The 1,153,433-nt window shown below is 35.1% G+C and overlaps 2 protein-coding genes across 6 annotated transcripts in view; one reads left to right on the forward strand and one right to left on the reverse strand.

Annotated features, from left to right (window-relative positions):
* The first annotated feature begins 44,258 nt into the window (after positions 1 to 44,258).
* Positions 44,259 to 770,742, forward strand: LOC145688374 (uncharacterized). Of its 5 annotated transcripts, XM_081762537.1 has the most exons (18): positions 44,267 to 44,665; positions 232,102 to 232,194; positions 246,432 to 246,620; positions 392,705 to 394,496; positions 464,919 to 465,023; positions 589,759 to 589,905; positions 686,632 to 686,744; positions 697,521 to 697,859; positions 723,528 to 723,713; positions 724,208 to 724,300; positions 728,565 to 728,603; positions 731,804 to 732,008; positions 736,599 to 736,747; positions 739,543 to 739,816; positions 752,142 to 752,400; positions 752,815 to 752,926; positions 759,181 to 759,315; positions 767,190 to 770,742. In XM_081762537.1, exons 1-18 carry the CDS (start codon positions 44,645 to 44,647, stop codon positions 767,325 to 767,327), a joined length of 4,389 nt encoding a protein of 1,462 aa, XP_081618663.1. In that variant the 5' UTR covers positions 44,267 to 44,644; the 3' UTR covers positions 767,328 to 770,742. The 5 variants fall into 5 exon arrangements, with proteins under 5 accessions (XP_081618667.1, XP_081618664.1, XP_081618663.1 ...); XM_081762538.1 differs by lacking the exon at positions 728,565 to 728,603 and having other exon boundaries at positions 44,266 to 44,665; XM_081762540.1 differs by lacking the exons at positions 44,267 to 44,665; positions 232,102 to 232,194; positions 246,432 to 246,620 and adding an exon at positions 286,684 to 286,843.
* An 18,068-nt stretch (positions 770,743 to 788,810) lies between these two features.
* Positions 788,811 to 1,153,433, reverse strand: part of LOC145688375 (ligand of Numb protein X 2-like) — a 698,396-nt gene continuing 333,773 nt past the window's right edge. The window contains exons 2-10 of the mRNA XM_081762542.1: positions 933,150 to 933,256; positions 901,097 to 901,219; positions 850,768 to 850,870; positions 836,714 to 836,928; positions 805,794 to 806,291; positions 800,122 to 800,244; positions 797,058 to 797,245; positions 791,199 to 791,357; positions 788,811 to 790,775 (exon numbers count right to left, since the gene is read on the reverse strand). Coding sequence (XP_081618668.1) covers positions 790,640 to 790,775; positions 791,199 to 791,357; positions 797,058 to 797,245; positions 800,122 to 800,244; positions 805,794 to 806,291; positions 836,714 to 836,928; positions 850,768 to 850,870; positions 901,097 to 901,219; positions 933,150 to 933,256 — 1,652 coding nt within the window. The 3' untranslated portion in view covers positions 788,811 to 790,639. The remainder of the gene's footprint in view (positions 790,776 to 791,198; positions 791,358 to 797,057; positions 797,246 to 800,121; positions 800,245 to 805,793; positions 806,292 to 836,713; positions 836,929 to 850,767; positions 850,871 to 901,096; positions 901,220 to 933,149; positions 933,257 to 1,153,433) is intronic.

Raw genomic sequence — 1,153,433 nt, forward strand, 5'->3', positions numbered from 1 at the left:
TTTCTAAGATGCTATTTTAATAATACAATCTCGAATCCTTCAATAGATTTTGTTAATATATATATATATATATATATATATATATATATATATATATATATATGTATATATATATTATGACTTTCTAAAATCTGTACTCTCTCCGCCACTCTGTACCTGTGAGAGAAAAATGGAGACTAGCTATGAATTTTCGCGAGCTGCATACATTATAAGCTGAGCAGGAACTCATTTATATTTTCTAAAACTTACAATATGTACTTTCTTTTTGGATCAAAAGATCCAATATATTTCAGACATAAATTTTCTTGTAGGCCTTATATCTGGAGAACTACATATAGTGTAGCCAAACCAAAACTACCACTTAACACAGTATGATGTGCCTATTCCGCAAAAAAATACGAAAACTCGATTTAGGGGCCATTAAAAATTTTTGTGGTCCCTGATCCAAAAAAAATAAAATGTTTTTCATTCAATCAAATATTTTCTTGTAGGCCTTATATCTGGAGAACTATATATAGTGCAGCCAAACCAAAACTACCACTTAACTCAGTATGATGTCCTTATTCCGCAAAAAATACAAAATCTCGATTTAGGGGCCATTGAAAATTTTTGTGGGCCCTGATCCCCAAAAAAATCCAATATATTTCATTCAATCAAACGTTTTCTTGTACGTCCTATATCTCGAGAACTACATATAATGTATCCAAACCAAAACTACCATTTAACTCAGTTTGATGTGCTTATTCCTTAAAATATACTGAAACTCGATTTATCTAGAGGCCGGTCAAAAATTTTGTGACTCCTGACCCAACATCTAATTATTGGCCAAGATCGCAATCTTTTGATCCATTTTTGGATCATTCCTAAAATTCTTGTTAACGCTTTTTATTTGAACCCACAGATGAGATATTTTGATGCATATTCTACAGAAGAGCTGAGAAAGAGTAAGAATATAGCATATAAGTAGTTTGTTGAAATCTTATGAACTATTGAATATAGAGATTCCGAGATTTTTTTTTTCAGGTGGAAAATTATATATATACAAAGTTTGGTTGAAATTGCTCGAGCTCACCGTTAGAGGTGATTTTCATAAACTTGCAATCTTTTCATTTATTATTATTATTATTATTATTATTATTATTATTATTATTATTATTATTATTATTATTATTATTATTATTATTATTATTTTCAACTTTCAGAAAGCTATCAGTATTTTTAGGGTAAGAAAGAGATTCGACCCTTTCCACTGGAGAATTTTCTGAAAAACTTAAGTTTATTTCCTCCAAATACGTTGAATGGCATTGCGTTATATATTCAAATTTATGATTGCTAAATTTTTGTAAATTTGTAATATTTGCTGTAAAAGTATTAGTTAGTATCTAAAGCAAACTAGCCAAACTCACTTCCCAGAAAGACGGAGATCTGAAAATAACAAACAAGAATGAAAGTATTGAAATACAAAATAAGAGAAAGACACACAGGTGAAAACATAAACTGATGTGTACTGTTTTCAAAATAATCAATGGCCATTCTGGTAATTTGCGTCTCTTTGGACACACTGGTAACTTTGGTCTCACTGAATCAATTTGTCTTGCCATCTATTTAATCCAAAAGAGGTCGAAAGAACCTACCTGGAAGTGAGAATAATGGTTATCAGATGTCAAGGATCAGCATTTTTTATCCTGTAAGTATAAACCTTTTTATATTGTTATGTTAAAATGTAAAATAAGAAGTTCAGAAAATGCATAGGTCTACCGCTGACAGTTACATATCGTTAATTAATTTCAATTTTCGTAAGCTCTATGCTGTATCACGTGCCATTTATGTAAAAAAAAATAATATCTATCCAAAATGTGTAACTCTTAGTTATCTCTTTGTAAGAATACTAGCTAGATCAAGGATGCATCAATAATCACTGAAATTCTCTAATATTACCGATAACACTGGATTGTAAATCTTTTAATTAAAGATCAATCAAAACGTAAGTTTCTTTCATCATTTATTATTTTATACCAAGAACACAAACTACTTATATTTTAAAGTATGAAACGGCATGATCCCCACGCAAGTCGAACTCAGTGGGGAAAATCGGTCAAACTGACGAACGAGTGGAGGAAGACATCAAGGAATTACTTTCCTGCAATGTAGAGGTCATAAGACGTGGACATGTGTTGAAATCTCGAATTGGATTATTTTCATAGTCACCATGCTTTCTTCTTCCTTATCGTCTCTCAAAAGTAGCAAGGACCCACACAGCTTGCGAATGTACTGTTAAATTATAGTCATTGAGAAATTGAACTATTCAATCTTGTATAGGACAATATCAAACAAGTATAAGTTTTATAAGAAATCTAGCTGAAATGTCAATTCTTCGCAAGGGGAGAATATGTTTATAGAAAATATTCGAACCCTTGGAATACGCACTTGAATAAATGTATAATGATTAAAACCTGTAAGACACTTTTTTTTGGCATAAACTTTGAACTCCTACCTCTTTAGGATAGGCCTACCACGTCTATACAATTCAACTTATAAGCTTCTTTCCCGTGATGCAATCACAAACAACAGTGAACATCGCTCTCAATATGACGCAAAAAAGTATAGAACATGCCCTTCCTCCGCCCTTAAAACAGGAATTTTCAAGAATGTAGGAACACGTATCCGCTTATTTTTAATGAGTAATTTATATAATGAATTTCATCGCTCTAACTTAAGGAGTTCGTGAAGTACTTTTATTTTGACATAAATTTTGAAACACCCTATATCCCCTTGAGGATACATATTTTAACCAAAGGAACATGATAAAAACAGTTCGAAGTAGGTAATAATTACGAGTCTAAAGTACAGTTCAAGCATTTCAGATTCCGGCAGGCGGTTCCCGCATTAAGCTGTAAATAAACGTCTCACATAGTCTCGATGTGGAAGGGGACGCTAAGCCCTACTCCAACCAACAATTAAGCATTTCAGCCCGATTTGCGTGAAGTGATCCTACACATGATCACTTCCATTGTATTCACGGTATTTGATGGAAAATATCGAAAGATGGAATATTATCGAAATATTGATGAGAAAAATTGATATTTATATCTCGTTATTTGAAAATAACGATCGATTGATTTATTAAAATGTTGCTCAGACGTATTTTGGACAAGATCTTTTACGTAACGGAAGATGCGAAGTCTCCTAGCTTAGCAACCTTTGCCTGAAAGTTTTGCACATAGTAGCAGAGCCAGTCATGAGACTTCGAGGATTCTCTGCTGGGTAGTCTCGGACTTCTCTCGTACATCCTTGCGGGAGAAATTGGAGTGGAAGTCATATTTGTTTTTTTCTTTTGGGGATAATTGTGAAGAGGTTTATTTTCCTACTTTTCTTTCAGAACCTTTGTATAGATAAGTATTGTTTCTGTGTTGAAGAAATTGGAAAATTGATTTCTGAAATATAAGCAAAATCCTAGAGCTGTTTTTGAGAAAATCGCATTTTTTAAAATTTTTAACCTTAAGTAAACTACCCTTATTTTTAGAGGTATGAAGAAAATTCGAACCTCCCTTGAAGGGTCACATAAAAACATTCAGCTTAAAATTTGATTGAGGTACGTTAAATGATATGGTATTTAGATGAGTGTACATCTGGACGAATGGACGAAGAGACAGGCAGATGTTGGAAAATCGCTTTTTTGGTATCTATGGGCCATGAAACATACAAATCCGTTGAAATCTCGATTTCGACTTTTTCATGACCACATACTTTCTTCTCTCTTTTCGTCGCTTGAAAGTAAAAAATGATTTCCAGGTTATCTGTCTCATCATCACGGGAGAGCAGATGAAACTTTCGAAATGAATTTTTCAGCATAGCACTTTTACCGATATGGATTTTTATCAATACATGTTGATTGAAATACTTATATTATAAGGGAGAAAAGAGTTTACTCTTTTTTTTTTTTTTTTTTTTTGCAAAGAACAATATCATAAACGTATTCTTCTCATGAAAAGAAGAGTATTTCAGCTAGCTTAAATTTGAAAGGTTACATAGTAAGAAATGGGTATGTTAATTCACTACATTGACTCTATGTCACCCGAGTTGTGTTAGATTTTGATACATGCCTGATGCTACTTCAACTTAATCGCACTTTGGACTAAAAAGCGTTAAAATGGTAGTCGTTTAGTCAGCACTTGACATTATGAGGAGTCATTTTGGTAGCACGCCATTGATGTTGTTTTATATACAGTTGTCAAACAATTACTTTTAAAATATCTTATTAAATGAACACGACTCTTATGAAGGATAATACAGTGTGGCATAAATTATTTATAAGTTGTTACCGATAATGAAATGTAGTCGGAAACGAAGAGAAACATAGTAACATAGGAACAACAGATGGCAACATTTCTACTCATGTAAATGTTTTCAGATAATTCATATGCTCAGAAAGCTATTTTCGTGAACTGTTACAGGAAACATAATGGATTCTTCTTTACTTGGTATAATTGTCAAATACACCACTAAATAATGCTCACAGAGAAAATGTAAAAAAACAGTACAAATTCTCAGTGTCAGTTACTAATATATTTATGACATTCTTAGAAGGTAATGTGCAAGCATAAAATAGCAGTATAAGTGTATCTATCTGGTACATGGAATCTTGGTGGGAGAGAAGGTGGCTGTGATAACTTTGCTAAGTAACTTTTCTTAGCAAATGCAGGTTTCGCTAAATACTAATGAAAAATACAATTATTAATATAAGCATCTCGTTGGCTTGTGTTCATGATGCTAACTAGTTGTATAACAGATCAACACCACCTCTGAGCCAAATCAGTAACACTAGGGCTGTGATAATGGCAACACCGGATCCCTGGTGTTGAAATAAGACGCTAAAGTAATGGTCATGTTTGATTACTGGCCTAGGTTAAAAATGAGTTGCTTCTACTCCATTCTGTTTTGTTGTGTATCTATTAAGTTTAGGCAATCTATACCCTTTTAAAGGAATACAATGTTGGTATTGGTTCCAAGACTAATTGCCCTTTCTGAGAGAATAATTCTTTTGGAATAATTTTAAAAATTCAACTATTTTTTTATTTTTTAAGACATTACAGACGGGACATTTCACGAATTGTATCACCTCGTGTCTCGTCTTAAGATTTGGAATAAGGTAAGCATTTGTTTTGCCTCTCGAATTCCGCAAGGTGAGTCTCGTCTTGTGCATATCACTACTTGTCACCTAAGTTATCCACATGTCATCATGTTTAATGGTGGGACGTCGTCAGTCTGGAGCACTGCGCTCTTTAAGTGTTGGCCTACATAAATCTTGCCTGTTATTCCAGCAATGAGAAAGACGGCTCATCACAACTGTCTAAAAACACGGGCGTCTTTTGCGGGGGGACGAAGTACAAAATATTCAATATTCTATTCTAATTTAATTTATTTACTAACGACAGAATAACATATAAATAATAATAATAATTATTATATTTATTTATAATATAATATTCAGACTGTGAAACGATTATTCTTGATATGTCTTAGGGGGTCCGTGAAGGTGAGCAGAAAGGTAATAAATGGAATCAAAGATAATAAACAGGTTAGGCTAAGTACTACCATTTAAATCACTTTCTTTGATGTACCCCCCTCACATTGTACATGCCAGAGAAGCCAGTGTCTAAAAATAATAGGATGTTATTGAGGGTCTTAAAGCAAGCAGAGTCGAAGACACTTACATAAAAGTTACATACCAGGTGTATCAAAAGTCGGAGCTATAAGCCAACTTCGCTATAAGTAAAGATGAGTCATTCTATTTCAAATCAACCAATGATGAAAAGTTCATGGTCACAGATTTTGATACCTTTTCGTACATTGAAAGACATGTTTGCGAATAGTTATTTCCCAAAATGAAACTTTTCCAGCCCTCATAGTTAATTAGTAATTAATTACGCAATTAGCTTCAAGGTCACGACTCAAAAACGACTGATTTTGCATTTTATTGTTTATTTCCATAACCATAAGAGTTATGAAGCTAAAAATTTGCATCCGAGTGTAATTTTGCCAGTAGACTTTAAATCTGCAATCAAAACTGTAAATATTCTATAGGTGTAGAGTTGTAGCAGCATTTACGGTCCCATGTTCGGGCCCTGGAATGAGCATGTGGTGAAAGTTGTACATGTGTGAAATTTTAACACAAAGTTAAGAACTGCCTATATTTCGTGTGAACTAAATTTGTTTTGTGTAATTGAACCTAAGGCTCCCGAAAAATTTGAATATGTCTTTTGCCTCATAACGAGCTTTTTGAAGTAATGATATAAGCTATTTGATACTGTGTAACTTGTATTAGAACTATTCCACACAGTAGCCTACAATTATAGCAAAAAATAACAGTTGACTTATCTACTAACCATCAGCATTGTATATACAATGTATCAATGTTTACTGAAAGTCTCGAATCACTGGTTAATTTTGTTAACAGTCTCATGTGATACACTATGTGATCTTCCACTAGCTGTGATAAAAAGGTGATCTGTTGCGTCAATAAGAATGTGATCGGCTGGAACTCATACGATATCGTCGGTTCATTCCAGTGAAAAGTGGAAGCGAGCCCTGTAGGGTATAACTTTGTATTGTAGCCCTGATATTCTTCACAAGGGAACATCTTATATTGATAGTAGCATTACCCAATCAAACAATGCGCAATCGATAGAGGAGTGAGAAAAAATGAGAAATCCAAAGTTTTACAAGCCGACTCCCAGAAACACAGAAGATACAGAAGAAATAAGGATCTAGAGTCATGTGAAGATAGTAATACAAATGATAAACTGAACAGAAAGAACTTCAAAATGATTAAAGTAATCAAAATGACATTTACACAACTGTATAGTAAGCAAACATTATACCCATAGACATGCTCAATAAAATCATATGTAATACAGTGTTGCCAACTGAGCGCAAAATGAAGTTTTGTTAAATGGCACGGAACACATGTTATAACATCTAGTAAATCTAATTATCAGTAGTCATACCTGCGAAATCTTGATGTGCAGTGTTGTCAACGTTTGGTGATAGACCTATATGGATTCCTATATGAATCTTGGATGTAGAAGAGTACATACAGTACACGATTCGAACTAGTTCAAACCAAAATATGAGACCAGAAACAAGAATATGATTACTGAAATACGAAACTAATGAGCGTAGCACAATGTGGAAGCAGTTTTGTCCAAGTGGATAATCAGAATAGTATCAAACACAATACACAAAACTGAAATGATGCATGCACTTGGATTGACAATTGATTAACATGCTCACTTTTCTGATGCACGTAATATTGTGTCACCTCCCGAATTGAACCCCCTAGATCCAGCCCTGATTCAAGTACTACTATGTTGCAGAACGCTCAAATCGGAAAGCGAATCTGCGGACTACTTGGTCATCCAAGGGAATGGATCATTTCAACTTACGTGCTGGGATTTGGTACTATTCTGACATTTTCGTTTGGCAAAAATGCTTCGACACTGTGCTTCGTCTGTTATTTTTGTATTTCAGTGATTATATTCTTGTTTGTGGTTTGGTTTCAATTAATTCCGTGTACTGTATGTACTCTTCTACATCCAAGATTGATATAGGCGTATCTTCAAACGTTGGCAACATTGTGCATCAAGACTTCACAGGTATGGTTCTACTCATAATTAGATTTTCTAAATGTTATAAATTTGTATTCCGTGCCATTTAACAAAACTTCCTTTTGTGCTCAGTTGGCAACACTGAATTGCATATGATGTTATTGAGCATGTCTGTGGGTACAATATTTGCTTACTATGCTGTTGTGTAAATATTATTTTGATTCCTTTAATCATTTTGAAGTTCTTTCTATGTCAGTTTATCTTTTGCATTGCTATCTTCACATGATTCTATATCCTTCTTTCCTCTATATCTTCTGTGTTTCTGAATATCGGCTCGTAAAACTTTGGATTTCTCACTTTTCTTCACTCCTCTATGTAGACAGCAAATGAAGGTAAAAATAAGCTAGATGTCGGAAGTAATTCCCGGAGAGTTGAATTTTTTCCTGTTGCTAGATTATGATGAGACATGTAATTTACCAAAAGTCCCCGGTTCTCCCCCTTGTGCTTTCCCCCCAGCCCCCCTTAAAGGTGAATTTGCCGTCTCTCAGAAAATTAGCCATAACTCCGAAACCAGTGGGGCAAATGCTTCGCATTTTTTTTTTAATTTTCTTTGTCTAATGTTAATCTACAAAAAAGGCATCTTTCATTTTTTCTCGAGAAATGTAAGTTTCGTGGCAATTGTGTCTTAAAGAGAAAACAACAGTTTTTGGCGGGAAAAATTCCCTTTATTTTTTTTTCTACGAGGTAAAGTAAAAAAAAAATGTTTCAAATGAAAGTTTTATATCGAAGTCTAAGCTTTAAAACGAGGTATATTATGATAAAATAACAAATAAAATTAAAAAAATAACAAAAATGTGCTCCACCGGGTCAGCGAGCCTCAGTGCTGGTGTAATCCGACGAAATAGTACAGTGAGCTCAGAAATCTTAGTAAGAGCACAGAAGAGTTATATACAATTTTTTACCCGATAAACTTAATTTGGATGGGAGGTATAAAGAAGGAACCTGGCTGGAATGGGCTTATGAACATTATTTGCAGCACCAAGTATTCTTCTGAATCTACATATGTTATGGCAGTACCATTTATAAACCAAATAACAAATAACATTCTGCTTTATCTTTTGCTGCAGATCAATGTAGAAAAAGAAATCAATCTTGCATTGCTACTTTTGACCAACCATTGTATCTGAAAGCAACATAAATCGTAGAAAGGTCAGATCCTAATAGTGACTTATCAAAGGTTATTCTTAGGTTAGGTGGATTTCACCTTTTAATGTCTTATATGGGATCAGTGGGCCGCATAATGGAAGGAAGTGGCTTACAAAATCTATGGGAAACTGTTTATGGTTCGGCAACTGTTAATCATATGTTAAGTGGGCATGCATATTCTAGAGGAATAAGAGCTTATTGTTTAACTGCAGCGTCTCTCATTACGGTAATGAGAGAAGAATATCCAAAGATTGAAGAGGATTGCAAGAAATTAGAAGACATATGTCAGCAACTTATTGACAAGGAACTGGGTTTCGAGCAAATTAACCTGGATGATGAAGTTACAGAAACTGTTTTAAACATTGAAACAAATTTTGACGAGATAAAAAAATTAGCAAGACAGCAAAGCTTTGGCTAAATCTAATTAAGTGCATAGATCTTATGTTGAAATTTATGTTTGCAGAAAGAACTGGCAACTGGAACATGCACTTGAGTACAATAGTAGACAAGGCTTCCATACTTCCATGCTGCAGGCCACTTGCCCTATGCTAAATCCATGCATTTATATGCTCAGCAAATGTTGAAACTCGAATCTAAACTATCAAAAGAAGAATACGAATTATTTACTAAAGAAGGTTATTTTACCGCTCGCAGGAATGGGAAATATTGGTCAGGAACTTGGACAGACATGATAATAGAACAATGCCTAATGCGTCCAATGAAAGCGGTGGGAGGTCGGACGCATGGAAGAGGAATAACAGATAGTACTTTGTCAAAATGGATTCATGGAACACCCTACTGTTTAAAGATACAAGAAGCCTTAGATAAATTTGCAGGAACAGCCTCAAATTTTACTGAACAGCGTGTTGAACTGCGGGAATCAAGGAAAGAAAGAGATAACAAGGATATTGAGAAATTTACATTTTGGCTGAGACAGCACAACCCTTTTACCAAGCTTTCAGGGGATCTCGTGTCATTACATTCCGGCTTTGTGTCAAATGATAGTGTTAACAGTGATAAAGCTTATGAAGTGGGTTTGGCAGCTATGGAAAAAATGAAAGGTAAGAGTTTTGGAGAACTAAAATTGAAAAGAAAAGACATGGTAATTACTCAAGCCAGTCATAAATCTGTATCGGTTCGATCATTAAAAGTGAACATAAACCCACAACAGCTTTTTAATAGAATTTTATGTGTATGTGACAGCCCCAATAAACTGAAAACGTATTTGGAATATGAATTGTCTTCTGTACCTCCATCGATTTTTGATGATACTTATCTTCGGAAAGGAACTAAATCGTCTATAGTTAAAGCATTTTCAGAAGGAATCGTTGAGCAACCACAACAGCTTAGAAGATGCTGGGATAGTTATCGATGGAGGTTTCCTTCTTCATTATGTTTCATGGCCTAAGGATGCTGCATATGGAGATACTGTTAGGAACTATTGCTCATTTGTACTGTCCAAGTATGGAAATAATTGTACGGTGGTGTTCGATGGTTATCCAGAAGAGACGACTACGAAAGATGAAGAACACCAAAGGAGGACACTGAAATATTCCTCACGCGAAATACAGTTCGATGAAAATACTAAATGTGTCGTATAAAAAGAACCCTTTCTTTCTAACAGAAAGAACAAAAAGAAATTGATTGAATGCACATGTAAAGAGTTGGAAAAGGTTGGATTAGCAGCAGTTATAGCTGAAGAAGATGCTGATACTGAAATTGTAAGAACTGGAATTGACAAACTTGATACCTTTTCCAGAGTGATTGTTGTTGGAAATGACACGGACATTTTAATATTGCTAGTTGCATTATCACCAGAAAAGAAACTCATTTTCTTTCGAAAAGATGTTGGAGGAAAGAGCCCGTCAAGCACTTGTTTTGATATCAATAAATTGAAAAGATCCAACAAAAATATAGACAAACTTCTCCTTTTTGCCCATGCTATTTCTGGCTGGGATACAACTTCGTCATTTTTTGGAATTGGGAAAACAAAAGCAGTTGAATTAATTAAAAAAAAACACACAGAGGCAAAATGTGAGACAAAATGTTTCCTGCAACAAGATGCATCAAAAGATACTCTTGTCGAGAATGGGGAAAAGTTTGTTCTTTCAATATACGGGCTAAGTAAATATTCAACTTTAAACGAAGCTCGTTATTTCAGATTTACAAGATTAACTACAAAGGCTTCTTTGAAGTCAATCTTAGCTAAATTATCACCGACCTCAGAAGCGTGTCGTCAGCACCTCTTCAGAGCGTACTTACTAGTGCTGTCGAAATCGGTTTTTGAAAAAACCGAAAATCGTTTTTTGAAAAAAGTGAAATTTCATAAAACCGAAATGTCGGTTTTGAAAACCACTTTTGCGGTTTCGGTTTTGAAAACCGCATTTGCGGTTTCGGTTTTGAAAACCGTTTTTGCGGTTTCGGTTTTGAAAACCGCATTTGCGGTTTCGGTTTTGAAAACCGTTTTTGCGGTTTCGGTTTTGAAAACCGCAAATGTCACAAAAATTCAACAGCACTAGTACTTACAGGTGCAATTGTGGTTAGGGAACAAACTTAATCCTACTGATTTGGGTTGGAATCATGAATCCCAAAAGTGGAAACTTTTGCTCCTGATGACCTTCTAGCAATAAATTCATGCTCTTGCAAGGCAGCGTGTGGAGATTATTGTCGCTGCAGAATATCTGGCTTTACTTGTTTAGCTATGTGTAAGCACTGTAATGGATTATCATGCAACAATGTACCTCAATACAATGAAGATTTTGAAGATCAATTACACGAATAATCTGGCTTCATTTTAAAATGAATATTAGAAAACTATGCACACAGTATTCTTAGGTTATAGTGGTGGGTGGACAGTCAGTGATGCTGTTCTTGTTATGAATTTATTTAAAAGTATAGAAATTAAAATAAATTCATAATATAAGAAAGCTGCCGGTTGTTGCCAGTCCGGGACATGGCGGGTCCATAGGTGGTGGATAATGATAAGCCCAATATGAGGGTAGGGAATAGTCCCCCCGAACCAAAACTGGCATTTTCTGATCTTATTCCTACGAGGCTTGAAGCATATTCTTATGACGTTCAAAACTGCATTACTCAGCTCTGGCTTTACGTACCGTGACAATTTATACCTCGTTTTAAAGCTTATACTTCGATATAAAACTTTCATTTGAAACATTTTTTTTTACTTTACTTCGTAGAAAGAAATTAAAGGGAATTTTTCCCGCCAAAAAACTGTTGTTTTCTCTTTAAGACACAATTGCCACGAAACTATACATTTTTCGAGAAAAATGAAAGACACCTTTTTTGTAGATTGACATTAGACAAATAAAATAAAAAAGAATCGAAGCATTTGCTCCACTGGTTTCGGAGTTATGGCTAATTTTCTGAGAGACGGCAAATTCACCTTTAAGGGGGGCTTGGGGGAAAGCACAAGGGGGAGAATCGGGGACTTTTGGTAAATTACATGTCTCATCATAGTCTATCAACAGGAAAAAATTCAGCTCTCCGGAATTTGTTCCGACACAAAACTTATTTTGACTGGGCTAATGGGCTATGCATTTTTTGATTGGGCAATGCTATTATCAATATAAGATGTTCCCTTTTCAGAATATTCCAGCATCATCCCAATCCACCATTTGCAGTCATAGTCACACGCTACAAATTTTCCTGGATCCAAGACTTTTACTTCTGATGTCTTCTGTTTGTATTGTTTATCTACCCAAACTCTATGCAGGGGCGGATCCAGGACGGACTTCTGGGGGGGACGATGGGTTGGAATCCTGCTACTAAGAGCTACATTTAATTGGTCCAAATTCTGGGATGGGTTTTATTTATATATATAAAATAAGTAAGTTTCCTCTTCTGGGTGGGCGATTGCCCCTCCCCTGGATCCGCGACTGACTCTATGTAGGTGTTCCGTTGGTGTAGAGGAAATCACTCCAATTTTTTCACTGTCAGGAATGAAAGCATGATTGTTTCTTGTTCCAGGTATTGTTCACACAGGAATAAACCTATTTTATTCAGTCGTGCGATGCTGCTGAACACCTTCAGTTGAAGGAGCCGCGGTGGCTCAGTAGTAGAGCGTTCACCTCTGGTGCTTGGGGTCCCGGGTTCAATCCCAGCTCCCGCCAAGTGAACATTGTGGTGGACAAACACCGTGTGCGTGGGTTTCCTCGAGGTTCTCCCGTTTCCTCCCACTTTCTTCATTCCACCATTTCATTCATTATTTCATCATCACCGTCTCCTTTAGCCTAACCGGCATAAACGTGGGACGTAAAACTCAAAGTTTTCATTTCATTTTTTTACCTTCAGTTGACACAAAAAAATAATCCAATGGATGTGATATTGTCCACAGCTCATTTATAAAACTGCTGTGCATTTAATACTTGCTTCGCAGTTGTGTTTTGTAAACTCGTACATATTAGAAGTTTTATATTGGCCTTTAGTTTCAAATACCCAAAACCAAGTTTGGTTCACATGAAATATGGGTATTTCTCAATCTTGTGCCAAAATTTCACACATGTACAACTTTCATAACTATTTTCAAACATGGCTATTCTCAAAGATGGCTTTCAATGTACAAATATATATATATATATCAAAATTTGAGACCATGACTTTTCATCCTTGGTTGACTTGAAATAGAATGACTCAGGTACGAAAAATTGAGAGGAAAGTTGTTGGAAATAAGTGGTTTTTAATCTAAAATGGTGGATTTTTTCCAATCACAGCAGCCGTTTGGGATGAACACTGAAAGGTGTCCTATATTAAATAAAAAGACGCCGTTTCAGCACGCTTTTCTCTTGGGCTATTACTATACAAAAAAAAAAAAAAAAAAAAAACTTTGAAAGGGACTTTATGTGTTCTACGATCCCTCACACAACAATACCCACGTTCGCTATGTCATTATTTGCGTGCCCCTATGTTCCGTTCGAACCGCGTGCAAAACAGGAAACTTTTTCATTTAACACAGGGCGTCTTACCAGTGTGGAGCTCAAGCAGCTGGTGTGATTTAAAAAAAATCCACCACTTGTAGATTGATAATTATCAATTTCCAACAATTTCCTGTACGAGTTCAAACTGGGGCCGTTGCAGCGTAGCGGAAGATATGCCAGGCCTTTGGTGAGGGTGTCATGACTACGTGTACAGTGCAGGGATGTTTTAACAAGTTTAAGGACGGTGACGAAACACTTGAAGACGAATCACGTGCAGGAAGACCAACACATTTAGAAAATGAAGATCTTCAGACAGCAATTGAGGCGAACAATAGCCAGACATGTGAGGAACTGGGACTACAATTCAGTGTGAGTGGATATTCCATTCGGCATGGCCTCCATCATCTTGGGATGCACTACAAGTTGGGTCGATGGGTCCCACATGATTTGACTCCGGGCCAGAAGGCAACGTGAGTAGACACCTGTGTTTCTTTACTGTCTTGTCTGAGGAAGGAGCCATTTCTGGACAAGGACAGGGTGTTGACGTGTGATAAGAAGTGGGTCCTGTACGAAGCTCCACGGTGCCGCCATGATTGGTTAGCATCCCATGAACCGGTTCCAAACAACCGAAACCAGCACTGCACCAAAAGAAGTTTGGTGTTTGGTGAACTGCTCGTGGTTTTGTGCATCGGGAACTGCTACCAGATGACCAGAGCATCAATGCAACTGCGTACTGTCAGCAGCTGAGCTGTGTTCAAGAAAAACTCAAAACTCTGTACAGCATTTTTGAATCGCAAAGGGGTTCTCCTGTTACAGGACAACGCTAAGCCCCACGTAGATAGGATGACCCAGGCCATCATTCTACGCCTTGGATGGGAAACACTATTGCATCCACCATACTCCCAGGACATTGCACCGTCCGATTATCACCTGTTCCATTCCTTGGACAATCACCTTAGATGATGACAATTCAAATACCTAGTAGAGGTGCAAAATGCACTTGGTACTTTCTTCGCTTCACGGTCCACCACGTTCTACCGCGATGGAATCCATGGCCTTCCAGAACGTTGGCAGAAGGTCGTCGATGCTGATGGGGACTATTCTCGATCTTCCAGATACGTCTTAGGCGATATATCGATGTTCGAAGGTTTTGTGTGAAAAAGCGACAGAACTTTCTGGGTTACCTTTATATTTGACTACAGAGACATTGAGAATAGAGAAAGTGTATGATAGAGTAATACTATTTTTACCACGCTTTTAACAATGTAGGGAGAGTAGCACACAGTGAGACATTCAATTTTTTTCGTTGCATTTCGTGTGTGACACTAGATGTCTCGTTTAATAGGTGCTCCATTAGTAGGCGTTCATTTGCTGAGTTCGATGACAAAATCGTTTTAACGACGAGAAAATACAGGTTGTTTTGTGTTTTATCTGTTGGTACATACACCATCAGAATTTTTCAGGCGGAACTAGACACGGTCTTTTTCCACTTTGTTCATTGTAAAGTACAAAGTGAGAACTGCTATTTTATTCATTGTAAATTTGGACCTGTTGCTTCAAAGCCAAATTGGATACATGGAAATGGGTGAGACTACAGCGATGTAGATATTTCACTCCAATTTCATCACTTCTCTTCTAATTACTGTCTTTTAATGCTAAATCACAGTAATCAAATGTACGTAATGCTTCGTAAATTGTTGAGGAGTATTTTCATCAATATAAGAATTAACAAAATGATTAATCTGTTCAAATCATTTTTATTGTTTCTGTATATTAAAAAATATACAGAAATTCATGAGAGTAACTTACATTCTTGACTGAAGTGTATTAAGTTAGTGTAGCTTGTCTACCAATTGTAGGTCATGCAATGAATAGGCATGGAATACCTATACGCTTCATGGATCTTCACTGTTTTAATACAGATTACTAATTAGCTTCAGCCTGAAAAGTGTGGCCTTCTTTCGTTTACGCTGTCGGATTCCATTGAAGAATGTGTTAATTTTTTATTCTCAATGTCTCGCTATTATTGAATTTACACTCAATTTCTCTTTAAACCAGCGATCAAATGGAAGATGAATTCATAACACTTGTTGAAAAACAAATAAGGTGCTTAGATCCTTAGATGAGATGCGAAATATAACAGCCTTATCAATGATAAACAAGATGTTTTTTATAAAGCACCACTGTTACGTCGTTTTTTGGTGAAATTTCTTTGAAGCAAAAGAGAAAGTGTTTTCTATCAAGAAATACGGTGACAATCCTTGCATCATCAAGTATTCAATCAGAGTACAAGTGAGTTTTGAGGCAGAGAAACATAATATTCTCACACTATGAAACTTCTTTTTTTCTAAAATTAGAAAGAATCACGGCCAAATATTCTGTCAAAACATCATTGTAAAAATAGGATCAATCCTTTATAACCAATAGGGTCGATACTTTAAAAAATTAACAATTATTATTATTATTTAAAATTTTAATTGTTATTTTAGGAATAATCTTATTTCTGGTGTTACATGATACCCTAATGTAACGATGCAATTACAGAACATCTGGCAGAGACAAGAGGAATATCTATATATTCGAAAAATGAAAATGAAATGAAATCTTAAAGTGTTACGTCCCACGTTTATGTCAGCTAGTCAAAAGAAGATGGTGATGATCAGAAATGAATGTGGTGATTGAGTGAAGTAAGTGGGAGGAAACGGGAGAACCCTCGAGAAAACCCACGCACAAGACGTAGGTCCACCACATAGCTCATTTGGCGTGAGTTGTGATCGAACCAAGAACTCCATCCACCAGAGGTGAACGCTCTACCACTGAGCAACCGCGGCCCCTTTTATATTCGAGGCGAAATGAAAATGAAGTAAATCAGTTTAACGTTCCACGATTATGTTCTGTAGGCTAAGAGAGACGATGATTAAGGCAAGTGAATGATGATGGAAGACTTGGAGGGATAAGAAAGTGGGAGGAAACGGAAGTAACCTGAGTAAACTCACGAACAATATATTGTCTACCACAAACTTACTTTGCCGGGGATCGGACAAGGGACCCCACGCATCAGAGGTAAGAATTCTACCACTAAGCCCCTGTATTCGAGACGAGATGAGAAAAATCACGCTTTTTCTCTTGTTTGCGTGCCTTGAATCGAGATTACACGAGAAATTTCACGAGTCTTGTGGGCAACACGCCGTATACCAATAACAGATTAGAAGTTCAGTCAATATTTTAGCATCACATATCCTCCGAAAATTTCCCTTTTTAAAATCATTTACTTTTTAGTTCTGTGCTGTGAGTGGCTTTTATGTTCGTTTAGGTATGAAGATTGATTTAAGGAATCTGAATCTGGGTAGTACGTTTCTTTTTTTAAGCAATGCTAATTATTAAATAGTTATCCCTATATAGTCTTTGAATTCCCTATTACTAACGAGGAAAGAGTGTGATGTCACTCAGAGCTAGTTGCACGAAATTTGGTGTAGGAGTAGGTAATGGGAATAGAAAAGAACGTGTGGAAGCTTTCGTTTCACAGCTGTCCGGAATCAGAAATAATGGGCCCTCCAGTTCTGGAGAAGTATGGCCTATTAATCAGATATTGATGGGAAGGAGCCTTTGCTCGCTGTTGCGGCCAGTGCAGAAGAAGTTAAATAAAGTAGAATGAAAACAGAAAAGATGAGCTGAACAGAAAATGTGCCAATGTCCGGCGTCAGTCCCTACATGCGAATAGCGGGATACTAAATCATCAATTGCCCCCTCCATTACCTACCTTATTTCTATAAAGAGAAATTGAATTATTTTTTTTTAATAAAAAGGAAAAATGAAAATGAAATGAAATTTTGAGTTTTACGTCCCACGGTTATGCCGGGTAGGCTAAAGGAGACGGTTAATAAAAAGGAGTCTCATCTGTTTCAGACTGAATGTATATTGGCTTTTTTAAGCATATTTATTTTTTGAATGCAATTACAGGTACTATGTATACCTGTTACATTTTTTAATGCTTCTGTTAGCAACTGTTTAATTATGCCAATAAAAGAAACAATATGTACCATGTAACTCAGTGTACCGTATATTAAGCTTAACTATTTTCTAATCTTGTTGATACCAACTTGGAAGCTAACTTTACGAACATGGCATGACGTTCTGTCTCGAGGGTACTAGGCAACAGAAGTGAAATGCTCATGTTCATTTTGTGTTCACACTAATAAAGTGCAGTATTTGTGAAACATGTGTTAGTTACATTTGGAGTCTTGAACGCAGTTGTTATGAGGTTGTTTATATCCAATACATTTTGCTGCTTTTGGTGAGTATACGAAATTCAAATATTTCCTTTATCCTTTGCATTAACATAGTTATGTTAATGAAAAGTCTTGTATGTATTCAAACGTTATTTTTTGTCATGGCCGTCCACACTCATACCCATTTTAAACATCACTAATCCCGAAATTTATATTTAATTCGCCTCATAAATTCAAAATTCTTTAATTTTGGTGGGCGCCACGTCGTAGATATCAAATACCCGTACAAATAAATCAGTTAATATTGGTGGGTTCAAATATTTAATATTTGTATTTCCGTACTAACAGCATCTTATAGTGTGAATAAATATAGCAACTTCATATCGACTCCTTCCCTGGAAAACTTCTGCCGACGTCCGTGATTAATTTCAGTATATATTTTTAAATATGATTTCATTAAGGTAACTAGTGATGCATACCCAATTAGTATTCGGCAAGGGCAGGGCAGTTGATAAATTTAGTATCTCGGCATTCGCCTAATGGGACTAAGGTGGGGGTTATTGGCGTATTTTCTGTTCAGCTCATCTTTTCTGTTTTCATTCTACTTTATTTAACTTCTTCTGCACTGGCCGCAACAGCGAGCAAAGGCTCCTTCCCATCAATATCTGATTAATAGGCCATTCTTCTCCTAAATTGTAGGGTCCATTATTTCTGATTCCGAACGCCTGCGAAACGAATGCTTCCACACGTTCTTTTCTATTCCCATCCCCTACTCCTACACCAAATTTGGTGCAATTATCTCTGAGTGACATCGAGCCCTTCCCTCGTAAGAGCAAAACTCTCTAAAGACTACTTCCACAAATTAAGTAAATAAGTTCATAAAACAAGATGATTAAATTTTTGATACGAGACGAGAAAAGCGTTTCGATAATCTCTACAAAATGAGAAAGAATCCTTCAAGATACGAGGCGAGACGAGACCTACAAAATTAACGAGACGAGATGATAAACCTTATTTCTCTTCTCTTCTCGTGGGGAACACTAATACTAAAAATACTGTGCATATTTTGCCAGTTGTTCGTTTCCGGTGTATTTTATTATCCTGTTATTTATTGGGATCAGGCAGTGAGACATATAGAATTGTCTTGTTAATGCATCCGTCCGCCTGTCCGTTACTCCGCACGACAACCCTTGAAGAAATGCGAATGTTTTGATTCTGATTTTACAATAGATAGCTAGAGGGATTATCTCGTCTTAGTTCGTTCATGGAGTCAATCTGCTAATAAGCTAATGGATAACGGTATCTTTAACGGTGGCTATCCATATCCCACACTTGGGAATATTTCTGCTGCCATTACCAGAGTTTATAATAACTCACTACCTAACTCTATGGCCCATTGAACCTCCGCTTTCACAAAAGCTCTCCGCTGACTTCTATCCCTAGCCAATTGAATCCAGCTTCTACTTTGTATTCCTATTTCTGCGAGATCCATCTTAATATTGTCTTCCCATCTACGCCTAGGTCTTTCCAATGGTCGCTTTCCCGATTGGATTTCCAGTTGAAACTCTGAAAGCGTTCCTACTTTCTTCCATTCTAGCTACATGAACTCCCCACCTAAGCCTCCTAGATTTGATGACCCTAACAATGTTTGGTAAATGGTATAAATTATGTAGTTAGTTACTCCTTAATAATACAGTATTGAAATATTAGTACCGGTACGTCCGTAGCCCGTCCGTTACACCTCACGATAATCTCTTGAAAGGACACTAATTTTTGTATTGTTTTTCCAATTGATGTCTACAGCCCATAGCCCTTGCTTGTATATGAGTTTTAAATTCTGTTTTCTGCAGTAGATAGGTAGAGCGGTTATCTCGGTATATTTTGTTAATGAATACAATCCGTTAAAATATTATTTTATAATGGCGATTTAACGGTATCTATCTATATTCCATACCCGATATATGTAACCAATTCTATCAACTCTGTTTTCTGTAGTAGACAACGAGAGCAATTATCTCTGTCGAATTCTTTAATGCAGTCAATCCCTTACCACCTTAACGGGTAACTCTGACTCACGTTTGTCCTTAGCGCAAGCGGTAACTCTTGAATGAAAGCGAATGTTTGAACTCTCATTGTTTGCAATAGCTAGAGCAACAATCTCGGCTGAGTTTGTTAACGGAGTCGTTCCTTTAATGGGGTAACGGTGACTTAAGTTCGTCCGTTACTTCACACTATAACTATTGAACGAAAACAAACTTTTTTATTATTATTATTATTATTATTATTATTATTATTATTATTATTATTATTATTATTATTATTATTGTTGTTGTTGTAAAAGTAGTGCCAGTAGATGTTACAAATCTCGCCGTTAGATAGCAGCAGACATGCTCCAGTGGTTTACATCTACTGGATGGAATTGAAACTTCTAGTATGTGATTCTTTTTACTGTTTATCATAGTTTAGGTCTATTTGAACTTCATTCAGATGTATGTATCATCTCGTTTACACTATACGGGACAAAACATGATGTGTCGTATTATATCACGCATCCTCCACGACAAACTATGTGGTGGCATACTTACCCAGTTTAGGCAGCGGATTGTCAACTAAACTCGAAAACCGATTTACTTATCATTAAAAAAAAAGGGGGAAGATGACAATAATCATTCTCTAATATTAAAATTTATGGACAACATTGGTTAATGCTACTACAAAGATATATTTTATTTACATACTAGCTGAATATGCCCATTCTTCGCATGGGGGCTGTATTTGGAAGTCAACGCCTGTGGGAGTATCACCATTCATTTCAGCGACCACGAAAACTATGAATCTGACACTAGTATTGGATTATTTTACATGTTTCGGTATCCCCCCGGTGACCCCAGGCCCACAGCCGTATGGGATGAATTTGGAAGTTAATGCGATCGGAGTTTCACCATTGATCTCAGCGACCGCGAAAACTATGAATTTGACACTAATATCGATCCTTTTCTACTAAACGTTCCCTCTGAGACCCCCTGGTTTGAAATTTGAAAAAGGAAAACGCTTCGTCTTGATTTGCGGCTTGGACCAAGGTACCCATGACCGAAATTTGATAACTCTCGGTCCACTCGTCTGATCCCCAGGCCGCACACAGACAGACAAATACACCAACAAACTCTTTGTTTTATTTATGTTAGATTAGAAGATAGATAAATAAATTCCTGAAGGAGATATTTTATTTCTTACGGACATTTTCTGATGCAATAGAAAATAGGGACATGAATAGTAGTAAGGTTCAGAATATTCAACTAAATTTGCTATAAAAATATACATTAGTGTGCCTTCTACATTTTGTCTATTAATTAGCGTCTTCGTCTTTGTTGACTGAGACCCAGGTTCATGTGGTTGAAATCTCACATTTAACTGTAAGCTCATGTTTCATATAGTTTTGACGCTGGAAGGGGCCATTAAACACGCGTTTTACATACAGAGTTTTCATGAGAACTTCACTCATATTTTTATCTACTCATTTAAATATTCCATGGACCATAGTTGTTTCCTTGTTATTATATGTATAGTAGCTAATGTGAACCTCCCAATTGCCGAAAAAAGTTGTTCTTCATTGATCTTTGGAGCCGCAGTGGTTCAGTGGTAGAGCGTTCACTTCTGGTGCATGGGGTCCTTGGTTCGATCCCAACTTGCGCCAAGTGAGTTTGTGGTGGACTAACACCTTGCGCGTGGGTTTTCTCGAGTTTTCCAGTTTTCTCCTACTTTCTTCATTCCACAATTTCATTCTTTTCTCATCATCACCATCTCCTTTGACTTAGCCAGCAAACCCGTTGGACGTAAAACTTAAAGATTTCATTTCATTCTTTCCATTGATATTTAAGAAAATCTTCACTAAAATTGTTTGGAAACCTCAAACTTAATTGACCATACTGGTAACTCGTGAAACAAACGCATGCACACCATAATATTTTACAAACTTGTACAGCAGATTAAGGTCTACCACATACCAAGTTTGATCTACATCGGCCAAGTTCGGTTGAGTTTGAACAATATAATATTATACATATTATGTTCTTGGTTTTTTCCTTGCCAAAACTTATTCCAGAAGAGATTGATCGGAAATTACTTAATAATATTTACGGAAAATGAAGTATTTCTGAACATATAATAATAGTGTGCATCCTTCGTGGCAGTAGACTAACGCGCGTGGTCCCAGGTTTGTTCCCGGTAGGGTACTTTTCTATCAAACAAACCCGAGTAGTTGTTCGGATCATACTTTAAGTAGTTACGACCTATCTCATATAGCTTGAATGTTGAAAAGGAATATTAAAGTCCACTCAATCAATGTATCAATGGGATGATGTCTTGGACTTTGTAATGTGTATGGGGATAATGTGAGGAAAGACTCCAGACGGACCCACAAGAATGAAACTGATTTGAGGTACACTTGAAACTTGGAATGTTATACAGCACACCAGGCCGAAACTATGTATCCCATCTGATAATATCTCGTGACGTAAATAAACTGTTCATTTAACGGACATTTTTTTTTTGTGTGTGTGTGTGTAAATAAGTAGATAATATTTTAGTTGCAGGAAATTGTTTCGAAATTGGAATACCTTCATTTAAATTAAGTGTGTTTCTTGTAGAATATTTACTTTGTCAGTTATTCTCTTCCAAAAATACTTTTTCGCCACATATCAAGAAAACAAACTTACTGAATACATATTAAAATGGGGGAGATGGATGCCAGTTAATCGTCGCAGAAATGTTTTAATTTAATGTGTCAGTACCGCTAGTCTTTATTTCCCTCTATTCATAGCAACTTATGAATTTTTACGTGTTTATGCGTAAAATGATGATAAATGCATATCAATTTACTATAAATATACGTACGAGAGTAATGAGTTACTAAACCGAGCTATAATTTTTAATAGCAGAGGTTAATATTCCATCAATTGTCGTCTTTATGGTAAAACCAAATAATTTTAGTTGCCTGTGAATAATAGTCAAGAAACAGTATGTTCTTTCTCTAACTGCGACATACCATATGTATCTTCCCGAAAACAATTTCTATCACATTGTCAGACACCATATTTATTTGCCTAATCTTCGGCTCCCAACAAGTCCGAATGCCTGTAAGAAGAATTTGGGTCAATCCATACCAAGTGGTCCAGAGGTTTTTGCTAGACCATCTCCAAAAATTATAAAACTTTGAGTGTAACGAACCTTGTGTATGATAAGGTCAATAATAATATTCACGTTGTCGTATGTACAAGTGTTCCTGAATGGCGGCCATCTTTGTTATCGGTGGAGTGCCATTTATTGCATTTGCGAGCGTTTACGAAAACTACACTTGCTCATGACGTACGTATCAGACCAACCCCAAACCAAAACGAATGTTTAGAGGAGAGACTGAAGTAAACGGATAATATATACTCTTGCTTCTAAATAAGTATACAGGGTTGCAAACCAATACATGAAATCACTAGAAAAAGTACGGAAAATTACACTTTTAAAGAAGCTGTAATTTGGAATGGCATAAAGTGGAGGGTTCATAAGTTTTGTGCTGAATACTATTGCATGTAAAGAGTCTGAATAAATATGTACAGCTATGATACCACTAGCATCATAGATTTATGGGGATCCGAAAGTTGAAGTTTGTGATTTTGTTGCCACGTTTGGGGCGTAATATCTCCGGAGCGCAAGGTGCTAAAAGTTGCAGTTTAGGCCACCAAGTAATTCTGTATGTGAATAAACTATTGCAAAGAATCATGACTGATATTACATGTAGAAAAAAATGAGGACATGGTAAAAACGGGAAGAAAGCACGCGAGTGACGATGGTCGTAACCCGGAAAAAAATAATGTTTTGATATGTTTCATCCCAAATCTCAAAAAACTACGCACGGTTCAGCAATTAGGCCCGCTTTTGTTTGTGTTCAGTTGTGCAAAAGTTTGCGAGTGGTGTTTATTCCATTATCATTGCCACGTCTACAGAGTGGACAATTTGTCTTGTCCATCCGATATAACGGACAAACCAAAAGATAGACAAAAGCGAAACTTTGCACGAAGCAACTATAAAAAGTTGGACATCTTTGTGTGTATTAAACAGAAACACTCAACAAACAATGTTGCCAACCCAATATAAAGTTATATTTTTTTTTAAAATGGCACTACGTCAGATTATTACATATTTCAAACCTACGTGTCAAACGTAACCTTAAAATACCACGTTTATTATTCAGTGTTGCAAACTGAGGATATTATAGTATCACAAACATCCAAAGTTGGGAAGCCTTTAACGCAAATACAGCATAACGGAGATGCACAGGATAATGCACATCGAAAGCAATTTGGTCTTGAATACCATGTTCATGATATGACTGGTTTCGAATGAATAGGAACGAAGTTATTAGGGCTTGAAAATTTTAATTTTTTGAAAGCATTTACTTCAAAAAAATGCTGACATAATTATCATATCTAGTTACTTGTATGGTTTGTAATGGATGTGTAAAGTATGTTTGCCGTTTACGGCACTTCGATATATCAAACCGCTTCGGAGATATGATAAACATTGCTGAAGTTTGCAACACTGCTTAAATCTTGTAATTGTGAGAACTTGTTGTAATTACAGCTGCTAAAAATTATTGCTGTAATGCTATACAAGAGAGGGGAAACAACAATTATTTTAAATATTTTCCACAAATACGCCATTTTCAGGAGGATAGGATAAATATGTGTAATGCAATTTTTTAAAGCCTCATGTGGTTCGGATTCCACGTTAATCAGTAGGTCCACGTCTCATATAGCCTCGCTGCTGAACGGGACGTAAAACTCAAAGTCAACTCAATTTTTTAAAGCGAATTAACTTCCGTAACTGGAGTTGGATTTCAATGATACTTTGCTGATACATTAAGTGCTTTAATACCGAGGTCCAGTTCAACGATGAGTGTCGTGGGTGCAAGGGGGAGCTAAACCCCTTACCATATAGGCGTGGCAATTTTCATGAGAAAGAAAGAAAGAACAAACACCACTCACAAGATTTTGCACAACTGAACACAAACAAAACCGGACCTAATTGCTGAACCATGCTTAGTTTTTGAGATCTAACATGAAACATATCAATATATTTAATATTTTTTCCAGGCTACGACCATCGTCACGCGCGTGCTTTCTTCCCGTTGTTACCATGTCCTCATTTTTTCTCCATGTGATATCAGTCATGATTTTTTTGCAATAGTTTATTCACATACAGAATTACCTTCTGGCCTAAGCACCAATATTTTAGCACTTTGCCCTCCGGAGATATTACGCCCCAAACATGGCATCAAAATCACAAACTTCAACTTTCGGACCCCCATAAATCTATGGCATCATATGTGTGGATATTTCTACAGACTCTTTACAAGCAGTAGTATTCAGCACAATATTCAAGAGCCCCCACTTTATGCCATTCCAAATTATAGCTCCTTTAAAAGTATAATTTTCTGTACTTTTTCTAGTGATTTCATGTATTGATTTGCAACCCTGCATATTTATGTAGAAGCATGAATATATATTATCCGTGTACCTCAGTCTCTCCTCTAAACATTCGTTTTTGTTTGGAGTTCCTCTGGTTCGTATGTCCTAAGCAACTGTAGTGTTTGTAAACGCTTGCAATTGAAAAAAAAAAAAATGACACTCCACCGACAACAAAGATGGCCGCCATTCAGGAACACTTGTACATACGACAACGTGAATAGTGTTATTGACCTTCTCATTCACAAGGTTCGTTATACTCAAAGTTTTATAATTTTTGGAGATGGTCGAGTAACCATTTTCCCCATCTTTGCGGCACTTTATATGGATTGACCCATTTACATTTTATTCAGAAGCAGTGTTTTGAATTACAATTAATTCTGATTATCAAAAATAAAGTTACACTAAAACATAATAGGTTCTTCTGGATTGTCAAATTTCGCGTTGTATGTCCACAGCCGTGCGCTCAGTGTAGCAAAGGAAGATAAATCCCTCATATAAAATTTAAACAATACAAACTATTAAAGAAACACAGCACCGTTTCTAGCGTTCACCTTTATCTATCTTATCAACTTTCAGAATGAAAAATAATACGAAGAAAGTCAATTAACTTTGGAAGAATCTACATGTAAAAAGAAAACAAAAAAAACTGTTTTATTCTTTTACGCTACTCCGTTAAAAATCTCCATATTATAATCAACTGCCACTGAAGATAAAAGAAATGCAAGCAGAGAGGGGCCCTTAAATTGAGAGCTTGACTTTTGAAACGTCCATAGTTTTCTCTTTACTTTGAAAATGTCTTTGCATCAAGTAATTTATTTCGGTTTTATTTAAAGGCGAACAAACAATTGTATGTGGTTGTCGGCTTATGCTATAATATGCTCGAAATTCTGTAATTGTAATATTATTTAGCGATTGTCTTTTGAAGGACAGCAGTTTATGCGAGCTTATCCCAGGAATCGGATAACGATGAGCGTGGGCGGTAGATAAACTTGTCTTACAATGCTCGGGTACCATGTCTACAGAGCATAGGAGGACTTGACCAGTAGGTTAACTAGTAGGCATACTCAGGACTTTGGTCTAGCCGCACAGTGGGCGTATCTCACTCCTTTAAGGAATAGGGGTTACATGGCAATTTGCGAAACAAGGTAAAAGGACACACCTTGTCGATGTACTATGACTGAGGAACTACGGGTGGGATGCGTTTAGCGGTGCCGGCCCATAACTTAGACCGAACGGAAGCAGCACGTCTTGCCAGCGTGAGAAGTGTAGAAGTAGACAACTTGACCTAATGTCTTCTGAAGGCTTATTCTGGTGTAGTGTATACATCATACTGAACTACATACGATGCTATATCGAATATTCTTCCAATCATCCTTTTATTTTATTTGTTACACAGGAAACTTTTCACATTTACATTTTGGTTTCATGAGCATGAGGATTCTGTGTGAGGATAAACTTGGTAAAATACAACAGTATTTTCCTAAGAACAACAATAACAAGGACACGAACTTCTGAATGTGAAATGCAGTTCAATCAAATGAGTATCCCAGTGGACGTTGGAAATTACTTTCTTACTCAAATGATTAACCAGGACACTTCAGCACGTGATGTGGGAACTAAGCTAGATTGAACCAAATGATCTTGCATGTTTCCATTGTCATTTCTAAGCATTCCTCACTACCGAAGTAGAAAGTGTTTTTTTTTTTTAAAAAAGAATAATAAATTAAATGAACATCTCATACTAATAAATAAAGAAAAAAATCCATACTTACAATTATGTTTACATATATACAAGTTGCAGTATACTGACGCGAGGTGTATGTTTGCCACACGCACTAATTGTAAATTACTTATCGCGTAATACATTTCTCATTCAATCCTTTCTCCTGTCGATAGTTAGTGTCACTGAAAATAAGGCAGTCCCAAATCAGATGATGATTATCTAATAAAAATTTGTTGCACTATAACTAGATGCAGAACTTTCCCTCTCAGTCCCAGTCACCAAGAATTCATCGTTGCTACTATCTATGATAACACTAATAATAATAATAATAATAATAATAATAATAATAATAATAATAATAATAATAATAATAATAATAATAATATATCGTTCAAACGTTTGGTTATTCAGGCATTAAATTGGAGATTTGAAAATTTTGGTGCTTTTGGAAACAACAACAACAACAACAGCAGCAGCAGCAGCAGTGTTGAGTATTTTTGGAATCTCTTTATTAATTATTATTATTATTATTATTATTATTATTATTATTATTATTATTATTATTATTATTATTATTATTATTATTATTATTTTGACAACAAAAGTCCTATTCCTTATTTTTGAGATGGGGACGACTTTTTTGCCCCAACACAAATTATAATTATGGCCACATGATGTTTTCTTTCTCGTTTTGTCGTAAAAAGAAATAAACTTCAGTATATTTAAACGTTTTCGTTAAGCATGCACTGCATAGTTAATATAAATAATTGTATGAAATATTGCACCATAGGCATTAACAATACTTAATTAGAATTATAATATGTATAAGTTTTTTTATGTCTGCAACGTGTGTTCCAAAAAAAAAAAAAAAAAGAACTATGAATAACATAAAGTAGGTTGAACTTACTACTCTTAATAGAGCAATGTAAAACAGGGCTTTTAATATGCATAAAACGCTATGTTATATACAACAAAAAATGTGATAACATTTATCCGGCATAGATTTAGATATTATTTTCGATATGAAGGTTCCATTATCAGAAACAAATTGAAGATAAATAAGGACATGAATGCTATTTCGTGAAAATTGCATTGTTTAATCTATTTGAGAAACATACATATGTGCTGAAACTGTAAAGAAAAATCAAAATATAGATGAAGTTCTTTAACGTCACGATGAATTTTCACACAAAACTTAATGCATGCAATTTTACAGCTTTACATTTATTTACCTGAAAGTTCGATAAATGACAGTTAGATTCGTTACACAGGATGCTCAAAAACGACCTGACAAATTGAAGTGCAGCAAAGATGAGTGATATAGTTACTAGATTGTGAAGAATTATGGTGAGCATAAAATTTCATGTAGTCTATTTTATAAAGCAATTAAACTCGGAAAATTAAAACGACAGTATAGCATTTGTCCATTTGAAATAAACTTGTCGACTTATTGTAGTAGTAACTTACTAATATTTGTACCCTGTGGGAATCGAAATTGTCTATTTTCCTAAGTAAGCATTTTATTGAAACATATAACTTCTTCGTTACAATCTGTGGACTAAAGGCAGCAGTTGTAGCAAAATAAAACACCAAAAATGGTAAAATAAATTTCAAATATGACATTGAAAATATAAGTTTATATTCCAAAAATTAATACATTCATTATATTTTTATGTTATTAATTTACCAAAACTGAAATTAAATGCATTCATCTGCACTAGAGGATTGCACATAACACTAATTGAATCGCTTAATTGAAAAGAGAAGAATCTTCATCACTTCTGTATTTGAGAAAATTAAAAACATAATCTCACCTAGAAATGATGACTCAGACGTCTTCTCATCTATTACAAGTTTGTTAAATTGTTTCTCAATAAAATGTGTAAATGTCAATAACAAGTAAAGAAGATACACATTGTTTCATTTAGTGCATTTTAGAGTCGATGGAATGTCTTTCTCCTTCAACTCAATAGATAAAATTGTATGTGGAAGTACCAATATCGAAGGGAAATGTTTTAAAATGAACATTCGCACTCCAAGCGTAACAGATTTAAAAAAAAATGTAATAAACTTAGTTTTAAACAATACACAAATACTCTAATAAGTTTAATCACTAGATGGTGTGTGTGTGTGTGTGTGCTCTTGCAATAATGAGGTATTTCATTCACTTTCCGAATTGTTGTTACTTGCTTGTGGTCAGTTAGCCATGTTCTGGTAAAACCCTTGATGTTCTGATGGTTTATAAGATGGGACTTTAACAACATCCTTCGCTTTGAATGTACTGACAGGAATGCGCTCTCTGTAAGCTTTCTGAATAGGAGACATGGGGAACGCATGCCCCTTTACAAGCCTGAATGTGTAAGAAATCAAACAATTAATGTACTGAAACTACACAACATACAGCATACTGTAATTCAGAAATCGATATGTAGATAAGAGTTTCTCCTTCGTGTTGTTCATTACTGCAAACGCATTTTTCTTAAAGCAAAGTGCTAACGAGGTTTCAAAATCGATTATATCTTACGAGTTAATAATACTCTCATCAATTTTCCACATAAAAAGAAGTGACCTTGAGTCACCAACTTTGGTACACGGATATATCTTCACCAGATTTAAGCCTATATTAAATTCCCTTTTCGAATTTCGGCTCGAAAGGGGGAGGAGAGAATCGGATTTTGGGGGAATATGAAATGTATGCATGTTTATAGTTGTTTCTAATAACGTCTTACGTATATGCAACACCCATTACATCATTGTTGTGTGGGCTCATATAACAGAGAGGATAAATACCAGGCAATAGACTAGGGACATTTTCCTCTCTTTTTATCCAAGTTCTGAATTAAGATTTGATAATTACGTGAGCTTACAGCTAGTTTTTTTTTTATATGTCGTCATGTTTTCGTACGTTTTTTTTTAATAATGCCAAAATCACGGTCGCATAGGAGAAACGAAAGACTACGCACTAGAAACTACTAATAAAAATATTGTTAGATCTTTTAGTCATTCCTAGATAGAGTAGCAATCTCACATCACAGATGATATACAGCTCTTTGACAACGGGAGGAAGGTCCTTGATATCATCCGAAAAGAAACTGCATACTTCATCTACGCCACGTTTTGCTTCTCTTTCATGGTAACAGTAAAAGGTTGCTGTTTTATCCTTAATATTATGAACACCAGAAACAGCTATAGTTTTCTTAAATAAAATGTCCCCCTATATGGCGTGCAGGACAAGGGTATATTTTACATGAAGTCGAAGACAATACCCGCAACATCATACATTCCTTTCTTCACAAAGTTTTTTTTTTTTTTTTCACATCATCAAGTTTCATATAAAACTTGGCTGTACGCATCTTATGGACAATAGGTTCTGCAGTTGCTACCCGCTTCACAGTATCGCTTGAACTAAAATCCAAAATCAAAGTCACTGCACATAAATTACAGACAAAAATCGCTTGACAACACCGCACAGACACAATGCCTACAATTGTACAGGGTATTAATGAATTATACCAACAAATTGCAAGATATTATTCCCCGCATCAAGATGGAAAAAAGAAGTTCATATGGACCTATGGAAATAAGTATATAATTTCAGAGGTATAGTGCCGTTCAAAAGCATGAAAAAACTACATTTGAATACGTCTGTTCCGTAAGCACGTCCTTCTTAAGATAATAAGCGTGATCTTCTGTATATAACACAGCATTCAAGAAAGAACGTAATGGATAATAAATGAAAAATCGTAAAAATTTACTTTGCGATTCGAAAATGAAATGCAACGAATTCTTTGAGTTTTTCGTCCCACGATTATCCCGGGTAGGGGATACGTACAAAATCTCGCGTGGCCAAACCCTCGCCGCCCAAAACCTCACGGGACAAAATCTCGCCTGGTCAAAAAGTTGCAGAATGAAACCTTTCCTTAAAATTTACCCAATGAGTTTCTTAATATGCAATTCCATATTAGCAATAATAATAATAATAATAATAATAATAATAATAATAATAATAATAATAATAATAATAATAATAATAATAATAATAATAATAATAATAATAAAGAGAAGAAAAAGATACAAAATATCGTCAGAGTGGGCTTTCTCGGGGCATTCCCGTTTCCTCCCACTTTCTTCATTCCATCATTTCTTTCATCCTGATCATCTACGTCTCATTTAACTTACAAGACATAATCGAGGGACGTAAAAACTCAAATATTATTTCATACTTTCATAAATATTATTAGATTTTGTTAGAATTTCCTAAGGTCACCGTCAAAGTGAAATAAAAAACATCCCAGGCTCAAACACCATACATGTTGAAAACTTGATCGATACCAGTCGAGTGGTTCATAAGGTATTAAGTCACAAACGCAGCCAATTTCATTTTTATGTATTTCTATATGTCTCCCCCTTCCAGTCAAAGTAAAGTGATAAAAACCATCCCAGGCTCTAACCTGATCTGCGTGGCAAATTAGATCGAGATTGGTCTCGTGCTTTTTTTTTAAATATCTCCCCCTATCCTTCGTTGTACCGTCAAAACGAAATTATAGAATACATCCCAGGCCCGAACCGCATCTATGTTGACAATTTTATTGAGATCGGTCGGGTGACCCAAGAAGTATGATGTCACAACCATTTTCATTTTTATATAGGATAAATTTTTAAAGCACGCGTTAGAATTTTTCTTCTCGTTATTTTAATGCAATTATGTGTTATTACAAAATATGTACATATAGCAATATATAGAGCAATCTACACCAAATAAATCGTAGTGACGACGTTTTATATTGACGGTATTTCTTCCCAGGCGAGATTACGTCCCGCGTACTTTTAGACCAGGCAAGGTTCTGTGTCCCGAGATCAGGACCGCGAGGTTTTGGCCAGGCGAGATTTTGGGTGTGACGAGATTTTCGGACGCGAGTTTTTGACAAGGCGAGATTTTGGCCCGGGAAATTTTGGCCCGGCGAAATTTTGGCCACGCGAGGTTTTGGTCCGCAAAGTTGTCACAGCGAGATTCTGGCCGCGAGGTTTTGTACCCAAACCCCCGGGTAGGCTAAAGGAGGCAGTGATGATGAGAAATGAATGAAACGGTGGAATGAAGAAAGTAGGAGGAAACGGGAGAACCCGAGAAACCTACGCACGCGGTGTTTGTCCCCCACAAAGTTCACTTCGCGCGAGGTGAGATCGAACCTGGGACCCCATGCACCAGAAGTAAACACTCTACCATTGAGCCACCGCGGCCTCCTATGCGATTCCTCTAAATTCAGTCTTGTTGCTATGTACCGCATTATCTGGCATGTGCTATTTAATATAACCTACGACTAAGAAAAGAAACTATTAGGCGAGTTGATAAGGGATGATTTAGGGTCGAATAAGGGAAAAAATGGTGGAAAGATGGAACAAATTTTCTTTTCTTTACAAAAGTATCCGTAACATCATACTATTTTGCACCACACTACCACCGCGAATTTGGCCACCATCTTGGAAAAATGGCGCCAAAAATTAATTTTTTTTAATATCTCACACGCAAAGCATTTTAGAGCAAAACATGTTATTACAAAAAAATAATCTGCATTAAATTTTCTACAAGAAATGTTCTCTTTATTTTCTCTATAGGATGCACCGTTTAGATGTTATAGGCATTGCAAATTACGCATTTTTTTCAGCGTCGCTTACTATTTTGTTTTAGTGATTATTTTATATAAAATATAAATTAATATATTTTTCATTGATTACAGATGTGCCTAAGGATATGTAATCAGGTCTATTAAATCATCTATGTTCAAGATGTCAGCTGAAAAATGTTTTATCTGTGAGAGACTTCTTGCTGATGGTGTTACATTTATAGTAAAAGAAAAGGGGCTGAAAACATTAGTAGAATGCAGTATTAAAGTGAAAGATGGAAACGAATGTCAACTTAAGGGACTGAGAAGTATTACACTTAATGAAAAGTGTAGAAAAGTTTACACAAAAACAAGAAGTTGCAAAGCGTTGCTATCACAACATACTTCATCACCTACGTCGATAACCCTTAGGACAAAAGTACTAAGATTTAATTTTCAAGAAGCCTGTCTGTTTTGTAGACAATGCACATCAGTTTAATTTTTAAAGAGACAGAGTAAAAAACTTGTAAGTGAGCGTGAGAATGTACATCGTGTCGAAACAATTCAAGTTAAAGATTCTATTATGGAAGCTAACAAGAAAGAGTGGCAATTTTCATTCAGTGAAATTTTTCAAGATCATAATGATGCACTGCTTACTGAAAACAATAAAAAAAAAACAGTAAGAACTAAATTGAAAGAAAATTACTCACAAGGGAGGGTCACGCAGTATCTTCACTGAGATCCGAACGAGACAATTGTGTTTGCATTTGATATGTTATGACGAATCCCAAAGTTATACGTGCCACCGGGCAGAATATAGTAAGTTACAACATATTTTGTAATGTAAAAGCTACAAAAGCTGGCGGAATAATTTGAACAGAGTCATTTATTCGGAAACGGTTAGGTAAATGGAAAAATCGGCCAACATGTATCCCATCATCTTCAAGGACAAACTTTTTCGGATAATAAACTTTGCCCCAGGGTCTCCGCAGGGTCCCAGACGGGGTCCAACTCGAAAATTTTCAAATGACAAGGGGGGTTAAGTGACACATAGTTTGAAAGCTATTGTAAAATGAAAGAAAATAGAACAAGTATCGACTCCCTACGACAACCCTGTGCAAAATGGCGGTGGGTCAAAATGTAAACAAAAACTTAATTGAAAAGTCCATGGTCACCCCTATAAATCGGAAACGGTGAGATAAATGTGAAAACAAGAAATGAATTGTGGCATTATTTTCAAAGCACAACTACTTAAGTTAAAACGTCTTGTCCCAGGGCACCCACAGGGTCCCAGGTTGGGTCTAAATAAAAAGTTTCAAATGGCAAGAGGGGTTAAGTAGCACATCGTTTGAAGGCTCTTGTTAAATGGAAGAAGATAAAGCAAGTCTCGACTTTCTACGATGACCCTGTGCAAAATTGTGTAAACAAAAGCTTAATTGAAAATCTATGGCCACCTTGAATCCAAGATGGCCGCTTAATACCTATATCGAAGGGATAGGTATACCAAACTGCTGAAGCTAGAAAAAACAAATTTGGCATTAATGTTGATTAGTAGTTGACCTAAATATGCGAAATGTGATAAAAACGCGATATCTTGAGTTCAAAATACCGCACTATATACTGAACGCATGTCCATCTCAAACCATTGTTGTTGGAGAAGCAAAATGTAGTATTTATGTTCACAAAATATCAAAGAGTATCATCTGTAATCCAATATGGTTGCCAGCGTGAAAAATGAGTTTGTAGTATATAAATATGCTATTTCTCGCAATATTGTGACTAAACCAACAAAGTTTGACGCATCTCGATGTAGTGAAATGACATACACGTGGTTTTGTACTGCTTGTAAATAATTATATATATATGGTATTGCTTGAAATATTGCGATCAAACCAACGAATGGCATACAAATAACCATCACGAATACGTTACAATAGAGTCCCGAACCTGATTGGTGCAGCAAGTTCTTTATGTATGAACTACGTATATCAAAATTAGAAAAATACCCGAAGGTTTTCAATTTTTGTTTATGAATAGAAGGTCAGAGTTGTGTGTTCGTCACATATTCGTTATATTCACGTAAATGATATCGAGAGAACCGTGACGAGCGTGGATTAGGAACAAAACATATATGTGTTGTTACCGAATGAAATAATAATTGAAGTGAATAGAAATTCAATTGTCCTTTATTCTTCCTATTGTTTCTAAATACATAATAGAGAAAAAATAGAGATTTAGATTTGTACTGTTATGAATGACATAGGTTTGAAGCGGCCATCTTGGATTCAAGGCGGCCATAGATTTTCAATTAAGCTTTTGTTTACATTTTGATCCGCCACAATTTTGCACAGGGTTATCGTAGAGAGTCGAGACTTCCTCCATCTACTTACATTTAACAAGAACTTTCAAACGATGTGCTACTTAATCCCTCTTGCCATTTGAAATTTTTTACTTGCATCCCACCTGGGACTCTGTGGGGATCCTGGAACAAGACGTTTTAACATAAATTGTTGTACTTTGAAAATAATGCCACACGTCCTTTCTTATTTTCACATTTGTCCCACCGTTTCCGATTTATAGGGGTGACCATGGACCTTTCAATTAAGTTTTTGTTTAGATTTTGACCCGTCGCCATTTTGAACAGGGTTGTCGTAGAGAGTCGAGACCTGCTTCATTTTTTTTTATTTCACAACAGCTTTCAAACGATATGCCACTTGACTCCCCTTGTCACTTCAAAATTTTGAGTTGGGCCCCGTCTGGGACCCTGCGGGGACCCTGGGGCAAAGTTTATTATCCGAAAAAGTTTGTCCTTGAAGATGATGGGATACATGTTGGCCGATTTTTCCATTTCCATTTCCCAACCGTTTCCGAGTAAATGACTCGGTTCAAATTATTCCGCCAGCTTTTGTAGCTTTTACATTACAAAATATGTTGTAATATATTCTGCCCGGTGGCACGTATAACTTTGGGATTCGTCTAGTTATAATATATCAAATGCAATCACAATTCTCTCGTTCGGATCTCATCGGAGCCACTGCGTGACCCTACCTTGTCACAAGACATTATTATACCAACAAACAAAATCATAAAGCCCATAGTTTGCTTCCGTGATACAGGGCATGAAATTCTCACGGATGCATGGCATAATCGTGAAAAGCGTATGTATGTGGACGAAGAGAAGTTGAGAATCATAATGACAGCCGGACAAATAATTGCTGAATATATCAGTTTCCAGGTTTACGAAACTGATTAATAGCTATCAGCAGATAATTTTTGAATGACATTAATTCACCTATTCCTGGGACCTTAAAATGCCTTCTCGACACTACTATCTTGAAAAACAAGACAGGGAATACCACAAAATGGGAAAGAAAAAGTATAACAATTTCTCACATTGCAGCAGCTACACCAAAATATCTTTTACCCTCATTGCAAGTAGGACTTATGGTGTATCTTAATCAAAAGTATGGTACTAAGCATCTTAATGTTCTTTCTTCGTTAGGACTGTGTGCATCATATGCTGAGGCAGATCTCTTTCAAGTTTCGATTCTTCTGCACCCTGCATTCTTTGTTTGTTGATATAATAATATCTTCTGAATAATTTTCTTTCAGTTTAGTTCTTATTGCTTTTTCAGTTGGCAGTGCGTCATTATAATCTTGAAACATTTCACTGAATGAAAATTGGCACTCCTCCTTCTTAGCTTCAAGGTAGTTAAAAGCATAAGCCATGACATCTTAAACAACAGTATCTTTCGGACGACCACGTTTCATTCCAGAAGAAATCTTGTAGAACTTTTTCATGCATAAGGAATGGTATCTGGCTTCAGCAGCAACTAAATCATGTACATTGCCAATCCTAATACTAACTTCTTTGCCCCAGTCGTAATTTATCTGTCGGCTGCTTCCATAATAGAATCTTTAACTTGAATTGTTTCCACGCGATGTACATTCTCACGCTCACTTACAAGTTTTTTACTCTGTCCCTTTAAAAATTAAACTGATGTGCATTGTCTACAAAACAGGCAGGCTTCTTGAAAATTAAATCTTAGTACTTTTGTCCTAAGGGTTATCGGCGTAGGTGATGAGGTATGTTGTGATAGCAACGCTTTGCAACTTCTTGTTTTTGTGTAAACTTTTCTACACTTTTCATTAAGTGTAATACTTCTCAGTCCCTTAAGTTGACATTCGTTTTCATCTTTCACTTTAATACTGCATTCTACTAATGTTTTCAGTCCCTTTTCTTTTACTATAAATGTAACACCATCAGCAAGAAGTCTCTCACAGATAAAATATTTTTCAGCTGACATCTTGAACATAGATGATCTAATAGACCTGATTACTTATCCTTAGTCACATCTGTAATAAATGAAAAATATATTAATTTATATTTTATATAAAAAAATCACTAAAACAAAATAGTATCAGAAAATTTTCGTTAAGGTTCTGCTACAAAGCGATGCTGAAAGAAAAAGTGTAAATTACAACGCCTATAACATCTAAACGGTGCATCCTATAGAAAAAAATATAGAGAATATTTCTTGTAGAGAATTTAATGTAGATTATTATTATTATTTTTTTTTGTAATAACGTGTTTTGCTCTAAAATGTTTTCTATGTGAGATATTTACTAAAAACTAATTTTTGGCGCCATTTTTCCAAGATGGCTGCCAAATCCGCGGCGATAGACTGGTGCAAAATTAGTATGGTGTAACGGACCTTTTATAAAGAAAATATTTTTTTCCATCTTTCCACCATTTTTTTTCCTTATTCGACCCTTCATTGAGTGGCCTATATAGTATTGAAATTTATTGATCAAAGTTAATACAACTTTTCGGTATCGAGGCTATATGAGACATGATTTTTGCTTAAAGTTGGATTTGAATCACTATTTGTTCCCTATTCCTCAAGTTTTGAAACATCCACTGGGGACTAAATTCGCTAACGCATACATACACAGAAAGGACGCGCTTTACCAACTTATCTAGGAATAAGTACGTTGCCTACAACAATTCTACAGCCAAGATTACGTCCAAAACTGAAAGAGGAAACAAGCTGTAAGATAACACTATTTATAATTTTTTAATTTTACACAATTTATTTCGAAACTACCGAAACTAGACTGAGACAAAATCGAAACCTTGCCCTCTTAGACCGAGATCGAGACACAAGCGCCTATTGATCGGTACGAGAACGAGATAACAATTTTCGGACTGAAACGATACCGAGACTGAAACAGTTATTTGTCGACTGAGATGAGACCGATACTGCACTGCATACAGGGACGTTGAATCTCTATCAAATACGCTTTCTTCTTAACTACTACTGCTTCTGTTCTACCTAGATTAAATTTTGAAACCGGAAACCACATAATTCTAGAACTTTCGGTTTCAATAAAGGGATTATGGCAGAGATTTAACTTATTCTGGAAACATTAAATTTATACATTTAAAAATCTTCTCTCGCGATATATGACCATTTTTGCTGTATAGGGATAACTGTTGAAACCAGAAGTGGTACTCAATTTCTATTACTTGCTTACAATAGACGGATATTATTATTATTATTATTATTATTATTATTATTATTATTATTATTATTATTATTATTATTATTATTATTATTATTATTATTATTATTATTATTATTATTATTATTATTATTTAATTATACTTTTCCATTGGTGTTTGTTAATTCAATGTAATAGTTCATTAGAATAAAGTTTAGAGTCTCATTTTCAGTCACATGAACCTATTAATCTAATAGTGGCGTTTTGTGTTGAACATATGGACAACCATTCATGAACGTATTTTAAATATGCGATTTATCTTCAATTGGCCCATTCAGTGCACAAAGGATTCAACTTCACTTTTAATCATTTTCCGGTCATGTTTCATCTTTAAGATTTCTATATGAATCCCATTTTAGAGCTCGAAAGGCCTATGTCCAGATTTTGTAAATAATTCATATAATGTAAAAAAATGGGTACTTTTCCAGGCATTTAAACAGCGAGTTCAAACTTTATGATTTCTTTCCCCACATTTCTGGTACTTGTACTTGAATTCCATGTGCTGTGAATGGCTCAAATCTTAAAACTAGTTTTGACGTAATTGTCATATACAACTTAGATCAGAATTAATGAATATTGTATTGCCGTCGGAAATACAAGCAGTACTCAAGTCAATTGGGGACTTTTTGTAAACAAATAAATTAATTTAAAAGAAAATAGAACACATTTCAAGGAGTGGAAACTTTATTTACTTTTCTACATTACTTCCTGCTATAGTTATGCATTTAACTAATACCTGAAAGCTTCGGTATTGAAAAAAAAAAAATGTCAGTACGTGTGAACCATGCAAAGATAGCCTGTCTCACTTCATTGCTTTCAAAATGATACGTCGCATATGATGGTGTGATCCAGGAAATAGTGGTCTTCTTTGTCATCAGTCCTTCAATTCAGTGCAACTCTTCTGTATCAGTCAAAAGCAAAAAGTTATTTTAGAACTGGGAGTGTGCTCCCTTTTCGGAAGAGTAAACGTGGATTATGGTGTCTACTTTTTGTAACGAAAAGTTACACATCTTTGCTATTTGACGGCGGGTTGTCAAATAATAAATTGCTGAACAAATTGAATGTCCTCAGGAACAACTGCTGTGAACTGGGATCCACCACAAGCTTGAATGTCAGTGACAGACGTGTGGCCATCTTTGAAGAGCTTCCATCATTAAAATATATTTCTGCGGTTGAGCGTCTCGTCACCATATTATGACTCAAGTTTTCTGTAAATTTGACCTGTTTTATGTTCTCTTTCACTAGAAACTTCATCATAATACAGTGTTCTGTGTGCATGTTCACACTGCTATCTGCCATCTTGAGTCTCCGGGCTGGCGCGAAATTAACACCAGTTACAATACACAGTTAGGGGTTCTACTTAATGGGTTACCTTTACCTTGCCCTGTAAAAAAGTGACTGATTAACTTGAATGCTCCTCGTAAGTATATATACCTAGGTATGAAAGATCAATTCAGTAGAAGTGGGTGAGAAATTGATGGCAAATTCTGACCCAGAGAGAGAGCAGGTAACGAATAAATTCGTATAAAAATAGTACAAATGATACCATAACGTTAGAAATACTATAGCATTGCCTGTATAACATTGTAGTATATTTGTTTTTATTAAGTGTTGTGCCTGTTTTGAGGTCCTGCAACTAATAGTAAAGATCATTGTTTGCTTCTTAGGTTTGGGCCTGGGATAGTACTAGTATATTTATAACAGAATAAATCGCGTTTTATACAATTTATTATGCAGGAGTTTAGTTTACCGAAACCCTTTGATATATTTACCTTGCCCATGTGTGCGTTTGTCCCTTCATCCGGGAGACAAAAAAATCTCAACTACTATGTGGTGAACCACCACAAGTTTAATCAGGATACAGCTTGTCAAAAATTAGGAATGTTTTGTTGATCAAGGCGATGTTCAAACCAGTAGAGATAGAAATCAAGGATTTTCAGTTTTTACGTTAATCACTATAGAACAAAACTGATAATAGATAGAGACGTGGTTTCCTGCAATCAATTAAGCTTCTTAAGAATATATTTCACCTTCATCTACAATTCTCTACTAAAACCAAAAAAGATAAAAATCCATTATAACTTTCTGTTTCAATGTTGATATACCTAGAGCAAAAACAATAAGAGATAGCGAGAAGAACTTTCTTGGAATCGTTTTAGCACACTAAGATTATCTATTATTACCTTTTCTAACGACTATTTAAATAGAAAGTGGAATAAATCAACCACTCTCTGTCTTAATGTTGATCGCCATAGAACAAAAACCGTAATAGACAGCGAGAAATGTTTTTCTTTGTAATCAATTAAGTGTACCAAGAATGTATTCCATCCCCATTCTAATCTCTCTAATACAACCGGAAATAGCAGAAACAAACCACCTCTGCATTTAATGTTCATCGTTATGGAGTATAAATTAGAACATACAGCGATAAGCAGTTTTCTGTGATCAATTAAGTGTCCCAAGAACATTTTCCATCTTCAGTCTAGTCTTCCTACTAAAACCGGAAGTGGCAGAAATCAACTACTTTCGATTTCAAGATAATCGTTATACAATAAAAACTTGAACAGATACCGAGAAGTGGCTATCTGGGATCAATTAAGCGCACCAAGAATATATTTCATCACCACTCTAGTTTGTCTACTAAAACGGGAAGTGGGGTAAAACTACCACCACTTCCAGTTTCAATATTAATTGAGCAAATAGCGCGCCATTCAAACCAAATTTCTTTACGTGATGTACTTGTAACATTGTTACTTGTTATTACAGTGTTTTTATAAGGTTGCTTTGTTTTTGTTAGATCACATCTTGTTACTTAAATTTCACACAGTTCAAATACTATTTAGATCACTGAAATATGATACACGTATGTAAACTCTATGACAATAAATATTATTACACAATTTTCGCGGCATCTTATGCTTTTACTGTAAAATTAAGCTACATTTGTTTTCTACTACCTATGTATCCTATTCCCTTCTGCAACCAAAAATACTCCGAAGTTGATGTGTGCAGTATAACCTGCAGGAGATTTTGAAACAAGAAACTGAAATAATTAGTTCAAGAGCTGACTGCATTTCTTATAAAAATTAAAGGTAGGGCCACCACACTAAACTTTTTCGCTCCAACCCCTTAAATTAAATCATGTTGTGAAATGAAATGAAATGTTTTGAGTTTTACGTCCCACGCTTATGCCGACTAGGCTAAGGAGACGGTGATGATGAGAGATAGGTGAAGTGGTGGAATGAAGAAAGTCGGAGGAAACGGAACCCCGAGGAAACCCCCCACACGGTGTTTGTCCACCACAAAGTTCACTTATCACTTGGCTTGAGCGGTGATCAAACCAGGGACCCCAAGTAGCAGAGGTGAACGTAAGCCACTGCGGCCCCTAAATCCTGTAGTGCTGCAGTTATTAATGAAACATTTTCTTATGAAATACGAACAAAATTTCAAGGAGTTTTCGAAAACTTCACAGAAAGAAAACTCGTCCTCAAAGGTAAAGTATCCGTTGTAGATTTTTCTATAAGAAGAAATAATTTAATCCATATGTTAAGGTTATCAATGAAATATTTATTCATAAAATAATAACCTAGTAGTATAACTGGTATTTTACAAAATTGTAAAAAAATAAATAAAAAAAAATAAAATAAAATAAAATAAAATAAAAGATTAAGAATGAACTACCCCTTGTAGGTATTCTTATGTGAGTGATTGATATAACATTATAAGAATAATAATGTTTATAAAATACGACAAAAATCGCCTGTCTTTTTTCTTTAAAAATACTCTATAAAGAAACTCATCCCCTAGAGTAAATTGCCCATTGTGATTTTTTTCTTCAGGAATAATTTGCGCAGGAATAATATTATAGAGTTAATAATGTAATACTTACTTATGAAAGATGAAAGAAAATGAAATTACTCGTTTTCGAGAAAATCGTCCGGAAAAACTCACCCCAAGAGCAAACTAACCCTCGTAGAGTTTTTCAGCACAAATGAATTGTACTATAGTATCAAGTTCTAGTGAAATATTTATTTATAATATAAGAAGAAAATCTCATCAGTTGTTTTTGAACAAATCGTTCGATAAAAACTCACCCCCAAGAATAAACTACCCGTTCTCGATTTTTTCTAGATAAATGACACCATATAATGGGATTGTTTTTTTTTAAAAAAATAATTTATTAAATACAAACAAAACCATTACCGTCGTTTTTTTTTAACAAAATTGATTTTTTTTTTACTTTTACCCTTAAGTAAACTACCCTTATTTTAAATTCAAAAATTTCCGCGGGAGGATCACATAAATATCTTAAGTTTAAAATTTGGTTGAGATACGATGGAACGATATGGATTCTAGGTGAATGTATATGAGAACGAACGGACAAACAGACGAAGGGAAGAACGGACGAACACACCGACAGATGTCGAAAAGTCACTTTTTTTGGCATCTATGGGCCATGAAACATGCTAATCCGTTGAAATCTTGAATTCAGCTTCTTAACAACCATCAAACTTTCTTATCTCCTTTAGTCGTTCGTGGCCACGGTGGCTCAGTGGTATAGCGTTCGCCTCTTGTGCTTGGGGTTATTGGTTCGATCGCAACTCGCGCCAAGTGAACTTTGTGGTGGACAAACACCGTGTGCCTGGGTTTTCTCGGGGTTCTCCCGTTTCCTCCCATTTTCTTCATTCCACCATTTCATCCATTTCTCATCATCCCCGTCTCCTTTAGCGTTGTCTGCTTGAAAGTAAAAAATACATAAATATATTTTTTTTTAAATAAATGAATGTTTCTACAAAATACACATCCAAATGTGGAAATATTCTTTTGGTGTGATAAAACGAAGAAACAGAACTAAAAATACCTTCGAAAATAATACGAAGAAAAACTTATTATTGCATTCATGACTCAGTAATGAATAAAGTGATTAGGCATACTTACAAGTGTTTTAAACATTGCTGATGATCTGGCTTCTTGACTGTAGAAAATCAGAATGTATTTTTTTTTCGAATAACATTAATTACCGTGTGCAAGTACTTTTCAAGGTAATTTAGGCATTATTTTGAATTCTTATATATACATGGTATCCTTAATCCTAATTCTCGATCTATTCCCTCAGTTTCCTAATTTTCATCTTTCTGAAACACTTATAAACCACAAGAAAAAATTCACCAACTAATTTCTTTCTATTAACTTTACAATCCACACAGTTCTGCTAAACATATGGGCTAGAATCTCTTGGGATAAAATATTCCCGCATGATCATACATCCGTAAACTAATAATAATAACATTTTTTAATGCAGGATATCCTGTAATTGATCAGAGCTTCCAATAGGTTAAAACTGGACGAAACAAATTTTATATAGTTTGTTTTAGTTATTATTTGAACAAATTGTGCATGTTTCACTGATAGTACGGGGTTAAAGAGAAAGAATGAAGAGAATCCTGTTGCAGCTCCAGAACGATGCTAATTCATAAGATAATTATCTAATGTGTTAGTCCTAGTTTTATTGAACCAACATTGATACTTCTCTGATCTAAAAACAAGTTCTTTCGGCATATTGGTATTTGCAATGCATTAAACACATTAAAAAAAGAATAAAAAAGAAAGAAAAACAAAAAAAAACTTTAGTAGTTCCTTCAGGCGGAAAGCAGACAGGTAGAATCCGGAGGTGCTTAGAAGAAAACGAAAAAGGAAAATAATTTTCATCCATTCCTTCCTATAGATGCATATGGGCAGACGAATTTTACTATTTGGCAACAATGTTTGCTTCGTGATTAAGAGCGGAGAAGAACACACGGTTCAGTGAAGCACCCTCAAGCTAGGCCTACCTATCATCTTGAGGCGACCAGTTGCTCGTTATCGCCAACAGGCGGCAGTTGTGGCGCACTGAGTAGATTGTAGCCCGCGTCTTCTGCTACTTCGGTTACCACAGTGATAGCCGTCAAGTCGAAGCGCGTTGGTTGTGGTTTGTGCTTGTAGTTCAAGTGGCTCTGGTGGTGGAACGCAAGTGGAGGTGCGAATGTTTGTAAATAGGTTTCTTCGGCGGCCGCATGGCAAAAGCATAATGTCAAAATCGTGATACAGTGAGTTACGTTGGTGCATTTACGTTAGCACAGCAGTGGAAAAGTGTTAAAATACTGAAATATCAAACGGCGAAAATTTTCTTGTGTTAAAATACTCAAAAATATATACATATTATTTTATAAAAATGAACAAGTGAGTTTGACGTTTTTTTGTAGAGATAGATCTGAGGAGCAATGTTGGCTACAAACAACGTGGTAAGTTTATTTTTATTCTAAGAAAGACAGACGGAGAAGGATATTTTCAGTCAGAACCCAAACTCAATATATGCTACTAGTTTACTTATTACTCACAATTGTCGACCACATTAAAGTTCAGCGTGTACGTAAAACTACTGTGTATAAATAACATAATTTTATTGGTATTGATAAATTATCCTTAACCTTTAAAAATATGCAGGTTGAGAAGAGATTTGCATAGATTTGGACATATTGCAGAGGTTTTGTTTAGTTTAACATCCCATGATTATGCACCGACGTTAAGGGATACAGTAATGATGAGATGGATAAAATTATGCAATGACGAAAATGGGAGGAAACGGAAGAGCGCTAAGAAAGCCCACACATATATAGTGTTCGTCTACCACTAAGGCTACTTCACGAGAGCTGAGATCGAACCAAGGACCCCATGCGCCAGAGATAAGTGCTGTACCACTGAGCCACCACAGCTCTAAGAGTATGTATGAGTACATGAAAAAACTATAATGTGTAAGAATTTATGCTTACAGCATACATTAAATTAAAGGAATAACGCAACAATAATCGGATATATTTTACGTCTTCGAGTAGCCCCCGTTTAAGGGTACTACAGGTGCACTGAACCTGTCTGCTACCTCCTGCATTTAGCGGTTCCATCTCCCACCTTGTCAGTGAGTTAGATTCTTATTTATTTTATCAGCATGTTTCAGATTCAAAACTAAATAAATAAATGTAAATAAGCTATCAGAATAAGAGTTCTTAAAGCATTAGGATTTTTCCAGAGAATAATCATAAATAAACGAATGAATAAATAACACTTCCTGACCAGAGCTTAAAACACTTATTTATTAAAACGAAAACAAAGTGTTACAGTTTTAAGAATTCATCGTAATCTTTATCAGACAGTCAACCAGACCAGACTGAGTCTCTGATGAAGACAACGTTAGGTTGTTAAAACTGTAACATTTTATTTTGGTTTTAATAAATAAATATATTAAGCTCTGATCAGAAAGTGTGAGTTATTTATGTAATAAGTTCCAAAGTGACAGTGAATAGAGTTACAAATGAATGATATACTTATTTTTAGTCACTATTTATATACAATCCTATTTTGTACGTGCAGTGAAAATTGTTTCATTACTTACAGAAGTTATTTTCGTTCACATCTAATATCCGCTGAATCAATTTTCTTTCAGTTTTTGGATTTCCTATCATGCGGGAAACTGAAAAATTATTGGAATTATTGGCATTACTTGTTTTTTGTGATGCATGCTCATCTGCATTTTCTTAGATTAAACACTTCTTCATTCAATATTAGATTTCAGTGCTACACTTATTTTTGAACTGAAAATCTAGCGTGTTACGATCTCACTACTATATAGGAAGGAAAAAGCACAAGTTATATATGTTGACAGTGAACAAATTTTTCCTGGACTATACGAAGGAAAAAATTTAATTTAATAGAACACCTTTAATCAATTCATCAGCGGGGGAGGGTCACGGTGACTCAGTGGTAGACTGCTTATCTCTTGTGTGTGGGGTTCCTGGTACGATCTCCGGCCAAGTAAATTTGTGGTGGACAACATCATGTCCGTGAGTTTTCTCGGGCCATTCTCACATTCTCATTCCACCAACACTTCCATCATCATTCACTTACCTTAATCATCCATCTTCCTTAGTCTAACAGGCATAATCGTGGGACGTTAAACTAAAATATTTCATTTCGTTTCATTTCAATTCATCAATGAGACAGTACTCCATGAGATCTTGCAACTACCAGAGTGGTAGTGTAGTGGTTCGATCTTTGTTTTATTATCCGATATTGTAATGAACACGTATTATTTGTGGCGTAACATTACTACAGTACGAAAAGGAAAAGTGAGGATCATTTTCTGGACATATCCATTTCTCATTTCAGTGAGTGTTTCTGAGAGATATCACATTGGTAAAAGTACTATTGCTACAAGCTGAAACTATCACTACAAACCATCCTACAATAATTTTTACGTGCATAATTTCATCTTCTTACCTTAGTTTGTAGCGATAAAATGTTCATTTTTGCCGATGTGACCTCCCTCAAGAACCGCCTCTGATTGTGATTATTATTATTATTATTATTATTATTATTATTATTATTATTATTATTATTATTATTATTATTATTATTATTATTATTATTATTATTATATCATGATAGATTACATTTCTTATTTAAAAGTAACTAATAATGAACATTTTAAAACTATGACGGAATTCCTTACTTCCACCCACAGTTGCTGTACTGGCTAGTGAGCGCGAATTTTGTATATGCAGTCCCAGGTTCGATTCCCGGTGTGAAAACATTAAATGCATTTGCAATGGTTTGGATTCATGCCTCATATAGCCACAGTGCTTAAAACGGACGTCAAATTTTAGCAAACTTATTTATTTCAACACTTCAACAAACTTAGCACTAAGCTTTCAAACAACTTTTTTGACATTTCGGACGAATAGTCTTACTTTAATATATTTTTCTGTGTTTTTCATTTATTTACAGCCATCCACAAATTTAGAATTTTATTTTTAATTCACAGTGAGTTGCTAAATAATTAGAGAGCATGGAGGAAGAAACACACGTGTTTATTTTCAAAAGGCGATAGTCAGAGATGAGTTGGAGCTGGTTTATAAAAGCTCTTGGTAAAATGGGATAATTGTCCTGAGCCTTTTGACCAAAAGAAGGAAATAAATAATAGCTCATCTGCGTGATTTGTTTGTTGGTAGTTTAACGTTCCTTTTGAACGCCTAAATTATGTAAGTCCTCCAGTTTAACACGTGGTTCAAACCAAACATACCGATTCTGGTAGAAGCCGCTGTGGATTAGGGGTAGTGTGTTCGCCTCTGGTGCGTGAGGTTCCTGGTTCAATCCCAGCTCGCGCTAAGTGGACTTTGTGGTGGAAAAACACTGTGTGTGGGGGTTTTCGCGGGCTTCTTCCGTTTCCTCCCACATTATTCGTTCTACCATTGCATTCATTTCTCATCATCACCGTCGCCAGCCTAAACGTGGGACAAGCTTTCATTTTATTTCATGTTTTACCGAATCTGGGCCTAAAACGAGAATGTTGTCATTTATCCAGAAGGGATCTTTTGCTGTAACTACAAACAAAAAATGGATACATATCCGTATATGTCCCATGTCACAAAGAATTAGTATAATGAGAATGTGAGAGGAAACGGTAGATCTTTGAAAAAACACAGGCATGATGCCTAGCACAAACTTACATTGTTTGCGCTTGAACTAGGAACCTCTTCAGTTAGAAATGAACTCTCTACCATTGAGCTATCGTGCCTCCTCGATTTGTTCGGGATCTGTAATATTTCTCACGTTGATTGATAATGACATAGAGTTTTACAATAAGCAGTATTAGAAACCTCTGTTTCGTTTGTTGCATAATAATTTGTATAAAGTATAGTATCGTTGAAAAATGGGTATGAGGCTATAATATTCCTTTCCTTTAAGAAAAAAAAATAAAAAAAAAAATAAAAATGGAATGATGGGTTGACTTGGGCAGAATTTAAGCTGCAGAAACCATTTCTTCTTTAAAGATGATCTAAAATATTTGCGTTAGAAGGCTTGTATCCATTCTTCTTGGCCGCTATATTAAGTCAAGATTGTGATAGTGTCCTTCATTTCTCAGTTATTTTGGCTAATATGAAAATAGTGGGCAGGGTAACAATCATTTTTCTCAACGTCACAATGTATGGGTTGGTACTAGCTACACGCTACTTGACAATTTTTGAGTGCAAACCAGTTTTCGACCATCATATCTATTATAGTAATATGTCTCGCTTCAAATGCGGGTGGCTGATAAAGAGCTTTCACTCTTTCAGAGACCTTGACGCTTAGTGTATTAATTTTTGTATTTTCGTCATAAGAAACTCACGTGAGACAGCAATTCTTGTTAAGTGAGATAATGCTAATCTTTTTAACTATGGGCCTCATTGTACGCGTTTTTAAAGTTTTTTTTTATTTAGAGAACCTAGATTTTTCTTTTGCCGTCTCTTAATTTAAGAATACTATGGTAAAGTATTTAATTTTTAAAATACAAGTAGTTTGCAATAGTTTTTATTAGGATTTGAAAGGTCTTTATATAGGTACCCTTCAATTTCATAATTGAATATTTCATTCGCTGCTTGGTTAATTAGAATTTAACGTCCTTCTTGAGCACCGAGGCTATCAGTGTATGGTGGAATCCAAAGTACCGTAATTCGTTGCTAATTTCAAAGCTTTTCCATCAGGGATCGAACCGAAGGCCCTGTGCACTAAAGGCGCACACCATAGCCACTATACCTAAGGAAAAGGTCACTGATTCTTTCATTAAGTCTAAGAACAATATCTTCTTCTTCTTCTTCTTCTTCTTCTTATTATTATTATTATTATTATTATTATTATTATTATTATTATTATTATTATTATTATTATTATTATTATTATTATTATTATTATTTCTTTCTTCTTAGTAGTTAAGTGACACTATCAATTTAATGTGCTTCCTCTTTTCGAAATGGTCTTCATTGTTTCACAATTCCTCGTTAAGTTTTATTTCATGGTATAATTATTTTTGTGATCCAAAATGTTTCTCGCGTTAAACGTTTAATATGCTAAACGTTTTGATAAGCATTCTAACGCCTTTTGTGAATAATGTTCCGTAAATCGTTTTCTGTAAATAGTTAAACATTTTGACGACTAAATGATTAATAACGTTCACTAATGTATACACTTTCAATCTCATGACTTTGTGGTAGTTTGTAAACATTAGTGGAGGGTTTAAACTTAACATTCATTTTTAATATAACAATGAAGTCATTCCCACACCATGTTACATAAAAAAACACGGGTGACCTCAATTAACAATGCCTAATTTAATTCATTTTCCTCAGAGACCTTAATCTCAATGATAATCTTTTAATTTTTCTCTGTAATGTGAACTTTTCTCAATTACTTTAAACTATTAGTTCGTTGTGCTGGTCCGACATCGTATCTCACATTATAGGCATTGAAAGAGTAAAATTTTGGTGAAAACAAACTACGAAAAAGAAAACAAATTTACTGGAAAACGCGGAAGGGTGTTAAAAACTATTATTATTTTTAATACGATCACTACTACAATAGTGAGAATAATGGTTCCACAAACACATATCTAAACCAGGCCCGTAGCTAGATGTGTGGCCAAAGGGGACACAGCCTCTCTGAAACCTACTGTTATTTCGTAAAAAATAAAGAGCCAAAAAATGTGAGGTGAACTCACATTAGCCTCATCTTCCCGGAAAAGAAATCTCGGTCCCCTCTCTTAGTGTTCTTGCTATGGCCATGACCTAGACTGCCATTAAACAAAAGCATATGCGAATGGCGAATTTACATTTTGTGGGCTAATTGAGATTGTAATCAGAAATTCAACTCGAGATCATTTTGGAAATACAAGTATTTCCTCTTAGTTGATAGAATTCTGTATATTTTTAAAGCAGAATATTGAGTGTGTTTCAAAACAACACCGACAACGTTTAGGAGGTGATTCCTGATACCGAGATAAGACGAAAAGTGTACACTATCCTGGGTGCACAAATGCTTCCTTTCGAAGTTATAGGCTGCTGAAAACATGAAAAAAATGAAGTTTAATGGTACATAGCTCCAAAACTATGGGATCTACTGTAGTCGGGTCAAGACTTTATGTAGGAACTAGTATGTGCCCTATCTAAATATCAATGTTTTTAGAATCCTGCGGTACTTCCACAACAATTTCTATAGAGGTAGTTAGTATTTCAAATTATTTGCCCGTAGCCAAACTCCCTCGATAAAAATTGTTGCGTTAGTACCTTAGGATTCTGAAATATGTATTTTTGGATAGCGCACATATTAGTTCCTAAGTGATGTCTTGACCCGACTACAGTAGGTCCCACAGTTTTGGAGCTATGCACCATTAAACTTCATTTTTCCATATTTCCGGCAGCCTATAACTCCGAACGGAAGCATTTGTGCACCCAAGTTGGTCTATACATTTTGTCCTATCTCGGTGTCAGGAATCACCTCCCAAACGTTGTCGGTGTTGTTTAGAAACACCCTGTATTAAATATTCCGCATGTTTTGTATGTTGCTTGTGGAATATGAAATAATGATTGGAGTATCAAAGCCTTTTATTTGCTACCATCTTCACATGGCAGCAGGGGTATGATTTAAAAAGAAAAAAAGAAAGCAAGAAAGATAAAAACAGTCAGAAACATGAGCCATAAGTATAGATAAAGATAACTGAATTTGAGTTCTCTCGCATTCCAGACGAGGATACGACTATTTTCACTACTCTGTAGTTTTTTTTTTCTCGTCTCATGTGTTGAATTTCTTGCTTAGTATGTGATGAATTGCAACGTCATTGGAAGTTGAGGTAGCCACGTAAAAGACTACTCTCACATCAACTCCAGTACAATGTGTGCTAGTCATTCAGTGTGACCTCTCTAGGAGACATGGCCTTTCAATCTCCGTTAGCTTTTGGCATGCGTGTTGCCTACCTTGTTTACCCTTTCTCTTTCTCAGAAAGAATAATTACTCATGAGGGTATTACGGCGTCAGGAAAAAAAGAAGTAGCTATATGTTAAGTAAATTTTTGCACAAGATGCTTTACAAAATATTTTTTTAAAAATGTTATCTATATTCTGTTTTTTTTTCGTTTATGTTTCCTCTATGTTTAGGGTGCTATGATTGTTCAATGGTAGAGCGTAAAATTCCGCACTGCAAGATCGTGAGTTTGAGCCTAAGTTGCGACATGTAATATTTATGGTAGACAAACAATATATTGCCCGTTTGATCACTTCCTAGTTACTTCGTCATTCACTTGTTATTTGTTGTTGTCAACTTAACTAACGGAGTGACATCAGGACAATAAACTTCGGAATTACTTTGATTTCACCATTATGTGTGGATTTTCTTACGTTGTGACCCTTACCAGCATTTAAGTTGCCAACATTGTGGGTTACACAGCCATGCCGTGTAGCTTAAGTTAAAATATGACCATTGGAACTATTAATTTTACTTTTCGGACCAATAATACTCGCCTCGTTTCCTGTTTCACAGTAACCTTAAGAAAGGAGCAAAGTTTTATTTTTGTTTTACTTTAAAAAAAAGAAACAACAAATAGAACTACCAACCAAAAGCAGCGTTAAATGCTGGGACTTGAAAGAAATTAAGACTACATTGATGGTTTTGCAATTTTTAATTCTTTTCTTGTAAGAACTAACTAACTAACTAACTCTGTGGCCTAAGGAACCCGGAGGTTCAATGCTGCGTTCACAAAAGCTCACCATTGACTTCTATCCTCGGCCAAGTGGACCCAGTTTCTACTTTGTAGCCTATTTCCGCGAGATCAATCTTAAAATTGTCCTCCCACCTGCGCCTAGGTCTTCGTGAGATCCTTTCCCGATTGGATTTCCAGTTAAAACTTCGAATTCCATTCTCGCTATATGATCTGTTCACCTAAGCCTCCTAGATTTAATGACCCTAACAATGTTTGGTAAACGATATAAATTATGTAGTTCCTCGTTATGAATTTTTCTTGAAGGGAATGAAATATACATTGATAGATTTGCAATTTTTAAATCATTTTTTCGTTCTCTGTGCTAAAAATTTATATTTGTTTAAATCACGTCAGCTATAATAAAATCATTCAGCGATCTCTAGACTGCAGAGCTTGTGTTCTAAACTTAAATAGGCATTCAGTGGTAATAATAGTTCGTTTTCCCAGTTTCTGTTCCATTCGATTTCGAAATAGTGTATATTTATTTCCTCTGAATGTTTTATAATGTATAGTCATTAATTATTACCGAATGATTTTTCTGAATACTGTTCATAGGAATTTATATTACTATTCAAATTCAATTAAGTACTCTTACGGATTGTTAGAATGGCCTGAGAAAGTATTCATACTAGACGTTGCTGTAACATGGACAGAACTGATGTACTTGTTAAAGGAAAATACAATAGATCTCATAAACTAAATTATCTATAATACTGTCTAAGTGGGACTTTTTTGGAGGGAGAAATATTGTTTTTATAACTTTTGTGTCCATATAACCAGATTATTGCGCTTTGGTTTTGACACTTATTTCGTTTTCATGGTTGGTTGGTTGATTTGGAACTCAGCGTCCCTTTTAACATCGAAGTTATATGAGACAAAGACCTACAACTTAACGTGGAATCCTAATCACATGATCACCCACTGTGAATTGAATCCGAGACAGCCGCTCCAAAGGCAATCACATTAACCATATAGCCACGAGAGAGCTCGATTAATTTGTTTCTTGGTGTTAATAAAATGATAAACTTTGTATGAGATGTTGATTAATTACATGTGATGAATTTTCACTCACACTGATTAATAGTTCTGGAGACTGGCCTTTACTTTTATTCGAGTACTTTTTCTTTTCCACATACAGACGAAACACATTTTTTAACTTTAAACCTTTCGGTACACAGTAACAATTGTAATGGTATTTTGCCAACTGCTTCAGAGCTTGGGGAAGGTAGAACTAACATGCATTTTTGCCTTACTTTACCAGTGTCAATTTTACAGTTAGAATAAAAGAAAAAAACGAACAAGAATCCCCAAGATTCTTACATTCTTTAAACAATCATAACTCATTAAACTCACTGTCACTGCCGAGATATGTGAGCAGATAGAACATTCTCACCACATAATTGGAAGGTATCGGATTCAGGTTTTTCAGTTAGTCCTTATCATTATGTTTTTTTCTGGTAGTCTTATTCAGCTCCACCAGGCAAATTCAGAAATGATACTTAAGTTGTGGCTTTCTGAAAATTGTTTCTTAGTCCGCATACTTAGCTTATTTCATGCCGTTCATGAAATGAAATGAAATTTTTCATTTTTACGTCCCATGTGTATATCCAGTAGGCTAAATGAAATCGTGATGGAGAATAATTGAAATGGTGGAATGAAGAAAGTGGAAAGAGACGAGAGAACCTTGAGAAAACCCACTCATACGGTGTTTGTCTATCATAAGAGCCAATTAGCGCGAACTGGAATCAAAGCAGGGGCCCCAGGCATCAGAGGTGAACGCTCTACTACTGAGCCACCGTGGCTCTCATGTCATCCCTGTTATACATATTTTTGTTCAAAAGTTTAACTTTCATTTTTTTTCGTAGAACTTTCTATGTACATTAAATAAATAAATAAATATAAACACAATTATCTCTTCTAAATATTATTCTGCATGTTAAAATGTTATATTTATAGATGTGAGTTTTTAAGTTTCAAGTATTTTTAAACGATTTAAAAAAAAAAACAAAAACGAGAGAGAGAGGGTCTCAGTTTGTCCTGTATGTATGCATGTAGGGATGTACGCGATTATATTGAGAACCATTGGTCATATTTCGATGCGGTTTTCACAAATTGAATAAGATATTCTCAAGGAACGTTTACACGTATGAAATATTAAAAAAAAACTAATTAATTCAACTAAAGAATCAAACAATTCCTGCAATGTCCAATGAAAGGAAACATATCCTAAATATTCTGCAACCAAGTATCCAACAAAGTAGAGCGGGCTGCTTACATCCAAGGAGTAAGAACCATTTTTTAGTCAGCTTACTCCAAATGATTTTAACATTGATTATGGTTGCTGAGTTTACTACTGATGGCATGACAGTTCACATGTCAGTTTTGCTCAACTTTTGCCACAATATTATCCAAGCTTTCTGTGGTTGGTCGCCCATTGCGAGGAGCGTCTTGGACATGAACATTTCCAGAACGAAAGCGAATGTTTTACTAATCTTTGTGTCTATGTTTTTTGTTTGAAGTGCCTACAATAAATACCCGCAATCTACTAATAACGAACCTATAGGGAGTCGCGATGGCTCATTTGTAGAGCACTTACATCTGGTTTCAAGAGATTTGATCCCAAGCCATGTTTCGTGACAGACGACATTAAAAGAGAGAGGAGAGAGAGATTCAAATATGAGGACAGAGAGGAATACATTCACATATGCAAGGTTAGAATTGGATAACCAAATGATCGAACAACACCAATAAGGACTGAGGTGTGAATTTTACTGAGACGTCTCTCACAGTATTTTGTAAACACGATACACAGAACCACGATTTGTTGTGAACTGAATAAATATAGGAAGACTACACAACTGTGTGAGAGTCGAGAAGTAACTCAATGATAAACGCTAAACTTTTATGTCATTTTGTTTAAACTGAAATTTGCAAGAGGTGAAACTTCAAACGCTCTTCTTCCGGGTTTCTTTTCTGGAGATTTTAAGAATGAAATCAATTCACATTGCCCCTCTATAGGCCTGGTATATTTAAATGCTAATGAAATTCAAGGTGTCTGCATTTAGACTAAAGAAGTGGTTTCCAACCTTTTTTTGACTGACGTTAAACTTTAATGAATGCCTATAGCATCGCGAGTTACTTGGTGACTTTTTATATTAATAATAATATAGATTATAATAATTCAAGACTATCTATATATGTATAAAAATGAAAGTAACTATGTTTGTGACTTAATAACTCTTGAACCACCCGACCGATCGTGATCAAGTTTTCTACATAGATGAGGTTCAGGGCTGGGATGTTTTTTATCATATCTTTTTGACTGTGCAACTTAGGGATGGGATATAAAGACATAACCGATATTAGTGTCGAATGCATAGTTTTAGGGGTCACTGAGACGAACAGTGAGACTTTCGATGCAATTTAAATCCAAATTCAGCCTTCAATAGTACTCCTAAGCGAGGATGGTGACATGTAAATAATAATAATAATAAAATAACCTAGTGTCGAATTCATAGTTTTTGAGGTCCCTAAGTTGATTGGTGATAGTTTTGGTGCTTTTTATGTCCAAAATGGAAAGTATTCTTTCCGTGCGAAGAACAGGCATTCTGATAGTAAGTTTCTATAGAGTAGGTCTACTGGCTCTATGTAGTATTGAGCATTGTCGCTTGTAGCTGGAGCGTTAAATAGAACAGTTTATCTCATTATTGATTTTAACTAATTTTTAATAGCCTCATGGTTTAAATTCTAAAATTTTATGACACTCTTTATGAGACACCGGTTGAGAATCATTGGACTAAAGCATGAAGGGAGAACAGATCACCAAGTATTATTTAAGAAAAATCAAATTAGTTCAATTTTGAATGGCGGATTACCAGATGTTGCCCATGTTAACTACAATTTTACCACCAATGGCATGTCAAAGAATATTCCAGAAACTTCGTAACTATGAAGCTGAACAGAAGTGACAAGCTTTCATTCTATATTGCGTATGAAGTCTGGAAGTGTAAGAGCTGAAGATGGAATTTGGGTAACTCATACTCTTCAAAATAGACTTTTTATGCATGTGAGGATAAAGCAACAAATATTGAGCTTCGTTGTAAGTGGAATGCTTTGAGAAGGTCATAGGCATACATTGTTATTATTTTCAAGTTGTAGGCTCTACCTATATAGTCTTGCGGAACATGAACAAGGAGGAGTGGCTGTTTTGGAATAATTGTCAATATAGCAAAAAGTATCTGACTACATGGTTGAGCAAAACATGCTGCCAGTAGATATGCTTTTCTAACATCATTCCCATGGTAGGTGTTGACTGAGAGATTAGAAGAACGGAAGAGAAATAGATAAGGTACTGTTGCTCGAATGTGTTAACGTATTACATGTTGTACTAGATACTTGACTTCACGGATCGTTGATGCTATACTTGCTTTGAGAGGTAAATGTGATGCATTGTTGCCACATGTTCTTTTACATATATTAGGGGTGCAGAATTCGTGTGTTCTTAAATTATACCATACGTTTGAAGCACTAATACGGTCAATTTAGAAAGTTAAAATGTTTGAGGTGTCCACTGGTCTCCTTCATATTAATTTCGCGTTTATGAAAGTATTTTAGTATATATATATTAGTAAAGTACCCGTTGTTCGCATGGAAAGAGTAAGGTTTAATAAATATAAGATCGTAAATTTAAATATTGTAGAAATTGTTTCCTTTCACTGTCTGGATGGGAATTTTTTTGGAAATGATGTAAACTTCTATTTACTCACCTTTAATGGAGAATTATGTACCGAATTTCACACCACTGACTGAACCAAATCCTCATATTGGGCTTTTTCTGAATAAAAGAAAATAATCACTCTTTTCTCTCTTTGAGAGTGAAGTTTTTGATAACGATGAAAAACGTATTTCCTTATTTTAATTGTTAACAGTTTATATACTGACTCTTACATCTTCAACGTAAGTGAATCCGCACATTAGACATGTTTAAAATAAAGAAATGAGTATTTGAACTTCATAGAAGTTGAAGTTAACTCTGAAGGGAAGGAAGAAGCAAGTTAGTTGCTCAAATGATAAAATGAAAAGGGGAGTAAAATTGAAGTAACTAAAATTAAATACTCAAAATTCTGCATATACAATTTTCATTAAGAGCAAAAAAAAAAAAAAAAAAAAAATCGAGTTTGAGCGTTTCTCAAAATTTAACTCCCAAAGGGAGAATGAGACAAAATAATCCAAAATTGGAACATATTATTTGTTACTTTTCAAGTGTACCATATAAAGAAAGTAAAATTGGTATGTTATCAAATTGCCTCTTTGATACACAAAATACTAATATCTTAATAACTTTCACGTTTATTTTAGAAGTTCTGTCGAAGAAAAGAAATGAAATTTAACTGCTGTTAAATGTATCTTCTGAATCATTGGACATAAAGGCATGAAATACAGTGTAGGATACTATTTTATACACAAAATACAAACAACTTATTCGCTTATACAAATTTGGTATGTTGACTGATTCTTTCTTTATTTATGATATTTTGTCTACATTGTACCAGTTCGTTCCATCGTGTTGCTTGAAACAGGTCTGTTACTAAATGTACAATCAAGTCAGATTGTTAACAACTTATTGGCTCGTTGATTGATTCTTTGTTTCATTACCGGCGCTTTTATGTTATCGTGCAATACAAAACAGTTTTAACGCGAAGTTCCGCTGTTGAGAGATGTGAATATAGAAACACTGGTCACAAGACCTAAGATTGTTGATGTGAACACCGGATGTTCTCAAGAGAGATCCTGCTTTAATGTACTTCGCACTTTTATATTTTCCATTACCTTGGGTTTCATTAAAGTCAGTAGAAAAGAATTTTGAGTTCTTCCCTAATAAATAAAACATATAAAGTGTTAAAATACTCGTCATGACATTCCCTTAGCTGACAGAAGATTATGCAAAACATTTTTTCTTTATTTCTTTAATTCAGATCCTTACAAATTATAGTCTTGAGATTTCTTACTCGCATTGGAGCGTTTTAAATGCCTCATTTAACTAAAATATGGTAGACACGTTATTCTACTAGATGAATCTGTGAATAGTTCATTGAAATGTCATAACTATAATTTCACATTCAAATTGATTTTGTTGCGAAAACAACACAAGAAAATCCTTAAGTCTAAATTTAGGGACCAATGTTGAATTTCTTCGTTGTATCAACAATTTTGTTATAATAAGTACATTTAAATATATTTGTACGTAATTGACACAAAGTACGTTCACCCTAAATTAACTTTGTTAGCAACATGGAATAAATATAGCAACACGGAAAAGGGGTGCGCGGTGACTTACTAATAGAGACCCCGTGTGGCTATATGGTCAGTGTACCCGATTTGAGTGAGAAAGCCCGATTTCGATTCCAGTTGAGTGTTCATTAAAAAAATGTCGTGTAGTCGATCGGTCTGAGGCGTCAGACTGACGACTGTGAGGCGAAATCCATCAAGGATTTGATACCCTCTAAATTGTCCTCGATGTTTCTACGTTCGTGTCCTTGAGAGTTTAGTAGTCATGAAAAGTGTCAGCTAGAGAAAATAAGAACCAGAAAGAGTTGTTTTTAATAACAGAACGCTCACCTCTAATACAGAGGATCTCTGGTTCAATTCTAGACCATGTGAGGATATGTTGGACAACTTCGTGACTGTGAGTTTTCTCAGGTTCTCCTGTTTCCTGCCACATGCATATTCTATTAATCTTTCCATAATAATTTACTTTAAATTAATCATCCATCTCATTTAGCCTAAAGAACATAATTACGGTATGTTAAATATTTACTTCCGTTACTGGAATAAATTGTACAAAGTGTTGTCCAATTTTGCTGTCAGTTGTAGGGTAAAAAACAAACAAACAAAAACAAAAAAAAAAGAATAACCCTATTTTATACACAAACTGCATATATGAGTTTTCTATATTTTTTACTGTATTTTTTTGAAATGAAAATAAAATGAGATCTTTTAATTCTACGTCCTACGATTAACCCGTATAGGGTAATCGCGAGAATGAATGAAATGGTGGAGTGAAACAAGTGGGAGGAAATGGGAAAGCCCCGAGGAAACCCACGCCACTTGACGCGAGTCAGTGTCTCACGAACCAGAGATCCCACGTTCAAGAGATCAACCCTCTTCCACTGAACCAAAGTGACCCCTCTCTATTTTCTTTTGTCGTTTAATATAAACTGTGAGTTTTGGGACCCCAATAATGAAACTAAATATTTGTATTTATTTAAATGCGTATTAGCGTCAACAGAAATCAGTTGAATTCAGTTCTATGTGGTCGTGATTAAACACTATAATGGATTACTTGTGTTCAACGCATTAGATTGTAATATTTTTGCAATTATTTCTATTCCTGAAATTAAATTTGGGTCCTTTGGATCCCATATGTCACTAGGAATGTCTCGACTACATCACTAATAGCCTGAAGGTCATGACTAGACTGTTAAATTATAGCTATCTTAAAAGACGTTTACCATCCCGAGCTGCTATAATTTCCTCATTTTTCATGCGTTCAGAATTTTATTTACTGGTGTTCCGAATAACTGTGTTGACAATTTTTACAAATACAAGGTGGGTGCAAAGTCGATTTTTCCAAAACAAATATTCGTCTCAGAGACAAATTTGTGCCCACCCCACCCTGTATATTATGAATTATTAAAGAAAAACTTAAGATAATTTGATATGGATTTCGCAGAGAAGCAACGTATAGGCCTATAAGATGACAGTTTGAAATAAATATGTGTTATACTTATTAGGCAATGGGAGGAAGCAAGTTACATATTAATTCCTTAACTTTCTTACAGGAAATTACTAACTTCCTTTGTAAATTGTGACATAATTTTAATGCTGGGTCTTCTTGTGAAATGGTTCCCAAAATATATCATCATTCTACGCCACTGTACATATAATATAATTTACTTAATAAAGAAAGGAGCTGTTTGTTCTTGCTTTTATATTCAATACTAATATGCATAAACACACGAAATAGTGTCCGGATACAAGTCCAACCAACGCATACAAATTAAAAGAAACATTTACTGCTATTCGGAAAATTTGAAAATGCGACGATGCAACCAGAGGCATTATTTTAAATCTTCTCAAGTGACACGGGTATTTTTGTACATTGTCGTGTATCCTTTGAAACGTATTGCCTATAATTTGTTAATTGTTCACAATTAACCTAGAACAGTTATCTTTTTAGTCTAAAAATTGTACTATGTATCCGCGAGAATGTATATTTTTTTTGGGGGGGCTATTTCCAATTGCTTTACGGCTACTCTGCTCATTTCCAGTGATGTGGTCACAGGTTAAATCTTTGCTGGGGGTGCAGTGCCTGTGGAAAACCCACAGTCTTCGGAGCTTTGAAGTCGACAGATCTGGTCATTTAGGACAAAGAACGTCACGCAGATGACGAGAAATGTCTTTTGTGTTTATACGTCCTTCCTGTACGTACTCATGTTACTCATTGCTACGGAAAGGGGACCACGGCGGCTCAGTGGTAGAGCGTTCATTTCTGGTAAGTGGGGCCTTGGCTCGATCGCAGCTCGCGCCAAGTGAGCTTTGTAGTTGACAAACCCCCTGTGTGGGGGTTTCTTGGGGTTCTCCGGTTTCCTTCCACTTTCTTTATTCCATCATTTCATTCATTTCTCACCATCACCGTCTCCTTCAACCTAGCCGGCATAACCGTGGGATGTAAAACTTAAAGCTTTCATTTCAATTAATTTCATTGCTACGGAAATCGAAGAACACATTCAACATTGGTTTGATTTTGTTACACGAACGCGCTTGACGATCTTCTCTGGGTCTTACTAAGCTTTGTCCGGACTTGGCTAGGTCGGATGTATCCTCGGAATCGATTGTGACTTCGTTCTCGCATCCTATTCGTACGCCCATGTTTTTACCATTTTAACCGCGCCGAGAGCACAGAAGAGCATATAATCATTTCTCTACAACATAAGTTGGAAATAAAAGCTACACAATTTGTAGGCTAAAGATATCATGAACCCCTCTTCCATGACGAAAAATTTGGCCAAGCTACGCTATGTAATTTTCCCAAAAGCAAAGAAGGTCGGGTGTTTTTTTTCAACAGGCCTCGTATATCAACGAAGGATCAACAAGCATTACAATTACTCACCAAATGTAAGTTTATCCAAAAGGATTGAGCGAAGATTTAGCGGTCAATACTTTTTCGTGAAAATTAAATGTGTAATATCTTCTTCCAGCGCCAAAGAAAAAAAAAAGATGTTTTTTCAACATGCTTATCGAATTTATAGAGTAATTATAGACTTTATAAGTTACAACTTTCTTGTGAAGCAGATGTTGTTTATTTTAATTAAAAGTTGCAATGAACTCTACGAAGAAGACTTTCAACTTCTATTGTTCCCTCTTTGTTTTTCTTTCACACGTTTCGTAAAAAATAAAATAAAAAGAATGAGTAGATGAATTGAGGACAACGTACTGGCAAGAAAGAAGTTTTTGATCATAAATATCGTATCGGTCTCATCATTGAGTAATGAATATTCAGAATTCCTTCCTTTAGCCTTGAGCCACTTGCTTAGAGAAATTACAGTTTAACGTTAATCACATTCGGAAGTCCAAACTTCCTACTGCCAGCAAACTAAGATTAATGAGTAGTAGCATGGGATATTGCTAATGGATTTCAAATTATTAACTGATCTTATAAAAATTGCATAGATTTTTATATATAATTTTAAGAATACGTTCTAAATTACAGTATATATATATATATATATATATATATATATATATATATATATATATATATATATATATATATATATATATATATTCATTTGATTTAATTTCCTAAGTAGCTCTTCAAATTTTACTTTCTCCTTTCTCTTATAGTCGGTAGCATATTTGATTAATTTTATTGACGTTGATAGGGAAGGTATAGACTAGCCTTATTACATAATGGAAAATCAAAGTAAAACGTTACGAGCATATGTTGGATGAACTTTAGAGGTGGGCGGAACGGAAATAACGTGGTGAGCGGTTCAAGGTAATAGTTCATTTTTATTAAATCATTAGGATATTAGGTATTAACCTAAATTTGTCAATCCTAATAATTAACTTTCTTGTTTAATGTAAAGTAGAAATTTACCCTATTTAATATCCTTTTAAATTTTTCTTTAAAAATAATCTAGTGAAGTGTTCGATTTTAGTCGTAATAGCACTCTACTGTATAAACTGGAATGTCAGCAAATAGAATTGTTTTTGCATGCCGTCATTATTGCTTAACTGAAGTTCTATGGAAATCGGAGAAGTTTCTTAGTTTTTCTTTTTACTTTTTCTCTCGTGCAGATAAAATCATGCTCACAATATTTTTGTTATGCAGACATTTATTTTATTTATTTATTTTTTAAATCTTGAGCTGGTAATGGGTGCTAGCGACTTTAAGTGGGAGAATTCCTACGATTTAATTTTCACACAATTAATTATAATGTCAGTGATATATATATAGTGTTTATTAGGCAAAACACTCCAAACAATAAATATTCATCTTAGACTGGAGAAATGGTTATCCTTTGTTTTTCATTATCATTTGGCCATGAAACAAACGCCTGAGAGATATGCAACCCCTATATATGAATATGTGGTGTTGGAATGTATTAATCGTAAGATATGATGCTTTACTTTTTTTAAAAAAAAATCCACACTTCCAGTGTACCCCTAAAATATAATAAAGAAATAACGGCCATCTTTCCTTTTTAATATTCAATTAGAACTGGACAATCTACCCAAAATTTGGAATCGACCAGTGAAAACTGCATGTCTCTAGCACTTGTGGTTTTCGAGATGTCATTGTCGAAAGGATTGGCCACAAACATACAAACGCCCACAAACGTATAGTTTAAAAGAACTCCAAAGATGGAAGCACAATTCATTTGCATTGATTTTGGAAAAGGTTTATTAAATCACAAAGGCTTTGAACAATAATTTTAAAAAATAAACTTTATGAAAAATGTCTATTTAAATAATTTATTTAAAGTGCACATAATATAAAACATTTAAACGTGAAATCACAAATAACCGTAAATCAAAGGTTTAAAACCCAAAGTTATAGGTTGGAACTCAGGCGCTTTTGTTGGTATTGTAACATTTTAATAGATAGATTGTGAAGTATTTTCAAAATACATTTGTATTCAATATCTTAATGTGTTCCGTATATTTGTTTATATCAAAAATAATGAAGGCATGTCTGTAAAAGTTTCTGGCGCTTCCACAATTCAATTTTTAGTTTCACAGCAAAAATAATAGTGTTAGTAAAATTCAGTTTTAACAAGGGAAGTGATCCCATCATGATTACCACTTTATTTTATTATTTGAATACCAATTTTTAGTGTTACGGTTAATAGAAGTTCGATTATTTCACACAGAGCCGGTGCTGAGTAGTGTCAAGATAGTACTGCGATGGTATTGTAGAACTAAGTGAATGAACGCGGAAGTAGGAACAGTGCCACTGTGATCTTTCGATATGTACTATACACCATATGCTATACTCCAGCTAGCATGGCGAACACAGGCTATTGAAATACTAATACTTGACAGAAGTCAGCAAAACATTTCATTTGCTAAGAACAAAGCTCTATTGTACAAAGTTATTACAGGCACCTCGAAATCATGTGTTCCGGATAGGTAAGCTTACAATGTAATTTGTAGCGATGTCAACTTTAATTTCTTAAGGGGAAGAGCGAGTTAAGGAGCAAAGACAGTTTAGGGTGGCAGTTATTTTTGCATATACCGAAAGAAATATTTTTATTTTACTTGGCCTACCTTGAACTACAGGATGTCTGAGGGCAGATGATGCTACCGTGAAGCATTCACCCCCCTTGCCCCTATAACATCGTTACTGCTTGAAGGACATTGTAAGTATTTAAGTAACTGACATTGGGATTTTGTTTTTATATTGAGTTATGAGGAAAATTTTACATGGCATTTAGAACATTTATATGAAGTAACGAACATCGAATTTATATTTCTTGTAGTTTTTCATTAAAATAGTTTTGTGTATGGATTTTCTGACATTTGTTTTTCCTCTTCGTCGCCAACTATATTTTGTTATTTCTCATAAGAGTCAAGTTTGTTTGTTAAGAAAGAAAAATCTTTTAGTAAAAATAGTTGTTTGGCTCCTGCACATAACATCAATGTGTAATTAAAATGGCTCTTCTCCATGTCAGATAACTTATTTAATTACTACCATTTTATCATTTTACTTTAAAATGTGATGGAGTTGAAGTACACAAGGCACTGTTGAAATTTAACACAACTAGAGTAACACAGAGTCTTTTTTATTGTATTAACACAACCATTTTTTACTGTGCAGAGTTCTAACAGAAAATACAAGGTTATCATGAACTGTCTTGATCAAATTAATTTCGATAATCACTGTAAGAGTGCAGCACAAACAGAACAGAACAGATATATTGCCAATCGGATCCAATCACTACTTTGATTTATATTATCCTACTTCATTGTTCTTAATTTTTTTCCATATGTCTTTTCCCCACATACTTTGCAATTAAATTACTATGCACTCCTCTTATATTTTCTATGTTACCCAGGTGTCCTTTCCTTTCCAGACGCTTCAATCCTCTATGTTATTTACACTATGTTCAGCTATATTGATCACTGTCAGAGATAACCTAACTTATTATTATTATATCAAGTGAGTTTCGTCTCACAATGTGCAACTACAGTAGTCTTCCAAATTATGGAAATTCAATAGGTTGAAGTAGTACATCTGTAACTGCTAGTTATAATAGATTAATAAGACCAAAGACATAACCGTTCCTCGGACGCTGAATCCATACCCAAAAGCCAATAACCGGTGTGCCTTACTATTTTTTGTTCTATGATGATAAATGTTTTAAAAAATGCTAATTTAAACTCTGGTTTGAATAGGGTATTAATGAAAGAGATGTAACCCATTCTCGGGAAGCTAAATCAATTGCAAAGAACTGCATCTCGATATACTATACCGTTACTGTTCTACGACAATCAGTATTGAAACTGGAAGTAGTAGTAAATTTCAACCAATTCCGATTTTAAAAGAGTGCTGTGGCTTGTGATAATTTGTTCTATTTTGACCTTAAATCACTTGCAGAAAACCGCTTGCCACCATCTATTATCACCTTTGTTCTATGACCGTAAGTGTTGAAACCGGAAATGGTTAATTTGAGCCTCTTCCGATTTCAATAGAGGGTTAATAAAGAAAATGGAACTTATTCTTGGAACAATAAATCGATTGCAGAAAATCACACTCCGATATGTGTTACCATTTTTGCTCCGTGGAAATCAGTACTGAAACTGGAAGTTATATTACATTTGAACCACTTCCGGTTTTGGTAGTGTGTTCTGAATATTCATGGTACGTTGCCTTGAGACGATGAATAGTTTGCCGAGAGAGTTAACGGAGGAGATGGAACCTATTCTTGAGATGCTCAATCTATTTCAATAAACTGCATTACTCTGATACTTGTCGACAAACATACAAGGCCGTTCTATAAGACTTCCGACACTTATGACACTTATGCATAGAATGGTTTGTAAGTCTAAAAAGTCAAAGTGCTTTATATTGCGCTAAAATTACTTGTATGTGAGTAAATATCTGTGCAATGAAGTTGGACTGTTCTTGTATGTTTGGTATCCTAGTTTGCAATCTATGTATTTTCCCTAGTTCACATGTTTCCAGTGTTTTACAAACTCTTTACAATTCAGGGAGGTAGAATTGGCGCCCTATACCTGCTCTAAGACATCTGAGTGTCCCTCTCTTGAATTCTTACAGTGATTGTTGGAATTTCTACTGTGTCAAGGCAGCACATGTTATCACGACATTGAGACTTTCTGCTACTATTCTGTAAACACTCTAGTGAAAAAAATTGAATTGTTAAAGTGTCAGAAATGTTTATAGGCGTACCTTCATTTCTTAAAACTAATGAGTGTACTTTATTTTAAATATGCAGTTGTAGCCTAACTTCAAGCACTTGTGTTATGCTTTATAACAGTAGCATAATTGTTCGCATTTTTTGTTGAAATTTGCCTGCATTATACATGAAAATAAAATAATAATTAGAGAAGGAGCTATAAACACTTTACCTTACAGGTATTCCATAATTCCTTCCCACAGGTTCTGTAGAGATAAAAAATTCCACTGAGAAACAAGACATCATGTCACAATATTCTCAATTACCTAATAACAAATTGAAATATTTTTCGGTTATATACAGAGTGTTTAAAAACAACAACGGCAGCGTTTGGGAAATTATGCCTGACACCAAGATAAGACAAAAAGTATAGACCATTTTGAGTGCTCAAATGCTTCCTTCCGGAGCTACTGGCTGCCGAAAACATGAACTTTAAAGGCCTATAGCTCCAAAACTATGGGACCTGCCGTAGTCGGGTCAAGACTTTACTAAGGACCTAATATATGTCCTATCCAAATATCCAAGTTTCAGAATCCTGGAATACTCACACAACAATTTTTATAGAGGAAGTTTAGCTATGGGCATATAATTTGAAGTACCAACTACCTCTATAAAAATTGTTGTAGAAGTACGGCAAGATTGTGAAACTTGGATGCTTGGATAGCGCACATATTAGTTCTTAAGTGAAGTCTTGACGCGACTAAGGTAGGCCCTATAGTTTTGGAGCTATGAACCTTCAAAGTTCATTTTTTTCATGTTTTCGGCAGCCTATAACTCCGAAAGGAAGCATTTGCGCACCGAAGTTGGTCTATACCTTTTGTCTTATGTTGGTGTCAGGAATCACCTCCCAAACGTTGTCGGTGTTGTTCTGAAACACCCTGTATATATTTTTAAGATATTCGGGGTGAAATGTGGGTGCAGCGTTTTAATGGGATGTGAGCCCATGAAAAGTCTTCTGGTTTCGAGAAAAAAAAAACATTTATGTTTGAGATGTTTGCTAATAATTGTAACAAATACGTTTTATAAATTTCATTTCACTCATACGTGTCTTTCTTGGTGTTAGAATTTTCGTAAGCAGCAGAACTTAATGGTAGAATCCGCAAATTGTAGAACTCAAGAGTGGCATTTGATACCACTAATTCCTGGTAAGCATGTACAAAAAGGTAGTAATTTCTCATGAAATCTTATCAAGTTGTTTGTAAGAATCAAAATAGTAAAATAGGCTCTTCATTTCCTGTGTTTCTCACTGGTGGCTTGAGAAATTATTAACACAAAGTCATCCATGCACAAGGTATCTCTATCTGAGGACGTATGTTTTCGAAATTTGTGTATGTTGAGAGGGAGAGTGGACAGGTGAAACGACATATTAAAAGAAACTCAGTATGTGGGTGATCTTAAGAGTACTTTTACGTATCCATATACTAATGAACTTTGAATATAAGTTTTTTAGAAAACAATAGAGAGTTTTTTTTTATTTTTCTCCAATAATAAAGTGATTTTACTATGCAAATTACGGATGTAACTATGACAATGACCTATTTAAATAGTGTTATGTTGGAAAAGAGAACAGATATAACGACTTAATTCTCTTGGTGTTAAAAGAAAAAGAATATTCTTGTAATTCGCCTTGTTTTGTGCTCGTATTTAAGTAAATATTTAAGACGTCGTGCTTTCCAAATCTGAACACTGACCCTTATATGTATATTCAAACCTAAGTTTTCAGTATTGCTAAGAGGTACAAGTGGAACGAGTATATGATCATGATTCTTTTTTTTTTAATCTTCGTTTCGGTTTTCGAAGTTGTTCATGATATGCAAGAACTGGTTTTGCAACATATACTAACACTGGAGACAGCAGCGCTAAGATATATATATATATATATATATATATATATATATATATATATATATATATATATAATGCTTCCACGACTGCAAAGATCTTTTATGCATGGAAATTCCTTTATCCAGAGTCGAACCACATATTTCGCGGTAATAGAAACTTATTGAAAAAGATTATTTCTACAATTGCATACCTGTATTTATAATTAGTAAATAATAAAAAAAAATTAACATTTTATATTGTCTTTTTTTATTAATTTTCTTAAATTCATGGTTTTCTCTGAAAGCTAATTACTTATACTTTTATACTTTTATTAGTTCTAAAATTTACCGAAAAAATATGTTTCGTGATATTGGGCACTAATCGATCTGATTGGATGAAGGTGGGTTTCAAGCAGCGCTGATAAACAACAGATGGCAGAACGCGGTCACTCTCTTTCCAATATATGTTGTACATTTTGAATTATATTCAAAATAATTGAATAAAATTCAAGAGAACAACATTCAAAATTCGTCCAAACACAAATTGAATCATTAATTAGACAATAATTTGTGCAGTTTCTTGATATTTTGATTATTTTCTTTGTAGAGACTGTTTCATTGTTGGGAACGTCTTTTTGAAGAGTAAAATTAAGTGTTCTCAACAACAAACAGAACAAAATTATTAAAGAACGCACGAATTATCCTCTGACTAATGATACATTTTACTTCGGGATAAAGTTTGCATATATGTATCTCTTGAATTTGAATTAATACCTTGACATTTTAAAACAACTTCTGAAGTGTGTAATCTGTGTTGCTGAAACTTAATTTTCTTTGTATGAAGTTATTTTTTTCGTTTCTTAAACTATTAGAATTCAATATAGCCTCGCGTTAAAAAAATCTGAAGAGTAGTGAAATTCATTACATTTTAATAACTTTTTTAATATTGTAAAATAATTAAAATGTACGTCAGCGAACAAAGTAATTGGTAGAAATATTAAATACATTTATTTTTAAGTATAATTGTAAATTTAGTGTATTTACTATTTTGCTACTTACATCAAATATTTATTCTTGACCTTGGTAGTACATTTTTGAGGGACTAGAAAATCGGAAGGAAGAAATTCCTTTGTCTGATCGTTGAAGGCAGTTGCTTTCAATTTCAGAAATTGAGGAAAATATATTTACGTAACATATATGTTCAAACATCAATAAAATACGACGGTATGTTACAATTATTTTCTAGTACACTCAATTATAAAAGAAAAATGATTAAAATTAATTGCATAGAGGTGCAATTACTAAAATTTATTGAAGTAGACTGTTAGGTTCTGCCTCACCTTCAAATTTCAAATTATCTCTCAATAACCTTATTTTTCTTTTCTCGTGTAACTAGTGTATTAGTTTCTTTGTGCTTTTGTTATAACCTAGGTATATATTGCTGCTCCTTTCTTTCCTGTTGATATAAAGAGTTGATATGAATTCATGAATGAATGGAGGTATTTGTGAACTTTAACACAAATTGTCCTCCACGTGCCTTCCACAATTCTTGATACACTTTCTCAAACATTCCTCCATCGTTCTTTGAATTTTCTTCCACTTGAGAATCCAGAGCAGTCCTTGAATTGGTTATTTTATCTCAAAGATATATTATTGTTATTCTCAAAAGACGGTTCTCGTGTTCGAAATCTGTTTGTAGCATTAGGCTCTGTTGTGGGCAAATAACATGCACGCACCTCGGTCATGTCCTTTGTCCTGCACTTTGTAATAATGACACTGTTATAATTTGTTCCGTTAACGTAACGAGTAGTTTCGGGAATTAAGAGTAAATTATATTGTTTGGTACTTAAAGTCTTCAATTGCCTTGAAGTATAAATGTATAGGGATGCTCACGAGACAAGATTTGTGGCTGTCTCGTCTCGAAAATGCGCTGTAAATGTGATGTCTTGACTCGAAAAATGTATATTTTTTATTGGAAGAGCCGTGTCTCGACTCGAATTGTGTCAGGAAAATCCTCTCTCGTCTCGTCTCGTGCGCATCCCTATAAATTATAAACTATTTTTTTTCCTGAATGTAAAAATGTTTTACCATTATTAGTATAATTGCTTTCATTTAGTTCTTATTCCCAGTTATTACGTTTCTCAAATTCATTCACCATAGATTACTCGCCATAAATTCCATTCTCACTGTACTTGATGCAAGGTTGGAGATGTTTCAGTTGGTAAGATATATTACAAGTAATTGGCTATTACCTTGGTGAGAAGGACGTTAATTCTTTTGTCGCATAAAGTTCATCCTCCATAAAAGTTAAAGAAACGAGATTACTTTTGTAATATTTAAATGTGGGGTGGTATTAAAAATTCTTTGGCACCGTAACCCCCTTAGTTATCGGTATAGTTAATGGTACGTTGCAAATCAAAGCTAGTACGTACTAAATGAACAGAATAGATTTTTTTCTTTTTTCAGACATTTTTAAACATAAATAATTTTAGAGGAAAGATCAAAGACAAATCTTCGCCGGAATTGTATTTTTTTTCAACGAATTGCTTCCAATTCAGGTGTCTTCGTACGTTCATTTGTTTTACATCAGTAGTTTTGTAGAAGTCAGACAATTCGGGCCACATTAACCATTTCAATGACCCCCGCGGGCAAATAATCCAGCTATTTCTAAATTAATTCTGTGACGTTACCTTTGTCGTTCCCATTCACAACAAACAACACGGAGAAGAAAAGGAGTAGACAGGTAAATTGGCTTCCTTAAAAGTCAGTGGTGACAGGCAAACAACGGAATCAATGATATAATTAATAGTTTTTCAGAGACGCTCCTCATGTAAATACATCTATTTTCACATTGTTATTAAATGTTTCTTTTCCATTTCCCTTACATCATTATTTTCCCTTACTTGCTTGTACTGCCATATCTGTTCCTTTTCCGATCTTAAAAACCTGCTCCTATGTCGTACAATGGCCAGTTGAAGATGACTGCACGAAGCTAGTCGGCTACTACACTTTAAATGCTGCCATCTAGTTTTATTTAATCGGGGGTTGATGTGAAATACTTGTATTTAATTTTTCAAAAAGACGAGAACCAAGGAAAGTGCTCTGTGGATTACCCCTAGCCATGAGGCAGACGTTGAAGACCCTTGCTTTAGGTTAGCAGCATATTGATCAGAAGACAGGACATCCAAGTCGAGGAGCAGTACAGGCAGCAAACTGTGAACAACGGAACAAAGCCTCATACCGCACACTTACCAATGCATGTTCTATAGAGAGGCCTCTCCAGCGTGGTTACTGAGAAACATATTCAATGCACTCATTTCTCTCCCTGTGCCTCGGCTTTGCTGCCTGCCCTCTGGTCAATATGCGGCTAGCATTACCTAATAATACTTTTGATATGCGTTTGAGCAGGATTGCACGCAAGGAAGTGTTTCAAATCTGTTTTGTTTTCTATGCGTTAAAGAAATCCATAACGCATTATCAATTAGTATATATGCTCAGGAATGAGAATTCGATTATTTTTAATACTACAAGGTAAGATTGAACATTCTATTATTCAAGACTTTGGATAAGTATTACTTTTTTAATAATACGTAGAAGTTTAACAATCAAATTTGAACTCGCGATCGCCAGCCTAATGTCGAAGATTGCTTGACCAGCTATATAAAATAAGTTAAAATTTTCCTTACTTTTTTACCCTAATAATAATAATAACAATAATCTTCTATTATGAAATGTGGCAACTATATGAGTTGCTGTTAGCAAGTATTTATCTAAGGCACATGCTGATTTTTTTTTTCAATTAAGTCATTTTATAAAGATCATACAAATCCTTGCCTTATTTCAATTCTACTAGACGTTTTAGTGGGATAAGTGATATTCAAGAAAATGATCCTCACCGTAATGGCGCCAACACTCTATCTAAGGTTTTCTTTTCATGTATATTTTTCATTTTTTTTACTATTATCGTCTAAGCACATCTTAACAAGTACATGTTAAGAACTTGAAAAATAGCTTATTTTTTTCAGGAAGTTTTTCACATGTGAAAAATTGTGTCACATTTGTGTTTAGCATTATCAATCTGAAATTTGATAATCAATCAACAACACCCTAGTCTAAGTAATAGTTTGTATAAGCTTATATATATATATATATATATATATATATATATATATATATATATATATATACTATGCGATCAAAAGTATTCGGACACCTGGCTTAAAATGACTTACAAGTTCGTGGCGCCCTCGATAGGTACTGCTGGAATTTAATATGATGTTGGCCCACCCTTAGCGTTGATGACAGCTTCCACTCTCGCAGATATACTCTCAATCAGGTACTGGAAGTTTTCTTGGGGAATGACAGCCCATTCTTCACGGAGTGCTGAACTGAGGAGAGGTATTGATGTAGATCGGTGAGGCCTGGCACAAAGTCGGCGTTCCAAAACATCCCAAAGGTGTTCTATAGGATTCAAGTCAGGAATCTGTGCGGGCCAGTCCATTACAGGAATGTTATGGTCGTGTAACCACTCCACCACAGGCCGTGCAGTATGAATAGGTGCTTGATCGTGTTGAAAGATGCAATCGTCATCCCCGAATTGCTCTTCAACAGTGGGAAGCAAGAAGGTGCTTAAAACATCAATGTAGGCCTGCGTTGTGAGAGTGCCACGCAAAACAACAAGGGGTGCAAGCCCCCTCCAAGAAAAACACGACCACACCATAACACCACCACCCCCGAATTTTACTGTTGGCACTACACACGCTGACAGATGACGTTCACCGGGCATTCGCCATACCCACACCCTGCCATCGGATCGCCACATTGTGTTCCGTGATTCGTCACTCCACACAACATTTTCCCACTGTTCAATCGTCCAACGTTTACGCTCCTTACATTAAGCGGGTCGTCGTTTGGCATTTACCTGCGTTATGTGTGGCTTATTAGCAGCCACTCGACCATGAAATCCAAGTTTTCTCACCTCACACCTAACTGTCATAGTGCTTGAAGTGGATCCTGATGTAGTTTGGAATTCCTGTGTGATGTTCTGGATAGATGTCTGCCTATTACACTTTACGACCCTCTTCAACTGTCGGCGATCTCTGCAGTCAACAGACGAGGTTGGCCTGTACACTTTTGTGTTGTACGTGTCCCTTCACGTTTCCACTTCACTATCACATCAGACACAGTGGACATAGGGATGTTTAGGAGCGTGGAAATCTCGCGTACAGACTTCTGACACAAGTGACACCCAATCACCTGACCACGTTCGAAGTCCATAAGTTCCGCGGAGAGCTCCATTCTGCTTTCTCACGATGTCTAAAGACTACTGAGGTCGCTGATAACGAGTACCTGGCAGTAGGGGCAGCACAATGCACCTAATATGAAAAACGTATGTTTTTGGGGTGTCCGGATACTTTTGATCACATAGTATATTATTTAATGTATATCATCATTATGTATATCATTTAATGTATTATTTTTCCTGTATCTTAGTGATGTTTAGGTTTGCAAAATTTATACTCCAATAACGGACTCCAGAGTAAGACTAGCATTCCACTGACCTTGACAGTTAAGCTTTACCCGTAGGGTTTGTACAATATTTTACATAATTTCTTTTTTTGAAAAAAAAGGGAGTTATATTCTTTGAATAAGTGACATTAAATATATAAATATATGATATGATAAAAATATACAAACATATGATAAAAAGACGCGAAATTCATATTTTGGATAAACATTTTTCCACAACAAACTGAAAATGGATCGGGTACAATTTCATTACATTAAGATCACACTCTACGAGATTCAGAGGAGTTCTACTTTGAAATATGTGTACTTTGGGTGCGAGGTTTTTACTGTATATTTTCAGTGTTTTTCGTCTTTGAGAACCTCATAATAACTAATTACTTAGAATAATTCGCTCTAAACAAAAATAAGTGAATTTAATACGATATTAGCAAAATTTTTCCTTTTTCTCAGCCTAGTTTATATATTAGGTATAAAACATCCTAATTTTGTGGACATATGTTCAAGCCTTTGCTATGGATAATATTTTTTTTAGCATGGCTTTGTAGCTAAACATTTGAAACATAACAATTTCGTAATAATTTTATGAAAGAACATATATTATTCCATTTAATTAGTTACTGGAAGTTCTCGTAAGACGTAAAGGTGTATGTTATTTTTTTCCCAAGGAATACCCTGAAGATTAAATTCTGGCGCATCTAATTGCAAGATATTCACCATAAAATATTCAATCGACTTTTTTTTAAGTGTATGTCATTAACATCAAACAACCAACATTAAATATGCTATGTCAATAACATGTCTCAAGATTAATTCTTGCCTAATCTAGATAAATGCTCTTTTAGGGCTATTCAGAAAATATTGGCAATATTCTCTGTAATTATTCTGAAAACGAAACCAAATTCCGGTTGTAATTACATAATGATGATGTTAGTTCATACCAGGATTCAATATGAGCTTGTACTGTGCGTAGATTAGCGAAACGAAATGACTACAACACCAAATCGCACGTAGCATATTTAATGACAGTATTATGAACTTCAAAAACGTATCAGAAGTTAATTTTTAAATGGAAAGCAATAAATTTGGATTCAAACTCGGAATATCCAAGAAAAATAAGAAACTTTTTTTCAAGCATTTTTAAATGTTCATTTTGCCCTGAAAGGGACGCTCAAAATGTAATAAAAAATATACTTCATATATAGGACACTAACCCTACTTCCCTCTTTAAAGCTGAGGTAAGCCGATTTTGTCATAAAGGTACTGTGATATAAAATCCTAAATGATCTAATAAAAATCAGAATTTCCAACTTCCACAAGAGACAGGAAACCATCTATTTAACCCGAAATCCAATTTAAAAAAATAGAAAAATATAAAATAAAATTCTTTCCAAATATATATTCCACAGTTTGTTCATTACCTGCATTAGATGGAAACAAAGAAAGAAACGGCAAAGAAAGATTTCAAAAGTAGTCCTTTACGTAAACCCGTTCTCGTCATAGTTTGGAAGACATTTTAAGTAAAAAAAGGACCACTTTCGGAACAAGTTTCTGAAACAAAATATTATTCCTTGAATAAGTACAAATAAGGATTTTAAAAAAATACAAACCAGAATCTAAGTTTATTTAATAAAATCGACTTCTAGACTAATTAGAACACTTTCGATTTGTTAGTAGCTGTACTTAAGTCAGATTGGTAAAATTTAAGTTTGATAGTTACAAGATACGGGAAGAAAGCGTCATCAGCTTCAGAAGTATGTATACGAGAATTAGTCCGAATTAGTTCATTTCGTATGCCTTCTCTATTTAGCTTTCAGCTTTTTTTACAAATGTAACTTCTCTCAAGGGTTGCAACTGGATCTTTTATGGAAGTAAAACCTGCCATTAAATTCGTATGAAAGGTCTTATACAAATTAAAAGCTCCATCATATATATATATATATATATATATATATATATATATAGGGTGGACCATTTATCTTGATACGCTCTTGTAACTTTTAAACTAATGAATAAAGAACTCTGAAGTTGTGTACCGTGTAAACATAAGCAGGGAAACATACTCTGTGATCCTACGAGGTTCACAAAGTTGCCAACTCAACATAAAGTTATATATTTTTTAAATAGCACTACGTCAGGTTAGTACGTATGTCAAATGAAAGAAAAACATACAATGCCACATTTGTTATGTAGTGTTGCAAGCTAAGGGCGTTGCAGTGTCATGAGCATTCAAATTTTGGTGGCCTCTATAGCATTAACAACCCAAGTGAGACGGACGGGGCAATGTACATCCAATGTATTTTAGTGTATAATACTATGATAATGATATGACTGATTTCGAATGAATACGAACAAAGTTACAATGGATTGAAAATTTGACTTCCTTCAAAAGCGTTTAGTTCGAGAAAGTGCTTAGATAAATGACTTATCCAATTGCATAGATGATTTTCAATAGGTGTGAAGGTCATACAGCCCCTTCACAGCAATTTCGTATCTCAAACCGTTCTGGAAATATAAAAAAACTACTAAATTTCATAACACTGCTTAAAATTACGTAATTCAGAGAACTTAATTACATCTACCAAGATGTATTGTTGTAATGTTATATAAGCAAAGTAAATCAAAATTTGTTTTGGAAAGCTCCCACAAATACGACATTCTAAGCAGTATATCAAATTTTATCATTTTTTTCATATCACCCGAATTGTTTGAGATATCAAATTGCTATAAGTGGCATTATGATCTTTATGTTTATTGATAACCATGTACATAATTCGATTTGATACTTACCTGAAATAAAGTCATTTGGAAGAAGTCAATGAACTCTCTCGTGGCTAAGTGGTTAGCGTACGCGCGTTTGGCATGGGAGATTCGGGTTTGATTCCCGGTGGAAGCTCATGTGGTTCGAATCCTACGTTAAGCAGTAGGTCCCGTCTCATATAACCTTGCTGCTGAAAGGACACTAAAGTCAAAATTAAATTAAATCAAATCAAATCAAAAAGTTAAATTTTCAGTTTCTACATGTTTGAAATGCATCTCATGACGACCGTAGTGTTTGTCATTAAAGTATTTGAATATGTACCTCGTCCGTCTCACTTTTGTTATTACAGTTGTAGGACCCTTCAAAATTTGGTTGTTTTTCGAAGTTTGTGATACTGTAGCGTACTTAGCCTGCAACACTGTATGACAAGAATGATATTGTATGTTTTCCCCTTATGTGCAAATTTGAAAAAGTGTCAGTTGTGTACGTATAGCTGTAAAATACTTGATTTTGTTAGACAAAATGCACAGTCTGTAAAAAATAACAAATTGCCCAGCCACAGCTTGAGAAGTTTAAGAAACACAATGCAAACAACGTATTCAGAAACGAATTTTTACTTATTGAAATAAGAATTTCAAATGTTAAAATTATAAATGTTTAGAATGTATGATTTTCGGGAATTTCTTGAATTTCAGTTTATCGACTTTTCTTTCTTTTATTCTTATAGAGCTTCTAGGGTTTAGCAGAGCTCTTTCTTGTCTAAGTGGTTAGCGTTTGCTCCTTTGGCGTGGGAGACCCGGGTTCGATTTCCGGCGGGAGTTATGTAGTTCGTATTCCATGTTAATCAGTATGTCTCGTCTCATATAGCCTCGCTCTTGAAATGGACGTTAAACTCAAGATCAGTTCAACTCTAGGGTTTAGCAGCTAGTTAAATAATTAAGATTACTTTTTTGTTATAAGTAAATTTCTCGTATGTTTGATAATAATAATAATAATAATAATAATAATAATAATAATAATAATAATAATAATAATAATAATAATAATAATAATAATAATAATAATAATAATAATAATAATAATAATAATAATTTCATTATCTTCTAGAGTTGAACGCAATGTTTAAGAATATTTCTGAACTCATTAAAATATTATTAAAGCTATGTATGATGTTTGGATTATTTACACTAAAATTAGACATATTAAAATATTTCAGGCACTTTTATAACAAAATACTTACATGTAAGAACTGAAATGATAATAAAACTTTCCATTTCAAAACAGGTTATTACATGATTTTTCCCTCACGTGTCTAAATTTTGCATTAATAAATTAACTCACGTGGTATGACGCAATCAGCCTCATCGTGGACAATACATTAATATATATATTTTTATAACTAAATACCATGTCTTAAAAAAATTAAGGTATTTGTAATAGTTTTGCTCTGCTTGCAAAGCATTTGTCAACATAAAGAGTGTTGTAGGATAATACTTCTATCATACTAACTTATATTTTTTTGTGGTGAACAGTTTCATATTCATACGTTTTCTGGTAGGTTGTCCGTTGTTTTACCAATTCTTTCACCACCGTTACAGTTTGCAAGAGACAGTCCGGAATGTTAAACATTTTATGCCAACACCTATTCACCGTAAGTGTTGTTTCGGTGCAAGTTATTGTCTTCTTGAGGAAGAAAAACAAATGTCAGTCCAGTTCATTACTTCATTTATATTCATAAACATACGTATCAAACAAAATGTACTTCTCAACTCACTTTCCCACAGCTTTAAATATTACTTACTGTTTCACGCTCAAGCACAAAAAGTATTTTTTATTTGTAAGATAACGAGGTGCAATGATTTTGGATTGTTCTTGTAGATGCAGGTTTCCCTTGCAAAGATTTAAAATATACCCTACCTGTGGTTGATCTGCTTTGGTTTAGAATTCGTCGGATTATATAATGACACATAAAACGTCCTATGCTCCTGTACGAACAACTGAGGTTAACTGTCATGTGTAATTTAAGGTCATAATTATGTCCTGAACAACTGTAGAGGCTGATTTCTGAAGTTCAAGGAAGTAGGTAATATACTGAAAATCTGATCGTATTGCTGGTAACGTAGTAATTTTTGTTATTCAGCTGACAAGTGCAAGATCGGAAGTTTGTGTATTAGGCATCCTAAAATGGAATTTAACGAAATGACTCATTTTTCTTAGTGGATAATTGAGTTCACGATTGAGTCCGTTAAATGTTCATCTCACATCCGCATAGATCGTTTTTTTTTTTTCGAAAACAGTAAACGTTTCACTAGTGTTCGGAGTCCAGGGTTTGATTCCCAGTTGGAAAGCATTGAAATTTGAACACATTACATTGGTTCGGAAAATGAAATGAAATGAAATCTTTAAATTTTACGTCCCACTATTATGCCGGTTAGGCTAAAGGAGACGGTGATAATGAGAAATGAATGAAATGGTGGAATAAAGAAAGTTGGAGAAAACGGGAGAACCCCAAGAAAACCACGAGCTCGGTGTCTGTCCAATATAAAGTCCACTTGGCGCGAGCTGGGATTGAACCAGGGACCCCGAGCACTGGAGGTGAACGCTCTACCACTGAGCCACTGAATCATCTTCCATCGTCGTTATTTCTGCTTGGAGGTCCCTACCTCGTAATTTAAGTATTTTTTACCAACTTATTCAAGAATTTCTGGATGAATCCTGGAGTTTCTGTACCCACTGGACGTCTGAGAAATACGCTAAAGGTATACGCACTGTTCATTCGGCTATACGGGAACAGATCAGCCCTGCAATACTGTTCTAGTGGCTAGTGCGAGCGCCTTGCGGTACGGAGTTCCGGGTCCGATTCCTTATGGGGAAATGTTCATATTTGAGCGCATTACTGTAGTTCGAATTCCACCTTAAACTGTAGGTCTACGTTCCATATAGCCTAAGTGCTTGAAGGGCACTAAACTCTAGCCAAAGAACTAACCAATCAACCGGAGAAAACTTATAATAAAATTTCTAGGTTCTAAAACTGAATGCCTGTTCTACCGGGGTTGTCACAATGTTTAAACATGTCTGAGATAATTGTAAGCAATATTGAATTTATCTTTAATATTTGAATGTTTTACTCTAAAAAAATAGGTACATTCAGTGTAGGCTACAGTTCGTTGCTTTTGAATAACTTTCTTTGGAGCAGAAGTAAATCAGAAATTGACTGTGCAAATTCTTTTAAAGGGAAGACGTGAAAATAACTACAAGGTGTCATAACTTTCGTCAACAGCAATTCAATAAGCATTTATTATAGTTTAAAATTTCTAGTCCATGCGGAAATTACTGAATTCTGACTTACTTTCGTAATATGTGATCGTGACAGTTAGCAAGAAAAAAAAATGAATTTACTCAGTTTCATTTTCGTACACGTTTTAGCAATTTTAGTATTAAGAAAAAAAAAAGAAATAGAAAATAATTCATTACCTACATTGGTATGTTCGCAATTAACACACACACACACACACACACTAACACACACACACACTTCGTCGTTTAATTTTCCTAAGATCATTCATGAAGTTAACACGGTATTTGCCTTATTGTTCTGTTGTAATACTTAAGCCCTCATGCAGTTAAGTAATAACGCTGAGACTACTGACATCCTGAACGCATTTTTTCGTGCTGCAAGGCTGGCAGTTGAAAACGTAACAGTTGACATCGAATCACGAAACTCGTCCTTGTGCAAGACATCATCCGTGAAACCTTAGACGAGGGCAAGCATAGCTGAAATGACCATGAAATCTCACATCAATCGTTATACTTTAGGTATATGAGTAGCAGATAGAATGCAACTAAGCCCTAATTTCAATCTTGGATTCAACAGAATTAACAATGTAATTTTTTTCTAAAGTTTTACCTGGAAACGGATACAATATTGATAATTGAAGTCTTAGAATTTGAAGAGGAGTGGAGATCTGCAGTGGTATCTAATTAAATGATATGAGATCTACTTTTAAGAAGACGTAATTTGTTTTTATAGTATTAAGAGGTAGAAAAGAAATATACAAAGAAAGCCTTAAAAAAATCTTGAGATGATAAAAAATAGCAGTGTCACGGGTACATCATATGAAAGAGTTCGTTTGTATAACGTGATAGTTTATCAATTAAGATTTCTAATATTTCCGGTTTTAGTACAGAAATTTAAGTGGAGATGGAATATATTCTTCGGGCGCATAATTGACTGAACAAAAAACATTTCTCCCTATTACAGCATTTACTCTATAGCGATCAGAGTGCCCTCGTGGCTAAGCAGTTACCGTATGCACCTTTGGCGTGGAAGACTCGGGTTCGATTCCTGGCGGGAGGTCATGTGGTTCAGATCTCACGTTAGGCTGTAGGTCCATGTCTCATACAGCCTCGCTGCTGAAAGGGACGCTAAACTGTAAACCAAATCAAATGGAATCTACAGCGATCAGCGCTAAATCCCAAAATGGTTGATTTCTGCCGCTTCCGGTTTGAATAGAGGGTTGACAGGGAAGATGATACCTATCTTAGAACGCTAAATCGATTCTAAAGTAATATTTAAAAAAGTTTTTGCTATATCTTATCGTTTTTGCTCTATATACATCAATATTGAGACCGGAAGTTTTATTGTTTCTTGTAAAGCGTTAAGGATGATGATAAAATGTATTTTTGGGAAGCTTAATCGACTGTAGGAAACCACATCTCGCTACCTATTTCCTTTCTCCTCTATAACAATCAACGTTAAAACCGCAATTGTTGAAATGAAATGAAATCTTTAAGCCTTACGTTCCACGATTGTGCCGCCTAGGCTAAAGTAGACGGTGATGATGAGAAATTAAGACAATGGTAGAATAAATAAAGTGGGAGGAAACGGGAGAACCCCGAGAACCCCCCCCACACACACACACGATCTTTGTCCACCACCAAGTCCACTTGACGTGAGCTGGACGGAGTGGTTGACTTTTACCACTTCCGATTTGAATACTATTTCCATTAACTTTTGGCCCCTTACTTTCTGTCCAAAACTGATGGTGATCTATTAAGTAGTTCTTCAGATTTTTCTTTGTTTCCCCGGACGAACGAACACATTTTTTGTCTCCCGTATGAATACTTGGACATACAGGGTAAATATATAATTGAGGTTCGGAAAACCAAACACCTTAGAAATGACCTCAAAACACAACTAACCACAAATATAATGCGATATATTTAATTGCCTGTGGATTGACGGCTAGAAAAAAAAAAAATATAAAGAGTGCTTGGGATTATTGATTTTCGCCTCATAATATTCAAGTTTGTTTCATTTCGTCTTACATACATGTAGTGCCTTCTTGTTGGATGCATTTGAAAATCAAGTTTTGTTTGTCTTCAAGAAAATTTTACTTTGGCCTATTGACACTGTAAGATTAAATAAAGTGGCAGATATTTTACAAAGGAAAATGTGTATTAGAAATATTTTTGAGCTCCCTCGTGGTTAAGCGGTTAGCTTACACGCCTTTGGCTTCTGAGACCCAGGCTCGATTCTCGGCGGGAGCCCATGCTGTTCAGATTCCATGTTAAGCTGTAGGTACACGTCTCATGTAGCTTCGCTGCTGAACGGGATGCTAAACTAAAATCAAATCGAATCAAAGAAATATTGTGATTACCTCTATTTATTTTCAAGGACTGGGTTTTTACTGTTTAGAAGGTAAAGAAGCCGTTCAAACTTTCCGTATTGAAAATTTGAGGTAAAATTAAGTCTACGGATAAAATTTGCATATTGGAATTTCAAACCAGGAGCTCCTAAATATGAGATAACCGGAAGTACGGGATCTAGTCGCGTAGTACGTTGTGGTAGGGATATTCTCTCTAATTTATTGATATGATATTGTTGAGCTGAACTGATTTCAAGTCCTGCTTATATTCACCATTCTTGTGATATCCTGAGTATCTGTTAGTGCCGAAATTTTTACTTTCAGACGACAAAAGGAGAGAGGAAAGTATGGTGATCGTGAGAAATGTAGAATTCGAAATTTCAACGGATTTAAACGTTTCGTAACACATATATACCGAAAAAGTGATTTTTCAACATCTGTCTATCTGTTCGCCCGCATGTGCATTCACATAGAGGCTATACTGTTCAAAGTACCAAGACCAAATTTTAAACTTAAGGTTTATGTGTGATTCTTCAGAGGAGTTTTTCGAATTTTCTTCCTACCCCTAAAATAAGAGTAGTTTACTGAAGGATAAAAATCAAAATTTGAGATTTTCTCAAAAACAGCTCTAAACATTTTGTTTATACATCATAAATCAATTTTTCAATAGCAACCTCATACAGTACTATGAGTCATTTCTATGGGAAAAATTGAGAAGGAATAGTTTACTCTAGAGGATGAGGTTGAGTTTTTTCGGACTATTTTCTCAAAAATGATTTGGGCGATTTCGCTCATATTTCATAAATAAATATTTTTATTAATAACCTGACAATATGGCAGAACTTATTTGTCCTGAGAAAATGTACGAGGTGTAGTTTCCTCTTGGGGTGAGTTTTTCCGACAATTTTCTCAAAAATAGCTCAGTCGATTTTATTCATATTTCATAAACCAATATTTCATTAGTAACGTGAAAATGCATCATATTTCATTTGTCCTGAAAATATATACGAAGGATGGTTTATTCTTACGGATGAGTTTTTTCGGACTATTTTTTTCGAAACAACTCAGTCGACATTGTTCATAGTTCATAAATAAATATTTAATTAATAACCTAACAATATAGCATAATTCATTAGTCCTGAAAAATTACACGAGGGGTAGTTTATTCATTGGGTGAGTGTTTTTTTTTTTTACGATTTTCTCAAAAAAAAAAAAAAAAGACGATTTAGTTAATATACCTCTATAATGTTGCAAATAAATTCAGACAGGGTAGTTTACTGTTGGCGTAAGTTTCTCTCCAGATTACTTTCTCAAAGACGACGGGCGATTTTGTTCATATTTCATAAATAAAAGCATCATTAATATTCGTATAATGTATAAGTAACTCTCCTGAGAATATATGCAAGGAGTAATTTACTTTTGATGTGATTTTTTTGGACAATTTTGTAAAATAGGACGTCTGCAAATTTGTTATTTTATATACAAATATTTCAATAATAACCCTAACATATGGCTTAAGTAATTTTCTTATGGAAAATCTATAAATGACTGTGTACTTTTGTCTAGAATTTTTCCTTGGGCAAAATTTTCCGTAAACACCATCTAATTTTGTTCCTAACTCACAAGAAAATGTTTCATTAATATATGCAGCCCAGCATGATTTAATTTAAGAAATTGGAGAGAAAAAGTTCAGTGTGGTGGCCCGTTCCTTTTGTTTTCAATAGAAACTCAGCTATTTTCAGAAAGTTTTTGCATGATGTTTTAACGTTTCTGGGACGTTATCTCTCAGACTGATCTTAGGGCTTAAGAGTAAATTACGATATGAGCAAATTCCTGTGTATAACAATAATGTGTGTGTTCTGTCTGTGCTGTCTGATAATGTGTGCTGAAATAAAATCTTGACTTCAGCTAAACTTATATCTGTTATTGGGAGATATCACCTGCAAATATCGATGTTGCCTATCATGCCCAAGTTAGTCATCAAATAAAGATGAAATAGTAGACTTGCTACAGTAAGTGTTGAACTTGAAACATAGTAAGGAGTTGCTACAATGAACCTAGCTACATAAGTAATTTAATAGTAATAATAACCTATATTGTGTATGACTTCGCATAATGTTTTGCTACCTAAAACAATTTTCTGAGCTGAAAATATGTGTTTTAGTCCGACACGCGATGTCAGGTTGGGTGACTCGTAGTGCATTATGTGATGCGACTTCTAATTTACGAGCACTTGGAGTATATCACGGAAATATAATAAATGCTCTAGAATTTCTTAAAACTATCATCATAAAATTGATTACTTGGCATTTAGTAACAAAACCTCAGAAGCAAAAATGGTGGTTTAAATGCCCTTTCGTAATTGTCCATGATAATCGGGTTATTTTAATATTAGTGAGGATTGATTATCAATATTTATGATCCAATAACATTGGATGGTTACTTGATTAGCTGGTTCGGTTTAACATGCGCAGCTTAGCATTTTGTACTAAGTACTAAATGCCAAGCATTTTCATATTTGAGAAACTTATTTTCAAAGGGAAATACTTTTATTTTATTTTATTTTATTTTATTTTATTTTATTTATTTATTTATTTATTGCTTGCATCACATGTTCCACAATAGCTAAGTTTAACACTTCTAACCAGTATATATACACTTGTTTATTAAAACTAAAACACAGTGTAACGCTTTCGACAACTTAACGTTATCTTCATCAGACACTAACTGAAAGAGGTATCTTCAAAGCATAGAAATATATACTCCCCCTGAAATAGAAATATATAAAATATATATTACTGTACTCTGAAGATCTCTCTTTCAGCTAGTGTCTGATGAAAATAGCATTAAGTTTCCGAAACCGTTACATCGTATTTTAATTTTAATAAATAAGTGTACATACTCCGGTCAGAAGTGTTAATTATTCCTTTAGTGAATTTCAGAGTCGTGGTGGGTAGAGTAGCTAATTTTATAATAAAAGTGAATGAACAAGGTAAATATACTTCTTTTTTCATAGATACGAATAACTTTAAATTGTGATTTCCACAAAAAAAAAAAAAAAAAAATCCTTCCCGATAGCATATACCCTAACGCGTAACCCGACAGAGTTCATCCCATAGATTTGGGAGCTGTTAAAGGCAAATTAAAGAGAGAGAGAGAGAGCAATGCTCCCATTTGAAAAGAAACTCCTCATTAAATCTAAGAACTAAATGTAATGAAATCTTTCAGTTTTACATCCCACAATTATGCCGGCTAGGCTAAAAGAGACGGTGATGATGAGAAATGAATGCAATGATGGAATGAATAAAGTGGAAACGGGAGAACCCCGAGGAAACCACGAACATGTTGTTTGTCCAGCACAAACCCACTTGGCGCGAGCTGGGAGAGGAACAGAGACCCTACGCACCAGAAGTGAACACTCTACCACTGAACCGCCGTGCCCCCAATCTAAAGACTAAGGGGTATCTAAAAGATAACGATGCTTATTGTAACTCATAAAAGTTAAATATATACAGCTTTCAGTTAAATTCGAAATTATCTATTAGTTTCAATCGAACGGGAATCTAAACTAGTGCGTTACTGTATAAATAACGTGTAAGTTTCTCAACATGTAAAACGCAATTTAATTGATAAGAACACGAAAATTAGCGATAGTCTGGGAACAACTTTTGGAGACAATTTGTTTAACAGATTTTACTTCTATGTTGATATTAATATATCATCAGTTCAGTAACAACTTTCAGAGGTAAGTCTATAATATGACCTTTAATAACACAGAACAGACTCTGAGGTATACTTTGAGCTGTTGAATTAAGGTTTGAACCCATCACTAGTAGACTCAATATAAAACAGAACTTACTGAGATAATTGGCTTAAAAAGTTGTTTCCGGACCATTATTAATGTTTCTTTTTCTACCGATTCAAATACTTATATTTTTTTCGTAATTCATGTCAAGTATTTATTAGAATATGTTTCTGACGCTAAACGGCTGGTAAAAAAAAAAAAAAAAATTACGACATTCCAATCGATTTCAAAATTGCTACTGTAATTACGTGAAACACATAAATGAAAGTCAACATGCAATTACTGATCACAGCAATCACATAATTCTCTCTCATTTGTTAATCTTGCGTATCTTTTATCAAGGCATGAAGATATTAATGCATGTAAAGTATGCACAATTTCTCTTAACATGTAACAAGTTGCAAGCCACCTTCATATCTAGATTTGCGTTTTCAGTTACAGAAAAATGTCTCCTTTACTTGTAGTGTGCTTCCAGAACATGAACGAGAATGGGAGTTAAACTCTCTGTTATGGTCAACGCACATGCTGGTATCTACCAAATGTGTTGATTGGCGTGTGGTGTAAAATACGTTTAGCTCTATTTAACGTTAATTGCTGAGAAAAGCGTTCAACAATAACAAAATAAAAGAAAACGTGCTCCGATTGTAACCAAGTGTTAATTTTAGAGATTATAATTTGACGAACATGACAGTGGGTGTATTATTAGTTAAATATTCTAATAAATATACACCTCCGTGTGGGGTAGGTAAACGAAAGAAAAGAAGCATATTTTGTGAAAGTTTCGATATATTGAATTTTTTGGTGACAATTTTTATCCAGATATTTTAATTAAAGTAACAGTTTTAACGCAATATACATATTGTTTTTAAGATATTTGATACGCTCCAAAGACTTCGTTTGTGTTTTACATTAATTTCTGCTTTAATAAATTTCATTTGTTTAGTTTATGCCCTATACACTAATTAAAACCATAAGAAGTGAATGATAGTAAAATAATGGCATGGTTGAATAGTTAGTTTTCTCGCTTGAGTTGTCTTAGATCTTGAGCTCGAGTCCTCCGGTTAGCCATTCTGATTGAAGTTTTTCAGAACTTTCCTCAATCACACCATATATATACTAGGATGGTACTTTCAAATGTAAATACTTGCCGACTTCCTTCCAAATTCTCTTTCTGAAACTCATTTGCTACTGGTTTCCGAGGGAGAATAGCTTCAAAATTGTATCTGAAACTATGCAAATAAGTAGATTGACAGTGTTGTATCGCAAAGTAAGAACCAACTGAAGTAAGTAGGTGTGTACTATGTTGGTCCACCACTGTGGCCACATAACTGGTTTGGGGATCGAATCCCAACTTGTATCTCAAGGTTTTTTAAGTTATCCTTTGGAACCAACACAGAGAAAAATCCGTTCTCCGGACAGTGGTATATTGTACAAATATATGGTATCCCCTTGCTTACTACAGAAATCAGTACGGAGCATACGTTATCCGTATGCTACATAGGCACTGCCCTTAGATATTACATCATGCCGTTGCAGGATGTCTGACATCTAACAGTTTTCCGTATATCACATGCATATACTTATGTTATATACGTCCATTTGTATGTGAGATCCTGATCGCCTACATTGTTTCATACGGAAAGTACGTATAGACGGAGAACTTATACAGAAAGTATTATAAAACATGCGTTTTTAGTTATACGTCTGCTGTACGTTAAGTCCAAAAACTACAGGAATTACGCATGTATCCTATCTTTTTAAGTACTCCACCTACATTTTTTTCTCAGTGAACGTTACTGAAATTTGTTAAAGATATCGAGTGTTACACACCCGCTCAGCATGTAACTAATAATCATTCTTTTAGTGATCATTGCATTTCCACAATACTTTAAAATACGAAAAGAAAAATTAAATAATTCAAATAAGTGAAAAGAAGGAACGGTTTACTTGTTTCACAAGGTTATGAATCTCGGAAGCTCAATGATGTACTAGTTAATTCAGCTACCGATATAATCGTTTCTTAATTATTTCGAGTTTTCATTAGATACAATTTTACACAAACTGCTCCTACGTGAGTCTATCAGAATTTGAGGTACGGTGTTCTAGGATACTATATATTTGGAAAGGAAATATCAAAACACCTATTTAAATTGCCATTTTCGTGCTGGTCTAAAAATGAAGAAAATTAAGGAAAGCTTATCTGCTGATTAACCTCAGTATATTTAAACCAAATATATAGATAATCGATTATATTATTCCCTGGATCCTCATCTACCAGCGACAGGAATATTATAAGGTTTGTATTTCCTGTTTTGCAACTGAATGGTAAGTACGTAAACTTGAATTTTGATGGACTTTGCTGCGGGTTCGGTTCCCGTTGGGAGTGCATATTTTTACTATGTTCTCTGATTTATAAAACTTCCATGTAATCCAGTGTTAGAATTGTTTCCAAGTTAATATTATATAATATCTTTTATGGTTCATTGCAATTCCCAGTTTGGATCGAGTTATACAAATCGAACTTTGTTGTGCTTGTTAGTTTCTTAAATTGCGAGCGGAAATGATTTCAACTTTTATAAGATCGACTCGACGAAGAAAAGAGAAAGATATAAAAGAGAGCAGAAAGCAGTATCTGGGCATCTAAACATACCAAGTCTTCAAGCAATGAATTTACAAGAATCGTGCAACAAATAGAATTCGTCATTATCGGGTCTTAACACTCGTAAAAGCCTATTAACCGAAGAACGAAGCAAAAGTAATATAAGATAAAACGATCATTAATAACGTTATATATATAAAAATAAATCTGTGGATGATTATCTCCTATTGATACGTCTCATTTGTTTTCTACTTAAGAAAGAGGATCATGAACTTTATGACCCGTGATTCGCAAGCAGTCAAACCCGTGACCCAACAGATCCGGTATGATCCGGAAATCACAAAACTTCTAAAGCAAAACATTGAGTCATATAAAACAAAACATTGAATCTCTTAACGTAATTGTAGTCAGAATCATTTCTCACTCTCTTTTTCTTTCTTCTTACTAAATGTATTTTTTTCTTGTTTGTATATGTGTTTAAAAGCACTGTACTGAAAGTATATGCTTCAATATGTATCACCTAATTGAACGTACGCCTTCATCTAGAGGTTTTTATAGATGAAACAAGATCCTAACTGATATTTCTTTATAGTTCAATACATCCTTTTATAAAATAATGATCTTGCCACCAAATTCAAATTCTTGTTCATTCACATTTGTAATATATTTATTATTTATTTTAAAAAGAAAGAATAAATCCTTCCTTCTAAATCCTCCTTGAACTTCTACCGGAATCTAGTACGTAAATCACAGGTTTGTATTTCGATCATTTGATCGAAGGTGATCAGTGAAGTGGAGGAATGATTGCTTGTTGAACAGCTTGCAGTGTGTTATATACGCTTGTATATACGAGTTGGACCTTTTAGCTTCGTACGCCCTTGTAACTTTTAAACTAACGAACAGAAACCACTCAAATTTTGTACCAAACAAATATCGGTAGGAGGACATTGTATGGAAAATTCTCTGATACCACAAGGTTAACAGTGTTGCCAACTCAACACGAAGTTCTATTTTTTCAAGTAGCACTACATCAAACAAATTACAAATTTCAAACCTACATGTAAAATGAAAATATAAAGTACCACACTTATGCAGTGTTGCAATATGAGGACGCTACATTATCACAAACTTTTAAAAAATGGAGAGTTCTACAACAGGAATAACGCAAGAGAGATGAATAGGGCAATGCACATCCAAAGTACAAGTACTTCAATGTCGAATAATATGATCATCATATGACGTATTTCGAACAAATAGAAACAAAGTTATAAGAAACTGAAAATTTGACTTTTTACAAAGAATTTTACTTCGAAAAAAGAAAGAAAGAAAGAAATCTTTAAGTTTTACGTCCCACAGTTATGCCGGTTAGGCTAAAGGAGACGGTGATGATGAGAGAAATGGTGGATTGAATAAGTGGGAGGAAACGGTAGAGCCCGAGAAAACCCACGAGCACGGTGTTTGTCCACCACAAAGTCCACACGGCGCGAGCTGGGATCGAACCAGGGACCCCAAGCACCGGAGGTGAACGCTCTACCATTGAGTCACCGCGCCCCCTACTTCGAAAAAGTGCTTATATAAGTATCACAACGAATTATGTGCACGGTTTGCAGTAGACATAAAGATCATAATACCATCTACAGCAATTTAGTATCTCAAATCATTTGAGAAAATATGAACAATTGCTACAATTTGATATATTGATTAAAATGTGTTTATGAGAACCTTTTAAAAGCATTTTTTTAAAACTTATTTTGCTTCTATAACGTAACAACAATGCTTTCTGGTAGGAGTAACTACAATAAGTTCGGAGAATTACATAATTTTTTAGCAGTGTTGCAAACTTTAACGATTTCCACCATATTTTTAGAACGTCTTGAGATATGAAATTGCTGTAAATGACATTGTGATGTTTGCATCTATTGAAAACCATTTCTGCAATTGGATGAAGTACCTATCTAAACATTTTTTAAACTAAAGACTTTTGAAAAACTAAACTTTTCAATTTTTCTGTAACTTTGCTGGTATTCATTCAAAATCCGTCGTATCATGAACATAATATTATACACCAAAGTACTTCGGATGTGCATTACCCCGTCTGTCTAGTTTGCGATATTACTGCTGCAGATGACACATAAATCTGAATGTTTGTCACACTGTAGCGTTAATACTTTGCAACACAGCATTACACGTGTGCTGTTGTATGTTTTCATTTTATATGCAAATTTGAAATTTGTAATAACCTGACAAAGTGTTATATGAAAATATAAAACTTTATGTTAGATTTTCAATACTGTTAACCTTGTGGAAGTAGGGAGTATGCCAAACAATGTTACCCTGCTGATATTTGCATGGTACAACATTTCAGCGTTTCTTATCCATTAGTTTAAAAGTTACAAGGGCGCATCAAGATTAATATATACCCTATAATATCGTGAAATCTCATGATTAAACAGTTTTATAATGTATTTTCGTAGCAATATTTGATTGAAGATTATTTTGTCTCGCACTTTTTATCTTAGTTTTCTCATGTAAAAGGAAACGAAGCACGAATCATACTCATAATATTTCGAAGAGAAAGAAAATAATATATATTCTCTGTGATTGATGTGAGAATAGGATTTTTGTTGAGGAAGTTGTGACTTCATCTGCCCATCAGAACCACACTTGTACAGCTCGTAAGTTCACTTTCATTATCCGAGAAGGTTCTCTTGTTAGTATATTGATTTTATCTAAAATCCGTTAACAGCGAGATTGGAACGATGATATAATGTTTATATTGCAAAGGTGTAATCTTCGTAAAACATCAGCGGAAGTTCTGCAACACAGAAATAAACTTGGTTTAATGGCTGCTATAACTCTTATACAGAAATATACCACACCCATGTGATATTTGAAGGTGAAGCAAGAATAAAACGGACAAATCCTAATAAATCATAAACGTTTACAGGGAAGCTCAAACATATTGAAACTAATCTATCCATATTAAGGCAAGATCTGACATATCAGCAGTGTTGCAGGTGATACATGATATTATCGTCAGCAGCGTAGCGTCCAAAAACCGTAGAAGCGACGCTTTCCTTAAGTATATAGAGTAATGCATTAGTATAATTAATACAATAACGATTTATGAATAATACAGAATAGTAAGAATATTGCGTAAAAGGTTCAGAATAGTTGATTAAAAATAACAATTTTTCTTAAGCTAGATTGTTGTGCTGCAAGAATCTTGTAGCTGTCATTAGAAAATCTTGCAACTGCATCTTTCTATTGACTGTTTACACATCACAACTTTCTGAAAGCAAGGAAGATATCTCCACCCATGCAGTACCCCACTCTAGTGCACAAATAGTGAACCTCCTCATTAAAAGCGTTTATTTTGGCGCGTTTCCCTCCCCGTTCAAAAGAATCCGTCCTTTTGGATGCGGCAAAACTTTTTTTTATGTCAGTGGGAGGGCGGTAGCAGGTAGCAAGTAAGACGACCCAGGGAGTTGAACATGGGTTGACTCCTTGGAAGATGAAAAAATTGTTGCGTGTCCATTTCAAGATTATGTTTGCATGGAGAAATATTGTAGGGTTGCAATATTTTTTAATGACAGCTACAAGATTCTTGTAGCATGGGAACCTAGCTTTAAGTGGAAAACCATGCTATGCTACTCATTCCAATAGCTGTATGTGCAGTCATGTTAAAACAATACTACTTCACCCCAATAGTACTCAAATATTGTTTTTGTATTACGTAAACCACAAACTGTAAATTGATCAATTGATTGTACGAACACAATGAAGATCAATGTTTAAAGATGCTCGAGTCATTACACAATATATTGCAACAGTAAATATGGCTTAAATATTGTTATATCACACACTTTGCGGATCATCCGTGACGCAGAAGGATTTTGATAACTTCAGGATTACATTTAAAAAAAGAAGAAATCAGTGCACAAATTTTCCACATAAATTTACAAAATGAGACGATAAAATTTTCCACACGAGAAAGTTTTTTTTTTTTTTTTTTTTTTTTTTAGAATTGAGTCAAAACGAGAAATAATTATTCTAGATTTGAGACTAGACAAGAATTCTGCAAAAAACTTACGCAACGAGACGAGATAACCTTATTTCTCGTCTCATGAGAAACAATAGTCATCTTGTTTGTTTGGAAAGTTATGTCATTTTGTTCATATCAAGAATTCAAAGATTGCCAATGTCACCTAGTATGTCCATCCGCCCTTTTAATTTTTAAACTAATAGATAAGAAAACGCAGAAATTTCATAGCGTGTAAATACTAAAAGAACAATGTTTGGCATATTCTACATTACTACCAAATTAACAGTGTTGCGAACAAGACATGAAGTTATAGTCTTTTAAAAATAACACTGAATTTATAGTTTTTTTTTCAAATAATACGACGTCAGCGTGCTAAATATTTCAAATCTACATGCTAAACGAAAACTTGCAATACCACATTTGTTTTAAGTGTTATGCAGTATCACAACCATAAAAAATGAAAACAAATAAAATACCTCTACACCTGTAATATGCCGAGGAGATGGACGGAACTGTGTGGATTAAAAGTACTTTAGTGCAGAATACTATGATTATGATATGCCCTATTTTGAATAAATAGAAACAAAGTTTCAAGGGATTAAAAAGTTTAATTTTTTTAAAGTCTTTCTCAATAGCTGCTTAGATAAGTATGACTTAAAATTACGCAGGTTGTTTTCAATAGATGTAAACAAGATTATAATGTCGTTTACAGCAATTCAAAATCTCAAACTGTTCTGGAGATATGGTAAATACTAGTAAAGTTTGCAACGCTGTTAAAATTACGTAATTTCTAGAACTTCTTGTAATTACAATTACCAAAGACAGTTGTTGTAACGCTATAGAAGCAAAGAAAAGCAAAAATTGTATTACAAAACCTCCCACATCACACAATTATGAGCAGTATAATCTTTAATTATATATATATATATATTACCTTGAAAATGGTTAGACAAACGAAATTGTTGTAAATAGTATTATGACCTTTATGTGTCTTGGAAACCATCTTCATAATTGGTTAAACTACTTATCTAAGCACTTTATCGAAATAAAGTCTTTTTAAAGATACTCAAATTCTCAATTACTTGCAGTTTCGTTTTTGTTTGTTTGAAGTACGATACAATATTTAAAAAACAATAGTTGTATATATTTGTGCATATGTTCCATAATAACTCTCGAATGCCTGGAGCAATTTTAACCAAACTTGGTACACGTATTACTTACAGTATGGAAAACAGAACAGTTGGTGTGAGGCACCGCTAATATATTTATTGGGAATGGAAGAGGTGACATACAAAAATTATCGAAAACGGGCAATATTAGTGATACTGAGATGAAGAGTGGCACTTCCGAAGCCATTTAAGTCCGATTGAAGCCCTCATTAGCTCCCGGAAGGTGAAATGGTGACGTGTAAAATCATCTTAAAGGACCGATATTGCCGAATCATTAGTTTTCAGCGTTGCTAAGTTAATTAGTAACAGTCTTGATGCTGTTCAAGTCCAAGCTTAGCCAAAGTAGGGACAAGATCCTAACACTCCAAGGGCTGGGGAAGCGGGAGGGGAAGACATAAAAAAGTCTAATATTAGCCTTGAATCCATATTTTTCGGGGTTGCTTAAATAGAGAGTATCACTCCAGATGTAATTTAAGTTCAAGTTCAGCCCCATTACCACCTTGGAGGCTGAATGAAATTGTGACATGTAAAAGTAATTGAAAATGAACCATATTAGTATCGAATTCATTGTTTTCGGAGTCTTAAAATTGATTGATGGCAGTTCCGATGACCTTTAAGTTCAAGTGCCATCTCCAGTAGGGGTAATACTCCCTAGCACATCTAGTTAGAGTGGAAGGGGGTAACATAAAATTATAGGAAAAAAACTGATATTAGTGTAGAGTTCATAGTTTTTGGGATCGCTGAGGTGAATATTGACACTCCAAATGTCTTTAAATCAAGTTCAGCGACACTCCCTAAGTCTAAGTTTAACCCCTATTTGCACCCCTGTGGTGGTGGGAAGGGATTAACATGTAAACGAAAACGACGGATATTAGTGTCGGATCCATAGTTCTCGATGTCGCTGAGATTAATAATAATTAGACTCTCGATAGCGTTAAAGTCCAATTTCAGGCCCCGTTGGCATGGTGGGTGAGAAGGAGAGAAAAATAAAATGTTTCAAATGACTCAAATTACTGTCCAATCCATAGTTTGGATTTGTCAAGCTATTAGATTACAATCGTGATGACATTTAATTCCCAGTTTAGGCATGAACAGGCATATCAGCTAGGGGGATTGGGAATTTACAGTGGCAACGCCCAAGGCGTTGGTCGCAATATATATAATATGGATGGATACATGTGTATGAATATATATTTTAACGTAACTCTGAACATCTGGCTGGAGCAATTTTAACCAAACTTGGTAAAAATATGACTTCTAATCTGAAAAAAAATGGGTAAGACACTCCAAGCGGTGGTAATTGGAAGGAATGACATGCAGGGATTTAGGATTTTAGGATTTAGATTTCTGGGCTTTCGGCATCTAAAGGCCATTTAGCCCGTCACGATTTAAGGGATGACGTCCCTCGGCGAGCACACAATCCGGGGAAAGGGAAGGAAGAAAGGATTGGGGAAGGAAGGAAGCGGCCTGGGACCTGTAAGTTAGGTACCACCCCGGCATTTGCTTGGTGTGAATGAGGAAAACCCAGGAAAACCTCATTCAGGGTGGGTGGCCTGAAAAAGCGTTTTACACGTTTTCGAACGAGTGCCCCCACAGGAATGACATGCAAAAGTAATACTAAACGACTTTTATTAGTGTGAAATGTATAGTGTCCAGAGTCGCTGAAATGAACAGTGACCCACCTGATGCCGTTTAAGTCCAAATTCATTCCCGTTGAACTGAGAGAGGATCGGGGAAAAGTGAAAAATGACTGAGAGTTGTGTCGAATTCATAGTTGTCATTGTGAAGAAAATGGCTTACCCGTTTGAAATGACTTTTGAAAGATAGATTGTACTCACTTCAAGCGTTTTTTTAAAATCATCAATTTGATTAAAGGCGTAATCTGTATTGGTAGGGTGTTTCAATATTTATTCTAAAAGTAGAGTATCTTCTGTATTTTTAACATTACACTTCCATTAAAATAAATATTCTGAGGGAAGCGTTAATGTCCAAGTTCAGGCCCCATCGGCATAAACCTATTCTCCCCGTGCGAACAACGGACATTTCAGCTTGTATGATAACAACATTCGACTTGACAGTAAGGTTCTTTGGGTGCGCAATGTCCGGTCCATCTCATTCACTTTATTACTTTTGTAGATGCCTCCAAAGATTTGTTGCATTTGTTTTTTGTGATACTGCTGCGTCTTTAACTTGTAAAACTAATAAAAAAATGTGGTATTGCAAAATTGTGTTTAATACCCAGATTTGAAATATGTTAATGACCTGTCCTAGTGTTATTTCTTACGGAAAAAAAAATAAAACTTCATGTTGTGTTGGCAACACTGTTATTCTGGTGGTATTGAAGAGAATGTCAAAGAATGTCACCCTGTCGATATTTGTGTTTTACGAAATTTAAGCGTTTTTTATATACTAGTTTAAAGTTCACAAGGATGTATCAAGGTACGAGGCGCGTTCAGAAAGTAAGTTTCCCAAGCTGGTAAGCACAAAGAAGACGCAGTGACTTTGAAAAATTTGTTGCAACAGATATGGCACAGGTGACACTACTATTCAACATGTCTACCATCGGAAATCAATCACTTGTCATACCGTGGGATTAACTTTTGTATTCCGATGTCATAAACGTCAGCCGCCTGGGAGGGGGAGCAGTATTACTTACTTCATCACCCACTTGACACTCTATTCCTTGAATCCCAGGTGTGTTGTGATAATTTCGTGTAACAGGAATCTGAAAATCTGTTGGAACTGCCTGCTGAATTCAGTTATACTGACGAATCTCCAGAATGTGCTGCCGTACTGGGTTCACAAGTTCCTCTGTCACGAGAAATTGCAGATTTTAATTTCCAATTCTGTACCAATGAAATGGTAAAAAAGAGAGAAAAAAACTAACCGTTTAAAATGAATTTCCCTCCCACTAACCTATGATTGAGGTGAACAAGAAGTTAGCACTTAGATTGGCCTGGAGTTTATCGTTACTATGCTTGAAATACGTATACTAGGAAAATTATATTTTCACACAGAATTGCGGTTGTCGTTTGATTTCTTTTCTTTCTTCTTTTTCTTTTTTCTTTTTCATTTCCTTTTTCTTTTTTTGAACATAGTTATCATTTGAATTCAGGTAGGATGTTGCCATTTCATTTCGTTTTAAATACACATTCTAAGCGTAGGAGGGAATTCAAATACACCTTTCAATTATTTTCTAACCTATTCTTCTCGTGCAAAGAACAGACAAGGAACGGACATGAACGTGTCATCTGGACATACGAATGAAACCTAGTCGATTTGATAAACATAAAAAAAGGTATGTTCATGCACAAAAAAATAGGTGCCTTGGGGAACGGAGTAAGTCTCTGGGACCCATTAACCATGTTAGTATAAAGAAAATCGTAGACTCGCAATGAAATAGCTATTGCGTCAACACTGTTCATTGGAAAGTCATGTTTATAGTTCATTCTCTTTAGCATAAAACAAGCTTTCCACAGGTACTATGTATTGGGGCCCATAATGTACTTGAATAGGAAAAATTGGGAGAATGTCGGGAAAACTTCCTCCAGAAATCCCTCTCATGAAATTTGGCCTCCTCTGGGATGTCCCTGGGTAAAAGCACACAATCCATATATATCTGGAAAAAATACTATGGAGCATAAGAAATGAATGTACCAAATTTTGTTTTGATAGACGGAATAGGTATGAGGGGAAAGGTTGTATGCCAATACGCTCTGCTCTATACATACAAAACCGAACCTATGACCTGAGCTATAAAGAGACCATTATATATATATATATATATATATATATATATATATATATATATATATATATATATATATATATATATATATAAAGATTTGTACCACATTCTCTATAGAATCAAGCAAGCACTTTAAACAGCAACTGTGCTACAGTTGTATTAGGATAAACCCACGTTATCTACCAACACCCCTACCCATGCCCTTTTCTACTCTATTCCGTTCTTACTGTATCACACTATATCTTCTCCCTTGTTTTAAGGATATACCTCCTATCTGTATACCTTATAGTATTTTTCAAGGTATGTTTTAATTGTGTACTCCTACCAGTGTGCGACTTACAACGGAGGATGAGGGGGAAATCCTCCTCTGAAAAACCCTCCTACTCTGTCTTCCCCAGGTTTGAACTTCCCCAAGTTACGAGTAAATTTCTCGGATGTGCACTTTATCCCCCTTAAAATGTTCTTTAATTCGCACACTGACTCGTACCGACTCTGGTGCCACTTCAGAGGACGAATAACTTCACAATAAAGCTATTTTAGAAGACATTTTTGCAACTTATTCCCATTTTCCTTCTTCATATGTCACATAACAATATGCGCGATAACTATTGAAACGTTTTTTTTTATTTTACAGAGAATATGGTACAATTCTTGATATCAGGATAAATAGTACAGCGTTTATATATATATATATATATATTGTATTGTGTTCTCTTTATAGGCCAGGTCATAGGTTTGGTTTTGTATGTACAGAGCGTATAGGTATACAACCTTTCCTTTCATACCTGTTCCATCTGCCAAAACAAAACTTGGTACACACATTTCTGACCCTCTATAGTATTTTTCGAGATACATTTAGATTGCGTGCTGTTACCCCGAGCCGTTTCAGAGGACGCCAAAGTTGATGGGCGGGATTTTTGGAGGGAATTTTCCCGATATTCTTCCAATTTTCCCTGTTCAAGTACGTCATGGGCGCCAATACATAGCACCTATGAAAAGCATGTTTCATGCTGAAGAGAATGAACTATGAACGGCGACTTTCTAATGAACAGTCTTGATGCAATAGCTATTTCACTGCGAGTCTTCGGTCTTCTTTATACTAACAGGGTTAATGGGCCCCAGAGACTTACTCCGTTGTCCATGGCACCTAATTTTTTGTGCATGAACATATTTTTGTTATGTTTATTGAATGGACTGGGTTTGATTCGGATGTCCGAATGACACGTTCATTGTGAGATTTAATTTAGTGTATTACACGGTAAAGTATTAAATCATTACATCTACGGTGTTCATCATAATACTTTCAAGGAAAATAAATAGCTAAATTAAAAAAAAATCAATTGCACACCACAGTCTAAATATCATAAATTACTATGTTTTTTTAAGTAGTTTAGGCTACATCTGCTTACTACCACCGATGACAATGATATTTTATTTGTGTGTTTTGATATTTCTATCACCTATAAAAGTTTATATCTCTCCAACGTTATTATAGTAAGAGCTACATTGACGGTTAACCAACCCAGTGTTGTTAACTTTCGAGGAAGGAATGTATCAATTAAGAAACACTATAATGATGCCCCTATAAGAAAATTAAAAAAAAAAAATCCTTCCAGTTTTGTGTAGGTGTTTTACAGCTAAGAAAAGGTTTCTCTTGGATTATGAACAGTGTAACATTTCTAGTCACTGTTTCCTCCAAAGAGAAGTACGGACCGTGCACTTTGTATGATAAATGAGGCAAAACATTTTTTTTTAATAAAATAAATCTCGCATTGTTTCAACAATTTTGTGAGGCTGCTGAGTTCTCGAGATACGAACATTTTATTTGTTCATCTTTTCCATCACATAAAACGTAGCCACACGCCCTGAAACACAGTCTGTTCAAAATTAATCGTCAGCACAATTCTTAAGATGATTCACAAAATTCTTTGTGGTATGTATGATTAATAGGTGTTAAAATGTTTTAACAACTACACTCAATAGAGATACATGTGTTAACGCTTAGGCACTCAAGCTACACAGTTGTTCGAGACATTTAAAGATTTCGACTAGCTCTCGCAGTACAGTTTTGAGGGCTGTGTTGAAAACAAGCTCAAACTCTTTTGACATCTGTCTCAGACGTGGAAGGCTTATCTGACCATTTTCCCTTGCAAATACATTTGATGTCTTGAATTGTTGATACCACTTGTGAATGGAGTTCTTTGGTAGTGGCTCTTCACGAAATTTTATACTGAACTCTCGTTCAACATTCGAGGGATCGAATAACATAAAATTGTAGGACGCAAACCCTTTGTTTAGCACCACAGGAAGCCCGCCATCTTGCAACTTTACCACCTGGTGGAACAATTTCGAACTGCTACGACCGTACTAAACAAAACTTAAAAGCATTTCAATACAATTTTAATCTTCAGTATAGTTTTGATGTTAATGAAACTGATTTATTTTCGTTCAAATCATTTTGAAATAAGCTGTATATACGTGACAGAAAATGGGAAAGTGCCAAAATTTTCCTTGGTCACTACACATTCATCACAATGTCATAAGGGACATGAATAATTCTGCATATATATATATATATATATATATATATATATATATATATATATATATATATATATATATATATATATATATATATACTTTATATCATAAGCCCGATTACAGGAAGATGAAAAAATAATTTCAGGAAGGAAGCCACGACAAGGGCATTAAACTACCTTGTGTAATCATCTTTGAACACGAGCGTTCTCTTTTGTTATGAGAAAAAGGTGTATTATTTTCCCATTCAGTCAGCGTTCCTTGAATTAAAACTATCACGTTCAATTTTCATGCGTTTATTACTCCGAGTAATTTACATAAACACTCTTGCTAATAAAAATCTTCAGTTGTGGAATGCTTTATTTTCTGGATGTTAATGTTGTGTTGTATACAGAACGCTAAGTAGATCTTTTCACAGTAAAGACTTGAAAGAAATTGCAAATTAAAGAAATTACAAGGAAGCACATTTGTTTACAAAAATAGCTTTTAATCTCAAGTGCTAGTTAATCTAAAATACCCTTAAATGTTAAAATACTTAACATTTGAATTAATGTTTTGAAAGACATGCGATGATTGTTTCTTTACGTTAACATGTTGAGTGTTTTTTGTTAATAGGAATATACAGTTGCCACCAAAATAACACAATACTTATATTGTCACTTTGGAAAAATGTAAATTTGAATTAAGTTTTTCATAGGCATAAACAAAACATAATTCTCTGTAAGTTGAAAACGTTACTCAAATACCTGTTTGTTTTGAATTAATTGAGAAAGTAATGACTGAGTCAAGTTTTACTGGTGACCATACATAACTGATAGGGTTCTATTAAATGTTGTACACTTGCAAGAAAACTTGGTACATTTTTCTCTTGAACAAGTCTAAAATACATTTTCAAATTTGTGTGCAGTTATATCGGGCAAAGACGTGTTTTCATTTTAGAGTGAAATAGCTATGGAATCATTTCAATTTTTCAATGCTATTAATAAAAATAAATTTTATTTTGTGTTTATTGATATTTGTTGTCGATCATACAGTAATAAAGAGACTAATGAAACATTTTAATATGCCTGTTTAAAATTAACGCTAAAAATTATTTTCGATTTAAATAACGTATCATGAATAAATAAGCATTTGAGATTTTTAAAGAAATACATTTTACAAGGCATGATAACATAAATTTGAATTACACATATTTAAAATATATTAATTTTTAGTTACCTATGTAATAATGCATATGTTCAATTCCCTTTTTATTATCATTCAGTTAGGGAGTACAAATAAAGTTGTAGTTCTAATTGCTCTCGGACGCAAGAAAATTAAAAATAAAATAAAAGATGTATTGAAGATCATCTGCATTGGATACAAAACCAAATTATTCCGAATATGAAACAAAGACATTACCAATAAAATTTCGTTTTCATAAAATTTTAATTGTTAAATAATAATGATATGCATCTAGGAGGAAACCATGAAACTTTTATGTTTACATTACTCAACTAACTGATGACCAGTATTTATGTCATCATGTTCGATTTTCGATGAAAGCAAACATGAATATCATATTACACTAAATCTGTAATGCTAATATCATAACTGGATCTTGATATGTTTTGTTGTATTTTGGTTTTTACCTACTATAGGGTAAAATGAAAAATGAAATGTAATATCTCAGTTTAACGTCCCACGATTATAACCTTTAGGCTAAGGCCGATGGATGATTAAGTCATTGAATGGTGATGTAAGAATTGGTGGAATGAGAATATAGGAGAGAAGCGGGAGTACCCCGTGAAAACCCTCAGGACGTGATATTGTCCACCACAAACTTACTTGACCGGGATTGAACCCGAGACTCTGCGCACCAGAAGTAAGCGCTCTGCTACTAAGCCAGCGTGCCATATTCTTTTATGGTAAAGGAGACGGTGAGAAGTGAATTATGATAATGAGATGAATGGTGAAAGGGTGTAACACTTATGCCCTAAGTGGAATTGAAACCCGCGGCAGACAGTTTTTGAGATTGCCAGCTTAATGCTTTAGACGTGTTTACCATAATAGCGGGCTGGATATTTTAAGAAAGTTACATTGAGCACTCATCCATGATTATTTTTCAATAATACCTGATTATTTTTAAAATAAGATCTACGCAAAATTGTGTTGGAATTTTGTCAATATATTTTCAAAATTTGATGAGTTGAGTTGATTTTTAGTTTAGCGTCCCGTTCAGCAGCGAGGCTATATGAGACGTGGACCTACTGATTAAGGTGGAATCCGAACCACTTGAGCTCCCGCCGGGAATCGAACCCGGGTCTCCCACGCCATAGGCGCGTACGCTAACCGCTTAGCCACGAGAGAGCTCTTTTCAAAATTTGAATTATACAGTGTATTATAACCGATTAGTCACTTCCTCATATGGTAGGTATATGAAATATTTCTATTAGGACATTTTGTAAGAAAATGTTTTATTAATGCTTATACAGTAAAAGTCAGGGGCCACCGCACTAAACTTTCTTGTTTCCATTTTTTTAAATGAAATAGTGTTGTGCTTCAAGTATTAGTAAAATATGTGTATATAAAATATGCAACAGAATCACTTTAGTCACTTTTGAGAAAATTTTCGGATATAAAGTCATCCCTAAGAGTACAGCACTCTGCGGACCTTTTCAGGAGAAATGAATTATGTGATATCGTAGGTTGTTAGTGAAACATATACTTTATGATATGATCAAAATCGTCTGAGTCGTTTTTGAGAGAATTGTCTAACAATAACATAGCCCATAAAGTAAACTAGCCATTCTGAATTTTCCTACAGTGACATATCATATTATAAGTTTCTTAATGAAATATTGGTTTATGAAACATAAACAAGGTCGTTAACGTCGTTTTTATAAAAATCCCTATATTTTTTTTATTCTTCAGTCAATTCCTTCTAATTTTGGAGGGTAGAAGACAATTCGAAAACCCCTTATGAATTTTATAAAGAAATAAGTTTAAAATTTGGTTCTGGTACGTGTGATTTGTAGGTCAGTCTGCAGAGCACATACCATATTGGGACAGATGAACAAATGGACAGATGTTGAAAAAATATATATTTTAACATGTACGGTCTATGAAACGTGCAAATCCGTTGAAATCTCGAATTCGATTTTTTTTTTCACGATCACTATACATTCTTTTCTATCGTCATCCGAAAGTAGAAAGAGTTCCGATCAATGTTTAGAATTGTCCATTTCACTGCGATTCTTCACAAAGTATTTCCAGCTTTTTAAATGTTTTCTGAATAAACTTCCCTTCAAGGTTTTAACTGATACAAAAATGCAGCTAATATAAAACTTTTGAGAACTGTGCGGTCTTGTTAAACTTAGAAATAAGAATCCTTTCTCTAAATGTTGTTCTATTTAGTAGAACGAAAGAAATTATGAAAAATGTCCTCTAGACAGCCACCTTCAACTCTTGTGCTCTCAGGAATATATGACTGGAAGAACGTGGAGGGCATGTGGCTCAGTGGTAATGCTCAACCTTGGTGCGATAATTTCCTGGTTCTATACTAGGCTATGTGAGTTTCTGGTGGACAACATCGTGTCCATGGGTTTTCTCGTTTTCTTACACATTCCCATTCCACCAATTATCTTATATTCATTCACTTTCATTAGTCATCCATATCCTCTAGCCTAAAGGGCATGTACGTGAGTCGTTAAAATAGACATTTCACACACTGGTAGAACGTACTGCAAAATATCCCTATGGAAAGATATTTTAAGGTGTTTCAAATTCACTAATATGTTAATAATAATAATAATAATAATAATAATAATAATAATAATAATAATAATAATAATAATAATAATAATAAACTCTCCACCTGTAGAATTTGGATTTAATTTTATTCTTATTAGAAAAGTTAGTTGACTCATCGCGGCAAAATGGCTAATGCACGTATATTTTTATTATTGGTGGAGGGCACGGTGGCTCAATGGTAAAGCGCTTATCTCTAGTGCGGGAGTCCTGGTTAGATCCCCGACCAGTAAGTTTGTGTTGAATAACATCGTGTTCTTGGTTTTCCTTGGTGTTTTTCCGTTTCCTCCCACATTCTCACTCCACAAATTCTTCCATCATTATTCATTTGTCTCAATCATCCGTCTCTTTTAGCCTAAAGGGCATAATCGTGGGACGTTAAACTGAAGTTTTCATTTTTCTTAGTTGGAGTAATAGCCACGAATGTATATATATATTTTTAAATAGCGTACTGGTTCAGATATCAATTTGAGCAACATGTAACGTCTCAAATAACCTCGACGACGAGATGAAGAAAGTTTCATTCTCAATCAGTGATTGAATTTAAATCTTTAAAAAGTATCATCTCGTCTATTAAAATTTTGACTAATTCCTGTTTCGTATCGTCTCGCTTTGTAAATGTATATATATATATATATATATATATATATATATATATATATATATATATATATATATACATGATTAATTTATATACATAATGATATAATAGTTTATGCTCTGATTTCCTTCCTAAGTTCATCTAGAAATTATCAAGATCATTCTGCGTCATGAAAGGTCCAAGAAGGGTGTGATATAACAATGTTTAAACCATACTTGCTATTAGTTTTGTTAGGTATAATGATTTTCGTATCTTTTAATGTTGATAAATGCTGTTCATTGGATTCGTATAATCAATCTATCAATTTATAGTCCCTTACTATGATTCATATGACACTAAAACAATGTTTGAGATCATAGACTTGGGTGAACTATTGTTGTTCACGAAGCTCTAGAAATTTCACACCTCATTCTTCAAGTGATGCAAATATTAACTGTAAGTAATGCTTATCGTCTCACGATATAACTGCACTGCAGGCACTAGAAATTCAAAATTAATGTTCTAAATGTGTATTTTTGTTACTAGTATTTCTGTAGTATGCTTGAAACTTATTTCATACATTTAACCTTGAAGTGTGAATCTATTATCATTATTTAAGAAGAGCGTTCTTATTGCTTAACAAATATGACAACTAACACTACGAAAAAAGAAACAAACAAACAAAAAAAAAACAAGCCCATAGGACTTTAATAATGGAAAATAATAGAATGAAGTATCATGCGAATAATCCTACTAATCTCCTTTAGTACTGGGATTATGTGATGTGTTGTTGTGTTACAATTCCGTGTATCAATGTACCACCTATTATTTTCTATTAATCTTCAGCTTCACTTATGTGTTTCTTTCATTGTCACGAACAGCTTTAAAGCAAAAATAAGTTTATGATCTAATGCCCCAAATACCTATCTACCTTAAAATTAACTCAATTAGTGTAGGATACGCACGCGAGCTTGTTGTCTGCTCTTGTCTTTCAACTATATATATACAATGTTTACTGCATGGCAAACACGTCATGAAATGACTTACGTAGTGTGTGTGTGTGAGAGAGAGAGAGAGAGAGAGAGAGAGAAAGAGAAAAAAAGAATATAACGATAACTATTTTGTTAGTTTACATAATATAATTTCATGGGGGCTCACGTAGAAGGTAAGGTAGGACTCAAGGCACCCCACAATTTAGGTACAGTGGCTTAATAATAGAGGACCCACTTCTGGTACCAAACATCTCTGTTTCGATTCCAGACCATGCGAGCTTTCAATTCCATTAATTTCTTTCATAATTGTCCGGTTTCATGACACGGTGTCTCAATGGCAGAGCACTTACCTCTGGTGCGTGGGATCCCTCGCCCTATCCCGGCTTTCTCGGTGTACTTCCGTTTCCTCCCACATTTTCACTCCACCAATTCTTGCATTGCCTTAATCATCTGTCTCCCTCTACCTAACAGGTATAATCGTGTGGGACGTTAAATTGAAAGATTTCGTTTCATTTGTGGTTTGTTTCATTGTCATCTGTCTGTTGTAGCCCCCACGCTTTAACAGTTGAATGTAAAACTGAGAGATTCTGAAAATTTCGAGACACCCTACGTATCTAACTCTCGACTGTTCGTACTGTACTGAGCATAAAGAGTAACTTCCTTATTGTTAATTGCAGTTAAGCAATTGTTGGTTACTCAGTAAATTATTAGCTTTTAACATACAGGAACCCAAGCATAACACCTCAATCATGCATTAAAGACGGCGAATTTGCTGAAGATGTATTTATTGGACTTATAATATTGTATTCTTAGTACGTCTAGAACTCAGTCAATTGATCCGCGCGATAACTCTTGAACTGATGCGATTTGTTAAAAATTTTGTTTTTAGCTATAACAGTAATAGGTAGCTATAATGATAACATTGGTCGTGTTCTTTAGTGGAGTCGATCCGTTAACATATTAACGGATAACGACGACATTAACAGTGACTATCTATAGTCCATATCTCATACATGGATAATTTTTGTATTGCTTTCTACCTTCGAGCGACGAAAGGAGAGAAGAAAGTTTGGTGATCGTGAAATAACCTAATAATTTCGTTTATACTTCATAAATCAATTTCCTAAAAAGCAATCCTAACATAAGTCATTTCTCTGGGAAAATCGAGAATGGGTAATTTATCCTTGGGGTGAGTTTTCTTTCGAATTCTCAAAAATGAATGATACAGACGATTTTGTTCATATTTAATAAATAAATATTTCATTAATAACCTGATAATATGGCATAACTCATTTATCCTGAAACAATGTACGAAGAGTAGTTTATTTTCGGGATTGAGTTTTCTCCGACGATTTTCTAAAGAAAATCATGGAATATTGTTCATATTTCATAAACATTAATTTTATTAGTAACCTGAGATTATAGTATAAATAGTCGTTTGTGGTGGAAAAAAAAATTACAAGAGGTAGTTCATTTTTGGTGACGTTTTCAACATGATTTTCTCAAAAATGACGCAGGAGATTTCATTTTTTAATATTTCATAAATAAATGTTTCATTAATAACCTGACAATACTGCAAAACTTATTTGTGCTGAAAAATCTACGACCGGTAGTTTATTCTTGGCGGTGAGTTTTTTCCCAGGTGATTTTCTCAATAACGAGTCATGCCATTTTGTTCATATTTCAAAAATAAATATACCATTATTATTCTTATAATGTTGTATAAAGAACATACATTATATATATATATATATATATATATATATATATATATATATATATATATATATATATATATAATTTTATAAAATTCCACTCAAGCGATTTTCCCATTATTTTATAAACAAACATTTCATTAACAATACTGCAAAACTAACATACGGCATAACTTATTTCTTATGGCAAAATCTACAAGGGTTAGCTTACTTTGGGGATGAGTTTTCTTTCGGTGAAGTTTTTCGAAAACATCTTATAATTTTGTTCGTATTTCAGAAGAAAATATTTCATTAATAACTGGAGCACTACATGATTTAGTTTAAGGAATTGAAGCGAGCAGTTTTGTACGATGGCGCGTACCTTTTCTTTATTTATTGGAATAGGTATCTAAAGCGATTACCTCGGCCAAGTTCGTTAATGGAGTCAATCTGTTAACATCCTAACATGTATTGGTGACTTTAACGGTAGCTATCTACGTCCCATACATATTTTTCGCGTGATACGCTCTACTGATTTTGAGCTCCTTCGTGGGTAAGCGGTTAGTGTATGCGCTTTTGGCGCGGGAGACCCGGGTTCGATTCCCGGGGGGAGCTTAAGTGGTTCGTTAATCAATAGGTCCACGTCTCACATACCCTCGCTGCTGAACGGGACGTTGAACTCAAAAGCAACTAAAGTTCTACTGATTTTACCAGGATGTGTTGTCCGATTTCCTAGGGAACTTATAAATCCTAGTGCTTATATATGATTGAAATATATTTTTAGTACGCGCTAATATTTAATAATTCCATATTTTAAGGTAGAACAATAATTCATCTGAATGTTAATGTCATATTATAAATTGAGAGGGTTATTTTGTATTGTTTCATTATCATTATATGATTTCGATAATACTGTCAATATTTTGTTTCGAACTATTTCTTATTCATACTTTATGGCTTCTCACGCTCTTCTTGTGAGCGAAAGAATTATTCTCCTTAATTTCTGTTGTCTTTTGTGATTTTCTTGTACTCCTTATTTTCAACTTCAATACACTTTCTGCAAAGTCCCTCCCAAGTTTTCTAACTTGTAGTGTTCTTTTCTAATTTTAACAATCGACACAGTCTGTATTATTTTTCTCTTTTATATTTTCTCAGTAACTTACCAGTCTAGCCACCTTAATTTCTCCATTCTTCTCCATACACACGGAAGACTTATTGTAGCGTGAATCTATTTGTAACCGTCGACTTCCAATAGTTTATCATTGTTCATGCTCCAACAATATTATACATTATTGAGACTTTCAATATTGCTATTTTGGTCGCATTTATTCCTACACTGGGGAAAATTCTTTATCCGGATAGCGGTATATTGCACAATATACATAATCCATATGTCTACTACGAGAATCTGTACTTGGCATATGTTATTCATATGATATATACATGTTGCCCTTTTCCAGCTTAGATTTTATATCATGCCACTGCAGGATGTCTGACATCTAACAACCTTCCGTATATTACATACGTATGCGTATGATACGTACGTCAGCTATATGTTATATACGTCCATTTATATGTGAGATCCTTACCGGCGTATGCATTTCTATCTTTCTTACGGAAAGTATGAATAGATGGAGCACTTAAACGGAAAATATAAAACATACATTTGCAATTACACGTTTGCTGCAATATGTTCCCTATAGTCGTATCTTAATTCCAAAAACTACAGGATTTACACATGTAACCTACGTTTTTACGTATGCCACATAGTTTTTTTCTCTATGTATGAATCATAGTGAGTGCATAATATCAAAGTTAGAGATCTAGAATATAGACTGCGGAGCACAATACTGTTGGAAGTAATGACACCGATTATAATTGGGGAGGGGGAGCGTTCAGGTATTTGTGTTTCATTGTCAGACATCCAAGCAACGATCTAAACAAAGATGCCATGACCATGGGAGATGCAATCAAACTTTGGGGGAAACCCAAACCCCTTGCCCCTAGGATCGATATCCATGGTTAAAATTAACCTTAATACGGAACATTTGGGTGTATTTAATAGGTTTATACGTTAACTGGTTTATGAGTAAACTTTTGAATAAAATTGCAGTAGGAATTTTCAAATTCCGAAAGTGTATCACACTGTAATCCACATATAATTCAAACCTAGAAAGAAAACCTAGAAACCTAATCCATATATAATTCAAACTGTTTCAATTGCAAATGTTAATATTTAAAAAAAAAAGTAATAAGTTTACGTAGTCGGCCAATGAAAATCACAATAATAGCTTTTAAATCTTTTAGGAATTACTTTAAAATACTTTTAGGAATTATTTGATTTATTACCATAATTTTAAATATGAATTCTAATTACTTGAATGAAATATAGGAAACGTTCAGTATAAAAAACTAAATCAAAAACATGTATCAATTAACGAAAATGTAATAATGTGCTATTTCTGAACCAACTCATAGTTAATATTTTTTTAAAGTGGTTTCATAGATTCAATAGAAAACAAAGAAAAATTACGTTGTTTACTTCAAGTCTAGCTGAATCCACTTTTTATTTGCAAGAAGTAATTGTATACCTTTGTAAGAAAATTGCTGTACAAAGATCAGAGTCTCCCTTATTTCAGGAAACAGTGAAATAGTTCCTCCAGATTTAGTAAAAGAAGTGTGAGATTAAAAAAAAAATACTTCTTCAAATTTGTAAAATGATGCGTTGAGCTTTTTTTATTATTTATTCTAAATATCTCGTATGTAAGTACAATATTTTTAGGGGAGCTATAGCTAATATTGGTTAACCATGCTTGGCGAAACTATGTAAGAATCTTTATTTGAGAACTTGATGCCGCGTGGTAAATTATTATAATGTTTTGGTAAAATTACGAATTTGCTATTAGACTTTTAAAACATCAGAGAGATTAAGATAAAACATAACTACAATTCAATTTATAAAAAAAAGTGTTTTATCATTAAGTAAAGGTTGAGAATTATGAAATGTTTTTACTTACATAAGTATTAAAGCACTAAACTTTGAGCTTGGAATTGATTGATAAACTTAATTCTGGTCAATAAAATATGTACAGTCTTCTTTATTATATAACTCTCAATGGACTTAGTAATATATGGATGGATGTAAGTACAATCTGAATATTTGTCCTTGATTGTTATAGAGATGTGAAATTGAAATATAGGGCAATAAGAATAAACGTATGTACATTTTTTTCTTTCGAAAAGTGTAAAATTACAAGCTCTCTTTTACCGTTGAATTGCAAAGAACAAGTAACATGTAAATATAGGAAACTAACACCAAGGATATGTTCTATTGATAAGACGTAGAGACCGGTATAAATAAAATCTTGAAGGCCAAAACTTTTAAACCACTAAACCATGCAGTAACTGTTAACATAAACACTGAACGTATAACAATGGCCTTGATGTTTCTTTCTAAGAGTCATTGATACCCTTTTTTATGTTGTCTTATGTGTACTAACAGTATATAAGTCTTCTAGAAATTGTTTCACGCCAGCATACATGTTAAAACCTAATTTCACACTAAAACACCATCATTTTCCTTGTTAAGAATGTGAATAATATTAATTTGCATGTGGAATGTTTATGTAATTAACATTATACATCAGAGCACGAATCACACTGATGCATTACTCTTATTTTACATTAAGTATTCCAGCTTGAATTTTTAATCAGTTGACTTATATGTCATGGTATTCTAATTTTCTATTAAAATAGTAGAAAATTTTAAAATTTTGTCTAAACTGATATTTTGTATTGTTATTTTAACGCTCTTTGCTTTGAAATTATTTTTCCCCATTCAAACTTAATGATACTAAATCAATTATAAAATCTGTACGAGCATTTATTTTTTTCAAGCTTGTAGTCTCAAAATAAAATAGAAGTTCGAAAGTCAATAGCAGAATTGCTTTTGGGTAAAAGGAATTCCAGTTATGAATGGGAGTGAAATATTTTCAAAGGTAAATAATCTTGTTTTTCAGAATACTGTGCAGCCTTATTGTGTTAGTGAGCTATTTCCTGATAGTTTGGTTAGCGTGCACACCTTTGGCGCGAAAAATTTGGGTTTGAATCTCGGTGGCAGCTTATGTGGTTCGGATCCTATGTTAAGCTGTAGATCCATGTGTTGTAGCATCATTGCTGAAAGAGCGGCTAAACTCATAACTTAATCAATTAAATGTACTATACATGTTATCAGACAAAATAATATCTTGTTCTTTTTCTACTATTACGTAATGACTAGATATGCAATAATTGCAAATTTGGAGCGAAGCTATCGACCTTTTTGAATATTCATAGAACTTTTTAGTGCATCAATTATTTTCGTGAACGAACACGGCATGCAAATAGTTGAATTTGGCATATCAACGAAAAGCATAATGACTTTGAAAAATTGTGTTCACAGAACAAAACGAAAAGGGCTTCGCCCTATTTCTAATGCTAGACATTTTATTTTCCATTGTTTACGATGAGAATTTGAGCCCCAAATGCTTTTTCCAAGTTTAAATATGTGGGTATCCTGTTTTTCGGTGATTATTACTCAACGGTATGTCCGATCCGGACGTGCGACCCCTTATGAAACTCAACACGCGCTCTCGAATCACCATGTGAAATTTAGTTAAGAACGATTTAAGTGTCTCGGAGGAGTATCTGGATAAACGAACGCCTAAGTCGAGTAAAGAGGACCTTTACTCCAATATTGCTAGTAATGGCATTTCAAATTATAATTTAGTTGTACAAGACTGAAGTTGTAGACAGGACCTCCTATTACGATAAGATCTAAAAATTATTCATATGCAGGCTGCACGTTGGGTCGCATCATTAGTGCAAGTGGTTTTTCGATTCGGTTTTAGGTCATGTGAGTTTGTGTTGGGTATCGTCGTGTTCGTGAGTTTCCTTATGGTTCTACGGTTTCCTCCTACATTAACATTTCACCAATCCTTGCATAATCATCTACTTTTATCAATCATCTTCTTTATCCTACATGATATTGCCATAGGACGTAAAATTTTAAATGTCAATTTCTTTCTAGAAATTACTGTTGTGTATATCCGGTGCATTGTACTTTTAGTAAGGTTGAATCTGCGAACATGTGCATCAAAAGGGAGCACTTTAACTATGAGTTTATGTGGAACAATAAAGTGAGATACGAAGTAATTTTGTCTTGACTAGGAGCGGTCGTGTAAGTTCCATCACTTCAAATGTTCTGAAAATGTGAAACCTACAGCTCAAAGGAGATTTCTAATTTGTCGAAGCGATTCAAGTATAACTATTGTTGACACTGATATATATATATATATATATATATATATATATATATAGATAGATAGATATAGATATATATATATATATATATATATATATATATATATATATATATATATATATATATATATATATATATATATATATATATAGATAGATAGATAGATAGATAGATAGATAGATAGATATACCAAGAAAACTTCAATTTTAAAACCAATAATAGACGATCGAATTGGAATTATCCAATATGATGCGAATTACGTTTAGTTACGCACAGTTAATATAATCTAATAGCATTGAAGATAACTGCATACTGTTGTCTAATGTTTTAAAAAATTGTGTGTAAAGTTTTACACAATTAAATTACCGAATCTATTTTGATTGGGAAGACGATTCTCTTTTATTATAAGAAGTAACTTATTGAGGGAAAGTCTCACGATAGCCAACATTATTTAAATGAAAAACGAGTGAAACCTTTATGTATAATTACTGTTGAAATTTTCTCCAGAACATGAAAATTGAGAGAAAAACATTGTTTTATCAAGATTTGATTAACGTCTACTTTAAAGTGTGTTATAAATTCAGCATAACTACAGTTTAAAATTGTACTGCTACTAATTTAAAGTTGTTTAAAGTGGCACTAAAGAGTTTATGAATTAATGTTTTGCAATTGTAAACAAAAAAAATCACGTATTGTAAGTAAAAAGAAAACAATAAGAACCTCTTGTATTGATAGGTAATAACTAACTAACTAATTCTATGGCATATGGAACCCGGGCGTTCAATGACGCGTTCACAAAAGCTTTCCAGTTACTTCTGTGCTCTGTCCAACTGGATCCAGTTTCTACTTTTTATTCATATTTTACGAGATTCGTCTTAATATTGTCCTCCCATCCGCGCCTAGGTCCTCCTAATTGGTCGTTTTCCGATTGCATTTTTAGTTAAAGCTTTGAAAGAATTCATACTTTCTTCTATTCTGAGTACATGACCTCCCCATCTGAGCCTCCTAGACTTGATGACCCTAACAATGTTTGGTAAACGATGTGAATTATACATTTTTTTGTTATGAAGTTTCCACTCTTCTCCATTTTCGTTCCTCTTGGGTCCTAATATTCGTCTAAGGATCTCGTTCTCAAATACTTTCAGTCTACTTTCCTTCCTCAGAGTAAGCGACCAAGTTTCGCAACCATACAGCACAACAGGCATGATTATCGTTTTAGATATTTTAAGCTTTAAATTCCTCGACAGATTTCGTGACACAAAAGGTTTTGAACTGAATAATAATACAAATTTCCTGCTTTCGGTCGACATTTAATTTCTTCGTGGATATGATTTTGGTCTGTTAATATTGATCCTAGATATTTGAAGATATCCAGTTTGTCGAAAATATTATTTGATATTTTAACCTATCCATAATTTGCAGTATCACGATCCCGGCGATGTTCCATGTATTTAGTTTTCTCTGGATTTACTCCAAAACCCATATCTCTGCAAGCTAAAAAGTAATAAAGAAACAGGATCTTTTAGACTCGAAGTAACTTTACCATAACAAAACTTCATAACATAGCCTTAAAACACAACATATTGTTTATTTTAGGTGTTAAGCTACATTGTAGTTAAGACATCAATTTTTACAGCACTATAATTTTTAATAGAAAATATGAAAGCATATTTTTATTGCTTAATTTAAATCCCAATAGTGTTTTTTTTCTAAGAGACTGACTGAGAATTTCTTTTAGTTCTATGATACGTGAATACAGGGATAATAGCCCCTACCAATTCATTAATTTCATTACTTTTTGTAGAGTTTCTGGCCAGTACTAACGCATTTCGTTCTTAAAAGTTTAGTGTGGCAAGTACCATAAATTATCATATAAAGGATAAATTTTATATACTTAATTTAGGATATACCCAAGGGAGATAAACTTAAAAAAATAAAATAAAATACAAACTTAATAATTGTGTTTGAAAGTATGGCGAATTAATTTCATATTGCAGTTTAGAGACCAATAAATGAACACTTAAAAAACATCTAAATTTACGTTACCTTAAAAGATGTCGTAGATTATTTACATTTCATATATGAAGAGTGTTACTTGGTTCTGTGCATCCTTCGCATAGAATAAGCAAGTGGTCTTATTAAATTGAATTTTTAGACTACCAATCTTCTTTACCGTTAGCTGCTCATAACTGTGAAAGAGTGCTTTGAATTCTGTTCTGTGGTTGTACCGTGTGAGACTTTACCATTTTAAGCGTCAAGCCTCAAAATCAAATGATTTATTTTGAAGCCAGCAGCGTGCACTGGTATACTGAACAATAGCAACGTGTGTATAACATAATACACATCGCTCCCAGTAATGGACGAAGTTCGCATAAAATTTAATCCATTGGATGTAATGTATTAAAGAGAAGTAAAGAATCACTGATTTTTCTTACAACAATTTTTTTCTTTTTCACTTTTTTCGTGAAAGTTTCTATATGTTTTCATACTAGAACATCTCAATTTATTAAAATCTATAATTAGTGACTCACAAATGAAATATCACTAGAATTATCATTATTAGGTGTCTAGACTTAATATCCTAGCGTTGAGGTATTAAGTGCTTGTTTATTTTTAACTTCGTCTTCACGGTTTTATTTTCTAGTAATATTATGTTTTCAAAGAAGTCAATAATTGTAATTTACTCGTTTCGAGTTACAATTATCGAATTACATTTGTTTCAGATTTTAATGCAAAAATACTATTTCAAAAGAGTATATCACATGCTCAATTTGTGATAAGCAAAGGCATACTACTTTGATCTAACTTCACTCAGTCTCAAAGTCACATCACCAAACTGGCATCACACTCACACAGGGCTCTTCACACGCTAGGGTGGCACAATTTAACATTTGACGTACAGAGAAGGGTTAACTCATATAATTATCATTATTAATTGGACATTGGAATGAAGCTACGGTCATAAAAGTTACAAATCAACAGATCGTACTAATGGGTTAATGTTTTATTTTAATCTGATTCTCATTCCAACGTACAGAGAATACAAGTTCATTAGACGAAGATTTGAAGCATCAATTTCTGTTCTATAATACAATTTGCAGTGTGAATCGAATGTCGGTTATGACTCCAGTGACATGATTAATTTTTATTAGAAAGAAAAACAATAAAAAAACACACTGAAATATATGTAGTTGAACTTCAAAAGTTAATAAATTCATAAATTGAAGCACTGCTGTCGCATAAAATGAGTTGAGTTGATTTTGAGTTTAACGTCCCGTTCAGCAGCGAGGCTATATGAGACGTGGACCTACTGATTAACGTGGAATCCGAACCACATGAGCGCATAAAATGAATTATACTAACAAAAATATAAATAATGTCATTTGACTTATTCCCGATTGAAGATTTTATATTTTAGTTAAGTCTTTTATTTTTTCTGATATTTTTAGTACATGATTTCTTGTGTGTGTGTGTTTTTCGGGGTAACGTGTCATTTGAACAGTAAAATGTTTTGTTCTTGCATTGACTATATTTATCGTTTTCTTTTTTATTCGTATTAAAGAGATTGAATATCTGGGTGAACGTATTATCATAGCATTTGTCTGAGCGTACGGTAGCTCACTGGTGGAAATGTAGCTTCTGGTGCAAATAATCCCTTGTTCAATTCCAGGGCATGTGATAACATCATGCTTGGTAATCTTCCATTTCTTCCCACTTCCTCATATCACCAATTTAACTGTGTTAATCATTTTTTTTACAATCCATAAGCAACCGTGCGATAAAGTAAAGAAAAGGTCTAATAGCTATTGTCGCTTTCGTGACAATATCCAGGACAATTATATATAGTATGTTAAAAGACACCATGTTGTGTTTAAACTTTTGCATGCATTTTAAAGTAAAAATGTTTCATTTGATGTATTAATTTATGCTTGTTTATATATGACACGTAGACCTACACTGAGAAAAGTCCGTTATCCAGACAGCGGTATATTGTACAGATATACGGAACACATATATTTCCTACGGAAATCTGTATGGCGCATACGTTACCCATATGCTACATATGTAGACCTACTGCCTTTTTTTTCCGCTTAGATGTTACATCACGCCGCTGGAGGATGTCTGACATCCAACTATCTTAGATATATTAAATACGTATATGTATGTTACATACGTGAGCTATATGTTATATATATGTTCATCTGTATGTGAGATTCTGAGCCTATATACAGTTTTCTTTTCATACGGAAAGCACGTATATGTGGAACACTTATATGGAAGGTGTTATAGAACATACGTTTTCAGTTATCCGTTTGCTGAAAGATGATACATATAGTTGTGCATTAGGTTCAAAAAAACTACATAATTTACGCATGTAACCTACATTTTTACGTACGCCACGTACGTTTTTCCCCTGTGTGTACAACTTAACATAAGGTTCAAATAACATGAACTCCCATCGGGTATCGAACTCGTGTATTCCGCGCCAAAGATGTGTACACTAACTGTATAGCCACGAGGGTGTTCAGATATATATACCTAGGTATAATATGAGAGAGCTACCTGTAATGAAATGGTTATCACTAGTGTCCAAATTTATAAGCACGATCAATAATAAAGTAAGTATGAAAGTATGCACAATATGTTGAAAAGAATAAGCGTCATAATAAACAGAAACAAATAGATGAAGCTCGGGTGAAACAGTATTTGTTTTGGTGAATTCCTACCTTATTTTGAGTGTGTTACAGTATATAAGGAAGGTTATCCAGAGATTTTCTAGTGTGAAACCCTTGCGTCTGTTACTGAAAAATGGTTTGTACAGAAAACATGTTCTTTCTCCGTTACATGACGTCACAGGGGTATATGAAAAGTAGCAAAATTCTTCTTCGGTGAACTCCTCTTTAATATATATATTCACCACAAAGCTTTCTAGAAATTTTACATAGTCTTTTGTAACCAGGATTTTTAGTAATACCTGACTAAGCTTGTCAAATGCAATTTTAGGCAACATCGTGAGTCTTTAAAGGCAAGGCTATTGGAATTTCTTCTTTCAGAAATAGTGAGAATTGTAAGGAAATACTATAATATATTACGGCTTCCAACTACTTTATAAATGAAAAATGAAATAAAATCTTTCAGTCTAATGTCCAACGATTATGTCCTTTAGGTTAAGGGAAACGGATGAATAAGGCAAGTGAATAATGATGGAAGAATCGATGGAATGAGAATGTGAGAGAAAACGGAAATACTTTGAGAAAACCAATTGATTCGATTTTGTCCACCACAAATTTACTTAGGCGCGGATCGAATCAGGGACCTACACTACATAAATAAACACTTTACCACTGAGCCATCATGGCCCGAGTATTTTATAAAATCGGGTAGTTTTGAGAAGTCGTTACTACGGAAAATATGTAATCAGTGATAATAATGGCAGTGCATAGAAGTTCAATATTACTTTTAATGTGATACTTTTGAGTAAAACATGCAATTTTAACTCAATATCGTAAAATAAGCAATCTTTTTTTTTTTTTTTTTAACCAGAAATTTCAGAGCAAGCATTTTAAGCATTATCAACCATGGTTAAAATGGCAGGGTTAGATCCTCGTGGCTCGGCCACTGTGCACGCTTTTGGTGTTGGAGACCCAGGTTCAATTTCTAGCGGGAGCTCAGGTGGTCAAGTTCCCATGTTAAGCTGTAAGTCCACGTCCCATATAGCCTCACTGCTGAAAGGGACGCTAAATGCAAATCAAATCAAATCAAATTGATCATGAGAGTACGGTCTATGAAGTACATTTCTACATACCTTTAGAAGCGTGGGAAGCAATAAGCATTTTGCTTAGAAATCTGGGCTCTATTTATCACGATTGTCTTTTATGTTTAAGGTTCTGGGTTTGCTTCTTCCTGCAAAAGAAAAGCTTTGGTGCTGATTCAGCATCGTGAGGCAACTGAATCCGATATTGAACTCGGGTTTACAAAGTCAAGAAATAACTGAGCAAAGCCAATGTGCTCACCACACATAATTTAATTAAAAGTCTTTTCGCCAGTTAAATTATTCGTGGAATGTATCATTAGGGAGCTTAAGTTATTTAAATGAAGCTCCTGTGTTTGTAGGTTACCGTGCCACGAGGAACAGGGACTAAACTTACTTTACTCAACAAAGTATAGTAATTGATATAGGCTATATATATAAGTAAAGGGTAACATAAGTTATCTTCATTTGACGTATTTTGGATTCTGTGAAAGAATGTAAAACCCTTCAGTTTAAAAGGTAGTGAAACAATTCAGTTCCAATCGCGTTCTCAGTGGTTTCATCAGGTCAATCCCAAAATTTGCCGTTTCACATCATTTGCTTTTATAATGGTCATAACAGATTTATTCTATTTTGTCCTTGTGTACCGTTACAAAATAATAATAAAGAGAAAAAGCGTGACATTATCGTGAGAACGACTGCGGCGATCTTCAGTCGGAAGGCACCTTTGCGTGCTACTTGTGTCGCTGTTTTTCATAGTAGGACGCGGTGGGGGTGGTTGAATGTCTGCAGGAAGTCCACTACTTCCTCGTTAGATCTATCCAAAGGCTACTCTGCTTCACATTCATTCAAGTCAAGACCAAGCAAGGCAAAAGCAATTGACCTGCTTCAGAGATCGGAATTACGATGAAAGTTCGGGAAGGAAAGTAACAGGAGAGTGCGGTCGGCGCATTAGGACCTACAATAACAATTAAAAAACATAATCATTTAGTTTTCTATTTTATATATTGTATTACAGTATCAGCTGCATAACGCAATACTTCCAAAGACCGACAATATTCACAATAACTTCAAGAGTTGAGTTCAGTTGATTTTGGGTTTAACGTCCCTTTCAGCAGCGAGGCTATATGAGACGTGGACCTACTGATTAACGTGGAATCCGAACCACATGAGCTCCCGCCGGAATCGAACCCGGGTTTCTCACGCCAAAGGCGCGTACGCTAACCGCTTAGCCACGAAGTTGAATCAACTTCAATAGTTTGATATTCCAACTTTCTTCAAGGACAAATTAAATCAAAATTAGAGAATAATCCATGTAGTAATTTCGCGATATCATTTGTTTCATTGTTCACTTTTCGTTGATAAGACGCACCTGAAGAGTTAAATTACGTGCTCTGGAAATAATAATAATAATAATAATAATAATAATAATAATAATAATAATAATAATAATAATAATAATAATAATAATAAAAAGAAGATTCACTGCACTTACTATTCTCTAGTTATCAATTCAGTTTGTTTTTGGAGAAAGTTTGAATATTCATCTCTCTTAAAGTTGATTCGTGTACCGCATGCGGCAGAAACCTGGACATGACGCAAAAATGATGAAGCTTTCAAAATGTGAGTGTGGAGAAGAATGGAGAGAATTAACTGGGCCGAGCGGAAAACGAATGAGAGTGCGTTAGAAATGGTGGGGGGAGAAAATAACAATTTTAGACATTATTAAGAAGAGAAAAATGGTTGGGACATTGGCTAAGAAGGAACTGTATCATGATGGTGTGCCAGAGGGTATGGCGGCAGGAAAGAGAGGGATGGGAAGAAGGAGACTATTATGGATGGATGATATTATTGTGTGCACAAGGAAAGATGGCTTCTGACAGTTGGGTAGAACACGTGGAGTATTGGAGGCGCTGTTGCCAGATGCTCCGCAACAGAGACAGCGGCTCTGGCGACAAGCATGAGACGTTTAGCAAGTCGTCTCAACTACCGGCAACCGCGTGGTCAATGACCTTCGTTGCCTAGCAACAGCGTGAAAGAATACTACTGTGAGTGGCGAATAACCTTCCCTCTCGTTTTGTTTACAACATGTGCAGCTATCTGTCAGAGGCCACCTCTTTCAGTAACTCGGTAATAAAACAGAAAAATCGTACGTGAAGACGAAAAGGTTGGCGGAAGACCATGGGGCATGGAAGCTTCTCAGTTGTGCTAAATAATCTGCCAATAATGGCAGAATACGTATGACGATGACGTTGATTCAATTGTTGAAAATATTGTCATTTCCTACAAAATACATTGGAAAGATATGGAGTATGTGCTGCCATCTTCTGCCAATTGTCTAGTCTTTACACTTGCCATCATATAGAAATCCGATGAAAGCAAAAACATAAGTAGTAAAATACGATAATTCTATGATCATAATTTTCTACCGAAGTGAGCTATTTTGCAATAAGGAGCATTGTATACAATTGTCTTTCCTTCATGAAGACATCTTTCAATCTAGCATACAGTTAAAGTTCAGTGTTAAGTATTCTCTCCCAAACCCGACTTATTCCGTTAAGCGCCTTTTATGTTCTCAATAACATGAAACAATTTACCATGAACCACACCATATTTATTGTTATTATTACTGGAGACTGAACGTAGATTTTACCAGAAAGAGTCCATATACTTTTTGCCTTTTTATTACATCTGGAAAGAAAACGCCTCAATTGGCTTCCGAGATACAAGTCCCTAGAACTACTTTTCAAAAACTAGACCACTAGCAAGGATACGGATTTTAACAGTATCCCTTTTGTTGCCCTTCTATCTTTTCAGAGTTGTTTCAAGCTCTGGTAAAGGGTTCGTAAATGACACATCTAGTTGCATCATAATGCTATTTGGTAGCTTTATTAGAGTTTAGGGTCTCTTTCAGCGGCGAGGCTGTATGGGACGTGGGCTTAGAGTTTAACATGAGATCCGAATCGCATGAGCTCCCACCGGGAATCAAACGTGGGTCTCCCGGGCCAAAGACGAGACTTTATAACGTTAGCCCATAATAATTAAATTGAGTTATCTTGCTTGTGTTGTGGTAATTGATGTGTTGAACTTTGTTTTAGATCTATGAATATGTAAAATTCATTGTTTCATTTTATTTAACCCTTTCACTGTGGAAGGCGACGGAAAGAAAATTTCCCTAACCTGCGAATGTCGATTATAGTCGACGTGTTAAAATTTGTCTTTATCTTGGTTTTGTCGATTGTGGTCGCCAAAGGTTATCTGTGTGATTTCTATTGTTTATCGAAAACAATAGAACACAAAAAAATGAACGGTACAACTTTGGCGACTACTCTCGACAAAGCCAAGATACGGACAAACAAATTTTAACACATCGACTATAGTCGACATTCGCATGTTAAGGAAATTTTCTTTCTGTCGACAAAAGTCGACTTCCTCTGTGAAAGGGTTAAAGAAATTTGATTCTCTTTCGCTTGATCTATGTTCCGTCTTGTAGCAACCTTATAAAGCCAGTGACACTGAAATAATCATTTAAAATAATCCAGTACAATCAAAAATAAAAGAAAATCCTCCTATATAACCAAAATGTCAAGAGTAAACGTGTATTTAATACAAGATTAAACAGTGTCCAATTTATCTAACATAATGCGTATTTAACAAGATATTACTAATGTTGCTTGCAATAAATTTAATTTGTTCTGAATTTATAAGAACTACAGTATTGAGTAATTAATCTTAATGTTCATTATTTATTTATGTAGTGGTTTAATGGGTTCAATGCAAAAAACGATAATTAAGAAATTTTGTAAGTAGAGATAAATAAACAAATAAACAAATAAATAAAGTAAAATAAAAGAAAATTCTAAAAAAGGCTAATTATAAATACCAAGGTTAGTTAGCTAACATTGCATTTCTTAATAATTTAAAACAACTTGAAAATTTAATATAAACATGATTATTATCTTTCAAATAATCAATATGTTAGCTATGGACCACCAGTAAACTGGACCAAATCTTTATTGAGTATCAACATGATAACGTGTTATTACTGGGGAGAAATTGGCTAACATTTTTCTTACGTGCTGACCAACACTTCGTCTGTTGTTGATTCAGCTGGTGCTATTGGTAAGGCGGTGCTGACCATCCTACATCATTGTATTCCACATGAGCAACGAAAGGAATTATTTTCTTTTGATCACGTTTCATGGGTTTTGGACGATGGACTGTAATAAAACTACATACCACAACGTGACAATAATTCTTAATGAGGAAATATAAATTCTGCTAAGTTAATAGGTTTATGCACTAGTTTTACTGTTTTGAAACGTTCGTACCATTGTGCACTTTGAAAATAATAATAATAATAATAATAATAATAATAATAATAATAATAATAATAATAATAATAATAATAATAAATCAATTAATTTTGCTTCTAGTTAAGACGATGTCTTAATTTTCTAAGGCTGCAATGGCTTCATTTATTGTTAGTTACTTGCCTTGGCTTCATGTTTCAGGTTATGACTTTTAGGCAGTGGAGGTTGGAGACAGAGCCACAACTGCTAAGACGAACTTCGTGGAGAGTGTCGAGCTTGATCTTTGGCGTAGATATTAAACTGGATGTGTTGCGAACCAAACTTTAAATCACATTACAAATCAATATTGTGGAAAGTGTTTATGGGAAATAGTGCGATCAATCTGGCATTCCTAAATGGCACATAGCCTAGCTATGTATTTCACGTCGTCTTACATGCAATTAAGTCGGTGATAAATTAGGTAGTTGATGGAAAACTTAGTTTGTGTCAGTAATTTTATTTACCATTTTTCATAGTTTTTCTTCATGACAAGGAAATTAGTTGGCGGGAAAATGATACATAGATTCGCAGTATTGTGATAAGTTGAGGAAGATCCTTTAAACAACTGTGATTTTAGCGAGAGAAAGAGTAATCGAAATAAAAACGTTGGTATGAAACAAATTACGATAATATCTTTGTCTTAATCGTGACAATGAAACTGTGACACTTTGAGTTATTGCCGTATGGAATGAAGACTTATGTCTGTCTGCTTGATGGTTGCTATGAATGAAAAGCGATCGTAGCAAGTATTTAACGTTAAATCAACAATTCATATAAATTGTAAATCGAATTGCATGTTATGCTGCTGTAGGTTTTTATTTCTTACATCTTTTGGTGCTTAATAAGTGTTTAATAACACAGGACACACACACACACACAAAGATAAATAAAATAAAATAAAAGTTACGAGCACCGGACTCCAGAGTACGGATTCGATGTATTTTGTTACCCAGAATCCAAATTTCGAAATTCCAAGACAATCGACCGTGTATTTTTTTGTGGGCGAAAAACTAGCGATTTTGCATAGGGAGAATACACGTAATACAAAAACAAAAAAAAAGTTTTGTGCGGTGAACCCCGGGGTATGGATTCGATGTAGTTTGGTACATATAATTCAAATTTCGAAACTCCAAGACAATCGATAGTGTCAATTTTTTTATGGGCGAAAAAATTTCAGGGAATTTTGGTGCCAATTTTGGTACGTAAGCCAGCACATAAGTTTTTTTTTGCCCATAAAACAAAAGTGACATGATCCATCGTCCTGCGGTTTCGAAATTTGGGTTCTGTGTACCAAAATACATTGAATCCATACCCTGGCGTCCGGTGCACAAAACTTCTATTTATTTATTTATTTTGTATGTGTGTGGCTGTGCAATGAACTAACTAACCAAATTTGATTTTAAAATTACATTTCATGAAGAAAAAGAAGAAGAAGAAGACGAAGAAGAAGAAGAAGAAGAAGAAGAAGAAGAAGAAGCCTTCGGTCGAGTAGACCAGTCAAAGTGTACCACTATGCCATGGTTGATCCCGATCGGATGATTTCAATGTGTTTTTAGTTTTAAACAAGTGAGTTTCGTTTCACAGTGTGAAACTACGATAGACTTCCAAACTACGGGAACGCAATACTCAAACGTCAAGTGAAGGGTGTGAGGCAAGAACATGGTAACCCACAATTTTACTATTTTAAGAAATTAGAGGTTTTGGGCTGCACAATTCATTTTAAAAGTTAGAAAGCTTATTTTTCACATAAGACTATACGTGATGGATTAAAATAATTATATCAAATAAATATAGCGAATTTCTAATTTTGTATGCTGCTGTATGGGTTACCATGTTTTAACATTTAAGCAATAATTGATACAAACATTATTTTCTGAAGCGTGCGTGTTTACTTTGCGCCATAGCTTACATTTTGTATTGGATTTTCATATCAGGAAACAATATTTGTTGACTCAGTAAACAAAACATGAGTATTACAGAAATGTACCTAGCGACACATAGAACTCGAACCAGTGGATTTTAGTTCAGCTAATGCAAATATTACAAAATTTGTGAAAAACCTTATTATCTAAAGAAATCGATTCTAAAGTAAGAAGAAAATCTAATATAAAAACGAATTTTTTTCACAGTATCCAAACAAAAGTTTACACAAAAATGAATCTTGGAAATCTTTAAGTTTTACGTCTTACGTTTATGCCGGCGAGACTAAAGGAGACGGAGATGAATCTTGGAGTATATTGCTTTTACTCTATGACGTGTTGGTCCTTTTCTGTATCATCTAGTTGTCCTATGTTAATTTGATACATAGGACTCCTGAGTCACTCAACAATAAATCATCTTCATTGAATTGGCTGTAACAAACATCTATTATGCTAATTCTTTTCCTTTTAGATGGGAAGGTGTTACACGACTCCTCATTGCCCGCCATCTTAACTGTGGGTTACCATCTTATGCATTTCAAAAAGTTACAAAGAGGCTTACCATAAGTGAATATTACAGCGCACTATAGAGCACAATTTGATCCCGGACAAGACTAAACGAAGCAGTATGCTTTGCTGTATATCGGGTGCTGCATAACTCAGAAATTGAAAATTTGTGGGTTACCATATACTTGCCTTACACCCTTCAAGTAGTACATCTATAACAGAAGATCAATTGTTCCCCGGACGCTGAAATCATATCAAAAAGCCATTACTCGTTATGTCTGACTGTTTTTATTCTACGGCGATAACGACTGAAACCGGAAATCGGTGATTTGAACCAATTCAGTATTGAATAGATCGTTAAGGGAGAAGATAGATTCTACTATAGGGAAGATGAATAGACGGCAAAAAACTGAATGTCGATATCTCTTACAGTTCTTGTTCTACGGAAATCTGTATTGAAACCGGAAGTAGTACTACATTTCAACAACTTCCGATTTTGGTAGAATGTTGCGTATTGTACCCTTGAGACTCAGAATCGATTGCAGAAAACAGCCTAATGCTATACATTATCAACATTTTTCTATGACGGTAAATATTGAAATCGGAAATGGTTAATTTTAACCACTTCCCGATTCAATAGAAAGTCGAGAGAGAAGATTTCACCTACTTTTGGGAAGCTGAATCGATTGCCACAAAATGCATCTAAGATATCTCTTACCATTTTTCCTCTACGAAAATCAGTGTTGAGGCCGCAAGTAGTATTAAATTACAACTTCCGGTTTTGGTAGAGTCTTACGGGTTGTGATGATATGATCTATTGAGACATTGAATCGATTACAGAAAATCACTTGTCACTATATATTATCATTTTCATCTATAGCGATAAATGTTGAGACCGGAAATGGTTAATTTGAATCACTTCTGGTTTGAATATAAAGTTATGTAAGAGATGGAACCTATTTTAGGACTCTGAATTAATTGCATATCTTTTCCAACTTTTGCTCTGAAAATCAGTATTAAAACCGGAAATAGTACAAAATTTCAAGCATTTACGGTTTTGGTACAGTGTTGTGGATTGTGAGGATATATTCTCTTAAGACACTGAATCAATTGCAAAAAGCCGCATGCCGCTATCAATTACAATTTTTGTTCTATGGCGATAAGTGTTGAAACCGGAAATGGCTCATTTGAACCACTTTCGTTTCTAATTGATGGTTAAAAGACAAGATGGAACCTATACTTCGGACGCTGAATTGATTGCAGAAAACCACATCTCGACATTTCTTACAGTTTTTGCTCTGTTTAAATCAGTATTGAAACCAGAAGTAATATTAAGTTCGAACCATTTCCGGTTTCTATAGAGTATTTGATATAGCCGTGGTACATTGCCTTGAGACGGTAAATCGTTTGCAAAAAAGAAATGTTCTCGCTATCAGTTACTGTTTTCGTTTCATGGTAATAAGCGTTGAAACAAGAAATAACTAATTTGAACCACTTCCGGTTTGAATAGAGGGTTAGCGGAGGACATCGATCCTATCCTTGGTACCTTGCTGAATTGATTGTAAGGAAACCAGATCTCCACATTTTCTATCGTTTTTCTCTAATACCTATCGACAGAAGGTTCGTTATAGGAAAGCGTTTCCCAACCTTTTTCAACTTGCGGCACACTACAGATGTAACTTGAATTCTCGTGGCACATTCATATATATATATATATATATATATATATATATATATATATATATATATATATATATATATATATATATATATATTATTATTATTATTATTATTATTATTATTATTATTTGTATGTATGAAATACCGTGATTTTTTCTGTGATTAGGCCTACTGATCTTCTCACAGAGAAGAAAGTTCGATGAATGGTTTTCCTTTGTAGTAAATCATTATGCTTATTGTTCATTCTAATTTAAAAATAGTAAACAATTGCAGTGAAATATAGGACTCTGTTTTTTTTTTTTTAAATCCACTTTCTCTTTCGAAAACCGTATCCAACCTTTCACTAAAAAGGAAGATCACTAAATAACGAACGAATAAACAAATCTCTTGTACTTTTAAAACACAAATGTAGGTAATTTTTACGCATGTTTGCTTTGTCAAAAGGATTGAATGATATTTTAAAATTTCAAGTTACGAAATAAACTGCAACAACAATGAAGCAATAATGGTCATGACAATGATAACTAATACTTTTCTCAACATTAAAAATGTACAGAAAAGTAACACAGTATGAAACTTTCGTAGATTCGTAGTAGAGGTTCATAGTAATGTGAAACACAAATATACATTTTCCCCTATGTCTTGCAATTTGATTCCTATAGAATTAACAATTGTCTTTCAATTTCCTCGCGGCACACTAGCGACCTAATCGCGGCACACCAGTGTGCCACGGCACACCGTTTGGGAAACGCTGTTATAGGACAAAGCTGTTCTTGTAGGACAAAGCCGTTCTATAAGACTTCCGACATTTATACATAGCATAGTTTGGAGGTCGAAAAATGTAACTCAAAATTTGATCGCTTATAATTTCGAAACGCAAAGGCTGCACAACATAATATTTTGTACCCTTACATAACATGTGAATGTCTAGCACTATATCAAGTTTGATTCCGATTAGATAACTTCAGCTGATATGCGAACGATATCGCCCTTCATTTCCTTGGAAAAAGTCAAATGAAGGACGATAAAATTCAATTTCGTCAATTTTATAAGTGGTGGACAAGTGGTGTTCTATACGTGAAACTATATTATTATTATTATTATTATTATTATTATTATTATTATTATTATTATTATTATTATTATTATTATTATTATTATTATTATTAAACTTTTAATGTCGTAAGGAGCGAAGGAGGCATTTAAGAAGAGTGAAGCAACATTTCTTGTTTTAATGCTTGTTTTCAATTTAAATTTTTACTACCGATCTGAACAGAACGCTTCCATTCTGTTTTGGAAAGTTATTTATTTTTTTAATAGTATTAAATTCTACACCTGGAACTTGATGTTTTCGTTTCGATCTCTCTTCCTATTTCATTATTACCGTGTATGCAATGATTATCTAAAAGAAATACATATAGGCTATTCGATTATTATGCATAAAATTATCTACCGTATTTTGTAAAGGGAAAAATTCTGGATTATTTGGATGTAAGTGTTATGTTAATTATTCAATGATTTTGACATTATTGGATTAATTAACAGTCTTCCAATGCAAAAAGCCTTTCCTTTTTTATAAATCACTTAACTTTGAAGGGAAAGTCACTTAGAAAGCAAGAAGACCAAGAATTTTCATTGAGTGAAGTAAGTAGATCTTTCGCCTGTATTGTTTGAAATAATAATTAAAATAACATAGCAGTTTACATTAAAAAAAAAGTCTATACACACTATAGAGTTATCGTATCATTTACCCCCTTCCTCACTCGCTCTGCAACGACATCGTTTCCTAGATACCTAATATCTTCAACAATGCTATTAGTATGCGCCACTGGCATTTTGGCAGGCATCTGTTAGTTGATGCATTCATGGATTCACTTTATAACATTTACTCGGATTTGTGTTTCAGTCGGTTAGTTCTATTTAAGCTAACATTTATATACGAGCCTAGATTAACCGAATTCAGAATTTCCTGGTGTTCAAAGATGTGTACCAGAGTCTCTGTGCTCGAGCCGAGCCTGTCATTGGCCAATCCTGGCCATCAAATATAGTGACCTTTAGTTCCTAGGCGATGGGATACCTGCTCACCGAATTTTATTCAGATCCAGGCAGTAGTTACCTAAAAATAAAGCACCACATACAAAATGAGCCGAGCCTAATCGTGCCCGGCCAATATATATATATAGCCAAGCATATATAGCCGAGCCAAGCATAGCATTTACTTGCCCTATTAATTTTGTTCAGATTCAGCCAGTAGTATCCAGGAATAAAACACTACACACACAGTTTAGCGTTCCTTTCAGCTGCGAGGCTACATAAGATGTGGACCTACAACTTAACGTGGGATCCGAACCACAGGATTTCCTGCTGGGAATCGAACCCGGCTCTTCCACGCCAAAATATATTTATCTGCTCTACTAACAGTTTCAATAGAAAAGTGACTTCACATTAGTAATTAATAACAATACACGGTTTTCATAGTGCGTATTGTAGATTGATTTCACCGATATTGTTTCCATTGTTCTATATGGTTACGGTAACTCGAGCGATTCACTTTTCTTTGCATAATCCTTTTGTTTGCATCCCTTCTCCAAAACAAATAAAATAAATCATATTTCTTCAGTCCTAAGAAAATGAACGGAACCATACCGTAACTTCAATAGGTGTAAAGGACATTAACCTTCTTCCGAGGGTCACCTCAATACCAAACGAGAAACAAGATCATGAACCCTACCTCGAATTTTTTACGTAATGTAATTTTGTTTTGCAAAATGTCATGATATGTCTCCTTTAGATATGAGATGCACTAGTGGAAGAAGACATGGATATAATAAGCCAATTACAAGTAGTTATAGCTTAATTGGGGGAATGAGAAAAAGCATTCCAGCGGAGGTGAACTCTTCCGCGATGGTCCACCTGGACCAGTCCAGCCACCTTCTTGCCCTGAGCGAGGGAGGAGGGAATGGGAGGGGATTCCGGCCATACCTTGCCCTGTTGCCAAATCTTCAAACAAAGAGCAGAATATCAAAATCTTTTCCTTAAGACAAAAATAAAAAAAATAATAAAATAAAAAATCAAGGATAATGCACGAAACAGCTGTACAGTAGAGTAACTCCTGCAGTGAATATGTAGTATTGTACTTTATTACACTGTACTGGCTTGTTGAAAATGTGCAATTATTTTGATCTTCTTTCAAGTTCATTGAAGATATTATTGTTGACGGAGAGGGAGATACTGAACGAACTTCTCATAATATCTTTACTTTTTAGCCAAAATTTTGTGACTAATATTTCGAAATAAAGAGTTACTTTACATTGATTGACTTGACACATTATAAGACATGAGGAAATCACACTATCGGCTATGGATGGAGCAGCAGAAGGTAAAATGCCCAGAGAAAAGTCTCAATTGCAGTATACAAACCAAATAGTATAATAGATACGAAAAAAACAGAAGGAATGAGAAGTCTGGCTGAAGATAAGGAACACTAGAAAACCGCGTCAAACCAATTAAGAGATTACTGATCCAAATCCGAAGTACAACTCATTATGTTGACTATCACGTTAGAACACGATCATTACTGTATATCGAAAATTACGTTTCCGATGCTACCTAGGAAACATGATATAATTAAATACAGGGTATCCGAAAGATTTCGGTGAACTGAATCATTTTGAAATGCTATATATAAAAGAAGTTAAAAACGGAACTCTTCAAATGTATAAACATTTATCCATACACTTTAAGATGTTAGTGTAGCAAAGATCTTTCTTGGGATGTTGTTGGGCTGTTATTTAGTCTCTACCTATAAAATCATTGCGATATAGATTCAATTTAATTTACAGGTAATATATTTCTTATAAAGAATTATGCATTTACAGTACACAGTAACTTTACAGACACCCTGTATAATTACAGTGGTATATCGCATCAGAAGATACAACGTCTCTTTGTAAAACAATCCAGGAAAATAGCGAGAGAAGTTAGCAAGATTGCATTTAACGTGTTTAAGGACATTTCGGAAGAGATACAAGTTGGTACAGTATTTTATACTAAAACAAATTAATGAGTGTTCCTTAAAGCACAATCTCAATATTGACTAGGTTCTATCCCAGCTCGCACCAAGTGAGCTTTGTGCTGGACAAACACCGTGTGCATCGGTTTTCTTGGGATTCTCCCGTTTCCCTCCACTTTCATCATTCCACAATTTCATTCATTACCCATCATCACCGTCTCCTTTAGCCTAGCCGGCTTGTAAAACTGAAGGATATCATTTCGTTTTTCAATATTGACTAAGTAAGTGTAATGAAAACTTCGAGAAACGTCAGAATGGGGTGCTTGAACGTAACTTTTGCGTCAGAGTTGCAAACAACATTACTGGCATCATAATATTTAATCGGCTTAAGACATGTTGAATTCTTACTGAGATTTATACTGTGAACACCCTACGTACTGGAAGATACGTATTCTAGAAGCTACTAAGTTGCTGGGAGTTAGTCTGTATCACACATACACAACACAAATAAAAGAAAAATAGAAAAGAAGAAGGTCGACAACCAGAACTGAAAGATATATTCATTCTTTTCAGTAAATATCGATCTCTACTACTAAGAGAATATGATGTTATGCCTAAGAAATGGCATAAGCAGAGATTTCAGGTGACTAATATAAACACAAATTATATTACCATTCTTAATAAGAATTATCACAATTCTAGATTGTGTGGGAGAAACAGTATGTCAGAAATTGGCCAAAATGCGATAAGTCAAGATTGAAGATTTATGTGTCATGCTCCACCTCCAGTTAACTGGGCATAAGTCAATTCTAAACGTGAGTTGAGTAATCGCGTCTTAGCTTAGTACTGTTAGTATAAATGATTTATACTTATGCTTGGTAAAATAAAAAAAAATCACCTCCTGAAAACCTATGTTTTTTGACTTACACTGTTTCTCCCGCGCAGTCTAGAAATATTGCATTGTTATAAGGAGTTGAATGTATTTTTCACATTGATATTATGTTTAAATACATGGACTATATTTCGCCGTACTTGCTTTTTTGAAGACTGTGGGGTGAGCTGCATTTATCATTATAAACAAAGAGCGGTTAATCAATGGTTGAACACTCACCTGTTACGCAAGAGTTTGGTACATCCCAAATCATGATGTTGTGGTACACAGTATCGTATCCGTAAACTTTCTTGGGTTTCTCTTTCCGTCTCATTATATCCATTTTACCAATTCATCATCATTCTTACTTGCATTTATTATCCGTCTCCTTTCTTCTTATGATGCCATCCTGAAGAACTGCACGTTACTGCCAACCTTGAGACTTGCGGACTTCAGTCGAAAACTGGCAAAATACATCTTCCAATTAGTGAAAACATTTTTAATTTTGTTTCATTTATTACTGTACATAATAATTATACTCAGAGACGTTATTTGTGGATTCAAGGTGGGGGGTATTTGTCCCTGAGTTTGAAGATTATACATATATTTTAATCAACAGCGTAATAATATATAATGAAAAACGGAAATTTCTGCTCATATCTGAAAATCCTACCTCCCCTCCACAGATAAAATCTAAAATGAAGCTGCTGTAATATACTGTAGTACACATTACATAGCACGTAGTACGTAGTTACGTGTACGTACCGCAATACGTTCTATTGAATATGTTTCGTACTGCGTGTAATGCAGCTAAGAATTCCCCAGCACTAATTTTACTCAGGTTTGTCAAATGTTCCATAAACATTGGATTTCCACAGTTGACACATCTTTCTATTTTCTGTATCACCTACTCAGAATGAACCTCTGCCCCTAGTCTTGGCTGTCTTATTCGAGAACACATTTTAGACTTTTGTACCAATCGCACTGAAAGTTTATTTGATTTTACTGTTTCGGCACTGGAAGCTTTAAAGACGTCTCTGGATTTCTTCCTCTACCAACATTCTCCCAAGTCTCAAAATAAATATTCTTCACTTAAGGATTCTGGTGGCATTCAATTGTAGAAACTTCCATGGAAAAGAATCATTGCTTCTGCCCGTAAACAATCGAGGACGTTCAACCTGCTAATCATACCTGTAGGCCAAATCTTAACCTTTCCTCTTCCACGAGTGACATCTTTCTAGGTGTATGGTACCTTTGCACTTCTTCAGAGGTTTCTCCTCTATACTCAGATTCACTGTCGTTCTTTCGAGGTCGTCTTGATATCTATTTCTTCCAACATACATAGAATAGTTTCTTCGACCATTTTCTAACGAGACATTGCTAGTAGCAGAACTTCCTCGATGTTATTGTGCCCGCAGGAAGTCATAATGTTTTATGCATAAGTATTGTTTTCTTCGGCAGTAACTCCGACATTCAATGGCAAATTACAATTTTCCTCTCAATTGATGTATTAAATAATAGCAATTCTGAACAAGATTGTAATTATATTTTACAAACTTGTAAATATCAATCACAACTTACAAACAAGACATCCTAATTGTAATATAATAACAGTAAGATAATTACCTGCCGATAATTGGTATTGTTAACATATAAGAAGATATAAAACACTTTAACGAAGAGTATTATATATTGTTTATCATTGTCTTCCTAATAGTAACAGTTTCTGGTATCTCAACGCAGGGAGTATCGAATGTTGAATACAGGCATGTCATAATGAAGGCTTTGACATTTATGAATTACCGCTTGACTCCTTAAGAAAAACGAAATGCTAAATATGGTTTTCTGCTGTATTTCAAGAGGTAAAATATCACGTGTCCATTTTTTTCGATAACGTAGTTTTACAGGTCTATTGCAATTCTACACACTTTTACCAGCGGTATAAAGACTGACATCACATATAAACCAATAAAATATCGCATGTGACAAAATGTCGGTGTTGAGAGGTGTTAACGTGAAAAGAATCACGTTTTGTTTTATACTCTAAAATGTTATACATATAACACCCGGCATTGCATCTCTGGGATAAAGATATGAAGGCTAACGCCCCTGATTTTTCAAATGCCCCCATGAAAATTCAAGAGTTCCTTGAGGGAAGGTCTGAATTCATTATTGGATGCGAAAAACTTAATATGTAGACTGCCAATATATGGATAATACTAAATAAATTTGCATCGTTTTTCTTTTTTGTGTCATATGATAGCATCGAAATTATTGGGGTTCCCGCGGATCCCAATTTGGCAGAATACACCTACACTAAAACTTCACATAATCTGTTAGTAATATAGCGTAGCATAAGAAAAATGATAAAAGTGAGCTCAAAACAGCATAGAAAGAGATGTTCTAAGACCTTAAAAAGCCGGAATTCTTGAACATAACCATGCCTGGAGTCCACAGGAACCGCATGCTGACCTTCTAAGGTTAGTCTAGAAGCCATAAGATGTGTATTAGACATAAGCCATAAGATGTGTATAACATTTTTAAAGATGTGTATTAGAAATAGGATCTATCATCTTACACGTAGAAAAAAGTAGTGCAGACTTTCAAAAGTGGCATATACATATTCTAGAGGCTTAATTGGGTGGAAAACACGGTCAAGAAATGTTAATAAACGTAGGCATTGTGTCTAAAAATAAGACTAGAAATTATTGGAGTTTGTGTTCGTTCAGTATGCCATTACTCTCCGAAAAACTAAAATTAAAAACAAAAAGTATGTTGGAAAGGGTCAGGAGAACAGATAAACAACAGGTAATCAACCGAAATTCCCAATTCTCACTGTAACAACTTGTGTGTGTCCCTTCATTGATTTGCTCGGTATAGTAACCATGATAAAGAAGGATAGCAGGCTTAATATTTTACTAAGGAAGAAGTTGGTGAAGTCAGATGTATGGAGTATTGAACTATATGGTTCAGATCCTTGAACATTATGGAATTTAGAGAAGAAATATTTAGAGAACTTCAAAATTTGGTGAAGGAATATGGCGAAGATAAAATGGACAGAGGGAGAGAGAGTAACAAAAGAAGGCGTTTTAAAACGGATAGAGAAGAAGAAAACACTTTTAGCCAGCAACCTTCGTAGGAAGGCGAATTGGATTGGACACATTTTGCGAAGAAATTGTCTTCTCCATACCGCCATAGAAGTAAAGATGGAAGGAAGGCGAGGAGTAGGAAGAAGAAGAACACAAGTGATCTATAATTTGAAAAAAATGTAATAAAATATTTTGAGTTAAAAAAAAGAAGCTGAAGCTCGAGAAACGTGGAAGAAAATTAAAAGAAAAACAAAACATATCATTAGCTCCAGGATCTACCAAAAGGGAGAATATTTAGTAATAATAGTGACCATGAAAACATCTGGAACAACACATACCGTTAATTCAGAGAAAACGCATACAAAACAATTTGTGGTGTAGCTATTTTCATTTCTTGTTTGAAAGCAAAATGTTGGACAAGTCTGAATTTTCTTTTTTTTTTTCTTTTTATATTGACATAACGTTTTCAAGTGTTATTTCTGTGTACGTTCCCGAAATGTTTGAGTCTATAAAGGGGCGGGAATAAGAATGAACTCCTACATAGGATATTCCAAACTTCAGCAGCACAATAGCAGTCTTACAATATATATATGTAGTTCTGAGGGATGAAGCTTTCGACTCATATGTAATTCGTGTATGTGGAGGGTATCACGGTGGATGGGGGAAGGTACCTACGTGATGCGAAAAACAAAAACAACAAAAAAAGCATGTAATTTCCCGTAATCGTGGTACCTCCCACATCCATGAAATACATATCTTCTTCGGGAACACATTGATACAAAAATTATCTCCCTAGCTTAATTAGGGGGTGAGTTATTGAGGTTTAAATTTAGTGGCACTAAGAGGCGACCGGAATATGATTATTTCACAGCATCAGACGGCTCAATGACCGCAACTCTGTAACGATGCATTTCCCGGCATATGGTCATAGAAACTTTCTTGCTTGTCTACCCATAAGGAATCCACCCCTGAAATGTTGCCGTACGTTTTTGTTACACCCTATATATCCAGTCGTAAGTTTCATATAAATTATTATTATTATTATTATTATTAATAATAATAATAATAATAATAATAATAATAATAATAATAATAATAATAGTAAGTGATGCGCACAAGACACTAGTTGAGGCTGTTTTGTCTCAAAAATGTATCGTAAATGTGATGTCTCGTTTTGAAAGAGTCTCTTTCTGCTGGAAGAATGCGGTCTTGTCTCGAATCTTCTGACAAAAATTGTTGCGTTTCGTCTCGTACAGAATCCCGCTCATGTTATATTTGTGTATAGAATTTACAGTCGCATGTAATTTAAAAGCTTATATAAATGACAAGAGAAACACACGTGGCGAAAGAAATAAAAATGACAATTGTATTATTGTAGGAAAACTCAGTGAAAATCTTGCGAAAGTCAAAATTGCAAGATTTTTTCAATGAAACTGTACAACAAAAAGTCACATAAACTAAAGGAAAGTGGAAATCAACTATATAAAATAAGCTACGTCAAAATTGTTTATATGTGTTTTAGGGACTGGGGATTAGATTTCTGAGCTTTCAGCATCTATAGCCATGTTAGCCCGCCACACATATGCAGAATGACGTTTTTGGCGATCACACTGCTCAGGGAATTGAAGAGGAAGAAAGGATTGAGGAAGGAAGGAAGCAGCCTGGGACCAATATGTTTGGTACTATTCCGACATTTGTCTGGTATGAATGAGGAAAACCCAGCAAAAACCTCACTCACAAGGAGACTTACGGAAGTGTCACTCTCCGATTTGAATGAAACCTTGCATACTTGTAGAACATCCAAAAATAACCGACAAAATATATATATATATATATATATATATATATATATATATATATATATATTTGTTTCGGCATTAGTGAAGATTTAAGAGTAGAAATTACCCTTTGGACGTTAGGGGCGGTCTCCAAGCATAGACAGAAAACAACCATTTGATTAGAAGAAACCCTATTGCCAGGGGCGTTTTAGGACAGATGATTCAGAATCTGATGTCAAAATTACAAAATTCAAAATCGCGGATCCAATATAGTGATTACAATTACAAAACATCTTCTGGTTTGAAATTCTCTGCACTTAGCCAAAAACAATTATAGTTGCAAGAGTTACTACGAGAAGGTTGCAGACCGATTTGAAATCCCTTTCTATTAATTTGAAACCCCTCTGTTTTAACGGAATGCTCGATTAAAGTGAGGGGCCGCGGTGGCTCAGTGGTAGAGCGTTCACCTCTGGTGCTTGAGGTCCCGGGTTCGTTCCCAGCCCCCGCCAAGTGAACTTTGTGGTGGACAAACACCGTGTACGTGGGTTTTCTCGGGGTTCTCCCTTTTCCTCCCACTTTCATCATTCCACCATTTCATTCATCACTCATCATCACCGTCTCCTTTAGCCTAACCGGCATAACCGTGGGACGTAAAACTCAAAGATTTCATTTCATTTCATTTCGATTAAAGTGAGTCTCTGCACCTCTCCGTATTTGGGGTGCTTATGTATAGTGAGTCACCTCGCCTCTCACTATGTCAGAACTTCACATATTCTCAATTGTTAAGATTATGAATTTATTGAGAAAACGCTTCACAATAATGATTTTTCATAACAAGAAAGTTGGCATTAACACTGGAAAACACTTCGCACTAATGATATTTCGTACAAAAAAATGTTGGCATAATGATGCATAAACATTTTCCACGGCCTAAAGACGAGCACATCAAAAGGCTGAATACTACCATTTGCTAGTGCCGAATGGTTTCTATTTTCAGGTACTATTTTGTTCATGAAATAGGCTGAAAATTTGATTAGTTGTGACCACTCGACGAACTAATAACAAAATGGACTTTAGATTAGACGCTGGGAGAATAACCTCTTGAAACCATGATCTCACAAGACCTGATGTTAATTTTCAGGAATTTGATGCTTTCACAAGGGCATTTTCAGATTAAATGAGGTTGTTTTGGACTATAGGGCCAAATATTCTATTCTTTTCCTACAAAATAATTAACAACAATGATAACATAACACCATTTTCAGAAATTAAAGGTTGTATGGTGTAGCTGTGGGTCATAGACTCATTGGCTGTGCCGTACTTTCTACTATTTGTGTCTCTGTAAACGCTATAGTGAGAGGTGCAGAGTCTCACTTCAATCAAGTATCCCATTAAAATGAGTACAGAAAGGATTTCAAATTGGTCTGCAACCTCCTCGTAGTAATCTCTGACAACTATAATTGTTCTTGGCTAAGTGCAGAGAATTTCAAACCAGAAGACATTTTGTAATTGTAATCACTATATTGGATCCGCAATTTTGAGTTTTGTAATTTTGACGTCAGATTCTGAATTAGCTGTCCTAAAACCCCCTGGCAGTAGGTTTTCTTCTAAATTAAATGGTTGTTTTCGGTCTATGCTTAGGATCACCCCTAACATTCAAAGGGTGTTTTCAATCCTTAAATCTTTACCATTGCCGAAACAAAAAATACGTGTCGTTTATTTTTCGATGTTCTGCAAATGTGCAAAGTTTCATTCAAATCGGTGAGTGACACTTCCGTAAGTCTCCTTGTCAGAGTGGTTGGCCTGAATAAGCTGTTGCACGTTTTCGACCGAGAATCCCCACAGGGAATCGAACCCGGAACCGCTCGAACCAAAGGCGAGAGTGTTAGAGACCATACTACACGAAACCATTTGTATGTGTTTTTAAATCATGCCCACAATTTAAGAAATATCAGTCACGTAATCATCTTAACAAGCCATTTCTTATTCTTAATGGAGGCCCGGGGCTGAAGACCTCCTAAGTCTCTCCCTAAATCCGGGCCTGCTATTCGAGAAAATTGAGGGAAACAATTTTTTGTATCACTGAAACATATGTTGTTTGTTGCTAATAACAATTGGCAGTTTTATTCTGCTGGAACAGATTCTTTATTTTTATACTGTTATATGTAAAAACTATTAACTAACAGATAATTATTTTTGGTTGTCTTCTAACGTTCCTCCAAACAGTGACGCATGTACTTCTAATAGTGATATACTTATTTGTTATTTTATTTTATTATTTAATTATTTGTAAAATAGATTATATTATTAAATGCTTAATGTGCTTGTCCGCTGAAACGTTTGCAGGGACATGGATTTAGAAGTAAATGCAGAGATAACTAAATGCATGAAAGTTCGCCGGGGTCGTAATACTGAAAATTATAGATGTGTTAAACTAGCAAATAATACTTTCGATTAAGTGGATACTTTCAAATATCTAGGATCAATATTAACAGACCAAAACCACATTCAACCCGACCAAAACATGTCTTCAATGTCCAAAAATGTTGCTATTGTAGGGCCTGATTTCACCTCTTTCAAATGGTTGCAGGCAAAAATGTTAAGAGGACAAAGTTTTAGCTCTATACAAGTTGGATACGCCCAGCAATTTTCAATTTGCTATGACAAATACATGCTGAGATATTCAAAACAACATGAACGCCTGAAATCTAGAAAACGCAAAATGGCGGCAGAAGCTGCGTCGCTACGAGATGTTTTTTTTTTAATAATTAATTTCCAGTTAAGTATCCATTGTGGTTTTGAAGTACAATGGTATAGAATAAACATTCATGAAAAAAATAGATTTTTTTGAGATGGTCGAGCGGCACATGCTTGATCACTTAGAATGGATGGACTCAAACAAGGAACTGCATAATCTATACCGTTTACCAAACATAGTTGTGATGAAATCTATGAGGGTCAGGTAGGCAAGTCATGTAGCCAGAATGGAAAAAGGTAGGACGCTCTCAAAGTTTTAACTGGAAATTCAATCAGAAAACGTCCAGTAGGGAAACCCAAGCATAGATGGGAGGACAATATTAAGATGGATCTCGCAGAAATATGAATACAAAAAGTCGGAAAGAGAAACTGGATCCAGTTGGTTGAGGTTAGAAGCCAATGGAGAACTTTTGTGATCGCGGCATTGAACCTCCGAGATCCATATGCCCACTTAACCTAGGTTACGAAAGAACCTTAAAATGTTCAACTCTTTCCGAAACAGCATATACTGTATAATAATGATGGAGGATTTTTCGATTAAAGAGAAATAACACATGTAAGAAATGAAGTAAACAAGGTGTTTTAATGAGAAAATGCTTTATCATTTCTTGCTTCAAGAATCATACTGTTGAAGAACTCCGTGATCAATTTAATATATGTACTCAACAACATTGATTGTAAGAAACGTGCAAAATCCCAAAACACGCAAGTCTCCATAACTGGTGGCACGTTGCGCTGAGACTTGTCATTATCAATGATGCGCCTGTACATATATTTGAGACTATTTACATTTATAGCCAAATTACTATAATAATCAGAAAATACATGCATGTTCAAACACTAGAGTCTCAACAATGCTATTAAATATAAATTGTGTGTGGTTAGGTGATTTTATTTAATTGATGTTATGAAAAATGCTATGTATGTCTTATTACCGAAAGAAATTGTAAGAGAATAATCTTTTGAGAAAATCCATTTCCACAATATTAATGTTAGTATAGTCGATAACCAGAGTACTGTCTTGTGATAACTTTGCCAAATCATCAACAATTATGCGTTCTTCAAATCTTGAAATGTTCTTTATTAACCTTACAATTCATTTATATTACTTAAAAAAAGAAAAAAAAGATATGTGAGTCAAATAATACATGATAATATTAGTATAAGTGATATAATTATTGGCACTATCATGTGTTCTGTCTTCCTTAGCATAAAGGACATAATCTTGGGACGTCATTCCATGTGTTAGTCGCTTAATTGTGTACCCAGACTTTTTTTTTTTAGGAGAGAGGTTAGTTTTGGAAATCAAGATATCTCACTGGAAATACAGAAGATTCACGCAAAATGCAAATATACAAGTTGTATACGTAAGAATTTCCGGGGAAAGGTCTTATTCGAATGTCCCATAGTCTTGTTTGCTGTGAAGGGGCCACGGTAGCTACGTGGTAGAGCAATTACCTTTGGTGCGTGGGGTCCCTCATTCGATCCCCAGCCAAGTAAGCTTGTGGCGGGCGAACATCGTGTCCGTGGGTTTCTTCGGGGTTTTCTCTTTTTCTCCCACATTATCATTTCAACAATTCTTTCATCATCATTCACTTGCTTTAGTCATAGTCTCCCTTAGTCTAAAGGACATAAACGTGGGACGTTAAACTGAAATATCTCATTTCTCTGTGGTGAACAATTATGTCATTCTCTATGAAAATTTCAACGTATTAATCCACATGAATCGAAGAAAATTTGTGGAAATAAATAACACAAGCATTTTCTTTTAAATCTCATGGACAATTTAAATACACGTAATTACAAATATTGTGTTTCGTGCAGTCAAAACAATTCTTGGTTAAGTAGTTGATCTTACTGCCTTGGGCAATTTTAGATTGTCTGCGTTTTTACATTGATCTTTCTTGTCAAAATAATTAGACAATTACCTAATTGATTTTAAACAGAGGTGATGATTACTTAAATATATAGTGTATACACGACACATACTAATGTCATGGGCCTGTTCACATTCGGAAGCAATTAAGAACACATCATACGAGGAGATGGTTAAATAAAATAAAAATTTTCCTATACATTCAGTACGTAATACCGACGAAATTTATAAGTATTGCATTGTTTCTGCTTTATTCTTTAAGTGAGTCTAATAACGTTTATCTTACCACATATGAAAATTATGAGAAAATATATCAGATAAAGTCAGGTAAAACTTTATGTTTACGCTTTTATAACATTGTGAGAACTCCTTCATGGTTATATGGTTAGCATGTGCGTCCTCAGCGCAGAAGATTCGAATTCGATTCCCGATGGAAGCTCTTGTTGTTCGGATCCCACGCTAACGTATAGGTTCGTGTCTTATATAGCCTTGGTGCTGAAAGTAACGCTGAACTCCAACTAAGTAATTTTATAAAATTGGATAGTAAATGTTCGAAGTATTGTATCGAGAGTATATGAAACAAACAGATCTGGTTCTTTTTTGATATTATTATTGCATTATTGAATTCGTTTACTTCTTGAAAGATAAATACAAATATATATACACATACATACACACAGAACATGTTAAAATATTTTGTTACTGTGAACTTTTGTAACAAATACTGCATTCAATCAGATAAAGTCAGGTAAAACTGTTTACGCTTTTATAACATTGTGATAAAGCAGTCAATAAAATGTACAGATAAAGTACTACCTGTAATGAAAAAGAAATAACTTTCGAGTGCGTTTGTGTGTTTGGGTAACTTTATTCCTTTCACATAAAAAGCAGGAATATCTCAAGCATAGAAACACACGAGCTGAAGGTATACTGCTGCAGTTATTATAGACTACCTGACTTTTGAAAAGAAAAATGAACTCTCACCTCATATTTGCATTATAACAAGTTAAATTTGCATTTTCGTGTTTAAAGTCAAGTCCTTTTTTACAATAGCATTATTTAATATATATATATATATATATATATATATATATATATATATATATATATATATATATATATTGTTTGCTTATTGTGACTTACTAATAAGCCTGTATTTTACCCTCTGATTACTTAGAAATAAGTCGACTGGTGAAATAATAATGTAGCTTTTATAATTTGTTTATAAATTTTCATGATTTAACATGGAGATTTGTGGGATATTAGTATAACTTTGTGCTACAAGATGTTAAATGTCCTCTTGCATTTTATGTTACATTAAACTTTCTTGTAATTTCGAAGATACTATTCCAAGTTGATACTATTGTTAGTATTAAATAATAATAATAATAATAATAATAATAATAATAATAATAATAATAATAATAATAATAATAATAATAATAATAATAATAATAATAATAATAATAGAGCTGAGCGAAGCGAAGCTCTTATACTCGGGTTAGCCGTTTGGTTGTCCGCGAACTCCTCCTAGACCGTTTGGCCGATCTCAACCAAACTTAGCACGCTGATAGAGTATGTCGTGCTGAGTAACAACATAGGTCGAAATCAAAAATCCGATGTACCATCGAGGAATAATCACCGAAAAACGCTTCCTCCTAGACCGTTTAGCCGATCTCAACCAAACTTAGCACGCTGATAGAGTATGTCGTGCTGAGTGACAACATAGGTCGAAATCAAAAATCCGATGTACCATCGAGGAATAATCACCGAAAAACGCTTCCTGATTACGTAGTTTAAGCTCGCTCAGCTCATTTCATTGCAATCGGGTATATACATTGCACTCCTAGTAATAATAATAATAATAATAATAATAATAATAATAATAATAATAATAATAATAATAATAATAATAATAATAATAGTTTTGTTCCATGAACACTCTAAAAAGCAAGAATATAGTATTCTTTTCCATTGAAATATAAACATGTATTGCAAACAATATTAGTCTACAATATACTGTATTATCTATTCAAACAATAGAAAAATGAGAATACTATTGGATTAAACAGTAATTCCTTGTTATATTATTAAAATATTTTATACCTTCAAAATGGAAACATCATCAAGACTATGGTACGTAATATCTGTCAATATTTAGAATTTATGTTTAGTTGCTGATTAAAATAAAGGTCTCAGATTGGATGAAAAGAGTACTACTACTACTATTACTACTACCACCACTACAACAACAACAACAACAACAACAACAACAACTACTACTACTACTACTACTACTACTAATAATAATAATAATAATAATAATAATAATAATAATAATAATATAAAAACTTTTCACTGGTGTTCAGGGGAGATTATTTACTGTGTGTCCTGGAATTATTTGAAGACTCAACCATTGCAGATTAAGGAACTCCACCTTATTGCCCACTAAAGGTGTCAAAGTTTTTCAAAACCCTGTTTTTGATCATTCCATGTGTTCTTGTTCCAACAGAGAAAATGGTACAATTACACATTTAACTCATACTAGCTGAATATGCGCTCTACACAGCGCATCATTCACGTATGTGCATGAATATCCTTGTCATTCCTCACATCTATATGTCCCTTTATACCCACCAGTGAAAGACGTCGTGATAAAAATTGGCAAGGGGTACCATAAAGGGGAGATTTTTTCAACATCTCGAACCGTTTGCAAGATTTGAGCCTTTTTCGGTTGGAGTTTCTAATTCATGTATGTCCAGTGTTTTCTTCTTGTATGCAGTATGTAATAAGCAAGTACATTACTTACACAATTAATTATGTCAGTGATATATGACATTCATTGGACAAAACACTCCAAACAATAAAGATTCATCTTCAACTGGAGAAATGATTATGCTTCGTTTTTCATCATTTGGCCATGAAACAAACGCCTGAGTGATATACAACTCCTGCATACAACTATATGGCTGGAATGTATAACTCATAGGATATGATGCTTTACTTTTTTAATTTCAAAACTTCCAGTCTACCCCTAAAAAGTGTAATAAAGAAATAACGGTCACTTTTTTTTAAATATTCAATTAGAACTCAACAATTTACACAACGTTTGGAACCGACCAGTTAAAACGGCACGTTTCTAGCACTTGTGGTTTTCGAGATCTCATTGTCGAAAGATTAGAGACAAACATATAAAGTTTTCTTTGGAGATAAACATAAAAACCTAGCATTTTAATATATAGATGGGATATTTGAGAAGAGAATGCAAATATTTATTTATTTAACGAAGTTTCACATACAACCTGCAAAGTCAGTTTAGACGAGAATAACCAAGTCAACAACAACAATAACAACAAGGTGAATGGAACAGTAAATGAAAGGACCTCAACCAAATCTTGCGCTGAAATTCGCTTGATGGAACTGAAAGACTCTGGAGAAACCTCAGTGGTGATGACCGGTCAGTATATTCCGACCATAAAACCTTCCGCTTGTTGATAAACCTTCCGCAACTCCTAGGGTTGGCCCAGTGTGTTGGTGGTACTGTCTATTGTTATAAGCTAAACAATAATATAAACATGATTCCGGACCTCAATAGATTCAAAAGTACAGCCTCTTAAAATTGATGGATACCAAAGTTACTATAAAAAGTATTGAACTTCATGAGACCAAAGCTGATACGGGATCTAACTCAACACAATCTAGGTTTACTCAGTTGACCTTATAGAATTCAGATGTCGAGACGACTTGGACCAACGGAGCAATTTTACAACCTGATTAGATTCTAACATATCCATCTTATCTTTAACCCGCTGGATGCCACGTTAATTTCAGTTTATCATCAAAATGTGTCACTGAGTACTTCCTGCAAATATCATTTTACTGTTTAGTTTCACTTTGCCTAAACCGTGTAATGCAAAAGTGTTTTCTTCAGTCACTGTGAGGCCATTTGGAGCTAGAATGCGCACTTTCCTCTTCGATATATTTCTGTATGTCAACAATCATCAAGAACATCTAACCGATATGTTAATTATGATTTTGAGCATTTATCCAAATAATCTCTCATCAAACAAGGTGAGAGCGCTGGCAAATGAAAATTAAACTACAGGTAAGTAAAATACAATTTATGTTCGTGATGTCAACATCAGTTACTTGCTGCTCCTATTCCTCAATTACAAAATTTTACCTGAACTGTAATAACTTCCACAACTATCTTCCAAAGGGTCAATCGGTGTTACTATAAGATGCTTCTTAATAATATATAATAGAAAATTCCCTTATGTAAGTATCACTGGGAGTACTATTATTGAAGAGTTCATTTGCCGAAGTTTCGTCTCTTTAACGCCTGCGATTCGTAGATGCGCTATTCTTTGAGAAAACTCTGAGCCCCCTTAGAACGAGTATTTAAAAAAAAATCCTTTCTTTCGTAACAACGAGTATTTTCCCCAAATGTTACATTTCGATCTATAGTAGTATAACATGGGTTATGGTGAGTCACATATTTCTACCTTTTCATATAATAGTATGGATCAAATGAAATTCTAAAATTATTGGCCAAATAACTGCCGAGACTAACTACTACGATAGTTTAAGTTGGTAAAATACTTTTAAAAAATCACTATTGTGAGAATATAAGTTACTTTTATCCTTAATTTAGCTGTTTGAACTTCCTGCTCATATTTTCCTCCAGTCTTCGTGAGAACAGTGTAATGGCCGTTAGTTATCCTTAGCTTCTAAATGTGAATAAGGAAATCAAAACATCGTGCAAGTATGAAGGTAGGCAGCAAGCACATTATGAGTCTGTGAGATCCATCGTGTGTTCACCAAACTTTCGTGCTTTGTCATCGTGATTAAGGCTTTCTTCAGCAATTTTTCCCCTCAGTCACACCGCCCAATTTCTAGTATGTTTCAAATTGTTCTGAAGAACGTCTTAATAACTTAACTGTTGTCCCCAGATAAGAGAGTACAGTTTATATATTTATGGTCAGTTAATCTAATGTAATAAAGACGTCATTCTTGCAAATGCTCAATACTTGTTATCGTCCTTCGTCCTTCGTTTTATTTTTCTTTTAAAAAATCAATAACAGAAGAATATCGTTTGCGATCAATAAATCCCATACATACAATCTTGACCAAAAATGGGAAGTCAATAGAACTTTATGAGCTTAGTAACATATTTGAGTTATTTTGGTGTAAAAGCCTTTTGTTTCTGAGTGTTTGGTCATAACATTTTCTGATCCAACAGAAAAAAAGTATAATATGTGATATGCTATCGACGATACTAATCCGATTTTGACAAAAAATTAATATGATAGTAGATCTCGTGTAGCTTAGTATATGCGTGAAATATTATACATACAATTTGCTCTCTAAATTTGACCATCAAATTTGGGTTTGGGATTAGTGAAATAAAAAAAAAATCAATATATCATGATCGACAAATCCATTCGTGTGATCCTGTCCAAACTTGGCATGAGCTTTGTACACATTCGAGCATAATATGAAATATTATGGTATATATATCTTTATTTTACAAGTTATTGACCGCCGAAGTTGAGTTTGAGTTCATTGAAATCAAGAAATTTCACTGAAAGTGATTGATGGAATTCATTCAATCTTGACGAAATTTGGCATTGTAGTAGACATTTATAAGCTTAGTACGCATATGAAAATAATATGTTATGTAGAACTTTGATCCTCGAGTTATTTGCCATCAAATTTAGGATGTAGGCTTAACCCTAAGTTTGATCGCTAGACCCTCAAGAACCAAAGGCCTACACATCACAACATGTAACACTCAAATTAAGCTTGCTAAGGACTAGCAGCATTTCAAATTTGGCCAAGTGGAGACCTTTAGTTTCCAAGTTATTGGCCACCAAATTGCGGATTTGGATTTAACAAGCCTGTTGCAGAAAGTAAATGCAGTTGTATTTATAATTAAGATTTGCCAAAAAAAAAAAATAAAATAAAATAAAAAATAAAATAATAATAATAAACAAATAAATAAAAATAAAGGATTATTTTTTCTCGGTCATAGGGAAATTTAGTAGTTGAATACATGTTGCGAAATATGTTTGCAAATTGCTCTTTGATGTTAATTTCAAAATATTTATTTTGCGGTTATGTAAAATGAAATGCTTGTGTATATATCAAGAATTCAAAATTGAATGCGTTAAGCTGCTCTAATCGTGTAACGTAATGGCTCTCGTTATTCTGATTTGTCGTATGATTTTTTTTCTGGAGAAGTAAATTAATTGAATTTCTAAATTTCCAGACTATCCTAAGCATAAGTATGGGGAATTTTAAAACGGGTATGTTTGTCCCTCTGACAACACGTATCAAAGCAAGAACAGTAAAGGAACATTATAAATCTTATAGTATATAATACAAAATATGAATTCAATGTTCCAAGTATATGCTCCACATTCGCTCCTATCCCTCTTTTGAAGCCAAAAATGGTAGATCTTTCACTTCCGATTTCAATATTGGACCCTTGTAATCAGGCCCGTATTTAGGTTAGTGCTATTCTGTGCTCGAGCATAGGGCGGTAGAATTTGAGGGGCGGCAAAATTTTGGATTATTTTTAAAGAATCCCGTGCAAGCGCGAGAAAATATGTTAATGTGTTTAATTCACTCTAATTATAGTAAGTACTAATTAGCTAGCTTATCTGATTAAATTGCCAGTATTGAGAGGATGTGTCCCCAATGGATGAATATTTAAGCTCGTTGCCTTGTGATCAAGGGGTCCCGGGTTTGATTCGCGGTGGGGACACAAGTGGGTCGGATACCAAGTTAAGCTGTAGGTGCCGTCCTCAGTACGTCATCATCGCCCCATGGAAAGCAATGACAAACTACCACCTTACCCAGGGACCTTCGAGTCAAACACCTACCTTCGGGAATTAAACCACATCATAATCAGCATTGAGAAAATTAGGCCATTTAAATTTACGTTGTAACTTTTGTAACTGGTAATGCATAAACTGCTACTGAACAAGAGCTGTTATGATTCCAAAGAGACACAAGTTTGTGCGGGCTAGGGATGGGCATGAGCGAGTTCGAGCCAGTTTTCTTTGAAGCTCGACTCAACACGAAACAGACACCTTTGAGCTCGACTCGAGAACTCGGCTCGAAAAATTTCCTCCGACTCGAATTCGGATCGAGTTTCGAGTCAGGTCGAGCCAAAACGAGCCAAATCGAGCTAAAGTCTATATGTAGTTTCAAGTACTCTCTTCAAGTATCCTACATAGACAATATAATTATGAATGGTATTACTATTATAATTTATTATTATTATTGTTATTATTATTATTATTATTATTATTATTATTATTATTATTATTATAACACAGGATATAACCATGAAAGATACGTGATTTGTGTCTAAATACTAAAAACGAGTTAACTGCCGATCTCGGTCGTCTACAAATTCTCAGGAGGCAAGACCATCGTTCACGAGGTTCTGGGTTTGAGTTCAGGAGGAGCAAGTATTCGGGCTCGAGCCAAAAATTGTTAAAAATTATACAGTGCCGGCCAAACATGTTCAAAACTGCTCGGCCCGGGTTTCGGATTATTAACGGCTCGAGCAGCTCGCCTCACAGCTCATTCACTATCGAGCCAAACAGAGAAGTGAGCCGAGTCAACCGCTCAACCAATGAGCCGGCTCGAGCCGATGTCTCATCCAAACCGAGACGATGGCTCACCCGAGCCGAACCAAACCGAGCTGATGGCGCACCACAACGGAGCTGGTTCGAGCCATCGACTCAATTGGGCCGAGTCGAGCTGAGCAAATGGACTCGTTTCAACGGAGCCGATAGCTCAATTGAACTCAAGTCGGTGGCTCATCCTAACCTTGCTGGCTCGAGACATCGGCTCAATTGAGCCGAGTCGGTGGCTCATCCCTACCACCCAGCTCGAGCTGCTCACTCAATTGAGCTTCTCCTTGGGCTCCAAAATTAGACCGTACAACACTCAGTCTTGATGGTAAGAACTACAGTAATACTTATATTGGTGCTCACGACATTTGAGGCTGGCTTACATTTCTTATGTCTTTCGCTTTCCAGTCAAACGAGGCCATGGTTTCAAAACGAGTTAAAACGACCTGAACGAGCGAGCCATTTATCTAACTCGACTCGACTCAAACCTCGACATCAAAAACAGTGACTCGGCTCGGAACTCGACTCGATAAAATTACCTTTCACTCGTGCCCATCCCTAGTGCGGGAAAGGGCAAATTATTTAGAGCACAGGGGCGCACAACATATAAATACGGGCCTGCCTGTAGTTTCCAAATCTACCATAGTTTCATATTTCGAAAACATTTTTTTTCGATCTCATTTTCCTGCACCAATGGAGTAAAAACTTGTTATCTTCAATTGAGTTTAATGCCGTTAAGTCTATCTTTCTCGTACCTTTCCGTGGACCATATGTCTCCTCTGCAACGTTGGACTTTTGGTCTGAAAAATAGCAAAAAGCTGTAGGAAAGTTGTATGCATACATGTATAATTAATATAAGAAAGATAAATAAAATACCTCCATCTTTGCCATCCGAGTTTGTATACCTCTATGTTAACATCGAACATCAACTTTATTTCGTTGAAACATAGCAATAGCATTAAGATTTCTAATGTTTTTACTCAACCATTTGCCATTACTCATTATATCAAATCAGTTGATAATTGTAAAACTATACCATTTTTGAGGCATACGCAGAGACTCGGATAGACCCCTAACTCTGTGGATGACTCGGCAAATCCATAATCCAGAGTGAGCCGGGCAGACCCATGACCCAGACAGACCTGGTGTGACCCGGATACTTTCATGACCCGGTACGACCCGGATACGAAACGTTATCATATAGATATGAATAATGTCTGAGGCTACTAAACATGATTCTCGTCTCTTATTGCCTTTTCACTTCTTTCTTGTTTGCAGTTAGCGTCAGTGTGTGTCAAACATTGCACTGATAGATAACTACAAGATTAATCAGAATATAAATCCGTCAAAATCACGGAAAATATAAGCTGCATGTTTTCCTCATAAGAAATCGTCAAGGTTAATCAACCTGCAAAACTTGTCGTTTAGAATATATATGTGAAAAATACACCACTGAGCTGAAAAAGTGTTTCCTTTTTTTAAAAAAAAATCATTTTGTATAAGCTATTTTCCGAAATCACGTATGAGAAGACAAATGAACATGAAATTATGTTTGTGAAAACATGAAATATTCAAAACATAGTATCTTAATGAATGAATGTCACCGAGAATCGAAAAATGAATGTTCGAGCTCAAGCAGTGAATATCATTAATCAAATGCAGCAATGCTGCAGAGATATTTTGGCTGCTTCTGGGTCACCGGATTCGTTTAGGTCTTCGGGTCTGTCAAGGTCACCAGTTTTGACCGGGCCTCCGGGTCTGTCTGGGTACCGGGTGTGATAATCGATACACAGACCCGGATGACCTGCACAATAATTGTGACCCAAGTGACTCGATGACCCACGACCCATTCCATCACATGTTTGTGGGCAATGATAATTATGTAGCTTGTGATATTACTGTAATCTTCATATCCTTGTGGTTGCCAAGATCTTAATACTAGCATAAAGGTTGAATCAGGTATATCCTGAATGACGGTTTTAGCTATGAAGACACACTTCATCATACACTGGAGACGTTTCGCATACGAAAGTTAATAGGAAAGAAAGTATTGTGTATTTGAAGTAATAGTTTTCACCAGTTTAGCTAACCTCATTGTCTAACCATCCTTTCAGAGCATGTTTGTTTTGTCCTCTAACCTTTTTATGACTTCCTATGTTTCATGTGGCAAATGTGACTTTTTTGTAGTCATTAAGGATCTTTCAAAGGAAAGCATAAAAACAGCAAACAGGTTCTCTTAGTTTTTCCTGTTAGTTCCACATTGTCTATGAGGTGCCTATGGGTATTTCTTCAAGAAATTATCTTCAAATATGCACATGCAACAAAGAGAGAGGTAACATATTGGTAAAAGCTTAAGCGAAGGACAAATGATCAAACATTTGCTGCTTACGAAGTAGGCAACAGTTGTAACTATCTATCTATCTATCTATCTATCTATATATATATATATATATATATATATATATATATATATATATATATATATATATATATTGTTTTATTCATAACAATGTTGCTCTTGAGGTATAATTTGACAGAAAAGGACTTAATAAGAAAAGTAAATGATCAACAATTGAACTTGTAGTACCGATATTGGATTACTTTTGTTGATTCGTGCAATTCAGCTTACACACAAATGTTTGAGTAAATACTTATATTGCGCCATACTATTCTCTATGTATATACTCAATACTATCGTATGGTATATTTATAGAAAAACTCACTTCAGTTTGTTTCTTAGAATTCAACATCGCCTTGCAGCATCGCGGTTGTATGGAACATGGGTCTATAATTTGATTGGGTCTATATATATTAAATCTCATTGGGTACAGAAGTAGGGTTTCTCACACCAACTACAAATATGCTAATCATTTAAACACATATGAGCTTTAATATCGCTACAGTATCAGCTTAGTGTCTTTGATCCAACTTACAAACGACTTTTGGGTTATTAAAGAATTACAAAATAGCATTTCTAAATAGTTATAATGTATTCAAGCTAGTTATATAAATTTAAATTCTAGATTTTAGTAATTTGAATCCTAAAGTAAGATTATGTCCACTGATTTTTAAACCTTTCTCAAACACATCTCTGCTAGCATCTTTTAGTCTCCAATAAAATTATTATTATTATTATTATTATTATTATTATTATTATTATTATTATTATTATTATTATTATTATTATTATCACAAGTACCAGTCACTGACAACTCTAAACTCAAACACATTTCAGAAGAGTTCAGTTGAAAGGTTGTGTCGTTGTAATACTGTAAGTAGAATATCTTTACAACAAACATTGATTACTATTTGAGAATTACCCTGTACATGTTATAATTATTTGGCTAATATTTGGAACTACTTTTTTTGCTACTTAACTAATTAATAAATACATATGAAATAACATATGCGTATTATATTAAGGATTGTACATAATGCTTTTCTTTTTTACGTTTACATGCAAATGTAAAAACAGAAAATATGCACCAAAACAAGTTTTAAGCAGCATAAAACCCATTAAAATATTCATCTTAATTAAAACGTTCCTGGTGATTGGCCACATTTTGATACACACACACACACACATATATATATATATATATATAATATATATATATATATATATATATATATATATATATATATATATATGATATAATAATAATAATAATAATAATAATAATAATAATAATAATAATAATAATTTTATTGGAAACAAAAATATACTAGCAGAGATGTGTTGGAGTAAACCTGCAAAGAGAAAGGTTTATATATTTTAATAATCGAAACCAGTTTCCGATATCATTGACAGATTTGTAGGGGGTCGATCCTTGCACTCTGGACAACCGAAGTTCCAGGCGTGCTGTTTCTCCTGGTCGACACTATCTACGCATGCCTTTCCTTCCTGTTTGAAATGCGCTAATCCTGTTAGCGGTTGCTAACTCTATGCACGTTACACACAACTGATGATGTACTGACTTCTGTCACATTCCCATTGTTGAAACATGTAGCTCCGAGTAAACTCCGTCAGCTTCTCACGGGCGCGCATCGCTTCGCGCGTGATGATGTCACTTGTACGGTATGTTCACATTACCACCAGCGGTATATATATATATATATATATATATATATATATATATATATATATATATATATATATATATATATATAGACAGATAGATAGATATGCCAGTTTAATGTTTTATGATTATACACTAAAACTAGGGGATACTATGATGATAAAATTGATGATAATCGTGGAGTAATGAAAGGAGAAGGGAATGAGAGAATTCCGAGAAAACCTACGCATACAAAATTTGTCCACTAGAAAACAATTGGCGGGAGCTGGGATCGAACCAGGGATCCAACACTCCACAGGTGAGCACTGTACGACTTAGCCTCCTTGACCCTTAATTTTGATATGGTGTAAAACTATAAAAAGAAATGCTTTCTTTGATTGATTAACATACCTACTTGTAGACCAATCTTAAAAGTTTATTTCATAGTTTCATCCAGACTAAGAACGGAAAGAAAAAAAAATGGACCACTTTATGCTGAAAAGTTTCATGTGTAATTTACCAAAATTCAAAATAAAGTAATAATTTACTTAGTTTCTATTTCAGTATTTGGAGATTGCGAATTTTTTCTAACTTTCGTCAAGAAGCGAATTTCAAAGGAAATTTCTTTGAACTACTTAGAACTTTTAACTGGATTTCGAAAAATAAAATTTTTTAAAGCTTCAGCTATGCAGGCCTCTATATTGCAGCCTATCGTTTATTGAATCCTCATTTAATATATTTCGTGATTTGTGTGTAGTTTACTTTACAGGAATCTATATACGTAGCACGTAGCATTGTATTTTTTTTATTTCCAACATGTGTACTACTTTTGGATTTCTTTTTTTTTTTTCAAACTTCATGGCCCATTGTTTCTCTTATTGTTAAGTAGTAAACTACACTCGCGAGTTAACACATATTGCTCTCATTTAATTTTAACGAGTTATTAGAAATATAGTTGTGATACTTCTAATTAAAACATGAGTTTTATTTCACAGTGTGAAACTACAGTAGACTTCCACATTATTGGAATTCAATACTCAAACTTGAAATAGTACATCTATAACTACTGCTTGCAATAAATTGATAAGATCAAGTATAGAACCTGTTCCTCGGACGCTGAATCCATGTTAAAAAGTCATTACTCGCTATTCCTAATTGCTTCAGTTCTGTTGCGATAAGTGTTGAAACCGGAAGTGGTTAATTTGAACCACTTCCTTTTTGAGTAGAGAGTTAACGGAGGAAATGGAATATATTCTTGTTACGCTAAATTGATTGCAAGAAACCGCATCTCTATATCCCTTATCGGTTTTGCTCTGATACTTGTCGACAGACTGACGGACACTTATGGAAGTATTAAAATGTACCTAATTTTTGTATTTGTTATTAGACAAATGTACAGTTACACGTTTTGATTCTTCTTCTACTTAGTGCATTACAAATTTCGTGTACAAAGTGTGTATAACGTAACGGATATATTGAGAAACGAGTGTGTGAGCTCTTCATTCCTAAAGATATAAATACATGTCAATCAATCGAACTAGGTTCTCTTTCTTCATTTTGTGTTCATTGATAATTGTTCGTATTCCTAATTCAAAAGCTATTTTTTTCTTTTTTTCTTTTCTTTTCTTTTTTCTTTTCTTTCCTTTTTTGTTTACTTGCCTCATGCTACTGAGAAAATCACTTACTTTTATCTTTTCTCTTATTTTCTTTGATTGGGGAGTGTCCATACATTTCCGGGCTGATATATGTTTACCCCTTTTCTATCGATGTTATTTGTGGGACAGTAATTGAATTTCGTTGTACTAGGCCTACTTAACAAGAGTGCAAATTGACATTAGTGTAGTTGCAGTAATTTAGAAGACAAGACGTGTGATTCATAGCGCTGTTGTTAATCTGTGCCAAAGTGTGAATTGCATTAGCACGAACAACGAATAGCGATTAATTTATTAAATTCTCCTGTAAAGCCGACACGTCTACAACAGACGCGCAAAAAATAATTCAGAAAGCTTATGTTGATGCAGCATTAGGCCAAACATCTGTTTTTGAGTGAAAAAATGCGCTTTCAAAAATCATGTGTAAAGACAATGTTGATTATATTTTTCGAAAACCAAGGCGTTGTACGCGAAGAGTTCATACAGAATAGATGCACTGTAAATAAGGAGTACTAGAAGATGTTTTAGATCGCCTAATAGCATGTACTAGTCGAGTTCGTCTTTCGTTTCTTCCTCCTCCACTAAATAGTTTTTTGGATCAGAAACAAGTCGTAGCCTTGCACCATTCCCCTTGCTCTCCAAACTCGTCTTCGTCCGATTATTTCCGTTCCCAGAGGTAAAATTGCAAATAAAGATTAAAAGTTCGATACTATCTGGGTGATTCAAAAACCTATGACCGACCAGCTGAACAGGATTCCTGCAGAAGAGTTTCCCAAGGCCATGAAAAGGTTGGAAATAGTATGTGCTCAGCAGTGCATTGCTTCAAATATAGCCTATTTTGAATAAACAAACAAACAAACAAACAAAAAAGTGATACCACCTTTTTATTTCAATTCCAATGTCCGGGAATTTATGGACCACACTGTGTACGTCTTGAATAAATGAATACTTTCACTTCTAACTGGTGTGATAAATGTATATGCGGTGGATCCTTACTTGTGGTGTTTAATCTCCAGCATACAGTTAAATTGAGTAAAAACTGTTAGTTCTTGTCACTTTCTTAGTTTTAGACCTCGTATTTTTGGAATCATGATTGACCACCTGTAGACATTAGACACTTCTCTATAAAACTAACAATGGCGACTTTGGCATTGTTAATGGTATGTACCTCACATGGCAATACGGGGCAAATTATCACCAAACCACATTATATATATACGCCCTTCATTACAGTACTGAATATTACCATTCAGTGTCCCAAAATTCAAACTCCAAAGAGGATATTGACTTGCCAATTTGAATATTTGCCGTTAAATATGAAATCTTATTATTGAGACGAATGGGTTCTCCGAAACTATTTTTCTTCTAAAGTCGTGCAAAAGCCATAAGAAGAATCCGCTTACTTCTTGCCATTCCATTCTTCAAGCTAAACCGGTACGATAAACACTGTGTAAATGTTCTACGACAGTTTTTAAAAGCAGTACAACAAAGGCATCTTATATTCACACGGAAGAAGGAAGCTGGATAACTGTTGTGGCAGATGACAACAAACTCTTCTGGTTGCTAAGTACTATGTAAGTATCCATAAACAACTTTAAAGTTTGCTTCGTGTTAGAAGGAATCCTATAAAACATTGTAAATATTTTTTTGATTGTTTTTGTCATTGGATATACTCATAAACAAGTACAATTAATAGGATGTCAATCATCTTATTGTTCAGCAGACATATCAGCTTCTTATTTGGGGATTTATGCAAATAGCATGTTTCTCTTCTGTAAATCGCCCAACAAAATCCTAAGACGACTTCACAAGCTTGTATTTGATTTCTATGTGTATATTAAAAAAAGAAAGAAAATGAAAGAAGTGAAAGTAAAACCCCGATCTTTGTATGGGTGTCAATGGACAGCCGTAGACCGGGAGCGCACAAAATCCGTTGCGGTGGTGCCACATTATGTCAAATAGATTTCATCATTGGAAGACTGTTTCATTATAAAAAAAAAACACCATCTACCACCATTAAAACAAAGCATTGCATTATCCCGTATGATTAGACTTCCGTTGTTGCTGGTAAATGATAATAGATATTGCACATTGGAGATGAAAATTCATTTTCTGTAAGGGAAGCTAACACAACGAAACGAATACTAACATGTTCGGCGAGGGATGTTAGTTGCATTGAGCTCACTGGTATCACGTATACCAACCCAAATATCTTTCCTTTGACATAACATTTTTAACAGCACTTATATTGTGGTTGTAGCCTCTGCTGTTCATATTCCACATTTTGGAGCTATAGTAAAAATTAATCTTAAAATTTATCTACGTAATTACTTAGTATTTATAGAATACCACTTAGGGGAAATGTATCTGTTGTCGATATATTCGACATTCAAAAAGAATAAGTTCTTGATTTAATTACAGTTTTATTGGTTTAGATGATGAGTTAAACAAGAACAAAGACCTTCTTCAAAGCATTGCTAGGGGGCACGGCGGCTTAGTGATAGAGTGCTTATCTCTGATGCGTGGGGTCCCTGGTTCGATCCCCGTCCAAGTAAGTTTGTGAGGAGAACATCGTGCTCGTGGGTTTTCTCAGGATACTCCTGTTTTCTCCTACTTTCTCATTCCACCAATTCTTCCATCATCATTCACCTGCTTTAATCATCGTCTCCCTTAGCCTAAAAGTCATAATTGTGGGACTTTAAACTCAAACATTTTTAAAAAACATTGTTTAATTTACCAAGTGATATTTTTGTTTTCTAGAAAATTACATAAAGAAATAATAATATTATTCTGAACTTCTTTAAAAAAATGAGGATGTGACTGATAAGTACCTAGGGTTCGAATGCATAAGTGATAAGTTGCTACAAAGACGCTAATGGTAGATTGGCAAATGAGTTCAATGCGATTACGCCTATTATGCCACAAGCTGTTGTCGCCAGCTTTTGCAATATCATATGTGACCAATAGGCATACTCTTGGTGTATTAGGCATGTATGCATTTTATATCGATACAGAGATGCCTCCTGGCGATATGGCTACCATACGACTTGTGTTCAATTTCCTGGGTTTGCTCATGAGTTTCGGATTTCATGTTAAGCTTTAGGTCCTACCTCACATAGCATTGGTGCTGAGAAGGACGTTCAAAAGTAACTAACCAATCGACCTCGACACGCTTATATCCCTATGTCAACGAAATTTCAAGCCCATTTACATATCATACTGTATACCATTGGGGTACACAAAATTTTATCAAGGATTTGTTCAGACACCAAGCTCATATCGATAATATTTTGAATAATAATAACATTAATAACATTTAAACGTGTATCATCGTGAATATATCTTATAGAATATGCCCGCACATCACTATTTCTACACAATAATTAATAAAGGTCGATTAGAAAACGTTAATTATTAAGCTTAAGCATTTTCTACACCTTTAAAGTAATAAATGCTGGTAGCCTATTGGTTCCAAGACAGATAGTCTAATTTTTAAAATTATTTCGAAAGTTTCGGTTTTTCTTGAAATATTGGGGACGACACGATCTTTTTCACGATCCATCTTGTGTCTCATATCAAAATCCAGAAAGCATATATTGTCCCATTTTTCGGATGTAGATGAGACCTCGTCTCATACAAATACCTAGAAACACAGTTTCTATCCAAGGAGGTTATTAGAATGAAGGAAGGAAGGATTATCTCCGAAGGAATGAATTCATGCAGATACCCGTGGAAGTCTTCAAAATGAAATGAAATGAAATCTTTGAGTTTAACGTCCCAGGTTTATGCCTGTTAGGCTAAGGGAGATGATGGTTAAAGCAAGTGAATGATTTTGGAAAAAATGGTGGAATGAGAAAGTGGGAGAAAACGGAATTTGAATTCTTTAGTTTTACGTCCCACGGTTATGCCGGTTAGGCTAAAGGAGACGGTGATTATGAGAAATGAATGAAATGGTGGAATGAAGAAAGTAGGAGGAAACGGGAGTACCCCGAGAAAACTCACTAGCACGATGTTGTCCACCACAAACTAACTTGGTCGGGGATAGAACCAAGACTCTACATGAATGTCTTCAATTGGACAGTGTTATGCATCAATTGACCAAGCGCCAAAACACGGTTCTGAGGTATTGAAGGAAACAGAAACAAGTTACCATTACGATCCTTTGCTTGGCGCTTGGTCGAATAGCTTTTCCTGAACGTATAAGCAAATAGTAAGATTTCAAACCATTTTTTAACATTATTTACATTGTCTCCTACTCACTGATGTGAAAATTTCGAAAATCGCAAAATGGCGCTTGATCAATTGATGCATAATACCGTCCATTATTGATCGAAGAAGACTATTCATTGTTTTCTACGATCCCTTAAAATTATCAGATATTTGTCCAATGCTAACAATTTAATTTCAAACAAATGCATTAGTTGTGCCATAATGCATTTGATACTCCTTTATACTTATTGACATTAGTTTTTTATACAACAAAAATAACCTAATTTCTTATCTATATTTGTCAAATATCAAAATGTAGCAGTGCAGCATCGTATGTTGTGCGCTCGTGGCATATTTTATATATCATGCTCGCACACTTTCACTTCATTGTGCACTAGTGGACTGTACTCCAATGGACGGCTGGTGTTGTTAGAGAATAAATTTTCCACGAACATGGGGTACAGAATGGGAAAATTTTGCCACAAACTCTTTTCTTATCAGAACTTCAAGTATCACAACTATACCTATTATTTGCGTATTGCTTTGTTCAGAGATTGTAGGACGTTAAAATCAAAGTTTCATTTAATTTCGTTTTCATTTAAACTCGATGTCTTCCAATAACATTAATTGGTGGTGAACTCCACTTGGCAAACTTTCAAGAAAATTACACCCTTGAAAACAACTACTCACGGACAACAATTATTTCTCCTTTCATTGAAATTTATTATGCATGCATAATATTTGAGCTTCATAGAGACAGGAATGTACTGGTGCATGCTTCTCGTTCCAATACAACATCCTTTCAATTTACGTAACAAAGGCATTGGACTATAGTGTCCACGAACCAAGGTTATACCTGTAAAATGCAACCCACACAATATCTGCAGAGAAAGTCCAGCAACTACGTGACTTTCTCTCCAGCATTGCTCCGTACCGTTGATTCTCTTGCACTTGTTCCTTGGACTTCCTCTCGCTACTCAGAAATTATTCACTCATCCTGAATCGTCTTAGATTATATCCGATTCGACTCAGTGAAGCGGAAACAGAATCGTTACATTTGTTATCGTCAAAATTTCCATTCTTGAAGAAACGCTGAACATTATTGTAGTAAGGATGTTTTTATTGATATCTCTTACAAACTAATATAATATTATTATCGGTTTAATTTTTTTCTTGTATTTATTTATTGCAAATACTACAACAGACATTATTCCCAATTACAATGTTGAACATACAATCGTGATTATATAAATAATAGACCATAAACATAATTTCAGACACCATTTTATAGGCAGCAATTATCATTTATGACTATGTGATGTCTCTATTCATCACATTACATAAAGTCGTTCTGAAAATGTTTACATTCACCCCAAATACTGTACTTCAATATCTGGAGTTGTCGATCTGTTGTTATTGTCATTTCTCAAAAAGGGGATTTATATCAGATGTCAGTTCGTGCCTTGTTGCAGAGCAATGTATTGTACTGCTGTTTCTAAATCTACTTTTATGTATTGGGCCATTTTATATTACAAATTAATTAAAGAGAATCGATATTGTTTACAACTTACGAAAGAAAAAATAAATTACGGAGATTCATTCTTTGTTTACTGCTTCCATGTTGAAATTTCTTATTACTTTTGCATGTTACACGCACAGACATAGCCCCGACGTATCTACTGATGGTGCCTTCTCACTATTTATCGCACGCCACTAAGAAAATCTTGGAAAATCTCACAGACAATAATGTCATCCATTTGATTGCGCAACCTAAGCACGGATTTAGTGAGACGGTCCTTTCCCATGTCTATGTAGTTAGTGTACAACCTTCGGAGCGGGAGACCCGGATTCAATTCCCGGTTAAAGTCTACGCCCCCTTCTGATGTAGCCCTTTTGCTAAAAAGAGCGCTAAGCTCCAAACCAACAACTAAATTCAATAAGCTAGAATTTTACGTTGGTAAATTCTCTAGAAACAATTTATAAGATTCATATTTTTAAAGCGTGTCACACACCTTTGGGAATGTATAAACATTATTAAACCTTGATCTTATGTTCTCGTATAGCCGATGGGTTAAAACACGTAATCGTGGGTTCGATTAATACTGATGGCGGATAATTTCCGGTGTAGATCCATCAATGTGAAGCAACTTGGGAGGTAATTAAATTAAAAGGTACTCCAGTTAACTCCGACTTAGGAAGAAAGAAATAACGGCGGTAGAAGCTAATGTGGTGAATACACATTCTACAACTAAATGATATCAGTTTGTCCATACTTTTAATGGGCTGTGAAAGCAGGTGAAATATAGTTTATCCACATATTTGATGATTGTAGGCCTATATTCATTAATAATCAATTTTCACAAAAATCTAATCCACTAGGTCAAATAATACTCTGGTATTTTATTTTATCTATCTAGTAACACGTGACTGGAAACCCAATATATGTTCGTGACCTCTCAAGGTCAGGTGTCATGTCTTTAAAAGGTGAATATTTACCGTTAAGAAGTCAGAGGCTGTTATGGCTGCATAGCCATGTCAAAACAAATGACCTAAAAGTACTGGGCATTATGTGCATATTAATGTATTTTTTGCAGGTTTTCTCTTTGTCGTGGTAGTTTCTAGCATTGTAAAAAAAATCGCGACACAAATACACAATTTTCTACAAAACCAACAATATCATTTTCATTTCCTATTCCGAGGTCCGAGTTTAATAGTCAAACTGAAATATTCTAAGTGTATTTTCCGCACCATCGCAAATTCAGAGAACAAGTACTAGGTAACATTGTTTCGGAACTTTGTGGTGTCCAAAAAACACAAGGCAGTCTGAAATATAAGAATGTATTATACTTTTCGTCTTTTTCAGAATAAGAAATCCTCAATTCTGCGAAACGCTTGTAACACCTACACTGTTCTATATCTTTTATAAACAAACAACCTAAATGGGGACTAAAAGCAACAGGTAATCAGCAATTGACATGAAAAGAGAGGTTAATGGAATATTATGACTTCTTCAAAATCATTTAGTGTTTTATGACTTTTTTCTAGTTTGGAATCTATCAGCATCCACCAACCACAGTCTTTACGAGGTTTGCCTTTACTTTTCGCAGTTATGTCGGGCAAGATGAATTGCATGTGTTAAAAAGTGCAATGAACCAGTTAGTAACTAAAATATAGGTTAAAGGTTATATAGAAGTACAGTATAGAAATAACTGAAAAAAAAAAAACACTTGCAGTTAAAATTTTTGAAAGTAGCATTATGGACATAAGAAATAAAGAACTAATATTGTCAGGTATTAGAAATTATAACTTAACAAATTTCAGGTAATTGATTGCAACTTGAACCTAAATATTCGTACAAATATATAATAAAGTTCTTTCCAGTTGCAGGGTTATTATTGTGAATTTTAATGTTAGATATTGTTATTTTAATAGACATATTCCTGACATCTTCGTTGGCATGCAGTTATATAATGATTCACTATAACCGAACTGATTTCTTTGAAGAAAGAAAACATTTACATTGTGGCAAAATATGTTTTCCTTGATGTCCACCAACGTTTGAAGAAAGAAGAATAATGATTGGACATAATTTATGAAGTTTTATTGTGGTTTCTCAGTAGGGTACATAAGATTAAGTCCACTCTATCTCACACGAAAACGATACTCACAATTCGTCCATTTTTTCTATAAATTACGATTATACATATGTTAAGGGAAAACTTGTGGGTTTGCTAATGACTGTGCATTTTTCTCAAATCCGTTTGCATTCTAATAAAATTGAAGTGTAGCAGAAATAACGCGATATAACAGGAAATGAACTGAGGTTTGTTAAGTTGATACAACTAGCCTCAACTTTACATTAAACCAATCAAATTATTATTAACTTTAATCAAATTCTTTGGCTGTTTTCTTCGTTGTGTGTGGTACCTGGATATGTCAGTAAATAACAGCAGGTGTAAAAGTGTACTGACTAACCTAGTTTAATGTTCTTGTTCATTGTAATAACAAATGGATTGGGCCTGTGGTGTTGAAATATCTGTTTGCGTTGCAAATGACATGTGTTACTGATGCACACGTAAACATTTGTCTTCCTCCACACATGTGATTATGTTATGAATATCAGCACGTTATATGGGTTTACGCCTACATTGGTTTCACAATATGTGTATTCACTCCTTGATTTGTTTCACCTGTTATGACTCATTTTTTCTCGCTTACTATATTGATGTTTGACTTTTTTATGTTTAAAGTAAATAATATAGGCTGTCCGGGAAGTCCGGGAAGTTGCACAACCCGAACTTTGGAGCATCAGAACGTTCGTACCATAAGTGCAAACGAAATGAAACACTCACTCAGGGAATACCTATCTGTTTATTTATTTTTGAGATATAAACTATGGGGAAAGGGTTCGGTATTTGTCCTCACGAATGACAAAGACATACTTTTTTTTTGTTTGCAAAACGTGGAAAATCAGGAATTGGAGACAGGTGTGACATTGATTGTGAAGGAATGGGAATGTTAGTGGGTAGTTGATGAGTCTTGATGAGCATTCTCAATGGATATCTTAAAGTCCCAACATGTCAAGCACAATGTATTAACTATATTATGAATGCAAACTTAAGCTAAACCTTCTTTTACAAAAGTGGAAATAATCTACTGTGGTTCTCAACACGTAAATTATAACTTATCTTATAGGCTGAAAATAAAATTTAAGACAGTGATTCCTTACACCAAATGGAACGAACATATTATCCAAATAAACATGTCAGAACACATGCTGTCTTTAAACCATTTATGTCCTTTGTCAACTGGAACTCGACATTTAATTTTGTCCATACTCGTCATGCTTTTTGCGGTTGACTTCGTCCAATGTAAAGTGTTAGTTGCTTGACTTTGTGCTACTACATTTAGCGGGTAATCTTTATACCATGATTTGCACCGGTATTTTAATAGATAGCGTTACTGTAGTAGGTTTTAACTTTGAAAAAATCTATCATTCATGCGGAATGTTGTAACTTGACAAATTAATTCAGATCAATTCAAACTCGGTGAATACAAAGGACCTCAAAGGGTTGATATTCTCGAAACCTTATTATGGAGACGAGTATATATATATATATTGCTAGTAAACGCCAGTACGTGACAAAAACTTCTCACAAAATTCATATATTCTGAAAATTTGAGCAGAAATGAATAATATAATATTTAGCTAGTATTAGCGCGCTCATTAATTTTGCTTAATGTTTCTTTTTTAATTCCTCATTTGTATCTCATAAACGAATAGGTAAATCTTTATTCTCTTCATTAACAAGAAGTTGCTTTTTGAAACAGCACTCCATATATATGTGTTTCTGTGAGTACAACAAACGCGCTAGGGTTAGGCGTTATGGAGCTCAGCTGGGAGATAACAGCATCCCAAATTTTTGTTACAATATTGATTATTTCAAGATTATTTATAAAATATTCGTAAATTTGATGGCATATACAGACAAACTCTAGTCATTACATTTCTAAATTTAATGTTATATCATGTTATGAATTAACACACGTTTTTTGTATTAAATATTTGCATACAATACAGTTAATTTTATCGATCTTCGTTTACATCGATCCCATCAAAGGATCTAGTCGGTAAATTGAATCTAATAAAGCATATATATATATATATATATATATATATATATATATATATATATATATATATATATATATATATATATATATATATATATTACAATGTTTATTTGTTTACAATGTCATTTCTTATCTGTTAATTCCCCACTTTTAGTTTGAGGCTTCGCTTCACTTCGCGTTGTTGTAAACCAAACACAAAATCATTGTATTTCAATGCGGGAGACTCGGGTTCAATTTCTAGTGGGGACGCATGTGATTTAGAATCTCATAGTAAGCCGTAGAACCATGTCTCGTGTAACGTCGGTTCTGAAAGGAGACGTTAAGCTCTGAAACAAAAAACAAAAAAAAAAACAAAAAAAAAACTCTCACCATGATAAACATGAAGGAGAAATTTTGTTACTTCTGAGTCAATAATTCTCTTGGCTCTAGAGGACGTAGTCTGGTTCCTGATTGCAACAAATGACAACTCTGTTGTCTGATCAGACGACAAAATCATGTGCTGAACTTTCATCATTGTGTTTCTTTTAGTTAGTGTGTTCTCTATTCTTTACTTTTGTTCACGATAAACAAACAAACGTGTGTTAGACTCCATAGAATGAACGTTATGTTTTCCGCTCCTTTGTAACTTTCCTCATTATTTCGAACATAACCACATAGAACAAGTTTTGGTATAACATGCATCGTTGTCTCATTCTGGAAACCGCAGATGCCTGTCATTGAAGATATCTGAGATGAGTTATTCGTGTCTGACTCTTTTAGGAAGAATTGTAATAATTAACGTCTTCTTGAAAACATGAGGTTAATGGGACGTGAAGCTACAGTTTCACATGGAGCCTCAAAGACAGGAGCTTCCTTTTTAGAAGAAAACAAAGGTCAACAAAACGTTGTAATATGTTTTTTTTAAGAATAAGAATGGAGAAAAACTGTAATCTGTATACTTCAGAATTGTACAGTACTTCTTTAGACATACACTATGTGACCTGTGAACACAGGTAGGATTCTCGGCGATTGAATTCATGCAAATATGTTTGTATGCATTTCTTTTACTGTAGTGCTACTTACGTCATGTAGAAAATTATTTAATTACTAGCAAATTAGCTAAGCATCTTTAAATACGTCTCGCACGCAATATCTTTTGGTTTCTGATGCTGATAATCCAAAGAAGTGGGTAGGAAAACTGTTACACTATTTTTACGTGTAGAAAGAATGGCAGCATTTATTCTGATATGCTTACTCCGAATAACCAAAAATAATTTTTATTGCATTAGATAATTTGTATTTCACAATATATTTCTCAGTCAATTTTAAGTCTGAGACATGTTGGCAACTAATAAAAATTAATGAAGGAATTTTCTGGATATTGTATACGGAGTTTATGTATTATTGCTGTATTTATCTACGAGACCATTGATTGATAATTATCCCGACATGGCAACCAAGATAGCCGACTGAACTAAATTTCCAAACAAATTTGATCTCAATGTTCTTAAATTTATTATCAGTTGTAAATATCAGCCAGAGCACGCATTGAAGTTCCCGCCGCGTTGGAAAGCTAGCTTTACACAAACAACTATATACATAAAATGGTAATTTTCAAGATAATCACTGCTAAGTAACTAAATAATGTCAACTCCAAATTATTCAATGACATGTATAAAAGTACAAAATTTTATTTGTAGGGAACCATTGGGGGTTGAGATATGAACCCTCTGAAATTGCGTTTTTCATGGTTTCTGGCTGAATGACTCACTGACATAAATGTTTGGTATGTTCCCGACTAGCTAATAATACGAATTTCGCACATTTATAAGGGCAACATGTATATCTCCAGAAAATTTAAACATTTCGGATACCACTGCTGGGGAGTACAAACAGCGCCATCAACCTTCCAGATAGACCGAAATTTTAATTTTCAAGACATTATTGTTGAGTAACTAATAACGCCAGCAACGCCAAATTACACAAAGTTACTAGTAATGACATGTGCAAAAGTACCAAAGCTCACGTGTAAGAGACCATAGAGGGTTGAGATACGAAACCACATAAACTGCGTTTTTTGCAGTTGATTCACTGACTGACTGACATAATTGTTTGATATGTTTCCGACTAGTTAGAAATACGAACATTCACACACTGATAGTAGATAACATGTACATCTCTAGAAAATTCCAACACTTCGAGTACTATAGCTAAAGGGCCAAACAGTACCATCAGCCGTTCAGCCTACACCTGGTATAGATTGAAATTATCATTTCCCACAACACATGACTGCTGACTAAAACTGATAATTTCTGCAAAGCCACACTACAGACATTTCCCAGGAGACCCGTATTATGGGCACAGAGATCCCTCCAGGGCTCTACAACTAAACGGGTCCTGGAGGTTTTTGAAAACTAGTGAAAACATATTTCCAAACCTAAGAAAACCCACGCACATGTTGCTGTCCACCACTACAAAGCCCACATGGTACACTCCGCATCAAAATAATTACGACAGCTAACGCCGTGCAGTTAGGACACCCAATAAACACCTTCTTATCCCATAATCGTGTCAGGTAAAGAGACCCTTCTTCCTTTCTTCTCTCCCATACTAAAATTAGGTAACAACATGAGAGCAATTCTAATTTCAAACTACACATGTATTAGTTTCGATAAAATGAAATAACAAAACCGAGACGAAACAAGATTCATAAGTTGATGTAGGGAGAAACTGAAACACACAAAATGAAAAGATAAAACCAATTGATGTCTATTACACAAAGATTCAAAAACGAAGCAGACAGAGAGAGAGAGAGAGAGAAGAAAAAGAAAAGGAAGAACAGATAAAACTGGAATTCAAACGTAGTAAGAAAAGAACCTAACATTATAAAGTTCCGTTTCCAGAAATCCAACAGTAATATAGAAATAACGTTTGTTTTCACATTTTTTCAGAACTATTCGAATATATAGAGGATGCTTTAAACATTCATTATGCCACTTTCATTGATAGTATACTCAATTTCCAGTAGAACTATATAACTCCGAGAGACTTCTAGGATAATGTCAAAAGTTTAACACACATGCTTTGTTTTCGCGTGGTTCGATTGCAAATTCGGTAGTGTTCATTGGACGTACTGATCCAAAAACATTCTAATATACCCAGTAGATAGCGTTAGTCATATCCTCCATTTCAGACTACTAATGTAAACTGAACAGAAAAATGAAACGAAAAGAAAAAGAAAGGAAAAAGAAAAAAATTGAAGAGTGCTATTTTACTACTAAACTTCTATCAGAAATACCCTATATTAAAATTCCAAATTGTATCGTAATGATAACTTACAAATGTTCGAAAGGAAAAATTTATGTTCCTCTTAGATGTAGCATGTTTCAAATTTCAACGTGATTGAAAGACATTGAATTATAGGATGGAAACAAATTTTGTGTCGAACTAGTATAAATAAAATTCTGTTTTCAAATAGCCAAAGAGGTTACCATTTTCTAGTCTTTTCCGAAGATTTATCTGTTCCGAACATTCACCAATAATTTCATCTCTTCCGGATATAATGTAATTTGCACAGATAGAATGAACACGTTAAGAGCTCGAACAGATCATCCTGTCAGTCGGATGATGTAGACCACCACTGGGTCAAGGATTCAAATCCGTAGTGACCCGGTAATTCGAGTGAGACTCGGTAACCCAGAGGATTTAAAAGAGATTTTACTTATTTCCGTGTGTTTAAACTGTATATCTGTCAGAAATGACCAGGACTGGAGATGTTATCTCCAGAGCACGAAAAACACGACGCCGAAGTTCCCAGTTAATTAGATTCTCAAGACCAGGTATATCGAACTCTTGCTCCGTTTTAACTTTTGAACATGAAGTGTGTGTGTGAAAGAGAGGGAGCGAGAGAAGTGAAAGATGCAAAGGCAGGATAAGGACGTCAAGAAAGAGAGAGGGGGCGAATATAAATATGAAACATATTTATCATTGCAGTGTATGATATAGAACGCACACACTGTTTACTCAAATTATCGCCAGTGATGCTTTGTAAGTTCTCCATTAGAAGATAAATCTCTATTTGTAGCCATTATTTTATGCGAAAAAAAATCAAACTAACTGATTGGGAATCGAACCATGATTTTCCATTTGGAAGTCTAGCACGCCACCACTACACCACCCATTGCTTTAGACAACCTTTGTTTAAAAAATGGTGTACTGTTTCTTTCTGAGAACGATAACACGAAAAGTGTATACTGCAGATCAATGATGGCTTTGGAATTTCCTGGTAATTCAATTGCCCTTTCCCAACCAATATTCGTAAATCGTCTCTATCATGATACAGGTGTTTGTTTCCACATTCTTACGTATTGCTTGTCCAGTATGATAAGTCGATTCTTCACAATCACTTTGTACAAAATTAACATTGGGGTGAACGGGATTTCCACCTATGTTAGATAGCTGTATTATTCATAAGACAATTACGTTACCCCTACACTATCGGGCCACCCGAATTTACAAGCCAAATATTACTTCGTTTAGCACTGATCTTTGGAACGAAACTGCTTCATTCTGTAACGTTATTTGCACCAAAGTGCACAACGAAATTAATTTATTCGACGGCCTAGAGAGAAATTAATGCCCACTAATAAAGGAAAAACATACAATGCAAAAGAAATAGAGAAATAAAACATATTTTGCATTAATTTCGCCGTGCAAATACAAAAGTACGCAAACAATAATAATAATAATAATAATAATAATAATAATAATAATAATAATAATAATAATAATAATAATAATAATAATAATAATAATAATGATAATAATAATAATAATAATAACCTATATTTTAAAATTGAAAGTAACTATGTTTGTGGCTCCTAATCTCTTGAACCACCCAACCGATCTCGATCAAATTTTCAACATTAATAAGGATAGGGCCTGGGAAGCTTTTTTACCATTTCATTTTAGCGGTAGAGCTTAGGGGGAGGAGGGTTGATATATAAAAATGAATAAAACGTAATAACTCTTGAACCACCAGACCGATCTCTATTCAACTTTCAACATAGGTAAGGTTTGGATCTGGGACGACTTTTATCATTTCAGTTTGATGGTGCAACGTAGGGGCCGGGGAGAGGGAGATATATATGTGAAAGAATTAAAATGAAAGTGACTATCTTTCTGACTTCATCACTCTTGAAATATCCGACCGATCTCGATTAAATTTTCAACATAGATGAAGTTCTGGCCTTCGATGGTATTTATCTATTTACTTTGACGATATAACTTTGGGTTTGAGGAGAGGGAGGAGTTAAAAACAATAAATAAAACTTGATAACTCATGAAACAAAAGATCAATCTCGATCAAATTTTTAACATAAGTGAGGTTCGGACCTGAGATGATTTTTATCATTTCACTTTCACAGGAGAACTTGGGGACGGAAATGGGAGAGGGATATATATATATATATATATATATATATATATATATATATATATATATATATATATATATATATAACTTAATGACTCTTGAACCACCAAACAAATCTCGATCAAATTTTCAACCTAGATGAAGTTCGAACCTAAGATGGTTTCTGTCATATCACTTTGACGGTGTAACTTAAGAGATGGGGAGGGAAAGCGACATTTAAAAAAGAACGAAAAATGACCGGTATTAGTGGTGAATCTATAATTTTTGGAGTCGGTGAGATTAACAGTGACACATCTGATTCTGCTTAAATTTAAATTCAGCCCCGCAACTTGGAGGAGGGGGAGACAAAAAAATGATCGAAATAACCAATATCAGTGTAGAATTCATAGTTTTCCGGCTCGCTGAGATGAACAATGACACTGCAGATGCCGTGCCCCACAACATAGGGTGGTGAGGTGATATATAAAACTCATCGAAAATGGCCGATTTCAAAGAGCGCTTTAGTAATAGTAAACAGTGACTGAGTAACGGAACATATTACTATTGTTTCTCAATTTAACCCACCGAAGCGGGTAATTGATAATAATAATAATAATAATAATAATAATAATAATAATAATAATAATAATAATAATAATAATAATAATAATAGACAACTACTGTGAATGTGAACATTTATTATTATTATTATTATTATTATTATTATTATTATTATTATTCACGTACTTTTGAACTTGCACAGTGAAATTACTCCAAAATATGTTTTATTTCTGTAATTTTTCCTGGATTGTATGTTTTTCCTTTATTAGTGGGCATTAATTTCTCTCTAGGCTGTCGAATAAATTAATTTCGTTGTGAACTTTGATTTGTTACAAAGACCAGGGCTAAACTAAGTAATACTTGAGTTCTAATTTCTGGTGGCCTGATATTGTAGGGGTAACGTAATGGCCTTATGAATAATACAGCTATTTAACATGGGTTCAAATCCCGTTCACTTCAAAGTTAATTTTTTTACGAAGTGATTGTGAAGAATCGACTTATCATACTGGACAAGCAATACATAAGAATGTGGAAGCAAACACCTGTATCATGATAGAGACGATTTACGAATGTTAGTTGGGAAAGGACAAGGGAATTACCAGGACATTCCAAAGACATCATTGATCTGCAGTATACACTTCTCGTGTTATCGTTCTCAGAATTAAACACTACACCATTTGTTAAACAAAGTTTGGCTAACGCAGTCGGTGGTGTAGTGGTAGCGTGCTAGACTTCCAAATGGAAAATCTCGGTTCGATTCCCAATCAGTTAGTTTGATTTTTTCGCATAAAATAATGGCTGCAAACAGAGATTTATCTTCAGATGAAGAACTTACAAAGCATCACTGGCGATAATTTGAGTGAACAGTGTGTGCGTTCTACATCATACACTGCAATGATAAATATGTTTCATATTTATATTCGCCCCCTCTCTCTTTCTTCACGTCCTTATCCTGCCTTTGCATCTTTCACTTCTCTCGCTCCCTCTCTTTCACACACACACTTCATGTTCAAAAGTTAAAACGGATCAAGAGCTCGATATACCTGGTCTTGAGAATCTAATTAACTGGGAACTTCGGCGTCGTGTTTTTCGTGCTCTGGAGATAACATCTCCAGTCCTGGTAATCTCTGACAGATATATTGTTTAAACATACGGAAATAAGTAAAATCTCTCTTACATTCTCTGGGTTAAGGAGTCTTACTCGAATTACCGGGTCATTACGGATTTGAATCCTTGACCCAGTGGTGGTCTACATCATCCGACTGACAGGATGATCTGTTCGAGCTCTTAACGTGTTCATTCTATCTGTGCAAATTACATTATATCCGGAAGAGATGAAATTATTGGTGGATGTTCGGAACAGATAAATCTTCGGAAAAGACTAGAAAATGGTAACCTCATTGGTTATTTGAAAACAGAACTTTATTTATACTAGTTCGACACAAAATTTGTTTCCATACTATATTTCAGTGTCTTTTATTCACGTTGAAATTTGAAACATGCTACATCTAAGAGGAACATAAATTTTTCCTTTCGAACATTTGTAAGTTATCATTACGATACAGTTTGGACTTTTAATATAGGGTATTTCTGATAGAAGTTTAGCAGTAAAATAGCACTCTTCAACTTTCTCTTTCTTTTTTCTTTCTTTTTCTTTTCGTTCCTGTTTTTTGTTCAGTTTGCATTAGTAGTCCAAAATGGAGGATATGACCAACGCTATCTACTGGGCATATTAGAATGTTCTTTGGATCAGTACGTCCAATGAACACTACCGAATTTGCAATCGAACCACGCAGATACGAAGCATATGTCTTAAACTTTTGACGTTATCCTAGATGTCTCTCGGAGTTATACAGTTCCACTGGAAATTGAATATACTATCAATGAAAGTGGTATAATGAATGTTTAAAGCATCCTCTATATATTCGAATAGTTCTGAAAAAATATGTGAAAACAAACGTTATTTCTATATTACTGTTGGATTTCCGGAAACGGAACTTTATAATGTTAGGTTCTTTTCTTACTACGTTTGAATTCCACAGTTTTATCTGTTCTCCCTTTTCTTTTTCTTCTCTCTCTCTCTCTCTCTCTCTCTCTGCTTCGTTTTTGAATCTTTGTGTAATAGACGTCAATTGGTTTTATCTTTTCATTTTGTGTGTTTCAGTTTTTCCCTACATCAACTTATGAATCTTGTTTCGTCTCGGTTTTGTTATTTCATTTTATCGAAACTAATACATGTGTAGTTTGAAATTAGAATTGCTCTCATGTTGTTACCTAATTTTAGTATGGGAGAGAAGAAAGGGGGAGGGAGAAGGGTCTCTTTACCTGACTCGATTATCGGATAAGAATGTGTATATTGGGTGGCCTAACTGCACGGCGTTAGCTGTCGCATTTTTTTTTTGATGCTGAATGTTCATGTCAAGATTGAACGAGAGACTCTACGTACGAGAGGTAAGCACTCTACCACCGTATTTTTATGCTGCCGTCGTGAAGAATGGCGCCGACATAAAAAATGTAGAAAAAAATAGTTTCGGTTATCAAATTACAGGGAATTTAATGATGAACGCGAATGTTGTATTTATTTTTTTTAATCTTATTTTTCTCTTAAACTATTTACTTCAAACTATACTGAAATATGCTATATAGAGCGCAGCAACCAATCAAATTAAATCTACAAGAAGTTCTGATATTCCAATCTAAAACACTTCGTGTCAGAAAGAAGCCTAGTTCCGAACAAATACTAAAAAGTGAAATTATCAATACTGCTAATTGTTTCCGACGAGATAAGTTATGATATCGATTCTGCCAAGTTCTTGAAATAAAAATTTCCTTATTCTGAAAGTATTTGAAGAACTTGGCTAACTAGTTACGTTATAAATACAGCCAAATTTTCCAGCCAAGCTAAGCTAAGATCCGTTGCAACCAGTTGGCCAAGTTCTTCAAATACTTTCAGAATGAGGAATTTTATTTCAAGAACTTGGCACAATCGATATCATAACTTACCTTGGCTGAAGAATTTGGCTATATTGATAACATTACTAGTTGGCCAAATTCTTCGAATATTTTCAGAATGAGAAATTTTATTTCAAGAACTCGGCACAATCGACATCATAATTTACCTTGGCTGAAAAATTTGGTTGTATTGATAAATTCATTTTTGTACTCATTTGGAGCTTGTTTTTTTCTTTTCTTTCTTTCTTTCTTTTTTTTTGACATGAAGCGTTTTGGAATAGGATATTTATATTTGCTAGTTTCTACATATGGCAGGAAAGAAAAAAATAGTTAATCAAAATTATATTATTATTACTATTGATTCAGATGAAATCTGTTTTATATTCTATTTTATTTATTTATTTATTTATTGCTTTAAAATACATTTCCAGGTTCTCTAAAATAAATGTTGTAGAGTATCAGAGTCAGTCCAGATTTTTGCGCTGATTGTGTATCCTAAGAAGTGTGAAGAACATATATCTTGATTCATACATAATTTTTGAGTGAGTGAATCAGGGGGGTGGGGGGAAGTAAGAGATGAAAGGAGAGAGAGAGATCAAGGCATTAAATTCCTCAGAGGCCGCAAGGCCTAGCGGTGACCTTTCTAACGGAGCAAGATTGTTGGAAGTTATTTGATGCCACACGTGTGTTTGAGAGAAGTGCGTTGTGTGTGGGAACATCTTCAGTGCGAGAGCAAGAACTGTTTTCCCACACGATCACACTATACATTTAGCATGCTGGCAGTTTTGTGGTTTGTTAATGATGTAGTAGTAGGACCAAATGATCAAATGGGAATTTATAAACCATAATTTAATTCCAGAACTTGCTTGGCTGCTCTGTGATTTTGAACTAAATTGGATGATAAAAGAATAGGTATGGCCCGAATTCCTTTTATTGTTTTCTTCAACTGGTCTTGTCATGAATATGGCCAAAATTTAAAATATATTTTATTGCTTTGCGTCGGTATATTATCACAATCATCGCAGCCGGCATTTACGTATTTTCTACACGCAAACACAGCAATAGCACCTGAATAGAAGCATTTTTACCAAATCTCAGTGTAACACGCTACCGAACAAGATGCGTCCGATTGATTCTTTACCTAATTTCTGTTCACAAAGTTCTGGATTTTGAATTCAAATCACTGCTATTCCGACTGATATTTTACTTGTTTCTTTTTGGTCATATTAGTAGTCGTGCTAGTCAGCTACTAAGAGCTCTGATGTTATGTGATTAGCCGAGGTCAATAAATGTAGAACTTTTTTTTTTTTTTTTTGAAATTTTTGTAAACTATGCTGAATATTAGTTTCTAATGAGGCTTAAGTGACCGACACAGGAATTTATGACAAAAGCTTTGAAATACAATGCAAACACAGATCGATGTTTCAGATATTATTTCCTAGTTATTTACTGTGGGTAAATGCTATTTCGAATAAACATCTTAATCCATGCAGTATGGCTTTGATTAATTCCTTCTTAATTAATTTTATTTGTCTGCAAATATTCATACCTTTCCATAATTCGGAAAATAATATTAAAAAAAAAGAGTTTTGTTTCTATTAGCTTGTCATTGTACCCTACTTTAAATTAGTCAACCGTTCAATTGCTGTTGTGAACATAATTTTCATTAGTCAATAAAATCAAATTACAAGACTTTAAAGCAAATTTCTTTTATTTTTAGTGTATAAATTTAGTAAATTTTTTATTTGTTTATTTTGTATTTTTGAAGGGCTATAGAAATAAAAAAGCGAAAAAAAATAGCGCTGTGCAAGTCAATAAAACAATAAGTTATTTGATTGATAACTATCTCATTTCATGACAACGAAAATCTAACTTGTTGTTGTAGAATTATGAATATACTTCATAACACACGTTTCTTAAACTTTAAATTGTATACTTTAGACTACAATTATTATCGTTCAGAAATAATAAATTCCATCCTATATGAATTGCTTTGTATATTGAGGAAAATGCAATTAAATTTTGAAAGAAGGTATAGTGCTAATAATATACCCATATTCCACTCACTTTTCGTCTTCAACGTTGTGAAACAGAGTGAGACGAAATATGAATAAAGGGCGTCGCGTTGTTTACAAATCCACGGCATGTTCTTGTTAACTGAAAACTTTATCGTATTTCTTTTCATTTTGTTCCTAATCCTCAAACCATTCAGAAACGTTCTTTTTTATTCTATTCTTACAATGCATGTGGTTTCTATAAAGATGAACAATAACCGTTTTGTAAAGAGATCCCACATTTATGATCATTAATGCAACAATAGGAGTTATTATTTCAGGAATCGTGTCTTCAGAGTAAAAATGTTGAACATAATTCTGGAGATCAAGAAAATATCTTTTCGAGTAATTGTCTTTTGTTTTCCTGGTTTCTGCAAATACAAAACAACCTACCTTGCTTAGTTCCCAATTTCATTCGCGTTCAGTACGGAGCTTGGATCCAATGAGCAGTCGAATCTCAGTTTATCATGATTTACTTAAATCCATCATTTTTGTTTTATCATTTTATGGCTTATAATTGACCATTCGCATTTCTCTGATCGGATTTTCATATTAGATTTCCAGTCTTTCCCATAATTATTGTTTTTTTTTAATTTTTATCCATTAGCTTTAACATATGAAAGTTACTTGGCCGGAGATAGAACTAAGGATCCCGAGCACCAGAGATAAGGGCACAGGCGTCGTTAGCGGGGGTCGGAGTAGGGGACGCGTCCCCCTCAGATTTTAGTCAAATATACGTAAGGAAACTATACTACTTTGTATATATAACTTTTGTCGGAAAGAGGATTTTGATTTTGATTCATCCGACCATCCCAGATTTAAAAAGTTTGACGCCAGTGGTAAGCAGTCTACCACTGAGTCACCATTCCTTCCCTCCGTGATGACAAAATAAAGAAACTTGTAGCCAGATGACAAAACTATATTGTAATGGCAGAGAACTGCGTCGGAAAATAGTGTAGCTAACTTAATGTCTCATGAAGTCTAGACGTTAATATGTAATGATATTTACTGGGAACCACCCTTCGTATTAGCATAATTATCATTACTATGTACAGCACTAACCAGGCATTTTAAGATCAATTCTACAAAATCTACATAGTCAATAATAGTGAACTAACTTGTATAAACTCATTCATTAAGTCATAATAGCTGTTTCTTAATATATAAACGTTTAGTGAGAAGTATTTTAAATTCGTAATGAATTGATATAGGTACTCACTGAGGAAAAGGGATTCTTAACAGTGACGACGTCGGTTTTAATTTCTTTCGGGAACGGAGGGGTGGCGGAGTGCAGAAAACGTTTGGGGCTAGAAAATTATTGTATAGCGAAAAAAGTAGTTTTTATATTACTTGACTTACATTAAATATCTAGGGGGAGAGGCTTCGTCATCGAGAGCAGTGATTGCCCTCCTCTTCCCCCAGTGGTGGTCACTCATTTTAACTTCTACATAATTCAGGGCATCTCGAATGAATTTGGGCATAAAAAGCAGAAGGATACCGCAATAGAAATCCGACTATGAAACTTAGGGGAACTTCAAGAGTAAGAGGGAAAAAGACAGTCAGGTAACATATAATAGAGAAGGTAAGAATATCGTATACTTGAAAGTTCAATAATGTATTAGTGTACGAACGTAAACACACCAAGGATAGATTTTTCGAATTAAAGAAAATAGAAGAGATAAATTAATGTGGTGGATTGCTCGTACACTTACACTTACAAAAACTACAAACTTCCACGCAACATAGATATTTCAACGTTTTACGTAAATGATAAGTCACACTCAGTGGATATGTCAATCGGAGAGACAGTTCTTCCTCTTAAAATTTATTCTGTACTGAGACCAAGTAGATAAAACATTTGTAATCTCTCCTTTCCAATTATAACATAGTTCTTCTAACTTGAATGATGTGATGAAATATTGTACTTGATTGTTTATTTTCCTCATTCATCTTCTGATAAAATATCCCAGGAATTCTCCAGTTTCTTTGGGGTTAACCTTGCGTCGCCTCTGCAACACATTCAGTTGTACATTAATAAGATCTACGATTAAAAATAATGACATTCCCTTTTACCTGACTTCGATCCGACATTCTGTTCTCGAATTATAACTGTTTTTTGTACTTTTTCCAACGAATTTTGTACTAGCCATAGGGTAAACAGGAATTAATTCTACACCCAGGTTAATCTGTACACTTTTTTTTTTGTCTTACCTCAGTGTCAGAAACCACCTCCCAAATGTCTGTGTTGCTTTGGAAACCCTATATGTATGAGGTGTATCAAAAGTCCGGGGCCATAGGCCAAAAATATTATGAATAAAGGATGCGAGGAAATGGAAAGAGGAAGATTCTTGGAAATAGGTTGTTTTCAATCTAAAATGATGGACTTTTTCCAATCGCAGCAGCCATTTTGACCCTACACTGGTTGGACACCCTTTGTTAAATGAAAGGCAATGTTGCCAGTTCAGCAGGCTGTTTTCCTTACGCCTTCACTATACCAACAATAGAGTATTTTTGGGAAATTGATTTAAGGTGTTCTAGAGTTCCATCACATAACAATGTGAACGTTCATAGTGTCATTTTTCCGTGCTCTCCGTTTAAACAGTCTGCTTATCTGGAAACGTTAGTGTTTTATTTATCATAGAACGCCTTATCAGTGTAGAACCTAAACGGCTGGTACTATTTGAAGAAATCCGCCATTCTTGATTAAAAAAGCAGTTATTTCGAACAACTTCCCTTTCTTTCTATTTTTCGTATTTCTAGTCCTGTTTGAAGAGTGCTTCATTTAATAAAGCACCTGAGTTTGTAGGGTTTTGTAAAAGTATCTAGATGTTTTGAAGTAAGAAGTTTATAGGGAATAGTCTTGACGAGATACATTTCAATAAAAATATTGCGTGCAATTCTAACGAGAAATCAATGCTCTTGAGAATTTGCAACGTTGGTGAGAGGCAAACCATCGTCTGGTTTGCTTATACAGTATTTGTATATTTTATTTCAGCTAAGTTGTCTGTCATTGAATGTTTTTCAACAACATAAGGGACGTTTAAATTGGGTATAAATACACAACATTAATTATCACCTCTGTAACAATTATGGTTCAAAACAAATGCTTCTCTTTATATTTACTTTGCAGATGATTCTGAATTGCGGACTTGGTCATGTGAGAGTTTGTAGGCGTAGCAAAATCTATCACACTTTGTACGCGGTACTCACTCTAGTTTTGAGTTTTGTTTCTCTGACGTAATAATTATTTTACGTTATCAGAGATCTGTTAAATTGGTTTATCTAATCCAAAGTTACTGACGAAAAAAGACCTGCTTGATTGAATATATTAGATTGCTGGTTTATTGTTTACTTAATCAACCACTCTCATTGACCTAGCTGAAGTTTAATAGCACATGTAGCTACTGCGTAATTAGAAATAGCCACGTTTTCTTTAAATAACATTTTAATTTGTATACCTTATTCGATAGAGCAAAGCTTCCTCATATTGTTTTCCACAAGGATGACATTTTGCTCGAGATGAGCACTACTGGGTCTAAACCTACACTAATTAGCTCTATGGTAGATGGAACCTGCAAGTTCAATGCCGCGCTTCCCTTATTAAACGAAATGAAATGCAAAGAAATATCATCAGTAATGTAGAAAGTATTGATATACATCGCTCACTGGACATCATGTTTTAGAATAGATAAGGCCACTTGTATATGGTTATTTTGACAATTATCGACAAAAGCTAGTGTCAATATTTTGATAAGTATCAACTAACACTACAATCGACGTTACCATTGATGATCACAAAACTCGATTTCATAGTGGTTCACGTGTATTTCGTCGTTTCCTTCAGGTCTTTGTTAATTTCTATTTCCATACGAAGCCTGTTGAAAAAGTATGCGACCTTCTTTGTTTCTCGTAAAACTACATGGCGCAGATTGGCCAAATTTTGCATTGTAGAAGAGGATTCATAATGTATTTAGCCTGCAGATCTCGCTACTTTCATTTGCATCTGCTGTGGTTACGTTGAGTGATCTTCTATGATCTTGGCGCGACTAAAATGGTAAAGACACGTGTGTACAGATAGGATAGAGAAAGAAGTCACAATCGACTTCGTGGATACATCCGACCTCTCCAATTCTTGACAAAGCTCGTGAAGACCCAGAGAAGATCGCCAGGTGCGCAACAAAGTCAAACCAATTTAATTATGTACGTCGATTGTCCTGGCAATATGCAACATGAGTACGTACAGATACAAAGGACTTCTCTTTAGATATTTCCCGTCGTCCACGTGACTCTTATTGTCCAAAATTACAAGATTTGTGGATTTCAAAGACCCAAACACTGCACCAGAATAAGATTCCATTATTGCAGCTCATGTTGTTATCCTTTTCACTACAACACAAGATTTTGATATTTCGTCAAACTTCCTACTCTCTGGGTATAGCCTCGTGAGACTTTTGCCTCTTCCCAAAAATCAAAAGATACAAGAAAGAAACTTGCTTTTTTACCCGAGAGGAGATCTAGAGCAAGGCAACGGCTGCTCTCGTAGCACTTCCCGATGAGAGGTTTCAGACCTCTTTTGAGCAGTAAAAAGACCACCAAACTCGTTGCGTGGGAAGCAGGAGGGAACTAGTTTCAAGGAGATTAGGAGGACGGAAATACTAGGTTAGTGTATTGGTTCTCTGAGCCAATGGTCGAATACTTTTCCGACATGCCTCGTACGTTTGATTATTTTTACTGTGGATTTCAGTGTGATATTTTTTTGAGTCTTGGAAAGGTGAAAGAACTGATAATGTTCCTATTTTTAAAAACAGTAGGCTAGATTCAGTGGTTTCTCATTTTGCAATTTGTTTGAAACAATATATTTTCTGTTTGTTTAAATATGCTGAATTAGTAATCTTTTAGAATGAGCAATTCTTAAAACTACAAATTAAAATAATTTAGACTTACTGTTCTAAAAACACGAAACGTGTTAACTTCTTTTTCCAACTTCTAAACTATGCTATGCATAAGTGTCGGAAGTCTTATAGAACGGCTTTTTCCGTCCGTCCTTCCCTCTGTTGACAGGTATCAGAACAAAAACGGTAAAATATCGAGATGTGGTTTTATGTGATCGGTTCAGCGTCCGAAAAATAGGTTCTATCTCTTCCGTTAACTCCATTCAAACGAGAGGTGGTTAAAATTAACCATTTTCGGTTTCAACATTTATCGCTTTAGAACAAAAACGGTAACAAACATCGAGAAGCGGTTTTCTGCAAACGATTCAGCGTCTTACGACAATTTACATGACTATCCACAACACTTGACCAAAACCAGAAATTGTTCAAATTTACTATTATTACCCGTTTCAATACGGATTACCTTAGAGCAAAATCGGTAAATGCTATGAAGATGCTGTTTTCCTGTTCCAAGAATAGTTCTATCTCCTCTTTTAACCGAAAGTGGTTCAAATTATCCATTTGTCGTTTCAACATTTACCGCCGTAAACCAGAAACAGTAATAGGCAGCGAGAAGCTGTTTTCTACAAGCGATTCAGCGTCTAAATACAACATATGACTATCCACAATTGGATAATGTACCAAAACCGGAAGTCGTTCAAGTTAACTGTTACTTCCAGTTTCAATGGTTTCAACGTTTATCAATAAGACGAAAACTGTGACAGACAGTTAGAAGCGCTTTTTTTTTTTTTTTTTTTTTTTTTGCAAATGACTCAGCGTCTCAAGACAATATGTCGTGACAATCCAAAATACTCTATCAAAAACAGGAAGTGGTTCACATTTATTGTTACTTCCGGTTTCAATACTGATTTATGTAGAGTGAAAACAGTAAACGCTATCGAGATGCGTATTTTGCATTCAATTCAGCATCCCAAAAACATGTTCCATTTCCTTCATTGAAGCTCTATTACAACCAGAAATGGTTAAAATTAGCCATTTCTGATTTCAACATTTATCACCATGGAATGAAAACAGTAGCACATAGCGAGAAGCGTTTTTCTCTACTACAGCATTTAAAGACAACATAAAATGAATATCGACAATACCAAAACAGAAAGTGGTTCAAATTTAATATTACTTCAATATCTATTTCTATAGATCGAAAACGGTAATAGACATGGCGATGCAGTTTTCTGCAATTTTCAGTTTAACGTTCCATGATTATCCCTGTAAGATGACAAAAGATAAAAGAGAATAATACATGACAATAGAAGAATTTATTGATAAAGATAGTGAAGATAAAACCCACTTACACGATTTTGTAATCTTGAACATGGCTTTTGATTGAACTAGAGACTCCTAGCACCAGAATTAAGAAGTCTAATACCGTTGGTCAGATGGGCGCAAATTCAGTTATGTGATCCGTTGTCAGCACAGCGACTTCCAATGCCATCATTTCTGACTTTCGTGACTCATTTTCTTGTCCACTCATCTATTCAAACAGATAGGTCCTCATTTTCGTTCAGAACGTCGTACCAACACCCAAAGAGGGTCGCAGTGGTTCAGTGCTAGAGCGTTCATTTCTGACGCATGGGGTACTTGGTTCGATCCCAGCTCGGACCAAGTGAGCTTTCTGGTAGACAAACACCGAGTGCGTGGGTTTCTTGGGGTTCTCCCGTTTCCTCCCACTTTCCTCATTCCACCATTTCATTCATTCTCATCATCACCGTCTCCTTTATCCTAAACGGCATAACCGCGGGACGTAAAACTTAAAGATTACGTATGGCAAGATAGCCCCCCCACTTTAGAAAATAGAAACAATGACTAAGTCATTCGTTTGTACTACGTTTGTACCGTTTGTACCGAAAATATTTTCGTTTGTACCATTTTCCTTATAGGGTTACTTGAGAGGTCAACTGGGGGGGGCTATCTTGGCGCCAAGATAGCCCCCCCGTATCACAGCACAAAAAATTGAAATACACCATTCGAAAGCAAATCGTTTGTACCGTTTGTACCGAAAGAAGTTTTGTTTGTACCCTGATAGTTTTCGAGAAACAGGGGATGATATTTGGGGGGGCTATCTTGGCGCCAAGATAGTCCCCCGTATCACAGCACAAAAAATTGAAATACACCATTCGAAAGCAAATCGTTTGTACCGAAAAAAGTTTTGTTTGTACCCTGATAGTTTTCGAGAAACAGAGGATGACATTTGGGGGGGCTACCTTGGCGCCAAGATAGCCCCCCCGTATCACAGCACAAAAAATTGAAATACACCATTCGAAAGCAAATCGTTTGTACCGTTTGTACCGAAAAAAGTTTTGTTTGTACCCTGATAGTTTTCGAGAAACAGGGGATGATATTTGGGGGGGCTATCTTGGCGCCAAGATAGCCCCCCCGTATCACAGCACAAAAAATTGAAATACACCATTCGAAAGCAAATCGTTTGTACCGTTTGTACCGAAAAAAGTTTTGTTTGTACCCTGATAGTTTTCGAGAAACAGGGGATGACATTTGGGGGGGCTATCTTGGCGCCAAGATAGCCCCCCAGTTGACCTCTCAAGTAACCCTATAAGGAAAATGGTACAAACGAAAATATTTTCGGTACAAACGGTACAAACGTAGTACAAACGAATGACCTAGTCATTGTTTCAATTTTCTAAAGTGGGGGGGGGGCTATCTTGCCATACGTTAAAGATTTCACTTTCAACGCCCAAAGATTTTGAGGTTTCACCTGGAATTCAATCAGAGAAGATGGATAATTAAAGCTAGAGGACTTATTAAGTACACGAGGTAACAACAATACATTATTAATTTTATGCAGAAAAGGTAGCAATGGTTCCGGTTAACTTTCAGGTAGTCGCTTGATTCGCGAACAGTTAAAACATAATTAAATTAAAGTATTGCAATTGCAACTCATAGTGGAAAGTACTGTCATGATTACAATTATTATATATTTAATTTTAGTTCTCGCAATTTTAGGGTTCAATTAGAGAAGTAAGTCAAATTGAGGCCGGATCTTTAAAATCATACTATTCTGTTTAAAGGCTCCTTTCGTGGACAACCTGCACTTTCCACTGCTTTTAGACGTAACTATTTAATGATAGTCAGAAACGCTGTTGTTATTTTTCCCCTTCCACTTCTGGTCCAGACAGCTTGAGTTTATGGCATTTCTTTGAACGTCGTAAGGTTCATAACTGTACCACCTGTGCAGTGAGGACCGGTTTACCAGGTCAAACTGGAAGATTCTCCTTTTATTCTTTGGGTTGCTAGAAGAAAACATCCATATTTTTCTGTACTTAAAAGCTACTATCTATGACATACATAAGTGTAAATGTAACTCACCATTCACCAATAAAAATGACACACAAACTACGAAATCTTCGTTGCTTAAACAAAATTGGATTACTATTTTATAAATCGTGCCTGTTTTGAAGGAAATATGTAGTTAATATGTGTACTTGCAACTGTTCATAAACAAGCAGCCAGCCTGGTAGTTGCTACTACTGTATTGAGCAGGATAACACTTACATTTAAATTACAGGTTCTTTTGATTATAGCCTAATTCTTGTTCTTTGTTGAGTTCTGTTCTTGTGTGGTTTCTGTTTCCCTTTTAATTATATATTGTATCTTTAGCTCAGGGGCGTCATTTAGGGGGGGCAGGAGGGGGCAATTGCCCCCCCCCTATTAGTTTGAAGTATACATATACTTTAATCGATTGTCTACCAATACTACTACAAAACGTGAAAATCTCATGTCTGAAGTGCTCTTGGCCCCCCCCAAGAGAAGTCTGAAATGACGCCCCTGCTAGCTATTCATATCTTTGTTTCCTATATATATATACATATATATATATATATATATATATATATATATATATATATATATATATATATATATATAGAGAGAGAGAGAGAGAGAGAGAGAGAGAGAGAGAGAGAGTCGGTTGCTGCTTTTGTGTGCATAGTTACCCTTTTCTAACGTTGCACAAAATGTAGACATGGCATCTTACCTAGTGCTTTGAACAAGATTTGGAATAACAGCTAGTAATTCCTGGGAGTATACCTGAAATAGGAGCGATATTGTTTATATCGACGTTACTTATCAAGCATCTCAAACTGTTCTTAACCAGTGCTGGCGAGAGCGGTCACGGGCCCCGGGGCTGAGCAATCCCGGGCCCCTTACATGTTCCCTTATGACTTTTTACATACTTACCACTTGGAACGGAAGTAAACTAAAATGAACATTAAGGCTTATGTTGAACTCTTTATTAGACCATTAATGCGTTTAATTTACATGTTAAACAGTATTGCTATATCTCCACCCTTAGGTGTTATAGACTATAAATCTAATTCAAAGAGGGTATAGCTTCCTATAGCCTTTTGAGGTACACACTTACACTAAATAAAATAGCACTTGCGGTGCTTGATCATAGTTTACAGTGATACATGGACATATTAACCCCTATTGACCAAATCCTGTATTCGCCTCTGTTTTCATATAATCAGTTTGTGATTTACACATTACTGAGTGGGGGAGTCAGATCGCATTCAAACCTTTATAAACAAATCTTATGCAAGTATAGTACATATTTAATAATAACCCCTGTTGAAGAAACAAACAGACCATAGGAGCTCTTCGACTAACTGCTAGATACCAATGATGATCGTTGCGTTGTTGAGTTAACCGAGAAATTGCATTTTTAAAACCACTTTCCATATATGATTTTCTTAGACAATGATGAGTGTGGAATAATCTCCTGAGAAAAAATGCATCAATATAAAAAAAAAAAAAAAATACTTGGCGCATCAATATTAGCGTTTTCAAAGAGATACTATTGAATAACTCATATTTTCCACACTGCCTTATGTAAAGTTTTGGTGCTATATCATCTCAAAGTTGATTTTTTGGGGACAGGGTGGTAGAGCGATTACCTATGGTACGTGAGGTACCTAGTTCGATCCACAGCCAAGTATATTTGTGGTGGGCAACATCGTGTCCGTGAGTTTTGTCGGGATACTTCCGTTTCCTCCCATTTTCTCATTCCACCAATTATTCCGTCATCATTCACTTGCTTTAATCATCGTCACCCTCATCCTGTAGGGTATAATCGTGGGACGTTAAACTGAAATATTTCATTTCATTTTCAAAGTTCATTTTGTCATACTGTAAAGTCCACAACACAGGAACGAAGTCAATGTTGACTTTTGTTTTCTTGTAGAATCATTTCCCTAAGAGGAATAATGATACATGCAGCTTTTCTGTATCAAGGAGTAATGAAATAGTGAAAACTACAACGCCAAAGGAACAATTAAAGTCCATGACGATTTTAGATACGGAAATATGAATCAGAAATCACGGGAAGCAACTGTATATAGGCTACATTCACGAGTTTGGGAAATCCAAACAAGCATAATTGATGAACTGGAGGTCACCGACGAATGAATCAGGCAAAAACTCATGAGGTAGTATAATTTCTGCTAAACTGATACTATCAGCTACTTGAGTTTTATTTACTGCGCGAACAAATCTTTCTCCAGCCTTTCTGACATTTTATCTTGTCGAAGTATGCTTGCCGGCAAACAAATCTCAGTGACAGCTTAATGGTGAACAAATGCGTATAATAAAAGGAAACTTCCTTGTATATACAACAACACTAAAAATAAAACGATTTATTCGGGAGCGGGGGTTTTCTCGAGGTTCTCCCGTTTATTCTCACTTTTTCATTTCACCATTTCATTAATTTTCATCCCATCGTTTCGTTTAGCCTATACGTCATAACTGTGGGACAAAACTAAAATATTTCATTTCATTACTATTTATGTAATGTATAAAATTTCGAACAATGTACTATGCTACGTGTGGTATCTTATTTAGTGTATTTTGTGTTAAACTCTGTAATTTATGATATTTTGCTAATACCTTAACTCATTCTAAAATTTAGGTTGCTATCATACTGATTTTTTTAATTCATTGTAGAAAGTGTGACTTTATTCAGACGACTTTTGGTGCTAAGTCTAAACATAATTGGTTTTAGATTTATGTGTTTGACCTTGCGTATTGTTTTGCTTTCTCCGCAATTACTTAGACGTATATGCGGTGAATGCTTGGACATCTGCATTTGTTTTTCAGTCATTACAATTTCCAAGTTTTTCAAGATCAATACACAAATATTAGATGTTGATGACAATGGCTTGTCATTTCGTTCTCAAATGTTTATTTTAGATGGGATTATTGTATCATCTCAAAACAACACCGACAACGCTTGGAAGTGATTCCTGACACCAATATAAGACAAAAAAGCATAGACCAACCTGGGTGCACAAATGCTTTCTTTCGGATTTATAAGCTGCCGAAAACATGTAGAAAATGAACTTTAAAGGTCCATAGCTCGAAAACTTTGGTATCTGCCGTAGTCGGATCAAGACTTCACTTAGGAACTAGTATGCGCCCTATCCAAATATCCATGCCTCAGAATCCTGCGATACTTCCGAACCAGAGGTAGTTACCGAGTACCTCAAATTATATGCCCGTAGCCAAACTCCCTCTTAAAAATTGTTGCGTGAGTAACTTAGGATTCTGAAATATGCTATTTTGGATAGCACTCATATAAGTGAAGTCTTGACTCGACTACGATAGGTCCCATAGTATTGGATCTGTGGACTTTTAAAGTTCATTTTTTCGTTCATATTTTCGGCAACCTATAACTCCGAAAGGAAGCATTTGTGCACCCAGGTTGGCCTATACTTTTTGTCTTATCTTGGTGTCAGGAATCACCTCCCAAACATTGCCGGTGTTGTTTTAAAATATCTTATATAATTAAATATTCTAGCCGATTCAACGTTTGTTGTTGATTTAGCACACATCAATACAATATTTAATTAATGTTGGTAGCTAAAGAGCATGGTGAGAAATACAGTATATTTTTGGAGAATTTATTTTTGGTAATATATATGATGCCAAAAAGAAAAAAAAGAAAGAAGGAAGGAAAAAGTAAGAGAAGGTATGAAGAAAAGAAAAGAACTTACGTTTGGATTCTGTAAATAGTTTGTTAAATGCGGTTCAACAATTTGTATCATCTCAGACTTTTCTTCAATAACATATATGGCTGTACATATATGATGATGTAAGTGTATAGGTGTTCACTGAATTGTCTCTTTTATGGCGGCTTTTAATACTAGGTGCCTCAATTAATCTTAAACTGCGATTTAAACATGTTTCCTCTCGCTAGATCAAAATGTTGCATTGTGTTCCTTGTAAATATGATACACATTTACTTGTTTATACTAATGCTTGCTTGGAGTATTTACTGTAAGCAATATATTTAACGCTGGCAACGAAAGAGCAACTATTATGATCTCGCTTTATGGTTTCACAATTTGTTCGTACGTATTGTTAATAATCTAGTGCACAATTTTCTCTTTAATAGCTAAATTTCCTCGTCACCATTTTAGACGAGATGGTATTAGGCAAGATGAATGTTCCTACCTCGCTTAGAATAGCAAAAAATTCTTATCTTGGAGAAATCAGTGGCGATAAGTTGTTAAATTAGATGGGATCAGGCAAGATGGGAGACACGAATAGTCAGATACATTAAAACATAATTTGTTAGTATTGATATTTTTTAAAATAAAATCTAATTGATTAGTTATGAAATTCGTCATTTTGGGACCGAAAAACGTTCAACTGTGCTAGAAGTTATCAAACTGAATAACAGCCACATCTAAACGACTAAGACCTACCGATATTTTTGATTCTCTTGTACAAATTCAGTAAAATATATTTCAACGAGAAATTGTTGAGACATGGTGAAGAATACATGTCCTACAGATGCACATAGAAACAACATGTTGTAATGTAAACTGGAAGTATGGTAATTTGTAAGATGATAAACATATGTTACAAATATTCCGTGTTTTTTTTTTTTTTCCTTCAGTGTTTGCTACATTAAATTCAGCAGATTCGTTTCCCTCTTATCAAAACCTATATCTTGAAGTTTGAAAGTGAAAGGTAGATGCAGCCGTATTTGCATAACAAACACCCACATGTGCTACTCATACGTATATATATATATATATATATATATATATATATATATATATATATATATATATATATATATGTGTGTGTGTGTGTGTGTGTGTGTACGTATTGGATATTCCTTCAAAATAACTGTATGTTCCAAACTTTTGGTTTAAGAAAATATAAAATCTTATTGAGAATGTCTGTTTGTAGGTAGTATCTAATTTTAATTTTCATTGTTTTCTTGTAGTTACTGTAATAATAAGTCGCGATTTAAGGAGTTTGAAATGAAAATGAATCTGTTGGTAACTGAAAAGATGTCGCTTTGTTTCCCTAGGTTGCCTTTTATGGTTGTCCTGTCGATACTAGTCTGAATGCAAAACAAGGTTCTTCAAGTACGTGTGCGTGGATTAAATGGAGCACAATACCTTTCAGTCTCAAACGCGAAAAAACGATCGTATTGAAGGGAATAATAACGACGGGTGGAGTTCAGTAAGCTTTTCCTTATAATGACAGTTGCATGAATGAAAAACCGTATTGCGAAGAAGCTTCCAAGACAATTGCATTTTAAGAACGAGGACATGATTTGCAGTGAATTGCTTTTCTTCCAAAGAGGGACTACATGCATTCCATATAAAGTTACTATGCGTGCAGCCAGCCAAATGGTTGCATGTCGCTGTAAGAAGTCTTCACAGGATATGTGGATGGGTGGACAAAGGTGTGTGTGTATATAAAACGTAAGTAGCGCAGTAGGTGTTGTTGCTAACCTTCCAGAACTGGACCACGTGAGTCTTGTCTCCCTGTGGTAGACGAAGAGAAGTAGAGCGAAGAAGGAAAAAGGGTACCTTAACCTTACCCACCGTGTCGAGATATCCATCAACAAATAGACTAGTAGCTGGTCCTGTTACGTTAATATAATAGATTTGAATTTCTTATGGAAAACAATAGTATCTTCGACGTTTCTCAATGTATTCTTGAATTGAGCAACTATCACTGGTTATATATACGAATTTAGTAGACAATAGTAGAGAACAACGCTATCTTTCCTCGTCTACGTCTAGCGCATGTGGTTTAGGTACACAATATCCCGGGTTTGATTCCCGGTGGGAGAGTATTAATCGCACTCCAGTGATTCAGATTCCACTTAAAACTGTTGGTCTCGTCGTATACAGCCTTACTGTTGACAAAGACGTAAATACAAATCAACAATAACAATAGAATCAAATGCGAACTTTTGCGTAAAAATAACATTGCCGAGCTTTCAGTCTGCGTCGTCGTCCATAATAAGTTATAAATATTCTTTTCGTCTAAAATCATATAAGGTGTGCCATTTGTCTTGATACGCCCTTCTAAATTTAAACTGTATAAACATCGACAGAGGGACATTGTTTGTCCTACTCTATAATACCACAAGGTTGACAGTGTTGCCAACCCAACATAAAGTTGTACTTTCTTCTTAAATAATATTACTTTAGATTATTACATATTTCAAATCTACATGCTAAATGAAAACTTAGAATGTTACATTTATTGTTCAGTACTGAAGACTAAAGGCGCTACAGTATTATAACCATCGAAATTTGGTGGCCTGTAAAGCAGCAATAACGCAAATAATACCAGACAGAACAATACACATCCGAAGTTTTCTAGTGTCTAATACTGTGATCATAATATGTCGGATTTCAGATGAATACCAACAAGGTAACAAGTGATCGAATATTTGATTTTTTTTTTCAAAAACCTTTATTTAAAAAAAAATGTTTAGGTAAATGCCTCATCCAATTTCACATATGGTTTTCGATAGATGTGGAAATCACAATGCCGTTTACCGTACTTCGATATCCCAAACGGAAATATGGTAAAAAATATTAGAGTTCGTAATACTGTTTAAAATTATGTAATTCCTAGAACTTATTGTAACTGCACCTACCAAAAAGTATTTTCTATAGGTGTAGAACAAAGTAAATAAAAATTGTTTAAAACGTTCCTACAAATACTCCATTTTATGCAATATAGCAGATTTTATCATTTTTTCATATCTTCCGAGTGATTTGAGATATCAAATTGTTGTAATCGGTATTTTTGAAAATCATATACATAATTTGATGTGATACTTATCTAAACATTTTTCGAAATAAAATTCTTTGAAAAAAGTTCATATTTTCAATTCCTTGTAACTTTGTTCCTACTGGTCCGAAATAAGTCATATGATGACCCTAGTATTAGATGTTAAGGTACTTTGGATATGCGTTACGCCACCCATCTTACTTGCGTTATTACTGTTATTGAAGCTTTCAAATTTTTGGTTGTTTTTATGTTTGTGATACTATAGAGTCCTTGATTTGTAAGATTGCATAACACGTGTGGTATTATATGTTTTCAGTTTACATGTAGTTTTGAAATATATAATCATCTAAGGTAGTGCTATTTGAAAAAATATACTGGGTTGACAACACTGTTAAGCTTAGGGTATCGCAGAGTATGCCAAGCAATGTCATCCTGCCGATATTTGCATGGTACAAAATTTGAGTGTTGTTTTGTTTATTAATTTAAATTTACAAGAGTATATCACGATAAAAGGTTCACCCCGTAAACCATTTTTTTTTTTTTTTTTTTTGTAATATCCAGTTTTCAAAATATTAATGTTTATAGATTTATATAACTTTTTCGAAAACGTCTTCCTATACTAATGTGTATAGATCTATATAAATTTAGACGTATTCGCCATTCAGTATAGCTTATTTTTACATTTTTTCTTTTAAATTAAGACGACTATTAGGAAGAAAAAGAGTATTTTTTGTGAGTCTTTAAGTGAAGTTAACAAATGACTCATAAAATGCTTCTTTTGCGGTGTTGTACACTATAGATAAGAAATATTAATCCTATGCATCAACGACGAAAATAGCTTTCGAATATTCGGAGACTTTCGAAATATGGATGATGAGAAGAATGGAGAAAAAAAGCTGGGTCGAAATGTTAATGAATTAGGAAGTGTTAGAAATAATAAGAGATGAAAGAACAATTTCAGAGGCAATTAAAACAAGAAGATAATCTAGTTGAGACATTGGCTGAGAGGGAACTAGGTCTATATGAGGGTTGCGACTAAAGGTACGATGGGGGGGGAGAAAGAGGGAGGGACAAATGAGGATACAATTGATTAAAGCAGAAAATACTTCCGTAAAGACAAAGATGTTAGCTGAGGACTGTGGCGCTTGCGATAGGTGCACACCCAGAAATTTTTGGTGGAAGGGGTCGAAGCTTTGGGAAGGGGGGTTCAATGCTATAAGCCACTACGTCTATTCGTGCTCTTATGTCCTTTCCAGTTTAGCCGCGCCAGGATCACAGAAGAGCACTCAACAAAGCCACTCCTCCACAACAGCAGATGCAAATAAAAGAAACGCCATCTGCAAGCTAAAGACATCATGAACTCTTCTTTCACGATGCAAACTTTGGCCAACCTACGCCATGTAGTTTTCTCAAAAAACATAGATCAGATACTTTTTCAACAGACCTTATATATATATATATATATATATATCGGGTGTTGCAAAATAAGTGTTACAACTCTTGGGAGGTGAATCCTGCCACTGAGACAAGAAAAAAGGTTCTCTTGAACTTTCGGCTATCGGACATAGTTTCAGATCTACAAGGTGCCGAAAGCGTGGGAAAATGACTTTCGGACGCCAATAGTTCGGAAACTATCCAACGTAAAGAGGGCGGGTAAAAAATTCACTGAAGAAATCATACTTGCTGTATTGAATTTTGCATGTTTCACAATCCTACCATGCACGCGCAAGGGATTCCCCAAAGAACGTAGGGAGTCCCGGATAATCTGCTAAATGAAAGTTGGTCGAAATGGATATGAATTGATGGGGTTTCTACCAGGTAACAATAATTCGTTTGTATTAAGTGGATATCTAGAACAAATACAAAATGGCGGACACTTTCATGCTCGTTGTGTGTGGTTGCATAATCGCCAGGTACGGATGCTGGCCAACAGTGAAGTTCTGAGTATTAAGTGTAGCGAATTTGTACTTAGATGCTCTAGAAAGACGTCTGGAGTGTCGGTATAGCACAACACATGGAGCAGGGTGATTCACATGTGTGGAAACACATATCGAAAAATGCTCAGAAATGCACTCATACTCAGTAAACGTGAGTTCAAAGTGTCGGAAATGTAAGGATTAGCGTCAAGAACATGAAAACCAATTCACCAATAATATTCCCTCAAACCGACGCAATATGATGTGCACGGTTCCATACCAATAAGGATGCAACAACTGAGACCAAGTTGAAATTGTGCAAAGGGACTCACTACGAAACTCGGTAAACTAAATGAATGTCTCTAGTGGGATAACATGATCGATATTGAAATGTGGCCAATGTGTGTGTTGATATCGACATGTAGCTAATGGACAAATGTCAACATGTACCACTGCTGCTGTGACACCGTATCACATGCGAAAACTAGGAAGATAACGTTGTACATTCTGCTATTACATCTGGTGCACTTTTTGGTAGAACGTAACTAGAACACGATTGTATCAATGTCCCACTTTGTTTGGGACATTGTGCCACAGTCGACACATATAAAAAGAAATATCTTAATCCGTGGTTCAAATTGTGATAAAGCGTGAAAATAACAAACTTGTATCATGTCTCACGTCTTCTGGGACATATGACGTACTCGATATCAAAATACCTCCAGAAATATGTATCTTACACACAGTACACATGCCAAGACAAAGACGAAAATGAACCAATTTGGCACATGTAACACTACAGCTGGAACACTATACATATCGAAAATAAAACATGAGAAATAGGAAGAAACGTCTTAAAGCTCTGATTGTTTACAACTGTGCAGTAGGAGTAACAAAATGTAACACATAAGCATGTCGGGAGGCTGTACAAGAGCGCTTGCCAAACAAAGTGGGTACTCCTCAAAGAAATGTATACAGAGAAAGTCAGGCTCCCTCGAGCCTCAGGGCTAGAGCGCTCGCTTTCGCTCGCGTGGTCGCAGTTTCCAATCCTACTGGGAGCCCACGGCCTCAGATTCAAGACCTGAGTAGTTATTTTCCTATTTTTCCCACGTGGGACGGTGTCTCAGCAGTAGTGGCACATGTTGACATTTCTCCACTATCGATATCAACACACAAATTGTCCGCATTTCAATATCGATCATGTTATCCCACTAGAGACATTCATTTAGTTTACCCAGTTTCTTAGTGAGTCCCCTTGAACAATTTCAACTTGGCCTCAGTTGTTGCATCCTTATTGGTATGGAACCGTGCACATCATATTGCGTCGGTTTGGGGGAATATTATTGGTGAATTGACTTTCATGTTCTTGACGCTAATCCTTACATTTCCGACACTTTGAACTCACGTTTACTGAGTATGAGTGCATTTCTGGGCATTTTTGGTTACGTGTTTCTACACATGTGAATCACCCTGCTCCATCTGTTGTGCTCTACCGACACTCCAGACGTCTTTCTAGAGCATCTGAGTACAAATTCGCTACACTTAATACTCAGAACTTCACTGTTGGCCAGCATCCGTACCTGGCGATTATGCAACCACACACAACGAGCATGAAAGTGTCCGCCATTTTGTATTTGTTCTAGATATCCACTTAATACAAACGAATTATTGTTACCTGGTAGAAACCCCATCAATTCATATCCATTTCGACCAACTTTCATTTAGCAGATTATCCGGGACTCCCTACGTTCTTTGGGGAATCCCTTGCGCGTGCATGGTAGGATTGTGAAACATGCAAAATTCAATACAGCAAGTATGATTTCTTCAGTGAATTTTTTACCCGCCCTCTTTACGTTGGATAGTTTCCGAACTATTGGCGTCCGAAAGTCATTTTCCCACGCTTTCGGCACTTTGTAGATCTGAAACTATGTCCGATAGCCGAAAGTTCAAGAGAACTTTTTTTCTTGTCTCAGTGGCAGGATTCACCTCCCAAGAGTTGTAACACTTATTTTGCAACACCCGATATATATATATATATATATATATATATATATATATATATATATATATATATATATATATATATATATATATATATATATATATATATTGTATGTGTGTGTGTCTATTGACTGTTTCAAAAGTATATTCCATATTCTCTTTTATCTCTCTAGTAACATCAAAAGTGATGGAAATTACTACCAATTCCAGTTTCAATATTGATCTCACAAAACAAAACCAGTGAGAGATGACAGAAAATGTTTTTAATATGGATTCTATTGAAACCGGGTGTAATTATTATCTAGTTTTCTTATCTCCATCTATTAGATCTGGGTTTCTTATTGGTTTTATTTCTTTTGAAAGTTGACTGTAAATTTGATGATTTCAAACAAAACTCACTTATTAATATTTTTGTTGTCCTAAATAAAAATCTTAAGTAACAAAGAAAGTTATAAGACTATGGAAATGCTGTTTTACACAGTTTAATTTTTCATTTGGTCAATTAAAATCTATATTGGTTAGTTAAAGATATAGCAACCTAAGAGAACACTTTTAGTTTGTTTCCTTTCTTATTCTTTATAGTACACCGCTAAAGTAATTATTTTGAAACAAACATCATCAGGAAAACATAAAGTATTGCATATTTTTTTTATTATTTTTTAATGATCCGTTAGCCAAATGTTGTCATGACGTTCCCATTATATAGCAATCGTTGAAGTGATGGTAAGAGTAAGTCAATTTTCGCTTTCTCGAAGTTTGTCATTAGCCGCATAAGGTCTCATATAGAGAGTCTACTTGAGCCCTTGATGACTCCTAAGAACAGTTGACCAAGAAACTGCGTTCTCTTCCCTTCAATTTCTCCTGTTAATACGTTGTGATTGCATTGATTTATTACACCATTACGTTTACTGTGCTAAAGAACATGGTAATTCTCTGTAAGGCACAAGAAATTTCTCTTATGCGTATACATGTATTTCTATTATATTGGCATCAGAGTAGTAAACCTTAAATATATGTATTCTTTAGACAGGTGCACACTCATGTCCAAAATGATTGCCGCATATCTATAACTGTCTTCTTGTAAGAATATAATTTGATAATGATTTTGCAGGATACTTTTAATACTGATACTATATGTATAATCGGGAAATGTATATTTATGGTAAATTTCATAGGAAAAGAATTATAAATACGAAAATTAGAATGAGTAATACAAAATGTTGTTAAATGGACAAGAAAGCTTTATTTTCGTGTTATTTTTCTTATTTACTGGTCTTTTGACATGAAATTTGCCACATACATGTCTTTGCGGATTACACACATATTAACATTATAAGAAATACAGGGCGAATTCGTTATCAAATTGGGGGGCGCGGTGGCTCAGTGGTAGAGCGTTCACCTCTGGTGCTTGGGGTCCCGGGTTCGATCCCAGCCCCCGCCAAGTGAACTTTGTGGTGGGCAAACACCGTGCTCGTGGGTTTTCTCGGGGTTCTCCCGTTTCCTCCCACTTTCTTCATTCCACCATTTCACTCATAATCCCCGTCTCCTTTAGCCTAACCGGCATAAGCGTGGGACGTAAAAATCAAAGATTTCGTTATCAAATTATATTTCTACAACATATTTATAGACATACGACAATAATTTTGGACATGAGTGTACATACATGCTGTAAAATAAATGCAATACTCTGTTTTCTTTGAGAGTATTGAGTTTGAACTTATAATTAGGGGCACAGTTTAAAATTGAAAAGCATGAATTTCAAGCTACAAAGAAGGAACACTGCTCAGTTACATAATTCCACTTTGTTTGGATACTTTAATGAGAGTGCGCTGGATTAGTGGTAGTGCGGTCACCTATGTTGCGTGGGGTTCCTGGTTCGATGTTTGCTCCGTCCAATGAACTTTGTGGTGGAAAAATGCCATGTGTGTGTGGATTATCTCGAGGTTTTCCCGTTTCCTCCTACTTTCTTAATTCTATCATTCCATGCATCTCATTATCACCGTCTTCCTTAGCCTCGGTACATAAATTTAAGCCGTTAAACTAAAAAAAGAGCTTAACTTAATATCACAATCTCTGTGAAACTGACTGTACCATGTAACAGTTTAAAGTCTACTTATTAGTAATAGTTCTTACTTGAAATATAGTTTGCTCCATCTCATTCTTGGTTTTCTGATGAAAAATAATAAACAATAAAATTCAACAGGTTTTGTAGAAACACTGGCAGGTATTCCATGTGTTTCTACGTATAAATTTTGTACCAATTCTCCTGCATCTTCTATGTCAAATTCATGAAATCTCATACATGCATGTTCGTATTTTTTGAAACAAAAACCCACTATGTACTAAAGTTGATGTTTTTTATGACAAACTGCTCAATAAATGATGTTCTAATATTATGTTTGCCCCTTCCCTCCTTTGGGTAGACTTTCAATGATGTTTCTTAATTAACTGTCATCGTACCAAAAATCGTCACTTCCGTAGTTTTCCCGCTGTGCCGCCGTTTATATTTTCAAATCTTTTATGTAATACAAATTTTCATCCCACTTCTTTCAGGGCTAAATATTTACAAATTCAACTTGATGTAAAGTACGCACAATCCATGACCAGCAACAAATACAAAAGTTGATTGCGAGTTATGTATTGCGATACATGAAGCTAATGAAAATTCTACTTTCCCTTCTCTCTGTGACGTGTAGCAAATAATGTGCATATCAGAAAACTTCATGCACCAAATTACATGTCTTCAAGTGCAACAGTTGTAAAGAAACACGATATTGTAAAATGATCTGTCTCGGGTGAAGTTTCCAAAAGTTCTAGAACGTGGAAACCTACCTTTATCACCTCTTATCACGCTATCAAAGGCGATTCCGATTCATTAAGTTGTTTCTGCTTAATGATGTTAGTTTCAAAATGTTGACCAAAAAAATTCATTTTACATAATAGATAAAACTAACAATGTAATATGAAACACAAGTAAACTGTATTTTTCACGCACGGTTTACTGTTAAAATTTCTATTGGCTTAAATTAACAAATTACTGAAAAAAAACATGGCATAGCTCTTTAGTGTTAAGTGCCTGCAAACACATTTTTTTTTAAATTCTAGTCGTTGTATAAAGGATATAGATGTTAAAAAGAAAGTTGATATACGATGGCCACAATGATCACAATGCAACTTTAGTGTCATAGTGAAGAGAAAGGAATAATATTCCGAGTCAAAGTTATTAATGAGAATTAATTATTTATTCACAAGTTAGGTATCGCATTTGTGATGCAAAACTGAATTGAGTGAGTTTATAGAGATGTTTATGTAAACCTTCAGTGTTGCTCCTGTTTCATTTGTCTCAAATTCCTAAACAACTAATTCGCCTGTTCAAGTGGTATCACTTGCAAACCGTGGATTCACCCTATTTAGTGAAAATTGTTAGTTTCAAATTAAATGACTTTTCTCAGATTACTTGTAACACCAACCATTTGTAATCCATATTAAACATTTAATCGTTGCAGTTTATAACAGTTTTTCACGGAAGCGATGTTTTTTAATATTAAAACACATGTATTATATTAAACATTTTACATACAAGTGAATATTTAGTTCATTAAACATGTGCAAATGAATATTTAAAATGTTTCGGATTCCAAGCTCTAACCAACATCTTTTTCCGTGACGACTGCTAATGAGCATAATTTAATATCTACAGCCATTTTTATCCAAAATGAAACATTGAAGTGATTCTTAATGCAATTTCTTAACGCCCAGCTCAACTGATTACTAGATAAGAGAAACACCGAGCAAAGAAACTTTTACGGTAGTTGATCCCTCATACCAGCGTCACTTACAATAACATGCAATTTCATTTCCACCCACAGTTTATTTTTATAGGCAAATCACTGTATATAAAAGACGTGCTGAGAGAGTAACTGACTGATTGGCTGATCAACAAACAGGCCAAGGCACTTTAGCTGGGAACTTCAAATTTGGACAGGGCATATCATTTTTTGACGTAACATACTGCTAACAAAGTTGTATTTTTTTCTAATTCGACGAAGAAGAAGGAGGAAAGGGATGGGGAACTATACTATTAAAATGTCTGTATCTCTAAATTTATGAAGGTTAGAGATACACCATTTACTATTTGCACTTTTCGTGTAAAACAGTAAGATATCTATTTCAACTTTTTTTCTTTTTTTTATATTTGACCTAGATGGGAAGAAACTGGGTGGGAAAAATAGAGGTAAAGCTATCCATATCTCTTAAGAAATCCCGTAAGGTTAGAGACATGAGATGTGGTGTTTGCACTCTTCATTTAGAATAATTAAATACGCGTTTCATCGGTTTTTAATATTTGTCCTAGAAGATAATAAAAAGGGGTGGGAACTACAATTGTTATAATAATATAAATACACAGGGCATTTCAGTGACGAGTGCAAACTCATAAGTAAAGTTCCATATGGTTGTCGCGCAAGTGCAAACATAGGGCTATGATTGAGCATTAAGAAAATTGAGATCACCAAAATTTAAGCTGCTATGAACCATAGTGAGTGGAACCAGGAAACATAAAATTTTGAATGTCGCTGAAATGAGAGAAAGGCTGTAATGACCAGAGCCCGAATTTAATGGCAAAACAAAAAGCCCAAAATGGCTGACAAAATTGGGAAATAAAAATCCAAAACTAGCAGATAAAATGGTAAAATAAAACAAACAAACAAACAAACGACGACTCTTCGGAAAAAAAGATAGGGACTAAAATATTTCTAAAAAAATATAATAGCGTATAATTTGGTTTAGTAATCGAACAAAACATATGGATCCGAAGAAATAAAATGTTTTATTTTGCTGTTAGTCCTTACAATTTAAACTTTCTAGAAAATTTGCACATTATGCAACCTTTAAGGGATATCTAACGATCCTTTCATACTTTTCTTATGGTGTTATATTTGCAACACCCCTGTTTCCAGTCCATTCCTAAAATAATGAAATTACACGTACGAATAATGTATATTGCCTTTGACCGGACCTTAGTTCAATATTTCGTTCTCTATTTATGGTCACTTTGTCTCTGTTGCAACAAAATTTTCGGCGGGTGACCTCTAACTCCGAAGTGACGGACTTCCTATTCTCAAATTCCTTTTGTCACCAGCGCACCTTATATAAATCTATTAAAGTTAGATACATGAAATTAGCTGTTTTTGAATTTTAATCTAAAACAAGTGCGCTTCGTTTCACATTTAGAGAGTAATGCAGACTTCCAAATTATGCAAATTTAATACTCAAACTTGTACATCTATAACTATTGGTTACAATTGAGTAAGCAATAGAGTAATAAGATCAAAGATATAACCTGTTCCTTGGACGCTGATTCATATCAAAAACTCATTATTCGCTATTCCTTACTGTTTATTTTCTATGGCCATTAGGTTTGAAACAAATATTATTAATTTAATCCACTTCTGGTTTTCACTTCTTGGGATGTTGAATCGATTGAAAATTAAAAAAAAAGAAAACATTCTCGACATTTCTTACAGTTTTTTTGCACTATGAAAATCAGTATTGAAATAAGTATACTAGTAAATTTAAACAACCAGTTTTCACAGTGTTGCGGAAAGTCATTACATGTCTTGAGACACTGAATCGTCTGCAAAGAAAGGAGTTTGTCGCTATTTATCAAAGTTTCTGTTCTATGGCAATAAATGTTGAAACCGGATATGGTTAATCTGAACCACACCCAGTTTGAATAGAGAACTTACGGAGGAGATGGAACCTCTCCTTGGGATGCTGAATTAATTGCAAAAAATCGCATCTCGATAACTCTTAACGGTTTTGCTCTGATACCTGTCAACAGACGGACGGACAGAGGTCCCGGAATAACCCACGCACACAATATCTGTCCACTTGGCGCGAACTGAGATCGAACCAGAGACCCCACACATCAGAGTTGAACGCCCTTTCACTGATCCACCGCTGCCCCCAATTCTGGAACCCTAACCCCTGCAACATAATATTTTGTACACTCGTAGGAATATAACAGGTCAATGTCTACTATCAAAACAAATTTGATCCCGATCTGAGCATTTACATATATGTGGGTTTTTATTGTTGAAAGTATGACGCAAACTTTGACCGTCCGCCCATCTCGGGAACCGTAAGTCTGCACTATATAATTTATCACACGCTTTTATAGTAGGTAAAGTTCGACTGCCATGCCAAGTTTGATCCCGATGAGTTCAATGTATTTTTTATATAATTAGACGCTAAGTTTGGCAGCCCATAGTTCGGGAACTGTAGTAATCCGCAACATATTATTACTTACGCTTGTGTATCTGGTCGGGGTCTACGATCATGGAAAATTTGATTCTGATCGGAAGATTTGTATAGATGCATGTGATTTTTTTAAAAATATGACACGTTATTTAACTGCATATAGCTCGGGATCCATAAGCTTGCACAACCTAATATTTCACACGTTTTTATAATGGCTACAAGTATGCCAAGCTTGATCTCGATTGGATGAGTTCGGTGTATGTGTTTTTGTTTTCGAATATGTGACGCAAAATTCGACTGCCCATAACTCGGAAACCATAAGCTTGCACACTATATTTCGTACTCTTACGCGTATATAGCAGGTCAAAATCTACTACTACACCAACTTTGATTCCCGTCGGATGAGTTCGGCTGAATTCGTAAGATATAGAGTTCTTGATTTTTCAAAAAAAAAAAAATCAAATGAAGTACGTAAAAGCAATCAGTTAACATTATTTATTATAGTAGGACCCACTTTTACCAAGTAATGAAATTAAGAGAAATTTAACTACAGGTGCTCTATTGAAAATTTGATAGTAAGCATGTACGTTCTCAAACTGCTGCATTTGTTGCAAAATTATTCACGAAAAAACATTTATGAGAGAGGCATATTCATTTTTTGACGATTGTGTACAGAGATGCAATATGCAAAAATGCAATACACAACAAAGATGAAATTGTTCCTAAGATTTTCCTCAGAAATTGTTCATAAGATTTGTAGTGCATGATGTCACGAACTCTTAAAAATGACGACAGTAAATGAACCTTTTTAAGAGCGTTCTATTAGCTTGAATGTTGATCGGATCGCAAATTGTAGAGCAGTTCCCGCATACAAATCTCGATTTTGACTTAGTATGTAATTATGCCAACACTACAATGACGAGTCCGTTATGCTCCGGATTCTCTTCAAATGAAAGACCCAGTGATCGAGATTGCAAGACTTGCTTCGTTCTTGCACCATAATTGCAAGGTTGTATGGAGATTTCTTTTATAGTTAATTCTGAAGGTCGTGAATATGCTTTACCGAAAACTGAAACAAAATTTCATGGATCCTGCCTACGCGGCTTCCTAGTGGGATTTTACTCCTTTATTTGTGTATTTAATTATAGTATTTATTTGAGATCCAGTTTGCTGTGAATCAAGTTAACTCTTTCTTTAACACAAACAAATATTTTTAAAATGTACGTAGAAAATCTTAGGATTATTATTATTATTATAGAACAACTTCGTTATATGCAATGCTGCCCTATTCATGTTCCAAGAACAGCGACTACTTGGAACCACTATTTTGGTTTTACTCTTGAAATCCATGAAGCTTCTCTTTGGCTAAGTGGTTAGCGTACGCGCCTTTGGCGTAGGAAATCCGGGTTCGATTTCCGGCGGGAGCTCCTGTGGTTCGGATTTCAGGTCAATCAGTAGATTCCGTCTCATATAGCCTCGCTGCTGAAAGGGACGTTAAACTCAAACTCAACTCTTGAAATCCACACTCAATTCCCATTAAAATATGTTTTTGCAAGCTAGAGACCTGTATCATATTTTAATAGGAAGGAACTATTATAGCTCATGTTCTCATCGAGTAGATTTCAAGTTTTGTCTTTGAGTAATTGAAGAGTTATCTTATTTCAGTTTCAAAACCTTTTTCTGTAAACATGAAAATAAGTAATTGTGAAAAGTAACACTAGCATTTTTTTTCTGAAATGATTTAGGAGAATCTTTTACGAGAACAAAAGTTCTAGATTTAAAGAACGGAAAAAATAAAAAGATAGAAAAAAACTGCACTTACGGTACTTATCTAATTTAGATGTACTAATATATCAATTCTCTAAAAGAGCATTACTATGACTAGGAAAACCTGAAGTTATTTTTTTCTTCATATTTATAATTGTTTTACATCGTTTCCTTAATTGCATTAATGCATTAGATTTGAAAAAAGAACGTATAACGACCTATCAAACAGTTCATTTGTTGTATAGGCACTTTATAACAGTGATGTAAGATATTGAAGGGAAAATTTTATATCAATTTCACACTTTTATTCTTAAAAGAGCATGCATGTAAGTACGCAGTGTTACCTGTAAGGAATAATTTAATCGCTGCTTCCCACAATTTTCGTCTTTAATGTGTTGTCAGGCACTATAAGTATAAAGTATATCCTCTAAATGTTTAATGTGTGTCTTCCACGTATGTGGCCATAAAAAAGAAAGTAATACGTTTATAAAATATTTTTCTTTTCTTTAGTCTATCATTCTAGACTTTAGTCTCTACATTCATGTTTTCTTTGGATGTAGAATTAGATGAGTATCGAGTATTGTAAACCAGAGAAATATCCAAGGAACTGTCAGAGACCCGGCACTTGTTTGAAGTTGAAACGCAGGCGCCCAAAAATGTTCTGTTCTCCAAATATTTGTTCACTTTAAACTTATCGTCTCAGTCGTTTTAGCTTTCTTTCTGGGGATCTTATAGGCTAATAACACCCGTAGAATGTGATTGTAATGACTTCAAGAAAATTGAAAAATATTTAATTTAGGATGGAGGGAATTTGCGGTCAATTAGTCTTGTCGTAATTAAAACGTCAGAGACGTCCGCTCTTTTGTCTTAAAATTCTGAGTTCTCATCTTTAAGTGATGGTAAAGAAACCGCATCCCTGTATAGAACTATAGAACCTTTCATTTCTTGTCATTTTCTTTCATTCCATCAATTCGTTCATCATCATTCGCTTCCGACTTTCGTATCTCGTTTAGCTGACATGGCACCACAAACTTTTGCTTTAAAGATTTCACCTTTTTCAACCATTGGTGGGAAATTAAGTAAAATATGCATAACCAGAAGCATCGGACTGAAGAAAAAGCCGATGAGAGCATATGCGTAGAGTGTGACATTGCATGGATGAGAGACGTTGACACTAAGAGAAAAGATAAAACGAAGAATGGGAAGCTTTGAAATGAGGTCTATAGAAAAATAATGAAAATTAGTTGGACCTACAAGGGATCAAATGACAGAGTAGTGGAAATTGTAGGAGGAAAAAAACGTGTATATTGAAGAATATTACAAAAAGACAAGACAGGATGATTGGATACATTATAAGACATGGAAAAATCGTGTTAGTAGCTATGAAAGTAATTGCAGAAGGAAAATATCTAGAGAAACTCCGTGGTTGAAATATACGGACCAAAAAGATACAAGATATAAGGAAGAAAAGCTGCAAATAAATGAAAAGTCTGGCCCAGGACAAGGAGCGATGGAGAACTATGTCAAACAAGTCGAGAGATTGCTGACGTGAGGTGATGATTTATACTTATCTTTTCAAAATGCTAGTATGAACCCGAGGAACTTATAAGTATAAGGAAATTTTAAAAGAGAGATGAGTGACTAATTATTTTGATTAAAACTACACCTTTGCTGTTTAGTGTGAATAGAAAAAAAAATGAAGTAAATCAATAAACAGAATGTCAAAACTTATTTATTTAAAGAGGTAATGAACTTCTAATAAAAATGTTTGAGAATCCGCAATGTTTATTTGCCATTGGCAGAATTTAATTCAAGGTTGTTTGATCGCTTGTTGTGGTTGTCTGTTTGAAGTTGTGGAGTGTGTCAGAATCCTTTAAGGAAACCTAACAATTACGTGGTGAGAAAATTATATATTTTATTGAGACCTTTTGACATCTGTTTAAAATACTTCCACGTTCAAAACGCAACTCCTGCTGGTTTCTTGAGAGCCAGCAAGAAGCCGTATAAATTTACGATATTTCATTCTTGTTAAGGAATAAAATGTTTCCCGGACCTCTTAATACAAAAAATCAAAGTTGTTTACAGAATACTCAATGCATTTTTAAACTAGTAATTTTACTTATTCTGAAAATAATTTGTCTTTCAATCAGTTTTTAGCAATCTTTATTTATTATAAGTATACATTGTATAGTATTTACAACATAAATTATCAACTGTCTCTTCACTAAGTTTCTTATGTCTTAATTCGTGTTTAATAATAGGGTTATTCCTTGTGTTTTTGCGGTAAATACCAATTAGAGATTTTTTTGCGAAAATTTATAACTATGTAAATTTAAACCTCAAATTTGATGATCTATAATTCAACAAGAAAGGTCTACACACCATGCTTACTAAACTTCTAAAGGTCTCTCAGAATGTCAAGTTTAGTCAAGATCGGCTGAGTTTCATCGATCGCGTACGATATATACAGTATTACCACTGTGATATAATTCTTTAAACAAATGAAGGACGAGGATAATAAAACTGGCAAAGAGACAAAATGTTAAGATTTTCTGTTGGGAATCCTTTTGATTTTTTTCTATAGTTAAATTGCTCTTAAGTCCTGTAAAGGGCACATTTGACTGAAGATGACGAGACAGGAGGAGAATTGGAATTAACCCTATATCAAATATGCGTTGTAGGGCTTAAGAGTCCCTCAACAATTTTAAAATGACCATTTTCGATAATTAAATGTAAGATCCTGGTTTGTTGCTACTTCAGCATTGATGAAATAATCAAACGAAGTCTCTCAGTTGGATGTCTCACGACTATGCGCTTTAGGCTAAGAGAAACGGATAACTAAAGCAAGCAAATAATGATGGATAAATTGGTGGAATCAGAAAGTGGGTGGAAACGGGATTACCCCCAAGAAAATCCACGGACACATGTTCTTCGTAACAAATTTATTTGGCCAGGGATCGAACTGGGGATCACACGCACTAAAGTTAAGCGCTCTACCACTGAGCTACCCTGCCTCCCTAATACAATATTCAAGTAAGTTGTTGACTGATTCTGAAGTAGTACGTCTTCTGCTTTACCATATCTAACTGCGGACACGGTGGCTCAACGGCACAACACTCATCTTCATTGCAAGGTTTCCTGGTTCGACTCCAAACCATGTGAGTTTGTGGTGAACATGGTGTTTGTAGGTTTTATCGAGTTTCTCCCGCTTCCTCTCACACTCGTTTTCCACCAATCACTTCATAATCGTTCACTTTAATTAATCATTGATCCCCTTTAGGTAACTGAATGTAAAACTATGAATTTCATTTCATTTTCAGTTTTATAGTCTAATTGCAAAAAATGTATTATTACAAGTGTAATCGATTTTATCAGATTTTGCTTTGATTCTTAGAGCGATATTTGTACTTCTAGATTTTATGTCTTTTCAAGCCATCTTATCACTATCTATTCCACGATTATGATGTCTAGACTCTTCAACGAAGAAAGCAACACTGCATTTTAATGTAATGTACAGTCGCTGACAAACATATATATATGTAACTCCTATGTATTTCTTTACCAATAACTTCAAATTTAGTAGATTAGTTTTGACAATGGTTTCAGTAGATTACAATAAATTAAGTTTTCTTTAAGTAAATGAAAACTATGGTTCAATTTGGTTAATTCATTCCGAAACTATTGAGAAAGAACTTGGGATTAAATGCTTACGTTCATTAGAGTCTATACCATATCAGAATATTCCCCATATGACTAGAAGGAAAATTCAGAGAAAAATTGTGATGCTCACATTAGTCGAATTAATTTAATGTTAATTATAATATGTATCAATGTAGCTATGTTCTAATCATTACTGACTGTTTCTGTTAAGTCTACATTTTAACTATTTATATCTCGAGTCCTTTAAGTTTAGGTCTCTTAACCCTAAAAAAAAAGGTAAGCATTTTACAACAAAAATAAAAATAATGGAATAATTGGTGTAGTTATATTTCAAGGAAAACTGTTCTCTATGGCTTATTCCAATACTATATGCAAGTAGGAGTACATCTTTACAGTAATAGAATTGTCTAACTCTACGTGGCTTGTATGTTGTTCATTCCGTTGTTCATACTCTTAACCACTATAAGAGGAGCAAAGGTTCATTCTGAAAATGATACGGAATCTCGGCTAGCAACTACAGATGAGCTTATGAGAAAGATTCCTGCTGTAGACACACTCTCCGAGGACGGAAAGCTCTTTTTAGTAAGCTCAACTGTAGATGCTTGCCCGGATTCAATGAAGTCTTCGAAGCACGTGTAAAGCAGATACTGTATATTTAACATGCAAGACAGAAGCATGCTTGGAAGCCCGATCCTAGAGCTTAGTCGATCTTCGGGTCAATAATTGCGCACGAACATGTCTGAAAACGAGCGTTACAATTGTATAGTAAGCCAGGACCTGAGTCCAAGCGAGCGAGCCTCAGTGAGGTAAATGGACACAGATTGATCTAGTGCGAATTTCATTTAGAATAGCGAGCCCTCACTCGAACGACTGTAAGTCTGAACTAGCATGACCCTTACTAGGATTAGTGGACACGAGCTCCTCTTAGGATAGTTCTCCTCAGTCCACGAGAGCTCTGATTGGAAAATGCTCATCTAGACTCTTGAAAATGCACTTTCTGTTAAAGGGCCTAAGTTAATAAATTGAAGCCTTCTTCCAAAGAGTTTCTTAGTAATCACTGTACCCATTCTGGTTTGTTTTCCAGAATTGAGTGAAACAACAGAACACATGCATTAACCGTCTTAGATGGGTACAAAGTGAGTCGAAACCTCTTAAACTGACTCATTTTGACAATTTGCTTATTAACACGTGTCCATTGAAGGTCTACATGCCTCAATTTCTGATCGGTAGGAGTACTTCAGCGTCAGCTTAAGAGATCAAAATTGCTTATGTCTTAAACAACTTTCCATCGTCCAAGATACATTTTATTTCGTATTGTAATGTAGGAAATGCAATCTGAATCTGCTCGTGGGAAATTAAAAATTAAAATACCTCATCAAAATGTAATTATTAATGTTGCAACTAAAAAATTTAGGTCACTTACTTCGACAGTCCAGCAGGTATGTTTTGGTTTCTGCTCCTGTTAATGTACTCCATGTATGTGGATTGTTGTGTAAGAATGCATATACATGGATTGTTGTGTAAGAATTCATATAGAATTATATACTTTGAAGCCAGTTTGTACTACTAATAAATATCAGTCAGTACGTTCGTTGAGTAAGAACTAAGAAATATTGTGATTAAAAGATATTACGCTTTTTTCCGGATGTTGCGTTCACAATAGGTTGGTCTCTTCATAAAGGGAGGGGAAATCACACTTGTGTTTATGTTCTTCCTGATTCCTCAATTGTTCGTACAATTTCGGTGCTAATTGCTACCAGGAAATGACATACAGCCTGGGATACACAGCATAGATGGCGAGCTTCTATGTTCAGGCATCACGAAAACTAATATCATTATAAAAATTACGAAGGAGTAAGCATGCATGCTTGAAGAAAATTTCCCACAGGACTTCACAGCGTATAAAAGGAAGTGCTGCGATGTTCGTTGTAAATTAATATCATATACACTGTATAAAATATACGTTGACGATGTGTGAATGATGTGAGTTTCGTATCTAAATAAAATACTTAAATAGCTGAAATAAAGATTACATGCGAAATATCTGTTAGTGATTATATTTACTCCTGCTTTACTATATTTCTTTTTCTTAGCACCAGCTGTAATTACATTCTTCTGTAATTGCTTTGAGAGTACTTTATCACTGATTTTCCATTTAATATCCCCAGTAATTTTATTTAATAGCATGTGTATTCTGTTTCTTAAAAGCTCTTTCATTAACATCTTGAAATTAAATGCTTTTGTACAAGCCTATTCAAACGTGTATTTTTTCCTCATAAATACTATTTATATATTACTTGGGAATGGATGAAAAATCTGCTATAGATCTTTTCTTTCCGATTTAAAGACGATTTATTTATGATAATAAGTCATACTCAAATTCGTGAGTCATTTGCGAGTTATTTGGCAAAATAAATTTCAATTGAGGGAATCCACGCTGATCATGTAATGACAGTACTTTGTCTTCCAATTGACCTAAAGAAGAGGAAGAGGTATCTTCTCACTATAGAGTATCGTTTCTTTCTTTCTTTTTTATTTTCTTATCAAACTGAGAGATTTTAAAAGAGAGATGGTGTATACTATCATTAAAAAACAACAATTTATTTGAATTATCGCACGCTCAGATTTCTTTCGAAATTTGTATCAGGGCCGCAGTGGTTCAGTGGTACAGCATTCACTTCTGGTACATCGGTTCCCTGGTTCGATTCCAGTTCGCACCAAGTAGGTTTTCTGATGGACAAACACCATGTGCGTGGATTTTCTCGTGGTTTTCCTGTTTCCTCTCACTTTATTCATTCCACTATTTCATTCATTTCTCATCACCACCGCCTCCTTTACACTATACGACATAATCGTGGGGCGTAAAACTGAAGGATTTGGCTTCATTTCACTTTTTTTTTCGAAATTTTTATCCTTACTCATAGACAAGGTGTCTTGATGTGTAAATTTGTGTCAAAGCCTTTGAAAGATACCAGGTATTTTCTTTGTTTCATAAAGTTGTGCCTATGGATGATGACCTTCGAGTATTAGATATGTATCTACAGTTTCTTTTTTTTTTAATTCAACAAAATTGTTAGTGTTTAAAAATATATTAAAATGTTCGAAAACGAAACATACACCAATCGATTCATCTTAAGGAACTGAACAGAATGATTCGGGTGGCTGTAAATCCTCATGCGTAGTTTCTAAGAAAATAGAGGGAAACCTTTTATTTGGTAAACTTAATAATATATGCTGTAGAGTAACCACGTCGCCCTATTAAGATGAAGCTCATCCTGAAGTATACCCTCATGAAGCCTCTCTTCATGGCAGTAGCATACACAGCATGAATAATGAAATATGGTCCAAAATTATGACTAACTCTCAAACTTTAGTTTTTCCAGCGGTTGGTGTCAAATATAGAAGTAGGAGGGTAAAAAAAAAAATAGAACAGGTGATTAGTTTTCGATGCTTGGATAACATTATTAGTAATGGTATGGAGTGTGAACGTGAAATAAAAGCAAGGATACGAATGGCGAAATAACCTTTAGGAGGAAGAAAAGACTATTCCGAGGGACCTTAAATAAAGAGTTGAGAAAAAAGTACTCATCAAATGCTTCGTGTGGAGTATTATACTGTGCAAAGCAGAAACAGATATTACACAAAAATGACGAAAAAAACGATTGAAAATTTTCGAAATGTGATTGTGGAGAACAATGGAGAGAATTAATTGCGTCGAGTGGAAAACGAATGAGAGGGTGTTAGAAATGGAGGAAATAGGAAGAATGTTATATATTATTGAAAGAGGAAGATAAGGTTGTTGGGACATTGGGTAGGAAGGAACTGTATCATGAGAGACGTGCTAGAGAGTATGGTGGCAGGAGAGAGAGGGAGGGGTGAAGGAGACTACAATTAATGGACGATATTAAAATAGAAAAATCATACGTGAAGACGAAGAGGCTAGGGGAATACCGTGGAGCGTGGAAGCTTCTTAGTTGCAGCAAATGACCTGCCAATAATGGCAGAATACCTATGATGATGATGATGGTTAACTATAATATTAACCAAAGAGAATACATATAGATCAATAGATCACATTGAGCCAAAAAAATGACACGCTAGAAGCTAAATTCTCACGTATGTTTTCTGAAAAAATCGAGAAAACTTTCTTTATGAAGCTAAAGGAATGTTTGTTGCTAATAATTTTTAGTTTTTATTCTGCTCGAACAGATTGCTTATGTAAATATGGAATTTATATGTAAAAGAAAATGCACTGCTAAGTAGTAGTTTGTACTTGTTGTTCTTTGTCTTATCCTAATGGTGACACACATACTACTACCATTGAAACAATCCTGAAAATGATGTACAATCAACGACAAAATTTCTTTCCGTTTGATGAAATTAGTTTCGTAATTAGCTTCAAAATGGAAGGACAATTTGAGTTGAGTTGATTTTGAGTTTAACGTCCCATTCAGCAGCGAGGCTATATGAGACGTGGACCTACTGATTAACGTGGAATCCGAACCACATGAGCTCCCGCCGGGAATCGAACCCGGGTCTTCCGGCGCGTACGCTAACCGCTTAGCCACGGAGGAGCTCAAAAGGACAATTTGAGTACAATATTCTCAGTAAATTAAAAGTAATGTAGTTTTCTCTATATTCCAGCCATACCAGTGTTGTACGTTCCAGTCATACCATCGTTATTCCCAAAATAAATTTTACCAAAGGAAAAGAATTATATCGCTGACTACACATACTACTTTCAACAACTTTCAACAAACTTTGAGAATGTATTTTTTTAACCAAAGACTGAAATTCTCCTATCAGTCAGTCGTGATATTTCTCGCCCACCGATGTTAACCCTTTCATACATGAATTATGTTCTCATTGACATTGATTTTTTTCTTACAAATTGTTATTGATGTACTATGACATGTAAAATCGAAAATTTTGAAATTTGATATTTTATTAGCAGAATTTAATCATTATCTTTATCTGTCCACCTGAATGGACTTCATGCATTTTGGGTAAGATAATCATTTCTGAATTGAAACACATAAAGTTTGCAAAATTACACTAAGAATGAACGTTATATTGTAGAAAACTTGCCAAAGTGATTTTGGTACAAATAATAATAGTTAAAAATCAACATATCCATCAAAATCGTACATGTAACCACTACTCTGTGCCCTTACCCAAATTTTCACCCCCAAGCTTTCGGCTTCGTGGATATATATTGGTTTATTTTACGTCTACCCTTGAATGGCATGATTTGCCCGTCAATGCATTGATACTCTTCATCATTCACAGCAAATTCGAATCTCTCCTTCAGTTTATTCAGTACATATTGTAATTTATGAAGTCTGTCGTTCACATCCCGAGGCTGTGAATTATCATAGAAATGAAGATATCTCCATACCGGTTTACTGACATTACGCCAGCTACAACTTTAAAAACGTAAAACTTCATCATAAGACCAACGCTGTCGTGTTCCTTGCCATTTTGGTTCGCATACAGATTTGTCTGAAACAATGTCATTTACAACGTCATCTGTAAACAACTGCTAAAACAATTTAATTTGTTCATTTCCTGTAATATTTACATTGTTATTTTTAAGAAATGGAGAAACATTTTGAGAAAACTTATTGTCATTTTGATCACCTCAATTTTGCTTGTTGTTGTCTTTGGTTGCTTCTAGTCAGAGAAGGATCTTCAATTTCTTTTTGTTCATTCGCTTATGCTGATTCACTTCCGTCATCCTCAATATACTGAGTAACATATGTTCATGACAGTTTGTGTGTACAGGTCTACATGTTCCTGATTTTAGGAAAGATGGTCTTTTTCGGAGGTCTTATGAACATACCATTTTTTTCTACCATAACGTATTGGAGTCAAGTGTAGTGACATCAACTGGAAATCGAACGCAGATTTCACACATACTGCATATTAGTAAGAAATCTTGAAGAGGCTTTTTGGTTGCCATAGAGGCTAGAATTATATTTTTGTAAGTGGCAACCACCATTTCTTGCAAAACCAATCATATCTTCAATAGATGCATGAAGTCCACTACAGTGGGCAGACTATTGCAGACAAATGTTCTTCAAGTGCATGCTGTCCACTACATGGGACATGTCTGGATGATTTCTGTAGATACAAGAAGAAAACCTGATAATATCATGTTATCAGCTTGTTTCAGACATTGTAACAAAGAAAAGGAAAAATATCACTTGCTTGGCACACCCTCCATAGAAGATATTAGCATATATTTCAGAAGAACTCACCACGCCTCTTTCTTGCCTGTTTCAAGTATGCACCGATAACGTCACACCCGTATTTTCAGAGTTTCACGCTAGCTGGCAGAAAATTTCAGATCGTCAGAGTACCCAGGTAACTTCTATTGAAAAAGAATGCACTTGGGTTGCGGGTAAAGAGTTCCGACAGAACACAATCGTAACCAATCAGAAGTGTCCACTCCAGTGGACGATATGCACGAAAGGATTAAACTATAGGAAGAAACCCCAATAAGCTCAAATTTTCTTTTGTTTCCTCCAGTATTAATCAAACCAATCTACAGATAATTTTATATTGTAATTAGTAATGAGAATTATGTTAAGGTTGGGTAGGATTCTTAATATCTATAGATAAGTTTCGGTTTGTCTGGTAGGATTCTTAATATCTACAGATAAGGTTTGGTTTGTTTGGTAGGATTCTTAATATCCACAGATAAGGTTCGGTTTGTCCGGTAGGATTCTTAATATCTATAGATAAGGTTCGGTTTGTCTGGTAGGATTCCTAATATCTACAGATAAGGTTCGTTTTTTCTGGTAGTATTCTTAATATCTACAGATAAGGTTTGGTTTGTCTGGTAGGATTCTTAATATCTACAGATAAGGTTCGGTTTGTGTGATTGGATTCCTAATATCTATAGATAAGGTTCGGTTTTCTGGTGGATTCTTAATTTCTACAAATAAGGTTGGGTTTATCTGGCAGGATTCTGTAATTTAATATTTACAAATAATTTTAGATTCCAATTAGTAATGAAAATTATGTTAAGGTTAGGTTTATCTTGTACGATTCTTTATGTCCACAAACATAACAAAGTTACTTATACTCTTAAATGTTCCTGCTGTCCGTTTATATAACTACTATTCATTGATCTTTGTTTCATGTTTAGTATCTTCAGATCATAAACATGCCAATAACTAATACATTTCTCAGTGTTGTCAGAAACAATAAACATAATCACTAGTTCTTCAAAGTCCATTAACGGTATGTCATGAGAACACTACCAAACACGAATGGAATATGGCGCTACTTCAGGCGTTTCACATGATTGCATCTTCAAAATTCTCAGGTGTTCGTGTTGTATGAATTGTTTTTTGAATATTCACTTTGGCCTGTCCACTTGTGACGTACTGCCCTTTTCCGCATAGCAGTATCTTCTTCACATGTAAACAACATAACAACTGTGATCTTTCTTTAACTGAAAACAAGAGGTTAAATGAGATACACTGTTCATATTTGGCATTCTCTTATGATGTATTAGATTTGCACCACATATATTAATTATTCTTATGTCACGACTTCGGCAACGTACAATAACCTTGAAATATTCTATTCAGTTGACATTTAAATTATATTTGGTACTTATTTTAAAATTGTTTTTAGATTGCTAAGTCTAGTATATATTTATATTGAAAGCACTTCAAACAACTGATTTTTTAAGAGTTCTTATGTTGTCTAAGAATATATTGTTCTGCAAAATTGACCATGACCTTATCTTGAAGTTGCATTTTCTTGTTTTCCTTTCTTTCTCACTTTTCAAAAACATAATTCTGGGATTTTATCAATATAACTTCATCAGGAAACATAATGGTGTAAGATGTTCCTCAAATTGGAGAAGTTGGAGCTTTAAGAAAAATACGAGTAATTCAAATGCAAAGTGGTTTGGTTGGAACTGTTAAGGTTTTCTCTTTGAACAACCTCCCGCATTATGCACGTTCTGTTATGGCTATGTTTCGCTCCACTGCTGTTGATGTTGTCAACAAATGTTCTATTATCTATCTAATCTAATATAAATAAAATAAAGAGTTTGTTTGTGTGTTTGTCTGTCTGTGTGCGGCCTGGGGACCAGACGAGTGGACCGAGAGTTACCAAATTTTGGTCAGGGGTACCAGACCAGGCCCAGGCCCCAGATCAAGACGAAGCCCTTTATTCAAATTTCTAACCAGGGGGGTCTCGGGGGGCGTTTACAGGAACAGGCTTGGGAACCAGACAAATTGACCGAGAGTTACCAAATTTTAGTCACGAATACTTTGGTCCAGGCTCCAGACAAAAGTTAAACGTTTTTGTCAAAATTCGAACCAGGGGGACTCAGGGGTGCGCTTACCGGGACATGTAAAAGTAATAGAAAATGACCGATATTAGTGTTGAATTCATAGTTTTCGCGGTCGCTGAAATAAATGGTGAAACTCCGATCGCATTAACTTCCAAATTCATGCTATTCGTCTCCGGGCCGGGGGTCACCGGGGGGGGGGGGAGATGAGATACCGGGACATATAAAAGTAATCAAAAATGATCGATATTACGGTCAAATACATAGTTTTCGCAGTCGCAGAGATCAATGGTGACACTTCCATTAGCGATGACTTGCAAATGTAGTTACAACTGTACGCTGGCCGGGAGTCAGCGGGGGGGGGGATACCGAGGCATGGAAAAAATAGCCCAAAATGACCGATATTAGTATCAAATCCATAGTTTTCGCGATCGCTGAGATGAATGGTGATTCTCCCTCAGGCGTTGACTTCCAAATACAGCCCCCGTGCGAAGCATGGGTATATTCAACTAGTATGTAATATAAATGCACATCTTCAGCTGATTGTCAATTCTAGCAATGTCAGATTCGAATGTATTAGAGTTTTAGTTGGCCCACCTCAGATACTTTATCTTGATTGAAGTTTTACATACCAGGATGATAATTTGTACAGTACTTGATTGTTCCCTTTTGTGTATTTCTTCTAAATGTTATTTTGAAAAAAAAAAAGAAATAAACAAGAAAATAATGAATGAAGGAGCAACATTCATATACACACACATTATCGTCGCATGAGGACCAGAGGAACGTAACTCCATTTTCATAGGTTTACACGTGAGATGACAAAAATATTATTTTCTTAGAAAGATGTGTTTTTAATGAGATGGTAAATGAGCTACATTACAACAGATGATCGACAAGGATAACAGATGGCGTTACGTTCCATTTATGCCAAGTGGGGCTTTCAAAATTATATCCAAATAGGATGAAAACGAAAACAACATTTTTGGAGTTACGTTCCTCTGGTTCTCAAGCGACGTTATAGTTTGTCAGAAGAGGACGTTGTATTAACAACACAGTTATATATATATATATATATATATATATATATATATATATATATATATATATATATATATGTGTGTGTGTGTGTGTGTGTGTGTGTGTGTGTGTGTGTATGTATATGTATAAAAATACCCTGCATCTCCACCAGGGCCGGCGCTAGCAGCTTTGCCGCCTTGGGCGGTACTTTCACATGCCGCCCCTTTAACCCGAAACCTTATTTTGACAGAAAACGTTCAAGAGTCACGAAAAAATAGGATGCCCCGTTTAAAAACATGTATAAAATGGAAAAATAAACAAAAAAATTAACTACCTCTCTCGAATGATTACGTAATATTTAAATGACTCCATATATAACACAATATTCAGTATGCTTGATTTCGCTGTATACCTGTGATATACAGCAGCGTATACAGAAAATAAAATTTAAAAAAAAAAAAGTGCTTTAGTCACAACTAAGAATTTTAATTTTTAAAGTTATTTTATATCAAAAGATGTTTCCAATAGAGTTGATTGATTGAGTTGATTTTTAGTTTAGCGCCCCTTTCGCCAGCGAGGCTCTATGAGACGTGGGACTACTGATTAACGTGGAATCCGAACCACATGAGCTCCCGTCGGAAATCGAACCCGGGTCTCCCACGCCAAAGGTGTTTCCAATAGAGTATGGAGCATGAAAATAATAATGAATCAGCTATTACGGCAAAACTAAGTGATTGGCCTAAGCCTTATGATGTACTAGAACACAATAGTAATACATGAATTTAACATACCTTAATTGAAAGAAACTTTTCTTGCTTTGATATGAGCAAATTTCTGTATAACATTCGCGTAGTCCAATGTTTCAGCCAATTCGTATTGTATTGATATCGCTGGGCCACTCAAGACATGGAATACGTAGATAGTTTTTAATAAGCTTAAGTTTCGAAAACCTTCTTTCTCCACTTGCCACTGTTACTGGTAAGGTTAACAAAATCCTAAGTGCAACACTAACATTGTTAGTAAAGTCATGTTCTTTAATTAATTTTAAAGTTTCTTTTGTTGAACTTTTACGCTTAACTATAGCGGATAACACTCTTAGTTCGTCTTTCAAATCACTGGGGTTAATATCTTTCGATTCTTAGTGTGTTAAAATGCCGGCAAGTTCAGTACCTTTTCAGACAAAAGTTCAGGTGACATATCTTTAAGATTACTTATATCGTAATGAAAATCGAAATACTCGATGTGATGTTTAAGTTGCTCAAACTTTTCTCTTAAAGCTAACACAATCACGTCCAGAACTTTGTAATAAAAATCGCTCTTGTATCTTGTTTGAGGATCTTCAACAGCTTCATCCTCTGCCTCGTACTGAAATTGTCTCTTCCTCTTTCTACTTTGAGCTTGCACTGTATTACCTATCTGTGGGTGGGTCATCCATGTCTAATGCTGATGACAACTCCATCTTATCAACTAAGTAAGATTGAAACTTTACATCATTTCTGCTTCTCTCAAAGTATTCAGATATGTTGTCAAGAAACCCTAACTGCATCCAACACACGAGAATCAATGCTTTGGAGACTTTTAATTACTATGTTTATGTGGAGTAAAAAATCATACCAAATAACTAGTGAGTAAACGAAAGGAAAGTTATTCAGCTGGTTTGCTATACACTGAGCATCGACGGCGACCATTCTATCTGTTCTATTGCCATCACTTAATTGAAGTAGGGCATCATAAACTTCCCTGTTTGATACGAGGGACTCGTATCTGAATGGAGTCAGAGCATCAATTCGGCTCTCGCATCTTGTGGAGCTCGATGGTTTTAAAGTAAGACTGTTAATATGTTCCTTTAGTATGGCCCAATGTTGAACCGATGTAGAAAAAAAATTCTAATTTTTTAGCTATACAAAAAATGAAATGTCATACTGAAATGTGGCTGCATCATTAACGACAAGGTTTAGTGAATGACTATTGCAAAGAACATAGAAGACTCGGGAATTTATTTCTAAAATTCTCTTCTGAATACCTGAATGTTTGCTTTTCATATTGGAAACATTGTCGTATCCTTGGCCCTTTATGTCTTTGATAGGAATGTTAATTTCCTTTATATGTTTAATTATTACTTCTGTCAGTCCTAGACTAGTGGTGTCTGCTACCGCTACGAAACCAAGAAAGTGTTCTCAAATTTTTACAGGTCATTCTCCATTACTGTATGTAATTTGTACATGACCGATTATTGTCATTTGCTCGGTACCAGAAATAGCTGGCGTACAGTCTAGTATTATACTATAATATTTTGCAACTCTCAACAAAGACAGCATTTTACTTTTTATTTGTTCACTAACAATCTGAATGATTCCAGTTTGGACATCTTTTCCTAAGTAATGGTGGTATTTGTTTCGTCCTCCCATGGGTCTCAACTGGGAGTGTACCTTTTGCATACTTGGAGTGGAGCGCTAGAACATTGTTGAATAGAAAAACATATAAAAAATACCTTGATAATCTTATCCACCCTAGCTGAAAATATTATCTACGTCGCTGCAAGGGAAATATTGAACGATACCTGTTTGATAATTGAAAATGAGGAAAATTGCTCTGAATTTCCTGAGTGAGTATTTTCCTAAATGTGGGTGAAGTAACTTCAATTATATTCTCAGATGAACACAATTTCATTTTTCCATGTGGGCCCATTACGAAGCATTATATTTTGATAGTATTCTTTTCCTTTTCAAGTTTTGCCGCCCATTAGTCTTGCCGCCCTGGGCGGTGGCACGGCTCGACCCCCCCTCGCGCCGGCCCTGATCTCCACCATGTGGCTTTTTGTAACATTGTTTAGAATTAGCTTAAAACTAACATGAGATGTTGTATTATGAACAGGTTTCTATTAACTTTTTAATGTTGATAATTTCATGCATTATAGATTTTGCTTAGGAGTGATCATTTTGAGAAAACTAGCTATAACTTAATATGTACACATACTTAATGCAAATTAGATGTTGTATTGTTCTATATATGTGCCTATGGTGTAAACGTGATGGACAATATTATGACATGTTATAGGTAGGATTAATACTAGCCTGGATATGCTCAATACAATTAAGATTTTTTATTCGTATTTTACTTGTTACTTAGTTCAATTCTTATATTTAGTAGTGGTTTGCCAGTTTTCTAAAAATTATCTTAAATTACTACGTGGATAGCCTTGCAACACATCGATCATGTTGAAGCCGATTAATAGATTTTAGCGTAAACTTATGGAGAATAGTGAGGAGTTGCGGAAAAGTCGACATGTGTCGGACCTAAACCTGTAGAAAAACTGACGTACTTTTAGCTCCTACTTTTCGTTGTATTTTTTGATATTATTATTATTATTATTATTATTATTATTATTATTATTATTATTATTATTATTATTATTATTATTATTTTGTTTTTGCTTTGAAATCAGAGTTTTTTTTATATAGAAGTTGAATGCTGAGCTGTTAATTTCAGTTAAAAAATCATTTCTTTTTTGGAGGAGGAAGAAGAATAGAGTGTGTTTAGAATTTTCTGATTAGAGTATCTTGGTTTCTGGAAGGGTTAGAATTTCTCTCTCTCTCTGTATACCTATATATATATATACAGAGAGAGAGATTGAGAAAAAAATAATATTCAGCGTTTCATGAAGTTTGAAAATTCCCACATTGAATAACTTTCTCACGCAAGTTCGTCTTCCATTTGTAAGTTTTTCAAAACTGCCTGAGAATTTATGGAAACTATAGCAGTATTCTATCTTTGAATTATTTTTTAATGATGTTGCATGGATTGATCTTATAATTTCGTAAATACTGCTTGTAAGCTCTCACAGAAATAACAGTAATTAAATACTTGGAAGTGTTGCCAAATTTATGCGGAAATTACATAAGAGATTAATTTAATTGATAATATTATATTGTTTTACTTTTCTCTTCGTTAATTAATTTTAACATATTTATTTAATTATGTTTGTTAATTATTATATATTTCACGTTAACTGAGCAGAAAAAGTAATCTAAGTAGTATTTGTTTCTAGTTTAACGTCCTACGATTATGCCCGAGGATAAGGGAGACGGTGATGATGATATGAGTAGAGTAATACTGATGAAATGAAGGAGGTAGAGAAACGGGAGAACCACGAGAGAACATACGCACACTGTGTTTGTCCACCACAAAGCTCATTTGATGCGGGATAGGATCGAATCAAGGACCTCACACACCAGAAGTAAACGCTCCACCACTGAGCTACTGCGGCCCCCTAAACTGTATCGATTAAGTGATTATGCATAATTTGCATATTTTGTCATTATATCTTATGGAATATTTTTATTCACTTCATTCAAGTAGAACAGTGGATGTAATTCGACTATTGAATATACAGCTTTTTTTTTTTTTTTTTTGTACGTACGGAATAATAAATGTTATATTGCTGAATGACGCTAAAGGCTGCTTGCAGAGACATGCTCTAAAATTGGGTTATATATAAACATAGAATATGCATGTCCTCCTTTCTTTCAGTTTAGTGTGGTGGACAAACACCGTGTGCGTGGGTTTTCTCGGGGTTCTCCCGTTTCCTCCCACTTTCTTCATTCCACCATTTCATTCCTTACTCATTATCACCGTCTCCTTTAGCCTAACCGGCATAACCGTGGGACGTAAAACTCAAAGATTTCATTTCATTTCATTTTTCAGTTTAGTGGTTGGTTCACTCTTTACCAAGGGATTCGGGAAACATGGGTTCGATCTCCGGTGAGGGCTTATGTTGTTAGAATATTAAGTTAAATTGAAGTTTGTACAACTGCAGTCAATCATTCAATCAATTACTTATGTATGTTTAACTTTTAACATTGTTTCTGCAGCTCAACCTTAGAATCAAGGATGTGATGAGAGTCTTTGGAGCTAGATTATTAAACACCTCAATGAAAGTAGTGTGAAAAAAGTAATTAACCGACTTTAATATGCATGTATTTACGCATAACTTCGACACAGATGCATCACTTTTGATGATTTTTTTTGTTTCAATTTTTTTTTTCTTGAGGCATCATTATAAGCTTCTTAAAGATCTAACGATAGTCTTCGAATCTAGACTATGAAATTCCTCAATAGCTGACAGTGTTCATATCATAATTATGTGTACGATCACTTGTGCACCGATTTTGATGTTTTTTTGTTTGTTTGTTTGTTTCAAAGATTATTCTTTCTTTATAGTCGCATGTAGACTTCATAGGGATCTAACGATGATTTCCAGAGATAGACTACAAAAAGCTTCAATGGCTGATAGCATTAATATCGTAATTAGCCAAGTTCATTGTTTGCATAGTCACGTATAATTTCAATATAGATGTACCCATTTCGTTATTCTTTTGGTTCACCAAAATCCTTTTATATATTTACCAGGAGACCAAAAAATCTCGAAAGTTACTTGGCTAATCATCATCAAATTTTATTCAGAATGTAGATTGTCAAAAGTTAAGGGTCGAGTTTGTTTTTGGACTCGATACTCAAACCAGAAGTGGTACTAATTAAGCACACACGGTTTTAATGTTAATCACTGTAGAGAAAAAAATGGTAATATATAGAGAAATGCTGTTTTCTGCAATCGATTAAGTGTCCCCAAAATGCATTACGCCTCCCTCCTTAACTCTCTACTAAAAAAATAAGTGGTTGAAATCCACTACAACTTCCGGTTTCAATATTGATCTTCAAAGAACAAAAATAATAACGGATACCAAGAAGTAATTTCCTTTGAATCGATTTTGCGTTTTAAGAACAGGTACCGTCTTCTCTTTTAACCATTTATTCAAACCGTAAGTGCCTGAATTCAACCAATTACGGTTCTAATGTTGATAGTCATAGAACAAAAACTGTGATAGATAGCAAATAAACGGTTTTATGTAATCAACTAACCATCCTAAAAATATATATTTCATTTTTACTCTAATCTCTATATTTAAACTTTCGGATAGATTGGAAAACAAAGTTAATTTCCATACAATTCAATCCAATGGCATATGCTAAATAAGTTTCCGCTGGTATTTGCAGGTACATTTCCGAAATTAAATTATGTACATACTGTTCCATGGTATCATCGCAACCCATTCTACGTAATAACTCAATTTCACCGGAAGCGGCGCTTGCCATTATGTTCACCAGAACCGCCCATATATAGAAATATGGACAATTTGAATAGTTTGTAGCCTATGTATAGACCTATATCTATGTTACGTACCAAAATATTTACAAAGTAAAAAATATAAATAGTTAACTATTTCAATACTTCAATAATTTCTTTGTTGTAGGTACAGTACCGTTTATTGTTATTGCTCCAGTTCCTGCCACTCCTACGTCTACTCATAACTTTAAATTTTAAACATATGTGCGTGTGTGTAAATGAAAGAAGCGCTTCTGAAAGGAATAAGCATATTGATTTGAACAAGAATGTACATTCCTAGAACGGCACCTTCTGATGGAATTCTTTCTCAAAGAGCAAACAAAAGTAAGCATTCCGTAAAGAATTCTTTCCGTTCTTTCGGTGTTATTATTATATTGGAAGACTGGATCCCTCTCTAACGGATTTCTTCACTTTTGTAGTGCCCCCAAGATGTAGGCTTACATTCGACAAGCTGTAACATTTTTTTCTCATGTTAAAATCGACCAGTTTGTTGGCATACCACTTCTGTTTCTTTTTTAAAAAAAAAAAAAAAAAAAAAAAAGCTGAAAACACTGCCAACAGCAGCAATGAACCACAAGAGAAAAATACTTCAAAAAGTTTTAAGACCTACCGGGTGATTGAGAGCTTATATTGACCGTTTCGTAAGAACCTCATCTCATTCAACTCTAGAATGCCAACAAGTGAAGTGGTAAGAGACTGTGAAACACATTGGTCATGAATGAAATTTAGCTGATAGAAATAAAATTACATTTGAATAAAAAAAATATTATTTGAGTGGTATATAACAATAATTTCATGCTAAGATAAGATTTTAGAAATCCAATTAACGAAATAACTATATATATAAATGTATTGTTATCAAAATTTTGCTAACTGAGATTTAATTCATATGGCTTCCAAATGTTCTGTTACAAGTGCAGAGTAATTTCAAAGTTTTGAACCACTAAGTAAAAGTTGAAATAAAAATACATTTTTTTTAAGTTGGATTTTTCTTTATTTTTAATGAAGGTTGTCTAATATCGGATAATAAGGGTTCCTACTATCGGACGCAGATTTCATTAGGAGAATTAAAAAAAATCAGAATACTGTGAATTATTTTATTTTAATTACATCTAAATTGTATTTCACTGTGTAAAGATGTACAAAATAATCAACTGTCGAAACATATTAATTTATATTTAACTATATATTGTCCTACTTATCTACAGGAGGCTATCAAAAAGTGAAATTATTAAGAAAATTTCAAATAAAGGACTGTCACGTTGTTTGGTCAGTGTCTGTAAATAATTCGCGTGCCCATCAAAGATATTGGACTCAGTATCTATCGTTCACACTTTTATCAAGTTTATACATTTGTGAACAAAATACACATTCTTCATTAACGTTATTTTCGTTCTAGGTTGATAAGAAAATAAACTAATTAATCTTCTTAAAAAGTATATTCATCATTCAGTTTATTTTTGGAAGTATGTTTGCTCGTAGGGTCTGCATTGCGCTTTGATTTCGTGGAAGGAAAATGTATCTTGAGGTTTTACTTTTGTTTATAGTATCATAAAAAGCTTTTATTTATTTACTCTCATGATAAACCCTCTGGCTCTGGTTAATGACACAGATCGTGGTGTAAGTAGTGAAATTTCTGGATGTCATTTACGAAAATTGCGAAGTCACTTTTTACTAGCAAGACCTTCAAGAGCAAAGGGATATTCTATATTGTTTCTCACTGGTATCTGCAATGATAGTTATCCCATGTCATACATAATGAGCCCGTAAATACGTTGATTTATAAATTTACAGTTTTCTACAATTTATCGTTCAAGTTTATCACGTAAGAGACTCATTCTTCCCAATCTGGTTGATATAACATCTTTTATGTATTCGCACTTATTGTCTACATAATTTTGTATTGAAAATTGATGGACATTGAAGAGCTAAGATGCCTTCAGGTATTCCATTTCTTTTTCCGTGACGGGAGTAACAGCCTGAACTCTAGCATCAGAATATCGCTTCTTTCTTCAAGCGGTTTCTGCCATCTGTGATAATCTAAGTAACAAGTACCCTAATGTCGGGACAAAAACAAAAAATGCATCTCGCTACATAGGCAAACATGTAGCGAGAGGCATGACATTAAGAGTGTAATGGACGGCAAATTAGTGCAGCTACAATAACAATTGTTAGACTACAGGTAATTGGAAGGGACATTTCTCCATATATGATATTGGGAAATCGTCCGATATTCGGCATCTACTCTATATACTAGGGTGGTCTTTATTTTGGAACTTATGTGTTCTTTTGAGTCTCACCCCCCTAAAATAGTTCTATATTAGGCCAGAGTAACCCATGAGCAAAATTAGCTCAATAGAATATTATTAAATGGTGACACAAGGAACCTCAAGTTTTGAATACATTTACAATAACCAATATGAGACCAAGGTACATTGTAAGTTAATAAACATATATTCTAATGGTAATTGGACCTAACTATTATATGGTTAGAGTTAAGTTGAAAGTAGCATCACACATGTTCTTGTATTTGAAAGCACTCCACAACATGTTAAGCGAGCACTTCATTTTGCAAATTTTGGACATGAATTCAATATGGCGGATATGAAGATAACCGCCATGATGATACTATGCAATAATAGATGCAGTTTTACCTTGCCCCTATCCAAGACATGGCGTCACTCCTTCTATTCGTTTTAGACTTACAAGGTAACCTTGCCTCATATTGTATATTGTAAATACATTGAGAACTTGAGGTCGTTTAAGGCACCATTTACTATTATTCAATTGAGTTAATGTTCTCATAGGTTACTTTAATGTGATGTGAAACCATTTTAAAGGGTGAGACTCAAAAGACCTCGGAAGTCGAAAAACAAGGATCATTAATATATATATGAGACCATATTAAAAACGCTTCTTAAGGACCAAATCATAGATAGTTTTATTTCCTTTTGTCCTTTATTATAAATTATTTAATTTTGAATGTATCTACCAAGCGTTCGAAGTAACTATTTCTTTTTCTAGTTTGAGCTTATTTGTGGTTGATTCAGGCCTTTGATGCGAGAGATACGGATTTAATTCCCGCTGATGTAGCTCGTATTCCACATTAAGTTGTAGGTCCATACCTCATAGCCTGTACAGAAAAGTTTGTTAAGCTCTATAAATATAAAATAAAAAATCGAGCTGTAGCATATTTGATTTGTTAAGAGAAAATATTAATAATAGTGATTCACCTTCCACAGTAAGTTATGGGTAGCAGGCATTCCATCGGTAAATCACTCATCAATGGTGCAAGGATTATCTTGCTTATTCTTAGGCTGTGGTGGACAACATCGTGTCCATGAATTATCCTGTTTTCTATAAAATTTGCATTTCACGAATCCTTCCATAATAATTCTCTTCTGCTGATTACCCGTCCCTTTAGTCTACGTGATACAACGCTGGAATGTTAAACTTTTTTTTCATTTTATTCAATAATAGCTTTAGGGTTGTAGCCGAAGTGTTCTGGAAGTTTCCGAGCATCATAAATTTCTCTCATACAAACATGAAATTGTGTGGTCCCATGCCAAAGCGGACTAACTGGCATGATACAACTCTCAGTTCACAAAATGTCACTTTATCTCAATTTCATCACAAATGTAGTTAGTCCGTTTTGGCATGGGACCACCCAATTGTTCTTACAATTAATTTAACAGGAAATGTGTGTGTCGTAATTTCAATATGAAGTGGTAACCTGATTTGTGTTTACTTACAGTTGGATAGGGAAATTGCTAGCTTTGCAATAGTACAAGCTTACTTACTCTCACGACATAAGACCACAACCCACTCGGTTCATGAAGCGGTATCCTCAATGAACGTGTGTTAGAGGTAACATTCTCCAGCGTAATTGCATCTGAAAAGATAAAGTTAGCTCCCTGCTCCTTGGAAATTCGTACTTACTTAATCAAGAATGGAACGGCTACCAGCTTGCCTGTCAGGTTAGACATTAATGCTATAACAGACAGACTTTACAACATTTTCAAATAAGGTAAACCTACTAGAGAGATACAACATATGCTATAAATATAGAAGGCATAATGCCTTCCGAGCATGTAGAGCAGTTCATTGGATAATCATTGTGTATCTCTAAGATATAAATTATGAACTTAGATTTCCTCAAAGGTGAAGTATGTTAAAATAGTAGAATGGTGCAAATGAAATGTCCTACCTGGGTGCGTCATTTTTAAAGACCCCAAAAAATGAAAACTGCAGTACCTAGTTCAACAAAATAGACACCATCTACAACTACACACTTTTGTCATTGTCCAGCCAACAATTGAATTCAAACTACTACTCGAGTTTGAATCCAAAACAGTACACTCATAGTGTGGTTTGAGCCTCTGAACATGCATTTCGAAAGCCAGTTTGGAAACATATATATGGAAACTTAACTTTTTGTTTAACTAACATATAATAATAATAATAATAATAATAATAATAATAATAATAATAATAATAATAATAATAATAATAATAATAATAATAATAATAATAATAATAATAATATGTAAATTATAGTCATTTGAGTGTGAAATATTCCGTCTAAAATCCCTACTACAAATATTATATTTCCTCATTAATAGTGTCCGTACTATTTCAAGTAAATGGTAAATTGAAATAAAAAAAAACAAAAACATGACTTGTCTTGCAAACTGTAGAAAAGATGTAAGTTGACTATTTTTTTTAAACCTTCCCCCATATCAGATTATCTAATTCATGTAAACAGGTTTTTGTATTTCACAAAGTTGTCGTTTAGTATCTTCCCACTAGGTGACATATTACTTTTATTGCCCTATTTTATGTTTTGTTACTGTGGAATTGCATTCCAACACGCTAGGATGGGACGGGAAGCATGAAAAATCACAATACAGTTATATTTCTTTTGAAGTTTTGTTTTTGAATTTGTAGGTAAACATTTCACTTTCAAAACTACCCAGCCAACGGGACGTCTCTTAACTTAAAAAAAAAAAAAAAAAAAAAATCCGCTAAGAATGCTAAGAAATCACTTTTCCAGATCTTTCTATTAAAAATGATTATATCTAAAGGATAATTTTTCCTAACACGTGCCCTTTGAAATCGCGAAAACAACAAACATTAGTACAGACAATTATATAGTATTTGCACAGAAGAGAAAATTTTCTATTGGAGTTAGTTTAGTATTTGCTGTATGTTAGATGCTTTTCTTTTTTAATTAATTCCTTTACCCCTAAGCGGCGTCACCAAGAACTATTATAGGAAGAGCAATCCTTCATAACTCAATTCCATTTGTTCCACTTGCTCTTATCAAATTTACAGCGTATATAAACAAATTGAAATTAGGCTAAGAAAGCGTAACGTATGTGAAATGCTAGTTTCATTAGCGTGGAACAAGACGGAATGTAGTTTAGAAAAGCACAAATTAATTGTTTGTATCCAAATGAATGCTTCTTACAAGTTCCAAAATGATATTAATTAATTAAATAAATTAACAATTTATTGTCAGTTCTAGTTGCTGACTATGCATTTCACATCTCACTGTACTAGCAAGAAATTACCGATTATTTTAGCTGTAAGGTTTTAGAATATTTCCTCAGAAAAGTATTTTTAAACTAATTAATAAAATTAATTTTGCAAATTGGTATTTTTAACAACATTAATTTCTTTACTATCTTTAAAATAGTTATGATTTGAGCATATTTAAACTGGTTTTCCTAACGATGAATGAAAAAAGAAAGATAAAGACTTTGGTAGTTTATTCCTGCGGTTCTTCAGTTTCTATTTAATAAAGAGTATTGTTTATCGTTTTGTTTGTAACGTTAAGAAATGTTAAAAACAAACTTAGTTCCGTGCTGTTACGTATTCATCATGTTGGATTGCTGTTACAATCATCACACTTTTTTGCTATCAGCTATCCAACGAAGGACGAATGACCAAACAATGTGAATGGGACATACAAAGAAAGGGAACAAAATGAAAGGGGCATAGCATGTGCCGCAGCAACAAAAACTGCAAACTAAACAGAGCAGAATTACTATCCCTCGCATGGTCCAGCACGCGCTCCCTTAAAATATCGTAACATGTCTTTCCTCCCCCCAAAAAAGTATTACTACTTTAAAACCCAGTGGCATAATATCTACCTGCCAGGGCAGGGCGCAATAGTATAAAATTATCTTATAAAGCAATTTTTTCTCGTGTTTCGCTAAAACACAGAACTGCGAAACCTAGCAATCGAAAATAGAAAACGAAAGTAGGGAACTTCCGCGACAATATAATAACTTGTGATATACTGGTGCCGTGTAGTTTGCCTCGGTGCGGTTTGCCACAATTCGATATTGGTGTTCTTTGTTACAGTATTTTCATCGCGGATTTATCAGATTTTATTATTGTGAATATTTACATATACCTGGCGTAACAGCTAAGTATTATCAGGCATCTTTACTGTTCATCATCTTTGAATAAGTGGTAAGTGTTCCCGCCTTAGGAACGAGAGAAGTATCATATAGCCTTGCTGCTGAAAAAGAAAGTTATGTTCCGAACAAACGTGTACAAAACACTTCCTATTCGTACGATAGCTTCATAAATTGACATAATTAAATTGCATTTTCCATTTTAACAAAGTCCTTAACCACTTAAGGACATATTCCGAGTTATCCCGTTTATTTAAAAAAAAAGTCAATTATTTTTCCGAGTTATCTCGTTACGTTTGTAACTTTCTTATTCCTTTGTATTTGTCACGAATTAGTGTTCGAGGTACTTATTTTGCCCAACAGATGTCTCTAAGGGTATTATAAAATGTCTAGTGGCTTTGTGCTGCAGTACCACTAGCGTATCTGTGTGGAATTTTATGTAGTTGTTCTCTGTATCACTTTGTATCGAGAATACTCGGGATAAAGATCATGATACCAAGTAGGAAATTTGAAACGTTGTTTTATTGTGTATTGCACAACACATTTGTATATAATTTAGCAATAAGCACCATCCCTGCACGAATATTTCACCTATACCTTACGTCCCTATACTTTCTTCTTACAGCCGCGAGATAACTCGCAATGAAAATTTGCAAGTTTTTTTTAGTTTTTATTAAGCACTACAAAGGATTTATGAAGTGATATTTTTGTTATGAACTCTTATATTCAAACAATTCAAACAAGCAATAAAAAATAAGGGTATTTCTTGGCAGAAAATCTCCTGATAATTAAGTTCTTAAGGTGTTAATTTTACCTCCTGTTATAGAATGTTCTGTTTTTCCGTTATACAATGTAACTAAAGAACCATGTTCTATATACTTAAGACGTGTATAGGTAATAGTTCGGGCCTTTGCAAGAATAGGAAAGTTACAAAATCCAAATTGTAATAACGCTATACATGTTAACTTCCGAAGCTCAAAACTGATCTGATGTAGCCCTTCTGATAATTCTAGGTCGTTTCTAATATCCCGAAGTAAATTTCTGTGGAGATAACACATAATAACCTCAAAGTTGGGGTTTTGGAGATCCCGCTTATGATAATGGTAAAAGTACCCACGCTTGCTTACATTTTTCTTTGCGCTTTTTATACCAATACGTGGACGCTGAATCCATCAGGACGATTTTGTAACATATTTGCCCTTAGTATTACGAAAATAAAAGACATCAAAACAGCTCTTTGATCTCAAATAGTTTCTGATTAACGAAAGTTTACTAAGCCCTCTCTCATCTGAAACAACAGTCACTAGCAAGGTAATGGCAATTCTGAGTAAAATGCAAAAGGTTCAGGAAACATAAATTGTAACTTCAATTTATAAATTTCGTTGAGAATGAAAATGACAGAACTTTATTTTCTGTTGACTTGGTCAGATCCAGAAAAGTAAGGGCACATACTGGCTTATACATTTGATTTTGTCGGACAAGATTGTCACTCATATAAACAGTATAGCAGAATTCCACTATTGCGTCTGTGTCATCCAAGATATTTATTCTGAAGAATGACTTCAGAATTTACACAAGTGTTTCTCATTTCTTCACACCGAAAATCCATTTGAGATACAATATTGTGTACGATTGTACCTAAAACCCACATTTGGATCAAAAGATCCAATATATTTCAATCAAAAATTTTCTTGTACGTCTTATATCAGGAAAACTACATACAGTGTAGCTAAACCCAAACTATCAGATAACTCACATGGGAGGGTCCCACAAGTTGTCGCTAAAATCTGATTGCCGCATAGTACATCTAATAGAGCGTTATGAGAAATGAACATGAGCAAAATTTAAGGTGCTATGGACAAGAAGGATAGGAGCTACGGGGATTCAAAATTTGAATATCCAAAGAATTATATCATGAAATTATGTACGTTTAAAGTAAATATCTTGAAAACTGTTAAAGCAATCAAAACGAAAATTGCACAATATAATAAGAACAAAATGTCCTATCGAAAACCAGAAACAGTGTTGCCATAGGTGAAGCAGTGTTGCCAAATCAGTATAAAAATATTTTGTTTGAAATAGCATCATATACAAGTGTGCACAGATTTAAAATGCACTATTATCACTAAACATAACAGTGAAGTGTAGTGGTACAGTGTTGCACACAATTGGAGCTACGTGTGCTGAAAATTTACAATGGGATTACATCACTCCCTTACGAGTAGTCCTGAATATATGCCTAGATTCAACGTTAGCTACACATTCAAATACACAAACCGTACATCATATTAGTATTGAAACGTATTTGGCGGGATTCTAAGCACTCAAATGGCTACCTTGGCTGCTTGAACTTAATTTGAACAAACTTAACTGTGCTATTAGCAGTCGAGATTGCAGTAACACGATAGCGTGTTTGGCGCCCTCTCTATATATATTCTGTTTGTAAATGTAATGGATTTGATTGTTATAATACAGTCATCTGGCAACGTTTAGCTGATGGGTTAATTATGTGTCAATCTTTACGATTATGAGATAAGATAAACCAGTTGTAGCAATACTGTGGCAAATTGCACCAAAATCAAGTTATAGGAAACTACACCGTAGCAAAACACACGTAATTGGTATACTATTATATTCTTGCTAATTCTTGGCCGGGTGGCTCTAATATGTACTTCCGTGCACGCGAATTCAATTCAGAATTTTAAATTTTATGATTGAAATAAAAAAAATGAAAATATATGTTTATCTTCTTTAATTATATCTTATGGGCTAGCGGTTTTTGAACTTTCTAAGATTGTGCTGCTCTTCACATTCAAAGATTTTGTGTGACGCCTTTGTATCATTACTATTATTAATATTATTATTATTATTATTATTAACGTTCAATTTCAAATTGATGGTATTTCCTTTTTAAATAAAGTGATTGCCATTTGTATCATTAGCATGCATTATTATAAGTTTGAAAAATTTTGTTGCATATAATAGTTACATGTTTATATATATATATATATATATATATATATATAATGACAATATGTAACGTTCTGTACCTTATGCGTATAGTTTCAATTTTTCATTAGCATTTGAAAACAAGAGATTCGCACCTAAACCTTTGTAGAACAAGTATTTTGTGTGTACTATACGATTCGTAGCCATATAGCTTAAAATAAAGGCAAGTAACACGTAGTTTGGAACTCCCCATTATAGAATAAGGAAAATAGTGCAAGAAAAGAGGCTACTATTTCATACCCTATTCCATACGTTGCTTTAGCTACTACAATTTGTAATGAAAATAGAGTCAGCTAAGCATCTCATCTGTTTAATTGAGGTAGAGTGATTAAGAAATGGACCTAGAAAAAAAAAGAAATCACAATATTCTCTCTCTTAAACACATGATGACACTGCTTGTGGCACAGTTGTTTGTGCGATCAGAAGTTAGTATGTACCGCTTTCCATATTAATTTGTTACCTACATACTTCAGTTATTTTAAAGCATGAGAAAATGTAGAATATTACGCTGTGAGCAATGTTCAATTTGAATTAAATTTGTGATGTAGATAAATTTCCAGTTTCAAAGCTCAGAAGCTTTCCTACTCTTTGTGTTATTTCTGTAGACTGAAGGATTGATTTTTCTCTTATATTGAATGAGTTCCTCATCTTACAAAAGTCTATTCATAAATCGAGGTATAGCTTCAAAAAATATGTCAGGAAATATTTATTTAAAATAAATAAAAAAAATAATACACGAAACGCTTGTGGATTTAAGAACACAGTCACGATACTATAATGCCTTCAACTATCATGAATAAGCTAACGGAAATATTTGAGCCATCCAATAGAATTTTAAAACTTTCTATCCATGTAATTTTTCGGTAACTTCTTCTTCGGAAGAACCACTGATGTCTGGTGGCTTTTGAGTTATCAATTAAAATGGCAGTATTTAATGAAAGTAAATATTTTCACCGAATTTAATAGACTTAACTGGTATTTAACATCTTTGACTGTTATAAATATAATAGATTAATTCCATTAAGTGTATAGGTTAATCTTCGTTCGCTTGTGTGGTCGGCATTCACACCACTTTGTTACAAAGTAAAGAAAAGAAAAGAAAATAACTCATACACGCATGATCTCAATGCGCTGGGTTAGGTTAGCAAGAACGTCAAGTTCTATCTAGTTTAACTATTAACACAACATATAGTGCTGGTCCTATTATCTCATTATGTTTGTGATAATGAATTCTAACAGTTACTATTATTGGATATCCAGTTAAAACTTTGAAAACGTTCCTACTTTCTTCAATTCTGGTTACAACTTATCCACATGAGCCTCCTAGACTTGATGACTCTGTAGTTCCTCGTTTTAAAGTTTCCGTCATTCCCCATTCCTGTTCCTCTTGTGCCTGAATATTCATCTCAGGATTTTATTCTCAAATACTCTGCGTTCTGCTACGAAGTCAAACTTACCCTATAAGGTAGAGCTTAGACTCAGTCTGACATTTCTCTGTGTGTCTGTCTCTCTCTCTCTCTCTCTCTCTTTCTTTCTTTATTTATTTATTTTCATTTATGATTCAGCATGTGGTCCTCCTCGCATATGGTTATTCCTTTCACTTTTTTAAAAAAATCTTGAATATTGCGTTAACTGATACAGTGTAATGAAAATAATGAAAATTATTATTATTATTATTATTATTATTATTATTATTATTATTATTATTATTATTATTATTATTATTATTATTATTATTATTATTATTATTATTCTGAATACTGCAATTCTTTTCTTTAATTTCAGTTCCCCGTCATGCTGACGCCTGACGAGAGGGAAGAAATGGTTTGGTGTTCGGACCAGGAATTCGATAACATCGTACAGCATCTGAACATGAGGGTAAGTACAAGAGATTCATCACAATTCTTTAACAAAATATGTATATTGTTCATACATTTGAATTATGATATACATGAATATGATGTATATTCTAATAAAGGTAATGCTTTATTCTTAAAATACCGGAATCCATCTCGCTGCTCTAGTGGCTAGCAGGTGTGCCTTTGATGCATGTGGTTCCGAGTTCGATTTCTGGTGGTAGAACAAAAACAAATAATTTTATGATCATTCAGTTTAATTGATCATCTGTCTACTTTAGCCTAAATGGCATAACCATGAGACGTTAAGATAAAAAAGAGGCTAGTTCGTTTGAAAATAGCGGTCCACAGGAGTGTGGAAATAGTTGAACTAAACTATGGGCGCAGTTTATTTAACCAAGGACACAGAATAAAAGACATCTGTTTGGCCCAGATAAATTTGAGTTTGGGTGTCGCTTTGAAAATCTTACTGATCTTTATAATCTCCTTGTCCGTGTCGAAGATATGGGAGCTTCCTTGTGGCCAAGCCGTTCGCGGACACACCTTCGGCACGGGAGACCCAGATTTGGTTCCCGGAGGGAGTTCGTGTGGTTCGGATCCCACGTTAAGCTGTGGGCCTACGTTTCATATAGCCTCGCTACTGAAAGGGACGCTAAACTCAAAATCAAATAGAAGATAGCGTTAGATGTTGTAAGGATTTCGGAAGTAATGACAATCAAGTGAGGTTAGTTCAAAACTGTTCGTTGCGAGGATTCTCTTGCTCACTTTTAGTCATTCAGTAAAATATTTTGAAGAGCGGGGATGATTTTAGTGAAAAGTCTCACGTGTGCAATCTCTCATTTGATTATGTGTTTAAGAAAAAAAGTTTTCTGCAACCGGTCTTGTAATTTTAGTGTTATTGGTTCTTTGAAAATAATCAGGTATTATTCCCCATGAAAATTCATGTCTTTTGGGTTCCGTATTCAGCTGTAGATGTATTTCTAATGTAGTCTCGGTTTAGAAAACCGAAGTCAATTCACACGAAAAGAACTTGCTGCAGCTTTAAAGTAATCGAGGTTTCAATAAGAATTTTTATATATCCACTCCGATTGTAATTTTGGAGACATTAATCCTCTCTAAATCTTTGAAGTTGTATTTATATTTTCTTATGTATTTTAGTTTTGCGTTATCAATTGATATAAATAGAATTCACCTCAGGGGAGAGAGTGGAGGAGGAGGCAGTGACTTTTAGCTGATCGCGTTTTGAGGTGCTCAGTGGATATCACACTGAACATGAGATGTATCATTGAGTGGTATTCAAAGCTTCCTCCATTCAATGGTAAGGGAGAGTGTCTCAGACTCACCACGTCTTTTATCAAATATTTTTTATTTTTTGAACATGATTCGTCTTATCAAGATTTCAAGAGCTTAATCGATAAAACGCTGAAAATTAGTTGATTTCCACTTGTATTTTTATACTCCCTAAAACATTCTTCGTTATTATTATCAATAATAATAATAATGATAATAATAATAATAATAATAATAATAATAATAATAATAATAATAATAATAATAATAATAACGGCTCATTACCTTAGGAAGCATTACGTTATGTATTTTCTTACAACTCCTATCTGTCCTATTGAAATGAGACTTTTATGCTTAGGTACTGCTCAAGGCCTCTTACTTTATTGGGGATATATCGGTCTTCTGAGCTCTGTTATTATCAAAACTTTTTACTTTCGAACATCCTGTATCTAAAAAAAAATAAAATAAAATAAAATAAAAAGTATGTTTGCTGTCGCGATTTCCAATTGGTGGCCAAAATCATTGAGTTTACGTTCAGACTTACTAATACTAGGAATTAATGTTGGAAATAATAATCAGTATTTAAAGCATATAATTTGTTTTTATCCACATAATTTCAGATTTTTATGTTTTAAAATTTATTTATTTTTTATTCATTTTTTACAAACTCAAGTTATAGAAAATTGACTTTTTGTTTTCAATTCGAATATTTTATATTAATGTTGCAATATAATCGTAAATACGTATTTACAGTCTAAAAATATTTTTATCGGAAATAAAAACGCACATGTAAGAGTACCACTTCTGATACCCTTTTGTGAGTAGATATTGTGTTTTGTGTTTGAGTTCAACTTGAGTCAAAAGAAGAAACACATGAATGTCCCAAAAGTGACTGGAAATAAGAACGATAACAAAATAAACCCAACAATAACGAAACTAAATTACTCATATAGTTCGGATCCCACGTTAAACTGTAGGTCCACGCCTCGCTGCCAAACAGGACACTAAACCCAAAATCAAATGAACTCAACTGAAATTAAATTACGATATAACCCTAGAAATAATTTTAATTACTTACATGGTAGATGGCGGAAAAGTGAGAGTCATTTTAGAGGTTATTGGTGGCTAAAGTGACTTACGAGGAACCAATCCCGAAGGAAATTTAAAAGAACGTCAGCGCACACTGGTCCCAGCCAGCATGTAATGCATATTAAAACTAGAAAATCCTCAAATAACGAAGCTTATCTATACACTTATTCCTTAATCTGTATATGTTTTGATTTATAACTGCTGTTTTCTTCCTCCGTTCTTCTATTTTATGAAACGTTTAGAGCAAAAACTTAAGAATCGTATATTGTTGCCAAATTGTCTGTAGTTAATAGTAAATAAGAGCAAAATAAGTCAAAGCTATAGCTAGCGAAATAAATATGTATAAATCTTTCTATTGAAATATTTTTCAACCAAATTGCAAAACCTCACTGATGGAAATTCTGCCCCAACATCATTTTTAACTTATGTTCCACCGTAACATAAGGAGTACGGTTTACAGTAAAACATTATAGTGTTTGATATTAAATAACAATTGACTTCAACCATAGTCTATTTAATTTTAAAACACAAGAAGGTGAAAATGGTGTAAATTGTATGTACACATTTGCATCTGATAATATAATTTAACAGCTATGTGATAAACTCCTCCGTAGCTATAAGGTTAGCATACGCACCCTTAGCGCGAGGGGCTCGTGTTCAATTCTTTGTGAGGGCACACGTGATTCAAATATTGCTTTAAGCTGTAGGTCCAGGCTTCATATTGGTCAGTGCTTGATGGAACGTTAAAATTCAATGATCTGAGTACCGCTGCTGTACCACGGTCTACCAAAATTATGGTTTCTGTCCTGGAACAAAGAATAAGTAATTATTGATTATACTAAGGGTACAGATATCAAATCCAGGATCCCTTGACTTCCAAGAACAAAGTATAATTAATACTTCATTTTTTTTAATATGCACATGCTTATCAGCGTTCTTTTCTTCTTTTAGATTTTGATTCTTGTGTAGCAATTTGCGAAACAAATTTAAATTTGCATCGCAATTTTTAAATTTTGTATCGCATTTTCGACAGCAATTGAAGTGGAAATTAATTGAAGGATAAGGGGAAAAAAGATGGAATGTCACAAAACTGCATTTTCGAGAAAACGGCGTTTTAATATCGAAAACCACGTACAAAAAATGGATTAGTTACATCTTTTGCCCCTTTTTACATAGACATTTTTACATCTACGCATGCATGGCATATACAGTCAAATAGTACCAAGAGTCACCAACAGATAGGACAAAGCACCCGAAAAAGCTCATATATGGACATTCCTTGTTTTTTCCCCTTACCCTTCAATTGTTCATTACACTGTTTTAAGTGGACATGAAATAATACCTAACTAACTAACTCTATGATCTACAGAACCCGGAGGTTCAATGCCGCATTCACAAAAGCTCTCCACTGACTTCTATCTTTAGCCAACTGGATACAGTTTTTACTAGGTACTTTGTATTCTTATTTCTGCAAGATCCATCTTAATACTGTCCTTCCATCTGCGTCTAGGTCTTCCTAATGGTCGTTTTCCGATTGGTCTTCCAGTTAAGACTTCCTTCCAACCTCGCTATATGACCTGTCCACCTGAGCCTCCTAGACTTGATGACCCTAACAATGTTTGGTAAGCCGCATAAGTTATGTAGTTCCTAGTTATGAAGTTTCCGCCATTCCCCATTCCGGTTCCTCTTGGGTCCGAATATTCGTTTCAAGATCTTGTTCTCAAGTACTTTCAGTCTACGTTCTTCCTTCGCAAGTAAAGGGTCCAAATGAATGAATCGAGTTATGGAATGATACTTAGTGCGCCTGATAGAGGCTGTGAAAATATGTGTATGTGCAAAGTTATAGCGCCTGAGCGCCATAAGAAACGGAGGGGGTCAAAGTTGATGGGATAAGGGCTATGCTATGTTATTGAAATACATTAAATAAACCTTTGAATAGTGAAAATAGTGAAAGATAGACAAAGCAAACGGTGGTAGTTTCACATATTGGCAAAAGAAGAATGGGCAGAGTAGATCACGAATCTCCGCCGCCATCCTGAAATTCGCCATTTTGAAATGTGTGATATTTTTTGAAATGAAAAGGTAGTCCTGTTATATTTAAATTAGGACCAGCATGGTCTCAAAAAGTTAATTATGAACTATAGTGATCGTTATCTGTACTTATTTGGAAGATTTAGGTTTATCTTTATAGTTATTTACGAAAATCTTGAAGACTGATACTCGTATGTTGAAAGTTTGGATTATCACGAAAACATATCTATAATCAAAGACAATTAACAGTGAAATTTGATATCTAAGTTGTATATTATTACATTTTTATTATCAAATTTCGCTATTGGATATCAAATTTCACTCTTAGTTTTCTTGGCTTGTAGATATGTTTAACTTACATACGTTTTTGTGATAATCTAGACTTTCAACATACGAGTATCATTCTCTTAGATTTTCGTAAATAATTGTAAAGATGATCCTAAAACTTCCAAATAAGAACAGATAACGATCACTAAAGTTCATAATTGACTTTCCGAGGACATGCTAACCGTAATTGATGTATCACATGATTAACTTTATATTTCAAAAAAATATCACAGATTTCAAAATTGTGGATTACAAGATAGCAGCGGAGGTTCGTGATCTACTTTGCGCATTCTCCTTTTGCCCATATGTAAAACTACCACCGTTTGTTTTGTCTATCTTTCAACATCTTCACGATTGAACAGTTTATTTGATGTATTTCAATAACATAGCATAGCCCTTCTCAAACCAACTTTGACCCCCTCCCCCTCCGTTTCTTATGGCGCTCAGCCGCTATAGCTTGGCAAATATACATATTTTCACATCCTCTATCAGGTGCACTATGTCCAATCCCGCAACTCGATTCATCCATTTGGATCCTTTACTTCTCAGAGTAACCGACTATGTTTCGCAACCATACAGAACAATAGGCATGATTATCGTTTTATATATTTTAAGCTTCAAATTCCTCGACAGAATTCGCGACGACAAGAGATTTTGAACTTAATAATAACATGAATTCCATGAAATAATAATAAACTTTTTATATAACAAACACGTGTGATAATGAAAAGCAAAATAAAGGAAAAATAATGAGTATGTATATATGCAAGGCATCTCCGTGACCTGAGGACAAACTCAGTGATGATAGACGATAAGAAAAGAACCAATTTGAGAATAGGAACAAGTATCTGGATGTGCGTCGTTTTGGAGACAGAGGCCACCGAAAAGGGTCTTTCCTGGTAAGATAGTGAAATCGGCCCTTGATCCAAATTGGGTCGCTATTGGCCAAAAATGTTACCCTTGACCTAAAACTACCTCAAAAAATTTTTTTGACTCCCTACCCCATTCCCTTACCGAATTATCGTATCATACATGATCAAAATTGAATATTTTTAAACAATTTTTGGTGGGGTTGGTAAAAAAAAAAAAAAAAAAAACTGGAAGTTTCACAGATTGTAGATACTATCTAGATGCAAATGTGCATTTTTTTTCAAAACTATCGATGCGTATTTTCTTTATTTTTTTTGCGTGTTGAAAATTTCAAAAAAATTGTAGAAAAAAATTGGGGGGCACATTCCTGAGTTTTTGGTTAAAAAATACAACATAGGTACAACATATATTTTTTCGGGGCCTCAAAGTGATGGAAACATTGTCAAAAAGAAAGAAAAACTGAAAACAAACGTGTTTTTCGCACAGTTTTTCCACCATTTTAGGGCCCTCAAGGTGAGGGCCCCCTTCAAACAATCCTTTGCCAATGTTCACAATTTTCCTTTCTTTTGCGTCCCTTCCGCTTCTATCGTTTTTCGGCTGCTTCGATTGTGTCCATTTCGAAACAGAAACACGAAATATATTTCCGCAACAGTTCTTCCACTTCATCCGACTCTTGCAGAACAAAGTTACACACAGCTCGCGGTAGAGAGCGCCACTGTGTGCGGCCACTGAAGCAAGCATTGATAGATACGAGGAACCGACGCGAGGTATGTGTTTGCAAGAGTCGGTTGAAGTTGAAGCACTGTAACGGAGATATATTTCGTGTTTCTATTCCAAAATGGCCACAATCGAAGCATCCAAAGAACGACAGAATCAGAAGGGACGCAAGAGAAAGGAAAATTGTGAAGTTTGGCAAAGAATTGTTTGAAGAGGCCCTCACCTTTAGGGTCCTAAAATAGTGGAAAACTTTGCGAAAAACACGTTTGTTTTCAGTTGTATTTCTTTTTGACAATGTTTCCATCGCTTTCAGGCTCCGAAAGAAATATATGTTGTACCTAAGTGTATAACAAATTTTTTAACCAAAAGTCAAGAACGTGTCCCCCCATTTTTTTCTACATTTTTTTTTTGAAATTTTCAACGCGCAAAAAATAAAGAAAATACGCATCAATAGTTTTGAAAAAAATGCACATTTGCATCTAGATAGTATCTACGAACTGTGAAACTTTCAAAATTTTTGGACCACCCCTACCAAAATTTAAAAAAAATATTCAATTTTGAGCATGTATGATACGATAATTCGGTAAGGGGAGGGGGTCAACATTTTTTTGGGGGGGGGCAGCTTTAGGTCAAGGGTAACCTTTTGGGTCAATAGCAACTCAATTTGGATCAAGGGCCGATTTCACTATCTTACTAGGAAAGACCCTTTGTTGCAACGGGACAAAAATGGTCACATATCGAGGATTAATGTCGGATTAAGGTCCAATCAAAGGCAATATGCGTTATTTGTATCTGAGATTTCATTATTTTGGGAATGGATTGGAGGCTGGAACGTCATAAGTGTAGCTCTAAAAGATAGTTGGAAATTTCATACATCTGAAACAAAACAAAACAAAAAAAAAAAAAAAAAATGCGACGAAAAATCGTAAATCTTTCACAATAAAGTTTTTTTTTTTTTTTTCGAGAAGAAAGTTGGGCAATATCTGAATTAAATTAGGAGAAAACATTGGTCTACGAAAGTAAGATCTGCAGATTGGATGGCAGCTGTAACCGTGTGAAACATTGATAGAGATGTGAGCAATCACGAAAGAGCAAATCTGCGTTACAGGCTACTGGTCTGAAATGTTTCGTGTCCGAGTAAGGCCCTAAAACACAATAACTGAAAATAAAATGTCAGAACGAAGATTGATCAAGAGAAATATATTTAAGCGGTTGCAGCTTTTCCCACAAGACCAAAAGAACGATTTCCTCGTTTCATTTTGTAGATGTTGTATGAAGTCTCGTCTTGTCTCAATACTTGCCTCTCATGTTTATTTCTAGTCTTGTGGCGATTCACATGATCTGTGCGCCGTCTTAATGAGACTTCAAGCCGAAATGTATAGAACAGCGCAATTTCATAACAGTAAACGCAAACACACGAAATTCCAGAAAACCACCGTTGGATGAATCGACAGGGAAAAGTAATGATAGAAATAACGTAATCATGCCTTCTCTACTACAGTAGTGCAGTTCGTAAAGGTCACTTGCCTACTGTATCAGCTATCAACTTGCCTGTGAAGTGTTTTGTTTCATGCAGTTGCGAAAGCTTGTTGACAGTCGTCTGGTTAGTGCTGACAGATTGGTGTAATGCAGTTACTCCATCAGTTGCTTGTGTGACAGTAAGTACTTAGCAGTGCAATAGAGTTTGAGATTTACGAACTTACAGATATGGTGTTTAGTTATGAAATGGCTAATGGGGACGGTCATAAAGCGGCTAGGTTATATTGTGAAATATTTTCACAAGACAAACGTCCTAGGCATTCCACGTTTGTGCGCCTTTTCTGGCGTTTTGCGGGTTGCGACCATAACTTCACGACCAAAAGGAACTACGAAATACCAGGACTCTCTCATTCGAAGAAGCGGTGCTTGATCATTTGGAGGAACAACCCTCGACAAGCATGAGAACCATAGTACATTAAATGGGTGTGACACACAATACTATGTAGAAAGTACTGCATGAAAAGCAGCTGCATACCTATCATTTACAAAGGGTACAAAATCTGAGTCAAGTTGGCTTCAACTTTCGTGTGATCGTGTCATATTTTGTGAACGGCAAGTGCAGCACCGTGATTCATGCCTCTGTACTGTTCACCGATGAACCTGTTTTACTAGAGATGGTGTATTTAATAGTCGGAATAGTCAATTATGGGTCATGAAGACTCTTACGGAACAATTTTCAAGAGCCATCAATAGACATTTGCAGTAAACATGTGAGTAGGCATCGTTAGTGACTACTTAATAGACCCCTATCTTCTTTCTCCTCGCCAAACTGCACAACTATACGCGGTATCTCTGCAGCATAAATTTCCAGAATTATTAGCAGGTGTCGTGCTTGTTGTTTTCCTGCATATGTGGTTTCATCATGACGGGACGTCAACTCACTTTGCTGCTGTTTATCGCTCCTACCTTGATCAAGCTTTCCCAGATACGTGGATCCCGGCCAGTTTGTTCACTGGATCTCACCCCAATCTGATTTCTTCTTGTGGAATTATCTCTAAACCTGGTCTATGAAACTCCTATAGAGAGCAAAGAGGAACTTCTTGCATAAATCCTTGCTTCCAGTGATTTACCAGAAGAACACAAGGGATAGTTAAGTGTGTGACCAAAGTTTTCTAGAATGCTGTCATGCTTATATCGGCGCCGAAGGACGTCATTTTGAATAACTACTCTGAACTTATAAGTACATTCCCTCTTCCCTGCCATTTCAATACAATAACTGTTTCACATGCTGGAGTTCATTCGTCATTGTTTTTAGCGAGTGCGTATCTACGTTCTGTGCTGTCTTTCGAAGGTAGTTTTCCTTCTTTGTTTAAAATACAAACGGGATTACACAGTTAATTTTCTTTGTCAATTAGTTTTTCTTCCATTTTCGCGTACATTCGCGTACAAGATCATGTTTGTCCTTTTATGAGATGCATGTATTGCTGTCCTGGTCTTGCCTGCTAATGCTTTCGTAAGCAACTACATCGTGTAATAATTTTCTTATTGTAGGTCTGGGTCCTAGTTCCTAAATTCAGATTGCTTCTTTCGTGATTACTCAACATCCTTATTAATGTTTCGAACTGTCACAGTTCCATTGGATTCGTAGCTCATACTTTACCATACTCAAACTTTTTCCCCCTAATTTGATTAAGGTATTAGGCATATTTCTACTCAAAACAACTTTGCTGCGTACAATTGACGATTTCTCGTTGCCTTTTTTTTCAGATGTACGAAATATCCTTGCACCATCTATGCTTCCTATTTATTCCGACAATAATTAAATCCCAAATAAGAATAATTAATATCCCCTTTGATCAGATCTTAATCCGAAATTTCGTTCTCGAGTTTGGCCATTTTTGTACAGTAGCGACAAATTTTCGGTGGCCCCTGTCTTTGAAACAATGCATTTTCGTATACTTGTTCCTATTCTCAACTTGGTTCTTTCCTCATCGTTTATCATCACTCTGAGTTCGTCCTCGTTTCACAGAAACACCCTGTACATATTAAAGTACTAACTTTCACATTCTATAGATTGCCTAAAATTGTATCTGGTTTTGAGTATGCCCGCATGGAGTTTTCTGTTAAAAGCTGAATCCGTAATACTGTCAAAAAACGAGGAATTGACATTACGTAGCCCACGAAGTGAACGCACGCACACACACACACACACACACACACACACACACACATATATATATATATATATATATATATATATATATATATATATATATATATATATATATATATGACAGAAGCACAATAACTTAATTTCACACATATGTTGATTTCCTATCTTATATTGTATGCAAATTATGCCGGATCAAGTTTTATTAATTGTAAACCGAACACTACTTTTCTTACGCCGTGAAATTCTCTGTAAAAAAACAAGAGGACGGAGCAAAAGAATATTTCTGGGCCAATGCTATGAAACAAGTAGCAGATGTATAATTTATGTACTCTTCGTCCCTTGACTTGAAATAGAAAAGGGAATACTGATAAAGACCCGTGTTTTTGGTATTTATCTAATTTCCAAAAAAGTGAACTGAGGTCTTCTATTTCGAAAGCACATCGAGGTGCTTTATTTTTATATGCTATAAAATGTCAAAATGCACACGATCTCTTTGTCGTCAAATATATGGCCAGGTCTCCAGTAATATGGTGCGTCCAGTCCATGGTGCATTGGCATGTATTATTGAAAACCAGAGAGACACTTACAGGAAACAGTAAGGTTTTCTAGGGAGATTTATCAGAACTGTTAGAGATAAGAGAATCCTTCTATCATCAAGAAAAGACCATACAATGCTGTTTTATTCCAAAAAGGAAAAAAAGTAAGAAAAAAAAGCTCATTTCAGTAATGATCAAATGATCATACAGATGTATTGCATTTTGTGATGAAATTTTTCGTTTGCATTGCAACTCTATGACTTTTTGTAGCAAAGTACTTTAAAACAGCATACATATATATATATATATATATATATATATATATATATATATATATATATATATATATATATATATATATATATATATATGATATATATATATTCACAATCTTAGTACATAAGCTTCTGTAGGTCCTAAAGAAAAATACTAAATCTTCTGTTTGTATTCATATTCATTTGATGTTCCGAGAAGTTCAATTTATATACGTCTCACTTAAAATTCCTAGTATTGTCAAGTTGAATGATGTATTGTCAATTGAGATAAGACAAAGGTCAATTTGAAATGCTGACAATCTAAGAAAATGCAACTGTCTATTGTTGGCAATGTCTTCTCTGTTACGGGAACGGGACATTCTTTCCTTTCGTGGTACGGGCCAAGTTATGACTTCCTGTCACATACGTTGCACGTTTGTTGAATTTTTACATGAGTTCGCTGTTATTGCGGTGCCACTGTACTCTATGTTATTAATGCATGAAAGAGTTGGTAAACCTCTTGAGTAGTTACTAGCAAGAAAGGTAGATAGTAACTTGAAAAGTCATAAAGATAATTTTATTCAATGCTTTATAATACTCGGTGTTCATGTAGTAAATTTCTTAAATATATATATAGATGCAGTGAGAGCGAAACCGTCCTAGTCGTTGAAATTGTAGATGCTCCAATTCAACTATATTATGTTCGTATATAATGAGTAGATTGTAATAAAAGTGAAAATATCTGTAATGGTAATATTACAAACTATTTATTTATTTACTTATTTTATTTATTTATTTATTTATTACTTATTGGAGAAAAGCTCCTCCTTACTCGACTTACGCGTTCGTTTACTCGAATACTCCTCGGATAGATGTTTGAACTGTTCTACACCAAATTTGACATGGTGATTCCAGAGCGCACACTGAGTGGGGTACGCGGTTGCATGTTGATATAGCACATACATTGAGGAATAATCATCGAAAAACTGGATTCCTATAGATTTAACCTTGAAAAAAAGCATTTGGCGCGCCAATTATCATTGTAAATAATGGCAAAACACATATTCAGCATTAAAACTAGGGCAATGCTCGTTTTCTTTTTGTCTGCGAACACAATTTTTCAAAGCCATTTCGCTGAGACACCAAACTGTATTATTTGCATGTCGTGCTCGTTCACGAAAACAGAGAAATATATGAATAATCAATGAAATCCGATCGCTTAGCTCGAAATTTGCAATTAATGCATACTTAGTTTATTTTATCGGGTAGTACGTTGGCTCATATCTAGCTCTAAAGATCCCTTGTTTAAAATCCCATGCAATGTGCTGATGGTGGGTACACTAAGGATCTCCTCAGTCTGCAGCGGTTTGTGTCAATGCATTGTAAAATTTACGTTTTGGTCATAACAGCTGTAGTTGCTTGTTGAATTATTTGCGTTGTGTTGCAATCCGCTAATTTTGAAATGGACCATTCGTAATGAGGCCCCAGGTCTATAGGTAAACCATGAAGAGCGCTTATCTATAGTGCTGAAGGTTCTCCTTTTAGTCCCAATCATTGAGTTTATTGGGGGCAACATCATGGAATTCTCATGGTTCTAAACCTCCCTTTCCCCCGTTCATTATCTTCATTTTTTCAACTCTTTCAATACGTGCACATAAATAATTTGTCTCCTTTAGCCTACGAGGGTTTCATGCTGGAGATTTTACATTTCGTTTAACAAACTACCTTTTTTTACTCTTCCGTTCAACGATGGGAATGAGGAAAGACTTATATCATGAAAACGAATCTCAGTAATTTCAACGAATGTGCACATTTGATTTTCAGCTATTCATGCATTCATGAACTTCCTTTCCCGTTCGTATGTGCAAAGACGTGGGGGTTACACTATTCAACGTATTGAGAGCAGATTTCAATTTTACGATTTTACATGATAAATAACTTTGTGCTTGTTTTCGATTCCTCACTGATCCAAAGTAAGGGAGTTTACTGAAAGGTTAACTAACTCTATGGCCTATGGATCTCGGAAATCCAATGCTGCGTTCATAAAAGCTCCTTGTAGAGACTCTAATGGGTGGAAGTTGGAAAGAGTGACATGTAAAAGTAATGTGAAATGACTGATATTATTGTACAATCCATAGTTTTCGGAGTCGCTGAAATTAATAGTGACGCTCTCAGTGCATTTAATAAGTTCAAGTTCATCCGCATCGGCAGAGAGGAAAAGTGAAAAATAAAATGTCAAAAATAACTGAAATTTGTGTCGTCAAATTAATAGTTTTCGGAGTCGGGAAAATGTCTGACCCGTTTCAAATGAATTTTGCAAGATAGTTAGTGTCCACTGCAGAGCGGGCATTTTAATCATATCAATTGATTAAAGGTGTATTCTGTGGGGATTTTTTTTTTTTTTTTTTTTTTGTAGAACTACACACGTCAAGCTTTGTCAGACACGAAATCAACAACAATATTGTTTTTGCTACGTGTTGATACACATTTTGTGAGATATCTACACCTGTCAAATCGTTGCGTACATTTGCTACATTATAAATAAATTGACGTTTTTGGAGAAACTATAGTGTGTAGTGTAGTTTTTCTCATTTTCCTCAAAACTTGCTTTTTCTGACGTGTTGTTTTACTAAAAAAAAAGATTCAGTTATTTCAAAAGTAGAGAATCTTCTGTATTTTTTTTTACTAAACTTTCATTGAAATAAATATTGTAAGGGGAAGTGGATTCAAATATTTCCCATAAACCTATTCTTGCCGTGCAAAAAACGAGCATTTCAGGTATTTAAAAATAAATAAATAAAGCATTTCGATGAATTTCGCAGACTCTATCCATTTTTTTATGAAACATAGCGTGTGCTTTGTTTCAGTTTTAAGACTTCTTTTATTTTGTGGATTGAAATTAGTCGTAAGTGAGGGACTTAATTCACTAATGTGGAAAAAATGTTTACCGGCAACTTTTTAAAGAACTACTTAGTTTCCATAATACCTGGCGTGTGTTTTCTTTCAAACTTACGAATATGGTCGATTCCCTGGGATTGATATCTCTTAGGACAGAAGCTCTATCCATTTTCAAATTTAAGATTATATATAAACATCTGATTTGCATGAAAATAGTGTGAATCTTGATCAAGGCTTAATTGCAGATTGATATTTTATTCAGTAATAAGGTGAGTGGGGTAGTGTGGTTTCCTGCTTAGGAGAAGCTGTTATTTTTAATGAATTATTCTAAACATTTAATGAATTCTCTTAAAATATTATTACAGTTTATTTTATTTAATACATCATTTAAAAAAAAATGTATTATTCTGCTTACTTCGGTAAAGCAACAATTTTACAATTTCCATGGACGCTACACTCCTGGATAAGATGTTTAAAACCAACTTCTGCAACTCAATATAATGTTGAAAACCAAATAAAGCATTTGGATCTTTTGTACGATGAGCATGATACCACTAGTTTACTAATAAAATAAAATTGCTATTTCTACTTGTAGGGATTGATAGACCTGGTCCAAACACTTCAAGAGGCCATGGCAATCGAGCAACAGACATTTGACTCACTCCACCACCAGTTAGCGCTATCATCCAACGACGTACAACACCAGCGCCTCAGTGCGGCGTTATGTAAAAGTCAAGTCCGACTGGCTCGCTTGTGTTCACGTAACATGAGATGTTTCACTCAGGTAAGTAGGCTAGAGAAGCACAAACTATAATGTGCTAAAAGAATAAATCACTAATGATTTCGAAATTCAGTGTTGAACATTACGATGTCTAGAACCGACAGTTGTAAGCCAATTAAAATATTCGCGAACATTCAATGGCGCCCCAAAAATATTTCGTGAAAGGTATCTAAAACATTTCTGGGGGGTCCAATACGTCTATGTAGTATTGAACCTGTCTTACTCTGCACCCGAAAAGTTGATAAGTAATTGTTAATTACTGCCATCTATATTGTTAGAAAAAAAATCAGTTGAGAATGCTCCAATAGCATTGCCAGAACGAACTTAAAAAGAATGGAGATGGAGAGGGAAGGTTAACTGTCATTGTTCATAGATGTGAAAGTAAATCTTTTTATCCGCACCTTCTTCTCTTTCTAGTAAAAATTAACAAAATAGCATCTTTCTATGCCTTAGAGTTCTCGAGATATGACTGCTTAAATATCTAGAAATTTGATTTTTTTTGGCCAATATCTCTGGAACGGTGGCCAGTTCGACAGTGACCACCGGTTACTACGATACCAAAATATTTACCATCCTCCTAGGTATTTACCAATATCAGTATCATTTCTCTACAGCTTATGGTTCCCGAGTTATGGCTTGTTAAATATCTAAAAATTGGCCTTTTTTGCCAATATCACGGGAACGGTAAGTCATAGAGAGATGATATTGGTGTTAATCAATTTCTAATAGAATGTTAAACATTTTGGGGCCGATATTAATTGGTGGAAACTGGCCAACTGGCCACTGGCCAAACCAATGACCAGTTGGACAGTGGCCACCGGTTACTATTTGATACCAAACTATTTGCCATCCTTTTAGGTATTGATCAACATCAATATGATCTCTCTATGACTTGCGGTTACCGAGATATGGCGTTTTAAATCTCGGGAAATCGGCCATTTTTGGCCAATATCTCGGGAACGGCAAGAGTGACGCGAAAAATTTAATTACTTTCTCTGATAGTTTTTGATGCTCTATCGAATGCAGTGTTCAAAATTGAAAAAAAATCAAAGACAGACCGAAGACAGACTCAGAGACACACAGACATAGTGAATTCAGCAACGATCTATTTAAGTTCGTTGAAAGTGGTAGAACTATTTTTTTTTTTTTTATGATAGAACTACATTATAAGAAAAACGGAGTGCAGACGAGGCGTAAAATCAAATCTTTAGCCTACATCAAACATTTCTGTGTTAAACAAGTATAGTTATAAAGTCTACAAATATTAGTCGCATTACTAAATTTTGGGAAGATCCAGACCCAGTGGACCCTCGTGTGTACGCCCCTGTCAATATCCCATTTTAGTACATCTAATAGTCATCCAGTTATCTACCACTATTTCACTCATTAGATATTGATATTTTCTGAACCTCCATAAGATATCTATGAATTTTGTCTCCAATTGACGTACGATAAAGTTTGGATATCCTTAAGTTTGGGCATTCAGTGGATGCTTTACGATATGGGGCGTTCAGAGCACAAGGGAATAAATCTAATTACTAGAGCAAGCCACATTATGGTTTATTTTTTTTGTTTAATTATGCTTTATTTTTTCCAAATTATGCTTTATTGTTAATTTCAATCATTGTTTTACATTAATAGTGTATAAATGTATAATATTTATTGTACATTAAATATTCTAAATATCTTGATCTATTTATTAATATTTTATGCAACCAGTTTCTTTCATATTTAATGAACTTTCTGTTTAATGTACTGTAAAGAGATATGCTTTACTCGAGTCAATTTTTTCACCACTTGTGTGCGCCTTGGAGGTGCATAGGTAAAATAATAGATACCACCAAAAAGTACAGAAAATGCTCAAGTTCAAAAGGTACACATACCAATGTAGTGTGGAGTTCTTGTGTACTATTCACTGTTGGCGGAAAGTTTTCTTCTTCTTTTTCTTTTTCTTTTCTCCACGTCAAAGAATTACACCGAAAAGTTTACAGAAATAAAAATAAGCTTTTCATTGTTGTATTATGTTCTCAATGATTTTGCATTCTAAATATTATTTTTTAAAAAATATTAATACAGTATGTTAAACTTGCAGTTAAACAGAATTTTGCAAGAATTGTGCTATATATTTTAAATTATGTTTTATGCTTTACTTTCTAAAATTATGCTTTATTATGCCTTTGAAATTAGTTTCTTCTGGACCCTTAGAAAACCATAACCCTGTTCAAGGTACCAACCACATGTGTACAGGTAAATTGCTGTTATGCTTTTGGGTTGCCCTACCAATTACCAAACTTGTAAGAAAAAGGGATGTAAAGTTTACTTAACATCGATTCTTACATTATAGGAGCTATTTACAACGTCTGAACACAAGTGTTTTAACCTCTGAAAGGAGCTTCAAGTATAGATCTTAAAGATGAAACATGTCCAAAATGAATTTCCAAAAAGTGAACTTGATTTCCTCTTACGCTGAACGCAGCATACAATGGATATACATAATAATAATCATCATCATTATCATAATAATAATAATAATCATCATAGGTATTTTGCCATTATTGGCAGGTCACTTGCGGCAACTGAGAAGCTTCCATGCTCTACAGTTTTGTAACCTCTTCGTCTTCACGTATGATTTTTCTGTTTTGATATCCATCAATTGTAGCCTCCTTCGCCCACTCCTTCTCTTTCTTGCCACCATACCCTCTAGAACTTACCTCTAGCAGTTGCTTCTTAGCCAAGTGGCACGGCATAACGCAGTCGCTAACGCTCTTGCCTTTCGTGAAAACGACCCCGGGTTCGATTCCCGGTAAGGGCACTCGGTCGTAAAGATGTAACAGCTTTTTCGGCAAGCCATCGTGAGTGAGTTTTTTCCTGGATTTTCCTCATTCACACCAGGCATACGTTGGGATGGTACCTAATGGTCCCATACCGCTTCCTTCCTTCCTCATTCCTTTTTCCTCTACAATTTTTCAGGCAGTGTGATCGCCGAGGGACGTCATCCGTCGTATGTGTGACGGGCTAACATCTAATTCATGCCGAAAGCCCAGAAATCTAATTCCTAATTTTAATCATTCTTAGAACCAGTTTATCTTCCTCTTCCCAACAATATCTAAAACTGTTGTTTTCTCCCCCCACAATTTTTAACACCCTCTGATTCGTTTTCCGCTCGACCCATTAATTATCTCCATTCTTCTCCACACAGACATTTCGAAAGCTTCCAATCGTTTTTCATAACATTTGCGTAATGTCACAATAAAACATATTTTCCTAACTTCTATTTCTAAATATAGTTTCGACCGACTGTTTATGGTGTGTAAATATCAAATATTATCAAAATGTCTGACTGAAATACGAATAGTTACGAATATATATATATATATATATATATATATATATATATATATATATATATATATATATATATATATATATATATATATATATATATATGTAAAATGACGAATTAAACAAGAAAACTGTATTCATAAAATGTTTGCAATTTTAACAGAACATTTCTTTAAAAGAAATACATTAAATTCTCAAATTGGCCAATTTATTCCGGTTTTTTTAACCAAGAAGATGTGTTTTGCTGGCAACTGTATGGCCAATGTTGTATTATGATATCGTGGACCTTAAGACACATATTTTACGTTCTAAGTATACTTAGACATTTAAGGTTAAAATTTGGGAGTATGAAACTTGTTTCAAAGTTATTGCTAAGGTACTTACGACATTTGAGACTAGAGATGCAAAAGTCGGCTTTTCTGGGATAAAGTTTTATGGAAAAAACACGGAAATTTACGCTTTTTTGACTCCCTGTGGCTTTCTTGTTCAAGTAGCGCTTTTGTTACCCTGTAGTGGATTATGCATTTGAATCCAGTTTCTGTGAGTCCTATGTTCAATTTGGGGTTGGCTACCTTGATTGGTTTTCAAATTGCTATCGAAACTGTTACCGTAAGTGTAAGTTATGCAACCCACATATCCCAAGTGTCGTTTTGGTTGCTTACCTATCATATCATATACCTAGAAGTTATGAATATTGATATGTGTTTTACTGGTTGCCTAAATTCAATTTGGTAGGCAAATAAACTTACCATAAACCAAGTGTAAAGGAATAGATTAGCATCGGTTACCGAACCAGAGACACAGCAGGACATCGCCTCAGGCAGCAGAAGAGGAAGCTTCAACGTCTTTTTAGTTACGTAAGCCATTCCATTTAGTCCTAGAGTTTACATTGCATTAGCTTAGGTCTGTGTAACTCAATTAAAATATAATAATGTCTGAAAAAAATCCTTTCCTATCCATGTGCCATCACAATAACAACAACCAAAGTCATCACTTTCTCAGCGGAATTCCCTTCCCGCTATACAGAGCCCGCTATACATTGGCTTTCTTCTTCTTTTCTTCGAAGTTCTGGCCTAGCTAAATCACTTTCTTGTATCTGAAAACAAATTTTCATCATTTTTTTTAGAATTCATTTTACAGTTACAATCGAAACGGACAGTATTCCCGCATGTAGTATTTCTGACTAAAAATGTAAGTGATATTTTCTTTTTCGCAGAAAATATTGAAAGAGTAACGGGGCTTTCTTTCAAATATGGAAACGAGCATTATTACACTACGTTGTGAACATTCGTCATTGCACTATTGTAGCTCTCGCTTCTGGTACGAAGGATGCTTGATCCTAGGCCGTGTAAATTTGTGGAGGACATTGTGTTTTATGATTTTTTGAAGTTCTCTCGTTTCATCTCGCTAATTCCTTCTTAATTATTTAGTTTCAATAATCATCTGTAAAACCTCACACTTTTGCTAAAAATGAATCCTAAATTTTAGGGTTGTAGAAACTATACTGTTCAGGTAAGTTTCTGAAATGTGGTTTAGGATCACATGATATTAAAAACAAACTAACTGAAGCTCCAGTTCTGTGCCGGGTAACAGACAAGATTGGTGCAAAATGTTTAAACATGAACAATTGCCGTGCTTCTGTTCCCTGAAAGTTATTGATGAGAATTCGAATTCATTTGATTTCTGAAACCACACACCCCAAAATTACCCTTAATCCAGTCAATCATACTAAACGTCTGTCAACCATACTGAAGCCACCTCGTACATTTCCCCACCCCTTCGGAGTAAACTTTCCAAAATTCATACAACTAAATGAGATAGCGTATTTATTGATTAAAACCCTTATACCCAATTTTGTAACTTTATGTCCATCGATTATGAGGAAAGTTGTAATAGCTGTAATCTCCCTTCTCAAAACACTGGGGTGAATTTTCAAATTTCTTGGAAATGAATGAAATATTCATACTCTGTGTATTTTTAATCATCTTATCCAGACGTGTGCACACTGAAACATGTAATAATTACTGATGGTGTCAATAGTGAATGATATTTCTCCTAACCACAGCAATTACCGAAAAGTTTATCACAGACTAACTTATGATTTGTAGCGTTTAAGAACAAAAATAAATAAATAAATAAATAAAAAATAATAAAATAACATTCACTTTCATAAATTTTGGATGCCCCCAGATCCATTTGGTATTATGCAAATACAAGTGAATATTATTTTGTTTGTTTTGTTTTTAGAAACCACAAACTATATGTTGATCTGGCCCCTAGGATAAACTTTTCGCTAATTACTGAGCTTATGAAAAAATAGCGTGGTGTGCATACTTCCGGACAAGATGGTTTAGAAAAAAACATCAAAGAGAGTTAAAGGGGTGTTACTATTTATAAATAGAAAATACACCGCTGATAGTACTTTTAATATTCATAAGTAAGATCGCTATTCTCTTCACTATTGAAATTAATGAAAACGACGTTAGGCATTATCAAGCATTATGATGCACTATTTAATTTGTTTCGTAAATATAATACAATAATCTACAAAGCTGATTTCTTCATTGCATTATACTTTTGTGGAATTTCTGACAGACTTGTTGTTAACATAGAAGATTTGAGTTCGATTCTTTGTGGAGCTCATGTGATTGAGGTCTTATGTTAAACTGTAAGCCCATGTGTCATACACAGTCTTTAAACTGATATTGGATGTTAAATTAAACAAATCCATTTAACGTAAACTGTTCTACCACAAATAATAATGAATTTAAAGTTTTCTTATATTAATGTCATTCTTCTTGCTCTCAAGTAGACTTTGCAAAGTAACTCTTCAACTTACAACTTAACCACTCTTTGTGTTTGTTTTTTCCTGTTCCTTGTTTGGTGTTTACATTTCTGTCAGCATATTTCACTGATATTGTTTGATGATAAATTATTGGCGCACTTTCATTCGTAAGTTCTGATATTACAGGAATAAAACGTTGTGCACTCAAACAAACATTGATACTTTTATTTTAAATCCACATTTTCTTTACTCTAACGCTGCAGCTTAATTTGGATTATAACAACTTGTTATTACCAAGATCCTATTCGTTATAGCACTTTTTCAATCATTTTTGCTATATTTCTAAGTAATTTAGTTGAATATGAAAAATAATAACGCCCGCCCCTATATATCTTGTTTGTTGGTTCTTTCAACAAGCAATATGCTTATCTGAATGACTACAAGATGTGGTTCTCAAGATGTGTACTATATATATTTTGGTTTATTATTCAAATTGCATTAAAAACACTCCGGTAATATTCATAGATTATTAATATTTTTTAAAATGTGAATTGACAAAAAGAACTGATAGAGTAAATATGCATTTCAAGTTTCGAAACTTACTCTCTAATTACTCTGTTGTTCTATCACTCGATGGAGTAAATGTGAGATCTGGAGAATGTAATGCTTGAGCTAAAAAGGAAAAAAAAATGGTTTGACCTCCGAATAGTAACTGGCTAAGTAATGTACACCTGTGAACCGTTACTTGAAACCTGTATGGGGTTATTGGAAGCTCTACAGGCCCAGAAATCCGCCCTATCTAACTGGCTGAGGCCGACTCATGACCTTCACGCTTACATACAGCGATGTTTATGAAGCTAAAGGTTACCATTCATCAAAGCTGTGGAATTTTCTGGCTTTGTCGTGTACGCTTGAATTATTAAGTAAGAGATCAGGAACCCGATTGATAAAACCATTAAATTATTTGCCTTTTTATGTTTATTGCTTAGCATTTTTAGCTCCTGATCATTGTTATGGTTTGGCTACAAATAATTAGGAAACCAAAAGTGATTCTAGTGTGAAATTGTGGCGTAAGAAAGTGTTCAGAAAGAAATTATTTGAGCTCACCTTCACTTTTCAGTACCAAGGGTATTGAGATATTAACATACAATTAAGAATGCAATCTAAAACAAATATAAGTCCTCACTGGGAATCTACTTCGGGACTACTTAATGAAAGGCAAAAACAGCAATTATTAGGATTATTTGATGAGTAGCATCTTTCCAGTTTCTCGTATAAACATTCATATAGTCCCTGATTATGTGAAATCGAATATTCAGTTTAATATTCCATACATTTGTTCAACAGGCTAAAAGATACGGATCCCATATGTAAGTTAGTTTTGGATGAATTAGCGCCATGGGAAAGTGTATGGAATACAACGATGTGATGTTGTCTACCAGAGTATAAGTCACTTGTTCCTCTCTCAATTTCTAAAACTATACTGAATCAGACGAAGAAATAAATTATACTTTTTAAAAGTAAGTATTTAGATCAATGTTAGGCACTTTAGCGCAAGAGGTTTTTCGTCAATTATCAAAATCAGATTGATGCAAACTTTTTACGGAGAAAATCATTTCTAGTCTTTAGTGAAGCGTGATTATCTAATATAAAGAATTAACTTTTAAGTTTCAAGATTAAATTTCAATCGGTTTGAATGATTTTGCCGATATAAATAAATAAATAAAGTGTCCATGACTTGTAGAAAACCATCAGTGACAATTTATATTTTTCTTGGGGGAGGGAGAAGGAAGCTTCACGGGACTAAGAGGATTCTACACAACCCAATTAATTTACTTCAAATTTTAGAGCGTATTGCATATACAAAAAAGTAGAACATTATTTAAATTTAAATGGCAAATATTTATCACGCGTGTCCACTTCTACGGGTAGATCTACTTTCACAGTCATTCTCCGCTGCAGACAAAGGGAAAGTCAAAAGAAAGAAAATTTGTAATAGCCTAAATAAATCTCAAGTCAATAACGTTAATGTTTTGTACAGTAGATACATTTCTTGACAATGAGAAAAGTCTAAATACCGTATATTCTAGCAACTCATCAGCACGTGAAGAGTATATTATTACATGGATATAGTTATTGTTAATTTCTAGAGTTCATTGAAAAGTGGGAATTCTTTGCTGAAATATTTTGTAAAAAAATATTTAAATTGTTGTGTGTTTAGCTACAGTCTCTTTAAGTTAGAACAAAATGTAGTGGCAAAAATAGGTCATCTGTTTGTGAGTATTGTAACAAGAATATTGTCAGAGAATCAACTTTCAAATTTCGAAAAATGTATGTGAGGGTCTAAACAACTGATCGCTCATGACTGAGGCGGTTTTATTTGTTTGATATCTGCTTTAGAATAATTGAAACTGGACTGCAATACAACTGGGCAAGGATGCGTGTACTTACCACTTGACATTTTCCAACCACCGTAGTTAGAATGTTTATGTATAAAATGTGTAATCTATATATATAAAATTGAAAATCACTATGTTTGTGACTCTAAATCTCCTGAAGTGCCCGACCGATCTCGATCAAATTTGTAACATGGATGAGGTTCAAGGCTGGGCTGGTTTTAGGCTTTTCACTTTGATGGTAGAACTTAAGGATTGGGGGAGGGGGTTTAAAAAATAAATAAAACTTAATAACTCCTGAACCACTTGACCGATTTTGATCAAGTTTTCAACATAGATGAGGTTCAGGCCTGATATCGTTTTTATGATTGAAATTTGATGGAGCAACGTAGGAGAGGAGAAGGAGTGGAGATGAATAAAAATTAATTTATGTAAGACTGAAAGTGACTATTTTCGTAACTTAGTAACTCTTAAACTGTCCGACCGATCTCAATCAAATTTTCAAGATTGTTCGTTCGGATCTGGAAACATTCTTGTAATTTTACTTTCACGGTAGATCCTAGGGGTGGGGGAGGGGAGGGTGACGTATAAATAAGAACAAATAAAACCTAATAACTTTTGAACCACCCAACCAATCTTGATCAAATTTTCAACATATATGAGGGTCGGGCCTTGGGTGCTTTTTATCGTTTCACTTTGACGAGCCAACGTAGGGGAGAGAGAGGCAGGAGATATATGTAAAAAATAAAATAAAAATGACTGGCTTTGTGACTTCATCACTCTTGAACCACACAACCGATCTCAATCAAATTTTCAACATACATGAGTCTAGAGGCAGGGATTACTTTAGGCTATTCAGTTTGACGATGGAACGTAGGGGAGGGGGAGGGGGATAGAAATTTAAAATAATCAAAAATGACCGATATTAGTGTTGAATCCAAAGTTTCCGGGGTCGATGAGAGAAACAGTGACACTTCTAATGCTGTTTCAATACAAGTTCAGCCCTGATAGTTGGGGAGGGCAACATAGGGGAGGGGGAGAGGAGAGAAATTTAAAAATGATCAAAAATGACCGATATTAGTGTTGAATCCATAGTATTCGGGGTCGATGAGAGAAACAGTGAAACTTCTGATGCTGTTTCAATCCAAGTTTAGCCCTGATAGTTGGGAAGGGGAGGATACAACGTAGGGGAGGTGGATAACATTTTTATAATGATCGAAAATGACTAATATTAGTGTCGAATCCATAGTTTTAGGAGTAGCTGAGATTAAGAGTGACACTTCTGGTGCCGTGTGCCGCAGCACGGAGGAGGGGGAGGGGGAGCTGTATATAATAATGATCAAAAATGGCCAATATTAGTGTCTAATCCATAGTTTTCGGGATCATTCAGATCAACACATTTCCGATCCGGTTTAAAACCAAAATCATATAGCTTGGGGGAGGGGGAGGGGGAGAAAGAGAAAAATAAAAATGATCGAAAGTAGCCACTATCAATGTCGAATTTCTAGTTGTTTTGGTCCCTTAGATGAACACTGATACTTTCGATCCCGTTTAAATCCAAATTCAAACCCGCAACTTGGGGGAGGGGGAGGAAGAAATATTTAAAAATAATCGAAAATGACCAATATTAGTGCTGAATCCACATTTTTTGGGGTCGCTGAGATGAACGGTGACACTTCCGATACCATGGACCGCAATATGGGGGTCAAAAATGAGTGATATTAGTGTTGAATCTATAGTTCTTGCGGTCGCCGTGATGAACAGTGACACTTCTGATGCTGTTTAAATCCATTTTCAGACCCGAAACTTAGGGTGAGAAGGGGAGACATGCATTAAAATGATCGAAAATGAGCAATATCAGTGTTGAATCCATAATTTTCGGATTCACTAAGATGAACATTGATGCTTACGATGCAGCATAGATTCAAATTCAGTCATACAAGTTGGAGGACTGGAGAAGGGGGACATCATACTTCAGCATAAAATGTAAGTTATTATTAATCTACAACATCGTATTATATGATCTTCGTAACTTGGTGACAAGCTACATGGTTCGTATCATAAGATATAAATATAAAAGGTAAGAAAACTAGCAATAAAATACACGATATACAAAGGTGTGCATTTAAATTATTTATTTCAACCAACTATACACAAGTGGACAAAAATCAGTGAAAATTACTCACTCGTCCAAGCAACACATTACTTTCATTGTAAACATTTTTTTCTGTTTTCATAATTGCTCAAACTGGCGCCCCATAATACTGGATGATTTGAGCATAATTCAATAAGATCAACTACTACTGATTCACTTCCCCATTCCATCTTAACACCAATATGAGTTCCCTTGTAGGTATGTGGATAGCGTACGCACCTTTCACGCAGGATACCAGGGTTCAATTCCCAGCGGGAGCTCATGTGGTTCTGATCCCACGTTAAGCTGTATGTCCACGTCTCATATAGCCTCGCTGCTGAAAGAATCGCTAAACTCAAATCCAAATTCAAAAATCAACACGGATATGTTGACAGCTCTTCCTCCCTTATATGCAGAAGCACAATCACAGTTTTCTAAATTTGTAATTCGTAGACATGGGCATGTGAATAAAATATATGAAGTAAAAAATGTTGTTTAATTACATCTTTTTCATAACTTGCAGTAAAGAGAAAATCACTATATACACAAAAGTGTCTTCAGTTTTCCGAGATATACATATTGAAATTTCGAAATGGCAAATTCCATTTACATTTTCAACAGGCCCTATAATATCTCTTGTCATAAATTTGTGTTGATCAGCCTTTGTGTTGTAAACATGGTACCAAAGACTTTGTGAACGAAAGTTGGATATCTGCATGAATTTCAGCAAAATTTTGAGACGACTCTTTAACATGCATACGCACACGTATACGAACACATGAAAAAAAAAAAGTTTACAAATTCAGTTTAGTGGGGACGCCAAGAAGTTCCATAAAGCTGTTGACAGGGCACAAAGATTACAAGTCCCGAAGTTGTTTCCAATCTTGTTAGTGACATTCCATGAAATGAATTGTTGAAATAGAAAGAAAAGAAAAGCAACTATAATTATTTTCAACTAAAGGAAGCGTAACAAATAAGGCGGATTGTATTTGTGTTAGCCGTGAGGTGCTGCCATCTACAGAGAAGTTTCTGAAGTATATGAAATACAGTGTTTTGAGAGAATAATAATTGTGGTATGAAGAGTTGATTGAAGCTTGTAAACCTCTTTGGTATTTGTTGTAAATCCATAGCATGTTGAAGTAAAATACCCATTTAAATTATTAAATATATTATATAATTATAAACCATTAGTTATTTAAATATAGTTAATGAAATGAAAATTTTAGTTTATGGCCCACAAATGTACGCTGAAAGTTAAAGAAAAGTGATAATAATTTATGGATTTGTAAAGTAAGAAAATGAAAATGAAATAAAATCTTTCAGTTTAACGTTCCACAATTATGCTTTTTAGGCTAAAGGAGACAATGATTAAAACAAGTGAATGATGATGGAAGAATTGGTGGAATGAGAAAGTGGGAGGAAATGGGTGTACCCCGAGAAAACAGACGGACACGATGTTATCCACCAGAAACTTACTTGGCCGGGATCGATCCAGGAACCCCTCACACCAGAGGTTAGTGCTCTACCACTCAGCCACTATGTCCTCCTCGTTAAAGTAAGATAAAATAGAAGGATTTCTAGCAGATACAATGTTTGTCCATTGAATAAAAATGTGGGATTGAATCTGTGACCCTCTAAACGAGAAGCTTTTACTACCCTTGATGTACTGTACAGTCCGCAGCAAAAAACTTGCAACATGAACATGTAAGTTTATTGTGAAACGACGAAGTCTTTTGCTCCAAAATTAGTATGCAGGGGTGAACGCCGAGGTTTCTCCTGGAGGGATTCGTGCCACTTAGACGTTATATTGGTTCCCTGCGCTGTTAGGTGTAGTTTAACAATAAACTTACATGCTCATGTTGCAGGTTTTTTGCTGCGGACTGTACCACCATATGTGTCAAAATAAAAAAAACGCTAATTTCTTTGCAACAGAAGTAGTGTTGTATGCTGTTTTATTAGGTTTTCGTTCCTCTCTCGTGTATAAATATTATATAAACACACAAGAACCATTCGTAGATATTCAGTGACACTAATGCCTTTCTTCAATAAAAATTGTTAAAAAATGATTATTGTCTGAAATCTTGAGAAAGTCACTGAATGTTTCCATTCTGTCTTTAGTTTTATTCTTCTTCAAGAAGAGAAGTTCACTTCGTATTTTTTGTTTAATTGTGATAATATTGTTACTTTATATACGTAATAAGAATCAGTTTTAAAAATTTTTTAATGATATTGATTTTTCACAGATAAAAGACATAAGAAGAAAACACTTTTATTACATTTAAAAATATATAAAATATATTTAATTTTACTGCTGGAACTTCCTTTAGGGTTATAATTTTTTCAACTGAAGCGTGTGCACCGAGTGAAATGAAATATTATCTGAAATAAAAATACAGTAAAACTTGTTCAAAGCGGAATCGCGAGGGACTGAATTATTTTTTAATATAGGACAAGATTTCGTATTATACAAATTTGCATATAGAGATTATTGTAAGTTTGAATAGTATTATTCTAATTTTAAGTACACTAAACTAATTTTAAGTACATACCTATAACCATATCTGCTTTTCAGGAATGTAGATTCTCATTGATTTCATTCTTAGACTGATATATATTGTAAAATTCAACAGTACATTTACCAATCACGTAGTTACTTATTACTCTTGTACACTAAATTTCATACTGTATTTCAATGCACTACACTATCCTATATACTACATTAAACTATAGACTACTGCATTATATTTTAGGAGCTTCATTTTGTAGTATTGATCCAGATACGTGCATATCTTTCGACGTTGCATTAGTGAAACATCCCCAAATAACTTTACTAATTTCCTCATTACCGATTTTCTTTGGTTCCTTTTTGATTTGATCAGTTCCTTGGAGCCATTCATCCATTATTTTAATTTTTAACGCATCATAAATTAGTGTTTCCCCCAGCTAAATTGCGCCACGGGTTTCCCATACAGAGATTTTGTCTTTCTCTTTAGCTTCGAAACTGTATCATTAAAAAAAAACTGAGCCATACGATTTAGCCATGATGCTCACTGTTAAAATCTCTGGGAACACTCTGTTTCGCCAAGATGTAAAAATATCAATTGACAGTGTTAAGAAAAATTAAGCGTTTCCATTCTCCCCCACCACTATTTTCACTTTTGGTTTCAAGATTTATGCACAAAAGGACTCAGCATTAACAAAGTAAAAAAGCAATGCTCTTTAAATATTCTCACATCTTTTCACTACCTACCGAGTCACTGTGTTATTTTCACTCTATCAAAATATGCATACTAAGTTACCCGTAAACAACGCAGAGCAGACGAACAAGATGAAAGCGATGAAATTAATGTATTAGTATACTGAAAATAAATTTCCTTATCGTGGATTATGCTGAACATTTTCCGTATTATCCACGTAGATTCTTCAATTACTACTTTAAGTTTCCGAGTTGGATAGATTCCATATTACGCAAAAAGTTACACTGTATAACCTATTTTCTTCGCCGGGGCCATGGAATTTGCTCACAATCGGCAAGTTTCTGCCATATCCATGTTCCGCTTTGAACAAGTTTTAATATACTTTATAGTAATATATATATATATATATATATATATATATATATATATATATATATATATATATATATATATATATATATATATATATTACAAGATGTAAAAATCATGATCATTCCTAACGTCAGACACTTTACATAAGGTATGGGTATTAGTGTGGTTGAACATAACGAAAATAGCCAGACAGTATTGTCAATTTTATCTACAATTTGCTTATAATATGATTTATTAGGCTCTCGGTTCTCATTCGTATTCGTGGAATATAAACGAACCCATTTATCAATGCTGCCTAATATTGCCTGAAACATATACAACCCATTATACATCCTTCTTTTGTCGGTTGCCTAACTGACACATACAAATCTTATGTTAGTTTCAAATCTTGATTTGCAAAGGAAACGAAAGAATCGAGGAAAAAAAAGATGAAATTAAATCTTTTGGTTTTACCTCTCATGATTATGCCGGATAGGCTAAAGGAGACCGTGATTATGAGAATAAATGAAACGGTGGAATGAAGAAAGTAGGAGGAAACGAAAGAAAGCAACTAAAACCCACGCACACAATGTTTGTTGACCACAAAACTCACTTGACAATAAATTACAACACTTTCAAGTGGAAGTATTTTTCTAGTCTGTTGCTTGAATAAATCTTGAAGTAACGTAAATATAGCGAAGTTTTGGACTTCATAGTCAACGCAACTATACTCGCTAAAAATATTAGGCAACTGCAGAAATAATATTGTAGTTCTAGATTGTTCTTGAGCTGACTATAAAGCTTTAAACTAGGCTTAAAGTAATTTATATCTTAAGCAAATGAAAGAAAATGCTATCATTTCTCGAAGAAGATATCATTTATATTATTCCAAAGTTCTTGAAGCAAGTATATGTTCTTCTACTTAAATATTCTAAAATAAGCAAATATAATGATGTATTATCTGAGAGTTATGCCCGACAACAGACTCTACCTATTTATCGAACGTCGCTAGACTGAACCATTAAGGCTGTAGACAGAAATGAGCGCTTTACCAACAAGCGATCGTGTCCACTATTGTTAGTTGCCCTAGTTTGATCTCAAGATATGTGAGCTTATGGTCAACAACATCGTTATGCGGGTTTTTCTGGCTTTTCAACCTAATTCGAATTTTACCAATTATTATAGTGTATAATCATTCACATGTGTTATTTCTCTTAACCTGAAATGCATACTTCTGGGTTGTAAGTATGTATATAAAGTGCGATTGTACGGTATCCATTTGTTTTTAGTTGATAATTTTATGTAATTTATTAAAATTTAAGACCTTACTCTTAAGTCCATTAAGTGAGACGTCAGTAGAATTTTTCAAGCTTGCTTCCTGAGTAAAATTCAATGTCAAGTTACTGTAATGGGTGCTCTGGTATTTTATGCAACACTCCCTCCACCTATCCCATGTCGTGGACTTTTCTTAATACAATTTTGCGAAAATATTACTGGAAGAATGTAAGCTGCACCACAATTTTCAGATCATATTTTGTTTATGTTACTAACCTTATCTGCATGCAGAATTGAGACTATTTGAGACGTTGGTTGACAGTCTAATGTGGATCCAAATTATGCGTGACAAAGATGATTGAACGCAGCACAAATAAGTTAAAACCATTTTCAATAAAAAAAAAAAATAATATGTAATATATTTTTAAGTCTTGTATCTTGTTCACATTTGTTGTATGGTTACCTAGATATTTCGTTTATTTGTTGAAATTTGGCGTCCCTTTTCAGCACCGAGGTTATATCAGACATGGAACTAAATTTAAAGTGGAATCCAAACCACTGTAATGCATTCATTGCCCCTCACCGGGAATAGAATACGAGACTATGTGCACCAAGCCGTGCATACTAGTCACCAGACCAGCGGGAGGTCTCCTAGATTATATGGTTAATCTAACTAAATGATTCACTGTCTACTTCCTAAAAACGCAACAGAGACAATAAAAAACTTACCCACCAAACTGCTGAACACAAAAGGAAGTCCATGTATGTATAGTGTTATCCACATAATGAATTATAAATTAGTAAGCGTCATCCCACGTTCCGTTCCCGTAGAGTCAAAGAATTGTCCGACAGAACTTTTCTGACTACCTTTGTAGTTGCTATCGAGAACAAGGGGAAAATCTGTTAAGCATTAATTTGAGGCTGAATATTGAGTAAATACAGCGAGTACTTATGATAAAGATTTGTTAAAAGCCATAATTGTTTTTCAATCGGAAGTATCATCACTAGTCTGTTTTAGGTCACGCAAATTTAAAGATCTATCAACATAAATTTTAATATTCCCTCACAACCAGTGGCGGCTTTAGCGAGTAGTCCGGGTAGGCACGGGTCTACCCAAAAATTTTGAAAAATATATAAATGCTAAAAAATACAATAAAGAGTAAATATATTTTTTTCACTATTTATGTTAATGGTAGATAGTTATTTAGAAATAGCATCAGCCACTACTATAAAAATAATTTCCTACTGTCATTAATCAATCAAATGTGTATTTGTATGCATAAGCGATGGAGCGCGCCTACCCAAAATTAAAATTCTAAAGCAGCCCCTGCTCACAACCAAAATTTGCGGAGAGTAAAGTAGGGATGGCCACATTTTTTTTCAAAAAATGAATTTTTCGAAAACGAAAAAAATTTCAAAAAACGAAAAACGAAAACTGCATAGAAACGGAAAACGGGTAATTTTCGTAAAACAAACTCAATTCATTTCATTTGTTAGTACTTCCACACTACAGTATGCTATGCATACGTATAGGAAGTCTTATAGAACGGCTATGCTCATCTGTATGTCTATCCGTTCGTGCGTTAGAGCAAGAGCGGTAAGAAATAGCGAGAAGCGCAGTTTTACAACGCGAATAGATTCATCTAATCCATTTGACTTTTTGTTACATTGTTGATCAGCACATAACACAAAGGGTAATATATATTATATATTGAGACGCGGTTTTCCAGAACCAATTCAGCGTCCCGAGAATATATTCAACGTCCACCATTATTACACTTCCAGCTTAAGCTATGCATAAGTGTCGGAAGTCTTATAAAACGGCTTTGCCCGTTCGTCTGTTGACAGGAATCAGAGCAAACACAGTAACAGATGTTGAGAAGCCGTTTCTTGTAGTTGATTCAGAGCCCCCAAAAATATTCCATCTCCTTCATTAACCCTAGATTCAAGCCGGAAATGGTTCAAGTTCCCTTTTTTGATTTCAACTTTTATCGCTATAGATTGAAAAGGGTAATAGATAGCGAGAAGCGATTTATTGCAAACAATTTAGCGTCTTAAGACAACATATAACTATCCACAACATTCTACGAAAACCAGAAATTGTTTATATTTACAATTATTTCCGGTTTCAATACTGAATTGCATAGACAAAAACAGTAAGAGACATCGAGATGTAAATTTTTGTAATCGATTCAGATTCCAAAAGTAGGTCTATCTTTTCCATTATTCCTCTATTCAAATTGGAAGTTGTTAAAATTAACCATTTTCGGTTTCAACATTAATCGATATAGAACAAAAATTGTAATGTATAACCACAAGCGTTTTTTTTTTTTGTTCAATCGAATCGATACAGCGTATCAAGAGTGTATATATATATATATATATATATATATAGAGAGAGAGAGAGAGAGAGAGAGAGAGAGAGAGATCACCATAGCCCACAATACTATCGAAACCGAAAGTGGCTGAATTTACTAGTATATTGGTTTCAATACTGATTTTTATAAAGCAAAAACTAAGGGAAATCGTAATGTGTTTTTTTACGATCGACTAAGCGTCCTAAGAATAGGTTATACCTTCTCTCTTGACCTCTATTCACACCAGAAGTGGTTCAAATTAACGATTGCAAGTTTCAACAAAATCGAAAAATAGATTTTTCGAAAAAGGCCATCCCTAAAATAAAGTGGGGAAATCTTGCGGACCAAGAAATAGGCTGTCTGTAACTAGCTTTTCTCTCAGATTGTTCGATCAATTAATGCACCTCTTGAGGGGCAAAGTGAAGATGTTCTTTCCCGTTGAAAGTAATCAGCAATATATACAGTCATTGTACACAATCTGAGGACACTACTGATTTTTTAATATGTTCCAAGTAAAAGAGATCGTGTCTGTAGAAACTCTGTTTATAGGATTTGCTTTGTAAAACAAACAATGTTTTTTATACAAGGATACGAAAATGCATGATCCTGTTTACATTGAGACACAATTAGTGTAAAAAAAAAAAAAAAAAAAAAAAAAAAAAAAAAACCTGCTTTGCAGTAAACATATAAGTAGAACGAACAGACGACAGCGACCACGGAAGAGTAGGGGACTTTTGATATGTTGTTTAGTACATCAAATAGGGCAAATGTACCAATTTTCAACTTCATGCAATTATTTGTAATTTTATTACGTAAAATATCTGGCCTAAAGGTGTTCACATAACGGTCGCGTGAATTGCGGACAATAGTTCAGCGCGCGTTACTTAAACGCATGTAGCTTCGTAGCTATTAGTCGTACATGCACTACAAAGATACCGATGGAAAAATAAAAGTTTGCTGAAACTTTATAAATTGGGGTAGCTTTACGATATATGCGATAGCAAAACGTCCATAGCCAAGCAAAGAAAAAGTGAGTTTCGTTTCATTTCAACTTTTGAGGGGTTCAATCGCTTCGTGCGGCCCTGGATGGTGTTCAATTAAAACAATATATAACTTGAACTAAAGCCCTATTATTTGTCTTTCATTTGAAACCTATTTGAGCTTTGTGGGTTTAACCGTTTGTAAGTAACAGCCATTCCAGTGATAGCTTCTGCTTTTCCAGTACTCCAGATTTTAACCGCCTGAAATTCCAGGGAGCGATCACGGGGGATTAGGGGACTTTTGACATGTTGTTCAGGGCATTCAATAGAACAAATCTGCCAATTTTGAGCTTTATACTATTTTTCGCAAGGTTCAAACCTCTCTTTTTCTAATACAGGTTCTAACTTTAGACCCAGCAACGACAGGTGCTTACGTTTTTGTTCAGATTATAAGTTAAGACCCGGTAATGACAGTGCTTACAGCTAGTTATGAATAAAATAAGTGATTCCTTTTTAACGTTGCAAAACTACGATCGACTTCTACATTTATCAGCTCCAGTTTCAATAGATGGATAACTGGAAGTATGGAACTACTAGTAGGGCACTGAATCTGTACCATAAAATATTTAATACTATCTCGTACCATTGTTGCTCTATGACGACAATTATTGAAACCGGAAATTACTGACTTCTGCCACTTCCGTTTACAAAAAAATGGAATAGAGACTAAATCGAACCTATTTTTAGCATAGTAAACTCATGGTGTCTATACATTGTTTTTTCTAGGTGTCGCCTGTACATAATATTGAATCCAGAAGTTGATATGGATTTCAACCACATTTGGTGTTAATTAAAGGATTAGAACTAAGGATAAATCTATTTTTGTATTGCTAAATTTTTATAAAACTTGTTGCCAAATATCAATAACCCTTTTTGCTTTCCGAGCATTAATATTCGGTTCGGAAATTCTAGAACATTTTTCTCATTTCCTTTTACACTAGAGGAATAAGAGCAGATTTTTAGGATTAGGAACTTTATTTCTGGTCTTTAGACATTTATGTCCTCTTGAACCAGTCATATATGAAGGACGATGTCCCTCGGCGATCCCTACCCAGGAAAATGGGAGAAGAAAGGAATAGAGGAGGAAGAAATCGGCCTCGAACTTTCCTAGCATTTGCCCGATGTGTATTTGGGGAACTCAGGAATAACCACACTTCGGATGGCTGGACTGAATAAAGATTTTACACCTTTCCCACTGAATATTCACACCGGGAATCGAACTTGGGATAAGTAAGAACAGAGATAGCGTCTGTTTTTCAAATGCTGAATCGAATCTATATCATAAAACCGTATTTCGGTTAGGCCTATTTCTTACCGTTCTTATGGTATGGCTATCAACATTGTATCCGGAAATGGAAAATTTCTACCACTTCCGGTTCCAATTCGGAGATGAAGCCTATTCTTGAAACGCTGAACCCATACCAAGAGACCGTTTCTCGCTATCTATAACCGTTCTCACATTATCTTTCGCTAGACGGACACAAATGCAAATGGACGAATATAGCACGGTGCGAGTTCTCCAAGGAAGAAGAGAGATAAATGCCTCTGCTAACAGAATCATCACAATACATAATAATTATTAAAACTAATAAAATATATTCTTAGCATTTTGAAATCAGTACAGGAAAAGGTAGGAAAGTGTATTTACGTTTTTATGGTTATTTTGTGCAATAACAAACAGGATGTTAGATTTACTAGTCAACATTGAAAAAAAAATAAATAAATAAAATGCTGCAAAACAGCATCACTAGCGCCTTATCGGGGGAGCAAACTACAAAAGCATGAAGGCTTTCTTCTCGTAGAAGAACTCCCTTCTTCTTACATACGCAATGGTTTAGGGACGGGCAGTTGATATAAATTTCAGTAAATTATAAGAGTAGGCGATTCATGTTTGATAAAAGAACAAAAATGAATAAAAAATGTATACTTCATCTACTATTTCTTCAACTAGCGTAGGAAGATGATAAAACCAGAAGAATGTTAGTAGGCGAGTGAGCATGTTTCCATTATTGGGGTCAACATTTGACATTTTTTTTAGAGCTATCAACACAAGGAAGGTATCAAAGTTACAAATTTATATTAACTGATAATTGCTAAGAAAAAATGGCGCGGATTAAATATATAGTGTTACAAAAACATAATTTTGAAGTCAAAATTCAAATTGTGGAGTATTTTATTATTATTATTATTATTTTCGACTCCGCCCATCTCAAATGAAGGAGAGCCGGTAATTTCAGTGTTGTGTGGGAAGAAACAAAGGACGTTCGGGATTTATAACCAGAAAAAAGGAAAATGAGAAGCCCAGGTGCTGCCACTCCCAATTTACGCATTTTCCCCACCAGCTGGCTTTTGCGTGTCGTGTAAGTCTTAACCCCATATTACTTGGGAAGTCATTTCTTGTATATATTGCTTTCTCTCTCTTTTTTTTTTTTTTTTTTTGCAGGCCCCCTTCTTTCCGGTTGCATTTAAATCTCCTGTCAGAATCCAGACATAGAAAAATATAAACTATCTACTTATAGAGCATATGCTACTGTGGGGTTGTGCGTTAAGTAATTGGTACTTTTTTCTTCGTGTGCGTGATTCGTGATTAATACTCGAGCTAAATGTGCAGACAGTGTAGATGTTTTGATTTAATGCGGCATAGAGGGGTGTTTTATGACCTGTTTCTATAGAAATAAGTTAGTGATATGAGTTTTATTTTCATTCGAATTAGGGTGGTTTTCTAAAAGTGGAAAGCAACAGCAATCATTTTAGCGTAAGTTCATTATCTAATGGAAGGTTCAAATATCCCTCTCTAGAATAGTATATTTCCTCCAATTTTTTTTTCAGGGGAACGCACAAAGAAGATGCTGAGAGATGACGCAAAGTGCGTCATTTTAATTTAAAGAGGATGCAAAATTAAAAAAAAATAGACCAGTTGATTTGATTGTTGAGATTTCAGTATCGATGCTACATGAGACATGAACCTACGGTTTAAGAAGGAATCCGAACGATCGTAACGTGTTCAAGTATTTAATTGCTGCCCTATGGGAATCAAATCCAGGAATCCGTGCATCAAAGGCTCACACGCTAGCCACTAGAACATCGAAAAGGGCCGACATTTAGACATGTCAGTGACTAAAAGCTCGTATAAAGATGTGCAATTTATACAATGAACAGCACTTTTAATCAAATCTACACCAAAAGTGAGAAGAGCGATTGGATTGATTGATTGATTGGGGTTTAATAAGGACACCGGCAAAAGGGACGGATTGGAGACCAGAGCCATTTGGAAATCCTTAAAATATATTTCTAGGGGAAGGGGTATATATGCCAGAAGAAACTGAGGATGTGCCATGTTTCATGGGGTGATGAACACTCCCGATTTGTTATATAGTATTGAAGATATTGATTTTTCTTCAGTGCTTATTGATCAGGTCGAGTAACTTCTTCGAAAATACGATATGACTTCTCTAAAAGTTCTGAGCGTACCTGTAGTGAAACTCAGATCTTACTAATGCTAATAACAGCTGAATATTAATGTACGCATTTCTCCGTCGTGTGCTTGTATTTACATTAATGGAAAGTACTGTAGTAAATAAATATCTTCCGATCACTCTCCCAACAGTTCCAAGGAATGGCTAGGAAGTACATGTTTAAGATGTGGTGTAGAAGTTTAGAAATAGTCAAGTGAAATGCTGTTGAATTATAGTCGGTGGAAATAATAGCTGCATTATTTCCATGAAGAAAATCGTGCTGAAGATGAGTTGTAAATAACAAGTTGTGGACACGATTCCTTTTTCCTTCTGTGTCGTGCTTTCACTTGATTCTTTCATCGCCTTTTTGAAGAAGCCACTTTGAAGAGTTGAATCAGTGTTGTGAATGCTCAGTTTGATTAAAAAGGAGACCGCTTTGTTTCTAAATCATTTTTTTTAGATATACACACCTGCGATTATTCATGCACACCCATAAATTTATATCATTGTTTCACCCATTTTATATTGTAAAAAGTCAAGAGACTATTTTAATGCAAGTAAGATTTTAAAAATAGAAGCGAGACCCCATTTTTGCAAGTATGTTTAATCTGATTAAATTCCCTTTATTTTTATTTTTATTTTTATTTTTATTTTTATTTTTATTTTTATTTTTATTTTTATTTTTATTTTTATTTTTATTTTTATTTTTATTATTATTATTTTTATTTTTATTTATTTACTTATTTATTTATCTCCCCAGTGGTTAGACTTTGATTAATAATTACTCGCGACGAATATATCTCAATAACGTATGCTATTTTCTATTACTTGCACTTTTTGATCCCGTATAGTGAGAGATCAATATCGTTAAATCATTGGAACTGGATTTGCCCACTATGATACGAATTCAAGAATTATACCTTGAAATATGAGTTCTGGCTGACTTCTTTTTCGAAAATTCATTCCCAAATTTTATTGGTAGATTGGTTGAGTTGAGTTTAGCGTTCCGTTCAGCAGCAAGGCTATACGAGACGGAGACCTACAATAACGTTGGATCCAGATCACACGAGCTACTGACAGAAATCCCGCGCCGAAGACGCGTATGCTGACCGCATAGCCACGAAGGAACTCTCCAAATTTTATTGTCAATGCACCAACGTAAGCATGGCGAAAGACCTTGCCTAAATTTTGATGTATCTCAAATTAGTTCATAAAAATAATGGAAACAGATGAATAAACTGCAATTTATCTTCTTAATACGGTGTGGAACCACCGTTAATCTGCAGAATTAATCTGATTTTTCGTGTCATGGAGACATAAGTCATGAATGATTTCCAGAGAAATATTTTACTATTCTTCATACATTACAGTATTCAGTTACGTCAGTGAGTATGGATAAGTACATCTGCTCTGGAGTCTGAGCTATAGAATTGACAACAGGCGTTCAATTTTATTGAGATCTAGGGACCGAGGGAAGATGTTGTAGTTTATCCCGATGTTCGCGCAACCTTTCCTCAAAATATTTAGCACTGTGAATTGGGGCATTGTCATCGTGCATAGGCCTATGTCTATCATTAGCCGATAATGTTGCATCAGAGAATGCGCATGATCATCTAAAATGTCCATGTAATCATTGACAATAACGCGTTCTGTGAGTGTAATCACATGAAGCACAAAATACCAGGAAATTACTGTCCACATTGTCACAGAGCTGCTGTCATGTTTCAAGGTAGACAGGAGACGATTCGGATCATAAGCCTCTTTAGACATTAGCCAACAGCTATACATAAACACAGATTGTTGTTTGAAATGTGGTAAAAGAGAGTATATTGGACCATTTTCGCATCTCCAATTATTGGAGCTTCACTTTAGATGTTCTCAGCACCAGGTTTCCTTTCAGGAAATTTTGTACGGGGTAAAAGAGCAAGTAAAATTTCAGAGGTGGTACTGTGATACTGCTTACTAAAGGACATGTACTGCACAAGAAGTATACGTTAACACAATTTTAATTTATCTCCGGGGAGGAAAAGGTTGGCCAATTATTGAGGACTGAGCCCTACTGAAAGTATGCCTGGAAGAAACACTACTTTGCACCATTTTTTTTCGATTAAAGCCTTGTTGTCGGTGATCATAGGTTTGGAATTTGCAATCCAATCGTTGATATTTAGTTAAACATCTAGATCGAACTGTGATAGACACAGTAGCCTCTGCTGTTCCAGGTGCTATTGATTTCCTTTACGGCGCTTGGTGACAATCTTGTTCAGTGCCTAACGATTCCTGATACTTAGGTTTCTCTTCCGTTCAATATTACTCTTCGTCGATGTTGTATTGTTTTGCCGTGAGTTCTGTAATCCGTCATTACTTTTGACATTCCTTCTCACAACACATCTAATATACTGACCACTTTATAACCCTTGCGCTAACTTCTTTTAACCTCTTTAACTAACAAATTAGAGTCATTTGAAACTCCAAGAAATCTCCTGTTTTGTATCGTCTATGTCTGCACCTCTGTTTTACCCCACCTGATGTACCATAGATAACACTCCAGGCTCTCCACACGCATACTCAGTATTATAACTTCAGACACTTTAAGTGTCACAAACAGTGGAGACTACACGTATTTCCATTACTTTGTTATATATATATATATATATATATATATATATATATATATATATATATATATATATATATATATATATACAGAGTATTCAGAAAGTAACTATGCACCTCATAACTTGCCGTATTTTATTTTCCATAAACCACTTTAAACAACTGAAATTAACTCGAAGCTAAACTTTAATGTCATAGAAGTTATAAGAGATGCTGGAAGTGATCCCCTTGCTCTTGAAGGCACAGTTGCACGTTAAACAATGGTAAATGTATTACTAATTGACAATCATATCAGTCATCACTTAGCACACCACAACATGCACTGCATAGTTACTTTTTGAACACCCGTTGTATATATATACCAGAAAAAATGTAGTTGGAAGTTAGTTCCCAATCACTTTTATTTTAACTATTGGAACCGCCCATAAAATTTTTGAATTAAGCCATGCAGAATTTCCATTACAAATGGTTTTTGAGGATCAAAAATAGCTCATATATTATTTTTACATTACAGAATAAAAAAATAGGTAGTTTAAATTACCAAATATCAATGTAAAATCATTTACCCTTCATTTTCTAAGTTGATATACATTTCCTTAAATTAAATTACATTTTTTTACAAATTTACAATAAATTTATAAGAAAATGCGATATTTTTATTGACAAAAATGTAATTTTACACCATTTCATATTAGTAATTTTACTTTATATATGAAAATTGATTTACATAGAGGCTTGGCAAACAGATTGTAAATTTACCTATGATTTTTTCTTTTACATCTTTTTGATTATGATCTTTTTTTAAAAAAAAAGTAACTAAATTGAATTGATTACATAGAAATTAACAATATTTTAGTTGATTAATTTAATTGTTAACTTTTAGCGGATTCATTACAGGCCTAGTTAAAATAGACCAAAATTCCTATTTAATTTGAAATGATATTTAGTAAAAATCTTCTAGTCAAGGACTATATAATTTGTGTGCTTCTTTTTCTATTTTTTCGTACTGTCTTTTCTTCACAAGATCTGAGACTAACTTAGTGCTGAAGAAATGAGCAACCGTAAATCAAGTAATTGTTTGGAGTAAATTACATTGCATTTATAGGAGGAGCTAAGATTTCGTGCATCAGTTTCAATGGTTTGCGAGATGAAGAGACACAAGATGGGATTAAAGGGTTTTGGACTTCAATTTTCCTATTTTGGTTTCGTCTGGGTGGAAGCTGTGGCGAGTGTTGGCGGTTGCGGGGGTTTCACTGCCTGGTGAACGTACCGCGTGACTCTGGCGGTCATCCAGTGTTGAGGTCTAAACCATAACGCCAACTCCCTTTTCGTACTATCAATGCAACCTTGATGCAAATACCATCGTTTTCTTCTTTGGATCTACAAAGAAATTTTGCATATGTGGAGAGTTCTGTCTTTTACTCAAGGTTTTAAGAAAAAAAAACTTTGCAATTTATTAGAATTATGCGTTTCGGCTTCTGACAACGGAAGGTGTCTGTGTATCATTAACACTTCTAGGTCTTCAACGTAGGATTCGACTTGTAGCCATTTATCAGTTACGCAACACTAGAAAATTTACTGGAATGTCTTGTTAGATACTATAATTGTTGCTGTGGTATATTATGGAGGTTAAATTCAGACGAAGCACCTACTACTAACTTGTGTCCTCTTATGGGATTTCGTACAACTGCCTAAACAAAAATCTGAATGGTAGTTGGTCACAAATCAACGATAAGATATGGACTTAATATTTATGTGTACAACACTTTTCCTGTGCTTTCAAATACATTATACTGTCTTTTCTAAGATATTGTAGATGATTATCTCCATAGATAGGATGGAGATATTTATTGCAGACATATATATACTATTATCAGATTTTATCGAATTCATCAAACTATATAGCCTGTATTTATATTGCGTTATTTTATCGATTTAAACATAGTACTTTGATCAAGGAAATGTTTTAAAATGTGGGTTAGGATAATATTATTTCGTGATTTCTTCTGTTTATTTTTTGAAGTTAAGCAACCTTTTTTTAGCACCAAGGCTATATGAGACATGGACCTCCAAAAAGTGTCTGAGGAGAATGTTGTGGTCATCCCGTACTTTTACCCTTACACAGACAACCAGTCCTTTCAAACTAGTTATGCCATCAACGAATGTTGTTGGTATTTGGAGGATCATGATTAAACTCTCTACGAAACTCACGTTGAAATGTATTAACTGATTTACAACTAACAAACTGCAAAACACAAAATTCCTTTTCTTGAGGAGACGTCATCTTCGTTACTGTCGCTGCCAAGCGCAAAACAAAGAAAAGTTATCTGTGCGCATGCATACAACTAGAACTGTCTTTCTTACTCTTTAATTTGAACCTAGAAACAAGTTTGTACACCTCACCTAAGTGATAAATAAAGAAATCATATTATTTTGGATAGGGGTAGTGAAGATAGAACCACATCTATTGCTGCATAATACCATCCTGAAAACCACCTTGAAATCCATCAATTTGAACTCAGCTCCAAAATTTTTACTAAGAAGGGGACACTTGACATATCTTTTGTGGTTGCATTTTACCACAAACACGTCTGACGTTACTTCCAGCTTATATCTAATCATTTAATAGTAAGTTACTACCTTCATAATAACAGTTTGTTAACTAACAATTGATTTTCAAACTTAAATTGTATTTTTGTCTCATATTGTACACTGTAAATGAAATCAAAACTTGAGGTCGCTTGGGGCATCACTTAATATTATTGAGTAGAGCTACTTTTCCGAATGAGTCACATTGACTTGATATAGAACCATTTTAGGAGCGTGACTAGAACTCGGAAGTAGAAAAATAAGGAGCATCTATATATTCACGACTATCTCTGTTTCTCTGCTGAAACCCAAAGGGTAGAAATTTACTGCAACTTCCACTTTTGATCTGTAATGAAGAAGCGAAACCGGTTCACCTTAAATATAACCCCATTTTTGAAATCGAAAATAGTTGAAATTCGTGGCAACTTCTACTTTTAATATTCATCCCCATATCAAATACGGTAACAGAGAGGTAGGATTTTTTTTTAAAATTAATTTATTATCCGAAGAATATGAATAATCAAGGCTCTAGTCCTCTTTTTGTAAAATTAAGTTGTAGAAATCTCACACTGTGCTGCAACAATTTATGTGATAGCAAAAATTATTACGCAATAATATAGGTTCTGCGTCCCGAATATATGCTCCAGCTCCCTCTTTATCCGTCTATTGAAAACCGGAGCTGATAAAGTCTGTTACTTTTGGTTAGGCAGAATATTGGATCACTATTGTTAAGAAGTCTACCGTAGTTTCACAATGTAAAGCAATATTCACTTTATAAAGTATGAGAGGTTGTGTATATATAGGTTTAAAGGGTAGGTGAATACGAATCTGACATCAAATGTTTACAAATCAAAACATCGGATCTAACATGGCGGAATGATCTGATCTGAAATTGGTTATGTAGAGATATTCGACGTCGCCATGTATGAATCGGATACCAAAAGTGTAAAATTCAAAAGGGCTGATCCAATATGGTGGGCAATATGCAAAACACTGCTATGGAACTGAAAGCGGCTAGGTAGAGGTTTTTATGATCGCGGAGTACGAATCCAATGTTAAAAGTGCAAAATGCAATATGACGGATCCAATATGGCGGACAAAAAGTGCAACAGTACAGAATGGACGACTGTGTATCGAAACGAGCCTGAACTCCGTCTCGATCTAGTTTCGATTTGGAAAAGCACATCTCAGTCGCGAATTAGAGATGAGACAGAAACGAGATCGAGACTAGTCTCGATGTCGGTACCATCCCTACTCATGATAGTGGATATTTGTCATGCATTAGGCTTACAAGAGTACATATCATAATGTGAAACCGAAAAGACAGTTATGGAAGCTTAACGAAGTTTCAAACTCCAACGCGCATTTTTCACTGTCATTGTTCCGATCTTCAAATGATATCTACAAATAATCGCAACGTTCCTTCCAGGCGCCATCCAAGCAAGATGTTATAGATGTAAAGTGTACTCGGTGCGAGCTTTCGAACAACATATAACACATGCCGATCCCCGCGTATCTTTTTGGAGACGAGGGAGGGAGTTGATAGTAAAATAATTATTGTTTATGATTGCACTTTGTTCATATCATAAAACTTTCATGTGCGCTACAAAACCTGTCCTGCTTTCCGTGCTTGTAATTTTGGCATGATTGTATAGCAAAACATGCTCCCTGTTTATTGTAAAACATCACCTGTCCCTACTTGCCCCGTTATGTACTATGGATATTTTCTACTACATGTGTAAGAATAATATATTTCCGTTCTGTACACATTTTTTTGCAATTTTCGTCCGCCACACTGGATCCATCGTATTGAATTATACACTTTTAACACTGGATTCGTACTCAGCGACCGCGTAAACCTCCACCTATCTGCTTTCAATTCCATAGTGGTGTTGTGCATTTGGTCCGCCATATTGGATTCGCCATTTTGAATCTTACACTTTTGGTATCCGATTCATACATTGTGATGTCGAATATCTCTATATACCCAATTTCAGATCCATAGCTTGTTTTTTCTGTAATTTGTGTCCGCCACGTTGGATCCGCCATTTTGATTTGTAAACATTTGATGTCAGGTTCGTATTTAGCTACCTTTTTAACCTATATATATATATATATATATATATATATATATATATATATATATATATATATATATATATATATATATATATACACAACGTCTCAAAACAATTACATCATAGCTTTCTATTTTGTTCACGTTTTCTGGTATTTCGGAGAGTGCCTTTTTCTGATATTCAAATGTTCCCTCGCCTCCTACAGATCCCATTCAAGCAAGATAGTTCACATGTAAGGTATACTCAGTGTGACCTTTCCAACAATATATAACACATGCAAATCCCCGCGTACTACTTCTAGTACTTTCCTCGTTAGCTACTTTTTCTCCATTCCTTCGGTATATGAATTCTGTAAGTTTTATTCTTAATAATAATAATAATAATAATAATAATAATAATAATAATAATAATAATAATAATAATAATAATAATAATAATAATAATAATAATAATAATAATAGGGCCGCGGTGGCTCAGTGGTAGAGCGTTCACCTCTGGTGCTTGGGGTCCCGGGTTCAATCCCAGCCCCCGCCAAGTGGACTTTGTGGTGGACAAACACCGTGTGCGTGGGTTTTCGCGGGGTTCTCCTGTTTCCTCCCACTTTCTTCATTCCACCATTTCATTCATTACTCATCATCCCCGTCTCCTTTAGCCTAACCGGCATAATCGTGGGACGTAAAACTCAAAGATTTCATTTCATTTTTTTCAATAATAATAATAATAATAATAATAATAATAATTAAAACTCATGGTGCAAGACGCCTTAGAAATCAGGCGACTTGTGACAACGATCCCTTTGCGGTGATATGTTGTTAACAATTAGACTTCATTCGCCTTAACGCTGGCTTCTAAATTGAAGATTGCTTGTTCTTTCGATCAGGTAGCTCCGCAATTGTCTTTATGACGTAGACCTGCAATGCTGTAACACCATGTGGTAAGTACGAATGGTCACTCATCTTTCTTCTGACCGGATCTGACACTGCTTGACCTCACTGATCTCACGAGTCCTTATAAAATATCACAACCACATTTACCAATTTGCAAAGTTCTTTACGACATTACACTTGCCGTAGATAAGTAGTTTGATATATTCCTTCCTTCGAGGATCTATATTGCGTTAACCCTATGTGTACAACTATTACACACATAGTCTAGTGCAGCGTTTCCCAACCGGTGTGCCGCGGCACACTGGTGTGCCGTGAATGGGTCGCTGGTGTGCCGCGAGGAATCGAAACAAAATTATTAATTTTATAGCAGTCAAATTGCAAAACATAGGGGAAAATGTATATTTGTATTTCACATTACTATGAACCTCTACTGTGAATCTACAATTCTAAGTTTCATACCGGGTTACTGTCCTGTTCATTTCTAATCTTGAAAAAAATTGTTATCATTGTTATGACCATTATTGCTTCTTTATTGTTGCAGACTATTTCGTAACTTGAAAATTTAAAATATCATTCAATCCTTTCGACAAATTACTTACGTTTTGTTTTAAAAGTAAGAGAGATTTGTTTGTTCGTTCGTTATTTAGTGATCTTCCTTTTTATAAAAGGTTGCGTCGGTACAGTTTTTTTTTTTTTTTTAAAAAAGGGGTATTTTTAAAAACCTGAGTTTAATTTTTCACTGCAATTGTTTTCTATTTCTAAATTAGAATGAAAAATAAGCATAATGATTTACCACACGGAAAAAAACAGTGATAGAGCTTTCTTCTCTGTGAGAAGGAGATCAATAATCACAGAAAAAATACCACTGCTTTTTTATTTACAAATATTACTATAAGTGTGCCGCGAGAATCCAAGTAACACCCGTAGTGTGCCGCAAGTTGAAAAAGGCTGGGAAACGCTGGTCTAGTGTAAAGAAACTGGCAATGAATATTTTTTTTTTCTTGGAAGCTCTCACATATCAATTATTTGTCTTCCAAATGTAATCAATTTTGTATCACTTAATGAAATGTCCTTCTTTAAAAAAGAAATAAAAGAAAATAAAAGAAAAAAAACTGCTCTTCAGCATGCTGATAATGCTGTTAACCCAATGTAACAGGCAAAAAATATAATCGTATGACGTATAAAATGTATATATACGTTACACACTGTATACTATTGATGAGTATATTGTACGTAAGATTTTATATACTGTCTCATGATCGTTGCTCAATTTATGTTCTAATAGAACTGTTATTACATTATAACTATACTAATTATGTCTAGTTTCTCTCACGGTGCGAATGAAATATATTTTTTTATTACTTTTGTTCACAAACATGTGTATTATTTCCTAGTTTCCAGCGCTAGCATGACCACTCCGTTAGTGAGGCACTGAAAATTTGCAGAAATGTTACAAAATTCGGAGGCTTTCTATTGCACTAGATCTCTGAACAAGATTTTCACTTCTAATGGAATACACATGCCATCTTCATTTTACTTCTCTCCGGCTACGACCACGAGTCATATTATGAATCGCTGTGGCTCAGTGGTAAAGCGCCGACCTCTGCTGCATAGAGACCCTGGTTTAATCATAGCTCCCATCAAATGTGCTTTGTGATGGACAAACAACGTGTAGATGGGTTTTGTCGAGTTCTTCCGTTTCCAAGTTTTCTCAGGTTTCTCCTGTTTTCTCCCGATTTCCTCATTCCACTCGCTTTCTTTAAGTATCGTCTCACTGTCTTCCTTAGCCTCGCAGCATAGTTATGAGGCGTTAAACTATATAAACATGCAGGAGAACAAAGGTACAAGGTGCCTTATCGATATCATTTCATGAAAAAAGTGTCCTACGTTGTAGCCAGATAATTATTTAGTATTAGTAACAATTATTCATTTGTACTAACGGTAAATATTTTATAATCAACAGCTGATACATTCATATACACTGTGATGTCCAATGGAAAGAAAGAATTGCCTTTCATTACCTTACGGACCTATCCTTGACTGATATGATGATAAAGTAATGCACATACTTGCCCTCAATCTCGAATATTGTTCTCTTGCTTGGGTGTGGCTTTTGACTTACAAGCAACAAGCTTTCTCTAAATTCTCCATTTCTTTTTAAGCAAATTTTTTGTGTTTTTCACTTTTTAATTCTCTTTCAGATATGCTAAGTCGCAGTTAAGCAGTAGTTACGTGGCGTAAATGTACATAGTTAAAATTGATGTCAACTTAGGATTGAGAGAAAAGAAGACCACACGTTTTCTAGTCTCTAATATTTAATTTGTATTTGTCTGTTTGTCCATAGTTTGACGTTTCTCTTCGACAAATAATACATTTTATGTACAGTTTTACATGGAATGTACCCCTCTAACCCATACCATGAATCATGCTTGAGCCCCTCGTAGGAAAGCCCCTCGAGACCTGCATCCATTTTGACATGAAGCGGACACGGTGGCTCAGTAATAGAGCGCTTACCTTGTGTGCGTGGGTCACTGATTCGATTCCCGGTCAAGTACGTTTGTGGTGGACAACATCGTGTTTGTGGGTTTTCTCGGGAACTCCCGTTTCCTACCACATTCTTACTCCACCGATTCTTTCATCATAATTCACTAAACTTAGTCATTATAATTGTAGGACGTTAAACTAATAGATTTCGTTTTGATATGATATATAAATACAGGGTGTTTCAAAACAACACCGACAACGTTTGGGAGCTGAATCCTGACACCAAGATAAGACAAAAAGTATAGACCAACCTCGGTGCACAAATACTTCCTTTCGGAGTTATAGGCTACCGAAAACATGAAAAAATGAACTTTAAAGGTATGTAACTCCAAATGTATGGGACCTACCTTAATCGAATCAACACTTCACTTAGGAACTAATATGTGCGCTATCCAAAAATACATGTTTTATAATCCTGCGGTACTTCTGTACCAATTTTTATAGAGGCAGTTTGGCTACAGGCATATAATCTGAAGTACTCACCAACTACCTCTCTAAAAATTGTTGTGGAAGTACAACAGGATTCTGAAGCTTGGATATTTGGTTAGAGCACATACTAGCTCCTAAGTGTAGTCTCGACCCGACTACGGTAGGTCCCATAATTTTGGAGTTGCATACCTTTAAAGTTCATTTTTTTTCATGTTTTCGGCAGCCTATAACTCCGAAAGAAAGCATTTTTGCACCCAGGTTGGTCTATACTTTTTGTCTTATCTTGGTGTTAGGATTCACCTCCCAAACGTTGTTATTGTTGTTTTGAAACACCCTGTATAAGTTAAACGATGTATGGAGTATAGTCATTTTTTTTAAGATAATGTGAAAATCAAAACAAAATTGTATTAAACATAAACGTAGTTTCCCAGTACAACTTCACAGTTATTGTATTGTGGCAGACAATGAAAGAGAGGATGGATGCTAAAATCTCCACGGTTTAGTTCTATATAAATCCATAAATTGAAAAGAAATCCTTCATAGTCACCTTTGGTATCAATGATATCTTTTAGGAACATAATTAAATTGATCACTGTTAAAAGCAGGTGTATTTCATAGTGTTAAAACAGCGCATGTTAACAATGAACATTTCAGTTAAAGCATAATTAACTTTTTTTTTTCACTTTTCCTTTTACTCATACACATGGTATGAGTATGATACGACTTAAACACTTTCTACACGTTATAATTTTTTTTTCTATATTTAGTAAATATGCATATCCATATAGTGGCAAATTCTTCCAGTATCAGAAACGAAATACTAATGTTGGCGTAGAAATTATAAGCAGTAACAGATCGTGACACTCCTGCGTTATTAATGTCTTTTTTTTCTGATAGAACAATTACAAATTATCATCATTATTATGAAGTGATCTTTTTTATTATTTTAAATAAGCCATTAAAAATCACGTCAAGTGTTTCCTTCTACCTTTTTATATGTGCATTATATTCAAATAAACTGATTGGATAAATAATATGAATGAATATATACAGCGATAATATTGATAAATAGTATGTGTGAGTATTTTTTAAATAAGCCTAAGTGTCATTACAAAACAAGTAGCTCTTTGTGTCATACTCATTACACAACAGTGTATGTGTACTTTTCATTTAAATTTGAACACTCTTTCTATTATTAAAAGATATCATGTTACTCATTTTTTTTTATCTTGTTTAATAGCAAAAGAGACAGCAACACTGGAGCATTTCTATTTCAAGCGTGCCCCTGCTAGCGCTGCTCTCAATGTGTATTTTCCCGTACCCTCCTCTTAAGACGAGGGACAAGTTGCTGTGGCCGAGATCCTTCAACAGTTGGATGCGAACAGGGTTCTTTCCATAAGCAAAGACAAGGTTTCCTCTCTAAAAGGGCCGCAGGAGTGGGGCCGAAGTATGTTTCACATATTTTCCGAGGGCACACTTAAAATAGAAGGGCATATAGATTTATCATGAGCTGAGTGTTGCTTAATTGTCGGATAAAATAATAAATAATGCTGACTACTATTTGAACTTTGAAATTTCTCGCCTCAATGAAGAAGGGCCTCTCAAATTATCGTTCTCATCAGGAAGATATGGACCCCTAAATACCTAGGTATATATGTATTAAAACTCGAAGAATAGACAGGAAATTCCTATCATAGCTCTTTAAGGATTCTAATGCAATAGTTGGTTTAAGAGGATTAAATACATTTTTTTATGACATGTTATACTGTGTTGTCTATAATGTCCGAGTTATTTTGCTCCGAAATTCGTTTTCTTTCACGATTTTAGATGGTAATAACTCTCAAAAGGAGCCATCTCAGACCCATGTTCTGTAAGACTTTTTTTATTTATATTAGGCAGTGCTTTCAGCTCTGAAATTATTTTGCTGTTATTCATATAATATATTCTCTACTACAGTTCAAACGATTAGCATTGCTACCTTTGATGCGTAAGGTCGCGGTTCGCTTCGCATGGGAGCACATGTAAAAATATGAAAACTTTAATGTTTCATGGTTATGCTGCTAACGCTAAAGAATACGGATGCTTCATTGAAATGGATGAGAATTGGAAGAATTGTCGAATGAAAAGGGACCTTAAGAAAATTCATATATACAATGTTGGTCATAGCAAATTCACTTGGCCTCGGGTCCAAACGGAGGTCCCTCACACAGACGAGAGGAGCACACTACCGATGAACTAGCAAGCACACATGATTTTGATTTCACATTAAACTGTGTATAGTCACGTCTCACATATGATAGCATTTGTATTGAACAGTATGTTGATCTGCATTATTAAAAAGAAAAAAGCAGTTTGTGAACATCTCTAATACGTTTTATTCAGAAGTTTTAGTTACGTTTACTTGCTTTCCTCTTGGAGGATGGAATTTTTGACTTGCTATTGTAGAAAACGTTTTTGAGTAGAACACATTGTAAATCAACTTTGATTCCAAAGATAAATTGAACGTTTCCTATCCGTAATTGAGAGAACGTATATGAGTTATGCGTAGAAGTCATCACCATGTATCTTTTAAGAGAGAGAGAGTCTCTGATGGTCTACTTGCATGTGTGCACGCCTTTGGTACATATGGTGGTTTGATTCCCAATGAAAGTCTTGACCACTTGAAACTGTACGTTCACGTCTCATATATTCTCGGTGCTGAAAAGTGACACCAAATTTCAGCCAACCAATTTTATGACAGACGTTCTGATTGAAGCAATAATAATTATTACTATATTATATATATAGCATAGTTAGCAGAGTATTAAGTGAAATGCATTTCTCGTTTCTCCTTCGTTTTTATTAATCATAAACTTTTCAACAAATCAACTTGAATTGTCCCTTTTTCTTTACATATCCTGGCAATACACACACATTCAAACATACGTACACATAAAATAAACGTATTTTATGTCTTTTAACATGCGTGATCAAAATATTTTATGTCAGGTTGCTACGTAAGAGGCAAGTGATAAGGAAGTTGTAGGTAAGCATGTTTGTATGCGAGGAAAAAAGGATGGGTGGGAGCATATGATTCAAAGCATATCACAGACCAGTGGTTTTGACCTTGCTGGGAAAGTTACACACACATAGTACAGAGTCATTTAGTATTTCTTGTTCTGTCTTTGTAATTTCTTCTTGAACAGATACTCGTACAGATGCAATGAATCTTTTTCAAACAGGCCAGCTGCGCATCCAGACATTTTTGTTGGGATGGGTCCGAGTTTTGTGACGGGGGTCCAATAGTACAAGCCACTCTAATTATGTAGGTCCTAGTATTGAACGGGTATTATTCTGCATCCGAAAAGACGATAAGTAATTGTCCTATTAATTCTGATCATTGCATGGTGGGAGAGAAGGCATGATTAGCCTTAACTTCACCATGTAAAATAAGAGTAAGTAAATAAATAAATACTTTCATCTACGTTTTCAGAAAAAAATGATGGAACTAGATAGATCTTATAAGAGAAAAAAGTACAGATGAAGTATAAGATCAAATTTTCATGCTACATCAATCGTTTTCCTGTTAAATAAATGTAATTCTATTGAGAAAGTGTACAGATGTATGTTGATCTACAAAGTCTTGTATGGTATCCGAACCCTGTGGACCTCCCTCGTACACCATTTATTTTTAGGTTTACAAACAAATTCATTTTCCTCCATTTTCTCGAAAACTTCGCATAAGCATTTTTTTACACTCGCCCATTTTGTTTTGTTCAGCTGAATAAGGTCTACCAATTTCTCGTTAAAATGCTAACAATATTGTAAAATTTTTAACTATGTTGCATTGGAATTAGCAGTAGATAAATATGTAGAAAGTTTCTGTAATCAGTGACAACATACTTATCTTTTACATGCTACTATAGGAATTGCCTTAATGAAACAGAACACTCACAGCCTTAATTACTATTCCGTTCAAAACTTTGTATTTATCGCAACTAATATTGGAGAAATTACAAATTGAATCTTACAAAAGCGTAATTGTGGATATTATATTGTATGGACGTGAAAGTTGGTCATCAGATTCTGTGGTTTTCGGAAGCAAAACTGCCAAAAATACAGCATTAGTGCAAAAGAGACGAACAAGCAAATGAATGGAGTTAGGACTTTAGAAGAGATAGCGGTTATCAAATATCATGCGGATAATAAGATCAAGATGTCTAATATGGACAAAATGTATCCCTTGTATTGTAGATACAGTATGTGCCGCATACACCAACTTTGAGATCGGAAGCATCTGAAAGAAATTGATTCATTGGAGCTTAACGTCATTTTTCGATATCAAGACTACATGAGACGGGAACTACTGATTGAAGTGATATCAAACCCATAAATAGCTCATAATTCTGGCATTTGATTTTTTTCCGATAGGACCATTGTAACTCTATGGGGGTTCTAGCTTGATGTCAAGCTAGACTTTCCCATTTTGATTCCAATTTCCCGCTAAACGTTAGGATCCCAAAATTTGGGATTAGAGAAACTAATTAGCCCATAAAGCCCATTATTTTGAGATATGTTCCGGCCGTGTTAGTGTTGGTGGTTGGTCTAACTTGACACGAGTGAAAAATTCGTTTGAGTGTATTAAAATGGTGTGAAAATCGTGTTAATAATTGTCTAAGGTAAGTATGGCTAGGGTGCCGGGCTGGTCTACTGGTTTACGTGTGGTCACCTAAGTCAAGTAGTATTGAGTATGGATTGCACTTTGATAGATGGATGTTGAGGATTTTGATGGCGAGGTTGTCCCAGCGGTATGTGAGGACAATCGAAGAGTTTCCTGTGAATGAGTAGTGGACTCTGGTCAAGAAAATCGGCATTACGGCATATGTGCTGAAAACACATTGAACCTAGGGCACAAGGGCCAAAGCCGGCTGTTAAGGTCTGGTCACCATGGTCTGTTGAACCGTGAAATTCAGTTTAGTAACAACCGTCCTTCGTGAACTAGTTGCTATATGACTCAATGGCAAGGTTTTGTTTTTGCAACAATGAACCATCGGACTCGTTTTTTTTTTTTTTTAAGTTTAGTTTAACGCCCCATGAGTATGCACCTATGCTAAGGGAGACGTTGATGGTGCGATGGATGATAGTGATGGAAGGATGAAAGTAGTAGGAAAGCGTGGAACTCCGAGAAAACTCACGCGCGCGATGTTTGTCCACCTAAAAGTCCACTTGACGGAAGCAGTCATCTGAGTTGTCATATATTGAATTAGTAAGTTGTAAGTAAGAAAATGAGTGTTGTAGAATTTAATATTCTAGGTTTTGCAATATTTTGCAAATGTGTTAAACATCTTCACTAAACTTCCTCAGTCAAAAGTTTCCTTGAATTTGGACAATTTAGGCCGCTTGAATGCAAAGTGGCCTAAGTCCAAAATTGAAATTTTCTAGGAGAGAAATTTGAAATTCAACACCTCATGAACAATTTATATTTCTGTTATGTTGGCAAGCAAAATCATAGATATGTAGTTTATGGTCCTATAATTTACTGCTTACAGAAATATTTTTAAAAAGGTACCCATGTATAGGGGCGAATGAAAATATTAGTCCATTTTTTACATTTTTTTTCTTGGACTTAAACCACTCGGCACCAAGCGATCCATATAATATAATACAAACACTCACGTTCCTTTTTATAGTTATCTGTACTTAAATTCACAGGTAGCACGTTTTGATACAGAGATATGCAAAAAGCTTCGACGATACTATGAATATACACCTAGATTTGCCACAATTCTGCCGAGGGGTGCTCCCTCTTGGCTATGTGGCGAGCATAATTGTCTTCAGTTGGAGAGACCTGTGTTCAGTTCTCGGCGAGAGCTCATGTGGTTTGAATCTCACATTAAGCTGTAAGCCCACGTCTCATATAGCCTTGCTTCTGAAAGGAACGCTAAACTCTGATACATATGTACAATTATACACTATATCGAAGGGTAACGGGAAAAAATATTTAAAATAAAGAATGGTGACCACTATTTTATATCTATAAAGGTAGTCGGCACTATTGTTTTTTAAAGAACCTTACCGTTACCCTTCGATAGACTTGTAGCAAATATGGGTGTATATTCACAGTATCTTTGAAGCTTCTTGCACATCTCTGTATCAAAACGTGCCATCTATGAATATAAAAACAGAGAACTCTAAAAAGAAACGTGATTGTTTGTATTTTAAGACAGGAACGTACAGTATAGTAAATAAAAGTTATTCAAAGGTTACTGATGTTCAAGTGGTTGTTAACTCGAATTAGATACTTCAAGTATCATCATAATTTCAACAGATTCAAAGAACTTAAATATCGATGCAGCATTTGATAGGAACGAGATAATCTGTTGTCTAAATTGTTATTGCTTGGGTCAACAACAACAGAGAGGCGGTTGATGTTGTAACGAGAGGCGGTTAACATAACGCAGAGAGCGAGACTTGTTCGCCCTCGCGTGCTCTGCAGCTGGAGTTAGTTGCTCAGTCACCCAGTGAAAGTCTCCGAGTTCTGAAGCAATTTTTCTGAGCCCGGCATGTAGAGACGTTGTCTGTCACGCGTTTTGTGTTGTGCATTCAGTGGTTAGCAGCCAGTTCATAGTTCATCTCGTAGAAAATTCTTCGTGCAGAAATATTTGTGAAGTGATGGTGTACATTTCTGTGTAGTTCGGGCACAATGACAACTACAGAGCCAAGAAAATTTGTTTCTCTTCTGTATCTTGGGATTAACCCTTCTTCTTCAGATGGGGTAAGCTATCAATTTGCGGTATACTTACATATTTTATTAATCCTCATTCAGAATTTAGTTCATTTCAATTGTTTTAATTTCAAAAACATGTTTTCTTTGAGTGTATATATATATATATATATATATATATATATATATATATATATATATATGTATATATATATATATATATATATATATATATATATATATATATATATATATATATATATGTGTGTGTGTGTGTGTGTGTGTGTGTGTGTGTGTGTCTAAATCACTAGTCAAAATAAGCATAAATTTGGCGTTTCCTATTGAAATGTGTTGACAATTGTAACTCTGAATTTGTTTTTGTTAACATCATGTAATAGCAAATAACAGCTGTCCTAATTATTGTTTTAATCTTGTTCTTGGCATAAAGCTTCCTTTCTACTGTTTTTTTTTAAACGTTACCGAAGTTCTAGAAATGATTCGAGCTGTCTTCAAACTACCTGTCCTAACTGAGATTTTATAGAAGTTTCCGTAGCTACTCGTGACTCATATTGAGACATTTTGAATCAAAATTTTGACTACTATTTCTTGCATGCTGTCATGAATTAAAACAAACTAAGGCTAAAGGAATAGAAAAATGAAGAAAGCACAACTCATTTCATTATCGCGCATCTATTTTTCATATCTTCTTTAGCCTACAAATAGGCGTTGACACGTAATTTTTAGTTGTGCAACAGTTTGGTTGCATGATTGAATACCAAATGATTATACCCCATCAGCTAAAGTTGCCGTGCGTGAATTGTTTCTATATAAAACTTTGATTTGCAATACATACTGGCAGTGCTTATTCGAGGCCAATTGGTTCACGCGTATGATAAAGGGTTCGATTCGTGGACAGGTTATTTGCCTAGAATAAGAAGACTAAATGTTCCTAATTTTACTTTAAACAGTAGCTGCCATGTTATGTAGCGGCGGTGATAAAAGAAAGAAAAATGTTAAACTTCAGTCAATCAGTTTATTAAACTATTGTGGAACTAAAAGTTGCACGCCAGTGTGTCGCCTAAATTGCACGAATGTTCGGCATAAAATGCTAATAAGAACAAAGCGTCCTCTCAGATATATGAATCGATTTTTGTTAAAAGAACGTATGTAACATTTTTCACAGCTTTATTTTTTTTAAAAGAAATTAATATTTTAGAGGCAGATGTAACAATTTGTCATAAGAGGACGTGTGTTTCTTGAAACGTGTTATAAATATAAGGTAATTTTATTTTTTTCATAATTCAAACCATCTTGTAAGAAAACAGTGTTGATAATTTCCCAACATTTTTTTATTGCGCATACGTCCTTTTAACAGAAAACGATTCATATATTATGAATTACTTCTTGCATCTATTGAGAATTTTATTTCTAGCTTTTGTTACCAAACTTTCAGATACAGTATCATTGTCTATATGTAATGCACTTCCCTTAAACGTTCATGTTTCATATGCAATTTCGTTTTAACATCTTACTTCGTTCTTACTCAAAAGAAGAAATAAGGCAAACGCCAGTAACAAGAAGGAACATTCCGCTGCTGAAGTACACATCAACAAACCACAAAAGACAACACCTGTGAGGAATATAAGTATATTAAAAAGTTTGGGAGATAAAATAAATTAGGATCTTAGAAAAATGTGTAACAAAAATCTTTCCCAAGACTAACCATCGTGGTCTACCGGTTTCCGTGAGATTAGTAAAGTCACACAACATTGGATCTGGTTCGGATGTCCCTTTTTCAGTCTGACCATGCGGCATTCTCCCATCGTCGTGAGGACGATTGGGAACTGTCAAAAAGAAAGAGGTAGAGAAAACCAGCAACAACGGCTAAGGAAACCAAGATATTGAATACACATTACATCTGAGACCCATGTGCCAAGGCCATCTGATACAACTACACTTATTTTATTAAATGATTGTTGTAAAAGTTTTACAAGGAGTGTTCACTTCTAGTCTGCATCTTACAGTTAGTTTATCGAATAAAACATCGTCAAGAATATTTGATCATCTTTCTCTCTCTTGTTTTTCAATTTGTTCACTTTTAGTTCAAAAAACAATCTGACTCTTTATGTTTTTTTTTTTTTTTTTAAGTAAACCCTATACTTTAAATCGGAAATGTAATCTAAGTACTAAAATGTTTTATAAGAACATTAACAAATGCATCCGCAGTGTTTAATATTTTACTACTTTTGTGCGCCACTACCTCTGCGTCACGAATGGGCCTACTGAAATGAAAATGAAATGAAATCTTTCAGTTTAACGTCCCACGATTATGCCCTTCAGGCTAAGGAAGACGGTAATTAAGGCAAGTGAATGAGAATGGAAGAATTGATGGAATGAGAAAACAGGAGTATTCCAAGAAAAATTGACGGATACGATGTTGTCCACCACAAGCTTACTTGGCCGGGAATCGAACTAGGAACTCCATGCACCAGAGGTAAGCGCTCTATCACTGAGGCACTGTGCTCCCGATGGGCCCATTGAGTTTGTGGAAGTGAATGACAGCTTCTTATTTCGTATATAAGAAAAGACACCAGAAAAATCTCACACTTCAATGATTCAAAAGTGACGTACAATAACTGTAACATAATAATAATAATAATAATAATAATAATAATAATAATAATAATAATAATAATAATAATAATAATAATAATAATAATAATAATAAACTCCTCACACTCTTTTGACATACAATTTCTAAAATTTGTAAAAAATAAATTGATTGTATTCTGTGCAGCATAAGGTTCCGCCTATCAATTGAACTCGTTGAGTGAGTTTAACGTTCATTTCAGCAGCGAGGCTATATGATACATGGACCTATTGATTAACGTAGAATCCGAATCACATGAGCTCTCGCCTGGAATCGAACCCAGATCTCCCACGCCAAAGGCGCGTACGGTGACCGCTTAGCAACGAAGGAGCTCTCAAATTTCATGTGTGCACACCCAGGAATCAAAAAAAAAAAATTTTCTTTGCCTACGTTCGATAATATTGAATTAGTGAAGTAGACACACTCGTATTGTGTATCTCAGTCATCTCTACACTAAACTTTGCACATATACATCTAGAAGTTAAAAAAATGTAATAAATGTGAAAAACATTTACCTTGAGGAGCATATTAAAAGAAAAGAAAAACTAAGGCAACACTTGTACAAAAGTTCCATTTTCCCATAGATAGACCCAACTCTATCGGAAATCCTCTTTGGAACCAATTTTCGCAATGTCCACAGTTTAGAGCACACATGTTTTAAGTTTCTACGCTCAACGATTATGAAGCTCTAGTGACGAGCCAATAGGTTTAATTTTACAAGTGTCTAGGTATAAATTACATAGTAGGACATTTTTAAAAGAAAATTACAGATTTTAGTATTAATAAAATGACAATATAGTTATGTAAGCAATATTCGGATCAAGATTTGGCTTTGCTACATCGACAAAAAAAAAAAAAAAAAAAAAAGCAAAATGATAGTTTCTCTTCACAGTAATACTAAGAAATACATTTTTGGTACTTTTTCTTCACTATAATATTAAACTAAAACAGTAATACTGGTTTTGGTATATACATCAACATATTATTAACGCTGTTACACAATTGAAGGTGTAGTTGTATAAAGTAAGAGCTTCTAAGTTACTAATGTATTCGAACAATAGAAGCATAAGGGTTTAACGTTGTTAGTGACCTGAATCACTCTCGTGGAATCGTAAGAACATTATTATCATATTTAGTACTATCATATTTAAAATGTTAATGTAGCTATGTACGAGTATACATTTTAAAAAGTGTTCTGTTTCTTATATTTATTCTTAATGCACTGGCTGCCACTTTTAGTTGTATGTCTTTCGATTTATGATTTTCTTCCACATAAAGTCAATTTTGGAATAGTGCATATTCCGTTCTAAATTTTGGACATAGAAAAATAAGACAGGTTCAGCAGCAAGTATCAAACGGGTACCTGACTGAACAGATTTTCCAATTTTGTAATATCTTGTCTTATCCACAGTTTAGAGTTTACGGAAACCATTTGTACATTTTTTAAAGTTTTTAAACTCAACGGTTTTGGAGGCTTATAATTGTCACTAACTCGGTGGGTTCTCTATTCTAATTATGTTAATACATATTACATTGTAGCTTGCTTTTGGAGAAGACTACAAAATCGTAGTGCTAATATAAACGAGAACCTAGTTATATCAATAAATATTTATCTAATAATTTTCAGACTTTAATTACAAGGAGAAAGAGCATATGTTGATATATAGTATGTATTATATTATTCACATTTGTTGTCCATTTATTGTTTATTATATCACAAATATGAATGGAATAATGTTAGGAAATATACATGTAAACTGATATTGAACTGGTGGTGATTAAACCATCAGTTCTACTGCTTTATGCACTTATCATACAAGTTAGATCCCTGTATTTAATTTTTTCTTAGTCTAGTGATTACATTGCCTGTTCTTTTTTTTAAGCTAGGTATCTTTGAAATGTAAAATAATATTACTATCTACAAGCTAAGTCGTTTTGAAATTGTAAATAACAATTTTCAACATCGACGTACATATTTTCTTATGTAATAGTATTTTAACTTACCAGCATCGGACATCTATTATGATATCGATTATATCTCTCCCTTGGATATTCGGATATTAAATAGGCATCCTATTGGTGTCCACTATTTAGCTACAAACAGATACCAAAGCGAGCAATATACATTGGATTTATTAATCATTCACATTTGTAGCGCACTATTAATAATATAACACACCCCCCATTTGCGAGTAGAAGCAATTCAGATTTTTTTATTTTGAGTAATTTTACTGATTGTTCAGTTTTATGAGTATTTGCGCAAATACATCTATGGGAAGCACTTATTATGTCTGTGTACACTCATATTTTTACCAAAAAAAAAAAATGGTTGTTGCACAGACTACGAGATTTTTTTTTTTTTATTTCAAGTTACTTTGTTTGTCATTTTCCAATATCTCACTAGATTCACTGTGTTACTGAAACTATTGTAATGCGATATTTCATTTTTTTTTCTAAGTAGAAATAAGATTTAAAATCTGGAGGATTCGTAACACTGGAAACAAATTAGTTATATACATAATATTAAAATAATTTTGATTAGTAAATTAGCTTATTGTATCGAAATATTTAGTAATAACGTTTATCAATTTCAAGCAACATTACCATGAGATAATATTTTTTTAATTGCAGAGTTACTTTTAAATTTTGCTCTCTATAAGGTGATTCATTACGACAATTATATTATCTTTAATTGAAAAGATTTATACAACGACAATCGTCAATTTATTGTAATAAAATTCACAATATTAAATTTAAATACATATTCAAAGTTATAGAGATATGTGATAGCCTTTTTATCTCTCGGAATTGGGGATATAATCTGAGTGGCCCCTTGCTATTCCGAAATATCATTCTGGTAAATACTAGACAGTTCTACTGCATTAACAAAATAAAAAAAAGCACAGTGCATATCCTAGACTTTCTCTATTGCTTATTCTTGTAATAATTTTACTAATGGAAATAAATATCTAAAATCATATAAGTCTTTAGTATTCAAATAGCATTAAATCCGGGAAATCATAATGAACTTTGTATAGCTTGTCAGTTATTATTTTACTGTAATATGAAAAATATGTGACACTTTAGTGCCATAGTGAATTTAGTAAACTGTGTGAGAGGAATATCAACTTAGCAAATACATCTATGTACAAGTAGTGACAAATCTTATCCCATTATGGGGGGCGGTGGCTCAGTGGTAGAGCGTTCACCTCCGGTGCTTGGGGTCCCTGGTTCGATCCCAGCTGGCGCCGTGTAGACTTTGTGGTGGACAAACACCGTGCTCGTGGGTTTTCTCGGGGTTCTCCCGTTTCCTCCCACTTTCTTCATTCCACCATTTCACTCATCAATCATCACCGTCTCCTTTAGCCTAACCGGCATATCCGTGGGACGTAAAACTTAAAGACTTCATTTCATTTTTTCTTATCACATTATATTTTATGGTAGCTACTACAATCTTGAGATAATTTAATCTTATTTCTTTGATATTTTGATACAATTATATACGATACGAAAATATCAAGTATGTAATATTAACTGCTTTGTCAAAATTCCTTTTTTTTTTCTTCAACAATATAACCACATTCTAATATACTGTCCGGTAATTCATGTAAATTTATACCTCGACCGGAAAATCTTGTAAACGTGACACTAAGTCATAAAAAAGTAACTGTAATTCAAGTAAACAATTCTTTTCTGAGTGTAATCTTGATTCCTAAATACAGTAGAGCAAACAGTTTTGTTTTTTTTTTTTTTTTTTTTTACTCTACATATCAGGTAGTTTAAAAAGAGTATTGAACCTTCTGCGCAAGATATGACGTTAGCGTTTTAAATTTCAGGGTGTATAAGTCGCAATACATTAGGTCTAACGCCATTTGTCAGCATAGTTGAAGCTAATAATTGAGGAAAAGTGTTGGAATTCTTATAATCAGACGTAAGACATTGCGCCGTGAAAGTAAGTTAACTTTCTGCAAAACTGCTCTGCATTTTGATATTTTATTTCGATAAAAAGACACAAACAGTGCGTAGACCCGTGAAGAAATTTGTGCTGTTTGTGGATAAGATACGTCATCAAAAGCAACAACCAAATCAAGGTTTAGGGACTTTCGTTTTGGAAGTTTCGATGGTCAAGATGCTCCTCACAGTGGGCGACCAATTACAGAAAAACTGGACCGTATTTTGACAAAAGTCAAAAAACACAGGCACGTAAGCAGTCATGATATCACCAGCGAATTGAATACCGGAATAGGTATGACAGAGAAGTTTGTATACCAATACACGTTTTCTCCTTATATCTGTTCTGTCTGTCAATTCAAAAAGTTGGTACACACATTTCTTATGCCCTGCCCTAAGTATTTTTTGAGATACACTTGGATTGCATGCTGTTACCAGGGGCCACTCCAAAGAGGTCCAACATTGATGAGAGGGATTTCTAGAAGGAACTTTTCCAACATTCTCCCAATTTTCCCTGTTCAAGTACATTATGGGCCCCAATACATAGGATCTCTGGAAAGCTTGTTTTGTGCTGGAGAAAATGAACTATAAACCATGACTTTCCAATGAACAGTTTTGATGCAATAGCTATTTCACTGTGAGTCTACGGTTTTATTTATACTAACAGAGTTAATGGGCCCCAGGGACTTACTACGTTGTCTATGGCATCTAGGTATTTTGTGCATGAACATATAATTTTTATGTTTATCGAAATGACTAGGTTTGATTCGGATATCCGGGCGACAGGTTTATATCCGTTTCCTGTCAGAAGCGTTTACTCGATATAACTTCTATCTGCGAATTCCCACTGAAACGTAGCGAACTTGAATCATTTCTGAAACGATTGCTCACAAATGATGAAAAGTGGATAACCTACGACAATAATATGTGAAAAAGATCATGGTCAAAGTGAGAAGAAACTCCACAGTCTATTGCAGACCCACACTAACGCCCAGTAAAGTTATGCTATGCGTTTTGTGGGATTGGAATGGCATCGTGCATCAGGGGCTGCTGCCACCGGGCAGAACAATAGACTCGGACCTGTACCGTAGACGACTACCGCGAGTGCCCCTAAGAAGTCAAAAGAAACGGCCGTAACTGCTGAACGGAAAGGGTATCATATACGCCAAACTGCATACAACTTTCAGGACCCATCAGAAATTGAGAGAACTTTGCTGTGAGGTTTCAATACATCCATCTCATAGCCCAAACCTAGCGCCGTCAAACTGGCATTCCCCTTGGTCTCTGCTGAACTCCATGAATTGTGTTAATTTAGTTTCAAAAGAGGCCTGTAAAATCCATGTGTCTCAATTTTCTTGACCAGAAACAATATAATTTCTATAGCGACGAGATTATGGTGCTTCCGGAAAAATGGCAAAAAAGTAATCAAAGCGGTGCATATGTGATTACATAATGTTATTTTTAAATCTCGATAAATGTCTTTCCAATTTTGACCTCCAAGAGATCAATATTTAGGCAATCTAATGCAAGGGAGACCAATTTACAAAATAATTATTTTCAAGAAAATAACTTTTCATAAAAATAAATTATATATATATATATATATATAAACATGGGGAACGTTAACGACTACCTTTGTACACATTCGAGTGTAGTATGAAACATAGCGTACAGATTTTTAGTTTCCAAGTTATTGACCATGGAATTTGTGTTTGAACTCTGTAAAATCTAGAAATTTCTGTAAAAACTCATCCGATTTTGGCCAAAATAGGCATCATGGTAGGCTCTTATGAGATCACTATGTATATGAAATATTATGTTGTGCATAGGCGCACCCACGGGGATGGTCCATCGGGTCTGGACCCCTCTCAAACTTCGTAATCGAAAGATATCTTTGCACTTTATTACGAAAACTATGGTTACTCAAATAATGAAATGATTGATGCACTTATAAAGATTTGTTCTTACACTACATCTGTACTCTTTCTTTCCTTATAAAAATAATTTAGTTTCTTTTTTTTTCTGAGAATATAGATGTTTTATCGGGTGAAGGGTAATACCAGTTCAATACTACATAGACGTAGTAACTATTAGTGGTGGATCATCAAACTTCGCCCTTCTCTCCAAAGTAAATTTCTAAGTGCGCGCCTGATATTGTGCAGATTTTCGGTCCTGAAGCTGTCGTCGAAGTTTGGGCTTCAACTTTCTTCAGTCCAAACAGCTAGTTTGACAGCCAAAAACTCAAGAACCAGATACATGCAAACCACAGTATTATACACGCGAATTAAGTTTGATAAAATCAACTAACATTTCAGGGTTGGTCAAGTAGAGACCTTTAGTTCCTGAGTTATTGGCCATCAAATTTTGAGCTCGAAATGATCACACCTGCTACGGGAAGTAAATGAAGTGTGTATTTATAATAAAGATTTGCTTAAAATCAGTGAAAGGATATTTACTAGTTGACCCTTCCTTCTTGCTAAGTGGAATTTAATGTTATTGTTGTTCCGACGAAAGGACATTTAGTAATATAATGCATTTTACGTATTGTTAGTTAATCCGAACATTTCAGAAATTTTACATAATAGTTAACCAGTGTTTCACGTAAGGATGACTACTGCCTACAGTTACATCTTATATAGAAAAATATTAATTATACAAGCTACTGTGCATTGAAACAAGATTCAGTCCTCAAGTAGAATTAGTAATTTCCCTGTGTCTCCATCGTTTAATGAAAAATGTAAGCAGAAAGCGAGAGTAGACATAGCCATCTGTAGGCGCCTTTGCTCAGCAGACTTGAAACTATTGTTGTGACATTAGCACAAAGGTATCAAGCAAGTCTTCACGACAATATTTACATATGATGAACAAAAACTCATAAAACGGAGAAGAGCTTTTAGTCAGACAGAATTTCTACAGTTTTATCAGACAATAGTTAAATCGGCCAACATTGCATAAAACTACTCTCACTTAGAACTGAGTAGTAGAAACTGACGACCTAGTTGGAAGTGTCATTAATATGGAAATGAACAAAACAAAAGGGAAAAACAATAAAACGATATTTGACGTTCGGAATGTTTCTTGTATAATCTTCAGAAGACAGTCGACAAGAAATTGTTTAAATTTATTCACATTGTTCCTTATAATAAAAGCGAAACAAGATAAAAACTCTTATTTTAAGAAATTGTTGTATTTTACAAACACGGTAAAAGAAAAAAATGCGCCAATTTTATTTGTTATGTTCGTGTTCCAATTACATTTCCGACACTCAAGAACAGCAACATTTTAAAACACATTTGTCATGTGAACAGTTCACATGAGTTAAGAACAAATTTGTATGTGGAGTGTAAAATGTTTGTTCATATTCACAGACAATATCATACGTCGAGAAAATAGTAAGTGCAAATTTCTCAGATATAAAAGACCCATAGTTGCTTTCTTCATTATCATATTCAACATTTAATTTAATTATTTACACAATTCACGGGATATGTTATATTATTTTTGAAATAATATTTACGTAAATTTTCTTATCATTTTTGAAGCTTTTCTGATATATAAAATGTCAGTTTCTTTCATGTAGAGGTGGGTGGGTCACAATGAAATATGATCCACAATAAGGCATTGCTCATATATACAATACAATTTACTCTTTTTGATGCCATCTAGCAATTGAAAATCACAGATAAAGTATTACCTAGAATACTATGAAGCAGATAAACACCAATCTTTGGTCAATAGTGAAACTGTTTTAAGAGTTTTTCGTATCATTCATAGGCGCCGATTTTGGCCGAGCGGTTCTGAGCTGCCCAAAGTTTGCATGCGCCCACAGGATCTTAACACAAGTGTAGAATCTTCGCTGATGTTTTCTGCATGATTGCCAAATAGGTTGGGCATCTACCTAGGTAATTATAAAGGCTTATGTACTGAAGCTACAGACAAACACAGTAGAAAGAAAATCCACATATGCGCAAAATTTCAACATGCAAACCGCGCAAATGTGTTCTCAATTGTTTTACATAATGTTTCTGAATAAATATGTCAACAGCGAGAAACAACATCGTATTACTGTGTCACTTCTACACTGCACAAGAGCTCACCAGTCAAGACCGGGGACTGTGCTTCAAAAATGGCAGAAAACAAGTAGAACTACGATTAAGAGGCAAACATATTATATGGATATAGGTAAGCGTTTCCTACCATTCTTGAGCAAGAGTTGGTGAAGTTTGTGTTTCGCACCATCAAGAAATACTTCACAATAAATGTTGGGGAGGACGACAAAAATTTTTATGAAAATTTTCAATATGAAGTGTTCTGTAGTTTACTATTCTTATTTTAAAATTGGAATCTGGTAAGCCTGAACATGCACACCATATGGTTTTCTAACACAGAAAAATGGTTACATCAATACCACACACGGAGTTATTTCAACACCGAAATAGGCGTCGTAGTAACACAGAAGTGGAGTCGAACTAACACCAAAAACGGTGTTAATCTGGTGATCTGACCTTGAAATTTAACACAGGAAGTGTTGAATTAACACCAAAACGGTGCTACTTTTACGGCTTTGACCTTGAATTATGACACAGATTGTGTGTTGAATTAATAAGAAAATGATGTTGAAGTAACACAGGGACTGTGTTATTTTGATACTTGACATGGTGTAATATTAACACAATATAATTAACACACTACACACTTAGTTACTTTGTTCGTGTTGGTATAACACCGCCACAAGTAGCACTTAACACTTTTCTCCACACTACCGCCCCTGACATGATGTCGAATCTACACCGAAAATACTAACAAAGATCCGAATTTAATACCGCTCAACACCGGTTGTGTGTTAAAGATATAACACCACCCCCGCTGTGTTAAACGACAGCATCGCAGGGTCTGTGTTGAACTAACACTGCATAGGGGTAGTCACGCTGGAACCACTGCACTGTGTTAAAATTAAGTTGAATTAACACAACCATTTTTTACTTTGTATGTGTCGAGTTACCAAGTTTGGGTGAGGTCCGGACCCAGTGGACCTCGCATGGGTGCACCCCTGATCTGGATGAATTCGCTTGGATCTTTTCATGGATATCTGACATCGAGACATATGTGCTTGAACGGACTCCCCAAAGTGATACAGATATTGGTGCGCTGATGTATTGTGATCCACTCTCCGCTATGTGCTAAATGTAAGCCCTTTATTTATTTACTTTGTTGAATTGAAACCAGCATGTGAAACGAATGTCTTGATAGAGCAATAAGGCAACACAGTATAGAAAGTTAAAGTTCGTAATTTTAAAAATACTTAAAATTTACAATGTTTCTGACAAAGTTTTTTTTTTTTTTCATTTAACACAGGACATGTTAAATGAAACATGTCGAGTCGAGTTCAAACGGCTGGTGAGATTGAAAAAGTTCCACCTTTTTGGATTGGAAACTATCTATTTTTAACAACTTTCCTCACTTCCTATTTTTTTCGTATGTTTAGCCACAATGGAGTTGGCCGATGACAACTTTTGTTACACACGGAGTCCTTTGTAAATAGTTTCCTCCCTTCGTAAAAGGTCTTTATTTGAGTTCTCCTTACTCGATTTATCATTGTTCTACGTTATTAATAACACTCTGTTGGATCGACACTCTTTCAAGAATTTCTTGCAATCTTTTTCGCTAGTATTTATAGGTTACCGCTCTTTGTATGGCTTGGGAGAGGACAGTGAATGGTCGTTAGGTCATTATATCTTGCACTAAGACAAGCTTGAGGTCGAGCATGTGATGACGTGAGACGGTACTATGGAACCAGTACAGCTTCCAGACGAAAGGTCACAACTTAGCCGCTACTTGAACATAGTGATATAACTTAACGGAATTTATAAACTTCAAGAAGGAAAATGTGCTTTACAAGTTTGTTTCTATCGAGGAACTATCTGACCAACGTTGTCTTGAAGTTGTTTTCTTAATTTAGATTTCTGAAGTATGACTTCAGAATTATTATTCTCTCTCTCTCTCTCTCTCTCTCTCTCTCTCTCTCTCTCTCTTTCTTCATGAAAAATCCTTTTAGCATTCTTTCCTGTATAATAACCACTCCCTTGCTGCTTTCATTGAACTTTCTTCTAAGCTATTGTCGTGATTTCTTTGCCCTTTTGTCACGGATTTTTACAAAAGTTCTTATTGGATGTTGGCACGAAGAAAACTAAAACAGAAAAATCATAATTTGTAAACGAGTGAGAACCAGTCACCAAAGAAATATCAAACTCTCAGTGATTTATTGAGATATGTAACTTGTGTAACTTTTAATGTTTGTTACATTTCTTATGTTATTGATTATCTTAATAGTAGCACAATATAAAAAATAATCAAAATAAATAAAAAATCATTGTTTCAGCTTCTTCCGATGGTATATATTGAAGTAGGTCATATTATTTACAAAACCCGTTTCTTTTTATTTACAATTTAAAAAATGTGTCTTCTACTTTGCTTTGACTTTTATGTTGGTCTACCTGCTACTCTAATTGCTAACACACGTTCTTTCTGTGTGTATAGATCAGAGTTCGATTATTTTCCGTGACTACGTTAAACAAAGTGATTAGAAAAGTGTGCACACCGTCTTGACAACTTAGAATTATACATAAAACAAACATAATCAGTGGTTATTAAGTGATCTTTTAAAAAAATTCTCATTTTAAACACATTATTTACTGTATCTTTAAGAACTATTTGTCAGCGTCGTTGTGTAAAATTTTTAAATCATTTGATGATAATTCCCAAACTCTACGAATTATATTTAAACAATACATTTCATTATCTACCTGTAGTATCTGACCAAAATTTATTAAAACGTGTGAAGGATATCATTCTTTTAAATGCGAGTACACAAATGCTGACTATCTTTAATATTCATTTTCACATTCTATTTAATAGTAAGTTATCAGGTCAAATCCTAAAAATAAAATGTTTGTGGAACTTATCGAAATATCTTAATATTACAAGGACTATTATTATTATTATTATTATTATTATTATTATTATTATTATTATTATTATTATTATTATTATTATTATTATTATTATTATTATTATTACAAATCGTTTCGTGTGAAGTTCTTTACAAGTTAGTGACATGTATCTGAACATTTGGATTCTCAATGCTGGATTGTAGAGTTATTTCCTACGTCGTCTAATTGATGAGGAACATCCAAATGCACATAATACGTCTGTTAAATTTGGTATTGTGTGCATTGTATTCAATAATTTGCGTAAATCTGACGATTTTTTCAAAGCTTCTGTAATGTGAGTAATCTAATTAGATTTAAGAAAGTTCAAATAATGGTATTAACCTGAAACAAACATGTCACGTTATTATGCCTGCACATTTTGAAATTGATGTTCATAAAAACAATGTGTTTCACATCTCATATTAAATCACTTAAATGTGTTTTAAACTATCCAATATCCATTTCCGTCAAGGTATGTAATAATACTTTTACATTCCTATCTCACGGTATATTTTCGATTGTTTTACTCGTTTTACTACAATCAAGTGTTGAAATGTATTCCCCTATGTATGCATTTGCGTTATGTTTGTACAGACGCTCACATATACAGTGAAATTCGGCATAATAAATTACTTTTTGTGTATGCCAAGTACGAACTACATCTTGATTAAAGCAGAATCCATACTACCTCAGAATCCCTGGTTGACACCGAAAATTCTGTTCTCACTGTGAATCGAACACGGTAGTACCCGCACAAAATGATTTATATATTTTAAGGTACCCTGTATCTAGCATGGAAATAATTCGAAATGACAAGACGGAAGCCGCCTATGCATTCTGATTCTCCAAATTCCTTCATATGAGCTGACGAGAATTAATCAATTTACTTTTGGAGGCATGTTTACGTCCCCGTGTTTCTCTCTCACGCTTACTGCTGACACCTGCTCATTGATGAGAAGTGTTTGGCTGTGTCAGAATAGACTGCAGTGGCGGAGTGAATGAAGGACGTTAGATGACACTGGTTCCTATCCCAGCAACAGTTACGACAGTCTGCGTTTCCCTAGACATACAGGCTAGTAACAAAATCCAGCCTGTGTTCGCAGTCGCTATACGGGGATCACATTGTCTAGTATGGAGAACTATAAGTCCACATTTCGCTCATGTATGGTCTTCATTTAGAGGAGTGTCACTATACATCGTACAATCCTGTCATCCGACCATGTCTTGACACTTTGTGGGTCCTCATCTTTCAGAATGATAATGTGTGTCCACATACCGTCATTGTGACTCAGCTTGCTCTACTCGGTATACATCTTGTATCCTGGCCTATTAGGTATCCGGATCCAGGCCCTACCGAGCTCGTGTCGGGAACGGTGGTAGAACATCTGACTGGTAGCAAAAGCTCCGACATCTACCTCTACCCAGCCGCACAAATTCTACAGCGAGCATGAGATACTACAGCCCAGATAGACATGCAGTTTCTGTAGGACCTGCTACCTGCCCAAACATCTACTTGTGTTGCAGATTGGTATGATTTTCCCCGTATTTAGATGAATATTTTATGTTTTTGAACGTCTTGTATAACAAGTTTGATGTATTCCATGGAATCCATGTTGGGATTTCTAGCAGATAGTATTATCATCTTTCAGGGTACTAGTTTTGGGTCAGATCCAAACCTGTAGAATCAAGGAGGCCCAGCACTCTCAGAGATTGCTTTATATTAAAATCCTCATTGATGTCGTATTAGACGCCTTACTACGAGACTCACATACCTAAGTATCCCTCAAAGTTATACAGAAATCGGCACCACTGGCCAGATCCATTAATTACTAATGTTGATTCTTAAATGCGTTACTACCAGCGTATTTTCAGCATTTAGGTTTCTCCCTAATGAACAAATTAACTATACTTCCTTTCTTTTTTTAATTGACTAATTATCTTAACCAGTATACAGCAAATTTCTACTTCTATATTATATCGTCTCTTATATTTGTTCATCGTGCGAGAAAGTGTACGTGTTGTGGTTCCAAAGTGCCTTATCGAAAGTGCGCAACCATAATATAAAGCAACTCACTTTTTTTTAAAAAAAATTTTAAACAATGAATTTGAATGTTAGAATGCTTTTTTTTTAAAAAGAAGAATATGAACTGAAGTGAGAAAACAATTATAATTTGATGGAAATTAACCAAGTTTGCATGCGCTTTAGCATCTTCCCACTATCGCCAGTTATCAAATCAATATGTGATGAATAGTCAAACAGGAACAGGCTAGGGCATAGTCATGTAGTAAGCGGTGAAATAATGCAATTATTCGTTTATTCGCATCAGATATGTTTTCAAGAGCTATGAGTGTAGTTAAAAATTGTTTCAAGATTTAGTTATTTGTTTAAAAATGATACACGGCCATTGATATAGTGACTGAGCTGAAATAACCTGCCTCTTTACCTTCTATCAAGCCAAAGAAATATTTTTCTTTTTATAATCTCGGTTTTTGATGCGAATGTTAACCTCATTTTATTTAGTGGTATTCCAATTGCGTAGTTTCATGGAATATTGATAAATTATTGCTGAAAAATGGGTTTACTCTGCGAATTCCAGAAGGATAAATCGGAAATCCTGTACTGTATAAATATTATTCTCAATTTTGCAAAACATTTATTTTCTGCAGTATTAAACAATACATCTTCACCAAAATAGATTACCTCAAACATGAATTTAATAATACAATATTAAATAGTGTATCAATTTTTAAAGCGCAGTCTCAGTCTCGATTCCCATTGGGGCAACTGCCCTCGGATACAAACTCGAGTAGTGGCTGGATACGACTTTTTTAAAATAGTAGGTACGATTTCATATAGCCTCGGTGCTAAAAATGACGTTGAACTCCAACCAAATAAGAAGTATTTTTTAAAGATGAACAACATAATTTACACCTGGAAGATTAAGCGTACATATGGATATCGTGTTCCGAATAATTGCGTTTCAACCAAGGTGTAGGAGACTTTCTCATTATTTGAGCTAAGAAGCATGTTGTTTCGTTAATTGCACTAATTTGGAATTTTCTTAAATATTTTCTTTCATTAGGTACACTTTGAAGTACTAATGACAACAATAATTTTAAAAATGCCAATTTCGAGGTCGAAAATGTATTGGGAATGATTTATTTTATTCGTTTAAGTGTAGATATTTATATATCGGTATGTATTTGATTAACTTCAATGATTACTTTTAGAATTTTTGGATTGATGTCATTGGATCAAAAGATCCAATATATTTCAGGCAAAAAGTTTCTTGTAAGCCTTATATCTCGAGAACTACATATCGTGTAGCCAAACCAAAACTACAAATTTACTCAATATGATGTGCTTATTCCGAAAAAGTACGAAAACTCGATTTAAGGACCGTTCAAAAATTTTGTGGCCCCTGACCCAAAAAATTCAATACATTTCATTCAATCATTTTCTTGTACGCCTTATATCTGGAGAATTACATATAGTGTAGCGAAACCAAAACTAACAATTTAATCAGTATGATATGCTTATTCCGTAAAAAAAAGTACCAAAACTTGATTTAAGAACCATTCAAAAATTTTGTGGCCCCCGATACAAAAAATTCAGTATATTTCATACAATTAAACATTTTCTTTTACGCCCCATATTTTGAGAACTACATGCACTGTACTCAAAACATAACTAACAATTTACTCAGTATGATGTGCTTATTCCGTTAAAAAAAAAAAAAAAAAACTCGATTTAGGGACCGTTCAAAAATTTTGTGACCACTGATCCACAAAATTCAATACATTTCATACAATCAAACATTTTCTTGTACGCCCCATATTTTTGAGAACTACATAAATTGTAGCTTCTGTTAGTTACTTTCTTGATTTGGTTAATCAAATGAATCAAGTATTGCTATTATTTAAAGAAGATGACAGTGTTTTCAATATACTTTACATTTCATTTCAGGGAATAACTATTATATTGGTATCAGGTTGTATTTACTATCTCTCTTTCTCTCTCTCTCTGTATATATATATATATATATATATATATATATATATATATATATATATATATATATAGAGAGAGAGAGAGAGAGAGAGAGAGAGAGAGAGAGAATGATTTTTAGTTTTTCATTTGCTGACTTGAAGGCTAGAAGTATTATATCTTATATATAAATATTAGAAAGTACATGGAATTAAAATAAAATATGTTTGAGTTTAAATACAGATATGTTGTTAGAGCTACATTGTAGCTTAATGGTTAGGATGATTACTTTTGGTACGAGAAACTTAGTAGAAGTACGTTGTGTTCATACTCTACTATTAAGCAAAAGCTCAACATTTCATGTAGCTCCTATTGTGAAAATGGAGACGTTAAACTTCGAACAGATAAACAAAACAAATAAATGTTTACTTTTTGTAGTAAGGTATTACTCAGTTTGTTTGTTTGTTTGTTTGTTTTTCATTCTCATCTTTAAGGGGGTAGCCATACTTGTAAAGTTTGTCCAGAAGTATCCAGAAGTGCTTTGTTTGTGTAGTGAAGATCTCTTGAAAACAACTCTTCACTTTCTCTGCGCTTCCTAAAAGTGTTGAGATTAAATCATTACAGATTGGCATATTACTTACAAACTTGTGAAGTATTTACATATAGAGCCTACAATGAAAGAAAGCATGAACGTATAGAATGGTGCTTTACTTTATAACATATAGGTGTCCCTTTTGTTGTGCTAGTATTTGAACGAAATTGTCATTGAAGAGATGAATACTATTGATATTGCCATTAAGTTGCTGGAAAATGAATTAAAATCATAATCCCAAATTGGTGACACGAGTTACTACTATTATTATTATTTAGATGAGACGACAAGAACCACAGTAGTGGAACTGGTGATGGGTCTTAGCTGCCAACTTGGCAACCCGGGATCGATCCTCATTGGGAATGGAAATTTATTTTTCGTTTCACCCTCATTTTAATCGGCTCTCAGGTTCACCCAGTCTCTTTCAAATGGGTACCTAGGGTAACCTGGGGAGGTAAAGAAACCGGAGAATAGCTGTGACTTCATCACTTCAAGAAGTATTGCCATGAAGAAAGTGTGGAACCTTTACTTCCATACCAACCCTTGGGCCTTCAATACCTATCCCAAAATCATGTGACCTCTACTTTTTTTTTCTTTTACAGGACGTAGCACTTCTTAGCAATATTCACACTTCATTAACTAATTTTACTGAGAATAGATTACGTAGTTATTTTCTTGACTACACAGTAAGTAACATTAATTTATAACATTGATTTGATTGAAAAACACTAATATCCCTATGTTTCTCACTTATTTGAAAGGAATAATTTGTCATCTACAATGTCTTCGTTAAGAAATAAAGAGAGAAGAAAACGTAGTCATTGGACTAGCAGTAGTAAAAAAATACTTAAAATTTATTTCGAACGAAAAGGGAACGGAATGTCAGTGCAAGGAGTGGCTTCTACCTACACGTATTCAAGTGTAGGCGTCTAGAAGATAGATTATATAGTTTTCGAGCAGCGTCACAGTGTTAGACGTGCAGAAAAGTTATTATTCTCCTTCGTTGTAGCTGTTTAACTTCTTAACAAGTGCATAAAATGCTTGTTGGTATGAAGACGTTCGTTGAATAATTGAAACACGTTAATTATCCACATTTATAACATGCAAATTGGAAAGGTAAGAGTAGTTAGTAGTTCTTATGCAAAATATGAAAGCCGCCATCTGCCAACAACGCATACCAACTCTTGATGTACATCATAGAAGGTGGTTGTATGGGGCAGAATCTATGACGTTAAGGTTGACCACACCCTAAACAACATTAAGCAACCACCGAGGAAATTTATCTTCGTGGGACATTGACTAGTGCATTCAACTGGTAAGAAACCTTTTGCCATAATTCGTGAAGCAAGTGCAAGAGATACTGGAAAAATCATCTTACGTTCTGGTTTTACCAATAATGCGTCCCAATGAGCTGTTAAAAAAGCAAGGCCTGTATTCTGATGTAAAGTAGCATTCACATAAATATCTTTCCAACTTGGAGCCATAAAATTCCAAGCATGGCTAAAAGTTACAACTCTCAGATTAATTCTCTGTTTTCAGTACACTAATGAAGCGAAAAATGCAGAATTATTGCATCATAAGAATGTTTAATTATAATTTGTTTTCAGCTTTTCGTTTTCTGTATTCATCTTGCAACAAAGAGCAAACTCTTGTTTTTAAAATATGTTGGAATTATAATGCCGCCATCAAATTCGGTCGCCTGTCTAGACAACTTAACAGACAAGTAGGCGCTGAGTGCTATGCGTTTTTAAAGGGTTGAGTTTCATTAATGGTTCCTTCGTAATCACACCATTTTACCGACTTTTTTTCTGTAATTTATAGTGTTTGTGGTGAGAACAGTATTTATGTGTGAGCGCATAGTTCTTCTACTGAAAAAGGGGGCATTAATCAAAATGGTGTTTTGTAGCAGTTGCTTGCAGACGGTGCAGAGAAAAATTCCTATATGGCCATGTGGGTAGAAAGAATGTAAACTGAACCTCTGGTATTCATTTACCATTTAGATGACCGCACGACTTGTCTTGCCTGAAAGGACTATTGTACACATCATTTTCTCGTTTACATAGCCAGGTATCTTTTCAGAGCAACTCCTAAGTCTTGTCATTTGTGTTCCTAATGCTATGTAAAGCCTCAATTGCTCATGTGATCAAACTGCAAGGTCTTTGCTTACATTTACTTAAAAAAGGAAAGATAGATTCAGTTACACTAATCTCAGCCACATTATTTCTTAAGGGTGTACGGTATATGATACCACTATAATAATTTTATGCTTAGATTGGTAGATACCTTAGGTGAGTTGTCCGTAATTGCGTTTTCCAGTCAGGAGGTCTCAAGTTTGAATCCCGAGGCCAGCGATCCCGAGTGGGTTCTTTCCAGGATGTTTTCTTAGTCCCTTCAAGCAAATATCTGCCTTTAAAGTATATAGTAACTTTGGACTTGTTTCCAAATTTTATTTTCCCTTATAGTATTTTGGCTATGTCTGTAGGTTTGTTAATAACTGAAAATAAATAAATAGAACTGTATAATTTAGAGCTAAAGCTAAGACTTCTAGATAGGACAAAAAGCACTGAATAGTTTGTAGATTTTTTCTAGTTATTCTTCGTCGCACTAGACTAGAACTACTGTTGTTTTCTATCATTTTTCAATGTGCTACTAAAATGATAGGAACAATCATACTAGTGTTATTGTATTGTTAGAAAAAGGAACTAGAGAAATAAATGTACGGTACTTTCTTTCAATATGTGGAAGATCTTCATTTGTGCATACAAAACTATCTGCAAAAATCTTTCAGTTTAACGTCCCACGATTATGCCCTTTAGACTAAGAGAGACGGATGATTAAGGCAAGTGAATGATGATGGAAGAAACGTGGAATGAGAATGTGGAGGAAACGAGAGTATCTCTAGAAAACCTACGGACACGATGTTGTCTACCTTGGCCGGGGATCGAACCGGAGACCCCATCCAACAGAGGTAAGCACTCTACCATTAAGCTACCATGTCCCCTCAAAGGAATCTGTAAATAAATTTGTGAATGAAACTTTTTTTTTTCATTGAGGCAAAGATGAATGAAAGTTAATGTAAGCTATAGAAAATGTGGAAGATAAGTTTCTATAGCATCCGAGTTCGAAAAATTATGAACTTTATCTAAGTAAGGTTTGAGAAATTATTTATGAAATAGTACAAAATTTATATATAAACATCCTACTGTAATGACATTATATCCGAAGCATATTCCTTGTTATTGTTAATTGCTTCGATTCTCCCCTTATCGTTAGCAGTTAACCGTTGTAGTGCCTAAGTCGTTCCACTCGTTTGGTATTTGTAGAGTAGGGATACAATGGTTCACTTATATATATATATATATATATATATATATATATATATATATATATATATATATATATATATATATATATATATATATATCGAAATCCAGTTTTATGTTGATCCTTTGGGGTGTGTATGTGTGCTCTTTTACAGCGTATAATACGGCAATTGGAAAGGACATTCCTTGAGTGCTATTTTTATTTTAGTTGTTTGCAAGAAGATAGAATTGTTTGGCAAGAACATATTAGAATGAAATTATGTTAACATTGTATAACATTACGCTATGTGTTTAGTTTATTCTCTCTGGGATATATTAAATTGAAACGTTGTGTAAGTGAAATATCCGGTGAAGAAGCTCTACATGGAAACATCTTACCAAATTTCTCCAAGGAAAACTGGAATACAAGTTATCAATATATAAGTGATGATAAGTGAGCTTTAAAACGACCAGGCATTTATCTAGGCTTGAGTAACTGCAAGAGATCTAAACTTGACGTAACTAAAATTACTATGCTTTAAAAAAATATATATTGTCTTCTTAAAGCCAATACAGCATTTTAAAATTGGAAGATATGTGCATAAATATGTATACAAAGTTGAGCCCTGTTCCTTTCATTTCATTCAAATACAATTAGCTATTTTCAAAATATAACACTTTCAAATCAGATGAATACGTTATTACGATTTGCATCAACAGTTTGGTAAATTATCTACCATAAGCCTTTATCCACTATGGGTACTGCATTTTCATAGTATTGCCTAACTAACTCTATACACTCAACAGTTAATATATTACATAGTAACATACAGTATCTATGGAACCTGGAGGTTCAATGCCACGTTCACGAAAGCTTTCCATCGATTTCTGTCCTTAGCCAACTGGATCCAGTTTCTACTTTGTATTCCTATTTTTGCGAGATCCATCTTAATATTCCCCCCCCCCCCCATTCTACGCCTAAGTCTTTTTAATGATCGTTTTCTGATTAGATTTCCAGTTAAAACTTTGAAACCGTTACTACTTTCTTCCATTCTGGCTACATGACTTGCCCATGTAAGCCTCCTAGACTTGATGACCCTAACAATGTTTGGTGAACGGTATATATCGTAAAGTGCATCGCTATGAAGTTTTCGCCATTCCCCACTCCCGTCCCTCTGGCTGTAATGAAATTGCGCACACTTTTCCGGTTTTATCAGTTCTATCTGATAAGCCATCGAAAGCTGTCATTATGTACAGGATTACGCACAGAAAAATTAAGCAATGTTGTCAGACGGAAAATATTTTCTCTTCTGTTATGTAAATTTGTAAGAAAAGAGCAGTGGAATACCCGAACGAAGGGCCGAATAAAATTACTAGGACTGAGCTAATTTAGAAAATACAGAGGAATTAACACATAAGGATAGAGAAGCTATATACTGTATTCGAAAAAATCTTCACACCAGTTCGTCCGAGAAATATTACAGAGATTGTTCAGTAAACGATTGAAAAAGAAATTGAGTTCAGTTATGATGGAGAAAAGTTTATATTTATAAATGAAGAAACTAAGATTATCGTCCTAACTTGTGCGAGTAACATTAGGTACGAGCAATGATAGCATTTACTGTACATAGTCATAGTGTATGTAATAAAACTATGTACTAAATGTCTCTACAAATTTCAAGCATCTACCTTGAATAGTAGGGGCGGGAAAAATATTAATAATCGTCACAACGCCCCAGATTACCGTAAAAGACCCTGATCTCAGGTAGAAAATTTCCTGAGACATCCCTATTTATCCTAGGATCATAGTTCGTCCATCACTCTCTTCAGAATAGAAGTGCCTTTCAAACGGTACCATTCACATTTCTCCATTATGTATTTGAGGTGGGAAATTCGCGAAAAAGGGGATTTCCCGGCAAAAAATCCCCTTTTTTTTTACCTTTTTGCCCCTCTGAATTTACCTTGTGACAACGCAGAGATCTGAGAAAAAATCATAAATACTACTCGGTGGACTGAATGTTTGTGCAAAATTTCAGTCTTCTAGGTGCAAAAGTAAGCCCACCAAAAAATAATGAGAATATGCCTAACAAAAAATACTCTTTAAAAGTTATGACGTCATCACCTCTTATGTCTCGACGTAGGAAGGTGTGAAAACCATACGTAACGTGTTCTACAATGCCTCTAGACTTAAAAAAACTAAGTAAAAAGCTTTATTGGTTCTCTCTTAATCGAATAATGAAGACGCTATTTTAGTACCTAAAAATAGGTGCTAGAACTCCAAAGGGTTAAAGGTAATACATGTTCAGGGTATGAGACAAGAAAATTTTAACATTTAGATTGTAAATTTGTGTCTGCTGATCAAATTATATTTAGTTGATCCTCAATATAATATGAAATTTATTTCTAATTTCTGTTTCTATCATAGTCAGAAGGAAAACCTTGTTTGCCACAGATTTTAAATCTACCATTGTGGCAACGTTGAACAAAAATCTGTTTTCAGAAAGACCAACAGAGATTTGTGCGCAATTCGGGATCTATAGTGTGCGCAGTTCGGGATCTATAGTGCGCGCAATTCGGGATCTATAGTGTGCACAATCCAGTTGCTCCCGTCCCTCTTGGGTCCGAATATTCGTCTTAGTATCTCGTTCTTAAATACTTTCAGTCTACGTTCTTCCCACAGAGTGAACGACCCTGTTTCGCAATCATACAGTACACCAGGCATGATTATCGTTTTATGTATTTTACACTTCAAGTTCCGCAACAGAATTCACGACGACAAAATATTTTGCACTGAATAATAACCCGAATTTCCTGCTTTTAGTCTACATTAAATTTCTTTCTGAATGTGATTTTTGTTTAATACTGATCCTAGGTATTTGAAAATATCCACTTTGTTGAAAGTATTATTTGATATACTAATGCACCCATCATTATTTGCAGTATTACGATCCCGACGAAATTCCACGTGTTTAGTTTCCTCTACATTTATTTCTAGACCGATGTCCCTGCAAGCGTTTAATAAGACCTCTGCATTTCTTTATATTTATAGTATTAACAAAGAATGAAATTAGCGTAAATTTTTTAAAGTCAGAACTGAGTTTTGCTCTTTGTTCTGAGCCTCTCCCAATACTGCTGTTTTACATTACATATCTTCAAGTTTTAATTTGATTGTGCCACTAGTAGGTATTGATAATATTCTTGAAATATTTCCAGCAAATAATACCAATTCATATCTTCTTGTTTCCTTGTCTAAGTTATTGGTAACAGATACAAGCGATGGTCGGGACGTTGTTTCTTAGGAACATTCAATGTGGTAGCATACACGTCCACTATGAAAAAAAATGCTAATAGAACATTGCAGAAAATATGTCTTTTCATAAGATTGAAGAGAACACTGAATTTCGGTTTCCCTGACTTTGGATTCAATTTTGCGCTGGTGAGTAGTAAATTGGTCGTATTGCTTTTCTAACGAGTGTACGTGAACTGATTATCTGCATTTAATTTAACAAAATTGAAGCATGAACTGAACAGTTGGTTATACAAAACCATGTTCATTTCGAACACATTTCATCAAACAGTTATATCCTGTGGTTGTGCTTAATCATGACTCCTTCATGAACACATCATGCGTATTCAGTGATGCGAGCAAACATGTCCATTACTTTCATTAGGTGTGGGCTGTCCTTGAACGAACAGTTAAAACCTCTTCTTGAACCTAGTTGCTTAGTTTTCAGATTTAAATACTTCCTCTGTTCAATGAGCCGAGAAATTCGATGCACCACACCTTATACTGTATTTATTGGACATCCGTTGGGTGGAGTGTGATGAACTTAGATACAATATAACGCAAAATTGTCAATGTATGCATTTGCTTTACTTGACATATTATGTAATTAAATGTGCTAGTTGAACTTTAAGTTACTAGATTGTATCAGTCCAAATAAGATAGTTTGGCGAATAAACAGGTGCATCAGTAGTTATGCTTAGCCTATCCTATTCGATTCATCTCCACACTTAACTTTAAAATCAAGGTTTGATAATCAACCCCACTCAGCCTTGCATCAAAACATATGTTTTGACATCACTTTCATGTTGTTAAATTTTCTAACATTATGGAACCTTTTATCGGTGTCAATATATAATCTCTCTTATGATTAAATTGTTAGCGTTTTTATCTTTTGGTACAATTTTGTGATTTGGTTCCGCCAGAGAATAAGTGCTGTTCGGATTCCGTTTCAGGTTTAAGTATCATGTAAGCTTGATACTGAAACTGGAATTTAACTCAAAACAAGCATTTTTTTTCATTCCTTCGGTCCCAGAACGAATGAGATAACATATTGTGATATTGTAACACACGTGATACTACCATAATTAACGACGGCTAATTATAGTACATTAGAGATAGTCATCTGGCATATGATATGAAATATGTATAACCCAGTTGACAACGTAAACAACCCTGAATTCTTCAGCATACAACTCAGATTTTAACTGTGAGGTGTCCTATTCCGTCAATATGTATATTAGAATTAGATTTAGCATTCCGCTTCTTTTCAATAAATTTTAGCATTCTTGAATGTGCAAGAAGTAAGCTTAAGCAATTGTTCTTAATTTGTGTCTCTGCCAAGATATCAAGCTGAAAATCTGATTAAAGAATAAAACGAGTTTAACAGTGGTGTTAGAGTATGTGAGTGAGTCACCAGTGCATATTCAGGGAAATCATACAAATATTAACAAATTACATAATACTGAAAACTGGATTTATGAATGCGACGGGGTTTTTGACGTGTTTTGAGGCCTCTATTGGATTTATTAAAATGATATAATAGTACAGTGTACAGTAGTAATTTCTTTTACATTATTTTTGAGCTCATTCGTGGTTAAGCGGTTAGCGTACGGGCCTTTAGCGTGGGAAACCCGGTTTCGAGTCGTGGCAGGAGGTCATGTGGTTCGGATTCCACGTTAATCAGTAGGTCCACGTCTCATATAGCCTTGCAGCTGAACGGAACGTTAAACTCAAAATCAACTCAACATTCTTATTCCTTTCAACAAGAAACTTGCTCGAAATAAATTTCAGTTAAGATTGAGTCGAATATTGAATGATTATGAATGTAATTCTAGTTTTATTATTTTATGCAGAACCGAGGTTATGAAGGATTCTACTTAATAATAAAATGAAATTACTACTGCAATTTTGTTTCAAAACTTTCTTCCAGAAGTTTTTGTACCTGTAATCACGTATAACGAAAGCAATTGAGCTAGCTATCGTGTAACGGAGTCTTGAATGCACGATACTCATAATTTCATTCAAAACATATTAATAAGAAATACGTATCGCTGTGGAGATTTATTTATCGTGACTATTTACTCCTCATCAAAGCTTTACGAATATCGGTACTCCTATGTTAGTTTTTGCTCACTAACGTCAATACGTTTGCTAAAGTAATTGTGTACGTTCATTTTTACGTTTGACAGTCTTACAAATATTTTAGTAATGCTGGTTCCTATTTTTCATTTGAAGCCTTTTTTATGGTTATGTTAACAAAATTTCCAGTGAAAGAATTGCCATACAAGAATGACACCGCCTTGAGTATAGTGAGCTTATTGCCTTAAGTTGCAGATAATAAATAGCAATTTCATGTTTTGAATGATAATTTCTGTTAATGGCCTTGACATAGTCACTATTCAATTAACATTAGTGGCCGTAAAGCTATTTTTATGTTGATCTTATAGTTCAACTTGTAATTCATTTGGTAATCGTTTATTCTGCTTAAAGGATCGGTAAACTTTAAAGAAAGAAAATGGAGCATGTTCTAACAAGAGACCACACTAATTATGCTATATCGTAAAAAGTGCTTTTTATACATTTGCTTCCGTGGCGATTTTATTTTTATGGGAAGCAACTTCCAGTGTGTGTTGATGATATCATATTTCAGTATCTCAACATTCACTTGTTGTGAGTGAAAACATATTGTTCACAATATGCTCTATTACTCGTCGAGTGGTCAACATATCCTTGCTGCTGCTTTCATTTACAGTTTTGTTAAAAAAAAATAAAAAAATAAACTTGACAAACCGCCGTGATTAAAAATGCCATATTCAGGTAACCATACGTAAGAATTTCTGATACCTTGGCTCTAATAAAAACCTCAGTTTCCCAAATAAATCCATAATTGTTTGATTGAACTCCAACTTTAGATAATAGGGCTTACAAATCATCATCATAGGTGTTGAGCCATTATTGGCAAGTCACTTGTTGCAACTGAGTAGCTTCCATACTCCACGGTCTTTCGCTAACCTCTTCGTCTTCACCTACAATTTTCCTGCTTTGATATCATCCATCAATTGTAGTCTCTTTCGCCCTCTCCCTCTCTTTCCTGCCGCCGTACCCTCCAGCACGTTCCTTATGACACGGTTGCTTCTTAGATGATGTCACAACCAGTTTCTCTTTCTCTTCTTAATAATATTTAAAATTGTTCTTTTTCCAACGCCATTTTCTAGCTCCCTCTTATTCGTTTCCCGCTCGACCCAGCTAATTCTTTTCAGTCTTCTCCTCACCCGCATTTCGAAAGCTTTCAGTTGTTTTTTCATCATTTTTGCATAATCACCATATTTATGACCCATAAAGTACAATACTCCACACGAATTATTTTATGAATATTTTCTCAACTCTTCATTCAAGGTTCCACACAATAGTTTTTTCTTCTTCCTAAAGGATTCTTTTGCCATTCCTATTTTTGCTTTTATTTCATTTTCGCACTTCATATCGAATTTGTGTTGAACTTCCCAGGTATCGAAAACTTGTCACCGGTTCTATTTCCTCCTCTCCTACTTCTATATTTGACATCAACCGCTTCGTTCCAATTGCTATTTTTTTGTTTTTTTAAACATTTATTTTCATCCCATATTCTTCACAGCCTTTCCTCAAGTATTTTAACATCCTATTGATTTTTTTTTTTTTTTGATTCTGCAACAAGGGTCATATCATTTGCAAACCGTATGCTCAAACGTAAATACGATTACAGCTCAAGTCTTAATAATACGCAGTCAAACACTTCATGTGCAGTATTATCACTACCCATTTTGAAATACGTAATTAAATTGAAACAATATAGTTTAAGTATTAGTTAAATTGACCTGATATATCTGTAGAAATCCACAAACGTAAACGCTCCAGTCTAAATGCGGGCAAAACCCTTGTCTTAATAATAAACAGCTCAACATATTTATATTCAGTATTATTACTATCCATTTTTATCCATTTTGAAATAATTAAATTGAAACAATAAAATTTAAGTTGCAATTAGATCATCACAATATATTATTATAAAAATACACAAATATTAATACTATATTCTAAATATGGTTACGACCTTTGTCCTATTTTCAAATAATTAAATAGAAGCATTGCAGTTTCTAAAGTTCTAGTTAAATCGTCACAACAGTTTTAAATTTGTAAATTTCATGTACGCTAGCGACACCTATTCGCCTTAGGCAGCGACTACTGCGACATCTATTAGCGTGACTGTTTACTACTAGAAATTGGCATGACACACTGACATGTTTGTCTTTTGTAAATAGGACTGTGTGGTTCACAAAGAATTCTAATAAGAAAACTCAACGTAAGTTTGAAATGCATGAACAGAACAGTCTCAAGGTTAATGTGACATGCTCCATTTCCATGAAATATTTAACATGGTCATTATTGTTCGGAAAGGGCACTGTCACTAGAAATTTGCAGATGTTGTAAACCCTGACGGATCTTCACAGATGAAGCATACATAATGCTGTTTACTTTGAAAAGATGTTGTGCTCTTACCATCACGTCACCCTTTAAATGAGACATTATTGGTACTAACAATTTAGTGAGAGATTAATTGGTGAAATTAACCTATTCCTATTGTCTGTTGAGCGTCTATTTTGACGTCCTGTGACTTTTGGTTGCGGGGAGTATTAAACGTGTATGTTTCTTTCCCTTAAAAAATGCCATAAATGTCTATGAAGCATGAACCAAAAGGAACGTTCCAATTGTAAATCGCTAACGTGTAATTTTGAGATTCCGAAAAAGGTTGCAAAACTGTTTAAACGTCAATGGAGCACAGTTGCTGGTCTAAAGTTAAAGTTAAATAGGTACCCATCATTGACGAAAGTGAAATAATATTTAAAAGACTTTTTTTTTTTTTTTTTTGTTTATGCTGATACGACTCTACTTTTCATTTTGAATCGATGGTGCTTTTGTATCATGACAAGACTAAAAACAATGTTTGAAATAAAGCAATTTTCAGAAATGTATTTGGTTCAATAAGGCAGGTTCTTTGTTTATAAATACTCAGAAATCATGCACAAAACCACTTGGCGTAACGGCCTGATTTGTAGGCCTGATTTTTCCACGCCATCTGTTAGCAACTGGCGGAACTACATCGAACCTAGCGACGAACGCGTAGTCATCGCTCTATCGCTAACCGGCATGTCGGCAGCTTTCTAGACCTAGTGGCAGTCACGTCTTTTATTCACATCACTCCCCACTTTGCCTCACGACGCTGGGTGGACGCCGAAAATTGAATCGAACCCGGGACCACGCGGACATGAATCCAACGCTATAAACCACTAGACTAGGGTGTCTTCTGAGAAATCATAATTTCAAATCAACTTTCATCAAAGCTGAAGATCGAAAAAATATGTTTGAACTGCGTGGAAGTTCTATTAGTGACTGCAATAATAATACTCTCTATTCAAGAATCAAGTAAACATATTTTCAAAATAGGTTTAAATGGATTCATAGTGGAACACAAACTAGGAATATGAGAAAATAATAGAATTACAATTTCTGTATTCGTGATGATCAGTTCTGACATAAAATGTTCCCAGTTAACCCACTTCTGCTAGTTCTCCACAAGAACGAATTGTTTCTCTTCCGAAAGTTATTAAAGTATTAGATAGAGGGTGTTAAATATAGAACTTGAGCTTTCAACTGCTGGTACATACTAGTATACGTATATTTAATGTCGGATGGAAACTTGATGAAGTTAGGTGATGAAGGACAAGCAACAAGGTTAACAAAAAATGAAGAAGATGTGATGCTTCTTTAGTTTAATAATCTGTAGAAGTCGTTCCAGGTGAACGGTCCTGCTGAAAGTCATGCAAGCACCCAACCCATCCCGGATCTCGCAATATGCGTAAGATTTTATAGCGCATAGATTCAGTTAACCTTGATGTTTATATGCTTCTGGAAACACCTTTAAGATTTTTCGTTTGTGTTATTACACCCTTAAAAAGTTGATTTTAAAAGAAAAACATCGAGTTTCGCAAGTCTACTCAACCAAGCAGTTGAATCTCGGAAAATAGCTTGACAAGGTCATGTCATCTTTGGTAGCTTCGTTTTAAACAATACAAAGACAATTTATGCCGTAATCTTATTTTTATTCTGTTTAAAGATTTGTCAAGTTAAACATAGTAACTTGAAATCAGTGTTTTATATACTATTTCTTAGAGAAATAATATTCTGCAAAGTTATCAGATTTACACAAATTTGTGAATTTATAGAAACTAGATTTTGCAGAACTATCATAACGATAAAAATAAGCCTTATACCTGCATTCTTACTCATCATACCACATATCGCTTCCTTTCATCAATGTCAAGAACTAATCCATTTTAGGGATTTCTTCCTTATTAAATCAGCTCTCATCAATAGGAAAGTATTCACATTTTATACAGGTCTTTCAATGTGCATGGTTGTTTCTATTTTGTGTAAATGTTCTTGAGAATATACTATAATAATTGCGTCTCAGTACTCATACCTTAATTTGGAGCATGGCGGAGATTACAAACTCTGATACTCATCACTTCAGATATTGGACCACAACACATGAACTTACAATAGTTTCAAATGTTACTTGATTTTAATTAGTTACAATTGAGAACTGATTTTCAAAAGTTTGAATAAAATGCACACATCTAGAGTTTTACGGAAATCTCGTATATAAACAAATGTTAATTTAAAATACACAATTTTTTTTACAATAAACATCCTTCACTTGGAGAAAATCAAAAGTCCTTTTGATAAATGAGGTGACTATGAATTTGCACCTTAAAAATGAGTTTTTTTTTTCTTCTTCCTTCAGACATTCTGCTAGAGAAGTCATTGCCTCATGTGTTACTTCAAATATTTGCATGTTTCTTAACATCATTCATCTTCATTATATTTACGGCAGACCAGAAAACAGTACCAGAATTACTTATTATTGTACACTAGTAAAAATAAGAAACAAGTAGCAGTATAACGTGTACACCACGTGAAGAAGGCTGGTTTGTAGCGTAACATGGAATGGAAACTGAGTACGGTATATTCTTGGGACGCTTAATTGATCGCAGAAAACAGCTTATCGTTATATGTTGCCGTTTCTACTCAATAGCGATCAACGTTAAATCCGAAAGTGGTTGATTTATGCCATTTCCGGTTTGAATACAGGCTTATATGAGAGAACAGTATCCATTTTTAGAAAGCTATATCGATTTAAAGAAAACTCTTTCGTTAGCATTTATTGTTTCTTCTCTACGCAGATCAATATTGAAACCAAAACTTTTAGTGGATTTCTGTTACTTCCAGTTTTATGGAAACTTAAAGATACAGATAAAATGTATTCTTGGGATGCTTAATCGATATGCAGGAAACTACTTCTAGCTATCTATTACCATTTTTCTGTATAGCGCTTAACGTTGAAACCGAAAATGTTTCATTTTTACCATTTCCGGTGAATGGATCATCCATCCATTAACGAACCCCATTTGTAGCTTTTAACCTTCTATATCCTAAACATAATTCATGATGATTGAACAAGTACTTACGGATAGACTGTCTCCCTTACGGATCGACATACATTTTTGTCTCCCGGACGGTTAGACAGGGTAAACATATAAATGAGTTTTGTAAATCAAACTCGTTAATAATCGCCTGACTAAAATGAAGTAACTTAGAAAAACTAGGTTACTGGTAGTGACCTGGACCTACACGTATGTAATGATCAATAACTTCACTCTATGGACAGAATTATGAGCGAGTATCGGCCGTGGAAACTTCGAGATACAGTGATTGAGCCATTCCATATGAAATCAACAAATCAAGGTGGCTCATGTGTTTTAAAATTTCTTCAAATTTTGTACAAATGTGGTATCCAAACATAGCGCGCCTGTCAAATTTTACAGCTCTACCTCAAAGGGGACTGCTGTAGGAGTCATTCGAAATTTAAGGGTTTTGTGCAAAGAACACCTAAGTCCGAATTCGACTTAAAGTACTGAAACCGCTAGATCTTTGGAGATATTGAAGCTATTTGAAAATAGTTTTCACTAAAATATTCTTAGAATTTGTAGCATTTAAAACATTGTACTAATAAACTTCTCAAGTGCGGTTAAGTAAATGAATTTTGCCATCAAAGAGAAAAAAAGAAGAAAAAATAATGTCAAAATTTGGCAATTATTTCTGGAAAAGGCCCACCTAACATCAACCTCAATTTTTTAAAAAATAAGTAGCTCTGGTGTTTCTCTTTAACATATAAAAAATAGGAGGGTGTTTTTTAGTATGTTTAAGAAAAACAAATTATGACAATGTAAGTTAAGGGTGGACTTAAGCACTTTTTTCGCAAAACCCCCAAATTTCCAATGACTGTTTCCAATTTTCCCTGTTGAAAATGTTTATAATTGTCAAGACTGGGGTGATTGAATAAATGAATTGTGCCAGAAATTTGAAGATTCAAGTACCATTGCTGAAGGGACTCAGATTCTTTCATTAGTTCCAAAATCATGGACGACTAAGAAAACAATCGAACCATTTCAAACAACTGAGTATCTCGTTCGTGCATTAAAAGAACTGACTCACTCAGAAGATATAAGTATAAACAATGGCTTCAAACTGACGGAACCCAAATTGAGACAATATTAAAGAAACAGACGACTGCATTGAGATTTTTGTAGGAAAAAAATGACAAATTAGCGCAGCATTACTTCATAACCAAATCCCAGAGCGACTGCTTCAAATACACACAGTAGAGACTTTGGATGACAAGTCATGCTTAATTATAGTTAATTTTGCTGAAAACTACTCCTGTATTGTTCAAGATGAAGCTCAAGAGTAGCACTGGACCAACATTCTACTCAACTGTGCAACATTCTAATCTTTTTAAATGCAACATCCTAAGAGATCCTGTAACTTCAATTATCAAATGCTTCATTATGTTGTGTCAGTGATATGTTAAAGCACGACAGTTACATTTTATGCTTTCCAAGTTATTATTTTGAAGTGTGTTAACTATGTTTTTCCTCAGAATAAACACGTTATCTACTTTGGAGATGGGTCAGAAGACCGATATGAAGACTGTAAAAAAAGAACTTTGTCAACTTGTGCTTGCATGAGTGATTTTGGACTCACTTGTGAGTGGAACTATTTTGCCACAAGTCACGGCAAAAGTGTTTGCGATAACATAGTTGAGACGCTGAAATGTCTAGCGAGACATGTTAGTTTACAGAGTCCACTGGATGACCGAATTGTTACTGTTGCCGATTTCTTCGAATGTTGTCAAACTACAACCAATGTCAAACTATAACCAACTATAACCAAACTATAACCAAACCAACTATAACCAGGCTTTTTATGCTGGAATATGTTGGAAATCTTTGTCCAATACTTCAAAAGAAATTATAAAACCTAACGTTGCAAGAGAATCGTGAAATTCATCATTATGAACACATCAGCCTGTTGAAACTTGAAGTCAGTCGTGTATCTTCTTCAAAGTCGTATATCTCATTCACTCTAAATACTTGAGCAGAATCGAAAGACATTAATCTTTTCATGTGAGTAATTTATTGCGTGCATTTCTGAAGAGAAAGAGAGGACTTAAAAAACAGTTCAGAACTCACAAGAGCATTGTGACTAATGTGAATTTCCTTCATCCCTATGGACCTAAGAAAAACTTTTTCTGACCAAGAACACCTGACACACATGCTGGATTCCATACGAAATCTGCATCATTAATATTGAAGTACCCAGTATTTCAACTGGTATTGGCAGAAATTACAGCATTTCTTTAGAAGAAATTCAAGCTACTTAGAAGACCTCTGAAATTGTTGATAAGAGATCTTTGGCTCAATGTTTCAAATTGCTTACAATCAACCAAACATGTAAATGTTACAGTAGGACGTCGATAATCCGGACGTCAAAAATCCGAATGCGGTCCCCAGAAGCTAGTGACAGTACACTAATTGAGTTTTCTTTGTATGAAGTCAATGTTTTTACAAAAGCTCATTCATATGTAATTATTCGTCATACATACACGTGTATTTTTATTTTCCCTTAGGCCTATAAAAGTTAAGTTTTGAGTGTGAGTTACAAGAACAGTATAATTTAGTGTGTGAGCAGGTTCTTCAGAAACATTAAATGTAAATAGTCTTACGTACGGTATTGTAATTACTGTATGTACTGTATAACCACTGTAACAATAAAAGAGCATACAGTATATGTAAGCCTAAATGGCATTTTTCTGGTCATTTTCGAAAATCGGAACTACCTGTGGTCCCAATTAGTTTGAATTTTCGACACTTTACTGTATTAGTGTATTACATAAGGATAGTTCACTATTGATCAATGTTTCTTTTGTTAAATCAAATAGTACTATATAGGGTGCGTAACAGGCACATTCTGTTTTAAAATAACTTTATAAATTACATTTAAGGAAGGGTTTCTACTTGTTTTTTTATTATTATTTTTTCATAAGAGCCATCAACTATTGTAAAGGAACATACTTAGCCATGCAAGTCATATTACTAGAAAATTAAATAATATGAGACTTGATTTTTTTCCTTCAACATATCAAAAAAAAAACTCCTATTTTTTAAATATGATAAACAAGAATACCAGAGCTACTAATTTTGAAAATTTGAGGTTGATGTTAGGTGGGATTTTTTTTTCAGAAATAATTTTAAAATGTTGACATTTTTTCTTCTGTTTTCTCTTTGATGGTGAAATTTATATGCTTACTGACACTGACACTGGATCCAGCATTTCAGGACACTTTATCACTGTGACTAAATTAAAAGTGTTTGCAGGAATATTATGTCCTTTTTTAGAGCCAGGTTTGGCTAAAATACCATGCTCCTTACTGACCTTCTGAGCTTTACGAACGAGATACTCGGTTGTTTGAAATGTTTCAACAGTTTTCATAGTCGTCCATGATTTTGGAACTAATGACAGAATCTGAGTCCTTTCAGCAATGGTACTTGAAGTTTCAGATTTCTGGGACAATTCATTTATTCAATTACCTCAGTCTTGACAATTATAAACATTTTCAACACGGAAAATTGGAAACAGTCATTGGAAATATGGAGGGTTTGTGCAAAAAGTGTTTAAGTCCGCCCTCAACTTACATTGTCATAATTTGTTTTTCTTAAGCATACTAAAAAACACCCTCCTAATTTTTCTATATGTTAAAGAGGAGCACCAGAGCTACTTATTTTAAAAATTTGAGGTTGATGTTAGGTGGGCCTTTTTCAGAAATAATTGCCAAATTTTGACATTATTTTTTCTTCTTTTTTCTCTTTGATGGCAAAATTCATTTGCTTAACCACACTTTAGAAGTTTATTAGTACAATGCTTTAAATGCTCAAATTCTAAGAATACTTTAGTGAAAACCATTTTCCAATAGCTTCAGTAACTCCAAAGATCTAGCGGTTTCAGTACTTTAAGTCGAATTCGGACTTAAGTGTTTTTTGCACAAAACCCCCAAATTTCGAATGGCTCCTACAGCAGTCCCTTTTGAGGTAGAGCTTTGAAATTTGATATGTGTGCTATGTTATGATACCACAACACATGTACAAAATTTGAAGAAAATTTAAAATATATTATCTACATTTTAGTTTCAAATGTATGATTTCATATGGAATGACCCGATTGCGATTCCCATTACATAACAAACTAGAGGTAAATGCTAGAAACAGAAACTCTTCTGCCATATTTGAAGAAATGAGGTAGAAAAGAAATCAGGACAGGATTATAGCTAGAACTGATAATTATTAGGGTTGCCCTCGAAACGAGATGAGACGTGGCATAATTTTATGGCGAGATTCGAGACGAGGCAGAGCTCTTTCAACAGAAAAAGATGTAATTTTCGAGACGTTACTTAACGATATGTTTTTAAGATGAGACACCCTTAATTCTTTCCTCGTGTGTATCTCTATTTATTTGAGAAAGCAAGGAAATTATGAATAAAAAAAATAGATGGGATGCTTGTTTCATACCTAAACAAAGCCGTTTTGTGTCACTAAAACCAACGAAGAATAAATAATTCATATCGTTGTAAGCCTTATCCTCTTGTGTCATGTAGATGGCATCTGTGTTAAAGCAAAGCAGTAACGGCTTCTAATTAAGGTTATAAATTAATCATATATAATATTTATTCTTCAAATCTTAACTATTTTAAATATTTTGAAAAGCGTGATTGCAAAATAGAAAATTACAGCAGTTTTCCACAATAATACAATTTGAGAAGTATAATTAGCCACACTAAGTCCATCTATACGGTAATTCTATGAAATACTTGACAACTACGTATCAATGTATAAATAGACATTGCGCCTCTGGTATTTCTGTGTTTAAAAAATGGTCTTGATGTTATATGAGAGTTTAGAATATTGATTGCTATTTCTGCGTAATTTTACGTCAAAAGCTCAGGCTGTTTAAATGTTCAATTGAGAGCAATCGTGTGCCTCTACATTGTCAATACCCTGACAATATGCCAACAAGGAAGGCTTTGAAAACGTAGGTAGCGAGGACAGTTAGGTGTCCTCTAAGAAAAGGTTGATATAATTATCAATGATGGGCGTTCATACGTCATGCAGAAATTGCAATGTATTATAAACAGGTAAAAATCAAGTTATTTATACCTTAATATTTGCTTGACAAGTGTTATCTGAAAGTAAATACTAAATTTAAAAAAGTAATAATATTCCAATTCTCTCGTCTGATTTGCGTTTTACAAAACGTGAAGTTTTATACAAGTCGTGAAGTATTATGAATCAGAAACACTGAAAAGATAATAAACGTTATTTGTGAATTTGCTTCTAAGTTGTTATAACTTTATGACGCATACAATTGTAGAATATATATAATATTAGAAATGGCACCAAGACGTAGATCGAAACGAACGTTTGTTAATCGAGACGAGGCTAAGCCCAGTCTCGAAAATCTCACAAGTAACCCCTTGAGTGCGAGGTCGCATGTGCAATCTCTAGTAAAGCTCATTTGAAAGTGTAGTGTGAACAATGTTGACAGGAAAAATATAAGCTGCTAATGACTCACCATGTGCATCAGGAGGGTGACAGAAAATACGTGTCCGGGACGTCCAGAGATGAACCTTCTATGGGATATATGTATCACACTTCACAAAATGGACATCGTCAACATTCACGAAATGTTCAAAACAAACCATTAACTTGCACCATGAACATCGAATGAAAAATAACGTGCCACAGAGATCACAAATGTTCGCACCTCAAAGATCGAATCAATGTATATAGAATCATATTGGTATAACTGGGAGATGAGAACTGATTTAATGTGATGGACCCGTTACACCAATATGATTCTATATGCATTCTTTAAAAGTGGATACCTAGCTGAACGTCCCGAACGGTTTGTAACTCCCAAGAAGTTCGCCTTCGATCTCGGTGGCGCGAACATTTGTGATCACTGTAGCACGTTATTTTTCATTCGATGTTCATGGTGCAAGTTAATGGTTTGTTTTGAACATTTCGTGAATGTCGACGATGTCCATTTTGTGAAGTGTGATACATATATCCCATAGAAGGTTGATCTCTGCACGTATCCCGGACACGTATTTTCTGTCGTCCTCCTGATGCACATGGTGAGTCATTAGCAGCTAATATTTCTCCTGTCAACATTGTTCACACTACACTTTCAAATGAGCCTTACTAGAGACTGCATTTGCGACCTCGCACTCAAGGGGTTCCTTGTCAGTCTTGCCTTGAATATTGACGAAAAAAGTACTGAATCCCAATTCATGCACTGTTACATTACATGGAGGAACAATTTTCCTTGGATAGCCATGTTCATGTGTGTATACACGGCAGAAAGGGGTAAAATGCCAGCTCTGCTCACGTGATATATCAAAAGTGTTTTACCTGTCATTTTAATTACTCCAAGAGCATGATGCAAACACATTCTGAAGCTTTATTTTTTAAAGCAAACACATGAGATTTCAACTATCAAAAATATTTTTGCACACAGTTCAGGAATTACTCAGCGAAGAATGTTTTAAACTTCTTGATGTTTTACTACAACCGCTCGTGTACCAACTTTCCTTTAATTATTTCGTGGGCAATGGGAAGTAAATTTCCCGGTCTCTTCGTATTCGTATAATGTTGCATAAATCACTTCTATAAGAATATTCATAAGGATTAGTTTATTATTGGAGGTGAGTTTTTTTTCTTTTTGAGTTCTGTGAACTGCGATTCATGCGATTTTGTTGTTATTTTATAAACATATATTTCAATAATAACCCTAACATATGGCATAACTCATTTCTTACGGAAAAATCTACAAGAGATCTTTTTTTTTTTTTAATTTTCTTCGGGCAAAATTTTTCGGAAAGAAATTATAATTTGGCTCATATTTTACAAGAAAAGTTTCACTAAAACAGCTAAGTAACATGATTTACTTTAAGGAATTGGAGCTTGAAAATTTAGTGTGCTGGTCCATACCTTTATTTTTTTTATTTTTATTTATGTATGTATTTATTTATTTATTTTTGGAAATTCTGTGAAACTATCCAAAGGTGTTCAAGTGTCCGTCACATTTGCAATGTTTTGTTGGCGCAAATATATTTAGTTTAAATCTTCTTAGTGTTGGAAATTTACCCATGATTTCTAGTTTGTCGTATCACCCGATTGAGGTGATACTGTCGATACTTTGAAAGACCTTGGAACATTGCAAATGTAATATTACAAGAAAAGAATTGTAAGACTACAGAAATTTTCATTAAACATTTCATTGTTAAATAACTGTATGTGTACACCAAATTCGTTTAAATCTAAGCATTTCTCAAAAGTAAGCCATTCTGATATTTTATAAAAATGGAATTATTTTCAGCCGTATATGACAAGAGTTTAAATATTTGTTTAATTAAGAATTCTATTTACTTGTGTAAAAGAATTTAAAAAAATCCATTTCACTATATTTTCTTGAGAACTGTAATTATTTATTTATTTAAGACGTCATGTCGTAGTTTTGTATTCTTAGACTCGTATTAAACTGCTTTCTGCTGTAGTTTAAGAGTACTTCCAATGAGGAAAACTGTTGTTGTTACTTCATAGGCAATAAGTAACGCCCATGCTAGTTTATCGCTAAGAATGTCTACCTTGCGAACAGGTTCTTCGTTTATCTGTTAAGTGTAGGCTGGGGTGTTGGTGATATGTGGGCCGACAAAGAAAAAAGCAGATTTGACATTTCAATGGAATGAAAGCGTAATTACGTCTGGCTTCGGATACATCACGTGACAATATCGATTTTAATAACTATCAACAATTGAAAATACTCAGAAATCGTATAGTAAACTATGTGCCAAATATGTTGTTTTGTTTCTGTGTTCTTGTATGCAACAAAAATATTTCAGTGTTTCGAAGCACAGGTGTTGAAGACTGTTCTGCCCGAATCTTTAATGTTAACGATTAGTGTAGGTGCAAGGTGACATTAGATGCTGTTTAATTTATTTTTTGTTCATTCTATTTCTCTCTTTTTATTATTCGTAGTTTTATTTTATCTTTCCAGCATCATGTGTAAACCTTGGCAACTTGGTTCTAAAAACACAAAGAAATAAGATTCATTGCGATTATATTCTACTGTATTTACACCCACGTTTCCATACTTTAAGAAAATAACGGACAAAGACAATTCTCTTTATGTTTGGTTATAATAGCATTCATGAAGTGTCACGAAGTGTGCGGCTCATTGTTTAAGATGTAACGTGTATCGTTAAAAAGAAATGTCATTTACGATGCCTAAAAGCTATTTATGTTGAACGAGAAGATTGAATTTCTCATGAGTCAATTACAATTTGACAGTGTTCATCAAATTCGTTTCACGTTATAATGGCAGTGTTAGATCACCATAACAACAAAATACAGAAAACTTTTTTTTTTAAAATAGTTATTATTTTCAAAATATATAAAATATTTTTACTATAATGAGGATTACAACATACCCATCTCATACATGTTATCTTCTGAACAGTTTGCGAAAGAATAGATTAATTTCCAAAGTTTTTCTTTATTTAGGAAAAAAACAATTTACGCTTAAAACAATAGTCAGAACGGTAAGTTGCAATGTTATTCATTAAAAAAACGACCATCGTTAGCGACTAAATATCTTTCGTTATACTCCATTTTGTTTAGAGTTTCCGAGTTAGTGGTAAGAGAATATATATATATATATATATATATATAAGAAATATGGATTTCCTCTGAACACTTTATGTATTTCTGACTACGTTTCTAGAATTTAAGAGGAATAGTTTAAAAGTGTTGAAGCATTACTTGACAATGTTTCTATGATCGGAATTTATAAAATGTCATGTTCGAAAAGCAATGATAAATTTGAAGAATTTTCTTATGAGAAGTGGCACTGATTTCTGTGTAACGTCAGGGTTTATAACTGTCAGGTATCTGTGTTTTGTTGCCAGGTAACCAAGCAAAGATATCCAGATCCTAAGAGGCTGAAGCATACTTTGGGGGCCACGGGATCCCACACTTCCTCTAGGATCGAAGCGTGTGCTTAGGAGTCAAAAAGAAAAACACTCACATCTTTTATATATTTTTGTTTTCTGCACGTACTTTACATAGTCACATTCGCGTTAAGCCCTTTTTGTCGATTTATATTCCCTACAATCACACATTTTTACTCCGCAATCTGATCTGGAACATCTCACAAAGTGTCTGAGATTATTATCCGATTCTATATCATCATACCAAGTATCATTTTAATTCGTACGTTGAGGATAAAAGTGGCAGATCACTAGTTTTTTTCTTTCCTTTTCCATTTGTTTTTACTTCCAAACTATAATAGGCATAAATATGAGAGATGAAATCTTTCAGTTTAACGTCCCACGATTATGCCCGTTAGGCTAAGGGAGACAGACGATTAAAGCACATGAATGATGATGGAATAATTGGCAAAATGAGAATGTGGAAGCAACCGAGAATATCCAGAGGAAACCCACGGGCACGATATTGTCCACTGCAAGGTTACTTGACTGGGAATTGAATCAGGGACCCCGCACCAGAGATAAGCGCTCTACCACTGAACCACCGTGCCCCCTCCTTAGATATGAAATATCTTACAGAACAACTTTGTTCGTCCGTCCGTACGTCTACGTGTATCATAGCAAAAACAGTGAGAGAGAATGAGAAATGGTCCTCTGGTATGGATTCATCGTTCCAAGAATAAATTCTACTTCTGCTCGTAAAACCAGAAGTGGTAAAATATAACTTTTCCAGTTCAAATGCTGATCCTTGTAGAGCTGAAACAGTAAGAGATAGAGAGAAACTATTTGTTGATATGGATTCAGCTCTTCAAGAATATAATTTATTTCCGCTCTTGTCTAATCCCTCTATTCAAATCAGAAATGTCATGTCTCTTTTACTCCTGGTTTTCATATTGGATCCCCATACAGGAAAAACGGTAAAAGATACCGAGGAATGATTCAACGTTCCAAGAGTAGGTTCCAAATCACTTTCTTATCACTCTGTTGAGAAGCGAAGTTTTAGTTTTCTAACTTTCGGATCTTTAAATTATGGAGGTAATTATGTCGCAGTTCCACAATCTGAAACAAAATTCACTTCCTCTTAACACGTGTGAACCGTTATGTCTATTTTCTTCTTGATGGGTTGATCCTCTTTCGAAGCTTGGTGTGGCCCGAATATTCCTTGGCTTTATAGATGTTTCTGTACTTTTGTTTACGTTCTATTATTTTATATATAATACATTTAAAAAAAAATAGTATCCAAATGAACTCCAATGTTGTACTATAAAATTATACTCAAGATTGCCCCTCTTAGGTTTTGGAGACTTGACCCCTTAGAAAATTTACTTCGAATATATTACTATTATTATTAGACTTCCAAACTATGCTATAAAGCGTCGCGAGTCTTATAGAGAATGGCTTTGTCGTCGTCCGTCCATCTATCAACAGGTATCAGAGCAATAATGGTAAGAGATATCGAAATGCAGTTTTTTTGCAATCGACTCAGCGTCCAAGAATAGGTTACATCTCTTCAGTTAACTCTCTATTCAAACCGAAAGTGGTTCAAATTAACCATTTCCGGCTTTTATCGTTTATCGCATGAACGGTAACGGATAGCAAAAAAAAAAAAAAAAGTTTTTGCAAACAATTCAGCGTCTCAAGACAACATATCATGTCTAATCACAACAATCTACCGAAACCGGAAGTGGTTCAAATTTACTGTATCTTCTGATTTTAATATTGATTTCCATAGAGCAAAAACGGTAAATAGTATTAAGTTATTGTTTCAATTCGATCCAGTGTCACAAGAATGGGTTTCATCTTCTCAGTTAACCTTCTATTAAATGGAACTGGTTAAAATGATCCATTTTCGGTTTCAACGTTTATCTCCATAGAATGAAAATAGTGACTGATAGTAAAATGTGGTTTCTGCATTAGATTTAGATTAGATATGAATTGTCTGTACTCAGTTCAAAAAGAATGTTTGATCATATCAAGACAGGACAACTAAGTTCTTAGAGCGTCGTTTTTATTTGTCCATCTAGTAGTATCCACACTTTTTAATCTCTTTCTTCTGTTCGTGTTTTATTCAGACTTTTCTAAGTTGTTTGTAAGTTTGGATTGTCGGAGATGATCAGAAAAGGAAACGTACAGCTCCTCTATTAAGGAAAACTTATTCTTCATTTCTGCACAAACATCTAGGATTTTTTAAGAACTAATGCAAACTTGTGCGCGTAACACCACACATACAACTCATGTACCACTTCCGTCCATGCTTTTGACCGATCATGTCTTGGAGATTGATGTTAAGATGTTTTTAAGAATTAATTACACGACTGGATATATTAATGCCAGTTTGTCTACACTTGTGAAAACCGATAACAAATGCTCCGCCAGTTTTGCTTCTAAATTTGCATTGCAAGTGTTGCACGTAGCGAACTAAGACTACAGTTGCTTCTTTTTCACTCGCATCATATGTAAAGTCCACAATGATAGAATAGTGTTTTGAGGAAAAAATACATTGTGCAGTAGTAGAGACAACAAGCTTGCTGATAACATCTATGAGGCCAAATATGTTTCAGTAGCTTAAAAGGTTGGAGCCCATCTTCCTATATTTTCATCTAGACGCATGTATGTTTTCACAATAGACTCGAGCATCTGGATTATGTTTGGCAAAGAGTCGAAATAGTTTCATATTTTTTCCCATCATACAGCCTATCTTACGAAAAACCAGCAGCATTTTCTCGTTTAGGTATTCGCAGCAGTTAGTAATAACCTTCATTACTTCTCGATGATGATTTACAAGTTCATTATTTTGCACCGTAAGACTTCTTTGCACTGAAGACATCTTTTGCGCCGTAAGACTTTGATACTTCGTGGATCTCTATATCTCCAGAATCATTCTTTTCTATTCATCTTTTGTATCCCGTCATAGATTATACGGTCTGATTTCTTGGTGATGCATAGCATGTAATGCACGCAGAAAGCTGCATCTTTAGATTTGCTGTCGGCTAACCATTTTCGTTTATTGGTACAATAATGTAGTAATTGACTTGGTAACAAGTTTTTACGCTTTTCTTTTGTCTGCGTGAAATGAGGCAATTTTAATTATTTTAAATTAAAACAATGCTTCCCAAAATTTTAATGACATGATTAGCGTCATGTTTCTCCCTTGTGGACACTCCTGACTGTAGATATTTCCGTTGCTTTCCATTAAATCTTTTAACACATAGCAGCCAGAAAAATACATTTCTTTAAAACAGCTGCCACATTAAAAGATTTTGCAGAATCATGGTGTCTTTAACACATGCTAAGTTTGATTTAGTTAACAACTAGCAGAATACCCGTTTGTTACACGTGGAGAATAGTTTTATTTTGGACATAAAGGGCACCAAAATTATCACCAATCAACTTAGGGAAACCAAAAACGGTTAATTTGAATCTAATATCGGTAAGTTTCAATGACTTGTACCTATCATCATCCTCCCTTAGGAGTAATAATGGGGGATAAATTTGAACTTGGAAGCGTCACTCTTTATCTCAGCGACCCCGAAAACTATGGATTCGATACTAATATTGGTCATATTGTTTGTATATCTCCCTCTCCTCCAAGTTGCGTGGCTGAATTTGGATTTACACGACATCGGAAGTGTCACTGTTGATCTCACCGACCCCGAAAACTATGGATTCGACACTAATATTGAGCATTTTCGATCATGTTTATATATCCCCAAGTTGCGTCTTCAAAGTGAAATGATAAAAGTCATCCCAGGCCCGAAACTCATTAATGCTGAAAATTTGATCGAGATCAGTCGGGTGGTTGTAGTCGTTAATTTACAAACATAGTCACTTTCATTTACATATAGATAGAGTGCGGAATAGGTTAATAATTGCAAAAATTACGAATTTTGAAAAGTTCTAACTTCCGCCATTTTGAAATTTATCATACGATCTTGCTGGCTAACAAACATATTTTCTAGAGGATGACGAACAAAAAATATTACATAGAATTTTTCACTAAATTTCTGATATGTGAGTTTCTGCAGTAAAGTAGCGTTGTAAAGAAATCTTCCTTATACCTATGAAAATGCACGCCATATTTAAGAAATAGCTGCAATATATGCATGGCATTTTTTTCTTTTACAGAAGTTCCTTTGTGATGTACTCTCTAAGAAATGAACTGAAAATGTAACTTTTCTGTAAAATTCTGTGCCTTTTGGGGGGGGGGGGTTCACCCTTTTATCTACTATACTATGTGCTGGGAGAAAGATTCGTTTATTTTATTAAAATTTTAATTAAAGCAAGATTAAGTTAAAAATTATCAATAATAATTATATTTTTCTGGCTAGTCCACTACAGGGAGGATTAATATTATGCATTAGAAAAGGTATACATTTCATTCTTCTGAGATTAATTTTGTGCCCTTGCAGAACCTTGAAAACTCGATTCTCGTGGTCGGCAATCATAAGAATATTTTTTACAACATAATCTATCTTGTCAAGGAAGTACCGAAATTATATCGAATAATAAAGCCATTATTGGCCCCTCCTCCTTTTCTGGCAGTCTTAAATACAGTTAATAAGGAACAACAATTAATCAAAAGTTCTTACCTTTAATTTAAAATTTTGTAGAAAATAAAATATTCCCTACGCTTAACACTAAATGAAGTGTTTTGTTCCCTCAATCAACCTAACCCTTCATGAAAATTGGCAACACCGCGCAAATCAAGCTACAAAGAATTTAGACTTTGCTGCGAAAAAATATCTTTCTGAACAGAAATTCCCTTTAACTAGTTTTCGGCCAAACAGGAATTATTCCTGATTCGCCGAACATGACCTCCTGCCCAGGTGTGCGATAATTTAGTAGCCAAAGGCATTCGGCGAAACAGGAAGACACGGGTTGAAATTAGCCATTTCCGGTTTCGACGTTTATTTCCATAGAACAAAAACGGTAAAAGATAGTAGGATGTATTTTGCAAATGATTCAGCATCTCAACGAAAGGTATCATGACTATCCATAACGCTAACGAAACCGGAAATGGTTCAAATTTAATATTACTTCCGGTTTTAATACTGATTTATGTAGAGCAAAAGCTGTAAATGCTATCAGGATGTGTTTTTCCCAACCGATTTAGCGTCCCAAGAACAGAATTCATCCCCCCCCCGTCCAAGCTCTATTCAAACCAGCAGTGGTCAAAATCAGCCATTTCTGGTTTCAATGCTTATCGCCACATACCAAAGACGATAATGGATAGCTAGAAGCGTTGTTTTGCAAACAATTCAGCGTTTCAAAATAACATATCATGACTATCCTGTACAATCTACCAAAACCGGAAATTATTCAAATTTACTATTATTTACGGTTTCGATACTGAGCAAAAACGGGAAAATGTATCAAGAAGCGGATTTTTGCAATTGATTCAGAGTGCCAAGAATAGGTTCTAACTTATCCCTTAGCCCTCTATTCAAACCGGAAATAGTTGAAATAAACTATTTTTGGTTTCAACCTTTATCGCTGTAGAACAAAAATAATAAGGGACAGCGAGTAATGGCTTTTTGATATGGATTCCTTCGAGAAACAGGTTGTATCTTTGATCTTATTGCTGTAGTGCAGCCAATATGCATTAATTCAAATTTGAGTATTGAATTCGTATAGTTTGGAAGTGTTCGTTTCACATTAGGAAACGATACTGACTTATTATTAAGTACTCTAACTGTTGGCAGGTCCTGGCACTAATGAGTTTTTTCTTCTTCTTCTTAGGTTTGGGCTTGGAAGTGTTTCTTCCATGTTTGTCGATATTTTATTATATTTATCAAATCATCGATAAGTTGTGTTCTTCTTTCTATTCCTCGCTTTTCTTCCATCTTTCCTTCTATGACAGGATAAAGGAGACAATTTCTTCTCATGATGTGTCTAATACAATTGGATTTCCTACGAAGGATGCTGACTTACTTGATCTTTTCACAAAGAAATTATCAGATATTGGTTGGTTTGTTTTTAGTTTAGTTTAATATGTCCTTTCAGGTATATAAGATTTGGATTTTAGATCTACAGCTTAACATGAGATGCAAGCTACATGAAAATGTGCATGATGGCTCAGCGGTAGAACGTTCACCTCTTGTCCTAGGGATACCTGGTTCGATCTCAGACCAAATGACTCTGTTGTGGAGGACAGCATCGTGTCCGTGGGTTTTATCGGAATCCTCTCCTTTCGTTCTACATTCTCATTCCACCAGTTCACCTTCAGTAACCATTTCTCTTTTTTAGTTAAAAGTGCATAACCATAGGACGTAAAACTAGAATTTTTACTTCATTTCATTTCCGAACCACATTAAATCCCACCGAGAATTGAACTTAAGGCTTCCATGCTGAAGGTGTATGCTTGAGGTGTTTTAATCCGGTTTTTTAGTGAGAGTACAAATTCTTGTGAAGGTAACAGTCTTTTGTTTTTTCGAGTATTCACGTCTGTGATAAAATCTTCTCACACATATATTTCCATGAATCACGTAAGTTTTTGAAATTTTATTTTAAGCTTCCAAAACAACAGAAAACCTTTCAACAAGAGTATAATGTATAACATTTTAGGTCAACGATCAGTTGTTATCAGTGGTATTAAGCCTGTTCTTTTGTTTCAGCAGAGTCCCCCAAGATTTACTACTTGTGCATGTTACTACTTTTATATTATCAACCGCGAGTTGGTTATGAACTTGTAGAACTGGTTTAGTGAGCTGTGATGTGTTTAAATAGCTTTTAATCAAAGTATTGCACTTTTCGTTTTAAGAGAAAACTCGTTTCTTCGATGTAAATGTTGTACGTGTGGTTTAAAAATGGATGTGTTCTCATGCCATAGTATATATTGTCTCCTTATCTTTTTTTTATTTATTATTATCAAGGCAATTGACATTTCTTGATATGTCCGAAACAAGAAAGGAGCAGTAGAATCATTTGAAGCAAAACTTATTTTAGGTAGATTTGTCGAAAATTTCCTATCATTCAGTACATTATGGGTTCAATTCCGGACACAATATGCTCATGTTAATTCAATATCGTAATTGAATTTAAAAAGTAGCGAAGTATAATCTAACAAGAAAAAAACTGTTTGTAATGCGAGCCGATATGTTGATCTACTACTCAACTCAAGTAGTACTTGAGGGTCTGTTCGACTGTATGTCTGTTCCACTATAACACCTGTACTATTCATTTAATTTTAGTGAAGCTTGGCAAGTACTCCAACTTTACGAAATAATCGAAATAACCCCATTGTTTGATGTTAAAATAATGAAATAAAATGAAGTAAAATCCATCCCAATTCTGCAAAGTCTGTATATAAATAATATAGTAACAAAGCAATTTTTCAGTATTAACTACGTAAATGTATTGTATTTTGACACTATATATTATTTTGTTTGAAGGAATTGTTCAGGTTTTTATATCAGGTCTATCGAAGGAGTTGCATTTTTCTTTTTTTTAAAAAAAGTAGAATATTTCTATAATCCTATTCAAGATAGCATGTCCTTTAAGGAATTACTCTAATTAATGCTGCTTTATCTACAAACATTACATTCATGATTACTAAGCAAAACGCCAGAAATCCACTAACTATACAACTTATGTGCATAAGATTTCTGTATGTATGTAAGATTTCTGATACTGTATGTATTTTTTACACGCAAGGGATTTGGAATGTGTTGGTAGGTAAAACTGCACAAGAAGAACTTACACTTTTTATATTACTCGTTGTGCAGTCGTATTCTTAGTAACAACTTTGCAATAGTTTAAGACTTTACCTCCCAATACAGATTTAATATTTATTCCTATATTTTCAGGGGAAAAAAATACATTTGTTTCAACATAATGTTATCTTGTAGTTCCACTTAACCATTACTTACACGAGATCTTGCACAAAGCATATAACTGCTCAAAACTACAATCAGAAATACACTATAACAACATCAAGTAGATCGAAATATGTACAATTCTGGTCTACCCTGCAGAATGTTGCTATACCTTGATGTAGATAACTACATTTCCTAATTCTGATGTTTCATGTCATCAATACATAGGATTGTATTTCTTCTTCTTCTTTTTCTTTTTAATAAATCCTAAAATCTGCTCGTAATTAAGGATAATTAAGTTAGAAAGGTTAGTACTCCTTTAGGGAGCAATAAAACAAATTAAAAGAAATACAAGCCAGAAGCTATAAAAACTAAACATAGTGCGCATCTCAACTCGTGTGAATGGTTGCCGACATTCCTGGATCTTCTTGTGTTAGCACCAAAAGCAATTCTTGTCTGAGGATTTCAAGGAAGTTCTGACGCCACAACCACAGTCTTGTTCTCATATACTTGACAAAGGAAGACTAGTTCCTCTTACAACTGTTTTCTTCATGGGTTGCGACGGCGCAAGGCATAGTCATTGATATTATCAAGGTGTTTTCTTTTCTAAGGGAGACGAAGATAAGTTTTCATTCTAATTAAATCATATCTCTCTTCCTACATTATTTTTTGTTTAGTTGGTTTGGTTCTGTTGGTAGTGTAACCAGGATAAAATTCTGGGGGAAAAGGAAAAATTCTTTTTAAGTAAAATTTATCCTAATATATAAACGAATGTGTGTGTATGTGTGTCATCAGAGTTTCTCAAAGAAAAAAATCACCTAGTGCCACCATATTTCGTACGCAGATAAATCTAATCACGTACGAAGTTTTTTTTTTTTTTTAATTTCTACTCAACAGGAGATTGGAGGGTTGGACATCATGGGGTTTCAAACAATATAGAGCAGGTATGCAAAATTTGTGGCCCTTCACTCATTTTTCTGCGGCCCTCGGATCATCCGGATTTTTTTTAAATATTTAAGAAAAACAAAAGATAAAATTATTACAAAGTTGAATGATCAGATAAAATTATTCGAAATTTTGACACACTTTCCAACTTATGCATAATACAAAACAAGTTCATGGAAGTATGTTTTGTATAAAATGTCTGCCGAGAAGTTTTAGCATTTGAAGACTGAATTAGAAAAAAAAGGTTTCGCAATGTCAAATCTATTAACCCTTTCGGGATCCTATGGTACAATTTTGTACCATACGCGTTTTTCATGGTACATTGCGTTATTTCTCTTCTATTTGAGCTTTTTCGTCCGTTTTTTTTTTTCAAGTCCAGAGGCCTTGTAGAAGACATTACGTATGGTTTCAGACCTTCCTGCGTCCAGACATAGGAGGTAATGACGTCATAAGTCAAAAATTTATTTTCTCATTTTCTAAGCCTATGTTCAATATTTTTTGACGTTCTTATTTTTCCACGTAGAAGATTGAAATTTTGCACAAACATTCAGTCCACCGAGTAGTATTTACCAGATTTTTTTCCGATGTCAGTGCTAAAACAGGGGGGAACCAGAGGGGCAAAGGGGTGAAAAAAGGGATATTTTTACCCACAAAATCCCGTTTCTCGTCATTTTCCCGCCTCACATACATGATGGGGTCATACCGTCTGAAAGGCAGTTCCATTCTGAAGAAAATGACGGTCGAATTATTATTCTAGGGTAATTAGGGACGTGTCAGGGATTTTTTGAAAAATATACTTCTATATAGGGAAAAATGGGACATGGTGGGTATATTTGTTTTGGAGGGCTTACTTTTGCACCTAGAAGATTAAAATTGTGCACAAACATTCAGCCTACCTAGTAGTATTTATCAGATTTTTTTCAGATCTCTGCGTTAAAACAGGGGGGGGTCCAGAGGGGGAAAAATCTGAAAAAAAGGGAAATTTAGACCAAAAAATCCCTTTTTTCTGCAATTTCCCGCCTTAGATACATGATGGAGACATATGAATGGTACCGCCTGAAAGGCAGTTCTATTCAGAAGAGAATATGGGCGATACATGACCCTAGGGTAATTAGGGTTGTCTCAGGATTTTTTTCCCTGAGATCATAGTGTTTTGTGGTAATTTGGGGCATGGTGGGAAATGTTGATAAAATTTCTCCCTCCCTTACTATTCAAGATAGAAACTTGAAATTTGGCACACACATTCAGTATACCAAGTACTATTTCTCAGATTTTTTAAAATGGCTACGTTGACACAGGGGGGTCCAGGGGGGGGGCAAAGTTCGAGAAAAAAATTCCCTCCGAAACTTTCACTTTGACATTTTTTCCCGCTTCTGGTATACGGTATGAGCATGCAAGTGGTACCATTTGAAAGCCAGCTCTATTCTGAAGAGAATGAGGTATGAACCATGATCCTAAGATAAATAGTGTCGATACAGTAGCTGCTTGACTGAAAGTCTAAAAAATAGCCCAAAAAGCCAGGATCCGGAAAGGGTTAAAACTAAACTCTTCCTGTCTTCTGTCATTTATCAACCAACATTAATAAAGTACCAACCCATATAAAGATGGAATTAATACAAAATCAGTGCGACAACCGTAAATTCAGCAAAAAATCAGTGAAGTGGGTATTCCTAATCTTTCAAATAAAGTACTTTGCCTGCGTGCTCTCAAAATCCCTCAAAAGTGCATCATAAGTGATTTCCATGCTCGGTAGTACGTATCTGTGTGAACAACTTTTCTCACTTATGAAAAGGAACAAATTATCGATGGAATACAGACTAACAGACATTCATCTAATTTGCCTTCTGAAAATTATAAGTGCGAGCACCTTGTCTCCAAACATCTAAAAGCTTCAGGAAATATGTCAGGTGTCGGAAAAGAAACAACATATATCCATCTACTACGCCGGATTTTCTTTGTTCTTTCTATTCCTTTAAAATAACTAGAGTATTCCATAAATATTTTGTATTTTCTTACCTTTTATTTATGTGTTATAAATACCGCGCTATCCTGCACTGATGGTTATTTGATTCACTTGACATACTGAGTTTGATATCCCTAGTATAGAGTATATCATAAGCCCTTCAAGTTACATAACGTAAGCTACTCTATTGTGTTACAGGTTGCATAATGTCCAAGCAAAAATGGTTATTTCTGCTAGTGGCTATATAATATTATACAAACGTACAGTAGCCACAAAAATGGGAATTTCTCCACATAATTTATTTTTCTTAAAAGAACTTGAGCATTTGTGAGCCGATTTGAGTGCACGTTAGTGTCATATGAAGAAACCCTATTACAGAAGCAGGTTGGAACTACAGAAGGACGTACTCAAATTATGGTCCTCTTTGCAAGTGTTTGAGACAAGAATTTACGCAGGCTGATAAGCATTTTTATAGCAATTGTTCAATATACAGGGTGTCCAATACATAATGCAACCCGGAGTTTGGGACAGTAGAACTTTTGAACCTTAAGTGATACACAAATAATGGTTATACCAAAATGAAGCCTTGTTCATGCATATATTTTTAAAGTAGTGAGCCACGATTGAAGTACATTAGGAACCACACAATGTTGCCAGATGTAACCGAAGGTGTAAATCTTTCTTTTTTCTTTCTTTCTTTTTCTTTTCTTTCTTTCTTTCTTTTTTTTTTTTTTTTTTTTTTGCAAAATATGTAAATTGACTCATAACTCATACGTATGGATATTCTGTCGTTAATTTTCAGTTTGTTTAGTTGGAATAGCTTGGAAACTATGCAGCAGAAAAAAATATTTTTTTCATTTCCACCGATAACTAATCGGAATGAAGACTCTGTAACAGGGAACTAGGAAAATCGTAGTTTTCATAAATTAACACTCTGAATTGGCAACCCTGCTGATGTTTCAGTGCATCAAAAGGTGTGTTATGGATCTGTCTATATTATCCAATCCCTGAAAACAATGAAACAGAAACTTTGAAATTATCATGATAGCATTTTTACTTACATGCACCCGGCAACACTGCTATTCATTTCTATGGGGCTATTTAAAGCAAGAGGTATACAAGATCAATTCTCGAACTATTCAAGACCTGGAAACGAACATTTGCAGTGCCATTGAGAACATTAACACCTCTAATCTTCGTAAAGGTGCTGAAAACATGATGAAACGTGTGAACCAGTGTTTGAATCAAAATAGGGAACACTCCCAGCATCCGCTGTAGAGCTGGTAACTCATTTTTGATAGTAGCAGTGTTGCCGGGTGCATGTAAGTAAACGTTTTATCATGATAATTTCAAAGCTTGTTTTTCATTGTTTTCAGGAATTACATAATGTAGACAGATCCTTAACACACCTTTTGATGCACTGAAGCATCAGCAAAGTTGACAATTCAGAATGTTAATTTATGAAAACTATGATTTCCCTAGTTCCCTCTTACAGAGGCTCATCCGGTTAGTTATCGGTGGAAATATTTTTTTTCTGCTCCATAGTTTCCAAGCCACTCCAACTAAACAAACTGAAAATTAACGACAGAACATCCATATGTATGAGTTAAGAGTCAATTTACATGCTTTGCAAAAAAAAAAAAAAAAAAAAAAAGATTTACATCTTCGGTTACATCTGGCAGTACTGTCTAGATCGTAGTGTACTTCAAACGTTGCTTCCTAGTTTAAAAATATATGCATGAACAAGGCTTCATTTTGGTATAACCGTTATTCGTGTATCAAGTTGTACTATCCCAAACTCCCGGTTGCATTGCGTATTGGACACCCTGTAGTATCCTCCAAACCTTAACAAGGATTTCAATAAGCTCTCCATGGCTAAATGGTTAAAGTATGCCCCTTGGTTACGGAAGACTTGCGCTTGATTCTAGGTTGGAGCTCATGTGGTTCGGATCCCACGTTAGACTGTACATCCATGTTTTGTTTAGCATCAGTGCTGAAACGAATACTAAAGTTCAAGCCAATCAACCACCGAGGGTTTAAGTCTTCTGAACCTTCTTGACTACACATATAGAAGTGGTATAATAAGATATTTCACGCTATTTAATTAAGTTTCAAGAAAAAAATATTTACAAGTCATCAATTATTATTATTATTATTATTATTATTATTATTATTATTATTATTATTATTATTATTATTATTATTATTATTATTATTATTATTATAATTATTATTATTATTATTATTATTATTATTATTATTATTATTATTATTATTATTATTATTATTATTAATAATAATAATAATAATAATAATAGATTTTTTCAGGACAAATGAGCAATGCCATATTGTCAGGTTCTTAATGAAATACTTATTTATGAAATATGAAGAAAATCGCGTGTGTCGTTTTTGAGAAAATCTTTCTAAAAAGACACGCCCCAAGAATAAATTATCCTTCGTAGGTTTTTCAGGACAAATGAGTTTTGCCATATTCTCAGGTTATTAACGAAATGTGAAGAAAATAGGTCAATCCATTCTTGAGAAAATCGTCCGAAAAAACTCTCCTCCCCAAAAGTAAACTACCTCTTTTTGATTTTCTTTTTTCTTGAGTAACGGCTTATTCCATAATATGTGGTTGTTATTGAGAAATTGATTTACCAGATGTAAACAAAATTGTTATACTTTTATAAAAAAGAAAATCGCACTTTCTATTTTTATCCTTCAGTAAATTATCCTATTTTTTTAGGTCTATAAAGAAATGCTAAAAATTCCCCATGGGAAATGGTATAAAATTCTTAAGTTTAAAATTTGAATGAGATACGTTGAACGTATGCTCTCTAAGCGATCATACTTCAGTACAAATAAAGAGACAGATATTCAAAAATCACCTTTTCGGTATCTATCGGACATGATATGTGTAAATCGGTTGAAATCCAGAATTCGATTAGGGCCAATATCTTTTTTTACACGAAAACCATAATTTCGTTTCGTCGCTGGAAAATAAAAAGAGCAAGATTGAAATCTTATATGCATTTTTTCCTGCTTCTTTCCATAAAAAAAAATGCGTTCAATGACACTATACAACTTGAAAACAGAGGGAAAAAATAAGTGGCAATGACCAAAACGGACTACTGACCTACTGCAACCATGGATGCAAGATTGTTTCACGTCAATCTCCGTTATGACTGCAGTGCCATCTGTTGGGTTTCAGACTCATTACTTGGAGGATCAGGATGTTCTGCCACCTGGTGGCGGAATGTGAAATTACAGCTCGAGGGACGTAAAATTAGTGACAGACTCCAGATGGAGACTACCTCCAGCTGTGTAAAAAAGAAGGAAGAGAAAATGCAGGAATATTTTTTTTAAATACCGTTCATTTGTCATTTAATCTTAGATTTTTTTTGAAATCCTACTATAGACAAAGATTTGTTTTATATTCCTATGCGATATCTTCCATTAAGTTGCCTATGGCACAGGCACACTATAAATAAAATACAATAATAAGAAATATCCCCTTGCAATAAAGAGTAACTGAATCACTATAAAATGCCATAAATTAATATAATATACATAAGCAAACATTTCTATGTAACAACTTATCGATAAAACAAAACAGTTGATACGATCATTTACATATACGTCGTAAGTAACCATGTTATTGTACTCCAGAGTTGTGCCTATTTTAAGGAGTTTAGTTTGCCTGTGTCTCTTTTACATTTTTTTACTCTGTTTGTCCGTGTGTCCGTCCGCGAGACACACAATCTGAAGAACTAGTTTATGGATCACCATTACTTTTGGCGAGAACGCAGTGGGTCAAAGGTTATGACTTGATTACGTTGACGAAGGTGTTTCATCCACCCCGGAAGTAGAAGAAATTAACCATTTTTGGCTTTTATGTTGGTCAATATAAAGCAAGAATGTTGATGAATAGCGAGAATTTTTTTCTTACATTCCCAAGAACATATTTAATATATATCCTTAACTCTGTTCTAAAACCAAAAGTAATAGTTGATTGATTATTAATGTGGACGTTAGCATTGGGGTTATTTGTCCCCGTCACTACAGAAGTGACAGAAATCGAGCACAACTTCCGGTTTCAATATTCATCTACGTAGTTCAAACACAATAACAGCTATCGAAAATCGGTCGATTTGGAATCGATTTAACGTTGTAAGAATAGGTACCACATTTGTTCTTAACACTTTTCAAACCAGAAATCAGGGGAGCACGGTGGTTCAGCGGTAGAACGTTTACCTTTGGTACACTCATGTCCGAAATTATTGTCGCATGTCTATAAATACGTTGTTGTAGGAATATAATTTGATTACGAATTCGCCCGGTATTTCTTATAATGTTAGTATGTGTATAATAGGCAAAGACATGTATGTGGAGAATTTTATGTTGAAAGAGAAGTAAATAAGAACAGCAAAACGAAAATAGAACTTTCTTGTCCATTTAGCAACATTTTGTTTTACTCATTCTAATTTTCGTATTTATAATTCTTTTCCTATGAAATTTACTACAAATATACATTTCCCGATTATACACATAGTATGAGTATTAAATAATACCCTGCAAAATCATTATCAAATTATATCGTTACAAGAAGACAGTTATAGATGTGCGACAATGATTTTGGACATGAGTGTACGTGGGGTTGCGCCAAGTGGACTTTGTGGTGGACAAACACCGCGTTTATGTATTTTCTCGGGGTTCTCACGCTTCTTCCCACTTTATTAATTTCAACATTGCATTCATTTCTCATCATCATCGTTTGCTTTAACGTACACGACATGATCGTGGGACGTAAAGCTGAAAGAGTTCATTTAATTTCGTTTCAAACCAGAAATCAATCACTTTATGTTATCAAGTTGATTACTATAGAACAACAAAAGGTAATAGATAACGAGAAGTGATTTACTGCCATAAAGTAAATACCCCAAGAACATATTCAATCTCCCCTCTAATATATTTACTAAAACCAGAAATGGTAGAAATATTCTACCATTTCCGGTTTGAATTTGAATCGAGAAAGTTTCACGCGATTTAGTAATTAATTCTCACGTTATGTACGCTATGACAAACCAAACTCCTTCGCGAGGTGTACGCTGTGACGCTTCTGGTTCAATTAATAATAAATGAATAATTAATTAGCAGTACTGCGTTTTGAACAGTTCAAATTAATGCTTAACCACTCATTGTACATTTACTATGAAATAAAGGTTGGATCAGTAAACTGTGTCAGTAATTAAACCACGCGTATTTAAGTAATTTCTCTTGTGTAGTCCTTATGAAGGAATTCACTATGAAATATGAAACTAACAAATCCCATCAGTCATAAATTGTTAGACACCATTCTCTATCCATTATACCCTGTGTTCTACTGATCTACCAAATCTTACTGACATTTTATAGCTTTTTCTCTATCTCTCCCACCAGGTAATCCCTAGATTGCAATTATATATATATATATATATATATATATATATATATATATATATATATATATATATATATATATATTTGGTCTAGGAATTAATTCGTGCGGGTGGACAAGAAATGGCGCAACGAACGGAGCGTCCCACAGTTCCGTGTATCCACACATGTGTTGCAAACCCCTGTCATCGCGTATCGTTCGTAGTACAGGGCAGTGGATTAAAGCGTCAACAACACCAGTTTGTAGTTAAGTGAACATGGCGCAATTTGTGCCTGATAAAGTGTTTTTGCGGGGTGTCCTGCTACATTACTTTAACATGCAGAAAGTGCGACTGAAAGTCATCGTATTTTGGTGGAAGTGTATGGTGACCATGCTCTAGCTGAGCGAACGTGTCAGAAGTGGTTTGCACGGTTTAGAAGTGGTGATTTCGGCTTGGCAGACCAAGAGCGAGCTGGACAGCCAAAAAAATTTCAAGACGAAGAATTGACAGCATTGCTCGAGCAGGATTTGTGTCAAACGCAGGAACAACTTGCAGCAGCATTAGGCGTTGATCAAACAACAGTCTCCAAACGCTTGAAAGCCATGGGAATGATTCAAAAGATGTCACATTGGGTTCCACATGAATTGAAAGACAGATACGTTGAAAGACGAAAAACCATTTGCGAATTGCTGCTTCAACGACAGAGCAGAAAGGGGTTTCTGCATCGAATTATTACGGGTGATGAGAAGTGGATCCATTACGAGAACCCTAAACGAAAAAAAGGCCTGGGTGAAACCAGGTGAACCAGGTCCATCACAACCAAAACGAGATATTCACTGTGCAAAGGTTATGCTGTGCATATGGTGGGATATGAAAGGTGTGGTGTACTATGAGCTGCTGCAACCGGGTGAAACTATGAATGGAGAACGTTATCGACGACAATTAATGCGTTTGAAGCAAGCTCTGGCCAGAACACGACCAGAATGGGAGAACAGACATGATAAACTTATTGTTCAACATGATAACGCTCGCCCACATGTCGCAAAACCGGTCAAAACCTATTTAGAAAATGTCGGATGGGAAGTTTTACCCCACCCGCCGTATTCACCAGACGTTGCTCCTTCGGACTACTACTTGTTCGATTGCATGAACAACGATTTGATTGGACAGCGGTTTACTTCTTCAGAAGATATCGAAACCTGGGTCTCTGACTGGATCGCTTCCAAGGATGAGGACTTCTTTCGCCACGGAATCCGTACATTGCCTGACAGATGGGCGAAAGTGGTGTCTAGCGATGGACAATATTTTTCTTAAGGTATTTATGTATTTTGTGTTTGTACTACTGCTTCAATGTGTGCGTACCAACCGCACGAATTAATTCCTAGACCAAATATATATATATATATATATATCTTTTCAATACGAAGGCTATGTGAGACAGTACCTAAACAATTACTCCAGTTTTTCCTAGATTTGGTCTGTCACCGGAGAGCAGAGACCGCGCAAATAGAAATCCCGCGCTTTGGCCACGTGGCTACTAGTTGCACCGTTAGCAGGAAATAGCAAGCAGTATCCTCAATATATATATATATATATATATATATATATATATATATATATATATAAGTATATATATATAAGTATATAATATTATTTATGTTGTCATTCTTTTTACTAACATTGTGAGGTCGCGTGTTGGGTATCTTACTTTGTTGTTGTTGTTACTTGTTTGTTTTGCTTGTGCGTGTTGAAAAACGTGTATCTGACAACCTGTTATTCTCAGAATCATAAATAAAGTTATTATCAGACCTGCTGAGTTCTAGTTTCAATAGTGGTTAAGCTGTCGGTATTTGTGTAAAAATTTGCTTACATTTTTGTTCGTTATTCCTTAGTATAACATTCTATAGTATAGTATAGTGTAACTTTCTATGAACTAGTTGTAGAGCATGAACATACAAATAAGTACATATCTAAAGTTTGAATTGTACCCATTGGAAAAATCATCAGACTTCTGCTCTTGTAAAATAATATAGCCCTCGTCGTGGATCTACTAGGTATAAGTAAAAAAGTTTGTAAACAGAACGCTGCAGCCTAGCTGTTGCGCACCTAATCCTACATTTCCCCACTCCCTTCTCCGCGACGATGATGTTTTGCAGTGTTGCAATCTGCAGGGAGCGGAATGGTCTGAGGATTTTCTACAACATTTGAGTGTAAATGCTGTATATTGACTGTGCCAGTTCGTACCAATGAAAAATAATAACAACAAGAGAAATTTTCCTTTCAGAAGGCGTGAAGGGATCGCCCCGTCGGAAAGAGTCACTGCTTACAGTGTATCCATGAGGTAGTCTGCACGGGCCCGGCCCGTGAATTAATAATATGAGGCCCGACCCGAGTTAGAAATATGTTTTAGCATTTTGGCCCGACCCCATGTGATAATCAAATGAGCCCGAAATAAGCCCGAATTACAAAAACTTAACAATTAAGGCAAAATTGTATTTTTTATTTGCAACAATTAGATGTTTAATTTTGCAGTTAAAAAGCTTTCATGATTCAGAGAACAAGGAAATAAAGGTTATCCTGTACATTTAGTTTACTATGAATTTAAAAAAAAAGTTATATAAATTCTCATATAATATAAACTGACATTGTCTTGAAGAAAAAACCAAGACACATTGTTCCCAATGCTCTTGTTCTTTTAATTCAGTGTAAGAAGCAGTATTTTCACTCAGACAAGCTAAGCATATTTATTTCTGTTACTTTAGTTTTTTTTTCTCTATTACACAGCTTTTCTTTCAATTGCACAGCGTTTTTAAGTGTGGGCGTCTTAAGTTACAAATTTAGGTGTGCGTTAAAAGTTCTCCAGAAAATATCGTTGTATTATGCCCGAAAAGGTCCCGAGAAATATGATTGTTTATTTAAAAATTTACGGCCCGGGCCCGGCCCTAGGCCCGAGCTCGTGCAAACCTCTACCATGAGGTTGCTAACCTACTAAAAAAAAGTAAGATTCGGACTTGAAACATTTTAGCAGGTGATATTTGTTGTAACATAAGTTTGGTGAGTTAGTATCACTGGAACTTTCAAAGCCAGACCAGTGGATGGAAGAGTAGTGGGGAGGATGGCGGAATACGAAGTGCTCCGCAGCGTTCTGCGCATCTTGGTTTGAAACTTGTCGAGTTATAGTCCCGGAAACTTGTAATACTAAGTCTGTTGAGCACATTGTAACTGCTACACACGTAACATAACATATCAGTAAAATTCAAACACTTACTTGATGTTATGTTTTAACAATTGAGTCACTACACGTTAACCAGAAAGACTGGGTCAAAATAAGTATTTAACATATCGTACGGATATAACGTATTTAGAATGTTACTCTGGAACTTTATAAATATGCACATACATAATCAAACTCAATGTAATTTTTACAATAATATATCATGAGAAGGTAGAGTAAGTGTTTACATTATTTATGTTCATATGCAGTTGCAAAATGAAAGATTTGTTACGTAAAAATAAATGTATTTTACACTAACTTATATAGCACCATCCATTGGCAACCTTGAAAGAACACCTTATTCTGTTAAATTAGGGAAATTAATATATTATAGGTTTGTGTAAAAACTGTACGTGATGGAAACAATTTCCATTTTTGGAATGAGCACGTCAAAATTATTAAAATACAGCAATTCCCTGCAAGACAACGTAACTTATGCTGACCACTGTTATCAGTAGCATCTCTTCTCATTTCCAGACACCCTTAATGTTGATTCTAGCACGTGTAAATTTCACTAAAATCAGGGGTAAAAGTGAGGGGGAACGCGGGGAGACTCCGTTCCCAGCTTCCAGAAGATATCCGTGGCGTCCCCCCACTTTCTGGAAAAAAAATTACAATCGTCAAAGATAGGCACAGGGACAGCGTGACGTCATGCGTTCCCCTACCTTTTCAGATCCACTTTTACCCTTGACTAAAGTAGCACCTAATGCATAATCTATCTCATAGCTGAAATACTTGACACTCCAATAAATAGTTTTTCCGCCGTTCTTGTGCCTTGTTTTGATGAAAAAATTCTTCCACTTTTCATAATATTACTTTAGAGAATTGTAACAAGAGTCTGTGTTTTATGAGCTGAAATTCAGTATGCAGTTACAAGCACAACAATGTAAAGAAGTTTTAAAAACATATTAAAAAAAGAAACTTCCGATGGTAAATTGCTGTTTACAAAGAGACTTGTGAAAACACCCATGACCGAAACCCACAAGTAGAGAACTACTAAACACAACAATGCGAATCTTTATTTTTAATTATATTAGAGCTTTGCAATTAAACAACTACAAAGAATACAATAATTATACGTTGTCATGCAAAGAAAATGTTCATCATTGCGGCACAGCAACATGTCAAAGATAGGGATGTAGTTGCTAAGTTTTGTGTATATATATAATTTGTGCTGTGGTTGTAGCTTGTGATGAGAAATATCATAAACTTCTTGAAAAAGAACTAGAGTAGGACGATGCCGTAGCAGAATGTTGATTGTTTGTCTTAAAGGTCAAAAACATTAGGTGACAGACCAAATAAAACATTAATGTAGCCTCACACCTTCGATCTTTTCAGAAACATGTTTCATAATAACTCGTAAGAAATATTTGATTTTGTTAGAACATGTGAACATATTCTTTGAGGATATCTTACAGTCCTTAGTTCTTGGGATTAAAAAACTGCTATGAGTGAGTGGTGAAATTACCCCCTTCATATAGGATAAATATTCCCCCTTCCATTAATATATGCATATATTCTATGACTTCCTACGTCAGTCTTTCCCAATTTTTGATCCAAGGACTCCTAGTTGTCCGTGTATTCGCAACATTATTTGTATATTTTAATTTATAAAGTATGTAACTAACGCCATGATAACATAACAAGCTTATAACATAAAGAAAGGTTGTTAGTTTAATTGTTGTTAGTATTGCTGCCTACGTATCCACTAGTACTACTGCTACGCAGACACCAAAATTTAAGTTTATGGGGCCCTACGGCGTCTTAAGAATGAAAAGGTGTTCGCAACTCCGAAGTAATTGGGAACCACTGTCTTATGTACTCCATCCATTTAGTTTCTCCATCCTGATACAATATGAGGGTATGTTTGTTGAGGCTTTTAGACATTCGCAATGTTTGAAGTCGGTCAAAAATGACACTTACTTCTCTCCCTCCAATATATATATATATATATATATATATATATATATATATATATATATATATATATATATATATATATATATATATACTATGATTAAAAAAAGAAGTTCTCAATAGCTTTCGTAAAATAAAATCATTCAATTTTGATGGAATATGGCGCAAATTTTTCTGAGGAGCTGAACAGATGGAGCTGAAATGGATTCATAATAAGACAGTAAATCAACCCTTACCCCGTTTATAAATTAAGTATTTCCACGAGAATTGCGTAACAATACTACGATGTTTGTAAAACATTATGTGTATTTTGCTTGGCATTAAAAACTCAGTCATATAATTCGGGGTTGAAATTAGTGAGGGAAAATGGAAGAATCGCTTCAACACTGCTCAGCATCACAAGTAATAATCCATCTATCGGAACTAGTGCCGTTTTCACGTACGTTGCATTAGTAACTTTTGTGTGTGTGAACACGTTTAAGAAACAATACATGCAAAGAGTACAATGCACTCTTAATTCTTAATGTATCTACTCATCTATGCACTTCTGTATATGTATTTAATGTGCTATGCATACAAATTCTGAGCTATTTTGATATAACATGCACATTTTGTAAACAGAAAATTTCACCTTGACCTGTGGAGAAGCAGGAACTGTTGAGGTCGTTAGTTGGCACTCTCCATGGGCTAAACGATGACCCAGTTCAGGTGCCCTCATCTCCAGGTCCCCATTTGCTTGTCACGTGATATCTCGGATATAAAGATGATTGGAAGGCATGGATTAAATTCTTTGACCCGAAACATTCAATATATATTGTCTTTTACAGAATTAGACATCGTTTATTCTTTTTTTTTTTAATAAATGCTTTAGTTACTTCTTCAACAGACACTTAAAAGAAATGTTAACAGCTTTCACTTATGAAGACGTGCACTTACTGATCATTGATTGTGCGGAAGATACTTTTAGTTTCACCTCAGGTTCGTGATTGAAAGATAATACGGATTACTTCTCGTATCTGTTAATCGATGCACAGCACAGAGAAAATAGCTTTGTTTTGTCACGGTTTGAACGGAACTGGTTTAACATCTATAAACTATTTTCTGATCCCATTCAGTAATGAACATAGTGTGAAGACTTGCCTTTAACAATCACCAACAGAATTTCATTTTCTTGATTGAAATCAGGAGATTTAGACTGAGGATTTGAAAATTAATCAACCATCCACTTACAGTACTTTTTGAAAAGAATAAGTGGTAGGATTGTCATGATGTGAATGCATATACTTGTTCTGGAAACAACTTATAACGGTAATGGTTAATGTAAAGGCCAGTTACTTAGTGAAAACGATATACGTGTGTTAATTTGATTTTTTTTTAATACAGCTATATTACTGAAAAAATAAAGAAGATTATGGTATTGAAAATAATGCGTAGGAAGTGTAGTACCAATTAAGGAACTTAAAAATGATTTTAACTGAAATACTTTTCCTAGATACTGTATGCATTGTCTAGAAGTCTTTCTAAGGTACATACAAAATAAAAAAATAGATAATATCGGCCATACTGATAATTAGAGATGCAAGAAAAAAATCGGCTTTTGTAGGACGGAGATTTTAACCAGAAAACTTACTATGAGTTATTATGTGATGATTTAATTTTTGTGTCTTGGGTACGGTCATTATTGCCGATGACACTGGTTGATAGTTTTGATGTTTACTGTCTCTTTTCAACATCAAAGCTGTACGAAATGTGGACCTATAGTTTGACGTGGAATTCAAACCACATCAGCTCCCATAGGAAATCAAACTCGGGTCTCCTGGACCGAATAAATGAAACTTTAGTCTAACTTCGCAGGATTATATTCTTTAGGCTAAAAGAGACAAATGACTAATGAAATTAAATGATAATGAAATTAAATTTGTTGCGCTCTTCCACCGGGGAAAAAAAAACGATACGATATACACCAAAGGCGCACATGCTAGCCACTAAATCAGCGACTATAACTCACACATTTTGATCATTATAGTCGATTATATTGATTGAACCTTTAATGCTTAGTGTCCCTTTTGAACTTCAATGCAATACGAGACGTGGACTTATAGTTTGTAGTGAGTACCGTATCACTTCTCCCTCCGGGAATCGAAGCCGGGTCTCCCTATAATTTATACATTAGAGAGACCTAGATCAACATGTTTATCTTTTTGATTCAATAAGCATATATTCTAAGTTTGTGGTAAGTTGTGCAACTGCAACAATATAGTAGAATCGGATTCATATATAGTTACATACAAAACTAATAATTTTAAAATAGGATATAGCTAGATGTTAATATTTTTTTTTCAGGATTGTTTGTTTTTAAGCATTGCTATATAACATGTTAGTTCTGTTTTTCCTGTCCAACATTTTAAATCAAATCGTTAAGATTTGTACAGATCCACTATCGTTCTATTCTCGAAGTATATTTAATGTCGTGGAGCGTATAATTGCAATCCCTAGAGCAGCGTTTCCCAACCTATTTCAACTTGCGGCACACTACGCGTATAACATGAATTCTCGCGGCACACACATCTATATTATTATTTGTAAATATAAAATAGTTTTTTTTTTTATTGATCTTGTCACAGAGAAGAAAGTTCGATCATTGGTTTTCGCCCGTGCTAAATCATTGTGCTTATTTCTCATTCTAATTTAAAAATAAAAAAACAATAGCAATGAAATATTGGACTCAGGTTTTTAAGACTACGCTTTCTTTTACGAAAACTGTATCCAACCTTTCACTAAGAAGAAAGATCACTAAATAACGAACGAACAAACAAATCTCTTTTAGTTTTAAAACACAAATGTAGATAATATGTGTGTGTTTGCGTTGTCGAAAGGATTAAATAATATTTTAAAATTTCAAGTTACGCAATAGTCTGCAACAATAAAGAAGCAATAATGGTCATAACAGTGATAACAAATACTTTCTCAACATTAAAAATGTACAAAAAAATAACACGGTATGAAACTTAAAACTGTAAAGGTTCATAGTAATGTATTCACAGATCATATTAGAGGTTCACAGTGATATAAAATACAAATATACATTTTTTCCTATGTCTTGCAATTTGATTGCTATAAAATTAATAATTTTGATTCGATTTCCTCGCGGCACACCAACTGCCCGTTCACGGCACACCGGCTGGGAAACGCTGTCCTAGAGTATAATAAGTTTGATGATGGATTTGTATATGCGAATTTTTGTTTGTTGTCATTACTTGTATTTTTAGAATGCATTTGAGTTTTATCATAATACTATTTGCCTTAGATTTAGCAGCTTGTAAGTGTCTCTTACATTTGAGCTAATTATTCACGGATGTCTAAATATTTTATTGTGCCTTATAGGAGGAATATTTATTTACATTTTGGTAAAATATGGATTTTGTGATATCGATACTAATGTCGATGCTATTAGGTTTAAAGAGAAATAATATTTATAATTTGAATTGTCAAGTTTTGCACTATTTCGTAAAGATGAGGATTTTTTATTTTCATTTTTTTTCTGAACAATGCGAGATATTTCTGTAACACACACATCTTACAAATGAATTGTTACCTTTTGCAGCCTACAAATTCTGAATTTTATAGCCATCTGAACTGTTTGTAATGTGACCTGAAGGTTTCTTAAAGCTTTTGAATTGTTGGTAAATTTGCTGATATAGTAGTTCTCTAAGCTGGTTTTCCTTTCTTCAGTGTGCTGTGTGCATGTGCACTAGCTGTCACAGTAAAATATACTTCAAAGTTCACCAGGATGTTGGTTTTCCATGTTTGGTGGTCGCATGCATTACAGACTAGATTTTAACACACAATGCAAATTCCTTTAGAACTGATGCCTTTTCTGTTGATGCAGCGAAAGTAAACGCTAATGGTAGAAATGTCACGTAAAGTAACATATGGTTCATACTGTGAGCAGAGACGCGCCCATGGGGGGGGGGAGTCCACTGGATTTGTTACTCCAAAATAACTTCTTAACTTAAATTTGCACACTTTCTCAATAAAACTGTACTTGTTTAACAGGAAAATTATTGATGTTACATAAAAATTCGATCTTACTCTTCATCTGAACTCTTTCTCTTATAAAATATATATGGAAGTATTTTACTACACAATTACTAAATTAATTACTTATCGTGTACAGAATAATACCCTTCAATACTACATAGAGGTAGTGGCTTGTAGTATTGGACTTCCCACCAAAAACTTAAGCCCCTCCCAACAATATATATATATATATATATATATATATATATATATATATATATATATATATATATATATATATATATATATATATATATATATATATATATATATATATATATATATATATATATATATATATATATATATGGGTGTGCGCCTGACATGAGTAAATGTTTTATTTTATTTTAAATACAACTGTTAGAAGTTGTTACTTCATTTTATATTTTTATTGTAATGATTGCGTTTAGAGTTATTTGATTGATTTATATTTTCTAATTGATTTGTACTTTTGCCCTTTGTCACAGTCGAGGCTAAATAGTACGAAGACCTAGAGTTTAAACTGGAATTTGAATCAATTTAATGCGTTCAATGCTTTCCAAACCGGAATCACACCCAGTACCTCGTGCACTACTAATCCCTAGAACGAGGAAGAGGGCTTGGATAGAACTTATAGAAGCGTGTTTAAATTCTGTGCTAATTAAAAGAAGATACCAAAATTACAAATTGAGTATGAACAGTCACCTTCAATATAATTTGAAGGTATCTTAATTTCAGAAGTCTCTATCCTTAATCTTAGATAAAATTGGAGCACATATTATTATACATGTTCTTTATTCAATTGGAATCTTTCTTTTTAACACAGTCTCAACACATTCCATATACTACAGCAAATAGAGAAGGCTTATGATAGAGTGGTGGGTGTTCGAGACTTCATGAACATGAATGTAGTCTTGTTACCAAAAGAAAAAATAAACGCCACCCACCTCCCTTTGAAAAGGACTATACTCTAACCCACTTTTGAGATTATTGAAATTAAATCAAATAAAAGTTGATTTCTTTAACCCAATTGAGATATGTATTTACAAGTAAATTCTCTAAATGTCCTATGCACGGTTGCCAAAATGTATCCTTTTAAAAGGCCAATAGGTGTTCGTTTTTTTTTTTAACAAGACTGTAGATTTCAGACTTGCAAACTTTACTTTAATTCAAAATTTAGGATTTTGCTCTTAGCGGATCAATTTCTTGCTTTAGCCTACAGGACCTCGTAGATACGTTTTTTTATTTAGTTCCTCATTTTTATACTTTCATCACTTGTGGATGATTTACAACACCAACTGAGTAATTAATTACTCATTGACATTACATTTAATTGTGTTAATTTCATTCTCTTTTATGACAACAAATTGATTGAAATTTTAAATGTATATGGAAATTCAGTCGGATTAGAAGGGTTGTATGGGTTTTCCTTAAAGATCAGAATTCATCATTGTTCACTTGTGTTCAATATTTAAAATTTTTCTAGTAATCTCTCTTTCGCTACATCGAAATTAAGTTAATGAGTAGACGTCAGTTGTTGTTTGTTAGAGATTAGTTCCCTTCTTCAGCACCGAGGCTATATGAAACGTTTAACTACAGTTTAAGGTGGAATCAGAACCACCGTATTGCGTTCAAACTTCAAAGTGCTCCCACCCGGAACCCAACCCGGAACACCGTGTAGCAAAGGCTCGGGATGTTAGCCACTAGATCTGCATGAAGGATCTGATGTCGGCACATTTCTTCTTCTTTTTCTTAAAATGAAACAAAGAAAATATAATTTAACATGGAACAGTGAAAATAGTACTGCACTTGTTCAGTTATTTTAGAAGTTGTTATTAATGAGTGTATAAACTTTTAAACTATTCATTTCTGAATTCGGAAACAATTAAGGATTGCTATACAGATGAAAAATTTTAGGCAAATTCCTCAAAAGTTTTTTGGAAAGTCATTTTAGAAGAGGAAAAAAATATTGTCTTTAAAATATAAACTATCAGAGCAAGTAACTCCCTAAAAGAAAATACGAATATACAGTATTTATTTCAGTGGAAGTGTGTATCATATCAGTTTGCCTTTGAAAATGTGACAAGAATGTCATATTGCCGCTTCTTTTCCTAAGCAAATTCTAATTACTCCATAAACCGGAAGCTGGATTTATAAACGATTTGTAGTGTTCAGTTTACCTACGAATTATGAATTTGGTTCATGTATGTATAACGAAGACGGAGATTGTATGTGATGATATCATGTTTTCGTATATATTTAACTTTCTCTTGTTCATATTCTCTTCCCCCTCCCCACATAAAAAAAAAAGAATGAAAGGAAACTAGATAGAGGTTGTGCGTTAAGAGGCCACAACGCTGTGTGGGGTTAACCGAGTCTTTCTCTAATGACCTGAAGCAACGACACACCGGTAGGACCCACAAAACTAGTATCTCCCAAACAGTGAAAACTTTATTGATTAAAACTTCTGCCCGCGTTGTGTTCTAACACTTTCCCGTATCGTCGATGTGTGTCAGCTGTTTGAGTTCCCCTAAGCATGCAGGGAGGAAGGACTTGGGACTCTTTTCCTCATCTCCTGCTGAGGATGCAGATTCCTCCTGACCTCCAGGGGCGATCACCATCTCACTCCAACACTGACGCTTTAATGGTGTGGCGGAGAATATGGAAGCGCTTCAAGGTAAGATTAATGGAACATTATTAGAGATTCCATAATATTGCATTAATACGTATTCACGGCGTACATACGATAACTCTGCATGAAGGATCATGATCTTGCTTAGATACTGAGAACTAATTCAAATTTATTACTAACTGAATGAAGAAATTCTATGTAGTGTACAGTGTGTGTGTGACCACAAAATGTCAGAATATGTTGTCAATGCTTTCTTTTCACAAGAGGTGAGGTCCTCCCTTTCAACAGTGTTCTCGGAAGTTTTCTTTAACATTGATATAATGTATCTTTGATTGTATCAAGCAGATGAGATGCATATTTAGAGAACATATTGTACAGACTTAAATACTCTGATAGAAGTTTAGTGGTAAAAATAACTTAAAGGTAGGTGAGTGCCAGAATTTCAACGCAGAACTGAAAAAGATATATTCTAGGAGTCCTTAAAAAGTGATAATATTTTTATATTTAAGATTAAGTTCATAGTGTAATAGGGAGGCAATGTACCTTGGTAGGCTTGGCGTTCTTTGGAGCCAAAACAAATCTGCAAACATAAGCTTGCAAGTCAAAGTGAATACCGTGTCATTACTTATAAATTCTTCTTCTTTGGCTTATCATTTACCGGTTATATGAGACCAAATCTACTGATTAAAGAGTGGTGCAGACAGTTAGGCGGGTTTGTATCTGAGGCAAGTAGTCCGCCGGGACCAAACCAGGAACTATGAACATCGAAAGCATCCACCGTAAGACCCTGATTACGAAGGGAATAATTGATTTTTCCATACACCTGGTATTATGCGTTTACATGCTTACTCATACCAGAACGTTCTTGTATTTAACTTTTGTGTAGCTTTGTTAGTTGGAGTTTTGCGTCCCTTTCCAGCACCGAGGCTACATGAGACGTGAACATATCGTTTAAGGAGAAATCTGAACCACTATAATTCCTCCGAGTCTGGTACCCTGTTCACCAAAGGAGCTCGTGCTTGCCACTAGACAAGCGTGAGAGTTGAATTACTGTGTCGTGTAGCAAAAGAGTTGAGTTGAATTTCAGTTTAGCGTCCCGTTCAGCAGCGAGGCTATGTGAGACGTGGACCTACTAATTAACGTAGAATCCGAACCACATGAGCTCCCGCCGTGTAGCAAAAGAAGCAAGTACTCTGTACATTAGCAGAAGTAGTTAAATTTGCCATGTCTTTGGCATAACTGGGGTTTTCTATGTTCTTTTTTTTACATTTAGACAAGAAATAGATTTTCCTTTTTTTTCTTTCCTTCATTTGTTTACTTTCATTGTCTTTCTTTCTTCTTTTTGGGCCACGGTGGCTCAGTGGTAAAGTGTTCACCTCTGGTGCATGGGGTCCTTGGTTCGATCCCAGCTCGCATAAAGTAAACTTTATGGTGGGTAAACACCGTGTGCTTGAGTTTTCTTGGGGTTCTTCCATTTCCTCCCACTTTCCTCCACCATCTCATTCATTTTTCTTCATTGTCGCCGTCTCCTTTAGCAGAGCTGGCATAATCGTGGGACGTAAAACTTAAAGATTTCATTTTTCTTATTTTTGTAAACGCCGCAGCCACAACGAAATATGGACATTTTGAAAACTAGGCCGCTTGACAATACACTTCTCATCGAGAATTCGACAACCGTTTCTGACGCTTTCCTTATATTTCAAATAGTAATGCAGTTTATCAATGACACCACCATAATTTGCGCTTATGTTATAAAGAAAAGGATGGGTATAACATATTGGTTTATTTAATGACAATTTGAAAGCAAAATGAGGCATTCGTATTTTTTTCTATGTCATTGAATCTATAGTATTTTAAAACAAGTAATATATTTTCCGAGCGCAGGAAAAAAATGTGAGATGTGGTCGAAAAAGTTGGTAGCCAAAATGTTGCATAAAGGCGTTTGACGTTATAAATTAATGTTATAATTTAACGTTATAAATTGCCGTGTAAAATCTTCCCTTGTAATGACGTATTCCAGTTTTCCATTTTTAATTCCTTCTTAATGAAGAACGTTCAATGCTTTAATTGCTGATGATTATTATAATGATTAAATTATTTTGAATAAAGTTGATCAGGTAGGTTCAATGAGAATTATCAAGTTTTTCCACCACACTCCGTAATTCGCCCGGGATTGATTTTAGCAAATATTCATTATAAGTACACATTCAGGAATGACCGCAGGATTTTTTCCAAGGGGAGGGGGAGGCAAAATACCGGCACATATTTTTTTCTAAGTGCAGCCGTAAATACACACACACACACACACACACACACACCACACATGCACGCAATACTTCATGTAAAACAAAAATAATTTACACACATTGCAACTTTACTAACTACAGTAAATATACCATAGTATATTTGATTTGGTTTAGGATGTTGTCGTTTTCTTAGTGAAAATTTGCATATGAAAGAAATTTCAAGTAAAATTAGTACACCTGGCAAACCTGCCATGCGGCTGACGTTACTTGTAAACAAGAAAAATAGTTCGAAACTTTGCCGCACTCATAAATAAGTCAAACGAAATATACTACATATTTAATACAAATACATCAAATACTACAGCGTGTAAGTAATCAAATCTAATATGTTTGGACGTGTATTTCAAAGAACTAAATTCCTTTACAAAATCTGCATATGCGCAGTTGACCCTCTTGCTCCAACCAGTAGGTAGTGGTGTTCAATTTTTAAACATGACCGTCATAGAAAACAAATGCATTACCTAAGTTTCAAGCAAGAATTTTACGAATGATCCAAAAAAAATGGATCAAGAGATTGCGATTTTGGCCAAGAATTTTAGGAATGATTCAAGAAAATGCATCAAAAGATTGTGATCTTGGCCAATAATTAGTTTTTCGATCAGGAGCCACAAAATTTTTGAACGGTCCCTAAATCTAGTTTTTTTTTTTTTTTTTTTTTTTTTAACGGAAGGGTTAGGTGATAGTTTGGGTTTGGCTACACTATATGTAGTTGTCCATATATAAGGCGTAAAAGGAAATTTATGATTGAATGAAATATATTGGGTTTTCTGGATCAGATGCCACAAGTTTTGAACGGCACCTAAATCGAGATCTCGTTTATATATATATATATATATATATATATATATATATATATATATATATATATATATATATATATATATATATATATATATATATATATATATATATATATATATATATATATATATGTGTGTGTGTGTGTGTGTGTGTGTGTGTGTGTGTGTATGTATGTATATGATCAGTCGGAGTTTTATTAGCAATCTTGAATTTATTTATTTAAGAATCACCAGATACAGCTCACAGGCCATTTTATACTGGATATCTAACAACAATAACGATGGAAAGGATTTGGAAAATTTTCGGACAGGGCCTGTTTAGTAGGTACCATCCTGGCACTTGCCTGGTAGGACTGAGGAATACCTGGAAAATCCCAGTCAGGATGGTCGGCAGTGGGAATCGAACCCACGACCTCCCGAATGCGAAGCCAACGCTCTACCACTTGAGTTACTTCGCTCCTACAATGAATAATTTACATGTTAAACTGATTTTTACTTTGAATCACGTATGCTGACCCCTAATGACTATGACTTACCCTTAAATTCTCCTGAAACGTCTCCCTCAAAAATAGTACTTACTTTTAAACTTTCTCAATGCCCTCAATCTCCTAAACTCCCTCCCCATTCAGGGTAAGTTCTTAGTCAAAGCATCATCTTGTATAGTGTATATGTTAATAATAAACAACAAATATTTTACTCTGTATGACACGATGATCCTAATAATAAGTAGTCACACTAATAAATGTCGCTGCCTGCGATACTACTTGCCTGTATAACAAAATCCTTAAAGGATAATATACATATGTGATGGAATTTTGGGTAGTTGATTTGCAAATGTTAAATCTAAGCAGTTGGGTCTTTCTAATTCAGCATTATTTTAACCTATAGTGTATAGGGGGTATAAGGTTCGGGTGGAACACCTAGTATTTTTAATACATATTTTTTGGCTGTTACCTGGTTTTTCGCTCGTCTAAAATTTCAGTAATGCAGTGTGCGTTATGATCTTCCATGTGCGCATCTCAATTCTGGATATAAGCCATTGATTAGTATTACTTTAAAGATTTAACACCACTTGGCTCAAATCCACCACCTTACTCAATGACCCGGAGAAAATTTCCAATCAGAGTTAAGAAATTCCCCCAGGAGCATATCTCCGATTGTACTCAATAAGTTTTACCAATATTTTCTCACAAGGCAATATGTTATGAATCTTGGAAGTAGAAGAGTACATACAGTACAGGATTCGAACTAGTTAAAGCCAAAATATGAGACCACAAATAATAATAATAATAATAATAATAATAATAATGGACGAAGCACAGTGTCGAAGCATTTTTGCCAAAGGAAAATGTCAGAATAGTACCGAAACGCAGCACATAAGCTGAAATGTTCCATGCCCTTGGATAACTAAGTGGTCTGCAGGCTCGCTGCTGGTGCACATGTTCGATTTCCGTTTAGAGCGTTCTGCAACATAGTAGTAGTTGGAATCCAACATTAAGCTAGATGTAGGGCCGGAATTTGTGTCCCGTGTCATTTAACAAAACTTCATTTTGTGCTCCGATTGCAACAGTGCATTACATATGATGTTAATGAGCATGTCTGTGGTTACAATGATTGTTTACTATACTGTTGTGTAAATATCATTTTGATTACTTTAATCATTTTGAAGTTCTTTCTGTGTCTATGTACTTTTGCTATCTTCACGTGATTCTCGATCCTTATTTTCCCTGTATCTCCTGTGTTTCTTGGTGTCGGCCCGTAAAACTTAGGATTTCTCACTTTTCTTCACTCCTCTATCGATTGCGCATTGTTTGATTGGGCAATGCTACTATCAATATAAGATGTTCCCTTGTCAGTACTACTTTAACACCCCATGTATTGATATCTCTCGGAAAAAATCGTCAGAAATCATCACTGACCATACTCAGAAACTTTCTTAGTAAACGAGTGTGTTTTTGCATGAGATTACGAAAAGAAACACATTCTTTCATTCTTGGTACATTATGTAAACAAGAAAGCAATATTTGTGCAATAGTACTAGAATATTAGTAAGCAACATTGAGAAATAGTGTTATAGTGTGTCACAATGTCACACTTAAATTTAATTTCCGGCAATAAAACTAATCCGCCCATGTTTTGACTAGGTAGTGAAGTATATCAAATGCATTTCAAAGTAGTATATCGTTGATAGTACTCATGATATAAAATGTAGAAAAGGAGTAGTCATCTTTGAATTGGCTGAAATTAGAAATTCCTTCCCTACATTCACTTTTAGAACCGACGCTCCATCATTAAGCTAGTAGTAAGGCAGTTACTTCTCTGAGTGCGGTACTTTTCCTATTATTTTACCGCAGTTTGTTCTTGCAGAAACTTTAGAGTTGCACTTTTGCTACCTCAGTAGTAGAGCTACAGCTCAGCTAGAGGACAATAGGGATTTAATTCGTTGCTTGTTTACAGTCAACTTTTGTGTGCCGTCTTCGAATTTCATTTCAGTTCTTTTTCTAAGCCATTTTTCCACTTGGGTTGGGTCGGCTTTTCGGATCGCTGTCTTCCGCATGTTTCTATCTTTAGTCATATCCAATATGACATCACACTGCACCATTTCGTTTTTTTATTTTCACACACTCCCACTTTTTCTTTGGCTGCACTCGTTTCTCATCTGATTCTACAGCTTCCACCCTGTGAACTACGAATTCTGACCATTGACTTTTTTGCAGTTTTCTACTATTAGCCTTATCTTTATTGTCCGTTGGATCACTCCTTTCTTATTTCTGTCGTTCCGCCTCACTCGACATATCCACTACAGCATCTTCATCTCTGCAACTTGAAACTTCTGTTCCTCACACTTCTTCGTCGTCCAACATTCCGCTCCTTATGATATGTCAGATTGGACTACGGTTTTGTAACCCTTCTCTTTAAGGCATATTGTAACCCTACAGTCATATGGTACTCCTGCCGCTTCTCACCACTTTGTTCAACAGTTGCTAATTCTACTGTTCACAACTTCTTCTATTCCTGCATTTTCCTGTAGTATTGATTCTAAAGACTTCAATTTCTTCGTCATTACCACGTTTCCTCCGACCAGTCCTTTTCTTGTATATTTGAACTTTGTTTCACATATACTGGTAATATTTTGCTGGTGCCGGTCTAGTTTTCTTGGAGACAAAATAGTGGGGAATGGCTTATGCTGTGAGTGTTTATCCTGTTAATCCGGTAATCTGGTATATATATATATATATATATATATATATATATATATATATATATATATATATATATATATAATATAGGTAATATTTTACCGATGCCGGTGACGTAGTTCTTGATTTAGCTTTCTTGGAGGCAAAATCGTATGGTGAGGAATGGCCTGTGCTGTGAATGTTTATCCTACATGATGGTTTGTGCACCCTCCAACTGCAGGGAATTCAAGCCCCAGTCATTGTTTGGAGGCCACGTTGATATTAGGTCCTGTTCTTTATAACCTTGCTGTTACATAAGGACGGAGAACACACACACACACCCAAAAACTTGAACAGTAACTGGCAATGCTTGAAAATAACAAGTGTTATCAAACTATTAAACCTGAACTATTAAATTTGACTTAAATATTACTTTACATCAATCATTTCCTATTTATTGTTAGTGTTAGTGGTAACGTCAAAGTTTACTTGTTCCATTCTTATTAAACCATTCGAAAGACACAAAGAGTAGATTAAAGAATTTGGCGTTAATGAAGGTAATAGTAACGAGCAGACAACAACAGTCAATGGTAGAGTCTATGACTTACGAGTTAACAGATACATCACTCATGAATCCATTACGACTTTTACACCTTCAAGACGTCTGTACTCCATTCTACAACCTCACCGCCTGTCCTCCCTTGCTTTATCTGTTTCTCTGTGTCACTGCTTCGAGATTGAAGGGACGCTCGGACATCATACATCATCCAGTTGGAAATTACTATAGTGCTGCCAAAGTGTCTTGATCCGTGGCAAAAATGCGAACTAAAGCTCACACCCTCCCACACCCACCCGTTGACCCAATAAGGGTTCAGCTGTTGCTAAGCGAGAGAGCCTTGGCGAAAGGGAGTGGAATTCCTTCTGCCGATAGCAGCGCTAAAAGCGGAAGACTACGTGCCAAGTCAATGTGGTATCTCTATAGTGATGCTGCCCACAAGAGGACTCGTCTCGAAAACGAGGCGAGAGTCGAGATAAGGAGTATTTTTTTTTTTCAATTCGAGAGGAGGCGAGAGATTCCACGAGAGTCGTAGGCAACACTAGTTCATCCAAGTCTTAGATCTCAGACACTGTTTTAGTGATACATGATTTATAGCATAAAAACTATCAATTAATAAGGTGATTGAACGAACACAATGAAGTGCATTTATCAAAGTTTAAAGATACGCAAGTCATCATAAATTATACTCCAATAATAAATTTGGTTTAAATGTTGCTATATTACGAGTACATCCTTTGTGGAACCCTCGTGATATGGAAGAATTCTGGTAACTTCTAGATGAAATTAGGGGGAAAATCAGGGCATAGATTCTGTACATAAATTTACAAAACAAGACGAGAAAGTATTTTTTTTCGAGGTGACATGAAAAAAAAATTGAGACGAGATGAGAAAAACTTTTTTTGAAGAGTTGAGACAAGACGCTAAAGCTTTATTTCTCACCTCGTTTCGTCTTGTGGACCGCATGTGGGACTGCTCATGTATACACGTTGAGTTAAAATTAGTCAATTTTGAGGTGATAAAAGGAATGCATTGCAAAGTTCTCAATATGAATGCCTCAATACTTCAACCCCCCTGATTAATAATGCATCAAAAGTAGGAAGATTTAATGAATGAAAACGAGCGATATATGATACTGACAGATAAAACATATGGAATAGTAGGCGGAAAGTGGAGTACACACAAAAAAACAAAGAAATTATAATAAGAAAACATGCACAAACTATTCATTCAATAGATTTTATGGTGCGATAAATGAGCAGACTAAATCGAAGTAGTTCGGGTAAGTGGTAGAATAGCTGTATGAGTAGTCCCTCTTCTTACACCACTATTGTGTCCTCTGATTTTTTTTATTATTATTATGAATTACACAAATTCTCATAATTTATGAATGTCACAGATTATACAGAATAGAACGAACATATTAACTCACATAAGATAATCGCCAAAGTAAACAGATAGAAAAGAGTATCATAGTTCATATTCCGTAACGAAAACCAACTTATGAGGACCCGAGGATTCTTTTCATGCATTATTATTGGCACATGGACAGATGGGCTGTCATAATAATATTTATACAACCGTTTATGTTGGCAGTGAGTGACCCACCATTTTCTCTATGTTAACATGAAATGTGAACATTTATTCGATTTTGGTTCTAAAGAAAGGTTGAAATTTCTTCGTTTAACAAGGTGGTGATGTCCTCTCTTAAATATAAAAGGTACGCCCTGCATTGGGAAAAGCCATGTGGCCTACGGGTGAAATGAAAGTAAGGCTTCAGTCTTTCATGACCTCCGCACATACAGAAGATGACGTGATCAGCATCCTTTGGTCGGATTTTCCCCGTTTGACATTATTCCACAGATACCCATTTAACAAAGACTAGGTGAACCTCTGCGGTGCAATTAGATCACGGTAGATTAAGAGAAAAATCCCACTCGCTCTGGGACTCGAACCCGGGATGTCTGATTAAAATGTAGATGCGACTACGGCTTTAATGCATATCGATATATAATAAACTATGTATAAAAAGCTTTCTTGTGGTTTGATGGTTAAGTGATTAGTTTTCGTCCGAAAGATTCAGGTTCGATCCATAGTAACGACACATGTAAAATCCACATGCCTTCACAACCTTGGAGCTACAAAAGAACATTAAACTCAAATATGGTAGCATATATATATATATATAGGGACACAGTGGATCAGTGGTAGAGCGCGCTCTTACCTCTGGTGTGTGGAATCCTTGGTTCGATCCCTAGCAAGATTGTGGTGGACAGCATCGTGTCTGTGGGTTTTCTTGAAGTACTCCTATTTCGTCCTATTTTTTCATTCCACCAATTCTTCCATCATTCATTCACTTTCCTTCATCATCATCGTCTCCCTTAGCCTAAAGGGCACAATCGTGCGACGTTATACTGATACATTTCATTTCAAATATATATAAGCATATATAGGTCGAAGGTAGCTTTTGTAAATTTTGTGAACGTAACTTACTATCTATTACCAATGCTGTTCCATATTCAAAAATATATAAATTCTTAAGCACTGCAATTGACCATGACCCTATAAAAGCAGTCAGTGAACTGTAACAAAATGTGAAATTAAGGTGTATGGCGTATGTTTCGCGCAGGTGCAAATAACGTTAATTTTGCAAGACAGGATACGTGAAGGAATCATTGAGGGCTTGGTTGCCGTGGGCGAGATGTGTTTCCTTGCTCCACACCTACTTGCATGACGTAATGAAATCCTGAGAGAATGACGTTACAACTATTGTTGTGTCTGTTTGTCGCGGCGAGGTCCTTTTGTTGCTAATGAAAGATCAAAACAATATGATCTCGTAGTTACCGAGAGACGTAACTGAAATTTTTCTTGACCTTTTCCATCAAGAGCAGCAGAACGGAGCAAACAACAGTAGGCGTAAGCAACTGTAGAAGAAAAAAAATATGTATTTTCTGCTTTTCACTGTTTTATTGCAGATGTGAAAAGAAGAAAAAAGACACTACTTGATGTTTATTTGAAGAGCGGAACAATCATTTTTTTTCCCACTAGTTTGATTCCAAATATTATTTAGAAATTTACGAAACTTTATTGAACTAAGTTTCAAAAATCAAAATTATTGTATATAAAATGGTTTTCGTGATTTATCCGTTCTTTGTCGAAAATCAACACTTTTACTGTTCGAATCTTCAATCAGAAGTATATTGAACGCGAACATTGAATGTCCAAATAATGTCCACAAGACTTCTATAAACCTACATAGAACATGATAATATTACATATATGGCATTCATGCAAGATTGCACTGAGCATTGAGAGATATCTCGTGAATATCTAATTAATGACCTTGCTTGGGCATAGAAAAATAATAATAATAATAATAATAATAATAATAATAATAATAATAATAATAATAATAATAATAATAATAATAATAATAATAATAATAATAATAAAAATACCAAGAATATATATGTTTATTGTGCATCCGTTGGTATCCTAAATACTTGTGTATAGAAAATGAACTAGAGAACTTTTGCAGTACCCAGAAACAATTATGTCAAGATCCCTCAATGTCCCCCAAAATTTTCGAAGCAATCATCAAAATTAGATACAAAGTATACCATTTCCTGCAATATTTTCATGTAATTTATGAACTTTTCACCCTCAAATTCCCTTATGCCACACTCCATCCGTGTCTCTATCAACTACTCAATTTTTAAATAATTTCTGAAATTAGCATATACATTTCCTTGACACAAATGACTTTATACTGCTGTACAAGAAAACTATGTACTGAGAAACTTGATGTTGGAATTACTTGTAATCACTTTTAATTTTTCGGAAATAAACATACTGAAAAAATAGTACATACTTTATACATTAACTTTATTTTTATGCCACACATTAAATTCTCTGAAGGTAAATGCTTAAACAAAACATTTACTACTAATTTATTCTGATGTATACTGAGACTAAACCCTAATTTCCATAATCAAAGCCTCAAAAATACTGACAAATTTTCATAATAATGTGTAAAATCAGACGCTGATAATTGGCATAATTTGATATACTGTATCGAAAGTTTAATTACCTTCTTAACTACACGCAAGGCGTTCTTAAGAACGTAACTTAGTAGAATTATACTCATGTTATAATTGCTCATTAACCAGAATACCTTCTTACTATGTGCATATATTTTTGTATATGATGAGTCAGATATTCTCTTAAGGCGTTGACAAGCAGAAAAAAAAAACTGTCCTTGTATCTTAGCAAACTTGAATGAAACTCTTGATTTTTATTTAGATGTAGGTCATAGATCTGGGCCAATTGCTATGTGTAATCAATTGTATATTGTGTATCTAGAAATTTCTACAGAAAGTGAATTCGCTAATAAGATTTAAAATAATTAAGTATAAAATTATATATAAAAAGAAAGATGCTTTCTAAAAATTGATCTTCGCTGCAATGGCACAATCTATATTTATAAATCTGGAGTTGCTCTTTATGATTGAGATTTCTTCTAGTACTTAAACAGTAATGAAAAAAAAAGGCACTAGTTGTTCTTAACTTTCCCTATATTGTAAAAATATCAAAGAATGTTCATTTTCTACTCTAATAGTCTAGTATTTACGAAACACTATACTTGTTGGAGAAAGAGAATATCTGAGCCAACGTCTGTGGACCACCATTATTAATGTCATGAAAGAAGTATGTTTCTTTGCTGTAAACAAAGCCTTGAAAATACACTCTATTTGCTACATACCAGTTTGTAAATGAACGACTTTGTCAAAAAAAAAATAGCAAATGGCTTCTCAGCGAATTTTCCTATTGTATGCAGCTCTATCTGCCAACATAACGCCAATGCTTAATTTGTTTTACAGTTGATGTATTGATTCATTAGATTATTCTATAATACGTGCATAATACGTTGGTGTTTAGAAAGTGGTTTCTACTGCTTACCATTTTATTTCGTCTACCCGATCAAGCATTAGATGTCTATATGATATGGTAAATTAATATTATACAGTATATTTTCCATTATGGTGAGGGATTGGATAATGATTCGCGCAGCCAAAATTTCGAATGAGCTGTAAGCATTCTTGTTTAGTTATCGAAATATCCTGAGTTCGAATTTGTTTTGGCTGAGCGTTTTCCTGACTATTCTTACCGCTGAAAGGCGGATTTCGGAATAGTACTTTAAAATGTGTAAAGTCTGCACTGAGAAAAATCCTTACAGCGGTATAGTGTACAAATGTACGGAATCCTTATGCTTACTATGGAAATCAGTACGGAACATACGCTATCCATATGTACATACTTTTCCCACTTAGATGTTACATCATGCCGTTGCAGGATGTCTGACATCTAACAGTCTTCCGTTTATTACAAACGTATACATATGTTAATACGTCAGCTATTGTTATATGCGTCTATCTGTATGTGAGATCCTGACCGCCTATATATAGTACTTTATTTTAGTACGGAAAATACCTTTATTCGGAACACTTATGTAGAAAGCACATTAAAATATACTTTTTTCAGTTATACGTTTACTGTATGTTAAGTAAAAATAATACAGGATTTACACATGTAACGTACGTTTTTACGTACTCCACATACTTTTTTTTTCAGTGCGACTATCCGAATGTACTTCTTATGTTCCATTATTAATATTTCAAGTATAAATGACCCTAACAGTCGTATCTTCAACTACGTAAACAAATAAATGAATTAATATTATTCACTATGTAAACGTGAATAATATCAACAGCTAAAAGGAAAAGTCGTAAGTGTTTCAAAATTACTACAACTCAAACAGCAGGTGCGTGTATACGCCGTGATCGACTGTAAGTATTAGATGAAATTGGACCAAGAGATAGTGTGAGAAACGGACTGTTTAACATCGAGGTCTCCACTCCGTCAGTATCTTCAATTTATTCTTAGCGAAAATGACCACGAATGCTCAATAACTTCTGATACGTGAACTGTTACTCTATGAATTTGAACTCGGGCATAACGTTGCACCAGTAACCCGGAACATTTGTCATGCATAAGGTGCATAGAAGCACACCACAGCAACACGTTGATTCCAGAAATTTCGTGCAGGTTGTAAAAACGGAAAAGATCAGCCAGCATCAGGCCGCCCCAGGGTAAAAGATCCTGAGGTCATACGACATGACGTTCAAGAGAGTCCATCCGTCAACGCAGACGATTGTCAAACCAACTCCACACATCCCAGTTCACTATAATCTGTCATCTTCACGAATAAAGGGGAAACAACTTCAGGAGTTGCCACATCGTGCGACATGAGTTAAACAGATCCAGAGAAGAGTGAATGTGTTGAGACAACTGCTACAAAATCTGCTTGATGTGCTTTTCCTGAAACAGATTGCCACACGCGATAATAAGTGTATACTTTTGCGAAATTCAGATGTGCAAAAACAGTTGTTATACAAGAGAAAACTTGCAGAATCGGTTGTCAAAGAGTGCCAGTTCGAGCACAAAGTGATACTCTGTGTGAGGTAGAACCACAAGGGTAATTCACTTCGACTTCGTTCCTAGTGGCCGTACCATCAGTCCTGTCCTTTATTCCGAACAGTTGGAGTAGATTTATCCTGTCTACCCTAACAATGTCCTGCATTGCAGAACCGAAAGCGTGCCATGCTGCAACATGATAATGCAAAACCACACTCGGGTCGAAAAAGAGGAAGGAAAGAAATCAGGAACTTGAGGCATCGAACTGATGTCACCCCACCCGACATATAGCTCTGGTCTTACTCCTTCGTATTACTACTTGTTTCCCCAAGGCACACTTTCTGAAATCACGATGATTCACCAAATTCCATGAGGTGGAAACAGCAGTGGCAGATTTATTTGGACGTGATATAACGTGAAATCGAGGAACCAGCAGGAATATGGTGGCGAACGTTCCAACACGCGCCACACTCCGCATTCAGGAGCACCAAAGAATTCTTTTTAATGTTTATCATTCACTTTCAACATCGAGGCTACACAAAACATGGGGCTGTAGTTAGAGGTGGAATCTGAACCATCCTAATGAGTTCAGTGCATTGCTCTTCCACCTGTAATCGAACCCGAGACCACGTATACTAAAGACGCGTACGTTTGCCACTAGACCAAGGGAAGATTTTCTTTGTCTTTTCTTTTATATTTTGTAATCATTCAAATTTGTACTACATAGTATAATATTCTGTTGAAAGATCTCAAAATGTCTTTATTAACTAACTCTATTGCTTATGGAGCCCGGGGGTTCAATGCCGCGTTCACAAATCTCTCCACTGACTTCTATCCTTAGCCAACTGATCCAGTTTCTACTTTGTATTCCTATTTCTGCGAGATCCATCTTCATATTGTCCTCCTATCTGCGTCTAGGTCTTTCTGATGGTCGTTCTCCGATTGGTCTTCCAGTTAAGATTTTGAAGTGTTCCTACTTTTCTTCCATCCTGGCTACATGACCTGCCCACCTGAGCCCCCTACACTTGATGATCCTAACAATTTTTGGTAAACCGTATAAATTATGTAGTTCCTTGTTACGAAGTTTCCGCCATTCTGCACTCCCGTTCCTCTTGGGTCCGAATATTCGTCTCAGGATATTGTTCTCAAATACTTTCAGTCTATCTCTGTATTTTAAGCTTCAATTTCCTCGACAGAATTCGGGAAGACAAGAGAGATTTTAAACTGAATAATAACACGAATTCCCTGCTTTTAGTCGACATTTAGTTTATTTGTGAATATGGCTTTCGTCTGCTAATATTGATCCTAGATATTTGAAAGTATTCACTTTATCAAAAGTATTATTTGATATTTTAACGCATCCATAAATTGCCGTATTACGATCCCGACGAACTTCCACGTATTTAGTTTTCTCTGCATTTACTAATAAGCCCATGTCTCTGCAAGCGTTTAATAAGACCTCTACATTTCTTTCTATTGTACTTCCATCATCCCGTATTAAATTTACATTATCAAAATACGCCATAACCTGGTGAATACCATTCAACTGTATAAACTTCTTTATACCAAAGCTTAACAGATGCTTCGTAACGAGGAATATACAACAGCGTTTCTACGTTTAAATAACTGGATTTCAAACTGAAAGAGTATTTAAATATGTTTTTTAAATACTCCGTTGTTCTAATCACGTTCATATTAAGCTCGATTATTTAACATCAATTTAATTATAGATTGCATCTCACTATTTTCTTGAAATTAAAGTTTATGTGCGTTATATGGCCGAAAAACTAATTAACACCCAAAATAATGCAACAATAGTGTGGTGAGGTTTTCTGTAACCGAGTCAATATTATGCATGGTTTGTGTGAAAGATGTTTCTTTTGATCCTCAGTAGAACTACATATAAGTCGAACTATAGGTCAACACCAACATAGCCTAACTATTGAAAAAGAGGAGCGTTAAACTTAAAACAAAGAATAAAATAAATTATTTAGTAGTATTAAGTAGGTCTATGCCTCAATAAATTCGAAGACTGAAGCACCTTACATACTTATTGTGATGTTATACCTCAATTGGAAATTGTGACCCTATACAATATATTTTTTGTTAGTTTTTTCTTGTATTTTCACCGCATGTAAAACACGTACGTAAGTCAGGAGTGTTTGCACATCCATATATATCTCGTAAATTGAATATTGCGCTTCTTGAACATTTTAAATGCGAAGTTAATGTTTGCTTTTCAAGATTATTATTTACTTAATAGGTTTTGTGCAAGACGTAAAGAAAAAATGAAAGTACAAAAAATATTACGTATTTGATTCATAGTTCTGTAGTTCCTATCAACATGTAATCAAAATAAATGCTGGCTTAAAAACTATAATATTGACGTTAAAGGAAATTTGTATCCTGAAACTATGTCCTACTGACCTTTTGCTTGGATATTATACTTCTGTATACACATAACCAAGGCACTTATTTGTCGTGATTCATCTATCTTGTTTAATATTCTGCATTGACACGTCGTTTGGAAGAGGTTTTCATATACTCTCATATTGTGGCTCTCATGAAAGAGGCTTTCATATTGTTGTTTCTTGCACTTTTCGTCAAAGAAGTATGTTATTTTTCCTAAGTTTCACTTGTTTCTGAGAACTATGATTTTCTGCTGTCAAAGGAATACGCGGCCCAGCTCTTTGCAAAATCCGTCGAGAAATCGGGATTTGAACCTATACCGCTTCTATAATAAAAGTAGAAAAGCCTAAAAAAATGCATGGAAAAACTCCTTCGGATGTTATTTTCCATCAACATTCAAGCTTAAATTGGGAGCGAACATGAGACCTTTCAGTATCAAATATAATACTGAACATTACGCTTTCACAATATTTTGTTCATAACTGATAAAATAGCTCTTTCTTTATTGCAACATAAGCTTTGAATATGCACTATATGAAAGAATTTCATAAACAATAAGTTAATGTCATGTGTCACATCACTAGGCCCATGCACTCAATCAAACACCTGTGACCACACCTGTATTAATGAGAAGCAAACCAACGACTGGAAGTTATTCTGGAGAGTAGTAGTCAATTTAGCCTACTTCGTCTCTCGAAATTGGTCATAACTGAATAGTGTAAATGTAACGTGCTTGCAATAGTTTATATATATATACTGTATATAAAATAGGGTGATCCTTATTTTTCGACTTCCGAGTTTTCTTGAATCTCTACCTTTAAAATGGTTCCGTAGCAAACAAAAGTAACCCGTATCAAACCAAAATGAGAAAAATTAGCTCAATTAGAAAATATTAAATGGTGGCCCAAGTGATCTCAAATTCTGAATTCAATTACAGTATATAATATGAAGCAAAGGTACCTTCAAACTTCAGAACTGCTAGAGAGAGTGAGACCGTACCTTGGATTGGGATAATGGAGATAGAATTGTATGTATTACTATATATCCTCATCATAACGGCCATCTTGATCTCCACTATCTTAGATTCAGCTCCAAAACTTTTAATAGGCAGGGGCTTATGTAATATCGTTTTAGTATGGCTCTTCACTACAACTACAAATCGAATGTTATTTCACACTTATCATTAATCGTTTAATAGTTGCTACCTTTCTAATGTATGTTCATTGTTAATAGACCAAAATCGTATCCAAGAACAAATTAAATGTCGACTGAATGTAGACAATTCGTGTTATTATTCACTTCATAATTTTTGTCGTCAAGGATTCTCTCAAGGAATTTGAAGCTTAAAATATATACAATGATAATCATGTCTGCTGTGCTGTAACTAACTAACTAACTAACTCTATGGCTTATAGAACCCGAAGATTCAATGCCGTGTTCACAAAAGCTCTCCACTGACTTCTGGCTGGCTAAGGATACAAGTCCAAGGAGAACGTTTGTGAACGCAGGATTGAACCTCCAAGTTCCATAGGCCCTAGAGTTAATATCTGTTTGTTAGCTTACAATTGTGCATTCAAATTTACACGGCACCTGTTGGCTTATATTGTATATGGTAAATGAATTCAAAACTTGAGGTCGCTTGGAACGACATTTGATATTATTCAATAGAGATAATTTTTCTCGTGTGTTACTTTCGTCTGATAAAGAAACATTTTAGGGAGTGAGACTCAAAGAAATCGGAAATCGAAAACTGAAGATGGCCCAAATACATATTTATGTACGAGGTATATAGTATATTGGGTTCCTCCATAGATTTAAAAATTTACCTAATTTTCTCTGTAATTCCTTAAATTTCAGAGACGCACTTTGCGTCTTAAATCCTTCTTGTAACACCCTTAACTAAAAGACTTGTTTCAAAACACCAATTTACAATTCCTGTGTATCGGAGTGTTACATTTTTGTTGCACATGCTTCGTGTTCTCAGTGCGATGAACAATACTTGTCGTGTCCTAATATCAAACACACGCATATATATAAACGCATATTAACGTTTTATTTGTACAAATTGAATTGTTTGAACGAATATAAAAAGAATGTAGTCAGAAATCGGAAAATAAATATGAAATTCTTACATAAAAAGACAAATAGTATATAGTGAAAGTATTTTTCTTCCTTTTGTTTACAGACAAAACGGCGGCAAACACACGAACAGGAATCATAGAACAGTAAATATAACATGATATCCTTTCAGATATAACTTACCTTAAATAAAGAGTAACAATACTGATTGCCATCTCTTGATACTTTTACGCTGTGCTTGTTTCCACATAGCGTATAAGTCTGTAGATTGATAACTTTCAAAGAATTATGATTTAATCTTGATGACATAACCAAGACTTCGTTGCTCAGTACGACTGTCTTATAATCTGCCTGTCTGAGTGTTCTGCCCTAAGTCAGGTTTTTTTAGCCTACCGTAGCTATATGGAGCTACCAAGTCAGTTGGATTGGACTAGGGTAGTCAATTACTTTATTCTATGGTTCAAAAGGGCTAGTCTATGGGAAATTGTACGTTACTTTGTTAGTTTAACGCCGCGCAACCTAACGAAGATTAGGGTTTTTGTGACACATTGTTTCATGACATAAAGTTTGTTATTGAAACTTTGGTGGTGTTCTTGCTAGGAAAAGATAATGGGTGAAACAGTTGAAGTAGTTACCAACTAAAATAGAGCATAAAATTGAGCATTGAGCATACGATTACACATGAAGTTTTAATAATGAGCTCCGTCGTGGGGGTCATACAGCCTGCATACGCACCTTCAGCATGGGAGACGTGGTTTGATTCCTGGTGGTAGCTCTTCGTGTTCAAAATCCACGTTAAGCTGTAGACCCACGCCTCATTTTAGTTCTAAAAATGGACGGTAAACTCTAAAGTAAACAGAAAATATCCAATACTCTTAATAAGGGCATGCCCAGGGGAGGATATTGAAGGCTAAGATTCATGATATAAATTTAAAAGCAAGCATCGCTTCACTTTTTTCAAGTACACGCTACGATGTTCTAGGGCATATCACTTAGACGATGGGAGGATGGATACTCCTCCATTGTTAGTAACAGAAAAAACAAATGTGAAACTCTCTTGTACGCGTTAAGATGCTAAGAAGTAAACTTTATATATATATATATATATATATATATATATATATATATATATATATATATATATATATATATATATATATATATATATATATATATATATGTGTGTGTGTGTGTGTGTGTGTCAACAATAACTGAATTAACTCTATTTCCTTCGATACCCGCACCTAACGTTTCCGAACGTATTTGAGTATAAGAATGAAAGTATCTTACATTTTGTATATACAATGTTAGACATTATGTTATGCATAGTTAGTAGAACATCATCATTCGAGTGATTGCAAGTGACAATTAACTATCTAGATATATAAATAGTAATGAAAATGACTACGATGGTGACTTAATAATTCTTGAACAACCTAACCCATCTCGATCAAATTTTCAAAATAGGCGAAGTTCGGACCTGCGACGGTTTTTATCATTTCACTTTGACGATGCAACTTAGCGGAGGGGAGGGGTAGATATTTGAAAATGATCAAAGATTACCGATATCAAGATTACCGATATGATTACCGATCAAAAATTAGTGGCGAATCCATAGTTTTCGGGGTCGCTGAGATGAATAGTGACACTTACAATGCCGCTTAAATCCAAATTCCGTCCAGCAACCTGGGAGGAAAGGGAATGGCCCAAATCTGATATATATATATATATGATCGAAAATTACCGATATTAATGCCGAATCCATAGTTTTTTGGGTCACTGAGACGAATAGAGACACTTTCGATGCAGTTTAAATTCAATTTCTGCCCTTTATGTCCCAAATGAGATGTATTCTCCTCTTGCGAAGAATAAAACTTATTCTGTTAGCACAAAGAATAAAATAGTTAATACAGGGGAAAATAATTTGTATATTCTGGTAGTTGTGAATGTAAAATCAGAAGCTAAAAATGAATAATATACATTTTTTTTTCAATTTCAGAATCTAGCTACGAGATTAACATTACATAAAAGGATAAATACCAATGGAATTTGACAATATACTCAAACTTTTTATCCCTAAATATGTTATTTATGGAAAATAAGGATCCGTGGTTCGGATGTTTAAGTTAGTTTCTTTGATGGGATCAAAATGTGATTGAGGGAGAAATTCCTCTTACACCTTGGTAATTCACACCCTGCTGTACCGTGTACTATTAAAAAGCATTAATAATAAGATTATTTAAGTTCATACATTACTAGTTACGTTTGTTTTTTGGTTTGTTGAAGTTTACCGTCCCATTTTAGCATCGACGCTATATGAGACGTGAACTTACAGTTTCATGTAGGGTGAACACAATTTCAAAGCTAAAAGTGTGGCATTTTCTTTTTAAAAATGCCAAAGCTTATTTTGAGATACATTAATATTTTCACAAGCTTTTTAAAAGGTCAGTTTTCTAAACATGGTTATACGCTATACACAATTTGTGTTATTTGTTTTACATACCTCGTCTCAATTTAAAATAAGAAGCACTGATAATTTTAATTTCAGAGCATAGACTCTTTTTTAGAACAATTGGTTCACATTTTATAACTAAGTTTAATTAATAGTCATTATTTTATTTAATAAACTAACATAATTTTAGAATTGTAAATCTTGCTTTCACTTGTACGATTGAGAGAAATGCCGACTTTCTTAACATGTTCAACAGCAATTAAATACATGAAAAAAAAAACTTACTTTCCATATGGGATTTGTGCAAGTGAAAAACACTTGCTGCATGACAATTTATTCTCAATGATTGATGGGCACTTAAAGAAAAAAAAAACTTGCAGATCCGGTTCTTGTATGGGCAGTCTTGCATATGTAAGAATAAAAAAATGCAGCCGCAGCAGTGCTCTTTTACTGACCAACAGCATTGCCGACTAGTTTCCGTGAACTCTGACATTGATAGCCTACTTCTTCTTTAGGAAGTAAATAACACGACACACTTTGCATCCAGTTTTGTTCTCCTTCGGAAAGTTCGAGTAAAGAACAGCTTGCCACCGACTGTATCATAAAACATTCATCGCTCACAATTCCGTTCATTGATTACAATTTTTGGAATAAGTTTGAATAGGCGTTGCAGTGGAATTGGTTTTCTCTTTTTCTTTTATAGTCCTAGGTTCGATTCCCGGTGGGAACACTCGTTCGAAAAAGTGTAAAAGCTATTTTCAAAGGCCAACCATCCTGAGTAAGGTTTTTCCTGGGTTTTCCTCATAAATACCAGGCAAATGAAGGGATGGTACCTAACATATAGATCCCAGGCTGCTTCCTTCCTCCCCTTTCCTCGGATAGTGTGCTCGCCGAGGGACGTCTTCCCTCATAGTACCTGACCGGCTAACATGGGCACAAATGTCGAAAGCCCAGAAAACTAATCCTAATCTTTTTTTTTAATTCAGATCCGGTATATATTCAATGTTTAAGTGGTTTATTCCATTTTTTTAAAATTTTTTTAATTCGCCGGGGGAAATGTGACTTAAGTACAAACCTCATCTTTGATGGTCCATACCTTGCGAAACCAGACAGCTGCAGAAGAAAAATATTTCATACGCATACGAAGCAGATCAACACCTACCTCTATATCAAGTCTGATCAAATTTAGTTGAATTCTTAGTATGTGTATGATAGCTTATACACTGTCTGTGATTATTCTTCTTTTAAAAATACAAAATAATACTTTTAGCGTTACAATTGAAAACCGCAAGGTATAAATTATGTTCATTGCGTACGGTGAACTTCAATGATCCCATTGTGTCTCGCATCAGACATTATATACTTACATTTATCAAGTGAATCCCGGAATATCTCGAGAATACAATATTTAAATATAGAGAAATAAGGACCCCATTTTTAAAGCATGATTGACGTTGGCTTTGCTTTAAATTTGATGATAAATTTTTCTAATCCAACTATCATTCCCTCTGTTAGTTTGTTAATCCTCGGGTATCGCCAACATCAATAGTTTCCCCTACCTTTCCAATGTATTTTGTATAATAATCAAAGTGAATCAATCATATTGAAGAAATCAGTATTCAAATTTTTGCCCAAAAACAAATTCAATCACTAATGAAAGAAAGATCCGTACATTTTATAATAATAATAATAATAATAATAATAATAATAATAATAATTATTATTATTATTATTATTATTATTATTATTATTATTATTATTATTATTATTATTATTATTATTATTATTATTATTATTATTATTATCATCTTGTATCGTGACAGCTCATCAACTGGGTATGGTCTATAGCATATCATTAAAAGAATACTCAGACGAGATGGGCTTGGGAGAAGGGTAAAAAATGGAATTACATAAGTGGGAAAATTAATATTCTATAGTTTATTATTACGACAACACTGCTTTGCAAAACACAATGAGCCTTTACACAAAGAAATGTCAATATTTATGAAAAGTTTTTGTATACGTTATGTCTTTAGTTTCTGCTTACTTTTGATAACAGAAGAAAAAGTTGGTTTGCCGACAAAATTCCGCGGCCTTGAAGTCAGTATCTTCGAGATGGCATCTAGTAGAGTAATTTATCAATACTCAATTACAACGTCCAGGGAGGCAGGGCTGCTCAGTTAATGGTAGAGCGCTTACCTCTGTTGTGTGGGGTATCTTGTTCGATTCCCGGCCAAGTAAGTCTGTAGTGAACAACAGTGTGTCCGTGGACTTTCCCGGGATACTCCTGGTTTCTTCCTCATTTTAATTCCACCAATTCGTCCATCATCACTCACTTGCCTAAATCATTCAATTCCCTTAGCCTAACATGCATAAACGTGGGACGATAAACTGAAAGATATCATTTCATTTCATTTTCAATTATAATGTCATAGTCTGGGATTATACATCTTCCTAGTTGTATAGGCTACTTACACGATATTGATAACATTCTTTAGTGTTTATTAAGAAGAATATTTGAGACAAGTAATACTCAAACATTTGTTGTTTTTCTTTGTCGATGTTTCTTTTAATTTAAAATCAAATAAGCGTTTTCAAAATACATACTTGCCAGAAATGGCAATTGATATCAGTGGCGGCACTACAGAAGGCGAGGAGGGGCGACCGCCACCCTATTTTTTTTTCTCGCTCCATCTTCGCCCCCCATTTTTTCTATGTATAACAAGTGAATAATAATCATAATTCAATAATAATATGTACAACCGATAATAATAATAATATTCAAAGCAAAACAAGTGTGGTTGCCTCGCCTTCCCAAAATGTTTCTTGCCTCCCCTCTTGCCTCCCTACTATTATAATTCTACCGCCGCTACTGGTTGATATCTAATGTGACTCCAAAATAAGCTGTGCTTTCTTTGTATTTCAAATTTATTATTATTATTAGTAGTAGTAATAATAATAATAATAATAATAATAATAATAATAATAATAATAATAATAATAATAATAATAATGGAAAAAGTAAATTCCCTACAAACTTGGTTCTAGTATCAAGTAACATAATCTTTAACATATAATTAACTGATCAACATTGTCCTTGAATTAAGTAAATTTGATTTGTAGAAACTATTTGCGATGAGTTGTGGATATTAATTTTAAGGTGGTGATTATGTGCCGGAAGATTTATTTCGACCTTCGTTGCAATGCTTACAGTACATGCATACATCAATGTACTTGTCAAAGATTCCAATTCGTGCCTATCCGGGTTTATTGAAGAGGTGTGTTGACCGGTTCTTGTTTGCATAGCTGTTTCTGTGTGGCTGAAGGTGGACAGAGAGGAAAAAGTAAGAAATTTGAAAAGTAATATGACCAGATATTTGTGTGGGAGGGGTTCAGGAGAAGGAGATTGGGAGATAACGTTCCATCGTGTGTCGTCTCGTGTACTCACTTTTTATAATGGAAAATCGTGCCATCTTCACTGTTCACGAATCTACTAGAGATTTACAAAAGTATTCAATTACGATTTAAATATATATATATTTTTTTAAAGTAATGTGTGTCTGCCGCTTGTTTCCATTTCGAATGAAAATCTCTAGAAATAATCAGAAAATGCAATGCAGGTGCCTCGAGATGTTCTTCACTTCAAGTTTAATCCTCAGTTAAAAATAACATTTGATTAGGTTTACTATAGATAAAAGGTGAGCACTTTCGCCTTTCAGGCTGGACATCCTGTCTCAATTCTTGGTGTGAGTACATGTAGTTCCGCAGAGTCCTCACCTCTAGTGAAAGGGGTAGCACGGTGACTCAGTGGTAGAGCGCTTGCCTCTGATGCGTGGGGTTCCTGGTTCGACCTCCGACCAAGTAAGTTTGTGATGGACTATATCGTGTCCGTGTGTTGTCTAGGAGCACTCCTGTTTCCTCCCACTTTCTCGTTCCACCATTTTTTCCATAATCATTCACTTACTTCATCAACGTCATGTTCGTGGATTATCTAGGGGTTCTTCCCTTTACTCTCATATTCTCATTACACTAATTATTTTATATTTATTTATTTTCATTAATCATCCGCCCCCTTTAGTCTACAAAGTAGAATCGTGGGACATAAAACTGACAGATTTCAATGTAGTTCGGATTCCACATTAACTTGCATAAGACCTCGGCACCGACAAAGGGCGAATAAATCTACACAAACGAACCCATTTCATATAAGTCTATTTAATCGATACAAAATTTCCATAAGGACTATGCAGAATATTTTACTTCATGTAGTAGTATGTGTGAATTATACTAAATTGTGCAAAATTAACTTCCTTCCAAGTCAAATATTCTGCGTATCAGCAACTTATATATCACTTAAATGAACCCATGTTTTCTTGGTTTTACATTTATTCTCGAAAGAATCCAGATCGTTTATACAAAACTCAAAATTTTCCAAATGAACTGGTATGAAAGTCTTGCTGTTGCTATTAAAATGAGTAATATTTACTTGCAATTTAGATTGTGTATATGTCTTTCGATGAAGTGTTATTATATTTTGCAGATTTTTCTCATTCCGCTAGTGAAATGTGAATTAATTTTTCATTAATTTGTAGAAAGTATATGATTGAATGATTAGTGAGATTTAATTCTTCTAGTATGTTGTTCATGTTTTTTTTTTTTTTTTTTTTTTTGTAATATATTATAATTTTGGTATATTGAGAAGAAATAATTGAAGGAAACGATTTAAACTATATTGCTTTTATTAGAGTTGTCACTTTAGGGCTCTAAATGGAGAAAAGTTTAATATTTACTTGTGGAAAGATGTACAAAAGTTTGAAACTTACTATTTTCTCCGAAAGTGTCATTCTGCCATTTTCTTTTATATACAATAAAAACCGAATGAAAAACATATGCGAGGAAACAGTAAATGTACAGTACAATTACCTATTATACTCACGTGTTATAAAAAATATAGTTTTATTTTTTTTTCTTACATCTCAATTATGTGGTCTGCTTGAGCTGCATGTGGGAAGTGTATCCTTTGTTACAGCAATTTTGAGGTTTACCAAAGCTGTGATAACGGTAACATTATGTCCTTTCATAAACTAATTTATACAATGCGTTGTAACTGAAGGTATATAAACAGAACAAATTGGATTGAACTAGTTTTTTATACCATGTGAAATGTATATCTCAACGAGATATTAGTATTCTCTAGTCATCCTTGTCACATGACACTTTTCCATTATTATTAATAAAATAAATCACGAAATGTAGTAGGCCATTTAAAAAAAAAATACCTAAATGACAAAAATATTTCGAGACAATTAAAATTTCAATATGTTAGCAGTTCAATTTCTTGCTGTTGTTAAAAGTAGTTTTCTTTTTAATATTAATTGATGAGAAAGGATATCTGGCCATATAAATTATGTGTACTTGATTTTCTTTTCACAATTGATGGGTCTAGTGAGAGAGGGAGCTATGCCACAAATCCTGAAAAGTTTAGTATTTGTTGTATCCAGTATTCTACTACCATATGTCGTATATCATGTGAACTACAATTATGTGACATAGTTTCCGTATTTTCTACAGAAGATATTCTGAGTTCATGAGTACGTCTCAACAGTATTTTGAGTGAGAGAAGAAGTCGATGGGATCTGATATGACGGTAGAGTAGGTACCAACAGTTGAACAGTTAAATAGTACAGAGTGGTGTTGCAATATAAGGTGCTATATTTTATATCACGAATATAACTGCTGTGAAATTTGATACAACACTACCAGGCACACTCTTCTTCAAATACACCCATTTTGACACGGAACTCTTCAAGAAGATGCAATTTCGCTCCAAAACCAGATGAGATCTCGTGGTTGATTATCATTATGTGACTAGACTTCTTGAAGAAACACTACTACTGTATTTACATAGAAAAGATATATCAGCCCTGAAGTTAAAGTACCTCATGACAATAATGCCGTATGTTCGTCCAGTTTCTCATGGTGTTTACCAAAAACTAACATCCACGTAAACAATGGACAGTGAATATACTGCAGAGAACATGCTGTCTTTCTGTAGTTTATATGTAAACCTGTAAACCTAATTTACACTCAGGCAAAAGTATTTTAAGTCATGTTAAAACTCTTTGACATGACTGTATTGACTTTTACTGTATTGATGTACTGTATTGATTTTTACACATGAGTATACTACAAATATTATACCACGCATTTCATAATAAATGCTATTTACATTGAACTTCATGTTTTTCATTTTGAGTAATTTATGTAACATTAACCCTTTCACTGTGGAAGGCGACGGAAAGAAAATTTCCCTAACCTGCGAATGTCGATTATAGTCGACGTGTTAAAAATTTGTCTGTATCTTGGTTTTGTTGATTGTAGTCGCCAAAGGTTTTCTGTTTGATTTCTATTGTTTATCGAAAACAATAGAACACAAAAAAATTGAACGGTACAACTTTGGCGACTACTCTCGACAAAGCCAAGATACGGACAAACAAATTTTAACACGTCGACTATAGTCGACATTCGCATGTTAAGGAAATTTTCTTCCTGTCGACAAAAGTCGACTTCCTCTGTGAAAGGGTTAAGTTAAGAAGTAAAAAATGAACCTTTATTATGAAAATTATGACGAAACACGATGCTTTAGGAAACTCAATTTATTTCCGTTTCTTGTCGAAGTAACATATCTCCCTCTCTCACTAGACCCCTGAATTTCTGTAAATGCTTAAATATTATAATTATAGTTCCTATATACCTCTAAAGGACAAAAGGAGTAAAGTTATAGCTTTGAGTTGAGTTGATTTTGAGTTTAACGTTCTGTTTAGCAGCGAGGCTATATGAGACGTGGACCTACTGATTAACGTGGAATCCTAACCACATGAGCTCCCGCCGGGAATCGAACCCGGGGCTCAAATGCGCGTACGCTAACCGCTTAGTCACGAAGGAGCTATCTAACTTTATATATATATATATATATATATATATATATATATATATATATATATATATATATATATATATATATATATATATATATATATATATATATATAGTTTGTTTAGGTGTATTGTTTCTTAGCTCTCTTCCTTTCCTGATATTCCTTTGACAACTTAAAATTGGAGTAGAGTTGAAAATACTTTTGTCGCAAGCTTTATACTATTGGTATCAGTGTAAAATGATCTCCGTGTAACTCATAAATTAAAATTTCCATTGTGTCATGTAATTAATTATTTTGTTCCATCTTTCTTTTGAATTACTAATCTGAAATAATCCTTTTATAGCATTTTCCCACGCTCACTGAGAAGATAACTTGAGACACTTTGATGCCTTTATGGCTGACAGTGTCGTTATTTGTTTTAAAACAAAAGAACGTCAATGTAAAACCGTGGATGTCAGATTTTATTAATACTTTCTAATCTGAAGTTTATTCTATTTGACTTGATTATTTTTTTAATGTACTGTAGAACGTACTTCCGGTACAATCGTCCTGTCAAATTGTATTTAATTCTATAAATATGCACAAGAGTGGACTTGCTGCTTCATAATTATTATTTTTTTTAAGTTTTCAGTGTTTATTTATATTTTCTTTTACCATGATTATAATCAAATTTATGAATGAAGTAGTACATACTTTTATTTCCATCCTAATAATCATCCAAATTTAAAAAAAAAATGTACACTCTACGTGGGTAGGGTAAGGGATTTTGTTTATATAATTTAATTGTAATTATTTAACCTTTTTTGCACATTAGAGAGCACGATGGCTCAGTGGTAGAGCGCTTACCTCTTGTGCGTGAGGTCCCTGGTTAGATTTCTGGTCAAGAAAGATTGTGGTGGACAACATTGCGTCCGTGGGTTTTCTCGGGGTACTCACGTTTCACCCCACATTATCATTCCATCAATTCTTCCACCATCTTTCACTTGCCTTAATCATCCCTCTTCCTTAGCCTAATGGGCATAATCGTGGAACGTTAAACTGAAAGAAGAATTCCATTCCATTTCATTCCTATTTTCACATAAAAAATGTACTATTGATTGGATCACAATTAGACTTAGCAGCAGAAATATGCACAGTACTCTTTTTCTCTCCTATGGTTGAAGTTTAGCTTATAACCTACCGCGAAGAATAGCTCATAGTTAATGTAATCAGTCTGTAGTTTCACACTATACATTTCACAAGCAAAATGCAAAACGTGAAATAATTGTATTAAGATGCAAATACATATTGTCCCTCTCGAGACAAAAAGGCGTATCTCATTTTCTTAACTTTTCCAGGAGACAAGTTCAAAACTTTTCTCATTGTTTACTTTATAGTATGCTTTAAAAAATTTAGTTTGATCTCGTAAGATATATACCTGAACGAAGGATATCAAACGAAATTTTGAAAGAAGACGATAAAATAACAAATGAGAAAAGGTTTAAAGTTGTCTCCTGGAAAAAATAAGAAAATGAGATACGCCCCTTTTTCTCGAGAGGGACGACATTTATCTATTTCTATCCTTGTTACCAATAATATATTATTTTCCTTCTCTTTTTAATTACAAATAATATGGATGCTATTTGACTAATGTTATCTTTTGTTGTCGTGATTGTTGTTGCCTTTCTCTGATGCTAGATCTGAAAATTTATTAGTGTCATATTTTCAGTCCTCGGTAGTTTTTCTTGCTGGAATTCAATTTTATATGAGGCAAGTGTTACAGCCATGTCAGAGCGACGATATACAGCTAAATAATATTATAACCTCTAAAAAAGTGGTTACTTCCCATAATCATGAATATACTCCATGTAAATTAAGGCCAGCAATCTGGAAGAAGGCCAGTACAATTGTTCTTTCTGTTAGTCACTTTTCTGGTTTTGTTGCCACTGTCATTTCATTGTGCTTACAGTTTTCCTTGTTGTCAGACTCTTCGCTTTGCTCCGATTTCTGTTTTTTTTTCTTTCTTTCTTTCTTCGTATACTTTTTCGTTTCTAAATTTGTCAATGTAAGTTTCAAAGAGAATTCATTTTTTTGTCCATATCTACGTATTATATATTATGTTTATTTCATAAGGACAACACAACAGGCTTAATGTCCAGTTATAGTGTCGTATACATAATTATTTAATATACATACATTAGTATACATATACAAATATGTGTCGTCTAATTATGCAGAGGTTAATGTCTTACAATTCTTTTGAACTTGTTTTCGGACATAGCATGATCATCTGACAGTTATTTGGAAACACATAAGTAAACATTTAATAAGATGAGTAGGATCCGAACCTATCAGAAAAGTATGTAAAATGTTAAACTGAGTGATCGATCTTTTGGATCTACTTGTGCATTTTTTCCTTATGGATCTACTTGTGCATTTTTTGTAACAAACATTTTTTTGTTTGAAATTCGATCAAATTTTGCACGGTTTTGTAGGCCACTGAGCTAAAAAAAAAAAAAAGATCTTTACGGCAATAGTTTAACAAGAAACCGTGTTATTGAGGAATATTGAAATATTAATCGAAAATTTTTATTTTATACTTAATGCTGGGATATGCAATCTTGTGTAAAAGCTTGGTTATCCATCTCTCCTATTTTTCTAAAAAAAAAAGAAAAAAAAAAAAGAAATCCCTATATTTTTACCCATGGACGAAATTAAGCAAGGGTGAATTTGTTTAGCCAATATAATCTTTCTTTCAAGCCACTGTGTTAAAATTTCCTGCTTACGCTTCTCAAACTAGGTCTCTTAAAGGGCTAAGTGAGCGATCAGTTTTATTAAACAAGTTCGTACATGTTGTAATCGTTGTCGCAGCACTTGAAAGTTAATTAAACATCTTGCTACAGGGTAGCACTACTTTTAGAAGAAGTAGCTGGATTTTTTTACGAATAATACTAACCCATTCTCCAATGCAGGATGGAATGGCCAATGAGGAACTCTGAAACAGACAATTAGCCAATCAAGATGTCTGAAACAATTCCCAAATACTTCTACAATGGCTGCTATCATTCCTTCATTGCTTGCATAATTTCGATTTACGGTGATTTTAGAAACCTGTTTTCACCTTTTTACGACTAAGTTATGGATTTCACACGTAAAATATGTCTTCTTAAGCATTTTTGTACCACTTGTCAGGTTAGAAAACAATTTCTATTTAAGAACCTGAATTGAGAAAGATCCAAAGTTAATATTTTTCTCGTATTTTCAGTTCTTTTTATTTTTATATTATTATTATTATTATTATTATTATTATTATTATTATTATTATTATTATTATTATTATTATTATTATTATTATTATTATTATTATTATTATTATTATTTGGCATCGATGTTCCAAGGGATATTTCATTTGCATGATATTAGAACGTAAGTCCAACTCAAAATCTCATTTTTAATGCAAAATAATTTCAGCTGTGAGTAGAAAGGCAGCCCCAAGTTAAGAAATTTAAGCCGCTTTGCAATCAGGCAAATCACATCGCTGCAATGGAAAACTTTAATGACTGAGAAATATTTTATTCGGCTATAATGCTTTGTTTCACCTTAATCACAAACAACGACTAACCAAAGTTAGTCCTAGTAGCTTCTCAAACATTTAATACCATTATTAGACTCCGTAGCCCGTCCTTTGAAGTCGGTGCGGAATTACCTGTTTTAGTTTGATTTCTGTACATTTTTATACGTAATGTCACAACAATACGTAAATCACAATAATCATCAACGCTATTGTAACACAACATAGTGGCGGCATTTCAAAATTCGCTTAATGGGAGACTCTCCGGTATAAGTACTGTAGTTTTACTTTACCACTGAACCACCGTGCTCCTACTACTTTGTATGCGTAATCATCAAGAAGCTATCCGTATTCCTAAAAATAGTAATAACATTTAAAAACTCTCATATGCTAATCGCAATGTGCATATTTTGTGCTTTGCTAGTACGCACACTCAATATTATTTCACATATTGCCTAAGTAATATTACAAGTATCTCTGGCAAATTTTCTGACAGAAAATCATTGTTAAATTATAATCATGCTTAACACAGGTACTACTTTTCATACAGTACTTGTATTAAGCAATGATAGTTTATTGTACTATCAGAGGGTTGCCTACAAGACAAGTACTATAGTTGAAGCTTTCATCTGTCTAAAAAAGTAACGTGAAAGTGATATCTCGATGAGTGCATCGGTTTCTATTGGAAGAGCAGTTGTTTCTGGTCAACTAAATATCAACCACTAGTATTGTTAATAATATCCATCGTGCCTCTCTTGTTTCTTGCTAATTATTTAGTGTAATTTTATTGGAAAATATTGTTATTATATATCTTTAGAACAGTGGTGCCTGTCCTCCGCAAGTTTTTGGACGCAGTCGCCGCAAAATTACTATTACTACGGAAAAGAAAGAAAAGTAGTGGAGGAGTCCAGAATTGGTTGCGAAAAACAAGACAATTTGCTATCTAGACTTAATTTTATTAATTTGGCTTTCTTAAAAGCATCACTGTGGTATAACTAAAGTTTGTGCCATTTTCAATGCAATATCTCCTCCCACCCAACTCTGATGGGCGCAATCTTCGCCTTAAACCCGCCTGTGAGTGCCACTAGTTAAAAAACATAGTGTGTTATTTGTTGTCCAATATTTAGTTGCTATATTAAAAGAAATAGGACCGTTGACTTCCACTGATTTTTTTTCTCTCGATGTAGATTATCAGTAATTGAAGTTATTTTGCACTTGGATAGGATTTTAATAGACGGAAATCAAACTTATTTATATTCCAGTAGAAATGGAAAATTGTTTTCATTGCTTTAAGACTTTGTACACATTGCTCGAATATTTAAATTTTATTCCGTACTTTAGAGACAACTTCGTTAGGAATACTACTTCGCATTGCACAGTCGCAATACTGTATACCTAGATATGTATATACTTTTCACTGAATACTCTCTTATCAATAAATTTGGAACGAAGGATTGAATTCAAATCAATTTTCACCTTGGTGTAGAGAAAACGTGATCCTGTCTAACGTACTTAAAACCATACGAAAATCGATGATGATGATGATGATTATTATTATTATTATTATTATTATTATTATTATTATTATTATTATTATTATTATTATTATTATTATTTTGAAATATCATTAAGAAGAAAACATTTGAGGCGTTCCGAGTAATAAGAACAAACTCAACAAAATTTTGCCCTCTCAAAATCCAATCTAAACGGTCAAAATATTCGTCCACACATTTTGTAACTATTTTCTAAGGGAAGAATAACGACTTTCACAAACTATACAAGAACTAGCTCCCACAGAGAAGTTAAGTGTTACTACCGTAATACACTTCAAATCGGCGTTCAAATTACACGCAGCTTTTGCTGAATTCGCCCTTACTACCCCGAACGCCTCGTAGGTAGGGAGGGGTATGCACTTTTGCTAGTTACTGTACTGAAATAACATTTTATTCTGTCTATAAGTGTATCAAATTCTACAGCATACTTTATTTTTTTTTAAATAAACATAACATAGATGAACAACAATATAAAATGTTGCAAATGTTTTGTATTTGCGAAATATTATGATGTAAGCGAAAAAAGACAGCTTTTTATAGAAGCTTCCCATTGTTGGAAAATGGTTTTTAAATCAATTGTGAACCATAAGCAGTTGTTGCTTAACCACAAACATATGTCGAAAACTTTTTAAATATTGTGTTGAAAACGAATTGTGTTATTATAACATTTAGTATTATCCTTGAAATGCTTCAATATAATTTGTACGACATTATGAAGAACCTTATTTGGAGTTTGATTAGTGCAATCTGGAGATATTTAATTTACCTTGAAGTTTTATACCATACTTAGCTAATCTCGTTACATTTTGTGTTCCATTTTGAGTAGAAGTAGATAAAATAATCCATCATAGTTTTCAACATCATCATACAGTGTCCAAAGGTTGCTGATTGAATGAACATTCAGCTTTATTAATTAATTATTTTACTCCTGTAATTCTACTTTCAATAATTGTTAGTGACTTACAGAGGGTTTCAACAGAATAATCTAGTTGAACGTTTGACATGTAAACAATTAGATTTTCAGCCAAGTGTTACGTGTGTTCTTTCTCTTCTAGCTTCCAATATTCTAGCTTTTTCTTCATAAATGTTTTCGACTTTGACCTTTCTTGAAGTGCACAATAAAGAAAATGTGTTTTCTTGCTCTTCAGATATATAATTTTGTAAATTCCTATAGATAGAGATCTTTCTTGTTGCAAGGTTTTTGTAATCGATCACAAATTCCCAAATGCAGTGATATATTTGCCAAGGAGAAAGAAGATATCACTTAAACAATTGTTTCAGTCAATGGCTTGGAACTGGATAAAACAATTTAAGTTTATACATTTTTTAGGTGACTTAAAAAAATACTATTCTATCAAAGTTCGGACTCAAATCTTCTTAATAAAAAAAATATTGGATAACATCAATTTTTGTCGGTGATCGTGCGTTACTATCCAGTTTCAGGATCATAGTAGAATTAGATTTCGTTTCGGAAAGCGCACCATGCTTGCGTAATAGAGCTGATACAAAGATACCTATGCCAAAGCATATCTTGGAGTTACTTCAGAAGCGGAACAATAAATCACGGAGATTTCTGTTACCTCTCCTTCCTCCAATGCTGTTTGAAATCATGCGATAATAAAATACCATTGACTATAACAATTGCAAAGTGCAACCAAAGCCAAATAGGATTATATATATATATACATAATGCATTTAAGATTTATCTTAGTCATCTTCTTTCAAATATGCCTTCCCATTCTTTTGTTGTTAATTATTTCCAATCTAAGATAGTTTCACAGCTCTGTTAGGAACTTTTTTTAAATAAATAAATAAATAAATTGACTCCAGTTTTATAAAAAGAAAAACCGAAGATGTAAGTAAGTACGTTTAGCAAAGTGCCTTTATCCCATCTTGCCTAATCCGATCTCGCCTAACGGCTTGTGAACTATTGGTGTCCCCAAGATAAGAATTTCCACCGTTTTAGGCTATATGAGGATTCGCAACTTGCGTAAACTGGTGACGAGGAAATTTATGTACTAAAGAGGGGATTCCTGTACTAGATTATTAGCGTTACGTTAGCATTAGCGTTACGAAATCGTGAAATCATAAAAATATATTTGTAAAACATCTACACTGCTTATTACTTTATATCAGATATTGTAATATGAAAATCAACAGCATAATATCAATTTAACAGTCTCTGTCTGCTGCACTATCAACATACGTACATAAGCACTGCACAATAAGATGCATAAGCACTACACGTTAATGCACATACCAAAATAAATTACCATAGCAAACAATACCTCTTCCCTCCCCGCTCAAAAAAAGATATTCTATATGAAGATTGTACGATACAGCATAAGGTAAAAATTAAATTGATATTTCATTAAGTAGTCTCTTTTTTAAAGTTTTTCATGCGTTCATCTGATGTCTTTCTCGTGTTTTCCTTGACAGAGGCTCCAAAGTTTTTCTTGTCAATTCTTTCGAAGCTTCTTCTTGTAAATCCGAGTAGGAAATAAAAATAGTTCATTTAGGTGGTGTCTGTAACCGTTTCTAATGTTACCTATTGTTGCCAACGATATGAGACTTAAGGTTGTTTCGTCTCGAAAAGATAAGCCTATTTAATCTCCGAGAGACCTGCCTCGTCTAGTTTCTGAGATAGACGTTTTGTTGCGTCTCGGAAAAGTAATACAAGGTAATAACAGAAGAAATAAATGAAAATATCCGCACTAAACTTTCTCGTTCACAATAGAATGATGAACCACACAATACTGATATATTTTTGTTTATGATATATATGGTTAGATATTTTCGAAAATCCTCGTGCGTAGAAAACTCTCAACGTTAGTAAGCTCCGTTTATAACTATATTAATGTACTAAGTATATTTTAAAGCCAAAATTTAACGAAAAATTGAGTTTTACTCATCGGCATGGAACATGGTATAGTCTACATATCTTATTTACATTAGCTCAGCTTTTACTTCCATGTTACTCTTGTTCCAAATAGCATACCTTCCGTTCTCAGCCGATATATATATATATATATATATATATATATATATATATATATATATATATATATATATATATATATATATATATATATATTGAGACTTTCTATGATAGATAAAAAATGGAAATAATTTCACTCCTTCAAAAAAATGATTGCGATCTCCAATTCTAGTATGACCATTACAACCTATTCCTCTATTTCAGTTCGTACTTATCAGTTTACCAATCCCTTTTGAACCAGATGGGGAAGAAACTGGCCATCGTACTTCTGCTATGCTGACTTAGTAGCCCCATTTAGCTACGGTACGTTAGGGAAAGTGGGGTAGTAGAACCTCCGTTCGTATAGAACATTCAGGTAGACAGATTTCCACATAGACATAATAATTATCAGCTTATTCCTTAGAGTATATATAGGCCCCCCTTGAAGTTCAGATATGCACTGGATAAAATGGGCTTCAATCCTGCTTTACACTGGATAAAGCGGCAAACTATGGTTTAGCCCCTCCTTTGATCATATCCTGGATCCGCAACTGTATATCCGCTGTCCAACATTTTTTTCATCCAATTTTGACAAACTGCTTATCAGGAAAAAATAGATGAGAGTTGAAACTTGTGTATAACTGTTGTTTGCTGTTATTGTTCATATTTGATTTTTATTTGATATAATTAGTTTTCATTATTGCCATTTCATTATTTTTGCATTGTTTAGTAGTGAAAAATGGGATTAAAGTTGAGTCTGAGAAGTTTGTAAATAAATAAACGATTAAAACTAATGAAAGAGGGAAATTAAAAATAATAATGTAAATGAAATGTTACACGAAATATGTTACATTACTGAAGATTAATGTCTCAAATCTATCACCCTCGCAAAATGCAAATACCGGAGAACTACATATAGACTTCTAAAAAGAATGATATTAATTTCATTTGTGGCAATCAGGGGCAGACCTACTGACATGCATAGATGTAATAATTACAGAAATGCAGACTTTAGAGACAATGTTGATTTTAAAAAAAGAAGGTAAAAAAAAACACATCAATAGTATTTTACTTTAATGCATAATTCCTTAAGATATAAGTTTAAAGGTGGCAGAGCGGGAGAAAAATATGCAACAGAATTGATAAGTCTGTTTTCTCATATCTGTCTGTTGCCTGTATCTAGTTTGGAGACAGCGTTCGTTCGCATTATACAAAAAAAAAAAAAAAAAAAAAGATGAATTATTAATAAATAATGTGAAAATAATTTGAGCAAATTTAGATTTCCTGTCACTAATACCTTATTTTTCTTTCTTCTTTTTTTCAGCAAGCACTTCGGGCCAAACAGCAGCCCGGGAAGTGTGGAAACGACGACCACACAAAACAAAAACAAAAACAAAAGCAGACCATTGTTGTGACTGAAGGGACAAAGGATGGCGATGTTTTCAATGCAAAGAAGAACCAGTCACCACATCTTCCGAAGCCAGTTCCCACATCTACCATCCCCTCTAGTGGCAACTCGGTGAAACTCGGCCACGCGATATCGCTGAAGGCAATGAACGGCGGCGAGAAACAACATTCAACTCCGGATAGGCCATGCGAACAGGTAGTCGAGTGTGAGCCAGTGCGGAAAAGTGCGGGAAACTTGCGTGTACAGTCGAACGAAATACGAACTGACGGCTACTTTTCTTTGCCAAGGCGCCGACCACATTTGAGGCTTCACGAAATAGAGGCCTCTTCGGAATCTGCTCTCACCGGTACCATAACTGCTGACAGCGCTTTACTCGGTGGGTTAAAACGCACTCAAAGCTTTAAAGAATCTCTCGATACAGACAACATCAGTTGTTGGAGATTCAATACACTCACAAGGACCACAAGTTTAAATGATGGTTTATCGGAAAATCCAGCCACCTCCAGGAACTCGTCTTGCTCTTTGAAGCGCGTGCCCTCCGTAGACGAAATTTTACAGTCAGTAAAATTGATGCGTTCGAAACAGCAGACCATGGTGAAATCTGAAGTGGTATCAGAACACCAAAAAATGTCAGCGAACAAAACAAGCCCCGTGAAGAGTACACTTCTGAACGTTCGTTTCGCCGGGCCCATCCCACAACCCGAATCCAGTTTTTTGCATAGCCATTACACTAAATATTCATACGATAAAAGTTATTCTGAAGATGATGACGATGATCCAGTGTATGAAAATGTTGCAGTGAATGGTGATGATGAACAAGTGTATGAAAATCTACAGATTAATGATAGTGAAGTTGAATATGCTAATTTACAGTGCGATGGTGGAAGTTTGGAATACGCTAATGTTCAAAGAAATGGAGGGAAAATGCAGTTTGTGAAAACACACAGCAATGGTAGTGACATGCAATATGCCAATGTCCAAAGTAAAAGTAGTAGAATCCATTATGCACCACCTCAAAATAATCGAAGCGATGCACAATATGCAAATGTGCATAGCAAAAATGGCAAAATGATGTATGCAAATCTTCATAATGGTGATGGACCCAGCATCCGCGGTAAAGAACCAAATGAATACGCAAATTTACAACAAAACGACGAACTTGTGTATGAAAATATGATAACACGAACGGAAAATATCTACGATAGTCCTCGAAAACCTCACGTCAGCGTTTCCGTAAAACTTAACGAAACAAAAGAAAACGGCGAGGAACCTGCCGTGTACGAGAATTTATATTTTCCGAAATCGAAAGTGCCGAATGGAAACAAACTGTCGAATGGATTGCCGAGTACCGAACGTACTTACATGAATTTAAACAGTAACCACGACTCCGAAAGTCTTTATGAAAATATCGAACTGCGTACAACAAAATCCAAAGGGTCCTCGGTTCGTCGCAAGTCAGGTCAAGAGATAATAGTGACTGGCAATGGTGTGACTTATGATGTTCCCAGAACAGCTTCCCACATTTACGATTCTCCCCAAATTCCGTCACGACCCTCGTCTCTACCACCACGAGAATTGCCAAGTGTCAAAGCGAACTTATTGCCTCAGTCAACCCAAATGGTGCTGAAAAGTGTTAACCCGATTCCCGATGACAGAGATTGTGAACAGGATTCTTTGGAAGATTCGGAACCAGATATTCCTTCACCTGGTGAGTTTGTATTTTGTTTTACTTTCTTGTCTAGCTACTACAATAACAAACAGATTTGAGATAGTAAAGAAAGCGGTAGTGTGGTCGCCTTTAACTTGGAATGCCCTTATTGGATACCTGATGTTAGCCATATTATTTTCTTTATTTTTATTTATTTATTTATTTAGTTTTCTTTTCTTTTCTTTTTTTTGCCTTGAAAAATAATCAGTGGTTAAGACCTTTTGTATTATTCCGCACAATAAACAGAAGGGGAAAACAGTGGCTCAGTGATAGAGTGCTTATCTCTGGTGTGTGGGGGTCCCTGGTTCGATCCCCGCCCATGCAAGTTTGTGCTGGACAACATTGTGTCCATGGGTTTTGTCGGGTACTCCCGTTTTCTCCTACATTCTCATTCTACCAATTCACAGTCATCGTTCACTTCTCTTAATCATCCGTCTCCCTTAGCCTAACGGGCATAATCGTGGGACGTTCAACTGAAAGATTTTTCACAATAAACAGAAGTATATAAGGAATTTAAACGACCAATATTTTAGAGAAAGAGAGAGAGATTGCGAGTCTCTTCAGATTTTAATACTTTTCAGTTGCATGCTAATGTATCGCAGTCCCTATGTCTTATTTATATTTGACTGTACTATTTTGAAATTCGGTCAATTGTGGGCTCAAAAATAGAATATCACATATGTAACTTTAAGGACCATATTATTATATTGATCTTGCTTCGTAGAGATTTCGGTATCAGCTTTATTTAAGAATTGTGTTAATCTTACTGAAGGCAACAGAAAAAAGAGAAAAAAAGTTTCAAGGCGTAAGCTACTGCATTATTTTTAAAACGATAATATGTGCTGCTTGTCTTTTAGGCGTGATATTTCAACTTTATTTTCTCCGTGTTAATCACAAATGGTTTGAATGCCTGGGGCTTTTTATTAGTAAATTTAACTGTAGAATTAGATTTACATAATTAAAATAGGAATATGAAACAGTTCACTCAGTTAGAGATCTGATATTTTCTTCTTCACCTTTTGATTTTTATCTTGAATTGCACTACTGCATGTATTTCAATTGATTAGGCATTCAAACATATGCAAATCATTCCACGCTAGAAGAAGCACATTAATGTGATATTACGAAGTAATACATACAGTTGAGCTATTACATGTACGATTATTCTGAATTTTTCGCCAAATACATTTCAAAGCCGTCTTTCTTTCTTTGTTCCGAGACTTTTTCAGAGAATCCATAGTACGTAATTTAAGATTCAGTTCTGAAAAATGTGTATAATTTTGTTTAAAAATCATTACATTTAAGCCCCTAAAACAAACAAAAGGGCCCTTGAATGCCTAGTATATCGTACTATTTTTTTAATAGGCATGGTCCTAATTGATTCGTTCTAGTAGATCTACAATCTACGTACATTAAAGTACAAAGTAGGGACATGAAGCCTCAAGTGTTCACATTTTTCATTTCATCTAACATCATAAATTGAGCGAGATTTTGATAAAATATGTGCTGATGAAATTTCGTAAATTAAAAACGATTTACAATAAGTTTATGATTTTTACTTGATTGTCGAAAGTGGTTAAATCGAGTTTCCCATCATTATATTATGAATCATATTTGAACATAAGCTCGGTAATGAAGAGGGAAAGAAATACTGACACTTTTTAGAATGTTCTTCCAATATACTGTGTAGTTGTTGTACATTTTGAGGGGCCGCGGTGGCTCAGTGATAGAGTGTTCACCTTTTGTTTCGTAGGGTCTCTGATTCGATCCCAGTTCGCGCCAAGTGGGCTTTGTGATGGACAAAGACAGTGTGCGTGGGTTTTCTCAGTGTTCTCCCGTTTCCTCCTACTTTTTTATTCAGTAGCGTAGCCAGGATGTGTGTTTGGGGGGGGGGGCAAGTGCTGTTATAGGTACATATAGAAAAATTACAAACAAAAAATATATACACATAAAAACATATAAAAAATTACAAACATCAAAGTACCAAAGTACATTGTCGGACCTCTTTGGGGGGGCGGCCCCTCCGGCCCCCCCTTCCCTACGCCACTGTTTTTATTGCACCATTTCATTCATTTCTCATGATCACCGTCTCCTTTAGCCTACATAGCATAATCGTGGGACGTAAAACTGAAAGATTTCATCTTTTCTAACTGAAACTTTTTCTAGAGTAACTGATTTTAGCCTTCGATCTGGCTTGCATTTTTCAATACAGCGCCAATGTATAGACAAATGCATTGTGGTAATATGCAGTCGTTGTGAGGACGTTCCAATATATTAGTGTTTTATAGTTAATTTTGCTGACATCGACAAAAGAAAACAGCATACTTTATACTTATACTGTATTTAAGTGTGCTGTTTATTTTACAAAATACTCTGAAATATCAATTAATATTCATACATGCACGGACTGACGAACATGCGATTCCGAGAAAAAAAAAATCATTTAATAAATGCATACTTTATGCTTCGTTCATTTCTTCCATATTTATGCATAACACTATGCTGGTTAAAAAAAAAAAGCTTCCTTATGTTCTTGAATAAGTTTCCTACAGTTAGGTAATATAATGATAAAACCTACTGAACCCTGTATCTCTTCCGCACTCAAGTTACGTAAATATGGAACTCATTTTTGTATTTAATATGTTAATCTCTGTAGTCGCAGTTGCTGAAATATCTTATGCAGTTATAGAAGAAGGGCCCTTAGATACCTGTTTATGCATGCTTCTAGGAGGAAAAGTTCCCAGAATTACGTAATATAGAAAAGTTGTACGTATATGTCTATAAGTTTCACCGGCGTATATAATATAATTTTGTTGACCGAATCTAATGATTAACTACAATGTTTAAATTCAAAAAGTCTAAATTCAATACGCGATATAATATTGAGTTCAATTTACGTTTCTCTCTCTCTTGTCTTTTTGGATCAAAAGATCCAATATATTTCAGGCAAAAATTTTCTTGTCGACCTTATATCTGGAGAGCTACATAACGTCGCATGAGAACCAGAGGAAAGTATTTCCAAAAGTGCGGTTTTCGTTTACTTCATGTTTGGACATAATTTTGAAAGCCCCACTTGGTGTAAATGGAACGTAACTCCATCTGTTCTTCTTGTCGATCATCTGTTGTAATGTAACTCAATTACTATCTTATTAAAAACACATCTTTCTCAGAAAATAATCTTTTTGTGCTCTCGCCTGTAAACCTACGAAAATGGAGTTACGTTCCTCTGGTTCTCATGCGACGATATAGTGTAGCCAAACCCAAACTATCACATAAGTCAGTATGATGTGCTTTTTCGTAAAAGAAATATGAAAACTCGATTTAGGAGCTGTCAAAAATTTAGTGGCTCCTGATCCAAAAACTAATTACTGAACATGATCGCAATCTTTTGATCTATTTCCTTTTATCATTCCTAAAATTCTTGTTTCAGAGATATTATTGGATGGTACCGTCTGTGCTAAAAGGTTGAATGAATCTGGTGGAAGAAACAAATTTTAAAATAAATCTTCCTTCTGTATACATTGTATGAAAGCGGCAACAGAGAATACTAAAATAATTCTGTGGGTGCAATTCTTGACAATTTTCAGTGGCACTCTCCGCTGGTGGATAGCGCACGCGCCGTTTAGTATACCGAGTTTTGAGTTTGATTCCCAATGGCATAGCAGTAAATGCATTACAATAGTTCGGATTTCACCTTAAATATAAGTCCATGTCTTATATAACCTCGGTGCTGAAGAGCAATGCTAAACTCCGCCAATAACAATTTTAGTTGAAATAAAATATTTCTGACCAGAACCATAGTAAGGGATTAAAAAAGTAGGGGGCCGTTAGGGGCGCAATGTTTAAGAGATCAAAGTTGCCCATTCGTGACTTCTGACATATCACAACCCAACGGTTAGCTACCCTTCAAGAATTATTCATTTTCGGCATATGGCTGACTTATAACGCTTCTCAAATAAGCGATTTCATTACTTTAAAAAAAGAAATATTTATAAACTAAATTCTTTGTTTTCGTTGAGTCTTCGTCGATTAATACCATCAGATTTTTTCTTCATTTTTCTTAATCTGATCCTATGGATCGCTACATATCCTGTTTGTGTCCGAACAGGTAATATTGAAATGTTTCGTATAATTTCGAAAGAAATGCTTAATAGACCTTGAATTAATGACAGCTCTGCTTAGTACAGATGCTAACCAGTAGATAGTACAGTGTTTATTTATTTACTTAATAGATTTCTGGATATAGAACCTAGTGTCAATTTACCTGGAATTATTAACAAACTATAACAATTACAAACTCAGTGGGAAAGAAAGTAGAAGGAAAGAGATGAGAGCCTTTATTTAAAGGTACCATCTCACCATTCACCTCATGGAACTTAGAAGACAATCTTGTTCAGCTTCAGTTAGGATAGCCGGTCACTGGTTTTGAATCCGGTACCTCATGATTGCGAAGCAAGAACGCTAACAACTAACGTAAGTTTGCTCGTTATTGTGCCGAGTTGAAAGTGAGTTCCCCCACTTTCCCCCTCCCTTTATTTAACTATCAATTAAGAATGAAATCAAAAGAGCTTGCAGAATATGAGAATAAGGAACAAAATGTGTTGTTTCGGACGAACAGGAAGACAAAACATGAACTTTTTTTAAATATGATATTTTAGATTACTGTAGTCCTACATCGATGCAGGAGAATGGCATAAATGAATGTTTTGAAATGATAAATATATATCCGAGGCACATGAATTGTGTATTGTCAGACGTGCAATTTTTCCTTGGCGTTACTATATTATGCCACAAGGTGCACATTTTTGTTTTAGGTTTTGTTACCGACTCTGTTAAGTACATGCATAATATGTAAAGAATATTTGATAAATAGTTCAGTTGCATAAAGTTCAACGTTCCTTTTCAGCATGAGGCTGTATGAGATGTGTACGTATAGCTCTACGTCAGATCGAAATCACATGAATACCTACAAGTAATCTAGTATTGTGATTACTTGCCAAGAGCGGATAATTTTAGCTAGGCAATTGAAGTGTTTTATTAAAAATAGCTTTGAATTACTGTTAGCTTATTAATTACATGATACTCTCGTCTGCAGCTTGGCACTGAAATGAAAGAAAATACTTTCAAATATCATCAGAACTCTATGGTTCATTAATGATTAAGGTTCTCGTGTCCGGTGAGGAAGACTTGGTTACAGAGCCGGATTAACACTGTTGTACCTTGGCCGTACTTAGAGACCTCCCAAAAGTGATACATTTTCAAATATGTTTCAACTTACCGAATTTGAAAATTGTAATGTTATTGTTGCCTACTTTACTAGCGCTTCGGTGAATCTTGTGTTTTTCCTCATCCATCGGACCGCTATAGTAATTTTGTAAATGAAAACTTTTTCTTTAAAAAAATCAAATATTATTAGTCTGAAGCACAAAACCCTTCGAAGGAGCCACATGGGTCCCTTCTAATGAGAAAATCTCACCAAGATCGAATCAACAGGTTCCTAAGGAAATAATGAAACATATAAGTCCCATTGGACCTATGCGTCCTGTCAAGAAAGGTAACTGTAGGCCCCATGGGGCCTAGGCAGTACTCAACGTGATAATATATGAGGAACATTTTATATCATATTTTGATCGAATTTGTAGATTTTGTTGTAAGTCATAACGTCCAAATTGTCGTTTGTAATGAGCCGAGCACTTGATCATGGTTACTCAATGTCTCGTTGTTCAATACGTGTTTATGCGGTAGGATCAATCGAAAAGCGTAAAGTATATTATAATATGTACTCGAAAAATGTATATATGGGAGATTTCTACTACAATGAATTAATTCATTCTGTAAAGATCAGAGAGAGAGCTAAACATGCAACCCTTATCCTGCATGTCGAACCAGTCTTCAGTGTACTCAGCTTAAATGTCAACCCCGGCCTTATTGGTTACCATTCTGGGTGGGGAATATTTATTATGATTTCCGTTAAGCTGTAGGCCTGCGTTTCATATATCTTTCATGCTGAAAATGAATGTAAACTACAATTAAAGAAAAGATAAATTATATCAGGACCTTTTTTCCTATAGTGAAATGGACATCGTCCGCCGGTATTGCGTTCTAAAGAATAGTTACCAAAAATGAATGTGGTAACCATTTTACTCAACGGAGCTCCCACAAAATCCATTGTAGGACCAATGTGTTAGTTCTGATTTCCCACGTTGGAATGACAAACATATTTAACTTTGCTTAACAATATGACTTCGAGATTTATTGCTTACAAAATACAAGTGCATCTCAAGAGGTCTACTCTTTTGGTTATGGTTATATTCATATTAGAAAAGAAAAAGAATGAAATAGCTGATCTGCTTACAAATTGTATGATGCAGAAACTAACACAATTGTTATAAGTGACAACAATGACACGTGTATAACTTTGCTTTCAAAGAGTGCTAAGTAACGAAATAACCAGCTAACTGTGCCTTGTTTTGAGAGGCTGCACGACGAAACGGCTCTTGAGAAACAGGAATTTTCTTAAGAGACTTTCAATGAAGATTTTGGTGCTCTTGCCGATGAAGAATTTTGTTACGTCCATGGTCTTTTGAACATTCTTTGCTCATGCTGTCAGAGAAAGGAGGATCACACTGTCATCATTACGCAACACAGGCCCATCATATTGTTAGTTCCAATCCCAAATTCATCTTAACATCAACAAAAATACACTTTTGGACGGAAGAGTTAATCTATGTATATATCTTTGAAAGGAAAGGGAATTTAATGGGAAAATTTGTAGTTTCTCTCAAATTGAATTCCTGATCTGTATTCTAAAGAACTTCCCAAACTATAGGACTATGTACTTTTTAGATCATCTGTGCCATGCGGACAACTCATTTTTGGCGTCAGCAAAGCATTAATATGCATACATATAACCATGCGTTTTCGTAATGACGCACTTCGTGACTTGTTTTTTTTTTTTTTTTTAATATCTTCTCACCCACGTATATAGATATCGTCACATAACTTATGAATAAACCCTCCCCCTGGCGTATTGGCTACAGCGCACGTCTTTAGTACACGGGTCCTAGGTTTAGATTTCCGGTGGGAAAGCATTTAAATTTGAACGCATTGCAGTGGTTCGGATTCCATGTTGTGTACGTTCACGTCTCATATAACCTTGGTGTTGAAATGGGGCGCTTAACTTCAACAAACAACAATAAACTGATTAATACTTTTGTATATGGTATTTATTTGATTAGTGGATCTGTATCTGGGTTTAGGATTGACATATTCCAGTTTGATATTTCTTGGTTTTACCTGGAGAACCCTTTTGGGTGGAGTCAAAGCTAAAGTTGTAAAATAATCTCATTTCATATAACCAACTGTTTCATATGATGCGCTTTGGCGCTTCAAGTATTTTTTGAATTTACTGTGTGTTCTATGCATACTTTTGTAACTTTTTTCAATACTATTCGCCATACATCAGAGTTAAGATTATATATATATATATATATATATATATATATATATATATATATATATATATATAGTGGCGGATCCAAGGGGGGCTATAGGGGATACAGCCCCCCTTGGAGCCCAGATATACACTGGATAAAATGGGCTTCAATCCTGCTTTACACTGGATAAAACGACAAAATATGGTTTAGCCCCTCCCTTGATCATATCCTGGATCCGCCCATGTATATATATATATATATATATATAACCACGTTAAAAATACATCCTTACAATCTTACACAGTTTATTAGGGTCACGCAGGAGTACTTATAAAGTCGTACTGTTAGTTCAATACGTAGGTCTGTCACTCCACACAGGAACTCTTGAACGAAAGCATTTATTGAATTATGTTTGTTGCAATAGGCAGCTAGAGCGATTATCTCAGTCGAATTTGTTAAAGGAGTGTATACATTAATATTTTCACGGGTAATGGTGACTTTATCGGTGGCTATTGTTGTAGCACATCCTGTTTGGAATCTATAACATTCCCCCAGCGTCTTTGCAACTTGGATAGTAGCAAAGAAATTTTACTAGAACTTAGCACACTAACAAGTTTTGTCTGTAACGAGAGAATATGCAGAAAAGGGGCTATCCATATCCCACACATATAAACATGTGATCCTCTTTACTGTATTTAGCAGAGGAGGCGCTGTGAGTCAGTGGTAGAGCGTTCACTTCTGCTGCATGGAGTCCTCGGTTCGATCCTAGCTCGCGTCAAGTGAGCTTTGCGGTGGACAAACACCGTCTGCGTGAGCTTTTTCAGGGTTCTCCTACTTTGTTCATTCCCCCAATTCATTCGTTTCTCACCATCACCGACTCCTTTAGCCTAGCGAGCATAATCGTGGGATGTAAAATTTAAAACTGTCATTTCATTTGTCATCATTTTTTTTCTATTTAGCAGAATATTTCCGTATGTTATGTACTCAGAGAGTAACACAATGTAATATAGCTTCTTTCCTTTTCTTTCTCTAGAATTATTATTAAAGCAAATTTAGACTGTATTCATTAACTTCTTATTACAATATATTTAATATACAGATATTACCAATAATTATAAATATTTCAAGGTTGAATATATGTATAATATGAATGTAAAATAATTTTCACGTGTAAAAAAAATATTCATTCGTTGTATATATATATATATATATATATATATATATATATATATGTGTGTGTGTGTGTGTGTGTGTGTGTGTGTGTGTGTGTGTTTACCTAATTAACTGAATCTATACGTTGAGAAACTGAGTATGGTCATCACCACAGGAATGAAAACCGATAATCACATTTTTTATATAGCTTTGTTCAATCTTAAGTCACAAATAGTGTTTGTAAATATTTGTCTAGAACGGAGTTCTCAACGTGGTTTTAACAATCTCTAGGGAGAGAGGGTCGTGAAGGGGGAAGATTAATGTAATTAGGATGTAATAGCGGAAAAATTATTTTAGAGATTATTTTCAATTTGTTCTTTAGCATACATATTTTTATTTCCACACTTACTGTCAAACTGTTAATCTTGTATGTATAAACCTATGAGATGAGCAACCATTATTGAAAAACCTTATAAATTATAAATAATTATGTTTATTGCTGGCAAGGGAATGTGATAGCACTGGGGTCGTGATAGAAATAGGGTTGAGAAAAACCTATATGTATTGTTGGGACGCTTAATTGATCTCTTAGGCAGAAAATTATTACCTATTACCGTTTTTACTCTATATTTATCAACTTTAAACAGGAAGTGGTTGATTTCTGCTATTTCCGGCTTGAATACAGGGTTAAGAGGGAAGAATATGTATCTTCTTAGAACGCTAATTGGTAGCCTACCGAAAACTGCTTTTCGCTATCTCTTATCTTTTTTGCTCTCTCTAGATCTGTATGGAAATCGGAAAATGTAGTGGATTTCTATCCACTTCCGGATTTAGTGGAGAGGTGCTATCTATAGCCCATATCAAATACATGGAACATATATTTTTTGTTTTAAATCTGCTCCCCTCAGCAGGTGATTTATAATGGTCATACAAGCAATTCTTATATAATAGAAGAAGGTGATAAGTGCTGTTAAGGATGAAGATAAAATCGTCGAATGAAGAGAACCAGAGGAACGTAAGTCCATTTTCATAGGTTTACAGGAGAGAAGGAAAAAAGTTTCTTTTACAAACAAATGTTATTTTAATAACATGTTAAACACATTATTTCATAGCAGACAAGGCAAGACAAAGTTAGGTTCAATAACAGGCAAAATTGTTTGCAGAAAATCGCGTCTCACTATCTGTTGTTTTTTGTTCTATGGTGGCAAACGTTAAAACCAGAGACACTTCCGGCGGATGGATCCCTCCCATCAAAAAACTCGATTCCTTACTTTTAACCTTCTACAGCGTGGTACGGAAGTGAGCGTACCCCTAGTTGGTGTTTTCTGACGGTTTTAGGTTTACCCACATTTGTTTGGTAACATTTCTTGGCATTGTCTGGTAACATTGCTTGGTTGTCTGACAACATTGCTATATGTTTTCTGCTTGGTAACAGTTATTTACAGTGAAGTTGGAGTAATTAACAATGTGTGATCAAAGTCCATATAGCATTGAACAAAGATTTGTGTACATGTTCACCAGCTCCCTTTGCCTGGCCTCCAAGAAGTCCCGATCTGAAGACATCAGATAATGCTCTCTGGGGTTTCATAAAGCAACAAGTAAGAAACACTCGATATCACACAACGCAGAAACTAAGAGCAGCTGTGGAACACGTCTTCACTCTCATGACTCCGGAGTATCTCCGCAAAACGTCTGCGAGATCTTGGAGCAGAATTCAGCTATGTTACGACATGGATGGTGATCATACCGATGTTTATGACTCTTAAAACTCTTAAGACTTCAAGGTAACTGTGTACAGACATTCTACCATAACTAACACTATACTGTTGAAACTAAAACGGAGTACGCCCACTTCCGGACAATCCTGTACATTTTGGACAAAATAGATCGTGACGTATCAAGTAGTTCTTGAGATAGTTTTGTCTCCCGAATGGACAAACAGAAAGACAGGATAAATATATATACAAAACGTTTTGCAAGCCAAACTCCTTTAGATAATTATTTAATAACAGATGTTGCAAAAATTATCTCTTATTAGGAGCTAGCATTCCTAAAATTAATTATCTTTAACTATGATATATAGTAGCAAATGAACAATGATTACTTAAAAACATGTTTAATAAGACGAAATACCGTATTTGCTGAAAAGAGACCAAAATTACGTTTCTGGATATACAATGAGCTTGAAGAAGGAAAAGTATTTCAAGCATCCTTTTTGCTTGCCAACTTTCTTCATGGAAATATGTTAACTTCATGTCACTATATGGAATACGAACTAGAGTAACACACGCGTACTTGTTTAACACGTGCATTAGGAGCCCTAGTTAACGAACGTATAATGGAATCAGTTTGAGAAGTAGGGCGCTAAATTTTATCTCATGTTTCGGCATGCTTATCTTCTGCAAAGTCTACCCAGACGTTGCTTCAAATGTTTTGATTTTTTAATTTCTTTTCTTGCAATTTTATTTAGTTTCGATGTACGTATCTCAGGAAGAGAATAATAGTACATACAAGGTTTCCCATCCTTGATTGTTAAAGGTTTATATGTAAGAATGTTCATATTGTTTGTAGAGAAAGGAAGCATGTCCATGATTTCACAAAATTGTCACTTCCTTTGCTTCTATTGTAAACGAAATCTTTAAATTGTCATCGCTTTAATATTCCCGGATTTTTTTCCTGTGTAGAGCTTCATGTGAAAGGTGTTCTGTTTCTTTAAAATCAGCTTTACTTGGCATTGTTGCATGGTTAATAGTTTGATCAAATGATTTGTTTTATAGTTTTTTTTTCTTTTTCGTTTCTATTCTATTGTGCTCGGTACTATTTAGTAACTTCAAATTCCTTGTACCATTTCTATGAAATGAAATCTATAAGTTTTACGTTCCATGGTTATGCCATATAGGCTAAAGCAGTTGATGATGATGAAAAGGTATGACATGGTGGAATGAAGAAAGTAAAAGAAAATGGGAGAACCGCGAGATCAATGCTCTACCACTGAGGCTCCGCGGCACCCTGTGTGATTTCGGGAAATGAAATAATGTCGCCACAAGTTTGTTTACTGTTAAAATTAAATTAATCATGAGTGGATAAGATAATATAATCCAGCTGTATGAATAAGTAATTTACAAAATAGAATATCTATTTAGCGTCAATAGTTAACTGTATTTTGTCGTAAGAAGAAATTAGTTTCCATTCTAGTAACTTAAGTTTAGTATTATACATCAGTGTACTCCGATCACCTTTGAATTAGACATTTAACTTTTATTAGACAAATAGTTACAAATGTTGCCATAAAATATTTAATTCTACAGTATAACAAAGAATATTTTTTTTAAAAGAAAACATTAAATGAAATCTTTCTGTTTATCGCCTCATGGTCCTATCCTTTAGGCTAAGGGAGACAGAAGATTAAGGTAAGTGAATGGCGATGGAAGACTCGGTGGAATAAGAGTGTGAGGGAAAAATGGCAGTTTTCTGAGAAAAGCCACGGACGTAATGTTGACCAACATAACCTACCAGGGACCGCACGCACCAGATGAAAGCATTCCACCACTGAACTACCGTGTTCCTTAAGAAATGAGACTGGCATCAATAGATAGATCTCATTGAGGTGATTAAAATGATTTAAGTAAATGTGAATCCTCATGTGTAGTTTTCGAGAAGATTGACACAAACTTTTTTGTTAACCTAAAAATTGACGTTGTGCGATAACCAAGTCTTCTATAAACATTAAAGTGATACTGAAGTCTTTATATTATAACACTAGTAACATGACGGTAATAGCATTCTTAATGAAATATATATATATATATATATATATATATATATATATATATATATATATATATATATATATATATATTTCAAATTTTATTTTTTTGTTTAACAATAACATCGTCCAAAGATCAGGCATATATCAATCGATAATCACACCGAGCTAAACAAAATGTCTAAGGGTAAATGTTTATGCTTTGATTTAAAAAATCAAGAAAAGAACCATGAGGCTAAAGAATATGTCTTCTTTTTAAGTTTAGCGTCCCATGGGTATGCCCTGAGGCTAAGGGAGACGGTAATTATAAAGTGGATGATAAGGTTGGAATGACTAAAGTGAGAGAAACCCAGAGAAAACCCACGTACATTGTGTTCGTCCACTTCAAAACCCAATTGACATGAGTCCGGATCAAACCAAAGACCTCACGCTCCAGAGGTGAGGGCTCTACCACTGAGCCACTTCAGTCTCCAATACGTCGTTCTTTGTCAACAATAATAGTTCAGAGTTTTATTCTGCTGAAATATATTTATTTAATACTGTATATGTAAAGAAATGGCACTATTAAGTAATAGATGTTATTTGGCTTCTTCTTGTAGTGACTCACAGTTTACTGGTGACACAAATACGAGGTGTGTTCAAAAAATAAACCGAACTTTTGAAATAGCGTGCCAACCGGCAGAGGGAGCGCCCCGCGACTACTGAGCGCACTTATCGGCAGGTTTAGACAACAAACTGCCATTTGTCAAGTTTCGCTATGACCGTTAGTCGCCGAGCTACAGCACCTAAAGTTAGCACATGCACAAGCCGTTCGTCGGATTAATGATACAGTGGCAATGAAATAGCTTGAAGAACAACGTGTATGTATGGAAGTTTGCTACAAATTTGGCAAAACTTTTACAGAGACCTTTTAATTACTTTTCAATTCATTCAGGGTTTCTTCGTCCGAAAAAAGCGCATACAAGTAGTGAACGATGAAGGTGATGTTGGTTGTGTTTCTTGATTTGAAATGCACTTTCCATCATGAATTTGTACCGTGTGGTAAGATGAAAAACGAACACCTCTACCAGGAAATTTTCGCGTTTGAGGGTTGCGCAGGAAGAGGCCTGAATTGTGGGTTAAACAGAATCGGTTGGTGCGCCGGCTCACTTGTCGCTCCTAACCTGCAGTTATCTGGCAAAACATCAGACTACATTTGTGTCTCATCTACCCTATTCTTCCAACCTAGCCCCAAGAAATTAAAAAAAAAACTTAAAACCATTTTGAAATGACGTCGTTTCCAAACTGTAGAGGAGGTTCAGGATAATACGACAGAGATCTGCGCGCCATCCCAGAAAGTGAGTTTCAGGAGATTTCCCAAAAATGGAATAAACATTTGGAACGGCGTGTTGCTAGTAGAGGGCAACTACTTTTAGGAAAATACTGTTTAAAATTTTGTAAAATGAGCAATACATTTTTTATAGCAAAATTTCGTTTTTCAACACACCTCATACTCCTAACACTGAAGCACATTGTAAAATATATTGATGATGGGGACGGTGGCTCAGTGGTAGAGCGTGCGTAGGTGCCTGTTTTGATCCCAACCAAGTAAGTTTGTGGTGGATAAAATCGTGTCCGTCGGTTTTTTCGGGATACTTTTATTTCCTCCTACATGTTCATTCCATCAATTCTTCCATCATCATTCATTTGCCGTAATCATCCGTGTCTCCCTTAGCCTAAAGGTCATATACGTAGGACGTTAAACTAAAAATATCATTTAAATATATGCAGTAAAAACTTCTGTACTAAAAGAAACATAAATATGTAAGTGGAACTACAGAATGCACCCCGTACTGACAAATATAGTATGTACAACAATAATTATACGGTAACTGAAGTAATTGTAGTTGTTTCGTAATCAATCATTAGCGGTCTGGAAAATTCTACGGTGTGTGGTCATTATAATGTTTGCGATAATTCCATTTCATTGTATCATAAATTTTGGAAAAGTTAACGATACCCATGAGATAAGAATTTATGAGAAGCTAATGTTTATTTAGTACCATCGTACTGATGTTTACTTACACATGCTATCTTATTCAGCATCGATAGCATACTTTCTTTTTTATATAATAATTGTCATTAATGCGTATATACAGCAGTATTTGCAAACAATTGCCTCAGTTATCAATACTCTTACATATAAAGTTTATATTCAAAGGTTTAAAGTAAGTCATAGAGTGATGCTACTAAGTAATACTGAATTGTATTGCTAACACACTAGTTCAGTATAGCATTCAATTAGCATGAAGAGCTTGGGATTTGATCTCAGTGCAAGTTTTTGATTACGAGGTTGCCGTATCATTATAAAATTCTATCTTTTTGTGTAAACTTCGTTCTGCGTGGCCACACATATATCTGTGTGCGTATTCTTTTCTTCTTTGAACTTCAATATTTTGTAGCTTTCTCTGCAATAAAACAGTTTTTTATACAAGGCTAATTTTGCATATTCTAAATAAAAAGTTAAAAAAAAAAACTTCCACTTTCACTTATCATTAATCTAAGGTTTCCAAATATGCCACTTTTACGATGCAGTTAATATAAACTTTTGATTTCTTTTCCTTCATTCTTAAACGATTGAACTTCTTTGTTTTCATACTGAAATAAATCGTGTCAAAAGAAGTGGAAACAATATATGCTGTATGTTTAAATACGTGTAAATCTGACTGACGTCCTTTTTTTAATGTTCATCATAAAGGGAAGGAGCGGCGGTGAAATCATAATATGATTCTGATGGGAAATAACCTCTTCATATATTACACCGTTACCGTCAGGTTTACTGGAGAACAACTAGAAGGTTATTCCGAGAATATGCGGTTGATATTTTCGCATTGCATGTCATAACTTCGGTTCATCAAAGGTCATATCATAGTGTTTCTCAACAACAAAGAAATGTTTCATCTGGAAATGTACACTGTGTCAGTAAATTAGTACCTGTCAACGAGCTACTATACATTTTTGACCGACACTGTTCGTATGTAAATATTTTATGACCTCCGTGGCTATCTCTGAAATCACTAGAAATCACTGGTTAAACCTTTTTTTTCCTTTTTACAGAAGTTTTGAATGTAATCCAAGATAAGGTATTAGGCCTAGCACTTTGCATATTGCTTCATCTGCGTTGATATTATGTTCAAATTATGTTTATTGTGACAAAGAATGTTAAGCGGTTTGCATACACGCCTTTAGCGGGGAGAACCGGGCTCAATTCCCGGCGGGAGCTCATGTGGTTCGGATTCCACGTTAATCAGTAGGTCCAAGTCTCATATAGCCTTGCTGCTGAAAGGGACGCTAAACTAAAATCAAATCAACTCAACTCTGACAAAGTAGGCTAATGAGTAAATACCCGAAAAATATGCAAACCACTTTACATTGACCTTTGTTGGGTTGCATAAAGTGTAGAATAAATTATACAAAATATTTCAAAGAAGTTTTCATGTTTTCAAGATTCTAAATGTATTTATGCGCAGAGAAAGCTGATATTTTATTATTTTTTAATACAGGATAATATATATATATATATATATATATATATATATATATATATATATATATATATATATATATATATATATATATATATATATATATATACAAAATACACATTGTGGAGTGTCACGGTGGCTTGTGGTAGAGCGCTTATCTCTGGTAAGTGGAGTCCCTGAATCGATCCCCGGCCAAATAAATTTGTGGTTGACAACATCGTGTCCGTGGATTTTCTTGGGGTACGCCCGTTTCCTTCCATATTCTCCTTCCACCAATTCTTCCATCACCATTCACTTACTTTAATCATCTTCTCCCTTAACCTAAAGGCCATAATTGTGAGCGTTAAACTGGAAGATTTAATTTCATAAATTACACACTTTGAAGTCGGCATAACTATAACTACAACCAGAGTCCCCTACGAGATAGTAAAATTAATATTGTGGTCCTAAGTTGTTGAGTCAACTTAAAAAGTAAGGAAGCTTAATTGAAAGAGGTCACACTGCTTTATTTTAGGTTTTTCAAAGAATATTCCCCCCTTATTTTTTTCTAGGGGGACAAGCATTAATATTTAGGCCCCCTAGAAAAAGCTGTTTGAGCCCTTCCGCAAAATACGAAAATAGGTCCCTTCTTTCCATCTTTCTCTTACTGTTTGTGGGGCCCCCGAAACCGCTGGGCCCTTCCGCACGCCCCTGGGCCCGTTCCATACATGACAAATTAATCAAGGGGACAATATTGAAAAATCTCAAAGCCATACGAATAAATATTATTATTTCTAGGTCCCCTAATAGCAGATTTTTATTCAAATGGGCTCACGTCTCATTTTTATTTTATTTACCTTTTGTGTGCTGTTTTGTTTATGTAATGTAGTGAACCTGTTTGATGCTTCATATACTATGATTCCATATTCATGTTGTATATGGAGTAAGAATAATTTGTCTTAAAAGTGGAACGGGCTACGAACGGCGGGAAACTACTCTGCCCCACAAGTTACGGCCCTGGAAACTTCATATTCTGTCACTTTCAGAGTTACAATACTGAATTAGCATTAGTTAGATTCGATTCGTTATTTCAACATATTTGAAAATTGAGTGAAAATATCACAATTTTTCTGGGTATTTTCCTAATTTTATGATGCGAAACAGATGTATAAAAGTTTCATGATCTTCAAAATGTTTATAGCTATTTATCTATAATGAACGATTGATATTTTGTCAATACACGTGTTGTACCTATAAAAAAACACAATAAAGCTGCTCAATAAAACGTATGTTATTTTAAAATAACAAAAGATGTGTAATAATTTAGAGAGAGAGAAGATAAAATTCATGAAATCATGTGATGGCAATTGTAAAATATTTTATGAGTGGCCTATTGAAAGTTTCCTATTTGCTGATCGACTGTGTGCAAATGAGATATTTTAATAAACTAATAATGATTCGCATTTTTAAAACAAAGTAAGAAAAAATAAATAATTTCCTGTTTACAAGGCTGCTTTCAATATTATGTTAGGATTAATACGGTGTAATGTTTCTCTTGTGTTTCAATTTCATCTTCATTGGGTTCCTGCATTCATGGAATATTTGGAAGTACAATGAGCTGCAATTTCTGATGGTTTGTTATCATATACGATAATACTTCTACATTAAGCCTTCCTTCCTGGTCAAGTTGCTAGCGCATGCACCTTGGTGTATGTGGTCTTGAGTTCGATTTCTGGTGGAAGAGAATTAAAATTTGAATGCCTTAGAATGGTTTGGATTCCACCTAAAACTGTACGTTCACGTCTCATAAAGCTTCGGTTCTGAAATGTAACTCTAAACTGTAATAAACGAACAAAAAATGGCTTCTGCATTAGAAATATCCCCTTTTTGAGAGTAGTTTTTCAACAGTAACTGGGAAAACAATAGTTTTTTTTTATATATTCGAAAAAATGTGAAGATATTTCTGCAAGCATTTGAAATCGCGCAGATCCTTAATGTTGCCGATTTTTTTTTTTTTAAGCTATTTCTTCGATCAACACTCACTCTTTGTCTGAAACATTGTGATTAGTTAATCACATTAGTCCGTTGGAAAAAGTTCGTATGTTTTATCTCCACTTTTCATCATACTTGTATATGCAATATACAGGGTGGACACGAAGTTGCTTTCCCCAAAATACGTTTTCATATTTGTTATGGGAAAAGCAAGTCTTTGTCCAACCTATATATATATATATATATATATATATATATATATATATATATATACTCGTAGGCCAGTAGAAGACACAGTCTATGTATCGTTTAATTTTTGTAATACTCGGGGAGAATGCAAGAATCTTTTTACCAATTTATTGAAAAGTAGTACAGTATTTCCTACTTCTACAAGTTAGCAACGTGTAGTGAACATCACCTTCTCCCTGTCTAATTCGTTATTGCTTTTGTATAGAATATATTCGTTATTGCGTTACATGCCTCTATATAAAAGAATTAATCCTTGCGAAAAGAGCGGTGCACATAAACACATACATTTCTAACGTGTCTCCAACGTTGTCCCTAAAGTTTCTTTTCTTTTCTTTTTTTTTTAATAAAATCAGGCCCGATTTGTAATATTGCGAATTGAAATTCAGCTAAACCCTGGAGTGTTTACTTGAATACTTCTTTTCACACTATGTAGTATCTTTATGTATTCCATCAATTGTTAAAAAGAAAAGTTTATATTTGATTTCTTCTTTCAGGGCCCGCAAAAGTATCGCTTGAGTATTTAGGAGTCTTGGACTCCTTAAACGATGTTGAGAAAACTTCTAATAAATTGAATTAGCTTTTGAGTTATTTTTCTCTTCCAGTTTTTCCGTTTCAGTAGACACTTTGGAAGTGGTTAATTAATTGATTGCATTGGGGTTTAGCGTTTATTTCAGTAGTGAGGCTGTATGATACGTGACCCTATAGTTTTAACGTGGGCTCGAAACCACATGAGCTCCTATCGACAATCAAACTCAAGTGTACAGCGACAAAGACGCCTACGCCTATATACTTTGGAACTGATTTCAAATATTAATTTCTAATAGCTTTCAGCTTAAGGTCTGATGATTATGATTCAAGGCTAAGAGAGACGGTGATGATGATAATGGACAAAATTATGAAATAAAGAAAGCGGGAGGAAACGGAAGGACCCCCCAAAAGCTTACGCACATGATTTTTGTCTACTTCTTGTATATATATATATATATATATATATATATATATATATATATATATATATATATATATATATATATATATATATTGACAGTTCTCGTTGTTGTGTTAAGTGTTTGTATGTTGAATTATCTCATGACTTTCATATAGTCGTAGAAAAAAAATAATAATATGATGTAGTACATTAGAGGTGCTGCAATCTCACTAGTTCTATTTGAAACAAAAATAATTTTTAACTGACGTTAATTGTGATCTGATTAACAAAATCTTGTCATTTCGTGTCTTCTTGAGGTGATTGAATCATTGCTTTATTTGAAATGTGCAGTAATTCTTAACGTGAACTAAAACCGTTTTTGAGGAGTGTTTATATGACAGTAAAAATAAGAAGTATTAAAGCACAGCATCCTCACATAATCCAACCATGAATTTCTCATTTCTCCTGGCGCGAATCCTTGTACAAGAAGTGAAAGCAGTATTGTGATTCTATCATCATATGTACTTACATAAAGTGATGGGAAATGAACTACCAGATACCAACCAGCACATGTCTCTCTTGTGGGAAAGTTCAGTCTTTTCATAACTAACACTTCTCATCTACTGTTCCATAATGATAAAAATGAATCAACAGAATAAAAGGATGAAGAGCCCACGTACTTATTTTACAGTAAGAGAAAGCTCGTTTTTGCACTGTGTTTCTCTGGAGTCATATCAGTCGTTTTCCTCTTCGAAGAAACCTCTATTACTTGCAACATCCCAGCGGAGTTGTTGATTGTACATTTCGGAGGTTAACGAAGTGGTTAACTCTTAATGAGGAATTCTCAGCATCTTTCAATCTGGCCATTTTCACCCTGTTTCGTTATTTTCTTTTAGAATGTCGTGGGATGCAATGCTGTGTTACAAGATTACTTATCACGAATAATATAAGCAGGTAAATGATCCAGCGGAAGATAGTAAACTTTTCCAAATTGAATTCTTTTTCATCTATTCATCCCAATGTGATTCTGCAGTAAACACAGTTTTTTTTTTCGTGTGTATCATATGGTGCATGCAGTTTATTGGTTCAAGTCCACTTTTGGCCATTTTGGATTCATTTGATCTTTAAGATCTCTATGTGAATCTCCTAACAGAGCTTAAAATGTTCATGACCAGGTATTGCTTCCCATGCGCTTAAGCGTACCGAGCAAACTTTAACTTATGTCTATTTTTCTTATAATTTTGATAATTAGATTTGATTCTCTTGTCCTCTGAAAGACTCATCTCTCCAGTAACATTGTGTGTAGATATACTAAAATACAGCTTCAAACTGTTTTTCTTTTAAAGACGAACTTTAGTCATCGATTTTTGTTTAATGTTTTAAAAAATAAGCATGGCCTACACTGACTATCAATGCTTCATATCATATTTGATGTTACTTGTGCTACTACGGGAATATAATTGGTATGAAAATCATGTGAATTCATAAATAATAATAATAATAATAATAATAATAATAATAATAATAATAATAATAATAATAATAATAATAATAATAATAATAATAATAATAATAATAATAATAAGTTTGCATTGTATAATAATTGCTAGTTTCCGAAATTTTACTGTCAACATTATATTCAGTTTTATGTTTTGTTTCTTAGAACACGTCCTTTTTACCATTCCTTTTGATATATAATTGTGTACCTTCTTCATTACAAGTAGTATGTACGTAAAGAAGTATGTGTGTGTCACAGTTAGATATTTGATTCTTTAGTTTACTGTCCATTTTAGCAGCCAGGCTATATGAGACGTGGACCTACAGCTTGAACATGAGATCCGAACCAATGAGCACTCGCTGGGAATGAGCCCAGGTCTTACACGCCAAAGGCGCGTATGCCAACCGCTTAGCCACGAGGGAGCTCTGTATCACTGTTAGAGAAAGACAAATAATAAATATAATCCGTTTAGTTAATAGGGTAATTTTCTATCTACGCAGTACACGAATAATAATTGCTTTCAGCAAAATAAAACCAGTCTACTAATTAATAACAACGAACTACATAATTTTTGGCGCCACAGAGGCTTGTTTTCTTGATTTTCACGAACACTACGCATAATAATTTACCCACAAACGTGCTACTTTGTTCAACTTTATGTGATATATCGACTGAGATATATAACTTGAATTTGGATAGTATTTTAGTTAAACAAAGAGGCACGGTGGCTCAGTGCATGGGGTCCCCGGCCAAGTAAGTTTGTGGTGAACATCTTGTCCATGGGCTTTCCCGGGCTACTCCCGTTTCCTCTCACATTCTCATTCCGCCAATTATTTCACCCCATTCAATTGCCTTAATCAGCCGTCTAACAGATAGAAACGTGGGACGTTAAACTGCAATATTTGAGTTAAACAGAAATTAACATTTTAGAGTCAGTTATAATTGTAGGTTATAACTCATTAACAGCACCATGTATTGTCTTCTTATTACTGTCACAATGAAGAACTTAATGAGGGCATATTTTTGTATCAGATTTACCTCAGTAAGTGATGTGATTTCTCGTACAGCATCAATTTTAAGGTTTAGAAGCATTTTTTTTCATGTACTAAAAAAAAAGCTCATGAAGTTTTAAATTCACGTATATCATATTGTTCATCTCTAAAAGGTATTTCGATTGGTATACTTCTCATCTTTGAACACTCCCTCCCCTAAAACACTAATAATATAATGGAAATTTGTGTCAGTAAAATTGGACAATTTAGTGGTCGGAAGGCTTAATAATAACACACACTCATAGATATATTAAGCAATTTATATAAAGTTATAAGTATTATAACAAACTGAGACATATCCAATAATCATCATAATTAATGCAAATAATGAAAAGGTGGTGAATAAAGGTAAATACTTCAGATGTAGTCCTAACAACTAAGAACGAAGTGAACGAAGAAATACAACGTAGAATAATGACGAGGAATGTATGTTACTAGTCCATATAAACAGCTTTTCATCTTCTAGACTAATATCATATAAAATGAAAGTAAAAATGTTTAAATCTGCCTGTCGTATCGTATGGATTTGAAGGTTGTTCGCTGAGACTCAAGAAAGAAGGAAGACTGAGGGTTTTTTGAGAACGATTTTTTTTTCTGAGCACAATTATATATCATCGCGAAAAGAAAGGAACAAATAGGGGGATTTCGAAAGTTATTTAAAGCTAGCTTCATAATACCTACAGAACACCTATATCGTATCGTATAATACGTACTAAGACTTTTAAGATGGGTTATATGTGCGGGGTGCGTAACATCCTAGTTAGGAAGCCTCCGGAAAGATATCTTCGGACATAGAAAGAGAAAGGGAAGCATAATATTAACTTGGATCATAGGAACGTTTGTAATAACATTTCAATGTCAAATTGAATTTTATAGAACAATGGTTCTCAGCCTTTTTTGACTGACGACACACTTTACTGAACGTGCAGGACATCACGACACACTTGTTCGATATTTTTATTATAAATAATAATAATATTTATTATAATAATGAAACCTATTAGTTTTTTTATAACTACCCTATATAGCCCTGAGCATTATTGCCGCCGCTGGAGGTGTTGACTGGTACAGTGTGTTTTGGTTTTAACTAATCTTTATTAAATTATTCATATTTTTTTAAATTCTAAAATTTCGCGACACACCTTAGGGGACTGCGTAACAAACCAGTGTGTCGCGACATATCGGTTCAGAACCACTGGTATAGGATAGCATTAAATGGAGAAGTTGTTTTCCTCTATCGCTAAATCTTCTGTTTCGTTAAACCACAGAGTAAGTTAATTAAATACATAAAATTAACTAACTACACATTTTGTTAGAAACCTTTGTAAGTTTTTTTTTCTTTTTTCTATGAATGTCAGTGAGCATTTAACACACGCTTCAAAATATAACTAAAATTATTATGTATTTTGGAAAAGTATAACATCAAGCTGAGGGTACTCTCCTTCACATCCTGTCTCCTCGTTTTATCCATTGTTCCGTGTGCGTGACGAATACTCTCGACAGAGAAGCCGAGAACAATAGTGTTTCTATTTTGTTCCATTCTTTCTTTAATTACGCTTCCAAAATGCTTTCACTAAGATATTATTTTGTGCCAGTATAATACAGAAAATGACGAAGGGTGGATATATTTTACGGATTCTTGTTTACCGCTACTAAAACCGAGAACCGCGACTCTTGAAGTTGATGACACTTTTCATGTGGTTTGTCTCTAGAAGGCACATTTTATATATATGTATTTTTTAAATAGTTCTTCTGTAACGGTATACTTTCTGTGCAGAGTCTTGCTAACTTGTGAATCTCTGTAGTGCGTTTATCTGATTAGAGTGTGGCCTTGTGTATGTATGTATGTGTGCTGCCATGAAGATTTGGACTCTTCCCGTTTATGGAACACGAACAAATTCTCTTCAATGTTTTTCTCCAAATTGTAAGTACTTTCGTTCTTTGTCATCCCAATAGAGTTTGGTCAGTGTATGGTCTCTACTGACATTTGTTCCGTGTTTTAATACCCATGCATTGATGTGGTATACCCAATGTAAAAAACTGTTTATATTTACCAAGGAACATGGCGTTAATTCTTTGATTTTAGTTCGAATCACCAGAATTATTTGCTGTACGTATTTCCTTGCATTTGTAGCTCATTATTAGACAAACTATGAGAAGTTCGGTCGTTTTCAGAATAATTTTAGAGAAGTAATAAAATTCAATATGTTCTTGCAATTTTCTCTACAATGTCTACTCTAATAGAAACATTTTATGTGAATTAGTGTCATACAACAAGGAAAAGTATATGTCGTCACACTTTGGAACGTCTTAACAATGGCAAACTTATTGAAAGTAATGAGTACTTCAGCTTATAGCAGCTCCTTAGCATTAAAATTTGGGTTGCAAAATTCTAACACATTTATTTTTCATTATAAATAATATGTTGTAAAAAATCACCGAACATCATTAAACGATTAGTAAAATCATTAATGCAATTTTGTCTCGTACTATATGCAGTAGGGTGGAGCGAAAAAATTTTTTTTCGAAATTCGAATTTGGATAGGGGGCAAAAGTTGCATCATATCGTAGTACTTTACCATAGAAAATTTCAATTCTCTAAAATAATTTTTAGCCGGGGCGCAAGGGGCCTTAAATTTCAGATTTTGCAAATTATTTTCCATTTACTATGTAAATATTTAGCAAATCTTCGCTGAAAGTACACTATAATTTGCATTCTTGATACAGGGCAAAAGAAACATCCTGTATCAGTAAATAACAACAAGAATTTTTAATTCACTAAAATTATTTTTAGCCGAGGCGCAATGACCCTGAAATTTGGGAATAATAAGAAGAAAGGTGATCAACTATAAGTATTTTGCGACTTTGTCATAAAGAAGCTTTTTTTGCTACTTGATAACAGTTTTCTTCTGATATCCTATAATGAACTGGTTGGCAGTGTTGTCAGTAGTATAATAGTATGGTGGGTGGTGACAGTGATGTAACTAAGGGGGGCAAATGGGGCTTGTGCTCCAGGCGCCGATATGGGGGACACAAACTTGGCAAATATTTATTTTCACTATAAGGCAAAGACATAAGTTTTAGCAACTAAAAATCATTTAAAAAAATACCCTAGAAACTTAACAGGACAACTTAGGATCATATCCATAGAGCATAAATTATCTTTTGAGCTTCAAAGCAATCATTTGAGGACATTGTAAAAAAACCTTTACAGCCAAAAAGCCTGAAAAGTTAAATTTTAGTTCCAGCTTTTTGTGTTTTCATTTAACTTATCGATTTAAGAGATTTGCGAAATGTCCGTGTATAATACTTGAGAGAACAGTTTGACTGTTTATCATAATTAAATATTTTATTCTAAAGCAACATATTGTTGATTCATTCTACACATACACATGTCCCGATATAACTCCAGAAACATTTTGATTTACTGTTATTATGATAAGTCTATAGAATATGTCAAGCTTGCTACTCTCAAATTATTTGTCAATCAGATACTAATTAGTTTTGGTGTTTACCTTGTAGTAAAAAAAAAATATATGTACTGCAATTGTGAAGTCAAGCTTACCACTTGAAGGAAAAATGGAATAGGAAAACTACTGTATGATGCCGATATCAGTTATAGTTTGGGAGCGTTTTGGTTGGTTGGTCAGGAGGAAGGGGGGCTAACCGAGTTCTTGCCTTGGGCGACAACTAGGGTAGTTGCGTCGCTGGGTGGTGAGTAAAAAAAAAAAAATATACTCGGTTATATTGAAGTTACTTGGGCAAAGCAATTGAAGAAAAGAGAAGAAAGGAAAGCCAACAAGCGATCTTACGGTGAAGCTTTTAAAAAAATAGTATTATACTCTACCAGTTACATTATCAATCTTCAGATTCCTCTTCACCTTCTGAAACAAGAAAGGAAAGCGATAAAGAACACGTTGAAGCTGGAGGAGATCCTGATTTTAGTTGGAAGTATTCTTTGAAGAAGACAAGAAAACAATCACTGATTGGATACACGCAAATGAGAAAATTCCTCCCAAAATTAGCAAAATTGAAGGAGAAAACCGCCGTGACTAGAAGAGAAATTGCAGCAATTGCTACTGCAGTTTTGGGAGAGTTTAATACTATGAGTCCAGAGCAGTCGCAAAACATAATTGACAGAAGTAAAATACAAAGAGAATCGAAAAGTGTAAAAACTAAACAGGCTGTCAATAAAGTGAAACTTCGTGCTATCTATTTTGATGGGAAGAAAGATCAAACACTCGTGATATCCGAAAGTCACAGAGATATGAAGATGGAAGAACATTATTGTATCCTTGAAGAACCACGTAACAATTTTCCCAGCCTCTTTGACCAGATCAGCATCAGCAAAGAATATTGCTAGTTCCATCTGCAGCGAAATACAAGAAAATAATGTGGACCTATGAGATATGGTAACTATCGGCTGCGATGGCACTAATACTAATGTTGGGTTAAAAGGATGATGATTAGAGTGCTCGTAAACCATTTAGAGAGGTCCTTCCAGAGATGCATACGTTTATTACACATCATTGAACTACTACTTCATCATTTACTGAAATAAATTTAGATCCCTCTTCTGATACTTTATCTGGTCCTATTGGTAGATCATTGGTGAATTGTGAGACGAATCCAGTGTGCAGCTTCGGACAGATTTCTTCAGAACTCCCTACATACCTAAACGTGCGTCATCTCAGTTATGGTCAAGGATATTTGTATGAAATTTGTCAATCTGTCGTAAGAGGAGGCTGTGATAAAAACCTAGCAGATAAGAAACCTAGGAAACTTGCGCATACTAGCTGGTTAACAATGTCTTGCAGACTTTCGCGTCTATATATATCAATGCCAATTTCTTCAGAGGAGCTCTAAACTCTCGTAAAGTTCGTAGTAAAAGTATATGTACCAGTGCGGTTCAACATCAAACTGAAGCCAATTGTCAAATACGGAGCTAAACACTTGTTCTTGAACACAAGACTTTCACGAATGTTTGCAAGAACCATACAAGACTTCTGTCAATAAAGTCATTTTCATAAATGCATTCCATGCGAATCTTTAGAATATTCTCATTGCCATGATTGGTGGCGACAGATAAGCTACACGAATCCTTGCTGCCGATAAAATCCCCCAATCCAGAAAACAGTGTAAACCTTTTGAAATTCGTTTCTTCCAAGTGCCAGTATTAAACTTCGTGGCTGTTATTTACATAGAAGTTTCAAACTGAAATCAGTGTAACATAACATAACCACCAATACTGACTCATGTGACAGATGGCAAATTGCAAGAAATTTGCTCTTCAGAAAATACATGTTTTGATATCCCAGAGTTACCATGTCATACGCAAGCAGTGGTAAGATTAATGAAAATAATTAGTGAAGCTTCTTTAAGTATGTGGGGCTCGAGAGAGAGATTTCCATATTCGTTCCAAAACTGACTCGAGACAAAGTGGCAGTATTTTGCACGAAGACGTGAATGAAACTTATGAAATATTCAATCTAATGTTGCCGGGCGGGTGGGTTTGAACTTGACGGCAGCCACCTCTTAGTGGTGAATTCTGGATTGATGTAGCCTGTAACATTGAATATGAACTTCGATAGCTTTAGAAATCCATCTGGACACTACGATGAATCTTAACACCCTCAAATTACAGTTAACTTCAACCGAAGAGCTGCCTAATAATTACATAAATACCCAATAAATATGTATTTGTTTACAGAATATATGAAACTTAAGGCCGTTGCGCCCCGGCTAAAATAATATTTTAGAGAATTAGAATTTCCCGTGGTAAAGTACTACGATATTATGCAACTTTTGCCCCATATCCGAATTCGAATTTAGATTTTTAAAAAATTGACCTCTTTTCACTTATTTACAAAATCTATCAAACTTAAGGCCCTTTGCGCCCCGGCTAAAAATTATTTTAGAGTATTGAAATTTTCCATGGTAAAGTACTACGATATGATGCAACTTTTGCCCCCTATCCAAAATCGAATTTCGAAAAAAAATTTTTTTGGCCTCTTTTCACTCCACCCTAATATGCAGTGTTATTGATGGTTATCTTTCCCATTAATAAAAGTTCTTCTGTTTGCAATTCTGATATCTGTTCAAGAAATTCAGACAACCAATACCTTTTCCTTAGAAAAACAGTCTCCTACAGAAATACGAAGCTTTTTTTTTTTTTTTTTTTTTTGGAAGATGTGCTTCTGGAAAAGAAAGAAAGACTTGTGAACATTGATGTGGTATTCTTGATCAGTATAACTTAAACAGTTGTTATATAACAGGCAATTTCAATGGTCAGAGTAATTTTGTTTTTACAGGATCAATTAATTTATCCTATCTCACAAAAGTTGAATGAATGACAATGTTTATTTCCGTAAATAAACATTCATATATGCTTAAAGAGAGCTTTTTACCTGTAGCATTCAATAAGTAATTAAATGTGTGTTCTTTATGGCAATTTTAAGCTGTTTCTGCATTATAAAACACTTAATATTTGATAATTCAACTCGATTTTCTGTTATTGAGAGTTCACGTACATTTTTCGTATTATTCATTTTAAAAAGAGCCCTTATATAATATAATCTTTGTTTTTGTTTATTGTTTATACCCGTATTTTTGTTCATAGTCAGTTTATCTATTTTGTGTACACTGTGTATAAAAATAAGTTAATACTGATGTTGTAATTTTGCTATTACCTACCTTTATCACCGTAATAAACACTTTTCTGCTCAACAAACATTTTTAATTCTTTTTATATTCTTATAATATTATTTCACTCATCTGCTTTATGCCTCTGCTTACAGTTACTTCAGTATGTTATGGAAATGTTATTTTCTCTTTGAAAATTGTCTGCCTTGGAAACATTTCAAATGAATTTTCTAATTGACCTAATACCAATTCGTTCTTAAAGAGCCACCAACGCGTGAAATTGTTTGCATAAACATGAAACGATCAAAGGAAGGCGCGTTTCTCTTATATGAATAATGCACAAAAGCGCTGTAAACTGTGTGAGTCTAATGATTTAGAGCAATCGAATAACCACTGAAACGAGCAAGGTTAGCTCGTATTGACTGGCCACGTTAATAATTTGAGGGAACAAGAACCTGCCCTAATATTTAGGTCTTTCCTAATGTGAAAAAAAAATCTTTACTTGGTATGATGGGACGTGACTGGCATTAAACTTTCCTGGTTACTAATAATGAAAAGGTTTTCCATTTACCTCTTACTGCTTTCCAGTGAATTTTAGTTCAATAAACCTCACGGCAGAGCTTTTAGTTACAGATATAGTTTGCTCAGTTGGTCATTATTTGAAAATATATAGCATCATCTTCCAACGTGACGCCTTAGAGATCTGGTTATAAATTTGTGTTACCCATTAACGATTGCTAATCGTCTCGAATGAACCAAAACCGTTAGTTGTTGCAAAAAAAAAAAAAAAAGTCAGGGTAAAATCTAGCTGTCAATACGTCGCTCCTAAAATTTCTCCTGTATGGATTATGTTATGGTCTCCCAGATAAAAAAGAGAAAGAAAAGAAAAGTAATTACAAAATATATGCATGTTGTTCAAAATATATGTATGCTATTCATGAGTATGGTTTATGCGAATCTTTAATGGCTAACCTTCTAGTGATTTCTCAACGTTGTTTTTTTCCTCCAAGGAACCAATAGGCTATTTTCTTGTCTTTCCGTGCATCATTGACTATAGAGTCATTATTCACGAATCAAATCAAGAAAAATCAAGAGATGTACATCGGAGATCCTTTGTTTGTAAGACTAATTTCATCTGTCTCTCTACGTAATCTGATAAGTCGTAGATGTTTTTGTTAGTAATGTTAAAAGAAAAGTAATTAAGAAAATTTGAGTCTAAGAAATGTAATGAACATGTATTATCGTATTACTTGAATATTGCTTGTTCCTCTTTGATTTCCTTTTCCTGACCAGTCTTGGTGAGTATTTCTATAAAGAGATGCTTTTATATTTCACATTTGAAAGAAATAAAAAAATAAAATGTATTGTTTGTGCCAGAAAAGTGCCAACATTGCTATTTTCAATTGAATTATTTGTTGTTTATGATCACTATGTTCATTATCAAATATTGTTCTTGAGTTGTGCGTATTTCAGACTTACAAACATTGATATGCTTCAACTTATTTTAGTTGATATATAACAAAATAAACTCTTGGGTATAATAGATGCAGAGTCAGCTCCAAGGTTTCTCAGTACATTATTATTAGCTAAAAGATGCTGCAATTGCAAAGTGCACTTGCTTGGAGAGATATATATCGTGTGTTCTAAAAATGGCGCCCATCGACCACAAAGCACTATTCTACAAGTTGAAATAAAGCAAAAGATATATACATTTGTATACCTTTCTTGTCATCGTCTGAAGACACGAGTTGCATTATGTGACAACGTCGCAAACACAAGAACCATAGAGTAGGTGTACCAATTTATCAAATAGTTAGATCGATTCTTTCCAGATGGCAACTAAAGGCGATATAGATTGATATTTGCATCACTTATTAGTGTAGCAATCGATGTAACTGTTTGTTGTATTCATAGAGTAATGCTAATGGTTCCAAGTTAATCTACGACGTTGCCACATTGTGAAATTTTGATTCCCCATAGCGGCTGAAGGAGACCCCGGAGAGTATAACATTTTCGCTTTATTTTGGCCTGTAGAATAGTGTTCTCTGGTTCGTGGGCGCCATTTTTAAAACACGCGACATATATATAATTTGCGGTGCATGATTCAATAACACTCTCAGGGGTTGTGGAGGAAGGTTCACAGAATATTCTGACACAACAAAGTAGAACTAAATGTTGTTAGTTCATATGTTGTTGCTATTTTAAAGAGTTCATCATATATAATTTTTGCTGCTGTTTGTTGAAATAAGATGTTGGTGAACAAGAGCTTCGAACCATGATTTTCCAGTGAAAAGAAAATATGATACTTACTTTATCTGTGCGTTAACATGTGATCTGCAAAACTCTAAAGCTCTCAAGCATTATCACTTCTCGTGCTATCCTGAAATTAAACTTTCACTTGATAAATAACGTAAATTAACTCATGTGCAAAATTAAGATTTATGCTATTTGCATGATTTATTGAGCTCAGATAATGGTGAATCAGCTATATATTATTGGAATGTGGAATTGCAAATGGGTACAGTCCGAAAACACTGGAAGAGAATGCACAGGATGGGAGACAGATACGAAAATGCATGGGCATGGGCATGGGCATTTGGAAAATTCAGAAATAGACCAATATGGTTTTCGAGGATTAAGCGTAAGATGCAGGACATCAATAGTGTGTGTAATCGCCCCGCACTGCAACACATGCATTGCAACGTGATTGCACGCTGAGAATGAGATTATCAAGAAGTGGCTGGATATGTTTTGCCATTCCTGTACAAGTGACCCCCGAAGCTCAGGAATGGATCTTGGAGCCATTTGACGACGTGCTATTCGCCTACCAGGCATGTCCCACACATGCTCGATGGGATTCAAGTCTGGTGAGCAACTGGGCCAATCGAATCGCCTGATGTCCAGGTGCTCAAGGTACTCATCCACTAAGGCAGCGCGATGGAGACGTGCGTTATTATCCATTAGAATGAAATCAGGACCCACTTTGCCCCGAAACAGACGAACGTATTGGTCCAAGGTATCATCCCGATACATTGCACCAGTGACGGTACCCCGTGGGAAGACATGCAGAGGTGTACGGGATCCCAGGATGATTTCACCCCATACCATAATCCCGCCGCCCCTGTACTGGTCTACAGCAGTCATGTTAGCTGGAAGGAACCGTGTTCCTGTTTCTCTCCAGATGAGCACGCGTCGAGAATCACTGGTGAGACTGAACCTGGATTCATCTGTGAACAGAACATGATGTCATTGTTCCGTGGTCCATCCGTGATGTTCTCTGAACCAATTCAACCGAGCTCTTCCTTCCTGTGGGGTCAATGGAACACATCTTGTTGGTCTTCTGGCATACAAGTGTCCCTCAGCTAACCGCCTGTACACTGTAAAACTTGACGCTGACGTTCCTGTAGCAGCTGCAAGGTCCCTAGAGAGAGATCTGAGGCGGTGCTGTGTCTGTTGCGCCTGGCAGTTAGACTAAGTAACGTTCTTCTTGATCACTGATGCCCCTTGGACGACCTCCGCCAAACCTCCGAGAGACGGTTTCATCCCTTTGGAATCGTCGCCAGATCCTCGAGATGACACTTTGTGGGACACCCAATTCACGAGACGCGTCCATCTGGTTGTGACCCCTCTCGAGTCGCCCGATGATTTTTCCACGCATAACATCATCAATATGGTCTCTTTATGCCATTCTCCTACACGTACACTGGCACTATGTCAAGTAATGCAGCTTTGACTCACAAGTCTCTAACGCCTCGAACACAAGCGCTTGCATGTTGAAACAGCGCTCATCACCAACCATCGTTCAATTGGTGTATACAGCATCACCAAGCGGCAACATCGGGAGTTGCGCGTGTCAAACAGTCAGGTATGTGTAATAGGATCAATTATATGCATTTCCCATACTCTTCAAAACTGTTATCTATGTATTTTCACATTATTCTTAAGTTTTGCACATGAGTGTAAATTACATGTATACAGTATTCACTTTAAAGACTATCAAAGCATTTGAGTTTTCTGCAGTGGAGAATGTCAATAGCAAATAAATAGTATCATCAAAAGGTGGATATTCTACACAACAATCAGTATAAAATCTATTCGCAATATCAAGTAAAATTAAACTTACAAATTGTTGTGACTTACGTTAGGCAGTAGTGCTGACTGATTTACATGATTCTTCACATGTTCAACTTCAAAGCCTTATTAAAACTATAACACTTTGCAGGGATCTATTGATCTCAGTAAATGCATTCAGGGCAAAACGTACTTACTCCATGGAACCTGAATATAGAACTTCCAGAAACTTCTTATTTAAAATGAAGTTAAATTAAAATTTGAAAAACAGCTCATATATGTCATTACACCAGTAATATGCCAATCGGAGTAAAATCAAGAATTTTTGTACTGAAAATGTTTCTTAAGACACATTAAGGTATGACAAATGCCTCCCTTTGCTACATGCTTGTTAGAACATACTATATTATGCAGTAGAATTGCTTCATTTTAATTTGGTAATGCGTTTACACATTACAGTCATTCCAATGTCCTATATCTAGATTGTATCGTAATCGTCTGTGTCCATGAAATAAAAACAAATAGTAACAGTTTCTGTATTTTACACAAGAAAATGCATCATATGGGTTCATATAAATGCTTTGAACCTCCATTTGATGCACTATGTATTGTATATGCATCATGAGTCGTTATCTTTTATTGTTACTTTTTTATAATTTTGTGTTGGAAATTAACAAGTGGAGAAACGAAGAATGTTTTCTCAGATTGATTAATGAGTTGTTTTGTGGTCTAACTTCTGTATTTACAACAAGTAGCGTTCTGTTGGTTTTCCCTGATTGAAAGGAAGTAAAAGAGATTCTCATTGTTACTGTCCATGATAACAATAGCAGCACATGGCCTTGACATTATCTTCAGTTTGCATCTGTTGTGATACTAAATGCACTAGCGGTACCGTTTTGTTCGAAAATAGGTAATGAGGTCTGAACATATTCTTGGTCTACTCTAGACGAGCTGTTCTCTTAGGCCTACAAAGATTGCTGAAAAAGATTTGTTGTCACTTCAAATGGTTGCTTGCGATCGACAGAAGTTTCTGTTTTTTATACTCACCATTTTTTTCTTTATTTTTTAAATAAAAATCGTGAAAAGTCTACTGACCAAATTTCAAGCTTAACCCTTGTCTCAGTCCAGTGATCACGGCACAACAATTCTTAGCCTAGATGTGAATTCAGTGTTTAGTGAAATAAGTTTTTCCCACAAAGTTTCTTATTTCTGTTACTTCTCTTTCTCTCTTACACATTGCAACAAATTTTCATCACGACTCTCAAATACAAATTTCCGGCTCTTGATTTGAACTTATTACATAACATTAAGCCGTATTCTTCAGTATTTTCTTTTCCTACAATTTGTAATGAAATATAAATGTTTTGATAAATGTTATAATAAAGTTATTAGGAAATTGTTTCCTTGCTACCAGTGGACAAGTTGTATATTTATATACCAAAACGAATTTATTTCACTGTTATTGCACTGTTGTTTACTGCATCTAATTGATCGTAATAGATGAGCCTTTAATATTTTCTTACGTCGTCACTGGGATATAGTCCACAGTCCCTGATGCTGGATAATCTGGATATAGTCCACAGTCTTACTAGACATATGCCGGAGTATATATATCAAGTACCTGAAAACGTTATATCGAATATCCACGTGGTACCACTGCATGTACTTTCTATATCTTTCGCTTCGAGGTGGGAAAAAGGGGAAGGGAAGGTAATACTAACTGGTTCGTTTTGTAACTTGAACTTTGTGGTTGGTACAGTCAAACTGGAACGTCAGTGTGAGAAAGTCAAACGTGGGAACCCCATACAACGTTATACGAACCTCTTACTCTACGAATTTAAGTTATGATCAAATGTTAGTGAAATGAATGAAAAATATGCGGTACGGATATGTCAATGAACCTACAGTACAAGAGCAGCTATCAAATTTAAGAACTGCGGTACAATTCTCCAGGACGCAACAGTTATGAAACTCCTGCAAGCCATAGACAACGAGGTACTGAATACCACTCTTGAGGCCGATAATGGCCAAATATGTGAGACGTTACAGGAGACATTTATTTATAGTGCGAAAACCATTGGCCGATATTTCTATCAGTTTGGGAAATGCTATGATGTGGGTGAATGGGTACCGTACAAGTTGATTGCAACTCAGAAAGCGACACTAATTGTGTTTTCTTGTTGTCTCATCAGGGAAGAATATATTCCTACTGAGTGTTAATGAACTCAGCGTCATAAATTTATGAAATAATTCCTTATGTCTAATGAAGAGAAAGTCTTAATAAAATGGGTCGGAAAACGCCTCCTTTCAGACCTATAAACAGCCGAAAATGTATAACATCACATGTTAAGACTCCATAGCTTAAAAATTATGGGATCTCGCAGGAGGTTCAAGGAATAAGACAGAAACTAGTATGCGCTCTGTCTAAATATCCATGTTTTAAAATCCTCTGGTATCGGCGTGTGAATTGTATAAAATAAGTTAGGATACAGAGATACATTTTTAGGTACTTGTTGTATGGGTACCAGAAAATTTTGAAATATGAATATTTTGATAAATAGCACACTAGTTCCAATGTAATTCCTTGAACTGCATGCAAGAGTCCTATAATTTTCAGATCAGGGCTTTTTAAAACATGTTGTTTCCCATTTTTGGTGGTTTATAATTCTGAAAGTTGTTTGTTGTTTTCAGACCCATGTTTATTAGAACATTTTTTTATGTATTTGGTATAAGGAATTACCTGCTAAATTTATTACACGGAGTGCATTAATACACTTTAGACAGAGTTCTGATTTGAGATGAGAAATGGACTCTTTACGATATTCCACAATTCCATCATCATACGTCGCCATCTACTCCCAAATAAACAAAACCACCATTGCATTTACAGAAAATTCCGCTTTGTGTTTAGCGGACTGCTCATGCATCGCGAACTGTTGTTACTTGAGCAGACGATCAATGGATCTCTTTTCTGGCAGCAATTAGAACGCGTGCATGAAAAATTGAAAACCGTCGAGTGCTTGCGAATCGCAAAAGTGTGATTATGTGTCAATACTACGTAATGCCTCACTTTGCTAAGTTCAATAATGTCATCACTACCTAGCTTGGTTGAGAAACTCTTATACATCCTTCAGGGCCGCGGGGGCTCAGTAGTAGATCGTTCACCTCAGGTGAGCTTTGTGGTGGACAAACACTGTGTGCGTGGGTTTCCTCGGGGTTCTCCCGTTTCCTCTCACTTTCTTCATTCCACAATTTCATCCATTTCTCATCATCACCGTCTCCTTTAGCCTAGCCGGCATAACCGTGCGACGTAAAACTCAAAGATTTCATTTCATTTTTATACATTCCTCACATTTCTCAGGCATCTCAATGGATTACCATTCGTTCTGTTTGTTTGATAGCCATCCGTGTTGCCGACTGTTTTGAATCCTCGACCAGACGACTCACGACTTCCTTCGTTCACGTTCCACTAAGTTTTACTACAGTCTAATCCATAGTTCGCTCGAGTGCTAGAGACGGGTTATGTTTTGCTGCCGATGGAAGCTATGTTCGATTTTTCAGGTACATCTTTTTCCTGTTAAAGTATACCTCTTTGTAGGGGTAAAATTCAACAGAACTTAACATTTTTTTTACGTACTCGATATGTTATAGGATCTGATTGACTACTTCTAATAATATTCACTTAACTTTAAAGCATGTCTTCGGTAGATGTCTTAAAGGTTGTATCTTGATTCTGTTAATAAACATTGTTTGTAAAGGATAAGGACCACTTTATTATTATTATTATTATTATTATTATTATTATTATTATTATTATTATTATTATTATTATTATTATTATTATTATTGATTTATTAACATCTTTAAATAACTGTGTATACCCTAATAGGTCTACTAGAAATTTTTGACAAATAAGCACCATAAAACCTGCTAAATGTTGCTAATATCAAATATTGGCAATATTAGCTATGCTTATGACTTGATGTAAAAGTAGAAAAGAAATGTACATGCTTGTGTAAGGTTGATCAATATAAACTGATTAATTTTCTAGGTTTATAGTGTGAGGCGATCATGTTACTGTCTTTCACTTTTAATGTACAATCTTGAAGAAAAATGTTTTATATAGGAAGGTTTGACATTTCACCTCAATGCACCATCTTTCCTACTGGCGAACTTACCTAGTAACGAGCTAATTAGATGTTCGTATATTAGTAGTTCACTTAGCATGTAAGAAAAAAATCAGAATCTAGTGCAAAGAATGAATATTTGACTGTATCGGCCTTTGTCAATCTTATACTAAACTTTCTAAATTTATTTACAATAATAAAGAATGTTATTTGTGAGTTATCATTTCCAAAATATGTTAGTCATTTCAGTGGTAGATATACCTGAATATAAAATATGTAGAATTTTACTCGATTCAACAAAGTAATAATTGAAGTTTTAGTGATGTTACAATGGCGTTTACATTTCAATACTTAAATTAACACAAAACAGTTTCACGTTTTACATTAAATCACCCAATATTTCCTAGCCGCAATACATATTATAATAGGTATCATACTTAAAATACCCTATCATACCATGCACTCGTATATGATAATGATGTAGTCAGTTGTTGAAACATGTAACATTTTGATTTGTAAGTCAGTTGGGTCTTACTGTTTTGATGCGGGACAACTCATGCTTATATGTATTAACTGCTTGTTTAAAATTGTTTATGTATGAAAGCCAGTATTATATGGCACCTCAGCAAGAATGCATTTCCCACCGATTGTATTGCACCTTTATGAATTAGTTCTCAAGTCCTATTTTCCATCATACACATAACTATAGTTATTGGATTGGCTACCGACACAGAAATATTTAGTGTTGTCCTTACTGGGTTTCCAGTTGCTGCAGTTTTCTCGCGTCCATGGTGGTGTTATATAGAGTTGAATAACTGTTTTGTAGAAAGCTTAAATAATGATACCAATAAACAAGCACGTTCCCTTCATAGCAATGCTAATTGTTTTGAAAACAACAATTCACCTTCAATGACATTCTTAAACTTTCTTGATGAAGCCACTTATCCATTCCGTGGAGTACTTACGTGTATAAGTACATCGCACATTCGTCACGCATTGTGCCCACACATTGTAATTCGGAAAGAACATTGAAGCATTTTTTGAAGTGACCGACCAGACGTTCGTCAGAAATAGGAATACATTTTTTCTCTCTCTCTCTTTTCAAGACTCGATTATTAGCTTTCATGCAACGTAAGAATTCGATAAAGGCTTGTGTCTGCTGAAGCATGATAGGTGAGCCATAATTTGAGGACATGTGCAAAGAAAACTAATTACTATATATGTGTGTAAAGGTGTGTGTGTGTATGTATGTATATGTGTGTAATAAAAGATCAGACAAGAGGTATACAAATAGTTTGGTATCTCTTGATTTGACTCTTATTAAGCAGGACAACTTTCTTATGGACCTGCAAAACAAACGTCTCCTAGATGCTGCCTGATGTTGTGGCACTAAGTGTGCGTGGATTTTTGCTTTAATATGGAGCAAACAGCAGATCCTCTCCTTTTGTTAGTTTCTGACATTAAGAATCAGATTTTCCTTTTAAAATGTTCGATCACATTGTGATATATTTCAATTAGAAGCAAGTGCGTTTTATTTAAGAAAGTCAGCAATTGTTTTAAAAAAATATACCCCCGAGGAAATAAAACGACATTGTGATAACTGTAAGTGGAACAGCAGCCTCAAAAACGTTACCGCAACCGCAGCAAATTAGGGGAAAATAAAGATAAAAAGTGGAAATAAATGTCTGTAAATGTGCTCTATTGCTTAGCTTTGTCGCTCTCTTTCCTTGAAGATCAGTAGTTGTGATTCAACTGACATAGTTCTTTTTGTTCCACGGAGAACTAAAATATGTATACTGTTCTTTGGATGTAAATTTTCATGCTCATCCGATGCCTGCAAATTCGTATTAGAAAGTCCTCTTGGTAATATCTTGTTAAAGTGATGGTCGTTGTCTTGTTAATAACACTATATTCATATCTGTAAGTACAATGTTCCCAAACATGGATTGCAACTCTTCAGGAACAGAAATATAGAAAGCTCATATGTTTTATGTGAACGCTTTTACTTGCATAGTACCCATAAACATTTTAACACAATACATGTTTCTTAAAAGCAAAAAAGAATCATTGGATGTGTTTTAATTCATTCCCTGAATTCAAATAATCTTCGTGTGCCTTACTGTCCATTAAAAGAAGGAGTTGAATATCAACGTATAGGATTATACATATATTAAAGACGCATTTCAGCATTCATTTAGTGAGATTCGAAGAACTTCGGAAAATATTAGTCAAGATGTTCGACCCAAAGCCAGGACTACTGATTGAGTTGATTTAGAGTTAACGTCCCGTTCAGCAGCTATATGAGACGTGGACCTACTGATTAACGTGTAATCCGAACCACATGAGTTCCGCCGGGAATCGAACCCAGGTCTCCCACGCCAAAGGCGCGTATGCTAACCGCTTAGCCACGAAGGACCTCTGAGACTCTTGATTGAATAACAAACACGGTAACCGTTAATCTTAGCGTACTTGAATGTGTGTTCAGGATGATACTAAGTGGTCAAATGAAGCAAAATATCAAACAAAGTGGTAAAACACGCACTATTTTCCTTTTTTATGTGGGAAGAGGTGATCTCAGAAAACGGAAAAAACTGCCTCAACCTTTTAATATCTGCGTGAGTTCTGTCTAATTTTGCATGGTTCTTTAATAATCATAGCAAAAATTGGAATATATATGTCATATTTTGTCAATAATTTATTAACAAGTCGTTCCATGTTTATTCAAATTTATTTGACGTAGATAGAGTGTAATTATCAGTACAATAGAGAAAGTTTTTTTTTTTTTTTTTTTTTTTTTTTTTACAATTAGTCCCAAGCTATTGGCATACAGCTCTCATACATATATACATACATACATGCACACACACACATACATTATATATATATATATATATATATATATATATATATATATATCTTGTATTCAAGACATATGATGATATGATGTGAGATTTCGTTTACTGAACAGAATCACAAATTCTATTAAGCTCAAACTTTATTTTGTTCCTCGCCTATCGTTTTAGTCTAGAACGTTCGCAGATTCAGTACACCGTTCCAGTGAGGAAGACTGAGGGAGGTTTGTGTGTAGTATTAAGTTCTAAAAAAAATAAGCCAAGTATGTGTTGTAGAGTATTTCTTGAAATCGTTTAAGAAAATGAGGGATGTCTTGGATTCAGAAATATACGGTATTATATATGTTAGTTGTTCCACCGGAGCCTTCGTCTCGCTGCACACTTAAGATAGTGTTTAATTAAAGCTATAGTTGTTTATATGTGAATAACATTTTGTTTTAGTTTGCCCATTAACCACCCAAAACTCTATATGATATTTATGCAATTATTCAAGGATTTCGCTATACAGCCAAGGGATAGAACAGGTAACGACATCGACTTGCCTGACGCACAAACTGGGACGTTTGCCGTGTATTATTATGATGTATATATCCGCTTTTCCATGTAATTTTTAAGTGTAGTTGCACATTTAAAGGATAATTTTATGGAAAGAATAGGTTAATGTAATATATATATATATATATATATATATATATATATATATATATATATATATATATATATATATATATATATATATATATATATTACATTAAGCTACATATATATTCACTATAAGTATGCAACCTGGATCATAAAGAAAACGGTTGGGTTACCTACCTCACAGACACTATGGTTCATTATTTATAATGTTTACGTAAATTTTGATTCCTCATATCCACCCTTTCCCTTCGAGTTGAAAATGCAGTTTCGTACACAATTATATTAGGTAAAGATCTATGCGTGTGTGAAATTTGGTTACTCTAGGTGACCCCCTTCCTGTGCGAAAATCTTATGTACACACATATATACTTTTGCATATTAGTAAGGATATACATACTTATCAATTGAATGGGAACACCTGGAAAAATGCGCAACTTACTAGATTAATATAGCGTTACACAGCTTTCGTCTTCAGGAAAGCTCTGGTGTGACTGGTGTGTGAGTCATAGAGGTCATGAGGTGTAGCACCACTCAGTTTCCTGAGAGAAGATGCAGACAGAAATTTGTGCGGAATCGTGTCTTCAAAACGAAAAAATCGCAGAGGCGTTTCGAAAGAGCGTGTCATGAAATGTGAGAGGAACGGAAAACTCTGATTTAAGAGTACTAATCAACAGCCCAAAAGAAATTATTTCACGGGTAAAAAGTTCTGGTACTAAGAAAAGAACACATCTTTAGTATAAAAATAGGCAGGTGTTATTTATTTTTTAAGCAAAAAAATTGGCATTTCTTGTTTAGTGTTGAAGTTACCACTCCTCCGTTATAACTTCTTTGCTTCAGTTCACTTGGATTTAGCACTTAAACAGTTGTAGCTGAAAGTATTCGTGTCAAGGATAAGTCATGATCGAATGCAATAGTATAATTATCGCTTTTACAATTGTAGTTACAATCCTATAATAAAAGTTTGTGTTACAAAATTATAAACGCAAACGAACAATGTGTACTTACGAGGGAGTAAGTAGATGTTAAGATTTCGGTCTCCAAATCAAGAAAGGGTGTAAGACCTCTCTGTTTAAACATATTTGAATCAATTGTTTATTTTTAAGTATTTAATTCCCTTTTGAATTATGTCACTAATAAACGTGGTGTATTATTTTAAGTTGTGATAAATCAAATAATTTGTAAATAAAAGTTTTGTATACAGATAGAAGTAGTATTCCCCACAGTGTTTAAACAAAATTGTTCTTAAGTTTATGTATTATATTAAGAGCTATTGCAGCACACAAGTTTTAACATACAATTTGCTCATTTCTTGCGTTTATTTCCAATTCAAAATAGTGATTGCACCTTGACGTCTTTTAATACTTCACACTTGAATCAAATTAATTAATCTATTAAATAAATATCAAGTGCAATTCTTCTAACTTTTTTTCGTTAAAAAAAAAGCCTTCCAAGTTTCATGAAAGGGGGTAAATCTATAGTTTTTAGGTGCGAGAAAGCGATTTAGCTAATTATTGATTTTGTAAAAATGTATTTAGGGACGCCTATGGGAAAAGTTGTTAACCTTTTTCTAAACGCTTTTCTTTACGTGCAGTGGATGATTATTTTTTGAAGCAAACAGCTGTTGACCAACCTCAATACACGCACAGAGCAAATTTCAGTCTTAAAGATGCATTTTCCTTATATTTTTAATTACATTTTCTGTAAGTTTTTATTAAACAAAAAGAAAGCTGTACTATTTAAAATTTGGCCTTATTTAACTCACTTTCTGATACCAAAAATGTGTTGATTTTATAGTTAAACCAAAAATAAACAAGGTACAAACTTCTTTTTCAATTGAAAGCAACTGTTTGACTTTCACAGAGGATTCACCTAATGGAACACCATATAAGAATCTGCCACAATGGTTTGTCACTGAAACCGAACCCTTGACCTGCAAAGCAATAATCCTAACCAGTATTCTACGTAGCTCGGTAATTATGCATATTTTGCTGGAAAATGTTTCTTATACATAAGATCATTTGGGGGTAGTCCCGACATTTAGGGAATTCCGACAGTTTCGAAGGAGACAAATGTGGTTAGTAGACTCACAAGAGTCCGAAGAGAAGCTCATCATTTCTATGATTATTATCGTATCGTATAGACGCGTCTGTCTATAAGGTAGTGTCATGTAAATACGGTTTCACTTCACTTACTTGATTAGAGAGGAAGGAAAAAATAATGCACCATATGTAAGTTGGCGCTCTAAAGGATAGAGTATGGCGGGTGGTTGTTGTTGTTTCAGTGTTTCTGTATGAGGATACATTTAACTAACAGTGGTCAGGTCGTTTCGGGGTATTAACGATAGTTAGTGTTGGCGAGTTCCGACACTTTTGCAATTTTGCAATTCGTACAACGTATTATATTAATATCACAGCTCAAAGAAAATTGGACATTCGATAGAACAGAAAAACATCAAATCGGTGGACACGCTCTAGTTTCAACGGATTGTTTATAGAGCTATTAGGCAAACAACAAACGCTCAACATTTATTTTACTAAAAAGAATCAGCAACAACTATCATGAAAATGTAGTAGATTGCGATGAAAACATTATTTAAAATTTATAAATAAACTAAAACTTCGTTATAACTATATATAATATTTATTGAGGCCGCTTTAACTCGAGAAAGAGAAAGTTTAAAACACTATTCACAAATTTCTCATTTTAAAAATCTTGACACAATAAATAAGTAAAGAAAGAATAAATTCTGTGAGTAATGATGTTAAAGTAACGTCATACCCAAAATGGCCATTTATAACTTTAATTTTGTTAATTGAATTCTCTGAAAATCAGAATAAAATCTCCGAATAGAGAACAACTTGTAAGAGAAGATTTTTTGTTTTATATAAAAAAAAGTATTGCTTGCTAGATTGTATTTAAGCAACAAGTAAAGCACGCATCAAGGTGTAAAACTTCCAGGAACTTGATACGATTGTTAGACAACCAACACAACATTTGGGACATGGTGGTTGCATAACGTACACTCGAAATTGAATTGATTTTTTTTTTTTTTTTAATTTTAACGTCCTACGATGATACCCTTTAGGTTAAAGGACACGGACATAACGTACACTTATTGGAAAAGGAATGCAATGTTAGTTTGAAAACAATCAAGACAGCCAGCCCCGAAATGAACATAGGACTCACAAATATTGGATATGTAAACACACTTTTTAAAATTATAGAATCCGCTACAGGGGAAATCCAAATGAAATCGACCAATGATGGTTGCTGACAAAATTCAGTTTTTTATTAATTTTTACCTGTTTGTACCACTTTCGGGGAGTTGAAAACGGGTATTCATTTATTTTTTTAAGCGCACAGGTTTTGTAATAGTGGCCATTTTGTATAGGTGCCTGAGCGTATTTTGAACTTTTCAAAGGATTCCGTTAAACGCTGTAACGTTTTACATTTTAAAGATAATGAGTTCAAACGAACACCATATGACAGATAATTGAATGGACAACATTCAATGTTCTGTGCACATTGAGACGCACTTTAGAACGTCGAAAAAAAAAAAGGCTCTGAACATTGAGGTTGGAAACCTAGAAATGGTCATTTTGGAATGTACATTTTGAAACGAAATAAATGAGAGTCACCTTCAATTTTTTGTCTACGTAGAGACTAGATAATAGACATCGCCCCAAACACGTTTCAGATTTTTTTTTAGATATTTTTAGACATTGCGAAAATTCGAAAATCGAGTATTTTCACCATTAAATATCTCAGGAAGGACAAATGAAAAATCTCAAATTTGCACAAACTAGACGATATTTGTGCAGTAATAAGTGGGTAAAATTACATCACTGAGACTTGAGTAGTTTCTGAGTTCTAAGTTTTCTCTTCACTTGGACTTAATATTATAAATCGCCACGAGGCGTGGATATAGACTTTGTAGCAAAAGTCAAAATAACACGACATTAATGTTAAATGGGTTAAGTGTGCATAATTTATGAGTCATATCTTGTACAAAAAAGAAAAAGAAACGCGTCTGTTAGTTCTTTTCTATCTATAGCGCTACTGTTAAGACAGCAGTGAGGTAAACAGTTGACTAATTTGTGTACAGAGTTTGGCACTGATATTAAAAGTACGACTGTAGGAGTTGTGAACTCTGTGGGTGCAAGTTTCTGGAAAACCTTAGTGATTGGCGCCCATACTTTGTCATTTTTAAATAGTTCAAAAGAGGTTCTTGGGCCATGAAGATGGAAAAAGTGAACGAAAAGATCGTTATTTTCCTGACTGATGTCTTCAATTCTTCAAATCCACCCACCATTTCTTTGCGTAAATACAGGTTACGGTATCATCAAGTGCAAATGACAACATGCTATGTTCTGGAAGTACTGAAGTACTGCAATCGGTGAACTAATCTGATGGTAAGTATTCATAACATCTGATTTGTGTTTGCGTCAGAGGTACTAATCTATTATATGATATGGTATTGATATTTTTTTACAAGTAGCAAATCTCAAATTGCTTGCTGTTTGCACTTCTTCTGGATGAAACATAGATACATTGTATGCCTGAGATATATCAACAACAGATAAAAATTGTACAACTGTTCAGCTGTTAAAAATCGCGAGTTTCACATCATTGCAACAACTTTTAACTCAAGAAACTACTTAGGTCTCAGTGATGCAATTTTACTCATTTGTTACTGCATAAGTATCGTATAATTTGTGCAAATTTGGAATTTTTCACTTGTGTCCTTCCTGAGATATTTGATCGTAAAAATCCTCGATTTTCAAAAATTCCCAATGTTTAAAAATTTCCAAAAAAAAAAAATCAAGTATATGGTTCTCAGATCTGAAACTTGTTTGGGACGTTGTTTACTATCTAGTCTCCATGTAGACAAAAAATTAAAGGTGAGTCTTATTTATTTCGTTCCAAACTTACATTCCAAAATGAACATTTCTAAGTTTCCAACCTCAATCTTCAGAGCTTTTTTTTTTTTCGACGTTCGAGTACATCTCAATGGGCACAGAACACTTAATGTTGTCCATTTTATTATGTTATATGGTTTTGGTTTGAACTCATTATCTTTAAAACCTAAAACATTACAGCGTTTAACGGAATCATCTGAAAGTTCAAGATACAATCAGGCACCTATACAAAATAGACGCTACAAACGAACCTGTGCGGCTAAAAAATAAATGAATACTCGTTTCAACTCTCTGAATGTGGTACAATCTTAGGTTTAAAACGAATAAAAATAAATTTTATCAGCAATCTTTGACCTGGAAATTGATCGACTTCATTTGGATTGCTCCTACAAGGAAACAAAAATGTGTGATAACCTAAAAAAAACTCTTGGAAAAATCGCCGAATATAAGTAGTGAACGGAAGAGATGCCTTAATGACAAGGATCGTCGAACATTGAAGAAATTTGTCACCAAAAATCGTACAGTGAAAACGACGAAAGTGACTGTGAAACACTATCAGTACCTCGAACAACATATTGCGACAATCGTAGTGCGACCTGTGTTAGATAATCTGAACATCCACAGTCGAGTTGCAATTTGCAAATAGCTGATCACCACCACCAATGCTTTAGCGCGACAAAAATGAGGAAAAGAAAAAATATCCAAAGTGAGCCACCGATCATTGTAAATGGGTAATGTAATCTGATGTATCATCTTTTACCTATTTCCAACAATATAACGTGTTTATGTATGACACTTATGTTTCAGACTGTCTTACTTCTACCGTGAAACACAGCGACAGCTATATGATGTTGATTTTTGAAAATATATTATTATTTAAAAACATGTACCTAATTAACAAGTATCTGAATAAAAGAAGAAAAATCAGTTGTCTAGCCCTGACGAAACCTCACGTACCATTTAAATTTTTTCAACATTACTGTATAATCATATAGATCTGTCTGATCGCCAATGAGCTGACAGAGTTTGCATTATGAAATTTGCTCATTTATTTAAAACTTACTGAAAGTTGTTTGATAATAATCGGATGTACCATCTACCAAATATCTTATTCTTTGTTTAACAACCTGATAGTTTTTGTTGTTGTTGTTGTTGTTGTTTGTTTTTCTTATGATAAAAAATAATTAACTGTTTTCATAATTTGAAAATCGATTATTCTTGAACACTCACGGCAATTCATTTTGAATTTCAAGCAGTGTACCAATTTTAAAGAGAACATTTTGTTTGTGCATTATAGAGTTTAATGCAGTTTATTGTAAAACTGGTAACTATACTATGTATGAACAGTTGGCACACGTAGAATAAAATCCATACACTTATGCGTGATTGCCTCCAGCAGTATCTCAGTAGACAATGATAATAAAACAATGTTATATAAAGGAAAAGTAGAAACAAGAAGTTAAAGTTCAGCCGTCGCTTTCAGTCAGCGCTCCATATTTAGTCGTGTCTGCGTCAGGATGTGAGAGTGCAAAAATAATAAAACAATTCTGTATACATAGTTTTAAATAAAATAAATATATAATTATCTAATTTCCTGAATACATGAAGAAGGAAGTGTCTCAGCTTTCATCTAACTTGTTGTATCCGAGCTTAAATTGAGTACGGCGTTAAGGTAATGAGCTCTTCGTCAAAGGAAATTTAAAATTAGAAAAAGAAAATTCTGGAAAGCCAAGTTGTTGTGAAATTTGCCTCTAATGGCTGTAGACTATGCTACGAAGAGCTTCTGGTACACCCGTAAATTTACCAAATTCAATTGGAAGCCGGGACTATATACGCTGAGACAGACTGTAATTCAGGCCACAGTTTTCTACTCGCTAAAATATGACAAATGCATTTGAAACTAAAGGAATTTGGCGGTATGTTTAGCTACTCAGAGAAATCTGATTCATTATACATAGTCCACATTATGTCTTTCTTATAGCTGTATACAGTTTGTGTACCAATTCAGTAGGAACAGTGCGGAAGTTGTAAAAAGTTTGATGATAATCTCGAGCGACAGGCCAAACAGAAGTTTGTAACAGATTTCAAGTTTTCCAAATTTCAGTAGATAAAGAGAAAATGGCAATTACGAGGCCAAAATCAATGAAAACGTATCATAGGGAAGCTTCTCTGACATTAAAAGCAGTTTTAAAACTTATACGTTTGAAGGGAAAAGAAGGCGCCATGATTTGATGAGGAATTTAAATGTGTGGAGGAACAGAGTAAGCGGGCTAGATTACAGTGGCTTCCGAGTCCAACATTTAAATTCTGTAACATACGCACACGAAGATTCTTCCCGTGATTTTAGACTCAAGAGGAAACAGTACTTAAAGGATATGTTGCGAGATAGACAAAAATCAAAACGGAAAGAAGATAAGAGTATAAAAAAAGAGAGTTCAGTAAATTCTGTCTCACAAAACGCCTGACCTAGAAAGTAAAAACCGAAAAAAAAATTTCAACTTACACTGGATATAGTGCAAGATCAACGTCGAAACATTCTAGCAGATCCTGAGAACGTTCTAGACAGATGGAAAATGTATTTCAATAAACCCCCAAATATACACAGTTAAAGTGAGGAAAGAACAAGAAAAGTACAAACCACAGTTGGGAAGTGAAATAATAATAATAATAATAATAATAATAATAATAATAATAATAATAATAATAATAATAATAATAATAATTTGTTATTATTTTGTAATCAAAGTGATATACAATTGCAAGTATGTCACCCACATTTCTTACAAGGTCTAATTCTACGATGAACCTGAATTTTTCTTTTACCATCAAAAAAATAATAAAAAAAACGAAATAGTAAACTTTAAAACAGGACAAGAGTAAAAAAATAATATAATAATAGTATTTAATATTAAATTTTGTTCATGAACTATTTGACTCAAATCTTATACAATTTTACTAGAAATTCGACTGTCAGAATGCTATTTACAGTAAAATACTATCTTGTTATTTTCGTAGTGATTGAAGAGAAACGCGAATAATCTTTTGGTTGCAAAGCAAGCTCATTTCCGTTCAGTTAAAGATAGGTGCTATCATAGAAGTTTAAAAAAAAAAGAAAATAAGATTGCTGTATTGTTTCCACGTTAGATTCGAGGTCATTCACTTACTTTCCGTTGTAAGAATATACAAGAAATCTTGTTTGGACATCCAATCCGATAGAGGCTAGCGTTTCTCGCATTACCTTTCATTAGAGATAAAGATTTTTTTTTCTTTTGCTATACACCGCTACTTTCCTTTTGGTGGTTTCATTATTAGTTCTAAAACCAGTTGATAGTTTCAGCCCTAGTATTTTTTTTCTTCAACTTTTCTCCCTTCTTAATATACAGACTATAGAGTGCTATAAAAATACATGTACCTGTATCTTACCTTAAGTGTTGATCGCTTGTGTTTTTTGTTGCGGCTTTGTTAATGAGCTATTTATGTTACACATGAGTTGCTGCTCTGGAGCAAAGGGTCTCGGCTCTCTCTCTTGGAGTAGCCACCTGTAAAATATGTGATGAACAACAATCACTTCAAGATTGGCCATATTTTATAGCCTTCTTACTTCTTGTCTCCGCAATCATCTGTCAGTAACCAGAATCATTATTTTTGAACCGTTAGGCAGTGTTAGACTGGTGTTTGAATCCAAGACTTTTCTATTTCGAAGAATAACTTTCAAAATCTTTACACAATGATGCTTTTTCTTCTCAGTCGTTTTCAAATACAGAGAACAATACCTTTTGTTGCTACTACTTAAGCACAACTTTCTAATACTTCCAGCATTTTAATATTCTTTAAGCCAGTGACTAAGTGAATTACCTTTTGTGCTATTCTTATATTTTTCTTTTGGTTTATAAACCACTGCAACCCTTTTCACTTCGTACTTCTGCCGCGTTGATGGCTTTACGGTGTAGCAAATCTTAAGTTCGAGGCCCGAATCCCAACATTACTGGTCTTCTTTGTGTATTGTTTTTTATTAGGCTTGTCTAAGAACGGTATCTTAAATGGCGTACACCTGTTCACAATACAGAGTGAGACCTAATAACAGTGTATATATTTAGAAATTTTAATCCAAGGTTTTAGATATTGCAAGTATTCTAAACCAGTGCTCGGCATAACATATCGGGGCATAAAATGAATAAATAAAATATAAAGTCAGTTCCATATTATCTACCACCACTAAGTGCTGGCCTGTTTCTATATCCGAAAATTAACAAGAATGATTTACTTTAGAAATAAAGATAATAATATACTTTGTGGCAAGGTGCTTTCTACTTGCGTGTTCACAATTTGAATCTGGTAGAAACCTAAGTAGTAATTCAGATTCTACTTAAACAGATTTTCATATAAGATCGCTGATGAAATCATCATCTCGTAGGTATTCTGCCATTATCGGCAGGTCACTCGCAGCAACTGAGAAGCTTCCGTGCTCTACAGTCTTCTGTTAACTTCTTCATCTTCACGTACGAATTTTCTGTTTTGATATTTTCTATTAATTGTAGCCCGAATCGTCCCCTCCCTCTCTTTTGTGCCACCTAGCACGTCGATCATAGAGTTCCTTCTTAGGCAATTTCACATCTAAAACTTTTTTTCTTTTCTCCCTCATCATTTATAACACCCTCTCATTCGTTTTCCACTCGACCCAACTAATTCTCTCCATTCTTCTCGACACCCACATTTCGAAAGTTTCCATTTTTTTCATCACTTTTGCTTAATGTTCATGATTCCGTCCCATACAGTTCAATACATCACACGAAGTAGTTTTTGAGTCTTTTTCTCAACTCTTTATTCAAGCTCCCACAAAACATGCTTTTCTTCCTGATGAAAAGGAATGTTAAACTCCAATTAGTAACTAATGACGCATACAGATGCTTTTATAAAACGTACAAATATATAAATTTTTCTATAAACACATTCCTAATCCCTATGGCGTCATGCTTAATTCAAGTTAAACTACTGGGTGGAAAAGAAATGGAAGTAGTGATTTAACAATTACTGAAACACAATATTTTTGGCTCTATCTGTGTATACTTTTCTTCAATATAGAACAATTAAGGAGGTCCTGAGGAGGCGAACTCAACAAAGGGTGGTTCCGGGAAAACTATGCATATGTTAAACTTTCTTCATAAGGACAAACTCTACAAAACGTTACTTTATCAATGAGTCATGATTATTTGTGGTTGAATTATTATTATTATTATTATTATTATTATTATTATTATTATTATTATTATTATTATTATTATTATTATTATTATTATTATTATTATTATCACTTTCGATAAATGAAAAAAAATACGTGATATTGAATTGACCCTTTTACCCGGAACAAAATTGAATGATTTATTTTCTGCTTGAAGGTATTTAATACAGCATAGAGCTAAAGGCTTGTCCGGATGTGCTAAATAGATATTTAGGCAGTTGCGAATCACCTCAGTTTGTACAAACTACTCAACATGTTTTGCTTCAATACAGCCCGCAAACAAATAATCAGTTATAGTCTAATATGCTTCAGATTAAGACTTAAATCTTACGTGATTATTAACTTATCCTTTTTATAATGCTGCAACCCTATTGGTGTTTGGTGTCTTCTCCAGGAGCAGATTTTGCTTGGGGGTAGCAAGACCCCTTGATATAAGTAAAATTTCCCGTTTTTCACTGTTTTACTACTATTCTATTTATAAAATCTATATAAATCTCAAACTCGGGGGAGCAGTTGCCCCCTACCCCCTAAATGACGCTCCTGGTGTTCTCATTCTTTCTGCTCCTTGTTTTGTCTTTCATAAGCCCATATTCTCAGTCGATTTAGAATGTATTTTCTCACTCCATCTATATATTTTGATGTCATTTTATCTCTATATTTTATTTGAATAAAAGTATTAAATATCTTGATAGTACCAAACAATTCTGAAAAAATCTAAAGAATTTCTCCCATGCGTTCGGATGTTAGGTATTAAAATGTAGAAATCCAGGTTTACATCGTCTATTTTCTGAAATAACATTCTCGAATATGTTATTCTGCACTTGCTCCATTATAATCCACGCAAAAACATGAATCCTAGTTTTTTTGATTCCGGGACCAGTGTCACGCTCCCGTGATCCAGCTCTCTTGAAGGCAAATTATTGTGTTGGGGGACAGCCAAAACTGTGAGAATTGATCTTGCATGATGATCTGTGATTCTGTCAACTGCAGCGAATTCAAGCTCCAATCGTGGCTGGAAGCCCATGCTAATAAATAGATCCTGTCCTTCATAACTCCGTTGTTGCATAAGTGGTAAAACACAAAAATTCAAGCTCGCCTAGATCTTTAATGCAATTATGTAAAACAGTGACGCTACATCTGTGATTTCGTAAACCTTTATTGAAAGATTGCATATCAAAACTCTATCTATAAATGTAAATAATCAGTTTTCATATTGAATGGCTAAGATTCTTAGAAGAAAATTGTACTATAGCATCAGAAGAACGATGAGTAGTTTTTTTTATATCAAACAAAAAGAAGCATTTAAAAGTTGTCATTTTGAGTTCACTGACACGAGTGTAAGGTGTTTATGTTAACTCATCCCTTCAATGAGAGAACGTGGGCAAGTGTTTGTCTGTTGCGTACTTGATATCGTGTTTATATTAAAATAAAAAGGGAAAGCAGGTTGTTGTGTAGGTGGAAGCTTGTAAACAACTACGAGAAGTACTTGTAGAAAGGAAAATCTAACATAACTTTTCCTTATAGTGCACAGGTTTGTGTGATTTTGAATTAATTTCTGAGCTAATTAGCTATTCTGCTATTCTATAGGAAGTATATAAGAAGTGTTTATAGGTATGTTCATTAAAGATAAACAAAAACACATTCTTTTCTCTTTTTTTACTGAAATTGTTTCTCGTTTCCAACACCAAATTTTGTAAATTACATAGTTGTCACGTAAATATTCATCAAATTATCATGTAGGAATATTTAAGTGTATATCTGTATAATTAGTTCTACGTAACGCGTAATTGTTTATAGTTGATTAGCTCACCTATTTCGTAGCTTTTGAGATGTACAAAATACTTTTGCAATAAAATCAAATCTTATTCTTCATTTTGGGCTGGTGATTATTATTATTATTATTATTATTATTATTATTATTATTATTATTATTATTATTATTATTATTATTATTATTATTAATAATAATAATAATAATAATAATAATTTGTAAAAATGTGAGTATTAATGCAGTGTGATGAAGTACACACGCACACACACGTTATCGCAATTATTTATTGTAAATATGCCTTTCACGAAAATTCCGTTACATTCGTATTTAATGAAAGTAGCCTGACAGTGTTTATAATTAATAAACCATTAAACACAAGATATTGAAATCGATAATAAAATAGAAATGAAATATTTAGTATATTTTCCATGATTATGCCCTTTAAGTTAAAGGTACAAAATGATGAAAGTGAGTTATAACGGAATAATGGATTGAATAAGAATTTGTGAGAAAACGGGAGAAACTAAGAAAGCCCATAGTTACGGTGTTGTCAACCAGAAGTACAAATTGCGTAAAATCGAACCAGATATTCTTCAGAGCAAGGGTGAGCTCTCTACCAGTGACCCACTCTGTTTCTTGAAGTTGGTTCGGTGTAGTATAGAATGTGTATAAAATGTATCTCTGAACCCCTCTATGATATTTGTAAAGGTGTGTGGATTTATTGGAATTTAAATATCTGGGGAGTCCTGGGGGACAATAATAACCGATATTAGCAAAAATAATTGTAGTTGCTATGTTTGCAATAAATGTCATAAACTTAAAAAGTAAATATGTTATATTTAGCCTAAATAACATCAATGTTGGAGAAATGTTATTAAAAAAAATCCCAGGTAGACATGAGAACTTAATGTGTAGATGCTCTCAACACAACAAATTACACGTTTGATCTTAATTTTCCAATTAAATATGTATTTGATACACTGTGATTTTCCGTACCATTAGTTGAGCCATCCTGATCACTTTCACCTAACTGTTAATAGATATCGATTTGCGAGTGTGTATTTCGAGGAATCCTCTTGTTCTTATACTATGATCGTATGAAGGTGAAAGTAGGTTCTGATATTGAGAACGCGTTTGCCCTGAAGATGCTGCAAGAAGTAATACGAAAGACAAGATGATATTCTTTTCAGTGTCAAGAGGAAAAAGTGAGAAACGTATTCATGTTTATCATACTTGATTAACTCATTTTTTTTTTCACACATGCGAATTTCGTATTTATCGAGACACTTGAGGATTGTATATGATATTTTATTTCTAATTTCTTTCTGGTTTGTTTGCTTTGTTATCCTATATTATTTTTATATGACTTTGTAATTCTGGATCTATTCTGTCTCTGATTCATTACAAACTATGTTTAATAGATAGAAAGCAAACTAGAAATGATGCATCTTTTCTCTAAAGCATTCCAACAGGGTGTATGTATTTTAGTATAAGTGAAAAATGATGGTTTTGAGCATTCAGTTCTATTCTTTGAAAGATATATCAAATTAACCCATCGATTTTCTTCTTTAACGTCCCTGTACTTTCTCTTCCGTAAATGTTAATCTCCATTTTGAGATAGGAGTAAATATTAACAATTGTCAATTAACGGATTGCATAGCTTTTCTTAAAGAAATAAAGATTTTGTACTACTTCAGTCAATATCTTTATGCAGTGTGCTTGAAATATTTACTAGCTTTTTGGTTCTGCCTGTTTTGTCAATAGAATTTGTTTACTTACTTTTTCTCCCTATCTCCACTCGATTTCCTTCCTTTTTTTATATGGAAAGTAATGATTATAATCTTTTACTAGTTAAAGTGACTGGGACATAAGGTTGAAAACCTCATTGGATCCGTTTGTCAAATATTAAGAGAATTCTTACTTACACTTTCTTTTACGCAACTAGATTTCCCTGTCATTCCCAATCTTGCTATGATACGCAAGAGTGTAAAGCATAACCAGTTAGTCACATATATACATAGATCTGCTTGCTTGCTTATGTATAGAGCCAAAAAAATCTATGGAGAAAAGTTGGCTCAGAGGTAGAGCACTCATCTCCGGTGTGAAAAGTTTCTAGTTCGATTTCAGGCCACACGAATTTGTCGTAAACAACACCGTGTCTGTGGTTTTCCCGAGATTCTCCATCGTTTTCTGCCACATTCCAATTCTATCATTTTTTTCGCAATCATCTACTTTCATTAAGTATCGATCTTCTCTAGCCTGAGGCACGGTGGCTCTGTGTTAGAGCGTTTACCCTGCATTTATTGCATGGTAATACATTTAGTTATGTACTAGAATATTGCAAAACTTATGACTCACCATGGATAACATTTTCTCATGTTTGTAGCAGAAAATGACAAAACAGATGGATTTTTGGTAATACTGAAAATAAATTTCTGTATTATTTTTAGCAAATGTGATTTACATGTGCAAATAAAACATTGTCTAGAGGAAAAAAAAACACCCATATATCTTTTAGAAGTTTCGTGTGGTTACTTGTAAGGAAGAATTGAACAAAGTTTTTTTTTCTTTTTTCCTATGTATTCACACATGATACTTTGGAATAAAGAAAGAATGGTCAGCAACTTTTCTAACTTTTCTTTAGAAGCAATATAGGCCTACTCAAAGCCGTGGGTTATTATATAGGTATTATAAAGTTCTCGAAGAGATGAAGATCATTTGTCCTTATTTTGCTATGCATAGTTAGATTAAGTTTTATGTATGTATAAAGAAGCAAATCTTTTCAGAGAGAGGGAGAGAGAGCTTTGTTTTAATGTATTATTTTATATTAAATATCTTACGGGGAAATATTATGTATGATTTTTCTTCTGAAATATCTTATACAGCGTTGTGATGTATTAGCTCAACCATAATCAAAATACATCTACCACTACTTATAACCGTGCTCTGTATTTATTTATTAATACGGTTTTAGTCACAACTGAAAAGCTATGCTACTAGGAACGATTAAACATGAAAAAGAATTTCGAAAAAAATATTGACTGAGGCCTGTATATTAATGCCCAGCTGAGCAGGGAAACACTTTTCCTTTTTTAAAAATTTTAAGAAAGGGGAAAAACAGAGCGAATTAAATTAATTCGCGAAGATGGCTTCGTCAACCGTTATATGTTTTGAGTGCCTACTTCCGTAGGGTTCTTTTATAATCATAACACACACACACACACACACACACACACACATATATATATATATATATATATATATATATATATATATATATATATATATATATATATATATATTATATGTTGTCAATAACTTCTTAATGAGTCCTGCTATTTTAATTATATTTTCTTTGACGTAGATGAAACATGATCATGTGCACAATAATAAAGCTGTTTTACAAGTAGTCACATGTGCTATACTGTATTAAAAAACAAGGCGTGTATACTAATTTTTGTTGGTGACTGTACAATTTGGTTCAATGTCTAGTGCACCTGTACACCAACATATACACCGCTGTAAAATTCGCAGGATTTTTTTTTTTTTTTTTTTGTACGGAAACATTCTATGTTACTAGCAATTCATGCCTTACCGACAGCTGCAGGCCTCAAAAACTCATTTTCTAGAAGACTGACTCATTTCACTTACTGTCATAAACTCTCTGAGATCCCTTGTAAGGCAGACCATTAACTCGTTTCTTCTTATTACATGACAGCTGCCATCTGAAGTAGTTAATGTCTTGGTTACCTAACACGAATGTGCTCTTTTACTTATTTCTATACATACAAGAAATAATTCCTACTTAGGTTTCTTCGTTACGTGATGCGCATATTGGGAATTATTTTCGACATTATATTTTCCAGCTGTTTTTGTCGAAAGTAGTCAAAACACCCAACAACATGAATGAAGAAAATGCCTTGGTATACGTAGTAGCATTGACCTAAAGAGATGAGACATTATAACAATCATTCAAATGGAAATTACCTCCATTGCTCTTGTGTTCCACGTGAAACATGAAAAAAAAAATCTAAGAGAAAAGGGGTATTGTGTCACACTTTTGAAGACGCTGAACGTGTCTGACAGCAGATGAGACACCACAAAAATTTGGAAATGAGGACATTGGCCTTGCGTCCTATTTTCTTATTAGTTTTACATAATGCTTCTAATACACGTCTTTAGGAAAATATTTGATATCAAAATAAACGTGGAATTCAATTCTTGTTGTTTGAGCTTTTAGAGAAAGGTATTGTCAGTCATGTGCCACATATTGCATTTCCTTTTACTTCTGTCGATTTGGCGACAAAGTACAATATTTAAAACAAAAACTGTTAAAATAAGGTTATTGAGAAGGAAAAGACAAGCAAGAAATTATATAAAATGAATGACCTGAATCTACACTATATTTTTCCGTGGTTCTATCTCATAATTAAATATACAGTGACTCGCATGATTAATCAAAGTAAATTCTACAACAAAGTGACAAAAAAAAAAAAATCCAGAGAAAACGAAAACATTACCAGTCTTCATTGGTAACAGCAGGTATATTGTATTGAAACTTTTCCTCTGGTAATAAATAATATGTAATTCCTTATTTTGTTAATATGTAGTAAAAAAAAAAAAGCTAAATTCCCTGGTCTTATAGCCACCACCCAGAAACAATCTTCCGAATAACACCAAACTCGGAGAATAGTTGAATTGATTTTGAGTATAACATCCCTTTCAGCAGCGAGACTATATGAGGCCAGAGCTGCTGATTAATGTGCAATCCGAACCACATGAGCTCCAGCCGGGAATCGAACCCGGGTCTCCCACGCCAAAGGCGCCTATGCTAACCGTTTAGCAAGGAAAGAGTTCAAACTTGGAGGATAGTAGAGTAGTCTGCCAGTACTAAGAGATTAAGTTTGCAGAAAGGGTGAACTCGGCTCAATAGCTTCCTCTTAGCATCCCTTTCAGCAGTGAGGCTATGTGAGACGTGGACCTATTGATTAACGTGAAATCCGAACCACATGAGCTCCCGTTGGAAATCGAACCCGGGTCTCCCAAGCCAAGGCGCGTACCTAACACTTAACCACGAAGGAGCTCACTGTTTTATGCTAGCATTGCGCCCTCGCTTGTGGTAGTGCTACGCCACGCTTAGTCAGCAAAGAGCTGTCAAGCACATGAAAGCAAACACCAATAAGCATCGTCGACGTCAAAGAACGAAATATCAGCGTGTGAGCTCCTTCGATCGGAGCAGAATGATCGGTCTCCGAGAAACTGATGGTCATATAGTGACATTTCGTTCGTACAAGGCATGCATGCTGTTATAACAGTGATGCATGTGTGGAAACAATGGATAAAAGAGGGTAGTACGAAGCGGAGAGCTGGTACTGGATACCCTGCTGCCGTAATGGACTGTACAGTTTCGTTCACATTGTTGGCGTGACGCTGGAGCACTGTAACGGGTGTGGACTTGTGTGCATCAACGATTCGACACTGTCTACTGCTGGATTGACTGGTGGCACTGATACCATTGCGTCAGCTGCCATTTACCAGCAACCACAAACCCCTCGGACTGGAATGGGCACGTGAATGCCATTGGTGGCGTGGTAATTGGCGAAATGGGGTATTTCTGAATGAGTTTTGCTTCAACCTCTAATAAAATTTGCCAGTCAACACATCAACGATGTCGTTAACATGATCATTGCAGTCTGAGGTGTTTGTGGTTGCTTGTCAATTATAGCCGACGCAATAGCATGAGGCGCGACCAGTCCGCCCCGCAGTAGACGTCTAGTATTCGTTGGCACGAGACGCATTGCGTGGTCCAGTATCTGTTTTTGCTTCGTACGATCCTCTTTTATTCACTATTTCCTAACACGCACCACTGTCGGATAGCGTGCCCAGTATGAGTCGAAGTGTCACCTGTTTCTCGGAGATCGATCATTCTGCTGCTGTCAATAGCACTCACACATTGATATTGTGCTCTTTGACTTCTACGAGGGTCTTATGTTTCCACTCTATTTGACGGCTCTTTATAAACTAAACGTGGAGTAAAACCACCACAATCGAGGGAGCAAAGCTAGCAAAAGAGAGGATGCTACTGAGCTACGTGTCCACTATCTCGCTGCAATCTTAACCACTTACTGTTGCTACTCTATTCTACTAATCCTCTAAGTTTGGTGGCGTTCGGGCTATTCTTTATGAGTGTTCGAATTTTCAAAAATAGTAGTGTATTATACTGTCTTATGCGGTTTTCTAGTCTAAAATATCTTAATTTTCTACAAATTGACTATCACTGAACCGAGTCCAAAACATATACTCTATAGTTTTTTTTTTCTGTTATTTAAATACTGTTCCTTATATCCGTGCTCGTGGGTTTTCTCGGGGTTCTCCCGTTTCCTCCCACTTTCTTCATTCCACCATTTCACTCATTTCTCATTATCACCGTCTCCTTTAGCCTAACCGGCATAACCGTGGGACGTTAAACTTAAAGATTTCATTTCATTTTTTCATTTTTGTTCCTTATATCTAATCTCAGGAAGTTAGATTAACTTAAATTACTTTATTTATAGTTTTATTTCCAACGAGAAGGACTATATTTTTTCTAACGGAATTGGCTCTACTGGCAATGAAAACCAGAACCATATTCACCGAAATGTCCTTCCAAAACAGAAAGAATTGTTAGATGTCATATGATATTTTTGAGGGCATTCCTATAAAATAAGGAATTTTCCAGAGAAGTTTAACCGTATATTTAGCCATAAATCCTAGATAATAAATTGTATTCCACCCCAGATTACAATTGAATCAAAATAGCGTAAAGTGGCACTAGTATTACTTGCAAACTATAGCATTCTTTTATGTCAATGTTAAGACTGTGATTCTGGTTACTATCTATAGGATCTAGAGGCTATAGGTAATATAGGATCTAGAGGCTCAAAAATGTTTGTGTACATCAGTAAATCCTTCCTACCTGGGCATCATTAATTTAGTCGCTTATAAGTGAAATTATATAACTTAAACTATTGTTTCTTCATTAAATTGGCCACTTGATGAGTTGGCATTTTTTTCTAGCACCAAAACCACAAATTTAAACTCATTTCTTCCGTTCTTTGGTTTATTGTAAATGAACAATTGCCGTTTCCGGTGGTAATTTATTTTCTTACATGGATACCTTTACAACTACAGTTGCAAATTGTATACAGCCTTAACCTCTCTCTTGTCACACATCATATGTGGATTTAGGGAGGCACTGTGTTGAGAGTTGTATCTGCGTCACGGTTCATGGTTCCGTTGTTTGTAACAAGAGCTCTGTTAAAAGAGGAAGCTCTGATTCTTAGGTCAACAATAGCGTTCCAAGTTTAAGAAACATTATCTAAAAGTCCACATTGTTCATTTTTCTCTTGTCCCTCCTACTGGTCCGTCAGCCTCAACCTTTTTATTTCCTTCAATTGTCGAAAGTAAAATGTAAGGTTTCGCTTGAGGAGATTTAATGCACAATGTAATTACGGAATCCATTAACGTTTTTAAATATGATATCTTTGTGTGCCTCTTTAAAAGTTAGAAAATACATTTTTAAAGCTGAAAGTTGTCTTACTATTCAGCAAGTACTATTCGAGTATTTTTTTTAAAAAAGGAGTTAATTATAAATTGTGACTACAGGACTTGAGACACAATTTTTTTTTTTTTTTTTTTTTTTTGTTTTTAATGAATTTGTTATATAGCGCGTTCAATGCACAAGGGAATCATTGCGAGGTGAAAGAAACATATTCAGTTTACTCTTTGGGTATGGGAACACAATATGTTCCACAAATACAATATCAATAAGTGCTTAATTAAACTCCTTCAATATTGCAATATTTATATCATTCGAGAATGAAAAAAGAAAACTTAAATTCCCCTCATGTTAATAAATAATCAAAGATGAAATGTAAAATTCTACTATTAGCCACATCTTACTAAACTCAATTCAATAATCAAGAGCAGTACAAAATATGATAAAAAATGATAATAACATTTCCAACTCTTGAATAAATTTAATTCTTAAACTTTCAACTGCGAAGGAAGTGTCAGTTTATGATTTAAAAAAAAAAAAAAGAAAGAAAGACAAGAACCATTTAGTGAGTTAGGAAAGTCATGATATTGTACAAAAACAAATCAATTTGTTGGCGGTATGTAGAAATGTGCAGCCATAGTAAAATGAAATGACTATCACCTCTCTTGTAACAGCTCAGGTTATGCACAGGTGAATTGCAAGGAAAGTTATAAACTGTACGAAGATTAGGATTAGGATTAGGGTTTAGATTTCTGGGCTTTCGATATCTAAGGCCATTTAGCCCGTCACGTTTTGAGAGATGACGTCCCTCGGCGAGCACACAATCCGGGGAAAGGGAAGGAAGGAAGCGGCCTGGGACCTATGAGTTAGGTACCACCCCGGCATTTGCCTGGTGTGAATGAGAAAAACCCAGGAAAACCTCATTCAGGGTGGCTGGACTGAAAAAGCGTTTTACACTTTTTCGACCGAGTTGCCCCACCGGCAAATTGTACGAAGAGTATACGCCTATTACTGTGTTTAGGGGTACATATGACAGTACAATACAATGATACCAATTTAATTGAAATTTTAGCTAAAACTAATTGTATGTTTAATGAATGTTAATCTTCAGCATACAGATTTCATGAAAAAAACTGTTATTCGTCTTTATAAAGGTATATATTTAAAAAAAACATTTATAATAAACTAGCAACGTTTAAGTAAGTTGTATTTAATTACAGTTTCAGAAACAATATTTTCGAGTTCCTTTCACAGCTAATATCTTGGAATGTTATATTTCCCACATAAGAATTTTATGTAAAACTATTTTTCACCAAAGCTTTTGGCTTATCTTCAAATTCCTGGCACGCTAACAAAATATCTTGGCATTCGATAGGTGGCAATGCAGCTAGCGACAACGGTTAGCCTGACTGTAAACTACTAAGAGCGCGACTGACAGACCCAGGCATCTTTGTCTTATAATATAGGTTAGAAAAATCACTGTAGCAAATATGATGCTACGGTATCATTAAATTACAAATCCAGTGTAACACAAGGAATACGTTGATAATAAAATCGCAGTGTATGCTTAAAATAAAATTTAAGAACCACCACTCTAAACTTTCTCGCTCCAATTTCTTGAACGAAGTCATGTTATGTTGCAACATTTCTTTATGAAATATGAATAAAATTATGTTTGCAAAAAATGTCATTCGAAGAAAACTCACTCCCAAAAATAAACTACCCCTTGTGGATTTTTTTCAGAAAAGAATGAGTTATTCCATATTGTCAGGTTGTCAATGAAATGTTCATTTGTGAAATATAAACAAAGTCACTTGATTCGTTTCTGAGATAATCACTTGAAAAAAGAAAAAAAAAACACTAAGAATAAACTACGCCTTGTGATTCTTTTACAGGACCAATGAGTTATGCCAAGATGTCAAGTTATTAATTAAATATTTCCTTATAAATTATGAACAAAATCGTTAGAGCTGTTTTTGATAAAATTGCAAAGTTTGATGTTTACCCTTTAGTAAACTACTTTCATAATTTTGGGATGGAAAGAAAATTCAAAACACTTCCTAAGATAATCTTATGAAAACCTTAAGTTTTAAAGATCTCGATTCGTTGAACGGTATGGACTCGATCTAGGTGAATGAGCATATTTAATTTCCCGCGAACGGACGGAGAGTTGGATGGATGGACGAAGAAATGAACAATCATTCAAAAATCCATTTTTCGGGATTTGAGGGCCACGAAACGTGTAAATCCGCTGAAATCTTGAGTTTGATTTTATTCACGATCACTAAACACTCCTCTCCTATCATCGCTTGAAAGTGAGGAAGAAACGCAAAAAGAAAACATATTTTTTGCCAAACATATAAAATGATTGTGAATACATTTCTGTTGAGAATTAGAAGGTTTCAAATGCGCGTACTTAGCTTAAAACAACAAGTTTAGCAATTTGAGAAACATTGAAATTGGAAGGTTCTTGATATGAGCAGAATTTACTTCGCAGATACATTAAAAGGATTAGTTGAGTAAACTCAAAAAAAAAAAAAAAATGTTGACTTTCATTACGTACTGTAACTTCGAGTGCGAAACGCTTTCAGAAGAAATCAGCAAATGTGACGTGTTGCTGGTAACGTCACAACTAAAAAGAAATAATATTTGTGAAGGTAAAATTCCCGTTGACGATCTTTAGTAAAGAAAGTCGTGTGCAAGTTTTCGTTTCTTTATTCAAGTATTCGTCTCATGTCGCAAAGAGATTTTTCTCATACACAATGCGAGAGTATGGAAAATCCTTACCCAGCATAGAAAGCAGGAGCTGACAAGGTTGTTGTACACAACTATTTTCTTCTTTTAAATTTCTTTTCTGAAACTTTTGATGCTGGATGATTGAAGAAACATGACGGATTCCACAACACAATGCATAACTTTCTCAAAAAGAGCGTGTTTACTTCAGCGTTGACTTCTATAGTGCATACGGTTTGGTTTCTACGGTGAGGAGGTGGGAGCTATGGATTAAATTGGCCACTCATGGCTTCCACCAAGAGAGAGTAAAAAGAAGAGATGTCCCCTCACAGTAAAGGTCATAGTCCTTCTAACATATAGAGTATAGGATGGAATTGCACAGGGTAATGATTATTCTATAGAAGCTATCATAAATATTTCAATATTACTGCTCATACTTTATCATCACATTTAATTGACTAATTGGAATTAAACATCTCTTTCTAGCACCTAGGCTATATGGAACAAAATTTTCTGCTGAACGTGGGATCCAAAACAGTTCAATATTCCCATCAAGAATCAAACTCGACACCACTCGCACAGATGCTACACTTGTAACATATATTGAACATTCTTTTAACTTAGAAATACTACATCGACACAGTAACATTTGGTTAGCACCATAAAGTTTGATTTTTACACCCATTTACAAAACTTTATGTCCAGCTAAATGTTCAATTTGATTTATGTTTAACAGTTTTTGTTAGGTTTTGAAGAACGGTAATGAACATGGAAACAACAAACAAAAAGGAATTTGATAACATGAACAGCGATGGAGACAAAAGGAATCATTTTTAAAAATGGCTATAATTAAGTGGCTCGGGAGAAGAAAATGGTAAGGGCCACTTCCGGTGCTATTAGGTGAAATAGATTGAGACTGAACCAAAGAACAGTATGTAGATACTTTAAGTTCGGGAATGTACTTGCAGATGGAAGAGGAAAATTGTCTGGTATGTGACATTGCATTGAATTGCATGGGAATGGTCAACCTTCTTTTCCATTTTACTCGAAAATTAGAAAATGTGACATACCATTATTTTCTCCCGAGCGAGCATATACTTTTATGGGTGATCGTACTTGTGTACTGGTGTTATAAAAATTCAAATGCAGAGACCAATTTCCACATAGGTGTAGTAGTTTTATAAATCTTCGTAGATTCATGTTAAGAAACTAACCATTTGTTATTCAAAACTTATATAACATGGTATTGGGAAGTAAACTGTATCCCAGGAGTAATTTCTTTATTTCTTTGGATGAAAGTACGTGATTATTTCAAACAAAAATAGACAGATGAGTTCATTCTGAATGTCCATTGCACGTAAAATAACTAATGTATGTTTGTAATCAAAGCATGGTGTATGAAATAGTTTATTATTATTATTATTATTATTATTATTATTATTATTATTATTATTATTATTATTATTATTATTATTATTATTATTATTATTCAGACGAAGGTCGTATAAATAAATACAGCTTAAAGTTTAATGTTTTATTCTCATTAAACAAGGTTATACTATTTAAAATTACGAAGTACAGATAGTTGTAAGTTTCTGACTCGGGCATGTTATATTCATTTGATAACGAACATACATACATCTATTTGATTTTTTGGTGTGTCCCCCGTAGTGTAGTCATTAATCATCTCACCTTTTGTGCGAGCGGTCTCAGATTCGATTCCCTTTTGGAATACTCGGTCGGAAAATATGGGAAAGCCTTTCCAGGCAAGCCATCCTGAGTGAGGTTTTCTTTCGATTACCTTATTCACAACAGGCAAATGCCGGGATAATACCTAACATAAATGTCTCAAACCGCTTTTTTCCTTCCTCCACTTCCCTTTCATACGTGACTTCCTAAAATGACCATAGATGTCGAAAGCCTACAAATATAACTCCTAATTCCTAATTGATTTTTCAGTTCATAACAACATTGGTGCGTAATGTAATTATAAGTTTGTCAGTAAAGTTATGCATATGTACAGAATAATGTGCTACATAGTGTACGTTACTGTGATTTTATTTAATTGTATGGGGACAGATTTTAAAAAAAAAGAGAGAAAAAAGAAAACTTGTCATTCGATTGGCTTTGTGTGCACGAGGCGTATAACAGTCTGTGAGATTTCTAACAATGAATACGTTTTTACGGGTGAAGGAGTAAGAAGTTTTGGCTGATAAAATTGACAACGAACAAAGAGCTCTTGAAAGCTTACGCTTCGTTTTTCTCATAACGTTCACACGACAATATATATATATATATATATATATATATATATATATATATATATATATATATATATATATATATATACTTCTCCCTTGTTTCTTTTCCATCGTTAACTTGACGTTTTTGTCCAAATCAGAATTGTTTGAAATCAGGAAGAATTGTGGTAAAACTAACGGGACATTATAAAAAAAAGAATGGAGCCATTCTGAGCTATATAATTCTTAGGTCAATACTTAAGAATGTGTTTTACGTAGTAGGCGTCTTCAAAACAATCGCTTCCGGTCTCGAAAGTTTTTTTCTTTCTTTGTTTTTATTTGTCGCTAATTCTACATGGTATTTGTTTTCCCTTGTCAATGGAACCAGTTAGAAAAAAAATAAGTGTCGACGACGCGTGCTACCTTTACGTTTAGAATTTCTTCTCTCTTTTTCACGAAGCCACGCTTGCAGCCATTTCTTTCAACGCTGATTGTAAACAAAACATATCAATCTCTGAATAACGCTAATATACAAATTTCAAAACATTTTAGAATTACGGGTTGCATAAGCATGCAGGCGAAAATATTTATAGAGGGTGGATGGGAAATAACTCCCTATTGAACATTGCTTATAACCTTTTTTTTTAAAAAAAAAATAGACCTAATCAATTTTCATAAAACGAAAGGTTCGTTACAATGGTAGAATTTTTATCAGAGCTTCATTTGACAACAGAATATTGCCGAAAAAATTGGACCAAACTTAGTACCAAGATTGGACATCATGTCGCCATACTCCAACCAATGATCAGTCTTCCGGCGATAATTCCTGGTAGTAATGTGGTTTCCATGGACGAAAATTCAACTCTTCCTTCAGAGCAGTTTTGATTCGTATCGAGTTAAATTGCTTTTGCAAGATACTTGTCTCTGTGATGTCTAAGGCCTTTAAGTGAACATTATCTTAACCACTTGCACATTTTCCTCCGTCTTGAATCTTGACAAGCGACCACGTTTCCTAATACTGCTACAAAATCTGAATGCATTAGCCTCAAATGGCAACTCCTTAAGGTCTTTGCATCTACCGAGGAACGAGGTCCTTTCAAACTTCACCATCTCTATACTTGTACCACGGAATGCCATTTTCCTACCAGGATGCCAGCTGAGCCCGGTAACGCAAGGTTAGACGTCGCATCGTAGTCCACCACTGATACTTGCAATGGCATAAATGAGATATCATGCAATAAATTCTACCGCTGCGCTGTAAGAAACAAAATGATTTTTCTTTCATGAAAATTGGATAAGCATTTAAAAAGTTGGAGTTAATTTCCCCCTACCCAGTATATTATTAATCCTTATTATAAACATAAGACGCCTGTTTGTCAGTCTTATTAATTCCCAATAATTCACAATCAGTCTAATAGTTGCCGCTAGCTGCACTGCCTCCTATCTGATGATAAGAGGTGTCGAAAGTCTTCAGGCGGTTTGCAGACAATCCATAAACTTGGAAGAACAACTGTATTAAATAAAATAAAGTTATTTTATCCTATTTAGGAGTCAGAACAAAATAATAGACAAAAATATGAAACATCTAAATATGTGTTCTGTATAAGTTGTCTACTCGACGAACCGTCTCACCGTGAAATAATATTTAGTACCAAGTTTGGGAGCTATCAGAAGTTCATGATTTTAGTATAAGAACTTCTTAATTTTCTTATCTAAATATTGCAAATGCTATTGGTTGCAAAATATGAACATTTGAAATGCGTTTTGTGTTTGGAAAATATTTATTAAGAAATAGCGCTTTTTAAGGTACTTTAATTTATTGAGTTGCATTTACATTCTTTTCAGCAGTTAGGTTACATAGGAAGACAGTGGTACCTGAGTCATTGTCGGACATTCAATAGCCTCCCATTGGGAACCAAAGCCGGGACCTCATGTACCAAAGACAAGCACTCTATCCTTAGACGAGTGGTTCCAACATTTTCTCGCGTGCTCCCAATGATAGTCTTCCATTTAATCGTGTATTCTCAGATCTAATCTGTCCTTGATTCAAATTATGGGTAACTACTCTATATCAAAAACATATTACATATTTTTTATTACTTATTAATTAAATATCCCAGTTTAACTATAAATATGAAAATCATGATATAAATTTAATAGAACTATGTTATTTTAAATATTCGTAGAAGTCATTACGTCCTCCTAAGGGTATGCGTACCCCAGGTTGAATACTACTGCCCTAGAGTACAGATTGTGGATATGAGGTACTTAAAAGTATAATCTCTGGTCTGAGTACAATATTAGTAGAAATTAAAATGGTTCTGCCGGCATAGTGTTATACACACATACGCAAACCTGAAGACAACTACATTTTATTATTATTATACGATTGAAGCCGTTGCTGGATGTGTTCAGCAGGAATTTCCTACCAATGGGATAGGCTCAGATGGTTAATATCTACTTATAAATAATCAATTCACAAAACTCATAGATACCACGGCGTGAACTTCACTTTGACTTTTTTTTTTTTTTAGGTTAACCGAGTTGAGGTACTTCAAGCTTTCCCAGCACTGCCAGTAAAATACCAAAACAATACAAATACAATTGGTCTCATAACCCTTCTCTCACCCATACCTCAGATGTAATAAACTTCAGAATGATACATAGAGTTTCTGTGGATGTTAGATTTCATGACTTTTGTATTGACACTATAGATAATAGAAATCATTCATATTTCACTATATTTTCTCTACATTTCACTGAGATTTCAGTAACATCATTATCATGTATAAATTTCACACTACAATTTCTTGAGCTGTAACGTGTGTCTAAGTGTTTCTCTTTCGTTTTAACAAAGTAGTTTATTTATTTATTTATTTATTTATTTATTATTATTATTATTATTATTATTATTATTATTATTATTATTATTATTATTATTATTATTATGTTTTTTCCTGTTTAATTCTATTAGATGGGTAAATTGATCAAGATACTTAAGGAAATATATACCACTCAATGTCTGGAACTCGAAGAGCCATAAATGGTCTGTAGCCACTTGCAAGTCACTCTTCAGTGCCGTGTATAAGTGATATATTCTTACTTCCGTTACAAGCAAGTGCAGCGGAAGATAAACGTACATACGAGTGCAGCGGGTACATCATAATTTTCTGCTGTTTCCACTTTAGTTCGCTGTTTCATATGTTGTTCTTTATAATTTAAGTAGCATAAAAATGAGCTTAAAACAACAGTTTTATAAAAGTGTAGTGTCTTTAAAATCTGTTCTCATGCATAGATTTTTTGTAACTGTATTCGTCAACTTCCCTTCAATTAAATTTACGGTAACGCGAAACCAAGGAGTAACTGTATTGGAGTACTTGCTAGAGTTAAGCAGTCCGCTCAAAAGTTGTGGGTTTTAATTGAGTGATGTGTGACTTTTGTCTCGTTAACATGTTTAAACCAACTGAGTAAAAGTAAAGTGTCATGGGAAAATGGCATGTTTGGTGGGAAAACGAGCTGTAGGCCTTAAAGAAAGTATTGTGTGACTGCAAAATCCTTACGTGAGCGTTTCCATATTGTTCCTGACACTGGCAACAGGCAGTTATTATCATGTCTCCCAAAAGCACTTACTGAGTTCAAGTTGCGTGCTCTGTGGAGCAAAATTGTCATGTGGAATGGGTGGTTCAAATGATAAATAGATTGTGAGTACTAAAGTGGATGCGCATATATTGTCGTATCTTAAAGTGTCAGTCGATCTAGCTCATGTTTATACTCTTGTTTGAAATCAACATTTGGTTCTAATATTTCCTCATTTTCTGCAATAAATTATTTATACTGTTTACTTATTGTACATTCGAAAAATGTGCTTCTTTTTAGGCATGTGCCCTAATTTAAAATACTAAATCTGCTCATTTCAGAAACCTGTTCCTGGAGAAGATAAAATAATTGGGATCCAATAGGACTAAAATAAATAATTGTCATTATCCTGTTGATTGCATTCTTGGTTCAGCACGTACAAAATTGTATAGATTTTGCATTGTTATTTATTTTTCTTCTTTTACTTACTTCTTTATTTAAAAAAAAAAATCAATCGAAGAACGAAAAGACCAGAGACTCCGACCCTCATTTCGTCACGTAATCTTGGTGATTAACTAACTATGTATTTTTGGCGGGGGAGGAGTTTTACGTTTCTCTTCATCTCATTCGTAACTCTACCACATATTCCATCATTTTTATTTATTTATTTATTTGCAGATGATGACTTCAGTGAGCAAAATGTCCCACATTTAACGGAGTAACTTAGGAATGTTTGCATTGGCAAAAATTTAAAATTTACAGACTTATTACATGTTTCTCAGGACGCTTACTAACGTACAATTTTCAAACTTTACTAAGAAAACGTTTAACTAAAAAATTCCTTTTAGACAAATGTCTTCCGTGAAAAGGAACGGTTAAATGATTCAATGAATAATAGAGCATATTAGTATGTATGATATATCCTAACACGTTATTATTTTTTTTCTTTTTCTTACGTTTCAATGCTGTGAGATAATGGGAAATGAATTGAAATTTCTGGTTTAACATCCCAAATTATACACCGAGGACAAGGGAGACATTGATGACGGTAATGAACGAAATGAAGAAAGTGAGAAGAAACGGGAGTAATTTAATAACAATCAAATATTGTTGCATTTTGTTTACAAAGTTGAAATTTACTTACTTTTAGTCATTGACTCCATTTAAAAACAAACGTAACTAAAAATACAGCGAAATTTAGTGCGATGGAAAAGTACGTGCATCTGGTCTTCAGAAACGGTCGTTTTTAACGGTAAAGATACCAACCTAGTTACGCATTTGGAGTATTAAAAGTCTCCAAATTAAAAGTACAAATTATGGTTTTTTTTTTTTTTTTTTTTTTTTTTTTTTTTTTTTTTTTTTTTTTTTTTGCAAATCGAGGTAACTATTCGACTTCTTGGAGCATTCCGTTTGCTCTGTTATTTTCACCTTGTACTAAGTTATCCGTCGTCTTTATTTCACAGGGCTTAACCATGAAACTTTATATTAAGATTTCATTTGAATCAACGATCACGTCCGCCAGGTGTGAATCTGCTGATCATAGTATAATGTAGTGAATATCTTCAATATGCGGCAAAAATCCATCAAACTTTATGTGTTCAATTGCAGAGAAAGAATGATAGATCTTTATCTTAATCACAAATAAACAAATATCAAAGGACTGAAGGATTGGTAAAACTTAAATGAGAAAGAGAAAAAGTGTGTTAACACTGATAGCTCTGGGTAGTTGTATGACTCTCAATTTGGTAACGCCCTTATTTTCAGGTTGTTTTGCATTCTCCGGGGTTACTTTTGTATACAATTTCACTTTTACATGACTTTCTTTTTCTCTGTGAACAGCCAGGTGAGTCATGATCTTAAACTCCCTGTAGTGAAACCTTTAATTACGGTATGTCGTAACAACTAAAGACATACTGAAGGGCAAGTCAGTGCCTCAAGTTCTTCTCAATTATTACTTGAATTGTGCATGTATATTTCTAGAGTCCCGTATTCAAATTGCCGATATTGAATTGTTTATTTAAGAACCGTTCTTACTGATATATCTAAGCCAAAGTAGATAACCTTTGTTAAGTTATTGTCGTGTTTGCTCACTATCTTATTACAATTCCTTCAGTAGTTAAATGTGCTCGAAAAGATATTAAACGAAATATGTTTCTCGAACTTCTTTTGATTGTAAGTAAATAGCCAATTATACACAATGTAAGTCACATTTTACAATGCGAAAATAGTTTGCTCGTTTCTAAATCTGTGATAGAGTTTACATCTTTTATGCAAAAAGACCAGATTTGATTCCCAGTGAGTACATGCAGTTTGAATCTTACTTCAAGTTGTGGATCAGTGTCGCATATAGCCACTGTTAAATTTCAAAATCAAACAGGCACTAACTTTATTTTTTAATCCTTAAAATGTGTGAATTTTATTGAATTTGTATGCAGTATATTCAGTTTTTGAGGGCAAAAGAATTGTAATGAATTATATGTTTTATTTTACATTACAGATTATGGCAGCGATCCAGAGGAGGAAGACGAATTTCGATCTGGAGAATTCTCCGACGAAGGTTTGGGGGAATCAGATGCGAGGAGTTATTACACAGAGGATCAAGGTAGGTAAAAATATGTACTTTGTTTCAATCACGCTATTTATTTATACTTGTGTTGTTGCATCTAAAACTCTACGGTGATTATAACGCGTAGGGGTTACAAATTTACTCTTACGGTAAGTGATGAAAATAACAAATCCCCAATATAAACTTTCTATGTGACGAGTATGTTTGAGAAGTAGAATTAATAATTTAAAGTATAGTATAACAACATTTCTTGAATAGGTACATTACGTTGTTCAAGAGTTGAACTTTATACTTATATGAGCATAGCGGGAAGTAAATCATCGGAAGTAATCACTAAATAATTTTCAAGTGATTGTTTCATCAAATTGTAAGGAAAGGGTAAAGATTGATTGTCTTCAGTGTTAAAATCCAACGCTAGATACTCATGCAAAAATTTTCTTGATCAATTTAGCACTGGTCCTTAAGCTTTTTCTTTTAGTTTATTCTTGTTTCTGACGGATTATCCAGTAGTTATTCTTTAGCCGTTCTTTTTCAATTATTTCTTTGGCATTCTTCTTTGGCACGTCAAGGTTAACGATGTTCTCTGCAAAAAAATACCATTAATCCCTTTCTCTGAAAACGTGTGTACTTAGGAACCTAAATCTCTTAAAAACTCTTAGCGCCGTATATGAACGTCATTACATAATAAGATAATAGTAGACCCTATAATTTAATATTATTCTGTCACAATTTGGAGTCCCATCTGCAGAAATGTAAAACAGTATAAGCAAAATATATGCAGATAAAGCCAAGCTGGAGAAAAAATTAAAGATGCTGAAGAACTAAGCCTGATTACAATTCCTACTAATAGATTTTTGTGTTACGAGTGTAAGTTTGTGAATATTCTGTGTTAAATAATTATTACTTGTCCATTGAGACCAAAGAACACAGAGTTATGACAAAGTAGACACTCAAAAAAAGGGATGGGAGACCTGGGTTCGATTCCCGGCGGGAGCTCATGTGGTTCGGATTCCACGTTAATCAGTAGGTCCACGTCTCATATAGCCTCGCTGCTGAACGGGACGTTAAACTCAAAATCAACTCAACTCAAAAAAAGGGATATTACTTTACGAGAAGCAAATGTGGACCTGTTAAGGTATGAAATGCTATATTGGAAATAAAGTTACTGGGGACAACGAAACTGTCATATGATATAGTGGGTATAGCAGTGAATACAGTATTTGATAAATAGAACTGCCAAGATGTAGAATTGTAATCCAAAGACAGTAGTAGTTTTAAGGATCATCCGTTCACTTTTGCATTCGTTTTATATCAGGAATGTATGGTATTTACCTGGCAAGTGAAGGAAGAGAAACATATTTGCATATATATGGAAAACATAATGGTATGTCACTTTTTTTTAAGTTTCGAGTAGGCTGGGAAAGATTGACCATTCCCATGCAATTCAATACATTGACAAATATTAGAGAAGGTTCTTCTGCTATCTGCAGGTACAGTTCCGAAATTAAGCTACCTATAATACATACTCTTTCGTAGTTCGATCGCAACTCATTTCACCTAATAATTCAATTTCACCGGGAGTGGCGCTTCCCATCATGTTTGTCTAGGCCGCTCATATACTATATATATGAGTATATATGAGCTGCATAAAACTGTTTCCTAAATTTAATAATTCCGTCATGTTTTACAGCAGGAGCAATAAATATTTGAGCATGAAGTTTGTATCAAAGGTAGTAGTTGTAGTTTGATACTTTATGCAACTGCTACTGATTTTGACTATTACGTTATGAACAAAGAGATAGAGCCATGAGTAATAGTCTTATTTACTCTTATTGTTTCAGATGCATACTGTTATCTATTTTCCTAGCAAGTGTATTTTATATGTATTTTACTGTCTTTTCATTTCATTGAGAATTTTATTTGATTAAGCTCCAAAATCTAAAGCCTACTTTATCCATGATAGTTACTAAGTCTGTTTCCTCTTTAGAGTAGACCTATGTTAATATTCCACTAGTCAAAACGCTTCCGTGGTAAAGAAGAATTTGAAGATATTCACATTTTCATGTCTGGTCATAGAAGGAGATTGTTATCAATAAGTTTTCTCTAGGTAATTCCTTTTTGTCATCCAGCACTGACGTGAACTATTACACGAGGCAGCTGGTAGCGCCTTTCAGTTATTAATCATTGACCCACCGAACCAGAGCTGGAAAATTGAAGAGGTCAAGTTAAGTTTGAAAAGTCCATTCCTGATGCCGTTGTTCTTCGCTTCAACTTGTCAAACAACCGGTACAGCCACAACAAGAAAATAAAAGATAATATAAATGGCCTAGTTATGGACTATTTTTCAGATGTGGCAATCAAGGAATAAACTAATTAAGAATAGAAAGGAAATCCGTTTTGCTAGAATAAATCATACTGTAAGGTGTAGGTCATTCTTGGCTAGCAAAACTTGTCATATATGCTTTCTTTTGTAATGCCACATCCTGGGTTCTTTGCTATTTGCTCAGGTAAATTAATCGCATATTCTATCTAGTTCGTTTTTTTCTTTCTCTAATATTTAATAAAATGTTTCAGAGGAAAGACTGTTTGTTGTTGTTGCAGTAAAAGAAATAACGTGTAATAACCTTCAACTCTTCCTTGAAGATGATAATTTTCGAGTCGTTTGTGATTCGCTCTAGAAAACTACGTACTTTTTTGTTCAGTTTTTTGTCTAGAGTTTTTACTATTGACTTTTCTGTTTTTGTTTGGTTTCATTAGTAAAATTACACAGAAGAAAAGACACAGATCATTTGTTGCATGAGTTTGTCGTGAATTGGGGGCATCTAACGGACGATTCATCGAACATTACTGAATTGAGTGGACTGCTTTTACGGCCTACAGGCACAAAGTAATTCAGGACACGGGGATCTACGCACTTCTACACAAGAAGCACGTTTGTTCACGTCCAATATCTTTTTTTTATCCCAATAAGATCAAGAAGAAAACAATTACTAGAAACTTGCTGATAAAGTCATCACTCGGAAAAGATCAATAGTTGGGGAAGAAGGAAAGTATAGGATAATGGACACGAAACGTTTTCTTAATTTTAGCGCCAAATACTTGTCTGCATAACAAACTGGAATCCATAGATGGCAGCGACTTGCAAGCTGATATGACTCCTGTATACACATATCTCCACATTGATTAAATAATAAACATATTCCATGTAAAAAGGTTTAGCTAGCTAAAATACACAAAAATGTTTTTTTTTTTTATAATCAAATTATTCACATTTGCTGAATGATAACTCACCATTACAGAGGCGCACTCACGGTGGGTCCACCGTGTCCAGAAATCCTCCCTCCAAAAAACTTCCTAACTCAGCATTCATTTGTACACTTTCTCAATAAAACTGCACTTGTTTAACAGCAAAATGATGACCACCATAGAGCAGAAACGATCCTAATGGATAGAGACAAGCGTTTTGTTTTTTTTTAATTTATTCAATTTCCCAAGAATAGGCTTCATCTCATTCATTAATACTCTATTCAAACCTGAAGTAGAATAAATAAACCATTTCCCAGTGGCGGCTGGTACTATATGTTGCATGGTTGTGCAACCGGATATTTTTTTTAATACTAAAAATATTTTTAAGTGTTAAAGTAGTGTATCAGTAAAAACTAAACCTTTGCTCTTGAGCGCAAAACAGTATTGATGCATTTCTGAAAAAAGTCAATTAAAAAAAAACGGAAAGAAAGAGAGAGATTTACCTTTCCAGTGGCAGCGAACGTTGCCACTGGAAGCAGTAACATTGAGCATATGGCAGCGAGCTCCTATCTTTTAACATGGGGAAGTGGATTTATTCTTGCAACGCTCCTATCTTCCCGTATTGGTTCCTTGCGGTTGCAATTTCTGCCGCAACTGGTCAGCTTCTGTAATAGTTACGAATTACTCCGCTTAGCAGCGCTTGACTCAATTGATAGCATGAGGAAGATACAGATGCGTGGAAGAAAGAAGTTATTCACAAAACATAAACTCGCAAAGAACAAATATAAGTCTGGTGGTAGCAGGGACGGATCCAGGCTGAAAGTTTGGGGGGCGGTCGTTCGAAGTCAATAGATTTTATTTAACATTTATAATAAAAAGGTGAAAATTCTTGGGATAAGATTTATTCTTAAAAAAATCATATTCTGGGAGGGGGGGTCAATCGAGTCTTCAAGAAGAAAATGTCTTACTACTGGTCTAATTCCTAGCTCTGTGTCTTTCGTGCACATGATTCCGTGTTCGATTTCCGGCGGAGAGCATAAATTAATATCAAATCATTCACTTCCAATACTCATCTGTCTTCTTTAGCCTAATTTGCTGGAATGTTAAACTATTTTTTTTTTCATTTTCAAAGGAAAACATCTTAGATTTCATGCTTCTTTACAGACAAAAAAATACGTGGTTCCTGAAAATGGACTTTTTGTTCCGTATATTTATACAAAGAAATGCTAACAAAATGCATATTGTCGGAGGAGAGAGGTGTTTCTGGACCCTAAAGAAAATAAAGCGGAAAATATTTGCGGTAGCGATGCTTTCTATTCAGAGAAACTTGTCGAGCAGCATTTCAGATTTTAATAAGGTCATAGAAAAATTTGAAGCCCGAAAGATCGAAGAAAGACCTTTCATTCTAAAATAATGCATAGTTTATATAATTAAATAATTTTGTTTAACTGCGTGCATGCAATTTTCTTGCTTTTTTTTCTGCTTTTCGGATTAGCGCCATCATTCATGGCTTACAACACACTATATATTCGATTTATCTCGTGTTCAATAACATGAGTGTAGAGGTTTTGTATATAAATAGTGTATAAACATACATTGATAGTGGTTGTTTGAAAAAAAGGAAATAGCTTATATATTAAATTAATATTAGAGAAATAATTTAATCAATAATATACAAATAGAGCTTAAAAGACTTTCTTCTTCATATTTCCTGAATATTTCTTGGATAAGACTCAAGAATGCTGGGGGAGGGGAACACTTGCGCGTACCTACATACCTTTGATATTACAACATTGCAACCGGTGCTTGTACAGACTACGACCCGCTACTGCCATTTCCGGTCTTAAATGTGTTCGTCATAGAACAAAAACGGTAGTACATAGCGGCAAGCAGTTTATTGGAATCATTTCAACGAATAATTGCAATACACAGCAAGAAACTGTTTTTGATATGGATTCAGCGTCAGATTAACAGTTTTTATTTCTCACAATCCCTCTATTGCATCTGGAAAGAACTTAAAGATATATTTCCATATTGCATTCGCATAGTTTCACAAGTGTCACTCGTTATATATATATATATATATACAGTGGCGAATCCAGGCTATGGTCAAGGGAGGGGCTAAACCATAATTTGAAGCTTTATCCATTGTAAAGCATGATTGAAGCCCATTTTATGCAGTGTATACCTGAGCGTCAAGTCAAGGGGGGGCTATAGCCCCTATAGCCTCCTTTGGATCCGCCTCTGTATATACGTATATATTGTTTAGGTGTTCCTGGACTCAAACTAAAAATAAGGGTTTTTTGCTACTTTTAAACACCTCCTTATCTTAATTTTCAAATTATTTACTTCTTGATTTTTCAAAAAAGGTATTCCTTGTAAACTAATTAAGATATAGGCTAATGGTTTTTCCCAAAGCTGTTATGTACAGAATTGATTCGAACTTAGCTGTTTGGGGCTTGAGTTAAGATCAAAAGATCACTAAGTATTTTCCAGCTTCCTTATGTTGTACGTAAGTAAGGTACTAATATAGTCTTCACGTTTTCAGACTAATGGCGTTTTTTAGATTTATTTTATGACTTTCTTCGAAAGTTTAAACATACTATATCTACAAGAATACGTAAAAGGGCTTAGTAGATTGCATACTTCAAGAATATGTGATTTCAGGTGTCACAGATTTTGTCGGAATACAAATGATTTTCACATTTTTTACTGTATAAATTACGTCGTCATCACAACTGACGTGGTGGCCGGGAAAAGGATGCATTTATAGCCTAAGTGGAAACTATGTTTTGAAATAAATCACTTTGAAGTTTTGTTTGCTTTGCAGAGTAATACAGGATTCAGCTCTTTTAAACTGCTTTTCTGAATTCTGGTATTCACATTTTGCAACAAAAACTACAGATTGTAGAACAAGTAATGGAGGTTCATTTAAACTGATGAACGAAAAAAAAAATACGTGGGCCTTTTCCCAGCCACAGCATCAATTCAGCTGGACTTCTTTTTCTGCTCGCAATTAGTTTACTGGAAATAACCACGGGACCTAAGCTTAAGTAAAGAGAACGATCGTTGTTATTAAATCTGTTTTTGCCTCTCTGCACCTGATGTCTGCTTTCTTGTCTGCGTTTGTTTTTTCACCATGCCAACTATGATATGCAGTGTTACGTGTCACTAAGTCAATGCTCTGTAATGTTTTTTTTTTTTCCTTTCTTGAACCAGACAACTATACCTGGAGATAAGCCTTAGGAAGTTTTATTTCCTCTTTCAGTGTGCTTTTGTCTGCTTTCACTTTCTTGTCAACATAAGTTGGGTTTCCTTACACTTGGAAACAATTTATATATTAAAGCATTTGTATTTACCTATTTAAAAAATATTGGATTATTATTACATAAAGTGTTTTTCTTCATATGAGCAGGTAGCTCAAGGCTAGTGTGCTTACTTGAAGTAGAGAATTTTCGTGTTCAATCTCAGGTATTTTGTCCTAACCATCTAACCAGTGCAGCTCCTCAAAGTGAATGCGTCTCCGTAATGAAATTGAATCACCTTTTACTTCTCTTTTTTTTTTCTTTTTTTAGGTGGAGGAAAGAGGGTTCAATTTTCAGTCTCTACTACACAGAAATAATTATGATCTTTTAGTACAGGAAAAGCTATACTGTATTCAAATCATTCCTAGGGTATTTGTAAAGCAAACTGCGTTAACATAGTCTTTGTTTCGACAGTTATTCTGTATATAAAATTGATATGCATATGATACTTAGACAAATTAAAAAAAAAAAAATCCGCCGCGTACATGCAACAAAATCCATCTTGTAGAATAGTGGTTGTTCAAATTTCAAGGTCCAATAAAGGAACACTGAAATTAATCTAAACCATGTTTAGATCGAACATTGTTTTTACCGAGATACCGTTTTTATCTTTTCTTTAGTCACTTTTGAAAAATTCTAGTATATATATATATATATATATATATATATATATATATATATATATATATATATATATATATATATATATATATATATATATATACCATTAATCTCAGTTAATTTCGTTCTCCTTAATTGAATTATTGCTGTTGTCTTTGGCGAAGGACACATGGCTTAGGTTGCTATTGGCAATGTATGTAATTTGAATTCCTTGTTGAACTAACAACTAATAGAGCCTCCAAAGAAAGGGGGTAATTTTGAAGCAACTTTTGATTCTTCAATCCCAAGTATGGACTGTTATTCTTTATGATTTGAGCAACCCTAATCTTGTATCCAAACTGCGTATTATAAAACGCATTTTTTTTAAAATCCTTTCATGAAAATTTCATTGTACAGCATGTAACAGTTGTTTATTACTTGGCAGTGCTATATAAGGACAAAAATTCTTAAGATTATCATTACATTACTATATATTTGCCTACTTCATAAACTTCCAAACTAATTTATGTATAGGGTGTTCCATAAAGAACGCAACTTTTGAAATATCTGCCATTTCTATTCTTGTAACTTGGCAACACTGAATGATACACGATTTTCATCTGTTGTCTTTGTGGTGAGTAGTCACAGAGCGCTGAATAGCGCACAATTGTCATCTATTTGCTGTACGGGTAGGAATGGAGTACTTCACAACGGACACTATGACAACACACTGGTCTGTCTGTCTGTTGTAACAAGCGATCAGAAATAGAGTGGAAAAGTTATCTGGCACGTTTTCAGCGTCCCAAGAATAGCTTACGTCTTCGTCTTTATCCCTATATTCCAACCGGAAGTGGTATATATATATATATATATATATATATATATATATATATATATATATATATATATATATGTATGTATGTATGTGTGTGTAGTTTTAACATTGAATTGAATTTTCACAGAGTAAAAGCTGTAAGATCTTATATTAATCATCCACACAAGTGTTGGTTCCATCTTCCTCCGTATCTGGCTTTTTAAACGGGAACTGATAGATATATCGCTTATGGGTTTAATTACCTAGGCATTGCAATCCTGTTGTTTGGAAATCTAGTGTAGTTTTACAGTGTGAAACGAAATTGTTATAACTTTCAATAGCTTATAGGGAGGAAATGTTTCAACTAAATAGACTATAACAAAATACCGATTAATGAGTTTAAAAATGCATGTGTTACTTTAAAACTGTAAGGATATAGATTGAACACGTACTTTATCATTTTAATTTATCAAGAACTCAGAAATATTCTTAGGAAGGAATACGTCTAACAAATTCATGAGAAACAGAGTAACTTTTAGCCTATTGTTCAGTGCCTGGTTAGGTGAACCTCATATAATTCACTCGTAACATCACCTATAATATTAGATTTTTTGTTAGTTTTGACTTCTAACCTTTTGAGTAAGTTAAATTACGGTTAGTTAATTTAATTAAAAGAAAAAAAAACAGAACCTTCCACTCTAAATCTAAATAAAACTGGATACAACCAGGATACTTGAAGAATATTATTTTAATGTAGTTGGAATGCTCTCTAGATTATAAAACCAGATTGTTTTAGTTTGACAGCAGGAACTGGAGTGAGAAACGTGTCTGGCATTCATTTTTTTTTTCGTTGTAGAATATGGTCTTCAATCTTCGGTACAATGCATTTGTCAGACGCTTTTCTCCTGTGTAACCACAAGCAATTAGGTCTTTCACCAAACTTCCGTACATACACATTCATGGTATGTGGAACGTGGTTCTGTTTTTCCTTTATTCATAAATATGTGAGGTTAGAATTCGAAAAGCGTCTGTGACGTTTACTTACTTTAATATATCAATGCCGTGTTTAGAATAGAAATATAGTGTGTAGATTTTTTTTTTAATAAACCACACTCGTTAATGTATTACATTGTAGCTTCTGACAAGACCTAGTTACATTGAATTTCCATATGCGCGTCTTAACTTGTCATGCTGTTCCGTCATGCGACATTATTATCGCGTACAAATTCCTTGAATTGACAACATTAAAGGGCATTAAATTATAAATATATATTTATTAAATATGTCAATAGAGGGATCAGTGAACTTCAATGTTGAAAATAAATTCACACTTGACTGAAGTTCATTATTTACCAACAAATATTGTACTCCAGTACGTAAAATCACATATTCATGTGTGAAACACGTTTCAGAAAATACAAGACAATGCATTGTAATAGAGTTTTAAAAAAATGATGTAATGACAGGCTTTCTAGGACTTATTAGAACATAATATTTTGTGTGGTGAATTTGTTTAACTGGTTAATTAATTTATGTACACTGCTTAGATATATTACAGCTGTTTTTTTTTTTTTTTTTTTTTGTCACTAGAGTAAAAGCCAAATGTCTCATTTCATACAACAGTGCATCAACTATTTGATTTATCTTGTCTTGAATATAATATTCAAATACATGATAGTGATTTCAAAGACTTATAGATATTTTCCAATTTTTACTTGGATAAATCGTAAAAGTAGTATATTATATTCAGTAATGTTTGTTTATATTTATGTGACAGTTCCCTATTATTTTTAAACTCTTAAAACTGTCATTTACAATCTCGTCAAGATGAATAGTGTTTTGAATAGACTCTAAATGGATTTTCTTGAGTCATTTATTGTGCCCTAGAGAGAGTTAGCAACTTTAAAGATAAACTGAGATTTGAAACTAGAATGATTTACAAGTAGATGCAAGAATGAATATAGGGTGTCCAATAATAGTGTATATTAAATTACTTGTAGCAAAATGAAGTTCTTCTTGCCTTTAGATACACACTTAATATTTGCCAGACTTTAAACCATTGATTTATTGTTTTTCTGCTGTCATATCAAAGATAAGAATTATGTTATAAAACGGAGGGGGGGAATAGGTATTGAAATAAGATGTGCTCCAAAATAAACTGTTATTGTTTGTGAGTCCATTGGATAATACGCTGAATAATATTTGGAATGATTATCAATTCTGAGTACTTTGGATTACTTACAAGTTTCTACATTTAACATCTATTTGAATTATACAAGTGCCACGTATCACAAAAAACTTTGAGTTTATAATCATTCAAAGTGCGTGCATATGTTATTGCAACACACACTGTAGTGCAAACGAATAAAACTAAATTTACGGATTGCCTGGCGCCATCATCCACATTGCTTTTATTTTATTTTTAAGTCCTATTCTTCGAAGACTAAAACTGTTCATAAATTCACGTTAACTTATATATTTGCGAACATTGACGTATGGTCATGCAAAACATTGACTTATCACATGACTGTTTTCTAAAGTTTCCTTTTAATCCATACATATTAGAAACAAAGTTGAATCTTGCAGTAAATCATAATAGAAAAAAGAACTAATTGCGGAACTATGGTATTCACAAAATTCATAACAAGACAACAATCAAACAACTGCAATAGCCCAGAAGAAAATCTTAATAATCTCTAAAAGCATACCTCGAAACACCTGTAAGTGCAGAGAAAGTGAGTGTTTTTATTGTGTAAGAAATGGAAGTTAATAGCACTTGTTTATTAATTTTGCAAGAAAGTATGCGGAATTCCATTTGCTGTGGTCATTAAAAGTGAGAGGATGTGTTTCTGTAGCAAAATTATTTTATAAGTTATTTCCCGTGAACGTACCGGACATTCACTGCAAGAATCGGAAATTGTAACTTTGCCTAGTATCTTTATGTTAGTTCCGTTTCGATCAATAAGATACTCTTAGTGTTCGGTGCCACTCTTTCAATATCAGACAGGGTGGCACAAAAGTCCTTGGTCACAGAGAAATTGTGATTAATATATACAATTGCCATATAATAACAAAGTTACTTGTGTTTGTGTTAATTTTTGCTTAACAGTGAATTTTTGATATAGAGTTCTTTCGTAAACAAAACCACTTCGACGATCTTTCTGGTACTATTGTGTGCTGCTGGGTGTGCAGTATGCTACTCAGTAGCAAACTGTGCTTCTATGCTACTGGACACCACATAAATCATTCAAATTCGAACAATTCTTTTGTAGAATCGATATGAGCAGGTTTTACTAAGTGTATAAAATAATATCTTCGTTTTGACATCAAACTGTGTCAAAGGCTGGCCTATCATTAACTTAGCTTATACGTGAAACCATTCTTTGAGAATTAGTCCTTGTTCTATTAAAGTAAATGGTGTTACCAATTATTTTCCTATGCTTAAATGGATAATATCGGAAGATATATTTGGTGTAAATATTGGGCGAATTAGATTTCTTACAGCAGGCTTAATTTCTTTGCGATTATTATTATAAATCAAAACCATTGAGATTGATGCGCCCGTGATCATGAACTTTTCAACTTTCGGCACACCCACAGACCAGAACAGTTCGATCAAGAAACAAATTATAGTCCGGTTTAATAGTGTCTGTTCTCTTTACACAACATATATTCTTTGCTCAGCCAACGGATAAATAAATGCATAATTCTAAGCAGCGTGTGTGATCGAGTGACGAATTTTGTGATTTGAAAATTTTGTAGTTGTGATATATTCACGATTTTATTTTGTTTATTTGTTTATTTTTTTAATCCTGATTGAAGTTCCCTCAAATCATTTCTTTTTCCATAGCTTCAATTGAGAATTTTATATATTCATGTGCAGACCTAGGTCCCAGTTGCCTATATCATTAATTTATATTAATAATTTTTATCAATGTAAATTCAATGCAAAACTTGGTTGAAATGATGGGAGATGGTGAAGAATGGAGCATAAATACTTCCTTTCTTTTCTATTCTTATTTTATATTAAACGCATCTGATTTCGACCAAACTTGGCACAGTTGTAAAACTTGACAAGCTGAGTGCGAGTATAAAATACAGATCCCTATTAATTTAATGGAAGCACCTGAAAAGTGCAATTTACCAGATTAATATAGAGTTGGACCACCTTTCTCCCTCCGGGCAGCTGCAACGTGGAATCGAGTCGTCGAGATCGTGAGTGGTAGCAAGTGGAATATTACACCATTCCACGTGCAGTGCATTGCTCAATCCATATCCATGTCATGTAATTCGCGGTGGACTGTAATTTTCGTCACAGGGTGTGGAAGATGTTGCTTGAGTTCCTCCGTTACTTGGCCCGCAATCACAAGATGGTTTTGCGTTACAATCTGCTTTAATGTTCTACGGGAGCTGCCACTGATAGTTTCCTTCCAAACACTGCTCTTCTTCTCCGATGTGGTTTTGCTGTGAGTTTGTAGACCGTCGTCATCTTGGATACTGTCCCTCACGACCAACCCAACACACTTGTCACTTTCTTTACGCTCGCACCATATAACCAAATGCCAACAATTTGCCATCTTTGGAAAGTAGGGAGCTTGTTGATATTACGCTATCACCATCTGCTCAGTTTATTGTACATAGCTGATGCGCTGTTCCTCACATGGTGCGGAGTTTGCCCTAACGCGCACTACCACCAAACAGTTCGCCGCTATGGTCGCCACCTGCTCGTTGTCAACCTGACATTTTACGTGTTCCATTTATGCATGTATATATGTATGTATGTATGTATGTATATATATGTGTGTGTGTGTGTGTGTGTGTGTGTGTGTGGTGTTCTATGCCTACTGAATTTTTCACGGCACCCTTTACTACTGGGTTTTTATCTGATAATTGATCCACACCACTACTACCCCTGGGAATCGAATTCGGAACCACACACACACATGAATCACGCGTGTTAGTTACTAGACTGTAACGACTTTTCCTTGAGTGTAGTTTGTTTGATACATATCAGTATTGATATTTTATATGTGAACTTGCATCAACATCCATTTAAACTTTCGCTTTGCTTCACCGCACCTTACTTCAGGGTCAATGAGTCATGAGTAATGTTTTGAACATAGGTGCAAGTCATTCAGAAAGAAGTCATAAAAATAACAGACGTCGACTTAACATGTCGTCAACTGGACAGAAACACTTCTCTGTATGTTCTCATCTTATTTGTAGGCGGTGTTTTTGTTTGGGCACCAAGCACTGCGTGGGTTTGAGGACACCTATTTCAATATTGCTTTGTTGGATTTTTAAAACCGGACTGTTATGTTGACGAGTTAGCACTTTTAACATTCTAATGTCGTGGCTTTATGTATTTCACTTTTCCTTAGCATACAAAATATGTTGTGTTTTATTTTGAAATACAGTATTGAAACAAAAAGTCATATTATGTGAATTTATTTACCGATATTACGAAAGTAGTTAGTGTGCATACATGCAATACGAATTAACACATCAAAGCTCAACCCAAAGACATTTCAGTAATACGTGTCTTGAGGTTGGCCAATGTTGGCATCCTTCACTGCTTTCTAAACATTCTCCAAAATTACAAAAGTAATAAGCACAGTTTTGCCTCTATAGCAAGGTTATACAATAAAGCAAAATTTCCCCTTACAAGTTCTGTATTATTGCACGTAAATTGTATTTATGTGAATTCATGGTTAAAGTGAAAAATAATGCCTCAAAAAGTCTGAATGTGGATACAACGTAAGTTGTTTCTGTAAAATTAGTACGTCTGCATTTGAAATCCACAAGTGGTCTGATAGACCTTGAAGCAACCAACCCTCTTGACAGGATAGGGGCTTGAGTCCGGTAACCTTATGTCACTTGTAACAAACAGCTATTTTCTGTAGCGCTGGTACACCTCTGCTACTTAGCCGTTTTTTAACCGACTTAAAAGGAGGTACTCAGTATGACTTATGTATGTGTATGTATGTTCGCGTTTCTATAGAGAACCGTTGGTCATATTTTGATGCAATTTTCACTAATCGAATAAGCTGTTCTCAAGGAATGTTCTTGTGTGTAAAATATTAATAATTATAAAAAGCAAATCAAGAATTTCTGAAACGCCCAAGTAAAAAATATCCTAAAATATGCGGCAACAAAATAAATAACAAAGTAAGGTGTGATGCATAACTATAACCAAGCGGTTAAGAACTCTTTTTATAGGCATCTTACTTCAAATGATTTAACAGTATTTCCTAATGGATCTTTAGGCCATTGTCGATCACATGCCTGTTTACACACCGGCCTTGATCATTTTTTGTCATAGTATCATCCAGTTTTTCTGTGGTTGGTCGCCCACAGCGAGAAACCTCTTGGACATCAACATTTTCAGAACAAAACAAACGAACCATCTTTTTGGCTGTTGCTTTTAATAACGTATCTTGCCAATAGACAGTGCAAATTTCTTCACGGGCTTGCGCTGCATTTGCACCCTTATCGAAATAGAATTACAAAATGTAGAACAGCTTTGCGGAAACACTTTCACGGTCAGCATTTTAGTCTGATTACAAGAATTCCAACACTTTTTTTTACACATCTACTAATTTCAACCATCGGCTTTCAAATGACGTTGGGTTGGATCCGCTGCGAGTCACATATCATGCGATTTGGTATACTAATCCCATCTCGTGTGCAAAAGGCTTGCTAGTCTTTTTAGACTACGTGATGTTATGATCCGGTTTCCACTAATGTAATGAATTATTTTCAAGGAAGTTTAAGAATCTCTAATTAAAAAAAAATCAATAATTTCGAGAATTATCTATTGCGCATTCGTTCACACGTGCTTCGTAGGTATAGCCATTTTACAGAAAGTTAGTGCCCTACCTTTGATTTACGTATTTAACTAAACTACTGGGGTAAAGAAAAAACGGATTTTTTAAAACAATACTTTGGAAAAATACATAACTTTAAAAGACACTAAAATGCAGAAGATGAAAACTTTTGTAACGAAAAATAGCTGACTTCGAAGAGGCACTAAAAAGAAATAATTTAAAAAAAAAACTTTTAAAAAAGAAAAGTAGCCTACTTTAAAAACTCAATAAAAGGCAGATTTTTAAAAAAATATGAACCGACTTAAAAAATGCACTACAAGAGAGAACATAATAAATGTTCTAAAGTGGAGGAAATAATAATAATAAAGCGTTTAAATTCTAGGGATGCGCACGAGACAAGATTTGTAGCTGTCTCTTCACGAAAAATGTGCTTTTTCGTGATGTCTCGACTCGAAAAATGTATATTTTTCTATTGGAAGAGCCGTGTCTCGACTCGAATTTTGTCAGGAAAATCCTGTCTCGACTCGTCTCGTGCGCATTCTTATTAAATTCGGATTTGTTTCTTTATAAAGTCATGCCAAGCCATACATACTAATGCTTCATAATACTGTCATCGAAATAATGTTGAAAAATGAAAACGAAACCTTTTAGTTTACGTCCCACAGTTATGCCGCTAAGCTACAGGAGACAGTTATGATGAGAAATGAAGTAAAGACATACACGTAAGAACTACAATCTCTCAATTTAAAGATTTGGATATTCCAAATGTTAACAAAGTGAGATCTTGGGATCTTGGAGAATGTTTTTTACAGCGTATCAATTAAATCAAGTTCCACGTCTCCGTAATGAACCCATTGCCTTGTGAGATTTCCTGTTTGTTCAAAGCTTAGTTTTAGGATCAGTTCGTGGTTAATTGAAAACACTTTACGAGATTCAGTTCCATTAAGACAGAAGTAAGGTTTATATCACCTTTACTTCTAGAATATAAAAAGGATGAAGATTAACGTGTAACAATTACATCTTATAAATTAAAGTAGAATATAGTGTAACAAAAAACACTATTAATTTACGTATTTGAACCCTCAACTTTTGTTTAGGAATATTTATCGTAAATATAGGTATAAAATATAGGTAAGAACTTGCTTAGAAATTTACGGCAAAATTATGAAATTTACAGTAAATCGACGACGTGAAGACTAGCATAGTGTCAGTTGTTGTAAACTTAATTTGTTTTACAGGTCATTCTGTTCTATTCCTAGGATATGATAGTTAAATTAATTACATAAACTAACCTGTAATATTTGTCTTCCTAACCTAACGAAACAGGGCAAATTTTCTACTTAATATGTTACACACACCCATTCAATATAAAATTCCTAGACATGTACATCCATCCTTACATAAAGTACACATGCCATCTTCAAGCCAGCGTTTCCCTGGTTTTAACCAGAACGGCTGCCAAGGAAAGTGACCTAAGAATTGGAAAGCAGAAAAACAGGCAAAAAAATATCTAAAATTTATGTCCATGGACAGGGTCAAGGTGAATCTTGTCCTACATTTTATACCTTCCTCCATGCTGTGGAGAACTCCTCGGACATAGTAGCTCATCAGTATTTCTGACTGGTGAAGCGAGTCGTTTTTTTTAATGCTGACAAACAAGTTTTTTCCCATCTCTCTTTCTCTCTTTCTCTTTCTCTCTCTCTCTCTCTCTCTCTCTCTCTCTCTCTCTCTTCTGGAGCAAGTGCCACATAGTTAAATATCATGAAGATGGTTGTTTTGTTGAGCAAATTGCAAGGAGGATTGAACGGAGACAGGTGTACGTACCACAGTTTCCATCTTGTTATGCACAAAGACAGTTTTACTGCAGGTGGCTTTTTTTATCGTCTGCAGTGAAATTTCTTTTCCGGTTCCATGAAGAAGCAAAATAGTATGAAAATATTGTAAAATTTTCTGTCTTTTACGGTAGAGCTAAAAAAGTTAGTATACGGGAGTCTGAGCTTTGCCACTACCTTTTAACACAAAAGTTTCTTCTTGGATCCAAATATTGTAAATAAGTACAAGTTTCTTTAATTATTTGAAGGTTTGTTGGTAAAGATTAAAGGAGCCAATGACCATGCGTCTTAGGGTGTATTGGATAGGTGCCTATCAATAACCGTGCGTCTTAGAGAGGGGAGTTGGAATTCTCAATGACCGAGCGTCTTAGAAAATTTCGTAATTATGTACCTCTCAATGACCAAGCGTCTTAGAGAGGGGGTGGTGATGCTCTCAATGACTAGGTGTCTTAGAAAGTTGGTAGTTTGATCAATCGGGCAAGATTGATGTTTTCTGTGGTGTGCTCTCCTCTTTTATCCTAAAATGTTGGCTACGTTCGTCCATCTCTGTCACTTGCCAAACGTTGGCAATCTGGACAACGTCCTATTCATGGATGTCGTCTGTAGAGTGTTTACATATAACACGTGGTGTAGAAACACATGGTTGCATCTACAGACATGTAGAACCTTGTAATACATAATCTCCTTATTGAATGAAGCCTTATATGCAAATGCTAAAAAGGTGCTTGTCAGTTTTGTCACTACACTTCCAAGATATTGTAGAAATCAGGAAATAGTACTTCACTCCGTAATTTATAGTGAGTACAAATTTGCGCAATTTGCTCATAATATCAAAATTGGTTTGCAAGACGCATGCTTTGTTAATGAGGTACATATGGATAATATAATCGTGTCTACTAAGCAGTTGTTTCCAACCTCTAATTAATTACGTAGATAAATTTTAAATCTACCTATGATTTGGTTTTGTCAACACTTTTGAAACAACGAAAATAAAAAAGTACAGACCACCGCACTAAACTTTCTCGCTCCAATACATTAAAGTAATTAAATTATGCTGCAGTTATTATTAATGAAACATTTTCTTGTGAAATACAAACAAATCTATGTGGCGTTTTCTGATAGCTTCACCCGAAGAAAGGGCAAATTATCCTTTATTGATATTTTCGTAAGAAATAATTTATGCAACATTGTGTATATTTACGAAATATCAACAAAATCACCTGAGTCTTTGTTGAGGAAATCATCCGAAATGAACTCATCTCCAAGAATAAACAATCCCTCATATATATATATATATATATATATATATATATATATATATATATATATATATATATATATATATATATATATATATTTAAGATCAAATGAATTATGCTATATTGTTAAGTTATTGACGACATATTTATTTATGAAATGTGAACAAAGTTTCCTGAGTCGTTCTAGAGAAAATCGCCCGAAAATAAAGCTCACCTATCATGAATAAACTATCCCTCGTTTATTTTTTTATGAAAAATAAGTAATGCCACGTTGTAAGATCATTAATCAAAAATGTATTTATGAAATATGAACAAAATCTCATGAGTAGTTTCTGAGAAAATCTTATGGGAAAAATCACTCCTACAGATAAATTACTCCTCGTAGATTATTTTCCAGGACGAAAGACTTATGCAATATTGCCAGGTTATTACAGAATTATTTGTTTATTAAATATGGGCAAAATCACCTCAATCGTTTTGGAGAGAAGCGTTCGAAAAAAAATACACCTAAGAATAAACTAGTCCTCATACATTTTTTAGAGCAGTTATGTCATATTATCAGGTTATTAATGAAGTATTTATTGTGAAATATGAACAAAATCACCTGAGTTGTTTTCGAGAAAATCGTCAGAAAGAATTCGCCCCTGAGAATAAACTACTACTTATATATTTTACCATGAAAAAGTAATCATTTCAGATTGTTAGGCTATTAATGAAATATTTACTTATAAAATATGTATTTGGTGCAGATATGTAGAACGGTACGGAATATAGACGCGTGAACACATTTACACCGTGACGAACAAACGGACGGACGAACAGACGGATAGAGATCCAAAAAATCTTTTTCGGTTTATACGGGCCATGAAACGTTTAAAGCCGTTAAAATATCGAATATCGAATCTGATTTTTTTTCACAATCGCCATATTTTCTTTTCTCCTATCGTCGCTCGAAAGTAAAAAGGGTGAAACATGACAAGTACCCTTAGAAATGATTACGATATTGTCATACGCGTATGAATGTCACAGGAATTGCATACTAGCAGCTAAAACTATACGCTTTACCATGTGTACCTACAGTACGGACCGAAGTGGGAATACACAGATGTCATAAACCATTAAATATTGAATTTTCGCTGATTTGTCACTTCCTGTCATCGTTTCCGACGAAATGCGGACACATAGAGAGAAATATCTTCTGACTTGCTTTTCCTGTTAATCAAGTCAAACACAATAGTCCTAGTTGTCAGCTAAATAAACGAACAATATGCCCGTTCTCAAAGAAATAACATTAAAATGTGTTTTGAATTTTAATAACATACACTATTGTATCCAAAAGTACTACCTCTTCCGTCAATATATGGCTTAATTACCAATTTTCCAACTTCGTGTCACTAGAATGTTCAACTTATTGTTAGCAAGTAAATTTCATAAGAAAATGGGAATATTTGACTTTCTTCCTTTGACTGGAAATTTCTCCTTCGTATTGATTTGTGAAAATTTATCTAAATGCTGGAATTGCAAGTATTAATAATTATTATGTTTTTTTTTTTTAAGTGCTTTGGAAATTTTTAACGTTTTAAAATTCAAATTGCATATTTAGTGGTTTGAACAACTGTGTTACCAATCCTGACTTAACTGTTTGTGTGTTTCTTGGGAAGAAAAAAATATATATGTATCTATCGGAAAAGTAAAGAAATAAGGGCTAGTTACCGTTCTATAGTATACAGACAGAATAATTTCCAAGAAAGTGGGTAAACAGAATTTACAGAAAACAAGTTTGCGAAATTATATATATTTGCGAAATTAAATGGAAAAGGTGTAAAGAACAAAGAAAATGTTTAGTTGTGTCCATTAATGAAAAAAAATACGTGAAGTTTCTTTTCTGTTATTTCTTTTATTTTTTCTTTTTTTAAGAGATGCAATAGCAACTAATTTTAAATGACTCAGCATGATGAAGATGTTGGACTATTAACAAAATTCTGGAAAAAAGTATAAAGAGGAAGATGTACTTGAGCCAGTTTTGTATATATATATATATATATATATATATATATATATATATATATATATATATATATATATATATATATATATATATATATATAATTGTAAACAACTTTCAGCTCAAGCTTAACAAACTTCAGTATTTCTAATCAAAATTGTGAGTTTTGTCATCAACTTTTTAATGTAGGACAGTCTGCTAAGGATTCAAAACTGTGTTCCTTTTTATTTTAAAAAAGCCATAATCACCAACAAAACACATTATTTCTCTTTTCTATTAAAAACTTATGGTACAATAAACAATTAATGAGGAGCAATTAAGGAATTTGGACTCTTCTAGGAGCATCAACTGTCAGGCAGAATTTCTTGAATTTATTTCAGAAAGCATTTCATTCTGTTAATATTTTTCATAAGTTTCTGTCATATGTGATATTTATCTAGTTTATGGTAATTGATACCTTAGGTAGCTTAGATAAATCTTAAGGAAAAGTTTTTCGCCATAATTACTGTTTTGGGGGTGAGGGAGGGCGTGAAATGTCAGGTGTATCATTTTCCTTCTGTTTCCGTTCGGGAAGAAAACTAGGAGAATGAATTAGAATTCTCATAGACTAATTGAATGGTATTCCTCTCGATCTCACTTCATTTAAAACAGCAGTACTTTGGGATCACACTTGAAACCGATATTGGGGATATATTGGTTTTAAAGTTCAATGTCCTTTTGAATACAGGCATCCTTGGAGATAAACTCCAATTGAAAGAAAACGAAAACCTTGAATTTTACGTCTAAAATTGATGTCCATTAGACTAAATGAGACGGATAATGAATGAAAGTGAATAATTAAAACGTAATTGGTGGAATGATGTTGCTAGAGAGAACGAGAGAAACCAGAGAAAACCCATGATTAGTATCCACCACAAACTCCCATGCGCTAGGATTGAAGCGCCAAGTTCTCGCACCAGAGCTGAGGGCTTTACCGCTAACCCACCGTGTCTCCCTTCCCCGTAGTAGGTAACAAAACTCAAACTCATATCTCCCATGCGACAGTCTGGTACTTTATCAATATAGAGGCAAGAAGAAGTTCTATATTGTGGTGGGAGAACACCCTCAGAGTCACTGAGTTGATCCCAGGGATGCAAATCGTGGGAGGACACTTATTCTCAATCTGTCCGTCCACTCTAATTTTGTAATTTCCATTTTTTAAATATATTTTTGAAACCCGTGGAAAGAAACTGGCAACCTTACCTTGCTTGAGTAGCACAGAAAGCATTCTAGCTACGCTGAATAAGCTGAAGCCTGCTTTCGAGCAGAAACACTCAGAAAAAAAAAAATATCGTTTCCGTTGTTTTTCTTGGATTAATCCTGTTCCCACCCACGTTCTTGATCCATACAATCAATATCATTTACTTGAATTTATCACCCTTTTCCTTTAGTTTGCAGGATATAATTTCGGGACGTTAAATTAAACATTTCATTCATTTAATGTTTGAAATTGTTTGTAAAATCGGTCCCATGACGTTGGAAAAGATTATGAATGAATTATGCAGTGAGCGTATTAGAAAAGGGCGAGAGAGGTCTAGACAAATTGATTGGTTTGTTTATTTGCTATGGAAGTTAAATAACCAGACGATAGAATAATTAAGAAAATCTCTGTATAGGAATAAGGAAAATTCATGAAAGTTTTTTTTTCTTTTAATTGCATTTGAAGATAGACTTTTATCTTTGTTCGGATTTTTAAGTGCATATTGTTCTCTACTAGATTAAATTGGAGGAAAACAATCCAATGAATTTCGCAATTTAGAAGTACCGGCACAGGAAATTATCTCATAGTAGTGCACTTAATAATTTTAAAATATTCTCAAATATCCGGGAGCGATGAATTCCTGTATTACGCCACTTGAATATCGTTATAACATTTTAGGGAACTGACAATAATTTTATTTTCCTATGAGATCATACTTAAAATTAAGCTAATTGAATGTTGTATTGGAATGATGAAGGTGCTGCAATAGAATAAGGCCACGTTATTAAAAGTTTTCCTCAATTCATTATCTACTTTCCAAGGATTTGTGTTGTTTCCTTTCCCGTCGTTCTACAAAATGTATAGACATGTGTTCAATAATGTATTTTTTTAGATCTCTACAAACTGAAAGAGCATAGAAGGAAATGAAATCTTTATGTTACACAGTTATGCGACTAGGCTAAGGGAGAGTGTGATGAGGAGAAATGGTGGAATGCATAAAGGAGGAAACGGAAGAACCCCGAGAAAACCTATGCACACGTTGTTCGTCCACCACAAAGCTCACTTGACGCAAACTGGGATCGAACCTAGGACCCCATGCACCAGAGGTGAACGCTCTACCACTGAGCCACCAAGCCCTGATCATAGAAGGTTCAGTGGGTCAATGGTATAGGTCATATCTCTGTTGTGAGAGGTCTTTGCTCAGATTTCAGGACATGATGGTTCGTAATAAAGTACTTTCTCGTTTTTCTTCTTCCATTTCTTCATTTCAGTAATTCTCCCATCATTCGATTGGAATTACCATTCATCTTCCTTGGTATACGTAACCTATTAGTGAGGCATTAAACATTTTATTTTAAATATCCGAGCCAGTTGGACTACAGCTTAAATAATTTTATAAATTTTTTCTCTTTTAAGTTACAGTTTCTGTCATTTACGTCGTCTTATTTTTTTATTGTTATTTTATTTTATTTTATTTTTTTTTTGATAATTATATAAAGAAAATCGATTATCACTGGATATAATACTAGTAGCCTAACACCGCTGTTAATAGTAGCTGTTTTTTCTAATTATCCAGAGAGAATAATGCAAGAGCTGTAAAACTTGCCAATATATAAAGAATTAGATATCTACGGATTTGTTTTTTTTTCTGAGACCAAAGCTTTAGGTTGATCGCCGCAGAAGGAATAGAAATAAAAGTTGTGTGTAGCTTTTTTACGTTAATAGCATTTTGCTATTGATGTATTACTTAAAACTCATCTCTCTTGCGTTACAGCCCACGAAAGATATCACCAACCGCACAGTTTTTAATTGAGTGACTCTCTATTGCTATTATTTCTGGTTTTCCAGACCAGTGTTTTTTGTCTAATGCCTCACGACTCAAGTCTTCTAGTAGGAAACCGAACGCGGGACACGCACGGCAAATGTAGTAATTTAAACCACTCGGGTACATGGAAGTGCATTTAACATGTTATTCTATATAAGAAAAGTTGCAGTTAAATCTGTTAAGTTGGTAGCCTAATTAATTTGGTCTCATGTCTTTGGAACTGTACAGTAACACTATCTCGAAATCCACTGCTACCGTCAGATAAGTACGTGGAAAATTAAATAAAATCTCAGTTTAGCGTCCCGTAATCAATGCTAAAAGAGACGACTGATAAATGAAAGTGAATGACTATGAAAGAATTTGTGGAATTATAATGTAGAAATGATGTTGTCTACTATAAATATATCATCTGAGATCGTACCAGAGACCCTTAGAATAAGAAGTGAGCACTCTACTAATGATGAAAGAATTTGTGGAATGATGGAGGAAACGGGAGCACCCCGAGAAAGCTCAACGACACGATGTTGTCCACCACAAACTTACTGGGCCGGAGAATCGAACCAGGGACCCCACGCACCCGAGGTAAGCGTTCTACCAGTGAGCCGCCGTGCTCCTCGACTGTAAAGAAGAAGTATTCGAAGTTGGTTTATGAGATAGTTCTGTACTGAGAGATGATGGGAATAATACAGTTCAGAATTCCGAAGGACAGTCTTGAAAATTGTGTTGATAAGGAATTGTCATCGACGTATTTATTAAGATCACGCTTATAAGATTGTACTGTTAGTACGTAGGTCCGTAGCAACTTTCCGGACATATCCCTCACTAATAATATTTTGACTAACGCTAGCGTGTTTGCTGTTTCTCATCAATGATGTAGCCAACATGAATACATAGTTCTTAAAGTGCTTTTTAAAAAAATCATTTCACATACCTAATAGATTCTATGATAAGAATTCACTTTGATAACGAATCTCTACGATTGAGGTTTGTAAAAATACATTTTAAAAGTAAAGTTTGACTACAATTATAGGCAAATGTATTATTAAAGCTGCTTGTTCTTTATCAAAAGGAACGTAAAAGAAATTTCCTTATATGAGATTAGTCAGTGTAGTAATTCCTCGAAAATCATAACCGTGGCAATATTTCAAATTAGCGTTACTTAGTTTTATAAATCTAGGCATTGTCTATCAAGACAGGGACAATCCATTCATAAAGCATTAGTGACGTAACCCTAACTTCCAAGTTTTGGGTGATGTCAGTGTTTTTAATGCGCTTTGCTTGGTTCGTAGATTCTTGAAGGAAATGACACAAACGCCTACATGGACTACCATCACCACGTGTTTAGAAAGATTATGAGCTAAGGTAGTGTTGCACAAGAGACGTAGGAAACTAATGATGTGCGGATAAGCTTTACGGCACTAGCTGCTCATCCACGTGCAGTTTACTCTAACATATCCATTAGACACTAGGATTTTCTTTTGTCTTGTCACGATTATATTTTCCTCCTTTAGCTGAAAAATAATATTTTCATCAAATCTTTTATTCCAAACAAGTTTTATTCCAATTTCAAACAAGTTTTCCCTTATATTCATCGTCATCGTAGGTATTCTGCCATTATTGACAACTGAGAAGCTTCCATGCTACACGACCTTCAGCTGACCTCTTCGTCTTCACGTACGATTTTTCTGTTTTGATACCGTAAATTTTACCCAACATTGTTAAAGGCATCAAGTCTAGAAGGTTTAGGGGGCAGTTCATGTAGCCAGAATGGAAGAAAGTAGGAACGTTTGCGAAAATAGGTTTTAACTGGAAGCCTAATCGGAAAATACCCATTAGATAGACCTAGGGGCAGATATGAGGACAATATTAAGATGGATCACGCAAAAATAGGAATACAAAATAGAAACTGGATCCTGTTGGCTAACGACAGAAGTCAATGTAGAGCTTTTGTGAACGCGGCATTGAACCTTCGGATTCCATAAACCATAGAGTAGTTAGTTACCGTCCATTAATTGTAGCCTCCTACTTCCTTTCCCTCTCTTTCCTGCCACTATATCCTTTAGCACGCCTCTCATGATACAGTTCCTTCTCAGCCAATGTCTCAGTCAGTGTCTCTTCTTTTTTTTCTTACATTAAGACAGTCATTTCCAACTGGCCGAAGTATGACGTAGGAACGCGCTTTTACAATTCCCGAAAATGATAGAGAAACACGAGAATAATGAAGGATAGGATCAGGGGGTAAGAGCATGTAATAAGGGAATATTGACAACGCACCCGTTGTCATGGATCGATGGAATAGTATACCCACAAAACCATCGACTATCCTCCTTTGTTTTTGTTTTCAAGTCGCCACTGACTTATCAATGACATATTTCCTTCCTGTTTTTATTCTCTCCGTGTAGTTCACTAAGAAGGGGGCCAACAAGTTGTGACGTTACAGAGCATCCAATTGGAAATGGTTGAACTAGGTAACAAAGGATATAATTTTCAACATCGTCATTTATATATGAATTTGAAAGATAGACATGTTGGTTGTGCGTCTTTTAATATTATCTGTGCATTCCATATACTTTTTTCCTTTTGTATGCTTTAACTGAATATGAGGTAAAATTATGTGTGAAATATAGCACACATTAATAAAAGTGTGGAGTCAATGGGAAATGGGTGTGTTCCACTTCGTCTGTTGAATTGTTGCACTCCCTCCAATTCATATAAGAGCTCCCTCGTGGCTAAGCGGTTAGTGTATGCGCCTTTGGAGTGGGAGACCCGCGTTTGTTTCCTGACAGGAACTAATGTGGTACGGATCCTACGTTAAGCTGAAGGTCCACATCTCATATAACCTCACTACTGAAAGGGACGCTAAACTAAAATCAAATCAAAATCAATCCAATTCATATAACAACTCCCTAGCCACCATGGCCTTACCATAACAGTTCTATAGTAATTACAGTTTTAATTTTGCTGCGTCCTACGCGACCAGCTTCCTGCAAACTGTAAATTTGTGAACTTCGCAAAAAGGACCATGTTCAACTGATTTTTTCTTACATCCGCTGTCCTCAAATCGTTTGACCAATATTCGACTCCAACTGTCCTTTTGAGGAATTCGGTACCACCAAGTCCATTCGTTTCTTTCGGTTTAATTTGGATTTCTCTTTCTTACCCTTGTATTTGTATAAGCTTGTTTTTTTTTCTTTCTTTCAAATCTGTTATTCATATTAATAACAACTTTCATATTCGACATGCAATATTTTCTGTGTATGTAGGTTGACGAATTGTCACGAACTACGGATATGTATATTTATCTTTTACAGGGAAAAATAACAAAGGAAATGATGTTCCTTGAAGCACTTGAAATCTGGGTGATATTAACTTATTCAGTGCTGAGAAACGTCACGAAATTCACTTTTTATCATGGTACTTTTTTTCACTTTGTCACAAAGTACTTTTGTTACTGTTGTTACTATATGTAAATATGAACTGTTTCTATATACGTGAAAAAAAATCCAAAATGAGTTATCAAATATTTGAAATTATTTAATAAAATATCTTGAAATCCGTATTTTCTCATCAAAATAAAAGTGTTGCTCTTTCTCGCTTCCTTTATTATCATTTCCACCCTGAGTGTGTTTTGTAGAGCAAGTATCCATCAAATATAACGAAATAATTTGAGAGTAACATTTTCCTTTTTCATGTTCTGAATAGTAAGGTTTTCTTTTATTGATAATTTTAAACGTACTTTAATATTATTATTATTCCACTTTATTGTGGGCCCGTAGGTAGGGGTTAAGGGGCTGAACCTCTTTTGCGACTCCTTTAGCCTCCCTGAAGCTTTCAGTTGTTTGTTGGCGTGTATGTATGTGTGATGAACTCAAGTCAGCTCTCGCACAAAATAGTCTCCCCCCCCCTCTCTTCTTGTTCTGGCTGCAGGCTTGGCTTATTATGGTAGGAGAATGAAGTATATGAATGATTGCTCCTAATGCAGTTGTTACATATAAGTAATAATAATAAGAAAAGATCACAGAAAACAGAAAACGTTGCCTGCGAGTAGCCAACAGTATTTCCTCAATTTATATCTATAAATATGTTTCTATGCAATGCATCCCCAAGAATCATATGCAGACCTTTTAACCTTCTTGTACAGTAGTGGCTGCGGGAAGCTATTTTTGAGAGCCAAGAGGGAACATTAATAATTCTTAAATAGGCATAATTTACAAAATCGCAAAAGTGGATGCATTGAGTTAGCAGCAATCAAATTACGTGTTTAAAACGATACCTAAATTAAGATGTATATTTTAAAAAAATAATAAACCAGTTTAATAGTCAATGTTTATTATAAGAAACAAAAACTGTGTTATTTTTTTGGAAGTTGCACATGTGAATTCACTTTATCCAAACAGCTGAGAAATCATAACCAAATTCAAGATGGAATTCCAAGAGAAGGTATCCACAATGGTATGTGTTCGATCCTTGGTTGAAAAATGATCTATTCTCTCGTTTTACTTTCGTCCACAGAAAATTAATAAAATCTTAGGAAGGTTGAAGAAGGGCTGTGAAGAATATGGGTCAGAAAGGCGAAAGCCATGGTGATTTGAACGAAGCGGTTGGTGTCATATATAGAGGTAGGAGGAGAGAAAATTGACTAGTTTTTAATACCTAGATAATATTACTAGTGATGACATGAAATGCGAACTTGAAATAAAAGCAAGGATAAGAATGGCGAAAGAAACAATTAGGAGGAAGAAAAGTCGTATTTTGTGGGTCACTGAATAAAGAATTAAGAAAAAGACTCATAAAATGCTTTGTGTGAAGTATTGTACTGTATGGGTCAGAAACATGGATACTACGCAAAAGCGCTGTTGGTAAAATAGTGGAAGCTTTCAAAATGTGGGTGTGGAAAAGAACGAGGAGAAACTGGGTCGACCAGAAAATGAGAAACTATGGGGGACAAAATAACAATTTTAGATGTAATTGAAAATAGGAAGATAAACTGGTTGGGATTGACCTAGAAGGAACTGTACCGTGGGGAATGTCCTAAAGCAGTGCCTGTAAAGTGGGGTCAACGGACCCCTAGGGGGGCGCGGGATCTAGCCAGGAGGTCCGCGATGCCTAAAAATTGAAATGTGTTGTAACATAATGGAATTCACACCTGTTATGCAAGAAGTATTTTTATTCAGTTACTAAAAAGAAATCAATTAGAAATTATACCTATGCTTCTAAATTTAAAACGTTTTCCTACTTTACTAAATTTCTGCCCTGTAAGTGTGAAGAGTTGTCTAAAAGGGCATTGCAATATTTGATGCCTTTTTCTACCACTTACTTACGTGAGGAGACCTTTTCTGCTCTTTGCAGTATTAAAACCTTGAAGTGAAATGGTCTTAATGTGGAATCGGATCTAAGATTGATGGTGACAAAACTTATTCCAGATTTCAATGTCATTATGAAAAAACATAAAGAATTTCATTCCTCATATTAGTGACCCATTGTTTATCAAGTGGATTTCCTTTGAAAATCTTTTTTTTTTTTTTTTAAGTCTTGAAAGTTGCTGTATTTTCAATTGATATTTCATTCACTAGGAAATAATAATGGATCTCTAGAATAAATTACTTATTGCATTATTTTTCTTGGTCTTTATCTTGTCAGTGGTCATTCTAATTAGTACAGTATATTTTTTAATACCTTTTGAAATTTGAGATAACATTGCGAGGGGGTACGCAGATGGGTGCACCGACATTGCGCAAATTTTCCCACGCTTATCTGTTGACACAGATAAAGCCTTAATGAGCAGCCAACAAAATTGGAAATTGCGAAAAAAATCTTGTGCAACGTTGCCATCATTACCATAAGTATATCGACTAATAAAAACAGTCACCAAAATGCAAGTCGTTTTAACAAAAAAAAAAAAATACAAAGTAATGGATAACAATAGCATTTTCAGTCATCTATATTATATGTGTGCAATGGCGTCGTTAGAGAGGGTGACTGGGGAATGTGTCCCAGTCATTCATTTTCCGTATCATATCTAACTGTAAGATTAAAACTGTAAGAATATAGTTATTGAAAGCAAATAGTTTTGAAATACTGTAAGGAAAACAAACATATATAAAATAAACAATATATATAAATATTTCTAGAAGTTCTCTTGAAATATCGTGAACAGACGTTCGACCAATCAGAAATAAAGATTTGTCTATATCTTCCAGTTTTGGCCAATCAGAAACAAGCACTTGTATACATATTTCAGGTGTGTCTACCACATATCTTAATAACTATCCTTTCACCTTTCTATAAATGATACTTAGATTTGCATTTGCGTCTTAGTTGTTCTTAGGTGCTGTGAGAAACATTTGTTATATATTACCTAGGTATTATCGTATAAATTGTTACAAATAGTAACCGGTGGCCACTGTGCAACTGGCCATCAATTAATATCAGTACGAAAATGTTTAATGTTCTATTAGGGATTAACACTGATATCATCTCTCTATGACTTACCGTTCCCGTGATACTGACTAAAAAAGTTCGAATTTCTAGATATTTAAGCAGTCATATCTCGAGAACTATAAGTCATAAAGAGATGATATTTTGTTAATTTTTGCGAGAAAGAGAAGAGGGTGCGGATAAAAAGATTTACCTTTACATCTAGGAACAATTACAGCTATCCTTCCCGCTAGATCTCTCCATTCTTTTAAAGTTCGTTCTGGCAATGCTCTTAGAGCATTCTCAACTGTTTTATCCTGAAGATATTTACCGGACAGTGTACATTAGAAAGGTTTTGGACCTGAAATTGGTTTGTGGGCCTGAAAAGGGCCTCAGTTCTTTAATTACTGTGTATTTGCTTCACTCCCAGAGAGATAACAAAGCGTTTCCGTTAGCCGACTGTCGGCAAAGCGTGTTCAACGTATATGGCCAGAGCAAATGTTGAAAACATTCTCAAGATGGGTGCTGGTCCCTCCTTTGTTTGGACACGAATGAGGTTCGTGAACTGTACGTTTTGCTGTTTTAATGCATCTCTGATGTTATCTATGTTGGTTGTGGTTGGAACACCTTCTTCAGGAAAGCAATGCATCTCAGCAATTCTTCTCTGCAAAGCTTATTCTTCTCCGTTGTGCACTCTCCCAAATGTCACCAGCAACTGTATGTCAGACCTCCTCAGGTTCTGTTAAAACCCCGAACGAATTGCGGATATAATAAACCAATAATAGAACAAGCCAATAATAGAACAAGCCAAAGACCAGCAGAAGTCAAAAGGAGCGAGTTTGTCATGAGGAAGTATGCTGAGTTCAGGAATTCGCAGAGAAACTATGAGAAGGCACGTATGACATTTTTAAAAGCTGTAGGATTTAAATTTCAAGCATTCAAACTGTAAAATGAAATTTTCTGTAAATAAGTATGTTGCTTTGTAAATATTAGAATGCAATAAAATATATCTCATAAAGGAATAGCTTTATACATTTCATTTCGATGCAAAATTTCACACAATTCCTTAAATCCTGTTGTTGGCAACGTCGCGGCGGAAATTTGCGCAATTTCAGCACTTTCTGCTCCTCGTTAATAAGACATAAATTACTTAGATTATCAACGATCTAATCTTTAGAAAAATTTGCGCAATGTCGTTGCACCGACGCAGATCACTTTCCGAATGAACAGGGTGTCTGTGTTATCGGAAAGTTTGAGAACCACTGTCCTAGAGGGTATGTTGGCAAGAAAGAGAAGAAGGAAGCGAAGGAGGCTACAGCTAATGTACGGTATCAAAATAGGAAAATCATACATGAAGGAGAAGAGGTTAGCTGAAAACTGTGGGGTATGGAAGCTTCTTAGCTGTAGCAAGTGACCTGCCAATAATGGCAGAAAACTTATGATGATAATGACATGTGACTCAGGGTCTTTGCCAGATGGATACTAGAGGAAACCTGGAAGAATAAAGACGGCCGGCCCGAGGCGATGACTAGCACTATTAAAATTCGAATAATTTATTATTCAAATACAATATTAGAATAGTGAGTTCTTTGAATAGCCGGAAAAAATCATTATTCCAGTAATTTTTCTAATAGACCTAATTGTTCGAGTCATTTTAACATAACTACTCCTGACCTCTCTACATGCTAAGATTATGAATGCGTATAACCTTATCTTTACCCCGTGGGATATATTGACCTGACCCGAATGGGAGCGCAATTTTATGTTTACCTACAATAAGGATCTTATGCAAGCGAGAAGTTTGAAAGTAAATATTCCCTCTACTATTTTATACAGTAGCTCTGACGATACGGGTAACAGCGCTTACTATTATCTACTTGAGGGGTAATAGCGCTTAAACCGTCATTTTGTTAGTTTCGTGTTTTATTGGTTGATCCAAACTTTGTCAGAAAATGTCTCTTAACAAACTTAATATAACCTTGTATTGAAGTCTTAATTCGAGGAATTTAACAAATTCTGACGATGAGAGAAAGTTCAATTGTCATCTTCTTTGAACGAAATACCAGCGTCCCTCTACAAAGCAAAAGAAATGAGTTCATGATGACTTCGATTAAGATTTAACTTTGATCTACAGAGACTTTCAAATGATTATGTCTCAGACAAAGAATCAAATTATACTTGATGGGTGTCCAAAATGCCATGATAAGATAATATTGTTACTTTTGCATAAAGCTAGCACAAAAGCGCATAATATTACGCACACTTGTTAATTATTGCTTAACAATAGCGCGGAAGTAATCTCTACCACCACAAGAACTTGACGTGAATGCTGATTTTGTTTCTTGATCTAATCTAAATTCGTGGTGACTGGTTTAGTAAAATTATTATCCGTTTAAATTTTTGTCACGTTCTCATTCTGAGTTCTGATCGAGAGATGCCGTTTCTCATGCTTAAGTCTTAATAAATTTATTTATTGTGTATTCTAGATAGAAATACAATAAATTTTCGCTTATGCTGTTGACTGACGGATGGCTTATTAAAAAGATAACTGAAGAATTGAGAATCGAAGTGAGTCGTTTTCCCCCAGGACCGAATTTGAAATAATACTATCTTGCTACTGTTTACTGACATCTTCTGCATTGACTAAGAGATTAGTATTTACGTCCTTCATCAGAAGCGAGGCCATATAATAGGAACAGACCTACAGCAAAAAGGAAGAGCTGAATAGTGCTTCTCACAAGACAAGACGAGACGAGAAATAAGGATTTATTGTCTCCTTTCATAAATTGTTGTTTAACTCTCGTATCATCTCGATTCTCGGAAAGGTTTCCCGTCTCGTTTTCTGAATTTGTGATTTTTTTTTTTTTTAATTTCGTTTAGAAGCTATCAGAATCCTTCCGCGTCCCGAGAAGTTCGCGAAGTGTGTGGTACAACATTTAAACCATGTTTATTATTGGAGTATATCGTGTAATCATTGCTTTTCTTTAAACGTTGATAAATGATCTTAATTATGTTCATACAGTGATTTTGTCCATTTATACATTTTATACTATGAATTGAGTAACATTAAAACAGTATTATAGATCTAAGACTTGAGTGAACTAGTGTTGTCCACGAGACTTAAGTTGATTTGATTTTAGTTTAGCGTCCCTTTCAGCAGCGAGGCTATATGAGACGTGGACCTACTGATTAACGTGGAATCCGAACCACATGAGCTCCCGCCGGGAATCGAACCCGGATCTCCCACGCCAAAGGCGCGTACGCTAACCGCTTAGCCACGGAGGAGCTCCACGAGACTTAAGAAATTTATTATCTTTTCGTAAACAACACTAGAGCTGAACCACTACTGTAGTGCTTTCGGTGCTTCCTCCTGGAACCGAACACAGGACCTCATACTCTAGAGACACACACATTAGCCTAAAAGAGCATCTGACACACGTAAAGGCTTCGTATCTCTACTATCATTTTCTAAGATGTACAACTATACGGATTTTTCAAACGCAATGCAAATTTTAATTTCTGATTTCTCTGTTCTCATTGAAGTAGAGACAGCTCACCTTAGTTCCAATTTATTCAGTTATTAATTGAGCAAATGCAATAATGCTTAAAGTACTTATTTTGCATTCATTCCCGATTTACGGGTTTTTAGTTTGCTGACTCCTGTTCAACTAACATTATCATTTTTACTCCTCCTTTCTTTATCTTCTGTCTGCCTATCTATATCCCTCTCTCCTTTGCATTAGATCTGCTAAATACTGAGATAGCACTTTTGATGACCAAGTAGCTTTGTTTTTCAGAATTTCTTGTCAGTTGAAAAAGCAAGTAAGTGAATAAGGGAAAATACACTACTCAGTAGACGTCGTCTTGGCAACCGACTCTTTATCATTCCATGCTCGGGAACGGAGCAACACGTTCAGCTTTTAGTGTTTATTCCATTTGTTAAAATGGGATAACAAAACGTATCGTCTTATTTGTCGAGTGGCGTATTTTCACTTTAAATGTTTATTTTGTTCTGTGCTACAACATCGTATATTTCTGAATCCAAGACGAGGTTTATTGCTGGAACTTTGTACCCAAAACTATGGGTCCTTTTGATTTCGCGACAAATATATTGTGAATTCGTCTTGACTGAACAGAATCAAGATGGGTCATTAAGCGCTAAATCTACAAGTCTACAGCTCTAACTATGCGTGAACAAAATTAAAGTCACAATGACACTCGCAACAACACTGAAGATTCAGTAGATCCTTCTAGTAATGAAGAGGTACACTATCTGATTTGATTTTTAGAGTAATTTTATTGTAAGTTCTGAAAATAACCCAGTGTGTGTTACAGTTATTATTATGTGTAACCCCCCTGTTTTTAATGAGAGGTCGACGTTTATTCGGAGTCATCCTAGATTCAGAAATGCACGTTAATAGAGTCGACGAATAACAGAATAATGAATGATGATGATATAATACTTTGTACAACAAAATCGGTGAATGTTTGATCTCCCTATAGAAAATTTACGTACGTGATATTAGTTCACCGTTAAGCCTACACTGATCAATTTGGAACCTAACTCTCACCCCATGCACCAGAAGCTTGTTTCCCTTGATAATGTCAAGGAAAATTTAACAATGGCTTTATTATTATTATTATTATTATTATTATTATTATTATTATTATTATTATTATTATTATTATTATTATTATTATTATTATTATTATTATTATTATTATTATTTAATTTTAACGTTTTGAAGTTTGTATTATTCTTGCCTACGATTTAATGCGGACACAAACCACATTAGCTCTTCACAAACATGCAGGTCCAACGTAAAGATGGAACTAGAGTTACCAACCTTACCGTGTTATACGGAAGCTCCCGTAATTCGCACCCATTTTAAACTTTCTCTCATCTCCCTACTTGATTTAGTCTGGGAACTTACATTTCCATATTTAAAAAATAAATAAATAAATAAAAATAAAAATTAAAAAATAAGAAAAGTTATCATACTTTAATGTTGAAAATGCAGGTAAAATAACGATTATTGAAGTTATTTTTTCTTTCTTTCTCACAAAGGATTCTCTAAGAAACTTTAAAATTCCTTGAGATTTTGTTTTGAATCTCTGAATACACTGCAATCATTTTATAATTTTGTGTATTTTTTTTAATCTAAGTACTTTTTATTCATTCATACTAGCCATAAGGTTGTAACAAAATATTTTTTTTTGTATTAAAAAGAAAAGAAAAAGAACAAAAAAGTTGGTAACACTAGATGGAACTATATAGAACCGTATAATGTCCTATGATGCTAGGAAACCTTTCTAATAAAGACTTCAACCTCATGCTTTTCAACCGATTCCGTTATTTCTACTCTTTAATTTCCTTTTAAGTGATTATTATCAACTTCAATCAGTAGCATAAAGTAGATCACGCCCTTCCGGAGTCAATTAAGCTTAAAACTCTAAAAACAATGAATACTCCACCCACAACAGCTGATAAAACAGCAGATTTCTCTCGTCTTTCCGATGAAGTTTCTTCTTTCTTAATTGTCTTTTCCTGCTGTAGATGATGAAACCCAACTTTCCCAGCCTTTATCATTCCATGCTTCTAGATAATACAGTCTTCAGGTAGGTGAAGTACAATATAGATATAATTCATTCTAAGAAACTTGTAGTTTTCCAAACAACACCAAATTAAACATAAATTCCTCTGTATTGTGTCACAATTAAGGATCTCATTGAAAGAGGACACACATCCCATTTTCCACCTCAAAAATAGAATTTTCCAGTAATACTAGAATGTATATTCAAAAGAGTTTCCTTAATAGACATGGGCAATAATGATACAAGATTATAGAATAATGGAAATTTGCTGAGTCCATAAAATTTGATTATGCACTTCCTTATGTCTCTTTCTAATTTAGGCTGTTAATATTCTGGCACCATCTTTCTGACTTACAATAAAAATGGCTCCGAGATGTAAGTCATAGGTTATCATTTTCCTGTTTGTCGGCGCCCCTTTGTCTATCTTGGCAACCATCTTTTTCAGACTATATAGGATCGCGCCTTCCAGTTTGGAAATTTCTGCTGTAAGTTATAATATGCGTGTAAGTGTAGTGTTTCAATTTTTCTCATATATAGAAACATCCCTACCAAAAGTAATACTTTTAAGTCAGATGAAACAAAATACATATCAGAAAGTGTTTGTATTATTATTATTATTAGTGTTATTATTATTATTATTATTATTATTATTAGTTATAATAATAATAATAATAATAATAATAATAATAATAATAATAATAATAATAATAATAATAATAATAATAATAATAATAATAATAATAGTTCATCTCTGATCATTTTGAAATGAGCTTAGTTTTAGTTAACTTCAGCAATAAAATAATGCAAAGACACTACTGTCTTTTTGAATTTAAAAATAAAAAGTTGTGGAATTACCATCAATTATCGGATATTGGATAGACTCCATGCTGATTTTATCTTAGTGAATTTCATAGCTTTTCCCCTCAAAAAGACTGTCGTAGTGGCTTTACCCCAAAAGAACTAGTCCTGCTCAAGGGCACGACATCAATCGCAGCTGAATGAAATGGATACCCTTTCTAATATAAAATAGTAATCACTACTGCACTTAACGCTTGTGTGAATATAAACCACCATGCCCCAACTATGTCATAAATCACCACTAAGGTAACGCACGATCATATTCAATAAATGATTACAAATAATGTAGCTGTTATTCTTATAATTCAACAAAACTTTCTTACGGCACCTAAGAACATTAACTGTGTTATGGAAACGCAAATATCGGGGAATTTATAGAAAAAATAAACTGTAGTTAATAGGATACGTATTAAAGAACACAGCTGAAAGACGTCAGACATGTTGTTTAGGCTTTTGATTCTCGACTAATAGTCAGTCAAATTTTGTGTGACATTAAAAAGAAAGTTCAACCGAACTCATCCAATCTGAATGAAGTTCAAAATATGGTAGGCTTTTGGCCTGATACACAAGCGAGTAAAATGTTATGGTGTACAGACTTTTCTTTCATTTCGAAGTTATTCACAACACTCTAAATCAATGCATTAGGAATGATAAAAACATAATAAATACGGTTTAAAAAGCAATTGAAAGTTATTATTATTATATTAAGCAAGAACAGTTTTGAAACCCCACCCTCAAAAGTATATAATGAAGGACGTAATTTTACGACTATACTGTAAAACTACCTTTGATAATGTAGTAAGTAGACCAATTTACCCAACTTTTTCACATTTTATTAGAAAATTTTTGTTACATACAATGTAATATGAAGTCATTATAAGCGTGAGTCTAAGACCAATACAAAATCTACTAACAAGGAGACTTACGGAATTTGTCTCACCGATTCCGATTCCGATTCCGACCGAATCCGACTCACCGATTTGAATGAATCTTTGCATGCTTGTAGAACATCAAAAAATAATCGACACGTTTTTTTTTTTTTTTTTGTTTTTTTTTTTTTTTTTTTTTTTTTGTTTCGGCAATGGTGAAGATTCAAAGGTAGAAACCACCCTTTGAACGTTATGGGTGGTCTCCAAGCATAGACAGAAAACAATCACTTAATATAGAAGAAACCATATTGCCCGGGGCGTTTTAGGATAGATGATTCAGAATATGATGTCAAAATTACAAAATTCAAAATGGCGGATCCAATATAGTGATTATAATTACAAAATGTCTTCTGGTTTGAAATTCCTTGAACTTAGCCAAGAACAATTATAGTTGGCAGTGTTTACTCTGAAGGTTGCAGACCGATTTGAAATCCCATTCTATTGATTTGAAACCCCTTTATTTTAACGGAATGCTTTATTAAAGTGAGTCTTTGCACCTCTCCCTATTCGGGGTGCTTATGTATGTTGAGCCCCATCGCCTCTCACTATGTCAGAACTTCACATATTCTCAATTGTTATAATTATGAATTTATTGAGAAAGTGCTTCACAGTAATGATATTTCATTAAAAAAAATGTTGGCATAACGATGCATAAATATTGTTTACACCAAGCTCACCTTATTACAGCAATAACTCTGACAAATCGCAAAATGCAACACAATCTTCTTCCAAATAACTGTTTTTGTATCACGCATATCTAATAAGATTTGCAAATCTGGGAGAAGAAAACTGATTATGAATCAGTGCTTTGGATCTAAATTACATATTACGGAGATGTAAATTTATATTGTAGTTGCAGAGGACAATATTAGTAAAATGTCTCAAGAAGTTTTTCCACGGCCTAAAGCAGAACATATCAAGAGGCTGAATCCTACCAGTTGTTCGTGCCGAATGGTTTCTATTTTGAGATACTCTTTTGTTTGTAAAATAGGTTAAAAACTTGATTAATTGTGACCACTCCACGAAACTAATAACAAAATGGACTTTGTATTAGACGCTGGGAGAAAAAACTTCTTGAAACCATGATCTCACAAGACCTGATGTTAATTTCCCCGAATTTGATGCTTTCACAAGAACATTTTCAGATTAAAAGAGGTTGTTTTCCACTATAGGGCCAAATGTTCCATTCTTTTCCTGCAAAATAGTTAACAACGGTGAAAAACAGAACACCATTTTCTAAAAATTAAAGGCTGCATGGTGTAGCTGTAAGTCATAGATTTATTGACTGTGCCGCACTTTCTATTGTTTGTGTCTCTGTAAACGCTTTAGTTGGAAGTGCAGAGACTCACATTAATCAAGCATCGCATTAAAATAAGTACAGAAAGGGGTTTCAAATTGGTCTGTAACCTCTTCGCAGTAATTTCTGCCAACTATGATTGTTCTTGGTTAGCTGTAGAGAATTTCAAACCAGAAGACACTTTGTAATTGTAATCACTATATTGGATCCGCCATTTTGAATTTTGTAATTTCGACATAAGATTCTGAATCAGCTGTCCTAATCCCCCTCCCTGGCAGTATGCTTTCTTCTAAAGTAAATGGTTATTTTCGGTCTATGCTTAGAAACCACCCCTAACGTTCAAAGGTGGTTTCCACCCTTAAATCTTCACCATTGCCGAAACAAAAATATATATATATTATTGTCGATTATTTTTCGATGTTCTACAAGTGTGCAAAGTTTCATTCAAATCGGTGAGTGACACTTCCGTAAGTCTCCTTGTAAGTAATTTGGATAAAATGGGTGTCTCTTAGCTCAAACAGCCAAGGGAAGGATTTCCACAAAGCTCTAGGCAAGCTGGGTGTAGTTGGTATAGGAATTCTCAGTGTTCCAGGCGAGCGAAGAGAGGTTGGAGTCCGCAAAGCTTCAGGCAAACTAGGCGGAAAGAAAAACCACAAAGCTCTACGTAAGCTAGGTGGTTGCAATTAGGATTCTTTTAGAGCTCCAAGCAAGCTATGAAAGTGATTAAATTTTCACAAAGCTTCAGGCAAGCTGAGAGGGTAGGAGGCCTTAAAGCTGCAGGCAAGCTAGGAGGCTTGGATTAGGTTAAATATCTCAGGGTTCCTGGCAAGCTAAGAGAGAATTCAAATAAATAATTATTCTTGTCTTGACATTAATGCATGTCTTTAAATATTAGAATCATCCATATTATTTTCATCGTAACAGAGGCTATTGAGGGAAGTTGCATTGAAAAAAAAAATGAAATGAAATCTTTAAGTTTTACGTTCCACAGATATGCCGGTTAGGATAAAGGAGACAGTGATGATGAGAGATTGGAAAGTGGAAGGAGACGGGAGAACCCCGAGAAAACCCACGAGCACGGTGTTTGTCCATAAAGTCCACACGGCGCGAGCTGGGATCGAACCATGGACCCCAAGCGCCAGAGGTGAACGCTCTACCACTGAGCAACCGCGCCCCCGGTAGTTGCATTGGTAAAATTGTAAATTTTATTTCTAGAGTCTAAGAGAAGGAAGTTTACCTAATGCGCTAATTTTTTCTATGCAAGCTTCCCAACCTGTATAAAACTTCTTACCTTTAGTTTGCCACTGTTTCATTCGTAAAATCGCTTATTAGAAATCAATATTGGTATCAAAAGAACTCTATGCCTTGGTGGCGGCCTTTGATGTCTATCAAGTAAATAGTATAGAGTTTGAATCCACTACTGCTAATATTGCCCAGAAGATCAGACGAAACGAGAAATAATGTTTTTCTCTTAAAATTTAGTCCTAATAACATTCCAGACTTTTAAAAGCCTTACTCAAACTTTCAAGGCTAACTGTGTAGACTTGCACAAGCTTATATTTACACGGCTCCAGATCTACCAAGGCTATAGCAAACTTGCTAGTTCCTCAATTACAAGCTTGTTGCAAGTTTGCGAATAATACGTAGTATAAGGGTTTCAGTTTGCCTTATAATGCGTTTATGTATAATACGATAAGGTCTTCAAATTCTTTTAAATTTGACACACCTGTCAAACATGACTTAAAATTCACACTTCGAAAAGCCACGTACAGAGAGAATCTCTGAGGGTAAGTCTAACGTACACGTGTTTTTGTGCAGCTTTCATTGTTGCATGTAGTCTAATTGTATACATATTTTTACGTCAAGGCTATCTGGACTCAAAGCATGACTTAAAATTTACACTTGGTAAAGATGTACACAGTGAGAATCTCTAAGGTTAAGTATATCAAAGGCAATTACGAACTTACCGAAGACCTGCTTGCTTACTGGAAGAAATGTCATCTCGCTTCTCGAAGATTATTTTTGTTTTTCGTATACTCTCGATACTCAAAAAGCTTTTCTCGTCTTCTTTTGCATATTTATGTATAAAATTTATGCATTGAATTTTTTTTTCCTAATTTCATTTAAAGATTATCAGAGTCCTTCCGCATCACGAGAGGTCCATGAAGGGTTTGATGTAACAACATTTAAACCATGTTTATTATTGAAGTATATTGTGTAATGATTTGTGGGTTTTTAAACGTTGATAAATGTTATTAATTTGTGTTCGTACAATTACTTTATCAAATTATAGTTTATTATACCATGAATCATATAACACTAATAAAGCAGTTTTAGAGACTGAGACTTGGGCAAACTAATGTTCCCCATGAGACTCATGAAATGTCACGTTCCGTCTCAATTCCCGTCCCTTTTTTTAAGCATTATTCCCTACATATTATATAGTAGTTTGGGTAGAGGATATAATTTCATTTTGGTACTCCTAGTTGCAGCAATCTTTATTATTATTATTATTATTATTATTATTATTATTATTATTATTATTATTATTATTATTATTATTATTATTATTATTATTATTATTAGTGCTCACAGTAAACATTGACATAAGTGTTTCAGTATGCCAGTATGCATGGTTTCGTGATCGATTTCCGGCGAAATGGCATGCTCAGATTTCATATCTGATATTGACTCAATACTGAAAACAGGGGCCGCGGTGGTTCAGTAGTAGAGCGTTCACCTCGATGCATGGGGTTCTTTGTTCGATCCCAGATCACGTCGAGTGAATTTTTGATGGACAAACAACGTGTGCGTGGGTTTTCTCGTGGTTCTTCCGTTTTCTTCATTCCACCATTTCATTCATTTCTCTTCATCACCGTGTCCTTTAGCCTAGACGGTATAACCATGGGACGTATAGCAAGGATTTCAATACTGAAAACCGTCGTTAAACTGCAAGCAAATTAACAAAACTAATACTTATTTTCTTAAGGAATTGTATTAAAAAATAATTAAAAGAACGCAACTGAACAGATTGTAAAGCTATTGTATGTAATTTGTTTGTCTTATTTCATTTAAAACTTTTCAAATTGTTTAGTTATAATTATGTATTAATTGGTGTGAATGAGAATGCTTATCTGTGAAGGAGTAATGTTGAACAGATTTGTGCAAATTGATGTGTGACACAAGGATATTTGAACGTAATTAATTAGTCACATTAAAATCATGAGAAGTTTCCTGTGAATCTCTAGCTCACAAGAGACTTGCGAGATTCCTCAGTTTCTTGCGGTGAAGAAGTAGTTCCAGAAACTAACAACTGTAGCGCTGGAGGAAATCTTCTTGCACGTAGTTCATGAGAAGGCCAACAGAGTGCAGAAGCATGCAGCGCTCGGAAGTGTTGTTGCACTGGAGAAACGTGGAAACTCCATGTGCGCGTTAGTACAAAAGGTACTACAAACAGAAGCTCAGAACTCATGAAAGTGGATGCGGTGTTTATGGATGCATGACGAGTTCTACAGTATATGATTTAACATGTATGTATGAGTGGCAAAATTCGAATTAATTTAAAATGGCAGTATGTTCAGCTAAGTATAGTATAAATATGCAAACAAAGCATGACTATTTTAATTAGATATTTATACTGAAACTTCTTTTATTGGTATATTAATCTTAGAAAAGAATTATGAGTTGACGGATGTTGAAATATACGCGTCTCGATTTCTGATCTGCACTGACTCTAGCGTATGATAATCCAAGAGCGTAAAATCTCATTTAATGAAAATCGGAAACCATACAGCATTGCATTTTAATCCGTAGTAATTACATTAACTAATTTTTCTTTTCATCATTCAATATATATAGTTGGCATGTGTATATATAGAACATTCTTAGGTTTATATCATTTGTAGAAGCTTCTGAACTTTAAATCTTTTTGTGAACGTTCTATCTTCTTGTGAATGTTTAAACTTCTCTGGAAACAACCTCATCCCTCGGTAAATAACCCGGGACAATGTGATAATCTTACATAAGATTATTTAAAGGAAATTAAAAACCGAAATTCTTCAGTTTTAATTAGTTTGTATTTACATTTTTGTCAGCAACGAGGAGTAGACCTACGGTTCAAGGAGAGATGCGAAACACTGTAGTACACATGATGTTGTTCCACCGAGAATTGAACCCAGAAGCTAGTGCAGAAAAAGGTACACACTCTATTCACTGGACTAGAAAGCAGAACTCCTGCAATTATAGTGTCAAATTATTTATAATTCAGAACGTTTTTAAGTGCAATTCAAACACTAAAATTAATATATATTGTTTCTCTTTTTTGAAAGTTTTAATTCCAATGTATTTACCTCAATTCGAATCGAATTTTTGACCATGTATTACAGATACGCGGCTTAAGCATTCAGAGAGTGGTGATGGGAGAGGTAATGAAATAACACACATTGTTTTTCTAAGTACTCGCATCTCTTTACTGGTTGTTGTGAGATCATCGATATCAAGCAGCGCTGCATCTCATCAGTACGTAGATGGTATGGGTAATTGTTGAGAAAATAGAGATCGCAATGGCAGTGATTCGTTCAGTCTGCGTTGGGATAACGATTTGGAGAATTTGAACCAAAAAGTAGAAAAACCATGCCCACGAGTAGGCGGGATTAAAGGAGGGCTGTAGCCCCAGGCCTCCAGGTAAGCGGGAGCCTCCACTCTGATCAAAATCTCAAATGGCTGTCTAAAAAGAATCATACAGAATGCAATCCTCATCACAGGGTAAAATATGATCAAAAATATTAAACATATTCGCATAACTTTCCTATTGTATTTTCACAGAAATGTATTAGATGAACTTAGCAGGGGCCGCATATTTTTCTCTAGCCCCGGGTCTCCAGATGCGATAATCCAACTCTGCCTACGAGATTAGGTTTGAGGCTGTCTTGTCTGAAGAATCTGAAACGAAAGTGATTCTTGTCCCGAAAAGTGTTTTTGAGTCCATTGGAAGAGCCCTGTTTCTTCCTGTGTCTTGTGATGAAAATTCTGCCTCATCTTGTCTCGTGGGCAATACAAATGCTAGGTAAAACTAATGACACCGGTGAATATAGTAACACAACCTGCTGACCATACATCTCCACTAAAATCGATAGCTGGAATTTGTAAGCCATTAGGAAGTTTACTTTCTAAGTTTTGTTTTATTTTATTTTTTAATGGACGGATAATTAAGGCAAGTGAATAATTATGGAAGAATTGGTGGAATGAGAAAGTAAGAGGAAACGGGAGTACCCCAGGACAACCCACCAACAAGATGTTGACCGCCACAAACTTACATGGCCGGGGATCGAACAATGGATCCCACGCACCAGAGGTAAGCGCTCTAGCACTGAGCCACCGTGCCCCCATTTCACAATATCTATAGTAGTATGGTTTGGGCGATGATGAGTCACCCATTTATACTCCTTTATATATGAGCGTTCAGCTGAAGACATTGGTAAGCGCCACTTCGGGCGAAATTGAGTTATTAGGTGAAATGGGTTGGAATCGGACCATAGAACAGTATGTTGGTAGTTTATGTTCGGAAGTGTACCTGCAGATAGCAAAAAAAAAAAAAAGCTTGTTTGGTATGTGTCATTGCACGGAAATGTGGAACTTTCTTTGCAATTTACTCGATAGCTTTTTTAAAGGTCGCTTTCCCCGAGCCGGTATATATATGTGTGTGCTTGTACGTGTGTGTGCGTGTGTCAGGAATCCATTTTCGGGTGATCAAGTAAGAGCCCGTCAAAATTAATATACTTTAAAAAAAAATACGCTGTATTATCCGATTGTCAATTTCGTTGTGCAAACGTGAAACAGAGCATGCATATGATAGTGTGATAGTAAAATGCAGTCACAAGAGGGCATGACTTATGCATCACAGACACGTAGAGATGAAGATCTGAAATTTTGAAGAGCTGTGATTTAGCTGTAATTCTAACCGTGGACTCGTATGTCCAAAACTATCTCAAGCGCAAACTCCTCTTAGACGGAGAAGATTCATTGCCATGAAGAGGAGGTAACAAAGAGCTTTTGTTTCTCGAGTTTTAGCATGTAGCGGCGTTAAATGAGGTTAACACCAAATACACATGGCGAGTATAGAATGCCAAAACTGAAAGTTTTGTAACTATACTAGTAAAAAAAAATCCAATTTACTTAATACTAGTTATTACGCCCGAGACTTCGGCCCTCTGTACACTATAGGTTAAAATCGTGATTAATTAAAAACTCTAATTGTTTACATTTAACAAATGTATTTATTTTCTCTGAGTTTACCCACCAACCAATATGCGGTTACACAAATATTAATGTTCAAATCTGAATATAGGTACGCCCTTTGTATTAATAACACACAGCAAAACACGTTTATGTTCAGAATCATCATTATTCATTTTGAAATAATTAAATTGAAACAAAACAGTTTAAATTTCAGTTGGAAGTCACTTTAATAGTTTTTTAGAGCACTTAATTACATGGAACGCTGTTTATAAACCTTATGGGTTATTTACAATATCTGTACATGAATCTTTTAATCTCTAAAAGCAGCTTCAGATAAGTCTTAAAAATTAAATATGGAGAAAAATGATCAAAAGTGGACTCGATTTTCTTGTGAACTGAACGCGCCAAATATTAATACTTCCTTGTTATACTTTCAAATAGTTAAACTCTAACAATACCATTTTTAAATTGCAAATAAATCATCACGGTAGTTTTAAATCTGAAATTTGTCTACACACGACACGAGTGACAAATGTTAATGTGAGACAGGCGATAGCGTAGATAACAAATCTATAAGACTGATTGTTTATTATTAGGAATTAGCGTGACGCACTGAGACATTTGTCGTTCATAAATAGGATTGAATGGGTTTATTTTACACACCGGCTTGCTTTAAGATAGTTGACACAATCTATTCGACCTTAACATTCACAAAATGAAAACACTTTCTTATCGTAATGAGACGTTAGTGACAGGGACTAACAGGATGTGACCCACTGCGACCCACTGACCCACTCTATATCTGTCATAGTGGGTGGTGGGTTAAGGTGAGTCGTGGGTCAGAGTAGATCACGGTGGGTAGTGGATCAGTGGGTCATGGGTTAAGTTTGCATTGACCCACGCTATCTAAGGTTAGTGAAGTGCGAGTGTGTATTGTCAATATAAAGTTTGATTAGCATTTTTTTTTACTTCTTCCCTACAACAAGTTTTGAAACATATTCTTGGTTGTGACTTCAGTTAATGGTATTCCTGCAAATGGAAACAATATTTATCTTTCTTTTCTCTGTCTCTCAATTGTATTAAAACCCTACATTGAACGAAAAAAAAGGTAGTGTGCGGTTAAAACATACCGGGCACTCCTCATAGGATGAGGAAACATTAAGAATTGGATATAGATTGTGGGTAGAAAACTACCCATCGATGATCTGCTTTTAAAGTAGCATCTCGATGTTCGCCTGGTGAGACTGAGAGAAACATCTTCAGAATGACTGGGAGCGGATCTAAATCCAAAACCTTCCTATTACAAAGCTGTGAGTTATCAAATCACTTACTTCCACATGATAGTAACAACTTGATTAATCATGCTGATTATGTCTTGTTTATGGAGGGAAAAATAATTGGCAATACTAAGATTTCTTTTTGGTTACAATGTCGAAATTGTTGTTTATGCTCCATACTACTATAACGGATTATTTTAAAATACATGAATGAGAATATTTGTAGTACTCGAAAGAAATGGTTGCATCCGTTCACTCTTTAGTTTTGAGGTAATTTACTCACTATAACCATGTCTCTATACACACCGCAAGTTCATGAGTAATTTTGGGATGTCTTGAAAACTTAAAAAAAAATGCCTTATTGTCCATATCTTCTGACAGTCCTTGTTCTTCTTGTTAAATTTAATTGTATAACAATAGTATTGTTGAGAAGGAAATCAGAACAGTTTAAAATACAGGGATCCTTTCATTTGTTGTAAATATGTTAATGAAGTAGTCATTTGGAAACTAATGCACAAGTCATGTCTGTGTCCAAGTTCAACAGTAATTTATATTTCTGCATTGTACATAATAATCTTCAGAACTATGGTTCTTTTTCTACTGCAGTGTCTTCTTTTACCAATGCAAAGAAAATTCAGGGCACGTACTGGATAATTGGTATTATTTGCCTATGAATTATGCAATTAACAGCTCTAACAAACGGGACCTTAGCAGAACTAAGTGCTCTGTCATACGCCGAATGTAAAAACAACTACCTTCTGTGATTTAAGAACACAAACTTAAATCATTGACGATTTCAGTCCAATTTCTCGGTGATAAAAATATAAAATCTTGGAGGAGAAAAAGTGGGTATATACGTGGATGAGTACACAGGAAATCACGGGGATTCCCTCCTATCCATGAGCTGAAATTATCTAATTTGGTGTAGTTGAAAACAGCTTCGAAACTAAAGAACTCTTTTTCCTTCTTTCTTTGAAACTACTACGGAATTTATCCCACTTTCATCAGCTTCATACTTTTCTTTCACACTACATCTAGACAACTCAGTACAAATGTAACCAAAATTGATTGAATTACGAATAAGTTTGTTAATAACTGAAATCAATATAAAAATATTTCAGTTTAACGTGCCACGATTATGCCTTTTAGATTAAAGGAGACGATGATTAAGGCAAGTGAATGAGGATGGAAGAATTAATGGAATGAGAATGTGGGAGAAAACTGGAGTACACCGAGAAAATCCATGGACACGATGTTGTCCACCACAAACTTACTCAGCAGGGGATCAAACCAGTGATCCCACGCACTACAGGTAAGGGTCTTACCACTGAGCTTGGATGCAGAATAATACCCGTTCATTACTACATAGGCGTAGTAACTTGTAGTATTTGATCCCTCCAAAGCTTGGACCCCACCCAATAGAAAAATCTGGGTACGCACTTAACTATACCCATTCAACCGGGACGGGTAAAAAGTGTAAGGATAAGAAAAAATATTTGAAGATCTTACTGTATTTTAAAGAAAAAGTAGCTTACGCTAAACGAAGAAGTTACGGGAAATCATAATTCTTTAAAATTTAATGTTTATGAAAAATTCACTGATAGTAGTGGCAAAATACAAAAATCAATTTGGTTATAGTTAAGATAGTTTTGAATCTTTCAGCGCTAGTTTGTGCTAGTTCTTTCTGATTAGTACCAGGAATCAAGTGCCTGTGGTTATATTAGTGGTACGCCATTAAAAGTGAATCGTGGGAAGTTTAAAAATCGAGATTCAAAGAATTTTTTGAGCTTCAACTTTGTCTTAACTCAAAGACTGTTGTCACAGGTACTAAAACTCGCCGTTGGACTCCATTTTATCTCAATCTTATCCAGCTTGAGTTTATACACACCTTCTAAAGATAGTGTTTTATATCGCCATCGGAATTCTTATAGTCCTGTCCAGATATTTCTAATTACTAGTCACCTTCCTGTGCAAGGGATGTACCCTGACAATCTCACTTTACTCCCTTTCTTACTTGCGGTATAAAAATATGTTCATGAAGATTGCCTTTTTCTCGTTTACTTATTGTTACTTTATTGATTTTGAGGCAAGTGTGTTATATCTCAATAAATTACCATGTCGGTTGACCAATTATTATATGAAGAGCTGAAATTAGCAGGATCATTTGTATTGGCAAAGTAATTGAACTACAAAGATTAAAAAAGCATATATATCGTGTCCACAGGTATCATGTTTTGTTAAGTGGTGACCAGACAACCTCATTAATCTACTATGAACTAACGTCCAGAATTCATGTAACAATTTTCAAGACGTGTTATTTTATAGAAGCATAATTGAGTACGAGCAAGTGTATGCCATAAGTTTCACATATTTACTGTATATACAATTATTCCCAAAGGCTTTGCCAAATAATAATAAAAAAATGTTGTACATGCTAATTATATCACCAGATAAAAACGATGATGATAGGTGGTGAAACAATTACACATACAGATGACAGCAATAATTATTGCAACTAACATCAGCCCAAGGACGTTCGTTACAGTTTTCTGCTTGTTGAAGGTTGTTTTCCCAAAACTTCAGAAAAAAAAGCGGTCTAATCACCATCTCCTGTTTACTTTCAAAGAATGATTTTATGGACGAAGAAACTAGCTAATTTGAAGCAGTTTCATAACTTCCGCTATAACATGAAACGCAAAGATGTGGAAAATAGTAATTGGTAGGTGAAGTGTCCAGAAAGCTAGATTCCATTTTCTTGTATTTTGTTCAAGTTGCTCTTTCGACGTCTTTTCCTTGACTTAAGGGCTAACCGATACTCTTCGTGACCTAAAAGTAAATGCTTGACTATCACTGTAATATTTTCTTTGGGACTTGATAATAATTTTTGACGAAAGACACCTACTGTACCAAAGAGATCAGATTAGATTTTGGACACATCTTGCGAGAAAAAAAAAACTCTTCATACCACCATAGAAGGAAAGATGGAAGGAAAGCAAAGAATAGAAAGAAAAGAATGCTACTGATCGATGATTTGAAAAATAGAAGAAAATATTGGAAATTAAGAAAGAAAGCTGAAGTTCGAGAAACGTAGAAGAAACATTTCCGGGCCTAAACCTTTTAAAAAATTAGTCTCAGGACCTCCCCAAAACGAGAATACTTAATAATAACTTGATAATACTAGTAGTTGCGATACGATACAGCATTTTTTTTAAAATCAGAAAGAAGTCAGTTTTTGACCCTGTCTAACAAAAAGAAACCAATGAAAATTAATGTGTTGACCACATATCACCCTGTTGAATGCGCATTATATAGTTCACTAAAAATTTTCATGTATTGAAGCGTCACAGTTCATTATTAAATAAAAAGGCCTGCATATATCGGCTTTTTTTTTATGTGCCAAAACATAGCTATATGCTGGTAGATGGTTCTAAAGCCTAAACTCCTTAGTTTATAATGGTAGCTTTTAAAATTCTAACAGTATTTCCTACAAGTGGTATGTTCGTAAAGAGTGTGTGTTTTATCGTTAGGAAAAGATAAACAATAATGTACTAGTTTTCAGTGTATTCCTATGCACTACATAATAAATAACAATTTCTTTCGGTAATGTAAAAACTGTCAATCAGGCTATTGTAGCGATGAACATAATTTAAAAAGTCACAAAAGTTCATATGTTTCCATTTTCTCGAAAACTACGCATGAAAATTTACCATCAAACATGTTATTCGGCACGATGTGATCTCTTGTCATCACACTAATGCGCCTAGCATCCCCCAAGTTTGATTTCCCCAACATTCGGGCCTTTTTCTGTGTATAGCATCCCTTAACCGCGCTAAAATGTCTTGGTACAACTGTTTGTTTATCAACTCACAAAGTGATACAAATTCTTGATGGACAATGCCTTTCCTATCAAACAAACACAACCAACATCACCTTGCTCTTTGACAGACGTATACCTGCTTTATTTGGACGAGGAAACCCTCAATGAATTGAAATGTCTTTGTAAATGTTTTGCCAAGTTTGCAGCAACTTCACACACACACACATGTTGTCGTTCAAGCTCTTCCATTGTCATTGTATCATCAATCTGACGAACATATTATGCACGTCCTCACTTCGGCGGCTGTAGTTCGGCGACTGTAGTTCGGCGACTAACGGTCATAACGATACGAAGTAAAAGGTAGTTTGTTGTCTAAACTTGCCGTTAGGTGCGCCCAGTAGCCGCAGTGGGCTCCCTCTGCCGGTTGGCGCACTATTTCAAAATTTCTGTTTATTTTGAATGCACCTCGTATGTCTTATATTTGAACAACGTTTTATTTAAACAGAAACTAGAATTTAAGAGTAATTGAGAACTTTAGGCTATATCTCACTAACCATACAATGTACTTTCGTCCTCATGGTATCATAGTAAAGAGCTTCATGAGAGTATATTATAGCAAGAGCTTAATGAGTGTTTTATCTTAGTAACAGGTATGGTTCTCGTATAGTATCATTTTTTATTGTTTACAAATTAATTGTTTTAAAATTAGTTTTCTTAAAAACTATGCATGTGCGTTTACAATTACGGATATCATTTTATTGAACTCAAAAAGAAAGATCCTTTGATTGTTAGTTGTCTCATTTTCAGAAAAAAAAAATCCGTTAAACTCAAATAATTTTGTAGAATTCACCCTTCTTTATATGTTGCTATTGATAAATTTTAGCATAATCTTAACTTTTTCTCACTACATTTTGGTTTAAATTCCAAATACAGTATTTCATTTCGCATTGAACATCAAGTAGTTTCCTCTAATATAATATAAACTAGTTCTTCCGGCTGAACTTCTGTCTACTGTAAACTAGGTTAAAATTGTACTTTCATACCATCACTAACTCTGTTTACGTTATGTTATTTATTTATTTTGAGTTTGGAGCACATTAACCACCCCTAATACCATGCAATATTTACGCAATTACTCAGCTACTTCGTTGTACAAGCAACAGAGAAGGTAGCAACATCTGTTTTATGTGATTTTATTATTAGGATTAGCGTGACGCACAAAAGTTTGCCATTTGTCGTTTATTTATAAGGATATGTCAATTTGCATCGATCAACTATCGAGCAGATATTTACCATTCGGCAAACATTCGAAACGAGATGGGAATACAATATCCCGGTACACCAATTATTTATTGATTTTAGAAAGGCTTACGACTCGGTTAGGAGACATACATTGTACAATATTCTTACAGAATTTGAAATACAGCAAAAGCTAGTTAGATTACTTAAAATATGTTTCAATGAATTCCAAAGTAAGGTCCGGGTATGAAAATTATTCTACCCGCGTAGGAGCTTTCACGTCACGAATGGCCTAAAACAAGGAGATACCTTGTCGTCATTATTATTCAACTTTGTCCTGGAGTACGCTATAAGGAAAATCAGGGATAGTAACCATGGCCTAGAGTTAAATGGTATTCACCAGGTTATGTTGAATGCTGATGATGCAGATTTAATAGTGGATAACAGAAAAAACAATAGAAATAAATGCAGAATTCTTATCAAACGCTTGCAGGGGCAGGGGTTACAAATAAATGCAGAAAAAACTAAATACATGGAACTAGGTTGGGATCGTAATATTGCAAATTATGATTGCGTCAAAATATCAAATAGTACTTCCGACAAAGTAGATATATATACTTTCAGATATCTAGGATCAATGTTAAAGACCAAAACCATATCCGCGAAGAAATTAAATGTCAACCAAAAGTAGGAAATTCGTGTTATTATTCAGTTCAAACTCTTTTGTCGTCACGAATTCTGTCGAGAAATTTAAAGCTTAAAATATATAAAACGATAATCATGCCTGTTGTTCTGTATGGTTGCGAAACATGGTCGCATGGTTGAACATAGACTGAAAGTATTTGAGAACAAGATCCTGAGACGAATATTCGGATCCAAGAGGAACTGGAATGCGGAATGGCAGAAACTTCATAACGAGGAACTGCATAATTTATACCGTTTGTCAAACATTGTTAGGGTCATCAAATCTAGGAGGCTCAGATGGGCAGGTCATGAAGCCAGAATGAAAGAAATGCTTTAACTGGAAGTACACTAGGAAAACGACCTAGACATAGATGGGAGGAGGATTTTAAGATGGATCTTGCAGAAATAGGAATACAAAGTAGAAACTGGATCCGGTTGGCTAAGGATAGAAATCAATGGACAGAGTTAGTGAACACAACATTGAACTTCAGGAGGCCATAGTGTTAGTTAGTTATGTGAGTTTGAAAAAATACTATTTGTGTGTACATAGTGGCAAAAAACATGAATACGATAGAATAAAGAAATGCTGTTTTAAGTTAAATGCTACTCGACGACTTCATTCATAACTTCAATATTAAGTCGATTGTCGCTCCATCCCTTAACGGATTATATTCAGTTGACCCGACAATGTATAAATTTCTGGAAAAAGCTGTTTCGCTTAAGAAACTCAGATTTCAGAAAAGAAAAAAAAATAGCAAACATTCAGTAATAACTAGTGGGATCTACTGTATGTATAAGACATTCAAAAATATAGAAGCAGAAGGCGTAACTGTACTGACTTTTAAACTATCAACAGTTTCATTAAACTATCAACAGTTTCAGTTTTTCCTTTGAAGTTTCTGAACGTACATGTAAGAAGCTTGGAATGACTGATCACGGGTAGTAAACATCATTAGAATGTGTGTTTGCTTAATACATCCGCTATGCGGTCACATTACTCAGTATGTAAGGAAATAGAAAGAGTGGTATGGCCGCGTATTGCATCATGAAATTGCTTCTTTAATAATCTCGGCATTGAGATGTTGTTGCAACCTTACGTTTTGTCCCTTGAGTTTAATATATGAAACACTTCACAAACGCTTAGTACCTGACAGAAAAATGTTAAATTTGAATTGAGAAAAAGGAAATACTCGGTAGTGCGTTCTTAATATGCTTCGATGATTTCAGGCAGGTAAATTAGTATGATCTATGTAGTTGCATATACAATGAACACGGTAAACTTTTTTTATTTATTTATTTTTGGAGGATATTGAATGAATTAAGACTTAATTATAAAATACTGTTACTCCACGGGTTGTCAACTACAGATTAATGTTGCAGAATGTTTCTTAACAAAGTTGCTACTGCAAACATACTACAATTCTAACTTAAATAAAATAACTTATATGAGAGCACGGTGGTTTTGTGGTAGATTGCTCACCTCTAAGCGGCATAAGAGATCCCGGGTACGATTCCAGACTATGTAAGTTTGTAATAGATAACATTGTATCCTTTTGTTGTCTCAGTGTTCTGATCTTTTCTCCTGATGTTCGCTCGCTTGCATCAATCATTTTTCTCCTGTAGAAAAAAATGAATAAACGTCAGACGTCGAGTTAAAGATTTTATTTCATGTTTTTCAACTTAATTTTTTTCAATTTCTTCATATTCAGAGCAGATGAATAGGAATATCACAGCGAGTATATATTGATAGGTTAAAGTTAAATTGATGTGCCATTTGTTTTTAGAACTCAGGGATGTAAGACTTACTCACACTTTGATGATAAACAAACAGTCGTTTCTTTTATCACTAGAACTTCAACTGCTATATGTTGCCAGTTGAATGAAACTCTGGCTTACTTTACGTTCTCCTTTAACAAATCGACTTATCTAGATATTTTCTAAAGTGACTCATACCACTCTAACCTTAATCCATTCATATATAAAAGTGATTGTGATATGCATTCTATACTAGCGATCTTAAAATTTACGAGACATATATTCTATATGGGTTTCAAGCCGTTTGAAATGGAAGGAAGAATTAAATCTTTGAGTTTAACGTTCAACGATTATGTCCCTTAGGCCAAGGGAGACGATGATTAAAGCAAGTGAATGATGATGCAATAATTGGTGGGATGAGAAAGTGGGAGAAAACGGGAGTACCCGAGAAAACCCACGAGCACGATGTTGTCCACCAAAAACTTACTTGGCCAGGGATCGAATCAGGGACCTACACACCAGAAGTATGCGCTCTACCACGGAACTACAGTGTCACCCTTGAAGTGAAGGACTAACATAGCTTAAAAACTACATGATAGTTTCTCTCAACTTTTGGAGTAATCATTTAAGTGAAAGAGTAAACTGCCATGATAATATTCATCCACGAAAAACAATTAAAAATGCAATTATATCATTTTTTTGTAACGTACTTTAATACGGATCCGAATAATTATTCGTATTTGTATGCAAAGGAATGTGTTTTAGCATGGATTGAATATGCAAACACATGCTAGAAACAAACACATGAGTGAAGAAGCACCAGGGACGTCCTGTACCTTATTGTATATGCTATACGAATATCAACACTGCTGATATTTTAGATTTTTTGTACAGCTTCGTACGAGTATATTTTCCTTTTTTTCTTTGGGGAGGAGGGTGATGGGAATATTTAGACTATATTTAAGTGTAATTAATTGGCATATTTGAGTTACAATACTTAGTAACTGTATATTTGGTAGTTTTAACAATGTGGCTGTATATTTGTTGGAACTGATTTCGTGCGAAAATATCCAATACTCGTTAATTATAAACTTGAAGATGTAAATACGGTGCGTGCTGTGAGGTATTGTTTGTATTCGCACTTTCTTTATTATCAACCAACTTTATTAATACTCGATTTGATGTAATGTGGTTATGGCCCTGTGTTAAGCTCTGGTTTCATTTCTCGTGTAATCTATGTGAGAAGAGACACTAGACTACAGTCCATCTATGCAGTGACGTACACAGAAGGAGATTCAAGTACCCAACCTTATATAGATTCAGGATACTCATGATTTTTGCATAGATATTTTAATATGGTAAATATTTATCTATTTTTCTGTCTTATGTTGTTGAAACAGGGTTAAAAATCATAGAAATCTTCCCTCTGTGTACGCCACTGCATTTATTAATAATAATGGTACGGGGTTCTCTAAGGAAAGGCGGACAGGTAATTCGCTTGAACGCAGTTGGACTTTTAGAGACAATTGTACAGACTTATTTTAAAAATTGAGCATCTGCTTGACTTTAAATGGCAGCATTATTGTAACCATATACACATATCTTAGTACGTTAATTTATTCGCTACGTTTTACTCCAGCCCCCTTTTTTTCTAACAATGAATAACTTAAATATATTGAGGAACATAAGCTAGTAATTCCGATTGCGGAGAACGTCTTTCATTGATTTTTAGCAAATCTTTATTATAAGCACACACTTCATCTGCATTTACCTAATGTTTAACCTCAAAATAACATTTAATAGGTTTATTACATACATTTTCCCCGAATTGTTGTTCTAAACACCAAATAATGTTTTTATTTATAGACGGCTCGTAAATAGATCCTTTCAGAGCTCTTTGCATAAGTCGAATTTTCCCCATAACTTACACTAATCACTTGAATTTCTGAAATTCGAGAAACCATTTCTTATTATGCGCACCGAGACAACTTTTTTTTTCTTAGAAATGCGATTTATCATCGATAAGTAAAATAACAGTATAGTGTCTCGTTCGGTTTTATACAACCTTCTTCATTTTCCTGTATTTCCCATTAATGAAAATTTAAAACTATCGCTTCTAAGAAACAAAGGTCTCGGTGAACATTATATATGCTATATATACCATGTATTATGTAAGCGTGTGTGTGTGTGTTTAGATTTTGTGTTTTGTGTAGAAACTAGGAAACAAATTTAAATTTGTATCGCAATTTATAAGTTTTGTATCACATTTTCGGTAGCGAAGGAAAACATTATTAGCATTATTCATTTATTTTATTGCTTTACGTAGACATGAAATAATAAAACAATTTATGCATCACAAACTAGTATCATAATGTAAAGAATGTAGGGGGAAAGTCACAACAATTATACTTTTAAAATGTTGTGACTTTTGACGTTTTACAATTTGTCTATGCTGATAGCTGGTTGGGAATGTGTCCATATGAAGCATTTTATGAAGTTTTTGAATCCATAATGACTTCAAGAGATGGGAAATCGGAATTGCATTCCACGAAGTGAAACTTCATTTTTACGATAAAAACAAAATAGCTTAATTTCACACAAATATTCATTTTCTAACTCATGTTTTAGCCAACTGCTACTCTGTTGCTATTATTATTATTATTATTATTATTATTATTATTATTATTATTATTATTATTATTATTATTATTATTATTATTATTAAAACATTTTAAATTAAACACCAGTTTTCTTTCGTCATATCAATCCATAATAGGAGGGTGTAACAAAATATATTATATTTCTGGGACAATGCAGTGAAATAACTACTCTTAAGATGAAAATCACAAACCGACAAAAAATAAATATAAATCATAAACATCCGAAAAGATCATCTTTGTTTACTTGTCTCGCACCTCCGCTTATAGACAAGGATGCTAAAACAGCATTTAGAATACAGAGTGATCATAAATGATTCATCGGGTTTTAAAAGGCTGTATTAAAAATATATATCACATACAATAATCAATGATACATGAAAATATACAGAAAGTGTCCAAGTTTAATACATACTATTACAAATATTTGATGTGGCTTTTCCTCGCCATATGGCATACATCTATGTAGTAGTCTAGTTCGCCCCACAGGCGCTCTACCATTTCCTTCCTAATGGTCGTGAATACAGCTGCAATGCGATCATAGAGCTCACTCGAAGTTGTTTATAGTGAAGACACATACACTGTGTCCTTCACATGCTCTTAAAAGGAGGAAAAATCACAAAATATCAGATCGGGAGATCTAGGAAGCCACGGGAAAAGCACTCGGTCATCTTCAGCACATCGCCCAATCCAACGAAAAGTTGTTCTTCATTCAAAAAAATGAAATGAAATCTTTGAGTTTTACGTCCCACGTTTATGCCGGTTAGGCTAAAGGAGACGATGATGATGAGAGATGAATGAAATGGTGGAATGGAGAAAGTGGGAGGAAACGGGAGAACCCCGAGAAAACCCACGCACACGGTGTTCGTCTACCACAAAGTTCACTTGGCGGGAGCAGGGTTTGAAACCGGGACCCCAAGCACCAGAGGGTTCTGTAGATGTGTATCGTGTGACGAAAGGAAACTATATTGGGAATTTGCAACAATATGTTTGAAACTTGGATCGGTATTGTATGGGTTATACATGCTTTTAATAGAGTCCTTTCAAACCCAATTTATCGTTTATAATCAACAATATTGTCATGTAAAGGTAGAATGATAATAATAGGGAAGTTTAAGGGAAGGATAGTAGAAATAGAGATTAGGAAGTGCAGTAGTGCAGTATAAGTACGGAGATAGTAGTATTATTCAAAAATTTCGGATATGGTACTCTAACATGTTCAACATTCAATTCACCATAAACTCTGAACATCAAATTTTACAGTAATATTCCTTGGCGCAAAACTCAAACAACAAGGTGTATGTTCGGAATCAAGAAAGAAAATGACTGAATATTGTGAGATACGAATCATCACTAGAAAATGTGTAAGATTTAATTGAATAAGGACTACGGTAATGCAGTCGGAGAAATTATTTTTTCCCTCCAATTGCACCTCAGTGCAATCAGGCTCATTGCAGGGGCTTCAGTCAGGATGAGTCTTCAGTAAAACCTAACAAACTAAATTATATATTCTAAGATATTTATGCATAAAACATCATTATATATATATATTAAGCCTTACAGCATCCTAATTATTTTCTTTAGCTCATCAATATATGTCTTCATTGGTCCTGGAGAACTAGAATTTTTATAGAAGCTACGGATAAGTCATCTGATGCAGAATGCATAGGTTTGTCCTTCTAAGAATACTAGCAGATAATACAGTGGTTTTCAGCAAGGAACCTATTGTTGTGGTAAAGCGTCGAAAGATCTCAAAGAAGCGTAATAAACGAAAGGAACCAAAGAGGAGAAGAGCAGGTATGACAATTACCTTCTTCATGTGTCGTAATGTCCTGGCTTCTTCATCATAACTACATATCTTTTGGATTAACCATTAATTGTATTGTTTTTGTTCCTGTACGTCTTCTTTCGTAGTAAATAGTTTATGTTGTGTTAGTCTGTTCTTGTCACTCTGGCATTCTGTAATTGCTTTCATTTTACCTCCATTGCACATAAATCTTTTTATCAAAATTTTCTCCTGAATCGGAGGTATCCAATGAGTACCACAAACTCTTCGGCAAGAATAAGGGTATAGTCTAGTGCATCTCAGGTTGGTCATCAGAATTGGAGTCTCCTTGAGACGAATGGAGAAGTAACATCCAGTTCCTTTTCGCCTATTTGCTTGTCGCTAGTAACTACCAGGCTAATATGTATCTCGAAGAGTGTTATCCTGGTCCATAGCAAGAGATTTTTTCAAGAGGAGGGAAAATCTGATAGCATCAAGATTGCAACCCCGCATCTAAAATGGAATTTAATTTTAGCTTTTACGATTGTAAACAATTTGAATGACCTCATAAGCATCTACATAAAGACGGTGTTAAAGTGAAACGTCGTAAGATTCATTTCCAACTTTTTTCAGGAGAACAAAAAAAAAAAAAAAAAAAAAAACTTCCAACTTCCATTTACATCTTTGCAAGACACAAGTATAAAAAGTGGTTTATTTGCCTTAATAATGCACACAAGCTTACCATATTTTTCTCACCTGTGGCCTGACCTATAGTGAGCTGAATAAGATAAAAATCCACATTTTCATTTTTTTAGAGTTACGACCTTTTACCTTAACACCGTCTTTAATTTATACATTCATTAGCAGTTTAAATTATTCTAATGTTACAAAATAGATCTTTAGGTTTGAAGTCATACATCTGTCTTTAGAGAATTCAGAAAACAAGATTTTCTTCCTTAGTGAATATTCTCTGCGCACACACTGTAAACATTGCAATAGAAATGTTTAGGCTCTAATAATCATATTCTAAAAATATTGTTTGGAACCTACATCACAACTCTATTGTAAAAAGGAAAATCTTTCCTGAGATGATTTATCAAAGGGCTTCGTCGTGATCATTGGTTAGCATTCGCACATTCGCCACTGAAGTCCCATACCAGGTGAGAGTTTGTGTGGTTTGAGTGTAGATATACGTCTCATATAGCCTAAGTACTGGGAGGAACGTGAAATTTCAATCCAGCTAAACAAAAATTCTGCATCGAAACTTACCACTTGTAAAGGTCTTCAAGAAACAATACGAGTTACTGAAATCATTTAGATTTCTTTTTGACATTTTTTTATTTTGCAGTTAAAATATTTAGTTAAGAGGAACCACTAACGTATAACTGAACAGCATAGTGATTATTAGAGACCGGATGTTAGGCAAAATGCCTATTCTTTATTATTAAAAATATGATCAAAAATAACGTTTTAAAGTTTATATGGGGATTTATAGTTTCGATTTAAGCCAATTTTATTTTGCCTATTTTGCCTATTTCGACTTTTACTGCCTAAATAATTGCTTTAGTACCTAATATTGCCTATTCTATGCATTTTCTTCAAAATAAGCCTTCACTGGGAAAATATATAATTTATATAATACAAATAATACACACATATTAAGTGTTTGTAAACACAAGCACGTGGTACGTTACGATATATATACATGGTGAACTTCAAAGATGTGCACATACTTCGGGAGGTGATTAATGATATCAAAAGAAAACAAAATGTCCTCTTGTATTTTGTCGAATTCCGTGTCGTGTACGACTGACAGAGAGCCAATTTGGAATCGAAAATTAAATTCTGACAATTGGAACGGAACCGAAAGATGTGCACATACTTTGAGAGGTGATTCGTGACATGAAAAGAAGACAAAAAGTCCTCTTGAATGTCACGTACCACCTCCCGAAGTATGTAAACACCTTTATGTCTCGTTCCAATTGCCAGGATTCGGTTTTGGATTCCAAGTTGGCCCCCCTGTCACTCGTACACGACGCGGAATTCGACAACATGCAACAGGACTTTTTGTCTTCTTTTGATGTCATGAATCAGCTCCCGTAGTATGTGCACATCTTTCAGGTTCACCCAGTATGTATGGAATGCACAACAAGCTTCGTTTTTATATATACAATAAGAGAAGATATTAACAAACCAGTATGTTTATATATTCTTTGAACATTATCTATGACTTGAATCTATTTTTTAATGGTATTGAGTATTTATCTTCATTACTTCGAGTTACATTTTAGTGCCTATTTTACTGCCTATTTTTTAAATTTTTAGTGCCTATTTGCCTGCCTATTTTCCAGGTTTTTAGTGCCTAAACATCCGGTCTCTAGTGATTATATATTGTTCCTTTGATTATTTTATTTATTTATTTGCCTTGATCATGCCAAGGAGCACGCTTACCTTGATTCGATCCCCGGCCAAGTAAATTTGTGGTAGACAACATTGTGTCCGTGGATTTTAAGCGGGGTACTCCCGTTTCCTTCCACAATCTTATTCCACTAATTCTTCTATCATCATTCAATTGCCTTAATCATCCGTCTCCCTTAGCCTAAAGGATATAATCATGTAGAGTAAAACTAAAAGATTTCATTTCGTATCATTCCAAACTAAATTTCAGTACTTTTTAATGAATAAGTTATTGTCTTATTTGTTTTTTTTTCTATCATCTTTCTTTGATTTCTAATTTTATATTTTCTCTTCTTTTATTTATTTATTTTTATTTATTTATTTATTTATTTTTATTTTGTAATAATAGTTTCTTAAGTTTACCATGTTCTAGTGTCCAAGAGCGATAACGTTATTGGTGGCTGGCTAATAAATATGTTTACGGTTTGCCAGTGATCAAAATGCAACGTTTTGAAGGACGGTGGAGAATATTGAATTGAGATTTGCAACAATATTTCTATTGCGAATACATTGTCTTTCATTGAACCTTGTCAAAGGAAAGATGGAATAATATTGAATATAATTCATGAAGTTAAGGTTTTCGACATTGCTTGGATCTTGTCTCGAATACTTTTTTTCTATATAAAATTTTATTATACAGTATGTTTTGTGTTTGTAAACAAAACGATTATAATGTAGTTTATGCTTATGTCGTTATGAAAAGTAAAGCTACTAACGTAAGATGCTTTGAACACGTAAAGGATATCAACTGAAAAGCGTTCACTGAAGAAACGTATACAGGAAAAACATTATTTATAGTGCTTTAAAAAAGTGCCGATTCCCAACATTCTTAATGTTAATTCAGTAACTTGCACACTTTAACGTATCGTCCGCCATACCCTTGTAGTCCTTAGATCACTTCTTGTTTATGTATTAACTGTAGAACGATGACTCAGTATTGTCAACTCTACAAATTTTTCAGTAGATCTCCTGAATTTTCTACTTAACTACTAACCTATTGATGAATCAAAATAGCAATAATAATAATAATAACTAATTCAACCTGCGCTATTTACATAGTGCACAGTTCTAATACGAGCTTGCCATTTCTCACTACATCTGCGCAAGTCCCTTTACGGACACAAGTAAAGGTGGAAGACTCTCAAAGGGAATGAATTGCTATAGACAAATGTATAAATGCAGTATTTTAATATACAAAATGTTGGGATGAATTTGTGTCAAATTTAGATAAGCAATAGATGATACCAAATGCATCATGACACCAAATTTTTTTCTTATAATTCCATATCCGAGTACTCCTCATTGTGGGCCCAGAAGCCTTAGAAGTTGCCAGCTTGCAAAATATTTTGTTATTCTGATTAAAGCAAAGGGCCTAAAATGTCCATCATCCCACTATACGTAGCTCCTGGTTGCCTGCTAATTGCTGGTTGCCTTTCATCCCAACTTTTTATGGGTTTATATATATATATAGTTTTACGAAGATAGGCCTGTGAAATCACATTTTTTAAACTTCATGAAAAAGTGCGGCACTGTTGTGTACCGCCAGAAAAATACTGTATATTATATTATATTTTATAACCCCATTAGGATTCTGCCGCCTATAGTCGGACAATTTGTCCATGCCGACCAGATGCCGCGGTCGGATTGCCGGCTCCAGACGCCGGCATCTTTCAGCGCGATTTTCGACCGCGACGAATAGTTGCCTTGGCGAGCGGTCGGCAAACAGCCGGAAATGAGCATTAAATGCGCCGGCACCGCCGTCGGAAAGTTGTCTTGCAGAGCAGTCGGCAAACAACCGTAAAGGCGCAGTAAATGCACCGGCGCCGCCGTCGAAAAGAGGCCGGCATAAGGAGTCGGCAGAGGGTCGGAAAGAAGCCTTTCCGATTGTTTTGCCGGCTCTGACGGTCGGCAACAGTCGGCAAAAAGTCGGCAAAGGGAATTTTACTTGACGATTTTCGACCGCTTGCCGCCTCGGCAAAAGGTCGGCAACTTTGAACAAGTAGATCGTCGTGCCGCCGCGGAAGGGTGCCGGCTGCCTCCGGCGGCCCGCCACCGTCGACGGCGGCAATCCCTCTTTCCGACCGCGACTTCCTGATGGGGAATATACATTATGGTGTCTAGCGCCATAAATTTCGAAATTAATCTTGTATCCCTTGCTTATTACTATATCCTTAAATCCTCAACATGAATTCTCTAGTACATAGGGGACAATGTTGCTCAGTGGGAGAACAATGACCTCTTGGAGAAGGATACACGATTCGATCTCAGGCTTATGCGAGTTTGTGATGTATCTGTGGGTTTTCTCTTTTCTGTTCTCTCGTTCTTTCGTTCTTCTGCTTTCCCATTTCACCACTTCTTTTGCTACTTCTTGTTTGCTTTTATTTACCGTCTCCTTTAACCTAAAGAGCATGATATGTAACTAAGATTTCGATTTTATTGCATTTGTTGTACATGCTTTAAGTGTAAAGATTTCACAAAATTGTAACTTAATAATGACTACTTGATGACACGTTACTGGATGGTAGATATTCCGTAAACAGATAGTAAAACGTCGTTTATCGATAATCCGGACTTCGCTTAATCCGGACAGAAACAAAATACACAAAATGCAGCATTTGAAATGTGGCTAGGAGTTAACAATCGTATTCATCACATAGCTCGGTGACGGTTAAGAATACTGTACAGTATTTGTCCATTATTGTAGATACTATTGACACACTCAATAGATTAAAACCAAAAAGGAAAAAAAGAACACTTGGTGTTACGGCCCACTTGTGAGCTCCAGCGCCATCTTCTAGTGACCAGCTGAACTACGTCCTGTCTAGTGGCGAGCACGTGGTCAGCGCGCTGCGCCGCCCTTTCCCTAACAGGAGCATCAGAAGCTTTCTAGACTGTCACATCTTGTTTTCACGTGACTCTCACATTTGCACTGCCCGGGAATCAAACCCGAAAACACGTGGACATGAGTCCAACACTCTAACCACGAGACTGCAGTGTTCCATACTCAACAGATTAGCTTAAATAAATATCGTCCAACTCGAGCACCATATTATTGCAGTACACTGAGAAAAAAATGTATGTGGCGTACATAAAATTGTATGTTACATTTGTAAATCCTGTAGATTTTGGACAACGTATAGCAAACGTATAATTGAAAACGCATGTTTTATAATACTTTCTGTATAAGTGTTCCATTTGTAAGTATTTTCCGTATGAAACAATATAGCCTAGGCGGTCAGGATCTCACATACAAATGGACGTATATAACATATAGCTGACGAAGGTAGCATACATATATGTATGTAATATAAGGAAGACTGTTAGATATCAGACATTCTGTAACGCCATGATGTAACATCTAAATTTAGTGCCTATGTAGCATACGGATAATTATGCTGCGTACTGATTTCTGTAGTAAGCAAGAGTTGAGTTGAGTTGATTTTAGTTTAGCGTCCCTTTCAGCAGCGAGGCTATATGAGACGTGGACCTACTGATTAACGTGGAATCCGAACCACATGAGCTCCCGCCGGGAATCGAACCCGGGTCTCCCACGCCAAAGGCGCGTACACTAACCGCTTAGCCACGGAGGAGCTCTGTAGTAAGCAAGAGGATTCCATATATTTGTACAATATACTGCTGTCCGGTGAACGGATTTTTCTCTGTGTACGTAGTTCGTAAGCCAATTACTTGCAGTTGCTCATTGTTAACGCCGGAAATGTAATGTGTAATTAAGAAAGTCAAATTATTCTGCTTGATTGTTCATGTTATTAATGTATTGAGCATTTGATAGTAAAATGATTTGTACTATACACACTATAATGTATGTGTATATATATTTAGGTATATGTCCTTTAAATGTAACATAATAAACATTTGCTACTTAAAACGGGGTTTTAATGCATTTTTTCTTCTTTAAGGTAATTTCAGTAATACAGACTTTCGTTAATCCGGTCATCTTTAACCCCCGATTAGCCCGAATCTACAATGTTTTACTAATCTTCAGTAAATACAAATCCTCAGAAAAATGTGTCTGCATTATTATTATTATTATTATTATTATTATTATTATTATTATTATTATTATTATTATTAATAATAATAATAATAATAATAATAATAATAATAATAATAATAATAATAATAATAATAATAATAATAATAATAATAATAATCATCTTTTATCCTTAGAAAGAGATACGGAAATATTAAGAAAATTCCCCTTTCAGTTCTCATAGGCTAAAATTACGGTTCGCGTTCCGTCTTTGGGATTCCGAGTATCTTATTGTCCTGCGGTTGGGCGTGCGCATGCGGTATCAAGTAGCAAGAGCAGTGAAATCAGCCAAGCGATGCAGACTGATTCCACTTCCAACAGCAGAAGAGTGAAAAGTCAAGGCAGGTCGCTACTTACCTGCTATTCTTGACACGCAATGCTGACACCGAATTCTTAATTCGTTTGTTCTTCTTAGACTGGAAATCCGGGAAAGGTGACAACAAATAACACGAGAAAATAAAAAAATAAAAAAAATCTTACTTTCATATCGTATACGAAACGTGTTTTGTCTTTGCATACTACTATTTATGCAAATTTTCTTCGATATGTTTCTCCAACATAAAATTTAGAAGTTTTTTTTTTTTTTTTTTTTTTTAATTTCTCTGAATATAATTTATTAGTCAAAATTAGGAATAAAAGTTTCTATACAGTCGCTATCAAAAACGGGTGTACAAACTCATTTTTTTCCCAGTTAGGATCAGATGAATTAATTAAAATTCAATTTTCAGTACTGTGTATGATACGTTCTCTACGTGAAAAAAAAAAAAAAAAAAAAAAAACAGAATTAAAATTCCTCGGCACTTTCTCTGATATTGTCAAAAGCACTTGCTTGCTATGAATAACTTCATATACTTATTCAAAATTTGTAATATATTGTCATTCTTCTTGAAGCCATCCTTGTAAGATAATGGAGCAGAGATATTTTTCTTATAGAGGCAAGTAACTTATGAAAGAGAAGTGGATGTTGAAGTTTGAACATAAATGTGCGTGGGTGCAGTGCAGGTAAACAGTGGCGTAGCAAAAAGGATTTTCACAATTTTGGCTTCTCCAAGCCAAATTTTATTATTTTGACTAATGTTCTTGAAATTAAGATGCACATGAAAATCAAATTTTAAATGTTTGTGTATGCAGTTCCTCCAGATATCGCTGACTATAATCCAGCTTCAGAAGTGACGTAATGTGTCAGCCCCAAATCAGAACCTTCACGAAGATTGATGTTATGTTTATGGATGGACAGCAAGGATTTTTTTTTTGTTTCTGAACCTCCACCATACCTCATATAATTATGAGATAAAATAGTCTAATATATTTTAACTAACAGTTAGAAAAATATGCACGGAAATCAATGTTTACCTATTGTTCATTTTTATAATGTTTCTTCCTAACTCTGGCGGAGTGTGTGTCTCGGGTCTGACCTTTCCTGAGGGTTACAATACCTATAGTAGTAGCATTCGCAAAGTGTGACATAACAGCGATGCGAAAAAAGAGCTAGGAAAGTAGCGGTGTACAGTACAGCGATTAGCTATTAGAACCCTTGTATTCTATACTTGTGTTGCTGTTTTTGACTTGTCAGAAACTATTTGAGTAACATTAAGGAAACACTCTATGATTATAATGGTTAAAGCGAGATCATTATGGTCTATCGTTTCTCTGCGGAATATATATAAGGTAATAAATTTGGCCAGGTTCCCTTTAATGTGAGTTCTTAACTAACATAACACGTTGACAATTAGCGAGCGTGCTCAAGTGACTAAACGTCGTTATTTATCAGTCCGTTAGAAATGTCTTGTAAATCTTTATTGTTCATCGTGCTGGAGAGAAAGGATTTCCTCCTAACGTCACTCAAACTCAACCTCATATTGTCTGTTACCCTCGAAACTCCAACCTTATATCACCCATTACCTCCTCACGTTTATTCGATCTCGTTATTTTGAGTAAGGAATGAGGTCAACCTCTTGAGGCATCCATTTATATTTGCCCTCATACGTATTGATAATAATTTATGAGAGATTCGTAATATATATATATATATATATATATATATATATATATATATATATATATATATATATATATATATATATACAGTGGCGGATCCAAGGGGGGAGCTATAGGTGCTATACCCCCCCCCCCTTGACGCTCAGGTATGGCCTGGAGCGAGCCGTGGTGCCGTCCTTTCATGACCGTTTTCAGTTGAGGATAGAGGAAGAAGTCTGCAGGAGTGACATCTGGGCTCTAGGGTGGTTGGGGAAGCTGTGTGGAAGCTGTGATACCATGTTCAGTCAGGAAGTCCATAACAGCAAAGGTGGTGTGGCTCCTCACATTGTCGTGATGAAGCTTCAATGATCCAGCAATTGCTGGATGGACGCCAGGGATTTGTTTTCTGAGTCCTTCAAGTACTTCCACGTAGAAAGCAACATTCACAGTCTGACCAGGAGGTACAAACAGTTGTTCATTTTCAACTTGCTCTCTTTCCTCCCGAAACAATTTGTGCCACTGGAAAACACTTGACCGACCCATTGCATCACTCCCATAAGCAGTTTTGATCATGTGGTGGGTCTCACTGACAGTTTTACCCAGTTTACCCACATTTATACACCGTACAAAAGGTTTCAAAAACAAATATGAGTTCCAGGCTCGCCAACTCTGGGCTAATTTCAAAAAACAAAAAGTTCACAATGGAATCTCAGTATGGTAACTTATTGTCTCCCTTAGATGACACTGCTAAAAATATCAAATATTACACGGTCTTTCCATTTGTTTTGCTTGTCTAACTTTTTAGTGTAATGAGATGAATGTATTGTTTTCTTGTTCGAGAAAGCGAGTTAGCTTTGGGAAAAGTTATTTGAAAGTGGAAGAAAATTTGATAGAATTATTTTCAGGTAAGGAAGGGCAAAATTTTCCCAATGTTTGTCAAATGGGTTAGTATGTCTTTTTAGATACAAAAAAGATATGCTTTGGCTTTTTTTTTAAAAAAAAAGGCTGAATTTGGGAAATTCCTCTCGGTGGAGCCAAACAATTTTGCTCCATGATTTCCATAAAATAAGATGAACGTATAATTTTAGGTATAAGGAAACGTATTATCTAGGTTTCGTTTTTTCGGGAAATGTCATATAAGAGCGAGTTGGAGAGAGGAAGAGGGGAAATTGTGGAATTTCAGTTTATTAAACTAGTTTCAACGAATTTCTTTAGCCAGAATCTTTGAAGATGTTTCAAGTGAGGCATATTAATACCATTAATCTTACTTGCTACTAGGTAAAAAACAGGTACTTCAGATAATCTAAAACAATGATTCCTAACCGGTGTGTTGCAAAATTTTAGAACTTAAAAATCACGAAACATTTAATAATTAGATAAACTGCTCAGTACTACATAGAGTCACTACTTTATACAAACTTATGGTCATACACTATTATAATTTAAACTATTAATTTTAAAAAAATCAAACAAGTGTATCGTCAGTCAAAAAAGGTTGGGAACCACTGGTCTAAAATGTAGGATTGCTAGTAACTGTTCATTTTATTTGATTAAATAAATTTCTCTTACACACATATACATGCATGCATATACGCATGTGTACAGTATATGATTAGCTTATATTGAACGAAATATTTGAGTGAAGAAGGTGGGAAGAAATGGGAAAACATTGAAGAAAAAGCCGCGTAGATGATGTTTGTCCACCACAAAGACTACTCAAGAAGAGCTGGGATCAAACCAGAAACCTCACATTGATGCTTATGTCATTACGGTTATGTTATACTAGAGAACTGAAGATTAGCTTCGTATCAATAATCGTTCAAATTTCTCCCGTCTTTTTTTTAAATATCCAATCCTATTCGTTTAATAACGAATTTAAATTATGGGTTTTAGATACTATCAAGAAAAAAAGGTAAAGAGAAATGAAAAAGAAGAAAAAGACAAAAGAAAACAGAATGAACTGAAGTAGTCTTTTAAGATTTTCTCATAAAACTTTTATTATTATTCCATAACGGTGGAATATGATTTTCTTTTTCTCCTTCTTGGATCAGTTTCGTTTTACTTTGCATTAACATTTTGTGCTTTCAATATTATTACAACGCATATTTACATTATCATTTTGTGACCTAAAGTCATTAAGAATTACCGTTAATGCAATCGTGTTATACTATCATATAACAGTTGCAATAGCTTCATTGCTGAGATTAAAATTTTCCAGGATTATATTGCCTAAGCAAAGCACCATGTATAAGAAATGTGTGTGGAGATGAGTGCATTAAAACTTCTCCATCGCAGTGAGTAATTTTGTTCAGAATACAACGGTCCACTTGTCAAGTCAAGTGAGCTGCACACTGCCACTTATATAAATGTTACCAACGTCACTTTTAAAGGGCGTGAACACGGTTAAAACTAAATATTTGAGAAGAGATAGTGTTGGTTTGTTGGAAGTGTGCAGACGCTTTTGGCGTTTTTCCGTTCTTTTTCTCTGGTATAAAAGAAGGTGTGTACCTTTTTATCTTATCGAATAATGTGTACATGATTGAAAAAGTCAATAAAAACTTGATCAGCCTGCCGGCGTCGCAGATATTCATCATTACGTATATTCACTGTGTGTGTGTGTGTATGTATCACGAGCAAAACTCACGTATGTGTAACAATATGCTAGGTCGGTTGTGATACCGTGAGGAAACATTGCAAACGTACTGAAAGAACAAATGTGATAGAGGTTAATGATAAGTAACCGCATGACGAGCCTCGCTGGATAATGAGGTTTTGCCGTTGTATTTTTGGATATCAAATTGAAACGTACACGCTAATAATACACCGGAGACAAACGCTCCATTCATTCACATGAAACTATTCAGGCTAAAAACAAATCCGTGGTGACGTTGCGTTGAAATCAGAAAGTCGCTGGCTTGTGATTGGGTGGCGAGGTCAAAGAATTGGTTTACTTCCGGGCATCCACTTCTGGAGGAGGACCGTTTGCTGACTGGAATACCATCAGCATCAATAGGTAATCTGTCTGGAAGACAACCTGAGACGTGACTACCTTCGGAAGAAGAGCATTCTCTGAATGTTTTTATTACTGTCAAGTTAAAGACAAGTAGAAGCGGAACAAGAAGGGCATCCCACGTGGAGCAGGAGGAAACTGTTGGTTGGTGAGGCTCTGACTGGGAGTTGCCAAGGACAGAACAAACCAAACCGGTGGAAGACATGCTTTATTCTTGAACTATACAGCGCGGTTGGATGCATTCCGGGCCAGGCTGTGTGCCGGGGCGCCATGTTCATATATCCGTTCATTATACTTCTGATACTCTTCATATTTTTTCCACGGAAAGGCAAAAATTGCCAATCAGGTAAGTGGCATTTTCTCACCTCTAACTATTAGGAACTCAAGTTTTTTGTGTGTGTGTGTGTGTGTGTGTGTGTGTGTGTGTGTGTGTGTGTGATTTACGGAAAAAAAGTTCTCCGCCGTCAATTCAAAGGTTTTAAGGGTAATCAAAAATATGTTGTCTCTTCTAAATTGCAAGTCAATATATTATTTTTTTTCTCGATTGCGTGTGGTTGGGAAAAACAATCATCAGTAGTGTCCCGTTACTGAGACATGTCTTCAAAAATGTCAGAAAGTATTTGTACTAGACAATCCTTTCTTAGGAGTATACCACTATTATTAGGAATAAACTTTTTTCCCCACCGTGTCGTTTCAATATAACTTGTGCATTAGCTCCAAGAACTGTCTCCGTGCCAAAGTTGAGTTGTGTCAACAACCAGAATGTGCAATTCTTTCGAGACAACTTTGGTCAAGGTTGGAATAGTTTTGTAGGTCGTGTTACAAAATAGTATATTGTCCTTACTTTTTAATGACAAAATTCAAATGAAAGGCAGAACAATAGTGGTATAATTGTGTGATATTGGAAAATGTTTTGGCTTCTTTTCATGTCCAAGAGAGTAAATTTACAAATGTGAGGAACCAATAGCTCTATTGAAATAAAATGTGTTTGTTGCTCAAGATTTGATGATAGTTTTGTGCGACCTTGCGGTTGTCATGAATTTTCGTGATCGTAGATGACATATTTTGGAAAGCATATATCACGTGCATGATTCGGTAGGCCTAATAAAATGGTCACGATTTGTAACATGTGCATTGAACTAACTCCCTTTAGGCATGTTATTAAGAAACACTTTCGGATATCTTACGTAACACAGCGAGAAGAAATTCTCTCTTCAGTGAGACCATACATGAAAGTGCTTTAAATTCGAGTAACACTTATTCTTTCTTCACATGAAGTTTTCCTGAAAGCTCAAATATATGTCGATACCTGATAGTCAATTAAAAGTTTTTTTTACGATAATCTAGAATATATTGACTCTTCTAAATTTCAAGTGTATATATTGCAAATTTAAAGAAATAAATTTAGCATAATCGTAATGTGATCTTTTGAATGTAGTACAAATCCTTACGTGGAAGTGGCGTTTCGGAAATGCACAGTGGTAATTTGCAGTAAAACCATAAATGAGTGACCGTTAAATTGTCGAGGTGCATTCGTATGAAATTATGCTTTTGTATAACTTATGCCTCTGTGGCACTCGGGTCAGACCCATAGCTAAGTGGTCCCAGCCCCCTGCGATCACCTTCAGCCTACCTGAAACTTTCATTTTTTGGTATAGGCCTATGTCTGAATGAAAGGAAAATCAAGGTATGCCCCCCCCCCAAAAAAAAAAACATATATCCCCCTGACGTAAAGTTCTGACTACGAGTCTGATTCAGGTACACACATTATATATATATATATATATATATATATATATATATATATATATATATATATATATATATATATATATATATATATATATATATATATAATATAGTGTTTGAAGTGGAAAAAAGCAGAAGTGGTATGTTTTATTACGATTTTGACTCGACATACCTGCTATCTAAATGTTAAAATACAATGATGGTATGTTGTATAAAAGATTGCAGTTCTGTTTACATAATGACTGAAAACTACTGGAGAGCTTCTTTGTAGTTACGGGGACATAGAAAGGCTTTGATCCCCTTCCAACAACTTTTTGGAGAAAAAAGTTTTTAAAAAATATCCCCTTATGTTGTATTAGAGAGAATTATGCACGAAAATGCTCAAAACCCGAATCCCCCTTTCGACTGAAGGATATTCCAAACCCCCGGAATATCCGTCCTTCACAGCAGAAATTCCCTAATGCCGCCCATGATCAAAACACGACATTTATATGCATTAAGGCAAAAAGACACACACATTCATGAGAAAGAAACAATTCAATACGGGACATCAAAACATAAATTACATGAACTTCTTTGAAGACACCTCATTTTAAAAATCAAGTAGGAAAAGTAACAAAAATTTCGGTGTTGTCAACTTAGAAACTCTACACAAGAAATAAAATCTTCTTATGTGCAAAGTTATTCGTCAATTACTCTGTATAAAAATGGGCTTATTAAAGGTACTTTCCAATGTTGGTATATCTTGAGTACTGACTGAAGAACCAGAGGCGGTATGTCTTCATCACTGAAAAATCAGAGGCGGTATGGCATACCACCGCATACCGCCTCATTTCGACCAATATGTATATATATAATATTGATTTACTGTTCAAATCGTCCTGTCTTAGTTTCAATGCTTTTCAGGTCCAGAATAAACGTGATCTATGAAAGTTTAGACATTTTATTCGGTCAGACTCATAAATGTAATTTCCGTGCATTTGACTGTTTGTCTTAAGTGTTAGTTTTACGATTGGTACCGTGTGCATGAGTACGAAAGATAGATCTGTGTACCGGTAATCGATTTCGAGATACATTCACGTAGTATCATCAGGGTTTGGAATTACTGATGATGTGGTAAGCGTGTGATGTAAAGGGTGTTACAAGACAAATCAGCACTTCAGTTGTAGTCAGTGGTGTCATTCAATTCATTTAACAACAGGTTCTATAATTAGAAATTGCCAGTAAGTAGTTGGATTTACTTTCGTACGAAAAGAGATGAATTTCGTGTTTTTAAAAGTCTAGTGAAATCTCTAGAAAAAGGAATAGAAAGTATCTGCTGTTCCGTCACAACTAAGCACATTCAGTGACTTTGGTTCATAAATGGCACAGTGAATTATTCTGAGAGAGTTTCGTAGTTGCTGACGTAGTTATTCTAGGCAACACAGTATACGTACAATATCCTTCAGGCAAACTGAAAAAAAAAATAATAGACTGACCTCTTGTAAAGTCTTTATTTCTAATATTAATAGTAATAATGACTCCAAGGTAGTAGCTTGTAAGAAAATATAACCCTAATTGTGAAACGGTGTTTTGAGATTATTGGTAAAATTCTTTTGAGATTATTGGTAAAATTCTTTTTTTTTTAAATTTCTCTCCATCAGTATTATTTCTTTTTTTCTTCTTTTTTTTTTCTCGAGTGCAGTTTGAATATTAGTCGTGATACCTAAAAAGGGGCAATAAGCAATGTTGAAATTACTTAAAATATATAGGTTTTACTCAAGGGCGCCCATCTGTCGAAATCCAGAAAGGAGATTTAAAAAAAAAAATAAAAGATTTATCATCAGCAGTCTGATAGAAAAACCAGGATGTCAGTGTGTTTGTGTATGTGATAGACAAAGGTTAGGAAATGGGCCTGAGCTTCACGGCGCCTCCCTGATGATTATCCATGCTTGTAGTATTCCACATGAAGCATAGGTCCAATTCCGGTTTCAGTACTCGTCTGCGTAAGAGAATAATACAACATACAAATAATTTTATAATAGGACACACTGGTGATAAAATTGCTATGTTATTCATATTATGTTGTATTGTGTAGGCTATGGTCCGAGACGGGGGCTTAGGAACTTAAAATCTCCCCTTTTCCAAAATTTTCACAATGGGAACTCAACCTCCCTAATACCTAGGTATTTCAAGGGTGTAAATAGCTTTTTTTTAATCATTATTGTGCAATAATTGGCGCGAAGCTCCTCTTTACTCGACTTAGGCGTTTGTTTATTCGGATACTCCTCCGAGATGCCAGATCGGACATACCATTGAGGAATAATCACCGAAAAACTGGATGTTTCTAGCTTTAACATTGGAAAAGCATTTGGCGCGTGAACTCTCATTGTAAACAATAGAAAATAGAATTTTCAGCATTAAAAAAAGTGCGAAACCCTTTTCGTTTTCTTCTGCGAACACAATTTTTCTAAGCCATTATGCATTTTGCTGATACGCCAAATTCAACTATTTGCATGTCGTGTTCGTTCACGAAAACAATTGATATATTAAAAAATTAATGAATAATCAATAAAGGTAGATCGTTTCGCTCCAAATTTGCAATTTATGCATACCTAGCTTATTAATATTTATAATTATTATATATTTTTAAATATATAATGATCTTAAATACAGAAATACATTTCTAGGGTTATACAAAATACGTTCTTTAAATCATCAAATCTTTCAATAAATCTGCGATTTTGTACGGAGTCAACATTTATTCCATATTGCCAGAACTTGATCAGATGATTGCTGTTATGATGATTACTTGCTAAATACAAATCTCAAATGGAAACAAACTTAGGCTTGATGCACTAATGTACATCAGTTGATGCAGTTTGTTATGCTATGAAAGAGTCCTTCGACACTAGATATGTAACTGATCTGAATAAATGAAAGAAGAAAGAAAAGTAGTATGATACGCCGAACTGCGAATACGTACAATACATTAATGCATAATCCAAACAATGAAACATTTCTTCTGGATGAAAATAGTCTACACTGAGGAAAATATAATAGAGTATGTCCTACTGTCAGGAATATTTTATAGGCTAGCTTGTCATGTATATAATATAATGAAATCATATTCTTTATTTCTTCCTTTCTTTTTGTAATTGTTTATTGTAACACATTTTTCTTTCTATGCATTTTATGAATCTTAAAGTAAGTGCAATTTATATTATACATTGAAAGTATTTTCTAGTTATTTAGTAAATTGCTGATGGATACCATTTTTCAATTATGCTCAATGAATGAATGCTATGTTACTGCAGATTTCCAAAGTTCTATCTTTCTAATTGCAATTATATACTTCTTTATTACTTCTCTCAAAGCTTGTGTTCATTCATGAATCTATTTAATGTTTACATGTACCTAGATATCTACGCCTATGATGTTTAGTAACTTTTAGAGGATTACTTTATTCATTTTTTTCTTCAAAATACATTTTTACTTTAGATGAAACGATTTCTTAAAATAACTTACAGTAAGGATGTCAGTGAACAAGAAAAAAAAGAAAGAAAGAAATAGGTTCAATGTTGTAATTCACTGTAAGAGTGGAAATACAAAGCTGCCAAAAAGTTGAACAAAGATTGTAAAAGTTTGAACGCAAGTATATATGTGTTATGAGATAAAAGATGCACTTCATTCGAACTTATTGATTGGATTATGCATATGTTAGAAATATGTTTTGGAACATTGGTTGAAACAACCGCAGTAGATTGTACGGTCACGTAGAAAAACGTGCCGTTTCAGCTTTTTGCCTTTTTCTTCTGAGTTAATTGATCATTAAAAGTATAGCGAACTCGGCCTTCTGGCGCATTGTTTCTGAATAAGCTAAGTCGCCAGTTCTTAATTGACAAGCTGTTGACAAAATAAATTGCATCAAAAGGAGAAAAATAGTTAATAGCTGGAAAAACGACGCATAATTCGTTAAGAAGTTTAACGTTTCTATCCTTTATTTGTAATATTCCAGTACGTTCCAAGGTTCCTTACATATGGAAATCTAAAGTTTTTCTCTCTTTTTCAATTTCATTGTACGTTGCACTGCAATACATAAGGATGCCTTGACCTCTATATATTGTAATACAAAACAGTATTATGTAAATAAGAAAGAGGCCGTATTTACATATAATATGGAAGTTCGAGACTTTGAGACTAGCGCAGCGTAAAATAGTCAACGAATTAAGTCAGTAACCGCGCATAACAGTGGTAAAACACAACCAACAACTCTATTATTTTTTTTATTTTTTAAATTTTCATTTTGTTTAAATATTTATTTTAAAAATGATTTCATCAAGTTTATTGTATTTCCTTCATTCGTATATTCAAATTAAGACGGGAAAGATCCAACTTTTTTTTTAACTATTCAAGATTGTACCTTGGATAAATTACTAACAGGATATAGGACAACTTAGTATGCAGGAATAGAATGTACAATAATCATAACAATAATATTTCATCGAAATTAAAAGACAAATAATATTTTCTCTTATTTAAGAGAGAGAGAGAAAGTCCCACGAGCATATGGTATAGACTAAACCTCACAGGAAAGTAACGCAGAATCACATATTATGACTTAATATATCATGAAGCACATAATTGAGGCGGATGGGATTAACGTCCCACGACTATGCATCGTGGCTAAGGGAGACTGTGGTGATGAGATAGATAATGGTGGAATGACGAAAGTGGGAGAAAATAGGAAAATCTAGAAAATCGACGCACAAGATGTTTGTCCACTATAAAACCCACTTGGCTTGAGGTGTGATCGAACCAGAAACCCCACTCACTAGGGGTGAGTGCTCTACCATTAGGTCACCGCGCGAAGTTTTGTAACCGATTTGTATGAGGAGGGCATAATTTCGTCTTAGGTAATATTGATATTTTTGTTACTTTTACAAGTACAGTGAACCTCTTTAAAACGTTGTCAGTTTCTTAATTGTATTATATCTTAGCGAATAGATCTTTGTGATTGACATAAAGTACATTGGTATTACTGAAATGCATAGTAGTTCCTGCAAAATGTCGGTACAAATAATATACCAACATTCGTAAGAAAAAGCTGCGCTACAGTTATAACATGTAAAATCTGAATATCTCATATTATTTACGATCACCTCCTCTTACATTATGATCACCTCCTACCTCTTATTTAGTTAGAAAATAAAGAGAAACAAATGGAAAGGAAAGTAGCCTACGCACTCACCTGGGGAGAGGTGACTGAATTTAGGGACCTGGATGTTTGATATCTCCCCTTCTTTTTTCTAAGGCCTTCTTGGCTTTTTGGATGACTTCGTGGCCATTCATCTTTCGAGCTTTTCCCGCAAAAGAATTGGTCTTGCTAAAGAGCACACAATCATTTACGGTGAATGAAGTGTCTATATATATATATATATATATATATATATATATATATATATATATATATATATATATATATATATATATATATATATATATATATATATATAGACCCCTATGTAATATCGGGTGCTCTAAAAATGGCGCTCATTTACAACAGAACGCTATTCTACAGGTCAAAATAAAAAAGCTAAAATGATATATAACGGAGTACCCTCTGGAGCTTCCTTCAACCGCCATAGGGAATAAAAGAAATTCAATATATGACAACGTCCTAAATTAACTTGGAATCATTAGCATTGTTCTACGGATCCATCAAGCAGTTACATCGATTGTTACACTAATGTATCGACTTTAATTGCCATCTGGAAAGAATCGATGTAACTATTTGATAGACTAGTAGGTGTATCCTATGGTTCTTTATCTGTGACGTCGACATATAGTGCAAAGACATATAGTGCAATTCGAGTCTCCAGATAAGGACCCTAAGTGTATACAGTTACAAGATATTTTGCTTTGTTTTGACTTATGAAATATACTGTGCTCTCATAATATTCACATCTCAAGTTGCCCGAAATACACATATTAGAGAGGCTGGGTGAACCTTAGGGTCGCATTGGAACGAGAGTAGATTGAGAAAATTTTCTTACTTCGACTGGATCGAACCCAGTCCATCCCGTTGATATCTAGCCTTACCTACTGCGCCATTGCAGCTTTTAACATACAAACAAATAAATTGTGAACATGAATCACTAGTAAGATACTGAACAATCCTATTCAATAAAGAGGTGCAAATAATGATACAAAAATGTCAAATCTAAAGTGAACTTTTCCTCGCACTTTAGTCAATCTTGGAACTGGTTGTGCGTGTTGATAGACTTGGCTACATGTTTAAAAAACAGCGGATGAAGCTTGTTGTCATATGAGTTCTTATATGCATAATTTCCACAGCTTCTGTCTTAGATCAGATATATTTACAGGAAATATCAGCGAATCGTTTCCCGGAAATACCATCCAGTCTTTCTTTGTTAGTAATGTATTGACCGAAATTATAGGCCTATACTTGTAATTAAGGATGACGGAATTATCCAGGTTCGAGTAACTTGCCAGCGTGAGTTATTTGGCACAAATCACTCATTTCGGTCACAATTCAATATGTTTATGAGAACATTTTGGATATGTTTGTGTCATCTTTCACATGAGTCAAAATTATATACAATACTAATAGAAGCTTTTATCATACATACATAGTACAAAAAATAAAACTTTGGAAATACAATGAAACCATCTAAAATATTAGTAAGAAGCACAATAAAACAACTTCTGCGCCCACAGAACAAAACACGAACAGGAAGGTAAAAACTAAATTATGCTCGTATTTTTTTCATAGTCCAGCGGGCGCGATGGCTCAGTGGTAGCGCGTTCATCTCCGGTGCTTGAGGTCCCTGGTTCGATTACAGCTCGCACTGTGTGGACTTTGTGGTGGACAAAAACCGTGCTCATGGGTTTTTTCGGGGCTCTCCGTTTCCTCCCACTTTCCTCATTCCACAACTTCATTCATTTCTCATAATTACCGTCTCCTTTAGCCTAACCAACAAAACCATGTGACCTAAAACTGAAAGATTTAATTTCATTTCTTCTTTTCATAGTCCGTACAAATTATATTTCCTTCAACATGCCCACCAGCAATATTATTTGACCATATTCAAATATTTAAACAAACAAGTTACTTAAAAATAAAGTAATATCTAAAATATATACAGTAGTTTTTGTCTAGAACATAATATATAAATATATATATACATATTACGTTTTTCCATCATTGACTTCTTTGCTAATACTATTAATTTTTTGTCGTCGATGTTTTGTTTTAGTTGAAGATTTTTTTAAAAAAAGGAAGGAACTTTTCCGAATTTGTTCTTTCTTCCTTTTCGTTTGTTCTTGTCCCCGCGTTAGATCCAAGGAGTTCTTCATTTTTAAATTTTGACTCATAACTTTAGAGGAATAAGCTCGAGTAATAAATTGTTAGGTGGAGCTTTACCAGAAGCGAAAAGCACGTAATTATTTGGGTTATGAGAATATAAAGTAATAAAACTTCGCAAGTGGTTGCTTGCTATCAGACTTAATCTGTGTATTTGTTCCCATTTTAACCCAAACTGAGGGCTAGTGTGGTGATTGGCAGTTTTGTAAATCTAATCGCTATGAACGATGTGATTGATATTTCAATGCTTTCAACAGGATTATTATCCTTAATTTTTATTTATTTTTTTTTATTTTTTTTTTGAAACTTTTTATTGTAAGTTTATGGACAGTTTGTGAAAGAAACAGGGACTTGGTTCCTGGTATGATTAAACTACTTTGGTGCTGAAAAGGGACATGAAACGCTAATCAATTGGATAGTATTGTTGTGAATACCATTCAAGCAAAAGAAAGACTCCACCAATGTCTATTGTCTACTCAATACTGTGAAATGAAATGAATACAGAGCAGAATTATCCGTATATTGTCTGGCACATAAGTTGAATCAATCCAGTTTTATACATATCTGAAGTTTCTTCTTTTAAAAGTGCACATAAACCTTCTTCAATACTTCTGGGATGCATAGCTCCTGAATATATATATATATATATATATATATATGTATATATATATATATATATATATATATATATATATATATATATATATGTGTGTGTGTGTGTGTGTGTGTGTGTGTGTGTGTCTGTGTTTGTGTACATAATTAAGAACCCCTTTTACTTAATTATATAGTTCCGTGGGAATCTTACTGCTAATAAATTTGTTTCCGGCATACACTGTGTAAACAATTACATTCACATCACCATTTAAGCCGCAGTGACACAGAATTCGTGTGAAGAAGCTCTATTGTTTATACCGGAGAGCTTTGCAAAAACGCTTCAGTTACATATACAGATGAATGACAAAGGTAAAAGGATATATTTCTGGCCTCTTGTTATAGTACTATCAGATCTGACGTCATCACAGAAATACCTTCTCATGTAGTAAAAATCAGAGATATTGTTAAATTATTATTTTCCTCTTCAGAAGATTGTTATGTTTATAGCGCCCTATAAAATGTCAAATAAAATTTCATGAATGAGAATGTTTTTATTTTATTTTATTATTTTTTTGTATTTTTATAACGTTACTAAGGCAATTTGATTTTAAACCAGTGTTAAAGTTGTTGATTTTAAACCAGTGTTGGTTTTAAACCAGACTATTTACGATGTTGTTCGAGTTCGCGTGCACTGGTTCAAGAGGTGGGTTCGAATTCGGTGTCTGATCATTTAACTGATTTCACCTTTCTTTTGATTTCCTACTGAGCTGACTTTGCTCTACCAGCACACTTACTAACACTGCTCGAAGATGACCACCGAACTATTTCTCATTTTTTTTCATCACCTTCAAGTCTTACCCGCATTAAGATTGCCCTAGTGTTTATACTTAACTCATTTCTTGCTTCCTTCTATATGTTTATCCTTGTCTATTGTCACTACATGCACTTTTCGTTTTCAGTTCAATTGAAAATTCCAACAAGTATTCGACTTATTTTATCTTTCATTACTTGGGCTTATCTCTATCCTTGCCGTGCATCTGCGGCAAAATAGCCTTAATATCTCACTGTTACTAATTATGCCCTTGTGCTTTTATTGGATCAAAAGATCCAATATATTTCAATCAAACATTTTCTTGTATGTCTTATATCTGGAGAACTAGATATAGTGTAGTCAAACCCAAACTATCACTTAACTCAGTATGATGTGCTTATTCCGCAGAAAATGTAGTAAAAATACGAAAACTCGATTTAGGGGTTGTTCAAAAATTTTGTGGCTCCTGATCCAAAAACTAATTATTGGCCAAGATCGCAATCTTTTGATTCATTTTTTTTATCGTTCCTAAAATTCTTGTTACTATGTTTATATATTTTAAATCTTACACTTACGTTTCATGTCAGACTTCTTACTGAATTTTAAATATTGAGGGTGCAAAAAGACCTTTGCATTATAATGCACCCACTCCCAATACCTTATTTTTGATTTCCTATCGTACAGTTGCCGCTATACCCATGAAAGGTTCAATTAATGACCATTCAACAAGACCAGATATGTTACTCAGGTACATTCATGTCCAAAATGATTGTCGCATATCTATAACTGTCTTCTTGTAAGAATATAATTTGATAATGATTTTGCAGAGTACTTTTAATACTGATACTATGTGTATAATCGGGAATTGTATATTTGTGATAAATTTCATAGGAAAATAATTATAAATACAAAAATTAGAATGAGTAAAACAAAATGTTGCTAAATGGACAAAAAAGTTCTATTTTCGTTTTATTGTTATTATTTACTGCTCTTTTGACATGAAATTTTCCATATACATGTCTTTGCCGATTATATACATACTAACATTATAAGAAATACCGGGCGAATTCGTTATCAAATTATATTCCTAGAACAACATATTTATAGACATGCGACAATAATTTTGGACATGAGTGTACATGAGACATGATTCTTTTGCTGACAAAAACAGTTTCAATGAATGTTCTCTAATATTTTGTGTTCCATCAGTGTATAGATATTACTTGGTTTGATTCCTACGGGAGAATATAGTGTCTGTTGCATATCCAGCATCATGAGATAATTCAAAAGCGACATGAAATAAGAGGTATCAAACTCTGATCCAGAAATAATTGTTATTAGAGAAGGTATGCTGACCATACATCACTCAGCTTAAATCACTGTGGCCAATCTCAGTCTTTCGTATGATGTAATGATATGAAAGAAATAATCTAACATCGCCCTGGTCATAGAGTTTCTGATGAATAATCCGAATATTGCGTTTAATACCAAATAGTAAGCCATATATTCGGAAAGAAAATTCCATTTAGATAAAGTAATATTTTATTACCATATAAAAATATAAATGTCATACCATTCAAAAAATTTCGATACCGAAGCATAAGAAAATGGCCTTGTATCTTTCGTCTATCGCCAGTAGAATGATTTTAAACAAAATATAAGAGTTCAGGAACTCAATATGTGTGTATGTATGTATGTATTGGTGTGTGTGGCTAGAAATCCATAACTAGACTTAATTAATTCTTGAATACTGGTAATTTCCGAGTATTTTTAGAAATGCACTTTAGTTGATAAAGTGCATGCATACTGCTGGAATATGAGCTAAGCGAAGGTCACGTATGGTTCTCCTTTTGGATACTGGAGAATAAAATGTCATTGGGAACACTGTGATGTGAATAGAATAAAAGTTTAAGTAATATTTTTTTTTCAGAGACATGTCGAGTTTCAGGTAGCATGGGAAGATTATGAGTGTTTTGTTTAATCCCGCGTGCACGTACACGATATTGCAGGATTAATATCGTTGTTGTCATATCATTGCTGAAATACGTGCCCTGTTTTCCAAGAGGTCTTTTTCTCCGTTAATTGCCTCTATATTTATATTCAGAACCTCACTACTGCTTTATAGAGGAGCTCATAAAGTACTCATGTGAAAGAGCTAGAAAACAATATAATCAACCAGAATATATCGCTGGATTAGTAACTAGACAAACTGGTCAACATTGAGAAGGTTTATTTGCAGTCATATGTTGTTCATTCCGCTGGTGCTGAAGACGCGTGTATAGGTATGATACTGCATATGGCTAATTACGTTTTTTTTTTTTTTTTTTTTTTTTTTTTTTTTTTTTTTTTTTTTTTACTGATGAGTGTTTAACGTCTTTGCGTAAATATATATTAAACCTAAAAGTTATATTAACCTCAATGTGGTGGCAATGAACTAACAAGTAAAGGTTCTCTCCCGAGAATCGGGGATCCGGAAACTGTGCATATATATAGATAAAGGAGGGCCACGAAAGAATACTGGTGAAATATGCCGGTCCGACGGCAAAGGATAAATCCAATATGGCCGCCCGAAGTTCATGCCAGTCGACTTTTGCAAGCAACCTCTCACCGACTTCCCATGGGCAGATTGACTTAATGTTTTGCAGAGTAATATATGTATGAACACTACACATCTATTGGTTTGAAATTTTGACGTATTGAACCCAATATGGCCGATCAAAATGTCTATGTGTCAACGACTCGTGTCTGGAAAACGAATTGTACTATGGAAGTACACTATCACTAGACGTGTACGAAAAGCATTAAACGGTTCAAAATATCGCCATATGAAAACCAATATGGCCGAACAAAATCCTGAACCAAAGAGCTCGTACTACAAAAACGATATTTGGTGTAAAGGTCCACTACCACTAGTAGGTGAGAAAGATAATACAAATGGATCACAATTTGTACATCGTGTATCCAAAATAGCCGCGAAACTCGCATATAAAATATACACTGTAAACAGTTCAGGTGGTTTCGCATGACAATCACCCACAATTCACTGGTACAGATTTTGCAGGTGAAATGACAGTAAGTTAAAAATGTTGCAAGTGCCTGTGTTATATGTTTGAAGTGTTACACGCAAACATATACTGTCCATTTGGGAAGGTCTAGAAGTCTTAAAGTTTATCATATATAACAAAAATCGCCCTTGCCAACACTGGCACTGTGGCCACACAGGTAACACCGTATATGAAGAGTATATGTTTTAGTCGGCCATATTGGGTTCAATACGTCAACGTCCGCGAAATTTCAAACCAATAGATGTGTAGTGTTCATACATATATCAATCTGAAAAACATTAAGTCAATCTGCCCATGGGAAGTGAATGAGAGTTTGCTTGCAAAAGTCGATTGGCATGACCTTCGGGCGGCCATATTGAAGTTATCCTTTGCTGTCGGCCCGGCATATTTCACCAGTATTCCTTCGTGACCCTCCTCTATCTAAATATATGTACAGTTTCCGGATCACCGATTCTTGGGAAAGATTCTTTACTTGTAAGTAAAATAAATAATTATCTGTGTGCTTATTAATGCTTACAACGTCTTGTAAGATTTATTTTAACCTTTACGAGGTTTATCTTGGCCAAATCCCAATCAAAATACTTGATTTCTACTAAATACACCGGGAAAAAATTCTGTAGTTTAAATTACCAAATATAAAATCATATATATTATATTATAAAATCATATATATCTTATATTTTATATTATAAAATCATTTCCCTTCATTTTATAAGTTGTAATACATTTCCTTAGATTAAATTACAAAACGTGCTGTTGTTTTTACAAATTTACAGTAAATTTATAAGAAAATACCATATTTATATTGATAAAAATGTAATTTTACACCTTTTCATATTAGTAATTTTACCTTATATGTGTAAATTGATTTACGTAGAGGTTTGGCAAGCAGGTTGACACCGTCTCTTTGTAAATTTATCTATATTTTTTTTACAGTATAGTTTCTGCTAAACCATTATGGGTATGATAATCTAATATATTTCTAACACTTTAGTCATATAAATTGCGCTGGTAATCATTAAGTTTGGAGAAATCAGTTCATTAATTTTGGTGAAAAATTTTAATGCAGATATTTGTCACTCTGTATGAGGTTATTCGTGCTAACCGATCATAATTCTCTTCACGACAACCGTGGCAACCGTGTGTACCAGGCTTATATATCTTGAGAGTGGGAAGTGGTTTACGTTAAATTTTGCGAACTCTAGTTTAAGTGTTGCTGCCCGTTCATAAATTATAATAGAAATTTGGATTTTGTCTAATGATTGTTACGTATATGGTTAGCATAAAACAAGAGAAGATGCTGAAATGAGAATTAACCTTCAAATCAATCAACCACCCTATAGAATGATGGGCTTCACTATCATAAAAGCTGAATTAAATAATACCAAACTTAGATTCAGGAGACTAGAAATAGGAGCGACACATTTCCTAATTAGCACAAACTGTCTGGCCAGCCTAAACCATGGAATTATTTTGTTGTTAAAACTCGGATTTAGCCTTTGCTAGGACTGAAATCTATCCCTCCCTCTGTGGTGCTAAATTTTAAATAATCCCTAAAATACCCAGGCTGTAACCTTTCATTCAATGTATTCTTACCATGCATTTATGTAATCCGCTATTTGTGTAGTAAATTTTACGTCTTTGTCTGTAATAATTGATACAAGAATTCAACCAATGTCTTGTAAAATGTGAAGTATATTTTACGACACTGTGTTACTGGTTGTTAAAACTTCAGGAAAACACAGTTTTTAGTTAGATATTTACAGCAACAATAATGGTCATTGCATTTTAGAATTCATTGTTTGAAAACTGACCTAGAGAACGTACGTGCATGCAGTTATTGTCGATTTAACATTTTTTTTAATGGGAAAAAATAGAAGGGCGAGGCTTATGGGCGTTCCCGGGAAATTGAAACAGGTATTTGGCGGTAGAAAGCACTCGTAGCTTCTGGGTATATTACGACATCGCCAATTGCTTTATACTTTCTTGTTTCCGATAGCATTTTCCCCCCGGTTTTGCTTTGAAGCCTTCAGTTGAATTGAGTTAATCTAGAACATTTTTAAAATGTGTATATAGCTTATATAAAGCTACATGTCATTCAAGAATGTACTAAATTGAGTTTTTTAAAATATATAAATTCTATAATAATGTTGGTCAAAAAATTACAGGGCGCAAATTTCACTTGTTGCCGAGTTGAATATATTCACTTAAAAAAAATGATTTGTTTATGAAAGCTCCTTGCTTTTATGACCAATAAAATCTTGGAACATGATAATCGATTGCTGTATTTAACATTCCTTTAGTGCCGAGATAATATGAGACAGAACCTACTGTTTAAAGTGAGATCCAAACAACTGCTCAGATTTATATCAGAGTCAAGTGCAGGAAATCAAACCCTAATCCATACACGTTAAGCACTCTGCCACGAAGGAGCATGTAGAAACATGAGAGTGTTTAAACTTATATTTAATAAAATTGTATCACTTAAAAGTTATTTTTGTGTATTTTATACAGAGTGAAGCAATGAAACATCCCACATTTTAATGGCTAATAACCACAGATAGAAATTAGTTTATTCAAAACTATATATATATATATATATATATATATATATATATATATATATATATATATATATATATATATATATATATATATATATATATATAATGTGCGTGTGTGTTTGTGTGAATGAACAACATTCTATCTGCAGTACTTCTTGTTTTATTATACTTTAAAATGCGAAAGGTTTTATTGGATTATCCTGTACTTTAGTTCAAAACCAGTCTTCAACATGAAAGGGTAAATAGTTTGTTATCCGTGTGAGGACTACTATGCCATCCGCATATTAATATTTGTATTTAAATGTGAGGACTCTTGAGAAAACTCACAGGCACGATGTTGTCTATCACAGTTTCCTGTCCTAAAATCAAACTAAGGATTTTTTTCCTATTAGAGACGAACTCTTTCCAGTTAAGCTATTGCATCTCTCTAACAAGACGGGCTAACCGTTATGTTTTAGTGTTAGAAGGTTACAGCCATGAGAAATACTTAAAACAATTTAATTTTGACGATATAATATCTGTTATAATTTTAAGATTCAGAGATGGACTTTTAGATTTGTTGTCTAAACTTGCTTTTCCTATTTTGTTTCTTCAAGTTATGCTCATCGAGAGCAGTATTTTTGAACAGTTAGGAGAGAGGTCCTTATCAGTGTTATCAAGTTTTTTTTTTTCAGAAACCTTAGAAATACTTATTAAAACTTCAGTTATAAATATTCTTTTAAATAAAACATATTTTAAAAAAACTATTACAGTTTGCACGTAGAACTGGCAGTTAGTAGCAAAGATTTAAATAGCATGTATATACTTCAATATTTAATTTGGTTGTAAAAATTAGAATTTATAATTTGCTAGTGGAAAAGAAAATCTACATATGCTGTAGATAAACTTGGCAGAGGACGCTGTGTTACTGCTGCGTTTTCCAACAGTTGATCCTTTCGCTGTACCTTCATCTGCACTTCTAATATATATATATATATATTTAAAGTTTTTTTGTTAAATTTCCAAGATAAAATAATGCAATGTTTTCATTCGAATTTAAAAATAGCGAAATCCGCATTCGCATTCCACGCACAGCAATCATCATCCACTGACATCACGTATTCTAGTGAGTGCTGACTATATTGTTTAAAGCAATTGAAGGCCCACAATTTTAGAATAAGAATGAGTTGCTTTGTCATAGAGCGTCGTTTAAATATCTGTGTTTGCATTGTGATGTCATCCCTTGTTGCCACGTATGAAATTAGTTTTGTTGTTTTCATGTTTCTTCCAAATACTTCATAAAACAGATGTTTCTCTGGAGAAAGTTGTTAATCGTTACCAGGAAAAGTAAAGGGGTTTCCAGGTAAATTATTTTAGTAACATTTCTAATCAGTTTCTGAATCATTCAGTAAACACAGGAGTTCTCATTTATTTAAGAGGAAAAGGAGTGTATTTTAAAGGGAATTGGTGTACCAAAAACTCCTTTACACTTATTTTGCCTGTCCACGTGTCCGTCCGGGAGACACAAAATCTCAGGAACGATTTGATGGATGGATCAATTTTGGGCAGGACGCAAAATGTCAACAGCTAGGAATCGAGTTCGTTAAAGGAGGTGACGTATCCAGTTAATCCCAAAATTTAGACAATCAAAATTCGATATCCCATTTATTTCTATGGAAGCAGGGGTAAAAGTGGATCTGAAAAGGTAGGAGGACGGTAGGTAGCGGCATGACTTCAAGCCGCTCTCCCGGCCTATCTTTGTCCATTGTAATTTTTTTAGGAACTGGGGAGACGCCGTACATATTTTTTTCGAGGTGGTGGGACCGCTTACCTCGCGTTCCCCCTCACTTTTATCCCTGTAAGGAAGTAATTATTTATATCATCCTTGATTGACAGATTACCTGCAGTGCTCTTAGCGGGCTAGTACGGTATAATGCTCAGGATGCAGAATATTCATATGTTTCGTGGAATACAAAGTTAAAACGAAACTAAATGACTTTCTACTCGACAAACCTAGAGATTTCTTTTTTCATTTTCAAATATTTACTTACCTTAAAGTATACTTCAGTTAATTTGAGGTAAAATTCTATACTTGAGCATAGATTTGGTAAAATTTAGCTTTTGAAATACTTTCGTTGATCAAAAATCCAAGCAAACTCCTTCACGTTGTGTACACTGAATCACTGATATTTTTATAGTGTGATGAAAATTTATATATGAATTTATATGAATGAATTTTATATATATGAATTCATATATATAGTGTAATGAATATATATATGAATTTTAAATAAACTTAGAAATTAAAATATTTATTATTTATTTTTATTTATTTATTTATTTTTACTGAAACGTATCAGATACAACCGAAAGGCTGTTTTACATTAGATTGATTGCTTGATTGATTGAGGCTTGTTGGGACTGATATGAGACGAGATCTAATACTTAAAGTGAGATTCCAGCACTATTGGGTTTTGCATCGAAGGAAATTATCCCTACCTCACCCCCACTACCCACATTCGGAATCGAAGCCAGGTCTATGGGCAACACGATGCATGCATGTTAGCCACGTGGCCACTAAAATGGCAATATTTTTTTTATTGAAAGTAATTACCAATGGAAGATTGGGAGCAATTTCTGGAAACAAGTTGGTTAGAGGCTAATTAATCAAGGAGCTAACGCGACATTTGCCCGGCACGAATGAGAAAAACCCACAAGAAAAGTTAAATTAGGATGATCAGCCGTTAAATTTAAATGCGAGACATCCCGATTCCTAGACAGAAACGCTAATTGTTCGTTTGTTCCAGCTCAGTAATTTTAGGTTTTACAGCTATTTTATCTTTACAGCATTTAAATCCCACCTTACGATGAAAAAAGATTAAAGTCAACTAAGTCTGCTATATTTTAAGAACAAGTGTAAGTTATGGATTGAGGTTTATATAGGATGGTAAGAAACTATTTGAACAAACTTCAGGAGCTGATTCCAGACACTGAAACAAGCAAAAAAAAAAAAAAAAGTCCTGTGGAACTTTGGTCAGTGAGGGATAGTTTCGGCGATATAAGGTGCCGAAAGCGTGGGAAAAATGAACGTCAGAGGGCTGTAATTCAAAAAATAACGTAACGTAGAGAGTGCGGTTTAGAACATGACACTCGAAGTCATACCTGCTCGATTGAAAAGTGCATGCTTCAAACCCCCGCAAGATGTGTACGAGGGATTCCCCAGGGATTCCCTATAACCTGGCAAGTTAAATAAAACAAGTTATTAGAAGTTTATACTGTCTACTTAAAAAAGACAAATGCCTTATTTGTGCCAATTTGACATCTTAAAACTTAATAATCATAATATTACTATTCTCTATAACATATTTAAAAATAGATATGATTATCCCATATAAAGTCCAACGTAAACAGGCTAACCACCCAACTCATATAATTTGATATTTTTTCTTTATATTTATTTTGAACACGCAGATAGATAAAAATCATACCTTATAATTATTCAAACATTTTTTTTTTTAAAAAAAGTACCTAAAACTGAAATAATGGCAATAATAACATTGTTAGAAGAAACATAAGTATGTTGTTAATACTATTTCTTTGAAATCCTAATTACTCTTTTTCAGTGCGTATTAGGGTCAGTTTAGCTGATTTTCAGCATCTAATTTGTGTATCTAGTGCCCAAAAATCTGAGCTGTAATAGTCATATATGGGTGGGGTTATCTTGGTCCAGGAGAGGAATATGAAAAAAATGAAGCGCGTATTTTACTTAAGTAGCATCTCGATTCGGTAAAATAAATCAAATTCTTTTAAGTTTTCTATTCACTAAACTACAACTTAGAAAACTAGAGAAAACTTATGAGATCGGCTGACGACTGGGACTAGAAAACAATCTTTTGATTTCATAAAAGTTCCCCCTCCCAGGAAAAAATGGAATATTCATATTAGTTGCTGAAGATAGTCGGTTTATTTATTCAGGAATAAATAACAATGCAGGCAGTATTATTCAGGGGTGAAAATGGGAAAATTATAGCAGTAAATTAGATTTAGTGTTTGTGTAATTGGTAATGGTGCATGTGATGCTTTTAGTTGTAGGAGGGATGTATTGTATGTATATATATATATACCTATATATGTGTGTGTGAACCAGAGGGAGTTTGTGTATGTGTACACGTAATGTAACAAGGACATGGATCATCTCGTGTTGCCGGATGCGGGAAACAGGAATGAATTTTGTGTCACGCCTCTTTTCCGCTGTGTTCACTGTGTGATCGGTGGTGCCCTGGCAGTTTATGCTTATAGTAAGTGATGGAATCAACATGCTGGTCCTCAATATGGCTAATAGATTCCCTGGTAAGTGTATATTTTATGTGAAGAAGATTTTTCTATTCCTTGACGTCTCCAGAAATTGATCAGTTGTAGAGGTTAAAGGTGTACTTAATGTAGCGTCACAGATCATGAACAAAGTTAGACGTTCAAAAATTATTTATATGAAAAAAGTTATTTTTTCATTGAACTTAATTTCCAATGTTATAATTTTATATATATATATATATATATATATATATATATATATATATATATATATATATATATATATATATACAGTAATTGATAAAGAAATTAATGTATTAATATATGCCCGCCTTTCGTTGTTTACGAGCAAACTTGACTCTGTATTTCTTGCGAATATACTATCTGAAGGTAGCAACTGTCCATGTTGCGTACTTATGTGCTATCAGTAAAAACTATGATTGTTAGATTGGTTTTCCTTATCATTCATCATCTGTTGTAATTCTTTTGTATATATGAGAGCAATCTGGAAATAGTTTTCTCTCGCGGAAGTTTATGGTCCGTTGTGTAATCTATATAATACTACTAGTAAATGCCCCCACGTGTTACAGCGGACAATAATTTTCGTTTCTCTTTCTGCGTCTTTCGTGTGGGATTCATCTGAATTTGAAGTCTCGCACGAAATTTGAACGCTTCGTTTGGATATCTATTAGAGCATCCTAATCCTTTTTCATCCCTTCTAGGTTAAGTATCAAGAAACGCACTGAAACACGTGTTTAATTATGTTACATAACAGGTCTAAATACCAAATTTCATTACCTAACTGATTTCGAGATAGGGTATTTTAGTGAACCATTCCAAACCCTTTTCTTCCCTTTCAGATCAAATAGGTGTATATGCATTTTAAAAAATACTGAAATGTGTTTAATTATTTAAATGAAAAGGCAAGTACCAGATTTCATGCATGTAATCCAAATATGGACATCTTATTATAAAATTGTAGATTCATTTCTCTCTTTTCTCTTATAAATTCTAACCTCATTTTCTCTCTTCTTTTCTAGATCAAATATTAAAGATCACTGTAACATGTGTTTAATTATTTTAAATGAGAGAATTCAAAACGCATACTTCAAACTTTGAAGGAATTCCGAGAAATATACATCTATATATATAAAAGAGAACGTACAAATCCTTTGTTAGCTCATCACGCTAATACGGCTGAACCAATTTCTTTCATTTTTGGGGGGTTATTAAGATTTGGACCCTAGATGGTTTTTATCATATCACTTTAATTTTCAATTACCAGTGTCTTGAGATAATTGACCATTCAAGTGTCCATAACGTACAAATCCTTTGTTAGCTCATCATAGCTAAAACTAACCGTATTTATATGCAACCCACATGACCGTGTCACTCGGCGGGTTAACATAAATGACAGGCGATATAATGTTAGCATTTACTCCAATCTTCTATGGTTTTTATCATATCACTTGAAAGCGAAAAAGTAAAAATTATCTAAGTAACAAAGTTTATTGCGTTCCAGGGTGACCCCAGCGAAGCGGGGTGAACGCTGCTAGTTTTATAATAATTGTTAAGTCTTTGCCCCGTTTCACGGCGAATTTACAAATATATATATAGGCGCGAATCCAAGGGGGCTATAGCCCCCCATTGGCGCTCAGGTATACACTGGATAAACTGGGCTGCAATCCTGCTTTACACTAGATAAAGCTGCAAACTATGGTTTAGCCCCCCCCCCCCCCGTTGATCATATCCTGGATCCGCCAATATATATATATTCCTTAGTGATATCTGACATCACAAAACCCATGTAATGTTCAAGTTTCAAGTTTCTAGCTTTAACTAATTAGCCTGGATGTAGATCAGTCAATCAGTCAGTCAAGACTTCTATATATTGAGTTTACGAGTTATCTGTACTTACCCCCGCAAAAAACTGTTAGTTTTGACAACAAAACACGTGGGAGAAATGTACACATTCTTACTTGTGACTACACATGTTGCATTTACGAGCCTTATGTCCACCACTATTAAGAGAAATCAAACAACAGTAGGTGTAATCTGCCATTGAACAGATTATATTTTTCATTTACAATACACAAATTAACGAATAATATATTCTAACAATAAAACGTACGAAATGCATGAGATTGGTTAGAAACTATGTATAGTGCGTTCAGTCAACAGGAGTGCAGTTCGGCAAATATTTAAAACATCATCCTTTTCTCCATCCATTCCTCTTTTGACCACATATGCGGGGTTGCAACGTCATAACACCCCCTATGTCTATTCTTTCTTCGCAACATTATGGCAAATATGAAACAGATGTCAGGCAATGTAAGAACAAGGAAGCTAATCTTGGGAACTAGAGGTATGCACGGGCCGGAATTTTTAATCTTGGCCCGGCGCGGCGCGGCCTGTGAAGTTATAACATGAGGCCCGATCCGAGTCCGAAACATGTTTTATCATTTAGGGCCGAGTCCGATAATTAATGAGCCTGAAATAACCCCTTATTGCAGAATTAATAATTAACACAAAATTGTATTTCTATTTACAGTAATAACAGGTTTAATTTTGCACTTGTGCTTTAAAAGTTTTCCACAAAGAAAGGTCCAATAAATATCGTTGTACAGTATATTTACAAAGTTAGGCCCGAAAAGGCCCGAGAAGTATGGATGTATATTTAAAAATTTACGGCCCGAGCGCGGCCCGGGCTCGAAGTAATATGTTCTTTGTAAGCCGGTGGCCGGGTCGGGCTTAAGCCCACGGGTTCTGCCCGAGCCCGTGCAGACCTCTATTGGGAACAGGGAATTGAGTATAACATATATATGTAAGGAAAATATATATATATTAAAGGACGTAATCACCAACTTAAAGGACATTTGGAACTGTGGCAACTAAGACTCCACGTGGAGTGACAAACGACTGTCAATTGTTTAAAATGAAGGTTCTGGTTGGTCATTTAGTTATTGTGGGTGTTTTTCAGAAGTGCCTTTTCCGTACGATTGGACGATAACTTATTTATGCCATAAGGCGATATTCTTTATGTACGAGCTGCATTTAGGTTGAAGAAACGAACTATACGTTCGAACGCCATAAAATTTCGTCTTTTGTCGATTTCCTTGAAAATTACGCATTAGAACTTATCCTCAAACATATAATTTTGTTCAGATTGATATGCTGATTCGATTAATATTTATACTTTCTTAGGATAATATGATCGTTAAACAAAAACTTTTAAAGCTATTCAAAATTGTTCGGTATATCTCATTATTATGTTACTAGGGTAATAATTAACAGATAAAACTTGATGACTCTGTACTGCAATATCAGTTTTATGTTAAAAGGAAGTATAGATATTGTGCAATATTACTTTTCTTCAGTTTACAAAAAGTGAATTTTTTTCTCGAACACTTTGTATGACGATTTAGACTGTCTTATTATTATTATTATTATTTTAGTAAGGTCTATTAATTTGTCATCAGCAATAATATTGAAGAGTTAATGAAATGCAAATTGGGTTATTTTTACAATAAATTGAATGTTTGACCATTTGATCAGGCCTCTCACAAGTGAATAGCCATTACTGAAGGAGATGGGCTCATAATTGTGCAACCAGTATCAATTTCCACCTTTTGTTCTAAAAAAAAAGAACTGGAAAATCTCAGACAAAGCAAAGAGACAAAATTCTGTACATTTCTTGAAGTTATAACATATTCACAAGGCCATACACAGCTTTCACAAGTCCTAGGATAGAACTACTTGTAATCCAGTACAACCAAATTCCTTCCAGTCATTCTCCCCTCCATACATAGTTTTGATTGATACATTGGACAATAAAAGCAGTGGACTAATCTGAACAGCAAAATGGGCGATTTAGAACACAGCAAAATTAGTAAAATATTTAATTGCCGCAGTTTCTACTGTAGCATTTGTAAGGAATGTTAGCAATCTATATGAAGTGGGAAAGCTTACTCGTAGTTTGCAGCAATGTTTGGCAACACTGGTAAAACTAGTAGCTGAGCCAACTAGTGAATTTGTTAAGGTTTCTTTTTAAAACGTACAAGATGTACTTTCCGGAATAAAGTTCTGTCCTTATAGACAACTTGAAGGGATGGTAGAAAATCGTAGCTTTGAACTTGAAGGAAAGAAAGATCTACTGAATAAAATGTATTATTCAGAATACAACTTAACTTAGAAGTCAAAAAACATACCGTAAATTTTCTTGTAGTGCTTCCGACCACCGAAACGGCGAGATTCAGTAACAGTCCATTAAGCCAATTGGAAAACTTTATTACCATCCTAGCATTGATAGATTTTCCATGATTTTGCAGTAAGTGAAATACTATAGGATGGGATCACACCCACCCCCCTCCAGAGTGTACGAGCCATTACTCATTCGATAGAATGTATCATCAGGGTTGGAATGAGCCAAGAATTGCAGGGATTACGATTACTACGTATTAACTCTACATTTTTATGTTCTCCTGCTTGGACTTCGAGCTCTTGAACCCTGATACAAACTATTTTATCAGCAGGAAACAACAACGGGGATTGCGTGGCCAACAAATAACATTCCAGGCTGAAAATAAAATGCAATTTAATCCTGTACATGTTGTGTACGCTCACAACTTATCTGTAGCTTTGCCAGGAAATAACTCGATATATAATAAACCAATTAATAAAATGTTAGTAGTATTCAAACGGAAAAGTGCGTAATAATTTATATCAATGATTCAGTGTACATTAAACGAGTGTTGCACTTTAGAACTGATATGCATCTTGTTGATCATGGATATACTACATGAAGATAGTAGTACTATATGATAGACATTAAGAAAAAGATGACACTTTTATATGCCATAAAGCTATTTTATATTTCTCGGGTAATCTCTTAATAGCATAGTGAAAAAAAAACTATAATTAATAAAACAGAAGTTTTACAATAACGATAATGGAGATACTAATTCAGTGTTTCAGCTCAGTATCTATTGTGTAATTTTCAATTAAAATGTATGTTTCTAACATTTTGTATTACAATAACAACAACCTGAAACAACCTTTTTCTTGTGTGTGTTATGTATTATTCTTCTTCTCAAATTTTAATTCTTCAGCTTACACTTAAACATTTTTTTAAAAATATCATTCTAATTCAGCGTTTCCCAACCGGTGTGCCGCGGCACACTGGTGTGTCGTGAATTGGCCGTTGGTGTGCCGCGAGGAATCGAAACAAAATTATTAATTTTATAGCAATCAAATTGCAAAACGTGGGGAAAAAATGTATATTTGTATTTCACATTACTATGAACCTCTACTATGAATCTACAATTTTAAGTTTCATACCGTGTTACTGTTCTGTGCATTTCTAATGTTGAAAAAAATGGTTATCATTGTTATGACCATTATTGCTTCTTTATTGTTGCAGACTATTTTGTAACTTGAAAATTTAAAACATCATTCAATCCTTTGGGCAAATTACCTACATTTGTGTTTTAAAAGTAAGAGAGATTTGTTTGTTCGTTCGTTATTTAGTGATCTTCCTTCTTAGTAAAAGGTTGGATACAGTTTTTAAAAATAAAACATAATTTTAAAAACCTGAGTCCAATATTTCATTGCAATTGTTTTCTATTTTTAAATTAGAATGAAAAATAAGCATAATGATTTACCACGGGGAAAACCAGTGATTGAGCTTTCTTCTCTGTGAGAAGGAGATTAATAATAGCAGAAAAATACCACTGTGTTTTATATTTACAAATAATAATATCTATAAGTGTGCCCCGAGAATCCAAGTAGCACCCGTAGTGTGCCGCAAGTTGGAAAAGGTTGGAAAACGCTGTTCTAATTTTTGAATCAAAAGATCCAACATTTTCAATCATTTTTTTCTTGTAGGCCTTATATCTGGAGAACCGAACCCAAACTATCACTTAACAAAGTATGATATGTTTATTCTATTGAAAATACGAAAATTGGATTTAGGGACCGTTTAAACCTTTGTGACCCCTGATCCAAGATCTAATATATTTCAATCAAAAATTTTCTTGTACGCCTTATATCTGGATAACTACATATAAGCCCTAGTGTAGCCGAACCCAAACTATTACTTAACTCAGTATGATTGCTTATTCCGTAGAAAATACGAAAACTCGATTTAGAGTCCGTTCAAAAATTTTGTGGCCCTTGATTCAAAAGCTAATTATTGACCAAGATCGCAATCTTTTGATCCTTTTTTTATCATTCCTAAAATTATTGTTTAAATACTATTTAAATATCGATGTCATTATTTGTATCCCAAAAAGGAGGACATTTCATAATTTTCCTAATAACCCGCTTTAGGGGCCCCCAAGAGGAGGACATCTCCCAATTTTCAATTTATTCAACCATGGACATTTTAGGGCCCCCCAAAAAGGACGTTAATGTAGAAGAAGACGTGTGGTAATCTACAGAAAATGATGTAACCTGATACTAAGTAATCTAAAACTAAAATCAGTTTCATTGCGGCTGGCATAGGGCTCGGAGTTGGTCATATAACCTACGTTTAATTTGGTGATGCATGATCAGTATGTCTGGTTTTCTAGAGCTGAGTTAGCTATTTATTTATTTATTTATTTATTTATTCAACCAGCTCCTCAATCGCTTTAGAATGCCAGGCCACACTGAAAATTTGGTGAGCCCACCACGAACTTAGCACGCATTGATGCCGACTAATAATTCTGCTACATATGAACACTAATAATAATAGGGAGCGCGGTGGCTGAGTGGCAGGGCAATAACGTGTGTTGTGAGGGGTTCCTGGCTCAATCCCAGGTCATATGAGTTTGTGGTGCACAACATCGCGTCCGTGGGTTTTCTCATGTTCTCCCACATTCTCACTCTAACAAATATTTCATAATCATTCACTTCAATTAATAATATGTCTTTTGTAGCTTAAAGGACAATCGTCGGACTTTAAATATTTCATTTGATTTTTTTACTAATAAAGAATAAATCTATGTTTAAAACACACTGCATATAGTTTCCTGATCAGATTTACTTTCTATAAATAAAATTTCAGGAAAAACATTTCTTTCTTCAAATTACCCATTGCCTGGGCCAGTAAGAACCAAGGACATCTGGATTTCGAGGCTGAAATCTTACCTTTTAGAGACCTGTTTATCTTGTTATCGCACAGGAAAAAGTATACAAAACTGATCATCTAATTGGAAAACCTTGGACGTAATCGGTTACGTTCATATAGTTGTGTCACGTAAAATATGACGTAGCTTTTAAAAAACGTAAATCGGAGGACAGAAGTATAAAAATGCTCTCTATATGTTGTTATAAATTTAGGCAATAATTTGACAGAAAGTCATTATATAAGATTTTTTTTAATACGCCAGTCGTGTATACTTCACATTTGTAAACAAAAAGAAAAGTTATGTATGAGCTATTTCACGTTAGACAAGTGATAAGAGGTATACTAAGATGTCATTCATATACTCATACCATAGAGGTAGTTCCTTCACTTATTTGTCTTCGCTTTTTCGCATGTTTATGTGGGATCGACGTTTCTGTCCTTAATTCTTTTCCTCCATTTCCTTCATCCTGGATACTATCTATTTTCCATCTTCTCTCCTTTAAGTCATCTCATCTTGGGTCTTCCCTTCTTTCTTCTTGGTACTACCAGCTTTTCAACTATTTTCCCACATAGTTATCGTTTCTTCGTTCTACATGTCCCAGCCATCACAACCTCCATTTTTGAAACTTTTTACTTAAGGAATCCACTTTAAGATTGTCTCTTATATAATTGTTCTTTATTTTATCCTTTCTCGTCGCATCACACATCCGTCTTAACATTATCTCCACTACTTCCAACTTCTTTCCCGGAGCCCTTGTTATTGCCCAGGTTTCACTACTGTACACCATTGCTGGTCATTACAAGCATTACAAGCTTATACACGGCTTTTTAACCTGCAACTTTTTTTTTCTTTTAACACAGCAACCCGCTCATCCTTCTCCAGTTCATCCAACCAGATTGTATTCTCTGTTGGGTTTCAGTATGGAATTCTTCATCATGGTTGAAGTACGATCCAAGACATTTTTCTTTGTTAAGCGTCATATATTACGTGTATATTTTACTTATCCTTATGCCTTTCTCCTGCAACAGCCTTCTCCATTCTTCGAGTCTCTTCTTTGACTTATCTTTGAATGTTTGGCGTATAACGGTATCATCCGCAAACAGCATGTTCCATGATGCTTTATTCTTCGCCTTTGTACCAACATATTCCTTACCAAATTGTACAAATGTCCGCCAAGAGCTGGTCCTTGATGCAGACCAACCTCTAGAATAAACATTTCCATTATACCCACACTACATTTTAACTTGGGTCTCTTCCTCTTACATGTCTCTTAACAATCGTACTTATTTTCCAGAAACTTCCTTCTCTCTCATGCATCGCCATAGTTCTTGTTTGGACACTCCGTAGTACCCCTTTTCCAACAGACATCTCTTGTATCATGTCCTTCTTCAACAATTATATTCCAAATCTTCGTGGTATGAGACATTAATTCCCTGGTAATTTCCACAGTCCTGTACATTACCTTTACCTTTATAAATCTGTACTAGTATACTTTTCCCCTATTGATGCTCTGTTTACCGAACTTTTTCATGAGATCTCATACGATATAATCTATCTTTGCTCGAGCTTCTCATGATAAGCACTAAATTACATTTCAGTCCTTAGAGATTTTATTCATAATCATACTATAATTATTTTAAATATAGTTGCACGTTAGAATTGTCTTTAGGATGCTACTTACAACACATCCTGGAACATAATAGTTACCAGTACTTTATGCAGAAAAGAGTAAGACAAGCATATTTTATTTATAAAACACAGTTCATATAATTGAAAGAGTAACCCAAATTCCGGAGAGCATACATCAAAGACAAGCCATGTTTGTAGATTGAAGAACTTCTTTTCGTTGTTTCTATAGAATGTTACGTTGATAGATGTTACAGAAAATGTTCCAAGTTGCTGATTACGTTAATTATTTTTTACTGCTACTGGCTTTTACGCCATTTGTATTACGGTTGAGTAAAATTCTGGTTGAAGTGCATTGCCATATCAAGCATTAAAGCAACAATGGTGTTCATTAAACGTCAACACCAGAACAACTACTGTATTTAAATTGGTACAATGTTTGAAACAAATTGGATAAATCAAAAGATATTGCAAGTTCTTGACATGGCGTAGGAGTAGAAAATGGTAATAGATTTAACATTTTCACTACTTTGGGATCTGACAATGTCTTTTTCGCAAATATGAGAATTATATATGTCCGTAAAAATTGCCGGTTTACACAACTCACATGCAGTTTGTACAAATGCTTTCATTGCAGAAGTAGAGGTTTTTTTTCTGTTGTTGCTCTGAAGTTCAAGCTCTTTGGTTTTACGTATGTCATATGCAACTCGTGCTAAATTTATGCATTGTTCTTTGTTGTATAGTGGAAGGAAACGTACCCTATACATAAGGGACAAAAATCGTCTCTGCATCTGGTGTCCTCATAAGTTTTATAAAGCCCCTTCTCAATAATCAAAGTTGAGATTTAAAAAAAGAAACCTGGATATGATTCAAGCACAAACCACACAAAGGACCAACTTACATGATAGTGCCAGACAGTGATGATTTCAGAAGATTTCTTCCAGAGGACTTCAAATATATAGGGGGTGTAAGAAGCACTTGCTCTCTGGTAACGTACACTGAGCATGATCGGAGATAGGTAAGAGGAATTTCGTTTCTTCAGGGAAGTATTCCCCCCTGCTACATCTGATTAACACCTTGCAAACCTCCTGGATTCCTAGATCTCTAACAGGAAACATATCTTATGCCTTAATCTAACACATCTCAATTTTTTCATTAATTATTTTAACACAGAACAATACTTATACTGAACAGTACCCAAGGCAGACTAGATCCCTTCTTTCCAGAAGAATAAAGATACGTATTTACTTTAAATGAAAGCAAAGCAGTATCTGTGAAACATTTCAATCTGCGCAAAGTGTCCTATCGTACCACTAATAATGGAACACTCACGATGATTACCGAGAATATAATGGACTTCCCTTCCCTATCAAAGAAAGAACAAATTTCTTTTTATGCTTTGTAGCTCTTAATCGACAGTGCACATGGAACATTTTGGCATTCTCCACTCTCCCTGTGGTATAAATGCAATTTTAATTAACATATGTTCATAAAATAAAAAGTGGCTCGTGCAATCTTGGAAATAAGTCATTTCCATCTTGTGCCTAAGTTTATTCTTTTGTTGGCAGGTGTTTAGAGTCGTGTCTCTGGCTGGAAAAAGAAATAGATATCCTAATACCTGATAATGATAATACATAACTTGCAATAGAAGAAACCGAAAACACAAGTATAACTTGAACCGTGTAGTTTATAACAATGTACTTTGAGCTGTAGCTGCGTGCAATCCACAACTTCTTGTATTCATGAAGTTCATGTTATGTCCGCGGACCCTCAAGGTCGTTGAGATTTTACTTTTCCGCAAAATTTAAGCTCCACTCTGAACTTATTCGTTGATTGCAAAATATGCACTACCGGCAGTGCCATTCCACTCTTCTTTACATATATTAAAATTAAAATTATAGTTGTTGTTATTCAAGGTTTTATTGCTTTGTTACAGCTAGTTGTGAGGCTATAGGAAACCATCTTGTTTGTTTTGTTTCGCTATATTATGTACGATTTGTATTTAATTAGGGGTTAAGTATTTGCTGGTCTGTTGCAGTTTATGCCAGTAAACTTGTCAAGGTAACAAAGGAGTCAATAAATGAATAACGCGGAACAGCTTATGGCGAGTTAGTGGTCATACAAACGGCGCAAATTCTGCTATTAACATAGTTTATTGACATCAATGTTACACATATGATCTTAGTGTTAATCACGATTTCTTTCAAGACTCACTTTAAAGTTGTAGTGTGTAATTAAGTATTTGATTTCTAATTGACTGTATAACTGCAGTTATCTAAAATGTCCCGGTTAGGTATATTGTTAATTGCCAAACATATTGTATACATTTTATTTTTATTTTCTTATTTGAATAAGGTAACCACTTATTCTAAAACCTAAATCTTCGAACGAAAATTGTAAGTTATACAAACAAAGAGAAAGCACGTTCGTAGATGTTTTAATTAGCCCGTGCTTGAAATGTGATAACTAGTATCTTCTGAATGAGGTCCTTTGAGTAGCGCCAAATTAACTCTGGGCACCACGTTCACCTTTGGAAAGCTTGTAAATCAGTTAAACCTAATTATGGATTTCAAATGTTCTGGAAATACATCGTTTTCGTGTCAATCGATTTTGTGACATTATAACTCACAGGCTATATCATATATCAATTGAAAATCATTCTACATTGTAGGCATAGATCACAACAACTTTGGTATTATTATTAAGTATTCTACCTGCTAGCATGTCCTGGACTAATGATCTTTTCAAGTTCGGGCCTAGAAGTGTTTCTTCCACGTTTCTCGATCTTCAGCTTTCTGTTTAATCTTCCAGTATTTAATTATATTTTTCAAATGATCGATCATTTGTCTTATTCTTCCTACTCCTCGCTTTCCTTTCATCTTTCTTCTATTGCGGTATGAAGATGACAATTTCTTCGGAAGATGTGTCCAACCCAATTGGCCTCCCTACGAGGGAGCATCCTCTTCTCTCCTACTTGTATTAAAACATCTTTGATTGTTACTCTATCTCTGTCCATTTTATCTTGTCCAACTCTGTACAACAACACATTTCGGAGCACTCGAAATATTTATTATCTAATTTCTGAACCATACAGTCTAATACTTCATATGTTGCACTTGAACAGATTCTTTCTTAATCCAATACTAAGCCTGCTAGCTAAGAATGATATTTTCTTGCTGAATGTTTCTTTGGCTACGGCAATTAATTCTTGACCTAATCTCTTTTGCGCAGTAAACGTCTCTCGTCAAAATACTTTCCAGATATTTGAAATGATCGACCTCTTCAAGTTCTCTCGTTACATTTACTTCTAGTATTTGATAATACTTTACTCATCGAATCAGTCTTTTCATTTTTTGTCAATGTCTTTCATTTCATTAATCAATGATACATTTTTTATCCAAAATAGTTTGCTCAATACTAAGACAAAATTAATTTCACTCATGAAAGGAGGGAAATATTTTTCGACTGATTGAACTATCCAATATAATGTAGAAATACAGTTTAATGCTTGATATAGTCCTAGTGTGGAAACTTTGTAAATAAGTTTATGTTCCAATAAACATGGCCAGCTCCAATACTAACAAAGGGTGAAGAAGATAGTCTGACGGAGACTTATAACGATATACGCTTACAATACATAAAAAAGCTAAATTATGATTTGACGCACCGCTATTGTGTAAATTACTGCACTTTGGATTAAGTTCACTACTCAGTCATATTACCCGTATCTACCAAATAATACTGTGCCCTCAAAGAAAGTAAGAAAGAGGGTATTTTGATGTATTTTCAGTCATCACTTGCCTTGTAATGTATGAGCATGCCTTAAGAAACGTTTTCAGTGCTTTATGTTGTTATTTTGTGCAACTTAACATGTAAATTGAATAGTAAAAATTATGGTCTGTATTGTCTTGAGATTCATCGGTAAAGTTCGTAATTTTTGACTCTTTGGCGGCAGCAAAACATTTAAAATTGAAAACTGCTGACAGCAACTTGGGCTCTTTGGCTTGAACCCTTTGGAGAAACACGAACAGTCCTTCTCTCACTTAATAGAACTCGTTTCTGCAAAGATTCCTGATCATAATATGATTATAAATTAAAAATTACAAGGAGCCCTTACGAATCACTTTAATCATAGCGAAGGAATAATATTAAAATGTGCATAAGAACTAAATGTTGCACGAAATAATATTCCAAATACTTCGTCAAGCAATTTGGATACATGTTGGAAGATAAGATACTTAGATGTGGGACGATGCACCACGTTCTGTAATATCAATTATGTCAGTTCTGTAATATCAGTTTTCAAATCATTATATAGTACTGTGCAATGTATTGAATTGTATTCAGAAAAAAAAAAGCTAGAAGATCTTTTGCAAACTTCTCATCTGAGTTAGTCCCTTATCGTTATTGTTTCTAGACTGTACAAAGGAAGTTGCTTTCGTGACCAGTTACAAATAAGTATTCCGGCGCCTGGAACGATGTACTTCCTTGCTTTTATTATGTCAAGCTCCGTAGTGGCAACACACTGTGACGAAGGAAATATTTAATAGTACTATGGTGAAGTCTACAGATACCCTCCCTTATGACACCTATTTTAAGTCTGCGCAAAGAAACGTGTAGTACCAAATCGCATGCTTTGAAATTTGACATAAACTATGTTAAGGTTCCTCGTTGACCTTAATGAGAGGGTGATTTATCAATTTGCCTGTATATTCAGAACGGAACTAAATGAAATTACTTTCATTCAAAATCATAACAAATATAACTGTCGTCGCTGTTGTTTTAAAAGACTGATCTTTTTGGGGAAAAGTGACAGTAAAATTGACAAAATAAAAACATAAAATATAGTTTCGTTTACTCTCAAGTATACTGGATTTTTTTTTGTAACAATTTTATAATTGGCAGTAATATATTTTTTGTATTATAACAGAACTTCCAAAACGTATTCAATGTTTTTATACGAGACCGTTTTAAAAATCCTTTGTTGTAAATCGGTACTCATGTAATATATATATATATATATATATATATATATATATATATATATATATATATATATATATATATATATATATATATATATATATAGGGTGTTAATGAACTACACCGACAAACTGTAAGAGGTGATTCCTCTCATCAAAATAAGAGAAAATGTTCATATGGACCTATGGCGAAAAGTGCATAGTTTCAGAGCTAGGGCTGTCCAAAATCGCGAAAAAGCCAAATTTCAAGAGGTCCTATTTCGAATTCGAGAGACTGTGGATGGTGGTTCTTATCAGCGTAAAGGAAGCCACGCATGCATAATCCAAAAGTGCATATTTCATTAATGTTCAATGGGTGTACAGATTATTCCTTGGAGGGTGAAATTCCCAGGCATACCATCAACCAAATTTTGAGATATGCTCTGACTTTATGATTGGTCCAAAGTAGGCAAACGATAAGTCTTGATAGCAGTCGATTGTCCTTACTTTGAGATTCGACCAATGCATATTATTATTATTATTATTATTATTATTATTATTATTATTATTATTATTATTATTATTATTATTAATAATAATAATAATAATAATAATAATAATAATAATAATAATAATAATAATAATAAAGTATTCACTTGTATTATCATTTCCTGAGCTTTTCTTCTTAAATCCCGAGCTACATCAATTCTAAATGGAATTACAACTATAACTGTAGAATGTCGCTATAGTACTACTGTACAGAACTGACCGAGGACACTAACCTTATCTTTTTTATTAATATCACTCCCTAAATATAGGTTATAACAGCGGATCCTAAACTTTCTTCCACGAAGCCCTGAATCACCGCACTGCAAAATATTATGTTATTAATATGATTAATAACATCAGATACATCGTGATTTTAAATTGTATTTCAATTGTTTTAAGTTAAATCCACTTACTCATATTAACTGAAGCCGTGGTAGGTAAGGAGTCTAACATAGACATTTCTTGGTGGCTTATGAAACGTTTCAGTATTAATTAGGTCATTTATTTTTAAGAGTGCCAACACCCCAGCAACACTGGAATACCGTCTCTCGTGAAATCAGTAAAGTCAAGCAGTGCCGATCTCGTCAGAGGAAAAGTGTATGTCCATTCATATTAGTTAGATTGTATTGGCATTACAACATCTATCTTGCGTCTGAGGACAATTGGGGGGCTACTTGAGAAAAGGGAAGTTGCAAAGTCGGATCTAGAAAGCCAGCTTTAATGGGAAGGTGGCTCGATGTGCTGAGCACTCATCACCTTAAAGTCATGAGTGTGACTAACAGCTTTCATAAGATATTCCCGGACGACATTGAATAAACAGGAGGTGAAAGTATTATTGCTAAAATAGGGCAAGTCAGGTTCAGGACGATCAGGAAAATGGCCTGGGCACTTTCCCTTCGGGCCTCCAACTGTAATCATCACTGGTCACAAGCCGGCTATTTGCTCTTGGTTCTTTAAGGGCTGTATTGCTGTGGTAGAGCTTTTTTTCTGTTTTAAAGGATTGTTTTTCCAACAGCAAAAGGGAAAATCCCTCTTTGTCAACCAGCTAAGTGACGTAAAGAGACTAAAAATAAATCTTGCATCAAAACTTATTTTTCTCTTCGATCCTATGGTACCTGTTTGGTTGAATGTGTGGGCGGAGTTCAGAGCTTGCATTCCAAATACATGTATGATCAATTTCGCAGACGAATTTCTTGGAACTGTATGTACGAGGTGTGACGAATATATACTGAATTTTATAGAACATTGTATTACAAAATCGTTTATATATATCCAAAAAATGTCGCAGAAGAAACATAGCGGAACTGGTATATAAGCTCCGAATATAGAAAGACAAAGTCAGGAAATTATATTTTAGGTGTATACTTTTTTAAATGTACAATGGCTGAAAATCGTCAAAATATCACTTCTCCAAATGCTAAAACATAACAGCTAGAGCATGTGGTATTAGCACGAAAACTGTTCCACGAATTTGCAGTAAAGCCAAGAGGTCATCTGGAGAAGGTTTATTATTTGAGTAACCAAGGAAGCACATTGAAAAAAATAAAACAATGACAAGTCTTGATGATTTTCAGAAAGATAATGTTCGTAGAAGCATTCTTTATTTTTACGACAACGGCAGTTTTCCCTCTGCTAGGAAAATAACGTAGGTTTTGAGAGATAAAAATATCTTAAATGGCGCCTGTAATATCTAATCTGCGGATATGAATCCTTAAAATCCTTGGTTTTCGCTACCGTAAGACTAACGACGGGCGGAGGATCTTCATGGAGCATGGGATACCAGAAGGAAGAGAAATTCGTCTCAATGCCACCTGGGATCACCAAACACTGCATGCAGACACTGGTTTATTGCAGGAATGCTCGAAAGGAACTGGCGACTATCATGAGGAGATGACAGCTGACACTTTTAAAGATTTTTTAAAATAAATTTCCCAATATGTTAGAAAAATTAATCATTGTTATGGATGAGGCAAGTTGTCACTCAGTTTGCCGCAACAAGCTACCAAACACTGCTAAAAGGAAGCAAGAGATAATAAAATGGATCAATGATAGGGAGGATTCTCTATATCCTTTCGAGACCAAAGCGGGACTGTTGGAGAGAGTGCACTCGTCCAAAGGGAAGAAAATATATATACTAACTCCACGAAACAGCAAATGAAATGGGTCACCAGGTGATTGAGTTAATTTCAGCTCAGATGAAACATGTAGTCACCAAAAGGAACAATACGTTTTGAATTTTGGAAGTAGAAAGATTGATGCATGAGGAGATAAGTAAAGTTACATGGGAAGACTGGATGGCTTCGGTGAGGCTGAAAGCTTCAGGAAGAAGACTTTCAGAAAGAGATAGTGCGGGACGAGAGAACTGAACCTGTCGCAATTAACTTGTAGAACAGGAGCCTCTGAAGAAGAGACAGAATCTAAAAATGAGAACATTTGCTGATCGCAACGAGCAAGTACCAGCATACAATACATAAGTGCAGATTTATTTATATTTCATGAAATGAAATTATATTTTTAATTCGTGCTCATGGATAGTGCATTTACTTCTGTCGTATGGTGCCCTGGTTCAATCCAATTCTCGCGAAATGGACTTCGTAGTAAACAAGCACCGCGTACGTGGATTTTCTCAGGTTCTCCCTTTTCATTCCATTTTCTTCATTCCGTTATTTCTTTCATTATCATCATCATCGTTTCTCCTTCTCATCATCATCATTAATAAAATACATTATTAACTTAGTATACCACGGTTATACCCTGTAGGCTAAAGCAGAGAGGTAATAAATGCGAATTAATGATGGAAAATTAATGAAATTAAGATAATGGGAGGTAATTTTAAAAATTCCGAGAAAAGTCACAAAGACATTTCCACCACAAGCTTGAAAGCGTTTGAATCGAATCAAGGACGTTAAGCATCAGAAGTGAGTGCTGTATCACTGGCCCATCGTGTATTCCGTACGTACATTTCATGAATTGGTACATAACATTTAGTGTTTCCTTGTGCGAGATTTCCTTTGTCTCGGATTAAAAAAAAATGGTAGTGTATTGACCTTAGGTTTGCGAGTTCCCGAGTTTGATCCTCGTATGGATCTGAGTGTGGTTATAAACGACGTGCTTATACCAACTAATCTAAAGTATATTTACATTCATTTGCTTGTCATGTGAACATCCGAACCGAACGAAATATATTATTCGTATTACATTTGTAACTGAAAATAGTAGAAATATTAAAAATGATGAAATTTGCATTATAATTATTTTTAATATTTTACTTTCTAATATTTCTCAGGTAAATGGTCTAAAACCTTTCTTTGGAAGGAAAATTCAGGAATCGAACCAAGTTTATTCCCGTTGAAAAGAGCATCAACTATTCAGTTTCTCGTGATATTTTGCCTTTATTATTATGCACTTCGATGCATTCGGTTACCCTCTTCAGATGCTGAACAGATATTCAACATCTACAAATGTATAAGCCTACTCATGAAAGTAGTGTCCGAATAGTTAGTCTAGTTTCTCCTCCTGGTTCTGTGGGAGAAGCAAAATGCATTACTTGCCCTTTAAATAGTAATGATGTGATATCCTATCGGGAGTCACGAGACTTCAAATGAATTTAAAGGAGAACTCACTCTATAGGCTTTCAAGATCTGTCGACGACGTTGAATTTAAGTTTACATATAGGAAAATTAATACACCCAGGCAGTATTTCTGAACAGGCTAGTGACACAAATTAAGTAGACTTAGGACATTTTATACACATAAAGATGAAGATTGATTGATGGATATGAAGAAGCGTTTTCAATAACTTTAAATCAAACCACTGTGGAATTATTTAAAGTGATGTTAGTTTTATGTGCTAGTTTGTTGTTTTTTTCTTTTATCTTTTCTTTTTAAGGTTCAAATCGAATCGGACCATATAAATATATCAAGAATATTTCTTCTCTTTCTTTCTTTAAAAGGAATTACAAAGTTTCAAATTTTGTGTCTCTTACGAAATAAAGAAACATCAAAATATGTTCATTTCCTCGCCCGTAATTTTATATGAGTTTACAGCTATTAAGTAGAAGGAAAATTTGATTTTCAACTCATTGGGTCTAAAGCCCGGAAATAGTGTATATTTTCCACATCTTCTACTTCTAGGATAACCAAAAAAGTCCGTAACTTTATGTTTTAATACAAATGACTCGTAACGGGCTGAAGGTAATCTTTTCGTACTTCATAATGTAATTAGCTCACGATTCAATATTATTTTAAAGGAAAAGGTGTTTGTGCAGTGGAGTCCCATAGAACCACAAAAGATATTGAAATGTTATTATGTCAGTAGATGTTCATAATCTGAAGAGGAACAAGTTCTGACTTCAGATAATAGAAACTTATAGTTCAAAGTAACAGGTGGCCCTTAGAACAATCCAACATATTATTTTTTTAACTTCTCCATCTGGAATTGTTCAGTAGATCTCCATTATTGTTTAGCATTCGTTCTTCGGTACGAGAGACCTGGATTCGATTTCATGTGACAGCTCTGATCCCACGTTAAACTGTAGGTGCACGACTCGTATTATCTCGGTGCTAAGAAGGAATGTTGAGAACAACCACCCAACCAATTTTTCTGGATCTTATGCAAATCCAGTGGAAATTGAGATAAGTGTAAAGAGTAAAGGATTCATTTCAAAAGGCTCAAAGATCTTAAAAATTTATGATGTCGAAGTTATATTGTCTGCTTGATCAGAGATGATCCCTTCTTTTAAACTTTGGTTACATTTCACGGTAGCCTAAAGAGAGTTATGATAAAGTCAAGTGAATGATTAAATGGTGAAATAACTAGAGGAATGCTGAAGGGAAGAAAATTGTAGTTTATTAGCCCCTAGTTAATTCATTTTACATAGTTACCCCGACAGAGACTAAGTTTTCATAAGGCATATCATATTTTAGGTTAAGACACAAGCTAACAGATTCTCATTATCTATAGTTCGCAAATACAAACTATAGAAACAAGACCGGCTCGTGAGAAAAGTAACACTGAAAAAATAGTCGTATCGCTTGACATTAAGAGAATAAAGGTTATCTAACGTATATTATTGTATATAACATTTAGTACAATAATAAAGTTTTCTTCTTTTAGTTTCAAGAGAAAAACTAATTTTTACTGGTGTGATTTTACTCACGAGCTGCTTCTGGAAAGAGAACTCCAGTACGCCTCTTTCCAGCACCTAAGCCACAATAGAGGTAGACCGTAAAATCCCTTATGTACTACTCGTATTCGAAGCGAGGTCCACTGTATTGAAAGCGAGAACACATACAATTCAGCCGCGAAGAAAAATGTATAATTTAAAACGTACTTAACAGAAAAAAATCATTTGTAAGAAAATTTTGTCTTGTTTCATTTCTAGCCACCCGGAGCGCAATCAGTACTCTTTTGAGGCAGGTTTTTCTCATACATTGTGTCATGATAGGCGCATTAGTATTCTGCCGTGTATTGAGCCCTTTTGTGGGAGATTAGTTAATATAATTTTAAATAGGACAATAGCAGCGACATTCGGGAGGATACGTTCCTTTTCTTTTCTTTTCTTTAATTTCTGGAATAGATAAGATGTTTGATCCGCTCCGCACTTACTTTTAACTCCCAAGATAGCCTTGCGTTAATAAAGAGTTAACTTGACGGAGCACCAATCACAGTTAAACTGACAGCTCTGATGGAGTCTGACTTCCTGTGAATGGATGAGGGACGGCAAGAGAAGTCGGTCGGCAGCGCTCCAGTAGTGTAAAATAAATGTGACAAATGTGGTCCATTTTTACTAAGAAGTTCACACATAAAGATGGTGAGTGTTTCTTTGTGGTACAAGTTTTTCTCCTCCTCCTCATTGGATTTTATTCGACACGATAGATCTTACCGATTTATTACGTGAGTAATTATCTTAAGATTTGCAGTTAGTGTGTTAGTCCAATGTCCAGAAGTTTTTTGTTATTTTATTTCGGGATTGTGTGTGTTGGTCGTTGTAACTGGATTGTATTAAGCACAAATGCAAAGCTAGAAGATCCGCTTTCATGACTAAAATTATTAGCATTACCGTCTTTGGTACGCGTGACCTGGACTCGACTTCGGTCGAATTCCAGTTAAACTTTAGGTACGTAATATATTTTAATATGACCTTCCTTCTGATAAGGAATGTTAAGTTTAAAATATTTATATTAATTAAACTTGGAAAGAAAGACAAAAAATGCGTTTTTCATTGGATTTTGTAACTGTGGTTATCTGATCAAACGAGGTTAGGAAAGTAAATTGTCTAAAAAATTATTAATTTTACAATTGTCATTATATTTCCATTTAAAAAATGACCTAAATCACATGCGAGTATTTCTGTTCAATAACATATGAGTTGTTAAATGTATTATCCAATGTCTTATAACACAAATATACCCTCATAAGAAAAATCGTATTTTAACAAGTTTCATATTCATCCCATAATTATTTAGTTGTAGGTTTGGACTTACTTTGATCCCACCGGGAGTAACTCTGACCTCATGCATCAGAAGCACAAGCGCTAGCCACTAGACAAAGAATGAAGGATAAATTGTTGATGTTTTCATTCTTTGTGTAAAAACTCCGGGTTCGACCTCTGTTTGGAAGTAAGTGTGGTTCGAAATACACGTTAAAGTATAGTTTGTTTTATATGTGAGTCTCAGTTGTGCCGACGGACACTTAACGCAAACGTAAACTCTTAAAGCAAAAACTAGGCCCCATATGTAATACATGTTTGGGAAAATTGACAAATATGTATGCGAATTTATAGTGTGCCCTAACTTAAGCTACTTTATTTCCTTTTCTTATTTACTATTAATGATAATTAAAACATCATGCTTTAAGGTGGGAGAAACATTTATAACTTTTCGGTTTAGTAAAAAAAGCGATAGTTTTAGACAGAAATAACGCTTACCATGATCCTCGTCATGAATTTGTAGCATACTCCACTAAATAACAATTAGCAATTTTATTTGAATTAGAGAAACAATTTCCGACTGATACTATTAATAGCGATCATATGAAGAAGATTTAGAAATACATCTCACGTTCACATGTTGCAACAGTTTTCATTGGGCCTGATTGTGATCTCCGATGAAACTCCTTTGCATCCTTTTGATCCGAAGACTAGAAACGTTCACTATGAATCGCCACACTGGGTAAGTGCGTGAATGATCTACAGAGAACAGGAGCGATTTTATCAAGGATTATTATTACCACAACAACAACTTTGTGCTACGTATGAGCCTCGAAGTTGGTTCTCCTGTATCAAGTATTAGCATTGAGTTTTCATTCATATTCCGGAAATTTACCCTTGGTATCTTCGAAACATTTTGATGGTAGATATATTAAGTAGAGAGTAGATGGTTTGATAATAGGCACTGGCGCAAATCCCGGGGGGATGAGTGGGACATGTACTCTCCAATCTTGGAACTGGGAGGGAATGTCACCACCAATTATCCGATTTGATTTTTTTGTGGGGGGGGGAAGGTGATGATTTGTGTCCTATTGCCACAAATGAAAGTGAGATGAAATTGATGTCCCCCAGAAAAACCTCAATTCTGCCCGCCTCCCAATGTTGAAGACAACTCTGCTTCCTGATCCTCTACAGGATTGTTTTTCAACTTGACAATTATTTTGAGCATCGCGTAAAAAAAAAAAGTCTTACTTCCCCCCCCCCCAATGTTGAAGACAGATTAGCGTCGCTGATAATAGGTATCTAATCTGCCGAAAGATGGCATTCTGTGAATCGAACATCACGTTATAATGATTTTAGTTAAATAGGCCTCCACTTTGTGAAGAGTCAGAGAACCTTTCTTTGTCCCTCTTAAAGCGTTACCATTAAATGTGTTTCTCCAAAGCTAAGACCTAACTGAATAGATTCGAAAACGAGAAAATTTAAACGCGGAAAAACAAGATCAGAAGGTTATAAAAACTTGCTCATTTTTTAAAAAATAAATCTTACTCTCATAAAGTGATCTATTTCTCCTTTTTTTTTCTTGGATAAAATTTAAAATACAAAATATTTAAGCTGTTAACTAATAAAATGAATTAGTTTTTCACAGTTATGCAAGCTAACATCCACTTGTGTATTACTTAGTTGTTTATAAGTGTAGCAATGCAGGCTACATGTTTTTCAATGCTACGACTAATGGAGGTTTTACTGTTGTTAATAGTAAAATTTGTCGTCAATACCTACTCACTGTGTATCAAATTTAGCCGTATACAGTTATATGGGCGATTCTATGACAAGTGGTCCATTGTCAGTAAATTTTCAAAATTAATTTGAAACTATTATGTTTATGTTTTTCTATTAATAAATAGTGTAATTATATACTGAGACGTTTAACATATTTTTGTAAAATACATTTACTAGGTTTTGACCACAAACTTTATCTGTTCTACACCATGCTCAATGCTGTTCACATATCCCAATTTTCAAATAATTTTCAAACTAAATTCTAAATCTATAATTATATGAACAATAGCAAAAAATATGAAGTGGACCTTTGGCAAAAATTTGACAATTTTGTTTTAATTAATGTTTGATTCTGGTAGGCAAAAATTGTAATTTTCTCATGTCATATTTTGCTGTCCTGTGTGTAACGGAAAACATGTATTTTTCGTGTTTCCTTGGTAATTGTATAAGATAAAGTATTGGAACTTTTGCCCCAAAGTAGAATTATTATTAGCTTGTTAATAGTACTTATTAAATTTGTTTATTATCCTCTTTATTTATTTCATGAGGTATAGAAATGTTGTCCCGTGCGTAATGGTACACACGGGACATTTACAGATTTACACAAGAAAGTTAATAAAATGAAGTTGTTAAGATTCCAATATGTGTTTATTGTAATTAAGGCTAAATAGGGATGCGCACGAGACAAGATTTGAGACTGTCTCGACTCGAAAATGTGTTGCAAAAGTGATGTCTCGACTCGAAAAATATATATTTTTCTATTGGAAGAGTTGTGTCTCGACTCGAATTTTGTCAGGAAATTTCTGTCTCGACTCGACTCGAACGCATCCCTAAGGCTAAACAATAAAGAATAACCTTTTATATTAACTCAAAGAAACATAAACTTGCTGAGAGAAACTAAATCAATCATAACTAAACATAACTACCAAAAACGTTTACATTAAGTTACATAGAAACATTTACCACGAGGCTTAGAAACAAATTTTGATAAATCACACTTTTTTCTTTTCATTAAAAATGTAGGTATCTAAGTTGGTTTGGCAGTCTTGTAGGGGGCAAATGGATTCGCTTCAAAAGTCTTTAGTTCTTTACAAAAACGGCTATTGGTTCTGGAAGTTTATACTATATTCTTTCACCCTTTATCAGTAAATTAGGTGCTTGAAGTACGTATATTTAAAACTTGATCAAATGAGACATAAGATATGTTCTTTTTATCAAAACAAAACTTTGTACAACTGTTGTGCATGCATTTCAGATTTGTTACTGTAATGTCCCCATCTTCTTCTACATCACTTTCAGACACACATACATACCGATATTTAATCTTATTTCTGGAAGAACCACAATCAAATTTCACTAGGGGAAATACACCTTCTCTAATATTGTCTATTCTGAGCCTGACAGTTGGAGGGTTGGAATATCATTATGAACATCGTCTTCAAAGTTGTATTTTGAATTAATGTCGTTCTTATCACTCGAATATATCAATCTGTACACTGGCACTCTTCGTTTTCCTGGAACCAATCTAACTTGAATTACCTTGTTCTTCTTCACATTTTAGAGTATTTTCCTCTCCTAAATGGCCAATAACGAAACAATGCGGAATGATTTTCGAAAAAGAAACGTGATAGGAAAAGAGTTAATCTTCTAACTTGCCTATAACGCTGCATTCTCATTTTTCTTTTCAGTCTCACTTGTTCTTATGTTTAAGGATAAATTTTCTAGCCCTTTCAGCGCCACTCTTGTTGATCGATTCAGTTCATCACTGACAATATTACTTGGAACAGAGTTGCTTACATGTGAATCCATATTACTTATTTTAACACACACACACACACACACACACACACACACACACACACTAAAGCAAATCTTGACTCTGAAGTAAAAAACAATCATACAAAATAGCCAAAAACCAACTATTTCCCTTCAATTCACTTTTCCGCATTTCACATGATTTTGGCAGCGTTCAAACGACTCAACGCTTGGTAGGTAGCACAAAGGATCGAGCAGCTCAACAGTTGTACAACATTATTTGTTTTGAACGCCACCAATCAGCACTCACTAGTGAGACAAATACACGAAATATATGGTAATAACACTAAGAGAGTTGCTTAGCGAAGTTCGACTTTGATACTTTGGAATGTAATTTAATTTATTTAAATTAAATTGTGGGTGCAAATTTGTTGTACTTGTTAATGTCCAAATGTTAATCTTAAAATATCAATCTCTTTATTGCATAATAACAGTCTTAGAACAACCAAACAATTGCATGGTTACTTTTCTGTCCCGTGCGTAACGGTGAGTCGAAAAAGAAAACATAATGTGAAGCTAATTAAATTATATTTTCCAATTTAAAAATATAATGCTCAGTAAGGAGAATGAATGTAGAACATGAGTGATGGCATATAAAATGAAAATGATGCCATAAATCGCCGAGAATGTCCAATGAAATTGAGGTTGTCAAATGAGCTTTTTGTCTGAGTTCCGTGCATAACGCTTAATTTTGGCTTATAACTCAAATTTGCAATTGTTTTGAGTGTTTCATTTATTTAACTATGCACTAATAATTTCCCCCCTGATTTTAACATACTTTTTATTTTATTTGAAAATACATTTTTGTTTAAAAAAGCAGTTTTTGTGTACAAATATCCTGTGCGTAACGCTGAGAATCACCCATATACGGAGTACAGAATCCAAAGTAAACACTGAAGTTTCGTTTTGGTTTGCTCAACGATCTGTTTAAAAACAAGCAGTAGTTGAAGAGGAGGGGCTTAGTAGGCTATGCATTATTACTTTGTAGCATACTGTACTAAATAACAACTAATATTTTTTTAAGCTTAGGAAAACTATGGGGGGATGGTAGCTCAGTAGTAGAATGTTCACCTCCAGTGCGAGGGGACTCTTGTTCAGTCTCGTCATGTGAAATTTTAGTGGACGATATCGTTTCCGTAGGTTTGCTCAGGGTTATCCCGTTTATTCCTACATTCTAATTCCACTATTTATTCATAATCATTCACTTTCATTAATAATTCGTTTTCTCTAGCTTACAGAGTATAATCGTAAGAGGTAAAATTGAAACTTTTTTTTAAGGAAAGGACGTTTCCGATTGAAATTCGAAATTAACAATAGCTGATGATATGAGGAGTAGTAGTGAATCATCTCAAACTTAGATGTTGCAACCATTATCGTTGGATCCGATTGTGACAATGAAACTTTCATCATCATCATCTTCTTCTTCTTCTTCTTCTTAATAATAATAATAATAATAATAATAATAATAATAATAATAATAATAATAATAATAATAATAATAATAATAATAATAATAATAACTTAAAACAATGTTTTTTTTATAAAATACACAATTTTGTTTACGATTATTATTTTTTGTTTTTATTCGTTATTTTTAATTGCATTGTGGAAAGCAATAGTCTTCTCTCTTTACGCTCTATTAGAGAAAGGAAAGATACTCAAACTTGTCGATATGAACCAAACATAACGCCTAATTCCCTGCAACCAGACAGACTTCCTTGTTAGTTTGGTTGTATAAGTAACATGCGCTGGATAATTTCCAAATAATATTGTTACTTTTAATTTGAGAGTAAAATGATAAGCTAGAACGAAGATTATATGAAAATATGGTATTGTTATCAGGTTTATATATCTGTACAAACTTCAGAGTTCCAGCTAGCATGGAAGTGCATAAAATTTAAGCTCCAAGATTTGACTTTAAAAAACAGAAAAGTAAGTTAATGAACGTCTTGTAGTGACAAAAATCGTCATTAATGCTCAACCATTTGCATTCTTGCAACACTGATCTAAAACCAATTAAATAGTCAAGGATGAATTAGGAAGTTGTATCAGAGATTGCCCCAACGAATGTATGGCAATTGGAATTGAGACCAGCGACAATTGCGATTATGTAAAAGAACTGAGACAACTGCGATCACTTTCTTACGATGTTAATTTCAAAAATATGAGTTGCGACAATTGCGACCATGTTGTTAATCATCTTATAAATGTGAATCAAGTTTGGGTTTAATATTTTATATCAAGGCTAAAAACTAGTCGAGAACTGTTGAATGAAAAAGAAATTACACAAAAGTATACAAGGAGATGACAAATTGATATATAGCTAAGAGCGATACGATAACGCAATATTTGTTGTGTGTTTGACTTTACTTATAAAACACAATAATTGAATGGAAAGAGAGAAACGATATATACAGATTGATGAGAGTATCGAGAGAATCGTCCAGAAATACGAAGTAACTGATAATTTCAGTAAATGTATGAGATCTTTGGTTAATGCACAGATGCTGGATCTATGTAAATATCCCGTGAAACTGACGATACATAATGATGCTGATACCTCATTCTTCATAAATTCCATTTACTAACAGTAGTAGTTAAGCAAGTGTTAACAGAATGAATTGAAGGTCATCGTTAAAATCAAATACATCAAAATAGCTGCGCATTAGCTTGAGGTTTCAACTGTTTTGCCAGTCTCAAGCCTGGAAAAGTATGAGAGAAATAATTGGTACTTTATCATTAATGTTGCTTTGATCATATAATAACTAATGTTGCTCACGATATGAGATGAGGCATAATTGTCATGATGAGATACGAGATGTGACTGGCCTCTTCCAATAGAAGCATAGGGGGTCTATATGTTTATCTAGACGGGACAGAGCTCTATAACGTAACTCGTTATACACAGGTCCTCAGTCATAATTATAACTAGATTATGCTAATAAAATCTCTTAAAACAGTTTGTGCTGCGTTTAGCTTTCCTGGCTTTTATTGTGGCACACACTTATTGAAATAAATACACACCTTTTTTAATTATGCGTACATCCCTTTATGATGGTTCGTGAATTATATCGTTTTATTTACAAAGCGTTGCTATGACAACGTAAAGACAAAAACTCATCACAAAAAATCATCGTGTTAGAATCAATTTTGATTCTCTTTCCTTTTTTCGTATTTTCTTCTTCTTCTTCAAACTGGTTAATACATATTTTAAAATCATCCATTGCCCGGAAATATAAGAAAAGATATTTAAAATTACACTGAAAATACAAAATGTCGTTGCAGCTCTTCTAATAGAAACATATATATACTTATCGAGACGAGATAGAGTTCTTCCAATAGAAGCATATATACTTACCGAAACGATACTGAGATCTTGCAATAGAAACCTTTATACTTATCGAGACGAGACAAAGCACTTCCAATAGAGGCATATATATTTATCGAGATTAGACAGAGCTCTTCCAATAGAAACATACATAATTATCGAGACTAGATAAAGCTCTTCCACTAGAAACATACATAACTACCGAGACTAGATATAACTCTTCCAATAGAAACATACATAATTACCGAGACTAAATAAAGCTCTTCCAATAGAAACATGCATACTTATCGAGACGAGACAGTGTTCCCATGACACATTTTCTATACGAGACTGCCTCAAATTTCATCTCATAAGCAACACCAATAACAACAGTAATATTATTTTATTAATTATGGAATCTCAAGAATGTGATCGCAATTGTCACCAGAGTATCGAGATTGAGATGTACTACTTCCTTGCGATCGAAATTGTCACAGATACCAATTGCCGTAGATCACAATTGTCGCTACACCTAGACCTATTCAACAATTTTAAATATTGCGAAAGAAATTGTTAAGATTCTGAATCCTTTGCCAACTTGCGAAAAGTTTACATCACAGTGATTAAAGACACTGCAAGACGTTGTGATTATAGCAGATACTGCTATCACAGAGGTAATAATACGTGGTTCCTCAATTATCGATAAATTAATGTGCTATTACTATCCATCTATCAAGGTTCCTTATAGTTATTCTTTAAAATTGGTACCGATTGTACGGTCGTGACGAAAGTAAATTGTGGCCTGTCACTTCTAAATTTGAATATATCGTCTGCAAAATTGTACCCTGTTATGCAATATATTTTCTCAGCTTCGTAATCAGTGGACAGATTTATTACTGTTTTCAGTAATTCGCATGAAATCACACTATATGTGATTTAGGGTTCGATCCCAGCCTCCGCCAAGTGAACTTTGTGGTGGACAAACACCGTGCTCGTGGGTTTTCTCGGGGTTCTCCCGTTTCCTCCCACTTTCTTCATTCCACCATTTTCACTCATCTCTCTCATCATCACCGTCTCCTTTAGCCTAACCGGCATAACCGTGGGACGTAAAACTTAAAGATTTCATTTCATTTTCATATATGTGATTTACAATAAGTGAAATTACTTACTCTTATATAATTACTTTATTTCTGATAAATATTCTGTTAAGTAATGTCCAGATTTCAGCGTAGTTTTCTTTAACTTAGAGAGAATACAGAAAAGTCCAGAAGTAATTCACTATTTTATTTAGAAACTGTTGAAATATCAAACTTACATCCCTTTGAAAGTGATTGTTCAGTCTCAGAAAGTTCAAACATTTTTATTTTTAATTTAGAGAAATGATTCTAATATATGATGATCATATTAGATAATTTTTTAAAATAATTGTCTAGCACTTCTGGTGGATGTGAAAAGACGGGCGCATGTTAAGAGAATAAAAAAAATGACCAATGTTAGTGTCGAATCCAGAGTTTTCGAGGCCGCTAAGATGATTTGTGGCACTCTTGATGACAATTAAGCCAAATTTAGGCAAGAAGAGGCGTGTCAGGTGGATTGAAAACCAATAGAGGCAACGCTCATTTTCTTTTTTTATTTTACTCATGTCTTTATTTTCAAAAGTAACACCAAAGGCGGAGGTAATCATTATTAATTTCACTCAGCTTTATCCAGGAATTGACAGTAGTAACACCAAAGACGTTCCTCTTCGTTATTTACCTCAATCATATATTTACTTTTCATGGGAAAACGCCCAAGGTGTTGCTCTTAATTTTAAATTTCATGAATTCACAGGGCCAAAGCCAAAGACTTGTTGGTAATTTCATTCACTTATTTACTACTTACACGAATGCATAGGGAAAACAATTCCAGAAACGTAGCTTTTCGTTATTCCTTTCACTCGTTTCTTAATTTTCAAAGGAAAACGCCAAATGCAATGCTTTTCGTTATTCATTTCACTGTTACCCGTGAATTGACAGCAGTAACACCAAAGGTGTTACTCTTCTTTATTTATTACGCTTATTTCTCGTTTTTCAACTGGGCAACGCCAAAGGCGTTGTTTTTCGTTATTCATTTCACTAATGTCTTTATTTTCAAAGGGGAAGGCGTTGCTCTTTGTTACGTATTTCATTTGTTTCTTTTCTTACACGAAGGCATGGAAACGGCAATGTCAAAGTCGTAGGTCTTCGTTATTTATCTCACACATTTCTTTACTTCCAAACGGATAACGTCAAAGGTGATGCTCTTCACAATTCATTTCACCTGGCATTGCCCAGGAATTGTCATTGGTAACGCTTATGTTACAGCGTCAAAGTCGTTGCTTTTCGTTATCTATTTGATTTATTTCTTTAATTTCAACGAAGGTATATATATAGTATAAGTAACTATGGAATGTTGTATTGTCACCAGACTTATGTCACTGTGTAAAATTTCATCGTTGTGGGGAAATGATTCAATTAAGGTTGAAAGATTTTGAGTACATTGTTGAACCATTCTAAGTTAAAGTAAAGCATGTAAAAAAAATACACAGATCAAAGTCATGGATCGAAATTTGTTATAGCAGGTGCATAATTTTAGAGGTGTGTATATGTTGTACATCATACATGCGTTCAGCGTTAAAGAATTATTTTGCTTGTTGCACTATACAGTAAAGCATCTTTTTTTTTGGGGGGGGGGGATTTATTTTAATTGCGAATACAAAATCTCGCAAGAAATGCTAATAATTTCTTCACTTAAAATGTGGTTTAAACAAAACGAATTTACTGTTTCTAACGTGAAATAGCTTCTTGCTACTTTTCTTTCTTTCCGAATCTACAGCTAGCTGTTCATTTTCTAAGCGTTCGACAAATATCCAATGACTGTCACCTGAATAGTCATTCCAATTGACAGATGTTCTGCCATCTTCATAATTGTTTTTCATGTACTGTTTCTTCTAGTTAAAACACGTTTTTCATATAAGGTAAAATATTCTCGGTTTGTAGTGGCAGGAGTCTGCTTACAATCCGGAACGATAAAGTTATATGAGCACTCAGTTCAGTTCGTTCACCTGTTTTGCATTTTTTCCCTTCTTTTTAAGAAGGGATTCACCTTTCCCGTTCCGAGAGGTGAACACTTAGTGCAGTTTCTTTCAAGTAATCTTTTCGTACATTAGTCGTTTATTTTAGTCATAATAATCATATCTATTTGCATTATAACTATCTTTTGAAGTTATCTTCTTCAGCATGTGAACATATTCTACTCACGTTTGTATGAATTACATGATACTATAAATTTTATTTATCTTGTGCAAGAAAACTTGCTACTTGCTCATACAATATATGTTAGAAAAGCTAAACTAGTGCTGTAGCGCATGATGGCTTATGTTAATAAGGACAATGGACAGTCAATGCAGTCAATTCTCAACACCATTATTGCTAGTATTTTTTGTTTGTTGTTTAACCAAAAATCTATCTGAAAACAAACAATTTCATTCACCTGTTTGATTTTCGTCTTTTTTTTTTTTTTTTTTTTTTTTTTTTAATGAAGGGTAACATATATCGTAAACTTATCGAATTTTCACCGAACTTGCTATGGTGGTAGCTCCTGATAATTTTAATGCGCTTTTGAATTATAACGTGCAGGCCTTTCGATCATCTGTTATGGACCATCAAAGTCAGGGTTAGGAATTAGATTTCTGGAATTCGGCATCTATGGACATGTTCGCCCGTCACATGTGAATGCGGCGATCAAATTGTTCGCGAAATTGGGGACGACGAATTGGGGGAAGTGGTCTGGAACCATTATGTCAGCTACTATCCCGGCATTTGCCTAGTGTGAATGAGGCAAACCCAGGGGACCTCAATCAAGATGGCTGGCCTGAAAATACTTTTATACTTTTTCAACAGTGTGTTCCCACCGGGATTCGAACCCGGGACCGCACTGAAAACGAGAGCGTTTGCGACTATGCTACACGGAGCCACCTAGAGTTTGAGCTTAGTCAACTTTTTGTTGAACTTAGTCAATCTTCTTGAAAACTGAAGTTTTTCATTGCTATTTAGAACAAAAAGTACTGCTAGTTATTAAACTTTAATTTGAAGCATAAGAAAATAACTAATAATGCGGTAGCTGAGCTATGTTCAAAACACAGTATGAATTTATAATAAAGTGATCCTAAGAGCAATGATTAATTGATTGATTGATTAAAATTTAATGGGTCATCAGCAGCGAGATTATTTATCGCCGTCACGATAAGGCCAATTGCCGACACAAGCTCCACATTAAAAATCCACAATAAAACTTCTAAAACAAAGTGTAAATCAAGTATAAGATCTACAAGTTAAGAGAATTAACTAAAGAAACAAGAAAAAATAAAGCATCGATCGTGGAAGTAGTAAATGTATAAATAACAAAATCTAAAATGTATAACAAAAGAAAACTAAAATCAGAACAACTCTTTTTTTGCAATACGGCAACTTACTAGTTAATGACAGAAGGCTTACTTTTCTTTTGAAGCTAAGTTAATTTTATTCAAAATAATGTGGTTTCTTAGTCCTTTTAATTTTGTTAAAATTTATATTTTTAATCATTGATGCGATAAGAAAAATACATGAAAAATTAATTTTAAACACATACTAACTTATTACTCATGTTTCCGAGATCGTTAAACCCTTTGTACGTAATTATAAACTATGAATCCGCTCTTCCCGTTGTTTGAAATAAACAATCAATGCTCTTTGCAATTCTCCAGACCATCACTAAAGAAAACGCTTTAGTTTTGCTTTTTATTTAGAATATTCAAGTAATTACGTATTAAATTTGTAATGAACAATTATTATGAGTTACTCGTATCTGTATATATTCAACCCAATGCACAAAAATGTAAAGATATGTTAAGTTCATTATCTTAAACAATATACCATGAAGTAACACTAAGTTCAAATACGAGTACTGCATTTAAAATTTCAAGATTTAAATTATGTTTTAGATGTGCATTGCAGCAGGAATTATCCATTTGTGCTGTTAATTACGGCAATACTTCTTACTTTTAAAATTGAGTGCTGAAGGGAGTAAATGTAACTGATTATATCTTCATTTCCTTGTTCAGAAAGTAATCTAAAATTGTAAGGTAACTGTACTTAAAACATACACTCTTAAGATAATTGTCGTGCAAATCTTCAAAAATCTTTGACTCGGAACGAGATTTTCCCTTCCCCTTTGTCAGCGAAATCAAATGTTTAATTCACGAAATCGCGTGGTCACTCACAATAACTAGAATTTAAACGTTTTTCTTTCTTCTTTTTTTCTTTTTTCTTTTTTTTCTTTCTTTTTTTTGTGCACTGCCCAACCTCTTCCTCCTCCTTTAATAGTCAAACAAGTGATTTTGTCTCTGCTTTTTGCTGTCATTGTTCAACGGTCTTCAATAACTCTGCAACTTCTTGAATATTTTCATGTAATTTATTCAAATTTAAGAAATGAAAGTTAGTGGAAATATTTCGTTTGCTTTCTGAAAGGCTTCCTGTTTACTTTCAGCAAACTTATTTACGACTCAGAGTGTAGAATTTCTTCATTGCCTTAATTTTGGTGACAACAAAGTAACTATTTGTACATTTATTTATTTTTTCAGTGTTATAAGAAAAACTAACATTTACAGTAAGTGGCCTATCTTTAGTTGGAATTTGTCATTCATGTATAAAAAAGAAGAACAAAGATTGAGAAAAAAGATGAAAGAAACGAACAAAAAGAAAGAAAGACCGTTTGTTTGTGACAAATTTGGGAATGCTCAACTTGCGGCTCGCCAACCGACCTTCTATAGTCTACGAAGCTCTGTAATTTAAAATTTCGACGTGTATAGAGAGGCCATTGAGATATAAGTCACACCTGAACATCTTCGAGAAGGAAGTAGCATCCCGGGGATTGGAGTCTCTTCAGAAAGATTGATAGCAACCCCTAAAGCCTTTTAAAACGGTCGTGGCATATAATCATACAACTGGTCGTTCTGTAAATGATGGGTGTGGCATATAAACACTAACCGGTCATTCTGTTGAGGATGAATGTGGCATATAAACACAAACTGATCGTTCTGTTGAGGGCGGGTGTGATATGTAAACAGTCTGAACTCAGAAAGCGTGTGAGATTTATATGCCTCATGCGTTTAATTTGTGAGATTAATAATTATAAATATTATACGAGATGATATAATAAAAATTCAGTTTGACTTTTCGTCTCTGAAAAAAGGTTAATTTCAAAATAGCCGTCCATAAAGATTGAGTAACCTTTTTTATGACGAATAAAAAAGAAAGATAGTTTGTTGCAATAGCCTGATAAAATGTAAGAATGAGTGCAGTTTATGTAAATGTTAAAGTGCTCTAAAAGGTAGACCTCCACCGATAAGGCGTGCCTGAACTAAATGGAAGTTTGAATGCAATTGAAATAAATTCAGGTACCACATTCTTCCGTCAAAGAAAAAAAAAATCTTCAGTTTAACGTCCCACGATTAAGGGAGACGATGACTAAAGCAAGTGAATGATATGGAAGAATTGGTAGAATGACAAAGTGGGAACGGTAGTAGCCCGAGAAAACCCACGGATAGGATATTGTCCACGTCAAGCTTAATTATTCGGGGATTGATCCACGAACCCCACGCACTAGAAGTAAGCACTCTACCACTGAGCCACCATGCTCCCAATCCGTAAAATATAGGTTTTGCGGTATAAAACCCTACATTTTTTTCTTCTCACGTTATTTAGCAACAGGATGATTATTTCTGGAAGCACTGAACCGTTTTTGGTGGAACTTTTGTCTTTACTTTTGTGTTATATTCAAAATGTCTTTGTTCATTAAAAAGTTCCAAATACAACTGTGAACCATTAACTGGAAACTTAATATTGTACCATTGAGAGGGGTTTGGAGGAGAGTCCGCTATTTAGAGGCATCAGTCCGCCTTTCAGAGTAGTTGTTTGGGAGGAAGTATTACTGGAAAAAATCGGCCAAAAATGTCCGTCCGTTGCGTTATTCGAATCCGAGCAAAGCTAAAACACTAAGTGTTGTATTGTGTCAAGAAGATTTGTTGTTCTTTTCGTGATTTTAGGACTCACAATAAATATTTTTATTTTCTTGAAAACGAAACTTCATTCGTTTTCTTTAATGTTATCTCGTTAAAGTAAAAATATTTTATTCACAGTAAGTCCTTGTCTCATAGCCTCGACACTAAAATGTCTCGGTAAGCTCCAAATCAATCAAAAAACGTATCTTCCATACTCTTTTTAAAAGTTTAACATTCATTATCAGCACTTATGGTAAATAAGATGTAAACCTACAGTTTTACATGCAGGGATTTATTTGTAGCCAGGGAAGCCTGGGAATTTCCCCCCTTCTAAGGTTTGACTTCCTTGTCTCTTAGTTTAGTTTTTCCAACGAAAATACCCCTTTCATAGGCTATATAATCTGTTATAAAGTACAATAATTCAACTTCACGTGTTAGTAGCAACCCTTTATAAAAAATTCCCCCCTTCTACAAAATCCACAAATAAATCACTGTTTACATGTAATCTGAACATTCAATAGTATACATGCATACCCACCGAAAAGCGAACCAGGGCCTTTCACTTATAACGAAAAGAGCGTGGTATTGTTGGTGTATGAAATCATAACGTGTTGGTGTGTTGGCAGATTATGCTTCTTACTTGAGTTTACCTTCAAAAATAGCAATTAATGAACCATTGTTAGAAAACTGCAATCTATATGAAATGTCTTTTTGTTTCAGGACTTGAGGTGATCCTCGAGGAGCCAGAGGAAGAAGAAGCCCAGAGCTCTGTTGGATCTAGCCCAGGCCCGACTTCCAGCTTACAACATGGCTCACTAGAGGGCTCTGAGGGTATTGGTTCTGCAGAAGGCGAGTGCTGCGATGATGGTAAGTGTGTCAGCCTATGGAACGAGCTTTAAAATTTAAAAGGGAAAGCCAATACACACGCGAGTTACGAATTCTGTACGTGTGGTATGCGTCATTCATTCTTTAGTAGATAAACGCTTTTCACGTCCTTATGTGTGCGAACACTGAATTAAGCATGAACTTCAATTAGTCTAAAACTGTTTCTAGCCCATTTATCAGCTGTTACAAAACAATAGCTTAACGTGGAATGAACCTACTATCTTCACGTTAAGATTGTTTTCGCTAATTTTCAACCCATTATGCTTCACGTAACTCCCGAAAATGTGTGAGACTCATACACTCCTTGTATAATTGGATAAAATTATGGATCGTAGTATAACAATACAATTCATTGATTAGTTATAGCATCTCTTTTCATCACCGAAGCTAAATAAGTTGGGTTGCTTGAAGTGAGATCCGGGGTGCACGGTAACTCAGTGATAGTGCAGTTTCCTCTGGTGCGTGGGGTCCCTAGTTCGAGCCCCGGCCAAGTAAGCTTGTGGTGGACAACACAGTATACGCAGGTTTTCTCGAGATACTCCCGTTCCCTCCCACATTATCATTTCACCAATAATAATCGTTTCCTTAGCCTTAGGCATAATCGTGAGACGTCAAACATTAAATACTTCATTTCGTTTTGAAGTGAAATCCGAACAATTGCTCGGATTTTGTCCTCCTACCATAAATCGAACCCAGGATCACTTGCACAGAGAGTAATTGACCACAGAGGGACATTATATGTATGACGACAAGAATAAAATAAACTGCAAATACTAGATCTAGCGACGTCTTTTATCATGCCCCAAAATTTTCTACCTCGCCCGTCATGTTTAGAGCCGCTGTGCTATATAAATTATTGCACTTTTCGTAAGTCTGGAAATTTGATTTTTTTATATTAATTATGTAAGGACACTAGGCCAATTACACAGTTTTTCCTTGAATTCTTTCTTTCTTTTTTGTTTTATAATACTAAAAAAATAAAATTGTGCACTATTATGTTATTTTAAAGTGTGTTCGTTTAATAGGTTTTCTCCAAATATTGTAAAATGGACACAACGCTGCAGTTTGTATTACGATATTTAATAATAAATTCGAATTTTTCAACGCGGTGGCTCAGTGGTAGAGCGTTCATCTCTGGTGCTTGGGGTCCTACGTTCTATCCCAGCTCACGCCAAGTGAACTTTGTGCTGGACAAATACCGTGTGCGTGGGTTTTCTCAGGGTTATGCCAGTTTCTTCATTCCACTCTTTCATTCATTTCTCATTATCACCGTCTCCCTTAGCCTAGCCGGCATAATCGTGGGACTCAAAACTCATAGATTTCATTTCATCTCATTTCGGATTTCTCCAACGCTCTCTTTATTGCTGAGAAATCATATAAGATATTCATCGCAAAGTCAGGTGTGTATGTTTTGTACTAAATTTTTAATAATTTTAAAGAAAAAAGAACTTACTGCTAATTTAAGCCGTAAACAGTTCTTCAAGACGTCTAATTTATTTCGAAAGTATTCTTCTGTGATAATTCCTTGGGAATTATATAATTTGATTTGTAATCTTATAAGAAAATAATAGGTGGAACTAATACCAAAATACGAACCTGGCAGCTAGATTGTTATGTCGATTCCATAACTTTATTCTATAATTTTTTACTTGTGTAAGTCTTTCTTAATAATTGGTTAAACCTAAGACTCAGTTGCTGTGCATAAATATCTAGGCTTTAATCTGTGTTCCGAAGTAACATAACTGAACTGTTCGCCATGTTGCATCGTGATTCAGGTCAGAAGGTCGCAGAGATCAAAAGAACGAATTCAGCGAACAACCAGCCTGGGTATGTTCTTTTCTTTTAAAAGTTTGTGAGTCCCATCAAGTGAATGTTAAGGTGGTATTTTTTTTAATATATAGTCTATGGATGACTTCTTTTCAAATTATTTCCCATTTTTATTCTTATTTTTTCCAGCCTAGCAGTGATGTTTGGAGCTTTGTGAATAAATAAAGTCTAAATGCAAAGAAACAATAACTGAATTTCGTAAATAACGTAGAATGGTTTCCATTGCAACATTCTCAAACATTGAGATTATAGCATTCAGTTCAAAGAGTTCGGTAACTCTGATTAGATGGCAGGCACCTAGTCAGGGGTGGCCACGAGAGCTGAGACTTCTGTGAACATTTTTACCCCAGAAGAATCTTTCAATTATTTGTTTAGATGAAATTGTCTTCAAAAAATAAGCAGTCAAAAATATAAGGTAAATTAAAGTTAGCCCCGCAACAGTTATCTCGAATGAAATGAAAATGAAATGAAATCTTTGAGTTTTACGTCCCACGGTTATGCCGGTTAAGCTAAAGGAGACGGTGATAATGAGTAATGAATGAAATGGTGGAATGAAGAAAGTGGGAGGAAACGGGATAACCCCGAGAAAACCCACGCACACGGTGTTTGTCCACCACAAAGTTCATTTGGCGGGGGCTGGGATCGAATCCGGGACCCCTAGCACCAGAGGTGAACTCGAATGAAATGAAATCTTTAAGTATTACATCCCATGGTTGGTTATGCCGATTAGGCTAAAGGAGATGGAAATGATGAGAAATGAATGGAAATGGTGGAATGAAGAAAGTGGGAAGAAACGGTAGAACCTCGAGAAAACCCACGCACACGGTGTTTGTCCACCATAAAGCTCACTTGGCGTGAGCTGGTATCGAACCAAGACCTTCATGCACCAGAGATGAACGCTCTACCACTGAGCCACTGAGGCCCCAACACAGTTATCTCGGGTCCCCTGTCTTAGTGTTCTGACTATATATGTTAAGGTTTCTAAGTTTCATATTATGAGCTCCATATGCTAGGAATGAACTACATACACAGTACCATGCCGAATATAGACATTGAGACATGTAGAGCTGTATATTGTTGACTCACAGTCTTCATTCAACTTCCAATATTATTTTCATTTTATATTATAAACTAGGCAACAGGGTATAGAACAGCATAAATTGTTGGAGAAAGTGGAAAATTCCCTGGCAGCTGATTTTTCTCCCTCGTGTCTTATTTAGCTTGAAAACTTGTGCACAAAATATTTCTATAACATCTTTTGCACTCCCTTAGGCAAGCAGGTAGTAACCATGAACTTGCATATGAATCGTGTCAGTTGCTATTTTGGAATTCTTATATTGTGCAAGGCACCAATGCTGAACTGGTAGTGGTGATGATATTTATTCGTCCCACATCTTAGAGTTGCGATTGTATTTTGCTCTTCTTCTATACCTAATTACTACTTCCTTTCGTACCTCTTTCAGTAACAAATGACACATTCGTAGACTATATCAATTGAGAATTGGTGTTTATATGAAATCATATTTATTGGACCACAGACCACACTCATAGCTACTGTATTCTTAAAAAAAAAGAAAAAAAAAGAAAAAAAACAGACTTCTATATAACGTTTTAAATGTTTTACTTTATTTTTATTATAGTTAAAAATAATAAACAGGCTATATCCACTATAAGACTTTGTAATTCACGTCGTGAATGTTACTCCTCAAGTATAATGCACGAAAAAGCATTATGTAAAAGGAAATAAGTGCGCACAGTTACACTAGCGCCATCTTATGGTGGAAATGAGAACTTCGTGCTCAATACATCAGTTCTCGTGCTTGTTTGTAGCGACACTGGCAATCGTTTTTATAGCGGTCAAGAAAGAATAAATCAATATTCAATGCCAAAATACAAATACCTCAACTCTCTTACTATTATTATGTACCCTAGATAAACTAATGTTCTGTTGAGTAGCATTATATCAGATTTTGCTTGGGGGAAGGGGCAAAACTCTAGATATGAGTAAATTTTCGGTTTTTCCATTGGTATATTATCATCTGAATTAAAATGTATAAAACTGTCAAACTTAGGAAGGAAAAATTGCATCCCCCGGTGTCCTAAATACCGCCTCTCGTTTCGCCTAAGGTGACAATAAAAGTATGAATGAGTTAAAATACAGTTTAAGTTTACTGAATATTTTTTAAAGTATTCTGTTGAGGTTTTACTTATCAATATTCGACCCATACCGTACCGAAGTCAAGAATTTGAGACGACATCACGTTGAATTGGTCTGCTTGATGTCTGCTCGAAAATTAATCAATATATACTACTACAGCTAACCTTCAATTCAAAACACGAAAATGCGGTTGCGTATCAATTTAGCAGACTTTGTTACTGTATATTGCAGTATTGTCAGTAGTTGTCCTAGTAAAACGTTTACTGAGGAACCAGTACTCTTCATTTCTTTGGAACTGGAAATTTTTACTATTCGACTTGGAAAAGTGTACTTATAGTCCAAGTTGAACCAACTGCGTGTCCATTTTGTCGGTTTTCTTTCTTTTATTATCTTTTTTTTCTCTAAAATCAAAATTCTCTGTGAACACGATTATTGTACAAAGAACAATGTCAAAGCGGAAGATTATCCAGTCATTAGTGTTACCTGTTATTATTAACTGATAAGATTACATTGCTATCTATTTCGTTCGTGACTTCACGAACTGGGTTAAGGTTGTTACTTAATTTCAACTTTTGTTTGTTTATTATAAATTACATTCAAAGTACAACAACTAATTCATGTGCTTATTTACAATAAGCGTATTATCTCCACACTGTCCTAGTTGCAACAACTCGCCTTTGGTGCATGGGGTACCGAATTTGATTCCTGGTTGAGGAGTCTTGAAATTTTAACGCATTAGGTGATTCGGGTTACACCTTGAACTACAGCCTCAGTACTGAAAATGTATGCTATCTTATTGAGGGTACTTATGGCATCTAGTACTTCTTCCTACCTCTCTTTACTATCATCTTGGTTTAAGTCAACGCATTTCGTGCGAAATTATTTTATTTTTAGAGAATTATAAACACTCAAGAAAAACAATTGAGTTTCTTCTCGTCTCGGAAAACGTATCTGTTTTTAATGTCATGTAGAGCCATTCATGGCAAGTAAGAAATTCAAACTCGACCATCTTTGACTTCTGATAGTATTCGTGCCGGTCAAAACATTGTGGGCGTAACGCGGGTTGCATATCTTCCACGCGTGTCCGACTTTGGTTATCCTCATTTTACACCAAGTTGTACTGCGAATATCAAATCATAGTCAAAATATATAAGAGGCGAGTTGATGCTGCTTCCATGGTGGAAAATAGAAGGTGGTCACTCAAACATAAAGCAAAGATATTTGAATTCTAATATTTTCGACGCGCTTTCTGCTAGAAATTTGAAGGGCGAAATACATTGTTTCTTGTTTCTGGTAGACCCTTTAAGCAAAGTATATTCACACTTTGTTTCACTCTCGTATCTTAAATTGTTTACGATATATTAACACTTTTTGATTTTCTAATTTTCAACAATAACTTCGAAATTCGAAAGAATTTGAAGTTAATTTTCTGGCCAAAGTTATCTTTGAATATGAGGTACCTTTGGTATAAATATCAGAGCAATCCGTGTAAGGGTACTTTTCACCGCCTTATCCGGCTATATTATATATTGCCCTTTATTCGCTATACTATATATTGTCAATAATTAAGTTAATATTGCACATTTCCGATATTTTATCTTTACTCCAAAACTGGCGCCCGTGGATTTTTTTTTGATAATGTAGAGCTTTTGTGTTCAAATATCGAAAACCACAACTCGAACCAGGATTGTCCAGTTTTATTATTATTATTATTATTATTATTATTATTATTATTATTATTATTATTATTATTATTATTATTATTATTATTATTATTATTTAATTTACATCAATTGAATATCAAGTTGTTAGTATTTCCTGTAATTGTTTTACCAGTTTTATGTATAATTTTGTTATTAGGATTACCCAGTGGGACTTATAATAATGAACTGTTAATATGTTCGTTCGTTCGTCCGTTACTCCACACAATAACTACTTGAACAAAAGCGAATATAGACGGCTGGAATGATTGGCTCGGCTGAATTTGTTAATGGAGTTAATCCGTTAACACCTTCACGGATAAATGTGACGTTAATAGTGGTTATCCATAATTCGTTTACAATCTATGACGTAAGGGGCACGGGGGCTTAGTAGTAGAGCAAGTACCTCTGGTATGTGGTGTTCCTGATTCGATCACTGGCCAAGTAAGTTTGAGGTGGACAACATGCATTCGTTGGTTACTACTTTCCTCCCACATTTTCATTCCACCAATTCTTCCATTATCATTGACTTGCCTAAATCTTTCGTCTCCCTTAGCCTAAAGGTTGTAATCATGGGGCGTCAAACTGAAATACTTGCCATTTATAAAATCTATAACATTTCCAAGCTTCTATGCAACCTATACAATAGCAAAAGAATGTTGGTTGCCTATAATAAAGGATATAAAATCCCATGACCCTATTTAAGATTTTTATCAGAGTTTATTATTAAGTAAATAATTATTTGAATATAAATGAGAAAAGTGGAGAAGGGCTCAAGTAAAGACAAAGCCTCTTCGCTCGTAAATTTGATTGCTACAAGCTGACCTTGAGAACTTGGAAAGTAGTAAGTAAGGCTCTGTATACAGTTTGAAGTTTCAAGGAAAACAGAAGGTGTCCAGCTGACAGAATGCATTAAGCAAATGCTTTGAAGTCGTAGTTTCCATCTACAAAATTGAATCAATGAGAACGTGTCTTCAAAATGGAGAGCGAAACGGAGAAACAATAACCTACTGTATTCTAGAGAGTATATAAAAAGGGATTTTCGCCCATGGACGTCTGCGTTCCTTCTTGTTGTTGTAGGTTGGAAGCAATCGATCAACGACCCGGAAACTTCTCTCTGAACCGTTATTCTATTGCGGTGGGATCTTCTCCGTGCATCATCAAGCAACCCTCTTGCTTCCAACTTCTATTGATCTGAAAGGGGAGAGTCTGCTCTCAGCTTCTCTGGAGAGACTTGCTTCTCTTATTCTTCTTTAGCCCATCGACGAAGAGCATAGACTACGAGAAGATGCTTAAAGCTTCTGGATTAAAGCTTACTTTAAGCAGATGTAAGTTCAATTTGATTATTAAAAAAAAAAAAAAAGGTCTTAACGTGTGATATATTAGAACTCATCATTCTCAATCTCCACATCAATCCGGAATGTGTAGGAGAAGAAATTCCCTCTGATGTCTCATGTGGGAATGTTTATGAGGTTGTAAAATTCTTGTATCAGTTCGAACTGCTGCATATAGCTGTATAATTTGGGGGGCTTGTAATTAAGGAGCTGTATAATTTGGGGGCTTGTAATTAAGAGATGAATGCTTTACAGTGTCGGATTAAGTGAAAACCAAGTTTGGTACAGGAGGATACTTGACGCAACATCAGAATTACGATTTAATTACAATTGTCCATGGCAACCGCGGATTACAAAAAGATAGAAAATGAAGTGAAATTATTTTTTTTTTATTTAACGTCCCACAGTTGTGCCCTTTAGGCTTAAGGAGACGGATTAATAATGAAAGCGAATTATTACATAATAATTGGTAATACATGAATATAGGAGGAAATGGAACAATCCAAAGATAAGCCACGGACATGATGTTGTCTTCCATTAACTCACATGGCCTATGATCAATCCAGGAACCTCACGCACCAGACGTGAACACTTTACTACCAAACCACCGTGTCCCTTTAATAAAATAGCAATGTGATCAACCACACTTGTTTTCTCAATATAAAAATATTTGATTGTGTAGATTCTTTAGTAAAGCAGGAATTTTCTTCATACTCCTAGGTCTCGTGAACTTTAATGTCATCCAAGGTTGGTTCAAGACTGGGAAAGGTTAAGAAATACTGATCTAGGGAAAGGCATACATTATGTCTTTCTTTCTTACACATCCAATGCAGCTCATCTCATATACATATCTTATTACATATCTCATCTGGTTCGGTGTGTTCACAGAACAATTTAAGTTGGAGACTTATTTATTTATATTGTTCTAGATACAGGTAGAGTCATTTGACCTACTTGGAATAATAATCAACCAAAGATAGAAGTTATTGTGGAAGGTAGTCTACCAGGTTGATTGTGTATATTTAAGTTCCTTCTCCACATTTGCGTTGCAAGAGTGATAAAAAAAAAAAAAAAACGTTTCCGCTGGACAGCCGCAAGGTTGTGTTTGAACTCCCTTTTACATCAATGATACTTTCCCTTCTACCTTTATTACTGTTGATACTAGAAATGTAGAGAAGTGGGGTGGGTTTCTTTTTAAGACTTCCAAAGTAATGCTAGGCATAAGTGTTGGAAGTATTAAAGAACGGCTTTGTCCGTCCGTCTGTCGACAGCGATTTCTTTCGATCGATTTAACGTTCCTAGAATGGGTTCCATCTCCTCCGTAAATCCTCTATTCAAAACAGAAGTGGTTCAAATTAGCCATTTCCGGTTTCAACGTCTATTGGTATAGAACGAAAATGGTAACAGAGAGCAAAAAGCTTTTTTTTTTTTTTCAAACGATTCAAAGTTTCAAGACAACCACAACACTTGTCCAGAACCAAAAGTGGATCAAATTTACTATGACGTCCATTTGCATTGCTGATTTCCGTAAGAGATATGGAGATTTTTTTATGCAATCAGATTCAACTTCCCAGGAATAATTTTCATCTCCTCCATTAACTATCTATTCAAACCGAAAGTGGTTCAAATTAGCTTTTTTCGGTTTCAATATTTATCACCATAGAACAAAAACGGTGACAGATGGAATGGCAACAAACGTTTTCTTGGAAACGATTCGGCGTCTCAGCGCAACATGTCATGGCTATCCGTAACATTTACCTAAACAGGAAGTGGTTGAAATTAACTAGTACTTCTGATTTAAATACTGATTTTCATTGAGCAAAAATTGCCAGTAATATCGAGAAGCGGTTTTCTGTAATCGATTCAGCGTTCCAACAATAAATTCTCCTCCCTTAACCCTCTCTTCAAACCGGAAGTAGTTCGAATTAATTAGTTCTCGTTTCATCCGTTATCGCCATAGAACATAGCATGTAATAGCGAATAGTGAATGGTTTTTTGATATGGATTTTGCGTCCAAGACACAGGTTCTATCTTTGTTCTTAGTACTCTGTTGCAATCAATAGTTACTGGTGTATTGTATCACTTCAAGTTTGAGCATTAAATTTGCATAATTTGGAAGTCTATATTAGTTTCACACTGTGAAACAAAATTCACTTTATTTATTTATTTATTTTACTTTCTTGAATCATTGTATACAACAAACTCAAGTTTCCCGTCAGGATATTCTTATTTCAGTTTGTTTTTCAACAAGAATCTTAATTACAGCGATATTTCGGATGCAAATATTAGCGGAGTCATTACAGTCTCAGCATGAAGTTTAAATATATAAATCAATGCTGTCAGTAATAGCATTTGCCTGTGCTGCATTAGATGATTTTTTTTTCTTTTTTATTTCTCACGTTACATCAAGAGCTGAACTTTGCTGCAGCAAACGTCTCTGTTGTAAGGATGGTACTGTATTGTGACAGGGAGTTTCCATAGCGACTGTTCTACTTTTCCTCGTCACAAAATGGTTTATCTCGTAGATGTTACGTTAATGGTATCGCCTTAACTATATATATGACGTAGTTTTAAGCAGATGTGACTATATACGAGGATGTACTGTAGCACTCAAAATTATAAGACCACCCTTATAAAAACATGATTTTCGACTGTTACAGTCACACTTGTTATTTTATTGAAAAACTAATTACATATTCTGAAAGAACAAGTAATTTTACATAAAGAAACACTGTTTTGAATTGGTTTTGCTGGTTTCCCGACATTAAGCTTTTTTTTTTTTTTTTTTTTTTTTTTACTTTTGGAAAATTTGCCGAAAATTAACATGCCTCAGAGTCGAAGTAAAGGATTAGTATCAAACAAAAATACAAAATACTTAAGTATGGAGGCTCGACTAAATAGAAAAATATTCGTTTTCTGGTAAGAATTTATTCGTATGCAAGTGATTGCACCAAAAAAAAAATCGATTTTTTAAGCTTCAAAATCTGCTGTATTTTGCCGTAAAATTTTTGTGGGTTTTTACTAGTAGTCTATAAAACTGCTATCTGTCATAAAATATCATAAACTTGATGGCACTACCACCTGTTATCGACAACACAAAATTGCAAGCCAACACACGGCCATTCGATTTACACTTGTGTTTACATGCGACAATTTGTTTGATCGAAGACAAAGGCAGTGTTTCTTTTGAAATGGCGAACGTCAATTAATTGGTTCAAGAAAAGGTGACAACAATGAAAGAGAGATAGCTGAGACATCTTGAACATTAGTAAATCGTGTGTTCACTAAACCGTTAAGCGATATGAAGATACGAAACTAGTGTCCGAATGTGAAAGTCGCAGCAGAGAACGTGTTCTTGACAATTGTGCTGTTAGATAGCCATGGTCGATGGTTCTGTAAATAAATACGAATAGACACTTAGATTTAATGAAGTAATATGTGATTCCGTCAAAGATGAAATGGCTGAGAAGAGGGACGACTTAGTTGTACCAATAAAATAATGTACTTGCCATATCTCCCGAAACTGCAACGTAAGATTTGGTTCAAAGAGATGAAAATTCCTCTGCTGGAAGGTCCAGCACGATCGCCAGACATAAACCGAACTGAAGAGATATGGGAATTAATGAACCAAGAATTAGCAAAAAGGAAGATTGATTTTTGTGCTGGAGTTTCGGAGAGCAATTGCTCAAATGTGGGAAAACTTCAGGACTGAAAAGAATGTTTTCAGGAATTTTGTAAAATCAATTCCAGAACGTTTGACGCACAACGCAAAAGGTGGGTTAACAATTAGTAAGATACGTAAACAAAAAAATAATACCTTCGAACAGGTAAATAAATTATGAAAAAATGAAAAAGGGTGGAAACGTGTATTTTTACAGATTTTGCAGAGGTATAAAATAACTTGGTACATAAGAAACTTTTCATGGAAACCAAGCCGATTTTTGTCTTTGTCATAATTTTCTAAACAGGGATTTATATTTTTCTTTAAAATAAATATGTGCCTGGATTTAAGAAGATAAAAGTTTATTCATTTGCGGCAAATTATACAAAAGTATACAGACTCACCTTAAGTCAGGGAAACTACCAAAACCAATCCAAAACAGTGTTTCCTTATGTAAAATGACTTGTTCTTTCAGAATATGTACTTATTTTTTCAATAAAATAACAAATATGACTGTAATAGTCGAAACCCATGTTATTTTAAGGGTGCTCTTATATTTTTGACAATTACAGTATCAATTTTATGTGTTTAGATACAAATTGTGGATCAAAGCATTCAAGAGATAAATAATGGAAAAAGACAAACGAGACTGGCTACATACTTGTTACCGGCGCTGAATAAAGAAGATACATACACCTTTCAGTTTAACGTCCCACGATTATGACTTTAGACTAAGGTAGACGATGATTAAAGCAAGTGAATGATGATGGGAATATTGGTGGAATGAGAAAGTGGGAGGAAACGGGAGTACCCCGAGGAAACCTACGGACCGATGTTGTCCACCACAGACTTACTTGTCCAGAGTTCGAACCAGAGAACCCACGCACCAGAGGTAAGCGCTCTACCACTGAGCCATTGTGTCCCTCTTGAATAAAGAATAATTTATTAGTTTTCTAGCTCTTTTCAGTCACCTGGTTTTCTGCTTTGTAAGCTAATCGAGATAATGAGAAACAAATAAATCATGATAATAGATAGATAAAATTTAATAAAATGGATGAGTCTAGGACGTTCCACACACACATAGACATACACATAAGATGCAACATAAAATCAATTCATAACTCGGCACTCTATAGTGCAGTAGGTTTACAAGAATTCTCGCCTATTTGCCCATGATATGCAGCTATGGAACGTACATTATTATCTTAAAACAGCTACTTTTGGCTTAGATTCCTGGTGTTTCAGATATTAACTTCCTTCTTCAGTACAGAGGCTTTAGAATTAACATTCTGGACTTATAATTTAACGTGAAATGCAAACCGAGTGCAATCCCACCGGGATTCAAACTCTGGATACTCACAGTGAAGGAATTTTGGTTCAGTATACATATGGTTGGCCATTAATCAACTCAATGTTCTTAAAGAAGTTTCTGGGATTACTGTGAAGGAAATAAAACCATAGAAGACGGAAATATTACCATGTAATTTTTTGTGACAAACATTCTTGAGCTTCTATGTGCTTGTGGGTTCTATTCGAGATTTTCTGTAGTTTGAATCTTTTTCACTGACTAACGCAAGTACGCTCCCTAAGCAATCGTGAGATGACCGTAATCATAAACTTACCTGCAGTTTACCTCAACCTTATCGTCGAAAAACTATATGGAAATGTGTTAATAAATTTTGAATAAGCACTTTTTTGTCTTTTCCTCGTTTATGGATTTATAAAGACGCTTAGAGAAGAAATTCTAAAATTGATTACAAAATATAATTTTATTTGATCGCCATTTTATGTTAATTCTAATCCGTGTAGTAGATATAAGAACTTGGCAGTAACGCTTAGTTGTTATTTTAACGACTTGAAGACTGGTGGCCCGTGTTCTTTCCCTGACATGTTCCTAATATTGTAAAGCAATAAATATTTGTTTCCTTAATTTGTAATTACCGTGTTATTACATACCGAAGGAATTGAAAACTTTGGTTTGCTTAATGTAAGTACCATGTTAGAGGAAGTGACGTAGCTGGGTGTTACTGATGACCGCTCAACCTGAAAGACTCTTGCATAGATTTTTCGTTTTACGTTTTCTTCATGTGGTTTGCTTAGGCAGGAGAAAAACCACGTGGTTCAGACAAAGAACTAAGCCAGACGATGCATTTGAGTAAGTCTCGAGATCTTTGCATGATGGCATTTTGCTGTTTCTTATACCTACAACTCGATTTACTGAACTTCCATTCTCTTTACCTTAAGAGTATTGGTACCAACATAATTTCTTATACAACACAGTCCATTCTTTACTCAAGAAAAAGCGGGAAGTGAACTTTTTTCTTTCCATGTATTTAAATCTAGGGAGTGAAAGTGGGTCGAAGAAAGTACATTTTGATTGGCAATGGAATGATTTTTTTTTTTCCGGAAGGATATCCCGTTGAGAATTTTTCGTATGCTTTCTATAATTTAAGGCTTGGTGTCTTCGTACTCTGTAAGGCTGAAGAAGAAAAATTCAATGTTGGAGAGAACCTCTTGTATTGGTACTTGTATTATGGTTTTGTCTTCTTGTAAATTTTAGTTGTATAAGGAAAGTGTCAGACAACGTAACAAATCGAGTTCCCTTTTCTTTTAATAATGGTTATTCCAGTTCCCAAGCATTATTTTCAAGTAAATCTATGAAGGTCAAAAAGGTCAAAGTAGGCGGAAATGATATTTTGTTTGTATTTGTCTTGCAATTTTAAAAGCTACTTTCTGTTGTGGCATTTTTATATGTTAAAAAAAATGCTAATACTGTATCTCTAATATAGATAGTCCAACCACAGTGATATGACAGCGAGATCTGTATTGCTGGAACACACAAATGAATGCAGTATCGTATTGCCATTTTTTTATTATAATGCATACAACGAACTATTTTTACTTGTTAATGTGTTATCCATTTGACAAAGTTGAAATATATACATACACAAAGGTTTGCGACGAAAGTTTTAGTTCTACTTTTCAACATGAATATTATTTGAGAAAAATGCCTAAATTCGCTTGCCATTCGTTTTAGAGACTCACGTTTGGAATCAACTAAAGATGAGCAAAGAGCCCTCACCGGACTTGGTAGACCGAGGACAAATTGAAAGATTTTGAAACGCAAAGGGGTACCAATATTTTTGAAAAGTTTTTAAAAGAAAAAGTGGCGGAACTGCAATGTCTTTATGTAATTTAAACCCAAATTGGCAGATAAACAAATTTCAGAATTTGGTCTGAATCCATGGAATCAAGTTTCAACACGTGGCTTGAAATTAAGTATGAATCTAGCTTCTGCATTTTCTGATATGTTAGAGGGCACAAATGCTAAAACCCGTTTTATATTAATTAATAATACTAAACTAATAACTTAATAACAAACTAAATTATTATTATTATTATTATTATTATTATTATTATTATTAATAATAATAATAATAATAATAATAATAATAATAATAATAATAATAATAATAATAATAATAATAATAATAATAATAATAATAATAATAAATTTTTAAATGTAAATAATTAGAATTTTTAATTAAGCACGACTGTAACCTGTAGTGTATAACGGACCAAAGGTTCAGGTGCAACAACTAGTTATATAGAATACTAATTCTACATATTTCCTTACAAAATATCTCTCTTCGAAGGAGAAAGGGAGGAATAGGGCTACATTTTGAGCCATTTCCTTGTTAAATGTTGTTGATAATTTGTTTCCTCATTTTTAATTACATAAGCAAAAACTAATTATTTAGTATTATATTCAATTGTTGGGTGTCGTTTTCAGATTGAGTAGCGAGAAAGCCGGATAAATAAAGGGAGTGTCAAAAACCTTGTTTGGAATCACGAATTCACGAGTAGCTCAGTCAAATTCTTTGTTTTGTTGTAATCGTGGAGGAGTGGCTCAAATGTAAAGAGCTTTTCATGTTTCAGTGAAATATTGCGTGTTGCACGAATCTCAAGGAACGCTATCTGTCACCCGAACGGAAGTTTCTTCATTGTATTCAAGAGCAACAAGTTACTTAGCTAGATGCTTCAAGTTCACACTACTCAGTAGATGGTCGTTGCTTGCAGCTATTAAATTTATTCACTGAGATATGCTGGAAAGTTATGGCGTTTAGTGTGAGTTTTGTATTAGAAACAAGCTTTAAGTACATCTTTAACAAGAGAACGTTATAAATATAACAATTGCGCAAAAATAAGTAAGGATACATTCAACTGTACCCCTTCCCAGTCTTAAACTGTAGAGAATATAATAAGTATCCATATTGCTAGTCAATCCATACGCGTTCGTTAAACCTTCTTTACACGCAGATGACATTGGAATTCTCGCCATGGGTAAGTTAAATATTTTTCATAAGAAAAACTGAAATCAATACTATCATCGAATAAAGCAGAAACGTCTCTTGAATATCAATCGATACGGAATCAGGCTATGATTCTTTACTACTAAAGAAGCGCATTAAAACACAGGAACCTATTCAATGGACTGCACCTATTACTGTTCAAGACACATTTGTTTCCTGCAAACGAGTGTTTATAAATATTGCAAAAGAAAAATCCATTTAACAAATCTTTATTGTATTAATAGTCCACGCTTAACCTGAAATGAATATTTTGTAGGTTTGTTTCAAGTATTTTATCCTAATTAATTCTGACATTATTATTATTATTATTATTATTATTATTATTATTATTAGTAGTAGTAGTAGTAGTAGTAGTAGTAGTAGTAGTAGTAGTAGTAGTAGTAGTAGTATTGACTAAGACGAAATCCCAAAGTTCATGACCAGACCAGTATATTGAAACCGAACGGTTCGCATATATACTGACCACTTTTTCGAAGCTCAACATATGTAGAAAATTCAATTTTACAGAAAAAATCATTTTTTTAAAATTTTATCGTAGATAGGCAAATGTTATAATTTTTGCTCTGATATTACTTAGTACTGTTGCGAATAAGATGATGTAATATAATGTATTAAATGACAATACTTGTTTTGCAATAAAAAGAGAGAAAATACTCGTTTTTTTTTTCAAAAGTCGATAAATGCAAATGCATACAAATATAATACGCAGACCGATACAGTTATATTTTATTTTTTGTGTATATTTTTTTGTTTATTTTATTTTATTTTATTTTTATATACATTTTATACAATTTTGCTTATGAACTTATTGTTGCTAACTTTATTCGTAGTAATCATGGTAATAATACAAACTGTATAGCAAAATGATAATATTAAAAGTATGTTCGTTTAGACTTACTTTACACTATTTGCTCAAACCAAGAATGTAAACAGTACAAAAAACATCAACGCTAGTATAATCATATAAAATATTGTACCGTTTTATGCATTATCACATGTTGTTCTGTCTGCTAGAAACATCTTTGTAAAATCCCTTTGCATTATCCGGTATAATAAACTACTATAAATGAGCAGGAACATCTTTCTTCTTCTCTTTGCTAACCATGCTGAATTTCCAAAATACTCTTAACCATGTTGTACTCTTAACTGACAAATGAACACGATTCTTTGCCTTTGTGTATGTAAGCCTGGGTTTCAGCACTTTTCTCGCACTGTCCTTCAGATTTTTAATTTCCCAGTTTTTGGTAAGAACTTTAAGTGTTCCATGCTCGTCTAAAATTAGATAGTATTCTTGACGGGACAAGATGTTTTCCTTTCTTCTGTATTATTTTTCTATTCGACCTAATACAAGTTCTGGAGACATGTATCTATGTCCACGAATTGGCAAGAGGTGAAGGGAATTATGAAATTTTTTACTTCTTTCCAAGAATGCAATGAGTGTCACCATCATGACGCTGTTTTTATTTTGGCTGCTACATGAACCTGAGAAGAGATGTAATTTAGTAGGACCATCACTACTCTACTCTACTCTAGTGGCTCTTTCATCTCTAGGGTCAACAGAAAGTCCAGCAAAACCAATGGGAATTTCTTTCATCCTTTTGAAGGCTCTGTTTCCAGCCAGGTATAGAAAACTACGTTTTCCTTGCTTTACTGATTAGAATGAGATGACAGAGAAATTGTATAACCACACTTGTCTGGAATACAAAAATATGTATTGCATTTATCGACTTCTGCTGTAACTCTTCGAGGACATATGTCGAATTCTGCTAAAACCTTGTGGTTTCGGCTATTTCTACACATGGTACATTTCGCAGTTTGCTAAAACACAGTTCACATGATAAAGTAAAAGGTATAAGTGATGCCGTTACAAAACGTAGATCATTTTTTATTTTTTATTTTTTTATTTATTTATTTTTTTTTTTTTTTGCATTTATCGAGTTTTGAAAAAAAACGCTCCTCAATTCGGTGCGCGGAATTACTTGTGTACGAAAAGTTTGATGTATACACTAATAAATGAAATTTTCTAGTATCAATTTTGGACACCAATCAGAATTAAGAACAATTTCCAATAAGAAACAAAACTTTTAATGAGGTTATGTATGTATTTGGAGACGATTGCCAATTAAGTGATACCTATGAAATAAATAAATGCATAAATATTCACTTGTTTTTTTCCTGTATTTATTTACGTATTATATGAAAGCACTTTCAGCCTTCTGCTACTTTATTTCATCATCTTACAACTAATAATGACAACTTATTTAATTGTATTGGAATAAGTTACACTGAGAAAAATTCGTTCTCCGGACAGCGGTATATTGTACAAATATACGGAATCCCCTTGCTTATTACAGAAATCAGTATGGAGCGTACGTTATTCATATGCTACATGCCCACTGACCTTAGATGTTACATCATGCCGTTGAAGAATGTCTGACATCTAACAGTATTCCGTATATCACATGCATATACTTATGTTACATTCCTCAACTATATGATATATACGTCCATTTGTATGTGAGATCCTGACTGCCTAGGTATATATTGTTTCATACGAAAAGTACGTATAGATGGAACACTTATCCGGAAAATATTATAAAACATGCGTTTTCAGTTATACGTCTGCTGTACGTTAAGTCCAAAAACTACAGGAATTACGCATGTAACCTACTTTTTTAAGTACGCCACCTACAATTTTTTCTCAGTGTACTTAAAAGAAATTGTAAGTAGAAAGAATGCATAGTATTAATGTGTTTATAGGTGCTTTTGAGGGGAAAAAGGTAGTTGATATAGTAGGCAAACACGATTGAAGGGGGGCGGTGGTTCAATGCTAGAGCGTTCACCTCCGGTGCTTGGGGTCCCTGGTTCGATCCCAGCTCGCCCCATGTGAACTTTGTGGTGGACAAGCACCGTGCTCGTGGGTTTTCTCAGGGCTTTCCCGTTTCCTCCCACTTTCTTCATTCTACCATTTCACTCATTTCTTATTATCATCATCTCCTTTAGCCTAACCGGCATAACCGTGGGACGTTACACTTAAAGATTTCATTTTCATTTCACGATTGAAGGGAAATAAATGAGCGAGTTGTTTGAACTTATGCCTAAGATAATTCGATATTGATGGAAAACACATGATTCAACCAAGAAAACAGAAGGTGATTGGCCTGTCTTCATTTGACAAAGTAATATCTAGTATAATATATTTAATATTTTACATCCATTATTATATTTCATATACATTTAATTTCTTGTAGAAGGTATTTTTATACACACCAAACTTTGCGAGCACTAAATTTTCTGTACACCATTAATTCCGTGTATCAAAGTTTTCTGCACCAAATTTTCCTCACACCAATAATTCCTAGACTTGCCGATCGTACATGATGGATATTGTCTTTGTGATTGATAGATTGCCTTTTTTTGAAAAAAAAGAAAAAGAAAAAAGAAAAGTCAAATCAAGTGATGGACGAAAACGTAAAAAATTTATAGTGTAACGTTTCATAATATCTAATCTAGGAAACACATCTCGATACTACAACTATCAAGCTTATTCGCCACTGAATCATCTCAAACGCTTCACTGAGACAAGCTGGAAACTTCAGTTTAACATTACAATTAAACATATAAACTGTTTTTATGACCTATCCCAAAATACTATTTCCCCAATAGATGTCCACGTCGTAGCCAAAATTCTATAGAGACATACCATATCAAACTTCCTTGTGCTTATATGGTTAACGTACATGCCTTTGGCGCGGGAGACCCGGGTACTATTCTCAGTGAGATCTCATGCGGTTTCGGTTTTTACATTAAAAGCCGTAGGCAGGACAGCTAATACAGTAACTTTTAAACTAATGGACAAAGACGTTCAAATTTTGTATCTTGCAAACATTGGCAGAGAATATTCTTTGGCATACTCTGTGACACCACAAGTTTAACAGTGTTGCTAACTCAATATAGAGTTGTATTTTAAAAAAGGTACTACGTTAGATTGTTACACATTTCAATTTACATGTAAAACAAAACTTACAGTAGCACATTTGTTATGCAGTGCTACAAACTAAGGACACAATACTATCACAAATATTGAAAAATAAACAAATTTTGCAGGGTTTACAACAGTAATAATGGAAGTGATCCAGAGAGGGTAATGTATATTCAAAGTACCTTAATGTCGAATCCTACAGTTATCATATGACATATTTCGAACAAGCAGAAAGAAAGTTACATTTTTTTTTTAAATAACTTTTTCAAGTATTTCGAAGAAGTGTTTACAAAAAATATTACTTTCAATTACGTATATAGTTTTCAATAGTCATAAAGATCATAACGCCGTTTACAGCAATTTGATATCACGAACCTTTCGGAAAATACGAAAAGTGTTAAAATTTGATATGTTGCATAAAATGTATTTCTAGGAACTTAAAAAAAAAAAGATTTATTTTGTTCCTATAGAATTACAACAGTACTTTTGGTAGGTATAATTACAACAAGTTCTCGAAATTAGATAATTCAAGCAGTGTTGCAAACCTGACCAATTTGAGCTATCAAATTGATATAAACGGAATTGTGATTTGCACACGTATTGAATTTTTTTATGATGTACTTATCTAAACAGTTTATCAAAGTAAAGGCTTTTGAGGAAAATCAAATGTTCAATCCCAATATAAGGATGTCCATCTATCTTTACTCCTGTGCACTCGAAATCCATAAATGCACCATGTCGTCATCATGGTACTAGTAACTAAAGTACTTTCAATTGCACTGTCTCCCCCGTCTCACTTGGCGTTATTACTGCTGTAGAGCGTACTAAAATTAGGATGTTGTCACTAATTTCAGGATACTTAATGATTTTGATCCTGACTTCTCAATATTTTGATTTGTTGGTTGGATTAGGTTTTAGATTCCTTGTCAGCGCCGAGTCTGTATCAGACGTGAACCTACAGCTTAATATGGGGTCAAAACTACATGATCTACCGCCGGGAATCGAACTCTGCTCTTCCGCACCGAAAATGTGTACGCTAATCGTATAGCCATGAGCCATATAGTCATAATATACACGCTACTTTGATATTAGATGCAAGTAATAAGTGTAGATTTTGTTATGTAGAAGTGCAAATTGTATGCTTCCGTTTATCTGACCCGACCATATAACTTTGACATATTTTATTCCGGGAAACCAAGGACTAATATACTCCAGAAATCGCCAACATGGAGAATGAGTGCAACCTATAATAGCATAAATTAAATAGTTAAAGATATTGATTTATGTTGTAAAATAGAAACGTATAAGAAAAATGTGGTACAAGGAATTTATAATAACATATAATATCTGTCAAAGTAGTGTAAACATTGCATGAACACTGTAAATGGGTTCTAACCTGTTGTGTTCAAATCCAGTAAAATAAATAAATTAATAAATCTTGTGCCAATTGAAGATATAATCAATTAAGAGGAAATGAACTCAGTCTAGGAAACTATAAATAAGCCTGATGGTAGCCGATGGGGCTTATCACTCATCACTAAAACAAATATGATATTTGTGGCCATTGTTCATTCACATCAGAGAATTTAGTTAAGAAGTAATAGGTAATGGTTTCGTTACTTGGTCTCGTAGATGCAGCAATGACGTTTTCTTGCGTAAAATTGCCTCGCGCAACTGTTCTTGTTCAAAGGTGCACATAGTGAAGTATCAAAAGAAAAGAAGATAAAATATTCCACTGTAGTTGTTTCTTTACGTCAGTGTATGCGGGAACAATTTCAGACACAATAATGAAACTTGAAAACAAGTGTTATTAAATTCTTCTCGAAGTTTATGACACAAGCGTAGTAATTAAAATTACTCTGTAAAAGTTAAAGAGAGAGAGAGAGAGAGAATACTTCTTCTTTTAGAATTGAGCACAATAAACACTTTTCTTCTTCTTCTTCAATTGAGTGTGAATGTACATTAAAAAGAACTGAAAGACACGGAAACTGTCTGATTTTCTTGCAATAACTGCCGTCGGCGTTTATCGCAACGTGCTGGTGGTGCAGAGAAGAAACTTTTTCCATGAGTCAAATTAGTGTATGTCATCTGCGCAAGTAGGGAGCAAATATCATAAATGCATTGACATTTATTTTTTAAAGTAACGGTTATGTCCTTAGGCTAAGGGAGATGGATGATTAAGGCAAGTGAATGGTGATGGAAGAATTGGTGAATGTGAATGTGGGAGGAAACGGGACTACCCCGAGATAACCCATGGACACGATGTTGTCCACCACAAACTTACTTGGTCGAGGATCGAACCAAGGACCCCACGTAACAGAGGTAAACGCTCTGCCACTAAGCCACTGTGCCCCCATGGATTCTCGAATAAAAATTTTGGATATTTGTCGTCTGATATTCAGTGGCAATTTTATTACTCTATTTAAATACTTTTTTTCTGAGATTTTGCGAGTCAATCCAGTGGTTTGATAAGAAAATTCAATTTATTGACATAGTAAACTGGAACAGTATTATAGTGGCCAATATCATTAATTTTTCGTTAGTTTATAAGAGAGTACTGCATTCACGATCGAAAAACACTCCAACATCTTTCAAGTGAACAAAAAAGTGATAGCGAAGCGAATATTTTCCTAGCTATTTCTCGCATTTTATGAGGACAAGAAATGCTATTGTTCACATTGATTAAGTACGGTCAATATACTGTACAAATCATTGGGAACACGTTGTAGATAAAAACAATGCCTTCATACCTATCAATTGATAAGTTACCAGCGGCACAAGAATTTTGTCCAGCCATCTTATTTCTTGTATTTATTGTATCAATCCAGAGATTCAAAGTCTAACATGACTAGATGAACCTATTGACAAGCCCTTTTTTTAGTTTCAAAACTCAGAAGTTAGCGATATTAAAGAGATATTTAATAATAACAATAGTGACATGTTCAAACCTACTAATGAACCTGCTTATATGACTTTTACTTGTTGATTGTCTTAAGGATCTCGTGCGAGATTGTATTATTCAGAAGTTACATAATTATATTGCAATCAATGGCCGCGATTGAAACTGAAAGGCATGTAACTTTTGGATGAATATATAAAAAAGTAACTTTGCTATAAGCTAATACACTATATGTAATGAAATGCTGGTTTGTGAAATGCCCGATACTAGTTCCTACCTCATGCTCTCCAAAAGTGTTATGTAAAAACTTCATATTCAAGAAGCAGGTAAAAAAGAAAGAAAAAACTAAGCTACGCGAAGAATTCAATGACTTGCTAATTTAGGTTAAAATAATATTAGGTATTAGGATATTACATAATATTAGGTAAATTAGGTATTAGGACATTCATTAACATACGTGGCCAGAAAGCCATTTTACCCTAAAAACAGATAACACTTAAACTTGGGAAGTTTGACATGACCCAGATTTAAAGTTACCATTCTAGCATTTGCCTAATGGGAAAAGTCTCAATCAGGATAGCTTAAGGCGTAATTAGATCATACGATCTCCGGATAAGAAAGTAAGAACGTTTACTGGTCATGCTTTCTCGCTTGGTCATAAACATAATTCTATTTATAATACAAAAACATCTCAGTCTGTGGGTAACTACTAGTATAATATACAAATTGTGAAACGTTTAAGAGTTGCGCGTTGCACATATAGACGAAAATCGTTGTGTGTTATTAATCCTTATAATAAACACAAGACGTCACATCCAGTCTGTTAGTTGCGGTAACTCCTAATAGTTCGGTGAGGCTAATACTGTAGTTGTTGTTAGGTACGCTGCCGCCTACCTAACCCAAGAGATGTCACTAACGCACATGCAGCTTTCAGACAAGCCAAAGGTTTGGAGAAACAATGAGTCAATAATAAAGTATCTATAAAATGATATTTTAAGAAATAAAAAATGTTCATCAAGTTATTTTTTGTTAAAATTAAAGAACTCCTTTAGGTAACAACATATAATCTGGAATTTTCAAGATTAAATTATTCATCTCATTAAAAAAAATCAATGCGTTGGTTCGCAAACGAACAAAAAAAAAGCTAAATGGAAATGTTGATGAACTTGAGATTAAGGAAATAGAAGGAGAAATCGCATCTCTTCTTGGTCTTGATTTTGCAGAGGAAATAAATTTGGGGGCAGACTAGTAATTTTTGTGAGAAAAGAGTAAATTTGGGGGCCGAGTGGTAATTTTGAGTGTATGAAGGTACGTTTGCGAACAAAATGGTAACTTTTAGGGGGATAAAGGTAAGTTTGGGAAGAAAATGATAATTTAGGGAGAAAAAAGGTGAATTTGAGGAGAATGTAAGTTTTGGAGGAAAGAATTGTACTTTTGGATGTCAGAATTATAAATTTGAAAGGTAGTGCCCAAGTAATTGAGGGAATGGCATCTCTGCTGCTCCCATCTGATACGAACCCAAAGTAAGGATCAACATTTTTCGTTTTATGTTCAGTTTTCATGATCAAACAGAAACTTTTACATTGTATATACGTACATGTCATATGCGCGAAACCGTGTTCATTTGTTTGTTTGTTCTATATTCTTATTGTTGATTATCTTACGTATAGTGAAGCGTCATTTGGCAGATAATAAAGATAAGATCGAAACACATGGATCTTGTTCAAACAGTAGGTTTACAATATCTTATCTAAGTGAAGCAGGCGTTTGCGTTCACGATTAAAAGCAGAAAATAACTTTGGTATATGTTGGCGTGAGCCCGCTTACGAGTTTGTAAGAAGTAAATGCAATACTGTATACATAGCGAACGCCATGAACTACCGGTTGGTTAATTAAAGTTTAACGTCCTTCTGAGCGTCAAGGCTATATGAGATGTGGATCTATAACTTAACGTGGTATCCGAACCACATGAACTCCCACCGAAAATCAAACATGGGTCTCGAATCCAGCCGAAGACACCCATTTCACATACAGTGATCATATAGCCATGAGGAAGCTCTATTTCTTATATTTTTTACCTCTTACCATGGCCCTCCTTTGTTGTACCCTTGAGCTCTTTTTCTATTCACTGTAAAAGCGCACTCCTATATCATTCATCAGCTAGTTAGAAATAGCTGTTCTAAAAGATCTAATCATTCAATGTTAGCAAAGCTAAAATTCAAATATTTACTCAATTCTAACTTAATTATAATAGGAAACTATTTTGAATTAAGCGTGTTTAAAATATTGTCGTACGTACTTAAATGTTCATCATTGTTATTAGGATATACAACAACATAAATGATTTCAAGAAATGGTAAGAATTCAAGTTCCCACTGTGATCCCCGACATTTCTATAGTGATAAAGCGGAAACTGTAGCTAGGGGTTATTTACGTTTACTACCGACAAAATGAGACCATGCAGCGCAGAGTCTACAGCGACGCGACACTTAGTGCTTAGCCGATTGCTATATATATATATATGTCTGTCTATCTATCTATATATATATATATATATATTTATTTATTTATTTCGAAATTAGTTAGGACGTTAAAAAGATTAGTTATTCCCCCAAGCCTATGGGTCGTCTATTAATAATTTCTAAATATGTCACCTACGTGTTATGTAACCCATTACTCTTAAGTGTTTTGCCATTTGTATAACATTTTATAAATTAACGTTATGGTAAAACGGAAATGTTTTTACATTATATGTAGGATTTTATACAGGGTATCTACAATATTTAGTTCTGTTAATTTTCCATTGGTTTTGCTCTTATTTTATTAGAACTACACTTAAACATTTAAATGTGTTCACTTCTCTACGTTGTTATTATTGATTTAAACGTTTCCGTGGATACTATTCTGGCTTGTTACTATGTACCTAGCTATACTCACGTCGAGCATGGGCGTCTTTACACGGTGCAATGCTAAACTATATTTGCGTTTTCTTACAGTGACATATCGCCTTCTATGTCAGCATCTTTTATCGTTCACATATACAATCACAAGGTTCAGTCCATTTTAATACTATACTTTGTGTTATATTGTTTTAGGGTTGCCTAGGGAGTTCAGATTGTCTCGTATCAAAAAGGTGTTGCGAAAGTAATGTATTGTCTTTGGAAGTCTATTTTTTTTTAAAAGAATAGTCTCGTCTCTATCTCCTCATACAAATTGTCTCGTCTCGTCTGGCCTAACCCAACTTTCTTTTTAAAAATTGCTTAATCCATATTCTGTCTACTGTGGCTCAGTGGTAGAGCGCTCACTTATAGTGCTAGGGGTCCCTGATTCGAATTCCGGCCCCGCGAATTTGTTGTGACCAACATCGTGTGCGTGATTTTCTCATCCTTCTCCCGTTTGCTACCACATTTACGTTCCGCCATTTTTTTCGAAATCATTCACTTTCATTAATAATCAATTTCCGTTATCCAACAAGGCAATATCGTGGGACATAAAACTACAAGTTTCATTTCGTTTTCCTTTGTAATCGCATAGTATAAAGCAAAGTTAAGAGTCATGAAGATAAAACTTGTTTTTAATACAGTTTCTTAGAAATGCTAATTTGATGAAAGAATCAAGCAGAAATTAAATTTTAACAAAATCTACATACTTTATTAAATACATTTTATATCCGAAAAAAAACTTGTGATATTTAGAGAAAATCTTTTCAAGTTATTCGTCATTGATCGTTCCTTCCGTCTCAGTTTCAATCCGTTTGGTATTTCCAATATTTTTCCATTATATTTCCAGACACACGTACTATACTTGATTTTACTGTAGCAATTCGAAAGAAGGAAATGTCCAACGGAATATATCTTTCGAGTACCTGACTGCACATAAATGTTCTCCGTGGAAATAGTTCTCATCATTAGATTAGTTATTTCCCAACCGTGATATGACGACATAAAACTATCAGTGTTGCTACCTGACGTTATTGTCTATGTACCTAAAACTAATTATAGTTCTCAAGACTGAAACCCAGAAGCCCAAAGTGAACAAATATTTCATCAATATTCTAATGAAAGTGTTTCTATACAGAATTAACATGTATACTATCTATATATAATTGTCGAAGCCGCAATGGCTCAGTGGTAGAGCGCTCACCTTTTTTGTATGGGGTCTTTGACTCCAGCTTGCACCATGTGGGCTTTGTGGTGGACAAACACCACGTGCGTGGGTTTTCTTAGGGTTCTCCCGCTTCCTACCACTTTCGCATTACAACATTTCATTCATTGTCATCATCACCGTTTACTTCAAACTTCCCGCCATAACCACGGAATGTAAAACTGAAAGATAGATATAATGGCAACCATCAAAACAACTAATTCTGAGCTCCTTCGTGGCTAAGCGGTTAGCGTGCGCGCTTTTGGCGTTGGAGATCTGGATTCAATTCCCGGTGAAAGCTCATATGGTTCGGATTCCCCGTTAATCAGTAGGTCCACGTTTCATATAGCCTCGCTTCTGAACAAGACGTTGAACTCAAAATTGACTCAACTCGACTCAAAATTACTACTTATAATTTTATTGTTATTTCTATTATTCCACGTATAAACATTAACCTAAAAGGCTGTATTATATCATATCAGGAGTATGTCAAAAGAGTATCGTGTATATACACTGACCAGTGAGAACATTATGACAACCTCGCAGGACAGCACAATGTGGTTTGACGCGAAATCAATGAGACCTTGACAGGTGGCTGAATACATGGCGCTCCACGTGTTCATATACAAGTCACTGAATTGTAAATTCTACGGAGGAAGTCGATGAGCTCGGATCTAACGTTCAATGATATCCCACAGATGCCCAATTGTGTTAAGATCGGATGCGTTTGGGGGACATTGCAGCAATTGAAATTCATCACTCTGTTTCTCGAACTATACAGCACAAATTCGCAATTTTCTCAGATCTGTTTCCAGCATTAGCAATTTTCCATATCTAACATTTTCCATTATAAATGACCTTACATCAGCTGCGTATGAAACATAATAACATTAATTATATATATATATATATATATATATATATATATATATATATATATATATATATATATATATATATATATATGTGGTCTATATATATATATATATATATATATATAGTTTTAACAAAACATATCTGTGTGAATATGAACAAAGATGTTAGAAATGAAATGAAAGTTGAAAAATTGAAAATCAACTGAAATTTTTGAGCTTTACGTTATGCCGGCTAGCCTAAAGGACTAAAGGAGACGACGATGATGAGAAATGAATGAAATGGTGGAAGGAAGAAGGCAGGAGGAAACGGGAGAACCTCGATAAAACCGACGTACACGGTGTTTGTCCGCCACAATGCCAACTGGGCGCGAGCTGGGATCGAAACAAAGTTGTTAGAAAATTTCAAATTTCGACTTTCACCCATTAGAAAAGTATTGTTATTTTTGTGTGTAGACGGAATCTTCCAATATGTTGAATGGCGAATCTCACATACATTTACACATACGGAGAGAGAAGCATACAAAAAATGCACTTTATTTTATGCATTTAGAAATCATGAAATTTGTAAATGTCTTTCGAAATTTTAAATTATGTGAATTCGATTATTTTTACAGTTACGAATTTACTCACTCCTAAAGCAATTTAAAAGTGAAACCAAAAGGCGAAAATGAAATAAAATCTTTGAGTTTTACGTCCCACGGTTATGCCGGCTAGGCTAAAGGAGACGGTGATAATGAAAAAGGGGTGAAATGGTGGAATGAAGAAAGCGGGAGTAAACGGGAGAACCCGAGGAAACCCACGCACCCGGTATTTGTCCACCACAATGTTTACTTGGCGGGAGCAGGGTTTGAACCCGGGACCCCGTGCACCAAAGGTGAACGCTCTACCACTGAGCCACCACGGCCCTCGTGAGTTTCTCTGGGGTTCTGTTTCCTTCCACATTTACGTTTACGAATTATATCATAATCATTCACATGCGTGTATAACTTACCCTTAGCCTGAAGGGCATAAATTTGAGATTCTAAACTGAAGATTTTGTTTTTGTTTATGACAATTGATAAAAAAGATATTTGCATTTCGTTGCACTTCACCCCGGGTTCTATTCTCAATAAAGATACTTGGTAAAAGCTTTTTCAAAAATGTAAAACCTTTTTCCATTCCAGTCATTCTGAGTGAAGATTTCCTGGGTTATCATTCACACCAGGCAAATGCTGAAAGGTTACTTAACATACAGGTCTCAGGCCGCTTCCGTTTTTCTCCAATCATTTCTTCCTTCCCTTTCCTTGGATAGTATAATCACCGAGGGACGTCATCCCTCATAAACGACGGGCTGACATGGCCATAGATGCTGAAAGCTCAGAAATCTATTTCCTAATCCTATTCGTTGCGCTTCAAATGGAAATTAATTTTCAGAAATCCAATATCTATCACGGAGTTAAGCTTGGGCTATGTAAACTTTTTTTAAAAAATCTCGTATTATGTGCACTCTACGGCAGACAGTACCTGGAGACAAGTCTCAATATTATGATAATGTGATGCACATGGCGTAGTTGACAACACTGAATGCTCCGTTGTAGCTGCGCCGTTGTTACCATGGTTACGTGATGTTGGAGTGGGAGGAGCAAATGACGCGCTTCATGTCAGTGTGTGTACGACCATCGTGGAACGAAAGATTGTGCGGTGTGGCGAAGTTCACCTGTTGACCCATTGCCATGCTACACCTGACCCTAGCCCTGGACACCGCCAACAAAGCCCTATGGCAGAATTCGCCGGTAACTACACCATTCAATGGTAAGCGGGAAAAAATTGTTGTTCTTTCTCTCTTTTCACGTAATGAAACTTTTTATCTTTCAGTACTCAGTTGTACAGATACGTTTGTTACGTAACGAACTCTTTTTTTTATATAGGATTTTCTTTTAAATTTTAAAATTTTGTTTCAGTTTATCTTTCTTGATCTTTCAGTTCCTTACTTGTATCTCTTGTTCTGTCTGTGTGAGGTATACTATGTAATAGTTAATTATATTTCCTCTCCAAAAAAAGGACGATGTAATATTGTATATAATGTAACGACAAAGTTTGAAACTTTTATTTCAACTACATAGTAAGAATACTTGAGGCCGTTATGCTATTACAGGTTGAATTGTATATGAATTAAATATTATTTTGGGTTGTCTGCTTCGAGTTTAGTATCTCTTTCAGTAGCAAAGCTATATGAGACATGCCCCTACAGCTTAACATGAGATCTGAACCATATAAGTTCACACTGAGAGTCGAACCCAGGTCTTCCGCGTTCAAAACTCGTACACAAACTATATAGCTCTGAGGGAGCTCTTTTTGAGGGTGGTTTAAACATATTTGAAAATAAATAAGGTTGTATGTAATATAGAGCTTGTCTTATGAACCAGTATGTTTGTACACTTTGCCAAGAGATTATTTTTAATTTATTCCCGGAGGGCAATTTAGAAGGATTTCATTTCTTCAGGAAAAGTACACTTATCATCCCCAGAAATTTGTACACTGGATACAATCACACCCAAAGTAAATTATTTTTAATTAAATGTGTAATTTATCAATTAGCGTACTTGTTTTATGTCTTCAAACACTGCAGTTTCCGGAAACAGACAGCTAGAATTGACTCATTAGTTCCAAATCTATTAAAAAGAGAGGAATAATTGCTTTTCACTCAGCAGTACCAAACCATTACGACAACATGAAAATGGAAGAAAGTGCTTAAATTAGAATCGAACTCTCTGTTCCAATTTGGGGAGATCGTCAGTATAGTCACTAAACTAGATGGAGTAATGATTACCTCATCTCCAAAAATGGGGATTTATTTACCCAGCACTGCATAAATCATCTGTTGAATTTCCATTAATCATTCACATTAGAAGAATGACACAGTGATAATTTTGAAATGAAGCATCTTTCTTCATCACTCACTAAACCACACCCAAGCACAATGTTAGATTAGATTAGATACAGAAGAGGCTGAAGATACCAAAATTTTTAACATTACTTATAAGTATTTGTTTAGAGCAATTGATAAATATAATAAAACGGCAAGCCTAATAAACAATTTCTGTTTTTCTATGTGAAAGGTTAGTGTGTCTACTTTCCGATACAAACTAATTGTGTTTATTTTGTAGTTCAGAAAATTAATATGAAAGATTTGCTCCATTTTATCTCCAAACTAAGTACTGTAAGAACTGAATAATATTGGGTACTCATGCGAACACAAGAGTTGTATTTTGTTGATGTGTATGTGCTGCTAAGTTAGATCCTTGAGAAAAACAGTGCCAGAGTTCTAATACATTTGAAAGGGGAAAAAGTGTACCTAAGCTATTAACCTTCTCGGTTTGAAATCGAAATATAATCTAGTGGTGGGCACAAAAACTTATTTTTTGGTTTTCTATCAAAAGCCTGTTTCGGTTCAAAACAGGTTCAGTTTTCTATAATAAACAGTTTCGGTTTTTACTAGTAGAAGCGGTTCGGCTTTTTATCAAATCAGTTTTGCTGAAGAGCCGAACCGGTTTTTCAGAAAACCGAAATATGAGTTTTCTACAAACAAGTTTCCGGTTTTTATTAAAAAACGGTTTTGTCATCCGTAATTTAATCCTGTAGTCGAGCGTCCCGACTGAAAGTTTCAGAGGGATCGTTTCTAGTCCCACCATGCGAATTCCATTATGTGCTTTTAATATATCTAATGGCCAAAGTTTTTAAAAGTGTGTTTCCACCACTCAATTTCATTTCTTTCCAAGTTTGCCTATCCAATCCGCAAATATTTCTTAAGTAAATAATTTACCAGTGTAGAATATTTAGCTACCTCTGAAGCAGTAGAAATAGAATATCCCGTCTTACTAACCAATTTCTGAAACATGCTTATGCGTCGTACAATCAAGAATTTTGACATCAGTTTCAACCCTATTTCGAAATGTACTAGCACTACGTCATGTTGCGTCCGTGACTTCCCTATCACCTCTCGCTATTCAGCCTTCAAATTCCCAGCAAACAAAAGATACCTATTCATTCACACCGAACCGTGTAGAAGACCAAAACAAGTATGCATATTTATGACACAACCCTTGTTTACTGAGAAAGAGAACCACGGCATGTCGCCGTCGTTCAGAAAGATTGTGGTCTACTTTTAGTGTTCAAACATGGAAGAATCTTATGAATAACGCACTAGAAAACAACACGATTCAAGTACTGCTCATAGATACAGTTGTTACATACTTACTGTATTAACTAGATAGAACTTAACAATTACAATACTACCATGTATGAATAATATTTGTCGTCCCACATTGTTACTAGAATAATTGTGTGTTACTAATCTAATACTATATGAAGTCGATTACCAGTAGTTTAGCTTTGTACACCCGTTACTTTACTATTCTTATTCTTAGGTTTAATCGCAACAACGCGCTTATCTTCGTCCTTTTCAAGTTTCTCGTAGAAGTTTTATATCAAAACATCTTACCTACAAGTGTAAGCAAAAACCAAGTCACTTGGCGTGACAGCCCTTTGGGACCTGAGATTCTCCAACGCCATCTTTTAGCGACCGGCGTAACCACGTCCGGCCTAGCGACTAACATGAGGTCAATGCGTTGCGTTGCCCTGTCTCTAACAGGTGTATTAGAAGCAGGATGTGCTTAAAATAAAATTGGCATAATAAAACATTAACATGCCAACTGAAACAGAGAATCAAGGTGAAATATGAATGTGAACACATCAAGACTTAATAAAATTATAAGTTTTCTACATATTGTTTTCAAAAGAAATGAATATCAATCAAGTTTGTAAGGAGATATAAAGTGTGGTGGTAGTAAAATATTTTAGTATACCGAATTTTGTATTAATTTCGAATAGAATACATAGAGGCCTGATCTACGTTATTACTTACAAAACCAACAAAAATTATTGTGGTCAATAACCGTGAAGTAGAGAATGTCAACAAAATTAAATACACTAGCTGAATCTGCGCTGTCTACTCAGTTCATCATTTTGATATGACCATGGATCTCCTTCCCATTTCCCCGCATGTCTCTTTACACACAAGTGATAGACAGAACGACTCACAAAGGGAGTGAATTGCTATAAACAAACATATAAACGTAGCTCTTAATACTGTATATAGATTTTGGGTTGAGTTTGTGGCGAATTTGGAGAAATAACAGATGATGCCAATTGGATATTTTTTCCCCTTATAATGTAAATCCATATCCGTCCGAGTACGCCTCATTGTGGCTCTTGAGGCCTTTGAAGTTGTCAGCATGCAATAGGTTTTGTCATTCTAACCCGATTTACGAAAAGTGCCTGCAATATCCGTCAACCCGCTCTACGTAGCTCATCGACTGGTTGCGTAACACAAGGATATGAACGTTAGCCTCGTCCTAATGACAATGTTAATCTGATTTGCTGAAAACAACCCATAAAATGTCGATTAGAACAATAACGAAACTTTAAAAAAATGAAAGAGAACTGACAGGTCTACACAAAATTGGAAATAGACCAGTGAAAACAGCACGTTTCTAGAGCTTGTGGTTTCCGAGATCTCATTGTAAAAAGGAATTGGCCACAAACATATAAACACAGCATTTTAATATGTAGATGCTTAGTTGTACCAGAACAAAATTAACCGGGAAACAAGAGCAGTCATTTCGAACTAAATGTTCTGTGACGTTACAGTTTGCTACTTCCCTTCTCAGTAAACCACGCGGAGGGGAGAAGAAGCAGTGACAACATGCAAATAAGAACATCAATAGCGCAATCAGTGGTTTTGTAGGCATATTACTCGTGGATCCAGCATTGCATGTACACTGCCAATACTTGTTCATTTCATTTTCCTGCCTCCCTCCTCCTTCCCTTCCTTCCTTCCGTTCCTACTTCCTGAGAGTAACTACGATAAGTTTATCTTCTGCTCTGACAAGTTTCTGACGCAGCATTGAACAGAGATGAGATGAATCATTTTATGTTGCATTTGCTAAAAAAGCTTTCACAAAACCTATTCTCTAAATAAAATATTTGTTTATTTTTTAATTATTAAGAAAATACGTAAACAAGAATTTTAGGGATGATCCAAAAATGGCTCAAAAGACTGCGATCTTAGCCAATAATTAGTTTTTGGATCAGAGACCAGAAAAATTTTGAACGACCCCTAAATCCAGTTTTCGTATTTTTTGCGGAACAACCACATCTTACTGAGTTAAGTGATAGTTTGGGTTTGGCTACACTATATGTGGTTCTCCAGATATAAGGCGAACAAGAAAATTTTTGCTTGAAATATATTGGATTTTTTAATGCATATTTGGATTAGGGGCCACAAATTTTTTGAACGGCGTCTAAATCGATTTTTTTTTTTTTTTTTTTTTTTTTACGGAATAAGCACATCATTCTGAGTTTTATGTGATAGTTTGGGTTTGGCTACGCTCAAGGGCGCCCATGTTGTGGTTTCTAGGGGGGCAAGTATAAGCGACATTTCAAATGTAGTCTCAAATTTTGCGGTAACTATTCTAAAAAGATAATTGGGTTTTCGATCTTCCGAAGTACAATTTTCTGTAGAGGAAGGCGAGCGCCCCACCATGGCCTCCCTGGTGGGCGCTATATGTAGTTTTCCAGATATAAGGCCTACATGAAAATTTTTGCCTGAAATATATTGGATCTTTTGATCCAAAAAATGCTTGTTTTAGGTTATTTTAGGCTTTTAAAGGACAAAAAAGGCAAAAATAAGTGCCAACACCTCTTTTAGGAATTTCTGGTCACTAAAACGTCGTTTCAATAGGCCTAAATTTTCATAATTCGTAAAGATCCAAAGTTTAATTGCTGTACTGTGAAAGGAAAAAATAGGCATTTGCCCTAAAATCCGAAGTCTAGTCATAATATAATGAAATTTGTTAGGAGCATACCTTGGTGTATGAGAAGCATCAGTATACTATATCGTGGTAAGTGTTGGAAGTGGTAGCAGTTAGCATTCATGCATGAGTGCACTTGCTTTCCCATGTTACATAAAGTGTAATCAACAACTCTTCAGAAGTCATAACATCAATTTCTCCCCGAATGCTGTCCTGTAGTTCTTGTTAGTTCATGGCTTGTTGCGATAGACCTTTCCTTTCACAATGCACCATAGGAAGAAATCAGTGGGGCAAAGTCAGGCGATCTTGGTGGCCAAATTCCGTAGAAAATGACACGATCTTCAAAAAGCAACGTAATTTTGTACAAGCTGCTGTTGAACCACAGAGACCGTGGCATCATCTCTAATAGCGTTGTCATACTCGTCTTATGACAAGTTACATCCATCGTATATTTCATTGTATTATTACTAACAGTTTGATTTTTATAAGTGAGAATCAGGAGACGAGAGCGAGTTAAACACTTTATATTTTGTAACACAACTATGTGTATTTTTCTGATGATTGCTGAAAGAAAAAAAAATATATATATCGATGAACTGAGAGAGCTTAATGAACTTTCAAATAAAAGAATACTAAGGCCAATAGACCCCATTATCATACCAAGGGTAAATCGAGACTAAGTATGGGCAGAAAGGGTTACTTAAATGGAAACTACACACCAAGTGCAAAGTGTTAATTGCAAATCCTTTGGGAAAAGGGTTTCGGTAGCCTGATCTAGGTGAGGATTAGTCACTGAACCACTATCACTATCCCCCACTCTGAAGGTGTTTAGTTATTATGATTAAAAGACTCCATAAACCATACATACCGTGATATGAATTGATACTCAAAGTCAAGTTTAGAAGAAGTTAAATAGTATTTGCAACTAGTGTACAGGACATGTATTATTATTATTATTATTATTATTATTATTATTATTATTATTATTATTATTATTATTATTATTAATAATAATAATAATAATAATAATAATAATAATAATAATAATAATAATAATAATAATAATAATAATAATAATAATAATACTCCAGACACAATAGCATCTCAATTCGCTGAAGGTGGAAATGTTTAAGACTTCAGAGTATGGAGATGTGTAAATAACAGAGAAGGGAATGTCATTGTGGGGAACCTCAACCTGAATAAAAACGCGAGATTAAGAATCACAATAGCTGTGCAACTGAGTGGATTTATGAGAATTCTAGACCTTTTGGCAGAAAGAAATGTAAACATGATTTGAGCTGAGTGTTGTAGTTATACTAATTATTGCGCACTGGCGGATCCACGTGGGGGGCGGAGGGGGCGACCGCCCCCTCCAAAGGTCTTCTACTTCCAGAATTATCGTTCGGAAATACAAATGTTGTCTTTTCCCGGACGATCCATCTGTGTAACAAGCCTAGTAGAGTATAATCAAAATGTGTGATACTTAATGGTACTTAATACAAACATATTTGAATTGTGAATACTTCTGTCCCTAGTTCCTTGGGACGGTTACCATAAACCGCAAACGAGAGACAATGATTCATACGTTGAACGAACAGCTGTAGGAATAAGGAAAGACGGCTCACTCTATGAACTAAAAATTATATTTTAAAATTGTGTCCTAGAAAAAAAATGTGGGGATGGAATTCAAAACCTGGAACTTCAATTACCTTTACCTTGAATAAAGAGAAATATAGAATATTCAGCGCTCCTTACTGTAAAGCTCTCTAAATCTGAGATGAGACTTTTAGGTTGGTGATTGATTGATATGTATTTACGTCGTTTATCAAAATTGATGCTTTACAGAACGAGAACCAGAGTTTAAAGTTGGATCTGAACCACTGTAGTTCACTCACCGGGTATCAAACCACAGAACCTCATGCATCAAAGATCAAAGGTACTCTTGCGAGATAATACATCAACAAAGAACTGTGACTTTTGAGGTTCAACACGGAAACATTCATTGTGACTTTTAATGGCATTTCATCTTTTCTTGGGAAATAACACAAGCTACAAGATGTTCTGCTCCTGATCTTCGCACAGGCCAAACCACTTAAACTAGAAACTTGAAATTCGGATAGTAGATAGCATTTGTGATCTAGGATACCACTAAGGAAAGATTTTTGGGTAATTCAAAGAAAGGAAGGGGGAAAGGGGAGGAAATTATTTTAATAAGATGGTCAACTCTCCAAATCCCTTAAGGTTAGAGACTTGAAATTTGGAATTGGATTTCTCATTTAAAGTAATTTGACACGCGTTTCAACATTTTTTGATACTTTAGTAAAATGGGGAAGAGGTGGAAAGAAAAGGGGACGGGGATTGCAATTATTATAATAAGATATATAAGAATCTTTGTAGGTTACAAACATGGAATTTGGTATATGGACTTCTCACTTAAAACAATTCAATACATATTTCAGCGTTTTTGTATTCTTCTTCTTCTTCTTCTTCTTCTTCTTCTTCTTCTTATTATTATTATTATTATTATTATTATTATTATTATTATTATTATTATTATTATTATTATTATTATTATTATTATTATTATTATTATTATTATTATTATAAGATGCGTATATCTCGGGATTACTTACGGCTAGATATATGAAAGTTGCTAGTTTGATTATTCATTTAAAATAATGAAATATAGATTTGAGCATTTTTTGCCACTTAACGTAGAAGGGCAAAAACAGAGGTGTGGGTTCACTAAAATGTTTGTGAGGTGTTTGAATTTCGTGACAGCGTTTTAGCTCAATCCAATTCTATATGAAAGACACAGAAGGGAGAACGCGAAATATTGTGCCACAGTACCACGTAGAAGCATTTGCTATTTTGTGCGAAGCCGCTCATACTCAATTATACCACTGCAAAAGCGGAGCATTCGGACAAAATACCCTATACGGTGCTCATGGTCCCGGGTTCGATTCCCGGTAAGGGTGCATTTTAACGAAAAAGGTGGTTCGAATTTCACTATAATCAGTAAGTGCATGTCTTCTTTAGCCGTCATGTCATGACCGTGGAACGTTAAACTCAAGCAACAAATCAAAATACCCTATGTACAGATGTCTATGCTTTTGTAATAAATAATGTCCTATATTTGTCTTCTTGCTCTCTCTTGTTTAAATGGAAAATTTCTGGATGTACCAGAAATTGAATTCCTTACACATTCATCTTTAAATACATCAATTGAGTACAGTTGGGAGTTTTTCTTGAGAAATGAACAATTCCATGGGTGTCAAAGTTTATCAGTCAGTGACTCCCCAACTCCTCGTGAATCCTGGGTTCTATACCAATCATAGAAATGTTTTCTTCACCTTTGATACATCAGAAGATTTTGGTACGATTTATATAGCCGCAATCTTAACAGGCACTTAATAAAATGTCAACAATGTTGACAAACTGAAATCATGATGAAAAACGAAACGTAACGGAAATTCAACACCTTGCCCTCAGGAAATGTTATTCCCATAGCGCCAGAAATCAAAGATAATGTCCCTCTCAGAGAGGCACTGAAAAAAAAGTCATGGATACGGATCGACGACCGGAACGTACCCTCTCATTCTATTGGATAACGAAATTGATAGCTTTATGTCAAGCTTCATGTTTTCTTGCGATCACTTTAGTGAAACAAAGGGAAGCTATATTTATATACACAGAGGAGAAGTGGGACAGGCTTCGTGGCAGATAACAGATGACAGGATAAATACCATCGTCAATATAGTACTTTATTTTGTATAAGTACTGTACAATACAGCGCATCTGATAAATCGCGGTGACTAAGTGTGAAGTGAATTATGATACCGCCACGCCTCCGAAACGGAAGTGCGTATTTAATTTAAATCTAGAGAAAGAATATAATTTCATTTAAAAAACTTACAAATTCGGGTCATAAAATATAATCTGGTAATCAAGTTTACACCCCCCTCCAGCCCCGGATTCATCATTGTCCCATTTTTCCAAATTGAAATTCTGGTTACTTTGAGGCTATGCTCATCTTCCAGGAAGCGAACCGCCCCCTCCAAATGATTCTTCTGGATCCGCTAGTGTTATTGCGTACACGTATTCGTTTACATAACACTACACTATAAACATGTACAGTACTATGAACGAACACTCGTCCTTTACTGCCTGTTACAGCTGGGTCTTGTCAACACCAGGGGGCGTCTAAATAATTTCTTACCGAAGCTTAGGTTTCTGAGTGAAGTAAGAGAAAAATATAGCTGAACATTTTACTTGTCCACGCTGTGTTGAGAGTGTTGTAAATAGCGCCCAAGAGTTCTCTGAGAAGCGCAAGAGAATTCATTCGTCATTGATTACATTGCAACGACAGTATTGCAGCGTTTTCTTTCGGCACTGATCCAACACTGACGAACAAAACAAAATTTGTCATTTGAAAAAAGCGTCCTTGAAATGTCAACCATAAGGCGGTGTCTGACCTATATTTGTTTTTCTTTTTTTCCGTACGTCTCCCGTTCTCAAATTGTATTGTTTTATATATATATATATATATATATATATATATATATATATATATATATATATATATATATATATATATATATATATATATATATATATATATATACAAACTCATTCTTAGAATGTCATTCTTCACACTCGAGTTTCCTTTAAGAATCCCAAAGGTTCATGTTCATCCCTATGGAGGTCTTGCGTAAATAAGTGGTTAGTGTTCTTGCTTCATAATCGACAGATTCCATGTTGGAAGCCTGCAGCTAGTTATCCTGGCGAGTTTTCCCAGAGACTCCTCATTTTCCACAGTCTAGTGCATGTAAGGTTATTATAAACATACACGCTAACTAGCAATAGTGCTCGTTTTTCAAATTAAGTGAAATAATATAAAACCGGAGATTTTAATATTACAGAAAATGATCCCCTTTCCCCCATAGGAGCGGAATTCTCAAAAATGCTGAAATACGTTTTCAGTCAATTTTAAAGAAGAGATTATATATCTGATGTATCACCTTCAACTTAAGGGAACACATTCGGTACTTTATGATGAAAAATTGAAATTTGAATATTATGGTAATTTTATCTTTTACCCTTAGGAGCGGTATTTTCGATAACACTTAAATATGTTTTCCCTTATTTTTAACTAAGAATGTATATACTGACTTTTTCACCTATAAGTTTCATACATTTGACATACTGTCTGAATAAAGAAATTAAAATTTCGATATTATTGAAATGACCACTTTCCCCTATATGAGTGGAGCTTTTAGAAATGCAGAAACACGTATTCCCTTACATCTAATTAAGAGTCTATATTTCGAATTTCGAATCAACTTCATGGAATCTTCACATTTCGCACTCTTAATAAAGAAAGGAAAATTTTGGTATTATAGAAATGCCCCTATTTTACCTTAGGAGTGAAATTTTGGAAAGCTCTGAAACATGTTTTTCCTCATTTTTAAATGAAAATGAAATCAAATATTTCACCTTAGCGTCCCATAATGGTTAGGCTAAGGGAGACGGAAGATTAAAGCAAGTGAACGATGCGATGATTGAAGAATTGGTGCAATGATGATGTGGGAGGAAACGGGAGCACCCCGAGAAAACTCATGGAGACGATGTCGTCCACCATAATCTTAACTTGGCTGGGGATTGAGCTTTCTCATTTTTAATGAGTAGTGTTCATATATCGAGTTTCATCTCTGTAGCTTTAGGGATTCGTGAAATACATAGTTCTTTTACCAGAAGATTAACCCCCCTTTACTTCTTTAGGATATTAATTCAAAAATATCCTGTCTTATCTCGTACTTCCGTGACAAAAGACTTTTTTTAAAAATTTTACGTTTCTACATATAGCGGTAGTGGTATGCTCTAGTTGATGATAAATGAGTCACTTCCACATACAATAATATTTAATAATCGTTTAAAATATCCTTTCGTCATTTGTTATAATTATATATTTCCAAGGTAAAATAGCTCTCCAACAGCTATGTGTGTGGAACTTCGTTAACACATAAAAAGATAAATACTATCAAATAATAAAATACCACTTTCCGTGTATAATACAACGATTTGTCGTAGTTGCTTCTTTTATTATTTTGGGGAATGAATTTCCTTAGGCAAAAAATTAATGTTTTTTTTTCTAATTTTTAGCTAAATTAACTTTATCATTAGCCAGTTAACTGTATGTGACGTGGTCACATGTTATACTGTAGCTGAAGCAAAGTGGATTTGACATGTGTAAACGTCATACACAATTGAAATATATCTAAAAACAGAGTCGTTAGATAACAGGAACTCTAATTGTGTAGTTTTAAAATATAAATGGGTTGATGAAGGCAACGTGGAGATTTGAGTAACCATTGCTTGATCGCTAGCAGGCGAAAAATAAGTAATCCATGCAGTATCAGAAAAACTCAATTATACAGGGTCTTACAAAAATGTGTGACGATATTTTGGGAACAGATTCCTCACATCAAAATAAAAAAAAAAAGTTCATATGGATCTGTGCTCAAAAGTGGATGGTTTCGGAGTTATAGAATGCCAAACAAGTGAAACAAGTGAACTTTAAAAGTTCATAACTCCACTACTATGGAATCTATCGTAGTCGGGTCAAGACATCACGAGGAACTGGTAAGTGAATTTTCCAAATGCCCATGTTTAAGAGTCCCTATCACTGCGAAATTAAAATACCGCTAATTTTACAATAATTATGCGATATCTTCAAATATATAAAAGATAATGGTAAAGTGAATCAAGACCTCCCTAGACGATGTTATTTTGCATGAGTTACCATTATCACGAGTCACCTAGTAGCTTTCCGCATGCAGTTATTAAGAAACGCGAAAATAAATGCCAATTTTCTAAATGGCTGGAAATTGAAAGCAGATAAATGAGTCTTGATAACGGTATCTCACGCAAAATAATATTGTCTAGGGAGGTCATGTTCCACTTTTCGATTATCTTTTATCTATTTGAAGATATCACATAATTACTGAAAAATTAGCAGTATTTTGATTTCGCAGTGATGAGGCCTCTTAAGAATGCTCCAGTATTTGCACACCAATTTTTAGAGAAATAGATGGAGAGTCATCAAGTACTCCCAAACAGTCTCTCTAAAAATAATTATGCAAGTACCGGAAGTTCTGAAAGATGGATATTTGGATAGTTCACCTACTAGTTCCTCCGTGATGTTTTAATCCGACTACGATCGATCCTATAATATTGAAACTACGGACGTTTAAAGTTCATTTCTTCACGTTTTCGGCACCCTATAAGTATGCACTTCCGACCTCAGGTCCATATGAACTTGTTTTCTTATTTGGATGTGATGAATTTATTTCCAAAATATGACAATATACAACGCTCTGTACAAATGAATAATTGTTTTCAAGAACTTTTGTATAGTATAAATTTGGGTCCTCAACATTTATGACGTCATAAGCAGTTCACCCAAATTTTTGGTCCATCAGAAAAGATTTGGAAATAGTTATTACTTTATTTAATAGCGTTTTGTAGATGCCACTTGGCATACTTTCTACACTTTTGATATTCCTCATTGTCTTTAAGTTATTTATTAAAATTAAACCAAAAAGTGCGGATAAGCTTAGCGAAGAGTTATAACACATTAAGAAACCTGAAAGTTCACCAGCGAAACAAAAACTCTTACATCCTATCTATATAGTTATTCATTATTGTTACCACCATACGCACACCAAAGTCTCGTACGCTGGCCGCTTAGCCACGAGGGAGCTCGCCGTTCTAAAGGAATAACAGTCAGAAGTAAAGTTACAAGAACGACATGTCGGGCTGCATGATAGGCGTGTCATCAGACCGAATAGACCGAATTAGCTTGCTGTTGCATATGGCTAATTTATATTGTCCTTCCATCTTTTTCTTGATCTTCCAAATTCATCTTACCCATTTTTTTTTTTTTTTTTTTTTTTAGCGGCAGTTCTATCTATCCAGCGCTGCAGCGCACATTTTCCATAGGAGTTTCATATCTCCATTATAGTCCACTTTAGATGCTTTTTTCTTACTATCTCTGTAATGTTCGATGACCTGTGTGGCTATTGTGGAGTTCGGCATTAACTTTCTCCATTAACTTATTTGTATGCGTATTTCTTCTATCAATTCAAATCAGTATAGTTCAATAAAAGGATCATACATTATTTTTATTTCGTGTTGAGTTTTATAAATTTCAGACTGCGATTCATGTGCTTTTGTTGGCATTTGCTAACGATGGTTATGGTATTATTGCTATCAAATATGGGGTGCTCTCTCGTAGCCCAATTTCCTAGTTTCAATTAAGAAGTAATATACCCAGATCTAGAAAGCCAGAGATAATGGCGCTGGGAGCTGATGTGTTAACCACACAGTTTGCGTACGCCATCTGGCGGGTCATAGCCATTCATTGGCTGTAATGGTAAAGATTTTAGTTTAGTTTAACTTAAATGTGGTTTAAGAACGCATGAATTGTAGAATATTTGGATGTAAGCATATTACGTTATACATATTTGTCTAGTTTGTCAAATCACTTCTATTGCACTTTGCGATCTGAGTGCTAAGAGCATTGAGATAGTCCAATAATTTTAAACAAGCCTGCAGGTAGAGAGTGACACGAATACTGCTTTTATCTTCATGTGACGCTATTCATATTTATTCACGGTGTACAGAGAGGATGAGTATTGATCAGATTGCTGGGAGCTTCTCAAAATAGTCGGCTTTTTCGTTCTGTATTCTTGTCCACAGAAGTGTATACTTTGAGAAGAGCTGTGTCTTATTTTTCAACTCTTCTTCAATATATTGACAATTTATATCTGTTTATCTATCTATACATTCTATACATACACACACATACACACACACACACACATATATATATATATACTGTATATATGCGGTATAATATGATAACATAGCAATACTCTCTTTTATTTGAATACGAGATTGCTCTTAAGGCGCCCATACACTATCAGTTTAATTGAAGGAAATCCTGATAGTGATGTCGGATCTGAAGGGAAAACTTTGCGAACTGAAGGAATTACTTCAGTTCAGTCAATTCGTCATGTGGTTATTTGGACTGAACAAACGAACTGTCTTTTGTAACGATAACTGTGCTATTAACTGAAGGAAACGCACAGTTGTCTCAATTCAGTTCTCTCAGTTCAAGTCCTGTCATTATGGCAGCTAGTAAAAGTGAGACATTATTGGCTTTTATTGAAACTACCGTGCTCATTCTGAACTTTGGGACATGCAACATGTGCATTATGCGAATAGGTGTAATAAAAGGGGAGGTGTATGTGCTACTTACAAAATTAGAGTTGGGACCTCAGACGACACACGATACTGTTATTTTTTTTAAATAACAATCTACAGTCGGCATTTAGGGAAGGAACTGCGGAAAGTGAACGAATCCAAGAAAAGGGGGACTTGAGTGTACGTTCCAAAGCTTTGATATTTCAAGGAACTTGGAAGTGCACTCCACGGAACATCTGATGAAAGTGAAGCAACTAAACTAAAAGAACTGAAGGACTGAACTTGATTAACTGACGGTACTCCACATACTATCAGTTTAGTTCATCGTACAATCGGTTAAGTCAGTTTCTAGCTCAGTTGGACTGATCAGTTAAAACTGATAGTGTATGGTTCCTATAACGCCTCTGTGGTAAATCATTGGTTATTTAAGCACGCAAGAGAAACAAGTTGTTAGAATATACACAGAAAGCACTAACATTGTTTTATTGTTCATTCGTTTACAAAGATTAATCATCTAGCTAATTTCTGGTAGTGTATTCTTTCAGTGCGTGCACCTCTTTTTCGTTTCGTTTCGTAATGTATTCTTGCTTCGATTTGCTTTTATTTATCAATATTTAGCAATATCTACGAATAGGGCTTCGGCGACTAAGTGTTAAAGCGCTCATCTTTGGTGCATGGAATCCTTGATTCAATCCTTTCTGGTAGACAGACATATATGCGTGTGTTTTTTCAGGGTTCTTCATTCGATCATTTTGTTCATCACCATCTCCCTCAGTTTTGCAAGATAATAGTGGGACGTTAAACTAAAAAAATCTAACGATGATTCCAGTAGACTGTGGAGAATCAGCTTTCGTAGATCGATATTCTATCATAATGGGGCAAAATTCCATAAACTGGTCTAAAAAAGAAATTTCCACGAATCTCTTTCTAAAAATCATAACTATGTAATTAAAGCTGTTTAACAAACTGTGGTAATTACAGCATGCATGATCTTAAGAAATGGCGTACGTATGTATTCAGCGACAAAGTGAGGGCGTTAGTGGGAGGGAAAGGTGCGCATAAATATTGTCCATGACTTTGAGCAGCTACCATGCAAAGCAAACTTTCTTGTACTGGTTGGGTTCGTAGCTTCTATCATAATTGCATTGAAGTTCCATACGCTTTGATGTAGCGATAAGGTGCGCAGTCATGTAAAGAAGCAGCAGATTGTTTTTCCAGACAAGAAAAATACACTACAAATGTAAGACATAGCATGTAAATTATTCCTGTTTCTCTGATTTCACATATTCACATTTTTTCTTTTTTTTTTAATTTCGTAACGAAAATGTAGAGAAAGTTTCCACCAGAAATTCTATAAGGATTGGAATTTTATTAATATTTCCAATATTATATGACATATTACAAAATGTTTGATTCCGAATTTCAGATTTCTTTAACTAAGGAAAATAATATTTTAAGATTATTTTACTGTGATTAAATGTTGTAGTCAAATCCTCACCAATTGTACCGACCAGACAGTCTATTTATTTTGCTTTATTTATTTATTTATTTTTAATTGTGCATTTGTACATCTCTTCGATTACAATATCATTTCCTCATGAAAACCACTCTTGCTATCTATTACGGTTTTTATTCTATAGCGATTAATGTTAAAACCGGAAATGGTTGATTTATGGCACTTCTGGTTTGGATAAAGGGTTATGAGAGTAGATGTTAAATATTCTTAATACGTTAAATCGATTCCATAAAAATCGATTCTCGTTATTTCTGATCATTTTTGCTATGTAGATCAATACACCTGTTTAAACCGGAAGTTGAAGTGGATTTCTAGTACTTCCGGTTTAGTAGAGTTAAGTATAGATATGAAATGTGTTCTTGGAATGCTTAATCGAATGCAGAAAAATGCTTTTCGCCATCTGTTATCGTTTTTGCTCTACTGATCAACGTGAAAACCGGAAGTGGTTGAATTCTACTACCTTCGGTGGATGTATCACCTCCATCAACGTGCTCTATCCCTAACTCTTGGCCCTCTATATCCGGAAGAAATTTGGCGGTGATCCGTCACATAGTTATTGAGATCTTTTGTGTCTCGAACGGACAGACGGATACACGGACAGGGAAAATACAGGGTGTTTCAAAATAACATCGACAACGTTTGAGAGGTGATTCCTGACACCACGATAAGTCGAAAAGTATAGACCAACCTGGGTACACAAATGTTTCCTCGCAGAGTTATAGGCTGCCCAAAACATGAAAAAAAAATTTAAAGGTCCATATCTCCAAAACTGTGGCACCTACCGCAGTCGGGTCTAGACTTCACTTAGGAACTAGTATGTGCGGTATCCAAAAATACGTGTTTCAGAATCCTAAGGTACTCACGCAACAATATTTATAGGGGTAGTTTGCTACAAGCATATAATTGGAAGTACTCACAAGATACCTCTATAAAAGTTGTTGCGGAGGTACCGCAGGATTCTGAAACATTGATATTTGGATAGGGCATATACTAGTCCCTACATAAAGTATTGACCCGACTACGGTAGGTCTCATAGTATTTGAGCTATGGACCTTTAAAATTCATTTTTTCATTTTTTCGGCAGCCTATAACTCCGAAAGGAAGCATTTGTGCACCCAAGTTAACTATACTTTTCGTCTTATATTGGTGTTAGGAATCACCTCCCAATCGTTGTCGGTCTTGTTTTGAAACACCCTATATATGAGAATAATTTTGATAAACCAAACTCCTTTAAAATAGTGGCATCTGTAGAGAAAGTTATTTTGAAAGATTTCTCGATTATACTGTGAAAACAGCTCCAATGATTTCTTCTGCGAAATTTTGTGATACTCCCGTGTTCAAATACAGGAATGCAACCTAAGGCTGATTCACACATAGTGTGGCGTCTCCGTGCCGTTCTCCTGCCATGCTCCATCCATGCAACGGCCATGATCATTCACACCATGCAAAAACATACTGCTGCTACTATCTACACCATTTCGCAAGATGGATTGCAAGCACGAAAACTTCGTGTCGCTTCGTGCTCCGAAGAAAGTCGAAGAATCACGACCGACGAGCCAACGACCGAGTTGGTTTCTCTTCAAGGCGGCCTGTCGGGGCACGGCACATCATGTGTGTATTACAAAATGACAATCCAATGAATTTTCAAAGTCTGAAAACAAACTTCTTGGACTAGGGCAATGACAGGGAACAGTATAGGAACGGCATACTATGTATGAATTAACCTTTATCTTGATCTCAAACGTATGGAAAAGTTATTTAGAAGCATCTGAAGACAAACTTATTTTAAATGTTCCTTGTTATGTCTTGGAAACGGTTCGTAAATTTGAAATTTTAAATGAAACTAAATGTTGTACCATACAACGTCCCACGATTATGCTCTGTAGGCTAAAGGAGACAGCTGATTAATGAAAGTGAATAATTATGAAATAACTTATGGAATGGGAATGTGCGAGGAAACGGAGGAACCACTAGAGAAACCACGAACACCATGTAATGCACTACAAATTTCCATGCCCTGGGTTCGGACCAGGGATCCGTCACACCAAAGGTACGAACTCTAATAGTTGAAGTCCCGTGACCGTGCGGTTCTAACATTTTTTAAATGATATTTGTTGAAAATGTATCTTTTGGCACAATAAGGTAATAAGTTAGGTCTGGACTTTAATAATAAGGCTAATAATAATAATAATGGACTCTAACGAATACTATAAAATTGCGTAAAGCTCTTACGTGTGTGGAGGATTAGTTTTAATTACTCAACTAATCACAATTGAGAAAAACAAAACGTCAGAGAGAAATTTGTGCGTTTCTTTTGTACTTCCTCACTTCGGGATTATCGTTTCCTCTTGAAGGAGGATGTTAATTATACAGTATTATGTTCATCCGACGCTGAGCGTCGTCTTTTTAAATTTATTGCATCTTAGGCAATTTCCTCCTGTAGGCATCTCTCTCAATCCAATTAATATGTGTGAGCCAATTAGAGCGTTCTGGATTAAAGCAAATGAATTTTCAACCGTGAGTCTATTGAATCGCTTTAGAAAGAATGTTATTAAATAAATCTTTATCGTTCACATGTAATGTATTGCTAATGGGCCAAAATTTGTTCATTTAGTACAAACTATTCAGTTACTTTCCACTGAGCAGAAATGGCAATCTCATAGAGCCTCAACAGTAATCTTATTTACTCGCATTGTTATTAGAATAGATTCGCTGACAAAATGTCTATGGTTACGAGCTCAAGATAGTTATGAGGTTGATGGCTCGTAATATCAAAGTTTTAACATGACGTCTTTAGTTTAACGTTATACGCACGTTGTAAGCACTCAATTTCAACTGTGGAGCTTCCCCGTGGCTAAGCGGTTAGCGTACGCGCTTTTGGCGTGGGAGACCCGGGTTCGATTCCCGGCGGGAGCTCATGTGGTTCGGATTCCACGTTAATCAGTAGGTCCACGTCTCATATAGCCTCGCTGCTGAAAGGGACGCCAAACTAAAATCAACTCAACTCAATTTCAACTGTACATGGAAGCCTGACGGTCCACAGTATGACGAAGGAGCCAGCTTTTACAATCTGAAGATAGCAGAGACAAACATGTTGATTAATGGAGGGGAGAGGTCGAAGTAGGAGAATGGAGTAAGCAAGTGTCGCCAGTATATATGTAGTTATGCATTTACGAATGGATTTTCTTGTTTAACTACCAACAGTTTTTTTTTTTTTTTTTAATCAACGTGACGTTACTTACCAGTTCTGTCTTCTCTCCGTGTGATAAGCAAGGCAGTAGACCTTGACGTCACAGGACATTCAGTTGGAAATGTCTGCATTGTAGTCTAAAGCAGACGTATAAAATATATAAAGGTAACCAAGAAAGTTTTTTTCGCTTTTTGTGGAGGTCTGCGTTCAATTCCCTCTCATACTGTAAGTTGAATGCGAATGAAGATGAGGCGAAGGTCAGTTGGTGGTGTGGGTATATACAACGTACTACCTGGTTGTGACAGTTCAGTTACACCGTGAACTTGCGTAAGGACAGAGGGAACATGGGACCTCCCCAAAGCGTCATAAAGTCGTGTATGCTGTACGAGTTCAAACTGTAAGCAAACGCCGCTGCAGCGAGGCGAAAGATATGCCAGGCCTTTGGTGAGGATGTCGTGACTACGTACAGTGCAGCGTGGTTTAACAAGTTTCAGGAAGGTGACGAAACACTCGAAGGCGTACCACGTGCCGGAAGACCAACACATGTACAAAATGAAGATCTTCAGGCAGCAATTGAGGCGAACAGTGGCCAGACATGTAAAGAACTGGGACTACAGTTCAGTGTGAGTGGAGAAACCATTTGGCAGTACCTCCATCAACTTGGGAAGCACTACAAGTTTGATCGATGGTTTCCATATGATTTGACTCCGGCCGGAAGGCAACGTGAGCAGACACCTATGTTGCTTTGCTGTCTCGTCTGAGGAAGGAGTCATTTCTGGACAGGGTGTTAACATGTGATGAGAAGTAGGTCCTGTACAAGGCTCCACAGCGCCATCATCATTGGTTAACATCCCATGAACCTGTTCCTAAACAGCCGAAACCTGCACTCCACCAGAAGAAGGTCTTCCTATGTCTTTGGTGGACTGCTCGCGGCATCCTGCATCGGAAACTGCTATCAGCTGGTCAGAGTATCCATGCAACTGTGCACTGTCAGCAGTTGAGCCGTGTCAAGACAAACTCAAAACTCTGGCCCAGAACTTCTGAATCGCAAAGAGGTCCTCCTGTTGCAGGACAATGTTAAGCCGCACATGGCTAGGGTGACACGGAACGTCATTCTATGCCTTGGATGTGAAACACTATTGCATCCGCCATGATCCCTAGACATTGGCTGTCCGATTATCACCTGTTCCATTCCTTGGACAATCACCTTGAGAACGCCAGATCAAATCCTTAGTATAGGTGCAAAATGCACTTGATACTTTCTTCGCTTCACGGCCCACCAAGTTCTACCGCGATGGAATCCATGGCCTTCCAGAAAGTTGGCAGAGGGTCGTCGATGCTAATGGGGACTATTTTTGGTCTTCCAGGTATGTATTAAGTGACATATCGATGTTCAAAGGCGGTGGGTGAAAAAGCGAAAGAACTTTCTCGGTTACCTTTATATACACACAGGGTGTTAATGTACTACGCCAACAAATCTTCTTTATTTTATTTCTTTATAATTAAGCATTTCTGGGCGTTACCGGCATCTATGGCCTTAAGCCCATCACATATGAGAGATGACGTTCCTCTGTGAACACACTATCTGGGGAAGAGGAAGGAAGAAAAACTGGAGAAGCAATGAATCGGCCTGGCACTTGTATACTAAATACTATTCTGGCATTTGCCTGGTCTGAATGAGTAAAACTCAGGAAAACCTCATTCAAGATGGCTGGTCTGAAGAAGTTATTACATATTTTCGACCGAATGTTCCTACTTGGAATCGAACCCAGGACCAACTACGCTACGGAGCAACCTAGACCGACGAACTGTAAAAGGTGATTCCCCACATTAAAACAACAAGTTCATATGGACCTGTTGGGAAAAGTGCATAGTTTTAGAGCTAGTTCCGTCCAAAATCATGCAAAATAAATTCATACACGCGTTATTCCAAACTCAAGAAACCATGGAATGGTGGTCCACATCATTGTGAAGAAAGCCACACTTACGCTATCAAAAAATGCATATTTCAGTTATATACACTGGCAGGATAAGGGATTCTCTGGAGGAGATAAAGAAGTCGCAGATATGAATGGACTTAAAGATGAATCCAAAGTAGAGGAAAAGTAAGTCTTTATAGCAGTAAACCCAGAATGCGTCGACGAAAAGTTCGAAGTGTTAGGGTCTGCCAGCTCCACGGTTTCTTGTGTTCAGAATAGCACGTACAGCGATGTTTCTTTTTTTTTAATTTTTGGACGGCCCTAATTAAGAAACTATGCATGTTCCCCAGATGCTCATATGAACGTTCGTTTTGATGTGAGGAATCGACTCTTGTAGTTTGTCGGTCTAGTTCATTAACACCATGTATGTTAGAGGTTGAAAACGTAGAGGAAAAGAAGGTATTCGAAAAAAATATAAAAAAAACATGGACACTATTTTGGCACAATCTTGAATGACCTGGGATTGAACCAGAAATCTCTCGTATCAGAACACTCTCCCATTGATGCATCGTTCTTCCTACTAAATATTGACAACTAGGAATTTGTGAAATGTAGATCATGAGATAAATAATTTTGTCATAGTCATCTTGTGAACAATATTCATGACATTGAGGTCAACCTGTTAGCCTCATACATAGTAGGTACTGAGGACAGGGGCCAATAGATGATGTAAAATTGAGTTTAATTTAGATTTGAAGAAAATAAACATCTTTGCCTGGTGAACCATAAATGTTAAGAACTTTGGATTTCAAATCATATTGGCTCATCTTTATTTTAAAATTTTAAGGAAGCATGCAAGTTTTATGGATTAAAATTAATGATTTCTTAACAAGAAGGACCATTTCTGTCAATTTTGTTCTAATAGTAGTTCAACATTATATCCAATGAAAAATTGATAGTGACATTATTTCTGCAAATTTTGGGTACAACTTTAAAATTATTCTAATTTATCCAACGGAAGGTAGTTTTGAAACGTTGACGTATTTGTAAAAACGCAAAAGGCAATGAAATAACCTTGTTTCAACCTTTAGAGGCTTTATACTTTTTGTCCTGTAGTTGTATTGTCTTTCTCTGAAAGCACGTAATCTCTCAAGAATTTACTAGTCGAAGTTTCAAGATCCGAAAAATGTAACATATTTATATTAAATCTATTTGCATCGAAATCCGTCTTGCCATAATTAATGTTTCATGACGTAATTCTTTGATCGAACATTAAATTCGTTTATAAATTTTTGTAAATTGAAACATGCTTAGGATTTAAGATGGTGCGTTCTTTTCGCACGCACCAAATTCAAAATGGTACGTGGTAAAACATGCAAAATATTGATGTAGTTCGATGTTTTAAGAAATCGATTTTTCTGATTTACATAAAGAAACAATTTGATCGTTTAGGTCTTTAATTCAAATGTGAATTGAATCATGTAATTGTTTATATTACTGGTCATGTACAGTGATTAAATTCTATTGTTTTAACGTGGTACAACGCCAAATTGACGCAAGCAAAGTTTTCAAACACATTCATTTCAAAGTGAATGTAAAGGAAATGTGGCAGGCAAAATTCTAATCAATCGAGATTGCAACAAGAAGTAAATAGTTCATTTTGTGACCAAGTTCGACTAGTGTTCTTAAGCATATACTCGCAGAGAAAATATGGGTAAGTAATGATCAGAATAACATTGATGGGAAATGGTAGTTAGCTTATAAAACACAAGTATGTCAAATTTAAGTAACCAAATATAACAGTAACCGAATATCATATCATTACTAATATATAATTTATAATACCAGTAATCACATAGTAAATTAGCGTTTCCGGTTTGAGCAAGCAATGTTATAATATCACTTAACCTGACAAGGTCATTATTAAAATTGCTTGTCCAAAATTATCTTTCCTAATGTGACAAGAACTGGAAATTCGCCTCACAAAAAATTAATGATATGGATGGAAAAAAATTACTTAAAAAGAGAGAAAAAATAATTTTGAACGCCTATCATTTATTTGCATTTGATTCGAAATTTGTCAAGAGTCGAGATTATTATTATTATTATTATTATTATTATTATTATTATTACTGTATCTCAGTTTAAATCGGGTTCATCCTAATAATATGACGGCCATCCCTGACAAGTGCAGCTTATTGGAAGTTTTTTTTCTTAAAAAAAAAAAAACAAAACAAAAACTTCCTAACTATGTTGCAAATGTCTAGAATTATTGATTTTTCTTAGGTTTATTTAAAGATCTTTTACATTATTATTATTATTATTATTATTATTATTATTATTATTATTATTATTATTATTATTATTATTATTATTATTATTAGTGATTTCGGAAGTTTAGCTATGCCTATTTTAGAACTTGCTGACAGATATTGCTTGTATTTGAAATAGATTTAAGCATAATAAGAGTTTCTACGAGATTTGTCTTTCTTCTTTCTTTTTAGAAGTCTTTTTGTTGTGAAAATCAAAATATAACAAAATATGTTCTCAAAATACGTAACTATTTTATGGAAAACATAATATAATAAAAGCGTCAACGCATATTTGAATGTTATATGACAAACATGATTAGTTTCTTGTGTTGACCGTTAATTTTTGTACAAATTTAAAAGTGAATCGTTGTTTTCCAGAGCCCATGATTAAATGTTTTCGAAAATTTCTGTCTGATATGTATCCACGACATGATTTTGTTGTGAGCTATAATTAGTTCTGAAATTATGCTTACCTTTAGTACCTTTAGAACTTCATGAAACTCCAATCACAGATGATGAATAAGATTTTTTTTTTTTTTTGTCTTCTTCTTAAAGACAGATTCTAATTCACTTTCTTACCGACGTTAAGTTAATATAGAAGGTATAGGGGACTAAATTTGCAGGTATAGTTGAAAAGGGTAGATGGAAAACTAGAAATAGAGGCTTAGAAGCACTCCGCAGAACAGAAAATAAAACTTTGTTAATTTCCTCACAGTACATAAATAATATTCTCTGGAATCTTACATAGATTAAGTCTTCCACTCCAGGCGAGCAGGAGCCTTATGACATCACTGGTGTAAACTCTTCACAATATCTACTGTACTACTTTACAGTGGTACAGCAAAAAGGGTCCCCAAATTCGCTCCGACCTAAACAAATATTATGTATTAAAGTAGTGTTACTGGAAGTAAATCTGTCCATAACTATTATTTCTAAATACTAAACCTTTCTTGTCGTTTAACCAAAGATAAATTGTCTACAGACAAGAGTTAATAGCAATCATTAGATCTGACTGAATTGAACAAAATAATATAGAAATGAAAATGAAATGAAATCTTTCAGTTTAACGTCCCTCGATTATGCCCTTTAGGCTAAAGTAGACGATAATTAATGCAAGTGAATGATAATTGGAGAATCGTTGGAATGAGATAGTGGGAGGAAACGGAAATACCCCGAGAAAATCCACAGATACGATGTTGTCCACCACAGACACTTGGCCGGAGATCGAACGAGGGACCCATACACAAGATGTAAGCGTTCTACCATTAAGCCACCGTACACAAAATGGTATGGGTGAGTGTAAATCCTCATTTGTAGTTTTCGATAAAACTTAAAAGAGAAAGAATTATTTTAAAGCTGAAAATTGATGCTATATGATAACCAGACTCTATTAAGGGAATAATGGAACGATACAATTATTTAGCTTTTTATTGCGGCACTAGCAAGACATCAGTACACAGTGTGGTTAATAAAATATAGCCCAGCATTAACTCTTAAACTTTAAATTTTACTTTAACTATAAAATTACTCAAATATGAGACATATCGATCAATGGATCACGGCGAGCTAATCACAATGAGATGGTTGACGGTAAATTCTTATGTGTATTTTTTTTTTTTTTGGGTGGGTCACGGTGGCTCAGTGGTGGATCACTTATCTCTGGTGGTGGGGTCCCTGGTTCGAGTAAGTTGTGATGAACAACATCCAGTTCCTGCATTCTCTCGGGTTGTACTTTCGTTTCTTCCCCCATTCTCATACCATCAATTCTTCCATCACGGCTCACTTGCCTTAATCATCTGCCTCCCTTGGCCTAACAGACAAAAATGTGGGACTTAAGCTGAACGATTTCATTTCATTTCGTGCGTAGTTTTGGAGAAAATCGATAAAAAAAATGGTGGTGCTATAAACTGTCATTCGTTTCCAATAAGTAACTGATAACTTTTCATCTGCTCGACAGGGCCGGTTCGCTCATATAGACAGCATAGGCGGCTGCCTAGGGCGAAAACATTAAGCGCCGAATGGTAGGCTTTCTTTTGTTTTGTTTTACGTGCGGTTTATCAACATTAGCCAAAACGTACGTGCGCCAGCGCCCTACATAGGACTATTTAGGAACATTAAGTTAGTGTAGAGTAGAATCACCCAAGATCGATTATTGCTTAGTTATATGGAGCAGGGGAACCTATATATGACCATAGTACGTTTCCGTGTTCCTACTGTTCATTCTATGACAGAAGATTTCCCGCATTATCTGAATATCCAGACTCCGGATGCTCGCAAAATGTCACTGACCTAAAGTTTCTACATAAGGTAGTCAATGGAAACTTAATGTCTGAAACCCCACTTTAAGAATTATCCCTTTACATTCTTACCCGTGTAGCACCAAATACACACCTCTTCCTTCTTCTCCGCCCTAGTTTGTCAATTATTCTAAGGTCGTTCTTTCACAGAACATCTTATATAATCAGACAACAACTGACGTGGACATTTTTAAAGCTACTCAGCTTTTGACAAAAAAATTGCACAAATTCAAAATAACTAAAAATGAATTAAGAATCTTCATCTTGGCTTTGTTTTAACCATCTTTTGTTTTATATTTATAATGGACATAGAGATGGTTTACATTACAATAAAGTTTTAATTTCCTGTTGCTCTGTGGTTATATTAGTAAAGTTTCATTCCAAATGCCACAGCAATAAAAATATTAAAAAAAAAATTGGCTTATAGATTACTTATTAATACCGTAGAGAGAGGCATTGGGAGTAAGTTCTATGTTATTTAATGCTTAAACAAATGATAAGAATGTGATGAAGTGACATTGTCTGAAAATGTCAGAGGTGACAAGGCTGCACTTTGGTTTGGGTTTGGGGGAGAAGCAGATTATGGGGACGCAGATATGTTTTTCGCCTAGGTATAAAATATCCTAGACCCGCCCCTGCTGCTGGAACAGATTGTTTATTTACTTACAAACTGTATAAATACTCTGATTTGTAGCAATTTTAACTATTGTTGTTTGATACACATAGTCCTAACAATGGTGCGTACACTTGTTTGTAATATTCGTCGATATAATTCTTCTTAACCCTACAAAGCATGATTAAAAAAAAAAATCTGTGAAAAAGTAGTTTCGCAAATGGAAACAAAAATGAGTAACGGAAGTACCAGTACGCTTAATAGTGCCATCTATGCGGAAAATGTGGAATTACAACTAGCTTCCAACGTTCCCTATCTCGTTCAACATGCATTAGCAATTACATACACGTTTAGCAAACCATCTGAGGTACGCATACTGTCAGGAAGCAGTCTATTCTTCAACGGTCGTATGAAAGTGCACCATGAACAACATACAATTCCAGTTGACTTTTCTTCACGAATTCAAGCTGGAACGTTCTGCACAGGAAAGAAAGAAAAAAAAAAGAAACGAGCAGTCCACTTTGGCCAGGAATAACAAATGAAATTCGGAAATTTTTGGCACTGGCCAGCAAGGATCGCCGTCTGGAGAGAGGTTTAGAGTTCCCTGAGTCTACGGAATAACTGAAAGTTTCCTTCATCGGCTTGCTTCAGATAAAAAAAAAAAAAAAAAAAAAAAAAAAAAAAAAAAAAAACGTATCTACAACGACAATCAAAAACTGTGAGAACAGTGGTTTGAAACTTGATCAAAGTCCAGAACGGTTTCTAAAACCCCTAGATGTTGCTGGTATGGTGATCTATGGAGGGGTTGATCCATATTTATTTCCCTCGTTGAATTGAGACCATCACTACGAATCGTTACAGTGCTGCACTCCATGCCGCAACATTTTCCACAATCGTCCAGAGATGTTCAAAAGACATTACGTTCTTATGTTGTATGACAGTGCACGTGGACGTGTCGCTCAAAGGACATTACAGACTCTTTATGAGTTCCGGCATGAAGCCCTTGTTTATCTATCGCATTTTCCTCATGCCTCTTCCACCGACTACCATCTTTTCTGACATCTCGAGCATTCTTTGGGAGAGCAGACCTTCCCTGACGAGTGGGCGGTGTCATGGTGGTTGAGGACTCTTTCCATCGCAAGCTCCAGACTTCTTTGTCCACGGAATTCAATCGTTGGCTGAGTTATAGTAAAAGTGCGTGGTTGTAGATAGCGACTATTTTGACTAACTAAATATAGTAGTTTCCTTTTTCTTTTCTTTTCGCTTTTGAAATTGACACACTTGGGTGAACATTTCGTTTATTGAGATCATGCAGTGATACTTGTAAGATTCTACTCATAGTACGTTCGTCCGTCCACTACTCCACACGATAACTCTTGAATGAAAGCAAAGTTTTGATTTTTTCAGTAGAACAATTATTTCGGCCGAGTTTGTTAAGTCAGTCCGTTAGCATCTTCACGGGTAACGGTGGCTTGGTCCGTTGCTCTACACGATAACTCTTCAACGAAAGCAAAATTTTGAATTATGTTTTCTACAATAGACAGCTAGACCAATTATCTCGTCCAGTTTTGTTAATGTAGTCATTCTGTTGACAAGTTCATGGGTAACGGTGACTTTAAAAATGGCTGTTTAAATGACGTGATCGTCTTTACTGCCTTTATCAGAGTTGAACAAGATACGTTTAATATATAACACGTTAAGCTTCTTTTCAAGATGTTTGAAAACCTCAAAACTTATTAGAACTCTCTCGTCTGGCTATATGGTTCGTGTACGCGCCTTCGTTGCGGGAAGCCAAGGTTTGATCTCCGGTGGGAACTCACGTGCTTCTGATCCCACGATAAGCTTTAGGTCCAGGTCTTATATTTCCTCGGCGCTAAACGGGTCACTAAACTCCGTGTCACCTTCAAAGCTTATTTTGAAAAGTTGTAAGTGAAAAATGTGAAAGGTTTATAAGCATTTATGTCCCGTAGTTAAGCTATTCAATAATAAGCTATTCAGTAGTTAAGCTAAAACGTCTGTTTTAGATTTTTTTTGTAATGCATGAAACTTTGTTTAATGAGTTAAGTTATATTACCTATTTCCCCCGAGTGTATATCATATTAAGCCACTTATATCTTTCACATATACATGTTGTTATTGTAACTCTAGCAAAGTAATCAAACTTTACTGGCCGGAGTTTACTACTGTTCAATTAAAAAAAAAGAAAGAAAGAAAGAACAAATACTTATATAAATAATAATCTATTTCACTAAATACAAATTAAGTGAACACGGAAGCATCAAAAAATGCTAATTATGTAGTGCTTGCTGTATTGGCGAAGGTACAGTCCGCGGCACAAAATTTGTTACAAAAATTCTAAGTCCAAATGAATAACAAACTCTTGCCCAGTTTTCTTATGCATTCCCGCAATACATGTATCAATCGATTAGTTGCTTCTAGTATTTTTTTCCAACTCCTCCCCGTCCTCCACCTCTCCTTGTCTAAAGCAGTGTGTGTGACGTAGTACACTCCATTCAGCTGAAAAAGAAACAGGAATCAAGTTTACAACGTTATAGCTTTAAAACAGTCTTTTCCATTCGTTTGTTCTGAAATATTTTTAAGAGCCTAAATTAAAGGAAAGGCACACAATCTTCCCAGAGCTTCATAAATATCTTTAGTTTCATTCGTTTCTTTCTTTAAAGAGTGCAAGCTAGTAAGATGCTCCCTAAGAAATCTATGGAAATTGACAAGAGCTCTATAATATCTACGGACTGAAAAGAGTTTTATTCAATGATTCATTGAATTTCTTTTCAGTAACTGCAAGCAAATGTTTCAGGGGCGTCATTTGGACAGGACAGGAGGGTGTAATTCCCCCTCTCTTGAGCTTCATAAATACGTATTTTTTGATCAAATGTATAGTAATACACTAATAAAAAGTGAAAATCTTATGTTGCCGGATAATCTCGTCCTCCCCCCCTCCGAATAAAGTCTAAAAGACACTGGTTTTAACAACAAACCTATAGAGCTACGATAGCACATTGTTAAAGAGCTTACATTTGGTTTCAAGAGTCGAAGGTTTGATCTCAAGCCATATGACTTCCTGGGTGACATTGAGAGAGAGAGAGAGAGAGAGAGAGAGGGATTCAAGTATGGAGACAGAGAGGGATGATTTGTATACACAAATTTAGAATTGGGGAAAAAATGATCGGAAAGCATTCGTATTATGACGAAAATTCTGATTTTGTGAAAGATAAGAAGGGAAGTTTTCGAACTGCGAGGATCACATTAGGCAGTTGTCGAATTAATGTAGAGAACTCTTTTTAGAGCATCAGATGATTATGAAAGGAGAGAAAGATCTTCAGAACTGAGGAATTAAGATTTTAAAGAATCTGATTTCGGCGACGGGTTTCGAACCACGAACCTTGTGGTTATCGAACCATGACTTTATCCATTCTGCTACGGAGAATTCTATTAGTGATTTACATACGTTTCTCTTAGCTGCGTTGAGAGCTACCTCATGGGGATATTACAAAAGTTGACTCGGTGGATGCGCCGTTCAGATACGACGTAAACCTCTTGTAACTTAGTTACAATGTGCAAAATGAACTTCCTCTTCTTCAGGACACTTCTTAAAGCTTTAAAATTTGTTACTATTGTTTTAATTAAGTTACATTTGATAGAACCATCTGATAAAGTAGTGCCAAGCCCTGTGCGTCATTGTCTGTTAGGTGAATGGTTAATGTAACTTACTCCTACGTGCATGATCCGAGCTTACAATCAAGACCATTCTTATTGATTATTTTATTTGAGTTACGCTCATACTGTATATTTCACAAGTTCAATTTTGAAGTAATGTAGTCACAGCTAGTTTAATTCGAAATAATTTTCCAATATTATATTTGTTACTAAATTTACATGGCACTCCTCACTGTTTGTAGCCCTGCATAAATGCAAAATTGTTTTAAAAGTATATTTTACTTTCAAGTTTTAATGGTTTTTTAATTGTCCTTCAACTTTATTTTATAATTATTTTCTATTTCTTAATTACAACATATTTTCTATTTATATTGTATTCTATGTTGCACGTTTATTATTTATATTTTATGTCTCACCTTTGAAGAGGAGCTTTTGACAATTCAGAGCAGCAGGGACATACACAGGATGCAGGCCTTTGCAATCAAGAGCTTTTGCCCCCACGAAATCACTTTTTTTTGTAAATTATATCTAATTTTAGAGATGATAATAGCAGTGGCGGATTCAGGGGAGTGCGTTCGGGCGATCACATCCCCCAGAATAAGGAACTTTTTATACTTTTTATTTTAAAAATAAAACATATCCTAAGTATTTGTCATCTTTGTATTATAAACTTAAATTAAAAAATAAAGTAGATAGGCCTTACTTTCTGAAGAAAGTTAATTCTGCAGAAGAGCTACTTCTCCTTTTCTAAATTTGTTTTTTTCTTTTCTTTTCTTTCTTTCTTTCTTTCTTTCTTTTTTTTGCAATCCGCTCTTACCTTGATTTGACTTCGAACGACCGCCCCTCCCAAACAATCATTCTGGATCCGCCCCTGGACGATAGACATTTTAGTAAAATATGCCCTCAATCGCTGTAAAAAATTCCTGTCAAGCTTTCGATTGCTGAAATAAATTTCTGTCTACGGCCCTGCAAAACAGTGAAGATTTTAGGGAGTGATCAGTTAATAATGCCTCCCTGGAGCAACGACACTTCCCCAGAAGTCATATCTCCGATAATTCAGAATGTGATTTGTGCATTATCACTTTTCACTCTCAGTGTCTCGAAACGCACCAAAAATGAGCTGTTCTGAAGTATTTACTGGTTCTCCCTATGACCCCATTTCAATATAGCCAACCTTGGACATATACACATCTGAAATATCACCTTTTATGTCAGTGATCCCGAAAACTATCCATTCTTCACAAATATAGGATATTTTCGATTCTTTATTTCTGTCACCCTCCCATTGTCAACTCGAAACCAACCAAGGCTTATTTGGACTTACGCAGCATCCACAGTGTCACTTTTCATCTTTGCGTATGAATTCGACACTAATTTCGTTCGTATTTGACAACGTTTACATGTCACCTTCACCTCTTGGTAGGGATTTTTTCAGTATCTCGCCCCCACAACTATGGAGAAATTTCAACCAACTAAGTATAATTATAAATTATCATCTGAAACACAACAGTACGGGTGATCTTTTTCGCAGAGGAATTCGTTAATCAATATCAATGTATTGGCTTTTTTTGCTGTCCATGCTGAAGATTGCCAAAGTGCTAAACTTCATCTGCACTATTATGCAATGAATATAGGTTTTAGTGGTTTAATTTACTGAATACTCGCTTAGATGTTGCTCTCGTCACAGAAAAAGTGATATACAGTTATAAAAGAAAAATGAAATGAAATATCTAATTTTTACGTCCCACGATTATGCCGACTATGCTAATGGAGAGAGTAATGGTGAGAAATAAATGAAATTGTTTAATGAAAAATGTGGGAGGAAACGGAAGAAACCCGAGGACACTCATGCACACGGTGTTTGTCCATAATAAAGTTCATTCGGCGTGAGCTGGGATCGAACCAAGGACCCCATGCACCATAGGTAAACTTATAAAAGGACAGGCGTCTAAACAAATACGGAACACTACTATCAATGAGAGTTATATAAGATTAGATTTTTAGTTATTTCATTCTAAGTTAAAATTTCAATCAATCTTGTTCTTCATTACTGTTCGAAAACTTAAAGTTCTTGCTGCAAGGACGTGATAAACCTTTTCAGTAGACTTCGCACTCCCCTCCACAGCTTCTTTTTCATGTAAGGCTAAAGTAGTCTCATTTTAGACATCGAGGAAAAATAGTGGAATTACGATTTTTCAATGGGCCCCGTTTTACTCTGGGCTCCCTCAACGCACTGCCGTTAGTTACGTCACTGTTCAGGATGCATAATGCAGTTTCTGCTTTTAGGAATACTTTCTAAGGCAGTACGAGTTTTTTTTAACTGCTGTGTGAATTAAGTTGTATTTGCTAGATGTGTCGGTTAAAGGAAACTAAAGATCCTACACTCAAACACAAATAATCTCTTTTGAAACTCTAATGGAAAACGAAACGAATCGTCCTAAACATGTTGCGCTTTTGAAGAGAAAAAGAACAATGCAGTGGTTGCACATACGCTTAATGGTGTTTCTTGGATACAAATTTATAACTTACAAAAGTCATGTTCACGTCATGGTTTGATAGATGAAGGGTTAGTAAAAGGAATTCTTACGCTGGTGGTCGTGGGTTCGAATCTCTGCTCTTCTTGTTACTTTTTTCTCTTAGCTACACTTAGTTTGTGCATTCCAAACCTCGAAGTTTGGTTTGGATTATTTATGAAAGCAGGTAGAGAATTAATTATAGTCGAAATTAGTTTCAAATATGAGATTATAATTACATATTTTGTCTTTAACTTATAACGTACCGGTATCAATTTTTATATCAAATTTTCCAGCCTTTATTTAATTCATCTTCCGGTGTAATACAATGAAAATTTGCAGAGCGACGTCAGTCGGACGAAAGTACTATATTCCATTGTTACTCTAATATACCTAGGTATTTGTTCATATATTTATAAATTATTTACTAAGTAAAAACTTATGGCGGTCCACATTATGTTTCATATAATAGACCGTACGAAGGCGGACATAGCAGAAAGCGTATTGCAAATATCCCTGGTAATAAAAAGTAGGGGTCTTCTTCACTAGATTCAAACCACTGTTACAGGCGGTTTTGGTTTACATAGCAAGCATAATACCACTCGGCCACCAAGTCTCGCACGTTAGCCTCTTTATTAATGCAGAACATACTGAGACACTTACATTCACTGGTGTCGCGTAATGTATTTCATAAAATTTTGTTAATAAGTGGGTCGAATTAGGTAGCCCTCGAGAGGGCTGATGGTGTTGTGGGCGAGCATTTATTAATAGTGTGTATAGTCCTCTTGGGACTCGATTACAGCTGCAATACGCCGTGGCATTGAATCCACCAGGCGAGAGATATAGCGTTGGGTGCAACAGATCGACCACGCATCTTCAACACGCTCCCAAAGATCATTAGATGTTCGTGGAGGATTGTTCGACCAGGTTTCCCGCAATGTTCTTGCAACAGAGGCCCACATATTTTCAATAGGGTTCAGATCTGCTCCATGAGGAACCCAGTCAACTATTTCGACATCAGGTTGCCTCTGCAACCATGTCTGAACCACATTTGAATTATGTATCGAGCTATTGTCCTGTTGCAAATATAATATGCCGTCACCTACATGAGCTTTTATTTCCGGAAGCGTTTCATCCGTTGTTCCACATACTTGTGGGCGTTTAGGCGACCAGGAATTCTGTAGATTTCTCCGAAATTTGCAGCCTTGCATATCCATGCCCAACAGTGGACAGTTACATGTCCCATTCGATCAGATCGGGAAACGTATTCAGATGCATACCTTTTTCCAGGGGGGCGGTAAACACGCTTCGGCCCGAAGTTTGCACTGGAAAATATTTTTTCGTCTGTGAAAATGACCTCGTTCCACAGACGTGCAATATTTAACTGTGCAAACGCCAGACGGTCAACCATGTGGTCTTCTGTTAGTCACTCCTTAACAGCTGCCCTGTATGATCTCAAACCAAAGGATTTGAGTCTACGACGGGAAATTGGTTTCCTCTCGTAACTGTCGGGCAGCCATGAAAGGGTGCTCACGGCATTGGGCAAATACACTCTGGTCTTCTTCGGCAGAGGAAACTCTTTGTCGCTCACTTCCTCTTTTACGTCTTACATCTCCTGTTTCCTCATATCTCCTCCACCACCACCGTGCTGTAGCACGGTTAACGCCATATCTCGCGCCTGCCTTGCTATAGTTCATGCCCGCATGCTCAATTAAAGCAATCACGCTGCTTTTAACAGAAGCTTCGTAGTGAGCCATTTTCACACCAGAAGCAAAATGATAGCTTTGCTTAGGTGTTTGAACGGAACGTGCTTCATGTGACGTCACGTAACAAGGCGGAGTTTCCTCTCATTGCTGTAGACGATATCGTACGCCCTCTGCTGGGTGTTTCGTGACGGAAAAAGTGCTTTTAAGCAGTTCATGGCGACCGCTTTGAAATCAAATGTAAAGTATGAGAATTAAATTTGTCATATCTGTAGTTTGGTGTAGAGACAAAACAAAATTGGAAACCAAAGGTTTAAGAACAACTCAGATTATTAATATAAAACAAGTCAAAGATTATTAACTTGTATTATCATACAAGAAATGCGAGAATTTTGAAACAAAGAAAAATAACTTAGAAATTTGCAACTGAAGACAAAAAAAAAACTAACTGAAACACACTAAAGGGTATGAGTAAGGGGATTAATGGGGACGTCAGCAATGAGGCTATATGTCCCCGTCTCGATTGACGCGAGGGATGGATTTTACCATTTCACTTTGACGGAATAACGTAGAGAATGGAGAGGAGGGGGAAGATACATAACAGCTATAAATATAAAAATAAAAGTGACAATGTTCGGCGGTGAATAACTCTTGAACTACCCGATCGTTCTCAATCACATTTTGAACATAGATGAAATTCGAACCTGGGAAGCTTTTTGTTATTTCATTTTGATATTAGAACTTGTGGTAGAAGAGGGGAGGGTAAATATATGAAAATGAATAAAACTTAATAACTCTTGAACAATCCGACTGATCCCAATCAATCAAACATTCAATATAGATAAGGTTCGGATCTGGGATGTTTTCATTTTTTGCCTTGACGGCACAATGTAGGGGAGGGGAAGGGGGGACTATGTGAAAAAATAAAATTAAAAATGCTGTCTTGGTGACTTCATCACGCTTAAACCACCGAATTGATCTTAATCAAATTATCAACATAGATGAGGTTCGGACCTGGGGTGGTTTTTATCATATCCCTTTGATGGTAGAACGTAGGGTAGGAGAAGGGGAGGGGAGATATCTATAAAAATTAATAAAATTTAACAACTCTTGAACCACCTGACCGATCTCGATCTAATTTTCAACATAGACGACGTTCGGGCCTAGAAACTTTTGTTTTAATATTTTCACTTTGACGGTAGAACATAGTAGAGGATAAGAGAAGGGGAGATTAATATATAGAAATCAATAGAACAACTCTTGAATCATCCAACAGATTTCAATCAAATTTTCAACGTACATGACATTCGGGCCTGGGATAATTTTTGTCATACCGTGCCCCCAACGTGGAGAGGGGAGAGGGATACATAAAATTATCGAAAATGACCAATATCAAAAAGTGCTTTAGTAATAGTAAAACCATAACATATTACTATTTTTCTTTAATTTAGCCCAGCGAAATCGGGGTGCGACTTAGATTCGCGGACGTCTTAAGTTCGAGTAGTTATCGAGAAATAATTAAAGATATTAACGTGTTATAGAATTACTTTGCTAATAATAATAATAATAATAATAATTATTATTATTATTATTATTATTATTATTATTATTATTATTATTATTATTATTATTATTATTATTATTATTATTATTATTATTGAAGATTTGATCATTCAAATATTGAAAGATCAAATTATTCAAATACCTTAAGGCAATTAAACGTGTGTCATCGCCGACTAATGATCACCAAAAATTCTAAATTTAAGCAAAATTTTCACACATGGTTCCGACTTGAGAACCTCCAGATTATTAGCTAGCGCCTTGAGCACAGATCTACGCTGTATATGCGCTAAATGGTATGTTTTAGTATGTTTAAATTAGATTTCCTTGCCTCCAGTTACAAAATTCTAAGTTAGTATTATTCGTTCTTTCAAAATTTCTTTCGATTTTTTTAATCATATAAGTCAATGATCTTTGGCATAGTTTATATTAATAACGTGGTTGTTCTTAAACCTTTCGTTCGCTATGTGGTTTCTTCTCCACACCAAACTACAGATATAATACGTTTAATTCTCATACTTGTCATTTGGTTTCAAGGCAGTCACCATTATCTGGTAAAGCAATTTTTTCGCCACGATTCATGAGTTTTGAAACAAAACACGTCAAGAAATGAGTTAAATGAAGGCTGCAAGAGTTTATATCAAAGTTGAGTATTGTGAGCTAGTGACAAGCATGTAATAACGTCTCGTATTTGAAAATAATGTTAGCTCCTTTTAATTCACTAACTGGTATTAGATTTAATTCAAGCTTAAAGAATTGGAATGAACAAACTCAGTGTAGCTTAAAGAAACAAAACGTAAGAAGAACGGACGAGATTCGAAAACTGGACCACCAGTACAAAAATCCTGTTCACTAACCTCTCACCTAACAAGCCATCAACTTCTATAAGTTTTAAATTTGCAAGCAAATGATACCATTATACGTTTGTGCAATCAATGTTTTGCTGTTTTCCTCTTCAAGAACGTAATATGTTTACGACGATTCGTTTCGTTTTCCATTAGAGCTTCTAGAGAGATGATTTGTGTTTGAGTATAGGATCTTTTGTTTCCTTTAACCGACAGTTCTAGCTGTCTTAGAAAGTAAAAAACAGCTGTAAAAACTAGTACTGTCTTAGAAAGTATTCCTAAAAGGGAGAAACTCCATCGTGCACCCTGAACAGTGACAAGAGTGCGTTGAGCGAGGCCAACAGCAAAATGGGGTCCTTTGAAGATTCGTAACTCCACTTTGGAGGGTTTTAATTAATTTCACACTTTTTCCTCAATGTCTAAAATGTAACTACTTAGCCTTAGATGAAAAGGAACTTGTGAAGAAGTTATAGACTGTGAAGTCTACCGAAAAGATTTATCACTTTCTTACAGCAACTATTTCCAGCAAAAGGGAATAAGTACATCAGACCTAAGTTTTCAGAAACGCTAAAAAACCTTCCCGAGGCGTATTTGGATTTGTTTCAACACGTGTATAACTGATTACTTGTAGCAAAAGAACTGACAAACTCTAAGACAAGAAGAAGAATCTTGTATTGTAGCACTGCAATTGGTGAGAAAAGCTTAAAAGTGAAAAAATATTTTTATGTACTTATTCCCTTTTTCCAATCAGTGGTTCAATTATAAGCCTATATTTTTGAGGTGTTAAAAATAATAATAAGAAAACTTATTAACTGGTAGGTTACGCTGGACTCTTAATTGTGTATATGGAATAATGGAACGTGGGGTTATACAGAGGAATTTGGATTTCTGTTGGCGATCAATTAATCTTTACCCTAGTAGGGAATACTGGTTGGTCCGGATTTCGAACAGTAATGAAGATCAAGATTGATTGAAATTTCAACTTAGAATGAAATAAATAAAAATCTAATCTTATACAATTCTCATTGATAGTAGTGTTCCGTATTTGTTTAGACGCCTATTCTTTCATAACTTTACCTATGGTGCATGGAGTTGTTGCTTAGATCCCAGCTCGCGCTGAATGAACTTTATTACGGACAAACACCGTGTGCATGAGTTTACTCGGGTTTCTCCAGTTTCCTCCCACTTTTTTCATTAAACGATTTCATTAGTTTCTCACCATCACTGTCTCCATTAGCGTGGTAGGCATAACGTGGGACGTAAAACTTAAATATATCGTTTCGTTTTTCTTTTATAACTGTATCTCACTTTTCCTGTGGCGAGAGCATCATCTAAGCGAGTATTCAGGGAATTAAACCACTATATTCATAGCACAATAGTACAGAATGAAGTTTAGCTCTTCGGCAATCTCCAGCATGCAGAGCAAAAAAAGCCAATACATTGATATTGAAACAGTAATTAACGAATTCCTCTGCGAAAAAGATCACCCGTACTGTTGTGTTTCAGATGATAATTTATAATTATACTTAGTTGGTTGAAATTTCTTCATAGTTGTGAAGGCGAGATACTGAAAAAATCCCTACCAAGAGATGAAGGTGACATGTAAAAGTAGTCTAATACGAACGAAATTAGCGTCGAATTCATATGCAAAGATGAAAAGTGACACTGTGGGTGCTGCGTAAGTCCAAAATATTTCAGGTGATATCCAAGGTGATATTTCAGATGTGTATATGTCCAAGGTTGGCCATATTGAAATGGGGTCATAGGGAGAACCAGTAAATACTTCAGAACAGCTCCTTTTTGGTGCGTTTCAAGACACTGAGATTGAAAAGTGATAATGCACAAATCACATTCTGAATTATCGGAGATATAACTTCTGAGGAAGTGTCGTTGCTCCAGGGAGGCATTATTAACTGATCACTCCCTAAAATCTTCACTGTTTTGCAGGGCCGTAGACAGAAATTTATTTCAGCAATCGAAAGCTTGACAGGAATTTATTTCAGCGATTGAGGGCATATTTTACTAAAATGTCTATCATCCAGGGGCGGATCCAGAATGATTGTTTGGGAGGGGCGGTCGTTCGAAGTCAAATCAAGGTAAGAGCGGATTGCAAAAAAAAGAAAGAAAGAAAGAAAGAAAGAAAAGAAAAGAAAAGAAAAAAACAAATTTAGAAAAGGAGAAGTAGCTCTTCTGCAGAATTAACTTTCTTCAGAAAGTAAGGCCTATCTACTTTAGGTTTTGATTTAAGTTTATAATACAAAGATGACAAATACTTAGGATATGTTTTATTTTTAAAATAAAAAGTATAAAAAGTTCCTTATTCTGGGGGATGTGATCGCCCGAACGCACTCCCCTGAATCCCCCCTGCTATCATCATCTCTAAAATTAGATATAATTTACAAAAAAAAAGTGATTTCGTGGGGGCAAAAGCTCTTGATTGCAAAGGCCTGCATCCTGTGTATGTCCCTGCTGCTCTGAATTGTCAAAAGCTCCTCTTCAAAGGTGAGACATGAAATATAAATAATAAACGTGTAACATAGAATACAATATAAATAGAAAATATGTTATAATTAAGAAATAGAAAATAATTATAAAATAAAGTTGAAGGACAATTAAAAAACCATTAAAACTTGAAAGTAAAATATACTTTTAAAACAATTTTGCATTTATGCAGGGCTACAAACAGTGAGGAGTGCCATGTAAATTTAGTAACAAATATAATATTGGAAAATTATTTCGAATTAAACTAGCTGTGACTACATTACTTCAAAATTGAACTTGTGAAATATACAGTATGAGCGTAACTCAAATAAAATAATCAATAAGAATGGTCTTGATTGTAAGCTCGGACCATCCACGTAGGAGTAACTTACATTAACCATTCACCTAACAGACAATGACGCACAGGGCTTGGCACTACTTTATCAGATGGTTCTATCAAATGTAACTTAATTAAAACAATAGTAACAAATTTTAAAGCTTTAAAAAGTGTCCTGAAGAAGAGGAAGTTCATTTTGCACATTGTAACTAAGTTACAAGAGGTTTACGTCCTATCTGAACGGCGCATCCACCGAGTCAACTTTTGTAATATCCCCTTGAGGTAGTTTTCAACGCAGCTAAGGGAAACGTATGTGAACCACTAATAGAATTCTCCGTAGCAAAATGGATAAAGTCATGGTTCGATAACCACAAGGTTCGTGGTTCGAAACCCGTCGCCGAAATCAGATTTTTTAAAATCTTAATTCCTCAGTTCTGAAGATCTTTCTCTCCTTTCGTAATCATCTGATGCTCTAAAAAGAGTTCTCTACATTAATTCGACAATTGCCTAATGTGATCCTCGTAGTTCGAAAACTTCCCTTCTTATCTTTCACAAAATCAGAATTTTCGTCATAATACGAATGCTTTCCGATCATTTTTTCCCCAATTCTAAATCTGTGTATACAAATCATCCCTCTCTGTCTCCATACTTGAATCCCTCTCTCTATCTCTCTCTCAATGTCACCCAGGAAGTCATATGGCTTGAGATCAAACCTTCGACTCTTGAAACCAAATGTAAGCTCTTTAGCAATATGCTATCGTAGCTCTATAGGTTTGTTGTTAAAACCAGTGTCTTTTAGACTTTATTCGGGGGTGGGGAGGACGAGATTATCCGGCAACATAAGATTTTCACTTTTTATTAGTGTATTACTATACATTTGATCAAAAAATACGTATTTATGAAGCTCAAGAGAGGGGGAATTACACCTTCCTGTCCTGCCCAAATGACGCCCCTGAAACATTTGCTTGCAGTTACTGAAAAGAAATTCAATGAATCATTGAATAAAACTCGTTTCTGTCCGTAGATATTTTAGAGCTCTTGGCAATTTCCATAGATTTCTTAGGGAGCATCTTACTAGCTTGCACTCTTTAAAGAAAGAAACGAATAAAACTAAAGATATTTATGAAGCTCTGGGAGGATTGTGTGACTTTCCTTTAATTTAGGCTCTTAAAAATATTTCAGAACAAACGAATGGAATAGACTGTTTTAAAGCTATAACGTTGTAAACTTGATTCCTGTTTCTTTTTCAGCTAAATGAAAAGAGTGTACTACGTCACACACACTGCTTTAGACAAGAAGAGGTGGAGGACGGGGAGGAGTTGGAAAAAAATACTAGAAGCAACTAATCGATTGATACATGTATTGCGGGAATGCATAAGAAAACTGGGCAAGAGTTTGTTATTCATTTGGACTTTGAATTTTTGTAACAAATTTTATGCCGCGGACTGTACAACTACTTAACTTAAAAAAAAAATCAAAAGTTCATGAAATAGCAACATATTTCACCCGCCGAGAGAACATCAAATATGAGAAAAAAGTAACTTTCAGTATAAAATAATATAGAATGCTAAAAATCTAAGGTTTGATATAATATAAAATAATAAAAACAGTTTCAGACAGAAAACCTGAAGAAGGTATAAATAGAATGAATCACAGAAAAAGTAATTCCATTTTTATGAGCATTTTAAGATTTACAATTATATATAATAAATTAAAATCTATTCATATATTTTCTGTACAAAATGTCACTACTGTACAAAATGTCGTATATGAGATTTCTTCATGAAAAAGTAACTAAGTAAAACCAGGGGCGTCATTTAGGGGGAAAGGGAGGGGCATTTGCCCCTCTGAGTTTGAGATTTATATAGATTTTATCAATAGAGTAGTAGTAAATAAGTGAAAAACGCGAAATTTTACTTATATCGAGGGGTTTTGCCCCCCCAAGCAAAATCTGAAATGACGCTCCTGAGTAAAACTATTTTTGTTCTACAACACCAACACTATTATTATTATTAATACTACTACTACTACTACCCTAACAGCACAATTACATAGCAGGCATATGCCTATCATGTTCCCTCAGGTACATGGGAATGTGTCCAGTATGTGCCTTATATACTTCTGAGAAAGAAATCAGATGGATGGCAAGTGATAGTCACAGTCTATGTCCGCGCCCTAGGCACATGCCTGACATGTACCTAGGAAACGTGCCTAGTATGTTCCCCATGGCGTCAGCGTCAATGAACCACAAAATTACTCCCCCAAAATGTGTTAAATCGCCTATATGCGTAATGTGTTTACATTAAGGTAAGTAAAAAAAGTGTAGGGCTATCCTAGGGTGGGGTGGGGTGGGGGGGACCAATCTCTGGATTGCTAGCCGCTTGCTCTTCCGATTTGGCCACAGAGGCGATGAAAAGAAAGTCGCTTGTAGAGGGATAAATTCTTGAGGTCTTTTGCATTTGGCTAATCAGAGTGCTCCTTTAACCGCATATATTCGACTATAACCGTTTGGGATCAGATAAAATCTGCTCGCCATCTAATTTTATAACAAATTGACGAGTGTCTATTCACTTTATTCCATGGTTCTTCCATATTCACTTTCAAATGATCGGCGACAGTTGCCATCTAATAACGTTGATTCGTTTGTTGCTTCTAGTACACAATCGCTTAGAAAAAGAAGCAACAAATGCATCAAATGTGGGAGATGAATTTAGAACACCTAAATGGCGAATGACTAGCACATCTTGTGCTGTTAGGGTATCTGAAACAATATGTACTTAAAGGACGTGCCTAGAACATGACAGATACATGTCGCAAGTGACGACATAAAAACAAATGACTTAGAGTGCGAAACTGAGCCAAGTATATAAATGCTATATTTGTAGTACATAATTGCAAATACCAATTAGGTGTAACAAGTACCTAAAACTGTAGGTAGCTGAAGTACATACTTAGCACATGAATATCATATGTGTCAAGTGTCGGGTACCTAAGAAGTTGCTGAGACACCTAAATGGCACATGCCTAGCCCATCTTGTGCTGATAGGGTAATAATAATAATAATAATAATAATAATAATAATAATAATAATAATAATAATAATAATAATAATAATAATAATAATAATAATAATAATTATTATTATTATTATTATTATTTTATTATTATTATTGAACCTAACTCATGGTTGTGTACATCGCGTACGCACCTTTGACAAAGGAGATCTGGCTTCAACTCCGGCGGAAGCTCATAGTTCGTACCCCACGTTAACCTGTAGGTCCAGCCTCGCTGCTGAACGGGACGCTAACTCAAATCAAATACAAAAATAGTAATATTACTATCTGTATTACTACTGTTATAACCGATCGATTTTAAATCATTGATACTAATAAGGGTTAAAGCGAAAAGTTAATTGCATCTGCTAAATATAGTTGAAGCTTTTTGTCAATTTTGGGGGGGGGGTGGTCATGAATAAAATCAATTTCTTCTAGTTTGATGTCATAGACATGGATGAGTTTCTCATATAATTTAACTGTTTATCCTCCGTTTCTTATTGTCTTTTTCACATCTGACGCAAAAGCCATTTCCATAGATTAATTCTGGAATTGTCCAATTTGTTTATTGGAGTTTTCAGTATTTCACAATCCTAAAAGAGTTGTCTGTGCTTGAGCAATTTTCTTCCTATCTTTTGGCCTGATTTATGGAGTACATTGGTTGATTGAATTTGTGTTTAGTGTCCCGTTCAGCAGCCAGACTAAATGAGACGTTGACCTACAGTTTAACATAGGATTCGAACCACATGAGTTGCCTCCCGGAATCGAATCCGGTCTCCTGCACCAAAGGCGCATATGCTAACCATATAGCCATGACTGTTCTTATATGTAAAGTACGTAACTAACATAGTAGCTCTTTTTAGCATGTGTAATAATGGATCCACTGATAGTTTTATTATTATTTTCAAGTTAGTATTTGTTGTGTCTTGCTGGTTTCCGCATCCCTTACTACTGCTTCAGTGTTGATTTGAGCACATTCATGTCACTTCGCAGCAAGATGAAAGCTTCTAACTGGAAGGAAAAATCAAATTAGCTGTGTACATCTCTGCATGCGGTTTTTATGTAAGGAACCTAACGGACTGGCGACTAATTTTCTTTTTTATGAGAAACAAACTAACGTAGTGTTGAAAACAGAGTGAGTCGTACGCTGCCCACCTGTTGTTTGCATGTGCATTTTGTAAAAGCCGTCGCTGAAGCACGGCGAGGGAAGACCAATGAAGCAGCGTTTTTTCCTTCACTGGGCGGAAGTTGAGTTTCTCTTGCCAGTCGCTGGAGCCACCACACACCACGTGGCTGCAGGTGGAACTCCAAAGTGAAGTGTTTTGAGTCTGCTCTGTTTGATTGTTGTTGCGTTATCTAGCTTTATGCATTTAAGAGTGAAGTAAAAAATTAAAGTGTATACGTGCAGTGGTGTATGTGTCTTGCTGTTAATTTCCATCAATTAAAGCAGTTTTTCTTCTCAGTAAATTTACTGTTTAGTGTTATTCATGTTAGTGGTGAATCGAGTGAAAGCTTATGAGGGAGCCGCAATACTGGGTAAGTTATTAAATTCGTTTCGTCTGATGTATACGCTATTTGTTTACTTTGCAAAGTTATTAATTCAGTGCATACTTTACTAAAAGTGACGCACTATATTTGTAAGAACCTTGCATTGAAAGAAAATTTTATAACATTCAGAAGCCTCTCTCTTTCACCGCAAATGGGGAAACTTGACAATACACGCTTCAGCTGCGCATCGATAAGTAGGATGGTTTTAAAAGTGTGTAGTAGAGTAGGGGGATAAGTAGGATCGGATTAGATTAAGCTTAGGGAAGCTAGCACTCATATTGTTAAAATTAATCAAATGTAATTTATTTTGTCTGCTTAAAGATATGAACTAGATCTGGCGTTGTAAAGTCCCGCCCCCCGCGTAAATTTACTAAATTAAAGGAACTACTCAGAAATCATAGCAGGGTGTTGAGTGGGAATTGAATCTAGGGCCACGCGTGAAAATTCGAATGGTGACTCATTCAGCTTCTTGGTAATCATCCATTTGCTATCAAAACATCTGTGAATTAGTATTCGAAATCTTTGTTGGTTTATTCTAGGGGTCACGTCAGTAATGGTATGGAGAAGTGAAGAAAGAAGGAGCTTAAGCTCCCCACCCTCATATATAACGCCCTCCATACCAATAAAAGTTGAGATCACGATATTGCGTTAGGAACAAGTCCTCAAAAACTTTTTAAAATAAGGGCTTTTAATAATGTGAGCATAATTTGCTTGACATTCGTTTCATTGATTGACGCATTCCAAACTTAGAACTTTGGCCTATACTGTATGTTTTTAAACGAAGCTTATGTATCTTATGTCGAGGAAGGTTCTAGAACACAGGTCTCCCATATAGGTTAGTAGCTAGGTTGGTTCCTTTCTCTACCGAAGTTTGACAATGTCTAGCAGACGGGGTCGAATTTTTTTTTTCTAAAAAAGTTACGATTTCGGTAGTTTCGGTGCACATTAGGTTCAGGTTAGGTTAGGTTAGTTTATGTTGGATAATATTAATGTAGGAGTAGAGCATAATTTCCGAAAAAAAAAAAAGATAGAAATTTGCATATTTCTGTTAATATTAAGTTACTTTATGTTAGGTTAGATTTGGTTAGGGTATGTTAGGTCTAAGTATTTGTATCTTCCATTTCTCCCGTAAGTTTTGTATTTTTTACGTACTTCTGGACCCCGTCTGCTAAACATTTACCAAGTTCAATATTTAATTCTCTTGGTATTGCCGAACGAGCGTTAGCGATTGAAGGCGGGTTAGAGCCCCGCAGGGCACATTATTTTCAATCATTATTACAGCTAAATAGGAAGGAGGACTTGTGTTCTAGAACCTTGCCCTTATGTCGTATAGGGTTATTATATTACTGGCTTAAAAAAGAAAGAACATATTAAGATTTCACAGAATGATTTACATTATTCTGCAAATATTTTAATGGCATAGCGATAACATATAGTTTACACAAGTAGGCTTTAGCATATAACTTTATATAAAACGCCTGCACCATTTGTAGGACCCAACAGGACATGTTGGTGTAAAGGAGAACTTCAGGTAACTCTTAAGATCTTAGAAATTTTGCTTGATGTATGACGGTCAATGTAAAATATAATGAAGCCATAATTATTCTTGATAGAACTAGCATACAGTTACGTAAATCTACAAATTTTAAGTTACGTGTATTACTTGAGAAAGAAGGACGAGTGTAAAATACATAAATATGTACTTACTTCGACAAGAAGTAACCTACCACAATCTGAGTTTTAACCCCCCGCCACGAAAAAAAAAAAAAAACACTATAGTACGTATAGATGCAGTCGTATTTAACTCTACATGCATATTGTAAAGTGGCAATATGCTACTGAAAATGATAGGGAAAAACAATAATATAGGGCGATTCGGTGCGAAGCAGGTAGGAAATTATTAACTTTGTACACACCAATCTTTCCTTTGAATAAAGAGCGTACTTTGTTTAGTAACAAAGTTACAGCCGAAAGGAAGGCTCATTTTATACTGAAAGCAATAGGAATGGGAGGGAAGTATTTGTGTCCAGCTTGACATTTGCTGGTGAGAGGTAAGCTTGAAAATTTGTTCCTTTGCAAGTAGTCGCATGTTCGATTCCCGCTAATGGCATATTTTCCAACGTTAACCAGGCATCAAGAGGCGACGTCTTTGCTACTTCAGTTGAGAAATAGCAGGCGTTATACGTCGGAATAGTGATATGGGGAATCGTGCCCCATCTGGCCGGAGATACCCTTCACGAACTGAAAAAAAAAAGGTTTATTATAGTTACTACAATTATAATATAATGTAGTACAATGATTTTATTGTTTCATGATTATGGTGTACAAGAGGGAATGAAAGTGAGTTGATTGAACGATGACAGACACTACCAATTCATCTTACAATGTAGCGTGTTAAGTCGCTTGACCATGCCAAGTGACGCATGAGAAATGTTATATTATTAGAAAACGAAAATGTGTGTTCAGTTTCTTGTATATAAATAAAAAGTCAGAAGATGCAAAGTTTACCTTTTCTCCTCCCTGAAAATAAGAGAGGGCAATTGACTTCCTGGCTCCGGGGACACTACGTATAAACAATAATTTTAGGTTAGTAAATCCCAGTTTCTTAGATTTGTAATGAGCTCCTGATAGTTGATATGTGCGTTTTGAATTTGGCAATCAGTGGCGGTTCCAGAGGAATGTCACGTCGTTAAACATCCAAATTTTATAGATATAGCTAAGCTAGGGTCAGGAAAGTGTTTACAAGAATTAGTATATTAGATAAGCTTTCTTACCATAGCTTATAGCGATAAAATAATAATATTAGTAATAATAAATGTTCTGAATTTCAAGTTGAAATTGGTATATATAAATGAGCAACGCCTTGCGATTATTGATGCAGTCTGGTGGTCTTAAGGGAGCGGCTTGACTTTCGACACTAAGTATGAAGCCTCAAAACCATTTATTTTACTCTGGGACTAGAACATATGGGCATATAGGACTTATGGGCATCATCTATTGGCCCATTAGTAGGCCTATATCAAAAGTGCGTACTACGCACGTTGTACTTGGTGTTAAAGAGGGATATTCAACGGTATGCGAATAGTCTACATCAGGAGCATTCACATTTCCTGATTGCGTGTCCCGTTTCTATAATGACGTTTTCGACAACTTAGAGGGTCTGGTAGAGATTTACCACCATATAAATTTTGCTCAAAATCGAGTGAATTTAATCGATTGATTTTCGTAAGTTTTCTTGAATTTACTGGGTTCAAACAGAAATTTGATTGCCAATTACTCGGGAACCAGGGATCTGCTCGCTATAACATGTCATATGTGTGCTAAGCTTCTTGAGATTTATCGGTATGCCAAGTACGCTTAAGATTAAATGAAGACTCACTGTAGAAAACAATGTAAGTGCCACCTTGAAATTCTTTCACTTGTTTTATTTTTTAAATACGTTTTTGCCTTAGTTAGATTTTTATACTTCGTTATATGCTAGGTTGCATTTCTAAGCAATAGTATTTTCTATTTTGTGATGTTTGGGCACAATTTACTATCTTTTGTCCTGCTACTGATACGGTAAATATGGTTTTTGGCACTTAAACCGTTTTCTGCAGCGAGTCTTCAAATGCGTTTCATTGATAGCAAGTGATGTATCATATCCTTCCGCGAAGTCCAAACTCAGTTTGATAGATCAGGTCTCGAGAACCAAGGTTCTATACATATATTATTTTGTGTGTGCACTAATCCTGCCAAGATCTACCGCCATCTCAATTTTGGTCAAGATCGGATGAGTTCCATCAATTGCTTATTCTTCTGATTAAAAAAAAAAAAAAAAAAAAAAAAAAAAAAAAAAAAAAATCAAAGAACGATACATTGAAACTGCTTTGAACCCTTTCACCGATTATCGTAGCCAGGACTTTCATTTAGGGATGACAAGATAACTTTAATTTTCTTTACCAAATATTAAGAATGAAATACGCATATTATCCGCAAGGTTACAAACTATTATCTGAAGCCACCAGAATCTCCTTAATACCGTATATTTGCGTCTGTGAATCAACACTCGTTTCCTGGTATTGTACCAAGTAAATTTACCGTTGTAAAGCAGAGAAAGCGTATTTGAAGAGAAAGCCGACTTAGTACCAGTAACGATGTCGATTCATGTGGCAGTAATCTTGAGATTTTCAAGCTGTTTGAATTTGAGAGACCCAAGTGCGAAGCCCGGTGAGGTGATCAACCAAAAGTACATTGCCCTTAATGTGATTTGAAGAACTAGTTTTGCACACAAGCCTGGCTTCAAAATGAGAAGTCTTATGAACATAACAGATAGATGAATAATCATTGGTAAAAATAAAATCTTTGAAGTTTACGTGCCATGGTTATGAATGAATTGATGGCATGAAAAAGTGGGAGGAAGCAGGAGTACCCCGAGGAAACCCACGCACACAGTATTTGTCCACCACAAAGTCCACTTGGCGCGAGCTGGAATCATTAGTGAAATGGTAAATTAAAAGAAAATGAGTAAGAGAGAGGAAGAGCGAAAACATGGTATTGGCCTATATTAAGTAAATTGTAGTCTATATTATGTTCACAGGTTCTAGATAGATTTACTATCAACAGCTGCGTTCGTGTACCAAGGTACGATTTTTGTTTGGTCTTGCTGCAAATCTGTAAGTCTTCAATAAAAAATAAATAAATAAGAAGCTTCAATCCAAGTTTGAAACTTAGTTTCTTCATAGAGAGAATTATAGATGTATTTTTTTTCCCGCCAATAGGCTACTACCTTTCGCTAGTGATGAATTATACAATTGAAGTAATACTTATGCAACTTATGTCCAGTGGCGACGCCAGCATTAATTGATTAGGGTGGCAAACGGAAAGTCGCGGGAGACGTAGCCACTAATGAAACACTCGTCCTCTGGCGTCGTCACTGTCTAGATCTGAACTAAGTATTTTGACAATATTGTTTATTATTATCTAAACCGCATGCCTAGTGGTTAGTTCATGTTGATATCATTTTCTGCTCATGGAAACTGTTTCTCCTTTTGAGTCGAGGTTAGAAATGACATGTTGTCGAACTTAATACGCCAACATTGATTATACGTAGATTTCTGCTCAATCGGCCTCGCAGTCAGGAAGATACACAAGAAGTGGACCCGTAATTTTATCATCTTTGTTTGAAGCCTAACTCTGCGGATTTTAAAGGGATGTAATGCAGATTTATGAGGCACTAGATACAGTATCCATTTCAAGTGTTTGCTCTTACGCTTTGTCTGATTTTTCGTATTGATGTGTGTACAGTATTTTCATTTATCTGAGCATCGAGGAAACACACACACGTTTGATAAACCTTAAAATACTGTTCGTATTGCAAAATGACTCAACATGGAGCAATGTGAAGTGTTATGGCTATTCGTGCGATAGTAAAGAAACATGTAAATTATTTACAAACTAGTTTCTAATGTAGTAAACCAATTTTAAGTTGAATATTCGCATTTCATTCGCGTTCATACGAAAGATAGACATTCTCATGTGATTCTTGTAATTGGTATCAACAGCTAGTTTTTAGGAAAACTAAGAACAATTGTAATTAGTGTTCAGTATGCAATGTTCGCGAACTCTTCTAGGGATGTCAGTTTTCTTCTCCATGGGGAATACATTTTTGTCTTGGGAAGATCCCTGTCGTCCTTCCGGCAATTCGCATATTTCCTACAACCATAGGCAACATTGACAAGAATTTTGTTGTTTGGTCTTGTTTTTATGAGCGAATCATAGTTTTAATATTGTTTGTTACTGGATTTTTGTGTATTTTATGGTGCTAAAAGATAAACAGTATGTATATATATATATATATATATTGACCAATAGTGTGGTTTGGCAATATTGTCAATGATATTGAACATGTAGGGTTTGCTTTATACTCATATTTCTTTCTTCCAACAGACATTCGAAACTAACCCAAATTATACTGGAACTTAATCGTTGCGATAGCTTATCATTATAAAATTTAAATTTCCCAGTTTAGTAAAGTCCATGCCGTATGTCGGTAAACTAGTGTTGTATAAAATTCCATTAATTTTACCAAATTAATATCGTTACGTAGCACTTTGAAACTTTCTCTTTGTAATGTATACGTATTAACAATTGCTCTTAATTGACAGTTGTTTGATGTTCCTTTAAAATAACAAGCACGTTTTACAAGCAAAGTAATTATTCATGTCTTTGGTTTAATTTAGTATTTGATGCGTGCCTAATTTGTAAGTAAATATTTGATTGGTATCAATAGTATGCTGTTGAAATATAAACAATTAACACATACTTCGAAAACTAAACAATCCATATGATAGCTTTTCGAATGTATACATTTTCAGAACAGATAAAGAAACTTTATTATTATTAAACTAACTAACTAACTAACTCTATGGCCTATGGAACCCGGAGGTTCAGTGCCGCGTTCACAAAAGCTCTCCACTGACTTCTTTTCTTAGTCAACTGGATCCAGTTTCTACTTTGTATTCCTATCTCTGCGAGATCCATCTTAATATTATCCTCCCATCTGCGCCTAGGTCTTCCTCTATTATTATTATTATTATTATTATTATTATTATTATTATTATTATTATTATTATTATTATTATTATTATTATTAAGTTTAATGATGCTTGGAGTCTTATGAGAGGTTTGCTGAGTGTATAACAAGTCAGAAAACAAGGGGAGAGAGTGAGAGAGAGAGGGGGGGGGAAGGAAGAATTGAATATATGATGGGAGTGAGACTATGTGGTATCTTTGGAAGGGTGAAACTTTGTCTAGTTGAGGTGACACCCTTCTTGGAAGACATAGAACCGTTATCTTGAATGTCGCCCAACCCATCGTGTCGCATTGTCCTCAGGTGACACTTAAGAGAGACAAAGGTGTACGTATAAAGCTAGCAGCAACGAAAAGAAAATATAAGGTTTCTTCAGGATATTTTAAGTCTCTTGCTTGAGTTGTTCTTGTAAGAAGCTTAGGCTAAATGCTGGATATTAAACGTGTTTCGAGTTGATTCTTTGGCATTTGTTTCTTGCATTGTGCATATTGTGTTTATTTCTAAAAAAACAAAATATATTTCATTGCAGTCTCTAATTTTGAACATTGCATTATATTTTGCATTCATACAAAACATATTGTAAATTAAGTGAAGATTTGAAACCACATAAGGCGCCATATACAGTTTCTTGTGTAAATGTAATCTCATCCCTTTTAGTAGAACATAGTCACGTTGTACTCCTGGTATTGTTTCATTTCTAAAATATGTTGAAATGCTACATAACGAGCTCATAAACAGCCGGTTTCTGTTTTAATTTTGTTGGTTGATTAGATATCAGCATTCTTTTCAGCAACGAGGCTAGGCGTATATGGTGCGTGAACTTCCAGCTTAACGTAGGATCCCGGGGAGAGCGCTTACTTTCGGTGTGTGCCCCTGTGAGGTCACTAGTTCGATCTCCGGTCACGTAAGCTTATAGTGGACAACATCCGTGGGCTATCTCGGGTACTCCCGTTCCTCCCACATCATTCTACCAATTATTCCACCATCATTCACTTACTTTAATCATTCGTCTCCCTTAGCCTAACGGGCATAGTGGTGGGATGTTAAACTGAAATATTTCATTTAATTTTTAACGTAGTATCCAACCCACAAGAGCTCAAACCGAGAATTGAACCCGGGTCTCTGGCAAAAGACACGTATGCTAACCATGTAGTCACGAGGCTGATGACTCGATTTGTACATACATAAAACATGTACTGTTTATCAAGAGATTATATTGCATATCAACTCGTCAGTTTGCACAAAGTATCCTACTAATGATAGCAGATTATTTATGATATACTGTTGCAACCAAATGGATTGATAGAAATAGTGACTAAAGCCTTGATTGTGAACTGAACTTCCTGGAGCTACAACACATGAAGAAATCTTTCACTCCAAGGTGCTTATTAGTCCGACGGATGATGTGTGGTCGGAACATTGGCTCCGATTTCTATTATTTATGGACAGGAGTACGGTATCACCCCCTCTCACCCAGTTGGTGACATTAAATTTGAATCTTCTATGGCAAGCTGGCAAACTACCATTTTTTAATGTAATTACTACATATAAGTATTTTGGGATACAATCAAAGTACAAAAGTTTAAAGAGGCAATAAACTAAACTGACCATCGGTCAAGTTATTTGGAATGAAGCTAATTCATTGGTGTGCATTGTCATTGTCAGCAGCAAAAATATTCCGTCGTCAACAAAGTGGATATATATACTGTCAAAAAGTCACAGATCACCCCACAACTTTTGGAATGAAGCAAATCATGTACCTAATATCGGGTAGGGCCTCCTTTGGCCTGGATCACAGCAGCATGTATCCTCCGAGTAAGGCTTTCCACCAGTTGCTGATAGGTATCAGGTGGGATGGCAGCTCACTCTACCTGCAAGGCGGTTCCAAGTGCGGCAGGTGAATTTGAACGAGTTGGTGTGGACCTTAAACGCCTCACCTATTCATCTCACAGATGTTTCACGTGGTTCAAATCAGACGATTAAGCAGGCCACTGGAGTCGTTGCACATTCTTCTCGTCATATCATGACATAACATTGACAGCTTTATGACAAGGAGCATTATCATCCTGATAGTAACATGGGTCCATTAGAAAGAATTTCCATAATGTGGGAAGCACTGAATTGTCCAAAATGTCCAGGCACTCGTCATGTTGCCTTGCAAAACAAGCGGGCCTAGGCCGAACCAACAAATGCACCCCACACCATTACATCACCACCAGTAAATTTCACTGTTGGCACAAGGCAGTCTGTTAAGAAGCGTTCCCCGGGTTTCGCCACACCCACACCCAACCTGCTGACATGAAACACGTCTAGCATGGTTCATCACTCCATAACAAATGTTTCCATTTGTTTAAGCGTCCAATTTCGATGAGCCTTACGCCATGCCAACCTTCTGGCTTTGTTCGTTGGAGTGATGTGTGACTTGTGAGCAGCTGCTCTACCATGGAAACCAAACGCATGCAATTCTGTGTTGACAGCGTTCAGTGAAATTGATGTGACCGATGCAGTGTGGGACTCGTGCTAGGAATAATTCCCAAATAGCTGACCTGCTCTTTCATGCCTAAACTTAGTATTAAATGTTATCGCGATTGTAACCTAATAACTTAACGAACCCAAACTATGGATTCGACACTAATCTGTGATTTGAGACATTTTCTGTTTCACCCCTCATACCGATGAGGACTGAACTTGAACTTTAACGCTATCAGGATTGTGATTATTAATCTCAGTGACATAGGAACTATCTATTCGATGCTAATATTGGTTGTTTTCAATTTTTACATAACCCCTTCCCACGGCCTCGGGGGAATGAGAGTTAAACGTAGACGTAAATGGAATAGGGAGGTCGACTATCAACTTGGGGACCCAGAAAAACTATAGGTTCGATATTAATATCGGTCGTTTTTGATTGTTTCCATGTCCCCCCCCCCATCAGAAGTAATAAAGCGGCCTGAAGTTGGATTGAAATGATATCGGGAGTGTCGCTATTCATTTCAGCGTCCCCAAAACTATGACTTCTACACTAATATCGATCGTTTTCTATAATTTTAATGTTGCCCGCGTTCACTCTCCCTAGGTGTGCTAGGGCGTCTTACCCTACTGGGGGCAGAACTTGAATGACATCAGGACTGCCACTAGTCAACGTAGAGACGCTGAACACTAGTGATTCGACACTAATATCTGTCTTTTTCGATCATTTTTATGTGTCTTTTTCCCCCGAATAGCACTAAAGGGTCTTCCCCAACTGGGAGGTGATTTTTGAATTAAAGGGCATCGACGTAGTCACCAATCAACTCATGGACCCCGAAAACTGTGGATTCGACACTATCAGTCATTTTCAATTTTTATACACCTACGTCTTCCCATTCAAAAGTACTAATGAGGATTGAATTTGGATTTAAACGGCATCAGAAATGTCACTGTTCATCTCAGCAACTCTGGAAAGTACAGCTTCGACACTAATATTGGCCTTTCTCTTTCATTATTATATGTATCAGCCTCCCCCTAGGTGTTCAAGGGGCTCTTACTCTCACTGGGATGCTTAACTCGGACATAAATAGCATCGGAACTGTTACCAATCAGCTCGTGAGCCCCAAAAACTATGGATTCGACACTAATATATTTCGGTTTCGATCATTTTATAAGTCTCCCGATTTCCCTTGCGCCTAGATGTGCTAGATCTTACCCAGACAGTACTCTTTTCCAGACTTCAAGTAATATGTGTGCCATCTTTAGTTAAAATTGCTCCAGGCTCCAGAGTTATGGTGGAAGAGGGAGACATTAATTTATCTATATAGAAATATTTAAGGTTAAGTCCGGTTTTTACTGAATTTAACACGATCCAGAAGTGCAGTAATGCTTAAAAAGTACTATTTCCTTCATAGCTAAGCACTTTTATAGATACACGGGCTACCGGATTCGGTTGCCGAAGTAGAGCCTTAAAATTTGAACGCATTATGGTGGTTCAGATTCCACCTTGAAGATGTAGGTTCACGTCTTATATTGCCTTGGTGCTGAAACGCCAATCAACTACACTTTTACATGGAGGATATAGCACCTTACTTATTTATTGATTTCTTCGTAAGAATGAAAAAAAAAAATGAATTGCACTTCTCATATTCATACATGTGTGAACTTCAGTATATTCTCAAATGTATTCACGCACACCATTCTAAGTTTTTATTTTTTAAACTAAAATATCCAGCGTTACGCACCGAGGCTAAGGGAGCGGTGATTATAATATGGATGATAATGGTGGAATGACAAAAATGGGAGGAACCTGAAGAACCCCTACAAAACACCCGCACATTGTGTTTTCCAACCAGAAAACCTATTTAGCGAGAGCTGGTATTGAACCAGACCCACACACCGATGAGCCCTCTACCACTGGCCCACCGCGGCCCTTAAGTGGTTTAGACAAACACATCCATACGAGTTGCTACTTTGCTTGTGTAACTCAAACTGCACATCAGTTTCGTCGAAAATGGGGTGTACACGTACGCTGTCTACTTTATCCACAGTTTCTAGAGTCAGCTGTACGAGTATGCAATGTGCATTTTAATTAAGATGTCAAATAAAAGGAGTGTCGGGGGTTCATTATCATTGTTTATACGCAAGAGTTGGACTAATTACATAAAATGTGAGGGGAAGATAGCGCTTGTTAAACAGTAATGACTGGTTGGTTGCGGAAATTCTACCATTTGGAGGAAAGAAATCGAATGCAACACTTAATATAGGAAGCTCGTCTTTACCATTTCTGAATTTGTTACTTTCTATTTCTTGTAAACTCTTTAAAACAATGAGAAGTACCATTACATTGCATCGCCTGTGAGCTTTCAAGCTGTGTTGAAATTGACACACAATTAAGATGACAGAAGAAAAGACAATACGAATTGCAGAAATTGTCAAGAAAGAAGAAAACTGTATTGGTTCACATTGCATGAGGATATAGGTGAAAGTTGACACAAAAAAGAAAAAAAGTTAAGGAAACAAGGATTGGTTACAATAACATCAGGTTGTAAATAACAGTTCTTGTCTTCAGTTGGCCCAGTATCTATGTAGTGTACTTACGATAAGGAAAGAACTTCAAAATGGTGTCACTTTGAAGGAATCAACCTATATTACGGGCTGACGAAGCCTTGAGACGTGAAACTTGTTTTGCAACGATATATTTGAGCGGTAACACTTAAAGTGCGGGATTTTTTTTCTTTCTTGAATCGTAGTTGCATAATCGGATGTATTTATAGTTGACTGACACAATGTTAGTGTCAAACATACAAGTGAAAAAACCTCAGCCTCTATGATACACTGATGATTTCAGATTTCTCCCGAGAGGAACTTTGAATTACAGGGGTTAAAAGTTTTACTGCAAAAATACTGATAACGCAGGTTGAGCACGATCAGAGATATGTCCCGGGGGAAAATCAGCCCCTGTCACCCTTTAAATAATCACTGATGTAATGGAGCAAGATTTTGCTTCACGCGAGTCCTCTTAAAATGTACTACACCGTGTTTGGAAGTTGTACTTTAAACGATTATCAAAATATGGGAGGAAAGCAGGCAAATATAAAATTTGTTCGGAAGGCAGAAAAACGATTTGAGTTTTTCCTTGTTGTGTGAGTTATCCCGAGATCGATTTTCGCCAACATTCCTGTAACCACTGCGAAGATTTTGATTTAATCTGGACAGAGTAATTCACAAAAGGATTTGCTTACTGAACTTCGTCGAAATTAATGTTCAGGTCCTTGTGTTTTGAGTCAGCTAATGAATATGCTGGAAAACATACAGTTATGAATGCAACATGCGTATTTTTGGTGTGTTGTCACTTCTGTGAATTATTCCTTAACTGAAGCCTTCTTAAGATTGGTTCTGTTTTTATGAGTTCCGAACACAACATAGGGAAATATTTTTTTCTTTCAAGATAGGAATTTCTTAAAACATTGGTTCCCAACCAGTATGTCTCGACACACTGGTGTCGCGCAGCACTGTAGTGTGAGTCATGAGATTTTTGAATCTAAAAATCCTGAAGCATAGTTAGTTAAAATCAATTTTGAGACAGGCTGTGCCCGTCAACGACTCCAGCGGAAGCAATAACACTCAGCACTGCATAGAGTTACTAGGGATATTCTTACACTATCAATTTATATTATTATTAATATCAAGCAATTATGTAGCGATGTTGTGGGCGTCCCGGAAATTGTGTCAAACAAGGTTGAGTACCACTGAGGTACATTACGCACTACAAATATACCTTCAAGGTTTAAATAGAAACGTTAACCGAAAAGCTTGTACTTTGCTTGTATGGTTCAATCTCGGACCGCGTGAATCATTCGAAGTTTCTACCATTTCACCTTTATTTATCGTTCGTTCTTTTTACACAGTACTAATAGTTAGGCAGAGCTTTTCTAAATTTCGTTTTTCAAACATGAATTACCGTGTATATACTGAAGTTTTTATCGAACTTTGAAGTTGGAAGAATTAACGTATAGTGAAGTTGGAACGACTAATGTACAATTACTATCAGGTTTGCTACTGTCAAATTAATACTGTAGTTCTGAATGTTGAGCAAACATGAAAATTTAATAGTTGAGTATATAAGGTTCCGGCTGCTTGAACTTTTATTAATGTTCTGGGTGCGTGACGCTATAGAAAGTGCACTTTATATTGGAGAACTATGATATTTGCAAGTGTATGTCTGTAATTTAGGCATATTCATATACTTTATCCTTCAGATTCCCTAAACATTATTGGACTACAAGGAAAGAAACTGGCCACACTACGTCTGTTCTAATTTACTTAATGGTCCCGCGTAGTAACGTTAGATTGATGAGTTAGTCTACCTTCTGGTAGAACACTTACAAGGAAAGTACTTGGGCTCGAACGGGTGAATACGCGCGAAAAGGAAAGTATGTGTAATGTTAGCAGCCCGGAAGCAAACAGTGATGTCCGTTTTTCTGCAAGATGCTGTAAACGTCCGCAAGAGCAGGGCAAAGTAGAGCACGTGCCATAATTACAGGGCGTTTATACTGTCTGACTCCGAGCCATTTTCTGCAGAAAAGGGTTGGGTGGATGAAAAAATAGGCGAACACGTATCCCATTATATTTAGAGGCACATATTTTGAATGAAAAAATTGTGTCCTAGGGTCCAGCCAAAATTTTCAAATGCTAAGGGGGGTCAAGTAGTATATCATTGGAGAGGTATTGTGAAAAGAAACAAGATGAAACAAGTCCCGAGTCTCTACACTCATCCTGTACATAATGGTATATAGTCAAGATATCAACACAGTTGTCATGAAAAAGTCTATGACCACCATTTTGCATAGGGTGCGCATACAGACTTGGAACTTCTTGCAGATTGTTTGTTTTCACAATACCTTTTAAACGATATACTTCTTCACCCACCTTTCCATTTGAAAATTGTGAGGTGGACCCTACGGGGCCCCTGGAGTAATACGTTTTCATTCAACATGTTTTTCCCCAAAAATAATGGGATACGTGTGCGCCGATGTTTCCATCCACTCAAACGTTCCCGCAAAAATGGCCCGGAGTCTGAATTTATATACGCTCTGTCAGCATGGTATGCTCTTGCGGACGTTTACACCAGATTGCAGAAAAACTGACATTACTATTTGCTTCAGGGGTGCTAACATTACACATGCTTTCATATTTGTGCGAATTTGACCGTCAAGGAAAGTACGTGAGCTCGACCGCAAAAATACGCGTAGAAATAAGAGTATGAATAGTGTTAGTACCCCTAAAGCGATAGGTGATGTCAGTTTGTCTGCAAGATGGTGCAAATTTACACCAATAGATGGCGCTATACAGGGGAATAGAGAGCCCACCTCATGTCTACCGCTACACTACTTCCAACAGTGAAGCTGCAAACGCTAGTTCTTCGCATGAGAAAAGGTTGAATGTGTAGTGAGACGTCAAGTGGCACGGAGAGTGGTGATCAATCCAATGAATGTAGTGCGATTGGTTGGAGTGAAAGTGCGATGCAAGGTACACTCATGTCCAAAATGATTGTCGCATATCTATAACGGTCTTCTTGTAAGAATATAATTTGATAATGATGTTACAGGGCACTTTTAATACTGATGCTATGTGTATAATCGGGAAATGTATATTTGTGGTAAATTTCATAGGAAAAGAATTATAAATACGAAAACTAGAATGAGCAAAAACAAAACATTGCTAAATGGACAAAACAGTTTTATTTTCGTTTTATTGTTCTTATTTACTGCTCTTTCGACATGAAATTTTCCACATACATGTCTTTGCCGATTATACACATACTAACATTATAAAAAATACCAGGCGAATTCGTTATCAATTTATATTCCTACAACAACATATTTATAGAAATGCGACAATAATATTGGACATGAGTGTACGTCATTAGGAAGGAATTTATCTGGAAGATGACATTTGCATGTTATCTAGAAGAATTAATTATGCAAAAATATGGAGATCAGTTAGAAACCGAAAGTCTTCGAACATTAGAATGCAGTGGTGAAGATTTTGTAGAGAATGAAGAGGAAGAAGTAAGAACGTATAATGACACTGTAAGTCCTGCAAGGGATAATGAAAGTAGCCAAACTGAATACGAATTGTCACCGAAAAGGTGTAATGTCGACAATGTGATGACACAGTTTACTGGTATCACACTAGAGAACATATTCGAGGATTATTACATGCGCGGATTCACCTCATATATATATATATATATATATATATATATATATATATATATATATATATATATATATATATATATATATATATATATACTCCTGCAACGATACGCGAGACTGAAGACAAAAACAACAATATTAAATACGTATTAGAATATGTAGCAAAGAAGCGGCAGAACACGGCTGCGTTCAAAGGGAATCGTACACTACAGTTAAAGACAATCAAGCAGGGCACCACAACAAAGTTTGATTAAGCGCGACCTATGGGAGCTAACGCTCTGTGATTATGGCACATGCTGTATTTTGCCCTGCTCTTGCGGACGTTTACACAATCTTGCAGAAAAACGGACATCACTGTTTGCTTCCGGGATGCTAACATTACACATGCTATGCTTTTTGTGCGTATTCACCCGTTTGAGTCCAAGTACTTTCCTTGTCAGACGAACATACAAGCTAGTATATATATATATATATATATATATATATATATATATATATATATATATAATACTAGTTATTGCGTCCAAACCTTTGACTCGGCTATACACTAGGTTCAAATTATATTTAAGTGAAACGTCTAGTAGTTACATTTAACATAATAATAATAATAATATAATTATTATTATTATTATTGTTAAAGTTTGCCCACCAACCAATATGTGATTCCACAAATATTGATGATCAAATCTAAATGTGGTTAGGACTTTGATCCTAAGGTTTGCACACAGCAACGATAATATCGGTGGAGGCGATGGAATCGATTTCAATGTACTCAAATCATAGCTTGCACACGCACCGACATTATCGGCCGATCTTCCGACACTGCAAATGCTGCCGGCGAAGCACCTGATATTGCCGGCGATATCGTCGACACCGGTTTTGTCGGGGGCAATGCTTTCTTATGGAGCTTTGCACACGGCAACGATAATATCGGTGGAAGCAGCGGTAATGCCTATATTCTACATCCTATACAAATAAGTTATTATTTAAATACTGTTACTCGTATTACCAGGGAAAAACATAATAGAACTAAATTGTTTTTCCTCGTAGGAGAAAAGAAAATATATTGATTTGTTTTAGCATCCCACGTTTATGCTAGGGCGGCTAAAAGAGACGTGAACCTAGTGATCATAGTAAAATCCGAACTGTACCCCCACTGGGAATCGAACCCGGAACCACGGAAACCGAATGCAAGCGTGTTACCATTACACCAAGCTGAGGGCCAAACGAAAGTACGGATGTAGTGTAAGATCACTACGCTCAATCTCTCTGCTAGTCAAGTATAGTATTATTAGCAAAGGGTACAAGTGTCTCTCAAACTACAAATTTTCGGGGAAGGGAGAAACCAGTGAACCCTCTCCTCGTAAGTGCAACCCTGGTCAGTCACATTTACTCTTTTATATTTGGTCTAGGAATTAATTCGTGCGGGTGGACAAGAGATGGCGCAACGAACGGAGCGTCCCACAGTTCCGTGTATCCACACAGGTGTTGCAAACCCCTGTCATCGCGTATCGTTCGTAGTATAGGGCAGTGGATTAAAGCGTCAACAACACCAGTTTGTAGTTAAGTGAACATGGCGCAATTTGTGCCTGATAAAGTGTTTTTGCGGGGTGTCCTGCTGCATTACTTTAACATGCAGAAAAGTGCGACTGAAAGTCATCGTATTTTGGCGGAAATGTATGGTGACCATGCTCTAGCTGAGCGAACGTGTCAGAAGTGGTTTGCACGGTTTAGAAGTGGTGATTTCGGCTTGGCAGACCAAGAGCAAGCTGGACAGCCAAAAAAATTTCAAGACGAAGAATTGACAGCATTGCTCGAGCAGGATTCGTGTCAAACGCAGGAACAACTTGCAGCAGCATTAGGCGTTGATCAAACAACAGTCTCCAAACGCTTGAAAGCCATGGGAATGATTCAAAAGATGTCACATTGGGTTCCACATGAATTGAAAGACAGAGACGTTGAAAGACGAAAAACCATTTGCGAATTGCTGCTTCAACGACAGAGCAGAAAGGGGTTTCTGCATCGAATTATTACGGGTGATGAGAAGTGGATCCATTACGAGAACCCTAAACAAAAAAAGGCCTGGGTGAAACCAGGTGAACCAGGTCCATCACAACCAAAACGAGATATTCACTGTGCAAAGGTTATGCTGTGCATATGGTGGGATATGAAAGGTGTGGTGTATATGAGCTGCTGCAACCGGGTGAAACTATGAATGGAGAACGTTATCGACGACAATTAATGCGTTTGAAGCAAGCTCTGGCCAGAACACGACCAGAATGGGAGAACAGACATGATAAACTTATTGTTCAACATGATAACGCTCGCCCACATGCCGCAAAACCGGTCAAAACCTATTTAGAAAATGTCGGATGGGAAGTTTTACCCCACCCGCCGTATTCACCAGACGTTGCTCCTTCGGACTACTACTTGTTCGATTGCATGAACAACGATTTGATTGGACAGCGGTTTACTTCTTCAGAAGATATCGAAACATGGGTCTCTGACTGGATCGCTTCCAAGGATGAGGACTTCTTTCGCCACGGAATCCGTACATTGCCTGACAGATGGGCGAAAGTGGTGGCTAGCGATGGACAATATTTTTCTTAAGGTATTTATGTATTTTGTGTTTGTACTACAGCTTCAATGTGTGCGTACCAACCGCACGAATTAATTACTAGACCAAATATAATAGTCTAGATTAAATAATATATTATCGTTGCCGTGTGCAAATGACTTTAGACAAATACCTAATTTGGACCGACATGCCAATGGCTGGCAAAACAATGGTCTACATGGACAACATTCGTTATTGGCTCACTATGTTCACTAGGCATATATTGTTCTTAAAAAGGAAAAGGGCTCACTTGAAGATTTTTTTTAAAAATATATGTAGTAATATATCTACGCACTGCATTATTAACTCGTTAGTATCCACTACCACAAGCATGTACAGTGGATATTGCTCATTTCTGTGGTTACTCTTTAAGCGTAATTTTCAGTTTGAAACTTGTCCACATAAGCGTATATATATGGCCCCTTGAAATGCGATATATCCATATATATATATATAATTCCTCATTATTATTATTACTTCGTTTTATTTTCATTAGAATTTTGTGCCGACCATTTTCCCGTTCCCAGTCGACAAGCAATGATAGAATAGATGTTGACAAATTATTATTATTTTGAAACGAAACCCTAGGTGTCGACTATCGAGCGACGACACACACTGCCACCACTCACACGTAAATGTGGTCGGCTTACTCAGTGCAACAGTAAAAGAACCGCTTTTCAGAAGTGAGCAAGCATTAGTTATTACTGTTTTTTTTTTTTTCGCATTCATATTCAACTTTAAATCATTCATTGTTGACAATTTTACACGGTGAGGTAGTAATATTTAAGACCAGGCACATACCTAGAGTTTTTTCTTGGGAGGGGTCCAGCCACTACGTCGTATTGAATGGGTATCATTCTGCACCCGAAAAGACGATAAGTAATGTTAAAATCCTTCCTATATTTTCAGAAAGAAAATGATAGAACCAGGTTGTTTTAATAAGAGAAAGAGCACAGACAAAGCGTAAGATTAAATTTTCATGTTACATTAATCACTTTTCTGTTAAACAAGTACTGTTTTATTGAGAAAGTGTACAAATGTATGTTGACTTAGGAAGTTTAGGGTGACCTGGAGCCGGTGAAGCCTCGTGAGTGTGCCCCTGCTTAAAACCTAACCTACTATGCCAGGCCTTTGTGAAATATCTAATTTTCTTTCTTCCCCTTTTTTATTGATTATATCATGGTTAATCCAGGGACAACTATTGTAGACATAATTACAAGAGCAGTTTTTGGCAAGGTGAGAGAAATATGCTCAATGTGGAATTTAAACGGTGGTGAGCTCTATCAGAAGTCAAGCCTTTCGAAAAACGCTATCAGTTAATGCTATTAATAATAATAATAATAATAATAATAACTATCCTACTAGCTTGCGACGAGCAGGGGCTTCTCCCCTCGATCTCTGGCGCAAAAAAAAAGTTAGAGGGTCAAGGAAGTTGCATGGCTCTGTGAGGAGTAGAATGTGATAAAAAAAAAAATTAATACCACCAAAACTCTTTCACTTGGATCCCTGGATCGTTCTTCATCCGAGTCTTTTTCGATTGGAGAGTTAATTTTACTCTCAGGAGCGACTGAAAATGGCCACAGACGACGATTGGGAAAGAAACACGTCTCTACTTGAAAATATGAATTGGGAGAAAGAAATTGATGAGGATCAAGAATGCTCCCCAGGACCTTTGTAAAAAGGATAAATAAATAAACTAAAATAAAACTCGAAATTCGGGGATTTTTGCGGCTTTTTCGTAGGGAATTCGATATTTGAACTTCTGTTATTAAAACGATCACGAGGAAGCGAATAAAGAAAAACGCAAGATCGCTACCTCTAATAAAAGTGGTTTACAATTTATAAGTGATCAGTCAATCAGTAATTTAATAATAATAATAATAATAATATACTTATTGCAACTGCCAACAATTGGTAGAATACAGGGTCTCATTTCTGTATTCTGACGCTGAATATGATTTCCATTTTTTTCTCTTAAAAAATCTAAAGTTTCTGTAGACATCCGATAGTATTTTTTTTTTTTAATCACATCGTCTTCGCGTAGTTTGTCATAGTGTGCCAAAAGCTCATTCTACATGGCACAGAGTAAATAATGGATGGACCCAAAGCTTTTGTGCACTATGTTTTCTGTTTGTACGTCGTAAGTAGAAAAAGGCAAGGATATATGTCTTATTCAGCGTTTCTCAACCTTTTTTTGGGGGGGAGGGGTTAGTTTCAAACTTTTGCGACATCCTTGCATGTGATTTGTTTTCCTAGATGCAAACATATAAAAATACATAAATAGGGACGACTATGAGATACAAATCTCAAAAACAAATTACGTGAAATGCTTAAGCAAAAATATATTAACATAAACTTATGAGTCGTCAAGCAGGAATATGAGAAAGAAATATTATCGTCAGAAATATCAGAAAATCTCGTGGCACACCTAACATATTCACTACACAGCAACGTGTCGCGACACGGCGGTTGAGAAACGCTGCTCTTGTTGACAGTTGGATTCATGTTTTCTCTTCCACGTTGTAAGCTACATCTCAGCGACGGCACTGCCGGCCTCGTGTGCAAAGCGCACTAGCATTGTTGGGGCTTCCGCCGGTTTTGCCGGTATCGTGTGCAAACACACTATAATAAACGGTAAAGCAAGTTCATGTTCAGTATCATCGCTATTTATTTTCAGATAATTGATCTGAAACAACACAGTTTAAGTTGTAACTAATCGTCACAATAATATGAAATTGACAAAGTCCCTGCAACCTAGCAACATGTATTGGCGGCAGGCAGTACACCATAGCACAGTAACATCTATTAGCGTGACTGTTTACTGTTAGGAATTAGCGTGACGCACTGAGACTTTGCCCTTTATAAATATGATTTTGGTGTTAGTTTTTTTTCTTTTTTCTTTAGTCTATGGGCAATCTTTAACATTTTTTAAAAGAAAATATAAGTAAATCCATTTATTAATCCAATAATTGAAAGAAATAATATATAGTTTTTCGTTAATGAGAAAATAGAAGAAACAAACAAACGAGCACTTTGATTTTAGACGTACTTTGTATGCGCTCCCCCTTTTTTTCGCAGGATGATTTTTCGTAAGAACGCAGAAAAATTGTGACAGTATATATACAGATTTTCGAATATAATACAATTTTCGTTGAACCTTATTCAAATTTGCATTGAAAACCTGATGCAAACATGTTCTTTAGATCAGTTTAATCTCTCAATAAGTAAAGATGTCTACTAGCAGAAGTCACTTCCTTTTATGAACAAAGTTAAAGGTTAATAACATTTGAGTTGAATTCCGAAGATGACTTGCGGCTTACTGTTAAAAAAAAAAATAATAATGAAGAAATAATGGCCACCTTATAAACATCGTGTTTGCTCGAGTATGTATTCCTACTCCAATGAATGTCTTGTAAATATTTTATGGCTCAGCATACTTCAGCTTACGAACTAGGGAATGAATGTCATTCCGATATTATGTGCGTCGCTCAAGCACACACAATCTTTATTATTATTATTATTATTATTATTATTATTATTATTATTTATAGTGTAATTGGATGCATCGGTGTAAATATAACGAAGCCAACAAATTGACTTAAATTTGTGGTAGTCCAGAACGAGAGAGAATTTTAAGAATGTTTTTGCTGTAGTTTACGAATTGTGACAGGAAACGAAAGTTTACTCATCCGCAGTACATGTGACTGAAAGCAAATACCCTTACAATTTCTTTTCTAATAACAATAGTGAATAAATAGGAGTAAACAGGTGGGTTTGCATTAAAAAGTCACTTTTGCATGTGTCATTGCAGAAACTCCACCTTTAGCTTTGTGAGATAACAAGACTGGCGTTGTTACTGAACTGGCAGTCAGCATTCATAACATACACAACCGTGACGTCATCTAATGAGTAAGTTCTTGCGACGATTGTGAACAACAGTTAGCAATTTCCATGTAAAGTTCGTAGGGTGAATTATATGTGTACAGTCTCTCCGACTCAAAAACTGGGTGGGTTGCTGTGTAGTCTTCCGTCACGCAAGAAATATGCAACTTCAACGTTTGTTCCTTGATAGAAGTTGAATTTTAATCTAGTCAGTGAGTGCTCTGATAAGACAATGAGAAGTAAGTCCTGTTCGGAAATTTAAAGTAATTATCAGTGAATACTGTAATGTGCTTTTGTTACAGTTATTTCTGTATTTAGCTGGAAAATATACTAACTGTTGAAAGAAGAAACTGCCTCCCAAGTTGTGTTTCTCCAGTTACACGTGACAGGTGATTATTTTTTTTCATTTGGATAGGAAAGCAAAGAAAAACTAAGTTTTCATGACATTTTCTTGGAATTGTTTGTTTTACCAAATTTCTTAGGAATTGACAATTTCATTTGACCACGGTGCAATTGATTGACGTGCGTATAATGTGTAAGTAAACCGAGTGACGTAAGAGGCTAATTGCGTAAGATGCAAATCGTATAATGTTGTTATTATTTAAGTATGGATGTAGTGTGTGCCCTTGTCAGCATTAATCGACCAATCTGAGTCCGATTTTCGAAAGGTTGGGAGATTTCCTACGCCAAAGAAAAATAAAAACTGCATTAAAGTTCTTTAGAATATATTATTTTACTTTTCCTTCATGCTACAATACATTACGGGAAAAGAATGTTTGATAAAATTAATAGTGAAGAACAAACACGTAACACTCATTTCCTAGCGGAATTGAATCTACAACAGACAGGTCCTGCGATCGCCAGTTTTTAATACCTTAGACAGTTTGATCATGTCAGCAGGTTACGAAAATTTTGTTTTGTAATTTTAAGGTCTTATTTTAGAACCAACCTTATAAGAGACTTGAAACTAAAGATTTGACGTGAAATCCGAGCTCTCTTCTATGCCTCTGGGAATCGATCCCGTGTATCTCTCTTTAAAGATGATAACGTCAACCATTTATCCACAAGAGAATCCTTGTTTAAAAGTTACTACTGACAAAAGAATATATGAGGAGATGCACACTTGCTGACGGCTGTTTGTAACTGTAAACGTTATATTCAAATTTTGTGCGTGGTCTCAGGTTCAATTCCCGGCGAGATAGCACAAAAATAATTTCGCAGTCATTCACTTTCACTAATTGTCCATCTCCTTTATCCGAAAGGGCATAATCGTAGGACGTTAAGCTAAAATTTATCTTTAAAAAAAATGTATAATGCAAATATATGGGACATTTACAAACCATTGTTATTTCATTAAAATAATTCCGAATTTTTATTTCACAAGTATTTAAACTTACAGCGTTTTGATTATAAGATAAAATTAGAATTGGAAGTTCATGAATTCTTACACTGAATACCTACACCTGTAAGAATGATATACAACCTCTAAGAAATGTTTTGCTGTGATTTTACAATTAACATTGTATAAACACACCATTATTTCAAACCCGTATCTACTCTGCACATTCACGTTTAAGAAATCTGCATCGTAAGCAGATCAAATTTAGTTTCAGATCTTTTATTTTATTTATTTATTTATTTATTTATTTATTTATTTATTTATTTTTTTTTTACATATTTGTACATTTTACATTTTTTACAAATTTTGACTTAAATAATAAAGGAAAGAAAATAGTGAGTTACAATGCGTTAATGATTAATGTTAATTTCCGTAGGTTTATCCAAAGTACGATGTATCAAAATTAAATTGATCGAAATATTTCTCCTAAAATTCTTAAGACCTGTTTAGAACTTACATGAACAATTAAATTTTAGTACTTTTTCTGGAGAATTTAAATTATGCACTGTGAGTGTCTAATAAAGTTTGTCGTAAGGACAAAATGTGTCCTTATCGTTTGAAGCTTTATTGTTTTATTTGGTTGAACGTTTATTGAAATAATGTGGGATGACTCAGTTACTGTAAACGATAATACTGATAATATCTGCGTGAAAGTTTGTTGTGTAGGCTCGATATCTTTGGCCATTGATATCAATCAAATAATTAGTGTCTGTATGTAAAATGTGTGAAATATGAGCATGCGACTCTTTTCATCAGGTTTCAAAGGTAAAATTGAATGCATTGTAGTCTACGTAATGTTGAACACCGTAGTCTTGTATTTGAACAAGTTGAAAGTTTCTGGCAAAAATTAGTAGTAATTATGTAGTGTGTTACGTAACAAGTGTGTTAATGTGGCAAATGTTTTGTTGTTACAGAGACGCCAGGCGAGAGTAACAACGGTCGACCAGACGAGAGCCAGCAAGATCGGCTACTGGAAGTGTATCATGAAACTATACGACAGCGGGGTGGACACCGAAACTCATCCAAGGCAAGTAAACATCAGTGAATGAGTGGGTAGGATTAGGAAAGTGAAAGGACGCGGCCAAGTGGTGGAGATAGCGTGAAAGTGGCGTAATTGATTTGAAGTGATATTGATCTGTCAGGGTGCTGTGAATGGTTGCTTTATATACTTACAGCATTGCACACGAAACAAATCTGCGTCGTATCTTGTTGTTGATTTGCAATGATTCAATGTCTTTGACTTTTTTTTTTTCAATTTCAAGATGAATTAGTACTGTCAAAAGTATTCGAATATTCGTTATTTGAATGATTTTTCTTGGTATTCGAATATTCGTTTTCAATGTTCGAACAATTATTCGAATTATTTGATCGAATAACGAATTTTGTTCGAATATACGAGGAATCCAGTACTCGAATATTCGAATTATGAAGTATTCGATTTTTAACAGCACTAAGATTAATTATTTCTTCATTTTCAACCAATTTTGGTAAGCTTTTAATTTCAATACCTTAAAAAGTATTACATATATAGTAGCCTTTAGCCAGCTGGGGCTTCGCCCCAGACCCCGGCGTTTGCTCCGCCTACGGCCTCGCATGTCATATGTATCAACCTTTGCTTCTTAACAGTCTTAATCACTGGCAATTTATTTCTACAGTAGCCTTTGTTTTGTCATTCACAATGTATCGACTTATTGTATGATGATGACGTTGGATTCTCATTTTCAGAGGTTACTGTTTATTTATTATTTCTAGCGTTTTGCAGCTCACGAGGCAGGTAGTCACTTTTGGCAATTTTCCTGTGGGTTAGTCCCAGAAGGCTACAACCATGCCAAATTTCATCATTCGAATTCTGCTGGAACTGCCTAGTCATTTTGGGGGTGTAGATGTCTCATATAAATAGCATGGAAAAAAATTCATTTCTCCATAAAACCACTCTTAAGTGGAGGGAAATTTTTATTTTGTGATTTTGTTAAATACTACTATAAAAAACATACAAGCATACCGAATTCCAATTAAGTGCCCAAAACATGAGATTATAGGTCCAAAAAAGGCCCATTTAAATAACATGGAAAATTCCTTCACCCTCCCTTTAGACCCCTTAAAAATTAAAAATATTCAGTTTAGGCAATTTTCCTGTGAGTTAGTTCCTAAAAGCTGCAATCATGCCAGATTTCAACTATCCATGTTACTTTGTCAGTGAGTGAGTGAGTTCATGCAGTTTTATATGCAGTATATGTGTATAATATTGACAGTCCTGAGTACGTTTGTTGAAAGCAAAATAACGAAAAGCTCACGATCATTATGCCAATTAAATATAGCACATCAAGTTCTTGCCAATATTGCCAATTAAGAACGAAATGAAATTAGTTAATTAAACTCTTATGTTGACTTATCTTATGGAATGGAGAACCATAAAAACATGCTTAGACTGTTACTGTTAGTGTTTTTAAATATAAACTTTTCCTGCATTCATACCTGCAAAATCAGAAATAAGACCACAGTAGTCCAAATTGTGCATGATTAAATGTTCAGTTCAAAGCAAGGCAAATCCTTTTAATCGGGTCTTAGTAATTGCAAGACACAAACTTTTTGTAAAACTATGCTTGTCGTTTGTAACTTGCTATAAGCAGTGACGAATTAGTCTGGTCAGATTAGTAAATTTAACTATCATCATGAAATCAGGTTCCAATAAGAAATATTCATTTTAAATAATATATTTTCATATATTCTAATTTTGTATACTTTATGCCACTTTTATGCCGCTCTGTGCAAATACATCTGTTGCAATGCTGGTTGAACTGAGCGTGCAGAGAGGAGAGAAATAGCCTCTATTACGCCATCATTATAAAATTCCAAAGTTCTTGTAACCATGTTCTTTAAGTATATTTGTCTTTCATCATAAATATATTATATTCATTCATGTCTGAAGAACATATAAGAGCATACACTTCAGCTAACAAGCGTATGGGTATATATGATATTACAGCTTACCCGAAAATGCCTATGCAGTCTACTGGCAAGTACAATTATAGTGGAACAACTTTATCTTAACTTTATCTTACTAATTAACTACATTCGTGTGTAATATCAAAGTATTCTATCTGGTGTAAATACCGAAATTAAATCGAGTGTCCATTAAGCAATAATATACTCTATAGGCTTTACGGGTAGTTCATTGTAACACATTCTCACTCTGTAGATGACCATAGTTATAGATTCCAATTGACTCTCAAACTACAGTCGAAGATTTGTTCATCATTGCTTTGAGGCACTGAAGCGTAATTTTCAACCATGATGAACAGATGTTAACGTGCAAATATAATAAATGAATATATATAAAATATTCAAAAAGGCGTGACACGAAACTTTTTTTTTTCTGAAGATAGGAGAAAAATATGTTTTTCCCTTCAAGTTGGATAATTGGCTGGATGTGTACATTTATGCTAAAAGGAGTGTAAGTAGAATCCTTAACTTAGCAAGTTACAGCAGTTTGCGTGAGGCCACCCAGCATGAGCAACGTTGATATAACAGCTCATTGGCAGTCAACAAAGAAACGGAACTGTAACATCAGTAGTACATATATTCAATAAATTATGTATTGATTTGTTTAGATGTTAATTTGCAGTAACAGACTATTGGGTTATAACCTGCAGGTCAAAAGTTTGTATGCGGTTCTAATATTTTTCGTTACCAGCCGAAAAAGAGCACCTCTTCGTTTCTCGAACCTTCTTCACAAGTTATTTTTTTCTTTGTAAAATAGTATAGAACAGAATACTCGGTTTGTTTCCTTGTAAAGTCTAGAAATTTCATTATACTTTTGTCATGCTTCACGGTCAATTCAAAACTTCGTCCCTAAGTGCCTTAGGGTAATAGTAGAGCTACGCAGGTATGACAAATGATAGCTATAATTGCTTTTGTCAGTCAAGCAGGTCTCATGTGAACCGTCTTGTCACAGATCTTTTTATCTGCTGCATGTTTTAAACAAAATGTTTCGCAAGAATACAGTATGCTTTGCTAAGGAAGCTGCAGTTCACTTAGCGCAGCGTGAACATTAAAGCTACTCTTGTTAAGTTATAGGGAATCGGAATACTTATACCATGTTTGACAAAAGTATCTTAAGTCTACTTTCACGTTATAATTTGGCTCCGCGTCGTTTTGCTTACAGTACGCGCATATTTCTGTCGGACACCAGCATCCCTTAACCACACAACTGGAATTTTCATGCACTACCACATTGCTGCATAAGTTTCCCTTTTTAATATTACTCATTAATTGTCGTCTTCTTTCGCTTCCTTACTTACCTTCTACTATAGCTCCTGTCATATCATTGATAAACGGAGGACATGATGGCTAAATCGTAGAGCGCTTACCTCTGGTGCATGGGGGGTCTGGTTCGATCCCAGGCCAATTAAGTTTGCGGTGGACATCATGATGTCCGTGGATTTTCTCGGGTATTCATAATTCCTCTCACATTCTCATTTCACCAACTCTTCCATCATCATTCACGTGCTTTGTTCATCTGTCTCCCTTTAGCCTAACGGGCGTAATTGTGGGAGTTAAACTGAAAGAAAAAAAAATATCACTGATAAGACAATTTCTTCTGAAATTGTTTCCTCACTAGTATCTCTCTTCTTTCCAACCGTTTCCAATGACTTTTTCTCTTCACTGTTCGCTAACATTTTTCTATTGGTTTATTTTTTCTCTTATCTAATTTTCTTCAGACTACATTTCTAACGCTTCCAATACTTTTTCATTGCTCTTCAACAATGACCTAGTTTGTTCCGTACAGTGTAATACCACCTTAGTTCCAGATACCCTCTCCTTGAACGTCTCTCTTTTAAGCTACTTTTTCAAAAATGAAACCAAGATAAATTGCTTTTTCGGCCCTGAAAGTTGATCAGCACTCTAGAATCGAATCATGACGGTGCATAGCCTATAACCATCCTATGATTTCAGTCAAAATCATTAGTATCAGAATCAGACGAAAGTATCATTAAAACTGTCCCAGACATACATAAATAAAGCAATAAATACATAGATACATAATCCATTAGAGTTTAATATGTTAGTATAATATTTTGCAATAAGAAGTCCAAAGTAGTGTTAGCAACTTGCCGAGTGACTAGCATACATTGATACTTAGTAAGGGTATGTGTATGATTTGAATTCCTCGTTAAGCAATAGATCCCTGTCCAATATATTCTTAGTATTGAAGTGAATCTTCAACTTCAGGCAAACAAACAAAACATTCAGACATTAATCAAGACTAGCACCTAAAAAAATGGTTTTAGATCAATTGATCAAGAGAATGGTTCACACAAGACCACTCTTTACGTGATCTCTCCTTAGTCAAATCAGAACAGGTTAATTTACTAACCTCTTCTCTGGCCTGGTGCGCGTTCTTTTGCTGCAGGATGTTCCAGGCTTAATTCCCAATGAGAGAGCAAAGAAACACACTACGGTAATTCAGATCACACTTTAAAATGTAGATCTCATCTTAACTGTCTTTGCTGCTGACACATCAATCGGGTAAATGTGGTCTCGGGCTCGAATGTGACGGCCTGTAATCTGGGTTGAGGTTTATCTAGGCTTTTTTCGTCTGTTCCACTAGACAAATACCGGAATGGCACATTTGAATAGAGAGTCTGGATGACTTATTTCCACTTCTTTTCTCATTGCTGTTTTTCCCTAGTCGAGACGGTGGCCACATATGTTAAGCCTGGGATCTTCCGTTCACCTACACACACGCATTAAAGAATCAGTAACGTTCTTTTATTGTTTGTTCGAAGACCAAAATAATTTAAATTGTGTTTTATGCTTTAAAACTGTACGCAACACCAAGTTTATGAAGGATGATACATAGTATTAAAGGAGGATTCATATCACTTCGATTTTCCATTCGAGACGTACCGATAGTAGTCTAGGTTTAAGTGTCTTCATCCGGGCGAAATTAAAACACCGCTAATTTTACAGTAATTATGTGATATCTTCAAATAGATAAAAGATAATTGAAATATGGAACAAGAGCGCCCTAGACAATATTATTTTGCGTGAGGTACCGTTATCACAAGTCACCTAGTGGCTTTCCGTTTTCACCTGTTTAGAAACGCGAAAATAAATGCCGATTTTCAAAATGGCTCGAAATCAAAAGCAGATAAGTGAGTCGTGATAACGGTTTCTCATGTTAAATAATATTGTCTAGGGCGCTCTTGCTCCACATTTCGATTATCTTTTATCTATTTGAAGATATCACATAATTACTGTAAAATTAGCGGTATTTTAATTTCGCCAGGATGAAAACTCTTAATAGGAAATCGCCATTTTTTTAATGTTGTCGAATTTAAATACATAACATTTGAATGTGTAATACCAACACAGGGCAAAGTAAGTAAAAAAGCTACTTGCGGAAAACAGTGAGAGTAAAATATTCGTTAATTATGCATGTTGTGAGGTTTAACTCCATCCCTAGAATGAGATTGATCATCTCAGTCGGCTACTTTTCTTTACCCTTTATCGAAAGAAAAGTAGCTATCACATAGTCACAATCAATTCAGTGATAAAATCTAATGTCGTGTCACAAGTCTCTCTGTGTTTATTGAATTAAATTTAATTGGTTAATCTTCATTGACTTTCGTGATTCAGCGAGAATCGTAACACGAACTGTCTAATTTACCGAAAGTAGGCTTCCTTTGTGAATAATTAAATGTGATAGACATTTCTAGCGCTTCATTCTAAATAGGATTAAAATGTTCTTGCTTTTTTCCCAAGTAGAAGTGGCTTACTCTTTGCTCAATAGCGTTCATGACTAAAGGCATTTCTGAGGTCCCTCGTGGCTAAGCGGTTAGTGCACGCACCTTTGGTGGAAGACCCGGGTTCGATTCCCGGCGGGAGGTCATGTAGTTAGGATCTCACGTTAAGCTGTAGGTCTAAATCTCAGATAGCCTCGCTGCTGAAAGGGATGCAAAACTCAAAATCAGATAAAAAGATTTTCTCAATATATTTTTGCTTAAAATCGTTCGTAAGTATAATTACTTGATAGATTGGTTGACGTGTCTATATGCACAACAATTATAGACATTCTTGTGGCTTATGAGTGTGTGCCTAAAAAGTGAAACCCATTATACACTATTGGTTGTGTAACGTGTAGGTTGAGGTGATTAAAAATGGAATTACAGTAGTTTCTTTTTTTTTAATATTAACTTAAAAATATGTAACTATAGTGCTGCAAAAATGTCTTGAGCCGTGGCAAAAATGCGAACTAAACTCACACCCTCGACACATCCACGCGTTGAGCCAATAAGGGTTCAGCTGTTACTAAGCGAGAGATCTTAGCAAAGGGGAGTGAAATTTCTTCAGCCGATAGCAGCGCCTGGAATGGAAGACTAAGTCAATGTGGTATCTGTATAGTGTAGCCTATTATTGCATAAGGACGCCATTACCTTCTCTTTTAGTTTACACAGAAAAAGGACAGGAACTTTTCTTTCTTTTAACCCGTGGAAATTTTAGTTCGGGTCAAATTAAGCCGTGCACTTGGACCTGTTATTATAAGCTTGAAATTCCATGGATTCTTTGTGTACGTATCCAGAAGTCGTCTTCAAAAATAAGAAAGCGTTTGAATATGCAGTTAATATTTGGAATCAACCTCATCTGTTGCGATAACCCGAACTTAGCATTCCAAGGGTTAAACAAATGATTCTCTCGATCTGGAGAACAAACAGTGAAAAAAGTTATGCATGTAATGAAGATTCTTAGGGCTACAAGGGATCATAATTATTCGATGCACTTCCCAATCTAAAATTAAGCCGGAATTCTATGCAGAGAAAACTAAATCAGCGAGGAGGCACGAATTTGCAATGCTTACACAAAGGAAGCTTAAGTTATTGGGAATATATTTTAATTAGAAACCTTTGTAGATGAATGGTGTTAATATTAGAGGTGTGGCATAAGGATTGGGTTCCTGGCGGAGGACCATACCTTTCAAACCTCGGTACTCAAAAACAACGATAAACTTAAAACAAATATTCTGAGAAAACTTAACTACTGCATTCCATAGAACTTTATGGACCGTGTAACCTCTAAACTTTAGTCGCGTTCTTTGTTGCATGCTTCTCTTTAGCCCTCAATGATTCGTAGTGTCTTTGTTCAACTTCGTTCTCTAATCTTGCACCTTAATTTATAACTCATTTTCCGACGTCAATAGAATGATGACATTTTGCACAGCGACGTAAGTTGGATGATAGATAATACAATATTCCATTGTTATTTTTATGTATTTCTATGCTTTTATCCTTAATGTTGCTCTCTAACTATATACCCTATTTCGTTATACAACCAGAAATGCCTGGAGTTTGCATATACAGTATAACATGCGTAAGATCTTTGCAAATTACGTCTCAGCTTGGAAAAAAAAAAAGAAAAGAAAAAAAGATCGATTTCAAGAACTGATTGTGTGAAAACATAAAAGTAAAAAAATAAAATAGAGTATTAAAAAAACATAAAAAGTATGCTTTCTTTAAAAATTAAAAAGTCGTACTAAAAAGCAAATAAATAAATAAAATTAAAAAAATAAAACATGCTTTCCTTAAAATGTAAAATAAATCATACTAAGAAGAGCAATAATTTTGCTTTCAAGAAAATTACTTTTAAAAGCATAGGGTATTTCTTCATGTATTATATTGGAAATTGATTGTATATGAGAGGGCTCCCCATGCGATTTTAGTGAGCCATAAATAATTTTTAAATGTAATTTTCTTAACTTTTTTTTAAAACTTTCCAATATGATTTGTTTCATTGTTTGTACTTTTTTCTAGCACGATTTATTTTATTTTTAAAGGAAAGCACGTTTTTTAAGAATAGCTTTTATTTTATTTTACAGCAATTTTGAAAAAAAGAAATGAAATTTTATTTGACATGTAACTATTCAGTGCAATAATGTAGATTCTGATAATTTTTAACACTATATGCGAGGTACAAATATCAGACTTCTTTGTAATTGTGTTAAGCTTAAGACGACCTGCTACGGTTTACCTTTGATAATTTCTACCTGCAAGATTGTAGTATTGATCGTAACTGCGTACTAAAATTATTTCTACAGCTTAATGACATATGTGAAATGCATACGTATGAATGTGTAGCGTGCTCTTGTAAATTTTATGTAGCAGAACTTCAAGGATTTCAACTCCTATGACTTGGTCGTAACCACTGCTTTGTAATAGTGTTATTTCCGGCTGATGTCTGATAAGAAAGCAATATAATCACAAAGTACCAGAAAGACTGGTTTAAGTTATGATTTAAAGTTATTTTGTGGTTCGTTACCGCTTTTCAAAACAGAAATAAATATGTATTTTTTGAATTGGATTTTTTTTCTAAAAAGAAAATCGTAGCGATGCGTTTAGGCCCTACATTTTGTTCACTAGGAGATGTTTAAATACTTTAGTTCTATTTTTAACTTACGAAAGTTATACTACAGCTCTAAATTTGTTCATATTACTTGAAGGCAGTGGCGTACATAGAATTTAATCAAGGACGGAGGGGTTCAGACACTTAACCTTATATCCATTCACGACACGCATGATTTTCGTGTTAATTATAATATGATTATATATAGCCATATCTTAATATAGTTTATTTTTACATAATATCTTGCTCAAGGTGAGATTAAAACCCCTAAACTTCCCCTGTGTACACCACTGTTTGAAGGTGAAATATTAGTCGCCTCCACTTCGTAATTTCTTATTTAAAAAAAAAAAAAAAAAACTAAATTAAATAATAAATTTCTGCGGCGATTCTCTTCTCTCGTCCTAATTCTTATTAAAGTGCAATATAATAGTTTGATTCTTAATCAAGCAGCATGCGTCAAGTGAGCTTTGTGGTGGACAAACACCATGTGCGTGAGTTCCTCTGGGTTCTCCGTTTCTTCATTCCACCATTTCATTCATTTCTCATCATCACAGTCTTCTTTAGCCTAGCCGGCATAACTGTGGGACATAAAACTTAAAATTTCATTCATTTTTCTCTTAAGCAATTAAACTATGACTATAGTTTTTAGTTTAACGTAAAGCGATTATGCACCGAGGCTAAGAGAAACTGTGAGGATGGAATGATGAAAGTGGGAGGAAACGAGAGAACATTGGGAACCCTCTCATAATCCACTTGGCGCAAGCTGGATCCAACCGGAGACTTCATACACCAGAGCTAAGCCTTCTACTACTGAGCCCCCGCCGCACCCGACAGCTTTGACATAATTTGAGAAAATGCACATGATAGATATTGATTGTCATACTAGTACATGAAGAATACAAATTTCAGATGTAAGCAACAACCCCCCAAAAATATTGTGATTTGTTTCACATATTTATGCAAATCACTGCACGGCTAAAATTATGGGACTGTTCAGATTTTTGATGTTCCTTGATATTGTGCGTAGTTACTTATTATCACTTGCTCTTATGATTTTTTACTTATTCTCGATAATGGGTGTGATAGAAGCCCCCTTATCCCGATCTCATCAAATTTATAATGGAAAAATAATTTCATTGTGATAAAAATTGATCTAATATGTTCATTGTTTAGTCAACTTAACCCCCTCTCAGCCCTGTGTAGCGTATTTCTCTTCCATTGTCCCTGCGTAGCACCGTCGCTAGCGCTGCTGTTTTTGGTACGGGCAGACCCGCTTTCGATCCCCAGTGGAGATATTTAGTGGAAAAAGTATAAAAGCCTTTTCGGGCCAGTTATCCTGAGTGAAGTTTCCTTGAATTTTTCTCATTCACACAAGGAAATTGCTGGGATTGTACCTAACATACAGGTCCAAGGCTTCTTTCTTCCTTCCTTCCAAATTCCCCAGGGCAGTGTGGTCGCTGAGAGACGTCATCCTTCATACGTGACGAGCTAACATGGCTTGCTTAAAACCCAGAAACCTATTTCCTAATCCTAACCGATTCTGTTCCACCGGGAACTGAATCCAACAATTCATGCGTCAAAGACAAGCTCTCTAGCATAGGGGAGGTTTCATAGAAATTGGAATTAAACTCATCCCATCCCATTTGTAATATACATCGTACGTAAATTTTCTCATTATGTTGAAATCTTAGCATATTTCTGTTCTCACTCACGTTACCACTTCATTTTAGTATTTTTTTTTTTTAATCACTGCTCGTTTTATTTGTGTTTTATTAGACTTCGAATAAAAAAGTGGCCTTAAAAACTTAAGCAACATGTAAACTCAGAGATTTGATCTTGTAGTTAATTTAGAATACTATAGTTTTCTGTATAAACTTTTTTATTTAACTACGTAAATAATACTGAAGAATCTACGAAAGGTAACTATGTAACTTATTCACTTTTTTTTTTTTTTTTTTTTTTCAAATTGCTCTTTCAACTGATTTAAGTAATTCAGTAGTTTATTATTACCAGAAAATCATTCAAACTATAAGGAACAAATGTAAATCGAGATAGTTGCGTATTATCATACAGTGAATGATTTGCGTATTATCATAGTTTATAACGTTCATTCTGAAAAGTATATGGTAAAGCAGTATAAAAGTAGTGGTCCATTAGATAGGGATAAGTTGTTGAACGAGGTCAAGGAGAGGGATGCAGCAACGTCCCTGACCTTGTGTGTTGCCTACTTCAAGAGCTTCTGGCATCGATCGCGCTGGAACATTGTATGTCCCGTATTGATTCTCCTCTTTCCGAACCACTGTGACCCAGTACAGCCACCGCAGTCCCGCCAAGTTTATCGTCCGGGCTCTGTTTAACCGTCTGGATTTTAATATTATGCATTTTATTCTCTTCCTGCGTTTAGGTGGATGTTAGGAAGCTGACGAACAGCTTTCAAGAACCTCACGATGGCGCCAATTCTCACCGAAACCGCGACACTTTGCCATCGGTGAAACATTTGAGGAATCAGTTTGAACCAGCGGTGACGAGCATGAAGTCCTCTCCAAGCTCCTCGAGTCCTAGTGACTTATCCAACGGTACAGCCACTCCCACGGCTCCTACAACACCCACTTCGCCTACTACTCCTACTACCTTAGAAACGACGCCGGATGAGGCGGTTGAACCAATAATTGATCAATTTCCACCTTTGGATGAGGAAAAAGTACGTCGCAGGCCACGTCCTACTGGTCAAAATTGGGATCCGGTAAGTAATCACATTACACTATTTGTTTATTGTTTGCTCATACAATATATCGTAATATTTTTCTCTAATAAAAATTGGAACGATATTTCATTAAAATGTTTTACAAAACAAATAAATACATAATATTTTCGGTGCAATATGTTCGGTGATTTTTAATTAAGTGGTTATGTGTAATAATTTCAGATTACTTTTAATTATTTGTGTTACCTTAAAACATATTTATACTGAATATAGTGTGTAGTTTAGAGGAAATTTATGACAAGAAGGAATTGTAATTATTGGTATGTATAAAAGTTACTTCCGTGAAATATTTACGTATATATTTCGTAAAACGCCAAACATAATAAATTTTCGTATGCATACGATTTGGAAATATATACATAAACATACAATCACAATGGTTAATTGCTTCAGATATTTTAAAAGTAAAATAAACTATTACAATGTAGAGCAAAAATCAACAGGTTTACGCCCGATTAAAGCATTCGTTTAGGATTGTATAAAATGAAATACAGAGGTGTCAACAATATACAATAAATATTTAAATACTATATATTATATATACGCGCTTTCTTTCAAGTTATTCAATAGTTCATACAGTTCTAATTAAGTTTACTTTCTGATTCAGTGTGAATGTCAAATCATTTGTTTAGTTCACATAAGTTATTGGAGGAGGCGCATAGTAGCCGTAGGAGAATTCAATAATAATTCATTAAAAAAAATCAAATCAAAATATGCATCCTACATTTTTGAACTCTGACCCCGAAGCATGATTTGCAGTAACACATCTAAAGAATTAATTTTCTGCTGTTCAAAACTTGTCACTACACTTTGCTGGATCATACTTAGGATAAGAGTCGTTTGGTTAAAAATTAGAAATTTGCAAAATTTGAATCATTTCTCTTTCTCTCTCTCTCTCTCTCTCTCTCTCTCTCTCTCTCTCTCTCTCTCTCTCTCTCTCTCTGCTGTTTAAAACAGTGATAATAATTGCAGTGCGAAGTCTAGCTTGGATTAAAAGAACTGCTGAAAAACAGGAAACAACAACAACAACAACAACAACAACAACAACAATAATAATAATAATAATTATTATTATAATTATTATTATTATTATTATTATTATTATTATTATTTCATACTTTTAAGACCTCAACGTTTCTAAATTATTTTACTCTTGAAAAATCCTAAATCTCTATAATCTTCGTTTACAATATTAAGACAATGCGTGTTCAAATGTCAGATGTCTTTTAAGTATTACTCTAAGTCTTTTTACTGTTCCATATATATATACTTGCCGTAAAATTTCATGGACTGCGTAATTTCAATTCCCAGTTTCTTGACGGCAGTACGGTCTTAGCAGTTAACGAAAAGCAGTTACTAGCATAGGCACATTTAAATCCAGCTACTAGCTTAGACACTGTGTATGGAGAATGTTGAAATTTCTACTGTTAGATAAAATTTCATTACTATTTCTCTACTTTGCATTTCTTTATCATACTTGTTTGTGACAATTTTTCTTTTTCTTTCTTTCTTTTCTTTTCTTCTCTTTTTTTCTTTTTTCTTTTTCTTTCTTTTTTTTTTTTTTTGCAATTGGTTTTAGTGGTATAGTAACTTACTTGACTTTTTAGTGTTGTTAGGTAAATTATTTGTATATAATAATGAACCAAGGGTTGATCCTTTAGTAACACGCGATTCCTCCTTATTTGAAGATATTTCGCAATGAGTTTTAGATTAATTTTAAACAAGTAAATGTTTTGAGCTTATTATGCTTTCAAAGTATGCTATGCTTAAGTGTGGTAACTCTTAAGGAATGTTGTGTCCATCCGTCTATCTGTCGACAGGTATCAGAGCAAAAACAGTAAGAGATAGGAAAAAAATAATTGATTAATAATGGGGTTCAGCGTCCCAAGAATAGATTCCATCTGCGTTCATATCTCCCTATTGAATTAATTTCCAACTATATGCTCTTTGACGTCACAGTTTACTGCATGGATTCTCAGTAAACGACGTAGCCGATGTTCTTGCAGATTTACTACAAGTAGATTCATAACTAATCAAACACTGCTAACCTTTTTTAAAAGAATTCTATTCCGCATACCTCGTTCGCTTCTCCCTTTTTCTCAATCTGTTCTTTCTCCTGCCACGGATTTTCAAAGCCCGCTCCTACGTCATACATTAGCGAGTTGAAAATGACTGCTTTATTGCAATAAGAAGTTATGTCCCCATTTCCGGTTTCATTTGTTGATCTTCATGGAACAGAAACTGTAATAGGTAGCGACAAATGATTTTCCGGTGTGGATTCCGTGTTTCCGGAATATACCGCCATCTCCGCCCGTGCCACTCTTTGCATCCGGAAGTGATTCAAAAATCGGCAATTTCCGGTTTCATTATTGATCACCATAGAACAAAAATAGTAAGGGTTGCGAGAAACTTTAATGTCCAAGGAATGTATTAGTTTCGTCTCAGATCCTTGTTCTAACCGGAAGTAACAGATACCTATATTTTTGATGTTAGTGACAAAAATAGTAAGGTCAATTTCAGCTCGAATATTTCTATTAAAACCGGAAGTAATAGAAAATACTGCATTTCAGACTTCAATATTAATCATTATAGAGCAGAAATTAATAAATAGCAAAATTAAAAAAAAAAAAATCAATTTCTGGTGAGTCCAAGGGTATTCGACGTGGTGAATTATTTAGAAGATTACTTTGAATGTCTTCAGATCAGGCGCGCACCCAGAATTTTTTGTTGGGGAGACCAATACTATAAGCCACTACATCTATATAATATCGAACGGGTATTATTCTGAACTTGAAGAGACGATAAGTAATTGTAAAATACTCCCACCTCTATTTAAAAAAAAAAAAAAAATACACATGAAATGTAAGATCAAATTTTCATGCTACATCAATTATTTCCCTATTGAACAAGCATAGGTTTATTGAAAAAATGTACGAATGTATGCTGAGTACAAATGTACAAATGTATGTAGGGAATTTGGGGGTTTCCGGAACCGGTTGGACCCTGTGGGGTTGCGCCACTGCTGTGTTTCTGGGATTTATGCATAATTGTAATCGAACTTGGAATAATTTATAATATTGTAATTTGAGGTAAAACACATATGAACGATTCGTTGTATTCTACTCATTTTCTCGTTCTATGTTCACATGGGGATTTGTTTTCTCATCGAACTCCCTACATGCAACATTTAAATATGTACTGACCTTTCATTTGCATATTTCAGGATTTCTTGCTTTATTCCCATTTTTTATTGAACACACAATCGTTTCCACTCACTATAGTTCATCGCCTCACGTTCCCTTATCACCTACGGAAATCTTGTAGTGCTGAGACAACTTCCTGATGTGAGACCAATGTTGCCACTACTTTTCATCCAATCTATATATTTAAGCAAATCGTACATCCCTCATGCAACAAATACACAAAAAGTAGTAGCTTTTTTTTTTTTTTTTCATTGTGTAAGACACTCTGCCTCAGTACTGTCGGTTGATAAAATCAAGGCAAAGATCTGGTTCAGAATTCCAAGCGCAAACTTGTAGTGGAGCAGAGTGCTTCGATTACGAAGCTCAATAATTCATTCATCCCACTGAGATTTATTAACTGGGGAAGAAAGAGTGCGTGGCACTTTAATGCAGTAGTAAGCAAGTATTGATTTTAGAACTTACCAAGTGGTTTTCCTCGTTCGCTGTTCCATAATTAACAGCATATTTACTTGAACATTTTTCAAGTACATAGTGCCAAGTTTTCGCTAGAAAATCTTGGAGGTCATACTGCATTCCCATAGTAGCATTAAAGATAGAAAACTGTATTTTACTGGAATTACTTTACAAGCGAAATACTCATAGTCGTAAAAGACCGTCCCTCATTTTATTTTTTTTTCTGTCCCAGACTGACTTTTAATTAGTATTTAGATAATATTAATCATGCTTTTTTATTATAACTAATTAATTTGCTTAGAACTTTGATTGTGCATCACTTGGAAACTAACAGGTTGCAGACCCATAATATTTTACATATTTTATTTTCAAACATTTCGCACATAACATTTTATATAGCAGGTGAAAATTTACCATAATCAGATCTTGATTTGAGTTCGGTAGTTTTTTTTTTTTTTTTTTTTTCTCCTTCGAAAATGTGCGTCAATATCTGACTGTCCATAACTCGAACTGAAAGCCTGCAGAATATAATATTTCATACGCTTATATAACAGATGAGGGTCTACTGCGATACCACGCTTGATTCCGATCGGATGAGTTTGGTTGAACTCGTTTGATATAACTTATGAATAGTGTCAGGGAAAAGTGAATGAAGGATGAAAATGAATAGAAAAATGATTAAATCTCGAATAGTAGATGATGAGATTTTGACAGCAAATATGCAGGATATTTTAACACAATTGAAGAAAAGTCAGTCAATAATTTAGCACAAAAAAAAAAAAAGAAAAGAAAAACATAAAAAGAAAGTAAATAAATAACGCATGGAAAGCACCGACACCGATTTTGCTTACCTGAAAAAAAAAAGTAGTTTTTTGCTAAAAACTAAATGAGCAGCAAGTTTTTGAACCTGATTTAATGGAGTTAAGTTTGTTGAAATAAATTTAAAATATTGCCCTTGCATTTAACTGCTTATGTTTAATATTTGCAATGCAAGCAATGTTTTCTTTCCCAGTCTCTTTGAGTCTTCCATATTAAATTCGGACAAATTATTGAATTTTTCTCTCAAACAAATCCCCCCCCCCTTCATTAAATTTACGTTTTCCTACGTTTAAGGTTGAGAAGATACCTGTCATAATAGTAAAACTATCTCTTTCCCCGTCCGTTAGGATGGCACTTCCAAGGCATTAAAATTCGTGCATACGAGATATGCGTATTCTATGTATTGAAAGCTTTTTCAGTCCAGCCTCCTGAATGAGTTTGTCCTGTTTTCCTCATCCGCACCAGGCAAATGCTGGTGTGGTATCTAACTTCTAGGTCCCAGGCCGCTTCCTTCCTGTCACAATGCTTTCTTCCTTCCCTTTCCCTGGATAATATGTTCGCCGACGGACGTTATCCCCATACGTGACGGGCTATATGGTCATAGCTGCCGAAAGCCCACAAATCTAAATTCTATTTTAAATACTCGCAAATAAAGCATATTTCTATTCTCTATGGCAAGAAATATTATACATAAAATTTCGTACCTTTATATCCAATCATTAAAAAAAAAAAAAAAAAGAAAAAAGAAAAGCATTCGTATAAATTAGTGAGATTCGTAATCTGTGTATGTCTCAATATACGAAATTTCATTCTTTCATGATATTTAGTGGGTCAGAAGAAACTTGTGATAATACGCGTGTTTCTTCTTACCCATTTGGACTGGAATTCTTAAAATTTGTGCTAGTAAATGCAGTATTTGTATTGTATATAATAAAATTCTCTCATTACAATTTTAGTTGATAAAATTATCTTTGCCATTGACTCGGCTACATTGAATTAGACTCCTACTTTTCCCTGGTTCGATCGCAGCTCGCGCCGTGTAGACTTTGTAGTGGACAGACACCGTACTCGTGGTTTTCCCGGGGCTCTCCCGTTTCCTCCCACTTTCTTCATTCCACCATTTCATTCATCTCTCATCATCACTGTCTCCTTCAGCCTAACCGGCATAACCGTTGGACGTAAAAATAAGATTTCATTTGATTTTTAGACTCTTACTTTGTCGGTAGTATGACAATGAATGCTATGTTTTCACGTCATTATTTCGTTTCAGTTTCTTTGTTGCTTTGCGACCGCGATGTTGAATTTACCGAATTTGCATCCAACATTTTTGGGATTAGATTCCTAAATTCGTGGAAATAAATATTAGTGTTGTTCACTGTGTTATTACTACTATCTCCATATTAAAGTGCTACTTTCATATTGTTGACCAATTTCACTCAACAGTGAGATCTCGGAAACCATGCCCTAGAAACGTGCCTTTTTCACTCGTCGATTCCAAATTTTGTGCAGATTTGGCACGTCTCATTATTTTTTTCTTTTTTTTAAAAAAGTTTTTTTCTATTTAACGTTTTAGGGATCGTTTCTAGCCCGTAACTTTGTGTTAGTAGAGAGTTGATAAACAAATACTGAGGCTTAAAATTACTTTTTAAAAAATCTTTCCTCCTGTGTAGAGGTGACAATTTTAACCACTCTTGTTTTAGGTCATTTTAAAAATGATTGCTTCTGATTACGAAAAAGAAGCGATTTTCTTAAACGTACTGTTCAACACGAAAAATCGATGCAGTCCTGAAGCATTTCCGTCGTTAACTAACCTCTATTTTGGTGGTATTTTATTTTATTTTTTTTAGAAAAATAAAAACTGTTCTGCGGGAAAGTTCTAATCAGAATATTAAATTTTCTTAGAGTGGAAACTTATCTCCGATATTTTCCTTACAAGGGACGTCACCCAATTGTCCGGCTCCGATTTCAATGAAATTTTTCTAGCTGATAGAGGACATATATGTATTATTTGAGATGACAGAAATTTTTGCCATGGCGCATGTTTTCTATTTTTTTATAATTTTTAAGTGTTGTGATGTGTTTATTAGAGATTAATACAGAAGTCCCTTACTAACCTTTGTAAACGGAGCGTTAATGAAACAACAACGTAGATACATATAAGGCCTAGGGGGAAGTTGTATGGTAGTGTAAAAGCCCCAATGCTGGGTGGCAAAAATTGTGAATAAGGGCGGAGGCTGGGTGGCAAAAAATTGAAAATGGACGGAGGCGTCCATCAAGCCCCACGCTTGGGAGTCAAAAATTGTAAATAGAGGGGGTGAGCATCAGGCTTGGGTGCCAAAAGTAACATGACCTCTCAAGCACAGGTGTGCTGACATCTGCATACGACATGAAGTGTCTAGCATGTAAATTTGCGTGAGGCTCTGTAGAGAGAAGAGGAAGGCGTACCAGTGATGGTGAGGTGTGTCTCTCTCTCTCTACATTTGACAGCAGTCTTACGTCGCACCTGAGAAGACTGTCTGTCCTCGTGGGTTCCATGAACTATGAACTGTTTGGTTGCGGTAGAGACTGAGTTAAAAAAAAAATGTTGAGACTCTTAAAAAAAAACAAAAATTTAATTTTGATAGAATAATCAAAATTGCCCCTATGTAGATCTATGCTACTTTTAAAATTAAACAGAAAATCCCGATTTTGAGATCTACACAGGTCTCATAGTTCATGTTTCCCTACCCTGATTGTACGCTCTCGAAGCGACTCATGGGCTACAGAAATAGTAGCGACTCATGTAACATTGAGCTTGAGTCTAATGATAACCAACAGAATACATTAACAAGGAGTACTATTAGCAGTAAGCTAAATGAAGTCGCCGAACGAAGTCCACCTGAAAAGAACAGAAGTCACAAAACATTTTAGATATTTTTGTACTCACCAGGCAGCAAGTAAACCTTCAGGATTCGTACGGGGATTGTAGTATGTAACAGACGTATAAGTAGATTTTCATAACTATTTAATATATACTCGGCGGAATTGAATTTGAACTATTTACACTCGATTTTACAAATAACACTTGTACACGAAAAGAAAGAAAAAAAAAATGACACTCATTTTAGTGGCCAATATGTTTTACTTATACCAATAGTTCTAGTCCACGCGTGATTTAATTTGTAGTGTTCACAGATATGTCCTGCATGAGTCCAGTCTTCACTGTTGTCTGGATCCTCCACTCTGCACGCATTCTTCCGTATATGCGTGACGTAATTTTATCCCACATATCACGGTTTTTGATGATCAGTCTTGAAGATCACGTTGTCTTCGTCGATCTCTGCATTGATATCTCTCTGTTACAAGTTGAGAGTTACTGTCATCACTATTACAGTAAAGGTGACATAGGCTCGTCACGCCTTACTGTATCTGGTGCTCTGTGGTGCAAAAAGTCCCACTATTTAACTTTCACAAGTTAAAAGAAGAATTGTTTGTGGTGCACTAATTTGCTATGCACAGGTTAAAAAAAAATGTTACTGCTGATGACATATCTTCTAACATATTTGTGTATTAAACACAAAACAAACTGGTTGGGAGTGTGCTCATTGTAAATGTGAGCCACACGGTGAGTCCACCAACACTTGTTACTAATCTCTTTATAATACGTACATGTTCTTTGATAATAGTTGGTCTTGGTGTACAACGAAACACCCCTAACTATATATACGTATATGTAACTATAGCAAGTTACTTTAAAAAAAAAAAAAAAAAAAAAAACACTCCCGATGGGGTCATATAGAGAAGATACTTCCCCTTTTTGCTATCTAAGCACTATATGATACATGTCATAGTAGTTGCTATTACACTAGCAAAGACATGATAAACTAATGTCACTAAATGAAATGTTCTATCCACTAAGAACTCAAACGAAGTAAAGTCTCACTCAGCGACGTGAAGTGTCTCCTGACGGTAACCGAAGTGTGTCGTGACCTCTGCTGCGATCCTAGTCATTAGGCTCGCTGGAACTTGAAAAACCTAGACTCACCTTCAGTCTACCGGTTTTTTTATGGTCAACGTTCTCTCTCTCTTTTGGTGACAACCGAAATTCCTAAATAGGTCACCACTGTTATGCCCTAATATTACATTTATATACAATCTCTGGTGAGTTTCACATACTTTACACGATTCCTTGATCTTCTCTGAATATTTTGATATATAACACAACACATGTCATGTACCGGAAGACTATTTAAACAATTAGAAAAACAAAACATATTAGAAAAAATACATGTTCCCCCTTCCATCGAGAACTCACGTGACAGGTAGTGACATCTATACACAAACACAGTCTGCAGCGGGGTGTAATCTCAATACAAACTTTTACTGAATTTCACTCATCCCTGCTTATTGAACAAATATGCTGCAAAATCAAACCTTAGATTAACAACATTATACAATTTACTATATACCTACATTATAATACATGACTGTCATTACCTTAGGGGTGGTTAATTAATATATATGTCTTCCGGATACATTGGTGGGCAGAAAACCCCTTCCATCTTTGCAGACGAACACCGCTCAACGAGTTCAAACAACTGCCTGTAAATAGTACTGTTAAAACGTACTGAAAGAGTACGTGATACTGTCGGACATGTGACATACCGTGTTAAATAATCATAATTTATAAACGGGTGCATCCAAGAACCTTTTAAATTTGAATAAACTCAAATTTTCGAAAACCAAATCACAATTTTAAAAACATATTACTCCGCGTTGAAGCTGGCGATAGCTTCGTTTTTACCGGCCTAGAGCCGTAGCGGGCAGGGCGGGTAAGGTGACAAAATACGTCATCAGGAGAGTTTATCGCACCTTATTGTTCCCAAAAAACAACACTGCTGTGTGACTAGTATACAATAGCCATGTACACGACTGAACGGCGCTATATTGGAGAGTAGCCAACCCATCTCTCATCCACTAGTCCTTGACATATAGCTGTAGTCCAGCATACAATTATTTCTGAATAGTCCAAAAACTAGTCTGGAAACTCATAGTAAGCTGGAAACAGTTGTACCATCTTAGTTGCTGTTCGTGTGTGTTCCGCTGGAGGCTATGAGTTTGCTGAACTTCAGTTTGAAAATTTTGAAATGCTCTTCCAGAAAAAAAAAAAAAAACTTTGTACTCGAAGTTCTTACATCTCTTCCCATGAAAATGATATGAATTCTTTACGAAGCATTTACATCTTGTTGGCTTTTAACATCTAATTATGCATGATTAAATATTTAAATGAATTGATATAAAGTATATGTGGTTACATATTTACATATAATTTCCATTTTGATATGCAAAGATTTTGATATGACATTTGCATATCAAAATTTAAATAACGTACGCACTAGGTCTTTACAAATTCCCCCCTTTCGATACGTTTTGAGAGTAAAGATACTTTAGCTATCAAAGCTTATCGAAATACATCATTACACACAAGTATATACAATAAGTGCGGACGTAATAGAAAATACTTTAACACAACAATACTGATTAACACATAATAAAAACATGAAAGAAAACTTGTTCCTATAATAATCTAATGGCATAATACATACACAAAGGTTTCAACTATTAATGTTACACGTAAAACAAAATATTTACATGAGTATAACACGAAGAGCTCAGTTCTTCTTCGGTGTTTCAGCAATCTCTTCTTCAGTTGCTGGTATTTTTCTCTGACTTTCAGGTTCTCTTTCTCTATACCGCTTAAGCAAGTAAGCGTTTCTTTTCATCACTGCCACTTTAGTCTGTGGGTCAGCGAGAGTATACACATTCTTGTCAGTTTTAGAGAGGATCAACCAGGGTCCAGAGTACATCAGTAATATATTCTTCGAAATTCCGGCCAAAGCATCAGATTTCGGAAATACACGTGCTAGCACTAGCTGTCCTACACCATATTGTACTAAAGTATGATGAGCATCGAAGTATTTCTTCCTGGCTGCTGCATTCTTCTTCAAGTTCTTGTGTGCTACTTCCACGAAGTAATCCTTATCTACTGGCCGTTCAACTTCGGGTATTTCAAATATTCTGGCAACGTCAGCAGTGGACGAAACTCCCAGATGCAGCTCATAAGCTGAAAACCCTGTACTAAGATGTTTAGCACTATTCAAGCATCTTTCTACTTTACTTAAATGTCTTGGCCAATAACGTTGATTGTTATGGCAATACTTTCTCAACATCCTGGTTGTACTTTTCACTACTGTCTCTGCAGGTTCCGCTTGAGGGTAATAGGCAGTAGACATGTAATGTTTCAGTCCTAAGGCCTGAATCTCTCTCTTCCACTGATTACTGCAGAATTGAGAACCGTGGTCCGTCAATAGAATTTCAGCTCGCGGACACAGTTTGAGAAACTGTCTCAACTTCTGTAAGGCTGTGTGTGTGTTTGCGCGACGACATGCGAAAAGACCAATTAATTTAGAGAAAATGTCAACAAATACAAGTATGTATTGGACACCACCTATACCTCGCACTAGTGGTCCACAGAAATCTGCGGCGATGAACACACCAGGCTTCTCAGGAATAATAGAGTTTAGTGGCCCACACAAGTAGGTGTGTGGGGCAGTAGCCTTCTGACAAATGACACATGACCCGCAGTATTTCCTTATCTGCTCTCTCATTTTTGGCCAAGTGTATGTTTCGACGAGCTGTGGTATCAGCTTCGAAGCGGATAGGTGCCCACTTTCATCGTGGTGGTACTGCAGAAGTGGTCGAACCAAAACTTCTGGTATACAAATCTTTACACCATCCTTATCTCTTTTACATAATCTTCCACTAAACAATATATATTCGTGATGCTGACTTTTTATTTTCTTCGACGTTTCGGCACTCTGTGTCGCCTTCTTCAGAGGACCGTAAAAGGCATCTGACGATTGCAGTTCTGGCAACACTGCAATTAACTTCCGAAGTTCACACGGAACTTCCTCTAACAATGACATTAATGTCTCGCGTAACACAGGCTTACTGTCAAAATTTGTCACGTTACTAGACTGCGCTGGGTAGCGTGAATGATAATCCGCTTTATTGTCTCTTGATCGAACAAATTCGAATGAAAAATCTAGATTCGCGAGCCCTAAGGCCCAACGTGTGATACGTTGATTCGTCAATCGACAATGTAAAATGAACTTCAATGATAAGTGATCGCTGCGAACTCTAAATTTCCTTCCTATCAAATAATATTTGAATTTAGCGACACCCTCTACTAAGCTCAAAAGTTCCTTCTCAGTAATCGAGTACGCCCTCTGCGCACTATTGAATACTTTTGAAGACATCCCAATGATCCTATCTTCACCATTGTCGTCTATCTGATATAGGATACTATTACAACTCCTATCACTGGCATCCACTTCTAAAATGAATTCTTTATCAGGAAGTGGTTTCTTTAAAACGATTTCTTCTTGAAAAATCTCTTTTATTTTTACCAAGGCATCATCATGCACTTTCTCCCATTTAAATTTCGTATTCTTCTTCAGAAGATCAAAAAGTGGAATTAGTACCTCAGAATAACGATTACTGAAGGGACGATAATGTTGGAGGAAACCTATCAACTGTCTAACTTCCTTCACCGTCTTTGGAGGTCTAAAATTTACTACTTTCTCCATCTTTTTCCTGTCTTTTCTGATTCCTTCAGCAGACAACTCGAAACCTAAAAGTTTGACATGTGTGCGTGCAAAAACACATTTCTTTAATCTGAGCGTTATTCCGCCAGTTTCCAGCCTAGTGAAAACTTGGTCTAGATGGTCTAAATGCTGTGTAAAATTGTATGAGCCTACCGCTAGGTCATCGACGTATGTTTGACAAAAGCTCTTTACATCATCTCCTAGAACTAAATCAAGTGCCCTTATACAGGAAGACAGAGACGTCTTTGTCCCAAATGGTAGTCTGACGAAGCAATATGAAATGCCTTCGTGCACAAATCCTAGATACTTCTGAAATTCCTCTTTTACACGTACTTGAAAGAAAAAATCGACTGCATCGAAAACAGAAAAAATATTTTTGTCGCTCAACTCTTGTAAAACATCAATGGCGGGGATTGGTTGGTCTGTTTCTGCCAAAGTGACCCGCGAAAGAGGGCGCCCGTCGATACAAAGGCGTAACTTCCCATTCTTCTTCGGTACTACTACTATTGAATTGCTATAAGGCGTGGCAGCCTTTTTCACTATTCCCCATGCTAGAAAACGATTAATCTCATTCCTGACCTGATTCTGATAACAATGTGCAAACGGGAACATTTTCGAACGAATCGGTTTTGTGTCAGTTAGATGTATCTCATGTTCATAACCTCTAATGCAACCGGGTCTCTCATCAAACAGCTGTTTATGTCTTATGAGGAGGGAGGTGAGTTCTGCTCTCTGAGAATCAGTGAGATCAGTGTAGCCATCTACGTGCTCTTTAATATCACGCTCACTCGCGCGTGTTTGAAAATTTTTCCACTCTTCTGGTGAAAATACGGTTCTGGCCAATTCTGTGGGCGTCGGGTATCCTCTAACCTGCGACTTTACGGGTGGGTTGCTCTCAATTAGCCTATTCTTCCCTATCTCCGTACCCATCTCATGATTGCCAACTTGTCTACCTCTTACAAGTGAATAACCGTTATTTGGATCTCCGCCTTCGAGATCATCAAAACTAAAAATCTCCTCAATATTTCTTAGCACTAGATCTTCATTTGATATTTCGACGTCTTTGAAACTTACATCTACTTCTACTGGCTTCTTCAAACTGAACACCCCTCTCCCATAGTCTAACACAGCGTCAGTCTCAGCAAAGAACTGAGAACCAAGAATCAGCTTTCTATTCAACCCTTGCACTACTAATGACACAGTTTCAAACTCTTCTCCATTGATTGTTACTTGCAATAAAATCTGACCAAGAATCTTAGCCACACTACTTCCGAATGCAGATGTTACTTTCATATTATTCGTTCTAAGGAACGCAGGTCTGGGGTTACTATTCTGTACTGTTTGCCACAATTCACTACTGATCGCGTTGATACTCGAACCTGAGTCCAACAAACCAAGTACCGGCTGAGCGAATACGATAACTTCAATTTCAGGTAAAGTTATCACATTATTTCTAACAACTAGGTCATCACTAGTGTCTAATAAATTATCAAAAATAGCATTTGCTTGATCATATTCTGTTCGATTCAACAGTATTACGTTACCATTTCTCAATTTTAATTCTAATTTCTCACTATTTGTATCAAAATTTACTAAATTTTCCTTAAAATGATTTTTCTCAATAATTTCCTGGCACTGATTACAATTCTCACTAGCATTTGTATTTACTTCCTTGACCAATGTCTCATTTTCATCTATATCACTACTCGAAATTTCCAGCACACATTCAGTTACATCATCCGACCTCATTGGGGTGTAATCGCTATCCTGAGATTCCACGCTAATGGGATTCCAAATGTGTGCCGAATGTCCTCAGTTACGAGAAACATTCAGGACACGCCCATTGTTGTCGGACTGTACTTGTCTCGAAGTACTTGCCCGAGTCTCGTCTCGTGTATCGTACACTTCAAGAACTTGTATCTGTTCGTCTCTACTGTTTCTCATCTGGTGGTTAGGCCTATTTCTATTGCCTCTGTTGCTACCTCTTGTACCTCGGTACGAACTAGTTCCGTTCCCCCTGAACCGATTCTGTCGGGATTCATTACGAGGATTACTACTAGGCTCACTATTCTCATTAGACCGTTCTAGCCTGCCCCTACTATTTCTAGTATACGGCCCCTGCTGTGCCCTGTTACGTCTCGTGTTACGTTTGAAGTTCCCCCCTGCTGATTGATTGTTTTCTGTCACTTCAATCATGTTTATGTTTCTACGCTGCTGGTTATTACCGTTCTCCCTGTGCGTTAACTGTACTTCATTCACTAACGCGAGAAGCTCTGAGATGCTTTGTGGTTTAGCACTAATCAAACACCTACAGATCCACTGAGGAAGCTGTCTCGGTAGTAATTTCAAAAGATTTTGTTCGGACAAGGGAGGGTCCAAAACAGCATTTCTCTGCAGCTGAGTGAGAAGGTACTCACTCGGCTGTCTGAAAATTCTAGGGTCATAATGACTCATTAGCAGGGTTGCACGCAAGGACGCTAAACGATCGGAGCTTAAGTAGTTTTTCTTAAATTCCTCTATAAAACTAGCATAGTCGGTGATCTTGTGTTGCATCACTTTGTACCATTGTAGACTGATTCCTCTTAACGAGCGTGTTAAGAAGCTCAGTCTATGCTCTGGCGCTACTCCAGTTAGCTCGAAATAATTATCTAAATCGACTAGATAATTATGGGTAGCTGATTCGTCCTCATTCCCATTGTATGTCGGTAGTTTCAGGTCTCTGTGCAAAAACGAGTTCATTGCAGTGGCAAGTTGGGCAGCTTCGCCACTACTTTGAACTGTGTGAACGCTTCCGTGTCCTCCCACACGCGATGTTGATGGCACAGGTTCCCTACTATTACTCGACAACAGTACAGGCGGGGCTATCAAATAGCTCGTGCTGGGACCACTGTCGACAACTACTCTCTCCTCTGTTTGTTGTGTCTCGTTCTCGCTAGAACGAGACGACAACCCGTCTCGTGCAGTTAGTAGTGTCTCTATCTCGAGTCGTGAACTTTGTTTTACTTTTTGTATCTCACGAGACATTTCATCTCGGAGATCCTTGATTTTGTCTCCCAGCTGTGCTGTGGATTCAGATCTCAGTGCAAATTCACTTTGCACTGTCTGAAGTTCAGCTCTAATTTCGGCCTGACTGCCTACAATGTTATCTATACTTCGATCGACTCTCTCCATTCGCAAGTGCATGTTCTCTACTGCCTGATCTATGTCCGTTTGTTTGGTAGAGAGGTCGCCTATCCTATCACCGAGGTCCTTCGATCGATTCTCGACATCGTTGATTTGAACTGTCAGTGAACTTTGAGCATCTTTCACTGACTGTTCAACTTTTCGGATCTCACTACTACAGGATTCAATCGAGACTTCATTAGACTGTACCCTGTCGCTAACTTGTTCTAATGAAGCCTGTATCCTTTGACTTGTACACACGAGCTGTGTCTGCAGCTCCAAGTTGGAGGTGTCAAGTCTCCTATTTACTGACGCAATTGATTCGTTCAATTGCTCAAATTTCCTATTATTTTCTGCTACAAATGAATCTATTCTCCCTACTAGAGACTTTTCAAGTTTTTCGCTATTCGATTGTATACTAGCACTCGACTGCTCAATTTTTGCCGTAATAGTATCTAGAAATCCACTTAGTAACCTCGATAAGTCAGCGGTCGTGACGAATTGAGCTCCGGACTGCCCACTTCCGGTCTCTACGACTTGACTTCCGGTAGGTACTACTTCACTTTCCCTGTGTGTTGCCTCAGCTGTGTTTTCCTGGACAGGTTGGCCACACTGTCCTTCAGCTGAGTCACTGTTTTCTCTCTCTGTGACGTCACCGTAACGTACGTGACTGTCACCGGTTCCTGAACCTACTACATCTTCAGTGGTTCTTTCAACGCTTGTTTCACTGCGCATATTATCTATGTCATTTTCAATCTCTATGCTATTGACGGTAACATGATCACTAATTATATCTTCATCCAGCTCAATACGCTGAGCGTACACGTCAGATCTAAATTCCTCTTCCATCTTACGCGTCTGAGCTCTCGTTACCGGCATTTAATCAAAAACAAAACAAACTCTAAGTTGCCTAATGGTTATTACACACAAAATCTTTCCCCCCTAATTTTATGCAAATACACATGACACAAAATTTTCACTCATAATACACACTCTTCAAGAACAAATATAACACACTGTAACAAGGTTCTTGGATACTATGGGGACTATGTTTCAAACTATCACGCGGCATAAGAGATAATAAATAAAAAAAAATGAAAAGTTACTGCTCTACCCTTGTACTTCTGTTGGTGTATCAAGGTAGGTACCCTTTTTCGGCTTACGCTACTAGCGTATGCTTAGCCCCTAAAGCTAGGGCGCCAAAAATTGTAAAAGCCCCACGCTGGGCGCCAAAAATTGTAAAAGCCCCAATGCTGGGTGGCAAAAATTGTGAATAAGGGCGGAGGCTGGGTGGCAAAAAATTGAAAATGGACGGAGGCGTCCATCAAGCCCCACGCTTGGGAGTCAAAAATTGTAAATAGAGGGGGTGAGCATCAGGCTTGGGTGCCAAAAGTAACATGACCTCTCAAGCACAGGTGTGCTGACATCTGCATACGACATGAAGTGTCTAGCATGTAAATTTGCGTGAGGCTCTGTAGAGAGAAGAGGAAGGCGTACCAGTGATGGTGAGGTGTGTCTCTCTCTCTCTACATTTGACAGCAGTCTTACGTCGCACCTGAGAAGACTGTCTGTCCTCGTGGGTTCCATGAACTATGAACTGTTTGGTTGCGGTAGAGACTGAGTTAAAAAAAAAATGTTGAGACTCTTAAAAAAAAACAAAAATTTAATTTTGATAGAATAATCAAAATTGCCCCTATGTAGATCTATGCTACTTTTAAAATTAAACAGAAAATCCCGATTTTGAGATCTACACAGGTCTCATAGTTCATGTTTCCCTACCCTGATTATACGCTCTCGAAGCGACTCATGGGCTACAGAAATAGTAGCGACTCATGTAACATTGAGCTTGAGTCTAATGATAACCAACAGAATACATTAACAAGGAGTACTATTAGCAGTAAGCTAAATGAAGTCGCCGAACGAAGTCCACCTGAAAAGAACAGAAGTCACAAAACATTTTAGATATTTTTGTACTCACCAGGCAGCAAGTAAACCTTCAGGATTCGTACGGGGATTGTAGTATGTAACAGACGTATAAGTAGATTTTCATAACTATTTAATATATACTCGGCGGAATTGAATTTGAACTATTTACACTCGATTTTACAAATAACACTTGTACACGAAAAGAAAGAAAAAAAAAATGACACTCATTTTAGTGGCCAATATGTTTTACTTATACCAATAGTTCTAGTCCACGCGTGATTTAATTTGTAGTGTTCACAGATATGTCCTGCATGAGTCCAGTCTTCACTGTTGTCTGGATCCTCCACTCTGCACGCATTCTTCCGTATATGCGTGACGTAATTTTATCCCACATATCACGGTTTTTGATGATCAGTCTTGAAGATCACGTTGTCTTCGTCGATCTCTGCATTGATATCTCTCTGTTACAAGTTGAGAGTTACTGTCATCACTATTACAGTAAAGGTGACATAGGCTCGTCACGCCTTACTGTATCTGGTGCTCTGTGGTGCAAAAAGTCCCACTATTTAACTTTCACAAGTTAAAAGAAGAATTGTTTGTGGTGCACTAATTTGCTATGCACAGGTTAAAAAAAAATGTTACTGCTGATGACATATCTTCTAACATATTTGTGTATTAAACACAAAACAAACTGGTTGGGAGTGTGCTCATTGTAAATGTGAGCCACACGGTGAGTCCACCAACACTTGTTACTAATCTCTTTATAATACGTACATGTTCTTTGATAATAGTTGGTCTTGGTGTACAACGAAACACCCCTAACTATATATACGTATATGTAACTATAGCAAGTTACTTAAAAAAAAAAAAAAAAAAAACACTCCCGATGGGGTCATATAGAGAAGATACTTCCCCTTTTTGCTATCTAAGCACTATATGATACATGTCATAGTAGTTGCTATTACACTAGCAAAGACATGATAAACTAATGTCACTAAATGAAATGTTCTATCCACTAAGAACTCAAACGAAGTAAAGTCTCACTCAGCGACGTGAAGTGTCTCCTGACGGTAACCGAAGTGTGTCGTGACCTCTGCTGCGATCCTAGTCATTAGGCTCGCTGGAACTTGAAAAACCTAGACTCACCTTCAGTCTACCGGTTTTTTTATGGTCAACGTTCTCTCTCTCTTTTGGTGACAACCGAAATTCCTAAATAGGTCACCACTGTTATGCCCTAATATTACATTTATATACAATCTCTGGTGAGTTTCACATACTTTACACGATTCCTTGATCTTCTCTGAATATTTTGATATATAACACAACACATGTCATGTACCGGAAGACTATTTAAACAATTAGAAAAACAAAACATATTAGAAAAAATACATGTTCCCCCTTCCATCGAGAACTCACGTGACAGGTAGTGACATCTATACACAAACACAGTCTGCAGCGGGGTGTAATCTCAATACAAACTTTTACTGAATTTCACTCATCCCTGCTTATTGAACAAATATGCTGCAAAATCAAACCTTAGATTAACAACATTATACAATTTACTATATACCTACATTATAATACATGACTGTCATTACCTTAGGGGTGGTTAATTAATATATATGTCTTCCGGATACATTGGTGGGCAGAAAACCCCTTCCATCTTTGCAGACGAACACCGCTCAACGAGTTCAAACAACTGCCTGTAAATAGTACTGTTAAAACGTACTGAAAGAGTACGTGATACTGTCGGACATGTGACATACCGTGTTAAATAATCATAATTTATAAACGGGTGCATCCAAGAACCTTTTAAATTTGAATAAACTCAAATTTTCGAAAACCAAATCACAATTTTAAAAACATATTACTCCGCGTTGAAGCTGGCGATAGCTTCGTTTTTACCGGCCTAGAGCCGTAGCGGGCAGGGCGGGTAAGGTGACAAAATACGTCATCAGGAGAGTTTATCGCACCTTATTGTTCCCAAAAAACAACACTGCTGTGTGACTAGTATACAATAGCCATGTACACGACTGAACGGCGCTATATTGGAGAGTAGCCAACCCATCTCTCATCCACTAGTCCTTGACATATAGCTGTAGTCCAGCATACAATTATTTCTGAATAGTCCAAAAACTAGTCTGGAAACTCATAGTAAGCTGGAAACAGTTGTACCATCTTAGTTGCTGTTCGTGTGTGTTCCGCTGGAGGCTATGAGTTTGCTGAACTTCAGTTTGAAAATTTTGAAATGCTCTTCCAGAAAAAAAAAAAAAAACTTTGTACTCGAAGTTCTTACATCTCTTCCCATGAAAATGATATGAATTCTTTACGAAGCATTTACATCTTGTTGGCTTTTAACATCTAATTATGCATGATTAAATATTTAAATGAATTGATATAAAGTATATGTGGTTACATATTTACATATAATTTCCATTTTGATATGCAAAGATTTTGATATGACATTTGCATATCAAAATTTAAATAACGTACGCACTAGGTCTTTACAGTAGGTATGACCTTGACGCCAGCCATCTTGAAATCCGCCATTTTGCATTAAGGTCAAGTTTTATAAATGGGAATACGGTAATATGATACGTAACTTCGGGCTAGAATTTAATCAGGAAGACAATGGTGAAGCTAGTTTTGAGATACACCCACTTGGGGAAAAGTAACAGGCATTTAATTGTTCACTTACTACTTGCGAAAGTCACTTACCTCCGCTTCTAACCCGCGTATTAATGATAATGAGTGGATAAAAGCTTCGGTAATACATATTATGCCTAGAGGGAAGTGATACGGTAAGGGTATCCTTGACGTCAGCCATCTTGAAATCCGCCATTTTGAATTAAAGTGAAGTTTTGAAAAATGAAAACCATAGCATGTGACACCTCATTTTAATAGTTAATTTTCCCAAAAAAGTCATAAATTTAGAAAGCATGAGCCATGGCAACAATTGCCAAGTGCCAGTTGGAATCTTAAAACATGAGGTGAAAATTAGGAGTGTTGCCAATTTGAAAGATCGAATAATGGACATTTGGAGCACATTAGAAGCAGTCCTAAATTCATACTGGTTAACTATAGAACAAAAGTAAGCATACCATTGGCTTTCTGGGAAAATTTGCTATTAAAATGATGTGTCACATGCTATGGTTTTCATTTTTCAAAACTTCACTTTAATTAAAAATGGCAGATTTCAAGATGGCTGACGTCAAGGCTACCCTTACCGTATCACTTCCCTCTAGGCATAATACGTATTACCGAAGCCTTTATCCACTCATTATCATTAATACGCGGGTTAGAAGCGGAGGTAAGGGACTTTCGCACGTAGTAAGTGAACAATTAAATGCCTGTTACTTTTCCCCAAGTGGGTGTATCTCAAAACTAGCTTCACCATTGTCTTCCTGATTAAATTCTAGCCCGAAGTTACGTATCATATTACCGTATTCCCATTTAAAAAAACTTAACCTTAATTCAAAATGGCGGATTTCAAGATGGCTGGCGTCAAGATCATACCTACCATACAACTTCTCCCTAGGCCTTATATGTATCTACATGGTTGTTCTTTCATTAACGCTCCGTTTACAAAGGTTAGTAAGGGACTTTTGCAGTAATCTCTAATAAACACATCACAACACTTAAAAATTATAAAAAAATAGAAAACATGCACCAAGCACCATGGCAAAAATTTCTGTCATCACAAATAATACATATATGTCCTCTATCAGCTAGAAAAATTTCATTGAAATCGGAGCCGGATATTTGGGTGATGTCCCTTGTTAGTTTAGAAATTACTTGCCTTGAATATCAAGCGAGAGTCGGAATCGGGAAGGTAAAGTTACCAGTGTCATTTTTCTACAAAACAAAAGGAAACATCACGAAACTTATTATTTCATGTCTTCTTATCTTTCATAATAGTCGTTTTTGCATAGCCCTACATTTTATTTGTTTATCGTGTCTTGCTTTATGTAAAGAACATTTGAAAATGTTTGCATCTATAGCAATTCACCCCCCTTTGAGTCCTCCCGTCCTTTGTCTCTCTAAAGGGACATGTGAAGGTATAGTGAGGAACTTGAAAGGAAACAGCGCAAGTTGTTTACTATTATTATTATTATTATTATTATTATTATTGTAGGTGGAACTCTCGTAAAACACTTACTGTAATTGGGAAAATATGTTTGAGACAGAAACTTCTTTTTCAGCGAAAAATCATCTATATATATAAAAGAGAACGTACAAAATTTTGTCCGCTCATCACGCTAATACGGCTGAACCAATTTCTTTCATTTTTGGGGGGTTATTAGGATTTGGACCCTAGATGGTTTTTATCATATCACTTTAATTTTTAATTACCAGTGTCTTGAGATAATTGACCATTCAAGTGTCCATAACGTACAAATCCTTTGTTATTAGTTCATCATAGGTAAAAATAAACGTATTTATATGCAACCCGCATGACCGTGTCACTCGGCGGGTTAACATAAATGACAGGCGATATACAGCGGAAAATAGCTTGAATCTTCTGTTTAAAATTTTTTAATTGATTTGCTTATTTTTACAGACACTTTTACAATATGCCAGCACCGGGATGACCGCAGCGAAGCGGGGCGGGTTAACATAAATGACAGGCGATATAATGTTAAGATTTACTGCAATCTTCTATGGTTTTTATCATATCACTTGAAAGCGAAAAAGTAAAAATTATCTAAGTAACAAAGTTTATTGCGTTCCGGGGTGACCGCAGCGAAGCGGGGTGAACGCTGCTAGTTATTCAATAAACTATAAGTTTCCTTTTGAAGAAAGTGAAATTTACCTAATTTTCACCAATAACAGCGTTATTTACGAAAGTTACAAATTATGGGGAAAGCAGGGTGGGGTAACTTTTGCGGCATTGGATGGACCCTCTAAAATATTAAAATTTTATTTGGATTACTGTTTGATACGATAAGAATTTCTCAAGATGTTTCGATGTCTGAAGTTAAAGGTTTATGAAAGTGTGTTAAGAAACAATATCAAAAGCTTTTAACCAATTTGGATAATTCTTTCACAGATTTCATCTAGACAATTATATTAACATATTATCACGCTTTGACTTCATGATACTCAACAAGCTGTTCAACAGGTTGGACATGGTGTGTGGAAAACTAATTAGGTAGAAGATGTTACTATTATTTGCTGCTTTTAGACCATTGAACATGAAAACATGAAAGTTTGGCATATATGAAGAACTGAATATATAATCTACCTGCTGTTTGTATATATTCGAAAGATGATGTAATGACGTTTCTGGATATCACATTCATTTATGCAACTTTAGGAAATCCACCTCGAAAGCGTGACTGCAGAGACGTATGGCTCTCTGAACAGTTTGATATACACAGTAAGAACATGAAATTTAGTATATGACGGCTTTCTGATACACGTAATTCATACTCACTTGGTTTGACAATCCCATCTCTAAGTAGTAGAAGGGAAATTCAGTATGGAGTTTTTCTCTCTTTCTCTTTTTTTTTTTTTTTTTTTTTTTTTCACACATATATCATATTGAGACAGTCCTTCCTCGTAGCTTTGATATTTCAAATGGGAGTCCCATTTTTACATCTTTGATTCTACGGATACAAGTACATAATTTTGTCTGAATATATTTTTCTAATATTGATAGATGGCATTCTATTGGGAAAAACTACGTGCATTTCACTTTTTTCCCAAAGGAAACTTTGTTTTATTGAATAATGGTTTATTCGTTGAAAAAAAGAACTTTTTCCTCAAACATGTTTTCCGAATTACCGCATGTGCACTGTAATCTGTGATACGGTCTTTCACGACAACGCCATCAACCACGCAAACACTATAATAATAATGATAATAGTGTGTTTAAAATAAATACTTTTTTTTTCAAGCGACAATGATTTTTCAGTAAAAACATTATTCCTCTAGAAGAAAACTAAGCTTATTACCAATTTTCACAGTATTCAGCGCCATCTACACCGAGTCAATAGAAAATGTTGCTGTCCTACGCTAACCTCGTCGTAATTTAGACCTAAGAATTTCCCCTCTTTTACTTTCCACATCATTGCATTTAATTCTACCCAGCCAATTATTTCAATTCTTGTTCACATCCACATTTTGAACGCTTTCAGTTTGTTTTATTATCACTCTTTCGTAATTTCCTTGCTGCTTTTTCGTCTGTACAATACTCCAAACGAAATATTTGACAAGTCTTTTCCGTAACTCTTTATTAACCCTTTCGGGACCTAGTTATTTTTGGCGTTTTCGTAGACTTTCAGTTAATGAATTATAACTCAGAGACTGTATACCCGATTGATATGGTTAAGACCTTGTTTTTCAAAAGAATGTACTAATTTTATGGCATGATTGCGGTGTTCCCAACGGGAGGGAAATTATGAAGGAAAATGTGGTAATAAAATTCACAAATTCCCTAACCGAATTTTAAGTTTTTTTTGAGCTGGCACCACTGTCATCACATGAGTCCAAGTCACTTCAAAAAACTATTTGGTGTGTCAACAACTCACAGTAAAAACGTCAAGTCGTTGGCTACCGTACAAAAACAGGAAAAAAATTCCCATCGTACAGACAAAATTTTGACACTTTTTCCGCCTCAGAAGCAAAAATCAACGGTTATGCACGTGCTGCAGCTTCCCTCATTATTCCAGTGAAGCTTTCTGTAGTGCATTGTGTAGGCCAAGAATGAGACTTTCAGATAGTGTTACGTTTGTTCGAATGTAGCCAACAAAAGGGAAATTATAGAGGGGAAAGTGGGAAATTTTTCCAAATTTTTCACCAAAGATCGGGAATTAAAATTTTCTGTGGCTGGGAACACTTCTACGACGTAGACGTGAACTATTCTAAAGTAAACTTAGGTATGTCATAGAAGAATCATGACGATATCTAATAAACTAAGCATGCAATTTAAAAAGTCTCATTCTACCTAGAAAAGAATCACAATTATCATTCCACTTAGAGAACAAGGTCTACTGTAAACCTCACCTGTACTTCCATAATTATTGAAGCAAAACTTTCTATGATGCGTTGTGTAGGCAAAAGAGGCTTTCAGATATTTGTTCTAAGGTAGCTAACAAGGGGGAAATGTAGCCAACAAGAGGGGGGAAAATGGGATATTTTGCGAATTTTCTCCCTAAAATAGGGAATTAAAATTTTCTATGGCTGGAAACACTACCACCAAACAGACGCAAACTATCCTAAAATAAACTTTGGCACCCCACTAATATATCACAAAAATATCATGTTAATATCTAAGAAACGAAGTTTGTAATTCTAAAAAAATGGTAAACAGAAAAGTAAAAAAAAAAAAATAATAATAATAAGGTTTAAAACCTAAATTCGTTTTTTTATGCGTCCCTAATTACCCGATATAACGTTCTGTACTTGCTTTTGTTCAGTAAGGACTGATGTTTGACTGGCGTAAGTTGACTTGCGTTCGTACATATAAGTACGGATTTGGATTTGAACATTTGGATTTTGTGACAGAAAAATAGGAAAATTTTGATTTCCCTAATTGGCAACACTGATTGTGAGTTGGTCAAATTGGGCCAAAATATTAGATATTTATATGAAGTATATACCTGACAAGTCCTAAGTAGATCTCTCTCTAAAACGAAGAAAGTAATACTGAAAAAAAAAAGAAAAAATTTAAAAATTCACGATTTTTTTTTTACTTTGGGCTCAAATTTAAAAAGGTATTTTGAAACTCAAAAAAAAAAAAAAAGTATAAACTATCTTTCAACCATTTTGTGAATCAACGTTCACACAGCAGAGGATTACGTAAGTGACAATCCCGTATGTGTCACTTTAGTCATTAGGTCCCGAAAGGGTTAAACCGAATTGTCTTGTGTCCATGCGGCCAATAGCTAATTTTCATTGATTGAGCACCATTTATAATAATGTGAAAAAGGTTTCAGACGAAAGTAATTATTATTATTATTATTATTATTATTATTATTATTATTATTATTATTATTATTATTATTTTAAGCGATAAGGGGTTTCCCGTGAAGAAAACTAAATTCGCCTAATTTTCTTGACGCTAAATCGATTCCAGAAACCTGTTTGTCGATGTATATTACCATATTTGTTCTATACCGATCAACGTTGAAACCGGAAATGGGTTTATTTCTACTATTTCAACTCAAGGGATTAGCGGGTGAGAGAAACCTATTGTGGGGACGCTGAATTGATTCCAAAAAAATCGCTTTTCGAGATCTCTTACCGCTTTTGCTCTGATATTTGTTGACTGACAGACGGGCATAGATTTTCTATAAGATTTTCGACAATTATACATAGCATAGTTTTGAAGCCTTAACACATGCACCATAAATATATTAATGTGTGGAATAGTATTTGAATTCTTGAAGACCTAAAATGTAAGTTTGTTCTCACTAGCACTCCTTCCTTTTCAGACCCCAGTGTTAAGACGACTGTACACGTTACCTGAGCCACTGCGAAATGTGGCTCCGCAGCCATCATATGTAAACATTGAAGGGTATTTAGAGAAGTTACCCTCTGGCAAAAGGAAAGCCACTTTCTGGAATGCATGGAAGAGACGCTACTTCAAAGCCAAGGATGGTCACCTCTATGTTTACCAGGTAGGTAGCCTACAATTTGTGATATTTCAGTTAACCTAAAAACTGGTTTTCTTATGTCGTGTGTCTATTTCGCTAAAAATCAATAAAAGGTCAGCTCCGTTAAGTTGAAATTTGATTAACTAATTTTATTCGTAGTTAGAGGGGTGAAGTTGGAATTGGTTGCCCAAATTTCCAGGCTTACAGTGTAACAACAAATTACAAATAAATGAAGATTACTTTTTAATATTTATATTTGCCACTCTGTAGTCAGTAGTCCGATTAAGTTAAGTCTTCTACGTAAAGGAAAACAATGGAATAGAGTATTAAGTTCACGTACTTCCCTAATGTCTAAGCAACTGGCAAATAGACTAGCAGGAAAAGATCAGCATTTAAAAAGCAATGTCTAAAAAATTTGCTGTGCTATTGAATAGAGGAGCGATTGTGAAATTCATTGTTCAATCATTTTATGTTGAGAATGTAAAATTTAGTGTGAACTGTGTGTTTCCCTCTTTCAGAGCCATCAGAGCGAGTCTGCCCAAATGACATTACAATTGATGGGAGGAAAAGTCGACTACTTGGAATCAACCATCTTGGGAGTAGAGGATAGAGTAAGAATTAGAATAAAAATTGCATTTATTTTAGAATGTATTGGTATTTCGTGGGATCAAAAATGCATCACCCAAAAAAAAAAAAAAAAAATGTATTTATGTAACTGTGAAGAAAGTATTAATAGTTGTAGGGAGAGAGAGAGAGAATATAAATTTCTATTATTATTTATATCCTTAATATAAATATTATATTGAAATATCGTCAAGATTTTTGTAGGTTCACATGGACAAAACATTTCAGTTTTTCTAACATTGTAAGATTTTTATCATAACTTAAGATGTATGACTTCCTAAATCACAGATGTAACTTGATTATTTAGGAAGCGAGGGAAATTGATGCTACAGTAACATACGAAAGTGAGTGTGATGCAAAAGTATCAACTACCAAGGCCTATTGTGCTGAGTACGGCAGAAAGAACTCTTATTTGGGAAGATAATAAATTCAAAGCTAAAGAAAATACGACAATAGTTATTATTTTTTAAAGTACACACAATTAGAATGTTATTTAAAAAGTGTCATTTTAAATCAGTATGTTTTGAAAAAAATATTACTCAAGTGGTCGTCTCCATTATTGATACAAAGCGCGAAGTGGATGCGAAATGCATTTCAGCAACAAAGGCACGATGTTCTTCCGACCACGCCATGGTGTACACTGAAAACAGCATGTCCCGAAGCTGACTCTTTCCCAAATCGGAGAGTTCTTTTCTGCCGCATTCTGTACAGAACAAAAATTTTTCTTGACAGTAAGACAGCTTTTGTGACTCCAGAACGTTTGTGCTGTACTTGATACTCATAATGCTGAACAGGTGGACATCTTCAACTCTTCAAACTGACCAATTTTACTTTAGCATAAACTGAACTGTGAATGAATGCTTCATATAATAACATTGTCACTTAATTACGATAGACGTACTGTATCTTCTGACATCTAGGGTTTCAGTTTACATGTTGTGTTGGAAAATTACCTACTTTTGACTAAATAGAAATGCAATAGTACTATTATTGGTGGTAAGGAATTTCCAAGATACTTTGCTGAATCTTATATTAAAACAAAACTTGACTCATGCCATTAACGGTTAAGGTTGAAGGGGATTTCATACCGCTTGCGTAGTTTCTTTATAAAAATAATAAAACTAACTGATTATTTATATATTCAATTTAGTCTTCACGGTCATATTTATATAATGCAAGAAAAAATATAAAAAAAAGAAAATATTTGTTTTTTCACTTTTGGTTTGATTTTAGTAAAATACTGAAGTATGAAAGATGACTATGTCTTTCATAATTTATCTAATTAAAATCGTGTTATATAACCATTTTTGTTTGAATTAGCCTAACGTTGAAAGAATGTTCTAATTCTTATATATTAAATTTACAAGTGAAATACTCGTAGTCGTAAAGAAAATTGTCCTCCATTAGATTTTTATTTTTCCTGTCCAGGAATGATCTTTTAAGTGCTATTTGGACGCTATGTATTTGGTTTACTTATGTCCGACTATTTAGAAATTCGATCATGCATAACTCTGGGAACCCAAAACCTACACAACGACATTTCACATGCTTATAAACAGATAAAGTGTATTACAATGACAGATTTGATTCTGATCAGATGAGTTCAGTGTATGGGTTTTTGTTATGGAATATCTGACGCAAAGTTTGATCCCGATCGGATGAGTTTGGTGTATGGGTTCTTGCTTTCAAAAATGTGACGCAAGATTCGACCACTCATACGCCTGGAGCCATAAGTCAACACAACAGATTATTTCATACGCTTTATGTAACTGTTCAAGATCTACCTTCATGACGAATTTGATCCCGATCGAGCCGCCCATACATCCGGAACCGTATGTCTTCTAACTAACCCTATGGTCTATGGATCAATGGTAAAGCTTTCACCTCTGGTGCATAGGATCCTTGATTCGATCCCAGCTCGCGCCAAGTAAGCTTTGTGTTGCACAAATACCATGTGTGAGGATTTTCTTGGGGTTTTCCCGTTTCCTCCCACTTTCTTCATTCCACAATTTCATTCACTTCTCATTATCACAATCTCCTTCAGCCTATCCGACATAACTGTGGAACGTAAAACTTAAAGATTTCATATTCATTTCATTTTTCTATGGCCTATGGAACCCGAAGTCCAATGCCGTGTTCACAAAAGCTCTCCATTTATTTCTGTTCTTAGCCAACTGGTTCCAGTTTCTACTTTGCATTCCTATTTCTGCAAGATCCGTCGTAATATTGTCTTCCCATCTGCTCCTAGGTCTTTCTAATGGTCGTTTTCCGGTTGGACTTCCAGTTAAGACTTTGAAAGTGTTCCTACTTTCTTCCATTCTCGCTACATTACGTGCCCACCTGAACCTTCTAGATTTGATGACTCTAACAATGTTTGGTAAACGGTATAAATTGTGCAGTTCCTCGTTGTGAAGCTTCCGCCATTCCCATTCCTCTTGAGTTCGAATATTCGTCCAGGATCTTGAAAGAAAGTGTAGCTCTGTATTTCGAGATGACGTAAGGTTCAGTTTGCATGCACTTATTTTCAATAATAATAATAATAATAATAATAATAATAATAATAATAATAATAATAATAATAATAGAACATTGAAACATTTTTGTCAAACGCAATGAGAATCGCATTTTAAAATATACGATTTTCAGATTTGTAACAGTGAAGAAAAATACTGGTTTTATATATTGGGTTATTTATTAAATCATCTTGTAAATATAGCCGTTATAATACCGATGACTAGTTGTTACAGAGTATTAGAAATGTTCACATTTTTCACATCTTTCTACGGAATTATCTAAATTTGATTTTCCTAAGGAACGACATATAAACTGCAAGAAGTGCTCTAATTTCTTCAGAAAACAAAATCTATCTGTAATTGAAATGTTTAACAACTGGAAGACTTATAAAATACCAAATCTGAAGAAACAGCAATATGACTGACATTTATTTTCTACGCAGACATTATAGACCAGACGTTAAAATGTAGGTGGTATAGGAAACTGGAAGGAAAAAAAGTTTGCATCGGGAACTGTAAAGAAATATTATAGTACGTTCAACATCATTTGATTTTCGGAAAACTAAATGTATGTATATTTAGATTACCAACGTCGCTAGGACTAGGGGCTGTATATGTATATATATATATATATATTAAATAAATAAAATAAGTAAAATATTAAATAAATTTACATATGATAATTGAACGTGATTCCGAGATCAGTTTAAAATGGTTCAACGAAAGCAATGTTTTTGTTTTCTAGTATCCAAAAATTAAATATTGATTTTATTATTTCTGTTATATGAAACTAAAGTACATATATATTATTTTCATGTGAAATGAAAGTAGTAAAAGAACTTGTTAAAAATATGTACTTTGCTGCAGTGTCACCATGGAGTTACTTACACACGACAAATTTTTATCTCAACCAAATTTGAAAAATAGAAACGAAAGCTAATTTTTTCCGGTATTACTTTAGTTTTTAAACTTCATATTGATATCTGATCACTTCAATTATATTCGCTTAATAGTTATAGTCGAAATAACCAACAGTTCCATAGTAAAATAGTGTTCTAAATATATAGGCATAAATTAGATGTAGAGAAGCTGTTGTTCCTTGAATGACCAGAGATTAAATGCATTGATTGCAGTCCGTAGTATTAGTGTCGTTGATCATCTGAAGATATATTCATTTAGTTTTCTGATGATTAACTATTACATGTGATTCTAATAATTCATAATTTAAAATATACAACCAAAGTTGCTATAGCGTTAATAGAACATTTAGTATTGCTAATTGCGAGATTTTTGTTAAAGAAAAATTACTTACTTGACTTAAATATCCATTTTTTTTAAAGGGCTATTCGTCATAGTGAGTATTACTTTTGATTCATTCATTTCAGGCGTTCGTTCTTTAAAATCAAGCAAGAAAAGAGTCGTATGATTAGTAAATATGAAGAAACATAATCTAGCCTTCTGAGATTTTCATTAAAAAGAAAAAAAAAGTATCTAGTAATTACAAATATAGCATCAGAACCTGTTAATTATTTTTATTTTATTTATTTATTTATTTATTTATTTATTTATTTATTTATTTATTTATTTATTTATTTAAATTTTTTTTAAGTGCAGAACATAGGGTTTTAAAATGCATGGGTATAATAGGTTTATTGAACTGTTCTGTATATACAAATGTACAGAATTTTATTTGTGGAGGTTTCTTTAATTCTAACATGGTTTTCTGTATCCTCTTTAGCAACCTGTGGTGTCAACCATGTTGGGTATTGATGATGGGGTAAGTTCCCAACCTTTCAAAAAGCTTTACTTCCAGTATAAGCATCTGCCAGACTTTGCAAGAACTATCAAAGTTAGTTAACGGACAACAACTAGAAATATTCAGTTGGTACAGTGAATAATATATTTGAAACAATCCAACAAAAAGAAAAGAAGCAACGGTAATAATGTTGGTTATGTCATTAGAGAAGCTAGTGTTGCTGATTTTTGCTCTTTACTATACTGATACGTAGGAGCATCAAATAAGAATTTAAACAGTTAATGATACATATATGGTACGTAAGAATTACGAAAATCTGATCGCCGTACGTGAGAAACGTCCTGAACTCTATTTTTAAACTCAGTGGTAATTCAGAACCTACAGCAATGATAAATTTAACATTGGTTATATACGGACTTACATAATATCACAAATCTCATGGGCGGGTAATTTCCATTGTATGTATATCAAACGTTTTCTCTTCAGATGTTTGCATTCTAAGATATGGCATATTTAATTAAAAAAAAAGAAACTGTTTATTGACGAGGAATGCCATAACATTTTTCTAAATAGAAAATTCGTGTCAATTCTTGCTGGAAAATGGCTACAAACCATTGAATTCACAGGACTAGGAATGTATCCACTTAGGCAGAAGCAAATGTCTACTGTTTCATGGCTAAGTGAGATGGACATGCACTACGCTAAATGTCCATCCAAAAATTTCATATTCATACTGCAAAACTTTGCCAGTCACGGATTTTATCATGCTGCTTCTATTCTTCAAGCAATGTTGGGTGAAGAACCAAATGCATTCGTAAGTATAAAAGGGAAACGTCAGTGTGTGGATCACTAAGTCTTGAGAGTAAACAGTCACGTTCTTATAGACATCACTATCTGCGCTGCATGACACCAATATATGTTATTACCATGCAGGCAATTTGCCGATTTAAAACTGTTGTGATGATTTAAACTTGCAACTTAGAAGATGTATTTTTTGAGTGGGGAACCAAATGCCTACTACAATTAAAGCATAGATATTATACATATATAATTGCAGGTTTTGTAAATAGTTTCTATAATCATGTTGATTCGGTTTCTTGCAATTTCCAATTGATGCTTTTGCTGTTACTGCAGTAGATATAAGAATTAAAATGCAAGTGTATTGATGTTCTATCTTGTAATATCTAACATTACTGTTACTTCATTAAGTAAACACATTGTAATTCTAACAATTATGGGATTACTTGACATTAACGTGGAAGTGTTATTATTTTACATTTTTCTTTCAGGTTACTAACAATAATGTTTGAATAATTATGGAACTAATTGTGATATTTTCTGTATGAAGAATGGGAGAATCACTATTAAATGTAATACGGTTATATTTGTTGTTTAAAGAATGGGGTTTTTAATGCAGTAGATGTTTGATGTCTTTTTTCTCCCAGATAAATTATATATTTCTTGGTAGAATAAGCTACTTTGGAATGACATTACAGTTAACATTAATTCTGTCATTCCTATTATTATTTTCTCTGGTGGTGGAGGTGAACTGTGCTGCTAATGCTAAGTAAATCTGAGCTTTGGTCCTTATCTGCTTAATTCCTGTTCAAATCAAATGTTGAGAAAACATCCAGTGAAATGAACATAGAGAGGATAGAACCATTTATGATCTTTATAAATTTGCTATACTAGATCATCGTGTCGTATGCCCACTGTATTGAAGAGGAGCGTTAAACTCCAAACAATAAAATCTAATATTTCCTGCTTACATTTATTATTATTATTATTATTATTATTATTATTATTATTATTATTATTATTATTATTATTATTATTATTATTAAACAGTTGCATTCATATTTGAATGTTTATACATTATTCGTAATGATCATCTTTACATATATTGAAGAGGTTAGCAATTTTACCAATTAATTTAGCTTTCGACAATGCCATCTTTGTAGCGTTTAAAAGTGTGAAAAGGCAGTAAAGACTTGAACACCAGAAGTTTTATTATTACCATTATATACCAATTTTAATGGAAATCTTCATATTAGGTGAACGCAATACAGTATTCATGTCTTCACACTAATCTGAGGAATAGGTAACGAAATCTTAATGTATTTCAGCGCAACAAACTTTAGATAAATTTGAATAATTTATGTGGAAGTACATGCTTTCCATTGAAGAAAAAAAAAAAACCTTGGAGGCGTACATTCAAATTTCACGTTCCTTTATTGTAAAAAGGATTGGAACGAAACTTAGTCCGGTTTGATTTTGATTTGACTCGAGTTTAGCGTCCCGTTGAGCAGTGAGACTATATGAGACGTAGACCCACAGCTATGTACAGCTTCTGTACTGCTTAATATGGAATTCGAACCACATGAGCTTCCACCTGAAATCGAACTCATTATCCATATAGCCACGAGGGAGCTCCAAACTTAGTCCGGTATGTTTAGTGTTTTTGCACGCTCTCGCAAAACTTTTTTCCCGAAGTTTTCTCCAAGGAACTATTGTGACACGTTGAAATTCTACAACATTTAAATAAAAGTTAGACAACAAAGTAAAAATATTCTGTTCCATTGTAACTTAACGCAGATAGTGCCCCAAATTAGTATTTTATATATATGTAAATTTATTATATAAATTACTAATTATATATATATATATATATATATATATATATATATATTTAGTAATTTACATATATATATATATATATATATATATTTAGTAATTTACATATATATATATCTAAATTGCTAACGGACAAGTTGGTTTACGTGGAATTGCAGATTCAGCTTACCTCTACTCTGAAAACAACTTATTAGGCTTGGGCACAAATTGACTTTGGTCATTTTCCACTACAAATCGTACTTTGTTTAAAGAATTGCACAAATAGAATCTCGTTAGTTCTTGTATGTTTTAAAACATTGCTGTTCCATCCATATAGGACACATTAACAGTAAAGTAAAAATTGTGGCGGGAATTAACACGTGTTCGGATTTATGTTAATATTTGTCATATTGTAATTTAATTTGAACAAGTTTCTGATTAACAAATTTGTAAGTAATTGTTTACTCAAAGTTTGAAGAACTAATTCGAATGCTTAGTTACCACACTGGTATATTTTGAAGCTTCTGTACTGTTGTTTGCATCTATATTTTGACAAACCATCTCTGGATTGTACTAGTACTAATTTGTTTTTTGTTTGATTTGTACAGAAAGGTCACTATGTAGTTGTTAAATGCTGTTCCAAAGAAGAGACTGAAAGGTGGAGACTAGCACTGCTGACCCACATGGCGGAAAACTTCAGTTCAACGTACGTCCAACCATGGCCTATACCGCAGGACCCAGCGCTTATTCTAGATACCATTGTGATAGATCTTGGGAGCAGCTCTATTCGAGCTGGAATTCTGTGTACCCAGCGTAAGTATTGTTCATAAATTAATGCAGATGGGTGCATTTAAATTTCAAATAATGAAATTAATCCATATTACTTGAAGATCGAAAACATTTGGAGTCAAGATATACACGTAGTGACGAATCATTTTGAAACAGATATTTTAAAATCCTCAGAACTACATTGCACAAATCATTGTGGATTCGTGGACGAAGCTGTATACTAATATGAAAGAATGTGGTGCTAAATACATGCTTTTCTCTTTCTCACTATTCCATCAGCAAAATTGCTGATCGCAATTGGTGACCGAATATTTTAGTTTTGCAGCAGGTACTTGGCCATTACTTTGTTAGCCTTTAAATTGCGAGAAAGATGTCGACCAAACTCTTTGATCTGGCTACTGGGTTTAGACTTGAAATTTCATGGCATGTGTTACATATTTCCTTTTGAACTGTTTGCCATACAAATTTAGTATATGGGTCTTGCTTCTTACGAGAATACGACTATATTTAATCCACTTGCACTAATTCAAGTGGATTAAGTATAGTTGTATTCACTATTGTTGGCATATGTAGGCGAAACTTTTTTCTTTCTTTAAATCTCTAAGTACAAACACAGATTTTTTTTTGGGGGGAGGGGGGGGTGTGTGGTTCATAGTAGATTAATATCTCTCACTCACTCAAGGGAATCCACACTGAAGTAGTAGAAGAGGAATTCCGTATATTTGTTGAGAACCTTTAGACATAAAGGCACGAATTTTAATATATAGGGACCCTTTCACACATAGAATAGCAAAACATCGATCACTTCAGAAAGAAATCACTTGCACAAACTCTACGTGACCTATGCAGGAGGGCTTTTGAACTGCAAATTTGAAGAAAGAAGTGTTCTTTTTCATGGTGCTTGATTCCAAATGTCCATTCCATGAAGTTTGTTCCGCAATGTTCTTTTCGGATATAGGTTGAGATGAACATGCATTCACAGGTTGCAGTAATGCTTGTTGGATTCCAAAACTATTTTCCTTGACCAGGTATAAAATTCCACGACGTCCCTTTTCTGTTAAAACTTTTCTGCATTCACAATTCTGACTCAGTTCTGCATTCATATGCGCATGTGAAAATATATATTGGGCATTTCACTTTGGTATATCAACATATTGGTTAACTTTAGTTACTGTGTACCTATGGGTACGCCCAGACGCAGCTGGTACCCTGTTTCACCATTCTATCAAATCTGCTTCGGCCTTTCTTGACCTATTGTTTCCATAGAACATGCTCATACACTCACTCTAGTGAACAGCAGTGGCCACGTGTCAGTGGTGATGAGTAATTTAGTCATCTCACCCATGAAACATAATCTATGTTTATAGAAATGGAGCAGTTTTAGAGGGATGATTAATTTTTTTGTCGTATCTCCTTACCATTAAATATGGTAAGAAACAAATGAGGTGAGTTTCACATGTGATATAACGATAGGCTTCAAAACTATAAGGACCTAAACGTTGCGCAGAGATTAGTACGGTAATAGAACCTATTTTTAGGACGCAGAATCTATGTGAAGTTGAGAATAAAAAGAGTTCGTACGGTATTCTTAAATACATGGGAAACTTAACGCCGTTATTTATTATAAGAGTTATGTACAATATCTGGACGTAAATCCTTTAAACTTTGAAAGGAGCTTCAGATGGAAGTCTTAGAGATGAAACATGTTCAAAATGACAAAAACAGTGGACTCCGATGTGTACTGTGAATGCGCTAATTCTTATGCTGTGATACCTGTTAACAAACGGACGAAGTCGTTCTCAAGGTTTCCCTCACTTACACACAACATAGTTCGGAGGTTTAAAATGGTTATAATGTGTGAAACTTGAAAAGGATGGCTATATTAAGTTGAAATGTTAATCAGCATTGTGAGTACCAAAGCTTGATATTACAAATGAGTTCCTATGCCTTTATGACGTTTCAAACAAATTACAAGTGTTCATAAGACAAAATTTACAACTGTATCCGTCCCGCTTTACCAGTCAGCTAGATTCTACCGGTGTCTATAAGGTTTTGTTTCTTCACGTGACATGACATTTATATAACTACTTACATTATGGCTTGAGGAACCCGAAGGTTCTTTGTTTAGCTGGACAGAACATTTCAGGGGAAAGCAGTGGTTTGCCCATCACTGCATTAGGACATTTCGAATGAATTTTTTCCTATATGTAGTTGTAGTATATAACTGTTGCGCAATTTATAATTTAAATTAACTAAAGTACGTGACCTGTGTGGTTTTCAATTCCGCCTTAAGCATGTCGCGCTTTTTAATTAAGCAGGGATAAATTCCAAAGATGGATTAGAAGACAGTGTTTCTTTTCGAATAAGTAAATAGTTTTACTTGGTTTCTAATTATATAGATTGTTTACGTATACGTGATTGTATATGTTTACTTTGTTTCAACAAAAGAAAAAGAAAATAAAAGAAAGATAAAAATAAAGAAAAAGAAACATGGTTATTTAAGGCTTAAGTTCGACAAAGAACTATTTTAGCGACATTCTAGCGACTTTAGGAGCTAAATTTAGCGACATTTTGCCTATAAGTGTTGGCAGCAGTGACCAGGTTGTGATTCAAGTTAAAAGTTTCCCTGGACGGACATGTAAGAAATCGGTAGTCCTCCGGTGATTTGCCAAAACGTGATCTGTTTAGTTTCTTATGCAACTGCTTGAAGATGTTAGATGTTGAAGATGTTGAAGACGTATACTTAGGAACGCCTTTATGTTGAAAGAACCTGGATTTAATTATTAGGATGCTGATTTTTCTTCTTTGACTCTGTTGTTACATACTTTATGTAGGCTTTCTTTACTGATCGTTGGGGGGGACATTTCTTCTCCGTCTGTATCCATATTGAAATCACTTGTAGTTACTTGGATGCTATACTTTGTAAATTGGTTGAAAAAAAAAAAAAAAAAAACTGCAGTTCTTCGTAGATGCTGTCCGTCTTCAGTTTCTTCCATAAATACTCATACATTTGTGATACATACCATCATCCCTTCATTTGGTATACGGAACTCCTTCGTGGCTGTACAGTTTGCGTACTCGTCTTCGGCGCGGGAGACCCGAGTTTGATTCCTGGCGGAAGCTCATGTGGTTCGTATTCCACGTTAAGCTGTAGGTCCACGTCTTACTTAGCTTCGCTGCTAAAAGGGACGCTAAACTCTAATCCGTCCCATCCATCCATTTGGTGTACACTATAATATTTATAAATTCGACTGAAGTACAGAGAGTATGCTTTTCTTAATGAAGGATTTCGTTTCTATATAATTGAACATTGATTCCCTCGTAGAGATCATTAATTATCCTATTACGAGAATCGCTGTATCGGTTCATCTTATTTTTCTGTATCACTAATATCATAAGATAAAATCTTCTACTATGTCTTTTAGTTCATGACCCCTTCTCTGCGCTTTGTAGACTTTCTATTTCCTAATTTTGTTCTTGAGCTCGTTCATAGTTGTTCCGTCGAACGTTCCATTTAGTGATTAGGAATATTTCACTACATAAGAATTCATTAAAAAAAAAAAAAAAAAAAAAAAAACTTTGTACCTTGGTTCTAACAGTTCTCTCTCTCTCTCTCTCTCTCTCGCTATGGTTATCAATCTTAGAACAGTGTTTGTCCACAAGATCACCGTGCTGGCCAAGCATGTTGATCAGGCCACTTACACAACACAAATAACGTAAAAGAATGCACAGACCACAAAAGAACATACTCATGATGTCAAATACAACAATGCTACATCAATTCTTTCAAAATATGTTAGAATAAATAAAGTAGTAAAATTGAGTTGAGTTGAATTTCAGTTTAGCGTCCCTTTCAGCAGCGAGGCTATGTGAGTCGTGGACCTACTAATTAACATGGAATCCGAACCACATGAGCTCCCGCCGGGAATCGAACCCGGGTCTCCCGCGCCAAAGGCACGTACGCTAACCGCTTAGCCATGGAGGAGCTCAAAGTAGTAAAATTAATAATAATAATAATAATAATAATAATAATAATAATAATAATAATAATAATAATAATAATAATAATAATAATAATAATAAATAAATAAATAAATAAATAAATAAATAAATAAATGAAAAACAAGTACGTTATCAAAAATCTTCATTGTCCATATAAATCTAGGAATAGGAGATCCGTTTTTATTATTATTCGAATGAAGTAAAAAGAAAGTAAGTTCCTGCTTTAGTACATTGGACAAAAGTTGGAATAACATCACCTAACACTTTGTGTGTCAGTACCAACCATTAAAACAAAAATGTTTATATTTCACTGTTGAGGAACCCACAATGGAAGAAACGTCAATAGTTATTATCTGTGTAATTACTCTCTCTATTCCATTCCCACAAATCTCTCTTTCTTGTCCTGTCAATACTGTCCTAGAAAAAAGTGGAGATAATGAAAATTCCGTGAATGCAAAGCAGAATAGAGTAGAACATAGTAGCTTCCCCCTAATTTCGAATAATTTATGCTGTACATTTTCATTAAAAGAAATGTTTCAGAAATGTGTTTCGTAAATTATATTGCAGACTGTTTGACACTTCATATATATACATTTGTTTTCTTTTACACAGCATCATTGCCTCAGCTATTTTTCCCAGCTGTCGTAGCAGTAGATAAAGATACTGATAAAGCAGTGTATGGCTTTGAAGCACTTCTACCAGATGTGCGAATCAGAAGTACACTTTACCACCCTCTGCGGCCATCAGAAAAAATCACAAAGGTAAGGATAGTTTGTCTAATTTAATTTGATGCTTACATATCATTTATCAGAAAATATTTTTAAAGTTTTTTTCCTTGCCCTTTAAGAAGTTGGAAATTGTCGGAAAAGTAGCCAGCATCTATTAAACTCCAAAATCAAAGTACGCGAATTCCATTTTACTGTTTTCGTAATACTTGAAAGCATATGCATAGTAAATATGAATATTGTTACTTTAATAGTTACGTTACTTTTAACTCTCGAAATTTTTTTTATTATCCATTTTATAACTTCACAAGTTATTTTATTTAACTTACTTGTGATATATCTGGCTTCTCAGATAATTATAACTTATTACTTGAAACGTTTACTTACTTTTGTAATTTCCTGTATAATTTTGTACTGATTTTTTAAACTCTGTACCATAATGAAATGTTTGTTTATACATCGATAGTGTAAATTAATCTCTCTATATACTAATGTGTCGGTAATTTTGAAACGAAAAGTAAGAAAAAAGCACAATGTAGTTGCCTACAATATAGACAAAATATAATTTTCTAGTTCAGAAACATGTATACGAGTTGTTCAGTTTCTTCGTCTGTTATTAATGTAGGAAAAGACTTCATAGGCGTGTTTGAAGCTAGCGACTCTATGTAGTACATAATTAGCTTAAACTAATTTAAACCTTTGACGTGACGAAATTTAAGAAGATAGTGTATAGGGATAGGGAATGGAGGATGGAAGTGTATATACTAAAGCTAGTAGAATCAGCAGCACCCATACTTTTTTCTCTACCTCTTTGAAACGCATGGACTGATTATATTACTTCTTTTCTTCAACGTAGAGATAATATAATTTTCTGTGTGGTACATAAAAGTGTAACAAAATACATAGATTCACTTGATCTTATGTCGTTGTTGAAAACATGTCTGGCAACACAATTCTCATTTAGCGATAGTTCTTTAGTTAAGGGTTCTGTATTGACATACCTAATATTTGAGACTAAAACCAAGACTTGAAAGTTCTCCCTTCATTCCAACAATAGCGAATATTCCGTGCGGCATGGCGTACGAGCTATTTGAATCTAACGTCGCATGTTCAATGGCTGTCCATTATGGTATTGGAGATGAATGCGAGACATGGATTACAATTTGCATAATGTCCATGGAGTTGCTGCCTGACTAGTATGAGGCCAACAGAGCTAGAAGTCAGTTTATTAATCCCGTCATCAATTGGTTTGAAGATAGCGTTACGCTATCTGCGTGGTGTGCCATTACTACTCATTACCAAAGGAGAACATAACTTGCTGCTAGATCTGTGGACCGCAAATTTTACTAGCGGTCGTTGTGATCTGGAACAAAACACTTTACGATTACATATCCACAACTTGTATAAAACTTCTGACATCCATCCAATACCCTTCATATCTCGGTACAATGTTTTAATCGTATTCTCGAATAGGCTTTGGAACTCTATTCACCAAATAAAGTGAGACTATTTCAGTCAACAATAGTAGCAGTTCTAACCAATGGTTACCAAATCCTGTGCAATGCAACGTGTCAGTTTTGTACTTCGGTCAATTGTTTCACACAGACACAAATGCATGTCGGATCAAATCAGTGTTCGAGGTGGAAAAAAGCAGAGGCGGTATGTTTTATTACGATTTTGACTCGATATACCGGCTATCTAAATGTTGAAATACAGTGAGAGTTTTTTGCATACAAGATTGCATTTCTGTTTACATAATGACTGAAAACCATTGGAGAGCTGCTCTGTAGTAACAGAGGGGAGAATACGGAGAGACTTTGATCCCCCACCACCAACTTTCTGAAAAAGAATTAAAATATCCCCTTATGTTGTGTGTTATACACGAATATACTCAACAACTGAATGAGGATATTACCAATTTCCTGCGAAGAAATTTCCGGTCCCACCACTCAACTGCAGAGTATTCCAAACACCCGGAAGGTCCGCCCACATAGCAGACAACCCCTAAATTCGCTCATGCTCAAAACATGGCATTTATATGCTTTAAGGTAAAAAGACACACACACACACACACACATACATTACAAAGACACAATTCAGTGTGGCATATCACAATATAAACTAGGTAAACTTCTTTGAAGACAACTGATTTTAAAAAACAAAAGGTAGGAAAAAGATAACAAAAATGTCGGTGTTGTCAACTTAGAAATTATTTCTACATAAGAAATAAAATCTTTTTACGTTCAAAGCTATTCGACAATTACTGTGTATAAAAATGGATTTCTTAAAGGTATTTAGCATCTACTTTCCAGTGACGGTATGTTTCAGTCTTTGAAAAAACAGAGACGGTATGCCTTAATCACTGAAAAACCAGAGGCGGTATGACATACCACCGCATACCGTCTCACTTCGCCCACTGGATCAATAGTAGAAACTATCGAAGCTTGCTTTGCTTATACGCTTCCTTCTACCTGCGAAAATGCAACAGCACTAGCAAGAAGAGTACCATATTTTTTTTCTGTGTATGATCAATGGTGATAAATCCTGTCATGACTACCTTAATTACTATACCATCCTCATAACCCTTACACGAGTAATCCGGTGGAGTTATTTCCAGTTGAGAAGGAGTTGGAAGGGTTTAGTGTACGACTGTTTAACATTTTGCCATGCCTATTTATATTCTAGAATTATCTTTAAATGACAGAGTACGTTCTGTTCAATCAAACTATTTACGGAAGTGAGGCTAGAAATGAAAGTAATTATAAATGTATGTATTGTCCATGAGAAAAAATAACTGTTTAGTATAAATTTTTAATGCATTTCTTTTTCAGTATTCAGTTGATCTGAATGCAGTGAGTGGATTTTTGAGGAAAGTGTTCCAAGATCTGAACGTGGATCAAAGGAACTATGATGTCATTCTTAGTTTGCCACACAACGTGGACGTAGTTACCGAAACGGAGATCTATAAACTACTGTTCGACGAATTTGAAGTAAACGCACTGAACATTACACACCAGACTGTTTTGGCGCTCTATGCCTACAATACTAAGACTGGAATAGTTGTTGACATTGGAGAGAGGATGGACATTGTGGCTGTTTATGATGGTAAGTGTTTGTTTCTGCTGCCAAGCGTGTTCATTGTTATATTTTATACAACAAATCAACACATTTCTAATAATCTGTTGATTTGTACAATCGACATCCTAAATAGATTGCATTATTGACTGATAGAACGTGTGGAATTCATGTTCAATATTATTAAAGTACTCACTTATTTCTGTTCCTTAATGCGGAATTATTTTCTTTTGTGTCGAGTAATTACAGTATTCTTGGGTTTATTAGACAAAATCTATTGCTTTCCTCAGTTTGTTGCTCTGCACTTATTTGAGGACAAGATCTTCGTGATGAATAAATTTGTTCTATAATTTTGTTAGCAGTTAGTATACAAAATGAACGTGTTTCATTAGCTCTCTTGAATGCAGAAGGATATATAAATTTACGGTTGCTAGAATATCGATACTGATCCAGCATCGTGAAAAGAGTATAGCATTTTTGAAGCAAAATGTATCAAATTTGACTGTAGAATGCCAGAAATGCCTGCGATAGCAGCTGATATGCTGATCGCACATCACCTTAAAAGCAGTCTGGCCCTCCATAGCCCGTGAGAGTGCGTCCTCATGAACAGTAGTGCAAGTTGTTCAGTTTAGTTTTTAAGGACAGATTTCCCGATCTGAATGTCTTGTTCGTAGCTAAGCATCGCGTTCTCAACTATGACTTTTTTTTTTTTTTTTTTTTTTTTAACAATTTCATTAACAAAACAACTTTTGATATTTATTGTATAGTGAATTTCATTACATCGTAACTTCATGGTTATAATGGTGGTAACGGAGATGAAATGTGAAGAGTATACAGGGAACGATATTTTACTATCACATAAATACTTAAAACTAGACGTTATGCTAATATCATTTGTTGCTCGTACTTTGAGGGCGCGACTTGTCTCCCTTAGCCTAACGGCCATAGTTGTGGGACGTTAAACTGAAAGATTTCTTTTTTTTGAGGACGTGATATTCTAGTTTCTGTTCATTTCTACTAGTAATTTCAGAATGTTCTTCCCTCCGTTGGACCTGATCATAAAATTACGAATGACTTTAATTGAACCCCTGTGTTCCTTTTCCGTGAAGTCAGTATTGAAGTGTACATATCTGATGTAATATCCCCGTTATTCGAGATACTTCGGACATAGCCTGTTAGTACAGAAAATCTTGACTGTTAAATACCTTACAGGACTTTTATTATGGGTTTGTTAATGGTATCTTGTGAATTGCTCATTACTGTTGAATATCTCCTTTTGTAAACTAGTATTTTGACAGTCGCTATTTGGATATAAAAATTCTTGAATGCTACATATTCATAACCAGATGCTGATAATCATACTCGTACTTAGTTTCTCGTATATTTTGTATGTATGTAATTCCCTGGCATAAGTGGACACTTACAAGATTACACGATTTTGAGGAAACACCAAACGAATGCGAACTGCCGATGAGTGTGATGTGGGTGGTAGTTGGAGCATGCAGTGCAATAAGTGATACCATATCACACGGACGTGGATGTGAGAAATGGTTTACGCGAAGTCATATAATTCGGCATTGGCAGTATGATAGAAGTTAGTGCAGTATCAACCGTGTTACCTGTACAATTAGCAACTGTTAACAGGATTACAATGCATTTCAAATGGTCTGAAATACATGCATAAATCCGAAATTTGGTGGACAGGAACCAACACCATGTCTGAAACGTACGGTCTTCCGAATTGCAAGGACCCATCCTTGAAATCTGTGGTTGTAGTAACTTTTTTCCGATGGGCACATCCGTGCTGTGATCTACATAAGGGGTATTACAAGGTGGAGACTACCCTTCTTTGAGACAGGCGAACTGTCTCAGGACTGCCAGCAATTAATGGATAACGGAACATAATGACATAGGGGAAAGCCGACCACCCGCTAGAAGATACAAAATAGAATTCTAACTGTGCCGTAGCCTAGACAATTCCCGGACATGAATCCTGTAGAAAAAGTTTGGCATTTCCTACAACTAAACTTACACAAACGGGATACAGATACACAAACAAATAACAGTTATTTCTGGCAGTCTGTGACAAATGGTGCAAACTTCCACAGAGTATTATCAGTGACCTGTTGGATACCATGCCACGTCCTACTAAAGGGTGACTCTGCCTAGTACTAACTCCAGCATCAGATATTGTTACTTCTATGCACTGGTACGTGGCAAGGAACACGCTTATTTCTCGGGTATCGATTCACTTATATCAGAGTAATGTATATAACACAAAACTAGCAACTAGCGAATCCTTTAAATTTAATTTAAAACTAATGCAGTATAAGAGCAGTCACTTGAAATTAGTATGTATCTCAAATTAGTGTAGCTTAAATTCAGGACAAGGTTAATAATTGAAACACATAATCGATGAAAGTAAGAGGATGCTTTAAATTGGCATGAAACTAGGAACTCGGCATATTGTGTGTAAGGCTACCAAAATCAGAAATAACACATTCAGTAAATGAATGAATGCATAAATAAATAAATAATAAATAAATAAAAATTTGCTACGAAATGTTGAAATCTGAACTAAATATTTCTGAACCTTGCATACCTTGTTGAAATAAGTGTTCCCGAATAGTTTTGGTGCAAATGGGGGTCAGATTTTATTTCTGGTGTGTGTAGTAGTGGGGGTGAGAGAGACATCTAATTTTTGTTCTTTACCCTGCATAGTTAGGCAATTGCAAAGCACTTCAATTACGGTGTAGCTATTTCCGATCTAGACAAAAAGAAATAACTAAGACGGGAAGCAATAAGGTGGTTGTACGTTACCCCAGCTATAAACTGTCCAGCGATTCTGAGCATTTCGACATTAGCCTGCAATTTTTCTCCTGACAAGGAGCCATGTAAAATTATTTCTGTGGGTTACCATCTTTTCATATTTTTATGAAGAATAATGTAATCGAATGCTGTTTTTCAAAACTTTTCATAAGGAGCAGGAATTTAAAGCGCAATGCGTGACTTCTATATGCCTTTCCACGCTTTACGAAGTTTGATTGCTTTGTTTCATGTCATGTCAGATAGTCCAGTGTGTGGATTCTATTTCTCTCTCTCTCTCTCTCTCTCTCTCTCTCTCTCTCTCTCTCTCTCTCTCTCTCTCTCTCTCTCTCTCTCTCTCGTTTAGTCAAGAAGATACATGTCAGTTGGACTGGGAATTGATAGGGGCAACGCTAGAGGCATTGCTTGTCGTTACTGACTTTATTTTCAAATATTTGTGCATAAATATTTGTGTAAAATTGGGCATTTTCGCTAGTTAATAGTAATAATAAACTTTAAGATGCTTAAATATACGTATAACAAGCGGAAAGTACTGGACATTGTTTGTAGTGATTTTAATGATTTCTTCATATTTTACCACTAGTATGATGTAATATAATTTCCAGCTTTTTTTTTTTTTTTTTTTTCTGGCATGCATAATGTGATTTACCACTGCAAATTACCTGAGGTTTGCCTATGAACAGTTTTGCATTGTAATTTTACTAATTATTCCACCATATGTGTAAAATTGGGCAGGTGTAATCGTAGTAGTTGTGTACCAACAATTTCTAAAATTAACACTACAAAGAAGTTAACGTGTCTTACAATTCAATAACTGACGTATAATCTTGTACAGCTAAAGCCCTGACACCTACTTGAGAATATCTACCATTTTGAAAAGTACATTTTAAGTAAAGTCTCAATCCATGTTATATGTACATAACCAAGTCAAGATAATGACGAGAAAACAATTACTGAACAGAAATGGCTTTGTTTTGTTTTTATTTATTCAAAATGTTTTGAAATTAATGGTTATGTGAGAGATGAAATATAAGAAATACTTATTACAATCTATGTTGGAACTGTAACACTATATTAGGTAATTTCAAAGTACGAAGATGGAAAACAACTTCCAGTTACTAAGAAGTTAATCAAATATAGAAATTAATTGTAGCTATGAAACGGCTATATATTTTTTGAAGAGCACATTAGCTTCAAGATGGTTCAGATCTTTCGTTATAATATTGTGATATGTGACTCTCATCTGTATGCGAAGTTCGATGACAGATTCAATACATAAGCTTTTTTTGTTGTTGCAGGTGAGATATGGAGTGAGGACTCCATTTGGTGTTGCGAAGCTACTCTTCATACTATATATACGTATCGATAAATTGCTCGTAATTGTTCTAACAGCTATAGTATAGGAAGTTCTGTAATAGTATGATACAGAAAGAAGTTTTCTCACGTGAAAGATAAAATATTGAGTAGTAGTTTAAGACAATCTACATGGAAAGAAGTTATTATCCAAATTAGAGCTGGACATAAACTTGTTATCGAAAGCAAGCAAACAAAATTATAAAATAAAAGAGCAAACAAAATTACACAAGAATAAAACAAGCAGATAAAAGTGAATCAAAGAACTACGTGTAATGCAGTTACCGTTCATTATTCAAGATTTGAGTTACAGATAGTGACACAATTGCAGATTTACAATATAAATTATTCGATTCACAATACGTATATTTTAAACATAAAGGAAGAAATGAACATACTTTACAAATATGAGATCAAGATCTTCAAACAACGCACGTAGTGTTACACAGAAGCACAACGAAGTAGCGAAAGACGTTGTTGTTGTCTCCTGACTTATACTAAGATTTAAAAATAAAATAAAATTAAAATAATAATAATAATAATAATAATAATAAAAAAAAAAGAAACTGAAAGAGCAAATTCAATTGATATATAAATAATCAAATAAACATGCTTGATTAAAATGTGCTTGCGTGATAGGTACAAATAAACACATAGTGGACAATATAAATAAACGCACTAAGCTTTCAAGACTGAGCGTTTCATCATTAATGCGCAGACAAGAATGAAGAAAACAAACACAATTTTGGGCACAGAGGAACACAAAAACAATACAGTAGCCAAAACAACACTAGAGTCTGTGTAATTTATTACCATATTGAATATTATGCAAATGTTTATTGAAAAATTTCAATTAATTTGAAGCTGAAAAAAACAAAGTATTAACGTCTTTTTGGCTTTAGAGTTCCGATGCTTGACCTTGAAGAGACTAAGTTGCAGAGCCTAAGTTTATTTATTCTAATGATATTTAAAAAAAAATAATAATTATAGAAAATTGATAAGTATGGCATAATGAAAAGCGATTGAAAATATTAAGCTTCTGTCTTATTTGTTAGAAATTGAACCATTCTTTTCAGACTTGTCAGTTTATGTAGTAATGGCTCAGTGAAATAATGATCAGTCATGTTTTTTTAAAAAAAAAAAAAAAAAATCATCTGATTTCGATGTAATTTCTGCAGAGACATCCATACACAGGCTTTTAAGGACTGAATAGGGAGAAAACTTTCGTTTATTATGGTTCTATAGACGAATGGGAGTACAGAGCTTTAAAACAACTACAGCATACTTTGAAATTCCAACACACCATATGTATGAATTTCATAAAATAAATATCTGTCAAAATCTGTCATCACAACGTCATTGCGATCTGAACCACAATATATCATTCAGTGTGCATTTGAAGTAACATTCTTAAAAAATTACAATAAATATAAAATATCTCCGTATATTCGATATTAAACTAGAGATGACTAGAAGAAGTTAACAGGTACATATTATTGAATATATGGCTAAAGAAACCAAATTTAATGTATATTTGGATATTTCAGTAATAGTGTTCATCGATTATAAGACCAAAAACAAATTAAAATGGCCTTAAACTGCAAGAAGTAAAATTTTTGTTGCCGATAGTACTGATAATGCACCTAAAAATTCAAGGAAATCGCCGAAATACATATGTTTATAATATGAAATACACCAGTAAACAATTGTAGCAAATAATAAATAGCTGAATTTGTAGAAATGAGAAATAAGTATTAAGGACTCCGAAAAGAGAGAAGTTTTCTGAATAAAATTAATAACAGAAATAAAATTAACTTACTTTTAAGAATATCTAAGTATTTATGAGAGAGATATGATTCAGTTATGAAATAACTTTATACTTCGTGACATTTTGAGGAAATAACGACAGTTTAGAAACTTTCTCGTCGTATGACTTTAACGATGTAAATAAAAACTGCAACACTTGAAAGAAAGGGCTTCTTACGAAGTATTGAACATGATTACATTTTTAATGTTTGAGATGTTTCTCTTGTCAAACTATTAATATTTTGCTCTGTGCACAAATTATTCTTGGATATTCTACTTACGAATTTATAAGTAATTATGAAATACAGTCATAATTTGCAATAGATTCAGGCTTTATTGATTACTGAAATTGTCTTGATATGATATTTTCTATAAGTTCAGAATATTGAAAAAATCTACCAAGGTGATATTTTTATATATCTTTTCATAACGATTGAATCTTGTTTCTCCTCACAGATTTTTCAGTTGCTAAACTATCTACGGAGTTTTCTTTTTTCTTAATTTTATTCATCTTTTTTATATACCCAATAAGCATGCAAAACTGGTACTAATTCATCAGACATGTTATTAATTCAGTTTACCATCTTAGTACACAATATGTGTCGTTGAGTTTAATTTGAATCTGGAAAAATGTAATGGACTGCAGTTATAAGAAGAATATGGTACTTGCATTTATCTTAACTTAAGAACAATAACATACAATCTTTAAAGAATGGAATTGTTATTGAACTTATTTGTCCTTGAGGAAAGTGCTTTGAAAGTGAATTTTATATTTGACCATTCATAAATCTGGAACTTTTAAGTCTTTTATTCGTCCTTATATATATATATACATTTTTAAATATATTTTCTATCGTAAGACTTTATGTTAACAGCGTTGCCAGACATCAAAGCCAACAAAATGCTTAACGACATTATTCTATTTTACATTTTGGATTTTCAAAATGCAACATACTCTTGTTGTGTATCAAAATTAATCACAGAGGAGTTAAATTTCTTTCACATTTATGAAAAACTGACAAATCGTATAACACATAGGACTCTGTTTTACTTGAAAATTATCGACTTAATCTTGTGACCGTGATTGCACTGCAATCTAGCAAAAACTTCAACTAAATTTTACTGTCTGGAAAGAAGATAAATTTTGAAAGCGATAAAGCTAACATATTCGTATAGCAACAATAATCAATTTATGTCTTAGCAGGTAAGTTTTTTTTAGGTATTTACTGAAACTGATTACTTCAGTCGCATTATTGTGTTCCTACTTGTTCGTAGTACGCTTTGTTTGGTTTTAGGAATAAGTACTGATAGTAATTACTCGACTTAAATCCATCTTCAACACGTTAGATGCGGAAACTTTGAAGACTAATACGTTAAATGCCAGTGGGCTCCGATTAAACCGATGTTCGTTGCTGTGTTAGAAAACCAAGAGCTTACTCGTTTTAGGTCGATTCATTCATCTTAGTTCCTGACATTTTTCTCTTCTAGTACAGTGCAATGTAACACAATATTTTCAAAAGTTTTACACGGAAAGCGTTAATAACCACTTGGGAAGTTGGACACTAGTAATAAAACAGTCCTCAAACACCCGATACTTTCAAACAGCAGCATCAGTCTAATCGAAACGTATAGCTTAATGACTTAATGTGCATCGAAGCAATGAAGTGAGAGTATTTTAAATGTGAGTTTCGTTTATTTTAATAATAGTTTCTAGTGTCTTTCTTACTATAAACCTTCTGTGTTCGTATATTTTTCAACTTCTGTTGCAAAAAATTAACACCTATAGAAAATTCCAAAACATGTGAGCCTTCTCTCACACCACTACCAAAAGGGCAACTCACCCCTTGTTAGGACGATGGTTGGTGGTTGTTGCCAGATGTCCGATGTCATTAGGGAGAAGAAACAAGAAAGAAAAGATGAAGGAAAACAAGTGAAAAATAAAGACATAATGTTATTACTTTTTGTGATAGATTTAACATCATATCATCATCATCATCATCATCATCATCATCATCATCATCATCATCATCATCATCATCATCATCATCATCATCATCATCATCATCATCATCATCATCATCATCATCATCATCATCATCATCATCATCATCATCATCATCATCATCATCATCATCATCATCATCATCATCATCATCATCATCATCATCATCATCATCATCATCATCATCATCATCATCATCATCATCATCATCATCATCATCATCATCATCATCATCATCATCATCATCATCATCATCATCATCATCATCATCATCATCATCATCATCATCATCATCATCATCATCATCATCATCATCATCATCATCATCATCATCATCATCATCATCATCATCATCATCATCTCCTCCTCCTCCTCATTATTATTATTATTATTATTATTATTATTTGAAAGACAAGATATTTCATAGAAAGTAGCACAGTCGGTTTAGTTATACCTTAATGATGTCTTTAAGAACGTTACCTATAAAGGAGAACTTAGCATTTTAAAATAATTGTCATATCCAAGAATGCATTCTCTTTTAATTGAAAGAGCAAAATTGTGGAGGGAGGCATAAGAAAACCTAGATTGATTTTGTATAGAGAGAAATTAGCACTGGCTGCCACGTTAAATAATGTCCTATTATTTGGGATGTAAATTAGTATGGGTACTCTTATCCTTATTTTTCGTTTTTCTGGGGGTGGGGAATCCTTTACTACCTATTTTGGCTGTAACGGGAAATTTGGGGAATGATTGCACCCAAGCACTTGAAGGATGGGTACCACTGTTATTATTATTAGTATTAGTGGCTGAAAGTTACTACAAACTCCCTGGAGATACAGCCTATGAATGTGTATGGCCAGCTAGCCAACTTTTAGCGGGTGATGTCAGTACATGACTTCCACCGCCATTATTTCTGGATCTCTAGACCAGGCTCACTATCTTTTAATTTTTTTTTTAAAGCCCTCCACTTGTCTCAAAATGTGAAGTGAATAACGAAAATTGTGCCTGGAAATCAAAATCAGAACCACGAATATGATAACCGTATGCAATAGCCATTTTACTGTTACTACTATTGTCGTTACTACTATTTACTATTACTACTAATATTATTATTTCAACATTAATATGTGTGTGATCAAAATGTAGTAAACTCTTACCTTTCTTGTTTATGAGCTATCATCATCATCATCACTCTCATCTTCTGAAGAATCTGTTACTTGTACACAGATTTCAGTCCTTTCATCAAAAATAGATTGAAAGTTTTCGTAGCTTCCTTCAATGCTTTCTACATGTTTGATATAATTTATCCACTTTTCGGGCGTTACATGATCGCACGACTCCTTAAGAAGTTGTATTACTTCCCCCACTGGTCGTTTCCTTAAATTTCGTGACGAAACCCTACCCTTCAGTTCTGACCACACCATTTCGATGGGGTTGAGGACGCAATGGTAAGGTGGTAAACGTAGCACAATATGCCCATATTTTGCAGCTAATTCGTCCACCGCATATTTCTTTTTTCTGTGGGTAACAGAAGTGTTCTCTTCTATAACTTCAAGGAGAACGGGAATTATAGGAACAGGATTAGGAATGGGGATATTATGCAAGGTCATATAGTTAAGAATTTGACTTTTCTTCCAGGAAGAGGTTGGTTTAGGGTTGAGAACATGACTGTGATACGGGGCATTGTCCATAACAATTACAGATGGTGTCTCAAGCCGTTTCAATAGTTTCTCCTCAAACCAATTCTCAAAGATACCTGCATTCATGCTACCATGGTAATCTGCTGGAGCATCAGCCATTGTTTTGTGTGTTATTAGAAGCGCATCGTCAATAAAACCTGAACGCCCCCCGCAATGTAGAATAACAATTCTATCACCTTTATTCCCAGGACTCGTTACAGCACAATTGTCCGAATCGTCTGTCCAGTTCTTCATCCGACAGGAGTTACTATCAAACCACGTTTCGTCGAGGTACACATCTGCATAACCCTGAGCACGAAGATTATTGATACTATGCAGGTATCTATATCGCCATGCAATTACATGTGGTGATTCACTACGAATACATTTTTTCACCGAGGTTTTATATTTAAAACCCATACTTCGTAGCAGACGATAAACTGTGGTGCGTTGGTATGGAAACTTGTATTCAGTGTCAGCTGTCTTAAGTCTCATTGCTTCAATTAGCGCTTCCGTTGTGGGAGATTTGCCTTCCTTATAAAATTCAAAAACTGTGCGTCGCAATAAATCACGAGTGAAATCGTCAATTTTATCGAATTGAAGCTTTTGTTTTACAACTTTCTTTTTCGTTGGTGTCGAATAGTTTTTCACATCAATTTTCCCACAAATTCTTTTTATAGTACTAATGTTAACACCAGTCGCCTGCGATAATAACTTATTTAAGTTTGTGGAAGTTAAGACACCACCATTGTCAATGACATTTCGTAAAAAAAATTTCACATTTTTCACGAACATTACTGTTTGCTTACGCAACTTAGCTCCCCTCCCAACTACAACATTATCTTCTTTCGTCGGAGTTCTTGGCGAAGAAGGCCGGGCTCCGGATTTTCATTCAAATATTGGTCGTTACGAGTGTTATTGTTTAACCAAGGTCGGAAAAACATTGACATTGTAGCGAATTATAACCGAACACACTAACACAAAGAGTGATTCAAGACTGAAAGAAATCTTGAGAAAAGAGGACATTTGGCAATCTCTTTTTCTGTTTCTCGCCTCTTGTTTTCTTAGATTTATGGCCAGTTGACAAGGGTCAGAGCCATGTGGGTGATCTGTGAATTCCTGGAACCAGGGTTCTCTTGATCTGAAACCATCTGTACCATCTCTTGACATTAGTCTTAATTCTGTATTGTTGTCATAAAATGGGCTTTGTATAATTAATGTTTTATTCTTGATTTATTATTATTATTATTATTATTATTATTATTATTATTATTATTATTATTATTATTATTATTATTATTATTATTATTAATACCCCAAGTTTGCTAGAATAGCTGAACTAGTCGAAACGAGCTGGCTATGACTTTATTGCTTACCTCTTCGCTTTTTATTTTTTCGTGATAGAAAAAAAATATTTCTAATTTAATGGCTATAGCTTGGGCCTTTGGTGCACGAGCTCCCGGGTTGAATTCCTGATGCGGGACCACCAAACACACTACAGTGATTTAGGTCCCATTTTAAATTGTACGTCTTCCTTTGTAGCTACTGACAAAGTACGTAACTATAAGACAATCAATCAATTATCCGTGATAGAAAGTATTTTGTAAGAGAAACGAGTACGGGAAGAAATACTAATAATAGGTGAAAGCAATTCAAAGTGCTAACTCGTACGTCAAGACTAAAATATTAGCTAAGGAAAGTAGTTCGTGGAATCTTCTCGATTTATGGCAAATGTTCTTCAAATGATGATAGAATACTTATTTCATTTGTGTCTTTAACACATTATTTAGCCAGAGCCAGTACTGTGTATGAGGATTAGAGATGATCAGCTACAACATACGAGATACACAGTTGAAACAAGTAAAAATGTCTTTCTAATCTACTGAATATACAGACAGTCCTCGAATCACATAAATAGGTCGTTCCAGTGCTCTTAACGTAAGTCAAATTTTTACCTTAACCTAGAAGTTCTCGCATATATACACAAAAGAACGTGGAAAAAAAATAAAGATAGAAACCGTTTAATAATACTGCAGTGGAAAAGCTCAATTACCTTATTTATTTTATAAATAGGGTACAGAATCCATTGTGTTTCGTAAAGTTTGATAAATGAAGCGTTGTTAAATTAGTACGTAGTTCATGCCTTACTCGTCAGTAAGCTCCCAAAATAAAATTTGGAAATTTAATATCACTTCAGGTAAAAGTACAGTGGTGCAGGTATAAGTTAAACTTGACTTCCATTGGAAATTTCTTAAGCATGAATTTACTTATGTCGAATTTACATAACTCGAGGATTGTCTGTATTTGAAAACAGGGGCGTCATTTCAGACTTCGCTTGGGAGGGGCAAGAGCATCACTGACATAAGAATCTCACGTTTTGTACTAGTATATTACTAGACAATCTATTAAAGCATATGTATTCCTCAAACTCTTGGGGGGGGGCAATTTCCCCCTCCTGCCCTCCCTAAATGACGCCCCTGTTTGAAAATAATTTGAACAGAAACGTATCTTGATTTGACTTACGCTTCAGTACCATAGTTACCATATGCATGCCATTCACATGAATGTATATTAGATGTAATTAATAATTGCACGAAGAGAGTCTGTCTTCGATTTATATTCAATAAAATACTCTTTGTTTCCACGGTTTCAATGAGTGGGTTATTTACAAATGTAAAATCTGTTTCAGGTTATATTGTGGAAGGTGGTGTGTCAATTCCCTACGGTGGGCGTCAAATTGTGGATCATCTCCGTCACTTTTTGCTCCAGAAGGAGTATTCGTTGGTAACAGAAGTTGAGGCCTACTTAATTCGTTACATTTTGGAGAATATATGCTACTGTGCAGAGCACTACAACATGGAACTGAACAAATTTAGGTGCAACCCTGAAAAGTTCGAACACAGGGTCAGTCTAAGAGAGTTCTTCAGCGACCCCACTAGTCACTGGGAGTAAGTATATTCTATATACACTTCTCACTGTGTTTAATTCTGCTGATCATTGATTCTCTTTCTGCTTTTTTAATAAATTGACTGCTTAGCGGAAGTTTTTTTTTTCTTTCTTCGTTTGTGAGAACCTAATTTACATGAAAAGTATTATAATTTCAAGTAATATAAAGTAAATTCGTAGTGTGAAAAATAAACCCGTAAGAAGTCATTTTACATTTTGCTTTGTTCTACTGTAACAAATTCATATTGTTATAACTGGTGCTTTTATCAAAAACCTCAAACTGCTTGTCAACTGAGTACAACGAGAAGAGAAAAGAAAAGGAATATTATATGTCTGCTTAAGTCATCCAGTCATTTCAATGTTGACACTATTAAATTTTGTTCCAAATTTACTAATAAGTCTTTTTTCTTCTTCAGGAAAGTGACAATCGATGCTGGGTGCTTCCAAACTCCAGAGGGATTATTCAACCCCGAAGCCTGGGGACGGGATAATCTTGGTGTTCATAAAGTTGTATACAAGGTCATTCAGGTAAGCATTTTTTCTCTAAGGGAAAATTCAAGTTCTAAATTTGGTCCTAAACTTCAGTGCTACATTAAACATAACTACGATACCAGAAAATAGTAAAACATATACTAACGCAGCACTAAAAAAGGTGTAATCCTAGTGATTTTGCGGAATATTCCATCAGAAAGGGAGAGGAGGTAGTTTAAGAACAGAAAATTATCTTTGCAGCGTTTAGTTGACATCGTGTTGGAATGCAGTGGCGTAATAGGGTTGTCAGATTGATTACGGAGGAGTTCAGGGACGATAAACTACTCGATAAACCGCCGGTTGGTTGGTATGACAGCAAGTAATGAATTATCATTATGTAAAATAATAGAGAGGAAAACATGACATATATGCAGGGTGGTCCATAAGTCACGAAGATTTTGTCAAAATGGCGTAATTCCTCGTGTACGTTAGCAATATGTATCGAAATGCTGGTATAACATAGTCTACATATTGGAGATTTCTGTCATGTGCGTGGAAAAAATAATTTCACGTAAATGTCCATAGTGCATTTTGCATGCTAAAATTTTTCTCACAAAAATCTTCATTATACTTCTCAAAAAATTGCTGGAGTTATCGCTTGGACTCATGGATGTTCTCCGTGAGCTGCTGTGTTTTGTTATATGCGTGTTCTTTGAGGCGGCCCCAAAGGTAAAACTGGTGCCCCAAATTCGTGGCTGCCACGGAATGTGTGCATGTCGTAAAATTATTCTACCCAAGAAGTGCAATTATGTATCTCTGGATGTGTGCGCTGTGGTAGGCACCTTGTTGGAACCAAACATCTGGCATGTTCCTCATTGCAGGGCACAAAACTTCTTGAATCATCATCCGGTATCAAGCACTGGTGATGGCCACTGCGTTGTCATTGCAATTTTCGAAAAAGTAAAGCTCAATGATTCTCTGGGACGTAACGCCTCTCCACAACACACACTTCACAGGGTGTGGTGGACATGGGTGGATAACCTCTGGAGTCTCGATACCCCAAAACCTGCAATTTTGTTTGTTTACGTATCTATGGAGGTGAAAATGTGCTTTGTCACTCATAATTAAATTGTCAAGGAAATCGGCGTTGTCACGAACCAACTCCTGAATGCGCGTGGCAGAACTGAGGCGTTATCTATAATCTATTTGTTGCAGTTGTTGCGAAAGATGCACTTTGTAGGGATACAGGTGCAAATCATGTTTTAAAATGTGGTGCAGTGTTGTTCAACTCAATCTTATATGGCTAGTCCGTCATGTGGAAACCTTCGGTGCTTCTTTGACACTTTTCCGAACTTGTTCAATTATTGCATGTGTTCTTGCCGAGCGTAATCTCCGCAATCGTGGCAAATCAGCTACCGACCGATGCTGTCTGAAACTTCCAACCAGACGACTAATCGTTGATTCAGAAGATGCATCCCTGACACGAAACTAGCAGCTATAAGCTCTTTGTGTTGTTTATAAATGACCTGTGGTTTTCAAACTACAGTTCAATAACATTCGTTCTCTGCGCAACTGTGAATTTTTCCTTCTCGCACTTTCTGGACGTCTACTTTTGCTGTCTAGAAAATAAAAGAAAATGCTGATTAGACCGTTTTGCCCATGCTTCTATTACGGCGATCACCAGAAACATTCACATTAATATTATTCTCATTAAAAAATAAAATAAAATTTAAAAAAAAAAATCATATTTCAACCCCTTCGTGAACCATGGCCTCCCTATAGTAGTAAAATATATGAAATAACAATGGAAGGTAGTGACAGTAGTAATCAAGAACACTAAATAAATAAATAAATAAATAAATAAAACAATTGGAGGAAAAATGGTAAGGATAGAAATGGGTGTATGAGAAATGCAGTTAGGTGTGATACTATATAGGATTGAAAGGAAAGAAATGATTCGCCAATAGGTTGATAACGTTTCTTCCCATTTCACTCTAAGAGACGTAGAATAATCTAAGAAACGAATATAGAGGATGCTTACGCGAAAGGTGCAGTCATTTTCACTGTTTTGTGCTCTAGGATATGTACATGGGAAATTTGAGCGCTGTATGAATTTCAATGATTGTTCATGCGGTTGAAAGAAGATTCAATGTTTCACTAATATATAATGCGAAACAGTTGGTGGGTATTTTGGAAGAATTGTAAGTATCGGTATCTTTGTAATGGAATGTTGGAAACTCAAACTGGTATCAAATATTTGACTAGTCTTACATACCTAGATTTCTGGCATTTCTTTGGAGGTGTGGGCTCTTTCAAGGGATCAGTTCTCGTAATGAGGATGTGGAAGTAAGGGGCCTTCGGTGAACTTTTAAGGGTGGGTCGAGTGAAGAAAGGTAAGACCATGAGTGAGTTGAATATTGATGCATCGTGAGATGACATCTGTGAAGGCTGGCATATATTAGATTGTTACAGTTAGGTGAGCGCATAGTAGTAGTTTGTTCTTCAGATGCGATAGGAAAGCTTGGAAATGGGGTTAGAGTAGATAGAGGAAAGAGATGGAAGTGCTTTCGGTGAAGCTATCAATATTGGAAGTATTTGTTTCTTCATGGTCATCAGATTTGTGGGTTTTAAGTAAAACATAAGAGTTTAGGAATTTTGAGAGAGTTTTGGATGTTTTTGGAGTAAGATGCAAGATAGTTGTTTGACGAAGGAATGGAGTGGACCGTAGTAAGGAATTTATGGGAGGGGAGTCCTTTACAGATCTGTGATAGATAACATTAAAAAGGTTCTGCAGGGCTTCAAACCAGCAGTATGAGTATTCTATGAATACTGCAGTTGAGCTAGCATCTGCGGAACGGATGATTGTGAGGTCGGAAACCAATGCCGAGGTCGCTTGGTGTTCGGCAAGGTGGAACATGAAGTGACTGGAGAGCTTTCGTGAAGAAAGATATGCATTTTCAGAGATTGTTGTAGTGCAAAATTTCTTCACTTAGCTCCCATCCCTATTAAGAAAACATAAGCCCCATCCCAATTTTATCTGTGAACAAATCGGTTGTAAAAATAAATAAATAAATAAATAAATAAAAGAAATAAAAATAATCCTCTGTTACAAATATAACTACTCAATACCGTTCCAGCCACCATTTCATACTGAACCTTATGATTCTTGCTTATCTCGTAGTTAGCCTTCACCTGAAATTAAAAGGCTTTTCTGACTCTCCAGAAAATTATGTACCGAAGATTCCTCTCTGTACATCCTTATAAACTGAAATACAAACGCGTGGACTGTAAGGTGTTTTGTGAAGCCTAGTATAAACAAGAAAGAAATCTAAAAATGATTCACACTTGTAAAAATTTAAAGATGAAATATAGTTGTGGGAAAATATACAAGTTGGTTAAGAATTTGAAAGCCATTGTTCATGAAGTTGACGAGTGAAATCTAATATGATTCACAAAGAAAGAGTAATAACATTTAGGGAACTTATTTCCACATGTGCCACAGATCTAAATAAAACGATAAGATAGAAAGCCCATAATTAACACAAGTGTTATTAGCATGTAATCCACCGTAAGGATAAGCAATTACCCACAGTATAAATTCTTTAACGAACATATTGAGGAGCTGTCGATACAAAGAAAATAGTACAAATATACGACTTTTTTAAAAGGAAAAATCCTTACCTACCTTAGAATAATGCTAATTCTATTGGCACATTTGCATTTCTTACTCCCACTCTTGCCCACTCCCATCCTTTACAATATAATGCACAGTTGGTGTAACGGCTAAAACAAAAGGGGTTTGTAACAATGTATGTGCTGGGAATTTTTAGTCTGGAACAATTTCTGATCAATGGGCATGTATTGCGTCTTTCCTTATTCTTACTATTAAGTTACAAACATATATATACTGACAGTACAAGAAAACATCCAATTATGAGTGGTTTAACGTAGAAATTTTGTTCACATTTGCAATACTACGAAATTTTCCAATTTTCGTAACTGGACAAGAAAGATGTTGAGCCACACTATTTCAGTTCAATAGGACAACTGCCCTTTTGAAATACACTGCACTGGTGAAAGAAAGAAAGAAAGAAAGAAAAAAAAAAGCCCTGATGTAAAATCTATCCGATATTTAACACCAATTTGACTTTCCAATACCCATCTACAAAGATAATACATACATCCCGCCATTATAATAGTTGCGGTTCTGCTAACCTCATTTACGTCCATGAATTCATCCATTGCTCAACCTTGGACGCTTCACAGCTACTTGCTTGATATATAATTTCTTTCGTTACTTATCTGGTTATCTTGTATATCTGGTTATTCTTATATCGTAACTTCTTGGTATGTGAGACTGATTTTACTTCCCTCTTGTATTTCAATCCATATGCAGGATATAATATCCGGATTGGATCTCTTATCGTATCTAATCTTAACTGGAACGAGTTATTTCAAACTAACTCACTCACTCATTCACTAACTAACTGGTATATTAAATTTACTGGTAAGTTTCGAAATAGCACTTTTACGTGGATTTTTTAAAATTCAGGGTGGTTTAAAAATTACGGTTAATTTTTACTAATAGCCTATGGATATCATCTATGAAAGAAATAAAAAGGATCATTATTAATTAAATATGACCATTCTGCATAAATACAGGATGTTCCTGGAATAAACCGACAAATTTTGCATGCGTCTAAAAGGACTCCAATACAAGAAAAAAGTTTATCTGCGACTTTGGTCGAAAACACCTAAGTACGGAGATGGGCCAATTTCTAGTCCACCTAAGTAATGGACTTGATAATAGAAGCTGCACTAATAAAACAACCAACAGACTTTACATATGTATTCAGGATCTCAATGCAAGAAAATATATATCAGCGATTTTGATCGGAAACTCTTAATTACGGAGAAGAAGCCAATTCAACCCTACAACCAATTCCACTCCGTAATTAGGCATGTATTCCAAAGTCGTTTTGTATTGAGGTCATGAACAAGTATGCTAAGCTTTTCGGTTTATTTCCGAAGCCCTCTCAATGTAGTTAATACAGAAATGACATAATTTAAGATCGTCTCATTTAACATAATTACTGTCTTCCATTTTCTAGAAATTATTCTGAAGATCTTTTTTTTTTTTTTCTTTTTTAACTTAGCCATAATTGCGTGTTTAGCTACAGTGTTAGAATATATTGGGTTGAACGGGAAATGTAGAACATTTTCTTGTGTACAAATTGAATAAGTTTTACAGATGAGGATAACCTCTTTATCCTCAAAACATCATCAATACTTTATACGTGAATTTCGAGTGAAGTTTCTTTAATCTCCCCTTAATGCTTAAAATTCTGTCAGCATAGAATTGGTTAGAATGAAGACGTTAATATGTCATCCAAGTTTTCTTTTTAACAGCTCCAATCATGCTTAATAATGATTACCAGTACTTTAGCATCACTGTACGGAATAATCCAATATATACAGTTAGAAACTGGTACTTTTAAACATCATTCATGATGCTTTTATACATGGTTGGTACCAAACAAACTAGTTTTTCTTTCTTTGTCTGTCTGAACATTATTTTATATTTTACCAAATTTCAGTTATAATAAATAGTTGCAGGATGTAGCACGCAAAGGACAGAAGAGATGCTTCATAACATTCAGTACCAATATTACACATTGCGTTATCAACGTTGGCAAAATAAAAGTGAGGAACTTTGAGGGAATCAATTTCACTTACCTTTGTCGCCAATATGATCGGCTGACATTGTGAAACGTTTAAATGCTAACTGACAAGAACGACAAAGTCTATTTCAGTGTAGTGTAGAAATTGTGCATGATAGAACCGACAGCTTGCACGGTGTCGAACAGCGTAAGGTATTCATTGTGTAATGTTTCCGTGACGCTGTCTAGATATGTCTGAAGAAATAGAATAATAATTGCAGTTAGTAACTTGATTATACCACCGGAGCTACCTAACATAATGCATCAATATGGATGCCTGAGCTTATTCCTGTACAAAATCTATGTAAACTTTTTTCACTACTATATATTTTAAGAATATCTTTCGATGTAAACTATCTCACGTGTAGGGTTTTACAGGTAATAATGTGAATTTCTATGTTAAAAAAAAAAAAAAGTTTCAGGTCGTTTTATCTCAACAGCCGTACCAATGCCACCTATTAATGAGCAAATTTAAGCGCACAAGTAAACGAGTAAGAGTTGTACTTGCGTATCTTAATAATTGTTATTCAACTGTTACTGTGTTGTTGATATTTACACTATGCAGTAATTCTATTCCTTAACCTTTTGCAGGAAAGCAGTGTAGATATCCGAAGGGAGCTAGTTCGCAGCATCTGCCTTGCGGGAGGAGTAACAATGCTTCCTGGGTTTGCTGAGCGCCTTCATGCTGAGCTAGATAAAGTCACTCCACCAGCTTTAACACCAAAGGCAAGTCAAATGAACAATAGTAATAAGTAGATTATGCATTTAGTTTAATTTCATTCAATTTTCAAGTAGTCTTATTATATTTTTCCTCTCTAAATACATGGTTCAATTGGATTAACTTGAGCATTCTTTGTAACTTCAAAATTAAGTTAAAGAATCCTGTACTCAAATGGGTCTATTAGTTAATGAAATTACGGATAAGAGAGTAATAAGGAATGTCGGATAGGTTGGCGAAAGTATTCAATATTGTAAGATGAAATATATACATTACACTTATGTTCAGACTCTTATTGTAACCTGCGTCAGTAGTACAAGAAAAATTCTACTTTAAGGGAACAATCTCAAACTGTCGAATGATCCCAAATTCTGCGTTTGTTCCTTAATACACTACATGATACGCATGTCATAAGAAAGTAATATTGAGCACTGTCGAGATTGAAGAATATTTGCATGATACAGAAAAACTTCTAGGTATGGTTAATTGATCGTCGTGAGAATGTCTTGCATAGAGAGGTTACACGAATTCAAATCATTCACAGCTCAAGTGGTAATTGTATGCAATGTACAGTGAATACATTAGTTATACATGTAAAATAATATAGGTTAATATCGAAATGCTGTACTCAGTGTTCAGATTGTTGGGGGAATGAGGGGAATATCCCCCTGTGTAAACAAAAGTATCGCTGGACACACGAGAATCGAAGAATACGTACTAAAATGTGCTAAATTAGCTTGGGTAAGGTTAGGAGTTAAGTCACCTTCCAAACGTACCATTTCTCCACACTGAAAATATGTTCCTCTTTTCTTATAGTTTCGATTCGTTTCCACACTTACGACAGATTGTTCGTCTGTTCAGTAGACTGTGTCTTTCACTCGATTTCAACAACTGACGGTTTTTTTGTATAATTTGATAAAACTTGAACACAATGTCAACCTTGAAACCTTAATATATATATGCGCTATTTTCACACTCTTTTCCGCGACTAAATCATAACAAATGTATATCCCATTCGCCTCCACATACAGTGCCTCTTACTAAAAAATAACCACCTTCTTAACTTAGACTATTCCCCTTACCTGACTTTCACTCACTCTTCCTCAACAAACCAAAATAAATTCTGCAATTCACCTGGTAAATGTCCTAAAATTGATCTGGCGATACAACAGTTAATCCCTGGGGAATGTGTTTGTATGGGCATATACTGCAAAATTGATGCTTGTATGTTAATTTTCTTAAGTCATGCTTCCTGTTGAAGTCCCTTAATTCGCTTACTGACTATATTAAAAGTAACTTAATAAGAACACTCAATATTATCAACGAACTTAAGTTCATTACTGAATTCTCTGTCTGTATGTCTGTCCGCTATTTGCGATTTTTCAATTTTGAACCCTCCATTCGAGAGAGCATCAAAAACTATCACCGAAAGTGATTAAATTTTTCGCTTCGCTCTTACCGTTCCCGAGATATTGTTCAAAAAATGGCCGATTTCCAAAGATTTAAGGAGCCATATCTCGGGAACCGTACGTCATAGAGAGATCATATTGGTGTAAAGATGGTAAATATTTTGGTACTAAATAGTAACTGGTGGCAACTGATGGCCACAGTGGTCAGTTGGATAGTGGCCATCAATTAATATCGGTACCAAAATATTTAACATTCTATTAGGGATTGATTCACATTAATATCATCTCTCTCTGACTTACCGTTCCCGTGATATTAGTCAAAAGATAGTTCCGATTTCGGGAAATTTAAGGAGCTAAATCTCGGGAAACGCAAGTCACACAGAGATCATATTGGTGTTGATCAATATGTAAGAGGATGATGAAAATTTTGGTACCAAATAGTAGCCGGTGGCCACTGATTAACTGTCTACTGACCAACTGGTCACCGTTCCTCAGATATTGGCCAATAGTTCGAATTACTAGATATTTATGTAGCTACATCTCGAGAACTGTAAGTCATAGATAGATATTTTGCTAAATTTTGTGAGAAAGAGAAGGTGTGGATAAAAAGATTTACATCTAGGAACAATGACAGTTATCTTTCCCGCTCCGTCTCTCCATTCTTTTTAAGTTCGTTCTGACAATGCTCATGGAGCATTCTCAACTGGTTTTTATTAAATACCAAATATGTAGGTACAATTAACTATTACGACAGTTTATGAATTGTCTGCAATAATGGTCTGGAATAGTTGTCCTGCAGATACTAGTTTCTGATCGAAAATTACTTGTAACTGCTGAATCAATTAAAAGGATCAATTGAAGATCAATTATCAAACAGAAGGAAGTATTTTCTTCTAAATACGTATAAAACGTTTGGGGGAGAAAGTAAAAGATGAGTTTCCGTGTCCATATCTGCTAGTGCCGTATAAAGTGTGTTCTTTCCCATAGAAATACATATGAATCGATGATTGGAGAAAGGACCCGAGTTCATTTTGTGTTGCTTTGAGATATTAAAGAAAATCTTATTTAAATTTGGGAATGTAGATCTTCTTGCGGTCGACCTATAGATCAGTGTTCTGTTTACACCATTGTAGCACCTTCGATACATGTCCTTTCTATGCACAAAAGTTGCGTATACCCGTAGAGAATCGGGAAAGCTAATAAGCCAAATTGTAGAACTGCAGTCATTGATTCATATATTATGCCGGAATAGAAATGCATTATGAAGTTGCCTGTTATTGGGAAGTATTCTTTAAGGGATGTTTCACTATACTATTTGGTCTAGGAATTAATTCGTGCGGGTGGACAAGAGATGGCGCAACGAACGGAGCGTCCCACAGTTCCGTGTATCCACACATGTGTTGCAAACCCCTGTCATCGCGTATCGTTCGTAGTATAGGGCAGTGGATTAAAGCGTCAACAACACCAGTTTGTAGTTAAGTGAACATGGCGCAATTTGTGCCTGATAAAGTGTTTTTGCGGGGTGTCCTGCTGCATTACTTTAACATGCAGAAAAGTGCGACTGAAAGTCATCGTATTTTGGTGGAAGTGTATGGTGACCATGCTCTAGCTGAGCGAACGTGTCAGAAGTGGTTTGCACGGTTTAGAAGTGGTGATTTCGGCTTGGCAGACCAAGAGCGAGCTGGACAGCCAAAAAAAATTTCAAGACGAAGAATTGACAGCATTGCTCGAGCAGGATTCGTGTCAAACGCAGGAACAACTTGCAGCAGCATTAGGCGTTGATCAAACAACAGTCTCCAAACGCTTGAAAGCCATGGGAATGATTCAAAAGATGTCACATTGGGTTCCACATGAATTGAAAGACAGAGACGTTGAAAGACGAAAAAACATTTGCGAATTGCTGCTTCAACGACAGAGCAGAAAGGGGTTTGTGCATCGAATTATTACGGGTGATGAGAAGTGGATCTATTACGAGAACCCTAAACGAAAAAAGGCCTGGGTGAAACCAGGTGAACCAGGTCCATCACAACCAAAACGAGATATTCACTGTGCAAAGGTTATGCTGTGCATATGGTGGGATATGAAAGGTGTGGTGTACTATGAGCTGCTGCAACCGGGTGAAACTATGAATGGAGAACGTTATCGACGACAATTAATGCGTTTGAAGCAAGCTCTGGCCAGAACACGACCAGAATGGGAGAACAGACATGATAAACTTATTGTTCAACATGATAACGCTCGCCCACATGTCGCAAAACCGGTCAAAACCTATTTAGAACATGTCGGATGGGAAGTTTTACCCAACCCGCCGTATTCATCAGACGTTGCTCCTTCGGACTACTACTTGTTCGATTGCATGAACAACGATTTGATTGGACAGCGGTTTACTTCTTCAGAAGATATCGAAACATGGGTCTCTGACTGGATCGCTTCCAAGGATGAGGACTTCTTTCGCCACGGAATCCGTACATTGCCTGACAGATGGGCGAAAGTGGTGGCTAGCGATGGACAATATTTTTCTTAAGGTATTTATGTATTTTGTGTTTGTACTACAGCTTCAATGTGTGCGTACCAACCGCACGAATTAATTCCTAGACCAAATACTTTTTACGGAAGAGTAATATTTCTTCTTCTAAAGTGAAAATGCAGATACAGATATTCCTATTTTTCTCTGTGAACTTGTATATCTATTAAAAGTAGTTGTTTTTAATTAGAATTGAATTATGTTGGTAAACTTAGTGTATATCCTACATTAGTTTCTTTCAGAACTGTTGCATTAAATATAAAATTTCACTTTAAAGTGAATGTTATTCTGTTCTTCTGCTTTCTCGTTTTCTTACCCTTGTGTATATAGGATGGACCATCTATTTGATATGCTCTCTCAACTTCTAAATAAATCAATGAAAAGCTCTCAAATTTTGTACTATGTAAATATTGACTGTAACATATTGTTTGACATACTCTCCAATATTACCAGATGAACAGGGTTGATAACCCAACATAAAGTTAGACTAAGGATGCTACAGTATCGCGAACATCGAAAAACAACCAAATTTCGGAGTTTTGCACAAGGGTAATAATACACTGAGACGGACGGGGCAATGTACACACATGTCCAAAATGATTGTCGCATATCTATAACTATCTTCATGTAAGAATATAATTTGATAATGATTTTACAGAGTACTTTTAATACTGAAACTATGTGTATAATCGGGAAATGTATATTTGTGTTCAATTTCATAGGAAAAGAATTATAAATACGAAAATTAGAATGAGCAAAACAAAATGTTGCTAAATGGACAAGAAAGTTTTATTTTCGTTTTATTGTTCTTATTTACTGCTTTTTTGACATGAAATTTTCCACATACATGTCTTTGCCGATTATACATACACTAACATTATAAGAAATACCGGGCGAATTTGTTATCAAATTATATTCCTATAACTACATATTTATAGACATGCGACAATAATTTTGGACATGAGTGCACATCCCAAGTATCTTACGTGTCAGATATTAATGTCATGCTGCCTTAAGTGTCGAATATTACGAACATCATATGGCGTATTTCGAACGAGTAGAAACAAAGTTACAAAAAACTAAAAATTTGGCTTTCTTCAAATGACTTGATTTCAGAAAAAATCTTGTTGGTTAAGTATTAAATATATTACTGAGATTGTTTTCAATATGCATAACGTTGTTAACGTCTACAGCAGTGTGATATCTCGAACTATTCCAGAGATACGAAAAATATTATTAATGATTTCTATACTCCTTAAAATGGCGTATTTTTAAAGAAACAATTTTTGCTTTCCTTTGTTCGTATAACATTGCAACAATAGTTTTTGGTAGGTGTAATTACAACAAGCTATAATGTAGTGTTCTTAGTTTGCAAAACTGAATAGTAAATGTGATATAAGTTTTCTGTAACATGTAAATTTGAAATTTGAAATAACCTAACGTAGTCCCATTTGAAAATATAAAGCCTTGTTTGGGTTGCATTTATATGTAATATTTGCTGGGATCTGTGCCATTGCCTTTTAATCCAGTTCTCGTGGAGATGTAATAGTATATATATAGGGTATAATATAGGGTGTCTCAAAACAACAACGACAACGTTTGAGAGGTGATTCCTGACACCAAGATAAGTCAAAAAGTATAGACCAACCTGGGTGCACAAATGCTTTCTTTCGGAGTTATAAGCTGCCGAAAACATATATATATAAAATAAAATTAAAAAAAAAAAAAAAAATTTTAAAGGTCCATAGCTCCAATACTATGAGACCTAGCGGAGTCGGGTCAAGACTTTATTTAGGAACTAGTATGTGCCCTATCCAAATGTCCATGTGTCAGAATAATGCGGTACTTCTGCAATAATTTTTATCCAGGTAGTTGGTGAGTACTTCAGATTATATGCCGGTAGCAAACTTAGGATTCTGAAACTTGTATTCCTAAGTAAAGTCTTGGACCGGTTGCGGTAGGTCCCATACTTTCGGAGCTATGGATCTTTGAACTTCATTTTTTCATGTTTTCGGCAGCCTATAACTCCGAAAGAAGCATTTGTGCACCCAGGCTGGTCTACACTTTTTGTTTGATCTTGGTGTCAGGAATCATCTCTCAAGCGTTGTCGGTGTTGTTTTGAAACACCCTATATATATATATATATATGAGAGAGAGAGAGAGAGAGAGAGAGAGAGAAAGAGAGAGAGAGAGAGAGAGAGAGAGAGAGACTATTTTCGTGACTGGAAAATTGCCATTAAATCTGCAATTGATCAATAGATTCAGAAAAAAAGGCGTAAAAAGTCAAAATGAATCAATAAGTTTTTCCTAAATTTTATTTGTGATAGGATTGCTGCAAAAGCGTACATTTTCTTCGAAAATTTTCTTGCAAGCCAGAAAGATATGCTACTGTGAAGAAATTATGGAGTTTTCCAACTGTCAGTATATGTTATATACGAGGGCTGGAAAGAAAAAAGGTGGCAACAGACAAATCATTCACGAACCCTTTATTGGACAATCATGAAACCTCTGCAGGCCTTCAATGTAATCCCCTGCAGCATGTTGCACCCGTTGCCAGATGTGTGGAAGTCGCAGGATACTAGCAGCGGTGCCCTCTTCGTTGATGTCTGAAAGAGAGCGCCCTATAGCTCGAAGTATGGCATCTCTGCTGCGGTAACGCATACCTCACAGTGGTTCTTTCATCAAAGGGAACAGATGAGTCACATGGACTCATGTCCGGTGAATAGGGTGGGTGCTCTAGAACCTCTCACCCCCATCGTGCAAACAGGTCCCTCACAACACCTGCGTTGCGACAACGGGCGTTATCATACAGAACAATGGGTGGATCCCTGACGAAGTTGGGTCGTTTCCTGCGGAGTGCAGGACAAAGATGTTTTTCCAGAAACCTGCGGTAGTACACTGCATTGATGGTCTGGTTCGGAGGAACTGCATGCCGTAAAATGACATCCTGTACATCATATGCCACTATCAGCATTACCTTCACATTCCTAGGTTCCTGACGCAACTTCTTGGGTCGGAAAGATGATGGGTGGCGCCATTCATTTGATTGGCGCTTGAGTTCTGGCTCATACCAGCGCGCTCATGTTTCGTCGAGTGCGATAACCCTGACCAGGAACGTGCGACCTTCCTGTCTGTACCGTGCCAAATGATCACCTGCGAGGGCGTATCACAGCCATTTCTGAACGTCTGTAAGGTGGTGCGGTACCCACCGGGGTGCAATTTTTCGGTACCCAAGGACATTGTGCAACACATTCAACACTGTGGTATGGAATGTTCCACCTCGTTCGCCAATTCCCTCGCAGTCCATCTCCTGTCCACATGCAGCAACGATTGCATCAATTCAATGACTCGGTTATCGACCGCATGGCGTTCTTTACCTGGTTGCTGTTGCACACTGCCACGTCCTGCACGAAACGCTGCTACCCAACGTGCCACAGTCCGATACGGCAGTGCGTCATTCCCGCATGCTTCACGTAGTACAGAGTGACATTCCGTGGAGTTTTTACCACGGGTTACTTCGATCTTTATCCATGAACGTTGTTCTAACTTGGAAAACATCACCTTTAGAGCAGTGTACTTTGCCAACCTGTATTCAATACACTTCACTACGATCACTGCCGCGCCTACACTAGCACCACCACCCGCGTTGTATAGCTCCACCCACCCGCTGCAAGTGTTGCCAACTGCAGCTCGCTCAAAATTCCCTGTGCGGGGATGGGACAGTGTTGCCACATTTCTTTCCAGCCCTCGTATATATATACACACAATGAAACTTCAGAGCTTTCAAAAACACAGGTAGATGTACACGTTTTTGTTCAAACACTGCTAAGGTTTGAAGGAAGGCATGCTTTTTGGCTGGTATTTCATGAAATTTAACCCTGATGATTATAAAGCAGAAACTATACCAAAGTCATATAGCAAAGCAATTGTTTATGTATTTGTTTTTCAGGTTCATGCTTCGCCCTACCGCTACCATGCAGCATATTTGGGAGCATGTGTTCTTGCAAATTCTCAGGGAGTAGAGGAGTTGAAAGTCACGGCTAAGGAGTGGTATCGCTCACGAGCTGCATTGAAAAGTGGCAACTAATTCCTATTCCAAACAGAACAGGAAGAAAATAAGAAAAATTTAGTCAGAATGAACTTGAGTGATGGCTCAGGTGCTCAGTGAAGTTCCTTTCCGTGCAGAAGGTTGAAAAAAGAAACAGTTGTTACTTATATCTGGTACTGATTACATACATACGCTGGTCAGAGTATAATTATAGCTTTAATTCAATTCAAAGCTGTATCCATTAACGTCAATTTTTGAACGATTTTTATTATGAGAGATGTAACTAACTGAAAGAATTTGTTCGTATTTAGGTATTTGCAGGACAGTATTATTACTCTTCATTAGAAGTAAAATGTATATTAAACCCAGTGCCACCCGTCTTCCTTGATTTCTTTAATAGTGCTAAATCAAATCTGTGATGATACCTCCTTAAAACGTCTACGTTCTTCCCAGTGGTCTTAATATGTGAAAAGATTAAGATACTAGTTTTAACATGTGGTGTTGAGTAATCAGATTAATTGAAAAGTTAAGAGGATTGTTATAGTGTACTTGTGTAAGTGAATGGTTTTTGTCTCTCTTGCAGCTAAATCAGTTCTGTAATACTGAGAAGGGCAATTTTATATATATTAAACTTTGTTTTACAACACCCAGTTACTATACATTATTCTACCATCTTGTTGTTTAGCTTTAGAATGCGAATTGGTTGAATGTTGGTTTCAGTGTTAGGGGATTATGCAGAAGTTATTTTTTTCTTTTTTTTTTTTTTAATATTTTTCTTTTTTATTACTACTATTACTGCTTTGGTAAATTTGAACGGTAATTCAGTTTCATAAACATTAGAGACAGATGATTTCTCTTCAAACGCTCTGATTCACGTCCAAATAAATACCTAAAAAAAGGAAACTTAAATACATCGAAATAATAAGCGTTGCTCATATAGAATCAGAAAATAATGGCTATTTTCTCAATTTTCAATTATTTAAAACGGCAGATGATGCCATTGTTAAGAAAATAAAAATTTATCTAAAAATTGACATCCCTAAAGTTTTGATTTTTTTTTTAAAAGAAAAATCAGATGTAGTCGAAGTATACGAAATTACCCTTATGTACAGCAGTAGTTTTTCATATATATTATTTTGTGTGAATGTGTATTGAATTTTGTGTGAAATCTTTAAGGGATATTTAAGGAACAGATATAGGCAGTATTTGTTTCTATAGAAAAGTAAAATGTTTATCTTGCTGTTGTCTTCCTTTCAGTTACTATTTGTTCCAATGTTCGACAAAGCAAGGTTCTCACGCTTTCAAAATTATTATTATTATTATTATTTTCGTTTTCTCGACCTTAGAAATGTAGACAGATAATTAGTTTAAAGATGATTTGATCGTTGAAGAAGAAAGTTTTCAATTTCAGTGATGCTTGATTAGATTTATTACGTCTTTTGTTTTTGTCAGAAACTATGTGGTTTAGTTTCTGTTTCTTAATAATTTACTAGTTTCTTAATTCTGAAATTTTTTCTACGAATTTCAGAATTAAGATTTCCAAATTGCAGACGAAGTACTTAGGGCAACGTAAATAAGTTTATTAGAAAAAGAAGAGGAAAAACAAGTTTTCTTAGCCGGAAAATTGATAATTTAGACATGATGCACGTAAGAAGTGTGTGAGTGCTTAGTCTGTTCCATGGAGGTAGGGTATTGGCTTGTTACTCGCGTTAGCGATTCATTATATATATATATATATGATATATATATAATATTACGTCTTACCACATATCATGATGTTCTGTTATTTAGAGGGATGTCTTCTTTTGGTATTCAGTCCAGCATTTTACCAATTTCGTAGATGCATATAAAATAAACGGTAGTAGGTAATTTCAGTAAAGCAGACCTTGATTTTATATTCCCGTTTTGTAAAGCGTGGGAATTGTGTAGAAAATAGCGAGTTCTTCCAAGTAGTATATAGTTATATACGTTAATATGAACTTACAACGAAATTATCTTCGTTATTTATTTAGACTAATGATGATATATGGTATCGTTGTATATTGTAGAAAACATATTCTACAAATACGGGGTATTGTCTGGTATCTTCTGTGATAATTTTAATGTTTCTTTTTTGTCCTGTTATTATGAGTACAAATTGTGAATTGTTTTCATTCTTTCCAATGACCCATGGACATCCATGGAAAGCTAACCTTTTCACTCTTCATAAGAATAAACATATATTGTTAGAGTACATTGGTACAAGTGGAAGGCTAGTTGGATAACTGGAAAGAAAGTTAGTTTCTAAACTAAAATCTCTGCTTATGTGGATTTGTAAATAGATTTGTATTTGTATACGTGTTATGTCCTGCCAGGGCGTAGCTACAAGTTAAGAAGTGCCCATTAAAAAATAAGAAAAGTAACCCAAATAAATAAACACCAAAACATGGAAGAATGGAACTCCGTACTAAGGACTCTATATTAAGTTAGAGCGAAACTTAAGGGGCTGCGATGAGTATATTACTGTTCTAAATCATTGAGAAAAACATCGATGTTATATTCTTGAACCTGTGGTGCTATTCATTGGCGTCAATAAGCTATGATTATACTCCGATCATACAAGCATTCCAATATATTATATATATAAATATACATATAAACATTTTTCTTATGAGAAGAATTATATATATATATAAAATCATGTAGCATCTTAACGTGCTCACTTTCTTGAATTTTGTATGAATGTCAGTATGTATGCATGAACTAGAGGCGCTCGAATGAGTAGTGTGTGTAAAGTCTGTTGTTTAAGAGAATCTATATTGATATAATGTATATAAGAATACTTCAGTTAGTATATACATCAGTGCCTGTAATTTACCTTCTTACTGTCTGTTGAATTTACTGTGGATTAGGCACCTGTACTTACTTTAGCCAGAGGAAGAATTGTGTAATGAAGAGAGTTTTCTGTGATTAATATTTTGTAGCATTTCATTAAATGCTTTTATAAAAGCATTAATGTAAATACTACTAAAATTAGTTCGAGAGTTTTAGTAGCATTAATTTACAGATTTTTAATATTATAAAGTTGTTTCAATAATTATGCTGATGAAGTTTCTTTTTCCTCTGTACAAAGAAAAAATTATAAAAAAATAAACTCCCATTTATTATTTCATTCTTGTAAGATTTTCTCCACAGTCCAAAACAAAAATGGTGATTTACAAGAAAAGCCGTGTTTGCAAAGTGCGAGATACTGTGCTTTGTGAAGTGTAAACATGGGACTGCCAGTGTTGAATATATGAATGTTTAAAAGAGACTGCCAAGGGATCCAAAACAAAACTGTAGCTTCCCGGAAATTGTCGTGAAAGCCATCTTATATTTTGTATACAGAAGGGGACCATTTTGTAAATACCTGGAGTGTGGGGAGTTGGATATTTATTATATATGTATATGTTTTAATAAAATTCCTTAACACACACTGCTGCGTCTGTTTGATGGACACTTAGTTAAGAAGTTTTCAAGTAGTGAACGGAAAGTGCTAAAAGGTAACACATATAACCTTGTAAGCTGTGTGGAAACCAAGGCCAATATGGAACATTTACTGGCAAATATTAGTATAAATCTTGGAATCTTGCATAGAATAGTTATGTCCATTATGAGGCCAGTGTCTTTGTGCATTGTGTTGTATAATTGTAGTCAAAAGTTGTTTCATTGGTAAAACTGCATTTCCAAATAACATAATTGAGACTTAGCAGTGATTCTAAATGATAAAATCACACCATGGTACTAAAAGCACTACTAATAAACACGTTGTATATTATTTTACTAAATTTTTCGTCAGATAGGAGAGTTGATGATGGGCGGAGGGGGATAATGAAGCAGTTCGTGAAATACCTTATATCATTTGTCTATTAGTGAATGTCGTGTGAATGTTTTAAGTATATTGAGTAGTAAGTAATTAGTTTTCCATGTCCACATCTAAATTAATAATATAAAATAAAATATACTTCTAAATATATGCAAAAGGGGCAAAAGTATTGCAATTTTCTCTCGAGTATTAAAAAAAAAAAGTTATTGAAGAGAAAGCAGTTTCTCTTCAGTACTGCTTTTGGTCGCAGGTTGATCAGCCAAATACTTGTGCATAAGGCAATCAGTGATACTGTCTGTTTCAAATTAAAATACTTCTACAATTATATCGTAGATGTAGATATGAAATATACTCCAATATTTAATTTGTGTCTTTAAAAAAATCGGTTCTATCTACGTGATGCATTTGTTCCGCCTGAACAATTTCAAGTGAAGCTTGATTTAGGAAAGCAACGCCCATTTTTTTTTTTCTCTCACTACATGAAGCGTTTTTATTTAATGATTAATTTATTCGTTAAATAAAATGAAGGAGCAGCAAACTACCATCCAAAATAATCTGGTTGAAATTTAACCACTAAGTGGGTCTGCACTGGATGCTGACGTGTTTACGTGCGCATAATATGGGATCTGATTGTCTCCCAGAAACTGGATGGTGCTATGCACATAATGCGATGCGATGATGCGATGTTGGGTCAGAAAAAAAAAAAAAAAAAAAGTCAGTAATGTTTCGACTACGTAGTAAAATTTCGACTACGATGGTAAAATTTTCCAATGATACTGAGAGACATACATTTCTTTGGTCAGAGTTCCGTCGATCGCAAACGTTGGAGAAAGTCTCCCATTCTGTGAAATTGTCTGCTAGACCATCATAATCTTTGGAAATTTGGATTTCAGTTGTTCCATTGCTTTATAGGGGTTTGTATACCAGATGCAGTGAAGACATATTCAGTGGCATTCGTCCCTGAGGCACCCCATTCGACCTTTTTTCATCATAAATCATGGAGAGAAAGTTACCTGCCAACGGTATGGCTTGTTTGTACAATTTTCTTCAATTCTTGTTCGCATTACCAACATTTTATTTTGGTATTCTTGGCACCTTTTGTCTTTTACGGAGCCGAATTCAGGCCATGTTCCTGTTTCTCATCACGAAAGCATGCGAAATATTCAGTTTTGTAGTAGCTTGTTGCGTTCACAGGTTTGGTCAGTTGTTTCAAAAACAAGTTTCTTCTTTTTATATATCATTTTTATTTTACGTGATGTCGGCCTGAATTTGTTGTATCAGGTATCACCGGTTTCTAGAATGTGTTTAAACTAGAGATGCAAGGGCTCGGAAAAAACCGGCTTTTTTGGAAAAAAACTCGGTTTTTTCTGCTTTGCTTTTTTGCTTCGGAAATTTTGGGCTTTTTTTCAAAATACTGCTTTAAATTGATAAAACAGACTTTGTATCGCTTCTCTATAACACAAAAAATCATTTAATTAGTGGTTGATGCTGATAATAATATAAAACATCGAAAATAAACTATGAATTTCGAAAAAAAATATTTCAAACAATTTTTCTTCAACATATTTACATTATGAATTCCACAGGATTAACCAATGTATTATATAATAAGAATTTTTTAACCTCCTATATACAAAAGTAAGCAGAGTTGGCAAGAACCGTGGTTGTTTTTTAATATGCCAAAAACCCGTTTTTTGGGGGATGTTTAAACCAGGCTTTTTTGGTTTAAGCCAGGCTTTTTTGACTTAGATTTTTTGCTTTATGTATTTATATTACATATTCACAGAAATAGCTTAAGTTTGTTTCGCCTTGATGTTATTATGCAACAGCGGGGTTATGCCGGAAGAACTCCCATAAGCTTAAAGAAGTGCGGTCAGTAAATTTCTTAAGTTGAGAATCTCCCGCCCTAGCCATTGGGAAAATCCCGTCATTACTTGAAATGTAAGACAATGACGGGAAAATCCTGTTATTGCTTTGCATGTAAAATTTAAAGGTCAACGTACCATAATCAGTACGCTAAAACTGAGGTATTAAATTACAAATTTAGTACCGCTACGTAGATATCATTGAAAGTCCAATCCAAGCTAATGTTGGAAGCTACGTAGGCAATCGATAAATTTTGCCAATTTCTATCAATATATTTAAGCAATATTGGCTTCTTTATAAAACAACACGCATTTAGGCATGTAGAAATATACAATTTGGTTTGTTTCGTATATTTAGGCTTAACATCCTTACGAAATACCGAGGTTATCAAGAAGACGACTTTCGCTTAAACTGACATCCGAACCGCTACTTGGGTTACGCATGATAAAAGGATTGTGGTTCGACCGAGAATTGAACATGGGACACCTTGATTAAAAGGTGAAAGGGAAATAAAACTATTGCAGGTGGTTTGATATCTGGAAACGTTACCATGAAGTTCACACGATTCGCATTTTTCATTCTTTTTATTTTTGTGGTTTAAACCAGTTATTAAAAAAAAAGTTGGTGTAAATCAGCCAACCCTAAAAGTAAACACTTCTTTTTAAAGAATACACAAATAACTAGCAAAATAGTATGTAGTATTTTTACTTCAAAATATTCCATACCCTCGTTTTGAAACAAAATAAAATTAAAATAAAACATAAGTGAAATACTTAGATTTATATGATACACTTAAAGGCTGCACATCTAGAGCTTTTGGTTCTGTATATTCTTGAAATTCTACAGTTAAGTTTTATAGAACCACCATCACAGTTTACCCAATCCTCAAGTTTTCTGAATTTTTAACAAGAGGGATTCAACATATCATTACGGAACTCCCCCCCCCCCCCAAAAAAAAAAGACTACGGAATATGCACAACAAACATGACTGAGTGATTAGCTTTTGCGCTTCTATTGGGAAGTCCGGGATTCAACCAGCATTCGACCATTCTGACAAAGCTTTTCTTCATTCCATCTGTGAATGTAGAAATAGTGCGTGTACTGTGAGTTGGGCGACTTCCTTTTTTATTGTTTTTAAATCGTTATTATTACTAATTACCAGCAGTGACGGTTTTGCGAAGGTTAGGGGAGCGGTCTTTCGGACTGAAGCCCGTTCCCCAAAGTTACGGAATATCTGCAACAAACGAAATATCTATTATTTATGCCTTTACTCATAAACTTTAAGCTCCCGTCAAATAAAAATTACGAATGTTTAAAAAAAACTAAACATTAGTTAGAAACCCTTCCCAAAATACTTTCCTAAATCCGCCACTGATTCTCAGTATAAAATGATTTTTAAAGTTGTATCCGGAAGATTATTGCTAAACATATAAACGAAACGAAATATTAGTTATGCCTGTACTCATGAACTTCAAGCACTTCCCAAATAAAATTAGGACTTTTTAGGAAACGAAACAATCAGAAAAAAACCCTCCTAAAGTACTTTTCTAAATCCGCTACTGATTATTTGTATAAATTGGTATTCAAGGTTGTGTCCGGAAAATTATTGCTAAATCACTTTACAGCTAGAGTATAACAGAAATGTGGAAGTACGGTTTGACGGATATATTGAAAAACGTACGCTTTGACGGATAAATAGAAAAACGGGCAAGTTTAACTTTTGCGCTAGAAGCTAGAGTACTAAAAGCTCTTAGAAATGAAACACGGATGACAAACTAGAGAAGAAAAAAGATGTCGATAACTCAAAAGTTAAAATAAAGTTAAATAGCCTCTAAAATTACCCTCAAATATTACATTCTTCATGTTAGCTTTAATTCGTAAAACATGTGCTCCATCCATCTTGATGGTGAATTTCAGAGCGAAATATCACATTCAGGTCATGGAATTTTTATCTAATTATAGAATATACTATAAGAAAGCTATTTAGGTAGAAAAATCATGAAGTTGAAAAAAGCCAAAATTTCCAAAATTCTCGTTTTTTTTTTTTTTTTTTTTTTCAAAAAAGCCGGCTTTTTATGTGAAAAAAACCATCGATTCAAAAAAGCCGGCTTTTTTGCATCTCTAGTTTAAACACTTGGTAGATCATTCTCACATACGCCTTGACTTTTGAACTGGAATACCATCACTGCACGATCACGGGCCTGGAAAAAGTCGGCAATCGTAGTGTTTTGGGTTTCTGTCTTTTTTGCTTTCGGCGTGTTGCCTACCTATACTACACTTCGACAAACAAACTGTCTACTGCACCCCATGGTAGCAGGGCCTATACGTTCCTCGCTCCTATATTAGTGATGCCAACTCCCAAGTATGTGACAATAAACCTGAATCATACCTTAGGTAAGTATAATGGTTCCCATTTCCCTAGAGTGCTTTGATTGGTTAACATAGCTCACAAGTGAAATTATAACCTTTGTACGCTGGTTCGTAGGTTTCATCTCAGACCATACTGATTTTACTTGTGGATAAATTGGAATTTGTGTGTTCTCGCGTAGTTCTTCCATTGCTCCCATTTTCATTTTTTCGAATCATTTTGTCGTTCGTATTTACCATAGAATTCCTTTTCATATGAAACGGTAACTCAAGATTTTTTGCCTATCACATTTCATACGTAGAAAGCCTTGGTAGAATTCAATACCGTTGTTGTTTATTATTTTATAATTTTTCCTTATAAAGTTTACAGTAAATGATCAGAATGTAGTGCTAATTACCACATTTATTATTTTGAATATTTCCGTAATCTATATTGCTTAAGATTTTTTGTGCTTCAGAATTTACTACTAATATTCAGAAATATGGCTGCCGCCTCAAAAGCGTGAAGCGAATATATATAATGATTAAAATAATACATGAATAATAATAATATGCCGTATAATAAGGTATTTTCTCGTGCAGTATTTGATCCGAGAGAATTTACCGCTCTCAGTCTATGGACTGTTGATCCATGCTTAAATATGGCCCTACCCACTATGCAGATTAACACTAAATTCTTTTAAGAATTGGGAACATGATAGTTTCTTAGATTGGCCTCACTTAGCGACAGTGTTGCCAAATAACCGACAATTTGAAAATGGGGTATAATACACTATATTCCTCTGTTACGTTCTCGTCGCACGTGTTACAAACTTTTGTATTTGTCTGAAAAATTACGTACACCAGTTACATTAAAACTTACAGGTGTTTCTAGTGAAAACCAGCATTTTTGTTAAAGAAAAAAATAACAGTAAAAAAGTATGAAAACAGTAATTTGATAAAAATGCACTAAAAAGGGATTTTCTTTTGGGCTAAAATGAAGAAATGGAACTCAAGACTAAAAGCATTGAGCTCTATTTAATATTAAAGTGACATTTCACGTATTAATCGTCACCAGGTCTCTAGTTACGGACATGTGGTAAACAGGATGCGAGATCCTTTTGGGGAGGAAATTCCTTTACTTAATATTTTTGGAAGAAAATTTTCCCCAGCTAATAACTTATTGGGAACGAGTAAAATGGGACTAGTGTCACTATTCTGCAAATTAACTACAGTAATTCGTATGTAATTAACGTGTATTTCATATCCTTATTATAAAGCCATTTATATATAAAACCTTATTATAAAGACATTTCACTGTCAGTCACACTCCTAATAATTCACAGTCAGGCTAATAATAATGTCGCTAGTTGCGCTGACTCCTACTTGACCACAAGTTGTTTCGCTAGCGTGCAGGAAATTTGCAGACAATTCGAAGACTTGGTGGAAACAACTAGTGTAATTAATGGATGAACTAATGGTTAGTGATATCCCTAATCTATAATTATGGATGTCCAAATATGTGAACATTCCAGTACGAAGATGTTTTTCTATCACTTGTTTCTTTCGACTTAATTCCACATTCTGGTGATAAGCACATTGCACAAAGCAACCTTAGGAAGAGTACGCAATGTTTTTAATTTTAGTCTTTTTCTTTATTTTACCCTAGCATTTTTTAAAGTACATTTTATAAAAGCATTACGTTTATTAGTTAAATTTTAGTTCGTTCAATACCCCACCATCAATTCTTTACTCCTAATTTCTTTAACTTAAAATTACGTATTACATGATTTGAATGTGTATGTTTACCTATTCTATTTTCTAAGAACATTTTATAATTCAAATTTTTTTGAAATTGGAAGGCAATAGTTCCTAACTTTTCCGCTAAAGACGACTCATGAAGATCTCGAATCAGCGTTGAACCATTCCATCATCTATTAATGTAATGCTTAATTAGCTGTTGCTGCCTACGTGTACACGCAACCTAAATACGTTTGTAAGAAACTGAACACAGTCTGTGCACCGAACTCAGAAGCTTCCAGTGTGCAAAGCTATGGAACACAACCACTGTTGCAAAGCCGGGTCTGTTTCTGGCCGAGCTTGGCACCAAATACAGTGATCTTTATTCCTTTGATGATGAGCTACTTGCCCACTAAGTTTGATTTAGATCCGGCCAGTACTTACCAAATACACATACCCCTGGAGTGAAAAGTATAAGCTCTCGTATGCTTACGCTGAGAGCTAATAAAAGGAGTGTTATTTCCAGACATTCTCTCTCGGACTTGGTCAATCATCTCCCATATCTAAGATAAATTGCGAATGCGTTTCACTCCTGTTCAGAGCACGTCGTTTAGTAAATAGTGATTTACTAAACGCAGCCCCTCTCATTTTGATTTTGCTCTCCAGACAAAATGATCAGGGAAAAAAAAATTGAATAGCCCCACACAAATGACTTGAATTACTAGGTCTACTAGAGTTACAGCTAATATAACTTAACAAATCGTATTAAAAAAAAAAAAAAAAAAAAAAAAAGGAAATCAATAGCTAGAAACGCTTTACTACCAATCAACTATTGTAAATAATGTCAGTACAGCGCTGTGTTAGTTTATAACTTCCTGTAATTCCAGCACTTCATACGATAGTACTTCTCCACCAAAGGCTAGAATGCAACTCCCAAATTTACCATTCACCTCCTAAACTTGACTGAATTTACATTTCTACTCCAAATTTACAATTTTATCCCCCAAATGTCCCTCTTACTCCCTAAATTAACCAATATTTAGTTTGATTGTACCATTTACGGTGAAAAATAATGTTCTCCGAATAAACTCTCATGAGGGCAGCATGTATCCTAGAATCCGCCAATGGACATCTCTGATATCAGATTAGTCGTGACTGTCGAACTATAAAAGCATTGTCAAAAAGAAATGAAGGAAACGTATTGATCTAAAGGGTTGATATTCTAGTTTGATTGCTTCATTGGACGTTACAAATTTTGATACAGTTAAAACTTGTTCCCAAGATCAAAGCCCGAACCTGAAATTCCCAAATCGTTGGAAGTTCGTTGTTTTAACCCGGAGGAATGTTGAGTTGATCTCGAGGGACCTTCGAGAGAAGGCCATATTTTAAAATTTCTGCCAGCCCGGACCGTTTGAAAGATGCTTCCTCTCTATAGTATATCAATAAATTCTGGTGTAGAAAATTTGGGAATGAAGTCAGCATTTGTGCTGTACCGACGGATCACAGGAAAATCGAAAAAAAAATCATATATACCAAAATATACTAAATTAGATCAGATTAGGTTAGCTTAGTTGCTGTATCGCCGGACCTCAAGAAAATCGAAAAAAAAAAAGGGACCAAAAGGTACTAATTTAGGTTAGAACACAAAATGCCACAACCGTGACAAATACATGCCATTACTACACTTCAGCCACTAATCATAATAAGTGTACTTCTATGCTGAATAGTCCCTCTCGGCTCCACATAAAGTGCCGCTTACATTATCAAAAACAACCAACTCCAGAAGAAGTTCTTAACTTCAACTATTCCCCTCATTTGACTTTCTTTCAATCTTCCTCACAAACCAAAATAAATTCCTCAATTCACCCGGTAGATTTCCTAAAATTGGTTCTGCGATGCAGCAATTAACCACTGAAATCAATTATTCTGTGGTAAACAATTTTAAAAATGTAAAACATGTAAAAACCCAGTTCGATATCCACAAGCGCGTGCATAATAAATTTCTTATATTTCCGGAATTAGAATATAAAAAATCTTCCGCTCTCAAAACTTGCTGCTCCGGGCTACGGCTAATGTTGGCCCATGCGTAAATAAGATCCAGGCAATACTACTATAAGTAACGTAAGACAATATTACTTTGCACAAGATTTAAGAAATTTTAAAGAAAATCGCATGTAACTTACAAACGTAATGATTTAGAGCACTGTATTTTAAACATATAAGGCCTTATGTAGAGTCGTTCTGACACGTGATTAGTGCCATACTAAAGAGTTCAACTAACATATGTTTCCTGCAGTAGTCAGGCCTTTAGCATGACGCTAATCACACGTCAAAACGACTCTGCATAAGGCCCATATTATCTAGATATATAAGGAGTTGAGTTGAGTTGAATTTTAGTTTATCGTCCCTTTCAGCAGCGAGGCTATGTGAGACGTGGACCTACTGATTAACGTGGAATCCGAACCACATGAGCTCCCGCCGCAGATATATAAGGAAAACATTAGTGCAAGTTAATTAGTAAACATTCAGTATGGCCATAGTTATCGAAATATAAACTGGTGCAAAGTAACCCCATAGGTGGGGTTACTTTGCACAACATACAAAAAAGTATGTTCAACATACGAACATAACATTTCTGTGCAATGTTTTCCCTTCAGTATTTATACATTTTACTTTCTACACAAAACTGCATGCAATCAACAAATATTGATATTACAATGAGGGTACCGGTGTCGATACTTCGTATGAATTACCAATATTTGTAAAGAAAATCATGTATTTTCTCGTACCGGCACAGGAACCATATTCTAATAGTTCAGCATATGTCCTACTAAAATGTCAACTCAGGAACAGAAAAAATCCCCGTGAACTGATTTGCCTTGGTTATTCCTTATGTCCAAAAATATAATCCCAACTGTAATCAGTGGAAGATTTACGGGGTTTCGGACTTTGAGGCTGAAGCCCACCCAAATTGCATGATTTATTTTTTTAAAAAAATATATTGGTAGTTTGTCGTATGCGTATAAGCTTCAAGCCCACCCCACAAAAGTCTAGCAATTTCTTTATAGAGAAAAAAAACAAGCCTTTGTGAGTGAAACCCCTCTCAAACTATTTTTTCTGGATCCGCCACTGTTCATAATTTATTTTACAACAAGAAATTTATTCCAGCATCTACCTACATAGGAATTTTACCTAAATTTAGAATTCAGAGGTTTTAGTAGTAATAATTTCCTATCTAAGGGATGTTTTGAACCGGTGCAAAGTAACTCCGAGTAGAGGCTGAAACTGCGTTCTCCCAGTTTTACTTTTTTTATGACTTTAAAATGTTCCACATTTCAATTTCAACTATTGCATCAAAGTCCCATTATATACAGTAATATTCTACGAAACTGACTTAACTTTGACGTAAATTCTTATAGGTAATATCTTTCAAATTTTGGCGGCCTTCACAGTGACTGTTTTCCATGCCTCTAAATCAACAAACCCTCCGGGTAATTAGAACTGATGTTAACCGCCAACATTATAACCAAAATACAGCTAGATGTTCTATCTTACAGTGGCAGTTGAAACTTCCTCTTTACAGTTCATGGTTTTACCGATAGAGGACTGCAACTCTTTTCATGCTTTGTGTAAAGTAACCTCATCTTACGGTACTAAAATGAAAATTCGGAGAGAATACTCGTTGTCTCACAAAAACAGAGGATAATAAAGGATTTTTGGAAATACTCAAAGGGGGCAAAGGGAGATTCACAATTTTCCCAAAGAATTGTGTGTATCAGGAATTCCTGGTGTTAAATGAAACTCAGCATATGAACTCTTCATTAGAAATGAGGGAAAACGTGTTTCAACATTTTCGAAAAGTTCCTCTCCAAGAGAGGGGGTGGGTTCCCTTTGTTTAATCAGAAAGTGCCAAATGAGAGTTTTGCATAAATTAGAGATCTGAAATTTGGTATATAGATTTTTATTAAAAATAAGGAAACACACATTTATGTGTTAATGATAATTCCGCTTCAAAGAGTGGGGAGGGCAATTTCAGTAATATTGAAATTTTCTTTTATTTATTCACAAAATGCCAAGTGTGGGGATTTGGTTAAGTTGGAGATGTGAAATTCGGTAAATAAAATCTTGAATAACAGTAAGGGAATATATGTTTCAATGTTTTCGAAAATTCTGCGCCTGAGATGGAGAACGGGCCAACATATATAATGTTAAAATTCACCTTTATATTGACCTTCATTATTAAAGTAAATAAATAACTAAAAATGCATACGTGTCGGAACACAGTGGCGGGGGGGGGGGGGGCTGCCAGATCCCAGACTATGATAGGTATATCATGAGTTTAGTATAAACTTTCAAAAATGTATAAATAATAGCTTAAATTATTTTTGGCAGTCTGAAAACTGGGGGGCCTAGGACCCCGGCCCTGGACTAGATTTGCCACTGTCGGAACATCAAGCTAGTACCGTCTTTTGTAGTAATGTAATAAGGATAAAAATTGATATGAGAAATATGATATACATACCACCAAATGAACGTAACGTAAAAATTGGGTACTTAAAAGAACAAGCAGAGCACAATGGAAGAAAGGAAGAGTTAAGTTTGAAAGAAGCGTGATGTCTATACTACGTCACCGTTGCCAAAACAAAAATACACATCAAAGGTAGGTAAACAGATTTTATCAGTATTGCCAGAATCCAGATTTAAAGCTAGTTTATATTTTTGAATAAAGAAGGATTCTTTAATCTCTCGTTGTTTTTATTTTTATCCTGACCATATTACATTAACCTGTTTTATATTATGTGTATGTTGCTTTAGTTGAAGTGATAATCCCGAATTTTTGTCGATAATTGTGAAAAATATGGAATTCCTATGTAGGGTTTTGTTTCCTTGGAAATAGCTTTTACATGTTAGATTAAACCATTTTTGTAAGGTTCACAGCTTATAATCGTTTAGTTGTCTGTTTGATATAAAAACTATGTTTCATCATTAAGATTACTTGGACGATCACAAATTAATAATGCCCTACGAAAGAAATTCTTGCAAATGTTAGACTTGTACAGCGGTGGATGGACTATCCGTTGATGTATGTACGTAATGCCTACAGTGGGTTTTCGATGTACTTTTATTATAAATTTATTTATTTATTTTATTTTAGATTTTATTTTAGATTGAGCACATAACAAATTTATAACTAAATTTAAGTCTATCGAAAACCCTCTGCAGACACTACTTAGAAATCGAGAGAGGATATTATATATGGATTCAGTATCCGAGGAACAATTTCATCTCAGCTTTATTCTTCTAGTGAAACCGGAAGTAACAAGGAATAGCAGAACATTCTGTTTTAGTATTAATTTCTGTATTGTAATAATTGTAATACACAGCAACTTTTTTTTCTTTTTTTAATTGATTCATCGTCATATGAACAAGTTCCTTCTCTCACATTATATCTCTATTACAGCCGGAAGTTAGAGATCAATTTCAATATTGAATTCTCATAGTTCGGAAGTCTACTGTGTTTTCACAACTGTGAAACGAAACACTTGTTTTCTTACATAATTATTTCCCTTGCGCGTATCACTGAAGAACTAGATGAGCATCTTTCTACACTGCTCAAAAAAATTAGGGGATCAGCTGAAATATCACACAAGACCTTAAGATAGTGTATGGATAAGCTTGTGTTTGACTTATATATATCATAAAAGAAGGAATGCTTTAAGATATACTAGAAAAATGGGGCACGGAAAATCTTGTTCACATGGCTTATGAAACAAGATGGTTATGTGTGCACCTCTCGAACTGCTCACAAACAGGCAAGGCAACACTGATTGTTCCTTAATATGGCGTATGATCACCTCGAGCAGCCACACAGCCTCGCCTCTGCGTGGCATTGATTCAATCAGATTATCGATGAGTTCTTGGCGGATGTGCCACTCATCCAGAAGAGCGACTTCCAGCTCTGGAATGGTTGTTGGAGGTACTGGCCTAGCGGCAATTCGTCTGCCAAGTATATCCCAGACATGCTCAATTGGATTGAGATCCGGAGAACATGCTAGCCACTTCATCGAAGCGATAACCTCAGCTTCCAGCATCTCATCTACTAACCGAGCTCTTTGAGGACGAGCATTGTCATCGTCATCTATGAAAAGGAACGAATCACCAATGGCACCAGCATAAGGAAGAACAAAAGGTTGCAGGGTCTCATCCTTATACCTGAGAGCCATCAAAGAGCCATTTCGGATAATGTGAAGCTCAATACGCCCACTAATGCTGATTCCTGCCCACACCATCAGTCCACCACCATGATACTGGGGTCTTTCTCGCAAAAACATGGGATTGTGTCGTGTTCCACACTCTCTCCAGGTGAAAACACGTCGATTATCAGGCTTCACACTGAATCGAGACTCGTCAGAGAACAAAACATTGCCCCATTCATTGCGTCCCCACCCACGATGTTCCTCCGCCCACACTCTTCGATCAACACGGTGTCGTGCAGTTAATGGGACACACACCATAGGCCTACGTGCATAGAGGCCACCTTCTCAAAGACGATTGCGGGCCGTTTGAGTGGATATTGTGCGTCCTGTTGCTGTTCGGAAGGCTCGCTGGAGCAGAGTTGCATTCTGACGCCGGTTTCAACGTGCTGTTAACAAGAGATAACGATCGTCTCTGGCTGTGGTTGCTCGTGGACGGCCCTGTCCTGGTCTTCGAACACTTCTAGTTATTTGAAATCGATTTCACAATCGGGAAATCATACTTTGTGCCACTCCTATGATACTTGCCACCTTCCACTGTGACTGAGCAGCTTCCAACCTGCCGACAGCTCGCCATGCCAGCGATTCTGGCAAATCACGTTGTAGCGCCATTTCACTACGTGGATTTATGTCGCACTAAACACTCACAATGAGAACAGAGGTATCCTGGAGTTGGAATGTGTTGGCAGCGCCACACTACAAAATTACCTCTGATAGCGCCACGTCACCGAACACGTGCACAGGTGTTTCAATCGGTTCGTTTGCACGTTGTGCCTGCATACTAGTCGATTTTAATCCGAACTGGACCAGATACAGTGTTGTCACATTATTCGTAAGAAGTTTTACATCAGTTTTCATCTCATCCCCTAATTTTTTTTTGACCAGTGTATGTTGCTGTTCGCTCAAGAATAGAGTCAAAAGTATAAGGATTCGTGATTTGGTCTAATATGTACGAGAGAGACTGGTAAGTTCTCGGCTCGACTCCCTTCTGCACATGTTATCCTAAAATCATTCATTGCATTTACAACGCTGACCTTTTGTAAGGTTAAGTGTCAGCTGAAACGATCGTAGCACTATTTTTTCTTTACAGATCATTGACTGAACCATGGCGCAGTCAAATGTGAAACTCACTAAGGAGGAGTTGTGAAGTGTCACGAATTTCTTCTTGCAGAAGTTGCGTGCTAGACAAATTGGGTGTACATTGCTCTTCATACTCCACTGTAAAGAAACGGTGTTTAAACTTTAAGCGTGGTGATTTTTTAACAGAAGACGATGAAAGGTGTGGAAAGTCAGTGTCAGTGTCAACTCTGGAAAAGTGCATCATGACCTGATTTTGAGAACCAGATGAATTTCATTTCAAGCGATAGCTCGGACCTTGTACATATCCAAAGAACGTGTCTGGTCAATAATCCATGATCAGTTGAACATGCACAAACTTTCTGTGAAGTGGGTGTCTAAAAGTTTGAACGCTGATGAGAAACGTGAACGTGTGACGTCTCAGTTGATTTTGCGGTATTTTGTGAACTCTTAAGGACGATTTTTGTATCGGCTTGTTACCAAGGATGAAAGTTTGTTCCACTACTTTGTTTCTGAGACCAATCAGTAGTTATCCAAGTGGTGCTACTCAGAATCTCCAAGGCGAAAAAAAATTCAAAGCACAAGAGTCAAGGTGCTTGCATTAATATTCTGGGATAAATACAGTGTTTCATTATCAGACTATCTTCCAAAGGGATAAACAATAGCATCATATTATTACTGCAGTCTTTTGGCTAAGTTACAGGGCGCTATTAAAGAAAAGCGCCAAGGAAAGTTGAGAAGAGGTGTGTTGCTACTGCACGACAATGCTCCCGTTCAAAAGGCTGGAAGAATAGTGGATTTGCTGAAGGACCTGCGGTTTCAGTGCACTGACCACCCACCTTACTCGCCAGACCTTGCGCTCTCTCATTATTATCTCTTCCCTAGACTAAATAAAGTGCTAAGTGTGTTGACTTTCTGGGAGAATATGTTGAATAACCTGAAACTTTTGTGCTTATAGCTAAAGTCCTAGGTTGGACCGAATACTTACCAGCACCATCGTTTGCTTTAATGTTCTATATTGCATAGCTGTGGCAATATTTTATAATTTTACAGCATCCATATTGTTGACAGTGGAACACCTATTCTTTGTTTAAAAAAATAGCAAAGAGAATTCGAACCCATGCAATGATCAGTTATTTAAAGATCTGTTTCGTTAACCGCTATGCCACAAATAGATGATTTTAATCTTTCCTCAGCTGTAGATTACGGTTTTGGTGATTATGCGCCCCCTACACGAGTCATGGTCTAGCAAATATTACAGTTTGCTTTATTTTTTATCTACCCTTTCGTCATCTTTTATTACTGTTTTCTATATATCAATTATATATTTAGGTGGCAGCAATGTCCAGATGGGCTATCCATATTGTAAAACCATTCATGTTGCTCTATGCCAGAATGGAGATAAAATTTCGCTGTAAGAACAGATCCGAGGGACGTAAGGATCTAGGTTCATTTTTTCAGACTGAGTTTCTGGAAGACAGTCTAGGTTTTTATGAACAGAAATATACATTAAAATTATTCTAAAATAGTTGAACAACGTAATTACCAGACGAGATTAAACATAAGTGGAATAATGGTACAAAATTGAAAATAAGGTTTTTTGAAAATATTGAGTAGTTGAGAAAGTCAAGACGCATTTTTGCAACAGATGCCACTAGTTCATTTTTGGAAATACTCGAGTAATTCGCATCTATGTTACTGCTATGTAATTTCACAGCTGACAGTTTCATTTTTTTCTTTTTAATGCTTGAATTTTGCGAATTTTTAAAGATGATGAAGATCTGCGCATATTCGACATATTTTACTCTTTTAAATCCGTAAAATAAAAAACACGAGTCAAATTTATAAAAAGTTGAATTAAATTACAGTGAAATTGCTCTATAATAACATCAGTGGCAACGATAATCACAAAATTTCGTGCTAGTGATTTTCATATCAATGACACTTCTCAGTTTGAGAGGTTGATGATGACAAAATAAAGACATTTATGCAGTCATTCTCATGTTACACGATAGGAGATTGCAGAAACATAGAACAAATTGTTCGTGCATGCACGACCGCGTGAAGAAGCTGCAATACGTCAGCAAGCTTGATATTTGAGTGCCTCATTTACTTTTAAAAAAAAGTTCATTTGACGGAGCATATAAATACATGCGATATACTTATTAACCCTTATCCGGGCAAGCCTAGTAGCTTCATTTTTTTTTTTTTTTTTTTCGAATTTCTCAATAACCATAAATATTTCGATGACATAAAATTCTGAATTCTTCTACCTTTAGTCGAAGTTAAAGTTATGAACATATCGAGTTGGTAAGGCCCCAGTTGCCGTCTACGTTACAAAAATAGCTTGCCCGGACAAGGGCTAAACGTAAGGAAACGACCTTTCAACCTTTTTTGAACCAACTGATAGCTAATAAAGACAACAATGGGGTACGCAAACGATCTTGATCTCAACTGGGAGATTCGCCTGAAACAACATCGTAAACAGACCTTCATCAATGTGGTAAAATTTTTCTACTAAGCTCAAGATATTAACTAAATTAACTAAACAATTAGTTCTAATATGTACCGTCGGCAATTGGACAGTTTCAACGAACTCATCATCGAGAAACGTCCAGAGCTTGTTAATTGTAAAAGCGGTGTATTCCATCATGGCAGCGAGAAACCACGCCCAGGTTTGATCGCCTGTCAAAAGATCTTAGAACTTCGATGAGATGTTGCCACGTCAAACATGCACTTGTTTCTGTCTCTTCAAAAACTGCGCGGCATAACGTTTAGTTCAGATGAGAATGTAATTCAGCATGCTATTGTTTTCTGGTGATAAAGGCAGGTTATATGAACGAGGAGTTATGAAGCTTGCTGAAAGATGGCCAAAGGTTATGGAACAAAACGGGCAATATATCATTGGTTGATCTTTGTTCTTTTTATAAATAAATTACCTTTAAAAAACACGAAATTACGTTATAACTTCTATGACAGCCCAATAAGATACTTGGATGCACCTACTTCGAAGGAGCTCACTAACACAGCATGTGCCTGAATTTGGTTTTGTTAAATATATTTTAACAATAGCTAAATTCAGGCACTTTAAAATATGTAGCATCAGGTGTGAAATCCTGGAGGGATGAGAGAGAATTCCCCCCCACAATATTTTTGGAATAAAAATCCTTCTCATTAAAATACCAACTGGGGGGTGAATAAAATTATGCTATTGTCAGAAGCTTGCAAATTAATTACATTCATTCATATATAAGGGTAATTAACATTATACACATGTAGGGTGTACTAGTGTAATGGGTGAATTAGTGATTAGCAGTATTTTTTTTTTTACGTAGAGTACTAATTATGGATGTTCAAATATGTCGAAACATTGCAGTACAAAGATATTTTTCTCTTTTTTCACTTCTGTCTCCCCCCCCCCCCAAACACACATACACAAGCTTCGGCTGTTATGATTTTGCACGCTGTGTAGATCGGTCGAAACACAAGAATATATAAACTAGGTATATACCTATGCATTGATCAAGTATAGCATTTTAGCTTTTAGATTCATTTGCTTCGGTTTTTCCGAACTTAGGATATAAGTAAAAAGATATTAAGAACAAATAATAAAAAAATAAGTATACCTGATGGATAACAGTAAAAAAATGATATATAAAGCAATGAGTTGATCAGTACGGGACTGTATACCTACTTTCCTATATATATATATATATATCCCATATACACATTGAGCATATATATTACAATTAAGGTATATTTAAGAACTTTTATAGAATTGATTTCCATGGCAAGTTACATATAAGCATAATTTATAGAGATAGTGACTTGGATATTCCCAGTCTGGGATATCATCTTTGCTTTCAATTTATCTGAGCAAGTAATCGATTGATAAACATTGTTTACTTTCGAAATATGACAATTAATGCTATAAAAAATCCATTCAGTAATCCTCCTTATGATAGTTATGAACCCTTTCAAGACAAGCGTGTCGTATAAACACATAAAGCTCTTACGTGTGTCTAGAGCCATCTCTAAAGGGTTAATTATGCTTGAATGCTTTACTTTCAAACAAATAAATATGATAATTCATCTGATACGTTTTGTCAACTTGCTTTCATCTCAAACTGATTGTCCTACTTACTTATGAAAGGAGGATTTTCAAAATATCAAAATATACATTACTGTTTGATATCTTTTGTTCAGATGGAGAAATATGATGAAATATGCTAACGTACATTCAATATTTTTATTTTCTAGTTTTTTTTTTTTTTTTGGGGGGGGGAATCTTCCTTCATTATGTTCATTTCATTATACTGGGGTAAATCTATATGCACTTTAGATGATACAAGACTATTAATAAAAGGGTAGTGCATTTACAGTTATTTTGTAATGTTGGTCTTTAACGGTAGTTGATACACTGGAAAGGTTAACTGAAGGTCCATGTCTCGTATAGTTCCGATACTTAAGTGAGACGATAAACTTCAAACGCATCTGTCTAAACCAATAATCGGTAAACACAGTCGATCTTGAGCTACTAGTAGCTTGCGGGAACATTTTCAGTAGATCGCGTTAACGCTCCGGTTGGGTAATCTTGATTCCTCCACTAAGTAAGATTTTTATCTTTTTTTTTTAAAGTTGGTAGTTCTTTTGGATGGTAGCTCACAGTAGGATTTAAAAAAAAGGTACGGTGGCTCCAAAGCTTTGGCAACCGCTGATCTAAACAGTTACTTTGATATCTGTAGTTGGATAATAATAGTGGGGAAATATGTAGTTTATACAAAAGCAGGATTTTTTTTTTCATCTTAACGTTATCCAGTTTTAGCATTCAGTTCATTTTCTGTTTTGGCATGCAAATGGTTTTGATTTTTTTTTTTTTTTTGTATTATGAAATCGTGCATTAGTTGTTCCTTCCCTCTCCAAAATAATGTCTAATAATTACATTGAGTAACAAAGCAATTTCACGTTATTCAAACCAATTTATTTCGTTAAAGAGATTTGCTATAAAACAATGTTACAGCCAAAGAGCTTACTGATTAGTGAATACAAGTATCAGATAGCAATTTGTATGGAAAGAAAAAGACAGTTTTATTTTCCTTTTGTCACAATTAGAAGTACAAATGTCTTCAAAACCTAAATTTTTATGAAATTTCACATTCCTAGAAAGCAAGTTAAGGGTAAAATGAAAGCGATTGGGTCGATATTATTTTAATCAATTTATTCTCTTTAGCAAAGAAATATATAATACATATTAGTGGCTAGAAGCGTAACGTATGACTAGTTTCACGCATATGACTTTTAAAGTAAAAGACTGTCCAGATTTTACTTGCGGCAACTTAGAAAATATACCGTACTTTTGTTTCTCTAAAATAGGATGACTTTTATGTACGTATTCAATTTTTAAAATACTGTCAACATTGTAATATGTATTTTTTTGAGGATGAAAAAGCTTTTGATGGCGTTTGATTTGAATTCCAGTAGCAAATTATGTATTTACCCTTACAGTTTTAATTTTGGACGTAAAAATATTTATAACTACTGGTTAAAGTAAGTACAGAACTCATTTAAGATCATTTTTTCTCTTACGAATTTCGTTTAAAAATAGCATATTTTTTTGATCGATCAAAAGTAAAGTTAGCTGTAATCATCGGAACAGCAAAACGAAGAATTTTGTAAATATAACTGCATTATTTGCTTTAATAATGATTTACATGACTTTTACATGTAAGTACGTAAAAGTATCACACAACAACATGGTTAGCCATCTGACACTTATTTCATACTGGAAGCAAGAGTTACGAAAAAATTTAAATCCTGTCTACTGGCCTATCAAAATAACCTGGACTACTCTTACAAATTTATTTTCCAGAACAAATTCAGTTTATGTACACTCACTTTTTAAGAATAGATATATTTTCCACCTTGGTGTCACTTTACAAATAACGGCACTTCTATAAACGTGGTACCACAATGGAGATTGGCACAAGGGTGCTTGTATTCCTGAACATCACGAATAATCATTTGTCTTTTCGAAATTTTATACACTTGGTATGAGTTAAACAACGTTTACAACAGTCCTTTGAGAATAGTTAACTCACAATCAATTACTTGCTTCGTATTTGTAAATTTCGTTTTCTGATTGAATCACATTTCATTCACAGCAAATAATTTTTATATTGGTTTTGTTTTTTAGGGAGAGAATTGGGGTGTATATAAGTGAATCCTTACAGCTCTGTTCCAAGCCAAGAAACTACTTCGAGAGTTACTTTTGTGCTTGTCTGCTTCAACATAGCTACTGCTGTTGAGTGTTTCACATTTTCTAGTGTATGACCATCAACTGCTAGCAAACGATCTCCGCATCTGAAATGAACAATATTAGAGTATTTAAATATATCTTGAAAACAAAGGGATATCAATACGATGCATCTGATATTAATGTGGGTTATCATCATTCTTATACATAATGCTTACAAAAAAAGTAAACAAACAAACAGACAGACAAATAAACAAACAAATGCGTAAGACACGCTATTCGCACATAGCAGCAAAAATAATAAAACAATTGAAATTAGAATCTCATGTTACAGTCTGGTGTATGACGTCGAAAATCATCATTACATTTGAGAAAGCTACACAGCCATATGATAAGCCAAGGAGGGCACAGTGTGACACGGGAGAACGGAACCAAGAAGTAATAGACCATTAACGTTGGTAGGAAGTCACGAGAATATCTTGTGAAACATTAGAGGATATTAGAATTATTTTCAATTTCATATTACTTACTTGAGTTTTCCATCTTTAGCTGCTGGGGAATCTTGCACAACAAAAAGTATATGAATTGGTTCTGGACCTCTGACAGGGTCTTCACCTCCGACTATACTGAATCCCAGACTTGCTCCAGGACTTCGATGCAACACTACTATTTTAGGAAACTGAAGGCACCTGAAACATAATACATATCATAACAATGTTTGCCTGTAAACTAATTTTAATAACTCGATTGCACCTCTTGAATCTTATTCTTTAAGAAATTATACACATATTCTCTCAGCATAGAAATTTACTTGTAAATTACATTGAATGTATTATTATGTTTCTATTTAGTGAGTCAACTTTATTGATTACCTTCTATAATTCGGAATTTTTACTTTATCTTTCTTATTCTTCGAAATAAACATAAATTACACACGAGATAGCTTTAAAAAAATTGCCTAGTATTTGTGGTAACAGGTATGCAATTTTCTGATTAAAAAAATATCCAAATTCAAATTCAAATTATTGCTTTGTTCCCACTTATATTATTTACGAGTCACTTCCATAAAGTAAGATTACAACCCCTATATGTGGACAAGTAATATCTTCACGCGTAAGTTAGCTGAACTGTCTTTCAATGTCAGCCTTCTGCTCCCCTCTTGCGACTGCTCCTAATTACTGCGTGGACCCCTAGTGTGAATAACACGTGTTTACAATGGCTGCACCGATTCAGAATCCCGCCAAATATGAAGTGCGCTTCACCGTACTTTATCTCCAAGCACAATTTTTGGACCACTCACCATAAACCCTGGACCTTGCGCCCAATGTTTTCACTTGTTTCATCACCTGAGAAAACATGTTGCTGAATAACACTTCCACGATGATGAGAGGTCAAAAACCAAGTTAAAATGTGGTTCCAGCAGCAAGTGCTAGAATTCTATGATTGTGAGATACAGAAGCTAGAACCCGACTTAACAAGTGTTTCGGCAATGACGACAATTACCTCGAATATAACCTTTGTATCACTAAATACGTTGTAGTAAACATTTTGTCAAATAACACATTTCTTTAAATTAATTGTAGCCGTTGTAACTTTACTTTCCGGACTCACCTTGTGCATATCCTATTGCATTTCTGTATTTACTGAGAGTTTGTTTTTAAAAGCACAAGGACTATATGGGACATGGAGTTACAATTTAATGTGGGATTTGAACAACATATATTCTCATTGTGAATGGAACCCAGGTCTTCACACCAAAGGAGAGAGCACGAAGTATTTAGCGTACTCTATTCATGCACACATATCCCAATATAGATAAAGAATTTCACTGAAAGCACTTCCACGTGGTAATATTTGTCTATGCAAGGTATAGCGAGAGGAAATGTTGAGATATTTTCATACCTTTCATTTGTTTGACACACAAAGTATTTCTATATTGTAAATTAAGACAATAAATTGAAGAAGTACAAAGGCTGCCCCAAACCAACCGCCAATGATGCTCATATTTCCAAACACCATTACGAAGCAACCCGACAATGATGTAGGTATCAATTTGTTTTCTTCGTTAGTGTGCACTCAACAGCCGTGCGATAAGTCTATTAATTTTTACCCTCCAGATTTTTCGAGTTGTGTGTATGGATATAAAAATGAAGCAACGTTGAGAGATTCGATATTATGTTATCGGCTTTGGCGATTGTAGACATGAAGGACGCCTATAAAATAGAATATTTAAATGAGGCAATATTTCGTTGGTATAAAGAGTTTGTTGAAGATCACAAGTCAGTCGCGATAATCTCGCACGGCGACTAACCGTTAACGATGATTACTGATGTAAACATCAGCACAGTGATGGCGATTTATTTGCGACAATAGATATTTGTCAGTTAGAACCCTTTGAATCACTGATCCACATTCTTAAAATTTGTATCAATTGCATGCCGACTAACCATTTCAATCTGCAGTGTAAAACTCAACATACTTTTTCGGCGTGGCTCCTGTGAACAAACTAGCGAACTAGCATAAACTAATGAACAAAGCACGTTTACTGCATTGTTGTGGTTTAATTTGACGATTTAAATCAAATGCTCGACATTGTTGTCGAGTTGCCTTGTTGTGTTGTTTGAAAATATGAAAAATAACAGTTGTTTTGGGACAGACTCTGTACGCTATATCCTTTTGAATATATACATATTTCCTTTTGATTTCAAATGTTCTTGGAATATATTTTGTGAAACTAAGTGAAGTAGAACATATTATACTAAACATTCTTCAAAGTAGTCTTCTTGAGCAACTAGACGCTTTTGTTGACTTTCGTATTATATATTCTACTTCTTCGAATTGTTAATAACTACTTGTACATAATGTTAAAGGAAAGGTTTTTATTAGTAATAAACTTTAAGATTTTTATCATCACTGGGTGATTATTGTATGCTTCAGCAATATTACCTTTCTGACGGCAATCCATAGAGCACTATGTAACACTTAATATTAGTATGTTTCTCAATGAGTGATACTTTGAGCTTCAACGTTTAAATTGCAAATCAGAAACTGCTTGTGTATAGTTGGAGAGGAATGTAACATCATGTGTAGACACCACCAACTCATGAAAACATTATTTTCTTGCCATACTTTCAATAAAATTCTTTATCTTCAATAAATATATCATATCTACGCTATGTTTATTACAAACTGGTCTAAATTTTGATAATTACACGAGAAATAAATAATAAAGCCAAAGCAGTGTTGTGTAAAATGTATATATGCGTAAATTGCATTGTAAAGTGTAATGATCTATTTGTTTAACAAGAGTTTTGAGAACTGCAAAAAGAAATGCTATGAACAAATGTTTCATTAGGGCATACCTTTTTAAAATTATGACAGGATTGAAAGTAAAGTGATATTTGTAGTACATTAAATTTTTTCTTTTATAATTGCGAATTACAGACATTTTGTTTTACGTACAATTTGCTTCAGCTAGTGCTGCTTGAACTTTACATAAAATGCATTTGTAAGGTATTTATCAATGTGATTGAAAGATAACCTACAAGTAAATATATATATACAAATAAGAATATTGGGAAAATATCTCGTTTTCCACTTATGATACTCATATAATGAAGGATTACCAAGATACTTACCGAGTATTATAGGAAGTTTCATTTCAACATTGCTCTAATATCTGGTACAAATGCGAAATTGATTCTCTATTTCAAATTGTTTATTTCGGCTGTTCATCTTTTATACAAACAGAGATCTTGTTTTTCTTTCTTTTCTTTTTTTCTGGTTGTTCCAAATCTTCTTGCAGATTAATTAGAAGCCCAGTTAATTCTAATATATATTTTTCAAATTAGTTTAACTTAAGTTACTCGGTATATTTAAACTTCCAATTTTGTATTTTTGTGTCGCATCTGTCAAATATATTTATAGGAATCAATAACTTCATACATGTTATAAGAATATCCAATCTTCTTTATTATAATATTTGAATTGTACTGATGAGCTATCGCTATTCTCTTAATCTTCAAAGCTTCTATGTTAACTCATTTAAGGCACACTCTTATTGATGTCACAGAATAAGAAGAATTATGAATACTTCAAATTGCTCTCATAAACATATGTAACGGAGTCTTCTTATCCTTCTAACGAAGTTTCTCATAGTTTTGTAACAGTAGCAAGTAAAACCATTTGCACTAACAAAATATAAAGTTCTTTTATTATCACAGTCATGTTTGAACAGGAACTTTGAATTCTTGCAGGCAGTATGTGATGATGTGTCTGAGCAAATTGCCGTAAATCTGTATATTCACATTTTGTTATTGGTCCCATAGTTACTGTATTTTCCTTTTTTAAAATACTTTTTATTTTTTTAAACTTTTGTTGTGTATTGGTAAACGAAAGACGTTTTAAATCTTCATTTTGGAACAAACGGCGATTTGGTGCATCTCCAAATTGTTTCAAAGCTTAGCCGATTGCTTCATTTGTCTCTAGTAATATTAAATGCTAATGTTTTGTTATCAACCTTTTCTAATACTTATGATTTGTATTATTTGTGTTTACTTTGTATTTACGTTCTTTCATCAATACATTGTTGATTATCTGAATTTTAAAGTAACCTTCAATCATGTTGGTGTCATCAATATAACATCTCGGTCGATTAGCCAAGCATCATTGAGATGAAAGTGATTGAAATGAAATCAAAGTCAACAGTCTTCCATTTACTATCTTCTCAATTTTCACAGAGTAATATGATGCACTTTCTGCGATGTTTAATTAATAAATAGTAAATAAATAAACAAATAAATAAAAATAACATAATGTCGTCGACTTTGACTTACGAAAATACAATTACTTCTACGTTTCACTTCACTTCTTATTTTGTGCTAATGGGGAAAAAGATATCAAAAGATATCAAGTGTGAAAACATTTTCGATGCATTTACGTTAACATTCTATAAATAACTATATATTTATGAAATATTTGTTTTGTCAAAGTATATAATTAACGTGAATCTAACAAAATGCACTGAATAATAATTTTAGAAAATCACTGTTTATGCCAGTTTTGGTTTCTATAAACAATTTTGCAATGGAAATTTACATTTTGACGGTCCAGTTTGTACATCCTTCTTGTCTGTTTACAAACAATATCCAAACGTATCGTATAACATTTTCACATTTTGTTATGTTTAAAGTCTGATTTAGTTGAATTTGGATAGTTATTATAGTAGCTTGGTTCATAAATTTTACTTCAATACGAATTTATTTTTCTCGTTCCTTAAAATACAATCTCCGAGATATTTTTTGTTTGTAAATTTTTAGTCATGAGTTGACTAGAGAACGTTAGGCTATATTCAGATTTCTGTATATGGTAAAAGCCATTAAAACATCTAGTGAAAATTTTGCGTGAAAGATGTGTAATTATTTATCTTGTGCTTAGCTTTGGTGCTTCTCGTAAGCCATTTCTTCAAGTATACACACTTCTTATAAGTTTCCGTCTTTCCTTCATGTTAGTTTCAAACGCTAAAATTTTATACGTATACAAATATACTGTATATATATCACTTTTGCTACTAATATAAGTATTTTCCTTTCAAATTGCGATCTCCTTCCAAGTTTTATAATGTTTTTAAAAATATGAAATAAACAGTAGTGATTCTTATCTGAACTAAAAATTTATCATAAAATATTTTACGCATGAACACTCTTCCTTTACATTGCTTGCCATTGTGCGTTATGATCAGATATATCACAGAAATTGTATGTGCCATAACTATGAGGAATACTCCTACCTTTTATTCTTACACACAGAATTTATAACTAAGACACTTTGATGGAACACAAAATAGGTTGGATGTATATAAGCTCCTTCTTCCTCTTTTTCGAGAGTCACACTGCAGTAATGTATTAAATGCTTATCAAGGTGATAGAACAAAGTCTATTCCGTAACTTTTCCAGTAATTCTAATTTACACTTACCGAGTAGTTGTATCGTAAATTTTACTAATTTAAAAGGATAATATAATTTTTGCTGGTTTCTGTAAAAAAATAAGTTAGGAATAAATTATGTATTGCAATGATAAAAATAAATATTTCTTTCAATCCATATTGAAAATGTTCATGTTAGGTTTCTATAATACGAAAATATAACAGTAGATGTGTGTTCGATGTTTTCTGTATATTGGTATAATAAAACCACGACTAGTTCTCTAAAGTACAAAAAGTCCCTATTAATAAATTAAAAACGTAGAAAATGTCCATATCTCAATTTGTTCCATTACATTTATTAACTTTCTGCATTTTATGTAAAATTCCAGCGCTGCACTAGGTTTTCTTCTTTTCTTTTATTTTCTGTAATCTTTACGAATAAACATCAGGTTAACTTTATGTTCACCTTGGTAATTTTTGCCAATATAGCCATGACGGAATGAAATTTAGAGACCCTAAGGATGTTTCTGGGCCTTCGAGAACTCCAAGCGTAACCTGTGAACTTTCGACTGTTGCTTTCAGTGTAGCTACGGCTTGGGCATGTGTTAAGCCAATGAGACTGGTTCCGTTTACACTCAGCAAAATGTCGCCTTTCTGAAAACAAAAGAAAAGGAAACAAATAAATATTGTACAATTAATCAACATTTAAACATTGGTAATTTTAATCTACAAAATCCTACAACTTACAGCAGTGGTAAAGTTACTTCCTGTCATAAACAAATTCAACAGCCTTCTAGAGTTTATCCCCATAAATTCCTTAAAACTCCCAATTGGATGCATCACATCTACATTTCTGTTATTTACTTTTAGTTTTCTTCCTATTGCTTTTCCTTCTTATTTGATGAACTATTTGGCGAAAGCAGTTGTAATGTACCTTTTTTTGGTGTTCAAAATTTTTAATTGAAAACGGTACAATCGAACTGAAAAATGGGAAATTCGGAGAGAGAGAAAGTTAAATTGGGAGTTGTGGTGGCCAAACTTTTGGGGAGATGGGCACTCATGCCTCCTACTACTATTAACATAGGCCTTGAACCACGACCGGGCTTGAATACGGCGGAGACGACAGGGGCACAGATCATCAGTTAGTTTCCCACCACACTCTCTCGCCTCCAAGAGAGCTGGATTACATATATATACACGCAATAATTTTTATAGAGGAAGTTTGGCTACGAGCATACGATATGAAGTATTCATCAACTATCTCCATAAAAATTGTTACGGATATACCGTAGGGTTCTGAAACAGGGATATTTGGATAGGGCACATATTAGTTCCTAAGTGAAGTCTTGACCCGACTACGGTAGATCCCATAGTTTCAGAGCTATGGACCTTTAAAGTTCATTTTTCATGTTTTCAGCAAACTATAACTCCGAAAGAAAGCATTTGAGCACCCAGGTTGGTCTATACTTTTTGTCTTACCTTGGCGTCAGGGATCATCTCCCAAACGTTGTCGGTGTTGTTTTGAAACACCCTGTATATATATATTGAACAATACTATTATATGCAAAAGAATATTCGAGATGGTAGACAAATTTCATAAGGAGTAAAATATAAACGATCATCATGTTCGTATATGCGCACGATACAAGTAAATTCCATTTTCAAACTCATTTTACTGACAATTACAAGTTTACTGACATTTACAGTATACTTAATACACTGTCCCTAGTTTAATGTCCAAAATTATTGTTGCATGTCTATAAATATGTTGTTCTAGGAATATAATTTGATAACGAATTCGCTTGGTATTTCTTATAATGTTAGTATGTGTATAATCGACAAAGACATGTATGTGGCAAATTTCATGCAAAAAGAGCAGTAAATAAGAACAATAAAACGAAAATAAAATTTTCTTGTCCATTTAGTAACATTTTGTTTTACTCATTCTAATTTTCTTATTTATAATTACTTTCCTATGAAATTTACCACACATACACGTTTCACGATTGTACACACAGTATCAGTATTACAGGTATCCTACAAATTCATTATCAAATTATGTTCTTTCAAGAAGACAGTTATAGATATGCGACAATAATTTTGGACATGAGTGTACATAAAGTAGGGACGTTATGAACTTGATCCATGCAGGAAAGTTAATTCATACACTTATATAATTGGTCTCTATCTTGAATTGCATTGGAAATCTTAAATGACATGTAGTCGGACTGGCTACTAGTTGGCCCCTGTGGCTGAGATATTGTGTTGGCCCCGAATTCTCAATCCCCCGATCACCATTACCCCAACTCCCCACTGTTTTCTCACAATAAAAGCACACTATTTTCTTACATAATGCACACTATTCTTTAGTAGCCACACCGTACATTATACCATAAAGATCTAATATAAAATCAGGGTATATGTTATGTAACAATATTTATGAGAATAACACAGTCATAATTATAACTTCAGCATTCTAGACAGTTCAGTGGAACTAGCCGCAATATCATCTATTGCATAGTTATAATCGAATAGAAAATATCTTAAATCGCCGTGATATCATAAATGATGAAAGTGATCTCAGATCTCTTTCTGTTGGGTTTCAAATTGTTATTTTTCCTGGGCTAAGAAACTAAACTCTTAAGAATTGTATTGTCAGGCCACTAACTTTCGGCTGTCTTTTATATTCCGCGACAGGATGCGTGTTGGATTTCACTATTGTTTTTGCTTGTACCGACATGACTCTGAAGGTGGCATGGCCCGTTCTTACTGAATAGGGACGCGAGTCATAACAAAATTTTAATGAAACGCTCAAAGAGCTTGATGTATGCAGATTGCCGACGTGACTATTCACAAGGATGTTAGTTGTCGCACTCATTTTCCACATTTTTTCTCTTGTTCCTGACGTTCTCTCTTTATTAAAATTTTCACTTGACCCTCCTTTTGGTTTGGCCCCTGTCTGGGCGACGATCGCCGCCTAGCTACCTGGGCCAGTCCGGACCTGGCATGACACAATTTTTATATATCTTAATTCCTCTTGTAGTTATTTACTGTAGTACAAAATAAACTATTTTTCGTTCAATACCTTCAATACATGATTAGAATGTCAGATTATATAACTCAATAATATCATAGTCTCAAAATCACTTTGCACAAATGAATGTTCAGTTTTTTCATCATTATACAAATGTGTGTTGAAAAAAAGCTAAACGAATAGCTTTTAAACGAATTCAATTTTTCAGAGTTGACAATAAATGTAACATTTTTGTGCAATTAATATATGTATATATATATAATTTTATTTTTAGATTGATCTAGCATTTACAAACTAGCTGTACAATTAAACAAATTAAGACATTATTTTAAAGTATCACTGAGATGGTAGGAAGTTAGATGGCAAATTTCTCAGTGGCAATTTGAAGTTTCTAAGAGTTAGCCCATTTTAAGCTGATTGATATCCCCTTGTTTTATTTTTTAATTCGTTAAATAGAACCTCCTAATAACCTTTTCTTCTATTTTACTAAACTTACCCAAATTTGTTGTGTTTGTCCAACACAACCTTGTGGATGGATATTAGCAATGTAGATTGGTATATCTCCTTCATTGCTTCCTAAGCCACCTCCAATTCGCATTCCCAAGTTTTCATTCGGATCCTTTAATAAAATGTGAATTAAAATAATCATATTAGACTTTGTTTTACTTAATAAAAGAACTGTGTGTGTCAAAGGAATTGTCATAAATTAAAATAAAAATGACAATATATAGACATGAATATGAAAGTCTACAGTCAACAATATGTTATTTTAAGAAAATAAGTTTTAGAAATAAACACTTCTTTTATTCATTTCTGAAGTAGTTGCATGTGTGGGATTTCAGTGATAAACAGAAAAAAAAATTGTTATTCGTTCAGACAAGGCAAATTCGTGGATAGTTCCGTTTTCCTTCAGAATGTCAATATATATGTAATTATCTTATTACCCATTGTCTCGTTCAGATATGCTGCAGGGTTATTTTGGGAAATATGGTCTGTTTGACAATATGAGTACATCTAAGGTTTTCATAGTGTTGCCCATACCAGAATTAATCTGTAACTGGATTTGCTAGTTGATAACATTGTGTGGAGCAGTTAAATGCTGGATACAAATGTCCACGATTGTTATGCTTATATTGCGTTATTTTGGAGGACAGTTATTATCATTATTTGAATTGCACATTTTGTTGTTTGTATATTCACGTACTGTAAATTTTTGAGTAGAAAAGTCACTTCATTTCTTTCACTATACAGACATTGCATTATTATCACACAGCAGAGGATAGACCTGCCCTGTTGCATTCTAACTGCAGTGTTACAATTTACTAAGTATTGTCATTGCGTATAGTATGGGCATATACAATGAACATTCACTGAGCAATTATGAGATGAACAAAGAAATGTTTTCATATTATACAGACCTTATCGTCTTCTTCATTTTTTGAATATTACGAATGCAAAAATTATATTTTACTTCAATGTACACCTCTGTATGACTGCAAATAATTGGCTACAACAAGCTGACAAATCTCTCTTACAAGACCAGTGAAGAAATATTAATACGAATTGCCCCAAATATTTAAATTCGTGATCACAGTGATCGGCCTTTTACTAAACATGAATTGTGCGATATGTTGTTACAAGCGTGGCAAAAAGCGGCAAATATGACAAAAGTAGTCAATGAGCGCTGCACAATAGGAATTCACCCAAATGCAATAGTAGATGACTCTTACGTTAGAATTTAACTGGAACATATGAGCAAAAACTATATTTTACTTTTATTATGCTATATACATTTAAGTTTATCCATTTGGTTTCCATGTCTAACATGTAGTTTTCAAGTAGCTAAAAATATTACAATACACATTGTGTATTTTCTTTTTTATGGTTTCATGAATTCTACAGTGTTATTTAACGGCTCAAATGTGTTATGTATTAGGCACTTAGCACTATTTCATCCCTTGTTATATTTTGTTTCTTAGTTTCTCTTGGATAATAATTTAATTACTAATAAAAGGCACCGGCTCATTTTCTTCATAACGCATGTTCATATTACACATACATTTTGTTAAATATGGACAATTGCAGTAAAGTTATTATTTTCAGTTATCTCGACAACCTTTCAAATATTTTTGAAAGCAAACTCTACGAGACTATCAGTCTCATCTATCAAAGGAAAAAGGTATCAGTCTACGTTTTTTCGTAATATTTATTGTCAAATTATATTTTAACAATTATGAGAAATTATGCCGTTTTGTTTCTTTTGCCCATGTTACCCAAAATCACCCTAATAGTGAGGCAATGATTAGTACAAAGTGTAAATTGCATCCTGAACTGATGAAAAATCTTTTGATCGTTTTGTGTAAATTTGATAAGGTCAGACATATAGGAAAGTTCTCTGGAAACACAATACAACATATATATATATATATATATATATATATATATATATATATATATATATATATATAGGGCGTCTAATTTATCTTGTCCGTTCCTCATAAGTTAGGAATTAATAGAAGATGTGTAGTGAAAGTACGTACTATCGATAAATAAATATGGGAAAGAAAAGCATGTTATATATATATATATATATTTACAACAATAACTGATGAGCAGCATACTTTTCTCTTCCTATTTTCGTGACGTCACGAAAAACAGCAACGACAGCGCCTCTTTCTTGATATTACATTAATCTGATTGACTGTTACCAGTTCATAGAAGTCGAATCTTAGCAAAGAGTATGGCAAGATGTACGTCTATATATTTCTCGTCTGTGTCATTCTTATATGTCTTTCAATTCTTATATGTCTTCTTCGTTGCAATATAAACACCGGCGGAGCATTATATGCTTTCGTTAATCACGTGATCTTGGATTGAATCGAAATAGATAAGTGCTCTACGGGCCTCTACCACTGAGTTATCATAACCAACCGCAATATAAAGTAGAAGTAACAATATCAACAAAATATGAAGTAGGTATAAGAATATATAAGCTTTATTATACTTTGTTTTACCTGGTGATACTTCGACTGAGGCCTCTGGAATATCAATGACATATGTGCAAACATGACCATTTTTGCTTTTTTGTGTCAGCAGGTTCATACATCACGCATATGTGAAATTCCAGTTTATATACATGCAAAATTGAGCTTAATTCTCAAGTCTTAATTTAGAAGTTAGAAGTATTGTATAATTTATCAAATTATAATTTACGTCAAGTAATACGTTAATATACCAACAACTAGAATTTACACTGATTTTTTAATTAGTTATATCAGAAACAAAATTTCAAACATGGCAGTAATGTTGTGTCAGTATAAAAACTTGAAAAACTTTAATCATGTTTATTTCAAAACTAATATTAGTGCATACGTCGTGGCTATTCTAGAGTCTTCATATTTTGTAACATTTAACGCGTGCACGAAAAAAGAAAAACGACATAGGGGTGTACAGCAGTTGTTCCCAACTACTACTGTTTTGACTGACTGACGACTTTTTTTACTGAACGCTCAGGCACCGTGAGACACTTGTATGAACTTTTACTTATAATGTAAATTATAGCGGTGTGAGTTTCTATAAACTAGTGACCTTTATATAGTATTGAGCGTTGTTACTGACATTGGAAGTGTTGATTGGTACAGTCTGCCACAAAATTGGTTTTAACTAATTATTAAACGCCTTATGAGTTTCAAATTCTATAATTTGGCGACACAGCCTATGAAAGTGTGCGTCAATACCAGTGAGTCGCAACATACTGGTTGGGTACAACTGGTGCATAAAGTTCTGGTTGAAAAACGTTTGAAATAACGATATTTGGGTAGACAGTGAATAAGATGAGTTGATATAAAAAGGGGTCTTTGGAAAGTAGAATGTGGTAGTCTTTCTTGGATTAGTATTCCGCAAGATAGGATACATTGGCAAATATTTGTCATTGTGACGATATAACTTTGGGTTCCATAAGACATAGATTTAGCTAAAAAAAAAAAGTACATTTAACTTTTTAAAATTCTAGTTTGTGTCCTCTACTTCTTAAAATTTCAATTGTGTATAATTATACCCCAGTATAAACAGAAATGAAAGAAACAGTTAAAGACATTTTTGTAGCCTACTTCAAACACTGTGTGTCTTACTATTCAACATCACATTAAAATTATCTATCTATCTATCTATCTATCTATCTATCTATCTATCTATCTATATATATATATATATATATATATATATATATATATATATATATATATATATATATATATATATATATAATATGAAGTTCTGAGTGACTGACTGAACAATATTTAGGCCAATCCGCTTAAACTAGAAACTTAAAATTTGGTCAGGGCATAAGACTTGTGATGTAAGGTACCACTAAGGAAGATTTTTTTTTTAAATTTCGGCGGGAAACGGGGAATAGGAGTAGCAATTATTATATTAAAATGTCCATTTCTCCGAATTCTTAAGGGTACGGACGTGAAATTTAGAATATGTAATTATCGTTTAAAATAATGAGACATGCGTTTCAGAGAGGCTTTGATTTCAGAATTCGACTAAAGAAGGAAGAAAATGGTGTGGAAATTATTATAATAAAATGTTCATATCTTGGAATCTCTTAATGTTAGAGATTTGAAATTTGGTATATGGACTTTTCATCATTCTTTAAAATCTTTCAATTTAGTGTCCCACGATTATGTCAGTTAGGCTAAGGGAAACGGATCATTTAGGCAAGTGAATGACGAAGGAATAATTATTGGAATGAGAAAGTGGGAAGAAACGGGAGTACCTGAGAAAACCCACGGACATGATGTTGTCCACCACAAATTTACTTGGATGGGGATCAAACCAGGGACCCCACATATCAGAGGTAAGCACTCTACCACTGATCCACTGTGAACCCTGCTGGACTATTCATTCAAATAATTAGACACGTGTTCTAAAGTCTTTTTTAAAAGAATATTTGGCCTAGATAGGAAGAAAATGGGGCAGGCTGAAGAAAGGGGTGGGATTACAACTATTATAATAATATCTTTATATCTCGGAATTCTTTAAGGCTTGAGACAGGAAATATGATATTTGGACCTTATATTTAAAATAATTAAACACATACTTAACCAAGAATGGAAGAAAACAGATAGGAAAGAAGAGAAGTGGTGGTTGAAATTGTTATAATATGGTATTCATGTCTCGGAATCACAAACTTATTTTACAAAGTACAATTATGCTTTGCTATTGTTATTGATGCATACGTAATGGTGTAAATGTATGTTTTGGTTTTTAAAACTTAATAAAGATAAGACAGGGTCAGATGGTTCCTAATATGCCTAAACTTTAACCGGTTCTGTGAATACCTTTTAGGGCCTTTATGTATTAGAGATATGAAATTTGGGGCTTTTTCCTTTTAAAATAATTAAATAAATGTTTCTCATTTTGATATTTGGTCTAGATAAGATAAAAAGAAATGAGAAGAAAAAAAGATGGAGGGTTTTCAATTATTATAATAAGATATCTATATATAGGAATCCTTTAGGGTTAGAGACATGAAATTTGGTGTCTTGGACTTTTAATCTAAAATAATTAACTACATGTCTCAGTGTTCTTAGATGTTTACCCTATAATGGTAGAAAAAGGGGTGGAGTGCTTCCTTTAAGTGCCCGTATGAGACGTTCGATTTTTTTTTTTTTTTTTTTTACAAGATTTCGAGTTCAGACGAATTTTATATGAAAGATGCAGAAAGATTTAAAAAAAAAAAAAGGCTCACAGCGATACGTGGGGACATTTACTAGTTATAGTACATACTAGAAAGCTAGCAATAAAAATGAAAATCATATTTAAATCACATACAACTAAAGCTTCACAAAGCTAATTCTTTTTAATGTTATATTGTTCTTTGAGTCAATTACTCATACTTTGAGCCGACATTTAAAGAGTCTATTGGTGTCTTACATGACTTAGTTTGTACTTCTTATCACTTAACCTGATCAATTATCAACAGCATGTCACTCAACATTTAAACAGTTGCGAATTTCCAGATACAGTCTGTGGTCAATTTACACTGTAATATGTAAATATCGCTGATTGATATGCAATTTTCTGATCACTGCCTTAGAATTATTATAATATCAATACCAAGCAAAAATACATCTAAACGTAAGTCAATAGAACAATACTCACTTTGTGAATTGTAACAGTTTTCTGCTGTAACTGAATGCCTTCCATTCGCAAGTTCTTTCTCAGATTGACAGCTACTTCGTCTACCATGTCTTTGGAAGACTTCTTACAATATGGAGGTCTCTTGTTGATGTTTGGAGATGACTTGTTGTCAGCGCCATTTGTGGAGACTATAGAGGTTACTTTCTCAAGCGAATCACACGAACGACTTTTATCTGGAGTAATGGCCTGGGAAGTGTTCATATTCTTGTCTGGAGAACATTCCTGGAGTTTCTCTTGCCACATCTTGGAAGGATCTGGATCTTTTAATCCGTTTTTCTCTATTACATCGTTCTGTTTCACTTTCGGAGATGTTAATTGTGTGGCTAAAGCATCTGGTGCTGATTTTGTTCGACCGTGATATGGCGGAAGTTCCTTTATATCTTTATTACCCTGTGTATTCGTACTAGTTTGCCGATTCAATTTTTTCCTCGCTACGACTAAAGTAATTTTTTCATTATTCTGTAAAATAAATAATACATATAAGAATGACAGGAAATATTTTAAGTACAAATTTGCAGTGTAACAGTAGTATAAAATCTTAACTCAAAATGGAACAAATCGAATTTCGAGTTATATATGTAATTTTAGGAAGTAAAGAGGCAAGTACACATTGTTCAATACATGAAATATCAAAGAAAGGGAAAGTTTATAGTTTTCAGAAAAATAGTGTTTCCAAAACTGAAGTTGGTGGAAAATTCAACCATTTTTCTTGAAAACGAAAATAGACATTCACAACACAGGTATTCCTAAATGCAGCTTATTCTCAAGTATATACATTTTAGATACACTAAGAGAATCGAATCACACACTGGCCTATTATTGATAATTATTTGTTAACTGGTTATTTTTTAATTAAAATAATTATGAAATGGATCAAAGTATGTACTACTTGAAATAAGATTTTATGCAAAAAAACAAATACATTGTAACAACAAATAACCATTTAATTCCATCAACTCTTAGAATATGCTGACATCATAGCTCATACGTGGAACTCAAGTAGCATTTGATGTCTTTAACATTCGTAGACACAATACAAATAATAATAATAATAATAATAATAATAATAATAATAATAATAATAATAATAATAATAATAATAATAATAATAATAATAATAGTAACAATAATAATTCCATAAGTTAATAGTGTATAACGATGAAGATTTATCACTAGTAATGTAAGTACATTATAATTGTGAATCTTGCCGTATTTGAAGCTAATGTTTACCTAAATTAACATCTCTAGAGAAGTATATAAAGCATACTTCAATACAATAAAATTTGGTTATTACTGTCTACTACGTTATTAAATTAAAGTTATATGACTGAGAATAACAGTTGAAATAATTGTGAATGTATATTTTATACTCAAATTATGCATTTTTTTCATGAATTAGAAGAACCTTAAGATTCTGGTTAAAGCATGTTAATGTAAGTGACTGATGAAAACTTATTTATTTTTTTTTAATTATGTGAATTTTTCTTCACCATCTTACTGTAACTGCAAAAGTGTTTTGAGCTAACGCTCACTTAGGTATTGTATAATATTCATTTAGAAATGAGTGAAGAATCGAAAGAAGAGAAACGTTAAGAATATGGTGAAGGGTACAGACAAAATGAGTAGCATCTCTTAAACTGTAAACACTTTAATCTATATTATAATATTGAAAGTAACTATGTGATTCTTAATCTTTTGAATCACCCGACCGATCTCGACCAATGTTTTTACGTAGATTCAGTTCTGGCTTGGGAGTGTTTTTAGCTATTCACTTTGATGGTAGAACTTAGGGGATGAGGAGATATAAAAAAATAAATAAAACTTAATAACTCTTGAATCACCAGACCGATCTCGACCAAATTTTCAATTTCGGGACTGGGATGGATTTTATCATTTCACGTTGACAAAACAATGCAAGGAAGGGGAAGATATATAAAAATCAATATAAATAAAAATGAAAGTGACTAGGTTTGTGATTTAATAACTCTTGAACCATTCGACCGATCTCATCAAATTTTCAACATAGATGAGGGTAGGGACTAGAAAGTTTTTTTTTTTTTTAAATAGTTTTACTTTGACGGTAGAAACTAGGGCAGGGGAAGGGGAGGGACACACACACACATATATATATATATATATATATATATATATATATATATATATATATATATATGAAAATAAATAAAGTTATTAACTCTTGAACCACCCAACCGATCTCGATCGAAATTTCAACATAGATAAGGTTCAGGTCTGGAATATTTTTGTCATTTCACTTCGACGGTTACTAAGGGGAGGGGGAGGGCTAAGATATAGGTAAAATAATAAAAATAAAAATGACTGTCTTTGTGACTTTATCACGCTTAAACCACCCGACCGATCTTAAATTTTCAACATAGATGAGGTTCGAGACTGGAAAGTTTTACGACATATATAAGTTTTATTTTTATATATATCAGTTTGACGGTAGAACTTACGGGAAGGAAGGGGAAGATTTATATATAAAAATAAATAAAACTTGACTCTTGAACCACCCAACCGATCTCGATCAAATTTCCAACGTACATGACGTTCGGGCCTGGAATATTTATTTATCATTTAACTGACGGTGCAACGTAATTGAGGAGGAGGGGAGGGAATGAGTTAGGAGTATGTAAAAAATAAAAGTGAAGGTGACTGCCTTTGTGGCTTCATCACTCTTGAACCACTCGACCGATCTCGATAAAATTTTCAACATAGATGAGGTTTGGGCCTGGGATGGTAGTTATCTATTTACTTTGACGATAGAACCTAGCGGAGGGGGAGGGAGGAGTTAAAATAAATAAAACTTAGTAACTCTTGAAGCAACCCATCAATCTCTATCAAATTTTTGACATAGATGAGGATCGGGCCTGAGATTTCTTTTATCATTTCACTTTGACGGTAGAACTTACGGGAGGGGAATGAGAGGGGAAGATACATAAAAAGAAATAAAACTTAATAACTCTTAAACCACTAAATTGATCTCAATCAAATTTTCAACCTGGATGAAGTTCAAACCCGAAATGTTTTTTTTTATATCACATTGACGGTGTAACTTAAGGGAGGGGAGGGGGAGAGACACAAAAATGATCGAAAATGCCCGATATTAGTGTCAAATCCATAATTTTCTGGGTCGCTGAGATGAACTGTGATCTTTCCGATGTCGTTTAAATAGATGCCATTAAAAATGGCAACAGCATATTTCATGGGCACGAAACACATGAGATACGGAGTTGTACATTAAAATTTTCATTTTAACTCAGCCAAACGGGTAATCGATGCTAGTATGTATTAGAATTGCAATACAAAGCTAAAATATAGGTAGGCGCATTACTTTGTTCCTCTACTATTAGATTGGTGTGAATGAATGTCCACCCTAGGAGAAGTTCTGAACTTCAACTTGCACCTCCCGATCTCCAGGGGAGCTCCTTCGTCGCTAAACGATTAGCGTACTCATCTTTGGCGTGGGAGATCTAGGCTCAATTTCCGGCGGAAGCTCATATGGTTCGGATCCCACGGTAAGCTGTAGGTCCACGTCTCACACAACCTCGCTGCTGAAAGGAGCGTTAAACATAAAATCAAACCAAAACATGAAATTAAATGTTTAAGTTTTACGTCCCACGGCTATGCCTACTAATAAAGGAGACGGTGATGATGAGAAATGAATGAAATGGTGGAATGAAGTAAGTGGGAGTAAACGGAAGAACGCCGAGAAAACCCACGCACACGGTGTTTGATCACCACAAAACTCATTTGGTGCGAACTGGGATCGAAGCAAGGACCCCATGCACCAGAGGTGAACGCTTTACCACTGAGCCACCGCTGCACCGAAAATCAAATCTAATCAAACCGATCAACAGGCAGGTCTTCTCTTCCAAAAGGTGATGTGATATGAGTTCAGTTTTCCTTTGAACAACTACGCTATACGAGACGTGTATCTACAGCTTAACTTGGAATTTGAACCACATGAGCTCCTCTCGGGAATCGAACCCGCGTCTCCCACGCCAAAGACGCGTACACTAACCGCTTAGCCATGACATAACTCCTTACCAAGAAATAATCGAGATGTAGGAAAAGAGGGTAGTCAGTGGGAGAGAGATTGCTGAAACTTTGTACGTGAAGAAGGGTTTCATACAGCAACTCATGTTGCACACCACCCTTTGCGCGTCACAGTCTAACATGAGGGCACCTGTATATTGACTATTTCTGTATGCTTGCGGACAAGTTTGGAGCACACTTCATGAAGTTGAGCACTGTACCGATATACATTGATAGTTTTACCTAGACGAAGAAATTCATAATTGGTCAACCCCACTGCAGAACACCATATCAGCAACATGTTTTGTGGGCGGAAAGGTGGTATAAGAAACTGTCATGGACTATTGTTCTGGTCATTTATGATTGTAATAGCAGATCTATTTTTCATTAGAAGTGACAACCCGATACAGGAAACTCCTAGTTATGCCTTACACTCAGAGAACTGCACAGATTCAGATGGTGATTATTGTTGGCGGTGTCAATTCATGCGGGACCCATAGGTAGAATTTTTTCACTTTACCGACTGGACGGAGCCGCCGGACAACTGTGGCATGGCAAATGCTTAATTCATCTGCAATGGCGCTAACACTTCTCAGAGGGTCCGCTTGTACGGTGTTCCTCAGTAGTTTATCCGAACATGCTGTTACTCGGCGCCCATGGGGCTCATTTTACATTGCTGTGTAACTGGAACGAAATTTTACAAACTAACGGCGAATAATGTGTCAATTCGCCATTCCTGGTTCAAGTTCACTGTTAATGATTTTTGCAGCTTGGTATCCAGAATGTCCCTGTTCGAATTCGTGAAAAAAATAACTCGCAATAGTGTGTTCTCCATGACCAATTTCATACGAGCATATTCAACAACTCACTGCTCCCTGACTGCCTAGGTACTCCATCCTGTTTGCTGGGCGTGTACAGAGTTTGCGACGTTAGATACATGATCATAATCCATCCATGTGTTGTGTTGTTGAGGTGAGTTTCCCACTAGACGTCAAAGCGGACGTTTCATTCGCACCAAACTAATATTCATGTATGTATGCAAGGTATCATTAGAAACTAAGATTATTAGAATCTAAAGCGGTTACACCAAATTTTATATTCAGTATATTGCTAAAGATCGTTTAGAACACTTGGGAGTCGATCCTATCCATAGAAAAATGAAAGAAAAAGTTCCACTGACTATGTTCTCGTATTAGTATCACAGCCAAAAGCTTAGTAATAATAATAATAATAATAATAATAATAATAATAATAATAATAATAATAATAATAATAATAATAATAATAATAATAATAATAATAATAAAGCTCTTTACAACCATGTATTTCATCAATTGCTGAAAGAGAAGGAGACGCTTTTAGCCAGCATCCTTTGTAGGAAAGCCAATTAGATTGTACACATCTTGTGAAGAAATTATCTTGTTCATACTGCCATAGAGGGGAAGATGAAAGGAAAGCGAGGAATAGGAAAAATAACAACTTATCGATGATTTCAAAAATGGAAGAAAATTTGAGTGTTAAAAGGGGAAGCTGAAAATCAAGAAACGTGGAAGAAACATTTCCAGTCCCGAACTAAACAAACAAACAAACAAACAAAAACTTTTTAGTCTCAGGACCTGCCAAAAGTCAGCAAACTTGATAAATAATAATTTCAGAAACTATGCGAACACAGAGTAATAGAACTGAGGGTCAGCATCACCGAGGATTGAAACCTGCTCTATCCAGTTACATCTATTCCAGAAATTTTCTATGAAGTAGCAAGGGATTTACCAAAGGAAGTATGATTTTTCCGATATTTCGTTAGGAATTGTGGGTCTGATTGATGACATGTGAAACTACGTCTCAGCAAGTAACGAAAATTCGCTGGCGGGGTAGCATCGTTATCTGGAACAGAAACGAAAGAGTGACGGATCATTCATGTGTTGTAAGTGATTATATAACTATAGTAGTAAGTGTATGGACAAAATGAATTATATAACTAAATTATATAACTAAACGACTACACTCTGTGTGCTAACTATAACGACTACACTCTGTGTGCTAAGGAGGACAGGAGATTAATGAAAGTAGTTGATTATCGAAGAATTTGTAGAATAGCAATGTGAGAGGATATGAAATTTATGTAAAAAAGGAAAATACAGATACGATGTTGTCCACCACGAACTTACTTAACCTGGGATCAAATGTAGGACATTTTATACCAGGGATGAACACTCTACCACTTAGCTACAGTGCTTCCTTGTAGCGGACAAAATATCGTTGGTAACGAATGGAAATAGATTACACACTAAAACAAACAGAAACTGCTACGTAACGAAAAGCGAAAAATAGCTATATTAAAGAGGAAGGTACCTCAAAAAGCAGGAAACATGAATTCTCGAAGTGAATAATGGCAAAAAAATACAATATTATAGAAGTGCGGCGACAGGCGGTACACCAAGGGACATAACATGAACTGTCTAAACATGCAAAGATCATGCGTATAGGCTGAAATCTCTTTACCCAGACCATCGTAAGGCCCGGATCCTACGGTTGTCAGATCCAGTTTTCCAGTAATGTTTTTTTAATAGTATTTTACATAGTACGTTTTTTTTAATTTTCCTTGTAAAAGATTTATTCCTCTTAAAAATAAAATAAAATCAGACACAATAACCCTAGACACTTTTAAAATGTCTTCTATAACGTAGTGCGAAAAAATAACTTTAATTAGAGGAACTGATTTCTCACATGCTGTTGAAACAACACTGCGATGTAAGCTGTTAGTGAGTGGGAGATCTTTCAGTTTAACATCCCATGATTATGCCCGTTAGCTAACGGATGATTAAGGCAAGTGAATGATGATGGAAGAATTGGTGAAATGAGAATGTGGGAGGAAACGGGAGTACCCTGAGAAAACTCAAGGACAAGATGCTGTCCATCACAAACTTACTTTGTCGGAGATCGAACCAGAGACGCCACGCACGAGAGGTAAACGCTCTGCCACTGAGGCACTTTCCTTTCTTTCATTCTTGAGAAATCTCGTTTCCTCTTCTATTTGTTATTCCAGCAATCCTTCCATAATCATTTACTTTCAGTAATCACTTGGCTCGTTTATCCTACAGGGCATAATCATGTGGCGTTAAACTAAACATATAATTTACTTTTATTTGGTCAACCATACTTATTCACTCCTATAGTTATACAATCACGCACAACACGCAAAAGATCCGTCACTCTCTTGATGCTGTTCGAGATATCGACGTCCTGCCAATGAATTTTCCTTACTTGCTCGGACGTCGTTTCATACGTCATCAATCAGATCCATATTTCCTAACGCAATATCCGAAAATCGTACTTCCTTTGGTGAATCCCTTTTTCCTTCATTGAAAATTTCTGGAACAGTCGTAATTGCACAGAGCAGGTTTCACTTTTTGTCAATATTCTGCTGCCTTACTATTACAACGCTTGATTATATAGAAGTTTCAGGAAACATGTCCTCAGAATAGCTTCATTTCAGAGATTCAGGCTCCCGAAAGCATGGAAATACGAATTTTGTAGTTGTGTATTATATATATGGTTAGAATCACTACGAAATACGCACACTATATACAGGGTGTTCATTTATTATATAGCCAAAATCCACTGTCCTCACACCTAGACCATAAAAAAAAGTCCATATGAACATAAGGCGGAAAACGCGTTGTTTCAAAGTCACGAGATGCTGAAATCGAGAAAATTGTAAGTTTGAGGCTGCCTAGCTCGAAAACTATGAGAGATATCAAACGGCAGTTAAAGAAATATTAGAGAAACTACTACGCTGTCTATCTAGATAACCATGTTTCAGAGTTGAGACGCATCGGCGCAACGGATTTTATATAAGGAGCTGCGGTATAGGCTCCGCCGCTTCCTCCCCTTTCTCTAAAATCATATGCGCTGGTACACCCTAACTCTGAAAAATGGTTATTTAGATAGACAGCGTACTAATCTCCTCTAATATTTCTCTAACCGCTGCTGATATCTCTCATAGTTTTCGAGTTAGGCAGCCTCAAAGTTACTAGTGATGAGCAAATGCAAGACCAAGACCAAGACCGGGGTAGTCTTGGTCTTGGTCTTGGTCTTGGTCTTGCACACCTAGTCTTGGTCTTGGTCTTGGTCTTGCATGCAAGAGTCTTGCAAGTCTTGCTTTTAAGAAATCTCAAGCTTTTCATAGGTAAATTTTACTATGGATATAAGGGATAATAAACTCTACAATGCGCCAATAGTAACGGAAATATAATGCATGTTTCTAAATGTAATATAGTTTAACTTTGTGTATCATGATAGTGTACAACATAGGTGATGACCTTTCCTTTTTAAATGGGTGCCCACGCTTCACTACTTGTAAGATATGCCTAAATCACAACGTTTCGTAATCTGTTTATATTTTTTAACAGATCTAATATTCCACTGGTTCCCAAACTGGGGAAGCTACCCCTGAGACGCATGAAAGAAAATCAAGATGGCACAGATCATTGAAATACCATGAATTGCAAAATTATTTTTACACTCTAAAGGCGTCAGATTTTTCTTTTCAACCACGATTATCTAATCCTTGTATTAATCAAACTTCTAATTAAATATTAAGATTTTGTTTTGCAGATTCCAAAATGTACTCTGTGGGGCAGAAACATTGACATTACGCAAAAGTGATGAAAAAATTGCAAGCTTTTGATACATGCTCATGGAGAAAAAAAGGTAGAGAATTAGCTGTGTTGAACAGACAACGAATGAGAAGGTGTTTTAAAAAAATAGCAGTAGGGTAAAAAGAGAAGAATTTTAGATATTGTTAAGAGGAGGAAGAAGAAGGAGGAGGAAGAAGAACTGGTTAGGATATTGGCTGAGGAGGAACTGTATTATGAGGGACGTGCTGGAGGGTATTGTGGAAGGAAAGAGAGGGAGGGAGCGAAGGAGACTAGTTGAAGGAAGGTATTAAAACAGAAAATTGTTACGTCAAGACGAAGATACTAGCTGAGGACCACCGAACGTCGAAGCTTCTCAGTTGCAGCAAGTAACCTGCCAATAATGGCAGAATAGCTATTATGAGGACGATGATATATTTAGCAATATTGACAAAAAAAGAGAGAGAAAATTAAAATAATAATTATTATAATCAAACCTCTTAATATTTTCGAATAATTTGAGTGAAAACTGAAAACGATTCAACTGTCTATGTCTTTTGTGTAAATTCAATCTATATAAATACTTTTGAAGTGTATTGGAAATACAAAATAACGGCATCAAATTCCAAGTTATTTGAAGTCTCACTTATGAATATGGAATACTAGCATCAATTACCCACTTCGTTGGGTTAAACTTTAAAATAATAAAAAATAATATATTTAGTTAGTCAGTCACTTTTTATTATTGGTAAAGCGCTCTCTGATATATCGGTCATTTTCGATTATTTTTATATTTCTCTCCCCTCCTCCTCCCCAAGTTGCGGGGCTGAATTTGAATTTAAACGGCATCAGAAGTGTCACTGTTCGTCTCAGAGACCCCCCAAAAACTAAGGATTCGGCACTAATATCGGTCATTTTCAATAAACTTATATATATCTCCTTCACCCCTATGTTACGAGGTACGGCATCGGAAATGTCATTGTTCATCTCAATGACCGCGAAAACCATGAGTTAGACATTGATAATTGTAATTTTTGATAACTTTATATATATATCTTGTTCCTCCCTCAAGTTGCGATGCTGAATTTGCATTTAAACGTTATCGGAAGTATCACTGTTCACCTTAGCGACGCCGAAAACTATGGATTCGACACTAATATTTGGTCATTTTTGATCATTATTATGTCTCTCTCTCTCCCGAAGTTACGAGGCTGAATTTGGTCGTAAACGGTATCGGAAGTGTCAGTATTCAACTCAGCGAACTGGAAAACTATGGATTCGACAATAGTATTTGTCATTTTCGATCGTTTTTATATATCTTCTCTTCCCTCCGCAAAGCTACGGGGCTGAACTTGGATTTAAATAGCATCGGAAGTGTCACTGTTTATCTCAGCGGCCCCTAAAACTATAGACTCCATTTTAATATCGGTTATTTTCGATCATTTTAAAATATCTTTCATTCCCCCTCCCCTAAACTGAACCGTCAAAGTGATATGACTCCCCTACATAGCACCGTCAAAGTAAAATAATAAAAATCGCTCCAGGCCTGAACTTCATCTATGTTGAAAATTTGATCAAGATCGGTCGGGTGTTTCTTAAGTTATATATGTTATCCCTCCCTTCCTCCTCCCTACATTGCTCCGTCAAAGTGAACTGACAGATAACATTCCAGGCTTGAACCTCATCTGTTAAAAAATGATCGAAATTGCTAGTTTGGTTAAGGAGTTATTAAGTTTTATTTATTATTTTATAACTCCCCCTTCCCCTCTCCTAAGTTTTACCGTCAAAGTGAAATGATGAAAACACTCCCAGACCCAAACCTCATCTTTGTTGAAAATTTGATCGAGATCGGTCAGCTGGTTCAAGAGATTAGGAGTCACCAAAATAGTCACTTTTAATTTTATAATATAAATTTATTATTGTAGTATAATGTTATATCGTTCAATCCTCGATGTGCCGTATACCTAAGGAGGCTAAAAGTTATATTAATAAACAATTATTCAATGTATAAGCATCCGCTCATGAAATCAAACTAGCGGTCACATGCACTAAGTTTTTGCCAATGTCATGAAAATGTTATTTCGATATTAGTTTTAAGAGTACACATTGAAAATTTCCAACGAATGCTTAAGTCTCGGAGCCAAGGCCATACCCATGTAGTCGACACCTATGATGTACAGTATTACCGATGTTCAATACTATATTTCTCTTTAGTTTTGGAAGAACACAACTAATATGCTTTGAAATGAAATTAAGTATCTAGTTTAACGTCCCACGATTATGCACCAAGGCTAAGGGAGACAGTGATGATGAGAAATGACTGAAAAGGTGGAATGAAGAAAGTAGGAGGAAACGAAAAAATACCGAGAAAACTCACGCACACAGTGTTTGTCCACCAAAAAAGCTCACATGATGCGAGATGACACCTGTGTGGCTTGAAAACGAGTAATATCTACAGAAAACGCGAACAACCAATTCAGAAAACGATATACTGTTGCTATAAGCTACAGGGACAGATCGACTCACACGGATTGCACAAACTACTGGGAACACATTCACTCCAGCAGCATTTTTACTGAAGCCAAGAAATCCATCTTTTTTTTTCTTTTTTTTTTACATTATATAAAAAATTCAAGCAGTGCCGGTACTTGTGCAAGACTCTTGCGCAAGAGTCTTGGTCTTGGTCTTGCTTCGGTATTCCTGGTCTTGGTCTTGGTCTTGGTCTTGCATGCAAGACTCTTGCAAAAACTGGAAGACCAAGACTCTTGCGCTCATCACTAAAACTTACAATTTTCTCGATTCCGGCATCCCGTAACTTTGAAACAACGCGTTTGTCGCCTCATGTTCATATGGACATTTTTTATAGTCAGTCGTCACAACTTTATAAATTACCTTAGTTTGTATAACTTTAAGGCAACCTAATTGCTTTAAAATCAAATGAAATGTAATCGTTGAGTTTATTGTTCCACAATTATGCCTGTTAGGCTAAGGGAGACGACAATTAAAGGAATTGAATGATTATGAAAGAACTGGTGGAACGAGAAAGTTGGGGGAAATCAAAGTACCCCGAAAAATTCAACGAGCACGATGTTGTTCACTACAAACTTACTTAGCCATGGATCGAACCAGGGACTCCATGTACCAGAAGCAAGCGCTCTAGCATTGAACTACCGTGCCCCCAACTATTTGCTTTAGTTCTACGTTGAGATTATGGAATATTTTCTATCAGATACTGGTTTCAAATTGCATCCATTCCATAAATTTTAAGTTTACTACTATATGTACAAATAATAATAATAATCATCATCATTATAGATGTTCTGCCATTATTGGCAGGTCACTGCTTCCGTCTTCACTGTCTTTAACTAACCTCACCGTCTTCATATACTATTTTTCTACTTTGATACCATCCATCAACTGTAGCCTCCTTCGCCTGCTTCCTATCTTTCCTGCCGCCATACCCTTTAGACATTCCTTACAATACATTTTGTTCTCAGCCAATGTCTTAACCAGTTTCTCTTCCTCTTTTCAATTACATCTAACATTGTTATTTTCTCCCCAACCATTTCTAATATTCTTTCATCCGTTTTACGCCTGGCCCAACTAATTCTCTTCATTCTTTTCCAGCTCATGTGGTTCGGATTCCGCGTTAATCAGTAGGTCCACGTCCCATATAGCCTTGTTGCTGAAAGGGACGCTACACTAAAAATCAAATCAAATCAAATCATTCGTTTCCATACCCACATTTTGAAAGCTTGCAATTGCGTTTCATTACTTTTACGCAATGTCCATATTTCTGCTCCGTACAGTACAATACTCAACACGAAGCATTTTATGTGTCTTTTTCTCAACTCTTTATTCAAGGACTCACAAAGTAGACTTTTCTTCTTCCTAAAGGCTGCTTTCGCCATTCCAACCCTTGTTTCTATTTTATTTTCGCACTTCATATCATCACTAATAATACTATCCATGGATCGATGACTAGTCACCTTTTCTATTTTCTCCCATCCTATTTCTATATTTGATACTGATCGCTTCGTTCCAATAACCATGGCCTTTGCCTTTTTACTATAGAAAGATGAACACTATTCTCTAAAGCAGAAAGATTGGAATGGCATACTTTCTTAAACCACTGTTAGTGGTTTTTACATATGTTATGACTATCTTCTAATCTAATAGAGATCAGTCTTCCATTATTGTTCAACCCTCAAACTACGTGCAACAAAAGCAAGTAACCCATATTTAGTTACCTGGAAACCTTAGAAATCTTTCGTATTAATAATATTGTATTGTATATGTAGAGCCTTTATCTTCACCAACTCAGCCTGACTAAAAAGGATTCCGGGGTTTAAAGTGAAATATGTCGAAAACTACAGCGTGTTCAAAAGTTACCCAACCTTATGGGGAATTTCATGAATTGTTTTTGTTTGTTATAGGTGCTGAATAGCTGAGCAACGATGTGCTATACGTTTCAACAGAGTATATTCATAGTAACAGATTACATCCTTACCAGCAGTTATGCTTTGACTCAGAGTGCGTACACAGAGAAGTAAAGAACAAATGCTCCAAACAAATCTTCCGTTCGGCCAAGGTTGTTACAGAATAACAGTTGATCGATATACAAGCTGTATATGTTGAAAGTCCAGAAAAAATCAGTATGATAACTTTCGAGCCAATCCAAGCTCTCCATTGAGGTTCATACATTGCCTTTCGCAATTGTTTGAAATTGTACCCATATGAAATGAAATGAAATCTTTCAGTTTTACGTCCCACAGTTATGTCAGCTAGACTAAAGGAGACTGCGATGATGAGAAATGAATGCAATGGTGAAATGAAGAAAGAGGGAGGAAACGGGAGAACCCGCCCAGAGAAAACCCACGCATCCGTTGTTTGTCTATCACAAAATTCACTTGGCGGCCGGTGTTAGTCTATCACAAAATTGGGATCGAACCAGAGACCTCAGGCACTAGAGGTGAACACTCTACACTGAGTCACCGCGGCCCACTACCCATATAAAATTAGACCGGTCCGGCAACTACTGCCTGAAGGCGCATATGCCCAGAAAAGTCTATTGTCATTAGTCCATGCAATATGCAACACCAGAAATAAGAGAACTCGATTTGATGTTATCTTTAAGGACTCCGTCTACATTGCTCATCCGCACAGTATTCCGGAACTGAAAAACAATATATATTGCAGTGTTGGTAACATCTCACAAATAACAGTGAAAAAGGTTTGCAACAACATGGTTCGTGGTCTCCACTTGTGTGAAGAACAAAACGGCAGTCGCTTTCAGAATTTAACGTAGAAAATGTAAAAATAATGAGAAATAATAATATCAAATGGTTTCTCATAAGATTGTGACCACTCCGTATTAATAAAATATGTTTGTACTAGTGATGAAACGAAAGAAATATTTTGAAAGTATAATTTGCCATAATCGTAATCCTGGCTTATGTCGACAGATGACAGCACAAGCCTAGTTTTCAAAATCGTATGTATGCAGCAGAAAACGTTTAGTATTTTGGAAAATCTTTGAGTTTTACGTCCCACGGTTATGCCGGTTAGGCTAAAGGAGACGGTGATGATGAGTAATGAATGAAATGGTGGAATAAAGAAAGTGGGAGGAAACGGGAGAACCCCGAGAAAACCCACGCACACGGTGTTTGTCCACCACAAAGTTCACTTGGCGGGGGCTGGGATCGAACCCGGGACCCCAAGCACCAGAGGTGAACGCTCTACCACTGAGCCTCCGCGGCCCCCTTTAGTATTTTGGAGTATGCAAACATTCTGTAGACAGTTTGCAACTATACTGCCTGGTCTTCTAAGCATTTTGAGATGGTATCAAAAGTTTAAGGACACTGACTGTCTGTGTAAAGGTGAAAGCTGAGGACGTCCAAATATTTCTGATGAAACACTGAAGCGAGCTAGAACAAGTTTCGTGCATTGCAGAACGCTATGGAGGACGATGGTTTTTCTTGACCTTCTGCTTACTGTTTAGTGACAAGGCAAAATTCCATTTGAGTGGTAAGGTAAATTGTTATAATGTTCGTATCCTGAGTATTAAACAATCGCACACTCTGTGCAGTGGAGCATGAACGAGATTCCCCAAAAGTGAGTGTGTTTGCTGGAGTGTCTAAGTCAAGGGTGTACGGTCAGCTTTTCTTCGCGAACATTGTGAGAGGTATGCTATTCCTCGATATGCTACAGTTGTAGTTGTTTACACGTGCGTGAAGCTGGCCCATCCCAATTGAGCACATTTTTTAAAAATAGTACCAAAAAAATGTGCTAAAAATGTGCTTCACAAAATGCAAAATTTTAAAAAATGTGCTCTTCAAATTACCAAGAAATTAGAAGATTAATTTGGGCGGGGCTAGCTTCACGCTAGCCCCGCCCACCCAACGCAGGGCCCCCAAACTAGTGCCAAATAATAGTGCTAAAAATGTGCTCCCAGAAAAGCATCGAAACAAAAAATGTGCTCAATTATTTACAGCAAAAACAGGGTTGCCAAGTTGGGGGCCAGCGTGAAGCTAGCCCATCCCACCCAACGCAGGGCCACCAAACTAGTGCCAAATAATAGTGCTAAAAATGTGCTCCCAGAAAAGCATCGAAAAAAAAATGTGCTCAATTATTTACAGCAAAAACAGGATTGCCAAGTTGGGGGCCAGCGTGAAGCTAGCCCATCCCACCCAACGCAGGGCCCCCAAACTAGTGCCAAATAATAGTGCTAAAAATGTGCTCCCACAAAAGCATCGGAACAAAAAATGTGCTCAATTATTTACAGCAAAAACAGGGTTGCCAAGTTGGGGACCAGCGTGAAGCTAGCCCATCCCACCCAACGCAGGGCCACCAAACTAGTGCCAAATAATAGTGCTAAAAATGTGCTCCCAGAAAAGCATCGAAACAAAAAATGTGCTCAATTATTTACCGCCAAAACAGGGTTGCCAAGTTGGGGGCCAGCGTGAAGCTAGCCCATCCCACCCAACGCAGGGCCCCCAAACTAGTGCCAAATAATAGTGCTAAAAATGTGCTCCCAGAAAAGCATCGAAACAAAAAATGTGCTCAATTATTTACAGCAAAAACAGGGTTGCCAAGTTGGGGGCCAGCGTGAAGCTAGCCCATCCCACCCAACGCAGGGCCCCCAAACTAGTACCAAATAATAGTGCTAAAAATGTGCTCCCAGAAAAGCATCGAAACAAAAAATGTGCTCAATTATTTACAGCAAAAACAGGGTTGCCAAGTTGGGGACCAGCGTGAAGCTAGCCCATCCCACCCAACGCAGGGCCACCAAACTAGTACCAAATAATAGTGCTAAAAATGTGCTCCCAGAAAAGCATCGAAAGAAAAAATGTGCTCAATTATTTACCGCCAAAACAAGGTTGCCAAGTTGGGGGCCAGCGTGAAGCTAGCCCATCCCACCCAACGCAGGGCCCCCAAACTAGTGCCAAATAATAGTGCTAAAAATGTGCTCCCAGAAAAGCATCGAAACAAAAAATGTGATCAATTATTTACAGCAAAAACAGGGTTGCCAAGTTGGGGGCCAGCGTGAAGCTAGCCCATCCCACCCAACGCAGGGCCCCCAAACTAGTGCCAAATAATAGTGCTAAAAATGTGCTCCCAGAAAAGCATCGAAACAAAAAGTGTGCTCAAATATTTACAGCAAAAACAGGGTTGCCAAGTTGGGGGCCAGCGTGAAGCTAGCCCATCCCACCCAACGCAGGGCCCCCAAACTAGCGCCAAATAATAGTGCTAAAATGTGCTCCCAGGAAAGCATCGAAACAAATAATGTGCTCAATTATTTACAGCAAAAACAGGGTTGCCAACTTGGGGGCCAGCGTGAAGCTAGCCCATCCCACCCAACGCAAGGCCCCCAAACTAGTGCCAAATAATAGTGCTAAAAATGTGCTCCCAGAAAAGCATCGAAACAAAAAATGTGCTCAATTATTTACAGCAAAAACAGGGTTGCCAAATTGGGGGCCAGCGTGAAGCTAGCCCATCCCACCCAACGCAGGGCCCCCAAACTAGTGCCAAATAATAGTGCTAGAAATGTGCTCCCAGAAAAGCATCGAAACAAAAAATGTGCTCAATTATTTACGGCAAAAACAGGGTTGCCAACTTGGGGGCCAGAGTGAATATAGCCCATCCCACCCAACGCAGGGCCCCCAAACTAGTGCCAAATAATAGTGCTAAAAATGTGCTCCCAGAAAAGCATCGAAACAAAAAATGTGCTCAATTATTTACCGCAGGAATAGTGTTACCAATTTCTAGCCGATCCATCTAACACCAAATAGTAATGCTAAATTGCCTTCCAAATTAGATATCAATTTTTCTATTAGAAATATTGAGAGTGTATATAGATATGTACATTTTGAACCCGAATGGTTTTTCATTGGTTGTTGGGAAATCTTGATGCAAAAAACTTTTTTTTCCTCTGAAATTAGTTTGGAGGAATATATTGGCAGTGCATAATTATTATTTTTAAGTTTTTTTAAATTTTTTATACCACGTCATTTCACGCTTACCACGTTTAACATAATGCATACATGCTACAGTGATAATATGTTTATAATAACTAGTTAATGGTGATATCTGTAAGACATTAAGCTAGTCATCTTTGCTACTGCATGTAGTACATCGTGTATTAAGAAATTCTTTAAATGAATATTCCCGAAAACGTTTAACATTTACTTATCGCACTTCTCAGCTTCATTGTTGAAAAAAAACGCTTTTTCGTTCAATAATCCCTTCACAGCGGCTCACCCTCCACTTATCTTAGTGTTTCACTCGCCTCTGAGTTATTTTTTCTACTGTAGGGCTACTTACAACAATTTAGTTTATTGGAAGAAGAAACTTGAACGTCAAAGGTACTTCGTGAGTGACTTGCAAGAGTTCTAGACGGTTTGCATTGGTTGCTCTGTAATAATTTATCGTAAATTGGCATTGGCAGTAATGAAATTTATATTCTTTCCTGGAGAGCTTAACAATTTAATAAAATATAATCTTATATACCCTGAGAAATTTTTCATTATGATAAACAATACCGATACTACAGGTTAACCGGTTTAGGTTCGGTTTAGGGTTTAAACAAATCTGTCGGTTTATTTCAGAAACCAAACCATATTTCGATTCGACTAGAAAATGGACACACGATTGAAACTTTTCCTGGATATTCTTAAATCTTTAGAAAAAAAAAAGAACTGAAAAATGTAATGATTTCGCTCAGGTTAAGTAACTTTGAATCTTTTGTTTCATTTTGGAAACGAAATTACGATTTCTCAGTTTTTTTTAAAGAGTATTTTTGCTATAACGCATATCAAGAAAAAAATAAAACCTTTTTTCCGGTTTTCGGTTACCTCTTTGAAACAGGTTCATATTAGAAAACTGCACTGTGGTTTACGATTTCAGGAACCATCCAGGAGCCAATGTCGGGACCATTTGGATGTAGTGCGACATCTTCAAATCTGAATTTTAACTAGCTTAGAGTTTGGTAAAATTTTTGACCATTTTTGTCCAAACTAACTAACATTTTGAACCATTCAAATAAACGAGGGAGGACCATTTCAAAATTTGGCCTTTTCGATACCTGTTGTAGGACATCTTCAAATTTCAATCTTAACCTCTTCGGTCCTGAGCATATTTTTGGTGATAATTACATGTATTACTGCATTTGCTCTCATCTATAGCTTTGGCTCGCATACATGTGATTGAAAGAAACGGGTGACGGTGTTGTGAGTGTCGGGGTTCTATGTCTCCTGTAGGCGATATTGGGACTCAGTGACTCAAAACTATCTCCTACTATCGTTATGTCTCCTACAGGAGACGTGGGGAACGAAGAGGTTAACTAGTTCAGAATTTAGTCCAATGTTTGTCCAGTTTTGTGTAACAAAGAAAAAATACCATTCAAATTAACCAAGGAGGGCAATTTCATAAATTGGCCACTTCGTTCAGCTGTAGCGCGACATCTTCAATTTCGAATTTAAACTAGCTCAGAATTTTGTCTAGTTTTGTCCAACCAAGAAAAAATATCATACCACTGAAATTAACCGAGAAGGATCATTTCAAAATTTGGTCACTTCGATTACCTGTAGTGTGGCATCTTCAAATTCGAATTTTTCTAGCTCAGATTTGTGTCCAATTTCTGTCCACTTTTGTCCAACCAAGAAAAAGAATTGAACTATTCAAATAAATGAGAGAAGGCCATTTCAAAATTTGGTCACTTCCATCACCTGTAGTGTGACACATTCAAATTCGAAATTTAACTAGTTCAGAATTTTGTCCGTTTTTGTTCACTTTTGTCCAACCCAAAAAAAAGTCGTATCATTCAAATAAACGACGGAGGGCCATTTCAAAATCTGGCCACTTCGATCATCTGTAGTACATCTTCAAATTCAAAATTTAACAAGCTCATAATTTTGTCCGATTTTGGTACATTATTGAACCATCAAGAAAATGCTTTGTACCATTCAAATTAACAAAGCAGGACAATTTTAAAATTTTGTGTACATTTTTGTACCACCCGGAAGAAATGTTGTACCATTCAAATTAACAAAAGAGAGATATATCAAAATTTGGCCACTTTGATCGCCTGTAGTGCGATATCTTCAAATTTGAATTTTAACTAGTTCAGAATTTAGTAGTCGAAGTGGCCCAAATTTTAAAATAGTACTCCTTGAACGGTAGGCTAGATACACGCTAGATACACGCTGGCCCCCAACTTGGCAACCCTGTTTTTGCTGTAAATAATTGAGCACATTTTTTGTTTCGATGCTTCTCTGGGAGCACATTTTTAGCACTATTATTTGGCACAAGTTTGGGGTCTCTCCGTTGGGTGGGCGGGGCTAGCTTCACGCTGGCCCCTAATTTGGCAACTTTTTGGCGGTAAATAATTGAGCACATTTTTTATTTTGATGCTTTTCTGGGAGCACATTTTTAGCACTATTATTTGGCACAAGTTTAGGGTCCCTCCGTTGGGAGGGCGGGGCTAGCTTCACGCTGGCCCTGAACTTGGCAACCCTGTTTTTGCTGTAAATAATTGAGCACATTTTTTGTTTCGATGCTTTTCTGGGAGCACATTTTTAGCACTATTATTTGGCACTAGTTTGGACGCCCTGCGTTGGGTGGGATGGGCTAGCTTCACGCTGGCCCCCAAATTGGCAACCCTGTTTTTGCTGTAAATAATTGAGCACATTTTTTGTTTCAATGTTTTTATGGGAGCACATTTTTAGCACTACGATTTGGCACTAGTTTGGAGGCCCTGCGTTGGGTGGGATGGGCTAGGTTCACGCTGGCCCCCAACTTGGCAACCCTGTTTTGCCTGTAAATAATTGAGCACATTTTTTGTTTCGATGCTTTTCTGGGAGCACATTTTTAGCACTTTTATTTGGCACTAGTTTGGGGGCCCTGCGTTGGGTGGGATGGGCTAGCTTCACGCTGGCCCCCAACTTGGCAACCCTGTTTTTGCTGTAAATAATTGAGCACATTTTTTGTTTCGATGCTTTTCTGGGAGCACATTTTTAGCACTATTATTTCGCGCTAGTTTCGGGGCCCTGCGTTGGGTGGGATGGGCTAGCTTCACGCTGGCCCCCAACTTGGCAACCCTGTTTTTGCTGTAAATAATTGAGCACATTTTTTGTTTCGATGCTTTTCTGGGAGCACATTTTAGCACTATTATTTGGCACTAGTTTGTATGTCCTGCGTTGGGTGGGATGGGCTAGCTTCACGCTGGCCCCCAACTTGGCAACCCTGTTTTTGCTGTAAATAATTGAGCACATTTTTTGTTTCGATGCTTTTCTGGGAGCACATTTTTAGCACTATTATTTCGCGCTAGTTTCGGGGCCCTGCGTTGGGTGGGATGGGCTAGCTTCACGCTGGCCCCCAACTTGGCAACCCTGTTTTTGCTGTAAATAATTGAGCACATTTTTTGTTTCGATGCTTTTCTGGGAGCACATTTTTAGCACTATTATTTGGCGCTAGTTTGGGGGCCCTGCGTTGGGTGGGCGGGGCTAGCTTCACGCTGGCCCCCAACTTGGCAACCCTTTTTTTGCTGTAAATAATTGAGCACATTTTTTGTTTCGATGCTTTTCTGGGAGCACATTTTTAGCGCTATTATTTGGCACTAGTTTGGGGGCCTGCTTTGGGTTGGCGGGGTTAGCTTCACGCTGGCCCCCAACTTGGCAACCCTGTTTTTGCTGTAAATAATTGAGCACATTTTTTGTTTCGATGCTTTTCTGGGAGCACATTTTTAGCACTATTATTTGGCACTAGTTTGGGGGCCCTGCGTTAGGTGGGATGGGCTAGCTTCACGCTGGCCCCCAAATTGGCAACCCTGTTTTTGCTGTAAATAATTGAGCACATTTTTTGTTTCAATGTTTTTATGGGAGCACATTTTTAGCACTACGATTTGGCACAAGTTTGGAGGCCCTGCGTTGGGTGGGATGGGCTAGCTTCACGCTGGCCCCCAACTTGGCAACCCTGTTTTGCCTGTAAATAATTGAGCACATTTTTTGTTTCGATGCTTTTCTGGGAGCACATTTTTAGCACTTTTATTTGGCACTAGTTTGGGGGCCCTGCGTTGGGTGGGATGGGCTAGCTTCACGCTGGCCCCCAACTTGGCAACCCTGTTTTTGCTGTAAATAATTGAGCACATTTTTTGTTTCGATGCTTTTCTGGGAGCACATTTTTAGCACTATTATTTCGCGCTAGTTTCGGGGCCCTGCGTTGGGTGGGATGGGCTAGCTTCACGCTGGCCCCCAACTTGGCAACCCTGTTTTTGCTGTAAATAATTGAGCACATTTTTTGTTTCGATGCTTTTCTGGGAGCACATTTTTAGCACTATTATTTGGCACTAGTTTGGGGGCCCTGCGTTGGGTGGGATGGGCTAGCTTCACGCTGGCCCCCAACTTGGCAACCCTGTTTTTGCTGTAAATAATTGAGCACATTTTTTGTTGCGATGCTTTTCTGGAAGCACATTTTTAGCACTATTATTTGGCGCTAGTTTGGGGGCCCTGCGTTGGGTGGGATGGGCTAGCTTCACGCTGGCCCCCAACTTGGCAACCCTGTTTTTGCTGTAAATAATTGAACACATTTTTTGTTTCGATGCTTTTCTGGGAGCACATTTTTAGCACTATTATTTGGCGCTAGTTTGGGGGCCCTGCGTTGGGTGGGCGGGGCTAGCTTCACGCTGGCCCCCAACTTGGCAACCCTGTTTTTGCTGTAAATAATTGAGCACATTTTTTGTTTCGATGCTTTTCTGGGAGCACATTTTTAGCACTATTATTTGGCACTAGTTTGGGGGCCTGCTTTGGGTTGGCGGGGTTAGCTTCACGCTGGCCCCCAACTTGGCAACCCTGTTTTTGCTGTAAATAATTGAGCACATTTTTTGTTTCGATGCTTTTCTGGGAGCACATTTTTAGCACTATTATTTGGCACTAGTTTGGGGGCCCTGCGTTAGGTGGGATGGGCTAGCTTCACGCTGGCCCCCAACTTGGCAACCCTGTTTTTGCTGTAAATAATTGAGCACATTTTTTGTTTCGATGCTTTTCTGGGAGCACATTTTTAGCACTATTATTTGGTACTAGTTTGGGGGCCTGCTTTGGGTGGGCGGGGCTAGCTTCACGCTGGCCCCCAACTTGGCAACCCTGTTTTTGCTGTAAATAATTGAGCACATTATTTGTTTCGATGCTTTTCTGGGAGCACATTTTAGCACTATTTTTTGGCGCTAGTTTGGGGGCCCTGCGTTGGGTGGGATGGGCTAGCTTCTCGCTGGCCCCCAACTTGGCAACCCTGTTTTTGCTGTAAATAATTGAGCACAGTTTTTGTTTCTATGTTTTTATGGGAGCACTTTTTAGCACTATGATTTGGCACTAGTTTGGAGGCCCTGCGTTGGGTGGGATGGGCTAGCTTCACGCTGGCCCCCAACTTGGCAACCCTGTTTTGCCTGTAAATAATTGAGCACATTTTTTGTTTCGATGCTTTTCTGGGAGCACATTTTTAGCACTTTTATTTGGCACTAGTTTGGGGGCCCTGCATTGGGTGGGATGGGCTAGCTTCACGCTGGCTCCCAATTTGGCAACCCTGTTTTGGCGGTAAATAATTGAGCACATTTTTTGCTTTGATGCTTTCGTGGAAGCACATTTTTAGCACTATTATTTGGCACTAGTTTGTGGTCCCTCCGTTCGGTGGGCGGGGCTAGTTTCACGCTGGCCCCCAATTTGGCAACCCTGTTTATGCGGTAAATAATTGAGCACATTTTTTGTTTTGATGCTTTTCTGGGAGCACATTTTTAGCACTATTATTTGGCACTAGTTTGGGGGCCCTGCGTTGGGAGGGCGGGGCTAGCTTCACGCTGGCCCTGAACTTGGCAACCCTGTTTTTGCTGTAAATAATTGAGCACATTTTTCGTTTCGATGCTTTTCTGGGAGCACATTTTTAGCACTATTATTTGGCACTAGTTTGGACGCCCTGCGTTGGGTGGGATGGGCTAGCTTCACGCTGGCCCCCCAACTTGGCAACCCTGTTTTTGCTGTAAATAATTGAGCACATTTTTTGTTTCAATGTTTTTATGGGAGCACATTTTTAGCACTATGATTTGGCACTAGTTTGGAGGCCCTGCGTTGGGTGGGATGGGCTAGGTTCACGCTGGCCCCCAACTTGGCAACCCGGTTTTGCCTGTAAATAATTGAGCACATTTTTTGTTTCGATGCTTTTCTGGGAGCACATTTTTAGCACTTTTATTTGGCACTAGTTTGGGGGCCCTGCGTTGGGTGGGATGGGCTAGCTTCACGCTGGCCCCCAACTTGGCAACCCTGTTTTTGCTGTAAATAATTGAGCACATTTTTTGTTTCGATGCTTTTCTAGGAGCACATTTTTAGCACTATTATTTGGCGCTAGTTTGGGGGCCCTGCGTTGGGTGGGATGGGCTAGCTTCACGCTGGCCCCCAACTTGGCAACCCTGTTTTTGCTGTAAATAATTGAGCACATTTTTTGTTTCGATGCTTTTCTGGGAGCACATTTTTAGCACTATTATTTGGCACTAGTTTGGGGGCCCTGCGTTGGGTGGGATGGGCTAGCTTCACGCTGGCCCCCAACTTGGCAACCCTGTTTTTGCTGTAAATAATTGAGCACATTTTTTGTTTCGATGCTTTTCTGGGAGCACATTTTTAGCACTATTATTTCGCGCTAGTTTCGGGGCCCTGCGTTGGGTGGGATGGGCTAGCTTCACGCTGGCCCCCAACTTGGCAACCCTGTTTTTGCTGTAAATAATTGAGCACATTTTTTGTTTCGATGCTTTTCTGGGAGCACATTTTTAGCACTATTATTTGGCACTAGTTTGGGGGCCCTGTGTTGGGTGGGCGGGGCTAGCTTCACGCTGGCCCCCAACTTGGCAACCCTGTTTTTGCTGTAAATAATTGAGCACATTTTTTGTTTCGATGCTTTTCTGGGAGCACATTTTTAGCACTATTATTTGGCACTAGTTTGGGGGCCCTGCGTCGGGTGGGCGGGGCTAGCTTCACGCTGGCCCCCAACTTGGCAACCCTGTTTTTGCTGTAAATAATTGAGCACATTTTTTGTTTCGATGCTTTTCTGGGAGCACATTTTTAGCACTATTATTTGGCACTAGTTTGGGGGCCCTGCGTCGGGTGGGCGGGGCTAGCGTGAAGCTAGCCCCGCCCAAATTAATATTCTAATTTCTTGGTAATTTGAAGAGCACATTTTTTAAAATTTTGCATTTTGTGAAGCACATTTTTAGCACATTTTTTTGGTACTATTCTTAAAAAATGTGCTCAATTGGGATGGGCCAGCTTCACGGACGTGTTGTTTACACAAGTGAGCGAGGACTCCAATAACTTCATATTCCAATTGATGGAGCACCGCTTCATTTACGACCATTAGTAGAAATTTGCTAGAGCGCGTGTGTATCGTGGGATGGAAGAATGCCACATCGAGCATTTGTAGCATGAAAATGAACGAAAATTTAATTTTCTTTATATTTTCATGTATTACTCGTTGTTGTATGTCTTATACAGTTTTAATACAGTTCTTTCGAACCCACCGATGAATCATTTATAATCACTCTACACTCTTTATTTTATATGTAATGTTATTTACCATAAGCAAATAAACTTCATGAGAACTTGTGGACTTGTGTAATTAATGTAATGTGAGTGTCAACATATCTCTTACGGATGTAGCTAAATCGTATGTAGTTAGTGGGAATGGGGCAACATCTCCAAATCTTAAGACATTCTGTGGGAAGATGTTTGAGAACAAGCTTTCTGTCTCTTTGAAGTTATTCCAACATTTCCTATTAAAGTTGGGGAAATACCAGAGGAAAACTGTCTGAAACTACAGAGTCAAGCTTTGAACTTGAAGTTTCAGAGTTTACCACTGGAAGGTACTCTCAAAAACAAGCAAACAGTTACCGCGCGAAAGAGATTCTGATTTTTTACTCTTAAGTAGTAGTTTTAATGTTTACTGAATCCGCAATCCTAATTTTTCAACTTCGCACTTACGACATGTATTACCACAACTGTGTGCGCTCCAAAGTGCATTTTTAATGACTTTGCATGTATATAGCATATATTTGAGTAATTATAGTATGGTATAGAGGACTGGTATATGTTCTTGTCAGTGAGTTATATACTCACAAACGTCATTTTAGATGACGCGATTTTACAGTTCCTAATCATGTGATATTTTTTTGTTGTCAATATTCATAAAATCGCACAAAAAGTATCTTATGTTCTTAATTTTTTTTAATGAAATCTTTCAGTTTAACGTTCCACGGTTATGCCCGTTAAGCTAAGGTAGACGGATGACAAAGGCAAGAGAATGATGATGGATGCATTGTTGGAATGAGAATGTGAGAGGAAATAGGAGTACCCCGAGAAAACTCATGGACACAATGTTGTCCACCACAACCTTGTTTGACCGGGGATCAAAGCGGGGGCCCAAGCTCCAGAGATAAGCGATCTACTACTGAGCCACCGTGACCCCTTTTGTTCTATTTTGGAAATAAACTATATCAAGACAATCGTAAGGAATAAAAACCTCAGCGCCACTAGTGTGCTAGAAAGAAACTGCAAGTATAAACAAAAACTATGACGTGAAATAAATCTTTATAAGAATACTCATGTTTGTGCATAATAACGTTAGTACACTTACATTTATTAGTGTTTCTCATTTGATTGGAGAGCACGATGGCTTAGTCTAGCGGCTAGCACATGCCCCTTTGGTGTGCGGGTCCCGGGTTCGATTTCCGGTGGGAGAGCCTTTGTAATTTTAACTGTTATCGATGTTTCTGTGTTCATGTCCCTGTTGTTCTGGGTTACTGGAGAAACGAGTTAAACACGTAAAATTAAGTAGAAATCTTAATAAGTAGTTAAGCAAGTTAATGAGGCACGTTCGGGGAATCAGTTAAATTAAAAAAAATAAAACACTGGTAGAGCGCTTACTTCTGGTGTGTAAGGTCTTTAGTTCGATCTCCGTCCAAGTAAGTTTGTGATATTTCCCTTTCCAATCCCTTTTGCAATTCTGATCCTGTTTTCTCTGGGTACTTGCGTTTCCTCCACGTTCTCATTCCACCAATTCTTCCATCATATTCACTTTAATTAATCATTCGCACCCCTTAGCATAACAGCATAAACGTGGGACATTAAACTGAAAGATTTAATTTAATTTCATTAGTATAGACTAGTTTTAATTAACTGCTTATGTTTTTTTTAGCATATTTACAGAATAGAGCTTGACCATATTATCCCCTGTCTATTTAGGGCTTTACATATCGTTAATGATCTTTTTCTTTCTTTTTTTAAATATCAAATACAACACTGGTAGTTGCAACCATTTGCTCCAAAATATTTATAGAGCAAATGAAATTCTTTCTTGATTGCACCATACATCTCGATTGATCAGGGTTCTTCCTTTTGGGAACACACACACAAACACACACTGTATTTTAATGTGAAGAATCGCCTGTTACAGTTTGTCGTTTTAATTCAGTAACAGCATAATATTATATAGAGAGTCTATAATATTATATATATTATCTGAGAGGAGAATTTATACTTATTACGGTAACATCCTTAAGTCTCGGTTCAGACGAGCAGAAAAGTCTGCATCGGGCCCGCAGCATAAAACTCTGTTGCGGACCCGCGCGAGTCGGAAATACATTAGCTCTTCATGCCACATGAGCAGACTTTCCCGCGCAACTCTGCTGCGGACTCGCAGCGGGAAAAATTGAGTTGCGGGGACTGCCGACTCGCAGCTAGTCCGCACAGGTGTAGCGAGTCGGTAAACCATTGCTGGCAATGAGTCAAGCCACACGAGCAGACTTTCCCGCGCCCGCAGAAATGGAAATCGAAGAACTGGATGTAGAACTATTTATTAACAAAATACAAAAATATCCCGAGATATGGTATTTAAAGTGTGAAAAATATCGAGACAGAAATAAAAAGCGAGAGGCATGGAACAAGATGTGTGAGACCGTAGGCCTATGTGAGAAATTTAATGAAAGAACAAAGAAGAAAAATAGCATTGATATGTATTATTATTACTTTTTAATGTGAGAATCTAATATTCATGTTGTGTTACTAGTGTACTCACACATGTACTCACACACACTAGGCACTCACAAACACCTTAAAACTAGAATCAAGATATCGTTAAGTCTTGATTGTTTTGTTTTTTCGTTTGTTTGGTTTTCTTTTGTTTTGTTTTGTTTTTGTTTATCAATCCCTTGTCTGTGGTTGTCCCTGCTGTGGTGACCTTCCCTTACCTCTCCCTTTTCCCCTTTTTCATTTACTTATGAAATAAAGGATACGAAAATAAAAAAAATAAACATTCCAGTGATGATACCTCGCCGGTTTCGAATGCTCAAGGCACCGGCTGAGAGTTATGCGGCTGAGCGAATCTAATAATAATAATAATAATAATAATAATAATAATAATAATAATAATAATAATAATAATAATAATAATAATAATAATAATAATAATAATAATAAAATTTCATGCAGTATTTACATTTGATTTTCGTTTAGCATCCCTTTTCAGCAACCAGGCTATGAACCTTTATTGTGATATTAATAAAAATGTACAACAAATAGGTTTGGAGAACGACACTTTATTGTTAATGCAATTTCTTGATGAGATTTCTATCACTCACTCCGAAATGAATTGACCATTTGTAACACAGCATTATACTTTAGATCGAGGTCACGTATTATATAGCCTATGTGCTGAAAAGGGGCGCTGAAGTCCAATAACAACCATGAACACAATAGCAGAACAGAAAAGAAAAAGAAAAGTTTTTCGGCTGACAATTTATCGTCCATTGTCAACGTACTAAATTTTAAAATTATTAGATTTAACACAAAAATTAGTTGAACATGAGATACTCATGATTTTTTTTTTTAAAGCGTGTTGGATGCGTAAGAGAAATATTGGTTCTCGTATAATTTATAATACTGTGCACATTGTTGCTGTTTTGGAGATAGCAACTGAATGTTTCTTGACATAAAGAACAACTTAAAATGTTGCCATGAAACTCTACCTATGTAGCTTACAAAATAATAAGCCCATCTTTTTCTGTTTTCGCTTGCTTCATTGCCTCCTTGTGGTGTGCTGCACATATTGGGAATTTTCTCAAATCCTTTTATAGTTATTCGTAAAATATTTGAACCACCTTCCTCCTTTTGAAATGATCGCATTTCAATAAAAGTGTAATTCAAAACTCCATTAGATACTCTATTTTAGGTATAAATTTTGAACTTCCCTATCTACTCAGATTGTAAATAAATAAGTGGAAATTTTGATATTATATAAATGACGCAGTGGAATATACGGAAGCCTTGAAACATGTTCCATTGTTTTATGTAAGAGTTCACTTTAGGGATTCACATCTTTAACTTAAGAGACTCTCACACACGGCACTGTGTGAATAAATAAAGGGAAATGTTACAATTATAAAAATAGTCCACTTTTCCCACCTTAGAAGTGGGCTATTTGGAAACACTAAATCAAATATTTTTATTTAAGAGTTTACATTCGGAATTTCACATCTCCAATTTAAGCAAATCCTCACATTGAACATTTTCTCAATATATAAAGGGAAATTTCACTACTATAGAAATGGAATTAAATCTTCGAGCTTTACGTCCAACGATTATATCGGGTAGGCTAAAGGAAACGGTGAAGATGAGAGTGAATGAAATGGTAGAATGAAGAAAGTGGGAGAAAACGGGATAACCCGAGAAAATCCAAGCACACGATGTTTGTCCACCGCGAAGCCCACTTAAAGCGAGCTGGGATCGAAGCAGGGACGCCACGCACCAGAGGTGAATGCACTACCACTGAGTTACCGCGACTCCACTACTATAGAAATCCGCCCTCTCCTCTTCAGGAAAAAAAAATCAAAACGCTGGGACCTGTGCTCCATTGTTTTTATTTAGGGGTTTACATTCCGAATTTTACATCTCTAACCGAAGTGAATTCTCACATTTGGCTCTTTGTGAATAAATAAAGAGAAATTTTACTGTTACTGAAATGCTTCTCTTACCCTCTTAGGAGCGAAATATTTAGAAACGCTCAAATAAATGTCTAATTTTTAATTTATAGTTGCCAACATATGCCAAAAATTGAAATTAGTCATGCAACAGTTAAGCCACCCTAGTGGTACTAATAACAACTGAAAATGTCTATAAATAGGTCCCCGAATGTCTTACTTTGTGTATTCATACAAACGATAGTTAACATAATTAGCTTACATTTAATGTAACAATTAACATTTGAATTGGTGGCATCGGGAGTCTTATGATAGTATCTTCTGCTTTAATTTTATCACTTAACTTAATATCGTTAAGAGTTCATCAAACGAAGTGCTGCTCATGCGAAAATAATTTTAAAAACTTCTCTTTGTCATTGCGTAAATCAATAAACATGGAAGACAATTGTAGCTGAAAATAAAATAAACTGTTTTCTATGTTGGACTGAAACGCCCGCCCGAGTTCGTTGCGAGCCCGCAGCAGACTTTTCTGCTGGTCTGAACTGATTGACCTGTGACGCCCGCACGAGTCTGCTGCGAGTCCGGAACAAACTTTTCTGCTCGTCTGAGCCGAGCCTAAAAGTGCACTTTAGAATTAATGCATGTAGTCTATAAAGATAATGAAAGTTATATTGCAGTACTAATATGAATTCGGGAGTCAGCTCTGGAGCCTTAATACCATAGATAATATTTGATGAACCTCCATGAATAAGCAATTATTATCCAATGTACGTCCTTTCGAAATACTGACATCTGAGGATACCACGATACAATTTTATTCTATTCAGTACTAACTAAACATTTAATGTGAAGCTCAATGGTAGAGCACTTACTTCTGATGTGAGGAGTCCCGGATTCGATCCCCGGCCAAGTAAGTTTGTGGTAGACAACATCGTATCCATGGGTTTTCTCGAGTTATTTCCATTTCCCCCCACATTTTCATTCCACCAACTACTCCATCATCATTCATTTGCCTAAAATCATCGTCTCTATTAGCCTAACGGGCATAATTGTGGAACGTTAAACTGAAAGGTTTCATTTCATTTTAATTTAATTTATTGTGAATCCCTACCCTTACACTAGCCATTCGTAGTATTTCGAAACCGTGATTTTAATGAGTTACAAAAATTCAGAGGTGGTAGGCCTAGAGAAAGATTTGACTTGACAATTTGGATCTGAAATTGTGAATTTGTTGTAAATATCCCAGTTTTTAGTTTAAAATTAAACATTGGTAATTAAATGTACGCTTGGGACTTTATGTAACCCTGTATTCTTAGTTTTCTTTTGGATCTCATAACCTCTTTGCAAAAGAAAAACAAAATGGAGATTTACATGTAATAAAGTAGATATTCAAGTAATCAATAGCAAAATTTACTGAAGTGTAATGCAACATCATAATATCATAAATGTGAACCCTGTAAAGCTCACTTATGACCGACGGAAAGATGATTCAGTTAGGGTCAGAGTTCTTGAGAAGATTATTATACGTTTTCATTCGAAATTTGAAAGACATAATTATTTGCGGTTTTTACTGTATGAATGAACACAAACATTTTATGTTGGTACTTTTTTGTCTTCAGTATATGTCAAAATCTTTTAAATATTCTAATTAAATATAAAGTTAAAAAAAACAACTTATCACTTACCTGAATGATTTGAGAAGCTTGTTCTAACCGATAATTTTGAACATCTTCACCATTTATTGAAAGAATTCGATCGTATGGTTCTAATTGTCCACACTGTGACGCTGTACTTCCCTCAATGATCTCCAAAATGAATATCCCGGGCTCCATCCACCAACCACTGAGTCGGACTCCAAGTTGTTGTTGATGGTGTCTTTCAAGGGTTACTGTATGGAGTTCTGGTAAGTAGAATATAAGGATGGTACAATTGCTCAAATATTTCAATAAATTAACTTTATTATCATTCTAAGAGCAGCTTAAAGCAAGAAAATGTAGTACTTGGTCTTATAATTCAGTGATATACGGTAATTATAAAGCTACGTAATGAAATAAAATCACGATAGAAAATATTGTATCAATTAAGTATAAAATGAATGAATGAACAAGTACTTAAATAATAAAGTCAGCGTCTATTCTTAAAATTTGTTTCCAAGTGAAGACAAATAAAATATAATTTTAAGATGTATCGTCAACCGCAAAAAAAAAAAAAAAAAAAAAGTTCGCATATACTGTAACCTCTAAATTTTCATTAATAACTCAGTTTTTAAAAATATATTATCGCTTCTTTTTGCTTTCCTTAACAAAGCAGTGTAGTAATGCATAATTAGTTATGATTTTTGAGAAAAAAATAAGGCAAAATAAGAAAATTATAAGCAAGAAACTTTGATTGTTATGAAACTTCAGTCTGTCAGATAATTACGCGAAGAATATGCCGAGGGAAATTACAGGGAAATTGACTCCACACAGTGCACAGGTATTAGGAGCACTCACAAATACGTAAAATTGAAGGAACAGAAAATAATGTATTTTTAAGATGAACATACAATTCACACTTCACGCGAAGTTCCAATATGGGAAATCAATCAATATCTTCAGTTGAAATTATTGAAAAAGACAGAAAACGGCTATTTAAAACTCCAAGTGTAAACCTGCGCTTGGAGCGATTCTATTTCTAATATCACAACGCGTTATTGTGTAACACGCCTCCATGGCCAAGCGGGTTTAGCAATGCTGTTGACATTCTAGAATCGAAGGGTGGCAGTTCGAGCCTGAGTGCAGAAAGCTCTTTGTTTTCTTCAATATAGAGAAATCTTTTTTTTTTTTTTTTTTTTAAATAAATGTCTACTTTGAAGTGCTTGAAAACACAAGACCAGATGAACAATTACTTTTCAAAGCTCAGTCACATTTATTCACTATGTTCATCATTTAGGGTATATACGAAGACACTAAACAATCCTTATTAACAATCCTTGAGGAACGTTAACAATCCTTATTAACGTTAATACCACATCCGTTATAATGAGAACAGATTTGAGATATCAATAGCAACAAACCATACGTCTAAAATGAAATTTATTTAACTTCTTGATATCTATTGCAACACATAGGTGTATATGTAGAGAGACAGTGAGAGTCCGAGAAAGAGATAAAATACTCTATATATATATTTGCATTTTTAATTAAAATAGTTCGTGTAAATCATAATCTGGATTTTTTTAATAAAGCAATTTGAACAATCATATAGAAAATGTATACTGCTAAAAATTGAATTAAATTGCAATTCCAGAATCTGTAACATCTTAATTTCTTACTTATTTACATCGAATGTTAACTTATTGTATAGTTTATAGCATGAATATCAGCTGATATGTAAGACAAAATTATCTATAAATTGAATTTAATTTGGAAATTAATATAGTAGCTATAAGAACAAGTTTATGAAAAATGTAGTGTTTAATAATGGTTGTATTTGAAAAGAGTTTGCGTAATGGAGTAAATATTTACACCGCCAGCATTGCAATACTGAGCAGTTTAAATTGTCAATCTTATCATTTTACTTATTGGGCTTCAATGTTCATGGAATTTAGTATAGCATTATGAAACATTCAACAACTGATCTGGTAGTGAAACATTTAATAAGATTACCGCACATTACGGTAGATTCCGAGCTCGCTCTCAGCCTTGCGAGCACTTGATAATATTTTATTATTATATTAGATTAAATATTATGTGGAAGAGCTAAATTAAAGAAGAAAATGAAATGAAATATTTAAGTTTAACAGCCCACTCTTACACCTTTTAGGTGGGAAGGTTCTAGGATACTGGTCCGCATATAGAGGTGAATTTGGGTTAATAACCAGTTTGGTTCTTTTCTTTATCAAATCTCAATACACAGTTTATATAGTAATGCCGAGCGACAGATAGCGAGTGAAGGCAGGTTAGTAACAAGGTTCATTACTTTCTGTATCACGACTCAATTGGTATACGGACCAGTGTTCTAGAACCCTGCCACTTTAGGCTAAGGAAGAAGATGATTAAAGCAAAAAATAAAGATATAAGAATTGGTGAAATGAGAAAGTGGGAAGAAACGGAAATGCTTTGAGAAAACTCACGGACATGATGTTGTCCACCTCAAGCTTTCTTGGAGAGAATAAAACCAGAGACTGCACGCACCAAAGGTAAGCGCTCTACCAGTGAACCATCGCGCTCCATAAATTAAATAAGAAAGATAAGTAGTAGGACCTATATAATTGAATATTGTATGTAAGAAACTTATTGTCCATAAAGATTCTCTCTTTTCAAGCTTTTGTAATTAATGTTGCAAATCGTCCGATGCTTAGTAATGTATGTCAAAGAAATAAATGCATGTTTTTCGGGATAGTATCGTCTGTCCCTTGCTGCTATTGGTGGTATAAAATTGTGTTGAGTTGATTTTGAGTTGAACGTCCCTTTCAGCAGCGAGGCTATATGAGACGTGGGCCTACTAATTAACGTGGAATCCGAACCACATGAGCTCACATCGGGAATGACCCCGGGTGTAACACGCCAAAGGCTCGAATTACCTGTTACATAAAAAATGCATGTTTTTTTTCACGGGATAGTATCTTTTGCCCCTTACTATGAAAATGAAATCGATACACGTTCCTTTCTACCACCTCGCGATTTAATTAAATGTTGTAAAGATTTTAAAGGCTCAATCCCTAACCAAATAGGTAAATGCATGATCTCTCTCTTTGCAGTTCACACAAGACACTATAGAAATATCGCAAAACTTAATAAAAAGAAAAAAGATGAAAAAACAACGTCCTTTCACACCATGAACCTTACGGTTATTGCCATATAGTACAGTAGATGACTTGTGTATCTTATTCCGTAGTTCATTGAATTCGTGCAGAATATCCATTCCCCAGACTAGCGTTCGTATCTTACAAGGAGAAAGCAGACTTTGGTAAATTAACTTCTTGGCCATTTTTTGCAAGGTGACAGTGCACATTTAAAGTGTTCATATTACAAACTGGGAGAGCGCAATGGCCTAATATAGAAGAGAAAAAGCGTCTTAAAGTTTTCGACTGGCCGCAATGTTGTACGTTGCGCAAATTTATCAAGTGACGGCATGGTAGAATCAGTAGCATCTTTGAATCACGCGCGAAGGGTTTCGGGTTCGATTCCTGCTGAACTCAACTTTTTTTGTTTGTTGCTTCAACCAATAAAATAGCCATTTGTAGCTAAAGTAAAATGTTAATTCACCATATGTTTATAATGAAATAAAACAATAAAAATATTCAAATCATTTGTAAAAACTTTCAATATTCCTATTTCGTAAATATCGTCCCTCTCGAGGAGAAAAAGGGGCGTATCTCATTTTTATAACTTTTCCAGGAGACAATTTTAAAGATGTTATCATAAGTTTATTTTATGTTGTGTCAAAATTTAATTCGATCTCGTAAGTTACATACCTGACACAAGGGATATCAAACTAAATTTTAAAAGAAGACGAAAGAATAAATAATACTATAAGGTTTAAACTTGTCTCCTGGAAAAATTAAGAAAATGAGATACGTCCTTTTGTCTCGAGAGGGACGATATATTGATATCACAAGTTATATTATGGTGACCACAGTCGTTGTGTAAAGAATGTTCTTGACGCTTCGTGTCTATATCTGTTGACAGTGTATTACAAGCACTAGCGCAAATGGCACGGAAGGATGAGGGGGACATATCCCCTTCAATCTTGAAACTGAGGGACTGTTCCCCCCGATAATCCGATTTGAAATGTGTTTTTTGGGGAGAAATATGATGACTTGTGTCCGATTGCCACAAAGGAAAATGAGATGAAATTGATATCCCCCAAGAATAAGCCTCAAATTTGCCCGCCTCCCAATGTTGAAGACAACTCTGCTCCCCTGATCCTCCATAGTATTGTTTTTCAACTTTGGTAGTGCTAGCATTTCCACAGCGTCATCTTCGTATACAAACAGATGGTGAATAAAAGTGACAGAGGTTTGAAAGCTGACAGTTTATCTGATTTTGTTTTTATAACCAGTTCAAATGTTCAAAATATAACGTTATATTTAGAAAAAAATAAAATATCCTTATATTGAAAGAAAACCGGACTGGGAACCGAACCGTCAATCATCATTACTGTAATTTCAAGCGCCTCGCTAATCCCACTTATTTTCTTCTTATGTTACGTCGCGAAAGGCGGCCCTGAAGTTCACTTACCAGTCTGCTTTCCCCTTATCAGTAATTTGTGTATATTTCCTACTCGGTTATACACGTTTTACAGTAACCTTGAATGATAGTGACACAAACACAAACACATCGAGAACATTTAAAATTCCAAAAGTTGTCCCACCGGGAATCGAACCCGGGACCTTGTACACCACAGACACACATATTAGCCACTAGACCACACAGCCGTCGTAGAGCCAGCGCGTTTTAATAGTTCTACTGGAATGCGCGAGATATGCACTTGTAATACATTGAGTGATTTATTCGAGAGAGGCAAAGCACTTTACTTTGAATCCCTTTCCTTGTTTCGTTTTTACTGTGTTTATTGTATGTATTTTTGGTACAGTGCTTGAAAAAGCAAATACATTTTTTCGCTACGGTGTCCAGAAATACTATTTTAACTGATCATAAAACATAAATCTGTCGGTGAAGTAATATGGGGTAATGTGTGGTACAGTAAAACCTGTCTTCAACGGACCCCTTATTAAACGGGAAACTGTCTTAAACGGAAATATTTCACGGTCCCATGAATTTTGGAGAACAAAATGTGTAAAAGTCCCTTCATTAAGCGGAAACTGTGTTACGCGGACAGCGGAAAGAAAAATAATCATTTAACGGAAAATTCTGAGTTCCGGACTACAGCGTTTATATGTTTAGACATTCTGTGAGACATATACATTACACTGTTTGCGATAAAATGTTCGTTCTTTTGTTAAATATTTCTGGACAGTGTTTACCTTCCACAACCACTACTCATATTCACCCCCACAAGTTGTCCTTAATCACCGCAACTTAATCAAGAATCATAAGGAATGTCGAAAAGAAGAAAACGAGATAGAGGAAGAGGAATACGATACCGAGTAGAATAAATACATATCAAAATGCTCTCACAAGTTTAAAGGAACTGCAAAAAATTACTTTACGGAAAAATGATTTTGATTCACTTAGTATAATTTCTCACGCTAAAGTGTATGCGGAAAGTCAAGCAGCAATGTACACAGAAAACCCTGCTTGGCTATTAGAAAAATAAAGATAACGTGTGCATAGTATATTTTGTATTCATTTTAGATCTTTTGTGTATTTATTCGTAGAAGAAAGAAGTACTGTAATCGAACAATGTGCGTACAGCAATATATTTCTCAGTATGTCCCTTTATAAGCATGTATTTAAAAAAAGAAAAGAAAGAAAGGAAAGGTCTACCTCCACTAAGCGGAAACCTGACTTTAACGGAAATTTTTGCAAGTCCCGCTCGATTCCGCTAGAGACAGGTTTCACTGTATTTCCGTTTCATACTGAGTTCTTTCGTAGCTAAGCGGTTAGCGTACGCACCTTTGACGTAAGAGAGCTGGTTCGATTCCCGGTGTGAGTTCACGTGGTTCGGATTCCACGCTAATCAGTAGATAAACGTCTAATATAGCCTCACTGCTGAAAGAGATGTTAAAATCAATTCAACATTATTTTTATACCATCAATAGAAGCAAAAGGTAGACGATACTATCCTGCTAAAACATGCATTTTTTTTTCTTTCGCACGTATTACAAAGTATCGGACTATTTGCGACATTAATTACAAAAACTTCAAGAAAAAAAGCTTTATGAACATTGAGTCGCTTCAAGAGTTCAAATCGTTTTATAAAAATTCAGATTATGAATTACAATAACTTTTTTTACGTTGTAATTAAAAATACAAGCATATATTGTTTTGTATTTCTCTCACATACTCTCTCTCTCTCTCTCTCTCTACATATACACCTGTATATTACAATAGGTATTAGGAACATGAATAATTTTCATTTTGGACGTGTGATTTAAGGTTGGCATTCAAATTATAAATCTGTTCCCATTATAACAATGTTAACGTTCCTCATTTTGGCGTCTTCGTGTATAAATGATGACAGGGCGAATAAATGTAACTGGGCTTTCAAACGTGATAGTTCATCTGATGTTTTTTTTTACGCACTTCAAAACAGAACTTTATATTTAGAGAAATGTTTCTATATATTGAAAAAATGAAACTTCCCGGAGGCAGATTCAAACTGCCGTCCTCCGATGCCAGAATTTCAAGAGAACTAGTAAACACGCTTGACCACCGAGACAACTTATGAAATAATACGTTGTAATAATGCTAATATATCGCTCCAAGCGCAGGTTCACACTTGAAGTTTTAAATAGTCATTTTCTCCCTATATCAGTAATTTCAACTGAGGATATTGACTGATTTTGCATATTGGAACTGTGCATGAAGTGTGAATTGCATATTGAACGTAGAAATACGTAGTTGACTGTTCAGTTCATGTTTCTGTTCAATAGCTTCACATGTTACTGAGTGTTCCTAATACCTGTGCACTGTGTCGAGTCATTTTCCCTGTAATTTCCCTTGGGATATTCTTCGCGTAATTATTTGACAGACTAAGGTTTCATAAGAATAAAGGTTTCTTGCTTATAAATTTCTTATTTTGCTTTATTTTTTCTCCAAAATAATAAAAAATTATTCATTATTACACTGTTTTGTTAAGGAAAGCACAAAGAAGCGATAATATAGTAAGAAAACTGAGTTATTAATAAAAAATTGGAAGTTACAGTATATGCGATGACGATACATTGAGCTGGGGCTCACCCACGGGGAATCCACCGGGTTCGGACCCCTCAAAAACTTCCTAACTCAACATACATTTGTATACTTTCACAATAAAACTATACTTGTTTAACAGGGGAATGATTGATGTAGCATGAAAATTTGATGTTACACTTCATCTGTACTCTTTCTCTTATAAAAACAATAATCTGGTTCTATCACTTTTTTTTCTGAAAATACAAGTGGGAGTATTTTACAATTACTTATCGTCTTTTTGGGTGCAGAATAATACATAGACGTAGTAGCTTGTAGTATTGGAGCCCTCAAAGCTTGGACCCCTCCCAAAAAATTTCTGGGTGTACGCCTGACATTGAATATATTTTTTTACAAGTCTTGATGTTATAACATGTTTTCTGTTACTTGGTTGAAACAATACTTTACACATTGTACCATATTTTGGAACTTCTAAAATGTAGCTTGCATAACAGTTGTTGTCAACTATATTTTCGACAAAGTTTGCATAAAGCAATTTTCTTCTGTTCTCTAGTGTTTGAAGTTTAAGGTATGTTACCCAGTAGTCTAATGTCTTAACAATAGGAATCTAAACCTAACTTAAAACAAAGCATTCTAATAAAACATTTTTGGTACCAATTCAATTCTATTTACAAATGTCTGTGCAAAGCTGTTTCAAATAATTGATGAGTATTTTAATTTGGATCTAACCAATAGTTTGTATATATATATATATATATATATATATATATATATATATATGGTTGACAAAAGGTAATTAATTAAAGAGAAAACTAATTAGTTTTTTCTTTCTCGCTTCGTTACATATATTATGTACGGTATGTGTACATCAAAACGTAAGGAACTGTAAAACATAACTCCTAGATCTCTTAAAATATCAACTTTTTTGCTACATTTTACCTTCATTTTCATATTGACTAATATAGTATTGACGTCGTTTCTGTGTCATACACTTAGTTTTCAACAATTGATGTTCATTTTATTGTCTTTACACCATACAATAATTCTGCTTACGTTATTTTGTAACTTACTATTATCCTGAACATTATTTATTATTCTAAAAGGTTTGATGTCATGAGCATAGAGTAAACTATTAGAATGGTTTAAAACTGTTGGTAAATCATTAATAAAAATTGAAGAAAAAGTAATGGTTCCAGTGGAGACCCTTGAGGAATCCTGCTGCTAATATTGGATAAGTTTAACAAGTGGGTTCCATTTTTAATTTGATGATCATATTGATATGATTTTCATTTGTTTTAGGCACAAGAAAGATACTCCATATTTGGTAGTTTATTTAAGATTAGTCTATGATCTAATTAGTCAAAGGCTTTACTCATGTCAGTGTATATAACATCTGTTTGTGACCTTTGTTTCAGTACGTAGTAGACTTAATCTATTATTTTGCAGAGATTCGTTACAATGGATTTACGTTTATAAAAAAAATCATCCTGTGATTCGTGTAAAACACACTTTGTATTGAAAAATAAATGTTTCTGAACAATAATAGAGTTTCGTTTCACAGTGTGAAACTACTGTAGACTTCGAAACTATGGGAATTCAACACTCAAACTTAAAGTAGTACATCTATAACTGTTGATTGCAATATATTAACAAGATCAGCGATAGAACCTATTCATCGGACGCTCAAAAAAAATATCAAAAAGATATTACTCGCTATGCCTTACTGTTTTTGTTTTATGGTGACAGGTGTTGAAACCGGAAACGATCAATTTTAACTACTTCCAAATTTAATAGAGGGTTAAGGGAGAAGATAGAACCTACTCTTGGGAGGCTGAGTCGATTGCAAGACTCGAATCTTTCACCGTTTTGTATAGATCCTACTCTTGGGAAGCTGAATCGATTGCAAGAAACTGTATCTCAAACCTCTTACCGCATTTACTTTATGGAAATCAGTATGGAAACCAGAAGTAGTAATAAATTTCAAGTAACTACTTTCGGTTTCGGTAGAGAGTTGCAGATAGTAATGGCATATTTCAATCGAGACGCTGAACCATTTGCACAAAACCTCTCGTTATCTGTTACCGTTTTCGTTCCATGGCGATAAACGTTAAAACGGGAAATGGCGAATCTGAACCACTTTCGCATTAAAAAGAGAGTTAACGAAGAAGATGAAATTTATCCTTAGGGCGCTCAATCAATTGTAAAATCTTGCATCTCGATATTTTTCTCTCTGTGGGAATAGGCATTGAAACCGGAAGTAATGTTACATTTGAACCACTTCTGGTTTTGGAAGAATATTTAGGATAATTATGGTTTCTTATCTTTGAGACACTAAATCGTTTGCAAACAACAGCTTCTTGCTGTCTGTTACTGTTTTTGTTCGATGGCAACAAATGTTGAAACCGGAAATGACTAACTTGAACCACTTCTGGCTTGAATAAAGAGTTAGTGGAGGAAATAGAACCTATTCTTAACACCTTGAATCGATTGGAAAAAGCCGCATCTCGATATCTCTTATCGTTCTTCCTCTGATACCTGTCGACAAACGGACGGACGGTCAAAGCTGTTCTATGAGATTTGCGACGCTTATGTATAGCATAATTTGGAAATCTAGAAAAAAAAAAATGAGAACACATTCAATAAGGTTATTGTTCTATAATTGTTCGTATTCAACTTATAATCTGGCCCTACATGTTTTCCTATAGATGTTCATGTTCTTAATAAGATGTTTTGTTAAGAGTATATTTTTGTCAAAATTGGAGCTAATTTTTTTTGAACACGCTTTAATTATGTAATTAGGAATGTTTTGTGATCCTAAAGATGCCAAAGACCTACAAAAACCTAAGATTGATGTTCGCTTTCATAACATCGCTTACACGTATTTTTGGCAGATTTCGCATGCCAAAATGCGTAATAGAATTAAGAAGTGCAAAATTGAATGTGAACTAATTAAGTAATATAAGAATATTGTCTTAAACGATTAAAATTTCCAATGATAACTCACGTATTACAGAATTCAATACATTATTTTAAATGTTCGTTGAGTATGAGTAAAATGGCTATTTTTTAAAGTATTAATTTGAGCTAGTATTGTTTATTTATTTTCCTCTGTGTTTTAGTGGTTTCACTTTGCGAACCTGTATTTAACATTTAGCTACTTTCGACATGGTGTGGGAAGCTTTAACAAGTTACAGTAATAATATTAATCGAAGCAAAATTTTACTCATGAAATCTACATTAAAAGTGTTTCTCACATCAGTTCATTTCAAATTCGAATTAAGGGAAAAATACCCTCGAAATTCTTTACAGCTTGTAGACAAGAACTTTACTTTGAGATGTATTGTTACGTTCCAGCCATACTATACTTAACTGATGACAAGAGAACCATTACGGAAAATTATGAAATATTACTTTCAAGTTTAAATACAAAATCTGTTTCAAGCACCAGCGAGACGGATCAGGAAGACGTGACCCACTGTTTGAAGTGATATACAAACTACGAACAAAATTTTTATCTAAATCCAGGGAAAACAAGAAAATACTTTCATGAATATGGTTTTAGACTTAAATAATTAATTATATTTAAGTGACTAGTATTTCCAAGTTATTGTTTAGCACCAAACATGTACCTGAGAGAGAAAGCCAATCCATTTACAAGATGCGGGGAGAGAAAGAATTGGCTCAGGGTCACCACTTAGAAAATCAAATGCTATTCTCCACTCAGAACAGTGTACACTAAATGGATATCAAAGGGAGTGGTCCAGCTCCATCCTTGACCACTTTGATAGCCACCCATGCATACAGTTAATTTATGGTGTCATGAACAAGAACACAATAGTTGGGTGACAGTAGCCACTTTAATCTCTACTACTAGACCTTTGTAATGCCAAAGTAATATTGGTTTGCTTTGTTTATGCCAATGAATTTCGAAAAATAGTGTATCTCACTCTTTAGAAATCTTTTGGTTTAATAGACTAACTTAGTTGTTTATTAGGGTCTCGCTAATGGGTTTTATAAGACTGTGATATTAGTACGTCAGGCCTTCTGTTACTCTACACAATGACTTTTGACCCAAAACAAATTCTTGAATTATCTTTTAGTTTTTTTTTTTTTTGTTTTTTGCAATAGGAAGGTTGAGAATTATCTCGGCCGAGTTCATTAATGGAATCAATCCATAAACATGATTATAAACAATCTTCACACGTAATAGTGACTTCAACGATGCCTATCCATCTCCCGTTTAAAATTTATAACATTCTCTAGCTTCTACGCAACACGCACTGTCGCAAAGACATGTTGGTTGCCTACAACAATAGGGATGCGTAGTGTTTCTTATTTCAAAATTAACCTCCGAATATCCCATGGATGGAAACGAGTAATCCTCTATATTGTTTTTGGCAGAGTTTATTATTTTGTCCTGCATAATAATAATAATAATAATAATAATAATAATAATAATAATAATAATAATAATAATAATAATAATAATAATAATAATAATAATAATAATAATAATTTATTTTTAAAAAGTGAATCTTTAAAGCTAAATGATCTGTGAGATTTACGTAATACCTTAAAATAATCAGCACTCTACTAAATATCCAGAACTAATATCTAACATTCTTAATTAGTAAACGGGGGTACGTTGACTCAGTGGTAGAGAGTTTACATCTGGTGTGTGGCGTCCCTGGTTCGATCCCCGGCCAAGCAAGTTTGTGGTGGACATCATTGTGCCCATGGGTTTTCTCGGGGTATTCCCATTTCCTCCCACGTTCCCATTTCACTAGTTCTTCCATTATCATCCAATTCCCTTAATCATCCGTCTCTCTTAACTTCACGGGCATAATCGTGGTACGTTGAACTGAAAGATTTCATTTCATTTTAATTAATGAAATTAGAAATTAACTGGAAATGACTGATTTCATGTGCAATATATGTCCTTTAAACTAAAGAAGAAGGATCAACAATGAAAGTGAATTATTTGTCAAATTATTATTATTATTATTATTATTATTATTATTATTATTATTATTATTATTATTATTATTATTATTATTATTATTATTATTATTATTATTGTGCTTTGCCACTGACTAAGGATGATTCCATGCTGGGACCAAGTACCTGGATAAAACCTATATATCGTCTGAAAGCTCTTGTCATGAAAAGTACGAAACCGTTTTCAAATCACGGACAAACCCACAACCTGACCCTATAAGGGGCCAGTTTGTTGGTGTTTGCGATCCTATGTATGGCATATTCGACAGAAGTAAAAATGAATGTTACTATGCATCATGCGTAAGTGCCTGAGTCCATCATGTTCCTTTTTAACTCATTGCTAGAACACGACTCTGACAAGAGTTTGGTTATATCGCTTTGCACCCAGACGTATCCATTTGGTCAGTGTTGCCAACGAATTGAAAATATAATATGGCAAATGGTTTCTCTACCATTGGACGTATATCCTTGTAACTTGTTATAAACATAATTCGTCACTAGAGAAAATATACTGTGGACGTATTCCTCTCTCAAGGGCCCAAGTTTGTCAGTGTTGCCAAACAATTGTAAAAATGAGAAGGTGTAAAACAGGTTTCGTTTATACATCAAGCTTGGCAGAAATATCACACGATACTATAGCAGAAATACGTTGAGTGTGATCATCCCCTAACCATTCTAGGTTCTCAGTGTTGCCAACCAAGTGTAAACATCACAATGTTACAAATGGCATGCGTGCTATGGAACGAATATAAAACAAATGTGACATAAGCAGCATTGGACAATGGAAAACATAGTATGAGTGTCCCCGTCTCCCAAGCACCCCAGTGTAGCAGTGTTGTCAACTAATGCGAACATCCAAGATTATTGCATGAAGTCTATAGCTTTGGCGGACATAATTAGACTGTGACCCATGCTAGGTTTTCCATTGTCCAATGTTGCTTATGTCACATTTGTTATATATTGGTTCAATTGCAAGCACATCACTTGCAACATTGCGATATTCACATTTGGTTGGCTGTTGGTAATGGTTGGGAAATGGTCACACTCAACGTCTTTTCGCTATGTATCGTGTGATGTTTCTCCAAGATTGGTGTATAGATTTCTCATCGTACGAACCTGTTTTACACCTTCTCATTTTTACAATTGGTTGGCAACACTGACAAACTTGGGCCCTTGAGAGAGGAATACGTCCACAGTATATTTTCTCTAGTGACGAATTATGTTTATAACAAGTTACAAGGATATACGTCCAATGGTAGAGAAACCATTTGCCATATTATATTTTCAATTCGTTGGCAACACTGACCAAATGGATACGTCTGGGTGCAAAGCGATATAACCAAACTCTTGTCAGAGTCGTGTTCTAGCAATGAGTTAAAAAGGAACATGATGGACTCAGGCACTTACGCGTGATGCATCGTAATATTCATTTTTACTTCTGTCGAATATGCCATACATAGGGTCGCAAACGCCAACAAACTGGCCGTGATTTGAAAACGGTTTCGTACTTCTCATGACAAGAGCTTTCAGACGATATATAGGTTCTATCCAGGTACTTGGTCCTGATATGGAATCATCCCTATTGAGAAGCGAATCCGGGACCACATGTATCAAAAACGAACACGCTAGCCATTTAAGTGGGGAAGGCTTTCATGTGCAAATATTATAAACAAATTACACTCTGTCGTTGTAATAATAACACACATGAGGAAAAATGTACAGAAATGCTGTTTGAAAAAAAAAAATAGGCTGGAAATTCCATTCATTCGTATCAAAGATGTTATATTTTCAAACTAAAAAATGTCATTGGAGAACACAATACGCTCTACAATAAAACAACATATAAATTTAACACTATATAACAAACTAGTAGTGAATATAATGATGCATATCTATATACAAAACAAGCATGAATAGACTTAAATATGAAATATACAAACCTTCAATGTAATGTGCTGTTGAGCGTGAATTGTAAGCTTCTATCCTCTCTCGATAAACACCTAACCGAAGAACAGGAGTCATTTTCCTTAAAGCTTGACAAACCTGAAAAGACGCAGTATTGATATTAACAACGAATAGTAACTATTTTTGTCTTTAAATTGAAAATAATCACTCAAATGGTAAACATAAAAGGAATGTGCTTGCCTTCTACATGGCAGGTTTATAGTTCGGTTTATGGAGCTAACAAAGTTGACTGGTGTAGTTTTAAATACCACTGAGAAATACTAAGACATGATTTTGGATTAGAACATGAAGTGCGGATTATACAATATTTTTTTGTTTAAAGTGGAGCAACCTTTAACCATTTTGCTACTAGCAGGACTTACACAGTACATCGCACAAAGTTTTGAAATAACTTATACCATTGGAACATCTTTTCATATGTTTTCTACCACCCTAGTTCCTTCATTTTTTGCATGCATGTATCTGCTGATTGGAAGCGTTGTAGTGGGCATTTTTACTGTTGTATCTTATACGGGATTCGTTCCAGATTTTTCCAAAAATCCAACGAAAGAAGGGAGCGAAAGGTTTAAAAACCCTAAAATAAGAAATATGAATGTCATTTAAGTTTATATTGAGCTCAGATAATTAAGTAGATCCTAAAGACATGTCACTCTAAACTTCCAAGTTACCGCACCTACATTATTAATTTAATAGTAGCTACGTCTTACAGCGAACCTGGGATAAAATACCCCAACTTCGAATATTAGCGTTTTAACATGTAAAACTAATTTATGATTTGTTTGATCACAAGAACAACATATTACTTTCAATTCAAGAATAACATATGGCTTTTTTTATTCAATGCGTTTAAATAAGGTATCATTTTTTTAAGCAAGATACATTTGTTTTTGAGCGTCTCAAGACCAGAAAAAATATTTCAGATGCATATTTTACATAATTGTATATAATCAGTATGCAACATTTGATAGGTATATCTGAAAGCACAGCAAATATTTCTATTTTAATTCACACAAGAATACAAAACATTATTGACACTAAATTTTAAAAAAAATGTGAAAATTAACAAAAAAAAAAAAAAAATCTGATAAGTAATATTTCCCTCGGTGTATCGCAACTGTGGTCTGAATGATCTTGCTGCTGTTTTACAAGTAGTTAGTATATTGTAATGTTCTTTTGGTAGAGTCAATAATAGTTCCAGGATTAGCCTTTCACCAATTTTGTTATAAAATAATTCTCTATAAATCAATTTACAAAGTTTCTTTGCAAAGATAAAAGATAAGTGTTTCCAATGTACTGTAAGTCCTTAGCACACGTAAAGTGACTTCGGATGACGAAGGTTCAAATTAGGTATGTACGAACCCCTTCCCTCAAAACAGCTTTCCGGGTGTGTTATTAAAGGGGTCTCCTCTGTCCGTTGCGACTATGGGAGGCGGTTTGTAAGGAACCTCTTTCATCCAATTCGACCTCCAGAGTTAGGTTGTAATTAGGAATCTTCTTCGCCCAATGCAGCTACCAGAGATTAGGTAAGGTTATGTCATCAGTTGTAAACTGATAATTTGCTCCTCTCCCGGTCCTCTTTTATGAGTGACCTCTGGGCGATTCGTACATCTTCAGATTCCATCGTGTCGGTTTCGTGTTTTCCTGTTTCTTCCGTCTATCGTCTGCTTGTAATAGTGTTTATAAACAACAGCACGTGTTTTACAGTTATAACATGTGCTCGAAGAAGTAATATACACTGAAAGGTGGTGAACCTTACAAAATGGATATATAAATTCGGAAATTGCACCACCAACTGTAATGTCGTCGCGGCAAGATAAGAACTACTTTCTTATATCCAAGTATGAGACGACAATGCTAGCGCTCAGCCGATTCTGTAGAAGATTATCAACCAAAATAGGTCTAAAAGGGCTTCATCAGGTGTTTTTTGTTTAATTTGAAATGTTATACAAAGCACGGCTAGAAAAGAAGAAGGCTGATACAATAAAAACATTATTTCCTTCAAACTACTCCTTCCATGATCCCTACACCGGGAAGTAGTGAAGCTAGTCGTTTTAGGAAACTATGTTTGTGATATTCTTTAATTTCTTTTTACAACTTCTACTGACTCAAATTTGCTTTCTTTTTCAGTACTGACTTTATCTGGGGAATAGAAAAAGCCGGAAAGCAAGATCCGGAGAATATGGCGGAAGATCCAACACAGGGATCTCCTGTTTGGCCAAAAATGTCTTCAGTGACAATTCCGTGTATGCAAGACTATTGTCTTGGTGCAGAATTCATGACTTGTTTGTCCAGAAATTAAGTTGTCGTTTTCTTACTCGCTCACGGATAGCTGTCAACACATTAACAAAGTAATGTTAGTTTACAGTTTCACCCTCGGGTAACCACTTAACATATAAGATCCAACAGATATCGAAGAAACAATCATCATTACTTTGAATTTCACTTTGCTCGTTCAAGCTTTCTTGTGGATAGACAATCTCGGGATCTTCCAATGCATTGATCGCAATTTGGTTTCAGGAGAGCTACAGGATTGTACGTGAAAAACGAGGAGTCCTCAAAGATGATAATCACTCTCTCTAAGAATGTAGGGCTAATTTCAATGTTTTCACAAACGTCAGCACAAATGTTCACCCGAGCTTCCTTTTGTTCCAAACTCAGGTTCCTTGGCACCAATTTTGAACACAATTGATTCATGCTGTAACTTTTATGTAAAATTTGCTGAACATTTTCTTTTTGTCAATTCGTATGATTTCAGCAAAAGCCGAATACTCAAACGACGATCCTTTCGAATCACATTGCCGTTTTTTGAATGTGAGTGCGTTTCCGATCTGCAAGATTATCCAGAACCCGGATAGCCTGTTATCACATCTCGTCCGTCTTTAAACCGCCGAAGACTTGGGTGTATAATGGACAGTCATCTTCGTACACTACCTTAAGCGAATCGTCTTTTGCGAATTTTCCCCAGTTTGAAAAGAAATTTCACATTGATATGTTGTTTCGTTTAAAACCAAGCATTTTTCCAACGAAGTACAGATGCACGGACAGTTTTTTCCAAAGCTCACAGTCGAATTGAGAGGCTTGCACCCTGGTCAATTACTCATTCGATAGGCAGGGTATCATGATATAGACTCATGCATCGATTGACCTTCACGCGGTCATTGTTTGCCAATAGTAATATCAACCCGGCTTCTTTCTAGCCATACCTCTATGCTAAAGTATTTTGGTCTCCAGCAACATCTTTAAACTTTCAAGATAGCTATAGGATTGATTAGACCTATTACAATATTCGGTCCATATACTACTTTTACTCCAATTATCACGGTTTTGTAAAATTTAGGAATCCGCTTACTTTCTGCAAACATAATTCTAAAATAATAATAATAATAATAATAATAATAATAATAATAATAATAATAATAATAATAATAATAATAATAATAATAATAATAATAATACTTTTAGAAATAAATAAAAAAAATTATGAGGCACAATATCAACACTTGTATTAAATTAGTGCAAATGAAATGTCAACCAAAACCAAAACATGAATACTACAATACTTGGTTAGTCAAAGTAGCCGTCGTTTGTAACCATACATCTTTGCCATCTCTCAAGTCGACAATTGGATTCTGCGGCAAAATAGGTCTATAGTTTGCTATAAGAAGAAGTCCTCAACCGCAAGTTGCACCACTCGATTATTAGGGAAGGTCTTCCTGTCAAAGAAATTCTCGAGATTCCAGGAGATATACTAGTCGGCAGAAGAGACGTCACGAGAATACAACAGATGAAGAAGGTTAGTTGGTTGGATTGCAGCTTAGCATCTCTTTTAGCAGCGAGGCTACATGAGACGTAGACCTAAAGCTTAACACGAGATATGGACCATATTATCTCCCATTGAATTCGGCTGTCCTGCGCCGAAGACGCGTACGCTAACCGTTTTAGTGTGCGCACGGCACGCCAATATTATTATTAATTATTTGGTTATTGTAGCCACAAAGGAGCTCTGGATGGGGAAGGGTTTCATACAGCAACCTATGGACAGCCTGCAACGTCCTTTGAGAGACATTTGCGTGTGTATTATCGTGCAACATCAGTACCCCACGACTTTTGAACATTTCTGGATACTTGCGGACAAAGTTCAATGCATTTCATGGAGTTTGTAACGTTCCACTGTCCTGGATTCATCTCGATGGAGAAAGATATGATAGACTAGATGTGCAACAATTGCAAATTTGATTGTTCACATTTTTTTAGTGTATCAATTGTTTTCGTGAACGAACAAGAGATGCAAATAGTTGAATTTGGCGTATCAGCGAAAAGCATAATGGCTTTGAAAAATTATGTTCGCAGAACAAAACTAAAAGGGCTTCACCCTATTTCCAATGCTGAAAATGCTATTTTCCATTGTTTACAATGAGAATTCACGAGCCAAATGCTTTCCAAGATTAATTCTATGGGCATCCCGGTTTTCGGTGATTATTCGGTGATCAGGACATGTGATCTCTTACGACGCTCAGCTTGTGCTCTCGAATCACCATGTCAATTTGGTTAAGAATGGATCAGGCATTTTGAAGGGATGTCCGGACAAACGAACGCCTAAGTCTAGTAAAGAGAATCATCGTTTCAATAAACCACACCATACATCACCATACTAGCAGGAAAAAACTTCTAGGAGTTGTGAAAAGAGTCCTGGACTTGGATCAAGATCCAACCTCTGTCCCGACCGTTCACTTTGTCGTATTAGACCCGATGTTCATCTCAAGTGAGAATCTGATGGAGTATATTTCCCTGGTTAATCCTTAGTTGTAGCTGGGGAGCAGTCTGTAATTGGCAATCGCTGATTGTCCTAGGTTCGTATCCGTACATTAAGAAAAAACTATTTCTTTGTTCTTAATTGGATGAAACTGTTTAAACCAAAAGTGATGTGAGGTAATAGTTTTGGCCATGTTTCATGATTTTGTTGAACGAAAAATTTTAAGAAATTCTGTAGTTTTATTCATGACCTTAACTAATCCTATATCTTTGTGATTAAAAGCAGGGCAGAAATTAAATTCAAAATTATATATTTCGGCTAGTTTTTGAAGTTTCTTCGCTCTGTGCACTGGATGTTTGTACAGATGAAGAAAACGAAAAGCGCCGAATTTTAAAATAATTTCTTCCAATAAAAATTGTTCAATTGTATCTGCCGTTATGCTATTAACAGATTTGGCCACTATATAACAAGTGCTTGTTTCGATGGCAACTGAAACGTATTTTGGTTTCCTTTCTTCATGTGGATAAGGTCCTAAACCGTCAAACATCATCGCTCTTCTATAAGGCCTGGCAGGTGGTGAAGGAGTTCTTCTTGTGGCTTTTTCGGGAGTTTCTTTAAGAGTTGACACTCTCTGCAGTTCTTAATTCTAAATGCTAAGTATGACTTCATGTTTGGCATGTAGTATTTATGGAGGACGGTCTTATATGTCTTCGAAAACCCAAAATGGGGTGCTGACGGATGTTTGTGGATAGACTCGAAGCAATGTACTGCCAAACTTCTCTGGATACACAAAAGATAAATTAATCCAAGTTCTGGATGTTTTTGTATACGGTAAAGTAGGTTGCCTTTTAAGCGGAAATACTTAGCTGCTCTCATAGTAGAACTTTTTGTTGGTTCTTTCCCTTCTAAAACTGCTATTATGTCAGCGTACGAGTCATCTTTGCGCTGCTCTTCCCGTAAGTTCTTCAAAGATCCTTGTTTTTGTATTTGTAGAATGGGTTCTTCTAAAGAATTTGAACGGTATGTATGCATATCCTAGGTTGCCTGGTGTAGGTCCATGGCTTCTTGATTATCATTGCTGTTTTGTTCTAAGTGGCTGATGATATCGGCCGGGTGCTTTTTTCCTTCAATATGGCAGATGCCTAAATTATAGTCGGCTAAGAAAAGTCTATAGCGTGTATATTTTCCAACTTTGTCCGGGTGCGTGTATAGAGAAGTAAGACATTTAGCGTCCGTAAACAATTTAAACTTACGATTAAGTAGGAAATATCTGAATCTGCGTAGAGCATATATAATAGCGTATAGTTCCTTTTGCCAGACTGAACTTTTAGTTTCGGCAGTTGTAAGACGACGGCTACAACACGAAACAATTCTTTCCTCGTCTGTTTGAGGGTTATAACAAGCTAGTACCCCCTGATTTGGTGTGTGAGCTTGCGTCAGTATACAGTCTTATCTCTAGTTTTTCGTCAAAATGGTAAAGAGATGGGCATTCAAGATGCCCTCTTTCAGCTTCTCAAATAATTCATCATGGTTTTCGGTCCATCTGAATTTAGCATTTTTAGTAAGGAGCTGTGAAACGGTTCTACCTTGGCCGTGAAGTCTTTAATATGACTTCGAAGATAAGAGCAAAGACCTATAAAGCTCTTCAGTATTCGCTTAGTAGTCGGCTTCTTAAAATTCTTGATCTTATTTGCTATTTTTGGTGAGATGCTGATCTTTTGTCCGGATACAAGGAATCCTAATACTGGGAGTTCTCTATATAGTAAGTGTGTCTTCTTCGGACTTCAGCACTTTAAAAAGTGTCTAAGTCCGTTTCCGTTAATAAAAATAGCATCTGGCAGGAAAGTCCTTAAGAAATGTCTGAAAAATATACGCCGACGCATCTACCATGTAAAATTCTCTTAGTTCCTGTAAGGTAAAGCAATTGTCGTACTCGGGAGATTGGACTTTCCCATTAACTAAACTAACTAACTCTATGGCCTATGGAATCCGGAGGTTCAGTGCCGCGTTCACAAAAGCTCTCCACTGACTTCTATCCTTAGCTAATTGCATCCAGTTTCTACTTTGTATTCCTATCTCTGCGAGATCCATCTTAATATTATCCTCCCATCTGCGCCTAGGTCTTCCTAATGGTCGTTTTCCTATGGGTCTACCAGTTAAGACTTTGAAAGCGTTTCTACTTTCTTCCCATTACTTTCTATTATAAAAGATCCTCTTGAATACAGAAATATATTACAATAAGTAGTTTCCTCTAATATATTAGGTAAGAAAGTGGAAGGAACCCAATGACCAAGCGTCGTAGGGCTTTGTAGGTGAGGTTACTCTCTTTGACGAGGCGTCGTGAGAGGGGATGAGTTGTTAGGTGTTTCTCGGTGACCGGGCGTCGTGAGAGAGAAAGGGAACCCAATGACCAAGCGCCGTAGGGCTTTTCGGTGATCTCCGCTACCTTGGGTGATCTCCGTCTTGCCGACTGCTGGCGATTGTGGGCGACACCTTTTCGGTCGCCTGCGTTGTATTTATTTGCATGCATGATCTGAGGACATGCGGAACCTTACAATATTTTTCTGTTGCTTGCTGTGCAGAATGCTCGAGTTCGAATTCGTAAAGGAAATCTCTGCAAGTGCACTTGGAGTTCCGCAAGTCATCCACACACATTTTGAAATCACTATGGTACGATTACGAATCAAGAAAGATAAAACCACAGAAATCGTGTTTCAAAACTGTCAAAAACTCACCCCAAGAATAAAATACCACTTGTGGACATTCTAATGAAAGTTATTTATGCAACATTACAGGAATAGTAATGAAATATGAACAAAGTCTCCTGAGCCGTTTCTGAGAAAACATTAAAAAATAACTTACCCAGAAGAATAAGCTACCCCTCGCACATTTATTCAGGACAGATGAGTTATTACTGACATATTTGTTTATGAAATATGAACAAAATCAGCTGATTTGTTTCTGAAAAAATCGTCCGAAAAAACTCACCCACCGAAACAAACTACTACTCTTCCTTTTCTTTTCAGGGCAAATGAGTTATGCCGTATTATGATGCTATTAATGGAATATTTATGCATGAAATATGATCAAATCACTGGAATCATTCTCGAAAAAAAAAATCTCACCCTCAAGATTAAACTACCCCTTCTCGATTTTTCCAACTCACATCACTGTATGAGTTTGTTATTATGAAATATGAAATATAAATAAAATCGTTAGAGTCGTTTTTGAGAAAATCGCAAATATTAATTTTCATCATTCGGTGAACTACTTTTAGTTTTGAGGGAAGAGAGAAAACCTGGAGAATCACATAAAAAACTTTAAGATTGAAATTTGGTTGAAATACATTGAACGGTATGGCCTCTAGCCGAGTGTACATCAGGACAAACAGACAGACAGATGTTTAAAATAGCATTTTTCAACGCGTGTCAAGTTAGACCAACCACCAACACCAAAACGACCGGAACATATCTCAGAATTATGGGCTATTTATGGGCTAATTAGTTGCTCTAATCCCAATTTTTGGGCTCCTACTGTTTAGCGGGAAATCGGATTCAAAGTGGGCGAGTCCAGCTTGATATCAAGCTAGAACCCCCCATATGGTTAGAATGGTCCGATCGAAAACATTCACACGTTAGAATTATGGGCTATTTATGGGCTAATTAGTTGCTCTAATCCCAATTTTTGGGCTCCTACTGTTTAGCGGGAAATCGGATTCAAAGTGGGCGAGTCCAGCTTGATATCAAGCTAGAACCCCCCATATGGTTAGAATGGTCCGATCGAAAAAATTCAAACGCCAGAATTATGGGCTAATTAGTTGCTCTAATCCCAATTTTTGGGCTCCTATTGTTTAGCGGGAAATCGGATTCAAAGTGGGCGAGTCCAGCTTGATATCAAGCTAGAACCCCCCATATGGTTAGAATGGTCCGATCGAAAAAATTCAAACGCCAGAATTATGGGCTATTTATGGGCTAATTAGTTGCTCTAATCCCAATTTTTGGGCTCCTATTGTTTAGCGGGAAATCGGATTCAAAGTGGGCGAGTCCAGCTTGATATCAAGCTAGAACCCCCCATATGGTTAGAATGGTCCGATCGAAAAAATTCAAACGCCAGAATTATGGGCTATTTATGGGCTAATTAGTTGCTCTAATCCCAATTTTTGGGCTCCTATTGTTTAGCGGGAAACCGGATTCAAAGTGGGCGAGTCCAGCTTGATATCAAGCTAGAACCCCCCATATGGTTAGAATGGTCCGATCGAAAAAATTCAAACGCCAGAATTATGGGCTATTTATGGGCTAATTAGTTGCTCTAATCCCAATTTTTGGGCTCCTATTGTTTAGCGGGAAATCGGATTCAAAGTGGGCGAGTCCAGCTTGATATCAAGCTAGAACCCCCCATATGGTTAGAATGGTCCGATCGAAAAAATTCAAACGCAAGAATTATGGGCTATTTATGGGCTAATTAGTTGCTCTAATCCCAATTTTTGGGCTCCTATTGTTTAGCGGGAAATCGGATTCAAAGTGGGCGAGTCCAGCTTGATATCAAGTTAGAACCCCCCATATGGTTAGAATGGTCCGATCAAAAAAATTCAAACGCCAGAATTATGGGCTATTTATGGGCTAATTAGTTGCTCTAATCCCAATTTTTGGGCTCCTATTGTTTAGCGGGAAATCGGATTCAAAGTGGGCGAGTCCAGCTTGATATCAAGCTAGAACCCCCCATATGGTTAGAATGGTCCGATCGAAAAAAATCTAACACTAGAATTATGGGCTATTTATGGGCTAATTAGTTGCTCTAATCCCAATTTTTGGGCTCCTATTGTTTAGCGGGAAATCGGATTCAAAGTGGGCGAGTCCAGCTTGATATCAAGCTAGAACCCCCCATATGGTTAGAATGGTCCGATCGAAAAAATTCAAACGCCAGAATTATGGGCTAATTAGTTGCTCTAATCCCAATTTTTGGGCTCCTACTGTTTAGCGGGAAATGGGATTCAAAGTGGGCGAGTCCAGCTTGATATCAAGCTAGAACCCCCCATATGGTTAGAATGGTCCGATCGAAAAAATTCAAACGCCAGAATTATGGGCTATTTATGGGCTAATTAGTTGCTCTAATCCCAATTTTTGGGCTCTTACTGTTTAGCGGGAAATCGGATTCAAAATGGGCGAGTCTAGCTTGATATCAAGCTAGAACCCCCATATGGTTAGAATGGTCCGATCGAAAAAATTCAAACGCCAGAATTATGGGCTATTTATGGGCTAATTAGTTGCTCTAATCGCAATTTTTGAGCTCCTATTGTTTAGCGGGAAATCGGATTCAAAGTGGGCGAGTCCAGCTTGATATCAAGCTAGAACCCCCCATATGGTTAGAATGGTCCGATCGAAAAAATTCAAACGCCAGAATTATGGGCTATTTATGGGCTAATTAGTTGCTCTAATCCCAATTTTTGGGCTCCTATTGTTTAGCGGGAAATCGGATTCAAAGTGGGCGAGTCCAGCTTGATATCAAGCTAGAACCCCCCATATGGTTAGAATGGTCCGATCGAAAAAATTCAAACGCCAGAATTATGGGCTATTTATGGGCTAATTAGTTGCTCTAATCCCAATTTTTGGGCTCCTATTGTTTAGCGGGAAACCGGATTCAAAGTGGGCGAGTCCAGCTTGATATCAAGCTAGAACCTCCCATATGGTTAGAATGGTCCGATCGAAAAAATTCAAACGCCAGAATTATGGGCTATTTATGGGCTAATTAGTTGCTCTAATCCCAATTTTTGGGCTCCTATTGTTTAGCGGGAAATCGGATTCAAAGTGGGCGAGTCCAGCTTGATATCAAGCTAGAACCCCCCATATGGTTAGAATGGTCCGATCGAAAAAATTCAAACGCAAGAATTATGGGCTATTTATGGGCTAATTAGTTGCTCTAATCCCAATTTTTGGGCTCCTATTGTTTAGCGGGAAATCGGATTCAAAGTGGGCGAGTCCAGCTTGATATCAAGCTAGAACCCCTCATTTGGTTAGAATGGTCCGATCGAAAAAATTCAAACGCAAGAATTATGGGCTATTTGTGGGCTAATTAGTTGCTCTAATCCCAATTTTTGGGCTCCTATTGTTTAGCGGGAAATCGGATTCAAAGTGGGCGAGTCCAGCTTGATATCAAGTTAGAACCCCCCATATGGTTAGAATGGTCCGATCAAAAAAATTCAAACGCCAGAATTATGGGCTATTTATGGGCTAATTAGTTGCTCTAATCCCAATTTTTGGGCTCCTATTGTTTAGCGGGAAATCGGATTCAAAGTGGGCGAGTCCAGCTTGATATCAAGCTAGAACCCCCCATATGGTTAGAATGGTCCGATCGAAAAAAATCAAACACTAGAATTATGGGCTATTTATGGGCTAATTAGTTGCTCTAATCCCAATTTTTGGGCTCCTATTGTTTAGCGGGAAATCGGATTCAAAGTGGGCGAGTCCAGCTTGATATCAAGCTAGAACCCCCCATATGGTTAGAATGGTCCGATCGAAAAAATTCAAACGCCAGAATTATGGGCTAATTAGTTGCTCTAATCCCAATTTTTGGGCTCCTACTGTTTAGCGGGAAATGGGATTCAAAGTGGGCGAGTCCAGCTTGATATCAAGCTAGAACCCCCCATATGGTTAGAATGGTCCGATCGAAAAAATTCAAACGCCAGAATTATGGGCTATTTATGGGCTAATTAGTTGCTCTAATCCCAATTTTTGAGCTCCTATTGTTTAGCGGGAAATCGGATTCAAAGTGGGCGAGTCCAGCTTGATATCAAGCTAAAACCCCCCATATGGTTAGAATGGTCCGATCGAAAAAATTCAAACGCCAGAATTATGGGCTATTTATGGGCTAATTAGTTGCTCTAATCCCAATTTTTGGGCTCCTATTGTTTAGCGGGAAATCGGATTCAAAGTGGGCGAGTCCAGCTTGATATCAAGCTAGAACCCCCCATATGGTTAGAATGGTGCGATAGAAAAAATTCAAACGCCAGAATTATGGGCTATTTATGGGTTAATGTGTTGCTGTTATTCTATTTCTTGGATCCTAATGTTTAGCGGGAATTCGGAAACAAAACACGCGAGTCTAGCTTGACATCAAGCTAGAACCTCCGATTCGGTAACAATGGTCCGATCCAAAAAACTCAAACGCCGGAATTATGGGCTATTTTTGGGTTAATTAATGCTCTAATTCCGAGTTTGGGACTGCTACAGTTTAGCAGGAGTTCTTCATCAAATTGTGGGATTTGGCTTAACTTCTAGCTATAAACCTAGTGCTATAAATAATCAAATAATTAAAATGCCGGAATTATGGTTTATTTGTTTTTTAATTAGTTCCTCTAATGTCGATTTTAGTTCTTCTATCGTTCGCAAGAAATCTCATGCAAGATTGGTATTGATTTCTAGATAACGTGGGATGATAGTTGCAAAGTTGCAGTGAGAAAACGTCGATATCTATTAACTGAAAATTGATTTTTTTTTGCATTCTCCGCGAATGCAAATATATATCTCTACTAGTAAATTTATGAAATGTCTTTTCACATTTATATGTTCAGTATGTTTGGAAGCAAGTAGTGAATATATAGAATTTATATGGTGAAAGATCATATTGTTTTTTAAAATATTTTTTTAGTTTATAGGAAATGCCTCTTCATCGTTGCTGGGGCCCGCAATGGCACAGCGGTAGAATGCCGATAAAACCCAAGTACATGGTGTTTGTCAACCACAAAGATCAATTGGCGCGACGTGGGATCGAACCAGGAATCACACGCACAAGAGGTAAACGCTCTTCCGCTGTGTCACTGCGGCCCCCAGCAACGGCAAAGAGGCATTTCCTTAGAAAAAAAATTGATTTAAAAAATAATGATATTTCACTATATAAAAAATTCTATATATACACTATTTACTTCAAAACATAATGAACATAAACACGTGAAAAAAGAATTCATGGATTTACTAGTAGAGATATAGATGTACATTTGCGGAGAGTGCAAATAAATCAATTTTCAGTTAATAAACATCGATGTTTTCTCACTGCAACTTTGAAAGTATCATCCCAACTTATCTAAAAATCAATACCAATCTTGCTTGAGATTTCTTGCTAAGACATTAGAGCAACAATTTAGCAATACAAATAACCCATAATTCCGACGTTTTAATTCTTTTGATCGGAGTGTTATAGCCCAAGGTTTATAGCAAGAAGTTAAGCCAAATCTCACAATTTGATAAGGAATTCCTGCTAAAATGTAGCAGACCCAAACTCGGAATTACAGTATCAATTAGAACATAAATAGCCCATATTTCTGACGTTTGATTTTCTTCGATTCGAGATGTCTAACCTTATGATGTCAAACTAGACTCGCAGAATTTGATTCCGATCAAAAATTGGGATTAGAACAACTAATTAGCCCATAAATAGTCGATAATTCTGCAGTTTGAATTTTTTCGATTGGACCATTTTAACCGTATTGGGGATTCTAGCTTGATATCAAGTTGGGCTCTCCCATTTTGAATCCGATTTCCCGCTAAACAGTAGGAACCCAAAAACTGTTATCAGAACAACTAATTAGCCCACAAACAGGCTTAATTCTGGCGTTTGAATTTTTTCGATCGGACCATTCTAACCGTAACCATATTGGGGGATCTAGCTTGATATCAAGTTAGACTCGGCCATTTTAAATCCGATTTCCCACTAAACAATAGGAGCCCAAAAATTGGGATTAGAGCAAATAAGTAGACCATACACAGACCATAATTCTGGAGTTTGAATTTTTTCGATCGGACCATTCTAACCGTAACCGTATGGGAGGTTCTAGCTTGATATCAAGCTAGACTTGTCTATTTTGAATCTGATTTCCCGCTAAACAGTAGGAGCCCAAAAATTGGGATTAGAGCAACTAATTAGCCCATAAATGGCCCATAATTCTGGCGTTTGAATTTTTTCGATCGGACCATTCTAACCGTAACAGTATGGGAGGTTCTAGCTTGATATCAAGCTAGACTCGCCCATTTTGAATCCGATTTCCCGCTAAACAGTAGGAGCCCAAAAATTGGGATTAGAGCAACTAATTAGCCCATAAATAGCCCATAATTCTGGCGTTTGAATTTTTTCGATCGGACCATTCTAACCGTAACCGTATGGGAGGTTCTAGCTTGATATCAAGCTAGACTCGCCCATTTTGAATCCGATTTCCCGCTAAACAGTAAGAGCCCAAAAATTGGGATTAGAGCAACTAATTAGCCCATAAATAGCCCATAATTCTGGCGTTTGAATTTTTTCGATCGGACCATTCTAACCATATGGGGGGTTCTAGCTTGATATCAAGCTAGACTCGCCCACTTTGAATCCGATTTCCCGCTAAAGACTAGGAGCCCAAAAATTGGGATTAGAGCAACTAATTAGCCCATAAATAGCCCATAATTCTGGCGTTTGAATTTTTTCGATCGGACCATTCTAACCATATGGGGGGTTCTAGCTTGATATCAAGCTGGACTCGCCCACTTTGAATCCGATTTCCCGCTAAACAATAGGAGCCCAAAAATTGGAATTAGAGCAACTAATTAGCCCATAAATAGCCCATAATTCTGGCGTTTGAATTTTTTCGATCGGACCATTCTAACCATATGGGGGGTTCTAGCTTGATATCAAGCTGGACTCGCCCACTTTGAATCCGATTTCCCGCTAAACAATAGGAGCCCAAAAATTGGGATTAGAGCAACTAATTAGCCCATAAATAGCCCATAATTCTGGCGTTTGAATTTTTTCGATCGGACCATTCTAACCATATGGGGGGTTCTGGCTTGATATCAAGCTGGACTCGCCCACTTTGAATCCGATTTCCCGCTAAACAATAGGAGCCCAAAAATTGGGATTAGAGCAACTAATTAGCCCATAAATAGCCCATAATTCTGGCGTTTGAATTTTTTCGATCGGACCATTCTAACCATATGGGGGGTTCTAGCTTGATATCAAGCTGGACTCGCCCACTTTGAATCCCATTTCCCGCTAAACAGTAGGAGCCCAAAAATTGGGATTAGAGCAACTAATTAGCCCATAAATAGCCCATAATTCTGGCGTTTGAATTTTTTCGATCGGACCATTCTAACCATATGGGGGGTTCTAGCTTGATATCAAGCTGGACTCGCCCACTTTGAATCCGATTTCCCGCTAAACAATAGGAGCCCAAAAATTGGGATTAGAGCAACTAATTAGCCCATAAATAGCCCATAATTCTGGCGTTTGAATTTTTTCGATCGGACCATTCTAACCATATGGGGGGTTCTGGCTTGATATCAAGCTGGACTCGCCCACTTTGAATCCGATTTCCCGCTAAACAATAGGAGCCCAAAAATTGGGATTAGAGCAACTAATTAGCCCATAAATAGCCCATAATTCTGGCGTTTGAATTTTTTCGATCGGACCATTCTAACCATATGGGGGGTTCTAGCTTGATATCAAGCTGGACTCGCCCACTTTGAATCCGATTTCCCGCTAAACAGTAGGAGCCCAAAAATTGGGATTAGAGCAACTAATTAGCCCATAAATAGCCCATAATTCTGGCGTTTGAATTTTTTCGATCGGACCATTCTAACCATATGGGGGGTTCTAGCTTGATATCAAGCTGGACTCGCCCACTTTGAATCCGATTTCCCGCTAAACAGTAGGAGCCCAAAAATTGGGATTAGAGCAACTAATTAGCCCATAATTCTGAGATATGTTCCGGTCGTTTTGGTGGTGGTGGTTGGTCTAACTTGACACGCGTCATTTTTCATTATATATGGGCAACGAAACATGCAAATCCGTTGAAATCTCGAATATATTTTTTTAGCTATCACCATACTTTTTCTTCTCTTCTTTCGTTACTCCAAAGTAAAAAGAGGATCTATACTCTACCACATATGAGAAATAGGATTATTGATCCGTTGTTTTTTAACTACAAATTTGAATTTTAGTGAAAAACACATTTGTACACATAATTGACTGTTTCCTAAAAAGGATACATCAACAATATACTGAACAGGTCTCACACAAGCATGTATCAAATGGTAGTAAAGAACGAAAGCGTTAGAAAAACAACGTATACGTTGTTTAACGCAAAAAAGAAAAAAAAATATCAATCGAACTACTAGAACGCTGAAAACACGAAATTGACAGAGCACGCTCAGCTAAAAATGGCGCAATTAAACAAGCAGGCAAGCACACTGCGCTGAGTTTCATCACGTAGCATGTTCTGTTGCTACGAGGATTTTATAAAGAAACTTTCTTTGTATGTAAATGTGAAATACATGAGAAGTCCATGAAAGGGAAACAACGTTCAGTTTGAATAAAGTTTATTATTACATTATTACCACTGACATGGAGAAGAAAAGGAACGAGTTTGCAAGTAATTAAAATAGCCAACCCTCTTTGTAACAACTTTTGTTAGGGTCGAATCGAAAATGGAAAGTGTACACGGGGATATCTTGCCACTGGCAGGATACTGAAGCAGAAATAATTCATTGTTTTACAGTTCCATATGCTTCTGACATTTTTGAACTCTAAAGACAGCGCTTTCAGCTTTAGAACTTTAGTTAATTTAATCTATTTTACTGCGTTCAGCCATAAGGGATGAAAATAGGAAGTCGCCTCGTGATGAATAAACCAAAGTTTTAAAATAGCAACGTTCATTCTGGAAGACAGGTAGTTATCTCGTCCAAATTCATTGCTTTCGTTAAAATAAAAAGAAACTTTACATATAAAATCTATTCATTATTCTTTTTCAAACCTCTTAACTTTCCATTTATCTTATCCATGTCAGTAAAAATGTTTCTATTTTTTATTGATGAAATTTTATTGGTGATCCACGACACTATCCACGTGCCGCTCAGTAATAGAACAGTGATGCCAACTTCAAACTGTAAAATCCCATCTCGAGCAACAGAAATTCAGATTTTGATATTCAGTTTCCCATGTTATACTATTTGCAATTTGTATATACATCTACAGGGTGGTCCATATTTTTTAGTACAGTGGATTATTTTAGAAACAAACATGATTAAAGTAAATCTAACTAGCGGAGGACGGACTTGGGTAAAGGGGCTACCGATTGATGCGTGCGTGGTGAATGGCGGCCACACTGATGGTCGCCACTTTGGATCCAGGTTATTTTTTAAATGGGAAGGTAGGCACGTGACACATCAATTAACACTGTTTTTAGCAGGAGAATGCCTTCCCGCAAGTAGAAATGCGTTATCCTGTTCCGTTCCAAAGTTATGACGCCCCAAAGTCCCACATACAGGATGTGCTCCACATGTTTTTCGTCAATTGCAACACACAATCAGAGTCTCTTAATCCAGTCTTCCTGAGCCCGTAACAACACAATGGAGTGATGCAATCACAGGCGTCCTGAATACGTCTCTGTAGGTGTGCAACATCCCGAATACACCAGGTGTTTTAAGTGTCCCCATAAAAAAAGCTAAGGGAGTGAGGTCCGGCGACCGGGCTGGCCACTCCACAGGGCCTCGGCGACCAATCCAACGTCCAGGAAAATGCAGATCTAAGCATTCTAGCACAGGCAGCCATAGTGCGGTGGGCTCCATACTGCTTAAAATATCGCGGCGAGGTGGCATCAGGGCGGTGAAGCAACGGAAACACCGACTCCTGTAGCATGTCCAGATATCGGACAGCCTTTAGAGTACCAGGAATGAATAAGAGTCCTATGATCGACGTGTTCCATATGCCATACCACACCATCATATGAGCAGGGGTAATCCTCTTGCAAGAATTGATCGCATGTGGGTTTGCACCCCACAATATCGCATATTCTGGTGATTCACTTCTCCATCCAAATAAAAGTTTGCCTCGTCCGTGGAGAGAACGCTGGCTGGGAAATGCGGACCTGGGTCATATTGTGACAAAGCTGAATTGGCGAATTCCATGCGCCGCTCTGGATCATCCTCTGAATGGTTGTGAACAAGCTGCAGCTTGAAAGGATGCGACTTGTTCGTATGGACAATCCTCATCAGTACGCCTGTTATCGCTGATAGTTATCTTGTGCTGCACTTCGGACTTTTCACACTCGCAGCAAGCACCATTGTCTTTGTCTCCTCATCTGTCGCGATTCGTGGGGGACCTGACTGTGGTCTGTCGGCAACATTACCAGTTATACTGAATTTCCTAATGAGGTAGCTAACGTTGTTGTGGCTTATTGTAGGTCTGTCAGGATGGCGCGCGTTGAAGTCTTGGGCAATCACACGACTGCTTCTTCGTCAGCGCCATCTCGCTCTACCTGCAACGGAAAGAAAACCTGTCAAATTTGGGGCGTCACGTCTTTCTTGCAGCGTTTGTGCCATGTCGCTCTCCCTGCAAGGAAACAGAAAACCGTCAACTTTGGGGAGTCATAACTTTGGAAAGGGATAGGATAAGGCATTTCAGCTTGGAGGCCGCGTTCCTCTGCAGAAAACAGTGTTAATTGATGTGTCACATGCCTACCTTCCTATTTGAAAAAAATAACCTGGATCCAACATGGTGGCGATCAAGATGGCCGCCATTCACCACGCATGCATCAATTGGTAGCTCCTTTACCAAAGTTCGGTAGTCGGATTTGCTTTAATCATGTTTGTTTCCAAAATAATCCACTGTACTAAGACTTATGGACCACCCTGGTATATCTATATATCTGTCTATATTATTTGGTGTTCTAAAAAATGGCGCCCGTCGCCTGGGACCCTGGGGCAAACTTTTTTTTACCCGAAAAACTGTGCCCTTGAAAATGATGGAATACAGGCTCACCGACTTTTCCATTTACCCAACTGTTTCCGAACAAATGACCCGGTTCAAACTATTCTGCCAGCTAAGTCTTTGTAGCTTTTATATTACAAAGCATGTTCTAACTCGCAATATCCCGACAGGTGGCACGTATAGCGTCGAGAATTTTCAAGTTATAACGTACCAAATGCGAACACAATTGTCTTGTTCGGATCTCAGCGGAACCAGTTCGTGTTCTTCCCTTGTGAGACTTTTGATAATGACTGTATATCTGAATATGTGATGAAATAGCTTCAAATTCTATTTTTATTATAAATTTACGTGTACATACCAATTTATTAAACTTCTACCTAGAGAGAAAAACGAGCTCTTTTCTTTGTAAGTGTTTGTGTGTAAGTGTTTTTTTTCTGTGTTTGTAAGTGTTTGTGTAGAATAGTAGTTGATATGACATGAAGTGTAAGGGATGTTTAAGTAATTTTTAAGTATAGAGACATTCAATGACCACTATAGTAAAGCTGTGTTTGTTGGACAAGAAAACTATGTGTAGTTTACAAGTGCCTAATGCAGTTCAAATCTGATGAACGTAATGGAAAAGAGGGAGAATCTACAAATAGTCATTTACTTGTCAATAAAGTGTTTGTTAAAGTTCTTTAATGTGAACAATGCAATTTTGTGTTAATCAACCCGTACAATTTTCTTTTTCTCTCTCTCACCCAAAAAAATTCGTAATACATGGAATAATTTTAAATATAATTACAAGTAACTTAACCAGTGACAGTTCTTGAGGGATGCCACGTCATTAAAAAATAAAATTTTATTGCTATAACCAAAGGGAAAAGCATCATACAGCTTCGGAAAGCTGTGCATTAAGTAATATTTTTCCTCCTAGTTTGTATCGATAAAAAATTAGCTTTTTCCGACATAACTTCCCTCAAGAGTCGTTACTGAGCTCAACAAAGAATTATAGATCTGTACGTATACTACACTTCAAGGAAAATATAACTGGAATATAACGCATTCATTTCAAAGTTAATATAATATGTAGGAGAAGAATACAGTTTTGTTGGTCACTACACAAACTGTCTTACCGGAAAATACGTCTAGTGCTAGGATTAAGAAACACGTAACCAAGACGTGTCCCATCGGCTGAGATTCGACTACATTTTCATGCCACAGGTCTATGCCAGTCCACATATAACGCGCTCATTTAATTTCACGGTTTGCGAGCATAATAACAAAGAAGTGGAACACGAATTTGAGAAAAGAAGAAGAAAACGTTTAGAAAAATCGGACAACGAAATCAACATTTATGATGTATTACATAGATTTCTAAGAAGTTAAATAAAATGTTATTGTTCATTGAAGAGCATCTGCGTAACAAAAAGGAACGTTATTCAATGTTTAATCAATCTCTTAAGCTGAGATATTGGAATACTTACAGATATTATTTAATAAGCTAACAAAGCCTGAAACTAAGGGATATCTTCAACTGTGAACACATTTTTGTAAATAGGCAGGGTTTGAGATATTATTTTACTGAACAACATTACAAAGAACACCACACTGAGGATTGGAACTTTATTAATGTGTGCTAAGGTTATCGAAAATGAGCTTAAGCACTGGCATACATTATCATTTTTCACGTTATCTTGTTAAAAATTCCTCAGAAAATAATGGAAATCATTCACTATATTTTTCTTTGTAGAATGATATTGACTTTGTCGTGAATCAATACAGCTTATTGTATTCTTTCTTTTGTCGCAAATGACTAAGTAAGAATCACCTTAAATCCTGCTTTTTCAATGTGGATAGATTATGAGATCACAATGAAGTATTCCGTCCTGATTTTGAAGTTGACATACGTTAATATTAATCTATGTTAACCAAGCAACCCTGCACGGAAACGTAAGGCATGAAGTTTGGCTGAGTCTGTCGTTTGTAACATATGAACAGTCAACAAGTGAGGTTTTAGTGAATGTGCAAACATTAGTCAATTCATACAGATGGAAGGAAGTCATAATGCCAATGTTTTCAGGTGGATTTTCGAACTGGATAGATTGTTGTTTTAGAATCCAATCACGCAACGTTGTCTTCAATCTTTAATTCACGAACTTGAACTCACGATCAAGTTGATGTAATGTAATTGTAGCTGTGCGGGCAGTTTTTTGAGGCGCAAATTTGGCTGTAGAGTCCGAATTAGAAATACTCTCTCATCCATTAGGTGACGCGATACTCGTGTCGTGTTTGTTATTTTGCTTAAATTTGAAGATTCATTTCTTGATACTTTGAGTCGGAGGAAAGAAAGGTTCAAGTAACCAACAATATTTACGAATGTGTCGTAGAACCTCTCCCGACGTTCGAACATTTTGGAGTGCCTAAAATAGACCATTTGGTAAAGAAAACTTAGAATAAGACATATTCAAGTCTTTGCACTCGAGATTAGCAAGCATATGATATTTCGCAAGGCATCTTTGTGTCACCAAGATCAATGACAACTTTCAGCAACGTATTACCTAGGAATGAACGAATAGTCATACCGTAACAAACAGTGATCGGTATCTGCTATCGAGAGAAAGTTTTACGATCTTCGCCTCACGTTCTAGTTATTGGAGGGATCCGTATGGCCGGGGGAGGCTCAGTGTAGTTTGGAAATCAATGAGAGATTGTTAATTAAGATAGTACACAGTTATCATCCATCCTATCATTTCCACTTTCTTCAATTAGTGAGACTAATTACACTCTCAATTGATACTGACATAAACTATTAGTGCTTTCAAATTTATATGTGTTTTCCTTTACGTGGGTCAATATAGGCATGAACCATGCTAATCTATATGTTGTTCAAGCATATAAAAAGTGGAAGATTTTGGTATATCACACATGTAGGGGGCACTGCCTATATATAGGTTATGGAGTTTTGGAATTCATTAACCACCCATTTCATCTATATAAAATAGCGTCCTTTAAGACCTGACGCTTCTTTGTCTTCATCTGGGTACTAAATGATCGACTGAGCACTTGTAGCTGCAGCGAAGTTTAATTGTTACATTCGTCATTTCCTGGGATGATTATTTCTGTAGTCAAATCATTAACGACGAGCAACGTCCTCGATATTGCTCCTATCAATTCCCTGGGCTAGCTGACATTCACTTTATTTTTAGACTTGGGCTTAAACGTAATCGGAATTATCACCAATCCGCTTAGCGACCCCAAAATCTTTGGGTTATACACTAGTGTCTGTCATTGTTAATCTCTTTTCAACCCTCATGTCAATCTGGACTGAACCTGGATTTAAACATTATTGATAGTGTCTCAGTGGAAACACGACACTGTTATATTTCCGTTTATTTATGTGATCAATGATGACTATTTTCAAAAAAAAAAAAAAAAAGTACAACAAACAAGGGATTGTAAAATTCTGAAAAATTAATAATGTATTGAGACTTTTCGCAATGACTATATATATGTTTAAATGATTGTATCGTTAAAAAAATGAAACATTTGAGTTTTACGTCCCACGATTATGCCGGCTAGGGTACAGGAGACGGTGATAATGAGAAATGAATTAAATGGTGATATGAAGAAAGTGGGAGGAAACGGGAGAACCCCAAGAAAACCCACGCACACGGTGTTTGTCCACCACAAAGTTCACTTGGCGAGGGATGGAATCGAACCCGGGGCCCCAACCACCAGAGGTGAACGCTCTACCACTGAGCCACCGCGGCCCCCAGGATTGTATCGTGAGCTCCTCCGTGGCTAAGTGGTTAGCGTACGCGCCTTTGGCGTGGGAGACCCGGGTTCGATTCCCGGCGGGAGCTCATGTGGTTGGATTCCACGTTAATCAGTAGGTCCACGTATCATACAGCCTCGCTGCTGAAAGGGACGCTAAACTAAGAATCAACTCAACTCAGGATTGTATCGTATTGTACGTACAGTGAAATTTGTGTGAGGCGGTATATTGCTGTGGTTCTGGTTTTCGTTGTATGGTCTTGGTCCTCTTGTTTTAGTTCGGAGAAACACGAATGCCGAAAAATACCAAACAATACTAGGTGATTCTGCGCTACCAACATTGTGGGCAGAATTCGGTATTCACGACACGGTATTCGGTATTTCAGCACGACAATGCTCCATGTCATAGGCAGGCATTATAAACACGTAGTTCGTGGACATGAATATGGAACAACTTGATTGGTCAGCCTAAAGTGCAGATCTCCACCCCATTGAACACTTTCGGGACTGGCTGGAACCCCGCTTTAGAGCCAGGTCATGTCGCCCAAGAAAACACCACTGAGTTGTTTGCTGCATTGTAGAATAAATGAGCCAAGATTCCCGTTGACGCATATTGCAAATTAGTGGAAAGTCGTCCTTGAAGGGTTCTGTACGTCATTGAGGCAAAAGGTGGACCTACAAGATGGTTCTGAGAGATTGGATTAAGGTAATAATATCAGTATCCGGTGACGAATGGCAACATAGTGTGCTTCTCAAATAATATTATTCTGACTTTTTGAGAAATTGCAGATTTTGTGAACTTACTTTTAAGTACAAAGCCCTAATTATTAGTCGTTTGTGCATTGTTTTGATACTAAACGCCAGCTGACCGGCAATTCAATAAAATACCTTAAACTTATGCTCTGTGGCATCACAGTTTTTTGCTCTCCTACTCTGTAAACCACACAGAGAGAATAATATACGAAATCTGGCATTGAGAAATGGAAGTGTTGACAAGTAAAGAAGAACATTGATAGCACAGTTGATGGTTTTGGAAGTATACTACTCGTAGATCCACAGGTATGCGTACACTGCCATGAACCCTTCATTCCTCACCTGTTTATTCCATTATTCTACCATATTCCATTCCCTCCATTGTTTTAGTGTTTCTCTTTAATTTTTCTTAAATTGCAAAATCATGCTTCTGCGTCATACAACGGCTAGTTGGAAATGACTTATATAGATCATCACTTATATGTGATGAAATTCAATAACATTAAATTGAACGTGGGTTATATTGAATGATTCTAATCTTTGTTAGTCTTAATTGTTGGTATTCTTTTAACACATGTATCGTGGCAGAGAGAAGTATTTGATCAGGTAATAACGATTGCTTTGAAAGAAATGCAGAGATGAGAATTAAATCTGTCATATCTGTAGTTTAGTGTGGAGAAGAAACAAACTTGTGAACCAAAGGTTTAAGAACAATTCAAGTTATTAATATAAACTATGCCTAAGATCATTGACTTATATCATGATAAAAGAAATACGGAAGATGATTTACAAGGAGGGAATATAATGTAAAACTTTGTAAGCGAATTTAAAGAAACCTAACGTAAACATACTAAAGACGAATCACTTACTGCGTAGTGATCGTGATTCAGTGGTCATACGTTCGTGAGACTTCGTGCTATTTACATCGTCTCTCGCTCGCTGACTGTTAGTGTTGTAACACGCGATGAGTCGATATAATTTTGTGTACTGTGCGATTATCTTAGTGGGATATTGCATTTATTAGTGTCTTCTAGATCTACATATACTTGTTTCTTCGAGTGATTTTTGTGCTCGTTCTACGACGAAAATTCAACACGAGGTGTTTGCGTGAAAATACTTTACGTATACATTTTGGTCAAGTAAGTCAAAAGCCTACTTCTTTTTTGTCCATGAATGGATACGAAACACGTTCAAATTAACAATTGATCAAATTCATAGCACTGAAATGGATTATATAAAGAAACAACTGTATAATAAGTTAGTCAACAACTAATGAACTAATTCTCTGTAACTGTGTGAACTAATTCTCTCTTCAACTCATGGTGAAGTCAAATACACCGATAGTGACAAGGAACATTTACTTCCTATTGATTTTGTTGACAACAGTCTTACCGTCGTTAAGGTGTCTTTGTGCCCCATGGAATTTAGTAATCAACAGTTAACACGAGTGCTTTCTCAGTACGGTGAAATACAATCAATCCTAGACGAACAGTATTCTGCGGATTATGTATATGTCACACGTACTGGACGTAAATTAATTAAAATGAAGGTTAAACAAAATATTCCTTCATTTATTAGAGTGTGTGGTTTGTGCCACTTTTGTAGTTATTCAGGTCAAATCCAAACTTGCGCGTTGTACAATTCACAGGACCATTTTCCACAGGCGTTCCAAGAATGCCCCCGAAAAAAGGTGCGCCCTTCAAAGTTCTCCCGCCAGTTCGAAGTTCTCAACCGCCACCGCTTCGTACCCCTTATAATCTCTAACATGGAAAGGTGTCTCTGCATACTGATAACTACACGGAATTTCCTCTGCTCACTTCTGCTCAACCTGGTATTTCTTCATGTCATGACGTTCCAGCACCTGAAACATCCCACGATCCCGTCATTCGCTCCGACCTACCAATGCAAGAAGTTCGCACTACTGACCCGGATGTTATTGCGTTCATCTCTGGTGCTAGGGGTCCCGGGTTCGATCCCAGCCCCCGCCAAGTGAACTTTGTGGTGGACAAACACCGTGTGCGTGGGTTTTCTCGGGGTTCTCCCGTTTCCTCCCACTTTCTTCATTCCACCATTTCATTCATTACTCATCATCACCGTCTCCTTTAGCCTAACCGGCATAACCGTGGGACGTAAAACTTAAAGATTTCATTTCATTTCCGGATGTTATTGCCCCTCTGGAATCTACTGCAGTACCCCAGTCTACTCCTAAATACAAGGCCCAAGAAATTCTCCAGGAAGTACAACTAGCTCAGGTAGGTGACCAACAGTCAGTGAAGGATTTACAAGTGGATTCTAGTGCACACATGGACCACGATAATCAGTCTGTCGTGCAAGTGGTAGCCGACTCGAACCCCATCAGTAGTTAGGGGTGGTTACTTCTGGGCCAAAACTCCAAGCTAACACATTTCGTATATATTTTTAGTCAACACAGAAGGACCCAAGAAACTGTACTAAGTTGCATATGCTTTTATGACATTTAAAATCATAAAAACTTACATCTAAAAACTTACAATGGAATCCTACACAAAATATATTTATTGCATCTTAATCTCCAGTTTATAAGCTTTCATTTGACACTTGAATCATGAAAATCCGTTAATAATTAGCTTTAAAAACTCAATGAGAAGGAATACATACAGCTCTGGAACAGGTGATCTGTCACTGATTCATTTTAAACGATTCCAGTACTAACATTGGAACACCACAACACGAGATCATAAGAAATATGTTTTAAAAAAAAATCAGAGTTTATTTCAGCAAAACTGCCGTCGCAGAAATCCTAGGATCCATCTGAGAGGTCAGCGCTGATGTTGTTGTTTTCCCCCCAGATAGATCCTAGGATTTTTTGTTCAATTTCTATGTGCCTTTCTTCTTTCTTTCTTTCCTTCCTTCCTTTGAGGTCTGTAAGCGAACTTGTGGCTTTCCACCCAGCCTCAGTATAGCTACCTATCTGAATACGAGTCACAACATTCACCCACACAGCTCACAATCTTATTGTTTCCATCCCGTCCCATCCCTGGCGCCAGGTTCCCCTTCCTTCCCCTTTTGCTGTCCCAAGTAACAGACACTGTAGCCATCTGTGATGAAAGACAGCCGTATAGCTCAGTTCACTTTACAGTTCCTTGAGAAATTACAAATTTATACCCCGGCCGTAGATATAAATTCGCAAGTCCTTGACAAGGGTTCGAACTTACATTATCAGATACGAACCACAAGCTTTATGGAACTGCGCGCTAACCAACTGAGCTACGGGTTAACGCTATATATAGGAGAGAAAATCGGTCCTTATATATGAACAAATACTTCTACAAGTAACGCCATCTATTAGCAAAGTGATAAACTAAATGGTATGTAACGCTATCTATTGAGTAGGTGAGTAACTGCTTGAATATGTTCACCTAGCCGGCAAATTCAAAACAAAAAATATGAAAATAGTAGATATCTTGGTTCCTATAAGAGATAGAGGGTTGATATTTAATTTTTGGCAATTAGTCCCTAGCCGGTCCATAAGTGTTGCCAACCTATAAAATTAAAAAAATCACTAAGTCTAGTAACAAATTCTATTCTGTTTGCAACACTGCAAAAAATAAAATTCATAAATTTGAAAAATAAAAAATACTAGCATAATCTACATAAAATTCTAAGACTTTTTTAAAGAATAACATTTTCCCGAAAACTCAAAAATAAACCCGTAAAAAATTCCCGAAATTTTGAATTGGTTATAACATCGTCAAATATTAACCGATTTTCAAAATTCAAACGTCAATCAATAGAGAAATAAATTTAATTTTTTTGAATGTATTGTAGGTTGCATAACTTTAAGGATATTATTTAAGAACTCAAAAAAAATCTTATTTATGTATGGATATTTAAAATTCGAATGACATTCAAAAGTACTGCTTCTCCTTATGCATTGTGTATGTTTAAAAGATCTGTTTTATGGCTTTATAACCATAAAACACTTAGAACATACTTAAAATTACAAGTTCGGATATTGATAATGGAATCTTCTGTTAACCTCGTTCTCTATAGGAAACAATGACTTCTTAAACTCCGTCCACTGATCATAATTCAAGCTGAATAGACAACCGTTAATATCAAAAACAACTTGAACTTCGGTCTGCACATTTTTCACAATTACATTGAAATTATTAGTAAGAATGAACTTCTCTTGGGGATCCATTTCTAACCACTCCATTTTTTACTTCTGACAACATATTTTTGTTCATTTTTGTTCATTTTTTTGATTTACATACAGAACTCAACAGTTGGATAGTTTTCTTTTAGACCAGTGTATTTGATTTTTATTCCATCTTTAACGATCTCATCAATCATTTTATCTGTTAAGTGTTTTGTAAATCTAGGCGGAAGAAAACCTTAAACTTCTCACACTCGACCAAAATGCTCTTTCCAAACTTAGTTTTAATCTTTTCCATTTTCACAATCTTATATTCCGTATTTAATTCTAATTCTCTTAATCCAATAACCTGTTTTTGTTCAAGACTTCCAAGCTTGTTTAAAAGTTCAATATGACTCGCCATCGTATTTATTATATAGAAAATCAATCAACACTCTTCAATTCTTATCTTCACCAAAAAATATTTAATCATTTTTGTCAATTTCGTTTTATTGAAAAACTTCCATAAAACAATCGTTAATGAAAACAGTTTGAGGATGCAAGGGTATCTTTTCGATACCCTTTAAAGTCGAATAGTGTTTTTGATATTTTTCTCTTACATGGTCGACTATGGCTAACTGATAAAGGGCCAGTGATACTGGCCCTTAGATCCTAGAACCGTAAGGTGAGCAAAACGCTCAGCTTTAAAATCTCTATATGTCCGTTGATATTTTGTTAACTATCTAAAACTCTTCTACTACTTTCTCATTCTTGGGATCATATGTAAAATTCTTTCGCCCAATTAAAATCGCATAACATATAGTATCAGCAGCCACAGCTTCTGCAAAGTCTACAACAATCTTTATGTTTGTTCTCTCATTTACCGATACATTTTTCCTCTTACTACAATTAATCACATAGATTGGTCTGTTATCTATAAACTCTTTAGGATCATAGTACATTTCGGTGTTGCCACATGTTGTTCTCTTAAATGCAGTGTAATCTTCGTACATCTTAAAATAATCCTTGTTAGCAATATCTAAGTTTCTTGATTCTTTTGGAAATACCTCATTCCTCCCATTCTTAAGATAGATATTCTTTACCTTACAATGATCAAACTTACTTGCATCTGCTGTTTGTTTGCCACTTCTATCAGTTTGGAACATTACAACTACGAAATCAGGCATATCAAATTGTCTAGAATTAAATTGAGTAGTAACATCAAACTCCAAGAAAGAACCTGCAACAGTCTTTTGAACACATTGATAAGTATGGAATGAAAACATGATCTTAGGTTCTTTAAGAATATTCAACTTTAACTTGTTTTCATAATTAGATTCGTATTCAACAATAGGCATTCTTATCTCCATACTTTTTATTGTTATTTTTCCATCATGAGGAGCTGCTCCTGATCCAGCCCATTTGTACAAAACATCGTTATTGTTGTTAGCTTTTGTAAATCTTATTCTCAATCCACCTTTCCACATAACCTCTTTATAATCACTTAAGAAGCCTGGAATTAATCTTAATGGATACAAAACACTAAAGTCCTTTCTTAGACCAAGTTTATCATCTGTTTCAAATCCTGCTTGTTTTAAATATTCAACTTCTGGCTTGGAAATCTTTAATGTTCCGACAGCTGTAGATGTTATTCCCGGTAGTTCAATCTTATCTATAACAACTCCATGCTTTCTAACCTCAATTTGAGAAAAGAAGAATGGGAAGAAGTTATCTACAAGTTTTATAGTATCATTTGCACCAAATGTTCCTCCAACTGATGCACCAACAACTTCAAAAGTCATATGACAATCTGCTTTGTGTGGATGTATGAAACCATCCCCCACATTGAAACCAAACTCAATATCTTTGTTAGCTTCATTCAAATTATTAAATGTTCTTGTGTTAGCTTTAAAACTCTGTAACTCATAACTCTCAACACTATCCATTTATTATAAAGAAAATCTTGAAACATCGTTGATAAAAACTGTTTGAGGATGAACGTTTTGTAAGGGGGTTAAAACTCCTCCTTTGCGCTTTTATGGGATATGCATATTAACAATTAAAGGCATGTGAAGGGCATATTAACAATTAAAAACTTATAATCCCCATCCCAACTTAACCTTAGCATTCATAGCAGTACCAACCCCAAAAGCAGCTAATCGTTCACCAATTGGTGCATCACTACTAAATGCTCTTTTCCATGCTTTAGTTTCTAGTTCCTTATCTGCAATATGTCTTGACTCTGTATCTTTATTGTCTCTGTAGTATATATCGTGTTCTTTACAAGCCTCATCTAATGGGTTAATACCTTCATCACCTCTTTCTAAACTTTCTTGAAGCTTAGTCCCAGGCCCGCAAAATCTGAAACCTGGAATATGTAATTCAACTGGAAGTTTATTAATCAAATAATTTACTAATCCTTTTCCAAGGTTCTCATCATTCCAGAATCGTGGTGGTAACGTATTTAAGATCTTAATCAAATACCCTATACCTTTTGGATCATTAGGAATAAACTGTGAAAGCTTATTATTAATCATACTCACTATACCTACTTTCTCATTGTAAAAGTTATCATTTCCAGCCTTTTCTTCTCCATCTATAACTATTAACCTATCTATAAGCTTTCTCACATCTTCCATCCATATATATTCTTTAGGTATCTCTGTATATTGTTTAATTCCTTCACCAGTCCTTTTAGGTGTCGTGTTCTTTTTAGGAGTTGGGGGTAAAGTTGGTTTAATATAATTATCCCAAATAGGCTTGATAATATTAATGTACTTAGAACCTCTACTAGGTGCTACCTTTTTATCTCGATTATATTTTTGGAAGGCAGCATCTGAGTCTATTATTATTTCCTTGTACTGTTCAAAATCATCATCATCACAATCTTCACTGGTTTTACTAGTATTCGTCGTTAACAATTCCCATAGACCTTCTGTTCCTTTATAAGTTTTACCATTAATTATCAAATCATCACCATTCACTTTAACTTCCAAATTTCCTATATTATTTATTATTTTTCCATCTTCTTCTACAGTTCTTATTCCAAATACACTATCATTTCTTTTACTATAATATTTCGTTGCAATCTTACCAAATGATTGTGCTGTTGTTGTTAAAGGTTCTGCTCCTTCCACTTTGTCTTTAATTTGTTTCCTCATTTGTTTTATTTCTCCCGTTATAGGTGTATCACTACTACTTGGAGAACTATCATAAGTTATCTTTTTAGGTGTTTCTAGTAGACTAGGATCTATTGAAGCCGTCTTATGTGCAACTGGAACAAGTTCAGTTATTAGATTTTTATTTTGTTCTGCTACTTCTTTGATCTCACTTCCCAAGTTTTGAATAGCATCAATTACAGGTTGCTCTTGTGTTTTAAATTTATCGTATATACCTGCTCTTTCTTTCTTCCAAGATTTGAAGCCCTTTATCAAGAACTCCTTCAACTTAATATTCTTATCAATTTCTTTCTCATCCATTTATTGTATAGAAAACGAACAAACGTTAATAAACGTCAATAAACGTCAATAAACGCTAAAGAACGTCAAACGTTAAAACGTAAAACGTGAAAAAACGTCAAACGTTTAAGAAGTGTTTTATCTTGTTCCTATACTTACCATTGTTTACCTTCCTTGTCATATCAATTACTATAAAACCATAATCTTCTTGCCAACATTTTGAACACATCTCTTTAAATTTATCATAAGACATATCTCCCCCAACAAACTCATTATACACATGTTTAAGATTAGTATCATCTTGTCTGAATATGCATAGGAAGTTAACGTTATCTCTTATAAGCTGTTTAGGTACTTTTGAATATGTTTGTGCAAGATAGAAACAGTCTAAATGTCTATGCCTACCTCTTGTAAAGTAATTTCTAACAGTATCTTGATTCTCCAAAATGTAATCGTCAAACACAACAACAGAGTATTTTTCACATTCATCAATAGGCACAATAGAATCATTACCGCTTAAGAACGTTGCTATTTGCTTCTTAAACTTTAGTTCTGCCTTTTCAAATCGATCTTTTAACTGCTCATACTTTGGCTGATTCATGCTTTTAGAATATATGTAGAAGTAATTATTGTTAAACAACCTGGCTGTAATAAGAAGTTAAATAACAAAAAAGTTTTACCACACGCCGACGGACCCACGATAAGACAACGAATATCATTAGGTATAAGTTCTCCATTTCTTTTCTTAGATGTTGTTTCTTTTATCATCTCTTTTACATCCCAATTAATAGTTTTCTTATTCATTTTTTATAGAGAAAATCATCACCTTTTATGATCTTATTTGTCTTAGAGTATTCACAACCTAGAAACGCCATCCAAGATCATGTAGAAGATAAGAAAAAAATTTCAGAAGTTAAGGGCGGCAATTCACCGCCCTTACTAAAAACACATCCAGATACAATCTTTATCAATGAGTCTGGGCTGCCTTCTTGGTGTCTTTGTACTCTAAAATTGTTGCAAACGGTTCTGCTTTAGGCTTTTTGGAGCTTGTTAAGAATGAGTAGAGACCGGGCTCGTTAATGAAAATTGTATGAGGTTGTATGTTTGAAAGGGGGTGAGCGTTTTGCTCACCCTTAAAATCTCTATATACCCGTTGATATTTTGTTTTTACGTGATCTCTGATTGCTTCTTGTGGGTTTTGATATCCAAGAATTTCCCCAACGTCCTTACCTTTGAACCATATTGCTCCGTTATCATCGATCACAGTTAGAAGCTCTTGATCTTGAAATTTAAATATTGTATGTTGTTGCGGATTAGCGAAGGTCCCCGTTTCCGGGACCTCATATGATGCTTGTTTAAAAACCCTCGGAATTCCGATGATTAATTTTCTACTCATAGTACTAGTACAGGCCCGGGGTTCGTTGATGAAGGTTGCGTGAGGTTGATCATTTGGAAGGGTGTCCGTAATGCGGACGCCATTTGTAGTCTCCAGGTCTTACGTTGTCTTTAAGGGCTTGACTTGTATTTGCATAGCCTATCTTATATCTTTAAGTTGTTCTCTGATCTTAAGCAACGTATCTTTTAGATATTCGCTATCCATTTCACCATTTAATGTTATTATCATCTCTAACTGTTCTTTGAATGAGTTAATACAAGTGACAATGGTTTTATATTCGTCTTTTCTTTTGCTTATGTTTAACTTCGAAGACAAACCTGTTATTATAGCACTTCCAGTTGCAAGAGACGTTGTTAATATCGAGTAAATTGTTACAGGTATAAAAATATTAATAAACCCAGTTGTTGCAGAAAGTATAACCGACAACGTGATCAAAGTGTAGTATGCATATTTAACAATTCGTAGTTTTCTCTTTTTCTTCTTTAAACTGTATTCTAACTTTTGAATGACATCTTCTATTAACTTGATTACTTTCTCTCTCGGAATATCTCTAGGTAAATCAAACTCATTCATTTATTATATAATAAATGGCTAAGGTATTTAAGCTAACGAGTGATCCTTCTGTTTTAAAGAAGAAACTCCATTACGAATTAGACAACAGGAGCAACTATTTAAGCATAGGACTAGTTGGGTTTTACAGTACATATCTAACTCCAAACATAACAACAGAAAAAAACAGTTTCTCATATGGTGATAGACAAGTTTTTATACCAGAAGGGCAATACAGCTTAAACAGTCTTAATGAATATTTAAAATCTCAATCCATCAACATAACATTATCAGAAGATCATTTAAGAAATAGAGTTAAAATTGAATCTGATAGTAATGATGTTACAATTGGGAGTATAGGCACTGTCCTCGGGTTTAATGTTTTTGAAGTTTTAGAAAAGAACAAAACACATATTGGAAGTAAGTTGCCAAAGTTTCATCCGTTTGATACTATAAATGTTTACTGTAATATAGCTGATGGCATGTTTGTTAAAGATACAGAATACACACATAGAGAAACAGGAATTATTGCATCATTTAAAACAGATGCTGAGTTCAAACATAGTATTATTTACGAGCCTACTTATCCATTATTTTTCCCTATATCCAAAGACAAGGTTGACAATTTTGAGATAAGGATAACAGATGAGAATGATTCCTTAATTGATTTTGGTGGAGCAACAACAACTGTACTTTTGCAAACTAAGATTTTCTCTTAAATAAATAGAGAAGATGTGCTCCATTAAAGGTTGTATGTTTAGTGTTCCTTATAACGAACTAAAGGATTTAAATATTGATCATGTATTAACAAAGAAACAACTTAACGATAAATCTAAGAAAATTAACGAAGGTAAAGGAATGAATTTAACTTTAACTACTGCACAAATGAAAAAGATTAAGAAAGATCATATGGGTGGTTTTATCTTTACAATTCCAGCCATTTTAGCAGCTTTAGGTGCAGTCGGTTCATTAGCAGGTGGTGCAGCAGCGATTACTAAAACTGTACTGGATGCTAAGAAGAATAAACAAGAACTTGAAGAACAAAAAAGACACAATATGGCTATGGAAGAAAAGCAGGGGGCAGGTAAACCAAAGAAGTCAAAAAACTAAAACCATTGACCAACTTCGATATAGAGAGGTTGGCTAAAGAATTAAAGATAAAACGATTTAGAGGTGTATTTATGAGTGATGAACTTCCACAAAAACCCTATGTACATGAGTGTGGCGTAGTTAACCTTGATAAATCAGAAAACATTGGTACTCATTGGATATGCTATTGGAAAGATAACAACATAAAGTACGTGTTCGATTCTTATGGTGGTGTTCCTCCTAAACAACTGGTACAATATCTTGGTACCGAAAACTTACTTTACAATGACGAACGAATACAAGACTTTAACTCAGTTATATGTGGTCATCTTTGTGTTAAGGTTTTAAATCTTCTAAATCAAGGGTATCCTTTTAGTGACGTTATGTATATGATTAAAAATGATTAAGCGCTTTTATGGTTTGTATCCATAAAAGTTTTTTAAGATAAATATGGAAGCTATAGACAATAGATTTTTAGATTATTTTGAGAAGCATGAGGATGAACTAGATCCACAAGATAGATATAATTTTTATCAGTATTTTCAGGATGTTAGCGAGATAGACTTAAAAGATAAAAACAACGTATATAATGCTATTGATCTATGGAAAATGTTAATACCAAAATTTTTGTACACGGAAGAGGAGTTGGAGTTGGAAAAGTTACGTCCAATAATTACCTTAAAGGACTTGTTGTCGAATTATAGCTCTAGACCATTACAATGCAGTTATTGTGGTAGTAAGTCATTAACAAAAGGTATGAGTAGATACATTTGTGACGATTGTTCTGTAGAGAGTGGTTGGGTTTACAGTACTTGTGAAGAAACGAAAGCTGCTTGCGTAAGAAAACCATGGTATGATACTATAAAAAGATTTAAGTTACAGCTATCTCGTTTGCAAGCTTTACAGGATAGAATTGTCCCCGAAGAGGTGCTCAAGGTATTAAATGATGAACTTAGAGATATACCAAGAGATTTAATATCAACAAAAGATGTTCTAGAAGTACTAAAGAAAAACAAATACACAAAATATTATGATGATGTCTATTTAATACACTATCACCTTACCGATCAAAAACCATTAAAATTACAACATATGGAGGAAACACTTATAAATGAGTTCGAAAACTTACACGAGGTCTTTAGGGAGCTGTATCCGGAAAGAGCATTGATTATTAACCTAAAATGTGTATTGTACTATCTGTTGAGAAAGCATGATGTTCATGTTGATATCGATTTTAAACACTCGCCTAGACAAATAGAGATGTTAAAGAAATGTTTTGAAAAATTAGGATGGGCATTTTCTGTATAATAAATGAGTATGGATATATTTGGTAATGTTAAAGATAGAAAAGGTGATGTTGATATTAGTGAAGAAAAATTAAAATTGTTAGAGAATTTAAATGATGTTGTTAGCGTAAGTCAACTTAGGCCAATAGAAGCCCAATTAGAGAACGATAGAAAACGATTTGAAGATGCATTAGAAACGTTACAAGACACATACATAAAGAAAGAAGATATTGAAAAGGTTAGGATGGATACTACTAAACTGATTATGCAAAAAGAAACCATGCCCCTATTATATCGATTAAGAGCTAAAAACGTTAAGGAGCCAATCTTTAGAATATTTAATCTCTGTAACGGTTACAAATTTCTCTATAATGGGAAAATAATGCACATGGAATTAAGTTTGGATAAATATTTTCTAGATATATATTTAGGTGATACTTTGGTTAAAGAGATACCTTTTGACTTTAAGAAGAACGATATAATTACGATTAAACCAAATAAAAATTCTGCTATGGAAGAGGGACAATTATTGTTTGTTGTAATGTACATAGAAAGAGAGCTTTCCTAAAGACGTTTGCTATATAATAAATATGGATATCTTTGGTAATGTTAAAATGACATCAGAGTTAGAAAATACAGTTGTGAGAAAAGATATTGCTATGTTGAAAGAAGAGCTTAACTTCATCAAACGGAGTTATGTTATAGAGCTTCCAGGTCGATTGATATCAGAAAATGTTGAAACTCCGTTCTTTTTAATACATAATCAATCTATCGCATACAAATTTCTTTATAAAGGTAGGATAATGCATATAGAATCATCTTACAATACGTATTATTATATAGATATATATTTAAATGGTTCTCTAGTTGAAACTTTTCCATTACACTTTAATATAAATGATCTATTAGCAGTTAGGCCATCTAAAGATTCTGGTCTGAAACATGGTAAATTACTATTGCTTCTTATGCATGTAGAAAGAGAAGACGAAGATAGTGATGATGATGGTGAGAATGTTGAAAGCATAATGTTAAACAGCGATAGTTATTGATTTTCTATATAATAAACAGGATGTATTGTGTTAAGTGTAAGAAATTGACAGATACGAAGAAAGATACCATTAGAATTGAACAAACAAAGAATGGAAGATATCTAAAGAAAGGTATTTGTTCTGTATGTGGTGTTACTAAAACTCAATTCGTTAAAAAGCCTGATTGACTAGAAGAAGGTAAAGGTGTTAGAGAAGACATTATAGAAGAAATTCACAAACCATCTAGAAACAACTTTGACAGATTAAGTGTAGTTATAAAAGGTATCGATGATCTTTGGCAAGCTGATCTTGTAGAAATGGATAGTGGAGCATTAAAAGGCGTTTCCAAATTAAATAAAGGTTATAAGTATTTGGTAACGATTATAGATGTGTTCTCGAAATATGCGTTTGCTGTTCCTGTTAAAGATAAGAGTGGTAAGAATGTTACAGAAGCATTCGAATCCATATTAAGAACGAGAAAACCTAGTAACTTACAAACAGATCAAGGTAAAGAGTTTTACAATAAAGAGTTCAAGAAGTTGACGGATGAAAATAAGATTAATCACTACTCAACCTAAAGTGATAAGAAAGCTTCTGTTGTTGAGAGATTTAATCGAACACTTAAGCAGAACATGTGGAAAAGGTTCACAACACAAGGGAACTACAAATGGATAGAGATATTGCCAACACTAGTTAAAGAGTATAATCATCAAATTCATAGAACAATTGGTTTAAAACCTATAGAAGTTAACAAGAAGAATGAGAGAACAATATTGGAGAAAGTGTATCAAAAAGAATATAAGCGTGTTAAGCCCAAATACAAGTTAGGTGATCATGTTCGTATAAGTAAGTCGAAAGGGTTATTTGAGAAAGGATATACACCTAATTGGTCAACAGAAGTATTTGTTATTAGTGAAGTTATTCCATCTAATCCGCCTACATATAGAATTAAAGATTTAGAAGAAGAGGATGTGCAAGGTAGATTTTACGAACCAGAACTATTAAAGACGAAACACAAAGATGAATACTTGGTAGAAAAGGTGTTGAGAAAGAAAGGTGATAAAGTATATGTCAAATGGCTAGGGTTTCATGATTCACATAATAGTTGGATAGATAAGAGTAATGTTGTAGTGTAAATATAAATGATTGTCTTTTATGGTTATTATGCCATAAAAGGTTGGTTTAAATGAGATAAGGGGGTAACGAAACGATACCCCCATAACATATATTTCCAGATCCGGTAATCTGGGTCTAGAAATTATCAAAAAATAAGCAACTCCCAGAATTCTGGGGGTCGCTTCAAGACAAAGTTACATACAAAGAAATACGGGTCCTCGAAACGGGGACCTGCGTTAATCCACAACAACATATAATCTTCATCAAGGAGTCTGGTCTACTACAACAAACTTCATGGTTACAAAACAAACACTCAAAAGATTTATTGGATTATTATAAGAGAAACCTAGCTTCCCAGTTTGCTGGGGAGCTGCAAAACCCATTTTACAAATCCGGCCACTTCAGAAACTCATCTTACACAGTAATGAAACGTTACTCTCATAGCCTATATTTCCAGCGCTAGTATTATAGGAGATGAAATTATCATCAAAGTAGCAGGTGGTAAAGGAGAAATATGGAATGACAGTCGATAATAATGTGTCAGTATTTTGGACACTCGTAGTTTCCAGGTCTTCAAATCTACTCTGAAGATCAAAAAATAACCGACTCCTCTAATCATAGGAGTCGCTCTAAGTATCTAGTAAAAGGTGGAGGGGATGCAGAAACAAATGTTATTATCTCCGGAACATATGTCTACAAAAAGATATTTCTCTCTATTGCTATTTGGATATCACAAGACTTCTATGACAAATGCTATGACTACAACAAACTTCCTCCGAAGCTAGGAACTTCAGAAACTCATCTTACACAGTAAAACTAGCTGGTAACGAAAATGAAGTTAAAAATAAAGATTTTTCTATATAATAAATATGGGTACTATGGATAGTCCTCTTAGTTTAAATGATATTTGCTAGGAACAGATCAAAGATAACTATTGGTATGGTATCTTCGGTGATTTCAAGTTGATTATAGATAAGAGTACAGGATACTTCAATGCTACTAAGTTCTGTCAAAGTGGTGGTAAGAGGTTTGACAACTGGCTGAAAAATAAAGATTCTAAAGAATTATTGGAATACTACAATGAAAAATTAGCTTCCTATAATTGTAGGAGGCTAAATTTAACGTATTATATAGAACCAAAAGGTACAAACGAGAAAGATTTATTAATTTCTGGTACATATGTATACAAAAGAATTTTCCTAGCTATTGCTTTTTGGACATCACATGACTTTTACGAAAAATGTTCTGTAATCATCGAAGACTATTTCGTTTCTAATTTTAAACAGATTCAAGAAGACCAAGAAGAGTTACAATCAAGAGTAGAAGAGATAGAACAACAAATGGTGCAATTACGATTGTACAATCAAGAACTAGAAAGCAAAGTTGATTATCTTAAAACAGTTGCAGCACCATATACAGAAGATCCAGGAAAGATACATAGACTATTCATTATCAAGAAAAACCTTACTAAAGAACAACTTGAGAATATACTCTTTTACTATGACGAAGAAGAACGAGATCAAAAAGAAAGAATAGAACGATATAAGTATTGGGTTGGAAGAGTACAAACATACAATTACGAAAGTAGGATTAAACAACTCAAACTTAAGTATCCAAGTATGAGTATTCTGCTTAACGTCGACGATCCAAACTCTGTCAACTTATACAACAGAGCTAAAGAAAGATATGATGATAGAATAACTTGGCACGGTTCGCATATGAACACAGATTTAAGTGATATAGATCTTGTTGACAGGTTTATTCATTTAAGAGACATTTAAGTACGAGAAACTAAATATACCATTGCTTTTATGGGTTAACCCATCAAAGTACAATTTAAGTGTTATACATTACCCTCTGCTGCAACAGCGAATGCTACATTCAACATATCACCTAAATTGGGATTATTATGATATTTTCTTATTATAGCTCTCCAATCCACAAAATATTTATATGTATATATAAAGTCTATAGATAGGTCTTGATAAGTTGAAATGTTAGTCCAATGAACTCTGCTTTCAAACTCTGCAATAAATTCTTCTGTTAAATTTTGAGACATTGAAATCATTTCCCAATCTACTTTGTCAGCGTAATCTCTTATAAGGTTTTCTGATAATTGTTTAGTTCCAGATATGTACCACCAATTAACTCTATCTGCATGTTCTCGTATAAAGGCTTCAGAGAGTTCGTTTTTGTAAGATATAGCATCAAAATCAACTTTATCTATAAACTCGCTAATAAATTCTTCAGATAGCTTTTGATTATACGATACTTCTCTCCAATCAACTCTATCTGCAAATTCTCTTATAAAGTCTTCTGATAAGTCTTGACTTCCTGAAATAATCTCCCAATCAACTTTATCAGCTAATTCTCTTATAAACTCTTCCGATAACTTTTTCCATAAACATATTTCACTCAAATTAACTTTCTGCAGATATTTGCGTATGAAGTCTTCTGTAATGTGATCATAGTTGTATTCCCCCTCATAATCATCATAACCTATAGATAACCATTGTTCATCAGTCAGTGAATCTAATATTTCATCAGACAAGTTCATAACGTTCGCATAGAGAATGTTTTGTGTAAGAAATCAATTGTTTTCTTTAGTGGCTTTCTTGAACAAATGATCTAACATACCTATGGACACGCTAAAATTTATTTTGTCTTCATCATTATAACCACCAATATCTAAATATTTACATACACAATCAAATACAGGTTTGTAAGATAATATTTCCTTAGCACTAGTCATGTTTGTTTTTATTCTTAGATTTTAAAATTTATTTCATTTTTGGTGGTTTTCTATATGACAAATATGGAGAAAGAATTTGATTTATTACATGATAGACTTAAACTAATTCATCATGATCTTAAACTCTTAGCAGCACTACTAGAGAAGCAAATACTGTTGAAGGAAAAAGAATTATTAATAATGCAACAAAAAACATCTGATTTGAGTAGTGATGATGAATATAAATATGGTAGTGATGATTATGATGATGATGATTATGATGATGAGTAAGTTTACAAAAATGATTTAATTTTAATATGTGTATATGTGACTTTGATGGGATATTCCCATGAAAGTCGTGTTCTAATACAACGCGTAATATGTAGACAATGGCAGGAGTGTACAATGTTAAGCGTTGTATTAGGACAAATGAAAATGAACTGAAATAATCCGGTAAAGATAAAAATTGAAGAGTAATAAAGATTTTCTGTATAATAAATAAGATGAATAATTATAGTAAATTTACTGTAGTAGAGTTAAGACGACAATGTAAAGAGAGGGGGATCAGAAGATATTCCCGATTAAGAAAAGCAGAACTGATAGACCTTCTTAAACAATATGATGATGAACAAAGCAGAAGGCAGATTAGAGATATATTCCCCTTTAAACAAGAAGTAATTGAAGAACCAAGAATCAAAGTTGAATCAATATCAATCGATGTAAAACGTCAGAAAATTGCATTAAAATCAAGATTAGAAACATGGAGATTTACAACAGATTACAAACCACAAGATCCACTTGAACAATATATTACTGCAACATCTAAAGCTATATTAAACAGATTACAAATTAGCTTAAGTAAACATAGTTCATTGAAAGCTAATCTTTATATAAGTTGTACATATAAAAAAGGTGAAGAAACTCAAAACTTCTATTTTAACACTGAAAACCAGGAAATATACCGATCAAGTAATCTAAAGGAAGAAATAACTAAGATGAAACAAAGATTAAGAACAAGAATGGATGAGTTCCAAGCTAGAGGTTCTAGTTGGGCTCTTATAAACATTAACTTTTTACAACTAGCAATCGCCAAATATACACCATATAGAGGATCAACATATATAGAATTACCTAAACAAATTCAAAACAAAAAGGCAGTAATTAATGTAAAGAATGAAGATGAGAAATGTTTCTTATATTCATTATACATATATATCCTACAAATTCACATCCTGAGCGAGTACCAAAAAATAATGAGCTTTTGTTAAACTTAGAATCTAAATTAAAAAATATTCATTTTCCTGTAAAACTAAGCGATATCCCAAAAGCTGAAAAATTACTTGATATTTCTATAAATGTTTATGCATATGATGAAGACTATTCAATCTATATACTACATCACACACAAAACAAGCAAGAAAATCATGTCAATTTATTATATGTAAAAGAACAAAATGAAGACCAAGTTAAAACACACTATTGTTGGATTAAGGATTTAAGCAGACTAGTATGTACACAGTTAACTAAAAAGAGAGCTCGAAAATATTTATGTGATAGATGTTTGTTATACTTTTACTCTCAAAACGCTTTAAATAAGCATGAGCAAGATTGTTCGTTAAATGAGCCAGTAAAAATAATAATGCCTGAAGAAGGTAAATGTGTTGAATTTAAAAACTACCAATACATAATGAAAATGCCATTTGTGATTTATGCCGATTTTGAATGCTTGTTACATAAAGTTATGGGTTGTAAAGAATGTTATCGGGATGACGAGCCATATACGAAAAAATATCAACAACATAAGCCATCTGGATTTTGTTATTATGTAGTAAAGAGCGATGGAAGTAAAACTAATCCTGTTTTGTATAGAGGTAAGAACGCTGCTAAGAAATTTATAAGACTGTTAACAAAAGAAGCTAAACACATATCGAACATATACAAACAAAATAACGAATTACCATTAACAAAAAGTCAGAGAAAAGAGTTCAATGAATCTAAATGTTCTTATTACTGTAAGCAGGAGTATACTAAAGAAAATCATAAAGTTAAGCACCACGATCATATAACAGGAAAATTTGTAGCACCTCTATGTAATAACTGCAATTTAAAAGTCAAAGTACCAAAGTTTGTACCAGTGATCATACATAACTTGACAGGATGTGACTCACACTTGTTTATAAAAGAGCTTGGATGTAATAAAGAAGAAATAGATCTAATACCCAATAATGAAGAAAGATACATATCATTCAGTAAAACGGTTGGAACTATTAAATTGAAATTTGTAGATTCATTTAGATTTATGGCTTCTAGTTTAGACAAATTGTCATCGAACTTGAAACGCGAACAAATGATACATACCCAACACTTTTATCCTAATCAAGAACAGTTTCGACTTGTAATAAGAAAAGGTGTTTACCCATATGATTATGTTAACAATTGCGATAGGTTTAGAGAAAGAAAATTACCGCTAAAGGAAGCATTCTTCAACAAGCTTATGAACACACATATAAGTGATGAGGATTATGAACATGCAAAGAAAGTATGGAAAACATTTGACATTAAGAATCTCGGACAATACCATGATTTATATTTGAAAACAGATGTATTATTGTTAGCAGATGTGTTTGAGAACTTTAGAGAAACATGTCTTAAAGCTTATGATCTTGATCCTGCTTGGTATATGACGGCACCAGGTTTAGCTTGGGATGCAATGTTAAAGATGACAAATATAAAGTTAGAATTGTTGTGGGATTATGATATGGTATTAATGGTAGAGAAAGGTATAAGAGGTGGAATTAGTCAATGCTCAAAAAGGTATGTAAAAGCAAACAATAAGTATATGGAAGATTATGATAAGAACAAAGAAGATTCTTACTTAATGTATCTAGATGCCAATAACTTGTATGGATGGGCAATGAGTCAATATTTACCGTATAAGGGATTTAGATGGTTAAGTGAAGATGAGATTGAAGAAATAGATTTCACAAATATACCTGATGATTCTGATACTGGTTACATATTAGAAGTTGATCTTGAATATCCTAAAGAATTGCATGACTATCACAAAGACTACCCATTAGCTCCTCAAAACATATGTCCGCCTGGTTCGAAACAATCAAAGCTATTAACAACCCTATATGACAAAGAAAAATATGTAATTCATTATCGAAACCTAAAACAATGTCTTTCACATGGATTAAAACTTAACAAGATACATCGAGTAATAGAGTTCGAACAATCAGATTGGTTAAAGAAATATATTGATTTAAACACACAGATGAGAACGAAAGCAGCAAATGATTTTGAAAAAGACTTCTATAAGCTCATGAATAATTGCGTGTTTGGGAAGACTATGGAGAATATTAGAAAGAGAGTTAATATTAAACTTGTAAGTGATGAGAAAAAATACGAGAAACTTGTAGCAAAACCGAATTATAAGAGTACTACAGTTTTTACGGAAAATTTAGTAGCAGTTCACATGAACAAGGTTAAAGTGCAATTTAACAAACCGATTTATGTTGGTATGTCAATTCTAGATTTATCAAAATATTTAATGTACGATTTCCATTATAATGTGATGAAACCAAAATATCAAGACAAAATAGAAGTATGTTATACAGATACCGATAGTTATATATACCATATCCAAACAGAAGATGTGTACGAGGACATGAAAAATTATATTGATTACTTCGACACGAGTGATTACTCTAAAGATAACAGATATAAGATACCACAGGTCAATAAGAAAATACTTGGTAAGATGAAGGATGAGATTAAAGGTACAATCATAGAAGAGTTTGTGGGTTTAAGATCAAAAATGTATTCAATCAGATTCGAAAAAGATAAATGTTGTAAGAAAGCAAAAGGAGTTAAGAAAAATGTTGTAAGTAAAGAACTATCATTTAACGATTATAAAGACTGCTTGTTCAATCAAAAAGAATATTATAAGAAGATGAATTTGATTAGAAGTTATAAGCACGATTTGTACAGTATAGAAGTAAATAAGTTAGCTTTAAGTTGTGTGGATGATAAGAGATGTGTTTTAAAGAATGGGATAAATACTCTACCATGGGGACATTATAAGTTAGAAGAGTTGTAGTTTTAGATGTAAGTTTTTAGATTGTAAGTTTTTAGATGTAAGTTTTTATGATTTTAAATGTCATAAAAGCATATTCAATCTCACTTTGGGGTATGCAACTTAGTACAGTTTCTTGGGTCCTTCTGTGTTGACTAAAAATATATACGAAATGTGTTAGCTTGGAGTTTTGGCCCAGAAGTAACCACCCCTAACTACTCCCATCCTTGAGAGGAATGTGCAATCACTTACCAGTGATTCCGCCAGTGAATCTGATCTCAGTGCCCTTGTATATTAAAAACGTAAACTTTCCAAATTAAAGGCAACTGTTAGTGGAGTTTCAAAAACTTCTAAAGGAGGTCGTTCTTCAGATGTTATACAATTTTCAGGTGCACGAACACGCGCCACCTTGAAAAAGTTGAAAGCTGGTACCCCTGTTGGGGACGACTTATAATTATCTTCCTTGTATTATTGTGGTATCATTTGTAGCCTTAATGCAATGTTTACCACTTCGTTTCACTTTCTTTTTTGTTTATGTATAGTTTTAGTTTTGCCACCATTAACCTAAATGGATTTACTTCTCCTGTTAAACAAGAAACGTTAAGATATTTTATTTACAAAGCAGATATTGATGCGTTGTTCGCTCAAGAAGTGGCCATTTCAGAATATGGTTATCTTTCCAATCATACATGCTATTCTCGTTTTTCAGAGAATGGGCTAGGTACAGCTATTATCTATCGTAGTGATCTAGTTTTTAAGACATTTAATGATCACCCAAATGAACGAATCTCCATTGGTATGCTTGAACGCATCAAATTATGTAAATTTATGTCCCGTCTGGTTCTCATAACAAGAGAGAGCGCCAAGATTTCTTCAACACTGACCTTGCTCAGGCTCTATTTAGTGGCACTCACCCTTGTATATTAGGTGGAGATTATAATTCAGTTTTGCAACCCATTGACCAGGCTCCGAACTATAACTTTTCTCCTGAACTCCAGCGCATAGTAGACACATATGATTTAGTGGATGTGTGGTGTCATTTTCGACCCGCTGAACCGGGTTATTCATTCCATACTTCAAAATCACCCAGCTGCTTGGACCTTTTTTACATAAGCCGCTCACTTGTTGCACAAGTACGCGATATTAAGCTTGAACCTGTTTGTTTCCGTGACCACTATGCTCTAATTATGAGAATAACCCTACCAGTATCCAAATTTTTGAGAAGTAGTCCTCTTTAGTATTTTAACACCTCTATACTTATGGACCCTGAGTATCAGCAATTAATTCGAGAAGAATGGCTGATCTTGTTTCCGTTAATATCACGTTATCAGTGCAAACTTATGTATTTTTGGGACAAGCGAGCTAAAACAAGATTTCGCTCCATAAGCAAACAATATTGTATTCAACGGAACCAGGCATACAATACTTAATACAACTATTACTCGAGCCTTCTCAAATAATACATGCAAGAACAATTGCGATGCCGTCCGGTCAGGCCTCAAATTCAAGAAATCAAAGCACATTTATTGTCATAAGATAAACAACGCATGCGCGGTTTTTTTTTTGTTAGAAGCAAGCTTGTCCAGGCTGATGACACGGAACAAGCTAACATCGTACAAATTCAAAAAGAACGACTCAGAGGCAAACAAAAGTTAATTTCATCTATTAAGGGCAAGGAAGGCCAAATCTTTTAAGGTTTGCAGACACTTCCCCAATTTGTTCAGTATTATAAACAATTTTAAGCAAAACCTAATGTAAATAATGAAGATTAATCTCTTTTGGACTTTATTCCTCTAAATCTAGATGTAAATGCTCAAGAGTATCTCAACAGTCCTTTTACACTTGATGAAGTCAAGAGATCAATTCAATTAGGGAAACGTGGTAAATCTATTGGTATTGTCTCTTTACCATTAGAATTTTATATTACTTTCATTGATATTCTTGCCCCGTTTCTTACGGATCTCTTCAGTGAATATCGAGATACCTGTACCTTAGGAGAATCTCTATCCACGGAAATTACTGTATTAATCCATGAACTGCCTAACTTCACCGACAATTATCGTCCTATCAGCCTTTTATGTGCGGACTTCAAAATTTTAACACGGCGTCTAGCGCTTCGTATTAAACATTATGTGGGAGAGTTATTAGGATCAATATGGACATGGGCAACAAGCTTTAATTCATGAAACCTTAGCTAACATAAGAGTTTTTATAGCCTATCATGAAACTGCCTCTCCTACGACAGTTGCTATTTTATCTAAAGATTTTTCGAAAGCTTTCGATAGGGTGTCACATGAGTATCTTTTTAAATTTCTACAAAAATTTGGTTTCAATGGTGCTTTTCTGTCCATGCTCCAAGAAGTATATCATAACAGGACAACTAAACTAAAAATCAATGGTGGTCTCAGTTCTGTCATTCCTTTCTGTACTGGTATTCTTCAAGGTGATAGCATGTCCAGCCTTTTATTTAGTTTCTCGATTGCACCTCTCATATACGCGGCACAAACCAGACTCACGGGCATACAAGTTTATCAAGCTTCCATTTCTGTCGCGAGTTATCTTGATGACGTTCATTTCTATGTCAACAGCATTTCTACCTTAGAAGATATTCAGAGCCTTCTACACAGGTATCAACAAATTTCTGGAGCGATTTTAAATAAAGACAAAAACAAAACTGCTATGTATACACCCGAAATACCAGACTACATACAGTTCGTACTATACGATTCCTGACTCAGTTAAAATCCTAGTTATCGAATGTTTCAATAACACCACATAAGCCATTAACTACAAATCTGACATAATTGCAAACAAAATACGTGGTCATCTAATACAGCATAAGCCTCGCAATATAAACCTGATAAATAGGAATGTATTTCTCAAACAAGAAGCATCGAGTCTATTGTGGTATTTCTGCCAGGCTTTCCCTGTTTGCACAGAAACATAAACATTCCTCAATAGTCACGCGTTGTTTTTTCTGTGGCAACACAAGCTGTTACGAATCGCACGTGATGAACTTGTGCTGTTACAAGCTTAGGGTGGCGTAGGTTATGTAAACATTGTCCTCCAGGCAAAAGCACTACTGCTGAAAAGAAGCATTGAATTGTTTAGAAACGATAAGATCCGTGTGTCGTCCTCTGTTCTCTCTACATCTTTAGGTTGCATTGACCTTGAAGCTCCGATTCAATTTTTTTCTTGGTGACTCAAATTCCCACACTTGTGTGAACCCGTCTTAGGTGTCGCTTATGCATTAATTGAACGAGCACAAACTGAGTTATTGCCTGTCAAAGCTCTCTACCGACATTATCTAAGAACACAACATATCGTCACGCCTCACATTGAATTGAAAGAACCACAACTACATTGGAATTATATTTGGCAAAATATTAATGTTCCTTTTTAACTACCCAGCAAAGATCTCTTTGGTATTTTATCATTAACAATAAATACGAAACGCGAAACAAACTATATCAGCTCGGTATAATGTCTTGTAATCTGTGCGACTACTGTCATAATATAGATACTCTTGAGCATCGCTTACTTATAGATACTCTTGAGAGATTCAACATATATGGAACAAATTTAGTACAATCATAAGTAAGATTTGTCATTCTTCTCCACCTCATATTACTGCTACTAATGTTCTGATATATCCAGATTTTAACTATTTTTCTAAAGCAAAATTAACAGCGTAGTCTGATTCGCTGCATATACTCTTCTTTATGTGTTCACCACATACCAAAAATATCATGTCGATGTGTATTTGTCTTATTTACGGTACCATTTGCAGAAAATGAATGTGCAGTATAGACAATACTTTGGCATTATTTTGTTGTCTTACCTGCGTAACAAATGCGTAAACATTTCAGATTTGTTTTCTTTTTCTTTTCTTTTTTAATCAACTGGTTCTTGTATTGCTTTTATAACTGTCCAATGTACATGTGATAGAACTGTTAATAAAGATTTTAAAAAAAGTGGTCAAGGCGCTCATCCAGTAGTCTTGATTTACTCGGATCGAATCCACGTCGGGCAAGTATTTTTATTTTTTACTTTAGGATTTTTGGTAACGATTGATAGGCAATGACACACGGATCGGCGGTCGAGCGCCTTGACAACTGAACCACGATCACTACGCAGTAAGTGATTCTTCTTTAGTGTGTTTACGTTAGGTTTCTATGCCTTCGCTTACAAAGTTTTACATTATATTTCTTCGTTTCAAATCTTCTTTCGTATTTCTTTTATCATGATATAAGTCAATGTTCATTGGCATACTCTATATTAATAACTTGAGTTTTTCATAAACCTTTGGTTCACAAGTTTATTTCTTCTCCACACCAAACTATAGATATGACAGATTTAATTCTCATACTCTGCATTTGTTTTAAAGCAGTCGCCAGTATCTAATCAAACACTTCTGTCGGGCACGATACATAAACAGGATTGACATATCGTCACTATAAAACCGAAATTAGTATATTGCTGTAATGTTCCTGCTAATTACTCATGAAAGTCCTACTTGTGTCTCATTCTTCCAAGGATCACAATTTGTTTGAGATCTAACTGTTATAAAACTTGTTTATGTCACAAATTATCACTACTAAAACCACACTACAGAGGATGCGAATTCCCAGATACTCCCAGATACATAATATGATTGTATCTAATTTCTGCCATAAACCGTTCCAAAGGAAGTAAAAAAAAAAAAACTTTCATATGGTTGTCTCAATATTCTGGTATAGTATCTAACATGTGGTATCATTTTTCTTTTTTCCTTGATATAGGTAACCTTTATGAATACAGTTTTGGGCGTTGGGTGAAGATACAGAGAAATTTGGAGCTATGTCAGAAGTAGCTTATAGCCAGAAAAAAAATCACCCATCCATTGGCGGATCTAGAAGGTAAAAACTAGGGGGAAATAACCCAGGCTATCATAAGTTTACTATAAACTTTGAAAAATATATAAATAATAGCTTAAATTATCTGAAGTATCTATTGAAGCTTTCCTGGCGACGTATTGTGAACAGATCTTCTCGGGCTAGCAGCCAATCTCGGGCTAGCAGCTAGCAGCCAGTCTTAAATTATCTTGTTGTTAAAAAAAAACTGTTGGTCTAGGCCCCCCGGGCTAGAACAGCCACTACACCCATCATGAACTGGTGTAAATGGAATAGACGAAAAATGCACTAGAAGAAGATGCTTATGACAATACAAGTCCTAAAAAATAATGTTACACAGTAATCCGAGGAATAGTAACTATCTAGTGGTTAAAACGCTGTAATGTGGAAAGCAACGGGAAACTAGAATATCATTCTTTCTTAGCTTGCCGAGAAGATTCCGGGGTTAAAATATTCCCCGAGTGTACCGCTGGAAAGGGAGCCTCTTGGCAGAGACCAGTCAAAGAAGAGAGATTTACGATGCAGAATAGCTGGGAGAGCTAATAGACAAGGAAGAGCAAAAGAGTTAGCATAGGACATGGAAAGTACGTACAAGTATACGAGCAAAGCGAAAAGAACTGGTTGGTACATTGTTTAAGAACGAACTGTATTGTGAGGATCGCGGTACGGTGGAAGAAAAATAAAGAAGGAAAGGAATATATTACAATTGATTGATGGCATTAGAAAGAACTGTTCTTTTTTAAGATGAGAGGTTGGCAGCGGACCATGGTGCATGGATTTCTCTCAACTTGCGCGGCATACAACCTGTCAGCAATATAAATCTTTGAAACCTTCAAATTTTACGTCCCAAAATTATGCCGGCTAGGTTAAAGGAGACGGTGATGATGAGAAATGAATGAAATTATGGAATGAAGAAAGTGGGAGGAAACGGGAGAATCCCGAGAAAATATAGAACAAGGCTTTTGTCCACCACCAAGCTCATTTGGCGCAAGCTGGCTGTCAGCAATAGAAAAAATACAATGATAATGATGATTTGCTATTCACTAGTTATATTTTACCAAAATAGATTTCGTATATAAACGAGGTGATTAATATTTAAACATTATCTCAAATTTTTCTAAAAAAAGCCTAATGAAAATTAGGTAACCATGTTGTTGATTGTACCAATTCTTTCTTTATAGGAAGAGATGAGTGTACAAGAAATAATACTCGTTACTTTGTCGGCTGTGTTGGTTCTGTTCTACGAAATACCAACATTCAGCAGATGAGACTAGAGTTAATTAAACACACAGAGATTTCAAGTAACAATTCGCTAGTCTTTTTGCTAGAAAGCTCATTCTAGTTTGTGTACACATGTCCTACCAGTGCTCAGAAGAACCGTAGTTTATGTTGTTCATATGAAAATACGCTCGTTAGTGTGACTATTTTGAGAGTAACTAAAACCTGAGAGAGAGGTTGATTTTCATCCAAAGGGGAAATATATACTTGACATTTTTTTCTCTTTCCTCTGCGTCCTTGTGTAGATGAGCATACAAACAAAACTAACTGGAGAATTTTAAATAAAAACTTACTTGATGATGAGTAGCGTTGGTCATGTCTACGCCATTTATTTCTATTATTTGGTCTCCAGGTTTGAGTCTTCCATCTTGCGCCACTAAGCCTTCGGGAAAGACTTCTTGCACAACGACACAGCGCTGAAATTAGAAGATAGTGGTTAAAACCTAACTGTTGCTAGAATGTTCTGAAGAAAAATCCATTACACTACGTTCTATTGGCAATTTATGGACTAGAAAATATTTTTCTTACCAGAAAAAGAAAACGAAATTTCATATACATATCAAAGGCATTTTGAACTATTTGATGATAGCTATTTTTTCTGTAGTTTTCTTGTGAAGTTCAATGAATCCGACGTAGCTTTCAGTGTAATTAAACTAGGGTGGCAAACAATATTTCGTTTTATTAACAACCGAGCAGGGTTTCAAATATCCATACATGTTTATCGGTATCTCGTAGCTATTGGAAATAAAAGACGAAAATATCGAAATGTCCCTTTAGGAATTTAAAAAAAAATCCAATTATATTGATTTCTATCTCTAAATTTTATTATGATTGATGTAGAACATCCTACCTCAATGTCAATTCAATAAGAATTTCTGTTATATCCAAATATAAGATGTAATACATTTTGAGGGAATTTAATATAGTATTTTAAAAATTAATGAAAACATAAAATGTTTGAAATGGCGCAGCTGTGGCAAGTGACCTGCTAATAATGGCAGAATACCTAAGATGATAATGATGATGATGACTATTCACAAAAGAAGGCGGGTAAAGTGTTGGCAAAAAGGTTTTCACAGAAAATAAACGCATTTTTCTACAACACAGCTATAAAGCTGAAGTTTTATCATCTTCTGAAACATGATAAAACATTTAATTCGTAAAACATTGGTATATGTTTTACTTGTGCATTTGGCTGACTAACAAATAAAAAAAAGACATTACTAATCGCTATCTGCAGGTCTGACGGACAAAAACCATAAAAACACAATGATATCAATGAGAACTTTTAGCTAAACGTGAATTTCAGCCTGGTATTTAAATGGCGTCACAGCCCCTTTGGTTGGTGCAAGTCAAAATAGAAGTATCATGGCACAAAAACAAACAAAACAAATATAACTTAAGATTTCATATGTATAGGATAAACTGTTTTCACAGGGAATGTACACGCATAACATATTTGTTGAATCTGGCGTCTAGCGCTTAAAGGGTATTAGCCGGATAAGATGGTGAAAAGTGCCCTTACACGGATTGCCGTGATATTTATACCAAAGGTAACTTATATCAAATATAACTTTGGACAGAAAATCAACTTTAAATTCCTTCGAATTTCGAAGTTATTGTTGAAAATTCGGAAATCAAAAAATTGCTCATATCTCGAAAACTATTTAAGTTACGAAGGTGAAACAAAATATGAATATTCGTTGCTTAAAGGGCTTTACTGAAAATAAGGAACAACATATTTCGTTCTTCACATTTCTAGCGAAAAGCGCGTTGAAGTATTCGAATTCAAATATTTTTGGTTTATGATTGAATGACCACCTTCTATTTTTCAACATAGAAGCAGCATTAACCCACCTATAATATATTTTCACCGTGATTTAACACTCGCGGTGCAACTTAGTGTAAAATAAAGAAAACTTAAGTCGGACGCGCCTAGAAAATATGCACCACGCGTTACCGCTTAATATTTTGGCCGACATGAATACTGTCAGAAGTCAAAGATGGTCGAGTTTGAATTTCTGGTCGAGAGTCGTCATAAATGGCTCTACATGACAGTATAACTCTCGTAATCATACTTCTTCCAGAAGCCGCGTGAGAGCTTCAGTGTTGCTGATAATCGAACTGTCATTTACGTACTGTTACATTTTTGTTTAAATTGCGCAGTGGCAATTCGAATAGTGTTAGTGCTGCAATTCTAGGGCAGGAAAGGTACCGGCAAATTTCGGATATGTGTGCATCTGTCATGACGTCCTTGGAAAAGTCATTTTACCCTACAAATTCGGAGTCGCGGCCTGTTCGCGAGAAGAGCTCATGACAATTGAAAACGCTATTGTGGCATAGAAACTTCACAATACTGTCTGGTACTAACCTTTGATGGAATATATATTCGACACGGCAAGAGGTCGAATAATGAGTATGATCGAAAATCGTACCTTGGACAAAAAAGTAGCCTCTATGTAAGCCATTTACTCTTTATACTACGATTGTTTATATTGTAGATATGCTGGGGCCATATATTGCAATCACAAGTGACGCAGACATGTAAAGTGCGTGTTTCAAGATCCAAACGGGCTAGAAATTCTCATGGCACAAAGTGATATTTATTGTGTGAATTATGGCTTTGTAATATAGCTGAATATTTGGAAGAAAGATGATTTTGATTTTTAATGCCTACACTGAAAGTTAAGCGCAGGCAACTAGATACGGCTGAGGCGAATTTTTTTCCGCTATATTCGTGCCGGCCAAAATATTTATGGCGTAACGCGTGTCGCATATGTTCCAATCGTGCCCGTCTTGGGTTTTCTTCATTTTACACCAAGTTGTACCGCGAGTATCAAATCATGATCAAAATATATTATAGGCCAGTTAATGCTGCTTCTATGGTAGAAAATAGAAGGTGGTCACTCAATCATAAACCAAAAATATCTGAATTCGAATACTTTCGATATGCTTTTCGCTAGAAATTTGAAGGGCAAAATACAATGTTTCTTGTTTTCAGTAAGACACTTCAAGCAAAGTACATCCATATTTTGTTTCACCCTTGCAACTTTCCGAGACATAAGCAATTTTTGATTTTCGAATTTTCAACAATAACTTCGTAATTTTTCTGCCCAAAGTTATCTTTGGGTATGAGGTATCTTGGTATAAATATCACAGCAATATCACTTTTCACCATCTTATCCGGCTATACCCTTTACTGCTTGTATTATATTTGTGATAGCTCAATAACATACTTCGATGGTAGCTTATGTTTTCAGGATCTACTCAACTTTAATGTGTGCTAATTATAACAATAACGTACTCACACTAAAAGAGAGTGAAATTTGTAATGCATAATTTTATATATCGCTAAGAAAGTCCCAATACCACACACAATTTACTTCCATCTGCAATAAGTAACACTTTGTGAAAAATATAGTTTACATACGATATGGTACCTTACACCAGCGAGTCATGATTGCTGTTTTTGTCTCATTCAAGCCAAAGTTGTGAAAATGCTATCAGGAAACGAGTGCAATCTCTGTACTCTTACTGTTAAGATGACTGAAATGAGACAAATGAGGATTTCCTTTGGTTATTTAAGATTTTTGTTTCAGCAAGCACGTATTAAAATATACTCCGTACAGTTGCAAGAATATGATTTTGGCAGAGTCTGTCATTTTTTAAAAATGTAACTGCATTACCTAAATTTGCGTTTATGTCTGCGGCTATTTCTAGAAGTAATAGAGTGATATTGATTAAATTTTCGTTTTTCTTAAAGAATAACGAGATAAAGTTTGAAGATAAAACTTGTTTTCGACAAAGCTGGTTTTCATATCCAGTAATAAACAAAGTCATGCAAATATAATCGGAGGAGTTCATCCACTTTAAAGACTGTAACTACACGAAATATCTTCATTTCCCATACAAACATGAGACTAACAGAACATAAACTGTCCAGATTCGAGTATTTAATAAGGCACGTTCTCAGATTTCGAAGTCTGAACTTACTCAACTTAAAATGCAAAATAGGGTTAAAAGACACATATCTACGGTATACACAGAAAGAAGAAAGCAGAAAGAAGGAGAACAATTTAAGAAAAAAGGAGAGGGAAGTTCATTACATAAAAAAAACAAACCAACACCGCCTTCGTACGAAGTTTCTACTTTCAGTGATCATAGAAAGTCATTATAAGATTTCAATGGCAAAAGTAACTAGTTGGCTAGACATCCTTTATATTTCCTTTTACGAACGAAAGGATTAAATATGTAGGTAATAGAAATATGAAAAATATACAACCCATTATACACTTATCTATATTAGGTTGTATAACTTCTAGGATGAGGGGCTTGAAATGCCATCGTAGGATAATAATAATAATAATAATAATAATAATAATAATAATAATAATAATAATAATAATAATAATAATAATAATAATAATAATAATAATAATAATAAGTGAAACTAGACAGGATCATTGACTTAAATTGAAAAATATTTCTTTTATTAAAAAGATGCTTTAGACATTAAGTTTAAACATTAATATTGTCAAAATCATAATAAAAAAACTAAATAATTGAAAGGTGGTGTCTCTAACAGAAAATATTTGTTCATTAAATTAAATTAGACACAGAGAACTTTAGTTCTGTAGATACATTTCAAACTATTGTAATGTCAACACAAGTATGCACAGTTTGCTACGAGAAGGTGGCACGAATGAATTAATATTGTTCTTTTAATTGTTCCCACGCTGACTTCTAAGCCCAAACTTTTGTTACGTTAAGACATTACTTTACGTTCAGCTTAAAAGCTCCAAAGGAATTATTGGGTCACTCAAAGAAAGTCCCAATACCTTGTAAGACTACCACTAAGTGTTTTTTATAACAAGTTTATAGATTTACAATAAAGTTAGTTCATTGTATACAATTGGACAAAATATATGATATACACAGAATAAAATGTGAGAAAAATGTGCTGTCATTTGAAACTGTCACTGATGTACAGAAAACAAGAAATTGTATGCATTAATAATTTGAGCATAATAGAATGCTTCATAGAAATTCATAGCAGCAGTCAGAATTCTGCAGTTTTCTGAAAGATGCTAATTTAATTTTCTACGCGGTTACTGTTCTTTATTTTCTCATTTTGTGTTCTTGGACGAAAATGCAAGGACTTTGCTTTAATACGCATGAAATGAGTACTGCCACAATATTTGACCACTTTCCAAGAGCTTATATATATATATATATATATATATATATATATATATATATATATATATATATATATATATATATATATATATATATATATATATTCATACGTTCAGTAAAACCATCCATCTGCTGCATGCTGAAGAGAAATGTACTCCTCCCCCATTCTACGATTCGTTGGAAAGCTGCAGGGACTGGCGAATTCTTCCCCTGATGAAAGTTCTGAAACAGCAATGACTTTTACAGACGAGGAAACAAGAAATGAATAGGAAGAGAGTTGATGATTAATTCAAGATCTTGGAAAACGCGCGTCTCTCTTTCTCGAGAGTTTACAGATATATTGGAGTCTCAAAATATGCAAATGAAACCGCATACACACAAGTGTGTATTATATTATATACAATAACGGCAGTTTCTTTTCTTTCTTTTTTTTTTTTTTAGTTTGGACTAACATATTTTCAAAGCAAGTCTTGAGATGTTAGGTATTGAATACATCAAAAATCAATGTTAATTTATCTTTATATATTGACAATTTTGATTTGTAATAGTAGATTAGTTAAAATGCCCATTCTGCGCACAGAAAGAATAATGTTTATCAAAGATACTTGAAATAAGGAACTGAGTAGAATAAATAAGGACGAATAACTGACGAATTATTTGGACGTCCTTTTCCTGTAGAATATGCCTTTCAATGAAAATGTTATACCTGTTGTGTAGGCAACCAACATTGCTTTAAGTTGAGAAGTGTTGCCTAATCTGTTAGAAATATTCCACCCCATTATTAGCATTTAAATGCCATTTCTAGGGATGTTTTCTTCTTGTAGAGAACCCTCTCGAAAAAAAAAAATCAATATAATAAAAAACCTAAGATAAAACATGTTTCATTAATGTAATAAAAATCATGAAAATCGGTGCATCGATTGTGGAGGTGTGGCCACCAAATATCGTTACAATCATTTAAAGATTAAATGTACTTCGTATAAGGGTTTCTCTTATATTGGCTTTATGAATATCCTTTACAGTTTGTAATCAAACCGAAACAGTATTGAAGAATTCATATTACATTATAGTTTAATCTTCAAGCGTTTTAACTAAACAAATACCAAATAAGTGATAGATGTTTTCACAGACAACTAAGCATCTTACTAAACAAGAAAGAAAATATCTGTAGTTTCGCAAGATTGTGGTCAACCTAGCAAGTTTTGCAATAACGTTTACCTAATTTATTATAAAAACGTTTACCACTAATCACTGTATTTCAGCATCCTGTACAACGAGGTTGAAAATGAAAAGAAATATTTTTGTTTAACTTCACGATTCTTCTCTTTAAGCTAAGGGAGAAGATGATTAAGACAAGTGAATCATGATGGAAGAATTGGTGGAATGAGAAAGTGGGAGGAAACGAGAGTACCCCGAGAAAACCTACGGACACGATGTTGTCCACCACAAACTTACTTGACCGGAAATTGAACAAGTGACCCCAGGAGTTAGCGCTTTACCAGTAAGCCACTGTGCCCCAACATGCTTGAAGTTACGTCAGTGACTTATACCGATCAATGTAAACATTTGGTTCACGAAGTAACTACGATCAATTGTTGCTACTAGCGAAACAATAATACATTAACTAGTCAATACTGAGAAATGCACAACTACATACTTAAAAGTAAATCTTACAATATGTGTTACTATTTTTTTAATACACTAGCTGAACCTGCGCTCTCTACACAACGCATCATTCACATACGAGCCTGAATCTCCTTGTCATTCCTCACATCTGTACATGCCCCTTTACAGACACAAGTGAAAGACGTCTTGATAAAAGTCGGTAAGGGGTACCGTAAAGGGGTGGATTTTTTCGATTATTTTCTCAATATCTCGCACCGTTTGCATGATATGAGCCTACTTCTGGTTGCAGTTTCTAATTCATGTATGATCAGTGTTTTCTTTCTTTTTGTATACAGTATGTAATAAGCAAATATATTACATACACAATTAATTATAATGTTAATGATATATGGTGTTCATTGGGCAAAACACTCCAAACAATAAGGATTCATCTTAGCCTGGAGAAATGAATATCCTACGTTTGTCATTATAATTTGGCCATGAAAGAAACGGCTGAGGGATTATACAACCCCTGTATACAAGCGTGGTGTTAGAATGTATAACTAGTAGGATATGAGGCTTTATTATTTTTTAAAATCAACACTTCTAGTGTACCCCTAAAAAGCAATAAAGAATTAACGACCATATTTTTTTTAAATATTCAATTAGAACTGAACAATCTATACAAAATTTGGAATCGACCAGCGAAAGTGGCACATTTCTAACACTTGTGGTTTTTGAGATCTGATTGTCGAAAGTATTGGAGACAAACATATAAATTTTCTTTGGTGACTAACATATAAACCTAGCATTTTAATTTATAGATAATGGAAAATGACCCTTTTAATATATTAGCGGATATCTTTAAAGTAGGCATAGGAATACTAATATGTTAGATAAATGACAGTACATTGTTATGGTAAACTTCATTGTGTCTTTTTCTAGTGTTAACTCAAAACTTCTAAAGTTGATGACAGGAAATTATGTGGTTCAGCCTCTCTTTTCAATACCGAAATTATAGCAGACGTGAACCTACACTTAAAGGTGGAATGGAACTACCGTAAAATGTTCAAATTGTGATGCTCTCCCGGCGGAAATTGAACCCGGAACTACATACAACAAAGCTGCACTCGCTAGCTACTAGAATAGCGGTGAGAATTTGTAGACTGGCTTATTTCTCTGCTCTATAAAATGAAATGAAATCTTTCAGTTTTACGTCCCACATTATATATTTAGTATTACTATTCTAAAGGAGACAGTGATGATGAGAAATGAATACAATCGTGTAATGAATAACGAGTGCGTATATGCCACCAAAGTCTGGAAGCCATTTACCTGCATGCTATTCCATACATAATCCTATTCTGTATAATTTATGAAACAATAAAAAATGTAAATTTTTAATTATAAACCTGTATTTTCTATCAAAATTACTTCTTGCGTGAATTTTGGGACACGCGTTAATTAGAAACAAAACCTCGTTATATAATGGTGTTTAGTTACTAATGGCTATGTAATGATTATATAGAAACACTGAAATTACGTTAAAACAATCACATACTGGGCAAGTTATTTGGAGGGAGAACTTACAAGCTGAACCATTTGGAAAGAATTTATTCTACTTACTTATCTTCAGTAAACATGACAAGTGAACGCAAAGGAATAAACAAATAAAATAAAATCAGAAAAATCTTGAAAGTTCATGAAAAATTCAGAACACAATAATGCCAAGAAGCATATGGGATAAAAAAATGCGTTGTTGAGAAGAAAAACCTAGTTTCCTGATCAAAGATAAACTCGAATCAAGTAGTCCAGAATTTAAATTCACAGACAAGTGTTTATCTTGTGCCGTGGAGTGCTTGAAAGCAGAAAAAACATGATGGAAGAACCAAATATTTTCACAGACGACAACAGACACACACTCAATGAAGTGCACACTTTAAATACTTTTCAACGGAATTCCCTCATCTCCCTTTCCCAGCTACGCTTTCACAAAAACAAGGTAAACGTTACGTTAGTTTGTTTCTACGTAGGAACAAGAGAGGAAAAGATGGAATTACAATCCTTTTCTTCACAAACAACACCTGCTAGATAAGAGAATAAAAATTTCACGTACAGCAGTCATGGTTACTGCACTCTTCTCAGCTGTAAATATTTTGGCTTCAATTTTCATAATATAAGTAATAGCTATTCATACTTTACTGCTTTCTAGAATAAACAAAGTATTGTAACTAATTTGATAAGATACTTGTGTAAAACTCGTATTTACGAGGGTGGATCAAAAGGTAATGCCTCCCTTGCTACAGTTGTGTTTCTGTTATAGCTATTGAACTAATTATTCTTGACATTATAGCTATAACTTTACTAATGTAGTCTTTTCTTTTTCAGATTGACTGATTAGGACCATAGATCTGAAACTAAAAGTAAGAATCGTCATTGAATTTCTGGCAAAAAAGAGGTTGTCCACCTATGAAAGTCCATAATCGCTTGAAGACTGTTTATAGGGAGGCTGTAATGGACATCAGCAAAGTGTGGCGTTGGGTGAAGAAGTTTAGAAACGGAAAAACAGTGATTGCAGATAAATCGACAAGCGACCGGCAAACAACATCAGTCACAGATTCTAATTGAGAACATGCTGATGAATTGATTCGAGGAGACAGGCACATTACAGCTCAGAATGTTTCCAATGCATTGAATGTCTCTGTCTGGCGCTGTCAATTGAATAAATTGCTGTCTTGGGATATCATAAAGTTTGTGCTAAAAAAGCTTTAAAATGGAAGATGGTCAAGAAGCAAAGTACTGAATTTTTTCAAAATAGTTTTGATGCCTGGGTTCGACGATGGCGTAAATGTATTCAACATCGTGGAAACTGTGTTGAACGGTAGTTTTCTGTAGATAATAGTTCAGGCTATGATCTGTAATACATTTTGTTTTTATATGTTCATTAATACATTTTTATGTTACAGAAGTCATTACCTTTACAATTCTGAAATTTTAAAAAAAGATAACTATTACTGTTTGATATACAAGTTAATTAAATTACGCATTTGCCCTTTATTGGTAACGAGCCTTCCTTCTGGAAAAGAATACCAGAACAGGGGCGTTGTACTTTTTGCATCACTAGATTTTTTTTTGGTAAACAATGATGCAAATAGATTGCAACTCGTATTGTAATGCATTTGTTTTATTTGTTATTTCACGTATATACTTAAGTTTTTAATCATATTGCATTCTGTTATTACACTAAATAAAATCAGCAAAACAAAGAAAACATAAACAACATTCGCCAGAGCGCATCAAAGTAGACGCTTTTTTTTTACAAGGGTAATTTCCATAAATGACGACAAAATTTCTTGGTATGCTTTTTTGTAACTTTTTAATAGATAATAGCCACGTTACTATTGTTCATTCAATAAAATATAATCACACAAATAGTCCTGAGATACACATTTCCATTATTTTTTCATTTTTTCTTTGTACAGACAATTCAATAGTTATCGAAAATGGGCGTGCTGCAAAAGGTACACCACCGTCGCGATATTGCGAGTGCCGTAGCTTTCATTACACACTAACGGAGCGGAGCGAGATGACTGCATTTTGACATTTGATTTGGTTTGATTTGATCTCCAATTTAGCGTCTCTTTCAGCAGCGAGTCTATATGATACGCAGACCTACAGCTTAACGTGATATCCAAACCACATGAGCTCCCGCCGGGAATCGAACTCAGGTGCCCCAAGCCAAAGGCGATTACGCTGACTACTTAGTCACGAGGGAGCTCTAACGTTCTGGTAGTTTATCGAAGAGGACTGTCTTGTGGAACAGATACGGGGCAGAGAAAGCTTCCTGCTGATATTTATAAATCACGAATTTTAAAAAAGCACATACACACCTTCTGTAAATAACCAAATAACCACAATTTGGACATACTCAGTGTATCAGTAATAAAAACTAACTAACTAATTCTATGGCCTATGGAACCCGGAGGTTCAATGCTGCGTTCACAGAAGCTCTCCATTGACTTCTATCCTTAGCCAACTGGATCCAGTTTCTAATTTGTATCTCTCTCTCTCTCTCTCTCTCTCTCTCTCTCTCTCTCTCTCTCTCTATATATATATATATATATATATATATATATATATATATATATATATATATATATATATATATAGAAAGAGAGAGAGAGAATTGATATTTACAACAAAATACATGAAAGTAAGGTGTGAAACGTTAATTTGGGACACATGAAAGAAAATGATGAGACAATAAATTAGCTGTAAATGTAATATGTACTTGTAATACAAATTTAGAAAAAGAATCAATGAATGAAGAATATTTTCTTCAATGGTGTAATCTACTGGTGTCATTATTTCATGAGTTTTTCTTGTGGAAGATGGTTTGTGTTAAAGTTTAATCACTTCACCACAAGTCTCTCTAAAGAGAGTTTATAGTATTTTAATTTTTGAGAACCGCTCTAATAGATACAAAACTTATCTTAACAGTCTAAAGGCATGTTTACAACAAGCAAACATAGTCAGTAGATGTCTGAAGCTAAAATGAGTAATTTGGGACAAGCGAGAACAATGTAACGTATGCTCATCTACCAAAGACTAATTGTTACACTTCATGCATATATTTATTATTTTTTAAGAGCATGGTGTAGTTTTGATTTATTCTTCCTTCGAAGAAGGAAGTTTAACATCATCTCTGTTTGGTTTTAGAAGGGAAGCATCGAAGTATGAAGAGATACTCGAACCACATCCATCTAGTTCTTTTTTTTTAACCGGATCCACCCCTTCCATTCCAATTTTCCCTGCTAGAGCATTGAGAAGTTTCTTCTATTCTTTGTGTGGAGTTTTGGGTCGATGTAGCTTTGCGGGGGGAGGGGGGGAAGCTAAAAGAGAGATGGAGACTGACTTTGTGGAAGGAGAAAGATTTGTTGAATGCGAATTTGCGTGTTAAGACTAGGCCCTTTCACTTCTTGTAGCTAGAAAGAAAAAAAAATAGTTGCCTTTGAAAAGTTATTTCTTGAAGTTCAGTGTGGGTAACTGACTGGAGGCAGTCTCGTCGTAGCAAAGTTACTACTTTCGATTTTCTTTTGTGACTTCAACGAGTAGGGGACTCAATTAGGAAGTATTTTTCTTTCTTCTGGTTCTACTTGTTTTTACTTCTTCATACCTAGTTTGAATTTCTTTACATTAACGTGAAGACAGTGTTATTTCTAAAGCCAAAAAAAGAGAAGAAGAAAAGTAAAAAAAGAAAAAAAAACACTTTTGTTTGTACCTTTGTTTGTCGTCACACACACACAAAAAAAGCAAGTTTTCGTATCACTATCACTTCAAATTCACGTCGCGCTTCAAAACTTAAACTTTAGTTCTTGGTAAGTTTCTTTTTAAGAAGAACATCAAATTAAGTAAAGTGTTTGCTCTCTGGCTATTGTTTGTGGGACAGAGGTGTCAAAGGTACAAATCCAAGTTATCACGGAAACTCAGTTATGGTTGTAAATCATGTTAAACGCATCAGGAGTAGGTCGTTTTGCGTTCGGATTTCGGGGTCGTTGTGGATTAGTCTATGAATTGTCCAGACTACCAACACCGTTGCTCTCATCAAATTGAATAATGACACTGGCCAATCGCGTACAGACCAACGTAAAATCAACAGGCCGGTTGATGCGAAGATACTTCCTCATCGGAGAATGAATTATTGGTGTTACAATCAGCAGATATAGATGGAGTAGTATATTATCTACAATTTGTCTTGTCAAAATGGATGTACGTGGTAATGCATAATCTATACAAACTAGTCATTGTCAAAGGCTTTGACGCAACACAGTAATGCACCATGAAAATCTGAATATAATTATTTAGCTCAAAACTCAACTAAAAAATAGGAAAACGAAATACAAAATTTCTTTAAAAATATAGATGTATAATGTAAATTTTTCGTATGAACTATTTATTTCCTACACTCATTATAAACGGTGCCTCAAAAGTAAGAAACGAGTTATGTTTACAAAATGAACCTCTATTTAGAAATAAATTGGCACAGTTGCGACATACTTGAAAAGAGTAAACACTCTGATTAAATATAAAAAAATAATACCTGCAAATGTTCTCCATTTTAGTATGACACTTGAGCAATTCTTTGACAACGTTTGCAATCACATTTTCGCATATTTTTGTCTCAATTATTGCGATAACACGGCAAATTTCTTCTGATAAATTCAAGAATGGTTGGTATGCGTTTACTGTAAAGAATGACAGTCTTTAAAAGTTCCTCGAGATAAAAGTCAGTGTAAGATCGCTTGACTTTGGCGGCCAATTGTGATCACTGTTGCACGAAATCAGCCACCATAAAATTTATGGCGTAACAACTCAATGGGTTTGCGCTCTGCATGACATGTGGAGCCATACTGCTGGAAGAATATGTCATCAATGTTAAAGCTAAGGCTCATGGCTTTCAACCCAGGTCACAAAAAATGTTATCATCTCGCGATAACGTACACCATTGATAGTTACTAAATACATGCACTTCTGGATTCGTTTTTGAAATACTGAGCCAAATAATTTTACCACACCAAAGCGCACACCACATAAGCAGAATAAATAGGATTTTCTTTATGACATAAGGATTTTCTGTGTCCCAAATGCGACAGTTCTGTTTGTGTACATACCCATCCAGATGAAAATGCGTCTCGTCGCTGAACCTTAGCAAACTCACCATCCATTTGCATATTATTCAGTAGAAACTCGACGAATGCCCGTTGCCTCATTCGGTTTAAGCCGTTAAAAGAGACAGGCGACGAATTGACGTTATCGAACACTCAGCGACATTAGCGCTCACAGCGGCAATGTTTTTGGCCGAATATCCGGTACAAGAAATACTACTTCTTCTGTTGTCCATCACTGAACGTATTTGTTTAAACTTGAACCATTCTTTTAGAAGGTGTTCCGTTCGGTGCCTTTTCTCGCCTAAATATTCCAAGTAAGATGCACACAGTTTCTGTACAAGACCCTCGTATCTATATTTTATCACAACCGTGTACTTCTTTATTACCACTAACCCATTATTAACCGGAATGCGATTACTACAACTTTGCATCAAAGAGCATTCTTAACCACACGGAAAAAACGTGGCGACCAATTTACGCGTAAATTCTGCGTTTATTTTTTGACACCCTTTATTAAGGTGACGAGATGTCCTCGTTTCTTTGGAACAGTCCCAGGATTTACCAATTGTTTCAAGTATCTTAGTAATATAGAAGGAAACTTTCTATTCCGCCCCCGGATGTATTAGAAACAAATAATTTGTAACCTTAGAATATATGACACATTTTTGTCAGTTTTGTACTGAAAAAGAGAGGAACAGAGGAATATATAAATAAATAAATAACTTGACAGAGAGAAGAAAATACAGACAGATAGAAAGAAAGATAAATAAAACCAAATCTTTGAGCTTTAAGTCCCATGGTTATGCCAGGAAGGCTAAAGGAAACGGTGGTGAGAAATTAATGAAATGGTGGAATGAATAAAGTGGGAAGGAACAGGAAAATCCTGAGGAAACCCACGCACGTGTTTGCCCACCACAAAGTTCACTTGGCGCGAGCTGTGATCGAACCAGGGACCCCATGCACCGGAGGTGAACGCTCAACCACTACCGCGGCGCCGAGAGATAGAGAGAGAGATAAAACGAAACACGTATTTAATTGATCTAGAAATAAAGTGTGCTCTCAGGTATGACCTTATTTCTTGATCCACACAGGCAAGTTTCTAAAACATAAGCATGCAGAATAATAATTATTTTATGTAAATAATAATAATAATAATAATAATAATAATAATAATAATAATAATAATAATAATAATAATAATAATAATAATAATAATAATAATAATAATATCTATCACAAACTTCCAAATTATGTCAATTCAATACTTAAACCTGAAGTAGCATTTCTATAACTACTGATTGCAAAAGAGGAATAAGACCAGGGTTGGATTAAGGGAGGGACTTAGGGGAATATATCCCCGGGCCCCCACGTGGACAGGGTCTCCACTCTGATCAAAATCTCAACTGCCTATCTAAAAACAATCATGATGATACAATAATCATCATAAAATAAAATATGACCAAAAATATGAAGCCTATTCCCTTAACTTTCCTACTGTACTTTTACAGAAATGTATTAGGCGAAGTCAGCAGGGGTCACCTATTTTTTCTAGCCTCCAGATGGGTTAATCCAGCCCTGAATAAGACCCAAGATACATTCTGTTTCTCGGAGGTTGAATTCATATCAAACAGCCATTACCTGTTACAGGTTACTGTTTATGGTCTATAGGTATTAACACTAAAACCAGAAGTGGTAAATGATGTCTATCACTTTTCATTGCAATAAAAAGAATAAAATCAGAGATGAAATATATTATTGGTATTTAATCCATATAAAAAATATACTTATAGCTTACTATTTCCATTTTATCCCTTATGCGATCAGTGTTGTAATCAAATAAAGAAATGCTTTCACCATTTTTGGTTGTCAAGAACAGTTTTTTGATATCCCTTACCGTTTTTGCTTAATGGAAACAAGCATAGAAACCGGAAAGATAGTATATTCCAACTACTTCTAGTTTTGGTAGTGTGTTGCGGATGATGATGGTAAATTCTCTTGAGACGCTGAGTCGATTGTTGAAATCCAGGTGTCGCTATTTATCACTGATTTTGTTTTATGACGGCCAACGATACAAGAACCGGAAACGGTTGGTTTCTACCACTGGGTCCACTCCCGATTTGAATAGATGGTTAACGAAAGATTTGGGACCTATTCTTGGGACGCTGAATCGATTTAAATGAACCACTTTTCGACATCTCATATTGTTCTTGCTCTATGGGAAACTACATTGAAACTGAAAGTATTAGCAAATTTCAACCACTTCCGGTTTAGGTAGAGTGTTGCATGTGGTGATGGTATGTTCTCTTGAAACGTTGAACCGATTGAAATAAAAAAGAGAACTGCTATCAAGGTTTTTGGTCTTTGCGATAAAAATTGAAACAAGAAATGCTTCATTTCTACCACTTCCGGTTTAAATGGAGGGTTAGCCTCTCATATAAAATATACCCTTAGGACACTGAATCAATTGCAAAGAAAAGAATTCTTGATGTATTCTACCGTTTTTGCTCTATGGAAATCAGTGCTGAAATAGGAAGTAAAAGTAAATTTAGTCTCTTCCGGTTTTTTCAGTTTTGGCAGAGTGTCGCTGATGGTGACGATATGTTTCCTTAAAACGTTGAAGTATTTGCAGACTAACACATGCCGCTATCTGTTACTGTTTTGTTGAATGGGAAAAAAGATAGAAACAGAAAATGACTAATTTCAACCACTTCCGGTTTGAATAACATGTTAACGGAGGATATTTGACTTATTCTGGGAAGTTAAATCGACTGCAGGAAAACAAAGAACGCTTCTTGTATCTGTTGCCGTTTTTGCTCTGATATCTGTCAACAGACAGACGGATGGACACAGCCCTTGTATTAGACCTATGCATAGGTAGTTTGGAAGTCTAATAATAATAACATTTCAAGACGAGATACCGAGATTCAGATATTACCTTAACTAGTTTTTCTTGTTATAAACAAATTTCGGAACAAATTTAGAGAACTGGAAGATTCTTCTGTGACACTATGGACTCAATAGGTTTCTATTTCAGTTGATGTAATGGGTATTTAGTATAGAAACGGAAGTGGTTCTAGGGACATCCAACCAGGCTTAGATACCATGCCTTCGGGAAGCACGAAGAAGAATCCAGACTAGGAAAGGCAGAGATGTTCAAGAATATGTTCTGGGCTGGCTTACCTCTCAAGTTAAGAAGTCTTAATAACCTATGGCTGAGACTTGCCATAGGTCTTCAATTCTGAACTAAGTTTGAGACTTTGCGGCATTTTGAAATGCCAAGATTATGAAGGATAGAACCTACTATTGACGTGTGTGACCGGAATTTCAATTCGGTGCAATATCTGGGTACGTAGACCATCACGCAAGATCAGCCATCACAGTGTAGGTCATTTCCCACGAGAATAACTTGCCTCCAGTTTGCTGGATTACAGGACCACGCCAGCGTCTCGAGAGCTGTAAAATGCGGTTAAATCTGCAAGAACACTCATGTCCAAAATGATTGTCGCATAACTATAACTGTCTTTTTGTAAGAATATAATTTGATAATGATTTTGCAGGGTACTTTTAATACTGATACTATGTGTACAATCGGGAAATGTATATTTGTGGTAAATTTCATAGAAAAAGAATTATAAATACGAAATTTAGAATGAGTTAAACAAACTGTTGCTAAATGTACAAGAAAGTTTTATTTTCGTTTTATTGTTCTTATTTACTGCTCTGCTCTTTTGACATGAAATTTTCCACATACATGTATTTTCCGATTATACATATACTAACATTATAAGAAATACCAGGCGAATTCGTTATCAATTTGGGGGGCGCGGTGGCTGAGTGGTAGAGCGTTCGCCTCCGGTGCTTGGGTTCCATGGTTTGATTCCCATGGACTTTGTGGACTTTGTGCTGGACAAACACCGTGCTCGTGGGTTTTCTCGGGGTACTCCCGTTTCCTCCCACTTTCTTCACTTCACTCATTTCTCATAATTACCGTCTCCTTTAGCCTAACCGGTATAACCGTGGGACGTAAAACTTAAAAATTTCATTTCGTTTTTTCGTTATCAAATTATATTCCTACAACAAATTTATAGACATGCGACAATAATTTTGAACATGAGTGTACGTGTTGTCTATATTCATTAACCTGGATACTATATGTAGGTAAAATATAGTATTTGAAATTGTAACTAAATATTTTGTACTTGTTCAGAGTGAATGAGATAAGGAATTATAATAGGCCAATACAGCAAGTGAATAACATTTATTTAAAAGGTTTGAGATATAACTGTTGGAGACAGTTTACATTGAACATAGTTAAAAGTAAATCATGGGAAATATCTTGGAAGCGTAGAATAGCACAGGAACCATATTTAACGATACCACCTTAGACTTTCCTGCTGAGATTGAGGATAAAGAATTATGAAAAATCTCAACTAAGATGAGCTGTTGAGGGATTCGAATCAAGGACTTTCAGATTCCGAATGAGAACGCTAGTTATTCATATCCTCTCGCTTTTAAATCTAAGACGAATCCCAGTAATAATAGTCCACCCTTTGTTCCGTAATTGTTAAGGAAACCTTACTTTCCGATACACGTAATAGTTTGTATATGTTCATTCATATGTACGTGTGTCAGTGTGTGCATATGAGTGAGTGTGCACATGCGAGAGAGTGTGTATGTAACCTGCGTGTGCCTGCAATCCATCCCATCATCTTCTCTTGGAGGTTACATTAGGATGGGATCCACTAAGGGATTGAATCTCCAGGGAGTAGTAACTCGGTAAAGAGCTCCCCCTATTTCTCCTATCTCGATCAAATTATCGCTTCACGATCAAAAGATAGATTGTAACATAAAGTTCAGAGGGTGGCATATCGATCGAGCGGCAAATCTCATGGCCCTGCCCTTGCGCTTGCATGGACATTACTGATTCCAAACCGTATATAGCTCACAAGTTCACTTCAGTCCCCGTTTGACATTAACAAATTGACTACTGCGGAGGGAGAAGAAAAAGAAATACAAGAAAATACAACTTAATCTCATCGGTCTTTTGGCTATCCACAGTCTCATTTTCTTTAAATCAAACAAAGTTGGCTTTCACGGAAGGGCTGTGTAGACAGAGATTTAAAAATAATAAACATATAAGAACAAAACCAAATAGGATTTCTGCTTGTAACTATCATTGATTTTAAAATATCATCGCGAGCAAACATCCACCTATTTATTTCTATTAGTCTTTAGATATTTACCGTGCTTTGATTTATCTAAAGAGAAAATATTTATTTTTTTTAGATAAAAAAAATAACCTACGTTTTCATATACTTTTTTTAAACTTTGGTTTCGATTTGCGAATGTAAGATAAACGCTAATCTCATTAAAATATGTATATTTTTTTCTTAGTTAATAACGTTGCAGTTTTCTTAGAGTAACTTAAAAAGAAGCTTTAGACGGTTTGTACTTTAGTTCCATTTTTTTGTAAACAAACAAACTTTTTGCCTCTTTTTAAAAAGTGAGATTGAGGTTTTTCACCTTGTGATGAAAAAACCAAAGTCCAATGTATATTCAGTGAAAAATAATTAAAACTATTTGCTGAGAATCGGAATCAGTGTTATGTGCAGAAAAGGTTGGAGTGGTATAATAGATATAGAAGATCCGATTTTCTGACCTTTACAGGTTTCAGATTATTTCATTTCAGAAAAATTACTATACTATTTATAGGAGCTAAACTGAGACCTCCCTAATGTTTAAAACCGTGTTCCTACATCCAGTGCGGAAGATTGTAATTTGATTTGTAACAATATTCCTCCATTTTGATATTCTGTTTGGTTACTGATTACCTGTTATTTTATTCTTATTCTTATTATTTAGCTATCTATCAAGAGTGTAGTTAGCGCCCATTTAGGAAATTAGTATTTCTTACGTATAATAATCTATACGTATTCTAGGACGTATACATTTTAATTATATTTTAGAGTTTTATATGTGTTACTTTATATAGATTCTTGCTCATATATAAACTACTAGATGATTATTTATCACACTACTGACTAAATCTTTTGATGGCGCTTAATTAAGGTCATTATCGTCATTCTTCTATTACCATCAGCTATTATTGTTAAGATTGACGGAGCGAGTTTATGTTCTTTTAGACCTTATACCCATCTGTAGATTCTATCTCATAGCCTCGGTGTTGAGGAAGGACCCAAACACACTGTCCTAGTCCAGCATAGGGGCAATTAAAGTAACCGTTAGTTCAAAGTGTTGTAAAATCAATATTATTATATTGTCCGTAAGAGGAATACAAAGGAGATATTTATGCCGCTTATAGTGCACGCTTAGGAGGCAATATTAGCACATGCCTAAACAAACAAACAAAAAAAAATACTATGTTATTGTCAATAGACAGCAGTTATATTCTTCTCACCTCTTCAATGGAATACACTACTCCGAAGTTTGTGAGATGCAAAATAACCTGTATAGAGGATGTATGTTGTGTGAATAGAAAAGTTTATATATACACTGATGGAAATGGAAATGCCAACACCAAGAAAGAGTTATGCTAGGTGAATGAAACTTACACAGAATAATCATGTATATCTGTTATAACATTGATTCAAGTTTGAAGTACAGAACTTAACAGAATTCAGGTGTACCGTCAGACGAAAGTGGACGATATTCTTCTTTAGTATCCACTGTAGTCACCGCCTCGTTGAATGCAGGCGACTGCCACACGAGCAGCCAATCGATCGTAGAGGTATCGGATGCCAACTTGTGGAATGCTGTTCCACACCTACTGAACCTGTAAGGTCAGATCGGCGATGGTCGTTGCTGGTTGAGGATGGGTTCGGAGGCGTCGTTTAATAACTTCCCACACATGTTCTCTTGGATACAAATCTGGAGATCTTGCCAGCCAAGATAACATGTTAACATCTTGAAGAGCACGTAGAGTTTCAGCTGTGGTATGAGGACGAGCGTTATCTTGTTGAAACAGGCCACCTTCCATGAATGGGAGACCAACAGGTTCGATCACCATCGTAATATAGACGTGCCCTGTGTCATGGTGTTAGGAATAATCACTAGTGGGATCCTGTGGTCATACGAAATCCCTCCCCATAGCATAATGCCGGGGGTCGGACCGATATGACGACGACTAATGCAGCTTGACAACAAACGTTCATCAGGGCACCTCTACGTCCATCACTGGTACCGAGGCAGAAACGGCTCTCATCCGTGAATACCACAGAGTTCCAATCTGCCCTCCAATAGGCTCTCTCGCGATACCACTGTAGACAGTTTTGAAGGTGGGTAGGAGTAAGTGGCAAACACTCCACAGGACGTCTAGAGCAGAGCCCAGACTCCAGTAGACAACTCACAACAGTTCTTGTACTGACACCAGGTGTCACCGCAACTCGAATTTCGTCTGCAGATTCCTTCCGATCCTCCAGGGCCATTCTGCGAAAACGTCAATCCTCTCTTTCCCCGGTGGATCGGTAAGGCCCGGAACTCGGTCTTCTGGTAATAGTGCCTTCGCGGAACCATTGCTGTCAACAGTTGTGTACCGTGGAGACATCTCGACCGATTCTTGCTGCTATGTCACGAAATGAAAATTCATCCTCTCGCAGGAGTTGTAACCTTGTAACTGGTATCACTGCAATAAAACATGTAGGTGAATATTCTGTGTAAGTTTCATTCACCTAGCGTAACTCCTTCTTGGTGCTGGGATTTCCATTTCCGTCATGATATATATATATATACAAAGGGTGTTGTGTTAATGAACTATACCGACAAACTGTAAGAGGTGATTCCTCACATCAAAGTTCATAAGAGAAAAGTTCATATGGACCTATTACAAAAAGTGCATAGTTTCAGAAGTAGGGCTGTCCAAAATCGCGAAAAAGCTAATTTCAACAGGCCCTATTTCGAATTCCAGAAACTGTGGATAGTGGTCCATATCAGCGTAAAGGAAGTCATACACAATCCAAAAATGCATATTACATCAATTTTCAATGGATGTGCAGGGTATTCTGTACAAGGTATAGTTCTCAAATATGCTCTCAATAGGGTTTTCAGATATATCCTGATTTCAAGGAGTGTCCAAAGTAGGCAGGAGGTAAGCCTTGACAACAATCGACATCCAGTGCTTAGGAGGGAAGTGGGAAGTGTTAGGAATTGACAGCTCCTTGTCACTGTCTAATTGACAGCTTTTGACACTGTCTATACTATATACAGCACAGAATACACCTCAAATAAAGACTTTTCATACTAATATACAATATGACATGTTTCACTGCCTATTTTTAAAACGTTTTCTCTCAAATGACGAAAGAAGCGCACAGAATCTTGCAGTTTATACGTTTCATAACCCCCTACATACGAGAAAGTATGTTTTTGGATGGCTATCCGTTTGCTTATTTTAGCGTATAGGCAGAGACCTAGGGACCACACTGACAACACACAGAGATAAAATTTTAAATACTTCTAGGATATTTTCGAGTTTTCGTCCTTCCTCGAAAGCTTACGACACTTTACTGAACAAAAGGTCTCTGCACTAAAATTTCTCGCTTCAATTTTTTAAACTAAATAACGTTAAAACATTTAGTACTGAAATTATAGCTCGTAATATTTATTGATATCAATGTGTAAGTATAACTTGAACAGATCACTTGATTGTATCAATCTAAGACAGATTTCCTAAAGAAAATTAGAGGTAGCAATAAATATGTTACAAAAATAAAATGTTCAAAATTTACAACGTTGTATGAGTTTGTAAGTATGGCAACCACATTTAGTTTATAACTCCCTGCAACTTGAAAGTCTCAGACATCAATTCATTCTGTTGAGCTTATACAAGATGTAGTAAATAATTGGTGCAAACATCTCGAAACGAAGTTGAGGCTAATGAGAACAAAACGATGGCACCATTCGTTCGTTTTCGAGCTGTTTGGTTTACCAAAACTCTTCTATATATTTACTCTGTCCATGTACCCGTGCATCCACAAGACAAATCGATAAATAAATAAGTTATAGAAGTAAAAATAAATAAATAAATAAAAATTCTTAGAAACTATTTGGTGAATCACTAGAAAATTTGGTCACGATATAGAATATCAAAAAGTAAGACACTAAGTTCGTTGATGAAAGCAATATTCTAATTGAAAATGGTAGAAGTAAACCATTTCCGGTTTTTACGTTGATTACTGTATAGAGCAAAAGTAGCCATAGATGGCAAAAAAGCGGTTTTCTGTAACGGATTAAACGTCTCAAGAATCTCCATTCTCAACTCTCTACTAAAACCGGAAGCGATAGACATTTACTACAACTTCCATTTTTAATATTGATCTACATAGAGCAAACACAATAACAGATAGCAAAAAGCGGTCTTTTGGAATCAATTTAGCGTTCTATGAATATGCACCATATTCTCTCTTAATCACTATAACCAGTCTCAATTTTAAATTTGATCATTAAAGAGTAAAAATGGTAACAGATAAAAGGAAGCGGTTTTTTGCAATCAATTAAGCATCCCATGAACATTTTCCAACCGCACTCTAACCTCCTATATAAACCGGAAGCGGGAAAATTCAACCACTTCCGGTTTTGTCAGTGATCATATTATGTAAAAATAGTAATAGAGAGAAGTGGTTTTCTGCAATCACGTGTTTCAAGAATATATTGCACCTTCACTCTAATCTCTCTACTAAAACCGGAAATGGTATAAATGTTCTACTACTTCTGGTTTCAATGTAAATTGAGAAAATATTACGCCATATATACCAAATTCCTTCACATGGTGTACGTGTGGCACTGCCACTTGTTATTTTACAGTAAATTATTCTACTTTGCTCAAAATTAACTTAGAATTGTCATGTAAGTGGACGGAAAGATGATTTTAGAACAGCATTACAATTATACTTGCGTTATACCGTGATATTAAAAAAGATTTGTTAAAAAAGAAAGGAAGAAATGGATCAAACGTAGAGAGAATTCACAAAATTGAAATTCTTTTAATATGATATGATGCCTTAGGAGAGAATAATAGATTATTTCAAAAGAAAAAAAAAATAACGCTTCGTGCCAACAATATTCGCCCCACGGGCAGCTCCAAAATGTTGGATAGGCTCCAATATTAATCATAACCTTTTTGAACGTTAATACATCAATCGAAAAGAAAAAAAGTTAGAAGATAAACTGTGCATTTTTATCTAGAGGTAAAATGCAAATTAATATGCTGTTTACAAAAGATGTCACGTAACAAATAACAGTAAAGTTGGTCTTCTGTGTGAACAGAATGCGGTAAGAGCTTGATTCATTTTATTTGTAACAATGAAACGTGGCCAACAAAAGGGCGAATTATGGTGGGAAGATTTCACACGCAGGGTTCATTCTCCGTTGTAAATGGACACAAGGGATTTGGTGAACACAAGGCAAATGGTGGAATATACATATACATACACATTATATATATATAGCGTTTTGTGGGTACATTTTAATTTGATCAAATTTGTTCCGTTTTCTGTTGCATCCAGCTAACTTACAACTCAACCGAGTTTAATTTTATCAGATTGGCGTCACATGGTCTGCTAGTTTTCTCCAAATTTATCAAGATTGAGTTAATTTGTCACGATATTTGGCATTTGTCTGACCTTTATATCAACCAGTTGAACTTGAATCGGTGTATTTTCTTGTATACTTGAAGCAACAGCTTCTTAGCACAAGCGTTGCCAAGTTTCCTAAAGATCGTTTTTGTTTCAAATTCTTTTATATTGGAAAACTAGAGGATTTGCAACTCTTTTAACCACCAGCTAGCTATGACAGAGTTTTATTGTAATTCATTGAAATTCAATAGGAATTCATTACCGGTAATTCATTCGATGCACAAAATGGAGCTAGATATGATTTTCTTCTTTGGGGTTGGTAGTCTCACCGCTTTCTAGTTTACCGTCTATAACACGTGGACTATAACACGTGGAACAACAATTAAAATAGATCCCAAACCAAACCGATAATATCATTCGTTGCATATTACTGTACAACCATAGCCACTACCAGTGTGAGGCAAAGAGGGAAGGGAGCAAATGCTTTCCCCTGGGTTTTGAGAAAAGGTTCGGTTTTTCGAAGTAAAAATACGATGGTGTTTCAGAAAGTAATGCCTCCAAGCTTGGCCAATATTATTGCAAACATTCTGAACTGTTTATCAATAATGCACTGATGTTTAAACTATAGAATGTAATTTGTTTCAGCTTCCTATATCTTCTCGTTCCAGAGTAATAGAGCAATTCATGGCAGCCAGTGGTGACGTTCGGTTGAAACAGCGGGCTGTCACTGAATTTCTGACCGCGAAAGGATGTGTACTCAGGAACATTCATAGCATGAGCATTACGTACCCCATTGCGACTCGGAAACGAAGAGCCAGTCGACGGAGTACCGCCACACGCTCTCTTCTCCGCCAAAAATTTCAAAGTTGTCCCATCTGCTGGCATCTGTTGTTGATATTTTGCCTTATCTTGCCTATAGTCTGAATTTTGCGTCCTGCGATTTTGGGCTCTTCTCCAAGCTTAAGGATCATCTTAAGGGCTAACGCTATAGTTGTTACTCAGAGTAGGAAGCAGTTCGGAAATGGTGACACCAGCAGCCATCACAATTCTTCGCCGATGGCATGAAAAACCTTGTTTCGCGTTGGTGCAAGTGTGTTGCCCGTAATGGAGACTATTTTGAAAAATGATACCACCATTTGTAGCTGATACTGCAAACTTTCCACTGATACCTGTATCAGTGCTATCTGTCAAACAGAAATAAAGGTATCACCTTGCAGGCATTACTTTCTGAATCATTTTCGTATATTACATTTACTTACTCACACACTACAGTTTTTAATATATTTACTGTAATTAATTAAATTATGCAATAAATGTAAATAATTGTTGTTTAACATGAAGTATTATGTGCATCAAGATGTGCATATGTAAGCATTTGCGACTTTGTTTGTGTGTCGGTGTTTTACACCCTTCCTTGGGGAAACCTCTGAGCACGTTTTTGTATATGGCATCCATTTTTCATAATCCGCCATAAGTTGTATTAAAAACGGAAGTATAGAATCACATACAAAATACAGTAAGACCTTTTTAATTTGCTTACCTTATGTGGAACTTAAATATCAAAGCGGTTAACATAACCAATCTAGCGTAAATGCATTTTATCACTTTAATTGGATATTTTGAGATGTCTGTTATCTTCGGAATTTTGTAACGTGGACTGCTATCAGTTATATCTTGGATTGATCATCATCAACTTTTAACTGGTCTAGCTAACTGTGAAATATTATTTACCAAGAAATTTTCACCACAAAACTTCGCAAGCAATTTTTGACAAACCTAACAGTCATTAACTAATTTTGAGACACTACACTGTTTTTTATTTACGTTTTATTTATGTTTATACTTTCCTTGAAATAATATGCTTTTCCAAAATGTTGATTAGTTTGTTTCATCTTCAATAATAAATTGACCCCATAAAATTGCATCAATTATAACATCCACCACAGTATTTAAAACGAAAAGATTCAAATGAAGTGAAAACGAAGGAACTAAACGATGTTAGAATGTTGTTGCGAAAAACCGAATGAACTTTCTGGTCAACCTAATATTTGTAGAAAATTCTGACAGACAACATATTTGTTTTCAGTAAGGACAAAAAAGTACATCAAACTTAACCCTCTTCGCTTATCTCTAGGTGCGAGATACCACACGAATAAATAAATAAATAAATAAATAAATACATGACAATACTAGCCTTGTTACATGTTGAATGGCCATTTGATCTATGAGTTTTGTAACTTTTCAAAATTACTATCTTCATCGATTTGGGGAATGGTGATTGATTTATTTTAGAATGAACGTTTTTCTGTGTACATTTTTGAGTATTTTTTTTGTTCTTATTTCCAAAATCACGTGCTAAGCAATACATTTTTTGTAAGAAACCCTATTTCCATATCTCAGCTTAAAAGTGATCGTTGCACTATGTTGATTTTATAGATAGTGTTGTTATTCTTATCCCCAAGTGCAATATTTCTTTGTAGCCTCTCTGTTTTATTCAAAATATTGATTACGGAACTAAAATATATGAAAACCATTAGGTTTAAAAATTCAGGAAAACGAAACAAAGAACGAGCTGCTCACCCCTATTGTAAAATATAGGTTTTTTTAAAAGTTTTTTTTTTTTGAGTTGGTGGGAAACACGATCCTGAAAAGGAGAAAAAATGACTAAAATCCCTTCAAAAGCCGAGAAACCTTTGATATAATACCTTATATTCATATTTCAAACGTTAGTAAGTTCACAATGAATGTTCTACTATTTCTACTTGTATGAGTATGAACAGGGTTTTACCTTCTCCCTTCAGAGTTACGAAGGGAATGACAAGAGTGCCTATTAGTAAGGCCGTAGTCCTTTGCTTACACATTTCTGGCCATCCCAGAACATATACAGATGTTTAGTGAATTGATGGTTTAATTGTCAATTACATGTTTTTCATGTAAATGGCAATTATAAGTAATTTTCACGTAGAAATTTCTTTGCAATGGAAAGATGAGGAAAATAAAAACGTTAAACATGTAATAAGATGTTCAAAAGTTAGTAAGTGGTGATAGACAATCAATAAAGGAAGTAGTACTTTTCATTTAGAATTTTCGTGGAAAGGAAAAATACTCCGTTCTTAAGTATTTAAATGGTGTTTTGTTAGATAAACAGCATAACACTGCATGAAAATAGGATACCACACAAACCAAACTACAAAAGATAAAAAGTTAAATGAGAAATATTCCCTTTTTGGGTATTAATTTCTTTCAATAAGCTTTCGGCGAAGATGAACAACCACCCAGATGTGTAATAATTGGGTTATCTAAGGCATTCGGCAGAACAGAAAAACACGAGACCTTTCAAACGATGTATCACATTGCACATTCTGTAATTAAAAAATAAATAAATAAATAAATAAGGCAGATCCCTATCCCTGAAGATCAGAGTGAGGTGTTATAAATCGAAACATGTATTATTATTGGGCATGTTATTATTATTATTATTATTATTATTATTATTATTATTATTATTATTATTATTATTATTATTATTATTATTATTATTATTTTTAAATCTTACTCGTAGTTTAAGTCTACACAGAATAGTTGAACAAAATTTCAACTTCCTACGCCCAACGGTTTCGACGGTCTGAAAAAATATCGAAATGAAGTTTAACGTTCCTTCTGTTTCTTACAAAATATATTTCGTAAAATTAGTCTTAGCTACAATCTAGGGCCCATGGCGAAAATTTCGTTATGATAGTAACTTCACAGATTGATTGAATATAGTTTAAGGTCCATTTTTAGCACTGATATGATATGATATGATATTTACTGTTTTCAGTGGGATCCAAACATTCATTATTTACCACAGGCTAAGTACCCCTGCCAGAGGTCAAACTTAGAGCCACGTGCACACAGAATACACCTCGCTTTATACTTGGCTACGAATAGTCGGTCATGGAGTATAAGTAGGGACAGTGAATACCTTATTTGGTTATTATTTTTTATGAAGTTGTATGTAATATCTCTCTAAAGCAGTGGTCGCCAAACCATCGATCGCAAGCTACTAGTAGCTCGCGGGGATACTTCGGTAGATTGCGTTAATGCTGCGGTTGGCTAACCTTGATTCGTCTACTGAGCTAATGCTAACGACAGGGGGCGTTGACGACAACAACTGCTTGTTTTTCCCTGGTTGGTAGCTCATAGAGGGATTTAAAAACGGTACGGTATCTGAGAAGCTTCATAAATTTGGCGACGACTGCTCTAAAGCACACTTTTGATAGATCTCTGCGCACTACTTTTGCAAAAACTATCCTTTCTTTGTTCCTTTGATACTAATTAGTGTTTGTAACCTTTAACTCCTACTTTGAACACGTAACAATGAAGTGGGTGAAACTAGCGGGAAGTAAGTTCTTTACATTTGTTCAGAATACATTGTGGATTCTCTTTAGTCTCTCTGATCACACATTTTTACATTTTCTATCTAAATATTGCAGACTACAGGGGAAATACTAAAAGTTCTCACAAGATCGTAGTATGTGAATGATTTGTCTGAGGCACGGTGACTTAGTGATAGAACGCTGATCGCTGGAGCAAGGGGTCCCTGATTCGATCCCGGAACATGTGAGTTTGCAAATGACATCATTGTATTTGTATATTTTCTTGGGGTGCTCCCATTTCCACACCTACCGATTCTTTCAAAATAATTTACTTTTATTTATCATCCGTCTTCTTTAGCCTAAAGACCATAAATGTGGATCTTTAAAGATTTCATTTTCATGAATTGATAACGTTTTCGTCATGCTCTTACATGTTCGAATCCTGAGACGTTATCCTGAATGAGGTTCACCCAAATCTTTTCTCACCCTGACAAGGTGAAACGTAGGATTTTATGGGTAAATTCTTTTTCAAAAGACTATTATTTATAAAGCTGTATCTTTCACATTTTTATAATCACGATCAACCATAATCATGATTCCTTACCTAACAGCAAACAATCATGTGGTGCTGTATTCGCAACGTCTGTTTTTGTGCTTACTTTGTTTCCTGGGAAATAGCAAACTCTTTACTTCCATTAAGGTTATACACCTGACTTTCCTGTGGTCAAGTTAGTGATAATTGCACTGATGTAAGCCGTTCGTGAACAGTATCCCAAAATAATTAACTTCATAGCCAATTCTCTCTGCTCTGATATTTTAAATCTTCTTCATAAATATGATAGTAGGTTGTTACTATCAACCTCTATGTATATATGCAAATACGTGGCAATAATCGCGGTTACCGCTGAAGCCACAGAATCAGTGACATTTTCACAAAACAGTTCACAATTATCCAGAGGTTTTGAACCGCAGTTTTACCTTCTATGTGGCTTTGGCTATATATTGTCGTTACATTCATATTTTGTAAATACTAAATATATATGTGTATGGTAGGGATATCAGTAGCTTGTGTAGTTACTGGAAATAAGCCAAATTAGAATTAAGCAGCTGACTCACGGTTCCAACCAAGGCAATTTAAACCTCTAAAGTTGAAGAAGCGTTGCAGAACCTTTAAATATTGTTGTTAGGAGTACAAGTAGATTGTTCAACTTACTAGAATGTATACAGTGGATTTCAAATAATCCGACGAATCTCAAGTGGTCCGACTTACCTCCTTGGTGCGTACATGCAATGCAACCAAATGGGTACACGCGAATGAGAGTGATAACCGCGTATCCTTCATTGAACTCAAAGTTTTCCGAATGTGAATTAAATAATTTCTTTAGAGATTCAGTGTTACGTGTTTATGTCTAAGACATCTTAAGCTGTGAGGGCGCAATAATAAAACTTAACCAGAAATAATGTTCATATTTCGACACACTGTTATATTGTTTCTGAATAAATATTATTTTGCTGCCAACTAAGGAACTTATGTTTCCGCTATAGAGGGTTACTCGTAAATTCCATTAAAAGGAAATGGCAACTCCACTGTCCATTTCATAGAGAATATAAACAAAATGTGAAGCTCTTATCAAGTTTAGCAGTCATAGGCACGATATTCAACAACTGTACCTCCTTTTTTTTTTAACAAGAATACTATTGAATACAGGCACGAATGTTACGGTCAAATCATCTTTTGATTCGTTTTCTCACTTCGCTGATCGTTATCAATGAAAACACACCTATTTATTTGGACTACCAGAAAATTGGAATTGGCACTCGGTTGCGTTGAAGGTATCCCCTTAGTATAGTGACTGTTCTGGCTGATGTCAGGTTCTAACCCATAAAATGGAATGATAAGTAATTGTCCGAAACGTATGCATTCCGTGATACACTTCTGTTTGCTGGGTTACGTATCTTCCCGGCTCAAGAAGACTTTCTGAACTTTTAGGTAATAAAAGTGAGAAACAGGAATTGGTACTATTAATCGGACTCGGCTACATCATGGTAGTAATGATAGGATTAACACATTGATCACCGGATTATTTTTGTAAAATTTACTGTCAGCGCCAAGTTGATATTTAGGACAGTCTCCAGCGTAAAACAAATGCCTATCAAAAATGTCTGCATATCTCTTATAGTTTATGATTTATTGCATAATTTATGGCGATAAAAACGAACGTTCGCTGTGTATCAGGAATGATACACAAGGTGTGGGCGGAGCAGGTCGTGTGTTCACCTACGATACACTTGACGATAAATGTGTTAATGTACTAGTTCTGGGATTTTGAGTAGACTTTAAAGTTTAAAATCATTAATAATATATTGTGTGAAGTTTAATGCTAAGGAGTCCAACTCACACTACACTTTCTCTACAGACAATTTTCGCAAATGTGTTGATGTTTCGACTGGACTCTTGCTAGAGTTATTGCAGAAAATTCACTTTAATGAAAAAATATTGTAAATTTATTTTAACCTAAAAAATGTGCAAAAAATACTATAGAAATTGGCAGGTGTACAAAGTCTGTCTAACCCCTGCCAATCTACTTTTCTCATAAACAATAAGATGTTATCAAATTCTCTCACTGCGAAATATGATATTTAGAAGAGGTTGGAATCAAAGAAAATGCTGATCTTCAAATGCTGCCGCATAGAGTATGGGCTAAAACAGCAAGTGTTCGTTGTTGATATTTAATTTCAGAAATCTACAAATTAACGAAGTTTTCTGGCTCTTTCTATTTTTTACTTGTTTGCCAGTAGACCTACTATTGAACTATCTTGATCAGTTTAAAATATTATGTTCTTTATAATATAATCACAAATTTGTTTAAATCAATAATTTATAGGTATACAATCAGAATTTATTTCTTGGCGAATATTACAAAATATGAAAATTATCTTAACATACAGCCGGGAAGCCATAAAGAAAAGTTTGCTAATCTTTTTAGTGCGCTATTTATCGGTATGGCTCTGTCGCAAAAATACTAAAAGAGAAAATAGGACAAACAATTTAGTTCATAGAACAGTCAGCGAAACATTCAGAAAAATAAGAAAAATAAAAAAGAAATTAGTAACCGCTGAACTTAGTAACACTGAGGTTGGACTAATTTTATTTTTCATTCATGTATTATTTTATTCGTTCAAAATAATTTATCAGTTGATGAGGAGGGGGGCATAAACGTCTTGCACTCCTTAAGTACGGCCTTGGTTCAAAGTATAAATAATTCATCAAAGGATAAACCTATTTTCTTTTTCGAGAAAACTCAAAGAACGCAGTTAAAATTGCTACAATATATTTGCTTTTGTACGTTTCCGTTTTGTAAAAGGAAAAAACAACAACAAGAGAAATATATAACAAGATTCTGTCAAGCTAGAAATTGATGATGCTTACTTTGTTGGTGCTTATAGAAAAATTCTTCCTTTTTAAGTCGTGGGATATATCATACCTAGTTCTTCAAATATGTAACAATAGCGGTGCTAAATGACTCACCTATGGCCTCTACTCATCAAATTCTTCTTGCACCATGAATTCATTTTATAGATACTGTTCAAGGCAAAAGGGTTGGTTAACCTGGATTTAATAAATTATTCAAAGGACTCAAAAGAGTGATTTCGGTCTCTGGAACTTTGAACCTGCACAAGTGTCCATTTCACATGGATATAAACTGAAAGCTTTGAGACAGAAACGTATTCACCATTCCTTATTTTGATATGCCTTTTTCTTTTATTGGATGTTGATTCTCTCTGTGAAATATACTAAAGTGCTGGATTGCTTATTCATGTGTTTCATTATGTAAACGACACAGTTCAAAAGGTACAAGATTTTGCTACAGTTAATTAAAAATTTATACACACTTTCTTAATAATTAAAAGTAAAATCTATCTTACCAGTGCTGTATCGGCTCCTCCAACGATGGTTATTCCAAGGTTTGCTGTGAGACGAGGAATTTCTATGTGACTGATTTCCCCTTCCACAACAGGAATTCGCGTTATACCTGGAAATCAATAAAGACATCTCAATTTTTACTTAATATATTCGAATAACTAATGCAATAAAAAAAAAAGGATTTAAAAAAAGTGGAATTCTTAATTTGACAATTAGTTCATTATTTGAATAGAAATTATGTCTTTTAGGGAAGGAATAATTTGATTAAAAAGGCATTTTGTGAAATCGGGTAGAGGAGAGTCAAACATTCTTTTTAAGATTTATCTTCTTGTCGAGGCAATCATCTTGCAAGGAAAAAGATTTTACTCTTCTGGAAGATATTTGTTGTTACTCAACTGATTCGTGCATTTAAGGAAAAGGAGCTTGTGATTAATTCAATATGGGTGTTTAGCGTAAAAGAATATTTTATCAGGCAAAAATTAATACTGATAAATGATCGATATTTATTTCAAAATATACTTTTTGCATTTCAGACCTTGAAATTCTGAATTTTTCACTTTTCTGTCTTTGAGATAAGAAATAAGGAAGAAATAACACTTAACGAAGTATCTTTTTTGACGACTTTGCAGGAAATATCCGGGAAAATCTTCAATATTTGCACAACTGAACGATTGTTTCTGATTTTGATTACAAAGCAGGTAATGCTACATCAAACTCGTTATGATACTTTTTTCTGTAATTACTTCTTGAATAATAAAAATCAGATTAGATTTATACATATAATAAAGTATTTTGGAAGTTAATTAAATATATATCTACTAGTGAAATATTGATAACTTGACGGAATACACATTCTACAGTATTATGTTAATAATACAGCTAAAGTACATTGACAATATTTTATATTCTTCTCAACCTTGCGGAATAATGAAGCTTAAAATATGTTATGTCTTCCTGGAAAATTGTGCTGCCTTCACTCAGTGAAAGATTTTAATACAAAGTTTGTTTACAATCTTATCTGCTGGCTGTTAACAGAATCTATTTGTTTTCAATTTAGAAGGAGTTATAAAAATTACACAACTTGGATTAGTCTTATGACGTCGTTTTTGGTAATACTTTGACTTTTCTTTTTAACATAATCCTATATAGCTTTTATATTTCTATAAAAAACATATATGGTTTAAATGATTTAAAAAAAATATGTATCTTGCTACCATGTTGACTGCAATGAAAAAATGAGACGAATAAACCTCTCGTTGAGCTGAACAAAATGGCATTTTTAAGGACAAATCCTCACGGGAATTCCGGAGAAAATCAACAAAATGAATTTTTGTGGCGCTAAATAATGTGCGAGTCGTGGAGAACAGTAAAAAAACTAAAAGCATTAATACCTATTAAGGGTCAAACTGATACTCCAATGTGAACCACAATTTATAATTATACACATAGAGCTCCCTCGTGGCTAAGCGGTTAGTGTACGCGACTTTGGCATGCGAGACCTAAGTTCGATTCCCAGCGGGAACTCATGTGGTTCGGATTCCAAGTTAAGTTGTAGGTACATGTCTCATACAGCCTTGCTGCTAAAAGGAAATACTCTAAACCGCAAATCAAATCAATTATGACCGTTAGTAACTCCAAACAGAAAACATGTACATTAACAATATACATCATAGCTTATTGAAGTCAGCAACTCAAATAAGTTTTTGTTTTGTTTATCTGCTAATGCACGCTCTTATTGTGAACTATTACATGAAACCTAAATCACCCACAACTGTGCAGAGAATGTTTAGACTACATTTTAACTGCAGACATACTCCCTCCAAGGCAACAATATATAACATGAAATAATGTATTTTATGTGCAACTTCTGTAATTAGGAATTTAAAACTGTTGAAGTTCGAAGATAAATAAATAAATTTGGAACTTGGTCAAGAAGTGGAATACGGAAGGGACAATTACAACACACCTGAAAATATCGAACGGGTAAAACTTCTATTTCAACAAATCTTGCTCCTTCGAGTTTTAGCGTTGGTCACTATAGACTGAAAACTGTAATAGATAGCGAGAAGCTGTTTTTTCTTAATTATTTCAATCTTTCAAAAGTATATTCCATATCCACTCTAATCGCTTTAGTAAAACAGGAAGTGGTAGAAATCTAATGTCACTTCTGGTTTGAATATTAATTGAGAAATATCCCGCCATACAAACCATACTCTTTCACGTGGTTTACCCGTAACTCACAATTCAAAGGCTTGCACACTATAGTGTAATACATACGCCCTCAAAGCCTCACTCGTCCGTTAAGATTGACTCAGTGAATTTGCTCATGCAACGTGCTATAAGTTATCATGAGTATAGAAAGACCGTAAGTTCAGTGTTCCCATTTCGATACTTGCAACACCATATTGAATAATTCGAGTAAGTAAGACTGTTTAAACAGGCAAACAACAGTTAATTCGGACTGAACACACAATACAAAGTAAAATAGTCAAAGATAAAATCAATAGGCGTATGGAACAAGCAGCAAAATCCAAGTTGTCAATCCCAAGTTCATTCAACCTCTCTTGGAAAAAAATCTGTTATTATTTTTTTTTTTCGTAGAAGACAGCAATAGCATTAAATCTTTAATATCTTAGAGAAAACATTAACAGTTTGCCCATAGAGGTATAATATCAAGCAATTTTATTCAACTTATCATGTAAATTAGTATGATTAAGTTTTAAATTTGATTAAACTACTCACTGAGCAAAACAATACGTTAATTGTAAAAACATATTAGCGTGTAACGGTTTCACCAACTATCCACTTGGATTCTTCAGACACTATGAATACACAGGTAGTGACATATTTAATATAAGAAACAGAGACAAAATTCCTGATTCCTGATTGGTTACCTTAAGACTACCACAGCCGATCCCCTTCCTTCACAAACCCAAAATATAAAATAAGAATAAAAATCGCAAATTTATTTTCCCCTTGTTGCCATTATATACATTTATATCTTATAATTGGGCCTAGTCTAATGTACAAAATAACCTTTACAATTAACTTATTAAATATGAATACTAAATAAATAATATAAATGATAAATAAATAAATTGCACTAAATTTACAAAGGTAAACCTGTACACTTAACTTATTTAATCTTTAAGGTTTCTTAATAACTTCTTTCACTGTTTATTCATTTCATTTCATTTATTTACTCCATCTACCAAATATATGGCATTTGGAGGGTTCAGTTCACAAGTACATAGTATTTATGTATAATTTTAAGAAAAAATATAATATGATTTACAGAACTGATTATACATATAGGTTAAATATTTTACATTGTTACACACATACTTCTAGATATCCTTTTACACCATATTTTTTTCTCTGTTAGATACATTTTTAACTTTTATTTAAATTTATTTAAGTTTTTCTCCATTTTATGTGATTGGGCAAAGCATTTAATATTTTATTTGCCATATATGTCTGGGACCCTGTTGTACCAATGATAATCTAGTAAAGTAAGACTTTTTATTTTGATCTCTAGTATTGTAATGATGATCTTTCGCTTCATCTTCATTTTGCGTTAGACTGAAAACGGATGCTTCATATATAAATAGACGGAACTGTTAATATAATTAACTTTTTAAAGTACGATTTACAGCTTGTTGTGTAATATAAGTTTGTAATGGTACGGATGGCCTGTTTTGTTTAATAAATATATATTTGCTTTCAGTTGCGTTACCCCAAAATAGAATGCCATACTTTATGATAGGATGTATGATTCATAGTAGATGTGTATTAAGCCGTTTAAAGTTAAGTCTTTTAGCACTCTTACAGCATATAGCCTCGAATTTACTTTATGTATAGTTGCTTTGATACGACTTCTTCATCTGAAGTGCTCATCTATTATAATGCTTAAAAAATTTGTTTCGTTGTCTAGCTGTATGGATGTGTCCCTTAGATTTATTGAATTTTTAGCATGTGTTGAGTGGAAAAGTATATATTGTGTTTTTGTATTGTTTAAAACCAACTGATTACTAGCACACCAAAGATGAAGTTTTTTTTGTTATGTCATGTACATTGTTAACAAGAGCTTTTGTATCTTTTCGTTTGATAATGACTGAAATATCGTCAGTATAGAGTATAATTTTGATATCTATGTTGCTAGGTAGATAGTTTACATATAGTAGGAACAGGAGTGGACCTAGAACCGAGCATTGTGGTACTCCATATTTTAATTCTCGATAAGTCGGTTTGTATTTTATTTGAGTATCCCTTGTACTCTTTTTTAATATAATTTCGACCGATTGCTTCCTATTTTCTAAATAAGATTTGAACAATTTGAGTCAGTTTCCACGTAAGCTGTAATGTTCTATTTTTAAAAGAAGAATCTATTACATCTTCATTATTACATCAAATGCTTTACTACAAATGTTTATTACATCAAATGCTTTACTCAGATAGTAACAATCACCGAGTACAAGAAATTGTTCATTTATTCCTGTTAATATATGGTGTATTAAGCTATAGGTAGCGGTTGGGGTGCCTTTGTTTGGCACAAAGCCGTGTTGCTCATTCGTTATAATATTCTGCCGTATGAGAAAATCCAACAGTCTGCTCTTTATTAGATGTTCAAATATTTTACTGAAAGCAGGTATCAGAGAGATTGGTCTGTAATTTTCGACGGATGTAGGGTCTTCTTTCTTGTATATCGATCTTACTTGAGTTATTTTAAGAACATCTGGAAATACATCATTTATTAAGCCCTGATTAAATAAATACGTTAGATGCGGTGTCAATAACTCTTTACATAGTTTTATTATTTTTGTCGGTATTTCGTCGTTTGTTGATTTATTTTCCTAAAATTTACTAATTTGATGCAGTAACTCGTTTTCTAATATTGGTGAAAGAAGCATAACGCGGTTTGGTGTTTGCTAACAGTTTAATGGCCTGTATCAGATTTTCTTATTTTTACTAGCTTGTCGACTGTTTCCGTAAAATGTTGATTAAATTCGTCACATATTTGAACAGGTTCAACTATGTTTGTATCATCAATGATTGACTTTTTAATATTACCTACATTTCAATCTTTTATGTGTATGTAATCTCTGACAGCTTGTCAGAGAGACTTGGTTTTATTTCTAGAATGAGTAATGATATTGGTATAGTGTGTCTGTTTAGTGTTTCTAATTAATGCTTTATAGAATTTAATAAAATTGTTTATTTTTATTTTTCTATAAGGTGAAACTTTTTTCTTTTAGTAATTTTCGCTTCAGTTTACTACATTCTTTTCTTTCCTGCGTTATCCAACTCCTTTGCAATTTTTTCTTTACTGTACGCTTTGTTTTTTTGGCAATGATTTGTAAAAACTATTGTTGAGCGTAGTAAGAAAATAACTAAATTTGTCCTCAATTTTAGAAGTGGCAAAGATCAAACAGAAGATTAAGAGGGAAGATTGTATCTATACTTACAACGCCAAACCGTATTTTTTTTAAAATAAAAACGCTTTTCGCTATTTGTTACCGTTTTTGATCTTCGCAGATATACATACAGTATTGAAATCGGAAGTTATAGCGTATTTGTATCGCTTCCATTTTTAGTAGAGAGTTAAGTATGGAGATGAAATGTATTCTTGGAACTCTTAACCAGTTGCATGAAACTGATTCCCTCTATCTACGACTGTTTTTACTGATCAGCGTTAAAATAAAACAAAACAAAACAAAAATGATTTCTGCCACTGCTGGTAGATGGATCACCTCCATCAAAGAACTCAGATCCTAACCTTTGACAAAATACATGTTGGAAAAAGTTACTGGTGATCTACTAAATAGTTCTTGATTTTTTTTTTTTTTTTTTTTTTTTGTTTCCAGGACGGAAGGATGAACAAGGCAAATATATAAAGGAGTTACCAAAACTTCTTAGGAATCTCTACTTCATATTTGGAACAAAAATAAATGGAGCAAATCTGTTATCAAATGTTAATATAAGGTTTAGGAAAGTAAATGATTACACGGGTGATTAGCAGGGGCGCCCGAAGAAAATTTTGTAGGAGGTCATCTCCATGGTTACTATATTACTTCTGATATTTCTGGTATACGTGGTTTACTATATGACGTATACATTTTAGTGAGTCAGGGGAGACCCCTTGCCCCCTCGGGAGTCCATGGTGATTAGCTAAATTGTAAATGCAGTATGTACTTATAATGAAGATTTGATAAAAGAATCACTGAACGATAAATATTTCAATGATAGAGACACTAGCGCAGGAGTAACCCACTCATCATCACCTGGGCCAAACTGTAAGTAGAAATGTGAAAATTGGGCAGAATACTATTTTTTTTTGTCGTGGAAGCAAGAGATAAGAAAGCAATATTTGAAACACGTTTCTGAGGGGGAGGGGAGTTTTTTTGTCAAGAATTGAGTACCCTACAAATCTCCAAAGTTAAAAAAAATGATACTCGACACAAATTTTCCAATAGAAATCAGGAAATACATAAAGTATATCAGCGTTTTCAAAAATGCTACTCATAACGAGGGACGTCTGTCATATTCAAATTTCCTCATATTTAATCAAAATGCGACTAATGATGGGATTTGCTTAGTTGGAGGTGTGAAATTCAGTACGAAGACTCCTAATTTAAAATAAACAAATACGCATTTCAGTGCTTTCAATACTATTGCTTCTAATGGGGGAAAGAGGGTCGTAACTGTAATATTCAAATACCTTTTATTTAATCAGAAAATCAAAAGGTGAGAATTTGGTCAAATTGAAGCTTTGAAATTTGGTATATAAAATCTTAATTAAATATAAGGTAATATATGTTTCAGCGTTTTCCGAAACTGAATTGAAGATCGAATTCGAAGAAAGGTTCCGTGATGTCAGATCTATCGAAAATGATCTCCCCTTGTGTTCTCTCCCTTTATCAACCGATGTTGAGAAAGTACTAGCCCATTTAAAAATGGAATTAATAGAAACTCAGTACGACTGAGTTCTAAAGCGAAAATCCAGTGAAGTAGCTCTACATTTTACAAATACGATAAATGTCTGCACTGTTCACAGACCCCCCCGAAATTTGCATCGTATGCGATTTTCATGTTTGGCAGCACGTATCAGTGTGAACAACTTTTTCTCACTTGTAAATAGGAACAAGTCCCCAGCGAAATTCACATTGACAGACTTTCGTGTTATTTCTGTTTCTTGTATGAGCAAAACGTCTCCAGACATCGAAAGGTGGTTGCAGGAAGAAGTAACGGAATGTTAGGAAATAAACAATACGTATCCATCTACTTCCCGAATTTTCTTATATTTGCTGTACTTTTTTTTTTTCAAAATACACAATTAGGTAAAGTTTTTATGTATTTACTTTTTTCTGCCTATTTGCGGCGCGCACTATTATACGTACAGTGATTATTATTTGGTCCATTTGAGATTTTGTTTGTCATTCTTGCGTTAGGAGGAAATTTAGAATCATTTCTAGAATACTGAAGTTTAACTTGCTTCATTTAGAAAATGTCAAATGAGAAGAATCGCTCAAGCTGGATACGAAATTTAATACACTTAAAAAAAAATCGAATTTACATGTTTCAGATTTTTTTTTAATTCTGCTTCTGAAGAAAATGGGGGTCAAATGCTACAATATTAAAAGTTTCAGTTTTATATTTATTACATCTAATTTTTCCGTTGCAAATAGTGGACACTTCTGCTAGTATATTAGTAATATTACATTGTATTTAGAATATTATAATTATTGAACCTTATGACTGGGTAACAATGTTGTATTCTTAGTCAATAAATTAAATAATATCACATATATAAATAAATCACAGAAAAGTGCTATTCATATCACAGACTTATGAAAAATAACACTTTATTCTAGGACCCTATATGTATGCTTTTAAAATGTTAGCCGTAAGTAGAACTTTCGGTTTGGCTTAAAAGGATCGAACCATGGTTTGATCAGACCATGGACATTCTAACTTCCACAGTAAATTGTGTATAACATAAAATTCAGAGCGCAGATATATTTGGCGTCTTTGTTCTGAAAGAAATCCACATTTTTTCCCACAGTTCAATTTCTTCTGCAAGCTGAGAATTTGCTATCCCAATGTTGTACGAAGTAAAGCAATATTTCAAAGTAGCTTTCATCTCTCTGCCCTCTCATTGTCGAAGACAAATGGTTTCGTATTGACAATATTTACACTTGATTTTCCTGTCTTAAAGAAACAAGAGCCAGAAAGAGGAAATATTCAGGAAAATACACCATTTCTTCTAATACATGCATTTTATTTTTCATACAAAGTGCAATTTTTTACACTCTGAAGATAAATTTTCACATCAACTGAAATTCTATACCTCGCGCGTTTGAAACAAAGAAACTACGTAATTTTAAAAGCATATCTTCAATTATTTAAGAGTTGTATATAACGTCTTGCAGTTGAAATCAAGTGAATGAAGAACATTAATCTTCCAGTACATCTTAAGGTACACTCGGTGACTAATTAAAAATAAAGGTAACACCTATACTAACTCATAATGTTGAAAGACAAAAAAAAATCTTTCAGTTTTACGTCCCACGTTTATGCCGGTTAGGCTAAAAGAGACGGCGATGATGAGTAATGAATGAAAAAATGGTGGAATGAAGAAAGTGGGAGGAAACGGGAGAGTCCCGAGGAAACCCACGCACACGGTGTTTGTCCACCACAAAGTTCACTTGGGGGTGGCTGGGAATGAACCCGGGACCCCAAGCACCAGAGGTGAACGCTCTACCACTGAGCCACCGCGGCCCCATTATACCACAAAGAACCGTGATATAATCATTATGCATAATACTGTTATATAAGTCGAGGACAGCAAACTACATGATATAGAAATGCTGCGAGCGATCCCTGATTCGATTCCCGGTAGGGACATGCGGTCGAAAAGGTGTAAAAGGTTTTTTTTTTTTTTTTTTTTTAGGAAAGCCGTCCTGAGTGAGGTTTTCCTGGGTTTTCCTCATTCCCACCACGCAAATGCGGAATGGTATCTATATAGGTCCCAGGCCGCTTCCTTCCTTCCCTAATCCTTTCTTCCCTGACTTTCCTTGGATAGTATGGTCGCTGAGGAACGCCATCCCTCATATGTGACGGGCTAACATGTCCATAGATGCCGAAAGCCCAGAAACCTAATTCCTAACAAGAAGTGAAAAAAAAAATCGAACAAGTATGGACTGCATGACAACGCAGAATCACCGAATCACCTCTTTTTTGTTGCTCGAAACAGCAGAGTATTGTGCATGAAATCCGCGTCAAGTTATCGTAGCTGCTGTGAGGCAGCGGTTTTGACCTAATCACATGACACGTAATAGTGGCCAGGCATCGTTTGCTTTAGAACAAGAAAAAGGCGAAAGTCACTGGGGCTAGGTCAGGCCTGTAGAAGCTTTCGTCAATGCTTAACGTCAATGGTTGAAGTACTGGGTCTACCGTTGTGTACAGGGTAATCATTAACAATATTGGTCCGTGTTTCTTTAAAAGGCACGCCCGTACACCTCTACAATTTGCCTATTAAAGTCAGCAGATGTAGTATTTTTGACTCACAGGAACAGCACCACTGACCTCACTTCTACTCTTGATCAATTTTCTAGAAAAGTCATCAGTTTTAATGTCCGCTTCTCGGGACCAGAATCCGAAGACTTCAAACCTACACCAAGACAGATATGGTATTAAATCTAGAAATAAATTTTCGTTAGGTTACAGTGCAAAAAAGTTTTATGCTTTGAAACCTTTTTCTATCATCCCTTGTAGGTTGTTTTGTTTCCTAATGTGCCTGACTTGATTGGTTGCACTGAGTTCGGAAATCTTAAGGGAGCTACAAGTATATACTTTAAATTAAAGAAGAGGGCCAATTAATTAAAAAAAAATGGTTATGAAATAATTAGTTGAATAAGAATATGGAAGGAGGGAGGAGAGAGGAAACCTTGAGAAAAGTCAGAAACACTAAGATGTCGACCACAAACTCACATGACCTATATCTTTTGCACAACAGGTGATTGCTCTACCACTGAGCCACAATGTTCTTTGATTTATTTGCTAATTCTTCTGTAAATAACTCTTCAAGCTCATTAAGAGGCCTCATCACTGCGAAATTAAAATACCGCTAATTTTACAGTAATTATGCGATATCATCAAATAGACAAAAAATAATCGAAAAGTGGAACAAGACCTCCCTAGAGAATATTCTTCTGCGTGAGATACCGTTATCATGACTCATTTATCTGCTTTCGATTTCCAGTCATTTAGAAAATCGGCATTTATTTTCGCGTTTTTAAATAACTGCAAACGGAAAGCTACTAGGTGACTCGTGATAACGGTACGTCATGCAAAATAACATCGTCTGGGGAGGTCTTGATCCACTTTTCGATTATATTTTATCTATTTGAAGATATCACATAATTACTGTAAAATTAGCGGTATTTTAATTTCGCAGTGATAGGGACTCTTAATGTTCTCAGGAAGAACAATATTTTCTGGCCTTTTACTCCCACGTGAGTAGTGCATACATTGTCTCATACAGAGTAAAACAGCGTGTATGGTGTTAAAACAATTACTCATTAATTTGACTAAATTGCCAGAACACTTGTTCGAATAGGAATTTATGTTCAAATATCCAAATAATGTATACAAATAACAAATTTTTCGAAAATTGAAATATTGAATTGTTAAGAAGAATACCTATTTTCTGTTATGGATTTTGCTGCTTCAACAGAAAGTGGAAAACGTATCCAACGTCTACTAAAATAGATAAAACTAGCCTATATTTTCTGCTTCGAAAGTAACAGTATTAAGTGTACTTTTAGTAATTTCAGAACCCTAATGTATTTTTATCATTTAAAAATTAGATGAGCAAACCATAAAAGATAAGAATAAATTTGCAGGGTGTTAACGAACAAAATGTCATAAATTTGAGAAATGTTTCCTTATAGCAAGTGAATAAAAAGTTTTAGTAAACATGGGTTGGAAGACACCTCCTTTCAGACTTATGAACCGCCGGAACTGCGAAACATCATGTTTTAAAATGCTCTGGTTTCAAAATTATGGGATAACTTGCAAGTGGTTCAGGGAATTATAGAAAAATCAGTATAATCTCTATCTAAATATACATGTTTCACAGTCCTCTAATACCGGGGATGCACTTCCAAGTGTTAGTTGAGTGCTCGTTGCGTGGGTATCAGAGAATTATGAAACATTAGTATTTAGATAGAGTGCATATTTTCTATATAATTATTTGAACCACATGGGACATGTCTCATACTTTTCCTGCCAGAGCGTTTTAAAACTTTCTAAATTTATGACCCAGTATTCATTAACACTTTGTATAGATCACATTTATAAATTCACTAGAGTCGAGTTCAACCATCAAAGTAAAATGATAAAAAACATCCCAGGTCCGAGCCTCATCTATGTTGAAAATTTGATCGAGATCGATCTCATGGTTCAAGAGTTATTAAGTTTTATTTATTTTATATATATATATATATATATATATATATATATATATATATATATATATATATATATATATATATATATATATATATCCTTCCCCCTCCCTTGAGTTCTACCGTCAAAGTGAAATAATAATAATAATAATAAATCAAGAGTTATTAAGTCACAATCATAGTCACTTTCAGATTTTTATGTATCGCCCCTTTTTGACAAAAGTGACGGAAGTCAAAAAATAAATAAATAAAATACAAAATAAAACAAAAAACAAAGTCCAAGCTTATATCCCTTACGAGAATTTGTCATTTTTGTTTCAATACATTTTGGTTTTGGAATAATTTTAAAGCTATATTTACAGCACTTTTGCACATAAAGAACAAAGAATTGTGATTGTAAAATAAGTTTGAAACAAGTTGCGAGTTATGTCCCTTTTCTCGCGAGGGATAAGAGCTTGCACCTTAAGTTCTTTTTTTGTTGGCTTGTGTCACTTCGGTGGAAAAGGTGCGATATGTGGATTAACACCTACATTTTGACTTTTTTTTTTTTTTTTACAATTTCGTATGCATTTTACTCTAAACAAAGTTCGAAGATGCTTATATTACAGATTTTGCTTCTACTTCATATTTTTCTTTTATAATTGTCCCAATTATTCTTTTCGGAATTTTAAATACTAATTCTGTTAAATACACTCAATACAGATAATTTGCTTTTTGTTTTCTTTCTCCTGAAATAGCACTTTATTATCTTTCCCTCTCAATTTTTCTCCAGTTTAATTTCTTGGCACAGCACACTGGCAGCTGTTGGAAAAATCTTGTTGCTTCTTCCTCGGAACACTGCGTGCTGTCTCTTTGAACATGCTTCGGCGAACTCGAGAGACTTCTGACCCAGCGCAATATCTTTTAATTGTAACAACAGTAAGCAACTTCATTAGCACATTTTCGCTTATCCTGGCAATTAACTAAATCTCTGAAGGTATTAAAATATATAGTTACCTAAAACAGTGATTTTGAACCACTGTGCCGCGGGAGGTATATTTCTAGATGGAAGTAACCAAGACCAAAACTTGGAATGAGTGAGCGGATGAAAAAAAAATGACTAATTATTTTTTTCTTTTATTAATTAAGTTCCTGCTTGTAATACGAGTATGCTATTAGCACATACTCTATGTATTTAATCATTTTATAATCCTGAGTTTATTAACACAGTCGGTGCGGTTGAAACTATCTTCGAAATTTAAGAAAATAAATTGATCTTACGTTCATTTGTGTTTAAATTATAATTTCAATACATTTAAATCTCATGCATTAACAAAACAGGTAATATCTATTGCGACGTACCTTCTGTGGAAGAATAATGTGTAGTTTGTATATTTAACTGCAAACTGACACTAAATTACAAAATTTTTATTTATTTACTTACAGTTTTAAGAATAAAGGAGTATCGTTAATGTTCAATTACTGTTTAAGCAGCATAAACTTCAGTTTTAAGAGATGTCGTCTATTTTATAAAATTGTTTATTTTATTTTTCCCCTTAAAATAACGCCCTAATACATTCTAGAGTGTTATCTTAGCGCATACCCAAATAATTGCGTACCAATTAATATTATGCTTACAAACTAGTATGCTCCTATACAATGCTACATGAAAATGATTATTGACGCGGAAAATGTTCACCAACATGTACTAGAATGTCACTTCAAGTAAGAATTGTATATATATTTAGGTTCGGGGCAAGGTGAAGTTGACGAAACCGTAACGGGGAGCGTTCGTAGGGGCAGGTGGGAAGCAATAATGGGTATACGCGTAAACGAATATATCCTTAGAAAGCACAGTCACTGCTCATATTAGAATTGAAAAAGCAATTTTTTTTAAAAAAGTTCTCTTATGTGCTTGCTTTTTATAACACCGAGGAAATTCATATATAAGCACACTTCCAGAAATTACTGTCATGTCTACCATTCGTAACATTGAATAGACCTGACGTATCTTTCAGTAGGTAACGTTCGAAGTGAAATATATGGAAGGTGCCGACGAAAATTGTGGAGAGAGTTGACAATGTGTCTTTTGCAACACTACTGTAATAATCACGTGTGCCCAGAGCGGGCACCATAATACGCAGGACGTCATGAGTATTTTCTGGGGGGGGGGGGGAGGGACAGAAATATTTAAACTAATTTGATTTCTCCCCTAAAATTATTTTACAATTTTATCTGAAACTAAGAATAATGCATTGGAACTACACCATATCTTCTCTAATGGTAGTGTTTCTGACTATTCATGGGAGATCGCGTTCCACTTTGGAGGTTGTTAGTTGGTCACTTTGAACATTTTTTTTTTCTAATTCTGGATAAGTTCCAAAGCACTGTCCATTCCTGGTAAATTTTCTTTAAAATAATAATCATTCACTGTTAACCATTTACTGTGAAGCTTCCGTAAATCATATGTGGAACATAAATGTTTAGGGGAGGACACATCAGAAAAGTGGAGTGCGCGTCATGGGCTATGTGGAGATGGTATCCGGTCAAACCAGCGCAAGGTCTAAAACAGCACATGGACAAAAACCGTGCAAGGACAAAACCAGCGCATGCAAATACCGCGTGGACAAAAACCGCATGTAAATACCACATGGACAATAACAGCGCATGAACAAAAACCGTGCAAGTACAAAAACAGCACATGAAAATACCACGTGAGCAAAAACAGCCCATGGACAAAAACCATAGATGAAAATTTTGCACTAGGCTCGCTCACGCTCGAGCTCACTTCTTTCAACTGGGCTCGCGCTCACTCGGGCTCGAGATCACTTACCTCAATTGGGCTCACGCTTCCGACCACTTCTCTCTACGGTTCTCGCGATCACTCGCGTTCGCGGTCACTTGGGCTCGCACTCACCTCTCTTGACTGGGCTCTTACTCACTCGGGCTTATATTCACACGAACGGGTCAAGATATGAATAAGGTTTAGAACCACTGCCACAGACTGTTTACAATTTTATATACATCCTTAGGAAGGATGAATCAGGAACAATTAGAGCAGAAGTCACTTAAGTTTGACGACCCAAATGTCTTTACTGTGTTTGAGTTTGCATAATTGACACTCTTTCTAGTTAAATAGATATAAGGACGAAAACAGTGCATGCAAATACAGCGTGGACAAAACTCATAGATGAACATTTTGCACTAGGCCCACTTGCGCTTGAGCCCATTTCTTTCAACTGGGCTCATGCTTACTGGGGCTCGCGATCACTTACTTACCTTAGTTGGGCTCGCACTCACTCGGGCTTGCACACACTTCCCTCAACCGGGCTGGAGCTCGCGATCACTTCTCTCAACTGGGCTCGCCATCACTTTCCCAAACTGGACTCACTCTCATACGGGCTCGCATTCATTTCTCTTGAATGGGCCCGCGCTCACTCGGGCTTGAGCTCACTAATCCTAAGTGAGTTCGCGTTCACCCTGACACACACTCACTAATCCTAAGTGGGCTCGCGTTCACTCGAACTCGCGCTCACTTCTCTCAACTGAGCTCGCACTCACTTGGGCTTGCGCTCACTGCCGTCAACCGGGCTCGAGCTCGCGATCACTTCCCAAACTGGGCTTGCGATTACACAGGCTCGCAGTCAATTCTCTCGAATGGGCTCGCGCTCATTATTTCTAAGTGGGCTCGCGTTCACTCGAACTCGCTCTCACTTCTCTCGACTGAGCTCGCACTAGTGATCACTTCTCTCAGCTGGACTCGCGCTCACTCGGGCTCGCGATCACTTCTTCAAACTGAGCTCACGCTCGTACTTACTTCTCTTGACTGGCCTCACTCTCACTCGGACTCTCGCTCACTTACATAATTGAGGCTCGGGCTCGCGCTCAATTATTGAGCCCGAGCTCAGCTGAGCACGAGTGCCGAGTTCCCGAGCATCGGGTTTGTGAGTTTGGACATCTATGACATGCATGGTCTGCAATTTGCATCCTTTTCCAAAGCAAACGTTGTACAATTCTTGATATCTCAATAAAGAGTATTGCGTTTATACTTTTTATATTGTGTTCTCTTTATATATCAAGTCATCGGTTCCGTTTTGTATATACATAGCGTATTGGTATACATTTCCCTTCATATCTATTCCGTCTATCAAAACAAAACTTGGCACATTCATTTTTAAACCCCTGTAGTATTTTCAAGATACATCTGGATTGTGTGCTTTTATCTGTGCCACTTCAGAGGAGTCAAATTTGATGGTAGGTATTTTTGGAAAAAGTAATGTTTTCCAATTTTCCGTTTTCAAATACGTTTTGGGCGCCAAACATAGCACCTCTAGAGAACTTGTTTCATGCTAAAGAGAATGAACTATAAGGCATGAACAGTGAATGAACAGTGTTGACACAATATCTTCTTTACTGCGAGTCTACATTTTTTTATGCTAAGAGGATCAATGGGCTCCAGGGACTTATTCCATTCTCCGTGGCATCTAACTTCTAGTGCATGAACATATTTTTATTATGATTATCGAATGGACTAGGTTTGATTCGGATGTCCGGACGACACGTTCATGTATGTATGTTCCTTGTGAGATTCGCATGTAATTTGAATACGGCAATGCGGATACTGGATTGTGGTTCCGTTCCGAGACATTTTTTCATTAAAGGTATTTATAAATTTACTATTTACACAAAACACACTTTTCGACACCGTTCCCGACACACACACACACACACTCTCGATATATCCGGAGTTCGTATCCGGTTTTACCCGGGGATATATCGAGTGCAAGCATTTCTGGGACACGCAGAATGCCGACGTTCGTGGAGGATTCCTGCGGCCCAGAAAGATTCACAGCCACTATTCCATTCATTCAGCTACATTATTATAAAAATCATTCCTATTCGGTGTTTCTCCGTTTTGTTTACAATTTTAATCATTTGTCCTAGTATATTGTCCTCTTATTACTTCTGATTAGTCATTTGTTATTTTGCTTAATATCCTATAATCCTCCTCATTAGCTACAATTTCGTTTATTTCTTTCCTTTTTATTTGATCTCTTCCCTCTAGCCGTTCTTTCAGTAATGAGTTCCATAATACGTGATGTTCTGGTGTGCCTATTTTACGCATTGACATCTTGAATGCTCTATTTGTCCCACTTTGCGTAACGCTTGACCTACAAGTAACACTTCCCAAATGTAACACTCCGATTTTGATAAAATTTGGCAGGTAGACACTACACATGAAATAAACGAATACGTGCCTTTTAATTTTTTTTCGGGAAAACGGTTTTAGTGGGCAAAAAGCCACACCAAAAATTTTGAAATTTGACGGCTGAAAGGCAAAAAGAATTGGACCGAAGTGAACGAAATTGTGCACAGATGTTGTAGACGTAAATTGAGGGAATACGAGTTTTGTATTTTCCTGAAAAAAAAAAAAAAATGGTTGAGTGGGGCATGGAACCCTCCAAACCTTTGATCACGAAATATCAAAAATGCTACTAACAGTATGTCAGAAATGCCTAAAAGACATGACGACTGGGACAAAACTTTGTGTAGGGACAATAAGCTAAAATAAACGAATACGAGTTTCTTTATTTTCTGCAGAAATAAAACGGTTTTAAGGGCAAAAGCCGCACCCAAAATTTTGAAATTTGACGCCAGAAAAGCAAAAAGAAGTGGACCGAAGTAAACGAAATTGTGCACAGATGTTGTAGACGTAAAATGAGGAATACGGGTTTCGTATTTACCTGGATAAAACGGTTGAGTGGTTTACGGACCCCTCTAAACCTTTGATCACGATAAATCAAGAGTGCTAATTACAACATGTCACGAGTGCCTAAAGGACATGACGAGTTAAAACAAAACTTTGTTTAGTGGCAATACGTAAAAATACACAAATACGTTTATTATTTTCTGCGAAAAAAACTGCTTTAGAGGCAAAAGTCCCCACCCAAAATTTTGAAATTTAACGTCGGAAAGGGAAGAAGTGGACCGAAGTGAATGAAATTGTGCACAGATTTTGTAGAGGTAAGATGAGGGAATGCGTGTTTTGTATTTTCTGAAAAAGAAAAAGAAATGTTCGGTGGATCGAGGAGTTGGGTGGCGAAAGGAGTGCACCGAAGGGATCGAAATTGTATGTAGATATTGTATATGTAAAATAAGGCCTTCTGTCTTTCACAACTGTTCCCATCCGATTTATCCAAATTTGGCAGATCAACAGTAAGCACAAACAGTAGAGTGTCTTTTATAGTATTTCAGGAGGTGAGTAGTAGTGGTCGACGTATATCTAGTCGAGTCAGCAAAAATTTTTGTGACGTCATAGGTCAAAGGTCAATGACCTTGGCCCGGGGTCAATGACCTAGGGGTACCTAGGACCACCCCCTCTAAATTTTGGCAGGGGTACCTTGGCCCACCCCCTAAATTTTGGCAGGGGTACATAGGACCACCCCCCTTAAATTTTGGAAATTGCCAAATTTAAAAATTTGGTATGGTAGCCTAGGACCATAGTATGTACCTCTATCAGTATTGGGTGTCTATGTCGTTCCCTTTTATGGGTAAAAAATTGCCAAAAATTTAAATTTCGGGGGTTTTTGACCTAATTTATCCCCTTGGATGAGGTGTTATTACCCTATATAGTTATATGGGCGTATACAGGGGTCCATTACCTTTCATAAGACATGGGTATATTAATGCACCCCTTGAAAAATTTGGGAGGGGTACCATGGCCCACCCCTTCAATTTTGGAAATTGCCCAATTTCAACATTGGGTATTATAGTACCGGACCCTAATATGTATCATGATAAATTTGGGTGGTCCACCTCGTTCCCTTCTAGGGGTACAAAATTGCCAAAACTATAAACGTAAGCAATACGTTGTACCACGTGTTTGGTTTTCGACCTAATTTATCTCCTTGGATGAGGTCCTATTACCTTATATGATTATATGGTCATGTATAGGGGTCCATTACCTATCATAAGACATAGGTACATTTGTGCACCCCTTTAAAATTTTGGGAGGGGTACCTTGGCCCACCCCTTCAATTTTGGAAATTGCCCAATTTCAACATTGGGTATTATAGTACAGGACCCTAATATGTATTATGATAAATTTGGATGGTCCACCTCGTTTCCTTCTAGGGGTACAAAATTGCCAAAATATAAACGTAAGCAATACGTTGTACCACGTGTTTGGTTTTTGGCTCAATTTATCCCCTTGGATGAGATGTTATTACCTTATATGGTTATATGCTCATGTATAGGGGTCCATTACCTTTCATAAGACATGGGTATATTAATGCACCCCTTGAAAAATTTGGGAAGGGTACCATGGCCCACCCCTTAAATTTTGGAAATTGCCCAATTTCAACATTGGGTATTATAGTACAGGACCCTAACATGTATTATGATAAATTTGGGTGGTCCACCTCGTTCCCTTTTAGGGGTACAAAATTGCCAAATTTTAGTACAACCACATGTTTGGTTTTTTGGCTCATTTTATTCCCTTGGATGAGGTCCTATTACCTTATATGATTATATGGTCATGTATAGGGGTCCATTATCTATTATAAGACATGGGTACATTGGTGCACCCCGGGAGGGGTACCTTGGTCCACCCCTTAAATTTTGGAAATTGCCCAATTTCAACATTTGGTATTATAGTACAGGACCTCAATATGTATCATGATAAATTTGGATGGTCCACATCGTTCCCTTTTAGGGGTACAAAAATTGCCAAAATATAAACGTTGTACCACGTGTTTGTTTTTTTGGTCCATTTTATCCCCTTTGATGAGATTCTATGATTACAGGGGTTCATTTCTTATCATAAGACATGGGCACCCTTCTTAAATTTTGGCAATGGGGGTCCACTGAAATTGTCCAATTGAAGCATAGTACAGGACCTCAATATGTTTCGGTGGTCCTATTACCAAATTTGTTTAGTACAACCACGTGTTCGGTTACTGACTCAATTAAGGTTATAAGGTATGTATGGGTATCCCCTTTCAATTTGGTAGGACCCTTCGGGTGTAGTATAGTCACGTGATCGATGATTTGGTTTTAATGCGCGACGAGGTCCCTGGTCAATGTTCTCTAGGAATTAGGTGGAAACTTTGCACAGGGTTCTCGTCTTATATCGCACAGTTCTTTAGGAGAATCTGATAACGTTGTATATGGAATGGACAATAAAAACACATAAATAAGCATAAATTGTATTTTATTCATTTTTCTGGTTTCTTCTTTTTCTTTCTTATTGACAATGTTTGTATATTGAGCTGGGTTTCTTCATTAGACTGCCTCCTCTTCTTGATTGCGATGATTTGTTTCCATGTTTTGCAGCATAGCACCCGTTTGCAAAGCTTCGTATTGTGAATTCTGTAAAAAAGAACGAGGAAAAAGATGATTAGTATAGAAATAGATGATGATAAAACAAATACACTTACAATGATAAATATGATAAAATTACCTGGAAGGTATATTGCAACAGTCTACGATCATTAACCGTGGGTACTGTTGTGAACAAATATATAATTTCACGCAGAGATTTTCCTTGGGCTTTACAGCACAAATAAAAATAAGCATAATAGCCACATACGGATGAACCAAGACTTTGCATTTGGCTATTATTATATTTATAGTATATACAATGAAGTTTTAAGAATGCAACATGTTGTGGTACATAAGGAGGAAGGCCATAGCTGTCAAAATATTCTCCAACACCGCGATGATCAATATAAATTGCAATCCAATGACTTCCTAGTTTTGTGGATGGATCTGTATTTACAATCATTGCCAGAGGAAGAGAAATCTGTGAGGGCAACTCATCGCTTGCAAATACCCCGGTAAAATGATTTCTGAATAATGGACTACCGTTTAAAGCACTAGCTAATTGTAATGTATTCAACATCGTGAATGGAAATGATACATAACGTATACGTACCTTGTAATTTAAAAGTCCAGGATAATGTTGCGCTGGTGGTCTATCTCTAGGAGTGAGGAAAACTCTCCATACACAATACAGTTTGCAGGTGCTGCTAATTTCTCTTGGAAATGAACTTCCAATCGGATGGCTCCATGTCGTTGTAAATTCCAATAGTGACAATCTCCAGCAGAAGAATCGGGAGTTAGGTCAAATACAAACAGTGTATATCCATTCTTGTAGTCGGCTCTTGAAATTGTATTTCCAGTATTGGTAAAATGTATGCCAGAGCCTGAGAACAATGTGTGGTACGATGAAATGTAGAGATTTTCTTCAAAGTTGGGTTGCAACGGTTTTGATGGTACAGCTTTTCCATCCACGTACAGTGTAAAGAAATTAATGTTTAGATGTTGAAATTCAAATGGATTGGTGGTAATAGTTCCACTGGATGCTTCATTCGATGTAAATCCTACAATAATACGATTTGGCAATGTTCCCATAAACAGGTTATCAATAGTTTTGGATTGTATATCCTTCGGGATGGTAAATGATTTCATTTGAACCCTTGTCAGAGGATACTTTGCCGGTGTAGATTGTAAAATTTTATTGTGTGCCAATTTGACACTAGGGCTGATGCTGACTTTTTTCACCTGCAACGATGCATCTAGAATGTTGATTTTTGCATTGACACCACTTTCACCGGCCATGAGACAAAAGTTTGGCTTTGCAGGAATAAGTTTCACACGTAATTCCACTCCATGAATTAAAAATTTATCTTGATTAAAAATGTCACAATGAAGATGTCCAATCATATCGAATTTCATACTTTGTTTTGTCAGTTCATAGCGTTGTTGAAATCCTTTGTTCTCACTTGTGGTTGCGTTCATATGACCAGCCGTATCTTGAAACCACATTGCTGTTTGTAAATGTGTATTTTTAGCTCCATCACTATAATTGAGTAGTTTTTCCATGTACGAACGATATGGATGATTATGTGACGGAAATGAAATCAGTTTATTGTTCAAGTAGATTTGTACTTCACTAAACATAGCATTTAGAAAATCATTGACAGGTGCAATTGCTTTATCCGTATTGATGAAGGAGGAACCATCTGGTTTCACAATTTGTGCTTGGATGTATAATAAGGTTTGTGGTAAATCAATATATTCATCACTGCTACCACTCACTACAAATTCTATTGGTGAATTTTCAGCTATTGAACTAATTGGTTTGTAGCCTATAATACGATTGTCCAGAACACTGGTTTGCGTGGGCAACGTTGAAAAAATGTCCAATTCACTTTTTACACATTCACAGGATTGATGATGTAAGAAAGCCATCGTTGAATTAATCAAAAATATCTGGTGACGATGCCAATGATTTCTTCTTATGTGATAATTTACGTCTCTTTGTAGGATTGATGGTGTTGTTGATCGTTGGAAGGTCAACCTCAAACTGAGAGCAGTCATCCCATTTTCGTTTATGATATCCACTTCCCAGCATAGTTTTCAACTTATTTTTAGCTTTTTCTTGTAAATTCGATTTTGCCTCTTGCATACGTTGATGAAACGATTCTTCCAGCGGTTGATTCGAGATCACAACATCATTAATCATATTGGCACCTGATTTTAATAATTCTTTTCCCACAGTTTTAGCGCCTTGCTTCACAAGTGGTAACACTGAACGAAATAAGCCACCAAGGAAACTTCCAATGCCATGTCCTGCTTGATAGGGACTTCCCACATAGACGTTGCCGATACCGGATAACGCTTGTTTTTGGTAGTATTGCAAATACGGATCAGTCATGACGACGACGACGGAAATGTAGTTTTGTACACACCGTTCCAAAGGTGAATGGCATAGGATGACCTGTGCTATCCCTTATATCGATTTGTATTTGCTCAAAATTCATTTTTTCCACCGGAACATAATGTGCAGGATTAAAGATTTGTACTGCATGACTTCCAAAAGTATGATTCACAGGATCCATGTTGACAATTCGTAGCAAGGGTACCATTGTATCTCCAACAATGACAGATTCAATAATGTCACAATAGACGTACATTTGTGATGGTAAACCTAATCGTACATCCGGTGTATATTGTCCCTTTTCCATATCTTTTAAATCACTTTTCGGGTCAAATCCAAGCATTAAACTAACACTTGGTGACAATTGTACAGAAGTATGGATTTCCTTTTTGGGATGTCTTATGAGGCATATATTATTAGTTGCGTCATGAGATATAAATAAATTGGTTTCTTTATGATGTATATTAATTGCATGAATAAGATCCCGTATATTGTTATAATAGCGTACAGGGATCGTTACAACCTTCCACGGTTCCTGATCATTACTACTTGATGATTTGTAATATATTTTATTGTTTTTACTGTTAATGTTCAGCAAAGAATGTGGATAATGAATCTCTACAATTGCCACATCCCATTTCTGGCGAAACTCTACACGTCGTTGTAATTTCGTAATATATGAAGTCAATGTATTTTCTGGAAAATAATCCATGGAACTATTACTGGGAAGTGTAACGTAAAAATCTTGATCAGGTTCCATTCTTCTTCTTCTTCTTCAATGAAGTTGCAGGGATCCACGAATTGAATGAGGAAGGATATCCTTTCCACTGGACGAGATACTCCTTTCTGCGACCTTTTGTTCTTGTACGTAATATTTTATCGATGAGGAACGTCGAAGGGAGCGGTACTGGTTGTAATTCTTCTCTGTAGAAAACACCATCGATAAGTTGATGATTTAAATCCTCCAGTCGATACACTGGTGGGTTTCTTGGTACAATGGCTTTTACTCTGAATATTTCCCAAGTCCAGTTCTCGAGGTAACCCTTGTCAAAGATACGTTTTGTTTTACTTATACGAACAGTATCACCAACAGATAAATCCGTATCTTGTTTTGAACGTTGTAGCTTTTTGTCGTATAAGTTATGCCACACCTCCAGTAAATTGTCCTGAGAAACGTTTGCAGGTGCCATTTTAATACTGGAATGTCGACTTTCATTGTATGCTTTTACAAGTAAAGGCAATACTTTGATGTAATTGTATGTTTGATATTTGGTAAAGTATTTCCACATACGATGTTTCAATGTCTGATTAAATCTTTCTGCGATGCTGGCTTTAATATCTGGATCCTTTGTTGTAACATGTTGCACGTTGTGTTTCCTGAGAAACTTTTGTACTGTCTTGTTGGTAAATTCAGTTCCTTGATCACTACGTAGTACAATTGGTTTCCTCTCCTGGAAAATCATTTCAAATGCATTCACTATATCCTCGGCACTTTTTGATTTTAGTGGTACAGCCCATCCGTACCGACTAAACACATCAATCACTGTAAGAATATAGCGGTAATTGTCATTATAGTTTTGAAGTGATTGTAAATCATTTAAATCACATTCCCATTGATCATCAATATTGTTGACAAGATAAAAATCTCTACGGAAACGACGACGTACAGGACGATGTAACGTGTAGGTAGGTTGTTTGTTTAACCAAAGTTTTATTTTGGTTAGAGGTATAGATTTTCCTGTGGCTTGCCATAATTTCTTTGCAGTAGAAAACGATGCAGGATGTGCTGGATTGTAATAAATGGATTTCAACTTTTTGTTCATGGTTTGTACGTTGACCATTGTGGAATGATACGTTTTCTTTTTGGTCGGACTTCTAAAACATCATCATCGTCTTCTTCTTCTTCTTCTTCTCCGGAAGAAAATAATTCAGGTGCCGGTTTTGGTGGTGCAGATCCTTCAGATGCTGTTGTACTATTATGCTTGACAATATAGTTTAATCTTCGTGGATTACCAATCAATTCTTGAGGTGTGTTTGACGATGCAAGGTAGTTGCAAAACAATTCCCAGCCTTGAGGATTAGAATGTTTCCTCGGTCGAGTCACATCGCACATTAAATCTACAATATTGGATCCATGTAGTTTATTATCGTTGATGTACACTGTTCCTTTATGATCCCACGTAATTGCGTCATCTTGTTTTAAACGACGGAATAGTAGTTCGGCTTTCTTACGATACATTTGTGGTATTGCGGCTAAAATTTCTTGTTTCGTGCTATCGTCAACATTCGGGACGTCACCATCAGGTTTCATTGATGTAATTGTAAGTGGTATTGGTTCTTCTTGTTTACGTATCACATAAAGATATTTCTGTAATATTCTATTGTACTGATTCCATTTTTCTTCATCACTTGGATACGATGTATTCAATATGGATTGCATTTCACGATCGAGATTAGATTCTCGATTTTCACTCACACGGGATGATGATGCATGCATTCGTTGAACCATTTCTGGTGGGACTAAAACCATCTTCTTGCTATGTTCCATGAAGTTTATTGTTTAAACAAAATACTGGATAACACACTTCCTACAATAGGTGCAAGTAATGCAGGTAAGAATCCTCCTTGTTGTACGGCTAAATGTTTCTTCTTTTTATCCAATGATTTTGTATTGTCTACGAGATAGCGGAGCGTGTTCTTGTAACGCTTTAATCTTGACTTCTGCGCACTTGTCAGTGGAACATTGCCTTTTAAGACATTATAACAACATTCACAAATACTATGAATTAATGAAGCGTCTGCATTGGCAATAATAGCTTTACGCAATCTTGGTTTAGCTTTGTGCAGAGCACGTAGCAGATCAGCGTGTTTCACTGTAGGAGACATCGTGACAGACTAAGTCATTCTTTTCACATGCACAATAATTTAAACATGTTTTGTTGGTACGTAAACATAATGATGCAAATCGTTGGGAAAAATATTTGTACGAAATCGCATTTCATCGGGTGTATCTTGTTTTAGATCCATCAGTAGATAGCCATGTGGATTTCTTGTTGCGTCTGCATAACTTTCTTGTAGAAACAGTGGATGCTCAGGCATGATTTGATAACTCATATGCTTGATTTGTGACTTGTCACGTGGATTTTTAAACAACACCAAATACGAACAATTTAAACTCATATTTCTATTTGCTTTACTTTGATGAAATACATTTTGTGTTATAAAAATCACACTAATATTTCGATGATGTGATCCTTTTGTGAACATATCAACAATATCACTATTCACTTCTCGCATATGGTCATCAATAATAATCAAATGTGGTCCATCTTGAGGCTGAAAATCTTTCATTCGTGGAAGTCCTTCGTGAAATTCTACTGGAACCGGCATTGTTGCATACACGTCTTGCCATTCTGCATAATACCAGTATATCTTACGAAATTTTGCATTGATCATGGTTGGGAGATGTGACAGTAATCGCTTCACAAAATACGTTTTTCCACACCCACTAGGCCCTGCGAGAATACAGGTAAATGGATGTTTCCACTGTGTATCCATGATGAACACTAACACCTTGTTTCAAAAATGATGCGTATTTAAAGCGAGTACAACAATTCGTGCACTCACTGGTGTGAAAAGGAAAAATCCGTTCATGTGTTTATTGAATAGTTGAAAACCGTTTATTTGTTAATCGAATAGTTGAAAACCGTTTATTTGTTAATCGAATAGTTAAAAACCGGATAAAGTTTAACGGTTAACCGTGAAAGCTGATCACTGCTTGATTTAAATTCTATTTGAAAATTTTTCGTTTCAAATTTGTTTTGAAATTTTTGTTTCAAAAATTTTGTTTAAAATTTTTTTTTGTTTCAAAATTTTTGTTTCAAATTTTGTTTAAAAATTTTTTCGTTTCAAAATTTTTTTTGTTTGTAAATTTATTGTTTCAAAATTTTTTGTTTGAAAATTTTTCGTTTCAAATTTTTTGTTGAAAATTTTTGTTTCGAAATTTTTGTTTTAAATTTTTCGTTTCAAATTTTTGTTTTGAAAATTTTTAGTTTCAAGATTTTTGTTTAAAAGTTTTCGTTTCAATTTTTGTTTTGATTTTTTTTAGTTTGAAAAGTTGAAAAAAAAGTTTTAAATGGCAAGAATCTTGTTCAAAGTTTCCACCTAATTCCTAGAGAACATTGACCAGGGACCTCGTCGCGCATTAAAACCAAATCATCGATCACGTGACTATACTACACCCGAAGGGTCCTACCAAATTGAAAGGGGATACCCATACATACCTTATAACCTTAATTGAGTCAGTAACCGAACACGTGGTTGTACTAAACAAATTTGGTAATAGGACCACCGAAACATATTGAGGTCCTGTACTATGCTTCAATTGGACAATTTCAGTGGACCCCCATTGCCAAAATTTAAGAAGGGTGCCCATGTCTTATGATAAGAAATGAACCCCTGTAATCATAGAATCTCATCAAAGGGGATAAAATGGACCAAAAAAACAAACACGTGGTACAACGTTTATATTTTGGCAATTTTTGTACCCCTAAAAGGGAACGATGTGGACCATCCAAATTTATCATGATACATATTGAGGTCCTGTACTATAATACCAAATGTTGAAATTGGGCAATTTCCAAAATTTAAGGGGTGGACCAAGGTACCCCTCCCGGGGTGCACCAATGTACCCATGTCTTATAATAGATAATGGACCCCTATACATGACCATATAATCATATAAGGTAATAGGACCTCATCCAAGGGAATAAAATGAGCCAAAAAACCAAACATGTGGTTGTACTAAAATTTGGCAATTTTGTACCCCTAAAAGGGAACGAGGTGGACCACCCAAATTTATCATAATACATGTTAGGGTCCTGTACTATAATACCCAATGTTGAAATTGGGCAATTTCCAAAATTTAAGGGGTGGGCCATGGTACCCTTCCCAAATTTTTCAAGGGGTGCATTAATATACCCATGTCTTATGAAAGGTAATGGACCCCTATACATGAGCATATAACCATATAAGGTAATAACATCTCATCCAAGGGGATAAATTGAGCCAAAAACCAAACACGTGGTACAACGTATTGCTTACGTTTATATTTTGGCAATTTTGTACCCCTAGAAGGAAACGAGGTGGACCATCCAAATTTATCATAATACATATTAGGGTCCTGTACTATAATACCCAATGTTGAAATTGGGCAATTTCCAAAATTGAAGGGGTGGGCCAAGGTACCCCTCCCAAAATTTTAAAGGGGTGCACAAATGTACCTATGTCTTATGATAGGTAATGGACCCCTATACATGACCATATAATCATATAAGGTAATAGGACCTCATCCAAGGAGATAAATTAGGTCGAAAACCAAACACGTGGTACAACGTATTGCTTACGTTTATAGTTTTGGCAATTTTGTACCCCTAGAAGGGAACGAGGTGGACCACCCAAATTTATCATGATACATATTAGGGTCCGGTACTATAATACCCAATGTTGAAATTGGGCAATTTCCAAAATTGAAGGGGTGGGCCATGGTACCCCTCCCAAATTTTTCAAGGGGTGCATTAATATACCCATGTCTTATGAAAGGTAATGGACCCCTGTATACGCCCATATAACTATATAGGGTAATAACACCTCATCCAAGGGGATAAATTAGGTCAAAAACCCCCGAAATTTAAATTTTTGGCAATTTTTTACCCATAAAAGGGAACGACATAGACACCCAATACTGATAGAGGTACATACTATGGTCCTAGGCTACCATACCAAATTTTTAAATTTGGCAATTTCCAAAATTTAAGGGGGGTGGTCCTATGTACCCCTGCCAAAATTTAGGGGGTGGGCCAAGGTACCCCTGCCAAAATTTAGAGGGGGTGGTCCTAGGTACCCCTAGGTCATTGACCCCGGGCCAAGGTCATTGACCTTTGACCTATGACGTCACAAAAATTTTTGCTGACTCGACTAGATATACGTCGACCACTACTACTAGGTGTCTTTAACCCTTACAATGTTTTCCCGCATAAACAAAAAGAGTTCTTCGTCAGAAAATTAAAAAAGAAAAAAAAACGTATTCGTTTATTTTTTGCGTATTGTCACTACAAAAATCTTCGTTGCAATTCTTCATGTTCTTTAGGCACTCCTGATATATCGCTGTTATCACTTTTGATATTTCATGATCAAAGGTTTGAAGGGGTCCGTACCCCATCTAACCATTTTTTTCAGCAAAAAACGAAACTCGTATTTCCTCAATTTACGTCGACAATATCTGTGCAGAATTTCGTTCAGTTAGGTCCACTTGTTTTCGCCTTCCGAACATCAACTTCCAAAATTCTGGGTGATGGCTTTTGCACCATAAAATCGTTTTTTTCGCAGAAAATGGAGAAAACACGTATTCGTTTCTTTTATTTGCAGTATCTACCTGTCAAATTTTATTAAAATCGGAGTGTTACAATTGGGAAGTGATACTTGTTAATATAATCCTGATTGGTAGAAATCAGAAGTAAGATGAAGTCTATAGTAAAGTTTGAAATACTGCGTCAGGGCGATCCAGCCAAGAGTCGGGTTCAGCGCAAGAGCTAGTGTGCTTTGCTAGATTAGTTTCACAACTATTGCCTTAATATTTGCTTTGAGAAAGGAGTGCATTACGGGCCATCCATGCGCTGCTTTTGCCATAGGTGTCCATACTAGCGAGCCCGACGCTCATGAGCTCGGCATTCGCGCTCAGCCGTGCTCCGGCTGATAATTGAGCACGAGCCTGAGTGAGTCCGAGCCTCAATGACATAAGTAAGTGCGAGTCCGACTGAGCATGAGCCCAGTCGAAAGAACTGAATGCGAGCGTCAGTGAGCGCAAGCTCAGTTGAAAGAAATGAGCGCGATTCCGAGTGAACTCGACCATACTTACGATTACTGAGAGCGAGGCATTCGAGAGAAATGAGTGCGAGGCAAGTTTCTGGAAGTGATCTCGAGCTCGAGTGAGCGCTAGCTAAGCTGAAAGAAGTGTTGCTGAGGGCAAGCCTAGTTGAGGGAATTTAGCGTTAGCTTGAGTGAGTGCGAAATCAGTTGAGAGAAGTGAGCGCGAGTCCGAGCCAACACGAGCCAACTTACGATTATTGAGCGCGAGCCCACTCGAGAGAGTTGAGTCCGAGCTCGTGTGATCCCGAGCTCAGTTTGGGGAAGTGATCGCGAGCCCAGTTGAGATAAGTGATCGCGAGCTCAAGCCATGTTGATGGATATGAGTGCAAGCTCTATTAAGAGAAGTGAACGTGAGTCCGAGTGAGCGCGAGCCCAACTAAGAATAGTGAGTGCAAGCTCGTGTGTATCATTCCCGAGTCAGTACGAGCCCAGTCGAGAGAAGTGAGCGCGAGCCCCATTGAGTTAAGTGATCGAGAGCCCGAGTGAGCTAGAGCCCAGCTGAAAGACGTGAGCTCGAGCGCGAGCGAGCATAGTGCAAAATGTTCATGTATGGTCCTTGGCAAAATGCCCATGCGCTGTTTTCGCTCACGCGGTATTTGCGTGCGCTTTTTGTCTTTGCGCGGTTTTTGTTTATGCGCTATTTTTGTTCAAGCTCTGTTTTTGTCCATGCGCTGCATTATTCCTTGCGGGGTTTCGTCCATGCGCTGTTTTTGTTCTTATATCTGTTTAACTAGGAAGAGTGCCTGTCAATTATGCAACCTCAAACACAGTAAATACATTTTGGTTGTCAACCTTAAAGGACTTCTGCTGTAATTGTTCCTGACTTATCTTTCGTAAGGATGTCAATAAAAATTGTAAAGTCTGTGCAAATGGTTCTCAACCTAATTCCTCTCTTCACCAACTCGTGTGAGCGCATGCCCGAGTGAGTACGAGCCCAGTCGAGAGAGGTGAGAGCGAGCCCAAGTGACCCCGAGCGGGAGTGATTGCGAGAACAGTTGAGGGAAGTGGTCGAAAGCGCGAGCCCAATTGAGATAAGTGCTCTCGACCCCATGCCGAAGGCATCGGGGAACCACCAATGGCCAACTTGAGACATCTCGCCAAAAATTGGCGGCCCCGCAGCGACGATGAGCGGTGGCTCCACTTCTGTTTTGGAAATTATACCACCAGCGGCAGAGAGGCGACGAAACGCCAATGAAGAACAAAATTACTCCCCCAAAATATGTTAAATCCCCTGTATGATAATTTGTTACATTAAGTATATTCTTAAAAAAAAAAAAAACAATTTTAAAAATAAAAAATACGTTCCCCAGGGTAGACGCGAACCACCAAAATTTGGATTACTAGGCGCGTGCTCTTCCGACCTTTTCATTGCAACTTAATATCAGTACAAGTCAACGAACAAAATAAAGAAATTGATCAATTGTGTAGATAGAGGAAAAGGTACATTATGCAGATAGAACTCTAAAAAAATTGCAAATAACTTATTGCGCATGGCGAAAGGAATTTGGTTTAGCTCGGCATAAAAAGCATAATACAGGAAGTATGAACAAGTTTCTGAGATTCTGCTAATAAATATAAAACAGTGATGCCAATCAACCAATACTTGGCCACGGAGGCGATAGAGAAAACGTCGCTTGTAGACGCATAAAACATTTATGTATTTCTAATTTTGCTAATCAGAGTGCTCCTGTAACCGTGTATACTCGACGATAACTGTTTAGATTAGATAAAATCCGTTCGCCATGTAATTTTATAACAAAATGACGCTCGTCCATTTATTTTATTTCATGGTTATCCCATATTTACTTTCAAATGATCAGCTACAGTCATCAAATAAATTTATACAATTATATGCACTCATCTCAAGATTTTTCACTTCATGATGTAGAGGCAGGGGTTATTATTGACCCCCGTAGGTCACTTTAGGAACAATTAGTCAGGAAAACTAATATATAACAATAACAGCATGTACATGACTGCCGATAGTTCGTGTTGGTCCCTTCATGCGTTTTTTCATGCGTTTTTTTCCCACGCGGTATTTGCATGCGCTGTTTTTGTCCATGTGCGGTTTTTGTCCATGCGCTGTATTTGTCCACGCTGTATTTACACGCGCTGTTTTCGCACATCGGTGTTATTGTTTGCGAGGTTTTGACCTAGAAACGGGGAGATAGACACCGCTTGTAATCATGTCGTTCGATGTGCAATTTACTTCTACTTCGATGATTGTTAGATGTCATATTTCTTTGTATTTTAATGGTTTCTTTGGCAGTGTTTGTGCATACAGATAATAACTTTCATGATAAAATCTAATTAATTACATCTCTTGCTCTTAAGGACTTCTCTCTAAAGTAAGGACTTCCCTCTAAAGGATATCAAAATAATATGGAACAACCGGTCAGTTTTAGAGTCCAGATTTCAGTGATTAATTTATTGTATTGTAATACAGTTCGCGGCATAGAAATCGTTACACAAATTTGAAGTCCAAATTAATAATAAACTCTTGCCCTGTTTTCTTATGCATACAGAAATACATGTCTCAATCGATTAGTTGCTTCTAGTACTCAATCCAACTCCTCCCCCTCCTCCACCTATCCTTGTCAAAAGCAGTGTGTGTGACGTAGTACACTCTTTCCATTCACCTGAAGAAAGAAACATGAATCAAGTTTACAACGTTATAGCTTTAAAACAGTCTTTTCCATTCGTTTGTTTTGAAATATTTTTAAGAGCCTAAATTTAAAAATAAAAGTCAAACAATCTTCCCAGAGCTTCATAAATACCTTTAGTTTCATTCTTTCCCGTCTTTAAAGACTGCCAGCTAGTAAGATGCTCCCTAAGAAATCTATGGAATTAACCAATAGCGGCAGTAGGTATTGTGCTTCCTAAAGTCCGTAATGCACTCACAGAGCTCTAAAACATCTACTGACAGAAATGAATGTTATTCAATTACTCATTTCATTTTTTTAGTAATTGCAAGCAAATGTTCCAGGGGCGTTTTTTGGACAGGATAGGAGGGTGTAATTCCTCGTCCCTTGAGCTTCATGAATACATATTGTTTGATCAAATGTACAGTAATACACTAATAGAAAGTGAAAATCTTATGTCGGCGGAGAATCACCCCCCCCCCCGGATAAAATCTAAAAGACACTGCTTTTAGCAACAAACCTTTAAAGTTACGATAGGACGTTGCAAGAGAGCTTACATTCGGTTTCAAGAATTGAAGGTTTGATATCAAGCCATATGAGTTCCTTGGCGACATTGAGCGAGAGAGAGAGAGAGAGAGAGAGAGAGATTCAAGTATGGAGACAGAGAGGGATGATTTATATACACAGATTTAGAATTGGGGAAAAATGATCGGACAGCATTCGTATTATGACGAAATTGTGATTTTGTGAAACAGAAGAAGCGAAGGTTTCGAACTGCGAGAATCACATTAGGCAGTTGTCGAATTAAGGTGGGGAAATCTTTCTAGAGCATCAGATGATTACGATGGGAAAAAGATCTTGAGAACAGAGGAATTAAGAATTAAAAAAAACAGCAGCCTCCGAGACGGGTTTCGAACCACGAACCTTGTAGATAGCGAACCATGACTTCATCTATTCTGCTACGGAGGACTCTCTGTACAGGTTCAAAAAAGTTTCTTTAGTTACGTTGAAACCTAACTCAATGGGTTATTGAAAAAGTTGACTCGGTGAATGCGCCGTTCAGATAGGATATAAACCTCTTGTAACTTAGTTACAATGTGCATAATGAACTTCCCCTTGTTCAGTACAATTTTCAAAGCTGTAAAAAGTGTTACTATTCTGTTAATTAAGCTACATTTCATAGTACCATCTGATAAAGTAGTGCCAAACCCTGTGCGTCGTTTCTGTTAGGTTAATGGTTAATGTAAGTTACTCTTACGTGGATGGCCCGAGATTCGAATCAAGACCATTTTTATTGCTTATTTTCTTTGAGCTACGCTCATACTGTGCATCCCACAAGTTCTATTTTGAAGTAATGTAGTCACAGCTAGTTTAATTCGAAATTATTTTCAAATATGATATTTGTTATTACATGACACTCCTCACTTGTTTGTAACCCTGCATAAATGAAAATTGTTTTAAAAGTATATTTTACTTTTAAGTATGATTGTTTAAAGAAACATGTCTTTCAGCTTTATTTTATAATTATTTTCTATTTCTTAGTTATAATAACATATTTTCTATTTATATTGTATTCTATGTCATACGTTTATTATTTACATTTTATGTCTTACATCTGAGGGGGAGCTTATGACAATTCTGAGCAACAGAGACATACACAGAATACAGGCCTTGGCAATCCAGAGCTCCTGCCCCACGAAATCACTACTTTTCTGTAAATTATATCTAATTTTAGAGATGATGATAGACATTTTAGTAAAATATTTCTTCAATCACTGAAATAAATTCCTGTCAAGCTTTCGATCGCTGAAATAATTTCCTGTCTACGTCCCTGCAAAGCAGTGACGATTTTAGGGAGCGATCAGTTAGTAATGCCTCCCTGGAGGAACGACACTTCCCCAGAAGTCATATCTCCGATAATTCCGAATGTGATAACAGTATTTGTGCATTATCACTTTTCACTATCAGTTTTATTGAAACGCACAAAAAAGGAACTGTTCTGAATTCTTCACTGGTTCTCCCTATGACCTCATGCCAATAGGACCAACCTTGGACACATCCGCATCTGAAATATCACCTTTTATGTCAGTGATCCCGAAAACTATCCATTCGACACAAATATAGGATATTTTCAATTATTTTTTCCAGTCACCCTCCCATTGTCAACTCCATGCCAACCAAGGGTTAATTTGGATTTACGCAGCATCCACAGTGTCACTATTCATCTTTGCACATGAATTCGACACTAATATGGTTCGTATTTGACTACTTTTACATGTTACCTTCATCTGTTGGTAGGGATGGTTTCAGTGTCTCGCCCCCAAAACAATGGAGGAATTTTAACCAACGTAAGTATAATTATAAATTACCACCTGAAAAACAACTGTGCGGGTGATCTTTTAGGGAGAGAAATTCTTTAACTACTTTTTCAATATCAATGTATTGCCTTTTTTTGCTTTCCATGCTGAAGATTGCCAAAGGGCTAAATTTCACCTGCACTATTGTGCTATGAATATAGGTTTTAGTAGTTTAATTCACTGAATACTCGCTTCAATGTTGCTCTCGTCACAGCAAAAGTGAGGTACAGTTATAAAACAAAAATGAAATGAAATAGTTTTTACAGCCCACGTTTATGCCGACTACGCTAATGGAGACACTGATGCTGAGAAATGAATGAAATCGTGGAATGAAGAAAGTGGGAAGAAATGGGAGAAACCCCAGAAAACTCATGCACGGTTTGTCCATAATAAAGTTCATTCGGCGCGAGCTGGGATCGAACCAAGGACCCCATGCACCATAGTTAAAGTTATAAAAGAATAGGAGTCTAAACAAATACGGAACACTGTTATCAATAAGTTATATAAGATTAGATTTTTAGTTATTTCATTTTAAGTTAAAATTTCAATCAATATTGTTCTTCATTACTGTTCGAAAACTTAAAGTTGTTGCTGCAAGGACGTGATAAATCTTTTCAGTAGAATTCACAGTATATAGCGCCTTCACAACTTCTTTTTCATCTAAGGCTAAAGTACTTGCATTTTAGACAGTGAGGAAAAAGTGTGAAATTATATAAAAACCTCCAAAGTGGAATTACGAAACTTCCATGGGGCCCTTTTTGCTGTGAGCCTCTCTCATCGCACTCCCGTTAGTTACCCCACTGTTCAGGGTGCATGATGCAGTTTCCCCATTTTAGAAATATTTTCCAAGGCAGTACGAGTGTCTTTTCCCCGCTGTGTGAAAATAGTTGTATTTGCTAGAACTGTCGGTTAAAGGAGACAAAAGATCCTATACTCAAACACAAATCATCTCTTTCGAAGCTCTAATGGAAACCAAATGAATCGTCGTAAACATGTTACATTTTTGAAGAGAAAAGGAGCACAACATTGATCGCACAAACATATAATGGTATCATTTGCATCCAAATTTACAACTTATAAAAGGTAATGATTTGTTAGATGAGGGGTTAGTGAACGGGATTCTTCTGCTGGTGGTGCTAGGTTCGAATCTCGTCCATTCTTGTTGCTCTTTTATTTTAGCTACACTGAATTTGTGCATTCCAGATCTTCAAGCTTGAATCAAATATAGTACCAGTTAGTGAATTAAAAGTAGCTGGCATTATTTTCAAATATGAGACATTACTACATGCTTGTCATTAGCTCACAATACTCAACTTTGATATCATCTCTTGTAGCCTTCATTTAACGCATTTCTTGACGTGTTTTGTTACAAAATTCATGAATCGTGGTGAACAAAATTGCTTTGCCAGTTAATGGTGACTGCCTTGAAAGCAAATGCAAAGTATGAGAATTAAATTTATCATATCTGTAGTTTGGTGTGGAGAAGAAACAAAATTGCGAACGAAAGGTTTAAGAACAACCCACGTTATTAATATAAACTATGCCAAAGATTATTGACTTACATCATCATAAAAGAAATACGAAAGAAATTTTGAAACAAAAAAACAAACAAACAAAAACAAAAAAAAAAAAAAAACTAACTTACAAATTTGTAAGTGGAGGCAAGCAAATCTAATTTAAACACACTAAAGACGAATTATTTAGCGCATAGAGATCGTGGATCTGTGGTAAAGGCGCTCGCCAGTAATCTGGAGGTTGTCAGGTCGGAATTATGGTGTGAACACTTTTTTTTTTTTTTTAATTTAGAAATTTTGCTGCCGATTGCTCGGCGATGACACACGTTTGATTATCTTAAGGTATTTGAATATTTCGATCTTTTAATATTTGAATGATCAAATCTTCAATAATAATAATAATAATAATAATAATAATAATAATAATAATAATAATAATAATAATAATAATAATAATAATAATAATAACTATTGTCTACATATCATCCAACTGAAGAATATATATATTTCATGAGTAGGGTGTTAGAGGTACAAGGTCTCATTGAGAAGGGAAATTTACTAACTGAGGTTATCGATTGAGCTGTGTTTAAATTACGACAACAATTACGAAAATTGCTTAATGGATGAAAAAGTCGACTTTTGCTGCATAAACAAAACATACATTTTAAAAGGATATATCAGGTTCAATTTCGAAGCACAGTCATAGTAGTTTCTCGTCTTTTTTTAATGTTTCTTCTTATAATATTAGCCGTTACTACATCTAATGCAGAGCTCCTCAGTGGCTAAGCGGTTTGTGTACGCGCCTTTGGCGAGGGGGACGCGGGTTCAATTCCCGGCGGGAGCTCATGTGGTTCGGATTCCACGTTAATCAGTAGGTCCCGTCTCATATAGCCACGTTGTTCAAGGGAACGGTAGACTCTAAATCAACTCAACTCAAAATCTAATACCCGCTTCATTAATATGGATAATGCCTCATTAACCGCGTGTGCAAATTAATATGTGTAATTCTTAGTTCTCAACTTATCACCCCACACCCACTCCCTAGGTTCCATTTTCCATATTACTTTCCTCGTGGTTAAGTGGTTAATGTACGCCACTTTGAATTCGATTCCCGGTGGGAGCTCATGTGGTTCAGATTTTGTGCTAAGGTGTAGGTCCACGTTTCATATAGCCACCCTGCTGAAAGTGACGCTAAACTGAAAATAAAATTTAAAAAAAAAATCATTTTTCATATATTTGGTGTTTGGGATTGCTGGTTCAGTCCCAGCTTGTGCCAAGTGAACTTTGTTGTGAACTACTGGGTTCCCTCTTTTCCTTATACTTTCTCAATTTTACAACTGGCACAGTACAAATATATACAAATGCGTTACCAGTTATATATTTGACAATACTTTCAAGATGTGAAAAAATATTTTAAAAAATAATGTTTTTTTTTTTCTAGTTCCAGATAGTATGAAACAAATTAGTAACACGAAATTCCTGGTTTTGTACTAGTCTGCTGCGTAAGCTGTCTAACTTTTACACACACACACATATATGTACACAAATTGCTAGAGCTGTGATTTTCCTTGCAGCGACACAATTTGTACGAATACTAACAGATGGGATTAGTATCAACTTCGACCACACTAAATGAAATTTGTACGAGTAATGACAACCCACATTCCAAATCGATAGAGAAATGGTCGATGACAGAACACTGAAACAGATGACTAGTTAATCAACATATTGGAAATAATCCTTATGTACTGACACTTGACTGCTATGTAATTACTCATAATTTCCATTTACTTCATGTATATTGGCTATAACTTCCACCTGGCGACAATCGATGTAACTATTTGATGGATTCGTAGAGACAAAGTTTATATACGACGTTGCCACATACGGAAATTTTTTAATCTCCATAATGGCTGAAAGAGGCCTCGGAGTTTATATCATTATATAGCAATTTCGTTTCATTTTGACCTGCAGAATAGTACTCTGTGGTTCTTGAGTGCCACTTTTAGAATATCCAATTATATATATATATATATATATATATATATATATATATATATATAATAGGGAAGAAAATATAAGATAGGTCAAATTCGGGAAAAGGGGGTTTTAATCAGGATGGAGTTCGTGAAGTCAAACGTTCGTTTTGCAGATAATCCGGTAATAAGTGAAGGGAAATGGGATAAAATGCATAATGTAGAAGTGTAAATGAAATATTATGCGAGTGAATGTAGTATGTATGTGTAGGGTATAAATAATATAGATGTATAAATAGTGTGTACTTGTCATCAGCGCAAGCTTTGTTCTTTTCAGATCACCAAACAACGATGCACACCATATCGTAATCAAACAACAAACGTACGAACTGTGGACAATGATGCCAACTTGACATTTTATAAAATCCTTTCTCGAAAGGCAGAAGTTTCCATTTTACTCTTGAACTTTCCAAGCTATACCGAAATTTCTAAAACATAAAAAGAGAAACTGCTGCATGTCACTCACTTCCTTCAACATATGAGTAAATTATCCGTAAATTCCGATCTTCTTCTTTTATCAAGTAGTTTATGACAAAGTATCTTCCTTAACTCAAACATATAATTGGAAATATTGATAAAACAAGTACATTTTGAGATCAGAATTTAGTTTTGGTCATGATACTTTTGTGCGGTAATCCTCTGCTGAACATGACGAAACTAAACAAGCTTCAGTCTCCACTAATTTCATGTGGAACGTTTTAGAAACTGGCGGTTTCTCGTTTCGTATTTTACTTTCTTCTGTTAATTCTTTATATCACAGTACTATTTATATTCCTTGGTGATTGTTTTTTTTTTTTTTTTGAGCTTTACAAGTCATTATAGTCTATACATTATTTCCGCACTAACATGGATTTTCCAGTAACACAATTTGACAATTAGCCCTGATTTCACGTCTAATGAAGATTCTTTAGTTTACTTCCTGCCCATAGAGAATTGTGTTAGCATTGATGAAGTAAACATATGAAAAAAATCAATATATGCTGTTAATTTCTACTTATCTATTTATCCCTATTTAAGAAATTAGTATTAAAAAATTCCACGAAATGACTGCAGATGCCTGATTACAGGGGCGGATCCAGGGGGGCGATCGCCCCCCCCCAGAAGAGGAAACTTTCTTATTTTATATATATAAATAAAACCCATTCCAAAGTTTGGAGCCCTTAAAAGTAGCAGTATGACAACCCACCGCCCCCCCCAGAAGTCGGTCCTGGATCCGCCCCTGCCTGATTACCTGTTTCTTGGAGTCGATCAGAAGTGAGGTCAGCGTTGTCAAATAACTGAGAATAAAGTGTACTTGGAACGGCGCAAAGTTATAGTGTCAGGTAATTGAAAATTGAAAACGAGTCAATATGCAACTATGCAGCATTCCGTATGGTTTGATGCCCTCTCGCTATGAAGACCAAACGTTGTAGACTAGTGATTGGGGTGCAAGAAGGGGGCAGGGGGCCTCCTTCTGGCTCACGAAAATGTATACGTAATATAGCAAACCTCGTATACTAAACACCAGAAATACCAGATGCAATATAGCAACCATGGAGATGCCCCCCTAGAAAATTTTCTTCGGGCGTTCATGGTGGTTAGTCCATTGTGGGTTCCCGCGTCCGATTCCAGTGAACGGATGACCTGAGATTTTTTCAGTTCCACCATGCAAATACCAGAATATTACATATAGTTAAACATAGGCTTTGGCCTACTCCCTTCCTCTTCTTTACAAATTGTTGACTGCTAGTGACTTTAGTATAGACCTTTCTACTGGTCTAGTGTCAAGTGCGTGTGCGTAAGTTATACATGGTCTCGAGTTGTGTTCCTGGTGGGAGAAAACTAGAACTTAATTTCACAATTATTCATTTTCATTAATTGCCCATCTCTTTTAGTCTACGGGACATAACCGTAGAACATTAAACTAAAAAAAAAAAAAAAAAAAAAAAAAATCACTTGCGTTTTATATTTCAGTATAGATTGGTCTCGCATGATTTATTTTGAAGTTCGTTAAATAAATATAAAAAAATCCAATATTAAATATGCTACACAAAGTAGTACGAGACGGCGAACATTTAAGATTTCGGAAGACTTATTTAAAACAGTTTTCAAGATTTAAATAAAACTTATTTAATAATATTTATTTTAATATTTAGTGGATATTTTAATAATACAGATTGATAATATTCTATTCAACGTATTATGGCTATAAATATAGTGTTTTTACATACAAATTCCGTTATAATAAACTCGTACTTAATTAGGAACGTTTCATATACGTATGCCACTGTTTATCTTACATTTTGACAAACTTTCAGCAAATATGGCTATAGTATTTTTGGGTGCAAAAATTGTCTCCTAATTCTTAGAAACTGCTATTTTAGTAAGGATTTTGTACTTTTAGTACACATGCTTGAATAGAGCTACTACTGCTCATTAACCCATCGGATAATGCTAGATTCTAGAAGAGAGCAGTGGCGGCTCTAGAGTTCTGCATTTGGGAAGTCATACCTGCAGTGGCAATGAAACCAACATACCCCCGAAAAATCACTCTTGCCTAGGCTTTGGGACCTCCAGTGATATTTCACTTTGAAGGCTTTGTTTAAATTGAGGTGTTAAACAAATTTCTCTGGGGAAATCAACAACAAGCTTACCGCTACATAATCATATAACCACTATACGCCTTTTACTTAGCATTAAAAATTCAATCTATTCAAGAACTACTTAACTGATGTTGCTAAAAATGTTCAACTTATTTCTTTTACTTGAATATTAAGTACAACATAATCTACACTAACATATCGTGACGATTTAAATGCAAATATTGTGACGCTAGTACAGTAACATATTACGACGATGGAATGAGAACTGTGTTGTTTTAATTAAATTATTTCAAAATATAGATAGCGATAAGACTAAGCATAAACGGGATTTGCTGTTTATTATTTGAAGTCGCACTTTTTTGCACTTATTTCAGATCGCACTTTGCGCTTGGTAGGCTTTATTATTTGTTGTTAACAAATCTTAATACGCTATTGGACCCTTGCAACGGAACAATATTTATTGTAAAAGCACTTAAATACGCACTTAATTTAAGCTGAAATAATAATAGGAACTCGTGTTGGCAATCTAGTTCACATTGATAGAATTACTTTGGTGCCATCTGATGTAGTATACCCTCTTAATTTTAAACTGTCACTTGAATTTCCTGTCACTTGAACCGTCAGCGACAAAAAGTTCTTTTCGGTTTCTAAAATTTGTTTTGGGAATAATGGTGGTATGGCTGGAACGTACAGAAAATTGCATTCCTTTTAAATTACTGAAACCTGTATTTTAATTGTCCTTCCATTCTGGAGTTATGTACGAAACTAATTTCATCAAACGAAAAAAAAAAAAACTTTTGTCATTGACTGAACATGTTGGCATCTATGGTATTTGCCAAATCCAATGTTTGTTCATAGACAACTTTATGTTGCATTATCTCTTGTTACATTTCTGAAGAATATTAACATATGTTATCCATCAAATGATGTACATCAACCCAATGATATGTTCAACGAAGCTATTTACTAATTGTTCAAACATGACATGGAGTTGGGGGTGTTGGTATGGGCAAACTAAAATTTTTAAGAATAAAAAAAATGTTACATACAACCAATTAGAGCTTTATTTAAGCACACACTTTAACCTATAGTATATAGCGGGTCGAAGGCCCGGGCACAACAACTAATATTTCTAATATTGATTAACTTGTAAAATAGTGACGCAATATTATTTTCATGATGCATTGAAATTCAAGTATGCATTTGAATACGATAATTTCATAAGCAAACGAGTAATTTCTTTGACCATTCATTTAACACCAAGACGTAGACTTTGCTGTTTCACGAAAAATCTGAATTACATGCACTCCTACCGGGAATCAAACCCTGGTATCCCATGCCGAAGACTCATTTGTTAGCCGTAGTAAACTCCGAAATATGAATGACGTTCCGTTAGCGTTCTCCGAGTTAAATATATCCTACAGAACTTGAAACTTATTATTCTCTTTTTATTCGTATTTCATAATTATTTACCATAATTAAAACTGCAACATTTACATAATTGTCTGTGGCTCCTCATGGTTTCCTTTACAGTAATATTTCAGAAGTAAATTAATTTAAAATGTAGTTCAAGCATATTTGTTTTGAAAGTGTTTGCAAAGAAAGTGATGTAAACATATATCTGTGTTATTAAATTCCGAGATTGTAAAGTGCACTAAGACAAGCATTCTATTTTCTCCTTCATAAGGGTATACGAGCGTCATAAAGCATATTTTAACAAACTAATCTAGAGACCTTTAGCACTTTGAAACAATATAAATCAGTTTTTTTCTTCTGATAAAATCAAAATAAATCCCTCTTATAAGGTATACCTTGCTTACGTGCAGTGAGCTTCAGCACAGAGCTTAGAGGCTTTACGCTATTTTCTCTACTCTTGTCCATCGTAAGGAGCTAGAAGTTTTTTTTATATACATTTTTTGTTAGTCTAGTTGAGAGTGTGATTATATTGTATGCACGACCAGGCGCTTAAAAGACTGTACTGTCTGGTAGGTGAACACTACAAACAGCCAAACCAGGACATCAATCAGAGTTGCTCGATCCGTGTTAAAATAACTAACAATTTTGGTCGGTTCTTCGTTATTCGTATACAGGAAAAAATGTCCATAATTAGTTTTTTAAAACATTTTTCTTTGTATTAATTGGAAAGACACATTATTTCATGCCTATATTATAGAACAGTCCCTGGAAGAAAGATATCCGAGTAAAATGAACCAAACAATAAAGGGTTAGGATATGAATGGGCGCTATTTTCTATCGAAGTAACAGTAAGATTTGTTGTAGTGTACATTGAACGCAGTTGCTCGTTATAAGATATTACATAATTAGTTAATGTTTGTTCTTGTTATTCTTGAATTTTAATGTTTCTTATTCTGTGTTCATACTGACTTTTTAAGATACATACCTATCTTCTAATGTGCTTCATTTAACGAGAAAAATCTGCATTTTTTCGACTCGAATGGTCTCTATTTGCATCATGATAACAACTTAGACTATAGCCAAAAATTACCACGATGAAACTCAGTTCCGAATATGCAGGAATACCATACAAAGTACTAAATTTTTGTGCTTATGTGTAAGGGGCAGAAATATAAAATTTATCCTGGTTTGATTTAGACATGGTAAGTTAGGTAATTTTATATTAAATTTTAAGATTAAATTTGGTAATTTAAACTTAATTAAACCTAATAATTCAATTATCATATTAAATTTATAATTTTTAACTTGCGAATTAAATTCTTGACCTATTGAAGGCAACTGACAGTTGGCGAAAACTTAGCCCTAAGAGGTTAAGACACTTGGTTGATATTTTAAAAGCTCCCTTGTGTCTAAGCGATTAGCATACGCGCCTTTGGCGTAGGGGGGCTGGGTTCGATTTCCGACAGTAGCTTATGTGGTTCGGATTTCACGTTAAGCTGTAGGGTCATGTCTCACATAGTAAGGCTGTCGAAAGGAAAGATAAACTAAAAATAAAATAAAATGAAGTCAAATGAAATGAAATAAAATCAAATGAAATTAAATAAAATCAAATTAAATTAAATTAAATTAAATTAAATTAAATTAAATCAAATCAACATTTAAAAAACATATTGAGCCAGAAACTCTCTTACCACAAGTTCATAAGAGTAGACTTCAAACTTTTCAAAATTTTGAGACATCTCGTTAGACTATCATCATCTCTTATTTCTCATATATTATAGACAAGTCTGCTGAATATTGTAACACCTCAAGAAGAAGGAGAAGGAGGAAAAAACGAAAAGCTTATTTTCTTCACAACGCCATATTTTGTTTACATGCCGTCGTGTTCAGTGCTCCATCACCAACTACATTTATTTTATTGCTTTTTATCTTCTCATGCGGTGAGATTCATCCACCTCCTTCTTATGTTCTCAAAATTACTTCATGAATATTAGAATGAGATGAATATTTGGCGACAGAAAGAGACGCCATCTACTCTCTTCTGCATATATGATGTATTTGATGAAAATTAGGCAGACCATAATATTTTTTCCTTTTATATCATTTTAAGTGACTTTTTGTATTAAAAACATCTTTTCAGAACAATAACAAGAGGGAAGAAAGTTTTATAATTGTGAAAATACCAAATTCGAGATTTCAGTGGATCAACATGTATTATTATTTTTGATATTCAGCACGTCGTTTCAGCACAAAGGCAGTATGAAACGTGGACCTATAGTGCAACTTGGAATTTGAGCCACCATATTGCTCTCCCACCGGAACTTGAATCCGGGATCGAATGCACCAAACATGCGCGCTAACCACTAGGCCAACGTGTAGGTCTAATACATGTTATTAGTCTACTACTCTCGCACACAATAGTTAAGTGACAAAGCGTTCATTTCTCATACGAGGGATTCATGGTTCGATCTCAGGGAATGTAAGTTCATGGTGGGGTTTCTTGAGGTTCTATCGTGTCTTCCTACATTACCATTCCACCAATTATTTCACGATCATTCACTTTCGTTAATCGTCTGTCTTTTTCTTTTTAGTCTGAAGAGAGCAATAAAGGAACGAAAAAGTACAGAATTCCTTTAATTCATGACACTTCTGCATATATGTAACGTACGAGGGGTGATCAAAAAGTAAAGTTACAAAGTCTGTAGTAAAACGTACAACCAATACAGCCAACAGACAACACGTACATTAGGTTATTTTTCGACATAGTCTCCATATCGGTTGAGGCATTTGCCACACCATGGGATTAGTTTGAAGATTCCCTTCTGACAGAAATCCCGTCCTTGCGTGTTCATCCAAGTTGTCACGAAGTGAGTCATCTCTTCGTCTGAAGCGAAGCGATGTACAATGTGACGTACGTTTCCGAACGACATTCCTGATTCTGCCATCAGATGCCGTAACATGATCTTCATGTTGTTCTGAATCAGCTCCTCCAGGTGAGATGTGTTCAAATCTGTTCATGCCGTTCTGGGTCAGTAACTGCGGTTCTCATCAGTGACATTTCCTCTACCAGCCGCAAACTTTCGACACCATTTTGTGATATGCTAATGAGACATTACAGTTTCTCTGTAAACCTCTACAAGCGCCACTGAATATTAGTCGTGTTTACATGTTTTGCCCACAGAAATCGAATAACTGAGTGGACTTCTTCCCGAGATCAGTTTTCCAAACGAGTCGTCATTTATTTACATATAACTAGCGCTGTAAGTGGCTGAAACTCTGGACAATTTGCAACTTCATTTATTACAATTACCGCACACTCCTCATTTTTCTTCAGAAATATCGGCCTTGTAACCTTAGTTTTTGATTCTCCCTCGCATTTTATGGACATCATTATGCGCAGAAGCCAAAATTCAGCAACAATGTTGAAGGTGAGGGACCAAATTCGAAACTTAACGTTTATCATGAGGGTAGTTTTCCTATTTCTCTTCTGACCCATAAGAAATGGTAATTTACTCAAAAACGAACAAGTGAAAAGGAAACAGCTCTAACAATTTTGTCTACCTATATTTACAAATGGGATAAAGTTCTAATGAGTGGTGTACCTTTGGTTTTATTTAACTTAAACACTGAGTATTCGGTTTTAATGAAGTTCTTTCCAATGTACTCACTGAAATCTCACAAAATACATGTTCATAAGCCAAGCGATTCTTATGGTAATTTAATCAATATTAATAGTAGTTGAATTGGATAGTAGTAGTAGTGATATAGGGAAACAGATCAACGAGGAAATATTAAGGAGATTAATGCAATAAATTCATATTACTACGCCTTACAAAACCATTGCATTGCTAGAACTGTTATATATAGCTGAATCTTTTTAATTCGAAGTCTAAGGAGACACGAAAATATGTTCGAATTACTCAAAACTATGCATTGCGTTTTGAGTCACTCTTTCTTGTGGATGATGGAGAAACACCGTGCTCGTGGGTTTTCTCGGGGTTTTCCCGTTTCCTCCTACATTCTTCATTCCAACATTTCACTCATCTCTCATCATCACCGTCTCCTTTAGCCTAACCGGCATAATCGTGGGACGTAGAACTCAAAGATTTCATTTCATTTTCTTTCTTATGGATGCCTCTCGATAACTGAAAACCAGTTTAAACTCCATTCTTCTGTATGCAATCTGCCTAACACTAAAACTAATTAAAAGAAAGCACTTTATTACTTCGAATAAAGCGAGGAACAGTAGGGTCGACAGATATTGGTTTACATTTATTTATTTATTTTAAGGATTGTGAATCATATTTCTGGACATTCGACACCTATGATCTTTTATGTCCGTCACGCATGAAGGATGGCGACTCTCGGCGATCACACTGTCCAAGGAAGTGGGGAAGGGGAAGGAAGGATGCAGTCGGGGATATATATATGCTAGGTACCATCCAAGTATTTGTCTAATGTGGATAAGGGGAATCTAGGAAAATTTCACTCAGGATGCCTCAGGATGTGGCGGACAGAGTATCCACAGGGAATCGAACCCGACACTCCGTGCACAAAGGTGCATACATAAGTCCAGTGGAGGAAGACCAGCAAACTTGAGTTATTTGTAAATCTTCGTGCAATGAGCGAACATCAAGTCAAAAGTTCCATCTTAACGTTGTGAAAAAACGTTAAGGTTTGAATTATCATATTCCTAGTACCAAGAAAGCTTTCAGCCGGTTGGCGTGTGCTTGGCTTTTCTCTTTCTCCGATTGCACTTGAAACACGTGCTTTCATACAATCTGCCTTTTGTTGTACTTGCAAGCGACGCTTTAGACACTTCACAGAGCGTCATAGCATCACTGTTCGTTCATTGGCTATTGACTTGACTTGACTTTAAAAAGCGCTTGCGTCAAACTTGAGTGGAACACTGAATGCAAGGTTGCCATAATGTAACTTCGTTACTTGAGTCCAGCTTGCGGGATGGTTGCACGTTTTCCAGTCAAGCTGGGTGCAAATTTGGTCGACTAGCAATTCAAGCTTACAGCAAGATGTTTGCATGTTGTCTCTACTACTAGGGATGCTATCAGTTCAGACACATAGCGTCAGAAAGAGAAACTTGCACGATATTAAACGCAAATATTTATATTTAGCGCATATAATGTATCCGTTCAGATATTTGAATTTTGCTTCTCGAGAATGATTTCTCTGAGATGTTACATGTCTGAACAGATAATATAAATCAATCCTTAGTGTGGATGATTTGCATGTATGTGCCATTCTCACAACCTCACAAATAATAATAGTAAATTTTAAAGTAATGAAGTAATTCGCAAAATTAGCTTTTAGCACTATATTATCAAGTGTTATTAAAAAGCTTATGGGAGCTGAACAATGCATTTGCATTACTGAAGAAATGTCTTATTGAGGGGAGCACACAATAGATGTTCAAATTCACAAATTTTTAATCCTGAAAGTGTACACTTTAACAAATAACCAGTACACCTTTTTGCTCATAGAGCTACGTTACTTGTTAGAAGATTTAATCGTAGTTTCGTTTGAGTAAAGACGTGAGTGCAATATCATTTCAGGCACGTTCTTACTTTCTACCAACGTCTTTCATGATTGCCATGAAAATAACATTGTCAACTATTCTGTTTGACATGAAGAAAAAAGGAAATGGAAATTTCTGTCCTACTACTCAAACCATTTCGACCGTTGTGAGTTACAACAATAGTAATAATACGTCTCAATTCTCATTCCAATTGCACTTCCACTAGTTCGTATGCGGTTATGCGGGAGCGGAAGAAGGCGAATCAAAAGGCCTAAGAGGCGAAGAGGGAAAAAAATAGAATAAAAAGGACAGGTTGCTCAGATAAATGCAAAAGCGCCATGAAAGGTCGTTCAAAGTGCGTGTGTGTGTGGAGACCCCATTAGGAGTCTAGGATAGCACACGGGCTTCCAAATTTCCAGGCTGAACAATACGGAGGGGATCGATAAAGATGGAGTTCCCGTGTTGGTGACTTTCTACTTCGACTTGGGACATATTCCATCTTCTCTGCTTTAAGGGTTGCTGGACTCACCGTAAGAACAGTGGTGAGCAAGAAAGGAAACCTTTTTTCTTCTGAACACAAGTAGACGACCACGTCTTTTCACTGTCCAATGCACATGTTGCTTTTTTCTCGTTCAGAGCAAACTAGAACCCCTCCTGTAGTCCACGACGTTACAATAATGATTCCTATGTCGCCTTTGAGGCCGTAACAAATAAGAATTTCTTTTTTTCCCTCCCAATTCGTACTCTGTGTCATTTGTCTCGTTGGCTTACTCAGAAACCCACCAAGTCAACGTGCCTAGCTTACCGATGTCACACACAAAATGTCCATAGTTCAAACCTCATTGTATATCTTGGCAGTTTCGCCGTTCACAAAAAATAAATAAAATACTTTGTCACTTCTTTCTCAAATTAATTCATATTATGCTACAGTTCTTATTGAAAGATATTTTTATAAAATATAAAAAAAAATGGAGTAAGCATTTTTGGACTATTTCGTCTGAAGAAAACACATTTTTAAATATTATTTGAATTAATTTATGTCAAATTGTAGAGTTAATAACGTAATATTTACTTACGAAACGTGAACAAAATTGTCAGAGTGGTTTCCTTCTTGTTGTTAGAAATGACCTCTTCCCTCCTAAAAGAAATGTTCCTATAATAAGAACTTCTTATGAAGTTTTTTTTTCTCGAAGGAATGGCTTATCCCATATTGCATGATTTTAATGAAAAAATATGTTTATAAAATATGCACATGTGGCCTGAGCCACATTGGAGAAAATTATCCTAAAGAAGCTCACCCAAAGAGCAAACTAGTCATTCTAAATTTTTTCCCCGGAGAAATAATTTATACATATTATAGGGTTAATAAGTATACATTGATCTTTGGCATGTAAACAAAATTGATAGAGCCGATTTAGAAAAAGATAAAAATCGAGAAAATATCATCGTAAAGATCTTAAGTTAAAATTCGGTTCGGATACGTTGAATATGGCTTCTAGACGTATATACACGTACAATACACCGGAAGGAACGGATGAATGGATGAACGGATGAACGGACATCCAAACATACTTTTTTTTTGGCATGTAGGTAAAAATGAAATGAAATTTTTAGATTAACGTCCCACGATTATGCTCTTTAGACTAAGCGAGATGATGATATCAGCAAGTGAATGATGATGCAAACATTGGTGGAATGATAAACTGGGAGGAAACGGAAGTACACCGAGAAAACTACAGATGCAGTGTTGTCCACCACAAACTTATTTAGCCGGAGATCGAATCAGGGACACCACTCACCGGAGGCACGCATCGGCATGTAAGTGACATAAAATTTCAAGTGAGATTGTTTTCTCGATCAGTAGACATTCTTGAGGGTACACAGTGACTCAGTGGTAGAGCACTTAGCTATGGTGCGTGAGGTCCTTGGTTCGATCCGGCCAGGTAAGTTTGTGTTGGACAATATCATATTCATGGGTTTTTTAGGAGTACTTCCGTTTTCTCTTACATTCTTATTTCGCCAATTCTTCCATCATCATTCACTCGCCTTAACTATCGTCTTCCTTAACGTAACGGGCATAATTGTGGGACGTTAAGCTGAAATATTTCATTCCTATTGTCGCTTGAAAGTAAAAAAAAAAAAAAAGTAAAGTAAGCATTTTAAATACCGTTTTCGTTGCATCATGTCAATACAATAATGATTGAAATAGGGTTTAAACATACTGTTAATATTTATCTTTTTATTTTTAGAACTCTTCTTATGTTTTACACTGTGCTTTACATATAACAAGGTATGCATTAATTTGAAATTTGGAACGAAGCTACCAACCCTTATTGATTGTTCATAGATTTTTTTTTTAGCGCATCAATTGCTTTTGCACGGCAACACGCATGTAAATAGCTGAATTTGGCATATCAGCGAAAAGCAATACATAATGGCTTGAAAAATTGTGTTCACTGAACAAAACGAAAAGGGATTCACCCTATTTCTAATACTGAAAATTCTATTTCCCATTGTTCACAATGATAATTAGCGCGCCAAATGATCCCCCAAGATTAATCTTCAACTTACAACGTCCTTCCGGCAGGACGTAATGTCGTAAAAGTTCTACAATGTTTATCTACAAATTAGAGTATTTTCCATACGTTCAGCAGGGCATAAAGTTCTCATTGTGGTAAAAAGCATGAACTCTAGGTTTAGCGCAATAAAAGAAAGAAAAAAAAAGAAAAAGAAAAAGAAAGGAAGGAAGAATCATGTTGGTACGACTGTTAGTTCAGTAATGATGATATGTTTTGTAAAGGTGATCGTGTGCACGTTTGCACTCCCTATTTTGATACACCAAACAGCAATAATGTGTGGAGTAGAGCGAATGTCGATGATAACTTGGAAACATTAAACCTACTATTATTCTGTTTATTGTATATTTTAAAATGCATACTGCTGGAAAGCTTCCGTCCTTCCGGAAGGACAAACTCACATTCTTTCCATTGAGGAGATGCGTCCTGCCGGCAGAACGGCGGCTCGAGTGCATAAGTCCTTCCAAAAGATCCTACCGGCAGGACAGGCTTGTACGTTCTATCCTTAAGTCTATGGGCATTTTGTTTTTCGGTGATTATCCCTCAATGATATGCCCAATCGAGCCATGCAACTATTATGACACACAGCGCGCGCTCTCAAATCACCACGTCAAATTTGATTAAGAACGGTTCAGGCATCTCTGAGGAATATCCGGACAAACGAACGCCTGAGTCAAGAGGAGCTTTGCTACAATAATACGCATTTTTTTCTTACAGTAGAAAGGTTGCCAGAGAGTAAGATAATATTGCTATCATGTCGAGAGTATCGCTGAATGGGGAAAAATATTTTCCAGTAAGGAGATTAGTTGTTCTACCCGAACTTTAGTCCTACTGTACACTGTAAGTTAAAACTGCGCATAGTTGAAAGCTTTAATTTGTTACAATTATATATTGTTTGTGAGCTGTAGTTTCCAAAGTTGCAATTAAATCGTCACAATGCGGTAGTTTTAAATCGTAAAATTGCCTGCACAGTGTCAGACAGGCAAGCAATTGATCAGGCAGCGACATTTATTAGCGTCAGGCAGGCAAGCAATAGCTCAAGCAGCGACATCTATTAGTGTGACAGTTTATTATTAGGATTTAGCATGAAGCACAGACTGAGACGTTTGCCGTTTATTTTTAGGATGATCTAAATCTGAATGTGATTTTCGTGGTATCGCGTGGCGTAGTCGCTAACGCTATCACCTTTAGTGCAGGGATCCCGGGTTAGAATCCCGGTGAGAACACTCTGCCGAAAGTGTAATACCTTTTCCGGGCCAGCTGTCTTAAATGAAATTTTCCCTGGATTTTCCTCATCCGCACTAGACAAATGTCGAAATGGTTCCTTGTATACAGGTCCTAGGCCAGTTCCTTCCTACTCCATTCCTTTCTTCCCTTCCTCGGGTAGTGTACTTGCCAAGGGACATTATCCCTTATACGTGACAGGCTTAACATCATAGATGCCAGAAATATCTATAAACAAATAAATGTGATCTAGAAGTCGGCAACTAAAATACCTTCTTTTCTATTAGGATATAAACGTAGCTATACTTTTGACATAACTATCAATAATTCAAGCAGAGCCGATCTCAAATAACTGTCTTTGCATGCACTTTGTTACATATCATGGATACACGGAGTGTTGAACAAAGACCGCAACATTTCTCGTTGAATACAACTATCAGATTTAAATTCACTGTCCAACATTAACCGACTTGATAACATATCTGAAAGGGTTAGGTTTAATTTGTCCATGGTTATTTTACCAAATTAGGGAATATTGCAAGGAATTCTTCTGACATCTCTAATGTTTACTGGCGTCGCGGTGATTTGAAACTTCCGTCATGCTATATTAGTGTGCGCTTTATGAAGGTTTACAAATTTGCTGTTCAATGTTTCGTGTAGTGTGAATGTTCAAGAAAATTTAATGTATAACAAAAACAAGGATATTTCTGTATAATTTTCTGGAATTTTTTGGTGATCGAAATAAATAGATAAATAAATCAGAGTATATTTTTACACTAATATTTTGGGTTCAAGTAAACATAGTTTGTAAAGAATTTAATTCATTTTGCGTAATTCAAAATCATGTCTTAAAAGGATTTGGCAAAACAATGGTCCAAGTTCTTACAAATGGAAAACTGTTCTTTGCTTGTGTGTGGGGGTATTAGCTTGTCTTTTTGATATTTTTTTTTTATCGTGTACGAAACATGAGTATATATTTTAGCGTGAGAATATTCCTGCCTTTCTAGTTTTCTTTTTTGTAAATTACTAAAATATTCATTAATATACACATAAAACAACTATCTTTGACCTTTGACTATCTAATTTCTTAATATAAAACACAAGCATTATTCATTTAATTTGTATAAGAACTTCATATGGGAGTTTTTTCCTCACGCTTTAGCACCTGTAACTTGGTATTAACGAAGTTAGGAAATTGTGTAGAAGTGGTGCATATTACCTGTGTGCGAGTTTGAGTCTATGTGAAGCAGTATTCCAAACTTGTTATCTGAACAAGGACTGCATGACGTTATGCAGTGCTTTCTCCATGGACTGAAAACAAAAGTTGTCGACTCAACTGCGGCGAACGCGGTGTGGTGCGATATTCAACATACCTGGTCCTTTAGAAGGCGTAGATGTTGCTGAAGAAAGTTTATTTGCTACTTCTGGGAAAGGACGAATAAACGAGAAGTGAAAGTTGTCTTGTTTACGAAAAGTAAAAAGTTGAAATATGGAGTTGAAAAATGTAGTATTACGGAGAAACTTGTATTTTGCCTTAGAAGGCATAATATATACATATAAAAAATGATACCCATAATACATTACTATTGTTGAATTCAGACTTTATCCGGGTAAATGTTTAAGAATTAAGAAAGAAACTCCCTGCATTAATAGGCACTATTTTCATCAGTAATATGGATATATTCAAGAAGTATTGATTTTTAAGTTTCCCGAGCAAAACGTCAAATCAATCGTTCTCTTAAAACACTAGAAATATACAGATTGATTGTTCGAAAATAAATTAGGTACATATAGAGTCAGTGCAAAATTAGATAAGCTTCTATACATTTTGTTTCTAAATAACTTTGAGAGACACATAAATATTTGCCTTCATATTTACGTTACAGATCTCATGCGTGAATAAATGATTATTGATCGCGACTTTTACGCAGATACTTAGATTCGATTTCCGATTAGACGGTATGCGATTCGGAACTCACGTTAAGTTATAGGTCCGCATTTCATGTAGCTTGTAGTGATGAAAAAGATATTTCAAAATCACCCCAAATTTTATATTTTACGTAAAAAAGATATAGTTTTCTCCATTTTAAAGCTAAAGCACTAAAACAAGAGGCCCACTTAGTTCGAAGATTTTGAGAAAATAAATTATACGTTTTGGTATTTACTTCTGTTGTCGATTATAAACCAGTAAAAAAATATGATACGTTTTACACATACTTTATAGAATCATTAAATACTGTTAGTATTCTCAATCAACTCTTTCGTGCAATATACTAATCTAGAAGCTAAATTAAAAAAAATATATCAAAAAATTGTACAGGTTTCAAAACACGATTTAATGTTTGCAGCAGAGAATATTTTTCAAGCGAAAATATTGCAATCACAATGCAAGTCAGTACTTGCTTATATTCTCAGTATCTCTATATCTTTCTGTAGCATGCTTTCTAATGAACTGACAAAGTAGTTTCCAAATTTTGTTGTTGTTTCTCAGTGCAAGATTGTTGTTTATCAAGCAGCATCCGACAGCCATTAAACAAACATTTATTGGGTTTTAGAGATGACCAGAAAACAATGTATTTTTTTTTTTTAAATCATGATCTTACAGATTTAAAATTTCTTAACAAATACATAAAATAGATATAGTATCTTCTTAATTTAATTAACATATTGCTTTTAATTCAGTACTTTAGTCTCTAAAATGTATACTGAATACTAGTAGCATGGAGAACTTAGATAATCTTCACAAAATATACTGTCCATCACTGAAAATCAGTAGCAATATGGAAATACTTTAAACTAGCTCAGAAATCCTGACAGCTACTAAAAATAGAATTCTAAACAAAGTCTTTTGAAAACACCTAATCGTAACTACAGTTGGAACTTTCAAGTTGGTGTGGAAAGACACTGTTACGAGTTACAGTAAACAAAGAGAACTTGAAGCGGTCGATAATTTCCAGTATATGGGAAGTATTTTGACCAGATACACTTACTATACTAAATAGATCAGGTCAGGAATTGTCATAGCCAAAGAAAAAATTAAAAAAGGATCACTTTTAACTAGCAAGCACAATATTGGACTTAGGAAGAAGTTGGTCATGTGCTATGCATGGAGCATTGGACTATATGGTTCAGAGACTTTGACATGACGGAAGTTAGAGATGAAATATTTAGAGAGCTTCGTAACGTGATGTTGGAGGAAAATGGAAAGGACAAAATTGACAGAGAGAGTAGTGCTGTCGAATTTTTGTGACATTTACGGTTTTCGGTTTTTGAGAAAACCGATTTTCTGAAAACCGAAAACCGCAAATGTGGTTTTCAAAACCGAAACCGCAAAAGCGGATTTCCAAACGGAAACCGTGAAAGCTCTTTTCGAAAGTGAAAGCCGCCCGAAACCGTGTTTGCGGTTTTATAAGCGAAACCATGTTTGTCCTTTTCAAAGCAGAAACAATGTTTGCTGTTTTTAATTACACCTTTTAACAATTGTGAAAGCATCCATCAATCGAGACAATTGTATTGATGTATATGTGTGTTTTAACTTTTTTTATTTGCTCCAATAATATTATGGTAATATGTGCTGCATTGTACGAAAGGGATAGTTCGATGGTTGTACAAGTCACAGCTAGTTTTGTGACATTTGCGGTTTTCAAAACGGAAACCGCAAATGCGGTTTGCGAAACCGAAATCGCAAAAGCGGTTTTCAAAGCCGACATTTCGGTTTTATGAAATCTCACTTTTTTCAAAAACCGGTTTTCGTTTTTTTCAAAACTGATTTCGACAGCACTAAGAGAGAGTAAGAAAGGAATACGTTTTAAAATGGATAGAAGAGAAGAGGACAGTTCTATCGAGCATCTTTCGTAGAAAGGCCAATTTGATTTGACACATCTTACGAAGAAATTATCTTCCTCATATGGGGAATAGGAAAAAGAACACAACTGATCAATGATTTGCAAAATATAATAAAATATTGGGAGCTAGAAAAGGAAACTGAAGATCGAAAAAAGTGGAAGAAACATTTGCAAGCCCAAACCTAAAACTGAAAAAAAAAATCACTAGTCCGAGGACCTGTCGAAAAGCAGAATAGGCCTACTTAATAATAATAATAATAATAATAATAATAATAATAATAATAATAATAATAATAATAATAATAATAATAATAATAATAATAATAATAGTTGAGCAGTGGACGAATAATGACAAAAATTGAAGTGAAACTACAAAATAAAAGATCAGACTATATATAATCTGATATATATCTTACTATAAGTAACTAATCCTATAGCCTATAGAATCTGTAGGTTCAATGCCACATTCAGAAAATATTTCCATTAAGTTTTATTCTTATCCAACTGGATCCAATTTCTATTTTGTATTCTTATTTCTGAGAGATCCACCTTAATATTTTCCTCGTATTAAGTCTTAGTAATATTATTTTTTCGATTGGATTTGTAGTTGAAATTTTGAAAGCGTTTATACTTTCTTTCGTTTTGGCTACATGAACTGCCCTCCTGAGCCTTCTAGACTTAATGGCCCTAACAGTGTTAGGTAAACGGTATAATTTAATGCTGATAATATTTTGTATATCATCATCAAAGTATCATCAGAAATATTCCTAGATTATTTGAACACAATGATTTCTGTTTTTGTGTGCCACTAAGAATTTTCATTATTTTAACTTAGACGTTGGAGTCTAGTTTACAACCGTTTTTATTTCTTTTCTGTTTTTGAACGTTTTCCTTAAATTTCCATGGTTCAACTGAGAGATTATATATTCGAATTTGCTGATTTTACATCATACAATTTTACAATTTAGCACAGCAACAGAAATCGGGTGACAAAATAATATTCCGTTGTTAATTTGATATATTTTATTATGTATTTATACAGTTCTTTTAAAGTTAGAGCTTTTTTTATTTTAAAGATCAATTGCAGCCATTTTTATGCAACCAGCGTTACTCTTCAGTACAGCGGGATTATCTAGTACATTCACAAGCTTGAACAAAATTTCAGTTTTCCCGATATACAGCGTGCATATAAGAATACTATCATTTTTTAAAGTGGTATTACATCGCTTTGGATAATCTTATTTAAATGAAACTGGTCACATTTGAAGAAAAAAACTCAAATATTTTTTTACTGTACCTCATAGACATTGAATATTGGCCCTACGAGTGGCTATGCAGACATCAAGACGATCTTCCCACTTACGCCACATACGCTCCAACATATCTGATGAAATGGACTGGATGGCAGCAGTGATACGAACTTGCACTTCTTGCAGGTTTTAAGGCAATGGAGGTACATAGACACAATCCTTTACGTAACCTCATAAGAAGAAGCCACAGACCTTCTAGTCAGGCGACATCGGCGGCCACTTGTAGAAGACATTATCATCATTTCCGGTACATCCAATCCATCTTCCTGGAAGCTGATCATTCAGATCATCCCGAACATGTAAATGCCAGTGAGAAGGCGATCCATCTTGTCGGAAAATAGTCATAACAGTACAGAAAAATATAAGCTTTCCAAGTGATCTCCAGCAAAAACAACAATTGCCTGCTAAATAACCAACAATGAACCCATATCGACTAATCACAAAGTAAATATGATTGAATTTACTTTCTCTGTGTTTCATCCCGTCGGTTATTGACATTGTTGTCCATTATTGACATGCACAAAATATTTGAAGTTTTCTTTCAAATGTGTCCAATTTCATTTAAATACGATTATCCAAAGGGACGTAATATCACTTTAAAGTATGGACACGCTGTATTTGAAAAGTATAATCAAATAAATATTTTAAAAAATATTTTCTTTAAAAATAACAAAGAAAGATAAAACAAATAGCACTAAGAGTAAAAAGGGAATATTTTTGAAAGCATGCTTTCTTTTAGATATAACAAACAAAACGAAACAAATCGTACTAAAAAGTTTAAAAAAAAAAGTCTTCAAGAAAATTGCTTTAAAAGTTTATTTCTGCATGAGTGAAAAGGGAAACATACGAAGCGTTCTTATACACAATTACTTTGTTTACATGATAATTGAAGAATTTATAAATTGAGTATATATAAAAGCACTGTATATGTTCTTTTCTTATTAGTCATGCATAAATGTTATTTTTAAGAATTATTTTGTTGAAGGAAAAATTTGTTTTTCTTAACTTTTTAGTACGGGTTATTTTATTTTGTTTGTATTTTCTTAAAACAAAGCACATGCTTTTAATTTTTTTAGTTTAATGTTCCATAGTTTCCTTCGAGGCTGAGAAAGATGTAGTGGCGATAATGAACGAAAATAATGGAATGAAGAAAGTGGAAGAAAACGGAAGAAGCACGAATCACAAAGCTTAGTTGGCGCGACTGCCAATTTTTGAAGCATAAGTGTCTATCTGACTGCCTAACTTCCATGATTTTTATTTATTAAGCAATTAGTCTTTAATAATTACATTGTATTGACCCTGGTGAATACAGTTTGAGTTCAGTGTACAATATATTTATTGAGTGATTCGTTACCGTTTGTTGCAAACGAAGTGTCTTAACAAAATTAAATCATCTTCCTAAAAGTCTAAAATAGAAGTGGTGTTTCCTTCAAGTGAAAATAATTCCGTTTTTATTTAAAATATAAAAGTTTGAAATAACATAACTCCTGAAGTCAGCCTTTCCTGTGGTGAGTGAAGCATCGACCATAATCTGCGTCCTTCTCCTGTATGCCGTTAGTGTCCTACAGTCAGTGTCGCTGGTGTAATTTATGGTTCCTATCTTTACGAGATATTTACTTCGAGTTGATGTGTGTTAAGAGAAGTAAGAAGATAATGAATAAAATAGGAAGTTACAAATTCTTTTTTTTTACCTAGGTATATATATATATATAGTTTTATGATTAAACTTAGCAAACTCTACTAAGCTTAAGTCATCTCTTCGGTTGAAGTAATAGTTTTCCATTGTTGTTGAACAGACTTGAAAAAAAAAGTACATAAGCTATTTTGAAACTTTAGACTAATCAAGTGAACAAAATAGACATTTTATTTTTACTTCAAGGAGATATATTACGTATTTTTTAATATTAGATTTTAAGGGAAAGAATGTCATTTACATTTCTAAAATCTAAAATATTCAAAATCAATGTACGAGGTGGTATCACTCGAAGCCAGTTATGTAACCCTCCAACAGATGACAGCACAGAGCTACATAGTCATAGTGAGCAATTACCTTCATACATCAGTATTCTAAGAGAAACATCGTCCTATGCACATCATGAGCTCTGAATGGTCCTATGTACATACACCAAAACCGGATCTGAAAGGCGCTAAGACCTCAATGATCCACAAGGACAATGCACTCTTGTCATGGAGCTCTCCTTATATTAAGTTTCTTGCTAGAAACAGTATGGTATTCTTTTGGATCCACCTATTTTTCCGAAAATGAAGACCAAACTGAAGGTTCACTCTTTTCATACCATTACAGAGATTCAGCGCAAATTGCAGAAGGATCTCTTGATACGATTCGAAAACACAACTCCAAGATTATATTTCAGAAGCGGTAGGAAAGTTGGGAGCGCCTTACCGCTATGCAAGACTATTTGGAAGGTAATAATGTGTAAACATAGGTGGAGTAATTAAAACAGAAAAAGTCTCTGAAGATTTCGAAATCTTCTTGTATATTAGTTAACAACAGTATAAAAACTTCTAAGTACTGTCACGTACTCCAACATATAAGTTGGAGTGAAGTAAGATACGTTTAGTTCAATGTCTTGTGGTTATTACCTGCAGACGAAAAAATGCAAGGGAATTGTGATGAAAAGGAGTGAAGAGTCGGAGAAAACGAGAGAAACTTGCGAAAACCCTCTGACACGATATTGTTCGCTACAAACTAACATTGTCTGAAATTGAACCAAGGATTCTTGGAACCCAAGGTGAATGCTCTAACACTAAAAGATATCATACCTTTACTTAGAGGGCATACAACTTATGAAAGTGTTTAGTTTTGGATTAAATCAAAGACGAACTTGAACGTTATACTTAAAATCTTTTCCAGTCTTTTTATTTATATAAGAAACTTCCAAATAAAGCTGCGTGGCCGATTTACACTGGAAATTTTAATAATCAACGTCAATAATAAACAATGGAAAAGGACGTGGAAAGAAGTAGGCCAGAATTTTTATCAATATAACTTCAACATTTGGGTATTTGAATCCGGAGCATTCAGATGGAGAAACAAATAAACGCCAATCTCTAGCCATGGACCGCATGCTGGATAATGATGGATACACTAAACAGTTCTTGGAAAAATATCAATATCGATTCACTGGTCTAAATGCACTAGTAGAAGATAATAATGTTAAAAATGAGCACCCAGATCCTATGTAAAGGGAATCCATTATATACACACTATAGGTTATACACTGTCTATGTTCGTACACTCACAGTCTATATCTGTGGACAACGTGTAAGGTGTGTCATAAGGACAAGTCAGTATGTTTTGTACCCTATTCCAGATTCAATGGAGGTCTTTACTCTTCTTTCAAGGATATGGATACAGGGGCGCAGGATATCATAATGGGAAATGACGTTTCACACATCTTGTACCTGGTAGTGCAGTTCCTCAAGGTTCGTTGCCGATATTCCAAACCTGAATAGGCACCATCCAATGAAGTATCATACATGGGCTAATAAAAGGGAAAATCTGGTAATCTTGCAGCCAGAAAAGGTGACATATGACATTCAGAATACTTTGGGAAACATGAATTGTGTGCGGGAAAGAAAACAGCGTAGTGGCAAGGGAACGACTTAGATGTTGTTCTAAATGTACCCTGCACCGGAGAATATTTCCTGTATGGACACCAAAAGAAAACGGTCATTGCCTGGAAAACACACACCATAATGCCTGGAATTAGTCCTGTATCAATGCCTATACAATGTCGAAAGTGCCATTCACTTTGTTGAGGTTACAACTGCAAACATTTTCACTAGTGTCAAGGCAGAACCGACTCTCATTACTACAAGCAATGACACATCACCCATCCCTCCAATTGCTGCATTTGCAAGACCAGTCAAAGAGGGCTGTACGGCGGAGAGACGTGAGGGGAATTTTGTCGAGACGAATTTGTTATTTTAATCTGTATCCAGCAAAGAGGTGCAGATACATTTTACCTGGAGCTCCAGGTGTGAGATTGATGTCAATCTGTGATACGGTCGCTACGTGATCCATAATGGCAGCTAGTCTGATGAGAATGTACAGATATAGATTCAAATGCTGCTGCCTTTCGACAAATATAACGTGATTATTAATCTTCCTCGAGCAAATAGCGAAAACAGTTACGGACAGCTGAAATTTTCAGTCCAACGTGTTGTGTAATTCTGCGGGACGACCACCTACCTCCCAGAGGGCGACAATAAGCTCGAACTCCGCTAACTGCATGAATTGGGATATCTGTAACAAATTTGACACAGGGTATAGCGTGGCAAGCATAATCACATATAACGTGCATTCAGATTGAAGGGCCTCAGTGGTAGAGTGTTCACCTCTGGTGCTTGGGGTCCCGGGTTCGATCCTCGCCAAGTGAACTTTGTGGTGGACAAACACCGTGTGCGTGGGTTTTCTCGGAGTTCTCCCGTTTCCTCCCACTTTCTTCATTCCACCATTTCATTCATTACTCATCATCACCGTCTCCTTTAGCCTAACCGGCATAACTGTGGGACGTAAAACTCAAAGATTTCATTCTTTTTTCATTTCAGATTAAAGGGAGAGCTTATTTTTTGTAGTCATTAAAAAAGTACCAAAATATATCTATTTGAAAATCTAACTCTTCCAACACAGGCAAAATAAATAAATAAATAAAAATAAACTTCGGTTAGTTTCCAGCACCAAATCAATGGTACTTGAATTTTTTTTTTTTTTTTTTTTTTTAAGAAAGTCTTCTTAACTGATGTTAATCATTCATCAAATACTAACTTTCAACTATACGTTAGGATAAATTTGAAATTATAAAATTTTGATAATTGTTACCTAATTTGTAAGTCTTGTCGCAGTGTTTAAAAGACCACATATCAGGTAGAAACCTTTACTATAGCCAATGGAGATAATTTTCCTTGACATACCTCACCTGAGTCCAAGATATATTAAGAGTAACAGTTAAGGGCTGTAGTTACATTTATGTTTCTGTCTGATGATCAGTCGATAACGAAGAAAGTCTGTTTATGCACTATTTAACAAAAACACATAAAGAATCAATGATTATCAATAGTTGAACTCCATTAACCAATAGCTACCAATGGTTGAAGCTAAGGACATGGGTGAAAGTTAACATAAATAAAAAAAAGACACTACTCCCAGGCAAATGTGTTTATTCATTGTAAATAACAACGCAATGATGAGACACTATTGACAAATCATTGTACTTGTTACAATGCTGTATGAGGTTCATGGTCTTCAATTTGTCGAAATTTGTTGCGTACTCTCTTCAGCATACTTTGGACGGACATGCAGTTCATAGCTTGGTCTTTATGCGACGGATGAGCAGTGGTGCATTTTGGCTTCCCACCCCCTATTATAGACGTTCGCAGGTAGCAGAAACCGAAAATGCACTATAGGGCCTGCCTGTGGGACATTTGGTGGATTTGGTGTCTCGTGGTGCGAACGGTACTGAGTGCCACGTCAGCCAGTCCGTTATTTTCCTGGCATAACGACTGGTTGCGTGGTCTGGCCAAAATGCATAATTATCACCACAACAATGTGTGTTAATGGACTGAAGCAACTTCACTAGAATCTCTTAGCGCAGTATATGTCGGCTATGATTGCTGGACCATTAACTGTGATGATGAGTGGTTGGGTGATATGGCTACCCATATCAGTACTTTCTTCTGAAACTTTCCCTTGCTTTTGTAGTGTATACTAGCAGGAGTCTCCATAATATCTGAAATTTGATATGCACCTTTTCTTGAATTTTATCGGCAAATTATTTATTTATTTATCGTCCATGATAATCATTGTGTCAGGATGCAAAATGCTGCGACGAAGTTTTCTACACTTGCCTGTTTTTATACTGGGTTACTTCTCTGTATGCTTGGGTGATTTTTGACAGTTGAAATTATCACACCCATTTTCTGCAAATTCCGAGCAATTGTTCTTCTGCAGACACGAAAATTGCCAACCAATTTCTGACCACTTTCCCCAACACAGTTTTATGAAAGTTTCTTCAGTTTTTTCTTGTCACTGTGGGTCAGTTTGCCAGGACGACCACACTTTCGCAAGTCCTCAACCAGGATACCATTCTGATAACATTTTATAATGATATATATCGTGTAACGTAAAAAGTTATCTTTCTGAAAATGCCTGACAATTTCCACCACGAGTAGTTGCCCAAGAAGGTGATATACAGGCCTTGGTAATGCAATTTTCTTTTCATTTTAGAGCCTCATACTACTCACATCTTCTTGCTCAGTACGAAATTCAGTATCTTTGGAAATTTAATGCCAAGACTGACTCGCACTGCTCAATGTGACATTGGGACATTTTTATGTTAACTTTCGCCCACGCCCTTACTTGATTGATTTCAACGGATTGAATATAGTGGAAAGGAGCAACTCATTCTCAATGCATACACGGTTTCATTTGTACAACTGAAATTTTAAGAATTTATCTCTGAACGGCCATTACTGAAATGTTTCTCTCTTATTGGACATAGTTTTTTCTTACCAATCGCACTACCCTTTCGTGAATGTATAGCTAAATAATTCCGGAAAGATCTTTTACTTTAAAGAATTTATTCTAGTGTTTACCTATCCATTAATTGAGTACATCCCTTTCATGATATTTACCAATATGATTTTACGCTGTTAAACCGTTATTATAGCTCTGAAACTGCTGCCCCAGTCCCACATAGATACCCAGTATGACAGATGTATCATAAAAGAATAAGATTATTAAGCTTTTGTTGCTAAATTATGTGTTTGACTTCAGCTGAAATAAGCTTCTAAGGACGAGAACAATTCATAGATAAAGATATGACTTTGAAATTGAAGTTTGTATTTCCATTCTTGCTGCCGGCTGGGAATTCTGGAATGTTGACTTTATTTCATTTCACGTAGAAGAAGAATGAATACCAAAAGATACATTTCCTAACCTGTTTCAACTCAAAGAGTATGGTGAATTTCTGTAGATTGATAAATTTTGCATGCAAATTTAAGCAAACAAGAAAGTTCTGTCATTTTGTACTCGTTAACGTCAGATTAAATCAGGCATCACTTTGAACATACACTAGTAAACTTAATGGTGAATTTAGGAAGTACTAGTTGGATGCAATCCTTTACACTACTTTTGCTAACAATAACTTTATATCAGGCATTTCCAAATTGATGGTCTGTAATGCCAAGTTTGCTGCTTCTATTCCAAGTAAACAACATGAACAGATAGGAAACCGGTGAGAATCTGGTGAATTGATAAAGCAATAGTGACAAGGAAACAAGAACGTTGATAGCAAAGACAGCTATTCTGTAAATATACCACTCGCAGGTCCATGGCTAGATGTACATTGACAACACTTATCTATATTTTACACACGCAACACCCACTCCCATCTTTTTGTCACTGCTCCAGGCATAAAATCCTACTTCTACGTCATACGTCGGTCACTTGGTAGATACTTTAAAAATCTACAGAATTGTGTATAGTAAGTTTGGGTACCCGTTTCACAGTCGAAGTATTCAAGGTTACATTTTCGGAAAGAGTAACTACCTTGACTTGACTTGGGCTTGGTATAGGTTTCCAGTCGATAGTGCATTACTAAAAGATTCAAAGAAATCCTCGAATTTCTCTCTGCGGAAACACGAACACAATCTTTCAGAAGTAAGATACGAGGCTGACTCAAAAAATATCTACACTTTCGCCATTACAGACCATCAAGGGTTACAGTTCTACCTTCTGCGCAAGCGTGCTTAGGGTCAGTTAGACTTCGGTCATGCATACGAAATTTGATCCCGATCGCGTCATTTACCTTCTGGATATTACAACGTAACATATCAGTTCTGCTAGCAGTTTCCACCATGGAGAGACAACAAGTAGTGATCAGATTTCTTTAGTTGAGGGGTGTGAAAGGAGCAGAAATTCATCATAGACTTTTATCACAAAATAGTTACAGTAAATACTTTATCACGTAAAAGATTTTTTTGTGTGTGTGTGTGTGTGTGAATCGAGCTGTAGCTTTAGTTTTTCCAAGTCCTATCTTACAAGGTACATTCGCGAAGTATCCTCTCGGGATTCGTGTAAAATTGATTCAAATGCAAAGTTCTTCGCGCGTAATGTATATTGTACTAATTTTAGCGGCCCATACCGGTAATTTGCATATTTATTCGGAATTCCTTTCATACTTCCGGAATTCAATCATAGACTACTTACTATAACGCTCGGACACAAAATCACTTTAAGTTTCTTTAGATGTAACTGGACATGAATGTGGGCACATGCAAAACAAATTTTATCAATTTTATCGCGACCCCCCTAAAGGTGGGAAAATACGCACGAACTTTATTTCTAAGTTTCATAATTCACAGATCTTAACTTGTCTCAATTCTAAGGTCCTCACTTAGTGTGGCTAATAAATATGCTTTAGAGAACACGTCATAAGGAAAATAATGTCATCTAAGTCCTATTACTTAATGCAACTAGGTAGAACAGGCTAGAAAAAAAGAGAGGGAGAGAATCAGTGCTATGAGGGGCACTAAATATTTTGTTCACTAATGAATTTTTTGATTGGTATGCCAACATCAGTTCAGTTTAACTTGTTAATTTGTGGAGAAAGTAAATGTATATAATTGATAAGGACACGAATTGCAATGAGATGCAAACTACCGAACGAACAAACCGTACTCATGGCATAACTCTTGGAATTGTATAATTTAATTTAGATCTATGCAAACTCAACCCCCTGGTTATATTGTATGACCCACCAAATGCTATTATGAACTCCCTCGTGGCTCTAAGGTAAGCGTACGCTCCTTTGAGTCAGGAGGATTAGGTTAAAATTCTCAGCGGGAGCTCATGTTGTTTCGATCCTACGTTAAGCTGTAGATGTCCGGTTCATCTAGCCTTACTGCTGAGAGGGAGACTAAATTCCAAACCAACCAACTAACCAACCGAAGACTATGTCTGACTGAACTCACAGATTCAACTGAATGATTGTCCAACAGTGTCATTATTTATGGGTTTCTAGGCTCTAGCATTATTTATGAGATAGGTTGGTTCAAGCAGTTTTTCGATTTTCTCATGATCGTGGGTGAAAACCAAGAAATCGTTCAAGCATAGGAAAGACGTGATGTAACTATTCGGATTTTTACATACTTTCGATGGAACAAAATATTTACGGTTATCAGGAGAAAGTTTTTGAAAGAAAAGTAGTTAGCCATATTACCCTGAACATAACTATTCGCTGTTTCATCATGTCTTAGCAACAACCTATATTAAATTATTCTGAAAATTTCAGTTTAATTTTAGACTTCCAAACTATGCTATGTATAAGTGTCGGAAGTCTTACAGACCGGTTTTGTCCGTACGTCGACAGGTAATATAGCAAAAACCGTAAGGGATATCGAGAAGCAGTTTTTCACAATAGATTCAAGGTTGCAAGAATTCCTCATATTCAAACAGGAAGTGGCTCAAATTAACCATTTCCGGCTTCAACGTTTATCGCCATAGAGCAAATGCGGTAACAGATAGCGAGAGACATTTTCTTCAGCGTCACAAAGGAACGCACAACGACTACTCACAAGATTCTATCAAAACTGAAAGTGGATCGAATTTATTACTATTTCCGGTTTCAATACTGATTTCCATAAAGAAAAAACTGTAAAAACATATCGAAATACGGCATTTTGCAATCGATTTAAAGTCTCAGGAATAGGTTTCGCCTAGTCTGTCAATACGCTATTCAAACTGGAAGGGGTTCAAATAACCCATTTCCGGTTTCAACATTCATCGCTAGAGAACAAAATTGGTGATAAATAGCAACAAACGGTTTTCTGCAATCGATTCAGATTCTCAAGGAAACACATCATTGCAACCCACAATACTCTACCAAAACAGAAATGGTTACAATTTAATAGTACTTCCGGTTTCAATATTGATTATTGTAAAGCAAAAATGTGAGATATATCGAGAAGGGGTTCTTTGCAATCAATCAATTCAGTTACCTAAAACCAGGTTCCTTCTCCTTCCTTAACATTATTCAAACCGGAGGTGATTCAAATTAACGATTTCCGGTTTCAACTTTGATCACCATAGAACAAAAAAAAAAAAAAAAAAAAAAGAAAGAAAAAACATTAAGTAATAGCGAGTAATTCCTTTTCGATATGGATTCAGCGCCCGAGGAGCAGGTTCCATCTTTGACCTTATTAATCTGTTGCAACCAGTAGTTATAGATGTACTACTTCAAGTATGAATATTGAATTCACATAGTTTAGAAGGTTGCTATAGTTTCAACCTGCGAAACGAAACTCGTTTAAAAAAAAAAAAAAAAAAATTGGACCGAGTAATATAAGTCACGATCAAAATTTTCTTGGGAGTAATTTCCATATACAGGGTGTTCGTAAAGTTAATGTGTGCAATGAATGCATGTTTCTATGTATGTAATGTATGGTCTGGAGACCAAACTATAGTTACACATACATAAGAACATTATATATAAGAAATATCCCAGCTACAGCAAGGTGCAGACGTATACATTCGAAGCCATCCGTTTTTAACATCTTTTATAGAAAATATTTCAAAATGGTATTGCTCTCAATGTATCGAATTTTTCTGAACAACGTGTATTTTCACGAGTGTACGAGTAAAATAACAATATAATTTCGAATTAGAATAGAGTTAATTGTCCCATTAATGTGACATTTGGCACCACTTTGATGATTTAAAATAACAATAATTTTAAAACACACACATTATCGGGTTCGATTACCAGTGATGACACTCGGTCAGAAAGGTGTAGAAGGTTTTCAGGCTAGTCACTGTGAGTGAGGTTCCTCATGGGTTTTCCTAATTCACAACAGGCAAATGTCAGGATGGTATCTAACATAATGTTCCCAGGTCGCTTTCTTCCTTTCCCATGATCTCCCTCGTGGCTAAGGAGTTACCGTATGCGCTTTTGGCGTGTGAAACAAGGATTCGATTCCCGGCGGGAGCTCATATGATTCGGATTATACGTTAAGCTGTAGGTAGTCTCATAGAGCCTCGCTACTGAAGAGGACGTTAAACCCAATATCAAATCAAACTATTCTTTTTCTCCCACTTCCCTAGATAGTGTGATCGTTGTGGGATGTCATCTCTCATACTTGACAAGATGAAACGGCCATAGATGGCGGAAGCCCAGAAATATATTTCCAATTTCCCTAATTCTGTAACACACACAATTTTAATGTCGTTTATAAAATCAACATTTTATTGTCTCTATATGTCTTAAGTGAAACATTATACCTGAAATATGAAAATATATTGAAGTTGTTTCAACTTACTTGCAATAAAGAAAGAAAAAAATAATTCTAGTAGCACGCAATGAACTTTCAAATGTTACTTCCCATGTTTAAACTTTGTCTCCTTAAAAAAAAAAAAAAAAAAAAAAAAAAAACTTATCACTTTTGTTTTTCTAGTGTGTAAGTATACCAATGTGGAAGTTTCAGCCAATAAATAGAAGTATGAAGGACGATGTAGTTTCCATCTGAGTGGCTTTCGCGGAACAGCTCGACTCTTTGAAGACCAAATTTCGAATTTCATATCACGCAACGAGATAATAATGGTTGGAACTTCTTCCTTTGAAAAGGATGAATAAAAAAAAAGAAAAGAAAATCCTTTTGGAGTTTCGTGAGGGGAAATTGTTTACTCGTCGTAGCTGAGAAGACGACTAGACTGGTTGGAATGGAATTTCGAAATCAATATCTCGCACAGTCAAGTTGTGTACATCGAAACCTAAATTTGAGGTTTATCGCTGGCAACGACATAACGAAGAGCAACTCTTTTAATTGAATTAACATGCTTGTTTCCACGTCGTTAGTTAAGGATAATTGCAAGTGGTTTTGTAGAGGAAACATATACAAGATCACGTTTGTACCAGTTAACGATAATAGACAACTGAAGTATATCATAGCGTGAAATTCAAACGTTTCGTGGAGAACTCATTAGAAAATTGTGATTGAAATATTTACAGAGAAAACAATACAAGAGATATATTAAGCCCAACAAGTAAAAAGAAAAAAAAATACTGCTATAAAGTTTTAATATTGTTATGTTTGAATATTTTGAGAGTAATTGTGAAGATAATTTTATTACTATTTCTTGACAACACCTCTCTTCTGATATGACACTTTGACACTTTACTGTAGATAAAATACGTTCATTTTTAGTTGGAATTTAAGACATACATAGGAATATAAAATATAGTTTGTCTAAAAAAGCGCTAATTCTTGAATTGATTAAGATAAATGTTTGTTGTGATTCACAGATAATGGTAACTTGTGCGAGTTCAATTGTATACATATCATATAAGGCACTTTCTGACAGCTGTATGGTAATGTAACTTGCAAAACTTGCAATAAATTTGTACATCAAACTATTTTTGTAATAAACTTCTCTCTAAATTCTTCTGCTGTTTATAGTGTGCTATTCAAGTTTTTTTGTACCACCTAGGCCAGTGGTTCTCAACCGATATGTCGCGACATACTAGTGTGTCACGCAGTCCCTAAGGTGTGTCGCGAAATTTTAGAATTTAAAAAATCTTGAAGAATGTATTAATAATTAGTTAAAATTGGGACACACTGTACTAGTCAACACCTCCACCGGCAGCAATAATGTTCAGTGCTATATACAGTCATTATACAAATAATAGGTTTCACTATAATAATAGTTATTATTATTATTATTATTATTATTATTATTATTATTATTATTATTATTATTATTATTATTATTATTATGATTTAAAATAAAAAAAACATCAAACAAGTGTGTCGCGATGTCCTGGACGTCCAATAAAGTGTATCGACAATCAAAAAGGTTGAGAACCACTGATCTAGGCTACATGAAACTTGGACCTACAAGCTAATGTGGGATATGTGCTACAATTTGTCTTCACCATCAATTGAATCTGTATCTACCTTATGCAAAGTGAGAATACTAATTACTAAGCTAAGAGACATCTCCATTTTAAGTACTAGATTTACATCTTTTCTTGTCATTTCTTAAAGATATAACAGTAATAGTGTAAATGTATGTATGGCAGGGTAACAACGTGGACTGTTCGCATCTGAAAATTGTAGGCCCTTTTCTTAACTTTCGTTAACAGTAATTCTTGTTCTATATATTTAAGTTGCGGCAAGTGGAGACCAATACTTTGAACTTTGGTTAGCATTTTATATACAGGGGTTGGACAAAAATCTAAAAACACTTCATACAGGACACGTAAGTTTGGCCCTCCACTGTACAACACGTGTTGCGGTTGCCGATCGTTTTTTGTTTTTAATGTGTCATGTGGACCTTCCTCTTCCGTCAGCAGTAACCAGTTCACCTGTGAATGTCGTGGTGTGAAAGTGGTGCGGTAAAATGGGCGACCTGACAGACTTCCAAAGAGGCATGATCGTTGGTGCCCGTCTAGATGAAGCTTCAGTGGCAAAGTGGCGAACATTGTGGGGGTATCGAAAGGTACTGTGTCCAATGTCACGAGGGCATACACAATTCATGGGCAAACGACGTCTGCAAAGCACAACAATGGTCGAAAGACAATCCTGTCAGATAGGGACCGGAGGGCATTAAAACGGATTGTAGCAGCTAAAAAGAAGACCACTGCAATGCAAGTTACGTCTGAACTCAATTCCAGCCTACAGAACCTGGTTTCATCGAAAACAGTGCGACAGGAACTTCATAAAATGAAAATTCATGGCAGGGCCACTATCGCCAAACCCCTGGTCACAGCAGTAAATGTGAAGCGTATCTAGTGGTGCAAGGACCATAAGGCGTGGACTCATGAGCAGTGGAAACACGTAATGTGGTCCGATGAATCGACCTTCACCTTGTTACCAACAACCGGTCGTGTTTACGTATGGAGAACACCGTCGCAGGCTTATGATACAGATTGTCTGCTCCCAACTGTAAAGCATGTGGGTGGTTCTGTTACAGTATGGGCAGTGCTATCGTGGTTTTTTGCAGGTTCCATCATAGCCTTGCATGAAAAGATAAATGTTAAGGTGTATGAGACCATTTTGGAGGACCAGGTTCTACCAATGGCCCAAATATTGTTCCCTGATGGTGATGGCAACTTCCAAGATGATTCGGCATCCTGTCACGCTGCAAAAACGGTGAAATCATGGTCTGAGGATCATGACCAGGAGCTATCACACCTCCCCTTGGTCCCACAATCACCAGATCTGAACATCATTGAGCCATTGTGGTCTGAGCTAGAAAAGTGTGTTCGGTATCATTACCCTCCACCAGCATCCATTAAGGAACTGAGCATGTTTTCGAGGAACAATGGTACAAAATTCCACACACACCATAATTCAGGAGCTGTATACGTCCATTCCACGTCGGATCCAAACTGTTTTGGATGCTAAAGGGGGGCCCACACCATACTAGATACGATTTTCACACTTTTGCAAACGTTTTAGATTTTTTTCCAACCCCTGTATATGCATACTTTTTTACTTGCAGTAACTAAGGAGGGCATTTCATATAAACTTCCAACTCCCAAGTCTGTTTAAGTACATGTACACGTTCTCCTATACATGAATCTAATATTTTAGGCAAAGTATAATCATTTCTGAAGTAATTTTTTGATTGTAGTACTATTACGTTTTGAATATTTAGTTTTCTCAATTATTATAACCCAAAAATAATAAACACTAATCATTACTATACGGGCTTATTATGAGTTAACTACATAACTTTTCTTAGCACTTTAAATGACAATAATAATGATTATGTTTGGTGGTTTCGTCTATTATTTTCAAAATGTAACCGGCACAAGTTTCTTTTTCTTTTAAAATAATTTGTAATCTGGCTATTCTTTAAAAAAAAAAAATCACTGCTAGTTTGAACATGCTTACTGCTCACCCTGTTTATCGTCGCGTTTTACAAGGGAAATATTTACGGTGTTACGGTAACAAGTATAACCGCAGATCTCATAGCTGTTTGGCAATCGGCATGCTACCACAATTTCACTTGTTAGGATTCGTGCAAGAAATCGAGGGAGTCGGAGCACGCATGCGTACAGAAAGCATCAATTCCCCCTTCTTCCAACAAGGAGTAACCCCACAGGCATATTCGGGAGATTGAGTCGTCCGCAGCTAAAAGTTCTCACTGCTACAGTGTGTTGGAGATCTGGGACATTTTTTTTTACTCTTCCTTATGCGACACACAACTCTAAACGTTTCTTTTTATTTTTTTCTCCGCTGAATTAAGTAATATGAGATCTTTGACAAAAAAGATGATTTAACTGTTATTTCTTGTACAGTCAAATAAAAAAGTTTTGTCTCCTTTGTAGAAAGTCTTTTACTAAATGAGATAGAGCTCCTCGCTAGCTACCTTGTCTTCTCTATGAGAGAACCGAGTTCGTTTGCCACTGAGTATTCAAATAATACGATACTCACGTTAACAACAAGTCAAGGTTTAATGTAGAATTGGTTTATTTTATAGTTTAGCGTTCATTTCAGCACCGAGGCTATATGAAACGTTGAGTTATAAATTAACTTAATGATTTATAAATTGGATCCGAATCACATGAGCTCGGTCAGGAATCAAACTCGGTTCTCCTACGCCGAAGGCGCGTACTCTAACTACACAACCACGAGAAGTTCTCACGTTTCGTGCAATTTTGGTGCTAAACGGGACAACAATTTCGAACAATTAATTAACTGGGCTGATGGAGATGTTAAAAAATGCAAGGGGAAATTATGAAACAGTGGTGAAATGCTATTAAAATGCCATCAAACAGAGGAACTCCGAGAGAATTCCCCGACGCGATGTTATTTACCACAAGTTTATATGGATTGCTATCAAATCTACGAGTTTTCATCCCAGAAGTGAACCGTTTCTTTCCATGTCGTTCCTACGTAACAGACTCACAGAATAAGTTACGAAGGAATTGATCAGACATTTATATTAAATGAATGAAGTTTCTATGTAAGTTCGACCTCCTCATAATAAGTAAGCTCATGAACAAATAGCCTCAGAATACAGTCGTAGAGGATACTCTCTTTTTCGATAGAATCATGCCTATTCCCGACAATATATATTTTTTTAGAAGTACATTGAAATACTCAAAACCACAATCACAGTATTTCATTTATGAGCCTTGTAGCAGTTACGTGAATGAGATAAATAAAATAACACTTTGTTTCGTACAAATTCTTCCTTGAATGTGAGTATACTTATGAAAGTTAAGTTAGTATCAAGGATATTTTTCGAACAAAAATGCACAATTTATACACCTTTGATGCAATTTTAGCTAAAAAAAAGAATATAGAATATCTTAACCAAAAATATGAATTCGACATTTTTGAACATGGCTGAATTTTGTTCTTTCGTTGATAATGTATTTAAGGAAAATATTATAAATGTCTGTTAGTGCTACAGTACTCTATATAATATGGTATAACCTGTCTGAAACATTTTATTTATTGGAACTTTCTTAGACTGAAACATGCTATTTGTCTCTTCGGGAACTATAGTTTATCCGTTTGTATCGTTAACTACCTGTTTTCGTTGTAATTAGAGCCGTGACAATTTACCACCTAGGCTCGCTGCTGTACCATGTATATCCGAGGTAAACATTTTCCCAACGCATTATATACAGGGTGTTAATGAACTATACCGACAAACTATAAGAGGCGATTCCTCACATCAAAATAAGAGAAAAAGTTCATATGGATCTATGGCGAAAAGTGCATAGTTTCAGGGTTGTCCAAAATCGAGAAAAAATCAAATTTCAAGAGGCCCTATTTCGATTTTGAAAAACTGTGGACGGTGGTCCTTATCAACGTAAAGGAAGTCACGCATACGCAGTCCAAAAGTACACATTTCATTAATGTCCAATGGGTATACAGAGTATTCCATGCAGGGTGAAATTCCCAGACATGCCATCAACCGAATTTTGAGATATGCTCTGACTTTATGATGGGTCTAAAGTGGCCAAACAATAAGTCTTGATAGCAGTGAACACGGAATCATTTGGCGCGATGTCGGAAGTGTTAGGGATCGTCACCACCACGGTCTCTCGTACTCTGGAAAACGCATGCTGCGATGTTTTCTTTCATGCTTATAAGTGAAGAAAACGTGAAATATACTGTCACAAAATACATCGCATCACACATTATTCTGAACACAAAAAGCATGGAGCTGCCAGTTCCTAACACTTTCAACTTCTCTCCGAAGCACTGGGTGTCCTTTGTTGTTAAGGTTTACCTCCTGCCTACTTCAGACCCTCCTTAAAATCAGGGTATATCTGAAAACGCTATTGAGAGCATATCTGAGAATTACACCCTGTAGGGAATACCCTGTACACCTATTCAAAATTGATAAAATACGAACATTTGGATTGTGTATGCGTGGTTTGCTTTACGTTGATAAGGACCACCATCCACAGTTTCTGGAACTCGAAATGGGGCCTGCTGAAATTTTGCTTTTTCGCGATTTTGGACAGCCCTAACTCTTAAAGTATGCCCTTTTCGCCATAGGTTCATATGAACTTTTTGTCTTATTTTGATGTCAGGAATTACCTCTTACAGTTTGTCGGTATAGTTCATTAACACCCTGTATATGATAAATCTCATTGGTCATCTCTCTCTTTCTGCTCCTGCACTCTAGTAAGCGTGGGCAAACGGAAGACCCTCAAGGAAATCCATGCATGGTTTTTGGCTACCTCAAACCTACATAACATGAGCTGGGATCAAACAAGGGTGACCACTCCAGATTTTCGCAGACATGATCTCTGCGGTAATGAAAACTTTATTATATTGCATTTTCGATCGTTTAATGGACTTTTAAAATCTGCTTTGTTGACAAAATACAATTATTTTTTAAAAAAGAATCTTGTACTGTCTATGTTTTCCTTCTCAAAACAGTATGCAAAATTATATTGTGGTTAATTATTCTTTTTACAGTAATTTTGCATCGCTTTTCATAGAGAAAATAATAAAATGATGCTGATATTCTGAGAAATGTGCATAGCAATGCGGGATATTTTCATCTTTCAGTAACTATGACAACCACATCTGGTGTCAATGGTATTGCACGAAATTACTGCATAGTGATCTGAAGTGCAGGCTCGACAGGTAAGCATATTCGCAAAGTATAATTCATTACTAGTTTCCTTTATAATTATATAATAAAAGCAACCTAGCTATAAATAAATAGCTATTTGGACACTCGGCTCTGAGATAAAAGAAAAGTTTTTTTTTTTCAGAAATTTTTAAAAGAAACGTTTATAAAATTCTAAATATTTATTTTAGCATTTAACGGGAAAAAGTCCAAAGATGAACCATACACAAATTGATGTTTATTTTCAAAGAGCAGTTTCAGTCTCATCCTAAGATGCGCGGGACGCAGAAGGTAACGTCTTTTCTTCGGTCAGTGGCATCAAATTAACGTAGGTAAGGAATTTGAGATGGGCCCAGGATTTATTATATCTATTTATTCATTCATGCTTGTTATTCAGACAAAGTAATGTTATAAGAGAACATATGATGTAAATGATGAAGTAAAGTGCAATGTGCTAGTTTAAGCAAGGGCTTTATCTTCTGCTCTGGGGTACTCAGAGCGGGTGTAGACACTTGAAGCCCTGTTAGTGAAAATGAAAACGTGCAGTAATGAGATCATGTACTATAAATGTATGAATAACGACTTAAATGCGAGATGAGCGTTGTGGAAATCTGTGGCCTCTTTACGTTCATGAATTACAAGAAGATGGTCGACTGGCGAATAAGAGTATCGTGGTAAGGCAGGAATCTGCTCGAGAAGTTCATAGAGAATTAAATGAACCTCTCTGATAAGGTGGTGAATATAACGAGAGCGAAGGCAATAGAGATGTAGGAGAAGTGTTAGTATATCGGTGCGGCAATATACTTCCTCTGTTGAAGTGCTGGGTGGTAGGGAATATGCAAGGCGTAAAGCGTGACTTTCCAGGACTCTTAATCTGTTACAAAACTTCAATGAAGCTGACAAATATGCTATATTTCCATCAGTTAGAGTATGGTGTACAAAAACCTTGTAAGCATAATTATCAGTCTCGAATTAAAGCCCCAGTTGATGATCTCATTGAGAAAATAATATGGGTGAGTGCAAATCCTCATGAGCAGTTGTATTGAAACAAAATCGAGATAAACTTTCTTCCTTTCTAAACCTAAAAAAACTGATGTTGCTATGAAGTATACCCACATCAAATTTTGCATTGTGGCTCTAGCGAAATAAAACTACATTGTATGGTTATTGAGATGCTTCTCTTAAAGTTTGTCAGCAACATTTTTAAGGCTCTTGTATACCCTTTGGAACAAATTTGTGTAACTAGAAGTAACCAAAACTTTTAGCAAAATTCAAAATTTAATGCTTGTATTTAATTTATTTTGCATGATGTACGAGGAAATATCTGAATTCATATTTAAATATGCCATCCCAACATTCAGTCTAAACGTTTTTCTAAGGTCTGGACTTGAAAACAGAATCATTTTATTATTATTATTATTATTTGTCAGAATTGTCAAACATTTGAGTTGAGAAAATTAAAGGCCTATTAGATTAGTTGTTTTTTACTTCTTTTCATTTGCTCCCTGTATACATTCATATTTATCAGCAAGACTGTTTGAGACGTGGGTCTACATCTTTAAAGGCCGTGTGCACCAACGAAGTTCAACATTGAACGTGGGTCATAACCAAGCTCGGTGAAACTGTCTGTGGCACCAAGAATATTCAAGGTTAAGTCTCAGTGAGAACTTGCTTTTAGCTTGAACGGCCGAATTTACGGTTTAAACTTCGTTGATGCAAGTCAGGCTGTTTACATTCAATAATGTCTGTATTTTTCCACTAGTGAAATTACAATACATTTCTCGCGTTTGGATTTTTTTTTTTTTTTTGCTCGTGATTTTATTATTTTTCCCACCACAATTACGATCACTGAAATTAGACTACTCACAACTCTATGCACACAATCTCGAAACTCGAAAAGGCCGGCACACGGTATGCTTTCTTTATTTGTTACTTTGTCAAACGAAGATTAGAGAGAAAAACGACAACCAATCAGAGTCTATTTTACAAATTGGCCGACGTTTACTTAAACGAGATATATTGAACTTCGATTGTCAATGGTGCAACAAAAGTTCTGGAACCACATATAAACTTGAAAGTTTAATGATGAACGCGTTTGAGTGAACGCTCGTTTAAACTTCATTGGTACACACGGCTGTAAGTGAGATCCAAAGACCGACCCGGAAAACAAACCCAGGTCTCTTTCTCAATACGTTTAGAGAAGGAAATGGGAAATGAATCTTTCTCTCTCAATCTTTCTGACAGTCTCTCTCTTTCTTCTCAGAGAATTAAGGAGAAAAAGGAAAGAAAGAAAATTGTCCTGGGTTCAATTTCGATTCATGAGCTGCGTTGGTGATCCTTAAATTCATATTACATATATGCACACATAATGAAATTTCTAATTTACATCATGATGAAAATTGTAATTTTTTCTTATTAACGAATCAAATAGGTCTTTTTTTTTTTTTTTTTTACAAAATAGAGTTTTCTGCACGTGTATTCAAATTAGAACCATAGATTATTACAAAAAAGTACTTTACTTTATGAATGGCACGTTAAAATAACACCGTTATTCTTCAGGATGTACCGAAGACATTTTCTCCGCGTGTAGGTCGAAAAAGATGAAGAGATGGAAGAAAAGGGAAGAGAAACAGAGTTTTAGTCATTTCCGAGGCGAGAATAACTTAAGTTTCCAGATCAATAACCACGGTGTGCCAGAAATTGGTTTTTCGTTGTTGAAAATTGGCACCCGCTGACGTATAATCTTTATTGTTCGCCGGAAGAATAATAAGCGGAAAGGCTAATTGTGGAACTGCCGGGGAAGGAAAATTATGGAAATCAGAATTGTGGAGAAAGGGGAGAATTCCTAAGCATATTCTCTTACCACTCTTCCCTACCCACATCTCGTGCAAAACATAGATTCACAATTCGATGGTAAGACGAGGGAAAATAGAACGCAACTTACATACAAGTTAATCCAATAGTGGTAACCAGGGTTGTCTTATTATCTTCAGCGCTATGCCTGTTCTGTCTTCAAGTACAAAATTAGTAGATGAAGTTTGCTGAACAAAACAAACTGTATAGATGCATTTTGATGAAATTATACTGTATGATTATGGATCTCATACCCTAGGCATTCTACTCGCGTTAGAGGTGAACAATTATATTCAAAAAATGATGCATTCACTATCACGTGTGAATAGTGTGATGAGTTCCTGCCACTTGTTACCGTAGAAATGTCGTGTCGTGAATGGTCAGATACTGTCTTATGTGTTTGATTTCTTTACATTAGTAAAGTATGCTTCGTGCAATGCCAAAGGGTATAAGATTAATATATGGAACAAATAACGGGATAAAGAAACCTTGATTTCACAAATTTGTAATTCTGTAATGTATGATTCAAATCCATGGCATGAGCATACGGTAGCGGGTTCTCAGAACTGAAAGCCCCACTGCTAAAAGGGTTAAGAGTTTTTTCTTTTAAATAAAATATTTAATAATTAATGTACTGTGGGTGTAAGTATGTTATGAATGATGCTGTTGAAATTAGAAAACGTTAGCCAATTTAAGCTTTTACTATTGAATTACTGTTGATTCCTGCAAAGACGAGTGTTTCTGTAGCAAATAACTTCTTGCACTGAAAAATATTTAAGTAATTATTCAGAAGTTATGGGTTACTTGAAAAATTACGTATTCAAATATGAATGGCTAAATGTGAGAAAGGTTTTAAAATAACACTTGTTTCGTTGTGATGCTCTTTAAACGACAATGTGATTGTAAATACATTCATGCAGTTTGTTTTCAAGTTGCACCATATGGATACAAGTTATTATAATCTAAGAAAAATTACTCACAAATTTTCAGAACTTAATATCACATAACTATGATAGCATGGTAAAAGAGATATAAATGGATATTTCAAAATGAGATCTATAAAAAATAGTTGATGATTTTGGATTTTATTGTTCATGACAAAGCGAGCAACCTTATAAACATTCAGCTCTTTTCATCTGCAGATGAGCTTTTACTTTTTCCCCATCAGCAACAGAAACACTACTGACGCTACAAACAATCAATGATTGAATGCAATATTCCATCAAACTCTTAAGAGCACTTAGAGTCAACACAGAAATTCAGAGTCTCAATGAAAATGGCTTCTGAGGCTATGCGCAAGAGCTACGTAGCACATATTCAACTTCTAAGAGGCTCACATATATCAATAGATGAAATACATGACACAGATGTGAAGTTGGTCAGATCTCAATAAACGGAAACTTCAAAATTTTACTATGCGTGCCTAACTACTGTATGACTTATCTATTTCAAAGTTTTATCTAACTTTATACGTGTGGGATTTTTCTCCTAGGTGAAACATTATAAGATCTTGAGAATGAAATTATTGTAGTAGATAAAGCACGTTCTAGCATTTTTGCAAGTCTCCGCTGCAAATTCGGGAGACCCGGATTTGATTCCTTTTGGGAACTCATGTGGATAGAGTCCCACGATAAGTATAGCCCCATATAGCTTTATGTTTTATATTTCCTAGGTGCTGAAAAGGACACTAAATTCCAAATCAACCAAGTATGTTCTTTAATTCGACATCTTGGAAAGAGTCGGTATACTGTTTCTTAGACAAACTGAACAAAACCCACAGAATTAGGGTTTTATTTGCAGAATCTTCTTTATTATTTGTCTGACAAAATTTTTTGTGAAGATTTTCATTAGGAAACAACAGTTTGGTAGGTAATCACTTTAACATACTGAAAGTTAATCCTATAGCTTGGTGAGATGGTCATGCATTAAAATCGTACAGCATTTCTGAAGCGAAAATTTTGGTACAACGTAATCAGTTGCTAACAGAGACACGACAAACGATGAGTGACATGATATATGCACAGAGTATACTAATGCAATAAATGTAATTAAATAACATATAGCTATTGTGGAATTAGAATGCAGTTTTCGAAACAACTCATTAGAAGTCATCGCACGAGTATTCTAAAGATGTTTTACATAAACTATTTACATACTGTTTTTTGGTTCAATCCCAACCCATTGTACCTAATAACTCAATTTTGTCAGAAGTAGCACTTACTATTACGTTCTCCGGAGCCTCTCGTGACCATATGCTTAAGAATATATATATATATATATATATATATATATATATATATATATATATATATATATATATATATATAGGTGGGTAATTTGAGATCCCGTATCTACTTCTGTTATTAGAATCATGCAAGTGTGACTAATGGAAGTGTGACTCCATACTATAACTAATGGAAGAAAGCAACATTTTTAAATGCTGTTTTTTTTTCTTGCAATAAATAGCTAGTGCAATTCTATCGGCCAAGTTTGCTACGAGTAATGGTCAATCCATTAATATCTTCAGCGACTTTAGCGGTCCATATCCATATCTTATTCATTCATAAATGTTTGTTTCGTACGATCCTATTTACTTTCTTCGGCTGACAAGTAAACCTTACGTTTGGGTGAATCGAGTTGCTGACTGAGACACATATGAGCCAGTAGTACTAAATGTGGGCAGTATTTCAGTGAAGTTGTAGGTGCGAAGCTCCAGGGGTTTAGGAGATACAGCTACCAGAACATCATATTGAAGTACAGAATAGTCTTCATACAGTTGGAGGTAAAAACCCTGTAAGACGTCTTGTAACGACAAAAGGTGAATAACAAATATATGGGTACATATTAGGACTAGGGGGAAGTCGTATAGTAAGGGTATACCATACGGCGGCCATCTTGAAATCCGCCATTTTGAATTAAGGTTAAGTTTTTAAAATAGGAATAGGGTCATGTGATAACCATTTTTGCTTTATCATTAACCAGCACTTGTTACGCCACCATTGCATTTCTTATTAACTTCTAGCCCGAAGTCATATATTGCATTGTCCTATTCCCATTTAATTTTGTGCTGGTTAATGATAAAGCAGAAATGGTTATACCGGTGGATTTGTGGTAAAATTTGCTATTATAAGGTGTCACTGTTATACGTTTTCTTTAAAACTTTTGTCTGATTCAAAATGGCGGATATGAACATGGCCGCCATCAAGGCAACTCTTACCATAGACCTAATATGTATCCACCTGCTTTTTATTTAATTATTATCATTAACACAAAATTTACAAGGTTGGGTAAAGGACTAATACATATGGTGCAACAATATTTAATTCCCCTGTAACTTTTTACCAATTGCGCGTAAATCAAAATTAATGTCACCATTGTTCTTCTGATTAAATTTTCGCCTTAAATCATGTATCACATGACCCTATTCCTATTTTAAAAATTTAACCTTAATTCAAAATGGCGGATTTCAAGATGGCCGCCGTCAGGTATACCCTTACTATATGACTTCCCCCTAGTCCTAATATGTACCCATATATTTGTTATTCACCTTTTGTCGTTACAAGAGGTCCTACAGGGCTTTTACCTCCAACTGTATGAAGACTATTCTGTACTTCCATATGATGTTCTGGTAGCTATATCTCCTAAACTCCTGGAGCTTCGCACCTACAACTTCACTGAAATTAGTGTTGTAAAAAAACGGTTTTTTTTCTGTGAAGTTTTTTTTCAATAAAAAACATCGTTCTTTTTCATGTTTTTTTTCAAATGTCTGTTTTTTTTCTGGCAACTATTATTTATTCATTTACGTTGAAGATTATTGAAATAATCAATAGAACTTGAGTCGAAGCCCTCGTAACTTACAAATCGTTTGTTTCTTTGTACCTATACGAGCAAAATCGTGTGATTATTCCTTTCGGACCCAGGTCAGTTTTGGCGTTTTCCTACATTTTCAGTTAGTGACTTATTGCTCAAAAACCATTAACCCGATTGATATGGTTAAGACCTTGTTTTCTAGAAAAGGAATGTGGCTATTTTTTGGTGTAAGTTACATTGCACTGTTGCCAGCGGGTGGGAAATAACTGAGGGAAATGTAGAGGTGAAAATTTAAAAAAAATCCCTAACCGAATTTCAAGATTTTTTTGTATCTAGCACCACTGTTGCCATATTGGTCCAAGTCACCTAAAAAAGTTCTTTGGTGTGTTGACAAGATACAGTGAAAACCTGAAATCGCTGGCTTCCATTCAAAGAGAGAAAGAAAAAAAATCTCTGTTTCCATACACATGAAATTTTGACACTTTTTACGGCTCGGAAGCAAAAATCAACAGATATGCCGGGGCTACAGCTTCTCTAATTATCCTATTGAAACATTTTATGGTGCGTTCTTTAGGCTAAAGAGAAGGCTTCCAGGTAGTGGTACATTTGTTCCAACGTAGCGAGCTAGAGGGAAATAATAGAAGAGAAAAGAGAAATTTGCCAAATTTTTCACCTAAAATCGGGAATTAATTGTTTTGGCTGGAAACACTGCCACCAAACAGACGTAAACTATCTGAAAGTAAACCTTGGTAACCCAAGAGTATATCCTACAACTATCATGGCGATATATAACAAAGTAAGTGAAATAAAAAAAAAAACTCATTCTACCTCAGAAATTCACAATGTTCCTACCATTTACAGAACATGGTTTATTATAAGCATCAACTGTACATCCCCTAATTATTCTACCTAAACTCTTTATCGTGCGCTGTATAGGACAAGAACGAGGCTTTCAGTCATTGGTACGTTTGTTTGAATGTAGCCATTAAGAGCGAAATAATAGAGACAAAAAGGGATTTTTTTTTCAAAATTTCCCCCTAAAATCGGAAATTAAAATTTTCTGTAGTTGGCAACAGTGCTAGCAGACACACACAAACTATCTTAAAATAAGCTTTGGTATCCCTCTAATATATCCTACAAGTATTGTGACGATATCTAATAAAGTAAGCAGGTCATTAAAAATATTTCATTCTACCTATAAAAAAATCACAGTTATCTTTCCACTTAGAGAACAAGGTCTACTGTAAACCTCAACTGTACTTCCCCTAACTATCCTATTGAGACTTTATATAGTGCGTTGTGAAGAGCAAAGCAAGACTTTCAGATATGGGCACGTTTGTTCCGATGTAGCCAACAAGAGGGAAATAATAGACAAAACACGTAATTATCCCCTAAAATCTGGAATAAAAATTTTCTGTAGCTGGCAACACTGCTACCAGACAAGCGAAAACTGTCTTAAACACTGGTACATTACTCATATATCCTACAAGTATCATGGCGATATTTAAGGAACAAAGCTTTTAATTACCAAAAATATATTTCGATAAACAGAAAAGTAGTGGAAAATCAAGAGTTAGAACCTAAATCCGAATTTTTCGTGCGCCCCCTAAGTACCCCACTGTAACAATATGTACCCGTGTTTGTTCAGTAAGAACAAATGTTCGACTGGCGTAAGTCGACTTGCACTCGGACGTATAGGTACGGATTTATAACAAAAATTTCGAATTTTTTGCCCAAATTTAAGGAAATTTTAATTTGCATAGTTGGCAACACTGCGCGCAGGCCAGTTCAATTGCTGTCAACAATTAGGTATCTATCCGACGGATCTACTTGACAAGTCTTAAGAAGGTCTCTCTGCAAAGAATAAAGCTACAGATAAGAAGTAATAAAGAAAATTGGAAATTCGAAAATTCTCGAATTTTTGACTGGGGTGAAATTTGAGAAGGAAATTCGACACATAGAAGAAAAAGCAACTAATATGATAAATTATGTCCAACCATATTTGGCAAAAAAAATCCCGATATTTAGTTAGTGTCCATACAGGAGCGGATTAAAAAAGTAACACACCCGTATGTGGCACTTTGGCCACCTGGGTCCGAAAGGGTTATTGTAGATTTGATTGCATTTTTTCGACTAGTAACTCGTGTTGTTGTAGTAGTTATAGTCTTGACTAATAATAATATCGTTGTTGTAAACGATCATTTTATAAGGAAAATTTTCTCTCCTTTTTTACATCTTATTTCCAATACTGTTGCTGAGAAATGCACTGTGTTTCAAAATGAATATCGGGGCTTTAAGTCTTCGTAGCACTTATTACATTTTATTTACAATTATAAGCAATACATCAAGTAAAATTACACCTCAAACAGTTTTTGCTACAAGTGTTCGATATGAGCTTCATTCGATACACGGCACACATCGAGTCGATAGGTGAGAAAGGCACATAAGCTTTCCGCCATATGGCACGAAACATTCAATTCACATAGACGGTTGCACTGTAACTACAGATTCAGTCTTTGCAAAATTAAAACACAAAAAGATTTCTGGTCTCTAGTCTCCATCTTTACTACTTGCTCTTTCTAACGGCAGACAGAGGAAACAATGCATGTGCATGCCTGCGTACAAAACTGTTTGAGTTGCTCTTTCATTTGATATAATATTTATAATTGTAAGTTAATTGTAATAGATACTATAAAGTTTCAAAACCCTAATATTCATTTTGAAACACCCTGCATCACTTCAAATTATGTCATCCTATATTCATGTCTTGTATGTACACTCATGTCCAAAATGATTGTCGCATGTGTATAAATATGTTGTTGTAGGAATATAATTTGTTAACGAATCTGCCTGGTATTTCTTATAATGTTAGTATGTGTATAATCGGCAAAGACATGTATGTGACAAATTTCATGTCAAAAGAGCAGTAAATAAGAACAATAAAACGAAAGTAAAACTTTCTTTTCCATTTAGCAACATTTTGTTTTACTCACTGTAATTTTCGTATTTATAATTCTTTTCCTTTGAAATTTACCACAAATATACATTTTTCGATTAAACACATAGCATGAGTATTAAAAGTACCCTGAAAAATCATTATCAAATTATATTCTTACAAGAAGACAGTTGTAAATATGCGACAGTCATTTTGAACATGAGTGTACATATCATCAGGGTCGGCCCTAGGCAATTTGTCGCCCGTGCAATGACGTAATTTGCCGCCTCCCTCTTTCTTTAGAAAGAACAAATCTTAAAAGTCATGATTTTAAGGATGCAACTCCAGCATGAACAACAAAGGGGAGGGAAACTACACTCGCACTCAGAAAGGCTTAAATACTTACTACAATCTCGTTGTGTCTGTTTTTTTTTCTTTAAATAATAATCTATTATGTTAATGAAAGGTAAAGCAAACACACTTTGAAAGGAAAGATGGTAATCCTTCTTATAGAATTCAATATCGAGTTTCAATCTCAACATATCAGTTTGCAATTCAAGTACAACTAGCTCTTTTATCTTTATTTCTTAATTTTTCATCTACATCTGTTATTTTTTTTAAAGTTGTTTCCACCTTCAATGACGATCTTATTTGCGACAAAGACAAGAGAAGCTTTCATATCAGAACTCTGATAACTAACCAAAGGGGACAGGCGTTCGAGAATTGATTTCTTGTATTTGACAACAATCAAGCAATTTATTCTCGGATTTATTTTACCATTTGCTTTAGCACTGACCATGTGACTTAAACTAATGCGACTTAAACATAATTTATGAATGTAGTATTCAAATAGAAGGTCGGCTTAATAAATTTAACTACCATGATCATGAAGTCTGTTTCCAACAAGAAATATTTAATTTAAATAAAATACTTATGACAGATATTGCAGCCCTTTGCAAATGCACGTGTTGCACATACGGTAGAGCCGGCAATGCATACTATATATCTAGTCGACAAATTATTTATATATAATATTTAGAAAAATATTAGTAGGCAAATTAGTATTAGTTTTTACCTTCAGACAAGTTAATTTGCAATTTATACTGTTCGTGATATTATTTTCGTACTTATTAAAGGCCTACTTTCACGAAAAAAAGAGTCATTTATACTTTTATTTCTTGGTTGATATTGGTGAAATACTAAAGAAACCCGAATTATTAGTAGGTACGCTACTCATATAAATTGTAAAATATTTGTACCGCAGGGGTGCCCACAAGGGGGCTATGACGCAAAGAAGTGCGTCATTGAAATATTTGGGGGGTAAAAATCTGTATAAATATGTTTGAGGGGGTGTAAAAATTAATCGAAAAGAAATTTTTTTCATGAAAGAACATCTACAGATAGACAATTGGGGGGGTGCGTCATGGACATAAAGGGAGGGTAGGCACCACTGTGTACCGTATCAGTATCTAGTGTTTAATTTATGTTGCATTTTATGGTAATTACACCTACATAATAATACTTCAGACGTAAATGACGTAAGCTACATTACAAATGACTATTTGAAAAAAAACGAAATTTAGAAAAAAAACGAGAGGCAATGTTTTTTTTCTAAAAAAAACGAACATTTCTGAAAAAATACGAACGGTTTTTTTTCTATTTACAACACTAACTGAAATACTGCCCACATTAGTACTACTTGCTCATATGTGTCTCAATCAGCAACTCGATTCACCAAACGTAAGGTTTACTTGTGAGTATACTCCTGTTAGACTTACACTCTCCTGGTGAGAACGGATGAATTTCAGACCTAGGGTAAGCCAACGTCTTGTGCAGCCTGGATGGTGAAAGATAGCGTTTAAAACTTAAAAAAAAGTACCAGTAGAGTTATGCGCTATTAAACCAAAGGAACCTCTGTTTCTTTTTTCATCTTTCCAGGTTGAGCATAAGTGGCAGCAAAAATTTTTCCTACCTATATTCAATTAGTACCTTGTGCTGAAGTTCTTTCGATAGTCATATGTGTATTATACACAAGGCTGAATAACATGAATTTAACAACGAATTTCTGATTGTCAACGTGGTGCGTGCAGTTACGCGTTGTAATTTCTAGTGAAGAGAAAAGAGTTCAGTGTTCACCCAACTGTCGGTATGCCTAATGCAAACTCATTCTACAAGTACAATTGTCAAGTCTCGCATACGAAGTAAAATGGTGCGTTTTACGTAATACCATATCCATTGAGGCATTGCCAATCTAAGCGAGTTATGCTAATAGTCTCGACATTGATATACTGCCTTCTAAATACTTTATGAATTGGATCCAATGTACACTTACATTTTTATTTTACTGTATATCATATGTATAAAATAAAGAAGAGAAAGAAAGAAAAAAGAAATAAATACAGAAGAGAAAAAAACTGCAGAGTGTAGGTGCAAATTGGAAAAGTTTAAAATTTTCTAAGATATATATTGTGGCACGTAATTCATCTTTGTTTCATACCACCTTAATACGTGTTTATTAGGTATCGCAATTGAGATATACTATGCGATTGAACTAACGAAGAATACTTCTGATCTGTGAAACTGGTTTAGAAACTCCGATAAATGTATTTAGTAGTTCACTTAAAAGCCAGCTTTCTCCAAAATTTTAGCTACTAATAATCATAAGTAACAAACTTATAGCATAATAAAGATTGGAGAATTGTGAATTCAGACAAAATACTCATATCCTGAAGTGCGTGAAAAGAATAAACAAAGACACATTGATAACATAGTACATACTATACAGGTTATTCACAAGTATTAGTGCCAGTTTTAAAAGAAATTTAGTGTTCTCAGATTAGGAAAACTTATTTTTTTTATATTTAAATAGCACTATTTCAATTTATTTCATATTTAGGATGTCTTATAATGGTGACAAACTATCATTTTATATGTCTTGTTCGAAAAAGCGTTGCAAATTTTGAGTGAAAATTTGTTAGAGATTGTGCAAGTGCTGATCCATATGTCACAAACACAAGAGAGAAACTCATTTATATCGACAAAAACTGTTCTGAGGAGGATTGACATAATCTCACATAAATAAATGGACTGACTAAACAATGATAGCAGAATAAAAAACGTCCTCCAATAGTTTTGTAAATCATTATTCATATGAAGTGTTAAAACATAGTTACTTTGGTTTACAACCAACTTTCATATTTTACTTTTAAACATTTGTAAGAATGCTTTGTATGACTTTCCGATTCACACTGAGAAATTGCTTCACTATTTTCCATCTAAAAATACAATTGGTATGAGTGTAATTGAAAGCTGGATTTTTGCATATAAGTCCAGTAAATTAATCAAATTACCACACTGGATACTAGCAAACGAACCGATATTAACGATTTTCACCATATTTTCTCTTTCTTGTCGGTATTCTGATTACTAACTTTAAGATACAAAATTCGCGTATGCTTAGATTATTTTAAAATGATAAATGTGTAATGTTAATTTGGAACATAATATTCGGAATAAATATTTACTAAATTAGTGAACGATAAGTTCATACCTTAGCTACATTGTTTGGTCAGCCATATGATATTGTAATCGAGAATAGTTGTTTCGTGCAAGGCATATCTTTTTTCATAGCTATGTAAAATATATGAGAATATATGCAAAATATATTCCGAATGTGAGGCAATTTGATGGATAAGAGTAATTTTCTACCGAGATGCGAACAATGCGTTTCTTATTATATTAGTGATAACACATGTGGATGGTCTGCATAATGTGTATCTATACATATATTAAAATGTTAGGTTTATATGTTTGTCTCCAATCATTTCCACAATGAGATCTCGAAAACCACAAGTGCTAGAAATGTGCCGTTTTCACTGGTCGATTTCAAATTTTGTGTAGATCATCCAGTTCCAATTGAATATTCAAAAAACATGGCCGTTATTTCTTTATTACATATTTAGGGGTACACTGGAAGTGCTGATTTTTTAAAAGTAAAGTACCATATCTTACGAGCTATATATTCCAACGTCACATAATTTTATACGGGAGTAGTATATCTCTCAGGCGTTTGTCTCATGCCCAAATGATAATGAAAAACGAAGGATAACCATTTCTCCAGTCAAAGACGAATCTTTATTGTTTGGAGTGTTTTGCCTAATGAACACCATATATCACTGACATAATTAATTGCATGTGTAATGTATTTGCTTATTACATACTGCATGCAAGAAGAAAGAGAGCACTGATCATACATGAATTAGGAACTCCAATGGGAAGTAGGGTCAATCTTGCAAACGGTGCGATATATTGAAAAAAAATAACCGAAAAATCTCCTCTTTATGATACCCCTTGCCGATTTTTATCATGACGTCTTTCAGTTCTGTCTGTAAAGGGACATATACAGATATTGCGAGGAATGACAAGGGGATTGGTATATGAGCATCATGCTCATATGTGAATGATGATCTGTATACTGAGTGCAGGTTCAGCTACTTGTTTTACAAAAGTTTCTTTATGGTTGGTTACATGCATTTCAAGGTATTTTGCTATTATATATAATCTAGGTTCACGATTCTAGTAAGTTTTTATTTTGATATAAATTGATTATAAAGGTAACCAAGAAAGTTCTGTCACTTTTTCATCCACCAACTTCGAGCATCGATATGTCACCTAAGACATACCTGGAAGATAAAAAATTGTCCCCATCAGGGTCGACGACCTGCCAACGCTCTGGAAAGCCATGGATTTCATCGCCGTAGAACTTGGTAGATCGTAAAGCGAAGAAGGTTTCAAGTGCATTTTGCAACTCTACTAGGGATTCGAACTGGCGTCCTCTAAGGTGATTTCCAAGGAATTGAATAGGTGATATTCGAACGGTGCAATGTCCGGGATTCAATAGTGTTCCGGAGTGTGGCGGATTCAATAGTGTTTCCAATTCAAGGCATAGAATGGTGTCCATTGTCACTCTATCCACGCGGGACTTAACGTTGTCCTGTAACAGGAAGACACTTTGCGATTGAGAAGTGCTGGCTCCAGAGTTTTGTGTTTTTCTTGAACATGGCTAAACTACTGACAGTACACAGTTGTATTGATGCTCTGACCAGCTGGTAGCAGTTCCCGATGTATTATGCCGCGAGCAGTTCACCAAACATACAGGATGACCTACTTAGTGCTGGTTTCAGCTGTTTTGGAACCGGTTCATGGGATGCTAATCAATGATGGAGCTTTGTACAGGACCCACTTCTCATCCCATGTCAACACCCTGTCCAGAAAGGGCCCCTTTTTCAGACCGCACGGCAAAGAAACACAGGTGTCTGCTCGCATTGTTTTCTCGCCCGGAGCCAAATAATGTAGGACCCATCGACTCAACTTGTAGTGCTTCCTAATATGAAGGAGATGCTGCAAAATGGTTTCTCCAATTACACTGAATTGTAGTCCCGGTTCCTCACATATCTGATCACTTTTCGTCTCAATTGCTGCCTGAAGATCTTCATTTTGTACATGTGTTGGTCATCCGGTACATGGTGTGTCTTCGAGTGTTTCGCACAGTCCTTAAACTTGTTAAACCACCGCTGCACTGCGCACGTAGTCACGACACCCTCTCCAAAGGTCTAGCATATCTTCCGGCCCGCTGCAGCGGCGTTTGACACCAGTTTGAACTCGTATAGCATACACGACCTTATGTCGCTCTGTGGAGGTCCCATGTTCACTCTGTCCTTACGCAACTTCACGGTGTAACTGAACTGCCACAACCAAGTAGTATGTTGGATATACCCATACCAACAACTCTTCGTCTTATCTCCATTCGCATTCAACTTACGGTGTGAGGGCCAATAGAAAACAGACCTCCACAAAAAGCGACAGAACCTTCTTGGTTACCTTTATATTTATGGCTATTATCAACTATAACATTGGAAAAAGTAAAATCTTCAAGAGGTTAACTAAATACAGTTATCAGCTTTCCTAAACCCTTCTACAGTTTTGAAGTTTTCCTTGTAAGTGAAAAGAGATCTATATAAAACTCGTAGAACATTTAAACTATAATAATAATAATAATAATAATAATAATAATAATAATAATAATAATAATAATAATAATAATAATAATAATAATAATAATAATTTTATATCTATATAGAACTAAAGTTCTAATTAAAATTCCTCAAAAGGGAACTTAACTAAATTTGAATAACGCACTTGAAAAAAACGGTAGAAGAAGTCGTAATACCCGGTTTTGAGATACAGGATATACACATCTCTGTGTCAAGGTTCGTTGAAATACGCTTGATGAGATGGCAATTATTACACTTACATTTTACTAAACTACACTACTTCATATTCGTATTCGGAAGTCACCTGTCTATATTTAAGGCAAATGGAACAGCCATTGATAGAAACAATTAAAACATCCTGTATTTGCTAAAGGTTCTTTTTTTTTGTGTGTGTTAATATTATTTGCATCGCTATTCAGCTAGGATAAATAAAAGAAAGAACTAAGTTTGAACACGATTTAATTAATTAAATTTAAATTCGAAACGACAATTGCTATGTTCAGATCCAAATCAAATTATTTGTTCTCAGCTCTATCCCATGTATAATAATAACCCATGGGGACACTATATTCATTCGCATTGCTGTCGTAATTAAGTTGCGAAACTAGACGAGAACATGAGTAAATGTAATTTGAATTTATAATTTAAATGAAAATTATTCTTTAGCTAACATACATATCAGTTAAAGTTGTAGTTGACTAAAGAGATCTATTTCTAGTAATTATCAGAAAAAAAAACTATGTGTTAACATACATGAAATACAGTATGCGCCAAAATATACAATACTGAAATGAAAAGATAAACAAAATTACATTATTGTCATCTGTGAGTTTATTTCTCCTCAAAAGAAATTAACATACACACTACACACACAAACACACACACACACACACACACACACACACACACACACACACACTATTAACGTGTTGATTTACTACCGTATGCTTAATGTAAGTGTTTAAAGTGTGCACCGCGTCGCTGTAAACAGTGTTCATATCGTTCACGCAGATTCTCAAACATATCCTGAAAGAAAGGTTGCTGTAGACGCCTGCGAAAGCAGATGATTTGCTCACGCAATGTAGGCACAGTTTTTTGTGCATCTTCACAGTTGAACACACTCTCTTTTAACATTCTCGTCTTATTAAACTCCTCTCGGAATTGCTCTGCCACCTTTTTCAAACTCGGTCCATCTTCACGACCGCTACCGTATGAGCAGAAGTAATGCTCAAATATGAATACTTTTTCTTTCGTCGAGATACACATTTCCAACAACAACTAGGGCTGTTCCGATAATCGAGTAATCGATAAGAATTCGATAAAATTTCAAAACCGTTTCATCAGTAAAGAATTTTAATTTTATCGAATTATCGAACTTTCAAGACTCCCGAAATATTTATGATTCTCGAAATGTTCGAGACTCTCGAAATGATCGAGACTCTGGAAATGATCGAGACTCCCGAAATGTTCGGGACTCTCGAAGTGTTCGAGGCACTCGAAATGTAAGAAACATTAGACAACTTCGAGACACTCGAACTGTTCGAGAATCTCGAATTGTTTGAAAGCAGCAAATACAGAAATATATCAATATGATCGCATTTGTCGAGTTGTTTGAATATTTAGAAAAGTTCGGGATTATCAGAGTGTTCGAAAGAAATGGTGTATTTGAGGTTATCATAGTTGTGTATAATATGTAGGCCTATTACATATATGCAGAGCGTTCATTTTAAAACTTCTCCCCTTAGCAATGTAGTGAAAGAAAAGTTTTTTTTTTCCCACAGATCTGTACAAGGTTTAAACAGTCTGTCAGAAGAGAGAAAGAGGAAGGGAAAACATGCATCACCCGAATGGAAATGGAATCCAAGACAACATTAGTGTATTAATAGTCACTTTGATGATTGCGCCAATAACGGGGCAGGCAGAAAAATAATTTTATATATGATTTCGACAAATACAACTTTGCAATAACTTATCAGATGAAAAAAAGTTGTTTGACTAGTTTGGCTGCAAGAAGAAATCATTGGAGAGGTGAAGGAACCGAACTGTTCATCACTACTTTTGATAATACCCGAAACTTCGATAATACTCGAAATGTCGATAATACCCAAACCTTCGATAATACTCGAAATGTTGATAATACTCGAAACTTCGATAATACTCGAAATTTCGATAATACCCGAAACTTCGATAATACTCGAAATTTCGATAATACCCGAAACTTCGATAATTTCAAATACTCGAACGGTTTCGAGTAACCGATGACAACTCGACAAATTTTCACTCCCGAAGTTCAATATGTCCTCAGCCTTATCGAACACCCCTAACAACAACTACACAACCTACACAACATAACTTTCTTTTCACTATTGGGAACACGTGCAGCTGGAACTATTGTCCATCGACAAACGCAACCAAGTGTTTGAGATGCGCGATTTTCAGTACTGTGTATTTTGGCGCATATCTGTATATTGATAATACTTTGGTTATTGCGAACAATGGAAAAATTGCAACTGACCACATAAACATATTATATTAAAATACATTCTCTAAATACATCTATCTAATTTGAAAATGAAATGAATTCCTTCAGTTTAACGTCTCATGATTATCCCCGTTAGGCTAAATGAGACAATGATAAAACAAGTAAATGATAATGGAAGAATAAGTGGCGGAATGAAAATGCGGGAGGAAATTGGAATACCCGAGAAAATCCATGTACAAAGCATTATCCACCACAAACTTGCTTGTCCGAGGATCGAACCAGGGACCTCGCATATCAGAGGTAAGCGTTCTACCACTGAGCCAACGTGCGGTAAATTGCAACACATCATTAACTCCACGTGTTTTCTGGTCAGAGAGGGTAAGCAAGTGGGTTGGGCCGGGACTAACAGCGGCGGAAGTATAACGTTACAGTCTTATAAGGCTTATTAATGTGATCCAAAAAATACAAGTTACTTTCAGGAAACGTAAGCCCTCCGTATAAAACATTCAATTTAAACGAATCGACTAAATTCAAAAATGCGTTTTCTTTTTAAATAATAATTTTCACTCTCGTAGTTGTATTGACACAAAAAATTACTTTCGCATTTAATAGGTATGAATGCATATTGAAACACAATCTTTGAGAAAAGTATTTGGAGCTAAACTAAATAAATAAGCTAAGTAAGAACGTTATCTATACGAAGCTTTACAAAGCATTACTCATCAAATATAATGATAATAATTATAATGAAATGTCTAAAATTGATGTCACATTCATTCATGAAAGAAATACGTGTGGGATACATATAATATTGATTGGAATGTCTCTGAAACAAGACATTTGCCCTCGTATGCTTAATTATTTTCTAATTATGTCCTTTGTTAGCAGCGACGGTATACAGGAAGGGATATACAGTTTAAAGTGAGATCTGATCTTAACCACTGTAGAGAGTTTGAAGTTATCCCACCGGAAATCGAACTCCGGACTTTTTTTAACAAAGACATGCGCACTAGTTACTAGACCAGCAAGGGAGGCAAAGGTAAAAAAAAAAAATACGAGCGAATAGTGCAATATAGTATTGAGTAAAACGGACAATAACGGTACTCATTGGATTGAATTGACAGAACATTAGGTCTCTATCGAGCTATTGTTTCTGTATCGTTAAACATTTTGGATTTTTTTTAGCCATACTATTAATTGGATTAGTCTGATTTAATCACATATTGTCCTCTAAGATCCATTAATAAAATGTGGAATGAAACGGTTTGTTCCCTACATTCTTCTGTAACAACGATATTATGAAGAACATGATCTATTTGTAAAGTGGTATCTGATTCTCTGCTTCGATATGTATTCGAATCTATGTACTCCTAGAAAGATTTGAACCTGCGAATGCTTGAACCGAAAGAAACACACTAGTCATGAAAATAAGAAACCACGAATACAAAATACCTCTTTGGAATTAGAGACGGAATTCATATTTTCATCTGTGAGGGAATATGGACGCTTTGGAAATGGATGGAGAAGATTACTTGATTGAAGTGTGATATCTCTTTCTAGCATTAAGACTATACGAGCATAAGGAAATACACCCCTTAAAGTGCAGTATGAGCCACTGCTCGCATGTGTTCGGGGTCCCATGTGCAGTAAGCATGCCACCGGAAATCAAATCCGAGACCACGCACACAGAAGGAGAGACAGCGTGGACTTTTACTTATCTTTTATTCTGGAATATCTAATTGAAAACATGAAATTTTACTGGTATGGAATTTGATTCCTCTGAGATTAAAAATATCTCTTATTTCCCCTTCAGTTCATCCTTGTTTAAAATATAGACACCAATCATTTTCGTAGAAGAATTCATATCCGGAAAGTATTGAAAAATCACATACAAATTAGTAATTAGATGCATACCATACCAGTACAGTACTAACATTCTTTCCATTTTTTCTGCTAAAAAGGAAGAAAAATAAAAGGTAATAACCGAAATTTTAATTAAACCTCTTTAATATTGAAAAAAAATCAAGATAGATAAAACAAAAGTGACTTGAAGCTTAATTACAGGATCTTCTATTACCGTTATTTTGTATGATTTTTTTTTTGTCATCCTTAGCGTTATTGTGTTGGAACGAATATCTTGCCTGTTCTGCATGCAACTAAAACACGTGAAGATGATTAAAACTTGATTTAATGACAATCGCTGATCTCCAGGGTTAAAAAGAAAGAAAGAAAAAACTCGTCAACAGAAAAGAGAGACATTTTTTACAATATTATTTTCATTATGAAATTGGAGTCAGGCGTAATATCCTGAATTCAGCGCTAACAAGGAATTAATGAAGATGATTTATTTTTTGCTCGGCTACAAAGTTTCTCATAAATTAACTTTTAAAAAAAGAAAAATGTAGATAGAAAAAAGACCAACATACATAATCAGTTCATTGTTTGTTTTTGTGCGAATTCTTTATGAGCGTCTTTTGCTCTCGGCATATTGTGAGGAAATCAGATCTTGATCGTAATTCACGCTGCAAGAAATTTATGTGTTGGAACGTATCGAATTTTAGTTCGTTTACAGAGGAGGGAGACGATGAGTTCGGAGCTAGCTCTCTGCCATGATCCTGAGAGTTACGGCGTGACACATGAAATGTCACCGCTGGGAACGGAGCTGAGGAAACAAAATGTTCCAGTCCAACACCTCTCGTCTTCTCGTTGCGAGGTATTTTTTTGGCTGTTAACTTGACTAAAACAAGCTTTCTCGTTTTAACCGGCAATTTTCCCAGTTAAGCAAAACTTCGGTGCATTTTGCATATTAGCAAACACAGTACTACTACCTATACACACCGACTATCATTTGTGAATGGTAGGTTGAGTTGATTGTAAAATGCTAATACAAACGGGAAAAGTTGAGCATTAGTTTCCATTGACGCTAGAGGTCTTCATTCACGCGAAACCTATTTCTCCTAAAGACAAATTACTTAATTAGTGCGGGGGATAAAAGAGACGTAAAGCATTTATCGTATTATCCCAGCAGAGTATAAATTAAATGCTCTTCAATTTTATTTAATTGAGTTAATTTGTAAGGAAACCGATATCCTGGAATAAATTACCAATTCAATACGGTAATGACTGCTAACATTAATTACAATCTGACTTTAAAATAGCGATTTGACTTAAGGAAAACGTTTAGGATGAAATCAAATTAAGGATAAAAATATAATTTTTTTGTTTGATAGGACAGAAAATTGTACAGCAGTAATTGTAAAAATAAATAAATGAAGTAAAACAACAAAAAATAAAAATAAGCAAACCGATATTTTATGGTTTGTAATGATAACTAGTTATCTACGAATGTGTGTTTGGTTATCATTACTCCTAATGGAGCATGGTAGCTCAGTGGTAAAGTTCTCACCTGTGACCATACGCGTTCTAGCTCTGAGACACCATCACTTTTTTTATACAAATATAGACATTTATTTATTTATTTATTAAATAAGTAATGATAGTATTTGGAAAAAGACTTGGTCAAATAGATAAATTAATCCTAGTTTGATGGTATCTTGATTGCACAGAGTAAGGATTAAACCTCGACATTGTCGAATGCAAAGCTATATATGTATTGTATTTTGTCATTTCAAAATCTATTTATCAATCTATCAATGTAGTAGACTGATATCTTTTGAAATAGCAAACTTCACGAATTAGAATACGTATGATTTTCTAGGTTAGAAATCATACTAACGAAGTATAACATACTTAAATTGAATTAAAATTAATATATAAATACAAATAAATAATAAGAAATTAAAGTATTTACAATACCTTACGATAATAGCTTGAAGCAAAAAAATGATTAGCAAATTTGAATAGGCATGACTCACCTGAAAAGAAAGAGAAGAGAATTAATTAATAAGACAGAAACTATAACATTTTTTTTATTAATTGATGACATGTATCATTGCTGAATAACGAACGTATTAAGTAAAAATATTTTTTAAAAAAAATAAATATTTAATATTATTAGGATTTAACAAAAATAACTTCCAAAGTGGAAAGGACACACTAATCGAAAGATTTTATTGATGCATGAGTGTGAAAGCTCACGTGCAGTTTCCGAGAATACGGAGAAAAATTAATTTAATTGCGAGCCTAAAACCTGACGCTGTAGAACCGTGCGACTTATTGAGGTGAAATTGATAAATATATATATATATATATATATATATATATATATATATATATATATATATATATATATATATATATACTTTCATTAAGCACTTGAGTAGCCCTCTTCACTAGTGTAGCAACTAGTGAGTCTTTGGTGTTTCCCAGTGTGAGAGCACGAAAATATAATTTCATAATCATTAACTTCCCATTAGCATCAGCATCTTCTAGCCTAAAAGGCATGACCATGTGTAATAATAATAATAATAATAATAATAATAATAATAATAATAATAATAATAATAATAATAATAATAATAATAATAATAATAATAATAATAATAGTTATTATTATTATTATTATTATTATTATTATTATTATTATTATTATTATTATTATTATTATTATTATTATTATTATTATAGTTTTTTAAGCTTTTCTTTATGACGCTAGCAGTCTGATACTACAGTAAAATTAACGAAATTACAACCTAAAATTATCATTACCTCTTAAATTTTAATTACCACTTAACTAAAATGTTGAGTTGATTTTGAGTTTAACGTTCCGTTCATCAGCGAGGCTATATGAGACATTGATCTACTGATTAACGTGGAATCCGAACCACATACGCTCCTGCCGGCAATCGAACGCGTGTCTCCCACGCCAAAGGCGCGTACGCTAACCGCTTAGCCACACAGGGAAAAATCCGTTCTCCGGACAGCGGTATATTGTACAAATATACGGTATTCTCTTGCTTACTATAGAAATCACTACGGAGCATACGTTATCCGTATGCTACATAGGCACTGCCCTTAGAAGTTACATCATGCCGTTGCAGGATGTCTGACATCTAACAGTTTTCTGTATATCACATGCATATACTTATGTTATCTTCGTTAGCTATATGTTATATACGCCCATTTGTATGTGAGATCCTGACCGCCTACATTGTTTCATACGGAAAGTACGTATAGATGGAACACTTATACAGCAAGTATTATAAAACACGCGTTTTCAGTTATACGTCTGCTGTACGTTAAGTCCAAAAACTACAAGAATTACGCATGTAACCTATCTTTTTAAGTACGCCACCTACATTTTTTTCTCAGTGCACGAAGGAGCTCGTCACTTAACTAAAATGTTGCCTGAATACCATACATATGGGCGCGGTAATTCAGTGGTAAAGCGCTTACCTCTGGTACGTGGGGTTCCTAGTTCCATCCCCGGTCAAATAAGTTTGTGGCGGACAACATTCTGTCCGTTAGTTTTCACAGGGACAGGACTGTTTCCTTCCACTTTCTCATTCCATCATCATTCACTTGCGTTATTCACCTTCTTCCTTAACCAAAGGACATAATCCTGGGACGTTAAACTGAAAGATTTCATTTCATTTTTTCCCGAATACATGTTTCGATTGATGGATCACATCGACCTGAACAGTACCCATAACATGGTTGAATGTAAATTTTTTATGCGTAGTTTTTTTTTTCTTTCGAAAAATCAACTTTTGTGGCATAACAGTTGACCCAGTATTTCTGGGTGAAAATATTTATTTGCTGTATACGTAAAACGTACATCATTAAATAGATTTTATCTACCGTTGTTTGTCTTTTCCTAAGGTTACAAACTCTTTTAGGCTCACACAACTTGTAAGATGTGGATCCACGTTTTGACTCCAACTGGCATGTACTCCAACTGCGGACAAAAGCTCAATGTCCAGCACCAAAGGTATTTGTATTTACATCTTAATATGGTAAATGTTTATTTTTATATAGCACCTTCTTTAAAAGGAGCTTAAAAGTCCTAACCCCTGCTCCCGGAAGCCACTACTAATCTTGAAGTTATCAATGATCACTCATTGTTTGAAGAAATTACATCTTTACTTATGCAAACCCTTGACAAAACCATTATTATTATTATTATTATTATTATTATTATTATTATTATTATTATTATTATTATTATTATTATTATTATTATTATTATTATTAAACATTCTGCTTGTTGACAGGTTTTGGGAGGTATTTTTTTCTTTCTTTTTAAATTCGGACCTGGAAATGTTTCTTCCATATTTTTTATCTTCAGATTCATCTTTTAACTCCCAGTATTGTCTTTTATTTTTCAAGTCATCGATCAGTTGTGTTCTTATTATTTCTCTCTTTCTTTCCATGTTTCCCCTGTATAGCGGTATGAAGAAGTCAATTTTTTCGCAAGATATGTACAATTCAATTGGCCTTTCTACAAAAGATGCTGGCTAAAACCATCTTCTCTTCTTCCGTTTCAAAACATTTTTGTTTGTTACTCTCTCCTTCATTTCATTTTCTCCATCTTCTTCCGACATTACAGTTCGAAGCTCTCTAAATATTTTCTTCCCTCTAACTTCCGTCATGCCGAAGACCCTGAACCCTACAGTTTATTACTCCATGATTATATATAAAACTTGATTCATGGTCTCACAGTTAGGAGTGTGTATGTTAATCTTAAGACTTTGTTGTCACTGTTAGGAGTTTGACACCAAAAGGACAAATTAAACAATAATAGATAAACTTCTACTTCAGTGTACATTTTTGGGGGAGCCGGATTCGATTCCATACGGGAGCTTATGTGGTTCGGATCCCACGGTAAGCTGCTGAAGGGAACTCTAAACTCAAAATCAAAACTCTACTTTTTTCACATACAAATATAATGAACTGTATAAGACCGACAACGAGCGACATACCTTTAAACGCATTAAAATATTTTTCTCGACTTTGTCGAAATCTACAAATGAGAATTTACCATCAATATCGTTATTTTGTTCAGTTAGATTTGATATATTAGTATGTGTCTGATCCTTGGATAATATTTAAAGTTTAATATTTAATCTCATTAAACATATACATTGTTCTCTTGCTTAGTTTCATAAGGCAAGCGTTAATTTTGTCTTATATTGATAGTATAATTATCGTAAATCATCAAATTTTAGGCTCACGAAAAGAAAATGAATGAAATGAAATCTTTAAGTTTTACGTCCCACGGTTATGCCGGTTAGACTAAAGGAGACGGTGATGATGAGAGATGAGTGAAAGGATGGAATGAAGAAAGTGGGAGGAAACGGGAGAACCCATAGAAAACCGACGAGCACGGTGTTTGTCCACCACAAAGTTCACTTGGCAGGGGCTGGGATCGAACCCGGGACCCGAAGCACCAGAGGTGAACGCTCTACCACTGAGCCACCGCGCCCCCCGCTCACGAAAAGAAAATAGTTTTTTTTTTCAGTGTACTTAGAAACTACACATGAGGATGTACACTTACTCATATCATTGTGTTTATCTCAATGAGATGTATCGATTATATCTCACCCTTTGGGTTTTTTTTGGGGCATACTGGTTCAGACATAGAGTGCTTACCTCTAGTATGTCGGGCCTCTGGTTTGATCTCTGACTAAGTAAACTTGTGGTGGACATTATCGTGCCCGTGGGTTTTCTCGGGGTACGATATCATTGTGTTTATCTCAATGAGATGTATCGATTATATCTCACCCTTTGGGTTTTTTTTGGGGCATACTGGTTCAGACATAGAGTGCTTACCTCTAGTATGTCGGGCCTCTGGTTTGATCTCTGACTAAGTAAACTTGTGGTGGACATTATCGTGCCCGTGGGTTTTCTCGGGGTACTCCCGTTTTCTCCCACACTAGCATTCCACCAATTATTCCATCATAATTCACTTGCCTTAATAATCTATCTCCCTTAGCGTGAAGGGCATACTCGTGGAACATTAAATTGAAATATTTAATTTCATTTTTCATTCGGAAACTATTTCAAGATCGGTAATTGTATACACTCTTTTGTATGCTAACGAAAATGCTGTTAAATTAAAAAGAAAATACAGATAATTACAAACAAGTACGTAGTTACTTGCCTCTTGGTAGCAACTGTCAATTTCTGTTACTAGAGATATACAACTCTCAAGAGAATTGTTTTATGTAAACGTCAAAGAAGAAAGAAAGAAAGAAAAAAAGTAGATGTCGATAAGCATCCTTTAACAATCCGTAATTCAATTTACAAATTAATTACGAATCCTACGCTCAAGTTTGAAAATTGATAAACTTTAATTGTTGCGTTCCAACCATATCCTTGGGGATCACATGTAAAATTTGATCAACTTCCCATACTTTCAGCTCACATCTGCCAACATCCACGGACTACATGCAGCCGTGTCCAGGAACCTTCTATATAATCCTACGACATTCAAGAGAACACAAACTTAACTCTTAACGCGGTTCACCTAATGAAATTACGGCCTGCGGGCAAAAGGGAAAGAAACAAAGAATTAGATACATTCTTTCTACGCAGGGTAAGATTAATTTTCTTCCTGGCAATCAAATTTGATGCTAGGAAAAGTTTTTTTTTCCCTGGATAAAGAAGATCAAAAGTAGTTTCGTAAAAACTGAGAAACGAAAACCTAATTTTGTTCTCTGTTTTCAATCATGAACATAAAGTTTCTTTAGGAGAAAGAACGGAAGAAAAAAAAAACATAATTACAAGTTTGTTTCTTTATTGTCTTTCTTTATTAGGAAACACTTACTCGTTAACCATAATGTCGCAATTCACACAGTGATTTAACTCGAACGCTTTGATGAGATTATATTAAAAAAAAAAAACTGTCCTAACAGTGGTGAGAACATAATAAAAATGTAGAAGCTGAAATTTTCTTTAGTTAGAGATAGATTATAGTAAAACCATGTATGTATCAAACCAAATTTCACAAGACGACAACAGTGATGACGTCAGCTTTAATTTCTTATGGGGGAAAATGATGGGCAGTGACATTTTTTTGGGGGGGCGCGACTATTTTTGCATTCCAAAAATGACAGTTTTATAATGTTTGACTTACGTTACAGTACAAAGTGTATTACTTTGTTGTTTTCATATTATATAATTATAAATTAAACTTATATGAAGTGAAATTTGCAACTAAGAAATAAGATAATGTCTGCATATGAAATATTCGATTTCCAGTGGGAGGTGTTGATATTTGAATCCGTTACTATGGTTCGAATTTCACGTAAAATGGTTTATCTCCATTTTATATAGCCTTGGTGCTGAGAACAACACTAAACTAATATCTAATCAACCTAATTTAATATATCTTAGTAAATCGAGATTTAACAGATTACATCACCCCTATCACGGTTCCAGAAAATCTTTCCAATAAAATTTACTTACTTTCCCTTTAGAACTCGAATCTGCAATTAAAATGACAGGGTCTCTATATAATTTTTCTGTTCTCCTTTCCAGCCCGGGAAGCGGGAGGCTAATTTTAGCATAGGTGAATTTTTACCTGTAAAATATTAACTTTCTATTTCGTACATTTTTTTTCTGATGTTTGTTCCTCAAGATATTTTGCATTATGAAGTAACAAAGTTCACCTTATATATACAGTCTCATCACTCGTTTTTATGCATCTCCTCCATTGTGTAAGTAGTTTAGAAAAGGAGCATGAGCGGTCAAATGTTTTCGATTGTCTGTAAGTTCCAATAGTGGGTAATATCCTCTGCAAATGTTTGCAGCGGCTAATATCTACAATTACATTGCAACAGAAAGTTGAGTAATACAGCACTATGCACTTTTAATCAAGCACGATATTCAACCCGGCCGTGTAAAATATCGGATACTCTGTAAATACACATAAAACAATAATTTCAAGATGTTTAATTAAAATCAGGACTTTCAAACTGAATTGGCTTCTCCAGATTTTGTGTCGCTTCCAAAATTCGTTAAATCGAAGTCCGAGAAATCGAGAAATAGTATATATAATTATAATTGTTATTTTCTTATTCTTTGAAGATGGGAAGTATTAGTGAAAAATAAAATAGAATTACCACTGGACAGGTAGACTTGGCAGTTCCTGCCTACTCGTCAATTTAAAAAAGAATCTTGAATTATTATTAACATTGTATCTAAAATCCTAAACCTTGGTGGAACCAATATTACACTCATACATTTTGTTGACGCATGCAAGCACTGCGAATTTGAATTTAAACAAATGCAGATTTTAGGCCAATATTCCTTGTGATTTGATTAATCTGAGAGAGTTTATTTGTAAACCTTATGGTGGACAAACACCGTTTGCGTAGGTTTTCTCGGGGTTCTCCCGTTTCCTCCCACTTTATTCATTCCATCATTACATTCATTTATCATCATCAGCGTCTCCTTTAGCTTAGCCGTCATTAACGTGGGGCGTAAAACTGAAAGATTTCATTTTTGTAAACCTTGTAATCGGCATTCCCTATACATTGAGAAAAATCCGTTCTCTGGACAGCGGTATATTGTATATACAAATATACGGAATCTTCTTGCTTATTACAGAAATCAGTACGGAGCATACGTTATCCGTATGCTACATAGGCACTGCTCTTAAATATTACATCATTCAGTTGCAGGATGTCTGATATCCAACAGTCTTCCTTATATTACATACATATATGTACGTTACCTTCGCCAGCTGTATGTTATATACACCCATTTGTATGTGAGATCCAGACCGCCTATATTATTTCATACAGACAATACGTACAGATGGAACAGTTATACAGAAAGTATTATAAAACACGCGTTTTCAGTTTGCTGTACGTTAAGTCCAAAAGCTACAGGATTTACAAATGCAACATACGATTTTACCTAGGCCACACACATTTTTTTCTCAGTGTATCACAACAAAATTGGAATTTCGTCAACTATCTGGTTTTAAGATATATACACTGAGTAAAACTCAAAATAAACGTAGGAGCCGCGGTGGCTCAGTGGTAGAGCGTTCACTTCTGGTGTGTGGGTTCCCGAGTTCAAACCATGCTTCCGCCAAGTGAACTTTGTGGTGGACAAACACCGTGTGCGTGGGTTTCCTCGGGGTTCTCCCGTTTCCTCCTACTTTCTTCATTCCACCATTTCATTCATTTCTCATAATTACCGTCTCCTTTAGCCTAACCGGCATAACCGTGAGACGTAAAACTCAAAAATTTCATTTCATTTTTCAAAATAAACGTATATGAACTTTGATTCACTCAGCTCAATTAAGCCGCGAAGAATATTTATTACAATATATAGAATATTTATAACTTCTTTATAATCCAAGGATGGACATAACGTAATCATAAGTAACTATATATTTTAACATGTAAACTCATAAAAAGCATTTTCTCTAACTGCGTTTCACTGCTTTGTGAGAATATTCCGAAAATGGTTAGAAACGTTCTCTTCTTACCACCAGTCCTAATGTATCACCATCCAAATCTCTACAGAAGATTTCTTGAATGTATATAAAATTTTACAGTAGTTATTATAGATTTTAAACTGAATAATTTGAACTAGAAATATTACTCATTTCTTATTGTTATTTAAAGGGTAAAATATTTACTTTTCCCCTTTTTCTTTACAAGAATTTAAATTGGCGGATGGAGAGAAGTCGAGATTTACTTAAGTCATGGAAGTCCTTGGGTATTAGGTGTATTCAACTGCTGTAATCAAATGTTTGTTCCACAAAGAAAAGTCACCGCAATGGTGAAGACGTGAGTGACACAGTTTAAATGTGGCGATTTCTTAACAGATGACGCTCTAGTCCAGGACGACCAAAAGAAATGACTTCCCCGAAATCGTGGATGGAATTCATGACATTATTCTTGAATTTTGCAGAATTTAAGTAAAACGTGTAGCAGAGGTTTTAGGAATTTCTCTGAAACACACCCGTAACATTATTCATAATGACTTGAACATGCCCAAGTCCTTGGTATAATCGGTTCCCAAAAATCTATCAGGAGATCAAAAGAGTGAAAGAATGACGGCACAGCAATCCCGATCATTTTTTGTCACGAAAAATAATCATGGACGAAACATGGTTCTACCACTATGATCCTGAAACGAAGCAACAGTCAACGAAGTGGTAGCACTCATTTTCTCCTCGCCTAAAGAAGTTCAGGAGACAGAAGTCTGCTGGAAAAGTGTTTGCAACATTCTTCTGGGAGTCATACTCGTAGACCACCTGCACAAGAGTCAGACATTAAATGGAAAATATATGCATTGTTCACAAAACTGAGAGAAAAATTAAAAGTGGAATGTCACGAAAAACTGAAGAAAAAAAAATGTCCCCTCAGGAGAATGCATCTGTATATGAAGCACTGGAAATACAGCTGGCATTAAATGTTCTAGGATTTTAATATCTAGATTATCCTCCTTATTCCCCACATTTAGTTTCATCTGACTATTACTTATTCCCCAAACTCAACACTTGAAAGAACGCCATTTTGGATCTCATAAGGGTAGTGTTACGAACAGTGATGCGAGGAACAATCTTCAGATTTTTAAAATGTTCTTTAAAAACTGGAGCACCGTGCAAGGAAGCATTGAATTTCGGGGGAAGAATGTAAAATAACTAACATTTCTTCATTCCATATGCCCTGCTTCCGGATTGTACTACGAACTTTTCATTAGTTCCTCGTACATTTCTCCTCAATAGGGCGGACAATATGGTAGACTTCACGTCAGTGTTTTGAGGCAAAAGGAAGCACTAGTACATATCGATTACTAACTAAAGATCAGCACTCTGACAATAGATTTGCTAATTAGTTTAGTTACATGTATTTATTATTATTTGCAATAAGAGAAAGTAGGCCTATACCCCTTTTTCTCTCTTCCAAAAATTAAGCTCTTGGTGCTCACAAATTAAGATGTTATAGGCCTATCCTATGAATACTAAATATCGAGAATAATGTTTCAGAAAACAATACAGAACCTTTAACCCTTTTGTGGGCAATGGAAAGCATATTTCCCGTAAGAGAGCCTAGGTATGCTTTTATTTGCATCTGTTCCCATTAGTCATAAGTCTTTTCACTATGGAAATGGGAATTACAGTCGAGAAATGATTAAATTTGTTTGTTTTGAGTGTGTGCTTTGGAGCATAGAGGAAGTATCGTCCCATCCCTTGTAGAAAAATTCGCCCACAAAAAGGTTAAATAAAAACAAAATGTGTAATTGAAAACTTCAAATCTGAATAAATACACACGAGCTATTTGATGCATATAATACAATTAATGGTTTTAATTTTTTTGTTTCTGATCGAAGTTGGCCTAATGCAAAGAAAACAAATAGACCAACTCTACATTGTTGTTCGCTAGGCATAGTGAAAGCTCTATTTTCAGTTGAATCGGATCTACAATGTAGAGAATTCTCCAAAAAAGAATGCTGCCTATTCTTACTGTTGGATAAATTAAAATCCATAAGAAAGAACTATAACTAAAATTTACTGGAGAAAGCGCTAAATTAGAAAACAGTAACATACATGCAAATTCAGACGCTCAAAGAAAGCTTGAGCAGTAACCCGCCTCATAGTAAATGCATGGATAATACAATCTAACAATGAGATTGGCTATGATACTAATGTGTAAAACAACACATTTAAAATATTTTAATATTGTAGTAGTCTGGAGGGGAAGACACACAAGAGTAGCCACAAAGGGGGCGCTCCTCCCCTTGCCCCCTCTGGCCTCGTCACTGGTCGACAAACTTAATATTTATAAGGCATTCTACTACATGGAACACTGTAATCTCCTTTCAGTATTGATCTCAAAATTAACATGAGTAAAAGCAATGAATTACGTACAACAAATGCGTTTGTTTACGCTCTCTAGAAGTGTCAAGTTCAATAATAATACTGGTGTCGTACACTGTGAAAACTAACATATTTATAGTTTAAATTTATCAATATCTTACCATTGAGAAATTCCATCACTAATTAAATCTTTTCAGATACCGCAAGCCATTTTCATGAAAATCGGATTTTTTAAAACAGAAAAGTTACCTTCAGTCATGGTCTTGAACTTGAAATTAAACTCACCAAACCAACCTCCCCCTTTCTGAATTCAACCACAAGCGATATATTCCGTTTAGAATATTATGTTCCAAGTAACTGTTGACATTTTCTTTTTTCTCTTGTTTTAAACACTTTCGTTTTAAAACAAAAGCTTTGGGGGGCGTGCTCCAATACTGCAAACCACTATTTCTATGTAGTAATGAACAGGTATTATTCTGTACCCGATAAGTAATTGTAAAACACTTCCACCTATATTTTCATTTAGAAAAAAGCGATAGAATTAGATCGTTTTTAAAAGAGAAAGAGTACAAATGAAGTGTAAAATCAAATGTTTATGCTAAATCAATCATGTCCCTGTTAAACAAATATAGTTTTATTAAGAAAGTGTATTAATGTATGTTGAGTAGGAAGTATTGGAAGGGAGTCCGGAATTTCCATGGGTGCGACCCTGCCTTCAACATAAGCAGTGTTTTGAAGTCAATATATCAAGACGAATATTACCACTTACAAAAAAAAAAAAAAAAAAAAAAAAAACTTATAATAAACTCAAGAACTCAGTATGGACATAGAAATCATTACTTTAGATTGAAATGTGTTCATACCTTCCTACGCATTTTACAGTGGAACTTTCCGAATTAAATTTTAAATGATCTTCTTTGTAATAAAATCACTAAGAGAAAAGAACGGTAACATAAAGTAGAAAAAAAGACAGAAGAATTGAAAAAACGAAAAAAAAAACTTTTTAAAAGATCATAAACGTTAATCAAACATTTGCGGAGTAGAGGAAGTATTTTGTGGAATTAAAAATATGAAGATCGTTCTCTTTCATTTTAGACATTATGAACTTTCGTAATAATTTTGAAGTTTTTAGAATTTCTTGGAGATTTAAGAACTTGAAAATGAAGATATAATTCGTGATTTGAGTAGAAATATTCTAGTGGCAAAATTGAATAAATCTTTTAGTAGGAGTATGAATATATTTAAATCTTTATACAAACTAAAAATATAAAATATTAACAAAGTTAAAATCTTTAATAAAATATAATATTCTCATTTTTTTAATAATGTACAGCTCTTAGAATAAAATACAAATTTCTTAAGTAAATGATTTAGAAGAATTTTTATACCAGAATATGCAACAGTACGAGTAACATGAATGAATCACAAGCAAGTAAGAATATCAAGAATGAATAAATGCACACGATAAGATATATTACATTTCATTGTAATGAATCTCTAAATACACATTCGAAAGAAGCTTTAATTCTTGGTACTAAATCAACAGAAATGAGGAAAAAAGTATTAACCGATTTTAAGTAAATACAAAGTAGGGGATTACGAAGTAGTTTGTTGTCAGTCCAGTGCGCAATTTATAAAATTTAAATGTTTAAAAGTATATTTTACAACGTGCCTTATATTGTGGAAACGGAACTCCACTACAACAGTAAAAATACTTGAAAATACACTGTAAAAATTTCATAGGTAAATTTACAAAAAACGGTGACAATCTGTTTGTCAATCCTCTATGTAAATCAATTTACCTCTATAATGTAAAATTACTACTATGAAATGGTATAAAATTACATTTTTATTAATAAAAATATCATATTTTCTTATAAATTTACAGTAAATTTGTAAAAAAAAAAGAAGCAAATTTTGAAATTTAATCTAAGAGAATGTAAATCAACTTACAAAATGAAGGGTAGATGATTATACATTGATAATTTTTTTCACTGTAGAAGTGTTGTAAATTTAAATTTTTATATACAAGTGCAATTTTATCTTGAAGTGAACTATAAAAATGTTAGTTCTTAGAAGGAATCTTACACTAGTAATAAAATAGATTGAGTGTAACAGGTTTCAATTCATTTCTATTGTGAAAATCAGTAATACTCATGTTATGCTCTCTGAATACGATGTTACGTTGCCGAAACTGTTACACAAGTATTGTTAAAATGTATTTGTTGCTTTGATGAATTTATTTTGTGAATTGTGTGTAATATTTACAAAGCTAAAATGAATAAGATACACTTAGTTCACTGGCTTGAGCTGGGATCGAACCAGGGATAACACGCATTAGAGATGAGCAGTGCCACTGAGCTACCGCAGCCCCCCAGCTAATACCATATTATAGGGTTACTAATAAAAAACTTATTTATGAAATATGAACAAAGTAAGGTTGAGTTATGAGTTTTTTTCTCTTTGAGAAAATCTTATGATGAGAACTTACACCCAAACGTACTCTCCTAGATTTTGTTATCAGATAAATAACTTACACCATTTTATGGACCTATGAATAAAATATTTCTTTTATGTAAAATAAGCGTAACTATTTGAGTCGTTTTCAGTAAAAAATGGAAAATGAAATGAAATCTTTAGTTTTAGAGGAGTTGGAGCAGTACACAAGTGAGGAATTAGCTGACATTCATCTAGCATACGGGAAATCTGTACCTTACGCCCTATAACTCTCTTCTGTATGTAGTTCCGTTATTCGATTTGGGATCAGAAATATCAGCCCCTGTTACAACAAATATCGCAAATGGAACGAAAGTTTTGTTTGACGTCCGTCAGTTTAGAAACAAAAGAAGGTACTGTAGTCGCATATATGTTATATACTAATCGAAATAAATGTGCTCAAACAGTTATGGGTATTATTATTATTATTATTATTATTATTATTATTATTATTATTATTATTATTATTATTATTATTATTATTATTATTATTATTATTATTATTATTATTATTATACGTTCTTTATTTGTCTTTTAATAGTAGTTTTTGTTCAATTTCTGTAGTAGTAAAATTAGTTTCGTTCTCAAAAGTGAATCCTTGTATATACAACGTCTTTACTAGTACTTTTTTTGAGGAGGTATGCAACAATGCACTGTGATATTTACCTCATCCGTCATCTTTCAATCTGCGTGTATGAGTACTGACCTGCTACTTGGTATTATTTCCAGACAGTGAGACATGCTCTTATCCATTCAATTTACGTCATAAAGTGTCTTTGTGTCCCTAACGTCCTTTGGGGAATCCCTTGCGCCGCCATTGCACAAATCTGAAGACTGCAAATTTGGATAGAGCAGGTTAGGATCCTTTGATGATATCATGCCGCATCACGTCTACGCTCATTAGTCTGTGCAATATTTAACTCTAATGTTTGTTTTCCCACGCTTTCGGCAGCCTATAACACGTAAACGACGCGGTTTTCGTCCTATGTTTATTGGAACTTTTTTGTTTGTTTCACTTCCAGGAATCACTCCTCTGGTTTTGTACTACGAATTTAGCGCCATACTGTATATATCGTACGTACTCAGATTAACCCATCCGATCTTCATAAAACTTAATATCATGAGCATGCATGTTAAATATGTTCGTATGTGAACCTTTGGTTATCGAGCTATGAACCATGAAAATTGAGGATTAGAGTTAGTCAAATTTTCTAGGTTAAAATCTTTAATAATTTCACAAAACATGTGTATAACAAAAAATACATAGACCAAACATGCACAACGCTAATTTAAGGCATACGTAAGTAAATAAGATACAGTAGTTTAGCTATGATGTAATTGCAGTGTCTATTTATAATAAATATTTGCTAAATTGATCAATGAAGGAATATTGTTTTTCCACAATAATGAAGCCAAAGAATCTATAGAAGCAACACAGAGGAAACCATATATAGATCTATGCGAAAGACGAAACATACAAGGAATTGCATAGCACAGAATAAGTTGCACTAAAAGTGTATTACTATCAATCTAATTTATACAAACAGTGTGTTAAAATGTGACTCCAAGGGATACAATCTGATCTGTTTAAAATACATAAAAACACAATGAAATAAATATGTAAACATATTTATTGGAATTAAATACTTTTGTTGAACGCAAATAAAAAAAACTATAAAAAGATCACCAAAAAGCTTTTTTTTTCTTAACACTTCATTTATCTGCCTCGGGTATTTTGGTCACTTTGAACTTTTCAAACAAGTTTTCTGCATGCAAAGGCAAAAATGTTTGTTGTATGGGTAACAAACAATATATTTGATACAAAACATACCGAGTATTACAAATTTCGAATTACTAGCATGTTGTGAAATCGTAAAAACAATATATATATATATATATATATATATATATATATATATATATATATATATATATATATATATATATATATATATATATATATATATATATATATATATATATATATAATGAGTGATTCTACTTTCCGGCCTCAAAGCAAATTGAAACTAAACTGACTCTTAACATAATAAATCATAAGCTATGAATAAACTTTCTATATTAGTGTTGTGGTTATTATTGTTTAGTAGTCGAGTTATTACCTTCTAAGTACAGACCAATATTAATAGAAACAGCTCAATGTGCGTTTCATTTCAGACAGAAAGCTTATTCGAATGATTTGGTTTTACTGTTTTGTCACTCAATACCACACGCAAATCATTATCATAAGTTGTAATTTTCGTAAGGTGGTCGTTTCTGGTTGGGGGGTCATAGATTCGAACCCTATCTACCCCGTGTTATTTTATTATTGTCTAGCATGTGTTTCTGTTATTAGTTGTCGGAAGCAAACAATACATAAATGTAACATTAGCATTACATATTGTTATGGAAAAGTTCAAAACTTATCTACCTCCGAGTCTTTCTACTACGTTAGTATTTGCTATTCTGAGATATAAATTGGATTTTGAATACCATTACTTTGACTTGATAATTAAATTTTAAGCAGAAATTAACGTAAATATTATCAGTACTGGTGACGTTATTATGCGAGTCGTTTTCTTTATCAACATGTTAAGCAATGCGGCTTGCTGATGAGAGGTTTTACATGTGTTTTGTAGTAGATTTTACACAACCTAACGACTGTAACTTTATTCCGTAGTTTGTAGTGGATAACACCCTTCACAATTTCATGATTCTAATCCTAACGGCAGTGTCTAAATATTTTGGGGTGTAGAAGATATCCCATATAAATAACATGAGAAAGATGTTTCAGTTCCTCATAATCTCACTATAAATTTAAAAACTTTTATTTTGGGGTGTAGAAGATGTCCCATATAAATAACATAGGGAAGAGTTTTGAATTGCCCATAAAACCTTACTAAAGTTGGAAAATTATACTTTTTGGTGACTTACTTAGGTAACGCTAAAGAAAATGTTCAAGCATACCGAATTTGTAGTTTTTATTCCGATTCCAAGTACCTAAAACATGAGATTATTGGTCAAATAAAAAGCCCATTCAAAAATAAATGGGGAATCTCTTTATCCCTCTGTTAGACCTCATAAAAATTAAAACAAAATATATTCACTTTTGGCAATTTTCCTGTAGATTAGTCCCAAAAAGCTACAACCATACAAAATTTTAACTTTCTACGTCAACCGGGAGTACCCGTTATTTTATGTCAGTGAGTGAGTATATATGTAATGCAGTTTTGTCTTTTATCAATAATTGTAATATAGAGAGATGATATGATTTATGTAGGTCATCGTTCCATGAGAAATGGCACAGTTTTCACTGCACATGCGCAAAGCGGGAATTCAATTAGTCTCAGTTTTCCACGGAAATATAGTTCTTTTTTTTTCATAAAGCTGATTAATAGAGAGTTTGATTGTTTCTTAAAGAAAAACAGGAAAATACTTTATCCTAGTATTAATTCAATCTTGTTTCCATGACTTCAATATTTAAGTTTCGGAAAAATTACGTAAGAGTAATATGGGATTGTATTCTTATTACCATAGGATGCGATTTCAGTCTCTTGAGGTTTAAGCACCTTACCTCCTTGACAAATCTTGGTTTAAGCCTACAGATCCTTCGAGAATGAAAACGACAAGCAAGGGTTCCATTTCGGGTCTTTCATTGATTCCTTCAAGTTGGAAGTCCTCTTTTTCTCTCTTTTCCATCTTTCTGCTACTGCTGCACACACATCCACACATCTTTCTAAGGCTCCTGAAAATCCACATTGATGCCGTCACTCGAGGGAAATACTCTTATAAAGGTCGCCAAAAGCAGAAGAAGTGCTCTACCCCAGGAGAGAACACCACAAATGCTTTACTAGAAAATTCAAATGCTTCTGGTTTCAAAGGTAAGCACTGAAGATGGAACCTTGCCAAGTTTCGCAGCTACTGAGAACAGAGGACGCTGTGAAGTGGATTGATTTAACACCAGCAATTATGAACATTGGCATTTATTAGTTCTCAACGTAGTCAGCCACAACAGAGCAGAGTCATGAGAGTTAGATTTTAGCTCATCTCATGGAACAAAAGTTCATACTTATATCTTCTGTTAAAAAGGAAGAATACGGCGGAAGTAAACATAACCTTGAATTACATGAAATAATTCTATTTTTTTTTTCTGGTTGAAACTCATTTCCAAGAATATTACATGCACCATATCTAAAAACGAGAGAGTTAACAACTATTCACTAAAGACTTAGATAGATATTGGGAAGAGGAAAGTTTAGTCATTGACAAGCATTGGTAAATGATTTTACTTTCTTTATTTTTGTAGGGTTGTTTGGATGAAGAGAACACGTCTATCCTATATGAAGTTAACAATATATTGGGACAGTAAATAGAAAACGAGATTATATAATATTAAAAGCAGTCTTTCATTTATGTGACGAAATTGTAGATAACTGCTGTTACGCTTAATTCTATTACTTACAATAATAAAAAAAAAATCATTCTGTAAACCTATTTTGTTAAAATAACACAATTTTAGAAGTTTTAAGCAAATTTATCTGGTTAACTGTTTTAACAACATTTCTTCAAGTATTTTTGTAGAAATAAACAAGTATTTGTTGTTGGATAGTACTGATTCGTATGAACACCCAATCCAAAACTATCCCGACATTAAATTAATTAAAGCTAATACAACGCACTAGTTACTTGAATGGTTATTCATTATAACGTCCGAAGAATTCTTCTTATTTCCACTTTCAAATTGTGAAAATGCATCCTTTTATAACGTAGGGCAAAGTCAAACATAGCGAAATGCATTATGTTTTCCAAAGTAAATGTTGGAAAGAATAGAACATGAATACTCGCAAATAAATTGAAAACTTTACTTCTGTATGAAACGTAATAAGTTCAAAGAGTTCTTTATTTCAGAATGTATCATATCTTCTCAATCAGAAGGTACATTAAAAATAGTCGGCTTGAGAACTCATTTCTTAAAAGATCGTATGATAGAGATATTATATCATACAAGTGAGATACACTTAGAAGAATCTACGTAAGAAAATTTAATTTGTATTAACATAATTAGTAATTAAAGCATCTTCTAGATTATAAATATGTACCGTATTAAAAAAGAACAATCTTTACGATTAGCATATATTTGTATGCTGGCCAGTATCAATAACTTTGAAATAACTTGACTAACTTATATACAAATTTAATAACTTCTCGGTAACTCAAAGAAAATTACGTTCTTTCAATGTCAACAACAACAACAAAAGTGTTCAAATTAATTTAAAGTTTTAGTTTAATACTTACACTAGGGAATGTCAAAGAACTAAATAAATATAGATTATATGTGGAAATACATAACAGCAACATTGTGAAGTATTAGAATTAGATTAACCTTTAGAAAATCAACGAGCATGATGCTATTCAACAGCAATGAACATGTCTTGAATTCGAGCTATGAACCTTTCTTACAAGAGTGAGCGCACGAACCACCATGTCCTCTTCAAATAGATTAAAAGAGGTCATTGTGACTCAGTGGTAGAGAGCTTACCTCTAGTGCAAGAGATCCCTGGTTCGATCTCAGATCATGAGAACTTCTGGAGGACAATCGTGTCCATATTTTCCTAGAGTTCTCCAGTTTCGTTCCACAATCTTATTCCACCAATTATTTCGCTATCCATTTACAGTCATTAAGCATCTGTTCCATTTAGTCTAAATAGTATAATCTTGACCCTGCGTAGCATAGTCGCTAACGCATTTGTTTTTGGATCGACAGGTCTCCGGTTCCATTCCCGGTGGGGACACTGGGTCGAAAAAGTGTAAAAGCTTTATCAGACTAACCGACCTGAGTGAGGTTTTCCTGGGTTTTCCTCATTCACATCAGGCAAATGCCAGGATGATACCTAATATACAGGTTTCAGGTCGCTTCCTTCCTTCTCCAACCCTTTCTTCCTCCTCTTTTCCCGGATAGTGTGATCGCAAAGGGACATCGTCACTCACATACGTGTCGGGCTAACATTGCCATAGATGCCGAAAGCCCAAAAATTAAATTCCTAATCCTAATCTTAAATGGTATAATCGTAAGATATTAAATTAAATATTTAATTTCTTATTAAATTAATTAAAATTTTCAAGCTGTTGATAAGTTAATATAGAAGATGAGTGTGTATTTTATTTGTGATGTCATTACTATTTAAAAAAAAAAACTAACTAATATTTATACACAATATTAATTGGAAACTTGTAAATGTGTGTAGAAACTGCGACTATTTTGACACACTTAAATATCTTATTTATAACATTACACAAGTCTGAAAGCATAATTGAATAACTAAGTGAAATTTAGAAACAAACAAACACATACGTTCATAAAATTTACCTAATACACCTAAATGCAAAGGGTTTCAGAAACAGCTTGTTTTTGGATTAAAGGCTGAGACCGTCGTGAGAATTGCCGAGTGTGCTCCTAATCCACGCTCTGCCACACGAAGTTGCTATCCTCAATAGAAACAGGTAACGTGGGAAAATAGCAATACACTGCCAGTTGTCAAGTTGATCAAGTCATTACTGTAACTTGCGCTCACTGATACAATTGGATTGTTTGTTAGGACTTGGATTAACTATCAAAGTCTAGTCACTGCACGCAATTTATAAAAGAAGTGTGTCATCTTTCAGGAAATATAAGTTGCTTTTGCGTTGTAGTCTCAATTACTGGTGTAAGCTTGTCAGATAGTTTTGAAAAGATTTAACAGAATATAATAAAATACATCACTGAGTCCAACTTTTCCATTTTAGTTTATGACTAAAAAGTAAAAAAAAAAAAAAAAAAAAATCCAAACTATAGTAGACGAGAGGCAACAACATATATGGAAATTGAACCATATAAATTTAATTAAAATTAGTAGAAAGACAATCAAACCCCTTAAAGTGCTTCAAGTAAGGACCATTTTATATTTAAGACACTTTCTTAATATTGTTAATGTTCAAATAATTTAAAACTTGAAATTTTACGCATTCAATTTATGTGTAAATGTGTTGTTCTCATGCGCACCGACTACGTGGGTGCTCCGGGGATCCGGCGCACCCACAAGATTTTTAGTTTGGACACCGGTTTGAACCCATTTCTCTTGCTTTTAAATCAGCTGTGTTACTGACTGAGCTAGGGCAGCCCCAACTTATCATTATAGTACCGGTATATTTTACTTTATCACAGCATAGCCTTTATGACAGTGTTCATAAAACAATTTAACTAAAAATAAATCAATTAAACATTGATATTTCCTTGAAAACATAGAGACTAACACGTCCCGCCATTGATACGCACCCACATAAATTTTGGAAGGTCGGCGCCGTTGGTTGTTCTTACTTGTTATGCAATGAATATCTTATGTTGTTGAGATCCAAACGCTTCTGAAATATCAAGTTACTTAATATGAAATATGATCGAAGTAGATTTCAAGAAAGAAGTCGGAAGCATATAGCAACAAAAATATATATTATATAAAAGTTGTGAAATACAGATATACGATGTAATGTATGACCTCTTATGTCCTTTATCACTTCTACGCATGCAAATGTTTCCGGATCATTATATATATATATAAAGTATAAACGTTGTTACTGTAGAATATGCTACACTATTTAATGTTGTTCTCTTTTTGAATATTTAGAAAATCTAGGGGTGCACCGGTTCCGGACCCTCAAAGACTTCCTAACTCAACATACATTTGTACATTTCCTCAACATACTTATTTAACAGGGAAATGATTGATGTAGCATGTAAATTTGATTTTACACTTCATCTGTAATCTTTCTCTTATATATATATATATATATATATATATATATATATATATATATATATATATATATATATATATAATTACTTTTATATCATTGTTTTTTTTTTTTTTTGAAAATATAAGTGAAAGTATTTTACAATTATTTGTCTGATGAAGTCTGATGAAGTCAAAGTTTTATACATTAATAATTTTAACAATAAAGATATTGCTTTGCTCAGCGAGTAGCTTAAATCAAAATTATTTCTCGTCATTTCGGGTGAAGAATAATACATAGACGTAATGACTTGTACTATTGGATCCTTCCCTCAAAGTCTGGATCCATCCCAACAAAACTTTATGGGTGCCCGTCTGCCCAGCACTCTGCCAAACAAGCGATGATTAACCATAAGAATCCCAAGGAGGGGCTCCTCAAACACACAAGATAGTTTCTGTTTAAAAAATTCAATAAAATTTTATCAACGAGCTGGTAATTTTTTCTAGTTATCTGTTAGTTGTACTCAGACAATTTGACACAGCGATATACAGGGTGTTTCAAAACAACACCGACAACGTTTGGGAGGTGATTCCTGGCAACAAGATAAGACAAAACCTGTAGACCAACGTGGGTGCAGAAATGCTTCCTTTCGGAGTTATAGGCTGCCGAAAACATGGAAAAGATGAACTTTAAAGGTCCATAGCTCCAAAACGATGGGACCTACCGTAGTCGGGTCAAGACTTCAATTAGGAAATACTATGTGCCCTATTCAAATATCCAGGTTTCAGAATCCTGTGATACTTCTGCAACAATTTTTATAGAAGTTGTTGCTGAACACTTCAATTTATAAGCTAGTAGCCAAACTCTCTAAATAAAAATTCTTGCGTGAGTACCGCAGGATTCTAAAACCTTGGTATTTGGATAGGGCGCATACTAGTTCCTTAATAAATTCTTGATCCGGCTACGATATATCCCATAGTTTTTGGAGTTATGGATCTTTAAAGTTGATTTTTTCATGTTTTCGGCAGCTTATAACTCCGAAAGGAAACATTTGTGCACCCAGGTTGGTTTATACCTTTTGTCTTATCTTGTTGTCAGCAAATACCTCCCAAACGTTGTCGGTGTTGTTTTGAAATACTCTGTATAAAAAGAAATACTTCATAAGTAGCTTAGGAAATAGGATAGCGGGTCCGAGGAGTTCCCTGTCTTGGAATAACCTGGAACCATTTCATTTGACTATCCAAACTAATGCAATTTAATTACCAGACTATTACCTGGTCAGAATATTAAAGGTAGTTTTATCTCCCATATCTAGAATTACATAAAGTATGCATTTGCCGTACTGGTCAGTTCTGTACTATTTGTGGCAGCTGACTGTTTCTATGAGTCAGTTTAGTTAACAAAGAATACTGTAACTTGCAGTAGAGAAAACGAAATAAATCTAATATGTTTTATGTTCGGGAGTACATGTGTGCTTATAGGCTAAGAAAATTTAAAATAACTAACTTCTTTACCTTTAATTATATAAAACTATTGCTGAGTGGGTGCGAGGAAGCCCCCTAAGAATAACCTGTACCCCCCCCCCCAAGAAAAACTTGAGACTCTCAGGGTGAACAGCAATATCTACTGTGAAATTAAAATATATAAATTGCTCTTCTTTTATACGATATGTTGCACTCTTAACTGGATAGCAACCTGCTACCACAAGCACGAAAAGCTCTGTCTATTAGGATCTCGCTTACATAGACATACAATTTGAACACAAGGCAATACCTGTTTTTTTTTTTCTACAACATAAAATCTTGTATACACCCTACAAATTGGAATATGCCGCTACTTTAGACTTTGTTTCAGGAACCGCCTCTTCCCTCACAAAATTATGTAATATAATTTATATATCTACTGACCTAATTAGAAACTGCTATAATTGCTATTGTCTATTCAGTTTTAATATAGGGTACAGAGGGGTAATTTGAATAATTTCAGACATTTTCTTGTATATCTCAGAAACTGTAATTGATATTCAAATACAAAATTGTGAACAAAAACTTTGAACCTTACTATTATTTAACAATTTTTCTTAAGATAGTATCTGAGATACATCATTGTGAAATTTGGGTATTCAATTTCCCCGCCGAAATTTCGAAAAACGTAAATGCGAGGGGCAATTTGAATAACGCGTGTGGTAATATGAATAACCAACAAAATAAGCAAGTCTAATAGAAATTATGTATAAACTATTTAATAGTTAGATTGCAAATTCTACGGTAGTTGAAATATGCTAATATTGAATAAAAAGAAATACACAAATTGTAAATATGCGTCATCTGTATCTATCTTTTTGAATGTAGGCCTACACACACAAAAAATGTTAGGAACACGGTCTAAGGCAAAGAGCCGTAATAGATTAATTCATCTTACATCGTTCGCATTTAATGACAACGAAAACAGATAAACTGTTTTCGACCTTCTGCACCGAGACAGACTTCGTGGAACCATGTCTTACAATGCTGGCAACGAATCCATCTCCTTTTCTAGCAGAACGTTCTGAATAGTCATTAAGAAGGCAAAAACGGCAATTCCATGTCTGACTTTCATTTTCTGCAGACATCTTTAGATTTAGGCCTATTTCTTTGTCACTGGAAGGGGTAGAGGATATCAGTTTCTTTCGAGTTTTCATTTGTTTTTTTTCTTGGCAGGTTCTGTATTAGCACTCTCCTTTCTTGTAGTGTCCTGGGATTTGGTTGCACCCGATGCTTGTGTCTTTCCTCGCAGTTTTTTTTATTCTCATTGCCCGAATATTTTGAGAAGTTGAGTGGCATGATTTTCCTGTGACACGTTGTCTCTTCTGCACACAAACTTTTTCTGGCCTGGGAATCACTTGTTGTATGGGTTCATCTATAGGTTTCGTTGGAACAAAGTTTTGAGAGCCATGGAAGAAGAAGGCGTGTTGTTAACATCTTCTTCCCGAGAAGACTGCTCCTCAAAATGTGTAACAAGGCCATACGTTTCCGAAGGGGCGAATCGAAATTCTTCAATAGCTTGTGGACTAAAGGGGTATATACCGGTACATGAAAACCCATTAACTGCCAGTCCAACAGAAGCTGTCCTCTTCCAGGCTTCAGTGAACAAAATGCAGAACTGAGATTTACTAATCACTGAGCTCGAGTTTTGGTGAATTCAGATGCCTCTTGGTGGTAATTGGCTTTAAGGGACTTAAATCAGAGCGATCGAGTGGTTGTAATACGTGTGTTGTGTTTGGAGTTAGGTAAAGCATTTCGATGTCATGATTTTGGCAGAACTATAAGGACAAAAGTTTGAGTGAGATTTTGGGTTATAACGTCCGGATTTTGGCGCAGGCCTTTGAATATTACTACAGGAGGTACAAAAGACCTTCTGGCATTGCAGCATGCTATCACCATTACATTTTTCCCGCGCTCAACAGATGTTAAACTTATCACCTCTTTTCTAGCCTTTTCTGCAAGAATTTTAGGGGTATGTCATTTAGAGGAAGTCTACTTTCGTCCATATTATAAATACGGTTAGGATGGTTTATGGAGATCATACTCGTTCATTAATTTTCCCAGTAAGTCAAAATAAGAATTCGAAGTTTCCTTGTTAACACCAGAAGCTCTCGCATTTGACAAACAAATATAAAATTGTAGGCCTATAGTTCTAATTTCACTGGTATTCAAATTGCCCCGTTTTGAATTATCCAAATTGCCCCGTAGTCAACGAATATGCCATTCACAACGTGATATGAAAACTGCTCATTAGTTAGCGCTAGCGTATAGTATAGCAATGCCCTACATGCTACTGATACGATTATAATCCAGAGCGGTTTCATTTTATCCAGTTAATAATAAGCAAAGCTTAAGGAAACAACGTTGAAAATTATAACGATCTAAAAATAGACATATTCGTACTTACCTTGCAGAAAGCAAAAAATCATGTAAGCCTTCAGAACCGCAGGAATAGTTTGCATTTCTGAGAGCGACTTCCGCTGACAACCACCTACAAATTCACCGCAGGTTCATTAATATGGCGAGCCGTTGAGTTGAGTTGATTTTAGTTTAGCGTCCCTTTCAGCAGCGAGGCTATATGAGACGTGGACCTACTGATTAACGTGGAATCCGAACCACATGAGCTCCCGCCGGGAATCGAACCCGGGTCTCCCACGCCAAAGACGTACTATGGCGAGCCGTGTTTCCACTCCAGCTGGCTAAATGCTTAACATTATTCAAATTCCCCGCCTATTAGAATTACCCCTCTGTACCCTATATATATATATATATATATATATATATATATATATATATATATATATATATATATATATATATATATATATATATATATGTGTGTGTGTGTGTGTGTGTGTGTGTGTGTGTTGATCTAGGTTTATAATCGAGCTACATTTGAATCACGAAAGGAAAGAAAAGATCATTGTAACACAGAAACATGAGTTGGAAAATTTCTAGTACAACACATTAATTTATTATGTAATATACAAGAAAGGGAAGCGAGAGTCAAATATTCCGCCTTACGCTCCATCGTACTCAGTTTAACGATAGACCAAACCTATTATTTGAACATCCCATTGATGGCACCTCAGCGCCTTTACTTAGATTTTTTCTGGAGGGCAAGCTTTAATATTTGGGCCCCCTAGAAAAAGTTGTTTTGGATCCTGTCTCGAAATTGTACAATAGGCGTTTTTTCTATATTTCTCTTACTCTTTGTGAGATCCCAAAGCCTGTGGGCCCTCGCACACGCCCCTGAGCCTGTTCCATACATGGCAAATTAATTAAGGGAACAATATTGACAAATCTCAAAGGCATAGGCATAAGCAAATCTCAAATATTATTTGTAGGACCCCTAATAGTAGACTTTTTTTATTTATTGAAATGAGCCCACGACTGATTTTTGTTTTATTTAGCTTTTGTGTACTGTTTTGTTTATGTAATATAGTGAACCTGTTTGATGCTTCATTTATAATTTCATGTTCGAATCGTATATGGAGTAAGAAAATTTTGCCTTAAAATGGACCTCCTCGAACGTCGGGAGCTTCCTTGTGGCATTCTCTCTATTTACGTATTCAATTCTTTAAATGAGTGTTGTAATGTGCTCTTTATATGTCATATGGCGTATTGGTAAATGCTTGCTTGCTTGTTGCTTATTAAAATTGAACATCAAGGCCATATGAGACGTAGTACTACAGTTTAAATTGTCCGAACCACCATAATGTGTTCAGTGGATTTCTACTGAGAATCGAACTCGTACATCGTGCGCCAAAGCCACGGGCGCTAGCTACTAGACTAGAATGAAGGCTAAATTTCGGCCGTTACAGTAAGAGGAGGTGCTTATGCAAAGGAGAAAATTTACAGTCGTTTCCAATGTGTTTAATATTCTTTAGTTGATTGACACAGTAACGTCCTCTGGAATGTCTTTTTTCCTTTCTTTCTTTTTTTTGGGAGGGGGATAGTGGAGTCGCTCTTACATTTGGACTGCCATAATATCTAATTTTGCAATTATGTAAATGTTACTTGCTGTATAGAAAAAGATGCAGCCCCACACTTTCTAATAATAGGCTGATCAATCAATTACTCCGTTTCGTGCAACATGTTAACGCATGGTCTTTACAAGATAATCCGATTCGGCTATCTGGCCTCTAATAACATTTTAATATACAAAGGACCATAGACATCCAGATGACTTTATGTTTTTTGTGATGCCAGACGTTTTCGCAAAGAGGTTCACCACTTCGTAACTCAAGTACCTCTCCCTTAGGCCCGTAGCCAGAGAGGAAATAATGCAGGTGGTCCCAACTCTAAATTATTTTACCCTATCCAAAACATATTATAGAGAATTTTAAATCTACACAAAACTAAATATGAAGTTCTTCCACATTTATGCACGAAACTAGTTTTACTTTAGCACATTTTACAAGTCTCTGCATAAAATAATATACTTCTTGGTAGGTACATCAAGTATCTTCCATAACAGTAAATAATCGAATTGAATTATGTTCCATCGTCGCACACACACACACACACACATATATATATATATATATATATATATATATATATATATATATATATATATATATATATATATATATATATATATATATATACAGGGTGTTAATGAACTATACCGACAAACTGTAAGAGGTGATTCCTCACATCAAAATAAGAGAAAAAGTTCATATGGACCTATGGCGAAAAGTGCACAGTTTCAGAGCTAGGGCTGTCCAAAATCTCGAAAAAGCAAAATTTCAATAGGCCCTATTTCGAATTCCAGAAACTGTAGATGGTGGTTCTTATCAGCGTAAAGGAAGCAATGCATATACAATCCAAAATTGCAAATTACATCAATTGTCAATAGGTGTAGAGGGTATTCCCAACAGGGTGTAATTCTTAGATATGTTCTGAATAGAGTTTTCAGATATATCATGATTTCAAGAAGGGTACAAACTAGGCAGGAGGTAAACCTTGACAACAATGGAACTCCAATGCTTCGGAGGGAAGGCAGAAGTGTTAGAAACCGTCTGCTCCACGTTTCTTTGTGTTCGGAATAACATGTGATGATATGTATTTCGTCACAGTATATTTTACGTTTTCTTCACTTATAAGCGTGAGAGAAAACATCGCACCATGCGTTTTCCCGAGTACGAGAGACCGTGCTGCTGATAATCCGTAACACTTCCGACACTGCGGCAAAGAATTCCGTTTTCACTGCTATCAAGGCTTATTCTTTGCCTACTTTAGAACAATCATAAATTCAGAGCATATCTCAAAATTCGCTTGAAGCCATGTCTGGGAATTTCACCCTAGAGGAAATATCCTGTACATCCATTGAACATTAATGAAATATGAATTTTTGGATTGCGCATGTGTGACTTACTTTACGCTGATAAGGACCACCATCCACAGTTTCTCGAATTCGAAATAGGGCCTATTGATTTTTTTTGTGATTTTGGAGAGCCCTAGCTCTGAAACTATGCACTTTTCGCCATAGGTCCATATGAACTTTTTTCTCTTATTTTGATATGAGGAATCACCTCTTAAAGTTTGTCGGTATAGTTCATTAGCACCCTGTATATATCAGGGTTGTTTTGTTTAAACAAATTGTTTAAACAATTGATTAAAACTTGTTTTAAATAATTGGTTTTGGTTTAAAACAAAGTTTGTATATGTTTTAAACTTTTTGTTTTAAACACGTGTATTTTTAAGACTTGTTTTAAACATATGTTTATTCTATTTTATTTTATTTTTGTAAAAAAAAAAAAAAAAAACTGCCAGAGAAAGAAAATTGTCAAAAAGTGCTCCTCATTCAGAAGACTACATTCTTCCCATGTGAATATTTTGATTTCTCGTGGCTTCAACATGTCAATATGATGATCTACAATTTAGTTTGTCTCCTTTTTCCTCTTGTTTTTAACGTTTGTTGTATTATTTAAATGCTTATCAGTTAGCTTGCGAGAAAGTATCGTAGTCGAAAGTTGGGCTACTTGTAGAACTAATATTAAAAAAATAAAAAAAAAAAAATTATGGAAACGTATTTTTGTCTTGTATTCAGAAAACAAAAAGGTTTCTTTGCTAAATTGCGGTTCTGAAATTAAAATATCGCAGGCATTCGTTGATAGAGGACATATTGGTTCTCACTCTCTTGGAACCGTTTAACACGAGTTTTAATGGGAACAAAAAAGTACATCATTTGGAGCGAATTTATTAAAGTAAATCAAAGTCCATCAGATAAGGAAGCGACCATACAAGCTCGTTGCGAAACGTGTAAGAAAAAAATGGTTGGTTTAGTTCAAATAATGAAGAATCATTATGAAAAATGCAATGCTGTGAAAAAACTGGAAACACAAACAAATGGTAGAAGTGTTGATCCGGAAACTGCTTCTGATGATTCTAACCTCAATGATGTGGTTGATATGCAACTGGGAATTTGAGGTAAGAATTAATTTTAAACCATTAAAAACTTTTTTTTTATTATATTATGAAAATTTTATTTCGTCCCTCTTCCCCACCTCAGTTCTAAATGTTCTTAAAAACTTTACACCTTGGCATAGCTTGTATGAAGGGACCAGGCGAGAAAGCGCAAGATGTTACAATAAGTATCACGCTTTAATGCTTAGTTACGCGGACGACTGACCATTAAAGCGTGATACTTATTGTAACATCAATGCCGAATGTAAGTGTCTGGGACAATTTGATGTCAATTTGTTCGTCTGTCTGTATGTACGCACCACGCTACAGTGAGCAATTTTCGGTCTTTTAACATTAAATTTTGAGGGTAAAGGCACGAGCCGTCGGAATTTGCTGTATAGATTTTGATTGAATTCCGACGTAAAATTTCAAATTTAGTGGTTCGGATCCCAGTTTAAACAAAAAGCGCTGTCTCATATAGCTTTGCTACTGATGAAAGACTGTAATCAATCAAACTAAACAAACTAATTTTATGCGTTTCGAACAAACTTGGGTTTCAGGACATATTAGGCTAAAACTCAGTTTTTATCCAATATTTTTAGATATGGGGCGTTCAGAGCACAAGGGATCCAAGTCCATTTTCAGAAAGGTTCACTTTTGCTCAGCAAACGTAGAATATTCGTAGTCAAGGGTATGAAATAAATGAAACAAAAACCACGTGAAAGAGTGTGGACTAGAGTTTCATATGGCAACCGGTAGACAAGGCAGTTGATGGAATGAGGGAGGAGGACAAATTTACCCCTCCTTGGTCATAAATTTAAAATATTAATATTATATTCTACGCTGCAGCGTGGGAATGATTAACAAGTCAAGGTCAGAACGTCTTAGTCAATGATGCATAATTACGTTAAATAAATGCAGAGTGTGTATAAAAAAAATACACCGATGGAAAACGTAATATTTTCACAACCACGAATTTGAAATGAAAGAAAACATGACAAGGTGCAACGTAGAATTTTATATGATTGCCGCTAGAGAGGGGCGTTCGTTTAGAGGTCATTCGCTCCCTACCCTGAATTCCAGATTTTGGAGGCAGTAATGCAAATTTAGAAACCTTTTGCTGATTAAAGTCTAACAAAATTTTGAAGTCCTTACATCGAATAAATACGAATTTTGATTAGTTATAATCCACTCCCATTGGCCGTAAGGAGCTATAGGCCTATATTCCTCTCTTGTAAACTTTTTGGCCAAAGGATTTCGAAGGTGGCTCTACTTTCGAGTTTCTTACTTAAAATTCTGAAAATTGGGCCTAAGCAACTTTCCAGTTTTAATCAACTGTTTATTCTGCGTATTTGTTCGGTGTAAGGACCTCAAGCTTGTTCTGTTGGGTTTCGCTTATCAAGAGATTTCTAAACTGCCTTACTGTCCCCAAAATCTGAAATTCAGGGTGGGGGCGGTTGCCCTCCTGTCCCAATGACGCCCCTGTCTAGCGGCTGTCATATGAAACTATCCCACGCCCTTTCGCATAGTTTTAGTTACGTTTGCTTTGGACTATTGATTGTGAAGATATTAAGTTTTGAAATAGAATTCATTTGCTGAGGAAAACTATTTTCATGAAAATAAATTTACTCTGTGTCTGAATGTCCCAAATATTACCTTTCTTCATTAAATTACATAGGCTCGCAGAAAATATTCTAAAGTTACACAACAGGAAGTGTGCTTTAAACATTACTTTTTGAAGAAGTATTAATTTATAATAATTTGATTAGCATTAGTGTTCTGAAATAGTAATCAAATTTTTGCAACAAAAATCTCACCCGCCTCCACGAAACGCGAGTTTAGCCCCTAAAGGCATAACTGGAAAACTTACAGAAGCGTAACTCCGAAATGACTTCCTTTAGGGCTAAAATAACCCTTCAACAATATTTCTGGCAAAATTCTAGCCTTAAAACATGTAACATAACTTTCTTTGCATTTGCAATTTCGAATATCAAGCAAAGATGTCCGTTATGATGCTTGATAGCACCACTTGATGTGTCAGACTACTTCCAAGTTTCATTATTCTCCCTCAACCCGTTCTTAACACACAAGGATGATGAGAACTTTTGTTTTGCCATGTATATTGATAGATTTTTTGAAATCTCTATAATAGGTAAATTTTGAAATCTACCTAAAAAGATTATTACAACCAAGAAAGTACTCAAGTAAGTCAATGGCAAGAGGGTGTACTAAAAGGGGGGTCGTGACATGAAATAAGTTATGAATTACTAATTTATATTGAAATATTCTGTATCCAACACAGTGTAGTTTTAACGAGAATAAAATAAATGAAAAGATCGGTTGCAAGAGAAAAAAAAAATCTTAATAAATACGTTATTACACGATTTTGAAATAAGTTTAAAATCGTGTTTTAAACTGTTCAAAATGTTTAAAACATGTCTTTTATGTTTGTTTTAAAACATGTTTAAAACATTTTGAACACCTTTTTCATGTTTTAAACACATGTTTTGTTCTTTTTTTCTAAAAAAACTGTATTCTTTCCAACGCTGGTATATATAGGGTATAGGATGTCCCATAAGTCCGTTTACATTGGCCACCTCGGTAACCACTGAAGATACGAAAAAATGATAAGAGAGAAATGTTGTTGGAAAGTATATGTTTTCAATCTTAAATGTTGGAATTTTCGAAATTCGACTAACCGTTTGGGCTCTACACTGGTATAATACCCAATGGTAAAGAATAATGCAACGTTGCCACGTCTTTGTTGAACAACAATGAAGGTAAGTGCGTGTGGTTTGAAGTATCCTGGACCAAGGAGAATAGAAGGTACGGCCACAATGAACGACATGAAGAAGGATCACACGCAACGTCAATCGAAGCCGGTGGCGTCACTATCAAAATGAGAGGTGACAGCTACGAAAAAGAATTGAATTGAATTCATTCACGGAAAACTGTTATTAATTGCTTAGTGATATTAACGAGATGAGACGAGAGGATAACTGAATAAAATTAGAAAGGACCTAAGTGACAAAACTTAAAAGAGAAAGAAAAAACAGAGAAAAGTCGAGTAACATGAGTTACCGCAATACAAGTTAAACGGGTACTGTGATCATGTGAGTGCTTTGAAACAGAAACAACAACTTTTAACTTATAAACTCCTTACAAACTTACTCTGCTTGGTACTAAGACAACTTTGAACGATACAATTCAATTCTACTCATTGCGGCACTTCGATACTGTCTCATTATTAAATTGTTGTCTCGTCTAGAAACAGAAGTGCTAGTATCGTCACGTTTCCAGACGAGTTCAAACGAGACAGACTAATTATCTCGTACCCAGCCGCTGGTGTAGGGGTAGAGCGCCTGCCTGCCACACGGCATTTGGATAGGTCGAACTTGGCACGACACCTGCACCGACAGGCCATACTGACTAAGGTTTCTCCTAATTTTTCTCAGTCTATCCCGGATGCATGTCGGGATGATCCAAATTTAAGGCCAAGGCCGCTTCCTTTTCCTGTCCTAGACTCACCTAAAGGGTCGATGCGACCTCGGAGTAGGGGCCCGATCTTTCCTTGTGTCATTTCCTTACTTATATCATTGGAAAGGGATTTAAAAATGTAGAAGCCAACTATTTGATATGTACAATCTCAGCATTCGTCTGATGGGCGGCAATGGCATACCTCATGACATACCTTTGACGAATGAATAACATCAAGAGAATGCAAGGAGTTTCAGTGCTCGTCATCTACTTGTTAAATAAATGAAAGAACATAAAAAGGTACTGATTAAAAAAAAGACTCTTATAATTAATATGATGTTGAATTCACCTCAGTGTCGCCAGACACGAGAGCTCTTAAAATGAACCAATGTCCTGACCGGGGTTTGAGCCATGACCGCATGAATAGCCTGTATCGTAGTCAGACACATTACCGACTGAGCTACGGCGAACTATATAGGAACTGGGATATAGACGAAATGGAATGAATGAAGAAAGGAAAAGGAAATGGTTGAATTGGGACACTAACTTTTCGAATGTGCGTTATTTGAGGTGAAATTCCGTTGGATGTAGGCAGAAGCAGGATGGGTGAGGGGACCGTCAAATATTACACAAAGTACCGATTAGCGATTTTCTTAAACGAACATAGTGCCATGATACGCCTATTTTGCCCGACTGGCAGTGTCTTACGTAATCGAGCATAAGCAACACACCATCAATCTTTCACTTTCCGTTTAGTTCTGTTTGTGGCTTTGTGTGTTGAATTGGCGTTGAATTGCGTGTTGCGTTGAAGTGGTGTGTTGAGTTGGAGTCCGTGCTTCTACGTGTGTATGCAAAATAGTGACTATAACAGTTATATTCACTTGCAAACAAAACAGAAATGTTCCTCCTTCACGCATCCGGTTTGAGTATACGTGTGGCTACTGAACAGTTTCATCATCGCCATCCAGAGCTCTCATTGTCATCACATACAATGATTAGTAAGTTATTGATACGCTTCAAGGATACTGTCAGTGTCTTGGACCTACTTCGCTCTGGCAGACCGCAATCAGTAACCGACGATGGCACACTCATTGACATTCTGGCTAAAGTTACGTCCAAAGCGATCGATAGGAAAGGTGACGCAAGAGAGTAATACTAGCCGAATGTCTGTCCAAAGTTTTCTACGTAAACATCATTTTCATGCCTTCAAGGCACATTTCGTGCAAAAGCTGCACGGAGATGATGCCGAACGACGACGTGAATTCTGTAAATGATTTACATACACCCAACACAAACAAGCCAACCTTGCGGCAACATCATGTTTTCCAACAAGGCCACATTTCGTCTTATTGGAATTGTTAACATACATAACTACGTGTATTGGACAGACAGCAACACTTATGTTGCCGACGTTTCCCATAATCAAGTAGATCCTCGTATAAATTTGTGATGTGCAATTCACGGTAATGTTCTGGTGGGACTTGTGTTCTTGGAGAAGAGATTAACAGGTGAAATCTATGAAACCTTGCTACAAACAATACTGAAACCTTATTTGGACAACTTGCCTCTCGCAAACCACCAGCACTTTTACTGCCAATATGATGGTGCGCCGCCACACTTCAGTGTTAATGTTGGACAATGTTGGTGGACATCGGATTGGGTGTTGAGGTCTGTTGGAATGACCACTGAGATCGCCTGATTTAACACTGCTTGATTTCTTTCTGTGGTGCCATTTAAAATCCGTTGTTTTCAGGGATCGCCCGCGTATAATTGCTGCTCTACAATACAATATTCGCGAGGTCTGCGCCACTATTACCACTGAAACTCTGCAACGAGTTAGGGTAACATCATATGGCAATTTGTGCACAACAAGATAGACACCACTTTGAACATCTACGCAGAGCACAGTTGCAGCACTGTTTTATATCCCTTACGTGAGTGTCGAAGTTCTTTCTCCTCATACGTATCATTCATTTGTCAAAGATATGCCATTGTCACCTATCAGACGAATGCTGGGATTCTACATCTCAAATAGATGGCTTCTACATTTTCTAATTCTTTTCCAATGACATAAGTAGTATTGCTGACGAAACCAGAACATTACTTTGTCTCGTCTCGTTTCAAAAACTCATGCACGACTCTAGACAATCATTCAACGAAATGCCATAACATAACAAGTTTACGTAACAAGACGAGACCTGCAAATGAATAATATGCTCACCAAGAGAGAATATTAATTTATTTGCTCAAGGAAATGACACAAGGAAAGATCGGGAATCTACTCCGAGGTCACATCGACCCTTTAGGTGAGTCTAGGAAGGAAAAGGAAGCGGCCCTGGCCTTAAATTTGGATCATCCCGGCATGCACCCGGGATGGGCTGAGAAAAATTAGGAGAAACCTTAGTCAGTATGGCCCGTCGGAGCAGTTTTCGTGCTAAGTTCGACCTATCCAAATGCCGTGTGGCAGGCAGACACGCTACCCCTGCACCAGCGGTTGGGTACGAGATAATTAATCTGTCTCGTTTGAACTCGTCTGGAAACGTGACGATACTAGCACTTCTGTTTCTAGACGAGACAACAATTTAATAATGAGTCAGTATCGAAGTGCCGCAATGAGTAGAATTGAATTGTATCGTTCAAAGTTGTCTTAGTATCAACCAGAGTACGTTTGTAAGGAGTTTATAAGTTAAAAGTTGTTGTTTCTGTTTCAAAGCCCTCACATGGTTGCAGTACCCGTTTAATTGTATTGCGATAACTCATGTTTATCGACTTTTCTCTCTTGTTTTTTAGTTTTGACGCTTAAGTCCTCTCTAATTTTATTCAATTATCCTCTTTTCTTGTCTCGTTAACATCACTAAGCAGTTAATAACAGTTTTCCGTGAACAAATTCAATTCAATTCTTTTTCGTACCTCTCCCCTCCCCTTTTGATAGTGATGCCATTGCCCTCGATTGACGTTGTGTGTGATCCTTCTTCATCATTCATTGTGGCCGTACCTTCTATTCTCCTTGGTCCAGGATACTTCAAACCACACACACTTCCCTTCATTGTTTTTCAATAAAGACGTGGCAACGTTACACTTTCTTTACCATTGGGAGCTATACCAGGGTAGAGCCCAAACGGTTAGTCGAATTTCGAAAATTCCAACATTTCAGATTGAAAACACATACTTTCCAACAACATTGCTCTCTTATCATTTTTTCGTATCTTTAGTAGTTCCCGAGATGGCCTATGTAAACGGACTTATGGGACACCCTATATATATATTACGATGGAATGTATATGCTGAAATGTCTGTTCTTCGCACTGGGAGAATTGGTTTATGGGAAATATTTGAATCTCCTACCGCCTTAGAACATTTATTTCAATGAAAATGTAACGATCAATATACAGAAGATATTCTACTTTTGGCATAAATATTAAAACACCCTACCAACACAGAATATGTGTTTAATCAAATTGATATGGTTAAGAAACTCAGGTTGAACTGGGGGCACTAGCTACCTTCCAAAAGTGATTTCAATTTGATCACACGTTTTCTCAATCTGGAAAACTATGAATTCGACACAAATGTCAGCCGGTTTTGACATTTTATTTTCAGGTCCCCACCCCACCCTCTGTAAACGGGGATGAACTTGGATTTAAACGGACTTGGTAAGGTCGCTATTCATTTCCGCAACCCTGAAAACTATGGATTCAACACTAATTTCGGTAATTTTCAATTTCACCTCCGATGATTGTAATGGGCGCTGAACATGAATTTAAATGGCATCTTAAATGTCATTCCTTATCTAAGCAACCCAATAACTATGGTTTCGACATTAATATCAGTCATTTCTTATCATTTTTCTGCCCTCCCATTCCTCCTCGGAATGCTCAAATTGTCCTTTTCCCACTGGACTTAAACGGCATCAGAACTGCCACCAATTAATTTAGCGACGCTGGAAACTAATGATTCGATACTAATATAGGTCGTTTTCGATATTTTTGCGTCACCAGCTCATATTCCTAGGTGCCAATGAGGGCTTAAATTGGACTTAAACGTCGCCTTCGGTGCGAGAAATCCCACGTTCAATTCCCGGTGGGGGCACTCGGTGGAAAAATTGTAAAACACTTTTTCAGGCCAGCAATCCTGAATGAGGTTTTCCTCATTCACACGAGGCAAATGCCGTGGTGGTACCTTACTTATAGGTCCTAGGCCGCTTCCTTCTTTCCCCCATCCTTTCTTCCTTCCCTTGCCCTGGATAGTGTGCTCGCCGAGGGATGTCATTCCTCAAACGTGACGGGCTAAATGGCCATAGCTGCCGAGAGCCCAGAAATCTCAATCCTAAATCCCAAATCCTGGACTTAAACGGCATCGAGAGTGTCGTTATTTATCCCAGCGACCACGGAAACTATGGATTTGATAGCAATATCGGTCATTTTAGATTGTCTCGCCTCGCCTCCCCTCCCTTAGAAGTGCTTACCCTCACTAGTAGTTGACCTTAGATTTGAAGGACACCAAAACTGTCACTAATCAATTTTTTACATGTCAGCGTTCTCTCTCAGAAGAACTGGATTTAAACATCAAATGTGTAACTGATAATCTCAGTGACACCAAAAATCTACGGATTCGACATTCATATCGGCCGTTCTTGATTATTTTTATTTGTCACCTCACCTACTCCCCCTAGATGTGCTAGGGGAGTCTTACTCTCACTAGAGAGATGAAATTGGGTCACCATTCATCTCATGGACCCCGAAAACTATGGGTTCGATACTAATGTCGGTCGTGATGCATGGGGTCCCGGGTTCAAATCCTGCTCCCACCAAGTGAACTTTGTGGTGGACAAACACCGTGTGCGTGAGTTTCCTCGGAGTCCTCCCGTTTCATCCCACTTTCTTCATTCCATCATTTCATTCATTGGTCATCATCACCGTCTCTTTTAGCCTAGCCGGCATAACCGTGGAGCGTAAAGTTCAAACATTTCATTTAATTTTTTCACTAATGTCGGTCGCATTAGATAATTTTTATTTCTCCCGCGTAGGTGTTCTAGGGGGTCCTATCCAAACAGTACTCTTCCTGAGACTGTAAGTAATACGTGTACCAAGTTTGGTTAAAATTCCTCGAAGCATTCCAGAGTTATTCTGTAACATACATACAAACACGCATACATTAATTATTATTAATAGACATACAGTATCCCTTTCAACACGGGAAGACACAATTGTGCGAGTTGATTAAAATCAATGTAGAAGTGCCTTCTATTACTTTCGTGCTTCGAAACGGCGTGCAGTGATTGTGTAAGTTTCTTTCAAAGATTTGCAGTTGTTTTTATTTGTGATTGATCATTTTTGTCGTGTACAAAAAGAAAGAAAAGTAGTGTTCTCAACGAAGCCATGAATATCGCCGTATTGAAAGGGATATGTTCATGATTCATTTTCCTAGTCTTGGATTTGTATACCGTAATATATGTTGGTATAGTATATTATTTGTCAAAGGATCTACAGATAAAATTTTGTTATATTACCTTGATATGTCTGTCATTGTCCCCAGTCTTCATTTCTCTCCCTCCTAATAAATTATACTGGCTACGAAACTGATACTCCATAATTGTCTCACAACGCTGATTGAAAATTCTGTACTTCACTGAAAAAACGAATACGGGACAACAAGTTAGTCCTTTTGTTCGTTACTGGAATGCAAATGAACTCGTTTCTTTTATGTTTATTTATCTTATTTTGATGACCTACATTTATTCATATTCACATTTATTCACATTTATTCACTTTATGTCCTATGGAACCCGGAGGTCCAATGCTGTGTTCACAAAAGGTCTCCACTGACTTCTGTCCTTAGCTAACTGGATCCAGTTTCTACTTTGTATTTCTATTTCTGTGAGATCCATCTTAATATTATCCTCTCATCTGCGCCTAGGTCTTCCTAATGGTCGTTTTCCGATTGGTCTTCCAGTCAAGACTTTGAAAGCGTTTCTACTTTCTTCCATCCTAGCTACATAACCTGCCCACCTAAGCCTTCTAGATTTGATGACCCTAACAATGTTTGTAAACCGTATAAATAATGTAGCTCCTCGTTATGAAGTTTCCGCCATTTCCCATTCCCGTTCCTCTTAGGTCCGTATATTTGTCTCAGAATCTTGTTCTAAAACACTTTCAGTCTATGTTCTTTCCTCAGAGTAAGCGACTATGTTTCGCAACTATACAGAACAACAGGCATGATTATCGTTTTATATATATTTAAGCTTCAAATTCCTTGACAGAATTCGCGACGACAAGATATTTTGAACCGAATAGTAACACGAATTCCCTGCTTTTAGTCGAATATATACTCGAATTCAAATGTACGTATATATCCGATTGGTACAGTTTTAATAATTAGAGTACACGTTGTTAATTTGCAAAGTTTTTAGGTTAGAAAGATTATTAAAAGTAAAATTTCTTTATAGTTAATTTTAAACATTATAATCTGGCAAAGTTTTCATTTTATTAATGACATAATTAAATTGAACTTGTTACAAGAAATCTTTTGCCCCTGGCGCCAATATAGTCGTCCAGGAAAAATAAAAAAACAAATAAATCAGAAAGCATAAATAGGATTTCGTCTGGTAGCAGGAGCAAATTGTGCGATGCTTGGCTTTGGTAAATTGACAGGGAAGCTTGGCTTCAGGGTTTGCCGCTCATCCTCTAAGTCTCAGGAGGAACATTTCCTTAATCGGAGTCCCACACTTCGAGGTTGCAGCAACGCAGTTCATCCCACGGGTCATCTCACTCTACCCCCGCAATGCACTAGGGACGAACAAAACACATCTAGACATCGCAAACAAGGACCATGAACCATGTCATCCATCTTCCCAACTTATCTGTGGGAAGATATGCGCTGACATTACTTTGCCGCTCCACATAGGAAAAAAAGCCGGTAATATGTCACTGTTTTGCTGTCATAGCTTTCAAGGAAGTTGACACACCAACTCGTATTTCCTGCCTATTTTCCATGTTAAAAGTACACACTCGTAAATGGTAATCTTCTGTTGTTGGTTAAGCATGTAGTGTTATTTTAAAGGGACAACACAGCTCACATTTCTAACTTCCGAGCTTGAATTAATGATCAAAGCCTTTTGTCTCTTGTCGCAGGCTTTTGTCAGGAGAGTTCTCTGACACAGATTGAACATTGTATTTGTCTTTGGTTTCGACGCTAAACAGTCTGTGTACCAAACAGCGTGGAATAGTAGTCATGAATTTACCTCGGGTTTATACACGGAAGAGAAGAATATTACATTCCTATGAATTAATTTCTACAACAAAAAAGTTGTATTTACCTTACAAACTTGAAGCTTGACAGAACAAAATGAAGAGTAAACAAAAAGGAATAGATAACCAGTTTGCCTTCAGATGTGTTACAAATTGTAAGTAATTAATATCAGTGGTGTGCACAAGGATGTAATACCCAGATTGAAACCCCACAACTTCTAAAAGATATGCAAAAATAACAAATATATTAAGATATAAATGTTCTGGGCAAGAAAAGTTCGTGGATTTGTTTACGGCCCCTTTCAGCACCAAGGCCATATGAGACGTGGACCTGCATCTTAACGTAGGATCCGAATCACAAGAGTTCCCACTGGGAATGGAACCCCTATCCCCAGCACTGAAAGCGCGTCTAGTATCCATATAGCTACGAGGGAGCTCAATAAAAATGTGTGTTTCAACTTCTGAAATCATTAAGAAGATTATCAATGCACAGTATTATTATTATTATTATTATTATTATTATTATTATTATTATTATTATTATTATTATTATTATTATTATTATTATTATTATTATTATTTAAAATGTCATAGGGTACACAAACTCTTTCTCTCGATAAAATTCTGTGTACACCACTGTTTAACATAAATAACATTATTTTTATTCCTATAATGTAATTCAACATCAAAATATTATCAGATATGAATATTGATCCCAGGAATGGGATATGAAAGGAAATTCGTGCTGGTCTGCATCGTGCCCATGGGTTTACTCGAGGACCTCTTTCTGAACACTTTCACATTCCACCAACAATTTCATAATCATTACTAATCCGTCTCTTTTAGCCTAAACGGCATAAGTAGGGCCGTTGTGGCACAGTGGTAAGACACTCACCCTGTTTCTCTCATTTTCTTCATCTCACCATTTCGTTCATTATCATGATCACCGTCTCCCTTAGTTTCAGAGCATAATTGTAGTTCGTTAGAAAAATAAAGGTCATTAACTGGGGCGTTAAATAAAAAAGAATATATCCTTTCATTTTTCGGGTGCTAATATGCATCAAGTCATGTTACGTGATCTACAAACGGAGCAGAATAATAGGATTCCATAGAGTAACACAGGTATTCCACCGTAGATTGTCTCATTTCTGAGAAAAAGAGTGGAAACGGTAAGACGAAAGCAAAACAGGTTTTCATAAACTTACGATTCAATCGTATATTCTAATTGCAATCTCCAATGACCTCATTGTAGAGGATTGGATTCAGGGGAACACAAGTTCGCAATTGTTATGTTTTTCTAATACTAGTATACCCGGTCCCCTCCGCTGCTCCAGTAGCCTTGTGCTTTTTGTACAGGAGGGCCCTTGGCACGACACCCGATGAGAGAGCCTTATAAATATTTGAACGCATTATGGTGGTTCGGATTCAACCTTAACCAGTAAGCTCTCGTCACATAAAGTATGTCCTCAGTTCTGGAAAAATACACTAAATCCAATCACACCAACTAATCTGATTTACGCTGTCAAATTTATTTAAATTTAAGTTGCTTGTGGGTATTTGGTGTGTGTGTGTGTGTCTGATACGCAAATAAATTCAGTTCAAGGAGCTGAACTTGCGCTTTTAGTACTAATTCAGAATATTACACCTGAAGAAGCATAACTGCTTATTTCATCATGCTCTCTGAAGCTTCTGTTGTACTTCTCTGTATAAGGTTCGAAACTACACCTCGCTTCCTACTTGTTTCAGTCACCTTTATCCTAAGCTGATTTTATCTACGTATCATAATTTTCACATTACCTTTTTACAATCGCTTGATATGTTGTAAGACACTCATTAGCAGTTATTTTATGAGATATCTGTGTAGTCGGCAAATTAGTGAACTAACTTCCTTGACGTCAAGGATCTCAGTCATATGATGAAAACTTAGAGAAAATTACCACTGTTGGCAGAAATACTGCTTCTACGTAAGATTTTCTTTTTAAGGAAAGAAAAGCATACATTGAACTGGGTCAAACATCGTCCCCATACAGGAAACGATATTAATGTAAGGGGAATGCGATTTAAAACATGTCGTTCCTGTACATCTTAATTCGGTTTTGCATTGAACATGTAACGTTACTTAACGTGAAACCAAATATTAAACACATCTAGATGGGAGCTAACTTAATATTCACATATAAAAAGAATATCTTCAATATTATGTACAAACAAATTTATGAATATGCTCTGCACGTATGATTGATTAAAATACACAGAACGTAAGGTGTACAGTTCAAAAACAAAGAACGTAAGGTGTACAGTTCAAAACCGTTGGACAAATATATTTCTCTCTCACATGTCAGAGTCACCACTCACTTAACATAACAATCTTCACATTTTTACACTTTCTACCATTGTCGAAAAGAATGCTCATAATTCTACCTTCAGTTCTTTCAGCTGCCGTAAGAGTCCTTGTTTCTCTTCTGTACGAGTTATCAACGCCTCTGGACCAAATACTGTACTTGACATTTACTTATTTATTTTATTTTTGGATGTTCAGTTTTTTCTCTTTATATTACAATATTCATCTCACAATCATTTCCCCAATTTTATAAAGTAACAAGTAAAACATAACATGGAAATAGACAGATATCTTAAGTTCCTATGGTCTGGTAAGCTTGACAGATAAAGCAAAAAGCCACTCACGCCTATTCTATCAATGATTTACTTACCTCCTTCACTCGACGTAAACACAACAACAGAGAGAGAGAGAGAGAGAGGATGAAGATATCACTCCTCAGATGGGCTATGGACTCAATTTTGTCAATTGTTGTTTAGTTCATTGTTGTGATGAGAGCACATCTGCATTTTATTGAGATATGTAAAAGTATTCGTATATGCACTTATGGAAAATTTGAATAAGCATAGCCTGAATCACATTTTAGTTGCGACTAGATTAGCATGCTTTAATGTTGTTAAAATACAAAAGTAAATCGTCAGTAGAGTGTAGTATCAAATGACGGGAATCGGCGAAAATACTACAAAAAGATTTACTATATGGAGATTTTTAATACACAGGCTATCTATAAAGTCACTTAACATTTCCTCATTATTGCTGCTGGGGGTTAGATCTGATTTGCTTTGTGAAAATGTACTTTACTGAAGAGAGAATAGCCACGGTATGCGATCGTCTGCGTGGTAGGACATACGACGGGGTACAAAAAGATTTTACGTGTAAGTTAAAAAAAAATCTCCAACAAGACAATTTATTAAGAACACTGTCAACAAATTCAAAAGAACTGGCAGCGTGCATGATGAAGAGCGACCTGGGAGGCCATCTATTTTACAGGAGATCATCCATAGCATTGACAACGATGTGACTCGCAGATTATGTGCATCGACAAGACGACTCAACAAGCAGTATAGTACTACTCGAAGCAGTATTTGGAAAATACAGGGTGTCTCAAAAGTCCCCTGATATTGGGCAACTGTTATTATCAGAGTTACAACAAAATGTAAGAGGGGAAACCATCTCCAAATATGATGTTTCCAATCTAAAGCGAAAAAATGTTTTTAAATCAGATAAGCTGTTTGGGCTGTACAGTGTACACTCTTTATACGTCCAATGTTAAATGCAAATTCAACGTAGCCATTTACCTGGACCTACAGCATAAGTGAATAAGTTACTGTCTTTTACGCTAACGTGTCGATGGTCAGCCCCCATTTCAAACAGTAAGTTCATTTGCTTATGTTGTGGGTGCAGGTAAATAACAAGGTTGCATTTTCATGTAGCTTTGGGCGCGTAAAGAGTGTATAGCCCAAACGGTTCATCCGATTTAAAAACTTCTTTTACTTTAGATTGAAAACATCACATTTGGAGACGGTTTCCCCTCTTACATTTTGTTGTAACCCTGATAATAACAGAGTTACCCTATGTCAGGGGACTTTCGAAATACCCTGTATTCCGCTTTACATTGAAAAAGGAGCCTATCATCTGAAAATTCTTCATGAGCTAGAGGCAGAAAACCTACAAGAAGAACAGCTGTGTTATAATTTGCTACAATTTATTAGGTTTGAAGACTTAATTAAATATATTCTATTTAGTGCTGAAGATACATTCCGCACATGCGGGTTAGTCAACAGACACAATTGTAGGATTTGGATACTTGAGTAGCCGAAGGTGGTTTATTAGAATAGGAACAGAACACACCCAAGATTACAGTATGGATGAGTATTACCAAAAGGGAAGTGTATGGGCCGTTCATGTTTACAGAGCGAATAATAATGGAATGCATCTAACTGGACATACAGTAAAACTGCCTGACGCCTCAGTTGATCAAAGATGTAATTTTGTGGTACGAAGGAGGCACCACCTCACTTTGTTCAAAACTCCTTCAGAGAAGTAATGCTTCCGGAAGTAGGAACTAAATACACGGTTCTGATTGGTTGGTGTTATCCCTTTCTCGCCACGTAGCATACATATAACAGAAAGCAAATGCCAGATGTTGTTACCCCTCATAGCCGAGCGTGCTAGTAATGAAAGTCGCTTTTGGCGTGGGTTCAAACTCGGCCCACAGATATATATATATATATATTTTTATTTTCATTAACTTTTTCATTAAAATAAGATGAAAATAAAACTCAAAAAAGTGATTTACTTACGTTACGCGTGCAGTTTTACTATACGGATCCATAGTATAACTAGTAGTAGTACGAAAGGTTAGAAGCCCCGCAGTGTTCGTTTTGTTCCACTTGACACCTATGATATAAATTTAATCTCAACTCTTTCCTTGTGACCAACTTAAAACAGCTGGCTAGAGTAGCGCGCGAGAAAAATACTTCCAGGAAAATTTACTCTCCCGAGAGAGTTGTCTTTTTTCTAAGTAGGCGAGAATTCCATAATACCACTTTTCCGAAAAGGTGGATTGGTCATGCAGAACCAATGAATTGGTTTTCCCGTTCACCCGACTTAAATGTAACGGACTGTTTCCTTTGGGGCTTCGTTTAGTCTCGTGTGCATCATATAAAAGTCACCAGCGTGTGTCAGTTAAAGTAACGGATCTACTATACGCACCTGCGGTAGAGATTACTCTAGTTATGCTCGAACGACCATTTTGAGAGAAAGAAGAATAGTGGTAAACATGTGTAGAATTGAAGGTAATCACGTTGGCATTTGCTGCTTTCTTACAGTATATATATGATGTGTGGGTTGAGAGTGAAAGTTGTAGTTATCAGACAACTTTGTTAAAAGTACTGATTCATGTTCATAGTTTAAGTATCTTTCGGTTTGCTTGTCCATACGTCAATGAAGTTTGTGTAAAGGGAACGTGTTAAGTGACTTTATAGAAACTCTGTATATTATGCAATACATAAATAAATAAATGGATACATCATTTCGTTAATATATTTCACAAATTGTCTTCCCAATGTACCAGGCAAATACAATAGCTTTTCAAACACCACATTCTTTCTTTTCTTCTTTCTAGTAGATTCGTGCCATCTGCAGAATGACGTGCTTTACCTCAAGAGGTAAGAGAAAATTTATTGTGGTAGCCTGCAATTCTTTTATATCAATATATATAGGATTGCTATTTTTTTGACTCCTTTTATTTCATCACTGAATTGAGTGCTGTATACTATGTAAATAGTTTGCCAAAAGTTCGTGTTCGAGTTTGTCTTCTCATCCTTTTTGCTTTACTTGAATCCAACAGTATTAGATTACTTCTTTTTTTCCTCCTGAACTTCAATATTACAAACTTTAATAAACGAATACACAAGACAAACTTTTATAGTTCAATGTTTATTTTCTCTCATGTGTTTTTATACCTTGAAAAGGAGAGGAATAAAATTTAATTTCGCCTCCCATATTAGTAGGAAGAAAATAACAATATCAGGAATTATTATATATCAGAAAAAAATGAACTGATTAGGGCATTGGCTGCTGGAAAAGTACATACTAAGAGACGTGGTAGAAGATATGGCGAACAGAAAAAGAGGGAGAGATAGCAATTGATGGGCAGTTTTAAAGAGGATAACCTCTACAATAACAACGATGGTGAATTAATTGGAATGGCTTTTAAGAGCATCTGCTACTACACTATTCTTTTTTTTTTTCGAAAAATAACGAGACGCAAGTTGAAGTATGCAGGAAGTAGTAGTTTAAAAACAAGTTTTAGTTTAGAATGAATTAGAGAACAAAATTAACCACTTTTCTTAACGCACGACCTGTCATATTGCTATGATTTATTTTAAGGAGACATACAGATGTAAGTGCATGCAGGTCATTACTTGATTTCAATTTTTTTGTGTAGCACTGGAGGGTGGAGAAAGTCTACAAAACAGTATATGAGATGGAACTTTGCACCGGTGATGGTTTAAATGGAACAGGAGACTCTAATAGAAAAACTCTGACGACGAGAATTTGAACTGTTTCTAAGTGATATTTGTGACGATAAGGGCGAAGGTAAAGACATTTTTATTGCAATAATTGTTTATATTTCCTTCTATGTGATAAATATCCAAGAAGGTGCAAACATCAGACAAAGACTTGATTTTCGTGGCATTTTTGTTGCATTGCATTTCTTTGGCACCAGTACGTAGCGCCACACTTACAAAGAAAATGCCTAGTTCAACAACTCACTCACTGAATCTGTAGATTTGAACTTAAACTTGGTTATGTGGAAGAACTGAAGTAAAGAAATACACCGTCAATTGGAGATAAGAGTATATCAGGTTTCAGTACCCCCACCTCGTTAGAATAAAAATCTTATTTGGTTTTAACTTCAGTTGTATTCAGTAAAGTTATTAATTAAAGCGTTAAACACAATCGATAGGCGAATGAAAAGAAATCTCTGATACGACGTTGCCACGTGATAAATTGATGTGGCTAAGCAGACAGATGAAGTAACAAATACATCTCGTTTACTGGCAACATCGCAATCCTCTCATTTGCGAATAGCGTTAAAAGAACTAAGCGCTGCCTTCTATCGCTATAAACACTGCCCTTAGCAAAGTGTCTACCATTACATTTAAGACAATATAATTTAACATTTGGTAAAGTATTAATCTCAAGAAGAATAGGTTAGCTGAGAATCGTACTGGTTTGAATCCTCTCAAAATATAAGTGACCCACCAGTGATGACGACATGATTATAATTATGATGACATAATCTTAAGTGGCCCACACCCCTACAGTTTTGCTATGCAGTCTAACTGTGCTGAAAGTGCGTGGTTAGTTCAGGTTGTTGAGCAATAGCCGTTTGATTCAGTCACCAGATTTTCTATGCAGTGTGTTTCTTCTCAAATCAGAGTATCAACTGAGGGGACTATACTTTTACTTCAGTCATCTGGGCAGTTTATCATTTCAAAGATGACCCCGTTCTTCAGTTTAAGTAAGTGCATGAAAACCTGCCTAAAGTGAGCAGTAAAACTGAAATATATGGGCCCTTTCAAGTGTTATATGATTTCTTATATTAGCGATTAAATACTTATATTTATTAGTGTAGAGATTACCCAGATCATAAAGAGTTTACGAACTATTCTCTACATGAAAAAAAAAATAATGTTAGACATAAATTGTGATTAAAAAACAAAATTCACGAATATATACAATACAATATGAGACAAAGTTACCTCGTAAGTTGGAATGGTTAAAGGGAGTGACATCACATCTTGAATAGGGGTAATAAAGATATAACTGCATCTATTACTGTATAGTATGTTCTGGCGACCATGTTGAAGGTCGCAATCCTGGATTAAACTTCGAAGTTTTTAATACTAAGTGGTTATGCGGCATATCGTCTTGGGTTAGCTATTCATCATACACATCTGATGTTATTTTCAACTTATCTATAATCATCTAATAATTAATTATTCATAATATATCTGTATCAGAAGTTTCTTTTCAAACTTGCAAGGCACCTTTGCCTCATATTGTATACTGTAAATGCGTTCAAAACTTGAGATCGCTTGGCGCAACACAATATTATTCAATCGAACTAATTTTTATCATGGATTACTTTTGTCCGATATAGAATTATTTTAAAGGGTGACTAAAAAAAAAAAAAAAAACTTCGAAGTCGAGAAATAAGTACCACCTTAATATATATATACTTCTTGTGTATGTGTTCGTATACAGAGTTAAATACTATCTTTCTTTAACACATGTGATACGAAGCTCGGGCGAGAATTTCTTTTTCTGACCCTACATTCCCTCTTCAATTTCGATTGCTTGTCATTATAATACATACAAAAAAGAAGAGGAAGCTGGTAGGCTCTCGAATACTAAGAGAAGACGCTGAAATACAGAAAGGAGAGAATTTATAAGACTGTGCATGAGAGAGGGAAAGAAAGAGACAAGAGGAAGGGAATTTACGCAAGGCTAATGTAAATTTGAGATGACAGGATCTGAGGTCCCCATTTCGAACGTCAAACGTTTTCGCTCCAGGGCTAAGGGAAGCTGGAAGGGTAGCAGACAGTTGAAAAGAAATGCCGCGTTGGAGGGAAGCCTTTGCAGAATATAACATATGACGAGTGGTTTTCTACGGCATAAAAGAAACTGTCTCAAGTTACTGTTACACTTTTATACACTCAAAAAAAAAAAAAAAAAAAAAAAAAAAAACTTCATTTTGCAAAGAACGTTGCTCCTCATCCAACGTTTAGAAACAAAATAGAGAAAAAAGTTATATACAACCAACGGTTTTCATCCTTGTCATCACCAACAAGAGAAAGTTTTGTGAATCATAAAAACATTTCTGGTTATTCTACAGAGATAGGATCACATCATTTTCACTATCTAAGAAATCTACTCTTTCATTACCATTTCGGCAGTTTACAGTTTTCCAATTAAAAACATCGAAATTATTTTTCCAATAGGGTAAACTACGTGACTTCGTGATAGACGAAACTCATTAAGTCTGTCTACACTTTTAATTTTTCAAAATCAAAGTTATTATAAAGATTGTTGAATGAGAATTATGCTTATTCTGAGCATTACAAAGTTACTGAAGAACCTGTTGTAAAGAGGGAACAAGACCAATGCTGTCCCAAAAGTATACACACATTGTGAGTTCGTTCGTTGTTTCTTAGAATGTTGTAAACGGAAGGCGAAAGCTGATATGTTACATTCAACTTAAAAAAAAAAGAAACATGAATTGTTTCCATATATGGATGGAAAAATGTGGTCAAATAATCTTAAAAAATCGATAAATTTTACCAGCGACTTTAAGGAAAAATGACGTTGAAATATCACATTTTGTATCAAGGTGGGCAACAACATTTGGAACCAACTGATATATAAATGATTTTTGGCAAAGTATTACATATCAACTCTTGCCTTGTGGCCAGATTTTGATGCTAGCAGAGTGTATGTTCGAGGAGGAGAGTTCATATAACCAATATACAATGCGTCCCACTAGCTTTCGAATCCGAAAAAAGTTATAATTTCCGAACAAATATACATAGGAAAATGAAATTCACAATACACGTGTCTTGTTTCATGCTGAATACACGACCGTCACAGCAGGTGCTGAAAGTGTCCTCCCTGGACGTCAAGACATGATTGTACACGGCGTTCCATATTGTGAAAAGTCCGATGTAGAGTCTCCGGTGTGACCTCATGAATCGCATTCTCAATGTTGTTTCGTAACTCTTGCAGTGATCGTGGGTTGTTTCTGTAGACATAACCTTTAAGAAAACCCCATAAGAAGAAATCAGGTGGTGTCAGATCCGGGGATCTTGGCGGCCACAATCCTTTGGAGATTATCCTGTCATCAAAAAAGGACTCAATTTCTGTCATGGCCACGTTGGAATTATGGCATCTTGCTTCGTCTTGTTGGAAATAACCGCGACGCAGTTCTTGATCGTCCAGCTGATTCACAAATTTACTGAAGATGTGTAAGTAAACTTGTGTGTTTACTGTATCTTCAAAGAAGATGGGTCCAATGATACGCAGTCGGGAAATTGCGCACCAAAATCCCACCTTCAAGGATGGATGGTACACATGCGGATTTTCGGCGGCCCACACCCAAGTATTCTGTGAGTTCACATAACCGGAGAGATGGAAACAAGCTTCATCTGTGAATCAATTATAGTCTAGGATTCCTGGATTGTCATGCAACAAAGCTTGCAACCAACGACAATACACAACGCGCTTTTCCCAATCTGTAGTATTCAACTCCTGGACGACTTTAACGCGATATGGAAACAGCTTGACTCTTTGGCGGCTCTTTGCACAGTTGACTTTGACATCCCTACCTCTTGTGATAATCGACGCAGGTTCTTCTTAGGGGACTGCAAAAGGCGTTGCCGCACATTCTGTACTGTCTCCTCGGACATCCGTGGACGTGCGCCTCCATTGTCCCGTAAGCAACGTTCCTGTTGTTTCGAACTTGTTCACCAAATTATATAATGATGATTTCGATGGTCCTTTACGGCATCCAAATTAACGGCAAAATTCACGTTGAACGGTCTGATACGATCCCGATATCCAATATTTTTTAACAATGAACACGCGTTCCTGTATGGTGTACAGAACCATCCTTGCGATGCAGCGACTCGAGTCACACTAACTCACGCGCACCACGCCAAGCAGCACTTCCCCTGGCGGCACCTATCGTCTTTGTTTTGAGGTGTGCGCTTCTGTTCAACCCTTTCTCGTGTTTAGCATGAAACCAGGTACGTGTATTGTGAATTTCATTTTCTTATGTACATTTGTTCGGAAATTACAACGTTTTTTCGGGTTCGAAAGCTAGTGGGACGCACTGTATTATTGTATTAGTTGGAAGGCAGAATCAGGAAAAGTCTTCAAAAGAAGGAGTTGGATCAACCCTAGAGAGTAAAAGCAACCGGTGGCCCTAAATCATCAAGTCCACTATCCTGATCATTTTTAGACCGCCGGTCGCTTGATGCGATCGGAAGTTCCCCCATACAGCCCATCCCCCCTCTACTGAAGATAAAAAAAAAGCGTTTCAAGGAAAAGGACATATCTCCGACACTAATCAAGATATTAATGAATTTCTTTTTTCCGGTTTTATCTGCGAGGTCCAACCTAAGATTTTGTCTATTCATGCTTTGGATAGACCCAACGGGTTTACGGCAAATTTAACTTAAACACTAAAAACGGACATATTTTGTCCTTATTATTTTCTTTTTCGATCTCCCCAATGAGTTGAGATATGGAACGAACATCACTAATTAAATTTGTAGAGCATTAAATTATCTCTCCAATGGTACCAATATTGTTAGGTTTACTTCCAGAAGTAGCCGGACAGCGAGGTAAGCTTGAATGAAAGTGCACTTTGATTCGAATTTTGATGCTTTGAATGGCACCACTAAATTTCAGCTCACGTCACTCAATTAGGTTTTGTTTTCGAGATAAAAGCTGATTTTTGTTTCAACATCTGAAGAACAGTTCTCACCTTTCACCCTTGAGCTCTCCTGCACTATAGTAATCATTTCTAGATCTCCTGTCACTTGATACGACCGCGCGTTGAGGATCACAAAATTTTGAGATAAGTAGAGATGTCTTTTATAGTATTAAAATCCATTTACAGTTGATATTCAAGATGACTCCGATTTTTCAACTCTGTGTGCGGTATTTCCACCAGTTGCTGAAAATAATTTCTTATTTCTTTAACAAAATGTTTATTTTACCATAATCAAAAATCTGAAATATATAAATAATGTATGAACATACGTAAAAATGTCTTAAGTGAGGGCAAGCATAATTTACAGGTGATATATAAGGTGATTGGTAACATTGTTTTACACATGAAGAGTATTTCTTAAATCAAAAATGAGCCTGTATTTTATCAATGGTCAATTTAAAAAAAATGTGTTTATAGAAACTTTAATAACTCTGTTTGTATATGATTTATGAGAATATTACATCGAACTTCATTAAATACTTACTAATTACTCGAAACAAGCAAAAGTATAATAATATTCCACATTATCATATCAAATCTGCGCAAATCTTTTGCAAAATTATACTTCTTTAGTCTTTTGAATTCTCACCAGATGAATTATTTTCATGTACCTAAGTTATTACACTTGTTACCATTACGGCAACAGGTTTTCATACATTGCACTGAAGCCCGAACATGCTTGCAATTGTTAGTGTCCCACATGTGTTTATATGTACAAGACTTTAGCTTCGGTCAACTTTTATCAATAGATTTGTGAGTAGTCCATTTCGGCACCAATTTTCCATTCGTAGTTTTCCAACCAAAATGTTCGGGTTGAAGGAAGTCAATATTCGTGTCGCTGGCGTGCCGTCAAATATTTGTTTGAAGGTGTGCTTGCTTGATTGCCTGATGTTGAGCATTAGAGCATCCTTCGTTGGTGGAAGTTGATCTGAGTTTTTGTGACTGACCATATCAGCACAAAAAGCATTGGTCGAGATTTTTTGTGAGTCAGTGTAGAAATTCACCACAAATTCTTCCGCACGTGCTATCGTCTCATCGTCCACATTACCAGATCCTAAGTTACTTAGCAAGTATTTATTTTTTTTTAAATATACATTTCGTGCTTTCTTTATCTCAATGTCTGCGAACTGACTGGTGATGATTTGGCGTATATTTTTGTAAAATGTGCTGAACTTTCTAAACATGGCGTGTTCACAAATTGATAATTTATTTGACCATTATAGTGCATGTTCTATTAAAGGAGCTACAAGATTTAGGCGAACAGCAAATACTTATTGACAGATTTAGAGAAGTATTGAAGGTCGGGGTTGTCCGCTTCCTCAGCAGTGGAAATGTTTTATTGATTTGCCTGGAAACAAATCTGACCTCGCAGCGTTTCTTTCTTTAGAACTGATTAGGTTCTGTAGGCAAACATTGAAAGACGAACAGTTAGACACCTATCACATCAGGTGGATTGACAAGACTTACTTCATGTGGAGTCATCACAGGGAGAAGACCTACTATTTCTGAAATATAATCGTGAATAGGCTGATACTAGGATAATACATCACACATACCACGTTTCCATCTGCGGTTGTAAGCAGCTACTCATTGTCTCCAAAGATACAGATGCTCTTGTTCTACTTATACATTTTTTTAAACAATTAAGGCAGAAAAATATGGGTGTATACTAGAACAGCAACAAATTTACATTTTTTTTCAATCTACACAATTGTTAATGAGCTCAATGATGAAATATGTCATTTCTTGTCAGCATTCCATGTACTTACTTGGAAGCGACTCGACCCGTCACTTCGCATGAATTGAAAAAAAAAGAAAGCATAGTATGTATATTGTAAAAAAATCATACTTGCTATGTATCATATGATTTGGTAATGTAGATGATAAGACGATAGCACGTGCAGAAGAATTTGTGGTGAATCTCTACACTGATTTACAAAAAATCTCGATCAATGCTTTTTGTGCTGATATGGTCGGTCACAAATACTCAGACCAACTTCCACCAACGAAGGATGCTCTAATGCTCAACATCAGGCAATCAAGCAAGCACACCTTCAAACAAATATTTGACGGCACGCCAGCGACTCGAATATTGACTTCCTTCAACCCGAACATTTTGGTTGGAAAACTACGAATGGAAAATTGGTGCCGAAATGGACTACTCACAAATCTATGGCTAAATGTTGCCCGAAGCTAAAGTCTTGTACATATAAACATATGTGAGACACAAGAAATTGCAAGCACGTACGGGCTTCAGTGCAATGTATGAAAACCTATAGCCGTAATGGTAGCAAGTGTTATAACTTACTTATAAACACTTATGTACAAGAAAATAATTCATCTGGTGAGAATTAAAAAGACTAAAGAAATGTAATTTTGCAAATGATTTGCGCAGATTTGATATGATAATGTGGAATATTATTATAGTTTTGCTAGTTTCGAGCAATTAGTAAGCATTAAATGAAGTTTGATGTAATATTCTCATAAATCATATACAAATAGAGTTATTAAAGTTTCTATAAAAACATTTTTTTTTAATTGACCATTGAGAAAATACAATTTCATTCTTGATTTTAGAAATACCCTTCATGTGTACAACAATGTTACCAATCACCTTATGTATCACCTGTAAATGGTGCTTGCCCTCACTTAAGACATCTTTACATATGTTCATACATTAATTATTTTTCAGCTTTTTGATTATGGTAAGATAAACATTTTGTTAAAGAAATAAGGAATTATTTTCAACGACTGGTGGAAATGCCGCACACAAATAGAGTTGAAAAATCGGAGTCATCCTGAATATCGACTGTAAATGGATTTGAATGCTATAAAATACATCTCTACTTATCTCAAAATTTTGTGATCCTTAACGCACGGTCGTATCAAGTGACCGGAGATCTAGAAATGATCACTATAATGCAGGAGAGCTCAAGGGAGAAAGGTGAGAACTGTTCTTCAGATGTTGAAACAAAAATCAGCTTTTGTCTCGAAAACAAAACCTTTATTGAGTGACGTGAGCTAAAATTCAGTGGTGCCATTCGAAGCATCAACATTCGAATCAAAGTGCACTTTAATTCAAAGTTACCTCGCTGTACGGTTACGTCTGGAAGTAAACCTAACAATATTAGTACCGTTGGAAAGATAATTTAATGCTCTACAAATTTAATTAGTGATGTTCGTTCCATATCTCAACTCTTTGGGGAGATACAGAGAAAAAATATTAAGGACAAAATATGTCCGCTTTTAATGTTTAAGTTAAATTTGCCGAAGACCCGTTGGGTCTTTTCAAAGCATGAATAGAGAAAGTCTTAGGGCTGACCTTGCAGATAAAACCGAAAAAAGAAATTCATTAATATCTTGATTAGTGTTGGAGATATGTCCTTTTACTTCAAACGCTCATTTTTTATCTTCAGTAGAGGGGGGATGGGGTGTACGCGGAAACTTCCACTCGGTTCAAGCGACCGGCGGTCTAAAAATGATCAGGATAGTAGACTTGATGATTTAGGACCACCGGTTGCTTTTACTGTCTCGGGTTGAACGAAACCTAAGAACCACGTTTTCTGCCTCCCGACTATATGGTAGAATGATATGAGTAACGAAATTTGCTTCAAAAGTGGTAAAATTGCTTGCCTGTAATTGATATTCACATTCTCATTGAATGGTGTGATTATTGCTTCTCTATTATGTCTAGAAATGTCGCTGTCGTTGTGATTTTTGTGCACTGAAAAGGTAATTGAGAGCTGCATTACTTCCAAACTAGATGGGTCATAACGTTTAAAATAATGTTCTGTGGGTACGGGTTTAGGTGTGAATGTACCTATAGGAGAACTAATATAACTTCAAGATATCGTGAAGTGGTTGAAGCAGTCAGTTTCTTTTTTATTTATTACTAACTGAATATAACCGTTCTTCGCATGGGGGCTCTATTTGAAAGTCAACGCCTGTTGGAGTATCACCATTCATTTCAGCGACCGCGAAAACTATGGATTTGACGCTAATATCGATCATTTTGGGCTATTTTTACGTGTCTCGTGTTCCTCCCATCCCCCCACTGGTCCTTGGCCCGCATACAATGGTAGCTGAATTTGCAAGTCATCGCTAATGGAAGTGTCACCATTGATCACAGCGACCTCGAAAACTATGGATTTGACACTAATATCGGCCATTTTGGATTACTTTTACATGTCTATGTATCCCTCTCAGTGACCTCCGGCCCGCATCCGAATGGAGTGAATGCAATCGGAGTTTCACCATTGATCTCAGCGACCGCGAAAATTATGAATTTGACACTAATATTGGATTATTTTACATGTTTCGGTATTCCACCTCCCAGTGACCCCAGGCCCGCAGCCGAATGGAGTGAATTTGGAGGTTAATAAGATCGGAGTTTCACCATGGATCTCAGCAACCACAAAAACTATGAATTTGACACTAATATCGGTCATTTTCTACTAAACGCCCCCTGAGATCCCCTGCTTCGAAATTAAAAAAAAAGCGCTTCGTCTTGATCTGCGACCTGGACCAAGGTACCCGTGACCAAAATTTGGTAACTCTCGGTCCACTCGTCTCCCCAGGCCGCACACAAACGGGTAAACACACAAACAAACTATATGTATATTTTATTTATATTAGGTTATCTATATGAACTTCGAATTATACTGTATAATCGAGATATGAGTCTAGATAGCGGACCACTGATTGGAAATTGTTGAACGTGGAGAGTACGTTTTGAGCAGGACATATCATTGTTCTCTTATGAAATGTATTATTACCGTTTCGTTGATATTTAGCTTGAAATGTCACTTGGTTGTCCGATTTCCTAGTACGCCCAGTTGGATGAGTGTAGTGAAAGTTTGAGGCGCTTCCTGTAGCTTTAATAGTTTTAGAACTGTACGTTGAAGCTGATCACAAGAAGACAATTTGGTTCTTTTGGAGTTTAGCGTCCCGTTCAGCACCAAGGGTATATTCGACGTTGAACTTGACCTCAAAAAAAGTTGTATTTTGATAGGAACAGCTATGTCTTCTTTCTTAATGGCTCACTTAGCATGAAAAAATCATTGTTTGTGATTTTAAATCGTTGTGGTGTATGTCTCCTTCAAGTAAACAATTTCTATATCCTGTTCAAGCAAGAAAATGAATGAATATAACATTTCGATTATAGATTCAGGACGTGGTTTAAGTGCATTTCTCGTTTAATTGATGACGTATTTAAACAGTGCATTCCAACTAAAAAGAATCACAACAATAAAATATATTCTGTCTGGTTTAACTCAAAAATAATTCAAAAAATTAAAGAAAAGTCGAACCATCAAAAAAAAAAGTCGAAGGATACAATATACAATAATTCATATTACCGCGATAAATTCTGTAATTTAAGGAGGGAGGTAAAGTCCAAAATTGCGGCAGTATATAAAGAATTTGTACTTAACTCCGAGAATTGCTTAGCAAATGATCCAACGAACTTTTGGAATTTTATCAAAAATAAAACAAGACATTTGATCCCCTTGTGTATAACAGCGAAAGTCTACAGTTTAACAGGGATATTACAAAGGCTTTTGCACATTATTTTAAGTCTGTTTACAATTAGTCTGTGAGTTATAACGTTGAAGCACTAATGTTGTACGGATGATCTACGAGTATATCACTCGACACTTTCCCAAATACCGAAATAACAATGCATGAAATTGAAAACGCTAATAAAAGTTGAAATCTCGGACAGCATGTGACCCTTGATATCATTGATAGAAATAAAAGGAACCATTGATATCATAAAACATCCCATACATATTCTTTTAAACATGTCTGTAAAATATAGTCTAATGTTTTTCCAGGTAGGTGGAAATAAAATTTAATATGTCCTATAGGACGTTTCAGACCAATTCCTATTTTATCTTCATTTGCAATATTATATATATAATCGATTACGTAATCACGTTAGTTCTAGAATCTCTGTGATTCAACACGGCTTTCTCAAGAATAGATCCACTACAACTAATTTGGCGATTATAACAAACTTCATAGCTTTGGAACTTGACAAAGGAGGGCAGGTGGATGTAGTCTATACAGATTTTCAGAATGCTTTTGATTTAGTTAACCATGACATCTTACTTGAAAAATTAGTTCTTATGGATCTCTCTAAACAAGCTTTATTGTATTTCACATCATAATTACGTAATAGTAAACACGCTATAGCTTACAAAAGTCATATCTCCAAAAATTTATTGCTGCATCGGGAGTTTTGCAAGGATCAAACCTTGGTCCTTTGCTATCCCTCATAACTATTAATGACATAACCAAGTACATTAAGTCTTCACATATTTTACTCTTTGCAGATAACTTAAAATTATACGCTCAAAATAAATCACTAGAAGACTGAAATAGTCTCCAGACATATTTGGAAAATGTAAAACACTGGTGTCACGTGAATGCATTTAGTCTAAACATAACTAAATGCAAAACTATCGCATTTACTTGAAAAGGAAGATATACAAATTATGATTATACTATTCGTGGGGTAAATCTTTGTAGATTGGAAACTATTAAAGACCTTGGTGTCGCATTTGATTCGAAACTGACCTTCGGAAATCACATCAAAACTATTGCAAACAATGCATATAAGAATCTCGGGTTTGTTTATCGCGTAAGTAAAGTCTTCCGTAGCTATATGACTATCTTGAGATTATATTATTCCTATATAAGACTTCAATTGGAATACGTTTCTGCTATTTGTACTCCTCATAATGCAAAATATATCCAAATGTTTGAAAGAGTAGAGTGCAAGTTTTTGAAACTATTAATGATAAAAAAAAATGGATTGTATCCCGCGTATATACCATACCTAGGACTGGCAAACTACTTCAATATACTGATATAAGAGTTATCTAGGTTTGTTAATAATTTAGTTTTCCTGTATAAAATATTAAATAATAAAATCGATTGCATGGAAGTAGCTTCTAATATATTTCTGCAAGTAACAACGTCTAAACGAGGTTGAACAATAGTAGTATTCTGTACTGTAAGAAAGCACGTGCTGACATCTTACATAAATCCCCCTTATGGAGAATGAGCTCTTATTTCAACAATATTGAAGAAAAGTGTGAAGTGATAGATGTATTCAATAAGTCTAAAATGGTGTTTAGGAATACAATTTGTAATCTGATAAGCTAAATTAGTTAGTAAAACAGTAAAAATTACTGTATTTTTTTCTGTAAAAAAGAAATGTTGTTCACCGTATATGTAAACAAACACTGTAAATGGGCAAAATGCCTGTTGTGTTGTTACAATAAATAAATAAATAAATTTAGTCCGAATCATAACCAAATATATTGACGATAATGTCCAGAAAAATCGTAAATATAGTGATCGTGTCAGGTACGTTACCAACTTTTATTAGTCTTGCCTTGGCGTTTTGTCAATGTGTTCTCAAGACGCAATCCTTTGAAAAGGTCCAAAATATTTTTGATGGTGGATATGAAATTCACTTTTGTGGCAGTAAGAGGTTTTAAGGAACTTATTTTGTTGCATGTGATGATAACGTGGATGATACATTTCCAGTTGTTGCAGTGATTGCTGTGGTTGATAGTAATTTAGTCGGTGAAGTTCTGAATTGATGTTCCATTTCCTTTCCTTTTCGGAAGGTTATGCAGACTCTGAATTCTGCCGGATGCACGATTGCAGTTGCAGCACTAACTAATTTGTCTGTGTTCTTCTATAGACAATTTAAATTGTTTTTGATTATTTCGCTGTTATATTCGATAGTGTTGTGTAGTAATGTTGAATAACTGGCAAGTTTTTTTTTGGTAGATTCTTCTTTTATATATTATATGATTTGTGTTATAAATATAACAATGTCCAGACTGCATCTTTAATCTAGGCTTAGTATTTATTTACACATTTCCGTTTTTGAATGAATTAACTTCTCTATTCGATTCCATTTAATAAGCTTAGAGTTACAGACGTCGACAAACCGTAGAAAAGAAATTCGATCATTCTAAGCGATACTGTTTTATACATTAGAGTCAAATCTGATAACAGTGAAACAATAGTTTCTGTCATAAGAACTTAAAGATAAAAAAGAAAAAGAAGCTGGAACATGTAGCTATTCAGTTTGTTACATTTAAATTACAGCACAAAGATTAAACAAACAGAGTTGTATGATGATATTTGACTAGTAAACCCATCGACTGTTGGTAGCAATACAAGATTTTATTGCTGCAATTTTGTTTTCATTAACATTAAGTAATGAAACATACACATTCCTTAGAATCATCAATTTCAGGTGACAAGTAGCACCATTATAAAGCTACCTATTTAATAGTGTCAATTTAATAGCGAAAACCAAACTGCTTGAGAAGGGCAAAAGGTGATATCTCTTACAAAGAACTTAAACACGCAGATATCTTTTCAAAAATTCAGTACTTCGTCTCCAGAGAGCTTGGTTTGAACATATACTTCCAAGAAACGGACAAATAATACATATAAAACCACATTAGATGGCTATCTTGGTGTATACTTAGCCTCATATAACAGTATATGTGGATGTTCAAGCTTTCTGAACACGATTGTACATAAAACAAACATTCAAAGTTGACGTTATTCATAATGTGAACCATAAATCTGGGTTTCTTTTTCTGATACAGCATTGATGGGTAATTTCAAGAAACTTGAATACAGATGAGAGCAAGATCAGATTATGCTCTCATGTGTGTTTACTTTCGTATTATATTAGTTTGGGAGAGACAGACCAATGTGAAATAAATTGAAGGAATCGTGATAAAAAAAATCGTTGACATGACAAAATATTGATATGTATCCAACAAAGACATTTCCACTATAATCATATGAAAGTCTAGAGTCGCATTGGAGCAGTATTTATGTTATGAAGATACTTCTACAATATGGTGGATGAAATTGGAAACCGATACTTGAATAGCTTACAATTCACTTCTGAAACGAATGCATAAAACGCATCGACGGGGGTTATGGTCCTTGGAGACTACATGCTGAAAATAGATTTCTGTTGGAACAATAAGTTGTTTGAATAAACTGTATGATGTGCCGTAACTATGACAACAAATGTTTAATGTTTGAGGGATAGATTATGAAAATACCACCTGTCCCTTCTCCAAATATTTTTTTTTACAACGTGTCAAATAGATTTACCTTACAAACAATGTGCAGGTGTGCTAATTTTCGTAGGTTTTTTTTAAAGCTTGAGACGTGATTATAACTTCTTTTATTCTAAAAGTTTGCTTTCAATAACGTCAGCTCAAAGATAAATTATTAAAAATACCTATGGCATGAATAATCTTCTACTACACACTTCATGGAGTAGCTAACGAAATTACGGAAACTAACAATTTACTCCTCCTTAGATCCAGTCTCTGAAAGGAGAATCTACTGTATGTAGAGCATTAGTAAAATATCTTCAGAAATAACTACTGTATGATATACCATGGTTATCTTAATCTCGAGTTTTAATTTGCTGGCTAGGAGGTTGAGTTTTCCATTTTTGTTTACATACATATCTAGGAACCACAGTATGTCAGAAAATAATAATGCTAATTAACGATAATTGTGTTAATTCTGTTTACATATAATGCTTTCTATATATTGTCCTCTTTTTTAAAAAAAATATTAAAGTATTATTTGCTCTTGCCTTTTAAAATTTATCTGAAGTAGATATATTTCAGTTGGTAGTTTAAGCTGTGATAGTTTTTGTTCTAAATTTGGGTAGATAACATCTTGTCAACAATTTTGCAAATCACAAATAAAACCAAAATTTATGCAGTTCTCAAACTTCAAATAAGTATTTCTAACGAATTACGATTTAAATTGGTTCGGAAAATAAATATACAAATGGATTCGTTACATTAGAAAACATTGTTTTATTATATTTGTATGGCATATTATTCAATACATATATACTTATAGAAAATAAAGAAGGACCATTGTATTTGATAATTGGAAACTTTTAGTGTTTGATTTGGTTGTTCTTGAAAAAAAAAAAAGATCAATGACACATTATATCACACGAGTTCAATCACAATTATCCAATCTCGATCAAACTCAGTGTGCTGATTGACCTCGATGTGCTATATAAGCTTGTGAAATAGGAGGGAGATCGAAAATAAGTTACAAAACTTATTATGACTTACGTATGAAACATAGCTGGAAGATCAACACACTTGATGATAGAGGGCATCAACAATAGTCCCCGATGTAAGTACAGTTTTTGTTCAACCGCTTATCACAACAACATGTAAAGTTTTCTTTACCATTTGTATATAAATTCAAGTCAAGTTTTCGTAGCCACCGCGAGGCAGCAGTTTTGACATGATTACATGCCAGATAATGGTGGCCAACCATTTTTTTTTTGCTTTGGAACAGGGAAAAGGTGAAAGTCACTGGTGGTAGGTCAGGCTGTAGAAGGGGTAACGTCGGTGGTTGAAGTACTATGTCTATCGCTGTGTCCGGGGTTGTCATTTACAATATTGGTCCATCTATCTTTTAAAAGTGCGACAACACTTTTCTATACGTTGCTTTGGAATTTAGTCCTTTCCATACACCTCTACAATCTGGCTATGAATGCCAGCAGATGTAGTGTTTTAGCCCAAAGGAACTGTAAAACTGACCTCACTTCTACTCTTGACAAAATTTCCAGACAAGTCCTCATTTTTAACGTTCGCTTCTCGGGTATACATGATCAGATTCCAAAGTTTTCAAACCTACACCAAGACAGATATACTATTAATCTACAAATAAATTTTCGTTAAATTACAGTGAATAACAAAAGTTTTATGCTTTTAACTTTTTTTTATCATTCTGCTGGTATTATAGTGTGCATATCTTTGGTAAATAATAATAATAATAATAATAACGATCGAATGAAGGATGATTTTTACGATTGAGAGTATTACTAGTTTGTTTTTACTAAGTTTTAATAGCTCTGTATATCTACGTCCGTACAAAATTTGTTTATAATATAGATAAATATATTACATTCTTGTTCATTTTGGTGAAAAGTTGCTAACTTGTTTTATTTATGAGGAATAATAATAGAAGGTGTCAATTTTTGTCCTGCAAGAACCAGTCTATATTCTTCCCCCTTTTTTTTGAAACAAAGATGTAAGTGATATCTCAATGCGTGAATGATGTTTTGTATGGTTCAATACATGCAAGAACTAGATATCAATGCTTGTGTATGTATGAGAGAAAACGAAACACACATAGAGAGGGAGAGAGAGCGAATAAAAGAGAGAGGGAAAGAAAGAGAGGAGATAGTAGCCATTTAACATGTATCACATCCAAACTTCCAACTCAGACATCAAAGTAAAATGTTTCTCAGCAAAACTCCACGGAGAGAAATGATGGCTGTAACTCAACACCTCTGCTGGTTCAGGTCACCGAATAACTGGTTTCAAGTTGATCTGATCGAAACTCAGAATCTTCTTTTACGAAGAACCTCCATCAATAGCAAGAGAGGAAGAACCCCGACCAGTCACCAGGGACGAAAGGCTTCGGTGAGTGTCGCAAATGAATCAGAACTTTTCGATTTCTTCGTTTCGGAGAGCATTTGCTTCCTCCCTTTTTCTTCCTTTCTGCCTTCATCTTGATCAAATGAGAAAACTTGGAACTAACTCGAGATAGAGATTGGGAAATTGTAGGAGAACGACTGAGAGGCGAACTAGAAGTCAAGTACTATCAAATATCAACATTTAGTATCATAGAAATTGGCTTCTCTACTAAAGTATTTGATAAATTTCTCATATGATATCTTCTGAACTCCTTCAATTACACGAAGGAGATACGCACACACACACAAACAAAACACACACACACACACACACGCACACACAGAGGAAGGAATGAAGGAAGGAAGGGGACAATATATCTTTGCTAACAAAAATGCTTGGTTATATGAATTACAGTTAGTAGGAACAAAGTACCACACACAGAAATATATTTCCAATTCAATTACATTTTAAATCTGACAAAACAAAAGCGAGTGTGCACTTTAAATGTTTGGTAAAAGACATAATAATGCATCACAAAATCGATAAAAATTTAAAACCAAAGAAGTGTTTTTTTTCTGCGTTGTTCTTAGACTTATGAAGTTTACATTGAAAATTATGAATCCACTTAATCTCCCCAGTCTTGCTATTTTTTTATTGTTTTATTTTATTCTATATTTTGCTGTCGCTTCAGATAATTTATCGTAAATATATTCGGAAGCAAACATAGATTTATGGTTACATGGTTTCATCTCATTTTACAATATGAACGTTATTTATTAAATCAAGCAACACTTTAAAATTAGACATACTCTTATTCTTATTGTTTATTTCTTGGTATGCATGTACATATTACTTGTATTAAAGGCTGACATTTTCCTTTGATACAATTTTCATTCTTTATATACAGTAGAAAAATGTGAAATAGATACACCGAACCAGGCATGATTTCTTCGTAGAGTATTAATTGAAACAAAGAGTTATATTCTCGTAAATTCTCAAAACAGAAGTTGAAGTGGTATCTATAGAAGTTGTGACTACTGATAACGTATGAAAGCTTGACGACGAAGTCTCCATCCCCACTTTGATGGGAACGAACGAAGAACCCAAAATTTGCAATTTATGCACCTATCGGAAATAATAATTTCTCAACTTTCGTCGGTGAAGTTGTCTCTCGTTCACTCAGTTTATAATATACTCATGCATAACTGTATAGCGAGGGCACGGCGGTTCAGTGATATAGCGCTTACCTCTGATATGTGGAATTTCTGGTTCCATCCCGGAAAAGTAAGTTTATGATGGAAAAGATAGTATTCTTGGTGTTTTTCTGGGGTACTCCCGTTTCCTCCACATTTCCATTCTACCAATTCTTCCATCATCATTCACTTACTTTAATCATCGTCCCCTTAGCCTAACGGGCGTAATTGTGGACGTTAAACTGAAATATTTCATTTCAAAGATTTTAACTGTTTAGCCTTAACGTAATTTCTAAGAGACACACAGTACTACAACAATTCTGTTACTAATGCACTAATATATATATATATATATATATATATATATATATATATATATATATATATATATATATATATATATATATATATATATATTAAATTTAAGTAACTCGATATGAAAAGAAGACTGTCATCTTCTGTGAAATATCATTTTTTGTGCTCTCATTCCTCATTCATAACCATCAGCATTTTGAAAGAATAAAAAAAGTAATTAAACGTAATTACACCATCTCAGTTCGTATATAAACCATTAATTACGCTGATTGCAGTCCTGTTCCTTGTGGATCGTTATAATTTAGTTCTGATTTAAGAACATTCCCATCCAATATGCAATTGACCTCAGAGAGTACAATATTACACATCCATAATTTGAATACATGATCTCTCAACCCGTTCTCTTTCTGAGTATACATGTGTTTGTGTGTGTGTGTCCATTTTACCCCACTTTCGTATTATATGACATATTTTCCTGTTTGATTGTGCCATTTCGGGGAAAGTTCTTTAATAGTTTCCGTGGAAACGTTCTAATCCTTCATGGCCATGAACATTCCCAGTGAGAAACGTCCCTAGAGTACTGCAGTTTGGTACGCTCTCACGGGAGATCCTCGCTCCACAAACTGTTCAATAAAACGAAGAAATTGCCTCATTTGTTACACCCTTATCCAGGCAACTAATTTCTCTGTAATCAGACATTATGGTTCTCTTGCCTTGTTATTATAACGCCCATGGAATTATTTTTGAGGTTAATGTGGAACATAATTCCTTTAGTTCAAAATTTTCTGTAAATTTCACTACTACTACTACTATACTGCTGCTACAATATAACTGAAATAAACTCTCAATTTCCTACATAAAATATCTTCGCACAGAGAAGAAATTCAGTCTCACAAAGTGTTTAAATTAAGAAGTTAAAAATTAATATTATGTATGATACATTCAATATTGTAAAATTGCGTTGAGACTACATGTATGCTATTCTTAATGTAAAAAACTAAAATCAAACTACTGCATTATTGATATTATATTCCACATTGTACACAAGAACAGAACTATTATGCAACAATAAAATGCAAATCTATGTTTCCTACTTCAACATATCACCAGCATAGCCCAAACATATTGTTTGTGTTGCTCTTCCTATTGTTATTTCAGTACGAACATCTGAAAGGAAACAACAAAAAAAAAGTGACAAAGAGAAACTAAATAGATGTTACTTTAGTAAGAAAAGTAATATATATATATGTATATATATATATATATATATATATATATATATATATATATCGTAATTTCATCCTTTTATGCAGGATCCGCAGAAAAATTTGTCGGTTTTCAAATTAAAATTATGAGCAGACTGATTATTTCACGTATGATCTTTTATTTTCAAGTTGAACTATGACGTAAAGAGTTTTGTTTACAATTAGTCACCAGACATACCGCATTTACCTTTTTTTTTGGAAATTATGATTTTAAACTTTTTAAACATTTTTTTCAATGGCGTGTACGTATTCATCACTGATGTATTCAAAAACTTTGTATTTTTGTTTTTATTGCATTTATTTTTTAAGATTAATTATGCGTAGACGTAACTGTTAAGGTTGGCATTGACATTGTAATCAGTTCAAATCATTTACGAGGCCGCGGTGGCTCAGTGGTAGAGCGTTCACCTCTGGTGCTTGGGGTGCCGGGTTCGATCCCAGCCCCCACCAAGTGAAATTTGTGGACAAACATAATGTGTGTAGGTTTCCTCGGGGTTCTCCCGTTTCCTCCCACTTTCTTCATTCCACCATTTCATCCATTACTCATCATCACCGTCTCCTTTAGCCTAACCGGCATAACCGTGGGACGTAAAACTCAAAGATTTCATTTCATTCCATTTCAAATCATTTCCGTCACAATGAGGCGAAGATTAGCAGAACATCAATCATTTGAAGACATTTTGTAAAAAATAAATAAATAAATAAATAAATAACAAATAAAACAATGAGCCAGCGATTGTTACTCAGTGTGTATTTCACCTGCAATTCAATATTAGCATAAATCATTGTTCCAAACCGCAAAACCAAGTTATTGCAAGTTACGAACTTTCGGGATAGAGAAGAAACTAGCGAACTATGTATACGTATGCCATTATTACTTGCGCGTGCCTGCTCAGCATTTATGTCATTTTAGAACTACGAAATTGATAAATGTTTTTCTTCTTCTTCTTATCATGGCCACGTGACCAAACTGTGGATTTTCTGTACGCATGGTTCCGGGGTTGATTTGAAGTGGTGATACTAAAACTAACATAAAATTTAAATAGTATTTTATATTTAACTTAAACAATAGGTCTGTCACATATCTTTGGAGCGAAAAATTGACGCTAAATCCTGATATGACAATTATGCATATGAAACTTGAAAACACAGGATTGTCTCTGAAACATTTGTTTTATCCTTTCCAAAATAAATTTCTTATATGTACAGTAAGCAAGAAAAGTTATTTCCTTTTGGTAAAATTTATTTTGGGAATAAGGGTAGTATGCTGGAACGTACAACGGTTGTACAGCTGGAACTATAGAAAATTAAATTCTTTTTAATTTATTAAAAACTGTACTCAAAATTATCCTTCCATTCTGAAGCTATTTACGAAACTAACTTCATCAAGCGGAACAAAACTTTTGTAGCTGTCTGTACAAAGTTCAGTAAAATGCACATGAAAGACAGGGAGATATACCTAAATTTTGAACGTCATTACACAGTAACTCTAATGGGTAATGAGCAAAATCTTACTTGGTTTAGAATAATAAAGAGAAAATATCAGGAATCAACAAGAAGGTAAATATAAGTATTTTAAAACCCTATGTTACATGCCGCATAAAGTAGAGGGAATCTAGTTAAATCAAAGAAGGTAAAATTATATATATATATATATATATATATATATATATATATATATATATATATATATATATATATATAGGGCCAGATTTAGGGGGTGCACCCCCTCCGTTCTGAATATACACTATCTAATGTGATAAACTGGCAGTAGAAATAGCAATACTTTCCTAAAATTTCATGTAATGTTTCCGTTTAGGGCTTAAAAGAAAGCGGTTTTGCTAAACAACTTCTTCCTGTTTTGCCTATTCTTGTTTAGCCTACTAGCCTCCTAACAAACTTTTTCAATATTTCTACGTTATCAAGATTGTAGCAAAAACAGGAAGTCCTGTTTGCCTATTCCTGTTTTACCTACTGTTAAGACAAAGGGAAATTTTTGAATTGGTGATTTTTTGGGGGGATTTTAGCTTGACATGAATCCAGGATATTGATCTAATGCAAGTTACCAAAATGAAGTAAAAACGTTATAGCATGAAATAAAACTCAGTGATCAGGATTAAAAGAAATGAAAATTAGGGAAGATATATGTCATTGTACATGTTCATTTATTTGTACTTTTTTTCTGTCCTACATTCATACTCAGTTTTTCAAATGTATGCACTAGGACACAGTATCAACGTAATCCATTAAATCTATAGCTCTAGATTTTAATCTCTCTTTCAAAGTATTAATTCGTTGATCTAAGCGTTTGTACTTCAGTTTCTGCAGTTTTCGTCGGTTCCCTACCTCCAGCAACAACATTTTACTTTCATTCTTCTGCTGTTCTTGCTTCAATAACTCGATCAATATAAATATATTGGGATGATCATGCGACAATTTTTATTCAGTTTTCAATGCCATCCCTCAACACTGTTAGTCGTTCTTGCCCTTTATCACATTTGTTAATATTTCATACAATACAATAAAAAGCAATGGGTTAGTTAGAGAGTCTATGAACTTTTCTTCACTCTTCCACTTGGCTATTCCACTGTTCACTGGTGAAATCTGACAAATCAACTCTGTGTTTATGATACTACGAAAGTCTGTGGCTTGCACTAAGATAACAATACCCCCCGGAAAAAAAAAAAAAAAAACTAAATGCCACTTTGTTGTGCCTTACAACAAAGAAATGAACGTACCTGTAAATCTTTTGAAGTGGTTGAATAGGATCCTCGATTACCCTGTTTGCCATTTTATCACAAAACGACTGGCTTCGATTGACGTTCTTTGCGGCTCGTGTGAATGTACACCTGACGATTTATGGGTTCATCTCCAGGAATAATAACAGTGGCTTTGCATCCGAGTGTACATTTCAAGTAAGTCTTCTCACCATTACGCCTTTAATCTGATATAAATAATCTTTATATTCAAACAGTTTGCCTCCACGTTTAGTGTTAACAAAGTTCGACATATCTTTGAGGATAAAGACACTTGTTACAAAAATATTCTTACAAAACACTCAGAAGACAATTTTATCTGTAATTTTAAAAGATGTGCGTCACTGGCCTAGGACAAAGCCTAGGAAATTTCTGAATGTCCACAATTCTGAGCTTTTATGCGTACCTTGGCTACATATCTAAATGAATGCTGTCCAGAAAGGGCTAAAAGAACTACCATAAGGAAGTAAAGGTATTGAAACAGCTTTTAATTGGTATACGCCACATCTTAAATCAGATTTTGAATAATCACTATAAGATTACCGACTGATAAATAAAAATATAAAACTGTTAAAAACATATACAGAAAGATTAAAACATCGAAAATTACTGGAAATGAAAACTTGATGAATAATTCAAAGAATAAATGTGCAACAGCTTGGTCTATAATTAATAAGGAAATTGGGAAACGCGCTGTCCGAGACGTAAAGGAGTTCAAGGATATTTTGTGAATAGTATAACAATTTATTGAAACCATGCTTCTTACAGTATATTATGCTTTCTTTCATTGTCATTTAAATTACGGTATATTATTATTGGGTAATTCATAGGATGCTCAAATTGTCTTCCAATGGCAGAAGAAAGCTATGAGAGCGATAAAACGTTTGCCAGATACTGTGTCATGTAGAGCGTTCTTTAAGGAAATTCAGATCATGTTAGTTCCTTCTTTGTACGTTTTTTAGATGCCTTACGCACATTAGAGAAAATCAGGATGGTATTGGTTATCGCAATAATATTCACTCATATAATACAAAACGTAAAGATGATTTAAATACTCCACATGTTAGGCTAAATACAACCTAAAGAAGCTATAAAAATACCGGCGTGGAATTGTAAAATGTATTACCAATATACTGCATACTCGAAAAATGTGTAATGTCGATTTCTAAAACCAATGTAAAGAATTTTTTTTGTAAATAATGTTATTTATACATTTACACATTACATTCCCAGTGGCTCATTAAAAGTTTAGATTCAAATGAAACGCCAATCAAAGTGGAATATTTGTTTGAACTGGCTACGATGATTTTTGGTAAAAGTGAAAGTACGTATATTTACTGTTGTTGTTGTTCGTATTATTTGTTGTTCGTACTGTAGTTGTTTAAATCGCGACTATTGATGCTCTTTCGTTAATATTAAATTATTTTACAAAATAAGCCTAACTGAATTCACATTAAAAATAAAATTCCGAAGAAGAATCCCAAATTCAAAAATATCCCTTCATCTTAACAGTAGACGAAACAGGAATAGACAATTCGCCTACAATCTCGATTACGTAGAAATCTTGATAAATATTGCTGGGAGGCTAGTAGGCGGGACAGGAATAGGCAAAACAGGAAGACACCTGCTAAACGATAGTTTAAGTCTGTTCCTCATACACATCACATATGCCTAAAGGTATTTAAAAAAAAAACAAATTTGATCCAAATGCACTGATAGCTATTGGTGCATCCCCCCTCAGAAAATCCTGGATCCGATCATATATATATATATATATATATATATATATAGTGCTTGTCAAAAGTTCCGGAACAGCTAAATATTTTGGTTAGAATGTGTTTTTTTGAAAATTTGAAAGATACAAAAGTTGCAGGATATCAATAGAACTATCGGATGCCCTTGCCTTTCAAAATGTATGCGCACTGTTTGGGCCCCATGGGGCCCATCTTTGACTTTTCAAATGAGAGCCCCCATTTTTTTATTCCAAATTCGGTATCTACTGGACAAACTAAATCAGAATATGTAGTGCTCAAAGCTATCCCAGGTCCTACAGCCTACAATTTTCACTGGAAACTGTTCTGCATGAAAATATGTGAACATACTGTCGTGCTCAGTTCTGTTGGGTTTTGGACGAGGGTCCGAAAGTGCTCAAAAGTGGGTTAATAATCAAATGTCCCAGGATTTTGAATTTGCTAAATAGAATCCCGCTAAACTTACTAACAAGTAAATTCGTAGGTTATGAAAGTAGATACTACGTGGTTGGCATAGGACACCAATCTTAAAAATCTTCTAAAACTTGCCTGTAAAATGCAAAGCAACCATAGCTTTCTGGTCACTTCAGTAACTTGGCTAAAAATACAGCTACCATTTAGTTTTCAGGATTACTGGGAGAAAGAGAAAAGAATACGGCAACCTTGAATAAGGTTTGAACTTGAGTTGATAAATTACAAGTCCAGGGTCCTATTGATTTCACTACATTTCCAAACAGAGAATTTCAGATCCAAACAGTATTGAAGCTCGGAAGTGCGTTGACTGAACTCCGAGAACATAAACTGCCTTAAGCACACGTCTTAAGTCACATTTTAATAATATTTGCAAATGTTATCTAGAGATCGAATTTGTCATTCACTGAAAATATTTCCAAAATCTGTAAAAATAATGAGTAATGACGATGGCGTCTGCAAATATTAAATCAGAAGTGCATTGACGGCTTCGATAAGAAACAATTTTCGCACTCTGCAGACTTATAAAACTGACAACTGGATCCATACGACAACTCTCTGTGATGTTGCTTCATGTAAATGAATACATGTAATACCAACACTTGTGCGAAACTTTACTGACATGGGAGTTGATAATAACGTGTACACATTTTTAACAGTGTATAGAGGCTCTACATTTCCCAAGTTTCTTTTATTAAATGCTAGTCACTAGTAATCATAGTAGATTCCGATGCTAAGAAACTATTATAGTACAGTATGTACTTATATAAGTAAACAATTCTACACCAACTATATTACATATTAACCCATACATATGTAGGGCTCCACAGTACAAGCTGATTATGGAACATTGGCTACTGGGGTTGTCGCAAAAGAATTCGACGTCGAAAAAACCTGTTATGTCTAACAACTTCAGAATGAGTTGCTATGCAAGCCTGAGTGGGAAGAAATTCTAAGGGAATCAACAACATTGTTCCTGTAAAAATGCACCTCATATCCTTTTGACTGTGTCTACGTGCAGCCTTTTATGTACTGTACAAGATGTCACTACAGAGACAGGGCCCCCAAGGTTCGTCACTCACTTAGTATTTTTCGACTCCAAACCCTCCCTGTTGCAAATGTTGTGTTTGCATGTGAGAAAACGTATTATTTAATTATGTGTTCGAATTGATGTCCTTCTGCGACCTAACAATGAACCAGACGTAAATAAAAACTCATCCATAACTGCAGCAAACATATCTCATGTAATTTAGCTCAAAATAATTACTATTATTTACTTCAGTTGTTCAATATTATCAGATTTCTATTCATACGCTTTGCTTTTCAGATATCAACAGTACCAAACGTCAAGCGAAGATAGATCAGGAGACCTAGGTAGCCATTCTATGGCCTTACTCTACCACCATTCTATGATATGACTTTACTCTATCACCATAACGTCTCATCATCACAATAGTAACTCTTTCTCTTTCCGATAAGTTCATTGTGCCTAATAGAATGCAATTGCAGAAACTATTCAGAGGTTAAGACACCAGCAATTACGTAAATACGCAATTGAATTCTTCTAAACCTTTATTCTTAATCTTTGCCTGTCTGTACTCTATTCTCTTTACCACTGATACACCACAATTACACTAATCTTGTTTTAATACTTCAATTTTCCAGAACATATTTATGACCTATAACGCACATACACCTTGTTGGTACAGAGATACCTACCTCCAAAATAACAGTTCGGTTCCCTGGTGCCCATAGGGTCTAAACATTTTCATTCTTCAGTCCAATAATCCTGTTGATTTTCTTGCAGCTTTTGTAACTTAGAAGTTTTCAGAAAAAAAACGCATACTAACCGAGACATTTATCCCTTCCGAAACTTTTCACACTACTCACCCTAATAGTCTTTCCAGCAATGTAGGGCCTGGTACTCACATCCTACAGCCCTGAGCAGTACATATTCAGATTCAGTTTGTTCCGTACATACCGAATTTGGAATAACAAATGGAGGCTCTCATTTGAAAAATCACAGATGGGCGTTGTGAGGCCCACACAGGGCCGCCCACATTTTGAAAGGCATGGGCATCCGATAGCTCCATTGATATCCTGCAACATTGTTATCTTTCAAATTTTCAGAAAAACGCATTGTACCCAAGACATTTAGCCGTTCCGGGAGTGTTGACAAGCACTATATATATATATATATATTTTTTTTTTGAAGTAAGAAAAATAGTCATGATTTTTATGACGAAAGTTAGCGTTATTTGTGGAGATTATTTTGAGAATAAACCCAATGAGACAAATCGCAACGTTGAATTTGGTAATTGTTTAAATAACCAGAAGTGAGGTTAAAATAATGCAACTTGCATATATTCAAATGCGAGGAACAGGAAAAAAAAACAAGAATTAATCATGGTAATTCATAATATAAATGTGTAGTACGCATCAATATTTATCGTATGGGACAAAAAACTGCATATTGTTTTGCAGCGTTGACAGTTGTAAAGGCTATGTTTTACGTATTCAGTAAAAAAAAGTAAATAAGTAAAATAGTGCAGTCTGGCAACAATGTTCCAGCAAAAATACAACTACAGGTGTAACTCATCCTCATGACTGTTGGGAAATGTGATTTACTAATAACATAATAAATTGAAGTTTGGGTTGCATTTATTTTCGACGCGCTCTCTCTCTCTCTCTCTCTCTCTCTCTCTATATATATATATATATATATAATTTGTCTGTAAGTCATCCATTTTAGCCCCACAGACGTCTCTTAGATTCTCCCAGAATTTATAAACAGAAATGTAAAGTCTTAGTTTATGTAAGAATATATTGTTTAAACACTGGAAACATTTTAACAACATAATAGTTATTTCACTTGTTATCAAATGGGTGGCAATCCAGAACATGTGTGCATAAGACACGGTGAAACCCTATTATTCTGAATTATTATGTTTATCTAGAAATGGTACTTTTTATTCACGTTATGCTTTGTGATAAGGTTATTACATATACAGGGTGGTTGTAATTAAAGTGCCGCTATTCGCGGCGGTCCAGTGCGAACTGTAATCAACGTATTACATTGAAATTTGGTAAATACGCTAATGAAACCATGCGGATGCGAGTTACGCTGGAAAAAATATTAGTTCCCATTTCTGCCACCAGAGGAAAATGTGGCGCTTTATGGATAATACAGACATGGAAATCGTCCTGAATGTATGGATAAGATGATTATCTAGGTCGAAGAGGTAAAACATGTGAGATAATAGTAATGCAAATAAAGTGAAGGGCAAATGGTTGTAATAATTGGTACAAAGGGAACAACTTCAGGAACAACGTGCGGGTAACAAAAGGTGAAACTTTATTTTCATTTAATAGTAACAAAAAGTGCAATGGGAATAACTTTATTAACATTTTCGGTTGCAGTGACCAATTTGCATAACATAATCCATATGGCCATTAGACACATCGACCACACGTTGCATCTGCAAAATGGCGTGTGCAACAGTTACTTGCAGCAATTCCGGGGGAATTGTTGCGATATGTCGCCTTATGCTGTATTTGGGATAAGCCAACAACTGGACATTTCCTTGGTAGATCCGAGCTTTCAGATATCCCCACAGCCAGAGGACCACGGTTTTAGATCGAGGGGCCTTGCTGGCTACACATCTGGGAAACCTCGGGAGATAATGCGATCAGCAGTGAAGGTTTCACAAAGCAGATCTTTCGCGTGGCGACCGATGTACAGTGTTGCCCCGTCTTGCATAAAAAACAATCGCCTCGAAAGTTTATTGCCTGTAACGCAGGAATCACATGTCGCACTGAAAGGTCCCTATAACGTGCCGATGCCATGATACAGGTGATAATTCCTTGGGGTGTCATCCCCTCTAAGAAAAACGGACCAGTAATGAGCGTTCCTGTGAAGCCACACCACACGGTCACTTACTCAGAGTGTAATGACTGTTCCTACACAACATGCGGATTATCCGAGCCGCATACTCGACAGTTTTGCGTGTAAAATGCGCCTCTTCAGTCCACAGGATACCTCACGGCCACATGACATCCTTGGGATGACCAATTGCCATGACACCAGCAGAGCACTGGTAGCGAAATATGGAACACATGTTATGTGATCCACAAAAGCCACAGCACAGTGGCGGCCGCGTGTTGCAATACGAACTATCGGAGACAGAATATATAAGCTGGACTCATTGACTAACCAGCATATCTTTAGATAGAAATGCTATGCGACATGTGAAATTAAATAAAATTTTGTTTTTTAATAATACAGAACATTTTATCCCATTAACCGCCTTATTTAATTAGTAAGTCCATTCTCTTCTCTTTGATTGGAGTAAATCCGTCTAATACATGCTGGTTGAACTCTGGTATTCTTATTATCAGGTCTTTTTCGATGGAAAGCATAACCAATGGTGATAACCTTTCTTGGGACATTCAGTTCCTCGAAAGTGTCAATTCTTCTCGATGTGGGAAAGCTCTTTTCTCCTTTTGCTGACGTCATAAATACAGTTAAAATTAATTTCAGAAGATTTGTAGATTCACCAAATATGTTTTTCTAGGTTATTGTGAACAATTCATTCTAACAAACCCAATCCCTGACAGTTATCCAAATTCCTCTGCAGCTTAGACTGAAGACAGTTCGTGGCAGAGATTAGTGTTATAAAAAATGTAAACTGAACACAATTTATTCACTGTTTATCTAGGAAAATTTAAAACAAATTGCAGGAATATATCTAGTGCAAACAACACTGCTGTCGTAAGATGTCCTGTGAATTTAAACCGTATTTTTTTCGCATACTACCTGAATTACTCTTTGCTTGTTTTGTCTTAGCCTTAATTGCAAGTTTTCCTCAATGGAGAGCTGTGCAAATTGTTTTTTTTTGTAAGTAATTTACAGAAGTTATAGTATAGAATTCACTTAGAATTTCTGGTTCATTCAGAAGTTATTTACAGGATTAGAGCACACATAATGCAAGTAAATCTAATAACAAAAAAGCAGCTGATTAAAATAAAACTGATACAAAAAACAAAATAGCTGATACAAAAGAGCTATAAGAATCGCGAATGTCACATATACACCAACACACACACACATGCGTTAAAAAAATATATTCCAAATCATCTGTCTTGGTTGAGTTGATTTTGGGTTTAACATCCGGTTCAGAAGTGAGGGTGTATGAGACGTGAACTTACTGATTAACGTGGAGTCCGAACCGCACGAGCTCCCGCAGGGAATCAAACCCGGGTCTCCCACGCCAAAGGCGCGTACGCTGACCGTTTAACCACGGATGAGCTCATCTGTCTTGGTTGTAAGCAATGCACGATGAACACAATATACTTCCACATGAGGCAAAACAATGTTTATTAATGTCATGCGTTCTGGAAAGCAAACTTTGAAGCATGACAAACGTAGGATCAGCATGCAACAGAAGCCAAAAGTCAGAGAATGTCAAAACGAACAGAATTGCCAGTTCTACACCGAGAAATGTTTGCTGGGAGGGGTCCAGTACGTCGATGTAATATCGATCCTGTCTTATTCTGCACCCAAAAAGACGATAAGCAATTGCTAGTTACTTCCACCTACATTTTTAGAAAAAAATGATAGAACGATTATTTTTTTTATAAGAAAAGAAAGAGTACGTAAAATAAAATATTTAGCCTACATCAACAGTTTCTCTGTTAAACAAGTATAGCTGGTTAAGAAAGTCTACAAATGTAAGTCGAGTTTCAAATTTTTGGGAGGTTCGGCCCCGGTAGACCTCTCGTGGCTGTGCCCCTGAGCATTGCTAACTAGTCCCAAATTCAACGTGACATTTTCAATCATACAGTTTTATGTAGAAAGTTATCAAGAATATAAAATACATTTCTTTTGCAAACAAAATATGTAGGGCCTATACTAAAATTCTATCCACAGAGGGGGTATTCTAGGTATATACTGACTTCTTAATATTTGGTTCACAAAATATTGTACAAGAAGCCTTCATTATCAATATAAGATAAGAAATAACTTGTAACGCGTTTTTACTTTCATTTGTTTTCTGCTCTATTACATATTTCTGTCTTATTTTGTAATTCTACAATCACTTTATTTAAAATTGTTATTATATTCGTTTGCTTCAATATAGTCCCGTAATTTAAAAATATGAATGCATAAAAGTAAACTCCATTTGTTAATTGATGGTGAAATAAAATTGAGAACTCTTATTTAGCGCGAAAAACCTTCTCGTTTACTGGAAACCGTGCCAGGTTGCAGAAGCACTGCCACGACCAGAGTCTTTAACTTCTGAGATAGGGGAAAGGAGTCTTAACATTCACTCCAGTTGCCACACTGTAGAAATCTGGTTGTTGTATCCTGGCTGCAACGCTATATAAATTAGAGACTCTCCGACGGATTGTTTTTTCGCATTTGAAAACGGATTAATGGATTTTACAGTTTTAGAAGTAAAAAAAATATGTTATTGAAGATATATATATATATATATATATATATATATATATATATATATATATATATATATATATATATATATATATATATGAATATTAGAAAGTATATTTTTGCTGTTGTTTACTACTACTGCTAATAATATTTTTACCTGAAATACTTTGGTCATTGCGCAACGCTGCAGCACTAAAATTATCCGCCACTGCTACAGTAACCTTGTAAACAACCTCCGTAGGAATGGGTCATCTTCCTCTTTCTGGATCCATCCGTTGTCCCAAATTTTAGTACTGCCTTCTTTAAGACACTTATTGATAGCGGTCCTCTTTTTATTCCTTTAGAGTGCCAATATTCTCTCAATACTGCACTGTAATTGCTCCCGTTCTGATATATCAATTTCACTAACAGTTCACGGTCTCCCTTATGAATATCATGCTGCTCTTCACACGATTATGTTACGAGCTCGTGTGTTACGGCCTGTACAGCACCCCATTTTCTCTGGTGGTGGAAAGTGGAACCAATTTTTTTTTCAGCATAACTCGCTCCCACACAGGGATGGTTTTAGACATTGCTTAAGTGTAAGCAAACAATATTTAGGCGATCCCACTCAAATGATAATAAAAGAAAAGAAAGCTGTAATGGATAAAAATTCTTCAAATAATTGTTACAAGGGCATTTTTTAAAAATATATCTAGTTTTTTCTATGAATATTAACGAAAAATGGCGAAAGTATTACTAATTAACTGTGGATAAACATTGAACAAAGTTCCAATTTTAATAAACACAACTAAAATATATGACTAAGGTTTATTTTGACAAGTACAATGAAATACAAAAGTAGAAACAATAAAACTCATGAGCTTCAAGTCGAACATAAAGACAGGTTTGATTTTGGCAAAGAGCTATGCTCTTATGCTTTATTAAAAGCATATTTACATAGTATTTCCTAGTAATACGATTATGATAATTAGCTTAATATCTCGTTTTCTTTGTTACTGAAAAGTTCATGTGATAAAGACAATTTTCTGGCTTTCAGTTTGGCAAAATCTCTTATTATTGCATCCGTGTCCATTTCATTGAAAAATGTCATTTTCAGTGGCCATCAAAGCTAATCCATTTAATCATTCTTGAGATATAGTTAATCTCAAGCAATTCTTGATTAACTTTAGCTGAACTTGTTTAACACACAACAAATGACAAAATTGTGTGCCAATCAATATTTAATTTGTCTTCGATCCAGTTGAGGAAATTCAAAACCAGGCCCCCCTGCAAAAAATATTTTCATAGCTCCCTAGACAGTGGCGCTATTCTAATGTTTTAACAACATATAGAGATATAATAGATAGATATGGATAGGTGGATAGATCTCGTAACTCTCTTATGAAGCGAACCGTACAAAGTAGGCAAAAGTAGGTTTTTTTGTGTGTGTACCGCAAGTGACAAGTAGAGACCTAAACAGCATGTCATAATAAAAGGTGGTGTCACGAAATTAGGTAGCATTGCAAGTATCTTGAAAACGAATTATTCAAGATAGATGATTTTCAAAAAGTATTGGAAAGACCTTGATCCAGCAATAGATCGACAATTGTTGATAATACTATGTATGCATTTCAAATATAAATAACTCTCACCACTACATTCGTGAACTCAGTTCTCATTCTTGATATCTGAGTATTTGAAATTAAGAAATAAACGCTTATATCTTTTCTAAAAGATCATATGTTTAACTCTATAGCTCTAAGAATTTCTTAAAATGAAGACAGTTAAACTAAAACTTACTGTTCCTGGGTATAACTGGGTAAAATTACTGTTATGTCTGAGTATAACAAACGTTCTGCAAACTCAAAATATTTTAACAACCGGTTCTAGCGAAGTGGTGCGAACCAGCTGAATAGCACCACTGTCCTTAGGCCTATAAAACAGTCCTTTCATGTCTCTTTCTAACATAGACATTCGAAATCAGGCAATGAGTATCAGAATGCAAAAACAAGCAGTAACGCACAAAAAAAAAAAAAAAAAACTTCTCTTTTGGGTCGCAAGATTTTTCGGAGTAGCCTACAAAATGATAATAATTTTATGTATATACCCCTTGAAATTGTGCTAATTCTTTAAAAAATTAAAACTTCTGGGTGATCTAGACTCTTAGATCACCTCCCTCGGTGCATCCCTGAACACAAGTAACTAATAATCAAAACTTTACTTTGCATTAGGACTATTATCTAATGCTTAAAAATAACGCTCCATCTAAGTATAATACGATAAAATGGATTAATAATGATTTTTACACTGTTATAATACAACAAGCATAAGTATACGCTGCTACGATTAACTGTGAGATTTCTGAAAATATGTTACTTATAATCCTAATCACTTTTCGATTACAGTTTGGATTTCGATCATAATTATCCTTTCGAGTTACGCACGCATATACTGCGTGAAAACTAATTGTATTCAAATATGTTTGGAAATACATTACATTTAACTCAGATCCGTAACCAAAGAGGCCGTACAGTAACTATTAAATTACTGTAATCAAGTAAAATAAACTGACAGTTTCAAAAGTTTGTCGGCTTGCAAATGCTTCGTTAACAGTATCTGGTATTGATGCTCCCCCACCTAACATTTGTATGATTATCACTTTCGAAATTTTGTCCAGAAGTCGAAATAAACTTTTTTGGAACCTTCGTTGATTTTAATCTTCTTTTCATTTTCGAAGCTTTTGTTTTCCGATAAAGTGCTCAATTGTTTTTTACCGTTGGCCATTATTATTAAATAAAAAATACTTTTGAAAAGTGAAAACGCACATCATAAATTAAAAAAAGGACTCAGAACAGAAACGAAAATGTTGACGAATGACAAATGGACTAATGGACATAAACAAAGTGAGCATTAAGCAGTGAGCAGCGATTGTGAGCCATTGATATTAGGAACATAAGATTTCCCTCATAAATTATCAAAAAAATCATGTGCACAGCCAATCTTTTCTTAATATTCGCCCTCTCCCTGGACTAGTGGACAACAAAAGCCTAGTCGCTTGAACTGACTTTTTCAATCGAAGCACTATGCGAGTACACTGTTTATGACAAGGCGAAACACTCTTGAAGACATTTCTTTTAGTCTGATAATGCTATCCAATCCATGAGCAACACGTGCAGTTGACTTCCTTTTGCTTGTTGATCCATTCGCATTTCAAAGACATATTTGGCAATGATATTCTCTTGCAAGGTCCTGGAAGGGTTGTTGGGAGAGGAACAAAGTCCGTTATATTTGTATTTCGTGCATATGGTGGGATTGTAGAAAGAATGCCACTGTTTTTAGTCGTACTGTTGTAGTGCTTAATTTAACGTCTATTGAAAAGTTAAATTTCACTATATTTTATCTCATATTTGCAAAAATCTCCTTTTTTCCCTAAAAAAAGAGAAGTATTTCGTAAATCTCTCTGAGAAGCGGAAAATTTTCCTGAAACTGGCATCACTTGTAAGAGTAGCATTGTCGGCAATTAATGTACGAGTCTATTTTAATTGTAAAGGGGTGTTTTAAAGCAAACTACACAAAGATTCGACTTAGTCTTTTGATGCATTTTACCTGTATCTCAATCTGTATACTATTTATTTGAAATTATTTGGAATATTTTTCATCATAACATTTTCTCTAATAAATATTCACATTTAAAACACAAAATTCCTTTTCCAGTTTGACGCCTACTTCACCTGGAGCCTCCTGCGAACTATGCGTTCGCAGAATTCAAGGTCCGGCCCTGCTTCCACATAGTCTCATTAGCATATTTACCAAATTTCAGAGTAATTTATTGGTTACAGTCTGCGCTGGACCGCCGTGAATAGCGGTACTTTAATTGTAACCACCTTGTACTATGTTTAGTTCTGTGTGTAAGTGATGACCAGCAACAAATAACTCACAAAAAGAAGCATTCCCATTTTCATTAATAATACAGTTTGCAACAAGTTAAGTTTGAAGTTGCTGAGACTACACACACACACAAACACACAAAATGACTTTCGTAGTTTTGAATACTTATGACTTCCAAATCACTAAATATGATGCAATTGAACTGTATCTAAACGTTTGAATCAAAACTTTGAGTCATGTTTGAAAGTAAATTTCTCTGATTTTATGTTTCAACTACTATAACAAAGAAACGTTAGTGCATATGCCACTTTCCATAATTATGTTAAAATCCTGAATTTCTTTGTTCATTTCTGAAGAGCAAGGGGTCTCTTTTTAAACAGGGGGAGCAGAATTTGATTCTGACATTGTAAAATATTGAGCTTCCTTAGTGTGAAAAAATCGACTTAATGGATATTTTTAGCAAATATTTACTATAAGTAAACAATTAATTTACAACATATATAATCAACAGTCTAATTTATTTTCCTATGCATCAATTAACCTTTAATAATATAATTACTCTATGTATTCTAATTGTAAATAGCAATTACATTTTTTTTTATTTTAAGAATAGTAAACCTCAATTTTGATGACCAGTAAGTAAGGAGTCAAAGAGTTACACAACATAATATTTTACATACTTACTAAAATTATAAAGATGCATAATCATCCGAAGTTTGAACAAAATCAGATAAGCTTAAGCGATAGTTTTCGATACAAATTATTCTTGATTTTTTTCTTTCTTGTTGAAACAATCAAATGAAGAACGAAATTATGATTTTGGAAATATGTATTAAATGATTGTTGAAATTGAATAAAATTTAACTTTTAGTTTAACATGACCCTGCAGGGTAAGGAAGATATGTGATGAATTGCAAGTAAAGAATATGGAGTAATAGTGGAACAAAAACAATGAGAGAAGACCCACGGACTCCATTTTGTTCACCACAAGCTCGCGTAGCCTATGATGGAACCAAAAGCCCTTCGAGTCAAATGCGAGAACTCTACCACCTATTCGCCATGCATTCACAAAACATATCGTTGTTATTCCAGAACATTTTATATAGTACACAAATCTGTGTGTTTGCATGTTCATAATTTGAGTTATTTTACTTCTGGACGTAGAGAATTAAGCAGAAAATGTTCCCTTTTTATTTATGTTTTTTGTATGTTCCGTACAGAATAATTGTGACGGCACTGAATATAGAATAAAGGTTCTATAACAAACAGCGAAGCTAAAGTTAAACAGAACTAATGAAACGCTGCAAGAGCTACATTAACTTTTTCCAATACTTGGAAAGACTGTGTTTTATTTGGAGTGCTAATGAGATTTGAGTCAAAATGTTAGAGAAGCATATCTTTCGTGGGTTTAATTTGTTGTTGGATGCATATGCATACAAACTGCAAGAATTATATCGCTTGAATGAATATACCTTTATTTAACAAGCACAACAAACGAAAAACGAATTTAGAGACTGTGGGACAGCAGAGGCAGGAATTTTGCGGTATATCTCTTTTAGCTCTTTAATCCTGAAAAACTGATCTACTAATTAAAAACAGTCTCTTAACAGTTGTCTGCGAGCCACATTTTTATTCCCGTGTGTTTTAAAATATATATATGAAGTAGGATAAAATCATAGAAGTATAGCATTAGATCTGTGTTACGTCATAACAATTATTTAATTAAACATTTCTATACCGCTTCATTTTTGTGGTTCAGAATTATGTCTAATCTTTCAAGGTACTAAAGAAAGGTGCTTTTAAACAAATATTATTCGGTTTTATAGTAAGGTTAACATGTATAGAATCTTACGAAAAGTTTAGTAAGTCTTAGCTGAACTAAAAATCTGACTTACATAGTGGTTAATACAATCCTTAGAATAGTAATTTGCATTTCGATATTTTGTGACGCCAGGATTTTATTCTTAGTAAAGCCAGATTAATAAACGTAAAAAAAAAAGTATTCTGACGTTGGCAAGTAGAATGATAACATGCAAATACGTTCATCGATAAAGGAGTGGATGATCCTTAAATTACCCTTGTGAAATCATAATCATTCTTTCATTATCAATGGAAAGTTGTTGTTGATGATTTTTTTCCTCCTGCATACGAGACGACGCTGAGTAATTCCAGTTGAAAGACACATTCCTAGAATATACATAACTTTCACACCTCTTTGAGACAGACAGCATCAACTCTTATCTTGCAGGCAACCATACTCATTTCCAAGCGCGTACCAAGAAATTTTTTGTTGAAAGGAATCCAGAGTTTGAGAATGGTCCAATACTACAAGCTACTACATCTGCGTAACAATTAATATGTGATCTTCACCCGGAAAGACCCTAGTAGCAGGGACAACTTGCAAACCGCTTGCTGTAAGCTTGAATTATAAGTCGGCCAAGCTTGTATCCAGCTTGATTGAAAAAACGTGTAAGCATGCCGCAAGCTCGATTTCAGTAACGAAATTACATGGGAGTCCTTGCATTTAGTGTTCCATTCAACCTTGACGAAAGCGTTTTACAAGTCAATATCCAATGAACGGCAAGTGATGCTATGACGCTCTGCAAAGGATTTAAAGCATCGCCTGCCAGTACAACAAAAGACACATTGTATGAAAGCATGCGTTTCAAGTGCAAACGTAGAAAGCCACAAGCTAAGCAGGCGCCAACTGGCCTAAATCTTCGTTGCTATTAGGGAAGTAACTGGAAATATGTTGTTGATGTTTTTGAGTTTAACGTCTCTTTCAGCAGCGAGGCTATATGAGACGAGACCTACTGATTAAGGTGGAATCTGAACCACATGATCTCCGCCGGGAATCGAACCCGGGTTTCCCACGCCAAAGGCGCGTTCGCTAATCGCTTAGCCGCGAAGGAGCTCAAGTAATTAAGAAGTATTGTTACCTATATTGTAAGAAAATATATAGAACTAGATTATTTCTATGTACATATGAAGTGTAAGATCAAATATTTGTGCTACATCAATCATTTTTTTCTGCTAAACAAATATGTTTTTATTAAAAAAGTGTACAGAATCTACAAATGTATGTCGAGTTACCAAGAGTTACCAAATGTATGTCGAGTTTTCTTTTGACCAGTTCCGGATTTTGTGGACCCCCGCGAGCGTGCGCCCCTGCTCATTTCGCTCCCTTCACTCCTTGTCTCTTATTTTTTTATGTCACTGCTCCTAGCGAAATAACATTTTCCAAAGTGAATACAACAGCCAGTTGAAATTATCTGTCTTAAACTATATATATATATATATATATATATATATATATATATATATATATATATATATATATGATCGTTCCAGGAGCAGATTGCAAATCGTTACCAGGGGCGCACCCAGAATTCCAGGCAGCAAATGGAAGGATCCTCACAAAGCTTCATTGCAAGCTGAATGAGGTGGGCTCTGATTATCAATGTCCCACAACAAGCAAAGGGAGGTCATCATCCCGCAAAGCTCCATTGCAAGCTAAGCAGGAAAAGAGAAACCACGCTCTAATGCAAACAGGGTGGTTTACAATTAGGAATCTCTCAGAGTAGAGAGTAGAAGTGACCAGCCGAAACTAATGCTGGTTGTGTCGATCCGAGGAATTTATATGCCCTCCTGGGTAGTGGTGACGCTGGTGTTCTTATTCCATCACATGAGCCAGTGGTGACGATGATTCCTATCGTTAGCCTCTTACAGCAACTTGTAGTAGAAACGTACGTGGTGTTGTTTACAAATACATGTTGATGTTTATATTGTAAATAGAACCATGTGCGGGATATTTCAATGTATAAAAAGAAGTAGTGGCTCGAATCACACTTAAATATTACGTCCCATCTCACATAGCCTCAGTGCTGAAAAGGGTAGTACAAACCAAATCAATTTTATGCGAATTCTCCCCAGATATTGCGCAACTTTTCTTTTTCTGTTTCTTGATTGACTTAAAAAAATCAACGTAAGAAGCACGCAATGTCGTACGCTTTACAAAAAGAAGTCAATTATTCTTGTGGTGTGAACTCTTCTATTCCTCTGATTCTTGGTATATCATATGTATTTTTGTAAGGTATGTGTACCTTTTGATGGATATTTTTCTCAAGACTCACCTCATAATTTGCTTAAACTATGATGAACTTTGCCCCTGCATATTAGATACTTCTGTTCCATTCATTAGTAAAACAGGTTTCATACTACAAGACTCATAACAATGTTGAAAATAAAAATTAAAAAAAAAAAACTTTTGCACTTGATTACACTGGTTACATTGGTGGAATAATAATTTGTTTCTAACCTATGAAAGAAGTTGAAAAACTATACCGCAATTTTTCCCTTCATTATCGAGTTTCAGTATGATCTCTCAGCGCATATTGTGATTTCTGATTACTTTTTCTATAACAATAATTCTTACACTTTATGAGAACGCGGCTCCTTAAACTCTACAAAGCAAATGCCCAGGCTCAACGAACCTACTAGTAAATACCTTTAAATATTTTCAAAGGCGGTGAAATGACATTACACAAGTTTTTCTAAGGAATAGATCTCTGATAATCTTTGCAATCTATGACGTATTAACGAGGAACAGAAAGTGCTGAAATTGCGCAAATTTTCACCGCGACGTTGCCAACAACAGGATTCAGGAAATTATTTGAAATTCTGCACCGAAATAAAATGTGTAAACGCCATTTTTTTGTGAGATATATCTGTATTGAATTCTAATACAAAGCAAATTTTATAATTACAGAACATTTTACGTTTACAGCTTGAATCCTTAGAATTTACATCCTACAGATTTTAAAAATGTCATTTGTGCCTTCTCATGGTTTATCTATGAATTCCTGATCTCAGTGTATTTTCTCACGCCGAACTCGCTCCTTTTGCTTTCTGCTTTCCGTTGAGTCTTTGAAATTCCTTTCACTATCAACGTCATTTTCATGGCAGTTTCCATTTTGATCTCTAGGAAAACAGAAATCACCGTATGAACATCAGGAGCAGGAAAGTAAAATTGACTATTGTATTGTCAGTGAAAAGCTTCTGGTCCATATGTTAAATTATCATAAAAAGAGTTTTATTGCAGTTATGTTTATGATGTGGGATGTTGAGGAAGATAAAATTATATTTAAATTTCCATCAATCACTGAACTAAATTTACCGTATTGTAGTAAATTGTAACTTTCTCAGCTGAACATCATTAAATTAATTTTTGCTCACTTTAATGCTGGTCTCCAAACTTTTATATTACTCAATGTAATATTGACTTTGGTATTATTAAACTAACTCAAATGTCCGTTCTTCCTACGAGGAGGATAAGGTTTTTGTATAATATATGGGCGTAACGGAATGAGTAAAATGAATAAATAATGAACAGAAATGTCTTTGGCTTTGCCCGTATCAACATGAGTGACAAAGAATAAAGCAGAGCAACACCGTTATCCATTCCTGTTATGGAAGCCCACATGACAAATATATATTGATGGTTGCATACATGTAAGCTTTCTTAGAAACAACCAGAAACGGGCACAGATTTTGGCACCCATCGAATGCATCCACTAGCCGAAAATTTAAAGGAAACGGCTTTGTACGCTCCACATTAAAAAATTGCGACAGCTAAAGGCGTGCAGTTAGGCCACCTAATATACACCTACTTATCCCATAATCATGTCAGGTAAGGAAAAACCCTATCTCTCTTCTCCTCCTATCTTCTCTCCAATACTAAAATTAGCTAACAACATGAGCGCAATTCTAATTTCAAACTACACATGTATTAGTTTCGACAAAATGAAATAACAAAACCGAGACGAAACAAGATTCATAAGTTAATTTAGGGAGAAACTGAAACACACACAATGAAAAATTGAAACCAATGGATGTCTATTACACAGAGATTCAGAAATGAGGCAGAGAAAGAGAGAAGAGGAAAGAAGAACAAAAAGAAAAGGGAGAAGAGATAAAACTGTGCAATTCAATCGTAGTAAGAAAATAACCTAACACTATAAAGTTCCGTTTCCAGAAATCCAAAAGTAATTTAGGAATAACCTTTGTTTTTACATACTTTTTCAGAACTATTCGAATATATAGAGGATGCTTTAAACATTCATTATGTCACTTTCATAATGGATACTATACTCAAATATCAGTAGAACTGTATATCTCCGAGACACATTTAGGATAAAGCCAAAAGTTTAACACACATGCTTTGTTTCCGCGTGGTTCGATTCCAAATGCGGTGGTGTTCATTGGACGTACTGATCCAAAATACATTTTATTATACCCAGTAGATAGAATTGGTCATATCCTCCATTTCAGACTACTAATTCAAAATGAACAAAAAACAAAAACAAAAAAAACAAAAACAAAACGACACAGAAAAAACGAAACGAAAAGAAAAGGGAAAGAAAGAAGGAAAGAGAAAATTGAACAGTTCTATTTTACTGTTAAATTTCTATCAGAAATACCCTATATTAAAAGTCCAAACTGTATCGTAATGAAAAGTTACAAATGTTAGAAAGGAAAAGTTTATGTTTCTCACGCATGTAGCATGTTTCAAATTTCAACATGAATAAAACCCATTGAATTATAGGATGGGAATAAATTTTGTGTCGAACTAGTGTAAATAAAATTTTGTTTTCAAATAACCAAAGAGGTTACCGTTTTCTAGTATTTTCCGAAGATTTATCTGTTCCGAACATCCAGCATTGATTTCATTTCTTCCGGATATAACGTAATTTGCACAGATAGAATGAACACGCTAAGAGCTCAAACGGATCATCGTGCCGGTCGGATGATTTTGGTTAGGTTATACATCACCACTGGGCTGAGGATTTAAATTCGTAGTGACCCGGTAATTCGAATAAGATTCGGTAACCCAGAGGATAAAAAAGAGATTTTACTTATTCCCTTGCATTTAAACAGTATTTCTGTCAAAGTTGACCAGGACTGGAGATGTTATCCCCAGAGCACGAAAAACACGACTCCGAAGTTCCCAGTTAATTAGATTCTCCAGACCAGGTATATCGGGCTCTTGCTCCGTTTTAACTTTGGAACATGAAGTGCGTGTGTGAGAGAGAAGTGAAAGATTCAAGACAGGATAGGGAAATGTCACGAAAGAGAGAGAGAGAGAGAGAGAGAGAGGACGAATATATATATAACATACTTATCATTGCAGTGTATGATGTAGAACGCACACACTGTTTACTCTAATTATCACCAGTGATGCTTTGTAAGTTCTCCATTACAAGGTGAATCTCTGTTTGCAGCCATTATTTTATGCGAAAAAAACATACTACTTGATGGGGAATCCAACCAAGATTTTCACTTAGAAGTTCACGTTACCACTACACCACCAATTGCTTTAGACAAACTGCGTTTAAGAAATGATGTAATGTTTCTTTCTGAGAGCGATATCACGAAAAGTGTATACTGCAGATCAATTATGTCTATGGAATGTCCTGGTAATTCCCTTGCCCATTCCCAACAAACATTGCAAATCGTTTCTATCATGATACAGGTGTTTGCTTCCACATTCTTATATATTGTTTGTCCAGTATGATAAGTCGATTCTTCACAATCACTTTGTAAAACAATTAAATTTGGCGTGAACAGTATTTGAACCTCTTTACATAGCTGTATTATACATAAGGTTACTAGGTTTCCTTACACTATCATAAAATCTGTAATTAAAAGCCAAATATTACTTATTTTAGCCCTGATCTTTGGAACGAACCAAAGTGCACAACAAAATTCATTTATTCTACAGTCTAGATAGTAATTAGGACCCACTAATAAACGAAAGACACACAATCCAGGAAAAATACAGAAATAAAACACATTTTGCAGTAATTTCGCCGTGCAAGTTCAAAAGTACGCAAATAATAATAATAATAATAATAATAATAATAATAATAATAATAATAATAATAATAATAATAATAAAATTAATGTTCACATTCACAGTATAATTGTCTATTATATTAATCCTGTCCTGGTCAATCCTGTCCTGGACATCTCCAGTCCTGGTCAACTTTGACAGAAATACTGTTTCAACGCAAGGGAATAAGTAAAATCTCTTTTTTATCCTCTGGGTTACCGAGTCTCAGTCGAATTACCGGGTCACTACGGATTTGAATCTTCGACCCAGTGATGGTGTATAACCTAACCAAAATCATCCGACTGACACGATGATCCGTTTGAGCTCTTAGCGTGTTCATTCTATCTGTGCAAATTACGTTATAACCGGAAGAAATGAAATCAATGCTGGATGTTCGGAACAGATAAATCTTCGGAAAATACTAGAAAACGGTAACCTCTTTGGTTATTTGAAATCAAAATTTTATTTATACTAGTTCGACACAAAATTTATTCCCATCCTATAATTCAATGTGCTCTATTCATGTTGAAATTTGAAACATGCTATATGCGTGAGAAACATAAACTTTTCCTTTCGAATATTGCAACTTTTCGTTACGATACAGTTTGGACCTTTTATATAGGATATTTCTAATATAAATTTAGCAGTAAAATAGAACTGTTCAATTTTCTCTTTCTTTCTTTCTTTCTCTTTTCCCTTCGTTTCGTTTTTTTTTGTTTTTTTTTTGTTCATTTTGCATTAGTAGTCTGAAATGGAGGATATGACCAACGCTATCTACTGGGTATATTAAAATGTATTTTGGATGAGTATATTTAGAATTCCACAGTTTTATCTGTTTTCCCTTTTCTTTTTATTTTTCTCTCCTCTTTTCTCTTTCTCTCTATCTCTCTCTCTGCCTCATTTCTGAATCTCTGTGTAATAGACATTCATTGATTTTAATTTTTCATTGTGTGTGTTTCAGTTTCTCCCTACACCAACCTATGAATCTTGTTTCGTCTCTGTTTTGTTATTTCATTTTATCGAAACTAATACATGTGTAGTTTGAAATTAGAATTGCGCTGATGTTTTTAGCTAATTTTAGTATGGGAGAGAAGAAAGGAGGAGAGAGAGGGGGTCTCTTTACCTGACACGATAATGGAATAAGAAGGCGTATATTGGGTGGTCTAACTGCACGGCGTTAGCTGTCGCAATTTTTTGATGCGGAGTGTACACGATTAGATCTAACTATGCACAAAATTTGATGGCTTTAGGTGATTCTTTCTGCTGAAAACTGATGACACACACATAGGGACAAAAAGCTAATAAGAGAGACAAACACGAAAAGGTGACCACACACACACACACACACACACACACACATATATATATATATATATATATATATATATATATATATATATATATATATATATATATATATATATATAGAGAGAGAGAGAGAGAGAGAGAGAGAGAGAGGGGGTGGGCCATTTTAATCAATCCACGGAAATATCTGAAAAATAATAAAATATAGAAGAAATGTTTGAAGTACACGTTATGTATTGCTAAGGGGAAAACGAATTCCGCCAAAAGTACCCCTCCCCGCCCCCGTAAATGGGGGTAACTTTGAAATTTCAAATGGGAACATGGGTCGAGTGATACTTCGTTCGAAAGGTCTTGAAAAACTAAGTAACGCTGTACCAAAATTTGTTTCATATGGAGCACCAGTTTCAAAATGGCCGCCATGATATGGTTCGGAACCTCCAGTACCCGTAGTATGAAAACCATGGAAGGTGAATGAATGGAAGAAAATTAAAATACCTAAATATCATAGGGCATATCGAATGATGTGATCCCTGTGATCCCAGCGGCCTCCCTGAAGGGGTCTTGTGGGCTAACTTCAAAATTTCAATGTCCGAAGCCATTTCCAGTTTCAACATTTATCGACGGTTCGGGCGAATATATACAATTAAAAAAAGCATTGTAGAGCGCTCATTTTTGACGCGAGGGATCTCTGGTTCCATTCCAAGCCGCATGAGTTCGAGATAAACAAGGTATCTGATCATATCTGTGGATTTTCTCGGGGGTTCCTTCGTTTCCTTCTACATTCTTATTAAAACAATTATTTCATAATTAATCAGTTTTATTAATAATTCTTCTTCTTTGGTGTACAAGGGATAAACGTGAAACATAGAACTATACATTTCACTTAGTTTCCTAATTAATAATGCTCAAATATAGCAATTAAAATTATTATAAGTTATTTATAAAATTAGTTTCTTTCGATTTAATGAAATAATATTTTACTTAAACTAATGAGATTTTTGTTGATGTTTCCTACTCATCAGATTATTAATTCTGCAATGGATTGGAACAATAGACAGACGGAAGAGTCAGAAAACAGGAAGGGGTTCTATTTTAAGCACAGTCGCGTTAGATAATGCAGTTTTTATTTTTAAGAAAGAAATGAAAATAGTACGTGAGAAAGAAATATCATTTTATTTCATGTAATTTTGAATACTCATTTATTTTTACCCGAACATTCAAATTACTCGTAGAATTAAAAAAAAAAATCAAATCCTTTGTTCAAGGATAACTGAATAAGTTGAAAGGTTTCTCCATTCCAAAGACCTCTGTATGTCTGTGTGTGTTCATTAAAATGTTCATAATCTACATATTTAGTCTTCGGAATCCTCATATTTGGAATAATGCTTTTGCAATATTACTTTTGAGTATGCTTCGATCCTATCTAAAGCTGAATTCTCTCAATAGAAATCATCTAGTTTCGTTGTATAAATCTGAACGCGACTGCAACATTTCGTTGTTTTTCTGCAATCACGCTGAGCGAAATTTGAGTTTCTTCTTCCATGACGAATTGTTTTAATCATTACACATTGCTATACCTGGACTTTCGTATTTTAAATGCAACTGCTTTTGCATGTATGTGTGTGATAATTACTCGCTAAAATACGCAAGCTTGATCACGTCTTCTTGAACCTATGAATAAAGGACAAGCTGCTTTTTTACCATCTAAAACCAGCTTAACCTTCTTTACGTACCAGAAGATGATCTGTGAGAACACCCTTAAAGTGAGGTAGAAACAATTTGAAGTGTTGCCAGAAAGAGCGTTGAAAGAACAAATCATTTTAAAGTTTTGAAGTTGTTTTCAGTCGCATGAATGGAAAAATGTGCCTAATACTAACTATGCTTATATTCTTGAAATATTGTGTTCTGCTGTGTTCATCCATGCAATAACAACTAACCTATAAGCAATTATTTGGTTCCTGGTGTGCAGTCGGATAGATGGCACTTAAATGAAAAAAAAAACTTATTTATCAAATAATGTTATCTTAAAAAATACTATTGTTTATTCTCTTTAAAACATGTTTTTAAAAATATAAAACAGTTAAGTTTTGAAGAATAAATATTATTTAAGTATATAGACCACATTAGTAACCATTATCATTTTGCTTTGGTTCTAAATTCATCTGTAGTACTATTCTGTGAAATATTTTAGGTTTGTACATCACTGTCCATATAGTCATTGTATATCTGCCTTGTCTGTGGTTGAAGTCATTCCTCTGACTGCAATAGCTTTAATATAAGTCTTCAATTTGGAGCAAATTAATTTGTCTAATTCACTTAAAATATCTAAATTGATAGTATTACAAGACTGGAAAACACTTTATCCAAGTTTTTATTGTTTGACAGTAATTTCTCAAATTCGACACTTGTCTGACATATGAGGCAAGCTCGCATTCTTGGCTAACAATTTGTGTGAGTTAATCCTCCATAACCTGCGTGGTCAATTGTAACATCAAGGCACACGCGCGGAGTCTCATTCCGCTATATTTATTTATCTTTTATTAGTGTGTATTTTGTTTTGAAGTGATTTTAAGTTGTTAAATGTTTTGTTTGCATTGTTTTTGATAATTGTTCACATATGTTTTACAATATAAATTCCTTTTGACAGTTCTAAGATTTTATTAACCTAACCTAACTTAGCCTAATCTTACCTTACATAACATTTTTAAAATTTCGTAATTTTAGTGATATTTTTTGCCCTAAACCATGAGGACGGCCAACTTTCGGAATAAATGTCACAAATTTAACTAAGGGTGTACTTTAGAAGACAGCTGTACCAAATGGAAAATTTACAGGTGGAATAGGGTATTCGTGTAAATGTACAAGGGAAATGTAAATTTGTTTTGCAATCCCAGTTGTTTAGGACCGGTTACACCTACAACTACTGGCAGGTGTCTAAGCAAATCATATCGAGGTCTTCTATAATATTTTTTTTGAGTCGTAATTCGCTACTTAGTCCCATCTTCAGCAATGTAGAATTCATTTGTATTACTTGTTAATTCGTCTTCAGTGGTAGTAGGTAGGTCCTCGAGTACTGGTCCTGCCTCATAAGTCTCAAGAACAGGTTCATCAATAACAGTCAGTTCGTTGATTTATTTCTGTAGCTTGCACTGTACTTGAAGTGTGCTGATCTCCATATTTATGTTCATCATCCAATTGCTGAATTTCAGAATTGTGATTGCTCTCTTCGACTACGTCTACATCAGTATCATCTGAAGCTCCTATCTCATCTTGTAGTATATGCTGTATCCGTTCTTGAGTTGATAGGGTTAATAGAATTGATAAAGAATAAAACAGGTTTATACTTCGCATCAACTCAAAGTTTAATGTAAAGGTGAAGATAGTATGGATGTAGATTTAACCCACCGTAGCACGCGCGTGGAGCGACACTCCACAGTCGAAACTGTTTGCGCAGAGCAACCAGCAAACTGTTGATCGAATTCAGGCTAGCCAATGGGCGCGTGGTTGTAAAGGGGAAAACTATACGGCAGGTTACACCTGGTGGTGGCCTACCAACTTCAGAAAACTAAAATTTCCTTATTTGTGGAGTGTGACTCCGTGGTGCGTGCTACGGCGGGTTAAATCTACGTCCATACTATCTTCATCTTTACGCTAAACTTTGAGTTGATGTGAAGTATAAATCTGTTTTATTCGTTATCAATTCTATTACGTGTGATGTGGATATAGGAGAGTTAACATACTTATTACGGAATGACTTCTTACACTTTTGGACATACAGTATATGACACTTGATGCATCACATGAACTCGTTGTATTCAGCTTTTGTTTTATTTAATTCAAGAATACTTGGAGTAAGGTGACATTCATTGATACAATTTACTTAAGGAAAATTATATGTGAATTCTTTTTTTAAGTAAGTGATTATAATGATTTATTAAGTTGGTGCGATAGAAATGTCCTGAACGTGTATCATTTTCAAAGGCCTCCCAGCAAAATCAAACAATGCTTGATTATGAAAGTAGACAGTTGCAGCGCTACATTTTTGTCATGAATCAGAAGACGATTTGATTCCATAAGTAAAGCAGGCGGGAGTCTGTGATACGAAGAAGTTCTCAACCGCACTTTGTACCGCACAGTCATCAGAGAAGCGACTGAGATGCCGGAAGAGATAGTAGTCGGTAGGAGAGACATATGGAGAATACGGTGGATAAGGAAAAGTTTCATACTGCAACTCATGAACAATCTTCACTATTCTTTGAGTAGCAGTGGGCGTATAAATTCCTGGAACATGAGAACGCGATGTCGGATAACTACCTAGGTAGTGCCGGAAGCTTGCGGACAAATACACTTGATGGAGCTCGGCGCTGGAACCATCTGCCGTTATAGTTCCGCCTTGCCTGAGAAAGACATGATGGATCACTCCCAACATAAACCACCATATTAACACGGTACTTTCTGTGAGTGGGTGAATAGGTGGTTTATGGTGGTTCAATAATTTTGCTGACAGTTTAGGTTGTCGTAGCGGATCCACTTTTGAATCAGAAGTAACAATCCAATTTAGGAAACAACCGGGATTATTTTGTACACTTTGACAAATGTACACCTACAGACCCTTGGTCGTGGTTTCAATTTGTGAATCTAACTTTTTTCACCTCATTGATTGCAAAGAATCCATAGACTATAATAGTCTGGTGTATTATCTAGCTTGCCTGCAATTGCACGATCAATTTTCCAAGGATCTGTTTGAACGGTATTCCTGAGGAGCAACTGTTTTCTCTGGGACTCAGTTTTCAGTGTTATGTCAACGGCGCAAAATTACAATACTGATAGCAAACGACATGTGGTATGTTTATCGGCAGTCCGACCTCAATTACAGTATTTTTTTCATGGCTAGGTGTTCAGAATGTCACAGTTTGAACTCGTAAAGAAAAGTCAATTGCAATTTTATGTTCCCAATGGTGCATTTTTATAAGCCTTGTTCAAAAACACATTTCCTCTTGACTGATTGTACACGCCAGACTATTTTGTAGACATGTACACAGCTTTTGAGGTCGTATGCTTGACGATCCATCCATTAGTTGAATTAGAGAGGATGGTTTTCCACCAGACGTAAAATTGTTCGTATCAATTGCACCAGCCAATTTTATGTATGTCATTCTATAATGCATGATTTTTTTGTTATTTTAACCCCTCGTATAGCTAGGCTTTGTAGTGGATAATCATTATGTGTGTGTGCTTTCACGAAATTCTTCCGTTTCTTCTTACTTTCTTTATTCCACCATTTTATTCATTAGTATCAGCATCATCTCCCTTAGCCTCGGTACATAATTAAAACTCACAAATATATTTTGATACAGTATATACATACAAATAAGTTCCAAAACTGGTAATTAACGATAATATCATGTACATTTGGTTTTACGTCCCTGACAAATACAACGAATAAAGAAAGTCAACGTAACTACTATGTTGAATCCTGGCTGTTAAATTTAGAGAGCTAGAGAACGTACATTTAAAGTTGGTGTTCACAGAACAAAACTTGCTTTTGTTTCTCGAACTTGCAATTGAGTGAAGATGTAGTTTCTCAGAGTTTCTTCTACCTTTGGATACTCGTATTTACTTTTGAGGTTGACTTCTTGATGCTGAAAACAAAGGCGATGTTGGTGATACGAAAGGAGAATAAGGAACAAGACACAAGAATCAGTCGGCCGTTTAAAGAAGATGCATCGAAACACTAAAGCTGTTACAGTGTTAAAACTTGGACTCATCAATTTGGTTCTGCTGACGTCTAGAAATGAAAAAAAGTTGAAATAATAATAATAATAATAATAATAATAATAATAATAATAATAATAATAATAATAATAATAATAATAAACATACTAACAATTTGTTGTGTTGGAATCTTTATTTAGAAGATTCTGCAGGCACCAACTAATTAAGGTAAATTGCTTCCTAATTTAACTCAGATTTCCCTTTAATACGTCTGTTAATTATCTGGAACAAACATATTTGTCGGTGAAAATTGACGTCTCCACAAAGGCTTTACTTAGTACTTTGAAGTTGAACTATCTGAAATTTTATTGGAAAGAATTGAAATCGATGAAACAAGATAAGAACAGTTCCAACGTTTTGGCATAGTTAAGGCGCGGCAAAATTTTATATTGTGTTTACTATTACGTGATAAAAGTGACAATCAAATTACAGTTTAACGGCCCTGTTTAACGACCAGTTTTGGAAGTTGGTCTTGCTCAATCGGTGTTTTTGCACATTCGAACTAAAAAAAAAAAACTTTTCTTCACATGTGACAATCCGTCTCAGGAAACGCACATCACGCGAATTTTGCAGTAGTTGTCGGCACATATCAATGCTCCTCTGGGCCTAAGCTGGGGTCAACTCAAGTGGAATAATGCGGCAGCCTCTGATGGTTCTCCTGAGTTTATGGAGGTGACTGACTACAGTAGACTGGGACATGTCCAGTTGGTTTGACAATCGTTGTATGCTGATGGATGGATTTTCTTCAATGCTGTGTAGTATGACATCGAAACCTGTTACTCTGAGGCGACTGAACTTTGGCTGATCAACATTTTTACAATCTGGAATCAACGAGTTGATGTGATGTGCTTCACTGCACCTTTCCCTTTCACATGACAAATGATTTGGATTGCTGCCACAGGGTTATGCACAAGTTCGAATTCATACGGTAACAGTTCGGGTATCATACGTTTAATGACAGTGGTATATGAGTGCAAAGAGACACGGTTGAAGTGATTGAGAGCCTATAGGAATCACTGTCGTGAACATGCAGCGAGTAGCAAGTGGGATCCTTGAGAATAGATGGATATGTCCCCAAATTGAGGAACAGAGACGTCTTTCTTTAGGAAATGTAAACATTATGATTCATGATCACTGTTCTGTAAGATAACTTCACGTATGGAATCCAAGAAGGTACCATATACAAATTTGGTTGAGAGCTACGTTCATACAGTACTCTCTGCCTGAAGCATTATATCAACAAAGCATGCTCGGGGAACTATTGCATTACCGCCCATAAAAAAATGATTCTCAATTTTTGTCGTCATAGGAACAAAGTGAAACCAGGGTATCTAATACTTGTACCGCTGAGTTATGAGAGTATCGTTTCGTATGATTTGCAGGACTATGCATCGTTTGGTACGGATTCCTACTCTCACCATTATTATTCCTCTACCTCTATATTGTGATACTTCCATCACATGGGATTGATAATTTCGAGATCCACGTTCCCTTCAGATGAGAATGCGTCGATTGTCTAATTGAAAGCTGAAACATAACTCATTCTAGAATAGAACACCACCCCATTCAACATGTCCCGCTCGCTATGTTCAGCAGGTCAGTTTCTGTGGTTCCTACAGCATTGGACGGCTAAAGGGACATACATCACAGCCATTTTCACATACAGGTCGACCTTTTGCAGCAGATTGGACACAATTTGGGTTGCCACACTGCGTCCTATTGCCAATACGAGCCTACGCTTCAAGTCATTTGATTTTGCTGTCTATTTCTCCGAGTTGATAACACCTAATAGTGGTCTCCCCTTGCTGACGTCCGTGGGTGACCTTGTTCTGACCTCTGGTGTATTGTTCCCGTTTCTTGAAAGTGTGTCCAGCGTCTGGAAATGACACTGCAAGTCACATCGAGTGCTTCAGATACCACAAGTTGTGTCTGCCCAGTTTCGATATCACAAACTGCGCTAAATTGTGTTGTGTTGCGATTGTTTCTATTCAATATTACACTACACCAGCTCACCTCCATTCACTTCCTACCAAAGCGACACTACTAGCGTTCTCAAGTGTCCTGATATTTCACGTTTTCTCGCAAACTGTGCCTTGTGTCGTGTGGCGTTACATCTACGTTCGTTCGTGTGGGCCATCCAGCAGAGATGCATTGCAGTGATCAAAGCAACAACCCCCACAACTAAATACATTTGAAGTTTTGATATCCTTCGGTAATTTTTGTGTTCTGTGGCTTGCTCTCTTAATTGTTTTGACTAGTATATTAAAAAAAAAACAGTATTTTTAATTATTCGGGTCAGTTTTTTGAGCACCGTTTTTATTGACATAATCAATCATAATTATTTGGCTTCAAAAACACAATAATAAAAATTACTGTTCCAAGTTAGTTTGGTATGAATTGAAGATTCCCCTACTAATTTGATCAGAAACGACCGGAAATCTCTTCAATCCGCCAATGCTAAGTACAAGAAATAGCTTTCCGGCCATTATTTCTCAAAAAATGACGAACCATAACTTAACTACATTACTTTAAATCTATATACATTATGACCACTATCAACGTGAAAGTGGGATTAATTTACCCAATCTTGGAATAAAAACAATACAAATGTGTGAGACAGTTCTTCGGCCAATATTCCACAAGGACATAACTGATCGTAACCATCTGAGTTCGAAGATATTTACATTATAACCGATATCATTGTGCAAAATTTAGCCTTCAAGAAAAAAAAAATATCTTCAAAGCAACTCATAAATGAAGAATAAGAGATTTGATCAGTTAACTCAGCAACAATATTTATGTAAATCAGAGTAAGTGTGTATGTGTAATACTGCTAGTTTTAAAGTGAGCTTGCATGTGTATTGCAAATAGTCTCCTTTTCTTCACCACATATAATCGTAATGCCAAAACTAAACAAGACCTTCCATACGTACAACAAACACAGACCAGGACGTGAGAACAGAAGCTCGAGTGTTGAGATTGTTTCTTGCGTAGACGGGATGGGTTATTCCCTTGCGCTCGAGAGAGGTTTGTTTTCTCCTTTGTAATCGATTTCTTAAATCTTCAATGATTTTCTCTTAGTGGTTGGTTGGTTGGTTGTTCCCCTTTAGGAGTAGACATACTAATAGAAAATGATTATAATCACATACTATATAATTTCATTACCATCACGCTGGTGGGATTTAAAATATTGTAATGTTAATCATCCGTCCGTCTGTCTGACCATTACTCCGTATGATGACTCTTGATTGTCAATCGCTTTTTGATTGTTTTCTTTTTTTTGCGATAGATGGGTAGAGCGATTCCCAGCGGGAGCTCATGTGGTTCTGATTCCAAGTTAAGCTGTAGGTCCACGTATCATATAGCCTTACTGCTGAAAGGGCCGCTAAACTGAAAATCAACTCAAACTCAAAATGAAACTGTGACAGTTGCTATTCGCATTCTCTTTAAAATCTATAACACGCCTTAGTTTCTCTGCAATCTGTACATTAGCAAAGAAATATTGGTTATATATAATCAAAATATATGTAGCTTTTCTTATTGAAAATAAAAACTAGTATCCCATATATTGAATCGCGTGTTCCTCTTTACTGTCGTTAGCATAGTTTGTTTATTTAATGCTACAGTGAAGAGTTCCCTCCTAGCTAAGCGGTTGGCGTGCGCATCGTTTTATCGTGGGACACCCGGGTTTGATTCCCGGTGGGAGCTCATGTGGTTCGGATTCCATGTTAAACTGTAGGTTCACATCTCATATAGCCTCGCTGCTGCAAGGGGTGCTGAACCTAAAATCAAAATGAATACTACAGTGAAACTTCTGAATAAGGGGGACGGACGAGGCATGGATATTTGTCCATAAATGATGGGTGTTCATTACAGGGAGGTTACACAAATTTCGATTACTCACAGTTCATGCGTTACATGTTTGTAGTATGCATTTGTTATTCATGTACAATAGCTATAATTGTAAATATGTGATAACAACAAAATACTGTAGTCAATGTTCGAAGTACTGGGAAATTTCTGAAACAAGGTGAGAGCGAAAATACTCTTCGTTGATTTTTTTTTTTTGGTATACAAATGACACCCCTATATCTTTGAAGTTGCACACCCCAAGAAGAAATATGAATGAATTTGTGTGAGACAGGAAGAAGTGCTGCATAGAACTCTTAGTCATACGACTTCACAATTGATTATAATCATTGAAGGTTTTCTAGGATTCGCATCAAAACTGTTTATTGTAAAAAGAGAAATCATAAGTTTAGCTTGCAACTGTTGTGTGTGGTGAATTACCAAGTTATTGACTTATGTCAAGAACATTTTGCCATAGGCATATACTATGGAAAATAATATGAACGAAAAATAATAATTGTTGTTCATTACGGTATATTAAGAGGTGACTAATATCACAAGATGAATAATTGTAGCAGAACAGCATACTATTATTGTTACTTTGTAATTGTGACTAAGTTTATATTAACATAATACTATTATATGTTTTAATACTCTATAGTCTTGAAGAAGCACATGATGATTTTGATGCTAAATGCCTATATGTGACAAACTGGTTTTACAGATTATGTAACCTGGAAAATGGTAGCACTTTATAGGCATACAATTTGAGTGATTTTTAAAAATAATTTATTAATTTACGTTTGAACAACTTCTAGTGCTCTGCAGGTTTGTTTTATTTCATTTATCATATGTAGTAAACTTCCTTGGGCCGGCTTGATACTAATTGTTTCAACTGACTGATTAAACATTATATGACTTCTTTTGCGCTTAACTGTACTTTTACTTGGGTTCGTATATATTTAAGAGCATTTAAATCCAGATAGTTGAAACAATCTCTACTGTTAGACAATTTCCCAACAGTATTCATTTTTAAAAAATGCTTTAGGAGTATACTCTCTATACAATAATTCAAATTGTCTGCCTTTATTGAATCATATTACTTAATTTTAAAGTCACTTCCGAATAAATCATTTATACAGAGATTTGTCTGTCCTTAATTTACCTGCTTATTATGGTAATATATATTATGAAATATAATTACTGGTGCTAATTAAATTATGAATTTTATTTCACATTGATGAAGAGATTAAGCTGTTTTGTGATTTACCTATGAGAAGCTCTCTGTTTACTGATAGATTTATAACACAATATCGCTTCAGGTTCTTTGTAACAAATTCAAATGCTACATAGTTCCACGTATAAACACGCCCGAAAAGTTAGTCCTTGTAGTTCAGAGGTGCTAGGGTTTGACCTCCAGGAAAAATGGGTGTTGTGTGTTCGAGTGCTCATATGGCTCACAAAACTACTATCTTTTGGGAGGAATGCATTTGTGTTCTTTACGACTTTAGTTATGCCTAAAGCCAAGTAAGTAGACAGTGTATGACAAAAGTATCCGTGCTCCAAAGAATGGACCAACGCTGTGTTGAATCGCAACAAAACAAGCACTCTTGTTTGTGAATGTTCCAATATTGGGGATGTAAATATTGGAGATTTGCCATTTCCCCAACGTAGTACAAAATGAAAAGAAATCTTTGAGTTTAACATTCCACGATTATGCCCTGTTAGGCTAAGTGAGACGATGAATAAGAGAAATGGAGACGGAAGAATTGGTGGAATGAAAATGTGGGAGGATACAGGAGTACCCGAGAAAACCCATGAACACGATGTTGTCCACTACAAATTTACTTGGGCGGGTATAGAACCAGGGGCCCCACGCATCAGAGGTAAGCGCTATATCTTTGAGTCACCGTGACCGTAGTACAAAAGAGTGCTTTCTTTTGCGTGACGTGAGAACTCACCATATGAAAGAACAATAGCAAGGAAAGTATATCGTTTTGCCACGACTGTAAGCCTCATTATTGTGCAAGATTTACATTTGGTAATGAAGCATAAGGGTTGAGTTCATATACTCCGTCCTTCGTATAACGTAGAGAGGAAGACGAACAGTCGAAAGCTGTACGAACACCACCTGACCGAAAACAGATGAAAGATTGTAGTGAGTATGGATGAGGTATGCGTATGCCTGCCAAAATTGGTAAAAAGGTGCTCATCTTGGCTTTCTTGAGATCCCAGAGGTCCTTCTGACTGTGTACGTGAGAGTCTGGGACGTTTTCCACTCGGCATAAAGGTTGCAGTGGTAAAGCGTTCATCTCTGATGCATGGGGTCCCTGGTCCGACCTCAACTCACGCCACGTGAACTTTGTGATGGACCGTGTGCGCGAATTTTCTCGGGGTTCTCCCATTTCCTTCCACTTTATTCATTCCACCATTTCATTCGTTTCTCATCATCACCATTTCCTTTATCCTACCTGGAAAAAACGTGGGACGTAAAACTTAAAGATTTCATTTCATTTCATTTCAGCATAAAGGTTGTTGGTGGTCACTGGTAGAAATGACAAGCATACGCTGCGCAGTAAAAAAAAAAAAAAAAAACTAAATTCAATGTAGTTTATTGCCAGACAAACATTTTAAACCTGCTATATCCGCCATGATGTTAGATCCCTATGCGACAGCGACATATCTCACTTTGTTATTTACCAGGACAAGGGTCCAATCGTACATCAAACTCAACGGTGACATGCATGAAGCATGTAAAATTGGATGACAAGTAAAATGGGAGTTCATGAAACTAGTTTTACCTATATATTGCGAAATCATCTAATGCATCGCCATGAACTCTTGTGGATTCTCGTTATTGAAATAAGCGTTGAACATTTGACAATCGTGCACATGCGACAATTTTTGGAAAAATTTGCCCAGAGGAATGGAACAGCAGAAAGAACTGATTTTTTTCCTGGCAGGCTATCAGCCAGGTAAAAATTTACTAGAATGGAACAATTGTGCTTCAACGGAGTTTCCTTTTGTGGAGACTGAGATCCAGAACAATGATTAACAAGCAAAACTTGAACACCGTCACAGCCAGTGATGGTGTCATGTATTTCTTGAGCTGGTAAAGGTGCAAAGTTAGTTACTACAAACCTGAAATAACCTTTTGTAATAAGGTAATACTTAAAAATATCATTGCAAATATATACGCTTCTGTACACACTCCTGCAAGAAACGCGTAAGAGAGCAAAGAAAGTACGCCATAGTCTATGCACTGACAAGGCTATGGAACTCCTGAAAAAGAGGTAAACACTACAGTTTCCTAATATAATTACTCAATTGTCAGTATCCATCTACATAATTTATTTATTTTCATAAATTTCGAAACGTAAACAACCCTCTGACAATGTTCTTCTTTAATTTAAATCAATTATGATTTTCTTTAAGTTACAGTAAATTGCACTCATATATGCTTACATATCGCGAAGTTTCTTTTTAAGCATAGGTATGTCGATCCCCACTTTGGTTTGCGATTATATGAAAGAGTAGACTGAAAACTTTGTGATCTTACCCACAATAGAGTAGTTTTGATTCGTGGAATGGTTCTACGTTAAAGACTATGGGTTGCCTATCATATGCAGTGTGTTGAATTAAACTTATTTTTAATGCAGGCAGATTGTGAGGCATGATAAAGTATTTCGGACAAATGAGCTCCGTGTCGCCGATCGCGTAGTGATTCATATCTGTTTCTGAAATATGTTGTGGCCATAGTCGGACGGTCATGTAAAATGCCTTGTACAGCAATATCTCAACATATTCTATTATGAAGGATTAGAATTTAGGATTCTTAGATTTCTAGACTTTCAACATCTAAAGCCATTTAGCCTGTCATGTTTGAGGTATGGCACCCCTCAGCGAGCACACTGTCCGGGGAAACGGAAGCAAGAAAGGATTGGAAAAGGAAGGAAGCTGCCTGGGACCTATACGTTAGGTACCACCCAGGGAATGAGGAAAACCCAGGGAAACCTCATTCAGGGTGGCTGGCCTGATAAAAACATTTTAAAATTTTTCGACCGGGTGTCCCCACCGGGAATAGAGCCAGGAACAGATCGAGCGGAATGCGAGAGCGTTAGTGAGAGCGCTACGCAGGACCACATATTCTATTATGAAGTGATGGATAAATGAATTCGAACGTGGACAATAGACACTCACAAGGGAACATCTTACATTGATAGTAGCATTGCCCAATCAAACAATGCGCAATTGATAGAGGAGTGAAGAAAAGTGAGAAATCCAAAGTTTTACGGGCCGACACCCAGAAACACAGGAGATACAGAGGAAAGAAGGATCTAGAATCATGCTAAGATAACAATGAAAAAGATACACTGACAAAGAAAGCGCTTCAAAATGATTAAAATAATCAAAATGACATTTACACAACAGCATAGCAACAAAACATTCTACCCACAGACATGCTCAATAACATCATATGTAATGCAGTGTTGCCAACTGAGCACAAAATGAAGTTTTGTTAAATGGCACGGAACACAAATTATAACATCTAGCAAATCTAATTATGAGTAGAACCATATCTGTGAAGTTTTGATGTACAGCGTTGCCAACGTTTGAAGATAGGCCTATGTGAATTCCTATATGAATCTTGGATATAGAAGAGTACGTACAGTACACGATTCGAACTAGTTAAAACCAAAATATGAGACCACAAACAGAATATAATCACTGAAGTACAAAAATAAAGGACGAAGCACAGTGTCGAAGCAGTTTTATGAAGCGAAAATCAGAATAATATCAAACACAACACACAAAATTTCATATAGGAATTCACATAGGCCTATCTTCAAACATTGACAACACTGTACATCAAGACTTCACAGGTATGGTTATATTCATAATTAGATTTGGTAGATGTTATAATTTGTGTTCCGTGCCATTTAACAAAACTTCATTTTGTGCTCAGTTGGTAACACTGCATTACATATGATGTTATTGAGTATGTCTGCGGATACAATGTTTGCTTACTATACTGTTCTATAAATGTCATTTTAATTACTTTAATCATTTTGAAGTTCCTTCTGTGTCAGTGTATCGTTTGCATTTCTATCGTAACATGATTCTAGATCCTTCTTTCCCCTGTATCTCCTGTGTTTCTGGGTGTCAGCCCGTAAAACTTTGGATTTCTCACTTTTCTTCACTCCTCTATCGATTGCGCATTATTTGATTGGGCAATGCTACTATCAACATAAGATGTTCCCTTGTCAGTGACAAACCACAAGAAACGCTTCCGCGAAATGATTCCATACGTGATAACATTATGAATGTGCAAGACATTATCATGTCAGGGCATCGGCAAATCGTGCTTTTCGCCAAAGTTCAATTAAGAAAGAACTTAAAGAACTCTTAAATGAATCTGACATAGAAGGTAGTAAGCTCGAATATAGCAAGGTGGAAATAACTCTGTCAGATTTTGATGCAAAAGACAGTGGTTTGAACATTTTATTTCATAATGCAAATGAACAAATGGAAACAATGGTACGTTTCTTGCAATGAATCCCTTGTAATATTCCTGATGTACTGGTATTAGTTCACAAAACTGACAAACAAGTCGTAGCTTGTTTGCTTACGTTTTATATGTTCATTCCATAGGTGCCAAAACCTGCGTTGTACTACTAGAAAAACTGTAACTTACGTGGGATTGGCAGCACTGCTTCTCTGGTGACATCCCCTATGATGTACAATAAACTCTCTCACACTGTATATTTTTTTTCGCGGAAACAGAATTTGAAAGAATTTCCCATTCTAAGGGTAACCGGGATGGAATTATATATAACAAAAATAATCCTGAATTCATTGGAATACTGAAGTATATCCCACTCTTCCCTATTCTACCCCATTTTATTGCACCACCACCAAAATGCTTTCAGAAGCTGCCTTTGTACAGCTACTACACTGAACTAAGTCGCTATTGATCCGTTTGTTAATTTTTTCTACAAAAACAATTAAAATAAATAGGTCATAGTTATTGACATAAATAAAAAATGGTAACTTAAACAATTACGCACATATGTTGGCAACGCTGTACTTAGAAACCTAGTAATAATATAGAATAAAAATATATGATGTCTTATACATCCCAAGTTCATATCAGACAATATAAATTATTTTCCTTGAGAAATAATGACCTTTATGCTGTGGGCCTCAGAGGATCCCCGTTTGGTGTTCCATGTAACCCAAAAATTCCTTGGGTTAAAACAATACACTCAGCTGCAGGTGGGCTATGTTGAACAAACGTAAACTTCGGTTTGATGGTATGGCTTATTCCTTACAACGCCAGGCACTTTCCAACAAAGCCTCATATTACAATTTATAAAATTAACAACACTTACACTGTACTAAATTTATGCAATCCACTTTAACGTTTAGCATTTATTGAGAACTTTTTCGTTATGAAAATTTTACTTTTAAAATAATGCTCTGTTACTTTTGTATAATAATTTGTCTGGGTCACGCAATAACTGACTAACAGTTTATCTTTCATTTGTTAAAATTACTCCTTAATAAAGTTCACAGAGCACCAAGAACCCTGAGGTAATTTTCAAATACTTTGAGAAATACTCTCTCTAAAACCTATCAAACTTATATATAGAGAAGAATATTCAGTAAATTTTTCTTTCTTTTCTATCTTATTCGTTTGCTTTTGTGAAGTCTATCGTTCTGGAGGATTTTATTCTTCCTCGAAAAGCAAACTCCAATGATTCAATATCGATCTTGAAATTGAACATTTCTGAAGAGCAGACCTTAAGTAGTATTCTATATCACGAAACTCTCACAGGAATAGTTCTTGAGGTTTTAAGTTGTCCGTAGACAGACGAAGACCACTGAATTTAATTCGACGATTCATTCCATGATAGAAAAGAGAAATTTTTGGCTTCATAAGTCAAACTCTTTAACTTTCAACTACTGTGTTTATTACAACTAATGTTTCAAGGAAGAGCTAGTTGGACCTTATTTTGTATAATAATAATAATAATAATAATAATAATAATAATAATAATAATAATAATAATAATAATAATAATAATAATAATAATAATAATAATAATGCAAGTTCAAAAATTTTAGGCATATTTAATAAGTATGAATTTAATTTTAAACTTTTTTATAAATACTACATATGGTTTACCTAATTCATTGTGTGAGACTTTCATTACTATGTACTGAATTTTAAATAATTCTGCAATACTCTGAATAGCGTAATGCATTTTTACGCAAATATAAACAGCATATGCATCTGTTTTTTTAAATATATTTTTCATTTTTAAAATTTCGTGTATGTTTTGATTATTTCAGTCTATATGTGTTACTATCTTTCTAAATTGCAACATTAAGAAGGGAAGACTAGAATGAGTACTTACTAATAGGATTTGTTGCCGATATATATATGCAAGTGTCACAGTAACGGCTGCCTTCAAATAGTGGCTCATTGTGAATCTACGGGAAGGGAGCAGTGAACTTGTAATATGTCCATACCATGGGATGGTAGACATCTTGATGCATGGCCATGACAAAGTACATAATTGTCCACAATGTTAGTTGGACTCTGGACTACAGTATCTGGTGTAAAATTGTCTGTGTAGATGGTTCTGTAGTTCCACGTATAAACAACGCCCGGAAAGTTATTCCTTGCATTTCAAAAGCTTTGACTTGCAGTGAAAGTGGCTGTTGTTTGTTTGAGTGCTCATATGGTTCCGAAAACTACTATCTTTTTGGAGGGCTGCTAAAAATCATATGAGTAAACAGTGTATGGCAGTGGTTGTCAAAGTTTGGCCCGCGAGACCTATCCAGGGGGCCCGCGACACCTAAAAATTAATATGGAACTCACAACTGTTATGCAAGAAGTATTTGTTTAAGATTAAAAAGCTGCAGCTGTTGGCAGTACGAGTACAGAACAATAACTATTCATCATTTCCAGTACTCAAGGATTTCACTGATTTTTCAGGTGAAATAAAATCTGCTGAAATGCACAAAACACTTGTAGGACACTTAAAAGCATTAGTTGCAAGTTTTCGAGAATATTTCTCTGTCCCACAACCTGATAATAGTTGAAAATCTTTTAACGAAGAAATCCGTGACATACAAGGTATGAATCTCTCTAACACAGAACAAGAACAACTATTGGAATACCTGCAATACTTCATGGGAAAACGTTTTCGAAGAAAATGAACTTTGTAGTTATGGTTGCGTGTGCGCTGTGAGTATGAAGAGTTGTCTAAAAAGTCATGGCAACATTTGATGCCTTTTCCTACTACTTACTTATGTGGGCAGGTCGCTTCTGCTCTTTGCGGTATTAAAGCCTTAAAGCGAAATCGTCTTAATGTGGAGTCGGACCTAAGATTGATAGTGACAAAACTTATTCCAGATTTCAATGCAATTATGGAAAACACAAAGAATTTCATTCCTCACATTAATGACTGTTTATCATGTTTTCATTTGAGAACAGTTTATCAAGTGGATTTCCTTTAAAAAAAAAATGATTTTCAGTCTTAAAAGTTACTGTATTTTCAATTGAAGCAATCATGTATCAATCATGTTTCCAATTTTCAGTAAGAAACAATCATGTTTCTTCAGAATAAATATCATGTGAAATTTAATATAGCATTGTGAAGGGGTCCGCAGATCACTTTCTGAATGAACAAGGGTCCGCGTTATCGGAAAGTTTGAGAATCACTGGTGTATGGCAAAAATGTCCACACGTCAAAGAAAGGAATCAACACTGTGTTGAATCGCAACAAAACAAGTACCTTGCTGTTGCTGGCTGTTCCAATATTGGAGTCGTACATATAGGAAATTCAGTCATATTACCGACGTAGTACAAAAAGAAAATAAAACAAATGAGATCTTTAACATCGCACGTTATGTCCGTTATGCTAGGGGAGACGATGGGTAAGCCAAGTGTATGGTGATGTAGGAATTGGTGGAACGAAAATGTGAAAGGAAACGGGAAACGGAAAGAAAACCCACCGACATGATGTTGTCCACAACAAACTTACTTGGCTGCAGAATGAAGCAGGGACCCAACGCAGCAGAGGCAAATGCTCTACCACTGAGACACCCCGTTCTCTCTAGAAAGAATCTGCAATCTTCTAAAACCTCCCGAAAAGGAGAACGTGTTTTCATTTACTGATATATTAATACAAAAAACAAATATATATATATATATATATATATAATATAACATTATGCCATATACAGCGTGAGGCATCTGTAAGTTCCACCTGAAATACCGAAGAAACGAGAAACGCTAGCGATATGGTTTGTGGTAAACAGCACTATCAAATGGGGCTTGTCAACCGGAGGTATGGTGTGGTACGGGAAATATCGACAAATGGGGCATCAGGAACGAAGTGATTATTTTTTATAATGGAACGATAGATTTAAAAAAAGCATAAATAATATGAAGGGGTACACATGGAGGAGTGGAAGACCGTTTGTCTTATACTTCTACTGCACATAGTAACGGCGATATGACCATGATAATGGTATGTAATCATGGACAGCAATGCTCCCACGCTGCTTACAATGTTCATAACGAGTTGCTGTGGTATGGGGTTCCATTTATCCATCAGCGCGTTTCACAACTGCTGGATAGTCCGTGGTGTATATGGACTGCTGGAAGACCTCTCCCTACAGCATCCTGTACGTGCTTAATGGGACAAGTTGGAGGAACAGGCAGGCCAGTACTTTCGCCGAACAGTCCAAGAGCTACGCTGTTTGATGAGATCTTGCATTATCATTCATAATGAAGAAGGCATGGCTGGCTGCACTCTACAAAGACGCACGTGGAAAAGGAGTAGAGAGAAACAATAACGTTGGCCCGTAAGTGTACCGTGTTCAAAAGTTTGGAGCCCAGTATGCTCTTGCAAAATTATGTCCCCTCACAGAATAACACCGAACAACCGAAACGATCATAATCGACGATGTTTCTGGGTATATCGCATGGCCACACCTTTCGCAAGATGTATGTATGTCCAGAATTACTAATGATACTGAATCTGCTCTCATTGGAGAAGTGAACACGACCCCACTCATCCAATTCTGATGTTCTTGGAACCCTGGAAACGGTGCCGCCAATTTGTAGGTGTCATAAGAAAACACCGTGGTGACCATCGGGCAAAGGCACCACCCATATGTAGTTTATGTGCTACTGTAAAGTATGAGATTGGGCACTTTGCAGTCCTCTTAGATGTGTTTGCAATTGCACCTATTTTTTGGTATTGGTCTCTTGTTTCCTGTTGCACAAAGCAGCGTTTGTCTGATTCTGTAGTTGACCGTGGACGACTAACATCCCTCCTTCGCATATGTCATTGCCTGTGGTTTGGAATGCTCACCACCCACGTAAAACAATACTGTGGAGAATATCAAACTCCTAGACCACACTCATCACACGCCACTCTTCTTCCTGCTTCCCGATAATTCGTTTTCATGTGGAGTGATTCAAATGTCTCCTAGCTATGTACTTGTAAATAACACCATCACAATGCATTTTACTAATTATTTAACTTTCACGCTGTCTCGTTCCTTTCATTTAACTGCTTCAGGTTGGGGAGGGGGAGAGCAAACCACTCAGAGCTACGGTCACTCTGATATCACGCCATGCAACGCCTTGCTCCGTGTGTAAGTGCAACATAGCTCTGGCAATACGCTGCCGGTCTTTTATTCATTTCTGCCAACTACGCAATATTTTATGTTACTTTATCTTTCTTGCCCTTAATTTTTTTCACAACAGTGTAGTTATATATAATTCTTACTTTAGGACGGAGAAATAAATCAGAGGGGAGAGTAATACTTTTGTATTAAACTGTGAAGCATGTATATACTTATTCAAAAAACAGTGTACCATATTTTAGTCGAACATATTTTAACGTAATAAATAAATAAACACAAAAATAAGAATAGAAAGGAAAAGGAAATAAATCTATAATTACTGCTCTACTAATCACTATCACAAAAGATATATGATTATAGTACATCTACGTATATTTACGTTTTCACCTTAACATTATTTTTGCTTAATACACACTATTTTTTTCTATTGTTTGTGGAAATAGCACATGCGAAAGATAAAAAAAATAGAAAACTACTTCGAAAGGGACAAGGTATTACATAGTCTTCACATACAGAATACTGAGGGCCATTTCTATTTACAAAACTCCATAATGTCTCACGTTCTTCCCACTTGCGTGTGTGTCTCTATGCATATGCGTGGGCCATTGATTTTCTATTTAAGTAGCGCAGCATCATTAAAAACGGTTTTAAAGGAATCGCTGTTCGTTACAATTAACATCTAGGGAGCTATTAGCTAGATCAGAGAAAGAACCCGTGTTAAGTGCTCTCGGTGGGAAGATCAAAGCATAGAAAGCATTGTCATCAGCATCTTGCAATCCTCACATTAAATGGTAATGAACACATTCCTTTCGTCAAAAGGATGAGGACAGAAGCCATGGAAACCTCAACAAGATTCGACAGTACAAGAAAAGTGGATAAAATAAGAAATAAAGGAAGAAATGTTTACTACTGAACGATCATGGTGTTTCCTCTTGATTGAAAACCATGAGATGATGTTCCACGGATTGCACATGAGAATAAAGAGAGAGAGAGAGAGAGAAATAAATAAATAAAGAAAGAAAGAGAGAGACAGACAAAATTACCACGAATTTACATACGAAAATAATGACAATTACAAGAGATAATTACTCCTAGGAACACTGCTTCGAAATACAGACCCTATAGACGTCACAAATATTGGGGTGACGCAGACACAATGTATGTTTGAATGACGCAATATGTGCTCTTCATGCTTTATTATCTCGTTTGTCTGTATATTGTTGCTCAAATTTAGATAATACTCCTTCAATTTAATATTATTACTGAAATTCGATAGATCAAGGGAAATGTCAATTAATACTATTGTATAAGAATAAGCATAATGATAATATATGCTGAAAAGAATTTCGTTCAAAGCGGGCAAGAGTAGAGTAATGCATATAACAGACGGACTAATTGAAATGATTTCGAGTTGAAAAAGGAAATGAATACTTTGGTAAACGTTTCAATATATGAAAAGCTGCATATCAGCACATTATATATATATATATATATATATGTGTGTGTGTGTGTGTGTGTGTGTATACAGGGGCGGATCCAAGGCAGAGCCCTGCAAACCCAGGCCCGGCCCGGATGGATCTGAATTCTGTGCCCGGCTCGACCCGGCCCGGCCCGGCTCGGCCCGAACACTGTGAAAGACGGATCGCAAACTAATGTTGGCAACCTGTGTTAATCGTAATGTGTTTGGGAAATTAACTCTTTATTCAAGAGTGTAAACTACTGTACTTCTACTACTCTTATTATTTCTACTACTGCTATTATTATTATTATTATTATTATTATTATTATTATTATTATTATTATTATTATTATTAATACAATTACAACTATTACTACTACTACTACTTCTACTACTACAACTACTACGACTTCGCGTCAGAGTTGACATATCTGGTGGTACATACTTTACAATCTAAGTACAGAAAAAAATCGAAGAAATACTAGTTATTATCGCCAGTCTGCGTAGAATGCGAACAGATGCTTGACGAGGAGCAATGGTGGCTCAGTAGGTAAAGTATTCACATCTGGTGCTAGAGGTCGTCGGATCGATCCCTCCTCGTGTTATGTGAGCTTTGTGGTGGACAAACACCGTGAGCGTGGGAGTTTTCGGATTAGCCCTTTTTCGTCCACTGTCTTCATTCCACCAATTCATCATCATCATCCATACGTCTTGAGCCGTAATTGCCTAAATAACATATGAAAAAGTCAAGTCCTTGACCTACTAATTGACCTAAATTAGAGTTTGTTCCGCTACCATAAGACCACGGAGGCCCAAACCATGAACTGGCGTGTTCATAAGATTACCGCAATTTGTAGTAATGTTCAATTAGCACGGCAGATTCCAAATCATATTACATGTTCCTGTATTCTTTATAATTCGATGCTACAATAATAATAAGAAAAAAACAATGATCAAATAAATCACCCAGACCCCAGGGTCGATGAAGTGTTCCTGGAACGGTTCGTAACAAGAAAATAACAGAGGTATATGACGGAATGCGAGGCAGTAAATCAAAACAAAATCCACACATATCATTGTTGAACGAAAAATACCTCAAAAGTCCCCTGAATGAAAAATGTATAGATATCAGCTATCAAAAATGCCTCTTAACATCACATAATAGAAGGGATAGCTGATATTAAGAAAATGAAAATATAAGGTTTCCTAAGAAACCAATAGTGCAAAATGAACATCGCTTTACTGTATGTCCTTGTTCGCATCGAATAGCACGGAAACAGAGTCAACAGTCTCAGGCTTTAGAGCATTTCTCCGTTCCTGAGTACTAAAAGCTCTTTCAGTAGACGCACTAGAAGCAAGGATGACGAGATACTGACGCGCTAATTTACACAATTTTGGTAATGTTTGTCCTTGTTGCTTCCCCCACTGCAGTATATCTAGTTATCTTACACATGATGACATCTTGAGGTAGATGTCTACTTCATCATCAAATTCACCAGAGACTGAATATCTATCTTCCCAATCCATTAGTTTATTCTTCTTGGTAGGTGGTTCCAAGTTATGCCAACTAGGCTAAAGGAGACGATGATGATGAGAAATAAATGAAATAGTGGAATAAATAAAGTGGAAGGAAACAGGAGAACGCCGCGAACCCCCCACACGGTGTTTGTCCACCACAAAGTTCACTTGGCGAGAGCTCGGATCAAACCAAGGACCCCATACACCAGAGGTGAACGTTCAACCACTGAGCCACCGTTCCAGGAACACCTAATCGACCCTGGCGACTTAGTGATTTATTTGATCAGTATATTTTGTTATATTTATAGCATCATACTATAAACAATATATGAACATGTAACACCATTCGATATCTGCCTTGCTAATTGAACATTACTACAAATTGCACTGATCTTATGAGCACGCCAGTTCATGGTTTTGGCCTCCGTGGTCCAATCGTAGCGTACCGAATTCTACTTACTAGGTCAAGTACTTGACTTTATCATGCGTTCTTTAGGTAACTACGGCTCAGGCTGTATGGATGATGATGGGATGAATTGGTGGAAAGAAAACAGTGGGAGGAAGCGGGACCACCCCAGAAACTCCCACGCACACGATGTTTGTCCACCACAAAGCTCACATAGCATGAGCAGGGATTGATCCGACGACCTCTAGCACCAGATGTGAGTGTTTTTTCTACTGAGCCACTGTTCTCCCTCGTAGATCAAGCATCGGTTCATATTCTACACAGACCGGCCATAATAACTAGCATTTCTCCATTTTATTCTGTACTTAGAAGCTAAATTTCTGTACCACCAGACATGTCAACTCTGACGCGAAGTTGTAGCAGTTGTAGTAGTATTAGCAGTGGTCGTAGTAGTAATAGTAGTAGTAGAAGTAGTAATAGTAATAGTATTACCAGTACATCGCAGTCTTGAATCAAGAGTCAGTTTCCCAAACACATTACGATTAACATAGGCTGACAGTAAGACCGTACGAACACGGCAAAAATAGAGGTAGTGGAGGACACTAAAAAAACAAATAGGCTGACAACATTCGTTTCCGAATCGTTTTTCAGAGTATCCGGGCCGAGGCGGGCCGGCCCGGCTCGGCCCGGTTCGGCCCGATATGTGCCCGGCCCGGTTCGACCCGAAATGTGCCCGGCCCGGTTAGGGCCCGGTCCAGTTTGATATTACTTGAAACAGGCCGGGCCGGGTCGAACCGGGCGCGCCCGGCCCGTGCAGGGCTCTGATCCAAGGGGGGGCTATAGGGGCTATAGCCCCCCTTGACCCTCAAGTATACACAGGATAAAATGGACTTCAATATTGTTTTACACTGGATAAAGCGGTAAACTATGGTTTAGCCCCTCCCTTGATCACATCCTGGATATATACAGTATATAATGTTACTTATCTGGTACTTAAAATATTGCATATTTCACTACATTTTGATTTCTTCCTTGAAGAAAAGTACTTTTTTCTATTAAACGATATCCTAATTGACAAAACTGGACAAGGAAACCTTAGTTCTTCTGTAGTTATGATCGTGAGAGAGCTGTCAACAATTGCTTTATACGACAAAGGTGTATATTTCTTACGAAACTTCAATCTAGATGCTGCACAAGCCCAACAGATCTCAGTCATGTTTGAAAATTCCAAACGTAGATTTATCCACAGAAGTTGGTAAGAAGTTTTGCTTTATTATTTGCACAATTATAACTGTTTTCTTTGAAGACAGCTTTTGAATGACTTTAAAAAAAAGCGCTTGAAAAAAAAAATGAAATTCATAGGAACATTTAAATAAAATTATGTAGAAGAAATTGCACAGAAAGATATTTGGATAAAATTTTGGGGGAATCTTATGAGCCGGAAAATGTACCAAAATATTGTTTCAAATTCACTATTATCAATCACTGATAATGAATGAATTGCTGGTTTTTAATACCGTGTTTATATACGAGTGATTATTTTAAAATTTTGATCTATGTCCTCTCCGCTAATGTGCTGTTCCATATATATGATTATTGTTAGTATTGTACAGTGCTATTAGCTATTAAAATGTGGTTGAAAAAAGTGGATATCGCAGATGCCTTTGTGTATATGGTCTCGTTTTCAATTCCCGGTGGGAGAACTCAACAATTTAATTTCACAGTCATTTGTCTCATTTAGCCTAAAAAGCAAAACAATGGGATGCAAAACTTTAAGTGAATAATTTTTCTTATCAATCTGTATTAGAACATGATAATTTAACAAACATGAAGTTAAAGCGTAACTAAAACGACTGGCTTATTAACGGTATAAAATATATACTTTCTTAAAAATTTCACTTATATAGAACGGAAAGGTTAATACGTTCAAATTTTATTGTTCCCTTTGTAGACCAAAATTTACCCTTTCTTTCAAGATTTTTTTAAAAAAATAAATTTAAATGTTTTAAAAATAACACTTCCTTGACAGATTGTTAGACCATTCTCTATTTAAAATGCGGATATAATCACAAGAATATGAATAAAACTTACATTACTTTTCTATCCGGTTGTCACTGGTGTAATGATGGAATGAACGAATCCCATAAAAAAATCAGTGACAAGCGCTTGTAGCAAAGAAGTTGGTAATGGAATAATAAGAAAAGAATCACATAAATATTCTCGTTATCGCTACGATTCATAAGAAGGTGGCCACGAAAGAAGGCAGATTATTGTTGTAAAATTTAAATTATATTACTGCCGAATTTTGTAATTCTAAGCAGTATAAAATATCTTTCTCTATGTAACTCTATCTCTGCATTATTGAAACAAATTCAGTTTTCAAGTAAGAACAATAATTGAATTGTATTATTTTATTATATTACACTCTTGGAAAACATAATTCTCACAATATACTGCAATGCATGATTTAAAACTGCAATGACTTGGCACTAAAGATCGTGCAATTGTGAAAATGAATAATATCACCTTTTTTGAAGTATTTATATCCCAGGGTATTGGAAAAAGGAAAGCCAGACTTTTACAAAGGTTAGTACATAAAGCAATCTGAATTGTTATGCTATAAAAATATTAGAATGTATATATATATATATATATATATATATATATATATATATATATATATATATATATATATATATATATATATATATATATATATATATATATATGACTCAGATGAAGTGGTAATCCCCTTTCTGTAAGTTGTTAACTACGTGTATCCTCACGGAATAATTGATCCATAGTATTGGGATATTTTAAGACAGCATCAATTAGAAAAAAAAAAACAACAAGTAAGAAATATAGAAAGAAAAACACGTGTAAAATTAAGTGTTACCTGTGTTAGATATATTAAGCAACTTGAATCATTGTCAAACATTGGAGCGTTCTTAGGATAGTATTTTAGCGTTAATTAGTATCATTTTGAAGATATACATCCTGGCTACGTTAAACTAACTTCGTAGCGGAAATTAAGGCTTTTAACATAGCAATAAGGTTTGGATTATGTAGTGATCACGTATTACTACTTTCGTAAAAATCGACATCAGCTCTGAAGTTTCAACAGATTGAGCTTTAGGGTCGGTACTTCCAATCGACGTGGAACGAACTTAACTGTGAGAGAGGAAGCTCAAAGATACTGAGAAACCATGAAGGCAATAAAAAGTATGAACAACAAACTCTGATTGTTACACTATTCGTAAGGGTAGCGTACACTAGAAGACGTTCAGAATTCCTGATTTACACTTCTTTGCAATAATTAACACTTATATTAGTAATATTATGTATCCGAACGTTTAGCGCGTAATTACAGGTTAATTTCTCGGTGAGATCACAGAAATTGCAGTTTCAGTCAGCGTTATAAGGAAGCTGTAAAAAAGTAAAATATAAAATAATGTAACAGACTTTGTTCTAGAAAGTGGGAGCTGTTGTTTTTGGTTGTCGGTGCACTGTACCTAAGTCACACAGTTCAGTATGCACCATCTCATCGGCTAGAACCATTCGTGGGTCTTCAGCTCCAGCCCGTTATGAATAAACCAGAATCATTTTTATCCTCACGAAATATTAAAGAACTTAAAGGCAAAGTTACTTATTAACTTAAAGAGTCAGTTTTATAATTTAAAAAAGAAAACTCTATTGTATTAAAATAGCAGAGTAGATCTTCAAGCTTTATCCTTTATATTCCATTGTGGACATTTTGAGTTTAATCTTTGATAGAAGATTATAGCAATTTGCTATGAATCGTGAAGCTATTAAGAGATTAAGCCACAGACCAGAATTTCATATTCCATCAGATGTGTCATTGTTTTCCATATAAGCGGGCATTTACTAATGCGCAATAAAGAAAGAACACACTTAGAGCTTTCAATTGGACACGTCTAGAGTCATCGAATATAAGAAAAGATAGAAGAAGAAGAAAACTATCTCGTACAGCTGGAACGGAGTCCAGAATTCCCAGCAGAAGACATTTCCCAGTGCCATCTTTTAGGAATAGGCTGGTAGAGGAATTTTGCGTTAATATCGGATTGGTTGCTCTATAATGCTGCGTCTTTGTCATTGAGATTAGCTAACATTAGGAGATCCTTTTCAAGTTGAATAAGGTAGAAGGCTTTGCTATATACACTATTTGGATACCTTAATCCATCTTTTGGTGCGCATACAGAATGTAGTTTGCGTTCGTTCCTTTTCTCTTTGTTTTCGTGCTTCAGCTATTCTTCTTAAGAGAAAGTTTCAGTGGGAACAAAATTTGTACCTGAGTTCATGCTTTCTCCCTTTGCTGCGACTAGCCATTCCAGAAGGCAGAGAATTAAACTAGCTAGAAGTAACACAAGTTTTAGACACTTTGTAGGGGAGGAAAGGCACGTAGAAAAACTAATCCAGACTCATACAAGAAAGGCGAATCATAATAGACATAGCATGCAGTTAGGACATAGAAGCCAATTGCACTGTAAGTGTTCAAGTTAGGTCTCCTTCAGTTGAGTTTAGTCTATATTGAGTACATTTTCTACTCAAGTTACGTATATTTTTAATTCTTTCATTTTTTTGTTTTTGAAACATTTTTCTAAAATATTAAAATCAGTTGTTAATTCCATTTTTCTTAAAGGCCTACATAAAAATACTTATCTAATAATTATATTTTTATCTTTAATTAATCAGTGATTTTTTTTGTATATTTGTAGACATGCATTATAATTCTATTACATTATTATACGTAAGTAATTGCTAATAGAACTTTCAAGAAAATACTCCCTTCCAAGCACAATGGTATGAATTTTCTAGCGTACGCTTCTAGTCACGTTCGAAAGTGAATTTTCTTATATTTTATCTTTTCTCCCAATAAAGAAGATTATTTTCAGTGATGGTGCTATAGGTCGGTAAATCTGATACATTCAGGCTAGAAGAGTGGTACATACCTGGGTCTGAAGACCCCAAGTAGGGAGTTCTCCAAGATAAAGCTGTGCTCATATAAATTGTGTAATTCAGTCCTCTTTTTTTCGCATACTAAGTTAAACCGAGCGAGTGTAGGTGAATGGATGGAGTTCTGGGTTCACCATCGGGAGTCTTGGCTTGAAATCTCATGGTTGACCACTTTGACTAAGGCTCCTCAGAATGTTTCCTCTCTCCCAGCAGGCAATACGAGAATCGCCTTTAAATACAGGCTCTAATTGATTTCTTTGCGAATATGTTTAATTTGAAATGACCGCATAACAGTTGATTCTGTAAAATAATTTTTAGAATCCATATGATTACTTGAGGTTTGTTTGAGTAATCCTAAGTTCAGTGTCAAAAGGCTATTAAATATGCAGAAGACTAAGATTCGGTTCGTCACCACTCCAGCTAATAGTTTTCCTTGCGTTTCACAAAATTCTTTAATGTGCACTACACTGCGTGCACACAAGATAGACTCACACACAATAGGGTGGAACGAAAAGAAAAATCGAATTTTTAAATTTTATTCCCAATAGTGTAGAAAGGCAGAAAAGACAAAAATAAAATTTTAGTGTAATCGGAGCATGTTTTGAGGTCCCACAAGTGTGATAATGTTTCATAAATTTAAAAATTTATGTACTATTTCAGTCTATTTCGCTCTTTTATTTGCACCATAAAAAACCTTTACTGTACTCGTTATATCTATTTATTGAGAAAACAAACTTCTGGGGTGAGAGAGGTGAAGGGATTTGAATTTATGGTGAAGTTAAAAAAATAAGTCATAAGCCAAAATGAGCAAAAAAAAAGAAAAAAAGAAAAAGAAAAAGAAAAGAAAAGAAAAGAGATTTGTCATCGGCATCTGACAAATCTTATCTTAGCGTCAGGAGTCACCTCCCAAACGTTGTCTGTGTTGTTTTGAAACACTCTGTATATTTAATTAAAGTTACTATATTTTAACTTTATATCTCTTGAACGACCAGACCAATCTGGATAAAATTTTCAATATAGATGATGTTCGGGCCTGGGATAATTTTTATTAGTTCACTTTGACCGTAAAACTTAGGGGGGTGGGTATATTTAAAAATTATAGAAAATGATCGATGTTAGTGTCGAATCCATAGTTCTCGAGGTCTCTGAGATGAACAGTAACATTTCCGATGCTGTTTATATCCAAATTCAGCTCCACAACTTGGGGAAAGGGGATATAATATATATATATATATATATATACATATATATATATACATATATATATATATATATATATATATATATATATATATATATATATATATATATAATGATCAAAAATGACCAATGTTAGTGTCAAACCCATAGTATCCGGGGTAGGTGGGACGAACAGTGACACTTCCGATGCCGATGCCATTTAAATCCAAATTCAGCCTCCGTTGCCCTTTTATGTCCAAAATGAAACGTATTCTCTCCGTGCGAAGATAGGGCAATCTGCTAATATCAAATAAAACAAAAAAGTACCAAGTTATATGGGTGAAAAATGCCCTGTTTCAGAGTTTTAACCCTTAAGAGATCCGGGGTTTTTGGGCTATTTTTTAGACTTTCAGTCAAGCAGCTAGTGCATCGTCACTATCTATCCTAGGATCATGGTTCATACCTCATTCTCTTCAGAATGGAGATGGATTTCAAATGATAGCACTTGCATGCTCATATCATATACCAGGAGCGGGAAAAATGATGCCAAAGGGAAAATTTCGAAGGAAAAATCTTTTTCCTCGCACTTTGGGCCCCCTGGAGCGACCCTGTGTGAACGTAGCCATATAAAAAAAATCTGATAAATAGTACTTGGTATACTAAATGTGTGTGCCAAATTTCAAGTTTCTATCTTGAATACCAAGGGTGGGAGAAATTTTATCAGGAATTCCCACCATGCCCCAAATTATCGTAAACACCATGATCTCAGGTAAAAAATTTCCTGAGACATCCCTAATTACCCTAGGGTCATGTTTCGCCCATCATTCTCTTCAGAATAGAACTGCCTTTCAGGCGGTATGACTCACGTGTCTCCATCATGTATCTAAGGCGGGAAAATGTGGAAAAACGGGATTTTTTTTGGGTCTAAATATCCTTTTTTTCAACTTTTAGCCCCCCTGGACCCCCTGTTTTAACGCAGAGATCTAAAAAAAACTGGTAAATACTACTCGGTGGGCTGAACGTTTATGCACAATTCCAATTTTCCAGGTGCAAAAGTAAGCCCGCCAAAAAAATATACCAACAATGTCCCATATTCCCGTATAGAGAGGGAAATTTTTAAACATTCCCTGAGACATCCCTAATTACCCTAGAGTCATGTTTCGCCCATTATTCTCTTTAGAATAGAACTGCCTTTCAGGCGGTATCATTCGCTTGTCTCCGTTATGTATCTAAGGTGGGAAAATCCCGTGAAAGAAAGTTTTTGGTAAAAATATCCTTTTTTTAATTTTAGCCCCTCTGTACCCCCCTGTTTTAACGCAGAAATCTGAAAAAAAAATCTGGTAAATACTACTAGATGGACTGAATGTTTGTGCACAATTTCAATCTTCTACGTGCAAAAATAAGCCAGCACAAAAATAGTACCGAAAATGTCCAAAATTCCCCTATACAGAAGTATATTTTGATAAAAAATTCCTGACACTTCCCTAATTACCCTAGGGCCATGTGTCGCAAATCATTCTCTTCAGAATAGAACTGCCTTTCAGGCGGTACCATTCACTTGTCTCCTTCATGTATCTAAGGCGGGAAAATGAGGAAAAACGGGATTTTTGGGTAAAAATATCCCTTTTTTCAACTTTTTGACCTTCTTGGTCCCCCCCCCCTGTTTAAACGCAGAAATCTAAAAAAAAAAATCTGGTAAATACTACTCGGTGGACTGCATGTTTGTGCAAAATTTCAATCTTCTACGTGCAAAAATAAGCCCGCCAAAAATACTTTACATAAACCCCCCCAAAAAGTATTTCATGAAAATATAAATTTTAGATTTATGACGTCATCACCTCCTATGTCTCGACACAGGAAGGTGTGAAACCATCCGTAATGTCTTCTGCAATGCCTCTGGACTTGAAAAAAAAATCGGACGAAAAAGGTCAAATAGAAGAGTTATAACGCAATATACGATGAAACACCCCGTATGGTACAAATTGTACCATGGGATCCCCAAAGAGATAAACCACCAAAAATGCAAAGCAACACATTTTAAGACGCATTGCCTTGTAATTATGGAACCTCTTGGAAGTGAGGTTGCACGGGAACTACTATGCAATCCACGATATTCGTGTTTCACAGTCATCTGACTAGAATCACAAGAAATTGATATAACACAACACGTTGATGGAACGTCTCACTGCATTTCATTCATGTGACTAGTGATTATTTGTATTTTGTAAATGAAATGAAATGAAATATGTAGTTAAAAATCCCATAATTATGCCCTTTAGGCTAAAGAAGAAAAAAAATATTAATAAAAGTGAACAATTATGAAAGAATTTGGGATATGAGAATGTGCGAGGAAATGGGAAAACTTCGAGGAAACCCATTGATGTGATGTTATCCACCACAAACTGACATGCCCTGAAACTGAACCTGGGACCCTTTTCACCAGAGGTGAGGGCTCTACCACTGAGTCATCGTACCAACTTGATGATTTGAATAGACTCTTAACTTTATTTTATGGTTTAGACCAAGTATATTTTATGATTTTTGTAACTTTATGTAACTTTATTCCTGCCCTGTGTCAGGCCTACCTAGTCATATAACTGTTCTGAAACTATTTTGATATGCAGTTTTAAAGTATGTTTATAACTTCGTGTGATCCTTGCCAGTTCTACCAACATAATTTCACATGAGGCAACATAATCAAGATTCGCCAACATTTCCATTTCATATTTCACTCGAAAATTCCGCTGCCAGAGGTTATTAGGAAAATCTTCAATAGACAAAACTTGATATTACCGTATATTCCGGAGTTTGCCAGGTAGCTAATTTGCGTAAATGACAAAAGTCGGCAGATCTGCAAATTCAAGAATGAAACTACGTTCTCGAACATTTTCGAAAACTTAACAATCCTTGGAAATTATTCAGTGCCTAGAATTAGAACACAACCCCACTGTTGAACGTAGACCGAGTATTGTCTTCCTGTAGGCTACTACTACGCACACTGTTGACCCTGTATCTGGAGAGTCAATTACTAATTAATTACGCGGAAAGCAGGCGTGAACAAACAATAGCAGTTGCGTGGGAGCCGAACAAGTATAAGCTGTATGATTTTTACCTTTCAGCGACATAAGGAGAGAAGAGAGTATAGTGATTGTTAAAAGAATCGAATTCTAGTTTTTAAAACATTTACACATTTCATGGTCTACATATAGCAATAAACTGATTTTTTGTCATATGTCTGCTTGTTAGTTCTGATGTACACACGGAAAATAAAGTATTCTTCAGTTGACAAATTTTCTTTTCCCAATAACTCGGAAACAAATGAATTAATGTGAATATTTTTTTGTCGTTATCCTTAGAATAGTCATAATTTGATAACTTGCCAAAATCGGTACTCTAATAGATTAATTTATTCTTGAGTAATTAGGAAAAGAAATTTTGTCAACTGAAGAATACTTTCTTTCGTGACTGTACACTTGCGTCTAGGCAATGTCGTTTGACGTGTCTCAACGAAATTTTAAAATTAAGATTTTTATGTGATTCTCCAGTGGAGGGAAGTTTCGAATTTTGTTCTTACCCCTAAAAATAAGTATAGTTTACTGATGGGTGAAAATCGAGAAACAGCACTAACGAATTTTTTATATTCCTTAAAAATTCAAAAGCAAACCCCATACTGTGGTATAAATTATTTCTTTAGGAAAAATGGAGAAGAGGTATACCAAGAAAAATGGAGAAGAAAACTCTTTGGGATTTTAGGATGATCCTCCCCCAATAAAAAGAACCATTCAGGCGATTGTGTTCAAATTTCATACATAAATAGTATTTTATTATTAACTTGATATGATAAAACTCATTTGTCTTGAAAAACAAACAAACAAACGAGAAGTAGTTTATTCTTGGGGTGAGTTTTTTCCTAACGATTTTCTCAAAAACCGAGGTTATTTTGTTCATATTTCATAAATAAATATTTCATTAATAACCTGATAATATCGTTCGAGAGGTAACCTATCTCACGTAATTAACGCTTCTGGTTCATAAGAGGGTTAACCTGATTAACTCTGCGATGTATTTTGGGCTATGACGATATAGCCAGAATTGCTCTTGGCTTAAAACTGAAATAATTAAGCTAATGGAAATAAACCTAGGGTTTGCAAACAAAAATACACAATTCCAGAATGCATAACTGATGTAGGCTTGGTTAAGACTCAACTCAGATAGCATCAAAAGTAGTGTGTGGGATTTATATCGAGTCTTCTGAGGCAACTGGGATGTACGAACTTTAAACAACAAATTCGGTATTAAAACTTGAGATCGAATTTTGGATGTAAGAAATCAACAATTTCTAAGATAAACAGGTAAACAAGACAAACATTGGTTTATAATTTTAACTCTGGCGTGTAAGGTCACTTACTGCAAATAGTGAATGAATAAACACGTTTCACATATAAGTCTTGGGTTCACACTTTATAAATATTTATGCTCACTGACACACTTGCTGAAGTTGTTTAATATGGTGGTAAGGTTTCTGATTCCGATTTGAAAGACTTTAACATGATGTCCTATAGTAGACGCGAGGACTCGTGAAGCTTGACCTACATTTACCAATTTCATTACCCAATAGAACGCGATGGTGTGTCCCGGTCGTCTATTGAAGATTTGTCATTGTCGTCTCTCGTGTTATACAGAGAGCATCTCCTGAGGGTTCATTGTTGTCGGACTGCCGCTAAGTTTCATTTTGTTGTTATTCTTGTTTTTGTTATTTTTGCTATCATTTTACATTTATGTTATTATTGTTACTGTTTAATTCGAATAATTATTAGTGTTCGTTTAATATCTTTTTTTAGTGCTGTTTCTTACGCTCGTTTGCCATGTCCTCTAAATTTGGCAATGCTGTTGGTGCACTTCTATGGCTTCACTTTTGCTCAAGCGTGCGTTCGGAAGGCAGATCCAAGAATTGTACCGAATTCCTCCGATTCATGACACGTGAGAAAAGGCAATTCTATGATTCGTGTAGAGCCCAGGCTTCACGAGTCGTCGCGGCCAGTATAGCTTCATCTTCGGAATGTTGGGCTTAAAATTACGGGTTTGTGTATTGTTCTATCTTCTTTTATTAAGAGTCTCAATACAGTGACCCACTCGAGGATCGAAGTGGTATCATTATGAGAAAAGTAGTTTATTGTATTGTAATAATAAAGCATCTTCAAAA

Source organism: Thermobia domestica, chromosome 6 (assembly GCF_964235325.1).
Source record: "Thermobia domestica chromosome 6, izTheDome1.hap1.1, whole genome shotgun sequence".
Lineage (NCBI taxonomy): Eukaryota > Metazoa > Arthropoda > Insecta > Zygentoma > Lepismatidae > Thermobia > Thermobia domestica.

What these genes read in the sequence shown, in the direction of transcription:
- LOC145688374 (XM_081762537.1), top strand. Translation starts at nt 44,645, where the DNA reads ATGTTGGCTACAAACAACGTG. An exon ending in TGTTGGCTACAAACAACGTG is followed by an intron (nt 44,666 to 232,101) that starts GTAAGTTTATTT and finishes CTTTAATTTCAG; the next exon opens with TTCCCCGTCATGCTGACGCC. An exon ending in ACATGAGATGTTTCACTCAG is followed by an intron (nt 246,621 to 392,704) that starts GTAAGTAGGCTA and finishes TCTTTTTTTCAG; the next exon opens with CAAGCACTTCGGGCCAAACA.